At 36.1% G+C, this 1,153,433-nt stretch overlaps 2 protein-coding genes, 2 non-coding genes and 3 pseudogenes across 8 annotated transcripts; 5 read left to right on the top strand and 2 right to left on the bottom strand.

Annotated features, from left to right (window-relative positions):
• Window positions 1-10,840: 10,840 nt before the first annotated feature.
• Window positions 10,841-11,302, top strand: LOC122690412 (annotated as a pseudogene).
• A 124,306-nt stretch (window positions 11,303-135,608) lies between these two features.
• LOC122690411 (hepatoma-derived growth factor-related protein 3-like) lies at window positions 135,609-139,002 on the top strand. Its single transcript, XM_043897409.1, is given in 2 exon segments — window positions 135,609-135,722; window positions 138,233-139,002. Coding segments are annotated over 2 exon segments (849 nt in total). The 3' UTR covers window positions 138,968-139,002.
• A 58,020-nt stretch (window positions 139,003-197,022) lies between these two features.
• On the top strand, window positions 197,023-1,137,439 carry PCDH11X (protocadherin 11 X-linked). Of its 5 annotated transcripts, none has more exons than XM_043896468.1 (8): window positions 197,023-197,306; window positions 260,488-261,074; window positions 305,473-307,965; window positions 622,976-623,056; window positions 674,951-674,980; window positions 824,348-824,546; window positions 936,821-936,844; window positions 1,133,479-1,137,439. In XM_043896468.1, the coding sequence occupies exons 2-8, from the start codon at window positions 260,535-260,537 to the stop codon at window positions 1,134,150-1,134,152; spliced, it is 4,041 nt and encodes a 1,346-aa protein (XP_043752403.1). In that variant the 5' UTR covers window positions 197,023-197,306; window positions 260,488-260,534; the 3' UTR covers window positions 1,134,153-1,137,439. The 5 variants fall into 5 exon arrangements, 4 of the variants coding, with proteins under 4 accessions (XP_043752403.1, XP_043752404.1, XP_043752407.1 ...); XM_043896469.1 differs by lacking the exon at window positions 1,133,479-1,137,439 and adding an exon at window positions 1,064,829-1,064,888; XR_006339916.1 differs by lacking the exons at window positions 622,976-623,056; window positions 674,951-674,980; window positions 824,348-824,546; window positions 936,821-936,844; window positions 1,133,479-1,137,439 and adding exons at window positions 309,388-309,467; window positions 311,458-311,514.
• On the bottom strand, window positions 439,095-467,062 carry LOC122689760 (annotated as a pseudogene).
• Window positions 597,334-597,405, bottom strand: TRNAW-CCA. Its single transcript has one exon. It is a non-coding gene; the product is annotated as a tRNA-Trp (tRNA).
• On the top strand, window positions 942,460-942,585 carry LOC122691102. The gene has a single exon (XR_006340339.1). It is a non-coding gene; the product is annotated as a small nucleolar RNA SNORA27 (small nucleolar RNA).
• On the top strand, window positions 1,012,509-1,014,441 carry LOC122689761 (annotated as a pseudogene).
• Window positions 1,137,440-1,153,433: the final 15,994 nt, after the last annotated feature.

Raw genomic sequence — 1,153,433 nt, 5'->3', positions numbered from 1 at the left:
CTTGCCATCTCCTTTTTGACAACTTCTAATTTGCCTTGATTCATGGACCTAACATTCCAGGTACCTATGGAATATTGTTCTTTAGAGTATTGGACTTACTTCCATCACCAATCACATCAACAACTGGGCATTGTTTTTGCTTTGGCTCCATCCCTTCATTCTTTCTGAAGTTATTTCTCTACTTTTCTCCAGTAGTATATTGGGCACCTACCGACCTGGGGAGTTCATCTTTCAGTGTCATATATTTTTTTTTTTTACCTTTTCATACTGTTCATGGGGTTCTTAAGGCAAGAATACTGAAGTGGTTTGGCATTCCCTTCTCCAGTGGGCTGTATTTTGTCAGAATTCTCCACCATGACCCATCCATCTTAGGTGGAGCTACATGGCATGGCTCATAGTTTCACTGAGTTAGACAAGGCTGTGGTCCATGTGATCAGTTTGATAGTTTTCTGTGATTGTGGTCCCATCACTGCAAAGCAAATAGATGGGAAAAGTTGGACACTGTGGGAAATTGTGTTTTCTTGACCTCCAAAATCACTATGGACATTGACTGCAGCCAAGAAATCCAAAGACCCTTGCTCCTTGGAAGAAAAGCTATGACCAACCTAGTCAACACATTAAAAATCAGAGACATTACTTTGCCAACAAAGGTCCACATAGTCAAAGCTCTGTTTTTTCCAGTAGTCATCTATGGGTGTGAGAGTTGGACCATAAAGATGGCTGAATGCTGAAGAATTGATGCTTTCAAACTGTGGTGCTGGAGGAGACTCTTGAGAGCCACTTGGGCAGCAAGGAGATCAAACCAGTCAATCCCAAAGGAAATCAACCCTAAATATTCATTGGAAGGACTGATGCTAAAGCTGAAGCTGCAATACTTTGGCCACTTGATCTGAAGTGTTGAGTCATTGGAAAGTCCCTGACACTGGGAAAGATTGAGGGCAGAAGGAGAAGGTGGAGATAAGCATGGGATGTTTGGATGGCATCACTGCCTCAATGGACATGATTTTGAGCAAACTCCAGGAGATAGTGAAGGACAGGGAAGCCTGGTTTGCTGCAGTCCATGGTGTCACAAAAACAGAACTTAGCAACTGAACAACATTGCTGCTGCTGCTGCTGCTGCTGCTAAGTCGCTTCAGTTATGTCCAACTCTGTGCGATCCCATAGATGGCAGCCCACCAGGCTCCCCCATCCCTGGGATTCTCCAGGCAAGAACACTGGGGTGGGTTGCCATTTCCTTCTCCAATGCATGAAAGTGAAAAGTGAAAGTGAAGTCGCTCAGTCGTGTCCAGCTCTTAGCGACCCCATGGACTACAGCCTACCAGGCTCCTCCGTCCATGGGATTTTTCAGGCAAGAGTACTGGAGTGGGGTGCCATTGCCTTCTCCGGAACCACAACATTACTCAGCCATAAAAAGGAAGAAAACTATGTCATTTGAAGAGACGTGGATGGACCTAGAAATTGTCATACAGAGTGAAGTGAGTCAGAAAGAGGAAAATATCATATATTAACATATATATGTGGGATTTAGGGGAAAAATACAGATGAAGCTATTTGCAAAGCAGAAATAGAGGCATAGATGTAGAAAATAAACTTAAGGGTACAAAGAGGGAGAGACAGAAGATAAACTGAGTGACGTTATTGACATATATGCACTGCATGCTATGCATGCTGAGTCTCTTCAGTCGTGTCCGGCTCTTTGTGACCCTATTGACTGTAACCCAACAGGCTCCTCTGTTCATGGAATTCTCCTCATAAGAATACTGGAGTGGTTTGCTATGCCCTACTCCAGGGGATCTTCCCAACCCTGCATTGGCAGGCGGGTTCTTTACCACTATCGTCACCTGGGAAGCCCATATATACACTACTATGTGTATAATGATAACTGATGAGACCTACTGTACAGCACAGGGGGAAAGAAAAGAAGGTACAATCTGTCTGTAGGAAATAAAGTAAGTTAACCTTAAAAATGCATTCCGATATAAAGAAGGTGCAGACAAATACTGTCTGATTCCACTTACATGAGGCACTTAGAATAGTCAAATTCATAGTCAGAAAGTACGTTGGTAGATGCCAGGGGTTGGAAGCAGGTGGGAAAGGGGAAATGTAGACATTGTGTTTAAATGGGGACAGAGTTTCAGTTTAAGAAAGTAAAAAATTTAAGAGATGGATGATGGTGAGAATTTCACAACAATGTGAATGTACTTAGTACCACTGAAATGTACAGTTAAATGTGGTTTAAATTGTATGTTTTCTACTATGTGACTTTTACCACAATAAAAAACAATTTAAAAAGAGGAGAATGAAAATCAAATCTGGAAATTTTAAGTGTTTGGAAAAAAAAAGATTAAGCTCATACTTTGTATAACTATTTTGGCTAGGAAGAGTTAGAGGCAGCTGGGAGGTTGTTGGAAGGAATATATGTGAACTTCTTGAAATGAACATTCTGGCAGGTAGACTAATGGTCAGTTCATTCATGTTATATATAGCATGGCTTTTAGTGACATCAGTGAGAAAGTCAGTGTCCTCTTCCAAAGGATAGTGTCTTTTATTCTTTACTACAGAAAATGACTGCCAATTGAAATACTCAATAATTTGTTTTCTATTATAAAATATTTAAAGAATAGTCAAACTGTGTTTAGAGGTTAAGAAAGTTCATTTCCTTAAGCTATTTTTCCATGAGTGTATTCAAGTGGAAAATTTTATTTTAAAAATTGTAAGTATGTTTTGGCTCAGGTTGCAATGAAACAGTTTTCTTCTCTAGTCAAATTTCAGTGCTTATCTATCCTGGAAACCAGTCTTTTCACTATACAAAAATAAATATCTTCAGTTAGTGGAAAAAGTAAAGAATATTATAATCCTTCCTAAATAGTTTGAAAACTTTGGGTTTTAATTATATCATCATAGTCCAGCCATAGTTCTAAGGACAAGTTTAATGGCTACTAAGCAGAGATATGATTCTTAGCATAGTTCTTAAACATCGATAGGAACAAAATCAGTAGGTTCATCCTTGAACTTCAAAAATTATAAGGAAAAATCAGAATGTTGCAATTAAATTCAAGTCTACAAATGCTGCCAAATATAAGTCAATTCAAAGGAACACAAAATGAGCATCCCACAGAATTCAGATATTTTTAATATTAATAAGTTTGCTTATGTTTCTTATAGCAATCTTTGCTATACAAAGCTGGACAGTTCCATTGAATTTGTTTTAAAGGATTCGTGCCCATTGAAAGTATATACAAAAATGTCTTATCAACTGAGTTTTTATTATTTGGTTTGGAAGGGCCTATCTCCAAAATCATTTTCTCAAATGATTTTCTATTTATCAAATAAGCTGTACAGAGTTATTAAAGCACAGGTCTTAGTTAATAGTAACAAGCTAATGTTAATTTCCTGGTTTTAACAAATGTACCACAGTGATGCAAAAAGTTAACAATGAGGAAACCAATTAAGGGAGATACAGGAAACCATGTTGGCATCTTGATCTTGGACTTACCAGCCTCCAAAGCTGTGAGAAATAGATTTTTGTTGTTTATAAACTACCAAATTTGTGATATTTTGTTATAGCAGTTAAAACAGCCTAAAACAGCCTTATTTAAAAAAAATCCTTCAGTAGTTTTGTAGTTTTGCATTTTATATGTAGGTATATAAGAGTAAGTCTTATAAAAACCAGTTTATTTTGGAATAATTTTAGATTCATAGAAAAGTAAAAAACAAAATAACATTTCCTATAAATGAAAGACTCCTTTTCCCCAATGAGAACCCCTCTGTGAAAATAATAACATAGTAGTTTGAAATTTTATGGAAAATCAGCATTATTTGAAAATCATCTAAGTTGTCTGTGTTCTGAAAAGAGAGGCAAAATAGAGTGGAACCGCCAAACGTACAAAGGAAACTCAAAATACAAGAAGCCCATCACAAATCATAGACGTTTGTCCTCAGAGATACAGTTCAAAAACAAGTAAACAAATTAGAGTGGTTAGCATGAATGTTGTTGTTCAGTTGCCCAGTCTTGTTCAACTCTTTGCAACCCCATGGACTGCAGCACTCCAGACTTCCCTGTCCATCACCAACTCCTGGAGCTTGCTCAAACTCATGTCCATTGAGTCAGTGATGCCATCCAAACATCTTATCCTCTGTCATCCCCTTCTCCTTCTGCCCGCAATCTTTCCCAGCATAAGGGACTTTTCCAATGAGTCAGCTATTTGCCTCGAATGACCAAAATATTTAGCATGAATACAAAAAGTAAAATCCTGCAAATAGTATTGGCCTTAATTAAAAACTATTCTTCTTACTCTCATGAATCCATCTTGAGAACTTAAGAGGATTTCTACATTCTGGAATAAAAATGTATTTTCATATTTAGATGTTGCCTCGATCATTACCAAATTCTTTTATAAAAGTAAATATCTTTGACATAATCTAAGTAATTTTACTTTATTCACACAATTTGTACAGCATTTTTATCATGCCAGGAATCCCAATTTTCAATTAGTGATTCTATGAATATTTCAGAGTAAAAACCATTCTGTTTAAAATTTGTTTGGGGGGAAACTACTTTACAGTGTTGCATTCATTTCTGCCATACAATGCAAATCAGCCCTAACTGTACATATATCAGCTCCGTCTTGAGCCTCTCTCCCCTCCTTCCAATAATTTTTGATTAATTAGCCATAAAATTATTTATTCAAAAGATACTTATTGAGTACCTACTATGTGTCAGACACTGTTATAAGTGCTGGAGATCTAGCAGTCAGCAAAAAAGGATGAAATAACACTGCCCTCAGTGGAGTTTACAATCTATTTACACTCTTCTTAAAAAGTAATGAGAAAATATAACAAGGAAGTGGTTTCACTAAAACTGAATCAAGTTCATACCTTCAGGCTCTTTTACAGGGAAACCTAATAAGAAACAGTATGTTATTTTTTGATGTTAAGGAACACCTTATTTTAGCTCTGCTGTAAAAGACACTTGGGAGTAGCTTGCCTATGCCACACAATGACACTATCTGACAAGAGAGTATCACTGTAAAACTCCCTCTTCCATCGACCAAACTCTGATAAAGGAAGGTTCTAAAAAGGTCAGTCTTTAAGATCATCCTATGTACTTATCAATAATGCACATAGTTTTATTTGTTATTCATGCTTAACTTGAAATTCTTCTCTTTAATCCTTGAGAGTAGATTATTAGATCCAGGAGTGTTTTGAATATTGGGATAAATTAGCTTCCCTTTCTTCAGTATCTCATCCAACTGTGTATTTTGACATCCTTCTCTTTAATATTATCCTTAATATTAATTCATCTACTTTTTCTTTCCTGCACATGTATTTTCAGTTCAATTGTACGTAAATGTGTATTGTAAACCATACTGATCACAGTGGATAGCATATTACTACTTTCAATTCAGTTTAAAACAAATAGGAAAGAGAAAAAAATTCCCAAATTCATTCAAAGTTCACATTCTCTACATCCTCCAAATAAGGAGACTTCAACCATAAGCTTCCTTTCATTTCCCAGAGAGTTATTTCAGATACTATAAGACCTATCCTTTCTGTCTGTGACATTCCAGTATTGAAAGCATGAAAGATTTTGCTTTTCTTCTGGTTATTGCTCCCAATCACCACTCTAAACCACCCTCCTAAAAAAAGTGATAAAATAAGAAATTTTTAAAAAGTGTACATGTCCACATCTCGATATAGAGGAATAAATTTAAGTCCTTCATCCAGCTTATTAGTTTGGGATCTTGGGTTTAGTTAACTACCAATTCTCTAACATCATGGTGAACCCAATTAGTGAAAGCACAGAAGGAAAAAATACAGGTTACAGTGGAGATTAATGCTTTCTTTCAACTGGCAAGTTTTAAGAGAAATAACATTAAACAAAGTGACTTATAGAGAAAATATGTGTTCTATTGTCATTCAGAAACAATAAACTGCACCCTCACAAAACTATAGAAGAGTATTACTAATGTTCACAGATCACTCAGTTATAAATTCCTTTTACAATTAATTTACTTTCTTTGATTTTGTACAAGTAAATAACAGAATATAGATTTTCCATTCCTGAATGGTGCAAAGTAATGCAGGCTTTTCAAACACATAGCTTTAAATACAGAGAGTAATCAGTAACTGAATTAATGTAGCTGTTTAATGCTGCACATATGATTATTTAAAATAGCATGCACATTTACATTAAAAGTGCAAAACAAAACCAAAAAAAGAGATAGTATAATTAGGAAAATAAGCATATCTTCACTAGAGAGGGTTCTCCTTTCTTGCACCACTTTGAATCTTCAAAACTTCAGGGCTGTTTGGCCAATATTTATACGAGTGAGTAGAATAATCATTTTTTATTTAGTTCATTGAGCTACCCTTGGGCATTTTCACTTATGAAAAGGGAGAACTATAGATTTTTTTTTTTCATCTTGTTGCTTTGAATTTTGGAAGCTATTTGATAGTGATACTTCTTAACTATCGAATTGTTTAAAAATTCTACTGGGCTTTCATAAACAATTTGTCAGTTATTCAAAAAGTTAAGGATAGAATTACAACATGACCAAACAATTTGACTCTTAAGTATGTATCCAAAAGAACTAAAGGAATAAGTTTACATAAAAACTTGTACATGGATATTCATAGCAGCATTATTCATAATATTATTAAAATTTGGATAAAATAATGTCCAACTGATGAATGAATAAATAAAATATGGAATATCCATGCAATGGAATATCATTTGATGTTAAAAATGTAATGAACTATTGATACATTCTATAACACGAATGAAACTTGAAAACATTATGCTAAGTGAGAGAATCCAAGCAGAAAAATGTCTCATATTGTTTGCTGTCATTTATGTGAAATGCCCAGGATAGGCAAAGCTACAGAGAAAGAAAGTAGGTTCATGGTTGCCAGGGATTGAGACGAGAAGGGAATGGAAAGTGATTGCCATGAAAATGTTCTATAATTTGATAGTGGTGATGGATGCACACCTTTGTGAATATACTGAAAAACTACTTAAAACTGTACACTTAAAAGGGTGAATTTTGTGACATGTAAATGATACCTCAATATAAAAATACTGTCACATACATTTAAAAAAAAAGCACAACATTAAAAAAAATAAACACCTCATTTGGTTCCTCTATTTACTGGTTGTGTGGATTTAGGCAAATTATTGAGCCTCTCTGAGTTTGATTTTTGTTATCTACTTAAGAGACATGCTGTTGTTGTTAATTGCTAAGCCCTGTCCAACTCTTTTGTGACCCCATGGACTGTAGTCCGCCAGGCTCCTCTGTCCATGAAATTCTCCAGACAAGAATACTGGAGTGGGTTACCATTTCCTTCTCGAAGGGATCTTCCTGACCCAGGGATTTAATTTGCATCTCCTGCATTGGTGGGCAGATTCTTTACCGTTAAGCTACCACAAGTAATATCAAATATGAAGGGGACAATAGAGTATGAGATGGTTGGATGGCATCACCGATTCAATGGAGAAGAGTTTGAGCAAACTCCAGGAGATAATGAAGGACGGGGAGCCTGGAGTGCTGCAGTCCATGGGGTCACAAAGAGTCAGACATGATTGAGCAACTGAACAACAACATGGTTAAGTGATAAAATGAGAAAATCTTGAGATGTAGTAAATACTTATGAGTGGAGCTATTATTGTTGTCATTGTCATTATTACTATTATTTTCAAACCAAGGATTAGAAAATGGCTCATAAATCTCTAACTCCTTTAATTAGCTAATGAAATGTGTTATTTTTCTGCCCTGGGTTCTTTCTTCTTATGCTAAATATGTCAAAGTTACTGCAAATCAATACAAAACACAGGTATATGTATACACACATGCATTACACACATCCATATACTAATATACTTATGTAAAATAATATCCAAATAAAACTTTGTATTAATTTTCTCAATAAACTAGCTTTTATTGATATAGAATATCTTCCAGTGACACTCTATTCATATCAGAAAAGGCTATGCTCTTTAAAATATAAACAAACAAATCCATGTATGCAGATTATGGTACTCATTGGATGTCAAGTCAAGATGTTGTCCACTTTGGGTTGCACTTACTCTTAACTTACTGAAACAAGAACCTGTAGTTATCTTTTTGTCTACTTTTAAACATAGAGACAAGCCATTTAACCATTTAAGCTATGGAAGTGGTTTTATTTTTTTAGTCACTAAATTTCTAAGGATGATACTATCTTAGTGTTTATATGTCAACATGTTAAACTATATAGCCATTTATACGTAGGGCAAGATAGTTCAAAATATGTTCTACCTGTAAATTAGGTTTCACTAACCACCTGAAAAATTATACTATTTCTAGAATGCCTGCTTGAAACTAAGTATATTTCATATAATAATATTAATATTTTATATAAAAATTATTGTTATTATTTAGAGTAATTGCATTCATTGAGTGCAGTGCCCATGCACTCACTGAATATAATTTTGCTAAGAACTTTAAATGAGATAATGTTACAGAGAATACTTAGCAAAGATGAAAATATCATATTGTTCTTTTATAATGGTACTTTATATTTGTACAATGCCTCACAGTTTTAAAAAGAGATTTCATATACATGATCTTAATTAGTGATACAAAATCAGCATGAGACTGGTGAATAGTGGAGCATGTATATTCATTTCAAGAAGCATTCTATATGCAAACACATTACTTTAGTAACAAATAGCTAATGATATATATTCAGTATTTCTCATTCCTTTTCACAGATGGAAAGACTGAGATACACAAAATTTAGATAACTTATATATGGATGCTGAGAATAAATTGGATATGAAAGTTATCTTCTTTATAATTTTCTTGCCAAAAATATAGTTAACTGAAAGCAACATGAAATGAATTCTCAGACATTCAAAAGGAAAAGAAAAAAGAACATCAGACATTGAAAGAAGGGCATGATTCTGATATGTACAGAACATTCACAGGTAAAATAAACTGTCATCTGTGATATTGCTCTTTATACTCAGCATTATTCAAATTCACAGATAAGGAGTATATCAATTTTAATGATGGATAAAACACAGTAGTTTCACTCCCAAAGATTCATCTCATTAGCTCCCAGCCCACGTGGCTTTGAGAATCACTGTGATGTACAGACAAGAATATTGTATTCTGGGAGAGGAGTGAATATTGAGTAGCTAAGAACTCTATTCAAAGTATATGGTTTGTAGAGAGGAGTGGGAAAGAAAACTATTATGGAGTGAGGTAAGTCAGAAAGAGAAACACAAATACTGTATATTAACACATATATATGGAATTTAGAAAGACAATGCCAACAATCCTACATGCAGGGCAGCAAAGGAGACACAGATGTAAAGAACTGACTTTTGGACTCAGTGGGAGAAGGTGAGGGGGGGATGATTTGAGAGAATATCATTGAAATATGCACATTACCATATGTAAGATAGATGACCAATGCAAGTTTCCATGCATGAAGGAGGACAACCAAAGTCAGTGTTTAGGGATAACCCAGAGGGATAGGATGGTTAGGGAGGTGGGAGGGGATTTCAGGGTGAAGAGAGGTGGACACATGTATACCTGCAGCAGATTCATACTGATGTATGGCAAAAACCATCACAATATTGTAAACTAGTTGTTCTCCAAATAAAATAGTGAAAGTGAAGTTGCTCAGTCATGTCCGACTCTTGGTGACCCCATGGACTGTAGCCTACCAGGCTCCTCCATCCATGGGATTTTCCAGGCAAGAGTACTGGAGTGGGTTGCCATTTCCTTCTCCAGGGGATCTTCCCAACCCAGAGATGGAACCTGGGTCCCCTGCATTGTAGGCAGACGCCTTTACTGTCTGAGCCACCAGGGAAGGTGGCTCAACTAAAATAAATGAATTACAAAAATAAATAAATGTGTTGAACAATACTAAATTTGATGATCATATAAAACAATGTTTCTCCTAGGAAACATAGAAATATCTAGAAATAAAGGCCAGAATGTATGCAGTTCACTCACAATTATATGTATATATACATATATATGACAGAATAAATTTGTATAAAACCAATGGCGAATCTGTGTTATTGAGGGGGAAGAGGGGAATACATTGAACTGCTCTTATCTAATGAGGTAACTCTCATTGGTGGACAGTTTGTGTGGCCCAGCCTGCCAACCAAGAGCACCAGGGCTTAGAGTGCCAGGCAGATCCCGGCCCGTCCAACCCCCACTCGCTCCCCAATCCTCGACCCTGAACCTCCCCTCTCTGTCTTCTCCCCCTTCCATTCCCAACCCCATCCCCTCCTCTCTTCACCTACTCCGCCCCTCCCCCTCTATCGTAAACCCCGCTGCCTACCACCTAGGTGAGACCCGCCCTTGGAGACACTGAGTTGTGTCATCAGTGTGGCCCTTGTGACCTCACGGAGCTGGTCCTCGCCTTTCCCCGGGGCCCCAGTGTAGTCGGCAGGGGTGAGCAGCTGAGGCTGGCAGCTCGGGGCGAGTGCGGCTGTTTCACCGGGAGGCGGTGTCTCCGGGTGGTGCGTCCTCCCAGCTGCGCGGCCTCCAGGCGGTAGTCTCCAACTCTGGACAGCGGGAGGAGGCGGTGGCCACGAACTACTAGCGTCCAGTAGCTCATCAGGTCTGGTCAAGGGCTCTTCTCCCTCCCTCCTCAGTTACCTTCTCCACCACCCGTCCGCCTCCCATGAAGCCCGCCTCGACCCTCCCGCAGCCAGCCTTCAGCCCACCCATCTGCCTGCGTGGTCTGTCACCGCTCCTTCCACCCCGTGAGCATCCTGGTGGCCTTCTTCCTGTCGCCAGGCCTAGAGCCAAAGACTGGTCACGTGTAGCAGACGATGGCCCTAAAGCACATCTGCAAGGAGCTTCTAGACCTGTGCTGCAGACACCCCGTCCCCTCCCCGCCCAATGTTCGGCAGGGCCAGTGGACGATGACATGTTCCACTGGCAAACGAAGATTGTGGGGCCCAAGGACAGCCCGTATCAGGGAGGAGTCTCTTCTTCTTAAGGATCCAGTTCCCTTCCAACTATCCTTTCAACCCACCAAAAATCACGTTCTCCACCTGAATTTACTATCCAAACATTAACAGAAACGGAAACATCTGTCTGGACATTCTTAGATCTGAGTGGTCGCCAGCACTGACCATCTCGAAAGTACTGTTATCCATTTGTTCCATGTTGTGCTATCCCAACTCAGGTGATCCTTTGGTGCCTGAGATAGCTTAGCTCTACAGAAAAGATAAGGGGAATTTGATGGAATTGCTCTGGAATAGACTCAGAAATACTTTAAAAATAAATGATAATTCCATCGCCCTAATAAAGTTGGCAGTTCAATTGGTTATCTTTTGTCTGTTTTGTATGAAAGGAGGTCTCATTCTTCTGGGCACATTTGGTACAGCTTCTATATCAGGGTGTGGAAGGGGTGAAGGGAGTCTAAGGATGCTGGCAGGTGGGAGGAGGGATTAGTGGGTGGGGATAAAGTTGACGGTTTGGGCATACAAACAGGTTTAATCCAGTTTTAACTAAAAGTTTGCTTTGTTTAGCATTGGGAAAGCAAGAATAAGGAGTCAGTGACTTTAGGATAAGGAGAGCAGTTTTCACCAACCTGAGAGATAATTTTTAATGTGGAGTCTTTTAGAACTGACAATGCTGAGGAAAAACAGTGAAGATTACAAAGCTAGTTAGGTATCCATTTTATTCTGAAGAAACTTTAGGTATTTTGGTTTTGACCATGATTAATATTAGCCTATATCCTTGTAATGGAGCAGGACCCTATGAGGCCTTCCCAGGACAGACCCCTACCCCCATTCCCTCTGCCTGCATCTTATTTGTAGAAAAGCCAGTCTCTCAGGCCTCTCCTGAGTCACAAAAGCCTGACACAAGAATTAATGATTGAAAGAATGTGACCATATAATTACAAAAGTAGCAGTTAGACCAGGAGAACTGGTAACAATTTAAATGGTAAATCAGCCATGTGGCAGTTACAGAATAGCTCCTCCCTGAAATACATAGATAACAGTATCTGAAGCATATATCCTGAGTTGTTTCACAGATGATAAAAACCCCGCCAAATGGAAGAAGTTAACTACTTGACGACCGTGAACATGTAGACTCTGACCTACTGGAGCCTGAGCATTGATGATAACCCCTGTGACACTACCTTCTTACCTCACCATCAACCAGAGAACTGTGCACAAGCTGATCACACATCCTGCAACTCCTATCGTTCAGCTTGCTTTTAAAAATGCTTTCCCAAAACCTACTAGGTAGATCAGAAACCTACTTAGTGTGATCAGGGAACTAGATTTTTATTCCGTTTTAATTAATTTTAAATTAAAATATTAAATTAATAACACTGGAATAGACATGCATGACCAGTTGCTACTGCATCATGAAAGAAATTGAGGATTTAGTGACATAGGGACATTTTTCAGAGATAGTGTGGAAAAAGCATGAGAGCTTGGAGCAAAAGCCTGTGTTCTAATCCAGGCTCCACCAATAACTGTTTGTGACTCTAAACATGTTACCTTACCCACATGAGGGCTTCCAGTGTCTCAGTGGTAAAGAATTTGCCTTCCAATGAAGGAGACACAGGTTAGATCCCTGAGTCAGGAAGATCCCCTGGAGGAGGACATGGCAACCCACTCCAGTATTCTCGTCTGAGAAATCCCGTGGACAAAAGAGCCTAGCAGGCTGCAGCCCATGGGGTCACAAAGAGTCAGACATGACTGAACAGGCATGCAACCCCTATGAATCTTAGTTTCTTCAAATACTAAATAAGAATATGGTCTATTACACTTCCTAGTTTTAAGAGTAAGATTATATTTGAAAAACACTTAACCACTAACATTGAATACACATTTAATAATTTGAGTTGTATTTATTATTTCTCTACATTGCATTTATCCTTTTAGGTAACCTTGTGCTGGGCAGCCAGCAAGATGATTCCACATGTCAAATCTGTACTTCAGATATTCCTAGGAAGGTTGGGGGGAAGGAAGGGACTAAGAAAATCTGTATGTTTAATTGATTTGGGAATTCATGAAAGGGTGCATTCACAAGGATGTCAAAAAATATCCTTTCTCAACTTTTTTTTAGAAATATATACAAACTTTAGAGTACAAAAAAAAAAAAAAAAACCTTCAGTTTGAAGGCTTGTTACAAATGCAAATTCCTGGGCAGTCCTAAGACGGCAGAGGAATAGGATGGGGAGACCACTTTCTCCCCCACAAATTTATCGAAAGAACATTTGAATGCTGAGCAAATTCCACAAAACAACTTCTGAATGCTGGCAGAGGACATCAGGCAGCCAGAAAGGCATTGTCTTCGAAAGGAGGTAGGACAAAATATAAAAGATAAAAAGAGAGACAAAAGAGGTAGGGACGGAGATCCGTCCTGGGAAGGGAGTCTTAAAAGAGAAGTTTCCAAACACCAGGAAACCCTCTCAGGGGTAGGTCTGTGGGGAGTTTTGGAATCTCAGAGGGTAACATAACCAGGAGGAAAAATAAATAAATAAAACCCACAGATTACATGCCTAATGGCAACTCCCAGCACTCTCAGCTGCCACCAGCAAGCGGGGACTGAACAGGGAGGCATGGGCTGCATTATTTAGGGTAAGGACCAGGCCCGAATGCCCTGAGGGAAATCTGAGGGAACTGAGGTAAATAGTAACCCAAACTGTGGGATAGCCAGAGAGAGAGAGGAAAAAGAAAAAGAGAGAGAGAGAGGGAGAGAGAGAACTATCCCATGAAAAGCCCTAACCTAAGGCACAGCCAGACCTGCTCACAGAACAAAGGACTGAGAGAATACCAGAGAAGAGTTAGCAGGCTGCGGACCAGCCCATCCCCCACCGGAGACAGGCAAGGGGCAGGCAGCCAGAGACAGAAAGGGGCACATTTGGCCCCAGAGAGGCATCCTCTACCAAACTGCAAAGCAGGCTCTGTTGCTAACCAAGAGTTCTTGGGATTCTGGATGTTTGACATCCGCCGGGAGGGTTGCAGCCAGAGATCAGCTCCCCAGAAGAGACACACGGCACACCTGAGAGGGGCGCGCTCACAGCCACCCAGAAAACCTAGCAGCTGGGAAGGGGGAGGGAATAAGACCCCCCCCATCTGGGGGAGGCTGCATTCACCAAACACCTGGTCTCCTGAGCTGCTTGGACCTGGGAAGGGCACAAAACACAGGCCCAACCGAGTCTCTGCTTTCGCAGAGTACCTGAGAACCTGAACCTGAGTGGCTTAGACCTGGGAAGTGCACGCAACCCAGGGCCCACTCCCTGCAGAGCAACCTGAAGCCTGAGCAGTGTAGACTGGGAAAGCACACACGCCATGAGCGGGGGCAAACCCGGTGTGGCCCAGACACTACGAGCACTCCCCACACATGCCAGTGACATTTGTTTGGGGTGTTCCACCCTCCCCACAGCAGGACTGAACAGGTGAGCCTAAATAAGTGACAACATTTGCCCCCTTGTGTCAGGGTGGAACTTAGACACTGAAGAGACCAGCAAACAGAAGAAGCTAAAATAAACAGAGGGAACCGCTTTGGAGTGCAACAGGTTAAAACCCTGTAATTAGCACTGACTACATAGGAAGGGGCCTATAGATCTTGAGAAGCATAAGCCGGATCGAGGAACTATCTGAAATTGAACTGACCCCACACTGTCTGCAACAGCTCCAGAGAAATTTCTAGATATATTTTTACTATTATCATTTTTTTAATTAAAATTTTTTTAAAAATTTTAAGTCCTCTATTACTCCTTTAATTTTCATTTTTATAACCTACTATTACCTTGCAAAAAAAAAAAGACTCTATTTTTAAAGAAAACTTCATATATATATTTTATAATTTTAGTGACTTTGTTGTTGTTGTTTTTAATATTATATTTTTGAGAGTCTAATCTCTACTCTAGATTTTTCATCTTTGCGTTTTGGTATTTGTTATCAAACTTTGTACCTTTAGGAACCTAACCTTCACTACCCATTTTTACTTGGGAATGTGATTACTGGCTTGATTTCTCTCTCTCCCTTTTGAATCTCCTTTTCCTCCACCAGGTCGCCTCTATCTCCTCCCTCCCCCTTCTCTTCTCTACCCAACTCTGTGAATCTCTTTGTGTGTTCCTGGCTGTGGAGAACACTTACGGAACTGATTACTGGCTAGGTCAGTCTCTCTCCTTTTGATTCCTCCTTTTCTCCTCCTGGTCACCTCTGTCTCCTTCCTCCCTCTTCTCTTCTCTGTGCAACTCTGTGAAACTCTCTGAGGGGTCCAGACTGAGGAGAGCACATAGGGAATTGACTACTGGCTAGCTTGCTCTCTCCCCATTTGATTCCCCCTCTTCTGCTCCTAGTCACCTCTATCTCCTTTCTCCCTGTTCTCCTATCCATATAACTCTGTGAACCTCTCTGTGTGTCCCTCACTGTGGAGAAACTTTTCATCATTAATCTAGATGTTTTAATACTGGTGCTGTATAGATGGAGAAGTCTTGAGGCTACTGTAAGAATAAGATGGAAAACCAGAGGCAGGAGGCTTAATTCCAAAACCTGAGAACACCAGAGAACTCCTCACTCCAGGGAACATTCATCAATAAGAGCCCATCCAAAAGCCCCCATACCTACACTGAAACTGAGCACCACCCAAGAGCCAACAAGCTCCAGAGCAAGACATACCATGCAAATTCACCAGCAACTCAGGAACATAGCCCTGAGCTTCAATATACAGGTTGTCCAAAGTCACATCAAACCCACAGACATCTCAAAACTCACCACTGGACACTTCATTGAACTCCAGAAAATCCAGTTCCACCCACCAGAACACCGGCGCAAGCTTCCCTAACCAGGAAACCTTGACAAGACACCCATCCAACCCCATCCACAGAGAAGAACCTCCACAATAAAGAGGAAACACCAATTTCCAGAATACAGAAAGGCCACCCCAAACATAGCAATATAAACAACATGAAAAAGCAGAGAAATACTCAGCAGGTAAAGGAACAGGATAAATGCCCACCAAGCCAAACAAAAGAAGAAGAGATAAGGAGTCTACCTGAAAAAGAATTCAGAATAATGATAGTAAAAATAATCCATAGATTGCTTTGGGTAGAATAGCCATTTTGACAATATTGATTCTTCCAATCCATGAACACGGTATATTTCTCCATCTGTTTGTGTCCTCTTTGATTTCTTTCATCAGTGTTTTATAGTTTTCTATGTATAGGTCTTTTGTTTCTTTAGGTAGATATACTCCTAAGTATTTTATTCTTTTTGTTGCAATGGTGAATGGTATTGTTTCCTTAATTTCTCTTTCTGTTTTTTCATTGTTAGTATATAGGAATGCAAGGGATTTCTGTGTGTTAATTTTATATCCTGCAACTTTACTATATTCATTGATTAGTTCTAGTAATTTTCTGGTAGAGTCTTTAGGGTTTTCTATGTAGAGGATCATGTCATCTGCAAACAGTGAGAGTTTCACTTCTTCTTTTCCTATCTGGATTCCTTTTACTTCTTTTTCTGCTCTGATTGCTGTGGCCAAAACTTCCAACACTATGTTGAACAGTAGTGGTGAGAGTGGGGAGAAATATACCGTGTTCATGGATTGGAAGAATCAATATTGTCAAAATGGCTATTCTACCCAAAGCAATCTATAGATTCAATGCAATCCCTATCAAGCTACCAACGGTATTTTTCACAGAACTAGACCAAAGAATTTCACAATTTGTATGGAAATACAAAAAACCTCGAATAGCCAAAGTAATCTTGAGAAAGAAGAATGGAACTGGAGGAATCAACCTGCCTGACTTCAGACTCTACTACAAAGCCACAGTCATCAAGACAGTGTGGTACTGGCACAAAGACAGAAATATAGACCAATGGAACAGAATAGAAAGCCCAGAGATAAATCCACGAACCTATGGACACCTTATCTTTGACAAAGGAGGCAAGGATATACAATGGAAAAAAGACAACCTCTTTAACAAGTGGTGCTGGGAAAACTGGTCAACCACTTGCAAAAGAATGAAACTAGAACACTTTCTAACACCATACACAAAAATAAACTCAAAATGGATTAAAGATCTAAATGTAAGACAAGAAACTATAAAACTCCTAGAGGAGAACATAGGCAAAACACTCTCCGACATAAATCACAGCAAGATCCTCTATGACCCACCTCCCAGAATATTGGAAATAAAAGCAAAACTAAACAAATGGGATCTAATGAAACTTAAAAGCTTTTGCACTACAAAGGAAACTATAAGTAAGGTGAAAAGACAGCCGTCAGATTGGGAGAAAATAATAGCAAATGAAGAAACAGACAAAGGATTAATCTCAAAAATATACAAGCAACTCCTGCAGCTCAATTCCAGAAAAATAAATGACCCAATCAAAAAATGGGCCAGAGAACTAAACAGACATTTCTCCAAAGAAGACATACAGATGGCTAACAAACACATGAAAAGGTGCTCAACATCACTCATTATTAGAGAAATGCAAATCAAAACCACAATGAGGTACCATTACACGCCAGTCAGGATGGCTGCTATCCAAAAGTCTACAAGCAATAAATGCTGGAGAGGGTGTGGAGAAAAGGGAACCCTCTTACACTGTTGGTGGGAATGCAAACTAGTACAGCCACTATGGAAAACAGTGTGGAGATTCCTTAAAAAACTGGAAATAGAACTGCCATATGACCCAGCAATCCCACTTCTGGGCATACACACTGAGGAAACCAGATCTGAAAGAGACACATGCACCCCAATGTTCATCGCAGCACTGTTTATAATAGCCAGGACATGGAAGCAACCTAGATGCCCATCAGCAGATGAATGGATAAGGAAGCTGTGGTACATATACACCATGGAATATTACTCAGCCGTCAAAAAGAATTCATTTGAACCAGTCCTAATGAGATGGATGAAACTGGAGCCCCTTATACAGAGTGAAGTAAGCCAGAAAGATAAAGAACATTACAGCATACTAACACATATATATGGAATTTAGAAAGATGGTAACGATAACCCTATATGCAAAACAGAAAAAGAGACACAGAAATACAGAACAGACTTTTGAACTCTGTGGGAGAAGGTGAGGGTGGGATGTTTCAAAAGAACAGCATGTATACTATCTATGGTGAAACAGATCACCAGCCCAGGTGGGATGCATGAGACAAGTGCTCGGGCCTGGTACACTGGGAAGACCCAGAGGAATCGGGTGGAGAGGGAGGTGGGAGGGGGGATCGGGATGGGGAATAGGTGTAAATCTATGGCTGATTCATATCAATGTATGACAAAACCCACTGAAATGTTGTGAAGTAATTAGCCTCCAACTAATAAAAAAATTTAAAAAAAAAATAATCCAAAATCTTGAAAACAAAATGGAGATACAGATACATAGCCTGGAGACAAGGATTGAGAAGATGCAAGAAATGTTTAACAAGGATCTAGAAGACATAAAAAAGAGTCAAAATATAATGAATAATGCAATAAATGAGACAAAAAACACTCTGGAGGGAACCAACAGTAGAATAACAGAGGCAGAAGAAAGGGTAAATGAGGTAGGAGATAGAATGGTAGAAATAAATGAAGGAGAGAGGAAAAAAGAAAAAAGAATGAAAAGAAATGAAGACAACCTCAGAGACCTCTGGGACAATGTTAAACACCCCAACATTGGAATCATAGGAGTCCCGAAAAAGAAAACAAAAAGAAAGAACGTGAGAAAATACTTGAGGAGATAATAGTTGAAAACTTCCCTCAAATGGGAAAGGAAAGAGTCACCCAAGTCCAAGAAACCCAGACAGTCCCAAACAGGATAAACCCAAGGTGAAACACCCCAAGACACATATTAATCAAATTAAAAAAGATCAAGCACAAAGAACAAATATTAAAAGCAGCAAGGGAAAAACAACAAATAACATGCAAGGGGGTTTCCATAAGGATAACAGCTAATCTTTCAACAGAAACTCTTCAGGCCAGAAAGGAATGGCAGGACATACTTAAAGTGATGAAAGAGAAAAACCTACAGCCCAGATTACTATACCCAGCAAGGACCTCATTCAAATATGAAGGAGAAATCAAAAGCTTTACAGACAAGCAAAAGCTGAGAGAATTCAGCACCACCAAACCAGCTCTTCAACAAATGCTAAATGATTTTCTCCAGACAGGAAACACAGAAAGGGTGTATAAACTTGAATCCAAAACAACAAAGTAAATGACAATGGGATCATACTTATCAATAATTACCTTAAATGTAAATGGGTTAAATGCCCCAACCATAAGACAAAGACTGGCTGAATGGATACAAAAACAAGACCCCTATATATGTTGTCTACAAGAAACCAACCTCAAAACAAAAGACACATACAGACTGAAAGTGAAGGGCTGGAAAAAGTTATTTCACGCAAATAGAGACCAAAAGAAGAAGAGGTAGCAATACTCATATCAGATAAAATAATCTTTGAAATAAAGGCCATGAAAAGAGACAAAGAAGGACACTACATAAAGATCAAAGAATCAATCCAAGAAGAAGATATAACAATTATAAATACATATGCACCCAACATAGGAACACCGCAGTATGTGAGGCAAATGCTAACAAGTATGAAAGAAGAAATTAACAATAAGACTATAATATTGGGAGACTTTAATACCTCACTCACACCTATGGATAGATCAACTAAACAGAAAATTAACAAGGAAACACAAATTTTAAATGATACAATAGACCAGTTAGACCTAATTTATATCTATAGGACATTTCATCCCAAAACAATGAATTTCACCTTTTTCTCCAATGCACATGGAACGTTCTCCAGGATAGATAACATCCTGGGCTATAAATCTAGCCCTGGTAAATTCAAAAAAATTTTAAATCATTCCAAGCATCTTTTCTGATCACAGTGCAGTAAGATTAGATGTTAATTACAGGAGAAAAACTATTAAAATTTCCAACATATGGAGGCTAAACAATACGCTGCTGAACAATCAACAAATCACAGAAGAAATCAAAAAAGAAATCAAAATATGCATAGAAAGAAATGAAAATGAAAACACAACAACCCAAAACCTATGGGATATTGTAAAAGCAGTGCTAAGGGGAAGGTTCATAGCAATACAGTCTTACCTCAAGAAACAAGAAAAAAATCAAATATATAACATAACTCTACACCTAAAGCAACTAGAAAAGGAAGAAATGAAGAACCCCAGGGTTAGTAGAAAGAAAGAAATCTTAAAAACAAGACAGAAATAAATGCAAAAAAAAAGAGAGAGAGAGAGACCATAGCAAAAAATCAACAAAGCTAAAATCTGGTTCTTTTAGAAAATAAATAAAATTAACTAACCATTAGCCAGACTCATCAAGAAACCAAGGGAGAAGAATCAAATCAACAAAATTAGAGATGAAAATGGAGAAATCACAACTGACAACACAGAAATACAAAGGATCATAAGAGACTACTAGCAGCAACTATATGCCACTAAAATGGACAACTTGTAGAAATGGACAAATTCTTAGAAAAGTATTACTTTCCAAAACTGAACCAGGAAGAAATAGAAAATCTTAACAGACCCATCACAATCACAGAAATCGAAACCCAAAGCAATCTATAGATTCAGTGAAATCCCTATCAAGTTACCAATGGTATTTTTACAGAACTAGAACGAATAATTTCACAATTTGTATGGAAATACAAAAAACCTCGAATAGCCAAAGCAAGCTTCAGAAAGAAGAATGGAACTGGAGGAGTCCACCTGCCTGACTTCAGACTATACTACAAAGCTACAGTCACCAAGATAGTATGGTACTGGCACAAAGACAGAAACATAGATCAGTGGAACAAAATAGAAAGCCCAGAGATAAATCCACCCAGCTATGGACACCTTACCTCTGATAACATTTCACCAAGGAGACAAACACATACAATGGAGAAAAGATAGTCTCTTTAAAAAGTGAAGAAGGGAAAACTGGTCAACTAAGTGTCAGAGAATGAAATTAGAATACTTTCTAACACCATACACAAAAATTAAACTCAAAATGGATTAGACCTAAATGGAGGACCAGACACTTTAAAACTCTTAGAGAAAAATGTAGGCAGAACAATCTCTAATGTAAATCACAGCAAGGTCCTCTATGACCCACCTCCCAGAATAATGCAAATAAAAACAAAATAAACAAATGGGATCTAATTGCACTTAAAAGCTTTTACACAATGAAGGAAACTATAAGCAAGGTGAAAAGAAAGCCCTCAGAATGGGAAAAAATAATAGCAAATGAAACAACTGACAAAGAATCAGTCTCCAAAATATACAAGCAGCTCAATACCAGACAAATGAACAGCCCAATCTAAAAGTGGGCAGAGAACATAAAGAGACATTTCTCCAAAGAAGACATACAGAGGGCTAATAAACATATGAAAAGATGTTCAACATCACTCATTATTAGAGAAATGCAAATCAAAAACACAACGAGGTAACATCTCAAGCTGGTCAGAATGGCCATCTTCAAAAAATTTACAAACAATAAATGCTATAGAGGGTGTGGAGAAAAGGGAACCCTCTTAAACTTTTGGTGGGAATGCAAACTGGTACAGCCGCTACGGAGAACAGTGTGGCGATTCCTTTAAAAAACTGGGAATAGAACTGGCATATGACCCAGCAATCCCACTGCTTGGCATACACACTGAGGAAACCAGAAGTGAAAGAGACACATGTACCCAAATGTTCATTGCAGCACTATTTACAATAGCTAGAATATGAAAGCAATCTAGATGTCCATAAGCAGATGAATGGATAAGGAAGTGGTGATATACATACACAGTGGAATATTTGCTCAGCTTTAAAAAGGAACACATTCGTGTCAGTACTAATGAAGTGGATGAACCTGGAGCCTATTATACAAAGTGAAGTAAGTCAGAAAGAGAAAGGCAAATACTATATATTAACACATGTATTTGGAATTTAGGAAAACAGTGCCAACAATCCTACATGCAGGGAAGCAAAGGAGACACAGATGTATAAAACAGACTTTTGGACTCAGTGGGAGAAGGCAAGGGTGGAATGATTTGACAGAATACCATTGAAACATATTTATTACCATTTGTAAAACAGATTACCAGTGCATGTTCGATGCAGGAAGCAGGACACCCAAAGCCAGTTCTCTGGGACAATCCAGAAGGAATGGGTGGGGAGAGAGGTGGGAGGGGGTTTCAGGATGGGGGTAAGTAAGCTGGACTTACTGTCTTGCTTAAAACAATTATCACAAATAGAATACACCAGAGAGAATGTGATGTTCCTCATTTATTTATATAAGATGTTACTGAGCAGTGCTGAAAGCACTTATTTGATGCAAATAATAAGAGAAATTATTCAAGGTTTTTTAACGTACAGAAATTATACCTGGGATACCTATATTATGGTATTCGTAAATCAAGTAAGTTTTTTCTTACAGTTTGCCATATTTCAAGGAATGCTAGCTTTAAAATGACCTATTTTTTATGTACTGTAGTTTATAAATGGATTCCTTAATCCCAGTGATTAAGAGGAATTTTGCTCATATCAGAGGCAGAATAGGTTTTACTTGACATTATTCAGTGGGCTAATAGATATGTACTTTTTGACTTCTGTTGGCATCACATCTAACTTCTTTCTCCCTCTATTTTATGCTATTAATATAACATACTATGGTATTATTATTAAATTTGGGGTAAGACAAATCAGTCATTTCAAGGGATGTTGGGATTATATTTGGGCACGTTTGAATTTCATATATTTTTGGTGATATTAAAAGAATGTATGAATGTATATGGCTACAAAAAAAAAGGAAAAAATAGTATGGCTTGGACTAAACTAATCAGGTTAGTATGCTAAACTAATTAATTGGAGTTTTATACTAAAGACAGCTGTGTGATATTCCAGGTGATGTTAATAGATGTTTTGACGAAACAAAGAGGATTCTATGGTCAAATATGCTTGGAAAATATTAGATTAAGTGCTGCAGCATTTCCTGGAGGCTTGATTATTACATTGTCAATTGCCAAAGTGTTATAATATACAACTAGTGTTCTCAAGCACACCACTAGCACACTCATTTGCACATGAGGGCAAAGATCAGCATTGTGTCCTATGTCTGGCCCAAATTAAGTGCTCAATAATTTGCTGCATGAATGAAAAAATGACTGAACAGCTGCATGATCAGTAAATATCCTATAAATATTTGCTGAATTTACTTTTGAGAAGGAAGAACAGGCTTTGGAAACTGATTAGATATAAATGGTGAGAGGGAGAGAGAAGTCAGTAACAAGGAAAAGACTAATTACCAGAATTTGAGGTGTGAGAAGAGGGTAGTCCATCTATCTATCAGTGTGCCTCACTGCATCTTGGTTTCCTGCTCTCCAAAATATCTGTTATACGTGTTAGTCACTCAGTTGTGTCTGACTGTAATTCCATGGACTGTCGCCTACCAGGCTCCTCTGTCATGGAATTCTCCAGGCAAGAATACTGGAATGGGTTGCCATGCCCTTCTCCAGGGGATCTTCCCAACCCAGGGATCGAACCCAGGTCTCCTGCATTGTGGGCAGATTCTTTCCTGTTTGAGCTACCTGGGAAGCCCTGAAATTATCTCCCATAGCTCATCAACTTTACTCCTTCTATTCTGTCTTCAATCTTTTGTCTCCCATATATTTTCTTCCAATTTTCCTTTTGTATTTTCCCAGCCTTGGAAGAAAATTAACATGAGAATTTTCCTCTCAGTCATTCCATAGTTATGGGTAAGTTCTGTCACTCATGGTTTACTGGAGTTTCCTGATCTTTTCTGAACTGTGAAACATATTTCTGACCCACTGTTCCTCATTGACACAGGAAAGCTATGGAAATCCCCCAACATTCACTCTTCTAGATTGTTCTGAAATTTTGTAAATATTTAGTTCCCTGTGTAAATCCCTTTCTACTTGAAATACCTAGAGATTTTTCTTTTTTTCCCCACATTTTTTGGATGAAGAAACTGAGGTTCAGAGAATTTAATTAACTTGTCCAAAGTTATATAGACAGAATAACAGCTACAGCAATAATAGTTTTAATCTGAATTTTAAAAGGCGTGTACCTGAAATCCAAAGAGAAAATTATTTACCTTCCATCTTAGATTCCACGGACCATTATTATAATTACTCTCTAAACCTACATCTTGAACTACCTTGACCTGCTATGCCTCCAATGTACTCATATAGCTAAATCCAGCTGTTTTCCTTCTCTGTACCAAACTTGAGGAGCTGAATACAAAAGAGAAAATATCCAATCATGCTATTACTTTTACTTTAAATTTATGAACACAAACACCAAGCAACTTCTTAGTGTAGCCTGGAAATCATACTCAATTCCCTTGTCAAATAACTTGCTTAACTCTCTGAGGAAAGTATATATCATCTTAATAATCCTCAAATACATAACACTTCTTCCCTCTTCTTATTCTTGGCTAATCTCATTGCTTATGGTTCACTACATACTATAACTGAAGAGATTTTTTTTCATCTTCCTGTACTGTTTTGAACATTCTATCTTTCCTTAGACCCATATATTCTGCTTTGTCTCTGTCATAAGTGAAGTTCTCTACTTGTTTACTGAATATTACCCTCTCCTACCCCCTTTACATCTACAATCATCCCATTTTTTCTAGCATCAATAATTCTAGTTTTTTCATCTAAATCAACAAACATAGTTCAATACTCCCTATTTTTAAAAAAGCTTTCTGTTGGGAAAGACAGCCATTTCAGCTAGTCAGCCTTTTCATTTGCACATAAGAGCAGCCTTGGACCTGAAACATATCCTTATAAGAGACAAAGAGCCTGTGCTGGTAGCACCTCATTGTTTGGGGATTCCTTTCACTGTTCAGGGCTTGATGTATGTCTAAGTTCTGTTTAAGTATAGGGCACTTAGCCAACTCCACTGCTATATCTGTTTCTAGTGGGAAAGGCAAAGGGTCTTTCTATTGCAGCAAAATGTAGGGTGTGTGTAGGCACACCGTTGATATTGGCTGTTGAGTGGTTCTGCAGTCTGTGAGAGGTCAGTGCATTGCAAGAGGCTGGATATTGTGCACTCTCTTCTCTTGCTCTAAGTAAACACTGTACCACTTGTGACTGGTGTGCATGGCACATGTTCTCAGGGACCTCAATTCATGCACTGGTCTCTTTGGGTGGCATTTATATAACATAACCTTTTAACCTTGGCTGCACTCATGTTGGGCTTTCCTGGTAGCTCAGCTGGTAAAGAATCTTCCTGCAATGCAGGAGACCCCAGTTCAATTCCTGGGTCAGGGAGATCCCCTGGAAAAGGGATAGACTACCCACTCCAGTATTCATGGGCTTCCCTGGTGGCTCAGCTGGTAAAGAATCTGCCTGCAATGGGGGAGACCTGGATTCGATCCCTAGGTTGGGAAGATCCCCTGGAAAAGGGGATGGCTACCCACTCCAGTATTCATGGGCTTCCCTGGTGGCACTCATGTTATACTCTATCTTGTGGCACAGCCTGACTGTTCACCAATGAACAGTAAAACACCCTCCCATGGTTCCAGGATGCAGAGTCAAAATCTTTATTAAAAATAATTTCTCCATAAATTAACTGCCCTATACACATGCCTCTATTTCACTTGACAAGCTGCTGTTTCAAAAAGACCTTAAGATCTGTTACTGTAGGAAATGACAAAACCAGCAAGAATGCAGTGATGTATCCAATATATTTACAAGGCTTGAACATATTCTATTCAATAGTGTACTGAATACTAAAAACCTAAAAACTCAAATATTGAAAGATTATTATATGTCATATGCTATAAGAAATATTTAACATAAAACCTTTTCATTAATCCTCATATTAATCTTATAACTAGAGTATTTTACATTGTGATTGAACCCATTTTATAGATGATAAAAACAAGGCACACAAATACTACACATATGCCCAAGATCACATAGATATTAAGTGGTGGAGCTGAGAATTTGAACCTAAACAATGTGACTCCAGAGATTTTGCTCTTTAACCATTACCCTATATTGTGAATGCATAACAACTTTTTCTTACCACCACTCACTGTTCTTGCTGAGTTTAGAATTCAGGCAGATGAACTGAGCCAAATATAGCTCACCTATGCTACTCAATAACTTCTTGATATCACAAGCTAAATTAGGAGCTTCCTCCACAACTAAGTATCAAGACAAACTTTATTAACTGACTGACTAAGATGCCAATTAAGGATCATGCAATTGAAAGCCTAGAGAATACTCAGAAGTGTTGACAGTAGATGTGACAGCAAGTAGGTATTTAAAAGCTAGTAGCATTCTCTCCTTTTGGCTCTGTGTTTGAATTAAGAATTCAGTGACACAGATTCAAGCGATTAGATTCCATGACTTTCTCATGAAATAGTCTTCAAAGTATTATTTAAATAATTCAGATGCAAAGATATTATACCTGAGTTCATAGATTCAAAATGGCTAATAATTTTTATCAATTCTCAGGATGACCTGTCATCACTGGGACCTCACTAAGTTTTCTATGAAACAGCTCTATATTTTCTTTTTTTTCCCCCTTTTATTTTTATTAGTTGGAGGCTAATTATTTACAATACTGTAGTGGTTTTTGCCTTACATTGACATGAATCAGCCATGGATTTACATGTATTCCCCATCCCGATCCCCCCTCCCACCTCCCTCTCCACCCGATCCCTCTGGGTCTTCCCAGTGCACCAGCCCAGAGCACTTGTCTCATGCATTCAACCTGGGCTGGTGATCTGTTTCACCCTTGATAATATACGTGTTTCGATGCTGTTCTCTCGAAACATCCCAGCCTCACCTTCTCCCATAGAGTCCAAAAGTTTGTTCTATACATCTGTGTCTCTTTTTCTGTTTTGCATATAGGGTTATCATTACCATCTTTCTAAATTCCATATATATGCATTAGTATACTGTATTGGTCTTTATCTTTCTGGCTTACTTCACTCTGTATAATGGGCTCCAGTTTCATCCATCTCATTAGAACTGATATAAATGAATTCTTTTTAATGGCTGAGTAATATTCCATGGTGTATATGTACCACAGCTTCCTGATCCATTCGTCTGCTGATGGACGTCTAGGTTGCTTCCATGCCCTGGCTATTATAAACAGTGCTGTGATGAACATTGGGGTACATTTGTCTCTTTGAGATCTGGTTTCCTCAGTGTGTATGCCCAGAAGTGGGATTGCTGGGTCATATGGCAGTTCTATTTCCAGTTTTTTAAGGAATCTCCACACTGTTCTCCATAGCGGCTGTACTAGTTTGCATTCCCACCAACAGTGTAAGAGGGTTCCCTTTTCTCCACACCCTCTCCAGCATTTATTGCTTATAGACTTTTGGATAGCAGCCATCCTGACTGGCGTGTAATGGTACCTCATTGTGGTTTTGATTTGCATTTCTCTGATAATGAGTGATGTTGAGCATCTTTTCATGTGTTTGTTAGCCATCTGTATGTCTTCTTTGGAGAAATGTCTGTTTAGATCTTTGGCCCATTTTTTGATTGGGTCATTTATTTTTCTGGAGTTGAGCTGCAGGTGTTGCTTGTATATTTTTGAGATTAATCCTTTGTCTGTTGCTTCATTTGCTATTTTTTTTCTCCCATTCTGAAGGCTGTCTTTTCACCTTGCTTATAGTTTCCTTTGTTGTGCAAAAGCTTTTAAGTTTCATTAGGTCCCATTTGTTTATTTTTGCTTTTATTTCCAATATTCTGGGAGGTGGGTCATAGAGGATCCTGCTGTGATTTATGTCAGAGAGTGTTTTGCCTATGTTCTCCTCTAGGAGTTTTATAGTTTCTGGTCTTACATTTAGATCTTTAATCCATTTTGAGTTTATTTTTGTGTATTGGTGCTAGAAAGTGTTCTAGTTTCATTCTTTTACAAGTGGAAAATATGAATGACCAGTGAAAACTGGTCATTCATATTTTCTTAAATAACTTTAGGGAAACAAACACCATCACAGATCATCAAGGAAATAATTTGAGGTAAATATTCTACCTAAATGCAAATGCAAATTACTTGAAAATTACTTGTAGTAGAGGTAGAGATTGTTGTTTTGGTAAATTAGTTATATTTTAGAATATTTGGGTATGTGGGAGCTTTAAATACCCATTTGGTATGTAAATTTAAAAATTAATTAGTAAAAGAAACATTTTAATTCAGATGAATATTTATGAAGTAGCTTGTAGCTCAAAATGGCTGCCAAAGAAAGTCTGTTAACAAAACCTAATAATTTTTGAAGTACATGAAGTTTGTTTATAAAAGCCCTCTTTGGGTGGTATGAAGCCAAAAACACATCTTTTCTTTCCTCTCTATGTATTTTGAAATATACAGAGCAGTTTTTATCACAAAGTATTTCACTACTTCTCTGCAATCAAAAAGGTCTTTCCAACAAAATGCTTTTTTGTGATTACCCTTTTATACAAAGGTTATTTTGCACTGCAGTACAAAACCTAATTACGTATAGTACATTGCTCTCATCCTGTTTGAACAATAGTTTGGAGACTTCTAATAACTCAGGTATTGTATGCAACTGTTCCAGTATTTAGTAGCAACATTCCATAATGTCAGCATGACTCTGGCACTTCTGGTTTAATGAATAAGACTCTAGATCTTCAATATATCTTACTTTATATAGTTTTCAGTAATAGTATTTGATAGGATAAATTCTGTTTCAGCTGTTCCTTTCAAGAGATTGCATACATAATATTGTCATGGTTTTATGCCTAGAATTAGATTCTTCTTCATTATAAGAATATTGTCTAAATAATAGAGTATAATTGCTAAATGAGTTCTAGAGAAAATTAGTGTTTTTTTAAGAGCTGGGAGAAATGATTTCACATCTACTTATTTCGTTTATAGAGAAAAAATGGATTCATAGAAATGTGTGCATTTGCACACTGCTTTTGGTTTTATCCATAGAGAAATCTGATATTCAATACAGGTCTTGAAATAACAATAAAAACACGTTTCAGAGGTTTGCCATGACCAGATATTCTGAAACAGAACATTAAATTTGATCTCCATAAGAGCATCACACTATGATGCTGGTGCACATTATTGTGCACAGTATGAACAACAAAAGCATCCTTCTGAGATCCCTAGAGATATGGTGTTTTAAACTCCAATATGTTAAAAACAAAGTAAATAATTCATGCCATATTCACACATTTTGGGATATATTAATGGAATTATATAAAACTGTTTGGAAAAAAGGATACCTACAAAGAAAATCACTTTAAATTACAAAAGATGTTCATATTTATAAGCTGTAAATTGTATCTTCCATTGGCATAAAAGATTATCAATCCATTGCTTCAGAAGCGGGTCTAGGCATCAGAGTTATCAAAAAATCTGACCAAAAATTCTGTGAAACTTTGTATCCTTTGACCAACATCAGCAAAGTTTCAGTTATGCAAGGTGAATCTATTCTAATATAAAGCTTGGAGATTACAGTTAAGAATGCTCTATCATATACTTGAAATTTCCTGAGAAAGTAGAGTTTATATTAAGTCATTTTATCCATCCCCCAAGCATATACAAACACAAAATTGTAAACCTGTGAAGGTGACGGATATATTAAATAGCTTGATCATGGTTGGTGATCATTTCATAATGTATACATATCAAAACATCAAGTTGCACATGATAAATGTATACACATTTCATGTGTCAATTAAACCTCAATAAACCTGCTAAAATAATCTCACAAGAGAAAAGGAATATGTTGCCTGGGCCCTCTTTACTGCCTAAGAAATTAATGTACCACAGAATAACTATACTTCTTTGGCCATTTATCACTTTTTCATTAGGGATATATTGCACATGAACTAAGACAATCAATGTTAAAAACTGTTAGTAATATTTGGTGATTCATTTTAAGGAAAAACATGAAGATAAAAAATGGTAAAATTTATTTTAGTAGATATTTTATAACACAAATTATGTACACAAAGTAAGTTAATATCCTAGAGCTTTGTCTACACTGGTGGTGGGAACGTAAACTGGTGCAGTCACCACAGAAAACAGTATGGGAGTTCCTTAAAAAACTAAAAACAGAGCTACCATATGCCCGTGCAATACCACTCCTGAGCACATCCAGAAAAGACCAGGGCTCGAAAGGATACATGCACCCCAATGTTTACTGCAGTACTGTTTACAATAGCTAAGACATGGAAGCAACCAAAGTGTCCATCAACAGATGATTAGTTTAAGAAGATACACACACACACACATAATGCAATATTACTCAGGCATGAAAAGAATAAATACTTCCACTTGCAGCAACATAGAATAACCTAGAGAATATCATATTGAGTGGCATCGGACAGAGAAAGACAAATATTATATAAGATCATTTAAAAGTGAAATCTAAAAAAATAATAGAAATGAACAAATGAATCTATTTACAAAACAGAAACAGACTCAAAGGCATAGAAAACAAACTTATGATTACCAAAGGGTGAAGGTGTGTATGTGGGGGAACAAATTTGGAGTTTAGTTTTAACAGATACAAACTATTATACATAAAATAGATAACCAACGATGATTTACTATGTAATACAGGGAACTATATTCAATATCGTATAGTAACCTATAATGGAAAAGAACCTAAATATATACATATACATATACATAAAACTGAATCACTTTGCTATTACCCTGAAACTAAGAGAATATTGTAAATCAACTACACTTCAATAAAATTATTCTGGCGTTTTGTTTTATTCTTTATTTTCTTGGTTAAAGGCCTTTTTTTTTTTTGCAAGTAAGCATTAAATACACCTTACTATTGAGAAATATACTGAATACAATTCTTGTCGTTATGATTACAACTGTTAAATTTAACTTATCTGTTAATTAGAAATTTGTTACTGTATCAATAGGTAATAAAGCTTATATGGAACATGTTCAGTTTATATTCTTTTGATGTTTAGTTGTATTACTAGTTCTTCTTGATTTAAATATTATCAAACAGGGCCAGGAAGCTCTTCTCATTCTTCATCTTGGGACTGTTTGTCATCTGACTTAAATTTAACTTACTTGTTGTTATATTTTTTATTTTTTTGTTTTTATTCATTTATATTAGTTGGAGGCTAATTACTTTACAATATTGTAGTGGTTTTTGCCATACATTGATATGAATCAGCCATGGATTTACATGTGTTCCCCATCCTGAACCCCCCTAAATTTTATATCAGAGAAGAGTTGATTTACAATGTTGTGTTAGTTTCATGTGTACAGCAAAGTGAGTTCATTATGCATGTCTATTCTTTTTCAGATTCTTTTCCCATATAGATTATTATACAGTATATGGTCCGCTGTGTTATACAGTGGGTCCTTGCTAGTTATCTATTTTACATATAATAGTGTGTGCATGTTTTTTAAAAAACAATTACTGGAGTATAGTTGATTTACAATGTTGACTCCTTCCTGGCTGTTGCCTTTCTGTATACTCTCCCAGCTATTCTCTTCCTCCTCCTCTGACCATTCCCTCTCAGTCTCATGCATGATACTGTATGCTTTTCTGGTCTCATTTCTTCCTTCTACAAAAGCATGATGTATGTGTTCTGGGAGTTTTTTTTTTTTTTCTTAGCTCTCTTTTCTATACTTAACAGATATAAACTGGCAGTCTCTACACCAAACATGAATTACAGGATCTGTTTGTTAAGCATTCAAATTGAGCATGTATTCTCTAGTATACCACTGTGCTATAACTGATCTATTTTGCACACTTATTTTTGCCAATCAGTCTCAAATACTTTGTCTTCCATGTCTTTAGTCTCATATATTCTCTTGAGTTCTAAATCTATGTTTTAAAACTTAGCATTACCCATTTCTTTATCTTTTAGCATGTAAAGCTATGCTTCTAAAAATCAGCTTACCAACATAAATCACAGCAAGATCCTCTATGACCCACCTCCCAGAATATTGGAAATAAAAGCAAAAATAAACAAATGGGACCTAATGAAACTTAAAAGCTTTTGCACAACAAAGGAAACTATAAGCAAGGTGAAAAGACAGCCTTCAGAATGGGGGAAAATAATAGCAAACGAAGAAACAAAGGATTAATCTCAAAAATATACAAGCAACACCTACAGCTCAACTCCAGAAAAGTAAATGACCCAGTCAAAAAATGGGCCAAAGATCTAAACAGACATTTCTCCAAAGAAGACATACAGATGGCTAACAAACACATGAAAAGATGCTCAACATCACTCATTATCAGAGAAATGCAAATCAAAACCACAATGAGGTACCATTACACGCCAGTCAGGATGGCTGCTATCCAAAAGTCTATAAGCAATAAATGCTGGAGAGGGTGTGGAGAAAAGGGAACCCTCTTACACTGTTGGTGGGAATGCAAACTAGTACAGCCGCTATGGAGAACAGTGTGGAGATTTCTTAAAAAACTGGAAATAGAACTGCCATATGACCCAGCAATCCCACTTCTGGGCATACACACTGAGGAAACCAGATCTGAAAGAGATAGGTGTACCCCAATGTTCATCACAGCACTGTTTATAATAGCCAGGTAATGGAAGCAACCTAGATGCCCATCAGCAGACGAATGGATCAGGAAGCTGTGGTACATATACACCATGGAATATTACTCAGCCATTAAAAAGAATTCATTTGAATCAGTTCTAATGAGATGGATGAAACTGGAGCCCATTATACAGAGTGAAGTAAGCCAGAAAGATAAAGACCAATACAGTATACTAATGCATATATATGGAATTTAGAAAGATGGTAATGATAACCCTATATGCAAGACAGAAAAAGAGACACAGATGTACAGAACAGACTTTTAGACTCTACGGGAGAAGGCGGGGATGGGATGATCTGAGAGAACAGCATCAAAACATGTATATTATCAAGTGTGTAACAGATCACCAGTCCAGGTTGAATGCATGAGACAAGTGCTAGGGGCTGGTGCACTGGGATGACCCAGAGGGATTGGATGGGGAGGGAGGTGGGAGGGGGGTTCAGGATGGGGACCACATGTAAATCCATGGCTGATTCATGTTAATGTATGGCAAAACCACTACAATATTGTCAAGTAATTAGCCTCCCACTAATAAAAATAATTGGGAAAAATAAAGTAAAATAAAAATCAGTTTAGCTCTTCCTCTCTAAAACTCTTCTTTCTATTATTTTAATTCATGCTGTGTCAATGTCATCCTACTTAATATCTTCCCTTTGGTTTAAGCTTGAAACTTCAGTTTTATCTTTGAATCCTTCTTTGCCACACAAAATTAATTTTTTTTCAAGTCCTATTGCTTCAAGTTCCATAACATATTTTTGCACTGTTCCTTCCTCTTCATTGCCGGAGCAAGTACCCTAGGTTAGGTTCTCACTGTCTCTCCTCTTGATCAGTGCAATAGCTTCCCTATGACCTAAACTGGACACATAGAAAGCTTCTGAAGAAATATCAAACGTTTAACTTGGAATAAACAAAAGTAGATAGCCTTGAAAGCTGCTTTTAAATATCTGAAAAGCTGTCATGGAGAAAAGTGATTAGAATTATCCTGTGTGGTCTTCAAGAAAGCCAGAACCCCAAGGGGAAAAAAGATGTATAGTTTTGGGGTCAGTATAAAGAAGCTTTTTTCTAATATTTACTTAAGGAAATAAACTCTCTTTTACTCTATGTACTTGAGCCCACAGTGGAAGATAAGAAGTCAAGAATGCTGCGGTGGGATATCATAACTTTGAAAATCCCTTCTTGTTAGAGCATATGATTTTAAGATTTATAAATATGCAAGACTGCTAAATTTATAAATCCAAATTACCTGTACAAAACTTAGAATGATATTTCTTCATTGTTTAAATTGTCAGTGACTATGGTGGCTATGAGTTAACTTCTTTGAAGATTCAGCTGTTTTGATAACTTTTAAAGAAGGAACTGTAGTTTAAAATACAGTAGTGGTAAAATTTTGTGTTTATACCTATACTTTTATTTACATTTTCTAAACGTTTTCATTAACATGACTTCATTTGAATTATCAGAACAAACTTGAGGAGAACAAGACTGATATTATTGAATATAATTTTTTAACTGATTAGAAAATTGAAATCCAGTAGCGTTATTCCTTACTAAAGTGGTATGATTAGTCAGCAAGAGACATTGCTTTCCTTACTAAAGTGGTATGATTAGTCAGCAAGAGACATTGCTAAAATTATATTTTCTAATTCCTAATTCACTGTTCTTTCCATTCAAACATGTTGCTTTCCATTAGTGTGTGGTTTGGGGCATGAAAATTAAAATAAATATGATGATACAGATTGAGTTATAATAGTGGAGAAAGAACTTTAATTAATTTAGAAATGAATAATACCTGATGGGATTTATTTGATTTACTAATGTTTAATACCATCAGACAAGGTTTCACCATGGCAAGCAAAATTGGTCATGCAAATAAGCCTCTTATTGGCAATAAGTATCTCACTGAAAGAAGAATTTCCTGAACTTATTTCTATCCTGAAAAAAATCTCTTTTTAAAGGAATTTTCTCACTAAAGAAAGGCTGTTTTTTCAAATATAGGTGTTCATTAAATACATTTACATATTGTATTAATTAATGGGAAGTAGTTTTTATTACTTGGTAAATGACTTACTTTCTCCATAAAATTCTTGTCTTGAGTCTGTTTTGAAGGGAAAAAAATCAAACTTGGCAATATACTAGAACTATCATTATATAGCATTGGTTTCATTAACTAAGGCAGGATTTAAAGATATGAGTTCATTATCGGGGTTTTTTTTTAAAGTGATTTAAAAATAAATAGTTAACAGTGGTTGTTTTAACTTAGTACTGACTTACTGATATGTACTGCTCCTTATGATCCTTACAGCTTAAAACTATAAATGTAAATAGGATAAAATTCATATCCTCAGCATGCTGCACATTTCAAGACTAATTGTCATGGCAGAACCATCTGCTACAACAATTAGACACAATAGTCCAGCAGTTGTCCAGCTGTTGCCATCATACAGAGGATTCAATAGTCCAATAAACTGGCACTGAAATGGCAAGAACAATTGAAACAGCTATAGGTGCCATCCAACAAGGAGGAGGAAAGGCACTTGTACTTGTTATTGACTCCTTAGGTATCAATAGAAAAAGTGTCCTTTAGTCTGTGTGGTAAATTAGCCTATGCTGCAAGTTTATATTGGATGTCTGTTGCTTTCTTTTTAAAACTTTTTCACACTTGTATCTTCATACCCAGTTGACATTTTACACTTTCCTGTACTGGCTAACATGCCTCTATATTCCATCATAGCTGGAATTTTTCTAATCTGAAGACATCTACTTTAAGATATCTAAAACAAACTCTGCCTATAAGAACTTATCCAACTAAAACTTACAACAAAATCTTAGTAATCAACAAATATTTATTGATCACTGAGTATCATGCACAGGAAGGTACTGAGCATAACAGGTGATTTTCATTTACTTTTTATCTAAAATTTGTTCACTTTCTTTTTTATTGGAAACCTATACAGGGCACATCAAAGGTGGGAAGCAGCATGTTACTTGCCAGCAAGACCTAAGAAAACAGCAGCCGTGGTCAGGACTACCACCACAGTCAGGCCTAACCCGAATACCATGCAGGTGTGAGCAGACAAATTTCACTCCTCCATACCATGGTCTTTGGCATTTCCCTGGCAGATCAGTGGACCCACAATAATACAACTTATTGGAAGATAACAATGCACTAGACCCCATGACCATTTCATAATACATACAGATATCAAATCATTATGCTATACACCTGAAAGTAATATAATGTTTTATGTCAATTATACCTCAATAATTTTTGAGCTAATGAAAAGACAATTCAACAAAACATCAGTTGAAGGGGCTACCTGCACTGTCAAATATGGTAGCCACTGAGTATATGTGATTGTTTCATTGTTGTTTACCAGCTAACTCACTAAGTCATGTATGACTCTTTTGAAATCCCATGAACTGTAGCTCACCAGGTTCCTCTGCCCATGGGGTTTTCCAGGCAAGAATAGTAGAGTGGGTTACCATTTCCTTTTCCAGGGGATCTTCCTGACCCAGAGATTGAAACTGCATCTCCTGCACTGGCAGGCAGATTCTTTACCACTGATCCACCAGGGTTTAAATTATTAAAATTAATTTAAATCAAAACTTTAAACTTTTGATTTTTAAATAAAAAATTTATTCCCAACAAACTGGACTTCCCCAATAGCTCAGTTGGTAAAGAATCTACTTGCAATGCAGGAAACCCTGTTTTGATTCCTAGGTGGGGAAGATCCACTGGAGAAGGGATAGGCTATCCACTCAGGTATTCTTGGGCTTCCCTTGTGGCTCGGCTGGTAAAGAATCCGCCTGCAATGTGGGAGACCTGGGTTCGATCCCTAGGTTGGGAATAACCCTGGAGAAGGGAAACGCTACCTACTCCAGTATTCTGGCCTATGGAGTCGCAAAGAGTCGGACACGACTGAGCGACTTTCACTTTCAAATAAAAACTTTAGTTCCCCAGTCCCACTAGCCATATTAAAAAATCAACAAATCATATATAGCAATATTAAAATAATACACCACTAGAAAGGGGGTTCATTCCAGATATGTAAAACTGCTTCAATATTTGAAAATCAATCACTGTAATCCACCATTTCAATAGGCTAAAAAAGATAAATCATGTCGTATCAATTGAAGCAGACAAAGCTTTTGACAAAGCCCATTCATAATCAAAGTTCTCAACAAATTAGGAATGGAAGGAAAATGTTTCACCTTGATATAGAGCATTTACCAGGAAACCTACATTTAATATTCTAAATGGGACAAAACTTGTCTGTTTTCCCTCTAGGTTCAGAAACAAGTCAAAGACATCTGTTATCACCACTCTTGTTCAACACAGCACTGGGTTTTCTAGCCACTTCATAAAGAAGGAAAGATAAATAAAGGATATCCCAGTTGGAAAGGAACAATAATCTAATAAATCAAAGTATAAAATAATCTATTGTTTTCCACTAATTTCTTGTTGAAATGGGCTACCTTATTTGAAATACTACAAGATGCTGAGACAAGAGGAACAGACATATAAAGTTTCAATTATAAAGATTTAAACTTAGAATCTCCCATTCTTATTCTTTGTGGTAAACAGAAGAATATTGACTTTTTATCTTTAAATAGAAAAAAGAACAGAACTGATAAAAATAGTAAGAATGAATGTTTCTTTGACTGGGGCAGTATAAAAGATAAGAATATTTACACATGGGAATTAAAGGATATGTGACTTCTATTATCTTTCTATAGGATGATAAGCCAATATGTAATAGGTTTATATTTTGACATTTTGGCAAAACTGGGTGTCTGTGTGTAAAAGAATGAAACTGAATGCTTATCTTATACACAAAAATGAAGTCGAAGTGGATCAAAACTAAAATGCAAGACTTGAATTCATAAAATTCCTAGAGGAAAGCAGAAAGGAAAATCTTCTTTATATTGGTCTTGGCAGCGATTTCTTGAATATGATGCTGAAAGTACAGGCAATGAAAGCTGACATAGGTAAGTAGGATTACATCAAACAAAAAAGTTTATGTTCAGGAAAAGAAACAGTTAACAAAATGAAAGGCAATTTGTACAATGGAAGAAAATATTTGCAAACCATATATCTGATGCAGGGTCAATATCCAAAGTATATGAGACTCTTAGAACTCAATGGTAAAAATCAAATAACAACATTAATAAATGGGAAAAGGGTGTGAATAGACAATTCTCTAACAAAAACATTCAAATGGTCAACAGGTATGTGGAAAGGTGCTTAGCATCACTAATCATCAGGGAAATGCAAATCAAAAGCACAGTGACATATCATCTCACACCTGTTATTTATATTGGCTATTATTCAAAAAACAAAATATATCAACTGCTGGAGGATGTTGAGAAAAGACAACCTTTGTACAATGTTGATGAGAATGTAAACTAGTGCAGCCACTCTGGAAAGTGACATGGAGAGTCCTGAAAAACTTGAAATAGAACTGACATATGAGCCAATAATCCCACTTCTGGGTATGTATTTAAAAGAACTGCAACCAGGATCTTGAAGAGGCAACTACATTCTTATGTTCATGGCAGCATTATCCACACTAGCATTATCCATACATTATCCACCATGCAACCTAGATATCAATGAAATGAATTGATACAGAAGATGATGGTGTATTACAAACAAGGGAATATTCAGTCTTACAATAGAAGGGAATCTTGTCATTTGCAATAACATGGATGAACCTGGAGGATATTATCCTAGGTGAAATAAACCAGACACAGAAAGATAAATATTACATGATATCACTTACATAAGGAATCTAAAATAGTCAAACTCATGAAAGCAGAGTGTTGCCAGGGACGTGAGGCTAGGGGCTAAGGGGTAAGGGGTAGTGTTGCCAGGAGCTAGGGGTTGCCAGGGGCTGGAGAAAAGGGAAAATGGGAAGTAGCTATTCCATGTATATAAAGTTTCAGTCATGAAAGATGAAAAAGTTTTAAAGATATGTTGTATAACATTGTGCTTATAGTTTAAAATGCAGTAATGTGTATGCAGGGCTTCCCTGGTGGTTCAGTGGTAAAGAATCCACCTGCCAATGAAAGAGACATGGGTTTGATCCCTGGGTCGTGAAGATTCCCTGGAGAAGGAAATGGTAACCCACTCCAGTATTCTTACCTGGGAAATTCCATGGACAGTGGAGCCTGGCAGGCTACAGCCCATGGGGTCACTAAAGAGTTGGACATGACTTAGTGACTAAACAATAGTAACAACAGCAATGAGTATGCAGCATCAGTCTATAATGTTTGTTACAGCTGTCTGTGAATCTTCAATTATCTTAAAATCAAAATCTTGCCACATTTTAGTGGGAAATAAGTTGAAAGACAATTCACTGTTTTTTTTTTGTTTTTTGTTTTTTGTTTTTTTTTAATTAGTCTCACCTTAGGGAAAGAGTAGGCATCTCCTTGCACCCTACTGCTTTGAATCAAAAAGAAAAATACAATTAGCCAATTGTAAGAAGTATCTTGGCCAATTAAAAGAGAACAACCAGAATGAATTATTTGTCAAACTACTTAAGGAGTAATAAAACACTTCCTTTAATTAACTTATTCATTCTTTCAACAAATATTGTTGAATATTTACTATGCTGTAGATACAACAGTCAGTCCAGTAGCTCACTCGTGTCCTACCCTTTGCAACCCCATGGACACATGCCAGGCTTCCCTGTCCATCACCAACTCCCTGAGCTTGCTCAGACTCGGGTCTATTGAGTCGGTGATACCATCCAACCATCTCATCCTCTGTTGTCCCCTTCTCCTGCCTTCAATCTCGCCCAGCATCAAGGTCTTTTCCAATGAGTCAGTTCTTTGCATTAGGTGGACAAAGTATTGGAGCTTCAGCATCAGTTCTTCCAATGGATATTCAGGATTGAATTCATTTAGGATTGAATGGTTTGATCTCCTTGCTATCCAAGCAACTCTCAAGAGTCTTCTCCAACACCACATTTGAAAAGCATCAGTTCTTCACCTGTCAGCTTTCTTTATGGTCCAACTCTCACATCCATACATGACTACTGGAAAAACAATAGCTTTGACTAGATGGACTTCTGATGGCAAAATAATGTCTCTGCTTTTTAATATGCTGTCTAGGTTGGTCATAACTATTCTTCCAAGGAGTAAGTATCTTTTTTGTTTCATGTCTACAGTCACCATCTGCAGTGATTTTGGAGCCCAAGAAAATAAAGTCTCTCACTGTTTCCATTTTTTCCCCTATTTGCCATGAAGTGATGGGACCATCATGATGCCATGATGTTAGTTTTTTGAATGTTGAGTTTTTAGCCAGCTGTTTCATTCTCCTCTTTCACTTTCATCAAGAGGCTCTTTAGTTCCTCTTCACTTTCTGCCACAAGGGTCGTGTCATCTGCATATCCAAGGTTATTGATATTTCTCCCAGCAACCTTGATTCCAGCTTGTGTTTCATCCAGCCTAGCATTTAGCATGATATACTCTGCATATACATTAAATAAGCAGGGTGTCAACATATAGCCTTGACATACTCTTTTCTAATTTGGAACCAGTCCATTGCTCCATGTCTGTTTCTAACTGTTTCTACTTGACATGCACACAGATTCCTCAGGAGACAGGTAAGGTGGTCTGATATTCCTGTCTCTAAGAATTTTCCAAAGTTTGTTGTGATCCACACAGTCAAAGGCTTTGGCATAGTCAGTGAAGCAAAAGTAGACGTTTTGATGGAATTCTCTTGCTTTTCTATGATCCAACAGATGTTGGCAACTTGATCTCTTGTTCCTCTGCCTTTACTAAATCCAACATGAACATCTGGAAGTTTTTGGTTCACATACTGCTGAAGCCTAGCTTGGAGAATTTTGAGCATTACTTTGCTAGTGTGTGAGATGAGTGCAAATGTGTGGTAGTCTGAACATTCTTTGGCATTGCCTTTCTTTGGGATTAGAATGCAAACTGAGCTTTTCAGTCCTGTGGCCACTGCTGAGTTTTCCAAATTTGCTGGCATATTGAGTGCAGCACTTTCACATCATGATCTTTTAAGATTTGAAAGAGCTCACCTGGAATTATCCACTAGCTTTGTTCATAGCGATGCTTCCTAAGGTCCACTTGACTTCAGACTACAGGATGTCTGGCTCTAGGTGAGTGATCACACCATCATGGTTTTCTGGGTCATGAAGATCTTTTCTGTATAGTTTTTCTGTGTATTCTTGCCACCTCTTCTTAATATCTTCTGCTTCTGTTAGGTCCATCCCATTTTTGTCCTTTATTGCACCCATCTTTGCATGAAATGTTCCCTTGGTATAGCTAATTTACTTGAAGAGATCTCTAGTCTTTCCCATTTTATTGTTTTCCTCTATTTCTTTGCACTGATCACTTAGGAAAACTCTCTTATCTCTCCTTGGCATTCTTTGGAACTCTGCATTCAGATGGATAGTTCTTTCTTTTCTCCTTTGCCTTTCACTTTTCTTCTTTACTCAGCTATTTGTAAGGCTTCCTCAGACAACCATTTTGTGTTTTTTCATTTCTTTTTCTTGGGGATGATTTTGATCAGTGCCTCCTATACAGTGTTATGAACTTCCATCCATAGTACTCCATCCACATACAACAGTATACGAGACCAAAAAAAAAAAAATCTACTCATATAGCTTACATTCTAACATAGGAAAGTTTATTCATAAAGGTTGTAAACCATGATACAGAATGACACCAAATTTATGTATATATTTTAGGCAGTACCAAACACCACAGTTAAAAAAAAAATGGAGTGTGTACTTTGAAGGAAACAGAGAAAACTCTATGAAAAAAATGAAATTTACCTGATCCTTTAAAGGAATATTGAATCTTTTCTTCTGGGTATGGTTTTTAGTTAATATGCTGGAAATGAATTCATACATGATTTCACTGTGCTTTCCAAGATTATTACCACACTGAGTTGTGTGGAAAAAAAAATGTGGTATTTTCTCATTGTCATTCTGGCTGTACTGTGATCTTCTCAAAAGTAAAGTTCTCCTCTAATTCACATTTGCATTCTCCCAAGCCCCTTTAAGGCACATATTAGGCACTCAGGTATTTGTTAAATTCAATTTATTATATTCTTCTTCAGAGAAATTTTCCCAATCTAAGGCTAAGACTTTATAATAGATAAAAACAGAATAATTTCCCATATTCTTTCTCCTGTGAAGAACTGCCTAACACAGAGTCCAGATCACTTATTTTCCTTATTTTGGCTAAATGTCAAATGTATAGATGGAATAGTCAAATCAGTTCATGACTCAATTTCTTGTTCAATAATCTTCACATTTCACTCTATGGTACTAACCAAACATCAAGAAAATAAAAAAGACCCAGCACTATAGATATTCATGGAGCGAGAACAGAACTATAACCGTAGGCCCTCTTTTGAGGAAGACAGAAAACTCTCACTTGAGATTTATTCTTTTACTAACTGTGCTGCCTGCCCTCTAGACACTATTTCACAACTCTCAATTTAATCAAGCTTTAACTTCCATCATCTGGGAAATTTCAGAATGTGTTCTGCAATGGTTTGAGGAGCTAAAAAGCATAGAAATTATCCTCATCACTGTTAACACAAAATCGTGGAATCAAGGCATCAAAATGAACTGCAAGAAGTTATCTAGGTCTCTAGACAACTCCTTGCCTCCTAATTTTTCACCCCTTGCAGAATCAATCAACACCCACCCATGATTTTCATAACAGATATCTAGGCGACCTGGGACAGTACAGCCAGAATGACAATGAGAAAATACCACTTTTTTTTTCACACAACTCAGTGTGGTAATAATATTGGAAAGCACAGTGAAATCATTTATGAATTCATTTCCAGCATATTAACTAAAAACTATACCTAGAAGAAAACCATACCCCATGAACTATACAGTCCATGGACTCGAAAGTCACTAACCATTTGTAAGGAGTTACTTACTAAAGCAAAACTTGCTAAGAGGGAGAGTTATCAAGATCTACAGTCAAGATAGGTCAAAATTCCAAGCTCTATCAATGTGTTGCCTGCAGAATCTTCTCTGTAACATTGTAAGACAGATTGTTAGTGTTGTGCTAAATAGATTATATTTCCTTCCTTGGCATCTAACTCTGAGAGTCACAAAATTTCCTCTATACACACATTCACAGACCTCCCCATTGTTTGTTTGTTTTTTTAACCACTATACTAGGAATAAATATATATTCTCTGCTATGGTGGGAGAAAACACCTTCAATGTGAGAATCATTTACCTGCTAATTAAGAATCAAGTCATCCCTTGAATGTTTCCACCAAGTATAAAAATATGCAGCTTTATCTGACCCTGTTAGTAGATTGATAAAGTAGAATCCTTTGCTACAAAGTAACAGATTCACCTGATTTGTGCTAAAGGAATAAGCTGAATTTCACTAGTATATGAAGAATGGGTTATACCCTACACTGCCAGTGAAGTGCAGAAACAATTTGAGCAAGCCTTGATGTCTAACTGAATCAAATTTAATCTTAGCCAATTTTATTTGAGGAACTTGAGGTCTAATTATGTAGATTATTGATCTATATGTAAAATATGAATAATAATACCTATCTACAATGGATACTGAGTGCACAGTTCATGGCACATAGGCACTGGATAAAGAAATTTGCTATCCATTTTATCACAGCGGGCAAAATATATTATGACAAACTTTTTTGTGTGTGAAAATGCAAGTTGCTCAGTCGTGTCTGACTCTTTGTGACCCCATCAACTATACAGTCCATGGAATTCTCCAGGGCAGAATATTGGGGTGGGTAACAATTCCCTGCTTCAGGAGATCTTCCCCACCCTGGAATCGAACCCAGGTCTCCTGCATTGCAGGCAGATTCTTTACAAGTTGAGCTACAAGGAAAGCCCATTATGTGTAGTGTTTGTGCATAATAATTTTAAAAAGTGGCTGTTACTACCTTTTGTAGCTTTTACCTGTTTCTCACCGCTCTTTAATTCTAACCCCAAAGGTAACAAAATCATTTTTAATTAATCATAAAAACGTTTATACTAAAAACCCCTTGCTATTATTTGAAATAAATATATCAAAGCATACAATTTTCTGATCTAAGAACTTGAGTTATAAAATCCAGCGATTTAAATTGATACAGAAAAAATACAACTTCATAAACTGCTGAAAGTGTGGAGGAGTTGGACCTTGGCCTTAATTTTGGAAATCAAGCAATTGGAAAATTTTCAGTAGGTTTGACTTTTTATAATCAACTAGATGTTTCTAGAAGGAGAAAAATATTTTTCTATTTGCTTCATTTTATGATCCAACTACATGCTTGCTCATGAAGAGTGCAGAAAATAGAGAAAGATAGAGCATCTAACTACATATTTATATATCCAAGGTAAATGAGAACTTGATGATGAGAATGTGGGGATAGTGATATCATTTTAAACTTTACAATTCTCTTTGATTTCAAGTTGTATGAGTCACTGCATTTTATCTTTGACAGATAATAACCCAGTCACATGTCTTTTATTATTCTGGGAGGCCTTAGGATTTGGGATATTAAAAATAGAAAAAGTACTTAAAAAAAAAAAAAAAAAAAGCCCTGGTAAGTAAATACAAACGCCTTAATGGTTTAGCTTGTCATTTTTTTTTTCCTCTTTCCTGTCTGAGATACAGAGATGCAACTATGTGCATTATCAAAAATTAAATCAAAAATTAAAACATCAGGGAGTCTGAATGTCTGCTTCCAGTGACACAACACTTAGTCAATATCGTTTGGTTTTGCTTAGGGAGCCCATGTTTCCCTGCACTTTGTAACCATTTCTGCATTAAATTACATTTAAAATAGAAAGACACCATAGGAAGTGGATGTTTGGTAAAGTGAGCCATGCATCTTGGAACCTCTTTCTCAAGTTCTATTTAATCTGGTCATCAATAAAATATACAAGAGCCGTTTTTATTCTATATTATCACTCACTACTTTCATCTTTACATCCGATTGACATTTTACTGTAAGTTTTAAAGGAAGCACAATTGTTATGACTGATGAAGGTAAAAAGATTTTCAGTTACATTGAAAATAACATATAAATGCAAAAGGTTTAAATGGATCTTAAAACAGGATTTATAATTTCAATTGGGAAAGAAATAGCAAAGTAATAGTGTCAAGGTGAGAACTGAATAAACAAATTTTAACCTAAAGGGTGCTTGAACAACATTTAAAAATATTCAAACAAAAATTTTCAGTCTCCATCTGACTTGTGATTTTTAGTGGAGCAAACCACTAATCCCCAAATAAAGAAGAAGTACTGCTGAGCATTTGAGAATGTATCAGTTCTCTCATTTATCTATGTGTTTATGGTCAGCATCATTCCAGAATGCTTTCATAAAAAAAGAGTAAGAGAAATATTGTCATGACCTTTGCACCCAATATATTAAATATATTTCTCAGAAATAGTGAAATAATGAATGTGATTTCCACTATGACTTTCACTATCCTTTATTAAAATTAAAAAGTGCTATATACATATATATGAACCACAGCTGAATTCCCATTCAGTCACTAAAATTATTAAAATCTAAGGAGATCAAAAGGTAACATTTTCTTTTTTTCTCCTAAGTTCAGGAGTTCTTTCTGGATAACTAACCAATGAAAGAGTAAAAGTGATGTCACAACTATTTGTCTCTATTATCAAAGAAAAAAAAAGTTTCCTCAATTGTACTTCAGCTGAACAAGCTTTATTTTGGCATTTCCCTCCCTCTCTCTACTCATATTTTCCTTCCTTCCTTTCTTCTTTTCTTCCTTCAGCACTTATTACCCCCTTGATATCTATCATTGTGACAGGAGAAGGAGGAATAAGCAATGGGGAGCCGAAACAGATACAGTGTCTTACGTGGCTGACCATCTTGTTAAGAGAAATGACATGAATAAAATTATCACACCAATAAATATAAAATTAGAATTGTGAAAACTGATATGAAGAAGAGCAAAACAGTGCTATGGGAGCATATAGTATGAATTTAACCTAGTCAGGAAGTCCAGGGAAAGTTTCCTCGAGGAAATTTTACTCAATTTCAGAAATAAAGGAGAAGTACAAATTAAATGGGTAAAGAAGAAAAGGGACACTCAGAAGAATGCAAACCCACTGAAAGAGAGAAACTGATTTAGAGGGGCCAGAATGAAGTAAGCCGCAAAGCACAATACTTAACTGTAGAGAACAGCTGGTAGACTATATAAAGAGTTAGGGGAAATGTATTGAAGTGAAAATTGAGTCTAAAGCAGATGTGAAACACAATTACTTAAAAATCAGTTTTATAAAATCAATCTTAGCAATTATTTGTGCAAATATTTTGATATTTTCATTTCATTGTTATTGAACCACTTCTGTGATTATGCATGATTATTCAATAAATACTGTCTAGACAGTGTAAGCCATCTGTTTAATATTGAAGATTGGATAGATATTCCCAACTTATCAACTAAGTCTTTCATTTTCATATATACACATTCACACACACACACATGCACACACATACATATGTCAATTTAGGAGATGATTAATAGGTTTTATAATTATTTCCATTTTATAATTATAATCAATTACTTGCTAACGAATTATCTATCCAACATTCTTTGCTTTTGTGCTATTTCTATTCCAACTTTCCAATTTAAACAATGTTAAAGAATGTTTAAGTAAACAAATAAATGTATTGGTAGTTTCCCCTAGAGAAGAGATAGTCTACCCACTCCAGTATTCTTGCCTGGAGAATCCCCATAGACAGAGGAGCCTGGTGGGCTACAGTCCATGGGGTCACAAAGAGTCAGACACGACAAAGCAACTAAGCAGACTGGTAGTTTAAACGTGTCCTACTTGGCATGAGGAAATACAGTTGTTTTGGCTTTTCAATAAAATGGTAAACTGATTTGAGTTAAAAACATGATAGATCCTTGGAGTGGGAAGCATAGAAAACTCAAACCCTTAAATACAAATGTATAATTTGATTTCAATCTCATTTTCCAACTCTCCTATTGATTGTTTGAAAGAACAGCTTCTAGAAGGCTCTGAGGACTCTGTCCTCTCTAAGGGTTGGCATGAGAGAGGAGTGCAGAGTGTGATAGCTTTCCCTACTGTTCTTTTCTTTGCATCCCTCTGGGCTTGAGTCACAGCTTAAATCTTTCTTGTTATTAGACAATGACTTGAACATGAAATAACCATCTATCTAAGGGTTTACAGTCATATTTAACAATGACTGAATTCAACCACAACTAACCACAAAAACTTTTCATATCACATTCATGCTTAATCCCTCAGTCGTTGTCTGACTCTCTGCAACCCCATGGACTGTAGCCCACCAGGCTCCTCTGTACATGGAATTTTCCAGGCAAGAATACTGGAGTGGGTTGCCATTTTTTTCTCCAGGGAATATTCTTGACCAAAGGATTGAAGTCGCATCTCCTGCATCTCCTGCACTGGCAGGTAGATTCTTTACCACTGCACCACCTGGGGAGTCCTCTTTTTGTATATCCAGGTATCTTAATGCTCAGCTTCCTTTTTAGATTTGATTTATAAATTCAGAAATTATTTGATTTATAAATATAGACATTTCAAGTAAAAGCCTCAGTGGATGAGCATAAATTCTCATTAGAATTTGGATTTACCACATTTCCAAGGAGATATGTTGACCAAGGCAGAAACACCGTCACCTTATAATCCCTAGTGTAATAACTAAAGGGCTTCCCTGGTGGCTCAGATGGTAAAGAGTCCACATGCAGTGTGGGAGACCAGGAATTGCCCTGGGTTGGGAGAGCCTCTGGAGAAGGGAATGACAACCCACTCCAGCATTCTTGCCTGGAGAATCCCCATGGACAGGGGAGCCTGTAGGTTACAGTCCATATGGTCACAAAGATTCTGACACAGCTGAGAAGCTAAGCACAGCACAGCACATAACTAAATAACTGAACGTATCCTTTTCCTTGAAACACTATATTCTGAATCGCATCCAAAGGAAAATAAATTATAGACTAAAAACCTCTACAAATAAGATTCAAAATATTTCCCCAGATAAATTATTAAGTTGATAGCTAGCTGGAATAGATGACTGCCAGAGATGTGAGGAGAAAAGGAAATATAACCATAGGAACAGAATGTTTCACCAAGGTAATTTGCAAGGCCCTAATGCTTGGGTCCTAATGCTACAGAAACAACAAGCCAAAATGTTCTCAGTCAAAATATATTCCAATTCACAAAATATGTTTTAATCAAGGCATTTGACTTGAAGTATAATTATTACTCTAAGTCTTCCAGGTTTTCATAGCAGTAGATAGGCTATATTCTCCACTACACGAACCTGTTTTTATTTTAATATCAATCTTTTAGTTTATGGCTCCCCAGATAAAGAAAAATTTGAGCTCTTGAAATGAGAGAAATAATGAGAAAATTATACTTTGGGGAATATTCTTTAAATTCAGCTGAGTATGAACTGGTGAGACTGGGTGATTAGCTCGCCAGACACATTACTTTGCTAGAGTAAATACTACATAGATCATATGTCTAAAAACAATTTAGTTTTAAAATTGTTGTTATTCTTTTTCTTTTAATGTAAGTTAACAGTATTCTATGTGTTGCATGCCAGTATAATGCATTGTCTGTTTTACTTTTTTTGCTTAAAAGTACATCATGTACATATTTTGTTGCTGTCAAATGTTTTGGTATGCTAAGCTCCAATTCCAGAGAACTGAGTATATGTATAGAGCAATACAATTATTAAATTTGAAATGATTAATTTCATTATCTCTCTCTCTCTTTTCTAGTAGGGAGAAATTTAGGCAGACTATTTGCAGTCTATACATATATAGATGCTATTTTGAAGTGTTTGAAGTTATTTTGAAGTTAGGAAACCCATGGCACATTCCAAAAGTCATTTAAACATGCATATGACTATGATGTGCTTTGTATTTTTGGAATGTTTAAGACTTCAAAGAACTTGGAAATGTTGTGATGTAAACAGTAAAATCTGGAAGAGCTAGAGAACTAAAGAGTAAATTCTCAAAGGAAGTAATACTTGTAATTATCTCTCATTGTATTATACCAGGGTTAAAAATCTATCTGTTTCCTATGTTAAACCAAAAGTTCCTTGAGGATAAAAGTCATATCATATTCACTTTTGAACCTAGAAACTCATGGTAGTAAATTAGTTAACATGAAAATTTAACTTCACAACCCATTCCAATCTGGTCCTTAGTTCAACAGGAACGTTTACATAAATCCAGTCAACCATTCTTGTTTTCTTTTTGCTTAGTCTCTCTCCATTAAAATGGGCTTCACAGGTGGGAATTATTTAGTCATAAAGAATCCGCTTTCCAATGCAGGAGTCAGATGCAGGAGAGACCAGTTAGATCTCTGAGTTAGCAAAGATCCCCTGGAGGAGGAAATGGCAATCCATTCCAGTGTTCTTGCCTAGAAAATTGCACAGACAGAGGAGCCTGGCGGGTTGCAGTCCATGGGGCCTCAAAGCATCAGACACGACAGCACACACACATCTCCATTAAAACTTCCTATAAATAGAGATATGGCAAGAATTAATTATATATTTGGTTCAAATATCACCTTTTGGTAACTGAGCTGCTGTGAAGAAAATAATGCAAATATTCCTTTTCCTATTGAGGAGCCGTGTCAGGCAGAATAAGACATTTGACACAACTTAACTACTCTTTCTTTTGTTGTTTTGTTTTAAACTGTCTCTTGCATTAGGCTTCCTTGGTAACACATTGCCCTGACTTTTTTCCTACATTTTACCATTTGGGGAATAGCTTCTCTTCTTGACTGTTTGCCATTTTTTTCTATTTAGTGCAATCATTCTTTATAGTTTTGGCTTCAATTCTCTTATCTTACTATCCCTGAATAATTTCATTTACTATCAGTGCTTCAATTACCATCAATATGCTAACAACGCAAAAAATCTTAATCCTCCCTCCTCCCAGACCTTTTTTTTGAGATTAAAATAAATAAATCCAACTTCAATTGGACATTTTCACCCACATATTTCTCAAAGTTAAAACGACCAAAATTAATTACATTATCATAACCTCCTTCCTTATACTTGTGTTTTCCTATATCTCGTATCCTGATTAATGTCTTACTATGTCAAGTCATTTCTTAGGAATCATTTCAAAAACCTGCCTCAACCTCCACATACCCAACTGACTTAACATCCTTCACATTGGTTATGTCTTCTCTTCTCCATCCTCAGCACTGTAAGTCAGGCCTTTGTATTCTTATTGTCTAGATAATTGCAACTGTTTTTTTTTTCAGACTCATTTTTGCATCTATCCAAAGATCCTCATTTATCCATCAAAGTAATCTATATATAATATCCATTTGACAATGTAATTTTCCAGCTTAAAATTTTTCAAAAACTCCCTCCATGATGCTTCTCCTGATCTAAACTTGTGGTAGAAATTAACTACTCCTAACTTTGGAATATCCACTGTCATTTTACTACTAAAAATTGTTACTATTGTTGGTATATCTCTCTCTTCAACTTGACTATAATAACTTTATGTTTAGAGAGCTTGCCTTTTTTTAATTTTTCAATTTTGTATCTCCCAGAAAACAGCAATTGGCAGAGTATTTACTCAATAAATGTTTGATAATAATATAAATGAAAGAAACAAAAAGATCATTAGATACCCAAAAATGCATTAAAAGTAACAGATTCAGGCTTAAGCACACCATTTGTTAATATCTTGAAGATCTGCTAGTATAAGCAAACAAAAAAGCTGTATGATATTTTGATAAACCACTTAAAATGTACTATATGGTATAAAAGAGCATAAGCTACTGTACACATTGACTGGCTAGAAGGTGAACATCAGTAATGGCTATAGCTAATGTGGAAACTGGTACTTTATTAATTTCTAATATGCAAAAATTATTGCTGACTCCATTTTATACCTTATCCTTTGTTTCCACTTGATGACATGATTTAGGGACTTTTCAATCAGAGAGTTATTTTATATTCTCCACTTCCTCTGATTTGGAAAATGACATAAATAGAAAAATCAAACATTTCTATGAGAAAATTAATTCAGTATAAATTAATATAAAACCAACAAGTAAGCCAGTTATCTTACATTGAATAAATCATGTTAAATTTACTATTTTTCTTTTTCATCTCCATACCTCAAAATTTTATGGCAAGTTATGAGGAAACTGAAGAAACATATTGCATTAATAAAAAATAAGAATTAAGAAGCTGAAGACTGTTTTAGAAAATGAGATCAGAACACACAAAACTAGGTTCTCTGTACTAACCTGATCAGATCTTCATGATAAAACAAACTGAGAGGATAATGCTCTTCTAGGTGTAAATTCCACTTTCATTTCAATTATGACTTAAACCAAAACATGCATTTGGCTTAAAATGGTACTACTCTCAACAAACTCCCCTTGCTTTGAGAAAATACTTGGGAAGAAGTCTAAGAAAATAATTATTAACTATACTTGCTTATTAGTTTATGATAATTAGTGGTATTCTTAGAAATCTATTTTAATGTAAACTGTAACATGCTCTTAGATTATCCCAAATGAAATATTAAATTGCCACTATAATTTCAGGGTGTCTTCTTTAGCTTTCTGAAGTGAACATGTGTTTAGCCAATATGCTGTCACTAAAAGACTCTCATTAAACTAAGATATTTTGAAGGCCACAAGACACTATATTAATTATAATTATATGTTGTCCATCCTGAATTTTACAATTACTATAATGAGCCAACATGTTCTAGAATATTTTTAAAAGAAGTCACTTTTATTTCCTCTACAATATTGTAGTGGTTTCTGCCTGTATTTCATATTCTATCTTGCATTGCTTCTTACTTTTAGGGGCATGGATGCATGTAATAGGGAGAAGGCAATGACAACCCACTCCAGTGTTCTTGCCTGGAGAATCCCAGGGATGGGGGAGCCTGGTGGGCTGCCGTCTATGGGGTCGCACAGAGTCGGACACGACTGAAGTGACTTAGCAGCAGCAGCAGCAGCAGCATGCATGTAATAAGAACACAGAGATTTTGTTTTTTTTTAAGCCTAAACTTTAGTGGGCACTGTATAGTGCCTAGACAGACAAGAAAGACAGTATGCAGGAAGAAAAACTGGAGAAAGGAGGTTTGTTTATTGAGATGTCACTGGAATGTTCTGATGGAAATGTGAAGTTGGAAGTTTAATGCATTTGACTTGGAATTCTGTAATGAGTTCAGGTAGAAACTTTGGGGTTGTAGGCATAAAAGTGTAGACATGGGCATATCTGTGGTTATCCAAGAAGAAGCCAAGGAGTAAAAAGTGCAGGAGGTGAGGCTGGGTCTCTGAACATCAACATTTTAGGGATGTCCATGCAGAAGTACTTGAAAAGAGAGTAAGATAAAAATGCCAGAATGATAGAGAAAAACCAGTAGAAAAGTGTATCATAGAAGCAGAGAAAGGAAAGTCTCAAGAAAGAAATAGTGGCCAAACAGTCTCAAACATCAAAGAGATATGAAATAAGAAATGCAAAGTGACTGATGCCTTTGAAAATACTGAACCCTTTAGTAAACTAAGAAGACCTGTTTCAAAGCAATGGTAGGATTTGGGGGGAATCCAGATGGTTGTATGTGGGGAAAATGGGCAGCGGGTAAATAGAGGCAGTAAATATAGATTGCTTTTGTGATGACTATCTGAAACAGCTTGATAGAGAGATTTATGTTATTGACAAAGGATATAAAGAAGGTATCTGATGGAATAAGTTCCATAGAGAAGCAAAAGGGAGAAATTAGCCATGTAGGGAAAAAAGAACCCCTCTTCCATTTGAATTATGAGTGAGGAAGAAAAGAATGCATAGATATGAAGAAACATAGGCTGCAGGAAGGAAGAATGTTGTAGGAATTTTTGTCTGTGGCTTCAGTTTCCTCACTGCAGTGAGAGGCTGTCTTCTGAAGGAGGTAAATGGAATGTTAGGAGAAGGTGGAATGTTAGATTTGAGGGGAAAAAATAGGTAAGTCTGAAATAGACAAGAGCAGTAGAAGGGATTCTGAGGGCTTATGTATCTTTTTGGTGACAGAATTACTGAAAAGTGTCGTGTACCAATCTAAACTTAGAGACTATAAATTCATTGTAACTTCCACATAAGTAGCTATATGCTACTCCTTCCGGGTCCAAATCAAATGGTTCCACCACTATAAAAATTCCTCTGACCTAAATAAGCAGAGGTTAGCAGTCCTCTTACAGTACCACAAAACCTAAAAATATATCTCTATAATTGCTTCCCTTATAGCTCAGTCGGTAAAGAATTTGCCTGCAGTTCAGGAGATCTGGGTTCGATTCCTGGGTTGGGAAAATCCCCTGAAGAAGAAAATGACAACCCACTCCAGTATCCTTGCCTGGAAAGTCTCATGGACAGAGGAGCCTGGTGGGCTGCAGTCCATGGGGTCGCAAAGAGTCGGGCACGACTGAGAGACTAACACAACACAACTACACAACATAATTGCACTTAGACCAGTATATTATGACTATAAGTTATTTTTGTTGCATGCTGCTCCCCAACCAGATAGTCAGCTCCTTAAAAGCATATATGTATTTTGGATGTCTGTGGGCTTCCCTGGTAGCTCAGACGGTAATCTACCTGCAATGCGGGAGACCTGGGTTCGATCCCTGGGTGGGAAGATTCCCTGGAAGAGGGCATGGCAACCCATTCCAGTAACCTTGCCTGGAGAATCCCCATGGACAGAGGAACCTGGAGAGCTACTAGTCCATGGGGTCGGGAAGAGTCAGACACGACTGAATGACTAAGCACAGCACATATATCAGTAAATGTTTGTTGGCCGAGTAAATGAGTAATCATTAATCTTTCTGAAACTGTGCAAACAAATGTACTTTTATAGTATAATCATTAAAACTGCTCTCAAAATTCCCTCCCTGCAGTTACTCCAGCCCAGGTACTCTGATTACATCTTTTGGCTCTGTCAAAATATATCAAGTATAATCTGGAGAAGAATATGATTGTGTTAGATAGTATAGTAGATTAATTAATCTAAGATGTTTACATTCCTGATTAGAAACTCAGAAAAGAACTATGTATTATAAACAAGAGATTACACTACAAAGGTAATTCTCTATACAATTTTAAATTTGAAATCTTCTCTTTTTTTTTGCATTTTATCTTAAAGGAATTAATTTGTACATCTTATTGTGCACCCAACTGGTCAATCTATTAAAGTCTATGACCAAAAATAGAGAATGATTAATTTAGTGATGTTTTGTACTAGAAAGATTTTTTCAGAAAACATCCCACTATTACATGTTGTCAAGCAATTCAATGTACAAACAGACTTATTTCAGCCTCCAGAATATGCAGCAAGTGTGTGCAGCAAATGTGAAGCACAAGACTGCAGCCCAGTTCATGTAATTTTACTTATTAACTAGAGTGTTAGTTGTCTGTTGGGAAAATAGGGCATATTTTAATAATGTGTTGCATAATAAAGGTTTATCATGAAAAATATTTTAACCTGAATTAGGTCATTTATTTCTTCTAATGGCACTTTAAATCTACTCATTCACATTGTTTAGACAATAGCTACTCCTTTCTCACAATCATTTTGGAATTTTTTTTAGCATATGTGATTGATGTAGGGTGAATAGATTTTCAAGGGTGGATTAGAATGCTTTTTCTATAAAAATCTGGGTGATAGTAGAAGAGTTATTTTTTTAAAAAAATCACACTAACATTTCAAATGTTAGCAATGATACCTACTGTTTCAAGCTAAGGGATTCTTTCACAGCCTAGTAATTAAAAAGCTACCTTTTTGTTCAAAGGGGTTGTAAATTAATTATTTACTGTACTCACCAGTAATTTTCAGCTGATGATATACTGCTAAATAAATATTTCATATAAATTTTACACTGAAAGTTATAAGAATAAAAAGCATTGATCCTGTATCAGATGTCATGGGCTTCTGTTAATTTTAAGGACATCCCCTATCTTGTCTACTTACCCCCCAATATACAGACACTTTCCTGGAAGTTCCATTTAGAATATGAATAATTCTCAATTTTCAAACTTATAAGAGAGCATATTCTTAGAGCTGTATTATATGACAGGAAAAAAAGAGCTTCTATACTTTGACATTTAGCTTCCTGTAATACTGTACCCTATCAAAGAGCATTGAAATGCTATTTATGTTCTGGGTTTCAAATATGCTTTCACTTATGAGGTTATCTTTCCCTTTGAAAGCATTCCAGTTAGCTCTCCAACAGAAAATGCAAATCATCTGCTTGAAAATATGCATGACGTTGGTTTTAGGGTAAAAAAGAAGTTTCAGTTAAAAACAAGAGAGGGGAGTGGCTTATTCAGCATTTTTTGTGAGGATATTGCATATATTTAACTGTGAACAAGCTTCAAGGTCCAAATGCTGTATGTGTAACGAGTATGATCTCAAACTTCTAGCCTCTAGAATACTAAAAAAAAAAAAAAAAAAAAAAAATCTGTTGTTTATAAGCTACTCAGTCTGTGGAATTTTGTTTCAGCAACCCGAGCAGACTAAGACAGAGGGGTAACATGATTTTACATGCCCCAAGTGATAAAAGCAAAAGCTAGCAAAACACCAGTTGAAGCATATTTCTTTTGTTTCCCAGCCTCAGTTGTGTCTTTCCGTCTTTTCAATGAAATTGAAATCTATGTTCACATCCCTGTTGGGATTGTCACTAATTTTTTTCTTCCCACTGTTTTTCTGTAATTGTATTTTTTGTTGTATGTTGGCAGAGTAAGCAAATTAAATATAAATGCATAAAAGCACACTGTTAAAATTATGAATTTAAATTTTATAGTGATGAGCAAAAGGCTTATATTACTATGATTCTCATTATTGTGTGGCCACAGATTTTTATAGTATTCAGTAATGTATGGAATGGAATTCAATTTCTCTTCAAACTTTATCAGCAGCAGTGTGGCTAAGTGATGCCATAAGGCATAAAGAAACTTATTCTTACTGCTAAAAAGGTCAAAAATTTCCCCATTTTAGAAGGTGAAGAAAAAAGAAAGATTTCTGCTAGTTCTGAGTTATTTTGAAGTGTATTCATGCAATGTATTCATGCAAACTCCATGATTAACCCTAAATTAAGGTGAATTTTGTGGGAAGTTTACCCTTGCTGATGCCAAAAATATCTTCTTCAAGATTTAATTAATGAGATAGTACTAAAATTGGGCTGCACTATGACAGCTATTATTAAACAATTAAAAAATAAACTATTTTATTTTTCAGGAAACATCAGAAGAGTAAAAACAAATTCCTGAAATAATTGAAGATGTAACATGGTATTATATTTCGCTTTTGTTTTTCCTTATTAACATCAACATGCAGAATATTCTCATTGTATAGAGTTGTATAGGACTTTGGCTTTTAATCTTACTGAGAATGGGAAGACATTGAAGGATTTCAAGCAGAGGAGTAATATGTATACATATTAAATGTGAACATCAGTATTGAACTGAAAAAGTTTTTGAAAAGAAAGAAAAATCCAGGCACTACTCTATGCTTATGTGTGAGATAAGTAGCTAAAATATAACAGCAGATGAAAAGAAATTTCAGGAAGGCATATTTTGACAAGAATGGGGGTTCTGATCTGAGTGGAAAGACCTAAAAGAAATAAGAACAAGAAAATAATCCACCTAAGGATGAATTAAGTCATAAATACAAATACTTTAAGACATTTTCCTGAGGTGATACTTTTATTAATCTAGTCTCTGATTAAAAAAAAAAAGAAAAGAAAAGAAAGAAATCCAGTGTGCCAAAACTGATACTCTTGCATTAAAGCAGCTAACTACCACAACCCTATTCCTTTAATTTAAATCCCCAAAAAAAGGAATGTATTCTGCTAATTAAATAATGGTATAATCTTAAGTTTCAGTAAACAAGCTTAGCCAATTAGTGCTGAGAGGACAGAGGTTGACAGGCAAACTGTTAAGTCAATTAAGTTACCAGCTTCTATCAACTTCCTGGTTCTATCTAGCCACTCCTTTTTCCTCAGTGACTTTGCCAACTACTCTTCCCAGGTCTCACTGTGTATGGTTTGTGTGTGTGTGCTTAACTATTCACTAAGTATCCAGCTCTTTGCAATCCCATGAACCCCACTAGGCACCTTTGTCCATGAGATTCTCTAGGCAAAAATACTGGAGTGAGTTGCCATTCCTTTCTCCAGGGGATCTTCCTGACCCAGGGATTGAACCCAGGTCTCCTGCATTACAGGCAGATTCTGTACAGTCTGAGCCACCAGGGAAGCCCACTCACTATCAAAACCCTTTCAGTGTACTACTAAGATTATGTTTTTTATTTTCTAAAAGACTTTTAAGATAGAGACTTTTTACTACTCAGTATTGACAAAACAAACAATCTGATTTAAAAAATGGGGGGAGATAGCCAAAATAGCAGACTATAAAGACCCTAAATTCCTCTGCTCATGGGCACACCAAAATTACAACCATCAATGAAAAAGAACAATCATCAGTGAAAAGACTGGAACCTACCAGGGAAGATCTTCTACAACTAAAGATATAGAGAAGGCAACACAACGAGACAGGAGCAGGCAGAGATGTGATATAGTCAAGTCGCATACCCACAGGTGGGTGGTCCACAAATGAAAGAATAATGATAACTGCAGAGGTTTTCCCCAAGGAGTAAAGGTCTGAGCCCAACATCATGCACCCCAGCCCAGTGGTCCTGAACAAGGAAGATGAGCTCCTAAGAAGTTTGGCTTTGAAGATCGCCAGGGCTTACATTTGGGAGACTCAGAGGACTGTGGGAAATAAAGATTCTACTTGTAAAGGGAGCACACAAAATTTCACAGGCTCTGGGAACCTGAGCAGAAGTTAATTTGAAAGGAGCCTGGGTCAGACCTATATGCTGAACTTGGAGAGTCTCCCAGAGACACAGGAGGCAACTGGAGTTCACCCTGGGAACATAGATATTGACAGGAGCCATTTTGGGGAGATTTATCTACCATGTAGACACTGGTGCTGATGGGCACTATTTTGGAATCCTTCCTCTACCTTATTAGCCCCAAAATCCAGCCCCACATCAGCACAAAAGCTTATAAGCACAAGTGCCAGGACACCTCAAGCCAAGAAAATAGCTGGGCTGGGACACAGCTCCATCAACCAGAAGAGAGCCTGCCTTAAGACCTTTCTGAGCCCACAGTTGTTTTTGGACATGGCCCTATCCACCAGAGAGCCCAGGATCAGACTCCACATATCAATGCACAGTCACTAGAGCCGACTCCCCAGGTTCCTGCAAACAGAGATATGGGGTCCCAGATCTACTGGCATGAGGCAGAAACCAGTGCCTGGACAACAATACCTTTGCAGTCTGTGGATCAACCCACTCACCAGCATGCCAACATCAGTCTTAGGACCAGCAGGTCCCTGAATCCAACCACCAGCAGACCAACACAAGCTTTGGGACAATGCAGACCCTAAAGCCAGCTGTGTCAGGAACCAACCCCAAGTACCAGTGGTCTGACAGTAGCTCTGGGAATTCCTGGGCCCTGCAGCCAGACCCCAGGACCTCGGTCTGCCTACCAAAGAGCCAGCATTAATTCCAGGATCTGGCTTCGTCCACTAGGAGGTGAGCACCAGGCCCATAATCTCCTAAACTCTTACAGTGCCTACCAGTGAGCCAGAACTACCTCAGTACAGAGGTAGTGACAAAATGTGGTCCACTGGAGAAGAGAATGGCAAACCACTTCAGTATTATTGCCTTGAGAACACCATGAACAGTAGGTAAAGGCAAAAAGATAGGACACTGAAGATGAACTCACAGGTTGGTAGGTGCCCAATATGCTACTGGAGATCAGTGGAGAAATAACTCTAGAAAGAATGAAGGGATGGAGCCAAAGCAAAAACAACACCCAGTTGTGGATGGGACTGGTGATAGAAGCAAGGTTCAATGCTGTAAAGAGCAATATTGCATAGGAACCTGGAATGTTAGGTCCATGAATCAAGGCAAATTGGAAGTGGTCAAGCAGGAAATGACAAGTGAACATCGACATTCTAGGAATCAGCGAACTAAGATAGACTGGAATGGGTGAATTTAACTGAGATGACCATTATATCTACTACTGTGGGTAGGAATACCTTAGAAGAAATGGAGTAGCCATCATAGTCAACAAAAGAGTCCAAAATGCAGTGCTTGGATGCAATCTCAGAAACGACAGAATGACCTCTGATTGTTTCCAAGGCAAACCATTCAAAATCACGGTAATCTAAGTCTATGCCCCCATCAGTAAAGCTGAAGAATCTGAAGTTGAATGGTTCTATGAAGACCTACAAGACCTTCTAGAACTAACACCCCCAAAAGATGTCAATTTCATTATAAGGGACTGGAATGCAAAAGTAAGAAGTCAAGAAACTTGTTACTCCAGGGAGTAACAAGCAAATTTGGCTTTGGAATACAGAATGAATCAGGGCAAAGGCTAATAGAGTTCTGCCAAGAGAACACACTGGTCATAGCAAACACCCTTTTCCAACAGCACAAGAGAAGACTCTACACATGGACATCACCAGATGGTTGACACTGAAATCAGATTGATTATATTCTTTGAAGCCAAAGATGGAGAAGCTCTATATAGTCAGCAAAAACAAGACCGGGAGCTGACTATGGCTCAAATCATGAACTCCTTATTGCCAAATTCAGAATGAAATTGAAGAGAGTGGAGAAAACCACTAGATCATTCAGGTATGACCTAAATTAAATCCCTTATGACTATACAGTGGAAGTGAGAAATAGATTTAAGGGACTAGATCTGATAGACTGAGTGCCTGATGAACCATGGATGGAGGTTCATGACATTGCACAGGAGACAGAAATAAAGACCATCCCCAAGAAAAAAAAAATGCAAAAAAGCAAAATGGCTGTCTGAGGAGACCTTACAAATAGCTGTGAAAAGAAGGGAAGTGAAAGACAAAGGAGAAAATGAAAGATAAACCCATTTGAATCCAGAGTTCCAAAGAATAGCCAGGAGAGGTAAGAAAGCCTTCCTCAGTGATCAGTGCAAAGAAATAGAGGAAAACAATAGAATGGGAACGACTAGAGATCACTTCAAGAAAATGGAGATACCAAGGGAGCATTTTTGTGCAAAGATGGGCTCAATAAAGGACAGAAGTGGTAGGGACCTAACAGAAGCAGAAGTTATTAAGAAGAGGTGGCAAGAATACACAGAAGAACTGTACAGAAAAGATCTTCATGAGCCAAATAATCACAATGGTGTGATCACTCACCTAGAGCCAGACATCCTGGAATGTGAAGTCAAGAGGGCCTTAGGAAGCATCACTACTAACAAAGCTAGTGGAGGTGATGGAATTCCAGTTGAACTATTTCAAATCCTAAAAGATGATACTGTGAAGGTGATGCACTCACTATGCCAGCAAATTTGGAAAACTCAGCAGTGGCCACAAGACTGGAAAAGATCTGTTTTCATTCCAATCCCAAAGAAAGGCAATGCCAAAGAATGCTCAAACTACCACACAATTGTGCTCATCTCACAGGCCAGTAAAGTGATGCTTAAAATTCTCCAAGCCAGGCTTCAGCAATATGTGAACCATGAACTTTCAGATATTCAAGCTGGTTTGAGAAAAGGCAGAGGAGCCAGAGATCAAATTGCCAACACCCACTGGATCATCGAAAAAGCAGCAGAGTTCCAGAAAAACATCTATTTCTGCTTTATTGACTATGCCAAAGCCTTTGACTGTGTGGATCACAATAAACTGTGGGAAATTATTCAAAAATGGGAATACCAGACCACCTGACCTGCCTCTTGAGAAATCTGTATGCAGGTCAGGAAGCAACAGTTAGAAGTGAACATGGAACAACAGACTGGTTCCAAATAAGAAAAGGAGTACGTCAAGGAACAACAGACTGGTTCCAAATAAGAAAAGGAGTACGTCAAGGCTGTATATTGTCACCCTGCTTATTTAACTATATGCACAGTACATCATGAGAAATGCTGGGCTGGAGGAAGCACAAGCTGAAATCAAGATTGCCGGGAGAAATAGGGATAACTTCAGATACACAGATGACAATACCATTATGGAAGAAAGTGAAGAAGAACTAAAGAGCCTCTTGATGAAAGTGAAAGAGGAGAGTAAAAATGTTGGCTTAAATCTCCACATTCAGAAAACGAAGATCATGGCATCCGGTCTCATCACTTCATGGCAAATAGATGGGGAAACAATGGAAACAGCAGCTGACTTTATTTTTCTGGGCTCCAAAATCACTGCAGATGGTGATGCAGCCATGAAATCAAAAGATGCTTGCTCCTTGGAAGGAACGTTATGACCAACCTAGATAGCATATTAAAAAGCAAAGACATTACTTTTCCAACAAAGTTCCGTCTAGTCGAGGCTATGGTTTTTCCAGTGGTCATGTATGGATGTGAGATTTGGACTGTAAAGAAAGCTGAGGGCCAAAGAATTGAAGCTTTTGAACTGTATTGTTGGATAAGACTCTTGAGAGTCCCTTGGACTGCAAGGAGATCCAACTGGTCCATCCTAAAGGAGATCAGTCCTGGGTGTTCATTGGAAGGACTGATGTTGAAGCTGAGACTCCAATACTTTGGCCACCTAATGCGAAGAGTTGACTCATTGGAAAAGACCCTGATTCTAAGAAAGTTTGAGGGTAGGAGGAGAAGGGGACAACGGAAGATGATATGGTTGGATGTCATCACCAACTCAATGGACATGGGTTTGGGTGGACTCCGGGAGTTGGTGATGGACAGGGAGGCCTGGCATGCTGTGGTTCATGGGATCGCAAAGGGTCGGACACAACTGAGCGACTGAACCAAACTGAAGTGCACTGAACCCTCTCTGGTTCTGCAGCCAAATGCCTCATGACATGACCCAACCAACCAGTAGCCTCTGCAAGGCAGGACCTAACAATTAACTGGACTGAGAGCCAAACAAGCCTACCGAACTACCACAGTAGTTAGTGTACAACAGCACATGGCCTACATAGAAAGTCAGGCAAAACGAGTTGACAGAAGAACACATTCCAACCAAAGGAATAAGATAAAACCCCAGAAGAAGAAGAAGTGAAGATAGGCAATCTACCTGAGAAAGAGTTTACAATAATGATCATAAAGGTGATCAAAGAACTCAGGGGAATGCATAGAGCAAGAAGTAAAAATATTTTTTTAATAGTTTATTGGAGTATAGTTGATTTATAAAGTTATATTACACACTTTCAGGTGTACAGCAAAGTGAATCAGTATATATATATATATATATATATATATATATATACATATTTATTTATATTTATATAAAAATATATTTATATTTATATATTTTATATATTATTTATATTTATATATTACATTTATATATTTATACTTAAAGATACATTTATATTTAAATATAGTCATATTTAAATTTATATGTATATATATATTATAAATATATATAATATATAGTATAATAGTATAATATAGTATAATATATATACTGAGTATTGAGTAGAGTTCCCTATGCTATACAGCAGGTCCTTATTAGTTATCTATTTTGTATACAGTAATATGTATATGTCAGTCCCAATTTATCCCTCTCTCCTTTCCCCCTTAGTAACCATAGTGTGTTTCTACAAACATGACTTTACTTCTGCTTTGTAAATATGTTCATTTGTACACTTTTTTTAGATTCCATGTAAATGTGATATCATATAAAATTTGTTTTTCACTTAGTATGACAACCTATAATTCCTCCATGTTGATGCAAATGGCATAATTTTATTCCTTTTTGTTGCTGAGTAATATCCCATTGCATATATGTATCACAACTTCTTTATCTATCCCTCTGTTGATGGATATTTAGGTTGTTTCCATGTGCTAACTATTGTAAATGTGCTGTAATGAACATTGAGGGTCAAGCATCTTTTTGAATTATGGTTTTCTCCAGATATTTACCCAGGTAGAAGTTTTTAACAAAGAGTTGGAAAATATAAAGAACAACCAAAAATGAAGAATACAATAACTGAAATGAAAAATACACTAGAAGGGATCAACATTAGGCTAAATAATAAAGTGGAAAAAATCAGCAAGCTAGAAGACAGACTATTGAAAACCACTGAAGTTGAACAGAAAAGGAACAAGAATGAAAAGAAAGAAGGACAATGTAAGAGATCTTAGAGAAAACATCAAACATGCTAATATTCACATTATAGAGGCCCTAGAAGGAGAAGAGGGAGAAAGGGGCAGAGAACATATTTGAAGATATAATGTTAATGTCTGAAAACTTCCCTAACTTGGCAGTGGAAACAGATATCCAAGACCAGGAAGCACAGAGAGTCGCAAACAGGATCCAACCAAGGATAATACACCAAAACATATTGTAACTAAAATGGCAAAAATTAAAGATATACAGAGACTATTAAAAGCATCAAGGGAAATGGAACAAGTTACATACAAGGGAACTCCCATAAAGCTATCAGCTAACTTTTCAGCAGAAACTTTGCAGACCAGATGAAAGTGGCATAGTACAGTTAAAGTGATGAATGTGAATAACCTAAAACTAATAATAACCGACTTGTCAAGGCTCTTATTCAGAATTAATGGAGAGATCAAAAGTATTATAGATAAGCAACAATAAAAAGAGCTCAATATCAACAAACCACCTTGACAAGAAATATGAAAGGACCTTACCTAAGCTAAAAAAAAAAAAAAAAAAAAAGCCACAACTAGATACGTAAAATTAGGAAAAGAAAAACCTCATGCAGTAGAGGTAAATATACAGTAAAGATAGAAAATCAACCACATACAAAGTTGACAGGAAGTTTAAAACACAAAAGTAGAAAAATCATCTATATCCAAAATAAGCAGTTAAGTTATTCACCAAAAAATTAGATGTAAAATAGGATGCCAAAATGAGTAAATGTGAGGCGAGGAGAGTACAAATGCAATATTGTTAAAATGCACTTGAAATTAAGAGATCAGCAACTTAAAACAATCATATGTATGTATAGAGATATTACTATTAATGTATATAAACCTCATGGTAACCACAAACCAAAAATTTATAATAGATACACACTCAAAAATGAGAAGGGAATACAAACATAAGACAAAAAATAGTCATCACATCACAAGAGAACAAAATAAGAAAAAAGGAACAAAAAATAACTACAAAAGCAACCTCCCCAAAATTAATAAAGTGGCAATGTGAACGTATGTATTAACAATTACTGTAAATGTAAATGAACTAAACGCTCCAATCAAAAGACATAAACTGGCTGATGGGATATGAAAAACAAGGCCTTTGTATATGCTGCATACAAGAGACTCAATTCAGACTGATAGATATACACAGAATAAAAGTGAAGGGATGGGAAAGGGTACTCCATGCAAATAGAAATCAAAAGATAGCTGGGCTAGCAATACTTACATCTGACAAAGCAGAGTTTAATATAAATACTGTTATAAGAGACAAAGAAGGGTATTACATAATGATCAAGGGATCAATCCAAGGAAAAGCCATAACAATTGTAAATATATATGCACCGACCATAGAAGCACCTAAATATATAAAGAAGATATTAATGGGCATTCCTAAGATGGCAGAGGAATAGGATGGGGAGACTACTTTCTCCCCCACAGATTCATCAAAAGATAATTTGAATGCTGAGCAACTTCCACAAAACAACTTCTGAAAACTGACAGGACACCAGGCACCTAGAAAGGCAGCCCATTCTCTTTGAAGGGAGGTAGGACAAAATATAAAAGACTAAAAGAAAGACAAAAGGGTTAGGGATGTAGACCCATACCAGGGAGGGAGTCGTGAAGGAGGAGAAGTTTCCAAACACCAGGAAACCCTCTCACCGGTGGGTTTGTGGAGAGTTTTGGAATCTTGGAGGGCAACATAACTGGGAGGAAAAAAAAAAGAAAAAGAAAGAAAAACAACCCACAGAATATATGCCTAACAGCAACTCCCAGCAGAGAAGTAGCCCAGACACTCAACGTCTGCCACCAGCGATCAGGGAGCCAAACATGGAGGCACGGGTTGCATGCTTAGGGTAAGGACCAGGCCTGAATGTCCTGAGGACAATCTAAGGGTGTTAACTTGAGATAGCAACCCAAACTGTGGGATAACCAGAGAGGAAAAAAAGAGAGAGAGAGAGAGAGAACTTTCCCATGAAAAGCTCTAACCTGAGGTGTAGCCTGGCATGCTCACAGAACAAAGGATTGAGCGAATACCAGAGAAGAACTAGCCGGCTGTGGACCAGCCCCTCCCCCGCCACACCGGAGGCAAAGAAACAGGCGGGTGGCAGCCAGAGCCTGAAGGCAAGGGGCAATCTCAGTCCCAGAAATGGCATCCTCCACCAAAATGTGAGCAGGTTCTCAGTCGCTAACCAAGTCTTCTTGGGATCCTGGATGGTTGACACCTGCCAAGAGGGTCACAGTCAGAGATCAGCTCCCCGGGGGAGACACACAGCACACCTGAGAAGGCGCTCTTACTGCACAACCAGGAAACCTGGGACCAGGGAGGTGATTAAGATGCACCGCCCACCTGAAACAGTTCACTCACCAAGAACCTTGTTGCCTGAGCTGCTCAGACCTGGAAAGGGCACAAAACGCAGGCCCAACTGAGTTTGTGCCTTTGTGGAGTACCCAAAAACCTGAACCTGAGCAGCTTGGACCTGGGAAGTGTGCAAAACCTAGGGCCTGCTTTGGACAGTTCCCCTGCAGAGGAACCAGGAACCTGAGCAGTGTAGACTGGGAAATCACACATGCCGTGAGCACGGGGAAACCCAATGTGGTACATACTGCAAGCACTCCTCACACACACACCAGTGATACCAGTGATACTTGTTTGCAGTGTTCCTCCCTCCCAACAGCACAACTGAACAAGTTGGCCTAAATAAGTGATCACCTTCACCCCCTTGTGTCAGGGAAGAAATTAGACACTGAAGAGACTTCAAACAGAGGAACCCCCCCACCCCACCCCACCCCCCCGAAAAAAAAAAAAGAAGAGGGAACTTCTCTAGAAGTGACAGATGAAAAAGATTAAAGCCCTGTAGTTAGCATTGACTAAGCATTGGAAGATGCCAATAGATCTTCAGAAGAAGTATAAGCTGGAACAAGGAATTATCTGACTGAACTGACCCCACACTGTCCTTGACAGCTCCAGAGAAATTCCTAGATATATTTTTACCATTATCATTTATCATTTTTAATTTTTTTTATTTATTTTTATTTATTTATTTTTTTTTAATTTTTTTATTAGTTGGAGGTTAATTACTTCACAACATTTCAGTGGGTTTTGTCATACATTGATATGAATCAGCCATAGATTTACACCTATTCCCCATCCCGATCCTCCCTCCCACCTCCCTCTCCACCCGATCCCTCTGGGTCTTCCCAGTGCACCAGGCCCGAGCACTTGTCTCATGCAACCCACCTGGGCTGGTGATCTGTTTCACCATAGATAGTATACATGCTGTTCTTTTGAAACATCCCACCCTCACCTTCTCCCACAGAGTTCAAAAGTCTGTTCTGTATTTCTGTGTCTCTTTTTCTGTTTTGCATATAGGGTTATCATTACCATCTTTCTAAATTCCATATATATGTGTTAGTATGCTGTAATGTTCTTTATCTTTCTGGCTTACTTCACTCTGTATAATGGGCTCCAGTTTCATCCATCTCATTAGGACTGATTCAAATGAATTCTTTTTAACGGCTGAGTAATATTCCATGGTGTATATGTACCACAGCTTCCTTATCCATTCATCTGTTGATGGGCATCTAGGTTGCTTCCATGTCCTGGCTATTATAAACAGTGCTGCGATGAACATTGGGGTGCACGTGTCTCTTTCAGATCTGGTTTCCTCAGTGTGTATGCCCAGAAGTGGGATTGCTGGGTCATATGGCAGTTCTATTTCCAGTTTTTTAAGAAATCTCCACACTGTTTTCCATAGTGGCTGTACTAGTTTGCATTCCCACCAGCAGTGTAAGAGGGTTCCCTTTTCTCCACACCCTCTCCAGCATTTATTGCTTATAGACTTTTAGATAGCAGCCATCCTGACTGGCGTGTAGTGGTACCTCATTGTGGTTTTGATTTGCATTTCTCTGATAATGAGTGATGTTGAGCACCTTTTCATGTGTTTGTTAGCCATCTGTATGTCTTCTTTGGAGAAATGTCTGTTTAGTTCTCTGGCCCATTTTTTGATTGGGTCATTTATTTTTCTGGAATTGAGCTGCAGGAGTTGCTTGTATATTTTTGAGATTAATCCTTTGTCTGTTTCTTCATTTGCTATTATTTTCTCCCAATCTGAGGGCTGTCTTTTCACCTTACTTATAGTTTCCTTTGTAGTGCAAAAGCTTTTAAGTTTCATTAGGTCCCATTTGTTTAGTTTTGCTTTTATTTCCAATATTCTGGGAGGTGGGTCATAGAGGATCTTGCTGTGGGAAAAGAAGAAGTGAAACTCTCACTGTTTGCAGATGACATGATCCTCTACATAGAAAACCCTAAAGACTCTACCAGAAAATTACGAGAACTAGTCAATGAATATAGTAAAGTTGCAGGATATAAAATTAACACACAGAAATCCCTTGCATTCCTATACACTAACAATGAGAAAACAGAAAGAGAAATTAAGGAAACAATACCATTCACCATTGCAACAAAAAGAATAAAATACTTAGGAGTATATATACCTAAAGAAACAAAAGACCTATACATAGAAAACTATAAAACACTGATGAAAGAAATCAAAGAGGACACAAACAGATGGAGAAACATACCGTGTTCATGGATTGGAAGAATCAATATTGTCAAAATGGCTATTCTACCCAAAGCAATCTATAGATTCAATGCAATCCCTATCAAGCTACCAACGGTATTTTTCACAGAACTAGACCAAAGAATTTCACAATTTGTATGGAAATACAAAAAACCTCGAATAGCCAAAGTAATCTTGAGAAAGAAGAATGGAACTGGAGGAATCAACCTGCCTGACTTCAGACTCTACTACAAAGCCACAGTCATCAAGACAGTGTGGTACTGGCACAAAGACAGAAATATAGACCAATGGAACAGAATAGAAAGCCCAGAGATAAATCCACAAACCTATGGACACCTTATCTTCAACAAAAGAGGCAAGGATATACAATGGAAAAAAGACAACCTCTTTAACAAGTGGTGCTGGGAAAACTGGTCAACCACTTGTAAAAGAATGAAACTAGAACACTTTCTAACACCATACACAAAAATAAACTCAAAATGGATTAAAGATCTAAATGTCAGACCAGAAACTATAAAACTCCTAGAGGAGAACATAGGCAAAACACTCTCCGACATAAATCACAGCAAGATCCTCTATGACCCACCTCCCAGAATATTGGAAATATTGGAAATAATTTTTTTTATTTTTAAATTCTTGATTACTCTTTAATTTTCATTTTATAACTTACTGCTGTAGCTGCTAAGTCACTTCAGTTTTGCCCAACTCTGTGGGACCCCATAGACGGCAGCCAACCAGGCTCCTCCATCCCTGGGATTCTCCAGGCAAGAATACTGGGATGGGTTACCATTTCCTTCTCCATTATAACCTACTATTACCTTGCAAAAAAAGACCCTGTTTTTAAAGCAAATTTCATATATAATTTTTATAATTTTTGTGATTGATTTTGTTCTGTATTTTTAATAGTGCATTTTCCAGAGTCTAGCCTCTACTTTTGATTTTTAATCTCTCCTTTTTGGTATGCATTATGAATTTTGTACCTTTAAGAATCTAATCTTCAGTATCCATTTTTGCTTAGTGGTGTGATTACTGCCTTGATTGCTCTCTCTCCTATTAACTCTACTTTTTCTCCCCAAAGTCACCTCTATCTCCTCTCTCCCCTTTCTCTTCTCTACTTAACTCTGTGAATCTCTCTGGGTGTTCCACGCTGTGGAGAAGGTTTAGGAATCTGATTACTGACTATATTGGCCTCTCCCCATTTGACTCACCCTCTTCTCCTGGTCAACTTTATCTCCCTCCTCCTTCTTCTCTTCTCCATGTAACTCTGTGAACCACTCTGGATGTCCCTCACTATGGAGAATGTCTTTACAATTAACCTATATGTTTTATCATCTGGGACAATGTTAAACACTCCAACATTCTAACCACAGAAGTCCCAGAAGAAGAAGACAAAAAGAAAGGCCATGAGAAAATACTTGAGGAGATAATATTTGAAAACTTCCTTAAAATGGGGAAGGAAATAGCCATCCAGGTCCAAGAAACCCAGAGAGTCCCAAACAGGATAAACCCAGGGCAAAACACTCCAAGACACATATTAACTGAATTAATGAAGATCAAACACAAAAAGCAAATATTAAAAGCAGCCAGGGAAAAGCAAAAAATAACACACAAGGGGATTCCAATAAGGATAACAGCTGATCTTTAAATAGAAATTCTTCACGCCAGGTGGGAATGGCAGGACATAGTTGAAGTGATGAAAGAGAGAGAGAAAAAAAAAAACTACAGATTACAGTACAGATTACAGGTACAGATTACGTACCCAGCAAGTATCTCATTCAAATATGAAGGAGAAATCAAAAGCTTTACAGAGAAGCAAAAGCTGAGAGAATTCAGCACCACCAAACCAGCTCTTCAACAAATGCTAAAAGATCTCCCCTAGAGAGGAAACACAGAAAAGGTTTATGAACTCGAACCCCCCCAAAAAAAGTAAATGGCAATGGGATCATACTTATAAATAATTACCCTAAATATAAATTATTGGGGCATTAAGGGCTGAATGCCCCAACCAAAAGACCAAGACTGGCTGAATGGATACAAAAACAAGACCCCCATATATGCTGTCTACAAGAGACCCACCTCAAAACAAGGGACACATACAGAATGGAAGTGAAGGGCTGGAAAAAGATATTTTGCACAAATGAAGACCAAAAGAAAGCAGTAGTAACAATACTCATATCAGCAAAAATAGACTTTGAAATAAAGGCTTTGAAAAGAGAAAAAGAAGGACAATACATAATGATAAAAAGAATACTCCAAGAAGAAGGTATAAATTATAAATATATATGCACCCAACATAGGAGCACTGCAATATGTAAGGCAAATGCTAACAAGTATGAAAAGGAAAATTAACAATCACACAATAATAGTGGGAGACTTAATACCCCACTCACACCTATGGATATATCAACTAAACAGAAAATTAGCAAGGAAATGCAAACCTTAAATGATGCAATCAACCAGTTAGACCTAACTGATATCTATAGGACGTTACACCCCAAGACAATGAATTTCACCTTTATCTCAAGTGCACACAGAACATCCTCCAGGATAGATCACATCCTGGGCCATACATCTAGCCTTGGGAAATTCAAAAAAATTGAAATCATTTCAAGCATCTTTTTTTTATCACAATGCAGTAAGATAAGATATCAACTACAGGAAAAGAAATATTAAAAATACAAACATATGGAGGCTAAACAACACACCTCTGAATAACGAAGAAATCACAGAAGAAATAAAATAAGTGAATCAAAATATGCATAGAAACGAATGAAAACAAAAACACAACAACCCACAACCTATGGGATTCAGTAAAAGCAGAGCTTTTAATGGTTCATAGCAATACAACCTTACCTCAAGAAACAAGAGATAAATCAAACAAAAACATAACTCTACACCTAAAGCACCCAGAAAAAGAAGAAATGAAGAACCTCAGAGTTAGCAGAATGAAAGAAGTCATAAAAATTAGGGGAGAAATAAATGAACAGAAACAAAGGAGACCATAGTAAAAATCAACAAAACTAAAAGCTGGTTCTTTGAGAAGATAAATAAAATAAACAAACCATTAGCCAGACTAATCAAGAAAAAGAGGGAGAAGAATCAAATCAACATAATTAGAAACGAAAATGGAAAAATCACAACAGACAACACAGAAATACAAAGAATCGTAAGTGACTACTATCAGCAACTATATGTCAATAAAATGGACAACTTGGAAGAAATGGACAAATTCTTGGAAAAGTATAGCTTTCCAAAACTGAACCAGGAAGAAATAGAAAATCCTAACAGACCCATCAGTTCAGATCAGTCGCTCAGTCGTGTCTGACTCTTTGTGACCCCATGAATCGCAGCACTCCAGGCCTCCCTGTCCGTCACCAACCCCTGGAGTCTACTCAAACTCATGCCCATCGAGTCGGCAATGCATTCCAAACATCTCATCCTCTGCCGTCCCCTTCTCCTGCTGCCCCCAATCCCTCCCAGCATCAGGGTCTTTTTCAATGAGTCAACTCTTGGCATGAGGTGGCCAAAGTACTGGAGTTTCAGCTTCAGCATGAGTCCTTCCAATGAACACCCAGGACTGATCTCCTTTAGGATGGACTGGTTGGATCTCCTTGCAGTCCAAGGGACTCTCAAGAGTCTTCTCCAACACCACAGTCCAAAAGAATCAAATTTTTGTGCTCAGCTTTCTTCACAGTCCAACTCTCACATCCATACATGACCACTGGAAAAACCATAGCCTTGACCAGATGGACCTTTTTTGACAAAGTAAGGTCTCTACTTTTTAATATGCTATCTAGCTTGGTCATAACTTTCCTTCCAAGGAGTAAGTGTCTTTTAATTTCATGGCTGCAATCACCATCTGCAGTGATTTTGGAGCCCAGAAAAATAAAGTCTGACACTGTTTCCACTGTCTCCCCATCTATTTCCCATGAAGTGATGGGACCAGATGCCATGATCTTAGTTTTCTGAATGTTAAGCTTTAAGCCAACTTTTTCACTCTCCTCTTTCACTTTCATCAAGAGGCTCTTTAGTTCCTCTTCACTTTCTGCCATAAGGGTGGTGTCATCTGCACATCTGAGGTTATTGATATTTCTCCCAGCAATCTTGATTCCACTTTGTGCTTCTTCCAGCCCAGCGTTTCTCATGATGTACTCTGCATATAAGTTAAATAAGCAGGGTGACAATATACAGCCTTGACATACTCCTTTTCCTATTTGGAACCAGGCTGTTGTTCCATGTCCAGTTCTAACTGTTGCTTCCTGACCTGCATACAGGTTTCTCAAGAGGCAGGTCAGGTGGTCTGGTATTTCCATCTCCTTCAGAATTTTCCACAGTTTATTGTGATCCACACAGTCGAAGGCTTTGGCATAGTCAATAAAGCAGAAATAGATGCTTTTCTGGAACTCTCTTGCTTTTTCGATGATCCAGCGGATATTGGCAATTTGATCTCTGGTTCCTCTGTCTTTTCTAAAACCAGCTTGAACATCTGGAAGTTCTCGGTGCACATATTGCTGAAGCCTGGCTTGGAGAATTTAAGCACGGAAATTGAGGCTGTAATCAGAAAATTTCCTACAAACAAAAGTCCAGAACAAAATGGCTTCACAGTGAAATCTATGAAAAATTTAGAGAACAACTAACACCATTCCTACTGAAACTCTTTCAGAAAATTGTAGGGGAAGGTAAACTTCCAAACTCATTCTATGAGGCCACCGTCACTCTAATACCAAAACCAGACAAAGATGCCACAAACAAAGGAAACTGCAGGCCAATATCACTGATGAACATAGATGCAAATATCCTTAACAAAATTCTAGCAAACAAAATCCTACAACGTATTAAAAAGATCATACATCATGACCAAGTGGGCTTTATCCCAGGGATGCAAGGATTTTTCAGTATTCACAAATCAATCAATGTGATACACCACATTAACAAACTGAAATAAAATCTATATGATTACCTCAGTAGATGCAGAAAAACCCTCTGACAAAATTCAACATCCATTTATGATAAAAACCCTCCAGAAATTAGGCATAGAAGGAACATACCTCAACATAATAAAAGCCATATATGAGAAACCAACAGCAAATATTATTCCCAATAGTGAAAAACTGAAAGCATTTCCCCTAATGTCAGGATCAAGACAAGGGTGCCCACTCTCACCACTACTATTCAACATATTCTTGGAAGTATTGGCCACAGCAATCAGAGCAGAAAAAGAAATAAAAGGAATCCAGTATGGAAAAGAAGAAGTAAAACTCTCACTGTTTGCAGGTGACGTGATCCTCTACATAGAAAACCCTAAGGACTCCACCAGAAAACTACTAGAGATAATCAATGATTATAGCAAAGTTGCAGGATATAAAATTAGCACACAGAAACCCCTTGCATTCCTATACACTAATACTGAGACAACAGAAAGAGAAATTAAGGAAACCATTCCATTCACCATTGAAATGAAAATAATAAAACACTTAGGAATAAATCTACCTAAAGAAACAAAAGACCTATATATAGAAAACTATAATACACTGATGAAAGAAATCAAAGATTACATAAATAGATGGAGAAATATACTGTGTTCATGGATCAGAAAATTTGATATAGTGAAAATGAGTATACTACCTAAAGCAATCTATAGATTCAATGCAATCCCTATCAAGCTACCAATGGTATTTTCAGAGAACTAGAAGACATAATTTCACAATTTGTATGGAATTACAAAACAAACCTCAAATAGCCAAAGCAATCTTGAGAAAGAAGAATGAAACTGGAGGAATCTACCTGCCTGACTTCAGACTATACTACAAAGCCACAGTCATCAAGACAGTATGGTACAGACACAAAGACAGAAACATAGATCAGTGGAACAAAATAGAAACCCCAGAGATAAGTCCATGCACCTTAGGACAACTGATCTTTGATAAAGAAGGGAAGAATATACAATGGAGAAAAGACAATCTCTTTAACAAGTGGTGCTAGGAAAACTGGTCAATCACTTGCAAAAGAATGAAACAAACTTTTTCTAACATCATACACAAAAGTAAACTCAAAATGGATTAAAGATCTAAATGTAAGACCAGAAACTATAAAACTCCTGGAGGAAAACATAGGCAAATGTATGCTCTGATGTAAATCACAGCAGGATCCTTCCTCTATGGCCCACCTCCCAGAGAAATGGAAATAAAAGCAAAAATAAACAAATGGGACCTAGTTAAACTTAAAAGCTTTTGCACAATGAAGGAAACTCTAAGCAAGGTGAAAAGACAGCCTTCAGAAAGGGAGAAAATAATAGCAAATGAAGCAACTGTCAAAGAATTAATCCCCAAAATACACAATCAACTCCTGCAGCTCAATTCCAGAGAAATAAAAGAACCAATCAAAAAATGGACCAAAGTACTAAACAGACATTTCTCCAAAGAAGACATACAGATGGCTAACGAACACATGAAAACATGCCCAACATCACTCATTATCAGAGAAATACAAATCAAAACCACAGTGAGGTACCATCTTATGCTGTCAGAATGTCTACTATCAAAAAGTCTACAAGCAATAAATGCTAGAGAGGGTGTGGAGAAAAGGGAACCCTCTTACACTGTTGGTGGGAATGCAAACTAGTACAGCCACTATGGAGAACAGTGTGGAGATTCCTTAAAAAACTGGAAATAGAACTGCCATATGACCCAGCAATCCCACTGTTGGGCATATACACCAAGGAAACCAGAATTGAAAGAGTCACACATACCCTGATATTCATTGCAGCACTGTTTACAATAGCTAGGATATGAAAGCCACCTATATGTCCATTGGCAGATGAATAGATAAGAAAGCTGTGGTACATATACACAATGGAATATTACTCAGCTATTAAATGAATGCATTTGAATCAGTTCTAATGAGGTGGATGAAACTGGAGCCTATTATACAGAGTGAAATAAGTCAGAAAGAAAAATATCAATACAGTATAATAACACATATATATGGAATTTAGAAAGGTGGTAACAATGACCCCGTATGTGAGACAGCAAAAGAGGCACAGATTTAAAGAACAGCCTTTTGGAGTCTGTGGGAGAAGGTGAGGGTGGGATTATTTGAGAGAACAGCATTGAAACATGTATATTACCATATGTGAAATAGATCACTATTCCAGGTTCAATACATGAGACAGGACATTAAGGGCTGGTGCACTGGGACAACCCCGAGGGATGGGATGGGGATGGAGGTGGAAGGGCAGTTCAGGATGGGGGACATATGTACACCCATGGCTGATTCATGTGAATGCATGGCAAAAACCACTACAATATTGTAAAGAAATTAGCCTCCAATTAGTATAAATTAATTTACCAAAAAAAGAAAAAGAAGATATTAACAGACATAAAGGGAAAAATCAACAGTAAATAATAGTAGTAGGCGACTTTAGGACCCTGCTTACATCCATGGACAAATCATCCAGAGAGATAAAGCAATAAGAAAACATTGTTCTTAGATGACACATTAGAACAGACAGACTAAATGGGTAAATATAAAAGGGTCACATCATCAGGAAGATATAACAATTCAAGTGAACACAGAACATTTTCCAGACCAGATCACATGGTGGGCCAGAAAACAAGCCTTAGTAAATTTTAGAAAACTGAAATCATCTCAAGCAACTTTTCCAACCATGGTGCTATGAGACTAGAAATCAACTTAAGAAAAACTTCAAAACAAACAAACAAAAAAAAGCCCCACAAATATGTGAAGGCTAAAAAATATGCTACTAAACAATCAACAGATCACTGAAGAAATCAAAGAAATTTAAATACACCCAAAGAACAGTGAAAACTGAAACACAGCAATCCAAAATTTGTGTGATGCAGTAAAAGTAGTTCTGAGAAGGAAGTTTATAGCAATATTCCAGGAAACAAGAACAATTACAAATAAATAACCTAACATCATGCCTAAAAGGAACAAGAAAATGAAGAACAAGCAAACCTCAATGTTAGAAGGAAAGAAATGCTAGTGATCAGAGCAGAAATAAATGAATTAGAAAGTAAAAAAGAAAAAAGTGAAACTAAGAGCTGAAAAGCTAAGAGTTTGAAAAGATAAAATCTATAAGTCTTTAGCCAGAGCCATCAAGAAAAAAAGATGCTCCAAATCAATAAATTCAGAAATTAAAATGTAGTTACAGACACCAGAGAAATACAAAGGATAAAAAGAGATTACTATAAGCAACTATATGCCAATAGCATAGACAATCTAGAAGTAGACAACCTAGAAAATAATAGACAAATTCCTAGAAATGTCACATCTCCTAAGACTGAACTAAGAAGAAATAAAAAATATGAACAGACAAATTATAAGTAAAAATATTGAGTCAATAATTTAAAAAAAAAAAATCTCCCAGCAAGCAGAAGTCCAGGACTGACAGTTTTATAGATGAATTCTACCAAACACTAGAGAAGAGTTAACACCTATCCTATTGAAACTATTTCAAAAACTGGATATGAAAAGTTTTCTTTGGAACTCATTCTGGAAGGCTAGGATCACTGTGACACAAAAAAAGAAAATTACGAATTGTTTGTCATTGGTGACCATGGATGCAAATATCTTCAAAAAATTATTTGCAAACTGAAACTAACAATACATTTAAAAAAGTCATGAACTTTGAATAAGTAGGATCTATCCCATTGACACAAAGTTGGTTCAATATCCACAAATTAGTGTGATGTATCACATTAAAAAATTAAAGAATAAAAACCATATGATCAACTCAATAGATATAGAAAAAGCTTTTAACAAAATTCAACATCAATTTAGTGTGTAAAGAAAACAAACAAACAAAAAAAACACCTTTCCAGAATGTTGATGTAGAGGGAATATACGTCAATATAATAAAGGCCATTTGTGATAAGTCCACAGGTAATGTCATAGTTTTTCATGAAAATTTGAAAACACTACCTCTAAGATAAGGAACAAAGCAAGGATGCCCATGCTCACTGCTTTCACTCAACATAATATTGGAATCTACAGATTTAATGCAATCCCTATCAAAATGCCAATGACATTTTTCACAGAAAAAGAACAAATAATTTTAAAATTTGTTTGGAAACAAACAAACGAAAACCCAAATAGCCAGAGCAATCCTGAAAAAGAAGGGCAGAGCTGAATGAAACATGCTAGCTGACTTCAGACGATACTACATAGCTGCAGTAATCAAAGCAACATGGTACTGGCATAAAACAGACTCATAGATCACTGGAACAGAATAGTGAGCCTGGAAATAAGCCCACACCAATGGACAATTAATCTATGGCAAAGGAGGCAAGAATATACAATGGAGAAAAGATGGCCTCTTCAATAAGTGGTGCTGGGAAAACTAGACAGCAACATGTAAAAGGATGATATTAGAACATTTTCTCATACCATTTTCAAAAATAAACTCAAAATGGATTAAAGACCTAAATGTACGGTTGGAACCATAAAACTCCTAGTAGAGAACACAGACAGAACACTCCTTGGTATAAATCCTAGCAATATTTATTTGGATATGTCTCTTAAAGGGGACCTAATTAAGCTTAAAAGATTGGCACAGCAAAATAAACCACTGACAAAACAAAAAGACAACCTACTGAAAGGAAAAAAAAAATAATAGCAAATATGTCAGATCAGGGGTTGATATCCAATATATATAAACAATTCATACAAGTTGATATAAAAAAATAAAATAAAACAAATAATCTCTTTGAAAGATGCACTGAAGACCTGAAGAGACATTTCCCAAAGAAGACATACAGGTGGTCAATAGGCAAATGAAAAGATGCTCAACATTGCTGATCATCAGAGAAATGCAAAACAATACCACAATGAGTTATCACCTCATACCTTTCAGAATGACTATTATCAAAAAATAAGAAATGAGAAAATGGAACCCTCATACACTGTTGGTGGGAATAAAAACTGGTATAGCTACTATGGAAAACACCATGGAATTCTTCAAAAAATTAAAAATAGAGTTACCATACAATCTAGCAATTCTACTCCCAGGTATTTATCTGAAGAAAAATGAAAAAAACTATTTTGGAGTATATATGCATGCAAATATTCATTGCACCATTATTTAAAACACTCTGCATATAGAGGCAACCTACATGTCCATCAATAGATGAATGGATAAAGAATCTGTGGTATATATTTTTATAATGGAATACTATTCAACTATGAAAAAGAATGAAACCTTTCCATTTGTGACAACATGGACAGACCTGAAGGGTATAATGTTAAGTGAAATATGCCAAACAGAAAAAGACAAATGTTTTTACTCATGTGTGGAATCTAACAAACAGAAAACAAATATAAGAGAAAGGACACAGATAAAAAGAACAAACTAGTGGTTTCTGAGGTGTGTGTGGATGGGTAAATTATGTCGAAGGGACTTAAGAGGTACAAACTACCTCCTATAAATGTTTTAGAGCTGGAATGCATAGCATAGGAAATATAGTCAATAGTATTATAAGTCTGTATGGTGCATAATCTACAAAAATACTGAATCACTATGTTGCTGACCTGAAACTAATATAATACTGTAAGTCAACTATATTTTAACTAAAAAATTAAATTTTGTATAAAATGAATGATTCTTTAACTTAATATTATGCCTGTAAATTTAATTGTCTTTGTTGTGAAAGTCATAAATTCTTTTTAATTACTGTATAGTATTCTACTGTGTGACTATAACACTATATTTAAGTGTTTTACTGAGATCTTTGTGTCTGTTCTAGTTTTGAAGAATAAAAATAAAGCTACAATAAAAAAGAACTCAATTAAAAAAGAAAGAGATCCCTAAGAATGAATCAATAGAGATGCAGTTTCAGAAGTCCAAAGAAGAGGGAATATATGTATACCTATGGCTGACTCATTTTGCTGTACAGTAGAAACTATCATATTATAAAGCAACTATACTGCAAGAAAAATTAATTTCAAAAAATGATACAATTTCAGAAAACTTGACAAGTTATGAGGTAGAAATTTTAGGGCTAGGAATTTCTAAACTCTGCATCCAAATTCACACACAACCAGTTCAGTGTGATGGTATGGACTTATGCTTTGAAGTCAAACATGTCCATTTGAAATCAGGCTCCATCAATTACTAGGTGACCTTGGATTTATTTGACCTCTGTTTTACTCAACAGTATAACAGATGCCAATAAGGTTTGTCTATAGCTTTTCAACTGATATTAAAAGAAAATGCATGTGAAGTACCAGGCACATATCTTGTTAGTCATTCTTATTAAACTGATGATTATTTTTTTATCAGAAAGCTCAATTCTATTAGCTTTTATACTGTATATTTTCTTCTACCCAGGGCCCACTTAATAAAATGCTTTGCAAACTTGAAGTGTTTCAAACAGTATCCAGAACATAGTAGGTGCTAAGTACTATTTAAGTGCCTGTACAATAAATAATAAACTAAGCTGTCTTATATAGGAAAGAATTGAAGGTGAGGGGGAATTCCTGGACCAGTCTTTCCCTTTTATTATTGTGGTACAATATTGACCTCATATTGCCAATGTCCTATGAAGAAGATAAGGCACTTGGAAAGTAAGAGATTAGATATTTTCTCTACTCTGATTTCTTTCTCTACTTCAAACTTTTTTCCTGAACTCACTGATCTTATACTACTACTGTGAAAACTTTCAGGGGTGCAACCATTTTAAGAAAAATGAATATACAGGGCTAGAACAAGTTAAGAAACTGGACTATTTGAGAACAGGGACCATATCAACTTCACTCTTTATGCCTAGGGCTGAGATATTGCTTAATAAATGAATGATCACCCAATGAGTGAACAAAAAATTAACTGAATGAATGAAATAGAAAAAGGACTGAGTTTTGAACAGATAAGAGTATTGCAGCAAGTTTATGGATAATGAAACTTTTCTCAAACGAATTATTACTTGCTTTACTGCTCAAAGTAGCTTAATTCTAATCTGGACCTATTTTTTAAGTAAATAGAAACAATGTTAATGTAACTGATTTTTAAACTACCAAATATAAAATTAATAAGTGGAAGGATGTAATATACTGCAACAGGAATATAGTCAATATTTTGTAACTTTATATAGAGCATCATCTATCGAAAGTTTGAATTGCTATGTTGTACATCTGAAACTCATATATCAAAAGTCAAATATAAGAATGAATTATCTTATTTACAACATCTTCAATTTGCTATGTTAAAGATGATTCTAAGAAAGCTGCTGCATTATCTCTTTACATTGTCACTACTCAAGTCAAAGTGATTGTTTTGATCAGTAATACTAGGATGTGTTAAGAGTCTGAAGAATTTCCTGCTATACTGTGATATCAGTAATGAATGAAAGTGTATCTTATTTATATTTTCCCCAAGGCCTAACAGAGTCCCTAGTACATAGCTGCTTTTTTTCAATGTTTAATGAATTAAAAAAATTAAATTATAATAAGATTTAAATATCAAAATAAAATAATCTTAAGAATATCCAACACAGTATAGGGTATAGGTCAGTTATTTGTCTTTTCAAAAACACTATGTAAATATCTCATTCAAAGGTGTTAAAATGTATGATTAAGCATATTAATGTATTGGCTTATTACTCTACAGAATTATAACAGAAAACGTGTGTGATTGCTAACTCACTTCAGTTGGTCCAACCCTTTCTGACCTTATGGACTGTAGCCTGCCAGGTTCCTCTGTCCATGGGATTCTCCAGGCAAGAATACTGGAGTGGGTTGCCATGCCCTCTTCCAGGGGATCTTCTCGACCCAGGGATCAAATTGGGGTCTCTTAAGTCTCCTGCATCAGCACGCGGGTTCTTTACCACTACCACCACCTAGAAGGCCTTATAACAGAAAACACATTTCTTTAATTATATTAAGTAGTATTCTTTTTAACACTGCTCCCATTCAAGGGAACATTCACCCTTAAAAATAATATTTCTGTCAGTTTTATTTTTCCTTTATTTTAGCATAAAAACAGGAAATATTTTGCTATTTCCTACCAGGAATAAGAATGGAAAATTCTAAGTTTAAGTAATATTCTCCATCTCTCATGTATCTTTATAATTCACATTTCACAAACATATCTGTCTTGTATCAACACTTTGAAATGTTTCAAAGAAGGTACCTCTTTCAACTAGAAATTAGTGGAGAACACTGTCCTATACTCTAATTCATGATATTATGGATTTCCTTGAAAAAAAGTCACCATTTTGGGGGGAGGCTAGCATTTAAAATATTATACTTTTTGGTCTTTTTTAATAGTAAGCATTTTTCTTTATACTGCAAACTGTTCAAAAACGTGTTTTCTCTCATATTATAGTGCTTTCCTACTAGGTAGAACCAGAAGTTACAGTCCCACACCTTAAGGGTAGCTGACTTATTTCAAAAGCTCTGCTAAACAGAAAGCTTTTAAATTTAAGTTTCATGCTGTCTGCTGGAAATGACAAGAAAGGGAATATTTTGAGCCTAATGTTCAAATCAGTCACTCAACTTTTCACATATTTCTTGTTGATGATGCTGTTCATTTTATTTGATAAATTATGCAATGTCAAAAAGCAAGATACCGTCTCAAAGTGTTTCTATCTTATGGGAGACTAGCTGATAAAGTATGACACAACTATAATACTGTGCTTTCTTTCAAGGCAAAGATTTCTACAGTAGTTTTCATTGAAAGAATATTAGAGCCAAGGTGTACTTAGTCAATTATGGGGCAACTGCTAATGGAGATAGAAACAAACTTTGTAGTAGTAATATAGTGGTAAGAGCAGCTAATATATAGGATACAAAGAACTGAAAATGGAAAGCATGGCATATGCATCTTGAAGGGGTTTAAATATATTGCCTATACTTGGTCTCACCTATTTGTTGCTTAACTGAGCAAATGGCTTATTCTCCTGGACATCGTAAAAGCAAGAATACATAGAAGAACAGTACAAAAAAGATCTTCACAACCCAGATAATCACAATGGTGTGATCACTCACCTAGAGCCAGACATGCTGGAATGTGAAGTCAAGTGGGACTTAGGAAGCATCACTACAAACAAAGCTAGTGGAGGTGATGGAATTCCAGTTGAGCTATTTCAAATCATAAAAGATGATGCTGTGAAAGTGCTGCACTCAATATTGCAGCAAATTTGGAAAACTCAGCAGTGGTCACAGGACTGGAAAACGTCAGTTTTCATTCCAATCCCAAAGAAAAGCAATGCCAAAGAATGTTCCAACTACCACACAATTGCACTCATCTCACACACTAGTAAAGTAATGCTCAAAATTCTTCAAGCCAGGCTTCAGCAATATGTGAACCATGAACTTCCAGATGCTCAAGTTGGTTTTAGAAAAGGCAGAGGAGCCAGAGATCAAATTGCCAACATCAGCGGGATCACTGAAAAAAAACAAGAGAGTTCCAGAAAAAAACATCTATTTCTGCTTTACTGACTATGCCAAAGCCTTTAACTGTGTGGATCACAATAAACTGTGGAAAATTCTGAAAGAGATGGAAATAACAGACCACCTGACCTGCCTCTTAAGAAATCTGTATACAGGTCGGGAAGCAACAGTTAGAACTGGACATGGGACAACAGACTGGTTCCAAATAGGAAAAGGAGTACGTCAAGGCTTTATATTGTCACCCTGCTTATTTAACTTATATGCAGAGTACATCATGAGAAACGCTGGCCTAGATGAAGCACAAACTGGAATCAAGATTGCTGGGGGAGAAATACCGATAACCTCAGATATGCAGATGACACCACCCTAATGGCAGAAAGTGAAGAAGAACTAAACAGCCTCTTGATGAAGGTGAAAGAAGAGAGTGAAAAACTTAGCTTAAATCTCAACATTCAGAAAACTAAGATCATTGCATCTGGTCCCATCACTTCATGGGAAATAGATGGGTAGACAGTGGAAACAGTGGCTGACTTTATTTTTCTTGGCTTCAAAATCACTGCGGATGGTGACTGCAGCCATAAAATTAAAAGACACTTACTCCTTGGAAGGAAAGTTATGACCAAGCTAGACAGCATATTAAAAAGCAGGGACATTACTTTGCCAACAAAGCTCCTTCTAGTCAAGGCTATGGTTTCTCCAGTAGTCATGTATGGATGTGAGAGTTGGACTATCAAGAAAGCTGAGCACAGAAGAATTGATGCTTTTGAACTGTGGTGTTGGAGAAGACTCTTGAGAGTCCCTTGGACTGCAAGGAGATCCAACCAGTCCACACTATAGGAGATCAGTCCTGGGTGTTCATTGGAAGGACAGACGTTGAACCTGAAACTCCAATTACTTTGGCCACCTGATGCAAAGAGCTGACTGATTTGAAAAGACCCTGATGCTGGGAAAGATTGAAGGCAGGAAGAGAAGGGGACAACAGAGGTTGACGTGATTGGATGGCATCGCTGACTCAATGGATATGAGTTTGGGTAAACTCCGGGAGTTTTTGATGGACAGGGAGGCCTGGCGTGCTGCGATTCATGGGTCGCAAAGAGTCGGACACAACTGACGGACTGAACTGAACTGAACTGCAATTGTGAACATCTTTAGATTAGAAAAAAAATCAACTTCCACAGCATGTGTAAGTTCAAAACATCAGCAGTGTATGAAAAGGAAAATTTTATGTTTTGAGGAGCAGTTTGAAATTATAAAGTGTTTAGAAAGAAAATAACTGAAAGAACATGTGATGTCTTCCAAGCAACAGAGAGGAAGGAATCCACTTTGTTTCCCATCAGTGACTAAGTGCAAAAACAAAAGAAATATCTATGCTATGTAATATAAAGGGACTATATTTGGTGCTTGTCCAAGATTCCTAGCACAAGGCTCCTAAAACTCTTGCAATTTACTGAGTAATAAGAGTCTCTTTTGTTATTCATAATGAGCTCTTCTTGATCACGACTGAGTTTGTATTAGTGAAGTGGCTTAGATTGGGATCCTTAGATAGTGTCAAAATGCTTCAGGTCACCAGAAAGACCACGTGATTAAAAGGTTGGAACTTTCAGCCCGAGTCCTTGACTTTGATGGGCAGGGAGGACTGGAGACTGTGCTCTATAAGTACTCTTGAACAGTGAGATTCAAGAAGCTGCTGGGTTGGTGAACAAATGAAAGTGTTAAAAGGGTAGTGCAGTGAAAGAGGGCATGGAAGCCACACACCACATAGCCCCATATCTTCCTAAGCATTTTTCCATTTAGCAATTCCTGAGTTATATCCTTTGTAGTAAGCCAGTGAAAGTGTGTTCCTGAGTTCTTGGAGCTATTCTATTTTATTCTAAATTATCAAACCTGAGATGGGGTCATATGAGCCCACTACTTAAAGCAGATCAGTGAGAAGTATGGCTGGTCCTTAGGACTTACCACTGAAATGATAAGTTCATTACCATTAGAATGATAAGTCCATTACCACTTACCATCAGAAATGGGGAAAATCTTGTGGGATCTGATTCTAAGTAGTGTTAGAATTGAATTGAATTATTGGAGATCCAGTTAGTATTGGAGTATCAGAAAATTGGTTGTTGATATGGAAAAAACTCCAAACAGACTGGGAAAACTTCAAGTACTGCTCTCCTGACTTTAGTCAGGAACAACAAGGCCTAAAGAAACTGAGAAAGCAGGAAAAAAAAAATGATTAAGTGTAAAACAGACCAAAAGCACAAAAACTGGGAATAAATTTTCTCACAAAGAGAACAGACTATATACAACAGCCTTAAATAGAAATCACTGAATCCTACAGAAGTGGCTTGTTTTAATTCTAGTGGTGGCTACTTAAGTGATTTCAAACACAAGTAGAATTTTCAAAGCCCTATCCGGTCAGACAAAGCCATGAGAAGTGCAGATGAGAAATCCACAACATAATTCACAGCAGTGATACATAAATTAATCTATTCATCAGATCAAATATTCAATTTTGGTTAAATGACTATTAAAAACTCATGCCTTAAAGTGCTAACAGGAGAGGTTTGAAGAGCTCTTAAATGTTGTTAACATGACCTGAATGTAAGGCTGGGAAAGATTCTTAATTGTGGTGTTTGGCAACAGTGTCAAATTCAGTAAAATTAGTAATATCCATCAAAATCTGATGCTACAACTTTCCATATGATTTCAGATAATCCCTCCATGCAATCTCACACTGACTAAAAAGCTGCAACTCTTCTGAAACCCATTTTCAGATCTTTTTCAAGGTAAAGTGCCATATTTATTGTGGCATTTATGATTTTATTTATATTTTAACTTTTTAATGTGAAACTGTTCTACCATATTTATTAAGTTCCTATCATTTGTTCTTTTTTTCTAATGTGGCATTAATAAAGTGATTGAATGTTGTGTCTCCAACCTTATTTTTTGCCATGAGCCCTGTGGTTTTATACTGTGCAATTTTGAAAAAAAAATGTGATTTTTAGGGCATAAGTCTTATGATAGCAGAACTGACTATACTTTAATACTTTAAAATAGATCCCTAGAGGAAGTCAGATAACCAGAGAGCTGTGTGATGGAGTCAAATCATTTTAATTTCTCAAATAATTGCTTTCTCTGAATGGGTCTTTGGCATTAGGTAATCAACCTACAGTGAAGGACATAAGAAACTATCCTGTGAAACTCATCATTCTATTCATTGTGAAAACATTGGTGAGTATAATGTTCACTACATCATCCAGTACTCTCTTTATGATGATCCATGAAAGAAATTTCACTCTGGCCTCAGGACCCAGAAAGAGTTATGCTTCTCTTGAGAAACTACTTTGCTTTTATTTTTATGTATCCTGAGACTTTCAAAGGAGTATCTTAATAAAACTCAATGAATATTCTTAAATAAAAGAATAAATGTATATTTAACCATGTTTTCTTCTCCACTTTGGCTGTGAAAATACAGTCAAATGTGTGAACATTTTCTAGTAAGTGTACAGACTTCACAGCACATATTTTGTTATTGTATCTTATCTTTTCTGTGCTTATTTTCCTTTTGTACAAATGCTCTTACTTATTTTTTAAATTTTATTTTATTTTATATCTATATTCAAGCTAATCAAACCCTTTCTTAAATACACTGGAGTATAGTAAAATGAAATAAGAAGTAAAAGGAGAAGTACTAGGACTAAGGCATGAATTTATTCTCTGAACTAAAAAAAGGACAATTTACATAAAGTTTCAAACAATACTAAAATGGATAGTTGTATGATAAAGTAAATAGAGTAAAATGTCAAGGGTAAAGTCTAGATACTGTGTATACAGGTATTGATTATATAATTCATTCAAATTTTCTGAATATTTGATGTTTTTCATAAAAAAAAACCTTGGAAAAAACAATATTATAAAATAATTTAATGATGTATATATATGTGTGTGTTAGAAGAATAAATACAGCTTACTGATGATAAATGCTCATTCAGCATAGGAGTTACTTCATGTTTGGAGGTGCAGAGGATATACACTTATTAAGAGGTTTACAAGGAGTGTGCTTCCAGTAGTTTTGTAAATTTTTACTTTTTAAGTGAGTGGTGGGATAGACTAGAGGAAAATCTTGATGGAAAAGTAAGATTGAACAAAAACAAAATCATTATTTGGAATACATGGAATGGAGTGCAAAGGACAACGTTAATAGGGATTTTCCACACAGAAACATGATTTTTTCTAAGACTAAATGTCTTAGATGTAGTAAGGTACTGCTGTATGCAAGTGTTGACATCATATTAACGTGCTAAAGGCTGAGCTGAGCTGAAAATAATGGCATCTCACTTGTATATTTCAACTAAAGCTAATCACTGGCTTAAATTTTACTTGAAAATTTGTGTAATTGCTGACAGTCTAAATAAGTAGAACTCTGACTAATAGACAAGTTACAAGTCTTTTAAGAAATCCTATTTTCATACATTTTCAGATGCAGCAGCAGAAATCTGCTAGAGGAGACTAATTAATGCTAACAATCTTTCTGAGGTATTTCTGAATTGACATTTTATTGGATTACAATTGCACAACTTGTGCCAAGTTCACTAAGACTTGAGCCACAAGAAAGAACAGATTTTATTTATTTTGTTCATAAGTGATTGTTGAGGAGAATAAAATCCTAAACCAGAGTAAATACTAGTTTTTTGAATCATATGTATAATAACTGGAAATCATGAGTATTTTCTCTCCCTACTCTCCCACAAACAATAACTATGCCCAATAACTTGAAAAGGGGATAAATTAAAAATATTGTTCATATAAGTTATGTAGTCTAATGTGACTAAGAGTGAAAACATAAAACATAAAATCTAGGAGTAACTGGTCTGCAATCTTTAATAATAAACTTTATTTCAAAGTTCCTCTCCAGCAATTTAAGTACACACGGCATGTATTCTAATCACTATGCTATCAATTTCCTCTAAAGTTAAAAGTTGCTCACTGTACTTTATAGAATATTATACTATGTGTACTTAGAAACTAGACAAGACTGACTAAACTGATATTCTCTCTGACCTTTGCTTCTGTAGAATCAAAACAATTTAGTCCTTTTTTAAGTCATTTGAGAACACTGTAAACATTATCCAAGAGACTTGGTCCTGGCGTCAACCATGACCTTCGAAGCTGATAGGTAACAACCACAAAAAAAAGCCAGTTTTAGTCAACTACAAGAGAGAAACATCTCTCTCCGAACAGAAAGGAATAATTTCATACATTTTTTTCTTTACTATTTTGAGGCAAAGTTACTTTTTTCTGCTGAGATAACCCAATCTCAGACAAAATAATTGAATAAAACAAAAGCCTAACCTTCTGAAATACACTTTGGGTAAGGCAATTGCAATAAATTACTTAAAAATTTGACCATATCTAGTCTACAAATGAACAACACTAAATTATGATACAGAGCTTCATTTTGAACTGGTATTACAATTGTTAAAGTCAATGGAAATTTTAAAGCATCAATGTTTTAAAATGAATTTTCTATTACTTATAACTGGAGATCAGAAAGACACCTTGCACCATTATCAAAATATGAGTATTTAAATAGAAAATATTCCTATATCAAGCCATTACATTTTTATCCCATGAAAAGCACACAAGCTATGGTAGGCAGAATAATGACCTCCAAAATATATCCACATCCAAACCCTAGAATCTGGGAATGTTTCCTTACATGCAAAAGGGATTGTGTAGATGTGATCTTGAGAGGAGTATATTATGCTAAGCTATCTGAGTGAGCTCAATGTAATCACAAGTGTAAGGAGGAAGGACAGTCAGAGATAGAGACAATGGTGCTATTATGGAAGCAGAGGTCAGACCACATGCCAAGAAATGTACATAGACTCTAGAAACTGGAAAAGTCAATTGATTCTCCCCTAGGATCTCCAGAGAGAATACAGCAGTACCAACACCTTGATTTCATCTTAACGAAACTTTTTTCCTGACCTTATCTCTAGAACTGTAAGATAATAAATACATTTGTGTCATTTAAGCCAGTAAATAAGTGATAATTTGTTATAGCTAATTACCTAATGAGAAAAACTAATGAATAAGCACAGATATTTACCTGAAAATGTTTTTTACTTTGGATCTCTGATGTCACAGAGAGTACTTAGGTAGAAAAAAAGAAAAGCTCTATAGTAATAATCAATATGCCTCAAAATTGCAAAGCTAATGATAGTGATGATTAAAATAATAATAAAAATATCAGATAGCCATTTAATGGTTTTCTTATTTTATTTTATTTATTTTTTCAGTGGGTTTTGTCATACATTGATATGAATCAGCCATAGATTTACACCTATTCCCCATCCCGATCCTCCCTCCCACCTCCCTCTCCACCCGATTCCTCTGGGTCTTCCCAGTGCACCAGGCCCGAGCACTTGTCTCATGCATCCCACTTGGGCTGGTGATCTGTTTCACCGTAGATAATATACATGCTGTTCTTTCGAAACATCCCACCCTCACCTTCTCCCACAGAGTTCAAAAGTCTGTTCTGTACTTCTGTGTCTCTTTTTCTGTTTTGCATATAGGGTTGTCGTTACCATCTTTCTAAATTCCATATATATGTGTTAGTATGCTGTAATGTTCTTTATCTTTCTGGCTTACTTCACTCTGTATAATGGGCTCCAGTTTCATCCATCTCATTAGAACTGGTTCAAATGAATTCTTTTTAACGGCTGAGTAATATTCCATGGTGTATATGTACCACAGCTTCCTTATCCATTCATCTGCTGATGGGCATCTAGGTTGCTTCCATGTCCTGGCTATTATAAACAGTGCTGCGATGAACATTGGGGTATATGTGTCTCTTTCAGATCTGGTTTCCTCAGTGTGTATGCCCAGAAGTGGGATTGCTGGGTCATATGGCAGTTCTATTTCCAGTTTTTTAAGAAATCTCCACACTGTTCTCCATAGTGGCTGTACTAGTTTGCATTCCCACCAACAGTGTAAGAGGGTTCCCTTTTCTCCGCACCCTCTCCAGCATATATATATATGTATCCACAAATAAATTCCATCCATTCACACCTAGTTATACATGGGATGTACATGATCAACAAAATCAACATCCCAATTCCTGGATGGTCCAAGCACTCATGAGTCCAAGATTCCATGAGTGTAGCCTTGTCCCATCACACAACTCTCACCACTACCAACTCCCACCCAGTTAAATGCTTTAAATTCAAATCCAATTACTGCCTCTAGAAACAGTAAAGAAAAAAACAAACAACAAAAATATGTATATAGAGGGGGGCCATTGTGTTCTATATGAATTGAAATAAAAGGAATATTAATATCAAGATTATTCTGTCCATGGAATTCTCCAAGTAAGAATACTGGTGTGGGTACTCATGCCCTTCTCCAGGAGATCTTCCCAAACCAGGGACTGAACCCTGGTCTCCTGCATTGCAGGCAGATTCTTAACTGTCTGAGCCACCATGGAAGCTCCTAAGAGAGGGAAGACTATACATTTCTGAATTTATCCCCCATAGTGACTACATCAGTATTTTAGATAAAATACAAAATATCCATACCTGAAAATAAAGCAAACAGTGTAACGACAACAAAAAGCAACAACAACATGTGCTCCACACCTATATGGACAACAATGTTCTCTTAAGTTTTGAATATAACTTTCAGTATTTTGCTGTCTAAAAAAATCAAATTGATTACATTTGTAAAATAAAGATAAGATATAGATATCAACATGATTTAGGTAATAGAATTAAACTGGGTATCTTCCCCTCTAAATTATCACTGAAAGTATAATACATATTTGATGCATTTGAATAAAATGGTATTCAGTACAAGATCTATATTTTATTTTATTTATTTTTTAAATCCATTTCATTTTTATTTTTTTCCATTTATTTTTATTATTTGGAGGCTAATTACTTTACAATATTGTAGTGGTTTTTGCCATACATTGACATGAATCAGCCACGGATTTACATGTGTTCCCCTTCCCGATCTCCACTCCCGCCTCCCTCTCCATCCCATCCCTCCGGGTCTTTCCGGTGCACCAGCCCTGAGCACTTGTTTCATGCATCCAGCCTGGGCTGGTGATCTGTTTCACCCTTCATAGTATACTTGTTTCAATGCTATTCTCTCAGAACATCCCACCCTCGCCTTCTCCCACAGAGTCTAAAAGTCAGTTGTGTACATCTGTGTCTCTTTTTTCTGTTTTGCATATAGCACTATCATTACCATCTTTTTAAATTCTATATATATGCATTAGTATACTGTATTGGTCTTTATAATTCTGGCTTCTTCACTCTGTATAATGGGCTCCAGTTTCATCCATCTCATTAAAACTGATTCAAATGAATTCTTTTTAATTCTTTTTAAAATACCTAGGAGTAATATTCCATACTGTATATGTACCACAGCTTCCTTATCCATTCGTCTGCTGATGGGCATCTTGGTTGCTTCCATGTCCTGGCTATTATAAATGGTGCTGAGATGAACATTGGGGTATATGTGTCTCTTTCAGATCTGGTTTCCTCTGTGTATATGCCCAGAAGTGGGATTGCTGGGTCATATTGCAGTTCTATTTCCAGTTTTTTTAAGGAATCTCCACACTGTTCTCCATAGTGGCTGTACTAGTTTGCATTCCCACCAACAGTGTAAGAGGGTTCCCTTTTCTCCACACCCTCTCCAGCATTTATTGCTTGTAGACTTTTGGAAAGCAGCCATTCTGACTGGCATGTAATGGTACCTCATTGTGGTTTTGATTTGCATTTCTCTGATAATGAGTGATGTTGAGCATCTTTTCATATGTTTGTTAGCCATCTGTATGTCTTCTTTGGAGAAATGTCTGTTTAGATCTTTGGCCCATTTTTTGATTGGGTCACTTATTTTCCTGGAATTGAGCTGCAGGAGTTGTTTATATATCTTTATCCCAGGAATGCAAGGATTCTTTAATATCCGCAAATCAATCAATGTATACACCACATTAACAAATTGAAAGATAAAAAACATATGATTATCTCAATAGATGCAGAAAAAGCCTTTGACAAAATTCAACATCCATTTATGATAAAAACTTTCCAGAAAGCAGGAATAGAAGGAACATCCCTCAACATAATAAAAGCTATATATGACAAACCCACAGCAAACATTATCCTCAATGGTAAATAATTGAAAGCATTTCCCCTAAAATCAGGAACAAGACAAGGGTGCCCACTCTCACCACTACTATTCAACATAGTTTTGGAAGTTTTGGCCACAGCAATCAGAGCAGAAAAAGAAATAAAAGGAATCCAGATAGGAAAAGAAAAAGTGAAACTCTCACTGTTTGCAGATGACATGATCCTCTAAATAGAAACCCTAAAGATTCTACCAGAAAATTACTAGAGCTAATCAATGAATATAGTAAAGTTGCAGGATATAAAATTAACACACAGAAACCCCTTGCATTCCTATATGCTAACAATGAGAAAACAGAAAGAGAAATTAAGGAAACAATACCATTCACCATTGCAACAAAAAGAATAAAATACCTAGGAGTATATCTACCTAAAGAAACAAAAGACCTATACATAGAAAACTATAAAACACTGATGAAAGAAATCAAAGAGGACACAAAGAGATGGAGAAATATACCATGTTCATGGATTGGAAGAAACAATATTGTGAAAATGAGTATACTACCCAAAGCAGTCTATAGATTCAATGCAATCCCTATCAAGCTACCAACGGTATTCTTCACAGAACTAGAACAAATAATTTAACAATTTGCATGGAAATACAAAAAACCTTGAATAGCCAAAGCAATCTTGAGAAAGAAGAATGGAACTGGAGCAATCAGCCTGCCTGACTTCAGACTCTACTACAAAGCCACAGTCATCAAGACAGTATGGTACTGGCACAAAGACAGAAATATAGATCAATGGAACAGAATAGAAAGCCCAGAGATAAAGCCACGTACCTATGGACACCTTATCTTCGACAAAGGAGGCAAGGATATACAATAGAAAAAAAGACAACCTCTTTAACAAGTGGTGCTGGGAAAACTGGTAAGCCACTTGTAAAAGAATGAAACTAGAACACTTTCTAACACCATACACAAAAATAAACTCAAAATGGATTAAAGATCTAAATGTAAGACCAGAAACTATAAAACTCCTAGAGGAGAACATAGGCAAAACACTCTCCAACATAAATCACAGCAAGATCCTCTATGACCCACCTCCCAGAATATTGGAAATAAAAGCAAAAATAAACAAATGGGACCTAATGAAACTTAAAAGCTTTTGCACAACAAAGGAAACTATAAGCAAGGTGAAAAGACAGCCTTCAAAATGGAAAAAATAATAGCAAATGAAGAAGTTCTATATTTTAAAATAAGAAAACAGCAAAATCTTCAAGCCAACAAAGATAAGATTAATATAAGAGAGAATAACTCAAAGCAGGATTTTACCAGTGTTTTAGAGTTAATCCATATCATGAATGTGACACAGTGATACATCACAGGCATATCTTGAAATCTGAGATTTTTTTCAAATAATGATAATGACGAACACTTGTTGAATTTTTACTCAGTGCTCAGCATTGGAGTAAGCAATGTAATGCATTGTTTTATTTAATGAAGATACAATTACTTTCCATACTATACCAATGAGGAAGCTAAGAAAAAAATAAAGACAAAATGCAGTATTCTAGCTTAGGTCTAACTTATGCCCAAGCTTTGGTTGTTAACCATTTTGATGTAATACATCCTGCACTATTTCTGGTAGATTTGGGTCACTCATTTAAAAGTGTATCTCTTTTCATAGTTATCAGTAACACAGAGTAGTAAGATTCTTGACCATAGAGTTATTTTCAAGAAATAAAATACATCTAAAAATTACTCATAAGTGGGTTGAACTTATATTGTAAATACAAAAATGCTAATTTTTTTATTCTTGATAGGTGTAGTAATATATACATAATGCTGAGGATAAGAGTCTTAAAATTAATTGAGTGATAATTTTTACTATCTAAGGGCTGTACTGAATAGAGAGCAAATAATCAACCACTATCACATGATGATTAAACATATCAATCCAGTTTTGCTAATTGAGATCAAATCCAATTAATTTAATTAAGATTCTGAACACTAGCTTTTTATTTTTTACATTCATTGGTATCCTGTTTGAATCTTGGTAATACAGAATAAAAGCCACTAGTGAGATACAGTAGATGTAAACATGTTTACATAAGTTTTCATATACAGTGTAAATTAATTAGGGCTTTCTTTCACAATATAATACTTTAGTGCTATATTTAATACTATTAACATTATTCAGTTCCGTTCAGTCACTCAGTCGTGTCCCACTCTTTGCGATCCCATGAATCGCAGCACGCCAGGCCTCCCTGTTCATCACAAACACCAGGACTTTATTCAAACTCATGTCCATTGAATCGGTGATGCCATCTAGCCATCTCATCCTCTGTTGTCCCCTTCTCCTCCTGCCTACAATCCCCCCAAGTATCAGGGTCTTTTCCAATGAGTCAACTCTTCACATGAAGTGGCCAAAGTATTGGAGTTTTAGCTTCAGCATCAGTCCTTCCAATGAACACCCAGGACTGATCTCCTTCAAGATGGACTGGTTGGATCTCCTTGCAGTCCAAGGGACTCTCAAGAGTCTTCTCCAACACCACAGTCCAAAAGCATCAATTCTTCAGCGCTCAGCTTTCTTCACAGTCCAACTCTCACATCCATACATGACCACTGGAAAAACCATAGCCTTGACAGACGGACCTTTGTTGGCAAAGTAATGTCTCTGTTTTTTAATATGCTATCTATGTTGGTCATAACTTTCCTTCTAAGGAGTAAGCGTCTTTTAATTTCATGACTGCAGTCACCATCTGCAGTGATTTTGGAGCCCAAAAAAATAAAGTCTGACACTGTTTCCACTGTCTCCCCATCTATTTCCCATGAAGTGATGGGACCAGATGCCATGATCTTAGTTTTCTGAATGTTGAGCTTTAAGCCAACTTTTTCACTCTCCTCTTTCACTTTCATCAAGAGGCTCTTTAGTTCCTCTTCACTTTCTGCCATAAGGGTGGTGTCATCTGCACATCTGAGATTATTGATATTTCTCCCAGCAATCTTGATTCTAGCTTGTGCTTCTCCCAGCCCGGCGTTGCTCATGATGTACTCTGCATGTAGGTTAAACAAGCAGGGTGACAATATGCAGCCTTGACGTACTCCTTTTCCTATTTGGAATCAGTCTGTTGTCCCCATGTCCAGTTCTAACTGTTGCTTCCTGACCTGCATACAGGTTTCTCAAGAGGCAGGTCAGGTGGTCTGATATTCCCATCTCCTTCAGAATTTTCCACAGTTTATTGTGATCCACACAGTCGAAGGCTTTGGCATAGTCAAGAAAGCAGAAATAGATGTTTTTTTCTGGAACTCTCTTACTTTTTTGATGATCCAGCGGATATTGGCAATTTGATCTCTGGTTCCTCTGCCTTTTCTAAAACCAGCTTGAACATCTGGAAGTTCTCGGTTCACATATTGCTGAAGTGTGGCTTGGAGAATTTTGAGCATTACTTTACTAGCGTGTGATATGAGTGCAATTGTGCAGTAGTTTCAGCATTCTTTGGGATTGCCTTTCTTAGGGATTGGAATGAAAACGGACCTTTTTCCAGTCCTGTGGCCACTGCTGAGTTTTCCAAATTTGCTGGCATATTGAGTGCAGCACTTTCACAGCATCATCTTTCAGGATTTGAAATAGCTCAACTGGAATTCCATCACATCCACTAGCTTTGTTCGTAGTGATGCTTTCTAAGGCCCACTTGACTTCACATTCCAGGATGTCTGGCTCTAGGTGAGTGATCACACCATTGTGATTATCTGGGTCATGAAGATCTTTCTTGTACAGTTCTTCTGTGTATTTTTGTCACCTCTTCTTAATATCTTCTGCTTCTTTTAGGTCCATACCATTTCTGTCCTCATTGAGCCTGTTTTTTGCATGAAATGTTCCCTTGGTATCTCTGATTTTCTTGAAGAGATCTCTAGTCTTTCCCATTCTGTTGTTTCCCTCTATTTCTTTGCATTGATCACTGAGGAAGGCTTTCTTATCTCTCCTGGCTATTCTTTGGAACTCTGCATTCAAATGGGAATATCTTTCCTTTTCTCCTTTGCATTTTGCGTCTCTTCTTTTCACAGCTAGTTGTAAGGCCTCCTCAGACAACCATTTTGCCTTTTTGCATTTCTTTTCCATGGGGATGGTCTTGATCCCTGTCTCCATACAATGTCACAAACCTCTGTCCATAGTTCATCAGGCTCTCTGTCTATCAGATTTAGTCCCTTAAATCTATTTTTCACTTCCACTGTATATTCATAAGGGATTTGATTTAGGTCATACCTGAATGGTCTAGTGGTTATCCCTACTCTCTTCAGTTTAAGTCTGAATTTGGCAATAAGGAGTTCATGATCTGAGCCACAGTCAGCTCCAGGTCTTGTTTTTGCTGACTGTATAGAGCTTCTCCATCTTTGGCTGCAAAGAATATAATCAATCTGATTTCGGTGTTGGTCATCTGGTGATGTCCATGTGTAGTCTTCTCTTGTGTTGTTGGAAGAGGATGTTTGCTATGACCAGTGTGTTCTCTTGGCAAAACTCTATTAGTCTTTGTGCTGCTTCATTCTGTACTCCAAGGCCAAATTTGCCTGTTACTCCAGGTGTTTCTTGACTTCCTACTTTTGCATTTCAGTCCCCTATAATGAAAAGGACATCTTTTTTGGGTGTTAGTTCTAAAAGGTCTTGTAGGTCTTCATAGAACCATTCAACTTTGGCTTATTCAGCGTTACTGGTTGGGGCATAGGCTTGGATTACCATGATATTGAATGGTTTGCCTTGGAAACAATCAAAGGTCATTCTGTCGTTTTTGAGATTGCATCCAAGTATTGCATTTCGGACTCTTTCGTTGACTATGATGGTTACTCCATTTTTTCTAAGGGATTCCTGCCCACAGTAATAGATATAATGGTCATCTGAGTTAAATTCACCCATTCCAGTCCATTTTAGTTCACTGATTCCTAGAATGTCGACATTCACTCTTGCCATCTCCTGTTTGACCACTTCCAATTTGCCTTGATTCATGGACCTAACATTCCAGGTTCCTATGCAATATTGCTTTGTACAGCATTGAACCTTGCTTCTATCACCAGTCACATCCACAACTGGGTATTGTTTTTGCTTTGGCTCCATCCCTTCATTCTTTCTGGAGTTATTTCTCCACAGATTTCCAGTAGCATATTGGGCACCTACCGACCTGGGGAGTTCCTCTTTCAATATCCTATCATTTTGCCTTCTCATACTGTTCATGGTGTTCTCAAGGCAAGAATACTGAAGTGGTTTGCCATTCCCTTCTCCAGTGTACCACATTCTGTCAGACCTCTCCACCATGACCTGACCATCTTGGTTGGCCCCACATGGCATAGTTTAGTTTCATTGAGTTAGACAAGACTGTGGTCCTGTGATCAAGTTGGCTATTTTTCTGTGATTATGGTTTTAGTGTGTCGGCCCTCTGATGCCCTCTCGCAACACCTACCATCTTACTTGGGTTTCTCTTACCTCGAACGTGGGGTATCTCTTCACGGCTGCCCCAGCAAAGCACAGCCGCTGCTCCTTACCTTGGACGAGGGGTATCTTCTCACGGCCGCCCCTCCTGACCTTGAACATGGAGTAGCTCCTCTCGGCCCTCCTGTGCCCAACTACCTAAATACTCATTGAGTGCTTACTAAGTGATTGAGATAGGTATTTTATATGCATTGCCTTTTAATGCTCACAGTAACCCTGACACAAATACAACCATTATCTCCATCTGCAGAAAAGGAAACTAAAGACAGGTTATTTATCTAGTTAAGTGCTGGAGCCAGAGCATGAAATCTGGCCTTTGACTTATGTTCTTAAGCATTCTGCTCTATTGTCTCGATTCAGTTTAGCTAGTACTTACTGTGTACTAACATTTACAATCTCAGTTCTAGTGGCTCCAGGATACCCAAAAAAGAACTGCACATTGTCCCTGTTCTTAGGAAGTTTATAAGCTGGTATATTCCTCATAATTTCCCTGAAAAAGGCTTATAAGGCTATATCATATTTTTTGCTTATTTCTCTTGTTTGTACACCAGGGTGAATTCAGTCTTTGCTCTCCTTTAGTTTCTGAAAGATATTTGACTTTTTAAAAATTATGCTTCTAGGATGCTAGTTGGCAGAAGTGAACATAAGAAACTTTAGGTTACTTTTTAGAGCACACATTGCATTCAAAACCACATGTTGCCATAATTTAACATCTTTTTCTTCCATTAATCCCTCTCTCCAGGAAGAGAAATTTTCCCACTTAACATTTATTTCTGAGATCACCGCAGTTGTATTTATGCTCTTGCCATTCCAATTAAACTGCTGTAAGATTGTCAGTAGTAGCCTAACTGCTACATACAGTGGACAATTTCATTTTCATTTTTCACTTCACTTAACCTCATCGCAGCATGTAACAACCAAACCACATTCTAATTCTTTAATTATCTCCTATCCTATTTTAACTTTGGAGGCAGCATTCTATCTATTTTCTTTCTAAATCTCTAAATACATTGTTTAAAGTTGCTGTACCATGGTTTCCCAAAACAAGGTTCATGGATACCTAGAATTCATGGATCTAATTTCTAAGGCCCATAAGTTATCTTCTGTACTAAATTATAAGCCATATTTGGATATCTGCTATGTATTCTTATTTTTTTTAATTCCAATATCTAATATAATGCAAGATCTGTAACAGAGTTTGGTGCTCAGAAAATATCTATCAAACTTATAAATGTCAGATAAAGTGATATTATACATTGATAAAAATGAAAGCTCCATTGTATGTATGTAAATCCTCCAAAACTTTGCAACTGGGTTTGGAGAATAGAATAAACCTCAAAGATCCAAATTAAAAAATCAGTGAGTAGTTTTCAATGGTAGAATATACAGATTGTACTATTTCATTCAGGAAATGTCAATAATTCTTTATTTGATATTTTGTTTTTAGAACTGTAGTAGATCCCCAAAATACAAATATTTAAACATATCATCAATCAGTTTACAATATAACTACTGAGGCTAGGTTAATTGGTGAAAAGCTAAGAAGAAAATGATAATATAAATTATATGTTAAACTATGTGGTGCATACTGAAAACACTATTGATACTTTAAATAAAAGGTAGATATTTAAAAATTGTAGTAGTTAAGGAAGATTCCCTAAACTTGCAATGGAAGCCATTGCCTAAAAGGTCAGAACTAGAGAATATTAGTAGAGGTAGGAAAAGCATAAGCAAAGCTGCACAGACAAGAATGAGCAGAGCTATTCATGGAAACAATAGGAACTGGTGTAGCTAGAATAAAGACTGGTTATTGTGAATGGGAGAAGGATTCATCATACTAGCTGATTTCCTGGCTCACCCAGTTTGACCCTTGTCTTGACTGTATTTTATGGCCCATTATGTCAGTCACCTCATTATACAGACATGAATTTAATTACTTGCTTGTAATTATTTATATCAGAAGATGTCACAGTATTTCATGACTTTCCAATTTTATTTTTACTTAATTGCTATCAAAAGAAATGAAATAAGTAACCAAGGTAATTCTTTTGTTTTCCAATGTTAAAAAAGATGATATTTTGTTTAAGTATTGAATTGATCTCTGGTGTATTTAATAAATTTTCTGTTATTCACAAAAATTCTAAGGCTTATTTTCTGACTTGTAATAAAAACACTGCCAATTCTCTTAATGATATGAAGTAAATGATTAAAGGCATAGTTATTGTTTTCTATAAAGCAGAGTTCATGACCTTGTATCTCTCACCCAGGGAAGAAAATCTGTACTTGACTTTGCTGTTAACAAAGAAAAGCAGCAAATATGCTTCAGTCTTTAATGATGTCTTACACTTGTATTGTATAGCAATTTGCTTCATACTAATTTGAAACATTATAAAATGTTTACTTAGTATATGGGAAGAATTTTATACTTAATTTCAAAGGCAGAGACCAAAGCACAAAGACTTTATAATCACACAAGTCTGAGACCAGATTTATTCAATGAAACCAGAGAGTATTGTTGAGAAAATATTTTTAATATTTGTTGCCTATTTGAATGGGAAATTTGGAATTTTGAAAAGGCATAATGCTGCATTCACTTATCATTTTGCAAGTGGAATAACTCTGGAAGTAGAAAGGTCTGGATGGCTCAGTAGAATTTCCAAAATAACAAAAGATGTACACGTATCAGCCTGTTCACTTTTTTATAATTCACTATTATTCACAATTTAGGAAAATACAAAGAAAATGTAATGAGAAGAGGAAGACGGAAAATGCACTATCAAGGTAGGACAAAGAACCTAAGACTAAGACAATCTAATTTTAATGTACCATATGTGAAATAAATTTGGCACATCAAAAAAAAAAAAAAAGAGGAAACCAATATCTAAACTTTAATGTATACATATGGCTAAGAAAGCTTTAATAATGTTGTGTTGGACAACACAATTTTAAAATAAAAAATCAAAAGAGAGTGAGAAATTTTGTGCTGTTTATAAATTCAATGACTGTTGCTTTTGAAAAGACATAGGGAATTTAGTAATTTAGGTATTCGTTTGATACCATTTAAAGGGTAGCCATTACTGGGTCATATGGCAGTTCTATTTCCAGTTTTTGCCATATGACCCAGCAATCCCACTCCTGGGCATACACAACGGGGAAACCAGATCTGAAAGAGACACGTGTACCCCAATGTTCATCACAGCACTGTTTATAATGGCCAGGACATGGAAGCAACCTAGATGCCCGTCAGCAGACTAATGGATAAGGAAGCTGTGGTACATATACACTATGGAATATTACTCGGCCATTAAAAAGAATACATTTGAATCAGTTCTAATGAGATGGATGAAACTGGAGCCCATTATACAGAGTGAAGTAAGCCAGAAAGATAAAGACCAATAAAGTATACTAATGCATATATATGGAATTTTAAAAGATGGTAACAATAACCCTATATGCAAGACAGAAAAAGAGACACAGATGTACACAACAGACTTTTTTACTCTGTGGGAGAAGGTGCGGATGGGATGTTCTGAGAGAATAGCATTGAAACAAGTATACTATCAAGGGTGAAACAGATCACCAGCCCAGGTTGGATCCATGAAGCAAGTGCTCGGGGCTAGTGCACTGGGAATACCCAGAGGGATGGGATGGAGAGGGAGGCGGGAGGGGGGATCGGGAAGGGGAACACATGTAAATCCATGGGTGATTCATGTCAATGTATGGCAAAAACCACTACAATATTGTAAAGTAATTAGCCTCCAACTAATAAAAATAAATGGAAAAAAAAATAAAGGGTAACCATTATTCAACAATACTTTTGATTCAGTTAAAGCTAATGTTTTTGATTTCCCAAAATTTTGAATAGTATTTTTATTTGAAATTGCTTTCATCATTATTTACTAAAAAGGGAAGCTATGGAGCAGACATAATTAACATACCTCAAAATGGCATTTATATCAGTTATTGGCTGATACACTTAAAACTTCATAGTAACATTATAACTTTTTATTATTCAAGCTTATAAATGGGACATAAAGAAAATTTTCCATTCTTTTAGATAACAGAAATTCAGAAAGATATTTTACTGATCAAATTAGTGTATTATTTATCCAAAAGATACTTAGGACTGAGCATTTTTTAACTTTAAGGACATATGTTTATTATGTCAAGCAAAGCAGTGATTAATTTGCCGATGGAACAGATAATTTTATACTTAATTTTTCTAAGTTTTAACATATCAGTTTATACCATTTTGTTTAACTTTAATAAAATAAAATATTATGCACATTATCATTTTGAGGTGACACTGGAGCAGTGAATTACTATAATTTCACTTTAGTTTTCATTTTACTCCTTGTTGGAACTTCCAATGAAACATTTACAAATAAATCAGTCTTGTGCTTCATTAGCATTCTTATAAAGTCTTGGTTTGTAAACCTAGATGCTTGAAACTAAGAGCTACACAGAGGGTTTCTCTTACACGTGGATGTGATTTATTTACAAAAACGTGGAATGAAGGAAAAGAAAACTATAGTTGGAACCTCATGCTGACTTCATAGGAATTCTCTCTATCTGATATACTCTTGTTTTAAGGCTGTCAGATAAATAGTCAAATCAATGGAAATCAAATAGAGGCATGGTGTGGGGTTTCACAAGTACAGTAAGGCCAAAGAACATAGAAAAAGTTGTGATAAAGTATATGAGAATTAAGATAAAGGAAACTAGGTAAATACAATTTATATTAAAATAAGCAAAGTAAATAAATTTTAGTCTTCATCTGACAACCTTCTTTCAATAATGTGTGTAATCACCTGTGTGCACACCCATACTCGTTACTCTTCCTAACTATACTCATTCTTAAATTCAATGTTATGGCTCTGTTAGAATCAACCTCAAAGTTATATGTTATCAACTGTTTATTTTATCACAAATCATTTCAAAATAGATTCACTTGTTATACTCTAAAACCTTGGAAATACATAGGAATACTCTTTCCAATAATCATGTAAAATAATTTAAAAATTGACTGTTGAAATTGATGAAGTTGCAGAAAATAATACAACAGCTTATAAAATTCCTTGGGCATGTTACACACTGTACATACATCAGGCAATGATCTAGATAACTACAGTACACTCTGGTCATTCAGATGAAATACTATTTGGTTACACAAAAGTTTTCATTTAAATCCTACTTCTTATCATATTATGCTTAACAAGTCTCAACTTCTTCATCTTTAAAGTAGGGATACTAACATTTCTATATTCTTTAGGATAGTTAAGAAGATCTAAAAAAACAGAATGAAACATGTTGGAGTATCCTTCAAAAAATAATGTCTCACATGAAAGCTAGAATTGCTGTTAATCCAGTAGTGCTGATTATACAGAGATTCTGATTAATGCAGAATCATAAATTAGATTACTCTCAAAATGTTCAATGATTGAATTTAAATTATCCCATTTATGTTTTACTAAAACACATTCATCTCAAGAAACAGCATTATAACAATCCAAAGCTATGACTTAGTATGCAAAAATTAAATCTATAGCAATCTAAATCTATCCACTATATAGAAAAATTTCTGAGACATGTATGACCTAGGCCTAGTGTTTAAGGGCATAATAGAGAATTAAGGCGATGTGGAGAAGTAAAAAGTTTTTCTTTATTTTCTCTTTTTAACTCTGTAACTACAACTGTGAGATTGAGTCTAAATTAACATAGCTATAGGCCCTTTCCTACTATTTCTTCTTTAACTCTGTTCAGATTAGTTCAGTAGCAGTCTTGTCCAACTCTTTGCGACCCTATGGACTGCAGCACACCCGGCTTCCCTGTCCATCACCAACTCCCAGAGCTTGCTCAAACTCATGACCATTGACTCAGTAATGCCATGCAACCATCTCATCCTCTATCATCTCCTTCTCCTGCTGAATTCAATCTTTCCCAGCATCAGGGTCTTTTCCAGTGAGTGAGTTATTCACATCAGCGGGCCAAGTATTGGAGTTTCGGCTTCAACATCAGTCTTTCCAATGAATATTCAGGACTGATTTCCTTTAGGGTGGACTGGTTGGATCTCCTTACAGCCCAAGAGACTCTCAAGAGTCTTCTCCAACACCACAGTTCAGAAGCATCAATTCTTCTGTGCTAAGCTTTCTTTATAGTCCAACTCTCACATCCATACATGACTACTGGAGAAAACATAGCCTTGACTAGAGGGACCTTTGTCAGCAAAGTAATGTCTCTGCTTTTCAATATGCTATCTAGGTTGATAATTGTTTTTCTTCCAAGGAGTAAGCGCCTTTTAATTCCATGGCTGCAATCACCATCTGCAGGGATTTTGGAACCCCCAAAAATAAATTCTCTCATAGTTTGCATTTTCCCCCTCTATTTACAATGAAGTGATGGGACCAGATGCCATGATCCTAGTTTTTTTTTTTTTTTTAAATTAATGCATTTTTGAAGAGTAAGGATTGGATGGTGGAGGAACAGGATGGGGAGACCACGTTCTCCCCCACAAATTCATCAAAAGATCATTTGAAAGCTGAGCAAATTCCACAAAAAAACTTCTGAACCCTGGCAGAGGACACCAGGCACCCAGAAAGGCAGCCCATTTTCTTCAAAAGGAGGTAGGACAAAATATAAAAGATATAAAGAGAGAGAAAAGAGTTAGGGATGGAGACCCATCCCAGGAAGGGAGTCATGAAGGTGGAGAAGTTTCCAGACACCAGGAAACCCTCTCACTGGTGGATCTGTGGGGAGTTTTGGAATCTCAGAGGGCAACATAACTGAGAGGAAAAGTAAAAAACAAAAAAATCACTTATTATGCACCTAACCACAACTCCCAGTGTAGAAATAGCCCAGACGCTCAGGTCTGCCAGCTGAGAGTGGGGGCTGAACAGAGAGGCATGGGCTGCATGCTTAGGGTAAAGACCAGGCCTGAATGCCCTGAGGACAATCTGAGGGAGCTAATGTGAGGTAGCAACCCAAACTGTGGGATAGCCAGAGAGAGAAAAAACGAAAGAGAGAGAGAGAGAGAGAGAGAACTTTCCTGTGCAAAGCTGGAAGGCACAGCCTGGCCTGTTCACAGAACAAAGGATTGAGCAAATACCAGAGGAGAGCTTGCTGGCTGCGGACTGGCCCCTCCCCCCAGTCAGAGGTAGAGAGTCAGGCAGAGGACAGCCAGAGCCTGAAGGTGAGGGGCAATCTCGGCACCAGGGACAGCATCCTCCACCAAACTGTGAGCAGGATCCCAATTGCTAACCAAGTCTTCCTGGGATCCTGGACGGTTGACATCCCCCGGGAAGTTCACAGTCAGAGATCAGTTCTCCAGAGGAGACACATGACACACCTGAAACGGCGCTCTAGCTGGGCACCTGGGAAACCGAGGGGCTGGAACCAGGGAGGTGATAAGATGCAATGCTCACCCAGGACAGTGCAATCGCCAAACACCTGGTCACCTGAGCTGCTTGGACCTGGGAAGGGCACAAAACGCAGGCCCAACCAAGTCTGTGTCTTTGTGGAGTACCCAAGAACCTGAACCTGAGCAGTTTAGACCTGGGAAGTGCACATGACCCAGAGCCCAATTTAGACAGTTCCCCTACAGAACAACCTGGAGCCTGAACAGTGTAGACCAGAAAACATACATGCCATGAGCGGGGGCAAACCCAGGGTGGCCCAGACACTGCAACCACTCCCCACACATGTCAGTGATACTCCTTTGCAGTGTTCCTCCCTCCCCAGAGTGCAACTGAGCAAGTTAGCCTAAATAAGTGACCACTTTCGCCCCCTTGTGTCAGGGCACAAATTAGACACTGGAGAGATTTGAAAGAGAGGAAGCCGAAATAAATAAAGAAGAGGGAATTGCTTTGGAAGTAACAGGTGCAACAGATTAAAACCCTGCAGTTAACACCAACTACGTTGGAAAGTGCCTATGGAACTTAAGAAGAAGTACAAGCTGGAACAAGGAACTATCAGAAACTGAACTGAACCCACATGACCCTCAAGAGCTCCAGAAAAATTCCTATATATATTTTACTATTATCATTTTTTAATTAATTTTTAAAATTTTAAGTTCTTTATTACTACTTTAATTTTCATTTTTATAACTTACTATTACCTTACAAAAAAAGACCCTATTTTTAAAGCAAATTTCACAATTTTTTTTAATAATTTTTGTGAGTTTGTTTTGTTTTTTTAATATTGTATTTCTGAGGGTCTAATTTCTACTATAGATGTTTAATCTTTACTTTTTGTTATTTGTTATCAATTTTGTACCTTTAAGAATCCAATATTCACTGCCTATTTTTACTTAGGAGTGTGATTACTGGTTTGATTGCTCTCTCCCCTCCCCCCCTTTTTTTTCCATTTGTTTTTCTTAGTTGGAGGCTAATTACTTTACAATATTGTAGTGGTTTTTGCCATACATTGACATGAATCACCCATGGATTTACATGTGGTCCCCATCCCAATCCCCCCTCCCACCTCTCTCTCCATTCCATCCCTCTGGGTCTTCCCAGTGCACCAGGCCTGAGCACTTGTCTCATGCATCTAACCTGGGCTGGTGATCTGTTTCACCCTTGATGATATACTCGTTTTGATGCTGTTCTCTCAGAACATTCCACCCTCACCTTCTCCCACAGAGTCTAAAAGTCTGTTCTGTACATCTGTGTCTCTTTTTCTGTCTTGCATATAGGGTTATCATTACCATCTTTCTAAATTCCATATATATGCATTAGTATACTGTATTGGTGTTTATCATTCTGGCTTACTTCACTCTGTATAATGGGCTCCAGTTTCATCCATCTCATTAGAACTTGTTGAAATGAATTCTTTTTAACAGCTGAGTAATATTCCATGGTGTATATGTACCACAGCTTCCTTATCCATTCATCTGCTGATGGGCATCTAGGTTGCTTCCATGTCCTGGCTATTATAAACAGTGCTGAGATGAACATTGGGATACACATGTCTCTTTCAGATCTGGTTTCCCCGGTGTGTATGCCCAGGAGGGGGATTGCTGGGTCATATGGCAATCTGACCAGTTTCTATTTCCAGTTGTTTAAGAAATCTCCACACTGTTCTCCATAGCGGCTGTACTAGTTTGCATTCCCACCAACAGTGTAAGAGGGTTCCTTTTCTCCACACCCTCTCCAGCATTTATTGCTTGTAGACTTTTGGAAAGCAGCCATTCTGACTGGCGTGTAATGGTACCTCATTGTGGTTTTGATTTGCATTTCTCTGATAGTGAGTGATGTTGAGCATCTTTTCATGTGTTTGTTAGCCATCTGAATGTCTTTCTGGAGAAATGTCTGTTTGGCCCATTTTTTGATTGGGTCATTTATTTTTCTGGAATTGAGCTGCAGGAGTTGCTTGTATATTTTTGAGATTAATCCTTTGTCCTTTTCTTCATTTGCTATTATTTTCTCCCGTTCTGAAGGATGTCTTTTCACCTGGCTTATGGTTTCCTTTGTTGTGCAAAAGCTTTTAAGTTTCATTATGTCCCATTTGTTTATTTTTGCTTTTATTTCCAACATTCTAGGAGGTGGGTCATAGAGGATCCTGCTGTGATTTATGTCGGAGAGTGTTATGCCTATGTTCTCCTCTAGGAGTTTTATAGTTTCTGGTCTTACATTTAGATCTTTAATCCATTTTGAGTTTATTTATTTATTGTAAGCCCAGAGATAAATCTTGCACCTATGGACACCTTATCTTTGACAAAGAAGGCAAGAATATACAATGGAGAAAAGACAATCTCTCTAACAAGTGGTTCTGGGAAAACTGGTCAACCACTTGCAAAAGAATGAAACTAGAACACTTTCTGACACCACACACAAAAATAAACTCAAAATGGATTAAAGATCTAAATGTAAGACCAGAAACTATAAAACTCCTAGAGGAAAGCATAGAAAAATGTATGCTCTGACGTAAATCACAGCAGTATCCTCTATGGCCTACCTCCCAGAGTAATGGAAATAAAAGCAAAAATAAACAAGCGAGACCTAATTAAATTTAAAAGGTTTTCAACACAGAGTTCAAAAGTCTGTTCTGTACTTCCGTGTCTCTTTCTCTGTTTTGCATATAGGGTTATCGTTACCATCTTTCTAAATTCCATATATATGTGTTAGTATGCTGCAATGTTCTTTATCTTTCTGGCTTACTTCACTCTGTATTATCTATGGTGAAACAGATCACCAGCCCAGGTGGGATGCATGAGACAAGTGCTCGGGCCTGGTGCACTGGGAAGACCCAGAGGAATCGGGTGGAGAGGGAGGTGGGAAGGGGGATCGAGATGGGGAATACGTGTAAATCTATGGCTGATTCATATCAATGTATGACAAAACCCACTGAAAAAAAATAAATAAAGGAAATCAGTTCTGAATAAAAATAAATAAATAAATAAAAACTGGAAGTACAACTGCTATACAACCCAGCAATTCCACTGCTGGGCATACACACTGAGGAAACCAGAATTGAAAGATACACATGTGTCCCAGTTTTCATTACAGCCCTGTTTACAATAGCCAGGACATGGAAGCCACCTAGATGTCCATTGGCAGATGAATGGATAAGAAAGCTGTGGTATTTATTACTCAGCTGTGGGATATTACTCAGATATTAAAAAGAATCATTTGAATCAGTTCTAATGAGGAGGATGAAACTGGAGCCTATTATACAGAGTGAAGTAAGTAAAAAAGAAAAGCACCAATACAGTATATTAATGCATATATATGGAATTTAGAAAGATGGTAATGATGACCTTATATGTGAGACAGCAAAAGAGACACAGATGTAAACAACAGACTTTGGACTCTGTGGGAGAAGGCGAGGGTGGGATGATTTGAGAATAGCATTGAAACATGTATATTATCATATGTGAAATAGATCGCTAGTCCAGGTTTGATGCATGAGACAGGGTGCTCAGGGCTGGTGCACTGGAATGACACTGCAGGATGGATGGGGAGGGATTTGGGAGGAGGTTTCAGGATGTGGAACACATGTACAGCCATGGCTGATTCATGTGAATGTATGGCAAATCCACTACAATATTGTAAAGCAATTATCATCCAATTAAAATAAATATTTTTTTAAGTAACACATTTTTATAGGCTAAGTATTTTCAAAAAATTGATCGTTACTCAATTTTGAAAACTCTTTACTTAGCCTATGAAAATGCATCATTTTTTCAAAATTCTGTTTCATATATAAAACAAAAATTATTAATGAAATTTGATCTTAATTGCATTTTTTCAAAATTTTGTGGCATATATAAAACAAAAAGTATTAATGACAATTGATCTTGATTGAGAGACATCAGATTTAGAAGTTTTAAAACAAAATAGAAATTGAGAAACAAGAGAGAAAACCTGCAATTAAAAACTAGGAAATATCAGGAAATACACTGTTAATGAAATAAAGTTCATTAATTGTGTTTTTTCATTAAGAATAATTTTGCTGTGTCATATGAAATATAGGTTGTGTTTGCTAAAACGATGTCATGATAAATAATGGAGAGTGGCACTAATTCTGAATATCTGCAAAAAGGAAAATAAAACTTAAATAACTAAGGAGTATTCTAAATTTGGACTTCCCAGGTGGTGCTAGTGGTAAAGATTCTGCCTGCCAAAGCAGAAGACATTAGAGACTTGGATTTGATCCCTGGGTTGGGAAGATTCCCCTGGAGGAGGGCAGGTAACCCACTCTAGTATTCTTGCCTGGAGAATCCCATGGACAGAGGAGTCTGATGGGCTACAGTCGCAAAGAGTCAGACACAACTGAAGCAACTTAGCATGTTCACACGTATTCTAAATACAAAATCAGTGGTTCAAGTGTGAATTTTAAAATAAATATAGAGAATGATGTACTGCATTTTTATTTTATATAATTATTGTATATACATAAAAGTTAAGGTGTTTATATATTTTGTACACATTTAATGAAAATCATGGTTAAACACATCTATCATTATAAATAATATGCTGAGTTGTTTTCTGTATTTTACATGATAAAAAATTTTAAACTAAAAATTACAAATTACGAGTGGGTGACAGAGGACTTAAGTTTTTGTTATTGGCTATCAATATTTACATTCTTTCTACTTGAAATTGTTAAAGTAAATCTATTTGTACCAGCTGAAAAAATAATCCTTTCCTCTCTAGTGATAAATATATTGCAAATTGGATTCTTTCAGAACCTATTTTAGGATTATGAATACATTCTTTGTGACTGAAATAAATTCTAAACACATGGAAGAGAAGAATTGACTATAATAGAACCAGGATAACTGAAGAGAAATCATACTAGTGAATACTTATTCACAAAAATAATGGTATTTTAAGAATTAAAATCAGCCTTAGTATAATAAATGACAAATGCCAGCAGTCCAGAATCAGTGATAGCTCTTATAAAGGATAATGGCAAAGCTGATCATACTGAAGCTTACAATGCATTACAATCTTTTGACACAATCATCATTAAGAGGTTCAAAATATTTGCTCTTCAATATAAAGATAAGATGGCTAGCCTCTTATATAGCCTACAGTCTAAACTGTAAATGGTCTTCTTGTACATAAGAAATATAAGATTATTTAAAATAAGAAACTTGCCATTCAACTAAAGAGAATGACTGCCTCCTTGAAAAAGCAACCTCTTGTCTCAATAGTCATCAGTTCAATTCAGTTCAGTCACTCAGCCGTGTCCAACTCTTTGCGACCCCATGGAATGCAGCATGCCAATCCTCCATGTCCATCACTAACTCCCAGAGTTTACTCAAATGCATGTCCATCGAGTTGGTGATGCCATCCAATCATCTCATCCTCTATCATCTCTTTCTCCTCCTGCCTTCAATCTCTCCCAGTATCAGGGTCTTTTCAAATAAATTAGCTCTTTGCACCAGGTGGCCAAAGTATTGGAGTTTCAGCTTCAACATCAGTCCTTCAAATGAACACTCAGGACTGATTTCCTTTAGGATGGAATGGTTGGATCTCCTTGCAGTCCAAGAGACTCTTAAGAGTCTTCTTCAACACCACAGTTAAAAAGCACCAATTAATCAGCACTCAGCTTTTTTTATAATCCAACTCTCACATCCATACATGCCTACTGGAATAATCATAGCCTTGACTAGATGGACCTTTATTGGCAAAGTAATGTCTCTGCTTTTTAATATGCTGTCAAGAATGGTCATAACTTTCCTTCCAAGGAGTAAGTGTCTTTTAATTTCATGGCTGCAGTCACCATCCACTGGGATTTTGGAGCCCCCCAAAATAAAGTCTGCCATGGTTTCCCATCTATTTTCCATGACGTGATGGGACCAATGCCATGATCTTAGTTTTCTGAATGTTGAGCTTTAAGCCAACTTTTTCACTCTCCTCTTTCACTTTCATCAAGAGGCTCTTCATTTTCTGCCACAAGGGTGGTGTCATCTGCATATCTGAGCGTGTTGATATTTCTCCTGGCAATCATGATTCCAGCTTGTGCTTCATCCAGCCCAGCGTTTCTCATGATGTACTTTGCATATAAGTTAAATAAGTAGGGTGACAACACACGGCCTTGACTTACTCCTTTTCCTATTTGGAACAAGTCTGTTGTTCCATGTCCAATTCTAACTGTTGGTTTGTGACCTGCATACAGCTTTCTCAAGAGGCAGGTCAGGTGGTCTGGTAATCCCATCTCTTGAAGAATTTTCCATAGTTTATTGTGATCCACAGAATCAAAGGCTTTGACATAATCAATAAGGGAGAAGCAGGTGTTTTTCTCAAACTCTTGCTTTTCTGATGATCCAGCTGAGGTTGACAATTTGATCTCTGGCTCCTCTGCCTTTTCTAAAAACAGCTTGAATATCTGGAAGTTCACGGTTCATTTATTGCTGAAGCCTGGCTTGGAGAATTTTGAGCATTATTTTGCCAGCGTGTGAAATGAGTGCAATTGCGCAGTAGTTTGAGCTTTCTTTGGCATTGCCTTTCTTTGGGATTGCAATGAAAACTGACCTTTTCCAGTTCTGTGGCCACTGCTGAGTATTCCAAATTTGCTGACACATTGAGTGCAGGACTTTTCACAGTATCATCTTTTAGGATTTGAAATAGCTCAACTGGAATTCCATCACCTCCACTGGCTTTATTCATAGTGATGCTTCCTAAGGCCCACTTGACTTCACATTCCAGGATGTCTGGCTCTAGGTGAGTGATCACACCATCAAGATTATCTGGGTCGTGAAGATCTTTTTTGTAGCATTCTTCTGTGTATTCTTGCCCCCTCTTCTTAATATCTACTGCTTCTCTTAGGTCTATATCATTTCTGTCCTTTATTGAGCCCATCTTTGCATGAAATATTCCTTTAGTATCTCTAATTTTCTTTAAGAGATCTCTAGTCTTTCCCATTCTATTGTTTTTCTCTATTTCTTTGCTTTGATCACTGAGGAAGGCTTTCTTATCTCTCCTTGCTATTCTTTGAAATTCTACATTCAAATGGATATATCTTTCCTTTTCTCCTTTGCTTTCGGCTTCTTTTCTTTTCACAGTTATTTCTAAGGCCTCCTCAGACAGTCATTTTGCTTTTTTGCATTTCTTTCTTGGGGGATGATCTTGATCCCTGTCTCCTTTACAATGTCATGAACCTCCATCCATAGTTCTTCAGGCACTCTGTCTATCAGATCTAGTCCCTTAAATCTATTTTTCACTTCCACTGAATAGTCATAAGGGATTTGATTTAGGTCATACCTGAATGGTCTAGTGGTTTTCCCCACTTTCTTCAATTTAAGTCTGAATTTGTCAATAAGGAGTTCATGATCTGAGCCACAGTCAGCTCCCAGTCTTTTTTTGCTGACTGTATAGAGCTTCTCTATCTTTGGCTTCAAGGAATATAATCAATTTGATTTTGATGTTGACCATCTGGTGATGTCTATATGTACAGTCTTCTCTTGTGTTGTTGGAAGAGGGTGTTTGCTATGACCAGTGTGTTCTCTTAGCAAAACTCTATTAGCCTTTGCCCTTCTTCATTCTGTATTCCAAGGCCAGATTTGCCTGTTACTTCTGGTGTTTCTTGACTTCCTACTTTTGCACTCCAGTCTCCTATAATAAAAAGGACATGTTTTTTGGGTGTTAGTTCTAGAAGGTCTTGTAGGTCTTCATAGAACTGTTCAACTTCAACTTCTTCAGCATTACTAGTTGGCGCGTAGATTTGGATTACCATGATATTGAATGGTTTGCCCTGGAAACGAATAGAGATCATTCTGTCGTTTCTGAGATTGCATCCAAGTACTGCATTTCGGACTCTTTTGTTGACTCTGATGTTTACTCCATTTCTTCTCAGGGATTCCTGCCCACAGTAGTAGATACATTGGTCATCTGAGTTAAATTCACCCATTCCAGTCCATTTTAGTTTGCTGATTCCTAAATTGTCAATGTTCACTCTTGCCATCTCCTGTTTGACCACTTCCAATTTGCCTTGATTCGTGGACCTAACATTCCAGGTTCCTATGAATATTGCTCTTTTCAGCATCGGACCTTGCTTCCATCACCAGTCACATCCACAACTGGGTGTTGTTTTTGCTTTGGCTCCATCTCTCCATTCTTTCTGGAGTGATTTCTCCACTGATCTCCAGTAGCATATTGGGCACCTACCGACCTGGCGAGTTCATCTTTCAGTGTCCTATATTTTTGCCTTTTCCTACTGTTCATGGGGTTTTCAAGGCAAGAATACAGAAGTGGTTTGACATTCCCTTCTCCAGTGAACCACATTTTGTCAGAACTCTCCACCATGTCCTGTCTGTCTTAGGGTGACCCCACACAGCATGGCTAATAGTTTCATTGAGTCAGACAAGGCTGTGGTCCATGTGATTAGATTGGTTAGTTTTCTGTGATTGTGGTTTTCATTCTGTCTGCCCTCTGATGGAGAAGAATAAGAGGCTTACAGAAACTTCCTCATGGGAGAGACTGACTGAGGGGGAATCTGGGTCTTGTCTGATGGACAGGGTCATGCTCAGTAAATCTTTAATCTAATTTTCTGTTGATGGGTGGAGCTGTGTTCCCTCCCTGCTCTTTACCTGGGGTTCATACCCCATGTCAATACCCATGCTGCTGCTGCTAAGTCACTTCAGTCGTGTCTGACTATGTGAGACCCCACAGACGGCAGCCCACCAGGCTCCCCGGCCCCTGGGATTCTCCAGGCAAGAACACTGGAGTGGGCTGACATTTCCTTCTCCAATGCATGAAAGTGAAAAGTGAAAGTGAAGTCTCTCAGTCGTGTCCGACTCTTCGCGACCTCATGGACTGCAGCCCACCAGGCTCCTCTTCACATGGGATTTTCCAGGCAAGAGTTCTGGAGTGGGTTGCCATTGCCTTCTCTGGTCAATACCCATAGGCATCTATAAATAGTATCTTTATGTAATCTTATATTATTTAAGAATTTTCTGAAGTAAGGAAACTATAGGAGGAATCTAGCATCTCTAGCTGTCAGAATGAATAAAGAAAACCATCAAGTCCATAAGAGAAATGGAAATTCAGCCTTCAACACCAGAAAATTTATTATATATATATATATATATATATATATATATATATATATATATATATGTATATATATATATATATATTTTTTTTTTTAAGTAGCTTTTGAAAAGCAAGTTGCAAATCAAAAAATGACATCCTAAAATAACCACTTATACTACTGGCACACAGAGACACACATACAGAATATGTAAAGTGAGAGACTTTTTAAAAAGGCACTCAAGCATGATAATTTTCTAAAATCAAACAGTAATGATAATAGATAATACTTATAGAGCATCTAATATATGTCAGGTATGTTTTAATACCGCTTTCCAGGTGACACAGAGGTAAAGAATATGCCTGCCAGTGCAGGAAATGCAAGAAACACAGGCTTGTTTCCTGGGTCTGGAAACTCCCCTGGGGAAGAGAATGGCAACCCTCTCCAGTATTCTTGCCTGGAAAATTCCGTGGATAGAAGGGCCTGGCAGGCTACAGTCCATGGGCAGGCAGATTCTTTACCATCTGAGCCACCAGGGAAACCCATTAACTTGATGTATTCAGATAAATCATTAATCAGGAAAATTGTCTCAACTTCCACACTAAGGTAATCTCTAAACTGATCTCACTTTCTTAAAGTAAAAAAAAATCATAAAGATTCTCTTCTTCTTTATAGAAAGGCCTTTACATTTTCTTTTTATTCATAGAAAGGCTTTTAAATTAAAGGTAACAATGTGGTTCATATGTCATTCAAGACATTTGAAGCTATTTATTTTTGTTTGTTTGCTTTGAGAATTCTAGCATATTTCAATGTTGGCAGAAGTACAAAAGCCCCATGATTTGACACTAAATTTACTTCAAATAGCAAATATGGCCTAGTCACACAAGCAAATAATTTATAAGATGATGCTATTTTAAAAGTGTTTATTTTCCCCACAAATAGGGTCAGTCAAAAGGTAATGGATTGAAAACACCAATCATCTTAATATAGGTCCAATTCAAGGTCAAAAAGGGTAAGAGTGTGAAGTATATTCTACTCTACATAAGAAGTCCCCAAACCCATAATAGCTCTGGTTGAGCTTTAGTAAGAACTGGTCAAATAAATGTTAAAACAGAAGTTAATATTGAATTAATAACACTAATTATACTAGAATGTATTCATCAAGCTCTTTTTTGTGTGGCAAGTTCTCTACTAAGTATTTTACATCTATTAACTCATTTAATCCTTATAAAAATACTATGAAGTAATTACCAGTATCATCCTCACATTAGAGATGAGAATAATCCTAAAAAAAGTCTGCTTATTGGCATAATGCATTGAAAGAATGCCCACTGTTTGTGAAATCTGAAATATGTTGCTTAGCCTGCTAAGACTTATGACACTTCTCCAAGTCATTCATGTTCCCAAATGAAACATTTTAAATCAAAATTATGTAAATTCTCAGACCCAGTGAATCAATTCTGTGTCCTCACTCAGATCACCAAATTACTCACTCCACCCTGTACATGTGAAAGTGAAGTTGCTCAGTCGTGTCCAACTCTTTGCGACCCCATGGACTATAGTCTACCAGGCTCCTCCATCCATGGGATTTTCCAGGCAAGAATACAGGAGTGGGTTGCCATTTCCTTCTCCAGGGGATCTTCCCGACCTAGGGATTGAACCCAGGTCTCCAGCATTGTAGGCAGACGCTTTACCATCTGAGCCACCAGGGAAGTCACCCTGTACATGAGTACATAATAATTCTGCACCCAGAGTAGATTCTGCAGTCACCTGCTTCACTGTTGACCTCATCAGTACTTAAGATGCTCTTGAACAACCACAGTTTCTATTGTGCTCATGATATATATCCCAATTTTCATGTTAATTTCCACTTCTACCACTCTGGGCCAGGTCTTTTATGGAATGGGCTCATAAATTATCTTCTTGCATCTAATCCCTTGGACAGAGGAGCCTGGCAGCATACAGCCTATAAGGTCAGAGAAGAGTCAGGCACAATTTAGCAATTTAACAACAACAATCTAATCTCTTCCATTATATAAACTGTTCATTCAACGAATACTCATTGAGAACTTACTTTATGGCAGGCATTTTAGATATAGTGGTGAACAAAAGAGATACTGATTTTTGCATAATTAAAACATAAAATGGCTCCCCCTGTTTTTGAAACAGTTTCAAACTCCAAAATTATGTACTTAAGGTACTTTAAGATATGGTTTGTAATTATTTGTGCATGTATCTCTTTCAATGCTATACAACATAAACTCTCTAATATAGTCAGAAACATCTCCACATTCTCTTTCAAATATGAACTATTCATTCTCAAATATATATCATTTCCTAAGTTATTTCCTTTATGTGGGTTTTCTTCATTGTCTTCTCCTTGATTACCAAGCACTACTCATCATTCTTTCAATAACAGATCAAATCTCTGCTCTGCCATAAGATTTTCCCTAGTTCTTCGAGCTAATGTCTTTCTTCTCAGAACTGCTTGGAACTTAAAATTTACACCAGTGTTTCTAATTCTCAACCGTCAGGGACATCAAGGAATATTGATAGTACATCATAGCATCAGTCAGTCAGTCAGTTCAGTCACTCAGTCGTGTCCGACTCTTTGCGACCCCATGAATCGCAGCACACCAGGCCTCCATGTCCATCACAAACTCCCGGAGTTTACTCAAACTCATGCCCATCGAGTCGGTAATGCCATACAACCATCTCATCCTCTGTCATCCCCTTCTCCTCCTGCCCCCAATCCCTCCCAGCATCAGGATCTTTTCCAAACAGTCAATTCTTCACATGAGGTGGCCGAAGTATTGGAGTTTCAGCTTCAACATCAGTCCTTCCAATGAACACCCAGGACTGATCTCCTTCAGGATGGATTGGTTGGATCTCCTTGCAGTCCAAGGACTCTCAAGAGTCTTCTCCAATACCACAGTTCAAAAGCATCAATTCTTCGGCACTCAGCTTTCTTCACAGTCCAACTCTCACATCCATACCTGACCACTGGAAAAACTATAGCCTTGACTAGATGGACCTTTGTTGGCAAAGTAATGTCTCTGCTTTTTAATATGCTATCTAGGTTGGTCATAACTTTCTTTCCAAGCAGTAAGTGTCTTTTCATTTCACGGCTGCAATCACCATCTGCAGTGATTTTGGAGGCCCCCAAAATAAAATCTGACACTGTTTCCACTGTTTGCCAATCTATTTCCCATTAAGTGATGGGACCAGATGCCATGATCTTAGTTTTCTGAATGCTGAGTGTTAAGCCAACATTTTCACTCTCCTCTTTCACTTTCAGCAATAGGCTCTTTAGTTCCTCTTCACTTTCTACCATAAGGGTGGTGTCATCTGCATATCTGAGGTTATTGATATTTCTCCTGGGAATTTTGATTCCAGCTTGTGCTTCTTCCAGCCCAGTGTTTCTCATGATGCACTCTGCATATAAGTTAAATAAGCAGGGTGACAATATACAGCCTTGACATACTCTTTTTCCTATTTGGAACCAGGCTGTTGTTCCATGTCCCGTTCTAACTGTTGCTTCCTGGCGTGCATATAGGCTTCTCAAGAGGCAGGTCAGGTGGTCTGGTATTCCCATCTCTTTCAGAATTTTCCACAGTTTATTGTGATGCACACAGTCAAAGGCTTTAATATTCCTGAAGAGATCTCTAGTCTTTCCCACTCGGTTTTTTTCTTCTATTTCTTTGCATTGATCACTGAGGAAGGCTTTCTTATCTCTCCTTGCTATTCTTTGGAACTCTGCATTCAAATGGGAATATTTTTCTTTTTCTCTTTTGCTTTTCGCTTCTCTTTTTTTCACAGCTATTTGTAAGACCTCCTCAGACAGCCATTTTGCTTTTTTGCATTTCTTCTCCATGGGGAAGGTCTTGATCCCTGTCTCCTGTACAATGTCACGAGCCTCTATCCATAGTTCATCAGGCACTCTGTCTATCAGATCTAGTCCCTTAAATCTATTTCTCACTTCCACTGTATAATCATAAGGGATCAATGCAAAGAAACAGAGGAAAACAACAGAATGGGAAAGACTAGATATCTCTTCAAGAAAATTAGAGGTACCAAGGGAACATTTCATGCAAAAATGGGCTCAATAAAGAACAGAACTGGTATGGACCTAACAGAAGCAGAAGATATTAAGAAGAAGTGGCTAGAATACACAGAAAAACTGTACAAAAAAATGATCTTAACCACCCAGATGATCACAATGAAGTGATCACTCACCTAGATCCAGACATCCTGAAATGTGCAGTCAAGTGGTCCTTAGAAAGCATCACTATGAACAAAGCTAGTGGAGGTGATGGAATTCCAGATGAGCTATGTCAAATCCTAAAAGATGATGCTGTGAAACTGCTGCACTCAATATGCCAGCAAATTTGGAAAACTCAGCAGTGGTCACAGGACTGGAAAAGGTCAGTTTTCATTCTAACCACAAAGAAAGGCAATGCCAAAGAATGCTCAAACTACCACACAATTGTATTCATCTCACATGCTAGCTAAATAGTGCTCAAAATTCTCCAAGTCAGGCTTCAGCAATACGTGAACCGTGAACTTCCAGATGTTCAAGCTGGTTTTAAAAAAGGTAGAGGAGCCAGAGATCAAAGTGCCAACATCCACTGGATCATCAAAAAAGCAAAAGAGGTCCAGAAAAGCATCTATTTCTGCTTTATTGACTATGCCAAAGCCTTTGGCATCGTAGTATAGTTAACATCAAACTATGACTACAGCCCTTTTAAGTTAAAAGAGAAATTCTTATAAGATTGCATCCCATAGAAATATACACAAGGTACTGGTGAGGTTCTAGTTCTTGGTTGCAAGATATGTTAGTGGTTGTTCATTTAATTAAGATTATAAATATATATATGTGTGTATATATATATATGTATATATATAACATATAATTAGTATAATATATATTACTTTTAAGTAGCAAATACTTCTTTTAAAATGTAATAAATGTCTTTAGGAAATGGAAAGAAGATACTAATGAATCTATTCCTTCTGTTCACTCCTTTTTTTTTTAACAAATAATAACCTGAAATAATAGGTGCCATACTGGAGAAGCAGAATTCAAAGATGGACCCTGGATTTTACTGCCCTCCATGTGCACACACTGCATAAAACCTGAGACTGTAAGTGTAAGGATATTTATTCTTAATGATTAGATTATATGACACAGTTAACTTTAAGACAGGGAGATTATCAAGGTGAGCCTGAGTTAATCACTTGAACCTTTTAAAAGAGAAGAGTTTTCTCCGTCTTTTTTCCCAGACAGAGAAAGAAGTCAGAAGTTTGATTCATGAGAAAGATTCAACAATGCTGTTCCTGGAGGTGATGGACCTGAGAAGGAACATGAATAGCTTACTTAGCTGAGAACTGCACACAATGGAGAGCAGGGAAAGAAAATAGAGACCTCAGTCTACAACCCAAAGGAATTGCATTCTTCCAACAACCTAAATAAGCTTGAAAAAAGATGGTTCCCCAGAGCTTCCAGATTAGGACAGTGCCTCACCAACACCTTGATTTTAACCTGAGCAGAGAATCCAGACCTGCTAGGCCAGATTTTTAATTTATAGAATTTTGAGATAAAAAAAAAAAGAAGAATGCTTTTTAAGTCCCTAAATTTGTGATAATTTCTTATGCAGCAATAGAAAACTAATACACAGTCTTTTGGAGGATAAAAATAAATCTGAAAACACGGGCTAACTTTTTCTAATGTTTGAAAAGCTAACATAAAAAAAAAAACTTCTACTTTAATAATGTCTTGCTTTTAAAATATCTTCCAAACTGACACATTAATTTACATGATGTCTGAAATACTCTACTGTGAATTTTGTTCCTACAAGCTCTTTTATAATCTTTAATCTTTTCAAATCCATATAACTTCTGAATACATGCTGAAAATTCTGATTATTCACTTATAAATGCAGCAGGATAAGAAAAAGTGAAGCAATGGATATTACCAACATTATTCATATGATGTAAAGATAACTCAAAGCACTGAAATATTGTTCATTTTTAGGACTCATTTCACAGTTCATCCATTGTTATGTTAAATTTTATCTCTCCAAAAGACATGTTGTTGAAGCCCTAAACCCCAATACTTCAGAATGTGAGTATATTTGGTAAGAGTTATTACAGTGTAACTAGCCAAGTCAAACTGTAGTAGGAGGGACCCTTAATCTAATGTGGCCAGACTCCTTATAAGAAGAATAGAGACAAATTCAGAAAGAAGATGGCCTCAGGAAAATGGAGGCAGAGATTAGATTTATGTCTCTACAAGCCAAGGAAACACTGGGGCTACCAGAAGACAAAGTAGGCAGGGAAGGATCCTCACCTAGAGGCTTAGGAGGAGCTTGACCCTGCCAACATTTTAGTTTCAGACTTCTAGCCTCCATAACTGTGTTAAGCTATGTGCCATAGCTTTAAACCACCCAGTTTGTAGTACTTTGTTATAGCAACATTAAGAAACTAATACAGATACTGGTACTGGCTTGAGGGATGTTACTGTAACAAACATCTAAAAACGTGGAGATGGTTTTGCAGTTGGGTAATGAGTACAGGCTAGGGAAAAAAAAAAAAACCAACCTTAATTGCCTTGGGGAGATTGTTAGCAGAGATTATGGACACTATAGGCACTTCTGGTGAGATCTCAGAGAGGAGAACTGTAAAATAAGCTTATATTGTTTTAGGGAATTATACAAAGCATATAAATGTTATATATATATATATATATATAGTTATATATAACTGTTATATTTTTATAATTATATTATATATAGTTATAGTTTTTGAGGATTTTATGCTAAGAGAAAAATTGCCAGTCTGAACTGAAATGAACAGACAAGCTGAATTGAGGGGAGAATGGCTCCAAAGTAAGAACCATTGATTCAGAGGCTGGGACTAATGGAACTTAATTAGGTCAAGAGTGTGGAAGACGCCCCCCCCATCCCATGCAGATCCAGAGACTGAGCATCAAGTCACTGATAATATTGCTCAGGAGTTGAAATCTAATGTAATTTTTCCTGTTAGGGTTTGAACTTGTTTGGGACCCACAACCTCTTTTTTCTTCCAATTTCTCCCTTTGGAAATGAGAATGTCTATTTTATGTCTGTACTGCCACTATATTTTGGAAGCATATAACTTGCTTTCTGGTTTTACAGGCCCACAGATAGAGAGGAATTTTGTTCCAGAATGAATCATATTCAGAGTCTAATTCATGTCTTATTTAGATGATTTATAAGGTAAAATTTGGAACTTTCTAAGTTGATGGTATATAGATGAGATTTTGGACTTAGAGTTGATTCTAGGATGGATTACAATTTTGAGAGATTTGGGCATGGGGTAAATATATCTTGTAGGTGGGAATGATGTGAATCTTAGTGGTACACAAGGTGAAACATTGTGGGTTGAATTGTGACCTTCCCAAAAGATATATTGAAGTTTCAGTCCCTAGTACCTCAGAATATGAATTTATTTGAAAATTAGACTCATTGAGGATTTTATTAGTTAGGGTAAAATGAGGTCATTCTTTTTTTTTTAAATTTTTTTACTACTCATTTTTAATTTGCATTGTACATTGTCAACTCTGATTGTTTGCATTTGTTTTTTGTTTTGTTTTGTTTGTTTGTTTTAGTAGAATAGGTAACTAATCCAGTATGACTGGTGTCCTTATAAGAAGGGGAGAAATAGAAACAAAAAAGACAGCCATGTGACAATAAATACAAATTATATTTATGCTTCTACAAGCCACAAAACATTTTGGGTTACCAGAAACTGGAATAGGCAAAGAATGGTCTCCCCAGAGAGACTTTGTTGAGAGATGGTCTTGCCAACACCTTGATTTTAGACTTCTGACCTCCAGAACTGGAAAAAATAAACTGATGTTACTTTAAGCTGTTAGTTTGAGGTACTCTGTTATGGCAGCAGTAAGAAGCTAATGCATCATTATGCAAATAATCTATAAAGATAATATGCAAACTTTATAGTGATTTGACAATTGCTGACATGTATAGAATCCAAACCTTGTGAAATCATTCATATTTACTATCTTTTACTTACATTGCCCTTTGAAATTTACACCAGTTTGGAAATTAGATTATCTTGAATAAAGAGAAAGCAACATTATAATCTAATCTATTGCCATTTTACATGTACTAAAACAAGACATGATGTTGTTGGATCATTAATAGATGAGTTCAATAAGGATTTTCAGAGTCTTCATTTTTCGAGGAAAGTAAAGTGAAAACATCTGCTGAGATACATATATTGTCATAAAATATGACATATATTTATGATGTCTTAACATTTCCTTTCTTATTAGTGTTGACTTCTAGGATGAAATCTATGACTATCACCATATATTATAATCTTGCATTACATTTTTAAAATTCAGGATCCAATTTCAACCAAATACATACTGACTTCAAGCAAAAATAAAGATGCAATTTATTATCTGCTCATAGTCTTTCCAAAAAGTGTATAATGAAACATCTCAAAATCAAATGCCAAAATAATTAATGTTAGATGTCAAGTAAGATATTGAAATTAGGCTTTACTTTATTAATTTATGGGTTAAGTTATATTTAGGAGTAGAAAGTTTTAAATTTGAGACCTTATCAAAATAGTCCCTTATTCTTGGTTGCTATATAACTTTGTTCAATATAGATTATATGTAGATTACAGATAGATTTCATTTAGGATGTTTTGTTAAAGAATTTTATTTTCCTCTGAAAGTAAAAGGAAATACATCAAAGGTAACTAGTTTATCATTAATACAACTGGTGATATACAATTTGCATATCTGAAAAGCCAGTCACTTGCCTTCTCCATTGGTCAGTCATTATGCCTCATAATACTAGGAAGATAACCAGAAACCTTAGTTGTTCAAGAGATTTGGAATGTTGGGGCAGGGAAGCAAAAAGTTGGAAGGAAAACATTATTTGAGAGAATTCTTACTATAGGCCAAACTATCTAAATTAGTTAGGCATTATATCTCAAGTGATCTTCATAGTAATAAACATGAGGTATGATTAGGTATGAGGAAGTATCATCATCTTTGGCTCAAAAAAATAATTAGTCTGCTCATGATTATTCCACTATTATGTAGCTATGGTGATGGTTTAGTTGCTAAACTTGACCAACTCTTGCAACCCCATGGACTATAGCTTGCCAGACTCCTCTGTCCGTGGGATTTTCCAGGTAAGAATACTGGATTGGCTTGCCCATTTCCTTCTCCAGGGGATCTTCCTGACCCAGGAACTGAACCAGCATCTCCTGCTTTGCAGGTGGTCTCCTACTTTGCAAGCAGTCTCCTGTTTTGTAGATGAATTCTTCACCACTGAGCCACCAGAGATTCCCTGTATGATGTAGCAGAACTAGCATTTAAACCCTAGTTTGCATGCCACAAAAATATATTGAATACAATTTTCCAGCTATATTTCATAGTCTCTGATAAGAGTCAACTTGGTACCTATGTACTTTGACATAAAAAAAAAAAAACTTCTAGGCAAACATCAATCCCTAAATATAGTGCTATATACTATGACATACTGATACCTCCTAAGTGAACTTGAGTTCTAAATAAAGCTCTGAAACTCCTTAAAGGGGTCAATCAAACCAAATCTAGGAAAACAATGAATGTGATTCTTTGCAGTTTCAAAAGACATAGGAATATCATGGTCCAGGATTATGATGTCAAAAGTGACATAAAATAAAATAGTGATTTATATGGGGCTCGTCCTGCTGCAGAGTGTGGTTTGTTCTGATCCAAACAATTATATTAACAATCAGTAAACTAGTCTAAGTGTCCACATGACCCGACCTTATAACCAATGCAAACTAGATGGTTCTGTCAAGTCAGGTGTTGTTTGGTATTCAGGAATCTTTCAAAATGAGAAATCATCAAATTCTTTTCCATGTATTGTATTCCTTTGGGAAACCTAATTTATGCAATATTTATTATTTACCACCTAAAACTTCCCAGGTGGTGCAGTGGTAAAGAATCTGCCTGCCAATGCAGGCAACACAAGAGATGCAAGCTCAATCCCTGGGTCAGGAAGATCCCCAGGGGTAGGAAATGGCATCCCACTCCACTGTTCCATGAGCCTGAAGGACTAAAGTCTTTGGGGTTTCAAAGAGTTGGTCATGACTGAGCACACAGAACACACACACACACACATACACGCAGAACCTTGGGACACATTTATAAGATTATATAACATGAGTTTTTGCTCTATGGCAATGCTTTTAATAGCTATAAATTTCAAGGTTATTTCATAATTCAAAGAAATGTGAATTTACTCCTATTACAGAAGAAATAGTTGTCTTTCAAATATTTACTCTATTTTTACATTTGTAAATTGTGTATGATTATATCTTTAATTGGAGAAGGCAATGGCAAGCCACTCCAGTACTCTTGCCCAGAAAATCCCATGGATGGAGGAGCCTAGTAGGCTGCAGTCCATGGGGCTGCTACCAGTCGGACACGACTGACTGAGCGACTTCACTTTCACTTTTCACTTTCATGCATTGGAGAAGGAAATGGCAACCCACTCCAGTGTTCTTGTCTGGAGAATCCCAGGGGCGAGGGAGCCTGGTGGGCTGCAGTCCATGGGGCTGCTACCAGTCGGACACGACTGACTGAGCGACTTCACTTTCACTTTTCACTTTCATGCATTGGAGAAGGAAATGGCAACCCACTCCAGTGTTCTTGTCTGGAGAATCCCAGGGGCGAGGGAGCCTGGTGGGCTGCCATCTATGGGGTCGCACAGAGTCAGACACGACTGAAGCGACTTAGTAGCAGCAGCAGCAGCATATCTTTAATATCTTTCTGTTATCCAGGAAGTAGATGTTACCGCTAAAGAAGGACCAAAAACAAATACTTTATGATTGCTGAAAACAATCCTCAAGTCATACTATTAATAAAAATAGTCACGTTTAGATGAAGAAATTATAAAAATATCTAGAACATATTTCCTGTTTTGTTTACCAGAGGATAAAGCCTGAATCATATTTCACAGATAATATTTAATTCTAATGTTAAACAAATTTTAAAGAGTTTGCATTTATTGTAACATAGTTAAATTTAAAAAGCTCTAAAATTCCTTAAAACCTTATGTTTTGTTTGCTCTATATATGTCATTTTTTATGTCTACAGAATATATGTCTACATCTCATATTTTACTTTATTTTCTGTTTTAGATATTCAATTTTGTGGGCTTTTGTTTCATATCTTTCATTTATGACTAGCTGAAACAAAAGTGACCCTGTAAATGAGATGAAATATCACAAGTGTGTGCATCCTTGTAAGATATATTTAATAAATATGTAAATCAATCAATTTATTTCTCTCCTCAGGCAGAAAAGGTGTATGAATTCATAAGCAACACTTTAAATTCTACTGAGTGTACCAAAAGTCTTTTCAGCAAGAGAAAGTTTAAATTTTATGTTTTTCATATGGACATACAATATTGGTACCATCATATATAGTTACTTATTCCAAATTCAGAAACAGCAAGACAGATCCAAAACCCAGCATTATTTACTGTTTCCAGCCAAGTTTCATAAAGCAGAGGCTGAGTGAATACAATGAGATTCAGAATTATAATATGTCATTCTATTCTAGTCTAACAGATGAGGTAAACATGCTGCATGAACTCTCTTCATCTGATTTCTACAGGCAGAATGATTTTTGTCTAACCTGATACAACTGGCAGCCTTTCACACTTTGCATCATGTAAAGTAAGAAAACATGCACGATTGTTTGTGAAATTTCAAAGTAAACCAAACTAGATGAGTACAAAACATAGATGAAATATTTTTGTGACTATGTCTATAAGGTAACAGTGAAGTGAAAACCTAAAAGAAATAGATACAAATAAGTAAACATTTTAAACCCAATTCCATGAGTGTTTCAAACAATGATATTGATGTGGTACAGGTTATCCAGACACCCAGACATTTTTCTCAAGTCTTTTTTTTTTTCTTTTTTACTTTTCTTAGGTAAACATAGCACACATTTTATACAATAATCTGTATATTCTTAAGCCTCTTGATTTTCTAACTTTGATTTTTGCATAGTTTCAGGTAATTTAAATAATATAAGAACTTGTAAAATTAAGCTGAACAAAAAGCGGGGAAAAGCTCTCATATGAAGTGACATTCTATAAAAGAAGAACATATGGATGGCCAAATTGGGTCAGAGTAATGTTCTATCCAATCAAATATTCTCAGAGAAAAGAATGTCTTAAATGTCACAGACAACTTCTTGGATACTACCTTCAAAATGTTAAGAAAAGCAATAATAATAATATTTTTCATCTTGAGAGTGCTCTATAATTTGCAGTGTCTATTGACATACATACTCATCACAACTCTATGAGTTATTTTCCACAACTACAGAATATTAAAAGGCAGATGATAGTTGCAATGGAAATAATTGCCATATTCTTTTATATCTGAGAAAACTAAAACTAAAAGATCTTGCCTTAGATTTCCAAGGCTAAAAAAGAAAAGCTAGGCCCACTATCAAAATCTGGTGATTCATATATTTTTATTTATTTATTTTTGATTCATATATGTTTTAACTCTGTATATTTGATGGGTTTGTTAATTCCCTTAAAAGTGCCCTTTAGATCCATCATCCATAAAACTATTAAAATATTTATTTAAACTATATTATGTGTTCTTTTGTGCCATTTACTGAGACTAATAAAGCCCAGGTATTCTTAACTTAAGCTTGCTTTTCCAAATCAAATGAATATAAATTTTAGTACTCTCAAATGCGGTTGAAAAGTTTGCATTCGATTTTGTATGATTCTATAGATTTTAATCACATCTCTTTCTCAGATTTGTTTTTCTAAAATGGTTATAATCTAAGTCAATCACCAAAACCATTATATTGATTGTCTAATAAATACTTTCTTAAAATTTCCTTGAAAATACATTGATATCTTTTACTAAATTTAATGCCTGTATAGTTTAAGAAGCTAATTATTTTAACTGAACATTTTACTGCCTATTTTGGGATACAAATCTAGCCTCCAAGAGGCTGAATAGGAGTAATTTAATCCATAATAAATTATAACGCTGAAAACGATTGTGGATAAGTAATTGTAAAACTAAGCATATTAATTATTCAAATAGTTCTGTGAGGAATTTATAGCAAGTAATTAAAGCCTGTGTATAAATAAAAATATCTTACTATTTTCTCTGAATATTCATTGTACTATTTTCATAAGTAAACTATAGGGTGAAAGACTATCTGTTAATAGAGGTATTACTGTTGTAAGGTTTTGGAGGTTGTTGTTCAGTCGTTCAGTCATGTCTAATTCTTTGTGACCCTATGGACTGTATCCCACCAGGTGTCTCTGTCCATGGGATTCTCCAGGCAAGGATACTGGAGTGAACTGCCATGCCCTCCTCCAGGGGATCTTCCCGACCAGGGATGGAACCCACATATCTTATGTCTCCTGCATTGGCAGTCAGGTTCTTTACCACTAAACACATTTATTAATACCTTTGCCCACATCACAGCTCTCAGTTGGAAAAAAAATAATACCATTAAAACACTTAAAGTAGTAGAAGACAGTAGTTTTAATACTGGAAATATGTAACTGGTATAGTTGTTGATCTATTCTTGGGCTTCCCTGGTGGCTCAGCTGGTAAAGAATCCACCTGCAGTGTGGGAGACCTGGATTTGATCCCTGGGTTGGGAAGATCCCCTGCAGAAGGAAAAGGCTACCCACTCCAGTATTCTGGCCTGGAGAATTCCATGGAATGTATAGTCCATGGGGTCGCAAAGAGTCAGACATGACTGAGTGACTTTCACTCTCACTTTCATAGCTGCTGATAGTTGCTCTTGTCAAGAACTTCCTTTATTATAAGCAGTTTGCAAGTTCATAGAATGGTGTTATTTTAAAAATAGCTTTTTCTGAACTTTATTATGGCAAGTTCTTAAACACTGTCAGGAAGTTGATCATTCATTACTTCATTATAAAAACAGCCATTGACATTTACCTATAATCAAATATGAGGCTATGAACTTGAAAAACCTGTAGGGCAAAAAGATACATATAATGTAATGCTATAATTCTGTAATAAATACTAAAATAGCATATTGTTTAAGAAAATACTATGGTAGCAGATACGTGTACACAAAGACATATAAAATAATGGCCATACAAGCACTATTTATCATTGAAAACGATTTTTAAAAAATCAAGTATCCATAAACAGTAGAGCAGGAAAAGGACCTGAGAATGTATTTATACAATGGATTGCTATACAGTTATGAAAAATAATGTGTACTGCTACACACAATGGTAGATTGAGGACAAATCTCACAAACATAAGATTGAACCAAAAAATATCCGGACATAAAAAAACACACAAAATATAATGCCATTTGTACATTTTTAAATATGTAAAAATAATCCTGGGTAATAGAATCCAGAATTTTGGTTATCCTGAAGTTACACAGGGCAATAACTGGAGTGTGAGAAGGTAAAGGAAGCATAGCATCATTTTTGGAAGAGACTAGCATTCCCCCACTATTTATTTTTGGTGTTCTTGTCAAAAAATTAGTTGACTGTATATGCTCAGCTTTACTTTTGGCCTTTGATCATGTTCTATTTTCTATGTATCTGTTTTAATGCCAGTACCAAACCATTTTGATTACTCATGCTTTGAAACATAATTTGAAAGCAGGAAGTGTGTTGCCTCCTAGCTTATTCTTCTTTCTCAAGATTGTTCTGGCTGTTTAGGGTCTTTTGCCGTTATATATGTATTTTAAAATCTTTTATTCTATTTCTGTGAAAAATGCCATTAAAATTTCAATAGGGATTGCACTACATCTGTATATTGCTTTCAGTAGTAAGGTCATTTTAACATTAGTTATTTCAATCTGTGAATATTGACTATCTTTCCATTTATTTGTATCAGATTTAATTTCTTTCATCAATGCTTTATAGTTTTCAGTGTAGTGATTAGTTTTCCTTGATTTAACCAAGGAGTTTTCCTTGATTAGATTTATTCTTAATTTAAAAAAAAAAAAACCTACAGTTATTCATACTATATTGTATATTGGAAATTTGCTGAGAGAGATTTCAGGCACTCTCAACACAAAAAAATTTGCAAATGTGTAAAAAGAGATACATTAATTAGCTTTACTGTAGTAATTAATTCACTATGTATATAAAAAAATCATGTTGTACTCCTTAAGCATATGTAGGTTTTTTTAATGAAATAAAATAAGATACATGAATAAAAAAAGAGAGAGCAAAGAATTAAAAAAAAAAAAAAACGGTGGAGAATATTCCAGGCAGAATAAACAACATCAATAAAGACATGGAGCTATGAAATGTTGCCATATGTTTGAAAATACTGGTTTCAAAGTATGAGTGCCAATTCAAAAAGCCATAGGGCAAAGATCAGGCTCTACCACTCTCAATAAGACTTCGAAAATTAATTTAACCTGTTTGCTAAGCATTTATCTCTCTTGTCTACAAAATGAAAATTACACTAGTAACTAGCTTTTTTGAGTATTTGAATCCAGATAGACTGTTTCAAGGGCTTTCCAGGTGGTGCTAGTTGTAAAGAATCCACTTGCTAATGCAGGAGACATAAAAGACATGGGTTCGATCCTTGGGTTGGGAAGATCCCCTGGAGGAGGTCATGACAATCCACTCCAGTATTCTTGCTTAGAGAATCTCATGGACAGAGAAGCCTGGCAGGCTACAGTCACAAACAGTCTGACAAGACTGAAGCAACTTAGCACACACACAGAGACTGTTTCAAAAGCCTAAGCTCTAACCTCCATACTATATGACCTATCCCTAGGTTATAGAGAGTCTTAATTCAATTGCTTAATTACAGCCATACCACTCTGAATATGCCCAATCTTGTGTTAAGTGTCTGTTTTAATACAATATCATACCATTTTGATTACAATGAACTTCATAACATAATTTGAATACTGTCAATTACTATCTTTTTTTGCTAAAAGTCAAAGCTAAAGCTTCTGCTATAACTGCTCTAAGTTTACTATTACAATAACCCATGTAATCATTTATTCTATTGTCACATGTCTTAGCAAAGAAGCAGCAACCATCACACTACATTTCCTTTTCCAGGAAGAAATACTTGAATTTCTCACATGTGCTTGTTTTCACAACTCTTGCTTATCATCTTGCAGAGTCACAACAATCTCAGGGCTATAACGTTCCATTGCTATGTTGTGCTCAGTCGTGTCTGACTCTTTGCAACCCTTTGAAATGTAGCCTGCCAGCCTTCTCTGTCCCTGGGATTTTATGGGCAAGAATACTGGAATGGGCTGCCATTTCATCCTCCAGGGGATCTTTCTGACCCAGGGATCAAACCTGCATCTCTGTGTCTCCTGCATTGCAGGAAGATTCTTTACCTGCTGATTCATCAGAGAAGCCCAGTTAATTTCAAATCTCTGCACCAGCAGAACACTAACAACCCTTGTTCAATGCTCAATCAAGCTCCATTAGTGATTTTGTCAATGTACTTAGAAATAAGTATATGAAGAAACAATACAGATGCAATATCTTGAAATAGTGAAGGTTAGCTAAACTTATAGAGTGATAGAAGTCCATTTTGTCAGCAGCTGCCTACAATTTAAAATATATAACTTGAAATAAAATTTTGAAAACTCTTTTGTTGCAAGTATATAAACAAATATTTGTTAAAGTAGGAAAATAATATTAAGTAATACTTCCATTCATCAGAAAACAAAATATCCAACAAGTATATTATTATATAATGTGATCAAAGAGAAAGGGAGACAAAAGAAAAAAAATCACAAGTCTTATAAAGACTGAAGAAATATTCATCCTTTAAAGAACTTTGTGAAAACAGTAAGGAATACTGTCTTTTTGTTTGTTTTCACCTAGAAGAACCTGGAGGTAGAGTAGAAATGACTGAAATCTTTCAAAAATCTGACCATTTTTGACCTAGTGTTTGGAACAGCTATGTAAGGACATGATGAAGGACTGAACGTAGCTGTCAGAGAAACAGAGGAGTGGAAAACGATTGCAATTTTTGGAATGAACAGCTAGAAACATGAAATTGCTATGCATGAGATAAAACTTGCAGAAGAGCAGGTTTGGGGAGGTATTTGAGTTGAAATTTATATCAAAATAAAAAAGATTATCAAATGCATAGTTTAAGAGAAAATGTCAAAGAAACTGGTGATCACTAGGAGGCAAGAAAAGGTTCTGAAAGTCAAGAAAAACAAATTGCCTCTGTTTTTAATAGAGTTACAAAATTAGTTCAGTTCAGTTGCTCAGTCATGTCTGACTCTTTGCAACCTCATGGACTACAGCATGCCAGGCCTCACTGTCCATCACCAACTCCTGCATCTTGCTCAAACTCATGTCCTTTGAGTCAGTGATGCCATCCAACCAGCTCATCCTCTGTCTTCCCCTTCTCCTGTCTTCAGCTTTTCCCAGTGTCAGAGTATTTTCCAAAGAGGCAGTTCTTCGTATCAGGTGAACCAAAGGATTGGAGCTTCAGCTTCAGCATCAGTCCTTCCAATGAATGTTCAATACTGATTTCGTTTAGGACTGACTGGTAGGATCTCCTTGCAATCCAAGGGACTCTCAAGAGTCTTCTCCAACACCACCGTTCAAAAGCATCATTTATTTGGCACTCAGTTTTCTTTATGGTCTGGCTGTTACATCCATACATGACTACTGGAAAAACCATAGGTTTGTCTAGATGGACCTTTGTTGACAGAGTAATGTATCTGCTTTTTAATATGCTGTCTAGATGGGACATAGCTTTTCTTCCAAGGAGCAAGTGTCTTTTAATTTCATGGCTGCAGTCACCATCTGCAGTGATTTCGTAGCATCAAAAAATAAAGTCTCTCAGTGTTTCCATTGTTTCCCCATCTATTTGCCATGAAGTGATGAGACCAGATGCCATGATCTTAGTTTTTTGAATGTTGAGTTTTAAGCTAACTTTTTCACTCTCCTCTTTCATTTTCATCAAGTGGCTCTTTAGTTCTTCTTCACTTTCTGCCATAGGGGTGGTGTCATCTGCATATCTGAGGTTGTTGGTATTTCTCCTGGCAATCTTTATTCCAGCTTGGGCTTCATCCAGCCTGGCATTTTGCATGATGTACTCTGCATATACGTTAAATAAGCAGGGTGACAATATACAGCCATGATATACTCTTTTCCCAATTTGGAACCAGTCTGTTGTTCCATGTCCAGTTCTAACTGTTACTTCTTGACCTGCATACAGATTTCACAGGAGGCAGGTCAGGTAGTCTGGTATTCCCATCTCTTGAAGAATTTTCCACAATTTGTTGTGATCCACACAATCAAAGGCTTTGGTGCTGTCAATAAAGCAGACATAGATAATTTTCGGGAACTCTCTTGCTTTTTTGATGATCCAAAGGATATTGGCACTTTTATCTCTGGTTCCTCTGCCTTTTCTAAATCTAGCTTGAACATCTGGAAGTTAATGGTTCATGTACTGTTGAAGCCTGGCTTGGAGAATTTTGAACATTACTTTGCAAGCATGTGAGATGAGTGCAATTGTATGGTAGTTTGAACATTCTTTGGCATTGCCTTTCTTTGGGATTGCAATGAAACCTGACTTTTTCCAGTCCTGTGACCACTGCTGAGTTTTCCAAATTTGCTGGCATATTGAGTGCAGCACTTTCACAGCATCATCTTTTATGATTTGGAATAGCTCAACTGGAATTCCATCACTTCCACTAGCTTTGCTCATAGTGATGCTTCCTAAGGCCCACTTCACTTTGCATTCCACAATGTCTGGCTCTAAGTGAGTGATCACACCATCATGGTTATCTGGGTCATGAAGATCTTTTTTGTATAGTTTTTCTGTGTATTCTTGCCACCTCTTCTTAATATCTTCTTAGGTCCATCCCATTTCTGTACTTTATTGTGCCTATCTTTGCATGAAATATTCCCTTAGTATCTCTAATTTTTTGGAAGTGATCTCTAGTCTTTCTCATTCTATTGTTTTACTCTTTTTCTTTGCATTGATCATTGAGGAAGGCTTTCTTATCTCTCCTTGCTATTCTTTGCAACTCTGCATTCAGATGGGTGTATCTTTGCTTTTCTCCTTTACCTTTAGTTTTCTTCTTAGGTCAGAACAATTTTTAAAACTGAATCAAAAAATGAGACAAGTGGAAATTAATGTGACCAGAATAACAGGACTGGGGGGTTTCTGACTCAGTAGACAACTGGTCTTAAAAGTATATTATTGAATGGATCATTGACAAAATTGGAGAAAGCTTTCCAAATGTCTTCCATAAGTTTTTGCACTTCATTTAGTCTTGTTCAATATAAATAATATCATTTACAGGTGACAAATCAAAGAGATATGGTAAATGTATTGATGGTAGAATTAAGATTTCTTAAAATACTCAATAAAAAGTTATTCTAGCAAAATAGCAGACTATGAAGCTCCAAGCTCTTGTTTTCCCACTGATACATTAAAAAACATTAAAAAAAAAAAAAAAAAACTTGCTATAATAGCTCTGTAGGAACTTTGGAAAACAAAATTTATCAACACCCAAGCAAATGCCCAATCAAGAAAAGCAAAATTTAAAGCAATAGGAAAATTCATGGTCCTTTTGCTTTTCTTTATTTTGTCCCTTCCCTGATGCAACCTGATGTTAGTTTGGCAAAGGCTCCAACTCAGTTCTCAGTTCCCTACCTTAAACCGGACGGAGTAGATCAGACCTTATTTCCAATGATCTAGCTTGTCTGGGGGCTTCCTGAAGGACTTGTCTCTGTTTTGCCTAACTCAGGGGAAAGAAGAAACATAAACTCATATATCAGGCTGGGAAGTAACAGAAAACAACGGGCACTGCTCATAAAAGCAGTAGAGAAACGACTTCCCTGGTGGTCCAGTGGTTAAGACTCTGTACTTCCACTGCAGAGGGCACAGCTTCCCCTGGTCAGTGAACAAAGATCCCACATGCTGTGCAGAGTGTCCATTAAAAAAAAAAAAGCAGTAGGGAAACTGCACACTTGCAAATGCTAGGGCCAAAAGATTATAAAACAGAGAACAATAGACTATCAAAGGCCTTGAGGAGAAGCTAAGAAGAATCTCTTCAGAAATTTAAGATATTTCAAAATAATCTATGTATTCAGGGGAAATGAAAAAGCTACACACAGGCCTGAAGAAGAAGCATGGTCAAAAAAGACTTGAATACACTTTAAGCTTTAATATTGGGCTAATATACTAAGGCTTGTAACCAATATCCAACTAATTAGTAAAGGACTTCATCAGCAAATAGCCAATCTGTGAAGGCAAAGAGAAATAATTATTTTTGAAGAGTCCAATTTTTAATCACAACAACAAAATCACAAGGCATAAAAAGAAACTGGAACACAAGGCCCATTAAGGGAAAAAAAAGTAGCAGAAACAATCTCTGAAGAAACACAAACATTAGAATTACTAAACAAAGGCTTTGAAACAACTGTTTTGAATAGTCTCAGAAACCTAAAGGAAAGCATGGAAAAATAAGAAAATAAAAAAAGCTACATATGAACAAAATAATGTATCAACAAAGAAATCGAAATTATAAGAAGGAACCAAACAAATTATGGGGATGGGAAATATGAAAACTCAATTGAAAAAGTCACTAGAGGGTTTCAACAAGAGACTTGAACAGAGAGAGGAAATAATCAGCAAACTTGAATACAGGACATTTGAAATTTTAGTCTGAATAGAGCAAAGAAAATAAATGAAGTGAACAGAGCCCAATGGACGTATTGGGTATAATCAGAAAACAAATGTATGCTTTATGGAAAGAAAAAAAAAAAAAAAGAAAGTGACAGAGAGACCATCTGAAGAAATAATGGTCCAAAATCGTCCAAGTCTAAGGAAAGAGTTGTTAGAAGTCACAAAGGAAATCAGAAAATAACTTAAGATAAATGAAAATAACACAGTCCATCAAAACTTATGAGATACAGTAAAAGCAGTGCTACAAGGGGAATTTATATTTGTTAATGCTTATATTTAAAAAGAAGAAAAATCATAGGTCAACATCCTAAGTTTATATCTTAGGGAATAAGATTTTGCAAACAAACCATAGCCAAAGCACACATAAGGAAGGAAATAACAAACATAAAATATAAAAGAGATGACAAAACAATATAGAAAATCTATGAAACAAAAAGGTGGATTATTGAAAAGTTCGACAAAATTAGTAAACTTTTAGCTAAATAGCCTAAGAGAAAAAAAGAGATGATAAATTATTAAAATCAGAAAGTTGATTCATAATTTTATAGAAACGAAAATATACTTAAAATATCACTTTGAACAATGTCCCACCAACCAATTAGATAACTTAGATATGGACAAATTCTTAGAAACATACCACCTATCAAGACTAAATTGCAAAAAAAAAAAATAGAAATTTTGAATAGACCTAAATTAATAAGGAGACTGACTCTGTAATTAAAAACCATGCAAAGAAGAAAAGCCTTGGATCAGATTGTTTCAAAGGTAAAATCTACCAAACATTTAAAGAAAGAACAACAATCTTTCTCGAACTCTTCCAACAAATTGAAGAAGAAAAAACACTTCCTAAGTCTTTCTACTGGGGCCAGCATTACCTTTATATGAAACCCAGATAATGACAATGTTGAAAAGACTAAAGATTTCACACACACACACGAAAAAAACTGTAAAAAATACTAAACAAATTTGATAAACTGTACGATACAAAATCAAAACACAAAAAAGTCAGTTGTATTCATATGCACTAATAATGAATAATCTGAAGAGGAAATTTAAAAAGCAATTCTGTTCACAATAGCATCAAAAGTTAAGATACTTAGGAATGAACTTAACCAAGAGAAAAAAAGACTTGTACACTGGAAACTATAAAACATGATTGAAAAAAATTAAAGAACACACAAATAAATGGAAAGAAATCTCATTTTCATAGATTTGAAGACAATGATAAAATGTCAATAGTACCCAAAGTGATATATAGATTCAATGCAATCTCTATTAAAATACCAATGATATTTTTTCAGACATATAAAAATCCATCCTAAAGTACATATGGAATCTCAAAAGACCCAAAATAGTCGAAATGAGCTTGGAAAAGATAAAAATGAAGGTTTCACACTTCCTGATTTCAAAACTTACTACAAAACCATGGTGTAATAAGACAGATGGAATAGTATGGAAACTCAGAAATAAACCCTCACATAAATGGTCAAACGATTTTTGACAACGGGTGTTGAGGCCATGCAATGGGGAAAGAATAGTTTCAACAAAAGATGTTGAAATATATGATAAGATTAATATCCAGAATTTATGAAGAACTCCTACAATTCGATGACAAAAAAATCCCAAAATCTCCTGTTTAAAAAATAGGCAAAGGACTTAAATAGACATTTCTCCAAAGAAGATATCTAAATGGCCAATAAGCACATAAAAGCAAGATGCTCAACATTAATAGTCATCAGGGAAATGCAAATCCAAACCACAGTGAGATACAACTTCATAAATATTAAAATGCCTATCCAAACCCTGGTTAAAAATCAATGTGTGATTTTTCAGGCCTGACCTGACAGGGCTCCTGGGGAGTGAGAGTGGGGAAGCTGTCCTCCCCACAGCAGACTGAGGGTAAAATCAGTGCATCACAATCTCTGAAGAGAGTTACAGTCAAGGTCTCAGGCTCTCCTAGCTAGTCATGCCCTTCACATATTTACGTTCCTAGCCTTGGTGCCTTGATTACTATGTCTCTTCACCTGAGGACTTCCTTCGAGGTCCTCTTCAAGCACCTCTGCCAAGACCTCCTTATGGAAGAAGATGGAGGAAATTCCGAAGTCACTTCTATCTACTCTGACTCAGTACCAGTCCACTCTGAGCCCTCTCCCTGACCTACCTGCAACCCCTGAGTCCATAAAACTATTGGGGCCTTTTATTTGGGGCTCTCTCAACACTGAGAAGTAACCCACGTCTGCTCTGATACATCTGATCTTCCACTTGTGAACTGTTCCATGGGGGAACAGAGGAAAGTGGCACTTTTCCTGGTTTTAATGTCTTCTACTACCACAGTAAGTGATTAATCACTTTGTTTTTCTATTTTTGGTTTGTTGTTTTAATGGGCTACTGTGACATGTAACAGTTCAGCCCTCTCTCTCCCTTTCTCTCTCTGTCCAAGCTCAGCATAGCTCCTGAGATCTATCAGAAAAAAAAAGAAAGGAAGGCAGGAAGATGATAAGTGTTGGCAAGGATATGGAGAAACTGGATTCCTTTTGCATTGCTGGGGGACATGTAAAATGGAACAGGTACTATGGAAAATGGTACAACAATTCTTAAAATAATTAAACATAGAATTATATGATCTAATAATTCCACTTCTAGGTATATACCCGAAAGAAGTGAAAGAGGAATTCTCGTGTTTATATAATATAGGATCATCATTCACAATAGCCAAAAGGTAGAAACAACTCTGGTGTTCCTCAACGGTTGAATGGCTATGCAAATGTGTTGTTATATACATACAATGAATTATTGTTCAACTTTAAAAATGAATAGAAAATTTTGACAGGTTACAACATGAATCAATCTTGAAGACATTATACAAAGTTAAAGAAACCATTAAAAAAATATTGTACAATTTCTATACTATGAATTTCCCAGGGTAGCTAAATTCACATAGACAAAAAGTAGAATAGTAGTAACAAGGGAGTGAGGGTGAGGGAAATAGATAGTTATTATTTAATTGGCACAGAATTAATTTCAGTTTGTGGTGAGAAAAATGTTCTGGAGATAAATAGTGGTGATGGTTGCACAATAATATGAATATAGTTAATGTCACTGAACTGTACACTTAAAAATAATTACAATGGTAAACTTTATGCCATACATATTTTACTATAATAACAAATAACATATGGCAAAAATAATACAATACTGAGGGATAAACTTAACCATGTAGATGAAAGAATTGTACACTGAAAACAACATATTGCTGAAAGAAATTAAACAACATATAAATAAATGGGAAAGTATCCTGTGTTCATGTGTATTTTACCACAATTAAAAAATACTCAACATAATGAAAGACTTAATAAGATTAAACCGATCAGGATACAATAATATATGGTATGGTAAAAAGACAACACCAAAATCTTACTGGCTTAAAAACAGCGGTTTGTTTCTGCCTCATGTTACATCCCCTATATGTCAGCTGTTTTGCTCCACAGGTCTTCACTCAGACACAGTCTGACCGAATCTCCACTATCTGGAAGGTTGTCATTTACTTTAACTGACATAGGGAGTTGTGAGAGAGAACAAGACAAACATTTTTAAGACCTCTGCTTGGAAATAGTACTCATAACTTCTGCTCACATTTTATTGCCTGCTCAAGGCAACTCTAATGGCTGCACCTATTTTCAAAGGGGAAGGGAAGTCCAACTTTCAATTACACCTTGAAAGGGAGAAGAATTAGAAATACTAGTGAGTAATTATAATGTCTTCGACAAAAATAAAATGAAATTATCCTCACATTTGCCATAGTTACCACATTGTTGTTGTTACTAAGCATTTCACACAAATAATCTCACTTGAACCTAAGACTAACACATTACTTTTGCTGTGCATACAAAAACACTGCAGCTAATAAAAGTTAAAATGTCTGTTCAAAATTACAATAGGAATGATAATATAAGACCTTGTAAAGAATACTGGCAGGAAGCATAGGAGAGATATTAAGAAACCAAGGGGCATGTCGGACGTTTTCATATCATGCCACATACATAGCCATTCATTCATAAAGATGGGCCATATGGTCCAAACCAAGAGAGAATAAAATGGGCTGTTCGTTCCTGGTGGGATGAGGTAGACTGATGCTAGAAGCACAGAAAATGTTCTCAAAGTGCAGTTAGGGAGCAAAGCACATACTCTCTACTAATTATACACTACCTTCTACATGTTAATTTTAAGAAAATGCCACTACTGACTGAAAATTGTACTAAAAAGGCTTACGGAACCAGAAATCCAGTTAAGATAAGGACAGTTAAGGCTGCTATACCTCAGGGCAACATCACCAAAATGTTTAAAACATCTATGAGGGAATTAGTACCAGAAATTGGCATTTTTCTGAAATATTAAAATTTATAATTTAATATAAAATATTAAATTATTTTTAATAATTTTAAATTTAATTTAATATTTAATTTAATATTTAATAATTTAATATTTAATAATCGCCCGGCGGCGGCGGGGACCTCTGCGCTGGGGAGAGCCCAGCGGCCGGAGGCTGCCCTCCCCCGCTGCCTGGCGGCGGTTTGCCGGGCCTGCTGAGCCCCGGCCCAGCCCCTCGCCTCAGCCGCCGCCTCGACGCTTCCCCTAGTCTGAGCGGCTGCTTGTCCGCCCGCCTGCCCGGCTCCAGCGAGGCCCGCGGGGAGCGCGACACAGTCCATCGGCCCGCGGCGGGGGGCAGCCTCCTGGCATCTTTGCGGCGCCCAAGAAGGACCAGGAAGTGGAGCGGCCCCGCGAGTACAAGGCGGGCGACCTGGTCTTCGCTAAGATGAAGGGCTACCCGCACTGGCCCGCCCGCAACGATGAACTCCCAGAGGGAGCTGTGAAGCCTCCAGCCAATAAGTACCCTATCTCCTTTTTTGGCACCCACGAACCTGCTTTTCTAGGTCCCAGAGACCTCTGATCTTAAAAGGAATACAAAGACAAGTTTGGAAAATCAAACAAACGGAAGGGATTTAATGAAGGATTGTGGGAAATAGAAAATAACCCAGGAGTAACGTTTAGTGGATACCAGGCAATTCAGCAACAGAGCTCTTCAGAAACCGAAGGAGAAGGCGGAAATACCGCTGATGCAAGCAGTGAGGAAGAAGGAGACAGAGTAGAGGAAGATGGAAGAGGCAAAAGAAAGAGTGAAAAAGCAGGCTCCAAGCGGAACAAGTCATACACTTCAAAGAAATCCTCTAAACAGTCCCAGAAATCTCCAGGAGACGAAGATGACAAGGACTGCAAAGAAGAAGAAAATAAAAGCAGCTCTGAGGGTGGAGATGCCGGCAATGACACAAGAAACACAACTTCAGACTTGCAAAAAACCAGTGAAGGGACCTAACTACCATAATGAATGCTGCATACTAAGAAAATCACAAGAAGGTTATACGTTTGGTTGTCCAGTATTCTCGGATTTGATATGAACCAACACATAGTCCTTGTTGTCATTGATAGAACCCCAGTTTGTATGTACATTATTCACATTCCTCTCTGATATGTTTGGGAGGGGAACATTTTAGCCTTTTTTAAGGTTATTGACTTAATTTCATGTTATTTGGTTGCATGAAGTTGCCCTTAACCACTAAGGATTATCAAGATTTTTGCACAAGCTCATACAAGTCTAGGATCCTTTATCAATGCAGTTATGTTCATCATTCTCCTGCCTTTTATTCCATCATCACCAAACACTCAGTTAAATATGAATTAGCATTATTTTAAAAGGACCACTCAACATAATGCTTAAGGGATTTCTTCTCTGTGACAGAACCCAGGAACCAATTCCTAGATACATAATGTTGGCATACTGAAGGTGAACTTAAAATTGTCCTTCAGTTTTGAGGCCATGTGTAAAGTTGAATCATACTGTAAAATACCTATTCTGTATTAGAAATAGCTAGTTGACAACTTAAACTTCTCAAAACTCATGTTGTTACATACACAAACTCAGTTTCCATATGTGAAGTTAAGTGAGTCTTTTGTGTTACTCCAAGATAAAGGCTATGATTTATTTTCTCCCAATGCCAATACAATTTAAGCTAATCATTCAAGCTGGATACTTTACATTTTAAAGCTGGACTCAGCAGTAGCCCTATGGTAAGTAAGACAAAGCACTGACTTTTAAATATAGACTTTTAAATGATCTGTTGTTTTCTTTTGGAACTAGAATTAGAATTGTTAATACTCATCCACAAACCATTATTATGTGTACATTATTGTTGCAATTGTGATCATAGAAAATTTTATTTATTTTTATGCCAACTTATAATGTGAGAACACATTTAGTCAGTTTGGGTTTTATCAATCCTGTTATGCTTGTCCTTGGAACATCTTTCACGTATTCGAGGTTTGTAGTTGAAAAGTTTACTGTAAAAAAAAAAATTTAAAAGTATTGTTTTTACTGAATAAATTAATTGGAATGTGAAAAAAATATGTTATGCTTCAGTGTTTCCCACTCACAATCTTAAAAGTGTTTTTTTTAATTTATTTCCATATGTAATATTCAACATTACATCTATTTGTGTCTATATCAGTTCTGTCTTATTACAAAGTTCCAGCTCTCTTGAAGAAGGAATTCATAGGGCCTAGACTCCATCTTAGGCCTGTTCATGCTGATCATGCTTGGCCACCTCGCCAATGAACTCTGAACTCTGTGTTTAGTGCCTATGGAAATGACAACAGAAGGATAAGACCCCCTCCAGACAGGGGAACCTTGAAGATCATATCCACGTTACTCATCACCTAAGAGAACACATACCTTAATCACCCCTTCCTCCAGACAGGCCTTACATTTTTCTGTACCTATTGGATTGTAACCTCGGGCTTATTGATTATTGGCTAATTGTTTAACTGTCTGAGCACATGGCACATGAATGATGGGGTTATTGGGATTGTATTTACCCTTCCTTTTTTTATGTAAGTCTCAAGGAATTTGGGGTGGTGGGTTCAGACACGTACACATGGGGTATAAAAGATTTTCACAAATGCTGGTTGGGGTCCTTGGCTAAGAGGAGACTCTGCTTTGGGCCCATAGGTATAATAAACTGCATTCCACTATCTGCATTGTCCTTCTGAGTGAGTGAGTTTCCGGAACTGCATGGCTACAACATTCTAACTGAATGCCATTCCTTAAGATAGTCCATAAATGGAAAAATGTCATATTTATTTTATTTCTAATAAAGGAAAACACATAATAATTGAATGAAAATCTCATAGAAAAGATTGCTGTATAAGAAAACAGTAGTGGGCATATAGTAATAAAGTCATGGATGTTTGTCACTCAGAAAGATATGAACCCACTTAAACACCTCTGTTCTTCTGACAAACTGCTAAGAAAAAAGAAAAAGAAAACAAGAACCCTCCCTCAAATTCCCCTCTATAGGTGGATAAGCAGAAAATCATGCATCTGAGTGATACAGATTCATGCAAGAGCAATACTATAACTTTTCATTTTATGTAACATTTAATTAAAATTTTTTAATATTTCACATTGTACTTTATTAAAAATTAAAACATAGCTTCTTTACCAAATAAATTAATCCTTCTAAATGGATAGTAACAAATCAAAATATTGTAGCTTTAAATTTTGTCATTCTTTGTTTCTTAATATGTGTGTTTCTATGTTTCTATACCTTCTCCACATTGACAGCAATTTCTAGTTTACATTTGATCCTATATAAGGTAAATAATTTCTCATGATTAGATATGCAGAGGTATAGTTGGCTCTAAGTAAAACTGTAAGAATTATCTACCTGTCTTTCTATACTTCTCTTCAACAGAGAACTCCCCTCTCATTTGGATCAGAAACATCTCTCCACTCCATTCATTCCTCACAACCATTCATTCCTAACAAACCAACTCACATACAAATCTTATTAAGAATTCCCTGCTGAGGTTTTTTTAAGCTTAAGATAAAAACTTTACCTTAAGCATTTGGCTCATTTATTTTTAAAAATTTGTTCACGCATGTATTGAGCATTTTTCTTCTAGGCACTGTGCTAACTACTGTGAGGACAAGTATATTAATCTGATGCTACAACAACTAAAGTGTGGGCAAGGAACAGAGGGAAAATGAGGTGAAGTTTAATTTCCTCAAGGAATCAAGAAGGTGTTCCCAGAGAAAATAGTATTTAATCTGCGTCTTTGATGATTAGTAAAGTTCTCTTGAACCTGGGAAAGCCACCAGGACTTAAAGCATTCTAAAAGTTGCTTTAGACACTCACAGTACAGAAAGTTAAGAATGGAGCCATTTTTAAGTGTGACAGAGAGTAGATGAGGACAGGGGAGGAGTCACAGTATTCCTCAAAGGATAGCACAAATGTGGCCTTATATTCTATTGGGAGACACTCCTTCGTTAAGTTATTTTAGGACAAATCTTCAGGAAGCCTACATAACAGTGCATTGTTAAATGGCTTTGCTTCGTATCTCTCAGCTTATTTAAATGGCACAGAGTCAAATGGAAAAAAAAAGGACACTTTATATAAGTGCGTTAAGCCATAAGAAGCTACAACATGATTGTTTTAATTGACAAAAAGCATCAGATAATCTTCAAGATAAGTTTGCGTGCATGCGTGCTAAGTAATTTCAGTTATGTCCGACTCTCTGCAATCCTATGGACTGTAGCCTGCCAGGCTCCTCTGTCCATGGGATTCTCCAGGCAAGAATCACTGGACTGAGTTGCCATGCCCTTCTCCAGAGGATCTTCCCAACCTGGGGTGGAATCTGCATCTTTTACATCTCCTGCCTTGGCAGGTGGATTCTTTACCTCTAGCGCCACCTGAGAAGTCCTAGAAAAATTTGAAGATAAGTGAATGGGAGGCAATTCACTTCAGGAGGGGAAAAAAAAGATAACCAAGCTATGTTATCTATGCTATCATTTAAGACAAGAAACAGGACTTAGGTTGTCATTCACTATGAATTACTCCAGAAAATAATAAAAACAAAGAACCTTATTTACTCTCATATCCCTATAGTATATAGTGGAGTTCAGCTACATCTAAACTATACTAAATTTGGCAACTTCTATTGGAGAACTAGAAACAGAGAAGAAAAAGATTTAAAGAAGAACACGCCAAGGAATTCAGAGGAGGCAATATTTATGTGTATATGTGTGTGTGTGTGCATGCTCAGTCATGTCCCCCTCTTGGCGACCCCATGGACTGCAGCCCACCAGGCTCCTCTGTCCATGGAATTTTCCAGGCAAGAATGCTGGAGTGAGTTGCCATTTCCTTCTTCAGATCTTCCTGATCCAGGGATCAAACTCATGGCTCTTACGTCTCCTGAATTGGCAGGCAGATTCTTTACCAATAGTGCCACCTCGGAAGCCCATATGTATATAGAGTCAGACTTTAAAAAAAAAATAACAAGAATAAAATACAATGAAAATATTTTCTTTGACATTTAAAAAAGAAGATGGTGATGACTACGAATGACCTGAGCTACAATTTAGAAAGCATCAAGTATCGGTTATGCAATTTACATAATATTATTTTATTTCAGCTTTACCACATGATGAAGCTATCTTAAGATTTAATTCACAGATGTGAAAAATAGAAAGGTTATGTAATCGACATTAGCAGAAAGGACGTGACATAGGCGGGAAAAAAATAAGGATTCTTTTTTTTTTCTTATTACAGAGGAATAACCAAGTCACACCCCAACCATCTGGGAACTCTCTCCTGACAGTAGCAGCAAAGAAGTGATGGTGGCTAAAAACAAGAGAGAAATGGTCTAGTTATGCCCCAACCATCTGGAGACCCTCTCTTGACCTCACCCAGGACAGGCGAAACTATGGTCAAGTGGTGGGCAGCTTATCCTGATAAAGAGGGAGCATTGTAACACAAGACAACTGCTATGGGCTGTGCATGCCCAGACTAGACAGCCGTATAATCTCTAATAAATCCAAACTCATTATACCAACATTATAATAAAATATGTGTGTGGCTTTGCCCTCCTCATGGTGAGCATTTCTTAACAAATCAAGGGTGAAGGCATATGCAATAATAAATTGTTACAGAACTCAGGGGAGTCAATCAAATAGCAATCTCCTGTCACTCACCCATGGTCACACCTGCTTCCTCCAAGAACAACTCCTTGAAGCCTGTATGGGAGGGTTGGTTTCACCTTGAAGAAACAGCCCTGCCTCCCTCTGAGTATGTTGTTGTTGTTGTTGTTCAGTTGCTAAGCTGTGTCTGACTCTTGGGACCCCATGGAATGTAGCCTGCCAGGCTCCTCTGCCCATGGAATTTTCCAGGCAAGAATAATGGAGTGGTTTCCATTTCCTTCTCCCAGGGATCTTCCTGACCCAGGGATTGAACAAGCCTTCTCTGCTTGGCAGGCAGATTATTTACCTCTGAGCCACTTGGGAAGCCCCTCTGAGAGGGTATCTATGCTTTAATAAACTTTGCTTTGTGCCTAAGCCCACAGTCATAGTTTGCAAATTTTTGATTGCTATATGTATCTCAAAGATAGAGATTGCAGGTTTGGGTCACCTATCATCCTCCTTATCTGAAGCTATCTGACACAACCCATGTCAAGGCGGTAACAGAAATACATTGTATAATCAGTGACAGCTACAGAAACATGAGCCTCCTCTATTGTTATGGTCAATACAAAGTGTCATAAAAGATATCATGCTCTTAAGTCAATATTTAAAAAGCCTTCAGACATTTCTCCAAAGGAGACATACAAATGGCTAAAAGGCACATGAAAAGAGAGAGAGAGAGAGAGAGAGAGAGAAAGAGAGAGATTTGGTCAAAAAGTCAATATCTTACGGAAAACCCAAATGAACTTTTGGGTGAACCCAATACATACACACACAGACAGACAGACAGACACACACACATGTATATATATAAACTGAATCACTTTGCTGTACACCTAAAACTAACACAACATTGTAAATCAACTACATTTCAATGAAAATTTAAAAAAAATAAAAACCTTAGGTACAATAAAAATATACTTACTGTTCCTGACTGTAAACTTAAAAAAAAAAAATTAAGAGCCTTTATAAGACCTGATTTTAGTAATGGTATATAAACTTATTATTGTACTTTACATTAAAAATAAATTCATGGACAAGGGTCAGTAAAATAATGGTAATGAAACAAAATTGTTTTAATTATCCTGATAAAATAATCTTTAATTTTTACTTTAGTATAGGTAACAAATCCAGACATGACTATTGTCAGTTGGCTTTTTTCCTGTTTGATTTTCCTTCACCTCCACTCCCTGCCAGCTTTTAAATGGCTCCCACAGCAGTGCTTTCAAATCTGGTATGAAGTGATGAAATTATTTCTTCTTTTTACAAAACTCAAATATATCTTTCTGCTGCACAACTTACCCCAGATGTCTTCATTTCCTAGATGTCTGTATTCTTGACTGTCTATACTACAATCACATAACCCACGTAAAGATGAAAGATTTTTGTATTTGGACACCGATATTTTTATATACCTCCATTAACATGACTGTCTGTGTTCTGATGTAGGACGTGGCAAGTAGAGTATTTACTAGAGGGATTTTACATTTGTTCAACAACTATCCTGAGAATTTACAATGTGCAACTTACTATGAAAGTTCCACTTCCCACCTCTGCCTTCAACAAAAAAAGTTCAGTTGTTCCAAGTAGGAAATGAGATTGAGTAGGATAATGAAAGCATACTCACTTATCTTTGTGATCACAGCACTTATCTATGATGTTGCTTCCAAGGTAGTCTTTGTGAAAGATTTTGGTCAGCATCACAGGTTTAGCCAAGGTTGAAAAAAAAAAAAAAGAGTATATAAGATCTGGTCATCTATCTCAATCAATATAAATAAATATTTCAACTTTTTCTTTTCTTAATAGCTGAAAAGTATTTATTTCTATAATCAAACTATGTATATGCTTTACTAATACAGAAATTAATAGAATCATAAGGTTTAATAACACATTCCAGAGGCTCTAACTTTGGTGGAATCATGATAAGAATTGAATTAATTTAGGATAAGAGAGAGGGGAAAAAAATAGCTGAAACCTTAATTCCACAAATAAAATGATAATCATTTTTAAATCTACGGTTAGCTTAAAATCATGTAATATATATGATAATACATGTTCAGATATTTAATTGAGTACATGTCAAAATTTTTTTTGTTTTTGGTGATAAACATGTAAATATACACTCATAAACAGATATTATTACAAAAACTAGGTTCTTTCAAACACTGATTGAACCCAGAATAGCACAATTTATGCCAAAGAAATACAAATTGTTAAATTTATAAAACAGCAGTTAAAATGTTAAAATACACATATGCTTTAGGAGCTATAATTATTTTATCTTTTTTTCCCTGAAATAATTCAACAGATAAATTCAAATCATGGTTAATTAAGACAATGTTTTATACTTGAAAGATACATTAATTTAAAAATTGGTCAGTGCTATTTTTCTTGTTCATATCTTGAGAAATCTTGTCCATTACCCCAGAAGATGAATAAAATCATAGTGATAAATTTCTTTGAAATTTTCTCCTACTGAAGAATGATCCAGAAAGCCAAATAGAAGGACAAAAGTAAAGCCAGACAAAGAACAATTTTACCCCTTGATCTCTCCTTATATTTGTTCAAAAACATATAACAATATAAATAGAATCTTAGTCATAGGTAAAAATGAAGCCATCTTTTGAAAAATGCCTGGGATGGCTGCAACTAGCTCCAATTTTATTCCCTTTCCTTTACACAAAATAGATATTCTGTTGATTTTTTTTTTTTCTCTTTCAGTGATCAAATGGCATAGATACCATATTTCACCAGAAAATTCATGCAATTGGTGGAGAAATAAAAGATATTTTCTCACACTGGAATAAAGAACACTTACTGGAATTTAAAAGAATAATAATGTTTATTGTAATTGACATTGGAATTAGGATTAATATCTAGAGAACATTTTACAATCACAAAGCACATTAATATATATTATCTTATTCAATTTCTCAGCAAAACTGTATGGGAAAAATGTTATTCCCAATTTGCAGATAAAGTTCAGAATTCCTGCCTCTTATGCTTGAATCTTTTTTTCTAACAGCAATTTGACTCACTTATATGATGAGTGGGCTTTCCAGGTGGCTCAATGTGTAAAGAGTCCACCTGCAGTGCAGGAGACACAGGAGATGCGGGTTCAACTCCTGGGTCAGGAAGATCCCTTTCAGGAGGGCAAAGGAACCCTCTCCAGAATTCTTGCCTGGAGGATCCCATGGACAGCAGAGCCTAGCAACTGTAGTCCATGGGGTTGCAAAGAATCCTACACGGCTAAAGCGACTGAGCACACATATGATTAGTATCAAAAGAAAAGTTGCAGTTGCAATGCAACATATTAGACATTAAAATGCATATTTCTACAGAATCTATTAAATATCCAAATGTTGTTGTTATTTTTGATAGCATCTTCCATCTAACATACTCACTGGTAATGTCTAATAGGAACTGAGTTACTCTCTAGAGCAAGAACTACAAATATACAGCCCTTCATGTACACTATTTTCTCAAACTTTTCTTTAAAGTCAAAGTACTTTGCAAAGAATTTTCCACAAATACTCTAATATTTATTTTAACAATGAAATGTCTTTTATACATCTGGCATAGAAAAACATTGGATACACCTGCTTTGGAGAATAAGAGCTCCTTTCTCCAGGATGAAGGTGGTAACTGATGAAAGGACCTTTGAGAACTCCAAAGCTTGTTCACCTCTTATTTTATGTTCATCTCATAAAATTGTGGCAGCTTTCCTAGTGCTACTACCTAGCTTAGTAGTCAAAGACTATGTTTGACAATAAATCATTTTCTAGCCCTTTTTGATATCTCTTCCTTTGCCAGGGCTACAGAATCCTGATAAAGCAAAAGTAGAATAAATCTTTCTGGGAAGGTTTCACATTGAACAGCTGCAGTATACCCGACATACAGACATACAAGTTATAAGAATTTGCCTCAATGTAACAATTTTAAATGTACCCTAGCTTAATGCACTTATCATTTCCTTACCAAAACTTAGAGATGGAGAGATGAGATATTATATTTCAAGCCTTTATATAAAATCAAAAGCAATTTTAATAAGAAATCTTCCTGTTTAATCATCATTTAATTTTCACTACCAAATAATGTGTCATGAGCACCTTTAACCTAGTCCCATCCTAGATGTGATGGGGTTTGCAAGAGCCTCTCATACAGACAGTAACAACTCTCACAGAAATTCCAGTGACTGTACCAATGCATTCACATACTTTTAATAAGGGAAAGAGAATAAAAGTGACTGTTTTCAATAATATTTCTTACAAAGATTACAAACAAAATAATCACTAATTGCTAATCACTTTTATTCTCATTTTCTTAAGATAAAGTTAATTTTTTTCAAGTAATCAGTTAAAATTTTAAAGATCTTTGTGAAAATTATTTGAATTTAACTGTTTTTATAATATTGGCATCTGACTGGCATTATATCTTCACATTTAAATAAAACATTTTTTTTAATGAAAGGCAGCTACTCTAACCAGTGAAGCTGCATGTATAATAACCGGACCAGAGATAAAGATGACACAAAGAATCTGCATTGATTTTAAATGATCATTTCTCACTGGAGTAATTCTCCATGTAAAAATGGGGGCAATCTCTATTGGACAGCCTAATAAAAGGTGAAAACATCAATTTATAAGCACTCTGGACTTAATGGGACAAAAGGATATTATATTACAATAAAAGTATTAATTACCTGACATTTTGCAACAGGCAGATCCTCAACATATAGAGTAACATAGTAAAACAATGAAATGGGTGCCTAAAACGTTTTTAAATGATTATTAAACAAAGTCTGGACTACTCTAGTGCTACTCAAAGTCCCCAGGGTCTCTTTGATTTATATAGTGACCTATAAAGGAGATCAGTCCTGGGTGTTCATTGGAAGGACTGATGCTGAAGCTGAAACTCCAGTACTTTGGCCACCTCATGCGAAGAGTTGACTCATTGGAAAAGACCCTGATGCTGGGAGGGATTGGGGGCTGGAGGAGAAGGGGACAACAGAGGATGAGATGGCTGGATGGCATCACCGACTCGATGGACGTGAGTTTGGGTAAACTCCGGGAGTTGGTGATGGGCAGGGAGGCCTGGCGTGCTGCGATTCATGGGGTTTCAGAGTCGGACACGACTGAGCGACTGAACTGAACTGAACTGAACTGAACTGATGTGCACCTTAAACCTGAGATGATCTGGTTGCTAGAGCAAAGCCCCTTTACAGCCTCATTCTGGTTATATCTACTTCACCAGTACTGGAACAGCAACGGCTGCAAAACAAGCATTTCTGCTATAAGCAATACATGCACTATAAGTGAACTTCACAGACTGCAAAAGCACTCAATGAAAAGAAATTGTGCTGTGGGGAAAAATTTATTTGAGTAGTCCACTCAAGCTCTATGTAAGTTGTGGAAAGCAATTTTTTTTAATCCTAATAATAGCAGTGATTACAAAAATGTACATTAAACTACTAAATGAAGAATTAAACCAATAAATGTAAGATTTTTATCTTGAAAGAAAAATGTAATGATAGCTTGATGGAAAAGTTGTGAGGGGAGTTGGAATTCTTGAAACAAGATTAAAATGCACAAAACTGTGGAAAATACATGCAATAAGCACTTCCAAATCAAGGCATATGGCTATATTGAGCTTAGAGGAAGATGCTATCAAGAATGGACATTGTACTAAGTACAGTTTGTTTCTGTGATTTGTTATGTTAGGCTGTAATAGTGTGCTGTTAACCTGTTGTTAACATGATGGCACATACCATTAACAATCTAGGAAAAATCATGAAACAATGGAAGGAGTGTCCATCCAAAAAGAGCCATAAATGTGGCTATATGACATGCTTTGGGAAATAAAATGTGTTGATGCTTACTGTCTACCCTGTTCCTTCCCCGTTACAGTAATTGTATTTTATACCTTGACATACAGTTGACATAAGCAATCTGTAATGCCAAGTCAATATACAGAGGACGAAATGCCTCATGGAGTTGCCTGAACCCATAAGAGAACAGGCCTGAGCAACGAATAAACTTTGTCTTTTAAACTACTGAGATCAAGATTTGTTTGTTTGTTTTACCACAACATAACCCATCATTTTCCTAATAAAGCAAGGAAGTTTCAGGGGAATTTGGAAATAGTTCCTAAAAGAGGCAATGATTAACATTTCCAGGAAAAGCCTTTTTCCTCACAGTGAGAGTGTTCCACCTTAGATTTGCCACCTGTTTGCAACTAACTGCACCTAGATAGTGGAGAAGACAATGGCACCCCACTCCAGTACTCCTGCCTGGAAAATCCCATGAATGGAGGAGCCTGGGAGGCTGCAGTCCATGGGGTCGCTGGGGGTCGGACACGACTGAGCGACTTCACTTTCACTTTTCACTTTCATGCATTGGAGAAGGAAATGGCAACCCACTCCAATGTTCTTGCCTGGAGAATCCCAGTGACAGGGGAGCCTGGTGGGCTGCCGTCTATGGGGTCGCACAGAGTCGGACACGACTGAAGTGACCTAGCAGCAGCAGCAGCAGCACCTAGATAGAGGCTTCCCTGGTGACTCAGAGGTTAAAGCGTCTGCCTCCAATGCGAGAGACCCGGGTTCAATCCCTAGGTCGGGAAGATCCCCTGGAGAAGGAAATGGTAACCCACTCCAGTATTCTTACCTGGAGAATCCCATGGACTGGGGAGCCTGGTAGGCTACTGTCCACAGGGCCGCAGGATATGTTGGTCAACCACAGAACTCAGAGTCTACACTAATGTAGGCTTTGTGGCATCACACAAAAAAGACAATTTCTTCTCCTCTGGAATATTACCTCTGCTATGACTTCAAGGAAATGTCACATACACAAATATAGTAACTGTAATGACGTCCTAACTCTTGTGTCTTCCATCATTTTCCCTTTTAGGAGTAGCAATGTTTTTCACAACTGACTAATCTATATTTGCTCTCACGGAGCTGGAAAGACATCTCAACAACTCCCTATTGCTTTCATTGCTCTCCTCAGATCTGGGTGAAGGTCCCACATCAGCAGCTTTTTAAACTGTGCTCCACCTGAGGACCTTTCTGTAATTTGTGGAGTGGCATCAGACCTCAAAATTATATGTTAATTAATAGGAGTTTCAAACTACTGATAATTTCAAAGATATTATTTATTTTGAATATTCTAGTAAATGCCTAAGTTTTCTCTCTGCTATATAGTCACAGCTGGTAAACTAGCACATTTTGTTTAATATTACTCAAATGATGGAACTGACAGCAATCAATGCCATGAATTCAACAAAGGGAGGAAATTGGATTAGACAAATTTAGCAACATATTGCTTTGTTTTACAAAAAGACTTATTTCCAAGTGCAGTAGTTAACATCTTCTATGACAACCCCCAACTAATTCAGTATAAAAATGGTCTCCTGAAAACACTTTCCTCAAAGCAAAAGACCTCTCCAACTAATTCAAAAAGTTTAATTTTTGTTCTGAATTCAGTGTAACAAAAATTTATTAAAAGGTTACTATGTACCAAGTACTATGTTAGATCTTCTGAATATAAAGTTGAATAAGACACTGTTTCTGGCTTTCAATATGTACAGTCTAATTGTCTTTTGTGACTACCTTAGAACCATTTTCCTTCAGAATAATCCCTCAATTTTCTATCTTACCTGAGTTTTCTCTTCTTCTCTTCTATCAGTGAATGTTTTTATATTGAAGATAAATGTTTTGTGGTCAACAGGAGTCTTGAACTGATGTACCCGAAGTTTGAAGGCACTTGCAGTTCATCCACTGAAAATTTGATGACTTGGAGCCCATTATTCCCTCCAGAAAGATTCAGTGAGTGTTAAAAGGAAGAAGCATTCTGTGCTTTTATACAAAATCTTTCTGAGAAAGATTAGGCTTATTATTATCCCAACTATAAAAAGAAGATAGGAAACGTGTGGTCATGGTCACAAAGGAAGCCAGTGGCAAAGATCAGGACTAATCTCCATCATTTCTGCTCCCTAATTAACTAAGATCAAAATGATCTTATGATTCTGCTGTGTGAATGCATGGTTTTGAGTATTATTTGAAATTCATAACAGCAAGAAATTGATTTCTGCTTAATGCTAATGGAAAAATTGCCCTTTTAAAACTCTTCCATTCCTATAATAAGTTTACCCTGTCAAATAGTATCTATTAAAATATTATACAAATTTTATTAGTGATGTTTATGTAATGGATTAGTGTCTAAGAATAGGGACAAATTAATAATTTACAAATATATGCATTGTAAGATAAGTAAATAACATGAGGAATTGTTAACACTTTACTCTCAATGGTGTATATTTAGAAAGAAATAAGTATTTGCATGTCAGAGTTGGTGCAGCAACATCTATTGCAGAATAATTCTCTTTTTTTTCTCCTGCTACCAGATGGATCATACTGTTCATGTTTGAATCTGGGACATTTTAAAAGACTATCTCCCCTTTCCATCTGACTGAGATCTTTCTGGGAGAGAAGACAAATCTATATCAAGAATAGTAAGGAATCTTATTTTCCATCTTTCAAAAAACTCTGGGGGTAGGTGAACAAAGCAGCAGTTAGGTAGGAACAAATTAGTTCAGGAGAATAAATATTTTTATTATGAATTTTTAAGTACAAAAAGGAGAGTTTACACTTCTTTTTATAATATATAGAACATGTAAAGGGCTTTTCCCCATAACCTGTATTTTCCCTGTGCATGTCACTAATATTTATCAATGAAATTTCTCACTATGTAAGCCTTTGCCCTCCTGAAGAAAAAAAATAGCAAAAATGTGCACTAATGGGAAATGCAGGTTGTTTTTTCAAAAATAAGGGGTAGGAATGAAAATACCAGGTTAAATATATGTACTCATTGATATTCAAGCAACTTCTAAGCTTACTAGAATTTTAGAACAGCTGTGTCCCTACTGACTATGAGTTGAACAAGTAAATACCCTTGTACAAAGACTCAAGGATGTAACCTTGAATCATTGCTGAGTGAAGTTCTAGTCATGTAGGTTTTGAAGGAACATCTTTTTCTAAATATAAAAAAAATAATGCCCACCACTTCTCAAGTGAGTGTATTATTACTGCTCAGAAGTACTTGACTTTTTGCTGCAGGATATTGTCCCTCCTTTAAGTTCAACTCTCTAGATACTTTCCCATTATACATTAATAACTGAAATTACAGGGAAACTAAGCAATTTACTTTTACTGCTTTCCTTGAGTCTGCAAGCATGACAGTCCTTGCGAGAGGAAAGACTGATTCATTGGTTCTTTTACTTCTCTGATGTCTTAGTGAGACAGAGATAAAGAGATAGAGAGACAGATGGACAGGTGGCAAGGAAGAGAGGTAGAGAGAGAGAGAGAGGATAAAGACAAGACCAGATGGTTCATGTCGGACTTCAGTCATGTCTGACTGAAGTCGCTCAGACATCAGAGGCTCAGTCATGTCTGACTCTTTGGAACTCCATGGACTGAAGCAGGCCAGGCCTCCCTGTCCGTTACCAATTCCCGCAGCTTACTCAGACTCATGTCCATTGACTCAGTGATGCCATTCAACCATCCTATCCTCTGTTGTCTCCTTCTCCTCCTGGCTTCAATCTTTCCCAGCATCAGGGTCTTTTCCAATGAGTTTTTTGCATCAGGTGGCCAAAGTATTGGAGTTTCAGCTTCAGCAGCAGCCCTTCCAATGAATATTCAGGACTGATTTCCTTTAGGATGGACAGGTTGGATCTCCTTGCAGTCCAAGTGTCTCTCAAGAGTCTTCTCCATCACCACAGTTCAAAAGCATCAATTCTTGGGTGCTCGCTTTATAGTCCAACTCTCACATCCATACATGACGACTGGAATAACCATAGCTTTGACTAGATGGACCTTTGTTCGCAAAGTAATGACTCTGTTTTTCAATATGCTGTCTAGGTTGGCCAGAGCTTTTCTTCCTAGGAGCAAGCGTCTTTTAATTTCATGGCTGCAGTCACCATCTGCAGTGATTTTGGAGCCCCACAATATAAAGTCTGTCACTGTTTCCAGTGTTTCCCAATCTATTTTCCATGAAGTGATGGGACCAGATGGCATGATCTTAGTCTTCTGAGTGTTGAGTTTTAAGTCAATGTTTTCCCTCTCCTCTTTCAATTTCATCAAGAGGCTCTTTAGTTCTTCTTCACTTTCTGCCATAAGGGTGGTGTCATTTGCATATCCGAGGTTATTGATATTTCTCCTGGCAATCCTGATTCCAACTTGTGCTTCATCCAGCCCAGCATTTCTCATGAGGTACTCTGCACTTATATGCAAGCACTTATAAATAAGCAGGGTGACAATATGCAGCCTTGACTCCTTTCCCGACTTGGAACCAGTCTGTTGTTCCATGTCCAGTTCTAACTGTTATTTCTTGACCTGCATACAGATTTCTCAGAAGGCAGGTCAGGTGGTCTGGTGTTCCCATCTCTTAAAGAATTTTCCACAGTTTGTTGTGATCCACACAGTCAAAAGCTTTGGCATAGTCAATAAAGCAGAAGTAGATGTTTTTTTGGAACTCTTTTGCTTTATTGATGATCCAAAGGATGTTGGCACTTTGATCTCTGGTTCCTCTGCCTTTTCTAATCCAGCTTGAATATCTGGAAGTTCATGGTTCATGTACTGTTGAAGCCTGGCTTGAAGAATTTTGAGCATTACTTTGCTAGAGTGTGAGATGAGTGCAACTGTGCGATAGTTTGAACACTCTTTGGCATTGCCTTTCTTTGGGATTGGAATGAAAACTGATATTTTCCAGTCCTGTGGCCACTGCTGAGTTTTCCAAATTTGCTGGAATATTGAGTGCAGCACTTTCACAGCATCATCTTTCAGGATTTGAAATAGCTCACCTGGAATTTCATCACCTCCACTAGCTTTGTTAGTAGTGATGCTTCCTAAGGCCCACTTCACTTTGCATTCCAGGATGACTGGCTCTAAGTGAGTGATCACACTATCATGATTATCTGGGTCAAGATCTCTTTTGTACAGTTCTTCTGTGTATTCTTGCCAACTCTTTTTAATATCTTCTGCTTCTGTTAGGTCCATCCCATTTCTGTCCTTTATTGAGCCCATCTTTGCATGAAATGTTCCCTTGGTATCTCTAATTTTCTTAAAGAGATCTCTAGTCTTTCCCATTCTATAGTTTTCCTCTATTTCTTTGCACTTATCACTGAGGAAGGCTTTCTTATCTCTCCTTGCTATTCTTTGGAACTCTGCATTCAGATGGGTATATCTTTCCTTTTCTCCTTTGCCTTTTGTGACTTTCCTTTACTCAGCTATTTGTAAGGCTTCCTCAGACAACCATTTTGCCTTTTTGCATTTCTTTTTCTTGGGGGTGGTCTTGATCACTGCCTCCTGTACAATATCATGAACCTCCATCCATAGTGCTTCACGTACTCTGTCTATCAGATCTTATCCCTTGAATCTATTGTCACTTCCAATGTATAATCATAAGGGATTTGATTCAGGTCATACCTGAATGGTCTAGTGGTTTCAAAGACAAGATAATTCCTAATAAAATGTAGAATAATGAGAAGACAATTGTCCCTGTGCGTCTGCTGTCCTAATACTATTTGGCAATATGCTTCATTTTAAATCCTAATTATATGAATGAGATGTATTCAAAATTGTATGCATTTGTTGCCAAATGACTAGAAATTTGCTCCTTAAAGTGGCAGGTAGAGGAAAACACTTTCTCAGGTGCAAGAAGATACAGCACTGTACAGTCATTGGAAAGACACATTCAAATAGTTATACACCCTACTGCTCCAAGTCATTATTAAAATAATATGTAAACTAATGCAATACTAACACAATACTTCATAAATGGCAAATGGGCTCGATGAACAGCTAACCTTCCAAGTTAAAATATATATATAATATCATTAATATGTTTGTGAGAGTTTAAATGCCACACCTGTTTTTATTCATATATAAATATATATGAATCAGAATTTCCATATATACAATATACATATGTATATATAATCAGAATTTCCTATATGAATAGTATGCTCTGTATAAACAAAGACGTCAGAAATGTCTCATTTTTATGGGGCATCTTTCACAGATATGGACAAGGAGTCCTGGCCTGCTAGTCTATGGGGTCACAAAGAGTCAGACCTGACTGAGCAACTGAACTGAACTTCACAAATAACTGAAAAAACTACAAAAGAGAGTTTGCAGCACTTGTAAAAACCTTTATACTTGAATTTTTGGCATCTAAATATTTAATCTTTTGCCTTGCTAAATATGACTATGAACCACCATATAAAGTTTACAGCTATAGCCTCTATAATTCTACAGTTTTGGTTTCTAGTTTTTATTATAAATCTATCAACTAAATCTTCCTTGCATCTCAAAGTGTGTTCACAAAACATTAGCATAGGCATCACCTGGAAAGTTAACAGAAATGTAGAATTTCAGGTCTTATTCCAAATGTACATAATCATAATCTGTATTTTAACAAGGTCACATGATGATTTATGTGCCCACAAAACTTGGAAGAGCACACTTCTTTACCCTTTCTAAGCCTCAGTTTCATCATCTACAAAAAAGTAATGATAATTCTGACATGGCTACCTCAGAATTAATATATGGATCAAATTAGCATTTATGTGAAAATATTGTGAAATGCAAAACATTAAGATAGATTGAAACAATATGGTGGTTTATCTCCTTAGGACAGATTCAAGGGTGGAGGAATAACACAGAGAGAAAACAGACGGAATGGTGAGCAATTAAATCAATATATGCCAAAAAGCTAAATGAAGAAGGAAAAAAAGAAGAAAACCAATTATGTCAAGGAATAAACTACACTAGCATGGTGTGCACTTTCTAAATAAATGGTAGTTCTTTGTTAACTAAAGTAAGATGATGGTGATTATGATTAAAATAATGAGTGAGATCTAAACTTTTCCCTTTGTGTGTTGAAAAATTAACATTGGAGCTGCTTCCCTCTACGAGTCCAAAAATGCTGTAAACAGTCAAATAAGAGGGTTCAAAAAAAAAAAAAAATCAAACAGAATGCTTAGTGACGGATTAAAAAGGAAAGCTAGTCAAAGAAATACAAGTGAACTAAGCAACTTGTCCCAGTATGTTAGTTTCCTAGGATGGTCATAACAAATTTACCACAAACTTGGTGGTTTAAAACAGCAGATATGTATTTTTGCTCAGTTACAGAGGCCAGAAATCTGACCCAAGATGTTATCAGCATTCTAATTCCTCAGAAAACTCTAATATATTCCTTGCCATTTTCAGCTTCTGGAGGCTCCAGGCTTTTTTTCTTGTGAATGCATTACTCCTGGCTCTGCCTCCATAGTCATATTGCCTCTTCCTCATCTGTCTAATGTCCCTTTGTCTCGCTCTAAAAAGGACACTAGTCATTGGATTTAGGACCAACTGGGATAATCTGACAATCTCTTCTGAAAATCCTTAATTAATCATAATCACATCATTTGCCATATAAGGTAATATTCAATCTTACTATATAAAATAATATTCACAGATTATGGATGTCGAGAAATGTATTTATGTTTTTGAGGCTGACCATTCAGGGCACAAAATCCAGTTAGCACTTTTACATACAGCAGATTTATGTTCAATAAAATGATGAAGCATTTTTAGCCTACTTAGCAAAACATTTATTGCCCTATGCCATGCTGTGCTTTGTCATGTCCAACACTTTGCGACCCTTGGTCTGTAAACCCCGAGGCTCCTCTATTTTATGGGATTTCCCACACAAGAATATGGAACTGGGTTGCCATTTCCTTCTCCATTATTGTCCTACAGAAAACATGCTATAGGGTATGGTGTTTAACATGTGAACCATTGTGTTCACCACGTGCCAGGCATCATCTTAAATTTCTATCTACTCTGACTCATTTTAACTTCAAAGAAATTTTAGGAACTAAGGAACTTTAGGAAATTTAGGAACTCTAAGAACTCAGATATGCAGATGACTCACCCTTATGGCAGAAAGTGAAGAAGTAAAGACCCTCTTGATGAAAGTGAAGAGGAGAGTGAAAACGTTGACTTAAAACTCAACAGTCAGAAAACTAAGATCATGGCATCTGGTCCCATCACTTCATGGCAAATAGATGGGGAAACAGTGGAAACAGTGGCTGACTTTATTTTTGGGGGCTCCAAAATCACTGCAGATGGTGATTGCAGCCATGAAATTAAAAGACACTTACTCCTTGGAAGGAAAGTTATGACCAAACTAGACAGCATATTAAAAGGCAGAGACATTATTTTGCGAACAAAGGTCCGTCTAGTCAAGGCTATGGTTTTTCCAGTGGTCATGTATGGATGTGAGAGTTGGGCTATAAAGAAAGCTGAGTGCCGAAGAATTGATGCTTTTGAACTGTGGTGTTGAAGAAGACTCTTGAGAGTCTCTGGGACTGCTAGGAGATCCAACCAGTCCATCCCAAAGGAAAGAAGTCCTGAATATTCATTGGAAGGACTGATGCTGAAGCTGAAGCTCCAATACTTTGGCCACCTGATGTGAAGAACTGACTCACTGGAAAATACCCTGATGCTGGGAAAGATTGAAGGTTGGAGGAGAAGGAGACAACAGAGGATGAGATGGCTGGATGGCATCACCAACTCAATGGACATGAATTTGAGTAAACTCCCGGAGTTGGTGATGGACAGGGAGGCCTGGCATGCTGCAGTCCATGGGGTTGCAAAGAGTCAGACACTACTGAGCGACTGAACTGTACTGAACTTTAGGAAACAGGTACCACTATTATCCCTATATATAGAGGTGAAAACTGAGTCATGAAGAGATTAAGTAACTTGTCCAGGGGCACACAGCAACTTAGTGGTGGAGGCAAGATTCAAAGTTAGACAGTCTGGTTTCAGAGCCCACATTCTCGATCAGGGACAATGTGACCCACCTCCATATAACTTAGTTTTGCATCATGGGACTTATGTGCTTGTGTGCTAAGTCACTTCAGTGGTGTCTGACTATTTGTGACCCTATGGACTGTAGCCCACCAGACTTCTCTGTCCATAGGATTCTGCAGGCAAGAATACTGGAATGGGTAGCCATTCCCTTCTCCAGGGGATCTTCCCAACCTGGGGATTGAATCTGTCTCTTATATCTTCTTCATTGGCAAGTGGGTTCTTTACCACTAGTGCCACCTGGGAGACCTATTTTCTCACAAATACTTTGTTAAATGTATATTTCAAGGGCAAAAATTTAGAAGATGATTTATAAGTTAACAGTAGGAAGGATACAACATCCCTAAACATTATTTAAAAATTAGAGGGTGAAAAAAAATAAAAAAAATAAAAATTAGAGTGTGTTTTTAACATACTGTTAAATGTATGTCACAGAGGTGGGTTAGGCCACCTGTGGAAAAATATGATTTCCATTAAAAAAAGGCTAAATAATATAATCTTAGTACTATTGATCCTTGCAGAGCAATTAAAGTTTTATACATTCCTTGTTTTTTTTTTAATTTTTATTTTTACTTATTTACTTGGCTGCACTGAGTCTTAGTTGTTCCATGTGAGATCTAGTGGGATCAAACCCCAGGCCCCTGCATTGGGACCATGGAGTCTTAGCCACAGGACCACCAGAGAAGTCCCACACCTTGTGTGTTTTAATGTGGACTTTCATCTAACACACACACACACAAACTTCAATAATATGGAGAAAAAACTGTGTCAATTGAAGAAAACTATAGATGAAGAGGTTATAGAAAGGTGAATCCCAGGGTAGGGCATTTCATATTCAGACTGTCTTGGTGTAATCAAAGACTAAAATCCCTGACCTGGGAAGGGCTATACCATCACAGACTTCTCAGGTTTTAAAGAGATGTTATTGTTCATTATTCTGGACAGCATTTTACTTTGGAAATTTCAAAGCATTTTTAGTAATTCTCCTAGTCCACTTCCTCCTCTGCCCCTTCTCAAAATTCGACTCAATGTATTTATGCTCTTTTTTAACATTATAGACACTTTTCTATAAGCATATATGATCTACTGCCTGCTATCTTAAAAAAAAAAAAAAAAAACAACAGTGTAAGAGGGTTCCCTTTTCTCCACACCCTCTCCAGCATTTATTGCTTGTAGACTTTTGGATAGCAGCCATCCTGACTGGCGTGTAATGGTACCTCACTGTGGTTTTGATTTGCATTTCTCTGATAATGAGTGATGTTGAGGTGGGAGGGGGGATCAGGATGGGGAATACATGTAAGTCCATGGCTGATTCATGTCAATGTATGACAAAACCCACTACAATATTGTAAAGTAATTAGCCTCCAACTAATAAAAATAAATGAAAAAAAATCTTTCTTTTGGGTCCATGTTTACATCCATGTATGGTTCTTTATATCATCACCTTTCCAGAAAGACATTTTTGTTTGCCATCTGCCTTTCACCACCTACCAATCACTCTTTAACCTACTGAAATTTAGTTAATCTCTGTCACTACCACCAGCAGCACACCTACTACCATCACTGAAACCTCTTGTCAAGTCTAACATTGATCTCTTCGCTGCAAAACCTGAAGAACACTTCTCAGTTCTTACTTTATTTGACTTCTCCGTGGCATTCAACACCAGGAATCACTACTTCTGGAAATACCCTCTTGCCTTGCTTTCCATTTTATAACATTTTCTTTGACTTCTCTCACACTTTGAGTTTGGCCTCCTTTTTGAGCTCCTCCTACTCTGCACATCCCATTGGGTATCACTGTTTAGCAGGGCTCTAATAGCCTGTTAATCTGGAGTCCACAGATTTCAAAGATCCCAAGAATAATAGTCATGTGATTTGGGTGCGGATGTATTACATCTTTATTTTCACTAACCTCTAAGAGTTTAAGTGAAAGTTGCTGTGTTAGTGGCTCAGTTGTGTCCAACTCTTTGCAACCCCATGGACTGCAGTCCACCAGGCTCCTCTGTCCATGGGATTCCCCAGGCAAGAACACTGGAGTGGGTTGCCATTTCCTTCCCCAAAATGAAAGTTAGTATTACTTTAAAAAATTAAAACACTATAAATAATACCTATAACTTTGTCATTCATAAAAGTCAGATAATTTTATATCACATCACAATTGTTAAAAATATCCCAAAGTATCATTTGATGTCCTTATTACTTTGAACTTAAGATGATTATTAGGTCCACTAGCTCTTGTAATTTGATGTGTTAATAAAAAGCACATGTATTTGTTTATAATATGTCTTAAAATATTTTGATAACTTTATTTCAATATAATTTTTCTGTAACTATATTACTATATGCTAAAATATATATGCTAAATATATAACTGTGTATTATGTGTATGTATATGCATATATACTATATACACTCTCATATACACTTATATAGTGAGAAAACATAATGTTGAAAAGGGGTCCTTTTTTTTTTTTTTTTTGAAAAGGGGTCCTTTAGTCTTCACCAGACTGAAGGGGTTAATGAGACAAAAGAAGATTTAGAACTTTTTGTTCTATTACAATATAAACCATTTTTCTTTGTAGGTTTACATATTTTCTCAGGGTTATCTCATTTTTCTCCTTGGCTTCACTTGCCATTTCTGCACAAATGACTCCCAAATCTCCAGCTCTAATCGCTCCTTTAAATTCCAGACCCACATATCCAACTGCTAACCTCACATCTCCACTTAGATATTTCAAAGTAAGTCTAAGCCTGAAATGATGCCCTCCATTCCCTCCAAATGTGATCCCTTTTGTGCCTTTCTTATGTCAGTGGATAGTACCACCACCTGGCTACTTGCCCAAGCCAATAACTTGGGAGTCACATATCTAACACTTCCTAATCCCTTCATCCAATCTATTGTCTTATTCCATTGATTCGACCTATTAAATATGTCTGAAATCTGCTTCCATTCAATCTTATTTCTTCTTCCCTTATATAAGATATCATCATCTCTCACCTTCACTACTACAGCTGATTCTAAGTGGTCCCCTCATCTCCAGCCTTATCCAAGTTAATTCTATTTTCCATGCTGCAGTCAAAGTCATATTTTCAAAACACAAATTCTATCATTTCACTCCTCTTCTTAAAACAGTTAACTGACTCTCCAATCTCTCTTCTCAACATATTATCATGGCTTTTGGGTTATTGCTGTCATCTGATCCCTTCCCTACCTAACTCTACAGCCTCATTCCTCTTCAACTTCTACCTTATACTCTGTCTCAGCCATTCTGGAATTATTTCATTCTTTTCCATTTTGCTGGGCTTTCTCTAAGTTTCTTGTGAATTTTCTCCTTCTTCCATCCCTCTCATCCCATCCTCTTATTCATGCTTTTTCTTTCAGCCAGGAAGTCTTCTTTGAGCCATTATCTCTTATCCACCATGCTTACCACTCCCATCTTTCAGTCCCCTTCCCACCCATATAGATACACAAACAGGGAAGGTGGCTTTTAATGTGCTCCCTGAACACACTGCATTCCCCGCAGCATATCATTAATGACAATTCAGAATGCTTATATATTTGCCTACTTCCCACAATAAACTGTATCCTCATCATGAGTCAAACATAGCAGAGCTGCAAATGATATTTTGGATGAATTAATACACTAATACACAAATAATATTAAAATATTAAGCATAATAAAACAGTAATGTCTAACACTTACAAAGTGTTTTCTATGTGCCAGGTACTGGTCTAAGTGTTTTACATATATTAACTCATATCCTTACAAATAACCTATGGTATGTATTATTGATGTTCCTAGTTTATAGATCAGGGCTTCCCAAGTGGCTCAGTGGTAAAGACTCTGCCTGCCAATCCAGGAGATGCAAGAGATGTCAGTTTGATCCCTGGGTCGGGAAGATCCCCTGGAGAAGGAAATGGCAACCCACTACGGTATTCTTGACTGGAAATTCCATGGACAGAGGAGCCTGGCAGGCAACAGTCCATAGGGTTGCAAAGAGCTGGCACAACTTAGGTAATGAACAACAACAAGAAGAAGAATTTATGACACACGATCACTGTTCTAACTTATATACATATAGAAAGTGAAAAAGTGAAAGTGAAGTCGCTCAGTGGTGTCCGACTCTTTGCGACCCCATGGACTGTAGCCTATCAGGCTTCTCCCTCCATGGGATTTTCCAGGCAAGAGTACTGGAGTGGGTTGCCATTTCCTTCTCCATGGGATCTTCCCGACCCAGGGATTGAACCCAGGTATCCCACATTGCAGACAGATGCTTTTACCCTCTGAGCCACCAGGGAAGCCCATATACATACAGAGATCCATTTAATCTCAAAACAGTCATCTAAACAACAACTAAATGATATAGGCATAATTAGCACTAGTATTCCCTACATTACTAAAATTTTGGTGAAGGGCATGAAAGAAGATCTCTTTCCTCCAAGGAACTATTGTTTGAGTAATAGAAAGCAATGCTATCAATTCACATTTGTGAAGCAATTGTTTTCAAAGCACTTGAGTGAGTAAGGTGACCTCATTTTGCTCTGGGGCCCAATATTATGTATGGCAAAATCACTACAATATTGTAAAGTAAGTAGCCTCCAATTAAAATAAATTTATATTAATAAAATAAAATAAAATAACAGCATTAGCAATATTATTTACTAGTTTTATTTTACATTATAAATCTGATGGTATATAAAATTGTGCCCGATTTAAGCCTACCACAGGATATGAGGTAACAACTTCCAAAGTAGCCTTTTAATCACCAGCATGAATGTTTCAATGTGTTTTTATATTGCCAGTGCACCATGCATGATAACCCAGAATAGCTCTGTAAGATGTGATGATGAAAACTCAGCTTCATGTCAAAAGATTCTTAATTGAAAGTCAAAAGTGCTGGCTTTCATTCCTAACCTGGCACTAACTAGCAACTATAACTTACCTGGACTTCAGCTTTTGCATCTGTGAAATTAGCATGGTGGACAAGGGTGCATATGAGCTCTTTATAATTCTGAACACCTGATTCTGTAAAGCTACTAACAACTCACAAAGGGGGCATAATTGCTTTATAATGCCTCATCCAGTCAGCTTGATAAAATTAATAAATGGTGACTCTTTTTTTCCCTGTTGGTTAGATATACAAGATTAAAACATGAGCATTCTTTACCCTTAATCACAGTTTTGAGTAGTAAGGTGATACTTGCTTCTAAATACCATAACATTAGATAGAAACTCATTTGAAAATATCTATATTATGTCATGCGTGAGCAGGAAATTACCATCATGATACCAGCAGATAGAGTGGTCACAGAGTATTAATTATGAAGCAGTGCTAATTGAATAATATATGGCTGTTATTAAGAGGAGACTTTCAAAAGCTGATATGCTATGACTCAGCTGCCAGTCAGTAATGAGTTATTACACTCAGGCAAAAGGAATCACCGGCACCAGTGATAGGGATATGTGAAGGCTATCTGGCATCAAAAATCATGGTCTATATAGAGTGTGAGCTAAGACATAAAGCATCTGCTGGCAGAATGAGCTATCCAAACAGTTACAAGTCACACATCTGGTAAGCCATTTTCATAGACCTTGGATGCAGAACTGATGAGGTCAGGATAAACTCTCCAAGAAGTCACCCTAAAAGATTTGTTCTTTTCTTCTCTGAGCATTGTGTAAAATATTAGTAAATATCATATTTCAACAAAATTACTAAACAAGACCAGCTTACCTACCTGCTGAGTGAAGACACAATAGAGAAAAATAAATAAAGGAACAAAAGTATCTGTTTTTAGAGCTTCTTACAAGGAAATATGGTTTTAATGTATGTTGGTAAGTACAAAAAAGCCAGTCATGCCATAAACTCAGGAAGCATCAAATTTACTAAGCTTTTATTTTTAGCTCTAACACGACCTAAGCAAATGCACTAAAATATTACCATGGAAAAATATAAAACTAAAAAAAGATATCACAGTTACATGTTTTATTTTTAACAAGAAAAAAATTCCATTAACATTGACTTATAGTATTTTCCTGAAATATAAAACACCTCTCTCTTCTTAGTTAAAGGTCTTTTAACCAGCAAGGACACGGCTTTATAAAAAAATTTCCTGATAATGCTATTAGGGAATTTACCTTCTTTCATGGGTTGGGGGCAGGAACCACAAAGAGGAGTTCTGGGTTAACAAACCTAAGTAATTCCAAAAATACATTCTGAAAAATGTTTTAATTAATTAATATAACTTTTTACTACACCATTTTTACTTTCCATCATTTCAGTAGTCACCAAAGGCATTCACAGAAAAAAAAATATCAATTTAATAAGCACTTGCAGAAAGCATCTTCTTGATAAATGAAAATAAATTCAAATTAAATATAGTACAATTATAGATGTGGAGTTGTAGTCATTTTGCACTGGAAAGGGTCTTAAAATCTTCCAGTCATTCCTGGAAATTTTTCAAAAGGAACAATTCTGTTTCTCTGAGCATTCTCCTCTCTAACATATTCCATTGGTCCAATTAGGTAAGCTGGTGCAATCAGAGAGAACACAGATGAACAAGATCAACAATAACAAAAAAAAAAAAATCACTGGAAAAAATGTGTTCCTATCAGGTAATTCAGACTTCATAATATGAAAATGTGATTGTGATAAAGCTGCTGATGAAACAGCCTGCAGCCATTTGGCCACAGCAGGAAGAAGGCACTGATGTTTTTACATAAGCAGACAAACCATGCTTGTTACTCCAAGATTTACAGCCATTATTTGAAAGGATGTTATCGCAGTTGTTCTAAACTACTGAAGAGTAATACAATGCACACTTTTTACAATGGATAAGCCAGCTAACAGAAGTGAAGTTTATTTCATGAAATATCTTTCCTGTCAATGTATGATTTCCACAGGGAGAAGAACTGAGCAAGGAATCCCACAAACTAGGCATGACTCACAATGTACTCTTGACCCTTTGGGAAAAGCTTTTATTTATTTATTTATTTTAATCTATTTATTTTAATTGGAAACTAATTACTTTACAATACTGTATTGGTTTTGCCATACAAATCCTGTCCTTGCCCTTTACTCTTCTCTGCAATGCTCTCTTTCCTGTGCTATTGCCACCTTCTTTCTTTTAGCATTCTTTAATAAAGCTATGTAAAATATATACTTTCTCTAATTCTTTACTGTCATAATATACCTAAATAGTTCTGATTGTATCTCCTTCCACATTTCCCTCTCTCTCACACGTACACAGAAATTATTTGTGTGTAAATATATCTCTATGTGTGCTTTTTAGCTATATGTAATATTTACTACAGAGTTACAACCATCAAAAGTTTTTGAAAGAAAGCAAATGATAAATTAATAAGCAAAACTCTTCTAAAACCAAATAAAATTTAGCCTTTTGGGGGTAGATAACAGGGAGGATTATGAGTTATAATAATTATAAAGATTATTTTGGAAATGTCATATATGGAGTATACCTCTTGTGTTCTAGAGCCTCACTTCAGAGTTCAGATATGGAGAATGGAAAGAAAATTTAACCAGAAATTTCCTTTATCAATACACATGTGACACCTGCTGATGTTGACAGGAGCTGTGAATACACATCTAAAAAAAGGATTTGGTTTACAGTGACTATAAAGCTACAGTGAATGAAAAAGGCTTTTGTTTAGCATTACTAAGTTATACAGATCACACCTATCCATGGATTACCTGCTTCCTCTTTAAAAATCATAATGAATAGCAAAACACATTTAGGAATGCCTAGCATCTTAAGCAAGTTAAGGCAAAAAAATGCACGTCTTCAGTATTCTCAAAAGTCAAAAGGCATTTTTTTTTTTAAATTTTCTTTAGGGGAAATCAACTGAGGCATGACAACATGCTCCACAAGAGCAAATCAGAAGTGACAGGTAAAAGGCTTTGAGTAAAACAAATTGAGTGTATATTGAGTGTATGCAGTTAATTTCCTGTTATCCATATCAGTGAGTGAGGACAATCACACAGAATTTCCAATGGTGGGTATTGAAAGGCACATGAATATTTGGTTTGACATGTCTGGAGCTAGATTTGAATATGAGCATATAATTTGACAGACTTGTGAACCTACTGTGAAGAATTTGACCTACCCTCTTCTGATAATCAAGTTTGGAAAGCTACCAGCTTCCAAATTCTACTTTCATCCTGCCCAAATCATGTGGGAAATTATCACTCAGATTGATACCAAGTAGCCTTAGAAAGCCAACTCTCCAAACTTGCTCTTTTGCCAACTTTCTTAGAGCAAAAGGCTAAACATTTTATCCAAAAAGCACTTTATTCTAGGTTTTTCCCTGTCTGGCTAGAGAGGGGAAAAAAGTCTTTATGTCATCATAGTACTTAAACAGGGAAAGAAAGAAAAAAAAATCAATAAGTTTTAAAAAGAGTATTTTCTTACCCCCAAACCAACTTACCCCCAAAGAAAACAAGACAAAACCATAAAGATATTAACTCAAGACCAAGCAGAATAACAAAAAGTTATGGTTGAAAGAGACTATAGATTTATACAATGCATACTCAAATGGATGAAGAAATTGAAGACCAGTGAATTTAAGTCTTTATTAATCCAAATGTGATCTATGGATGAACAGCAGTGCATCACTGGTAAACTGTTAGAACTGCAGAATTTCAGGCTTCACCCCAGATCCTCAGAATCAAAATCTGCATTTTTAGCAACATGCCCAACCCAAATGATGTGTATGGACGTTGAAGCTTGAGCAGTACCTGATAACCCTTCTCTAAGATATAATCACTTGCCATACACATGTTACCTAATGGAATTGGTCTCAAACAAACATGTCAAGAAGTTCCTCCGGTTTTGTTTGCTTGTTTGTTTTCTTCTTTTTTTGGAAGAAGAGTGATTCACACATACTTTCTTTCACAGTGAATAAACCCTCTCCATAAAGCAAATTATCTCTGAACTCTGCATCACTCCTTCAGGGCCTTTATATTCAAATTAGTGAATTACTATTTCAGTGCACACTGGCATAGCCAGAGGAAATTTTTGGCAATGGAAGTATCTGGTTTATTCCATGATAAACTCCAGAAACCTTTATTCCCATTCACACTAAGAAGCCATTTCTAGTTTCCTAGCTTCTTCTCTTCTTCTGTTTATTCATCGACTCTAAAACCAGGGAAAAATAAGCACAGTATATATGTATTCAATTACTGGAAAGCAAGTGAAGAATCTAGCTTTTCTAAATGCTTGTAATGTAGCTATTTTACCATAAAAGAAACATTGTGGGTTCACAGTTTGGCTTCTGTTTATTTCAGATAATAGATGTGTAAGAGCTCTCAAGGATAAAAATTGCTAAGTAAAGGCAAGCATCTTTGTTGATTGCTTGAAAATATGTCGAATTTGGAATCTTAAAATGCTATACTTCTTGAACACTTTCCTCCAGTTCTGCTTTCCTTTCTTTTCATGTTTACCCTCACGGATCTCATTTTGCTATGTGAACCTGAACAAGTAACTTAATATCTATGGGCCTCAGTTTCCTCATATGCAAAATAGAGTCAGACACAACTGGGTTGGGTGACTGAACAACAACAGCAACTTACTACCCAATAGTTACTCAACAACAAACGATCTACATGTTCAACATGTGTGTGTGCTTAGTCATGTCTGACTCTTCAATCCCATGGACTGTATGTAGCCCACCAGGCGCCTCTGTCCATGGAATTTTCCACATAAGAATACTGGAGTGGGTTGCCATTTCCTACTCCAGAATAGGGTTATTAAGAGGTTTTAATTAGTTAAAGTTATTAAGAAGTTTTAATTAGTTAACACATATATAGCACTCTGGACAGTACCTGGCACATAGAAAGCGTATAAATTATTTCCAAATCTATATCTCCAGTTTTTCTGGAGATTTTTCCAAGCTCCAAACTAACAGATACAATTTTTTTTTTTTACTGGACACAATATTATAAATGCCTTGTTTTTCCTCATAACTAATTGAATATAGATGTCAGCTTTTCCCTGAAATCCAGCTCTCTATCCTGAGTTTTCCATTTCTACTAATGTAATCATCATTAACTAGATATCTGAACTAAAAGTATCAGTCAATGTCTACACTTTATATCCTCCCTGATCCAAGTCCTATCAAATCTTTCATCATTGACCTCCTTTTAATGCCCATTGCTACTATACTAGCTCAGATTCTTTTCTTCTCATCACTGGATTACTATACTACCATTTTAATAAGACTTTTTTGCACCTTCTCCCACCCTACTCCTATTTCATTATACTAATCTTTATCAAACTAATCTCCTGAAGAGTAGTTTCATAAAATCCTTCTTATAGTCAACATTCTTCAATAAAATCTTTGCCATTTGGTTCCAAAATCTGTCCTCTACTTTTAGAACTCTAACTCCTGAGAATTTATAACTTCTATTGCCACTACTTTCGTAATTAATCAATTGTTTTGCCTTGTAAATCTCATATTAATATTTAAAATTTATGGCATATCTTAACAGTCCTGATACAATTATAAGTTTCTTGTGTACAACTGTAAAATTTACACTTTTTTCTCCTACAGTAACTTGCCTTAAAAAATGCACAATTAATATTAACCTATTTTATTTTATATTGTCAAGACTGAAGTTGATTTACCATCTAAATCTCAAGTTAATTGGTAACCGTATCTCTATGCTTGACGTTATAAAGAATAATATCTTACATATTGTTGTGAGACATAATTAATCATTGTGGTCAGTAATATTTTTGCTAATATTCAAGGGCAGATACTAGATCATTTAAAAATCCATTTTTAGTGGACTCTCTTTTACTGGTGGTCAGAAACAGCCTTATGTTCTCCACTTCAAACACTTTGATGATATAGTTAGGCTTTTCTCTACAGCAGACTGAGGCCTTCCTATACTCTAGACAAATAATTCTCAACCTAGGGCAGTTTTGCCTCTCTGGGGACATTTTGCAACTTTTGGAGATATTTTTGATTGTCACAATTCAGGGAGGGGAGTGCTACTGGTATCTAGTGGAGTAGATGTCAAGGATAATGTTGAACATCATACTCTGCCCAAGAGCACCCCCACCATGAGGAATTATCCAGACCAAAATGTCTATAGTGTCAAGGTTAAGAAACCCTTGTCTAGATGCTTTGATCTTAAAAGTTAGTCTCTTCCTTACAGGTCCTTTTTCTTCCTCAGATTCAGCTATTTGGCCTCTATCTGCTGGCTTAGCCATGCCCTATTTATTAAATCAATCTCATCATTAGCTAGGAGGAATCCAATGCTGACTTTATGCCCTGAGAACTGAATTTTGCTTTATTCTGAAAACCGAGAATCTTCTAATATAGTTTTGATAAATGACTGTGTATTTTGTCTTATGATCTTGAATACTCCAGTAATTCAAGGGTCAGAGCTTATGTTACTCTTGCTAGTTGTCATCCTAAGAAAAAATCTCTTTCCCTAAGATCCCGTGGCTAGTCTCTATACTAGGTATCAAATTTCCCTTACTATCGCCTGCTTCTGCATTTTCCAGTTTTACTCTCCATTTGTCTGTGGAGTTACCTGCTTATCACTGGGGTTGACATTGTCATTATACTGAAAAAAAAATTCAAAATAAAAATTCACCATAAAAATCCTGTCAGCTCTATACTTGGGAATAATTCTCTAATATAAATACTGTGGAAATACAGAATGTCACAAATTCTCTTTAGCCCACATTTGTAATAAGTGTCATGAGAATGCTTATAATATCTTTATTAACATCTCAGCTTATTTCTTAAATGATGCAGAAGAAAATAAATGCAGCACTTGGAAATGTAGATTGGTTTCCATTTACTATCTGACATTTTCTGGATCAGTATTTCAATTTTAACAAATAATGTCAAATAATTACTTGATGTAACTGAAGGTTAATTTTAGAAAGGAGAAATGGTAAGAATAAGCAAAAAATAAAGGGTAATAAACTAACCCCTTAAAATCCATTAGCAAAAAGAGCTACACAATTTTTAAGATCTCAGAAAAATTATTATATGTAGATTTTCTTTGAATTCAAGCACATGAAAGTCACATGAAAGTGTTTGAAAGTCAAAAATAGCTTGCTTAAAGTAGCTTACTATTTTAGCTATTATGACTGCCCCACAGTGGTATATCTAAACATTAAAGAATAAGACTTCAGAATTTTTCATTTTCTGTTCATAGAGACAAAGGAATTATTATCATTTTCTTCACCATGCCACATTAATAATCAATATTTACAAGCCAAACCAAACATAATCCAATAATACATTTCTCTAGACGGCACTTATTAAAGAGATAAAGTATCTCTCTTAAATGTTGCACATTTTCCAGTTCTAAACAGTAGTTTAGATGAAATGAAATGGAGACACACAGGAAGTAGGTAAATGAAACTGATTCAGAGAACAAACCAGTCACTGAATCCCACAAATAGGGAATGATATTTAAATAGAAATTCATGAGTGGGAAAAGTTTCAGGGCAAGCACTTTACATGTCCAAATATATGGATGTGTTATTTTAGATCCTGCCTGAGACCATCCAGCTTGAGTGCAATATTTTATGTAATGTCACTCCTATTTTGGGATGTACTATAATTTAGATATAATGACTAGTGATCACTACATAACAGGACTACTACTGCCTTTGCTGTAATAACACTTTGTTTACAATAAAATTTATCTTCATCTAGTCATAGCACATATGAAACTTTCATTGTCATCCATTTCATTAGAGAGTATTGCCTTAGGTGACAAAATGACAAATTTTTCTTTGAAGTGCATTAAGTTATTAAAGTCAGTAGGCTACTGCTAGATCTATACTATATTCTACTCTAAAACAACAAGCAAATAAACTGTTCATAAGTTAAACATGTTTCTAGTCACAGGAGTTCATATTTCAGGAGTTGATATTGTAGTGGCATTTTTTTCAGGAAATTTGAAATCTCTAAATCTGACAAAATATAAATACAATAAAGAATACTAAAATGGAAATGATATCTGTTTGTAAGATTTCATTTAACACTACTATCTTTTAATTTGGTTTGGTTTGATTTTTAGTTTTGCACCCAAAAACGATGCTGAGTTAACTAAATTTGTTTTAATTAATAGAGTTAAACAAAATTATTCTCCAGTTTTATTATTACATGTTGAACTATGTGTCATTTTGAGAAAACAGGAAAGTCTTGCCTTTGACTACAGAAAAAGAAGATAAAATACAAAGTATTAGTCATTTTATAGTTGTTTAGCTCCATAGAAGAGTGACAAAGTTGCATATTTTTATAACTGAAAATCTTTTAACAGTATCCTCTCAACCACATTTCTATATATTTTCTTTATCTTTTTCTTGAAGCATCAGTATCATGAATCACAGGAGTTCTGTCCTCCCTTATTTCAAAGGGGTTACAAGACTTGGATTTTTAGTTTACAAGTTTAAATATCAAATCTTATAACCTCTGGTCACTATAGGCACACTGCACTGACCAACCAGAGCCCTAAAGAATTATTACCTTTTTCCAACAAATAGGATGCTGGTTCTAAGAAGCACTTAATGACATACACAATTAAAAGTCTTACCTAAAATTTTGTTTATGGAAAAATTAGCCTCATTAACGGTTTTGCCACAAAGTCGCTCTTAATGATGTCCTGTGGAAGAGATTAAAGGTGCAAAAGGAAGTGAAATTGAAAGGGAAAACAAGCATGAGAACAGACATCCCGCTACATTTGATTGAGTTTTTCAGGTCAGTAGTTGCACAAATAGTTGTCCCAATTGCCCCTGAAAGCAATGGTACTTGGAATAAGAATCAAAAAGAAAAATATGTGATAGGTCACCCATAAGACGTTCTTCTGCTTTTCTGAAGAATTTGGGTAAAAAGCTTTGCTCTATTAGCTAATAGACCATCTTCAGATGATATTTTCAGGGTATTTGTATTGATTTTCTATTGCTAATGTAACAAATTGCCACAAAATTAGTAACCTAGAACAACACTCATTTAAAAAAATAATTAATAAATTTTAATTGGAGGATAATTGTTGAGGTCTTCTTGACAGACTGGACCTGGGGACAGGAGTTGATGAAAAGAAAGCAAAAGAGAGAGACTAATGTTACGTGGGAAACCAATAAAGCCCTAGAATAGGGTTTGTACCACTCATGAAGGCACAGGGTGTCCTCTCAAGGAGGTCTTGAAAGCCCGGGCAGGAAAGTGAGCTCGGCAGGCCTCCACACTCCAAAGAACTAGCAAGAGATGGAAAGAAGGACACAGGGGACCCAAGTCTCTAGTGGAGTAAGGGTGTTTAATTCATGTTTGCATGAGCTTATATATTGTTATACAAGGAAGCTTTAGGTAAAAAATAAAGTTAAGCAAAGAATAAAAAACCAAACGTATAACAACCATTACCAAGGGAATAACAAGAAATAACAATTGTCACAAGGCCAGAAGACAATCCACATCCTGAGTAAGAGGGTCGTGGCTAAACAGTTTTACTTTAAGGTAACAGGTTATTGAAGGAAATCCATGCGTGCATTCCGTCCCATGACCTCAGTCCTGGGACCAGCATGCGGCTCCACTCGTTCCTGTTTACCAGGACCTGATAAGGAACAGAGGGTTCATGAGAAACAGAAAACAACATACAGGAATCCTATAGTTAAATGTTCCCTGACAGATAATTACTTTACAACATTGTGATGGTTTTTTCCATGCATCAATATAAGTCATCCATGGGTGCACATGTGTCCCCCCATCCTGAACCCCCCTTCCATCTCCCTCCCCAACCCCATCCCTCTGGGTTGGCCCAGAGCACTGGTTTTGAGTGCCCTGCTTCATGCATCAAACTTGCTCTGGTCATCTGTTTTACATATGGTAATATACATGTTTCAATACTACTCTCTCAAATCATCCCACCATTTGCTTTCTCCCACAGAGTCCAAAAGTCTCTTCTTTACATCTGTGTCTCTTTTGCTGTCTTGCATATAGGATAATCATTACTATCTTCCTAAATTCCATATATATGCATTAATATACTGTATTGATGTTTCTCTTTCTGACATACTTCACTCTGTATAATAGGCTCCCTTGTTTATAGTTTCCTTCATTGTGCAGAAGCTTTTAAGTTTAATTAGGTCCCATTTTTTTATATTTGTTTTTATTTCCATTACTCTGGGAGGTGGGTCGCAGAGGAACTTGCTGTCATTTATGTCAGAGATTATTCTACCTATGTTTTCCTCTAAGAGCTTTATAGTTTCTGGTCTTACATTTAGATATTTAATCCATTTAGAGTTTATTTTTGTATATGGGTTAAAAAGTGTTCTAGTTTCATTCTTTTGCAAGTGGTGATCAGTTTTCCCAGCACCACTTGTTAAAGAGATTGTCTTTTCTCCACTGAAAATTTTTGCCTCCTTTGTCAAAGATAAGGTGTCCATAGTTGTGTGGATTTATCTCTGGGCTTTCTATTTTGTTCCGTTGATCTATATTTCTGTCTTTGTGCCAGTACCATACTGTCTTGATGACTGTAGCTTTGTAGTATAGAACAACACTCACTTTTATCTTGTAGTTCTATAGGTCAGAAATCCAGGCGGCCTTGACTGGGTTCTCTGCTCAGGTTTCACAAGGCTAAACCCAATGTGTTAGTAGATCTGTGCTCTTTTGGTGTAGGTTTAGGGGAAGAATTTGCTTCCAAGCTCATTCAGGTGACTGGCGGAATCCAGTTCCTTAGGGGTAGGACTGAGGTTCCTGCTCCCTTGTTGGTTGCTGGCTTGGGGCTGCTCTCAGCTTCTAATGGCTATTCACATTTCTTTTCACATGATTTCCTCCATATTCAACATCAGAAAGGCATGTTGAATCCCTCATGTTCTTTGGATTTGTCGCTTTCCTTTCTGTGTTCAGCAGGAGAAAACTCTGTTTTTAAAGGAGTCAGGGTCACCTAGATAATATCTGTATTTTACATTCTACTGACTTGGGACTTTAATTGCATCCACTAAATCCCTTCTTGATAGAATTCAGATAAGTGTTTGATTGAAAAACCAGGGCATGAAAATCTTAACTGGAGTCCAGGAGTGGAGGGATCCTTAAAATTTGGCTGCCATAGTAGTGTTTCCTCCAAAAGAAAAAAAATATTGTAGAATGCTTAAATTTGATTTAAGCTTCCAGTTGTGAATCTGGTGTGCTGTGAAAAACTGAAGGAACATACATAGTAGTCCTGAATTATAGTTTCTAGGGGTCAAGGGTTACCACTCTTGCCCTGTGGCTTCTTTGTTTTTTAGAACCTTTCCTACACTACCCAACCATATTTATTGAAATGATCATATCTTCATAAACTGTCTTCTTTTCACTTTCTCCTAAACTCTTTATCTTATTCTTACTGTATTTGAAAAACTTAGTCTATTTTGATAAAAAATTTGTATGCAATTACTGATCTGGAATATATTGTTATGCTTAATTTATTGCTACCATTGGAATCATATTTTTCCTCAATGAACTGCATCATTCAAATGGGTCTTCTTTAATAATTTCTTATTTTAATTTCAGCTAAACAAGAAGCCATAAATCCATGAGAGTAGCTTATATTTTTCCTGCTTATTTTTTACTGGCAATAATATAGGTGCATAATTCCAATATAGACAATGGTTAATTGAGGTGTATATAATTGCTGGTAAAGTTATTACCTGAGATACACTAAATCACATTTCCTTTTGCAAGTTTATCTGTGAAAGAAGCTCTACCATTAAGAAGACATCTGAGGTGGCATAATGGAAACAGAGTGCACCCAGAAAAGTAGCCATTTGAAAAAATACTTTTAATATATCTAGTAGAGATTTAGAAAGAAAACAATCATTTAAATAAGCACAGTTCTTGAGTCTGAATTGTCTGGGAACTTTACATTTCAAAAGAGTTAAACTTCTAGTGCATTGACACCTCATTTAAAAAACATGGAGAATGAATCTTTCTACTGGATAGAAAAATGGGTATTAACTTATTCACTGGTAATCTCACACAGTAATTGACGAAGAAAACTATTTCTATGAAAATAAAGAAGGCTGAGTGACTAAGGATTGATGCTTTCGAACTGTGGTGTTGGAGAAGATTCTTGAGAGTTCCTTGGACTGCAAGGAGATCAAACCAGTCAATCCTAAAGAATCAACCCTGAATACTCACTGCAAGGACTGATGCTGAGGCTGAAACTCCAATAGTTTGGCCACCTGATGCAACGAGCCGATTCATTGGAAAAAATCCTGATGCTGGGAAAGAATGAAAGAAGGAAGAGAAGGGGACAACAGAGGACAAGATAACTGGATGACAACTCAATGGACATTGAAGAAGAAATTCATAGGGCCTGGACTCCATCTTAGGCCTGTTCATGCTGATCATGCTCGGCCACCTCTGCAATGGACTCTGAACTCTGTGTTTAGTGTCTATGGAAACGACAATAGAAGGATAAGATCCCCTCCGGACAGGGGAATCTTGAAGATAGTATCCAGGTTACTCATCGCCTAAGAGAACACATATACTAATCACCTCTTCCTCCAGACAGGCCATAAATTTTTCTGTACCCGTCAGAGTGTAACCTCATGCTTATTGATTATTGGCTAATTGTTTAACTGTCTGAGCACATGGCACATGAGTTATGGGGTTATTGGGATTGTATTTACCCTTCCTTTGTTTATGTAAGTCTCAAGGAATTTGGGGTGGTGGGTTCAGACACGTACACATGGGGTATAAAAGATTTTCACAAATGCTGGTCGGGGTCCTTGGCTAAGAGGTCCTTGGCTTAGAGGTCCTTGGCTAAGAGGCCTTGGGCCTGCTGGTGTAATAAACTGCACTCCACTATCTGCATTGTCCTGAGTGAGTTTGTTTCCTGGAACGCGTGGCTACAACAGGATTTGTGCTTTCGAACTGTGGTGTTGGAGAAGATTCTTGAGAGTTCCTTGGACTGCAAGGAGATCAAACCAGTCAATCCTAAAGAATCAACCCTAAATACTCACTGCAAGGACTGATGCTGAAGCTGAAACTCCAATAGTTTGGCCACCTGATGCAATGAGCCGATTCATTGGAAAAAATCCTGATGCTGGGAAAGATTGAAATAAGGAAGAGAAGGGGACAGCAGAGGACAAGATAACTGGATGGCAACTCAATGGACATGAGTTTGAGCAAGCTCCAGGAGATAGTGAAGGATATCCGGGAAGCCTGGCATGCTGCAGTCTGTGGGGTCACAAAGAGTCGGACACAACTGAGCGATTGAACAACAATAACCCCTCCTTGAACATTAACATGCCTTTATTACTTAGGGTGGGGCTTCCTGGGTGACCCTAGCAGTAAAGAGTCTGACTCCCAGTGAAGGATATGCAAGAGATACAGGTTCGATCCCTGGGTTGAGAAGATCCCCTCTAGGAGGGCATAGCAACCCACTCCAATTTTCTTGCCTGGATAATACCATGGACAGAGGAATCTGGTGGGCTACAGAAGAAAATAATTGCAAATGAAGTAATTGACAAAAGATTAATCTCTAAAATATATAAGCAACACAAGCAGCTCAATATTAGAAAAACAAACAACTCAGTCAAAAAATGGAGAGGAGACCTGAATAGACATTTCTCCAAAGAAGACATACAGATGGCTAATAAACACATGAAAAGATGCTCAACATCACTTATTATTAGAGAAATGCAAATCAAAACTACAATGAGCTATTACCTCACATCGGTCAAAATGGTCATCAGCAAAAAATCAACAAACAATAAATGCTGGAGAGGATATGGAGGATATGCACTGTTGGTGAGAATGTAAATTGATACAGTCACTATGGAGAACAGTTAGGAGATTTCCTAAAAAACTAGGAATAAAGCTACCATATGACCCAGCAATCCCACTACTGGGCATATACCCTGAAAAAAAAAACATAATTCTAAAAGACACATGCACCCTCAATGTTCACTGCAGCACTATTTATAATAGCCAGGACATGGAAGAAACCTAGATGTCCATTGACAGATTAATGGATACAGAAATTGTGGTACAGATATACAATGGAATATTACTCAGTTATTCAAAGGAATGCATTTGAGTCAGTTCTAGTGAGGTGGATGAACTTAGAGCCTGTTATACAGAGTGAAGTAAGTCAGAAAGAGGAAAACCAATATCATATATTAACACATGTATATGGAATTTAGAAAAACAGTACTGATAAACCTATATGTAGGGCAGCAAGAGACACAGACATACAGAACAGACTTGTGGACACAGTGGGGGAAGAAGAGGGAGGGACAAATGGAAAGAGTAAAACTGAAACATATACATTACCATATGTAAAATAGTAGCTAGTGGGAATTTGCTGTATGATGAGGGAACTCAATCCAATTTTTCGTGACAACCTAGAGGGGTGGGATGGTGTGGGAGGAGGGAGGAAGGTTCAAGGGGGAAGGGACATATGTATACCTATGGCTGATTCATGTTGATGTATGGCAGAAACCAACACAACATTGGAAAGCAATTATCCTCCAATTATAAACAAATAAATAAATAACATAGACACATATACAAAAATAAAGGACAAAAAAAAAATCTGTGAGTACTGAGAGTCTATAGTAACAGCATCGTGAACTTCTGATAAGCATTTTGTAAGGACATATGCCACATTTGTGTAAATTGCCACTTTCTAGGCAAGCTGTTATTAGAACAAACTATGATATAGGGCAAACTTCTGTGTGTCAAAAGAACTTAGTTTTCATCCTGTCTCTACCAATAATGTGGTATAACTCTGGTGGTTTTATGTCTTTGAACCTCATTTCCTCATCTCTAAAATTGAACTAAGGCTTTCTATAACTACTTAATAGTGTTATTTTTCAAGGATCAAATCAAATACCAGATGTGAGGCTGCTTTGAAAAGTTCAAAATCATATGTAAATATAAGGAATAATAAATATATCCTGGCAAGTTACTTTGATGAACAATTTATTCTGCCACTCAGTAAATGGGTATGATCATAAATAAGTTATTTAAATCCACTGGGCCTCAGTATTCTCAACTGTAAAATGAGGATGATGGCCTAAATCAGTGATTTTCTTAAAGTTACTTTTCATTTTTTAGCAGCAAAACTCTGGCTTCATACAAAATATTAAGTGAAGCCACACATACATAGCAGAAAAAAGCTAAGGATAACCCAGGACCTTTCCCAAAAAGCTTGCTGCTTCTCACTGCACCTCATTCTTTAGCTTCTAATGCATCTCCTTGAAGCCCTAGGACTCTGAGGAATAGTGTGAAAACATCTGAAGCCGATCATTAACATGCCTTCTAGTTTCAAATGCCTGTTTAAAATCATGACTTTAATTGTCCCATTCAAAAAAAAAAAAAAAAAAAAAAAAAGACCCATTCACTGTTTTTTATATAGAATATTTTATTGTCTAAGAAAAGAAGAGGAAGCAACCCCAACACTATCATAGCAACTTTTTTCATTTGTGTTATTTGCCCTTTGATTTTCATACTTTAAAAGACCACAATGTCTTCCCAGTTATGAAATGAAGTTTGCTGTCGTAAAATGTATTTAATTTTTCTACTTTATTGGTTAGAGATTAAAGCAGATTAACTTTTCACTTAAAACATCACTGAAAAACAACTTTTTGTATTCTCATCACACAAAGTATTAGTTATTACCAGCTCCAAAAGTGATTGTGAAATTTGTATAGCAGTACTGATGGATTCTATAATAAAAGCCAAGAAAAGTCAATACCCCACAGAGATTATTAGACTTATGAAAGACCCAGACCCCATTATACTGATACATTTCAGAACACAATATTTATTTCCTTCCAAATGACACAAACTAAGTTTGTGACCATGGAACTATATGACTGGGATTATGGTGGTTTAGTCCCTAAGTCGTGTCCGACTCTTGCAACCTCTGCTAGGCTCCTCTGTCCATGGGATTTCCCAGGCAATTATACTGGAGTGGGTTGCCATTTCCTTCTACAGAGAATCTTCTTGACCCAGGGATCAAACCCAGGTCTCCTGCATTGCAGGCTGATTCAAAACTGACTGAGCCACCAGGGAAGATAGGTGCTCTTCTAAAAAGGATATCAAAAACAGTTGGTTATGGACTTCCCTGGTGGCTCAGTGGTAAAGGATCACCGGCCAATGCAAGAGACAGGGGTTGAGTCCCTGGTCCAAGAAGACCCCACATGCCACAGAGCAACTAAGCCCGGGCACCAAAACTATTGAACCTAAGCCTGTGCTCTAGAGCCCAGGAACCGCAACTACAGAGCCCATGTGCTGCAACTACTGAAGCCTGGGAGCCCTAGAGCCTGTGCTTCACAAGAGAAGCTACTGCAATGAGAAGCCTGTGCACAGTAACTAGAGAGTAGCCCCCATTTGTCACAACTAGAGAAAAGCCTGTGGAGTAACAAAGACCCAGGACAGCTAAAAATATAATAAATAAATAATTCTAAAAAATTGTCTTAAGTGTGCTAAAAATAAGTAGTGCCACTATTCCAAAGAGATATATAATTAATGGATACGTATTTCCTGTGCACCAGCACATAAACTACATGAATTCAGAATTCCACTTGAAAGAAAAGTTGCATTTGTCTTAAACTTATGATAAAGTTTACCCTATAAGCAACCATTTACAGTGATGAGGTTATATTTTGTTATTCAATTAGAAACATAATTTTAAAATTAATTGAAAGCCCATATGTATATCTGAGTCAGGTTAATTTTAGAAAAGAATATATCTGATAGATTTAAACAGGAATACAAATAGAAATGACAAAGTTGGTACTATAAATTCCTTCATTATTTTTCAAAGACTACTTTGGTAAAGAGAATGAACCTACAATGTCATAGATCTTTTAAGTATATTACTTCCTGTGGAGCATTTAATAAAAATACTAAAAATAAGTGTCTTACTTTTAATAACGCCTATGTTGAATATTGTTTTTAATCTTAACAGAAACAAACAGTGATTTAAATATGTGGCTTTAATGTTTGTTGGTTTGGCTGTCAACAGGCAAAATTGATGTGACACCATAATCTCTTAGAATGTTAGTAACCTATAAAATTGGTAAATGAGCGATCCGCTGAATTATATATACTGGAATACATGAGAGTTCCCCTTCATGTCTGAAAAAAAATCTCTTAACAAAACAAAGACAAAGAAATTATGATAAAATGAGATTCATTTATACTGTGACTATCATCTGAAATCATTTGTCAAACTAATTATTTTTCAATCAGTCTTCTCAGGGGTGATCAGTTCAGTACAGTTCAGTCGCTCAGTCGTGTCCGACTCTTTGCGACCCCATGAACCACAGCACGCCAGGCCTCCCTATCCATCAAAAATTCCCGGAGTTCACGCAAACCCATGTCCATTGAGTTGGTGATGGCATCCAACCATCTCATCCTCTGTCGCCCCCTTCTCCTCCTGCCCTCAATCTTTCCCAGCATTAGGGTCTTTTCAAATGAGTCAGCTCTTTGCATCAGGTGGCCAAAGTATTGGAGTTTCAGCTTTGGCATCAGTCCTTCCAAATGAGTATTCAGGACTGACCTTTGGATGGACTGGTTGGATCTCCTTGCAGTCCAAGGGACTCTCAAGAGTCTTCTCCAACACCACAGTTCAAAAGCATCAATTCATTGGCACTCAGCTTTCTTTATAATCCAACTCTCACATCCACACATGACCACTGGAAAAACCATAGCCTTGACTAGATGGACCTTTGTTGATAAAGTAATGTCTCTGCTTTTCAATATGCTCTCTAGGTTGGTCATAACTTCCCTTCCAAGGAGTAAGCGTCTTTTAATTTCATGGCTGAAATCACCATCCGCAGTGATTTTGGAGCCCAGAAAAATAAAGTCAGCCACTGTTTCCACTGTTTCTCCATCTATTTGCCAAGAAGTGATGGGACCGGATGCTATAATCTTAGTTTTCTGAATGTTGAGCTTTAAGCCAACTTTTTCACTCTCCTCTTTCACTTTCATCAAGAGGCTCTTTAATTCTTCTTCACTTTCTGCCATAAGGGTGGTGTCATCTGCATATCTGAGGTTCTCCCAGCAATCTTGATTCCAGCCTGTGCTTCCTCCAGCCCAGCATTTCTCATGATGTACTCTGCCTATAAGTTAAATAAGTAGGATGACAATATACAGCCTTGACATACTCCTTTTCCTATTTGGAACCAGTCTGTTGTTCCATATCCAGCTCTAACTGCTGCTTCCTGACCTGCATACAGGTTTCTCAAGAGGCAGGTCAGGTGCTCTGGTATTCCCATCTCTTTCAGAATTTTCCACGGTTTATTGTGATCCACACAGTCAAAGGCTTTGGCATAGTCAATAAAGCAGAAATAGATGTTTTTTTCTGGAACTCTCTTGCTTTCTAAATGAGCGAGCGGATGTTGGCAATTTGATCTCTGGTTCCTCTGCCTTTTCTAAAACCAGCTAGAACATCTGGAAGTTCACAGTTCATGTATTGCTGAAGCCTAGCTTGGAGAATTTTGAGCATTACTTTACTAGCGTGTGATATGAGTGCAATTGTGCGGTAGTTCGAGCATTCTTTGGCACTGCCTTTCTTTGGGATTGGAATGAAAACTGACCTTTTCCAGTCCTGTGGCCACTGCTGAGTTTTCCAAATTTGCTGGCATATTGAGTGCAGCACTTTCTTTTAGGATTTGAAATAGCTCACCTGGAATTCCATCACCTCCACTAGCTTTGTTAGTAGTGATGCTTCCTAAGGCCCATTTGACTTCACATTCCAGGATGTCTGGCTCTAGGTGAGTGATCATACCATTGTGATTATCCGGTCGTGAAGATCTTTTTTGTACAGTTCTTCTGTGTATTCTTGCCACCTCTTCTTAGTATCTTCTGCTTCTGTTAGGTCCCTACCATTTCTGTCCTTTATTGAGCCCATCTTTGCATGAAATGTTCCCTTGGTATCTCTAATTTTCTTGAAGAGATATCTAGTCTTTCCCATTCTATTGTTTTCCTCTATTTCTTTGCACTGATCGCTGAGGAAGGCTTTCTTATCTCTCCTTGCTATTCTTTGGAACTCTGCATTCAAATGGATGTATCTTTCCTTTTCTCCTTTGCTTTTCGCTTCCCTTCTTTTCACAGTGATTTGTAAGGCCTCCTCAGACAGCCATTTTGCTTTTTTTGCATATATTTTTCTTGGGGATGGTCTTGACCCTTGTCTCCTTTACAATGTCAGGAACCTCAGTCCATAGTTCATCTCGCACTCTGTCTATCAGAGCTCGTCCCTTAAATCTACTTGTCACTTCCACTGTATAGTCTAAGAGATTTGATTTCGGTCATACCTGAATGGTCTAGTGGTTATCTCCACTTTCTTCAATTTCAGTCTGAATTTGGCAATAAGGAGTTCATGATCTGAGCCACAGTCAGCTCCCAGTCTTGTTTTTGCTGACCGTATAGAGCTTCACCATCTTTGGCTGCAAAGAATATAATCAATCTGATTTCGGTGTTGACCATCTGGTGATGTCCATGTGTAGAGTCTTCTCTTGTGTTGTTGGAAGAGGGTGTTTGCTATGAGCAGTGTGTTCTCTTGGCAGAACTCTGTTAGGCTTTGCCCTGCTTCATTCTGTACTCCAAGGCCAAATTTGCCTGTTACTCTGGGTGTTCCTTGACTTGCAACTTTTGCATTCCAGTCCCCTATAATTAAAAAGGCATCTTTTTGGGGTGTTACTTCTAGAAGGTCTTGTAGGTGCTACTTTGCAACAAAATAATATAAGACAACATAACAGAGGTTTGAGGCAAGAAGTGAAAGAAAACTACATGTAATGGATTTTATAAGGAAAATTTTAATTAGGCAGAAAGCAATTTAGCAGGAATTGTGCTTTGTCCATGTATCTGATATTTCTTCTTTTGTACTCATGCATGTTTTGACTCATAATGAAGACACTCTGGCTCAAATGCATAGATTTTAAAGAATTGTACTTAAATCTATTAATTTGATTTTAATAATTTAAAATATTATATTGCATAATTTTATATATTAAAACTTCATAAATTTTAATAAAAATTTTACATTTTTATATTTTAATAAAATTAATAATATTTTATTTTTAAATAAAGGAAGCAATACCTAACATAATCGGGCCTCAGTTTCTTCCTTGTGATATTTCTTCAATATATAAGTACTTTTCATCTATTCTTTTATATATTTTCTCAGTAAGAATATAATTAGCTTTTAAGTCACCATTTCTCAAAATGAGTTCAACAGAACGATAATAAAAAGAAAAGAAAAAGACAGATTCCACAGGTGATTAATTTGGGAAAATTCTGGGCTAGAAACTGTTGTACCTATTTCTTTGTTGTAACACATCTCAGAACTTTTAAAGCTAATATTAATTACAAATCTAAGGAACATACTTTAGAAGACATCATTCTAAGTGAAAGTATCATTGAACTAATAGCAAGGGTTATATGGTTGTCTGAATGAATCTTTAAGGTAGCTTAATAAGCAAACTGATGTATCGGTCCTCAGTTCTCTTGCACTTAAAATCACTAGAATGATCAATGAGCAAAAGATTTAATTGCCCAATTTAGATGTGTTGATCCCACAATACTAGATTTGGTGGTACCTGACCTCCGACTCAGCACCAAATGTCTCAAATAGAAAACGTATTACATTTCTTATGTTTCCAATTTGTTTATGAACATACAAACATAGTATTTAACAATGACCATCATTTCTGATCTCTATCTCTATATTTGAGTTCCCCCTATCATCTTTCATATTTATTAGTATTATCAACACTTGGCCAGTAGACTACTGAATGCTAATTTATGACATTCTCTGCCACTCTGAACAAGTACCAGGAGGAAAAGAGAGAAAGACAATTCTTTCTCCCTATTGTCATTGTGATTTCAGGAAGTGTTAGCACATTTTTGGCATCCTTGCTTAATAGTCTGTATCCGTTTTAACAAGCCAAGTTAAAGAAGAACCTTATTCTTTCAAACTGAGGATTTGTCATTATTTTGAGATTCATTAGCTTAATTAGTTAGAGCATTGTGTTAATGAGTCCAAGGCCATGGATTTGAGTCACATAGGCCAGTTAATTTTGTACAGAAAAAAATATTTTGTTTCCACCCACACTAGGCCCTTTGCCATTAACCAACCCTCTAACGAATGTCTTTTTTTTTTTTTTTTATATATATCTTAAAGGAAACCTGTCACTGATGCTATTCTTTATTTTAAAAGGAGCAAGCAGGATCATACGCATATGTGGGCAGCACACTGTTCATCATCATTAACTAACAGATCTTAAGCCATTCCTCCAAACACATACTTTACTTAAAGGAACTTTCCCAAGAGGAAATATTCAAGATTTAATCATACTTTTAACAAATGCTTCCCTTTAACAAATTTCAAACTGCTCTTTTTCTTATTCTAGTATCAACCGTTTTTTAATTGAAAAGTACTATGTTTAGTATTACAACAAACATAAAAACAAGACTTTCTTGCACTATTATTATCTACTAAAATCTAATTCCTCTATTTTCATTTAAGAATCCTATTCACTTTAATTTAGTCTATGAATTATGATTCCATGTTTCTTCTCAGAGCAGATTTTAAATAATGGCACAGAATCTCAGTTGGAGTGGATAAAATCGTTGTACTGCTTCCAATCTCTTGTCATTCAAAAATAACAAAAATGACAACTGTTCTGAAGAAAGTTTTGAAGTTTGATTAATGCTCCTTTGTGTGGAATACAATATACTTAGCAGTTCAAAGTGGAAAAAATCTAATCCAAGAAAGAATTGTCATCATAGTGAAGAAGGAATTCATAGGGCCTGGACTCCATCTCAGGCCTGTCTGTGCTGTTCGTGCTCGGCCACCTCTCCAGTGGACTCTGAACTCTCTGCCTAGTGCCTGTGGGAACGAAAATGGAAGGATAAGACCCCCTCCGGACAGGGGAATCTTGAAGATCACATCCAGGTTACTCATCACCTAAGAGAAAACAGACACTAATCACCCCTGCCTCCGGACACTATCTATCAGAATGTAAGCACAGGCTTATCAGTTATTAACTGTTTGGAATGTAACTGCGGGCTTATTGATTATTGACTGTTTGAACACATAACACGTACACATGGGGTAGGTGGTGGGTTTGGACACGTACACATGGGGTAGGTGGTGGGTTTGGACACGTACACATGGGGTATAAAAGATTTTCACAAATGCTGGATGGGGTCCTTGGCTAAGAGGAGACTCTGCCTTGGGCCCGCCGGCGTAATAAACTGCTCTCCACTATCTGCATTGTCCTTCTGAGTGAGTCTGTTTCCCGGAAAGCGTGGCTATAACAATAGAACTGAAAAGAAAGACTGATTTGGTAGTTTTCTATTTTAGGTTCAATACAAAATTCTATTTAATTTGATTTCTCAGGAATTTCATATATCCTTTAAACATGACAGATGATTATCTGAGAAGAAAAATATCCTATGACCAGAAGTCCAAATCTTGAACCAATTTTATAGTTTCTAAGACTATAAGGGTCCCTCCTAGTTTTCAGAGTTCCATATGATACAGATTGCATGTTTTTTTATCTTTTAATTAAATGACTGAGATCTCTTCCATAAGTATTTGGAGATTTTGTTTTTATTTTCCCTTTAATTGCTGATATGGCTAAGAATCGTATTGCAGAAGATAAAATAAATGATCAAAATCTTTTCAAAATAAAAAATTGAAGTCATTTTGTAGGTTTAAATCAATCCACTCAGTAAAGACCCAAGCCTATACCTTAAATTCTACTTTTAATGGTATTTTTATTTCCTCTGAGAAGAACAAAAGGGAAGTATTTTGACATTGAAAGTAGGGGATGAACCCTGGTATTCTGGAATATGGAGCTTAAACACAGGGGCTCTCTTTAACAAAAGGATATAAAATTACCAACACAAAATTTAGTATGAACAAAATATTAATTTACAGACAAAAAAGAATCAAAGTAGGAATTCCCTGGCAGTCCAATGGCTAGGATCCTGTGCTTTCACTGCTAAGGATGTGGGTTCAATCTCTGGTCAGGGAACTAAGATCCTGCAAGCTTCATGGTACAGCCAAATAAAGAGAAAGAATAACAACAAATGACAAATTTATAAAAGCTGCCATCACAAAAATTGTAATTGCATACATATATAAATAAACTGCTTGATATATCTCTACAATAGTTTTTTCCCCAACATTTTTGGCTACATATCATTTGATTATCTCTCCCTCCTAAGACATTTGATTTTCCAATACCAGGCCTCAGAAGAGGTCCATATGCATTGGGGGTTTTAAGCTAAACTTTCATTTGCTTCATAATAAATCTCTGTTTACATCAATCATTCGATCACTATGTGGCAGTTCAAATAGTCTAAACTAGTGACAACTATTTCAAAATATATGTCTGTCTATCTATATCTATTCATCTATATGTATATATGTATACACACATAAATATACACACATTAATACAAAGCATTAATTTTAATTTTGGAGTGTACTTGAGGGCAAATGACTCCCCAGGGAAGATGTAAGTTATATGGTAGGAGATGGGGTAGGAGGTGGTATTTATTTTCTGCAAATAAGCTGAGGTTACCAATCCTTTCTCCTCGCCTCCCTCAATTAACTTAGCTGTACTCAGCATTGTATTACTCAATATTCAAATCTATAAAATACACGTAAGATGGGAAGACTATTTAAGGAATTAATTTACCTTAAAATGTGCCTTGAATATATACTTCTTCATTAAATATTTGTGTATGAATAAATAAATGAACTAGCAAATGACTTGATGAATAATACATCAATCCCTACCCCCCATTTTCTTTTACCTCAGTGACTGCTTTAGGTATGTAATGAAGTCTAAATCTATTGGAGCATTCAACTATGTTAAGCTATCTATGTCAGGTACTCCATTAGCTATGTTTATGTTCATCATCTCATTTATTCCTCATAATAATTCTCAAGGTAATTATATTTCTCAATACACAGTTATTGAAATTGGAATTTAGAGAGTTAAAGCAACTTATCAAATGTTCTGCAGCTAGAATGCCACAGAATCACAAATTGAATCCAAGTTTTCTAGACTCTGTTCCCATTATGCCATGCTGCAAAAAATACAGCCAAAGATTTTTAAGAGAGCAGTTTAAATTAAAATTGTGTTCTAGACAAGTTCCAGACAAAAAATGTAATGTCTTATGGCAAAAGTTACAATAGAACCTCTCATTATTGTGCTACAATGCACAGATTTCTTCAGTTTATTCCTTTTCGTTTCCATATCCACAAATTGCTCCTCCTGTCCCCAGTTTTGAAATGGGGTCTTGTTTGCTTTGAACAGCAGCACATCAAGGGTGACATGAATGTTAATATTAATAGCACGCCACAGCTCTATGGAGAAAGATTAACCTTATCACAATGGGGTAGACATGTTTCAAGAGTTCAGAGAGGTGCTTCTAAAACTAACTAGCAACACTTTTTGTACTATTTCAAAAGGGTTCCCCGGCTGAATAAACTCTTCACAGGCCCTTGCCACATATTTGCATACTAAAGGCACAGGAAGTCCTTCTCTAAATAAACCTGTTTCCCCTCTGGGTATGTCCCCAACTCTCCCAACTCCAAACTTATTCCTTTGTTGTCCTTTGAAGGGCCTCAGGGGCTTCCCTAGTGGCTCAGTGGTAAAGAATCCACCTATCAATGCAGATGTGAGTGTTATCCCTGGGTGGGGAAGATCCCCTGGAGAAGGAAATGGCAACCCACTCTAGTATTCTTGCCCAGGAAATCCCCTGGATAGAGGAGCCTGGTTGGGCTAAAGTCCATCAGGTTGCAGAAGAGTAGGACATGACTTAGCAACTAAACAACAACAATAAAGGGCCTCAGGCAGCACACACACCATCACAGCCCTTTCTCTGCTGTAAACTACATTGCTGGAACCCAGGACTGGCAGCTCAAAGTAAAGAGGTTAAGAGGTTGGAGATGGGGTTTGAACATCTACCTGTATCTGTCCAGTATTCCTAACTGATAATTCCTTTTGTTTCTTTCCAGAGTCTGCCTTATGAAAAGTCACTGTGAAGAGAATAGTGACTTCAATTGCCTTTCTGTTGTCACTTCCACTTGGCCCCACACCAGTCTCCATGTGAGCACTTTACCCTGCTGGAATACTTAAAAGTTTTAAACATTTGAAACAGAAGCTGCATAAAATAAGTTTTAAAAGTGATGATAGTGAAGTTGAAGGAGAAACTTTACAAAATGATTTTAAAAGGGAAAGGGACCTGTACTGCCTTGCTTCCTTCAAGGACCCTGAGGTTGCCTATTCTTTATACTCCTTCTTCTCTTCCCATTCTCTTCCTAGAGACACACACGCTTTGGAGACAAAAGACTAACCTCTAGTTGTAAAATGTCTTTTCATTTATTATTAGTCAAATAAAACTCTAAGTTAAGTAAGTTTCGTTAATAATTTATTGGACTATAATTGATAGCTTCTTGGTAGAGCAAATCTACTGTAACAATAAAGATATTGTTTATCAGACTTTTTGCCAGTTAAGACTGCATCTCATGCTGTAGGTGTTCTGTAAAGTATAAGAATGAAGCATTATATCTCAGAGAAAATTTTAATTTATGTTATTTTTATTCATTGTTAACTCAAAAAGACCTTAGAAGAAGAAAAGACTATAATGACAGAGTTCAAAACAAATTTAATTTAGCATAAGCTATAGTAGTATTTAATTCTCCATGAGATGTAAGTTTAGAACAATACCTGACAAATAAGAGTGTAATACTTTCAATATAAGTATATAATTCTTGAGGTCCTTCACTACATTTGGAGATATACATTTCATTCTGTGTCCCTAATTGATGTATGCTTCAAAGTTACCACACATCCTATCTTGTAAAATACTACTGCATTTTCAGAAATCGATTCAGGCTCCCTAACCAAAGTGATCCTTGTAAACAGGGGGACATTTTATTCATTCATAGGACAGTTAGAAACCTCTGTCATTTAACAAATTTATGACAAAGTTATTTTCACACTTTTATTTTTTTTGTAATATTTTATTTTGTAATTTTATTTGTAATTTTTTTTATTTGTAATTTTATTTGTAATTTTTCTATGATTGTTACATCTCTATGCTTGTTTTTGGAAAATAATTTATAATTGATGGGCGTGAAACTGTGTGGGTGCTAAGTAATCCAGTTGTACTCTTCAAGAATAATAACCTTTGTTGAATGTTATTACTTAATGTGATGAAGTGCAAAAGGCTTAACAAACATACCTTACCCACTTAAGCATCTTCTATAGAATAAATGGTGCAAGAATATAAAACATAAAATGTGAGGCTAGAATCATAAGTTATTTTGGTATTTATAGGACATTTATAAGAAAGATGTCTTGTTGGGATCATGACCCTTAGCCAAGCAGGTAATATTTCATTGATACTGAGACTAGGGCACCAGGGAAATAGACAGGTGGAAAGTAAACAATATGCCAATGCTTGAACTGATTATCAGAGCCTGCACTCTTGTCCTAGCAGTGGGTACTAAAGTGCCACTCACATATTTGAGGTGGATGGCTAACTGCACAAACTAAATCACCAATATTGGACTTGGAGTAAAATTCACATTTGTTGGATTAACCACAAGAACACTGAACAGTGGGTCTGAAAAGATATCAAATCTGAAAACCAATCTGACAAGGTGGAAATTTTTGAAGGATTTTTCGGTATGACAGGATTAGGTTCAGTCTGAAGGTGAAGCTCCTTTAGTGCTTTGAGCTCCAACAACAGATGTAGGGAAAATGGAGCCTAATAATAACAATATTCACAATGGAAGGAATCCAGGAACAATATTTCATTTTCATTGCCAGTTTTGTACACACATTTTTTTTTCCTTAAATGGAGAGCCCTTCTATGTTCCAAACACTTTTCCTTCCCTATCTAGCCTGATAAAAAAGATAACCATGATAGATTCAATAGTGTGCCAGACTGAATCTGTGGTTTCACTTTATTTAGAAGTTAGTCAAGAAAGAAAAATTAATTCAAAGATTCGACTCATTGTTTTTTATTGTTTTTTTTTTTTTTTTGTCCAAAAGTAAAATGAATCACCATTCTTCACCTTGTGTGGCAGGAAATCTAAAATGAATAGCTGAGACGAGCTGTATTTTGGCAACTAAGAAGAATTCTTGTTTTTTGTATTTTATCCAAATAAATTGATATTCAGCTAAGTTTCAGTAATGATGAGATAAAACTGTTCAGTCTTAAAAGAAAACAGAAACCCTATGTTAACTATCTAAATGTAGTCTAATCACTTAAAATGGGATTTCTAAAACATCCCAGTCAATGAAAAATGGCTCAAAGTAGTCATCTATTAAACACTTCTTTGACTAAACCACAGTCATGGTTGTTTATTAATTAAAAACAAAAACAAAACTTAAAGCAGTTTTCCTACATGTTTCAATGAAATGCACAGTATATTTGTTATCATACATTAGAAAATATAACTGATTTTACAAACCATACAAAAGTTAAATCTACTTACATCATAGTCATATCTTATAATAGAAATAAAGAGGCTTAAAAAATAAAGAAGGCTCAGAGTGGTATGGGATTAATTCAGGATTCTTTAAAAATGTATATTTTTATCAATCCCAATATATTGCTTTGGAAACATTATGTGATTATTTTCATAGTGTGTGTATTTCCTAAATTTAAAGCAGTCCCTGATGCCTACTTCCTGAAGACATGACCACATAGGAGTTTTGGCAGGGTGGAAAAAAATTCAATCTCATTGTTAAAAGAAACAACAAAAAGGAATTTTGCTTTCCTCATCAACCAAAATCTCTTTGAATCTTTCACCTCGCCAGGCAATATCTGGTGATATTAGCTAAAGCTTGTCCTAAGGAAATAAGGATAGAAACCATTAATAGTATTCTGATCCTTCTACGCTTTAATATACACAATACTTTCCCCTGCTCATGTGTTTACATCACAATACAGGCAAATAACACACAGATAAAAAGCCTCATCTGGTACAGTTTGCAACTACTTATCTGTAGAAAAGAAAAAATGAGAGTACAGTAGAAGTAATTCTTTAGTAGGAAACTGCAACCTTGAGGACAATACCACGTACCTGTATTCATTTAATTGCATTAATCAGTGTTCAGTGCTTCAGCAAAGTTCAGTTATACACATAAGACTGTAATTTCCAGGCTCCGATGAAACAAAGTCAGCTGCAGTTTCGTCCTCTGCAAGTGAGTAGCTGCAGGTGAGTAGAGGGAGAGAGAGAAAATATTACATGGCATGACTATCAAAAAATGTTCCCACCCCAACTTAATTATAGATGTTGTTGGGGTCTTTCCTTCATTGGAAGCCCTTTCTTGTGTATTTTTATTTCTCCTACTCCCTTCCTTGGGCTTTGGTAGTGTTTTTCCCAGAGCAGGGAACCATTTCAAACTTTTCTCAAACTTCTAATATTTTATTATTTCGGGAATGTTGTAAGGGCAGTCTCAAGACTAAAAAAAAAAAAAAAAAAAAAAAAAAAACCTTGCAAGTCATGTCCAGGAGGGAATGGAGAAGTGTTAGTTTCTTTTCACAGATATGCCCTTTTCAAATTCTTATAATCTATAGCAGTGGAGACGGGGAAGTGTTGACTTTATTCATCCTTCTAAGCCCTCACTAATAGCACCCTCTAGTGTCTCCAGTTGAGCTATGCACTTTTGTCATAGGTACAGTGAACTACTATGCTTTCTCCCATTTCTGTATCTGCAGAAAAGTATTTGCCTTTCAGCCTTATTTATGTCACCTGAATGCCCCAACACTAGAAATATCTACCAATTAAATGTAAAAGGGTCTCACAAACTACGGCAGGAAAAATGTTTGGAATTGAGAAAGTACCCTTGAACTGTTCAAAACACCTGCATGCACAGTATTATTTTTGTATGTCACAAATATCGTTTTCCCCCCACAACCAGACATGTATGTTTGCCTTTGTTTCTAGAGAGAATTAGAATGATTTCACTTGAGATAAAGAAAACTAATTCATAACTAAAGCCTTCTCTTTGAGCAGTTCCTAACCCATTCAGGATTACAGAGTTTGTTTTGTAATTTTACTTATGTTTATTTCCTAACTCTTGCAGAGTGACAACTTTTAAACTAAAAGTCAAGCACTGTGCTAAGCATTTGCGGTACATTATTTTATTTAAATATCATTACAACAATTTGAGCTACATAAGATTATCATCCCCATTTTTAGATGAAGAAATTAAAGCTTCTTAGGATAGCTCTCTACAACAAAAATATAATTCAAACCACATATATAATTTAAAACTTTCTAGCAGCCCATTAAAATATTGAAAATAAGCAGGTTAAATTAGTTTAATAATATTTTATTTAATCTGTTAGTCAAAATATAACCATCATGCAATTTATCTAAAAATATTACTTACATATTTCATATACATGTGTGTATGTACATGTGCTAACTCTTCAAAATAGGCTATGTATTTCATACTTACAGTGCATCTCAATTTGGGTTAGTCAAGTTTCAAATGCTCAGCAGCACATGTGGCTAGTCTCTGTCTTATACGTACAGATCTAGAGATTAATTTGCCCACAGCCACACAACTAGAAAATGCCAGAGCCAGAATTTCAAATCAGGTTTAAAACTAAAGTTCTTTTCTTAATCATTAGGCTTTACTGCCTCTTACTAATTTCAATTGCTGTTGATGGTTAACATTAACTATGAAAAATATAACAGAGAATGTAATTTATTCATTTTTACAGTTTTCTGTCCATACAAGCACCTACTTTCTCAGTGATGATTTATTGATTATAGCATTCATGTGTAATATAGGTACAAGTTGTTGTGGATGACATAAAGATGAAGGGAGTTTGATGTAAAATAACTGGCACATAGTTTCATCCATCTTCAAGATCTATGCATTCTCTCTCTAGACAGTGTACATGGGAAAGCAAATCACAATCAGATGATAGAGTGCTTGATAAGAGGTGTTTCAATGCAAAGGCAACTGAAATTGCAGAGTATGTGATTAGCTTCATCAATCTCATATCAAGGGTGGTTTTTGCCAGTGAGATGAAAATGTACATGGATAAGAGTTACCAATACTCATCTCTTTGAGGCTTCTTTTATTAGGTCTGCACAGCTGATCAACCCTTTCTTCAGATTACCACATTATTTCTCAGTTTTAATCAATTCTCATTGGCCTGAGAAACATCCTAACTCATTGAAGTATTTTAATTTTCTTGTATGAGCCATTCTATAATTATATGATAATTTTATAGTTTACTCCTCAGAGGTTGCACATATTTCCATGTTTATGGGTACACATTACCATAACTTCCTTTTTCCAATCTTAGTAGAACCCTGGTTAAAGTTCCAAATTGGAACACTGAATAAACAAATGCAATGAATATAGCAGTTTGTTCATGGTATCTCCTACAAAAAACAATTCCTAAAGTTTCCTTTTGTTAATTATAAGATTTTTGATGTAATACAAATTCTGAAAATGTGTAATCACACAATCTGAAGACCATATGCTGAGGGTCAGCATAGTGAACTGGAAATGACATGGGTTTGAATTTCCCAACTCTATACTTTATAGCTCTATAACCTTGGGCATTTTATCTGGTCTCTGTGAGTCTCTGTTTCCTCATTTGTTAAAAGAAAAAATAAGCTAATAATACCTATCTCATAGAGTGGTTTTGAGGATTAGCAGGACAATGTATATAATGCAAATGCTGCATAAAAGGCCTTCATTCAGGGACTTCTCTCTGTGTGCAAGCAGAGTAGAGTCCTGATCAGTCCTTTTAGAGTTAGAGCACCAAGTAAAGAGCTTTTGCGGGGTGGCCTGGCTTTTGGTTATTCCGTTGCTCATTGGTGCCACCATCAGACAGAACAAGAAGAGAAAGTGGGAACATTTTTTCATTATTTTCAAATGTGGATTTCTGCCACTTTTATCAACAAACTGAATTTCTCAGATGATTTTCTGGGTTATTTAGTTGAACTAGGTCTGGAAGTAATGTCTCTAATCTACATCGATCATTTTCTACTGTACGAGACACTTAAGACTAAATGTGCAGTATATATAGAAGAATCCAGATTCATTGTAAAGCAAGCATGTAGCTAAAGTTTAGAGTTATACTCTAAATGAAAATCCAGAGTCTGCTACTCTTTAGTGCCATGATCTTGTGCATATCACCTGTCTGTGATCTTCAGTTCTAGAAACTGTAAAATGTAGATAATTAATATTAACCTCATGAGTCTGCCTTGATAACTTTAAATACTTCATAATAGTCACTGGACAGTTCTCCCCTCTTGCCTTGGGTTTAGATGGAAATCTTAACACATCAATTAATTGATGTCTAATGTGGATGTTATGAGTGACTATTAATACCCTGAGAGCACCTCCACAGCATGGCTTTGCCACACTTTCCTGGATCAATCACTGATTTTATTTTCATTGACTTCCTGCCATCACCTATGACTGAGTCTTATGTAGCAGTGCAAATCCCAAGAGTCAGAGCTGTAAACTACAACCATTTGACAACTTCTGATTTCAACTCCAAGACATCTCCTAGCTCCCAGGAAGAGGACAATGTATGTGCTGGATACGTGACTAATGGAAGCAGAGTTACATGAGGAGTAAAATGTAACAGTAAATACTTCCTGTATCCTCTTTTCATGCAGACTGCACTGAATTGCGTTGCTATTATTCCTTCTGATAGTGGTTGTAAATGTTAAAAAAAGAAAGAAAGAAAAGAAAAAAAAACAAGAGAAAAACAAAAGGTGATCTGAACTAGGGTTTTATGCTTTTAAAATATCAGGAATTGGAAAGAAGGCAGTTATGAAATGAGGGATATACTGGGGGGAAAAGTCAGAAAGATTTGCCCTTCATTAATAATAATAATAACTTTCCAGGAATAAGCTATTAGATAAAATCAACTCATGATAATTGGCACAAATTTTCCCTTCTTGATGTTCTATCCCTATGCAGATATATTCCCCCTACCATTCAGTAGAAAAAAAATAAAAATGAATACTGCGCTCTTGGCGCCGGAAAACATTATCTACTTTTCCTTCTTTTATTTCAGGAAAGAGAGCTTCCTCCTTCCCAAAACAAAGCAGAGCACTAGAAAGATAAGTTTTTCTACTGGTTAAGCATGGAAAACGGATGCTAAAACCTAAACCTAAAATACTACATTTTTTATAGGGAAAAATTTAAAGCATTCACCGGGTTCATTCTCCAGCCTCTGGGTAAATTTAAGGACTTGCTCCTTGGAGTAAGAATCAGAGTGGACCAGCTGGGAAGGTTTTGGTTGGTGTTGCTATTTGCTTGTAATTCCATAACAGGGACGGGGGAATTAGCCCTGCTTCTAGAAACCCTTCCGAGTCACAAACCAGTCAGACTGCCCCTGATCTCTCTAGTAGTCTTGGAAGAGCTGGCACCGCGATGACCGCCCGGGCGTCACCGACTAGGCAGACGGAGCGCGCTGGCAAGCATCAGTCTTGCGGCTGGGTTCCTCCCTCTCCTGCATCCTTTCCTACACCACGGAAACGCGCTGTCCACGCCCGCGATGCTGCCTGGTCCCCGGCAGAGAAGCGGCTGGACCCCACTTAAGCAGCCCAAAGCCCAAAACTGCTTAGGCTCACTCGTACTTGCTCCTGGGGTAGCCAAATGCTAGGTTTCCCCCCTCACTCCTCTCTCCGCCACCCCCGGACGATCCGTCAGAAGGAAATCGAGGGACTAGACCCGGTTCACAGCAGAGTGTAATATATGCAGAGACAGTCTCTCGGCTCCAACTGCAGCTTTGCCCCTACTTCCACTAGTCTGCCTTAAGTATCCTTTGTATGAGAAAATGGTGCTGCTGGATGCGCGTTCTCTAGCGGGACTGAGGGCGGTTAGCGGGATCGCGAGAAATCACACATAACAAGAAAAATAAAACTTCTGTAAGATAATGTGAATGAGTTCAACTTAAAGGGAAGCCAAAGAGAGCAGCGAGCGGAGGACCGAGCGGAGCGGAACGTGCCCTCGGTTTCGCTCAGCAAAGCGGGAAGCCTGAAAGCGGCGCGTTTTCCCCAGCAGCGGGTCCCGCACGCGAGGGTGCAGACTGTACGCTTTCTGCCGCCTGCTTGGGGCGGCGAGCAGTAACTTCCTAAGCTTACCTCCATCTCGCCCCCGCCCTTCTTCCCCGGTTCCCCGTCAGCCAGGAGGGGACGCCCCCGAAGCGGTGGGGGATGTGGGGTGCAAGGAGTGGGGACCAGAGGGGGGTACCCAGCAGTTGGTGCTGCGCCATCCCCTCCCAGCAGGGGGCCAGGGCACCGGTTCACTTCTCTCCCCCCCGCCCGCCTTCCACTCGCTCACCCCCCTTCCTTCCCCCTTCTCCCCCTCTATCGAGTCCCTCCCCCTCGCCATTGAAAAGGGCTGGCTCGGCCCTGGCTCCTTGCAGTCGGCGAACTGTCAGGGCGGGAGGAGCCGTGAGCTTGAGCTGCACGCAGCGACCCGCGCGGCAAAGCGGAAAGCCAGCAGAAACAGCGTCACAGCCAGCCCAGGCAACCCCAGGCAACCCGGGCGGCCTGAACAGCCTAAAAGGACGCCTTTGCGACTCCAACTGCTCCGCGGACTGCGAGCTGTGGCGGCAGAGCCCCGCTACAGCAATCGCAGTCTCCGTGGAGCGAGTAGAAGCCTTTTCTCTTTTTTACCTACCACCTCATTTCTACTCTAGTGGCGTGGACAACAAGGTAAGAATCCGGTCCGGGGGCCAGAACAGAGTGCGGCATGTGAAGCCTGAGTCCCGCACTTGGTGCGCGGAGGCTTCCGGCTGCCTGCTCTCAGGGTCTTGATTAGGGCCAGAGTGGTTTTAGAGATGCTTCCCGTGTCCTCCCTTCCCCCTTCCCCCATCTCTTCCCTGAAGGATAAGAGCAAACCCCGGAGGTGAGCGCAGCTAGTCTCTTTTTGGCATAGCCACCAGTCGGCTTGCCTTGGTTACTTTAAGAAAACACTTCTGTCAGAAAAGTGTCCGCGCGTGAATTTGCCCGACATTGGCCGTGCAAAAAGGACTTTCGCTTTAACGGATACAGCTTCAGCGAGGCTGAGACAAACTCTTAAGATTGGGGCAGGGATTGAGGAAAGATCACACTCCGGATTCTCGGGTTAGCCAGGAGGAGCGCTCTGAACCGAGCGGCAAAGCCCGGAGCCCGCGTCGGACTTCTCGCGTGGTCTGGCACCGCTGCGCTCCCGTCTCTGGGGGCTCCAGGTCTGGATCCTTGCCAGGTTGGCCCTAATCCTTGGGGGTCCGACCCTTGGCGCAGAGAGGAGATCGCAGCGCGCCACGGAGCGCTCAGGGTCGCCCATGTAATTTCGCCTGCCCCTCGCCTCCCAGCCCTTCCTTCCCGCCCTACTTCTGGGGCCGGGCTCAGCCAGCACCTGCTGGATGTGGAGATGGTAGGTGTGGAAAATTCTGCTTAGCTTTTTTTTTTTTTTTAAAGAAACGTCTTGCAGTCTTGTAGCCGAAAAACGGCATCATTTTCTCATTAAAAAAAAAAAAAAAAGACTTTCTCTTTCTCCAAAATAAATGACTTTTCAGCCCTTAGCCAGAACCCGCTTAGCTATCCCATAAATGAATGACGTTGACTAAGATAGGACCGAGAAACAGTTTATGTGTCCACAAAGGAATTAATTTTTAAAGCGCGTAGCCATAAACCAGTCCCTTTTCGCGAAAATGAATGCCTCTTAAGAGAGTCATCAGAAAAGGTGACTTTTTAAAAAGGCATAGCCACAAATGAGTCTTTTCTTTAAAGACTTCGAAGAGCGGAGCGGCAGTCTGCCCTCAATTGGAAACACGACTTGAAAGTGCGCTCTTAGCTGCAAATTGACATCTTCCCCTTGCAAAAATAAAGGGGGGAGGTGCCACTTTGGAACAGTTTATAGTGCCAGCCACTTCCTTTCCTCCCCTAAGGAAAGACTTACAGAGCTCAACTGCAAAAGGCCTCTTCCGCGCTTCCCTGCTTTGACCGCCTTTGGGGTGCGGGGCGCAGGAGTGCGTGTGTTGAGTGCGTGTGCCCGCGCGTCTGAGGGCTTGCCTTGGAGTCTCCGAGCGGGGTACCTTTCTAAAAATGTTGGCTGGGGGCTGGGAATCGAAACTTGCGCCACTGCGGCACAAATGCACAAAGCAAAAAGACTTGAGAGAAGAGGGGCGAGGACAAAAGAATAAATAAAATTAAGCTGGGAGAACCAAACAAAAGCGAGTCCTTGCGTGGAAACATCTTCAGGTTGGGTTTAAAGCTCGCATAGGAACCGTTTCTGTGCGAAGGAAAGTGTGTGGAAGAAAGTCTTTAAACGTCGGGATAGACGGTGAGGGGGGCAGGAAATAATGGGAGGGGGCGATGGTGTTGGGGGAGCTGCTTTGGTGTTCTTAGCGCTGCAACGAGGAGACAACCTGAGGAGCGTGCCGAGAATACTGAACGGTGAGCAAAACGCAGGACAAGGTAGCGTCCCTTTAGACTAAAGCGACTCCCTCCCGTCGCATAAAAGGTTAAAACAGGTGTGACTTAAAAAAAAAAAAAAAAGGTACTTGCGGGCACCTTCTGAACTTGGTGAAGATTAGATAGAATTCCACTCTCAATCTTGTTTCAAACAATCGCGGCGGGAAAGCTCAGCCTCAAGAGCTGACCTTTCGTTGCGGGGCGGGGAGGCGGGGAGCGGACATTTGAAAGCCAGTCGAAGTAATAGTATTTGTACATGTTTTCCCCTTTCTTGCCTTTGTCTGGTTCATCAGAGGAAAGCGCGGACAGTGTGCGGGCGGTTCTCACGAGTGAACCCAGAGCTGGACGCGCTAAGGTCTAAAGATACCTTCCTCCCTCCGCTAAATTAAGAATTGCCGCGCTCAGCTCACGAGGGCTGAATCTGGCCGCCACCGCGCTGCGCCTGCCAAGCTGCGAGGAAGCGCCTACGCCAGCGAGGCCCGAGAACCTTGTTCTCCAGTCGCCTTGGCACGGGCAGCCCCTCCTTCTGGCAATGATGTCAGCCCCAGAGCGGCTCAGCGGGCCGAGAGGAGGCTAAGCGGCCGGTCCCGGCCGGGAGCGCGAGCGGCCCAGCCCCGCGCGCTCCCAGTGCGCAGCCGCCCTGGCTTCCCTCGGCCTCCTTCCCGCGCTCTCGCTCTCCGCCCCTCCTTCCCGCTCCCTCGCTCCCCAGAGGCTTGCGGAGGCGCCGGGGGCGGGAGGGTGGGGGGTGTTGCTGCAGCCTGGGCCAAGGCAGGTTTTGAACCCCGGAATCTAATACAGATTCAGGGTCTTTCTGCACTCCTTCCCTCCGTTTCCCTGTTCCCCACGACCCCCACCCAACGACCCCGCTCCTTTTCAGCTTGCATCTTCACTATTCACCGTGAATCCACTTATTTAGCGTCGTTCTGGAGGGCAAGTTTTAAAGATGAAATAATAACAGTTACCAGTATTAAATTTCCACGGTCATCTGTCCTCCCCGGGTGATATGAAGACTGGCATCCTTAAAATCCTGTGGCTTTTTGCCTTCAACAGAGCAAGCCCCCTAGAAGGCGAAGAGGGTCTCATTCCCAGTGAAATGGTGCGGCGGGGAACGGAGGCGGCTTGCACTGTGTGGAGGGTCCCCTTTCAGTGAAAGAAGGGACTGGAACTTGGAAGTTGCGGAAAGGCTCTGAGGGTTGCTGCCGCAGGGAAGAGGCCACCGTCCTCTTTATTATAAGGCTGCGCAGTCACTTCCAGAGGCCGGAGCGCCAAATTGGGAACGTTCAGGAATGGGGGTTTACAAGACAGGAGCCCGCTGCGCCTTCCTTTCTGAGTTTGCTCTTCTTTTACGGAGCAAACCCCTGTTTCCCGGAATTGGAGGCTAATCCATTTTCCCCGATTGCAGACAGTTCTTTCTTTAGCTCTGGGAGAAGGACCGCAGCGCGCCGTTGGAGAAGGCTTTACAGGGCAAAAAGGAGGGGCGGAGGCAGGGTGTGTGGAAGCATCTGGGCCTCGGAACTGAGCTTCCTTTCCAAAGAAATTACCCTCAGGGGATCGCAATAAAATGCTTACCTACTGACTGTATTTTGGTTTGGAGCCAGGTAGGGGATTTTGGGGAAAAGGGAGCAGAAGCAGAGAATTCTTCCGTTTTGTAAACCTAGGGTTTTGTATATCAGCAAAAGCAGCAAAAAAAGTTCCTATGCGTTTGAAATACAGGAATGGAAAGAAAACTCAGACCAAGCATAAAAGTGAATTCATTTTCTAAAGTTCAATAATTTGCTTAGGGTTGAAAGGAGCCCCCACCCCACTTAAAAAAACATCACCTGAATGCGATTCTGATGGATGTCCAAGCAGTGTTGGGTTTTGGCAGCTGGGAGTCCTGGCAGAAGGAATTGCAGTTTACACATTATTTCTTCTCTTGGTATTAAAAACTTCATGTTCTTTGCAAGATAGAAATTCCTGATAGAGAGCTTCCAGACTGCTGGTGGCAGGGAGAAATCTGGTAAGGGATTTAGAAAGCAGAAAATTCTCCTTTTCTCTGTGCAAGCCATCCATAACAGCCTTTAGCCAGGATTTATAAGGTTCTTGGGGAAGAGAGGGGAGGTTCCCAGACAAGGAGACTTTATAGAAGCCACTGGCTTTAAACTAAATTGACAAAATATGTATGGCTGCCACATTTTCTATTAGTGGGAAGGGGAATTATTCAGGGGATGAAATTTTGAAATCTAATTTTCTCCAGTAATCTTGTTTCACATATTTTAAAGGAGGTGTAATATGTTTACTTATTCACCAAAGAATCTGCAAACCTACTGTGCCAGACAGTTTGGTAGGCTCCAGGAATACAAAAGAGCATGTGGAAAGGTATCTGGGGCCTCTGTGAGTCGGGAGACTGACAAATTTATAATACAATGTGATTAATGCTCTAATTGAACATAATGGAGGGAGGAATTAATTTTTGCTAAGAGGTCGAGAAGAGATTCATAAAGAAGATGTCTCTCTGGCTTTGAAAAATAGGCATTCCTAAGCAGTGACTAGCCAAGAAGTGGACCTGAAAGAGCCTGATACAGACTAAGTAAGGTGGTGGTGGTGGGGTTGATGTCCCACTGTGGAGTTAGCAGTTGTGTGTGTATTTTGTAGGCATAGGCCACTTTGAAGATTTTTAAAGTAGGTATGTTAACAACAACAAAACAGGGTGGAAAAAATGGGCAGTAGGTGGCACACAATAGAAATATTTTTCTTGTTTTTAGATGTCTTTAAATGTGTATTTGAGTAAACTAAGGTATTGGACTAGAGAGTGAAGGTAAATAAGTTAAGAAGATACTGTCACATCCAGAAAAGAGGACAAATTTTGAAGAGGGCCTAAACACATGCACCACACAAGGTAAAGCAGTAGAACTCAGAAATAAATGAATGCTATTTGCTGAAAGATAATTTCTCTTTCGCCCTAATCATCTCTAGAGTTTTATCTTTAGGGTCATCTCACCTTCCCCACCAAGCCTTCCAAATTCCCTGTCTTCTACCATCAGAGCAAACTCCTTCAGCAACTTGCAAGCACATTTATAAAGCCCACTGCACTCCATTTTCCACACACCTCCTTGCATCATCTCTGTGTCCCCTATCATTTCTCCCACCCTTACCAGCTTCAGCTGTTTCTCTACCAACCATTAGAATCCCTTAATCTTGGCTTTTTCCTCCTCTTAGGCACTAGCTAACACCTCTATCTCTATGCTTTTTCCTTCTGTCAGTCTTCCCTTGCTGCTTTTTCCCTTCGTTACCTATCTAGGTAATTTTTCCTCTTATCCCCATTTTACTTCTTCCTTCCCACTAGCCACCTTGGACTTTCTTTCCCTTCACTATCTCAAAGATTTTTTTTTTAAAGGAACCAAGGAAATTCTACTTTAAACTTACAGATTTGTCAAATTTTCCTCACCCAGATTTTTTGCTGTCTGTGTGTGTCTTTTGCTGTTTTATTTCAGACAAGATTTATAGTAGAATTCCTTGTATTTCTTATATATATGTATATATTTATTATGCCTGCAAATGTCTGTTTTCCTTTGGTTACAACAAGGGATTTAAACATTGTACTTTGGGGAGTAATTCCAACTTTTCTGAATTTCTCATCACACACTCTGAAACTGTTTCTCTGCATCCCATTCTTTCTGGCGTGTCCTCTTCCCATGGGTCATTCTATTTATATTTTCAGTGAAAGTTTCTTTCTGTTTTATTCCTCCTCCTTTTTGCTTTGTGGAATTGTCATAGTGGCTCAAATTTAAGTATTTTGAGAGGCCATTCTCCTCAGACAGGTTTTCCCCAACAACAGGTTTGCCTCTTCAGAGGCAAAGGAACCCTTGCTTTTTAAGCTTTGTTGGTAAAAAGATATTTGTGTGTGTATGGGAAATGGGCAGTTCTCAAATTGTCCATACTTCTCCGTGTACTGAGGTTGGCTCAGCATCATTGGGAACTGGGGATTTAAGAAAGAGTATGCCATAAAAATAGATGGCACATTCTTCCATCAATGGCATATGTAAATTTTACCTTTGGGAAAAATAAAATTTATAAGTACATTTAATTAGATTGACTTTATAACATTTCAAATTATATGTCATTGTCTGAGCAGGGTTCTAATATTGGAAGATTTTATTGATCATTCAGTATCTAGAATGAAGATGTCTTGATATGCCAGACTGGCTTGCATTGTTTAAGTTAATCTAATGCTTTTTGAAAAGGTGTTATTTTTCAATAGAAGTTCATTTTGAAATGTAGTCATCTTTTGTTAAGAAAAAATATCAAATGACCTGTATGCCAAGGTCCCTCAAGATTTATGCTCTATACAACATTAATTGTAAAGCACAGGTTTATTACATGGAGAAAGCTATTTTAGAGTGAAAAGTGTCTTGAGATTTGGTTATATCTGTAGAAAGACTGCATTCTCGTTATCAAACGGTGAAAATAAATTGAATAAGGAGTCTTTTTTCAGTTACGGTTTTTGAATTAAAAGAGTGACTTGGCAGAAATCATAAATGTTTCTATTATCTTTTGCAGTTTAAACACCCTCAACTGATCAAGGATTTAAATCACCCTTTTAATTGTCTTTAATGTGTTAAACATCAAATCAGTATAATAAATTTTGAAACTTAAAATTAAGATAGCTATAGTTGTCATTTTCAGCCCAGATCTGAAAGAATGTTTTTTTTTTCCACCTAATCTGCTCATCTTGAATACATACGTTTGAAAAAACTACTCCCAAATTTTCTTCCTCCAAAAAGAGGAAAGAGGAAAGAAGAGAATAAAATCTGGGAGAGGATTTTTCTCTTTTCTCTTAAAATTATTTTATTAATCTAACCTATCTTCTAGCATGATAATAAAACTGATTTCCTGATGAATTTGAATTAAACTAGAAGAAAATTTATTTCTTTTAAAATTTTCAATTGATTAGACTGCAAATCAAGATATTACTGATTTTTATAATTCATTTATTGTCATCATATGAAATGTAAACAAAGCATTAAAATTTCAGGTACTGTTTTGTTTCAATTCATTCCCCTAATTTAATTTATACAGTATTTTATATAATTTTTTAAAGTATATCATTTTAATCCCATAAAAATCTTTTAAGTAGAAAAAACATGGTTGTACCTATTTTTTCAACGGGGGAACTGAAGGTCAGACAAATGAAATCCTATCTAAGTCTTCCCAGGTAGCAAGAGGGGAAGTTTATATAGGACTTTTGGTTTCCAAGCGAGGGCTTTTGCCAACACCCTGCCTTGCCACTCATTTCTTTGAGTATATTTCCTCAAAGTTCTGAATGTTTAAAAAAAGAAAGAAACAAAAAAGAATGCTTCTCGGATTAAAAAATAAAAATTCCAAAGTACATTTGAATATATCTAAATAAGTCTGTCAATTAACTGTCTACTTGTGTCATATTCTCCTCCTCTTTTAAGTCTTTGTGCACTAACCCTGTAAAAACTATGTAAGATAGTAAGACTATTGAAATTTAACAGTACATGCTCATATATGCTCATATACTTTCTCTATTTTATTTATAAGAATAATTCAAATTATGACTCATCAGAATGACACTCCATAAAGTTTAAGCTTACCTAATGTGGCAAATATTTAGTGTTATTGCCTAATTCATTTTTCTTGAAAGACATTTATATTTTATATATGATTTGTTTTAGAGACTGTTTGACAGTGATTTGTAAATACTGACTTTGTTCTGATATGCCATCTTTGAAGCAAAATATCTTTAGAAATCAATTGTGTGTAGGTTTATATCATTTTAACTGAAGGACATTAAGCTCCTGATGTGCACACCATTTTCTGTTGCCTTCAGGATTATGCACTCCTTCATCCTGCGACTTTTGGTGTAGGAAATGAGGGCAAAAGGCTTATTTAAATTGTGTGAACACAATATATTTTACGATTGATATTTTGTTGGTATCCAGAGAGTGATCTTGGGCAAATAACTTCATCTCCCTGGAATACAGTTTTCCCAAAAGTAACTTGGAGAAATTTTACATTATTTCAAGGCCCTTTCCAATGAAAAAAAAATGTATATGTTTTACAGAAAGCTCTACCATATATTATGTCCTTATCATGTGGCTCTGCAGGTATTTCCAGTTTCAATACCTGGATTCATTAGCCCTCAATATCTAACAACCTGCTGCTTGTTCAGCACTGCAAATTTTAAATGCAGTGGTTGGGCTGGGTTAAAAAAGGGAGTTCTTAAAGAAGTTTAAGGCAGTATCTGCTTTGAGAAGCTTACATTCTGATTGGGCACAGTAAGCACCACAAACAAAAATGTAACATATAGCCATGCTAAATTTAACAAATACTGAGTGTCAGGTGTTACATTACAGTATGCCAAGAATGGCCCAGATTTCAGAAACTCTGCAAGTGGAAGGGGCCAGAAAGATAATTTAATCCAACTCCTTAATTTCATAGACAAGAAAACTAAGTCTCAGAAATGTAAAATGAGTGTAACAGCACCTCATATGAGGTATTACGTGATAACATTCTTAAGTTTAGCCTGCAACCTTGCCTGTTCCCTCCTTTGCTCAAATGCCATAATAGTTTTGTATCTTATCAGAAAGTTAAAAATATCCAGGATTTGTTTGTTTATTTCTTTGGCCTTATTAAGCTGGACAATTTCCCAATCTGTCTTAGACATAGAAAATGGTATATTTTTTACACTTTTTTTTTTGAACTTAAATTATTAAAAACACCTCTGTTGTGCATATTATGTTATAAAACATGCAAAATGTAGTATTGACATGAAGGCAAAGTGAATAAAGTATCTATGCATTAAAGTGTATAAATATTTTAAGTCTTTTAAAATTACTTGAAAAGTCCATTTACTTAAGATAGCAAGACATATACATACCCCAAAGAATGGTTTTGTTTTTATAAATGAATATTTACCTAAGGACTTAAATGTACATTTTCCTGAATGTTTAAATATAATTTGGGAAAATTTGTAAGTGAATTTTCTAAACTTTGGTCTGTTGCGTGATCTTGCAACTCATGTCAGAGTTGTGTGTAAGGGAGTTTTGTATAAACTTGGCCTCTGTTCACCAGTGCCAAATAGAAACATGGTGACAGAGTTTTCAGTGAAGTAGAAAAGAGTAGCTTTTATTATATACTTTGCCCTGCAAAGGAGGCCACAGTGGGCTAATGCCCTGAAGATCGTGTGACTCACCCTGGAGGGAGTAGGGAGGAGTTTTATAGTGTTCGAGGAGCAGGGCATGATCAACTGGTGGACAGTTCTTGGATTGATTGGCATCAAGGTAAGGTTTCAAGCATCATCAGCTTTCTGGTTTCAGCCAGTTTGGGGTCTATGTGCTTGTGATCAGCAGTTTTCATCTGGGTGGTGGTGGTAGGGGAGTCTGCTTCCTGTAAAAACAACCTAGAAATGTGTGTCAGGCCTTTATCTGTATCTTTCAGGGAACTGGGAGTTTGGTGATTCTATTATGTGGCAGAATTATAGTCTAAATTGTTACCAGTTCCTTAGCCCAACAGATATTCTTTGTTTCTATATCTTCACATTTCACACTCATTAGCTCTTGAGACAGCATTTTACTTCAAAAGACAAGGACACAAGGGGTTGTACATGGTTTCAGGAGTATGGGTCAGGCATAATGTGCTAAACAAAGCTTACTTTTCTCCCCTGAATAACCTTACACTGCTTTATTTTACTTTGTGGCAGAGGGGAAGAAGGGGAAAGGAAATCAAGTAGAGAAGAACATTCTCAGAGTGTTAGGTGATAGGACCTGGTTTTCAGTTTAGTGTGAAATATGCAACCTTTTTGAAAATGCCTAGGCTGGCTTCTCTCTCACTTCTCATATTTGGTATTTGGAATACCTTAACTGTCATTTGATATTTGTTTGCTAGTTTTACTAGGATCAAGAATCTTCAAAAGAAACGTGGGAATACATGAATTTTTTTTAAAGAGACTTAAGAATGGGTAATAAACACATGCAAAAACACACAAATAGGATAAAACTTTAACAGAGAGCTTGCTTTATGGTCATCAGGCAGAATTTCCATTGTTCTTTCTGCTTACACCAGGAAAAAAATCAGTTTAAGACCGACGTTTTAGCCTTCAGTCAGGCTCCACATTTCTTACATCATCCCTTGTCCTGCAACTTTTCTTAGCCCAAGATCTTAGTTTTAACATTCATGAGATAAAACAGCTAAGATATATGCTTTCCATTTTATAAAGTGAATGAGTGCAAAGAAGGATTATTTGAGGAAGGGAGTTGGAATACATAAAATATCACGTGGCTTCTAAATGCCTTCAAATTGCATACAAGAGTAAACAGTTATGGGAATATAAACCGAAAGTCACTCAGTCGTGTCTCTTTGTGACCCCATGTACTATATAGTCCATGGAATTCTCCAGGCCAGAATACCAGAGTGGGTAGCTGTTCCCTTCTCCAGGGGATCTTCCCAAGCCAGGGATCTAACCCAGGTCTCCCACACTGTAGGCAGATTCTTTACCAGCTGAGCCACCTGGGAAGCCCATGGGAATATAAGGCCAATGCTAATATATATATATATATATATATATATATATATATATATATATATATATATATAAAACAGTGCAGCTATAATAGAAGCTAAGCATTTGAGAAAGAAATAGAGCTTCTGATCAGTCACCATCACTGCTGATGATTTATTTTAAACTCTAGTTTCTAGGAAGTTAAGTCCTATTCCTGTACTTTTCAAATTTTAATGCACATCCCTTTCATCTGGGAACCCTGTTAAAATGCAGATTCTGATTCTGTAGGCTGTAGCTGGGGCCTGAAATTCTGCGTTTCTAACAGGTTACCTAGGAATGTAGGCTGTTGTTTCCTCTCAAACCACATTGGAAAAGAAGAGTTAATTTTTAGTCTGGTAAACACGCATGAAAAAAGTGAAGTAAGCGAATGTTTACAGATTTATTTAAAAGATTCCATTTAGCTATTTTACAAAGGATGGGATATATAAAAATTAAAAATGATATATGCTTATTATACCTGGATATTAAAATTGATCTTAATCTTTGATGTAGCTAGATCAGTTGAAACTATAGTTCAGAATAAAAGTTGCTTGCTCATTATATTGTCAAATCTATTTATAAGGACTACATACATACAGTTGTACTTTTTCAAAAAGAAAACCATTGACCACACAGTGTCAGTAGCTTGCTAATATTTTAAAACTTTTTCAAAAAGATCCAAAAATTCTGAATTTAATATAGTGTAGATCCTTGAAGATATTCATTTGTGACATATTGAAAATGAACATAAGAGTTAATTATTCAAATATCAGAATAAAATGGGGCTTCCGAGGTGACGCTAGTGGTAAAGAACCTGCATGCTAGAGGTGTGAGTTCGATTCCTGGGTTGGGAAGATCCCCTGGAGGAGGGCATGACAACCTGCTCCAGTACTCTTGCCTGGAGAATTCCATGGACAGAGGAGCCTGGTGGGCTACAGTCCATGGAATTGTAAAGTCAGGCACAACTGAAGCGACTTAGCACATATGCTTGCATACAGGGTACAATGATTAATTAAATTTTCATTTACATAAGTCAAAAACATTATTTTTAGTTTCTTTTTGTGTCTGACATTTTTCAAGGTAACAACAACAACAGCAACAAAAGAGACTTGGTAAAGGTTATTTTATATTTGCTATCCCATAAAATTCCACTCAAAGCCCATGGTGCTACTTTCTTCACACCTAGATTTTTATCCTAGATTGCAGCAGCATAGCCATTTAATCCAAGAGAACTTTTCATTCATAATCCATTTAAGAAGTTTTCATAGTTCCATTTCTTTGTGTGCAGTACATATTGGTATGGAACCGGTGTCAAATTAAACAATGTTGAAAACAGTTATTGAGATAAGTCAAGTTGTGCGTGTTTAGACTGTGTTTGTTAGGCACAATTGTGGTTCTGGCAGGGTGAGGGAAACAACTGAAAAAATTTGTTACTTCATGTCTTAATTGTGGCATTGGGATTCAGCAGCTACTGCCTTCCCAATGAAACTGTACTAGACTTTGCTAAGCTCTGGTACTTTAATAGCAACAGCAAAGCTTGTTTGGTGCAACTTCATGATCCTAGTGAACTAAAGGGCCAACTGTACTAAAATGCTTTTTGTAGGTGCTAAATGAACTTGGGTGTCTGGCAAAATGGCTTGGATTTCATTACTCTTACTTAATAATGTTAAGCATAGACTGCTTCCATGTGCCTGAGGAAGCATGTAGAGCAAGCAAAATATGTATATATTTAAGGAGGAAACTCCGAAGTACACAAAGAAGAAAAGAAATACAAAAAACAGGACCCAAAAAACCATGAAGAATAACAGACTTCTTCAAATTCTATTTTCAAAGACTAGAGATGGAAACTATAGAAAGTAGAGATATTACTGTACTTCTATGAAAATATGCTGGTCAAGACTTAAGACAGAATGAGGAAAAAATTGAGTTAATTTACAATGGCCCTAAAACTCAAAAAATTATATAAAATTGACTCATGTAAAACACCAAACTTCATGGCAAATAGATGGGGAAACAGTGGAAACAATGGTTGACTTTATTTTTCTGGGCTCCAAAATCACTGCAGTTGGTGATTGCAGTCATGAAATTAAAAGACGCTTACTCCTTGGAAGGAAAGTTATGACCAACCTAAACAGCATATTAAAAACCAGAGACATTACTTTGCCAACAAAGGTCCTTCTAGTCAAGGCTATGGTTTTTCCAGTGGTCATGAATGGATGTGAGAGTTGGACTATAAAGAAAGCTGAGCAGCGAAGAATTGATGCTTTTGAACTGTGGTGTTGGAGAAGACTCTTGAGAGTCCCTTGGATTGCAAGGAGATCCAACCAGTCCATCCTAAAGGAGATCAGTCCTGGGTATTCATTGGAGGGACTGATGTTGAAGCTGAAACTCCAATACTTTGGCCACCTGAAGCGAAGAGCTGACTCATTTGAAAAGACCCTGATGCTGGGAAAGATTGAGGGCTGGAGGAGAAGGGGATGACAGAGGATGAGATGGCTGGATGGCATCACCGAATCGATGAACATGGGTTTGGGTAGACTCTGGGAGTTAGTGATGGACAGGGAGGCCTAGCGTGCTGTGCTTCACGGGGTCGTGAAGAGTCGGACAGGACTGAGCGACTGAACTGAACCGGCTGAAAACACCAAACTACTTCAGGATCATAACAACCAGAATAAAAATATGAGATAATTTCTTGGACTAATCTAACAAATATGAGAAACGCTAAAAATATTAAACAAAATTTTGTGAATTAGAGTAATCAAATCCAGCTGTATAACTTTAGAACAGTTCTCCTTTTTCCTGTTTCAGAGGGAATATGGATACATCTCAATAGAATGAGATTTTTTAAGTTAGAGGAAAATATTGTTTCACTGCACAGCAATTTAATCATAAGTCATATGATTTTAGTAAAGATTTAAAATAAGTGTCAGTGCAGAAATATAGATCAATGGAAAAGAATAAAAAGCCCAGAGATAAATCCACGAACCAATGGACACCTTATCTTTGACAAAGGAGGCAAGAATATTCAATGGAAAAAGACAACCTCTTTAACAAGTGGTGCTGGGAAAACTGGTCAACCACTTGTAAAAGAATGAAACTAGAACATTTTCTAATGCCATACACAAAAATAAACTCAAAATGGATTAAAGATCTAAATGTAAGACCAGAAACTATAAAACTCCTAGAGGAGAACATAGGCAAAACACTCTCCGACATAAATCACAGCAAGATCCTCTATGACCCACCTCCCAGAATATTGGAAATAAAAGCAAAAATAAACAAATGGAACCTAATGAAACTTAAAAGCTTTTGCACAACAAAGGAAACTATAAGCAAGGTGAAAAGACAACCCTCAGATTGGGAGAAAATAATAGCAAACAAGGCAACAGACAAAGGATTAATCTCAAAAATATACAAGCAACTCCTGAAGCTCAATTCCAGAAAAATAAATGACCCAATCAAAAAATGGGCCAAAGAACTAAACAGACATTTCTCCAAAGAAGACATACAGATGGCTAACAAACATATGAAAAGATGCTCAGCATCACTCATTATCAGAGAAATGCAAATTAAAACCACAATGAGGTACCATTACACGCCAGTCAGGATGGCTGCTATCCAAAAGTCTACAAGCAATAAATGCTGGAGAGGGTGTGGAGAAAAGGGAACCCTCTTACACTGTTGGTGGGAATGCAAACTAGTACAGCCACTATGGAGAACAGTGTGGAGATTTCTTAAACAACTGGAAATAGAACTGCCATATGACCCAGCAATCCCACTTCTGGGCATACACACTGAGGAAACCAGATCTGAAAGAGACACGTGCACCCCAATGTTCATCGCAGCACTGTTTATAATAGCCAGGACATGGAAGCAACCTAGATGCCCATCAGCAGACGAATGGATAAGGAAGCTGTGGTACATATACACCATGGAATGTTACTCAGCCATTAAAAAGAATTCATTTGAATCAGTTCTAATGAGATGGATGAAACTGAAGCCCATTATAAACAGTGAAGTAAGCCAGAATTATAAAGACCATTACAGTATACTAACGCATATATATGGAATTTAGAAAGATGGTAACAATAACCCTATATGCAAAACAGAAGAAGAGACACAGATGTACAGAACAGACTTTTGGACTCTGTGGGAGAAGTCTAGGGTGGGATGTTTCGAGAGAACAGCATCGAAACATGTAAATTATCTAGGGTGAAACAGATCATCAGCCCAGACTGGATGCATGAGACAAGTGCTCGGGGCTGGTGCACTGGAAAGCCCCAGAGGAATTGGGTGGAGAGGGAGGTGGGAGGGAGGATCGGGATGGGGAATACATGTAAATCCATGGCTGATTCATGTCAATGTATGACAAAAACCACTACAATATTTTAAAGTAATTAGCCTCCAACTAATAAAAATAAATGGGAAAAAAATGTCAGTGAAGATTAAACACAATCAGCCAGTAGATAGTGTCATATAATACACATTAAATGCTGAAGTGCTTGTAATTTCTATAATACAGAATTGCAAAAGTTAGTAATAGCATTCCTAAGAAAATGGCTTGATTTATTCACTGGAAAATAATTAGAATTCCAAGTTAAGATTAGATTCCAGGATAGAGATTGACAACTCAAGGAAGTATCATCTTTCAAAGAAATGGAAGACATTCTGAGATATAATGTTTAATATTTCTTTTGATAAAGTTATTATATTTTCTATCTTATTTATATCATACACTAATGGTAGCTCCTAAATCACTTCAGAACAACCTTTTCCAGTAATTGAAACAAGTGCATTTATGGAAAAAACTAATATTGTACAAAAAAACAAAACCAAAAACCAAAGTAGACTCATCATGAGTCTTTGCATTAAATCTAAAGAAATTACCTGAAATGGCACCTCTTGGTAAATATGACAGGCACTAACACCAGATTTCTAAGTATGTGACTGATTACATTATCATTTAAATTGTTTTCTTTGCACTTTAGGATTTTACAAATTTTATCTCATCTGAATCTCACAACAGTCCTGTGAAATAGGTACTAACCATTTTGACATATGAGGAAAGCCACTTAGACAAGGTTTTTTCCCCCTTAAGTTCACATACCTGTCGAATGTCAAAGACTACACTAGATTCTTATTCTCATGATCCCTGCAAAAATATTCATTCCATCAGCCAGTGTATGTAATGTAATTGAGGGTTCAATTATGATTAAGGCTCTATATCAAAGGAACAATTGTTTATTATGTTTAATCTTTTAGGAGTCTTGAATTTGTATTAGAAAGTTGTAGTGAGCACTCATTGAATTTTATTTGGCACAATTAGGATATCACTAGTTTTAGTCATTTCAAACATATAACATAAGTATGCAATGACACAATTGTCTCTGTGAGCTGGGAAATAAGGATGTGATCATATTGAACAAGAGTACTTGGGATGGATAAATCCAATAAGACTTTTTACAAAAAGACATGAGTATTTGTTTCCAATTTAAAATACACAAGAGCCAAGTTCCTAAGAGTTTTCTTTCTCTGTAAAGATAAAACTATTTGTGAGAATAGATCTGGAGGCAGAGTATTTGGAAGGAAAAAAGGAAAATCTATTGCTGCAATGGGTTGGCTTAGATATAGAATGTTAAGTCATAAACTGAGGTGTATTGCTCTAAGTCCTGGCAATGCTTGCAACCTGGAACTTTGAGAGGTTTCAGGTTTCTCATTTTATTTGAATTACATTCAAGCATTTCTTTAAGATAAATTTTTGTAATAGTAGTTAATCCCGTGGGGTGAATAGTTTTATCCACTGGGAAATCACATTTTGTTTTCCCTTGGAAGGACTAGATTATTAGAAGGTATTACAAAAATATATTTTGTTGTCAGAGAAGCAAACCCTGTTTAGTTACTTTAATGAATCTCATGAGATAATTAGTAGACTTAAAAGTGTAAATGATGAAAAATATTCTGCCAAAGTGCTACTGAATATAAAAGACAAACACTACCCTTATTGTAATGTTTCCTTAAAAATACTGTTCCTCTACATAAAATTGATATTTGTTGATGAATTTCTCCTGACAAAAGACTTCACATATAGTTATCTAACATTCCAAACAACCCTGTGAGTTAAGTGGCACAGACATTTTTATCCTCCTTGTCTTTCTTTTTTCTTTTCAAATGAAGAATCAACATAGCCCAGAATTAGCTAAATAGCTTGCCTAAAGCCACACCAAATTAGGAGTTAACTTCAAATTCCGTGAGCTTTTTGCTATGCTAAATAGATTGGGACACTGGTTATAAGTAACTCATCCTGGGAATTATGCAATGATCTAAATTTTTTAATAAAGGAAGAAAGAGAAAAGAGATTTTTCCTAGATATAGACTCTGGGTTAAGATTAACATTTCTCTGCAGACAATAATGCAAAGGTGATGAGACAGATACTCAAGCTTGAGGGAATTAATGGTATGCTGAGGTAACTCATAACCAGCAATGTTTTGATGAAAATATTCTTAACTTGTTTGCTGTTAGGATTTTCCTTCTGTTCTCATTATTAATGCCTCCAACTAGAAAATAGGGACATTTTTGTGAAAAGCATGCTCATAGACATTATGGAGTATCCTTGAATCTCTAGTTTTTTTCATTTTTTTGTTTGTTTGTTTTTGCTTAGGAAGGTCATCCTGTAGAATTTTTGGACTCTGTGCATAAGTTGCACTTTTTCATAAGTAACTTAATAAAACACAGATACTGTTTAAGTGTGATGAATTACACTTACTTAAGATTTGCTTTTCCAGAAGGTCCCATTTTGTTTGAAGTTACTTGCAGAATGTCACAAAAGCTAGTCAGTGACAGTCTGGAGTAGAATTTAGGTCTCTCTGGTAGGTATGCTTTTCATTGTATCATACAATATATATATTTTACCATAGGAAAAGGGTTTACATTAATAATGAGAAGTTAGATGTGTAATGATCAAAAACCTGAAATGTTCCAAAGTATTGCCACTAATTTTGGTTTTAGATTTGAATAGTAAATATTAAACGAGAGTGTATTAAATAGCAAAAATGGTGACTCTTTTTGAGCAAATTAACTATGTTAATTTATTGACAAATTTTATGAAAAAGTCTTATGTTTTATAAGACAATGTTACATATTTTAAATAATTTACCAACTTGAATATTAGATATATGATTTTACATGAAGTAAATCTAATATATATATATTAGATATATATTTTACATGAAGTTTTTATACTGCAACTTAAATTGACTGAAATTTTACTATAATACTCTTCTGTGTCACGATATAGATCAGTCTTGAATCTAAAAATTCTTTTTGAAGAAATACTACAAAAACAGTTTTGTAGTCATCTTGACTTTAACAGCATGTCCCTGTTACCTTGGACCAAAAATATATTAAAATTTTAATGTTCCATAAACATTATGAGTGATCCAACTTATTAAACTTATGTTTTGCTTATTTATAGGAGATTAAATATTTCCCTTGTTTATTTTAAAGGTGTTTGCTCTCCTGCTAAAAATGTCTAACATATTAGGCTTTTAATAGATTAATGTAGTAGAGTTGTAAACTTTTGCTTAGCAAACACACCTTCAAAGGTCACGCTATTTTTCAAAACGTAAATTAATGACTTTTGGTTAAATGTAAAGAAATAGTCTAAAAACAAAAAACCTTAGTCATATTTTGCTCTGGTTATACTTGGTTGAATCACAATTTATTATATGTACCTAAACGTATCTTTTTTCTTTCAAAGTTTGAAGAGTTTTCACTTGGAACAAACAACAGCATTTTATTTTCCGTAATTATTGATCAAATTTTCTTAGCTCTTCGTCTAGAAAAGGTTTACTTGAAAGCTGATTCTCAAAACTAAAATGTTTACAATAACTGAAAAATCAGTGGCCATTTAATGGAAAGTGATAATTACAAGCACACATCTACTATTATTTTTGTACACTTGCTAATCTCTCTATATTTTTGCATTGTATATATAATTTGCACATGTGATAATCATAATTATATATGTGTATTCTATCCCTGTGTTAAATATGCAAATTGAGACTTTCCCCGAATGGCAATCCACTCCAGTATTCTTGGAAAATCCCATAGACAGAGGAGCCTGGTGGGCTACAGTCCGTGGGGTCGCACAGAGTCAGAAATGACTGAGCAAATGAGCACAGAGTTACACAGATAGTAAACAACTATGTCAGGAATCACCTTCAGATATTTTTTACTTCACAGCCCAGACTTTTAACTACAGTGATAAATATAAGTTTATTTTTGTCCACATTTTCTTAAAAAAGATTGATTTTATACTGGAGCAACAATGTGTTTGTTTCAGGTGTAGAGCTGAGTAATTCTGTTATACATGTACATATATCTATCTATTCTTTTTCAAATTATTTTCCCATTTAGGTTATTTCAGAATATTGGTCAGTGTTGAGTATTGTCTACATTCTTGAAATATCATTTAACTGTATTAATAATGACTGTGTACATGGATATTTTTATTTCTTTTAGACATGTTTCAATTATCCATTTCTCAGCTTTATTAACTGTAGTAAGGCTGTAGAATAACATGCCTTGAGGAAACAATAAACTACATCAGTTAAATGAAATCTTTTTTTTTTTCCTTATGTACATCTTATTTGTAGGAGAAATATTCCATCTATAAATCACCTGTCGTTAACAATTCAGTTACAGCCTGACAAATGCGGACACACACTTTACTGATCTATTTAAAACCTAGATTTATCCTTTGATAATTGCATTTTATGTTGTAGATTATATAATCAGTTTAAAAAAATTAAAATTATAGATGGCTTATGATCTTTGTCATCAAAGATTGTTGTATTTTATTTCATTTGTATTTGAAATTTGATAGGTTTGATCTAGAGACACGTAGTAATTTTTATTTTTAATGGATTTGCTTGGACAATCCAAGTTAAAATAAGAGCCTTCAATTTTAGTCTCTGTTCTGAAATCCTTATACACAATGCTAGAATAAATATTAGAAGAATGAAATGTCTCAACAATAAACAACTAAATCACTAACATTATCTTGAACCCCAAAGGTAGAATTGAACTTATTTACAATTAATCTTCATAGTATCACATTTAGTTAAATTAATCGATTATTATAACTGATTTTTTTCAAATTAACTATTTTAAGTTTATGTAGACATTAGATTATTGTCCAAATAACTCAGTTTGTGCTTCTACTTCAGACAAATGCAGTACAGCAATTCCTTAATTTTTAATCATATCCTTAAGGCTTATTAGCCAGAATGGAAAACTGTGAGTCAAGGTTATTGATCAAAGACCAGTCAAAAGTTAAAATATCTTATGTTAGGTATTTTTAAAAATAATTACCATTGTCATACAATAATGATGCAAATGCAGTGCAAATATAAAACACAGATGACCTCAGATGCCTCTACTTGATAAGTACAAACAAGAAGCTTCAGTTCAGTTCAGTCGCTCAGGGGTATCCGACTCTTTGTGACCCCATGAACTGCAGCATGCCAGGCCTCCCAGTCCGTCACCAACTCCCGGAGTTTACACAAACTCATGTCATTTGAGTCGGTGATGCCATCTAATCATCTTATCCTCTGTTGTCCCCTTCTCCTCCTGCCCTCAATCTTTCCCAGCACCAGGGTCTTTTCAAATGAGTCAGCTCTTCGCATCAGTTGGCCAAAATATTGGAGTTTCAGCTTCAACATCAGTCCTTCCAATGAACACCCAGGACTGATCTCCTTTATAATGGACTGTTTGGATCTCTTTGCAGACCAAGGGACTCTCAAGAGTATTCTCCAACACCAAAGTTCAAAAGCATCAATTCTTTGGCACTCAGCTTTCTTTATAGTCCAACTCTCACATCCATACATGGCTACTGGAAAAACCATAACCATGCACAGATGGACCTTTGTTGACAAAGTAATGTCTCTGATTTTAAATATGCTATCTACGTTGGTCATAACTTTCCTTCCAAGGAGTAAGTGTCTTTTAATTTCATGGCTGCAGTCACCATCTGCAGTGATTTTGGAGCCCCCCAAAAATAAAATCAGCCATTGTTTTCACTGTTTCCCCATCTATTTGCCATGAAGTGATGGGATTGGATGCCATGATCTTAGTTTTCTGAATGTTGAGCTTTAAGCCAACTTTTTCACCCACCTCTTTCATTTTCATCAAGAGGCTCTTTAGTTCTTCTTCACTTTCTGCCATAAGGGTGGTGTCATCTGCATATCTGAGGTTATTGATATTTCTCCTGGGAATTTTGATTCCAGCTTGTGCTTCTTCCAGCCCAGCGTTTCTCATGATGTACTCTGCATATAAGTTAAATAAGCAGGGTGACAATATACAGCCTCGACATACTCCTTTTCCTATTTGGAACCTGTGTGTTGTTCCATGTCCAGTTCTAACTGTTGCTTCCTGACCTGCATACAGATTTCTCAAGACGCAGGTCAGGTGGTCTGGTATTCCCATCTCTTTCAGAATTTTTCCACAGTTTATTGTGATTCCCACAGTCAAAGGCTTTGGCATAGTCAGTAAAGCAGAAATAGATGTATTTCTGGAACTCTCTTGCTTTTTCAATGATCCAGTGGATGTTGGCAATTTGATCTCTGTTTCCTCTGCCTTTTCTAAAACCAGCTTGAACATCTGGAAGTTCACAGTTCAAGTATTGCAGAATCCTGGCTTGGAGAATTTTGATCATTACTTTACTAGCGTGTGAGATGAGCGCAATTGTGCAGTAGTTTGAGCATTCTTTGGCATTGCCTTTCTTTGGGATTGGAATGAAAACTAATCTTTTCTAGTCCTGTGGCCACTGCTGACTTTTCTTAATTTGCTGGCATATTGTGTGCAACACTTTCACAGCATGAAGAAGCTTAGCCTAGTGGAGTTTTGCCTAAGTAGACTCTCATTCTAGTAGGCAGATATTACACATTTTTAAATTATAGTGATATATGAACTTTTGTAAAATAGAACTTTTCTAAAATAAAGGTATACAACATTATATAGACACACACCTTTACAATCTGTGATACATGGTGGCCTTCAAATTAGATATTGACAAGTATACATTTATATTTAATAACATTTAGCAATTGTATTTCCCTTACTGATACTCAATGCCTTTGTTACTTGAGAATTCTAGTGTTCACAGAAGAGAAACTATTTTGTAAAACTTTGGTTGTCTTCTTGATATTGGGCTATATTATTAATATCACCAGATAGCAGTGGTGCTGTAGGAATTCAGTTCTTGTTTGGTAGATGTTTCACCCAGGCATGGATTATTTCGTCCTCTAGTATATTGTATGTCTGAAATTATACAAAAATCACAACTACATATGCATTAAAAATCTTTTAAAAAATAAATATTTGTGTCCAGCTTATTATAGTTTCTTTATATCACCAATTTAGTACTCATTCAAACCCTACTCTTCTCCAGACTTTGATTAGCTTATTTCTGATTTATTCCATATTTAGTAATATTTTCCTGGGTTATTTTATTTGAAAAAATATTTTGGATCCTTGGTAATTTAAAATAGAAAGTTTAGAAGACTGTTGCACAAAGTTAGAGATTTGAATGAAAATCATCTTCTCCTAGACAGAAATGATTGTATTTCTGATGGATTTTTAAAAGAAATATCTGCAACTGAAGTTTCTATCACCTTGCAGTTAAATAATAAATCATAAACATATGTAGTTCTGTTAAGTGGCTCTGTTTCTATTGAGGGATTGTGCTAGACTCACAAGAGTGAATGTGGGATACACTTTAATAGACTACTTGTTATGATGAGTCAAGCACATTTTTTGATATAGTGTGATAAGTGATGTAAATGAACTTAATAATGTTCTTAAAGATTCACAAGAGAAGATAGATTTCTGCCCATTCAGTTGATTTATTATAAATTTCTGCATAACTACCCAAATAGTTTCCTGATTGTGAACTAAAAATAATGCTCATTGAATATTTTTTTGAGAGACTTCAAATAGTCATGAGATGTGAAAACAATTGTATTACTCAGAATAATAGAGCTGAAAGATATGAGGGTTTAAATATTTTAAATGGTATACATTTGTATTCATAAATGACCACAAACACTGAACACTGATATGTTCACAAATAAGTTTTTAAAATTAGGTGTTATACATAACCTTATAAAATTGGATGAGATGGTATATAACTAAATTGTATATTTTCCCAAATATTATTGCAAATACATTTGTAGAATTTTGATACATGTATATTATTCATATATTAGACATTAGTATTTATGGAAGGACTTTTACGGATAAATATGCCCATATAGTCTTGCTTAAGCAAGTGGCAATATAATTATTAGATACATGTTCGTAAAATGTTTGAGATTATTATATATACTAATCATGGAAAAACAGACTAGATCTTTTAAGTTTTCATCTACATAACCAATTCTAATACACTAGCAGAACTTTGACCCCTTAATAACAAGCACAACCACATTCTGTCAGAGAAAGTTGCCAAGTTCACACAGTAGGGAGACTGACCTGATAACTCCTTAGAGTTTTTGCCCAACACGTTCATGCTCTTCCACTTTCCAGCCCCTTATCTTTTCCTTCTACTATATTTTTCCTTTTTTCCATTGAATTTTCACCCCCTTTCTTTAAGTAAGTTGATGAAAGATTAAATATTTTACTACAAGTCACTCTGTTTTCTATTTCAGTTCCATAATATGCACATCTATGTGAAAAAAATTAATAATTTTTTTTATTATCCTATTTTAAAATTATCCCTTTTTCTAAAAATGAAAACAAAATTAACAATTAGGAATGTGTTCTTGGGCTCCTTAAGGCAAATATTTGCCCCTTGCTGTAAATTTGGCTCCTTCCTTGCTCTCAGTAGTCTGTGGTGGTGTTTTACAACCCTGTGGACTGTAGTCTGCCAGGATCCTCTCTCCATTGGATTTCCCAGGCAAAATTACTGGAGTGAGTTGCCATTTCCTTGTCCATTGGATCTTCGCCATCTAGGAATCAAACTCGCATCTCCTGCATTGTAGGTGGATTCTTTTACCACTGAGCCACCTGGGAAGCATCTCAGTAATCTGGAGATGTGCAATAAAGGAATATATGCCCAGGAGAATAAGGCTTTGATTTATATAGTTAAATGTTGTCTGATAAAAAGGAACATGTAAGCATATTTTTTTGACTAGCGTTTTGAACAAAGGTGATATGATATGGATAACTTTGTTGTAATTAAAATGATTATCTACGTGTAATATGTTCATGTACCTATTTGTTTTTCATCTGAGATTTGAAGCATCAATAGCTTTCTTGTAACAACTGAGGCACTTTCTGCTACTATCCACTACACTTGAACAAACAGCAATACCAAAGCCAAACTAATCCTATCATAATATTTTGCCCATCATCAACAATTTAAGGTATATGATAGCTTACACTTAACTTTTAGGAATGCTTAGTTTAAATATTTCAATATTTAAATATTTTTCATTCTTTTTTTCTTAATATAGACATGACTTTTTTTTTTAAACTTCATTATCCCATCTGGGTTTTAAATAAGCTGATTTAATAAGTAGGGCTGTTATTTATTCAGCTCAGAAGAATTTAAAGCGAATAATACAGACTTTTAAAGAGAATCATATGTATCTTCCTTTGTCAATATAAAAAAGTTTCTTGAGTTTCAATGAGGACTTGTTGTTGGTCAGTTGTGAAGTCATGTCCTTCACAATCTCCCTGAGTTTGCTCAAATTCATGTCCTTTGAGTCAGTGATGCTCTCTAACCATCTCATCCTCTGTCGCCTCTTGTCCTCCTGCCCTCAATCTTTTCCAGCATCAGGGTCTTATCCAGTGAGTCATCAGGTGGCCAAAGTATGGGAGCTTCAGCTTCAGCATCAGTCCTTCCAATGAATATTCAGGGTTGGTTTCCTTTAGGACTGACTGATTTGATCTCCTTGCAGTGCAAGAGACTCAAGAGTTTTCTCCACACTATAATTTGAAAGCATCAATTCTGCATTCGGCCTTTGTTATTGTCCAATATTCACATCCTTACATGACTACTGGAAAAATCATAGCTCAGACTATACGGACCTTTATTGGAAAAGTGATGTCTTTCATTTTAATACATTTTCTAGGTTTGTTATAGCTTTCTTTCCAGGGAGCAAGTATCTTTTATTAATGATTTGATGGCAGCAATCACTGTCTGCAGTGATTTCAGAGCTCAAGAAAATAAAATCTGTCAGTGTTTCAACTTTTTCCCCTTTTACTTGCTATGAAGTGATGGAACGAGATGCCATGATCTTTGCTGCTTGAATGTTGACTTTTAAGTCAGCTTCTTCACTCTCCTCTCTCACCCTCATCAAGAGGCTTTTTAGTTCCTCTTCACTTTCTGCCATTAGAACGGTATCATCTGCCTATCTGAGGTTGTTGATATTTTTCCCAGCAATCTTGGTTATAGTTTGTGATTCATCTAGCCAGGCACTTCACATGATGTACACTGCATATGAGGTAAATAAGCAGGATGACAATATACAGCCTTGATATACTCTCTTTTCCCAATTCGGAACCAGTCTGTTGTTCCATGTAAGGTTCTAACTGTTGCTTCTTGACCCACACACAGGTTTCTCAGGAGACAGAGGTGGTCTGTTACTTCATTTTAAAATTATTAACAAAAGCTAAGATGGACTACATTTTGTGTCTGAATAACAGAAAAAAATTCAACATAAACTGATTGAAAAGCATTTGCATATAAATGGTACACTTATCCTTAATTATTTTCAAAGGAAAGGAAATAGTCAAGCATGATTTTCCAGAATGAAGTAAACTTTCTTTTCAGCAGTGAAAGTCACATTTTATTTTTATTTGGAGTGACCTAAATATTATGATATTTGGAGTGACAAATAGATTTGTGGGATTAGATCTGATAGACAAAGTTTCTGAACAGCTATCGATGGAGGTTCAGGACATGGTACAAGAGGCAGAGATCAAGACCATCTCCAAGAAAAGATGCAAAAAGGCAAAATGGTTGTCTGAGGAGGCTTTACAAATAGCTGAGAAAAGAAGAGAAGTGAAAGGCAAAGGAGAAAAGGAAAGATATACTCATGTGAATGCAGAGTTCCAAAGAGGATCAAGGAGAGATAAGAAAGCCTTCCTCAGTGATCAGTGCAAAGAAATAGAGGAACACTATAGAATGGGAAAGACTAGAGATCTCTTCAAGAAAAATAGAGATACCAAGTGAAAGTTTCATGCAAAGATGGGCTCAATAAAGGACAGAAATGGTTTGGACCTAACAGAAGCAGAAGATATTAAGAAGAGGTGGCAAGAATACACAGAAGAACTATACAAAAAAGATCCTAATGAACCAGATAACCACCATGGTGTGATCACTTTACCTGGAGCCAGGCATCCTGGAATGTGAAGTCAAGTGGGCCTTAGGAAGCATCACTATGAACAAAACTAGTGGAGGTGATGGATTTCCACTTGAGCTATTTCAAATCCTAAAAGATAACTCTGCTAAAGTGCTGCACTCAATATGCCAGCAAATTTGGAAAACTCAGCAGTGGCCACAGGACTGGAAAAGGTCAGTTTTCATTTCAATCCCAAAGAAAGGCAATGCCAAAGAATGTCCAAACTTCTGCTCAATTGCACTCATCTCACACGATAGCGAAGTAATGCTCAAAATTCTTCTAGCGAACCTTCAACAGTATGTGAATCGAGAAATTCCAGATGTTCAAGCTGGATTTAGTAAAGTCAGAGGAACCAAAGATCAAATTGCCAGCATCTGTTGCATCATAGAAAAAGCAAGAGAGTTCCAGAAAAACTTCTACTTACTTCTGCTTTATTGACTACACCAAAGCCTTTGACAGTGTGGATTACAACAAACTATGGAACATTTTTCAAGAGAATACTGTACCACCTTACCTGCCTCCTGAGAAGTCTGTATGCAGGTCAAGAAGCAACAGTTAGAACTGGACATGGAACAATGAACTGGTTCCAAGTTGGGAAAGGAGTATATCAAGGCTGTATATTGTCACCTTACTTATATAACTTATATGCAGAGTATATCATGTGAAACGCCAGGCAGGATGAAGCACAAGCTGGAATCAAGATTGCTGGGAGAAATATCAATAACCTCAGATGGGCAGATGACACCACCCTTATGGCAGAAAGCGAAGAGAAACTAAAGAGCTCTTGATGAAAGTAAAAAGGAGAGTGAAAAGGTTGGCTTAAAATTCAACATTCAGAAAACTAAGATCATGGCATCCCATCCCATCACTTCATGGCAAATAGATGGGAAACAATGGAAACAGTGGGAGACTTTATTTTGGGGGGGCTCCAAAATCACTGCATATATTGATTGCAGCCATGAAATAAGACACTTGCTCTGTGAAAGAGTAGCTGTGACCAACCTAGACAGTATATTAAAAAGCAGAGACATTACTTTGCCAACAAAGGTCCATCTTGTCAAAGCTATGGTTTTTCCAGTAGCCATGTATGGATGTGAGAGTTGGACTATAAAGAAAGCTGAGTGCCAATAAATTGATGCTTTTGAACTGTAGTGTCGGAGAAGACTCTTGAGAGTCCCTTGGACTGCAAGGAGATCAAACCAGTGCATCCTAAAGGAAATCAGTTTTGAATATTCATTGGAGGGATTGATGCTGAAGCTGAAACTCCAATACTTTGGCCACGTGATGGGAAGAACTGACTCACTGGAAAAGACTCTGATGCGGGGAAAGACTGAAGGTGGGAGGAGAAGGGGATGACAGAGGATAAGATGGATGGCATCACTGACCCAATGGACATGAGTTTGAGTAAACTCTGGGAGTTGATGATGGACAGGGAAGCCTTGCCTGCTGCAGTCCATGGAGTTGCAGAGTCGGAAACCACTGAGCAACTGAGCTGAATTACTGAATTTAAACTTATAAGATGAATCTAACTCTGAATCTACTGAGATATGTGTCCCCATTATAATTTGTAGTAACTGGACGTTTATTTCCTGTATATTTTATTTTAATAGGATTTTGGCTTGCAAGAATTTGCCAGCACTTAAATAATCTTGGAAGGAGTTCAGTAGCCTGAATGGAGGACTATCCAATTTCCTAGATTTAAAGCAATCACGTATTGATAGTGTGATTACAATAAAGCCTGCTCTTTGCTAAATAGTGGAAATTTTAGACTTCTTGGATTGGTACCAGTGCTGGCAATGGAAGTCAGTAGGAATAAAGAAGATTATTTTTTGACAGTTTAAGCAATGTTAATGTGATATGATCTCCCTTTTTAGAAAAGCAAGTCTTTTCATAATCTAAGATTAATCCTAATTTTAAAAAAATCATTGAAATTGTTTTAATAGTTTTTATATCATTAAAATTGCCATTCTAATTTGGATTTTTATGGTGATTCTAAATATATTTTATTGATAAGAATGCCACATAACATGAAACAGCAGTATTATATTTAATGTGGTTCTGATCATTTTTAATGAAACAGGGGTAAAGAACAAATGTGACTTCTTAAAATATCATTAATTAATTAGAAAAAATAAATTTATTGTCTTCAAATATTTAATAATACATTTATTGGTTTATTTGAGAAAATTCTATTTTAAAATAAATGTATTATTTACCCTTCTCAAATGACTACTCAGTCTACATATATGTGGTAGTGAATTTCCTTATTTTATGCCTGAAATGACATTTTATTTCTAAACTAATTATTTTTATCAAAAGGATATAAAGTGTAATTTTTTGCATTGAATATGTATAAATATTTGAATTTTGAGCTACCAGTTATTCAAATAAGCTGAGTATGCAAGCTTTTAAAAAGATTCATATAAAATGATAATAATAGACATACAATAAAATGTCATGATAAAAGACATTTGGTTAAAGACATTTCTTGGCTCTACTCATAAACTCTTAATTTTCCTGAGAAACTTAACTCAGTTCTAGAGAATGATCCAAGAATAATATTTTTCTTTCATTTTTTAACATGATAAAGTCAGAGAGTGTTGAAAACTAGTAAATATAACCTATATAAAATGGCAAAAACCACTCAATTTTCATTTATGGAAGTGACAAAAATACTGATAGAATCACTTACTGTCATTACTTCTAGAAGTTGCTGATTCCCTTTGTGATGTATTTAAAGATAATAAATAGGTTGCTTCCATGTCCTGGCTATTATAAACAGTGCTGAGATGAACACTGGGGTGCATGTGTCTCTTTCAGATCTGGTTTCCTCGGTGTGTATGCCCAGAAGTGGGATTGCTGGGTCATATGGCAATTCTATTTCCAGTTTTTTAAGAAATCTCCACATTTTTCTCCATAGCGGCTGTACTAGTTTGCATTCCATGGAAGCAACCTAGATGCCCATCAGCAGATGAATGGATAAGGAAGCTGTGGTACATATATACCATGGAATATTACTCAGCCCTTAAAAAGAATTCATTTGAATCAGTTCTAAAGAGATGGATGAAACTGGAGCCCATTATACAGAGTGAAGTAAGCCAGAATTATAAAGACCATTACAGTATACTAACACATATATATGGAATTTAGAAAGATGGTAACAATAACCCTATATGCAAAACAGAAGAAGAGACACAGATGTACAGAACAGACTTTCGGACTCTGTGGGAGAAGGCGAGGGTGGGATGTTTCGAGAGAATAGCATCAAAACATGTATATTATCTAGGGTGAAACAGATCACCAGCCCAGGTTGGATGCATGAGACAAGTGCTCGGGCCTGGTGCACTGGGAAGACCCAGAGGGACCGGGTGGAGAGGGAGGTGGGAGGGGGGATCGGGATGGGGAATACATGTAAATCCATGGCTGATTCATGTCAGTGTATGACAAAAACCACTACAATATTGTAAAGTAATTAGCCACCAACTAATAAAAATAAATGAAAAAAAAATAAGGCAGGAATCCAAAAAGTAAAAAAAAAATAAAAAATAAAAAAAATAAAATAAAATTTATCCATACAACAACAACAAAAAATAATAAAGATAATAAATATACCAAACTTTGTTCTCAGACTTTTTTTGTGAATATAAAAAACAATAATCAGATTTAAGTTTTTTTGTTGATTCTATTCCTACTCACTTGATCTATTTAAAAATGCTTATAACAACATATTTAATGTTCAGTTATTTTAGTCCCCCATCTCCCCAAATAAGTATACACAGAAGATGAATTTTTGAGCCCCCAAATTATCATTCTCTCAAAAATTTAGTTTCATACAGTCTTCTGACATTCTTTATACTAGATACATGCTTCTTTTGATTTAAATACTATGTGTTTCATATATACATTTTAAATAAATACACATACATATATACATACAAGTACATTATGTATTTTTAAATTTGTATTTGAAGTAACATCTCAAAAAGGAATTTCAAATATTTTAAGGCTCTAATATTGGAAGAAAAGCATTATATTTACCACAATAATTTCCATTGGTTATGTGTATTATATTTAGAGCATTTTCACACTAAACTAAGTGATCAGGATGAAAAGATGTAGGCAAAATAGACAGAATGCTTACCCCCCTCAAAAAAAGTGAAAACAACGTTCAGTAATATGAAAGTGACATTGGATAAGTGAAGTGACTGGGACATTTTTCTTGAATAATTTAGTACACTTTATGTGAATAATTTAAAGGATTATAATGTGGGGAGGTCAGCAAGACTATATAAGTAAAGGAGAGAAGAAATATTACTATTCAAACTCGATTTATTTATTTTTTTTCATTTATTTTTATTAGTTGGAGGCTAATTACTTTACAATATTGTAGTGGTTTTTGTCATACATTGACATGAATTAGCCATGGATTTACATGTATTCCCCATCCCGATCCTCCCTCCCACCTCCCTCTCCACCCAATCCCTCTGGGTCTTCCCAGTGCACCAGGCCCGAGCACATGTCTCATACATCCAACCTGGGCTGGTGATCTGTTTCACCCTAGATAATGTACATGTTTTGATGCTGTTCTCTCTAAACATCCCACCTCCGCCTTCTCCCACAGAGTCCAAAAGTCTGTTCTGTACATCTGTGTCTCTTCTTCTGTTTTGCATATAGGGTTATTGTTACCATCTTTCTAAATTCCATATATATGCGTTAGTATACTGTAATGGTCTTTATAATTCTGGCTTACTTCACTCTGTATAATGGGCTCCAGTTTCATCCATCTCATTAGAAATGATTCAAATGAACTCTTTTTAATGGCTGAGTAATATTCCATGGTGTATATGTACCACAGCTTCCTGATCCATTCATCTGCTGATGGGCATCTAGGTTGCTTCCATGTCCTGGCTATTATAAATAGTGCTGCGAGGAACATTGGGGTGCACATGTCTCTTTCAGATCTGGTTTCCTCGGTGTGTATGTCCAGGAGTGGGATTGCTGGGTCATATGGCAGTTCTAATTCCAGTTTTTTAAGAAATCACACTGTTCTCCATAGCAGCTGTACTAGATTGCATTCCCACCAACAGTGTAAGAGGGTTCCCTTTTCTCCACACCCTCTCCAGCATTTATTGCTTGTAGACTTTTGGATAGCAGCCATCCTGACTGGCGTGTAATGGTACCTCATTGTGGTTTTGATTTGCATTTCTCTGATAATGAGTGATGTTGAGCATCTTTTCATATGTCTGTTAGCCATCTGTATGTCTTCTTTGGAGAAATGTCTGTTTAGTTCTTTGGCCCATTTTTTGATTGGGTCATATAGTTTTCTGGAATTGAGCTGCAGGAGTTGCTTGTATATTTTTGAGATTAATCCTTTGTCTGTTGCTTTGTTTGCTATTATTTTCTCCCAATCTGAGTGCTGTCTTTAAATTGATTGCTTTTGTAATCACATAGCTGAATGTTTTGATTTCCTTATAAGGAGATATTCTATGTATCTTCTAAATATTCTAAAAGTTTACTAATTTTTGAAAATTGAGACAAAATATATATGTCTTTTTCCTGTCCTGATGTATGCAACAACAACAACAACAACAACAAACTTGCTAGAATAGAAAGAATGAAAGTGAAGGAATGTCTTGTATTTACTACAACACAACCACTTAAAGGGTTTGAGTTCCTCTGGAAAAAGTTGCTTTGATTTAAAAGGAAAGCATGGGCATTGGATGTTTCTCACTTTTTTTCATGATTGTGACAATTCTCTTAGATATCTTAAATTCTCTATGTGCAGATTTGTCATAATCTCCACAGTACACCTGTTTAAAAAATTGTAGCCTGCAGAAATCTGAAACCACAAAAGAAACTTTTCTCAAGATGATAAGTCAAAAGGAGTGTAAATTTCAGTTACCTCACCATGAGAATGTCTTTTCCTATTACTTTCCAACTAATAAGGCACAGAGGTAACGAGAATTTTAATCTCACTGAGGAACTAAATATTTCTATGTAAATTAAATATGCATAGGCAAGTTAAAATTTGAGTTTAGGCTTGGACTTAAACTGGTGGAAAGATAATAGGCAATGTGGAATTTAGTACTTGACCACACTTACTGAGTGCAGGAAAAATGCAAAAATAAAATATTCATAAAATTTCTTGATATTGGCAGGGGCTAGTTTCTGTATTCCTTGCTGGATTCATGCAGCCATGTCTGAACATGTGCAGAAGAGCAGAGAGTAAACATTGTTTTATTCATAGTTTGTGTGAAATCTGAATAAAGATGAAAGTTTTCTACTATCAAAAACAAAAAAGGATGTGGTCTCTTATAGACCTATGCATCTAATGATCAGGAAGAGGCAATGAGTCAAATACTGTTAATTCAGATTCATGTCAATGTATGGCAAAAAACCACTACAATATTGTAAAGTAATTAGCTTCCAATTAAAATAAATAAAAAAATAAATTAAAAAAAAGTTCAAATAGTTTAGTTTTTAACAGAAACTTCTTAGTAAAGCTTACTGATGTAAAGGTGAACAGGGAGAATCAATACTTAAGGCAGATAGTGACTGAAATTGATAAATACATTCATAAGGTCAAGTCAACCAGTGAAGATGATTGTCTAGTGTAGACTGTTGTTTCCTTTAGCTGATAAGTTAGTTTCCTCTCTCCCCAGTCATCTTTATCTGATTTTCTTGTATATTATTAATAGCAAAATCTTAGGTCAGATCATTCAACCTTCTTTAACCATGTGTTGTTTGCTTGATGATCTCTTAACCTTAAAAACATGAGAATAACTTTTTTTACACCTAGAAACTTATCAATGACAGTTCTTTTAAAGATTTATTATTTGTTTTATTCCAAGACTTCTTTATTAAGTTCTCAGAGCCTCATGGAAAAAAAATCATGGAGTTTCATTATCTGAACTGATTAAAATATGTTGGCCAACCAGGAGAAAGTATAACTTAATGAAAGTAGCACACATGCGTGCTCAGTCACGTCAATCGTGTTCGACTCTTTGTGACTCTATGGACTGTAGCCCACCAGGCTCCTCTGTCCATGGGATTCTCCAGGCAAGAATACTAGAGTGGGATGCCATGCCCTTCTCCAGGGTATCTTCCTAACCCAGGGGTCGAACCCATGTCTCCTGCATTGGCAGGCAGGTTCTTTACCACCAGCGCCACCTGGAAGCCCCTGAAAGTAGCATACTACTTTCTATCAACCTTCAAACATTCTGTAATATTACTGTAATCTCTATATTTTCTACATGTGAAAATTTGCATGATCCTTTGCTATTCTGTACAGTGCACATTACCATTAGTATTACTAGACTCAACATTTAACATGTAGTTCATCTAAATAATGCTGTACCTGAAATTTGGTATCTCACCCAATACCAGATTTTCCTACAATAAATGTGCCTAAGCTTTAGGTAATTTTTGCTTCAGTTTGCAATTATACAAATTTACGAGTAAGTCATCAGCTAGCAGGATTAAAGTGGAAGAACTCAAAGCATGAATTAATTATTGGCCATTTCACTTTTATTATAACAATTTATCAAGAAGGAAGCTATTCTCTGAGAGGTGGTCAAATGTAATTAGCTATATTTTGGCTTCAAGTTCATCTTGAATTTCAGAGGAATTATATCTGTACATAAAATATACATATCCTAAATGTACAATCAAGTCAATTACTACTTAAACTTATTCTCATAGGCAGTTCTTTCTTTAATATTTTGTTTGAAGTGAATTAGGCACATTGACATGTTGCTTTACCAAGAACTGAAAGTAATTTGAAGAGATAAATATGATTCAGTCCTAAAACATTTGCCATTTATGCTCTTAATTAAAAATAAAAATGGTATGTGTGTGAGTGTGAGAAAGTGTGTGACTGTGTGTATGAGAGAGAGATTAGAAAAGTAGTATTTTAATCCACCCAGCAATATACCATTGGATGGACAAGCTAATAGAGATACTTTTTATTAGAGGGCAGAAATTCCAGGAGTTAAGAATCCATGTGTCAGCAAACTGTATATTTGCAACCTCTTGATCCCTGTATATCATTCTAGTAGGAAGAAAATTACCTACATGAGACAAGTGGTCAGGGCTGGTACACTGGGAAGACCCAGAGGGATGGGATGGGGAGGGAGGCTGGAGGGGGGATCGGGATGGGGAACACATGTAAATCCATGGCTGATTCATGTCAGTGTATGGCAAAAACCATAAAGTAATTAGCCTCCAACTAATAAAAATAAATGAAAAAGAAAAAGAAAAAAGAAAATTACCTACATAGGCATGGCCCCTAAGTCAAAAAGTGTACCTGAACAGTTAATAAAATATTAAATGTAAAAGTCTGCAAATTATCAACTTTCAAATTTCTTATTAAGGGAAGAAATGAGCACTCATGTTAATCAAAATCCTTGAAATCATAATTTCCTCAGAAGAAAACACCCATATCTGTTAGTTCTATAAATCCACAGATGAAAATTCAGCTATGAAGATAACATTGTAGGTCCAGTCTTAATTAAAAGCAAAGATAAAACCCTGATTATCTCCCACATTTCAAAGTATAATCATTTATATATTGATATTCAATACCTGAGTGTTTAAATAAAATCATATTTATTCAAACTATGAAAATATTTAATTTTCTACTTGCAAAGGAAGCAAAATCTATTTTCTGTTTGAAACAATGGACATTAATTCAGAGAAGCAAAGCAAAAACATCAGTGATCTCTGCAAATAGATGAGAAATTGTATTCAAATTTAATATGTTTATATATTTATATTCAAAAGGAACGTGTGATAGATCTGGGCATCAATAAATTAATCAGTTTGTTTTTATATTTGTGGCATTTGATTAGCCACCTATATCACATTGTAAGGGTGTCTACTTTCCCAAAGTGTTTTGATATTTGCTTTTAGGTTAATACATAATTCAATACTTGCTGAGGAATTCAAGGCACTTTCCTAGGGAATGAAAAAATAATTTAATACATCTTAGGTTATGTGGCACGGCCCCATAGGAATTTATACAGGAATTAAGGGAAAATTCACATGTTTGTGTTTAGCTCTCCTTATTGTAGCTATCCTAATCTTTAGTCTTTAGAGGCCAAGATGGAAGTTAAGGTAGATGATTGATGACTTCACTTTAATAGTGGTCTCTATGTTGATCATATGTGTCAATAGTACAATTAAAGTTAATATATAAATTTATTTTGGCTAAAATTTAACTCATTTAAAATGAACTTTTATAACAAATAACTTTTTATAATTAAATAAATTAAGAAAAATCTTAGATTAAAATGTGTTCTCTTATTTAGCCTCAACATTTTCCTGCAAACATGTTCATTCTCCTTTTACCTTATCTGTTCTTGGCACTAACTTTTTCAGTCATTTAAAAAAGCTTTGAGTATTCCCTCTTTATAATCCCCACATTTCAGGCTAACCTTCAGACTTTCTTATCTTGCAATCTTGTTTCCTTACAGTCCTTCATATGCCTTGCATACTTATCAAAAACATTTAAAGAAATCCATGAACCTCTTCCTAATTCCATTATTCAAAAGTGTTCTTTGGTATTCCCATAGCATATGGCTCTTTCTTTTGTCAGTTAGCCTATTCAATGTACAGTATTACTTATCCTGTACAGGTCTTGGCTTATCTCCCACACCATATGTGTGCATGCATGCTCAGTCATGTCTGATGCTTTGCGACCCCAATGGATTATAAACTGCCAGGCTCCTCTGTCTACAGAATTTTCCAGGCAAGAATACTGAAGTGGTTTCCCATCTTCTACTCCAGGGAAAATCCCTGACCCAGGCATCAAACTCATGTCTCTTGCATCTCCTGCATTGGCAAGTGGATTCTTTACCACTGCACCACCTAAACTTAACCTAACATAAATCTCCTTTATTATGTAAACTTAACATGTTGTTTTACATACTGAGGGTGCTTCAGAATTAAAGATCAACTAGATGGTTGATGAATGGATGCATGGATGGAAAAACATGAGTATCCTAATAACACACATTTTCCATAAGTAAATCATGAATGCTGAGCTCTGCTTAGTCGCTCAGTCATGTCTGACTCTGTGGTCTCATGGACAGTAGCCTGCCAGGCTCCTCTGTCCATGGGAATTCTCCAGGCAAGAATACTGGAATTGGTTGCCATGCCCTCCTCCAGAGGATCTTCCCAACCAAGGGATCAAACCCAGGTCACCTGCATTGCAGGCAATTCTTTACCACCTGAGCCACCAAAAAAGCCAAATCATGCATTCAGGTTCAATTCAGTTCAGTCACTCAGTCCTGTCTGACTCTTTGCAACCCCATGGACTGCAGCACGCCAGGCTTCCCTGTCCATCACCAACTCCCTGAGCTTGCTCAAACTCATGTCCATCGAGTCAGTGATGCCATCCAACCATTTTATCCTCTGTCATCCCCTTCTCCTCCTGCCTTCAGTCTTTCCAAGCATTGGGGTCTTTTCCAATGAGTGAGTTCTTTACATCATGTGGCCGAAGTATTGGAGATTCAGCTTTAGCATCATTCTTTCCAATGAATATTCAGGACCGACTTCCTTTAGGATGGATGGTCTCCTTGCAGTCCAAGGGACTCTCAAGAGTCTTTTCTAATACCACAGTTCAAAAGCATCAATTCTTCAGCAGTCAGCTTTTTTTATGGTCCAACTCTGACATACATGACTATTGGAAGAACCATAGCTTTGACTGGATGGACCTTTGTCTGTAAAGTGATGTCTCTGCTTTTTAATATGCTGTCTAGGTTGGTCATAACTTTTCTTCCAAGGAGCAAGCATCTTTTAATTTCATGGTTGCAGTCACCATCTGCAGTGATTTTGGAACCCTAGAATATAATGTCTGTCACAGTTTCCATTGTTTTCCATTATTTTCCGTGAAATGATGGGACTGGATGCCATGATCTTTGTTTTTTGGAAGTTGAGTTTTAAGCCAGCTGTTTCACTCTCCTCTTTCACTTTCATCAAGAGACTCTAGTTCCTCTTTGCTTTCTGCATAAGAATGGTGTCATCTGCATATCTGAGGTTATTGATATTTCTCCCCGCAATTTTGATTCCAGCTTGTGCTTCATCCAGTCTGGCATTTCGCATGATGGACTGCATATAAGTTAAATAAGCAAGGTGACAAAATACAGCCTTGACATACTCCTTTCCCAATTTGGAACCAGTCCATTGTTCCATGTCCAAATGAACAAATCATGTTCATTGTTCCAAATCATGCATACCTTAAATTAAATACAGAATACAAAGTATCTCTGTACTGTGATATTCAATAAGGTAGTTACTAGCACATGTAAATGTTTAAATAAAAGTTAATTAAAATTATGCAAAATTAAGAATGGATTTTCTTAGTTGCGCTAGCCACATTTCATGGGTTTGATATCCACCTTTAATTACCATATTGGAACATTCAGATATAGACTATTTCTACCATCACAGGAAGTTCTGCATAGCACTGCTCTAAAAAGTTTTAGTAGAGAAATGGATGTGAGAAAAACATGTGTCTGAAATTCTAGAAAAGTCATAATCATGCAGTGATAAAGCATAGCATTCCCATTTCCAGTATTAAAAAGTATAAATTCCAGCCATTGCAATGTAAACTGTTATTCCCTGAAGAATATTTATACCAGTGAGATTCTAGTCACATTTTCAGTTAATCTATGTTTTTGCAACACCAATATAAAACTAAAAACATAATAGAAATAGGTAGCAAATTTCCATGATTCCTACACAAATATGCATTAAATCCTTTAAAAGATCTGACTTAATTGGTATTAAGAATGCAGCAGTGTGGGCTGGCTTTTTGAAATTTTTAAAGCTTCTTCTAGTCTAAAGCCTAAATACATTTCTAGCATACCCTACCTCCAAAATTGCTGTGAACTTTTTGTTTTTTAATCCAAGAAAGATCCATAAGATCATATAGAAATCACAAATTTATGTGCTTTGCTTCCCCTTTTCCAAAATCTAAAATTGTGCAAAGGTCATTAACATTTTCTTATTTTGTAGCCATTACAGCAAATTGGAAGATTGTGATGTATAATGATGGACCTCTGCTATTGTGTGGTCTACATTTTGAATTTAGATTTTTGGTTTCTTGAAATCCAAATCCAAGTGTTTGACCTTTGGAAAATTGTTTTGTGAATAAGAAGGATTCCATCCACATGCCAGAGAGGTCCTGCCTCAGCTGCTCTCAATTTTGTAGCCTTGTGAAGAAAGTGACAAGCTTGGGTGAGACAACATTTTTTTTCCATTTATTTTTATTAGTTGGAGGCTAATTACTTTACAATATTGTAGTGGTTTTTGCCATACATTGACATGAATCAGCCATGGATTTACATATATTCCCCATCCCAATCTCCCCTCCCACCTCCCTACCCACCCCATCCCTCTGGGTCTTCCCAGTGCACCAGCCCCTAGCACTTGTCTCATGCATCCAGTTTGGGCTGGTGATCTGTTTCACCCTTGATAATATACCCATTATAAAGAGTGAAGTAAGCCAGAAAGATAAAGACCAATACAGTATACTAATGCATGTATATGGATTTGAGACAACATTTTGTTATCCTCCTTACAGAATTAGAAATCCCCCTATAAGATAGTGTGAATTGATACCAAGAAACATTAGATCAGTTTAGTAATTGAAGGAACTTTAAATTAACATTTCATGATTATTAATTCTTAATGACATAATATGTGATTAGTATTCAAGGAATGACCTTTTTCCTCAGCTTCGGGGAAGAAATACTGTTAATCGAAGCACTAGGATTACACCTAGTGCGCATATACACAGTACTGTGAGTCTATATGGCTTTCCGATGGTTTCTATTGTTTCATAATCCTACTGCAGGTTACCAATTCTATGTGTTAGGTTTAGAGAACTGTTATATAAGTCCAAAAGAGAAAGCCCATTTAGTGGATACAACATTTTTATTTGATCTTCCTCTAGCAGGCAAATAAGGGTAGCAGAGTCTTTGCTTCATTTTGAATTCCTAGAATATTTTGTGACTGCATTTCAGAGTCCAGAATGATTTGCTGCTAACAGCACTTTATCCATCAGGGTATAACAGAGTCATTGCATCCCTAAAACTAAAGGGACCTTGCAGGTCCTGCTGTGGAACCTCCCACGTAGCATAGTATAGGGTTATCAAAACCCGATCATTTTGGTACATCTATTTTAAGTTTCAATTAATTACATTGTACTTGAGGCAAAGATCTTTCTTCCCCTCTCTCTTTTTATCCTCCACCCCACATCTGATTGCAGAGCACTATGAGGACTGTGCAAAAGTGGGTTTTCATTCAGATATTTCAAGGTGAGTTTTATATATGTTAAATACCATATAAATCACACTTCTTCTGGAACTTTTCAGCACAGATTTTATCTGAACTCCCATTTTTAGTATTCAAACCTTTCTTTTCCTTAAAAGATTTGCATCAAGCTTAAAATTTTAACATTAAAATGGATGAGGGGAAACGGAAGTTTATATTCATTCCAGTATACTGACTAATATGTTGGGAGAGATGTAAAACAACAACAAAAATCCCCCCATATTACAGCAAATGCTTCTATTGACTTGAATGACCACAGACACTATCAATGTATTATAAATGTCCAAATACCTCTTTTTTGTGGACCAACTTAGGTAGAGTGACTGTTCTTTCTCATTTTTGCCTTTCAGTGCCTAGCACACAGAAGATAGTCAAAGAATATAATGGGCATCCCTGTGGCTCAGTGGTGAAGAATTCCGCTGCCAGTGCATGAGGTGTGTGTTTGATCCCGAGGTTGGAAAGATCCCCTGGAGAAGAAAATGGCATCCCACTCCAGTATTCTTGCCTGGGAAATCCCATGGACAGAGAAGCCTGGCGGGCTACAGTCCATGGGGTTGCAAAAGAGTCAGACATGATTTAGCAACAAAACAACAACAACAAACAAATATAATATATACCAACTAGCAAAAAAACTTTTTTTTTTTTCATTTTTGGCCACACTCCAGGGCATGTGGGACCTTCATGCCCTCACCAGGAATCAAACTTGTGCCTCTTGCATAGGAAGGCTGTCTTAACCACTGGACCACTGGGAAGTCCCAAGAGATTTTTCTAGTGAGTAAATACATGGAATGTCTTAACACTGATAGGAAAATGATTTGATTAAATAAGCTAGTAGTGTATCCCCCATTCTTCATTTAAGTGATTAAAAGTTTTTAAGATTCTATTTAATTAAATGAAATTTGAAATAATGTTCAAGGTGTCATGGAGGTTTTAATTTTTTTCAAAAATCATTTATGTTTGTAAACTTAGTGAATAATATGTCCTCCAATGCAACCCTTCAACCTTCTCACAGTACTGAGTAGTACTGTGATAAAGTAGTACAATATATTTTATATTTTAAAATAATGTATTTAAGTTCTTTGTCACAAATTCCCATTCTCACTTTTTCTCTTCCATGTGGCAGAACAAGAAAGTGAAATATGTGCCACTCCAACCCACCCCCATTCCCAGCATTCCTAAAAAGAAGTAATATATTAAAATTGTTAGTCTATATAAAATTTCTCCAGTAACTTAATTTTTACTTAGGGAAGAAAATTTAAACAACTTTCTTTTACTTGTTACATCATTATTTTCATTGTTCCCTTCCATTAGCTCCATTACCTCTATCTCTTCCCTCCATCCACTTTAGGTACTCAAATCCACACTCTACTCAGATCCACTCTCAGTGGTGCCTAAGACCTCCCATATCCATGAAATCTCCCCACACCTTCCCTGTTTTTTTTTTCGGTCCTTCAAGTCTCCCACTCAATGAAGTCATGATCAGTTCATTACAGTTTTGCCAAATTCCTCACTGTGCTTTTGAGTTTGTATAATTCTTCCAAGTCTCTACCTACTGTTTAGGTTTCCAAATTCAATTTCCTCCAGTTAGTTTTCATCCATCCTTGTCCTGCTTAGATTGCATGAATACTTTTCCTAGTTCATCCCAATACTCAAAATCATCCCTTGCCTACCTATCCTTTGTACTCCCACTCTTTCTAGGTTTCTCCACAGTTTCGTCCATACCCTCTGCCACTTCTCATTTCTCTAGTGCCTCACAGTCCTTCCCAAATTGTTCAAGTCCATTACGGGTAGTTGGAACATAATTCATCACATTATTACTACATTTACAAAATCTTGACTTTACAAACTGTCATGAATAAGATCAAACTGTCATGAATAAGATCAACACAAAGAAATAGAGGAAAACAATAGAATGGGAAAGACTGGAGATCTCTTCAAGAAAATTAGAGATATCAAGGGAACATTTGAGGCAAAGATGGGCACAATAAAGGACAGAAATGGGATGGACCTAACAGAAGCAGAAGATATTAAGAAGAGGTGGCAAGAATACACAGAAGAACTATACAAAAAAGATCTTCACCACCCAGATAATCATGATGGTGTGATCACTCACCTAGAGTCAGACATCCTGGAATGTGAAGTCAAGTGGGCCTTAGGAAGCTCACTACAAACAAAGCTAGTGGAGGTGATGGAATTCCAGTTGAGCTACTTTAAATTCTAAAAGATGATACTGTGAAGATGATGCACTCACTATGCCAGCAAATTTGGAAAACTCAGCAGTGGCCACAGGACTGGAAAAGATTTGTTTTCATTCCAATCCCAAAGAAAGGCAATGCCAAAGAATGGTCAAACTACCACACAATTGTACTCATCTCACACACTGGCAAAGTAATGCTCAAAAATCTCCAAGCCAGGCTTCAACAGTACATGAACAATGAACTTCCAGATGTTCAAGCTGGATTTAGAAAAGGCAGAGGAACCAGAGATCAAATTGCCAACATCCGTTGGATCATCAAAAAAGTAAGAGAGTTCCAGAAAAATATCTATGTCTGCTTTATTGACTACACCAAAGCCTTTGATTGTGTGTATCACAATAAACTGTGGAAAATTAGATGGGAATACAGACCACCTGACTTGTCCACGGGAATCTCCAGGCGAGAACACGAGTGGGTTGCCATTTCCTTCTCCATGATCAACCTAGACAGCATATTAAAAAGCACAGACATTTGCCAACAAAGGTCCATCTAGTCAAAGCTATGATTTACTAGTAGTCATGTATGGATGTGAGAGTTGAACTATACAGAATGCTGAGTACTGAAGAACTGATGCTTTTGAACTGTGGTTTTGGAGAGTCCCTTTGACCGCAAAGAGATCAAACCAGTCCATCCTAAAGGAAATCAGCCCTGAATATGCATTGGAAGAACTGATGCTGAAGCTGAAACTCCAACACTTTGGCCACCTGATGGGAAGAATGGACTCATTGGAAAAGACCCTGATGCTGGGAAAGATTGAAGGCGGGAGGAGAAGGGGATGACAGAGGATGAGGTGGCTGGATGGCATCACTGACTCGTTGGACATGAGTTTGAGTAAACTCTGGGAGTTGGTGATGGACAGGGAGGTCTGGCGTGGTGCAGCCCATGGGGTCACAAAGAGTCGGACGTGACTGAGCAACTGAACGGAACTGAACTGATGAATAAGACAATTTGTAATTTGATCATCAACGGGCTGATTCAATGCTTTTCATTATTGCCATTTAACATGCACGCAATGTTTTAATCTGGACCTAAAACGTGTACCAGATTTGCTTTCAATAGGACGTGAGATAGTAAACTTACAAAAAAAAAAAAAAACAAAAACAAAAACAAAAACTTACCAAAAGTTTTTGGTAAACTTTGGACTTACCAAAAAAAGAAAAATTTTAGAATGCACTGTCCCCATTTTCTTAGTGATAGTTTAAGATTGTTGTTGTTGTTTAGTTGCTAATTTGTGTCCTACACTTTGTGACTCCATGGGCTGTAGCCCACCAGATTCTTCTCTCCATGGAATTTCCCAGTCATGAATGCTGGATTGGGTTGCCATTTCCTTCTCCAGGGCATTTTCCCAACCCAGGTATGGAACCCACTTCTCCTGCATTGGTAGGTAGATTTTTTTTTTTTTTTTTTTTTTTTGTCGTTAAGTTACCCAGGAAGCCCTTACCATTAAGATAGCAAAGCCAAATTAAACCAAGGTAAAAATTTTATTCAACAGTACATTCAGTTCAAAACAATATTCTGTATATTTTACAGGTTGAGAGAGAAATAATAGATGAGTAAAGGAATGTGATATTCAAATGCACATGACACATAATAACTGTTAATTAGATTTTTGCCAAATTAAAGTTAAAAAAAAAAAAATGAAAAGCTGGTCACTCCAAGACTTTGTTGACTGCCTTTTTCAGAGTTGCCATATTTTAACAAGTCCCTTAAGCACTTACTTCTAAGCTTATGCTTACTTTTATACTTATTCAAATATCCCCTGTGTAATGTTAATCTGTGAAAGTTTCTTAGAGAAAATGAGTTGTGTGAAATGCCCCGGAGCAGATGAGGACCATGGATGACCAGAGATCTGAAAAATGTTATGATTAGAGAGTGGGTGTTGGTTTGACTGAAGAGGGGATATCATAGATTTTAAATTAATGAGAAAAAACCTATGTTGGAAGCAATAATCAAGGACCTTTGAGTTTTAGCCTCAGAGTTTAGATTCTGTAGTTTTTAATAGGTAGCATTACTAGGTAACACATGGAGTTTCTTGGTTTTCAGTTTCTGTTGTTTCATTTTGGTTGTTGTATATAAAGTTTTACAAAACAATTGCTAGTTATTTTCTAACATCAAAAAAGTAAAAGTAGTCCACAAAAACGTACTGGTTGGATAGATAATATATTTGCAATGCTTTGTTTTTTTTTTTTAAAAAAACATTTCTTCTGAATAAAAAAACAAACAAACAAAAAAGAGGTGGAAAAGCTGTCCTTATGTCAAATCGGACTCACTGTTGTTCCCCTTGAAAATTAACAGCTGTAATTAGTGGAAAATTTTTAAGGTGCAATGTTACAGTTATCAGCTGTAACAGGTTTAAATTATCTTTTAAATTTTAAAGTGATAAACTTTAGAGAATTTGACTTTTTATCATTTTCAATACAAAATCATGATGGCATATTTTATTTGGAAATACTATTTTAAAAAATTGTTTGATTTTGTGAGATGTGTTTGCTTCAATATTTTTAACACAGGAGTTCAAAATGTATTGCAATGTATTACAAAATGTATTCAGTTCAATTCAGTTCAGTCCCTCAGTTGTGTCCGACTCCTTGCGACCCCATGAACCGCAGCACGCCAGGCCTCACTGTCCATCACCAACTCCTGGAGTTTACCCAAACTAGTGTCCATTGAATCGGTGATGACATCCAACCATCTCAACCTCTGTCATCCCCTTCTCCTCCTGCCTTTAGTCTTTCCCAACATAAGGGTCTTTTCAAATGTGTCAGCTCTTCCCATCAGGTGGCCAAAGAACTGGAGCTTCAGCTTCAACATCAGTCCTTCCAATGAACACCCAGGACTGATCTCCTTTAGGATGGACTGGTTGAATCTCCTTGCAGACCAAGGGACTCTCAATAGTCTTCTCCAACACCACAGTTCAAAAGCATCAATTCTTCTGTGCTCAGCTTTCTTTATAGTCCAACTTTCACATCCATACATGACTACTGGAAAAACCATAGCCTTGACTAGACGGACCTTTGTTGGCAAAGTAATGTCTCTGCTTTTTAATATGCTGTCTAGTTTGGTCATAACTTTCCTTCCAAGGAGTAAGTGTCTTTTAATTTCATGGCTGCAATCACCATCTGCAGTGATATTGGAGCCCCCCCAAAAAAGTCTGCCACTGTTTCCCAATCTATATCTATTTGCCATGAAGTGATGAGACCAGATGCCTTGATCTTAGTTTTCTGAATGTTGAGCTTTAAGCCAACTTTTTCACCCTCCTCTTTCACTTTCATCAACAGCCTCTTTAGTTCTTCTTCACTTTCTGCCATAAGGGTGGTGTCATCTGCATATCTGAGGTTATTTATATTCTCCCAGCAATCTTGATTCCAGTTTGTGTTTCTTCCAGCCCAGCATTTCTCATGATGTACTCTGCATATAAGTTAAATAAGCAGAGTGACAATATATAGCCTTGATGTACTCCTTTTCCTATTTGGAACCAGTCTGTTGTTCCATGTCCAGTTCTAACCGTTGCTTCCTGACCTGCATACAAGTTTCTCAAGAGTAAGGTCAGGTGGTCTTGTTTTCCCATCTTTTTCAGAATTTTCCACAGTTTATTGTGATCCACATAGTCAAAATATGTTACAGGGGTTCAAAATGTGTTACAATTATCCAATGAAAATAAACTCCCACTTTCTCTAACTTACATTTGGTCCTAAAAAAGCAAATACCAGTTAAAATTAGCCATGAGTTAGTATATGTTTTCTATTTCATCAAGGGGATACACTGTTCAATGTATGCATTTGAAAACTGACCGTAATATCTAAAGATAAATGTCATTGGAATATATCCCTTTTGAGGGGAAATTTTATTACTAAAAAACTTTGAAAATAGAAAATAATCATTAAAATACTCTTTTAAAACAAAGTTTTTATTTCTAAATTATATGAAGAAGTGTTTTTTTGCCAGGCTAGAATCCATAAAATCACTACCTCCTGCAAACAGGCATGTAGCCTTTAACCCATGTAAACATAATTTTAAATCAATTAAAATGATATAAAATATGCAGTTGATGACAATAATATATTTTGGATTTACATATAGAATTGTGATGTAAATTTTTTAAAGCTGTAGCACTACACATAATTGAGATTCATTATACAAATGAGTGCATATTTATGATGAAAGCTTATTTCAATCTAAAATGCTAGAACAAGAAAGAATATTAGAGGTCTCCAATTCTACTCACCATAATGAAGAAAGAGAGGCACAGAAAGATTAAATGACTTGTCCAAAGTCATAAATACTTAAAGGAAAATTTAAAAAAAAAAAATTATTTATTTTTGTCTTGGCTGGGTCTTTGTTGCTGCGAGAGCTTTTCTCCAGTTGCAGTGAGCTGAGCAGGGGCTACTCTAGTTGCGATGCATGGGCTTTTCAATGCCACAGAGCCAGGGCTCTAGGACAAGTGGGCTTCAGTAGTTGTGGCTTCCAGGTTCTGCAGCACAGGCTCAGTAGTTGTGGCGCACAGGCTTAGCTGCTCCACAGCGTGTGGGATCTTCCCAGATCAGGGAACAAACCCATGTCTCTTGCATTGGCTGGTGGATTATTTACCACTGAGCCACCAGGGAAGCCCTTAAAGTCAGAGTTGATACTAGAATTCAAGTCCAATTTTTTTTCTCCCATGGGATTAGACTTTTTTGCTTTCAGTGAGTACAGGAAATACAATGCGTTTGTTTGTTTTCTTTAGTTAAATAGTGACGACAATAATGACTGCAAACACATGTGAATCCCAGGAAGTAAATGCTTTACATATGTTAATTCATTTAATCTTCACAATAAGACTATGGGGTAGATGCTGTATTATATATATATATTTTTAATGAGACAGAATTTTTAAAAACTTGCACAAGGTTGCACAGCTAATAAGTAGCATGGATTCAAAACCAGGCAGTCCATCTCCATAGCTCATTGTGAAAGCTCTTAAAAAAGTTTTTTTTTTTTTTTTAAATTTCATTGTATCAAGGCAATTTATATTTGGATATAATATTGTGATTTTGATTTTTAAGTTGGGAAACAAATGCTTGTCTCGATTTCCATATCAAACATATTTAACAATAGCTTTACACGAATGGTGTGAATCCCTGAATGATTTATTTGAAATCATTAATATTGGTCATTAAGACAGTAGCAAGAATGGAGCTTTATGGAGTCTTTTGGTTCATTCTGGTTATAGATAACTTTTCACTTATTCTTAAAGCAAGAAGATAACACCAAAAGTATATTTTAACAATACTTCTATAAAATGGTTTCTTTTTGTAAGCATGGTGGAATTTGCTATCAATGAATTATTTTTTCTTACACTTAATAATGCCTAAGAAAAACTGATTTTACATTTTCTCATGAATATGGCTCACAACACAGAAATAAAAGTCCAGTTTCTTCTACCTTGTTTTAGTCTGTGAATTCAATTGCTATTTTGAAAGTAATGTTGGGAAAATCTTGCCCTTTTAAAAAGGGCATATTTTAATAATGACAAGTTAGCTTATTGACAGGTGGGAAGGAAATAAGTATAACTAAATGAAAACAAAGCAGTATTATATAGTAGATATAGAAATGTAAAATCCAATACTTTATGCACAAAAATGCCCATGTTAGTTTACTGTTTTACATATAATAAATTCTGAAAGATAAATATATAAACAAAATTAGAATGACAGATCTTCCTCTACACATGAAATCTATTTGTCCATTTTTTTCCAAATAGAATTTAAATACAATAAAATTGGGAACATCTGACTCCTAAGAAATAAGAATTTTAGAGAAAAAAGAGACTAGGAGCAAGACAAAATATTGCACAGAGAAACTGAATGATTCCATTTTCATTTCAGAAGAGGCTTTTCTCAATTGAGTCTCTCAGCCCTGTCCAAATCTTTGCAACCCCATGGACTGCAGCACTCCAGGCCTCCCTGTCCATCATCAACTCCCGGAGCTTACCCAAACTAGTGTCCATTGGGTTGGTGATGCCATCCAGCCATCTCATCCTCTGTCATCACTTTCTCTTCCCGAATTCAATCTATACCAGCATCAGGGTCTTTTCAAATGAGTCAGTACTTCTCATCAGGTGGACAAAGTATTGGAGCTTCAGCTTCAGCATCAGTCCATCCAATAAATATTCAGGACTGATTTCTTTTAGGATGGACTGGTTGGATCTCTTTGCAGTCAAAGGGACTCTGAAGAATCTTCTCCAACACAACAGTTCAAAAGCATCAATTCTTTGGCACTCAGCTTTCTTTGTAGTCTAACTTTCACACCCATACATGACTACTGGAAAAATCATAGCTTTGACTAGACAGACCTTTGTCAGAAAGTAATGTCTCTGCTTTTTAATATGCTGTCTAGGTTGGTCATAACTTTCCTTCCAAGGAACAAGTGCTTTTTAATTTATTAAGATGATGACTGGCTGCAGTCATCATCTGCAGTGATTTTGGAGCCCCCCAAAATAAAGTCTGCCACTATTTCCACTGTTTCCCCATCTATTTGCTATGAAGTGATGGGATCAGATGCTATGATGTGATGGGATCAGATGCTATGGTCTTAAGTTTTCTGAATGCTGAGCTTTCAGCCAAGTTTTTCACTCTCTTTCACTTTCATCAACAGGTTCTTTAGTTCTTATTCGAGTTCTGCTTTGAGGGTGGTGTCATCTGTAAATCTGAGCCTATTGATATTTCTCCTGGCAATCTTGATTCCAGCTTGTGCTTCATCCAGCCTAGCACTTCTCATGATATACTCTGCATATAAGTTAAATAAGCAGAGAGACAATATGCAACCTTGAAGTACTCCTTTTCCTATTTGGAACCAGTTTGTTGTTACATGTCCAGTTCTAACTGTTGCTTCCTTGCTTGCAAACAGATTTTTCAAGAAGCAGGTCAGGTATTCCCATCTCTTTCAGAATTTTTCAGTTTGTGGTGATCCACACAGTCAAAGGCTTTGGCATAGTCAATAAAGCAGAAATAGATGTTTTTTCTGGAACTCTCTTGCTTATTTCATGATCCAACAGATGTTGGCAATTTGATCTCTGGTTCTTCTGCCTTTTCTAAATCTAGCTTGAAAACTGGAATCTCACCGTTCACGTATTGTTGAAGCCTGGCTTGGAGAATTTTGAGCATTACTTTACTAGCATGTGAGATGAGTGCAATTGTGTGGTAGTCGAGCATTCTTTGGCATTGCCATTCTTTGGGATTGGAGAAGGAAATCACAAGCCACTCCAGTACTCTTACCTGGAAAATTCCATGGATGGAGGAGCCTGGTAGGCTGCTATCCATAGGGTCACAAAGAGTTGGACATGACTCAGCGACTTTATTTTCATTTTCTTTGGAGTTGGAATGAAAACAGATCTTTTCCACTCCTGTTGCCACTGCTGAGTTTTCCAAATTTGCTGGCATACTGAGTGTAGCACTTTCACAGTATCATCGTTCAGGATTTGAAATAGCTCAACTGGGATTCCATCACCTCCACTAGCTTTGTCCATAGCGATGCTTCCTAATGCCCACTTGACTTCACATTCCAGGATGTCTGGCTCTAGGTGAGTGATCACACCGTCATGATTATCTAGGTGGTGAAGATCTTTTTTGTATAGTTCTTCTGTGTATTCTTGCCACCTCTTCTTAATATCTTCTGCTTCTGTTAGGTCCCTACCATTTCTGTCCTTCATTGAGCCCAACTTTGCATGAAGTATTCCCATGGTATCTCTGATTTTCTTGAAGAGATCTCTAGTCTTTCCCATTCTATTGTTTTCCTCTAATTCTTTGTGTTGATCACTGAGGAAGGCTTTCTTATCTTTCCTTGCTATTCTTTAGAACTCTGCATTCAAATAGGTATATCCTTCCTTTTCTCCTTTGCTTTTCACTTCTCTTCTTTTCACAGCTATTTGTAAGGCCTCCTCAGACAGCCATTTTGCCTTTTTACATTTCTTCTTCTTGGGGATAATCTTGATTGCTGTCTCCTGTACAATGTCATGAACCTCTGTCCATAGTTCATCAGGCACTCTATCAGATCTAGTCCCTTGAATCTATTTCTCACTTCCACTGTATAGTCGTAAGGGATTTGATTTAGGTCATACCTGAATGGTCTAGTGGTTTTCCCTACTTTCTTCAGTTTAAGTCTTTATTTGGCAATAAAGACTTCATGGTCTGAGCCACAGTCAGCTCCCAGTCTTGATTTTATTGTCTCTATAGAGCTTCTCCACCTTTGGATGCAAAAAATATAGTCAGTCTTATTTTGGTGTTGACCTCTGGTGATGTCCATGTGTAGAGTCTTCTCTTGTATTGTTGGAAAAGGGTGTTTGCTATGACCAGTGCATTCTCTTAGCAAAACTCTATTAACCTTTGCCCTGCTTCATTCTGTACTCCAAGGTTAAATTTGCCTGTTACTCCAGGTGTTTCTTGACTTCCTACTTTTGCATTGCAGTCTCCTATAATGGAAAGGACATCTTTTTTGCATGTTAGTTCTCGAAGGTCTTGTAGGTCTTCATAGAACCGTTCTACTTTAGTTTCTTCAGCATTACTGGTCAGGGCATACTTTGGATTACCATGATATTGAATGGTTTGCCGTAGAGATGAACGGAGATCATTCTTTCATTTTTGAGATTGCATCCAAGTACTACATTTCAGACTCTTTTTTTTTTTTTTTAATTTATTTTTTTTATTTTTTTTTTAAATTTATTTATTTATTTTTTTTGTCATACATTGATATGAATCAGCCATAGATTTACACGTATTCCCCATCCCGATCCCCCCTCCCACCTCCCTCTCCACCCGATTCCTCTGGGTCTTCCCAGTGCACCAGGCCCGAGCACTTGTCTCATGCATCCCACCTGGGCTGGTGATCTGTTTCACCATAAATAGTATACATGGTGGTCTTTTGAAATATACCACCCTCACATTCTCCCACAGAGTTCAAAAGTCTGTTCTGTATTTCTGTGTCTCTTTTTCCGTTTTGCATATAGGGTTATCATTACCATCTTTCTAAATTCCATATATATGTGTTAGTATGCTGTAATGTTCTTTATCTTTCTGGCTTACTTCACTCTGTATAAGGGGCTCCAGTTTCATCCATCTCATTAGGACTGATTCAAATGAATTCTTTTTAAGGGCTGAGTAATATTCCATGGTGTATATGTACCACAGCATCCTTATCCATTCATCTGCTGATGGGCATCTAGGTTGCTTCCATGTCCTGGCTATTATAAACAGTGCTGTGATGAACATTGGGGTGCACGTGTCTCTTTCAGATCTGGTTTCCTCAGTGTGTATGCCCAGAAGTGGGATTGCTGGGTCATATGGCAGTTCTATTTCCAGTTTTTTAAGAAATCTCCACACTGTTCTCCATAGCGGCTTTACTTATTTGCATTCCCACCAACAGTGTAAGAGGGTTCCCTTTTCTCCACACCCTCTCCAGCATTTATTGCTTGTAGACTTTTGGATAGCAGCCATCCTGACTGGCGAGTATGATGCCTACTCTGTTTTGTCTAAGGGATTCTTGCTTACAATAGTAGATAGATATAATGGTCATCTGATTTAAATTCACCCATTCCAGTCCATTTTAGTTCGCACTAGTGGTTTAAATAAACTTTTCTCAGTTTTTAAACTAAATCACTTTCTTTACATTTAAAAATTTTGTCTTTTATTTGTTAAATTATGTTTCTTTTTTTACAATGTATATATGTACATAAAAATTAAAAATCAGCAACATTTTTTAAGACTGTATCTAGCACTGCAGAGAACTTGGAGGTCAAGAATTAAATCTGCACAAAAATAGAAATATAAGAAAATATAACAGTCAATACAGGCTTGCATTGCGTAGTTCTCTACTGAGGTGAAGTGAAGTGAAAGTCACTCAGTCGGGTCCGACCTTTGCAACCCCATGGACTATATAGTCCATGGAATTTTCCTGGCCAGAATACTGGAGTGGGTAGACTTTCCCTTCTCCAGGGGATCTTCCCAACCCAGAGATCGAAACCAGGTCTCCCACATTGCAGGCAGATTCTTTACCAGCTGAGCCACCAGGGAAGCCTAGTTCTATATTATACTATTTATAGTATGCATGCATTTCTGGCATTTTAAAGCAAAACAAACTTAAATAGAGGTCTATATGGGATATTTGCACTATACTCTTCAGTTTCCTGTCTGGAGTTCTTGAAGAATTAGTGATTTTTATCATGCATTATATTCTTCATATTCCTATAAGGATTATGATGGTGGTAAATCAGGAGAAAATAGTCAGTACCTCACACTACTATTGACCCTAAACAATAACCTAAAAACTATCAAAATGGGTAGTTGCATTGGTATATTACCTCTTCAAAATTTTAGTGTATCAGATACAATACATTTATTTACATTGTATTTCTCATAATTTTTATGGGGATCATATAATGTTTTATGAAAATAATTGCAAGATACTATTTATTTATAACTGTAAAACCACATTTTTTCTCTCAGAGGATCTCAAGCAGTTTGATTTCTAATTTAAACCAAGAGGAAACTTGACTGTTTCTGTTTGAATTAACAAGTTACCAATCTCTTAAAAATATTCACTATCTACTAGTTTCAAGATTTAATGTCATAAAACAGCATTCATTACTAAATAATTCAATAATAAATTTCACTTCATCATTTCAGTTTATCATTTTTTGGTCCTTTGCCTATGAATTGGTTACCCGAGCCATGATTGCCACTTTGCTGGATGCATGCATAGCTCAAGATTATTTTCCTCTTTCTCTAAATTAGCACTGTCCAATGGAACTTTTTGCCATGGTAGAAATGTTCTATAACCTGCAGTGTCCAATACTGTAGCCCCTAGTCACATTTGCCTATTTTCCCTGAACACTTGAAATGTGCCTAGTACAACTGAGCAATTGAATTTTTAATTTAATTTTTATAGATACATATGACCAGGGTGACTATACTGAATTGAATATTTCCAGATGCTTATGGTCTAAATATGACTATAGAGTGAAAAATATACTTCTTTGATTTTTGAGGGTCTAATTGTCTTTTCTTCTCTGAAGTTTTATTCTTGTGCCGTCCACAAAATCAAGTCCTGATACAAAGCAATTTTGTCGTGAATATCACTGGCCTTCATTTTCCAGGGTTGTCAGTTTATAGGAAGAATTAATGCAGCATGTGATCACAATTTCCTAGAGTGAGTGTCTGTTTAATAAGTGTGAAATATTTCTGGTCATGATAGCTTATTCTATCATCTCCATTAAAGTATTGAATTCCTTTGCAAAGGATAAATAATTTTCAGTATTTCAAATATTTCTTAGAATAATAAGCAAGTGTGAGAACACTGATATACATTTATCATCTGTTCAGAAATTGTGAGTTATCTAAAATAATAGAATGACCATTTTTCACTTATTTCATACTCTATTTCAGTTGAAATCATCACAATGTAAGTTGTAATTCTAAAAACCAAACATTTTTTTTTTTAGGGGGGAGTAAAGTAATACAAATAATTTGAACCTCAGGAGATACCTAACAGGAAGAATTATGTCTTTGTTTACATTCTTTGGCAAACTTTTCCAAAATCAATGTGAAATGTATTTTCCAGAAGATTAAGTTTTTGTTTTTGTTTTGCAAACCTTCATAAATAAGCAAAGTTAGTTATGTTCTTCATAAGCAGGGAAAGAGCTAAACTAAAAAAAAAAGAAATCGGTTATAGAAACAATTCCTTTATGAAAATGGGGCTGACCCTACAATATAAGTTTCTTGTACAAATTAAGAACTGACAGAAGGTTGTGTTTAATTAATAAATGCTAATTCTATTTTTAAAGCCAGAATTCTGTATGATTATTGTCCTGCCCCAAATTAAATGCATCAAAATGTGCCTTGTGTAGTCTCATTTAGGGTTTCAAATGTTTTTTTACCCTTTGATTCATTGATGTCATCATTTTAAACTTGTCATCCAGTTTGAGTTTTGAAGTGAAACAAAATGAAAATCTCAGTATGAATATTAAAATATGTATAAGGGAATAAGAATTAAAAGTAGAAGGGAATTTGGCTGAACTTTCAGACTGAGGTACTTGTTATTAGGTAGTTGATTAACCAAAGAGCAAAACTGGTTTTTTAAAAGTTGCTGTGTCATTTTTGCTTAGTGGTCTATGAAGTGTAGCCACTGATTGAGGATTTATGTCACCCTGAAGTCATCTTACCAGGAAAGGCTTCTTTGTCTCCCTGGGTGAATGAATGCAGCTATTAAGGATGAAAGTCAACATTTTGTTCTTTGGAACAATAGGTTGATAGATCCCATTCATTTTCCTATAACTGATATCTTACCTTGATTCATTTTTCAGACTATCAACTGGAATCTTGTTTTTAACACCATTTCCAAGATTCTGGTGGTATATCTCATTTGCTTTTAACTGTTGAATTTATTGCATCATGATTTTGATAAATTAGAAGCTAAATAGAAAATATACCAAGTCATCACGTTTTTTTTTCTGATTAGACCTATACTGTTTTATTATTAATTTCTGATGATAGGAATTAATAAAAGTATTCACTTATCCTTACATATCTAAAAATCAAAATAGACTCTTCAATAAATTCTCAGTGAAGTCAGAAATTTATCCCATTTATTTACCTTCTTTAAACATGATCATTTAGAGGATCTCTAGAGTGTGAAATTACCAACTATTCAATATAAATATTTAATACATAAATCAATGCCTACAGATATTCATAAAAATCATATGGTTGTTATAAAGATTAAAAGAAATAACTGATTTGAAACTACTTAGAGAAATTAAAATGCTACACCAAATGGAAATTATCCTTTTATCCTCAGTGAATCTAGGAACTATTTGTTATGATAGTATGTTACTTACAGACCAAACATATTAAAGTAATTGCTAGGTATTGAAGTAATCATGGTTAAATTCACTTCAAGGTAATAAATCAAATCCCTTACATTATACAGTGCAAGTGACAAATAGATTCAAGAGATAGATCTGATAGACAGAGTGCCTGAAGAACTCTGGACAGAGACAGGCTCAATGAAGGACAGAAATGGGATGGACCTAACAGAGGCAGACGATATTAAGAAGGGGTGGCAAGAATACACAGAAGAACTACACAAAAAAGATCTTCACCACCCAGATAATCATGATGGTGTGATCACTCACCTAGAGTCAGACATCCTGGAATGTGATGTCAAGTAGGCCTTAGGAAGCATCACTATGAACAGTGGGTGTGATGGAATTCCAATTGAGTTACTTCAAATTCTGAAAGATGATGCTGTGAAGGTGATGCACTCACTATGCCAGCAAATTTGGAAAATTCAGCAGTGGCCACAGGACTGGAAAAGATCTGTTTTCATTCCAATCCCAAAGAAAGGCAATGCCAAAGAATGCTCAAACTACCACACAATAGCATTCATCTCACACACTGGCAAAGTAATGCTCAAAATTCTCCAAACCAGATTTCAACAGTGCATGAACCCATGAACTTCCAGATGTTCAAGCTGGATTTAGAAAGGCAGAGGAACCAGAGATCAAATTGCCAACATTCATTTGGATCACTGAAAAAGCAAGAGAATTCCAGAAAAACATCTACTTCTGCTTTATTGACTACACCAAAACCTTTGACTGCATGGATCAGCAGACCACCTGACCTGCCTCCTGAGAAATCTGTGTGCAGGTCAAGAAGCAACAGTTAGATCCAGACATGGAAAAACAGACAGGTTCCAAACAGGGAAAGGAGTATGCAAGGCTGTATATTGTCACCCTGCTTATTTATAACTTATATGCAGAGCACATCATGTGAAATGCCAAGCTGGATGAAGCACTAGCTGAAATCAAGATTGCTTTGAGAAATGTCAATAACCTCAGATATGCAGATAACACCATCCTTATGGCAGAAAGTGGAAAAGAACTAAAGAGCCTCCTGATGAAAGTGAAAGAGGATAGTGAAAAAGTTGACTTAAAACTCAACATTCAGAAAACTAATATTATGGCATCTGGTCCCATCACATTATGGCTAATAGATGGGGAAACAATGGAAACAGAGAGAGACTATGTTTTTGGGCTCCAAAATCACTGCAGATGGTGACTGCAGCCATGAAATTAAAAGACACTTGCTTCTTGGAAGAAAAGCTATCACCAACCTAGACAGCATATTAAAATAGAAACATTACTTTGCCAATAAAGGTCCATCTAGTTAAAGCTACCATTTTTCCAGTAGTCATGTATGGATATGAGAGTTGGGCTATAAAAAAAGCTGAGCACCGAAGAATTGATGCTTTTGAAGTGTAGTGTTGGCGAAGACTCTTGAGAGTCCCTTGGGACTGCAAGGTGATCCAATCAGTCAATCCTAAAGGAAATCAGTTCTGAATATTAATTGGAAGGATTGATACTGAAGCTGAAACTCCAGTATTCGGCCACCTGATGTGAAGGACTGTCTCACTGGAAAAGACCCTGATTCTGGGAAAGACTGAAGTCAGGAGGAAAAGGGGATGACAGAAAATGAAATGGTTGGATGGCATCAGTGACTCGATGGACATGAGTTTGAGCAAGCTTCAGGAGTTGCTGATGGGACAGTGAGGCTTGGCATGCTGCAGTCCATGGGGTCGCAAAGAGTTGGACATGACTGAGCGGCTGAACTGAACTGAAATGAACAAGGTGATAAAAGGACATATGATGATTAGCAACAATTATATTTTTGCCAAATGAAATAGGTCTCTTGCTTGATTAATCTGTAAAGTCATGTTTCAAATGCTCTCTAAATCATGTTTAAAAATCCAGAAAATTTAATATAAAAGAGCACCCTTCACAAATTGTCTTATAAGTGATTTTTGAGCATTGATTATTAACAGATTTGAAGCCCTGTTAGAGAACACTGCACTAACTGTTGTGGAGTATTAATGTTAACCTTTTAGTTATTTCTGTCTCTTTGTGATCCCATAGAATGAAAAGAACATAAACATGTTATATATTTATTTATTTTAAAAAAAATTTTAGCAGCACCACACATATGCGGGGATCTTAGTTTCCTCACCATGGGTCATACCCATGTGCCCTGCAGTGGAAACATGTAATCTTAACCACTGTACTGCCAAGCACATCCCTGATAAAACATAAACTTTTTTTTAGAAGGAAGAAACACTGATGGAATCCACTTCTTGGAGAAGATTAGACCCATACAAATGTACAATAAATGAGCCCTTTGTGGAATAAAATTTAATAAAAATATCAGTTTTATAGAATTAAATTACCCTACTTAATCTTTCATTTTGACATTTCAAGTGTCAGAGTACATGGGAAATAGTCATATCAAATAGGAAAGTCAGTGCACCTACCCCACTCTACTTGTAGTCAATCCCTTTGAAAGTATTTGAGTTTATCAGTTGCTCCCATTTGTCTTTCACCAGATGTGGTTGCTTTTCTTGACATGTCCTACATGGCTTCTTGTCAACCTGAAGAACTACACTGTTGTTTTCCCAGTCTGTGAAAAAAGCTTTGTGCATGAAAACAAGAACATGGAAGCAATTATATAATATATTATGATTGTTCATTTGTCTATTTTTGACTTCATGAGACATTATAGTAATTAAATTACAGTGATGAGAGCCAAGTGGAGTTAGGATCATGTGCAACATACATATATTTCTTATTTTCATATAATATTTAAATTTGTACTAATTTTAAGAATTTGTTATTGTAGCATGTAAGACACTCATTCATATAGAATTACTTTAAATATGCATGTGTGTGTGTGTGTGTGTGTGTGTGTGTGTTAGTCACTCAGTCGTGTCTGACTCTTTGTGACCCCATGGACTTTGGCCTGCCAGGCTCCTCTGTCCATGGAATTCTCTAGTCAAGAAACTGGAGTGGGTATTTCCTTCTCCAGGGGGTCTTGCAGACCCAGGGATCGAACCCTGGTCTCCTGCATTGCAGGCAGATTCTTTACTGTCTGAACTACCAGGAACGCTCCATATACTTTATTACTAGTTAAATACAGCACTACATTGAAGGAAAATGTAATAAACATGTCAGGGAAATTATGCAGTGGAATTCTTCTGACAAACTATTTGAATACCACTTTTATGGCTTGAAATCTCTAGAACTGCATATAGTAAAGACTTAGTTCCCCTATCTGTTTACTTTTTTAAATCTAAATTGCTCAGAGACTATAAAATAAATTTGCATTTTTGCTTTTCATATTTTAAAATTTCAAAGTTGCTTATTTTGTTTCTACTTTTGCTTTCTCTGATTGTCATGATTCTGTCCAACTATGACTGTTGCCTACCTAATCACTATATATTGCCTGTAAAAACAGTACTTAAATAATGTTGGCACTACTGAAACTTGTAGAAAATTTTAATTCTCTGTATCTGTTTTCATTGTACCTCCCTTATGAGTTTCCAAACTAACAGTCGACTATAATAACAGGATGTGGATGTGGGAGCATGGTAAAGAAATTTAATCTTATAGTTTGTTCATGGCAGAGGGAAAATTAGAGCCAAATTATGGTTATGTGCAGGCTTCCCTGGTGGCCCAGCAGTAAAGAATCCACCTACCAATGCAGGAGACTCAGGTTCAATCCTTGGGTCAGGAAGATCCCCAGAAGAAGGAAATGGCAACCCACCCCAGTATCCTTGACTGGAAAATCCCATGGACAGAGGAGCCTGGTGGGCTACAGTCTATGGACCCCCAGTGAGTCAAACACTATCAACTAAACACCACCACCAACAAAAGTATGTGCATAGGAATCTTTACACTAAATATCTGAGTTAAATTCATCATGCTTCCAGAAAATTAAGCAATGGCTCTTTCTATCCATATTTAGTAGCTAAATTTCTGTACTGGTCATTCAAAAAATTAAACTCAGCATTTTAAAAGAGACTTCAAAATTTTAAACACAACAATGCATTTTCAAGTGGTAAATGCAAGGGTTTGAATCAAATTTTGGAGACTGAGGTAATTTTGATGCATATTTATATCATGCATGTTTACATCCTGATAGAGGCAGAGTAAACTTTGTTATACATTGGTTGAACACTCAAAAACAATCTGGAATATTTCTATTATCAAATATCCTCTGTGAGGGCAGAGGATTTTGCCTGTTTTGCTCACTGATTTATTCTCAGTGCCTACAACAGTGCCTGGTATATACGAACTCCTTAAAAATATCTGTTGAACGTGTGACTACACCTTCATGAAAGTAATTACTAACTGGACAGTAACTATTCCTTCTAGGTTTGCAATATGTTCAGTTCAGTTCAGTTCAGTCGCACAGTCGTGTCTGACTCTTTGCAACCCCATGAACCACAGCACACCAGGCCTCCCTGTCCATCACCAACTCCCGGAGTCCACCCAAACCCTTGCCACTGAGTTGGTGATGCCATCCAACCATCTCATCCTCTGTCAACCCCTTCTCCTCCTGCCCTCAATCTTTCCCAGCATCAGGGTCTTTTCCAATGAGTCAGCTCTTCGCTTCAGGTGGCCAGAGTATTAGAGTTTCAGCTTCAACATCAGTCCCTCCAATGAACACCCAGGACTGATCTCCTTTAGGATGGACTGGTTGGATCTCCTTTCAGTCCAAGGGACTCTCAAGAGTCTTCTCCAACACCACAGTTCAAAAGCATGAATTCTTCGGTGCTCAGCTTTCTTTATAGTCCAACACTCACAGCCGTACATGATCACTGGAAAAACCATAGCCTTGACTAGATGGATCTTTGTTGGCAAAGTAATGTCTCTACTTTTTAATATGCTGTCTAGGTTGGTCATAACTTTCCTTCCAAGGAGTAAGCGTCTTTTAATTTCATGGCTGCAGTCACCATATGCAGTGATTTTGGAGCCCAGAAAAATAAAGTCAGCCACTGTTTCCACTATTTCCCCATCTATTTGCCATGAAGTGATGGGACCGGATGCCATGATCTTAGTTTTCTGAATGTTGAGCTTTAAGCCAACTTTTTCACTCTCCTCTTTCACTTTCATCTAGAGGCTCTTTTTTTCTTCACTTTCTGCCATAAGGGTGGTGTCATCTGCATATCTGAGGTTATTGATATTTCTCCTGGCAATCTTGATTCCACCTTGTGCTTCTTCCAGCCCAGCATTTCTCATGATGTACTGTGCATATAGTTAAATAAGCAGGGTGACAATACACAGCCTTGACATATTCCTTTTCTTATTTGGAACCAGTCTGTTGTTCCATGTCCAGGTCTAACTGTTGCTTCCTAACCTGTATACAGGTTTCTCAAGAGGCAGGTCAGGTGATCTTGTATTCCTATCTCTTTCAGAATTTTCCACAGTTTATTGTGATCCACACAGTCAAAGGCTTTGGCACAGTCAATAAAGCAGAAATTGATGTTTTTCTGGAACTCTCTTCCTTTTTCGATGATCCAGCGGATGTTGGCAATTTGATCTCTGGTTCCTCTACCTTTTCTAAATAAGTTCGGCTAAATTTTAGAAATTGAAGTATCTTTTTTCACAATTTATTTTTCTGGTTTTCTAAACCTCTGAGAGAATTTCCAGTGATGAAACACATTTTAAAATGTTTTATTTGATGCTATTATTAAAAGTAAAATAGAACATATTTTGAATGGATTGGGATAGCAGGACTGCTTAGAATTAGATCGTTTTCTTAATCCTCCCTCTTGTGTAGAGATTGCAACAGGCATGCAATGCTTAAAAAAAAGATCTATAGTATTCTTCTGCCAGTTGTAATAATGCATAATAACTAAGGGTAAGATAAGAATAGAGTGGTAGTTTAATTCTTACTGTAACTGCCCTATTTTTATTTTTGCTTATGTTTGCATGGTATTTATAAAATCACACACAGACACTCAATTTTTTTAGATGTCCTAGCTTTGCAGTAGGAGACACATATATGTATGCATATTGACACATAGTAAGCAAAAATGGGGTGTTTTTATTCTCTCACATTCATTAAGGAGGGTAAGGCCAATAATTCACAAGAGAATGAGTTGAAAAGGTTTCTATATTATGTAATCCCAGTGCTCATCATTGAGCAAATGATGCTAAAAATACCACAGGCAATAGTCTTTTTGTGTTGTTTACTAGGATAGAAAATGTCTTCAGCATTAGCATTACTCACCATGATACTTAATTTAAAAAAAAATGATACCAACTCTTTAACATAGGAAAGTGGTTGGACCCATGATATATAATTTTTAAATTCTGTGATAAAAATTTATAAAATGAGATGCTTCAGATCTATTTACCTCATTACTTGGTTCTGTTCATGACCCAAACTATCTCAATGATTGCAACAAATGCATTTATTCTGTTACTGATTGCAAATGGGTAGGTTTCTTTTTCCCCGCTTTTGTCTTCAGGCCTGTCAATATGCATATTTTCTAAATTGTTTTAATGTAATACACTATCTGGCATAATCAGATCATAATATCCATAGCAAGTTATTTATATCATTTCATGATGTTTTTAGAACAATAATTAAAATTTTTTGTAGTTTTTTTTCCATTTATTTTTATTAGTTGGAGGCTAATTACTTTACAATATTGTAGTGGTTTTTGCCATACATTGACATGAATCAGCCATGGATTTACATGTGTTCCCCATCCCAATCCCCCCTCCCACCTCCCTCTCCACCCGATCCCTCTGGGTCTTCCCAGTGCACCAGCCCCGAGCACTTGTCTCATGCATCCAACCTGGGCTGGTGATCTGTTTCACCCTTGATAATATACATGTTTCGATGCTGTTCTCTCAAAACATCCCACCCTCGCCTTCTCCCAGAGTCCGAAAGTCTGTTCTGTACATCTGTGTCTCTTTTTCTGTTTTGCATATAGGGTTATCATTACCATCTTTCTAAATTCCATATATATGCGTTAGTATACTGTATTGGGCTTTATCTTTCTGGCTCACTTCACTGTTTATAATGGGCTTCAGTTTCATCCATCTCATTAGAACTGATTCAAATGTATTTTTTTTGTAAATTTTAAATTGGTTATTAACTACCAGTGAAAACTGAGAATTTCCTTAATTAGATACCTTTGTGCATTAATAGTTTTCTCTATTTTTTATTTTTTAAAAATCTCTAACAGATTTTTTAATTGACCATCTATCATCTGATTCTTTAAAATTTTGGAATGAATTGATAGCTATATTAATCCATACTTAATTATAAAAATATAATGTCCTACAGGGTTTAGAGCAGTGTAATACAAATTTCTCTTTGTGTTTATAGAGCATATCATTGATACATACAAATAACATCCAGAAGCATATTATGATATATCATGATACTAGATATTAAAACATATTTAATATGCCAAATTGAGACTATATCCAACAAATAAAATTGAGAATAGGAATTGAGAATTAATATACAAATTGAAGAGAAATTTGCAAATTACAAATAAATAAAAGTTCCTGTTTGAACATTATCAGAACTAAACTGAAATAAAATGGCAAATTTTAGGGAATGAAAAGTAATAAACAAGGAGGGGGAAAGCAGCCAGAGATATTGTTTGTTTTTGGACTCTCTATTTTAACTTCACAAATTTTTTTTAAATGCCCTTCTTATTTCTAAATTCTAGTCAAGCTGTTTCTTTTAGTTGGGTAATTCTTATGCTTCAGAGTCAGACACAACTTAGTGACTGAAAAACAACAACAGTTATGTCAGTTTGAAGATGTGAAAACCCATTTTTACATGGACTACTTCATGCAAACAATAAACAAATTCTGTGAGTTGGTATGTTTTGTATTCCAGTTCTCTCACTGTTCAGATGCTAACAAATCATAAATATACAAATTTAAACTGGTGATATAGCTTCTGTTTCAGTATCTCCAACTACATGGAATTCAGTCTTTCCTGAAAAATCATTATTTTTCTAGAATTAATAGACAGCTCTTCATGTTGATCTGAAAGTTGCCTCTTTGTAATTTTATACCAGATCTTGTTCCTCTCATTCAAAAAAAGACAACTTTAATCCCTTTTTCACACAGTTGTCCTTCCCATGTTTAAGCATTTGCCATATCAAACCCTCTCTCTCTGAAAAGACATTTCTTCTTTAATCCAAACTTCCTAATCTAGATCTATATTTACATTTTGAGGCCCAGAGCTGAACACATGGAATATTGCATAAAACATTCATTTCACATGGAAGAACTGCATTTGAAAGCCACGTTGTAACAAAGAGTAAATGAGTATATTTTTGTTATTAGTGACAAATATCCCTTTACTTTTCCTTAACTATTGAATGAAATGTTTTAAATGATTTTTATTACTTTTGACTATCTTTTTTAAAAAATGTATTTTTAATTGAAGGACAATTGTTTTACAATACTGCATTACTTTTACTTTATTTTTAAACATTTTTTAAATTTTATTTTAATTGGAGGCTAATTACAATATTTAGTGGTTTTTCCATACTGCATTACTTTTAACTATCTTATTATAACATTATCTTTTATATATTTTCTCAATGATGAACACCTTTATAAATACTTTGGGTCTCATATAATCAAGGTATCTTGCTTAATTATCTTTCATTTTAATGTAAAATGCATAATATTAGATTAAAAACAAATCTGTCATTAGTTTATTTAAGAGAGTCTACTGTGCTAGTATTTTCGTTAGTGATTTTGGTATTTTTTAATTTTATTGAATTATAGTTGGTTTACAAGGTTGTTTTATTAATTTCTGCTGTACAGCAAAGTGATTCAATTATACATATACATATTCTCATTCATATTCTTTTCCATTGTGTTTTATTACAAGATATTGAATATAGTTCCCTGTGGTATACAGTAGGACCTTGTTATTTCATTTAATGATTTTAACTTAAAACTGAGCATTTAGTTAACTTACATTTAGTACTTGGCTTTAATAATTTCTTCTTCCTCTTCCTGTTTCTTTTCTCTTCTCTTTGACAGTTCTCCGCGGGGGATACAAAAAACACCCTAGTGCAATCCTGCCTGGTATGGACTTGTTGTCCGGGACGTATATATTTGCGGTTTTGTTAGCATGTGTCGTGTTTCAGTCTGGCGCCCAGGAGAAGAACTACACCATTCGGGAAGAAATGCCAGAAAACGTCCTCATAGGCGACTTGCTGAAAGACCTCAACTTGTCGCTAATTCCAGACAAGTCTTTAACAACTCCTATGCAATTCAAGTTAGTATACAAGACCGGAGATGTGCCACTGATTCGAATTGAAGAGGGCACAGGTGAGATCTTCACTACTGGAGCTCGCATTGATCGTGAGAAATTGTGTGCTGGCATCATAGTGGACACCCGTTGCTTTTATGAAGTGGAGGTTGCCGTTCTGCCGGATGAAATATTTAGATTGGTTAAAATACGTTTTCTGATAGAAGACATAAATGATAATGCACCATTATTCCCTGCAACGGTTATCAATATATCAATTCCCGAGAACTCTGCTATAAACTCTCGATATGCTCTCCCAGCGGCCATTGATCCAGACACAGGAATAAATGGAGTTCAAAACTACCAACTAATTAAGGTGCGTTTTAAAAATACTTTGTTAAAGACAGCTCAATTTTTAAAGGGAAAAAAAGGGGATCTTAGTGTACTTCATACTTTGAATGATTCATCTCCACAATTATTTGAAGTTTAAAGCATAGCAGAGAAAATTTATCAATGCAATTTTTGCAATGGCATGGGGTTAAGAATCATCTTAAGCATATTCATTTTCAAGCAACTGTTTGTGTTTCCACTAACAATCTATTATAGGAGTCAGACAAGGAGCTCAGCATTGCTGCTTAAAAATCAATAACTTACCCAACATCTTACTTTTCATCTGTCTAGTCATGACTCTGCCTCAAACTTGGCCTGAATAAGCAAATCTAAGCATTAAGAATGAATCCACAAAATCTATCAGTTTTTCTAAGTGATTATTTTAGACAGAAAGCTTTATCTTGTCATTTAAAATGATGCCAAATAAATCTACTTTAGGGGTGAATAGAACTTTTTTATTACTAGCATTTCTACACTTATATAGTAATAACAAATATATTTCATGCTGATTTCAAGTCAAGGAAAGATTTAAGCATCTGAGTCACAAAATAAGATTAAATTTTAGACACGTGTTGTTAATGTTAAATGTTTTCATTTTGTTCCAAATCTTTGAAAACACAGAACATTCATTTGCTATAAACGGTAAGTTTTTTTTTTTAGCTAAAAAATTCCTTACTCTAAAGAACCTATTTGGTTTGATTTGGACCTTGTGATGGGAAATGCAGAGGGAAGAATAGATGAAATATTTGATATTCTTTAAAATCGTGAAGAGGGAATGAATTTATCAAGTGGGTGATTCCTTTTAATTACCTATATGGTATATAGAGTAGTAGAAAACTCAGATTTGGGTATGTGAAATAATGCATACCCAAGTAATACATACATAATCACTTGAATGATTTTGGGAAATGTGTAAAAGAACAAATGTGCAGATATTATATAGACATGGTCAAGTGATTGTCAAAGTTTTATAAGCATTTTCTGACTATTCACTACCAGATTATGATTATCATAATGACCAATGATTAAAAGAACATATAAATAAAATATTTTTATGTATATCATCTGAAGATTTTTGCTGATGCTGATATGTTGTAGAGATGCATTTATTTACAAATACATTCATAAATCTAACTCTAGAGATCTTTTGAGTAATTTCAAGTGAAATGCAAATTTGTGTGTGAATTATAAGAAGTAAAAACAGAAAAAGGATGAATGTTATAAATGAGCATTTTTAGGTAAGGTCCCTACAGTGGTATCCCTTTATTTGATGAAATGGAAAAATATGCAGGAGTCAGAAAGATATAGATCACAATTTTGTGCTTGTGACCAACTAGAAAAGCCACCTCCAGCTTAATCTTTATGACCTTTAGTTTCTCCAATCATAATATGAGGATGGTGCTATAAACATCATAGGAGTAAAATTGGGAAGAGTAAGCACTAAGTAGAGGGTAGATATACCTGCATAAAATATTTTTGGAGATGGATTGAAACAATTAACTGTTTATAGATATGTGAGGCTTATCACTTTAAATAGTAATTGTGTAGCAGAGTGGATACTATCTCTAGAGTTACAATGTCCAGTAAAACTTTGTGCATCAATGAGGGAAGTTCTGTAATCTGTGGTTTCAAATATGGTAGCTACTGGCCACAAGTGGCTATTGAGTACTTGAAATGTGGTTAGTGTTACCAAGGAACTGAATTTTTAATTTTACTTAATCTTAATTTTAGTAGCCACCTGTGGTAACTGGCTACCGTATTGGAGAGCATAGCTAAAACAAAGAAAAAATAGTTTATTGAAATCAAAATGAGACCTTACCAAATTTAAATCAAGAATTGGTAATAGGATCTCTTCACCCAACCATCCTGACAAAAGTGTTATTTTGAAATGTAGTGCTTTACTCAAAGAATAATTTTGTCATGTTTCCCTCAGGGCAACTTAATGAACTTCCAAGAAATTTGTTTGTCATGAAAGCTGCTTAACAAATTCAAATAAAACAAATAAACCCACTGGAATGATTTAGGTTTGTTGAAGTCTTTTTTCATTTGAATTTCTTTGAAAGATTGTCAGCAAGTGACATAAAGACAGGCTCACTAGAGGTACTGAGATGAGTCTTAGAAATAGATATGCTCTAAAATTTCATTCTGTTTTAGAATGTGCGCTAAACCAAAAGTGAACTATATGATATACCTAAAGCACTGGGGTATTTGTACGGCCCCATGGGCAAATACTGTCCTGACAGCTTGTTAAAAATAATGAGAATGGAACACAGAACATACCCCTGGGCTTGCAGAAGGCTATGACATGTGTTAACTGATTGCACTCTGACTTACAAAAAGGTCCTGTCATGAAAGTGGCATATATACTGGGGGGGATAGGGAGGTTAAATAAAAAGAAAGAAAATAAACATGTTACAATCCATCCATAAAGTTTATTAAAGTGTTATAATTTGAAAGTAAGCCAACCATAATAATTTATTTTAAAAGATACCCTGTCCTGCAGAATAGGTTGAAAATTGAATTAATGTTAACTTGTTTTATATTTGCTGAATAGATAGGACTAGCAAAATCACAGTTTATCCTATGGAAGTATGAGATTTGTACTTAAACGTTCAGATAACAAAGGGAGAGAAGTGGGAGATACAGGAGAAAATTAGGTCAGTTTACACATGAAAGGTCTTGTTATTAACAGATGTATGTTAATTAACAAGATAATTAACGGAAAATACAGTCATTTGATAAATGTCAAATTGTGTATAATAAAAAATAGTCTAGACAAAACTTATAATATTGATCTTCAAAACCATAACATATAGTTTAATTTCATTTACACATTTTTATGATATTATGTGTGCTTTGAAATAAACAGGAAAGTGTTATTTCACATTTTAAATAGTTGGAAATTTCATTTCAGAGTAATAATTTATTTTGTTTATACTGATATGATTAGTAAATTGGAAACCAGAATAAGGTCTTCTGAATCTTAGATTTGATTGAGAGAAACACAGACAGACAGATAACCTTGAGAGTGGAGATCACAGAAAGTTTAACAGGAGAGAAAAGAAACAAAAGAAGGCAAAAAAAAAAAGTGAGGAATTAATGAGTAACATGATTAACAAGTGATTCTGCTTAGTACAAAGAAAGGTATGATGTAATAAAGCTTATATGACCATGGCAAGGTTAAATTGCAACTTTTCTGAGAGATTAGATTACTCTAAAGAAAAAAAAGATTCATGTATAAAAGTTTTTGATGTGAAAATTGTCACTTAAAAAAGCATCCAGAAATGAAATCTTCTCTTTTCCCTGTTTCAAGTAAACCCATGTTATAATGAGAATTTCCCATGATATTCTGATTTAATTATCCTTAATTTGGACTAGCCATGCTAAAGATCTATAACTATATATCTGTTATACACACATATATATGTGTGTATACATATGCATGTATGCCATTTTAATACATGATAAATATACCATTTTAAAATGTTATTAAATAATATATTTTAAACTATATATATTATACATGGTATATAGTATACACTACATGGAAATTATACATACATATATGCATATTGTATACTATATATATAATTATCGCCTCTTGAGAAACCTGTATGCAGGTCAGGAAGCAACAGTTAGAACTGGACATGGAACAACACACTGTTTCCAAGTAGGAAAAGGAGTACATCAAGGCTGTATATTGTCACCCTGCTTATTTAACTTATATGCAGAGTACATCATGAGAAACGCTGGGCTGGAGGAAGCACAAGGTGGAATCAAGATTGCCGGGAGAAATATCAATAACTTCAGATATGCAGATGACACCACCCTTATGGCAGAAAGTGAAGAGGAACTAAAAAGCCTCTTGATGAAAGTAAAAGATGAGAGTGAAAAAGTTGGCTTATGGCTCAACATTCAGAAAACTAAGATCATGGCATCTGGTCCCATCACCTCATGGAAATAGATGGGGAGACAGTGGAAACAGTGTCAGACTTTTTTTTTTGGCTCCAAAATCACTGCAGATGGTGACTGCAGCCATGAAATTAAAAGACGCTTACTCCTTGGAAGGAAAGTTATGACCAACCTAGATAGAATATTAAAAAGCAGAGACATTACTTTGCCAACAAAGGTCTATCTGGTCAAGGCTATGGTTTTTCCAGTGGTCATGCATGGATGTGACAGTTGGACTGTGAAGAAAGCTGAGTGCCAATAAATTGATGCTTTTGAACTGTAGTGTCGGAGAAGACTCTCGAGAGTCCCTTGGACTGCAAGGAGATCAAACCAGTCCATCCTAAAGGAGATCAGTCCTGGGTGTTCATTGGAAGGACTGATGCTGAAGCTGAAACTCCAATACTTTGGCCACCTCATGCGAAGTGTTGACTCATTGGAAAAGACCCTGATGCTGGGAGGGATTGGGGGCAGGAGGAGAAGGGGACGACAGAGGATGAGATGGCTGGATGGCATCACCGACTCGATGGGCATGGGTTTGGTTAGATTCCAGGAGTTGGTGATGGACAGGGAGGCCTGGTGTGCTCAGATTCATGGGGTCACAAAGAGCCGGACACGACTGAGCGACTGAACTGAACTGAACTGATGTGTCATCTATTATGTATATGCCACTTATTTTTAGTAGTATTTGATAGAATTATAAGTAGGAAATTACAGTGTGTTTTTAACTTCCACTTTATTATTCCAATGGCCTGTTACTTATAAAATATCTTTTCAAATTCTAAGTCTTGTCATCAGGGAAACAGTATATTCATAAACAGAAATACACTTCAAGCACCCAATCTGACTCAGGATATGGATATAAACCACAGGGATTTACTTCTTCCTATGGTTGGAACTCAGGGGAAATTAGTTCATGTAATGATACTGCATATGTCTTCATTTTCTGCTTCAGATTTTCATCTTCTCCCACATATATCAATAGTAATATTTCTATACTAGCCCAGTGACAGCGTGTTGATTAGTTCCCTTGAGGCAGGCATGAAATGTTTCAAAGGTTGACTGTGCTGACGGAGCGTGAAGATCAAGTTTTTCTCAGATTGGTGACCACCCTCAAAGCCCTCACACATCTTTGCCCATCTCATAAGGCATCCTCATATTTCCATCCACCTCCAGAAAAATTTAATCTTCAAATAATCAAGGTTTGAGTCCCTGTTTCTATTTTGTTTAAAATAAGATACATGTGATTTTCACTTTTAAAACTAAATGAGAACCAAACATCTTCCCTCTTGATCAAGAACTTGGATTTATGAAACTAAGGTTATACTTAGGTTTGCTTTGAAATCTGGGATTAGAAAATCCACATTGTGAAAATTGTGTCTACCATTAGATTTAGTAATCTTGAATATACTTGCCAAGAATGAGACATCAAATAATATGCTGTGGAGGCAAAGAGCAAGCAAACTTTATTATTCTGAAGGAATTAATATTTCTTTATCATATATATGCATAGCTTAACATAGTATGTAGTATAAGGAGGAGTGAGTACAAATTCAATAATGCCATTGCAGACATAATATGGTATAACAATGTGTTTAACTGCTTTAGAACACAGTTGCCTCTAAAGATATTCAGAAGGGTTTGAATATAGTGATTTCTTCATTTTTCTACTATAAAGTTTTATTTGGAAATTCAGCCTTTCCACTTTAAGATAAACTGATTTTATGTTCTTTGAATTCTGTGATGTGCAGATTAACATTTTTGATCTGTGTTAAAAAGTAAAAGAGATGACAATCAAATGCTGATGACCGTTCGGTCCCTGAAAGCTGGGGGTTATTATTAAAGTGCACCTCCAGTGGGGAAAAATGACAACATAAAACTCATTCTTTTCATAAATGGATCTTTATTAATGCTGTCAGGTCTTATTAAAATGAGAGTGTGACACTAATAGGATTAAGTAACTTTTGACTTCATTGCTATTATCAGAGTCCTGGTTAGTATAGTTCATTACTGCCTTTCATTAAATACATGTGTTATTAATAGTCCCAATGAAGCACATATATGTAGGACGTTTTAGATAGCTCAATTGTAGAATTTATAAATTGAGATTCTGAAGAGCAAATATGTCCCCAACTTTGATTAATTTACTCACATTCTACTATTTGACCTGATAATAGCAATGAGCTATAAGAAATACTGCTAAGTTTTATATCAATTAATATAAGGCACAGGTTTATTGATCTGTTATTCCATTGTTCACTATATCTAAATAAAATCAATTTGATGTTTAATTTTGTGCCTGCCAAAAGTAATGACTTACAACCTAAATAAATATGTATTTAATTACAAGTCAAAATTATTTGGTAGAGAACTCTAATGAAAACATGAGGTTTGGCTCCCATAGTTTTGACTGATGCTAGTAATCTAAAATAATAAACATTCCAATGTATGTAGTTAGTTGAGCATAAATTATTATTTTTTGTCTATACCACTTTATACTGACTGTGTAACAACACTCAGAGAGCTGAAATATGATCTTACATTCAGTCGTACACCAAAAAAATTGGATTGGTAAAATGTTGGCACCTGAGGTGAAAACTTCTTGTTCAAAAGTGATGATAAAGGCAATGAGAAAAAAAAAAAAAAGACAATGAAGTCATTTTGGGGGAAATTTCTGATTTTGACCTAATTCGATCAAGAAATTAATTTATATAGCTTTATGTTTTTACCACACTTTATGCCTTTACCAAGCTTTATGTGAATTTGGACCAGTTTTGAGGAAATTATTCTTTAGCAAAAAATATAAAATGCATATGAAAATAGTTCTCATTTCAAAATAGAATGCTGAAAAAATTAATATTTTCCCTTTGTATTTATCAGTTTTCAGTCATCTTCATAAATCAATAAAAAGTGTGAATAATTCAATAGCATAATAGATCAAATAGGTTGCTTTGACTACAAATTAAATTTTAGTATATCTTTGCTGAACTATCTTTTAGTTTCTGAATGCAGGTAGAATGTACCAGAGAAAAGAAAGTATTAGTTTCAGTTTAACTTTAAAACACAGAGCTTAAATAACTATTTTTGAAATATTATTTTTACATTGGTTTTTTGCTTGCATATATTTTTCAGTTGCTGTGAAATATAAGATGTAATTTTAGATGACCAGTCATAAGAAACATACTGTTTTTTTTTTGTTTTTTTTTTTTTAAAGTTAAAGAATGTTTAGGGCTTCCCTGGTGGCTCAGATGGTACAGAAAATGTGCATGCATGCTAAGTCGCTTCAGTCATGTCCAGCTCTGTGTGACCCTATGGACCACAGGCCGCCAGGCTCCTCTTGCCCATGGGCTTCTCCAGGCAAGAATATTGCAGTGGGTTGCATGCCCTGCATGGGATCTTTCCTACCCTGTGATTGAACCCGCTTCTCTTATGTCTCCTGCTTTGGCAAGTAGGTAATTTACCACTAGTGCCCCAAAGTGGTCATTTACCCCTGGAAAGCCCCAAAGAATGTTCAGCGGCATAATATTTTAATTGCTACATGTAGACATCTGTAAACTTTCAGGTAAACTAATAAAAGTAATACAAAGTTATATAATAGGAGAAACAAATAAAAGAGTTTTTGAAAAAAGTACTTTTAAGCTTTGTTTCATTCAAAAAACAAGGAATTTTAAAAGTGGAATGTTGTAAAATGAAGCTTTAGGTTATCTAACCTAATTTATATTTATCCTTGAGATCTCAATCAGGAATTTTATTTTTATGGAATCAGGATATTCTCATGAACATTTTCATCCTTTTTCTTATTTTAAACATAGAAGCCCATTATTTTAAGTTTCTTCAATTGAATGAAGTGGAACTCTAAAGAATGGAATGCTGTTCTACTAAATATTTTTAGTTGTAACAGCAATTGACTACTAACTAATATCTTAGTCCAATTCTAGTCATCTAAATTTAACATATACTTAATGAGTGCCCAGTATACAAAGTCTTGAGGGACAAAAATATGTTTGAGAAATAGTCACTGTCCCCAGGGAGCTTGTAACAGGCATTATGAGGAGTATATTTCACACTAATGGTAGTAAGGAAGAAAATATTCACTATATTAAAAAGAACATTTTATCTTGAATTGGTCCTTCTGACATTAAGAACGGAATCATCTTTAAGTCTTCACAGTTTTCAGACAAGTTAAAATTTCCCAATCTACTTGTAGTAGATTTTCACCTAGCACTCATTAATTTCTGATATTTTATTTTTTACTAGGTCTGCAATTATGGCAGTCATACTTTGTCTCAACACTTATCTTCAAAACAATTTTGAGATTGGAAATAAAATCTTTTTGATGAAAATGTTAGTTCCTATTTTAGTGGTGGTAATTACATGAGTCTTTCTATTATCTTAATTATCAAACTTGTTATCTATGTCTCCAATTTCTCTCCTTTATAATGGAGAAAATTAAAATTAGCCTTATCTTGCAGGTAGGGATACTATAAAAATTAATGAAATAAGAAAAATATATAAAAGTTGCTGAGTGCCTTGAAGAAAATTGTATTATAAACAATCATCAGTTTTGCTCTGTAGCTTAAGATTAATTATAGTCTTCCCAATTTTTCTAAAATTACACTTTATACTCTTCAAAAAGCTTATTTTACAACCTAATCTTTTCATGCATATTTTATGTATGTATACAGAGGAAACTGTGACAGCATTATTCTCTTTCTTAATCAATGCCACTGGCACCACATATATTTCTGGACTTAGTTCATTTTAAAACAACCATTTACTTTCTTTAGCTTACCTCTTTAATCAAATGTTTCATTCTCGTCATTTGTCTTTCCCTCCTCTTGGCCCTCCATATGACTATGATGCTGCTAATGTGAATACTTTCTCATATATAGCTTCTACCATCTGGAATTGCTTTATTTACATCTCATTCATATGCCATTTTAAAATATAAGATTTTCTATCTTGTCTTTTTCCACACTGAAAACTTTTCCTATTTTCCTATTTCTTTTCTTGTAAGTCAGTCAAAATTGTATTTTGCAGTAGATTCTGTAGGAGAGATATGGAAAATTTGAATTTTTAATTTTTAGCCATTCTAAATTAAATGTTTTAAAAGTCAGTTTTCAAATAAGAGATTTGCTAGAACTAGCCTTTCATGGATATTGGTATGTTTTCCTGGTTTATGAGGGAGGCATTATATTCACTGATGACAAGAGTTTGCTTAGAAGCATGCATTTAAAGTAGATAAGTTAGGGACAAGAAGAACTTTGCTGTCAATAAGGAAAATAATGAAGTAAATAGTTAACAGAAGAACAAAGTGATGTTCTAAACAATGTAGGAATGCATAAATAAAAAAAAACTGTTTAATGCATTATAAATAAATTAAGAAGTGTGGAACTTTATAGATTACTTTTAGTTGAACATAGTGCTTTATTGAAGTCACAGAATGATTGTATGGGTGAATATGAGAGTACATATAGCTATCAAAAAGCTGGAAAATATAATCATGCTTAGTTACAAACTAATGGTTATTAAATTAACTTCAATATTCAGCTCCCTTCAATAAATAAATATGAAATGAAGCCTACTTAGGTTGGTTGAATTCACAAAAAATTATAAAATTCTTATTTTGATTATTATATTCTTGACTTCATTTAGTGGTGTCTCGCTGCTTTTTCTCTGAGAACTTAAATATTTAATAGATTTTATGAATTGCAGGAGACATTCAAATCTTCTAATTTTTCTGTAAGGAAAATGATTCTAAAGGATTACCTACAGATAGCCATACCATTTTCTTTTTCTTTCTTTTTTTTTAAGCCATACCATTTTCTTCAACACCATATCACCCCTTCAAATACCTCATTATCATAGATTCCAAAACCAGTCTAGAACTCTCTAAGTCAAAGAAGTCATGATGGCCATCCTGTCTTTTGTAAGCCTTTGAAAGCCACTGTAATGGTGTGGGAATGCACCTTTAACTGGAAGTAATCATAGGACTGGAAAAGTGAAAATTTACTCATTGGGGATGGTATGTGTGTGTGTGTGTGTGTGTGTGTGTGTGTGTGTATACATACATACATATATATATATATATATATATGGCACTTAGTTGAAATGTTGGCTGGCTTCTGAAGTAGTTTATCCATCTGTAGCTTTTAGGATTCTAGACATTCTCTGAAGTCTGTTTTCTCCAGAAAACCTGTCTTTTAGGCATATTTAGCTGCCTGGAGTTTTACTTTTGTCTTTCAAATGATGCTTTAGATCAAATACCTAAGTGGTAAAATGAATGGATTTTTATAAACATAGAAGTCTTACATAGAAAACCAGTTTACATGCAGAATTGTTAGATTAATAAAACTGAGATTTTAATCTCTTTAACTCAGAAATCTGATTTGTTGGTTATTCATTGTAATAGACATGACTTACTGAACCATATTTGTCTACACAAATATAGTCATACCATGCCAAATTTAAGCAGTTTAACGTAATTTAAAATTTTTCCCCACTAGTTTTATTTGATATTTTGTACATAGTAATCTCATTAACTATGTCTGGCCTTCTATAATCTAAACTGTTAAAGGTTTGAGGCAAAAAAATTGACTCCTATCTGAGGTAATTGTCTGTTGAATACATAACCTACAAATTAGTGGCTGACCTTATTTGGGTATTGATTAAAGTAAAAAAACAACATTTTACCAAATAGCCCCCTGATATTATCAGACAACTGTGGGATTTAGTAAGCAATTATTTTTGTATTTTTCCTCATTTTAAAGCATGGTGTATTAGTCAGATTCAGCTGTAAGTAAACATAAACTATTGTCTTACATAACCACAGGAGTTATTTCAAAGTATCTTCATACTTTGCTACAGGTTACTGACAATTGTTTCATCTGCTACAACTGTTAAGCTTTCTTAAACTTCAGTTAGTGATAGTTGATTCACACATATTTGCAATACACTGCCACAATGAGTTATTGACAATTCTTTTCACTGACAATAGCTTTTGTATTTTGTGTTAGTGTGATATTGAAAGATTTTTCATTGTTCTTTTTCCCACAAATAATGGACTGCATAACTCTGTTCTTTCCCACGTGTTTAGTAATCTCTATTTCACAAAGAACTGAATTTGCTGTCCTAGTTGCAGTTATCAGTAGTTGCTTTAAAAGATAATTGCTTATTTTGATTATTGCTTAGGCAGTAGACATGCTGAAGTGAAGTGAAGTGAAGTGAAAGTCACTTAGTCGTGTCCAACTCTTTGCAACTCCATGGACTATACAGTTTATGGAATTCTCCAGGCCAGACTACTGGAGTGGGTTCAGCTCAGTTCAGTCACTCAGTCATGTCCAAATCTTTGCGACCCCATGAACCACAGCACGCCAGGCCTCCCTGTCCATCACCAACCCTGAAGTCCACCCAAACCCATGTCCATTGAGTCGGTGATGTCATCCAACCATCTCATTCTCCATTGTCCCCTTCTCCTCCTACCTTCAATCTTTTCCAGCATCAGGGTCTTTTCAAATAAGTCAGCTTTTCACATCAGGTGGCCAATGTATTGGAGTTTCAGCTTCAACATCAGTCCCTCCAATGAACACCCAGGACTGATCTCCTTTAGGATGGACTGGTTGAATCTCCTTGCAATCCAAGGGACTCTCAAGAGTCTTCTCCAACACCACAGTTCAAAAGCATCAATTCTTCGGCGCTCAGCTTTCTTTATAGTTCAACTCTCACATCCATACATGAACACTGGAAAAACCATAGCCTTGACTAGACAGACCTTTGTTGGCAAAGTAATGTCTCTGCTTTTTAATATGCTGTCTAGGTTGGTCATAACTTTCCTTCCAAGGTATAAGCATCTTTTAATTTCATGGCTGCAATCACCATCTGAAGTGATTTTGGAGCCCAGAAAAATAAGGTCAGCCACTGTTTCCACTGTCTCCCCATCTATTTCCATGAAGTGATGGGACCAGATGCCATGATCTTAGTTTTCTTGATGTTGAGTTTTAAGCCAACTTTTTCACTCTCCTCTTTCACTTTCATCAAGAAGCTCTTTAGTTCTTCACTTTCTGCCATAAAAGTGGTGTCATCTGCATATCTGAGGTTATTGATATTTCTCCCAGCAATCTTGATTCCAGTTTGTGCTTCCTCCAGCCCAGCAGGTAGCTTTTCCCTTCTCCAGGGGATCTTCCCAACCCAGCAATCCAACCTAGGTCTCCTGCATTGCAGGTGGATTCTTACCAGCTGAGCCACAAGCATCTCATTTATACAGGGTGAATCAATTTCTGAGCTGGCATTGTTCATCTCATGTAGTATTCACTAAAGATAAATAGGCAAGAGAATAACATGGAAAACAGATGTAATTTCATTAAGAATTATTTTATTTTGGACATATGATTTTCTTAATCATTATTTAAGTATATAGGGCTATCTATCTTTTACTTCCAAACTTTGACTCACAAAAATTAGAAAGGATTAGCCTCTGGGCTTCCCTGGTGGCTCAGACAGTAAAGAATCTGCCTACAACGTGGGAGACCTGGGTTCGATCCTTGCGTTGGGAAGATCCCTGGAGAAGGGAACAGCTACCCACTCCAGTATTCTGCCCTGGAGAATTCCATGGACAGAGGAGCCTGGCAGGCTACATTCCATGGGGTCGCAAAAAGTCAGACATGACTGAGCGACTTTCACTTTCAGCCCCTGGCCAAGGTTCTAAACATTTAAGGTTTTAGGATGCTAAATCTTACTCCATTTCTCCTTTTTTACACAGTTTTCCCTGAGTATCTTTTTATTTAGAGTTCTTTTGAATATAGCCTAAACAATTGATGAGTTAGAGAATCTCCTGCAAATCTTCTTGAACTAAAAGTTAGGTTGTAGATAAGAGCGTAGAGTGGTTTTCATAAGAGAATAATAGTGATTTTGTCTGCATGGACATAGTCTTCATAAATATTTTTAAAAGAACAGTTTATATTTTCCTTAATTATGCTGATTTGAGAATAAATGATACTATGTATGCAGTATCAAATTGTATTCTGTTGTTTCTCCACGCACCAACATTAAAAAAACATCATGTCACCAATAATTAATTATTTTTATGTCATATGCTTTGGTTTTCTTAATTTGCATGGATTTCCCTCAGGGTTTTGAAAATTCTTAAAATATGTATATTTTAAAAATAGATAAATATGGGCACTTAAGACACCCTCAAAAGATATATATGCATATATATATTATACAAATCAGTTATAATCTTATTCTAGTTGAGTTAATCATTTTTCTCAAGATAAATTTAAATTTCACACCCTAAATGTTCTATATGCACTGACTCATTGAACCAGATATGATGCAGAATTCTATTTTAAAAGTCAATTGTGCATATCAATGTTACTGTTCTTTTATATAACTTTTTTCATGAAAAGCAGAGTGATTCAATGAATTAATAAACACATTTCAAGTGTGTTTATTTTGAAACTTGCTTTCAATTCTTAGAGATAGCTTGAATATTATAGCATAGCCCTCAATAAAAATAATTGTTTAGATTCAGGTACCTAGTTCATAGTGTTAATAGCAATTTTAAATAATTCTTTTGATAATAAAAATCAACTGAAATACAAGATGTGGTATAGAGTTCAGTTACTTTAATAATTCAGTGGTTCAATAGTATACATTCAGTTTTAGAGCAATGGTGTTTTAAAATGCAAGTTGCTTATTATTTAATTTATTAACTTTATATTAATTAGGTGTTCCCCTTCTATCTCTGGGCAGTTTACCAGATCATAAAATGATTTTGATCAGAGAAGAATGTCTTTTTTCAGAAGTTAAAACCACTATTTAATAAATGTTTACCAGTCACTGATAGGATTTTACTATACTTAAAAATATATATCCCAGTGTTTTCAAATTCCTGTGATTACATTAAATTAGAGTTAGATAATAAAATGTATTTTGAGTATTGCTTTAATATTCTAGCTTCTTGTACTTGCTAGTATGTGCATGAATGTAATTGATCATAATTCTCTATAAGCTATTCACTCTAAACTCTAGTCAATACTTTGTTATTCTGTAGTTAACAATCAATTTCAGGTGAATTATGTCTTTTCCCATTACATTTTATCTTCAAAATATTTTAAAAATATTTCCTAGAAATTTTCCACTTCAACAAATGTATATCAAGACTCCCAGGCTATATAGCTGAGACTAACAATGTTGTAATAGCAATATTGTAAAGCAGAATATCTCAATTAAAAAAAGACTCCCAGAAAACATTTTTAAATTCCAGAATTTTTCAAGGGATTGGATTAACTCACAATTCCATTAGACAATTTTTTTCCCTGTTATTAATAAACTACCCTCTTTAGTTCAGTTTGTTGTTGTAACACTCTTATCTTTGGTTTCTTATTAGATAGAGAAAAGTATTTTATAGGGAGCAACATCTTCCCTCTTCTCAGAGGGTAGATCAAAGCCAATTGCTGTGCTTATTTAGAATTGGGAGGATTTTTAAAGGGAATTTCAGATTGGACTTTGTAGGTATCATAAACATCATAATACTGGACATCTTTGATAAAAAAAGATTCTTTAGCAATTTATTGTGGTGTAGCTACATAACCTTGGAAGATTTTTTGGTATGTTTCCTTGAGCCATTTTTTTTTTTTCTATCGCTTTACTGAGGTTGTGAAAACATACAGAGGCTGTGGATACCTACAATTTTAAGTTCTGCTTTGATTTCCAGAGGGGAAATATAATATTATACTGGCTTTAACATGTAAGATTTTTACAGTAATTCTTAGTTAAGATAAGAAAATAATTTTCTTATTTTTACCACATTGCCCAGTTATCATCCTTTAATTCAAGTAAATTATTAATGCTACAGAATGTATTCATGGACATTATATTTTAGAACTTGATTTTTGAGAACATTTTATTCTAAAAATCTTAACGAGAAGTGACTTTCTAAATGCACAGCATTTTCCTATTACAGTTAAAAATTATATCTTTTTATCCCCCTTATTCTACCCTTTTAAACTAAAACTTGTAACTTCATCAGGACTGAGAATATCTTTGCTTATTTATGACCTTAATTGTCATACTGTATTTAATGCAGATATCAAAAAACGAGGTTGTTGTTCATTGTTCAGTTGCTGAGCCATGACCCCATGGACTGCAACATGCCAGGCTTCCCTGTCCTTCAACACCTCCCAGAGTTTGCTCAAACTCATGTCCATTGAGTCAGTGATGCCATCCAACCATCTCATCCTCTGTTGTCCCCTTCTCTTCCTGACTTCAATCTTTCCCAGTATCAGGGTCTTTTCTAATGAGTCAGGTCTTCACAACAGGTGGTCAAAATATTGTAGCTTCAGCATCATCCTTTTAATGAATAAAAAAGGAGGTAAAGTCCCTCAAATATTCCAATTCCAAAGAGTGAAACTAAGAATTCCTTTCTACTAACTTTGTACTTTGAAGCCTTTATTTGATAACCCTTAACTGTCAGGAATTGTTGTTATCTTTTGACATTTATGACAGCTCTTTTAGTGGGATAAGGGAAAGGCATTGTTGCAATAAGTAAGGAATCTGACTAGAGCAGCTTTCTGGTAGATTGAAAGTAAGTGATAACTCTGCCTTTATACTCTTGTTTTTTTCCTGTATGGTCCACTGGGTTATCCATTAGTACTCAATATGATGTAAATCAACTAAGATATGTAATGAGCTGTGGAAAATTTCTTATATTTTGTCATAAACATGTTTACTGACTGTACATCAATAAATCACTAAGCAATGCATAAAACTAAGTATTATAGTATTATGAAAATATACATAAAACCCTAGATATTTAAACCACTGTATTTCTTCATATGATATTGTCACAGATAAAATATGTTCACAAATTTTATTTTTAAAATAATAAGATGACACTAGGTTTAAAGTAACATAAACATAAAATGAAAAGTTGGACATGTATTAATATCAAATGAATAGAATAATATCTTTTATGTTTACATCATGTTTGCTATATGTTCAGTTTTTCTTTGTCATCTATAGCATTAGCCCTTATTGAATAAGAATGTGTCTTGGAACTTGAATTGAAACTTGATTTTAAAAATTTAGTTTTAGTAATGCCTAAAATTAGATGGGTTTCCCAGGTGGTGCAATTGGTAAAGAGTCCACTTGCCAATGTAAGAGAAACCAGAGACCCGGCTTCAATCCCTGGATTGGGAAGATCCCTTGGAAGAGGAAATGGCAACCCACTCCAGTATTCTTGCCTGGGAAATCCCATGGTCAGAGCAGTCTGGTAGGGTACAGTCCATGGGGTCGCAGAGTTGGACACATCTGAGTGACTGAACATGAACACACACACACACACACACACACACACACACACACACAATTAGGTATTACTTATTGGTAATTGCAGAGTTCTTAAAAGTACAATTAACCACAAGATAAGATAGTCTATACGAAAATATGTTTATAGTCAGCTTACTGCCATAGAAAAGTGATGTTTGTATAAATGAGTTTAACACACAAATGTGACTAATTCCTTTCCATTTATATTTCTGAGGCTCTTCTGATTATTTGTTTGCTGTCTCCTACAAGAATTGAATATAATTGTTATATTGATTTCATAGTAAAACTTTGGATACAATTTAGTCTTTTTCTTTTAGGATTGTAATTCTCAGTGTATTGGCCCAGGGTTTCTTGATCTTGGCAGTATTGACATCTGGAGCTGGATAATTCTTTTTTTAAAAAAAATTAATTTATTTATTTTAATTGGAGTCTAATTACCTTACAATATTGTAGTGGTTTTTGCCATACGTTGACATGAATCAGCCATGGGTGTACATCTGTTCCCCATCCTGAAACCCCCTCCTTCCTCCCTCCCCATCCCATCCCTCAGGGTCATTCCAGTGCAATATTCCTGAGCACCCTGTCTCATGCATCAAACCTGGACTGGTGATCTGTTCCACATATGATAATATACATGTTTTAATGCTATGATCTTAAATCATCCCACTCTCACCTTCTCCCACAGAGTGCAAAAGACTGTTCTATACATCTGTGTCCTTTTGCTGTCTCACATATAGGGTCATCATTACCATCTTTCTAAATTCCATATATATGCATTAGTATACTGTATTGGTGTTTTTCTTTCTGACTTACTTCACTCTGTATAATAGGCTCCAGTTTCATCCACCTCATTAGAACTGATTCAAATGTATTTTTTTAATGGCTGAGTAATATTCCATTGTGTATATGTACCACAGCTTTCTTATTCATTCATCAGCCAATGGACAACTCAGTTGCTTCCATGTCCTGGCTATTGTAAAAAGTGCTGCAATGAATATTGGGGTACACACGTCTCTTTCAATTCTGGTTTCCTCGGTGTGTATGCCCAGCACTGGGATTGCTGGGTCATATGGAAGTTCTATTTCTAGTTTTTTAAGGAATCTCCACACTGTTCTCCATAGTGGCCTTATTAGTTTGCATTCGCACCAACAGTGTAAGAGGGTTCCCTTTTCTCCACACCTTCTCTGGCATTTATTATCTGTAGACTTCTGGATTGCAGCCATTCTGACTGGCGTGAGATGGTAACTCATTGTGGTTTTGACTTGCATTTCTCTGATAATGAGTGATGTTGAGCATCTTTTCATGTGTTTGTTAGCCATCTGTATGTCTTCTTTGGAGAAATGTCTGTTTGATTCTATGGCCCATTTTTTAATTGGATGGTTTATTTGTCTGGAATTGAGCTGCAGGAGCTGCTTGTATATTTTGAGATTAATTCTTTGTCATTTGCTTCATTTGCTATTATTTTCTCCCATTCTGAAGGTCATCTTTTCACTTTGCTTATAGTTTCCTTCGTTGTGCAAAAGCTTTTCAGTTTAATTAGGTTCCATTTGTTTATTTTTGCTTTTATTTCCATTACTCTGGGAGGTGAGTCATAGAGGATCCTGCTGTGATTTATGTCAGAGAGTGTTTTGCCTATGTTTTCCTCTAGGAGTTTTATAGTTTCTGGTCTTACATTTACATCTTTAATCCATTTTGAGTTTATTTTTGTGTATGGTGTTACAGAGTGTCCTAGTTTCATTCTTTTACAAGTGGTTGACCAGTTTTCCCAGCACCACTTGTTAAAGAGATTGTCTTTTCTCCATTGTATATTCTTTACTCCTTTGTCAAAGACAAGATGTCCATAGGTGTGTGGATTTATCTCTGGGCTATCAATTTTGTTCCATTGATCTATATTTCTGTCTTTGTGCTAGTACCATACTGTCTTGATGACTGTAGCTTTGTAATATAGCCTGAAGTCAAGCAGGTTGATTCCTCCAGTTCCACTCTTTTTTCTCAAGATTTGTTTGGTTATTCAAGGGTTTTTTGTATTTCCATACAAATTGTGAAGTCATTTGTTCTAGTTCTCTGAAAAATACCGTTGGTAGATTGATAGGGAGTGCACTGAATCTATAGATGGCTTTGGGTAGTATATTCATTTTCACTATATTGATCCTTCTGATCCATGAACATGGTATATTTCTCCATTTATTCGTGTCATCTGTGATTACTTTCATCAGTGTTTTATAGCTTTCTATATATAGGTCTTTTGTTTCTTTAGGTAGATATATCCCTAAGTATTTTATTCTTTTCGTTGCGATGGTGAATGGAATAGTTTCTTTTATTTCTCTTTCTGTTTTCTCATTGTTAATGTATAGGAATGCAAAGGATTTCTGTGTGTTAGTTTTATATCCTGCAACTTTACTATATTCATTGATTAGATCTAGTAATTTTCTGGTGAAGTCTTTAGGGTTTTCTACGTAGAGGATCATGTCATCTGCAAACAGTGAGAGTTTTACTTCTTCTTTTCCTATCTGGATTCCTTTTATTTATTTTTCTGCTCTGATTGCTGTGGCCAAAACTTGCAAAACTATGTAATAGTAGTGGTGAGAGTGGGCACCCTTGTCTTGTTCCTGACTTGCGGGGAAATGCTTTCAATTTTTTACCATTGAGAATAATGTTTCCTGTGGGTTTGTCATATATAGCTTTTATCATGTTAAGTTATGTTCCTTTTATTCCTGCTCTCTGTAGGGTTTATATCATAAAAGGATGTTGAATTTTGTCAAAGGATTTCTCTGCATCTATTGAGATAATCATATAGTTTTTATCTTTCGATTTCTTAAAGTGCTGTATTACATTGATTGATTTGCAGATATCAAAGAATCCTTGCAGCCCTGCGATAAAGCCCACTTGGTCATGGTGTATGATCTTTTTAATATGTTGTTGGATTTTGTTTTCTAGGATTTTGTTAAGGATTTTTGAATCTATGTTCATCAAAGATATTGGCCCATAGTTTTATTTTTTGTGGCATCTTTGTCTGGTTTTGGTATTAGTGTGATGTTGGCCTCATAGAAAGAGTTGGCTGTTTACCTTCCTCTGCAATTTTCTGGATGAGTAGGATAAGTGTTAGCTCTTCTCTAAATTTTTTGTAGAATTCAGCTGTGAACCCATCTGGTCCTGGGATTTTGTTTGCTGGAAGATTTCTGATTACAGTTTCAATTTCTGTGCTTGTGATGGGTCTGTTAAGATTTTCTATTTCTTCCTGGTTCAGTTTTGGAAAGTTATACTTTTCTAGGAATTTGTCCGTTTCTTCCAAGTTGCTTATGTTATTGGCATATAGTTGCTGATAGTAGTCTCTTATGATCCTTTGTATTTCTGTGTTTTCTGTTGTGATTTCTCCATTTTCATTTCTAATTTTGTTGATTTAATTCTTCTCCCTTTGTTTCTTGATGAGTCTGGCTAATGGTTTGTCAATTTTATTTATCTTCTCAAAGAACCAACTTTTAGCTTTGTTGATTTTTGCTATGGTCTCTTTTGTTTCTTTTCAATTTATTTCTGTCCTAATTTTTATGATTTCTTTCCTTCTACTAACCTGTAGTTCTTCATTTCTTCCTTTTCCAGTTGTGTTAGGTGTAGAGTTAGGTTATTTATTTGACTTTTTTCTTATTTCTTGAGGTAAGCTTGTATTGCTCTGAACCTTCCCCATAGCACTGCTTTTACTGAATCCCATAGGTTTTGGGTTGTTGTGTTTTCATTTTTATTCGTTTCTATGCATGGTTTTTTTTTTTTTTCTTATTTCTTCTGTGATTTGTTGGTTATTCAGAAGCATGTTGTTAAGCCTCCATATGTTGGAATTTTTAATAATTTTTCTCCTGTAGTTGACATCTAATCTTACTGCATTGTGGTCAGAAAAGATGCTTGGAATGATTTCAATTTTTTTGAATTTACTTAGACTAGATTTATGGCTCAGGATGTGATCTATCCTGGAGAAGGTTCCGTGTGCACTTAAGAAAAAGGTGAAGTTGATTGTTTTGGGGTGAAATGTCCTATAGATGTCAATTAGGTCTAGCTGGTCCATTGTGTCATTTAAAGTTTGTATTTCCTTGTTAATTTTCTGTTTAGTTGATCTATCCATAGGTATGAGTGGGATATTAAAGTCTCCCACTATTATTGTGTTACCGTTAATTCCCCTTTCATAATTGTTAGCATTTGCCTTACATATTTCGCTGCTCCTATGTTGGGTGCACATGTATTTATAATTCTTATATCTTCTTCTTGGATTGATCCTTTGATCATTAGGTAGTGTCCTTCTTTGTCTCTTTTCATGGCCTTTATTTCAAAGTCTATTTCATCTGATATGAATATTGCTACTCCTGCTTTCTTTTGGTCTCCATTTGTGTGAAATATTTTTTCCCAGCCCTTCACTTTCAGCCTGTGTGTGTCCCTTGTTTTGAGATAGGTCTCTTGTAGACAGCGTATATAGGGATCTTGTTTTTGTATCCATTCAGCCAGTTTTTGTCTTTTGGTTGGGGCACTCAGCCCATTTACATTTAAGATAATTATTGATAAGTATGATCCCATTACCATCTACTTTGTTGTTTTGGGTTCGAGTTTATACACCTTTTCTGTGTTTCCTGTCTAGAGAAGTTCCTTTAGCAATTGTTGGAGAGCTGGTTTGGTGGTGCTGAATTCTCTCAGCTTTTGCTTGTCTGTAAAGCTTTTGATTTCTCCTTCATATTTGAATGAGATCCTTGCTGGGTACAGTAATCTGGGTTTTAGGTTTTCCTCTTTCATCACTTTAAGTATGTCCTGCTGTTCTCTTCTGTCCTGAAATGTTTCTATTGAAAGATCAGCTGTTATCCTGATGGGAATCCACTTGTGTGTTATTTGTTGTTTTTCCTTTGCTGTTTTTAATATTTGTTCTTTGTGTTTGATCTTTGCTAATTTGATTAATATGTGTCTTGGGGTGTTTCACCTTGGGTTTATCCTGTTTGGGATTGTCTGGGTTTCTTGGACTTGGGTGACTATTTCCTTCCCCATTTTAGGGAAGTTTTCAAGTGTTATCTCCTGAAGTATTTTCTCATGGCCTTTCTTTTTGTCTTCTTCTTCTGGGACTCCTATGATTCAAATGTTGGGGCATTTGACATTGTCCCAGAAGTCTCTGAGGTTGTCCTCATTTCTTTTAGTTCTTTTTTCTGTTTTCCTGTCTGCTTCATTTATTTCCAATATTCTATCTTCCACCTCACTTATCCTATCTTCTGCTTCAGTTATTCTACTGTTGGTTCCCTCCAGAGTGCTTTTGATCTCATTTATTGAATTATTCATTATTGATTAACTCTTTTTTATTTCTTCTAGGTCCTTGTTGAACATTTCTTGCATCTTCGCAATCTTTGTCTCCAGGCTATTCATCTGTAACTCCATTTGTCTTCAAGATTTTGGATAATTTTTACTATCACTATTCTGAATTCCTTTTCGGGTATACTCCCTATCTCCTCCTCTTTTGTTTGGTTTGTTGGGCATTTATCAGGTCCCTTTACCTGCTGAGTATTTCTCTGCCTTTTCCTCTTGTTTACATTGCTGTGTATGGGGTGACCTTTCTGCCTTCTGACAATTTGCAGTTCCTCTTTATTGTGGAGGTTTTTCCCTGTGGTTAGGGTTGGGCGACTGGCTTGTCAAGGTTTCCTGGTTAGGGAAGCTTGCATCGGTGTTCAGGTGGATGGAGCTGGATTTCTCTCCGGAGTGCAATGAATTGTCCGGTAGTGAGTTTTGAGATGTCTTTGGGTTTGGTGTGACTTTGGGCAGCCTGCATATTAAAGCTTAGGGCTATGTTCCTGAGTTGGTGGAGAATTTGTGTGGTATGTCTTGCTCTGGAACTTGTTGGCTCTTTCGTGGAGCTTGGTTTCAGCGTAGGTATGGGGGCTTTTGGATGATTAATCTTATTGATTAATGTTCCCTGGAGTCAGGAGTTCCCTGGTGTTCTCAGGTTTTGGATTTAAGCCTCCTGCCTCTGGTTTTCAGTCTTATTCTTACAGTAATCTCAGGACTTCTCCATCCATATAGCACCAATCATAAAACATCTAGGTTAATGGAGGAAAGATTCTCCACAGTGAGGGGTACCCAGAAAGCTTCACTGAATTACATGAAGAAGAGAACAGGGAGGAGGGAAATAGCGGTGACCAGGAGAAGAAGAGGGGGAATCAAAAGGGCAGAGAGCAGTCTAGACAGTAATCAAATCCCTATGTGCTCTCCACAGCCTGGAACACCCAGAAAGGTTCACAGAGTTACATAAAGAAAAGGGAGGAAGCAGATAGAGGTGACCAGGAGGAGAAGGGGGCGGGGTCAAAAGGAGAGAGACAAATCTAGCTAGTAATCGGTTCCCTAACTGTTCTCCACAGCCTGGAATAGCCAAACAGATTCACAGAGTTTGGTAGAGTAGAGAAGGGAGAGCAAGGAGATAGCAGTGACCTAGGGGAGAAAAAGGAGAGTCAAACGTGGGAGAGGGCAATCAAGCCAGTAACCACACTCCTAAATAAAACTTGGTAATGAAAATTAGATTCTTAAAGGTACAAAATTGATAACAAATACCAAAAAGCAAAGATTAAAAATCTAGTGTATGGGTTAGGCTCTCAAAAATACAATCTTACAAAAAACAAAATCACAAAAATTATTAAAAATATATATGAAATTTGCTTTAAAATAGGGTCTATTTTTTGCAAGGTAGTAGTAGGTTATAAATATGAAAATTAAAGGAGTAATAAAGTACTAAAAATAAAAAAAAATTAAAATTAAAAAAATGATAAAAGTAAAAATATATCTAGGAATTTTTCTGGAGCTGTTGCGGGCAGTGTAGGGTCAGTTCAGCTTCAGATAGTTCCTTGTTCCAGCTTATACTTCTCAAGATCTATAGGCCCCTTCCAATGTAGTCGGTGCTAACTATAGGATTTTAATGTGTTGCACCTGTCACTTCCAAAGCCATTCCCTCTGTTTATTTTGGCTTCTTCTGTTTGCAAGTATCTTCAGTGTCTAATTTGTATCCTGACACAAGGGGGCGAAGTGTTCCCTTATTTAGGCTCACTTGTTCAGTCGTGCTGTGGGGAGGGAGGAACACTGCAAACAAATATCACTGGCGTGTGGGGAGTGCTCGCAGTGTCTCCGCCACACTGGGTTTGCGCCCGCTCATGGCCTGTGTGCTTTCCCAGTCTACACTGCTCAGGCTCCAGGTTGCTCTGCAGTGGAATTGTCTAAAGCAGGCCCTGGGGTGCATGCACTTCCCAGGTCTAAGCCGCTCAGGTTCAGGTTCTCAGGTACTCCACAAAGGCATAGACTCGGTTGGGCCCGTGTTTTGTGCTCTTCCCAGATCTGAGCAGCTCAGGCAAACAAGTGCTTGGCGAGCACACTCTCAGGTGGGACGGTGCGTCTTATCACCTCCCCTGCCCCAGTCGCTCGGGTCCTGGGTGCGCAGCGGAAGCGCTGTCTCAGGTGTGCTGTGTGTTTCCTCTGGGAAGCTGATCTCTGGCTGCAACCCTCCTGGTGGATGTCAACCATCCAGGGTCCTAGGAAGACTTGGTTAGCAACTGGGAGCACGCTCGCACTTTGGTAGAGGATGCTGTCTCCAGGGCCGAGATTGCCCCTTTCCAGCTCAGGCTGTTGCCCGCCTGCCTCTCTGCCTCTAGCCCGGTATGGGCTGGTCTGCAGCCGGCTAGCTCTCCTCTGGTATTTGCTCAGTCCTTTGTTCTGTGAACGGGCTGGTAGTGCCTTAGGTTAGAGCTTTCCATGGGAAAATTCTCTCTCTCTCTCTCTCTTTTTGTCTCTCTCTCTCTGGCTATCCCACAGTTTGGGTTGGTATCTCACGTTAGCTCCCTCAGATTGTCCTCAAGGTATTCAGACCCAGTCCCTACCCTAAGCAGTGCAGCCCGCACCTCCCTGTTCAGCCCCTGCTTGCTGGTGGCAAATGCGAGTGTCTGGACTACTCCTCTGCTGGGAGTTGCTGTTAGGCACATAATCTGTGGGTTTTATTTATTTATTTTTCCTCCTGGTTATGTTGCTCTCTGAGATTCCAAAACTCCCCACATACCCACCAGTGTGAGGGTTTCCTAGTGTTTGGAAACTTCTCTTTTATGACTCCCTCCCCGGGATGGGTCTCTGTCCCTAACTCTTTTGTTTCACTTTTTATCGTTTATATTTTGTTCTACCTCCTTTTGAAGACAATGGACTGCCTTTCTGGGTGCCTGGTGTCCTCTGCCAGCGTTCAGAAGTTGTTTTGTGGAATTTGCTCAGTGTTCAAATGATCTTTTGATGAATTTGTGGGGGAGAAAGTGGTCTCCCTGTCCTATTCCTCCACCATCTTAGGATCACACCCCTGGATAATTCTTTCTTGTGAGGTTGGATAGGACAGGACAGGGGCTGTCCTGTACATTGTATAAAGTTTATTAATGTACCCACTATGTCCCAACAGCATACATCCAACAGCATTGCCAACCAAAAATATTTCCTGAGTTTTCTAAATATCCTGTGTTGGGGAGGGGGTTGGGATTTCTTCAGCAAAGAACTACTGCTTTAGCCCACCCTTTTTTATTTCACTTTTTTTTAACCCCACCTTGTTTTTTAGCCCACCCTAGCATAGCCTAGTATGGTAGCAGTAGATTTTGTCCTTTTTAGTAGCTCCAAGGGCAAGTCAGGGTGTTTTGAACACTTTCCAAAACCTTCAAATGTCGAGCATTTCTAGATAAGAGAATACTTCACCATGTTTAAATAATGAATACAATTTGAACAGTTTCTTAAGCCTTAAGAGTCATAAGTGGAAAAGTATTAATCAGCACATTAAAAAGTTTTACCTTTGATAGAGATTTTATGAAGTAATAGTGCTTTTTATAATTTTCAGAATATTATAATTGATTTTCAGTGTAGAAGTTACTTTCTTATCTATGTAACTGAAGGAGAACTTTATGCTAAATGATAGAGCAAAATAGCTTGAGATATGGTTTTCTTCTAATTTCAGATGGAATAAGCCATTCATTAATTGCACAAAGGTATGCCAATATTCTTTTATTATATATCAAGAAAATGCATTCATTATTAACACTAAAAACCTTAACTTACACAATGAGTCCACTTTATAAATTGAATATTTATATTAAACAAATATGTGTACCCTTTGACAGCTTAATTTTCAATCTTAGAATAAAAATAAGAAGGATAAAATTAATATGTATGAATACTTTTGTTTGAAGAATGTTATAAATTATAGGAACTCAGCTAGTAAAGAAAGGCTTATTCTTTTTATTAGTAAAGTCATTATTTTTCTAATTTCATTTCATGGCTGTGTAAAAATTATTACTTAATATAGTTAAACTTATAGGTAAAATAAACTTTGAAAAAAACTATTTGCTATTGTTAAGAATAAGAAATGATTAAAATTAAAATCTTCTAAAATTAGACAAATTAATAACTGATGGAAGATGAATGTAACATAGTTTGCCTTGTATGATACCACTAATATGACTGTCTTGTTAAAAGAAGCACTTATTAAGCCAATGTCTTTACAAATAGGTTTATATATGATCAATAATTCTTAGCTCTTAAATTTAATAATTTTTTTTTCTTTTGGTATGTGGGGCATGAAAATATATTTTGACCATATGTCTACAATAATTTTATCTATACTGCTATATTCATCACTGAAAATTCCATGGACTGTTTAGTCTATGGGGTTGCAAAGAATCAGACATGTCTGAGAGACTTTCACTTTCACCTCCACTAGTAAAAAGACTCTTTTAATCTGTGAAATGTGAAGGGGAGAAAAGACCCAGGTTTGCTGCCCATCCATATTCCAACAAACCCTGCCCCTACCTCCATGATGATATGCCTCTGACTGTTGGGCTACAAACTACCTATTAAAAACTAGATCACTGATAAATCTAGTACTTTCATTAACAAATGTGAACAATGTTTTGGTGACTAAGAATACTATATACACACACACACACATCATCATCATCATCATCATCATCATCCACAGGATTTGTCTGTTCACCCATGATAGCATTAGCATTAATGACTTCCAATTATTCAGCATTGCCTTGATTAGAATGAGCCATCTATTATTAGTCACTGCCCATTTGAAACTTCATTCCCTAAAGAGCAAAGGATTTGACCTATTCTTGCAATGATTACTCATTTTCAAGAGAATGTAATCCATGGATAACTTTGTCATTTACTTAACTTCTCTGAAGAAAATTTGCCACCATATTTATCATGACATCCAGTTAATCAATATTCCAACACCCTGATACAGAGAAGAAATGACCTTACCATATGATATAGAAACTGAAATCCTTTTTTTGAATAAAGGAGATTTCTGAGCTTTGAGGATTAAATCCAACAGAAATTGGTTGAGAACTTTCCACAATTCAGAGAGTATAGAAACAATCAGAGTTATAATTACTTTAGAAGCTCTGAGACTTAAAAGATAAAATGTCTTCATAAGACCTTAGATTTGCTAACAGTATTTCCCCCTTAACCCCCGGATTTACCTTATCTTACATACTAACTGTCTTTACCTAAAGTTTTCTCTGATAATTGGCCTGAAGCATCTTGAATTTTATCATTCTGATATTAATAAGCAATCAGCTAGGTTTGCAAGAGTATCTATTCGTGAAGGACCATATAGAAATCTTTCTGTCAGTGGCTCAATGGGAATAAAGTAACAGTTTTTTTGTTTGTTTGTTTGTTTGTTTTATTCTTTTTGGTAATGATTACCTGCTGATTCCATCTGGTCAAGACTACAGTTTTTCCAGTGGTCATGTATGGATGTGACAGTTGGACTGTGAAGAAAGCTGAGTGCCCAAGAACTGATGCTTTTGAACTATGGTGTGTGAGAAGACTCTTGAGAGTCCCTTGGACTGTAAGGAGATCCAACCAGTCCATCCTAAAGGAGATGAGTCCTGGGTGTTCATTGGAAGGACTGATGCTTAAGCTGAAACTCCAATACTTTGGCCACCTCATGCGAATAGTTGACTCGTTGGAAAAGACTGTGATGCTGGGAGGGACTGGGGGCAGGAGGAGAAGGGGACAACAGAGAATGAGATGGCTGGATGGCATCACCAACTCAATGGGCATGAGTTTGAGTAAACTCCGGGAGTTGGTGATGGACAGGGAGGCCTGGCATGCTGCGATTCATGGGGTCACAAAGAGTCGGACACGACTGAGCGACTGAACTGACTGACTGACCTGCTGATTATCTCAAGCCCGAGAACTCTCCATAGTACAAGAATTCTTGCCAACATCAGTAAGGCTTCCCTTTTAAGAGGCAACCATAGTTAAAACTGTTGAACTCAAAGTCGAGGGACTTGGTGCTCAAATCTGCCTCTACCATAAACTAGCTGTGTGATCGTGAGCAAATCACCTAACCTCACTGAGTCTCATTGTCCTTTGTGTAGAAGGAGAAGGAAGGCTAGATGATATCTGAAGTTCCTTCTATTACTGAGATTGAAGGATTCAATATACTGTATTCTTGTTTTCTTCTGAAACCAGCTCATCTAACTTGAGCACAAGGGAAGCAGCTGCTAAAAAGAGCTGATTAACAACAATTAAGAGTGACATTTCATTTGTTTTGCATGTGTTTTCAATTAAAAACAGTTAGTGATTAAAATCACATGCTTAAAAATATAATCCTTAAAAGACAATATTTTCAAATAAAATGTAAAACATTAAAATTTCTGGGATCAAGTCCAATTTGTAAACATTTGCTAGTATTAAAGAGCTTTTTTATGTTATAAGGCATACTTAGATTTTGCAAGTGTTAGAAACTGTAGAGAAAGAGAGTGAGCTAGCATGCAATGGAGCAGATAAGAAAGATAATGTTGAATTATTATACATACTTGTAAAAAATGTTGGTTTCCTCCTAGGATGTTGGTAGAGTGAATCAGATTTTGTTTTCTGTTTCATTTATATATGTCTCATATTTAGTCATTTGTTTAAGATTTTCCCTTTTTTTGCTAAAAGTCAAAATCTGGCTTTTCAAAAATAAGTGAAGAATAGACTGAAAAAAGTGGAAACCTGATGAATGGATTTCTTTCAGCTTCCATCTGTTCTCATGGATATAATCACCCTGGTATCTTCAATTAAATCTCCTTTGTGCCAGTCTGTAACATTATGAATTTAAGTGAACACTTTAAAACATTTCAATCTGAATGCTTATTCCAAATAATATAATCACATAATTTGATTCTTCTTTTAGTTGGAGGACACAGAATAGTGATAGTCACACATGACCACAAAAAAGGAAGGACATAGATAAATCTAAACATGTCACATACACACACACACACACACACACACACACACACATGCGATCCTGAAGTAAGGGAAGAATACTCTTTAAGATAGACACTGAGTGAAGTAAGTCAGAAAGAGAAAAATAGGACTTACTTGGTGGTCCAGTGAATAAGAATCTGCCTGCCAATTCAGGGGACACTGGTTTGATCCCTGGTCTGGGAAGATCCCACCTGCTATGAAGCTATTAAGCCCATGGACCACAACTACTGACCCTGTGCCATGCTTCAAACAAGAGAGTAGCCCCTGCTCTCCACAACTAAAGAAATCCCACACAATTAAAACCCAGTGTAATAAAAAAAAATAACTTTTTTAAAAAATAGAAAAACAAATATCATATATTAATGCATATATGTGGAATCTAGAAAAAAAAAATGGTACAGATGAACGTATTTCCAAGGCAAGAACAGAGAAATAGATATAGAGAATGGACACATGAACACAAAGGGGGAAGGGGAGGGTGGGATGAATTGGAAGATTAGAACTGACATATATACACTACCATATGTGAAATAGATAGATAGTGGGAACCTGCTATAAAGCACAGGAAGCCCAGCTCGGTGCTGTGATGACCTAGGTGGGAGGGTAGGAGGGAGGTCCATGAGGGAGGGGATATGGCTGATTCACTACAGCAGAAACTAACACAGCACTGTAAAGCAGTTATACTACAATTAAAATAAAAAGACAGAGGTAGTATCAAGACGCTGTCATTTTCAGTGACCTTCTTGAGTACCTACTCTTTCATCAAAGAGAAAAAATAAACTGTTCCTAGTGTTGAAATCTGGTGAAATAGAGAAAAAAATAAGTCAATGGAAGGAATTACTTTTCTCAGGACTAACATTAAGACAAAAGAACCATATGCTATGAATGCCATTATTCTATTAGTCTTTGCTAAATATTGAATGGATGAAATAAACATGCGTGATGCCTTAAACCTTGTGCATGCTTTTGCCAAAATTAGCACCAGTGCTATTAATATTTTAATGTAAATTATTTTCTCCCAAAGAGAGTTGATAGTTTCTTAAATACATGACTCTGCTTTCCATAATATAACTTTAAAGTAGGTAGGGACTTGGTGACTTCAAGGCTAATCAAATATGTGACTAACAATTCAGGTCATTTTACACGTAATCCATTTTGTATTGTATTTCCCTTGGCAGTGCTACAAATGAATGCTGAAAGAAATGTTCTGGAAGTAATGCATGGAATCTAAATGACATCACAATATTGAACATTCAGAAACAGTTGCTATTAGTTGCTAATAGTTCTAGGGAGCCTATAGGAAACCAATAAACTTTTAATAGAATTAAAGCAAATTTATTATAGTATCCATTATATTTATATTGAGAACATTACATTTATTTCCTTACTGTTTTCTTAAATAGCCGTATCTCTGGTTTTATCCATTTGAAACTATGCAAATGGATAAACCATTGCATTTCTCTGGCCCAAAGATGAATCAGTAATGTAAGGGGAGAAAAATAAAATTAAAAAAAAAAATCAGTTTGATGCTTGATAAACCAAGCAGTGGTAAAGCTCAGAAATAAACTTTTAGTCTTTACCGCGGCATTCCTCGATCTACAGAGTAAACAGCTTTTATGTAATCAGTTTTAGAATTCAATCTCTTTGAAACTATTTTTAGTACTTACTGGCACTGTATGCATTTTTTGGCAACTGTACTAGATTTATAGCTCTGGAAGTGCTGTGTTATTTATTACCTTTCAATAGGCAATGAAGTGGTGTCTTGCACATGAATATGTCGAAAATGTTAAAGTTTAGTACAATGGTTCAGTTAATTATTTCCAAGAACAATAGGCAAAAAAATAGCTTTTAACTTGGCAAAGAATATTCCATATTCATTTTTTAAAGCAAAAATACTTTCATGTCAATGTATGGCAAAAACCACTAAAATAAAATAAAATAAAAAAATAAAGCAAAAATACTTCTCTTGGGAACTTTATATCCAACACTAACTTTCTCTTCCTTGATTTTACAAATCCCTACAAAGAATTAAAGTCTCAGATGAGCTGAATAACATCTTGCTTATTTCAGCAATTTTTATCCTGGATTTGCAAATTCAAAGCTTATTTTTGAATTTAGGAAGAAATGTGACTTACAAAGTAAATTAAGTCTTTTGAAACATGAGTTTATTTGTAAGTCCATAATTTTTTCCTAACCTGAACTGGAATTGGAAATTTTGTGTATGTGAGATAAAACAAGCTGAAGATATTAAGTTCCAAAATCAACTTATAATGTGTTACATTCAGTTCAAATAATATGTTGTTTTCTTCTCTGAGTTTTTGTTTTCTCTTTTTTCTTTGTGTATGTGTGTATTTGATAGATGTAAGGTTTTGTATTTTATATGTACACAGACCACCCACACTAAGTACTTGTTATTATTTCTTCCAAAAATAAGGGTTTACAACTAGATTATAAACTTTTACCAGAGATTGACTCTGCATCTTATCACATCCATAACATAAACAGTAATTGTTTTATGAAATAATTCTAAAATTGTTTTCTGGACAATTTAAAGTAAAAGAAAACAAACAACAACAACAAAAAAAACCAAAAACAACAACCTAAGTCAACAATTACAGTATATTCCAATTTGGGCATAGACTGAGAATCAGAAACAAGAACAACCAAACTCTGCCCTCTCTCTCTCTTTTTTTTTTTTCTTTTAGAATGGGAATTATCATTATTTTTCCATTTATTTTTATTAGTTGGAGGCTAATTACTTTACAATATTGTAGTGGTTTCTGTCATACATTGACATGAATCAGTCATGGATCTACACGTATTCCTCATCCCGATCCCCCCTCCCACCTCCCTCACCACCCGCTCCCTCCGGGTCTTCCAGGTACACCAGGCCCGAGCAGTTCATTTTAATGCTTGCATTTCTTCATCTAACAAGTGCTTATTTATTGTGTTTGTATATGCCTTGAATATGCCAGGTGCTATGTCCTTAGATATAGTGAAGCTTGATGCCATTGTATCCTACACTCTCCTTCATTAATGTGATAGAGGCTTAAGCAAATTTCCAAGAAAGACACACAAGTGAGTGTGCTCTCACCAAAGGATGACCATTTGAGAGAGAAAAGGATTTTCTGAAGTTGTTTGTCCCTATAAACAAGAGGGAAATGATTATAAGTAAGTTTGGAATTCAGGATACTATCTATACAATTATCCCAAACTTTTTTTTTTGTCGATAATGCATGTGTGTGCTAAAATTATCAGATAATGAATTAAGCAGTCATATATCTTTTTTTTTTATGTTTTTATCTTTTTTTTTTTTTCATTTATTTTTATTAGTTGGAAGCTAATTACTTTACAATATTGTAGTGGTTTTTGTCATACATTGACTTGAATTAGGCATGGATTTACATGTATTCCCCATCCCGATCCCCCCTCCCACCTCCCTCTCTACGCGATCCCTCTGGGTCTTCCCAGTGCACCAGGTCCGAGCACTTGTCTCATGCATCCAACCTGGGCTGGTGATCTGTTTCACCCTAGATAATATATGTTTCGATGCTGTTCTCTCGAAACATCCCACCCTCGCCTTCTCCCACAGAGTCCAAAAGTCTGTTCTGTACATCTGTGTCTCTTTTTCTGTTTTGCATATAGGGTTATCATTATCATCTTTCTAAATTCCATATATATGTGTTAGTATACTGTAATGGTCTTTATCTTTCTGGATTACTTCACTCTGTATAATGGGCTCCAGTTTCATCCATCTCATTAGAACTGATTCAAATGAATTCTTTTTAATGGCTGAGTAATATTCCATGGTGTATATGTACCACAGCTTCCTTATCCATTCATCTGCTGATGGGCATCTAGGTTGCTTCCATGTCCTGGCTATTATAAACAGTGCTGCGATGAACATTGGGGTGCACGTGTCTCTTTCAGATCTGGTTTCCTCAGTGTGTATGCCCAGAAGTGGGATTGCTCGGTCATATGGCAGTTCTATTTCCAGTTTTTTAAGAAATCTCCACACTGTTTTCCATAGCGGCTGTACTAGTTTGCATTCCCACCAACAGTTATGTAAGAGGGTTCCCTTTTCTCCACACCTTCTCCAGCATTTATTGCTTCTAGACATTTGGATAGCTGCCATTCTGACTGGCATGTAATGGTACCTCACTGTGGTATTGATTTGCATTTCTCTGATTATGAGTGATGTTGAGCATCTTTTCATGTGTTTGTTAGCCATCTGTATGTCTTCTTTGGAAAAATGTCTGTTTAGTTCTTTGGCCCATTTTTTGATTGGGTCATTTAGTTTTCTGGAATTGAGCTGCAGGAGTTGCTTGTATATTTTTGAGATTAATCCTTTGTCTGTTTCTTCATTTCCTATTAATTTCTCCCAGTCTGAGGGCTGTCTTTTCACTTTGCTTATAGTTTCCTTTGTTGTGCAAAAGCTTTTAAGGTTCATTAGGTCCCATTTGTTTATTTTTGCTTTTATTTCCAATATTCTGGGATGTGGGTCATAGAGGATCCTGCTGTGATTTATGTCAGAGAGTGTTTTGCCTATGTTCTCCTCTAGGAGTTTTATAGTTTCTGGTCTTACATTTAGATCTTTAATCCATTTTGAGTTTATTTTTGTTTATGGTGTTAGAAAGTGTTCTAGTTTCATTCTTTTACAAGTGGTTGACCAGTTTTCCCAGCACCACTTGTTAAAGAGGTTGTCTTTTTTCCATTGTGTATCCTTGCCTCCTTTGTCAAAGATAAGGTGTCCATAAGTTTGTGGATTTATCTCTGGGCTTTCTATTCTGTTCCATTGATATATATTTCTGTCTTTGTGCCAGTACCATACTGTCTTGATGACTGTGGCTTTGTAGTAGAGCCTGAAGTCAGGCAGCTTGATTCCTCCAGTTCCATTCTTCTTTCTCAAGATTACTTTGGCTATTCGAGGTTTTTTGTATTTCCATACAAATTGTGAAATTATTTGTTCTTGTTCTGTGAAAAATACCGTTGGTAGCTTGATAGGGATTGCATTGAATCTATAGACTGCTTTGGGTAGAATAGCCATTTTAACAATATTGATTCTTCCAATCCATGAACACGGTATATTTCTCCATCAGTTTCTGTCCTCTTTGATTTCTTTCATCAGTGTTTTATAGTTTTCTATGTATAGGTCTTTTGTTTCTTTAGGTATATATACTCCTAAGTATTTTATTCTTTTTGTTGCAATGGTGAATGGTGTTGTTTCCTTAATTTCTCTTTCTGTTTTTTCATTGTTAGTGTATAGGAATGCAAGGGATTTCTGTGTGTTAATTTTATATCCTGCAACTTTACTATATTCGTTGATTAGCTCTAGTAATTTTCTGGAAGAGTCTTTAGGATTTTCTATGTAGAGGATCATGTCATCTGCAAACAGAGAGAGTTTCACTTCTTCTTTTCCTATCTGGATTCCTTTTACTTCTTTTTCTGCTCTGATTGCTGTGGCCAACACTTCCAAAACTATGTTGAATAGTAGTGGTGAGAGTGGGCACCCTTGTCTTGTTCCTGATTTCAGGGGAAATGCTTTCAATTTTTCACCATTGAGGGTAATGCTTGCTGTGGGTTTGTCATATATAGCTTTTATTATATTGAGGTATGTTCCTTCTATTCCTGCTTTCTGGAGAATTTTAATCTTAAATGGATGTTGAATTTTGTCAAAGGCTTTTTCTGCATCTATTGAGATCATCATATGGTTTTTATCTTTCAATTTGTTAATGTGGTGTATTACATTGATTGATTTGCAGATATTAAAGAATCCTTGCATTCCTGGGATAAAGCCCACTTGGTCATGGTGTATGATTTTTTTAATATGTTGTTGGATTCTGTTTGCTAGAATTTTGTTAAGGATTTTTGCATCTATGTTCATCAGTGATATTGGCCTGTAGTTTTCTTTTTTTGTGGCATCTTTGTCTGGTTTTGGAATTAGGGTGATGGTGGCCTCATAGAATGCGTTTGGAAGTTTGCCTTCTTCTGCAATTTTCTGGAAGAGTTTGAGTTACATAGGTGTTAGCTCTTCCCTAAATTTTTGGTAGAATTCAGCTGTGAAGCCATCTGGTCCTGGGCTTTTGTTTGCTGGACGATTTCTGATTACAGTTTCGATTTCCTTGCTTGTGATGGGTCTGTTCAGATCTTCTATTTCTTTCTGGTTCAGTTTTGGAAAGTTATACTTTTCTAAGAACTTGTCCATTTCTTCCAAGTTGTCCATTTTATTGGCATAGAGCTGCTGGTCGTAGTCTCTTATGATCCTATGTATTTCAGTGTTGTCTGTTGTGATCTTTCCTTTTTCATTTCTAATTTTGTTAATTTAGTTCTTCTCCCTTTGTTTCTTAATGAGTCTTGCTAGTGGTTTGTCAATTTTGTTTATTTTTAAAAAAAAAAAACCAGCTTTTAGCTTTGTTGATTTTTGCTATGGTCTCTTTAGTTTCTTTTGCATTTATTTCTGCCCTGATTTTTAAGATTTCTTTCCTTCTACTAACCCTGGGGTTCTTCATTTCTTCCTTCTCTCGTTGCTTTAGGTGTAGAGCTAGGTTATTTATTTTACTTTTTTCTTGTTTCTTGAGGTAGGCCGGTAATGCTATGAATCTTCCCCTTAGCACTGCTTTTAAAGTGTCCCATAGGTTTTGGGTTGTTGTGTTTTCATTTTCATTCATTTCTATGCATATTTTGATTTCTTTTGATTTCTTCTGTGATTTGTTCGTTATTCAGAAGTGTGTTGTTTAGCCTCCATATGTTTGAATTTTTAACAATTTTTTTCCTGTAATTGAGATCTAATCTTACTGCACTGTGGTCAGAAAAGATGACTGGAATGATTTTAATGTTTTTGAATTTCCCAAGGCTAGATTTATGGCCCAGGATGTGATCTATTCTGGAGAAGGTTCCCTGTGCACTTAAGAAAAAGGTGAAGTTGATTGTTTTGGGGTGAAATGTCCTATAGATGTCAATTAGGTCTAGCTGGTCCATTGTGTCATTTAAAGTTTGTGTCCTTGTTAATTTTCTATTTAGTTGATCTATCCGTAGTTGTGAGTGGGGTATTAAAGTCTCCCACTATTATTGTGTTACTGTTAATTTCCTCTTTCATACTCGTTAGCGTTTGCCTTACATATTGCAGTGCTCCTATGTTGGGTGCATATATAATTGTTATATCTTCTTCTTGGATTAATCCTTTGATCATTATGTAGTGTCCTTCTTTGTCTCTTTTCACAACCTTTATTTTAAAGTCTATTTTATCTGATATGAGTATTGCTACTCCTGCTTTCTTTTGGTCTCTGCATGAAATATTTTTTTCCAGCCCTATACTTTCAGTCTGTATGTGTCCCTTGTTATGAGGTGGGTCTCTTGTAGACAGCATATATAGAGGTCTTGTTTTTGTATCCATTCAGCCAGTCTTTGTCTTTTGGTTGGGGCATTCAACCCATTTACATTTAAGATAATTATTGATAGGTATGGTCCCTTTGCCATTTACTTTGTTGTTTTGGGTTTGAGTTTATACAACCTTTCTGTGTTTCCTCTCTAGAGAAGATCCTTTAGCATTTGTTGAAGAGCTGGTTTGGTGGTGCTGAATTCTCTCAGCTTTTGCTTGTCTGTAAAGCTTTTGAGTTCTCCTTCATATCTGAATGAGATCCTTGCTGGGTACAGTAATCTAGGTTATTCTCTTTCATTACTCTAAGTATGTCCTGCCATTCCCTTCTGGCCTGAAGGGTTTCTATTGATAGATCAGCTGTTATCCTTATGGGAATCCCTTTGTGTGTTATTTGTTGTTTCTCCCTTGCTGCTTTTAATATTTGTTCTTTGTGTTTGATCTTTGTTAATTTGATTAATATGTGTCTTGGGGTGTTTCGCCTTGGGTTTATCCTGTTTGGGACTCTCTGGGTTTCTTGGACTTGGGTGGCTATTTCCTTCCCCATTTTAGGGAAGTTTTCAGCTATTATCTCCTCGAGTATCTTCTCACGGCCTTTCTTTGTGTCTTCTTCTTCTGGGACTCCTATGATTCGAATGTTGGGGCATTTCACATTGTCCCAGAGGTCCCTGAGGTTGTTCTCATTTCTTTTGATCCTTTTTTCTTTTTTCCTCTCTGCTTCATTTATTTCCTCCATTTTATCTTCTACCTCACTTATCCTATCTTCCGTCTCCGTTATTCTACTCATGGTTCCCTCCAGAATGTTTTTGATCTCATTTATTGCATTATTTATTTTTAATTGACTCTTTTTTATTTCTTCTAGGTCCTTGTTAAACATTTCTTGCATCTTTTCAATCTTTGTCTCCAGGCTATTTATCTGTAACTCCATTTTGTTTTCAAGATTTTGGATCATTTTTATTATCATTATTCTAAATTCTTTTTCAGGTAGATTCCCTATCTCCTCCTCTTTTGTTTGACTTGGTGGGCATTTTTTCATGTTCCTTTACCTGTTGGGTATTTCTTTGCCTTTTCATCTTGTTTAGATTGCTGTGTCTGGAGTGGGCTTTCTGTATTCTGGTGGTCTGTGGTTCCTTTTTATTGTGGAGGTTTCACCCAGTGGGTGGGGTTGGACGATTGTTTTGTCAAGGTTTCCTGGTTAGGGAAGCTTGTGTCAGTGTTCTGGTGAGTGGAACTGGATTTCTTCTCTCTGGAGTGCAATGGAGTGTCCAGTAATCAGTTTTGAGATGGGTCTATGTGTTAGGTGTGACTTTGGGCAGCCTGTATGTTGACACTCAGGTCCATGTTCTTGCGTTGCTAAAGAATTTGCGTGGTATATCTTGTTCTGGAGCTTATTGGCTCTTGGGTGGTGGTTGGTTTTGATGTAGGTATGGAGATTTTTGGGTGGTTTCTTATTACTTAATGTTCTGTGTAGTCAGGAGTTTTCTGGTGTTCTCAGGTTTGGGGCTTAAGGCTCCTGCCTCTGGATTTCAGTTTTATTCTTCCAGTAGTCTCAAGACTTCTCCAACTATACAGCACTGATAATAAAACTTCTAGGTTAATGGTGAAAAGATTCTCCACTGTGAGGGACACCCAGAGAGGTTCACAGAGTTACATGAAGAAGAGGAGAGGGAGGACGGAGATAGAGATGAGCAGGAGGAGAAAAAGTGGGACTCAAGAGGAGAGAGACAGATCTACGCAGTTGTCTGTTCCCAAAGTGTTCTCCGTAGCACAAACACCCACAGAGATTCACAGAATTGGATTGGAAAGAGAAGGGGAAAGGAGGGAATAGAGGTGTTCTGAGGTAGAAAACAGAGAGGCAAAAGTGGGAGAGGGTAATCAACACACTCCTGAATAGAAATGGGAACTGAATATTGGATTCTTAAATGTCCAAAATTTATATCACATACTGAAAAACAAAGATTAAAAATCTAGCGTAGAGGTTAGACTGTTTAAAATACAATATTTAAAAACAAAAACACCAAAAAAATTTAGAAATATATATGAAGTTCGGTTTAAAAATAGGGCTTCTCTCTTTTTTTTTTTTGCAAGGTTATAGTGAAATGAAAATGAAAATTAAGGAATAATAGAGGAGTATCAGAGGACTTTAAAAGGAAATAAGAGAGAAAAGCAGGAAAAAGAAAAAAAAGAAAAAAAAAAAACAAGAAAAAAAAATTTTTCCCTAATTAAAAAAACCATAAAAATACATGAAAATGAAAGTTAAGGAGTAATGGGGGAGTAATAGGGAATTTTAAAAGAAAATAATAGAGAAAAAATAAAAAAATAAAAGGAAAGAAAAAAATTTTTTAATTAAGAAAAAAAAAAAATATATATATATATATATCTAGGAATTTCTCTGGAGCTGTTGCGGTCAGGTGGGTTCAGTTCAGTTTCAGATAGCTCCTCATTCCAGCTTACACTTCTCGATATCTATAGGCCCCTTCCAGTGTAGTCAGTGTTACCTACAGGGATTTTAATCTGTTGCACCGGTCCTTTCTGAAGCGGTTCCCTTTATTTATTTGGCTTCTGTTTGCTGTCTCTTTGGTGTCTAATTTCCGCCCTGACACAGGCGGGCAGAGGTGATCTCTTATTTAGGTTCGCTAGTTCAGTCCTGCTACGGGGAGGGCGGGGCGCTGCCGACAGATATCGCTGTGTGTGGGTAGCACTCACCGTGTTCCGGCCACACTGGGTTTGCCCCTGCTCACGGGTGTCTGTGCTTTCCCCGTCTACACTGCTCAGCCTCCCGGCTGCTCTATAAGGAGTGTGTCCTGCATTGCGTGCGGTTCCAGTTTTCGGGTATTCCACAAAAGCGCGGACTCGGTTGCGCCTGCGTTTTGTGTCTTCCCCGGCCTGAGCGGCTCAGGCAGCCAGGAGCTTGACCGGTGCCCTCTCCCCGGGTGCGGGGTGCCCTCTCCCCTCCGCGGCCCCAGCCTCAGTTTCTGCGCGCGCCGGTTGGGTGCCAGCGGCTTGTGTTTGTTCTCAGGAGCTTGCCTCTAGCCGCGACCCTCCCGGCGGCGGATGTCGACCATCCAGAATCTCAGGGAGTCTTTGGATAGAAATTGGAGGCCTGTTTGTAGTGTGGGAGGGGTTGCCGTCTCTGGGGCCGAGTTTGCCCCTTTCCCCTCCCCGCTGCCTCCTACCTCTGGTGGGGATGGGCTGGTCCGCTGCAGGCTAGCTCTTCTCTGGAGTTTCTCAGTCCCTTTGTTTTGCGAACGGCCGGCAGTGTGTTCAGGCTGGTTAATTTTCTCTCTTGCTATCCCACAGTTTAAAAAAGCTCCCTCTGATTGCTCTCAGGGCCTTTGGGCCTGGTCCTTACCCTAAGCAATGCCGCCTGCTCCTCTCCATTACGCCCCCACTTGCTGGTGGTGGATGCGGGCGTCTGGGGTACTTTTCTGCTGGGAGTTGCTTTTAGGCACGTAATCTGTGGGCCTTGTTTAAGTTTTCCTCCCATTTAAGTTGCCCTCCGAGATTCGAAAACTTCCCCCAGACCCGCCAGTGTGAGGGTTTCCTGGTGTTTGGAAACTTTCTCTATTAAGACTCCCTTCCCAGGACAGGTCTCTGTCCCTAGCTCTTTTGTCTCTCTTTTTATCTTTTATATTTTGTCCTACCTCCTTTCAAAGACAATGGGTTGCTTTTCTGGGTGCCCGATGTCCTCTGCTAGCAATCAGAAGTTGTTTTGTGAAATTTGCTCAGCGTTCAATTGTTCTTTCGATGAATTTGTAGGGGAGAAAGTGGTCTCCCCGGCCTATTCCTCCGCCATCTTGGCTCCTCCTCCGCAGTCATATATCTTTATTTCTCCTTTCATCTTTCCCGTTGTTCTCATTTAATAGTCTCACATATGGCAAAGAGCTTCAGTTGTTTTTCAATGTTCATGTGGGTTTGAATGTCAGTTGCACTAATTGACATGGGGTAGAGCTATACAGCATATTAAAAAACAGAGACATTACTTTACCAACAAAGTTTTGTCTGCTCAAAGCTATGGTTCTTCCAATAGTCATGTATGGATGTGAGAGTTAGACCATAAAGAAAGCTGAGTGCCAAAGAGTTCATACTTTCGAACTGTGGTGTTGGAGAAGGCTCTTGAGAGTCCCTTGGACTGCAAGGAGATCCAGCCAGTTCATCCTAAAAGAGATCAGTCCTGAATATTCATTGGAAGGACTGAGGCTGAAGGTGAAGCTCCAATAATTTGGCCACTTGAGGTGAAGAACTGGCTCATTGGAAAAGATTCTGATGCTGGGAAAGATTGAAGGCAGGAAGGGAAGGGGACGACAGAGGATAAGATGGTTGGATGGCATCACCGACTCAATGGACATGAGTTTGTGCAAGCTCTGGGAGTTGGTGATGGACAGGGAAGCCTGGCATGCTGCAATCCATGGGGTCACAAAGAGTAGGACATGACTGACCAACTGAACTGAAATGATTTGTATCTTCCACGTGGGGAATTTCTTTTCAAATTGCTTGGACAATATGGAAGTTAAATATATAAACCAGCAAGTCATTTGGAGAGCTCTAAATATCTGAATGGGAGGTATGCACACAATCGCCTGACCTGAATGTAGAATTTTATTAAGAAAAATATGACACCTTATAACAGTCCAATCCAATAGAACTTTGTGTAATGATGGACTAGTTCTATATCTGAGCTGTAAAATGTAGTAGCCAGTACTCACATGTAGCTATGAGAACTTAAACGTGTCTAGTGAGACTGAGGTACTGAATTTTAAATCTAATGTTAATTAATTAAAATTTAAATGTAAATCAGTCAGTCCGTTCAGTCACTCAGTCACCAACTCTTTGTGACCTCATGGACTGCAGCAGCCAGGCTTCCCTGTCCTTCACCAGCTCTTGGAGCTTGCTCAAACTCATGTCCATTGAGTCAGTGATACCATCCAACCATCTCATTCTCTGTTGTCCCCTTCTCCTCCTGTCATCCACTTCTTCATTTACAAGTATTTAAATGTAAATACTTGTGACTAATTGCTATTATATTGGACAGAGCAGTCATAGAAGACAGAAGAGTAATATAGACAGTATCCATTATCTACTTTCTACATCTCATTGTCATCTTGAAAATTTGAAAAAAATATCTATCTTTTAACATTATTGTCACTTCACATAAAATAAACAACAAGGAACATGCTGCTCTTGGATTTTTCAACCAACCTAAACCTGCCATCATTTGCTTGGGAAAGCAAAGGTCAATTCAAAATTCAAACACGTAAGATCAAATTTTAAATATACTAACATAAAAGACATAAACATAAGTGAATAAAATTAAAAATTAATTTTAATTCTTCCCTGGTGATCCAGTGGTCAAGACTTTGCCTTCTAGTGAGGGGGAGCTGTGAGCTTGGTCGCTGGTCACGTAGCTGGAATCCCACATGGCATGTGGTCAAAAACCAAACAATAAAACAAATAATATTGTAACAAATTCTATAAAAATTTTAAAAATTATCCCCATAAGATTTTTTTAGAAAAATTAAAACTATTCTTTTCCTCAGCTGTGTTACAGTCATAGATTGGATAATTGAGTCTTGAAATTCAAGAATTTAAGATATTATTTTTTATGCTATGTTATACATGCTATTTCTCCCTTATATAACCTCTAATAATACTTTATAATCTACCTCTATAGCTTTTAATAAAAATGTAGTTATTTCAATTAGCCTAGATCTATTAGTATCAACATCAGTAGATACTTAGATTGTTATTGATTTTCTCTCATCTTAGCTAAAGTTTAATTTCCATTGCATTAGTAAAATATGTTTACTCACCACCTTATCCCCAGTGCCTAGATGAATGCTGTGTCCATACTAGCCACTTGCTATTAGCATGCCAAGAATTAACAGAATTGTATTAACTGCCATGGATTTTTGTGAACTGCAATTCAAAGACTATTTTTTCTACCCATAAATGAGATATTCCACATATGAACCTTCTTAAAAGTCTTTTGAAATATCATTACAAAAGTAAAATTATCATTAATAACTAAGTTTACTTAGATCAAATTGTAATAGTAAATATTGTATCTATATTTATTATCATTGTTGCAAAATTGTTTTTTATTAAAATAGATTTGCTATTTTCCACACTTGTGTAGATATGACATGGAAGATATTTCCCTTGGCAAAGGAAAAGCAGACTGTTTATTGGTTATATGAATAAAATATTAATAAACTGCTCATTTAGCTTATGAATTAAAAACAAGGTTATTACACATTGCTTAGCTCATGAAAATTTTTTAAAATTTTATTGAAACGAACTGGTGATTTTAATTAACATTTCTGAAATGCCACCTTTAATTTCATAATAAACATTTAATTCTTCCATCAAGATATATTATGGTCTCAATTTGAATAAGAGTATAAGTGAATCTAAACACACACAAAAAATTTCAAGAAATGCAAAATTATCTTCAAGCAATTCATGAGGAAAAATGTAGTTGTACTTGAGTATTGCCCTAGATTTTATGTAAAGCAATTATAATATTTTGGTAAGTTAAAAAAGATAGTATTACCATATAATCTCACCATAAAGTCTAGTGATCCCTAAAAGCTTGGTATCATTCATTGGTTTCTAACATTTAGAATCTTATTTTAGACACTAGTATCACAAAATTATGAGAAAAAGGCCTCAGATGCTATCCTGTTCTTTCAGGACAGCACATAAATGAGATCTCAATAACTAATCTTCACCACATGTCAGCAACTTTTATGTTAAAAAATATATTGGAGAGTTAAAATTGTGGTGTGTGGTTGTATGTGTGTATATGAAAGGGTTCATAAATCACCCATGTACTAAGAATCTTAAGATCTTCTGATCTTTTCTTCACAGCTTCCAGTAGCTTTTTATCTTACTCAATTCTGTCAAAATGCTGCAAGTAAACACTGGCTAGAACTGCCTCTGAGAGCCAGTCAACACTATTCCTCAATCAGCGAACAAGATTTAGCTGTGTAGAGCTCATCTTATTGTAGTTTGGAGAAGGGATTAAAAATTTTTTTTACATAAGTTGGACTTTATAAAAATTAAGACATTTGACTATTTTAAAGGCTTAAAAGAAAAAAAAAAGTAAAGTGTTAGTCACTCAGTCGTGTTCGACTCTTTGTGACCCCATGAACTGTAGCCTGTCAGGCTCCTCTGTCCATGGAATTTTCTGGGCAAGAACACTGGAGTGGGTTGCCACTTTAAAGACTTAAGGAGAAGCAAAAGGATAAGGGAACAGCAGAAGATGAGATAGTTAGATAGCATTACTGACTCAATGGACATGAATCTGAACAAACTTCAGGAGATAGTGAAGGACAGGGAATGCTGCAGTCCATGGAGTTGCAAAGAGTTGGACAGAACTTAGCAACTGAACAACAAAAAGCTTTAAGAGTATGAGACCCTCTGTGTGCTGATTAACAGTAGCACTTAAGAGAGCCCAAGCACTTTAAGTATTTTGCAATTTTATATTACTTGAATCACCTCCTTAAGGGTTTGGAGGGAAGCCAGAACCAGCAGAGACTGATTTTAAACATTTCCATAATGTGACTTTTTTGTCATGAATAAAATATGGGTACTATTTCAAGCTATAGTTTCCAACTTGACATTTTGGCATGTTAGGTTCAGTCTATTGTGCCTGCTAATTAAAAAAAAAAAAAAAGAATTTAAATAACATTGTGCTGTTAACCTCTAAGATGCTTTTTTTTTGGTCACCCCATATTTGCAGAATCTTAGTTCCCTGACCATGGATTGAACCTGGGCCCTGGCAGTAAAAGTGCCATGTCATAACCACTGGATCACCAGGATCCAGGAATTTTAAGGAATTCCTAAAAATTCATTTTAACACCTTTTTCTATAGGGGGAAAAAAAGGAAAGTTTGTGTTCTTTACACAATGTTTTATTCTTATCAGAGTTTGCATATTTTCTCCCTTTGCCAAAGGTTTTAGCTGTATTTGTTAGATGTGATATATGCACCTTTGTGTTGGTTGAGTATTTTATACTTAATTGTTACTTTTGGTAGTGAAAATTTCCCTAAAAGCTGAAATCTACAGTAAGATATTTTAATTCATTTGGAGTAACCATGGTTAATTCACTTATCATTTCCTTTTCTTTTTAAAATTCTACATTATTCTTCCTTTTGAAATCTTTAACAATTCACAAAATTAGTTACATTTATCACTGTAAATGCTATGACCTGAAAAGCCCTCAGAACATCTTCTTGAACAATTCAAATTTCACAAATGTTTGGAGATGTTAAGCACCTTGCTTGTGGTGACACTATTATAGACAAATTTGGGACTTAGAACCCAAGTCTCTGGCATTTATTTCTAAGTTGATCCTGTGTCATGTGGCTTCAAGAAATTGAAAACCAGTCTCATTAAATAATAACATAAGCTAAAATGTTTCATTCTTTGTTTTTCAGGGTCAAAATATTTTTGGGCTTGATATCATAGAAACGCCAGAAGGAGAGAAGATGCCACAACTAATAGTTCAAAAGGAGTTAGATAGGGAAGAAAAAGATACATATGTAATGAAAGTAAAGGTTGAAGATGGTGGCTTTCCTCAAAGATCCAGTACTGCTATTTTGCAAGTCAGTGTTGCTGATACAAATGACAACCATCCTGTTTTTAAGGAGGATGAGATTGAAGTCAGTATACCAGAAAATGCTCCTGTAGGTTCTTCAGTAACACAGCTCCATGCCACAGATGCTGATATAGGTGAAAATGCCAGGATTCATTTCTATTTCAGCAATCTTGTCTCCAGCATGGCCAAGAGGCTATTTCACCTCAACTCTACTACTGGGCTTATCACAGTAAAAGAACCACTGGATAGGGAGGAGTCTCCAAACCACAAGTTACTGGTTTTGGCAAGTGATGGTGGATTGATGCCAGCAAGAGCAATGGTGCTAGTAAATGTTACTGATGTCAATGATAATGTCCCATTGATTGACATAAGATACATCATCAATCCAATCAATGGCACTGTGGTTCTTTCAGAAAATGCTCCTCTCAACACCAAAATTGCTCTCATAACTGTGACAGATAAGGATGCTGACCATAATGGTAGGGTGACATGCTTTACAGATCATGAAGTCCCTTTCAGATTAAGGCCAGTGTTCAGTAATCAGTTCCTCCTAGAGACTGCTGCATATCTTGACTATGAGTCCACAAGAGAATATGCCATTAAATTACTGGCTGCAGATGCTGGCAAGCCTCCTTTGAATCAATCATCCATGCTCCTCATCAAATTAAAAGATGAAAATGACAATGCTCCAGTTTTCACTCAGTCTTTCATAAGTCTTTCTGTCCCTGAGAATAACTCTCCTGGTACCCAGTTGACAAAAATAAGTGCAACAGATGCAGACACTGGGCGTAATGCTGAGATACATTACCTGCTAGGCATTGATGCTCCGTCTGAATTCAACCTGGATCATCGTACAGGCATCCTGACTGCAGTGAAGAAACTGGATAGAGAAAAACAGGAAAAATATTCATTCACAGTTCTGGCAAAAGACAATGGGATGCCATCTTTAATAACCAATGCCACAGTCTTAGTGACCGTTCTTGATCAGAATGACAACAGTCCAGTTTTCACTCACAATGAGTACAACTTCTATGTCCCAGAAAACCTTCCAAGACATGGCACAGTAGGACTAATCACTGTAACTGATCCTGATTATGGAGAAAATTCTGCAGTAACTCTCTCCATTTTAGATGCAAATGATGACTTCACAATTGATCCACAGACTGGTGTCATCCGACCAAATATTTCATTTGATAGAGAAAAACAAGAATCTTATACTTTCTATGTAAAGGCTGAGGATGGTGGTAGGGTATCACATTCTTCAACTGCCAAAGTCACTATAAATGTGGTCGATGTCAATGACAACAAACCAGTTTTTGTTGTCCCTCCTTCCAACTACTCCTTTGAATTGGTTCCACCATCCGCTAATCCAGGCACAGTGGTCTTCACAGTAGTCGCTATTGACAATGACACTGGCATGAATGCAGAGCTTCGTTACAGCATTGTAGGAGGGAACACAAAAGGTCTGTTTATGATTGACCAAACAACAGGCAACATTACACTGAAGGAGAAATGTGTCCTTGCAGATCTTGGTTTACACAAACTGATAGTCAAAGCCAAGGATTTAGGGCAACCTGATTCTCTCTTCAGTGTCATAAATGTTAATCTATTTGTGAATGAGTCGATGACCAATGCTACACTGATTTATGAATTGGTGCGCAAAAACATTGAAACACCAGTGACCCAAAATATTGAGACAACTGATACATCCTCACCATCAAGTGACTATGTCAAGATCATGGTTGCCATTGTTGCTGGCACCATAACTGTCATTCTTGTTATTTTCATCACTGCTGTAGTAAGATGCCGCCAATCACCACATCTTAAGGCTGCTCAGAAAAACAAGCAGAATTCCGAATGGGTTACTCCAAACCCTGAAAACAGGCAGATGATGATGATGAAGAAAAAGAAGAAGAAGAAGAAGCATACCCCTAAGAACTTACTGCTTAACTTTGTCACTATTGAAGAAGCTAAGGCAGACGATGCTGACAATGATAGAAATGCCGTCACACTAGACCTTCCCATTGAATTGGAAGAGCAAACCATGGGCAAGTACAACTGGGGCAGTACACCTACTACTTTCAAGCCTGACAGCCCTGATTTGGCCCGGCACTACAAATCTGCCTCTCCACAGCCTGCTTTCCAGATCCAGCCGGAAACTCCCCTAAATTCAAAGCACCACATCATCCAGGAACTGCCTCTTGATAACACCTTTGTGGGCTGTGATTCCATCTCCAAGTGTTCCTCCAGCAGTTCTGATCCCTACAGCGTTTCTGAGTGCAGCTATCCAGTGACAACTTTCAAGACCCCTGTGTCTGTACACACCAGACTGGTAGGTAATCCAAGTTTCTATTTAACCTTTCTAACTTTATTTTTCAAAACTATTTTCAGTTTAAGTAGGGCTTTACAGAATCTACTGACTCAACAGGGGATCAAAATGATCATATTTTGCAGAAATATCTGAATAAGTATATGAATTCATTTAAGTTTGATGGAAAATCAGAATAAAATGACTTAATTATAGGAAAATTGGGTGAGGAATGATGATTATAATAGGGGCAGTGTTGTCTGTAGATGGCACTATGAGAGAATATGCTGGAAAAACTCCAAAATTTTTGGAGGTCATGTCATGTCAGAGGTCATGACACTGTCCTCAGTACATTGTGTGCATGAGGACCAGAACAGCCCAGGCTGCATATATCACAGTAATACCTTTTGGAATCTGATAAGCAGGTCTTAACGGTACTGAGACTTCCAGCTTCAGTTGGTAAAATCTGTCTACCCAAGATAGTCGAATAGCATCAAGATATCCTCCCCAATCACCATGCTCCCAAGCCCCCACAATGAAAAGGGAGTATAGTTTTTAGATTAAGAACTCACCATTATTCTGGTTTATACATCTGTACTGACACAATGTAGCAAGAGTGAAATTAGGAAAATTAAGTCATGCTACTCTCATGTTCAGTCAAGAGAATGAAATATATATGAGATCTCTACCCTAGATATTCATTTGAGCATTTGCATATTCATGCAAGGTATTGAGTCCTTCAAGAGACATTTTTAAGAGGTAATGACTTTTGGAAAATGAAATATGATTGCTTTCTTTAATGGGCCTGAAGGAAAATATGAGCATATTAAGACCCAAGGCATCTGCATACAATAATTTAAAACCCAGTAAATTATGAAAACAAGAGTTTATACAGTCTTTTTATCTGTATTTCATGGAGAAATGAATAAAAATGCATCTAGAAATCCACAACTAAATTAAATAATTTAAGTATGATTATTTCCTTAATAAAGTTATATGTTGGAATTTATCTACATTTTTTTCTCTCAAAATCATGCCATATGTTGACTTTGTTTGTGTTACTCTTAAGAAGGTCTTCATCTCAATTTCAATGAATAAAAGCTTCTAAAAACCTAGCTAGGCTTAATAAAATGTAGTAATGTGAAAGTCAGAATAAGTTTCTTCTCACCAAAGTTAGAGATATTAAAGAAGTCTATTAGGATTCCAAATAGCAATGAAAATAATGAAAAATAATCGACGTCACTCAAGGATATGGATAGTTAAATAATACAATGCTAGCCTTTCTCAATCACTGAGCAAAATTAAGAAACTAATTCAGTTGTGCATTCATTTTTATTACAATAATTTCATAATTATGCTATTGTAAATCATGAAATAGAATCCTACTCTCTGTGGAGTTTTTTATATGCTTTGAATGAGTTTACAGGGCAGTGGTTATTTCTACAGTTCACATGAGCCCCATGTTTTCTACCAAGGTGGATCTTAAATGGGTGGCAAACATAACAGATGCCTAACATCTCATCATGGTGAGTTTTTACTTATATTTAACCATTAAAAAATGTGATCTCATTTCCTAATTCTCATTGCTATCATTCTGTTTTTTGGAAACATTTCTCAACAAAAAAGTATTTTTTATGACTAGCACTTTATGTGTGTTGTGTAGCCTAATAGCACTTTTCCCAGGGGTAAATTTGTTATCCACTTAAAAATCTACAGTGAGTAGGGTTTGTGAATTACTTTCACAGAGCATCATTTTTAATAGATTGGCTTGTGAAGTTTGTTAAAAGAGAAAATTCTGGTTTCAACTGTTTTCAAAAGCATGGAGATATTTAAGAGCTAGACTTATTTTACACGAAGATATGAACATACAGTAAGCAAACCACAGATGAAATAAAAAATTGGAAGTGTTTTCCAAATATCTTCTGCTTCTTTTATATTATTTCCTAATCCTGAGAAAGCCAATAAAATTAATAACTTTTATTAAGACATTTTATTTTATTTAGCAAAGGAATCTTTTCCTAAACATAGGATAATAATTTCACAGGACAAGCAAAATAAGGAAAGTAAATGCTAATGAGAATAAAATCTTGGTTATCATTTGATTTTTATTAGCTAGAAGGACTATCTTAGAATCAATGTGTTCTCAGATGAAATTCAATTTTTTCAGATCTTAAGAAATAGGTAAATTATATATTTTATGTCACTGGTTGACAGATGTTTCAGATTAATTACTAAATATCTTCTGGACATGAATTGGTGAACTTAGGCAGACTAATGTGATACTAAAAATAATTTGAGTCCTCGTATTTCTTGCAACATTTGCAATGTTCTTCACCCTTTCTAATATACACTTCATTTTCTGATTAATGCCAAGAGAGTCATCTTATATTCACTGATGTTGCAGAATGCTAAATGTTCATTGAGCACTGGAAAAGAACTCATGTATTTATAAAAATTCAAATACAGTAGGTGTCTTCTTTTTAAAAAAAATCATACAAATTGGGGAAAACTGTCAGCCAATAAAATAAAAATTCATTGTTCCTTAAGGAAATTCTGACAGTGGAATAAAGTATTACTGTTATCAGAAGGCAGAATTAAATTCAATTGACTTTAAACAAAGTGAAAAATACACTTTTCAAAGGAGGCTTTAGGGTGATATTTACATTTAGTTCACTGCTCATCTGAATAGAAATACGAGAGTGAAGAAATGAATTGGTTCTAGGAGGCAGTAAGATATAAGTGGATTTATAAAAAGATTTCACATTTTAAAAAGAGAATCAAGTATTTTCCACAGTTTTTTTTCTGACATTTGTGTTCTGAAAAATATGGAACATTCATTAGATAGAAGTGTATCTATTGCACAAAACCATTTATACCTGGGTTTAAGTATAAACCCAGCAAAGATGCTCCTCTTTGATATAAATTTTTACAAATATTCTGGGTGGCATTTCTGTATATATTGTAGTAGAAATTTAAAACAAGAAGTTTGAAAGATGATCCTACAGTTTGCTTTTTATTTCCATCTTTCAGAGCAAGCAGATAGTGTTTGGTTGGTGTGACTCTGCAAAAACAGTAATAATAATCATTTTAGAATCAATTTTTATACTTCTATAAAAGAGATACAATGCTAAAATGAAACCTCGTTTAACACAGTTCTCCCATTAAAATATTGTGAAGAAAATGTATTTGGAAAATACGAAATAAATGAATTTGCTATCTTGAAATGGCCTTTTGTGTACAAGTCACTGTCTTAGCCATGTATTTGAGATCTTCATTTCAAAAAGAAACAATTCATGGCTACATGAATGTAGGTATTATACATGGATATGAAATGGTAAGAGGAGTCTGAATTAGCTTGGAATAGGATTGGTATTCACCACTGTTAAATTCCATAACAATGATCTTGTGTATCTGTATTTTAGCAATATGAATTTTAGCCACATAGCATGCTTGGCAACTAAGACTCCTAGAACACAGCCACCTAATTTTGATAACATGTTATTTTTCTTGTCCTAGACTGATTCCAGGACATCAACTATTGAAATCTACAGTGAGATATAACTTTCTAGGAACAACATAATTCAATTCCCCTTCCAAAAAACTCAGTGATTTGTGATTTCAAAATTTGACTAAGATCATTAATCTTGTAGTCTGGATTTCCCACTATAAAGGCAAGCAAAACACATTAAAAATTATGTCCCACTGAACCTCATGTTACTTTGGCTATAATTTGCAATCACAATTTTAAATTTTTGGAAGAAATTGTGCAGTGTGATTTAAAAAAATGTTTTTTCATGCTGTTTCTCCATTTGCTTGCTCTGAATGTCAACAACTGTGATGTAATATAATGTGTCTTGATGCACAAACTGATGGTTAGTATATCAATCATGAAACATGGAATTACTTGCCTTGTTCAATTGCTGAAGATTTTAAACATCATCTCCAGGAGTTTGGAAGTGAAGCTGAATTATCCAAGCTACCCTCTGAAAGGTATCCAGGGCAAGAGATTTTCTTTAATACTCCAAACAGCAACAACCAAAAACACTCTAGTTGATTTTTTGAAAAATATTCACTAATACAGTGATGTTGAGAAAATAAGTATAAATATCCATCACTCTGCTTAAAAGTTAGACTATATAAACACATTTTAATAGGTTTTTATATTGACTATAATCATGTTGTTTCACTACTTTAATCATTAAAATTTTATTTTTGCTGTAATTATGTTTCTTTTTTCTGTAAATACTGATAAATAAGGGTTTTTTTTTTAATTTTTCTATTTTTACCTCCCAAAAGAAGAATGTCAGTTCTTTATACTCCCTGACATTTTGGAAAAAACATGTTGGTATTTCTTATATAATGAAACATAATTCCAGTCATATGAGAGTAGAGACAAGGATTTAAATAGGATATTTTGAAAGATTTTATCTTAATTTTGAAACTACAAAGGAAAATATACAACACTAGTGTCACAGCTAAATAGATCTACATTATTTCTCTGACATTAATTTTCTGAACACATTCCATTGCTTTGAGTAATTTGCCCTTTAACTTATTCTCCACAATATGTTGATCTATCAATTTCCTATACAAATGACTGAATGCCTCAAACTGGGTGTACATATTTATTGAGGAAGGAATGATGTTTCTCAATTTTATATTGTATTTTTTAAGCTTCTTATGACTTAATAGTACTAATAAAAGTTAAAAAAACACAAGATTTTGTGTGACAACAAGGGAGTATAAAGGACCCTTAAAATCATTACATAACAAGATGTTTCCTGTGTTCTCATTCAAATGCTTCATTGTATATCATCTTACCTTGCAAAGTGAGAATAGAATTTGGTCTATTATGTATGTACATTAAATTAGTGTATTATTTGAAGTGTCCTTTGGTGTAAAGGTATTTATAAGAGGTTTATGCTTTATTTAACATTTAAAATTAGTGTAATTCTTGTATATCTAATATGTAGAAAATATTTTTTAAAGATTCCTGTTAAAATTTAGCATTTCCATTTACTCAGTACAGAGTCTCTGGTACCTTCATTAATATCAAATTCCTTGAACATACTTGCTATCTGGAGTTTTAATGTCACATAAATTACAATATTGTATTGTGATACTTATAAACAATTATTGTAGAAAAATACCTAAAATTAAAATTTACCTTTGTGAAAGTTATTCATATAGAATAACCTTATAATTCCTCTCCCACTTCTTAAATTAAATATTTCAATTTAATTCAAACCATTTCAAGGAATGTCAAAATTGAGCCAACTCATTATACCCTTAAGAGTCAATGCCCTGCAGGTACCAAGATGGTGTACTAAGAGTAGGAGTTTCTAAAATCCATAGCCTCAGTTTAATTGTGAGTAAAGTGATGAAGCCCAATAAAATGAATTAATACTTCACATGTCCCATGATCAACTACTGGGGCTTCATGACCATTTGTACATATAATCATTATATAAGAGCATTTAAAGTGTTGTTTCATGACACATTCTGTGAACTAGAGAACACTTCATTTTTCTTCTACTTCTGTGACCCTTTCCTTTATGACTGTAATAAGGAAAACTCCTAATTACTCCTTTGTATATATGAAGATGAAAATGTCTTGAAACAGTTATTCAGAATCCCTCAATATTTGCTTGGGTGTCATCTTTGTAAAGGATGAAAATAGAAACTAATTTTAAAGCTGCTAGTGATCCCATCTCACAGAATACTATTTCTGTGAGAAAGGAACTTCTGAACTGATTTCTTTCCTGCTCTTTGAGGCTAAATATTTACCCATATAAACTAATGATGATTGAGATTTAACAGTATTTAAAATTTGGCCATAGATGAAAATGGATCCTGCTTTTGATTATTAACTACCCTTGATCTGTCCTTTGCTTATGCTTGAAGAAATAATATTACCCTTTGAGAACAGTATGGACAACATTGAACCTCATTTTTCACAAGAGCCAGAAAGAACAAAAATATGTATTTTTCTAGTTGATTCCTTCTTTCTCAGTTGCTTTGATGACACTTTTAATTTAATCATTGGTGTTATTGCATGTTTGGCTTACAAAGTCTCAGATATTTCCCCATCTTTTGTGTTGCCATTAATGGACTCCTAGAATATTCTCAATGCAGTGTCCTTGATGGTCTCTCTGGTTCATATTCTAGCCAGTGAATAGAGAAAACAGATAGCAAATCTTAAGACGTCATCAAATAAACTTTTAGGGATTATCTAATTGATTAACTAGAATATGCTATATGATTTCACCCCTGGAAGCACTCAAAGGACTATTACTTTCTTTTGATTAAAATCCACAGTACATAAATTGAAAAAATAAAATTGCTAAATGCATTTCCTTATTTTGCATTAAATATAAAAGTTTATTTTTACAAGTAGAATAGTCATGCCATTACATTTTTTCAGTTACTTTTATTTTCAATGACTTAAATTGAAAAACTTATAAAACAATTTTCAATTATCCATTAATTAATCTTTTATGTAGACTTATTTTTTTTTTTCTGCTGAGCATCCTGTTAACATTATCAATGATAAAATTTACAGTTTAGAATAGTATTTTAAGTTGAATTTAGATTCAATCAATCATTTTGTTGTACAATATTTACTAATCTAAATTTAAAACAAAATAATACTGTAAAATCATTTTACAATTTTGTCACCTGCATTAGTCACAATTAATTAGATTTTGGAATTGTGCTTCTAGCTAGGTGTGATATGAAACCTCATCTCAACCGAAGTGCTATAGGACAAGAAAATCTTAAATAATCTTATAAAAATTTGGGCAGCACTCTGTAAATGCTTCCTGGAGGTGCTTTTGTATAATACACATTTTTCTTAGATTTTGCTAAGTTTTGCCTATTTTAAATATTTAAATTTCTAGCATACTCAAAGGTCTTATGATATTTAGTTTACTTCAGTTCAGTTGCTTAGTCATGTCCGACTCTTTGCGACCACATTAACCAGAGCACGCCAGGTCTCCCGTCCATCACCAACTCCCGGAGTCCACACAAACCCATGTCCATCGAGTCGGTGATGCCATCCAACCATCTCATCCTCTGTCGTCCCTTTCTCCTCCTGCCCTCAATCTTTCCCAGCATCAAGGTCTTTTCAAATGAGTCAGTTCTTTGCATCAAGTGGCCAAAGTATTGGAGTTTCAGCTTCAGCATCAGTCTTTCCAATGAACACCCAGGACTGATCTCCTTTAGGATGGACTGGTTGGATCTCCTTGCAGTCCAAGGGACTCTCAAGAGTCTTCTCCAACACCGCAGTTGAAAAGCATCAATTCTTAAGTGCTCAGCTTTCCGTACAGTCCAACCCTCACATCCATACATGACCATGGAAAAACTATAGCCTTGACTAGACAGACTTGTTGGCAAAGTAATGTCTCTCCTTTTTAATATGCTGTCAAGGTTGGTCATAACTTTCCTTCCAAGGAATAAACATCTTTTAATTTCATGGCTGCAATCACCATCTGAAGTGATTTCGGAGCCCCAAAAAATAAAGTGTGACACTGTTTCCACTGTTTCCCCATCTATTTCCCATGAAGTGATGGGACCAGATGCCATGATCTTAGTTTTCTGAATGTTGAGCTTTAAGTCAACTTTTTCACTCTTCTTTCACTTTCATCAAGAGGCTCTTTAGTTCCTCTTCATTTTCTGCCATAATGGTGGTGTCATCTGCACATCTGAGATTATTGATATTTCTCCTGGCAATCTCGATTCCAGCGTGTGCTTCTTCCAGCCCAGCATTTCTCATGATGTACTCTGCATAGAAGTTAAATAAGCAGGGTGACTATATACAGCCTTGACGTACTCCTTTTCCTATTTGGAACCAGTCTGTTGTTCCATGTCCATTTCTAACTGTTGCTTCCTGATCTGCATACAGATTTCTCAAGAGGCACGTCAGGTGGTCTGGTATTCCCATCTCTTTCAGAATTTTCCACAGTTTATTGTGATCCACACAGTCAAAGGCTTTGGCATAGTAATAAAGCAGAAATAGATGTTTTTCTGGAACTCTCTTCCTTTTTCAATGATCCAGTGGATGTTGACAATTTGATCTTTGGTTGCTCTGCCTTTTCTAAATCCATCTTGAACATCTGCAAGCTCACGGTTCAAGTGAACTATTGCTGAAATCTGGCTTGGAGAATTTTAAGCATTACTTTACTAGCTTGTGAGATGAGTGCAATTGTGTGGTAGTTTGAGCATTCTTTGGCACTGCCTTCCTTTGGGATTGGAATGAAAACTGACCTTTTCCAGTCCTGTGGCCACTGCTGAGTTTTCCAAATTTGTTAGCATATTGAGTGCAGCACTTTCACAGCGTCATCTTTCAGAATTTGAAACAGCTCAACTGGAAATCCATCACCTCCATTAGCTTTGTTCGTAGTGATCCTTCCTAAGGCCCACTTGACTTCACATTCCACGATGTCTGGCTCTAGGTGAGTGATCACACCATCGTGATTATCTGGGTCGTGAAGATCTTTTTTGTACAGTTCTTCTGTGTATTCTTACCCCCTCTTCTTAATATCATCTGCTTCCGTTAGTTCCATCCAATTTCTGTCTTTTATTGAGCCCATCTTTGCATGAAATGTTCCCTTGGTATCTCTAATTTTCTTGAAGAGATCTCTAGTCTTTCCCATTCTATTGTTTTCCTCTAAATCTTTGCATTGATCACTGAGGAAGGATTTCTTATCTTTCCTTGCTATTCTTTGGAACTCTGCATTCAAATGGGTATATCTTTCCTTTTCTCCTTTGCTTTTTGCTTCCCTTCTTTTCACAGCTATTTGTAAGGCCTCCTCAGACAGCCATTTTGCTTTTTTTGCATTTCTTTTTCTTGGGGATGGTCTTGATTCCTGTCTCTTATACAGTGTCATGAACCTCCATCCATAGTTCATCAGGCAGTCTGTCTATCAGATCTAGTCCCTTGAATCTATTTCTCACTTCCACTGTATAATCATAAGGGATTTGATTTCAGTCATACCTGAATCGTCTAGTGGTTTTCTCCATTTTCTTCAATTTCAGTATGTATTTGGCAATAAAGCTATATGTGTTGTATATAATTATTTTTCAACAGAACCACTGTGCAATTTTTTTATGCATTATGGTTGTTCATATTATAACACCTGTGGCCTTATGTGGTATTTGAATTAGGAGCAGACTTTTAAAAACCATACCATAATCATATGCCTTTATTTTTATTGGACATGCAATACACATTTGTTGTAGAAAAATTTAGTACATCGTAGATAGATTTTGAATGAAGAATTTTTAAACTAAATGTTTTTATTTCAAGCTATTCCAGTAAGTTTTTCTTTATACTTCACTTGGTAATTCTGTTTAACCTTTAAAAGTGGTGCAGTTTAAAATTAAAGAAGTATTCTGTTCTTTTTTTTATGATAAGCTATACATGCAGAATTTTTTATACATAATGGTAATTGGCTCAATTATTATACATATTGTTTATTTTTATTGATTTATGATTAGACACATTTATTAAATAGCAGAGTCTGACTAGTTGAAGATATAATAAAGAGGCATGCTGTATATCTCCACTGTGAGACTAATCTCCCCTTAGTGAGAATATCAAGTTGATGAAAAAGCTTTTTCGATAAAAAGAATGCCATCTAACTATCTGCCATCAGTTCCGTTAGAATAACAACCAAGTTACCTAATTATTTCCAAAAAGTCTCATAACCAACTCTTGCCTTTTTCATATTCTAGATATTCTCAATTAAAATGAACTCCCTTTATAAGTGATTAATTATATTTAATTATCTACACATACACTGTACTATCCAATTAGGCGTAAGTGTTTTTGTGAAGTAAAAAAAGACACATTCTATTAGTTTTCAGATAGTCAAATTGACATAATAATCAAAATGAAATTTTTCAGTAGATATTCTAGAAATATTTTCACTTTTCTCCCTTGTCCTGGAGCCTTACATTTATTAATTATTCATTGATTTATTTCATAGAATGTTGTTGTCTTTGAAATACACTTTCAAAGTATTTTCATTTTTTTGTCTTAATACTTGATAAAACACATTAGATAGCAAAATAATGGTTTCATTAGATACTTAGAGAAAATTTGTATAATACCACTTCACTCTATTTGGTTGTTGTTAAAAGTAAATGAATATATAATACTGGTGAAAAAAATTTTCAGAAATCCAAAAATAAGCATTAAATTGTATTTACTTGTCTTATTACATATCAGTTCTAACTTCAGTTTCAAAACTAATGTAGATCTCTATTACAATAATATTTTAAAACTAAACAGAATTGCTCATAAATGCTATCACCTTAAACAAAAATGTTTCCAGTAAAACAAATATACAGCTGAAATAGTTTTTCAGTATCACAGCCTTGAAGTAATTTAACACAACCTCACACACACACACAAGAACAAATTTGGTCAGCTTTTTTGATATATAAACACAGACCTAGTCTCATATTCAAGCTGAGAAAAAACACACAAAAATGGAATTGCATGGGCTCTGGAAAATTGATTTATGAACTCCTAAATGAGAGATTATATCTTATTATTAATTTTATTTGATCACTCATTCAAAACTATGTATTGGGTGCCTTTCTTGTAGATAATTATATACATTATTTATGATGTTCAGATTGAATAATTGCATTTTTTTCACATATAGTTATTCAGGAGAAGGTGCTGAGTTCTCTTCCAGATAGGTATCATAGCTTTATCTATGTGTTGCCAAAATATCTGGAGCCAAAATGCAGCTTTTCATTGAACACGGGTATATTTTGTCTATCTGATAAAACTGTTTGACTCTATAAAGATACAGACTTTATCTAGTGCTACAAAATAATATTATATTTTTTTTCATTTTAAATAGGACAAAAAGTGACATGCTATATGAAGTTATCGTTATCTGAATCTAGAGCAATTGATAACATTTAACAACAAAATTCTGCATGGTGTTACAATTCTGTTTTACATACATAAATTTTAGTTGGTTGCAAGACTATACACACATTTATTTCAAAATACTCGCAAATTGTAGAAACGATGAGGTACATACAATGAAGTCTTTTTAGGTGTGGAACTTGAAAGACAGCCATATCAAACTCTTAAAATTGAGATACCTAATTGTAAGTCTAGAGGAAAGTTCATTTTAATTTGATGTTTATGTAATTCTAATACAGTGGGATTAAAATGGATTAGGGTATGTATAATAAGTACACACATGTTTGAGTTTATGGGTTTGTCAAATTTTTAGCAGAAAAAAGTAATATAAGCAAAAAGACAACTTGTTCAAAGATCATGCATCTACATTTGCAATGTTATTCTCTCTTCTTTTAAACTCATGCCTCACTTCCAAACTTTAATTATCCTTTATCCCTTATATCATCCTACACAGCACCTTTTATTTAATAAAACTCCTGTCATATCCAGTGCATTTTCAATACATGCTTATGTGTTTTGTTTTTTTTTTTTACTTCCAAATTGCTTTGCCTCTAATGTAACTGCAGAGCATCCCTTCATAAAGTTTCCTTGTTTTCTGAAGGATCACAGATCCAATAACATTAAATTATACATGAAAAATTATTTTTTTTTCTTATCTAAGTACCTGTGCAGATTCTACTTCTTTTGCACACACACAAAAAAAGCTAAGATAAATTTGCCTTCAGTAATGGTCAATTTTACTCAGTTGGCATAACTAAAACATATACAAAACAGTTCATTAAAATAATCCTCTTTATTTGAATCAGTACCTTATTTACTTTCAATATCTCTGAAACAAACAAAAAAAAGACATAAATAACTCCTAGTGCTCTATACAATGTCAGATTTTTAGTTTCATAAATCTGCAACTTTATGGGTTTATATTTCCATCAAAGGCTAAGATATGGATTTGCCATAATCATATACATGCATACAGAATTATTTATGAATGTGTATACACACATATACTTTTACAAATAGCTTAGTGCAGACTATTAATTGACATGAATTTTGGAAATATTTGTGAGAATAAGTTCAATTTTTATACTGGGTAATGTGTATAATTATCACTTCTGCTTTTGAATGGAGTTAGTATTAAAAACTGCAATTATAGAAAAGCTGTGTAAAGTAACATTAAAATTATGAAGATTAAAAATACAAGAGCCATCATAAAACAGTCATTCTTAAAATTTTGTTTTTGCTTCATTATTTGTAGCTGTAGTTTTAAAAAAGGAATAAACAGGTTTTTGTGTAAATATGTTGGAGTGACTATTATGGAGCATCTTTAAACTGGAATACATATATTTACTAACACTGGTTGTATTTGATGTATATTTCAGTGCATAAAATATGTGTAAATCTGTATAAGTGAAAAAGCTATAAATAAAATTGTTTCTGCATTGCAATAACATATTTTTTGATATTTTTTGAAGTGCTTGTTGTCAGCAGGATCTACCAATTTCATTAACATCACCAGGGATCCTAAAATAATTTTTAGCACATTAATATCTTGCAGTTTGATGGTATAACTCATTATCTGCGTTGTGTTAACCAGAACTTTATATATTGGCATCCCTGTTTACTAATATTGCGAGATAACTGATCCAAAGCAATGAAGTAGATTGAAGTGACTCATATTCAACTAAAGTTTTAGTTTTGTGCATTTTGTTGTACTCAAATTCTTTGAACATTGTTAATATGGTACCACTTACTAACTACTATTTTTCTTAGAACGTGCTATACATAATGGAGTTTACAATGAGTTCAAATGAGATTAATTAAATATTTCTCAAGCTGCTACTATGAGCAAAGAAATGTAGAGAATGATAGTGGTTATGGTGAGGGATGGGGTTTTAAAGGGTAGAGATGTGGAACAATCAAGGTTCTCTCTTGGTTTTTATTAGTGTAAAAAGTCTCTTACCCAGCAAGTTTAATGGAAAGTATGTTTTTATTTAAAAAAAAAAAAAAAAACTTTCAGTTTTTCTAGTGCAGAAAATCCCTGAATATACAGGTTTTTCTTTCTTTCTTTTTTTTTTTTTTTAAAGAAAACAAATTAAAAGGTTTTATTGAAATAATTAGAAGCGTGTGTGTGGGTGTCTATGTGTATCACTAGTAGAGTATCTTACAAGTATGTATTAGGTATTCATTCCCAATTCCTTGAAATCTGACGTGAGCAAGCATAGTTACTTAAACCATTTCAGGAAGAATCTTAAAGTCATCAATATTTTTCAGAGTCACACCCAAATAGCAACCAAATACTGTTGATCTTGCCTCTAAAATACCTTGAACGTGTTTAAACCCTTTCCACTTAGCACAAGCTGGAATCAAGATTTCTCCCAGGAGAAATATCAATAACTTCAGATATACAGATAACACCGCCCTTATGGCAGAAAGTGAAGAGGAAATAATAAGCCTCTTGATGAAAGTGAAAGAGGAGAGTGAAAAAGTTGGCTTAAAGCTCAACATTCAGAAAACTAAGATCATGGCATCCGGTCCCATCACTTCATGGCAAATAGATGAGGAAACAGTGGAAACAGTGTCAGACTTTTTTTTTTTGGCTCGAAAATCACTGCAGATGATGATTGCAGCCATGAAATTAAAAGACGCTTACTCCTTGGAAGGAAAGTTATGAACAACCTAGATAGCATACTAAAAAGCAGAGACATTACTTTGCCAACAAAGGTCCGTCTAGTCAAGGCTGTGGTTTTTCCAGTGGTCATGTATGGATGTGAGAGCTGGACTCTGAAGAAAGCTGAGCGCTGAAGAATTGATGTTTTTGAACTGTGGTGTTGGAAAAGACTTGTGAGTGTCCCTTGGACTGCAAGGAGATCCATCCAGTCCATCCTAAAGGAGATGAGTCCTGGGTGTTCATTGGAAGGACTGATGCTGAAGCTGAAACTCAAATACTTTGGCCACCTCATGCGAAGAGTTGACTCATTTGAAAAGACCCTGACGCTGTAAAAGATTGAGGGCAGGAGAAGAAGGGGATGACAGAGGATGAGATGGCTGGATGGCATCACCGACTCGAGGAACATGAGTTTGAGTAAACTCCGGGAGTTGGTGATGGACCGGGAGGCCTGTTGTGCTGTGATTCATGGGGTCGCAAAGATTTGGACACGACTGAGCGACTGAACTGAACTTAGTTATTCAGGTTTTCATCAGGATTTACTGGTTCCACTACTAAGAGTTTGGCCTGCTTCCTAATTCCATTGGTCCAAGTTTTTTTTTTTTACCCTGTACCCAAAACACTTTCCTAAAACACAGATTTGATCAAGTGAAGAGAAAAAATGTCCCCTTTCAGTTCAGTTTAGTCACTCAGTCGTGTCCAACCCTTTGTAACCCCACGGACTGCAGCACACCAGGCCTCCCTGTCCATGGCCAACTCCCAGAGTTTACTCAAACTAATGTACACTGAGTCGGTGATGCCATCCAATAATCTCATCCTCTCTCGTCCCCTTCTGCCTTCAGTCTTTCCCAGCATCAGTGTCTTTTCTAATGAGCCAGTTCTTCGCATCCAGTGGACAAAGTATTGGAGCTTCACCTTCAGCATCAGTCCTTCGAATGAATATTCAGGACTGATTTTCTTTAGGATGGACCAGTTGGATCTCCTTGCAGTCCAAGGGATTCTCAAGAGTCTTCTCCAACACCACAATTCAAAAGCATCAATTCTTCAGCGCTCAGTTTTCTTCACAGTCCAACTCTCACATCCATACATGACTATTGGAAAAACCACACCATTGACTAGGTGGACCTTTGTTGGCAAAGTAATGTCTCTGCTTTTTAATATGCTGTCAAGGTTGGTCATGACTTTTCTTCCAAGGAGCAAGTGTCTTTTAATTTCATGGCTGCAATCACCATCTGCAGTGATTTTGGAGCCCCAAAAAATAAGGTCTGTCCCTGTTTCCACTGTTTCCCCATCTATTTGCCATGAAGTGATTGGACCAGATGCCATGATCTTAGTTTTCTGAATGTTGAGTTTTAAGCCAACTTTTTCACTCTCCTCTTTCACCTTCATCAAGAGGCTCTTTAGTTCTTCATTTTCTGCCATAAAGGTGGTGTCATCTGCATATCTGAGGTTATTGATATTTCTCTCAACAATCTTAATTCCAGCTTGTGCTCCCTCCAGCCCAGCATTTCTCATGATGTAGCCTGCATATAAGTTAAATAAGTAGGGTGACCATATACAGCCTTGACATACTCCTTTTCATATTTAGAATCAGTCTGTTGTTCCATGTCCAGTTCTAACTGTTGCTTCCTGACCTGCATACAGATTTCTTGAGGCAGGTCAGGTGGTCAGGTATTCCCACCCCCTTAAGAATTTTCCATAGTTTGTTTTGGTCCACACAGTTAAAGCCTTTGGCATAGTCAATAAAGCAGATGTTGCATATCAGATAAAACCTTAATTACTCTATTTTTCAAAGATTTTACATGTTTAATCAGATCTACTTGCTCATCCTTATCTCCTACTACTCCACGCACCCCACATTTTTGTCATACCTATACTTCTTGTTCCTTGACTGTATGTTGCACTTTGGTACTTCCATAAAACTGAACTACTTACCAGAATTGCATTGAGCACTTCCTTTGGTTAAGACACTTCTGTGAGAACAACAAAAGTAACTAACCCATTGTCAGTGAAGTAGAAGTGTAACTGTGGAGATAATGTTAGAAAACATACTTTTAGTAGCAGAGAGAATATGATAAAATGAAAGAACATTACCTGTGATTTTATTAAAAATGAAAGAAGCCTGGATGGTACCCTTTTCTTCAATATCGTTCCTGTTTCTTAACATTAAACTAACATAATCCTTGTAAAATGCAAATTCTTAATAAATGACTAGATCATATAACCTTTCAAACAGTAGCTTCCGGAAACTATTTCCAAAAACTTGATGTTATATCATTTTTCTTCATTAATCTTAGATTTTAAATTATTTAACTCAGTTAATTTTATTCTTGTTACATTTTCCATCCATTAGTTGCACTTAAAATTATAAATGGGAAATTTTAACCCATTCATCTTAATGGAGTCCATATACCAAAGAACCACATACTGCTTTTAGGTATTTTAGCAAAAGGAGCATCTCAATGTGACATTTCTTATAAATACAGTAAGAAAAATGTGTTCTTGTCCTCAATAGAGAAACCTTTTCCATAGCGAATTGTAGCAAACAGATATTGAGAACTCTAGTTAAAATGTGCTTTTATATACATAAAAACTGTCACCAAAGTATTGAGATGAAATGGTCATCACAGATAGAACTCATTTTATTTCTTTCCCCTCAATACTGAAAGTCAAAGTTATCAAATTGTGAAAACAGGACAGATGGAGAAAGCTGTGGGATAACAAATGTAGCTAACATCCAAATTATAATGTGGTAGAGCTACCCTGAAAACTCAGAAACCGCATATACCTTCCCAAAATTGAGAGTGTATTACAGAAGCATGCATACACATAAACACATACACGTCTTTAAGGAATGCACTTCTTGACACACACACTGAAAGCAAATACACCACCTACTTCCTAGAAATGAAAATAAACCAGATAGTTCTTGAATTGGTATGTTTTTCCTTTGGTTATTATGACAGAAAAAAATCTAAGTTGCATGCAGGAAGTATCCTTGGAGACTGTGGTTTTGTTTTGGCTAGTTTTCTTTCATATTGTTGCTAAGCAGCCTTATATCAGGATGCTGGAATGCCAACATTACTAGAAAACATTTCCATACTAGTTAGTGATTGTTAACAAAAAAATCATTATTTATTTTACCTTTTTGTGTAAAGGAAATGAACATCACCATGAGTAGGAAAATAATGTTTTGTTAGCTTGTTTATAATTATTGAGAGTTTTCCAGCTATCCCAGATAAAATAAAAACAATTACTAGCAATCTTAAATTCAGTGGCTATTTTCTTCAGAACACACACCTTGGGAATGTAGAACCAATAATAGGATAGGGTAATAAAGTGGAAGATTGGATATAAATATAAGGCTAAGGGCTCAATAACAGGAAAAGCTTGCAAGAGTAATACATTGCCACATTTCTAGTGAACAAACTTTCCCTTCATATTTGTATGGTTTTTAATATCATATTTTTCAATTTGATCTTAACATAGTTCATATACCACAGAACCACATACTGCTTTTAGGTATTTTAGCAAAAGTAGCATCTCAAAATGACATGGCCCTGGGAAGATAAGCATTATCATTCATAAAACACATGCTCACTTACTCTTTTTTCATCTACTAAAGTCAAAATGTATTTGTTACTCTGATTTATTTTGGGGGAACAATCCCATCTAAAATCTAACTCAAAAATTACCATAGCTATATGCCAAATCTGCCTTAACTATAAGCCTCCCACAACTGTCTTTAGGCTTGTGTGTGAAATTTTAAATTTCATGGTGCATTTTGCTTTTCATGGAGAAAAATTCCATATCCCCTCTCATATGAAAACCTAACCCTGTTAATAGAATTGTCAACATTCTCTTTCTTCTTCAGATTGGTCTGGCTTATGAAGTGTGTTAGAAACCCCAAGTTGACTATCACGTATGGCCATGGGAGATGTTTGACCCGCTGACAGAGACTTGTCCTCTTAACATACATTGGAAGTATGCCATAGGTCAATCCTCTCTCTTCTCTGGTCCTATGTTCAGATAAGAACATGTGTCTTGCCTCTGTCAACCCAGTAAGAGAAAAAGCCTCAATTACTTAGACAAATTCTGGACTAGTTGGTCCTTTCTACCCTGGAAAATAAGTCTTTGACCATCCTGTCCTCATAATACTTTTCATAACACTTAGTAAAATCACTCTGTGAGGTACTTCAGTCAAATCACCTGAACTCTCTTATTCCCTGAGCAGAGATCACTGCACTTATTGCAAGGTAAATATGCATTGTACAGAGAGTAAAGTTAATTTACCCACACAACCTGCTGTTTTGAAATTACATTTTTTCACACTGAAAGAAGTATAGTTTTCATAGCTAAAGCAATGAGGTAATTAAGTCTTGTGAAACAGAGATTGAGACACAAGGAGAGGGTGCTAGTGCTGAAAAAACTAAAAGCCTAACAGAAAAAGACAAAGAGGCAGTAGTAGCCAGAGGGTTAAAACTAAAACCATGGCTTTCAAGAATGAGGATGAATGATCATTCTCATTCATTCAGCCATTAGATAGTTACTGAGTACACACTTTTCATAAGGCCTTACTAAAGGGATAGGTAATGTCTGTATTTAGCCTTAAGGAAAGTAGTCCAATAATAGAAGGTATGTATGCAAATGATGTGTTATCAAGTGGACCACAAAACCAGTACTCTGATACTTGGTAATAAATTTAAAAAGTACTTCGGATTTTTTTCAGCAAAATAATTGTTATATCAGAAAGCTTTGTGTTAACTGGTATTTGCAGTATTGACTGAGGTAGAGATACAGCTACTTCTCTAATTAAATCTAACTGGTTAATTTAATCATGAGAAATTTCTTCATTATACATAGTCCCCAAAAAAGTACTTTTTCTGGATTTTTAAACTTTCTCTGTTTATCCATTTGTTTTATTGGTAAGATTTGAAATTTTGATATTTGGTTCCTGTCAATATGAAGTAAGTATTGGGTTATATATATATATATATATATATATATATATATATATATATATATAATTGAGCATTTCTTAATTATGGGTTAGTGCCATTTGGCTTCTTAGTTTTATTTTCTTTTTACATTTTCAAACGCTTTCCCAATTTAAACAAAGTAGATCCTAGATACAAAAAAAAAAAAAAAAAAAGGCTTTCACGCTAAGATTTCTTCAATTTCATCAACTTATATATTCATTAATTTGCCTCTCTCTGATATGCCTGCAATTGGCCTTTCTACAAATGATCATTTCTAAAGTTTCATCTATTCATCCACCAAGCTTTTACCCTTTCTCTCTTCTTTGGAAGAAACATCAAATAGTCATTTATGTTCCTCCCAAGGTTTCCCTTTGCCTAAAGGAATCTAGTAGTCCAGAAAGATCTCCATATAGGTTCAATTTCCAGAGAGATCTAGATCTATATAACACTAATGTTATAAACATAGAGTTAATAGAACTTAAATTTAAATACTAATTTAAAAAGAAAAACTAAGAAGACAAAGATTTTCTTCTAATGATAAAATTTTTGTTTTTAACTTGGATAAATGTTTTACTTGAATTACTGAAAATGCTTTTTTGCTCTTCTTTTTTTTTTTTTTTACACATAAAAGTATCTATGTTAATAACAAGGCTATTGGCTTTCAATGTCGGAAAATCATCCACAAATTAGTTGACTAAGCCACAAAGCAATTATAGTATGCTAACCAATCTAATTCCCAGACCTGTAGTATTTCCTATAACCTTTATAAGCTGTATTGTTACATCTGTGATCTGCTTCTATTTCAGAAAGAATGAATCTTAGATATCATGTGATATGCTACAATACAATCCTACAATATCCTTTTACAAATGATCATTCCTAAGGTTTCCTAAAGTCTGTCTCTATTATTTGAAGGATGGTGGAACCAAGGGCCAGAGAGAGAACTTACTGAGCCCCTATTTTATGTCCTATGTACATATGCACACCTTTATGTAAGGTGTGCTAGGCACCTTACATATGATAGTTCTTTTAGTCAGAGTAAGTAGCCAAGATAGGATCTGTGGTTAGATCTGATTAACTCTCAAGTTTTCCTTGCTCTCTACTTCACCACATCTGGCATATCTATGACTCCCACAGCTCTTGATCTGAAGCTCAAAGTTCCTTCACTTTTATCACCTTCTTACCAAATTTCTCCTCTGCTGTCCAAATCAACACCCAATAAACTGATGTAGATTTTCCCAATTCTCTTTGCCCTTTTCTGGACTCATGCTCATGTATTAAGCTTAGATAGATGATCTTTTAGATGATTCTTGTTGCTAGATTTCATAAGGTTGGCAAGCACCATGTTCATTCTGAAAATCATGGTGCATAATTCTTTGTGAACAGGTCAATTGGAAAAATGCAAATAGCATAGACAAAGAAGCCTCTCTTCCATCTACTTCCATTCTCAATATATAATATGAACTACCAAATAAACTTTGAAAACGGTGGCTATTCAAAAAGTATTTAATCAAATTGAACTTTCTGCAGATAGTTCATTTTCCATTTTGCCTTTGCAATTTTTAAAACATAGTATGATTCTAATGTCCTGTAGTTTGTTAAGCTACAAGATGCGTTTGAAAGAGAAGGGTATAAATGTGTGTTACCAAATACAAGTTATATCAATTTATAATAAAAATGAACATAATGCATTCAGTATAGTTATGAATTTCTAATTAACCTAATGAGATAGATGTATTAGAAATAACCAGAAATATATATCAAATATGGACCACCAAATAGCTACAAAAAGTATTAAAAATATGAATTTAGTACAATATGAATTTTTGCTTTAGTCATGTAGAGTTAATTAACTTTGTATTACATGGAGAATTTGAAAAATATTTTGTTTCTTGATTATACGTCCCAGTTTAACCAATTAATTTATAGCTACGCTGCTGCTGCTGCTGATTAGTCACGACATAGTCGTGTCTGACTCTTTTCAACCCTATGGACTGTAGCCTACCAGGCTACTCTGTCCATTGAATCTTCTGGCAAGAATACTGGAGTGGGTTGCCATGCCATTCTCTAGGGGATCTTTCCAATCCAGGGATCAAACCCAGGTCTCTCGCATTGCAGGTGTATTCTTTTTACCATCTGAGCCATCAGGAAATATTAATTTTTGTTGTTGTTCAGTTGCTAAATAATGTCTGACTCTTAGGGACCCCATGGACTGCAGCACACCGTGCTTCCCTGTCCTTCACTATCTCCCAGGGTTTTGTGTTCAATATGTACCAAACAATATTATATATTTTTTTCAAGTGGGAAAGGTTCTCCACTTACTTAGGAAGCTTCATTAACTCCTTAAGACCACTTAGGGAATGTATATATCAGATTCCCGTGATACATTAGGTTCTGAAAATAAGGATTGGAAAAGAAAGAAGGACAAGAGAAAAGGATAGTTCAAGAAAACAAAAATTGGGAGTGCATACTAGGCACCGGCCCCATCACTTCATGGTAAATAGATGGGGAAACAGTGGTTGATTTTATTTTTCTGGGCTCCAAAATCACTGCAGATGGTGATTACAGCAATGAAATGAAAAGACACTTACTCCTTGGAAGGAAAGTTATGAACCACCTAGACAGCAACCCAAAACCTATGGGACACTGTAAAAGCAGTGCTAAGGGGAAGGTTCATAGCATTACAGGCTTACATCAAGAAACAAGAAAAAAACCAAATAAATAACCTAACTCTACACCTAAAGCAATTAGAGAAGGAAGAAATGAAGAACCCCAGAGTTAGCAGAAGGAAAGAAATCTTAAAAATCAGGGCAGAAATAAGTGCAAAAGAAACTAAAGAGACCATAGCAAAAATCAACAAAGCTAAAAGCTGGTTTTTTGAAAAAATTAACAAAATTGACAAACCATTAGCAAGACTCATTAAGAAACAAAGAGAGAAAAACCAAATTAACAAAATTAGAAATGAAAATGGAGAGATCACAACAGACAACACTGAAATACAAAGGATCATAAGAGACTACTACCAGCAGCTCTATGCCAATAAAATGGACAACTTGGATGAAATGGACAAATTCTTAGAAAAGTATAACTTTCCAAAACTGAACCAGGAAGAAATAGAAGATCTTAACAGACCCATCACAAGCAAGGAAATTGAAACTGTCATCAAAAATCTTCCAGCAAACAAAAGCCCAGGACCAGATGGCTTCACAGCTGAATTCTACCAAAAATTTAGAGAAGAGCTAACACCTATCTTACTCAAACTCTTCCAGAAAATTGCAGATGAAGGTAAGCTTCCAAACTCATTCTATGAGGCCACCATCACCCTAATTCCAAAACCAGACAAAGATGCCACAAAAAAAGAAAACTACAGGCCAATATCACTGATGAACATAGATGCAAAAATCCTTAACAAAATTCTAGCAAACAGAATCCAACAACATATTAAAAAAATCATACACCATGACCAAGTGGGCTTTATCCCAGGAATGCAAGGATTCTTTAATATCCGCAAATCAATCAATGTAATACACCACATTAACAAATTGAAAGATAAAAACCATATGATGATCTCAATAGATGCAGAGAAAGCCTTTGACAAAATTCAACACTCATTTATGGTTAAAACTCTCCAAAAAGCAGGAATAGAAGGAACATACCTCAACATAATAAAAGCTATATATGACAAACCCACAGCAAGCATCACCCTCAATGGTGAAAAATTGAAGGCATTTCCCCTGAAATCAGGAACAAGACAAGGGTGCCCACTCTCACCACTACTATTCAACATAGTGTTGGAAGTTCTGGCCACAGCAATCAGAGCAGAAAAAGAAGTAAAAGGAATCCAGATAGGAAAAGAAGAAGTAAAACTCTCACTGTTTGCAGATGACATGATCCTCTACATAGAAAACCCTAAAGACTCTACCAGAAAATTACTAGAACTGATCAACGAATATAGTAAAGTTGCAGGATATAAAATTAACACACAGAAATCCCTTGCATTCCTATATACTAACAATGAAAAAACAGAAAGAGAAATTAAGGAAACAATACCATTCACCATTGCAACAAAAAGAATAAAATACTTAGGAGTATATCTACCTAAAGAAACAAAAGACCTATACATAGAAAACTATAAAACACTGATGAAAGAAATCAAAGAGGACACAAACAGATGGAGAAACATACCGTGTTCATGGATTGGAAGAATCAATATTGTCAAAATGGCTATTCTACCCAAAGCAATCTATAGATTCAATGCAATCCCTATCAAGCTACCAACGGTATTTTTCACAGAACTAGACCAAAGAATTTCACAATTTGTATGGAAATACAAAAAACCTCGAATAGCCAAAGTAATCTTGAGAAAGAAGAATGGAACTGGAGAAATCAACCTGCCTGACTTCAGACTCTACTACAAAGCCACAGTCATCAAGACAGTGTGGTACTGGCACAAAGACAGAAATATAGATCAATGGAACAGAATAGAAAGCCCAGAGATAAATCCACGAACCTATGGACACCTTATCTTTGACAAAGGAGGCAAGGATATACAATGGAAAAAGACAACCTCTTTAACAAGTGGTGCTGGGAAAACTGGTCAACCACTTGTAAAAGAATGAAACTAGAACACTTTCTAACACCATACACAAAAATAAACTCAAAATGGATTAAAGATCTAAATGTAAGACAAGAAACTATAAAACTCCTAGAGGAGAACATAGGCAAAACACTCTCCGACATAAATCACAGCAGGATCCTCTATGACCCACATCCCAGAATATTGGAAATAAAAGCAAAACTAAACAAATGGGACCTAATGAAACTTAAAAGCTTTTGCACTACAAAGGAAACTATAAGCAAAGTGAAAAGACAGCCTTCAGACTGGGAGAAAATAATAGCAAATGAAGAAACAGACAAAGGATTAATCTCAAAAATATACAAGCAACACCTGCAGCTCAATTCCAGAAAAATAAATGACTCAGTCAAAAAATGGGCCAAAGAACTAAACAGACATTTCTCCAAAGAAGACATACTGATGCCTAACAAACACCTGAAAAGATGCTCAACATCACTCATTATTAGAGAAATGCAAATCAAAACCACAATGAGGTACCATTACACGCCAGTCAGGATGGCTGCTATCCAAAAGTCTACAAGCAATAAGTGCTGGAGAGGGTGTGGAGAAAAGGGAGCCCTCTTACACTGTTGGTGGGAATGCAAACTAGTACAGCCACTATGGAGAACAGTGTGGAGATTTCTTTAAAAACTGGAAATAGAACTGCCATATGACCCAGCAATCCCACTTCTGGGCATACACACTGAGGAAACCAGATCTGAAAGAGACACGTGCACCCCAATGTTCATCGCAGCACTGTTTATAATAGCCAGGACATGGAAGCAACCTAGATGCCCATCAGCAGATGAATGGATAAGGAAGCTGTGGTACATATACACCATGGAATATTACTCAGCCATTAAAAAGAAATTTGAAGCAGTCCTAATGAGATGGATGAAGCTGGAGCCCATTATAGAGAGTGAAGTAAGCCAGAAAGATAAAGAACATTACAGCATACTAACACATATATATGGAATTTAGAAAGATGGTAATGATAACCCTATATGCAAAACAGAAAAAGAAACACAGAAATACAGAACAGACTTTTGAACTTTGTGGGAGAATGTGAGGGTGGGATATTTCAAAAGAACAGCATGTATACTATCTATGGTGAAACAGATCACCAGCCCAGGTGGGATGCATGAGACAAGTGCTCAGGGCTGGTGCACTGGGAAGACCCAGAGGAATCGGGTGGAGAGGGAGGTGGGAGGGGGGATCGGGATTGGGAATACATGTAAATCCATGGCTGATTCATATCAATGTATGACAAAACCCACTGGAAAAAAAAATAATAATAAAAAAAAAAAGAGAGATCATTTCATCTGCAAGGAAAAAATAAAAAATAAATAAATAAATAAAAAGCAGAGACATTACTTTGCCAACAAAGGTCCGTCTAGTCAAGGCTATGGTTTTTCCAGTGGTCATGAATGGATGTGAGAGTTGGACTATAAAGAAAGCTGAGCACCAAAGAATTGATGCTTTTGAACTGTGGTTTTGGAGAAGACTCTTGAGAGTCCCCTGGACTGCATGGAGATCCAACCAGTCCATCCCAAAGGAGATCAGTCCTGGGTGTTCATTTGAAGGATTGAGGTTGAAGCTGAAACTCCAATACTTTGGCCACCTCATGCAAAGAGCTGACTCATTTGAAAAGACTCTGATGCTGGGAAAGATTGAGGGCAGGAGGAGAAGGGGATGACAGAAGATGAGATGGTTGGATGACATCACCGACTCGATGGACATGGGTTTGGGTGCACTCCAGAAGTTGGTGATGGACAGGGAAGCCTGGCGAGCTGCGGTTCATGGGGTCTCAAAGAGCTGGACACGACTGAGTGACTGAACTGAACTGAACTGAACTAGGCACCAGGAGTAGTGCTAGGCACACTGAACAGCAAAATGGAGTGTGACATAATTAGACTTTAGGGTCAGTTTTGGTTTCCAAATCTGGATTTTTAGATACTAGCTGTATGCTTGTAATCTTTTTGAACCTCGAGATCGTCATGTGTGATATCAAGATGTCCAATTAACAGGATTTTAAGTGAGGATTGAAAGAGATTGTGTATAAAAATGTTCATAGTACAGTGTTTGTCATGAAGTAGATAATAACTTCTGCTCCACACTGATCAATTAATCTAATCTGAACAATCCAACGAGCTAGATATTATTGATATCACACTGATTTTATAGATTAAAAACAAACAAACTGACAAACTGGATTCTCACAGGCTTCCAAAATTTTTGCCCAAACCCAATGTAACCAATTTAAGTACTCTTTCACCTATACATCACTGTTTCAAATCAAGAATCTAGGCAACCCTAGCAAGTGGTAAAGAACTCACCTGCCAATGCAGGAGATGTAAGAGATGTGGGTTTGATGCCTGGGTTGGGAAGATCCTCTGGAGGAGGATATGGCAACCCACTCCAGTATTCTTTCCTGGAGAATCCCATGGACAGAAGAGCCTGGTGGGGCTACAGTCCATGCTGTCACACAGAGTCGGACAATACTGAAACGACTTAGCATGGCAAGCAAACATAATTTTTTACTAACTGCTTAACAAAAGCTGAGCCACAAAACAGCCCTGCTTCTTGAACCCTATCCTGTGTGTTCTTTACAGGAGCTTGAGGAGAAGTAATGAGTATGCTTAAGACAATAATGTTAACTTTAAATTCCTTTCAGTTGTAGCTGAATGAATTTTTAAATGTAGCTGGTGGAAATAAAGTTTGCATTCTAAGGACTGTGTAAATTATTGACAAGCTAATGTAGTGTCAGAATCATAAAATGTTAGAAGAAGGAGATAAGATTCAGAATGTGAGAATGGTTTGTCCAAGGTCACACAGTTCAATTTTAAAAGAATCAAGTGATGAGTGCTAAATCTCCTGACTTCCAGTTCAGGATTCTTACCACTAAATAAACAACCTATTTATTTTGTGATAACTTTGTGCCCTGAATAACAGCAGTATAAAGTAGTATCAAATAGTATTAATATAATGGAAAAAAGTGACAGTAACAAAATAAAACTGTTGTAGGAATTAGACCATGGTTGAAGTTTAAGCTTTCCTATGTATTAATAGTAAATCTGTTGTGATCTTGAAAGGTCACTTATCCTCTCTGAGACTCAATCTCTTCATGTGCAAAATGAAGAGGATGGGTTTTTCAGAACCTCAAATGAGATGAGTTTGCATAAAGCATTTGAAAAATGAGAGATCTACATAAATGATAATTATTACCAATATACTATAACTAAAATGCCTTTAAAATTGCTCTACAATCACGTTTCTTCCCTCACAGGATACTGAAATTGATGTGTTCTTGATTACAAATATCTTATTAATATTTCATGCAAGTTCCCAATATGATCAGCTTGTGATTATATGGGGAGACTCCTGTGTTTCTGAAATATACTTCTAATTCTTGAACTAAATTATGTCAAGTATTTCTTAGACTAGTTTGTAAGCATATGGAATCAAATTCCTTAAAACCATGGGTTTTTGATGGCATTTAATTAAGGAAGCTGAGACCATTTTCGTGGCAAGTAAGAGCCATTTTAGAAATGATAGAGCTATAGTGAGTCATCTCAAAAAAAAAAAAAAAAAAAAAAAGCAGGGGAAAACTGTTTCTGTGTACCTTCTCTGTGATAGGCACACTGGAGCAGCAGGAAGGAGACTGGCTTCCAAATCAGGCAGTCTGGGTTCTAAACTTGACTTTGTGATCTTTAGCTTTGGGTCTTCCATCAAACTTGTTAATATTTCTGAGTCTCAGGATCGTGATCCATAAAAATGTCTAACAGTAATGTCAAACTCATAGGGTTGTTTTGACAGTGAAATGAGATAACCTATAAAATGTGACTGGCACATAACAGGCACCTAAATGCTAACACCCTTCATCAATTGTTTCAACTAATCCTCTCAATTACCCAGTGAACAAGATATTGTTAGTGTCATCCTCACATTGCAAACTAAATTGAGAGACTCAATTTAATTCAAACTAATTGGGAGTCTCAAAGAATTCAGTGATTTACTCAAGCTCAAGCAATTGGTAATTAGCCTGTCTGAAATTTTACAAAGTTTGGCCTAACTCAGTTTTAAGTTCACTGTCCATTTCCTGTCCAAAGCCCATTTCTTGTCCACTCTTCAGTCTTTGGCATAAAACCCAAAATGCCTTTGTTCAGAAGTAGCTTGCAAACTCAGAAAATTCAAGTTGTTATGCATGGCTTTAAATATATATTTAATTATCTTTTTCACATTCATTTTCCTTAGGCATATGGAGATATGAATAAGACCCTATTTTCTCAACTGTGAATAAATGACTTAAGAGAAAAAAATTTATAATATAATGATAAGAATCTGACTTCATAAATGGTTCTAATATTAGCCATTTTATTCTATTATATCTGTATACATGAATGGCTATCTTACAAAGGATAGTTCTAATTAAAATAGGTATCTAGAGATAAAACATTAAGACAAAAATTTTAATAGAGCCTAGATTCAGCATAATTAGATTCCATACACTATGGAAACCAAATTGCCAAAAAAATTGTTTGAAATTTTAACTTATATCATATATTATCTAAGATATGCTAAATAATTTTTAATTAAAGTGTTTTATTTCTGTCATACCTGGAATGCTAAGTTGTTTATATTGGTTTAGCAAAGCAAATTACACACCCATAAAATTTTAAATGAAGGATTTATAGATTTTCATCTCAATAGCATAATTATTTTATTTCTACTATAGTTAATTTTTCTGATTATGAAATTTTCTGATAGAAAATTTAGAAAATAAAGAAAAATACAGTGATGGAAATAGGAATTACTTTACATTCCTCCTATTCAAAGTTAACCCTTTTTAGCATTTTGATAAATAAATTTCTAATTTTTTCTAAGCATAAGCTTGTATATTTAAAACATGTATGCTATTTAAAATGATAGAATTCTAGCCATACTGTGCCTTTATAAATGACTGTGTTAACTTCTTCATTTAACAACGGAGTGATTCAAAGTTTGGTTTTAAAACTGAAAATGCATTATCTAGACCTATACATTGTATGGGCTTCCTTGATGGTACAGAAGGTAAAGAATCTGCCAGCAATGCAGGAGAAATAGGAGACACAGGTTTGATTCCTGGATCAGGAAGATTTCCCTGGAGGAGGAAATGGCGACCCACTCAAGTATTCTTGCCTGAAAAAATCCCAAGGACAGAGGAGCCTGTTGGGTTACAGTCCATGGGGTTGCAAAGAGTTGGACACGACTGAGCAACTAAGTACAGCACATATATTGTACAACCATGAAAATAAATGTCTAAAATACAAGGCAGTACAGGAATCATTTTCATTTTGAGTTTGAAAAGGGAAATCACCATGGGCTAGAGTAGAATGAGAGAGGCTCATGGAGGAGAGAATGAACCATGATTTAGTTTTTAAGGTAGGATTTGGGAAAATGGAGAAGATGGAGAAGTCCCTGTTGGTAGCAATTAAATGAGCTAAAGCACATGTATTTTTAGAACAGTTTTCAGCTGTCATTGAGATACATTTAAGAAGCTGTTTTAGGGCTATATTTTGGATAACTTTGAGAAGGCAATGATACCTGAATAAAATAATTTTGATGTTTATTTTTGAAACACCATTTCTTGTATATCCTCAAATAGGAAAATTATACTTACTGTCTATACTTCCTTAATTCCCACTTACTCCTCAGAACATTATCATGTAGTCTTTTTCAACATCTGCTCACTTACTCACATCTCTCATCTTGTTAGCACTAGCCTCCTGTTTGCTAAACTTAAAGGGCATCTTTTCATTTGAGTACATTTCTCCTTCATTTGACACTTTGCCTCATTGATTCCCTCCTTTTATAATTCTGCTTTCTTGGCTTCCATGATGATATTGTTTTCTGATTTTTCTTCGGCCTTCTGACAATTTTATTTTCTGTATGTGTGTCAGTACTTCATCATTTGTCCATGGCATCAGTGTTCATTTTTTATTAGAATTATATCTTGCATCTATTGTTCTCATCACTTTACACTCCCCCTGTCTTTCATATTCATCCTATATCCTGACAAATTCTAATCCCCCATGTATAACTCTAACCTCTTCCTGAAATTCTAGCAGATGTGCTAAACTTTGCTATGGACATCTTCCCATCAATGGTCCATGGATCCTCAAACTCAACATTTTTCAAATGGGATCAATTCCCTCTGAATTCCTTTTCCCAAATCTGGCTCATTACCTGTATCAACTAATGGAGTCACCATTCACTCAAATCACTGAAGTAGAAAACTTAGATAATATCCTATGCTTCCTTCTCTCCTGACCCCTACCCGTTGCAATAATTCAACATTTTTTTTTCTAATCTTACCTTTGACATATTTTTAAAATAATGAAAACAATAGCTGACAATGTATTTTGAAAATTGACTACAGGCCAGGCATGTGCCAAGAACTTTAAGAACATCTCATTTACATTTAAAAATGGTACAGGTATCATTTTTGCCTTTTCACTTATGGGGAAAATGGGGCTTAGGGAAGTTGAGTGATTTACTACACGTTACACAGTAACAGTCAGTAAATCTGATCTTTAAACTCCAAATATTTTATTTTATTTTATTTAAAAGCACCAATTCTTTGACACTCAGCCTTCTTTATTTTTATTTATTTATTTATTTTGCTTTTTTTTCCCCATTTATTTTATTAGTTGGAGGCTAATTACTTTACAATATTGTAGTGTCTTTTCCATACATTGACATGAATCAGCCATGGATTTACATATGTTCCCCATGCTGATCCCCCCTCCCACCTCCCTCCTCATCCCATCCCTCTGGGTCTTCCCAGTGCACCAGTCCCGAGCACTTGTCCCATGCATCCAACTGGAGATGCATGATCCAACTGGACTGGAGATCTGTTTCACACTTGATAATATACATGTTTCAATGCTGTGCTCTCAGATCATCCCACCCTCGCCTTCTCCCATAGAGTCCAAGAGTCTGTTCTATACATCTGTGTCTCTTTTTCTGTCTTGCATATAGGGTTATTGTTACCATCTTTCTAAATTCCATATATATGTGTTAGTATACTGTATTGGTGTTTATCTTTCTAGCTTACTTCACTCTGTATAATGGGCTCCAGTTTTACCCATCTCATTAAAACTGATTCAAATGTATTCTTTTTAATAGCTGAGTAATATTCCATGGTGTATATGTACCACAGCTTTCTTATCCATTCTTCTGCTGATGGGCATCTAGGTTGCTTCCATGTCCTGGCTATTATAAACAGTGCTGCGATGAACATTGGGGTGCACGTGTCTCTTTCAGATCTGGTTTCCTCGGTGTGTATGCCCAGGAGTGGGATTGCTGGGTCATATGGCAGTTCTATTTCCAGTTTTTAAAGAAATCTCCACACTGTTCTCCATAGTGGCTGTACTAGTTTGCATTCCCACCAACAGTGTAAGAGGGTTCCCTTTTCTCCACACCCTCTCCAGCATTTATTGCTTGTAGACTTTTGGATAGCAGCCATCCTGACTGGCGTGTAATGGTACCTCACTGAGGTTTTGATTTGCATTTCTCTGATAATGAGTGATGTTGAGCATCTTTTCCTGTGTTTGTTAGCCATCTGTATGTCTTCTTTGGAGAAATGGCTGTTTAGTTCTTTGACCCATTTTTTGATTGGGTCATTTATTTTTCTGGAATTGTAAACTCCAAATATTTTAATTTCATATTCCACACTCTCAGAATGGTAGCCTATGTTGCTTTCTGTCCCTAATACATTGTCCTATTTTAGGTTATCTTCATCTTTCACATGAACAAATGCAATAGCTGCTTGAATGCCATTCATCTTCTATCTAGTCTTTTTCCACTGAAAGCAGTCTCTACACAAACAATAGATGTTAATTTTTTGTATATATTGTGCTTTTTGTTTAGTTCACACAAAGTTAACATGTAGGAAATTTAAATGAAACAATACACTAAAAATAGCAGAAAATAAAAAAAAATCTAAAAAGAAAGTACACCTAAAGCATGAGAATTCAGCACTCATTAGTGTTTCATCTTCAGTTTTGATTGACACTTGATATTTGCAAATTTTGAAACAAACTTTGAGATCATGATGACTATTCTGAAGAGATGTGAATTCCCTGGCAGTCCAGTGGTTAGGTCGACGCTTTCACTGCCAAGGGCCCAGGTTTGATCTCTGGTCAGGGAATTAAGATTCTGCAAGCTACTTAGTGAGGCCAAAAAAAAAAAAAAAAAAAAACTGGATGCTTTATTTCAATTGTATGTTGTATCATTCCACTTCTGTGTTTGAAATCCTTAACTGGCTTCTCATAATTTTCATGATAAATGCTCTAACTTTTTAGCATAGCATACAAAGCTCTCTGCTTACTTTCAGTCATAGGTTTCACCCATCCCTGCCTGGGTCATAGTATCTGCTTGTTTTCTATTATACAACATGCTGTTCTTAGTCTCTGCAAATTCATTCCTGTTTTTTCCTAGTGGAGGCCTGCTCTTTTTCAGGTGATTAACTTCCATGAATTCTTTATGACTCAGATCAGGCATCTTTATGAAGCCTCCCCTAACCAACTTCTTTCTTACATGTGTGTGTGTGTGTGTGTGTGTGTGTGTCTGTGTGTGTGTGTGTGTGTGTGTGTGTGTGTGTGCGCGCGCTGTGCTTAGTTGCTCAGTCGTGTCCGACACTATGTGACCCCATGGACTGCAGCCTGCAAGTCTCCTCTGTCCATGGGGATTCTCCAGGCATCTTTATGAAGCCTCCCCTAACCAACTTCTTTCTTACATGTGTGTGTGTGTGTGTGTGTGTGTGTGTGTGTGTGTGTGTGTGTGTGTGTGTGTGTGTGTGTGTGTGTGTGTGTGTGTGTGTGTGTGTGTGTGTGTGTGTGTGTGTGTGTGTGTGTGTGTGCGCGCGCGCGCTGTGCTTAGTTGCTCAGTCGTGTCCGACACTATGTGACCCCATGGACTGCAGCCTGCAAGTCTCCTCTGTCCATGGGGATTCTCCAGGCAAGAATACTGGAGTGGGTTGCCATGCCTTCCTTCAGGGGATCGTCCCAACCCAGGGATCGAACCCAGATCTCCCACATTGCAGGCAGATTACCCTCTGAGACACCAGGGAAGCCCAAGAATACTGGAGTGGGTAGCCTATCCCTTCTCCAGGGGAACTTGCTGGCTGGAAGGAATCAAATTGGTGTCTCCTGCATTGCAAGCGGATTCTTTACAAGCTAAGCTAATCAGGAAGGCCTCTTTCTTACCACAGTCACATAAAATCTTTTTCAATCCACTAGAATTTGAGTTGTTTGGGAGAATAATTCCTGCATTTCCAGCATAAGCACATTTCTAAGATATAACACATATACAATGTATACAACGTATATAACGAGTGGGAATATATTATGGTGAAAACTATTTCTGAGATAGCTAATTAAAGAATTAAGGATCATATCAGAAGACAGAAGCCAAGTTTAAAGTAGGGAAATTAGCTAGGAGAATGTTGTATTGAGATAAAGATTAGAGATAAAGGCCAGGACTAGTGTGATATAGGTAAGAATTACAAATCAGGCTTGACAAATTAAATGGGGAGATCAGCGAATAATATTTCTAACATGATCCCCAAATTTAAGGCACTTAGTTGGAGATTAGTATTTAGAATTTGAACTAAGGGAATTAGAAGTGCAAGTTCTATAAAGAATTGAGAGTTGAGGAGATGAAGAAAAAAATGTATTTGTGTTTTCTATGTAAAGCTGGGGATGCTCTAATTTCTTTAATCCATGAGGGGGAAGGTGAGAAGATGAGTTCAGGGATTAAATATTTTGAAATGAATATGACCCATATGAAAGCTATTATAAATAGATATTTAGCATAGTTTTACATGATGGGAATATATTCAAGTTAGCACAAGTATGTGTTTGTATTTCTTTATTATATAGTTTAGTGGAAATAATTCAACTATGATTAATTGATTAATGAGCAAAGAGTTCTTCAACTACCATCAAGTTTGGACATTAAGTTTTCCCAAAATAACTTGTACTTGTCAGTAATTGACACTTTCTGGACTATAAAATAGCATGTAATAATTGTAGAAAGTTTGAAAAATAAGATGGGTAAATAAAATAAAGAAGAAAAGATAAGTTACCTGAAAACCTACCAGCTAAAAAACAATATATATTGTTATTTTAGTGTGCATTTTCCAGTTTTTTTCTGTGTATATACTCCATGATTTTTTTTTTTTACAAAATAGGGGTCTTTTATTATTTTATTAAATAGTCTTCTAAAATAAAAATTTTGATTGTTAAATACTGCTGTATTATGTAGATATTCCATAAGACATAAATTATCTAATATATTGTTAGATGTTTAAATTATATGGTATTATAAACAAACTTATAATGAACCTTGTTGAACATAAATCACTCTGTGCACTTATCCAACAGTCAACATTACAATTCACAGAGAAATACCAGAGGAGATTCCATTAAGATCAGTAATAAGTTTGTAATAAGTAATAATATGGCTTCCCTCATAACTCAGTTGGTAAAGAATCTGCTTCCAATGCAGGAGACCTGGGTTTGATTCCTGGGTTGGGAAGATCCCCTGGAGAAGGAAATGGCAATCCACTCCAGTATTCTTGCCTGGAAAATCCCATGGACAAAGGAGCCTGGCGGGCTACAGTCCATGGGGTCGCAAGAGTCGGACACGACTTAGTGACTAAACCATTATTTGTTTGAAATTGTTCCAGATATCTTATTCAAAATAATTATGTGGGGAAAATAATAGATACTGAAAATGAAACTCAATGCTTATAGTATATAGTCATCATCTACTGAGACATGCCAAGAGACACTGTGGTAGTATGTAAGCATCATCTTTTAGAAGTAAACTTTGGTAATGCCTACCAAAAGTATGAAATTACAGTTTTAGAAATTTATTGTAAGCATAAATATGAAAATGTTTATGGTGACTAGATTTTAAAACTTCTTTATATTTCATCCTACTGGTTATCAATTACTCTAATAGATATCATTATTATATACTTTTTTGTTTCATACACAATAGCTGATATTTGTACAGAAAGTAATTTTTATAGAGAAACGTTGCAAAGTTTCATTTAATGGAATTTTTTTTTCTGCTAAATTATATTTTTACTTCCAATTGCAAAGCACTACATAATAAAAAGTCAATTTTTTGAGAGAGTGATATTTCCATGTTCCTTTTTGTTATCTTTCCCCCTTTATAGCCATTGTACATATTTTTACTTAAGTGACTGAAAACATGATATAATATTTAGTATATTTATTGTTTGTCTCATATAATAGTTGTCTTTGTCTGACTTTCTCTAGGTTCATCTATGTTGCTACAAATGGCATTATTTTTTATGGCTGAGTAATATTCCATTGTATATATATCACACATCTTTATCCATTCATTTGTTGATGGACATTTAAGTCACTTCCAAGTGTTGGCTATTATAAATAGCGATGCTATGAAGATTGGGGTGCATGTATCTTTTTGAATTAAAGTTTTCTCTAGATATATGTCCAAGGGTGGGATTGCAGAACCATATGTTAACTCTATTTTTTAGTTTTTTAAGGAACTTCCACACAGTTTTCCATAATGATTGCACCCATTTATATTTTTACCAACAATGTACAAGGATTCTCTTTTCTCCACACCTTCTCCAGCTTTTATTATTGACATTTTCAGTTCAGTCACTCAGTCATGTCTGACTCTTTCTGACCCCATGGACTGCAGCACACCAGGCTTCCCTGTCCATCACCAACTCCCGGAGATTGCTCAAACTCATGTCCATTGAGTTGGTGTTGCCATCCAACCATCTCATCCTCTGTCATCCCCTTCTCCTCCTGCATTCGATCTTTATCAGCATCAGGGTCTTTTCCAGTGCGTCAGTTCTCCGCATCAGGTGGCCAAAGTATTGGAGTTTCAGCTTCAGCATTAGTCCTTCCAATGAGTATTCAGGACTGATTTCCTTTAGGATGGACTGGTTTGATCTCCTTTCAGTCCAAGGGACTCTCAAGAGTCTTCTCCAACACCACAGTTCAAAAGGATCAATTATTTGGCACTCAGCTTTCTTTATGGTCCAACTCTCACATCCATACATGACTACTGGAAAAATCATAGCTTTGACTAGACAGACCTTTGTTAGCAAAGTAAAATCTTTGCTTTTTAATAGTCTCTGTTGTCTATGCTGGTAATAACTTTTAATATAATGGTTGCAGTTACCATGTGCAGTGACTTTGGAGCCCAAGAAAATAGTCTGTCACTGTGTCCGTTGTTTCCCTATCTATTTGCCATGAAGTAATGGGACTGGGTGCCATGATCTTAGTTTCCTGAATATTGAGTTTCAAGCCAGCTTCTTCATTTCCTCTTTCACTTTCATCAAGAGGCTCTTCAGTTCCTCTTTGCTTTCTGCCACATGGGTGGTACAATCTGCATATCTGAGGGCAATCTTGATTCCAGCTTGTGCTTCATCCAGCCCAGCATTTCACCTAATGTACTCTGCATGTAAGTTAAATAAATAGGGTGACAATATATAGCCTTGACACACTCCTTTTCCCACTTGGAGCCAGTCTGTTGTTCCATGTCTGGTTTTAACTGTTGCTTCTTGACCTGCATACAGATTTCTCAGGAGGCAGGTAAGGTGGTCTGGTATTCCCATCTCTTTAAGAATGTTCCACAGTTTGTTGTGATCCACACAGTCAGAGACTTTGGCATAGTCAATGAAGTAGAAGAACTGTAAGTCTGAATTTTGCAATAAGGAGTTCATTATCTGAGACAGTCAGCTCTCGGTCTTGTTTTTGCTGACAGTGTAGAGCTTCTCTATCTTTGGCTGTAAAGAATATAATCAATCTGATTTCAGTGTTGATCATCTGGTGATGTCCATGTGTAGAGTCATCTCTTGTGTTGTTGGAAGAGGATGTTTGCTTTTGATGACGACCATTCTCAATGGTGTGAGGTGATATCTCATCATGATTTTGATTTGCACTTCTCTAATAATTAGCAATACTGAGCATCATTTCATGTGCCTCTTTGCTATCTGGACTTCTTTGGTGACTCACAAGGTAAAGAACCTGCTTACCACTGAAAGAGACCCAGGTTCGATCCCTGTGTCAGGAAGATCACCTAGAGAAGGAAATGGCTAACCACTACAGTATTCTTGCCTAGAGAATTCCATGGACAGATAAGTCTATCTTTATGTCTTCTTTAGAAAAATGTATATTTAGATTTTCTGTTTTTTGATTGCTTTTTTTATATTGAGTTACGTAAGTTGTTTGTGTATTTTGGAAATTAACCCCTTTTCATTTGCAAATACTTTCTCTCATTCAGTAAGTGTGTTTTTGTTTTGCTGATGGTTTCCTTTGCGGTGCAAAACCTCTGAAGTTTTATTAGTCTCATTTGTTTATTTTTGCGTTTATTTCTTTTGATTGGGAGACTGATCTAAGAAAATATTGCCGCAATTTATGTCAGAGAATGTTTTGCCTATGTTTTCTTAGAAGTTTATTTAGATTTTTAAACCATTTTAAGTTTATTTTTGTATATGGTGTGAGGGAGTGTTCTAGTTTCATTGATTTACATGAGGCTATCAGCTTTCCCATTACCACCTGCTGAGGAGTCTGTATTTTCTCCATTGTACATTTTGCCTTTTATTATCAAATATTAATTGACCATAGTTTTATGGGTTTTAATTCTGGACTCTATTCTGTTTCATTTATCTATATATTTGTTTTTGTGACACAATACTGTTTAGCTAACTGTGGCTTTGTAGTACTGTCTGAAGTCTGGGAGTGCTATGCATCCAGCTTTATTCTTTTCCCTTAGGATTTCTTTGGAAATTCTAGGTCTTTAGTGGTTCAGTATAAATTTTAGTATTATTTGTTCTAATTCTGTGAAAAATGTCATAGGTAGTTTGGAACCACATTAAATCTGTAGATTGCTTTGAGTACTGTGGCCATTTTAACAGTATTAGTTCTTTCTACCCAAGAGCATGTCAACACATTAATTCTTAATCTTTTATATGTAAAACCAACCACTTGTTACTCTTATACTCAAAACTCGCACTTCAGAGCAGTCACTTATAAAAAGTACAATTCAGGATGTGGTTTTTCAGTGTACACATAATATCTTTTAATTGTTGGGTCATATTTAAAATAAAAACTAGCATATTCCACACTAGAAAAAGGTATAATGCTATATATTTAATACTGTAATAAAGAAGACATTTTTAGCTTCCAAATAGCTTTAGAAGCTAACATTTGCATCACTTTATTGTACAGATATGTAGAAATAACTTTAAATCTTATTTTAATAAAATTCAGCATATTGAAGTCTTTGTTTTCTGTGTTTGTCATAGAGGGTTAAAATACCTACTAAGTAATGACATATTGAATGTTTTTCAGCATTTTCTCAATTTGCCTTTACTTAGAGTAAAGCAAACTTCATTCTCCCCTATTATTAGAATAAGACAAACAAACTGAATCATCATTGACCCATTATACTAACCATTTTGATAAAGATGACCTTTCATTTGATCACTGTCTGGACCAGTGATTCACAACACTGGCTATGGGTTGAAATTGCATTTAGAGGTGAGAATCTCTCCTGTGAGATTCTGATAGAGTAGATCTGAATTGAAGCCTATCTTTGGTTTCTTAACAGGTGATTTGGATGTGCAAACAGAGATGATAAATATTGAATACAAACATACCTCCATTAAATGAATCCTCATCCATGTGTTTGAAACATTTTGCTCATTAATAAGCTTAGTCACTAGACTGAGCTTTTCAATGGCAGGTGCAATGTCTATATTAGTTTTGTACCCACAGTAACCACATCAGTTTTTTGTTTTTTTTTTTTAGTTGGAGGCTAATTACTTCACAACATTTCAGTGGGTTTTGTCATACATTGATATGAATCAGCCATAGATTTACACGTATTCCCCATCCTAATCCCCCCTCCCACCTCACTCTCCACCCGATTCCTCTGGGTCTTCCCAGTGCAGCACTGTTTGTAATAGCCAGGACATGGAAGCAACCTAGATGCCCATCAGCAGATGAATGGATAAGGAAGCAGATCAGTTTTAATCACATAGCCACTTAGGAAATGCTTTTGCTTGTTTGTTTGTTTATTTAATGTAGTAATAGAGCTCATTAAATCACTGAAGAATCATAACACTGGTTAGATGGATAGTAAGTGACAAAATGTTTATGATCAGTATTTAAAAATAAAACACAAAACTATTAATACTTTTGGAACAAATATTATCATTGCTCTCTTATTGTTCTTTTTTCTAAGAAAGATAAGCCTCCTTGAGGAAAATCAAGAATAATTTGTCTAAAAATGCATTTTCACTATTATGATGCTAAATGAACACACTGTATAATTACCAAAAAATAAACTTTAGGGAGCTCTGCTAATCACATGCAGACAAGGTACAGTGTATAATTCTATCTTTAAAATAAATTCAAATCATATGGCAAAAGTAAATATAAAAATCATGTGTACTATGAAACTATTTTCACTAGTGCGATTTTTAAATATTAGCAAATGCTAAACTGATTTTGGTGGTTTTATAAATAACTGAACTTTAGATACAGGTAAGGTGAATTGTGTTCTTATTTTTTATTTGTTGAATGACTTCTGAAGTTCTCTATTTCTATTACTTCTCCAAAGAGCAATTGTTAGTACTCAGATACACATACAAGTACACACCACTTTCAGCACACATACACACATTGACCTACATTTATTTTAATAAGATATGCAAGCTGGAATGGTCTCAACTAGTACAAATGTTTTTCAATTAATATTTTAAAAATCAAATTTGATATATTGCAAATGTAAAGGACAACTTTATTCACTTTAGTTATTTCTTTGCTAATGGTTCAAACGTAATCATACATAACTCTGTAATTCTAAAACTGTAGAAAACATTCAAAATAAAGTTGAAAATAGTACATTATAAAATCATTTATTTGAGAAGAGGCATTTTTAACAGCTTATTCAAAACAAACTATTCCAAATGATTTACTTCAAGATTTTTATCCAAGTTAAAGCTGATGGAAATTTGATCACTCTCAACTAGCTGAAGTACCTTTTTAGAAAAAGTAAGTTTAAAATGATAAATTTAAAAAAAAAGTTAAAACTTTTCTGAGTTTTGATGCTGCTATTCACAACTACTTTGAAAAAAATATCGGCCTTTCTGATCCTCTGCTTCTGTCACATAATATAGCTCATATGTTGTTAATACACTCCACCTTCTAAACATTCAGTCATAAGAAACACAATGCACCCAAAGGAAAATGCATTAAAAATATATATTCCCTTGAAAGTCTTGCAGTGTTTTGCTGGTTTAAAAAATGCTCATTGATATAATGAAAGAAGGTGCAGGCATTTATTATGGCTTGCTAACTTCAAAGGAGAGTAATTCAAGCTAGAAAGAAAAAATCAAATTTAGTAATCTTTTTGATGCCTCACTAGATTCAGATCTAACTTGGCATTGTCTAATAAATAGTAGAAAACCAGTTCAGGAGAGATCCTGGAAGCTGGTATGTCACATCCATTTTTTTAATTTGTCTGAAAAGACACATTATATGATTAGATTTCCAGTTTTAAGGTAATTTCACTCTTCAGTAATGTCTGCTTTATAACATTTCTTGTTTTTGGCTTGCAGAGAGTCACTGCCCAATAGTACCTAGCCATTGAAGCCAGTTTCATTAAGCTCTGATCCCTGGAATATATATATATATATATATATTTTACAGCATCTGTTAGTGAAACAAAATGTTCCAACTAATCTGAAAAGACTGCTGATGAGCAAATTGGCCTTTCTGTCTCTGGCTTGTCTATGGATATCACCGTGACAAGGTTTCACTTTATGTGAAGCAATGAAAATAACAATGCTAATGTTTCCCATGTTGAGTCTTATTAGTTCCCAGTAAAGACTACCTAACATAGGAAGAGATGAAATTAGAAGTTGGAAAAGTTGGAAATGAAAATGAAATTAAAAGTTGGAAAATACTGATATTCAACTACAATATGTATTCCTTTTATATGCTTAGCTGAAACACCTTGCTTTAGCAACTTGGTGATTTGCATAAACAATGAAATGTTACCGTAAGAGAGCCCTAGGTGCCTTGTGCAGAAATATTGAGCCACAGATTTAAGCAAGTTCTTAAGTGTTCATACAAATAGTCATCAAAACAAACAAAAAAGACCATTCCCAATAACTTTTAGATAAACAATATTTAACTTTCTTAAATAAGATATATCTTAATACTGACATTTGCAACCCTCAGAGAAGACATATATGATGATCTGCAAGAATGCAAACATATCCAAAAAGAAAAGATTGGATGTATTCTTATATCAGATCACATTTACCAGTATCATTGTCTAGTTCACAAAGTTCAGCAATGTCAAATGCATGTTTTGTTTTCTATGAAAGTGCCTGGCCTTTATTCAAAATGTCACTCTCACCTTATTCCCTAAAGCATAATTATTTGGTTCAGTTAAGATATACAAAGCAATTTGGCTGGCTGTTTTTTATACTGTATATCAAGAGATAAAATTCATAAAGTCCTATCAAAATAGTTCAATATGTCTCATGCAACTCTCACTTCTAATTTAATGTTTATTATCTGAATTTCAAACACAGCTTTTATAACCTTTAAAGATATTTATTTGGAAGTAAAATCACTAAATGCAAAAGGTAGTGAAAGTGAAGAGGAACTAAAGAGCCTCTTGATGAAAGTGAAAGAGAGTGAAAAAGCTGTCTTGAAACTCAACATTGAAACTTATTCACAATAGATGGACATGGAAGCAACCTAGATATACATCACCAGATTAATAGATAAAGGAGTTGTGGTACATATATACAATGCAATACTCCTCAGCCATAAAGAGGAATACATTTGAGGCAATTCTAGTAAGGTGGATGAACCTAGAGCCCGTTAAACAGACTGAAGTTAGCCAGAAAGAAAAACAAGTGTCATATATTAATGCATATCTATGAAATCTAGAAAAATGGTACTAATGAACCTATTCGCAAGGCAGGAATAGAGATACAAACATAGGGAACAGACTTTGGACATAGCACGGGAAGGAGAGAGTGGGAGGTACTAAGAGAGTAGCACTGAAACATATTCATTACCATATGTAAATGAGATAGCTAATGAGAAGTTGTATAACACAGGGAGCTAAATGTGGTACTCTGTGACAACCTGGAAGGGTGGGATGGGGTGGAGGGTTGAGGAGGAAGGTTCAAAAGGGAGGGGACATGTACACTTATGGCTGATTCACGTTGCTCTATGGCAGAATTCAAAACAATATTGTAAAGTAGTTATCCTCCAATTAAAAATAAATTTTTAAAAGTCAAAGAAAGAAAGCAAAGATCATGACATCTAGTCCCATCACCTCATGGCAAAGAGATGGGGAAAAAATGAAAACAGTGGTGGATTTTATTTTCTTGGGCTCCAAAATCACTGCGGATGCTGACTGTAGCCATGAAATTTGAAAACACTTGCTTCTTGGAAGAAAAGCTACTACAAATTTAGACAGTGGTCCATATACTCAAAGCTATGATTTTTATAGTAGTCATGTAAGGATGTGAGAGTTGGACCATAAAGAAAGCTAAGAGCTAAAGAAAGATGTTTTCAAATTGTGGTGTTGGAAAAACTCTTGAGAGTCCCTTAGACTGCATGGAGATCAAACCAGTCCATCCTAAAGGAAATCAGTCCTGAATATTCATTGGAAGGACTGATGCTGAAGCTGAAGCTCCAGTACTTTGGCCACCTGATGTGAAGAACTGACTCATTGGAAAAGACTCTGATGCTAGTAAAGATTGAAGGCAAAAGGAGAAGAGGGTGATTGAGGATTAGATGGTTAGATAGCATCACCAACTCAATGGACATGAATTTGAGCAAATTTCAAGAGATAGTGGAGAACAAAGGAGCTTGGCGTGCTGCAGCCCATGGGGTCCCAAAGAGTCAGAAACAACTTAGCAATTGGAAAACAACTATACAGCTAGTCTAATCTGATAAGTGTTAGCTCTTTTCTTTATTGTTACTACATATGCAAAGAAGAGAGTGAAAATGCTGGCTTAAAACACAATATTCAAAAAACTAAGGTCATGGCATCTGATCCCATCACTTCATGGCAAATAGATGGGGAAACAATGGAAGCAGTGACAGACTTTATTTTCTTGGGCTCCAAAATCACTGCAGATGGTGACTGCAGCCATGAAATTAAAAGATGCTTGGTCCTTGGAAGAAAAACTATGATCAACATAGATAACATATTAAAAAGCAGAGATATTACTTTGCTGACAAAGATCCTCCTAGTCAAAGCTATAGTTTTTCCAGTAGCCATGTATGGATGTGAAAGTTAGACCATAAAGAAAGCTGAGGGTTGAAGAATTGATGCTTTTGAACTGTGGGGATGGAGAAGACTTGGGAGTCCCTTGGACTGCAAGGAGATCAAACCAGTCCATCCTAAAGGAAATCAGTCCTGAATATTCATTGGAAGGACTGTTGCTAAAGCTGAAACTCCAATACTTTGGCTACCTGAGGCAAAGAACTGACTTATTGGAAAAGACCCTGATGCTGATAAAGATTGAAGGCAGGAGGAGAAGGGGATGACAGAGGATGAGATGGTTGGATGGCATCACCGACTCAATGGACATGAGTTTGAGCAAGCTCTGGGTGTTGGTGATGGACAGGGAAGCCTAGAGTGCTGCAGCTGAGGGGGTTGCAAAGAGTCGGACCCAACTGAGCAGCCCAACTGACTGACTGACATATGCATGACTATTTTAATAACTATATTAAACAAAATCTACTTCTCATGTTCAGGGATAAATCTGTTACCCTGCAATTTATGTTAAAAATCAATGTCCTATCATTTGAAAGAAAGTATTTGGTGAGCATGCTTTTTAGTACCTTCAAATACCACTTGTAAAACATATCACATTTTTGCCCTTAATTATCAAGTATTGAAAATGTACACATACATGACAATTTTACATACCTTCAATTCTGACTGAATATAACATCTGGACAGAAGAAGAGATATAAAATTAAATAATATAAACGTCAATTAATGTACATTACATGACTGGGACTAAGTTGAAATGAAGGAGTCACTTAGTCCACAAAATTAAGAGGCATTCACTTTCAAGGTCCTGCAAGTGCTCTGATAGAGAAACCTCAATGTCTCACTGTAATCTTGACCCTGGAATGTTGAAACTAATATGTAGAGAAGTAATTATCTTGTTGCTTAACTTAAAAAATAATTTTAATTTTATCAGAAACAAATACTCATACTTGACTCAACAAAATGAATATTATATCAATGCCCTCAGTTAATACAATCAGTATACTTGGCACGAAGCATACCAGTATGTTCATGTTTTCCAGGTACCAAAATGCAGAGGTACATAACAGTAAGAAAACATTTTCCCAAAAGTAATGATTTATCTCCAGAAAAATCAAACCACTCTGAGTCATGGTCTATAGAAGTGAATCTTAATTAATTGAGAGCCTGAACAATATGAGTGAAATAACACAATTTGTGTTGAAGGAGTATAGAATCAAAGGGAAGATAAGTCAGACTGAAGTTCCACTGATTAAAAATTCTAGGTGCATTCTTATAATCTTCAACATTATAATGCTGTGATCATCATAAGAGTTATATTTATGGAGGAGGAATAGGACATATAACTGAAAAGAAAAAAAAATCTTAAATATGACCCAAGGTAGCTTAATTAGGCCCAACCATAAATTGTATCCATAAAGTGGAAGGGGATTTACAGGGAATACAGACTGGGAAACAGGATTTATGACAGACTAGTCAAATCTCCTGGCTGCTACCTAGTTCCCTGATTTTTTTTTTTCCAAGACACTAACCTACCTTCTCAATTCATATTACTTCATTTAACTTTATTTAACCAGCAATAATGCCAAGAAGCATACATAAAGATACACGTACAAACACACACACACACACACACACACACACACACACATTGTCAAACTGCTATTTGGACACATTCTTAAGGCTTACTTTAATTTGTCCCTTTTATTTTTCTATAGAACTCTAATATAACCATAGTTTGATATTTTTCTTATGACTGACAAGCTATTTAGAACAAATACATGCTAACTCAAGCAAGTGACAGATTTCAGAGTCACATCAGCAGTTTCTCTCCCTTAATAGGATTACTGAAACTCCATTAATTTGATATGATGTACTTTTAAAACCCATTTATGTCTACACAAAAATAGTTGATTTTATATTTATTTCTGAAATTTGCAAAAACATAGGGACTTTTGCATGTTCATTCACTATGAAATCATGAAACTAGCTAAGCCAGAGTAATTAAGCTTATCTCTAGAGTTTGCTTTTTGAAATAATTAATTGAATATATATGTAGAAAAGCTATTATGGACACCCAAAGATTCTGGACCTAGTAAAATAAGGAGTTTAATCAATTTATTACTGTCAAGGCAAAAAGGAAAATGGTTATAATTAATTAGAGTATGTAGATATATAATAATAATTTCCACATTAATACATTTGATAACTCAGTAATTCATGTATTATTTCCTTGTCAGCTTTTTTAATTTTATGAATATTTGGATATTTAAAAATAATTGTATATTTTGTTTTGTGGGATTCACAGTTGCCAATGTAAGAACACAAAGAAAGTGTAAGTGGAATAAGAAGAATGAAAATTAAGGACATAATTTTATATTTGTAGACCTCTCTGGGACTCAGTTTTCTTATCTATAAAAAATAAATGTTGTGTTTGTCTTTGTTATTCACCTAGAAACTTAAAACTACTCACTTATTATCTCACACTTGTTTAGGTCAGAAGTTCAGGCAAGTTTGACTGAGTTCTTTGCCTAGGGTCTCACAAGGCCAAGGCTTTTATCTGGAGTCCCTGGGGAAGAATTTGCTTCCAAGCTTTCAGGTGGTGGAAAATTTTAGTTCCTGGACTGAGGTCCCATTCTCTTGCTGACTATCTGCCAGAGACCACTCTTGATTTCTAGAGGCCACTCGTAGGTCCTTAATTCTCAGTCCACTTCATCTCCACAAAGGAAATAGCTCCCATGTGTTGAATCCCTCTTGCATTTCGAATCTCTCTGACATCTTCTGCTGCCAGCTAGAGAAAATGGTCTGTTTTTAAAAGGGTTATGTAATTAGATCAGGCCTACCCAGATAATCTTCTTTTTTATTAACTTTAAGCCAGTTGATTAGTAACCTTAATTGCATCTGCAAAATTCCTTTTGACACTATTTTAACACAATCATAGACATCTCATCATGTTCCAAGTCCCAGAGAGTCTGATGTACACCTTGAAAGAGGAATTTTAGTATTCTGCCTATCACAAAGGTGTTGAATGAAAATGATCTACTTAGTTCTAAATACACTTATTCTAACCAAACCAGTCTCTGAAAGTAAAGTGGACTCTGGATAATTTATTATACATACCATCAGTTTTTCAGGGGCTTTTCATTTTACTTCTACCTCAGGTGAAGAAAGAATAAGCAAAATAAATGATTGTATATTCTCTGGCTAAATTAATGTGAGATTGACTCCAACAGATAATTCTGGAAGAGGTAGGAACAGTATGTATTCTCCTCCATCATTAATGAACAGCAATTTCAGCCTTACTGAAAAGATAATAAGTCTAACTATTCACCAATACAGTCTCTAAAAGAAATATTCAAGAAAGAAAAGAGGAAGCATCCTATTTGCATTAAGCATCCTGTCAGCTACACTATGGGGTCTCCTGATTTTGTCTTGCATGTTTCTAAAGCCTCAGTATATATTATCTAATAGATTAAATAAAATAGTGCTTTATCACTAGAATACTAAACTTCCTGATAACTCCAAGCATCTAGGTTTTATTGATATTATGGGAACATAAAAATGATTTGCATATGTTTTGTAGAATTACCTAGGCAGAGCATAGAACCATGTATATTTCAATATTTTCGGGGATACTTGGGATACTTCAGTTCAGTTCAGTTCAGTTCAATTGCTCAATCATGTGTGACTTTGCCACCTCATGGACTGAAGCACACCAGGCCTCCCTGTCCATTGCCAACTCTGGAGTTTCCTCAAACTCATGTCCATAGAGTTAGTGATGCCATCCAACAATTTCCTCCTCTGTTGTCCCCGTCTCATCCTACCTTCAATCTTTCCCAGCATCAGGGTCTTTTCCAATGAATCAGTTCTTTGCCTCAGGTGGAGAAAGTATTGGAGTTTCAGCTTCAGCATCAGTCCTTCCAATGAATATTCAGGACTGATTTCCTTTAGGATGGACTGGTTGGATCTCCTTGCAGTCCAAGGGACTCTCAAGAGTCTTTTCCAACACCACAATTCAAAAGCATCAATTCTTCAGCACTCAGCTTTCTTTATAGTTAATCTCTCACATCCATACATGACTACTGGAAAAAAACGTAGCATTGACTAGATGGATCTTTGTTGGCAAAGTAATGTCTGCTTTTTAACATGCTGTCTAGGTTGGTCATAACTTTCCTTCCAAGTAGCAAGCCTATTTTAATTTCATGGATGCAGTCACCATCTGCAGTGATTTGGGAGCCCCCAAAATAAAGTCTGTCCCTGTTTCCACTGTTTCTCCATCTATTTGCCTTGAAGTGATGGGACCAGATGCCATGATCTTAGTTTTCTGAATGTTTAGTTTTAAGCCAACTTTTTCACTCTCCTCTTTCACTTTCATGAAGAGGCTCTTTAGTTCTCCATTTTCTGCCATAAGGGTGGTGTCGTCTCCATATCTGAGGCTACTGATACTCTCCCAGCAATCTTAATTGCAGCTTGTGCTTCATCCAGCCCAGTGTTTCTCATGATATATTCTGCATACAAGTTAAATAAGCAAAGTGACAATATACAGCTTTGACGTACTCCTTTCCCTATTTGGAACCACTCTGTTGTTCCATGTCCAGTTCTAACTGTTGCTTCCTGACCTGCATACAGGTTTCTCAAGAGGCAGCTCAGGTGGTCTGGTATTCCCATCTCTTGAAGAAGTTTCCAGAGTTTGTTGTGGTCTACACAGTCGAAGGCTTTGGCATAGTCAATAAAGCAGAAATAGATTTTTTTTTTTCTGGAACTCTCTTGCTTTTTCAATGATCCAGCAGATGTTGGCAATTTGATCTCTGGTTCCTCTGCCTTTTCTAAATCCAGCTTGAACATCTGGAAGCTCACAGTTCACATATTGCTGAAGCCTGGCTTGGAGAATTTTGAGCACTACTTTGGTAGTGTGTGAGATTTGTGCAATTGTGCGGTAGTTTGAGTATTCTTTGCCATTGCCTTTCTTAGGGATTAGAATGAAAACTGACATTTTCCAGTCCTGTTGCCACTGCTGAGCTTTCTAAATTTGCTGGCATATTGAGTACAGCACTTTTACAGCATCATCTTTTAGAATTTGAAATAGCTCAGCTGGAATTCTGTCTCCTCCACTAGCTTTGTTCACAGTGATGCTTCCTAAGGCCCACTTGACTTCGCATTCCAGGATGTCTGGCTCTAGGTTGGTGATCACACCATCGTGATTAAATGAGTCGTGAAGAACTTTTTTGTATATTTCTTCTGTGTATTGTTGTCATCTCTTCTTACTATCTTCTGCTTCTGTTAGGTCCATCCCATTTCTGTCCTTTATAGTGTCCATCTTTGCATGGAAAGTTCCCTTGGTATCTCTAATTTTCTTGAAGAGATCTCTAGTCTTTCCCATTCTGTTGTTTTCCTCTATTTCTTTGCATTGATCACTGAGGAAGGCTTTCTTCTCTCTCCTTGCTATTCTTTAGAACTCTGCATTCAAATGGGTGTATTTTTCCTTTTCTCCTTTGCCTTTATCTTCTCTTCTATTCACAGCTATTTGTAAGGCCTCCTCAGACAACCATTTTGCCTTTTTGCATTTCTTTTCCTTGGGATGGTCTTGATCCCTGCCTCCTATACAATGTCATGGACTTCCATCCATAGTTCTTCATGAACTCTGTCTATCAGATCTAATCCCTTGAATCTATTTGTCACTTCCACTGTACACTGTATAATCGCAAGGAATTTGACTTTGGTTATACCTGAATGGTCTAGTGGTTTTCCCTACTTTCTTCAATACTTCATAACATATAATTATGACTTTTTCTGGTTACATTATTTAGTATGAATCACCTAAAATATTTTAGATGAACAGATTTTTTCACAAACTTTGTAATATTTAATTCAATTTATGAAACTGGAATGCTATAAGACATTACTGTTAGAAAATCTATGTAATATGTTTTTCCACTGAAACACTTAACTTTACTGTTTTTGATAAATCTTCACATCATTTTCATTTAATTTGTTACATTTAAGTATGATGGAATAAGTAAAAGGAAATTACAGTACTATCAGAAATTGAGTTTACATACTTTAGATTTTTATCAATTTAGCCACTATATTTATAACACTTGTTAACCTACCAAGAAAAAAGAAATTAAGGTAATGAAATTAAATAATGAATTAAGTAATGAAATTAAATGTTCTAAAGCAGGAATTTTAAAGAAGGGGCTATACTTAACATAGAGTGACTTGTGAATCATGACTTTTTGGGTATGTGTTCCAGTCCTGTGAGCAATCTTACACATGACTAATTACTTAGTATGCAGAATGATTTGGATGATGCAATATATGTTTTGAATTATTTCACTTAGCATGTAACCAGGCTTTTAAGTCTTCCAAATAAATCATTTAGAAATTGTCAGTCTTTAAAGTCAAGCTTCTCAAAAAAATCACAAGATATTTATAGCACTTTACAATTTCCATATCTCTATTGATTGATTGGTAACTTTCTAAAGATAAATCTCCCTCCACAGAAAGAATAGAGTAAATTTTCTGTCTGAGTATATATATTTTGTTGGTTTAAAAATTACTTAGACTATAATGACTCATTCAAAAATAACAAAGGTATGTATTGAGGGTCTGTTTTGTACCAGGTACAATGTTGAAATGCATAGATATATATGCATTGTGGTCCCCACCAGAAAATTTGACAGTCCAATAAGTGATCATAAGTTGCAAAATCAATTAGCTTTGTGGCTTTCTCCTTTTATATATAGCAACTTTAAAAATTTTGATAGCTTTTAATATTCATCTAAGGAGGCTAATTATTTTGAAAAGCTGTCTAGCTGATTTTGAGTTCATAAAGAAAGAGCAAGAATGTTTGGAGGTCACAACTGTTATGAATATAGCTCTAAAATCATGCCATAGGTTAGAATTTCAAAATTTCAAATCAAAAGACTTTGATAGAAGACATTCTATGAAAACTCTGTAAATTCAATTGCTATATGCTATAATTATGATCAAATAATGCAAATTAATGCTTTAATGAAATATTAAATAAAAATAAACTTATTTAAGGTTACATGATTAGATATTAGAGTTTTGGCATTCTAGTATGTGTGTGTGATATATATGTATGCGTTTTGGTAACTCAAATATGTTCAGCTTTTTGCAAGCCCATGAACTGCAGCAAGTTCCTCTGTCCATGGGATTCTCCTGGCAAGAACACTGGAGTGGGTAGCCATTCCCTTGTCCAAGGGATCTTTCAGACCTAGGGATTGAACCTTGGTCTGCTGAACTTCATGTGGATTCTTTACCATCTGAGCCACTAAGGGAGTCCATACATATGTATTTGGTTCAGTTCAGTTTCTCAGTGGAGTTTGACTCTTTGCGACCCCATGGATGGCAGCACACCAGGCCTCCCTGTCCTTCACCAACTCCCAGAGCTTGCTCAAACTCATATACATCGAGTCAGTGATGCCATCCAACCATCTCATCTTCTGTCATCCCCTTCTCCTCCTGCTTTCAATCTTTCCCAGCATCAGGGTATTTTCCAATGAGTCAGTACTTCACCTCAGGTGGCCAAAGTATTGGAGCTTCAGCTTCAGCATCAGTCCTTCCAATGCATATTCAAGGTTGATTTCCTTTAGGATGGACTGGTTGGGTCTCCTTGCAGTCTAAGGGACTCTCAAGACCTTTCTCCAACACCACAGTTCAAAAGTATGAATTCTTCGACATTCAAATTCATTTATGGTCCAACTCTTACATCCATACGTGACTACTGGAAAAATCATAGCTTTGACTAGATGGACATTTGTTGGCAAAGTAACGTCTTTGTTTTTTAATATGCTGTCTAGGTTTATCATAGCTTTCCTTCCAAGGACTAAGCGTCTTTTGATTTCATGGCTGCAGTCACCATCTGCAGTGATTTTGGAGCCCAAGAATATAAAGTTTATCACTGTTTCCATTGTTTACCCATCTGGTTTTTGGTTTTACTTGCTAAGTCAACTCTTGCGACCCCAGGGACTGCAACCTGCTAGACTTCTCTGTCCATGGGATTCTTTGGGCAAGAATACTGGAGTGGGTTGCCATTTCCTTCTCAGGGCATCTTCCTGACCCAGGGGTCGAACCCGGCTCTCCTGTGTTGCAGGCAGATTCTTTACCAACTGAGCTACAGGGGAGCCCATCTATTTGCCATGAAATGATGGGACTGGATGCCATGATCGTCTTTTCTTTTTTTTTTCTTTTTTTTTTTGAGTGCTTAGTATGAACACAGCTTTTTCACTTGCCTCTTTCACTTTCATCAAGAGGCTCTTCAGTTCAAATGTATATATATTTTAAAATCGTTGTTCTCTTTTGGGAATTGTGTAAACAGCAGCAGTTTTTCATTTTTTTAAAATTTTTTTCCATTTATTTTTATTAGTTGGAGGCTAATTACTTTACAATATTGTAGTGATGTTTGCCATACACTGACATGAATCAGCCACGGATTTACATGTATTCCCCATCCCGATCCCCTTCCCACCTCCCTCTCCACCCGATCCCTCTGGGTCTTCCCAGCGCACCAGCCCTGAGCACTTGTCTCATGCATCCAACCTGGGCTGGTGATCTGTTTCACCCTTGATAATATACATGTTTCGATGCTGTTCTCTCTAAACATCCCACCCTCGCCTTCTCCCACAGAGTCCAAAAGTCTGTTCTGTACATCTGTGTCTCTTTTTCTGTTTTGCATATAAGGTTATAATGCTTAGTATGAAGGCAGCTTTTTCACTTGCCTCTTTCACTTTCATCAAGAGGCTCTTCAGTTCATATGTATATATATATTTTAAAATCGTTGTTCTCTTTTGGGAATTGTGTACACAAAGCAGCACTTTTTTAAATTAATTTATTTTAAATAGTGGCTAATTGCTTTACAATATTGTAGTGGTTTTTGCTATACATTAACATGAATCAACTGTGGGTGTACATGTGTCTACCATCCTGAACACCCTTCCCACCTCCCTCACCATCCCACCCCTGAGGGTTGTCCCAGTGCACTGGCTTTGAGTTCCCTGTTTCATGCATTGAACTTCGACTGGTGAACCTTTTCACATATGATAATATACATGTTTCAATGTTATGCTCTCAAATCATCCCATCCTCACCTTCTCCCACTGAGTCCAAAAATCTGTTCTTTATATCTGTGTGTCTTTTGCTGTCTTGCATATAGGGGCATCGTTACCATCTTTCTAAATTCCATATATATGCCTTAATATACTGTATTGGTGTTTTTCATTCTGACTTACTTCACTCTGTATAATAGGCTCCAGTTTCATCCACCTCATTAGAAATAGGTAAACATAGAGTATAGAGTGTTTATTCACTCTTCCCTGCTTTTAGAGACTAACATCAAAAATACAGATACAAGTAAAATGGATTCAAAAACAAAAAAATAAAACTGAAAGATCCTGAAGTTTGTAAGGAACACAAGACTCTTTCAGTTTGGCCTTTGTTTCTAACACAAACTTTACCAAACTCATAAAAGAAAGATAATAATCACAGATTTCTTGTTTTAAAGAAGGTGAATCTATCCTCTTTCCTTTCATATGTTTTTCTTCCTGAGTCTTTTCTGAAACTAATACAACATTTTGTGTGTGTGTGTGTGTGTGTGTGTGTGTGTGTAGACCTTTAAGGAGATTTATTTTCAACTGGTGAAGTATCAAATATATTCAAATATTTCCCTCCAAACATGGTATAAGCAAATAAACTTATGCAAATAATTATCTGAACTCAAACTGCAGTCATCCATCCTCTTTGTTCTCTAAAGAGAATTTCTTCACCACTGATTGCTGACATGATGGATTCCTATAAAACCATCACATATACATAATCAGGTAATAAGATTTCCTTTAGCTTTGGTTTGCTGCAACTTGTTTTACCTTGCAAATTTATTGAAGTTTCTTTTGAGTAAAATAAATGGCAACATAAATTTCTGACATTAGCATTGAATTATAACATCATTGAATTAAATATAAGAAGCCATCTATAAAGTTTTTAATTCAAGCTTTTGAAATTATCTGAATTATTTACATGTAGGAGTCCAAAAGCATAGCAGTCATACAGCTAAGATACATTCATTTGTATGAAGATAGAAAGTTTATTTGGGATGCCCATATATGCCTAACTTTTGATGAGAGTTGTTCATGTGTTTAATTTTGCATCATTTGTAGGACATTAATCACAAATAATATGTTTCTGAGATTTTTGAAGTAATACAAAAATAATAAAGCTATGATGTTAAACATCTTTCTTCATCACCTTCTTATCTATCTAATTCCAAGTTCTCTTCATTTCAAGTATGGAATAATTTATATGTTTCTATTAACAATATGACCATCTAAATTTAAGATCTTATTTTCTTGTTTTTTGGTAATTTTTTTTTTGTGTTGAAGTAAAGCATACAGTTTTACTATCTTTCATCTTAAATATTAAGATTATTTTATAAATGATTTCCTGGTTTCAAGCTGTGTCCTCTGCAGCCTATGGAACCAATTGGTTTGAGAATCATCTTCCTATAGTCAGGGCCTTCTCTCATAGCTCAGTCAGTAAAGGATCTGCCTACAGTGCAGGATACCAGGGTTCAACCCTTGGGTCAGGAAAATCCCCTGAAGAAGGAAGTGGCAACCCACTCCAGTATCCTTGACTGGAAAATCCCATATACAGAGGAGCCTGGTGGGCTGCACTCAATGGGGTCGCAAATAGTCTGGCACTACTGAGCAACTAACACTTCCTATGGTCACGTTCTGCTAATGTCAACCTCTACTTCAAACTTCTCACTTAATAAAGAGTGTTAAGACTTCCTTGTCTTGAGTTTAAGATCTGAGATCTGGCTCTAACTTAAAATTTACAATTTATTTCTCAAATCACCTTTTATAACATACTATCAAACTGTAACAGATGCAATCTCTAGACTATGTTTATCTAAGAACAATTAAAATCATTTATCAGAGTTTTGTCCTAAAGAAGTTACAGATTTTAGAATTTGATTCTAGGATTGCAATAATAGATTGAACTGAAAAAATATTAAGAAATTCATAGGGTATCTTTTAACTTTATGATAAAATAATTGCAAGGAACACATTTGTAATGGCACTCTGTATTCATAAAGTTTTGACACATTGCACAATGAAGGTGCTAAATTACTTAACTTAAACTTATAAGAATCTTATGTAGTATGTATATTTTAATATATGCATTGCACTGTAATTTTATAAGACATTCAATTAGAATATATTATTCTGGGCAAGTAGTGCATAATTAGTAAGATAATATTTTATGTATGACATCCAATGTATTTTCCAAAAATCTTGAAGTTAATATATTTCTGTCAGCAAGCATACAAACTTTTGTTAGTTTCTCAGTATAAATCACATGGAGAACTCAGGTTCTCATCCAGAAAATTCAAGTAAAATAAAGTCCTAACTATAAGCTCCTTTTTGTTAGTAGGGTATTGAATTAAAATTGTTTGCCTTGATATCCTACTTTTATTGTTAATTTTTTCATTCATTATTCTTTGATATATTAGCAAATGAAGGAACATAAAGATTAAAATACAGTGTTTATTCCTAAACTTATCTTGTAGGGAAAAGGGAGTAGCTAGGAACTATTATTGAGCATAGAGCCTTGCCCCACAGAACTGGCCTTGCAGTAAAAGGAGTGTTACCTTTAATATATGGAATTAGGTACTTTGAAGAGAGACAGACTGTGACTTGAGATATTTGATTAAATAATTCTTAAACACATTTTAATCTAAATTTGTTGATTCATTCATAGCTGTATTTAATCAGCATTAATCACCTCTCTGCTCAGATTTCTTTCTTAATATTTACTTGTCACTTACCTTATAACCTGATTGCTTTTTAAAATAAATTTTCCTCTTCTATTATTATTATTACTTCTAATCTTTTGGCCATGCCACTTAGCATGTGGAATCTTACTTTCCTGACCAGGTATCAAACTCATGCCCGCCCCCCCCCCCACTTGGAAGTACAGAGTCTTAACCACTAGACCACCAAGGAAGTCGCTACCTGATTTCTTTTATTGTGTTATATTATTACCTCATTTAAGTCAGCTTTTTAGCCTTTCCATCAAGGAAATTGGTGGTGGTGGAGGTTTAGTTGCTAAATCATGTCCAACTCTTGCAACCCCATGGACTATACTTGCCAGGCTCTTCTGTCCATGGGGTTCCCTAGGCAAGAATACTGGAGTGGGTTGCCATTTCCTTCTCCAGGGGATCTTCCTGAGCCAGGGATCCAACGCAGTCTCCTGCACTGCAGGCGGATTTTCTTTGCTGACTGAGCCACCAGGGAAGTCTTCCAAGAAAATTATTGCTTAGTAAATAGTCAATCTTAAGTCCCCTTATAATGCTGTGTGTATGCTTGTGTGTGCATGTGCCTGAAGGATGGGGTTGGAGAGTTAAGTGTCATAATTACTATTCTTATAATGATAGGACACTATACTTACCCTTACATTGGTGGGTTGTACACAAAAAAGGACATTGAATTTAGTTGTGACTCTACTACTACTATCACTGTGAATTTTGTTGCTTTCAGTCTCCTAAACCTTTTTCCTGGTAATTTTTTAAAAAATATTTACCATGATTTCTTTTAATCTTGAGATCACACATAAAGGTATTTTGCATTTTCTGGGTAAGAATCCAATGGAGAATGCCATGAAGAGTCAGACACGACTTGGCAACTAAACAAAAACAACAAAGCACAAATGGACTGAGTCATATTATTATTGAAATTTCATTTCAAATGCTTATTTTAAGCATAATTTTTCCAGTACAGAAATATATGTTAATCAGAGGAATATAACTTTACTTGACATCTAAACATTGGCAAATAAGAGGAGAAAGATATCTAATATGATAGGTAATTGTGAGCTTGATGTGAATCAGGCTTTAGTTGATCAAGAGGCATTCTACTGGGTCTGAAATGTGTTCAGGGAATATTGCTATCGGGATATTTACTGCAAAAGTGTTTTTTCACATTTTGTACTAGTGGTGGATTTTCCACTTTTAATCAAGGAAAGTGCTCAGTTACTTCATGGGAGTTTTGCTTTATTAAATGGCATGGAAAATCAACCTGAGTTTTATGGATTTAGGTATGAGATTCCTTTTTTTTTAAATTTACCATGGCTGCCCCTTCACTTCATGGAAAATAGATGGGGAAACAGTGGAAACAGTGGCTGACTATTTTTTTAGGCTCCAAAATCACTGCAGATGGTGATTGCAGCCATGAAATTAAAAGACACTTACTCCTTGGAAGGAAAGTTATGACCAACCTAGAAAGCATATTAAAAAGCAGAGACATTACTTTGTCAACAAAGGTCCATCTAGTCAAGGCTATGGTTTTTCCAGTGGTCATGTATGGATGTGAGAGTTGGACTGTGAAGAAAGCTGAGGGCCGAAGAATTGATGCTTTTGAACCGTGATGTTCGAGAAGACTCTTGAGAGTCCCTTGGACTGCAGAGATATCCAACCAGTCCATCCTAAAGGAGATCAGTCCTGGGTTTTCATTGGAAGGACTGATGCTGAAGCTGAAACTCCAATACTTCGGCCAACTGACGCAAAGAGCTGACTCACTTGAAAAGAACCTGATGCTGGGAGGGATTGGGGGCAGGAGGAGAAGGGGCCTGGCATTCATGGGGTCGCAAAGAGTTGGACACGACTGAGTGACTGAACTGAACTGAACTGAACATGATAAATGACTTCATACAAAAACCAATGGTATACTGATTCTCTCTCTCTCCTCAAATATTAAGATAATGTCTAATTCACAGAATAAATCTCAGGACAATACAAACTTAAGAGAAGTGCACAAACCAGAGATACTTCCCCTGGGACACTGTTGATAGAATATCACCCACAGGAGAGGATATAAATCCTTCAGGGAGACTGAAAAAATGAAAGCCTAAAATTAGAGAATACAAAAGAACAGATTACTTTTCAGTTCAATAAGGGTCTGTAATTCTACACTGCTCAGGTGCAGATGAAAACTACTAAGGTCAGAATCAAGTCAGTTCAGTAAGAGATAGCACTATAAATAATGAGCTGTTCTCTTGTGAGTCAATCACTACCAACTGCCTGTTTAAAATGTCAGAGCTGTCAAGGTCAGTAGGCATTCACCTGATGGCAACACTGACCTAGTGTCACTTACACACAGTCTTTAAATTAAATTTGAAGTCTCAAAAAATGATTATCTTTGCTTTTAGAGACAATATTTGAATCAATAAGTTTTGGGGCACTGCACTCTAAGAGTGATATGGGTTGATTCAGATTTACAAGCTGTAGTACATTAACACTTTGGGCTGGTTAGAAATCAATATTAAGGCAGAGGCTGAGTATTTGCGTATTTTTTCTCTGTCAGTATGTCATCACCAAATCTTTTAGAAATCAGTGTTTTCAATTCACTTTACACTACACAACCAGGACTAAAGAGTGAGGTACTGAGAAAAAGAGAATCCAGTCAGGAAGAGAAAGAAATTCACAATAGAAATAACTAGAATGAAATTTGGTTAAAAATAACTTTTATTATTAGTAATATTAAAGAAACAAAGTATGTTTCCTCTGAAATAACTTGATTAGACACACTTTGTGACTTGTTTTAAATTAAGGTTTAGGTACTTTTCAAGTAGATAACTAATGTGAACTCAGCTTGTTGAAAACTTGCTTAGTTACACACTCAACAAGCCTGATGGCTTGTTTTGATTATTTTTGCCCTTTATGGAGTAAGTGTAAAGTAACACTAATTAAAAGCTTTTCTACTGAATAATCCATGTGCATTACCTTCCAAAGTTTAGCTTAAGGGGTCTACATTGACAAAAACACATTTTATTCCCTTCACTTGATTTCATTAACAGGGCTCCTCTTTGACTTTGTGTGAACATTTAGATTTTCCTCCAGAGCATGTTAGAGCACAGAACGATTAGCAGAGCATTTGAAGTAACCACAGCTCAGGGATAGTGGGAACGAGCCCTATAGCACTGTGCAAGCACTGGGGCCATTTATAGATGTTCTATGCAATGGTGGATAAAATAGGGATGCACTATATTATACCAGAAGCATTTTCTGTAAAGCCCTCTGTAAGTCCCTTCTATGCTAAATAATTCAAATGTACATTTTGTATTCAGTAAACAATTGCAAAGAAAATACAATGAAGTTGTAAAAAGAATTTTGCTCCGTCACTATAAGTCTTTAAATTTAAAAGGAAATGAATACGTAAAATGATCCCAAATTGCTTACTGAATTGCTAAGAGTAAGCTGCGATGGACCGCACAGAAGCACACTGGCTTTGACTGAGCACGCAGAAGTGTGGCCGTGAGGAGCTACCCCACGTCCGAGGTCAGGGGCGGTGGCCCAGAGAAGCTACCCCACATCCAAGGAGCAGCGGCTGCACGGGCGCAGGAGGACTGAGAGGAGCTACTCCATGTTCAAGGTCAGGAGGGGCGGCCGTGAGGAGATACCCCTCGTCCAAGGTAAGAGAAACCCAAATAAGATGGTAGGTGTTGTGAGAGGGCACTGAAGGGCAGGCACACTGAACCATAATCACAGAAAACTAGCCAATCTGGTCACACAGACAACAGCCTTGTCTAACTCAATGAAACTAAGCCATGCTGTGTGGGGCCACCCAAGATGGATGGGTCATGGTGGAGAGGTCTGAGAGAATGTGGTCCACTGGAGAAGGGAATGGCAAACCACTTCAGTATTCTTGCCTTGAGACTCCCATGAATAGTATGAAAAGGCAAAATGATAGGATACTGAAAGAAGAACTCCCCAGGTTGGTAGGTGCCCAATATGCTACTGGAGATCAGTGGAGAAATAACTCCAGAAAGAATGAAGGGATGGAGCCAAAGCAAAAACAATACTCAGTTGTAGATGGGACTGGCGATAGAAGCAAGATCCGATGCTATAAAGAGCAGTATTGCATAGGAACCTGTAATGTTAGGCCCATGAATCAAGGCAAATTGGAAGTAGTTAAACAGGAGATGGCAAGAGTGAATGTCGACATTCTAGGAATCAGCGAACTAAAATGGACTGGAACGGGCGAATTTAACTCAGATGACCATTATATCTACTACTGTGGGCAGGAATCCATTAGAAGAAATGGAGTGGCCATCATGGTCAACAACAGAGTCCGAAATGCGGTACTTGGATGCAATCTCAAAAATGACAGAATGATCTCTGTTCGTTTCCAAGGCAAACCATTCAATATCATGGTAATCCAAGCCTATGCCCCAACCAGTAACACTGAAGAAGCTGAAGTTGAATGGTTCTATGAAGACCTACAAGACCTTTTAGAACTAACACCCAAAAAAGATGTCCTTTTCATTATAGGGGACTGGAATGCAAAAGTAGGAAGTCAAGACACACCTGGAGTAATAGGCAAATTTGGCCTTTGAGTATGGAATGAAGCAGGGCAAAGGCTAATAGAGTTTTGCCAAGAGAATGCACTGGTCATAGCAAATACCCTCTTCCAACAACACAAGAGAAGACTCTGCACATGGACATCACCAGATGGCCAACACCGAAATCAGATTGATTATATTCTTTGCAGCCACAGATGGAGAAGCTCTATACAGTCAGCAAAAAGAAGACTGGGAGCTGACTGTAGCTCGGATCATGAACTCCTTATTGCCAAATTCAGACTTAAACTGAAGAAAGTAGGGAAAACCACTAGACCATTCAGGTATGGCCTGAATCAAATCCCTTATGACTATAGAGTGGAAGTGAGAAATAGATATAAGGGACTAGATCTGATAGACAGAGTGCCTCATGCATTATGGACGAAGGTTTGTAACATTGTACAGGAGACAGGGATCAAGAACTTCCCCATGGAAAAGAAATGCAAAAAGGCAAAATGGTTGCCTGGGGAGGCCTTACAAATAGCTGTGAAAAGAAGAGAATTGAAAAGCAAAGGAGAAAAGGAAAGATATCCCCATTTGAATGCAGAGTTCCAAAGAGTAGCAAGGAGAGATAAGAAAGCCTTCCTCAGCAATCAATGGAAAGAAATAGAGGAAAACAACAGAATTGGAAAGACTAGAAATCTCTTCAAGAAAATTAGAGTTACCAAGGGAACATTTCATGCAAAGATGTGTTCGATAAAGGACAGAAATGGTATGGACCTAACAGAAGCATAAGATTTTAAGAAGAGGTGGCAAGAATACACAGAAGAACTGTACAAAAAAGAACTTTATGACCCAGACAATCACGATGGTGTGACCACTCACCTAGAACCAGACATCCTGGAATGTGAAGTCAACTGGGCCTTAGAAAGCATCACTATGAACAAAGCTAGTGGAGGAGATGAAATTCCAGTTGAGCTATTTCAAATCCTGAAAGATGATGCTGTGAAAGTGCTGCACTCAATATGCCAGCAAATTTGGAAAATTCAGCAGGGGCCACAGGACTGGAAAATGTCATATCAATAACCTCAGATATGCAGAGGACACCATCCTTATGGTAGAAAGTGAAGAGGAACTAAAAAGCCTCTTGATGAAAGTGAAAGAGGAGAGTGAAAAAGTTGGCTTAAAGCTCAACATTCAGAAAACTGAGATCATGGCATCTGGTCCCATCACTTCATGGCAAATAGATGGGGAAACAGTGGAAACAGTGTCAGAATTTATTTTGGGGGGCTCCAAAATCACTGCAGATAGTGACTGCAGCCATGAAATTAAAAGACGCTTACTCTTTGGAAGGAAAGTTATGATCAACCTAGATAGCATATTAAAAAGCAGAGACATTAGCTTGCCAACAAAGGTCTGTCTAGTCAAGGCTATGGTTTTTCCAGTGGTCATGTATGGATGTGAGAGTTGGACTGTGAAGAAAGATGAGTGCTGAAGAATTGATGCTTTTGAACTGTGGTGTTGGAGAAGATTCTTGAGAGTCCCTTGGACTATGAGGAGATCCAACAAGTTCATCCTAAAGGAGATCAGTCCTGGGTGTTCATTGGAAGGACTGATGCTTAAGCTGAAACTCCAATACTTTGGCCACCTGATGTGAATGTTGACTCATTGGAAAAGACCCTGATGCTGGGAGGGATTGGGGGCAGGAGGAGAAGGGGACGACAGAGGATGTGGTGGCTGGATGGCTCCACCGACTCGATGGACATGAGTTTGAGTAAACTCTGGGAGTTGGTGATGGATAGGGAGGCCTAGCATGCTGTGATTCATGGGGTCTCAAAGAGTCGGACACGACTGAGCAACTGAACTGAACTGATGATTAACAGAGATAATGGGCAACCTACAAAATATGTAGGTATTTATGCTTATTACAATTTGCTTTGTGATTCTTTCTTGACATTTGAGGCATTTTAGTCTATATTTATTATTTACATTTTTGAATGAACAAAACAGCGTGATGAGAAAAATGTTTCAATGGAGAAAATTCCTGAATTTATCTTTTAGTTTTTAATTTTTTCCCCATTAACTCTAATTTTATTGTTACTATGCTCATAATTTGAAAAAATCTGTCTTAGGAATCTTGGGATTATGTGAACTCTCTTTTACCTGCTCATTAGTAGACCTTCAGTTTTAGATAAATCTCAACTGAGACATAAATAGTCAGTTAACCTAATCTGTCATTTAATAATATGAGTGTTTGTTGATAGCACACACTTGAAAAATTTTGGATCTACAAATCCCTTTGACTATGTGGATTTCCAGACAGACTCAAAATATCACCCAGAAAGTTACTAATAAAATTTGCCACAGAGCCCCTCCAGCGATGATTGGTCTGTGGATGAATTTTTCATTTACAATCTTGCTGTCAGAGCATCTCTCTCCTTAGAAATATTTGATCCTCTTTCATTTTGAAGTTGGTTGCAGATAATATCTCACCCATTTTATGACTCAATGTTTTCTATCATATAGAAGTGGCCTTTATTTGAGGGTGGGATGTTTCGAGAGAACAGCATCGAAACATGTATATTATCTAGATTGAAACAGATCACCAGCCCAGGTTGGATGCATGAGACAAGTGCTCGGGCCTGGTGCACTGGGAAGACCCAGAGGGATGGGGTAGAGAGGGAGGTGGGAGGGGGGATCGGGATGGGGAATAAATGTAAATCCATGGCTGATTCATGTCAATATATGACAAAAATGTAAAGTAATTAGCCTCCAACTAATAAAAATAAATGAAAAAAAAAAAAAGAAGCGGCCTTTATTTTAGTCCATATTCTCCATTACACATGGACATATAAAATTTACATTTTTAAATGAGCCTGTGTTCAATAAAATAATTCAGTTCTGTTGAGTCGCTCAGTCGTGTCCAACTCGTTGCGACCCCATGAACTTCAGCATGCCAGGCTTCCCTGTCCATCACCAACTCCCGAAGTCCACCCAAAACTATGTCCATTGAGTTGGTGATGCCACCCAACCACCCCATCCTCTTTCGTTCCCTTCTCCTCCTGACCTCAATCTTTCCCAGCATCAGGGTCTTTTGAAATGAGTCAGCTCTTCAGGTCAGTTGGCCAAAGTATTGGAGTTTCAGTTTCAACATCAGTCCTTCCAATGAACACCCAGGACTGATCTCCTTTAGGATGGACTGGTTGGATCTCTTTGCAGTCCAAGGGACACTCAAGAGTCTTCTCCAACACCACAGTTCAAAAGCATCAATTCTTCAGTGCTCAGCAGTTTTTATAGTCCAACTCTCACATCTATACATGACCACCGGAAAAACCATGGCCTTGACTAGATGGACCTTTGTTGGCAAAGTAATGTCTCTGCTTTTTAGTATGCTATCTAGGTTGGTCATAACTTTCCTTCCAAGGAGTAAGCATGCTTTAATTTCATGGCTGCAGTCACCATCTGCAGTGATTTTGGAGCCCCCAAAAATGAAGTCAGCCACTGTTTCCACTGTTTCCCCATCTATTTGCCATTTAGTGTTGGGACCGGATGCCATGATCTTAAATTAGTACTTTAAAATCAGTCAAGATCTATTACTATTATTTTAATAATTCATTTTAAATAATTTCAACATTTATTATAACTTGGTAATAATAGTAAACCTGCATATGCCACTTAATTGAGTGTCAGACTCTGATCCGTTAGCATATATTATTTATTAAGGAAATATTTTGAATTCTGTTTTACAGATTAGGAAACTGAGGCATAGCATGGTTATGTGAAGATAAAGCAGTTCAGTTCAGTTCAGTTCAGTTCAGTCGCTCAGTCGTGTCCGACTATTTGTGACCCCATGAATCACAGCATGCCAGGCCTCCCTGTCCATCACCAACTCCCGGAGTTTACTCAAACTCATGCCCATCGAGTCGGTGGAGCCATCCAGCCATCACATCCTCTGTTGTCCCCTTCTCCTCCTGCCCCCAATCCCTCCCAGCATCAGGGTCTTTTGCAATGAGTCAACTCCTCACATCAGGTGGCCAAAGTATTGGAGTTTCAGCTTAAGCATCAGTCCTTCCAATGAACACCCAGCACTGATCTCCTTTAGGATGGACTGGTTGGATCTCCTTGCAGTCCAAGGGACTCTCAAGAGTCTTCTCCAACACCACAGTTCAAAAGCATCAATTCTTCCGCACTCATCTTTCTTCACAGTCCAACTCTCACATCCATACATGACCACTGGAAAAACCATAGCCTTGACTAGACGGACCTTTGTTCGCAAAATAATGTCTCTGCTTTTTAATATGCTGTCTAGGTTGGCCATAACTTTCCTTCCAAGGAGTAAGCGTCTTTTAATTTCATGGCTGCAGTCACTATCTGCAGTGATTTTGGAGCCAAAAAAATAAAGTCAGCCACTGTTACCACTGTTTCCCCATCTATTTCCCCTGAAGTGATGGGACCAAATGCCATGACCTTAGTTTTCTGAACGTGGAGATTTAAGCCAACTTTTTCATTCTCCTCCTTCACTTTTGTCAAAAGGCTTTTTAGTTCATCTTCACTTTCTGCCTTAAGGCTGGTATCTTCTGCATATCTGAGGTTATTGATATTTCTCCCGGCAATCTTGATTCCAGCTTGTGCTTCTTCCAGCCCAGCGTTTCTCATGATGTACTCTGCATGTAAGTTAAATAAGTAGGGTGACTATATATAGCCTTGTCGTACTCCTTTTCCTATTTGGAACCAGTGTGTTGTTCCATGTCCCGTTCTAACTGTTGCTTCCTGACCCGCATGCAGGTTTCTCAAGAGGCAGGTCAGGTGGTCTGGTATATCCATCTCTTTCAGAATTTTCCACAGTTTATTGTGATCCACACAGTTGAAGGCTTTCAAGAGTCAATAAAACAATTAGTAAGTGATAAATTTCAGATGTAAATGCAGTCAGTTATCTCTAGAACCCATCCTCTTAACTTTGAAACTATAGTAGAAATTCTTAAGATATTTTGGATGATAGAACCTTAGATCTCTATTGCAAATATCTTTCACAGCTTAAAAACACTTTTGTTACATATAACCTTTAGCAAAAGCAAGCAATGTTTATGTCCTACTAACTCTTAAACCAGATTCATAGGGTCTGCGATTTCACATAGACTCTAAGAAGGAGCACTTCCTGGAAATTCTAAGTCAAAAGAAACACGTTCTTGAATTAATAAAAATGAAAAACTAATTCATATTTTGTGGGCTTCAATGTAAAAAATATATGCTGTGCTATGATGAATAATGTCCTCCCAAGGACATTCATGTTGTAATCCCTGGAATCAGTGAATGTGAAACTTTAGGTAGCAAAGGCTAATTAAATATGCATATGGAATTAAGGTTGCTAACAGATGCTTTTAAGATAGGCATAGTTGCCTGAATTAACTGGGTGAGTTCCATGTAATCAAAAGTGGAATTAATTGTGGAAGAGAAGGACAGATCAGGAGATCATGGGAAGTTGGGCATTCTGCCCTCTACAGGCTTTGAAAATGGAGGAAAGGGGGATATAAGTGGCCTCAGGAATCTAGAAAGGGATTCTTCCCAAGAGCCTCCAGAAAGGAACAGTGCCCAACTGACACCTTGCCTTTAAAGCCCAGCAAGACCTATTTTGGACTTCTGACCTCTGGGACTATAATATAGATTTTGTTAAACTAGTCTATAATACAGATTTTGTTAAGCCACTAGTCTATGGTGATTTGTTACAGTAGTGACAGGAAATTAATACACATAAGCATGCCACATATGTGTTTAGAATATTTGAATGCTCTTCAATGCAAGACAGGATTTTTTGGAAATAGCTCAGAAAAATAGTGATAAGTCAATTTGATTCCACGTTGTTGTCATTAGCAGTTAGCTCACATAACAAATTCACCTTCTATCTAAATGTCAAGAACTTTTCTAAATGTTTTAAAATGCTAATTCATTTAATTTTCACAATAACTGTATGGTATAGATTCCATTATCCTCCCCATTTCATAGATAAGTAAACTAAAGAACAGAGAGTTTAGATAATTGGTTGAACTAGTAAGTGGTAATGTAAAGATTCAGGCTTCTTGACTCTAGAGGCCATGTTCTTAACCATCAAGCATGCTGCCTTTCAAAGGAGATTTAAAAAAAAAATCTTATGATATGACTGATATTGTAAACAAGGTAAATGGCAGGGAATTTAGCCTCATGAAAGTAGAAGAGCTTCCTTGTCCCATTCTTTCACTTTATTGATGGGAATCTCAGGAGACAGAAAGTGAAAGGATTTGTCTAAGCTCATGCATACTGTTCATGGGGTTCTCAAGGCAAGACTACTGAAGTGGTTTGCCATTCCCTTCTCCAGTGGACCACATTCTGTTAGACCTCTCCACCATGACCCGTCCGTCTTGAGTGGCCCTACACGGCATGGCTTAGTTTCATTGAATTAGACAAGGCTGTGGTCCATGTGATCAGATTGGCTAGTTGTCTATGTTTGTGGTTTCAGTCTGTTGGCACTCTGATGCCCTCTTTCACCGCCTACCGTCTTACTTGGGTTTCTCTTACCTTGGACGTAGGGTATCTCTTCACGGCTGCTCCAGCAAAGCACAGCCACTGCTCCTTACCTTGGACGTGGGATATCTCCTCACGCCCACGGCTCCTGACCTTGGACATGGGCTATCTCCTCTCGGCCAACGCTCCTGACCTTGGACATGAGGTATCTCCTCTCGGCCAGTGCTCCTGCCGCTCCTGCACTGCACAGCCACCGCTCCTGTGCCTGCTTACATAAAGAGTACATCATGAGAAACGCTGGGCTGGAAGAAGCACAAGCTGGACTCAAGATTGCCGGGAGAATACAGATAACCTCAGATATGCAGATGACACCACCCTTATGGCTGAAAATGAGGAAGAACTAAAGAGTCTCTTGATGAAAGTGAAAGAGGAGAGTGAAACAGTTGGCTTAAAGATCAACCTTCAGAAAACTAAGATCATATCATCTGGTCCCATCATTCATGGCAAATAGATGGGGAAACAGTGGCTGGCTTTATGTTTTTGGGCTCCAAAATCACTGCAGATGGTGACTGCAGCCATGAAATTAAAAGACACTTACTCCTTGGAAGAAAAATTATGACCAACCTAGATAGCATATTAAAAAGCAGAGACGTTACTTTGCCAACAAAGGTCCATCTAGTCAAGGCTATGGTTTTTCCAGTGGTCATGTATGGATGTGAGAGTTGGACTATAAAGAAAGCTGAGCACTGAAGAACTAATGCTTTTGAACTATGGTGTTGGAGAAGACTCTCGAGAGTCCCTTGGACTGCAAGGAGATCCAACTAGTCCATCCTAAAGGAGATCAGTGCTGGGTGTTCACTGGAAGGACTGATGTTGAAGCTGAAGCTCCAATACTTTGGCCACCTGATGCAAAGAGCTGCCTCATTTGAAAAAGACCCTGTTGCTGGGAAAGGTTGAAGGCAGGAAGAGAAGGGAATGACAGAGGATGATATGGTTGGATGGCATCACTGACTCAATGGAGATTAATTTGGGTGAACTCTGGAAGTTGTTGATGGACAGGGAGGCCTGGTGTGCTGCGGTTCATGGGGTCACAAAGAGTCGGACATGACTGAGCAACTGAACTGAACTGAACTGAACTGAAGCTCATGCAGCATGTCTTTGATATCTGTCATAACCTTTCTATGAATTTCCCCCCTTGTTGATGGGGAAGATGAAGGAAAAAAAAAACACTGAGAATACTGAGAGAGGCAGTGTAACACCTACAGAATCTGTTTTCAGGTTCGGATCTACTACTTAATTAGGCATTGGCTTAGACTTGAGTAGTCTTCATAATTCACAAGTGTTTGAAGGAGGAAGTTTCGTATTAAAGTCCCATATTTACTAGGAGAGTATTAATAATTTGTCCACCATCAAAAGGTAAACCTAGTCTATTTTATAGTCAAAATAAATGGCCAGATAAAAGTACATATATTTCTCTCCACCTATTTTTCAGTTAAAAATAAAAAAAGTTGAGACAAGTAGACACCTAGACTGGAAATTAAGTTTCAAGGTTTATTTTAGTGATTCCCCTTATCTGTACTCATTACTGACAGCAGGCTGTGAATATGTTCTTGACTGTTGTACTGAGTAACACTTCTCTCACTATGCATATAAAAGACTGCACTATTTATCCTGGAGTTTTGTAAAATGAAAAACCTAATGAAACTTGACTCTGGTGGTTTGAATTCTTTGCAGTCACCTATAGTAAAAACATAGCCTTATATCATGCAAAGGAGCATCATTTATTCATATATATTATATAAGAAGTGATTGCTTTGAATAGAAAAGATGCTAAAAGGACTATGATTAATTTCATCAGTAGTTACTGTAAATCAAGAAAAAACTATAGCCTAAGTTGAATGCAAATATTAGGCCGAGAGGAAGAAAATAAGGATTTTGTTACACTTACTGAATTTTAAATTTAACAGGAGTTTGCGTAGACAGTACACTTTAAGACATTCTCAAACTCTCAAATTGCAGTTTAGCAATTAGTGGTTTGATGTGTGAGGAAATGTCTTTATAGCGGAAATTGAAGGACTGGTATATCCTAGCTGAGAATGTAAATAGCATGTGTAAGAGTTCATAATGAATGATACATGCTCCAAAAATGATACAAAATGCTGTTGACTTTTCAAGTATTGTGGTCTGATACAATATCCTTGAAATTGACATTAAGTATTATATTTCACCTTACAGAATTCACTGCTCCAGGATGTCATGGAACTGATCAAATGCCATGGTAGATTAGGGGAATGAACGAATTGTATAAGCTTGTGAACAAAAGTTAAACAGGAGCAAATGAATCAAATATTTAGGTATAGTATATATATATAAATATTTTTATCTGATTAAGTGGTGCCAAGCTTAAATGGTAATGAATAGTCTATTTTCTATACTGTTTAGTAATTTTGAATTAGTAAAGATGAATTAATAAATTCAAATTCTGACAATCAATTAATTCTGCTTAATTTTTGCTAAAAACTGAAATTACCTGTTTTTCATCTATTTCATAAAATCATTATAATCATTTTGAGAGTGATAGTTGGTGTGAATTATTTGGTTTATATTTCATTTTAGTTACTGTATTACACGTTAATCCATCTGATGGTCAAGCACTTAGAGAGTGTAAAAAGAGGAATAAGAAGGTTTATTGAGTTTTTGCTATATATCAAGTACTAATCTAAACACTTGAATGTGTGTAACATAAGAGCCCTATGAAATATATTTCTTTAAATCCTATTTTTTAGGTTAAAAAAACAAAAACAAAACTGAAGCCCAGAAACACTAAGTAAATTGCTCAAGATCATCAACCTAAGAAGTAATGGAGCTGGCATTCAAGCCCAAGAAATCTGACTGGAGAAATCCAGTTTTAACTCTCTTTATCGATTGTTGTTGTTGTTCAGTCACTAAGTCCTGTTCAACTCTTTGCAATCCCATGGACTGCAGCACACCAGGCTTCCCTGTCACCCACCATCTCCCGGAGTTTGCTCAAATTCATATTCTTTGAGTCAGTGATGCAATCCAACTATCTCATCCTCTGTTGCCCCCTTTTCCTCCTGCCTTCAATCTTTCTCAGCATCAGGATCTTTTCCAATGTTTCAGCTTCAGCATCCGTACTTCCAATGAATATTTGGGGTTGATTTCCTTTAGAATTGACTCATTTGATCTGCTTGCAGTCCAGGGGACTCTCAAGAGTCTTTTCCAGCTCCACAATTCAGAAGCATTATACTTCAGTGTTCAGCCTTATTTAAGGTCCAGCTCTCACACTGGTAAATGACCGCTGGAAAAACCGTAGCTTTAACTATATGGATCTTTGTCTGCAAACTGAAGTATTTACTTTTTAATATACTGCCTAGGTTTTTCATAGCTTTCCTTCCAAGGAGCAGACATCTTTTTATTTCATGGCTGCAGTTACTATCTTCAGTGATTTTGGAGCCTAAGAAAACAAAGGTTGGCACTATTTCCTCTTTTTCCCCATCTATTTGCCATGAAATGATGGGACAGGATGCCATGATCTTAGATCTCAGTTTTTTTAATGTTCAGTTTCAAGCAAGCTTTTTCACTCTCTTTCACCCTCATGAAGAGTCTCTTTAGTTCCTCTTCACTTTCTGCTATTAGAGTGGTATTATATGCATATCTGGGGTTGTTGATATTTAGCCTAACTGTCTTGATCCCAGCTTGCGATTCATCCAGCCTGGCATTTCACATGATGCATGCATATAAGTTAAATAAGCAGTGTGGCAATATACAGTTTTGTCTTATTCCTTTCCCAGTTTTGAACCAGTCAGTTTTTCCACGTTCATTTTTACCTGTTGCTTCTTGATCCGAGTACAGATTTCTCAGGAGACAAGTAAGGTGGTCTGGTAATCCTATCTCTTGAAGAATTTTCCACAGTTTGTTGTGATTCACACAGTCAAAGCCTTTAGCCTAGTCAATGAAGCAAAAGTAGATGTTTTTCTGTAACTCCCTTGCTTTCTCCCTGATTCAATGAATGTTGTCGATTTGATCTCTGGTTCCTCTGCCTTTTCTAAATCCAGCTTGTACACCTGGAGTTTTCAGCAGTTCATGTACTGTTGATGCCTAGCTTAAGGGATTTTGAACATTACCTTGATAGCATATGAAATGTGTGCAAATGTGCGGTAGTTTGAACATTCTTTGGCATCACCCTTCTTTAAGATTGGAATAAAAACCAAACTTTTCCAGTCCTGTGGCCACTGCTAGGTTTTCCAAATTTGCTGGCATATTGAGTGCAACACTTTAACAGCATCATGTTTAGGATTTTAAATCACTCAACTGCAGTTTTGTCACCACCACTAGCTTTGTTTGTAGTAATGCTTCTAAAGGCTCATTTGACCTCACACTCCAGGATGTCCAGCTCTGATGTTCTAGATGAGTGACCACACCATCATGGTTATCTGCGTCATTTAGATCTTTTATTTGCATAGTTCTGCTGTGTATTCTTGCCACCTCTTCTTAATCTTTTATGTTTCTATTAGGTTCTTACCATTTCTATCATTTATCATGTCCGTTCTTGCATGAAACGTTCACTTGATACCTCCAATTTTCTTGAAGGAATCTCTAGTCTTTTCCATTTTATTGTTTTCCTGTATTTCTTTGCATGATTCCTTTAAGAAATTCTTATCTCTCCTTGCTATTCTCTGGAACTCTGCATTCAGTTGGGTATATGTTTGCTTTTCTATCTTGCCTTTTGCTTTTCTTCTTTCCTCAGCTATTTGTAAAGCCACCTCAGACACCCATTTTGCCTTCTTGTATTTCTTTTTCTTTGGGATGGTTTTGGTCATTGTCTCCTGTACAGTGTTATGTACCTCTGTCCATAGCTCTTAAGGCACTCTGTCAATCATATCTAATCCCTTGAATCTATTTGTCACCTCCACTGTATAACCAAAAGAGATTTGATTTAGGTCATACCTGAATGGCTTAGTTATTTCCTCTACTTTTTTCGATTTAAGCCTGAATTTTGCAATAAGGAGCTCATGATCTGAGTCACAATCAGCTCCAGGTCTTGTTTATGCTAACTCTATAGAGTTTCTCCATTTCAGCCGCAAAGAACATAATCAGTCTAAATTCGATATTGACCATCTGGTGATGTCCATGTGTAAAGTCGTCTCTTGGATTTTTGGAAAAGAGTGCTTGTTGTGACCAGTGTGGTTTCTTGACAAAACTCTGTTAGCTTTTGCCCTGCTTTGTTTTGTACTCAAAGGACAAACTTGCCTGTTATTCCTGGCATCTCTTAACTTCCTGTTTTGCATCCCAATCCTTTATGATGAAAAGCATATCTTTTTTTTTTTTTTTGGTGTTGGTTCTATAAGGTCTTATAAGATTTCATAGACCTGGTCAGCTTCACTTTCTTCAGGATCAGTGGCTGGGGCATAGACTTGGATTACTTTGATGTTGAATGGTTTGCCTGGGAATGAAATGAGATCCTTCTGTCGTTTTTGAGGTTGCAACCAAGTACTGTATTTCATACTCATTTTTTACTATGAGGGCTACTCCATTTTTTCTAAGGGATTCTTGCCCACAGTAGTAGATATAATGGTCATCTGATTTAAATTCATTCATTCCCATCCATTTTAGTTCACTGATTCCTAAAATGTTGATGCTCACTCTTGCCATCTCCTGTTTGACCACTTTCAATTTACCTTGATTCACGGACTTAACATTCCAGGTTCCTATGCAGTATTATTCTTTACAGCAATGGGCTTTACTTTCATCACCAGACACATCCACAACTGAGTGTTCTGTTTTAGCCCAGGCGCTTCATTTTTTCTGCATCAATTAGTATTTGCCCTCCAATTTTTCATAGTAGCATATTGGACACCTTCCAATCTGGGAGGTTTATCTTCCCGTGTCATATATTTTTGCCTTTTCATTGTATCCATAAGGTTCTCCAGGCAAAAATCCAGGAGTGGACTGCCATTTCCTCCTCCAATGGACTACATTTTGTCAGAACTCTTCACTATGACCCGTCATCTTGCGTGGCCCTGCTCAGCATGGCTCATACCTTCATAATTGCAAGGTCCTTTGCTACAAGACTGTGATCCACGAGGGGGATTTTTTTTTACATTTATTTTTATTAGTTGGAGGCTAATTACTTTACAATATTGTAGTGGTTTTTGTCATACATTGACATGAATCAGCCATGGATTTACGTGTATTCCCCATCCCAATCCCCCCTCCCACCTCCCTCTCCACCCGATCCCTCTGGGTCTTCCCAGTGCACCAGGCCTGAGCACTTGTCTCATGCATCCAGCCTGGGCTGGTGATCTGTTTCACCCTTGATAATATACATGTTTCAAAGCTGTTCTCTCGAAACATCCCACCCTCGGCTTCTCCCACAGAATCTAAAAGTCTGTTCTGTACATCTGTGTCTCTTTTTCTGTTTTGCATATAGGGTTATTGTTACCATCTTTCTAAATTTCATATATATGCATTAGTATACTGTATAGGTGTTTATCTTTCTGGCTTACTACACTTTGTATGATGGGCTCCAGTTTCATCCACGCACCCCAGTGTTCATCGCAGCACTGTTTATAGTAGCCAGGACATGGAAGCAACCTAGATGCCCATCAGCAGATGAATGGATAAGGAAGCTGTGGTACATATACACCATGGAATATTACTCAGCCATTAAAAAGAATTCATTTGAATCAGTTCTCACGAGGGGGATCTTTATTATGTTGGCTCAATTGGTCACTAAAACACATAACATTCTTAACTCACTTGTAAAGGGTTCTGACTTGCTCTTAAAACTAGAAATCTGGAACAATTAATGAAATGAAACCTAATAGTAGAGAAAGTGAAAAGGAAGTGAAATAGAAATTAGCGTGTTTAATAACTTCAGTCATTTAAACAGATTCCAGGAGTCTATATGGAATGATACATGATAAAGATTTAGTTGACTCTGGAAATTTTGGTTCCCAGAAAGTTGGTTAGTTTTAGCACTGCTTTTCCTCCATTAGTGTTATACAAATTCATGATGTGTTGGTGATTAGATCTTCGTCAGATACTTGGCAAGTTACAAATAACTTCCATTGAGGAAAAGAGTGAAGTGACCTATTTAATTTTTTTCCATTTATTTTTATTAGTTGGAGGCTAATTACTTTACAATATTGTAGTGGGTTTTGCCATGCATTGACACGAATCAGCCATGGATTTACATGTATTCCCCATCCCGATCCCCCCTCCCACCTCCCTCTCTACCCGATCCCTCTGGGTCTTCCCAGTGCACCAGCCCCGAGCACTTGTCTCATGCATCCAACCTGGGCTGGTGATCTGTTTCACCCTTGATAGTATAAATGTTTTGATGCTGTTCTATCAAAATATCCCACCCTCGCCTTCTCCCACAGAGTCCAAAAGTCTGTTCTGTACATCTGTGTCTCTTTTTCTGTCTTGCATATAGGGTTATCGTTACCATCTTTCTAAACTCCATATATATGCGTTAGTATGCTGTAATGGTCTTTATCTTTCTGGCTTACTTCACTCTGTATAATGGGCTCCAGTTTCATCCATCTCATTAGAACTGATTCAAATGAACTCTTTTTAATGGCTGAGTAATATTCCATGGTGTATATGTACCACAGCTTCCTTATCCATTCATCTGCTGATGGGCATCTAGGTTGCTTCCATGTCCTGGCTATTATAAACAGTGCTGCGATGAACATTGGGGTGCACGTGTGTCTTTCAGATCTGGTTTCCTCAGTGTGTATGCCCAGGAGTGGGATTGCTGGGTCATATGGCAGTTCTATTTCCAGTTTTTTTTTTTTTTTCATTTATTTTTATTAGTTGGAGGCTAATTACTTTACAGTATTGTAGTGGTTTTTGTCATACATTGACATGAATCAGCCTATATGCAAAACAGAAAAAGAGACAGATGTACAGAACAGATTTCGAGAGAACAGAATCAAAACATGTATATTATCTAGGGTGAAACAGATCACCAGCCCAGGTTGGATGCATGAGACAAGTGCTCGGGCCTGGTGCACTATATCCAGTTTTTTAAGAATTCTGGAGTGACCTATTTAAAAAGAAGATGTTAGAAATGACAGAAAGCAAGTTTCAATTCATGAAATAGTAGGAAAACTGATTAATATTAATACATATAAATACTATCTCAGAAAAAATCCAGGAACTAGAAAAAGAAATAGAAGAAAATAGACCCAATAAGAGGAGCTTTTAAGGCAAAGCACTCTTAAAGATGATATATCAGTCCAAAGTCTGTACATAGCTCTGAAATATAGGATATTTAGTGCATTAAAGTGATAGGAAAAACTTGTTAGAGATGGGTAGAAACTCATTTAAATGCAAAAAAAAACATGACCAAATTTAAAAGCTTATCTGATAGTAGTGGTGATTGTGTGTGTGTGTGTGTGTAAGAGAGAGAGAGAGAAGATTAATGAAATAAAAAGAAAATAATTTCTCCTAAGGAACTGTGGGAAAATACAGTCATGTAATTCTATAACAATAACAGATTAAACAATGCACAAGGGAAAGATATTTGGGAAAAAGAGTATAGACAAAAAAGGAGACTATTCGAAGAGACTTTTTTTTTTTTTATTTCTTGATCAGAAGAGAAGGAAAGTTTGGGGTATAACTTGAAAGTGAAAAGTGGAGTCAATAGCCTTTAGATACTAGATACAACAGAGCTGGTGTCCTTGTCACAACATCCAGCCCATTTAGGGTTTAGTTTTTCACAAAATTCCCAACACAGTGAGAACTATTCATTTTGACTTGGAACCTGGTTTGATGCCATGACTTGGCCCTTGATGCTGACACCACAGGGCATGGTGGGTAAGCTCTGAAACTGGCCTGATGTCTTCCCAGAGTCAGTCATTTTAGTGTAAATATCACTGTGGTTATGGTGTTCAGACACAAAATTTAAGCATAAAATTTATACACACATGGACAAATTCTGTGTGGCCATTCTATGGCTAGTCTTAAGTAGACTTAGGTCTCTAAATATATAATACTTTAAAGTTGAAGAAATTCTAGAAGAAATATTCAGAAACAGTGTTCTGGAAAGAGAACTTAGGTGAATTTAGTCTTTTGGGTTCATTATAGGAAATATTTTCACTTCTCTTTCCTTTTCCCACAAAGGTGTGTATGTGTGTGTGTATGTGTGTGTGTGTGTGAGCATTAATTTTAAATTAACTGTCAGCATAAATTTGCAGGAAAGAAAACCTTTTGGAAACTTTTTCAGTTTGTTCCAATTAACTTTTATATAATAAGATGTAGTAAAAATATGTGCATGTTGGGCTGCCAGAAAAATTATGAAAGGCAAAATTAATTATATTGAAACAGGCTACTAATGTACATGGAGTAATTAGTCTTAACCTATGAGTGGAGTTTACACAGACAGATTTTATTTCATTAGAAGGCATGGTTTTCTAATAAAATGGAATGAGCTATCTAATGAGGTGGTGAGATTCTCAATACCGGAATTTAAACAGCAAAGGATAGATGGCCGCTTACAGAGGATTCTGTTGAAGAAGTTCATAATAGTTTGTACTGCATTAATTCTAAGGCTACTCCTAACTGTGTTTTTAAAATTTTATGACTGATTTAATAGCTCCTAACTGCAAAAGAAATAAAGCATTTTACACATGCATTAACCAGTCTTTTGTCAAGGGTTGGGCTCAGCAAAAGATGTCTAAAATAATATTTTTCCATGTTTGATGAATGCAGTTGAATCCTAGAAAGAAGTCAAATTTTAGGGAGTTAAAAATTCTCCACTCAAAAATACTCTTTTAATGTTTTATGATCTTTTCCTGATCAAAGCTGAGACAAACAAAAATTGTGGGTGTGGAACATTATACATGATTATGTGAGGGTATAAAAAAAGAAAAGAAAAGAAATGGCAAAAAGTGGCATGGAGTTTTGTGATTTTTGGATGGGGAGAAAGAAAAGGAGTGAGAGAGGGTAGGAGGGGAGACAGAGAGAGAGGTTAGAGTGAGAAAGGGAGTGTGAAATAGGGACAGAGAACAGTAAAGATGAAGGGGAGAAATATGGGAAGAGGGCAAAGAGGAGGAAGAGAAGTACAGTTAAAAAGAAAGACTGACAATAAAAGAACAACAACAAGGTCCTACTGTCTAACATAGGAAACTATATTAAATATCCTGTGATAACCATAATGTAAAAGAACATGAAAAATAATATATATGTATATTCTTTTATATGTATATGTGTTTGTGTGTGTGTATGTATATGTGTGTGTGTCTGTATATATACATATATACACACACATACTGAATCACTTTGGTGTACAACAAAAACTAACACAATATGGTAAACGAACTATATTTCAGTGAAAAGCAAATTTAAAAAGTGTGACAGTTGAAGAAAAAAAAAATCTAGGATCCATGAAGAGAGGCAGAGAGAATATATCAGTTCAGTTCAGTCGCTCAGTCGTGTCCGACTATTTGCGACCCCATGAATCTCAGAACGCCAGGCCCCACTGTCCATCACCAACTCCTGGAGCTTACTCAAACTCATGTCCATCGAGTCAATAATGCCATCCACCCATCTCATCCTCTGTCGTCCCCTTCTCCTCCTGCCCTCAATCCCTCCCAGCATCAGGGTCTTTTGCAATGAGTCAACTCGTCACGTGAGGTGGCCAAAGTACTGGAGTTTCAGCTTTGGCATCAGTCCTTCCAATGAACACCCAGGACTGATCTCCTTTAGGATGGACTGGTTGGATCTCCTTGCAGTCCAAGGGACTCTCAAGAGTCTTCTCCAACACCACAGTTCAAAAGCATCAATTCTTCGGCGCTCAGCTTTCCTCACAGTCCAACTCTCACATCCATACATGACCACTGGAAAAACCATAGCCTTGACTAGACAGACCTTTGTTGGCAAAGTAATGTCTCTGCTTTTTAATATGCTGTCTAGGTTGGTCATAACTTTCCTTCCAAGGAGTAAGTGTCTTTTAATTTCATGGCTGCAGTCACCATCTGCAGTGATTTTGGAGCCCCCAAAAATAAATTCTGACACTGTTTCCACTGTTTCCCCATCTATTTCTCATGAGGTAATGGGACCAGATGCCATGATCTCAGTTTTCTGAATGTTGAGCTTTAAGCCAACTTTTTCACTCTCCTCTTTCACTCTCATCAAGAGGCTTTTTAGTTCCTCTTCACTTTCTGCCATAAGGGTGGTGTCATCTGCATATCTGCGGTTATCGATATTTCTCCCGGCAATCTTGATTCCAGCTTGTGCTTCTTCCAGTCCAGCGTTTCTCATGATGTACTCTGCATATAAGTTAAATAAGCAAGGTGACAATATACAGCCTTGACACACTCCTTTTCCTATTTGGAACCAGTCTGTTGTTCCATGTCCAGTTCTAACTGTTGCTTCCTGACCTCCTTACAGGTTTCTCAAGAGGAAGGTCAGGTAGTCTGATATTCCCATCTCTTGAAGAATTTTCCACAGTTTATTGTGATCCACACAGTCAAAGGCTTTGGCATAGCCAATAAAGCAGAAATAGATATTTTTGTGGAACTCTCTTTTGATGATCCATCCGATGCTTGCAATTTGATCTCTGATTCCTCTGCCTTTTCTAAATCCAGCTTGAACATCTGGAAGTTCACGGTTCACGTGTTGCTGAAGCCTGGCTTGGAGAATTTCGAGCATTACTTTACTAGCGTGTGAGATGAGTGTAATTGTGCATTAGTTTGAGTATTCTTTGGGATTGCCTTTCTTGGGATTGGAATGAAAACTGATGTTTTCCCATCCTGTGGCCACTGCTGAGTTTTCCAAATGTGCTGGCATATTGAGTGTAGTGTTTTCACAGCATCATCTTTTAGGATTTGAAATAGCTCAACTGGAATTCCAGTAAGAGGGAAAAGAGATGGAGGGTGGAGACGAGAGAAGTACAAGAATGGATAAGTGTGTAGAAGAGGGAAACAGAAACAAGATAGAGATAATTTCTAGAGTTACTCTGTACTGAAGCATACTGAAAATTAAATAGTATCTATTTAATTTTGTAAAACATCCTATAATCATTTTATTAAAGTAATGATTTAATTACAATTAGGATTTCAAATAGGAGGTATAGACTGGTTGTACTGCCTTTCTCTCCACAACTCTTACAGGAGTATAGGGCTCCTGGAATGACACACCTGTTTTTAACCTTGATTCCTTTATCTTTGGGTGGAAAATCCTCCTTTAGTGCTCATTATTGAAACAATGCATTTTCTGTAGATATCATGAAAAAAATTATCATTAAAAACATCATTTAATTGCTTGACTTACTAAACATCACTGTTTTGATTATAAGATTATTTGGGGTGCATCAAGTGGGTCCTTGATTCACTTATTTTCAAAATCACCTCTAACTGCTAAAAGAAGAACTTTGCCTTGCAAACTAGTTGCTACTTATTAATCCCTGATTGAAGCCAATTGAAAGACTGAAGTAAAATACAAGCCAAGCTGTATTCAGAAAGTTCTGACACACCAGAGTAAATTATTTCCTTAGGAGAGAGAATGGGCTACTCATTGACCATTTCTTTTTAAGGAGAAGAGTGAACTACCTTATGTAAAAATATTGGAGGATGTTTATATGTATAATAAGGCTTCCCTGGTGGCTCAGATGGTAAAGAATCTGCCTGCAATGCAGGAAAACTGGGGTCTGATACCTAGGTTGAAAAGGTTCCCTGGAGAAGGGAATCTTCTTGCCTGAAGATTCCTTCTTCTTGCCACTCCAGAATTCTTGCCTGGAGAATTCCATGGACAGAGGAGCCTGGTGACTTACAGTCCATGGGATCACAAAGAGTCAGACACAACTGAAAGAGTAACATGTTCACACTTTCACTTTTTCATATTATGATATTACTTCAGTTGGTGAATTTTTATTACAATAGAGGCAGTTCAAATACCTAGAATACATTATTTCAATCTTCAAACACAATTTATCACAGTTCTCTATACAAATATTTGAAGATAATTCCACCCTTGCTTATTTTAAATCAAATGTCTCTAGGAAAAAAGAATCCAGCCTATATAGGAAAGACATTAATGTGAGCTAGTAATCTTGATATATTTAGATACATTTTTATTAAAATATACTCTAGTTTCCTAGTTTGTTGATAAAAATCAATGCATATTTATGAACTGCTTAGGTAGTAAGCAATTATTTCTAAATTTGTCAGTGAATAAGAATTGCTGAATGGGATAGTTGGTGTGAACAAGTGAATGTTTTAGGTGTCAGACAAGCATAAGCAAATTGCTTGAAATCAGTGTTAAATTCTCCCCTTTAAAAATTTCTAATGAAAAAGTAGTAACAACCATAATATCTGAGCAATAAACAGAAATCACATGAAAAAATCAGATTTCTGAGTAGAAAGATTTTTAATGGCCCTTTTGTTAGGGGTGCTTTTGAGAAAGAGTAATAGCAAAGTTGTGGTTAAGGATATGTCTCCACCCAAAGAAAATATTCTCAGTCTGTTATTTAGGACAAAAACAGGCCTAACATCCCAGGCACACTATTCTTTTCTTGAGATAGCTAAATATTTCACCTCAGCTATTTATTTTTTATCTTCTTTTAAGATGGGCCTTTTCTTCATCTTACTCTTTGCTGTTCCCTTTGTTAATTGTCCTTGACCATTGGAACGTTACTGAAGAGCTGCACAGTCCAAGTTGTAAGAATCATTGATTAATGGCATTCAAATTTTACCAGCACTGGGGGAATGCTTAGTTCCTCCAGGCTTGAGTTAGAATAGAACCCACAATTAAAGATGTCTGTCAACTGCTATTATGCCTCTAGTTTTAACTTTTTAAAAAGATAATCTGCTCTTTTTGCAATCATGGTTTTATTTCCCCTGAGATTTAGAGGTCACCCTTTGTTTCTTGTTCAAATTGGAAATTCTTGGCACAGTACTCCTCTATTAGCTAGATTGTTTCTGACTGATATAAGGTTAATAGACATTAGTTCTAGGACATGGTCTATGTATCTCTTTGGGATATGCTAAAATACACGGGGGAGATCCTATCCAGTTCTTCAGAACATTTTAGAAACAGTTTATGTTAGACTTTAAGTTAATATATGATCTTAAAATTTCACTGTGGGGTATACTAATTCAATTAATCTTTTACACAAAGTCCTAGTAACTCTGTTCTGTCTCTCAAATTGTTGGTGTTCACATGCCTGATATGTCACAAATCCCACTGAGGCCATCTTCATTTTTTTTTCAATAGAGGACTTTTGTTCTGATTGTTCTTTACTGAATTAAAGGAAATTTGAGTTTTGTCTTTTCCCACCTGAGAGTCCTAGACAAACAAAAGAAGTTAGACTGGAATCCACTGTATATCTGTTAGTATAATTAAATAGAAATAACACTGTGTCTAAAACAAATCATCTTAAAGTTGGAAAATGAACAGAGAGTTATTGGGCTGTTGGGAGAACAGTTAATTTTACAAGATGCAACTCAAAAAATAAAAAAGCAGTGAAATTCAACAGACACAGCTTAATGAAAACAAGAAATTTGAAAGAGAAACAAGTAAGTATATTTCAATGTATGTTAATTCAGGTAGAAAATATCTCAGCAAGTTGTGTTATCCCAATTATTTATCAAGTCTAGGAAATACAAATTTTAAAAGAGTCATTGTATAGAAAGATGGACTATGCAAATGAGAAAAATAATGGAATGTATTTTCAATTTATCATGGCTATAAATATCATGTTACTAGAGAAGATCTAGTGCAAAAAGTTTTAAGGATTATTAGGTAAAGAAAAGTTTCTAAAAGGATAGTGAAAGGAGTACCATGAAATAAGGGACAGATAAAAGAAAATATTTCAGTTTCCACAGATAGCTATTCTCTATTCTTTACACTGAAATTTCCCCACTCTGTTGTCACTTATTCTAAAGATATTTTCTGTAAGCATCATTCATTCTTAAATTTACATGCTATTTTATATTATCAGTTTCAGGTATTTTAATGATAGAGAATTAAACCTTCAGAGTGACCTAGTGTCTTCCCTGGTGGCTTAGACAGTAAAGAATTTGCCTGCATTGTGGGAGACCTGGATTCGATCTTTGGGTTGGGAAGATCCCCTGGAGAAGGGAACGGCAACCCACTCCAGTATTCTTGCCTGGAAAATCCCACTGACAGAAGAGCCTGGTGGGTTACAGTCCATGGGATCACAAAGAGTTGGACACAACTGAGTGACTAACACACACACACACACATGCACACACGCACACACACACAGTGACCTAGTACTGAAAATATCTACCAAACTCTGTCACTTTTTTTTGTGTATCACTGCTCCTTTTGGGGAGAAGTATGAGTCTCTTTGTTCTTTCCAGGAGCTTTATGTTTTTCAATCAAGTTATATAAGATCCAAGAGGGGGTGAGTTGTTTCAGTTGATTGGGATTTACTGGGGTAATATTTCTCCTCAGTACTCTGCAATCAACAGGGTTAAAAAAATTGGAAAAGATTGAAGATAAATAGTATTTGGTAGTCTTTCTGAGATGAAAATTAGATTTTCCTGAATAATGTTAGCTTTCTTCACACTTAATTGGTTCACACCCATATAGGAACATATTTGATCTCTTATCTCAAACTACAACTGTATTTTCATTCCTGACTTGTTTATCATCTTGAAACATAAAACTCTCTTTGAAATATATAGCCTGCCCCTTAGAAAGTATAGTTTGAATAATATTGGAAACGATTCCTTGTTTATGATTTTTGACATTTGCAATTAACTTGGAGGTAAGATTTTAAGTTATTTGCTTTGTTTTGGTCTTTGAGCATCTTTAAAGGAAGGATTTATGGTTGATTTAAGATTTAAGTTCAGATTTAGGTGAAGTTTTTGTATTATCATAGCATTAAGCCTTGAATGAGTAAAGTTCATTGCTTATCTGTATCAAAGTATTGTTAAGAAAATGATAATTGAATGGACTTAATATTTTATCTCTTTTTTAGATATTCAATGAGGATGCTTACTACTTTCTCACTGTTCAGTTCAGTTCAGTTCAGTCGCTCAGTCGTGTCCCACTCTTTGCGACCCCATGAATCCCAGCACGCCAGGCCTCCCTGTCCATCACCAACTCCCAGAGTTTACTCAAACTCATGCCTATCGAGTCGGTGATGTCATCCAGCAATCTCATCCTCTGTCGTCCCCTTCTCCTCCTGCCCCCAATCCCTCCCAGCATCAGGGTCTTTTCCAATGAGTCAACGCTTTGCATGAGGTGGCCAAAGTACTGGAGTTTCAGCTTCAGCATCAGTCCTTCCAATGAAAATCCAGGACTGATCTCCTTTAAGATGAACTGGTTGGATCTCCTTGTAGTCCAAGGGACTCTCAAGAGTCTTCTCCAACACCACAGTTCAAAAGCATCAATTTTTCGGCACTCATCTTTCTTCACAGTCCAACTCTCACATCCATACACAACCACTGGAAAAACCATAGCCTTGACCAGACAGACATTTGTTGGCAAAGTAATGTCTCTGCTTTATAATATGCTATCTAGATTGGTCATAACTTTCCTTCCAAGGAGTAAGTGTCTTTTAATTTCATGGCTGCAGTCACCATCTGCAGTGATTTTGGAGCCCCCCAAAATAAATTCTGACACTGTTTCCACTGTTTCCCCATCTATTTGCCATGAAGTGATGGGACCAGATGCCATGATCTTAGTTTTCTGAATGTTAAGCTTTAAGCCAACTTTTTCACTCTCCTCTTTCACTTTCATCAAGAGGCTTTTTATTTCCTCTTCACTTTCTGCCATAAGGGTGGTGTCATCTGCGTATCTGAGGTTATTGATATTTCTCCCAGAAATCTTGATTCCAGCTTGTGCTTCTTCCAGCCCAGCGCTTCTCGTGCTGTACTCTATATATAGGTTCTCACTGTTAATATTAACTGTTATTTCAGTAAGCTTAAATATGTTATAGGCTTCCCAGGTGGCCCTGGGTGGTAAAGAACCTGCCTGCCAATGCAGGAGATATAAGAGATGTGTGTTGGATGCCTGAGACAGGAAGATCCCTTTTAGGAGGGCATGACAGCCCATTCCAGAACCCACAGACAGAGGAGTCTGGCAGGTTACAGTCCATAGGGTTGCACAGAGTTAGACATAACTAAAGCGACTCAGCATGCATGTATGCAAATATGTTTCCATTGTGGAAACTGTGTCTGAATTTATTTTTCTGGGCTCCAAAATAACTGCAGATGGTGATTGCAGCCATGAAGTTAAAAGACGCTTGCTCTTTGGAGGGAAAGTTATGACCAAACTAGACAGTATATTATAAAGCAGAGACATTACTTTGCCAACAAAGTTCCATCTAATCAAGGTTATGGTTTTTCCAGTAGCCATGTATGGATGTGAGAGTTGAACTATAAAGAAAGCTGAGCACAGAAGAACTGATGCTTTTGAACTGTGGTGTTGGAGAAGACTCTTGAGAGTCCCTTGGACTGAAAGGAGATCCAACTTGTCCATCCTAAAGGAGATCAGTCCTGGGTGTTCTTTGGAGGGACTGATGTTGAAGCTGAAATTCCAAAACTTTGGCCACCTGATGCAGAGAGCTGACTCATTTGAAAAGACCCCACTGTCTTGATGACTGTGGCTTTGTAGTATAGTCTGAAGTCAGGCAGGTTGCTTCCTCCAGTTCCATTCTTCTTTCTCAAGATTACTTTGGCTATTCAAGGTTTTTTTGTATTTCCATACAAATCGTGAAATTATTTGTTCTAGTTCTGTGAAAAAAAGGTACTGGCACAAAGACAGAAATATAAATCAATGGAACAGAATAGAAAGCCCAGAGATAAATCCACGAACCTGTGGACACCTTATCTTCGACGAAGGAGGCAAGAATATACAATAGAAAAAAGACAACCTCTTTAAAAAGTGGTGCTGGGAAAACTGGTCAACCACTTGTAAAAGAATGAAACTAGAACACTTTCTAACACCATACACAAAAATAAATTAAAAAATGGATTAAAGATCTAAATGAAAGACCAGAAACTATAAAACTCCTAGAGGAGAACATAGGCAAAACACTCGCCAACATAAATCACAGCAGGATCCTCTATGACCCACCTCCTAGAATATTGGAAATAAAAGCAAAAATAACCAAACGGGGCCTAATTAAACTTAGAAGTTTTTGAACAACAAAGGAAACTATAAGCAAGGTGAAAAGACAGCCCTCAGATTGGGAGAAAATAACAGCAAACGAAGCAACAGACAAAGGATTCATCTCAAAAATATACAAGCAACTCCTTCAGCTCAATTCCAGAAAAATAAATGACTCAGTCAAAAAATGGGCCAAAGAACTAAACAGACATTTCTCCAAAGAAGACATACTGATGCCTAACAAACACCTGAAAAGATGCATAACATCACTTATTATCAGAGAAATGCAAATCAAAACCACAATGAGGTACCATTACACACCAGTCAAGATGGCTGCTATCCAAAAGTCTACAAGCAATAAATGCTGGACAGTGTGTGGAGAAAAGGGAACCCTCTTACACTGTTGGTGGGAATGCAAGCTAGTACAGCCGCTATTGAAAACAGTGTAGAGATTTCTTAAAAAACTGGAAATAGAACTGCGATATGACCCAGCAATCCCACTTCTGGGCATACACACTGAGGAAACCAGATCTGAAAGAGACACGTGCACCCCAATGTTCATCGCAGCACTGTTTATAATAGCCAGGACATGGAAGCAACCTAGATGCCCATCAGCAGATGAATGGATAAGGAAGCTGTGGTACATATACACCATGGAATATTACTCAGCCATTAAAAAGAGTTCATTTGAATCAGTTCTAATGAGATGGATGAAACTGGAGCCCATTATACAGAGTGAAGTAAGCCAGAAAGATAAAGACCATTACAGCATACTAACGCATATATATGGAGTTTAGAAAGATGGTAACAATAACCCTATATGCAAGACAGAAAAAGAGACACAGATGTACAGAACAGACTTTCGGACTCTGTGGGAGAAGGCGAGGGTGGGATATTTTGAGAGAACAGCATCAAAACATGTATACTATCAAGGGTGAAACAGATCACCAGCCCAGGTTGGATGCATGAGACAAGCGCTCAGGGCTGGTGCACTGGGAAGACCCAGAGGGATCGGGTGGAGAGGGAGGTGGGAGCGGGGATCGGGATGGGGAATACCTATAAATCCATGGCTGATTCGTGTCAATGTATGGCAAAACCCACTGCAATACTGTAAAGTAATTAGCCTCCAACTAATAAAAATAAATGGGAAAAAAAAAAAGTAAAGACCCTGATGCTGGGAAAAATTGAAGGCTGGAGGAGAAGGGGACGACAGAGGATGAGATGGTTGGATGGCATCACCGACACAATGGACATGGGTTTGGGTGGACTCCGGGAATTGGTGATGGACAGGGAGGCCTGGAGTACTGCGGTTCATGGGGTCGCAAAGAGTCGGACACGACTGAGTGACTGAACTGAACTGATCTCAATATTTATATGTTATTTTAATTATTTAGACAATGACCTAAGTACTTTAATTCAAAGTCACAACTGGCAAAAGAATAATTTTTGTTAAATCATAATAGCTTTAAGAGCCCAGATAGAAATGCTATATAACTGATTATATAAATTCCACCTAATATGACCCATATTTCTAAAATTATATATAGATTTTATAAAAGAGAATGGGTTTAAACTCACTTTTTTTTGCTCAACTGTCCATATACAGAATAAGAAGGAAAACAAAAGAATGAGCATCTTCTGTGTGTCTCTAACTCAGTTTACATGACTATTTTTCCTTTTAAACAATAATATCCACTAATAGTGTGCTGTTATATTTTCAGAAGCATAGTGCAATTAATTTTTTTCTTATTTAGTATATTAAATTCTTTGCTTTCCTCTTAACTACTGTCTGTCCAATTATTTTCTGCACTTTGTAAAATGAGCATGCCTGGTGATTTAAGTCAGATGTTTCAGTGCATCATACATAAGAAAAAGTATTAAAAGTCCAAAATTTACTCATCATGAAGGAAGTGAGATATCATTTAGTTCAAATGAATGCAATAACATTTAGGAGATTGGGATATTGTCTGCTTGTGAAATTACTGCTCTCAATTTTTCCATTTTATTTTATCCACATTTTCATGAATCTAAAAATAATATGAGGAAATATATTTGATAATCCTGTGTTACTTTCAATAATCTGATTTAAAATTTTGACTCATATGCATAGCTTTTACCATGCTAAAGTATGCTAAGTGTAGAATAGTGATTACATTTATTAGTTATTCTCATTAGTTTAAAGCATTACAATATTACTCTTTGCCTTCAGTGCCTGCACATAATTTTCCTTCATCCATAGTGCAATTTTAATGTGTGATATAATTTAAGCCATTTTTCTTTTCTTCATCAATTTAAAAAATTAAGCTCAATTTCCTCATGCAAATAAGGCCTTTATAGCTCATGTAATTGAATTAAATTCATTATATATGTCTATTTGTTTAGTTGGGCCAATAATGCCACCATTAATTTTAAATTGGCCATTAAATGTTACACAATTGTCCCCATATTGAGAAAACTAACAATAGGACATGACATAATGAAACTATGTCAATCCCTGCAAAAAATGCATTAGCTTCAATTACGTATATGTCTTCACGTCAAATTTTCAAAAGAATGATACTATGCATAAATAGATATTGCCTTGAATCAAAATTGCTACAAGTTCCCTTTAATAGCCAAAAGTTGGAGAAGTCAAAGTAGCCTGAAATTTCTGAATTGAAACCTGTTTTCATAAGATACATCCTCAGAAGCACACTTGTGGCTTTTAAAACTACTTAAAAACTCTGCTTCAGCCCAAGATGGGGTAAATGAGATCAACTTTGCCATACCATCTGAAACAACCTAAAGAAAGAGGGAAATGGTGTATAAAACAAAACTCTGAATTTGAGGCAGTGAAGGATATTGATCCCTTAGAGACAAGAAAGGAATGAGGTAAACTCTAACATTACCACAGTTTACAATCTTGAGGGAGTTTCCAGGGCAAAACACAGGGAGAGATAATCTAGATGGAGCCTGAAAACTCCCTGAGTTGAGGAGACAGAGATGGGAATCCAAAGACACCAAGATGGCTAGAGCTTCCTGGACACAGTGTTGAAGAGAAGAGAGCTACACAGAAAGAAAGCCCTGGGGATGAGTAGAGGATCTCCTTCATGTATTCTTCAGCTTATTCATCAGTGTATGTGTGAGGAAACCATCTGAGGCCAGTGAAAAACCATCTGGTAGTATTGGAGAATGGTGTCAGCTGCTTACATAAAGCTGGGAATAGTACTTGTTCCCACTAGTAAGACTGAAAAAATTCACACTTCTGGGGCATTGAGTAGAATACTCAGGAAGATCTTACTTAGCAGTGGGGACTATAGCCCTAGATGGAGTATTACTTTGGATTTGTCTAACAAATAATAAAAGGAAGACTTGAAAGGATTGAACTATTTCTAAATAAGCTAAATGAATCTCAGATAAAATGGGAATATCCAACAGCCAAAAAAGTGAATGTAAAATGGATGACATCCAAATAAAGATTACCAGGCATACACAAAAGCAGGAAACCATAAACTATAATGAGGAGAATAATGAATTAATAGAAACTGACCCAGAACTGAAACAGATGTGAGAATTAGCATAAAATGACTTTTAAAAATGTATTAGAATCATATTTTGTATGTTCAAAATTTAAATCTAGATATGAAAGATATTAGTGCCCAACTCTTTGCAGCCCCATGGACTGTAGCCCACCAGCCTCCTCTGTCCAAGGGATTCTTCAGGTAAGAATACTGGAGTGCCATTCCCTTCTCCAGAGGATCTTCCCAACCCAGGGATTGAACCTGGGTCTCCTGCATTGCAGGCAGATTCTTTACTGTCTGAGCCACCAGAGAAGCCCCATGAAAGATATTAAAGAGGCTCAAATCAAACTTCTAGAGATGGAAGCTACAATCTTTGTGATGGAAAAATGCACAGTATAGGATAAACATCTCATTAGACGTGGGAGAATAAAAGATCGGTTAATATGAAGAAATCGCGATACAAACTATTGAAAGTAAAAAGTGAAAAAAGGAGGATTGTTAAAGTGCTAAAAGAAAAAAATATATATATATATAGCCATTGAAGATATCTTTTAAAACTGAAGGCAAAAATAAAGATATCCTTGACATACAAAAGCTGAAAGAATTTATTACCAGCAGACATACATTACAAGAAATGTAAAAGGAAGTTCTTCAAGCAAAAAAAGATAAAACATAAGATAAAAATGTGGGTATATATGAAGGAATGTAGAGCACTAGAAATAACAACAGGTTAACTATATAAGATATTTCCAAATTATTTAGCTCTCTTTTAAGGTAACTTGACTACACAAAATGAAATAACATATTGTGGAGTTTATAGCACATACAAGTAAAAAGTAAAGTATATTTCAATAATGGCTAATGGGAGAGGAAAAATGGAAGTATACAATAGTAAATATTTTATATTACATGAGAATTATTATAATATCAATTGAAGAAATTTCTGAAAAGTTAAAAGACATACAGAATAATTCTAAAGCAATCCCCCCTCCTCCAAGGGATCTTCCAGACCCAGGGATCAATCCTGTGTCTCAACCCCCCTGCATTGGCAGGCGGGTTCTTTACCACTAGCACCATCTGGGAAACCCAAAAATGAATCATAAAGGTTCAATTTAAAAGAAGGCAATGAAAGGAAAACTTGAACAAAGAAAAAATAGAAAACAAATAGCAAAATTAGTAACAATCATAAATATATCAATAATCAAATTAAATGGAATAGGTCTAAACAATTAAAATGAAGAAACTGTCAGATCTGATTTACAAAAAAAACAAGACTACTATAATGCTGCTAACAAAAAATATATATATTTTAAATATAAAGATACAAATAGCTTAAAAGTAAAATGATAGAAAATTATATACTATGCAAAATATAGCTAAACATTTAGAATGGCTATATTTATACCACCAGGTCTTCCCTGGTGGCTCAGTTGGTAAAGAATCTGCCTGCAATGAGGGAGACCTGGATTCGATCCCTGAGTTGGGAAGATCCCTTGGAGAAGGGAATGGCTACCCAATCCAGGATTCTGGCCTGGAGAATCCCATGGACTGTATAGTCCAGGAGGTCGCAAAGAGTCAGACACAACTGAGCGAGTTTCACTGTCATATTTATACCAGGAAAACAGATATAAGAGTAAAGAATACTAACAGGTATTTGTTTTTGTTCAGTTGCTAAGTCATATCTAACTCTTTGCAACTCCATGGACTACAGCACACCAGGCTTCCCTATACTTCACTATCTCAAAGATATTTCATAACAATGAAGACATCAATTCACCCAAAAGACATAGTAATTCTATATGTTTATGCATCCAATAATATAACTACAAAATACATGAAGCATAGAACTGCAGAAAAAGACAAATCAACAATTTTAATAAGAGATTTCAATAGTCCTCTCTCATTATTTGATATACAAGTATAATGAGAATCAAAAATGATGCAGTATATATAAACATCACTATCAACCAACTTGACCTTAAGACATTTATTCAGCATTCCACTCAACAGAATGCATTCTTTTCAAGCACTGCCAGAGAATTTACTAAGACTCTGCATTATAACACTTTTCTTTTTTTCAACAATTTTAAAGAATTCAAGGCATCCAAAATATGTTCAGTGACCACAAAATTATACATCAATAATTGAAAGACATCTAGAAAATGTATCCAAATAATTGAGAAAGCTAAATAACATACATAAATAAATTGTGTTTCCAATAAGAAAATGTTTTGAACTGAATAAAAATGAAAACACCAATGCATTAGAATTTGTGGGATGCTGCTAAACCAGGAAATAGGAGAACATTTATATTGTGTTTATTAGTAAAAAAGCAAAGTGTAAAATCAGAGACTTCAGGCTCCACTTTAAGAAACTGTAACAACAGTAACAACAACAACAAACAAACTCAAAATAATCAGAAAAAGGAAATAATAAATACCAAAGTCAGAACCAATGAAATTAGAAATAAAGCAAAACAAAACAAAATTCCATATATATGCGTTAGTATACTATATTGGTCTTTATCTTTCTGGCTTACTTCACTCTGTATAATGGGCTCCAGTACAAAACAAAACAAAGAACAGGAGAGAGTATTACCCACTTCATTGTATCAGGCCAAGACCATCCTATATCAAATTAAATATAAGCAACAAAAGAAAACTAAAGACTAGTCTCCTTAATGAATATAAGCACACACTTATAAACAAAATTATATAAAATGATATCAAACTCAACGTAACATACATCATGATCAAGTGGACTTTTGTTGGAAAAGTAATGTCTGCTTTTTAATATGCCGTCTAGGTTGGTCATAACTTTTCTTGCAAGGAGCAAGTGTCTTTTAATTTCATGGCTGCCGTCACCGTCTGCAGTGATTTTGGAGCCCCCCAAAATAAAATCTGTCACTGTTTCCACTGTTTCCCCATCTATTTGCCATGAAGTGATGGGACCAGATGCCATGATCTTAGTTTTTGAATGTTGAGTTTTAAGTCAACTTTTTCACTCTCCTCTTTCACTTTCATCAAGAGACTAGTTCTTCTTTGCTTTCTGTCATAAGGGTGGTGTCATCTGCATATATCTGAGGTTATTGATATTTCTCCTGGCAATCTTGATTCGAGCTTGTGCTTCATCCAATCCAGCATTTCTCATGATATGCTCTTCATATACATAATTCAAATCTGATCAAATTGTTCACTTTGTGTATGATTTATTATATAACAAGTATATCTCAATAAAGTTGTGGCAATTACATATTTTAGAAATTTGATTTAAATCAACTCACCAAAATCACACTATTAAATATTTAAGTTAGACAGCCAAAAACTTAACTTTTAAAATGTCATGCTATTTATTTATTGGTAAAAAGTATTCACAAACGCAGTTTAGATGGAAATTCCAATAGTTTTGAAAGCATAGCTACATTGAAACTGTTGTAAAAGGTAATGGTCTCTAGCACCTCAGAAATTGTTAAAAAATGCTTGTATTTGAATTCAGAAAACGGGGATATTTCCAAAAGCAATACACTAACAATTTTAATACTAAGAAACATAAAATATACGAAGGAAGTAATTTTTATTAGAAGCTTTTAACATATTTTTTCTTTATCATATTTCCCTTCCTTCATTTTTTCATGTCTTGAAACTACTGTTAAAACAAAAGTTTAGATTTCTATACTTTGGAGTCAAAATTGTATTTGATGCATACATAAATCATAAACAGTTGCTTAAAATTATTTTTGCAGGTAGAGTACTAAGAAGTAACAAAGTAATTTTTAATCTATCAGTACACCACATTTGACATTTGAAAATAGAAAAAAATAATTGACAAACTTAAAAGAGAGCACATAAACTATGTTAACCATGATGTTCTATATTCATTCAGACTAGAATGCAAGCAACAATAACAGACTAAAGGTTTATTTCCAGCTTTTGATATAATCTTTAAATTAGTTGACATATACGGTGAGAACCATCTGTGATTTCACCTTAGCTTGCTTAACTGTTTCTCTCCTTTTAGAACTGCTTGGTCCAAAATGATATGTCTTCCTGTATTTTTGTTATTGCTGTTGTTTTTCAATGCTATAAACAGACCTACAACTTTCCACTTTCAATACACAATTGGGAAAGATTGAAAGCAAGGAGAGAAGGGTACGACAGAAGATGAGATGGTTGGATGGCATCACCGATTCAGTGCACATGAGTTTGAGCAAACTCCGGGAGACAGTGAAGGACAGGGAAACCTGGCATGCTGCAGTCAATTGGGTTGCAGAGTCGAACACAACTGAGTGCCTGAACAACAATAGGACTTCCTTGATGACATCATGATAAAATTAGGGTTAACTATTCCACACACGAAAGAGAAAATTGAAATTAATGTTGAAATGAGTAAAATTGGTAAGAAGTACTCACAGAAATAGTTTAGCTTGAAATTCTAGTAGGAGAACCATAGCTACATTGAAATTGTTGTGGTGAAAGGTATTGGTCTGCAACATCTCAAAAATTGTTAACATTTTTCTATTTCAGATCAGGCAATAGGAATACTCACCCTCAAAATCTATACAATAGTAACTTTTAAATATTAAACATAAAATATATGAAGTGAATTTTTTGAATGAATCATGCAGTGCATTGTATAACATCAAATCCTTTAACAAATTCTCATTTTTCTTGAATACTTATACACTAACTCTATCTGTGGAAAATAGTTTGGAAGGAAAATGTTCTAAGAGAATGCAAATTGAGATAGTTTATTTTAGTTGATCTCTCAAAATCCCTCAGTAATAGTGAAAGAATTATGCATGGGTTTACTTTTGAAATGGACTTACACACTTAAGCAACCAATGTAATATGAAACTAAGGTGTTTATTATTTAGTGTAGTGTTATTAATATCATTAGTTGACAGAAAATAATCCTTTTGTAGAACTATTACAAGGACATTTAATACTACTAAAGTGAATAATCTTCAAAACACATATCAAATACATCAATCCATTAAGTAATCACATGAATAATCAGGTCAAAACCACCACCTGGCACACAGTACTATAAAGTCACACTTAAAATCTCTATTCTCTGAAAGTTTTTATAATAAATGCAGCTGCCTCACTTATTTTTCTTTGTCTTCATAGAACTTATGTATATCTTTTACAATGTCAAGATGATATCAGTGTTTTCATATTCATTGGAAATTATCAGGTTTTTAAAAACACAGTGTTCCTATGGAAAGCTAATGTCAAGTTTATATTAAAGTAAAATACCATTCAGGTGATAAAGTGAAAAACTCTGTACAAAGTCACTAATTTTATTTCTACTTTATAATCTTTTAGGAGTAAATCTTTAAACCCCACCCCTAAAATATGCAAGTAAATCTTTCAATACTAGAGTGACACATAAATTCTTTTTGTTGTCACATGCTAGCAGTCAAAACTGAAACACTAAGATTTTATGGTGGTTAGAAGGAAATATAGATAACTCTGGCCTTTACAAGTAAAGTGAAACATACCCTAAATGAAATTCCTAATTTTCAAAGGCTTCTTTAATCCCTAAAATAACAAAAGACCAGTTTTGTTGTTCATGATGAGCTAGATGCACAATGTCCTTGTACTAACCTTGAAAAATGTAATCTCTATTATTTTAAACATCTTTTAAAATTAGAACACATGTGCTTTATAATAAATCTGAAAATTTTATGAGTAAGAAAGCATGTCTTTTGATGTTCTGAAAATGCAGTGTATTCAAAAAAGCTTCCCTCATAGCTTAGTTGGTAATACATTTTTTGTATAATCAATTATTCCAGTAGTAGCTAGACAATTTTTAGTATGTAGATGAGATGCTGTACCTATATAATAATTTTAAATGAGGCACACACCAAATACAGTGGATGAGGAATATTTTGCATGCACATGTGTGCACACATATACACACGTATGAAAAAAATAATCTCCCTCTTGCATACTCTGAGCTATTTTATTCAGTGCACTAATGTGTTTGAGTATTTTGTATTGATTGCAGTCCTCATAATCCCTGCAATACACCTTTGGCTATAGGTGTTATTTTTATATTCTTTTATATATTTTATTTGACAAAAAAGAACACATAGACTATATTACAGTCCCAGAATCAAATATAGAGGAGGCATTTTTGAAGTGCCCACCCACATTATTTTGCTTCAACTAGACATTAAATTTTACTTTTTATTCATACTCTTAGTGTGGGGATATTAAAATTTATACTTTAAACATTATACAATGAATGTATAAATGTTGAAGAAGCTTTCTACATTATAAGTTAGAACACTGTATGGAATAAGAGATTGGTTCAAGATTGAGAAATGAGTACAAGAGAATTGTCTGCTGTCACCCTCTTAATTTAAATTATATGCTGAGCACATGATGAGAAATGCTGGGTTGAATGAGTTACAAGCTGGAATCAAGATAGGCAAGAGAAACATCAACAACCTCAGATATGTCAGTGATACCACTCTCACCGCAGAAAGTGAAAAGGAACTAAAGAACTTCTTTATTAGGGTGAAGGAGGGGAGTGAAAAAAAAAACAGCTAAGACTAAATATTAAAAAAGAACTAAGATCATGGCTGTTTGTACTGTGCTAAGTCGCTTCAGTCATGTCTGACTCTGTGCCACCATATAGACTGTAACCTGCCAGGCTCCTCTGTCCATGGGATTTGCCAGGCAAGAATACTGGAGTGGGTTGCCATGCCCTCCTCCAAGGTATCTTCCCTACCCAGAGATCAAAACTAGGTCTGCATTGCAGGTGGATTCCTTACCATCTGAGCCACCGGGGAAGTCCAAGAATACTGGAGTGGGTAGCCTAACCCTTCTCCAGGGGATCTTCCCAACCCAGGAATCATCATAGCATCTGGCCCTATTGCTTCATGACAAATAGAAGGAGAAACGGTGGAAGTAGTGACAGATTTTCTTTTCTTGGGCTTTAAAATCACTGCAGATGATGACTGCAGCCAAGAAATCAGATGATTGCTTCTTGGCAGGAAAGCTATGACAAATTTAGGCAGTGTGTTGAAAAGCAGAGACATCACTTTGCCAACAAAGGTCCTCCTAGTAGAGGCTATTGTCTTCCCAGTGGTCACATATAGTTATGAGAGCTGGACCATGAAGAAGGCAGAGTACCAAATAATTGATGCTTTTGAACTTTGGTGCTGGAGATGAATCCTGAGAGTCCCTTGGGCAGCAAGGAGACAAACCAGTCAATCTTAAGGGAAATCAACCCTGAATATTCATTGGAAGAACTGATGCTGCAGCTGAAGCTCTGGTATTTTGGTCATCTGATGCAAACAGCTGACTGATTGGAAAAGTCCCTGATACTGGGAAGGATTGAAGGCAGAAGAGGGCATCAGAGGATGAGATGGCTGAATGACCTCATCAATGTAATGGACATGAACTTGGGAGATGATGAGGGACAGGGAAGCTGCAGTCCATGGGATTACAATGAGTCAGACATTGGGCAACTGAACAATAGCAACACTGAATGAACATAAAAATTATAGGGGAACTGTGTTTCTATCATCCATGCTTGATGTCTGGAGTTCGGATTTGGATTCAAATCTATCTTCTTGTTCTTTTATTTATTTTTTTTTTTGGATTTAAAATATTCAATTAGGAAAAGCTTGTCATTTCTATGCAAAGCACAGTTTGAAGCAATGTACATTTTAAACATATAGCAATAATTTGCATTTCATTAATTCTAGATTTCATTCTCTTACCTTTTAATTCCCAGTTTTTTCCTTTTTTTCTATCCACTATAGTTATTCAAAGTTCATACATATTTATAGAGATAGTTCAATACTTCTAGGTGTTTTATAAAGCAGGCTGGGTTAAAATCACTGAAGTTGGACCTTAATACAATCTTCATTTTATTTACTCTGCATATGTTTTCTACCTGAATGCATGTTTCAGTTTTTGGGCTGGGGGGGGTGGAATTTAACTCTGAAACGCCTAATGCAACTGTATCTATAGATGGTGAAAGTTAATCCCAAGTGCCTATATGCACAGAACTGATTTTAGGTAGTGGTCAACAAGGGGGTACATTTACCAGAAAAACTATGCTATCAAATTATCCCCCAGGAAGATTTTTGCTTTCCTTCTGAGACCTGTGACAAAAGTTTTGACACTAAAAGTGTACACTTGTGATTACAAACTAGGGGAGTGTGTGTGTTTTGGGAGCAGGATATAGCAGACTGAAACACCTTGATATTGGTGTTCCAGAAATAGTTGTTTTAACTTCACCCAGGTGAAAGTCTTGATGTTAATAAGATAACAGAAACTGTGAAAGCTCAGTCATGTCCAACTCTCAGGACCCCATGGACTTGAGCCTGACAGACTCCTCTGTCCATGGGATTCTCCAGGCAAGAATACTGGAGTGGGTTGCCATTCCCTTCTCTAGGAGATCTTCCTGACCCAGGGATTGAACCCAGGTCTCCTGAATTACAAGTAGATTCTTTACCATCTGAGCCACCAGGGAAACCCAAAGAAACTAGGTATTACCAAATACAAGTTTGTGTACCCCATGAACAGTGAGGCCAAACAAACCAAAACATTAGAGTTTGGATCAGAGAAATGTTTATCTCTGGTCTGAGCAAGGAGAATGTTTGACTTGTGTTCAAAACCCCGAAATCCCCAATGGTTTCCGCGAAGAGGATTTTACAGCCAAACTTGGAGTGAGGGTTGCAGGATGTGTGACTTTTTCTGATTGGTGTTTGGTCAAGTGACAGGGCAGTGCTGCAGGAATGTTGTGTTTAGACTAAGGGTACAATTCTCTATCTGGCTGTGGACCTTAGTTCTAGCAGAAGAACTCAAAGGTATTTTGTTATGTACCACTCCATAACTTCATGGCAAATAGATGGGGAAACAATGGAAACAGTGACAGATTTTATTTTCCTGGGCTCCAAAATCACTGCAGATGGTGACTGCAGCCATGAAATGAAAAGACACTTGCTCCTTGCTTTGAAGAAAAGCTATGACCAACCTAGACAGCATGATAAAAAGCAGAGACATTACTTTGTCGACAAAGTTCTGCCTAGTCAAAGCTATAGTTTTTCCAGTAGCCATGTATGGATGTGAGAGTTGGGCCATAAAGAAAGCTGAGCACTGAAGAATTGATGCTTTTGAACTGTGGTGTTGGAAAAGACTCTTGAGAGTCCCTTGGACTGCAAGGAGATCCAACCAGTCCATCCTAAAGGAAATCAGTCCTGAATATTCATTGGAAGGACTGATGGTGAAGCTGAAACTCCAATACTTTGGCTACGTGATGCAAAGAACTGACTCATTTGAAAAGACCCTGATGCTGGGAAATGCAGGAGGAGAAGGGGACGACAGAGATGAGATGGTTGGATGGCATCAGTGACTCAATGGACATGAGTTTGAGCAAGCTTCAGGAGTTGGTGATGGACAGGGAAGCCTGGCATGCTGCAATACATGGGATCTCAAAGAGTCGGACATGACTGAGCTACTAAATTGATCTGAACTGAGGATGAACCAGGACCCTGCCCCTAGGCTGCGCTAGTGTTTCTTGACTGCTCCTCATGAGTTTCTGTAGTCGTTTCCTTCCCTGATTAGCAACTGTTTGAATTCATCCTTTGGAATTCAGGGAACTTCAAGGAGGCTGAATGAAACCTATTTCCTACAAACAGGAAACTGGGGATTTGTACCTGGATTGACACCATAGAGTCCTGCTCCATTTCATAGGCAAGAAGCAATTTTAGAATAGGGAGGACAGAAGTCATCCATTTCTGTCTCTTCACATTTAGGGAACATATGTGCACTTGCATGATATATTTCACATAAATACTTTCTACAAAAAAAATATTATTTTTTGACACAGTAGTTGGAGGGAAATTTATGTTTGAAACTCTTACATTTGATACTAGATATTGATCTAATTTTTCAGATAAAGATTTAAGCTATACTTTTGTTAGAGATTTAAATATAATTTTGCAGTTAGAGGCTTTAAAGAAATCTTTGTTGTTGTTCAGTCACCCGGCCGTGTCTTACTCTTTGTGACCCTATGGACTGCAGCACGACAGACCTTCCTGCCCCTCACCATCTCCCGGAGTTTGACCAAGTTCATGTTCATTGCATATGGTGATACCTTTCAGCCATCTCATCCTCTGATGCCCTCTTCTCCTTCTTTCCTCAATTCTTCCAGCATCAGGGACTTTTCCAATGAGTCGTTTGTTCATGTCAAAGGACCAAAATACTGGAGCTTCAGCTTCAGTATCAGTCCTTTCAGTGAATATTCAGGACTGATCTCCCTTAAGATTGACTGGTTTGATTTCCTTGCTAGCCAAGGGACTTTTAGGAGTCTTCTCCAACACTGCAATTTGAAGGCATCAATCCTTTGGCACTCACCTTCTTTATGGTCTAGCTCTCATAACCATACATGACCACTCGGAGGACCATAGCCTTGACTATATGGACCTTTGTTGGCAGAGTAATGTCTCTGCTTTTCAACACACTGTCTAGGTTTTTCATCACTCTCCTGCCAAGAAGCAATCATCTTCTGATTTCATGACTCCAGTCACTGTCTGAAGTGATTTTGGAGCCCAAGAAATCTGTCACTATTTCACCTTTCACCTTTTCCCTTTCTATTTGCCATGATTTGCATGACTGGATGCCATGATCTTAGTTTTTTTTTTTTTTTTTTTAAATCTTATGCTGGCTCTTTCACTCTCCTCCTTCACCCTCTTCAAGAGGCTCTTTAGTACCTGTTCACTTTCTGCCATTAGAGTGTTATCATCTGCATATCTGAGGTTTTTGATGTTTCTGTCTCCTAAATTGATGGATCACTGCTTTGTTGTGGAGAAGGGGCATGTGCAACTCAATGAAGCTATGAGCCATGCTGTTAAGGGCCATCCAAGACGGATGGGTCACAGCAGAGAGTTCTGACAAAACATGACCCACTAGAGGAGGGAATGGCAAACCACCCCAGTATACTTGCCATGAGAACCTCACAAACTGTATAAAAGGTGAAAAAGAAATTTTAGGGAGGAAAAAATGCCTACGGAGATTTTTCTCAAAAGTGCTCTAGAGCAGGGTTCTGTGTTAGAAATTCTTTTTCTACCACTCTTCTGGTAACATATATAGTGATTTTGCCTCAGGCCTCAGCATGGAAACTGTACCAAAATTAGTGAATCCAGTCGTTTCCAGTTCTCTGATTGGTATGTGGAATATGGCCACCTTAAATCATAATCTCTCTAAGTAGACACATTGAGTAACTTGAACAACCTGCTGGTAGTCAGCCAACTACTCAAATTTCTGAAAATCAGAGGGCAAATTCTCTTTCTAGTTCTAAAATTAGACCCAACCACTAGGACAAAAGTGCCTTCAAGGCTTTCTTTTGAGTTGTTCCACTCAACCCATTTCACCTTTGTAATCTAGGTGCCTGAAGCCCCTGAAATGTTCTGAATTTTGCAAATGGCAATCTTCTTTTTAGAATTTCCTAGAAGCAAACCTATGATGCTTCCACTATTCATATATTTTATTCACATGTAAACAGTCTTACTCTTCTTGGATTTGAAGCTTCCAGTGCTGTGCTTTAACTGAGAGTTTTTAATTGTTATTAGAATAAAGTTATTTTTAAGTGAAAACTTTAATTTTCTTATGAAGGGAAGCTTAAACCCAATATTGTGTTGTGTTAGTCACTCATTCATGTCTGACTCTTTGCGACCCCATGGACAGTAGCCCACCAGGCTCCTCTGTCCATGGAACTCTCCAGGGAAGAATACTGGAGTGGGTTGCCGTTCCCTTCTTCAGGGGATCTTCCTGACCCAGGGATTGAACCCAGGTCTCCTGCACTGCAGGCAGATATTTTACCATCTAAGGCACCAGGGAAGCCACCCAAACCCAATATTATCCCCTTTAAAAAGAAATACCAGTAAAATACAAACACAATAAATCAGCAAGCAAAGCAAACAAAAATAAAAAGCTGTATGTAAATGATAGTTGAAGTTTTGCTCACTACATGGGCAACATGGAGTTGGCAATAATGTGGTGGGTCTGTCACTTGAAGGTTAATTTGCATGGGAAGGGCAGTAAAAAGGTATATATGATCTTTGGGAATTGATTACCTCAAGGAAGATTCTTACAAAGATGAGTTCAAACAATAGGAACTAAACAAGCACAGGAAATGACTGAAACAGTCCAGTTTTATTTGCTCAGATCAAAATTTCCAAGGATTTTTCAAAGAGGCCTATGTAAGAGGAAATATATACAATAGAAAGTACTTTGGTTCCTAAATAAATGAACTAACCTGAGAGATATTATCGTAGGCTAAAGGGTTTGGAATTTGACTGCATTTTATTATTATAAAATACAGACTAGTGACCAAGAAAAAAGTCAAAATAGTCGTGTATAAACAGATTTGGTGGAGCGGAAAAATGTTTCACTGGGAATCAAGTGCTAAGGCTTCAAACCTACTTCTGCATTTGTAAACTGGATGCCTAAATAAATTACTCAGCTTCTAAGACCCAGTTTTCTCTGCTATAAAATGATAGATTTGAAGATTTTTAAAATCTATTCCAGATATATTGTAAGAGTTTAGTCTTTGAAAAATTAATCAGAAAGGGACAATAATTAATTAACTGGTACTATATAAGGAGCAACAGACTGGTTCCAAATAGGAAAAGGGGTACGTCAAGGCTGTATATTGTCACCCTGCTTATTTAACTTATATGCAGAGTACATCATGAGAAACGCTGGGCTGGAAGAAGCACAAGCTGGAATCAAGATTGCCAGGAGAAATATCAATAACCTCAGATATGCAGATGACACCACCCTTATGGTAGAAAGTGAAGAGGAACTAAAAAGCTTCTGGATGAAAGTGAAAGAGGAGAGTGAAAAAGTTGGCTTAAAGCTTAACATTCAGAAAACTAAGATCATGGCATCTGGTCCCATTACCTCATGGGAAAAAGATGGCAGACAGTGGAAACAGTGTCAGACTTTACTTTTGGGGGCTGCAAAATCACTGCAGATGGTGATTGCAGCCATGAACTTAAAAGACACTTACTCCTTGGAAGGAAAGTTATGACCAACCTGGATAGCATATTAAAAAGCAGAGACATTGCTTTCCAACAAAGGTCCATCTAGTCAAGGCTATGGTTTTTCCAGTGGTCATGCATGGATGTGAGAGTTGGACTGTGAAGAAAGCTGAGTGCCAAGGAATTGATGCTTTTGAACTATGGTGTTGGAGAAGACTCTTGAGAGTCCCTTGGACTGCAAGGAGATCCAACCAGTCCATCCTAAAGGAGATCAGTCCTGGGTGTTCATTGGAAAGACTGATGCTGAAGCTGAAACTCCAATACTTTGGCCACCTCATGCAAAGAGTTGACTCATTGGAAAAGACCCTGATGCTGGGAGGGATTGGGGGCAGGAGGAGAAGGGGACAACAGAGGATGAGATTGCTGGATGGCATCACCGACTTGATGGGCATGAGTTTGAGTAAATTCCGGGATTTGGTGATGGACAGGGAGGCCTGGCGTGCTGCAATTCATGGGGTCGCAAGGCGTCAGACACGACTGAGTGAGTGAACTGAACTGAACTGATATAAGTTCAGAAGAGGAGGAAGTAGAGACTGAAATGATTGGGAAGATATTACAGATGAGGTAGAATTTATACATCATGGTTGTTTACAAAGCTGGGCAGGACTTTTGTAGGCAATGAGAAATAGAAGAGCAAAAATCCAGTACTAGTAAGTAAATGATGAGGAAAGGTAAGGGCATATTTGACAGGAAGGGCAATTGATTCTAAGTGAGCCACTAAAGAGAGCAGCCTCATAGGAGCTGAGAGTTGAAAACACATCAGACGGAATTGCATGGCTTAGCAATTTATCCTAGCATATTAAATTCTCATAGAACATATTACAAGACCAAATATATTTCTACCTTTCAAAATATACTTCAAAACACAAAATATTTTAAAATACAGTTATGGACAGAGTGTTTTGCTCTCTCCATTAGTGTGTAAGTGCCGTGTGATTATTGTTTACTTGGTTTCTTCTTTATTCATAACATTTAGAAACTATTCTAGTGCCTAGCATAGGATACATTTAACCTAGGTTAAAGTTTCCTTTCAAAAAATCAGAATTCGTTTTCACATCTTGAAAAATGGGATATTGTACATTAAAGGAGTCTTGTGAAATCACTCCCATGTTTAGAGAGATATAAGGAAGTTACAATTACTATGAGAAGCCTTATTATTTTTTCAAAAGAAGATCTAGACATTTTTGTAGCTTTTCAGCTGAAGGCATTTATGACTACATCCTAAGTATCAGTAAATAACGGATCTGCATTTTTCAGGTAGAAATGATAACTAGTCAACCATGGTTTGTTATTTTACTCTTGGGGCACTGTGTTAAATGTGAGTGTACCTGGACTATAAAACAGCCTCTGCCACTGGAGTGAAAGTCGTTTGAAAGTCAGTACAATTGCAACTGCTGTTTGCTGTGGAACACTGTATGAGTATAGCATTTGAAACAATTTAAAACAGCAGGACAGTAGATGTACTCATAGTACGGCATTGTGTGGACTTCATTTTTCTGCAGACTTGAAGACCAGACTTTCTATTCTACTATGTGATTTTTAAAGTCATAACCCTAATATTTAAACATAAGAGATTTAGAAATTATTTGCACTATTATCAATATTAAGAAGAACAGGGCAGGCATTTTTAGGACAGAACTTAGAATCATTGAGGGCTACTAAATTTTGACATTCTGTGTATTTTGTAAATTAATTTATTTTAATTTGAGGCTAATTACTTTCCAATATTGTAGTGGGTTTTTTTGCCATACATTGACATGAATTTTTAACAACACATTTTCAGAAAAATTACTGTGACTTCTGATGTCTTCCTATTTGTTTTTCACAATTGTCCCAATCCAACAATCATGTGATAAACAGCAAATCAACATGCATGACTTTTCCTCTCATCAAATTAATAAAGTCATGGGGAAAATTGCATTTTCTGTGGATTCTCAGCTAAGGGTTTGGAAATTTCTAGCTTTTTCATTATTATAGATGAGGGATTATCCCTCAGCTCCAGTGGGAAAGAAAGTTCCCCATTGCTCTTTGAAGAGCCCTTGCCTGCTAAAGTTGCAGTAGAAGTGATAGCAGCAAATCCTAGACCTGCTCATTGTTATGGCAGCTATTATGTCATTATTATGAGTGTTGTAACTCTTAATGCCTTGTTCTTTCAAAAATACCTCTAAAAAGTGTTGTTAGTTATTAGAACTGGATGCCAAAAACAAAACTCCCTTAAGTATCCCAACAACATTCCTTACCTCTCTGCCATGCCTCTCTATTGGAAAATAGACTTCATGGAAATTCACTTTATAGCAAACTTTCTAGAAGATCTATCCAATATGAAAGATTCTACATACTGAAAATACTTTAGAATGACAATTACTTTTAAGAATACCCATAACAGATGAATTAGGTAAATTTGTTGCAAATGAGGGTTGATTTGACAGTGGATGAGTTATTAATCAGTAACCTCTGTTTTAATGTAAATATATTAACACTTGAGTTCTGCTTTGGCTCATAAAGTTTGAAATAGATTGAACAAAAGCATTTTATGACATTTTCTTGACTACTTAAGCTCAGCATCTAGTAGTAGTTTTCTATTTATCATTTTTCTTTGGTCAGTTTAATGATTTCTCATTTTTGCTAAGAAGAAGTTATCACTTTTCAACTTTGAAAAATGATAAACCTGCCAACAAATAGACAGATAGATAGATAAAGCTAGGATGCAACAGTTCTTTGGATGCTTTATTTGTGTAACTATATTGCAAGGGAAAAAACAAACAAACAAACAAACAGCATTTGCTTTCAGACATATCAACCAGTAGAGTCTAATCACAATCTAAACCAAGTGATGTAGAAGGACCTTGAAGAGATATCAGATTGTCTATTGTAACAAAAGTAAAATGAATTGGCACATCTGGTTCACTAAATAATTACCAGGGTATCTGTGTTAGTTACAGTTCTGCCATTTTAATTTCAGAGAAAGTTGGCACAGGAGGGAAAAAATCAGAAATTCAGCATCCACTCTTCATTTTTCATTAGAGGTCTAGCCACAAATACAAAATGCCTTGTCTCTATCAAATTTGTATCTTGTTCCTACATGCATGTTAGTATCTAACCAATAGGTTTTATTTTTTCTATAAGCCCTGGGACCAATGTATCAATGTATCTTAGTATATTTCTTAATAGTCTGTAATTAGACTGAGAACCAGAGAAGATATATTTGCTCTATCACTATCATTTGGGAATCGGGTCTGGAAGTCAGATTCTTATAAAGTTCTACTATGTAGTTTGATAACATGATCATATTGACATCTATAAGATTAATGTTTATTATATGTATGAAGAGCAGCATTATAGAAAAGTTCATGATGTTAGGAACATTAGTGTAATTCATATTTTGAGATATGAATTGATATTAATAATTAAAAATATTGGATAAAATGCTAATAAAATGGCCCTCAAGGCAAATTGGCACTCTTCCCACTAAACAGATAATATTTTTATTAGTATCTTATTGATATCATCTCCTGCAGTAGTAACAAATTCATAAGGTTTGCTTTTTTTCTCCCTGAAGTGAGTCAGAGAATTTGAACTTAATTTTTGTTAAAGACGCAAAATTTTCACACTATATGCTTTTTATTAGTTGGTTGACTATAAAGTCATTGAATCTTGCTTAAAACTCTATATTGCAGGCTACATCCAGATTTTTAGCTAGAAAGAAATACGGGCCAATGTTAATATGATTAAACCATGTTATATTAATGAACAATAGCATTTTTGTTTGAAAACGTAGTTACTGTGGCTACCTGAAGGCCACTTAAAAGAGAATTTTGATGGTTATACTATAAAGCTTTATACCCATTGAACTTAAATAATGTTTCTACATCCTCTTTTCTATTTGAAAATGGTCTTGCTAAAGTGTGGTTTTCTCTTCTGGACTGTCTTCCATCATCAGCACTAGCATATATTTAGTTTAGAGAACCAACAGATTGTGCTAGATCATATGCCATCTCAAATCTGTGCCTCTGTGGCCCAGCAACATGCAATGTGAGATGACCTGTAATGAATAGAGTGCAAGCTTAGACCCTTAGGTCTTCAGCAACAGTAGATAGCTCTTGAAAAACAGGAGAAAGAGATAATACCTGAGCTGAAGGAAACTGCTTACATTTAATTTCAATGGTGCCAAATCTAGCTATAATTTGTGGGTCACTGAGTTTCTATCTTTCTTGAAGTTGTTTTTTACACAACGATGAGAGATACTGAATTTGAAGTTGTCAACATTTTAAAGATGCATGAAAATGGGAAGCAGTTTATTCACTTTTGTTTTCAGTAAAGTGCAGTATGCTTTTAAAAGGAAAAACAGAGGATGCATTTAAAGTTATCACAAATAGAAGGAACGAATGAGGATGCAAAGTTATGGTATTCCTCCATTTTAATGAATTATAATGAGAGTAGAAAATAACATAAAATGAAAGACAGTGAATGGGAGAGAAGAATATGGAATGATAAGTAAAATTATAGTGGCTAGGAAGGTTGTTCTTTATTGTATTCTATCCTTGGTTACATTTGAGGGCACAGAAGAGTAGAAATGGAAGTCATTCACACAAGCACAATTTATCATTCTTATATGTGAAGCATGGTGATGGGCCCTTGCAACCCCAGTTTTTGATACCCTTCTTTCCCCTGCAGTCATGGCTAAAAGAAGAATTAGAGGCCATATATGTTGAATGTGCAATTCCAAGCTTTGACTTTGTTGACAGCAGGCATTAAGTTCAGTGCTTTCTAGAGACACTTGTGAGTTAAACTTAATTTATAGTTGAGTAAGAAAGGGGCCAAACAATTAAGGGATTTGACAACACAAAGTCAGTTCCACAAATCATGGAACCTGATTTTTTTATTTCAGTTTAGAAAGAACTGGTTTTCCACTCTCTGTTTCCTTATAGCTATCTCTTAATATAAGTCCAGCTTCAATTAAGAAAATTCTTTAAGCAACTGTTAGTTACATGCTCTGAAGTTAAACACATTAACCTATAAAGGAATGGAAGTTTACAGAATGGTACTTTTGGTTCTCTAAGCTTTTTCAGAAGGCAACATTCTGTGAGTTGAACACATGAATATTTGATGCTTTCAGAGGTAAATTGACTTATTTGGAACACTATTTCCTAGAATATAGAGAAGATGTGTTTTTTACCTGAAGATTTTGTCCTGTATTTTTTCCTATTGCTTTTGACAGTTTGTTGGGTGAAGGGAAATTAAATTTATGGGAGAGATGTTGGAGGGAACTGATTTTGTGTCACTTTCTTTCCTTGCTCTTCCTTTGTTTTTTCAGTTACCTGTATATACTTATTGGAATGTTGTGAACAATGTCTGTAGGTGAGAATGCTGTGGGAAAAGGAGATAAGCAGAAATGTTTCTTTATTTCATAGTCAGTTTTCAACATTCCCAGAGAGCTGACAAAGTAGAACAAGGGCAGAACCCCTTAACAATATGATATGAGTAGGCAACTTGAATTCGGGAGTACTTTATTCCATTGTTCCTATCTAGACAGATCAATATTTGTGCTTTCTAAAAACTATACTCATAATGACAACTTAATATTTCACTTGTTTAAAAAGCATGTTCATGTTCATATTTCATTAATAGCTCTGAGAGGGAATATTGCTCTTCTGATTTTACTGATAAGAAACATATACTTACAGTTTTCACTTTTTATCCAGCAAACAAAGCTGATAAGATACAATGCTGGGACTTGAACAAGGCCTTCTGACTACAGCCTGTTTGCTTCCACCCGCATTACACACACACACACACACACATCTGTACTACGAAGTAAATCAGAGCTGTGTAGTGGGTTGGAAAAGCAAGTCTTCAAATATAAGGTGATTTAAAAACAACTTTTCACTCAAATAGAAAGCCTTAGCATTTATTTTTTAAATCTGATAAGAGAAGAAATTGCTAGCAGTGATGATTTCTGAAGAATGGGTTTTGGATAGGGAGTTCACTTTTCTTTGTAGTCCTTTCTGAGCCATGTTAATATTTTCCCAGTAGGGTCATGCCATTAACTATTAATAGTCAATCTATCTTCAGTATGAACAGTAAAATAAAAATAGAAATACCTTAGATTTGTATGTATAATAGTATTTCCCCTCTCATACTACAAATACATCTATTTTTTCCCTATCCATTCCTTTTTCCTTTCCCTTCCCTTTGCATTTAACAGTTGAAGCAACCGAGTCCCGATCAAGTAAAGAATGGTACATAAGATCTCACAGCTAGTTTGTGTTCAACACAAATCTCCAAATCTCATGTTCCTGATTCTAGACCAGAGCCCTTTTGACAGCAAAAGTATACTTTTACTTCTCTTGTACATCTCCTCTTATTCAGTCTTAGCTTAATTTTTCTGAGGCTGATAGGACTTTAACATAATGTGCTTCAGCCATGTTTAACAATTTACCACTCCATGTTGTTATCAAATACCCTGATGACTTGAAAAATTGTTTTAGAAGTGTTATTTTCAACTCCAGAAGAACTTATCAATTTGGAAGAATCTAGTTCACCATGCCACATTGAAATATTACAACAAAACATTGTGATTTCTGACCCTATATTGTTATAAATCTAAAGATGAATCACCTAGTTCAGTTGTACTTTGTGGGTTCATATATAACATATACATATAAAATATGAATTTGCTAAATTTTAATTAATATTGGTAGAATTCGATGTAGCTTATAACTAAAAAACAGCATTTCTGAACTTTTTGTATCTGTTAGAAAATGTGAAATTTTCAGTTTCAGCAATGAGTTTTCACAATCTAATTGAAATATAAACAGAAAAGATGTGAATTTTCTTCCCCTGCTCTCTCACATTTGCATAATTATTGTAGGTTCTGGCAGACACAGAATGTTTAAGTATTCAGTGATACATCTTTTAATTAAAATACTATACAGCATAATTGCATAATTCCAACTATCCCACTATAACCCAAAGGAATGCAGCTGATATTAAAAAATATATAGCTGGTTAAAAAGTGGTCACCTCAGAAAGGGTAGCTTAATTATATTTGCATTTTGTTGACTCCAGAGAAGAATACTTTGCAAGCCCAAAGGCAACATTTACAAATACATCCACAAGTCAAAGCAGCTTTCCCTGTACCAATTTACACTATAAAATTAGTATCTAAACAAGACTTTGCTCATTTTGCATGCAATGTCTTAGAAAATAATGTTTTGTTAGACAGAAAATAAAGTTTTTTTTTTTTTTTAATAGAATATAGTTGTGATTGTTTTAAAACATACAGTCCCCTTAGGAAGTTAAAGACACATTGCTTAGAATTCACTGAGCATCCAAGTAGTAAGGATGGTCAAAGGAGTGTCATCCTTTTGGCCATATGGTCTATGGAAAAGCAGTGGCCTGGAATCCTGATTCTTCCAGTTCTTGCGATGTGACCTGGGATACTTTAATTAAACTCATTGAGCCTCAGTTTTCTCATTCGTAAAATAAGTATAATAATACATATCTTACATGGTTCTAGTCAAAATTAGCAATAAGGCAAATTTCATAGTGAATACCTAGGAGACACTCAGTAAAGGCAGTTCTGATTATTATAGTTTTTTTTACTAAGCATCAAAGGCCATAAAACATGATGCAAAAAAAAACCCCGCCACAATCTTTGGATTATAGGTCAACAAAATGGGAGAGAGTGCCTAATTTATAAATGCAATTGAGAATAACTTTTAATAGTGGCATAGACCTATGACAGCATGAATTCTATTTCTTTGTTTTATGAGTTGTGTGTTCACATGTGATTCCCTTGATTTTATGTGACTCAGTTGCTGCATCTCAAAATTGGGCTATAAAGATACCTATTTCGTTGAGAGTAAAACGCTATGATACAGCAAGTATACCTTATACAGAGTTTAGCCTCATAAACTTTCAGTGACTGTTTTTATTCAGTCACTCAGTCATGTCTGACTCTTTGTGACCCCATGGACTGCAGCACACCAGGCTTCTCTGTCCTTCACCATCTCCTGGAATTTGCTCAAACTCAACTTTATTGAGCCAGTACGGCCATCTAACCATCTCATCCTCTGTCATCCCCTTCTCCTTCTGTGTTCAATCTTTCCCAGCATCAGGGTCTGCTCCAATGAGTCAGGTCTTTGCATGAGGTGGCCACAATATTCTAGCTTCAGCTTCAGCATCAGTCCTTCCAATGAATATTCACAGTTGATTTCCTTTAGGATTGACTGGTTTGATCTCCTTGCAGTCCAAGGGACTCTCAAGAGTCTTCTCCAACACCACAGTTCAAAGGCATCAGTTCTTCGGCACTCAGCCTTTTTTATTGTCCAGCTCTCACATCCATACATGACTACTGGAAAAACCATAACTTTGACTATATTGACCTTTGTTGGCAAAGCAATGTCTCTGCTTTTTAATATGCTGCCTAGATTTGTCATTGCTTTTCTTCTAAGGAGCAGACCTCCTTTAATTTCATGGCTGCAGTCACCATCCACAATGCTTTTGGAACCCAAGACAGTAAAGTCTGTCACTGTTAGTTACTTGCAAGTTTTGAATGGACTGTGAAGTCCAAATGCTAGTGAAGGTGCAAGACATTGTAAACTGTAGTATTAATGTCATGCAAAAGGTACTTAGTTATCATAATTTAAAAATCACGGAAATTTTCATAAATATGTTTCTTTAGAAGAAAGGGCAAGGGAGAAAAAAGCATAGCTACCTGTTCTGTACTAATTTTCCTACTTAAGAAAACATTAAATTAACAGTAAGACAAGATGTATAGTTCAAGTAAGCAAAGAAAGCTTTCTTTTCTTTTTGATTTTGCACTTGGGAAATTTTTCTTGATCTTTTTCTTCAAAGGGAGCAGCAAATTCATTTATGAGAGCCTGAGGTCCCAATTATTATAAAAAAGAAGAACAGCTTTGCATACTTTAGTAAAATAAAACAGTTCAATTAAGCTTACTCAGCGTGTTTTGGTGTTTTAGCAAGGTTGGAAAGGACATTGACTTCTGCTTTTGAGGAAGGCTTTAGAGTAATTTATATCTGTACAAACATATGACTTAATTTCCATCATGTGAATAGGCTCTAAACCAGGGAGTTTTGTCAGTTACATAGACAATGAATCCAGTCTGGAAGACAAATTGTACACTGCAGTTAAGGTGGCTGAATTTCTGATATAAGTGACCGTATGATCATGATAGCTTTACTTCTAGTGATAACATAGCTGTTTCTTCTTGAAAACAGTTACTTCACGCTTAGTGAACAATTTGTCTTGTAGACAATGCATTAACCTTTTAAGTGACACATTTTTTGGCCTGTTCTGGAAACTAGTTGGCAGAATTGTGACAGTGAACAGAAGCTCTCAGACAAGCCCTTAATATTTCTTCAAGCAGCTGATCTGTTCAATTCTAAACATTGAAAGCTTAAGTGAAAGTGGAAGAAAACCCATTTTACTGTCTCTAGTATAATTTTTCACATATTTTTTTTAATATCAGCCTAAACAATGTGTTAGCTACATGTAAGATATACTTTAAAAATAAAATTACCAGATATTTTGTGAAGCTTCCATATTTGGGGGTATTTCCCATTTGTTATCAATTCTCTATTCTCAATTTTTATAGTGGTAGAAAGCTTTTTACAAATCTGAATTTTTTTTCTATAATATGAGCAAACCGTTAACAGAAATGTTAAATTATAAATGGATGACATTGGTTAATTGTACATCAGTCTCATGGACAGTTATCCTTATGTTTCCAGGATTTATTTCACAGTTGTCTATTAATTATCTTAAAGAATATACATCATACAACTTCTTTTTGAGTGTCATAAATTTTGTGTTAAGTAAACATAGGTGCAAAGCTTGACTATGTAACTTACAAGTTATATAACTTTATTATTGGAAAACAGGACACATTATGCCATTCTGATGTGGTTGTCATAAAAATAAAATGGGATAGTATATGTAAATATCTTAGCACAGTGACTAACTCATAGTAGGCACTTAATACATCATTTATTTTACTTCCTTTTATTGATAATCATAAAAATAACACCAAGACTCTAAAAACTGAATTTAAATTTCCTGATGAATTATCTTTTCTGATAATTTAATAAACCACAACAAATATTTACTGAATATTTGTGGCCTAGACATTCTTCAGGGTGCTTGAGATGAACAATAAAAGATGTCTGTTCTCATAGCACTTTGAATCTAGCAAAGAAAGAGGAAATATCATTGGAAGAACTGATGCTGAAGCTGAAACTCCAGTACTTTGGCCACCTCATGCAAAGAGTTGACTCATTGGAAAAGACCCTGATGCTGGGAAGGATGGGGGCAGGAGGAGAAGGGGACGACAGAGGATGAGATGGCTGGATGGCATCACTGGCTTGATGGACATGTGTTTGAGTAAACTCTGGGAGTTTGTGATGGACAGGGAGGCCTGGCGTGCTGCGATTCATGGGGTCGCAAAGAGTTGGACACGACTGAGCGACTGAACTGAACTGATTTAGTCAAGTTACTAAATAGTAGAGAATATTAAAATATGATAGCCTTTCTGGAGCAGTGTAAACAGGATTAGAACTGCCAGGGCTTGGGGTGGTGGCAGTTTTGTAGGTGGTCAGGGTCTGATTCATGAGAGGGTAATAGTTGAAGAAATATTAAATGTGGTGTGGAAGTTTGTTAAGTAAATATCTAAGGAAGAATTTTCCACTCAGAGGGAATAATTAGGTGATTACATTAAAACATTACCAGGATGTACATGGAACTACAAAGAGGATAGTGTAGCTAAAGCAACTTAAACTGAGGGGAAATGTTAGGAGAAAACATAGTGGGAGGGGATGCTGATGGTGGCAAGGGAGAGAATTTTAAGGGCCTTGTAAGAAGCTACTGTGAGGGTAATTGCTTAACTCAGAGTAGAACAGAGAGCTGTGGCAGGCTGTTGTCCAAAAGAATGAAATAATTTTAATTTTGAAAGGATCACTTTGGTGGCTGTGCTGAGAATAGTGTCTATGCCTTAATGGAGCAAGTAGAGACTTCGGTGATTCCCAGGAGAGAGAGAATAGTGCCTTGAAACAGGATGTAAACAGCAAAGGTGTTGAAAAGTAGCCAGATTCTATATTTATTTGAAAGTAAAATTAGGATGATGCCCCAACAGACTGAGATGTAAGGTGTGAGAAAAACAGAGATGTCAAAATAACACCAAGATTTTTGGCTTCAGTAACTGAAATAATAGAGGTGCTATTAACTGAGATTGGAAAGAATGTAAGTGAGGCACATTTGTGGAAAACAGGATTTCAGTTTGAGACATCTTAAATTTGAAATGTCAGACATCCATATCCAAATGTTAAATGGTCAGTTGGATATAGGAATCTGGAGTTTGGGAGAAAACTCTGGGCTGCAAATATACATTTGGTGATTGACAGCATGTTGCTATTATTTAAAGATGAGAGACTGGAATTCACCAAAGGAGTGAATGTGTAGAAACAGAGGGGAATAAACTTTAGAGTCATCCAACATTTACAGATCTAGGAGAATAACTAGGAGACTGAGGAGTGGCTCAGAAGAAAATCTGAGTATATGGTGTCTGGGGAGCCAGATGAGTGAAGTTATCTAAGAGGAGGGGGTGATCCAATAGGTTAAATGCTGTTGATAGCATGAGATAAAATGAGGAAAAAACTGGCCATTGATAAGATAGTTTACTGACTTGTAAGAAGCAGTATGACTTTCCAAGTGAAAAAAAAAAAAAAAGACACTTTAGGACCTAATAATAGAAGGCAAGGTTTGGAGGTCACGATCTTATGCCACACCATCTGAATCTGGCCAAAGATGGGCTTTTACAGGCAATGTTTAGGGGAAAAAAAAAAAAAGAACTGAATGTGAGAGTTATTGTAAGATATGCTTTCTCCCATTGCTCATAGACCCCATCATCTCATATTATTTTGTATTTTGGAAACTTCACATATTTATGATTTTTGCTTGGCTCTTGGAAACTTTTGAATTTGTAACCATAAATATTAAGTGTACTTTTGCTTTCATGCAGCAAAAGTAATCAGATGTAATTTTGAAGGCACAGTTATTCCATTCTTACAGATAAAAGATCTTGATTTTTAGTTTGGGGCAATTAAATTTTTCATCCAAATTTATTTCAAAGCTAGACATTCTCTTATTTTACAAGGGCACTGAATGTTAGACTGCTTGTTAAAAGGAATTCTTGGTTTGCAATTTGGCCTTCCTTTATCCTTCTTCACAAAAGAAGACTCTGAACACAGAGATTAAGTATCTTATTTAAGGTTGCACAGCAACCAGCTGTGATATGATCAAGACTCTAAATTCTCACTCAGCTCTTAATTTTTTCTTTTCTTTTTTTTTAGCTCTTAAATTTTTTAAGCATATCATATCAATCTTCTGATATAAAGTTTTCCATTCTATTAACTAACCACTGTTCACTTAACCTATTTATTAACCACCTGACATATATGAGACTTACTATCTTTATATAAATGAAACATGTAAATTGCAGTCATTTTTGAAAGCAGGAAATGCATTTAAATGCTATACTTAAATGTATCAAAATTGCATATGGTGCTTTTTAAAATCACATATAGTAGTTTTTAAAATAATATTTATCCATATTACCTCAGTAATAATTTATGATCAGGTTAGTTTAAGTGGGGGAAATCATTTTAACATTCCATATTGTTTTGAGGTAACCATCTGTATTCAATCTATTATTCTTATTATCCATTAGAATTCCTCTTTTGTCTAGAAATTATTCAACCCTTAGAATTAAGTTTCTGTACTTCCTCATTTATGTTTCTCTCACTTCAAGTCTAAATGGACTCTGTCTGCAATCTTTCCTGCCATTCCATGGTTGTAGATAATATTTAGATATATATCTATTTAGATATAGATTGAAGAAGTAAAATGATTATTTGTATAAAGTTATAGCAGAATTGCAATTGAAAATAACTTTTAATGATATAGTCATTTTGGCTTTTCTCACTGCTTTAGCATAGTTTTGTTTGTTTGTTTTTGCCCAGTTGTTTAATCTAGTTACCGTCCACCTTAAAAAAATGTATAATATAAAAAATAAAAAAAATTTAAACAAATAAATAAAAATTAAAAAAAAATAAAATAGCTTCTGACTAAGGCTAGGCAATTTTCTGTATTGCTAGGGCCAAGTTACGGTTTCAATATGTTTAAAAAAAAAATGGCATTGACTTATACCTTTAGTATCTTGGCTTTCCAGATGGAGCTAGTGGTGAAGAACCTGCTTGCCAATGCAGAAGACATAAGGGACTCTGGTTCAATCCACAGGTTGGGAAGATCCCCTTGGAGGAGGAAATGGCGACCCACTCCAGTATGTTTGCCTGGAGAATCCCCATGAACAGAGGAATCTGGTGGGCTACAGTCCATAAGGTCACAGAGTTGGACACAACTGAAATGATTTAGCACTTAAGTATCTGCAGAGTTCTTGCCCACTGGCAGTGCATGAGGAGCAGGGTTTTCTCTCTTACTTTCTCCTCAGCTGTTATTGGATGGAGTCAGTTAGCACACATGAAATTTTTAGTGTATGTTGGCCACCTGATGCAAAGAGCCAACTCATTAGAAAAGAGCTTGATGTGGGGAAAGATTGAGGGCAAGAGAAGTGGGGTGACAGAAAATGAGGTGGTTGGATGGCATGACCAATTCAATGGGCATGAGTGAAGGATAAGGAAGCTTGGCATGCTGCAGTTCAGGGGGTGGCAAAGAGTTGGACATGATTTAGTGACTGAACAACGACTGATTTCCTAGGGATTCAGAAATAGCTGAAACAGTTCTGTTCACCACTCACATAGATCTGGAATTCACCATCTCTTTTGTGTTCCTCATTTCTTCATTACATAATTCAAAATGTTATCCTCCTTTTTCCTAGGTAAAACAAAACAAAACAAAACTCGCATCCCTAAAGCAAATTTTATCCTAAGTGATGTTTGGCATTGATATTTATTTATTTAATTATTTTAATTTAATGTCTGAGGTAAGGGGCAGGAGCAGGAACCAGCTTCACATTTGCATTATTTGCCAGGACTTTGAAAGCATTTGGGCTTCCCTGGTGACTCAGACAGTAAAGAATCTGCCTGGAATGCAGAGATACAGGTTTGACCCCTAGGTCAAGAAGATCCCCTGGAGAAGGGAATGACTCACTCAAGTGTATTCTTGCCTGGAAAATCCCATGGATGGAAGAGCCTGGCAAACTGCAGTCCATGGGTTGCAAAGAGTTGGACACAACTGAGCAACTATCACTTGAAAGCATTTGAATTTATCATCTTTGTTTATACTATTGTAACCCAGTCTCCCAATTAATATTTCACCCTTCATTCCTGTAATCCTCCCTATCAAATTACCCCTCTACACTTTCCTCAGATATAGCATTCTAAAAAGCACTTTTTTATAAATCCTGTTGACTTCTCTGTTGAATGTAGGGTAAGATCAAGACTCTCTAACATGGCGGATAAGATGTTTCATCATCTAGTTCCAGTCTACTATTCTAGTCTCTTCATTTCTACTTTTTCTTAACCTCCTGCCTCCACAACGTGCACCAAGACCTCCAGCTTAGCATGCTAAACCTAGTCCCTTTAGCCTGAGTACATTTTCATGTCCCTTTCTTTCACCTGTGCTTTTTTCTGCCTATACTCCTTTTGACTCTCTCCTTCAACTGGAAAATTCCTATTTTTCTCCTAAACACCAAATCATCGGATGATTCCCTTGTCCCATGCAGACAGTTTCCTGAGTCTCCTGGGCAGTTGATTCTTGTTCTGGACTACCAATCACATTTTGCACATAGCTTTTTTGTAGTACCTATCACCGCTAAATGTGATTTAATATTTATGTGTCTATGCTTCACTTCCTATACAAGGAGCTCTCTCATAAGCAAGGTTGGGTCTAATTCATTTTTGTATCACTAGCACCTAACAGTGTCTGGTACATAATAGATACAGAAGGCATGATTCTTGAATAGGTGAAAGAGTGATCTCCCTTTTAACCCCTACTTATATTCTGCAGACAGCTGCTATCCCACTGCTTCTCTGCCTGATTCTCAGTATTTCCCTCTCATCACTGCTCAGACTTCCTCATGACATCATGCTTATTTATCTTATACCCATGGCATCTGGTTTTGGAGATGGTGATAAAGGCAAGGCCCAGGGCACTGTGATTGATTCCATGTGGACACTGCAGTTTGGTTTGGCTCCAGCATCAGTGACAGCAGCTGCCATCATTTTTCTCAATTTCTAGGATTTCTTCCAATATCTTAGGGCATAGTAAAATTCTAGTGATATCTCTGATGATTTGAGGCTTATGATATGTGTAGTTTAGTATTTCATGTCTGCATTTATTATACAATATGTCTTCCATAAAGGACAGTTTTTTCAGTTTAAAATTTAACAACAAATCAAAAATATTGAATTTTCTATATATCTGAATGCGTTGTGAAACTGTTTGAACAGCATTCAGATAAAATTTAGGTTGAAAACATAGTGTACTAATGATATCTTGTTTATATGTCTGTAACAAACATGAATAGGATATCAATTTTGAATAAATAACAGTGGTAAAATCAATAGATTTATTCTTGAGAGTGAGATTACACAAATTCTAAAACAGCAAGTCTTCTAGAATATGAATGGAGAAAAGTTAATCTTCTAGGGTTGAGATTAATGTATAATTTGTATTACTTAAGACTATTAAAGTCACCTTAATACTTTTGCTAAAGTGTCAGTGCAAGACAAGAAAGAATAATGACAGGCTTTTACTTTTTATATTGTCTTCTTTAATGCATTTCTGTTTTTCTTCCTATCAACAACATTTGTATTAGATTATTTTTAACATGAAAATAGAGGACATAATTTTATAGATAAGGAAACAGAAACTCAGGGAATCTAAATGACTTGCTCAAAGACATAAAAGTAGCTAATAACAGGGCTTGGACTAAAATCCAAGCCTCTTTATTCCCACATTGGGAATCTTTACCCTATTCCATGCTGTTCCCATTCATCTGACATTTTTTTTCCCCAGAGTGTGTGAACTTTTATTTACTACACAGGAAAGATGCTTTTATTTCTCTATAAAGTGGTTATAAATTGTGTGGAAGTATAGTCATCATACTTGTTACTACAAATTGTGTAACTCTGTGGCTGATTCATGTCAATGTATGACAAAACCCATTGAAATGTTGTGAAGTAATTAGCCTCCAACTAATAAAAATAAATAAATAAATAAATAAACAAACAAACAAATTGAAATACAAAATTTTGAAAATGCCTTACCTTCATAACCAATGGAAGTATAACCAAGTGACAATTACTGAATAACAAAAGAGTCATCAGCTATTGTCAAATGTTCTACCTGAAAGCAAACATTTTTTGAAAGCAATGAATTCAGGTGAATATAATTTTCCAGGTTCTGATTCATCAAATAAGAACTGAAGTTCTTAATAATCAGTGGTTAAAGGGGTACATCAGAAACTGAGGAGGCACTGAGGAGTTTACAGAATGATATATTAATATCTTATCCCGGTTTAAAATTAGCAAGAATATGCTTGGTCTCTAATTTCTGAGAATTAAAAACAGCTGTGGTTGTTTACTCTAAGTTTAGGACAAAATTGAAGTGAATGAAAGCAAGACATGGAATAGAAAATTTAATGTTTAAAAAGCTGATGACTCTAACCTGAACCAGAAGTATTTATCTTTTAATAATAGCTCTGGGACCCTGGATTAAGCTATTCCTTCTTTCTGAACTGCACTCCACACACATCTCCACCAATGGCATACCATATTTCTTTCAGTGCAGAGTCAAGCTGACCCTTGACCAGCCACACCCTATTTGAATGACTTCTCAATAGCATTCAAAGTTTCTTCTAGTTCTTTAATGATATCTTTTGATGGACAGCTTAGGAAAGCAATTTTTGTTGTTCAGTGTCCAACATCTTGTCTGACTCTTCGCGACCTCATGGACTGCAGCATTCTGGGCCTCCCTCAGCATCCCCCAAAGTTTGCCCAAGTTTATGTCCATTGCATCAGTGATGCCATCCAGTCATCTCATCCTCTGACACCCTCTTCTTCTTCTGCCCTCAATCTTTCCCAGCATCAGGCACTTTTCCAATGAGTTGTCTGTTTGCATCAGATGACCAAAATACTGGAGATCAGTTTCAGCATCAGTCCTTCCAAAGTATATAAAAGGACAAAAAGCAATTTTAACAAGTGATAATTACAAAGAGTGAGGGATTTTATAGAGCATTTTGTGTTGCCTTAATGAAGGGTATGTGTAAAACTGATGAAAGTGCATTACCACTTATTTTATATCAGAAAGGAAGGGGAGTTGAAATTATTTTATTAATTCAGTAAATATCATGGAGTGGCTACTATTTTTGAAATTTTCTGCTAGACTCTGGATATAAATAGTAGGGAAGGTTTGCTCCATGTCTCCAAGATGTTCATAGTACAGCAAAAATCTTACAATTAAAAAATGTTTAATAGTGGACTCTACAGTGCTATCACTGACAGTAGTTTTGTTTGCTTGTTTTATTTTTTTTTTAGTTATACCTTCCTCACCATTCAATCATTGAATGACGAATTGAATAAGGGGAAAAAAATGAACTGAGTTCCATCAAACTGATCACTACCTCAGATAAACCTTTTTTTTTTTTTTAAATCCAACAGAATCATGACTCATTCTTGTAAAAATCAAATATTCAACAGGGATTTACGGTTGTAAACTAAAGTAAACTTAGTTGTGGTTTACTAAGTGGTCTGACAGTCTACAATCAAGCAAGATCCGATAAAAAGCATGAGTGGCTACCTGATGAGCCCTTCACTTTCTGCTGTTGTTGTACGAAAGAGGAATTAATTAGAAAAAAATGCAAACAAAAACTGATAGGTATTCATGATCTACCACTTAATCATTTATAGCATCAATGAAGCCAGTTTAATAAGATGAAAAATTTGTTTGCATGTGAAAGATACATGCTATATGTTATAAACTGCAGACAAAAGAGTATCATAAGAATTGCTCATAATATATTTATGGAAAATATTCAGCACTTACCATGCTCTATTAACATTTAGAGTTTCATTTGAAGTCCTTAATTTGAGTGAATACTGAAAATCATCCAAATTTATTACTGTATACTTATATGGAAAATTGCTTTTCTTTCTCTTTTTTTTTCCTGGAACTACAATTATGCATCTAGACTTCTATACATGAGTGATGCTTTTTAATCTTGGGATTGTTATTTTAAAATCAGGGTAAAATCTAAAAGAAGGTGAACTCCATGTAGCATGATTGTCCTAATTTTTACTATATTACTTTATTAAAAATGTTCTAGTTTTTTACTCTTTAAAATTGTATCACTCTGGGATTTTCCCTTTTTGAATAAATATTCTGCTAGATTTTAATTTTAATAGCTATATATTTATTCTTTTTGCTAGTTTAATTTCTTTGAAAATATGTGTGTTTTGTGATAACGTTTTATTCTTTGTTTTAAAAATTCTCTTATTCTTTAATTAAAGATAATTCTTTTCATCTATCTATTGATTCTCAAAATTCCTGAGGACAACAATAGGGTTATTTGTGTGTCTATTGACTCTTCTCTATGGTAAATTTTGAACTTGGAAATAGTCTTTAAAGATGGATGATTTGTCTCTATAAATTCTATTCTGCCTGGATTGAACATGCATCCTTCTGGACAAGTTTAGAGTTTACTACTGCCAGGCAACCCAGGAGTATTATGTATTTGGTACCACTGTTTTAACTTTTCACTTTGGGCATCCATACACTATTTGAGTAATATAAATTTAGATTACAACCTCTTAAAATACAGTTCTGTATTAATAAATTCTCGAAAGAGACCTTTTCCCACCCAGAGGTCAAATTAAGAAAATTTTGGATTCTTGAAATCTCACTGTTGTGAAGAGTAACTAAAAAGAAAAAAAAAAAAATCCAACCTGTGCATAGTTCTTTAATTGACTTGGACTTTTTTTTTTTTTTTTTTTGGCCATATCTTACAGGCAGGCAAGATCCTAGTTTCCTGACCAAGGAACAAACCCATGCCCCCTGTTTTGGAAGCACAGAGTGCTAACCATTGGACCACCAGGGAATTCCCAATGTATAGGTCCTTAAAGATTCTGGGTTTATTAAGGGATCTCTTGTGGATCAGCTGGTAAAGAATCTGCCTGCATTGTTGACCTGGGTTCAATCCCTGGGTTGGGAAGATCCTCTGGAGAAGGAAAAGGTTACCTACTCCAGGATTCTGGCCTGGAGAATTCCATGGAGTGTGTAGTCCATGGGGTCACAAAGAGTCAGACACAACTGAGTGACTTTCACTCACTTCACTTTAGAGGTCTCACCTCATATGAACCTAAGACAAGGTGTTGCAATGGAATTACAAACCCCCTTGTTTTCCTTGCCCCTGGAGCTGCTAGCCTGGGCCTGTGTGCCGGCTCTTGCATGTGCACCTGGCTGGCCCAACCAGTGGAAATCCCTCCTTCTCCTACACGGTTGCCAGGAAAGTCCCAGTCTTCTTTTTATTTTATTATTATTATTTCTGTCCTGGAGGATTGCTTTCCTTTACTTGTGTTCTCAGTATATAATTCTATGAGTTCTGTTAACAGAGGAATTTTCAGATGATCTATTCTACCATACTCAGCAGTGGCCACAGGAGTGGAAAAGGTCAGTTTTCATTCCAATCCAGAACAAAGGCAATACCAAAGAATGTTCAAACTACTGCACAACTGCATTCATCTCACACACTAGCAAAGTAATGCTCAAAATTCTCCAAGCTAAGCTTCAACAGTAAGAGAACTGAGAACTTCCTGATGTTCAATCCAGATTTAGAAAAGGCAGTGGAACCAGAGATCAAATTGCCAACACCTGTTGGACCTTAGAAAAAGCAAGATAATTCCAGAAAAATATCTACTTCTGCTTCATTGACTATGCCAAAGACTTTGACTGTGTAGATCACAAGAAAATGTGGGAAATTTTTCAAGAGATGGGAACACCAGACCACCTTACCTGCCTCTGGAGCAATCTATATGTTGATCAAGAAGCAACATTTAGAACCGAACATTGAACAACAGACTGTTCCAAATTGGAAAAGGAGTACATCAAGGCTGTATATTATCACCTTGCTTATTTAACTTATATAAGCGGAGTACATCATGTGAAATGCCAGATTCAATGAAGCACAAGCTGGAAACTAGTGTGCAGGGAGAAATATCAATAACCTCAGATATGCAGATGACACCACCTTATGCAGAAAGTGAAGAGGAACTAAAAAGCCTCTTGAAAGTGAAAGAGGAGAGTGAAAAAGCTGGCTTAAAACTCAATATTCAAGAAACTAACAAAGGTCATGACCTCCCGTCCCATCACTTCACAGTAAATAGATGTGGAAACAATGGACAAAGTGACAGGCTATTTTTTGGGGCCCAAAATCACTGTGAATGGTGACTGCAGCCATGAAACTGAAAGATGCTTACTCCTTGGCAGAAAAGCTATTACCAACCTAGACAGCATATTAAAAAGCAGAGATGTTACTTTGTCCATCTAGTCGAAGCTATGGTGTTTCTAGTAGTCATGTATGAATGTGAGTTTTGGACCATAAAGAAAGCTGAGTGCAAAAGAATTGATGCTTTTGAACTGTGGTGTTGGAGAAGACTCTTGGGAGTCCCTTGACCTGCAAGGAGATCCAACTGGTCCATCCTAAAGGAAATAAGTCCTGAATATTCATTGGAAGGACTGATGCTAAAGCTGAAGCTCCAATAACTTTGGCCACATGATGTGATGAACTGACTCATTTGAAAAGACCCTGATGCTGGGAAAGATTGAAGGCAGGAGGAGAAGGGGATGACAGAGGATGAGATGGTTGGATGGCATCACCGACTCAATGGACATGAGTTTGAGCAAGCTCTGGGTGTTGTGATGGACAGAGAAGCCTGACGTGCTGCAGTCCATGGGGTCTTAAGGAGTCAGACATGACTGAGCAACTACCTGAACTCATTCTGCCATATCATCAGAAATGGAAGTCTAGTAGGTTTACATACTCAAAAGTTTAATTTATGATATACAGGGAAAAATACTCAAAATCTCTATTTTCCTTGTACTGTATGCTTTCTTCAAAGAATATTGCCATGCTCAATCATGAACTTGGGGATTTCATGAAGATTTTTTGTTTGTTTTCCTTACATTTGGGCTTAACTTTTAAATACACTAGTCTTGTCTTTCTTGTTTTCTAAGTTCACAGAACTACCATTTCAGAAGGAAAGGGTACTGTTTGTAAAACTAGAAAAAAAGTCATGTCTAACTTGAAATCTCATTTATAGGAACATTTAAATTAATTCAGAATAAAAATAAGCCAAATGCTAAGTGAAATGCTAGTATGAAAAACAGTCTTTTTTAAATGCATCTTTTTAAGAACTTGAAATGTCTGGTGGAGAAGCATAATTCTTTCATGAAATGGTTTCATGAAGCACAGATGTTTTTCAGCCTCCCACAGGGATATATCCCACCATGGTGAGGACAGCAGATGCCTCTTCTCCCACTTACTTATCTGGCTCCATTCCTCAGGAATCTATTTCTTTCAGTGGTTAGCTCAATTAAGTTATTTCAGCACAGTAAACCCCAGCCTTTTCTTGAAAGTAGAGTTTATGAAATAAGGTAAGGAAGAAATAGACAAGGTCATCTAAAAATGCTGGCAGCTCCAACTGCTATTTTTTTGGAAGTACGTTTTGTGTTATACCCACAAAACCCTCAAGAATTCAAATTTCTCAGGAAAATTAAGTTATTATGGATTTAAATTATTGAATCATAAATTGTCTAAGTTAAATTATGTATGTATCAACCATTTTATAACACATTATCTGTGTATGTCATTGATCCTATGTCAATGTCAGTATGTAGACACTGAATAATATGTGAATGTGTTTTAAATTTCTACTGCTGCCATAATAAATTATCACAAATTTAGTGGATTAAGACACTGAAATATATTATCTTACATTCTTGAAGATTAGAAGCCCAACACAGATCTCAGTGGGCTGAAAGGATGACAATAAGGCCATTTTCCTTTCTGGAAGTTCTAGGGGCAAATCTGTTTCCTTGCTTTTACTGGCTTTTATAATTGGCTCACATTTCTTGGCTCGTTTGGCTCATGGTCCCTTCCTCCATCTTCAAAGCCACAACTCTGCATCTTTCTCAATCTTGTTTTATTTATTTATTTTTTCTGATGTGAACCATTTTTAAAGTCTTTATTGAATTTGTTACAATATAGCTTCCATTTTATGTTTTGGTGTTTATTTTTGGCTGTGAGGTATGTGGGATCTTAACTCTCTGACCAGGGACTGAACCTGCGTTGTAAGGTGAAGTCTTAACCACTGGACTACCAGGGGAGTCCTTCTCTCCCACTCTTATTCTGATAGCTCCCTTTGACTGTATCCAGGAAAATACAGATATGTTTTCATCTTCTAAGAACTCATGTAATTAGATAGGGCCCATTTTCATTATCCAGAATAATCTTCCATCTCAAGGAATTTAATCACATCTACAAAGTTCTTTTGCCATGAGAGGTAACATAGTCCTAGGTTCTGTAAATGGGGCATGAGCTCCTTTGAGTGCCATCATTCTCTCTTATTGCATTGTTGTGGTTTAGTTGCTAAGTTGTGTCCAACTCTTCTGTGATTCCATGGAATGTAGCCCACCAGGCTCCTCTGTTTATGGGATTTCCCAGGCAAGAACACTGGAGTGGGTTACCATTTCTTACTCCACGGGATCTTCCCAACCTGGATCACTAGCATTGGCAGGCAGATTCTTTACCACTGAGCTACCAGGGAAGTCCAAATATTATGGTAAAGTGGCTTTTATTTGCATATCAAAAATTCATAGAATTTGTGATGAAAGTCAATTTTTGTCTTAATCTAGTAAATCATTCTTTATTCAGAACCAGACATTACATACTGAAATAAAACATAGTACTCAGTCAACAATTCATTTTGCTTTTCTTCTGTGTGAAGTTCATTATATAATAAACCATTTGAGAATTAAGTAGCTTTTGCCATACATTGACATGAATCAGCCATGGATTTACATGTATTCCTCACTACAATATTGTAAAGTGATTAGCCTCCAACTTATAAAAATAAATGGGGGGAAAAAAAGAATTAGGTAGCTTGCACTTCACTGAGGGTTAAGAATTGAAACATTTTTGAAACGTACTATGGTCTATAATAAAACTCTCACAATGGAAAAGTAAATTCCTTTGGAGCGAAACCAAGTATTATTCATCTGTGTGTCTCTCATGGTGTGATGATTTTGTTGTTATTTAATTTATGAGCTGTGAATATATCAAAGCTATTGTTTTTACAAGTTAAAAGTTTAAAACACAGAGAAAGAAATCTTGGAATAGAATTCCACTTATTAGCATACGTCTTTTGAATAGCAATGTTGCAGTAGATAGCATGATTATCATAACATATAATATTTCGTATGGAAACTTGTATTTATTTCCCCTTCCCTTTTCTCTCATCCTCCTTTTCCTCCCTTTAATTTCCCTCCTTTCAACTTATTTTTTCTTCTTTTACTTTCCATTTTTTTCCCATTTCTCTCTTGGCCTCCTTTATTTCCTCTTCCTCTCTTTTCCCTACATCCAGTCTTCCCCTCTTCTTATACTGAAGTCATTCAAAACCTTGCTATCTCAAAACCGCTAGCTAATACATATTGAAACAAGCATAAGTAATAATGACATATACCACTAACTTATTTTCCCTTTATTTGGTCGCTGAGGGTTATATTGTCTTAATCTTTCTTTTCTCCAAAACCCCTATAAAAAATTTACTTCTCTCTCTCATACAGATAACCATATCCTAATTATACTATTCAATTTACATGCAGTAATAACATTAGCTGTGATAATTATAATATGTATCACCTGAATCTGTATTTGTTTTAATAGGAAGAATCAATAATTCTCAAGTGGGCAAAAGTGTGAAGCTGATTATGTGTTCAAGTGATCAGAGATTAGGCAGCATTTGAATAAATGAACTGCTTGGAGATTTTACAATTACTTTTAATATGAAAAATAGAAGGTACTTATAACAAATCTAAATTTTAAAATCTCGATCATTTTATATTTGTAGCTTTGTTTTCATTTATTGAGAGAATTAACCTGATATAGATTGTTCACATACCTCCTAATATCTCTATGTCAAATATTACAGAATAAAAATGTGAAATATATTCATTTCAGTAAAATGGTCAGTATAACTTTTTCACTTATTCTTTTTATTTAAATTAAGCAACTTGCCAGAGTCTTTTAAACCACTTTAATTTGGGGAATAAGTACTGAAGGCATAAGAGGAATTCATTAGAAAAATATCTGTCAGCATCTTGGGGTATAGAAACATTGATACATTCGATTTGAAGTAGTAGAATGAAGTATTAAAATTTCACACAATTAAGCATAGTAAATAATACTTTGAGAAGGTTTTAATTTTTAATGTAAAATACAACAACATATTCAAGAATGAGTAAGAAGAGGTAAACTTGATGGATTCAGTCAGTCAGTTCAGGCCTCAGTTGTGTCTGACTCTTTTCGACCCTATGAACTGCAGCATGCCAGGCTTTCCTGTTCATCACCGACTCCCGGAGCTTACTCAAACTCATGTCCATCAAGTTGGTGATGCCATCAGCCATTTTATCCACTGTCATCCCCTTCTTCTCTGGCCTTCAATCTTTCCAGCATCAGGGTATTTTCAAATGAGTCAGTTCTTCCCGTCAGGTGGCCAGCGTATTGGAGTTTCAGCTTCAGCATCAGTCCTTCCAATGAATATTCAGGACTGATTTCCTTTAGGATGGACTGGTTGGATCTCCTTGTAGGTCAAGGGACTCTCAAGAGTCTTCTCCAACACCACAATTCAAAAGCATCAATTCTTCAGGGCTCAGCTTTCTTTACAGTCCAACTCTTACATACATACATGACTACCGGAAAAACCATAGCTTTGACTAGACGGATCTTTATCAGCAATGCAATGTCTCTGCTTTTTAGTATGCTGTCTAGGTTGGTCATAGCTTTTCTTCCAAGGAGCAAGTGTCTTTTAATTTCATGACTGCAGTCACCATTTGCAGTAATTTTGGAGCCCCCCCCCAAATAAAATCTCTCGATATTTCCATTTTTTCCCCTATTTATCTGCTGTGAAATGATGGGATCATATGCCATAATCTTAATTTTTTGAATGTTGAGCTTTAAGCCAGCATTTTTACTCTCTTCTTTCACTTTCATCAAGAGGTTTTTTAGTTCTTCTTTGCTTTCAGCCTTAAAGGTGGTGTCATCTGCATATGTGAGGTTATTGATATTTCTCCCTGCAATCTTGATTCCAGCTTGTGCTTCATCCAGCCTGCCATTTTGCATGATGTATTCTGCATATAAGTTAAATAAGAAGCCTGACTATATACAGCCTTGAAGTACTCCTTTCTGGATTTGGAACCAGTCTATCATTCCATGCCCAGTTCTAACTGTTGCTTCTTGACCTGCATACAGATTTCTCAGGAGACAAGTAAGGCAGTCTGGTATTTCCATCTCTTTAAGAATTTTCCACATTTTGTTGTGAGCCACACAGTCAAAGGCTTTGGAGTAGTCAATAAAGCAAACAATATATGTATTTTTGGAACTCTCTTGCTTTTTCTATGATCCAAAGGATGTTGGTAATGTGATCTTTGGATCCTCTGCCTTTTCTAAATCCAGCTTGAACATCTGGAAGTTCACATTTCATGTACTGTTGAAGCCTGGCTTGGATAATTTTGAGAAATACTTTACTAGCGTGTGAGATGAGTGCAATTATGTGGTAGTTTGAGCATTCTTTGGCACTGTCTTATTTGGGGTAAGAATGAAAACTGACCTTTTGCAGTCCTGTGGCCACTGCTGAGTTTTCCAAGTTTGCTGGCATATTGACTGTAGCACTTTCACAGGATCATCTTTTAGGATTAGAAATAGCTCAACTGGAACTCCATTACCTCCACTAGCTTTGTTCATAATGATGCTTCCTAAGGCCCACTTGATTTCACATTCCAGGATATCTGGCTCTAGGTTGGTGATCACACCATCATGATTATCTGGGTTGTGAAGATCTTTTTTTTTTTTTTAATAGTTTTTCTGTGTATTCTCGCCACCTCTTCTTAATATCTTCTGCTTCTGCTAGATCCATGCCATTTCTGTCCTTTATTGTGCCCATCTTTGCATGAAATGTTTTATTGGTATCTCTAATTTTCTTGAAGATATCTCTACTCTTTCCCATTCCATTGTTTTCCTCTATTTCTTTGTGTTGATCACTGAGGAAGGCTTTCTTATCTCTCCTTGCAATTCTTTGAAACTCTGCATTTACATGGGTAAACCTTCCCTTTTCTCCTTTGCTTTTTGCTTCTCTTCTATTCACAGCTATTTGTAAGGCCTCCACAGACAACCATTTTGCCTTTTTGCATTTATTTTCCTTGGGGATAGTCTTTATCACTGTCTCCTGTACAATGTTCATGAACTTCCATCCATAGTTCTTCAGGCACTCTGTCTATCAGATCTAATCCTTTGAATCTATTTGTCACTTCCACTGTATAATCATAAGGGATTTGATTTAGGCCGTACCTGAATGGTCTAGTGGTTTTCCCTTCTTTCTTCAATTTAAGTCTAAATTTGGCAATAAGGAGTTCATGATCTGAGCCACAGTCAGCTCCTGGTCTTGTTTTTGCTGACTGTATAGAACTTCTCCATCTTTGGCTGCAAAGAATATAATCAATCTGATTTCGGTATTGACCATCTCTTGATGTCCATGTGTAGAGTCTTCTCTTGTGTTGTTGGAAGAGGGTGTTTGCTATGACCAGTGCATTCTCTTGGCAAAGCTCTATTAGCCTTTGCCCTGCTTCATTCTGTAGTCCAAAGCCAAATTTGCCTGTTACTCCAGGTATTTCTTGACTCCTTACTTTTGCATTCCAGTCCCTTATGATAAAGACGTATTTTTTGGGTGTTAGTTCTAGAAGGTCTTGTATGGAAGTCTCAGTTCCCCACTAATTTCACTGATACCTTGTGGGGGCTGGGATTTGTTATAGGGTGGGGTTAGAAGTCCCTTTTCCCTAACAGGCCTCTCTTAATACCACCCTAGTTGAGAGAGGCCTTACTACTACTCCCTAAGGGGCTTTCACTAATGCTGAGAGAAGCTGGCCTCCTTAGTGTTGTGCAATGCTAAGAGACCAGACTTTTCACTAGGTCTTCTCTGACACCATCTACCCCATGGGGAGGGAGAGGGGCATTTTGTTACTGCCTGTTGTGGAAGGAATAAGTCTATGTTTTTCACTCTGCCTTGAGCAGTGAGCTAGTAGGGGTGATCCCTTATTACTGCTAGGATGAGGTGGGGGTTCCACCCTCTCCTCTAATCTTCCGCTGATCCCTCCCTGGCTGGGATGGGTGGGAATGACTCATTACTGCCCCCACACTGTCTTGTCTGAGATCACTCTGGAAGGATAATGGTAATAGTCAAGAAGAAAGGTGAGAGGGAGAAGAATTTAAGAACAGTCTGCCAAAGGTGGAAAACTAGGGGTGCAACCACGTACTTTTCTGTGGTGTAGGTCTGAGTCAAGAGGCTGCTGTCTAACAATTTCTTTTTTGCTCAGCTGTCCCTTTCCAGGAACTTTGGTTACTGAGAGCAGGCATTTGATGGGATTCTTCTGGTCTATATCTGTTGGTGTTTCCAGGTTACTGACTTCTCCAGTATACAGTCTGGATACACAAGGCAAAAAGAAAACCCAGGGCCTCACCACCATGTCTTTCTTTGGGTCCTGAGGTTCCTGGAGTGATCTCTCACCAACTTTCAGACACTCCTTATGTTAGTTTTATATATCATGTTCAGTATTTGGGGCTGTAGTTAGCAGACAGAACAGGGAAAAATATGTCTACTGATATTTTTATCTTTTGATTATATATTTTCTGTGATGTAAGAAATGTTCAGTCCCCAAATCCATTAACACACTGTGGTTTCAAAATGATGATATTATTATTCTATATTTCTTTTAATTAATTTCCTGCAACACTTTTATAAAAGAAATGCTACTCACTTACTTGTGGAATGGACTTCCCCAGTGCTCAGATGGTAAGGAATCTTTCTGCAATGTGAGAGACACAGGGTTCAATCCGTGGGTTGGGAAGATCCCTTGGAGAAGGGCATGACAAGCCACTCCAGTATTCCTGCCTAGAGAATTCCATAGACAGAGGAGCCTGATGGGCTACAGTCTATGGGGTTGCAAATAGTCAAACATGACTGAGCAACTTCCACTTTAATTTAATTTACTTCTCCCTTATTTGGGCTTCCCTGATAGCTCAGTTGGTAAAGAACCTGCCTGTTATGCAGGAGACCCCAGTTTGATTCTTGGGTCAGGAAGATCTGCTGGAGAAGGGATAGGCTACCCATTCCAGTATTCCTGGACTTCCCTTGTGGCTCAGCTAGTAAAGAATTCCCCTGCAATGAGGGAGACATGCGTTCAATCCCTGGGTTGGGAAGATCCCCTGGAGAAGGGAAAGGCTACCCGCTCCAGTATTCTGGCCTGGAGAATTCTATGAACTGTATATATAGTCCATGGGGTCGCAAAGAGTTGGACATGACTGAGAGAGTTGTAGATTTCCTGCTTTAGATCTTAAATATGCTAGTATTCCAAGAGGGCCTCTTTTCTTTTAGAGGGTAGTATTTTGAAACTATAATTCTAGGTACTAGGGATCTCCATTGATACTATTTGGGTCATTCTTATAGGTCTTTGCAGTGGACAGAGATATGAAAAATGTGTGTATGTGTATAGGTAGGCATATATATATATATATATATATATGTATATGTGTATATATATATATATATATATATATATATATACTTAAAACACTTCATAGATTTACACTGATACTTCAAATTCAAGACTATAAGGCTTTTTAATATAATGTCTTCTGTATTTTATCCATGACTTCTTTCAGATCTATTACCCTATTTCTCAAGGACATAAGGTATGAAAAGTATCAGAATTGTCTCTAAATATCATTTGCTTCATCCCATATTGCACCTTCAATTGTTTCAGAATAATAATACATATACTAACGTGACTAATATAATCATTGAAAGAGTTAAAATATTTTTGGCTATACTCCCTCATTGTGCACTATTTTAAAAATAGTTTTAGTATATGTATATATTATATAGCACATAAATATACTTGCTACATTCTCTTTGTTTTAGTCTTAATTTAGTCTTCTTTCTACAATAGCTATATGTTTAATGCTTAGTATTGAATACTGGTGTCTATTTTTAAGTCTCTCCAGTCTGAAGCTTATTCTCTAATGGAATCTTGGATTACTTGTGGAAACAATATTCCTGAGTTCTTTCATATTGATAAACATAGCTTATGATTTTTATAACTGTAAGTCAGTTTTACTAGATATAAAATTACCATATACTCCGTTTCCTTCTGGCATAATTCCTACCGAAAAGTCTTATGATGATATGTTTTATTCCCAAATAAGTCACTCTCTTAGAAGTTCTGAGTTTTTTCTCTTTTTCTTTTGTTAATTCTGGTACTTTTTAAAGAAAATATAATGGTGTAGGTCATTCTAAGTTGACATCTTCAGGCCCATAGTGTCATGATATTTTCTGTCAATATGTAGTTTCAATTTTTTTGTTCAGTTTGTATTTGTATTTGTTCTGTTCCTTTGGTTGGACTTTCTTCCTCAGTGAGTCCTATTGTTTGTGTACTGAATCTTCTTTACCTATTTTCAATAACTGACACTTTCTATTAAACCATTATCATTTCTTTAAATTTGTTTATTGCTTCTAATGATTTTCTATCATTTAACCTTTATCTCTTATTTAAATAAAATTTTATTAGAGTATAGTTGATTTACAATGTTATGTTAGTTTCAAGTGTGCAGCAAAGTGAATCACTTATGAATGTATTATGTATATATACACTCTTTTTCAGGTTCTTTTCTCATATAGGCCATTACAGACTATTGAGTAATGTTCCTTGTGATATACAATAGGTCCTTATCTGTTATCTATTTGTATATATAGTATCAGTTATCTATTTGTATATATAGTATCAGTTATCTACTTGCATATATAGTATTATCTATTTGTATATGTCATTTCCGATCTCCCAATTTATCTGTCTCCCTGCCCTTACCCCTTACCCTTTAGTAACCATAAGTTTGTTTTCTACAATCTGTGACTCTATTTCTGTTTTGTAGATAGGTTCATTTATACTCTTGTTTTTTAGATTCCACATATAAACGATATCATATTTTCTTTCTTTAACTTACTTCTATTTATTTTTTAACGTTTAAAAGGAAAATTTTTGAGATGAATTTGTTTCTATTTTTTCCTGAATTCTGTCACCTTATATTTTTTTTAACAACTTATAAGTCGGCTTTATGTTGTTCTTTCATGTCTTGTGTACTTTTCTTAATGTCTTTTAGTTCACTTTAAAATAGTAAGTTGTATAGTTTTAATACATTTTTATGAACTGTAGGAATACTATCCTCCTTATTTTATTTTGTCTCATAATAACTTTGTATAAGTTTACCTCAATAATATTTTACTGTTCATTCTTATGTAAAATTATTAGATTTTTTTGAACTTTTAGATGGAGCAGTGTACAGGGTAGCTCGTGGGTGCTACCTACTTCAGAGAGCTCCTTTTTCCATCATTGTGTTAAAAATGATGGCTTCCTTTCTGAGATAACATGATATTCTTTCTCTCCCCTACTTTATCTGGATCTTCTGTTGCCTTCATCATTATTGTTCCTATCCTGCTCAGTTTTGATTCCACACCCAGAGGTTTTGTCTCAGTGTAGGGCCTTGTCCTGGAAGGGACCCTTGATTGGTCATTTTCAAAAGTGGGTCAGGCTACACTGCTGCAGTCCCTTATTCTACAAATGCTGGCCTCTTATATTCACTCATGTTTGGAGTGGGCTAAACCCTTATCAACTTCAGCTGCTCTCTCAACTTTGTTCACTGTCCTTTCCAGTGAATGCTTTTTACTATTTCAGGGTTCCCTTGTTCTCAGGTCCATCAGCCATCCTTCACTTCTGCTTTTTCCTTGATAACATGCTGGCCTCATAATTGTTGGTGATTTTTCCTCATCCACTTTTATTTTGAGAATCATGGGAATATTTTGTCACCTAATGCACTTGCAAATATTTTCCCATTTTTTTGGTTTTGCAAACTAGGTGCTCTGTCTGTTTTTCTATGCAGATTCTGGGAGTTTCAAAAACTACCACCATCTTCCCAGACTTTTACACTTACTATTACACTATTGCACTTACTATTACACTATTACACTTACTATTACACTATTACCTATTACACTTACTCTGGGCTCACTGGGGGAGAAATATTTTCTTTCTTTGGCTTCATAATAACTTTATGGGGCAAGTATTATTATCACCTCTATATTTTAGATGAAGTACTTGAGGTTGAGTGATTTAAACCACACAGCTAATAAATGGTGGAGCAATGACTCATCTCAGGTCTGGTCAGCATGAAATTCCATACTTTTAACTTTATAGAGACTACTTCTCCACTACTGTAAATTGCAGCCTAGTGTGGGTAGAATTTGAGAGCAAAAACTTATGTTTCTCATTAATTAACTTATGCATACATCAAACATGTAATGAATACATCATATGCTAAATATTGGGCTTGGTCCTGGAAATGTAAAAGTGAAAAATAGTGCCAGAGCCCTTGTTAACAAGAGGCAATAGATATCATTAAATCAAAGGTGACATTGGCCACGTAAAAGTTGTACCTACATTCATTTGCAGGAGTAACTAAATATTTTGCAAACCAGCTTAGATCTACTTGCAAAGATGAACATACTGAGTACACCAAGGTGAAATTTGTTGAAGTTTAGAGTCTTTTCAAATTATCAAGTTTGCCAAGACTCTGTTCTTGTTAATTAGTTTCACAATGTGATATGTTAACAGTAGAATGGCTCATATTTTATGAAAAGTAATTTTGAACAAATACAACCTAAAGCTTTTAGCAGCCAAACAAATTGGAACAGTGTATCTTCTGTTAACTTTTACCTATAAGGACTGTGATTTATTTCAAAGATTAAAGAAAAGTTGCTATGACTACCGCTGTTTTGAATTATCCTTTTACAGATGGAAAGCTGAAGGTTAAATGAATAATATACATATTTTAAAAAAAACTTTATGCTATGGATCCTGTTAAAATTCAGATTACAATCTTGGCTTTTCTTTCCCTGTCTTTAATAAAAAGGAGTGGAGTTGGGGGGTGCTGGTATATTAAAATTGTGTTTCTGTGAAGTGATAAATGTAAAGCTGACAGAATTAGAAAAAAACTAATTTTCCTCAGGACCTGAAAATCTGCAGGATGGCTGACAAAACTGTTTTAACAGGGCTGCTTTCATGGAAATATAAAGAAATAGGACTGTTACAGTCATCTTCTCTTATCCTTGGTTGTAGGAGTAATGTTCCTTTCTGGTAATTAATCTGACTTCATTTATACTTACATTTGTTATTAATGTCAAGAATAAAATTTTCTGTTACTGTGCCTATTCAGTGTGTACTGACTTTCTGCAACATTTGGCCAATTATTTTATAGTGCTTTTTACTTTAGTTTTTATTAGTGAAGCTAACAGAAGGTAAATATAGTATTCAATGTCTATACCTATTTTCTTTATTTGAGGGGTTTTGATTTAGGATATAAGAAGTTTAAATTTATTCTTTTACTACTGGAAACTTATATTAACCCTTATAAAACATAGAAAAATAAGAAATAAGGCTGTTGAAATCCCGAGTATGTTGTAAGTTTATATGAAGTAAATTAAAATTACAAACAGATGAGCTTTTGAAATGCTATAATTTTAACAAATGTCTACAAGGGGAAAATGTAGAAGAAAAAACTTTTGCATAAAGGACTATGAGATCTATACTTATACTGTAGGTATATCTTGATGTATGAGATGGTGTCTTATCTAAATTTAATGTTTACATTGTGACATTGTGAACAGATACACTGAATTAAAAAGCCTTCAGACTGTCCATTTAAACCCATGCCACTATTGCTGTTCCCAGAACATTCCATAGCTTTCTCATTACCTTTTCATCAGGTTTGCCTAAATAAAAGACTAACAATATAGGCAGAAAAAAATAAAATACTCGTGTTAACATAGGGCCTTCCCTCATAGTCAGTAAAGAATATGACTGCAATGCAGGACACTGCACTGGGGTTTGATTCCTGGGTTGGGAAGATCCTCTGGAGAAGGAAATGGCTAACCACTCGAGTATTCTTGCTATATATATATATGTGTGTGTGTGTGTGTGTGTGTGTGTGTGTGTGTGTATGTGTGATCTATTATATATGTATATACATTGGTGTGTATGATTTTATCATATACATCCAATACATTGATTAATATATTGCATATTCTACTAACAGTAGCCAAAAGTTCAAAACACACATTTATCAACTGATGAATGGATAAGCAAAATATGATTTATCTATACAATAGAATTTTATTCAGTCATAAAAAAGAAATGAAGTAATTTTACATGCTACAAAATGGATGAACCATGAAAACATTATGCTAAGTGAAAGAAACCAATGACAAGGATCTATAAACCATTTGATGAAACATTCAGTATAGTCAAATCCACGGAGAAGAGAAGCAGATTAGTGGCTGCTAGTGGCTTGGGAGGTGAAAGAATGGGGAGTGACTGTTTAATAGATATGAAGTTTCCATTCAGGGTGAGGAAAAAGTTCTGAAGCTAGATAGTGGTGATGGCTGCACAATATTGCAAATGTATTGAATGTCACTGAATTGTGTACTTTATAATGGTAATTTTATGTCATGTGTATTCTCCCAAAATGAAAATACATAATATGAATATGGTAGACTTACTGTGTATACTGTTCTGCTTTAGAGTAGAAGCTCATCAGGAGCAAAGGTCATTGACATATTGCATTCCAATCTTTCTTTAACTGAAGAATAATGTATGATTTAAATGATTTTGTGAATATTTTATTTTATCATCTTTATTATCGTTTCTGTATTGCTATTGTAGAATTTGCTTATATTACATCTCACATAATTATACTATATCTTAAATCTGTAGTTTCGGTCCATTTAGACTAATCCTTTCTTTACAGTATGTATCAAAATATTTTGAGTGAGTGTGTGTGAGTGCTTGTGCATATTTGTGTATTTTTATTTGTGTATCCTTTGGGGATTCCCTGGTGTCTCAGTGGTAAAGAATTCGAATGCAATGCAGGAGACATAAGGTTGATCCCTGAGTTGGGAAGATCCTCTGGAGATGGAAATGGCAACCCACTCCAGTATTCTTGCTTGAGAAATCCCACGGACAGACGAGTCTGGTGGGCTACAGTCCATTGGGTCATAGAGTCGAACATGACTTAGCAACTAAATAACAACAACAACCTCTTTTAAGCACACACACACGCACACACATGTGTGCGCACACAGACACAGGCACACACACACATCCTTTGACATGCTTATTTTCTCTCCAACCAAATTATAAGTTTCTTGAAGGTTAGGATTTATAAGTTCAGTTTTTTCTGTTCTATCGCCATGCCTAACACAGTACTGAATATTTACTAGATATCAGTAAATCTATTGCCTGATTGATAGCACATTTCCATAAACAAATAATACAATAACATTGACATGTTGGTGAATATGGCATTTTGATAAATTAGTTTTTTATGTAATGATTTTCATCATTTGTACTGCATCATTTGATGCAGTACACTTATTTAAGATAGGTTATCCCCCAAATAGAATACTGGGATCAACCATCAAAAAACTAAAATCTGTGTATTTACTTGCACTCTTAATTATCTGTTTTTTGGGGGGAAAGACAACTATGTTTCTCATAAAACTTCAATCAGACAAATATGCTTAGAAATAGTCTATGTAAAAAAAAAGAAATAGTCTATGTAAAAATACTCAACTTTGTTACTAAAAATGTTACATAAATAGCAAGAAATTAGAAGAAAAAAGTAAAATATTTCCTCCAAAATTCACATGGCTTAAAAGAGCAGAGGGAATGGATCTTCAGAAAAAAAAAATGACAGCTTCAGACTTTTTACTTGAAGAATATAAAGTTAGCACTAGTCATGCTTAAGGATGGAGAGATTAGGAGGTATTAATGGAATCAGATGGGTAGAAGAGTGACCCATTTATGATAACTGTGATTTCATTACTGGTGTTGATTAAAAATAATATAGCAGGGCATATCTTTCTTTCTTATTTTTTATTTAGCCCTACCAAAGTTGCATGGTCTTGGATTAAGGCTATAGGAGTAGCTGGCTTGCTCCCACTAGTCAGAGTAAGCAGATTGAACATGACAGCATTGAAATACAAATCTAATTAAAAAAAAAAAAAACCTCTAGTATTGGCTCTAGTTCTCTTTGCTTAAACAAAGCTTAAACTTATGACTGAAAAACATGAGACAGTTGACAAGCGAACAGATTCTACTCTTCCCAGGTGAGAAAGTAATCATTATGTATGATGAGGGCTAGATCATATACAGACTACTCTGAAGTTACACTCCTTAATTAATGTGAATATCTTAGTTATCTAGAACTCAGTCCACTGGCATCTTGAAAAAAAATCTGTGAAAAATGGGTTCTAGGTAACTAAGGTATTATCACATACAATGAAGTACAATGGTATTTTATATGTTCAATTTCTATCATATTTAAAGTTATATTTAATTAGCATCTTGTTTTCTAATTAACATTAGGTTTCCTTTCTGTACATTTCTCAGCAGATTGAGTATTCATTATAATATGAATGATACAGATTGTTGTATTGATCAAAAGTAAAGTATATTTACGAATAAATCAACACCGACTTATCATCTTTAGATAACAGGTGAATGTGAGCAAAACTCTGACTAGTTGATTTTATGGATACACCTCTGATGCTTAGGCACTAATAAAGAAAACAGAACAAACAAACAAGCAGAGATTTTCACAAATAATTTATTTCACATAAATAATAATTTTAGCCAAATATGGATACAGTAAATACAACTGTGTTTGTAGATAAGGAGTAAATTCTCTATCTCCTTCTTACTAACTATATTAAAAATTCTAAGTTTATTCCCATGATTAAGATTGGACATGGCTTGGTTGGATTTCCCTTCAGATGAAGTACTCTAATGCTATTCTCCTAGCTTCCAGGTAAGAATAATGGAAATATTAAAATACAATTGTTATTTGGAAAAATTATGCAGGATATTTTATGATCCAGTTCTAAAATAATTAAGATAATAATTTTATGACTTTGGACTTTAACTTTTTAGCAAAGTATTCTTTCCTAAAGCTCAAATATACTATCAATAATAAGCAACAAAATGGCTTAGAATAAAACCACTCTTAAGGAAGTTTTGAAATAATGAAAAGTATATGTCTTTTTACATACAGTGAAGCAATATCATCATCACGCTAAGAATAAAATGGAAGACTTTTTATCATTGATTTATTTTTGCCTCAATATGTTCTACTTATTTTGCTTCTGTTTTCATATGAATAGTTCTGATATAGTTGACTTTAATTGTTACTACAAATTTAAAAGTTTATCCCAAAAGTTAGATTATATTCTTTGTATAGTTATATATTTTATAATTATATATATTATATATATAACAATTATATATTGTTGTGTTATATATATAACAATTATATATAACAATATATATAATTGATATATATATTTATAAATAATTATTATATATAAATATTTATAATTATAATTTATATAATTCATATAATCATAAATATAATTATATATTTTAGAGTAACAAATTTTTTATTTAACAAATTATTTTCTCTTGAAAGTAATATTATGGAACATTTTTATAGAGAAATAATTGTTGAAAGCTATAATTTTACCAAAACTGTTAATACTATTCAATAGTATTCAGATTAATTTTTTTCAATATATATTTAAAATGGAACTAACTGTACTTTGTGATGGGATTATATTACACAAAATTATTAGAAATTTTTTCCGTTGATCTTTTATGAAATAAAACAGAATTATAACACAATTATAAGAAATTACTAAATATTTCAATATTTTAAATGTACTATTATCTTGGAATTTCTCACAAAAGAATACTCTAATAGGAATGTGTGTTTTTAAACTAATGAAAAAATAATGTTTTCTTTCATCATAATAAGCAAATACATACAAGATACTGTGCAGAGCAAAAGTACATTCCCAAATTATCAACTTTCACTTAAAATAGAAAATATGTAAGTTGCATTATTCCCCAAATGTGAATTGACCTTCAGATTTTTAACACTGAACCGATTTACAGAGATTTGCCCAAAAATATGCCATCTTTGGTGATTATTAAAATGTCTTAAGTGATTATATCTCCTATTTCTCTATTTTCTTATTCTGTGCATACAGACATATCCAATGACATGACATTCTCTCACCCCTACAGTTCAGTTCAATTCAGTTAAGTCGCTCAGTCGTGTCCGGCTCTTTGTGGCCCCATGAATCGCAGCACACCAGGCCTTCCTGTCCATCACCAACTCCCCCAGTTTACTCAAATCCATGCCCGTTGAATCGGGGATGCCTTCCAACCATCTCATCCTCTGTCGTCCCCTTCTTCTCCCGCCTTCAATCTTTCCCAGCATAAGGGTCTTTTCAAATGAGTCAGCTCTTTGCATCAGGTGGCCAAAGTATTGGAGTTTCAGCTTCAAAATAAGTTCTTCCAATGAATATTCAGGACTGATTTCCTTTAGGATTGATTCGTTGGATCTCCTTGCAGTCCAAGGGACTCTCAAAAGTCTTCTCCAACACCACAGTTCAAAAGCATCAATTCTTCAGTGCTCCAGCTTTCCTTATAATCCAACTCTCACATCCATAAATTACTACTGGGAAAACCATAGCCTTGACTAGACAGACCTTTGTTGGCAAAGTAATGCCTCTGCTTTTTAATATGCTGTCTAGGTTCGTCATAACTTTTCTTTCAAAGAGCAAGCGTCTTTTAATTTCATAGCTGCAGTCATAATCTGCAGTGATTTTGCAACCCAAAAACATAAAGTCTGCCACTGTTTCCACTGTTTCTCCACTTATCTGCCATGAAGTGATGGGACTGGATGCCATGATCTTTGTTTTCTGAATGTTGAGCTTTAAGCCAACTTTTTCACTCTGCTCTTTCAGTTTCATCTAAAGAGGCTCTTTAGCTCTTCTTTGCTTTCTGCCATAAAGGTAGTGTCATCTGCATATCTGAGGTTATTGATATTTCTCCCCCAGCGATCTTGATTCCAGTTTGTGTTTCATCCAGCCCGCCATTTTGCATGATGTATTCTGCATATAAGTTAAATAAGAAGGCTGACTATATACAGCCTTGACGTACTGCTTTCTCGATTTGGAACCAGTCTATTGTTCCATGTCCAGTTCTAACTGTTGCTTCCTGACCTGTATACAGATTTCTCAAAAGGCAGGTCAGGTAGTCTGGTATTCCCACCTCTTTTAGAATACTCCACAGTTTATTGTGATACACACAGTCAAAGGCTTTGGCATAGTCAATAAAGCAGAAATAGATATTTTTCTGGAACTCTCGTGTTTTCTCCATGATCCAGCAGATATTGGCAATTTGATCTGTGGTTCCTCTGCCTTTTCTAAATCCAGCTTGAACATCTGGAAGTTCTCAGTTCAAGTATTGTTGAAGCCTGGCTTGGAGAATTTTGAGCATTACTTTGCCAGCATGTGAGATGAGTGCAATTGTGCAGTAGTCTGAGCATTCTTTGGCATTACCTTTCTTTGAGATTGTAATGAAAACTGACCTTTTCCAGTCCCGTGGCCACTGCTGAGTTTTCCAAATTACAGTCTGAGGAAAGTGTAAATTTTACACTCCAAAAGAATTTTTCTGAGAAAAGATTTAGATGATACCATTCCCTGTTTTCATATCCCCTAGAATAACTGTTTAATTTATAAGGTGGGCTTCCCTTGTGGTTCACCCCTACATATGTTATCGATTCATTACAATGATTGGTATATTGGTACTGCTTTGCTATCCCAAAGAGTTCTTTCATTACCTCATTAGTTTATAATCCACCCATTTCTTTCCCACGTGTATGAAAAAGACTGGTTTCGTGTGTTCAATTTTTTTTTTTAAATAATCCTACAAGATTGGTATATACAGGTCTTATTTCTCTTTTAGATGAATACTGAAAAATCAAAAGCTAGTGAAAAAGCAACAATTACTATTTTTATCTAGGGCCTTTGTATTTTAGTATATCATTTAACTAACAGTACAAATTGGAGTTCATCTGGAAAAGGCAAATATTTCTGAAAAAAAAAAATCTAACAATTTGTGTGACCAACCTCTTTATTTAAGAGACCAATCTAATACACAAAGTGTACACTAGTATAGAAAATAAAGTTTATGGCCTTGAAGGATTTGACAATCTGAGGAAACTGTAAATTTTACATTGCAAAAGAATTTTTCTGAGAAAAGATTTAGATAATACCATTCCATATTTTCATATCCCTTAGGATGACTGTATAATGTATAAGGTGGGCTTCCCTTGTGGCTCAGATGGTAAAGAATCCACCTGAAGTATGGGAGACCTGAGTTGGATTCCTGGATTGGAAAGATCCCCTGGAAGAGGGCATGGCAACCCATTCCAGTATTCTTGCCTGGAGATTCCATGGACAGAGGAGCCTGGTGGGCATGGGGTCACAAAGAGCCAGACATGACTGAAAGACTAAGCACAGCACAGGAAATTAGAAAGATAGATAGATGATAGATACAAAGAAAGATAAAATTTTGTTACAGAGTGATAGAGAAAACTTGATTGATAAAAACAGAAAAAACAATACTTCTTACAGATGAAGCCTCTAAAACCCAAAGGACAACAGTGATTTACCCAAAGTCCAAATCTTGTTAGCAGTAGAGTCAGTTTTAGAATCTAGACCTTCCAACTCTTGGTCAAATATTTTTCATAAGCAATATTTCTGATAAATTTTAAAGTCACCTTAGTGAATCTTCTAATATCTAAAAGGTATTTCTTGATTTTTATGATAGCTTAAAAAAGGTAACCTTGACGTTCACGGCCATTACGACCTAATAGGTACATCTAGTATATATCCATTTTATTCTAAAACATTCAGACACAACTTGATTCTTTGCTTTGCATGAAAATAATGAATCGGCAGTGAATGCATCGAACAGCTGTGTGTTCATAAAGACCATGTGTTATTTTTGTTTAACGTTGTAATGTTTTGATGTGCTGCTGAGTGGCTTGTCTTTGGGAGACAGTAAAATGGCAGCTGGTTTTACCCTAGAAGACCTCTTACTAAAGAATTTCCAGCTGTGAATATATGATACTTCCTTAAATGGGCAAAGAGAAGTTAGCCCATATGTAAAATTGTTCTGCACATCCGTACTGCTTTAGGAACCATATTCTCTTGGCTTCAATAAGTTGTTTTTCTCTTGAAAATAAAATACAGAAAACTGAATTTGTACAAAATGTGTTTAAATAATTTGAAGGAAGGTTTTAAAAACAACTTTTGCAAATGTGGTCTTCTTGAAAGTATAAATTTATACCAGTATTTGAATAGAGCTAGGTACAATCAATATCATGATGAGTAGTTAAATTAATGGATGCCTTACTTTATAAAATTCATGCTTAAAATCACTTGCGGGCTTAAAATGCTAAGCCTGGTACGGGTCTATAGTCTCATTGGGAAAAATCTCCTAGATTTAATGGAAATGTTACATTGCATCATCTTAATAGTAAATAGATATTTACATTTTATACAAAATAAGAGTCGTTTATACTTTATCAGGTTATGAAAAGTGTGGATAACAACAACCATAAAATTAGCCAAATAGTTAAGCTGAGGCAACTACCTAGAGGCTTTAGTAGGTATTTGGCATCTGTTTGTCTCATTCTTACTATTAATGTTTGCTGCCAGAGCTGATGGGGAGTGTTGAAAAGGATTTACCACAGAAATGACTGGAGAAAGATTTTCTGAAGACTTTATGCATTATCAGTTGAGTCTCAACCTTAAATTATATTAAAGTTTGTTTTTCAAGTATATATTAAATAAATGTCAATAAAATTGTGTACATATTTTTTGGTTTTAAAGATAATTCAGAATTTAGCTAAAAGAATGAATAAAACAATGTTCATATTTGATGGAATACAATGGAAATACAATGTTATGTATCTGGCACAGATGGTCAGTGAACCAGTGAAGTTGCTCAGTCGTGCCCGATTCTTTGTGATCCCAAGGACTGTAGCCTACAGGGCTCATCCATTCATGGAATTTTCCAGTCAAGAGTACTGGAGTGGGTTGCCATTTCCTTCTCCAGGGGATCTTTCAGACGCAGGGATCGAACCCAGGTCTCCCGCATTGCGAGCGGATGCTTTACCATCTGAGCCACCAGGGAAGTTGCCTTCAATGCAGGAGACTGGAGTTCAGTTCCTGGGTCTGGGAGACCCCATGCTGAAGGGAATGGCTACCCACTCCAGTATTCTTGCCTGGGGAATTACATGGAGTAGCCTGGTGGGCTACACCCATGGAGTAGTGAAGAGCTGGACACGACTGAGCAACTGACACTTTGAATTCACTTTCACTTTCATCACCAAGTAAGACATTAAATAAAGGTAATGCTAATAGTGTTTAAACAGATATACCAGAATGTACAGAGTCTGAAATGTCGTTGCCTTCATAGCAGATACTTTGAAATACAATTTGAAATTAAACATTCCAAAAATGGTGTGAGCAATGGAAGCCTCCTTGTAAGTAATGACTATAACTCCTCAGGATAATCACTTGAAAATGTCTTTTACTCAACTATGTATGTTCTGGTAAGTTTGTTAACAACCAACTTAACATATAGCCATGTCTCATTTAGGATCTAACTGTGTTGTGTGTGTGCAGAAGCATGCATACACCTCATTGCCTGTCTTCCAGTTCCACTCTGCTTTTAGTCACAATCTTACATGTGGAAGACAGGATCTCAGATTGTAAATATAGCATTTACAAACTATGATTTCTGAGCTATATCTAGTTTTCCTGTGAGTTAAGAATTGTTTCTACATTTTAAAAATGTTGGAAAAAATTCAAAAGGATGATGCTTTGTGATATGTGGAAGTTATATGAAATTCAGATTTCAGTGTCCATAATAAAGTATTATTCAAACACAGTCATATCTGTTTATATGTCATCTATGGCTGCTTTCACAATACAATGCCAGACCAGAGTATTTGCAACAAAAATCATGGTCTACAAAGCCTAAATTATTTACGATTTACCCCTTTACAGGAAAAAAAAAATAGCGAATACTTAGCAAGTTTTTTTTTTTTTCATTTATTTTTACTAGTTGGAGGCTAATTACTTTACAATATTGTAGTGGTTTTTGCCATACATTGACATGAATCAGCCATGGATTTACATGTGTTCCCCATCCTGATCCCCCCTCCCACGTCCCTCCCCATCCCATCCCTCTGGATCTTCCAGTGCACCAGCCCTGAGCACCCGTCTCATGCATCCAACCTGGGCTGGTGATCTGTTTCACCCTTGATACTTGTTTCAATGCTTCAATGCCGTTCTCTAAGAACATCCCACCCTTGCCTTCTCCCACAGAGTCCAAAAGTCTATTCTGTACATCTGTGTCTCTTTTTCTGTTTTGCATATAGGGTTATCATTACTATCTTTTTAAATTCCATATATATGCGTTAGTATACTGTATTGGTCTTTATCTTTCTGGCTTACTTCACTCTGTATAATGGGCTCCAGTTTCATCCATCTCATTAGGACTGATTCAAAGGAATTCTTTTTAATGGCTGAGTAATGTTCCATTGTGTATATGTACCACAGCTTCCTGATCCATTCATCTGCTGATGGGCATCTAGGTTGCTTCCATGTCCTGGCTATTATAAACAATGCTGTCATGAACATTGGGGTACATGTGTCTCTTTCAGATCTGTTTTCCTCGGTGTGTATGCCCAGGAGTGGGGTTGCTGGGTCATATGGCAGTTCTATTTCCAGTTTTTTAAGGAATCTTCACACTGTTCTCCATAGCGGCTGTACTAGTTTGCATTCCCACCAACAGTATAAGAGGGTTCCCTTTTCTCCACACCTTCTCCAGCATTTATTGCTTGTAGACTTTTGGATAGCAGCCATCCTGACTGGCATGTAATGGTACCTCATTGTGGTTTAGATTTGCATTTCTCTGATAATGAGTGATGTTGAGCATTTTTTTATGTGTTTGTTAGCCATCTGTATGTCTTCCTTGGAGAAATGTCTGTTTAGTTATTTGGCCCATTTTTTGATTGGGTCATTTATTTTTCTGGAATTGAGCTGCAGGAATTGCTTGTATATTTTTGAGATTAATCCTTTGTCTGTTTCTTCATTTGCTATTATTTTGTCCCATTCTGAAGGCTGCCTTTTCACTTTGCTTATAGTTTCCTTTGTTGTGCAAAAGCTTTTAAGTTTAATTAGGTCCCATTTATTTAGTTTTGCTTTTATTTCCAATATTCTGGGAGGTGGGTCATAGAGGATCTTGCTGTGATCTATGTCGGAGAGTGTTTTGCCTATGTTCTCCTCTAGGAGTTTTAAAGTTTCTGGTTTTACATTTAGATCTTTAATCCATTTTGAATTTATTTTTGTGTATGGTGTTAGAAAGTGTTCTGTTTTCATTCTTTTACAAGTGGTTGACCAGTTTTCCCAGCACCACTTGTTAAAGAGGTTATCTTTTTTCCATTGTATAGCCTTGCCTCCTTTGTCGAAGATAAGGTGTCCATAGGTAAGTGGATTTATCTCTGGGCTTTCTATTCTGTTCCATTGATCTATATTTCTGTCTTTGTGCCGCTCCATGCTGTCTTGATGACTGTGGCTTTGTAGTAGAGCCTGAAGTCAGGCAGGTTGATTCCTCCAGTTCCATTCTTCTTTCTCAAGATTGCTTTGGCTATTCAAGGTTTTTTGCATTTCCATACAAATTGTGAAATTATTTGTTCTAGTTCTGTGAAGAATACCGTTGGTAGCTTGATAGGGATTGCATTGAATCTATAGATTGCTTTGGGTAGTATACTCATTTTGACAATATTGATTCTTCCAATCCATGAACACGGTATATTTCTCCATCTGTGTCCTCTTTGATTTCTTTCATCAGTGTTTTATAGTTTTCTGTATATAGGTTTTTTGTTTCTTTAGGTATATATACTCCTAAGTATTTTATTCTTTTTGTTGCAATGGTGAATGGTATTGTTTCCTTAATTTCTCTTTCTGTTTTCTCATTGCTAGTGTATAGGAAGTTTTCAAATCATCCACTTAAGTAAAAAGATAATGTGAGTGTAACAAGCAGTATATTTTCCCCTATACTTAAGGAACACTTATCCAGTCTTGAGATAAAATTGTATGGATTTATCAAGTGATATGAATAAAACAAAATAGTATCTTCTTGGGTTTCCCTTGGGACTTGAAGGAAAAATACTCCCCCTACTCCTCCCCCAAAAAAATACTTTCCAAATTTTAGGCATTAAACCACTGTGAGTGTGTGTTTTTGAATATGGCAGTTCTTCAATTAAATACGGTAGGGTGTGGTTAGAAGGAAGAAAAGACAGCTTGTGATTATCTTTTTACTTAAGTGGATGATTTCTTCTTCCTTCATATGAGGGTAGAAGCTGCATCTGCTTCAAGATGAGTTTGGTTATTATTACCTGGAGGTCCTATTGCTTGACTGGAAAACCAATACTGGGAGGCAAATATCTGCTCTGAATCTGCAAAGAAATGCTTCTAGGCTCAAAAGGGGGAATTGCATGTGCTTGCACTTAAGCCTGTTTGATCAACCTCTGCCTTTTATTTCATGGAAATGTGATTGTGATGAATATTTACTTCTCACAATCATCAGCATTATTTAGTGCCATTTTTGTGACCATGTCTAATCTTTTTTGAGGAATATGTTCTAACTTCTATCTTGTGCTAAAATCAGTGTGTGTGAGTGTATCCATGTGTATACATGTATACCCATAGCACATACATAAATGTGTGCATATGCATAATGTGGATTATTTGGATATTATTATTTTGACTATTTGGATATGCACATATTTATGCATGTATGTGTCCCGATGATTCTAGCATTGTCATAGCAACATGGCGATTATTGGTATGATCTAATAAAATTTAGCTTTCTTATTTCACTGGAATACAAGAGCCAAGGGTCTTGTTGATCTGTATAACAAAACTCCTAATCGGTATCTAAATGCCCTCACAGTAGCTTAATTTCCATCTACTAGCTGTACAGAAGCCAAATAATATAGAGCATGGGGGGCCAAAGAAATTTTCACTTATTGCCTCTTAACTGAAGGATAGGAAATATGCAGAACAAGTTAAATAGCCCTAGGGACTGTGTGTGTTATCACCAAGAAAGACAGAAATGTGAGTCATAAATTAGGTTTATTATATCTTGTATATGTTATAGCAAAAGAAGCATGAAAGTGATACCGTATCACTTTTCTTTTCATTCATCCATGAATATTAGATTTATCAATTATGCTTAGTGGTTAGTCCATGCATGAAAGAGGCATTAGAAAATCCATATAATCCTATAGTATAGCTGCAAAAATATAGTTAAGTATCTCACAATCACTTATATAAACCAAACTATAATATTCCTGAGAGAACTGAGTTAACATTCAATGTTTTGGCTAGGATATTAAACTTAGGTTATTGTTATATGTGTATGTGTCCATTTCAATGACATTGAATTGCAAGAAAATATGCTATATAATTTTCTTACCATCTGAGTTATGCATTTTTAATGTTAATGTTTTTTGCTAAAAATTATAGGCCTTTACCATTTAATTTCATTTTCTCTCTTATAGTTTGTCATAGATAAATCCTGACTGAGCTGTCTCTTTCTCATTAAATTCCTTAATAGTTCTTCTAGCAGTTTTTCTATCAACTAGCCTTCCCTTTCCAGTCTGAGTAGAGTTTTCTAAATATTATTATTTAATTATCTCACAGTGTCTAGGGTAAATCTTCCTGTACGGTAAATACCATCAAAAGTTTATTAACTAATTAAGAGAAACAAAAGTAAATGTTAAAATTTACTTAAAATCACAATGAGGGAAGTCTCTGAAAATTGGCTGAAACTTCCCCAAAGCTTCTCTGTGAGTTCCATTACATATTTCATATTCTGTAAGACAGTGATAGCAAAAATTAGGGCCAGCTTGACAATCTGATTTATTTTAAAGCTTTCTACTTGTGACTTTAAGTCAGACCTAGAATTTATTAAGCAACCAATTTCTTATAACTTTCACTATTTGTACCCTAACCTGAGCCACTACTATCTCTCACCTGAATTATTTCAATAGTTTCATAATCATCTCTGTATTTTTCCACTTGCTTTCCACACTCTATTCTCAAAAAAGCTTCCATAGAGAGACTCAAAAAGAAAGGAGCTAATCCTTCTGTTCATATCTCTAATACCTCTCCTCATTTAAACCAAAACCTAAGGTCCTTACAATAGTCTAGACTAGCCCTATACAATCTTCCTTCAAATTACCAATATGAGTCATTTCTATTTAACTTCATCTCCTTCTACTTTTTCCTCATTCAAATTAGGCTCTATTCTCTTCTCAGTGAATTATTGTGTATGAGTTCTTTTGCATATTTCCTTGTTTGAACCCCATGAAGCTGAAATAGTCACGAATTACTTTATGCTTTGTGGTCTTCTGAATAGTTTCCCTAAGACTCAACAGGTGTAAACAATGGTACAAAGGAGGCCCCAAACACAGGCAGAGCAATAACATGTTGTCTGTTCTCTCCTTTTGGGATTTTTTGCTTAAACTACAAATTATGCCAGGTTGAAATGGAGACTCAATGAGCCATTTTGAGCAACCTACACACACTGTTGATTTTGACATTTTCTTGTCTTTTTAGTGGTCCAGAGGATACCATTGAAAATTACTGCTTCAGTGCCTGAAAGAATTAATGTAGCTTCCAGAAATGATTATTACACTCCCCAGGAGTAGCTTATCTATCTGGAGAATCTGGCTTAGTTTGTTGGTAAAATGCACATCTGCTACAAGACAGGATAGGGATGACTACTGATTAAAGGAGACTTCAGTGACTCTGCTCCTTAGAAGAGCACTAGCAAAGCAAGTTTACTGATTATGAAGTGCTTAAAGATTATATTCAAAGTCCAATGTGCCTTTTATCATCCCTCCCACAGGCAATTAACTGAACATAATCAGTAATACTTTATATGCTCAAATCCTCTCCCCATTCCCTTTTAACTGCCTTTCCATCTCAGTTCACTGTATTACTACTCATCTCCACCTCATTTTGGGCAGTCAAGTGAGGATGAAATTTCTCCCTCTATGTAGTTAAAATCTAAAATATGTGACATCAGAAATTGGAGGAGATGAGGCATTTATAATGGATATGAGATTTTGGGGCTGCTATATCATTTAAATCCTTTTGTCATAATGTTCCCAGATCCATCATATTTCAGGGATTACCATATCTATTTCGTTTAGGTTACCAATTCAATCTGACATTAGGTGAGTTATTCTTTGAACTTATTGTAACATATGCAATTTCAGGCATCTTCTTTGCAAAGAAATCAGGAAGAAGGAGTACATTTTGAAACTGTTATTACCTTTAGATAGCATTAAGTGTTTCTGAAAATCAAGAGAAAACTTTTGAATTTAAAAAATGTTATCAAATATTTAATTAATAATTTTTCATGGTAAAACCTTATTTTATTACTTATTGCACAAAAAGAAATCTTACCTGATTTGTTTGCTCATTTTACAATGAGATCTTGATTAATATTGAAAAATCATGTCAAAAAAACTTAAAAAAGCTACAATAAGTAGATTTCAAGCTTTTGTATTTCTAAATAGTAACTGGTTTTACATTTTTACATTTTCTGATGGGGAAAAGATTGCAGTAAAGATTAATGCATTTTGAAAATGATAGAAGACAATTTTTTTTCAGTAGTTTCAAAACTTTGGCATTATGGTTCATGATTTTGAATGTTTTAGGAGTTACTGCTTATGTTATTGATCATTTTTTTTAATTACACTTTGAAAAGTAGACTTGTTCATATAGTAGACTATGAAATATAAAATCTAAGTAAAGTTGTTTCTTAAACCATCACCTTATTGGTACTGTCTCATGATAAGAGCATTTTTCTACTTTTGTCTTGATATTTTGTCATAATAATCCAGTGCAAACCATATCATAATTTGGTTATACAAATACTCAGGGTTTTGAAATCACAGTCCAGGATATCTGCTTCTCCCTAAGTTTCTTTTAAAGATATGCATTGTTTTAAAAATATTTATCTATTTTTTTTTATGGCTGTGCTGGGTCTTCAATGCTGTGTGCGCTTTTGTCTAGTAGTGATGAGTGGGGCTACTCTCTAGTTGCCATGTGGGATTCTCATTTTGGTGGCTTCTCTTGTTGCAGAGCACAGGCTCCAGAGTGCATGGGTTTTGCAGTTGTGATGTACAGGCTTAGTTGCCCAGTGGTATGTGTGATCTTCCTGGACCAGGGATTGAACCAGTGTCCCCTGCATTGCAAGGCAGCTTCTTAACCACTGGACTACCAAGGAAGCACTCCTTAAGTTTTCACATTAGTAAAAGGCAGTGTAAGTTGATGAACTTTGGTAGTTAGGCCAGTAAAGGAGTAAATAATTCTGGGTTATATTCCTTGAGCTTCAATTTACAATAATACATTGTATATATTTGATATTGTAAAAGGGTGAATGAGTACCATATAAATAACAAATATTATAATTTAAAAATAACTTCATAAATGTGATATAATTCTAAAACAAATGATTTACCAAAATACTTTTTAATTAAAATATATGTGGTAAGAACATGAATGTGAATATTTCCCATGTAATGCATTAAAGTTTAATGTTCAAAATTAGGAAATAGTGTCTATAAAAAGCCTATAATATCTTAAAATATTCACTTATTAAATTAATATATACTGTGGAGTGGGATGCTGTCATATTTTTACTGAATGATCAGAATTTTTGTCTTGAATAAATATCAGCTATGTTTACTTTTTAAAAACACATGTATAAGTGTTAGTGGAAAATTAATCTGTATTAAATGTATCTTTCTCAAGAGTTCTCTATGTAAAATACATGACTCAGATGAAAACACATCTGTTATTTTCTTCTAATGAACATCTAATATGGGCTTTTATAGTAACATTTATACTATACAGTGATTTTCTATCAATGAACTACATTTTGCTAGTGAGTAGCTATTTCCAAATGCAAATAATTCTGAAAAAAACCCAAAACTCTGTAGTTCAGGAAGCAGTATCATTGTTAATTTTTTAAATAACACATTTCAGTGATTTTCAGTTTATTGTACCATTGTAGGTGACTTACATATAACTATGCATTTTTCAGATGATAGATACTTTCATGCTGTTATTGAATAAAAATTCCCTAGGTTTCGTCTTGAAAGGGATGATACTTGTATATTAATATTGATACATATATAGTTAAAAAGTAATAGAGTATACTTTTTTAGAAATTAATTATTGTTTCTGGTATGTTAGCACATTAAGAACAACAGTGCTTAAATATACAAATAATTTCTTTAACACATTTTACTTCTATTGACTTTTTTTCAGTAAAGTTTCAATGCAATTACTGCAATTAGTGGTTATTGCTCTATTTGTTTCCTTGTCAGTGCAACTGTGTAATGGTTTATAAAATGTAGAGGACTGGGGTGTAAATCATTGAATGTATGCATAGCAGAGGGCCTAAAATGTCTTTAGGTGACTGCTAGGCTTGCTCTCCCTTAAGACCCATAATTTTGAAGATATTTCAAATCTTGTGTTTAGTAATGAATATTTTTCCAAAATAGATAATACTGATATTATGAGTCTTTCATCAGAGCACTAAATTATCTTTCCTTCTTAAGCTTTCATGGACAGTTGGCCCACAGTGATAAATCTAAAACCTAGAGCTAGAAAAAGAAAATTAATACACACAGAATGGAAATCCCTTGGCTGCTATAATTTATAAGCAAATGTTCTCTATGAAAAAAAAAAAAAACTTCACAGAAATAGCAAGTTGTCAATTTATCAGTCAGAATGATGTATAATCTTCACAAAAGTTCAATCATATACAAATCCAATATAAAATTTTAATTTGCCTTTAAGTGGTTGAGTTTTACTGACAAACATACTATAATAAACATAACTTTCTGGAGGTCTAAAATAGCAGCATCAATGTATTAGGTATGTATAATCTTGTATTTACAGATGATTGATAGAGTTAATGAGAAAAATTCCACTTACCTAAAATCTTACAAGGCTGAAATACTCAGCAAAGTATTTGTTCAACTTGTCGATTTAATATAAATATGTTGTTGAAATTCCTAAAGATAGAGCCTAGTTATCTGGCAATGGGTTGTAGTGAAATTCTTTTAAAGTTCATTGAACATGGGAAGGATGTAATTTATTCAAATTTTCCACTTGTAAATCAGGATTTGACTTTTCAAAATGTTTATTTTTTCCAACTAATGAAATGGACTTGAAAAGAATTAGCAAAATCTCTGCAGAACTGTGACAGAGTAATTCTGATGACTATGTTGTCATTAACGTTTTCACTGACAGGAGCTGAACACGGAATTGAGATGAATATATGTATATTGTTGTTTAGAGGATTTGTTTTTGTTTTGATTTGTTTTCCAAAAAGAAATTTAGTTGTAAATGCTTTATAATGTTGGCAACTCCTTCCTTTCTAGATAAATTGAGATCATATATCTGTATATTTAATGGATATATATAGTAAAAAAAAAAGTTTAGAAAGGGATTCCTGAATTTCTAAATACATAACTAATAGTATAGGTAAGAGGAGGCAGAAAGTTTCCTTGGCTTTATTATACTGCTAAGTAAACATAGACTTTTTTTTCATTTATTTTTATTAGTTGGAGGCTAATTACTTTACAATATTGTAGAGGTTTTTGCCATACATTGACATGAATCATCCATGGATTTACATCAACTTTTAAAGTGTAAATATGTGGCAGTTAAAAATCTGTTCAATTTTAGCATCTGACTTTGAGTTTGCTTTTTTCCACCTTATACTTTTGATTACACAGGTGTTTATTGTATTTGTTGTGGTGGTCGTTATTCTCTGCATGTAGGTTATCTACCTGCTAGTAGCTGTGAGGAAAATACATAAGCATTTGGTGTATTTCTTATCAATCTATTGCCAAGACCAAATGAGTGAATTCTTGTTATTTAAAGAAATGTCCTGTGATTTAGTGCAGTTGCCACTACAATGTTTTCTGATTAATGTAAGTACAATACTACTAAAAGTCAAAGCATTAGACAGGAAAATGAGTTATTTGGGGACTCCTTTATTTGCATCAAATAATGTATATTGTATGTAACCACATCTATATGGTCACATGTTCTCAGCCCTCTCATGCCCATTTCATCTTTCATTGAATTACAGAAGGGATCCCTAGGGATTATATTTAGCAATAACCAAGAAAGATAAACTTTAAATTAAATCTTGAAAGGACTGATAATAATCTTACATTTCCAAATATAAATTGCAGTATTATTATTACAGTAATCACTTTAGCATATTTTATATAGCCTTATACTGCATATTATAACAGATGATATATCAAGCAAAGGAGATAACATCTCAAAAAACATTAAAATATATCATTATAAAGATATCTTGTTACTCTCACAAGCAGGTACTCGTCAGCTCAAGCCATACCACTGCATTCCTTAGGGTCATTGCAAATCATATATTTGTGTTTCAGGTTTCCTGGGAAAAGCTGGGATTCCACTTCAGCCATTCTCTTTTTGTCATAATTAGTCTTGTTCTATACACATAGATTGAGTCACTACTGGGCCTCTGGATCAATCTAGCTTCCAGCTTCTTTGATCGTCAATACATTCAAGATGCTTCTGTTTTTTATGTACTTTAGCATTATCCCTTTGCTTAGTTGTATTTTCACTTGTTCTGGGATGTGTTGTGATCATGCGTGCATGCGTGCTAAGTCACTTCAGTCATGTCTGACTCTGTGACCCTGTGGACTGTAGCCCATTGGTTTCCTCTGTCCATGGGATTCTCTAGGCAAGAATACTGGAGTGAGTTGCCATGCCTTCCTCCAGGGAATCTTCTCTACCCAGGGATGAAATCCACATCTCTTATATATCCTGCATTGGCAGGCAGGATCTTTACCACTAGGACCACTGGGGAAGTCCCCATGTGTGACCATGCTATACATTAAAAGCTGATATGTGGCATAGTGTAACCTAACCAGGGTATATTTATGGCTTACATTTTCAGGTAACATATAGAAAGGTGAATAATATCTTCTCTTTTGTTGTTGTTTCTAAGAAGTCAGAGTAAATAGTTTCCCCTATCCATCTTCCAGAGAGAAGTTTGAAACCTATTGTGGTAAGAATACAGAGACAGATTTTTGGAAGTTGGATTTAGAAACATTCACACAATGCATTTTCAAGCAGCTATAAAAGAAGGTTTTAACAGGCTTGAAAAAACCAGATGTTATTCAGCTCAATGAATTGTCAAGATCAAAGTAGATATATGCACAGGAGCCACTTTGGGCTACATAGTCCTGCTTTTGTGGATGCACCTTAAATGCAAGATGGATGCATTCACTGCAGTTGGGTGTACAGGAGGGAAAAGAATGTTTGCTGACTACATTTTTCAGATTAAAGTAATATTAATCTCAATATCAGATGTTGATTCTTAGTTAGTTATATACCAACTTGGGAATGTCTTCAATTGCAGGACTTTCATAGTTCGGGAGAAATGATGGATAGTCTAATTGACTGAGGTTTGGAGATGTCGTATGATCATCTGAAAATATATCCTTCCAAAATACTATTAATTACTGCTTACAAAGTGACGTGAGACTTCTGTTTTCAAGAAAACACATTTTCTCTCCTCCTCAACAGCTACTTTCTCACTTTGGTCATGTTAAAAGTGTTCTTTCTCTCAAACACTCATTCCTTTTAAAATTTTGAGACTGCAGGACTTTGGGTTTACATATACAACTCAAAATAAATGAAACAAAAAAGCTGTCCAGTTTTAACTAGTAAAGTCAAGGTACTTAACATTTAATCTGGAAAGCTCAGCAGTGGCCACAGAACTAGAAAAGGTCAGTTTTCACTCTGATAACAAAGAAAGGCAATACCAAAGAATGCTCAAACTACCGCACAATTGCATTCATCTTACACACTAGCAAAATAATGCTCAAAATACTCTAATCCAGGCTTCAACAGCACATGAACTGTGAACTTCCAGATATTCAGGCTGGATTTAGAAAAGGCAGAGGAACCAGAGATCGAATTGCCAACATCCGTTAGATCATTCAAAGAGCAAGAGAATTTCAGAAAAACATCTACTTCTGCTTTATTGACTACGCCAAAGCCTTTGACTGTGTGGATCAAAACAAACTGAAAAATTCTTACAGAGATGGGAAAACCAGACCACCTGACCTGCTTGAAAAATCTGTATGCAGGTCAAGAAGCAACAGTTAGAACTGGACACAAAAAAACAGAATGGTTTCAAACTGGGAAAGGAATACGTCAAGGCTGTATATTGTCACCTTGCTTGTTTAAATTATATGCAGATTACATCTTGTGAAATGCAGGGCTAGATGAAGCACAAGCTGGAATCAAGATTGCCAGGAGAAATATCAAGAACCTCAAATATGCAGATGACATCACCCTTATGGCAGAAAGCAAAGAGGAACTAAAGAGCCTCTTGATGAAGGTGAAAGAGGAGAGTGAAAAAATTGGCTTAAAACTAAAAATTCAGAAAACTTAGATCATGGCATCCAGTCCCATTACTTCATGGCAAATCGACAGGGAAACAGTGGATACAGTGAGAGACTTTATTTTTGGGGATCTTCAAAATCACTGCAGATGATGACTGCAGCCATGAAATTAAAAGATGCTTGCTCCTTGGAAGAAAAGCTATGACCAACCTAGACAGCTTATTAAAAAGCAGAGACATTCTTTTACCAACAAAGGTCCCTCTAGTCAAAGCTATGGTTTTTCCAGTGGTCATGTTTGGATGTGAGAGTTGGACTCTAAAGTAAGCTGAGCACCAAAGAATTGATGCTTTTGAGCTGTGGTGTTGGAGAAGACTTTTGAGAGTCCCTTGACCTGCAAGGAGATCCAACTAGTCCATCCTAAAGGAAATCAGTCCTGAATATTCATTGGAAGGACTGATATTGAAGCTGAAACTCCAATCTTTGGCCACCTGATGCAAAGAACTGACTCATTGGGAAAGACCCTGATGCAAAATTGAAGGTGGGAGGTGAAGGGGATGACAGAGGATGAGATGGTTGGATGGCATCACCGACGCGATGGACATGAGTTTGAGTATGCTCCGGGAGTTGGTGATGGACAGGGAAGCCTGGTGTGCTGTGGTCCATGGGCTTGCAAAGAGTCAGACATGATTGAGCGACTGAACTGAACTGAACAGAACATTTATGAGCCACATATTTATTACCAGACAATTCAAAGCTTTGTTATAGTAAGTACTAAAAAGGAATGTACTTACTTTTTGCATACTTTCTTACCCAGAGAAGCTAAATGTGGCAACTTTTGGCCACCACTTTTTGGTTTCTGACTTTTTGGTTAAAGATCACACTTTTTTTGTTAAAAATGCCATCTGAAAGTATCTACCAGAAAATAAATTCATTTTATGGCATTAGCTGTTATATTTTCACATTGAATGCAGTTTTAAGGGATCTCCTAGGGAATTTAAGGGGATTCACATAATTCAAATTCCTATTATAGCAATAGTGGATTGAGCCTTTAAAAGATATGAATTGAATTTATAGATGGAAAAGACTGACATCTGTAGAGAAAAATGCATTTTTATTAAAAATAAAAATATCACCAACATTTTATATTTACTAAAAGGATTGCTCCTTTTCATATTTTTATAGTATTTTCCATAATTTATTATACAAAATTAATGATTTTAGCACAACTGAAAACCATTTTGTTCATCATATTAAGTTTATCCTTAATGCTTGCTGGTATGATTTGAATTCCAAAATTAACAAATATCTGGCATCAAATTAGAGCTCTTATTGATACTTACATGCCAAAGTTTTGATGACCTGAAAGACAAGTTCATTCATTTGTTCTTTTTCGGTTACTTGAGTAGGAAATGGCAATTTACTCTAGTATTCTTGCCTGGAAAATTCTATGGACAAAGGAGGCTGGAAGGCTACAGTCCATGGAGTCACAAAGCGTCAGACAGGACTGAGCGACTAAGCACACACGCACGGACAACAATAAGTGTTATAGCTATGAGAAATGCAATTATGTTTACTTTGTAGGAAAGCTATAATTCATACTTCAAAAACTATATTTTCATAGCATACAGCAAGATACTGATGTGAATGGAAGGTTTGTCTTTTTTTATATTGCTTATCATTTTATTGACATAAATTTGAAACATGGTCGAATGATTTCCCAGCATAAAATTCCATAGTCTACTGGAATTATGTTCTAATGCTTTCTTTACTTATTAAGTATTCACTATAGAAAACACTGTATACACAGAGCCCATTTTTGTGGAAGTACGGACTCTGGAGCTAGACTGTTTGGGTCTGAATTCTTGCTCCTTGAAGCTTTCTAGTTGTGTGATCTGGGACAAGTCAATGGACAGTTCTGAGCCTCAGTTTCCTCATGTTTTTAAATGGAGTTTTTAATAATAGTACTTTGCTTTCCATAAAAGAGTATTTAACCTAAATACCAGGAAAGTAGGTTATAAATCCTGCAAGTGTAAGGCTTTTACACATCTGTCTTTATATATACAGTACTTAGGAGCATACCTACTAAGTATGATAAGCAAATAATATTTTGAATGAAAATAAATGTTCCACTGCATGTTGTAAGTTAATTATAATTTCCTTGTAATTTCCGGCTCAAATTGCACTGGAACCCAATGTAACACCATATTGTACCAAGTTTGCTGGTTTACATTCTAATCTAATTCAAGAAATATTTTTTTTAATGAACTTCATAACATGATGGTCCCCTTTCCTCTGTTTCAACACCATTAGATGATATTCTTTTTCTTTTTTTACACAATAAATGTTCAAGAGTTTATTCATACTAATTTCTATAGCATGGAGATTAGTTCAATAGAACTAACTCATAGGCTGAAGGATAGATGAATGGAGGGATAAATGGTTGGATGCAAAGACAGACAATCAGATGCAAAATATAGAATTACTTTTCAACACACTGTCTAGGTTTGTCATCACTTTCCTGCCAAGAAACAATCGTCTTCTGATTTCATGGCTGCAGTCACCTTCCGTAGTGATTTTGGAGCCCAAGAAAAGTAAATCTGTCACTACTTCCACCTTTTCCCCTTCTATTTTCCATGCAGTATTGGGGCTGGCTGCCTTGATCTTAGTTTTTTTCTTTTTTTTAATATTTAATCTTAAGTCGGCTCTTTCACTCTCCTCCTTCACCATCATCAAGAGGTTCTTTAGTTCCTCTTCACTTTCTGCCATTAGAGTGATATCATCCACATATCTGTGGTGGTTGTTGTTTCTCCTGCCTATCTTGATTCCAGCCTGTAACTCATTCAGCCTGGCATTTCTCATGATGTGTTCAGTTTATAGATTAAACAAACAGGGTGACAGCAGACAGCCCTGTTGTACTCCTTTGTCAATTTTGAACCAATCAGTTATTCCATACTGGGTTCTAACTGTTGCTTCTTGACCCAAATACAGATTTCTCAGGAGACAGGTAAGATGGACTGGTATTCTCATCTCTCTAAGAGCTTTCCATAGTTTGTCATGATCCACACAGTCAAAGACTTTGGTGTAGTTAATAAAACAGAGGTAGATATTTTTTCTGACATTCCCTTGCTTACTCTATAATCCAGTGAATGTTGTCAATTTGATCTCTAGTTCCTCTTCCTTTGCTAAACCCAGCTTGGACATCTGGAAGCTATTTTTTCACATAATGTTGAAGCCTAGCATGCAAGATTTTAAGCATGACCTTACTAGCATGGGGTCAGGGTAGGTCAGACGGAGGGCTTCAGCTGGTAAAGAATCCACCTGCAATGCAGGAGACCCTGGTATGATTCCTGGGTTGGGAAGATCCACTGGAGAAGGGATAGGCTACCCACTCCAGTATCCTCGGGCTTCCTTAGTGGCTCAGTTGGTAAATAATCTGCCTGCAATGTGGGAGATCTGAGTTCGATCCCTGGGTTGGGAAGATCCCCTGAAGAAGGGAATGGCTACTCACTCCAGTGTTCTGGTCTGGAGAATTCCATGGACTGTACAGTTCATGGGTCCAAAGAGTTGGACACGACTGAGCAACTTTCACTTTCACTTTACTAGCATGGAAGATGAGTGCAATTGTCCGATGATTAGCACATTCTCTGGTTATGATTTTTTATGATTATATCATGATAAATGACCCAGGAAGGATTTCCAACATAATATGTTCTAAATTCCAAGCTGATGAAAATGTACTATATGTTAATCAATTATTTATTATATATGGTTAGGAACAAAATATCAACTGTTGAGACATATGAATACATGCAGTTGATATCCTATTTTTTCTTTTTACTGTCAGTAACAATATAATGAAACTATGCAAATTTGCATTTTTTTTCTAGCAATATGGGAAGGTGTGAGGATGTATGGGACTTCAATCTTAAGAGTGTACAATGTTTTCTGGTTGTTGTTGGTCTCAACAATCCCCAAAGCGTCAGACAAATGTTAGGGTGGGAGTTTTTAAAGTTAAAGGATATTAAAACATGATAAGAAGTTAGAGTCTGGGTAAATAACTCTGAGCATTCAAGTGAATAACCAAAAGACCATGTTTGATAGTGTTGAAAATTTAAAAATAAATAAATAAATTACACATATAAAAGTGTGAACTTTATAGCCTTTTTATTATACCTCAATAAATCTGTTTTTTTTTTTTTTTTCTTTTTGAAATGGACAAGTTATTTAATTAGGTTCTTTACAAGAAGTTCAGAATACTACTTTGTGAGGATAAATTCCATTTGTGAGAGCAAACACAGAGCGGAGGTAGCCCTGGAGCTGAGGGACAGCTTTGATTCTTCGCAGAATTTGTGAGTCCACAGCTTTCTGATCAACCTTGAGCTGCCCTGTGATCTCATATTTCTCTCTCTGTGTGTGAAGATCTCACCCTCCTGGTGTTTGGGCTTATGCAGCTTCTTCTTCTTGAAGTAAGTGTCAGTGAGATGTTCTGGGATTTTCACACCACTGATAGTGATTTCAGTGGAGGTGGCAATGACAAATTTCTCGTGTGTTCTACGCAGAGGAACTCGATTGAGGGACAGAGGCCCAGTCACAAGTAGCAAGCCACTGCCCAGCTGTTTCAGGAAAACGACCCTTTTGCCTCTGTGGCGCCCCTTGAGGATGGTCAGAACAGTCCCAGGAGTGATCCTGGCGCGCAGCTTCCTCACGTGCTTATTGAAGGGTTTCTTGCTGTGACTCAACAGTTTCCGAGGCACGTCTTCAGTAGGGTAATACCTAGGCATTTTGCAGAGTTTGACCACAAGGGTACCACCGTTCTTGTCGCCACCAACTGGTTTTGTGACAGTAGAAAGAACCCCAACTTTCTTTTTCTTTTGACCTTGGATTTAACTGCTGAATACTTCTCTTGTACAGGGCCTTTCTGGAATACATGGCTGATCGGGAATATCTGCCAATTCCTCTGACCAGGACAGGGTTTTGGCTGCAGTGGGGCTTCCCCTTCTAAAGTTTCTTCACCATTTTCACCTTTTGAGCCATGTTGCCAGCATTAACCTTCTTGGCTTCAGGTTTTTTCTTCTTAGTATCTGGCTTCTCAGCCTTTTCATCCGCCATCTTGCAAGATGGGAAAGAGCAATAAATCTGTTAAGATACTCATACAAACACTTTAAAAAATGTAAACTCTATTCTGAACACTTTCAATTAAGCTATCATATAAAGCACTCTACTTTAGTCTCTCCCTCCAGCTCCAGTGAAAACCAACACTGACACACTGAGGAGTAACAAAGTAGTAAAATCCTGTTTTCATTCTTCCCAATTTGTCCCTCATGTCATTGTTAAACTCTTTAGTAGCACAAAGCAGTTAGAATGAATATCCCATCTTCCATTTCTCCTGCCTTGTAAACCTGCTTGTTTACATAGTATGAATTGACTCATGGTGTGGAATGTAGATTTCACATAATTATAAAAACTGGTGGTCACAATATTTTTGAAAATTGTTGATTATTGCAGGAAAAATGGGAAATATTCTTACAAGGGACCATTTATTAAATTATAGTTATATGTGAGTTTTGTTGGAATGAGGAATACTAGTCATGAAAATGATTTGTTTTAGAAAAGATATATAAATGTGTGCTGATTTTCAACTCTTCATTGATTCATTTCCTTCTTTAATATATTATAAATCACAGAAGAACAAAAATCATGGTGAAGATATTAAATTTGGAGGGGAAAAAGAACTGTGCAGAAAACAGTATTATATGTATAGCCCAGTTATGAATCATTCATTCTCTCTCTCAATTCAGTTCTAGGTTTATATTAAGGCTACTGAAATAGAGTAGAAACTAAACTCCCAGACAAACACATTCCTCAAAATTTCAGTCAACCTAATAGGTATAGATTTGTCTATATTTTACTGAATTTAGTTTTTTTTCTTTCTAAACCATAGCAAACACTATGTTAAAAAATAAATTTGCAGATTATATCTACCTGTAATATATTTGAACTCCATTATATTTATAATTTTGATTCTTTAAAAATATTATTTCCCAAAAAATTCTAGCTTTCTCCTCTCTATTTAGGCTCTCTAGTGTACTCTCTGTCAAAGCTTTATGAAGTAAGAAATTTTTCTTATTTACTGTGAACTTACTGAATTAAAGTCAAAAAATAAAAAAAAAAAATTATTTTATTTTTACTGCTGAAATTAGATGCAGAAATATTTTTCTACTGTGAAGAGAAAGATCTGTGAATATTTATTTTATTAATATATGTTCATTGAGTGGTAAATCTATTTTTATTCACAGAATTTATTTCATGTGTGCTAATTTTAATTACAATACCAATCATGTTTGAGTTGTAATCTGAATCTAGAAAGTTATTAGAAACAGCTTTAATACATTTCAGATGTTTCTCAGAACTCCTGAGTGTGTTATTTATTAGGTTAGCAGAAGACAATTTATGTTTTATTGGCATATTGAACACATGCTTTAAGTGCATGAGGAGTCATAGGGCCACAAACTATGTTAACTCAACAGGCAATGGTATGATAATAAACCCCAGAAGTCAACCTATTATTTTTAAAAATAGCTACAAAATTGGCTTCATATCAGATTCATAGCATTTTGTATTCTTCTTAATGGTGATTCATAATTAGTGACCAATATGTCTGTAATTATTAAAAATTTCATAGTATGGCATGGTCAGGGATGTTCTGAAAATGACAAAACCTTAAGAGGTTTGACTAACTCGCATTTTTGTGGCAATAATTTTTCAGATAAGTGGCAGAAGGCCCAGCTAACATTGAAATGAGTGTTTGATACCTTTTAAGTTTCATGCTAAGCATTTTCATCTGTGCTTACTAAGTCATTGTCATTTAGATTTTCAGATTAGTTGAGGTTGATGCTGCTATTCCCATTTTGCAAATGACAAAATGAAGGCTCAGAAATAGTATGAAACTTGGCCAAGTTCACAGAACTCATACTTAGTAGAACCTAGACCCATGCTCCTGATTCTACTTCATAGACAACCATTTAATTAAAAACGTCAACCAGAGATCAAATTGCCAACATCCACTGGATCATCGAAAAATCAAGAGAGTTCCAGAAAAACATCTATTTCTGCTTTATTGACTATGCCAAAGCCTTTGACTGTGTGGATCACAATAAACTGTGGAAAATTCTGAAAGAGATGGGAATATCAGACCACTTGACCTGCCTCTTGCAAAACCTATATGCAGGTCAGGAAGCAACAGTTAGAACTGGACATGGAACAGCAGACTGGTTCCAAATAGGAAAAGGAGCACATCAAGGGTCACCTTGCTTATTTAACTAATATGCAGAGCACATCACAAGAAATGCTGGGCTGAGAGAAGCGCAAGCTGGAATCAAGATTGCCGGGAGAAGTATCAATAACCTCAGATATGCAGATGACACCACTCTCATGGCAGAAAGTGAAGAGGAACTAAAGAGCCTCTTGATGAAAGTGAAAGAGGAGAGTGAAAAAGTTGGCTTAAAGCTCAACATTCAGAAAACTGAGATCATAGCATCTGGTCCCATCACCTCATGGCAAATAGATGGGGAAACAGTGGAAATAGTGTCAGACTTTTTTTGGGCTCCAAAATCACTGCAGATGGTGATTGCAGCCATTAAATTAAAAGATGCTTGCTCCTTGGAAGGAAAGTTATGACCAACATAGATAACATATTAAAAAGAAGAGACTTTACTTTGCCAACCAAGGCCCGTCTGGTCAAGGCTATGGTTTTTCCAGTGGTCATGTATGGATGTGAGAGTTGGACTGTGAAGAAAGATGAGTGCCGAAGAATTTATGCTTTTGAACTGTGGTGTTGGAGAAGACTCTTGAGAGTCCCTTGGACTTCAAGGAGATCCAACCCGTCCATCCTAAAGGAGGTCAGTCCTGGGTGTTCATTGGAAGGACTGTTGTTGAAACTGAAACTCCAATACTTTGGCCACCTCATACGAAGAGTTGACTCATTGGAAAAGACCCTGATGCTGGGAGGGACTGGGGGCAGGAGGAGAAGGGTACGACAGATGATGAGATGGCTGGATGGCATCACCGACTCGATGGACATGAGTTTGAGTTGGTGATGGACAGGGAGGCCTGGTGTGCTGTGATTCATGGGGTTGCAATGAGTTGGACACGACTGAGCGACTGAACTGAACTGAACTGAACTGAACCTTTCAACATTTAACATTGTTATGAGGATGATTTGAAGTGGGTCGAGAGCTTATATAAATGCCTCATTAGTTCCTAAACCATATACAAGTTGTAAATTTGGCTTAACTTTATCTGTTTATAATTGTTTTGGACCCAGAAGTAAAACAGTGCTCTTTATAAGGAATGGACAAGATCAGTGTCCTTGTCATATCCTGACTGTGTAAACTTTTTAGTCACTTCATCTGTTAAAGTGGCCTATGGGGATGGCATGTGCCCAACTCACAGGATTTTGTGGGAGTCCAGTGAGATACTTCATATGAAAATTTTTACTTCATCATTCAAAGCCTCATCAGTAAGACATTTCTACCTTAGTTTAATGTGGTCATTGTTACTCCTCCAGTTCAAGAGAAAAGTACTTGGGATTAAAAAGTAAGCTCAATGTGACTTATTTGCCTTTGAAATGGAAAACAAAACAAAATGTTTACAGGAAACCAGTTGCTCAAGAGAAATTCAAAATGTAAAAGTATAAGAGTATTTGCATTGCAAAGATAGAAAATACCCAATATCTGGCTAGCAAGAGCTCTTAACTGGTATCCCCAAAGCCTTGCATTTCCTATTACAGAAAAGGTAAAGAGAAAGTTTTAAAGTAGTCTCATAACTTTAACTTTTCCTAGAAGAGAATCTCTATAACAAGGAAATGGACCTACTGGGATATATTGGCAATGAATAAATATGCCTGAATAAAATTTGAACTAGGTTCCTTTATTTAACTTTGATTTTCACTACCACTTGACACATATTAGTATACTCATTGCAGGACCATTTTATTACTATGTGTCTCTTAGAAAAAGACCACATTAAGAAGCATCTATTGACAGCAGATTTGGAATTTTATTTTTGAACAAAAAGTCAGTTCAGTCACTCAGTTGTGTCCAACTGTTTGACCCCATGCAGCAAGCCAGGCTTTCCTGTCCATCACCAACTCCCAGAGCCCACTCAAACTGATTACGTCCAGCCATCTTATCCTCTGTTGTCCCTTTCTCCTTGTGCCTTCAATCTTTCCCAGAATCAGGGTCTTTTCCAATCAGTCAGTTCTTCACATCAGGTGGCCAAATTATTGGAGCTTCAGCTTCAGCATCAGTCCTTCGAATGAGGATTTAGGACTGATTTCCTTTAGAATTGACTGGTTTAATCTTGCAGTCCAAGGGACTCTCAAGAGTCTTCTCCAACACCACAATTCAAAAACATCAATTATTTGGCACTCAGCCTTCTTTATGGTCCAACTCTCACATCCATACGTGACTACTGGAAAAACCATAGCTTTGACTAGATGGACCTTTGTTGGCAAGGTAATGTCTTTGCTTTTTAATATGCTGTCAAGGTTGGTCATAGCTTTTCTTCCAAGGAGCAAACATCTTTAAATTCTATGGCTGCAGTCACCATCTGTGGTGATTTGGAGCCCCCCAAAATCAAGACTGTTTCACTGTTTCTATTGTTCCCCATCTGTTTGCCATGAAGTGATGGGACCAGATGCCATGATCTTAGTTTTTTGAATGTTGGGTTTTAAGCCAGCTTTTTTACTCTCCTCTTTCATGTTCATCTATAGGATTTTTAGTTCCTCTTCACTTTAAGTCACCTTAGTCATTTTCAACTCTTTGTACCCTATGGTCTGTAGCCCACCAGGATCCTCTGCCCATGGGATCCTCCAGGCAAGAATACTGGAGTCAGTTGCCATGCCCTCCTCCAGAGAATCTTCCCAACCCATGGACCAAACCCACATCTCCTGCACCTCCTGCATTGCAGGCGATTCCTTACCACTGAGACATCAGGGAAAGCTAGACTCAATATCATTTAATATTATCCCTGTGATTATTTGTATCAGTCGTTACCCCATGGAAGAGGAGCTGTTTTTCTGATGCTAATTGGTACAGTTACTATTACAAACTGGCCACTGCTGTGAATCAAACTAGTTTTCTTTTTTTTTTTTTTTTTTTTTTTAATTGATGATTTTTTTTTTATTTTATTTATTTTTTTTTTCCAGTGGGTTTTGTCATACATTGATATGAATCAGCCATGGATTTACATGTATTCCCAATCCCGATCCCCCCTCCCACCTCCCTCTCCACCCGATTCCTCTGGGTCTTCCCAGTGCACCAGGCCCGAACACTTGTCTCATGCATCCCACCTGGGCTGGTGATCTGTTTCACCATAGATAGTATACATGCTGTTCTTTCACAACATCCCACCCTCACCTTCTCCCACAAAGTTCAAAAGTCTGTTCTGTATTTCTGTGTCTCTTTTTCTGTTTTGCATATAGGGTTATCGTTATCACCTTTCTAAATTCCATATATATGTGTTAGTATGCTGTAATGTTCTTTATCTTTCTGGCTTACTTCACTCTGTATAATGGGCTCCAGCTTCATTCACACTGAGGAAACCAGATCTGAAAGAGACACGTGCACCCCAATGTTCATAGCAGCACTGTTTATAATAGCCAGGACATGGAAGCAACCTAGATGCCCATCAGCAGATGAATGGATAAGGAAGCTGTGGTACATATACACCATGGAATATTACTCAGCCGTTAAAAAGAATTCATTTGAACCAGTCCTAATGAGATGGATCAAACTAGTTTTCTTTTCTTAGCATTACAAAAGTTTTGCTTACTTTAACCACCATTTATCTATTCAGTCATGAAGCCCCTAAAGGCACATTAAAATGATAGATATTTAAATCTCCACACTTCCATTAAAATCAATTTCTTACTCATATAGTTTTAAAAAACAAATTTATAGTGTCTACAAAGATTCAATCTAGAGATGTTAGAGTGTTGTGAAGAATTGTCTTTTAATATGTCAGACATGCCTATTAATAATAGTTTATCTAACTTGCAAAGTCCAGTTATTATACATTTTCAGGGATCAAATATGTATTGGCTCTTCAAGATATAGCCATTGATATAAAATAAATTATCAGAAATTTTTCAGAACTAAAATTTAAGTGATGCAGGAGTGATAAAATAGGATCAGATACACTGCCCATTGTTACCAGGAAAAGTGGCAATGTACTTCTTAAAGAAAAATGTGTACCCTGCTTCTTTTCCTTTAAACCAATGCTGAAAATGAGGCAGACATTGATCATTCCATATCTAATAATGAGTGGAACACAGAAAGCCAACTGACAGAAAGCGTAATAATAAGATAGGCTATATAACCATGTTTCATCTACCTTAGCCACTTTTTATTTTCCAAGTGTCTGCAGAGCAGTCACAGAGGAACCCTGAGGTGATGGAGGGGAATAGACTTGTCTGTGTAAACATATCAAGACAAATTGTGACATCAGTAAGTATCTGATGGTTATTTTCTGGAAGGTCAGTTTTTTTTAGATATAATATGAGCCCAGGTGAGGTAGGTAGACTCACTGGTGATGGGACTGTTAATCAAGATGTTTCAGGAATGGTGGGAGTTGTTTGCAGCTGGATGAATAAAGTGCTGGAAGAGTGTACCTATTTTGGAACTGTAGAAGGTGAGAGTAACATAGATCAATCCAACTGAGGCAAAAGCTATAAACGTGTTTGTTATGGTGCTATTTACAAGTGCATTATGTATATGTAATACAATACAACTTGATGCTCACTGGGTTCATTTATTTCTTATGATGTCATTCTGATCTTCTCATTGAAAGCAGCTTTATTTCCATTAGATATGTTTCTCAAAGCATGATCTGTAAAAATCTGAATAAGAATTCTCTGGGGAACATGATAAAAGCATAATTTTTATTCAGGTAGTTGCTGGATCCACAACAAGAAACATCTATCTCTTTGATTTCTTTTTGTCATAGTGCTATTTTCTATCAAACTTTTTCTCTTGTTAGCAATTGATTGTGACATTTCTGTAATGTGAGATATTTTAAAAGCAAACTGAGACATTGGAAAAGTACAGAAACAATGGCAATTATTCTGTATTTCAATAAATAAAGTTATAATGAGGCCATATTAAGACACATAGCTCAGCTTCAGATATAAAGTAAAGCTTGTGCTAGGAAAATTTTGGTATTTTTAGGAAATTTAACTGAACTTATATATGTCTAAAACTGAAGAAGAAAAACAAACATCCATGTTTCCTACTGTACATAATGATCTAGTTTAAGAAAAAAAACTTAAATATGTTAGTGTATCTTATAACAGAATTATCTTTCTTGGTGTGTTTTAATCCTGATTTTCCACTATCTGTAGGTATTTAGGTAGAAATGATTCTACTTATTCCCCTATTGTCCAAGCAATTTAGCTTATTGGAAAACATCTCTTTTTCTGCAACTGATGTTATAGAGACATAAATCAGGGATGGACAAAATGCAATAGAGAATCCATTTCATTTCTAAATAATCAATACTGCTTCCATATAATGCTCTTCTGAGAATTTTTCCTACCCAATAATTAATTTCACAAGTAATATTTCATATATTTATTTGAAGGGTGGTCAGTTCAGTTCAGTCACTCAGTCGTGTCCAACTCCTTGCAACCCCATGAACCACAGCACGCCAGGCCTCCCTGTCCATCACCAACTCCCAGAGTCCACCCAAACCCATGTCCATTGAGTCCATGATGTGATCCAACCATCTCATCCTCTGTCCTCCCCTTCTCCTCCTGCCCTCAATCTTTCCCAGCATCAGGGTCTTTTGAAATGAGTAGCTCCTCGCATGAGGTTGCCAAAGTATTGGAGTTTCAGCTTCAACAGCAGTCCTTCCGATGAACACCCAGGACTGATCTCCTTTAGGATGGACTGGTTGGATCTCCTTGCAGTCCAAGAGGCTCTCAAGAATCTTCTCCAACACCACAGTTCAAAAGCATCAATTCTTCGGCACTCATCTTTCTTCACAGTCCAACTCTCACATCCATACATGACCACTGGAAAAACCATAGCCTTGACTAGACGGACCTTTGTTGGCAAAGTAATGTCTCTGCTTTTTAATATGCTATCTACGTTGGTCATAACTTTCCTTCCAAGGAGTAAGTGTCTTTTAATTCAATGGATGCAGCCAGCATCTGCAGTGATTTTGGGGCCCAGATAAATTAAGTCAGCCACTGTTTCCACTGTTTCCCCATCTATTTGCCATGAAGTGATGGGACCAGATGTCATGATCTTAGTTTTCTGAATGTTGAGCTTTAAGCTAACTTTTTCACTCCACTCTTTCACTTTCATCAAGAGGCTCTTTAGTTCCTCTTCACTTTCTGCCATGAGAGTGGTGTCATCTGCATATCTGAGGTTATTGATATTTCTCCCGGAAATCTTGATTCCAGCTTGTGCTTCTTCCAGCCCAGCATTTCTCATGATGTACTCTGCATAGAAATTTAATATGCAGGGTGACAATATACAGCCTTGACAAACTCCTTTTCCTATTTGGAACCAGTCTGTTGTTCCATGTCCAGGTCTAACTGTTGCTTCCTGACCTGCATACAGGTTTCTCAAGAGGCAGATCAGGTGGTCTGGTATTCCTATCTCTTTCAGAATTTTCCATAGTTTATAGTGATCCACATAGTCAAAGGCTTTGGCATAGTCAATAAAGCAGAAATAGATGTTTTTCTGGAACTCTCTTGTTTTTTCAATGATCCAGTGGATGTTGCCAATTAGATCTCTGGTTCCTCTGCCTTTTCTAAAACCAGCTTGAACATATTGAAGTTCATGGTTCAAGTATTGCTGAGGCCTGGCTTGGAGAATTTTAAGAATTACTTTACTAGCGTGTCAGATGAGTGCATTTGTGCAGTAGTTTGAACATTCTTTGGGATTGCCTTTGTTTGGGATTGGAATGAAAACTGACTTTTTCCAATCCTGTGGCCAATGCTGAGTTTTCCAAATTTGCTGGCATATTGAGTGTAGCACTTTCACAGTATCATCTTTCAGGATTTGAAATAGCTCAACTGGAATTCCATCTCCTCCACTAGCTTTGTTCATAGTGTTCCTAAGCCCCACTTGACTTCACATTCCAGAATGTCTGGCTCTATGTGAGTGATCACACCATAATGATTATCTAGGCTGTGAAGATCTTTTTTGTATAGTTCTTCTGTGTATTCTTGCCACCTCTTCTTAATATCTTCTGCTTCTGTTAGGTCCCTACCATTTCAGTCCTTTATTGAGCCCATCTTTGCATGAAATGTTCCCTTGGTATCTCTAATTTTCTTGAAGAGATTTCTAGTCTTTCCCATTCTATTGTTTTCCTCTGTTTCTTTGCATTGATCTCTGAGGAAGGCTTTCTTATCTCTCCTTGCTTTTCTTTGAAACTCTGCATTCAAATGTGTATATTGTTCTTTTTCTTTTCACTTCCTTTCTTTAAACAGCTATTTGTAAGGCCTCTTCAGACAGTCATTTTGCTTTTCTGCATTTCTTTTTCTTCAGTATAGTCTTGATTCCTGTCTCTTGTACAATGTCACAAACCTCCATCCATAGTTCATCAGGCAGTCTGTCTATCATATCTATTCCCTTAAAGCTATTTCCCACTTCCACTGTATAGTCATAAGGGATTTGATTTAGGTCATACCTGAATGGTCTAGTGGTTTTCCCTACTTTATTCAATTTAAGTCTGAATTTGGCAATAAGGAGTTCATGATCTGAGCCACAGTCAGCTCCCGATCTTGTTTTTGCTGACTATATAGAGCTTCTCCATCTTTGGCTGCAAAGAATATAATCAATCTGATTTTGGTGTCGACCATCTGGTGATGTCCATGTGTAGAGTCTTCTCTTGTATTGTTGGAAGAGGGTGTTTGCTATGACCAGTGCGTTCTCTTGGCAAAGCTCTATTAGCCTTTGCCCTGCTTCATTCTGTACTCTAAGTCCAAATTTGCCTGTTACTCCAGGTGTTTCTTGACTTCCTATTTTTGCATTCCAGTCCCCTATAATGAAAAGGGCATCTTTTTTGGGGTGTTAGTTCTAGAAGGGTGTTAATTCCAACTAAAATCATTGTTTTCTTTTCTGTATTTAGAAAAATTGCTTTTATTTCCTCCTTTCTTAGTTTTCTTTCATAATAGTATTGCAATATTCTTAATTCTATTTACTCTGGTTGTTGTTGTTGTTCAGTCATGTTTGACTCTTTGCAACCCCATGGACTGCAGCATGTCAGGCTTCCCTATCCTTCACCATCTCCCAGAGCTTACTCAAACTCATGTCCATTGAGTCAGTGATGCCATCCAACCATCTCGTCCTCTATCATCCCCTTCTCCTCCTGCCTTCAATCTTTCCCAGCATCAGGGTCTTTTCTAAAGAGTCAGCTGTTTGCATCACGTGGCCAAACTATTGGAGCTTCAGCTTCAACATCTGCCCTTCTAATGAATATTCAGGATTGATTTCTTTTAGGATGGACTGGTTTGATCTCCTTGCAGTCCAAGGGACTCTCAGGAGTCTTCTCCAATACCACAGTTCAAAAGCATCAATTCTTTGGCACTCAGCCTTCTTTATGGTCCTACTCTCATATCCATACATGACTCCTGGAATTTACTCTGCAATTAAAAGCTAATTTGTGATATAACATCACAGCCACTGAACCAATTCATGTTAACAGCTTTTCCCAATTGTGTTTCTGTATCTATGTACTGAAAGGACATAGATCTTATAAGTTAAAAATCAATACCAAAATTGAGGCAGAGCCAAATTGTTTGATATATGCATGGGAATACTTTCATTCTTGATAGTAACTCTAAGGTGGGATTATTTTCTTCCTCATACAATGCTGGACTCCAAATTCAAAGATCCTTGAAATGCTTTTTATTGTTTTTACCTAAATCTCCTCATAGAGGCCTAAACTGAAATGATATAATAACTAGCCATTTTATTTCCTTAGAATAGGTAGTCTCAAAGTTTTAGAATTCAGAAAATCACCTGAAAATCTTGACAACACATAGATTTGGTAGGTCAGAGGTCATGCACAAGAAGCTGTATTGTAAAAAGGTACCTCAGCATCCCTGAAAACAGATGGTTCTTGAACTCATCTCTGAGAAGCAAGATTCTGAGAAAATATTTTGTAAGGGATTTCTATTTGAATGAACAAATCGTATTCCCCTCTATGGCACCTCAATGCCATAGTGTGAAAAAAAAAAATGTCTTGAAGAAAAGTAACAGTGAAACTTTCAGAAAGTGGCTCAGACTATATATTGCTTTAGAGATTTCTTTTTTTCCTTTGAGCAAACTTTACTTTCTTCAAGCATATTTTAAGTTTCTTCAACTTAAATAATGTATCTGTTCCAAGGTCATTCTGGTTCTTCAAAACAAATTCAAACAGAACCATAAAACAAACTTGGAAGAATTGAACAAATTTCAATGACATTTTAAAAATATGATTTAATCCTCACAAAAATTCATGAGAGTAACTATCAACCTTCTCATTTTACAAATGAGTAAATGGAACTTCAGTATTATCAATTTTCCCAAACCAAACATTTAGTAAAAAGAAGTCCATGTTTCAGGTATATCCACTGTAGACCATGACTCTTTCCACTGTATTAAGCATTTGTGTACAAAGACATAGTGGATAGTACATAGTGGATAGTACATTAGAGGCTGTGGGAAAGTATGAGTTCCCTCTTGTTGGTATTCCATTCTTTATCATGGAAATGAAGTAATAGTAAGACTTCAGTGAAATCAATCCAGCTGGAAGACCTGTGGCACCATCCTTTTAACTACAACTATCTCTCTAAATGAGCAAAGGAGGTATCAGAGAAACTTACTGGTAAAAGATAAAGAGAAAGGAAGTCTGTAGAAGGAAATTTTTAACCTCTATCTCAAATATTGTTCCAATGTCAGCAGGTTTATGGTATCTAAAAAGGTTATGCATCATTTTACTTGAATCCTTTTTCTAACATTTTGCCTGTCTCTGAGAGAAAACCAGTGAAAGACTACAGCAACTGTTCATTATTGTCATCATCTAATGAAGATGAGCCAAACTTAGAAATCATTCCTATTGCAATGTAGTGAGAAGCCAATGTTTATCACCCAGAAAGGGAAGCAAAGGACCCAGCTATAATTTGTTCAGGAATTTTTCCAGTAAGGTCTGTGATCAATTAAGTGGTTCCTTTTTTGAATTTTACTGAGATCGGACCTTGATGCTCACAATGTGGAACAGACATATTAAAAGGGTTGGAAAAGGATCAGCATCATAAAAGCAGAATTATACCAAAAGGGAAATATAACGGGAGCCCCATAGCCTTTGTGGGACTGAAGTTTCCCTTGTCAAACATGTAAAATCTTCAAATGATATTATTTCAGTAAAACCCAATATGAATCATCTAATTTTATTGGCATTTGGCATTTTTGTTTCCTGCCAGCTAACACAATATTCTGATCTGAATACACAGTGAAAGTGAAGTCACTCACTCGTGTCCGAGTCTTTGTGGCTCCATGGACTGTAACCGACCAGGCTCCTCAGTCCATGGGATTTTCCAGGCACAAGTACTGGAGTGGGTTGCCATTTCGTAAATACAATAAAATTGACATCTGCCCATCTGGGTTTACTCAAAATTTCTAGATCCTCAGTTTTTATTTTCTGGCACTAAAAATACAGAAAAACCTTTCTCTGTGCAGTCAAATGGTCTCCTAGATGCAAAGTTAGATCTAGTGTGTTAGAAGTATGGACTGAAAATCTTGGGAGGAATAGACTTATTTGATAAAGGAAGCTCTTTTCACTTGGAATATTAGAAATAATTTCATAAACTCCCTCTATCTTCTAAAACAGTAATGTTCAATGAAATAAGCTCATTGTCTTTCATTTATCTTGCTAGTAAACCTTTTCATACACATCATTCAAACATTAAAACTCTTTAGGACCTATCATGGGCTGAGAATTGTGCAAAGAAATAAAGGTGAGCAAGACAAAATTGTTACTAGTCCTCATAGAGTTCCTCATAGCTATCCCAGACAGCTTTTCAGGACTCTCCACAGCCATTAACTGCTCTCATCTTTTTGTTGCTTGTGCATGTCATGACAAAAGCTACTCATATATAGCTGGTGCCTGATGTGCTGCAGTCCATGGGGCCCCAGGGAGTCAGACATGATTTAGTGACTGAACACCAACAACATATAGTTGGTATTATGGTCTGAAAATAATTACACTAGTATGCCACTTTCTTTGGTGAGTTTATACATGACTTAAGTCATTAACAGTTGTTTCACATACCTAAAATTAAATAGTAATTACTATCATTTAAAACCTTAATCTCAAAACTTTGAGTACTGAGATGAGTCAGCCCCATGATCATAGTAAACTTTGTAGAAAATCCATGCATTTTTCCCCATAGCTTTCACGTGATTCTTGGACCATAGTAAGCAGTCAGTGCATCCTTGTTGCATGAATAGAAGACAGCATAATGCAGTTATGCAATTGAAGGAACACCTGAGTAGAAATAAGGAAATAGTCATTCTAGCTTTAATTCTACTATTGAATCGCCATGTGATATTTGCGAAATTATTTCCACTGCATGGTCTTCGACTTCTTTAACTGCAAAATCAGGAGAGTGAACTTCATGAGATTTATTTCCTTCTAGCTTCACCAATATAGAATGTGATACCGAGTGTCATTTGGAAGAAAGTATTTCTCATTGCTTCCATAGCAGTTCTCATCCTTATTGACCACATAATAAATACTTCAAAAACAAAAAGAAGAGAGCAATAAAGAAGGAAGGGTAGAAGGAAAGAAGGGTAAAGAAACAAGTGTAAACAAACTGGTTACATAAATCCCACCTTAGCATATAGTTCATGCTGCTGCTGCTGCTAAGTCGCTTCAGTCGTGTCCGACTCTGTGCCACCCTATAGATGGCAGCCCACCAAGCTCCCCTGTCCCTGGGATCCTCCAGGCAAGACCACTGGAGTGGGTTGCCATTTCCTTCTCCAGTGCGTGAAAGTGAAAAGTGAAAGTGAAGTCGCTCAGTTGTGTCTGACTCTTCGCGACCCCATGGGCTGCAGCCTACCAGGCTCCTCCATCCATGCATGGGATTTTCCAGGCAAGAGTACTGGAGTGGGATGCCATTGCATTCCCCGATATAGTTTATAAATTCCAGAAAAATAAGAAACATAGAAAGGTATAACTGTTAATTTTTTAAAGGAATTTAAACTAAAGCTTGGAGCTAGATATTTCCAGTTAGGCAAAATCAGGAATAGCTTTATTTCTGTTAAGACTTTGGACCTCCAAAGCTTTAATCAAACATTTTCACAATTTTTCATTATAGTAATAAAAAGGTTAAATTTTTATTTATAATCATATTTAAACTGTCTTATTTTGAGTGCCTCAGTAAGGAAAATGACTGGCTTATAACTATTATTATTACTGTTCTCATTGGCACTCTGCCTGTTCCTAGAAATAAAGTAGAGTAGTTTTTCCCTGTGGACTCAACAGATTATTAAAACTATTTTCACTATTTCCTGCATGCTTTAAAAAATTAATATTCTCACCTGTTCTTTGAACAGAAATATGTATATTTCTAAGCCTTCATTTTTATTTTAATTTTTGTAATAATAATAGTTATGAATAAATTTGTCTCTTACTGAAAATTGATTTTTTATTTTAAAATGGAGATTCTGGAAAATTTGGCATTCTTACAATATTTTAGTTTAAGCATTGGAAAGATCTGCTCATATTGCAAAATATTTATAAAATGGTTTAACTGAATCACAATAGTATAGAAATCTTAAATTCTTTCTTTCTCTTTTCCTTTTTCAGTTGTATAGATAGTATACTTATTTTAGGCACCATTTGCTTTACTTTTTGAAATTCACCATTAGATATGTGTTTACAAGTGTTGTTGATTTAGGTAAGTTTTCTTGAGATTTGCTTGTAATATTTGCAGGGTGTACCAGCTTCAAGTTGTTTAAAGGCTGCTAATGAGTGATTCTTAGAATTTTTGGCAGAATGAGGACAGTTATAAAAAGGAACAGCAACACTGTCTGAATAGCATGGTACCACTTTCCCGACTGATGGTACTTTACATTAAACCTTTTGCTCAGCTGAGCAGCTGACTATGCTAATTCTTCAGAGTTGTGTTAAACCTCACTCATCCCCCCACAACCCGCCCCACCGAAGCCTACTTTCTGGGAATAGCAAAAGAGTCATCTGTTCAAATCAGGTGGTCAAAGTATTGGAGCTTCAGCTTCAGCATCTGTCCTTCTGAGGAGTATTCAGGGTTGATTTCCTTTAAAATTGACTGGTTTGATCTCTTTGCTTTCCAAAGGACTCTCAAGAGTCTTCTCCAATACCACAGTTTGAAAGCATCAATTTTTCAGCTCTCTGCCTTCTTTATTGTCCAGCTATCACATTTTAAGCCTAAGGATATATATATGTGTGTGTGTGTGTGTGTGTGTGTGTGTGTGTGTGTATATGTATATATGTACATGCACACACTCACACAGAATCTTCCCCTAGGAATAATGATTCATTATTGCCTATTTCAGTATTCAAAGCAACTTTATTGAACTATTGCAAATAGAGAAAATTGTAATCATTGAATGAAGGAATGAATCACTGTCCCAGAAACTGTAACTCATATTATTTATTTAATGATCAACTTACATGAATGAACTCTAATTATAGCTCAGTAATTTCCCAAAGAACCTTGTGGTAGGCAGAATAATGGCCTCCCAAGGATGTCCCCATCCTAATCTCTGATAAATGTGAATATGTCAGGATACATGGCTAAAGAAGATTATGGTTGCAGATGTAGTTAAACTTACTCTTGAGCTGACTTTAAATAGGAAGTTTAGAAACTTTCCTGGTGGTCCAGTGTTAAGACTCTGTGCTTGCATTGCAGTGGGTAAGGAGACAATCTCTGGTCAGAGAATTAATATCCTGCATGCTGTGCATTGAGGCCAAAAAAAAAAAAAAAAAAAAAAAGGTTATTTTGGATTATCTTGGTGAACCCAATGTAAACAAAAGGACAAATAAAAGTAGAAGAGGTGGCAGAAGAGGGAGGACAAAAGATGGCAGTGTGGCAAAGACTCGGCCTAACCCTGCTGACTATGAAATTACTAGAGGACTATTATTTAAGGAATGTGGGTGGTCTCTAGAAGTTGGAAAAGGCAAGGAAACAGATCTCCCTTAGAGTTTCCAGAAAGGAAGGCAATCCTTGATTTTATGCACATGAGATCCATTTCAGATTTCTGACCTCCAGAATAATAAATTTGTGTTTTTTTAAACAGTTAAGTCTGTAGTAAATTATTTACAGTAGTAATAGGAAACTGATGGGGAAGTTTATAATCTCCTCAGTTCTGTCTCACCGCATCAAAACTTTGAAGGGATGGATGGGCCAGTGTTACAGCTCTGTGTTATAGCTCAATTTTATTTGACAAGCAAGGGGAAATACATCCTCGAGGCATGAGGTCGTGCCAACCCAAAAGACGTGAAGAAAAGAGAAGTCCCCAGCTCAGTTGTGGCTCAATTTTAATATTTCTTTTTCTCCTGCCCCCTGAGCCTGCCCTATATAAACTGGGCCAGCCAGGAGGGCTGTTTGCCTCACCTCAGGTTCTCACTCTGGTCCCCCAACTTTCTTTTGTTCTATTTTCATGGGCTTTTCCCTTCTTTGTTTTTTAGCCACCACCATTCTGGACTCTTTTTTCCTATTCTAACTATCTAACAAAACAAATACTAATGTCTTCAAATAATAAGTTTTTTTTTTTTTTTTTTTTGCTGTTGTTGATGTCATTTTTGTCAAAATTATAAAACTAACTGGTACTAAAAAAGAGTCAAATGAGAACAACCTTTTAGCTGAAAACAATTTCCCTTTCAATATTATTTGTTATCATGGAGTAGAAAAGTTTGAAGATGATAGCACAAGTTGGAAACTTTACCAGGAGCAATTATTGGATACAGACAATGATTTACCTTGATACCAATAAAAGCACACCTCTCATTTCAAGTTACAGAGTAGGTTGCTCTCCTATCAATGTGTGACATGGATCATACATTTTTTGTAAAATTACAAATATAGTATTATTAAAGTAATATTACTAAAACACTAGAAAGTATCCCTCATATAATTATTAGCCCCCCTCCCCAACCTGGATGCAACCCTGCTTGAATACCTTATTGGGAAATTGGGGAGGGGGATTGACTCTGACAAAAAATATGTCAGCAAAATGAAACACCTGTGTCTCATGTACACCTGTGCATGTTTTCCTCTCAAAATTCATTTTCTATTGTGGAGGATTCATATAACAATGATATATGAAGAGTGATACAGAGATGGGGAACTGGAATAAAATATGTAATTTATCTAGTGTTGATCAATACGCATACACATACACAGATACACAGAACTGGATATTGGCATCATAGAAGAGGTAAGATGCAGACTTTGACTTAAGAGATGACTATGATGTGATATCTTTAATTTGCAGCAGCCATTCAAATAATGGAACAATAGATGAAAAACAACACTATAAGCAGAGAATACTGTAAGAAATGGCTTGATTTAGAAAAAGCAAAAATATCTGACAGGCTGAGCTCCTTACATTATTTATTTAATTTTATCTTTGTTACAATCCTCTGGGGTGGGTACTATTTACTATCTGTTTCCCTGATGGAGAAACAAGACCTAGAATAGTTTAACAGTTTTCTCAGGGTCATGGATCTATTATGTGACATAGCTAGGGCTGAGATTCAGGTCTGCCTGACAGCCTGATATCATTCTGCTCTCACACACTTGAGGAGTGGGGATATAGAGAGGAAATAAGATTGGGTAGATTTCAAACACTTAATAAAGACTTAATTCAGTTTGTAAGTGACCATACTTCCAAATAAGGCATATCTTTGCATATATACACACCTAATCTTTGAGGAATTATTATTTCTTCAATAGATTAATCTAGCAATATCCAGGAGACTTCTGTATTTCTTTGACATAACTATGTAAATTGCAGAAGTACACATTAACATCTAAAATCATTTGTCTCTGTGGGAGAAGGCAAGGGTGGGATGATTTGAGAGAATAGCATTGAACCATGTATATTTTCATATGTGAAATAGATTGCCAATCCAGGTTTGATGCATGAGACAGAGTGCTCAGGGCTCACTGTGCACTGAGATGACCCTGAGGGATGGGATGGGGAGGGAGGGAGGAGGGGGGCTCAGGATGGGGAACACACGTACACCCATCACTGATTCATGTCAATGTATGGCAAAAACTGCTACAATATGGTAAAGCAATTAGCCTCCAATTAAAATAAATAAATGTTAAAAACAAACAAACAAAATAATAAAAGCATTTGTCTGAATGTCATATAAATAAAGTTAATGGTGTGATAAGCTTTACTGTTGCTATCACAAGGATAATATGGAGTACTTCGGAATATATGATACGATAGGATAGTGAGACTAAACTGAATACTTTATAAGTCATACTAAAAAGATGAGTGTCCCTAGGGATATTGCTTTTTTAAGAAGTAAAGAAATGTCAATCAATGTTCCTTAAAGCAAGTGGGCAGATGACTTGAATTAGAGAAATTTCACTGCGTATGAAAGCTAGTACATGATTAACAGCCTATAAAAATACCAATTATTAAAGATTAAATATGAAATGCTTCAGAAAGTGTACAAAATTTTAATTTTTGTCAATAATTATAAGACATTAACAAATGATGGAATGTACTATTAATCTCAGGTTGAGAAGTGGAAGAAAAATGTAGTTTGACAACTAGTAGCTTTCTTAGGCTTTCCAACTTTTTCTTCACTGTCTTAAACAAACAAACAAAAAAAACCTATTACCTTCACAAATATGCAAATGTCAATAGCACAATTATTGCAGAATTTAAAGAAGATGCAATAGAATATGGTAATGTATTTGAAACAAACTATGAATATGTAAAGTTTGATATGTGAAGTATTAGAGCTCATTAAATAAATAAAATAATGAAGTATATTGGATATGAGAGTTTGCATTCACCTTTTAGAGCACTAGTGCTATATGTAAATGAAAAAAGAAACTTGCTGTTAATTTTCATTATGTATCTTCCTGCAATGGAAAGACATTTGGGAAAAACAAGTCCTGATAGTTGTCACTATATTTATTACTAAAATTAAACAAGTACAGTTACTATGTTTAGTAAGGTAATTGATATGAACCATGAAGGTAAAATTCAGACTTAAACTGAAGAAAGTAGGGAAAACTAGTAGACCATTCAGATATGACCTAAATCGAATTCAATACAATTATACAGTGGAAGTGACAAATAGATTCAAGGGATCACATCTGATAGACAGAGTGCTTGAAGAACTATGGACAGAGGTTCCTAACATTGTACTGGAGGCGGTGATCAAAACCATCCCTAAGAAAAAGAAATACAAAAAGGCAAAATGATTGTCTGAGGAGGCCTTTCAAACAGCTGAGAACAGAATCTAAAGGTAACGAAGAAAAAAAAAAGATATACCCATTTGAATGCAGAGTTCCAAAGAATAGCAAGGAGAGATAAGAAAGTCTTCCTCAGTGATCTTTGCAAAGAAATAGAGGAAAATAACTGAATGGGAAAAACTAGAGATCTCCTCAGGAAAATTAGAGATACCAAAGGAACATTTCAGGCAAAGATGGACACAATAAAGTATAGAAATTGGATGGATAGAAGCAGAAGATATTAAGAAGAGGTGGCAAGAATACACAGAAGAACTGTACAAAAAAGATCTTCATGACCCAGATAACCACCATTGTGTGATTACTCACCTAGAGGCAGACATCCCGAAATGCCAAATCAAGTGGGCCTTAGGAAACATCACTACGAACAAAGCTAGTGGAGGTGATGGAATTCCAGTTGAGCTATTTCAAATCCAGAAAGATGATGCTGTGAAAGTGCTGCACTCAATATGCCAGCAAATTTGGAAAACTCAGCAGTGGCCACAGGACTGGAAAACATCAGTTTTCATTCCAATCCCAAAGAAGGGCAATGCCAAAGAATGCTCAAACTACTGCACAATTGCACTTATCTCACACACTAGCAAAGTAATGCTCAAAATTCTCCAAGCCAGGCTTCAATAGTATGTGAACCGAGAACTTCCAGATGTTCAAGTTGGATTTAGAAAAGGCAGAAGAACCAGAGATCAAATTGGTAACATCCACTGGATCATCGAAAAAGCAAGAGAGTTCCAAAAAAAAAATCTATTTCTGCTTTATTGACTATACCAAAGTCTTTAACTGTGTGGATCACAGCAAAATGGAAAATTCTTAAAGAGATGGGAATACTAGGCCACCTCACCTGCCTCCTGAGAAATCTGTATGCAGGTCAAGAAGCAATACTTAGAACCAGACATGGAACAGCATACTGGTTCCAAATTGGGAAAGAAGTACATCTAGGCTGTATATTGTCACCTGCTTATTTAACTTATATGCAGAGTACATCGTGCGAAATGCTGGGGTGAATTAAAGCACAAGCTGGAATCAAGATTGCCAGGAGAAATATCAATAACCTCAGATATGCAGATGACGCCACCCTTACGGCAGAAAGCAAAGAGGAACTGAAGAGCCTCTTGATGAAAGTGAAAGAGGAGAGTGAAAAAGCTGGCTTAAAACTCAACATTCAAAAAACTAAAATCATGGCATCAGGCCCCATCACTTCATGGTAGCTAGATGGGAAAGCAATGAAATTGTGAGAGACACTCTTTTTTTGGGCTCCAAAATCACTGCAGATGGTGACTGCAGCCATGAAAATAAAAGACATTTGCTCCTTGGAAGAAAAGCTATGACCAAACTGGACAGCATATTAAAAAGCAGAGACATTATTTTGCCAACAAATGTCTGTCTAGTCAAAGCTATGGATTTTTCAGTAGTCATGTATGGATGTGAGAGTTGGACTATAAAGAAAGCTGAGCACCGACGAACTGATGCTTTTGCACTGTGGTGTTGGAGAAGACTCTTGAGAGTCCCTTAGCCTGAAAGGAGATCCAACCAGTCAATCCTAAAGGAAATCAGTCCTGAATATTCATTGGAAGGTCTGATGTTGAAGCTGAAACTCCAATACTTTGGCCACCTCATGTGAAGAACTGACTCACTGGAAAAGACGCTGATGCTGGAAAATATTGAAAGCAGGAGGAGAAGGTGATGACAGAGGATGAGATGGTTGGATGGCATCACCGACGTGATGGACATGAGTTTGAGCATGCTCTGGGAGTTGGTGATGGACAAGGAAGCCTGGCGTGCTGCAGTCCATATTGTAGCAAAGAGTCGGTCACAACTGAACAACTGAACTGAACTGATGAAGGTAAAACAATTAGACTCATGCTAATTTCTAAACAACCAGTATTGTGTTTTAATTTCAGCATTAGAACACTTGTCGCTTAGTATCAGCACAGCTTCTACCTAGTGTGACCTTGGAAAATGAACTTCTCAATTCTACTAGTTTCATTTCTTCATCTTTCAAGTGAGGTGATTGATTAGATTTTTATATAGGGTATATCTTGCTCTAAAATGCTAAGATCCTTTGATTTGTTGATGTTGGCTCATGTCAAGCATTCCACATTCTCAAGAAAATGTTAAAACACAGTTGGCTATATTTGAAAAGTAAAATTGGAAACATTTCTTTCTTCTGTGTTGGTAAAGATCATACTTTCCTGGATATTTAATGTTATTATACATTATAAATGAATAATTTCAAGATTAATGAAGAAAAACAATTGACATTGTTAAGCAATTCAAAATATTGGGTCTTGAGATGCTATTATATGATAAAACTTCATATTACAAAATAATTTTAGTGGAATATAGATTTAAAATGGTTCAGGACCACAGCAGTGCTTAAATGACAGGATCACTGTTATGGTTGCAGGCCTGGATCATATTAATGCTATGAATGATCACAGTTAACACTAATACTATAATATTTGAAATGGGTATCTTGTTATGTATGGTGCATTTATCTAGGAAATATATGGTTAGATGGAACTGTGTCAGAACTGGTAGGAGCCACCAGAAATTTTTGTGAAGTATGCAATTCTTAATTTACTATCTATTATTTATTTTTAAATTGTGCTAAGTGCTTATGCTGTGTCTCATGAAAACCTTACTGTAATGTGATGTTGGCTTACCCTACTGGTTAAGAGAAGTGTATTCCAACCTTGAAAACTGCACCTAATTTAAGCTCTGTGCCCATTTAAGAAGAGTATAGAATAAACCCAAGAAATAATTGAAACAAACTTACAAAATTCCAACCACAAAGAATATTTTACTTTGAAAATTAATCTAAATCACATTTGCTCTGCATAGTTTTAGACTCCAGAAAAAAATATAGAACTGACTCCTTTAAACACAAGATGAAATTTTAAATACATAGTCATGTAAACTGCAAACAAGGAAATGTACAAATTTTAAGCATACCTTCCCCTTGCACAGCACTATTTCTTATATCTGTGTTAACAGGGGTCAAAGAACTCTAAAAGTTTATCTAACCATTACTTCGGGTTGGTTGTGTTTGGGCTTCCCTGGTTGCTCAGTTAGTAAAGAATCCACCTGCAATGCAGGCCCTGGTTCTGTTCCTGGGTCAGGAAGATCCCCTGGAGAAGGGACAGGCTACCCACTCCAAAATTATTGGGCTTCTCTTGTGACTCAACTGGTAAAGAGTCCACCTGCAATGCGGGAGACCTGGGTTTGATCCCTTGGTTGGTAAAACCCCCTAGAGAAGGGAAAGGCTACCCAGTATTCTGGCCTAGAAAGTTCCATGGGCTCCATGGGGTCACAAAGAGTCAGACACTTCTAAGAGACTTTCACTTTTAAACTAATAAGGCCTACTTTTGAGCTCCAAATTAAATTTTGTTTTACTTGATTTGAAGATGTGAATATGTAACAACCACTACTTTACAAAAGGCATTTTACAGAGGAAAGAAGAATTTGGTAAAACCATATGAGTAGCTTACTTTATATTACTTACTGGAATATTTTTTGTGGTCACCCATTCTAAATCAAAGTGATCTAGGTTTTTGGAGAACTTAGAAGAGTTCAGTTAATATGATTGAATTAACTTTTGAACATCTTGCTTCATTGCAATAGTCTAATATTAACAAGAGATAAATTTTTTTGACTAATAATTTATATGTTTAAAATTAAAAGAGATTTGATTATACTAATAAGAAAATTCAGGGGCGTATGTAGCTAGGATGCAGTAATTGCACCTCTTGAGAATCACAGGCACTTGGTTGGACTACCAGAGTTGGAACTAATCATAACTTATTCAATTCAATTCAGTCGCTCAGTCGTGTCCGACTCTTTGTGACCCCATGGACTGCAGCACTCCAGGCTTCCCTGTCTATCACCAACCCCCAGAGTTTACTCAAACTCATGTCCATTGAGTAGATGATGCCATCTAATCATCTCATCCTCTGTCGTCCCCTTCTCCTTCTGCCTTCAATCTTTCCCAGCATCGGGGTCTTTTCCAATGAGTCAATTCTTCGCGTCAGGTGGACAAAGTATCAGAGCTTCAGCTACAATATCAGTTCTTCCAATGAGTGTTCAGGACCTATTTCCTTTAGGACTGACTGGCTGCATCTCACTGCAGTCCAAGGGACCCTCAAGAATCTTCTCCAACACTACAGTTAGCAAAGTAATGTCTCTGCTTTTTAGTATGCTGTCTAGGTTGGTCATAGCTTTCCTTCCAAGGAGCAAGCAACTTTTAATTTCATGGCTGCAGTCATCATCTGCAGTGATTTTGAGCCCCTAAAATAAAGTCTCCCAATATTTCCATTGTTGTACCATCTATCTGCCATGAAGTGATGGGACCGAATGCAATGATCTTAGTTTTCTGAATTTGGAGTTTTAAGCCAGCCTTTTCACTCTCCTCTTTGACTTTCATCAAGAGGCTCTTTAGTTAGGAGTGTTTTTAAAAGAGCCAATACATAATGGCACATTGGTGGATATAGTTATATGATTACTTGAAGCTATAGTTCTGATTATAAATGAAGTTAGCTTACTTTCATTAACACCATCTGAATCAATTACTCATTTATCCATAAGTTTTTTAATTGATATAAGTTAAATACTATTTACCAACCTAGACAGCGTATTAAAAAGCAGAGACATTATTTTGCCAACAAAGGTCCATCTAGTGAAGGCTATGGTTATTCCAGTAGTCATGTATGGATGTGAGAGGTGGACTAAAAAGAAAGCTGAGCACCAAAGAATTCATGCTTTTGAACTGTGGTGTTGGAGAAGACTCTTGAGAGTTCCTTGGACTGCAAGATCCAACCAGTCAATCCTAAAGGAAATCAATCCTGAATATTCATTGGAAGGACTGATGCTGAAGGTGAAACTCCAATACTTTGGCCACCTGATTCGAAGAACTGACTCATTGGAAAAGACCCCGATGCTGGGAAAGATTGAAGGCAGGAGAAGGGGACGACAGAGGATGAAATGATTGGATGGCATCATCGACTCAATGGACATGAGTCTGGGTAAACTCCAGAGGTTGGTGATAAACAGGGAGGCCTGGCATGCTGCAGTCCAAGGGGTTGCCGAGAGTCAGACACGACTGAGTAACTGAACTGAACTGAATTACTTGTTTGGAATTAAAATTAACCTTTCATTAGGTTGTGAAAACGCAAGTTAAAATTGTCTCCCCCACCACCTCCAATCTGACTCCTGTTGTGATAGAAATTTATTGTCTAAATTCTCTTCTTAACTTGGTTGCAAAGCAAAAAAATGCCACCCACTTGCTATAGCTCCCTGTGTTCTTTTACCCTGGAATTCTACCATTACTGGACAGTATGTGCTCAGCTTTGATCTTTTACAACCCCCACCATCATATTGTAGAAGCAAAAGCAAAAAAAAAAAAAAAAAAAAGTCCAAAGAATTTCAACCATCTGGCATATTGAGACATTGAAAACTAAAGAAGGGATGCTAAGTTATGGTCAGAACATCTTTTATTTTTTTCTTTTCAAATAGCACCTATGAAAGAAAGCAAAGCAAAAATATCACAGAGCGGGAACCTCAGAGGCTTAATTCATTTATGTCTATCAAAGCAAAATATTGTTGCAGAGGATCTTTTCCATCTGTGGTGGCCAGTATGGTAGCTCGTAGTCATGTGTGACTGTTAAGCATTTGAAATACAGCAAGACTGAATTGAGATACGCTATAAGGGTAAAGTATTTCCCAGATTTTGATCACTTAGTGTGGATAAAAGAATGTAAAATATCTCTTTAATAATTAAAAAAATTGTATTGAATTATAGTTGATATATAATATTATATAACTTATAGGTGTACAATATAGTGCTTCACAGTTTTAAAAGGTTATACTCAATTTATAGCTATTATAAAATAATTGCTATATTCTTCAAGTTATATAATATATCCTTGTAGCTTATTTTATACCTAATAGTTCTTACCTCTCAATCTATTTGGTTGCATAATGAAGTTAGAACATTTTAGATATATTGGGTTAAATTAATTTCAAATTTCTTCTTGCTTTCTTTACTGTAGCTATTAAAAATTACATATGTTTTACATTTTTGCTGAACAACTGTCTTCTATACCAAAAGTAGTAAGGAAGACTTTGTTTGAAAGTCACTTGATGCTAATTATATTATGGCTAATTAAAAATATAATATCAAAGGCAAAGGCATATACTATCTATGGATTTTAATATTAAAAATCAATATGGAATTACTATCATTAATCAATGCATATTAACATTAAATATGCTTTAAAGGATCCAGAATCTTATAAGTTAATAAGGGACTGAGCCTCTCTTTACAGTATCTTCTAAAAAGAATTACTTTTTAGGCCACAGAAAAGGTGATAACTGCCTAATTGAAAATAATGTTCATCAAAAGTTTATCTATTGATATTAAGGAGCTATCTGAACTCAAAAATAATAAATGAACTGTAAAACATAGGCATTTTTAGAGGACATACTCATTTTGCCCCCTTGTATTTCATATTTTCTTGCACTCAAAAGTACAAGTTTTTCTTTTATTAGTTAGCTCAGAACTATGAGAAAGACAACCACACAAATTTCTTTATCTTAATATATCAAGTATATTTTCTGTCAAATTTGCATTTGATTCATGATAATTATTTAATAATTGACTCATGATAATTATTTCCAAATGTTTGTTGATCTTTTTCTTCATCATTTAATGTTGGAATTATGACTGAGCCAGCTGAAAAAGCTACTCATCCTATAGCATGTATACTGTTGTTTTACCCTCCAAGTATGTTCTTGCAATGGCAAATAATGACTATGCTGGCTGATTAATGGGATTTAAATAACACTGATTTTAATTAGTTAGTTTGAAATTTCTTATTTGATTAGTAAACAATTTAACTGCATAAAGAAGGTCTTGATCACTTGGGTTCTCTTAAAGCCCCAATAACTTTAAGTGTGAGATTTGTAGTTTGACTACATTTCATGGAAATTTAAAGCTGTCAGCCATTTCAGGTCAAAGTAAATAATGACATATATATATATATATATATATATATAAACTGCTTTTAAAGTAAGAGATTAAATGGATTTAATAAGTTTCATGGTTATAGAACCAGTATACCATATAATTCTGAGCAACACATCTTTTCCTTTGAATATTTTCAATTGCCTTAATAATTGCAGCAGTTTTTTTTTCTTTTTTGTTAATACTTTTTTAAAAACTACGATAACAATTATGTCATTATTTTAGATTAAGTATTAAATATTCCTCCTTCTAAGGAATTCTTCTTCTTTTTAATACTTTGATCTCATCCTGGGAAATCATTGCATCGTCTGCACGTCTGCTCATTGAGCTAGTCCTTGAATTATCTGACAATTCTCATTTTAAATAAGTAAGAAACAGGCTAAAAGAAGAGAAATTACTTTTGCTTATTACAGTTCCCCACAATTATGTTCTAAAGCGCAAAGACACTTTCAATTTATTAGCTAGTGTGTGATTGGAGGAGCCAATGTACATCTGGGAAATATCATATAGATTCAAATCAGAATGCCAGAGTACAGAGATAGTAACTGACTGTATTTCCCTAGTGCTAAGTGTGTTTTTTTCTGCAAGTTGAGTGGAAAATGCTCCAATAACTTTTTATATTACTTTATTTCCCCAGTTCTATCAGAATTGGGATTTCTTTCCCTTTACATCTTTAGGATTATTTATTTTTTTCATATCCATCAAAGGTAGTTTCCCACAAAATATCATCATCTTAAAATTCTTCATATATTAGCATCCCCAAAATACTTTCACATTGTTATGCTCAGATAACAGAAAAGAAGAAGTTACTAAAACAAAATAAACTTAGGACAGATTGTTCTACTAAAGAGAAAAGTGGATAATGAAATAACCCTTGGAATGAGGAGACGTCTCATCTGAGCATCTGAAGACAATTTCTTGTTACTAGGTAGTGTTCAGCAATCCTTTCAGATACATACAAATGTTATTAGCAATGTTCATAAGGAGCATAAACATATTGGTTTTCCAATTCTACACCTTGAATATAAAGTATTTTCAAGGCACATACAAGCTCTGATATAACTATGCACATAATATAGGAGGTAATAACATGCTTTAATGCAGATAGAATTATGGTATACATTCATTAAGCTGAAGAACATTTACTCTTCCTAAATAAATATCAGTTTAAATACTATATGTTCATTTGACTTCGGGATAATCTAATATGGGTAGATGCTAAATCATTTTTGCATCATATGATTATATACATCTATATTGTATTAGTCATTTCATTTTTTAATGTTTCTTGGTCTCTTGAACCTAGCTTATTGGGAACATCTAAAATAAAATAAAAGTCTACATTCTACATTCCTTTGGGGTTAGTGGGGCCATACCTATCCTAAATAAGTTGTCTTTTTAAACCTTTTCCTGCTTGTTGAGAAGGGGATATAGCATAAACATGTGGCTGCAGGTGATTTGCAGTTTGATTAAATGAACTGACAGACTGCTCAGAGACTGATTCAGCATCTTATTGTTATTGCAATAAATCTTTTGCAATTTGCTCCCAGTTTTCTTCAAGGTCAGCATCTCCATTATAATGTTGGTGAAGTCACATAGCTACTTCATTCGTTTTTTCTACAGCCTCTATTTTGAACAACATTTGGAAGGAATAGACTCATTGTATGGCATTGCTAAGAGTGGTAGATATTAGAAATGTCAAGATTTACCATTGAGTGTATGAAGAGCTATACAGAGAAATGAACACTTTCAGATACGATTTAGATACGTTGCCACCATTTTATTGAGGGCATGATAAGCCATGACAATGCAGTTTTTCAGAGTTCTGAATAATGGTAAAGTTTCCAATAATAAGGGCTGCATGAGAGGAACTTCTTGTAAGAATGGGTTCCAAATAATCTTAAAGAGCTAATAGATTACTTAAATTTCTAACCATATCAATTGATAGACTTTACACCTAGAAAATGCCAGTTCCGATATTGATATTCCAACTTTAGCTTCAAAGGTAATTGTCCTGATTTTAAAATGGTAGAGTAAAACTCTACTGATGTGAATACAAATAAAAGCTGAAAGTGGGGAAATAGTTACATGAGTGACTCAGACATAAGAAAGTGAAGTCTAGGCATTCAGGTTTTTCAAAAGTAAGCATTACTGAGAAATGGAGACAGACTTGAGATAGACTAGAGACCGCTGAAGTAGGAAGTACATAACAAGTTGTTTTAATTGCTAATGTCTTTGTATTAACAGGGCAATCTATGACAATCGTGCTATCAATAATTACTGAGACATGGTTAAGGAATAGAAAAAGCAACAAGAGATGATACTGCCAGACAAATGGAGATCCGGTAATTGTCTGCAGTATCAAACTCTCATGTATAATGATTTCTGAAGGTTGAGGTTTATGAGAGCAGTTCGTTATTTATTTCAAACAAAGCTCTATTTTGCTATTGTTCTTCCATCGACTGGAGTAGTAAGCACTGCATGTGAAATTGTGCCCAAGGGAATCCATGTCTACCAGTTGGTTAACCTTGTGACATTCCATTAAAAAGCACCAGGTTTTTTTGAAATACATAATTCATGACTCTCTCTGATTGTTTAGTATTGATCAGCACTTGAATAAATTGAGTTGCTATCATATTAACATAAGTAGTAATGCTTTAGTGAGGTTTTTGTTTTTTTTTTTTCTTCCTACAGTCGATTAAGTGGTTCAGGGATTTCTAGTTCTTAAAACAGGAAGTCAGTTTAGAAGACAGTGAAGTTATGAATCCAACAATGATAGCAGAAGCATGTGAAGTACATCCTTACAACTCTTTGCATATTTCATTTAAGCTCCCAGATTAGGCTGCCAGTATAGATTTGTTCCGGAGAAGGCAATGGCACCCCACTCCAGTACCCTTGCCTGAAAAATCCCATGGAGGGAGGAGCCTGGTAGGCTGCAGTCCATGGGGTCGCGAAGAGTCGGACACGACTGAGCGACTTCACTTTCACTTTTCACTTTCATGCATTGGAGAAGGAAATGGCAACCCACTCCAGTGTTCTTGTCTGGAGAATCCCAGGGACACAGGAGCCTGGTGGGCTGCCGTCTATGGGGTCGCACAGAGTCAGACACGACTGAAGCGACTTAGCAGCAGCAGCAGCATAGATTTCTTCTCAGATTTCTTGTCTTCTCTGTTGTCAGATATGTCTATCTTTGCATTTTTCAGCTATACATAATTGAGAATACATAATTATTCTAAAATCTAGGTAGGTTGATGAGGTTATATAATTGCCCAATACGACAGCAGGCAAGGAAATGTAATTTATATCCTTCAGGACCTGACAAGGTAAGGCACTGAAGACATCGGTCTTTCTCTAGGGAGTACAAATGGAGATAGTAGTGATCTCTATACATATGGAGAAATGTGACTCTTGTGTGCCAAGGGGCTAGGTTTACATCTCCACATTTTGAAGAGTGAGAAGAATCTATTTGAGAACGTGCTTTAATGACTAGGTATCGTTTCACTGTTTTTCTTTTTCAGCATAATTTGCACGTTTTAAACCAGGTAACTATTTTAGCAAGAAGAAAACATTTAATTATGAGATGTTATGTACGGTTTGAACTAAAGAAGAAAGTTATTACCATGTCAATATGAGTTGGCCATGTTTGAATTGATCATTTCAGATTCAGACGAATGGGTTCCACAGTGGTAGTAAGAATTTCCTCAGTGAAACTGCACTTATTCTTGGGACAAAGACATCTCCCCACCACTGTAAGAAGTAAATAGGTCCAGGCATTTCATGTGATTTTGTACCTAACCACTCTCCCTTCTAGAAGCTCATTAACGTGCATCCAGCCCTTCAACTATAAATTCTTTAGGAATATATCTGTGTGAAAAGCAGTAGCCTTGGAAAATTAGTTGCAGATTGCCACCAAGAATGCTGTGTCTAGTGATGCCAAAAGGAGGCATAGGATATCCTCTGATTTTTCAGAGAAAGTGACTCAATTTTCCAGTGTATCAGCATTTGTGTATGTGTGTATGGGTGTGTGTGTGTGTGTGTGTGTGTGTGTGTTAGTTGCTCAGTCATGTCCGACTCTTTGAGAACCACATGGACTGTAGCCCACCAGGGTCCTCTGTCCATGGAATTCTCCTGGCAAGAATACTGGGGTAGGTTGCCATGACCTTCTCCAGGGAATCTTCCTTACCCAGGGATCGAACCCAGGTCTCCTGCACTGCAGGCAGATTCTTTACCATTTCAGCTACCTGGGAAGCCCATCAGCATTTGTAGGACAAATATATGGTGATATGAAAGTGATTAACTCTAAAAATTTTAAAACTCATTTTGGTCCAAAACATTAAAATGTCCACATTTCCTCATTTAGTTAGGCTATTGCTTGGTATAAATCATTTAATACAAATTTGCTTATACTCATGCCTTATTTTTGTCCTAAATATTCCTGTTTTGATTAAACATAAATTACATGTGAAATTTTTATTCATGAAGCTTTATTCCTTTCCACTTATTTATATTTTACTCTTCAAAATATTCATCATAGTCATTTGGTTAAGATCCCCCATATACTGGCTTAAATAATTGAAAAAAATGGACAATAACATTTTGTCAAACCTTTTTTTTGAAAAATATTTGTAATAAATACATGAAACAGGGATAAATTTAGCAATTATTACTGAATCTATTTGAAGTAGGTATTTAAAATAAAAATTGCAATTTGAACCATCATCCCTTGTTTAAAAAATCCTCTGAGGCCCTATGATATGCATGTGTAACTCAATTTAATTGCTTATATGTAACTTTGAGGATATCAAGGTACATTTGAATAGTAGCTCCCTTTTTTCTCTTTTCCTTCTAAAGCAATATACTTTCAGACTGTGGAAATGATTTCAGATGGCCTCGGCCTATAGGAGGTTGAAACAAGATTTTGGTTCCCTGGTCAGAGACTGAAGTCAGGCCACGGCACTGAGAGTGCTGTATCCTAGCCACTAGACCACAAGGGACAGTGGCTAGTGACAAGGTCCTGGCCCCTCAGCTTTGTAGAAATGAATTTTTACAAAGAGACAGAAAATATTGAAACAAGTAAAGTGTTTATTAAAAGGAAAAAGAATACATGTGACTAGACACAAGCAGACCTACCCACATAGAGTCACACCCTCGTGGTAGTCTGAATCATTTATGTTGCACATTTCCCCCTGGTTTCCTCTGGCCAATCATTTTGTTTTCCCTTCTCTGTATTTGGCTTTATTCAGGGTCCTCCCCAGTGTGCAGGGGCGTCTTTTAGCCAGATAGAGCCTAGTGAACAGGCTTATGGGTAGGTTGACATCACTTTCTATGGGGTGGAGCCCCTCCCTTTTTGACCTTTCTGCACATGTGTAGTTGGGAAGGCCTCCTTGACCTTGAGAATGAGAAATATGTGGCCTCTTTATCTTTTATTTGCCCAGGGCTCAGCTCCTCTCTCTGCCCCTGCCATTACTGTTATCTTATCTTAAAGTGTCCACCTGAGACAAATGCCAAATATTTAGCCTGTTCCTGTTATTTCTATAAGGAAGTGTAAAGAGGAGGCTGGCTGTAAATGTCTAATCTGGAGCCCATCTATCTCCTGCTTCAGAGATAAGTCTTATTTCTTCCCCTTTTTATACCCTGAGATAATTTGAGACTCCTATTCTAACTTCCAACTGCTCTATCATCTCCATTACTAGGCTGTCTACAAATTGGATGATCATATTTTCCAATTCTCTTAGCCCCTAGTAATCCAGCATTTAGAACAGTTTGATTTTGCCAACAGAATTCACCAGGACAATGTGCTGTACCTTCATGAGTACTTCCTTGCTTTAGAAAGAAAAAAATATATATAATACTTTTAAAAATATGCCTGGAGAGAGTGAGTATCACAGTAATTTCTAAAATCTAGAGATTAAAAATATTTAAAAATTCCTTTGATTTGATTGCTTGCAATGGCATACACACAAAAACACATATACATTATTATCAACACAGATATATTAAAATTACTTTTTTCAAGAAGAAAGCATTTTCATTACAGTGTATATAGTAACACTTTGTTTCACCTAGTGAACATAGATTAATAACGGAATTTTGTGGGAAATTTCATTCTAAAGAAAATGCAAGGTCAAATCTTAAATCTCTGTACTTGAAAGTCATTCAATTGATATCTTTTCAATCCCCATATCCCCATGGCATTTTTGCCATAGAAATACCTAGGTTGCCATTAGTGTTTTTATAAGAGCTAATGCACTTGCTCCCCCAATATCCACTACTTTTCAGGCTTTCTCTGTATTTTATGTCTTTGCTTCTTTGACTGGCTTTTTGTTCTCTGGTTACCTTTATGAAATGTTGTACTATGTATTCAGAATTCAATTCTTAATACAAAATATGTTTTTATTCTCCAATAACAATTTATTTCAGAATATTTTAGATTGTTGTCTAGAAGTATATATCTCCCCCCCAAAGTTATGCTTTTAGTTAGTATTTGATAAAAATAAAAATATTTCATTCTGCATTAGTGTGGCAATGTTTGCAGTATTTCTCATCTAGAAGTAACTTCTTTTTCATGTAGTGGTCTCTATAGTCTTAAATTAAATCCAATTAATAGTTTAAGACCATGAAGAATCCTAATCGAGTGATTACTTGTCACTTCCTCATATTGAAGATTGAAAATTAAAAGATCCATAATATTAAAAGTTGTGCCATTTAAAACTTGTGCCCTGCACTTCAACAGTAGTTACTCTGTGCTTCCTAATAATTAAATTTGTACACATTGTGAAATTGCTTATGGATATTGACAAGCCAGAGATTTCTACATTGGGAAATCTCCCTCTTTCCTAGAAAATCTTAGAAGTTTTCTTCAAATGGCAATAGCATTGACAGAGATTTGCTTTAAACTAGAGATCTCTTCAAGAAAATTAGAGATACCAAGGGAATATTTCATGCAAAGATGGACTCGATAAAGGACAGAAATGGTAGGGATCTAACAGAAGCAGAAGATATTAGAAGAGGTGGCAAGAATACACAGAAGAATTGTACCAAAAAGAGCTTCACGACCCAGATAATCATGATGGTGCGATCACTCACCTAGAGCCAGACATCCTGGAATGTGAAGTCAAGTGGGCCTTACAAAACATCACTATGAACAAAGCTAGTAGAGGTGATGGAATTCCAGTTGAGCTATTTCAAATCCTTAAAGATGATGCTGTGAAAGTGCTGCACTCCATATGCCAGCAAATTTGGAAAACTCAGCAGTGGCCACAGGACTGAAAAAAGTCAGTTTTCATTCCAATCACTAAGAAAAGCAATGCCAAAGAATGCTCAAACTAGTGTACAATTGTACATATCTCACACACTAGTAAAGTAATGCTCAAAATTCTCCAAGCCAGGCTTCAGCAATACATGAACCGTGAATTTCCAGACGTTCAAGCTGGTTTTGGAAAAGGCAGGGGAACCAGAGATCAAATTGCCAACACCTGCTGGATCATCAAAAAATCAAGAGAGTTCCAGAAAAACATCTATTTCTGCTTTATTGACTATGCCAAAGCCTTTGACTGTGTAGATCACAATAAACTGTGGAAAATTCTGAAAGAGATGGGAATACCAGATCTGCCTCTTGAGAAACCTGCATGCAGGTCAGGAAGCAACAGTTAGAACTGGACATGGAACAACAGACTGGTTCCAAATAGGAAAAGGAGTACATCAAGGCTGTATATTGTCACCCTGCCTACTTAACTTACATGCAGAGTACATCATGAGAAACGCTGGGCTGGAAGAAGCACAAGCTGGAATCAAGATTGCTGGGAGAAATATCAATAACCTCAGATATTCACATGACACCAAGCTTATGGCAGAAAGTGAAGAGGAACTGAAAAGCCTCTTGATGAAAGTGAAAGAGGAGAGTGAAAATGTTGGCTTAAAGCTCAACATTCAGAAAACTAAGATCATGGCATCTGGTCCCATTACTTCATGGCAAAAACATGGGGAAACAGTGGAAACAGCATCAGACTTTATTTTTTTGAGCTCCAAAATCACTGCAGATGGTGATTGCAGCCATGAAATTAGAAGACACTTACTCCTTGGAAGGAAAGTTATGACCAACCTAGATAGCATATTAAAGAGCAGAGACATTACTTTGCCAACAAAGGTCTGTCTGGTCAAGGCTCCACTTTTTCCAGTGGATGTGAGAGTTGGACTGTGAAGAAAGCTGAGCGCTGAAGAATTGATGCTTTTGGACTGTGGTGTTGGAGAAAACTCTTGAGAGTCCCTTGGACTTCAAGAAGGTCCCACCAGTCCATCCTAAAGGAGATCAGTCCTGGGTGTTCATTGGAAGGACTGATGCTAAAGCTGAAACTACAATACCTTGGCCACCTGATGCAAAGAGTTGACTCATTGGAAAAGACCCTGATGCTGGGAGGAACTGGGGGCAGGAGGAGAAGGGGATGACAGAGGATGAGATGGCTGGATGGCATCACCGACCTGATGGACATGAGTTTGAGTAAACTCTGTGAGTTGGTGATGAACAGGGAGGCCTGGTGTTCTGTGATTCATGGGGTCACAAAGAGTCGGACACGACTAAGCGACTGAATTGAACTGAACTGATTCAATTTCCTGGGCAAAGAGGATCATTGAATAGTTTTAGGCAACCACTGAACATATTTTTGTTGGGAAAAAAAAAAAAAGCTAACATGTTTAACATTTTTGGCAAATTCTTGAAAGCAATGTAACTATTAAAACTTATAAATTTGCAAATATCAGAAATAGTCACCAACAAGTCACTGCCTGATCACAGTGGGTATCAAGAACAAGGAATTTTCCTTATATATACAAGGTGAATTTAAATTTTTAATGTATTCAACAATAGAAGTCACTTGTTAGATCAATCTTTATCCAAGTTTAATATAATCAGGGGAATATCACCTGATTCATGGATGGAAGAAGTAGAGATCCATTCTGAATTTTATATATATATATGAAAGCTTCTTTCACTGTTTTGAGCTAAGATAACAAGGCACTTTGAGCACATTACATCTACTTGATCTCACAGAGAGTATCTGAGAAGATTGAATGAGCAGCTAAGCTTACATATAGTTGAGAGGGCCCACGGTAGTGTCTATGTGTGTGTGTGTTTAGTTTAGATGAAAATTTGAATGAAGTGTGTGTGTGTAGTTTAGATGAAAATTTGAATGAAGTTGGAATTAACATGGGAACTGAACTTAATAGATCTGCCAAACACAAGCCAATCACTATTAGACAGAGATGTACATCTTGTGATAATATTTTAATTAATAAGAAGGTGTAAAATATTGATAATGTTATTTCAATCTGCCTTTAATTTTATTTATTTTCTCCTTGCAGGTTAAAAAGCAAAATTTAAAAAGTCCTCAGGGGAAAAGTAAAGAAATACATTTCACTAAACTGTTTCCCTGACACCAACAAATTTTCTTTTTACTTCTTCCTAAGCCTTTAACTTCTCTAATGATAGTGTATATTCATGAGAAAAGTTCTTTATTTAGCAGGATTGACACTCAGTTAATATACAAATTACAGATTAAGATCTATTAGCTAAAAGTGTGTTAAGTAGAACTACACAGAATTTCTAGACATGAATCTTTATTTTGTTTGTGCTTTCTCTATATATATGTGTGTATTATATTTGTATATGAATGCATAGTTACACATGTATATTTTATATTATATATTCAGAGTTCAATACATTTTATTTATAGTCAATTTATCAGTCCTAAAACCCAGATGTTTAAGAAAAAACTTAATATAACATATGCTGTCTCATTGATTCTAAGGATTTATTTATTTTTTCCTTCTTGCACCAGCATTTTCTGACTTATACTAATGAAAGTAGTGAAAAACTACGTTTTATGTTGTGAAGTTATGTGAAGTTATGTGATTGAGCACAGGAACAAATTTAGGTTGATATAGACTTAATTCTAAATATAATTAAGTTATTAGTAAGTGTGTTTCTAAGGTATGCCACATAGAACTAATAAGATAAATGATTGTGATATCATGCGTCTTTATTTTGATTCTGTTTTTAGTAAATATTAAAAACCCTTATTTAAATAAACATGTAGTTGGCCATTTAAACCAAAAGGCAAAGCTGAAACATCATGTTTGAATTTGCTCATCATATTTTTCTTCCTTTGGGCCACTAACTAGAACCTTATCCATGTTAAAAGCACAGGCACAATTCTGAAAATGTCTTAGGAATGTCAAATTCAACTGAGCAGGCTGTGTTTGTCCAATGAAGCTCCAAATGCCCTCTTATATTTAATCATTGCAAATACATAAGGATCTGTGAGCTCCTAAATCCATAACGCCAAGCCATATTGCCCACATCAAAGACACTCAGTTCAGTTCCGTCGCTCAGTCGTGTCCGACTATTTGCGACCCCATGAATCGCAGCACGCCAGGCCTCCCTGTCCATCACCAACTCCCGGAGTTTACTCAAACTCATGTCCATTGAGTCGGTGATGCCATTCAGCCATCTCATCCTCTGTTGTCCCCTTCTCCTCCTGCCCCCAATCCCTCCCAGCATCAGGGTCTTTTCTTTGAGTCAACACTTCGAATGAGGTGGCCAAAGTACTGGAGTTTCAGCTTCAGCATCAGCCCTTCCAATTAACACCTAGGGCTGATCTCCTTTAGGATGGACTGGTTGGATCTCCTTGCAGCCCAAGGGACTCTCAAGAGTCTTCTGCTACACCACAGTTCAAAAGCATCAATTCTTTGGCGCTCAGCTTTCTTCACAGTCCAACTCTCACATCCATGCATGACCACTGGAAAAACCATAACCTTGACTAGATGGACGTTTGTTGGCAAAGTAATGTCTTGCTTTTTAATATGCTATCTAGGTTGGTCATAACTTTCCTTCTAAGGAGTAAGCGTCTTTTAATTTCATGGCTGCAATCACCATCTGCAGTGATTTTGGAGCCCAGAAAAATAAAGTCTGACACTGTTTCCACTGTCTCCCCATCTATTTCCCATGAGGTGATGGGACCGGATGCCATGATCTTAGTTTTCTGAATGTTGAGCTTTAAGCCAACTTTTTCACTCTCCTCTTTCACTCTCATCAAGAGGCTTTTTAGTTCCTCTTCACTTTCTGCCATAAGCTTGGTGTCATCTGCATATCTGAGGTTATTGATATTTCTCCCGGCAATCTTGATTCCAGCTTGTGCTTCTTCCAGCCCAGCGTTTCTCATGATGTACTCTGCATATAAGTTAAGTAAGCAGGGTGACAATATACAGCCTTGACATACTCCTATTCCTATTTGGAACCAGTCTGTTGTTCCATGTCCAGTTCTAACTGTAGCTTCCTGACCTGCATACAGGTTTCTCAAGAGGCAGGTCAGGGGGTCTGGTATTCCCATCTCTTTCAGAATTTTCCACAGTTTATTGTGATCCACACAGTCGAAGGCTTTGGTGTAGTCAATAAAGCAGAAATAGATGTTTTTCTGGAACTCTCTTGCTTTTTCGATGATCCAGCAGATATTGGCAATTCGATCTCTGTTTCCTCTGCCTTTTCTAAAACCAGCTTGAACATCTGGAAGTTCACGGTTCACGTATTGCTGAAGCCTGGCCTGGAGAATTTTGAGCATCACTTTACTAGCGTGTGAGATGAATCAAGGAAACTACCACCTTGTAATTCATATTTATTTTAGAGAAACATATCTAAAAACTGCTCTCATACTTTAATCACTTTTTTGTTCTTGTATTTCTTTGTCATTTCTGTGAGTTGTGAATTGTTCATTCACAACTTGGGTCAATAAATGCTTTGCATTGTTATTAATTCCATGTGTACAGCTGTTTAGAAACTTTTACAGAAAGTCTGTATTTGTTGGAAATGAATCCAATTAAGCAATATGGATGACATATCTTTCCAGCTTGGCAGAAACTCTGAGAGAAATTATTGCCAAAGTTTATTGTTGTTTCTTCTTTTCGGTATGTTCCCTTCAAACTTTGTGGCATTAAATGCCGAAGAACCTCATGTATCAAACTTATAGCAAGCTGTGAGCCAGGTGTCTTCAATTGCAGGCCATATGCTGAGCTAGATTAATCATTTTAATCTTTTGAATACAATTCCCCCAAATTGAGTAACCTTAATCTAAGTGAAACTGTGGTTGCTAAGTTCTTTATTCTCTCACTTCTGAATTCTGTTACACCTTCGGCCTGCAATCACTATAGGAAAACAAAAAGGCAGTTGTTGCTTTTTTTTTTTCCCCATAGAAAAAAGGCAATATGTGTTTTGAGTAAATTGCGACTGTTAGCAACTTGCTAACAGGGGCCAGAGTGACATTTTTATAGAAAACTCAATCATTTAGTCTATTGCTATGTCTCCTGCTGTCACTCAGTAAAGATCTGTTTATATTTACATGCTAAAAAAATTTCCAGAGTTTTGTATTGTCCTTGACAGTCATCGAAACCAATTGCAATGTATGGTATGATGTTTAGGTGAAAAGAAGAGGTCTTGTCTGTAATTTCTTGTCTGTAATTTCTCTGAAAACCAGAATCAAGTTACAAGTAGTCAAAAATAAATGATGACTCAGCTCAACAGATTAATTCAAATTATGGTTAAATCAAATATGTTTTTGAAACATTTCTACCATATTGGCAGGATTACCATTTACAGCATTTAGTAGATTACATATTCTGCAACCTTTCCCTTTTTTCAGGTGTTTAATGTTTTAAAATTTAGTTTCTTTGTGTTTAAATAGGTAGTGTATTTGAATGGTTCAAAAATCAAAACCATGTAAAAAGGTACACACCTAGAAACCTTACTTCCATTAACAGTCCCTATTTATCCCACTTATCCTTGTCTCTCTAAGCAATCACTTTGTTTTCTTATGTGTGTTTCAAAGTTTCTTTATGTAGATATAAACAGTTTCATAGTATCTATCCTATTTGTTATATACAGTCCCCAGTAGATGGATACAAGGATTTAACTACAATCTTAAAATGGTAAACAGTGTTGTAATAAATAACATTGCACAGACATCATTCATACATAGTCCCAGAAGTGAGATCGTTGGGTCAAATGAAGTTTAAAAATCAACTTATCTAGTTCTAGGAAAATATTACTATTGTTTTGGGGATTAATTTAAGGAGAAGAATCAGCTTTAGGATGTTTAGCCTTCCTACAAGATTACAGCCATGTCTTTTCCCTTGTTTCATTTTAAACTTGTATACTGAAGTATTTTAAAGTTTTTTCTTATGACCGTTGCACAATTCCAGTTGTATTTATATGTTCCTACTGTAAATGGAAGTCCCAGGTGGCTCTAGTGGTAAAGAACCTGCCTGCCAATGCAGGAGACATAAGAGATGTGGGTTCAGTCCCTGGGTGGGCAAGATCCCCTGGAGGAGGGCACAGCAACCCACTCCAGTATTCTAGCCTGGAGAGTCCCATGGACAGAGGAGTTTTGCAGGTTACAGTCCATAGCTTTGCAAAGAGTTGAACACGGCTGAAACGACTTACCACATATGCATGCACTGTAAATGTCCTTGCAGTCTTAGCAAAATAATTCCTGCAAATGTAAGAAATATAAGGATAATTGAGCAAAACTGGTAGTAGCACACAGTATATTTTTTTTATCAAATATGTGCTAATTCAAATACTTTATTTGTGTTAATATTTAATGAGTAATTATTTATCTTGCTAAGTTATGCTACCATGGTAAAAGCCTGGGAACTCTTCAAATACTTGCTGATTAATATATTATCATAAAACTTTTCAAATTGGAGAAAATCAAAAGAGCCTTATTTCTGTTTAGTTATTTGTCCCTTTAAATAGATTCAAATAATGAATTAATTCTATAGTTAACATCATTTACACTTTCCAAGCTGTTCACTAGGATTTAGCTGTGTGACACCCTTTGATCTGTGTGACACCCAGTTAATGGGATCCAGTGCCTAAATCTCCATGAGCAGGTTGGAAATGTAACATGTCTGTGAGGCAGTATTTTCATAGCTGCTGCATTTTTTATAGACTTCTTTATTCATTTCATTTCATATGTATGTATACATCATAGCAATATTGCACTTTTTGTCACTGCTAACTCGTTAAATCTAACACCTTTAAATAGAGAATAAATAGTTATATCTTTGTTTTAGCAGAAGGATAGTAAATTACTGAGACCAAGTAATTCACAATACTGTAAGAAAAGGTGGCTATTTGAACTGAACTGCTGTTGGGTGTAGGCAGAGACTAAGTCAGAAGTAAAAACTTGAAGCAGAAAATGAGTACAAGAATTTTGCTGGAAGTAGCATTACTTGCTCTCAACTGCCTAGCCCACATGCTAGCCTGGCTATCGTTGTAACTGCTGAGCTTAACTGGTCACTTTCTTTTATTTCTTTCTCAGCTCCTGCTATATAATGACTCAAGCTCACCCCAGTTACTGGAATGGTATTGAAAAATTTAAGAACATTTTTTAAAAGTGTGTGGTTTCATACCACAAGCTACAGTTTTAACTATTTTTTGTTGTTGTTCATAACAAACTGCTTTCCACAAAAAAGTTGGATGCCGGGTAATCCTAGTATAACATTTCAAGAGAAGGGTGAGGAATGGTAGCCCAAAGAGGAGCTATAAAGGCAAAGACCAATTAAGATATAGAACATCTGAAGTATAATATTAAGATAGAATATTGTATCACCAGATTTTAAAAGTTCAACTTCCTTGAGATAGTAACCTTTACAATATACATAGAAAACCATCAATCAAATTAATTTATTAAGATTATTTGATAGTTTGCAAAGTGTTTTTGTGTGTGAACAACATGAACTGATAAAGAGAAAATATAATTGTGATTACTAGGAAGCAAAGTTCTTTGACAAGTCAAATGAGTAAAAATTACTTAATAATAATGTCTTGGCTGTCCCTTAACTTTGTCAGCATCATACAGTCCAAGATGTGTCCCTGAAAAGACACCAGATTCAAAGTATAGATTTTCTCACAATGTCTGCATAAGTATGAAAGGAAATATATTACAATTTAGTTCTCTAGTTTTTTCCTTTTTTTTTTAATTAAAGTGCTGCAATGACAGTAGACTGGCGAGTGTATTTAGTAAAGCTGGACTTGGGATTCACTCAGAAGAATTTAACAATGTGATAAGAAAAGGAATTTAGTATTTTCAAGACTGACTGCCTTGGGAAGACACTGTATTTTCAATCAGCATGCATCAATTTTGAATATTAAGAAATAAACTGAAGCACATGTTCAGCAGAGGCTTCAGTTCAGTTCAGTTCAGTCGCTCAGTCGTGTCCGACCCTTTGCGACCCCATGAACCACAGTACGCCAGGCCTCCCTGTACATCACCAACTCCTGGAGTTTACTCAGACTCGTGTCCATTGAGTCAGTGATGCCATCCGTCCATCTCATCCTCTGTCATCCCCTTCTCCTCCTGCCCCCAATCCCTCCCAGCATCAGGATCTTTTCCAATGAGTCAACTCTTTGCATGAGGTGGCCAAAGTATTGGAGTTTTTTTTTAGCTTTAGCATCAGTCTTTCCAATGAACACCCAGGGCTGATCTCCTTTAGGATGTACTGGTGGGACCTCCTTGCAGTCCAAGGGACTCTCAAGAGTCTTCTTCAACACCACAGTTCAAAATCATCAATTTTTCGGTGCTCAACTTTCTTCACAGTCCAACGCTCACATCCATACATGACCACTGGAAAAACCATAGCCTTGACTAGACGGACCTTTGTTGGCAAAGTAATGTCTCTGCTTTTTAATATGCTATCTAGGTTGATCATAAGTTTCCTTCCAAGGAGTAAACGTCTTCTAATTTCATGGCTGAAATCACCATCTGCAGTGATTTTGGAGCCCCCCCAAATAAAGTCGGATGCTGTTTCCACTGTTTCCCCATCTATTTCCCATGAAGTAATGGGACCAGATGACATGATCTTAGTTTTCTGAATGTTGAACTTTAAGCCAACTTTTTCACTCTCTTTCACTTTCATCAAGAGGCTTTTTAGTTCCTCTTCACTCTCTGCCATAAGGGTGGTGACATCTGCATATCTGAGGTTATTGATATTTCTCCCGGCAATCTTGATTCCAGAAGAAAAATGCAAAACACTATTATCAGGGGGAGCCTGGTGGGCTGCCGTCTATGGGGTCGCACAGAGTCAGACACGACTGAAGCGACTTAGCCGCAGCAGCAATCTATCAATATAAAATTTCACCATTGTGGTATGAATACAATGCGAGTGTTCTGTTTCCCATTCTAACCTTTACCACAAAACTGTTTTTGTTTGTTTGTTTTTTGGAAACTATGAGAGGAAATAATTTTAAAATAGAATTTCAGTAATGCATTTGCAAACATAACCTCTATCCTTTGAACTACTAAATGTTAACCTTGCTATAAAAAATTTTATTCCTTTAGGTTTTGAATAAGCTGTAAGGAGTAAGGATATAAAATTAAAATGCATACGTGATTATGGTTAGAATCATCAATATTGTCTAAAATGTGTATTTCTAAGAATTGAATAATGCTATATAAATGTTTTATTACCATTGCAAATTTTAAAATAGGATTAAGTTTTTCTTTGTTGGGCTTCCCTGATAGCTCAGTTGGTAAAGAATCTGCCTGCAATTCAGGAGACCTTTGTTCAATTCCTGGGTCAGGAAGGTGCTCTGGAGAAGGGATAGGCTACCCACTCCAGTATTCTTGGGCTTCCCTTGTGGCTTAGCTGGTGAAAAATCCACCTGCAACTCAGGAGACCCTAGGTTCGATCCCCGCGTTGGGAAGATCCCCTGGAGAAGGGAACGGCTACCCACTGCAGTATTCTGGCCTGGAGAATTCCATGGGTTCATAAAGAGTCAGACACAACTGAGCAACTTTTTCTTTGATGGTCCATTTTTTGAAGAAGACATTATATAATTCAGCTATTGGCCAATTGAGCTGCAATTCTTCTTAGCAGTTACTCTTTTTTAAAAGTTGCTTCATAATTCAAATGATCATTTGTTAACAGATTGTTTAGTCCCTAAATATAAATCGATTATATGTTTAAAAGGGTTTTAATTTTAAACTTATGCCTATAGGTAAAGCTAACTAGAAATTCCAGCTTATTGAAAATGAAGAGAGTTGTCTATGTGGTTTAAGTAATTCAACTGGAAGAAGAAATCTTAGATTTTTCAAAGAAAGAGAAAAATAAAATCCAAGATTAAGAATTCACAATACGAATGCCAGTATAAATTACACATCTAAAAAATCAAAGAAAATTTTGAATTTCAGAAGACATCATATACTTGACAGCTCTCATTATCTCTGTCAGTTTCTGCTTTGTTTTCTTAGTGGAACCAGGGCACACAGATAACCTTTCTTAAGGCAGGTTAATCTGTAAATCCAGTGAGCATTTGGGGTTTTCTGAACGTTTGGTGACTCCACAAACAAAATATTTTCACCTGAAAAGAGTGTCTATATCCTTAGACTTCTCGGCAAAAGAAAAAGTACTATGTGTCTGATTTAGTTTAATCTGCATCAGTAGTGTTTTAATATTAACATTCTCGCTATAGGTTTGGAGGCTATGAAAAGTTAACTCTGTATTAGCCTTAAACATTCTGTGCTGTATTTGAATCACTGACGATTAAATAGCTTTTTTTTCTCCTTTTTTAAAAATACTTAGGAAGTTAGTATGTCTTTTCCTGAAACACTTGAACACTCAGAGTAAAAAAAAAAAATAAATAAAAAGTATCTACCTAAAAATTTCATATCTTACCTGAATGCTTCTAGCTATCAATAAGAAAGTTTTTCATGAAAATATGGTTGTCTTTCTATTAGAAACTCTGTTCAAAAAAACTTTAATAGTCTCAAACAAAATGTAATGTCATTTGATGAAAGTAAATTTCCTCAAATAATAATCAATATTCCATATAGTTATTTAATTATAAGATAGCATGTAAGGAGGAAATGCATAAGAAAGAAAGCAATCATCAGCTATTCATTGTTTTCTTTAATCATAGAATCACTAAGTTGAAAGAGCCTTAGAATATGTAGTTCAATGCCATCATTTTATAAAAGAGAAAATTGAAATCCTGAAAGATAAAATAGTTTTTCCAAGTCACATACTTAGTGATAGATCTGGGGCCAACATTTATCTTGCAACCGTCACTCAAATGCTCATTTCCCTAAACTGCACTGACTGTTGATCAACTAATCATTGTAAAAAATGCAAAACCAAAACCAAAAAATTATATGTTACAATCCTTGATCTTATGAATCTTATAATTTAGTAAGAGAGATATTAATATATACAAGACAAAACCTGCAAATGATCAGGACAGCAAATCTGTGTTTTATTTGTCCAGAAGCCAGATAATATACATCATGGTGGGTTTGTAGAGTTGCAGGAGGCTTGACAAACGGGTAGTATCTGGGAGTAAGATGAGACTGTGGTGAGAAATATTACTTTATAGTTATTATAGTGTCATGTCATATTGTTTTAAATTTTTTAAATAAATAATTTTCCCCAAAGTTTAAGAAATATTTAGCATTTTGCTTTTTCCCCCAATGAAAATACAACTGAATTAAAACATTAATGATTTTGATCATATAATTGCTACTTATTGTCATTTGTGTGGATAATTTGAATAAGCATGTTCATTTTCTACTTAAAGAGATTTATTATGATGTTTTCATATGTCATTGTTATATCATCATGCTGTTTGCTTATATTACTCTAAAAATTATTTGCTTCTCTTTTTATTATACCAGGATACTTCATTTAGGTATTTAATTCACTATTATTAAACTTTTAACCATGAGTTAAGAAATTTTTTGCTATTAATTTGTTCAGTCATTTTTCTCCTTTTTGGGGAGGAGTATTGGGTCAAGACATCTGAGTTTTATTAATATTTGAAGCTGATCATTTGGAGATTCCTTGAAGAATTACTCAAGTTGTTTAAGTGCAATTTATTTAATTTTAAAAAAGACAGTAATTTATATTTTGTATTTTTGGTGCAAGGGATTATTAACACTGGAGGTAGATTGCTTTCATCTGAAACATTTATTTTATTGCTCAATTTTTCTGCACAAGAACCTATAATGACACTTTTTAGCTTAAATGGACATTTTAAAAATATTTGCACATCCTAAATGTTTCAGGGATGTCAGTGAGTGTATGTGGGTTAGGTACAGGGGAGGGGGGACTACTTCTACATCAACCACAATAGCAGCACTTTTATCTATTTTCTATATTGTGGCTTTGATTTTGCAAAGTTTCCATTTAAAAAGCTGGAAAGACCTTTTAGAAAGTTAAAATTTTTCAGTTTTTGAAAACCCCTTGCCTAAAGGACAAAGATCAAAGTTATTCAAGGTTCTCCACATTCTCACTATTTTTTCTGCTTCTTCCTCTATGCAAACACTTTGTCTCATCCAAGCTTATTTCCTAGACATTGTCTAAACATGCCTTGTGGGTTTTTTTTGGCTCTCTGCTTTTGCATCTATTTGCAACGCTCCTTCTTGAAAGCTCTCCTTTACTACTCTCCAATCTCTACACTTCTATCCAAATGTCACCTGCCCTTCCAATGTTTTATTGAGGTTAAACTTCTCCCATGAAGTCTTCTAAATTATGATAGCTGGAAGTGACCACTCTATTCATTGAGTTCCAGTACCATTTATCGGAGAAAGAAATGGCAACTCACTCCAGTATTCTTGCCTGGAGAATCCCATGGACAGAGGAGCCTGGTTGGCTACAGGCTATAGGGTTTCAGAGCCGGACATGACTGAAGTGACCTAGCACACACGCATGCACCATTTATCACTCATTCTTATTTCTACTTGATATTAGAGCTATCTATGTATACAAGATTAAAATGTCCTTACTTTAACAATTAATATGTGTTAAATGAAGGAATAGGTGAATTGTTCATAGATTATAAGTTTTTCAAGATTTATAAAGTTGTACTTTTATTGTTCTTCAAGTATCAAAAGTAATATCATATTTACAGAAATATTCTCCAGAAGAACAAATAAAAAAAGATTTGTGTATACTGGTGGAAGTTCTGCAAAATTTAAGGTCTTATTCTTTCATGCAATTCATAGGAAAGGTGACAAATTAACTTTTTGTTAAATAAGGAAAATAAAAGTAATTATAGAGGTAGAGGTTGATTTTTGTGCAGCAGAAATTCTTCTATGCATTAAATAAATGAAGAAAGAAATGTCTCAGAAGTGCATTTTAAGAGAACTATATTCAATTTCACAGGAAAGATTCAACATCTCTAGTAACCCCTGGGTCCCTGCAATGTAGTGCTCTAATTTATACATCAAAGTGAGAACAAGCATGCTGAAACATAAGGCTTGAAGAAACAACTCAGTGTTTCTATCAAAATGTAGCTCAGCATCTACACAGTCCATGAAATGCTCATTAACAAGCCAAGGTAATATGCACTGAGTATACAGGTTTACTTTTGCATATTAATGAGCAATGTGTAATAACATTTATAGCTCTTGCAGTTCCACATGCAGGGAACATTGAGATTAGAGCTGGGCTATATAAATGTCTCATGGATTTATGGTCATGCAATGATGCTGTTTTAAAACAGTAGTCTCTTAACAGCCACAAATGTCCCATTTATATGCAGGTACTTGGCACCTACCTTATTTCTTGAGCCACGGATTACTTTTACTATAGATTTCCAACCTACAACACAGATCTACCACCAACAGCATCATGAAACCACATACCCTTTAGAAACAAGGCAATTGGGGTTTTCCTGCCATAATAATGTACATTATCCTAATGCTTCATAAAAATCTTTCATTTAAAGCGGAGAAGTCAAGATGTCAGGAAAAAGAAAAATCTAGCTAACATGTAACTAAACAAGACTGTAAATGCTGAAATTTAAATATGGTTTTCTGCTTAACTAGCAGCCTGCAGTCTACAAACTCCAATCCCACCCACAAGAAAGGGAGAGGGGGGAATATGCACATGTATTCATTAATTTCTAAGCATGCTTAAAAGACCTCAAAACCAGAAAACAATGATATCAACTTCTTAGCTGCTCTCTCCATTTCTGGGAAGTCTTGCCTGATGAGCCTTCAGTCTCACAGCCCTCCTCCACATGTGCTTTACAATATGAATTAAAAATATATCTTTAAAAATCAATAGTTCTAGAAGCATATTCTTTCAATTTTGTCATATTCCAAAATTTATTGAATTTTGTATGCAAACTAGGCCTGTACAATTTTTAGTTTGGTTGTAAGCAGTATTGAGACAAGCTGATAAATATTTTTTTAAAAATCAGAGTGATGTGATAGAATCAGACCTTACTAGCAGCAAATTCCTATGTGGCATAACTCTTTGGAATATACTATTAGGTATAGATATTCCACATAAGCCAAAAGTACTTCATTAAAATGAATAGAAAATTAGAAAAAATGGAGGAATTGTGGAAGGCCCAAAGCAATTCAATAATCTCCTAAACTGAAGTTAACTCATTAATAGTAGCTCCCATTGTTTTTCATTATTATTTCCATTATTTCTATTCTTTCCAAATCAAATTCTTTGCAGAATACATGCATTCAAGCTAGACTGAATGGGTAGCCCCTTGCTTAACAAATTCTGTGTGCTCTTAAATGTATGTCAATACCTAAAGTATATTTATGGATTTTTAATATTTTATATATTTATTCATTTATCTGTGAGGGAAGACACATTTTTAGTGTTTTGCAAAAGTGAACTAGAGGTTTTTACACAATAAGGATGTTTTTGTCTTCTTGTACTTTTGGAGGGAAGAAATAATTATGTGGTCTTGATTGTCAAGGACATCAATATTATATATTATAAAACTGCTTCAAAACACACTGTCAGTATGCAGTAAGATGAAAAGGGGCAGAAAAGTATGCTATGATATTTTTCTAATAATGCAAAGTTATCCCTATGGGATCCACAATATGTATTTTCAAGTAAAAATAATCACTTGTAGAATGGCACCATTTTCTAACTTTTCCTTAGATGTTCAGGTAAAAGAAAAAATAAGTATAGTTAAAATGGAGATTAACAATAAGTAGGATTTTATTTCTGATGAAGTGATTTTAGATGCTAATTGCCAAATTCATATTTTATACTCTTTGACCTTGAGCATTATATATTTAGTGATATTTCATTGTAAGAGTAATGCCTTTAAGACCCATGAATGAAAACAGGCCATATTAATTTGGAAGCTAAAGTCTTATTGAAAAAAATGACTAGTCTTTCATTAAGTGACAATTATAACATGACTATGATAGGTGAAAATAAAATTTATTTGAACTTAATTTTCTTCTCTCAGACTTAAGTGTTTTAGCTGAACAAAATTAATAAAATAGGATTCTCCATAAACATTCAAAATTTGTAGTGTATACACTGAACTGTGATACCTTTTAATCATGTGGCCTTTATGTAAAAAAAAAATGTATTTCAGAGGTCTAGTACACTTTCATGTATTTTTTCACTTCAGTCAGTTATGAAATTCTTTGATCATAGTCACTGTGTTGATACTACGAACATGTAGCATTGTCCAATAAGCAAACTTAGTTAATATTTTATAATAATTAGCTTCTACATGTTACATGATACTTATTTTCAGACAAACCTTCTAATTTTTTAAAAAATCAGCTCTGACACTCAACTAAATAATTTAGATCTTTATAAACACTATGTCAAGTCACTAGGGTGTCTGTACTCTCAATACATGTCTTTCCTAATCTGTGTGTCATCTGTTACACAGTGCTTCTCTTACCTCTTAGAGTGCTTTTTAGGAAAAATTTATAGTTGGGACAAAATATAATTCCTTTATTCAAACAATGATAGCATCATTTTTTTTCTTTTTTAAGTGGTTTTATCTTTTCACTCATATTTAAATATTTAGAAATTAAATATATGAATATTTAATATTTAAATATTTATAAATTAAAGAAAGTTGAACATTAAATTTTGGGTTTGGGTGGAGGTTATATGATTAGAAGGAAACAATAGTTTTTTTCTCCAAATAATTAGTATAGATATACTTTTAACTTTTAAATATAAAAGGTAAACCTACAGTGGAATATACCTTTGTAATCCATTACCACTCCCCTGTAAAAGAAAGGAAATTTTTTTTAACTTAAAAAACGATACCAAGTGGATAGACAAATTAATAATTTGAAATGGAGATAGAAAGGCAATCTGTGACATCAATCTTCAAAGGACAAATGAATATAAAGAAGCAGCTACCTCTTGAAAAAACAAATTCAATTAGAAATGCAACCACATTATTATTCCTATGTCTGAAATTAGCATAACAGGACCATTTCAGAAACAATTTTTGGAAGGACTGAATTTGAACTAGTTGTTTTCTTGGTCTACTTGTAACTAGTAGTTTCAAAGTGATTTCTATGATAAATTTTTAGTTCATAATCATTGTTGTTTCTTTTATATTTACCATGGGTACTATATTTATAAACCTGGCTAGAAATTACTCTACAAATAAAAGAGATAAAAGGAATTAACGAATATCATACTGAGTGGTGGTATAGTGAGAACAAAGGTCAAGCGATACTCTTTGAGTACTTAAAGTTTATATTTAAGAAAACTGTAACCTCAAAGTATCACCCTTCATTCACCCTATGCTTTAACCAGTTGGGTGACCTGTGGTTCCTGTAACTTGAGCACATTTGTGCTGCATCCTTATTTTGTGGAAAAATTTATCCTCACCTCATATCCTTTCCTTTTGTCCCCATTACCTCTGCCTGTTGACCTGGATGACTTTTTTCTCTAATACCACATCGACTTTCTCTACCTAGCATTATTCTTTGATTTCCCCCACCTAGACGAATATTCCTTCCCTTCTCTCTTATCTGTCACACTATACTGTTACTGTTCCCCAGTTTATCATAATCCAATGATTTTATATCTATCTATATGTGTGTGTGTGTGTGTATAATTAGACTGTAATCCCTTTGTGAGCAAGAACCATACAATGTATCATAGTCATAGCATCTACTCAACCTGTAAATACTGTAGTTCCTCAGATCTTGGTGCTGAAGCACTATCTACTTTTCCCCTGTGATCTGTGATCTGTGATCTGTGATCTGTCTTGGTATTATTTTCTAAGGCATTAAATACTATCTATATGCTGATGGTTCTCATCTCTCAAGATATGTATCTAACTGCCTACTTTATATCCACACTGGCATAAGTCACAGGTACTTTAAATCTTAACTGCCTCTATGCTGTACAAACCTAGTTCCTCCTTCATCATACCTTTCTCAATAAAGAGTACAAATATCAGCTCAGTTTATCTCTATTTCCACTACTCAGTCTCCATTCAGTCCATCACTAAACTCTATTAACTCTGCCTCTGTCTTACTCATCAACTTCTAATTATCTGCACTGCTTCTGCCAGGCCATTGTCCATCTGGTACACACTATTGTATTAGTTTCCTAAAATCTCCCCAACTAAAATTCTCACATCTCTTCACAACTCCTTTCTTTTCAAAATAGCTAGAGTGATGCTGAAACATATAATTCAGATTAGCATGACTTTCTAATATATTTAGAATAAGCAACAAATCTTTACTATGAATGACAACACCCTGCATGGATTTCCCTGGTAGCTCAGCTGGTAAGGAATCTGCCTGCAATGCAGGAGATGTGGATTTGATCCCTGGGTCGGGAAGACTCTGGAGAAGGGAATGGCTACCCACTTCAGTATTCTTACCTGGGAAACTCCATGGACAGAGGAATTTGGTGGGCTATAGTCCATGGGGTTGCAAAGAGTCAGACACGACTGAGCAACTGAACACACACACACACAAAACAACTTACATGATTTGACTGACTCTTGTCATTTCATTCCCTTTTCCTCTTTGCCCAATATGTATTCCAGGCACACTGATTTCCTTTCTTTATTTTTATGACATAAAAATAAATAAACAAATAAACAAATAAAGCAAGCTCTGTCCTGCTTCAGTGTCTTTGCGCTTGCTATGCTTTCTTCCTAGCATACTGCTGCACCTTCCATTCTTCTCCAACTTCAGGTTTCAGCATCCTCAGAAAAATTGTCCAGAGCCCTACTATTCTGTTAAGTAGATCTCACCTTAATACCTCATTTTTTTTCTCCTATTGTCTGTGTCACAATTGTAATTAAGATGTACTTCGGAGATTACAAACTCCAGTGCCACAGGAGCCAGTCAGGTAAAATAAACGGGTTAAATAGGTCTGCTTATAAAGCTCTTTGAAGTTTGGCAATGACTCTGGCCAATTGGATATGAAATTCTGGGTCTAAACTGGGCAAGAAATATTTGGTATCAGGCTACTTGTAAACAGAACTGTAATGTTAAAAATAGTCTAAGATCTTCAATAAACAATGGACTCTAAATGTTTGTATAAATGTTCCATGTTTTTTAATGTGGCAAAACAATATTTTTGGAACAAAGTATTGACCAAACAAAGCATGTCTGTGGTTCATATCTGGCCCTGGGCATTAGGTTTGTAATCTTCGATTCATTCATCCGCTTGTTTTCCTGTTTGTTGCTTGTCTTACCTGCTAGATTAGGGTGCATTAGGGAATGTGTTTGTCTTACTCATAACTGCATCTCCAATGCCTAACAAGTATCTGGCACATAATGTGAACTCAGTAAATATTTATTTCATGAATGGATATACATATTTGAATTTTATGTACATACTGTTTAATCATGCACTCTGAATGAATGAATGAATAAAAATGAAATTTAGTATTAAATTATTTGAAAAAAACAATACAGTAGAGTCAGATAACGTTTAGCTTCATGAGCCACTATAGATGGTCCCAATCATACATTAAGATATATTAACAGGCTAATGCTCATAATTGTATCTTCTACATAAGCAACATTGTGTTCTCTCAGGCAAAGTGGTAGAGTTAGTAGAATTACAACTGTATATGCATCTAAGAAAGTTATTTATGTTGGTTGTATGTGTTTTATATTCATATAAAAATCTCAAAAAGTGACACTGCCACAGGCATACTGTTCTGTAGTCAAACACAAAGCAAAGTTCTGTTTAGCACTGCTACATAGGTGTAACCACAAGTAATGACATTGATTTTCATGCCTTATTGAATTCCATCTCATTGCTTTATAGACATAGCATATAGCAGTAGGCCACAGTGGTTATTGCAAACATCTTAAATGAAATTTTTTTAATGAACAAAACTATTACTAACCTAATGATAAGTGCCTGATCTTCACAAAAGATGTTATAGTAAAGTAATAGTTATAGGACATTCGCTCATTTTTTTCAAACGTAAGCTTAGTTATAATCTGACCTTTATGAATCAGTCAAGAAGGCCCCAAACTAATTCTCAACAATTAAAAATGAATAATATATACGTCAGTCATACCTCCATAAAATTATTTTAAAAAATAGGTTGACATCATAACTGAAAAACAAAAGAGGACAAGCTGTTTCCTAAGCACATCTGCATTTTCATTCTGCTATTGTTTAAGCAGAACCCTTACATTTCAAGGAATATATCATGGTAATCACAAATTTTTAATTAAATGCTGAAAATATTCTCTCTTTTGATCTGGAATAGTTTCACCAGAATGAAGATCTCTGTGTGTGTATGTGTATTTCTTTTAGGTTAGATTTAAAAGGAAAGAAGTTTAAAGTGTGAGAGAACACACACATATTGTTAATATCTTAAAAAATATGTTTTAGGAGGAGTTTACTTCTTTTGGTTTTGTCTGAACTATGTACACAAAAAGTTTCACTGCTAATGATGTCAGTATTTCAATCAGGAAAGCTGAATTTTGTTGTCAAGTAGCAAGAATTTGATTACTTACAACATTTGATTCAGTTTTAATCCTAGATAAGTCTTTTCTTTTTTCATTTTAACCTTTCTCCTGGGCATATCTGATACAGAAATGCTCATAATTGTCTAAAAGCTGATTCCATATGATGAATGAAAGATTTTTCAGTATAATATGATAAATTATGTGGGTTTAATTAATTACTGTTTCTGGGAAATGTATATATTTTACTTGATGTATTCATTGCCAAGCCATTAAATTTATTTATTACTAAAATGTATGGTTATTAAATTATGTTATAAATATTAATAAATATCTATACTATTCTATGCAAATGTTTTGCAAAATTTATTAGTGTTCTCATTTTCCTTCAATATAGAAGTTGATACTTTTATATCAGAAGTTGAGTGACTTACCTAAATTGCAAAAATTTTGACTATCCTTATTGCTGGATTCATTTCTTTCCTCCACTGTTAAATTAGACTAATTACCTTTATTGTATTTGATTATAATTATGCTAAAATTTTATTTTGATAATTGAAATATTAGTCTTAAATCCTTTAAAAGGATTTAAATGTTGCATCAGGAGCAGTCACATACTTACTCTTCATTTTCTTTTTTCACCTTTAATTGTATACCTCAATCCAAATGTAAAATATTGTCCATGCAAAGCTATTAGTTTTGTGTTACTGCTATTGTGATTATTGAATCAGATTAAAGTAGAAGAGGGGATCTGGTTATTAGAAAAGAATAAATGGCCAAGAGAGTTACATTGTCTCAGTAGAGAATATTTTGTTTCAAATTAGGCTCATTCTCTATGTTATATGTGAAGATTTGTAAGTAGCTTCTCAAAATCACTACTCTTCAGACTCCAGCACCAATGGGTTTCCAAGTAAGGTATTGAAGTTAATTACAACGCATGTGGAAGCGACTTAAGAAAATAATAAATGCTATATGAATGCAAAACATTCTGGTGGGAATCTGAGCTCAGCAGTATTTACAGAAAGAGAAAAGAAATAATTGATCTGACATCTCTGAATTCATTCTCCTAGGATTTCAGTCAGTTAGCAACATACTTGGGTGAAGAAATAGTGTTCTGGGAATTATGTGTGCCTTGGGCAGGGAAGGAAGACCTAGATAACTAAAAAAAAAAAGGGTTTTTATCTGAAATTTCTCAGTATTAGTTCTTTAAGATGATTCCTGGTCATCAGAAAATATTTTTCACAAATTAACTGAATAATTGAAGAGAGGACAGATTATTCATTAAAATTCATTTTCTAAGACAATGATTTGCTATTAAAAAAACATATCTTTATAGATGATATCATCAGTTAATAAGAGAGCACAATGTTCAGACAAACACACCTAAGAGTCCAAACATTACTATAATAGCTATTCTAGTTGTTATTGTTGAAATTAATGTTGCCTTATATTTCCAGAAAATAAGTTAATAAAAATAAAGAATTCTTCTTATTTTTACCCAATTATTATATAGAGATTAATATAAAAATTATACATATCTCTATTTAATTTCTTAACATTTTAAGGTAGTTTTGTACTGTTAGAGTGTAACCATTTTATGAGTAATTTAGCTCATATTATCTAAAAACATTTTCAAATTTAAGATCTAGTTTCTTAATATTATTTACCTCTTACTAGAAGGATATATATCATATGTAATATATACATTTATAGAACACTAGGAAAATCAATACAAAATTTTGAAGATTGGTAATCTATTAGTGTTGCACATATTGGCAAGGTTCTTCTTTGTATTATTGTTGCAAACTATTTCACATATTTACTCCTGTGTTCCTATATCTTAAAAGACTCCTTTAAATCATCATCTAGTCTGAGCCACACTTTAGTGTCTTCCTACTAGATCAGTAGCCTAATGACATCAGTCTATCTTCTTTAAGAAACTTTTATTATTAACTTAGTTTTATTATTATTATGGAAAAAATAGACATTGAAATTTTCTTTGGGATACTTAGTTTTTATATATGTTTCACATTAATTATGATATGTATTTCTAATTATTTGTGATCAGAATATGTATTTTTATTTTGATGAAACCTATATTACATCATTACTATTTTATATATTCAATAATCTCTTTGTGGTTCAGTAGCTAGAATGACCTAGAAAAAATAATGTTAACTCATTTAGTGCACAGATGCCCTTCTACAGCTTGTAGAATATAATTATCTGAAGAAACATAGAAGAAACACATGCATCTGCTTATTTGGACTGAAAGTTAGAATGCATTCTTCTATCCTAATATGAATAGACATTCTTGCTTTTAAAAAAGTTCATGAAGACAGTAACAATATCTACTTAGTTTACCTGTAAATCTCTAGGAACAAACAATACCTGGTGTGTGATAGGTATTACTAAAGATTTGCTGAACAAAAATGAGTGATTGTATTGTTGCCATGAAAATTTGGGGAAATAAATAATTACTTCAAAAATATGTTATGTTGCATATATGTCCAATTCTTTGTGACCCCATGGACTGCAGCTTGCCAGGTCTCCCTGTCCACTGCCAACTCCCGGAGTCTACCCAAACTCATGTCCATTGAGTCAGTGATGCCATCCAACCATCTCATCCTCTGTCATCCCCTTCTCCTCCCACCTTCAATCTTGCCCAGCATCAGGGTATTTTCAAATGAGTGAGTTCTTCACATCAAGTGGCCAAGGTATTGGAGTTTCAGCTTCAACATCAGTCCTTCCAATGTACACTCAGTACTGATCTCCTTTAGGATGGACTGGTTGGATCTCCTTGCAGTCCAAGAGACTCTCAAGAGTCTTCTCCAACACCACATTTCAAAAGCAACAATTCTTTGATGCTCAGCTTTCTTTATAGTCCAATTCTCATAACCATGGCCTTGACTAGATGGACCTTTGTTGGCAAAGTAATGACTTTGCTTTTTAATATGCTGTCTAAGTTGGTTATAACTTTCCTTTCAAAGAGTAAGTGTCTTTTCATTTCATGGCTGCATTCACCATCTGCAGTGATTTTGGAGACCGCAAAAATAAAGTCTCTCACTGTTTCCATTGCTACTCCATCTACTTAACATGAAGTGATGGGGTGGGATGCCATGATCTTAGTTTTCTGAATGTTGAACTTTAAGGCATTTTTTTCACTCTCTTCTTTCACTTTCATCAAGAGGTTTTTTAGTTCCTCTTCACTTTCTGCCAGAAGGGTGGTGTCGTCTGCATATCTGAGGTTATTGATATTTCTCTTGGCAATCTTGACTCCAGCTTGTGCTTCATTCAGCCCAGTGTTTCTCATGATGTACTCTGCATATAAGTTAAGTAAGCAGGGTGACAATATACAGCCTTGACATACTCCTTTTCCTATTTGGAGTCAGTCTGTTGTTCCAGGTCCATTTCTAACTGTTGCTTCTTGACCTGAATACAGGTTTCTCAAGAGGCAGGCCAGGTGGTCTGGTATTCCCATCTCTTTCAGAATTTTCCAGAGTTTGTTGTGATCCACATAGTCAAAGGCTTTGTCATAGTCAAGAAAGCAAAAATAGATGTATTTCTGAAGCTCTCTTGCTTTTTCAATGATCCAGCAGATGTTGGCAATTTGATCTCTGGTTCATCTGCCTTTTCTCAAACCAGCTTGAACATCTGGAAGTTCACGGTTCACGTATCTTTGAATCCTGGTTTGGAGATTTTTGAGCATTATTTTACTAGCATATGAGATGAGTGCAATTGTGAGGTATTTTGAATATTCTTTGGCATTGTTTTTCTTTGGGATTGAAATGAAAACTGACCTTTTCCAGTCCTGTGGCCACTGCTGAGTTTTCCAAATTTGCTGGCATATAGAGTGCAGCACTTTCACAGCATCATCTTTTACGATTTGAAATAGCTTAACTGTAATTACATCACCTCTACTAGATTTGTGCATATATCAACCTAGAAGTAATTTTTGAGTTGAAGAAATTGAGGTTATTCTTAGATTTTTAAAGCTAAAACAATAATAATATAGTATTTGCATATCAAGTTCGAATATTTTCTATACTTCAATGAATTTCCTGGAGAAAATTTCAGTTGAGTGCAAAATACATTACCACTTAGCAGAATGTTATACTGAAAACAATACATGTATGAATCACTTGAATTGATCTTACTGAGTCATTATCTGGACAAGATAATTTTCTAATGTTTTACATCACATCATTTGGAATGTGAATAGTTTTATTCTATTGTGTTAAGTTGTGATTAATGTTTATTGGGTTTAAAAATATGTACAGTGTTCATTTTACTTTTCAAAGTCTTAAGGTTAGACTAAAATTTTTATGGATTTGAATGTTAAATCAATACAGAAAAAATACATATTTAAGAGGATTTACTTACATGATACACAGCAAGAGTTAGAAACTTCCTCTTCAGTCTGATGAGAAAGTAACCTACTGTGACATGGAATAATTTTTATTTCTTTAATTTGCAACTTTATTCACAGTTTGCTCTAATATAAAGTATTAATAGGAAAAGCAAGCTTCCTTTAAATTAAGAAGAATTCATCTTTTTCCATTAATATTTTAAAATCTGACATTTCTTAACATTTGAAAATGTCATCAGGAAAGTTCATGTTTAGAAGCAAAACAATACAAATTCAATGTTCCTGATTTAGGTTTTTTGAGGGCTTCTTAAAAGTAAAGCACTTTGCTTTTTTCAGTTTCATGAAAAATAATCCCCCAATGAATAACACTGTACACTAATTTATATATAAAGAGAATATAATCATATTGAGTGGATGTTTTTACTTTTAAAATTATAGTAATTAGCTTACAAGGTTGTCTAACACTATTACATTGACTAGCTACAACTTTCTCTACAGTTTGTGAATGATTTTATTTTGCTACTATCAAGTCCAAAAGTTTTGTTCACATTAATCTTTTTTTTCCACATTAATCTTAGTAAAGTTCAGATACTTTTGAAAATGTATTTCAAAAGTTGCATGGATACCTTGTATTATAGGAAGATGTGATATTTCTAGATGTTTATTTTGACAAATGCATTTTTATTAGAAATCAGATACCGTAGAATATAAGGACAGTGTACATATAGTGTACATGACCTATACATGTACCTATACCTATACATGTAGATGGACAGACTCTTTCAGAGGGGAACAGAATACACATTCTGGAACAGATTATACTTCCTTCATAATAAAACTTATTGCTATGATACTATGTTTCAGAAAAACAGCCCTCAAAAAAAAAAGTTTTCTCAGAAACATATCTTTGTTTTAGATGTTACAAACAGATGTTACAAAGTAACAGATATTTGAAAATAAAACTAAGATATCTGAGACTGTTTCCATCATTTTAAAAGATGGTTGTCTGTCTGGATTTTTTTAATGTATATTTAATGTATCTTATATTTAATTTATTTAATGTATTTTATAATGCAATTTTATTATTGGTCTTCTCTGAGTCCAGAGTTTATTATTATCCTGTGTCTGTCCCTCACTTCAATGTAGCTTAACTAAAAGGGAGATTAGAATCATTCATTGTCTTATCACATCCAATTTGTCACAATGATAGCTTAAATTAATTGCAGTATTTCCATTCAATGAATATCCTATCCAAGAACAAATAATTTCTTCAAGTATAGTAACAGTGCTTTTTACTATATGAGCCATGATGCTTTTCTTCAGTAAAAGGTCCTGTGTGAAAAGGCTTAAATTTTTTACAAGTAAGGCACTATATTTCATTAATATTCTGCTTTATTATTCCAATAAGAATGCTAGAATATGTCCCTCAAGTGCTTGTGCAAGAGTAGGGTTTATGTTTCAATGTAAATATTATTGTGAGCACTGCCCAAGGAAATTATCATATGTATCTGGAGAGAACAGTTTACTAGTACTAATCAAGTTTTACTTACTCCATAACTCAGACTTTAGTTCGATGATTATGATGCGTATATGTGTATAAGTGCACGGGTGTGCGTGTGTGTGTGTGTGTGCAGTGGAATACATGAAGTCAATTGGAGGATCTGCCTTTTGAGTACAGTAATTGGAATGGAAATTATAATTTTGGTGAAGAAAATCTGAGCTTTCAGTCTTTGGTGATGAGAAAGAAATAATACAGCCAAGTACACGCATACTGTAATTTGAAGATGACATAAGCAAAAATATCATTAGCTCTAAACAAAAATATTTGGGAGGGGATGATAGGTTGCTCATTGTTATTATTCAGGCAATAATTGGTTTTCATTTACAAATTACAAGAACATGGCAAAGAAGTCTTATGTGTTCAAATTTAGACACTAGAATGCTAATTAGTCCCACATTAGCTTTTAAGAACTACTCATTAGCAAAGCCGGAGAAGGCAATGGCACCCCACTCCAGCACTCTTGCCTGGAAAATCCTATGGATGGAGGAGCCTGGTAGGCTGCAGTCCATGGGGTCGCTAAGAGTCGGATACGACTGGCGACTTCACTTTCACTTTTCCCTCTCACACATTGGAGAAGGAAATGGCAACCCACTCCAGTGTTCTTGCCTGGAGAATCCCAGGGATGGGGGAGCCTGGTGGGCTGCCGTTTATGGGATCACACAGAGTCTGACACGACCGAAGTGACTTAGCAGCAGCAGCAGCAGCAGCATTAGCAAAGCAAAGAAATAAAAGTCAAACTTCTTGTGGATATTGTAGGTCACAACTGAGCGAAGATTTGAAAGAGATGAGGGAGTAAACCATGTGACTGTCTGAGGTAAACTGGTTCCTTGGAGAAGGAACAAAATTACAAAGGCATGAGGTAGATGAAAGAAGATCAGCTTCTCTGGAGCTGAACTAGCTAGGAGAAGAGGAAGTGGAGATAGGGCAGGAGAGACAGCAGGAGTCAGCAAACTATGCCTGGTTTTGGACAACCTAAGAATTTAGAATGATTTTTACATGTTTAAATGGTGAAAAGTATTCCAGAAAAATAATATTACTTCCCAGGCAAAAATCTTATGAAATTCAAATTTCAATTTCATAAATAAAGTTTTATTGAGACACAGTCATGCTCAATATTTTATGTGCTGCCTATGGCTGCTTTCTTCCCATAAGAGCAGAAATGAGCAGTTGCAAAACGCACATTAGCGCCCTGCAAAGTCTGAAATATTTACTACCTGTCCCTTCACAGAAACTGTTTGCATACTGAAACCCCTATTGTAGAGACTTGCAGGCCACTTTAAAGACCCCAACTTTTAATAAGAGTGAGATGAGAAACTTTCAATGGTTTTTGAGTGAGGAATGATATCAACTTATCTCCTTTTAAAATCAGGATCCCTTTGTTACCCGCTGTATTACTAACTTGGTGGGGGCCTGGGGTGAGTAGCTTCTATTTTCTTTCTTCCTAAACATGTTTATCTTAATAATAAGAAAACAAATCTTGTAATAGGTCTAACTTTCCCTCTGCTAGTCGTTTTACATACTTGTTGTTATTCAATCACTAGATCATGTCTGACTCTTTTGCGACCCCATGGATGGTAGCTCGACAGGCTTCTCTGTCTTTGGGATTTACCAGACATTCTTCTTATACCATATGCAAATATATACATAGACACCTATGTATACACACATATGTGTATCAATATTTTTATATATGTATGAATATGAAGTATATTTACAAAATAATGAGCTGATTTTTGTTAAACTGTAGAATGAAGGAAACCTTTTCATTTGTCCTTTAAAAACATCACCTTGGCGAGCTTGCAATTCAAGTTGAAAAATGTCTGCAGTAGCAAAGATCAACTTGAAGTGACTTTAATGATTGTAAATTATATTGCCCTTAGTTCCAGCAGGCAATGAAGCATACAGACATCTCATAAGATGTTTCTCTATGTGCTTGGGTATATGAAGTCCTTTTTTGGTAACATATTTGGTGAGATATAAATCACATGGTATACAATTTACAGATTTAGTGTACAATTTAATGTTTTATTATATTTGCACAGTTGTGCAACCATCATCACAATTAACTTTAGAATCACCTATTAGCAATCATCCCTCCTTCCCCAATCCAGCTGCAAACCTCCACTAATCTGCTTTATATCTCTATATATTTGCTTGTTCTGAGTGCTTCATATAAATGTAATCAGAAAATACATGGTCTTTTGTCTCCAGCTTCTTTCACTTAGCATAATGTTTTGTGAAACTTTTTTAGTGGCATGTCCTGTTATAAACACTGGCATGCTCCGCTTAAGCTTTACTCTAGCATCAGAATTTATTTTCAACTTCATAAAATTGTTGCAGCATAGGCACTTGGCGGAAATACCCTTTAATATGTGCATTGGAAATACAGCATCAAATGTGGTATGTAATATACTCTCTGAATATTGAAGTAGCCTAGATTGTCAAATTGTAATTGCTAGTTTTTATACTAGATTTGACTTAAAGAAATGTCTATTGTATCAGAACCACGAAATTAAAGGAATACAATGTAATTGTAATATGAAATGGCCAATAATTTGTTGTATTGTACTCAGATCCAAATATTTAGTTTAATGATAATCTATTTAATTAGTTTCTCCAATCATATGCATAATGTATTAAACAGCACTCACATACAAAAATGATCATGCCAAGATTCAAATTTTGATCATGTGCAGCAAGAAATCTTAGGGTGAGGACTATCATCAACTTTAATTTTCACCAACAATCTTCCTAGGATTTTCACACATGCAGAGCACATTTGAATTTTATTGGACAGAGGAGAATGTTCAATCTGGATGCAAATGTTTTGGCTAATTGTTAATAGCAGTAGCAGGGCATATGTCCTTGAAAATGCATTTACACAGAGATTGTTTTCACCTCTCCTCTTTGATTGCTAATGTAGATGCAAATGAATATCATGATTTTTCATGAAAATTAAGCTCATTTTCTTCCCTTTAAAAAAATTCCTGATATTAAGATTATCTACAGATAATATTGAGCTTCCCTGGTGGCTTAGCAGTAAAAGAATCTGCCAGGAGATGCAGGTTCAATCCCTGGGTTGGGAAGATCCCCTGGAGAAGAAAATGGCAGCTTACTCCAGTATTTTTGCCTGGGAAATCTCATAGACAGAGAAGCCTGGTGGGCTATACACCATGGGGTTGCAAGAATCAAATATGACTTAGCAACTAAACTACCACCACTATATGATATTGTTAGAGTTTGCTCACCTTTAAGTGATACCAAGGGAACATTTCATGCAGAGATAAGCACAATAAAGGACAGAAATGACAAGAACTTAGCAGAAGCAGAAGAGATTAAGAAGAGGTGGCAAGAATACACACAAGAATTGTACAGAAAATGTCTTAATGACCCAAAAAGCCACAATGGTGTTGTTACTAACTTAGAGCCAGACATCCTACAGTGTGAAGTCAAGTGGGCCTTAGGAAGCATTGCTACGAACAAAGCTAAGGGAGGTGATGGAATTCCAGTTGAGCTATTTCAAATTCTAAAACATGATACTGTTAAATTGTTGCACTCAATAAGCCAACAAATTTGGACAACTCAACAGTGGCCACAGGACTGGAAAAGGTCAGTTTTCATTCCAGTCCTAAAGAAAGGCAATGCCAAAGAATGCTCAAACTACCACACAATTGCATTCATTTCAGGTGCTAGCAAGATTATGTTCAAAATCTTTCAAGTTAGACTTCAGCAGTATGTGATCTGAGAACTTTCAGATTTACAAGCTGGATTTAGAAAAGACAGGAACCAGAGATCAAATCATCAGCATCCACTGGATCATAGGAAAAGCAAGAGAATTCCAAAAAAATTTCTACTTTGTTGGCTATGTCAAAGCCTTTGACTGTGTGAATCATAACAAACTGGAAATTTCTTAGAGATGGGAATACCAGACCACCTTACCCATCTCTTGATAAACCTGTATGCAGAAGCAACACTTAGAATCGTACATGGAAAAATGAACTGGTTCAAAATTGGGAAAGAAGTATGTCAAGGCTGTATACTGTCACCCTGCTTATTTAATGTTTATGCAGAGTACATCATGTGAAATGTTGGGGTCAAAGACTACAAGCTGGAATAAAAATTTCTGGGGAAAATATCAACAACCTCAGATATGCAGATGATACCACTATAATGGCAGAAAGTGAAGAGGAGCAGCTTCATGAAGATGAAAGACAAAAATGAAAAAGTTGGCTTAAAATTCAACATTCAAAAAATGAAGATCATGGCATTCAGTCCCATCACTTCATGGCAAATAGAAGAGGAAAAGTGTTTTTACTTTTCAGTGACGGATTTTATTTTCTTGGGTTCCAAAATCACTGCAGATGGTGACAGCAGTCATGAAATGAAAAGAAGTTTGCTCCTTGGAAGAAAAGCTATGACCAACCTAGACAGCATATTAAAAAGCAAAGAGAGCATTTTGCCAACAAAGGTCCATATAGTCAAAACTATGGTTTTTCTAGTAGTCATGTACGGATGTGAGTGTTAAACCATAAAGACGGCTGAGCACTGAAGAATCGATGCTTTCAAACTGTGGTGCTGGAGAAGACTTGAGAGTCCCTTGTGCTGCAAGGAGATCCAACCAGTCCATCCTAAAGGAGATCAGTCCTGAATATTCATTGGAAGGACTGATGCTGAAGCTGAAGCTCCAATACTTTGGCAACCTGATGCGAAGAGCTGACTCATTGGAAAAAACCCTAAAGCTGGGAACCATTGCAGGCAGGAGGACAAGGGAACAACAGAGGATGAGTAGGTTGGACGGCATCACTGCCTCAATTTAGAGGAGTCTGAGCAAGCTCTGGGAGTTGGTGACAGACAGGGAAGCTGGGCATGCTACATTTCATGGAGTTGCAAAGAGTCAGACACGATTGAGCATATCTTCAACTTTTATTTTTTATTTATTTTATTTTTTTTATTCTTTTCTGATTTGAAAGTTTTATTTTTTTCCCTTTATTTTTATTAGTTGGAGGCTAACTACTTGACAATATTGTAGTGGTTTTTGCCATACATTGACATGAATCAGTCATGGACTTACATGTGTTCCCCATCCTGAACCCCCCTCCCACCTCCCTCCCCATCCCATCCCTCTGGGTAATCCCAGTACATCAGCCCAAGCACTTGTCTCATGCATCCAGCCTGGACTGGTGATCTGTTTCACACTTGATAATATACATGTTTCAATACTATTCTCTCAGATCATCCCACCCTCACCTTCTCCCATAGAGTCCAAATGTCTGTTCCATACATCTGTGTCTCTTTTTCTGTCTTGCATATAGGTTTATCATTCCCATCTTTCTAAATTCCATATATATGCCTTAGTATACTGTATTGGTGTTTTTCTTTCTGGCTTACTTCACTCTGTATAATGGGCTCCAGTTTCATCCACCTCATTAGAACTGATTCAAATGAATTCTTTTTAGTGGCTAGGTAATATTCCATTGTGTATATGTACCACAGCTTTCTTACCCATTCTTCTGCTGATGGGCATCTAGGTTGCTTCCATGTCCTAGCTATTATAAACAGTGCTGTGATGAACACTGGGGTACACATGTCTCTTTCAGATCTGGTTTCCTCGGTGTGTATGCCCAGGAGTGGGGTTGCTGGGTCATATGGCAAGCATATAAGCATATAAGAATACAAGCATATAAGCAAGCATATAAGCATACAAACATATAAGCATATAAGCCAGGTGAAAAGACAGCCTTCAGAATCGGAGAAAATTATAGCAAATGAAGAAACAGACAAATGATTAATCTCAAAAATATACAAGCAACTCCTGCAGCTCAATTCCAGAAAAATAAATGACCCAATCAAAAAATGCGCCAAAGATCTAAACAGACATTTCTCCAAAGAAGACATACAGATGGCTAACAAACACATGAAAAGATGTTCAACATCACTCATTATCAGAGAAATGCAAATCAAAACCTCAATGAGGTACCATTACATGCCAGTCAGAATGGCTGCTATCCAAAAGCCTACAAGCAATAAATATTGGAGAGGGTGTAGATAAAAGGGAACCCTCTTACACTGTTGGTGGGAATGCGAACTAGTACAGCCACTATGAAGAACAGTGTGGAGATTCCTTAAAAAACTGGAAATAGAAATGTCTTCAACTTTTAATTGAAGTTATATCTAAGAGACTTTACTAGTTATGGATTTTATTGAGGAAGTGAAGTGAAGTCGCTCAGTCGTGTCCGACTCTTTGCGATCCTGTGGACTGTAGCCCACCAGGCTCCTCCATCCATGGGATTCTCCAGGCAAGAATACTGGAGTGGGTTGCCATTTCCTTCTCCAGGGCATCTTCCCAACCCAGGGATCGAACCCAGGTCTCCTGCATTGCAGGCAGACGCTTTAACCTCTGAGCCACCAGGGAAGCCCCAATTTATTGAGGAGGAACCCACTATAAGAAATATGTTTATCTGAGCTCTTGCATAGTTCACCCAAGAACAGAAAATGAAATAAAACAGTACATAAAAACAAAAATAATGGCTGTGCTTTTACAACACTTTTTTTCTAATTTTGAAATGAAGGTCCTTTTACAACTTTTTTCTTGTGTAAGAAACACCCAGTCAAGAAAAATCAAAAGTCTTGAGACATGAAAGAAAGCTTGACACTAAATTTACAAAACAAATGGCTTTTTCCCCAAAAAATTAGTTTTCCTGTGAATTTATATTCCCCTCAACCCCCATGAACAAAGTTTATAAACACAATCGGCTCTGTGCTGTAAGGTCTAGTTGTCCTAAAATGTTCGCTTAGTGTTAGTATTAATATATACATAGCCTGTGTTTCATCTCCTCTCTTAGCATTCAATCTAAGAGGTACACGAGAAAATTTACATGAAATTGAGAGGGTAATAGGCAGGGGTCCTGTAACATAGGGTGCTCAGTAGGTAATATAGGAGTCCTCAAGCAGAGGAAATAGGCTGCAAGTATCAGGCTGTTGTTGCTGTTTTTTTTCTCTCTCTCTCTTTCTCTCTCTTAATTGGCAGGAGGAAACCAACCACAAGTGTCAGAAGTTTGTTTGTTTGTTTGTTTTTTTAATATTTTTTCCCCTTCTCTATACAAAATTAAAATGAGGTTTCTTCTAAAATTCTGTGTTGGCATGACAACACCTGACTCCACCTGAACTTAACTTTTCTCAAACATTGAGATAACCAATGCATTTTTCTTATGGAAACGTTTTTCTTAAACTATGTTAATGAACTATGTATTTACTTGGAAATCTGCCTTTCTTCAAGATTCATGTCAACTGTTTTATGGCCCTGGATTACTCAGTTTGTGCCAATGTTATCTCAAAATGCATGCTGTGGGTGAGGGGACTGGTGCCACTCTCTGAGTTTTGAGACATTTAATTTCTTTAAATAGTAGTGTGCTATTAATGTTAATTAAAAAAAAAGAGTCTGAAATGCAATACTTGGATGCAAACTCAAAAATGACAGAATGATCTCTGTTTCTTTACAAGGCAAAACATTCAATATCACAGTAATCCAAGTCTATGCCCTGACCAGTAATGCTGAAGAAGCTGAAGTTGAATGGATCTATGAAGACTTACAAGAACTTTTAGAACTAACACCCAAAAAAGATGTCCTCTTCAGTATAGGGGACTGGATGCAAAAGTAGGAAGTCAAGAAAAAACTTGGAGTAACAGGCAAATTTGGCCTTGGAGTACAGAATGAAGCAGGGCAAACGTTAATAGAGTTTTGCCAAGAGAACGCACTGGTCATAGCAAACACCCTTTTCCAAAAGCTCAAGAGAAGACTCTACACATGGACATCACAAGATGGTCAATACTGAAATCAGATTGATTATATTCTTTGCAGCCAAAGATGTAGAAGCTCTATACAGTCAGCAAAAACAAGACCAAGAGTTGACTGTGGCTCATATCATGAACTCCTTATTTCCAAATTCAGACTGAAATTGAAGAAAGTGGAGATAACCACTAGACCATTCAGGTATGACTTAAATCAAATCCCTTATGATTATACAGTGGAAGTGAAAAATAGATTCAAGGGATTAGATCTGATAGACAGAGTACCTGAAGACCTATGGACAGAGGTTTGTCACATTGTACCTGAGGCAGTGATCAAGATCATCCCCAAGAAAAAGAAATGCAAAAAGGCAAAATGGTTGTCTTAGGAGGACTTACAAATAACTGTGAATAGAAGAGAAGCAAAAGGCAAGGGAAGAAAGGAAAGGTATACCCATTTGAGTGCAAAGTTCCAAGGAATACCCAGGAGAGATAAGAAAGCCTTCCTCAGTGATCAGTGCAAAGAAATAGAGGAAAACAATAGAATGGGAAAGACTAGAGATCTCTTCAAAAAAATTAGAGATACCAAGGGAACATGTCATGCAAAGATAGGCAGAATAAAGGACAGGAATGGTTTGGACCTAACAGAAGCAGAAGAGAATAAGAAGAGGTGGCAAGAATACACAGAAGAACTATACAAAAAAGGTGTTAATGACCCAGATAATCATGATCGTGTGATCATTCACCTAGAGCCAGACATCCTGGAATGTGAAGTCAAGTTGGCCATAGGAAGCATCACTAAAAACAAAGTTAGTAGAGGTGATGGAATTCCAGTTGCTATTTCAAATGCTAAAAGATGATACTGTGAAAGTGCTGCACTCAATATGACAGCAAATTTGGAAAGCTCAGCAGTGACCACAGGACTGAAAAAGATGTTTTCATTCCAGTCACGAAGACAGGCAATGCCAAAGAATGCTCAAGTTACCACACAATTGCATTCATCTCACATTCTAGTTAAGTAATGCTCAAAATTATCCCGGCAAACCGTGAACTTCCAGATGTTCATGCTGGTTTTAGAAAAGTCAGATGAACCAGAGAATAATTGCCAATATCTGTTGGATAATTGAAAAAACAAGAGAGTTCCAGAAAAACATCTACTTCTGCTTGATTGACTATGACAAAGCCTTTGACTGTGTGGATCACAATAAACTGTGGAAAATTCTGAAGGAGACCACCTGACTTGCCTCTTGAGAAACCTGTATGCAGGTCAGGAAGCAACAGTTAGAACTGGACATGGAACAACAGACTGGTTCCAAATAGGAAAAGGAGTACATCAAGGCTGTATATTGTCACCCTGCTTATTTAACTTATATGCAACTTACAGTCATGAGAAACGTGGGGCTGGATGAAGTACAAGCTGGAATCAAGATTGCTGGGGGAGAAATATCAATAACCTCAGATATGCAGATGACACCACCCTTATGGCAGAAAGTGAAGAATAACTAAAGGGCCTCTTGATGAAATTGAATGAGGAGAGTGAAAAAGTTGGCTTAAAGCTCAACATTCAGAAAACTAAGATCATGGCATCTGGTCCCATCACTTCATGGCAAATAGATGGGGAAACAGTGGAAACAGTGTCACACTTTATTTTTTTGGCTTCAAAATCACTGTAGATGGTGACTGCAGCCATGAAATTAAAAGACGCTTGCTCTTTGAAAGAAAAGCTATGGCCAACCTAGATAGCATATTAAAAAGCAGAGACATTACTTTGCCAACAAAGGTCCCCCTAGTCAAAGCTTTGGTTTTTCCAGTAGTCATGTATAGATGTGAGAGTTGGACTATAAAGGAAGCTGAGCACCAAAGAATTGATGCTTTTGAACTGTAGTATTGGAGAAGGCTCTTGAGAGTCCCTTGGATTGCAAGGAGATCCAACCAGTCCATCCTAAAGGAAATTAGTCCTGAATATTCATGGAAGGACTGATGTTGAAGGTGTAACTCCAATACTTTGACCACCTGACGAGAAGAACTGAGTCATCTGAAAACATCCTGATGCTGGGAAAGAGTGAAGGTTCCACCAGAAGGGGGCAACAGAGGATGAGATGGTTGGATGGCATCACTGACTCAATGGACATGATTTTGAGTAAACTCCAGTAGTTGGTGATGGACAGGGAGGCCTGGTGTGCTGCAGTCCATTGTTCACTCAGAGTTGGACATGACTGAGCAACTGAGCTGAACAGAATATGTGCATAACTTTTTTCTAAAAACTAGCAAGGGGGCACTGTTTCTGTTCCTTTCTGATGTCTATGTCAGAAGCTTTCTCTATCTCTTTTATACTTTAATAAAAGTTTATTACACACAAGCTCTGAGCAATCAAGCCCCATTACTGGCCCTGGATCAAACTCCTCTCCTCCCAAGACCAAGAATCCAGGCGTCGTTCACGGCTCATAGCGGCAACATTTCAAAATGAAGATATGCTAGTAAAATGTGTATTGTTCTTCTATAGTTACAGAGAAAAGATAGGTGAGTATGTAAACAGAACTGTAAGAATCACCCATGCTTGTGTGCTCAGTTGATAAGTGTGTCTGACTCTTTGCAACCCTAAGGACTCTAACCCACCAGACTCCATAGTATTTTCCAGGCAAGAGTACTGGAGTGGGTTGCCATTTCCTTCTCTAATAAGAACAGCTCATGTAGGTAATATAGATTATTATCCATTATCACTCTGTCTTTCTTTTTTTTGGGGGGAGGGATCAGATATCATCATTCTGTTTCATTTGTGTCTGGATACAATGACATGCATTTATAGAATGCTTATAGTTATTATTAAAGGAAGGGAAACAGGTGGAGAGTACAAAAGTACCCTAACTTGATTTAACTTTTTTCTTAAAATTTTTCTCACACGAGTGAATTAAATTAATTGAAATTTGATATGAATGGCAGGGCATATTTTACTGGTAAACAGTAGTATTGAATGGTGCATAGATTTTTTTTTTTAATTTCAGATTCTATTTTTCATTGTTTATGCCATTTACCAAAGTGTTAACATTGCAAATTAACAAGCCATGTTAATACGGGAGCATATCTTGATGGATTGCTGATCAGCAGGTATAAAGTGGAATGTGATCAATCACTTAGTTTATTAAAAATATAAAAGCAAAGCAAGGGAATGCTGTTAAGAGGTGATCACATCTTAATTTAAGCCAGGCAAAGACATAGTTTTAATTTTAAAAAATAAGGGTATAGACTACATTAACAATGAAATTTTTCCTTTCCCATTTTAAATTTCATATTGTTCATAAGATAGTTGATTCAACAAAAAGATCGTTTAAGTCCAATATTGGCTTTCAAATACCATTTTCTTCCTCACATCAATTGAATTACCATTTTATAGTTTAAATGACTCCATGTGCTTTAGTTAAACATATTAGCATTTAAAAAAAATAACTTTGACTGCAATATTTCTATTGATACAATGCGTTCATTAAGTAGTATTCTGGGATGCCAAGTTAGAGTACACATACGTATTCAAACAAAACTCAACAAAGTTAAATTTGAAGAACAGCTATACTTTAAGAATATGTTTCTAGTCACCTATAATTTGAATATTCCACCTGTCCTAATGCTATGTGTAAGTTTTAAGATGTGACTATTCATTGCTTAAAGTTCTGCAGCATTGCTAAATGTTGTTCTATATGTGGACTTGTTTGGGTACATCTTATCAGACAAGGTAGATGTACATGATTTATAAAATGTTATGATAATAACTGGATGTATAAATTTAGCTGAACACTTTTCAGAGATTGTCTCAAACTCATCAGATAACTATAAAACACCACTGTCTTACTATGTCAGTCAGTCAGTTCAGTCGCTCAGTAGTGTCTGACTCTTCCCGACCCCATGAAATGAAGCACACCAGGCCTCCCTGTCCATCACCAACTCCCGGAGTTTACTCAAACTCATGTCCATAGAGTCGGTGATGCCATCCAGCCATCTCATCCTCTGTCATCCCCTTCTCCTCCTGCCCCCAGTCCCTCCCAGCATCAGGGTCTTTTCCAATGAGTCAACTCTTGGCATCAGGTGACCCAAATATCAGACTTTCAGCTTCAGCATCAGTCCTTCCAAGGAACACCCAAGACTGATCTCCTTTAGGATGGACTGGTTGGATCTCCTTGCAGTCCAAGGGACTCTCAAGAGTCTTCTGCTACACCACAGTTCAAAAGCATCAATTCTTCAGTGCTCATTTTTCTTCACATTCCATCTCTCACATCCGTACATGACCACTGGAAAAACCATAGCCTTGACTAGACGGACCTTTGTTGGCAAAGTAATGTCTCTGCTCTTTAATATGGTGTCCAGGTTGGTTATAACTTTCCTTCCAAGGAGTAAGCGTCTTTCAATTTCATGGCTGCAATCACCATCTGCAGTGATTTTGGAGCCCCCAAAAATAAGGTCTGACACTGTTTCCACTGTTTCCCCATCTATTTCCCCTGAAGTGATGGGATCGGATGCCATGATCTTAGTTTTCTGAATGTTGAGCTTTAAGCCACCTTTTTAACTCTCCTCTTTCACTTTCATCAAGAGGCTCTTTAGTTCCTCTTCACTTTCTGCCATAAGGGTGGTGTCATCTGCATATCTGAGGTTATTGATATTTCTCCCGGCAATCTTGATTCCAGCTTGTGCTTCTTCCGCCCAGCGTTTCTCATGATGTACACTGCATATAAGTTAAGTAAGCAGGGTGACAATATACAGCCTTGACGTACTCCTTTTCCTATTTGGAACCAGTCTGTTGTTCCATGTCCAGTTCTAACTGTTGCTTCCTGGCCTGCATACAGGTTTCTCAAGAGGCAGGTCAGGGGGTCTGTTATTCCCATCTCTTTCAGAATTTTCCACAGTTTATTGTGATCCACATAGTCAAAGGCTTTGGCATAGTCAAGAAAGCAGAAATAGATATTTTTCTGGAATTCTCTTGATTTTTCAAGAGATGATCTTGAAATGATCCAGTGGATGTTGCCAATTTGATCTCTGGTTCCTCTGCCTTTTCTAAAACCAGCTTGCACATCCGTAAGTTCACAGTTCATGTATTGCTGAAGCCTGCCTTGGAGAATTTTGAGCATTATTTTACTAGCATGTGAGATGAGTACAACTATGGCCATGTATAAAAGTGCTTCTGAAAATCAAGTGGCTCGGTTCTTTGTAGGTCAAGTGCAAAGACAGGGAGTGAATGAGTCTATTATAATGACTGGAACAACCAGAGCACAATTTGACAACCAAAGTATTTCATAGATTTGGCATTTAACTGAAATACTTGGGCAAAAGTTCTGTGAATTTCACACCCATACACAGATACACAAGGCATGCCCACATACTACACCTTTAAAATATTTAATCCATTTGACAAATAACTTCTTGTATTTTTTTGCAGTGAATTTACTAGATAATGTGATATCCTTACTTACTGTCCTTAAATTTTTAAATCTTGACAGCCTTATATAGGATGATTTAAATCTTTACTTCAAAAGTTTCCCTTAATTTTTTCATATACATACACATATGTGAATTTAAAATTCTGTACAACTTACTTTCTCCACTCTACTTTTCCTAATTCACATTTTCTTTTTTCTTCCTTCATTTGACATATTTCAAAAATTTGATAAAATATGACATGCTGTTATTAATTATTAAATATACAATATATATTAATTTTATAGTTTACATTAAGATCATTAGTTATTTTTTAGGATGTTTGGGAGTTATATTGATATCTGTGTCTCTGTTTTATTCACATGTGCAAAGTCACTTATCTTTTTATTTATTTATTTTTTTTATTTTTTAATATAAATGTATCTGTTTTAATTAGAGGTTAATTACTTTGTGTTGAGATCCTTTAATGGACCAGAACCTGGTGTTCCAGAGTCAACAGTAAGAAAGTAAAGAGAGAGAGAAAGAGGCTGATATTCCTTGGTTTATGCAGAAAACCAATAAATCCCCTGACACAGGGCTTGCACTGCTTCAATTAGGCACAGGGTGCCCTCTCACGAGGGTCTTGCAAGCCCGGGCAAGAAAGTGAGTTCAGCGGGCTTCTGCACTCCAAAGAATTAGCCTGAGAGAGAGAGAGAGAGAGAAGGAAAGAAAGAAAGAAAGACAGACATGGGGACCCAAGCTCTGATGGAACAAGGGTGTTTTATTCAATATAGTGTGGGAATATATACTGTCTTACAAGGTAGCTTCTTTCAGCAAAGATAAAGATCAAAAGTCCAGGCTTACAAATTATCAAGGAAACATAAAGCAATCCATATCAAAGAGAGAAGATTGTAAATAATCACTTTTACCGTATGGTTCATAAAAATGAAGAGAGTTGTAAATAGTTACTTATCACCATATGGAGAAACTAACAGAGGAAATGCATGCATTCCTCAGCCCTGGGAGCAGCGTGCCACTCCTCTAAATTCCTGAATATTCAGGTATTAATAAGGAACAGAGGATTCATGACAGATCCAAAACAGCACACAGGAAGCCTCCTGTAAAACGCTTCCTGAAAATTCCCCCTATTTTATTATATTTGTAAAAAAAGTCCTGACCCATTGACTTTGTTTAGTATTAAGCAACCTTAAAGAAAGGCAACGATAAACAACAAATATAATTGCCAAGACAATCATCAAATTTACAGTTCCAGATCTGATGCTGTGGGTAATACTTTGAAACCATCCTCGTGGGTCTAGCCCAGATAATTGGTCAGCAAGTTGTTCAGCTAAAGTATCCAAATTAAAAATAATAATAATAATAATAAAGTATGTAGATTAGTGGAAGAGGTCAGACGTTTAGAAAAAGTTTCAAAGATTTCCTTCTGCAATAATTATACATTCAGAGAGGCATTATCATGTATATTTTGTATATAAAATTTGATTTGTTCCCAGTTGTAGGCACTATGATTGAATTGAACAGGAAGGAGTAACACAAAATTGAGTAGAAGTCCAATTACATTTTAGTATCGCTTGTTTTTGCAAATCTATTAATTGATCTCCGACCCATTTGATGGCTGCTTTTAGTTTCTGTATTTCCTCATGAATATCTTCATCTACCTGAGCCTGAGTAGCCCACATATTATGAGCATCTTCAGTCCAATTTTGGGTAAAATTATGTGTTTGAATCGAGGTATGTAAAGCAGCACCGGCGACGGCAGCAGTGGTGCAAATAGCTTTTAACCCCCAAATGCCAAGAATCAGCCATCCAACGAATCATTTAGATCATTGGAACAGTTTAGTAAGTAATCTGGAAGCAAGTCCAGCCATGGGACCTTCTTCCCAAAGTCACTGGAGATTTACTGGTAACCACAACTTATGTCGAGATAGAAGAATCAAAAGTGAATAATTTCTTAAAGAAATAGAGGAGTTAAGACAAGTATATAGTTTGCAATTAATACAAGTTACAGAATGTAAAGTCTTATTAAATTCTAAATTTCCTATGGCTATAACAAAAGTTAGTGGGACACAGACCTCTATAAAATATGACTGATTATAGTGAAAGAAATAGTTACTATGACCACGACGGGTCCCTGTGAAATGTCCGGTCCAAGTCCTAAGTTCTTTGGTGCTCACAGCAAGTTCCCAGATGTCCCATTGTTCAGGCTCACTCTGTTTATCAAGGATGATTCTAGGAAGAGGTAGGGCTAATCGACCGTCAAGCCACCCAAGAAGTCCTTTGTTATGGTAATGCTCCATCTTAGTGTCAGTGACCTCCCATGTCACTTGAGTAGCATAGTCATACACAGTATGGTTGATATCTCTGGGCAGTTAGATGACCACATTCCGTGGGGTCACCAATCAACAATTGTATGATTAGCCACAAATATTAATTTTCCTGATTTGGCTTGACATTTGTCCCAACAAACAGGAATATATGTAAATTTCCTATAAATAAACACTTTGCATAATGTTCTTTGTTCTTTCCCTAACCCTTTCCCTAAAGTCTCAGTAGTATAAACATGGTTCACAGACAAAGAAAGGGCAGTAAATAATCCAAGCAACGTCTGAAAATCCTTTTAGGGAGGCAGGGTGAAAGCCCAAGTTTGTTGGCTAATGTTTAAGCATAATTCTGCTGGGCCCATACACAAAGGAAGGACTTCATAACCTAGAGAAATATTAATTAGTTTCCCTTCTTCTTCAGGGTGTGTGGGCCCTTTAATGCTCCAGGGAGAAGGTATATGTATAGAGGCATTGGTTGAAATGATTGGTCCTCTCTCCATCCATTTGACCACCTGTAGTAGAGGGGGGTTGGGTATGTAACCCAGTAAGTGTGATTAGTCAGAGCTCGAATGGGGGAGGCCCAGGCAAGCAGGCTGAGCATTGCCAGGAAAATGTATTCAGGACTCCGAGGCATTCCCTGTTGAGAGGTCAAATTTTCAGTTTGATTAGTAGGGGTTTTTATTTGTCTCCAAGTGGGGAGATCATGAGGTTGATGCCGCTGAGGGCGGCACTTCCTGGAGATCTTTAGAGCCGCCATGGCCCGTATTGGAATTTCTTCCTCCTGGAGTTCTTGTTGTTTCGTCTCTATTTTGAAGGCCGGGGGTCCCCTTGGGTCGAATCTTCTGAAGAGGAAGCCATGTGAGTTCGTTGGATCTATCTGGGGAAATACAAGCATACCGCTTTCCCTGTAAGATTAGTTTCCCAGATTTCCATTGTTTCGTTAACCTGTCTTGGTACCAAATGGGCAGAGGAAAAGAAGTGTCCTTCAATTCCTCAAAATGTTCTTCTGCTCTTGTTAAAAAAAAAAATAAACAAAACAAATAAAGCTGTATTAACAATAGTTATAGGTTTAGAAAATATTTTATATTGGAATCTAGTAAAGTCTGCTTTAGATAAGGAAAACAGTAGTATTCCTGTGTATTCTCCCTTCTTTAATTTTTTTACTTGCAACTTTAGTGTGTGATGTGGTCGTTCGACTATGCCTTGTGTCTGTGGATTATAAGGAATACCTGTAATATGTTTAATAGAAAAAGATTGTAAAAATTGTTTAAGTGTCTAGAAATATAGGCAGGGTCACTGTCTGTTTTAATAGAGCTAGGCATTTCCATTACAGCAAAACAAACTAGTAAGTGAGTTAAAACATGTTGTGTAGCCTCACCGTGAAGAGGTGTGGCCCAGATAAAAGAGAAATTTGTGTCGATACAGATGTGTAGGAAAGAGGATGGGGAAAGTTCAGGGCAATGAGTTACATCCATTTGCTATAGTTCATTAGGTTGCAAACTACTAGGATTAATACCTTGTATGATGGGTCGAAGATGTAGAGATCTACAAGTAGAGCAATTACTAATGATTTCTTTAGCCTGTCGGTATGGCATTTTTCCACAGCAGATGTAGGGAGCCAGCACTGTTGTGCAACAGAGCAAGCTGTTCCTCTGGAGTAGCAAAGGAAACCAGTTTATCAGCCTGCTCATTACCATAAGTCATGGGGCCGGGAAGGCAAGAATGTGCTCAAATATGTGTAATATAAATGGGAGAATTGTGGTTTCTAATAACAGACTGCAGTTCAAAAAAGAGTTGTTGAATAATAGGTTGATTGGAGTTTATGGCAGAGGTTTCTATATTTTTTAATACAAAAACTGAATATATAGAATCAGAGACTATATTAATGGGGTAAGGATGTAGGCAAATAACCTGAATAAGAGCATATAATTCATTTTGTTGAGAAGGATGAAATTTAGTATAAAAGACTTTATATTCTTTAAGAGACCAGAATGAAGCTTTGGCATTTTTAGTCCCATCTATATAAAAAACCTCAGCTTTTGGTATAGGCTGTGAGCTGATAATGTGGGAAATCATAAATTCAGTGTTTTTGAAGAAATTCCACAGCTTACCAGAAGGATAATGAAATAAAATTTCTCCAAAATATTCCAGAAAAGCTATTTAGAAATTGGTAGAAGTTTGTAATGCATTCTCAAATTGAGATTTATTGATAGGTATCACAATTTTATGAGGATCAGAGTCAATTAGAGTTTTAGCCCTATTTCTTCCATTGATAATGATTAGAGAAATTAAATCAAGGTAGGGTTTAAATGACTTTATTCCCCTAAAACGGGTATAGATCCATTCTACTGGGTGTTCTTTTTGGGCAAGAAGTCCTGTGGGAGAATGAAGAGAGGGGAGTATAAATAATTCTAGAGGTAAATCTAGTTTAATGCGAGTAAGAAGTTGTTTTTGTCATTTATTTTGCACTAAATAGAGTTCCTCTTGTGCCTCTTGAGAAAGTAAACGAGGGCTATTTAAATCAGGGTCTCCTTTTAAAGTATTAAATAGGTTATTCAGTTGATAATTAGCAATGCCTAAAGAAGGCCTAATCCAATTTATATCACCTAAGAGCTTTTGAAAATCATTTAAGGTTGATAATTTATCAGTACAGATCTGAGATAGTTGGGGAGTAATACGTTGTCTATTAACAACAAACCCTAAGTAATGGTAAGGTGTAGAGGTTTGAATTTTTTCAGGGGCAATGATTAATCCAGAGTTTTTAAAGCATAGTTGAGCTATAGCAAACACTTGTTGAGTTTCTAAGATAGATGGAGCCAAAAACAATATATCGTCCATATAGTGAATAACAAGAAAGTTAGGAATTGCTTTCTCACAGGCTCAAGGGCTTTAGCTACGTAGTACTGACACATGGTGGGAGAATTCATCATCCCTTGTGGCAGTACAGTCCATTGTTACTATTTACGAGGTCCGATATGATTAGGATAAGGGAGAGAGAAAGCGAATCTCTCTTGGTCTAAATGTGTAAAGGTATATTAAAAAAGAAATCTTGTAAATCAATAATAATAATGTGCCAATTTTGAGGAATAGTGGTAGGTTATGAGATTCCTGGTTGTAATGCACCCATAGGTTTCATAGGAGCATTAACTTTTCTGTTAGGAGATTCCATTTGTTAGATTTCTCTTTTTATAACAAAAATAAAAGAGTTCCAAGGAGAACAAGATTACTCAATATGCTTTAATTCTAGTTGTGTATCTATGAGTTCCCTAGCCGCCTGTAATTTCTCTTTCATGAGGGGCCACTGTTCTGTCAAAATAGGCTCGTCATTTTTCCAAGTTATTTTAATAATTGTATTGTCTCTTAAATAAACAGTGGCCCCTAGGAAAAATGTGGAATGTATATCTGAGTTTGCCATTGCATGAGTAAGTCCCTTCTTATTAAATTAAGGGGTGCATCTATCACATAAGGTCTTAATGTTGCAGGTTGGCCTTCTGGTCCCTCACATGGATAAATCTGAGTACTCTGATAAACCTCTTGTACTTTGATTTGAGAAATCCCTGCAATTTGGCAAGCAATTTTTTGTATAGGCCAGGATTTGGGCCATAGATGTTTGGAAATAATAGTAATATCGGATCCAGTGTTGAGGAGACCAAAAAACCTTTTACCATTAATTTTGGTGTTTATATTTGGTCAGGACAATTCAGATAAGAATGATGTCCATAAGGACTGTTCTTGATCTGTACTGCTGAATTCGCCCATCCATACATCATTAGAGGAGTTAATAGAAATGTAAGGTAAAAAAAAAGTAATTGAGCAATTTCATCTTCCTTTTTAAATTGCCATAAAATCTGAGATGACATCATAATTTGAATTTCTCCTTTATAACCTGAATCAATTACTCCAGGGTGGACAGTAATTCCTTTAGAAGTCAAACTAGATCAGCCAAGTAAAAGACTGAAGGTTTGTGGGGGCAGGGGTCCAAAAAGTCCGGTAGGTATTCTAGAAGGGACAGCTTGAGGGAAAAGGACAAACTAATTTAGGGCTGGTATATCGACGGCAGGACTGCCGGATGTTGAGGGTTTGAGGGAAAAGATGGAATTTACCCCTGGTTTTTGTTGAAGGGGACCTGTGGGGTCCCCTGCTTGGAGTTTACTGGAATAGGTTTCCCTTCAATATCAAATTTAGGTTTACACTCTTTGGACCAATGCATTCCTCTACAGCAGCAGGGGCAGACTTTTGGAGGTTTTTTATTAGCTTTCTCAGGGCAGTCCCTTTTTAAATGGTTCTTATCTCCACATGTAAAGCATGCTTCATTTCACCTTTTAAAGCAAGCAGCCATTGTTGAAGCTAGCATTTGCGTTTTTTGAGTTTCTGATCCTAGATTGCAACAAGCCTTCAAATAATCAATAATAGTCCCTCTCTCACGAATTGGGGCTCTAGCCTTTTAACATTCCTGATTTGCATTTTCACAAGCAAGTAATTTCTCTAGTTGCCTTTTAGCTTCCTCTCCAATTACAGTATGGGAAATAGCAGTTTCTAATCTAGCTAAAAAATCAGCGTAATTTTCATTAGGTCCTTGCAATATTTTAGGGTAGCTACCTGTAGGTTCCCCTTGAGGAGTAATTTGGTCCCAGGCTTCAAGGGCCACTGTTTTTAATTGTTCATGCAACAAAGGAAGGCATTGTATTTGAGCTTCTATAGCATCAAATTGTCCAGTGCCAGTTAACATTTCAAAAGTAATTTGGTTTTGGGGAGCACCAGCTGGAGCGTTTTTTATTTTTTTAGCATGATCTCTGGCTATATCTTGAAATCACATTGTCCATTGAAGATACTCTCCTGGTTTAAGGAGAGCTTTTATTAAAATTCATCAATCATAGGGAATAAAGTTTCCAATGGAAGACACCATAGCATTTAGAATCTCTCTAGTGAAAGGCGAATGTGGGCCATTCATAGTTACAGCATTTTTCATTTGTTGCATGTGAAAAAAATTAATACCTTCATATTGAAGTATTATTTACCCTTGAGCATAAGCATTTCTTAAAACTGGAAAGGTGGAGAGACCATCAGCTTCAGAGACTTGTGACTGCAAAGCCAGCAATTCAGAGAGCCTCTGTGGCAAAGGAAAATGAATAGGTAGCAAATTTTTACAGTTAAAAGTATGTGATAAAAGCTTATTATTGTTATTCAGAAAGGTGTTGTCAGTTTTAATGTCAAAATGTGTCTTAGGGGAGTCGTTGCCAGAATCATTAAGTTCTAGCAAGGGAGAGGCTTTGGGATTTGTGCCTGCTGGCAGGGGAGGAACACTTGGAGCAACCGGGGCAGGGCTTGTAGGAAAATTCTGAAATATATTATGTTGTTCTAGGTGGGCCTTTTTAAAGGTTTCATCATCTAATTCATATTCATGTAATAAGTGTTCTGCCTGTTGCCAAATATCAGGAGGGCTAGAATTACCTTGAAATGGCAGAATCACAGCTTTAATGAGAGCCCATAGGGGCCAGAAATCTATTGGAATATTTTTTCCCTGACTGGCGGCTCATTCAACATTCTCTTTGACCTGGTGCCAAATTTCTAAGTCAAAACTATCTTCATCACGGAACCAAGGGTTACATTCAACCACTGTCTGAAGGCAAGCCTCTATTCACTGGCATGAATCCAAAAGTCACTGAACTCTAAATAAGTGATGAAGTAAAGTATAAAAGTGATGCGGCTTTCCAGCCGTTTGACACATGTCTTAGTACTTACCGACTTCAATAGGCCCTTCAGTCACTCTGTCCGAACTGCCACGTGTACCAGGTCCCTGTTCGGGCGCCACTTGTTGATGTCCTTTAATGGACTGGAACCTGGTGATCCAGAGTCGATGATAAAAAAGTAAAGAGAGAGAGAAAGAGGCTGATATTCTTTGGTTTATGCAGAAAACCAATAAAGCCCCTGACACGGGGCTTTCACTGCTTCACATAGGCCCAGGGCACCCTCTCATGAGGGTGTTGCAAGCCCAGGCAAGAAAGTGAGTTCAGCGGGCTTCTGTGCTCCAAAGAATTAGCTTGAAAGAGAGAGAGAGAAGGAAAGAAAGACAGACATGGGGACCCAAGCTCTGATGGAACAAGGGTGTTTTATTCAACATAGTGTGGGAATATATACTGTCTTACAAGGTAGCTTTTTTCAGCAAAGATAAAGATCAAAAGTCCAGACTTACAAATTATCAAGGGAACATAAGGCAATCCATATCAAAGAGAGGGTTGTAAATGATCACCTTTACCATATGGTTCATAAAAAGGAAGAGAGTTGTAAATAGTTACTTATCACTGTATGGAGAAACTAACGAAAGAAATGCATGCATTACTCTGTCCTGGGAGCAGCGTGCCACTCCTCTAAATTCCTGAATATTCAGGAATTAATAAGGAACAGAGGATTCATGACAGATCCAAAACAGCACACAAGAAGCCTCCTATAAAAGGCTTCCTGACAACTTTACAATATTGTAGTGGTTTTGCCATACACTGACATGAATCAGCCATGGGTGTACATGTGTTCCCCATCCTGAACCCCCCTCCCACCTCCTTCCCCATCCCATCCCTCAGATTCATCCCAGTGCACCAGCCCTGAGCACCTGTCTCATGCATCGAACCTGGACTGGTGATCTGTTTCACATATGATAATATACACATTTCAATGCTATTCTCACAGATCATCCCACCTTCGACTTCTCCCACAGAGTCCAAAAGTCTGTTCTATACATCTGTGTCTCTTTTCCTGTCTCGCATGTAAGGTTATCGTTACCATCTTTCTAAATTCCATATATATGCATTAGTATACTGTATCGGTATTTATCTTTCTGGCTTACTTCAGTGTGTATAATAGGCTCCAGTTTCATTCACCTCATTAGAACTGATTTAAATGAATTCTTTTTAATGGCTGAGTAAGATTCCATTGTGTATATGTACCACAGCTTTCTTATCCATTCATCTGCTGATGGGCATCTAGGTTGCTTCCATGTCCTCGCTATTATAAACAGTGCTGAGAGGAACATTGGGGTGCACGTGTCTCTTTCAGTTCTGGTTTCCTCAGTGTGTATGCTCAGCAGTGGGATTGCTGGGTCATATGGCAGTTCTATTTCCAGTTTTTTTAAGGAATCTCCGCACTGTTCTCCATAGTGGTTGTACTAGTTTGTATTCCCACCAACAGTGTAAGAGGGTTCCCTTTTCTCCACACCCTCTCCAGCATTTATTGCTTGTAGACTTTTGGATAGCAGCCATTCTGACTGGCGTGAAATGGTATCTCATTGTGGTTTTGATTTGCATTTCTATGAAATGTGTGATGTTGAGCATCTTTCCATGTGTTTGTTAGCCATCTGTATGTCTTCTTTGGAGAAATGTCTGTTTAGTTCTTTGGCCCATTGTTTGATTGGGTTGTTTATTTTTCTGGAATTGAGCTGCAGGAGTTGCTTGTATATTTTTGAGATTAATTCTTTGTCAGTTGCTTTGTTTGCTGTTATTTTCCTCCATTCTGAAGGCCGTCTTTTCACATTGCTTATTTCATTTGCCAAGGTTTTCTTTTCTATAGTAGGAGATGGAAACCAATTTCCTAGGATCTTCATCCTCTTCCAGGAGACAAAAGATTTTAAATCTATTTAAAAAGCACTTTTTTTTTCTTTTCCAGAACATAACCTGAACATCATCTCTATGTGATAACACAGAACTCATAGGTTTCTGTTCTGCTTTTTACCTTCCAGGACACTAACAATACTGGAGTGGGTAGCCATTCCCTTCTTCAGGGGATCTTCCTGACCCAGGAATTGAACCCACGTCTCTTGCATTGCAGGCAGATTCTTTATCATCTGAGCCCCCATGGAAGACCCTTTCTTTCTATATGAGTAGATAGAAACCAATTTCCTAGAATTATCATTCTCTCTCAGAAAACAATAGAAATTGAATCTACTTCAGACACCTTTTTTTTTTCCATAGTATAACCTGAGCATCATTCTGATGTGACAACACAGAATTCATACATTAGTGTTCTGCTTTTCACGGTCAAGGACACTAAAGTCCTCAAAGTTGTGGTTATTTCAGCTAGTCATAGGGCTTCCCTGATAGCTCAGTTGGTAAAGAATCTGCCCACAATGCAGGAGACTCTGGTTCAATTCCTGGGTCAGGAAGATCCCCTGGAGAAGGGATAGGCTATCCACCCCAGTATTCTTGGGCTTCCCTTGTGTCTCAGCTGGTGGAGAATCCTCCTGGAATGCAGGAGACTTGAGTTTGATCCTTGGCTAGGAAGATCCTCTGGAGAAGGGAAAGGTTACCCACTCTGGTATTCTGGCCTGGAGAATGCCATGGACTGTATAGTCCATGGGGTCACAAAGAGTCAGACTCAACTGAGTGACTTTCACTTTCACTTTCAGCCAGTCATAGATAGAGTAATATAGAGTTAATCATGTTCAAACAAGTCCAATTAATTGAAGAGAAGGGAAAAAAAAAAAGATGGGATATGCACTTTACAAAGCTCGTTTCAAGAATTGCTGTTGTTCTATTAGTTCTACATGTAAATAAATATGTGATATTTTAAAATACCATTACAAATTTAGTTATCTTTGGCTGTTTTCTCTCGGTTACTCGGTTGTTTTGTACTTTTACATTTTCAGACAGTATCACCCAAACACTTTCAGATTTGTTCTCCTCTTATTGTGTAATCCTGGATGACCAGCCATCCTAATGTCAGTATTACTAGGCTTTCACGGAACTTCATTCTTTAGTTCTGAATTTTTCTTTATTTTTCTTGAAATCAGTGGAGAGGGATGACATGATACCATTGATGTGTTAAAAATTTGTGTTGATAATCTTCTACCTTGACTATGGCCAATTGATTTAAGCTTCTAAACTTTGAACTGGAGCTGCAGTATTGCTTGTTGCATATAGAAAATCTAAGTGACATCATGCCACTGGATTATATATAACATCTTTGCAGAATTGCCAAACAGTGCTACCATTCTACCCCACATCTTTTTGGCTAAGCACTATTGATTCATGTATTTTGATTGCTTTATCTATTTAAAATCATTGCATAATCACCATAGTGTCAGTTTGGGCAATAAGCTTGGCTTTCACATGAACATAACCTGTTCACAGTGAGATGATTGTGCAAAGTAAATGACTGCTTGTATTTAATTCAAATATATATACAATTGCTCCAATTTTCTATTCATTAAATATAAACAAAGGGAATCTTGAAAGTGTGAAGACAACCCTTGAACAGATGCTAAAGAATTGGAGCTTTTGGAGAAGTGTTGCTATAGTCACTTCATGAATATTATCAATCCAAATATCTGCAGCTGTTATATGTTTTATTTTTTATAATTTATCTTGCTTTTTGTGATGAAACTATAGAAACAGGAAACTGTTTTGCAGGAAACTGTAGGACAGAATTTAGACTTCATGGAAATCATCTGATGTAGCAAGTCAAGTCTACATTTCCCAGAGACTTAAAACTGTATTAGCAAAACACTCTTGTATCAAATAAGATGATTTTGCTCTATAAATGGCATATGTAGAAAATACCCAAGTTATTTTATTTTAAAAAGATATAATTGTGGCTAGATACTTTTAAAGTCTGCATTTTAATTAGAGGTAGCAGATTGAAACTCTTATTCAATATTGTCAGTTAAAACAGAACCAAAACACAGAACCAAGTTTCTGTCAGTGCCTGACACACGCAGGTACTTGAAACTTGTAAATAAATAGATGAATGAAATGGTCTTACACACTACTACCATTACAAAACTACTAATTTCCTTGAGAAGTAGAGACTTGGAAGTCATATTTAATTTTGTATAGTTCCAGAATTCCCCTACCCCAATGGGTTTTTTAATACATTCCATGATGACTTAATATTGTTTTTTTTTTTTTAGCAGTTTTATAATCTCTTGAAAGATGGTTCAGTTCCACATGCTTAGAAACTATTTTTCAAATAAAAATGTCAAGCTGTTCCAAAGTTTTTGCTTTTTAAAAAAATGTATAATATATCCACTTGCAGAATGCAAAAGCATTAAAATGTCCCATTGCCTCTGGTCTAGTGCCTTGCAAATGTGCTTTGCACATAACAGACAACCCCTGAATATATATTTTTTTTCATCATAAAGATCCTAAGACCTAGGTTTTTTCATAAACATCACATTTAGTGGGTGTTTTAGTATACTCTTCTTTTCTTCCTGCCTATGATGAAGAATAAGCCAATGAAAACTGAACTATTATTTTGAAATTTAATTTTGACAACTGAGAATCCCCAAAGACATTCCAGTCAGGTACAACAATCTTTTATTTCACTCTGGGAGTCTATTAAACTGGAAAATGTTGCTGTGTACAACTTCTTGCTTTTTGGAGATGGCAGGGGCAATGTAGATCCCTTATATATGAACAAATTATGTTGTAGCTAAAAGTCAAAATATATCACAGAAAAGAACAATAGACAATACTGTTTTCTTCCCCGTTAATTAAGGTCTTTATTGTCTCAAAATGCTTATTTCTTTTTTCTTCTTTCTCTTCATTACGCATTTTAGGGTGGACTTTTGAGGTATCTATGAGCAAGCCCACATTGCAGAATTCTTCTGGTAATTCTTAGTCTAAGTACACTCTTAAAATTGTAGAAGACTGGTTAATATACCATAAATGCCACATAGAATTTGCAGTGGAAAAGTTGGAGGTTAAGCTATAGCTTTAGTAATATATACTCATAGAATGTTGCTAATAGGTGTAAGGGTATATGATATAGGGGTATATATTGATTTCTCTTAAATGGGAAAGAGATAACTGTTATTTGAGGGTCTATTAATATTTTAATTTGAGGAGGAAGAAATTGGAGTTTGAGATGATACATTTTTTTAAAAACCATCAGCAGAAATAAAATTGTGAATGGGACTTTTGAATTACTTTAGGCCTAAAAGAATTATCTTTTTAAATGACAATAAAACCTGATAAATTTAATCCTCTTATTTGATCATAGTCTCTAATTGCAACATTTTCTGGATAACTTTATGTCTTCAGATTTTTTGGGAAACCTTTTCAAATTTCATTTCCAGGGGACTTCTTTTTAGATTCTACCTTAATGTGTATTAGAAAAGAAGACTGTGGTTATTGATTGGGCTTTGGGCCAACAAAGCTTGGTTGTACAATGACAAATAATGAAGGGGGTAGGGGGGGAAAAGAAGAACATTTCTTGTAAATCTTGCTTTCTTGTTTAACCTATTGGCAAGGTGTTCACAGGTTTTTCTAAAATCCAGCAGAGAACTTGATGACAGTTTGACTTCTTTTAGTGATAAGTCATTTACTTAAGGTTAATTGAATTTCTTAATTTACTACACACCTATTTATCAAGAGGGAAATTACCAAAATTGCCAGACAAGTTGACAACTTTGGAGCAGAACACTGGAGAAGTATCAGAGCTGTGATAAAAGACAGTAACTCATTTTCTACTCTTACTGTCAGGCAAAATAACTGAATTTAAATTTTTTTTTTTTTGTATTCAGTGCAGCATAGATTTGAGATAAATACAAGCAAGTACAAGTATTTATAAATTAGTCATAGAATAATATAGTTCTGTAATATTTTCTATTAAATTATAGACTGTCTAGACTTGTACATAGTACTCTAATATATTTCAGGGTCTTCAGGCCAGGAAAACTTCCTAAAATCTTTGAAATCTTGGCAATACTGAAACTTCTAGCCACATATGATTATCAAACATTTGAAATGATAATGGTCTGAACTGAGATGTGCTGAGTATAAAATATATATCGGATAGTAAGGATTTAGTGTGAAAAACAATCTCATGAATAATTTTCATATTGATGATATTTTGAAATCATTTTTGTGTATTGGGTTCAATAAACTATATTGTTGAAATTAATTTATCCATTTCTTTTTACTTTTTATAGCATGGCTAATAGAAATTTTAAAATTGAATACATGGCTTTCATTTGAGATTTGCATTATATTTCTTTTGAATAATGCTAGTCAAAAGGTAGAAGCAAAGTTACTTTTCTAAGGTGGAAAAACTTCTAATGAAGAGAAGGTTAGTAGGACATTCTTGAGTGCCAGGGAAGCTTCTTTTTTACTTTGTTAATTAGAAACATAGTAGTCACAGGCAAAGTCCAAGGAGAGGGGAAGAGGTAACAAAAATGATCAAGCAAAAATGGAGGCAGGTAATAGCTGGAAGCTTGGGAGGTGGTGGCAATCCTTACTGACAGAACAAAATATTCATCTCAAAAAGTCTACTTATGTAGAGGCAATTTTAGAAATATAAACCTAAGAAATTCAATTAACCTTAAAATTATACAATCTTAAATCTAACAGCTGCTCAACAAGGTCACTTAAGTACCCAAATTGTAATAAAATGTACAGTATTATGTAATTTGAATTTGACATTTTAAACTATACCTTTACCTTATTTTTACTTCTTTATGTATTAAATAAACAAGGTTTTATGTTCCTGTTTTCTCTTCAGCCTCAGAAGACAGGAACTTGTTTGGGAGCTTTACCTATTTAATTCTCTTTAGAATAGGCTGTAGTTTTCCATTAGTACAGAATAGACTATGGTATGTTATTGTTTGTGTTAAAAAATACTTACAAAATTTTGAATAATTTGTTTCAAAAATGGTATTTGTTGTCCTAACATAAACCTAAAGATTTTCTTCTTTTTTCCTTCTATGTAGCTATATTCCTCACTTACTGAAATTCTTCTTAGGGTACAGGAATAACATTTATGATAGACTACAGTACAACCACTTACTTAGCACACCTATTGCAAGCACATCTAGATTTACATAAAATATGTATTAGGAAATTATTTTATTTCACAAACATGTTCTTCAGCCACTTAGAAAACATTTTTTATAAGGTCATCTGCAAGAATAATTTCAGGAATTCACCTTGGATAATTTGACATATATGCAAATATTAATATGATTGGATCTTGAATTTTTTTATTTTTTAAAATATTTTTTCCATTTATTTTTATTAGTTGGAGGCTAATTACTTTACAATATTGTAGTGGTTTTTGCCATACATTGACATGAATCAGCCATGGATTTACATGTATTCCCCATCCCGATACCCTCTCCCACCTCCCTCTCCACCCGATTCCTCTGGGTCTTCCCAGTGCACCAGCCCCGAAATAATATTCTTTATTTTGTTAACATGGCATATTATATTTATTTTTTAGTGTAATTTGGTTGTGAAACAACTTATTGATCTATAATCTTTTGCTTCTGTTTTGGAGATAAAATGTGAACAAAGCTTCATTTTAGTATCTACTGGAAAAGATTGAGGGCAGGAGGAGAAGGGGATGGCAGAGGATGAGATGGTTAGATGGCACCACCGACTCAATGGACATGGGTTTGGGTGGACTCTGGGAGTTGGTGAGGGACAGGGAGGCCTGGCGTGCTGGGGTTCATGGGGTTGCAAAGAGTTGGACACAACTGAGCGACTGAACTAAACTGAAGAGTTATTATTTATTATTATTACATTTAGTTTATTTCACCATAATTGTAGACATGACTAGAGAAAAAGGTTTTTCACCTTTATGAGCAAATCTTATAGAGTTCATTTATATACTAATATTAATAGATATATCAATCCAATACATTTCTGTAGAACTATATCTCTGAAAACTTGAGACAGTTTACATATGGCTATGTGCTTTTAACATTCTAGATCTAAAATTTCAGGAAACAAATAGCATAAACATAAAAGGTAAGATACCACAAATGCATCACAAAAAGTAAGAAAATCATAAGATGATGAAAGCAGAGGTAGATGTGGTTTAAAACCTCACCTATGTTTGTTTTGCACCTGTACCTTTTCACTGTGACATTACAACTTTTGGATGGGCATCATGTCATGATAACAAAAGTTAATTGTCAGTGAAGCAGAATGTACTTAAAACTGCAAAGAATTTGTGCTGATGATTAAGAGTACTTCACTGCTTTTACAAACATCAATGAACACATTTTTATATTTGAATAGTTCCATCCAATACAAAATCACATTACACCAGAAACTGATTAAGATATCACTTATTTTTTGGTTTGTTTTAAACATTAGTCAAATAATCTAGTAATAATACTTCAATTTTATGTCCTTTTCAGTTGTAGTTCAACATAGGACACTCCCAAAAGCTTATATACTGGAAGACTGACGTTCGCTTGTTTAGTTTCAGTTACACTTCACGAATACTTTATGAGTACTTGGAACGCTAAATTGTTTAGAATGGTGGAAAGGAAGTTATAAAGAAAATATGCTTTAGAATCGTACTTTAACCTTTTATTTCAAGAGCTTTTGCTTATTTAAAATAGATGAATGTTTTTATATGTTTATGTATATACACAGCCACAAAATACTGATGAATACTTTTATGAAGCCCCCCTCAGAACAGCAAAGCTTTCTTCAAGCTTCATGAACAAAAGTCTAAAAACACTTAAAGATTCACCTCATCCCTTTTGATAATAGTCATATTACTATTACTAATGAGATACAGTGAAATTCTTTTGAGAATACAATTTTCTCCCAGAAGATGTACTTGGGGGACACATTAAAATCTATATCACAAAGTCTGATATTTGACACACAATAAGATGCATCTGTACAGTTCCATTATATGGAATCTTCTCTTTCATTTTTATGAAGCATATCCAGTTGGAATAAAATGTCATTCCTATCTTAGACTGTGATGCCATCTTATATGGTGCCTATACGAGAGCATAATCCTATGAAACAGAGCCTAATTAGACTTTGTATGCAGCTTGAAAACAATCATTTTTTGCAGTGATTTTTTGTGACTTTTTTGATCAAGTTGACAATTTAGATAATGTAAGAGCAAATTTAAGAACAATTAGGGGTGTATTGAAATCTCAGACATTTCTTTTATAGACAGTTTATATATATTTAAAATTTGTATTGCTTTTATTAGTTAAGGATTTTTCCTATTCACTGTAAGTGAGAGGCTTACAAAAGAAATGTATTGGGGTGGTGAATATGGCAGGGACTATAAAGAATTCTATCACTAAGTAAATCTAGGATTTTTATAAGTACTATATACTTTTAATACCAACACTAATTTTACAAGAATCAACAGACATAACAGAAGTAATAAGAACAAAATGTTGTCTATAAATAAACCTGATTTATTACAGATTTTGTTATTGTTATTGATGAAACCAGTAACAAAAGAGGATAAAAGCATCATAAAAACAACAAAAAAGGTAGTTATATGATGAGGAAAATATTGAAAATTAATGGCTGTGGAAATTTTTTAAAAAGTAAGACATAAATGAGCAGCGTAACTATAAATAAAGTGTCAGCATATTTAGGTTAAAAAAAAAAACATGTAAGATCTATACCATAAATTTGTTATTCAACTTTAATGAATGAAATCTGCTGTGACTAGCCATGTATTTGTAGATAGAAATTCATCTGCCTATCTATTGATTGGGAAGTAGGAAATCTGACCACCAGTTTTCTCAAGTTTCATTCCATTATTGATTAACTCTGTTATATAATGGTATTAAAATAGTTTAAGTAATTTAAGATACTACAGGAGACACTTCAGGAAAATATATTTAAGGAGTTCCTATATAAAATCTCTTCTATGTCATGAAGAAGGATTCCATTTAGTACATGACAAATTAAATTCCAAGTAATTAGTCTTTGTCTTAATCTACTTTTGCTTCTTTTTCTGGAATGGTGCAGTTTATGTCTGTTGCTGCAGTATAATATATTTACACTGCCTTTCACTTTCAAGAGTTTGCTAGTTTAATGATCAATCATATGTTCTCTTTATCTATTACTTTCTCATAACAAAATACTTCAGGGGAGGACCATGCATGATAGACAAAGGTCTACCATGTCAAGCTGTAACTCTAGGCTAAATCAAGGAGAAATATTTCTAAAATGAATCCAAGTTAACATTTTACAATCAAGCTTGGTCTTTCAGTAATCTTGTAATCAGCAAATGTCAATACTGTCTTTTCAGTTGCTCAAGTCAAAAACTTTGGGTTGAGAAGTCACTCTGTTTCTTTGTACATAGGTGAACTTTACTGATTCAAAACCATACACAAAGAAAAAGTTCACACTCATGAAATTAATGTCCTGACTTCCTGTTGCATAAGAAATCAAAAGATAGCAATGGTACTTGAATTTAACTTCTTCTTAGATGGGTTTTAAATGACACGCATAACAGATGTTTGAAAATACTTTTAGTTAAGTAGGTGCTTCCCTGATAGCTCAGCTGGTAAAGAATCCACATGCAGTGCAGGAGATCCTATTCGATTCCTGGGTCGGGAAGGTCTGCTGGAGAAAGGATAGGCTACCCACTCTGGTATTCTTGGGCTCCCCTTGTGGCTCAGCTGTAAAGAATCCACCTGCAATGTGGGCAACCTGGGTTTGATCCCTGGGTTGGGAAGATCCCGTGGAGAAGGGATAGGCTACCCACTCCAGTATTCTGACCTAGAGAATTCCATGGACTGTATAGTCCATGGGGTCTCAAAGAGTCAGACACGACTGAGCAACTTTCACTTCACTTCAGTTAAATAAGACAGGTGCTTTTTTAAACTAATGCATTACTACTTCTAAATATCTATCTCTGGAATATAAAATCTAATGGTTGTAGTATGTCCTGTATTAAAACACCCTGGTGGCTCAGACGGTAAAGAATCCGCCTGAAATGTGGGAGACCTGGGTTTGATCCCTGAGTTGGGAAGATCCCCTGGAGGAGGGGATGGCAACCCACTCAGGTATTTTTGCCTGGATAATCCCCATAGACAGAGAACCCGGTGAGCTACAGTCCATGGGGTCACAAAGAGTTGAACACAACTGAGACTAAGCACAGCACAATTATTTAGAAGACGGTTAGAGCACATTTTCCAAACCTGAAACTCAGCAAGGGTCATCCACCCAATGTCCCTAATCTTTGAGAACCATACAATAAGGTATCTTTTTGGTGTGCAGGATAGTAGCTTTTATGAATGTCTGAGTTGAATCAATTTCCTATTACTGAGATAAAGGCCCTATTCTTCCTCACCTTAAACTTATCAAATGGTTTGCCTTCTACTATTAATCAGCTGATCATCATAGGTCCTGGTTTAATTACACTGTTGACAATTAACAAAACTTAAGTTTTTTCCCTATTGAGGATTAATTGTCATTTGCCATTGCTTATCTGGCAGGAGCAAAAGTGGAGGATATAGAAACATTTAATGGCAAAAGCTAGAATCATTGGTGTATTAACCAAATAAAATTGACAGAGTGTAAAAGAAAGTTGTTAAATACATGTTCAGTTGTTATAATAAAACAATTTTAAAGCACATCAGGGTAACATTTAAAATGAAGTAGTTTTTGAAGCTATGTTTATTTCTATTCCAAATGATATTTACATTAAAAAGGAATAAATAATTTTTGATAGACTCAAATATTCACTTTCTTTCTGTTATTGTTCTCATAATCAGCATCTATTAAGAAGCTCAGTTAGAACTTAAAAATATTTTACCGTTTCTATTTTTTTTAGGTCTTTATTTCCATCATGCCAATTTTCTTTTAGAATTTTTTGTGTTCACTTTTATAATATAAAGAAATATTTTAACAATATCAATAATAGTGTGTGTGTGCTCAGTCACATCCAATTCTTTTTGACTGCATGGACTGTGGCCCGCTAGGTTCCTCTCTCCACAGGATTCTCCAGGCTAGAACACTGGAGTGGGTTGCTATTTCCTTCTCCAGGGGATCCTCCTCACCCAAGGATTGAACTCAGGTCTACCTGCATTGCAGGCAGATTCTTTACCGTCTGAGCCACCAGGAAAGCCATTGATAACAGTATTTGTTACTAATAGAATGGAAAATAATAACTTATGTATTGAAAACCAGTTCAACAGTGCCTTTCTGCTCTAGGTAAGGAAACATCAAGAATACTTTTAAATAGTTTATCAGTTTTAAATCCTAATATAGTTGCACTTCATAGGAAATGTGTTTTATAAATAGTTGGCTCTGTTCACCTTATTTATCTTTGTGATCAATAGCTTGAATTTTAAGACTGACCAAATAGCAATGCAGTTTAGAATCTTCTCTGGTCTTCCTGGGTAGCTCCAAGGGTAAAGAATCTGACTGAAATGCGGGAGACCTGGGTTTGATTTCTGGGTTGGGAAGATCCTTGAGTCACTGGGGAAGCCCTTCTAGATTCCATATATATGTGCAAATATACAATACTTGGTTTTCTTTTTCTGACTTACTTCACTCTGTATAATAGACTCTAGGTTCATCCACCTCAGTTCAACTGATTCACATTTGTTTATGACTGAGTAATAGTCCATCATATATATGTACCTGAACTTCTTTATCTATTCATCTATCAATGGACATCTATGTTGCCTCCATATCCTGGCTATTGTAAATAGTGCTGCAATGAGCATTGGGGTTCATACATTTTACACTTTTAAAAATTAAATTATCATTTAAACACAGTGTACTTTCTAAATATAAATGAATCATCTTGACCCAAAGAGAAAACTTTAATAGTTGAATTATATTGCTATCTTTACGGTCCTCTTAAATTAGCTAATAAGTCCTGTTTTCCAATTTTAAATCAATAATTTTATGAGGAAAAGTTTTAATTAGTATTATTATCTAGTTTTCAAGTATCCTGCACCTTCCAGAAACTTAGAAATAATATTTATAGCACTGCCTTCCAGTTACTGATATAAACTAATAAAAAGTGTGATTGCTGGGCTTTTTAACTTTAAGTTTTATTTTATATTAGAGTATACCACTAGTGCCACCTGGCTTTTCAGGTGGTGTTAATGGTAAAGAATATGCCTGCCAATGCAGGAGACCTAAGAAACTGTGGTTTGATCCCTGGGGCAGCAGGATACCCAGGAGGAGGAAATGGCAACACAACCAGTATTCTTGCCTGGAGAATCCCATGGACAGACAAGCCTGGTGGGCTACAGTCCATATGGTCACAAAGAGTTGGACACGACTGAAGTGACTTAGCACATAATTGATTTGCAAAAAGTAGTGCTGTTTCAGGTGTATAGCAAAGTGATTCAGTTATACATATATCCATTACATTACATTGCTTTTTTTTTTTTCTAGTTTTGTTTTGTTTTATTTTGGTTTACTAACTAGAAGGACTTTATTATTGAGTCAGAATGTTAGAAAAGTAACATTTAGCCCATATAAAGAGGACAGAGTAGAAAATTGTTTAGGGAGGAACATACCATAATTATTTTTCTTCATTTTTCTTACTAATTATAAGTAATTAAATTTTGCTGTGTATTGTCTCATTAGAAATAGTCTGAGATATGCCAGGAGTGAATAATGTATTTATGAATGTTTTTGAGTGAAAGCTTTGAAGTCTCAACATACATAAAAAAGCAATGAAAATGTGAATAAGACTAAAAGCAAAGTCAGTTGCTTCAAATAAATATTAACACATCCATCTGACCACGAATTCTTGAGTTAAAAACACAGCAGTCTTGATGCAAGAACTCAATTTACAGTATGATGTATGAGAAACTATCCTCATGATAATATTTTAAGATTGAGTCATTGATTTGAAAAAGTAATTTTAAAATATCATGACTAGATGTAACAAAGAGTTCCAGATATATAAGAACACAAAAAGAGTTGCATTGCAGACCCAGTGTAAAATCTCTAATTTAAATATGCTCTGATAATCGCCAATTTCTATGTACATTTTGAAAGATGAAAATGAGTTGAGATAACAATCTTATTTTGTATTTGGTTGATATTGTTAACAATGAACATGGACTCCCTCAAATAAAGCAGCTTCTGTACTACCCTTAATGTATTCTCAAATCATCTTGCCTATAGGATTTTGATGTCTACACAGGGTATTTGTCATAACATCTTTTTTTCTTGCTCTATTACATACATATGTAATGCCCCACTTAAACAGGATTAGGCAGCACAAGTAAAAGAGATTCAGTCCAAGGGGCCATTGGCTTTGTTGTAAAGTGCCATGGATGTACCATAATTATATACAACCCTATATTGCTACTGATGTTCCATAATTATGACCAGTGATATATATTATTGATTTTTAAAGCAATTTAGAACTGGTCCATGCTCAGATTTGAGTAGTTATGTGCCTTGTAATAGCTTTGGTAATGTGTCTGGTATTATATTTAAACTCTTAAGGATGGCTTTCCAGCTAATAAAAAATCATTGTTTGCACTTTTGCATTTCTAGTACTTCCTGTTATAAATGCATCTTCCATAGCAGGAAATAATTTTCATGAAATTCCTAAAAGGATTATGTGACTATCACTAGACACACAGAATTTGCAAAGGGAATTTGGCCAAAAAAGACAAACTAATAAAGTTATATCATCTGCATTGCAAAAAGACTTGAATGCCCAACATAGCTCAAGGATGTTTACCTGGTTCTTTTAGTTACTGTGAGGATAGTATGTGTGAATGACATTACTTCTGTTGTGTAAACTTATGAAAATATGTGTTAAAACAATGTGTAGCTAAATATAATATACAGTAATATTAATATTTAAATGTAAATTGAGTTTCCAAGTATTTCTTTATATACTATCTGTTTCTCTTATTAAAGTTCTGAAGCTAACCACTGCATTGTTTTATTTCATCATATAATAACAAAATATATTTTCAATATTTTAAAGGGAAAAAAGCTATCATTGGTATATATTAGTACTTATGAGATTAAGTGTTCAGAGAATGCACACACTGTACTGTATTCAGTTAATGCAATTATTATATCAATCTTATTTTTACAAAATGATGTTCTACTTTTAATTTGATGTTACTTCTGATCCATAATTATTTTGAGTAGATATGACTATGCTTTTTAATAAAAGAAAATAATTTCTAATTTTATAAACTCTTTATTTAAAATATGAGTTTCCACAAACTTCACAATTCTATACTTTGTATAACATTTCACATGGAGCTCTTGCTGATAAATGTCACCTTAATCATCTGAACACTACTTATATATAAAAAAAATTGCCTAAGTAGAAATTTTTAAATATCAGAACTTCTTTTGCCCAAACAGAATTTCTTGCAACATTTCTGTAATAAGAAATTCATCTGACAAAAGAGGCAATTAGTTTGCTGAATGACAACAGGAAATGTCACCAATGGTTGTAAATTGATGATTCTATTCATTATCATGTTGGCAACTCTCCTTATTATGAACATGAAAATGATTACTTTCCTGTCATTTAAACCTGCACCTGTATTTCTTTTTGCTGAAACATCTTAACCTCAATTGTATACTGTAGTTTTACCTGTTAATTTTTTTTTCTCACTCAATATGAAGTGCAATATTAAACATTAAAATATTTATTAAAAGCATTCTCTAAAAACTATAAAAACTGGAAGTTATATGACTGAAAATTAAGCTTCTCTGAAGTTTTAAAATAAACATTGAATAACACTGCAGATGAATAATTTTAAGTCTAAATGAGAAAATAAGCAATCTAGAGACTCTCAGCCATAGAATCACGAAGAGAAATATTTATTCATATTTCAGTTGAAAATGGAAATATAGCAATAATTTATTTCAGTAAAATATTTGGTGTCTACTTTACAAGACAACATCTAATGACATTTAATTTCAGGGAATTGTGTGGTTTTTGAAAGAGTCAAAATCAAATCTCATTTTCCAAAGTCTGATTTTTATTCATGTTCTTCATAACTATTAATTTCCTATGTTGCCTTAGGATGAAAACAAAATTCGTATCATAGAAAATGGTTATAGGTATTTCCTTGCTTTTTAATAATAGATGACTTTGACTAGTTAAATTCCTGGAAAGATCTTGTTACCTGTTTTGTTATTTAGTGATTTCTTATCGTAATCGTTGGTCATCTGATTTCTTCCTCTCACAAAAATGAGGCAGTTGGAAAAACTTAGAGAGTGGGATATCACTACAATCTGTTTATAAATTTATATTTAAGTAAAATTATTCATTGTATAATAGAAAATGGGTCAGTACATATCTGATGAGTTCTGATTGGTATTATTGAAGAAAACAAGTTATAGCTTGCTAGGATGAGGACTAGATCAACCTGTGACTCAAACGTTAACATTGTTGCCTTGTTTGCAACAAATTTAGAGTACACAATAATCTCTTAAACCATAAAAGTGTCAAAATTTGGACAGAAAATAAACTTGTGAGGGTGCCTATTCTCTGTAGTTTTGAGGACAAATTACCAGCTTTCCTTTTTTTTTTTTTTTTTACCATCAAATCATTGAGTTTTACCATTGAAAGTAATTTTAGATATCCTCTGCCCAATAATCTCATTTAAAAGAAGAGAAAAATTAGGTTCAGAGAGACGAAGTGAATTTCCTAAGTTCACATTCTTGGGCAAAGCCAAACTAGAAGTTGAATCACAGTGCCATCAAGTTCCGTATATTTTCTGGTCAGCTCTGGATCTAGGTTGGTGACATGACAATTTTCCTTCAAATTTTCAAAGCTTGGTAATAGTGCCTTGTCTAAAACATGTTATGTGTGTGTTTTATGAAATTATTATTAGATTATATGGCAAACCATTGAAGGATTGTTTTGCCAACAAAAGACTAGAAAACTACATTCTTGATTCTTTTCTTTAGACTGAAGACAGTATATATAAAATACTTTCTCAAGTTGAATGGAAAGAAAATAAATTGGGAAATGTAAGTCAGTCTTCATTTCTGGGAAATGAACTGTTTGTAGGGACAAAAACTGAGAAGGTTTAAATCCACTTGGAAGAATGTAAGGCTGCTAGAGTATACAGTAGCAGAAATAGGAATTTATCATTGTATTCTCTCTCCCTTGCTTTAATCTCTCCCTTGCCTATCTTACTCAGTTAGGGGAAGTCAGTTCAGCTCAGTTCAGTCGCTCAGTGGTGTTCAACTCTTTGTGACCCCATGGACTGCAATACGCCAGGCCTCCCTGTCCATCACCAACTCCCAGAGCTTACTCAAACTCACGTTCATTGAGTCGGTGATGCCGTCCATCTCATCCTCTGTCGTCCCCTTCTCCTCCCACCTTCTATCTTTCCCAGCATCAGGGTCTTTTCAAATGAGTCAGTTGTTCGCATCAGGTGGCCAAAGTATTGGAGTTTCAGCTTCAGCATCAGTCCTTCCAATGAATATTCAGGACTGAGTTCCTTTAGGATGGACAAGTTGAGTCTCCTTGCAGTCCAAGGGCCTCTCAAGAGTCTTCTCCAACACCACAGTTCAAAAGCATCATTTCTTTGGCTTTCAGTTTTCTTTATAGTCCAACTCTCAAATCCATACATGACTACTGAAAGAGCCAAATCTATGACTAGATGGACTTTTGTTAGCAAAGTAATGTCTCTGCTTTTTAATATGCTTTCTAGGTTGGTCATAGCTTTTCTTCCAAAGAGCAAGCAGCTTTTAATTTCATGGCTGCAGTCACCATCTGCAGTGATTTTGGAGCCCAAACAAATAAAGTCTGTCACTGTTTCCATTGTTTCCCCATCTATTTGCCATGGCATAATGGGACTGGATGCCATGATCTTAGTTTTCTGAATGTTGAGCTTTAAGACAACTTTTTCACTCTCCTCTTTCACTTTCGTTAAGAGACTCTTTAGTTCTTCTTCGCTTTCTGCCATAACTGTGATGTCATCTGCATATCTGAGGTTATTGACATTTCTCCCAGAAATCTTGATTTCAGCTTGTGTTTCATCCAGTCCAGCATTTCTCATGATGTACTCTGCATAAAAATTAAATAAGCAGGGTGACGATATACTTGACATACTCCTTGAAAACACACTTGGTAATATACAAGATGTACCTGACTTGACAGTATACTTGAGGTACTCCTTTCTTGATTTGGAGCCAGTCTCTTGTTCCATGTTCAGTTCTAACTGTTGCTTCTTGACCTGCATACAGATTTCTCAGGAGGCAGGTAAGGTGGTCTGGTACTCCTGTCTCTTTAAGAATTTTCCACAGTTTCTTGTGATCCACACAGTCAAAGGCTTTGGCATAGTCAATAAAGCAAAAGTAGATGTTTTTTCTGGAACTCTCTTGCTTTTTCAATGATCCAGTGGATATTGGCAATTTGATTTCTGATTCCTCTGCCTTTTCTAAATCCAGCTTGAACATCTTGAAGTTCACAGTTCACGTACTGTGGACGTCAGTTACATTCATTTACAATGGAGGTCTAAACTTGGTTCAATGCCTTGAAGCATTGTGAAAATTATAGACTTCAGGTGAGTCTTCTAACTCTTATGAGAGAAAAGCGGCTATAGTACGATGCTTTCAGAGATATTAAAAAAAATTCTCTAAATTTATACAACAAAATTAGAGCTAAGAATGAATTTCAGAAACGTTCTTACTCTTCTGAATGTTTTCATCCACAGTATTCCTCACAACAGATGGAGACTGAAACACAGAGTTTTAATTTCACAGGAAAAGAGTTAGTGATCTCCTTACATTTAGCTTTTATTCAAATGGCAAATGGCAACTATTATTATATGAATTTCACCACCCCCATATATTTCTGGGCCAATAACTTTAAAAAGAGACTGCATATCTATTATTTGTAATTAATTTAGCCAACTTCATGAATAATTGATTGGATGGGTTCTTAATATAACCTCTTCGCTATTTTGTATTTTTGATACGCTGGAATATATTATTGTATTTATTCCCTCTTCAAGGTCCATAAACACTTTTTCACTGCTCACTGTAAGCTATGAAGTATGCTAAACATTAACATCATTGAATTTTTACCACCTACCACTGTATCTGGTTGAAAATAAACACTAAGAAAAAAGTTTTGAATGGGTGATACAATGACTAACAAGATACAGTTCCTGCCTTCAAGGATCTCACAATCTAGTGGAGGAGACACATGTAAAAATATTAATTGTAATAACTTTTTACAGTGTGGAGTATGAACAGACAGCAGTATAGACCCAGTGCGTGCTTCAGATGTGCCCAGCTCCTTGTGACCCCATGGACTGTAGTCCACCAGGTTTCTCTGTCCATGGGAGTCTCCAGGCAAGAATATGGAGTAGGTTGCCATTTCCTCCTCCAGGGGATCTTCCTGACCCAGAGATGGAACTTGGATCTCCCACATTGTGGGCAGATACTTTATAGATTGATACGGTGGTAGCTTTTAACTTCAGTTCAGTCGCTCAGTCATGTTCAACTCTTTGCGACCCGTGGACTGTAGCATGCCAGGCCTTCCCTGTCCATCACCAACTCCCAGAGTTTACTCAAACTCATGTCTATTGAGTCAGTGATGCCATCCAACCATCTCATCCTCTGTCATCCCCTTCTCCTCCCACCTTCAATCTTGCGGAGCATCAGCGTCTTTTCAAATGAGTCAGCTCTTCCCATCAGGTGGCCAAAGTATTGGAGTTTCACCTTCAGCATCGGTCTTTCAGGACTGATCTCCTTTAGGATGGACTGGTTGGATCTCGTTGCAGTCCAAGGGACTCTCAAGAGTCTTCTCGAATATCACAGTTCAAAAGCATCAATTCTTCTGCACTGAGCTTTCCTTATAGTCCAACTCTCACATCCATACATGACTACTGGAAAAACCATAGCCTTGACTAGATGGACCTTTATTCTCAAAGTAACATCTCTGGTTTTAACTTAGGCTGAAGAAATTCATAAAAGTACTTTCCAGCCTAATTATTCTATGGTTAATGTCACATGATTTAGAAAAAGGGTATATTTTGCATGAAAATATGGACATATAAATAAAATTAATATTTATCTATATATATCATATCACCCTCAGTTCCTAGCAAGGTTGTAGTTATTATTGTCTCAAAATATTCTGTGCTAAGATGCATAAAAGATTATACTATCTTTTCCTACCCAATATTGCAGATATATTTAAGGGAAACTATTAATTTTATTAATATTTTATCATTTATCTATGCTTTTCCTGCCAAACAACATTATATATTTAAAGTATATGAACCATACATCTAAAGAAGTTTGGTTCTGTTATTAAAGAATAGAAAATCTAAGGTTACTAAAGGACAGTTCAAATAAAAGGGAAATGTAAGAAAATATAGTAGTCCCTGTAATAGAATCAATTCTCAAATTTTGTTTCAGGGGCGAAGAAATGAAAAATTTCACACACCCAGCAAATAATTTAACAGTGAATTTATTAATTTAGCAGTAGACATCAATATACCCAACACTCAAATTCTACCACTAACACTTCTCCTTAAAATCTAATAATTTTTGGTTATTTTTTATGGTCAATTTTTTTTTAATACAAATGCTCACATTAACACTAAAGACCAATAGTATTATGCTGATTTTTACAACTAAAGGAATGGAGACTCAGAGTCACCTTTCAGTTTTAGTGCCCAGAAGTGTTTTTTACATTTACACTGTGGTTCCTCACTTTGGTTGTACATATTGATAACCTTGTTCCTACCCCTAGGGATTTTGATAGAATTGGTCTGGGACACTGTCTGGGTATTGGGATTTTTGAATGCACTCTAGCTTATTCTAATGCACACTAAAAGTTGAGAAACTCAAAGTAGGTGTTAAAAAATTGGTTGACAAATGAATGCTGAGTAATTTTTTAAATTGATTTTTACAACAGCATTTTTGAGATACAAATCACATACTGTAAAAATCCATTTATTTAAAGTGTACAATTCAATGATTTTTAATGTATTCACAAAGTTTGCAACCACCGTCACAAAAGATTTTAGAGCATTTTTATCATTCCAAAAGGAAACCCAGTATCAATTAGCTGTCATTCACCAAATCCCTGTAAGCCGAGGCAACCACTAATGGTCTTTCTATCTCTATAAGATGTACTTCTTCTGGGCATTTTATATAAGTGTAACCAAATAATAAGTGGTCTTTTGCATCTAACTTCTTTCCCTTAGTGTAATGTCTTCAAGGTTTATCCATATTTTGGCATGTATCCAGTACTTCCTTTTTATGACTGAACAATATTCCATTGTATATATGTGTGTATGCGTGCTAAAGTCACTTCAGTCGTGTCTGACTCTGTGTGACCCTATGGACTAAAGTCCTCCAGGTCCCTCTGTCCAGGATATTCTCTAAGCAAGAATATTGGAGTAGGTTGCCATGCCCTCCTCTAGAGGATCTTCCTGACCCAGGGATCGAACCTGTGTCTCTTATGTCTTCTGCATTGGGAGTCAAGTTCTTTACTACTAGTGGCACCTGGGAAGCCCATCATATGTATATATAAGTTTTTCTTTTTTTATCCATTCATCAGTTGATGGTCATTTGGATTATTTTCACTTTATGACTATTGTGAAGAGTGCTCTCTGAGCATTTATTTGTGTACAAGTTTTGTATGGACATATGTTTTCAATTCTCTAGATGTGGAATTGTTGGGTCAGTGATATGCTTAACATTTTGAGCAGAACTATTTTCTAAAGCACCTGTACCATTTTACATTCCCATCAGCAATATTTGAGAGTTCCAACTTCTCCATATCCTCAAAACCATGTTACTGTTTGTCTTTTTGGTTGTAACCATCCTATAGTATGGGGCTTCCCTGGTGGCTCAGTGGTAAAGAATCTGCTGGCCAATGCCTGCCAATGCAGGAGATGCAGGTTCAGTCACTGGGTTGGTAAGTTCCCTTGGAGAAGGAAATGGCAACCCACTCCAGTATTTTGCCTGGAAAATACCATGGACAGAATAACCTGGTGGGCTACAGTCCCCAGGGTTGCAAAGAGCTGGACACGACTTAGCAACTAAACAAAAGCAACTAATCCTATAATAGGTGTAAAGTGGTAACTTATAGCAGTGTTAATTTGTATTTACCAGATTACTAATAGTATTTATCATCTTTTCATGCACTTTTTGTTCATTTGTGCATAATCCTTGAAAAAAATTCTATTCTTATTTATTCTTTTTAATGAACTTTTAAGAATTCTCTATGCATGCATTATAGACAGAGTCTACCATCAGATACACTATTTGCAAATTTTCCCCTGATTCTGTGGTTTGTCTTTTCACTTACATTGTGGCATAATTTAAAGCATAAAAGTTTTAAATTTGATTAATTTCAATATTATTTATTTTTCTACTGATATTTGTGCTGCTAGCTTAACCCAAATTGATGAAAATTTCTTCCTACATTTTTTTATCAGGGTTTAAAGTCTTAGCTCATAAATTTAGGTTTATGACCCATTTTGATTTAATTTTTCATACAATGTGAGAAAGGATTCCAAAATGCTAATTTTTTTTGTATGTAGGTATCCATTCTTTCTAGCAACATCTGTTGAGAGGACCCTTTTTCCCCATTGTGCTTAGTATGTGCTGTGTGCTAAGCCACTTCAGTTATATCTGACTCTTTATGCTCCTATGGACCTCCAGGTTCCTCTGTCCATGAGATTTTTCCAGGCAAGAATATTGGAATGAGTTGCCATTTCCTACTCCAGGAGATCTTCCCAAACCAGGGATCAAACCCACATTTCTTGTGTCTCCTGCATTGGCAGGTAGATTTTTACCACTAGTGTCAGCTGGGAAGCCTGTCTTAGTATAACCCTGTACAAAAGAAACTGGTTGAAAATGTGAAGGTTTATTTATGAACTCAATCATGCTCCATTGATCTATATGTCCTTATTTTTAGTACTGCTCTTTCTTGCTTTGTAGTACATTTTGAAACTGAGATGTATGAGTTCTCCAATGTTTTTGTATTTCTTTCTCAATATTGTTTATTGTTTGAATGAGTTCTATGTATTTCCCTATACATTTAAAGATCAACTGGTCAAGTTCTTCAAAATAATGCAGTTGGAATTACGATAGAGATTATGTTGAATCTATAGATTCATTTGAAAAGTTTCATCATCATAACAATATTAAGTGTTCTGTTCCATAAATATGTAATATCTCTCAATTTATTTAATATTTCTTTGATTTATTTCAACAATATTTTGAATCTTCACTGTACAAATATTTTGCACTTTTTTGGGCTAAATTTATTAAATATTTTATCTTTTAGATACTATTGTAAGTGGAATTATTTTAATTTCATTTTTGGATAGGAATTGCTACCATAAAGTAGTTCAGTTAAGATTTTCTATATACAAGACCATGTCATTCTCATATAGAAGTAGCTGTACTTCTTCCTTTCCAATCTAGATGCTATCTATTACTTTTTTCTTGCCTAATTGTTCTAGCTAGAATCTCTAGTACAATGTTGGATTGAAGTGGGAGGCCAAATACCCTGGATCTTAGTAAAGAAGCATTTAGTCTTTCACCTGGAGTAGGAAATCACAACCCACTCCAGTATTCTTGCCTGGAGAATCCCTTGGACAGAGGAGCCTGGTGGGCTGCTGTCCATGGGGTCGCACAGAGTCAGACATGACTGAAGTGACTTAGCGTGCATTGGAGAAGGAAATGACAACCCACTCCAGTATTTTTGCCTGGAGAATCCCAGGGACAGAAGAGCCTGGTGGGCTTCCATCTATGGGGTCGAACAGGGTCAGACACGACTGAAGCGACTTAGCAACAGCAGCAGTCTTTCACCATTCCCTATGATGTTAGCTGCGGTTATTTTATAGTTGTCCTTTGTTAGGTTAAGGGAGTTTCCTTACAGTTCTTGCTTTTCTTTTTATCACCAAAAGTGTGTTGGCTTCACAGAGATTTTAGTTAAAAAAGCTATTTGACTTTAGATTACTGGTGAAACTATATGTACAGTGCTCAATAATTCAGTAGAGGAGCAGCAAAACCAAACAAAAGAAAAAACCTTGTGGGCAAAATGTTTAATCCATATACATCTCAGCACATAGTTTTGTAAGCTAGCTATGTAGCTAGCTTCAGTGAATAACAAAGATCTGAGCAGTGGATGAATTCCAAAAAAAATCAGTTGTTTAGAAAATGACTGAGATTGTTCTTAAGGTGATACAGGTTTCCTTTTGTGTTTAAAATGAATGAATCTTCTCTTTACATGTTTGGAAATATAGCACTCACTAGATATGTCTATTCAAAAAATATTTAAGGCAGTTGTCCACATAATTATGGTCATTGATTTCTTTCTCAAGATAATTTTCCATAAAAATATCCAATTGATTAACAGATTTATATTTGAATTACCCAGAAAATTACCTCAGTATCTTGAAATTGTTTATATTTTTTTAAATGTATCTTTGTAAGAAATTATTTCATTATCTTAATCTTCTATGACCAGGTTTTAATTGAAGGACTATTTTACTCAAATAATGCCAGAAAAGGCATTAATCTTTCTTTCTGGGGGTCCCAAAACATTAACCAATGCAGGGTATTGACTTTGAGATTAGATTTCTTTCTGATGATATATCCTAATAGTGTAGGACTTATTACAGGTAGGTCTGTACTGACCTCAGTGCTAAAGTCTTGCTAAACCATGAACTAACTCTTACTGTGTGATTTTTCAGAATAAAGAATATGAAAAGAGCCATTAATTTTGTTTGTTTAGTTGTTTTTATTGATTTATGTATTTAGTTTTGGCTGCACTGAATCTTTGTTGGTATGCATGGGCTTTCTCTAGTTGCGGCAAGTGGGGCTACTCTCTAGTTTGGTGTGAAAGCGTCTCATCACCTGACTTTTCTTGTGGAGCACAGGGCTCTAGGGTGCCCAGCTTCAGTAGTTGAGGTGCATGGGTTTAATTGCCCCACAGTATACGAACTCTTCCACTAGCAGGGATCAAACTTATGTCCTCTTCATTGGCAGGTGAATTCCTACCACTGGACCACCAGGGAAGTCCTGCTTTGTTTGAGGCAATTGATTCTCTAAGCTTCTTCTGGATATACTAGAAGTTATAATGACATAATCTGACAAGTCAAAGAGTATCATTTAGCTCCTTCTTGAAAAGAAACAGCCAAAATTGATTAGGTCACACATTCAAGATGACTTCAATATTAACCAGGAAAGTAGACATGTAGAAAAAAGAGTACAAAGGGACCTTGCTTTTCTATTTAATTGGCACAATCAATTTTTCCTGGAAAATCTGATTTTCAGATCTGATTTCCAAATATATTTGTAATTCTGTAGTGTATATCAAAGTACAAATATAATGTTGCACATGTGAAACTTATATAATGTTCTAAATCAACATTGCCTCAATTAAAAAAAATATATAATTTAAAACATGTAATGATAAGCGGAAATCAGGAGCACAATTATTCACCTAAACAAGAAACTTTGATAAATGAGAATAAAGATAAGAGCAAACCCATTAAGGAAAAAAAAAAAAAAACAAATGAAATAGTCCATAGAATCTTGGATGGAAATTGGGACAAAGGAGAAGCTACTTTTATTTTTAGTGTTGAAGGTGATCCTAAAAACAAGAGACTATATACAAGAGTGATTAAAATTAGTAGTACAAAGAGATAATAAACCTATAATACCCAGTTGTAAGTAAGCAAAGGTGAATAACAGAGCAAAAGGTAAAGATGTTATTGGTTGACTTGGAAGAGAATATGATGATTTTGCTAGAGTCTTTCTTGGATTTGAGTTCACATTATTGGAATGGAGACCACCAAAGATGTTTCCACTGCTTGAAAACTATACTGACAATGATGCTTATGGGAAAATGGAATGGCTGAGCGTTGAGTTCAATTGAGAACTTGAGTTCAGTTTTTTTTTTAGGTTGCAGGTATCATGACACATGCATGTGAGAATCAGAAAATGTAGAGAATCAAATATTAAACAAAAAGCTACATCATATTTGGAAATGCAGATTTGAGAGGATTGCATGCTGAAACCAAGAAAGTGCTTGACTTGAAAAGAAAGATCTAATTCTCTAAGAATGAGAGCTTCCCTCATGGCTCAGACGGTAAAGAATCTGCCTTCAATGAGAGACTTGGGTTCGATTCCTGGGTTGGGAAAATCCCCTGGAGGAGGGCATGGCAACCCACTCCCACATTCTTGCCTGGACAGACGTGCCTGGTGGGCTACAGGCCATGGGGTTGCAAAGAGTCAGACATGACTGAGCGACTAAGCACAGCACATGCTTGGGTACCAACCCTCTTTCACCTACCTTTCTGAGGTCTCTTGGTTACATAAAATTAAGTCTTTAAACTATCCAAAATAAATGTTATTTTATGATGTTAAGATCTAGAACTTTTACCATCTTTTTGTTCTACAAAGCAAACAAACAAACAAACAAAAATCTAGCTTCATAGCTCCTTGTATTTCAGTAATGAAAAATGATAGCTTCCCAGAAGCTTTTAAACATGGTTAACCACAACAGAATAATTCTAAGAAACTTAGTTTCAGCATAAAAGCACCTAAAATATACAGAATTTTTAAAGTGCCCTTTAATCATTCAAGGAAAAGAAAGATAGATATTGTAAATATGCAGCTTCCCTGCAAAACTATTACAGCCTAGCACTGTTGTTGTTATTGTTTAGTTGCCAAGTCATGTACAACTCTTTTGCGATCCCATGGACTGTAGCCCATCAGGTTCCTCTGTCCATGCGATTTTTCAGACAAGGATACTGGAGTGGGTGGCCGTTTCCTTCTCCAGGGGATCATCTCGACCCAGGGATTTAACCTGGGTCTCCCACATTGTGGGCAGACTTTTTACCACTGAGCCATCCCGGATGCTCATACAGCCTAGCATACAGTTCAATATACTGGTTGGGTGGGGGGGGGGGTGTATGTGTGGAAATCTGATTTTGCAGAAAAGTCATGAAGAATAAGCCATACTTTTGGATGATTAATTCAATGATCCTAGTGGGTCTACAAGATTCATATGTTAATTAGATAACCAACATCCTAGTGTATAGCACAGGCAGTATATTTGATATCATATAATAACCTATAATGAAAAAATAAACTGAAAAAGAATAGGTTTGCATGTGTATTATATGTGTGTGTGTGTGTGTGTGTGTGTGTGCTCAGACAAAAAGGATTCAAATTTTAGGCACCTCTAGCTAAAAATTTCAAACTTTTTGAAGCAGGTATGAATTATGCATAACTGAAGAAGATATTCTCCTCTGAAAAATACACACATGTACACAAAAATATGCATGTATTCATGTACCTCTGTGATAAGCTAAAATCGCTCAAATAAGAACTTTCCAATCTATAACTCCATGAAGGCAAATTATTTAGATTGGTTTCCTTTTTTAGGTAAAACATTGTAATTTTCCTATTTAAGAGTCAAAGTAACTGTCTTAAAATGACAGAAAAAGAGGTGGCAGATTTCTCTGGTGTTCCAGTGATTAGGACTCCATGCTTCCAAGGCAGGGAGCATGAGTTCAATCCCTCGTGGGGGGAGTTCCACATGCTGGTGTGGCAAAAAAGAAAAAATGTAGCAGAATAAAACTGAATCTAAACTGAATTTTATGTACTCCTTTTCACTGTGACACACCACTACACTACAAGTTTACTGGAATAAGCAGAATGAACAAGTGCAGCCAACATATGGTTCATCATTGGGATGTTACCTTGGTTTCCCCAAATTTAGGATGTACATAGGAGATGACTTCTCAGATTGGGTCTAGAAAAAAAAAAAAGAATAGATTTAGAGATTTTGACTTGGTTCTTATTATTCATTGTAATGGATTTCACTAGAGCTTTAAAATCCTCACTGTAAATGCCACAGGAATTTAATGGATTAGTCAAATCACAGGCTTGTATATATTTTCAGGCAATGTGCTGAGTTGCTTGAAAAGTAAAGCTTCCTTTATCTTCCAAGTTTAGCTTCCTTCAATTCCTACAACACCTGCCAACACATATAGTCATTCAATGTGCAATATAGCAGGGAATATTGTTTCAAGAATTAGATTCAGATTCAATATGCAGAATATTTGTCAGTTTTGAAAGTTAACCTTCATATCTTTGCTTGTAAAACCATATGCAATTCTATAATTCAAGCTGTCTACTACTTTTATGTGAGAGTAGAAGAAGAGAAAAAATATATACATGAAGATATTACAATATTCCTGCTTCAGTTAATAGCTTCTGCCATATTCTTTAATGTTCTTTAGGGTATATACCACAGACCTTGGAATAGTTTTCCATACTTTTTTGAAGAGTGTGGGAATGGGGAGTCACAGCCCTCACTGTAACTATCAGTTGTTTTAAACTGTAAACTAAGTGACTTAAGTGATTCTTCATTCAAACTTAGTTAGGGACATTGTGCCCTGTGCTTTTCTTTGGAGGAGTTCTGGTACAAATAATGCACCTAGCTATTAAAGTCAGAGAAGGAAATGGCAAATCACTCCAGTATTCTTGCCTAGAGAATCCTGTGGACAGAGGAGCCTGGTGGGCTGCCATCTACAGGGTCGAACAGAGTAGGACACGACTGAAGCGACTTAGCAGCAGCAACAGCTATTAAAGTACATAAGTTAAAACTCAGCATGTAGACAGTAGCACATTCTGATTTCATTACAAAAGCATCTTTGGGGTTACAATCCAGAATTGAGATGATCCAAAACCCTCTCACTTTGAACGTGAGCTATTTTCTAATAGTCAGTAAAACTTACAAGTCAGTTGAATGATAGGGCCATTTAAATTTGTAGTCATACAGCCAAATGAATTTTTATCCTTTGGGACTTGTCCATTTACGTTTTAGAAACATCTTGATGTGTTTAAAGCATAAATGTAATAGTCATTTTTTGAGTTGAATTCTTGAATTTCAGTGTGGCATTCAAAGAAAACAGAACAGTTTTTTTAGAACTGAGCCAGTTTTTTGTAATACATGTTTTTATATGATACATAAGGGTTGTATGGGCTTTCCAGGTAACTTAGCCGGTAAAGAATCTGCCTCCAAAGCAGGAGACCCCGGTTCAATTCCTGGGTGGGAAAGTTCCCTTGAAGAAAGGATAGGCTACCCACTCCAGTATTCTTGGGCTTCCCTGGTGGCTTAGCTGGTAAAGAATCTACCCACAATGCAGGAGACCTGGGTTTGATCCTTGGGTTGGGAAGATACTCTGGAGGAGGACAGGGCAACCCACTCCAGTATTCTTGTCTGGCGAATCCCCATGGACAGAGGAGCCGAGAAGGCTATAGTCCATGTGGTTTCAAAGAATAGGGTATGACTGAATGAATAAGAACAGCACAAGCTTGTATATAATTATAATTTCTTGAAGAATTTTTATTTATATGTACACATATAAGTATAATTTTCAAAATGTTCTATATTTAGTGGTACTACTGAATATTTGTTTTGCTTTTGGCATACTCTAACACCTCTCATCAGCCAACACCAACACTCACTATTTACACATTGAGCCTTCATTGTTTCAAGGACAGATTATAAGCCATTGATAAATGAATTGTGAGGAAAATTCAGATTGATTTGTTTTCCCATTATTTTAAAGATAAAAATTCACAAATACAGAACAAAAATTTTTTTACAAAATAATTTGAAATTTATTTTGTGAACAGTATGAATTCCAAGTAGAATGAAAGCACTTAAAATTCTTACAAAAATCCTAAAGGCCCCAGTGACTCTTAAAATAATGAAAATTGAAGAAAAATGTCTGGATTTTATAGTGTTGTAGCCACGTGTTCCAGGAAACAAAGTCACTCAGAAGGACAATGCAGATAGTGGAGTGCAGTTTATTTCACCAATGGGTCCAAGGCAGAGTCTGCTCTTAGCCAAAGACCCCGAACCTTATATACCTTATACGTGAAAACCTTATATATCCTAAGTGTACATGCTCAAACCCACCTCCCCAAATTCCCTGAAACTAGTCTGAACAAAGGAAAAGAAAGATACAATCAAAGTTAACCCGTGATTCATTCACCTTAAGCCTAGGCAGTTAACAGTGGACAATTATCAATAGGCCTGTGGTCATATTCCAATAAGCACAATAGAATTTATGATTATATTAGGTTGCATAGATAATTCAGTTCAGTTCAGTCGCTCATTTGTGTCCGAATCTTTGTGACCCCATGGATCACAGCACACCAGGCCTCCCTCTTCATCACCAACTCCAAGAGTCCTCCCAAATCCAAGTCGATTGTGTCGAGGATGCCATCCAACCATCTCATCCTCATTAGTACCCTTCTCCTCCTGCCTTCAATCTTTCTCAGCATCAGGGTCTTTTCAAATGAGTCAGCTCTTCACATCAGGTGGCCAAAGTACTGGAGTTTCAGCTTCAACATCAGTCCTTCCAATGAACACCCAGGACTGATCTCCTTTAGGATGGACTGATTGGATCTCTTTGCAGTCCAAGGGACTCTCAAGAGTCTTCCACAACAGCACAGTTCAAAAGCATCAATTCTTCTGCCTTCAGTTTTCTTTATAGTCCAATTCTCACATCCGTACATGACCACTGGACAAACCATAGTCTTGACTAGACAGACCTTTGTTGAAAAAGTAATGTCACTGCTTTTTAATATGCTGTTCATGTTGGTCATAACTTTCCTTCCAAGGAGTAAGTGTCTTTTAATTTCATGGCTGCATCACCACCTGCAGTGATTTTGGAGCCCCAAAAAATAAAGTCAGCCACCATATCCTCTGTTTCCCCATCTATTTGCCATGAAGTGATGGGACCGGATGCCATGACCTTAGTTTTCTTCTTCTTCTTTTTTTTTTTTTAATATATTATCTTATATTAATTTATTTATTTTAGCTGGAGGCTAATTATAATATTTTAGTGGTTTTTGCCATACATTGATATGAATCATCTGTGGGTTTACATGTGTTCCCAATTCTGAACCCCCCTCCCACCTCCCTCCCCATCCCATCCCTCAGGGTCATCCCAGTGCACTAGCTTTGAGCACCTGTCTCATGTATCAAACCTGGACTGGCAATCTGTTTCATACTTCATAATATACATGTTTCAATGCTATTCTCTCAGATCATCCCACATTCGCCTTCTCCCACAGAGTCCAAAAGACTGTTCTATACATTTGGGTCTCTTTTGCTGTCTTGCATGTAGGGTTATCGTTACCATCTTTCTAAATTCTGTATATATATATATATATATATATGTATATATATATATATATATGTTAGCATACTGTTGGTGGTTTTCTTTCTGGTTTACTTCGCTGTGTATAATAGGCTCCAGTTTCATCCACCTCATTAGAACTGATTCAAATGAATTCTTTTTAATGGCTGAGTAAGATTCCATTGTGGATGTGTACCACAGCTTCCTTATCCATTTGTCTGCTGATGGACATCTAGGTTGCTTCCATGTCCTGGCTATTATAAACAGTGCTGCGAGGAACATTGGGGTACACGTGTCTCTTTCAGTTCTGGTTTCCTCGGTGTGTATGCCCAGCAGTGGGATTGCTGGGTCATACGGCAGTTCTATTTGTAGTTTTTTAAGGAATCTCCACACTCCTCTCCATAGTGGCTTTATTAGCTTGCATTCCCACCAACAGTGTAAGAGGGTTCCCTTTTCTCCACACCCTCTCCAGAATTTGTTGCTTGTAGACTTTTGGATAGCAGCCATTCTGACTGGCGTGAAATGGTATCTCATTGTGGTTTTGATTTGCATTTCTCTGATAATGAGTGATGTTGAGCAACTTTGCATGTGTTTGTTAGCCATCTGTATGTCTTCTTTGGAGAATTGTCCATTTAGTTTTTTGGCCCATTGTTTGATTGGATTGTTTATTTTTGTGGAATTGAGCTGCAGGAGTTGCTTGTATATTTTTGAGATTAATTCTTTGTCAGTTTCTTTGTTTGCTATTATTTTCTCCCATTCTGAAGGTTGTCTTTTCCCCTTGCTTATAGTTTCCTTTGTTGTGCAGAAGCTTTTAATTTTAATTAAGTCCCATTGTTTATTTTTGCTTTTATTTCCAATATTCTAGGAGGTGGATCGTAGAGGACCCTGCTGTGATTTATGTTGAAGTGTGTTTTGCCTGTTTTCCTCTGGGAGTTTTAGTTTCTGGTCTTACATTTAGATCTTCAATCCATTTTGAGTTTATATTTGTGTATGGTGTTAGAAAATGTTCTACTTTCTTTTACAAGTGGTTGACCAGTTTTCCCAGCACCACTTGTTAAAGAGATTGTCTTTTCTCCATTGTATATTCTTGCCTCCTTTGTCTAAGATACGGTGTCCATAGGTACATGTCCATAGGTACATGGACTTATCTCTGGGCTTTCTATTTTGTTCCATTGATCTGTATTTTTCTCTTTGTTCCAGTACCATACTGCCTTGATGACTGTGGCTTTGAAGTAGAGCCTGAAGTCAGGCAGGTTGATTCCTCCAGTTACAATCTTCTTTCTCAAGATCGCTTTGGCTATTCAAGGTTTTTTTGTATTTCCATACAAACTGTGAAATTATTTGTTCTAGTTCTTTGAAAAATACCGTTAGTAGCTAAATAGGGATTGCATTGAATCTATAGATTGCTTTGGGCAGTATACTCATTTTCACTATATTGATTCTTCCCATCCATGAACATGGTATACTTCTCCATCTATTTGTGTCCTCTTTGATTTCTTTCATCAGTGTTTTATAGTTTACTATATATAGGTCTCTTGTTTCTTAGGTAGATATATTCCTAAGTATTTTATTGTTTTCATTGCAATGGTGATTGAAATTAATTCCTTAATTTCTCTTTCTGTTTTCTCATTGTTAGTGTATGAGATTTAGTTAGTGCAAGGGATTTCTGTGTGTCAATTTTATATCCTGCAACTTTACTGTATTAATTGATTTACTGTAATAATTAATTTATTGTATTAATTGATTAGCTCTAGTAGTTTTCTGGTAGAGTCGTTAGGGTTTTCTATATAGAGGATCATGTCATCTGCAAACAGTGAGAGTTTTACTTCTTCTTTTCCAATCTGGATTCCTTTTATTTCTTTTTCCGCTCTGATTGCTGTGGCCAAAACTTCCAAAACTATGTTGAATGGTAGTCGTGAGAGTGGTCACCCTTGTCTTGTTCCTGACTTTAGGGGAAATGCTATCAATTTTTCACCATTGGGGATAGGGTTTCCCATGGTTTAGTCATATATAGCTTTTATTATGTTGAGTTATGTTCCTTCTATTCCTACTTTCTGGAGAGTATTTATCAAAAATGGATGTTGAATTTTGTCAAAGGCTTTTTCTGCATCTATTGATATGGTTTTTGTCTTTCAATTTGTTAATGTGGTGTATTACATTGATTCATTTGCCCATATTAAAGAATCCTTGCATTCCTGGGATAAAGCCCTGGGATAAAGCCCACTTGGTCGTGATTTATGATATTTTTAATATGTTGTTGGATTCTGTTTGCTAGAATTTTGTTAAGGATTTTTGCATCTATGTTCATCAGTGATATTGGCCTGTAGTTTTCTTTTCTTTCTTTTTTTTTTGTGGCATCTTTTTCTGGTTTTGGTATTAGGGTGATGGTGGCCTCATAGAATGAGTTTGGAAGTTTACCTTGTGCAATTTTCTGGAAGAGTTTGAGTAAGATAGGTGCTAGCTCTTCTCTAAATTTTTGGTAGAATTCAGCTGTGAAGCCATCTGGTCCTGGGCTTTTGTTTGCTGGAAGCTTTCTGATGGCAATTTCGATTTCCGTGCTTGTGATGGGTCTGTTAAGATCTTCTATTTCTTTCTAGTTCAGTTTTAGAAAGTTATACTTTTCTGAGAATTTGTCCATTTTATTGGCATATAGTTGCTGATTGTAGTCTCTTATGATCCTCTGTATTGCTGTGTTGTCTGTTGTGATGTCTCCATTTTCATTTCTAATTTTGTTGATTTGATTCTTCTCCCTTTGTTTCTTGATGAGTCTGGCTAAGGTTTGTCAGTTTTACTTATCTTCTCAAAGAACCAGCTTTTAGCTTTGTTGATTTTTGCTATGGTCTCTTTTGTTTCTTTTGCATTTAATTCTGCCCTAATTTTTAAGATTTCTTTCCTTCTACTAACCCTGGGGTTCTTCATTTCTTCCTTCTCTAGTTGCTTTAGGTGTAGAGTTAGGTTATTTATTTGACTTTTTTCTTGTTTCTTGAGATAAGCCTGTTTTTCATTGGTTTCTATGCATATTTTGATTTCTTTTTTGATTTCTTCTATGATTTGTTGGTTATTCAGAAGGGTATTGTTTAGCTTCCATATGTTGGAATTTTTGAGTTTTTTTTTTTTTTTTTCCTGTAATCGAGATCTAATCTTATTGCACTGTGGTCAAAAAAGATGACTGGAATGATTTCAATTTTTTTTTTTTTTTTTGAATTTACCAAGGCTAGATTTATGGCCCAGGATGTGATCTATCCTGGAGAAGGTTCCATGTGCACTTGAGAAAAAGGTGAAATTTGTTGTTTTGGGGTGAAATGTCCTATAGATATCAATTAGGTCTACCTGGTCCACTGTGTCATTTAAAGTTTGTGTTTCCTTGTTAATTTTGTTTAGCTGATCTATCCATAGGTGTGAGTGGGGTATTAAAGTCTCCCACTCTTATTGTGTTATTGTTAATTTCCCCTTTTATACGTGTTAGCATTTGCCTTACATATTGTGGTGCTCCTATGATGGGTGCGTATATATTTATAATTGTTTTATCTTCTTCTTGGATTGATCCTTTGATCATTATGTAGTGTCCTTCTTTGTCTCTTTTCACAACCTTTATTTTAATGTCTATTTCAGCTGATATGAGTATTGCTACTCCTGCTTTTATTTTGATCTCTGTTTGCATGAAATATCTTTTTTCAGCCCTTCACTTTCAGTCTGTATATGTCCCTTGTTTTGAGGTGGGTCTCTTATAGACAGCATATATAGGGGTCATGCTTTTGTATCCATTCAGCCAGTCTTTGTCTTTTGGTTGGGGCATTCAACCCATTTACATTTAAGGTAATTATTGATAAGTATGATCCCACTGCCATTTACTTTGTTGTTTTGGATTCGAATTTATACACCCTTTCTGTATTTCCTGTCTAGAGAAGATCCTTTAGCATTTGTTGAAGAGCTGGTTTGGTGATGCTGAATTCTCTCAGCTTTTGCTTGTCTGTAAAGCTTTTGAATTCTCCTTCATATCTGAATGAAATCTTTGCTGGGTACAGTAATCTGAGTTGTAGGTTTTTCTCTTTTGTTACTTTAAGTATGACCTGCCATTCCCTTCTGGCCTGAAGAGTTTCTATTGAAATATCAGCTGTCATGCTTATTGAAATCCCCTTGTGTGTTATTTGTTCTTTTTCCCTTGCTGCTTTTAATATTTATTTCTGTGTTTGATCTTTGTTAATTTGATTAATATATGTCTTGGTGTGTTTTGCCTTGGGTTTATCCTGTTTGGGACTCTCTGGGTTTCTTGGACTTGTGTGACTATTTCCTTCCCCACTGTAGGAAAGTTTTCAGCTATTATCTCCTCGAGTATTTTCTCATGGCCTTTTTGTCTTCTTCTTGTGGGACTCCTATGATTCAAATGTTGGGGTATTTGACATTGTCCCAGATGTCCCTGAGATTGTCCTCATTTCTTTTGATTCTTTTTTTCTTTTTTCCTCTCTGCTTCATTTATTTCCACCATTCTATTTACCTCTATCTACCTCACTTATCCTATCTTCTGCCTCCGTTATTCTACTGTTGGTTCCCTCCAGGATGTTTTTGATCTCATTTATTGCATTATTCATTATTAATTGACTTTTTAATTTCTTCTAGGTCCTTGTTAAAAGTTTCTTTCATCTTCTCAATCCTTCTCTCCAGGCTATTTATCTGTAACTCCATTTTGTTTTCAAGATTTTGGATCATTTTTATTATCATCATTCTAAATTCTTTTTCAGGTAGACTCCCTATCTCCTCTTTTGTTTTATTTGGTGGGCATTTATCATGTTCCTTTACCTGCTGAGTATTTCTATTCTTTTTCATATTATTTAGATTGCTGTGTTTGGGGTGACCTTTCTGTATGCTGGCAGTTTGTGGTTCCTCTTTATTCTGGAGGTTTCTCCCTGTGAGTGTGGTTGGACGAGTGGCTTGTCAAGGTTTCCTGGTTAGGGAAGCTTGTGCCACTGTTCTCATGGATAGAGCTGCATTTCTTCTCTCTGGAGTGCAATGAAGTGTCCTGTAGTGAGTTTTGAGATGTGTTTAGGCTTGGTGTGACTTTGGGCAGCCTATATATTGATGCTTAGGGCCATGTTCCTGCGTTGCTGGAGAATTTGTGTGGTATGTCTTGTTCTGGAACTTATTGGCTCTTGGGTGGTGCTTGGTTTCAGTGTAGGTATGGAGGCTTTTGGATTATCTCTTATCAGTTAATGTTCCCTAGAGTCAGGAGTTCTCTGGTGTTCTCAGGTTTTGGGCTTAAACCTCCTGCCTCTGGTTTTCAGTCTTATTCTTACAGTAGCCTCAAGACTTCTCCATCCATACAGAACTGATAATAAAACTTCTAGGCTAATGGTGAAAAGATTATCCACAGTGAGTGACACCCAGAGAAGTTCACAGAGTTACTTGGAGAAGAGAAAAGGGAGGAGGGAGATAGAGGTGACCAGGAGGAGAGGATGGGGAATCAAAAGGAGAGACAGCAATCTAGCCAGTAAATAATTCCCTATGTGCTCTCCACAGTCTGGAACCCTCAGAGAGGTTCACGGAGTTACATAAAGAAGAGAAGAGGGAGGAAGGAGATAGAGGTGAGCAGGAGGAGAAAAGGGGGAATCAAGAGGAGAGAGATGGATCTAGGTAGTACTCTGTTCCCTGAGTTTTCTCCAAAGCCCAGAACACCCACAGAGATTCACAGAATTGGGTTAAGAAGAGAAGGTGGAGGGAGGAGATGGAGGTGACCTGGGGGAGAAAAAAGTGAGTCAAAAGAGGGAGAGTAATCAAGTCAGTAATCACACTCCTGAGTAAAAATGGGTGCTGAAGATTGGATTCTTAAATGTACAAAATTGATGTCAAATACTATAAAACAAAGATTGAAAATCTAGAGTAGAGGTTAGACTCTTAAAAATACAATATTAAAAAAAATCACAGAAAGTATAGGAAATATATATGAATTTTGCTTTAAATATAGGGTCTTTTTTTTTTGCAAGGCTATAGTGGTTTATAAAAACGAAAATTAAAAGAGTGATAGAGGATTTAAAAAAATAAAAATAAATAAAAATAAATTATAAAAGTGAAAATATATCTAGGAATTTCTCTGGAGCTGTTGCAGGCAGTATGGGGTTAGTTCAGTTTCAGATAGTTCCTTGCTCCAGATTATACTTCTCTATATTTATAGTCCCCTTCCAATGTGGTCGGTGCTAACTACAAGGATTTTAATCTGTTGCACCTATCACTTCCAAAGCAGTTCCCTCTTTTTATTTGGCTTCTTCTGTTTGCAGGTCTCTTCAGTGTCTAATTTCCACCCTGACCCAAGGGGACAGTGGTGGTCTCCTCCCTCCCCACAGCACGACTGAACAAGTGAACCTAAACAAGAACACTGCAAATAATTATACCTGTTGTATGTGGAGACTACTCACAGTGTCTTGGCCACACTGGGTTTGTACCACTCACGGCTTGTGTGCTTTCCCAGTCTACACTGCTCAGGCTTCAGGTTGCTCCGCAGGGAGCAGACTCTGAGTTGCATGCACTTCTCAGATCTAAACAACTCAGGTTCAGGTTCTCGGCTATTCCACAAAGGTGTAGACTCGGTTGGGCCTGCGTTTTGTGCTGTTCTCCGGTCCGAGCAGCTCAGGCGACCAGGTGTCTTATCACCTCCCCAGTCCCAGCTGCTCAGTTTCCAGGCGCGCCCGTTTCCAGTGTGCTGTGTATCTCTTCTGGGGAGCTGATCTCTGGCTGCAACCTTCCCGGAGGATGTCAACCATTTAGTAGGGTATGCCCAACCTGTGGCCAAGTTTGCCCCTTTCCGGTTCTGACTGGCACCCGTCTGTCCCCTGCTTCTGGCGGAGGATGGGCCAGTCCGCAGCTGGCTAGCTGTCTTCTGGTATTGCTCAGTCCTTTGTTCTGTGACCGGGCTGGCAGTGCCTTACTTTAGGGCTTTTCATGGGATAATTCACTCTCTCTCTCTCTGGCTATCCCACAGTTTGGGTTGCTGTCTCACATTAGCTCCTTCAGATTGTCCTCAGGGCATTCAGGCCCAGTCCTTACCTTAAGCAATGTCATCCGCTCCTCTCCGTTCAGCCCCCACTTGCTGGTGGCGTACGTGTCAGGGGTACTTCTCTGCTGGAAGTTGCCTTTAGGCACGTAATCTATGGGTTTTATTTATTTATTTTTCGTCCCAGTTATGTTGCCCTCTGAGATTCAAAAACTTCCCCCAGACCCACAGCTGAGAGGGTTTCCTGGTGTTTGGAAACTTGTCCTCTATTAAGACTCCCTTCCTGGGATGGATCTCTATCCCTAAGTCTTTTGTCTCTCTTTATCGTTTATATTTTGTCCTACCTCCTTTCAAAGACAATGGGCTGCTTTTCTGGGTTCCTGATGTCCTCTGCCAGCGTTCAGAAGTTGTTTTGTAGAGCTTGCTCAGCGTTCAAATGTTCTTTCAATGAATTTGTGGGAGAGAAAGTGGTCTCCCCATCCTATTCCTCCGCCATCTTAGGCGATCTTAGTTTTCTGAATGTTGAGCTTTAAGTCAACGTTTTCATTCTCCTCTTTCACTTTCATCAAGAGGCTCTTTAGTTCTTCTTCACTTTCTGCCATAAGGGTGGTGTCATCTGCATATCTGAGGTTATTGATATTTCTCCTGGCAATCTTGATTCCAGCTTGTGCTTCCTTCAGCCCAGCAATTCTCATGATGTACTCTGCATAGAAGTTAAACAAGCAGGGTGACAATATACAGCCTTGACGTACTCCTTTTCCTATTTGGAACCAGTCTGTTGTTCCATGTCCAGTTCTAACTACTGCATCCTGACCTGCATACAGGTTTCTCAAAAGGCAGGTCAGGTGGTCTGGTATTCCCATCTCTTTTGGTATTCTTTTAGGCGATGGAGAGTCTAGGTACAAGTCCTGGGGCTCTTCCATCTGGGGGGTCTGGTTTTCCAGTTGGTATGTCGCTTCCCTAGATACTGGGAATATAGCTCAAGTCCACAGTCCGGCCCAAGATGGAGTCTTGATTTAAAGATGGAGCCTGTTCTGTCTGTTTCTTCTTTCATTCCCCCCTCTTGATGCTCTTACTTCATAGTATGAGCATCAATCATAGGGATATATTGCACCCTGGCTCTCCGACCACCAATTTAGGAGAATGACACTGACCTTTGGGTTACAAAATTCATAATACATTGTAAAATGCAGGGTTCACAAAGAAGAACTATCAAGGCAACTATAACAATGGTAAATATAGTTTTCCACCAATCACCCTTCACCCAAGATAGGACCAAAGTCCAAAAAGGAAGATTATCAACAGACATAGCTTTTACCTGACCTTTCATGTCATCTAAGGTGGCTGATATATTGCCAGATAAATCAGGAATATATATACAAAACATTCAACTTTAATTATAGCACAGGTCCCTCCTTGTGCTGAAACATTGGTTAGTCTCAAGATGATACTGGTAAGTCCTTGTAGCAGCAGTTGATTGTAGAGCTTCATCTCTTTTTCTTCTTTAAGATGATCTTTGTTTCATGGGGATCAGTGGAGTCCTTTTGTGTAGTCTACTCAGCATCCTTCGGGTCTTCATGGTACGCTCCCTTCATCCTCATGTGGTGGATCCAGGGAGTGACACCTGCAGCTTTAACTGCTGTAGTGGTGGTTAGAACAATCAGTATATGGACCCTTCCAATGTGGGGCCAAGGAGTCGTGTTTCCAATCCTTGACCCACACCTGATCCCCAGGCACAAATTCGTGAATCTGTCCCCCAAGGGGGAATGGCACCCTTTCTTGTACAAACTTAGTTACCTGATTTATTACCTTACCCAGTTGTTCCATCTGCTGTGAAATTTCATCTCCCCTTACCTGAGGCAAATTTGTTGACACCTGTTTTATTATGAGAGAGGGCCTCCCATACACAATTTCATATGGAGAATAGCCATGGAGCCATGGTGTCACCCTGAGTCTGAGCAGAGCCGTTGGAAGCAAGTCCACCCAGGAGCAGCCGGTCTCTATGATCCACTTGGAGAGTATCTCTTTTAAGTGTCTGGTTGGTTCGTTCCACCATCCCAGAACTCTGGGGCCTATATGCCGTATGTAATTTCCACTTGACATTTAGAACTTTACATACCTGTTGAATTAAGTCAGCTACAAAGGCAGGGCTGTTGTCTGATCCTATATGGGTTGGGAACCTGGATCTGGGGATTATTTCTCGAAGCAGAGAGCGAGCCACTTCATTTGCTTTTTCAGTTAGGGTGGGGAAAACCTCCAAATATCTTGAGAAGCTACATACCATGAGTGTTGGCAGCATTTAAAGTCCACTTAGAGTGCCTTTTAACTGTATTTCTGGAGGTTTTTGTTTATGTCCAGGAGCAGCATTGACCTCTTTCATTTTTGGTGGCCTTTTCTGCTTCAGCCAGCTGGTCTTGGGCCAGGGTATACTGTAGGAGAATCAAAGTTAACTCAGGCATTTTTGGGAATACAAAGTTTCTGATAGATTCCCCCACCAGCAGCCCCAAATTTCTCAGCCACATGTTTTGTGGCTTTATCTGCTAGTCCGTTTCCCTATGTTTGTGGGGGTGTCTTCCTTTTGGTGACCCCAACAATGCATCACTGCTACCTTTTCAGGTTCCCATACAGCCTCTAATAGAGTCAAGATTTCTTCTTTATTTTTAATGTCCTTTCTGTTAGCTGTCAGAAGATCTCGCTCTTTATATAAAGCCCCATGTACGTGTAAAGTAGCAAAAGCATACCTGGAATCTGTGTAAATGTTTGTCCTCTTACCTTTTGGCAGCTGGAGGGCCTGGATGAGAGCATATAGTTTGACCTGTTGAGCAGACCAGTGTGAAGGCAGAGAGCTAGCCTCAATGATGGGTTCTTCCATGACTACCACATATCCCAATAGTCATTGTCCTTTTTTCACCAGGCTGGTGCCATTGGTGTACAGGGCCAAATCTGGGTCCAGGATTGGCTGGTCTCTCAAGTCAGGTCTGCTGACATAAACTTCTTCTAGGATTTCCTTGCAATCATGTGAGGGCCCACCTTCTCCCACAGGAAGGAAAGTGGCCAGACTCAGGGCCTGACAAGGCTCAATAGTAACATGGGGGTTCTCACATAACAGTCCCTGGTATTGAGTAATCCGGGATGTCGACAAACATTTATGGGGGTCCCCTCGCAGGAGAGTGTTGACCTCACGTGGGAATTTTACAATCAAATCTTGGCCCAAAGTCAGCTTGGTTGCCTCCCGGACCAGTAAGGCAACTGCAGCAACTGCCCGTCAGCATCCTGCCCACCCAATGGCAACATTGTCCAGCCATTTTGAGAGATAAACCACTGGTCTGTCCCATGTCCCCATAGTCTGGGACAACACTCCCATAGCCACCTTGTCCTTTTCAGTCACATAAAGAGTAAATGGCTTAGCAAGGTCTGGCGGGTCTAAAGCGGGTGCTGACATAATTGTACCATGTTTGAGTTCTGTTACCACTGGGACCTCTTTTACAAGCAGGAAGATCATTCCCTTCCTGGACCTCCATTCATCTTGCTGCTGCTGCTGCTAAGTTGCTTCAGTCATGTCCGATTCTGTACGACCCCATAGACGGCAGCCCACCAGACTGCCCCATCCCTGGGGTTCTCCAGGCAAGAACACTGCCATTTTCTTCTCCAAAGCATGAAAGTGAAAAGTGAAAGTGAAGTCGCTCAGTCGTGTCCGACTCTTAGCGACCCCATGGACTGCAGCCTACCAGGTTCCTCCGTCCATGGGCAAGAGTAATGGAGTGGGGTGCCATTGCCTTCTCCACCACTCATCTTGAGGGGTTACTGAGAGGAAGAGTAAATAGGTGTTTGAGCCCATTCGAAGAGTGGGCCTTTCATGGGGGGAAAGGTCACTTGTGACCCCAATTTAGACAGCAAGTCTCTTCCCAACAAAGGTACTGGCATTCAGGGATATATAAAAATTCATGAATCACTTGGTGTCTCCCCATCTGATATTTTCGGGGTAGGATTGAGACACAAGGTGAGGATTGAGGCCTCACCATTTGAGGCCCAGCAGTCTCTGGACCTATTGGCATATAAACTCTAAAGGCCTCACACAGTCTTTCATAGAACTCAGAGGGCGATTCACTTTCCCTTTGACTCACTTTGGAGGGTTTTGCCATACTCATAGGTTTTCGGGCCCCCCTCTTGAGGCCTTGTAAAATAGCTGCCCGATATCTCTCCAGGAGGCCCCTCCCTTCCTCTGTGTTAAAGTCCTAGTTGGGCCTCTCATCCGTGGTGGCTAGTTCTGCCCACTGCTGGGGGTTTGCAGTACCCTCAGGTGCCATTTTTCTTAACCATTTTCTGGCCTCAGTTAGGATCCTGTGTCTTTCCTCAGTGCTGAAAAGGGAGACTAGTAATTGGATTATGTCATCCCATGTAGGGCGGTGGGTTTGAAACATAGTCTCTGTTAGTCTAATCATGGCTTGTTGCTCCTCCAAATATGGTGAAGTGTGTCTCTTCTAGTTTAATATATCTGCAGAGGAAAATGGCTGGTAAGAATAGTCTACAGGGGACTGATGGTAGTGCCCACATGCATCCTGAATCGGAGGCTGTTGTAGCTCTCTGAGGGGCATCTGTAGTGGGGTTCTTTCCCCCTATTCCTTGGCAGAGTGCAGCCTCTAATTCCTGTGTTTTCTACCTCCTTCCCATCAGTGCTCCCCGGGAGAGGTGGATACAATCTAGGAGATCCTGCTGAGGTGGAATCCTGGGGGCGTTGACCAAAGGTCTCCATCTCTGGGATCGGAGCCTGCCAAAACAGTGGCTCTACAATCTCTGGGAGAGCTGCCCTAGGAACAGCAGCTGCTGCATGAACTTCACCTGGCCCTGGATTGGGCTTTAAGGCAGACTCCGGTCCTGGTGGAGTACTGGGCGGTGGGCATGTCATCATCCAGTATGGAGGAGGGGGCAGGTCATCCCTATCCGAATCCTGTAGAATTTCTTTTTTATCATCAGTCAATTTTTGTGCCATTAATATTTTTCCCTATCCCTTCTGGATACAGAACCTCACCCAAGGAAGATGGTCTTGAGCTAACCCTTGCCATGAGTCAATATATGAATATTGATCTGGGTGTCCTGGCTCTCCTGTGACTACTGTATAGACTGCTTCCACTGTTTTTCAGTTCATGGTGTCCTCTGGTGGCCATCCTACTCCCACAGGGGGCCATTTTATCTCACAGAGTATGTGGAGGCTGTGGCATCATCTTCAACCCATAGTCTCCTCCAAATCCCTCCTTTAAATTTTTAATAATGCACTCCAATACAGTAGCCTTAGATTCATTTCCTCACATCTTGCTCACCTTCTCAGACCTTCTTCTAATTTTCCATTTCATTCTGCCTACAAAGTTCTCTGTATCCTATGCACTTCTGATATTTTCACTCAAAGAAATACTTACATTGCCATTCCGCCTCCTTCCTAATTGGGATAAGAAGGGCCTTAACCTGCCAGGTCCCAGAGGGAGAAGGGAGATTGGCATGTCTTCACCTGCCAGTTGGCATGGCCCAACCAGAATACCACGTGCTCCAAGACCATTTCTCCCTTAACTTTTAAAGTCCGTTCTGGTTTGCTGGGCTTGATTGGGTGCAGATGAAAACACAGATGGGTTAAATATCCCACATCCCAGGCCATCTCAGGAAAAGCCAATTTGTACTCATTTATATATCCCCCTGCTTCTAGCCTGACAATTCCGAGGGGGTCAAGAATTCCACAGCAGGTGGGACATTTCCTCCGGGAGGGCAGAATATTAGCACACAAAGCCCAAGTTTCTTCTCCTAACAGTCCCCTGATGATTGCTTGGTAATAATTTTCCCCAAGATGGTGTGGACACCACCTCCTAAATGACATTCACAAATTTCCTTCCTAAGCCCTAAAACGCTTGTCGAACTTTGTACCAAGCAATCTCCACCACCTGCCTAGTCCAGACTCCTATGGGTCCATGTCCCTTCTAGTCCTTCCCAGAGGGGTAGGCCCCCTCTGACCCTGGACCCCCCCTGAAACCCCCTGACGGTTGGGTTCCTCCTCACCTGAGCACTCAGTTCCCCTGCTGCCATCCACTACCTGCTAACGTGACAGGTCCAGGCATTGAGAAGCAGAATCCTTCCAGAAGGGTGAGGCACCTTCCTCCCTCTAGAAGATTCAAGCCACAAGACCTCAGAGTAGTCCCAAGTGGGACTTTTCTCCTCAAAGTGAGGAGTTTCCTGGCCAATGCACCAAATGTAGCCACGTGTTCCGGGAAATAGACTCATTCAGAAGGACAATGCAGATAGTGAAGTGCAGTTTATTACACCAGTGGGCCCAAGAAAGAGTCTCCCCTTAGCCAAGGACCCCAACCAGGTTTTGTGAAAACCTTATATACCCTAAGTGTACGTGCTCAAACCCACCTCCCCAAATTCCCTGAAACTAGTCTGAACAAAGGAAAAGAAAGATACAATCAAAGTTAACCCGTGATTCATATGCCTTAAGCCTAGTTAACAGTGGACAATTATCAATAGACCTATGGTCACACTCCAATAAGCATAATAGAATTTATGACTCTATCCAGTTACACAGATAATTAGGGTATTGTTTTAGGCAACAGAGAGTCTAGGCACGAGCCCTTGGACTCTTCCACCCAGGGGGTCTGGTTTTCCAGTTGGTATGTTATTTCCATAGATACTGGGCATATAGCTCAAGTCCACAGACTGGCCCAAGATGGAGTCCTGCTTTCAAGATGGAGCCTATTCTGTCTGTTTCCTACTCCTATAGCTTATTGTTAACACACAACAGTGTGCGTTTCAATGGTACATGGTGAATAACCAGTGACTATTATTCAGTAAACTAGGATGTCTATAGATGTTCAATTGATATTCATCATTTGCATCCATCCTTTCCTGCTTCAGATATTCTATAACCATAGAATCACATCTAGCTGCAGACAGATCTCAAAAATTAAAACATGAATTTATTTAGTATTCATATTTTTATGATATTATTCTGTATTACTTAATGCAGTGGCTTGATGATGGCTACATACTTTAAAAACTTTGAATATGACAAAATATTATGGTAAATTCATGTAATTTGGAAATATATATTTGAAAATGTATCTCTAAATTGATTTTTTGCCTTGCTTAAAATTCATCAGATAATTGTGCAGTTTTCACTTATGTCCTATAATCCATGGTTTCCAGGTTCTAAGTCTTATTTAATAATTTACATATATTAAGGTTCATACTGACTTCCCAAGGACAATGGGAATATTCCTTAGTGTAGACAGATATTTCTCAAGCTTGAAAAAGCCCTCATCTAATGATAGAAATAATGAATTTCACTATGTATTACAAGCCAAACAAACTTCACAATCATTAAGACTAAAAGTTATAAAGAAAAGGTTCTTTTGTTTCAAATCAGAGACTATTTCAGGGTTAAATAAAACATTTCATGTAAAATGGGTAAGAAAATCTTTCACTGCCATCATTAATATTAAACACATGAATTCATACGAAATGCTTTCAGATAATGCTTCTTTTCTCCATCAGCTTTTCCCAGCATGTATTTTGTTTCTCAGTCAAGAATATCTCTCATGTTTCTCCACATATATAAGAAAGTATAAGAATGAAACAACTTAGTAATCCCAAGTCAAAAGATCACATTTTCTGAAATTTATAACTAACAGAAGCAAAAGCTTTTTTTTTTTTCTTAAAAAAAAATATCAACTTCACAATATATAATGAGCATCTCTTCATGTAATAGGTGTAAAACTCTCCTGCTGATAGAAACTACAGATTGAGTCAAAAACACAGTATTCAATTAGGAGCTGGTAAAGCTGTACTTTTTTATCTTAAAGTATTTGAATTATTTCTTTAATTTTCCATTTCACTCTGTATATAAACAAGACAACATGGACCATTTAAAGCAAATGGATATTAATAATTATAGTATAACATTTTTATGAAGGATATAAACACATAAAGGCATCAGGTTTCATTTTACAAAAGGCAGACTACTTCAAGTAACCCTCTTTTCAGAAGCATTTTTGCTTTATTTTACTGTATATACCCATCTCTAATGATGACACAAAGATTTGAAAATTTTAATCTATCTGAATTTCAAAAAGTGAACATAAAACTATATTACTACTGACCATAAAAACATTGTATAAAAAAGACACATGTCTAAACTGCTTAGCATATAATTAGAATAACATGGAGAAAGAAAAATAGTGAAAAATTGTTCAGTTGTTTGAAAAATGTTTGGTATAAAAAATATCACAATTTCTTGTTAGGAAAACGCTGATTACTTTATGTGTAACTTACGTAATGGAATAGGCAGTATTAAAAATGAATTCCATGCTTGTATCATGCTATCTTTTTGTAACTTATTCAGAAAGCAGTTAGGAGTAATATGGTTGTAAAAATCTGAAAAATGTTTGGATAGCCTGACAGACATCTTATCCCCCCTCCAATCAGGAGTTTCCCCTACTACTCGACTGAAGTAGCTATAGCAAGATCAATACTTATCTCTATGTGGCTATATATAGTGATCAGTTCAAAATTCCCATCTTACTTGATCTGCTTGTAGCATTTGGTTAGATTGGTCGCTCACTCCTACTTGAATGACTTTCTTCCATTGGCTTCCTGGACTTTACTGTCCCTTGTTGCTCTAACCCCAAAGCCATTCATTCTCAGGTGTCTGTTGCTGAATCGTCATCTTCTCAGCCTCTCTACATTGCAGGGGGAAAGGCTTGAACTTCTCTTTCCTATTAATTCTCACCCTCTTGGTGGGCTTATACTGCCTCATGGCTTAAATAACATCTGCATACTGATGACTTCCAAATGTATATCCCGCAGTTGTCCGTCTCCCCCAAACTCCAGAGTTTCTACCTGAATGTGTTACAGGCTTTTCTAACAATATACCCAAGACTCAATGCCTGATTCCCTCCCTCCAGATCTGCTCTTCCTGAGATTTTGCCATCTCAATTGGTCCTGAAGAAACTTTGGGATCCGCCTTTACTCCTCTGTTTCTGTAGCGTCACATATCCAATCATTTAACAACTCCTGCGGGCTCTGTCTTATATAGAATCCAGCTGGTTTTGATTAACTCATTGATAACCCCTTCGTCCAAACCATCATCATATCCCTCTTGGATTATCAAAATGACTTTCTAACAGGCGTCCCTACATTTCCTGTTGCCTTCCAATCTATTTACACACATCTAGAGAAACCCTTTAAGAACTCAAGTCAGATTATGTCTCTCCTGTGTTCAAAATTTTCCAATTCCTTGTCACTCACTCAGAATAAATGTCAATGTTCTCAATGGTCTGAAAGACCCTATATGATTTTCTAGGCCTTGTGTCTCTTCTCTAATCTCATATGTTTCTGTCCTCCTTAATCATTATACTCAATATACAGTGGTCCCTTTACTGTTCATTAGACACATCTAGCATATCACTCTTTTGTGTTAGGAATATTATTCTTGCTGCTTTATTTGCTTAGGACTCCCTTTCCCCAGATATCCCTATAGCTTGCTTAAAAACAAACAAACAAACAAACAAACAAACAAAAACAAAAAACTCCTTTAGGTCTGTACTCAAAATCAGATTTTCAATGAGACTTTCCTTAATCTGTCTATGTAGAATAGCAACCATACTCTCTAGAAATTTCTGCCCCTCTGATTTGCATTGAATTTTGCCCCACAGCATTCAGTGCAGTTCAGTTCAGTTCAGTTGTCTCAGTCGTGCCCAACTTTTTGTGAACCAATGGGCTGCAGCAACACCCAGAGCTTCCTCAAACCCATGTCCATTGAGTCAGTGATGCCATCCAACCATCTCATCCTCTGTCATCCACTTCTCCTCCCACCTTCAATCTTGCCCAGCATCAGGGTCTTTTCTAAGGAGTCAGGTTTTGCATCAGGTTGCCAAAGTATTGGAGTTTCAGCTTCAGCATCAGTATTTCCAATGAATATTCAGGGCTGATTTTCTTTAGGATGAACTGGTTGGATCTCCTTGCATACCAAGGGACTCTCAGAATCTTCTCCAACACCACAGTTAAGCAGCATCAATTTTCTGGCTCTCAGCTTTCTTTGTGGTTCAACTCTCACATCCATACATGATTACTGAAAAGCCATAGCTTTGACTTTTATCAGACCTGTGTTAGCAAAGTAATGTCTCTGCCTTTAATAGGCTGTCTAGGTTGGTGATAGCTTTTATTCCAAAGAGAAAGTATCTTTTAATTTCAGGGCTGCAATCACCATCTGCAGTGATTTTGGAGCACAAGAATATAAGGTCTATCACTGTTTCTATTGTTTCTCTATTTGCTATGAAGTGATGGAACTGGATGCCATGATCTTAGTTTTTTGAATGTTGAAGTTTTTTAAGCCAACTTTTTCACTCTCTTCTTTTAGTTTCATCAAGAGGCTCTTTAGTTCCTCTTCATTTTCTGACATAAGGGTGGTTTCATCTGCCTATCTAAGGGAACTGATATTTCTCCTGGCAATCTTGATTTCAGCTTGTGCTTCATCTAGCCCAGCATTTCACATGATGTATTCGGCATAAAATTAAATAAGCAGGATGACAATATGCAGCCTTGACATACCCCTTTCCCTATTTGGAACCAATCCACTGTTCCATTTGCAGTTCTAACTGTTGCTTCTTGACCTGCATACAGATTTCTCAGTAGGCAGGTAAGGTGGTCTGGTATTCCTGTCTTTTGAAGAATTTTCCACAGTTTGCTGTGATCCACACAGTCAAAGTCTTTGACATAGTTAATAAGGCAGAAGTAGATGTTTTTGTGGAACTCTCTTACTTTCTCAATAACCCAACAGATGTTGGCAATTTGATCTCTGGTTCCTCTGGCTTTTCTAAACCCAGCTTGAACATCTGGAAGTTCTCAGTTCATGTACTCTTGAAGCCTCATTTGGAGAAATTTGAGCACTATTTTGCTAGCGTGTGAGATGAATGCAATTGGTGGTAGTTTGAACGTCCTTTGTCATTGCCTTTCTTTGGAATTGGAATGAAAACTGACCTTTTCCAGCCCTGTGGCCACTGCTGAGTTTTCCAAATTTACTGGCATATTGAGTGCAGCACTTTAGCAACATCATCTTTTAATATTTAAATAGCTCAACTGGAATTCTATCACCTCCACTAGGTTTGTTTATAGTGATGCTTCCTAAGGCTCACTTGACTTCACACTCCAGGATGTCTGGCTCTAGGTGAGTGATCACAGCATTGTGGTTATCTGGGTAATTGGTATCTTTTTTGTAAAGTTCTGTGTATTCTTGCCATGTCTTCTTACTATCTTCTGCTTTTGTTAGGTCCAGACCTTTTTTGTCCTTTATTTTGCCCATCTGTGCATAAAATGTTCCCTTGGTATCTCTAATTTTCTTGAAGAGATCTCTAGTCTTTCCCATTCTGTTGCTTTCCTCTATTTCTTTGCATTGTTCTCTTAGGAAAGCTTTTTTTTTTTTTTTTTTTAAATCTCTCCTTTCTAAAAGCATACAGACTATGCATTTTGTTGATTTTATTTCTTTCACACTTGCTGCAGAATATAAGCTCTATGAGGCAGAAATTTTGATGGTCTTATTCACAATTGTCCATATGTCGAGCAGTGTATAGTACTTATTTAGTGAAGTGAGTGAAGTCGCTCAGTCGTGTCCGACTCTTTGCGACCCCGTGGACTGTAGCCTAGCAGGCTCCTCCATCCATGGGAGTCTCCAGGCAAGACTACTGGAGTGGGTTACCATTTCCTTCTCCAGGGGATCTTCCCAACCCAGGGATCGAACCTGGGTCTCCCGCATTGGAGGCAGACACTTTAACCTCTGAGCCACCAGGGAAGCCCATAGGATTTATTAGGTGATTATTAAATATTTACTGAATAAATGAGTGAATGAATGTTCATGTGAAGTATCCTTAAGTGTCCTGCACAGTTCATGGCGACCTGTACTCATGAAATTTTGTATATTTTGAGCTTTAGTGGAAATGTAGATACTGTGCTGCCAAACCCACTGAATTTTCTTACATCCCAACAAATCAGCACTAATCAGTATTTTCAGGGCTGTCATTGTCATTTAAAATGTTTTGTGTCTAACCTATATATTTACACATTTCAGAATATATATGGTTTAAATTCACCATGTGGTAGGTGTATTGGTTTCCTAATGTTACTGTAACATATACCACAAAACCAGTGCCTTAAGACAAAAAATGTTATTATTTTACACTTCTGGACATCAAAAATCCCAAATGATTTTTATGTGGCTGAAATCAAGGTGTCAACAGGCCTATCTATATTCCTTCCAGAGGCTCTTGGGGTGAATCTGTTTTCTTGTTTTTTTCCAGCTTCTAAAGACTGCTTGCATTTCTTGGCTCAGGGCTGCATCAATTTGCCTTCTACTTCTCTCTTCACATCTTTTTCTCCGACTCTTCTCCTTTTTTTTTCCTTCCTAAGGACACTTGTGATTACATTGCATCCACCTGGATAATCCAGGATAATCTCTCCAACTGCAAGTACCTAAATTTAATCCAATTTTCAAGTTAACATTTTACAAATTCAGTGTTTAGGATGTGGACAGGTTGGAAGAGTCATTATCCTACCTACTATAAAATGTTGAATTTATAATGGAATTAACTTAAAGTGGTGATGGAAAACACTGTCAACGTCTAAGCAAATAATGAAATCCTTCCTAAGACAAAATATGTATCTTAATATTTTAAGAAATTAGTTATAAAAGTAGAAGTTTTATGCTGTTTATAATTCTGCCAGTACTGTTGAAAGAATAGATTCTGTGAAGTAATCTGCAAGTTTAGGTTTTCATTTCAGCGAAGAAAAAATTGCGGACACTTCTGAATATGTGATTTAAAATGTTATCATATCTTTATTAAATAACATGAATGATTTGTTTCCAGTGTGGGATGAAGGCTCAAGTGATTTTTGTTTGCTCTAAACTATGGTTAACCTTGTTTTTTTTTTTTTTTGACCACACTGCATGAAGCATCTTTGTTCCCTAACCAGGGATCAAACCCACAGCCCGTGGATCCCCATGGCTAATCTTGAATATAAACATGAGGGTATTTATTCTTCTCTGTGTTATCAAAGGTTTGAAAACCCCCTATATGGATTTTTACAGTCAGTGAAAATAAGAAGCGAAAGGTGATGACTTAGATGAAGTGTACAAGGAGAGTGAAACTTATATATGAAAACTGATTACATAAAGTCCTTGAAAAGTCCAGGAGACTGAACAACTGACTGAAACAATTGTCACCTCATTCCATGGGTGGGTTTTATATTTATATATACCCATGAGGAGAGAGTTAGGAACTCCTATAATCTATGTGACAGAGGATGAGAAAGCTGTGACTAGATATGAATGGCGTGATTGGGAAAATGATGAGATAGGACTGGGGGGTCCTATCTCCCTAATTTCCTGCTTCTCTCTTTTTCTCTCTAGGTTCTTCCCTCATTGGCATTTTCAGCCTCTACATAGTTCATGATTATAGTTATTAAGTTGGATTAAGACATTAGTCTCTATGAATTCAGCCTAATAAGAATTAGCATAATAAGAGATGAATACTTTAGGATATATTAATCAAATTAGCCTGTGATTGACTATAGATGGTTCTGAGAAAACAAAACTCTAAAATCTATTTAATGGAATAATACAGAAAGGAAATTTATGTTGGGGACTTGCTGAGGAAGAACAAATCTAAATGGGGTTTATAAAGAAGGGAATCCTAGGGCAGCCACTCAAACATTTTTTGTTTTGATTAGAAAAAACTGGCATCATTGCAAATAGCTACAGAATATTGCATGGGAGGAAGACACCACCTATTAATTTTTCCTATTATTTCATTTGTATTTTCTTTTTTTATTCATATTTTCATATTTGGCAATGAGAGAGGATGGATAAGATGAGTCTGAAATGTATTCTGGAGAATCTCAAAGGGCTTAAGAAAGGAAATTAAATGAATATCTTTGTCTCTACCTTTTCGACAGCTTACAAAGACATCCACATTTAACAAGTTTATATACAAAAGTGATCTCAAAGATGATGCCAAAAGTATTGATTTTATGACATTTACAAGGGAGGAACTTGACTAATGGAAGTTCTTTCATTGTGGTAAAATATGCTTTCAATATAATCACATATTTGTGTGATTTTCACCATGAATATATATACCTGAAATATAATTTCAGATGGTCAAGTTTGGTTGGCAGAAATCCAAATATAAGTGATTTTAATATAGCAATATGACTAAGATTCTAACTCCTGGTGACACTCTTAAAAGTAGTTTTTATACATTAAATTATTTTAGAGCTTTGAATGAATATATGGTCTATCTTAAGCTTCTATAGAAATGATAATGGAAAGCAAGGACATTTAAAATTTAAATTTAACAATAGATTTGCAGTTATTATTGTTCAAGTATTATACAGATACGAAACTATCAATGGTTAAATTTTTGTCAGCCTATTACATAGTGTGCATTCACATTACAGAAATTTTCTTTAAAAGTTTATTGGCACTGTAGCAAATCTCTGTTGATCATCCTCTCGGTCTAGAAAATATTTCTTAGCAGATGCAACTTTATTTTTTCTATCAAGCATATTTTAAAGCATATATTGCTAAGCATATTATTTTGCTTTCTTCTTAGTATATCATTTGATAATTTCATTTAACATTTTATGTGATGTTTTTATATCTGTCATGCTTTTTAGTGTAATCATATGCATTTTAGTGTAATCAAGCTAACATATCTATTTTCAGCTTTTATTCTTGACACTCAGTGTGTTGGGAGTATCTGTAAAATACTTAATAATGAAAATAGAGGCAGAAGGTTAGTTAGGTTTTCGGATGTCTCTAAATCTTTGAGACAATGACACTGAATGGGAACACATCAAACATTGTATAGTAGTGATGACACAATCTCAGACAGCTATGTTCTTTGACTCTACACCCTAAACTCTGTTTGGCATATAGTAGCTTCTCAGTTAATGTTAATTGAATAATTTTTTAAAAAATGATCTTATTTCTCCTTAACCCATAGCCTTAACATCAGCTTGCTCATTTCTAACAAATAAGTTATTCAAAGCAGTCCCTATTCCAGGAAATGAAGTGACCATGATTATTTTTTTCCTTTCTTTTCTTTCACATGTAAATACTTTTGGCTTCAAAGGCTATACTCTTTTCTGTATTTCTTCACACAGTCTGACCCTATTTTTCAACTTCTCTTTTCCTGTTTTTTTTTTTTTCTTTTTTCTACTTTTGGCTTCAATTATCTTGATAACCTCTGTGTCTCATACACATTTTCTTCTTCATTTATTTAACACATATTTATTAGCTCCTGTTGTGTGCCAGAGGCACAATATAAACAAGGCACAAATATAAACAACAACAAAAAAATTAACCTTTGTCATGGACAGCATTCTAGTAGGGGGACACTGAGAATGAACAAATAGATGAATAAATAAATATAGATAAACACATTTACACTAAATTAATCTAGTGGATTAATATGTATCCTTCCAAAAGACATGTCCAAGTTCCAATCCCTAGTACCTATAAATGTGACCTTATTTGGAAAAAGAGTCTTTGCAGATATAATTAAGAATCTCATGTATTGTGGGTGAGGAGTCAGTTAGATCCACTGATAGGCCCTTTATAAGAAGAGGGGAAGGCACAGAGACTCAGAAAAAAGGCCATGTGAAGGAGGCAGAGATAGGAGTTATATAGCCCCAAGTCAAGGAATGCCAAAGGTTACCAATAGCCATCAGAGGCCAGGAGAGAGGAGGCATGGTACAAATTTCCCCTGAGAGCCTCCAGAGGGGACCGAATCTGCTAACACATTTGGACTTATGACCTCCCAAACTATGAAATTATTTTCTGTTGTTTCAAGCAGTCAAAATTGTGGTAATTTGTTATAGTGGCCTTAGAAAATGAAGACAGTCAACATATTAAGTACTATTGAATAAAATAGAGAAGGAAGTTAGAGATTGTGAGAACATATTGAAAAATTGCAAATTTAAATATGTGTTGTTGTTCAGTCACTAGGTGGTATCCGACTCTTTGTGTCCCCATTAAACTGCAGCACACCAGACTTCCCTGTCTTTCACTATCTCCCAGAGTTTGCTCAAACTCATGTCCATTGAGTCAGTGTTGCCATCCAACCATCTCATCCTCTGTCAACCCCCTCTCCTCTTGTCCTCAATCTTTCCCAACATCAGGGTCTTTTTCCAGTGAGTTGTCTCTTTCTATCAGGTGGCCAAAATATTGGAGTTTCAGCTTCAGCACCAGTCCTTCCAATGAATATTCAGAGTTGATTTCCTTTAGGAATGACTGGTTTGATCTCCTTGTTGTCCAAAGGACTCTCAAGAGTTTTCTCCAGCACCACCGTTTGAAAGCATCAGTTCTTCAGTGCTCAGCCTTCTTTATAGTCCAACTCTCACATCCATACATGACTACTAATAAAACCATGAAGTGAAGTGAAGTGTTAGTCTCCCAGTCGTGTCTGATTCTTTATGACCCCATGGACTAGGGCTCTCCAGGCTCTTCTGTCCATGGGATTCTCCAGGCAAGAATACTTGAGCAGGTTGCCATTTCCTTCTCCAGGAGATCTTCCTGATCCAGGGATCAAACTTGGGTTTCCTGCATTACAGACAGACTCTTTACCATCTGAGCAACCAGGGAAACTCAATAGCTTTAACTTTATGGACCTTTGTCAGCAAAATGATGTCTCTACTTTTTAAAACGCTGTCTGGGTTCGACATAGCTTTCATTCCTATGTCGTCAAAGATCTGAGAGCAGTAAGTGAGGTGAAGTGAAACTGCTCAGTCGTGTCTGACTCTTTGCAACCCCATGGACTGTAGCCTGCAATGCGCCTCCATTCATGGGATTTTCCAGGCAAGAATACTGGAGTGGGTTGCCATTTCCTTCTCCAGGGATTAAGCCCTGTGGAAATCTAGAGGAAGACATTTCAAAATGCACAAGAACAAGGAGTCAGAACATGGTTATATAGTAAAAGGGAAACAAGGAAGACAGTGTGGATGGGCCGGTATGAGGAAGACAGAGAGAGAAATATAATTAGTAATGTAGTCTGAGGCTGTTTCATAGGATATCGTGTAAGTGAAATTATGTGGAATGAGATGTAAATTGTTACAAAGTCATTCTCAAAGAGGTGATATGTTATGACTGAAGTACTGTATTAGACTATGATTTTCTTCCTTCTTGGAGTCAATAGGAAACTAAAGTAGACCCTCTTATGCCCAAACATTGATTATGGATCAAGGTGATTATATTTGCTTTGGACTTACATGAAATAGACGGCAGCATCTATTGAATACTAATGATATATGCCAGGTACTATTGTAATTGCTATACACATATATCTGTTTAATCATCATTCCAATCCCTTTTAAAGGTGAGGAAACAAAGATTCAGATAAATTAACTAACTTGTACAAGAATTTAGAATAAATTAGCATGCACAAAAAGGCATTTGATTCAGGTCTGTGTGATTCTAAACCCTGTGTTCCGAAACTGTTATTTTTCCTATCAACTCAAACTATTTATATACAAAATATTTTGTTGCAAATAGCCAAATTGATTAGATATTTGAAATTTAAAACATAATATGCTTCCCTTGGTGGCTCAGATGGTAAAGAATCCCTTTGCAATGCAGAAGACCTGAGTTCAGTCTCTGGGTAGGGAAGATCCCCTGGAGGAGGGCATGGCAACCCATTCCAGTATTCTTGCCTGGATAATTCTCATAAACTGAGGAGCCTGGTGAGCTACAGTCCATGGGGTCAGAAAGAGTCAGACACAACTGAGCAGCTAAGCACGCAGCACATAGGTCTTGAGCTAGAAGAATCATTACGTTCATATCTTCTTTGAAAACCCCTGTTTGGTATATTATTTAATCAGGTTAAGTTTGAGTTAAAGTAGGCAGCTTAAAAATAATAGTTCAAAATCTTTGCTATTAATTTGGTTTATTTCTGCAATCACTGTACCCACTAAACACTGCCAAATTATTGCATTTTCCCTTGACTTCAAAAGGATCTCAACGTTCCTGTCTTTCTCATCAGTCTAAATATTGTTCCCATGTGTGTATATAATGAGTGCTCATTTCTCTTAAGATTCCAATGAGTCTAGTAAATAGATGTTTCCTCAATACATTCAATGGGAAAATAATAATAATAATACATGATCATAAATTTCTTGATATATGAAATGTTTGCTTTCTCAGAAATATAGATTATTCATTTTTATTTTTCCCCTTTTTAGCTAGTCCTTAAAGACCATTTTCTATAAAACCTACTGTGAAATAAACTTGAAATTTTAATCTAACATAGGTTTAGAAAATTTCCTATAAAGAGACATAATCGTGATGTTGTTACTTTGCTGGTACTTTTATTACTTTTATTATAATGTCATAATATGCAATTTTTCCTAAAGTTCTAATACAAAAATAACCAGTGCTAATTTTTTACTCTTTGTAAATTAATTCCAATTTTAACCTTCCATTTTCATATTTGCTTACTATTCCTTTTGTTTTGGTCAAGGTAAATTTGCTATAATTAAGCTAATATGGACTCTATTTAGTTTTTGTTGTTGACATTGGGATATTTCCCCTTTGCCTTACTATCCATCTAAATTCAGTAATCACTTAGGATAGGGGCAAAGTTATATAGATTATGTCTCTATTTCAGCTACAGTATTTCCTGTAATATTTCAGACAGCTAACTTCTTTCTTTCTTCACTAATTTTATATATATATATATATATATTTTTATTTTTCCATTCTTACTTATTTGCATTATTCTCCATTCCTCTGTTTACTCTTTGTTTCAGGTTTTTAGCTGATTGATGTAGGTTGTAGACAAATTCAGATCAAAACATTTGCTTAGCATATCACTTGAGATTTCCAGAAGGATCTCTTGAAGAATTAGAAATGTCATTATTTTATGAAGGACTTTAGTATAATAATATTAATATAATATTCTGCAGGTTCTTACAAAAGGAAATTAGATTTAACAATACCTTAGTCTAGCATATTTTTTAACTGTAGAAATCACCTTATTTCATTACTGATTTATTCATATCAACCTAGGAATTGGAGATATATGTATGTTTAGCAAGCAATACTGATGAATGCTTTTAAAGTAGCTAATTAGTAAGCTTTTTGATCTTGAAAACTAATTTTAATTAGTAGCTTAAATAGGGTCTACATGGATTGTTTTTAATTCTTTAATATTGAATTTATGCTTACAAAGTCAAGTTCTCATAGTGGCAATGAAGATCCCTATTTGATCATGCCATGGGGTCGCAAAGAGTTGGACATGACTGAGAGACTAAGCACACACACATGTTGCCAAAAAATTCAATATAAGTAGCACCTTTGAAAAATTCAGAAGACTTTCATGACAGCAATCTCATGAGATAGTTTTCTTTCAGACAAGAATCTACTAAATGTGTGAATCTTTATTTGGAAATGAAAACAGATTTTCTAAATTCTTAATATACCTTCACTAAATTTTCATGGTTGGGAAGAAGTCTCTTTTTATGCCTTATGATATAAATCCTGAGGGAAATCATGATTTCCATAATGAAATAAGACAATTCACTCTCTCTGTCCCACACTTGAATCTAATGTCCTGATATAAGGAGACAAAAAAGCATATAATTTGCAATTTTTGACTTGTAATTTGATTTTTGAGAAGAAAGCTAATTCATAATTGCTGTGACCACCAGCTGTCTGACAACCCTTTTTCCATAGATTTTGTGTTCACGGGGGAAACATTAGAAGAAAAAACTAGAAGTCCATAATTCCATTCTCTATTTAAATAATTGGTGTCATCATTTTTGTGGCTGAATGATGGCAAGTTAGAATAGACACAGATGCTACAGTTATACTTCATTTATAGTTAAGGGCAAATGTGTTTAATATTTAGGAATTACCAATCAAGATTTTAATATTTAACTGAAAGAGAGATTTTGCATTTGACATAATCATTAGGAAAACTTACTGCAAGCAAGATTACAGACTGGTGGTAGAGATAAAGACATTGTTTTATGTGTGTGTTCTTAAGGAAGGTTAATTTATCTTTACCAGAGATTGTCAGGGAATGTGGTTATTAGTACTACTGATATACAGCATATCCTCTTCATGATGGCATCTAGTTTATATACTGATCTAGTTCCTTTATTGGAGACAAAAAGGATGCCAATAACTTAAACAATTTTTATTGGGTCATATTTTTCATTGCAGGAAAGAGTTAAATCTTCAGGGGTTTAGCTTCATCTATACTGTGTATATTTCTGTGGATAATAGGAATGCTACAGTTTTTGATAAATTGCAGTCAAATTTAATATTTTTAGCATACATTTGATCAAACTTGCTGTATTTTTCTTTCCAATTGCACAATAATATTTATATTTCAACTTAAACATTGTTATAACATGTAATAAATTATCATATATTTCTTCATTAAAGAGATTTATACATGGGAATGTTTCCAAGTGAAAGACACATGTTTTAAAATGTGCAATAAATGCATGAATTATTTCTGCTCTTACATGTCTTAGAAAAATTATAAAAATTAATGTTTGTATAAAAATTACCCTACATTAAGCTGCTAAATAATCAGTTAATCTCACTCTTTAGAGCTCTTTCAATTCCTATTGGAAAAAGCACTTTAGAGCAAAGGTTTACTACCAACCCCATCCTTTCTCTAACAATTTATAAAATATTTGAAAATGTATAATTGTTATTTTTGAATTGTAAGCTTAGAATAGTTTTTAATGCTTTCATAGCCACCTTTAAAGAATTTGAAATCATTTAAGACATTAGCTCAGATTCTTCTTACATGGTGTATTCTTGGAATTTATGGTAACTGCAATGACTATAATTACTTTGAAAAGTACTAAATGAATTTTATAATTGTGTGTGTGTGTGTGTCTGTGTGTGCATGTGTATGCCTGTGCATGTACATGTGCGTTTGTCTGTGTGTGCATGTGTATGCCTGTGCATGTACATGTGCTCAATCATGTATGACTCTTTGGGACCCCATGGATTGTAGCCAAGCTCCTCTGTCCATGGAATTTTTCAGCCAGAATACTGGAGTGGGTTTCCATTTCTTTCTCAAGGGGTTTTACCCACCCAAGGACCGAATTTGCATCTCCTGTGTCCTCTGCATTGGCAGGCTGATTCTTTTACCATCAAACCACTTGGGAAGCCCATGCATGTACATACTTGTATCTTTATTTGGGTCTAGCTCTTGCAAAATAATCATCAGTGATTTGTTTGAAATATCCGTGTCTACTTTGAGGAGTAATTTCCAGTCATTATCAGAGAGTTGAAAGCAAGAATTAATCTAGTGGATAAGCAAACACAAATTGTTCTTTAAAGGTGTTAAGTATAATTTATTGGTATATTCTGTTACTGTTGATATTTAAAAGATGAAAATTCAAACAATCTGGTGTTAAATAATCTGATGATGGCATAACTCTTCTACTGCATATTTGAGGCTCATTATTATGACACATGCATTAATTAGCTTTTAGTAGGAATAATGAAATATGAAAATACATACAGGATTATAGTTCTGTGTATTACCTTTTTGGTCTTTTGTGTGCTAATAAGAATATGTATTTTTAATGTGCAGTAAACTTAAATTATATAAAACTGAGAAGAATGTCGTCTCCTTCAAATAAAATCAGTAAGCTGGGACTAAATATAAATTACCTGGTAAATACATATTATAATTCATTTTTTTTTTACAGTAAATGTCTGTGACAGACACAATCTCTCTCAAGTGCCCTGGGGCAAGCCACCTCCTAGAGATAAGATCACTGAGTCTTATTATCTAGATCTGATTGCTTGTCAGGATCAGAGTTCTTCAAAGAAACATTAAGAAAAAGCTTTTGCAATGTGAATGTTTCAACATGTACATATAATCTGTGTGAAAATCATTGTTCTTCAATAGATGACCTCTTTGCACAGAGTGATAGCTTTATCCATTTTCACATCATTATGTTTGCTGGGGGAAAATCCTGCTGTGCTGTGTGCTACATCATAATAACATGTAATCTTCTTGCTCAGTTTAGCTGAGATTTAAGGAGACTCTGCTCATAGAAGCTGTTCTTTAAAGCCTGATCTATAATTTTGCAGAATCACCATAGCAGAAGAGCAAGAGGCTTTATAAAAGATATACAACCATTAAAACTCTTAAACAAAGATTAGTTTCAAGTTTTACAATCCAGTACCAAACCATCTGGCAAATCTCATGTCAGGTTTTGTTAAATCTTTGAGCTTTCTAAGTGTTAACTCATCTCCCTTCTATAACACTTCCTCCCTTCCCTAAACACACAAGCATTCACTTGACTTATTGATTATTAAGATAAAAGATCTAATTAAGTGCTCCAAGCTTGTTGATTTTTCACCTGGTGATTTGTTACCCTTGAAGACAATTTCAAAATAGCTGTTTGCTTTTGGCAGAACCATTGGAATCTTCATGGATAAGTGAGTATATTCTTCACAGCCTACTCCCTTCTTTTTGTCACATTTTCCTTAGGCCTAACTACAACCAGAAGGAGGGTCAAAATATTCTTCAAACGCCAAACCACATCTGAGGGACTCAGACCAGTATGGAAAACACTGGATATGCCTACTGAATAAGTCAACAGTGTTTTCCCTAAGCCTTCATCCTTTAAGCTTTGATGATAGCAGTTATCATAGAAAAACTATGTATTCTTAAAATAAATTTTAGTTTATTTTAACCTGATGTTCTTTGGCATTGCCTTTCTTTGGGATTTGAATGAAAACTGACTTTTTCCAGTCCTGTGGCCACTGCTGAGCTTTCCAAACTTGCTGGCATATTAAGTGCAGCACTTTCACAGCATCAGCTTTTAGGATGTGAAATAGCTCAACTAAAATTCCATCAATTCCACTAGCTTTGTTCATAGTGATGCATTTAGAAAAGGCAGAAGAATCAGAGAGCAAATTGCCAGCATTCATTGGATCATCAAAAAAGCAAGAGAGTTACAGAAAAACATCTGCCTTAGTGACTACACCAAAGCCTTTGACTGTGTTGATCACAACCAACTGTGCAAAATTCTTAGAGATGGGAATACCAGACCACCTTACCTGCATCCTGAGAAACCTGTATGCAGGTCAAGAACCAACAGTTAGAACTGGACATGAAACAACAGATTGGTTCCAAATTGGAAAAGGAGTATGTCAAGGCTGTATATTGTCACCCTACTTATTTAACTTATATGCAGAATACATCATGCAAAATGCTGGGCTGGAGGAAGCACAGGCTGGAATCAAGATTGCCAGGAGAAATATCAATAACCTCAGATATGCAGATGACACCACCCTTATGGCAGAAAGCACAGAAGAACTAAAGAGCCTCTTGATGAAAGTGAAAGAGGAGAGTGAAAAACCTGGCTTAAAACTCAACATTCAGAAAACTAAGATCATGGCATCCGCTCCCATCACTTCATGGTAAATAGATGGGGAAACAATGGAAACAGTGAGACTTTATTTTTGGGGGCTCCAAAATCACTGCAGATAGTGACTGCAGCCATGAAATGAAAAGACACTTGCTCCTTGGAAGAAAACAGGTGACCAACCTAGACAACATATTAAAAAGCAGAGACTTGACTTTGCCAACAAATGTCCATCTAGTCAAAGCTATGGCTTTTCCAGTAACCATGTATGGATGTGAGAGTTGGACCATAAAGAAAGCTGAGCGCCGAAGAATTGATGCTTTTGAACTGTGGTGTTGGAGAAGACTATTGAGAGTCCCTTGGACTGCAAGGAGATTCAACCAGTCCATCCTAAAGGAGATCAGTCCTGGGTGTTCATTGGAAGGACTGATGCTGAAGCTGAAACTCCAATACTTTGGCCACCTGATGCGAAGAACTGACTCATTGGAAAAGTCCCTGATGCTGGTCCAGATTGAAGATGGGAGGAGAAGGGGACGACAGAGGATGAGATGGTTGGATGGCATCACTGACTCAATGGACATGAGTTTGAGCAAGCTCTGGGAGTTGGTGATGGACAGGGAATCCTGGTGTGCTGCAGTCCATGCGGTCTCAAAGAGTCATACACAACAGAGCAACTGAACTGAACTGAACTAAACTGAACCTGGTAAATCTTTTCTACACCATTCCATCTACCACTAACAAATGTGTGCTTTCCTTTGAGAAACCAATGTCTCTTAACACCAGCTTGCAAGTAAAGAAAAACAGCAAATAAATAAATAAATAAATAAATAAATAAGATCCAAACAATAAAGACGAATTAATCGTAGGACATAAGGTGTTCCAGAACCACAATGTGCTATCTATACCAGAATTCAGATAAACATAGGTTTTCATAACTTTTTAACTCTGACAAATGTGTCCCAATTACCATGTGGAAAGGAAGCATAGTAAATAGTGTATTTTATGGCCTTACTTCCTTGCCCAAAAATGTGGTATAAATTTAGTCTCTGAGTTTATATAGGAAGGCTTTACTCTGTATAACTTATTAGTTAAAATTAAATTTGTCATACTTCTTCAAACATGTAATCTATGCAGTACTTTTGGGGACAATGTTTTAAGGAAACTTGAAAATTTTAAATGAATACCAAGTATCAAACTCCCATCTTTAAATTTATTCAATCTAAACTCTCTCTTTCTTGCCTCAATCCAAAAAAATTTTTTTCATTGGAATTTCAGCAAATTTACACACGTTTTATAACATTTTAATTAGTCAATTCATTGAAAAAATTTAAATAGTCAATTTGGCCTTATTCATCTTTAGACATTCATAAACATGATTAATGTTGGCTTTCAGACTTTGAAGATTTCACAAAATCTCTGGCTCTACAAACCAACTTTTTTGGAAACACCAACTAAATTCACAAATGATTTATTTTTACGTTGCTAAGAGAAATTTTTTCTATAATCAAAACAGGTTTCTCCCAATTAGAGGCTATGCAATAATTTGAAAAAGTAGATAATAATGTCTGCCTTCCTTGTGCCCTCTCCCTTCAATCATCATATTATGGTGCTATTTATTGTAGTGGTTTGTAACTTTAATTTTTCAAATATGCAAGAACCTTTTGTAAGTAATTGGAATTAGTAGTTTCAAAAATATTGAGGCAAAAAGAGAGAAGAAGAGGGAGTGGGAGACAGAGAACCACATGGTGGGTGGCTTTAGATGGTTTCCACTTCATGTAATTAGGGAAAATATATCCATAAGTTCAAGTGAAGAGGATACTTGTAAAGTGTCAGGCACTTTACTATAGTAACTTGGTATAACAACAGTATATCAACATATAGGTACAACAATCCTAAGAGGCTCATATTTTACTCATTTCACAGATAATGAAACTGAGAGTCATCTTTAATCTGACAGAGTTTGTAAAACTAGTAGGACGTAGAGCCAGAAGCAGATTCCAATAGCCCTGCCTTATAACACTATGTTGCTAAGTAGATGTTAATTCCTTTTAAATATTTAGTACCTATCTTTTCCTTTTTACACATTGCCTACACTTTGCTAATTGTGAGACAGAAAAACACGCAGAAGGACCTTAAGAAACTTTAAAGAGAGTAGTAATTAACTAAGGGATTTTTCCTATTTCAGGAACTTTCTGGAGTGTACTATCATTGAAAAATTTTCCCTGTGATTTATAACAAAAATTGAAAGTTGATATTTTCCCAAGGCTTTTAACACAAAATCCTTCAACTAAACATATTATGGGCAAAAATATGGATCAAATTACACTTCATATTTGCAAATGTTTCCACAGTTTTGATGGATTTTTTTGATTTTATTTTGATTTCTTTTAAAGTGAGAATGAGGGAAAATTTTTGTAAATGTTATCTCTAGAAACATCACCTGCATACTTACATTTCTTTGGGCATATATCTTTCTGGTAGATATTACATAGGACTCTCCTAAAATTGTCTCATATGCTAGTTTGAGGAGACTTTTCCCCTCTAATCTATCAATATGTCAAATGTACGTCAAGAAAATAACAATAATCTATGAGTTAAATTCACTTGTAGTCTTTTGTAGTTAAATAAAGGGATGATTGTGACAATTTAGAATGTCACATTTCTGCAAAATTTGAGATTCCTGGAGTGTGTATGATTGCCAAGAAAATGGAAACATACTTGCATTTCTAATGGGAAACCAGTTATATTTGACAAAGAAATGTAATTGCTAAATCACTGAAGCTCCTCTGGATTCTCTTTGTTTTTTTTTGTTAGATTTTGAAACAATAATATAATGTTGAGACTCTAGTCAGAGATATCATGATCTTATTTTAACTATGATTTTCTTATCATTAGATTTAAGTGGCAATAAAATTTTTCAACAGGGAGAATAAGGGATGCATTTCACATTTCACCTTAAAATGATCACAGAATCAGTCTGGGTTTGCCTGGCCCAGTAATTTGGGGATTAGTCGGGGGAAGGTATGCAGTCAATACATTAAGCCCCTGAAGCTCAGATTCTGTGTGACACTGTCAGGAAAATTGAGAAGAGTTAGAAGGTCTTGCTATATTTAGAAGGTTCAATCAAATTGTGTTGCTTCATAAGCCTTTTTTTGGCAAGGCACTTACAGTTGAGTTGAGTTCAGTTCAGTCTCTCAGTTGTGTCCAACTCTTTGTGACTCTATGGACTGCAACAAACCATGCCTCCCTGGCCATCACCAACTCCCAGGGCTTGCTCAAATTCATGTCCACCAAGTCAGTGATACCATCCAACCATCTCAACCTCTGATGTCCCCTTACAGCTGGGGAAGTGAATTTTACTCTTGTAGGTCACCTGTAACAGTTTCCCATTATTTTTTGAAAGACTAAATCCTGTGGCAGCTGAAAATACGTTTCTGACGATCACAGAAACTGTATCACTGTATATATTTTGAGCTATAATTCACATTTCTGTGAATAGAAATTTGGCTGAAATTTCCTTACTTCTTGCCTCAGACCCCCCCCCCCCAACTGGGGGAGATTTAATTGAGTTTTGGTCATTTACTCTGAATCAATACTTCTTATTAACTGGACTCTTCACACATTTGTAGATAAAATCATTCAAGCAGACTATAGGCAAATTTCTAAGCCATAAAATTTCTGGATTCTGAAAGGTGAAATAGATAAATGAACTTTTTTTTTTCTTTCACACATGACTATTTTATTAGACCAACAGAACATCACAGGTGAAATATTAGTGTTTAAGGATATAATACATTTTGAAATAACATTGAATTCCTTTCCAATGTCTAAACTATGAACTAGTAATATTTGACTCAAGAATGATAAGGAGATCTAATATCTATCCATCCTTCTCTTGAAAGTATTATTTTTTTTACTTTTAGCAGTAATACCAGTGACACTTCTCAAAACTCTTTAGGCTCAATGGTAAGACATACTTCCCACTTTTTACTATTGAGCACTGTCTTAATATGAACTGGATTAAAATGAGGTTTAAATCTTTAAAGATAGTGATTATTATAAAGCACTTTACTCTTTACTTGACATCTGATTCCATAAAAAGGAAAATGCAGTTTGGTTCAGGTTGTGGTACATGTAAGGGAACAGAAATGTAGATCAGCATATTAATTTTCACATGTCAATGGTGAACAATATTTCATTTTTTTAAAAAGTAAAATATATATTTTGAACACTAATATTCCTAGAACTGCCATTTATCTTACTTTCATTGTAGTTAATGTTCAGCAGTTCTGTATGTTAGAGCTATTTTATTAGACTATTTGCTAGTTATTAGCATTAAAACTGTGGGGCTCGGTAGAAGGGGGAGGGGAAATGGAAGAACATTTTTAGGGGTGGGAGTATTATTTTAACTTTAATTTGTTATTTTTTTACAAAACAAATTTCAATAGATTTTTCTTAATATTTGAATTATACAATAGAGATGTTTAATTGCCAGATTTAAGTGGAAAATATACATCCACATAGCTTTAAGTATTTGACCACCTAAAGTACCATCCTTAAATAGTTCAGTGAACATTTGAATGTTGTCAGAGAGGAAATGGGCTTCTCTGTTGTGTCAGATGGTAAAGAATCTGCCTGCAACACTGGAGACTTGGGTTCAATCCCTGGGTTGGGAAGATCCCCTGGAGGAGGGCATGGCAACTCACTCTAGTATTCTTGCCCAAAAATCCCCATGGACAGAAGAGCCTGGCAGGCTCAGTCCATGGAGTTGCAAAGAGTCGGACATGACTGAGCGACTAAGCACAGCACAGAGAGGAAAAATTTTTACTCTACCCTTCTAAGTTCTGGCTGGTCTAAGAATTAAGTTGACATGAGACAAATTAGCAGGCAAAAATCAAACAAAAATTGAATAACAGGTATACATAGGAGAGACCTAGGAAAACTGAATAACTCACCAAAATGGCTGACAGTCTCACCTTAAATACCATCTTCAGCTCTACACAAAGAAAGATCTTGGGGGTAGTGATTTGGGACTTGGAAGCTGAGGGAGGCAATTCGCATGGGGATGGAAAAGCAAATGTTTGGTAAACAAATGTTCCCTGGGCCCTGCAGAGAGGGTGGGACACATAGGCCCTGCTGAGTTTCCCCCATCTCATCATGCTTATATTCTTTGCAAATATCTCTAGTGATAGCTCTGTTCTTGGAATAGGCCCTTTATCTAAATGCTTTTAGGAAGCAAAAATAAACAAATGGGACCTAATGAAACTTAAAAGCTTTTGCACAACAAAGGAAACTATAAGTAAGGTGAAAAGACAGCTCTCAGATTGGGAGAAAATAATAGCAAATGAAAAAACAGACAAAGGATTAATCTCAAAAATATACAAGCAATTCCTGCAGCTCAATTCCAGAAAAATAAATGACCCAATCAAAAAATGGGCCAAAGAACTAAACAGACATTTCTCCAAAGAAGACATACAGATGGCTAACAAACACATGAAAAGATGCTCCACATCACTCATTATCAGAGAAATGCAAATCAAAACCACAATGAGGTACCATTACATGCCAGTCAGGATGGCTGCTATCCAAAAGTCTACAAGCAATAAATGCTGGTGAAGGTGTGGAGAAAAGGGAACCCTCTTATACTGTTGGTGGGAATGCAAATTAGTACAGCCGCTATGGAAAACAGTGTGGAGATTCCTTAAAAAACTGGAAATAGAACTGCCATATGACCCAGCAATCCCACTCCTGGGCATACACACCAAGGAAACCAGATCTGAAAGAGACATGTGCACCCCAATGTTCATCTCAGCACTATTTATAATAGCCAGGACATGGAAGCAACCTAGATGCCCATCAGCAGACAAATGGGTAAGAAAGCTGTGGTACGTATACACCATGGAATATTACTCAGCCGTTAAAAAGAATTCATTTGAATCAATTCTAATGAGATGGATGAAACTGGAGCCCATTATACACAGTGAAGTAAGCCAGAAAGATAAAGATCATTACAGCATACTAACACATATATATGGAATTTAGAAAGATGGTAATGATAACCCTATATGCAAAACAGAAAAAGAGACACAGATGTACAGAACAAACTTTTGAACTCTGTGGGAGAAGGCGAGGGTGGGATGTTTCGAGAGAACAGCATGTATATTATCTATGGTGAAACAGACCACCGGCCCAGGTGGGATGCATGAGACAGGTGCTTGGGCCAGGTGCACTGGGAGGACCCAGGGGAATCGGGTGGGGGGGGGCAGGTGGGAGGGGGGATCGGGATGGGGAATACATGTAACTCCATGGCTGATTCATGTCAATGTATGACAAAACCCACTGCAATGTTGTGAAGCAATTAGCCTCCAACTAATAAAAATAATTGAAAAAAAAATGCTTTTAGGAATTTAAGGGGGAAGGAAAAGGAAAAACTTTCTGAGCCCTCTGTTTCTTAAAAATAATCAGCCTACATTAATCCTCATGTCAAAAATATATATCTTAGGGTGGCAATTTTGCTCCTCTACAATGTGGCATGATATATTTAACAGATAGCTCCACAGACAGACATAAAACTGATCACAATTGACAGAAAATGTTAAAAACAAATGGTTAAAATATGCATGGGAAATGTAGCACTACTAGACTTGGTTTAATAATAAAGCTAAATCTGAGACCTGAGCACAAATCTGCCTAGGAACTCCTATGACACAGAACACTTTGCTCAAATACATTTGAGCATTTCTCCTTTTTTTAGTGTATAATGAAAACATGAAACTGAAAGTCGCTTGGTTGTGTCTGACTCTTTGCAACCCCATGGACTGTAACCCACCAGGCTCCTCTGTCCATGGAATTCTCCAGGCAAGAATAATACAATAAGTAGCCATTCCCTTCTCCAGGGGATCTGACCAACCCAGGGATCAAACTTTGGGTCTCCTGCATTGCAGGCAGATTCTTGACCATCTGGGCCACCATGGAAGCCCCTGTAAAATCACCAGTTGACTTTACAAGTCCATCAGGAGTATATGCTTAATTCACTTTCTCATATATTTGTCCCATCATTCAGTTACATCTTCCATCATATAGAACACATCTTGGATTTCCCTACCTTAGACTAAATTGCCAGAAAAACTCTCCTCTTCACCCTCCGCTTCTAGGGACTGTATTTATTTCATAGACTTGTCCATCAATTATAGTTACTAGTGTTTCTTTTCTTTTCCTCTAGATCAGAGGTCAGCAAACTTTTTCTGTAAAGGGTAAAGTAGAGAAGAATAGCTTTATTGCTTTGCCAGGCAAAGGAAGACATTGCAGGCAAAGGAGGCCACAGTGGGCTAATGACCTCAAAACCATGTGTCCCATTCCAAGGGAGCTTGTGATGAGTTTTTTAGTAATGGTTCAAGGAGCAAGGCTGCTGAAAAGGATCAGGGTGCATGCAGGGCCTGCATTCCTTCAATGCACAGATCATCTGGCATCATGTGGTCTTATGAGGGGCTTCTGTGGTTCTCAAGGTTATCAAACTCTGACTTTTTCTCTGGATTGAAGAATGTTTCATCAAATAGTTAACATTTGCCATTTGGTTGGGATCTTAGTCCCAGCGGAAGAACTCAAAAATATTGTTATGTATATCCGTTGAGGAGGAACCAGGACCCTGCCCCAAGATTGCACTATTGTTTCTTAACTGCTCCTCCTTTTTCTCCTATCCCTTCCTTTCCCTGATTAGCAACTGTTTGAACGCCATTGGAACTAGGGATGGTCATGGAGCCTGTGTGAAGCCTATTTCCTACAAACAAGAAACAGGGGAAATAGAAAGACTTTTGTGCCCAGGAACCCCACAAAGCCCTGCTCAGTTTCAGAAAGTTTTATATATAACAAAAGAGAAACCAAATTTCCACAAAATTTCAACTGATGATATTTACATCATCAAGTGTAGTAATAATGAGTACAAAGTTTCATGTAGTCAGTTCAGTTAGTCAGTTCAGTCGCTCAGTCGTGTCCGACTCTTTGTGACCCCATGAATCGCAGCACACCAGGCCTCCCTGTCCATCACCAACTCCCGGAGTTTACTCAGACTCATGTCCATCGAGTCGGTGATGCCATCCAGCCATCTCATCCTCTGTCGTTCCCTTCTCCTCCTGCCCCCAATCCCTCCCAGCATCAAGGTCTTTTCCAATAAGTCAACTCTTTGCATGAGGTGGCCGAAGTATTGGAGTTTCAGCTTCAGCATCATTCCTTCCAATGAACACCCAGGGCTGATCTCCTTTAGGATGGACTGGTTGGATCTTCTTCCATGTAGTAGAGAACTACTAATTAATGGGCTTGTGTATCTGATCTTGGAAAATGTCTTTTCACACAGATAGGTACTGCCAAATACTGATATCAGTCCAGAAGCATATAGTTTTAACTCAGCATATCTATCCTTAGAAGGTACGTGAAAAATTCTATTAGATTTTTTCTTCATATCTGCCATTTAGGGTGATTACATTGAAGATTAATCATTCCTTTAAAAAATATTTATTTGGCTGTGTTAGGTCTTAGTTAACCACGAGGGATCTTATGTTGTGGCACATGAGCTCTCTAGTTGTGGTCCACAAGTGCAGTAGTTGTGGTGCACAGGCTTAGTTGCTCCATGGCATATGCAATCCTGGTTTCCCGACCAGGGATTGAACCTGCGTCCCCTGCATTGGAAGGTGGATTCTCAACCACTAGACCACAAGGGAAGTACCAAAGATTAATCATTTATAATTGACAGTTAGTTAAACTCCTTAATTCCATATTTACTGCAACTCATTGAAAATTTGTGTGTGTGCACAGATGGAGATTTTGCTTGTTTGAACTTCTAGAGGTCTGGAGTGTATATAGTAACTTACCATTACTTGTGATTCAAAATTTTGATTGTCATCAAAATGACTTTACTGTAGTATAAGTTTTGCGTATAAGCACTCATTAACCTAACAATTTTAGACTGATTTATTAAGACAGTATCAAGTTTGCAATAAAAGCTAACTGCCAGAGTGAGTCAGTATTCAATAATAATGGTCAAGGGAACTTCTAATTCAGCAAAATTTCAGTCTTGGCTTTGAGCTCAAAAATAAACCTTTGCCATTTATAAGCCAATTTATATTCTAACTACTTATATGGTAGGGCAAGTCAGAACATTCAGCGTGCTGTTTAGATGAAAGTTCACAGAATGAATATGGTTCCATTATCAATAGTGAACCAGTTCACTAGTTCAATAACACATGATACACTCAAATATTTTGCACAAAATACCTGCTGATGTATAATATTAGTACAAATAAACATAGGCTTTGAACACTTTACTTTGTCCCAAGTCTTGTGTATTTGTCCAGTTAAACTTTTTTTCTGTGCCACATTTATCTTACCCACCATTAATTGTAAGGCACCTTAGCAGATTCCACATCAAGTTTTGGCAAATTCTTTGAAAATATTTTTCTCTATTCTGTTCAACACAATTCATTCTTCAGTCACTTCAAACTTGTTATTGCTTCCTCAAGTAAGTATCAATAATCAAAAGTTGTTGGTAGCATCTGTTAACTCATGAAGAAGACAAGGAAAACCACCTAATATCATTTGCCTTAAAAAAAAATCACCATTAATGTTACTCTCAATGTGGTGAAATGCTAATAGTTTTAAGTTTATGTTCTCTAGACCTGTTTCTTTGGTTATCTAAGCAATCCTGCTTTAGTAACTCACATCAGTAAGTGGTTCTCTATGATTAGCTAACAAATGAACCTTTCAGAAACTAACTTTTGTCAATCATTTTTATTTAATTTTTGTGATGAAATTCTATGATGATATGCTTCATTTTAATTCCCTAATTCTTTTGTTGCTTTCTTGTGGGTTGGAATGTTGTGATGAAGGCTTAGCTTGGTAATATCAATGTGCATTGAATGATTTTTGTCACAGCTATAGTGTCAAAAGAGGACAGTGAAAAAGTTGGCTTAAAGCTCAACATTCAGAAAACTAAGATCATGATATCTGGTCCCATCACTTCATGGGAAATAGATGCGGAAACAGTGGAAACAATGTCAGACTTTATTTTTTTGGGCTCCAAAATCACTGCAGATGGTGATTGCAGCCATGAAATTAAAAGAATGAAATTAGAACACTTTCTAACACCATACACAAAAATAAACTCAAAATGGATTAAAGATCTAAATGTAAGACCAGAAACTATAAAACGCCTAGAGGAGAACATAGGCAAAACACTCTCCGACATAAATCACAGCAACTCATTGAATCCTCTATGGCCCACTTCCCAGAATATTGGAAATAAAAGCAAAAATAAACAAATGGGCCCTAATTAAACTTAAAAGTTTTTGCACAACAAAGAAAACTATAAGCAAGGTGAAAAGACAGCCTTTAGAATGGGAGAAAATAACAGCAAATTAAGAAACAGACAAAGGATTAATCTCAAAAATATACAAGCAACTCCTGCAGCTCAATTCCAGAAAAATAAATGACCTAATCAAACAATGGGCCAAAGAACTAAAAGGACATTTCTCTAAAGAAGAAACACAGATGGCTAACAAACACATGAAAAGATGCTCAACATCACTCATTATCAGAGAAATGCAAATCAAACCTCAATGAGGTACCATTACATGCCAGTCAGAATGGCTGCTATCCAAAAGTCTACAAGCAATAAATGCTGGAGAGGGTGTGGAGAAAAGGGAACCCTCTTACACTGTTGGTGGGAATGCAAACTAGTACAGCCACTATGGAGAACAGTGTGGAGATTCCTTAAAAAACTGGAAATAGAACTGCCATATGACCCAGCAATCCCACTTCTGGGCATACACACCGAGGAAACCAGATCTGAAAGGGACACATGTACCCCAATGTTCATCGCAGCACTGTTTATAATAGCCAGGACATGGAAGCAACCTAGATGCCCATCAGCAGACAAATGGGTAAGAAAGCTGTGGTACATATACCCCATGGAATATTACTCAGCCATTAAAAAGAATACATTTGAATCAGTTCTAATGAGATGGATGAAACTGGAGCCCATTATACAGAGTGAAGTAAGCCAGAAAGATAAACACCAAAACAGTATACTAACTCATATATATGAAATTTAGTAAGATGGTAACGATAACCCTATATGCAAGACAGAAAAAGAGACACAGATGTATAGAACAGACTTTTGGACTCTATGGGAGAAGGCGAGGGTGGGATGATCTGAGAGAACAGCATTGAAACATGTATATTATCAAGTGTGAAACACATCACCAGTCCAGGTTGGATGCATGAGACAAGTGCTCAGGGCTGGTGCACTGGGATGACCCAGAGGGATGGGATGGGGAGGGAGGTGGGAGGGGGGTTCAGTATGGGGAACACATGTAAATCCATGGCTGATTCATGTCAATGTATGGCAAAAACCACTACAATATTGTAAAGTAATTAGCCTCCAACTAATAAAAATAAATGGAACAAAAAATAAAAATAAATAAAAAAGTAAAACAAAATTAAAATAAAATAAAAGATGCTTACTCCTTAGAAGGAAAGTTATGACCAATCTAGATAGCATATTAAAAAGCAGAGACATTACTTTGCCAACAAAGTTATCTAGTCAAGGCTATGGTTTTTCCAGTGGTCATGTATGGATGTGAGAGTTGGACTGTGAAGAAAGCTTAGTGCTGAAGAATTGATGCTTTTGGACTGTGGTGTTGCAGAAGAGTCTTGAGAGTCCCTTGGACTGCAAGGAGATCCAACCTGTCCATCCCAAAGGAAATCAGGTCTGGGTGTTCATTGGAAGGACTGATACTGAAGCTGAAACTCCAATACTTTGACCACCTCATGCGAAGAGTTGACTCATTGGAAAGACCCTGATGCTGGGAGGGATTGGGGACAGGAGGAGAAGGGGACGACAGAGGATGAGATGGCTGGATGGCATCACCGACTCGATGGACATGGGTTTGGATAGACTCTGGGAGTTGGTGATGGACAGGGAGGCCTGGCGTGCTGCAATTCATGGGGTCACAAAGAGTCGGACACGACTGAGCGACAGAACTGAACCGAACTGATAGTGTCATTGCAGAATAAACACAATTTTCATTTAAATTAAAGCATAATAATTCTTTCTCAACTGAGCCTTAAAATGTGATGTTCCCAACCCTTTATCACATATACTAAATTCACACATTTAGAAAATATAGTCAGTCAGTCCAGTCACTCAGTTGTGTCTGAATCTTTGTGACCCCATGGACTACAGCAGGCTAGGCTTCCCTATCCATCACCAACTCCCAGAGCCTGCTCAAACTCATCTCCATCACATCGGTGATGCCATCCAACCATCTCATTCTGTGTCGTCCACTTCTCCTCCCCGCTTCAATCTTTCCCAGCATCAGTGTATTTTCAAATGAGTCAGCTCTTCATATCAGGTGGCCAAAGTATTGGAGTTTCAGCTTTGGCATCAGTCTTTCCAATCAATATTCAGGACTGATTTCCTTTAGGATGGATTGGTTGGATCTCCTTGCAGTCCAAGGGATTCTCAATAGTCTTCTCTAACCCCACAGTCCAAAAGCATCAATTCTTCCATGCTCAGCTGTCTTTATAGTCCAACTCTCACATCCATACATATCAAAACCATAGCTTTGACTAGACGGACCTTTGTTGGCAAAGTAATGACTCTGCTTTTTAATATTCTGTCTAGGTCGGTCACAGCTTTTCTTCCTAGGAGCACGTGTCTTTTCATTTCATGGCTGCAGTCACCATCTGTGGTGATTTTGGAACCCAAGAAAATAAAGTCTCTCACTGCTTTCATTGTTTCCCCATCTATTTGCCATGAAGTGATGGGAGCGGATGCCATGATCTTAGTTTTCTGAATGTTGAGTTTTAAGCCAGGTTTTTCACTCTCCTCTTTCACTTTCATCAAGAGGCTCTTTAGTTCTTCTGTGCTTTTTGCCATAAGGGTGGTGTCATCTGCATATCTGAGGTTATTGATATTTCTCCTGGCAATCGTGATTCTGGTTTGTGCTTCATCCAGCCTGGCATTTCTCAAGATGTACTCTGCATATAAGTTAAATAAATAGGGTGACAATATACAGCCTTGACATACTCTTTCTCTATTTGGAACCAGTGTGTTGTTCCATGTCCAGGTCTAACCGTTGCTTCTTGACCTGCGTACAGATTTCTCAGGAGGCAGGTCAGGTGGTTTGGTATTTCATCTCTTTAAGAATTTTCCACAGTTTGTTGTGATCCTCATGGTCAAAGGCTTTGGTGTAGTCAATAAAGCAAAAGTAGATGTTTTTCTGGAACCTTCTCGCTTTTTCAATGAGCCAGCGAATGTTGGCAGTTTGATCTCTGGTTCCTCTGCCTTTTCTAAATATAGTCAACATTATTAAAACAGAGAATATGCTCTCTGTCTTGAGAAAAATAAAATGGATAAAAAATGTCTTTTCGAGATCATGATAATTATTCTGGGTTGGTATGCTAGTATCTGTGTACCAATTCATAAATTTATTGCCATTTATAGCAACTATTAAATATCTTCCTATGATAAATAGCAAATGTGTGATGTGGTGGCACTTCCAGGATAGATTTTAATTTCAGACACTGTAAATTTGCAAATACAAGTTATTGAAGCCATTGAGTTGTAAACGCATTGGACTGAAAGTGTCTGCAGCTTGAAGTTCATCCATTTAAATATTTTAAAATCGCCCTCCACAATCCTATTCATATGTTTAATGGAACTCTTAAATATAACACTTATATACTAAGCTTTGTGAAAAAAAGAATTCTTTTTTCTCTTGTTTATTCCCTTACCTAGAACTGTCCCTGTTGCATTGTAAATTCTCAATAACTGCAATGTCTAGAAAGAGATATTTACCCAGGCACTCTTTTACTTACCTGTGTTTGATGCTTGTGTGCAATGTACTGTTTTTCATTTTTAACAAATCATTTAACAAATACTTCTGTTTTTTCCCTCTTTAAAGCCAATGAAGGAAGTTGTACGATCTCACACACCCATGAAAGAAACAACTACTGTGGAGATCTGGACTCATCCCCATCCACAGGTTTGAAAGGAAACATGATGTTTCCCTTTAACTGATTTTTATGACTGTATATAAAAAAATTGTTATATTTCTCAATATATGTTCTTTGAGACTTCTTTAGGTGACTTTGCCCTCTATTCATGTGAAAATATGACTATAAATACCTATTTCTTCCTAGTGTGGTTCAATAATAATAGTTGGAGGTAGTTTATTTGTTGAATTAGATGCAAGCATCACCCAAAAAGTATCTTCCAAATGATTGTTTCACTGATGTTTAAGTCTAGTTACAAGGTAGTGGGAGAACAACAACAACAGAAATTGAGAGCCACTGTTTTGTAGTATGACTTAAATTTAAGGTATATATGTGTGCATGCTCAGTTGTGTTCAACTCTGTGACCCTATGGGCTGTAGCCTGCCAGTCTCCTCTGTCCATGGGATTCTCCAGACAAGAATACTGGAGTGGGTTGCCATTTCCCCCTCCAGGGGAATCTTCCAGACCCAGGGATTGAATCTGGGCCTCCTTCGTCTTCTGCGTTGGCAGGCAAATTCTTTACCATTGAGTCACCTGGGAAATTTAAAGTATAGGACAATTTGATTTTATGTTAATTAAGAAAATTTTAGTATGACCTCCTTGAAACAAACCAGTTCGAATTTAAAAAGAAATTAACCTATAAGCTATTTTTAAAGAATCCACTTTTACTCATCTCCATCAGGACTGCTCAGAATGCAACTGACAAAGCCAATCACATTTGTTTTCTTCATAGAGGCCTTAGGGGAATTTAAAAAGGAAATGAGATCAATCTAAACATTTGTTTGTGATTTGTTATTCTATAGCTGGTTTACCTAATGTTGCTAATAACATAGAGGTCCTGAATCTGACCCCTTGGGTGCCAAATTAGTAACCATAAATTACCCTCTATCCAGATATTTTCAAATATCTTTTACATGTTACTAAGGAAATAAATTTTTAAAAGGTAGATACATAAATGTATATCTAGAGTATTAGAAAAACAACCCAAAAGGAATGAAGAGAGAATCACATTGTTTATTATTTGATGAGTGCTTCTGAAACTCATGGAAGTTACATGTTCTATAATAATAATATCCTTAAATATTTTACAGAGTTAATTTATGCTCTTTAGGAAGAGTTGCAGAATTAATGCATGCACTATGGGAAAAAATGATTAATTAAATAAAGTTCATTGCAACCCAGGAGCTGTCCAGATTCTTACTAGATTTAAATTACTTGAATCCAAATTCATGAAGTTTTGCCAAATTTCAAACTTTCTACTCTTGCACTTCTGATCCAGTCTCAAGAAAACTGATGAGAATGTAGACTACATGGTGATATAACCCACATCTATATACTTAATTAAGAACTTAGCTAGTCTTCAGAATAGCAGTTTTGAGGAAAAGCACACAATTTTAAAATCTGTGCTTTAAGGTCCAAAGATTTAAACTACTCGTGTGACATGAAGTGGGCTAGGGTAAACAGATATCAAGTGAAATTAGACATTGTTAAGTAAGACTCTTCATCTATGAATAAGATATTGCTCTATCAGCAATAATTTTTTTTTCAGCCAGTTACTCCTGATTGTATTCTACTAAATTGAGTGCAGTATAATTAACTGTACTAATTTTTTGCTGATTACTGATTCTCCTGTTTGTTTAAATCTTGTTAGACACACAGTTGTTTCTTATACAGTGTGTTTTACTTGAGACTCTTTTATTAGGTAAATCTTGTAGGTATCTGACAGCTTTGGGTGTCCTTACTGTGTGAAATTTCAATTGAAATTTAAGATGTGTCATAGAGTGGTGGATTGCACTGCGTACTATTACTATGAATATAATATAGATATGGACTTTCCAACCTTGTTTTTGGTAAACACTGGGCTAGCCCCTGAAAAGTTTAAAGAAAACATATTTTATAAATAAGTTTTATAGTTCCTTATATTTAGTAAGATATTCACTACTCATTTGCAGGATTTCAAAGCAACAATCTAAACAGAAACTACTGAAATAGAGTATAACCTGAAAATTAAATTATTTCTATTCCTCCACTGAAATCTGTAAACTCTTTGATAATGTTTCCCTCTGCCATTCAGATGACAATTAAGACTCATGATACAGACAGTGACTTGGAGGGTTTATTTCATTTAAATGGGCAAATACTGCAATGGTGTCCCATTAAGCAGAATTTTCTTATCTGTAAAGTTCAAATAATTAAAGTAACTTGTGAACTATGAAATAGTTCAACTTATTCTTTGAATAATGAAAATAAAAATGTAAGTGTTCATTTCCTTATAAGAAATAGCCTTATAAGTAAAGTTTTAGATTTTTATTAGAATCTTTAGAAAAGTCTGTATACAACTAGGGTGCATGTCTTGAAATTCCAAGTTAGATTTTTAAACATTAACATGATTTAAAAAAAAAAAAAGCATTGAAAAGAAAAGCAAATCACTCACAGTAGCTTTTCAGTGTGTAGGGGACAACTATGAGGTCATAAATATTCACTGCAGCTAATATCCTAGCATCTGTGTAGTACTGGGGAAATAGAGAGCTGCTCAGAAATGGTCATTTCCTAGTTTTGCACATGCTGTTTACATATGTCAGTTCATGTGGAATTCTTACTTTTTGGTAATGAAGGATTTTTTAATAACTTGAACTTTTCCCCTTGGATAATAAATTCTCCCAGTTCAACCACCTTTTCTGCCCCCTGACTCTTAGTAATTACAATGCTCAGCATGCAAGCAAATCTAAAACTGAATAACATTCTGTCAAAAATTTAAAACAAAATAAAACTAGTATATGTGGGAGGAATCTTTTTATGGTTTTCTATGACTTTCAATAACAATGACCTTGCTTGTGAAAAAATTCTAAGGATAGTCTGATTATGAATATAGACATTAACTTGGTTGCCACTGTACTTCATTAAATCCAGATGTATTGTGATCATGACTTATATTCATTAATAAATAAGTGGCTTAGAACAGTAGTATTAGGAAACTGCTGTAGAATATGTGAGTGAGGAATGGACCCATTCAGTTCAGTTCAGTTCAATCACTCAGTCATGTCCAACTCTTTGCGACCCCATGGACTGCAGCATGCCAGGCTTCCCTGTCCATCACCAACCCCCAGAGCTTGCTCAAACCCATATTCATCCAGTCGGTGATGCTATCTCATCCTCTATTGTCCCCTTTTCTTCCTGCCTTCAATCTTTCCCAGGATCAGGGTCTTTTCCAACAAGTCAGTTCTTTTCATCATGTGGTCAAAGTACTGGAGTTTCAGCTTCAGCATCAGTCCTTTCAATGAATATTCAGGACTGATTTCCTTTAGGATTGAGTGGTTGGATCTCCTTGCAGTTACTTGTCATTAACTCCCCAAACCTTCACACCCATAGCTAGTGACTCAAGTCTCCCACAAAGAACAAAACAGACCTCTGACACAGAAAGTAAATAAAATAGTGCAAACTCTATGAAGTGGTACAGGGAAAGAAGAAAACTGTTGGGATGGCCAAAAAGTTCATTTGAGTTTTTCCATAACATCTATGTACACATTTTTACTTTGGAAAGACAATGAAAGTCATGTGTAGCAATGGAATATATTTCTTTTATTTCACAAAATCTATATAAAAGTTACTACATAGCAGGTAGCCTTTTAAGCAGTTAAAACATTGACTCATTTAATTCTCATTACAAACTTATAGCTATTATTTAGCCTGTTATTATTAACTCTATTTTGTAGATGAGGAAGTTGAAGCACTAAGAGATGCTGGAAAGTACCAAAGACAGATTGCAGATTTCCTGGGTCTGGCTCTAAAGCTCGTCTTTGTAACAACTGCTTAATAATTTCTCACCAGGAATGAACAACGATAGTGGAAGATGGTCCCTAGGGCAAGAGATATTTTAAAAGGAGTCTCTTTTTAGTGTTAAACTAGCATAGCTTTCTATTCAGCTAGAACACCTGCATGTATTTGCATATGATAAAGTAAGATGACCTCTTTATGATGCTAGAATGAAAATAAAAGAACAATAAGACATGTGGATCATAAAGAATATGAGGTTTTAAAAATAATCAGAAAAATGCAATTTTTAGAAATAGTAAATCTACAATGATAATCTTTAATGAAAATCTTTCTGCAGGATGAGAAAGGCTAATTAACAGCGATAGAATGTGAGAATCCCCATGGTTTTAAAGAATTACCTTGTAATCTTGAAATAGTGGCTAACAGGATCACTAATTCGATATGTTAAAAGTAAATGAAGGAATTGCTACACTAATCTTATATTTTACCACAGCATGGTTAGGAAATCCACAGGGCTTTGATGAATCAGTTTTCATAAAGTAAAATAAACTCTTACAATTCCTTCATATTTTAAATGGCCTATGATACTGATTTTTGTTTTGTTTTGAAATAAAACAACACCAAAGGGAAGTTTAGGTGCTCAGGTCAATACTGGTGTCTTTGCTTCTCTGGCAAGGAAAAAAAAAATAGATAATTCAAGAAAACTGCCTTCTTAGACTGTATATAATTGAATTCTGAAATGTTAGAATACACACAGGCAGAATTTTGTATTGATTTCAGTGTGTTTCTACTCAGTGGGGCCACTTATGTTTGTTCATTGGCAACAAAAGTATCTTGAAAAAAATTCATCGGGGTCATGAAACCACAGAACAATTTCCAAAGTGCACATACCACTAACTTTCTTTAGTTGCTACCTTGGTTTCATATCAGATGATGTTTTTGATAGTGTTTTTAAGATATACACTAATTAAAAAAATTTCTTTTGAACCACACACTTCATAATTCATGTTTTCCTTAAAGCCCAAAGCACTTATCTTTTGGCTGGAAATTCAGGATACTTTTTGTTGTTTTGGTTATGATTCCTTAATGTTGTAGATATGAAGTATATGTTCTATGGGAATGTAAGCTAATGATGATCATACAAGGATCTGAGATCAAAATTTTCCCAAAGCTTAATCTGGGAACTTTTGAGGTTTATTTTCATCGTCAAGGGTTATTTTGTGGAAAGCCTTAAAATGCCAAGCCGACTTCAGATTTAAGTCTTGACATAATAGGAAGCTTGGTTAAAGAAAAAAAAAGAAAGAAAGAAATCAACATGCCTTGATGTGACATTATATATAAGGCTTTATTTTCAGACATATGGAAAATATTCAGCTTTGTTCTGTGATCAGAGTCCTAGGAGTTTAGCCTTTGTCCTTGATCTTTAGTGGTGTGAGTACTTTACTTTTAATCATTAATGATTTTATTTTTAAGTGACTACTAAAGTCATCATGCTAGGTGCTCCACAGCAATTTCTTCCTTTTCTCCAGTCCCTACAGCAGCTTTGTTGAGGTATAACTATAATATCTGCTTTTCTTAGTGAGGAAACTGGGGCTCAGAGAGGTTGAATAATGTGTGTAAGGCTACACAGATTGAGTGTTAGAGGGATTCAAACTCTAATGTTCTGATTCTAAAGTTCATGATTTTCCCCCAACCATACACTGCCTCCCATTCTTATGTTCATAGAGAAAGTCTCTTCAGTGAAACATGTATCCCACATGTGACCTGACATCCCACTGATTCCCATTGCATATTAGTGAATCTCAGCAGCATAGCAGATTTGTGCCATGTCCACAGATAAAATGCTTGTAAACACCCATAGGAGATGCATACACACTGCCACAGATGGGAACCATTCTTCTGGAACTCTTAGACTACAAAATATTGACAATCAGTTTTGAAAAATTGATAACTATGATGTTAATATCCACTGGTTATTAAGCTTTAAAGTAGAATGTGAATATGGACCAAAAATACCATCTGGTATAATAGTAATTTTTATGAATGAAAAGTCTCAATTTTCAAAATATAAGAAAGAAATCAAGGATGAATATACTTTTTATCATGTTAATAATTTTTTACACAGAATCTGAATTATGACTTAGCTTGCACATGAGTCCTCTAGCAATGTCTACCTCCCAAGCAAAATAAATTGTATTTATAATCACAGATGAAACTTTTTGATAACACTGAAATCACAGTGTTAAAATCTCATCACTTGGTGTACTCTATCACATGAGATCATAAATAAAGTATGTTGGGAATTAAATGTCAACTGTATGAGAAAGGGATACACATCAAATTAGGCGGGGTAAAGTTGGGGACACCGTTCAGGGTGAAGGTATGATCCTTAAAAGTGAGCTGTCAGCAAGCAAGTTAGAATGCCCAAGGGGGAATATGATAAACTTGGACTAACTTTCAGAAGCCAGATGTCCTGAACTAGTGGGAAGGATTCTGTAGAGAAGATATTTAAGCAGTGCTGGTAATTCATGGTTAGGCAACCATATTATTGGATTCTCTTTATTGTAAGACACCAGCCGATGGCTCTTCCATCACTACATGTGAAGCTTGGGGTCGGTGATAAAGCATATGAATTTGTTTTCACACCTGTACTATGAGGATGTTTATATCATTCTTATAGAATTGCTATGAGTGTTAACACAGTAGATTCTAAAGCAGGCATCCAATGATGTTCAATAGCCAGATATTCAATTCCTTTTCATTTTTCTCCAATCCCATCTAAAAATTGGAAAGTAAAACAAGAAGTTAGGGAAAATTCCAGGTATATGAGTTGACTGAGTGAAGCCGGCAATAGCAAACATGGACATTCAGTTCCCATGGCCTGCCCTAGTATGTGACACTCTGCACTTAGGTAGTAAGATGACTGAGCGTCTTAAAATACTCCCGTATATGACACAGATAATTTCAGGGCCAATGTAGAGTTGGTTTTCACCTCCTACAGTTCAGTGGGCTAACAACCTTCAGAAGTATTTATAACGGAAAACTAGATAATTACCAGAATCATCATACTTTCATTCCTCTTCATTTTGATAGCAGATATACTGAAGGAAAAATTCCAGTTAATTCAAGTTTATATATTATTTTCTCAGATCAGCATGAGATTATCTGCTTAAGAGATTTCCCTTTAGCTAATCTAAAACTATCATAAGCAAATTAAAGAAATCCTATTAGAAGAAGCACTGCTGAGTTTGCACAGATTCATAGTAACAAGTATATATGGTCCCTAAGTTACTTTGGTCTACCTGCTGATATAATCTAGAACTAAGTTAAAAATTAGTAAAAAATAAAGGATACACATGTATGTATGACTGAGTCTCTTCGCTGTTCATCTGAAATGATCACAACATTGTCAACTGGCTACACACCAATACAAAAGAACAAAATTAAAAAAAAAAAACTTTTCAAAATCTCATCTATAGGTCTAATTTATTACCTAATCATCAGACCAATTGTTGATTTCTACCATAAATGTGGAAAAAAACTGGAAACAGTTTATGCCACACTTATGCTTTATATATATACACACACACTTTGGTGGCTCAGATGGTAAAGAATTTGTCTGCAGTGTCAGAGACCCAGGTTCAATCCCTGGGTATATATGTGAGCTTCCCAGGTGGTGCTAGTAGTAAAGAACTCACCTGCTAATGCAGGAGATGTGAGAGATGCAGGTTTGATCCCTGGATGGGGAAGATCCCCTGGAGAAGGGCATGGGAACCCATTTCAGTATTCTTGCCTGGCGAATCCAATGGACAGAGGAGCCTGGCAGGCTACAGTCCATAAGGTCACAAAGAGTTGGACGTGACTGAAGTGACTAATGCACGTGCGTACACACACACACACACACACACACACACACACATAGAACATATAATGTTTACAATCTATAAAACATATAGAACATCCCATTCTTTAATGTGATGTGAAAGTACTTCACTTCATGAATTTGACAGATAATCTAAATAGTAAATCTGTCATTCCAGGCCTTATTTGTTTAGAATACATTCTGTTTCACTTGCAACAATGTCAAATTTCTCCATTTTATGTTAGTGCCCAAATGTCAGAGAAGCAATGCTAGGGCAATTTAGCAGTTTACACGCTTCTGACAGTAAAGATTTCCCTTTTTTCTTTTGTTTTCTGTTTTCTTTGACTTTGAAGTAGCTAGTCCTTCTCCCCTGCTGCTATTTCCAGCTGCTAATTCCTATTAGCAAACATTGTAGAGCATCTTGATTCCTCTGCAGTTGTTAGCCCTTCTCTGTGATATAGAGCTCTTATTTTGTTAACTAAAGTTATTGAAAAATGAGTAGGACAACAGAAAACTTTATACTCATATTGAAACTCTCACCAGGTTTCTACTGAAGATCTTTGGTCAGCTTTGAGTTACCTTAGAATTTATCAGAGTGAGTTTACAAATATATTTCATCTATATGTTCTTTATGATAAAGCTGCAAAAGCACACCTGGAATACTGCTGTAAAACTCCCACTCCTCTCCCCTCTCCTAGATTTTTCCTATCTGTCTATTCTCAAAGAACTACCGTATATTTCATCCTAAATTCCAATACTGATTGGAAGGTCCATATGGAGGGTCTTACTTTAAAAATCTTCAACTGTGTCCCGTTAGTTACTGAAAGAAGTTTAGTTACAGTCTCATGTTTCCATGTTTTTTTTAATTAATTTATTTATTTTAATTGAAAGCTAATTTCTTACAATATTCTAGTGGTTTTTGCCATACATTGACATGAATTTGCCATATATTGCCATACATTGACATGGGTGTACATGTGTCCCCTGGTTCCAAAACCCCCTCCCACCTCCCTCCCCAAACACATGAGTCAGGTCTAATAAGGTGGATGAAACTGGAGCCTATTATACAGAGTGAAGTAAGTCACAAAGAAAAGCACCAATACAGTATATTAATGCATATATATGGAATTTAGAAAGATGGTAATGATAACCCTATATGTGAGACAGCAGAAGAGACACAGATGTATAGAACAGTCTTTTGGACTCTGTGGGAGAAGGTGAGGGTGGGATGATTTGAGAGAATAGCACTGAAACCATATTTCTGTTTTGACCCACACTTTCTTTCTGGTCTTTCTACACGTTTCTTTCTGGCTCATTGCTCAATGCCTACCATATGTTCCAATCAAACTAGACTCTACTCTTCCTTCAGTTTTCTTATTCCCCCTACCTGTTTGTTTGTATATATTTCTCCCTTTCCAAACAATGTTTCTCCCTTATCTCCTCCTGTTCTGAAACACTGGCATAGTACTCATCTTTTAAGGTATTATGTGAAATGCTTTTCAGTTCACCCAATTGACTATTACCTCTCCATTCTCTGAGCTCCCATAGCACTGTGTATGTACCTCTCAAGGTTTTTATGACACACAGGCTTACATTTCAAATATTTGTGCTCACATCTTCCTCTCCCTCTATAGTGTTAGCTCTTTGAGAGCAAGGATGGATTTCAACTCATTACTCCATATCTAGTACTGTATCTTGAATTCTGTAAGAGTTCTCCAGTAAGAGACAAAATATTCTCCCACACTTAAGGACTGGTATTCACTTACACTTTTCTTCTAGGCTTCCCAGGTGGCACTAGTGGTAAAGAACCACCTACCAATGCAGGAGATGAGGTCATGTATCATATTAGATTAGAGTTTGTACATTGGAGTCAGAAAAGTCTGAGTTTCAATATCAGCATTGCCACTGACTAGTTATGTAATCTTTGCCAAACTGATAGCTCTGAGTTTTATTTTCATCATTTATCATGACAATACTAATACATTTCTTTTATCAGAAATTGGTTATGCATAACCTATGTAAATTACTTAGTACAATGTCTGGCACATTGTAAATATTCAATAAAAGTTAATTTTATATATGAATGTGTGTGTGACTTTGTGTGTGTGTACAGTTTGATTGTTTGAACTCCAGGCCACAGATCAGTGTTTTCTATTTTAATGCAACATTGTTTATTTCTTAATCCATTTATTCTCAAAAAGTCCATGCTGCTCTATCTTTCAACCTATTTCATCTCACAACGTGGTTTCCATTTTTCTTTTAAAGTCTCCAAAGAGGAGGATTACTTAGCCTCTAAAATAACTAATTCATTAAACTCTGCCCTTCTTTGGCAAGGGTTCAAATGGTAGGAAATAGTAGAACAAGAGACCCAAGAAGCAAAGCTGCCTTTCACTTTCTATCCATCATCACTGCTGCTCTTGAGAATTCCATCAGTGTTCCTGGTAGTGAGGCTAAATCTGAAACATGATCAAATGAACTTTGCTGCTTGGAGACTTCAATAATTGACATCCTAATTAAAGCTACATTTGAAAAATCAACTATAAGTAATTTGCTCAGTGCTATTGAGTGATCTCTTAATATACTTCATAAAATCATTTTGGGGGTGAATTCTTTCTAAGGTATCTGTTTATATGTGAGCTACTCTTGTACTCTGTGGATTTACAGAAATGGGAACCCGCTTGCTGGGCATTAATACTGAAGGTACACAAATAGTGGATTTAGTGATCTGTCTTGCCTCTTTAATCACATGTATTTGGACGGTGAGAGATAACTGTGGGACTCTTGGACCATTGTTTTTTCAGTTTTACTGAGATATATGTAACTGACATGTGGTCTTCCCAGGTGGCACTAGCCATAAAGAATCTGCCTGCAGGAGATGCAAGAGACGTGGGTTCTATCCGTGGGTCGGGAAGATCCCCTGAAGGAGGACATGGCAACCCACTCCAGCATTCTTGCCTGGAGAATCCCATGGACAGAGGAGCCTGGCGGGCTACAGTCCATGGGGTCGCAAAGAGTTGGGCAGGACTGAGCGACTGAACTCAACTGACATGTAACTTTGTGTAAATTTAAGATGTGCTTCATGCATAGAGAAAATGAGCATAGAGAAAGGGAGTATCTCAAGTGTTCTGATGCAAGGAATAAGAATGGCAACACCTCTGCATCCCAGCCCCCAGCCTCCCTTCCCCATTGACCACAGGAAACCTGAAGAAGTATCTAATCAAAGTACGTTGAGAGATAAAACAAGATGAATAATTAGTCGCACATCTGTGCTGACTTTTGAGGCAGTAATGCTTATTAAAGACTTCTGATACTTGAAGGCAACACTGAGGTCACTTAACCAGCATAGCATGTCTCTTCCCTAATGCCCTAAAGAATGTAGTAGTAAAGAATGTTTATAGGGAAAAGATGATACAAAAATATTGCAGACTTTTTGGATCCTTGAAGTAATTTTATACATGCACTTCAACAGTGCATAATTAATTGAACATAATTAAATGAACAACTCCAGCAACTCCTTAAAAGTGGCACTTAATCATGGAGCACATGTCTTAGGTATCATTTACCTTAGCTCTGTCTAAAATGTTTGTTTTCACTAATCAGGTATGCTTTGAGAATTCTGTGGGTGTTCTCCACCAAGACAATTGCCTTTCCTCTTCTCCCTTGCATCACCTCTGAGTGTTAGGCATTGTTGTTAATATGTAGCATGGAAGCATATTGAGCTTCTGTTGATATTTTTTCCTATTACAACTCTTAAAAGCTTTGTTGTTAGTTTGAAAAGGAGTTTTACAACATATCAAATGCAAATTTTTTCTTTTAATAGTCTAATAAAAACATCTTTGAGAGTTACCTCTTCTGAGGCAATATAATTTACACGTGTACAAAATGCATTTTGCTCTAAATGAAGGTAAATAAATAATTTGTGCCATATGTCCAACTCTCTCTGTTTGGTCTAATATTTTCCAAAGTAAGCTGTTTGTACTATTTCTTTCTTACTTTATTGTCACTTAACACAATAATAAATCAAAAACAGCATTTATTGAGTGTTTAGTTTGTGAGAACTCATGAGGCAAATACTGGTAATATAACCATGAGAAAGAAAAAAAGAAATGCAAGCTTTGTCTTCCAGTAGTTTACAGCTTAGTAAGAAAAAGGTGTGCTAACCACTAATTATAAAATAAAAATAAATAGGTGCTAAATATTTGAATAAGTAACAATACTATGAACATGGGAAAATGATTGCATTTGACTAGGAGTAGAAGTTAGGAAGGATTTATGGTTGGTGGTGACATTGGAGCTGGAATTCAGAGTAGGATGATGAGAATGGGATTAGGATCAATGACATATTTGCTAATTTTCTTTTAAAGCACAGTGCTTTGTATTCAGCTTACCCTCAATCAGCAGTAATAGTTATTACTTCACAACCTCACACAGGTACGAAGTGGTAGAGTTGGAAATCAGATCTCCCATTTTACTTTCTTTCTACAATATTTCTGTAGAATAATTTTGTAAATTAAATACTGAATTTCTTTCTACAATGTTTCTTTTTCTGAATATAGTATGCTCTGATTAACAGAGCAGTTTCAATATCAACAGTAAAAAAATAATTTTAATTAGACCAATTTTAGGTTGAACTGGATTACCCTGAGAAACTTCATGTGCATGAACAAGTACATGAGGGGAACAGATTAAAGATCAAAAATCATTCTTGATTGTCAAATACTGAAAGGTTAGTTGAATCTCAAATTCAGAACTCAAAATGACCTTTTAGAAATATTAAACACAACACACACACACACACACACACACACACACACACACACCCTTGTGTCTTTTATAATATTTTGATTCTGAGCTATTATCATGGAAGTACATAAAAAAAAAATCAGAGATTAAGAGGCCAAGACAAGTAAGCTCTCAAGTGGCCTATACGTTAAAATTTTAATCCTTAGAAAAAAAATTTGAAGCAGACAAGGAAATGCCCTCAGTGTCCTTTCTGTCATACACATGGACCCACATATAATATCAACTTCCCTGCAAGGAGTGGACTTAGAACTCCTGCATTTGAATTTTATTCCTTGGCTTTTCCCCAGCTTTCCTCTGCTTCTTTCATTTCATTGACAAATGTAACACCTGATCCCTGCATTGATCTTGTGAAATATGCTAGTTTTAACTCCTATTTCTGTTTTTTTTTTCCTGGCATTACTTAGTATGTAAAGATCTATAAACTTGATGCAAATTTCAATAAATTACAGTCATTTATATTCACTCAAGTTTATTTTCTGTTCAGAAATATATTCTCTAAGATAATGTGATAATGCTCCTGCTTATGCCTCATAATCCTAACACTGTTGGGTTTCCTGGCACACATTATTTTTTTTTTAATTTTTAATAAACGAACTTGTGTCTTTTGTTCATTGAAATAATATAACTTTGTGACTGTTTAGTCTGTTTTATATCTTCCTGAACATGATCTGAAGGTTTTGCACCATATTTTTAAGGTGAAATACTACCTAAACTTAAATAGTATCACTGTGGGTTTTTAAAAATCAAAACTGTAATTCAGATTGTTGCATTTCTAAGTTTCTGTACTCCTTGGGGAGAGAAACTAATATGTTAGTGGAGAGGTTTAATAATTCAGACCATGAGAGCTTCACATTTATTTTTCTTCTTTCATAGATGCTATAGTGTAGATGCTATTAAGATACAGTAAAAACCTATAGAAAAATTCTGCTAATCATTACAATTCAGACAAAGAAACAAGTATATTCTTATAACAATGAACATGGAGAACATTGCTATATCAAAGAGTGAAAAATAGATGTATATACTTTATAAAAAATGATTGTGTCCTTAAAAATGAAGCATGTAAACAAGCAGTTATAACGATAGTAAAAAATGTAACGTAACAAAATAAAACACAAACTGACTGCAAAGGGACATGAAAAGCTGTATTATACCTGCTACTTAAAAACATATCCATTTATTTACCTTCCCATTTTGGTGTTGTCAGTGTTCAAGAGAATGTATCCTTATCAATGGGGCTTCTCTGGTAGCTCAGCTGGAAAAGAATTCACCTGCAATGCAGGAGACTCCAGTTTGATTCCTGAGTTGGGAAGATCCTCTGGAGAAGGGGTAGGCTACCCACTCCAATATTCTTGGGCTTTCCTGGTGACTCAGTCGGTAAAGAATCTGCCTGCAATGCAGGACACCTGGGTTTGATCCCAGGGTTGAGAAGATCCCCTGATGGAGAGCATGGCAACCCACTCCAGTATTCTTGCCTGCAGAATCCCATGGACAGAGGAGCCTAGAGGGCTACAGTCCATGGGGTCGTAAAGAGTCAATCTTATCAACATACAGCCATGGCGATCTAGATTTTTATTTTCTGGTGTCTGCTAGCAAATTGACATTGAAACTTGTGTTAAGAAATCTCACAATTAGTTTTCTGTTACTCTGTAATACTCAAGCAATAAGTATGTACTGATTAATTGAATGATCTAGTGATGTCAAAGAAGTTAATGATGTTGTTGTACCAAATGCACCAAATGTTGTAGCCATGCATTCCAGGAAACAAACTCACTCAGAAGGATAATGCAGATAGTGGTGTGCAGTTTATTACACCGGGGGGCCCAAGGCAGAGTCTCCTCTTAGCCAAGGACCCCACCCAGTTTTTGTGAAAACCTTATATACCCTAAGTGTACGTGCTCAAACCCACCTCCCCAAATTCTCTGAAACTAGTCTGAACAAAGGAAAAGAAAGATACAATCAAAGTTAACCCGTGATTTGTATGCCTTAAGCCTAGATAGGTAACAGTGGACAATTATCAATAGGCCTGTGATCACACCCCAATAAGCATAATAGAATTTATTATTCTATCTGGTTACACAGATAATTAGGGTATTCTTTTAGGTGACGCAGAGTCTAGGTACGAGCCCTGGGGCTCTTCCATCTGGGGCATCAGGTTTTCCAGTTGGTATGTTATTTCCATAGATACTGGGCATATAGATCAAAGTTCACAGTCTGGCCCAAGATGGAGTCCTGCTTTCAAGATGGAGCTTATTCTGTCTGTTTCCTCCTTCAAAGTTTTTCATGTTCTCTAATAGATACTTAGAAAATGCTTAAAATCCTGGCAAGAGAGAGAAAATGGGTGCTTAAATTTTGGGGTTCACATAGTAAACAAGAAAATGAAATGCTCATTAGTTATTTGATGTACTGTTACATCAAATAATTTAAGTATTATTAACATAATATAATTAAATAATATAAGAACTATTGGTACTAGTCTTATAATAATATAGGAGCATGTTATAGGCAGCAAACGTGTTTTGTCACCTCTGGTACTTCTTTCACATACGATAAATTCCTGTGATTCATGCTACAGAAGAGGTAAAAGTAGCTTGTTGAGTGAATAGATATTGAATTTAAGGAAATTTACTGTAGAGATACTACAATTTGTGTAAACTTTTGCAAAGAGAATTTAAATAATCTGTACTTAATCTAAAAGTCTTTAGGTTGAACTGCTTTTTAAAGGAGAGGCTACCATATATGTACCAACTGGGCTCAGAAATAAACTAAATAAATGATGTAATCAGAACAGAACACTAACTGAAGGAATAATTTATATTGCCCCAAAAGGAGGGACTAAGAATAAACTTTTATTTTAATGTATCTCTCCTACCTTTATTATTTTTTTATTAAGATTAAGCTATTTAATAGATAAAAAGAATAAACTTACACTTTTCTGCTTGAGGCATAGAACTTAAGGCAATGATATAAAAGTAATAGAAATAGACATAGAATCTTAAAAATTCTTCATGAATTCAAATTCCTTTTATGTCTAGACCGTGTTTGGAAACACCCATAACTGGCACCGCTATTCAAGCATCTGACATCTTACACAATGCCTAAGAAATTTGAAGACCTGCTTTTTTCTTTGGGGCTTCAGTTCAGCAGCTTTGGTACATACAATCAGTTAATTTATGCATACTAAGACTGAGATCAAGTAACTTTGAAGATTAAATATGAAACAAGGATTTAGCAGAGAGGACTTCCCTCAGTTTCTCTTTCCTCCTTTAATAAGTGTGTCAAAATAAGAAGGTAATGGTTTAAGTCACACTCAAATGGGAAATTCAGAAACTGCTTTTGAACTGCCAAAAGAAAATGGATCCAGGCAGGGAGACCTCAGGGTATCTCTAAGGTCTGTCCCTATGATTCTATTTGTATTCAAATTTGAAGGCAGGAATTCTGCAGTTACTCCCTCTCCATTGAATTCATGGAGAAGGAAACTGCAACCCACTCCAGTATTCTTGCCTGGAGAATCCCAGGGACAGAGAAGCCTGGTAGGCTGCAGTCTATGGGGTTGCACAGAGTTAGCCAGGACTGAAGCAACTTAGCAGCAGCAGCAGTAGCCATTGAATTCAATTTCATTTTGGGGAGGCAACAAAACATACTTCATGCTTAAGAACCTTGAGCTTTGTAAACTGGGAAACTGAAGTTTGAATCTTAATTCGATCTTTACTAACTATACAACAATGGACAAACTAGTTAATTTCTCTAAGTCTCAATTTTCTCATCAGTAAAATGGAGATGGTAATACCATACTTGCTGCAGAGGGCTGTTGGAAGGATTAAATTCAACAATACATGTCAAACAATTGGGCCAGTGATAGAACACAGCAAAAGTTCTAAAACTGCAGCTTTTATTGTTCCTTAAATCTTTTTATTTAACATTTAAAAAAGGATATTATATGGCTGCTTGTTCTATTTACTTCCAAGGACAAGTAATGGCCATTTTTCCCCCACTGAAAAATGATGATTAACTCCTTCACTATGTGAGACCTTATCAATTCTTATAAAGATCTCACTCAAAGCAATTCATCAGATTTTCAGATGTGCATTGTATAGACTAAGGGATATACAGATGTTCAAAAATTAATTCTTTCTTACAAGAAACCTATGCCTTGAACGGGTATCTCTCTCTCTCTTTTTCAGTTGTGTTCAGCTCTTTATGACCTCATGGACTGTAGTCTAGCAGGCTTCCCTGTCCATGGAATTTTCCAGGCAAGAATGCTGGAGCAGGTTGCCATTTCCTCCCACAGGGGATCTTCCCTATCCAGGGGTTGAACCCGCATCTTTTGTGTCTCCTGCACTGGCAGGCAGATTCTTTACCACTGTGCCACCTGGGAAGCCCCAGTGTTACCAAGCAAAAGTTTGTGTGCCCAATGCACAATGAGGTCAAACAAACCAAAATGCTAGAGTTTCGGAGCAAAGAAAATTTTATTGCAGGGCCATGCAAGAATATGCAGCTTGTTCCCCAACAATCAGAACTCCCCGAAGAATTTCAGCAAATCAGTTTTAAAGGCCACGTGAAGGAGAGGCATCCCAGCATACGTGATCATCTCATGAACAATTCTGATTCACTCATGGCAACTGATCCTTAGGCACCAGAAGGTCTGGGAACTACATGTTCATGACCATCAAGTAGTTAATTTCTTCCCTGTGGTGGTGATTTTTAGCATCTGGAAAACTCCAGAAATATATATGTGATACTACTACCTGAGAACTTCAGAGAGGAGCTATAGAAGAGGATATGGGGGAAGATGTCTGTCCTGGGAAAGTCCCATAGGATCCTGCTAGGTTACAAGGAGAAAAATCACATTAAAAGCCACAAGTCTGCTTTAATTAAGTGCTAAAATTTTGCATTGCAGAGTTAAAGTAGTGTAGGAGTTACAGACTGATGTGACTGATAGTTGCTATAGTATCCAGTAAAGCTTCTTAGAAAAGGTGAGATTGGAGCTGGGACTTCAGAGATGAATATGATTTGGATAGGAAAAAAGAAAATGAGAATATTCTAGTGAGTTCTAAAGTGAGGAAATTGTCAACAGCATGAGTAAAGTTGTAGTAGGAGAAAAAATAAATGGCATCTGTGGAGGTCAGAGTAGCAATCAGATCATAAGGACAACATGCAGTAGCCATTAGGTCCCTCCTCATTTTGCCATGATCTCATTTTTTCCCCGGACAATTCCCAAAGATAACTGAGTGGTAGGATTGCTTGGCACAGAAGAATTTAAACTTGTTTTCTTCCCTGCTAAGTGATTCTGAAATATAAATGCTAACACCTAGAGAGCTGCACTTTCAGCTTAGTGTGTGATTCCATTAGGGAGCCATTAATACTGTCAAGATGCACTAACAGCCCAGAGTGGAGAAAAAGTCTAGACTTGAAACTTTCATGACAGCACCTGAAATAAATAGTCAGCTAATATCAGAAAAGTGACAGCATTGACATAAGTTTTTTTCTGGGTACAATTACATCATAGCTTTTCCAATTTTATAATAACTCATTAACCATTCAGGCCACTGACAAGTCAAAAATCAGATTTTAATGTTTATTCTGGGTAAACTGAAATAAAACAAAGAAGTAAGTTGTAATTTAACATATTTATTTATTAGAGCATGACCTCAGTTGCTATGCAGCCTAGGCCCTGGTATAGTCAGTGAGCGAAGTTATATGATTTTTGTTTTACAATCTTGCTTTATTGAAAAATAGTTTCTCGCAACCCTAAAAAGATTTCTAAAAAAAAAAAAAAACTGCCTAGTTAGGCACAGTTTACAATACCTATAAGAGTATTAAAATTGCTTTCAAGTAGAAGAACTTAGAACTGTTGGTGACTTTTTTTAAACTAATGTCCTATTGATCACACTGGGTAATTAAAGTCATTGGAGGGCAATCACAGGAAATTTGGATAATCTGAAAGTGAGAATATTCCATCTTTGTAAGGCAAAAATCTTATTCATATTCTTAAATTATACTTATGATAAAAATAGTTGAGAACTATTTTAAGTATAAGGGAAATTGTTTGAGAACAATATCCATGTACAAAAAGAATTTGCTTTTTTATTTTTTGCAATTTGGACACCAGATAACATAAAACATAACCTTAAGATAGTTTGAACCAGCATACTCACAGCATTCCTTGGAACTTACATTGTTCTCCCATTGTCTTATTTTTTTTTTAATATATCCCAACTTTATCCTAAAGCATTTCTGTCTATGTGTATGAATTTATATATCTCTCACGTTGGAAGGCAGGAGCATTTCTTTATCCAAATTATCTTGGTTTGGTGAATATGAATGTTGCTAGGGTGACCAATAGAGTTGGTGTCCAGGAAACTTGTTCCTTTACTTTTCAGTGACAAAGAGACAACAGGAAGAAGTTGCTATACAACTTGCAGAGCTGTTGATGAATGTTCTGCCACTGTCAGCAAATATTCCAGAGAAGTCATACACTGCAGGACATTCCAATTTGATTCTCTGTTGCTAGTCTTACCACAAGAGAAAATGGCTGTGCAGAAAGGCGATGAAGTACATTTGTCACTGTTTCAGGAATTTCTTATTTTCAATCTGCCACAACTATAGAATATAGGCTGAAAGTACAGAAGGTAGCAACAGGGAATAAGCAGCAAAATCACTGCAATTCTTCACTAACATCTGCGAATATGGAGAACAAAGATAGTACCTTTAGACATTTTTCAATAAACGCTTCATTTCTAGTACAGAATTTGTCTATGTATAACAGGTAACTTCGACCAAAGTAAAAATAGAAAGATGATTCTAATTTTCTTCGTTAACTCTGTCTTAGTAGAGAAGAGCATTTTTTTTCCTTCTGTTTTCCCAAATATGCCCATTTTGAGGTAAATAAGTAAGTAAGTATTAGTTGCTCAGTCGTGCCCGACTCTCTGCGACCCCATGGACTGCAGCCCACCAGGCTCCTTTGTCCATGAGATTTTTTCAGGCAAGGATACTGGAGTGGGTTGCCATTTCCTTAGAAGAGAATTAGATATAAGCTTTTTCACTGTTTACTAACTGAAAAAGTATGCTATAGAGGAAATTTTTTATTTAATTAAAATAATTTGTAGTTCTTCTGTGTAATGTTTGATATTCTATAGCTGAAGGTCTAAGAAAAAAAAAAAAAAACCTCCAAATTATCTTGAAGAATGAATATCCCTGAAAATCTCTTTCTCTTTTCCCTGCCGTTATTTCAAACAGTTCTATTAATAGCAATAAAAATGTCAGTAGGAGTTTAAGTTGGTGAACTGGGGAAATTCTATTCTGGATTAAGGTAACCAAGTGCTAGGAGGCTTATTGTTTGCATGAGGCCTGCAAGGCCTTTAATATGTTTATATTTGCTCTTTGTAGCTGTGTAGAGATATAGTTATATACAACTACAGCTAAATATGCAGTTTTCTGTTCTTTAGCCATTAACAGTAGTTGAATGAGAATGTTAGAAATGTGAAAAGCATCATCTGGCATGTGAAAATGCATGCAAAATAAGAAATAACTAGACATATGTCAATTTTAAGTTCTATGAACATGGACTAGTAAGATACACTTCTCCCCCAGGATGTAATTGGTCATGGGAAGTCCCAATTCTGCATTATTTTGCAAAGCCTCATGGGGCCATCATGAAACTCTTGAGTACATTTTTGGGCTGGAGTAAACAAAGAAGACATATTTCAAGTCAAATGTGACTAGGCAAACAAAATTCCAATGTAGGCTAGACAGTTGATTTGAGAAACTATGAGGAAGGCAAAGGTCCATATACTGCTCCAAATGTAATATCAGTTTTGTGAAAATAGATGGACTATTGCATTTGGGATTCACCCATTCTTTGACCATAATATATATCACAGCTAATATTATTGCATGAATCAGGTGTCTCTGATGAAGTTTCTGTAGTTTAAGATGAACAATGGCAGAACAGATTCATGGAAGGGGATATTATAAATGCTATGCTAATTGTGTTCATTTCTCTTCAAAAGAATGGAGTACTATGGTGAGTGGCAATAGAGGCAAACAGAAGGGATAACACAACTGTAAAACAAAACTGCAAAACAAGAACTCTGTGCAGTCTAACACAAGAGGATATTGTCATGTACTACACTGAACCACTAGATGGTGCACTCTGCAACTTTGCTACATCTCAAAATTTTAAAAGATAACCCAAATGCCCTGTGAATATAAAATATTTGAATTCCTTCTGAAATTCTTAGAAATATGGAATATCTGTCTTACTTGTAACTCTCTAAAGGCTAGTGCATACAACTCTACTTGCCAATTAATATGATTTTGCTGCCCATAGGGGAATTACACATGTCCATGTGTAAGTGCATACATTCACTTATTTTATTTTTTCCAGGACATAGAGTTATATACAATGAGTCCAAGGTTGACAAAGGAGTTTCTCAGGTGGTGCTAGTGGTAGAGAACCCACCTGTCAATGCACAAAATGTAAGAGACGTGGGTTTGAGCCCTGGGTCAGGAAGATCCCCTGGAGGAAGGCATGGCAACCCACTCTAGTATTCTTGCCTGGAGAATCCCATGGACAGAGAAGCCTGGCAGGCTACAGTTCATGGGGTCACAAAGAGTTGCAAGCAAGGTTGACAATGTAATTTAGAGACTTGCAACAAAGAGAAAGCTTGTTCATGCTGACATTCAGGCATGGCCTAAATATAGGTTAGCAGTAAAATTTGACTTCATCTGAACTCTTTGCCTATTCTTATCCATTGCTTCTTCCAATTCCTTGCACTCTAAGCTCCACTTAATGCCTTCTAGAGCCTCACACAAATGTACTTTCTTAAGAAACAACTCACATTGTGGATTGTTTCCTTATATTTGGTAATATACTATGGTAATAACCTATGGCCTCTTTGATTATGTTTGTTTCTTTTTTTTACTGTCATACTTAGTACATATTAGCACATAGTATTTCCTCATTTGTTTAATAATATAGAAATTATTATACAGCATTCTACATAATTTAATATACAACTCATATGTTCCTAGAACTGCATGTCATAGGCCTTGATAGTAACTTAGATGATTTTTTGTGCTTTCTTTGTCATGCAAGGTCAGAGCAAATTTCATTGCTTGACTATAAAATTTAAATACCTATGAGCTATGGTAGTATGTATTTCTCAGGTCCTGATATTATAATTTTTCCTTTGCTAAAGTTTTCTCTATTTTATCCTGTGCTTTATTGTATAAGGGTAATTCAAATCATTGTTGGAACTAGTCATCTGTGTGTGTGCTTTAGCACAGAGAAATTATTTTCACTTCTGAATTTTTGCACATATATATATATATATTTAATCGTAACCAATGTAATAAAGAATATACATGGGTACTTTTGACTCTATAGAGTAGTTTTACTATCCACAGATATTTCAAGTGTGTTCGAATCTTAACTAGTAAAGGCTACTCCTAGTCATTGATGCAAGAGCAGTGGTGTTTCAATTATACGTTTTTACAACATACCTCATGCTTTTTGCAGTACTCATTGAAAGTCATTCTCCCAAATGAAAGGAAATTCCAAGTTTATGACTGTATGAGAACATAGTGGTTTCAATTTCCTATGTCAGTACTCACTTGGTTTAACAGCTTGACTTTCGTAGAATAATGCAATATTTCTAGACCTCATGTTCTAGGAGGTAGTCAAGGAGCCAAGACAACCAGATAATTCAATAATATTGTTATAATTAGTGTCGAAAATGGGAGATACACTTCTTTTCTAGGAAAAATATGTTCTTTTTAAATACATCATTTGCTTTTGATTGGCATAAACCCTACAGCATTAAATAGCACAGTCTGTATTTCTTGGCCTCCAAAATCACTGTGGACTGAGACTGAAGACATGAAATTAAAAGACACTTGTTCCATGAAAGAAAAGCCATGACAAACCTAGACAGTGTATTAAAAAGCAGAGACATTATTTTGCCAACAAAGGTCCATCTAGTCAAAGCTATGGTTTTTCCAGTAGTTATGTACAGATGTGAGAATTGGACCATAAACAAGGCTGAGGCCAGAAGAATTGATGCTTTTGAACTGTAGTGCTGGAGAAGACTCTTGAGAGCCCCTTGGACTGCAAGGAGATCAAACCAGTCAATACTAAAGGAAATCAACCCTCAATATTCATTGTAAGGACTGATGCTGAAGCTGAAGCTGCAATACTTTGGTCACCTGATAAAAAAGAGCCAACCCAGAAAAGACCCGGATGCTGGGAAAGATTGAAGGCAGGAGGAAAAGGGGACGACAGAGGATGAGAGGGTTGGATGGCATCACTGACCCCATGAACAGGAGCTTGAGAAAACTCCTGGAGATAGTGAAGGACAGGGAAGCTGGGCATGCTGCAGTTTATGGGGTTGCAAAGAGTTGGACACAACTGAACAACTGAACAAACAAATGAATGGTGTGTCAATAGTTGTACTGAGTTAAAAGTTACCTACAAAGAGAAGACTGGCTAGTCAGAGCATGCAGAGACAGTGATAACTACATAGATTTGACAAGCTGATCTGGGACAGCAGCTGCCAAAATGGAGAAAGAAGGACCTTGCCCAGCCATACCAGAGGAGATTCAGAGGGCAATATTTTCTGCAGAGTTATCATTATTAAGGCATGATGGCATGTACTCAATGCAGATAGTTCAAAGTACTCAAAACCAGACAATATAAAATCTAACATATAAGGTAGTTTTAGCATGCATCTTCATATTGGCATTTAGCAAACTCATCATAGTTTTTCATTTTTAAGGCCTTCTTTCCCAAGGGACTTGTGCATATATATGATGAGTATGAATTGTACCATTTTATGACAAAGTTCACAGAATATGTTTGTGTGTTCTAAATGAAACAATGAGTAATGTAAGGATTATCATTCTTATTCTAGCTTCAAAAGCACTTTTTCATATAGGGTTATCGTTATCACCTTTCTAAATTCCATATATATGTGTTAGTATGCTGTAATGTTCTTTATCTTTCTGGCTTACTTCACTCTGTATAATGGGCTCCAGCTTCATCTATCTCATTAGGACTGCTTCAAATGAATTCTTTTTAATGGCTGAGTAATATTCCATGGTGTATATGTACCACAGCTTCCTTATCCATTTGTCTGCTGATGGGCATCTAGGTTGCTTCCATGTCCTGGCTATTATAAACAGTGCTGCGATGAACATTGGGGTGCACGTGTCTCTTTCAGATCTGGTTTCCTCGGTGTGTATGTCTGGGTCCATATTTAATTACAGATGGTGAAACAAGTCCATCATCTATGAAATCATTTATACTGAGGCATGGTTGAAACAAATCAGCAACTTAGTACAGAGTTACATAAGGCTAAGTTTGCAGCTTCAGAACAGTAATGAGTTTATCTATTGAGGGCATTAAATTAGTTTGTGGTTGAGTAGTCTATCTACATGTTTTCATGTTCCTGTCTGTCATGATGAAAGTAAGTTTATTCCAGTATTTTATCCACAGAAAGCTAATAGACTTTTAAACAAGTGCCTTATTTGCAAGATAAACTTCCACATCTTTGGAATAAAACTAACCTCAGCCCAAATTGTATGTTTTGAGCATATTAGGATGTTCTCACAATTTTCAGAAATTTTTGAAGACAAACATTTTAAAACGGTACCTCATTATCTTGAAAAATGTTGACTTTTTATCTTGCTTTGAAATACTTTTTACATGTGTACTGTGAATATTTTATATAGATATCTAATTGTCTATGATCATATTATATAATATAGTTACTTGTGGACAACATCATATTCACTAAGCAGGCTAGCATATGCATGATGATAAAATTCAAGCAGATATACATTGACTAATTTGGGGTGAGTCATATAACAACTCTGAGCTACACTTTCTTCATCTATGTAGTGGAAGTTTAAAAACAAAATAACTGTCTCTTTGAGTTTTTGCACAGATTAAATGAGATAATACAGATAATAATAACACAAGGGCTCATAATAATATCTGACTCTCAATGAGTGAGTGAGTGACAGTCACTCAGTCGTGTCCAACTCTTTGCGACCCCATGAACTACACAGTCCATGGAATTCTCCAGGACAGATTACTGGAGTGGGTAGCCTTTCCCTTCTCCAGGGGATCTTCTCAACCCAGGGATTGAACCCAGGTCTCCCGCATTGCAGGTGGATTCTTTACCAGCTGAGCCACCAGGGAAGCCCAGAGTGCTCATAAATTCTAGCCTTTGTTATTGTTTATAATTGTTCTTACTGTTTCCCATCCATATGATTAAGTAGGCTAGACTTGGAAAACAGTTGTATATAACTCTTACCATTACATTAATAGTGTAAATAAAATACATGTAAAGTGCAGTGCTTAGTAAATAGTAAGTGGTCAATAAACTGTACTTTAAAAATTATAAATATTGCATATACCTACATACCCACAGTTTTCAGAAGGTCTTAATAAAAACTTATATGTTCAATCTGTGACTGGTGGCTCATAGGTGCTTATGACAAAACATTCAGTTATTTATTTTAGAAATAAATTAGTTGGTTTGCTTTTTATATTTCCTTTCTATCCATTGTTATATACTTGTTAACTCTCTGCAAGTCTTAAAAGATGTGCTTTATTTAACTTGCAAAAGTTAAATTTTATACGACAAAAGGGGAATTGTCCTGGTTGGGTGTCCTAGTTGGGTGTCCTAATCACATGAGCCCTTTAAAAGCAGAGTTTTCTCCAGCTTGTCAAAGAAACAGAAGTCAGAGAGCATCTATGCTACCATCTATGCTACTGCTAAATCTATGCCTGGTGGACTCCAAAACCACAAGCTATATGTGAAGTAACTAAACAAGAAAAAGCAATGGCCAAATATCAGTCCAGTGCTTCACAGAATGCTTTTGGATAACAGATTTCAGAGTAAATGCAAAATGCTGATTTCATATCCTTGCTTCTTGAATTAATATTTAAGGAGTGACCCATTCATTTCATAAACTCTTATTCCAAATCCCAATATATGGGATGTGAAAAACAAATGAATGAGGAAGCATAGTAGCATAGATGGTTAGTGCTATGCAGATGCCAAGTTTAAAATCCATTCTGCAGAGAAATAAACTTGTTTCAAATGGAAAGCACATATGTTTTGTGATATCCATGGTAAATTTTACTTTCAATAAACTTTAATATACCTAATCATGAAAATTAACTTAAAAGTATTGGTACAGAGGCACTGCAGTTGAAATTTTATATATATATATATATTTGTCTATGAGACATTTTAAATGATCTTCACTGAATCATGCAGCTCCAGATCATGGACAATACACATATTCTCTTTCCAGACAGCTAAGGAGATAGGTGTGCCAGTCTTTAGCTCATACATTAACTGACCCAATAGTCTGATTGAACATTGTAATGCAACTCAGAAAACTTTTTTTCTCCTTCATCATGCACCATACAGTGTAGTTATTTATTATTACCCTTATCTGCACCCTCTGGCACAGGCTCAGATGAATTATGCTTGAGATTAGTAAGCAGCACCCTTTATTTTTCTACTAAAACCAAAGCTTATTGTGAAGATTAACAAACTACTTCTCCAACATTGTTCAGCCTTTTTCTTCTTATCTCAACATTTAATTAAAAGCATGTTTAAATATATGACAAAGCTGAAATAATGTTCCAGTGAACACTTATATAAGCATCAACTTGCTTTCTCTTGCTAGCTAACACATTGCTTAGTAGCTTAGAAAACATACACATTTTTTACCTGATAGTTTCTGTGGGTTGGAAGTCCAGTCACATGAGTGGATTCTCTGCTCAGGGACTCACTGGGCTAAAATTAAAGCATGGACCAGGCCTGTGATTTTCATCTGGGGCTCAAAGTCCTCTTACCAGCATACTGGTTGTTGTCAAAATTCATCTGTGGTTGTAGGACTGTGGCCCTCATTTATCTGCTAGCTGTTGGCTGAGTTTAACTCAAGAATTCACTCCCAGTTCCCTGATATGTGACATTCAACATAGACAGTTCATAACAGGAATTATATTTTTTCTTCCAGAAAAACTGTTCTGCAATTCTCTGACTTCTATTTCTTTGACAAGCTGGAGATACTCTGCTTTTAAAGGGCTCATGTGATTAGGACACCCAACCAGGACAATTCCCTTTTTGTCATATAATATAATCATACGTGTGACATCTCATAGGTGCTACCCACAATTAAAGTACAGGGACTCAGATAAATGTGGAGATCAGCTTCAAATTCTGTCAAGCAGAACTGATCACCTAGAATGTCATTAGCATTTTTATACTTTCATTGAAGTATAATTAAATATACAATAAAATTCACCTTTACCTTTTAAATTTTAAAGACTACATTTTAAAATTTTATTTTATTTTGCATTTAGAATAATCATTTGGTCAATTTTCCCAATTATACTGTTGGTCAAATATGTGACTCTGCTAATGAAAAACTCTACAAGTCTGTTTGCAAAAGTTGATATATAATTAGTATTTTTTTTAACAGTTAACTTTTTCAATCACTTGAAGTTTGCCATTTGACTAGACTAGAACCAGGCTAAAAAAGTGTCTCCATGTCAGACAATCACAGTTTAATGCTGCTCTAGGAGTTTTCATTTTTTATTAATCTCAGCAAAAATCTTGAAATTATGAACAAGAGGATAGTTTGTGTATACACTTTTAGTGCAGGTTACTCTGCCCAAGAAAAATGTTGCTTAGTATATATATTCATATGATGATACAAGGAGCTGATATTGAAATAGTAATGATAAAGTTGAACTGATTTTAATGGTATGCATTTAAATATAAGTGAGAATAGTGGTTCAAATAAATTCCATCATATTTTAAACATAGTTATTACAAATTAGGTTCACCTTGCAAAAAGTAATAAAAAAGACCTATTGGCTGTGATGTTTCTGAGGACCATACAAATGAGAATAACTCTAAACAAAAAGAGTGGAGATATGTATCATCTTATTTTTTTTCTTTAACAAATGCTAAATAAAATTAGAAAGAATTGAATGAATGCATCAACAAAGAAATGATGTGCAGTGACATGAAAAACAATATATTCTTCTCAGTATATCTTGTCACATCACACATGAAAGATGTGCTACAGTTGTGTCCAAATCCAATACTTCCCATGATGAAATCTTTTCAGCTTCATGCTTAGAATTTCTTTCATTTTCCACATTTTATCTCCCCTTGTCATTTCTTTAAAACAATTGAGCATTAAAAAACTCCAGTTACTAAGAACTAAAAATTTGTTATAACTATAAAAATTGGACATACTTGTAAGTAGAAATCTGTTGCACCAGAGAAAATGTTTATAGTAAATATATTTTGTCCCAGACATGGCAACTTTTTGGCTTCTAAAAATTCTGCTTTTCCTTGCTTGCTCTCTTTTAAACTCAAGTTTTGCTTTTTATTTTTATTTATTTATTTTTCATTTATTTTTATTAGTTGGAGGCTAATTACTTCACAACATTTCAGTGGGTTTTTTCATACATTGACATGAATCAGCCATAGAGTTACATGTATTCCCCATCCCTATCCCCCCTCCCACCTCCCTCTCCACCCGATTCCTCTGGGTCTTCCCAGTGCACCGGGCCCGAGCACTTGTCTCATGCATCCCACCTGGGCTGGTGATCTGTTTCACTATAGATCATATACATGCTGTTCTTTCGAAACATCCCACCCTCACCTTCTCCCACAGAGTCCAAAGTCTGTTCTGTACATCTGTGTCTCTTTTTCTGTTTTGCATATAGGGTTATCATTACCATCTTTCTAAATTCCATATATATGTGTTAGTATGCTGTAATGTTCTTTATCTTTCTGGCTTACTTCACTCTGTATAATGGGCTCCAGTTTCATCCATCTCATTAGAACTGATTCAAATGAATTCTTTTTAATGGCTGAGTAATATTCCATGGTGTATATGTACCACAGCTTCCTTATTGCAATTGTAATTTTGTTGAGATACTTCTAGATTTAAATGTAATGACGCATATTTTATTTTATGTCCCCTTATACCCTTTACCTGTTCTGTTCCAGTGGTAACATCTTGCAACACTCTTAACATAATATCAAAACCAAGACATAGACATTTATACAGTTCACTAAACTCATTTAGATTGTATTAAATTTACATATACTCACTTGAATTTGTGTGTGCATATGTGGTTCTATACAGCCTTATCACATGTGTATATTTATGTACCCAACACCATAGTCAATAAATTGAACAGTTCCATCACCAAAATTTTCCTCTTATTGCCTTTTTATTAGCATACTCATCTCCCTCACACCGTTCCTTCCCATATGTACTCTCTGGCAACTACTAATCTATTCTCAAATTTTATAATTTTGAGATTTTTAAGAATGTAATAAATCAAATCATACAGTTTATAACCTTAGGGATAATTCACTCAGCATAATTCCTGGGAAGTTCACCCAAGTTGTTGTATATTTCAATTGTTCCTTTATATAGCTGAGTAGCATTTCATGGTATTGATACCATGACACCATAATTTGTCTAACCATTCACTTGTGGATGGGCATCTGACTTGTTTCTAATTTTTGACTATTATGAAATAAAGTGCAATGAACATTAGTGTTCAAGTTTTGGTGTGGATGTAAGTTTTAATTTCTCTGACATAAATGTCCAAAATTGTTGGGTCACATGCTTAATTTCATAAGAAACATCAAATTGATTTCCACAGTGTATGTATCATTTTTATTCCCATAAACAGTGAATGAGTGATCCATTTTCTTTGCAATCCGTCTGATATTTGGTGTTGCTACTTTTTTTTTTTAACTTTAGCCATTCTGATAGATGTGTAATGCTATTTCATTATGGTTTAAATTTGCATTCCTCTGATGGCTAATTGCTATGGTATGAATATTTGTGTCCCACCCCCCATATATATGCTGAAATTCTAACCCTCAAGGTGATGGTATTAGGAGGTGAGGCTTTTGGAAGATGATTAGGTCATGAGGCCAGGCACGAGGGGAATTAATGTCCTTATAAAAGAAGTCTGAGAAAGCTCCCTTGCCCTTTCACTATGTGAGAACACAGTGAAAAGACCTTCTACGGACCAGAAATTAGTCCCTCACCAAACATCGAATCAACCAAATCTTAGACTTACCAGACTCTAGAGCTGTGAGAAAGAGATATTTTTTGTGTCTAAGTTACCTAGTTTATGTTACCTATTTATTGCAACCCAAAGAGACTAAGATATTAATTATGCTGACAATCTTTTCATTTGCTATTTGTATATCGTTTTCAAGGAAATAGTTGTTCATATCTTTAGTTCATGTTCTGAATAGATTACCTGAGTTTTTTTTTTATTTTTATAAATTGCATTTACTATATAAGTTGCAACTTATATAAATGCAATTTATAATGCATTATATAATGCAACTTATATAAATGCAACTATGTAAGTTTCATTTACTGTTCTTTACTATACTGTAGATACTATCCCTTTGTCAGATATATGAATTGCAAATATATTCCCCCAAACCATAGCTTGCATTTTCATCCTCTTCACAGGGTCTCACATAAACATTTTAAATTTTGGTGAAACATAATTAATTTTACTTTTAAAGGTTGTGCTTTTGGTAGTTTAATGTTTAATATTTTGAGAAATCTCTATATTTTTTTCCATAGTGGCTGCACCAGTTTACACTCCTACCAACAGTGCGTGAAGACTCCTTTTTCTCCATACCCTTGCAATACCCATTATTTGTTGTCTTTTTGAAAATAGCCAGTTTGATGCTGAAACTTGGCCTCTGTGCACTGGTGCTGAATTGAATCTCAGAGACAGAGTTTTGGGTGTTGTAGGAAAAAAAAAATAGCTTTATCGCTTTGTCGGGCAAAGGGGGACACAGTGGGCTTGTGCCCTTAAAACTGTGTGTCCCAACTCAGGGGTATTTAGTGAGGAGTTTTATAGCAATAGTTCAATTGTGGGGTTGCTGATAAGGATTAGGGCTATGTGCAGGGCCTGCATTCTTTTTTTTTTTTTTTTTTTAATTTTTTTATTAGTTGGAGGCTAATTACTTCACAACATTTCAGTGGGTTTTGTCATACATTGATATGAATCAGCCATAGATTTACACTTATTCCCCATCCCGGTCCCCCCTCCCACCTCCCTCTCCACTCGATTCCTCTGGGTCTTCCCAGTGTACCAGGCCCGAGCACTTGTCTCATGCATCCCACCTGGGCTGGTGATCTGTTTCACCATAGATAGTATACATGCTGTTCTTTTGAAACATCCCACCCTCACCTTCTCCCACAGAGTTCAAAAGTCTGTTCTGTATTTCTGTGTCTCTTTTTCTGTTTTGCATATAGGGTTATCGTTACCATCTTTCTAAATTCCATATATATGTGTTAGTATGCTGTAATGTTCTTTATCTTTCTGGCGTACTTCACTCTGTATAAGGGGCTCCAGTTTCATCCATCTCATTAGGACTGGTTCAAATGAATTCTTTTTAACAGTTGAGTAATATTCCATGGTGTATATGTACCACAGCTTCCTTATCCATTCATCTGCTGATGGGCATCTAGGTTGCTTCCATGTCCTGGCTATTATAAACAGTGCTGCGATGAACATTGGGGTGCACGTGTCTCTTTCAGATCTGGTTTCCTCAGTGTGTATGCCCAGAAGTGGTATTGCTGGGTCATATGGCAGTTCTATTTCCAGTTTTTTAAGGAATCTCCACACTGTTTTCCATAGTGGCTGTACTAGTTTGCATTCCCACCAACAGTCTAGCCTCAGGTGGTCTCCTGATGAACGTCTGTGGTTCTCAAGGTTGTCAAACTGTGACCTTCTCTCTGGAATGAAGAACACTTCATCAAGTAGTTAGCACCTTCCACGTGGGTTTTAGTTCTACTGAAGCTCAAAGATCTTGAGGCAGAACCAGACCACACTGTCAGACCATGCCAGACCTCCCTGTCCATCACCAACTCCCGGAGTCTACCCAAACCCATGTCCATTGAGTCGGTGATGTCATCCAACAATCTCATCCTCTGTCATCCACTTCTCCTAATGCCCTCAATCTTTCCCAGCATCAGGGTCTTTTCAAATGAGTCAGCTCTTTGCATCAGGTGACCAAAGTATTGGAGTTTCAGCTTCAACATTAGTCCTTCCAATGAATACCCAGAATTGATCTCCTTTAGGATGGACTGGTTGGATCTCCTTGCAGTCCAAGGGACTCTCAAGAGTCTTCTCCAACACCACAGTTCAAAAGCATCAATTCTTTGGCACTCAGCTTTCTTTATAGTCCATAGTCATGTATGGATATAGTCTCATATCCATACATGACTACTGGAAAAACCATAGTCTTGACTAGATGGACCTTTGTTGACAAAGTAATGTTTCTGCTTTTTAACATGCTGTCTAGGTTGGTCATACATTTCCTTCCAAGGAGTAAGCTTCTTTTAATTTTATGGCTGCAATTACCATCTGCAGTGACTTTGGAGTCCAGAAAAATAAAGTCAGCCACTGTTTCCTCTGTTTCCCCATCTATTTGCCATGAAGTGATGGGACCGGAGGCCATGACCTTAGTTTTCTGAATGTTGAGCTTTAAGCCACCTTTTACACTCTCCTCTTTCACTTTCATCAAGAGGCTCGCTAGTTCTTCACTTTCTGCCTTAAGGGTGGTGTCTTCTGCATATCTGAGGTTATTGATATTTCTCCTGACATCTTGATTCCACCTTGTGCTTCTTCTAGCCCAGCGTTTCTCATGATGTACTCTGTATACAAGTTAAATAAGCAGGGTGACAATATACAGCCTTGACGTTCTCCTTTTCCTATTTGGAACCAGTCTGTTGTTCCATGTCCAGTTCTAACTGTTGCTTCCTGACTTGCATATAGGTTTCTCAAGAGGCGGGTCAGGTGGTCTGGTGTTCCCATCTCTTTCAAAATTTTCCACAATTTATTGTGATCCACACAGTCGAAGGCTTTGGTATAGTCAATAAAGCAGAAATAGATGTTTTTCTGGAACTCTCTTGTTTTTTCGATGATCCAGCAGATGTGGCAATTTGATCTCTGGTTCCTCTGCCTTTTCTAAAACCAGCTTGAACATCTTGAAGTTCATGGTTCACGTATTGCTGAAGCCTTGCTTGGAGATTTTTGAGCATTACTTTGCTGGCGTGTGAGATGAGTGCAATTGTGCAGTAGTTTGAGCATTCTTTGGCATTGCGTTTCTTTGGGATTGGAAGGAAAACTGACGTTTTCCAGTCCTGTGGCCACTGATGAGTTTTCCAAATTTGCTGGCATATTGAATGCAGCACTTTCAGAGCATCATCTTTTAGGATTTGCAATAGCTCAACTGGAATTCTGTCTCTTCCACTAGCTTTGTTCATAGTGATGCTTCCTAAGGCCCTCTCGACTTCACATTCCAGGATGTCTGGCTCTAGGTGAGTGTGAGTGATCACACCATCGTGATTATCTGGGTCATGAAGATCTTTTTTGTACAGTTCTTCTTTGTATTCTTGCCACCTCTTCTTCATATCTTCTGCTTCTGTTAAGTCCATCCAATTTCTGTCCTTTATTGAGCCCATCTTTGCCCAAAATGTTCCCTTGGTATCTCTCATTTTCTTGAAGAGATCTCTAGTCTTTCCCATTCTATTGTTTCCCTCTATTTCTTTGCTTTGATTGCTGAGAAAGGCTTTCTTATCTCTCCTTGCTATTCTTGGAACTCTGCATTCAAATGGGTATACTGTACCTTTTCTCCTTTGCTTTTTGCTCTCTTGGTTTCACAGCTATTTGTAAGATCTCCTCAGACAGCCATTTAGCTTTTTTGCATTTCTTTTTCTTGGGGATGGTCTTGATTCCTGTCTCCTGAACAATGTCACGAACTTCTGTCCATTGTTCATCAGGCACTCTGTCTATCAGATCTAGTCCCTTAAATCTAGTTCTCACTTCCACTGTATAGTCATAAAGGATTTGATTTAGGTCATACCTGAATGTTCTATTAACAGAATGTGGTCCACTGGAAAAGGGAATGGCAAACCACTTCATTATTCTTGCCTTGAGAACCCCATGAACAGTATGAAAAAGCAGAAAAATAGGACAGTGAAAGATGAATTCCACAGGTCGGTAGGTGCCCAATATGCTACTGGAGGTCACTGGAGAAATAAGTCCAGAAAGAATGAAGTGATGGAGCCAAAGGAAAAACAGCACCCATTTGTGGATGGGAATGGTGATAAAAGCAAGGTCTGATGCTGTGAAGAGCAATATTGCATAGGAACCTTGAATGTTAGGTCCATAAATCAAGGCAAATTGGAAGTGGTCAAACAGGAGATGGCAAGAGTGAATGTCAACATTCTAGGAATCTGTGAAGTAAGATGGACTGGAATGGGTGAATTTAACTTAGAAGACCATTATATCTACTACTGTGGGCAGGAATCCCTGAGAAGAAATGGAGTAGCCATCATAGTCAACAAAAGAGTCCAAAATGCAGTACTTGGGTGCAATCTGAAAAATGACAGAATGATCTGTTTGTTTCCAAGGCAAACCATTCAATATCACGGTAATCCAAGTCTATACCCCGACCAGTAACACTGAAGAAGCTGAAGATGAACAGTTCTATGAAGACTGACAAGACCTTTCAGAACTAACACTCCCAAAAGATGTCCTTTTCATTATAGGGGACTCGAATGCAAAAGTAGGAAGTCAAGAAACATCTGGAGTAACAGGCAAAATTGGCCTTGGGGTACAGAACGAAGCAGGGCAAAAGCTAATAAAGTTCTGCCAAGAGAACACATTGATCATAGCAAACGCCCTCTTCCCACAACACAAGAGAAGACTTTATACATGGACATCATTAGATGGTCAAACCGAAATCAGATTGATTATATTCTTTGCAGCCAAAGATGGAGAAGCTCTATCAGTTCAGTTCAGTTCAGTCGCTCAGTCATGTCCGACTCTTTGTGACCCCATTTACTGCAGCACGCCAGGCCTCCCTGGCCATCACCAACTCCTGGAGTCCACTCACACCCATGTCCATTGAGTTGGTGATGCCATCCCATCATCTTATCCTCTGTCATCCCCTTCTCCTCCTGCCCTCAATCTTTCCCAGCATCAGGGTCTTTTCAAATGTGTCAGCACTTCGCATCAGGTGGCCAAAGTATTGGAGTTTCAACTTCAACATCAGTCCTTGCAATGAACACCCAGGACTGATCTCCTTTAGGGTGGACTCTATATAGTCAGCAAAAACAAGACCGGGAGCTGACTGTGGCTCAGATCATGAACTCCTTATTGGCAAATTCAGACTTAAATTGAAGAAAGTGGGGAAAACCACTAGACCATTCAGGTATGACCTAAATCAGTGGAAGGGACTGACTCTGGGGAAAACTGGGTCTTGCCCTAGTGGGCAAGCCATGACCAATAAATCCTTAATCCAGTTTTCTGCTGATATTATGCTCCCTCCCTGTAGGTTGGCCTGAGGCCACCCAGTCCCATAGGAGTTCTGTAGTAGGTCATAAGCTTTATGGTCAGTGTAATAAACTCTCCTCCAAAATGTTTTATGCCAGTACTGCTGCTGCCAGTGCCCCTGACCCACTGTCGATCCACGCCTCATGTCTTCTCTTACTTTTCTTGGAAAATACTTGGAATCAACTCTTCCTCAAATGTTTGATGTAATTCTCTACAGTTCTAATCATAACACTGTACTTTTTCAGCTAACAGAACTTTCTCCTTTCACTTGACACTTGTTTTGATATATCTTCATTCTGAGGAAATGTACCTATATTAAATTCTGCTTATTTTAGCCATGACCTTATTTAGGGAAACACTGAGACAGTCCTGATCTTTTAATATTGATATGCTACAACCTGGAAACATGTCTGTGCTAAACAAACATGTCAGACTAACTCACCTACAAACAGCTTGCTATTAAGATGAAATTTCTGGAGATTATCAGGCAGGGCTGACTGAAATTCACTTTCTACCTTTTATTGGAGTAAAAAACAAACAAAACAAAGCTAAGTTTGCCATAATAGTGAAAAAAAAAAAAAAAAGGGTGGCCCCAAGGGTAAATTTGACCTTTACTGAAATTAAACCAGGTTTTGTTAGAGCATTTCTGATAATTTGTTTTTTCTGGCTTATGATATCAAGCATTGTTCTTGTAACCCATTTTAAATTTTTGCTATCTATCTGTAAAATATTAATTATGAAATATTTTACTTTCTGCTATTCTTTTCTTGCAATGATTAATTCCTACTTAGTTGTTGAATGTGAATAAAGGGTGGCAATTACAATTTCTTTAATCACTTAATATAGTGGTCCAGGTCTCACTTGAGGTTTTAGACATATATCCAAAGGAATTATACTGAATTTTCTATTAATCACTGTATCCTTAGCACTGACAAGGTCTCTTCCTAACAATAGATCTAATCATTTCAGGATGAGCCACAGTTAGAATGAATATGATAAAGAGCTCATCATCTGGGCCAAGGTTCTGATCCCATGAGCCCAAGATAGAAACCTCTGTTTCACTGCTTGATTTAACATTAAGGGCCATGTATTAAGTCTTGTGGTTCTGGAGATTTATAAATGTTTAAAGCCCTTAATAAACTTAGCTTTTTACTTTTTGACTATAGTCACTAGCTGAATAAAATATTTGATTTTTTTTTAAACTGGGACTTTATATTATATGCTTCAGGCAAACTAGATCAGTATTATACAGTTTTCTATAATTCGTTTTTATGAGATAGTGATTCACTTGGGAGCTCAAAGCAAAAGTTTCCCTTCTCACAGTCTTTTACTACCACTCAAGGCACTTTCTTATATATCAGCATTTAATTCACTGATAATCTCTAAGTATTTTTTAGTAGCTGACTTGGTCAGTAGATTGTAAGATTCTTCCTTGTCTGTTTTAGTGTACTCAAGGTTTCCCAGTGCAAAGTTAAATAATGATTATGATATTAACAATAACAGACAGTGTTTGTTGAGAACTCACTGTATGATAGTGTTAAGTGCTCAACTGTATTAACTCAATTAGCCCTCACAAACATCCTATTATAGAGCTGCTATTTTTATTTTTGGTGTTTTACAGATAGACAAGCTCAAGCAAGAAATATAGAAATTAAGCAGCTGGCCCAAGTTCACACAGTTAATAAGTGGCAGAACTGAGTTTTAAGCTAGGCAGTTTACTTCCAGAGCCAATGATCTTAAGTACCCTGCCTGTCACATAGTAGATGCTCAATAAATATTTGTTGACTGATAAAATTCTATAGTTAAAGCTCCCAAGAATTACAACTCTTCTAAAAATACTAATGAAAAATAACCAATCATAAATATAAAAATGTCCGGCATACAGAGCAGAGAGATAAATGAAACCATCCACTGTTTTATGTTGAATTGGACACTGAAAATAACAATGTCAATGTGGTAAATGTGTCAATGTGATAAGTTGGGAAAAAAATGAAAATCTACATAGTAGATTCACAAAGCAGTAAAAAATGTACAAGCTTAAAATATTTTAGATACTTCAGTAGAACTAAAATCCACAACAGATGGAAGATGCTAACTACTTGATGAAAAGCTAAGTACTGGGAAGACGTCTGAGGCAGATGAGCCTCTAGGGGAATGAAATACCTTTTTTAATAAAGCTCAGACCCCATCTTATGCAGTTTTAATATAAGTCTTTGATAATTCAAGACTTCATAGATCAATCAGGAGAAGTGCTTTTATTTCCATATTATAGAAATCTGGCAGCATCATAGATATTTGAGTTTAGCTACAGTAAATATTCAGTTGTACTATTAATTAATGTTCACTTTATAACTCTTTTGTCACAAAGAGTTGGCCAGGACTGAGCTACTAACACTAACAAAGCTGTAACTAAATGTTTAGAAATTATTCTCTGGGAAATAAAATTATAAAGGATACTTCTATTATTGAGTAAAAAGTTGCCAAACTATTTTGAGATCACAAGTATTGTAATTATCTATATTCTTACCTATCCCCTTATGAATATTATAATCTCTGTAAGCACAAAGATGGTTGCTTCTATGTTGGTGATCTGCTGCTGCTAAGTCACTTCAGCCGTGTCCGACTCTGTGCGACCCCATGGACGGCAGCCCACAAGGCTGCCCTGTCCCTGGGATTCTCCAGGCAAGAACACTGGAGTGGGTTGCTATTTCCTTCTCCAATGCATGAAAGTGATAAGTGAAAGTGAAGTCGCTCAGTCATGTCCGACTCTTCGCAACCTCATGGACTGCAACCCACGAGGCTCCTCTGTCCATGGGATTTTCCAAGCAAGAGTACTGGAGTGGGGTGCCATTGCCTTCTCTGATCTTGGTGATCACTGTATCTTAATAACTAGCCTGGTGAATGAATGGATGAGGAAGTTAGAGAAGATAGAAGAAGCAAGAATTCATTCTAGGCTGCATTTTCCCAACAGTGTCGCACTGAATAGTCCTTCTTACCCCAAAGGAGAACTAGATTGTGAATCCTTGGTCTTTTCTCCACAAATAAGATGCTCTCTCTACATATATGATGCATCTAAATTAACCAGATGGAAACTGAACAAAAAATTGGAAAATTGGCCAATTATACTATTTATTAATAGTAGTCTTGTCTTCCCAAGTGGTGCTAGTGGTAAAGAATCCTCCTGCTAATGCAAGAGATGCAAGAGATGTGGGTTCGATTACCTGGGTCAGGAAGATACCCTGGAGTAGAGTATGGCAACACACTCCAGTATTCTTTCCTGGAGAATCCCATGGACAGAGGAACCTGGCAGGCTACAGTCCACGGGGCCATAAAGAATCAGACACAACTAAGCGACTGAGACCCTGATGCTGGGAAAGATTGAAGGTAAAAGGACAAGAGGATATCAGAGGATGAGAAGGTTAAACAGTATCACTGACTCAGTGGACATGAATTTGAGCAAAGTCTGGGAGACAGTGAAAGTCAGGGAAGCCTGGCATGCTGCAGTCCATGATGTGGCAAAGAGTTGTAATGATTCAGTGACTGAACAACAACAAAATAGTAGTTTGCCTACATTATATAAAATAAACTAATACTGGAGGCTCCATATTTTACAGCTGGCCATGTGGCTTGCATATGTAAAAACACTGAATATTCTTACAGTTAATATAAATGTAATTGTAAATTTTAAGGGAAAATTAGCTTAGAGAAATCCAGCTCAGTTCAGTTTAGTTCAGTTGCTCAGTCTTGTCTGACTCTTAGCAAACACATGAAACGCAGCACACCAGGCCTCCCTGTCCATCACCAATGCCCAGAGTTTACTCAAACTCATGTCCATCGAGTTGATGATGCCATCCAGCCATCTCATCCTCTGTCGTCCCCTTCTCCTGCTCCCAATCCCTCCCACCATCAGGGTCTTTTTCAATGAGTCAACTCTTCACATGAGGTGCCCAAAGTATTGGAGTTTCAGATTCAACATCAGTCCTTCCAATGAACACCCAGGACTGATCTCCTTTAAGATGGACTGGTTGGATCTCCTTGCAGTTCAAGGGACTCGCAAGAGTCTTCTCCAACACCAAAGTTCAAAAACATCATTCTTCGGTTCTCAGCTTTTTTCACAGTCCAACTCTCACATTCATACACGACCACTGGAAAAAACATAGCCTTGACTGGACGGATCTTTGTTGGCAAAGTAATGTCTCTGCTTTTTAATATGCTATCTAGCTTGGTCATAACTTTCCTTCCAAGGAGTAAGCTTCTTTTAATTTCATGGCTGTAATCACCATCTGCAGAGATTTTGGAGCCCCGAAATTAAAGTCTGACACTGTTTCCACTGTTTCCCCATGTATTTCCCATGAAGTGATGAGACCAGATGCCATGATCTTAGCTTTCTGAATGTTGAGCTTTAAGCCAACTTTTTCACTCTCCTCTTTTACTTTCATCAAGAGGCTTTTTAGTTCCTCTTCACTTTCTGTTATAACGGTGGTGTTATCTGCATATCTGAGGTTATTGTTATTTCTCCTGGCAATCTTGATTCCAGCTTGTGCTTCTTCCAGCCCAGCGTTTCTCATGATGTACTCTGCATACAAGTTAAATGAGCAGGGTGACATTATACAGCCTTGACCCCTACTCCTTTTCCTATTTGGAACCAGTCTGTTGTTCCATGTCCAGTTCTAACTGTTGCTTCCTGACTTGCATATAGGTTTCTCAAGAGGCAGGTCAGGTGGTCTGGTGTTCCCATCACTTTCAGAATTTTCCACAATTTATTGTGATCCACACAGTCAAAGGCTTTGGCATAGTCAATAAAGCAGAAATAGATGTTTCCTTCTGGAACCCTCTTGCTTTTCCAATGATCCAGTGGATGTTGGCAATTTGATCTCTGGTTCCTCGCCTTTTCTAAAACCAGCTTGAACATCTGGAGTTCATGGTTCATGTATTGCTGAAGCCTCGTTTGGAGATTTTTGAGCATAGCTTTACTAGCATGTGAGATGAGTGCAATTGTGCAGTAGTTTGAGCATTCTTTGGGATTGCCTTTCTTAGGGACTGGAATGAAAACGGACCTTTTCCAGTCCTGTGGCCACTGCTGAGTTTTCCAAATTTGCTGGCATATTGAGTGCAGCACTTTCACAGCATCATCTTTCAGGATTTGCAATAGCTCAACTGGAATTCCATCACCTCCACTAGCTTTGTTCGTAGTGATGCTTTCTAAGGTCCTCTTGACTTCACATTCCAGGATGTCTGGCTCTAGGTGAGTGATCACACCATCATGATTATCTGGGTCGTGAAGATCTTTTTTGTACAGTTCTTCTGTGTTTTTGTGCCACCTCTTCTTAACATTTTCTGCTTCTGTTAGGTCCATCCCATCCAGTATCCAGTAGGTAAATACAAATGTAATTGCCTACCATTAAAATCAATGGATATGACTACTTTATAGAAACACGTAAGAATGTTCTTTCTGAGCTAATAAAGTACTATAGGGAATATACAATATTTATCTAGTTGGACTTGTTCATACATATTTGAAACATAATTCATCATCTAATTTATTACTAGGTATTGAGGCACATAGAACATTAACTTCTAGTAGTATAATATTTACTTTTTATGTATTTATACCTAAGACTTACAACAGGCTTGGATGAGAAGAATATTTCCTTCTTGATTTATGCAATTTCAGCACATAGTATAAATCTCTGCACCTTGATTTCCAAATATGTAATATTAGCATGATTACATTTACCATGTTCAACTATTTTAAGGATAATTCAAACAACGCTTATTAAATACCTAAGAGAGAATCTGATTCATAGGACTCTTAAAAAATAGTAGATTTTCAAAATAGTTGGGAAAGAAAAATGTAGAAGAAAGGAGGGATCAGAGGAAGAGGATTTTATTTTATTTTATTTCATCTTCAAAATAATCTCCAGAGGTAGGAAGGCTATGAATTGTTATTGTTATCTCCATTTTACAGATCAATTAACAGATTCAGAGAACTCAAAGAACTTGCTCAGCATTAAACAGCTATTTGCTCTCTCGTGGTATGATAGTATTGCTCTCTCATGATATGATAGTATTTTATTCATCTGCCCATTGTAACACTTAATGTGTAATATTGTATTTATTGATTACTACCTCTGGCTTCCCTATTAAACTCTGAGATCCCTTTGGGTAAGGGCCTTATCCCATTCAGTTTTCTATAATTTAGAATATGTGTGCATAGTACCAAAGAGGCTTCTGCTAAATGTTTCACAGATGAGTGAATGATCTGAAAGTGTAACCTGTATCTGTTTATTTAAAACTGGATATTCTGTTTCTATTGTATGGTATGCTTGCTTATGATTATCCCAGTCCTCCAAAAATATACATATTGTACAGAATACAGTGATTGGTGTTCAATAATCTTTCAATGAATTTTGGTTTGATAATCAGAAAATAGAACAATCTATTTTACATCCTCGTGTATTTTTTTGTTGTTGTTGAAATGGGAACATATTCCCTTCACTATTTGTTTGCATCAGAACAAATTACCAAAAAAAAAAAAAAAAGGCAAAAACAGGAGAAATTTACACCCTCACAATTCTGCAGGTTCAAATTCTGAAATCAAGGTATCCTTAGTGCCTCTGAGAGCCCCCAAAGGAATGCTTCCTTATTCCTTCCAGATTCTGGGGGCACTTGACAATCTTTGTCATTCCTTAGCTTGTAGCTGCATCCCTCCAATCTTGGCCTGCCATCACTTGGCTACCTTCTTTCTGTTGATTGTGTCCTCTCAGTTGATAAAGAATCTGCCTGCAATGCAGGAGACCCGAATTCCATCCTTGCACTGGGAAGGAAGATCTCCTGGAGAAGGGAATGGCAACCCTCTCCAGTATTCTTGCCTGGAGAAGTCCATGGACAGAGAAGCCTGATGTGCTACAGTCCACGGGGTCCCAAAGAGTCAGACATGACTGAGAGACTAATATTTTCAAATTTCTTCTTAAAAGGACATCAGTTATTGGATTTAGGGCATCTCTAAATCCAGGATGATTTCAACTCAAGATCCTTATCTAACATCTCAAAATTTTTTCTTACAAATAAGATCAAATTATGAGTTTGGAGTGGACATGAGTTGTTGGAGTACATTATTTTATCCACTAAAGCTATTATGTTTTATTTAAATTGACATTATTAAGACAAACTTAATGAAGCCTCGCAAACCTAAAAGCAATGCATGCAGCTGGGGAAGAAATGAAGGCATTTGAGTTTCTGTTTTTTTAAATGACTTGAAATAAAGTTGAAATTCCACAGAAAATGCATGAAAAGTAGAAATTCAGCATAAAATTGCTAGAGGGGTTTGAAATTGGGGAGAATATATCAGTAATCAGCTAAAAGCTCAAGAAAACTGAATGATAATCTTAAAAAGGAATATTTTTCCCATATAGAAAATAAGCCAGAAATGACAGTTGGTATCAGACAGTTGTAATAACTTACTCTTCTCTAAGCTAGGTAATATTAGTTTAAAATTAAAGCCAAAGGATAAATTAAATATCTTAGTTTCAAGTCACAATCAGAAAGTCACATGCTTAACTACTATTTATATAAGATTAACATTTAACTTTCACTTGAAACAATGCTAATGAACTAATAACACTACTTTCAAGTGGTCTTTGTTTATCTCAGAGTTTGATATAAAGGCAGACACATAGGTTGCTTTTAAATTTTTATTTTATCATAGACCTAGTTATGCTTTCATCTATTATTAAAAAAAAAAAACAGACCTTCACAGAGGTAAGCAGTCTGGTAGCTACTGCACTTTAAAAAATGTTTTCCTTCTAGAAAAAAGAAAGATCATTTGTATTCTGATGTTTATTCTCATAATCACTTTATTACTTTGATGCTTATATTGTAACATCTACAAGCTTTAATAGACACAATGAAGCATTGTCAGCTTTTTACATTTCATGAGAAGGACATGTTAAATGATCTGTAATTTAAAATGATGCTAAAGACAATTGCATACATTTTTAGCAGCAAACAGAGGTATCTTTATGAAAAATTCAAACAATTAAAAATGAGACATTGTTTCAACTGACAGGCAATACTTTCAGAAAGCAGATGTGTTTGTCACATTGTTTTTGTTACTGTCACAGTATAAGAATATTTTAGGACAAGAGTAGGGTTTTGAAAAAGCCAGAAAGATTATGTGAGAGCAAGTGTAAAAGTATTCTACCCGAACCCTGTCTTCAATAAGAAACAGTGGATTTGGTATCATCCATGATATTCTGCTTCTAGGTCATTTTGGGAATATTTTACTCTTGTTTAGCTTTGTTAGATCAATTCTAGTATCAATTCTGAATAAAGCATTGTGTTTTTTTCCCCTTTAGTTTGGCTCTCATTCTGGTGCTACATATAATCTCTGCATGTTCCAAGATTCAGGACCCATGAAAAATCATTTCAGCTGGATTTAATCCAGTACTCTCAATCCCTTTCCCCCATATTCAGCAAATGCAATGTCATTGTTCCATGGGCTTCCCTGATGGCTCAAGGGGTAAAGAATCCTTGGAATTCAGGAGACACAGGAGATGCGTGTTTGATCCCTGGGTCAGGAATATCCCCTGGAGGAGGAAATGGCAACCCACTCCAGTACTCTTACCTGGAAAATCCCACGGACAGAGGAACCTGGCAGGCTACAGTTCATGGGGTTGCAAAGAGTCAGACATGATTGAGCATGGACACACACACACACACACTATATGGTAGGTGGACTTGAATAAATAATAATTTGGCAACCATTTTTAAAAGTTTCATTCAGAGAGAATTTCCTTAATGTATTTCAAATTATGTGTAAATTCATATCTGGACTACTGGAGGGGGTAGCCATTCCCCTCTCCAAGGGTTCTTCCTGATCCAGGGATCAAACCCAGATCTCCTGCATTGCAGGTAGATTCTTTACTGTCTGAGCCACAAAGGAAGACCTATATCAAGACATAGATAACTTTTCAACCCTTTGAAGGGATGAGTTTGGCAATCTGTTCACTGATATCTTAGTAACAAGGAATAGCACGTTGAGTTCATATATTAATAGTAGAATAGTTCATGTTACATAGTTTTACAGACCCAATTAAAATAATTTTGAACTCCAGCATATAGTTTAAAAGATATTTAAACAGGTATTTAATTATAAATTTTCTAATACTTAATTCTAATATTTAGATGGTATTTAATTCTAAAGTTAATAAGTTAAAAATAAAATTATATTGTTGGGAAAGGTGTGGAGAAATTGGAACACACTGATGGGAGTGTAAAACAGTGCAACTGTTTTGGAAAACTGTCTAGCATTTCCTCAAATGATTTAGCATAGAGTTTTCAGCCATTTCACTCCTAGGCATACAAGTATACCCAAGAGAAATGAAAACACATGTCCAAGCAAAAACTGCTGTATGTGTTTACAAGTAACATTATTCATAATACCCAAAAGGTGTAAATAACTCAAATCCCATTAATTGATGAGTGTTTAAGCAAAACATGATATATCTACATAGTGAAATATTACTTGGACATAAAAAGGAATGACTTACTGAAACATGATGTACCATAGCTAAATCTTGACATCATTATGATAAGTGAGAGAAACCAGCCACAAAAGGCTGCATATTACATGATTTTATTCATAAGTCCAGAACAGAGAAATATCAAGTGAAAGTAAGTTAGTGGTTGCTTAAAGCTTGGGAGAAACAAAAGGTTGGGGTGACAGTTAAAGGATGTGGGGTTTCTTTTTGAGGTGACAAAATACTCTAAAATTAACTATAATGACGGTTGCAGGTACCTGTGAATATGCAAAATAACACTGAATTTATCCTTTAAATGGATGAATTCTATAGTATGTAAATTGTATATCAATAAATGTGTTAATATGAATCACCAGCAATAAGAACTAACATATATATACTATTAAAACTGCCAACTACTGTTCAATGCTCCTAGTTTATTTTAACCCTTGTAACAAATACTGTAAGGTAGGAACTCATATTTCTCTATTCTATAGATGATTAAACTAAGCCAAAATGACAAGAAGAAGCATGCCTGGGGTCACATAGGTAATAAGTGATTGAGGCAACAGTTGAATCCAATCACTGAAGCTCAAAAATTTGTACTTTCCAATAAGAGTCATAATCAATTATGCCCCAGCTCTAATTATCTATGCAATTAAAAAATAGAGGAATATCTTGTTATTTAATTCAATCTATAGATATTTATTGCAAGTCTCCTTAGTACCAGGCACTGTTTTAGGCATTAAGAATATAGCAGAATTCCAAAACTTAAAATGACAAAATGTGTGCTGCCATGGAGATTACATTCTAGAATTATGGAATCCAGAAGAGCTGAGGTGAAAGCTTACAGGTAGAGTGACTAAATACATTTTGTCACCTCTTTGATTCACATATTCCTCTTTGTAAAACAGGAATGATAATTTTCTCCCATCAAAGTGTCACTATATCATTTCAGTGAGATGACACTTGTAAAGCATTTACTGAAATGCTTCACACTCAATAAATGAAAGGTGATGACACCAGTGGCAGTGAAAAAGTTATAGTAATATTATTCCTGTCATTGTCACATTTATCATCACCATCATCATTGAGTGTAGCCTCTGAGTTGTGTCCAACTCTTTGTGGCCCCTTGGACTATAGCCCTCCAAGCTCCTCTGTCCATGGAATTCTCCAAGCAAGAATACTAGAGTAGGTTGCCATTTCCTTTTCCAGGGGATCATCCTGACACAGGGATAGAACCTGAATCTCCCACATTGCAAGCAGATTTTTACCGTCTGAGCCGCCAGAGAAGCCCATCATGATCATCATTAAATGTAGCTAATGCCTTGGTTTTAGTGTAGGAGGAAGATATAGCTTTCTAAAGTTTTGTTTGGATAAATTCATATAGCTACTTGTGAACTTAGGACTAAAATCCAATGATCTTCTGATTTCAAACTTCATAATCTCTTTACTGGTGAGTTGACACTATGTATACAACTTTTATACCAATCTGAAATTTAGAAAAAAAAGAGAATAAGGCAATAAAAATACCTAGATATATTCTCATAAATGTGTTCTATTGAAATGGTGATTTACATTTTAGAAAGAAAATAGTTAATATGTTGAGTACATTTAAGTTTACTATTTTTATTAGATTCACCAGTATCTTTCCACTGAAGCCAACAACACTCTAAGTTGATAATTGAATAAATTTCTGAAATAAATGTCACATGTACCAGCTTACTAAAAAAATAAACTAGGCCATGGTAGTTGCATGGAGATTTAAACCAAGTAAAAATTATACTTCACATTCTGGTATTTTTAAAGTGTATGTTAGGGGGAGGGGTAGGCTTACCTGGTATAAATATTAGACCTGATTCCTTAGGCTTCTAATTTGTTATATTATAAACACACATGCACCATAAAGACTTTTTTTTTTTAACTTCTCACCCAGTTTTGGCCATTTGTTAGACAAATATTTATTCGATATCTACTCTGTGTATACAATCATAAATGTTTTCATTTTGATTATGCCACTCAGAAAAGTTACCATCACAGCCCTGCTCGTGTCATCAGAAGTGCTTTTTGTTGTTTCTGACCACAGTGAACATCTCAATTTGCCATTGCACCTGATCCAACTGACAAAAACTGAGTCACAATTGAATGGACATAGAGATTATCATACCAAGTAATGTAAAGCCAGGGAAAGAAATATAAATATCATATAATATTTCTTATATGTAGAATCTAAAAAAAATAAATGATACAAATGAACTTATATCGTGGTGGTGGTTTAGTCCCTAAGTCATGTCCGACTCTTGTGACCCCATGGACTATAGCCCACCAGGCTCCTCTGTCCATGAGAGTTCCCAGGGAAGACTATTGGAGTGAGTTGCTATTTCCTTCTCCAGGGGATCTTCCTGATCCATGGATTGAACCTGGGTCTCATGCATTGCAGGCAGATTCCTTACCAACTGAACCACCAGGGAAGCCCAAGAATTTATATATGAAACAGAAATAGACACATAGACATAAAAAGCAAATGTACAGTTACAAAAGGGGAAAAAGGGGAGAGACAAATTAAGAATTTGGGATTATCATATGCAGACTACTATATATAAAATAGATAACCTACTGTATAGCACAAGGAACTATACTTAATATTTTGTAATAACCTATACGGATAGAGTATGAAAAGAATATATGCACATATATATGCTGTACTGAATCACTTTGCTGTACACCAGAAACTAACACAACATTGTAAAGTGACTATCATTCAGTTAAAAAAAATTAATGATGGTTGATGCTTTATTGAGTGATCATCATAATAAGCTTTAAAAGCTATCTATCCTTATTAAATGAATTGTCTCTGTAAACATACCTTTCTATTTCTTTCCTAATCAGCAGGCAGGGTAGTAATTAAGGATAAGCTCTGGTGTCTTTGTTCTCTAACATATTTCTTCCTCTTCCTGTTACCTGTGTTCGGAAATGTGGTGTCCTTGGTGTCTAACTTTAGTTCCTACGACTTTTACTCTGTCATTGGGGCTTCCCTGGTGGTTCAGGTGGTAAGGAATCTGCCTGCAATGCGGGAGACCCCAGTTCGATCCCTGGATCAGGAAGATTCCCTGGAGAAGGGAGTGGCTGCCCACTCCAGTATTTTTGCCTGGAGAATTCCATGGACAGAGGAGCCTGGTAGGCTACAGTCCATGGGGTTGCAAAGAGTCAGACAAGACTGAGTGATTAACACTCCATCTATCATTGGCCTTAGTGATCAGAAATTTTTAATAGTTATACTCAAGAGGATATATGCTCTGCAAGCAACAGCAATACTTGAAAGCAGAATGAAGGCAACAACTGTACTTTATGCATATAAGCAAAGGAAGAGAAGTGGTAAACCTGGAGATGGGTAAAAGAAGGAACTAGGATTTCTCAGAGAACCTGCAGGGAGGCCATACTCTTTTGGGTTAGAGATCACTTCTTGACCTCACACCTTGTTCTTGCTGTGTTTGTTCTGAACGCACAGGCTGAAAACAGACAAAGATAAAATACGAAAGCACATGGATATTGAGGAATACCAAAATCATTTGATTTTATTTCTTTCAATTATATGAATACAGTTACAGCCTCAGTGTATACTTGAATAACTCTTCACTGTGATGACTTATCTGCCCCCATATTCTACTATGCTAATTCTGTGTGATACAGAAGAGAGCTAACTAAAATTTAAGGTTGATCTCTTAGTTGGATCATTCTCTTGATATTAACATACTTGCTCCTCTTCTGCTCTATATATTACCCCTCTTTCTAATGAGTCAATCAGCTCTATCAATCTTGAAAATTAGACAAAATAGGAGAAATATTTATTTATTGGTAGTAAGAGAATTTATTTACACTTAGAGGTTGATAAGAATGTGTGAAAACTACTCGATGAGTGTATATTATAGAAATTTCTGAACTCATAAAGTTCAGACTGGTGAACTTTTCTCCCCCCTTCACTATATATAATTTAGTTTGGACAGTGATTTTGTTGATTCAATATTCATCTCTTGGGGTTATTTTAAAAAACCATAAAATGATTAAAAATCCATGTCCTCATTAAAATAGAAGTTGCTTTTCAGCATGTGTTTTCCCTTCCAGAATTGATTTTTTAAAAATGTTTCTATCATCAAATCTGGTATCAAAATGCCAATCTACTCACATGCCTGTCAATATATTTCTGTGTTGTCTTTTAATTCTAATACTTGTCTAGTTGTCATGAGAATGGCCCACTTATAGTGACAGACTGTGTTATGCCTATGTGGTAAGAAAACTGCAAAGACTATCATTTTAATATTTCCCACTTGATCTATTTTGGGCTTTTCTCAATAGAAATTCTCAAAGAAGGGCAAAAGTAGCACAGCATAGGCAATTGCTCTTAATTAAAATGTATAATTTAAGGAAATAAACACATATTCTGGAGTTGTCTTTTTTCACTGCAGTGATAAAGAAGTGCTCTCCTCAATATTTGACTAGCCTTAATTATTGTCATTAATTTTGCAATAATCCACTGATTTTCTGAGATAGATATAACTAATGTTTTCATATTTTCACTTGTCTTGCTAAGAATTTTGAGTTGCTCAGTAATAAGTGGTAAAACATCTAACTAAAATCTACTGTGTTCTTGAAAGTAAATTCTAATGGAGCAAATATAGAGAGATCTATTGTTCTATAAAAGAAAGAAAGGTATTTCTTTTAATCACTTTACAGTATTGTAGTGGTTTTGCCATACATTGACATGAATGTTATATTTTTAGATATGGATAAAGTTTTGAGTGCTTTGTTGTACATGGTATTATTTCTGTAGGAAAGTTGATATTTTTAACCTGTTATTTAAGAATTATCACTCATAATAAAGGGATATGTAAATACCAATTGTTTAAATACATTAAAATCCAAGGAATTTTTCTTCAAAGAGATTATTCAAAGCATTATGCTCAGACTAAGGCTTCATAGACAAATGAAATTCTAACACAGAGCCATTGATGGCTGAATTTGATCAATGCATAAGAACAATATGAATATTTAAGGTTAAAAATAACTATCCAAAGTGGAAAGAAAAAAAAAGCACACTTTGATTTCCTTATATAATAGAATTGTGCCCATGTCAGGATATCTGCCTCAAATATCAATTTTGCAAACTTAAGTTATATTAAAATGACAGGAAAAATATATATATAGATATACCCCTTTTGGTCTGAGAATAAGTCATTGGATAACAAAATATAGAGCCTTTGTTTTGTTTCAAGGCAAATCATGCTCAGAGAATGAGATTATCTTTGCCAATATTTTATTTAACACAGATCTACTCTGGTAATTATAATTTCATAAGCCAATAGCATATAGATAATGTCCCTTAATAAGCCAATAAACAAATAACATACCCCAAACCAATGATAGGTTAATTATACTATTGTTCCAGACAAAGGGCATGATGAAAGGAATAAGGGCCAAATTTATCTGAGGTGTACCTTTCTGTTACAGGAAGGGGGGCCCCTTCCAGAGCCTGAGAGTGAGCTCTTGTCTAACATTTGGAAATGAAATGTCCAAGGAGACACATTTACAGACAAAGCAAAAGATTTTATTGTAAATGGGCGCTTGGGTGGAGGGCAGGAGGGTAACAGAAACAAGAAGGACTGCTCTGCCACATGGTGTGCAGTCTCAGGTTTTATGATAATGAGGTTAGCTTCTGGGTTGTTGCTGATCAATCATCTTTCTTGGCTCATGTTTGATCTGACTCAGGGTCCTCCCTTGTGTTTGCATCTTTCAGCCAAGATGGATTCCAGAGTGAGGGTTTCTGGGAGATTGGCAGGACATATCATCTTCTCTCCCTTTCTTCGACCCCTCCCAAATTCTCCCAGTTAGTTTTCAGTGGCAGCATTACATTCTTTATCAGGACCTCCTGTTTCAAGACAACTCAGGCAAGAGGTTATCATTGTGTCTGGCCAAAGCAGTGGGTTTCCTTCAACAGTTCCTTAACATTTCTATGAGATGGCTTTTGGGAGAGAGAGCTTAGCCAACTGAGAATTGATGTTCAGTTGCTATGTGCAAGGATGAAAGTCCCTTGTTACTAGAGCATATCACTAGAAAATGAAGGCATTAATGCTGGCCAGCATGATAATCTCCTTCCAGGCCACTGCATGATTTCACTACTGCTAAGCAGAGATCCACCTTCCTAGGCAGGAGTTAATACTCCAAAATCAGAGAGCTATTTAGATCAGCAAGAGTCACCTTGTCCGGACTGAACACTCTCAGATGGTTTTGATAGACTCTGGATATTTGTACTCTTAATATCTCCTTGTCATAGTTGCATCTTCATCTGCTCTTAATTGATAAGACCCCAGCAGTGCCCCTTAGTATCTGAACTACTACTGAGTACTTATCAACAGTTGCAAATGTTGATGATGACATCTTGACGTAACAACTTCAGTTCTCTTATCAAAACAATATTACTTTTAAAAACTTTGTTCTTAGATCAAAACAGCTTAATATTTGTAATGAACAAATAAATCTGAAATCATATCAAAGCACTGTTCAACAGCATTCATTCCCTTACTATATTTATTGTATCTCTTTTTGTACATACCCTTATTTCAAATTCAACTCTATTTCCTCCCCAATTTTCTGAGATGCTCAAAGAAACATTTACACAACTGTAACTATGGTAGGAAAGTGTGATAAAATATTAGGGGAAAAGACTTTGGGGACCATAATTAGCTAGAAATGTTAGGTACATGATACTTTTATCATGTGATGTATTCATCCCATACAAAGGAGAATGAATTCAAAGGATAAATGGCCTAAACGCTTACAGAGTCTTCAAAACCAGTTTACTGCTCATTTCCTGAGGTTGAATGGGATGAAAAAAGAAGTTTTAAATAAAAGCGAAAAGAATGACTTTACCATGATGGCTGCAAAAAGGATTTAGCTGAATAGAATTGAATTAAGGTGTTCCTAAGACCCACAAAAATTAATATTTAGGTATTTAGAGAGAGTATCCAAAGCTGTATAGATATTTATGTTTACTCCTAAATCATGAATCTCCAACCAGCTTATTTTTTTTTTTTAAGAAATGTGTTCATGCTTGAGATAAAAACTCATCCATTTTAAAATGAGTGAAAAATAAATGATATAATAAGAAAATATCTTATTGGAAAGATGTCTTTTCTTGGCTAATGTCTATGTGAGCTAAGCATATAAACATTTTTGATGCCAATCGAAGGTTTTATATTGTTCTACATATTGTTGCATGATATTTACAATGTTGTTAATATACTTTTCCTGAAACCACTGAAGAATGCAACACATAAAAATAGTTTCACTAGAAGACCAAAATTGTGTATTATTGCACTGAGAATATTGACATTTTTAATGTACTTGCAATAACAAATTGAAACTGATGTTTTGTTTTTGTTTTGTTTTCCTTTGCTTCCTTTGCCAACATTTTATCCTAAATCAGCGGAAATCCGAGGGGAAAAAGGCAGTAAAGGTAAGATGCAAATTTCAAAGAAAAGTGACTTCAAAATTTGTTGTGCTATCTTTTCTTAAATTTCTGAAGCTACAGTAGCTACTAAGGGCAGTTAAAACTGTAAGTATTTAAGATGACATATGCTGCAGTTCTGCCTTAAAAGAGCTTCAAGCTGAGCTGTCTCTACATTTTGTATTACTTACACAGTCCTGGAAGCAATTTTCAAGGCTTATTTTATTTTTCACCAACACTTTCTTTTCCCAATGTGCCTAAACAACATACTGCTGACAGCATCACTTTGTGACTGTCTGGTAATGTAGTTACTTTATGATAAATTTTGGCAATAGAAGGGACCATTTTGGTGTCAGTTCACAATTAACAGTGACAGCAAAAGTTAGTAAATATGAAGCATGATGATGCCGGATAAGGTCACAGAGAAAAATACTATAAACATGATTAATCAGTAGATTGATGTTGTCTGAGAAATTGGGCTTTAAAATGTCATATTTCAATGTGAATTTTTTTTCTAATTGAAATGTAATTGATGTACAATATTATGTTAGTTTCAGATGTATTACATCGTGATTTGACATTTGGATACATTATGAAATGATCACCACCATGATAAGTCCAGTAACCATATACAATCATATAAGTTATCACAATATTATTAACTATATCCTTTATGCTGTATATTACATCCACATGACTTACCTGTTTTAAAACTGGAGGTTTCTATCTTTTCTATCTCTCTATCTCTACCTCTGCCAACCACATTTTGTTCTCTGTATCTATGAGTCTGTTTTTGTTTTGTTTTGGTTTTTAGATTCTGCATATGAGATCCTACAGTTGTTGTCTTTGTCTGATTTATTTAACTTAGCAAAATACTTTCTAGATTCATCTACGTTGTCACAAATGGCATGATTTTTAATGGTTGGATAATGTTCTATTACATATATACATACATACCACATTTTCTTTATCCATTCATCTACTGATGGACACTTAGGTGTCTTCCATATCTTGGTTATTGTGAATAATGCTGCAATGAGAGTTGGAGTGTGTGTGTGTATATATATATATATATATCTCCTTCTGATTTAGTGTTTTTGTGCTGTATCATATGGCAGTTCTATTTTTAATTTTTTGAACAAACTCTATAATGTTTTCCACAGTATCTATACCAATTACATTCCCACCAACAGTACACAAAAGGGTCCCCTTTCCATACATCCTCACCAACATTTGTTATTTGTTGTCTGTTAATGATAGCCATTCTGACAGGTGTGATTTGAAGTTCCCTGATGATTAGTGATGTTGAGTATCTTCTCATGAGTCTGTTGACCATTTGTATGTCTTTGAAAAAAATGTCTATTCTGTTCCTCTCCCCATTTTAATCAGGTTGTTTTCTTGTGTTGAGTTGTAAGTGTTCTTTGTGCATTTTAGCTATTAACCATTTATCAGTTATATCATTTGCAGATATGTTCTCCCATTCAACAGGTTGCCTTTTCATTTTGTTGATGGTTTCCTTTGCTATGCAAAACCTTTTGAGTTTGATGTAGTCGCATTTGCTTAATTTTTGTTTTGTTTCCCTTCCCTGAGAAACAGACCCCCCCCCCCCACCCAGATATTGTTAAGACCATGCTGCCAATGTTCTCTTCTAGGAGTTTTATGGTTTCGGGTCTTACATTTAAGTCTTTAATCCATTTTGAATTAATTTTTCTATATGGTGTGAGAAAGTAGTCCAGTTTGATTCTTTTACATGTAGTTGTCCAGTTTTCCCAATAACATTTTTTTGAAGAGACTTTTCATGTTGTATATTTTTCCTTCCTTCAATGTGAAAATTTTAAGTTCTGCTCACATATAGATGAACAGTCTAGCTTTCTAGAAAAATTTGAAGTTTTTTACTATTAAAAAAATAAACTAGGTCACACATATTGTTAAATTTTAATTACCTCATTGATTAGACTGCACCACCACTAAAGATAAAAATAATTTACTGTCATTTATTTCCTAGAATTTATGCCTTGGTTTCTTCACCATGTTTTGAGGTTGAAAAAAATGGGTTTCCCTTAAGCTTATGATGGAAGATATTTTGGAAATTAAAATCAGTAAGCCTTAAATGCTGCTCATATTAGGAACCAAAGCATTGCCATAACCATATGCTAGGTTAAATGTGATTTTTTTGTGTGTAATATTAATTATCCTCCTATAGTTTGGGAGACTAGATTTTGTTTTTGAAAAACAACTTACCAACGGATGGTCTAGACTATGCTAGAGGTACTCTGTTAGCCCTGGATGGCTTTATCAAGTGTGAGAACTACCAGAAAATGGTGCCTGAGTAGAATGTCAAAATGTATTTTCATTAGTGTTTGAGAGATAAACTAAAATATCAGCATTTAGAAAATTTTCACTTTCTGAATTTCCAAATGCCTTTCTGAACTATCTTATCACTGTGAGCTTGGAATGATGACTTTTTGAGAACTAACTCCCCCCAGAAGGCAAAAGGTCATAGAAGAGTTCTACAATTAAAAGGAAGGAAACAAGGGTAATGAAATGTTACTAGCTATATAAAGTGAAAGGGAGAAGCTCTACAGATTTTAGGTGTTCCAACATTCTCAATCATCTGATAAATTTAGAAATGGACCTGTTTTCTCAGTCATAAGTTGGAATTTTGAAGAACAGAATGGCAAATTTTATCTAGTGTAGTTATTCTATAAATAGAAAAGTATTTTTTATTTTTTAAAAATTAGGCCTTTGTATACAATGTCTGGGAGAAATCAGAAAGTACCTGGCTCCTGAAATTTTAACTTAAAACATTTCAATTGTGAATATTAAAACATTAATATAATCTCAATATAAGGAGCAATGGAAATGGTGGTTTTAGTGAAAGATTTTTTTTTTTTTGGTCAAATCAAAGCAAATCTGTGCCTAGGGAGAGATTTTATTCAGAATAGAGAGAAGGGTCTGATCTCAGAAATCTGCAAGTTTTTAAAATCCAACAATATATATATATATTTAAGTTATAAAGAGTAAGCAGAAATAAACATAATTTTTAAATAAGAAACTGGACAAGCATGATAAGTGACCAGTGAGATCCACCAGGAAAAGTGTCTTGCTGTGGTCTGCTGATTCCCAGGAGACCCTTATAAAGGGAATGTGTTCCACAGTTTTAGTGCTTGCTCATTGCTTGGGAGCAACCAGAGCTCTGACACCTGGAAGAAAGAGAAATGCTTGACTAAAGTTTGGTCAAGACAAAGTCTTGTAAGAGAAGGAGGTGGCAAGGGAATGGTCATATCCCAGGTCTCAGGCAATTCCCTGGGATGGGCCCCCAAGGGAAGGTCTTTGGCTTTGCACAGTCAAGGAGTCCAAGTAGAATAGAAGCCAATTTATTCAGGCAGACACACACTCCATAGGCAGAATTTGTTCCATCTCAGAATGTGAGAGGGCCCCGGGGAATACAGGTTGCTAGTTTTTATGGGCTAGGTAATTTCATAGGCTAACAAGTGGATTATTCCAACTATTTCTGGGAAGGGGCAGAGACTTCCAAGAATTGGGACACCACCAACTTTTGGGTCTTTCACTGTTGGCCTCCAAACTATAATGGTGCCAGTGGGTATGTCATTTATCATATGCTAATACATTACAATAAGCATATAATGAGGCTCGAGGTCCGCTGGAAGTGAAATCTTCCACCATCTTGGACCTAGTAGGTTCTAACCAGTTTATGTGGCATCATGTTTTTCTCAACAACTGTGTCATTCTTTTAATGGTTGTGCCCTACCTACTTCTCTCCCGCCTCAAAATCAGAGGATAGCAAAGGGACAGCTGTGAGCAGTTGGTCATTTTTCCCAGCACCTTTCTATACCAAAGTAAACACAGCAACATTAACTCACTAATATTGTGCTTACTCTGTTCAAAGCACTGTGTGTGTGTATGTGTGCATACATATAAGTGCATATATGTATATATCTATACTTCTATACCCACATCTTTGTCTCTATACCTACTACAAATTTAGTCTTAACAAGAATCCTATAAACTCTTTTACAGATGAAAAAATCATGGTACAGAGAGCTTAAGTGACTTGCCAGAGTATAGAGCTCACAAGTAGAAGAGATATGGTTTGAATCCAGACAATTTGTCCAGAATAACTTTTAAAAAAGAAAAGAGAAAAACTTGAAATCATAAAACAAATACTTTTTTCATATCAAAATTGTTTTTTATGTGTGTGTGTGTTTTAGTAATTACCCTGAATATGTTTAATGTTTTAAGATGCTTCTGGAAGAATAATATTTTTTAAAAAAATTACCTCTGTCAACTCTGATGATGCTACTTATCAAGCCCTTTCACTCCATACCTAGCTTGATGTAATATGGTTAACATATACTATGGAGATTAGGTCTGTCCTCTGATGCCCTTTATTTTTGGTTCATTGCATTTATATATACATTTGATTTTGGATATTAAATTCATATTTTGGATATTAAATTCAGGAAGCTATAAACCTTAAATATATAGTGTCAGAATATTCATTAACCTTGGATTTATTGCAGATGTTTCCATAAAAAGTTCAATAATCTCTTGAACTCTTGAACTTCTGCTATGTAGGCTTTTAAATTTAGATTATAAAATATGGCTTTTGTTTTCAGTTTAATTCAAAGTGAAAAATATAAGGTTCCTGCATTTGTTAAAAAAAAAAGGGCCCCATATTAGCTAAGAATGAAGTATCTAAATGAGTGCTTTGTCCTAGAGTCTCAAACATCAAAGGACTAGAGTTGCTCAATGACTGCCCTAGCTATTTACATTTAAATGACTTCAGAGGCCTCACCAAACAGGCTAGTTTTAGATTCCAAATCAGAGGTGTTTTTTTTTTTTTTCTTTTTTTTTTTTAGATTCCAAATCAGAGGTTTAAAGTACAAAGATAGACAAGTTTTTCTACCTCCCTTTTAAAAGATTACGTTTCATAGAGAAGCTAGTGACATTCAAAGAGAAAAACAAGGCAAATGCCATACTCCATAGTGCCATCATTCTTTAGTATGGGAGGGCTAAGAGTTAATTAAAGGGAAACCACATTTCAATACATAACCACCTATGATTGAATAAATTACTGTTAGCTACTTTTATTTTCAATTTGAGAGAAGTACAATTGCTTGGACCTGGTTAATATTAAAACAAAGTAACGTTTCTTGCTCAAACACAAACTGGTTCCCTTAGTATTAACCTAAAAATTTCCACTTAGACTTTTTTTTTCCCCAAGATACCTCCCCATTTAGCTAAGCTTGAGTCCAAATTGCCCTCAGGGTTTGCACAAATGCCCATGCTTGTTAAAGAGTATGTTCACAAAAGTTCTAAACTGAAGATGGCAGAAACAGAACTGAGTGAGGTCCTCAAAGAAGTATATTTCTTATTTCTTTATATTTGCCTGAGGTGTATTTACAAAGTGGCTTCTTTCAGACTAGGCTAGCGGGTATCAGAAAGAGTAGCTATAGTCAAAAAGCAAATAAAAACCATTGTCTGTCATTGGCCTCTCCTCTTCCAGACCTCTGGTGTTTGTGTAACCATTTGCTCCAAGGCTACATGAAGAAGAGGGAGGCAATGAGAATGTGGAAGAATATATATATATATATATATATATATATATATATTTAGTGATGTCTCCATGGCACTTCTTCTTCCCTTATCCTATTCAATAATCCAAGAATATTGGGAAGTCTCTTTTTTTTTTGGGGGGGGGGAGTTTCTTCATCATAAATCATCCTAACTGTATAATTTAGGAGTTTGAATACAACACAGCATATTGAGATATTTTTTAAAGGTTATCTCTAAATGAAACTAATTTAAGAGTATGTTTATGAAGAGATATATCCACAAGCCTTGGCTTTAATGAAATATTATTTTATACATACTTTTTGCAGCATGATAAGCTAACAAATGCATGAAGCTAAATCTACAGCAATTGTGAATGCTATTTCTTTTATACTAAACAGTTTTCCTTATCATTCAATTGGATGTTAATAATGCTATGAGAAAGTTAAATCACACTAAGTGCTCTAATTTAGCATTACCACCCACAAGCAAACCTATTTACCTTTTTCCTGCATATGTTCCATAGATAGGATCTTACAGGGACATTGTACTGCAGGTATATTCTGAGTCTTTTGGTAGTGTCTTAACAGCTTCTTATTTTGCTTTGGAATAGATTATTTAACTCAATGGGTAGTGACTGAAAATTTAGTAGCCAAAAAAGTGACAGATAATTTGAAGGATATCTCTGGTTTGATCTTTGGATTCTCCTTCTGTGCTTATTCAAGACTTCTGCTTGCATCTGATATTCAATGTTAAAACTGTTAATGTAGTTATCACCATAAATAAATATCTATGTTGTCTTACATGCTTGTTTTTGTTGATCTGTTTTTAATTTATCTTCATTGCTGGGTTTGTTGATCCTATAGCCCTTATATACAGTGATTACAAGGACTCCATGATTTTGAATTATTTCTCTTTTTATTACCATAACTTGATTATCTGCATTGTATTATCCTATCTGGTTAACTTGAACTTTTCCTTCTTAGGTCTTCTAATTGTTCATATCCCAATTTATGAGATTTCTTCCTGGTTATATCTCTTTCCCCATTTCATCATTGCCATTCTTGACTTTTCATTCTTGGATTCTCACTCTGTTTATAGTGCCAGTTTCCAACTGTAGTCCCATCACAGGTCATATTCTCCATAGGTCACTGAATACTCTTTGGCAAAAGGAGAAAAAAATCACAAAATTGTACTTACTACACATTCACAGTATTAAACATCCCCTGTGGCTCTAGGTATTGTTGAGAAGTCTTTCTATGCTCCTTTTCATTAACTTTATGTCCTGGGGCTTGAATGACTGTCCCAAACCTTTTCAACTATCTTCAAATTTCTTTTACAACTTCCAACCCTGAATTACTTTAGGTCCTACTGTCCTAAGATGGAAACCATCTTTGTAACCCCAATATATCTCTGATTTTCTTTCTAGTGTCTTATTTGTTCCCTTTTAATTGTTGAAGTATCTAGCTCTTTAGTCTCTTTCTACACGCCACTTCCATTTTTCCTTTAAATATATATGAATGCCATTTGTCAAGGAAAATAAATGTGAAATAGCCACCCCTCCAAGTAGACTAAATACTCTTTAGTCATTGCTGCAATTTACTACTAAATTGAGAGAATCATATCTATTAACAGCATTTTCCCACCACACACTTTCTGCTATAATCTATTATCTTTCCTTCCAGTTGAAATATAACCCTTTCATCATTTGTCCAATATTTTCTGCTTACTATCTCCAGAATTTCTGTTACATTTGACATTTTAAAAACTGTCCCTCTCTCAATATTTCTGGGAACCTTTCTTCCATAAAACCATCTGTGATCTGTCCATCCATTTCTACACATAAACATAGTGTTCACAACTGGATTGTGAGTTCATGTTAATAGAGAACGTATTTCTTCCGTATCCTTTCAATTCCCAGTGTAGAAAATGAAAACTTTTCCCTATTTCTTTGGCTGGTCTAATAATTAAATTGATACAAGACAGATTAACAGGAGAAAACCAAATTTAATTTCATATGTATGGGAGCTCAAAATGCTCAAAGAAGTAACCAAAGCAGGCAGCTTTTATACCTTTCAGATAAAGAAACAATAAATTTGTGAAGAATTGACAATATTCAGGGGTTTGGGTTTGGGGTAGTAAACTTAGTAAAGAAGTAAGGTAGCAAGGATTTTCTGTGCAACCTTTCAGCCCAGACTTCTTTGACTCTGGTGATGAGAATCTCTATCTTTCTCCTTGAACAGGAAAGATATCTTTCACATTGGAGATTCATTTCCTGTTATTAGAGGGAAAAAGGAAAGTCAGTGTCCTTGCACTTGCTGTTTCTTGTTAATTTAATTCAAAATAATTAATAAGCTGAAGCAGTATATCTTGGGATGGCCTGCCCTGAACCTATCACTAGCACACTATCCTATCATGTTTACTTTTTTATAAATATTTGCTGTATTTGTCTTATTTTAAATTTCCAAATTTTCATGAGCTTAACCGAACTGACTTAAACCAAAGGAAACTGACTTCTACTTTTCCAAATTAAAATGTGGAGTATTCAGCTAATGTAGTAGCAAATGCTTGATTATATATGGATTTATAAATCTTTTTAGGGTCCTCTAACTTCATGTAAAATATAAGGAAATGCATATCCCAAACAGTGAGCTACTCCTTAGCCCTAATTTAGGCAGTTGTAACCTGTTCTTTGGTGTGTGTGGAAGTATCCTAGGAAAATCAATGCTGAGAAGAATCTTCTTTTTAAAACTTGGATGCTCTGAATATTTTCTTCAAGTATTTTTCTGTAAGGTCCCAACTGACTGAACTGTCCAGTTTGGGTTATTTCTTTAAAAACGTTATTTTTCTTCCCTCTTATGCCAAAAAAGGGGATGGGGGGGGGTGCCTGTGCTGTGTCCTCTTCCTTGTCCCTTAGTGAAAAACTCTAAGCCTCTATTGAAAACGTTCTAAGTCTTTTGCCTACCCATTGTCTCACCTTGCAGCATCAAAATTTCACCCATTGTATCTCTGAGAAACAGATGTTTTCACTCTGTGTGTGGCATAGTACTGAGGACAGTCTGAAATAAAATCATACATATTCATTTCAATTGTATGCCTTATTCTGAATGTATGGGAAACAATAGACAGTGCCATCTTAAGTAAAATAAGTCAGAGTTTTAAAAGGTTTTGAAATATATTTTATTCAAAGAAGTAGAAAAGAAGAAAGCAATTTCAAGGTGTATTTGAATAGCACTCTTATGTGTATTAAATACACTATTCCCAGGTCTTTAGCTTTACAATACTGTTAGGTGTAGTTGCAAATTCAGCCTATCCTGTATGTACTCTTTCCATTTTCACAGACTGGGCAGTTTTCCATTCTTTTTTTTCTCGTGACTATTGAAAGTCCTTGCTTCTGTTCAGTCAGTGCCATCTGAGTCAGTACATAATTTAGATGCCTTGTCTGGTACAGTTTATGAATAACTCAACCACTGGTACATTGAAACTGATACTCTAAAGTATACTGTTCAGATTAGGATTTATGCCTCTGATCTCAACCAAACAATTGAAACAATTACAATTCTATTCTAAACTTAGATTTTCATATCAGAAACAGTGACATAGATGTTCTCACTGCTAAATTAATGACACCTTTGAAATGGAAAATTCCCCTTGTTTTAGTTTATAAAAAGATTTATTTTGCTTTCATCTTCTTTTGGTTTACAGCTTTATTGGAGATATAATTCATCCATTTAAAGTTTTGGTGGTTTTTAAAGTTTACTTTCCTATTTTTTTAATTGTTTTAATTGAAGTATAGTTGATTTACAATACTGCCTGCACTTTAGGCATATCACTTTCTTAATTCATATATTTTGATTTCTGAAAGTAGCTAGGAGAGGAAGCTTTCTTAGCCGATTTATTGGATAATGTTTTCTAATAAACTTTGCCAATATCATTGCTATAGAGATATCTGCTGATTACTTTCTTTTGGACTACTAGATAAATCATGTTTATTTCATTCAATCATATGTTTTTCTCCATGACTGAGCTGAGGCTTAGTTATTCCATGATCTATTGCTTTTTTGCCACCAGTAGAGGACAGATTTTTTTCAGTTTCTACTGCATATATGAGTCATGTTCACATACGTTATACCATGTTCTTTAGCAGTGATGCTAATTTTTAATTGTTTTCTAATATCCAAAATTCTGTGATCTTTATAGTAACAAGATATGTAGAATTTTTATTGAGTCTTTCAAACATCAAAAACTCCTTTATTATCTTATTTTAAATATTTATTGTATGTGTTATGTCCCTTAAGCAGCATGATTTGAGGACTAGAACAAGCACACATTAATGACAAATGTTATAAGTAGACTAGACTCATGAAGGTAGATGAAGTCTGGGAATGCATGACAATATCAATTCAAATATTTTATCTTTTTCTATGACAAAATATCTGGATTTAAGAGTGCAGTATGTGCAGATGGCTAACAAACACATGAAAAGGTGCTCAACATCACTCATTATTAGAGAAATGCAAATCAAAACCACAATGAGGTACCATTACATGCCAGTCAGGATGGCTGCTATCCAAAAGTCTACAAGCAATAAATGCTGGAGAGGGTGTGGAGAAAAGGGAACCCTCTTACACTGTTGGTGGGAATGCAAACTAGTACAGCCACTATGGAAAACAGTGTGGAGATTCCTTAAAAAACTGGAAATAGAACTGCCATATGACCCAGCAATCCCACTTCTGGGCATACACACTGAGGAAACCAGATCTGAAAGAGACACGTGTACCCCAATGTTCATCGCAGCACTGTTTATAATAGCCAGGACATGGAAGCAACCTAGATGCCCATCAGCAGATGAATGGATAAGGAAGCTGTGGTACATATACACCATGGAATATTACTCAGCAGTCAAAAAGAATTCATTTGAATCAGTTCTAATGAGATGGATGAAATTGTAGCCCATTATACAGAGTGAAGTAAGCCAGAAAGATAAAGAACATTACAGCATACTAACACATATATATGGAATTTAGAAAGATGGTAACGATAACCCTATATGCAAAATAGAAAAAGAGACACAGAAATACAGAACAGACTTTTGAACTCTGTGGGAGAAGGTGAGGGTGGGATGTTTCAAAAGAACAGCATGTATACTATCTATGGTGAAACAGATCACCAGCCCAGGTGGGATGCATGAGACAAGTGCTCCGGCCTGGTGCACTGGGAAGACCCAGAGGAATCGGGTGGAGAGGGAGGTGGGAGGGGGGATCGGGATGGGGAATAAGTGTAAATCTATGACTGATTCATATCAATGTATGACAAAACCCACTGAAATGTTGTGAAGTAATTAGCCTCCAACTAATAAAAAAAATTTAAAAAAAAAAAGAGTGCTGTATGTGCGTGTTAGTTTCTTAGTTATGTCCAACTCTTTGGGACCCCATAGACTGTAGCCCACCAGGCTCCTCTGTCCATGGGATTTTCCAGGCAAGAATACTGGAATGGGTTGTCATTTCCTTCTCCATGGGATCTTCCTGACCCAGGGATCAAACCTGGGTCTCCTGAATTGCAGGCAGATTTCTTTACCATCTGAGCTATAGGGAAGTCCCATTAGAGTGCAATATAAGTGGAGTAATAGTGCCAGTCATCTTTTTTACTAAACAACATTTATATTGGAAGATTCAGGAGTTTTCTTCTGAACATACATTTCTTCAATAGAAATAGTTAGCAAGTGTTGCTAAATCAGACATTTATAAATACAAACAGAAATTTTAGAGTCTTGTATCTTGTGATCATTAGGTTAGATACATTATCTTTGACATACTTCCTTGTATTCTTTTATTTCTCACATATTAGCCCCTCATCATGCATTTAATTTTTAAGGTGGGCAAGTATCCCACTTAACTCAAAGGGAACTCACAGGGAAGCCTCTGAGAATTAATCATCAGATGTTATCTTACCAAAAAGCTATGAACATGTTAGTTAATTTCCTAGCCCATCTATTGAGGATTCCTGTGAAACTAGTCTACCTCATTTACTTAAATTATTTCTTGATGGCCTAAAAGAAGTTTCTAGGATTAACTTTTATGCTTTAGAGACACTAAAGTGATAAATTTTACAGTCTAATGTTGAGGTATAAAGAATTAATAATTCAAGATGTCTTGTAACTTACTTAGTCTATGCCTATCACACTACTTGAAACCTAGTAAATATTTAATGAAAATTTGTCATTTATTTAACAAGCATATACCAAATGGCTTCTGTGTGTCAGACTGTGCTTTGTGATGAAAATATCTACGGGTTCAGATAGTTTCTTTGACCTCAAGGACCCCCTTATGTAGTCAGGAAAATAGATATGCAAACTAAAAATTCAATCTTATTCAACTAGCTTATTTAACAATCTTATTTAGCTACTATAATAATCTATTATAGAGTATTCTTCTTGAATAAAAAGAAATTCCACTCATGTGTACTTAAGTTTTCTATCAGGCTTACTCATTAAGAGGTAAGAGCTTCCATAAATTCAATAACCTTTCTTCAACATATAATGGCTTCTTCTTTATGTTTTTGAGCACCTATATTTTGGTCTCTTTTTAGCTTATATCAGTCACATAAATCACTGTATTTTTATTCTGTTCAAGTAGCATACCCCTTCGCATTGTATTTAACTCCTCCTGGCCTATAGTATTTATCAGATAACAGCTTATTATTTATGAATGAGAGCTACTGTTATCCAAATATACTTTAAACATTGATTGCTGAATGAATTGGGTTTTCTCCTTGAAATGCATAATGCTTCAAACAGTGCATCTCATTACTAACATGACAGATTTTCCTCCTTATTTTCATTAAAACAAGTTGTGTAGGGGAGCAAATCTCAAATACTGACCTTTAGTTTTTTTTTTTTTCATAGTAAGCAGTTGTGAATGCAATGCTGTAAATCTCTAGCATTAAAGGAACTGTCTCTGGGATCTGTTTCATATTTTGTAATAAAGGTGATTGTTGGGAATTGTTTGCTGTGTAACTCAGAACAGGTTGTGTATCATTTTTATTGATGAGAAGATACTATCTCTGTAATGCCTATGTAAAGTTGTCTGGGTGCTAAATTGATTGAAAACGTTATGCTTTGGATTAGCCATAAAAACTGCAGTGACTATTGCAAAACAGGAAATACACAGCTGAGGAAAGAAGCCACCTGTTGCAGGAAAAAGAATCACATTTCATAGCAGAAACCAATGTAATAAACTTAGTAAACAAAAGTTCTTAGTGGGTAAAGTTTTTAGCTTTTGTTGGGTTTTGTGAAGCAAGTAGGTAGCAAATACTCAATTAGTCCAGTTGCTTCTCCCAATCTTCTTATGATTGTCAGCTAACATGGCTCACTGCACAGTGATTCTCAAGTGGGGAGGTAGTTTTTGTAGTGTTTCTCAGCTCTGACTATATGTTAGACTCACCTAAGAATCTTTGAAACCTGGCAATGCCCAGTTTGCATCCCAAGCAAGCACATCAGTATCTCTAGGGTGGGACCCAAGCATGGGTAGTCTCTTAAGCTTCCTAGATTTTTCAAATGTTAGACAACATTGAGAACTAATTTACTCAATTCTTACTGTCTTTAATTTAGATTTAGCAAATTTGATTTGTTTCTGTGGCAAAGCCTCCATATAAAATCTTAAGTTTCATTGAGGAAAAAATTGGACTGACTGGTCCTTTCATGAATGTTATGAAAATAGTGCCCTAATTTTATTGAGGTAAAATATAGTTTGCATGCCAAAGTAGGACCAGTAACCACAGAAAGGGCAAGCAATGGCCAATAACATGTTTGTCAATGAGGTTAATCAAGCCTAGTAAATATATGCATGTGTGATTGTTAATGATATAAAACCCTCCAAAAAGGCAGTACCTGTTTTCAATAGGTTTATTCAGTCCCTGGTTAATAGAGTCCAGTTAGATTGTTTACTCAATCTTACAGTTAAATAGTATTTAAAACATGTCATGATGATTATAACATGGCAAAGAAAGTGAAAGTGTTTGTTGCTCAGTTGTGTCCAACTCTTTGTCACTCCATGGACTGTAGCCTGCCAGGATCCTCTGTCCCTGGAATCCTCCAGGCAAGAATACTTGAGTGGGTAGCCATTTCCTTCTCCAGGGGATATTCCTGAGCCAGGGATTGAACATAGGTCTCCTACATGGCAGGTGAATTCTTTACCTTCTGAGCCACTAGGGAAGCCCATGGCTATTGCATACTTTAATATTGCATATTTTAAATCTAGGTATTGAGTAAGGATAGTAATGTGCCCATTTATTTATGCTGATCCAAATAACAACCATGATATGTATGGTTTTTGATATTTTGTTGTTATTGAATGAAGTGTTGAAATAATGTTTTTCATGGCACTCTCCCAAGTCAAGGTAATAGTGTATTAAATGGTAAAGTGTCTGCCTGCAATGCAGGAGAACTGGGTTCAATCCCTGGGTTGGGAAGATCCCCTGGAGAAGGAAATGACAACCCACTCCAGTACCCTTGCCTGGAAAATCCAATGGACAGAGGAGCCCTGTAGGCTACAGTCCATGGGGTCGCAGAGAGTCAGATGCAAACTGAGTGACTTAAATGTAGTCATTAGAAATCTATTAACATAAAATACACAATCCCTATCAAGCTACCAACGGTATTCTTCACAGAACTAGAACAAATAATTTCACAATTTGTATGGAAATACAAAAAACCTCGAATAGCCAAAGCTATCTTGAGAAAGAAGAATGGAACTGGAGGAATCAACCTGCCTGACTTCAGGCTCTACTACAAAGGCACAGTCATCAAGACAGTATGGTACTGGCACAAAGACAGAAATATAGAACAGTGGAACAAAATAGAAAGCCCAGAGATAAATCCACGTACCTATGGGCACCTTATCTTTGACAAAGGAGGCAAGAATATACAATGGATAAAAGACAACCTCTTTAACAAGTGGTGCTGGGAAAACTGGTAAACCACTTGTAAAAGAATAAAACCAGAACACTTTCTGACACCAGACACAAAAATAAACTCAAAATGGATTAAAGATCTAAATGTAAGACCAGAAAGTATAAAACTCCTAGAGGAGAACATAGGCAAAACACTCTCTGACATAAATCACAGCAAGACCCACCTCCCAGACAAACCTCCCAGAATATTGGAAATAAAAGCAAAAATAAACAAATTGGACCTAATTAAACTTAAAAGCTTTTGCACAACAAAGGAAACTATCAGCAAGGTGAAAAAACAGCCTTCAGAATGGGAGAAAATAATAGCATATGAAGAAACAGACAAAGGATTAAAAACAAAAATATACAAGCAGCTCCTGCAGCTCAATTCCAGAAAAATAAATGACCCAATCAAAAATGGTCCAAAGAACTAAACAGATATTTCTCCAAAGAAGACATACAGATGGCTAACAAACACATGAAAAGATGCTCAACATCACTCTTTATCAGAGAAATGCAAATCAAAACCACAAGGAGGTACCATTACATGCCAGTCAGAATGGCTGCTATCCAAAAGTCTACAAGCAATAAATGCTGGAGAGGGTGTGGAGAAAAGGGAACCCTCTTACACTGTTGGTGGGAATGCAAATTAGTACAGCCGCTATGGAGAACAGTGTGGAGATTCCTTAAAAAACTGGAAATAGAACTGCCATATGACCCAGCAATCCCACTCCTTGGCATATACACCGAGGATACCAGATCTGAAAGAGACACATGTACCCCAATGTTCATCGCAGCACTGTTTATAATTGCCAGGGCATGGAAGCAACCTAGATTCCCTTTAGCAGACGAATGGATAAGAAAGCTGTGGTACATATACACAATGGAATATTACTCAGTCATTAAAAAGAATACATTTGAATCAGTTCTAATGAAATGGATGAAATTGTAGCCCATTATACAGAGTGAAGTAAGCCAGAAAGATAAATACCAATACAGTATACTAACACATATATTTAGAAAAATGGGAACAATAACCCTATATGCAAGACAGAAAAGGAGACACAGATGTATAGAACAGACTTTTGGACTCTGTGGGAGAAGGCAAGGGTGGGATGATCTGAGAGAACAGCATCGAAACATGTATATTATCAAGTGTGAAACACATCGCCAGCCCAGGTTGGATGCACGAGACATCTCAGGGCTGGTGCACTGGGAAGACCCAGAGGGATGGGATGGGGAGGGAGGTGGGAGGGGGGATCAAGATGGGGAACATATGTAAATCCATGGATGATTCATGTCAATGTATGGCAAAAACCACTACAATATTGTATAGTAATTAGTCTCCAACTAATAAAAATAAATGAAAAAAAAAGAAATATATAAACATAAACTAGTTGAATAATATTTCCATTCTCCCTGTGATTATATTGTAGCACCCCTCAATAACCAAAAGCTTTGTCAAACAAGAAAGATTTCTGGAAAATGATCAAAGTAGAAGGTAGCCAGCTAAAGGTGGAGTTCAAATGAATCCTGAGGGTGAATTAAAGGCAATGGTAGTGAGAGAAGTGCATAAGAACTGAACGGCAAGAAAACATCAGGTGCTCATGAAATAAACTCTGGAAACTGACAACATATAGAGTACTCTGACCTATTTACGAAATGTGCAAAAAAACCCAAGATTATACTGCTTTTACTAAAGAGTGTGAACTGTGAATCCTTGATTTCTCACTCTGCACTCATTATTCAAGTGGCTGTTATCAAGAAATCTGTTTAAATATGAATGGCACCCCACAAATCCCTGATGTATTCTTGGTGGTGTATTGCAGGATCAAAAAAATTCTTAGATATAGAACCTTTTAAAATAATTGTCATTATCTGCCTGGCACATACTATTCAATACATAAAACTTGTTTGCATGGCACATAACAGTATTTCTGAGAGATGTATTCACTGTGCTTTGAGGTGTTACAACACTTATTATTAATACTTTTTCTTAGCAGAGAATATTATTGCTATTTCAGCATCCCTATTGATATTTTAATATAAAACAGAAATTCATCCTCACTGGAACACTTTATACCAAGCATTAACCATATATAATTTAATATTTAGTGCAAATCTTTTTCATCAGTACTATCAAGAGAAAGCAAGCAATGTCATTTTCTTTTATATTCTATGTGTTTTTGGTTAAGCTTATTTTTCCACATGCTTTCAGTATAGATAAGAATATTCTTAATAGAGGGAATCTATAATGTCATAGGAATAACAGCTTACCATTGCTTTCTAATTCCATTCTGTTACCATCACTGCTTGGAATTACTTCACCATGTTGTGTTTAAGATATGTGGCAACTTTTTTTAAGAAAATAGATGCTCAAGACTTCCCTGGTAGTTTAGTGGTTAAGAATCCACCTTCCAATGCAGGGGATGAAGCTTTGATCCCTTGTCGAGGAACTAAGATCCCACAATTAGAGAAGCCAGCAGGTCACAACTACTGATCCCATGTGCTCTAGAGCTCCTGCTCTACAACTAGAGAAGCCCAGGCTCTGCAACAAGAGAAGCCCTGGTGCTGCAACTAGAGAGAAGGCCCTGTGTACTGCAATGAGAGAAAGCCTGAGCACGACAAGGAAGACCCAGCACAATCAAAATAATAAAAGAAAGAAAATATATGCTCTTAAACTAAGCTTTCATTAAAATTTGAGGAGTTGTGGCTTAGGAGATTAGAAATTCGGAAAGAAAGAATATTATTATTTAGATCTGAATGTTATTTAGCTTCAACTTTAAATCTCTCCTTTGGAGGTGTGTAACTTGACACAGACATTGCAACTTTTCAAGTGCAGATCTTAATTATATTCAGAAAGGGCTCAAGAGTAGCTTCAATGTTTTCTCACATCAAAACCACAATTCAGACATTGGCTGTTGAAAAACTGTTACAACTTTGTTCATTGAACACCTTTTAGGACACAAATTAACCCACATTTCCTCTATTCAAGAGGAAGGAAACTTATATGAGATATAATAATTTATTAATTGGGAATTATTCATCCACTGGGAATGCACCATCCTAAGGTAATACAGATTTGCCTTGTTATGTTTTAATCTATTAAAGCAAGTGTAGTTCTCTTGCTAAAAAGCCTTTTTTCGTAAGTAGAAAACTCAGCTTGCTAAAACACACAAAATTTCCTGTTTAAGTATATTAACACATATATATGGAATTTAGAAAGACAGTAATGATGACCCTATATGCAAGGCAGCAAAAGAGACACAGATGTAAAGAATAGACTTTTGGACTATGTGGGAGAAGGTGAGAGTGGGGAGATATGAGAGGATAGCATCGAATTATATATTACCATATGTAAAATACATGATCAGTGCAAGTTTGATACATGGAGCAGGGCACTCAAAGCTGGCGCTCTGGGACAACCCAGAGGGATGGGGTGGGGATGGAGGTGGGAGGTGGGTTCAGTATGGGGGAACATATGTACACCCGTAGCTGTTTCATGTTGATATATGGCAAAACCCACCACAATATTGTAAAGTAATTAGCCTGCAATCAAAATAAACAAATTAATTTTTAAAATTTCCTGTTTAAATTCAATGTATTGAATTTCTAGCTTTTTACCTTTTAGGATATATTGTCTTTTATAAGTTATTTCATGTCAAATAATGTGGAGATAAAAGACACTGAAGTGATTTAGAGTAACTAAATAAAAAAAAAAAATTCTAAAACCATATACCAAATTCCCACATTTAGTTGACTTACTATGGTCAAATGTAACTTTAGATGTTAGCTATAGGTATATATGCATACTAGTTTTAAGACTAACAATAGCCTAGGTTTGCAAGTTTGTCTGCTAGAAATACCTAAACTAACACATGATTTGAGTGCAATTTTAACATTTTTAAATGACAATTTAACAGTGACTGAAAAAGATACATTTGTAATCATTGAAAGTAATATCAATTTACATATTATAGTAAATACATTTTCAATGCAATTTTAAATACACAATACATCTCAGTCTTTGGTCTATGACCATATCTATATTCATAGGTAGTTTGACCATTTTTATTGTTTATGTGAGCAATACATATTGTGAATATCCCAGTTTGGGAATCAGAAAATCCAGCAAATGTTAATTATATGATGATTTCCTATTTAACCTTATCTTAAACTGAATTAATTGAAGCAAGTTTTCAGTTATTCAGTAACTTTAATTTTCTCTTTTTGCCTCTGACGATTTTCATTAGACTTTAACTTTTCTTAATGCACTCTTCTATCTTTTCATTCTTTTTCCTTAAGGCTATGCTTATATCATATCAAAATATTTTTTTCTGGAAAAATTGTCCAGTAATTGTGATGTTAACTTTAGAGCCATTTCAATATCCAGGTTGTATGGAAATAATTTTGTTCAATAATTGATCAATTCACTTTTTATCCACACATTTGATATCATGTAAATACAAGTCATTTTTACCTTTTCCTTCTTAATTATAAGTATCTTCTGTTGATGGACATTTAGGTTGTTTCCATGTCTTGGCTATTGTAAACAGTGCTGCAGTGAACACTGGAGTGCCTGTATCTTTTTGGGCCATGTTCTTCTCTGGATATATTCCCAGGAGTGGGATTGAAGAGTCATATGGCAGCTCTACGTTTTAGTTTTTTAAGGAATATATATACTATGAACAAACAATCCTTTGAGAAAAAGCTATTTAACCTAATAGATTTTTAAAAATTTTGACATTATAGTGAAAAGTAGCTCTTTATTTATTGGGTGTAGTATCAAATGTGGGGAAAACTTGAGATCTTGTCTAATATTATTGCAAAAAATAAATATATAAGAAAGTGAAAGAAAGTGAAGTCACTCAGTTGTGTCCAACTCTTTGCGACCCCATGGACAGTAGCCTACCAGACTCCTTTGTCCATGGGATTTTCCAGGCAAGAGTACTGGAGTGGGTTGCCATTTCTTTCTCCAGGACATCTTTCCAACCTAGGGATTGAACCCGGGTTTTCTGCATTGTAGGCAGACACTTTACCGTCTGAGCCACCAGACGGGAAGTATAAAAATTGTTTTCAGCAAATGAATCAAGGAACTGACAAAATGTATGTTAAGGTTCAGAATGAGTTCCCCCTACAGTACTGTAAGTATGAGCATCTGTTTTTTAACTAGCTGAATTTTAAGTATCAGTGGTGGTGATGGATAAAGGCCATTTGTGTCCTGAGCTCATTGGACTAAACTGACTAGAAGATGATGCACCATCAAATCTTGCTTCTCAATGTCTCACTGGATTTTTCTATTGACCATACCACTGCTTATCTCCATAGTAACCGAACCTCCTTTCCATTTCTGAATCAAGGATTATTTACATAAGGTCAAGCATTTAGGTCTTTTACATATATTTCTGAAGCAACGATTGCTTACATATGGTCAAGTATCTGTATTTCAATCTATCCAACTTTATGTGTGCTTGTATATACACATTGTGGGAAAAAAATATTGTGGTTAAAAATAAGTCAAACTTAGGCTGTTGACAGTAAAATTTGCAAAACCATCTGGAAAGATGATTAATAAAAGTAAAGAGTCAATTTGTAAACAGTCAACAAGATATGTATCAATGTAATTGAGTGATACACAATTTACAGGAAAAATGAACATCAATTAATCTTAAAAGTCCGAAGTTATGAGGCATAGAATTATAATCTCTGTTGATTGGGCTTCTGACTCCCTTGTAACATGACTTTCCTTCAAACAGCAACAGTCCAAATTAAGAACATGTGAATTATAGATATTGACCTGATAATTATCGCATATTGTCAACTCATCTGGACGCTGTATCATAGCCTCATATTCTTCTTAGACCAAGCTGGTAGCAGATATGAATGAGACTGCTGTGTCTCAAATACACATTATCGTGTGTGCTATGGGGACTCAAATTCATTCATTCACTTAACAAAAATTTATGGAAGTCCCACTATATGGCAGAAACTGAGCTAGTTGTTAGATTGTGACATTTGCATTCAGATATATTTGCAATTGAAATACAAAGTTGTGTGCAGTGTATGGAGAAGGTGATCAAGCATGTCGAAAGCGATGGCCAAATTTCTTGCTGAAGACTTCTTCCTGGATAACACTCCACAGTCAGGTAGACCAGTTGAGGTTGACAGTGGTTAAAATGAGACACTGAGAACAATTTATGTTATACTATGCAGGAGATAGCTGGCATACTCAAAATATCCAAATCAAGTGCTGAAAATCATCTGCACCAGCTTGGTTATGCTCAACATTTTGATGTTTGGGTTCTACATAAGTGAAAAAAAAAAAGCCTTGATCATATTTTCACATATGATTATTTACTTAAACTTAATGAAAACATTCCATTTTTAAGACAAACTGTGAAGGGTGATGAAAAGTGGATACTGTACAATAAAATGGCAAGGAAGAAACCATGGAGCAAGCAAAATGAACCACAGCTAACCACACCAAAGGCTGACCTTCATCCAAAGAAGGTGATGGGTACATGGTGGAATTGAAAGAGAGTCCTCTTTTATGAGCGCCTTCCAGAAAATCAATTCATTCCAACAAGTACTTCTCTCAATTAGACTAACTGAAAGCCACACTCAACAAAAAGCATCTGAAATTAGCAGAAAATGTATAATCTTCCATTAGGATAACACAAGACCACATGTTTTTTGATGACCAGGCAAAAACTGTTACAGTTTGGCTGGGGAGTTTTGATCCATCTGCCATATTCGCCAGACATTGCACTTTTGTATGTCCATTTATTTCAGTCTTTACAAAATTATTTTAATGGAAAAAAAAATTCAGTTCCCTAGAAAGGCTATAAAAGGCCCCTGGAACATTTCTTTGACTTCCCCCAAAAAAGTTTTGGAAAGATTGAATTATGAAGTTGCCTGAAAAAATGGCAGAATGTAGTGGAACAAAATGTTGGGTACATTGTTCGATAAAGTTCTTGGTGAAAATGGAAAATGCGTCCTTTATATGTACTTAACCGAAGGAACTTTTTGGCCAACCATGCATTTCCTCCAAGAGTCTGACATGAATTAGGGACTGAACAACAACAACAACAACATCCCCAGCTCACTACATGATAATTCCAATTGAGATTAATTGTTTTAGCAACACTTATGGCAATACTTTTTTTTTTAATCACTATATAAAAGCAGATATTTAAAACAATAGATTAACCAAGTGATGCTGCATTTGGAGGTATGTGTGCTGTGCTTAGTCACTCAGTAGTATCCGACTCTTTGTGACTCTGTGGACTGGGGCCTGCCAGGCTCCTCTGTCCATGGAGATTCTCCAGGCAAGAATACTGAAGTGTGTTACCATGTCCTCTTCCAGGGGATACTGCTAAACCAGGAATCAAACCCAGGTCTCCTGCATTGCTGGCAGATTCTTTATCGTCTGAGCAGGAGATTGTTAGTTTTCTTGCCCCTGTTCTCTTTGCATACTAAGTCACTTAAGTTGTGTCCAACTCTTTGCAACTCCATGGACTGGGGCCCATCAGGCTCCTCTGTCCATGGAGATTCTCCAGGCAAGAATACTGGAATGGGTTGCCATGCCCTTCTCCAGGGGATCTACCCAACCCAGGGATCAAAACTGCGTGTCTCACATCCCCATCATTGGCAGGCGGGTTCTTTATCACTAGCGCCACTTGGGAATCCCTGGACTCGCTAATGACAAGAAAAACTGTAACCAAGAATTTCGTTGTAATTTTTATTGAAATTATCTACCTTTATTATTGGGCTTCCTAGGTGGCTCAGTGGTAAAGAATCCACCTGCCAATGCAGGAGATGCAGGAGACAGGGGTTAGATCCCTGGGTTGGGAGGATCCCCTGGAGGAGAAAATGACTACCCATTACTGTATTCTTGCTTGGAAAATCACATGTACAGAGGAGCCTGGTGGATTACAATCCATTGGGTTGCAGAGTCGGACACGACTGAGTATGCTTCACAAAATATGTATTATTATTATTTTCATCTGCTAATCATAAGTGTACACTGCTGCAGCTTGTATGTAATAAACTTCAGATTAATTAGTTTAATTAGATTAAGCAAAGCAGAATGCACTGAACTTCAGATTAATACCTTTTCCCAGTCAAAAGTGAAGATTTTCTTTTAGTCTAGTTTTCATGTCATGGCCAACATTGATGAAACAATAATTTAATATGATTTTATCTCATTTTGCTTTTGCTGTTTACAGCAATGTTTAGGTTTCTAAAGCCTAATATTCTTCCCACATGATTCCACTTCTACTTCTACAAATCATCTTCTTTTCTAAAGCAAAGAATTTGGCACTTTCCATAATCTGATGAACTATTTGGCATATACATATATAAAATTCTATATCTACCAAGTAATATAGCCAGTGTTTCTAAGCATATTTATTCCATTAGTTCACCTCTCAATAGTTATATGTCTTCATATAAATAATTTTATTTAAGTCAATTTTACTTAGTCAATTTATGTAATTTTAGTGGCCAATATAAAATATTATTTATCTTGTACTATATTTGGGTGAAAGTCAGATTAGTGCTAAACATTAGAATGGCTCATATTTATTTCTGTTAAATCTAAGGCTGTGCTTCTTAATTGTATTTTTGGAAAGAAAAAATCAAAACTATATGTATGTAACAGAACATGTGTAAGACTGAATCAAGCTGTTACACACTGCAAATTACTATGTGCTCTTTAAGCATTTATAATTTAACACAAAAATAAAAAATTTATGCTGATACCTGCTGTAGTTTATTTTCTTACACCTCCCCAGAAGAAAAGACATCGAACAAAAATATGTTCATCCACCATGATGAACATGATTTAGGATTGATTCTAAGAATGGGAGAAAGTGATATTCCTGACCCTTTTCTTGATAAGTACACTTAATGAGCTGCCAGCAAACACAGGATAAGAACAATTTTGCTGAGAGATAGGGCCACTTGTTTCAGATGGTTTTAGGAAGATGAAATTGTGCACAAGGATACTTTTATGGCCTAAAAAATATATATAGTTTATTTTTATGTTTGAGCAGGATATATTCCAATGCAATATAGAGATTTTGTTTGGGGGATAATCTGGTGTCAAGTCTCAATGGCTTTTAGCAAAAAAAAATTGTGTAAAAACAATCTGAAACTCTGGGGTCTAGTGTGAAAAATACTATCTTTTCACATCTGGGACTGCAGTTCAATTTTAATCTGAAGGACTTGATGAGATATGTCAAAACACCTGAAAACAATTTGGGTAGCTAGTGAACTGTGGTATCTGGAGGCCCATACACACAAAAATCACTTTTATTTGCTTTTTTCACTCTGCTGTCTCACTCCAAATAACTGCAGTTTGCATACAAGCAATCTATACTGATAGTGCAAGGAAGACACAAGCACAGATATTTTGTACTGTGATGAAAGATGACATTTATTCAGTGCCTAGTTGTTTTATTATCATTATTAGGGTATCAAAACTCAATGTGATGCAGATATGTTAGCAAAATCTATGGTAATGGTCCCATGTTATTATAGAGCATGGATTTTCTGACAGACTGTGGCATATTTTAATAAAAGTAATAGGTCAATCTATGTATGTAATAATGTATTTTTGTGCTTTACGTTTGAGTTTTGTCAGAGAACTAAAATTGAGCATGAGGAAATATATTGACCACAATTGCCTATTTTTTTATTCACATATATGGAATATGTATTAGGAAAAAAAATTGTTTTCAACACTGCTTTGTTACACGTAGGTAGTTTCTGGTTTGCTTTCATTAATGAGCCTAGAAAAAATTCTTTATTGTTGATCCACAAAATATTCCCGCATTCACAGCAGATAGGGATACTGATGGTGAGCCAAAACACCACTTGACATTTTGAAAAATAGAGTGGAATAGTAGGCATTGTTCCTCTTTTTTTTTTTTTTTTAATTTTTTTATTAGTTGGAGGCTAATTACTTCACAACATTTCAGTGGGTTTTGTCATACATTGATATGAATCAGCCATAGATTTACACTTATTCCCCATCCCGATCCCCCCTCCCACCTCCCTCTCCACCCGATTCCTCTGGGTCTTCCCAGTGCACCAGGCCAGAGCACTTGTCTCATGCATCCCACCTGGGCTGGTGATCTGTTTCACCATAGATAGTATACATGCTGTTCTTTTGAAACATCCCACCCTCACCTTCTCCTACAGAGTTCAAAAGTCATGCACCCCAATGTTCATCGCAGCACTGTTTATAATAGCCAGGACATGGAAGCAACCTAGATGCCCATCAGCAGATGAATGGATAAGGAAGCTGTGGTACATATACACCATGGAATTTTACTCAGCCGTCAAAAGGAATTCATTTGAACCAGTCCTAATGAGATGGATGAAACTGGAACCCCTTATACAGAGTGAAGTAAGCCAGAAAGATAAAGAACATTACAGCATACTAACACATATATATGGAATTTAGAAAGATGGTAACGATAACCCTATATGCAAAACAGAAAAAGAGGCATTGTTCCTCTTAATGCTTTAATCTCAAAGCATTTGCTTTAATGCCAAAAGTATAAATACTAAAGGAAAAGCAAGTGGATATCATGAGGATAAACTCCTTAAAAGAAGCCATTTACCTCATTCTAAATTAAATGTGCTTCTTAACTTTCAAATTGACACTTATACAAAGGTCTGTTGTCCTAAATGTTCTTCAGTTCAGTCGCTCAGTCGCGTCCAACTCTTTGTGACTCCATGGACTGCAGCATGCCATGCCAGGCCTCCCTGTCCATTGCCAACTCCTGGAGTTTACCCTAACTCATGTCCATCGAGTCGGTGATACCATTCAACTATCTCATCCTCTGTCGTCGCCTTCTCCTCCCACCTTTAATATTTCCCAGCATCAGGGTTTTTTCAGATGAGTCAGCTCTTCACATCAGGTGGCCAAAGTATTTCGCTTCAGCATCAGCCCTTCCAATGAACACCCAGGACTGATCTCCTTTAGGATGGACTGGTTGGATCTCCTTGCAGTTCAAGGGACTCTCAAGAGTCTTCTCCAATACCACAGTTCAAAAGCATCAGTTTTTTGGTGCTGAGCTTTCTTTATAGTCCAACTCTCACATCCACACATGACTACTGGAAAAACCGTAGCCTTGACTAGACAGACCTTTGTTGGCAAAGTAATGTCTCTGTTTTTTAATATGCTAAAATGATCTTACTAGTTTCCAATTCTTGAGATTCTCTATTAGAGAATTCAGTTTATTTTTTAATGGTAGTTAAAGATTTTAAAAAGAAAAAGCAGCAAGGACTGAAAATCTGAAAATAGAGCAAAAAGTGAGTTATAATCTACAGATATAAGATTTCTTCAAAAGATCTTATAAAATCCCTTCAAAAGATCTACGAACATGAAATCATCTTAAGTGATCAAATAAGGTCTTTTCTTTAAGGTAGTGAAATGAAGATAATAATTATCCTTACTTCTGTGAGTTGTTGTAAGGATTAAATAAGTGTATATTAAATAACTTCATGTATCTAAAATTAATCTTAACAAGTGCCTGCTATATAGAATCACTGTGCAATGTTTAGCCAGTATCATTATTATTAGTGGCAATGTTAGCATGATTTAATGCACTGTATTTACATGACTTTAAAAAAATGGATACCAAACTAGTAGATTGTTTTTGTAATTGACTATCAGTAAAAAAAAAAAAAAAAAAAAAAAGTGAAAATGCTGATTATGTTTTACCTGTACCAACATATATCCCTTTAAGTTTCTACCATCTGCATTCTCTGTCTCTCTAGTGTCTCCATTCAAAAAACCAGCAGCAAGGATACATGTGTTGTATGTCCCAAACAACCTAACCCCATTTGGAAACTATCCTAGATCGTAGAATTGTTCTCCCCTCCCACCCTCTTCCTTTAATTTTCCTACATCAACATGTTCTTACTAATATCTTATTTCTTCAGGCTTTATTCTCTACACAGTAAACAGATAGCTAACTATTTCTACTAAAATAAATAAGTGCTGTTGGATTTAAGGTATTACTACTCTTAGAATCAGGCTTCTCAGGTGGCTCAGTGGTAAAGACTCCACCTCCAAAGCAAGAGATGCAAGAGACACAGGTTCGATCTCTGGGTCAGGAAGATCTGCAAGAGCAGGAAATGGCAACTCAATGTAGTATTCTTGCCTGGAAAATCCCATGGACAGAGGAGCCTGACAGGTTACAGTCCATAGGGTGGCAAAGATTAGGACATGACTGAGTGATTGAGCACACACTCTTAGAATTGCCCTCTCCCTTTTGACAAGGAGATTCTAAAGTCAAAAATCAATGGCTATTTATCACACACGCAGGAATTTTATCTCTGTTGTGAGAGGTTCTAAGATAGTCCTCAGTGGGCTTTCAATAATACATTGTGAAAGGATCTGCTGAGGCACTGCTAGTGAGATACTAGAAATTTGGGGTTAGTTATTTCTCCAAAGCTGTATAGATAAGTTCAAGCCTTAAGTATTTATTTATTTTACCATTAATCAAGGAAGGCTATCATTTCTTTACACAAACTATGGCATTAAAACTGGTTAAATTTTATCATCAGTTCAGTCTCTCAGTCGTGTCCGACTCTTTGCAACCCCATGAACCGCAGCACCCCAGGGCTCCCTGTCGATCAATAACTGTCGGAGTCTACTCAAACCCATGTCCATTGAGTCGGTGATGCCATCCAACCATCTCATCCTCTGTCGTCCCTTTCTCCTCCTGCCCTCAATCTTTCCGAGTATCAGGGTCTTTTCGAATGAGTCAGCTCTTCACATCAGGTGGTCAAATTATTGGATTTTCAGCTTCAACATCAGTCTTTCCAATGAACACCCAGGACTGATCTCCTTTAGGACTGGCTGGTTGGATCTCCTTGCAGTCCAAGGGACTCTCAAGAGTCTTCTCCAACACCACAGTTCAAAAGCATCAATTCTTCTGTGCTCAGCTTTTTTTATAGTCCAACTCTCACATCCATACATGACCACTGGAAAAACCATAACCTTGACTAGACAGATCTTTGTTGACAAAGTAATATCTCTGCTTTTTAATATGCTGTCTAGTTTGGTAATAGCTTTCCTTCAAAGGAGTAAGCGTCTTTTAATTTCATGGCTGCAATCACTATCTGCAGTGATTTTGGCCCCCCCCCCCCAAAAAAAAAAAGTCTGCCACTGATTCCATTGTTTCTCCATCTATTTGCTATGAAGTGATGGCACGGGATGCCAAGATCTTAGTTTTCTGAATGTTGAGTTTTAAGCCAACTTTTTCACTCTCCTCTTTTACTTTCATCAAGAGGCTCTTTAGTTCTTCTTCACTTTCTGCCACAAGGGTGGTGTCATCTGCCTATCTGAGGTTATTGATATTTCTCCCGGCAATCTTGATTCCAACTTGTGCTTCCTCCAGCCCAGCTTTTCTCATGATGTACTCTGCATGTAAGTTAAATAGGCAGGGTGACAATATACAGCCTTGACGTACTCCTTTTCCTATTTGGAACCAGTCTGTTGGTCCATGTCCAGTTCTAACTGTTGTTTCCTGACCTGCATACAGGTCTCTCAAGAGGCAGATCAGGTGGTCTGCTGTTCCCATCTGTTTCAGAATTTTCCACAGTTTATTGTGATCCACACAGTCAAAAGCTTTGGCATAGTCAATAAAGCAGAAATAGATATTTTTCTGGAACTTTCTTGCTTTTTCAGTCATCCAGCGATGTTGCCAATTTGATCTCTGGTTCCTCTGCCTTTTATCATCAAGGTGGAAAATTAGAATCATAAATAATATGTTAATAAATCTTTGGTTTGTTTTTTGAGTTGATTCTTTTTAATCTTAATGTTATTTTTTGAAAAGCATGTTTCATGTTATCCCAGGAAACAATTCCATACTTCACTTATTTCAAAATGTTTTATAGAGAATTATCATGAATGCAAGCATATTTTCTTAATTTTATAAACTATTAGTTGAACAATATTTCTACAACATAAAAGAGAAATTAATGGATACATTTGAAAGGTAATCACTGCATTTGATTCCTCTATAATTTCTATTTAAGAATGGTAAATCATCAACTAAAATAGTGAAAATATTTCTTTTAATTTAAACTGCACGTATTTTTTATTTTAGGAAATTTAGTACTGAAAAAAAAAACAGAGTTACCACTTAATTTTAGCTTGGTTCAATTTTTATAATTGTTTCTTATCTACTACATAACTCAAATCTATTTATTGAAGTTCCTTCAGAATGTATTACCTTTTTTTTTTTTTTTTGGTTGTTTTCCCTTCAACATGGCAATGGACCAAGCTCCTCCCCTGCCATCAGCCACTGGCTTTTAATTTCTGTGATTAAAATTTGTATTAAAATGTAAATTGTTACTATTACATCTATATTTTTCCCTTGTGGCTCAGCTGGTAAAGAATCCGCCTGCAATGAGGGAGACCTGGGTTTGATCCCTGGGTTGGGAAGATCCCCTGGAGAAGGAAAAGGCTACCCACTCCAGTATTCTGGCCTGGAAAATTTAAAGTCAGACACGACGATTGAGCGACTTTCACTTTCACTATATTTTTAATGATTACAGTGAAGTTTTTAATTTGAATTTCAGTCTATATACTTAAAATCACATATTGAATCATATATTTGTTATCTTCTCAATGAATTCAGTATGTGACACCAAAGTGAAAGTTTATTAAAATTGTTTAAAAATGTTTATTAATGTTGTTGGAAATCAGACTCTGTTTTTCCAACTTAGTATAACAAGGGCTGAAACTAACTACTGAATCATTAGGAAGTTAAATAATTGCATTTTAATGTTTTAAAGTACTGTTCAATTTATTTCAGCTTTCACTTATAAATAAGTACTTATGTCCTGATGAATATGAACAAATATACTTAAAATGGAAAAGGTAAATACTATTTTAATAGATTTTAGCATATTAAGAGATGAGTACTATTGAGTGAGAAGAAAAAGAAATTTGTGAAGATGTTCACATAAATGTAAATACCAAATTGTTATGAAGAAGTCAGATAGATTCAGCTGAAAAATACAGTTATGTTTCATAATGTGTAGACTCAGAAATTGGAGGAGCAATCTAGTGAAAGATCATAATTTAATACACAGAAGCCAATATATTTTTCTTTTAACTAATCAATATATATTATACTTTATATGAAAATTTCATTGAACTATCATCTTATCTAATAAAGATTTCCTAGGGAAGTTTATCATTTATTTAAGCTTTCTTAAATCACAATTTGTTCTAACATATTTTTAAATGAATTGAGTCATAGTCATGAATCTGAAAGACATTAGTCTAAAAAGCTTCTTTGATACAAGGCTAGTAAGAGCAATGAGAGATAACATTTAAAATTGTCATTAAGTATAGCTGAAGTTTAATTATTTTTCTTTAATAATTATTTGATTATGATCAATGTAAATGTTCTCATTTGTTTGACATCTACTAAAATCATTAAAAAATCCAATTTGTGAGTGTTAATTACACTTTCATATTTTATTTACTTTCAATTTGCAATATATATATTAGAGATGATTAGATATAAAATATGCTAAATTTTACAAGCTATTACAAACCAGTGATTATTTCTTCCACAATGATTGGAAAGATGTTATAGTTAGTATACCACTTCTACAAATTCACTGGGTAGTTAAAATGCATTGTCAAACCTATGCAATGAAATAACCAGTGAAGAATAGTTGGCTTCTAACATCTGGCTCCACAAACATGTGTTTTAACCTTAATTCAGATCCCACATTTGATTATTTTAGTAATATTAAAGATACTTTCAATGATTCTATAGAAAACATATAGAAATATTTGACCTGTGGAGAGATTCAAACTGTTCTTTGTTAATGCAGAAAATCAAGTGTTTTAAGGAAATTGTCCTCCTGTATTTTCATGTTTGTCTGAAATAAGTTTAATATTTTGTGATGTCTAACCAGTGGCATAAGTGTGCATATATTTTCAAAAGAAATAAATCTGATCATAGTCATTGAACTCATTTTTCTATAAAGTCTTTGTTGCAACTGTTACAATACTGCTTCTGTTTTATGTTTGGAGTTTTGGGCCACAAGGCATGTGGGAAAGCTCCCCAACCAGGAATTGAACATACACCCCCTCCAATGGAAGGTGAAATCTTAACCACCAGGGAAGACCCCCATTGAACTCATTTTATCAGTCACATTATTTCAGTATGCAAAGTTATTGTATAGCAGTTACATTAACATAGTAGTAATAACCATGTACCGCCATGTATTTATTACTTATATGATTTATATTTTTAGAGTCCCAAAGTAATTTACATGGAGGATGTAATTAGTGAATGAAAGATGAACTGAGAAAGAAATTTTCATTTGTTTAAAGATACTGATATAACATTGTTTTTCCAAACATTTTTGCTTATAGTCATTAATAAGTCTGTGTATGTGGTTTAGGGTGAAGATATATATCCTGTGTCCTAGATGCATGTTTGGTGGTTTTCAATAATTAAAAATAATTTCAGAAAAAAATGGAATTCTCCTTTTTACTGAAATCACAGAAGATTCTTTTAATATAGAGAGAACTCACAGATGGATACACCACATTTGTAACTTTTAGTGTTCAGTAAAATAGAACAAACATTTGATCTAACTCAATTCCAACCTTTTAAAACCTATGCATCCAACCATTATAGGATAAAAATGGTTATGAGATCTTAAACTAGCAAAATGAACTATCTAATTACTCTCTGTTGCTTAAAATATAAGAAAGATAATTAGTTTTTAATTTAGTTGTGAGTTTCCACCTTTAGAAAAAAATCCATAAACTATTATTAAAATTATATGCTTCACTTTTTTCACCTTTGAAAATGAATCAAATAGTACTTTTTGTACATAAATGCTCAGAAGTGGAAATATCCTATCTTGGATCAAAGTATCAGAGACATGATTTATGATTTTGTAAATGCTTTTAAATCATGACATAGTATACTGTGTGGCATTATGAAAATGTAAATTGCTGAAGATAGTATATATGAGACTTTGCAGGATATTGACACTTCATTTGAAGCAACAAAATATAGCTTTCTTAGTAAAAAGCAGTGTGGAATTCAGATGAATTTAGCCTCCTTTCCTGAATCCATATTCAACTCTTTGAAAGTACAGTTACACTGCACCATTTATTTCTGTGAGTAGGGCAGAGTTTGAAAAATAGAAAGACCTGAAGTCATGCATTCAATCGAGCTATCCCTAAGCTATTGAAAGATACAGCTATGGTTGTCTGCTTTTTCACACCTGCTGTTTTAGACTGACTCCTTACATTAGGGAGTGAGGATTTTGTACAGTAAAGTTACAGTTTTTTAATCAGAGTCAGGAAGAAAGGAGTTCTGATTGGTTGAATTTAATAGTTGTATATTTCATCATTTGAGGATCATTTTTAAAAGTATTACAGTACAATATAGAGTAGTTGACACTATTTCCTAATAATCCAGAAGGTCCATATGAATTTCACCAATTGATAGGAATCATGAATGCCCATCATCCCTCTACTAGTAAAACAGATAAATTCTGGTTAATAGAGACTTGCCATAGAGAGAATTCTAGGCAAGCAGCGTTTACTATAAATTTCCTCTAGAAGTGTTGGCAAATGTCTCTATCCAAGACCTATTTTTTAGTTTGAGGGAAAAGAACATAGCAACACTTTATCATGGGAAATGATCATAGTATTTTAGAGTCATATAAAGCCCAAAGGTGGAAAGTAGTTTTTTTTTTCCTCACTTTCCCAACTTAAAATCTAGGGAAGACATTAGAAAAGAGGTGTAGCAGGGATGGGGTTGAATGGATGGATGAAAATGGGAAGGGAAAGAAGAGTTTTTTTTTTTTTTCATGAAGAAAATATCTTTTCAAATGAGTAAATGTAATTTCTTCTTTGGATTCAAAGAATCATAAGGAAAGAAGGATAATTTCTACCTCTGTCCTTTATCTGACTCCTAAGTTAACATAATGAAGTTTTGCTGCTGGTTCTTCCTTTAGAACTGAAAAAAGGAACAAAGGAAGAGACATTTGCCAACACTTCTGTGTAAAAATTCATGGTAAATACTATTTGCCTATAATTTTGCCTGCTGAAAATCTCTTTTAACCACACTTTCTTTGGTAGAGCTACTGTGAGTTTGGATTTGGATTATAGATGAGACAAAAGGTAATGAGCTGATCAGCCAGAATAAACTTGAGCTTTTTTTTTTTTTCCTTTTTCTTTTTTTAGTAGTGTGAGATAAAATGCAGGGTGGGAATGGGCCTACAACAGTTTGACACCTTGTCCTCGCTTTCATTTTCTTCTTTCCCTGAATTGTGTTCCTTTTCTTTCTTTTTCTGGTTTCCCTTCAAAGGTATCAATACTTTTTTAATTTGCCTTTCTTTTCTCTCTTCTTGCCTCAAGAAGAGAAAATAAATATTCACATTACTAATTTATTTTTTCCTAAATTTCTCTTGTATTAATAGTTACTGGATTGGTTGTGAAGAAAAGTACCGATGATCTACTGGGACCTCAGTTCATTTCAGTTCAGTCGCTCAGTCGTGTCCGACTCTTTGAGACCCCCATGAATCGCAGCACGCCAGGCTTTCCTGTCCATCACCAACTCCCAGAGTTTACTCAGACTCATGTCCATCGAGTCGGTGATGCCATCCATCCATCTCATCTTCTGTTGACACCTTCTCCTCCTGCCCCCAATCCCTCCTAGCACCAGGGTCTTTTCCAGTGAGTCAACTCTTCGCATGAGGTGGCCAAAATACTGGAGTGTCAGCTTCAGCATCAGTCCTTCCAATGAACAGCCAGGACTGATCTTCTTTAGGATGAACTGGTTGGATCTCCTTGCAGTCCAAGGGACTCTCAAGAGTCTTCTCCAAGAGCACAGTTCAAAAGCATCAATTTTTCGGCACTCAGCTTTCTTCACAGTCCACCCCTCACATCCATACATGACCACCGGAAAAACCATAGCCTTGACTGGGACCTAGACAGTGGTAAAGAATCTGTCTGCAATGCAGGAGACACGGTTTTGATCTCTGTGTGTGGAAGATTCCCTGGAGAAGAGAATGGCTTCTTACTCCAGTATTATTGCCTGGAGAATTCCATCGACAGAGGAGCCTAGTGGGCTACAGTCCATGGAGTTGCAAAGAGTCAGACATGACTGAGTGACTAAGACTTAACAGATAAAAAAAAAAAAATAAGGAAGAGAACAGAAAAGGAAGTGTATTCTAGAAATAGTAGAAAAACTGGGGAAACTGCTTCCTATCCAACAATCAGTAGCAACTTTACAAAGAGTTAAAGGAAAAGCTTAGAACAAGTTTAAAACTTTAGAATAAGTTGCTGGAAGTCTACCTGAAATTTCATACATGCTGCTTAAGTAATATAAACTGTCATTTGTTGTTGTTCAGTCACTAAGTCATGTCCAACTGTTTTGCAACCCCATGGACTGTAGCCCGCAAGACTCCTTTGTTCATGGGATTTCCCAGGCAAGAATACTGAAGTGGGTTGCCACTCCTTCTCCTGGAGATCTTTCTGAATCAGAGATCCAACCTGTGTCTCCTGCACTGTCAGGCAGATTCTTTACCACTGAGTCACCAGGGAAGTCAATAAACTGTCATACAGCACACAATAATGAGTTGGAAGTGTGTATAAAATAAACATAATAATACTTTGTTGGTACCCTCAATAGGGTTATGGCCCAATCTGGGAAAAATTCAATGAAGTAGGCTTTTTTTCTCTAGTGTATCCTCCCTTCAATCTTCCTCATGCTTTCATGCAATCCCTGCCAAGTGGATTTGAATAATCCCTTCTTATGCCAGGCAGGACCCATGGCATGTCTCTTTGTGATCTCATCTTATCAGCATCTTCCTGTCTATATTCCATCCTCAGTCCTAGTTCTCTACTCTGAACAACTGATAATTATAATAAAATGTTAAGAAAAATGGAGTCTTCTTACCTTAATATTTAGCAACAGCATATTGACCTCTTGGCAATCTTTATGGTACTATTTGGGGATATCAATATTAAATGTGTGACTTATACTTTAGGAATTGGAGCCAAGCAGGAGAGAAGACAGCAAGCAAGTTTTGTAGTACCTCTTTATCTAGTCTGTCGTTGGTGTTGTTGGGTTGCTAAGTCATGTCTGACTCTTTGGACTCTATGGACTGTAGACTGCCAGGCTCCTCTGTCCATGGGGTATTCCAAGCAAGAACACCGGAGTGAGTTGCCATTTCCTTCTCCAGGGGATCTTCCTGACCCAGGGGTTGAACTCTCATCTCCTGCATTGGTAAGAAGATTTTTTACACATTAGCCACTAGGGAAGAATATCCTTAAATTGTACTTATAGTGTCACAGCAAATTGTTTCCTCACAAATGGATCCTCAAAATCTCAGAAAATTTGTGTCTTTGCTACACAAATTTCTGCTAATTTGTAGTTTCTCAATTTGTCAATAATTTGATAGGCACACTCCCCTATCTTTCTACAAATTTAATTTGATCCCATTTTTATCTCCATTGTCACATTTAGTTCTAAACTAAAACTTTGATTACATGTTGGTAGACATACAATACATTTCCCTGACTGCGTCTAGAGACAGAAGACCAATTTTCAGCAATTTAGACATGAGAAAGTGATTGCTATAATCTAATTGGCTTCTTGGCATGCAGAAATAACCAAGAGTGGCCTGATTTTTGCAGCCAAAGCTATAGGAGATCAAATTACCTTTCAATAAACTTTCAAGCCTTGTCATAAATATTTTGAGATGGATTATTTCTCATTGACTGTCTATATGTATTTCTTAATGGGAGAAACACAAAATTCCCACGTATTTTGAGTAACATTATTTACTTAAGTGTAAAAGGAAGCTTTTAAACACTTAAAAAAATGGTACCTAACATTAAAATTTGTTTTCTAAAAATACTTTTATTGAGATAGAATTGTTTTTTTATACTGTGTTAACTTCAGTGTACAACAAAGTGATTCAGTTTATACACACACATACACACACACACACATATACACACTCAGTTTTATACAACACCTCTGATGGCTAGTGAGTATAGAATCTACCTGCATTGCAGGAGACACAGGAGATGCAGATTTGATCCCTGGATCAGGAAGATCCTCTGGAGGGGGAAATGGCACCCCACTCCAGTATTCTTCCCTAAAAAATATTATGGACTGAGAAGCCTGGCAGGCTACAGTCCAAGGGGTTGCAAAGAGTTGGACGTGACAGACCACACACAGTTTTTTACATATATGTACGTATGTATGTGTGTGTATATATATGTGTGTGTGTGTGCATGTGTGTGTATGTGTGTGTGTGTGTGTTATGTTCTATTCCATTATAAGATATTGAGTACATTCCATATGCTATACTTGTTGGTTAAATTTATGAAAAAATATGCAATCTTCTCTGTCCTCAATGCAGGACTTATTACATATTCACAAATTTAGCACTTTTCTTCAAAGTCAATCCTTAGTTCTACACCCCTTTCCTCTACCATATTTACCAGTGTAATGAAGTTTTAAAGCTCAAAGGGAAGAGCAAAAGTAATATCAGAATGACAAATTAAAAATAGCTTCCGCTTTTTCTTTCTTCACAAAGGAAAAGAAAAAAAAACCTTTTGTTTGAGTATTTCATGAAGCACTTGTTATAGAAAAGGACGATATGTTATTGTAGGCAATTGCACATCTGATGTGATTCATCTCCCTGCTGTGTTGAACATCAGCAGAGATAGAGCTGTAGTTACAAAAGCAGATTATAAACTGTGACAAATCCTATTCACTCTGAGGAGTGTTCATCTCCTGTGAAGCATATTTAGCCCAATTATGTAGTAGAGAGGTTTTTTGAGGTGTCTTGTCTGAAACCTTAAAGCTAGTGGATAATTTAGAGATCATCTGCTGCATCAATATCATTTCACACATGAGGAACTTAAAATTTAGAAAGAGGAGGTAACAACTGATTTATATCATAGACAAGATTAGAACCAAAATCTATTGCTTGGCAGCTCAATGGCATTTCCTCTCAGAAAGATACAAAGTTGGAAATAGACCCGGTTTGTCTTAGTTCTGCTCTAGCTACTCCTTTTATAATGGACTTTATCTCACTCATATGCCCTTCATTTCATGGGATTCTACCATTTAAGCTTTCTTCTTTATAATTCCATGCCTCATATTTTGGCTTAATTTTCCCCCCTTCAGGTGAAAATGCATTTTCTTCAAGAAGACTCTAAATGCACTGGCTGAAGAGAAGGAATAACTATCACTAGTCATAATAACTATAGTTAGTTATTACCATGGGACTCTGTGGGTATGAAATGGAAATGGTATTATTTGACAAGTTGGCTTTTTCCCCTGCCTTCTTCCAGTATATGACATTTGTGGCCACTGCCTTCTATAAACTAGCTCTTCTATAAACTACTGAATATATATGAATATAGATGTTTGCAATTTCGATCAAAAATTTTATTCTGATTATGCTCAGAGAAGTGACTAAGACTGCCTGACAGAAGGCATCAAGTAACATAGAGTGTGTCTTTGATCTTATTTTTGAATTCTTAGGATGATTTTTTTTTTCCTAAGGGAAATTACTGAAAGGTTATGAAAAACGTTTGAATAGAAGAAGGAAATCAGGAAAGTGGAGGATGTCCATTAGTGATTAGAACTGGACAAAAAGTATCATTCAGCTGATTTGTTAACGGCAGAACTAGGCCACGAATGAAGGTCTGAAAGCATTAATCCTTCTTCTCCAATTTATCTGTGGTTACAAGGAAACGATAAATGTTATTGGTATTTACTTTATCAAGTGCTCAGAAATATGAAGATGATGTTGTTCAAGAGAATAAAAATCAAATTAAATTGAGTAAAATTGCATATTTGGAGAGTTTTATAGGTGAAAATGTGGTATATATTTCTAGGACTACATTGCTTCATTCCTAAGAAATAGAAAGTTCTCTTATTATCACTCTTGAATATTTCTGATTGTTAGATATGTATTTATATTGGGGATACATAGGAAAATATGAGCTTGTATCTATTATAAAATAGATTTGAAAATTGTCCTATGAGTCTGTTTTCCAATTTTGTGTAAAATGCTCATCTTCAAGAGTGAGTTCATTGGAAAATGCAGTTACGGATTTAGATTCATAAAAGATAGTGTTAGTGTATTGGTGATTATATTAAGGGTTATAAGGCTAATTTGTTTTTAGAACTGCCAATCAAGTTCATTTTAACCAGGTATTCATGTAATCAAGCTCTTTGACCTGAAAGTTCAAGAGAAATTACATTTGAGGGAAGAATGGCATTGCCTCTCCTTTTACAAACAAAAAAAGAACTGATGCAGGCTTTGTTTTTCTTTTTTTATTTTTTTTCCATTTATTTTTATTCGTTGGAGGCTAATTACTTTACAATATTGTAGTGATTTTTACCATATTGGCTTTGTTCTTATTATTATTATAGAGAACATGAATGCCAGTGAAAACAAGAATAATTTGTTTTCTTTAACTATCCACCCTGTACACTTTCTGGAAAATCAGCTTTGAATAGAAAGAATGTAGAGTCAAGTATAATTATTTGGCTAAGTATTAGTAGATGGCCATATACATTACAAGAAAAGATGGTCATTATATACGATACTGGGCTTTATATTTAATATTTATAACATAGTAGATGTAGAAAGCATAGAATTTAATCTTATATCTCTGGGTTATGGATGCAAATGGTCACTTGCATCTTAGAACTAATGAAGTGGCTGATCTTATTTGATCAGTGGGTGAACAATTTTCAGATTCTGCTGCAGAAAAAATAATTTTGCTTTAGAAAAAATATTTAAGTGCCATATTAGTCAACAGACAAGTTTTTACTGAAAGCAATGAGGAATTTACAAATTAGAAAGATCCTTAATGGATTTGCATGTTGCTGGAGCACTTTGCTTGCACACTGTCCTTTAAATGCCTTCACTCTCATTTTATTTCTCCTTATGCTATCTTTTCATGGAAGTCATTTCTTTGCACTATTTTCTAGGTCAGATTACCTCTTATTCTATTTGAATTGAAAACAGTTCAGGAGACCTCTTAGAGTTTGGCACATAAAGGGTGTTTTTTTTTTTTTTTAATACATCTGTAGCTATTCAAATAAAATCTAACAGAGCTACAATCTTCTGAGAAGGAAAGCAAGAAAAGTCAAAAAGAAAATGTTCAAAGAAGTTGTCTTCCTACCTCTTGCTATGAACACTTTACATTGGTGTACTGCACCACAAAACCACACTCCCTCCCAACACACATAACTATGCACAGTCACTGTTGAGAACAATAGGCAAGGAAGAAAATCATTTTAGTATTTATTGGTATTCAAAGTAAAGGAAAGAAAGCTACTGTAAGAGTACCGCATGACTTATTTATTTAATTCCTTCAATTTGTTGATCTCAAAGAAATGCAAACTTATGTGAACTAAGAGTAATTAATGAGGAAAAGTTTGCCTGTTTATACCAAGAAAGAATCATATTCGTTTCAGGAATCAACTATAGCCAGAGAAAGAAGATCACAATGTAACCATTCAGCAAAACAAAGAGCCTTTTGCCAAAGGCAGTTGTCATGCTGTACATGTGGGCATCTGTGCAGAGATTTTTAAATGTATCCCTTGAAAGAAAAGAGAAATGCTTGGTAAATGCTGAGGAATATGAGACTTTATTAGCTAAACTGTCCGATAATACAATTACAGCCAGTGCATTTCTCTGCTATGTCTTCATTAACCACTACCAAACAATCTTTGAAAGCTAATCAAATTAAAATGTTTGTTTCTTTTAAGTTGCTGTGAACAATTGTAGGGTTTCATGTCATGGTTATCATGTCTCATGACTAAAAATTCTCAAGAAGGAACAAAATTATATGTCTTTGTGCCTAGGAAAAGTTGAGCTGACAGGAAAAAAGTTAGATATGTACTGTATGTTATAGTCCATGAATTTCTCAAAGCATCTTTTAGGTTTTTCAGTGTTCTTAAGTGAGTTAACAATGACTCAAGCTGTAACTGACTCAGACACGACTAAGTGACTAACACACACACACACACACACACACACAAGCTGTAATTGACCATGAGAGTGCACCAGCTGAGATTTCATTACATGAAAGTTTCTTCTATGGAAAATAAAGTGAAGAGAACAATAAAGTAGTAGGCAGATCTCAGTGATATCACAATGCCATTTTTGATGCCAAGTTTAAGGAAAGCTGTGTGTGGTGAGTGGCATACAACACATTTTTTCATTTAAATAAAATGTTCCAGTGTGACTAAAAGTAAACTTTAATGCAACACTGAATAAAATTTAATTAGTCACTTTGGAATAATAATGGATGCAATCACCTTTGTAAACTTGGCTCTATTTCTATTCTAGTTACAATAAAGACATATATTTTGTTTCCATTATATATGCATGTATTAAGTATGTATTTGTTCTAAGGATTTCAGTGCCCTCTAATTCACCTGTTCTTACTCCCTTCACCAGATATACAAGAGAAGATATGATGCTTATTTTGGAAATGTGGAAATGAAAATACAATAGATTAACTCATTTTCTTTCATGTTTAGAATTTCATCTTATTAATTAATTGATAAACTGCTTGGTCACATTTGCTCTAAAATATTTATATTGTGAATCAATTATTGAGTGAAAAAGAAAAAACCCCAATGCCCCAGCTACCATTTTATATATAGTAAGCCTAAATCAGTAAAACTGGAATTATTCAACTTAGTGACAAAAATGCTTATGTAAAATAAACAAAAATAAACATCTACTACATTTGTTAATGCATTAGGTTAGTCATTGAAAATCATTATAGATATATTGAATATAATATAATGTATATTTATTGTAAATGAATTAAAAAAGTGTTGTTAAATATGTTAAAATAGTATTGGTATCAGAGTTAACATTGCCAAACAAAATATTATGGTAGATTACATATACATAGTGTAGGATACTGAGATGAATCCCCTATGATTAAAGACCATAACTTGAAAGTCATTTGGGGACTAAATCAGTGCTTTTAGTTTATTCTCATTGTGATTTGTCTATTTCTTTTAAAATGTCAAGGGTATAAAAATAAGTTCTAAGAAGTTGGGAATTTTGGTCAGCATTTTTCACTTTCTTATGTAGTTCTAATTATATTCCTAAGCATAAGATATCCTTATGCCAAGAAAACAATTTTTCAAACATGTTGTAAAAGGGACAAATAAAAAGCAAATAAAGAAGAAATGAATGCAACCTCCTAATGAGAAGATACTTGATATGGCAGTCTCATACAAATCAAATACAATTAAAAAATAAAAGGCCCAGGTTTTACTTCTTTATGAACCTGCATCTATTCAGTTACTGTTGACATATCTAGGACTAGAATTGAAAATTGAAGTTTTATATCACTTATCTGGTTTCCTTTGAACATAAAACTTAAACACATTCTCAAAGGCTATGCTGGCATGTAGAAGCACATTTTGTGTCTTCTGCTATGAAATACGAATTTTAAAACATTAAGTTTTTGCCAAATTGAAGGACATTCTACAAAATACCTAACCAGTAATCCTAAAAATTATCAACATCATCAAAAACAAAGTCTGACAAACTGTTATAGCAGGGGAAGTCTAATGAAACACGAAGACCAAATGCAATACAAAATCCTGGAGGAGTTCTTTGGACAGAAGAAGACATTAGGTAAAAACTAAGTAAATTCAAATAAAGCATAGCTTAGTTAATAGTAGTGTATTGGTTCATTCAGTCAGTCAGTTCAGTTGTGTTTGATTCTTTGCGACCGCATGGACTGCAGCATGCCAGGCTTCCCTGTTCATCACCAACTCCGGGAGCTTGTGCAAACTCATGTCCATCGTGTCAGTGATGTCATACAGTCATCTCATCCTCTGTCGGCCCCTTCTCTTCCTGCTTTCAGTCTTTTCCCAGCATCAGGGTCTTTTCCCATGACAGTTCTTTGCATCAGGTGGGCAAAGTATTGCACTTTCAGCTTCAGCATCAGTCCTTCCAATGAATATTCAGTACTGATTTCCTTTAGGACTGACTGGTTTGATCTCCTTGTAGTCCAAGGGACTCTCAAGAGTCTTCTCCAACACCACAGTTCAAAAGCTTCAATTCTTCAGCACTCAGCTTTCTTTATGGTCGAACTCTCACACCCATACATGACTACTGGAAAAACTGTAGCTTTGACTAGATGGACCGTTGTCAGCAAAGTAATGTCTCTGCTTTTTAATATGCTGTCTAGGCTGGTCATAGCTTTTCTTCCAAGGAGGAAGCATCTTTTAATTTCATGGCTGCAGTCACCATCTACAGTGATTTTGGAGCCCAAGAAAATAAAGTTTCTCATTGTTTCCATTGATTCCCAATCGATTTGCCATGAAGTGACAGGACTGGATGCTATGATCTTAGTTTTTTCAATGTTGGATTTTAAACCGACTTTTTCGCTCTCCTCTTTCACTTTCATCAAGAGGTTCTTTAGTTCTTCTTGGCTTTCTGCTATAAGGGTGGTGTCATCTGTGTATCTGAGGTTATTGATATCTCTCCCAGCAATCTTGACTCCAGCTTGTGCTTCATCCAGCTTGGCATTTTGCATGATGTTAAATAAGTAAGTTAAATAAGTAAGGTGACAATATACAGCCTTGACATACACCTTTCCCAATTTGGAACCAGTCTGTTGTTCCATGTCTGGTTCTAACTGTTGCTTCTTGACCTGCATACAGATTTTTCAGGAGTCAGGTAAGGTGGTCTGGTATTTCCATCTCTTGAAGAATGTTCCACAATTTTGTTGTGATCCACACAGTCAAAGGTTTTGGCATAGTCAATAAAGCAGAAGTAGATGTTTTTCTGGAACTCTCTTGCTTTCTCAATGACTCAACAGATGTTGACAACTTGATCTCTGGTTCCTCTGTCTTTTCTACATCCAGCTGGAACATCTGGAATTTTACAGTTTATATACTGTTGAAGCCTGGCTTGGAGAATTTTGAACATTACCTTGCTAGCATGTGAGATGAATGCAAGTGTGCAGTAGTTTGAACATTCTTTGGCATTGCCCTTATTTGAGATTGTAATGACAACTGACCTTTTCCAGTCCTGTGGCCACTGCTGAGTTTTCCAAATTTGCTGGCATACTGAGTGCAGCACTTTAACAGCATCATCTTTTAAAATTTGAAATAGCTCAACTTGAATTCTATCACTTCCACTAGCTTTGTTCATAGTGATGCTTCCTATGGCCCACTTTTTTTTTTTTTTTTAATTTTTTTATTAGTTGGAGGCTAATTACTTCACAACATTTCAGTGGGTCTTGTCATACATTGATATGAATCAGCCATAGATTTACACTTATTCCCCATCCCGATCCCCCCTCCCATCTCCCTCTCCACCCGATTCCTCTGGGTCTTCCCAGTGCACCAGGCTGGAGCACTTGTCTCATGCATCCCACCTGGGCTGGTGATCTGTTTCACCATAGATAGTATACATGCTGTTCTTTTGAAACATCCCACCCTCACCTTCTCCCACAGAGTTCAAAAGTCTGTTCTGTATTTCTGTGTCTCTTTTTCTGTTTTGCATATAGGGTTATCGTTACCATCTTTCTAAATTCCATATATATGTGTTAGTATGCTGTAATGTTCTTTATCTTTCTGGCTTACTTCACTCTGTATAAGGGGCTCCAGTTTCATCCATCTCATTAGGACTGGTTCAAATGAATTCTTTTTGACGGCTGAGTAAAATTCCATGGTGTATATGTACCACAGCTTCCTTATCCATTCATCTGCTGATGGGCATCTAGGTTGCTTCCATGTCCTGGCTATTATAAACAGTGCTGCGATGAACATTGGGGTGCATGTGTCTCTTTCAGATCTGGTTTCCTCAGTGTGTATGCCCAGAAGTGGTATTGCTGGGCGACCCACCTCCCAGAATATTGGAAATAAAAGCAAAACTAAACAAATGGGATCTAATGAAACTTAAAAGCTTTTGCACTACAAAAGAAACTATAAGTAAGGTGAAAAGACAGCCGTCAGATTGGGAGAAAATAATAGCAAATGAAGAAACAGACAAAGGATTAATCTCAAAAATATACAAGCAACTCCTGCAGCTCAATTCCAGAAAAATAAATGACCCAATCAAAAAATGGGCCAGAGAACTAAACAGACATTTCTCCAAAGAAGACATACAGATGGCTAACAAACACATGAAAAGGTGCTCAACATCACTCATTATTAGAGAAATGCAAATCAAAACCACAATGAGGTACCATTACACACCAGTCAGGATGGCTGCTATCCAAAAGTCTACAAGCAATAAATGCTGGAGAGGCTGTGGAGAAAAGGGAACCCTCTTACACTGTTGGTGGGAATGCAAACTAGTACAGCCACTATGGAAAACAGTGTGGAGATTCCTATGGCCCACTTGACTTCTCATTCCAGGATGTCTGGCTCTAGGTGAGTGATCACACCATTGTGCTTACTGAGTCATGAATTTTTCTTCATGAAGATTTTTCATTAGTTTTGGCAAAATGTATCATAGCAGTGTAAGAGAGAACAATGTGTGTGTAGTAGGGAAACTATCAGTATTACATTTACAACTTCTCTGGAAGTCTAAAACAATTCTAAAATAAAAATAATAATTTTAGTAGTATATTAAGTATTAGAGAGTTCTGCTGTAGTAGCTACTCTAGCAGTTTCAAAGGCTTTTACTCCAGTCTGCTTAATAATCTCCCCTTCTTAGGAAATATGCCCATTAGTTAAGGACATGGCTTCTCCAACCATTCCAACACTCCATAGGAATGGATGCATATGAAATCATTTTTGTTTATACATTTTAGGAGCTGTGGTCTTGGGGAGAAACAAGTAGACCCACAATTACTGCAAGGGGAAATTTTTTTATCAACTATTGTTCTACAAGTGCTATGTGCTAGTTCTCATCAGAATACCTTGGTGTTTTCCGTTGTAGAACGAGAGCATCCTGTCAGAGAACTACTGTGTGACAATACTTAAAGATAGATAGTAATTATTAGATTGACGACCCTAGAGAGACATATGCCTGCCATTTTCGGTAAGCACGATGCTATTTTGGTCTTGAGTTGTGAACGATGAAACATCTCACATTGTAAAAGCTTATCGAGTCACAGAAGTTTTGAAGTTTTCTATTTCTCATTCAACTATTTTAAACTATTCTCTAGAAGCCAGAATGGTAACTACCTAAAAGGAAGTCAGCTCTTGTTTTGTGAATTGATTGGAATAAATAGACAACTGCTGTTTCATGAATGATTAAGAAAACTTGTAGTGATACCAAAAATATAGAGAAAATCAACATGAATAATATCTTAGATTTTGCAAGAGACAAATATAAAATATTTTTATGAGTAAAATTGTAAAATAAACACTGAACTGGAAGCAATTATAGAACTGAGAAAGCATAAAAATGATAATCAGTCCAAAAGTTAAATATATGGTGTTGTTTACATCTGTCATATCTAAAAACAAAAAATAAAATAAATGATGAATGCAACTGATTTTTATATATTGATCTTGTATCCTGCAACCTTCTGAATTTTATTAGTTCTGATTATTTCTCAGTGGATTGCAAAAATTTAATATATACAAGATCATGTCATTTGCAAATAGAAGTAGTTTATTTCTCCCTTTCCAATTGATATGTATTTTATTTGTTTATTTTTATATTTTTGCATAACCATTCTGGCAAGAATCTCTAGAATAATGTTGAATAAAAGTGGCAAAAGTGGAAGCCATTGTTATGTTCCTGGTCTTAGTGAGAAAGCAATCAATTTTTTTTTCTGCAACCAATTTTTTGTATCAGTTATTATGTTATCTGTAGGTTTTTCATAAATGACCTTTATTAGATCAAGGAAGTTTCCTTCTACTCCTAGTTTGTTGAGTATTTTTCCATAAAAAGGTGTTGGATTTATCAAACATGTTTTCCACATCTATTTAAATTATAATGTGGATTTTTATCTTCTACTGATGTAGCATATGATTATTTTTTGTATGTTGAATCATCCTTGCATTCCTGGGTTAAATCCCACTTGGCTATGTATAATTATTTTCATATGTTGCTGTATTTGTTATCTAGCATTTTTTCAGAATTTTTGTATTTTGTAGTATTTCTTTCTTTCTTTTTTTTTTTTTTTTAGAATTTTCATGTCCATAGTCATAATAAATACAAGTCTGTAGTTTTCTTGTGATATTTTTTGTCTGGTTTGAGAATCAGAGAAATATTGTCCTCATACAATGAGTTAGGGAGTGTTCACTGGTTCTTCCATTTTGGGAGGACATGTTTGTGAAGAATTAATGCTGATTCTCTTTTAAATCTTCAGTAGAATTCAACAGTGAAGTTATCTGTTCCTGGATTGGTGTACTTCTCTCTGAGTGATACTCTTGGTTTAATTGCTGAGGGCTTGGTAAAGGAAGAGATGGGCACTCAACAGTAGTTTCAAATCTCAGCCTCTCTCTCTGGGCATGGAACCACTTATTACTTCACAAGCCACGGTAGGTTAGATTTGGACCCCAGGTGGCGCTAGCAGTAAAGAACCCGCCTGCCAATGCAGGAGATGTAAGAAATGCAGGTGTGATCCCTGGGTTGGGAAGATCTTCTGGAGAAGGTTATGGCAACCCATTCCAGTATTCTTGCCTGGAGAATCCCATGGACAGAGGAGCATAGTAGACTACAGTCCACGGGGTCAGACAGGACTAAAGCGACTGAGCAATATTCTCAGAGGAGTCTAGCCCCAAGTTCAGCCTCCATCCCATGTGTGAGGTGGAAGCAGGGAGCCCCTATCTCTCTGCTGCAATCACTTGGAAGAGAGAGAGAAATGAAAGATATGTTTTTATTCAGATACTATAGACCTTTGCTGTTTTTGACTGAATTTTAGTAGATATTCTCGAATTAGTATTTCTTAATTAGTTTGGATGACTTAAGTCCATTTCCAAAGACTTTAAGTGGCTACTCTTATATAATTTATACCAGTTTCAGTGGGGAGCGACTCTGTGGAGTTCCTCAGATATCCTACTAGAAGTCCCTTTTCACTCTATAATTTTAAGATAGAGTATAAAGTCAGAGTTTATTAGAAAGAACACTTTTTGTTTTGTTTTACACAGGATGGAGCTTTAAGATGTGAGGTTACCAAAGATGGTGAGGGGCTTTGTATGGCATACAGAATTAAAAATTATCCTTTTGGCAATGTAGCACTTTGGCACCCTCTAAGATGCTGAGTGATATGATCAGATTTGGATAAAAAAAAAAAAAAAAAAGGAAAACAATTCTAGCCTCTATATGGACAAGCATTGGCATAAGCTAAACACAGATCTGCATATTAAAGTTCTTAAGAGCCTATACCATGACTCTAATATAAGATCTGGTAAAGAATAAATTTAAAGAAATATAAGAGAAATAAAGTTGAAAAATTGATTGAATATGGACATTGAATATAAGACAAGTAAAATTTTGATGATGGAATGATAGTTTCTAACTAGCTTCTAATTTCAGCACAACTAAGATATATAGAGGGAGGAAAAAATTGAGGCAGAGGTGATGGGTATGGTTTTGGAGACATTAAACTGATGGAACAGTAGGACATCACAATGAAGATATTCTTAAGGCAACTAAAATAGAAGTCTTGAGTTCTGGGAGAATTGGACCTTGGAGGTAGAGATGTGTCATTTGAATAGATGATATTACCCAAGAAAACATAAAGAAGAAGATAACAATTATGTACAATATAATTTCAATAACATGATTGGAAGAAAATGAACCCCCAGATTTCACTAATAGATAGAATAATAAAATGGAACAGAGGAAGACAATAGTGTTGCAAAGCAAATGCTTGAAAATAATTTCAGGAAGGGAAGCTTTATATAGAATTTCAGCATTTCTACATAGAATTCTAAAATTCAGTGGATTTTTATATCTCCTCCTCTAAGGTTGATCATTTATATAGTATCCTACAGAACCCTTAAGTGATATAAATCTGAACAAAAGGAACAATCTTGACAATATATATGTCCATTTCATTTAAAGAAACACTATTTGGCAAATGCTGTGGTTATTGACTGTATGTCTAGTGTACAGGTCCTACTTTCTGTCTCTAACTATGAACATATTTGCATTGGTTTGGCACCTATAAACATGTGTTTAAATGTTTCTCAGGCCCCTCAAATGTTTAAGAACTGAGATCCTTCAACCCTTTTAAAGAGTAAAATTTCATTCTCATTTTTTAAAGATGATTTTTACATAGTATTATCATATGGAGAATCTGCTTTTCCCTCCCGTGAAAACAACTAACACTAAAGTTTGTAATTACAACCCAAGACAGTCCCTTGTACTGCCATTAACATTAGTCTTTTAAAATCATGCCTTACAAGATAAACAGTGCTTAAAAACATTCAGATATTTATTACAACACAACATGAGTTTTAAATGGCAGAGATATTTTATGTTAAGAGCATGAGAACTCTCAGTTCCCAGTGGAATGAAAAATTTTGTCAGCAATTATGTTTAGGGAAAACAAACAGGGAGAACATTTAAAGGCAAATCACAAAAACCATATTTTATGCTATGTCATATTTAGACAGGTCTATCCAGGATCATTCATGCTGGTTGACTAGTTAAACTGATAATATTAATCAGATATTTTGCAAGATTCTTTCTTTATGTTTCCCAGCTTAACTCTGGACTCAATGTTGACTAAAACAATTAAGTAAAACTTGTGTTTACTGAAGGGTTTCACTGTATTCATTTAGAGAATGTGATCTATAAAATAATATATGAAAATGATGATCTTATTATCATTAAAAGCTTTTAAGTCCAAAGTATTAGGCAGAAATAGAAACTGACTCAAATTCACTGGAGTTTATTAAGTTGACAAATGCTGATTAGATATGTGATTTGTTTTGATTGATATGCATTTATGATACTGGAGAAGAACCATCTAATATAGAAACATGTTACAATGTCTATATCTATGTTAGATGTGTTTATGACTGCTGTAATTTACTTCAGACAAAATAAAGAGAGCATATTATGTAAGAAGAATATTAATCTTCAGATAATATATTGTTGGAACTGGGGAAATCCTTAGGGATTATCTTGTTTACCCACCAATCCCCATTTTTCAGATGATGAAATGAGGTTTAGGAATATTAAATGATATTCCCTGGCTCACAAAACATCTTACTATCAGGATTAGGACAACCATCCTTATGTTCTGACCTCTATCTGCCCTATCTTCTTCCACTTTACTAGAATAATCCTTATGCTAAAAGTCATAATAATCTTTTATCAAAGAGCAATAAAATGAAAATGCTACGTTGACTAATTATTCTAGTGAATTTGAGATGAAAATAAGATGATGTAGAATTGAGATAAACTTAGAACAATGACAGTTTCTCAGCCCTCTTAAGTTAGCCATGATTGCAATGAATACAATCCAGTGACACTTTTTTTTTATGTTTCCCCAGAGATGATGCTGAAAATGGTAATATTTGAGAGCCATCTATTACAGTCACATATGCCCACTGTCAGCCAGCTGAATAATTTTTTTGTTGTTGCTGATTTGGTCATTTTAATAAGGGTGCACTTAACAGCAGATTACATAAATACTCTACTCAGCAAAAAATCCTCAATAAATCCCCAAATTATTGATAATGGTGCCACACATAGCCAGTGGAAAGCCTGAAGCTAGGGCTGCCATAACCAAATACCACAGGCTAAGTTGCTTAAACAAGAATCTAAATAAGAATTTATTTTTTCAATGTTCTGAAGGATAGAAGTTCAAGATCAAAGTACTTCTCAGGGTTGGTTTCTGGTAACAAGTCTCTTCCTGGATTATAGATGACAACCTTCTTTTTATCCCCTACCCTGAGCATTGTTTTTATTTTCTTAATTAAAAAAATGATTGGAGTATAGTTGATTTACCATATTATGCTACTTTCTGTACAGCAAAGTGAATCAGTTATACATATACATATATCCATCCTTTTTAAGATTTTTTTCCATGTAGATCATTACAGAGTATCAAATAGATTTCCCTCTCCCCTACACTAAGTCCTTGTGCTCATTCACTTCAGTCATGTCCAGCTGAGACCCTATGAACTGTAACCTTCTAGGCTACTCTGTGGGATTTTCCAAGCAAGAAAACTGGAGTGCAATGCCATGCCCTCCTCCAGGGGATTTTCCTGACTCAGGTATTGAACCCACATTTCCTGTGTCTCCTGCATTTCAGGTGGATTCTTTACCCACTGAGTCACCTAGGAAGCCCCACAGTAGATCCTTATTAGTTATCTATTTTATATATTGTGGTATGTATATGTCAATCCCAACCTCCCAATTTATCCCTCCCCCACTCTCCCCATTGTAGCCATGTTTCTTTTCTATGTCTGTAACTCTATTTCTGCTTTTAAATGAACTTATTTAAGTTCATTTGTACCAATTTTTAAATATTTTACATAGAAGTGATATACGATATTTGTAGATGACAGCCTTCTTGCTGTAACCTCACACAGTCTCTTTTCTGTGCATACATGGAGAGGAAGATCTCTGGCGTCTCTTCCTCTTCTTATAAGGACACAAGTCTTATTGAAATAAGACCTTACCCTTATGATCTCATAAATCTCCAAACACACTCATGTTAGGGGTTACAGCTCCAACATATGAACTTTGAGGAGATACAGTCCACTTCATAACACCTCTTAAACATATTAATTTTCTTTTGCCTTATTACCACATCTTTGCTACTCAAAAACTTTTAAAGTTGAATCTACCTAGAGGAAGAGCTGACACATACTTGCATGTTACTAATACAGTGAAAAGCCATTGAATGACACAGTACTTTCAAACTAGTCACCATACTAAACTTTTCTTGCTTTTTAGATTCACTTATCCAGACCAACATTTAACTAACATAAATGAATAAGAATTTCCTTTTTCAAAAAAAAAAAAATTGAACCAAAACAAAGTTGATAGCAATGGTAGTAGTTTTCTTTTTTAATTATTTGTAAGATGGATATAAATAAGTTTTGACTTCTTGTCGATATTTCATAAGCTCTGTATGTAGCGATCATTTGGATCACAGTAGAGTGAAAGGTGCTCCCAGTTGGGAAAAGACATATTTCCACACCCTGATACCAAAACCCTCTTTGAAAACAACAGTAAAATGTTGTCTTTGCACACCAATTTTATTTAAATACAAAACGATAAGCTCATTTATTATTCAGAAAGCTTGCATTCCAGTTTCTAAGATAGTAGGCATTGAGTTGTCTGAGTGATGCAGAAGCAGAGCTTTTACGGCTGTTTGGAAGGAAGCTTTTCTGGAAAGAGAGAGAGAGAGAAAGACAATATAGAAACCAAATGTGTCATTTTATTCAATACAGTGTACTGGTTAGGTTGAATATGTTAATAAAGAGAAAACTCTGTATAAATAACTGTAGAAAACTAACACTAGATGATAATTCAGAACTGCACAACTAATAATGGGAATTGATCATTTTAAAGATGTGAATACTTTGTTAGTAATGTTCTGTATTCCTGAGTTAAGATATATAAAAATGCACCTTAACAAACTAGCTAATATGAGCAAGAAATTTAAAAATAAACTCAAACCTGAAATGACCAGATCAATATAGAAACAGAGAACTTGAACAACACTATATAAAACTGAACCTAAGAGAAATGTACAGAACACTCCACCCAACAACAGTGGAAAACATTTTCTCAGGAGCATATGGAACATTTCCCAGGAAAGATGATATCTTAGGCCACAAGTCTTAATTAAAAAAAAAAAGATTAAAATAATGCAAAGCATCTTTTTCAATCACAATGAAGTGAAACTAGAATCAACAGCAGAAGGGAAATCTGCAATATAGAGAAAATTCTAAAACAACCAATGGGTCAATGAAGAAATCACAAAGAAGAAATCTTGAGATAAATGGAAATGAAAACACTGTGTACCAAAACTTATGGGATACAGTGCAAAAAGTATAAGAGGGTAAATTTATACCTATTAATACTTGCATTAAAAAAGAAAAATAATCTCACATCAACAATCTACCTTTCACCTTCAAGAAGAAAAAGGAGAACAAACTAAAACAAAGGATACAATAAAGATCAGAGAAGAAATAAGTAAGAAAGATAATAGAAAAACAACAGAGAATATCCATGAAACCAAAAGCTGGTTTTTCAAAACTATCAACAAAATTGACAAACCTTTGTCAAGTTTGACTAGGAAAAAAAGATTCTAATAATTAAAATCAAAAGTGAAAGATGAAACATTACTAGTGATATTTTAAAAAGGATTATAAGAGAATAGCATTAACAACTGATCACACCAATGTACTTGATAACCTAAATAAAATGAACAAATGCCTAGAAATACACTGTCTTCCAAACTGCATCATAAAGAAACAGAAAATCTTTATAGTCTTACAACTAATAAGGAAATTGATTCAACAATCATAAACCTCTCAACAGAGAAAATACCAGGACTGAAAAAATTAAAGCAGAATTGCTTTATGACCCAGGAATTTCACTTCTGGGTATATCTTCAAAAAAATTGAAAGCAAGGACTGAATAAATACTTGTACACGCATGTTTATGCTTATAGCAGTATTTTTATAATAGCCCAAAGGTGGAAGAAACCCAACTGTCTTTCAGTGGATAAATGGAAAAACAAAATGTGGTATATACATGTAGTGGAATATTCAGTTCAGTAAGTTCAGTGGCTCAGTTGTGTCTGACTCCTTGCAACTCCATGGACTGCAGTATTCCAGGCTTCCTTGTCCATCACCAACTCCAGGAGCTTGCTCAAACTCTTGTCCATCGAGTCGGTGATGCCATCCAACCATCTCATCCTCTATTGTCCCCTTCTCCTCCTGCCTTCAATCTTTCCCAGCATCAGGATCTTTTCCAATGAATCAGTTCATTACATCAGGTGGTCAAAGTATTGGAGCATTAGCTTCAACATCAGTCCCTCAAATGAATATTCAGTACTGATTTCCTTTAGGATTGACTGGTTTGATCTCCTATCTGTCCAAGGAATGCTCAAGAGTCTTCTCCAACACCACAGTTCAAAAGCATCAACTCTTCCACGCTCAGCTTTCTTTATGGTCCAACTCTTACATCCATACATGACTACTGGAAAAACCATAGCTTTACTAGACTGACCTTTGTAGCAAAGTAATGTCTCTGCTTTTTAATATGCTCTGTAGGTTAGTCATAGCTTTTCTTCCAAGGAGCAAGCATCTTTTAATTCATGGCTGCAGTCACCATCTTCAGTAATTTTGGAGTCCAAGAAAATAAAGTCTGTCACTGTTTCCATTGTTTCCTCATCTATTTGCCATGAAGTGATGGACTGGATGTCATGATCTTCATTTTCTGAATGTTGAGTTTTAAGCCAACTTTTTCACTCTCCTCTTTCACTTTCATCAAGGAGCTCTTTAGTTCCTTTCCACTTTCTGCCATAAGGGTGGTGTCATCTGCATATCTGAGGTTATTGATATTTCTCCCAGAAATCTTGATTCCAGCTTGTGCTTCATCCAGTTTGGCATTTTCATCCTTAAAAAGGAAGGAAATTTTGACACATGGTACAACATGGTGGTACTTTGAAAACATTAGCTCAGTGAAGTAAGTCATTCATAAAAGAACAAATTCATAAAAGAACTTCTACTTACATGAGGTACCTAGAATAGTGAAATTAATAGAGATGAAAGTGGAATGGTGTTTGCCAAGCACCAGGTGGAGGGGAGGGAGAAGAATGAGAAATTATTTTTTAATTGGTATGGGGTTTTGGTTTGGGAAGATGAAAAATTTCTAGATATGAATTATTGCAATGGTTGTACAACAATGTAAATGTACTTAATGCCACTTAATTGTACACTTAAAATGGTAAATGCTATGCTATTCATATTTTATCACAATAAAAAATAAATAAATAAAACAAAACAAAACCAAATGCAAACCTGTAACTCCTACCCCATCTGAAACAAAATAGGGCTTTCTCTCCACAAAGAAAATGAAGGATCCCCGCCCTGTTTTTCAACATGCAGGCAACTATAGTAACTTGTCTTTTTTGTGCCCCCTGTTCCCTCTAAACTATTCAACTCTCTATTATGACATAACTTTGCATACTTTTCTCTGATTTTAAATATTCTCTGATGTTTTGCTCCTCTGTTGAGGTTGAAATATGGCATGATAAGAAGGCTGGATTGGGAAAGCGATGTTTAATTAAATTTGGAAACCAGAACTTTTCAATTTTATAAATATATTTGAAATCTCTTTTTCCTTCTGAAACCCAAATGATTTTACCTATAGTGACTTTTATCTCAACCAAATTTCCAGTTTGCTGAATTTCTATTAGGAAAGTAGTAGATGGAGAATAACCTTAGATATGTCAAACAATGAAGAAAATTGGAAATGTAAAGTAGGGATGATGCCAGTCTCTCAAAGTTTGCTAAATTAAGATAATGCATAAAACCTACATGAAACCTAGTAAACATTTGGTTACAGTAGGCTGTTTTCTGCTTTCAAATTAGTTCTATTTTTCACCTTGAATCCATTTCAAGGTAGAGTCAACCTTCTAAAAATAGTAGTGTTCTATATTAGCTAACTGTTACGTTCCTAAGTAGAGGCTAATGTTTGCATTTATTATTTCTTTTCTTTCTTTTCCTGATTATTTTGTAATCTTACTTGATGTGCTATTTGAAGAGGGAATTATTGTTTAAATAAATAGTTCTTAAATTAGAATAACAAAATAACAACAAATCCCTATTACTTAAATAGTGACATTGTTCAGTTAAAATAAGGAGCTGCCACAGTTGGCAATTGAAAATGAAGTCCCTAGAAAAGCAGTGAAATCAAATTTTTTCAGAAGTAGCTCACAAGTCTCAATCCCATCACTAATAGTGTTGGCTTCATGCACTCAAGAAAGGAAGCAGTTACAGTGGCCATGACACATTTTTGTCCCTAACATTCAGTTTTATAATTTTAATATGGGAATTCAGGTTTCTCACTACTATTTTTTTAATTAATTTATTTTAATTGGAAGTTAATTACTTTACAATATTGTAGTGGTTTTTGCCATACATTGACATGATCAACCACGGGTGTACATGTATCACCCATCCTGAACCCCCTCCCACATTCCTCCCCATCCATCCTTCAGGGTCATCCCAGAGCACAGGCCCTGAGTGCCCTGTTTCATGCATCAAACTTACACTGGTCATCTATTTCATATATGGCAATATACATGTTTCAATGCTGTTCTCTCAAATCATCACACACTCACCTTCTCCCACAGAGTCCAAAAGTCTGTTCTTTACATCTGTGTCTCTTTTGCTATCTTGCATATAGGGATATTGTTACCATCTTTCTAAATTCCAAATATATGCATTACTATACTGTATTGGTGATTTTCTTTCTGACCTGCTTCACTCTGTATAATAGGCTCCATAATCATCCACCTCATTAGAACTGACTCAAATGCATTCTTTTTAATGGCTGAGTAATATTCCACTGTGTATATATACAGCAACGTTTTTATCCATTCCTCTGCCAATGGACATTTAGGTTGCCTCCATATCCTACCTACTGTAAACAGTGCTGTGCTGAATATTGAGGTACACGTGTCTCTTTCAATTCTGGTTTCCTCAGTGTGTATGCCCAGCAGTGGGATTGCTAGGTCATATGGGAGTTCTATTTCCAGTTTTGTAAGGAATCTCCACAGTGTTCTCCATAGTGTCTGTACTAGTTGGCATTCCCACCAACAGTGTGAGAGGGTTCCCTTTTCTCCGCACCGTCTCCAGCACTTATTGCTTGTAGAATTTATGGCCATTCTGATCAGCATGAGATAGTATCTCATTGTGGTTTTGATTTGCATTTCTCTGATAATGAGTGATGTTGAGCATCTTTTCATGTGTTTGTTATACATCTGCATTTCTTCTTTGGAGAAATGTCTGTTTAGTTCCTTTGTTCATTTTTTTGATTGGGTCATTTATTTTTCTGGAATTGAGCTCCATGAGCTGCTTGTATACTTTTAAGATTCATTCTTTGTCAGTTGCTTCATTTGGTATTATTTTCTCCATTCTAAAGGCTGTTTTTTCACCTTGCTTATAGTTTCCTTCCTTGTTCAAAAGTTTTAAACTTTATTTTTTATTTTTTTTTTAGTTTTTAACTTTAGTTAGGTCACATTTGTTTATTTTTACTTTTATTTCCAATATTCTGGAAGGTGGGTCATAGGGGATCCTGGTGTGATTTATGTCAGAGAGTGTTTTGCCTATGTTTTTCTCTAGGAATTTGACAGTTTCTGGTCTTACATTTAGATCTATAATCCATTTTGAGTTTATTTTTGTATATGGTGTTAGAGAGTGTTCTAGTTTCATTCTTTTACAAGTGGTTGACCAGTTGTCCCAGCACCAGTTGTTAAACAGGTTGTCTTTTCTCCACTGTATATTTCTGCCTCCTTTGTCAAAGATAAAGTGTCCCTAGGTGAGTGGATTTATCTCTAGGTTTTCTATTTTGTTCCACTGATCTATGTTTCTGTCTTTGTGCCAGTACCATACTGTCTTGATGAATGTAGCTTTGTAGTATAGCCTGAAGTCAGGCAGGTTGATTCCTCCAGTTCCATTCTTCTTTCTAAAGATTGCTTTGGTGATTCGAGGTTACCTGTATTTCCGAACCAACTGTGAAATTATTTGTTCTAGTACTCTGAAAAACACCATTGGTAGCTTGATAGGGAATGCATTGAAACTATAGTTTGCTTTGGGTAGTATACTTATTTCCACTATATTGATCCTTCCGACTCATGAACGTGGTATATTTCTCCATCTATTTGTGTCATCTTTGATTTCTTTCATCAGTGTTTTATAGTTTTCTATACATAGATATTTTGTTTCTTTAGGTAGATTTATTCCTATTTGTAATGTCTCTGCTTTTTAATATGCTATCTAGGTTGGTTATAACTTTCCTTCCAAGGAGTAAGCGTCTTTTTATTTCATGGCTGCAGTCACCATCTGCAGTGATTTTGGAGCTCAAAAAAAAAAAAAAAGTCTGACACTGTTTCCACTGTCTCCCCATGTATTTCCCATGAGGTGATGGGACCAGATGCCATGATCTTAGTTTTCTGAATGTTAAGCTTTAAGCCAACTTTTTCACTCTCCTCTTTCAATTTCATCAGGAGGCTTTTTAGTTCCTCTTCACTCTCTGCCATAAGGGTGGTGCCATCTGCGTATCTGAGGTTATTGATATTTCTCCCGGCAATCTTGATTCCAGCTTGTGCTTCTTCCAGCCCAGCGTTTCTCATGATGTACTCTGCATATAAGTTAAATAAGCAGGGTGACAATATACAGCCTTGATGTACTCCTTTTCCTATTTGGAACCAGTCTGTTGTTCCATGTCCAGTTCTAACTGTTGCTTCCTGACCTGCATATAGGTTTCTCACGAGGCAGGCCAGGTGGTCTGGTATTCCCATCTCTTTCAGAATTTTCCACAGTTTATTGTGATCCACAGAGTCAAAGGCTTTGCCATAGTCAATAAAGCAGAAATAGATGTTTTTCTAGAGCTCTCTTCCTTTTTTGATCATCCAGTGGATATTGGCAATTGGCAATTTCATCTCTGCTTCCTCTGCCTTTTTTAATACGAGCTTGAACATCTGGAAGTTCAAGGTTCACGTATTGCTGAGCCCTGGCTTGGAGAATTTTGATCATTAATTTACTAGTGTGTGAGATGAGTGCAATTTTGTGGTACTTTGAGCATTCTCTGAGTTTTCCAAATTTACTGGCATATTGAGTGCAGCACTTTCACAGTATCATCTTTCAGGATTTGAAATAGCTCAACTGGAATTCCATCACATCCACTAGCTTTGTTTGTAGTGATGCTTTCTAAGGCCCACTTGACTTCACATTCCAGGATGTCTGGCTCTAGGTGAGTGATCACACCTGTTACTTTGCCAACAATGATGTGTCTGGTCAAGGCTATGGTTTTTCCAGTGGTCATGTATGGACGTGAGAGGAGGACTATGAAGAAAGCTGAGCATCGAAAAATGGATGCTTTTGAACTATGGTGTTGGAGAAAACTCTTGAGAGTCCCTTGGACTGCAAGGAGATCCAACCAGTCCATCCTAAAGGAAATCAGTTCTGGGTGTTCATTGGAAGGACTGATGATGCTGAAACTCCAATACTTTGGCCATCTCATGCGAAGAGTTGACTCGTTGGAAAAGACCCTGATGCTGGGAGGGATTGGGGGCAAGAGGAGAAGGGGATGACAGAGGATGAGATGGCTGGATGCCATCACTGACTCGATGGACATGAGTTTGAGTAAACTCTGGGAGTTTGTGATGGACAGGGAAGCCTGGCGTGCTGCAATTCATCAGGTCCCAAAGAGTCGGACACGACTGAGCGACTGAGCTGACTGACTGATTCCTATTTTATTATTTTCGTCCCAATGGTGAATGGAGTTGTTTCCTTAATTTCTCTTTTGGTTTTCTCATATTTAGTGTATAGAAATGCAAGGGATTTCTGTGTGCTAATTTTATATCCTGCAACTTTAGTATATTCATTGATTAGCTCTAGTAATTTTCTGTTGTTGTCTCTAGGGTTTTCTATGCAGAGGATCATGTCTTCTGCAAACAGTGAGAGCTTTACTTCTTCTTTTCCAATCTGGATTCCTTTTATTTCTTTTTCTTCTCTGATTTCTGTGGCTAAAACGTCCAAAACTGTGTTGAATAATATTGGTGAGAGTGCGAAGCCTTGCTTGTCCCTGACTTTAGGGGAAATACTTTCAGTTTTTCACCACTGAGGATAATGTTTGCTGTCGGTTTCTCATATATGGCTTTTATTACGTTGAGGTATGTTCCTTCTATTCCTGTTTCTGGAGGTTTTTATCATAAATGGACGTTGAGTTTTGTCAAAGGCTTTCTCAGCATTTATTAAGATAATCATATTTTTTTTATCTTTCAACTTTTTAATGTGGTATATCACATTGATTGATTTGTACATGTTGAAGAATCCTTGCATCCCTAGAATAAAGCCTACTTGGTCTTGATGTATGATCTTTTTAATAGGTTGTTGGATTCTGTTTCCTAGAATTTTGTTAAGGCTTTTTGCATCTATGTTCATCAGTGATATTGGCCTATAGTTTTCTTTTTTTTTGTGGCATCTTTATCTGGTTTTGGTATTAGGGTGATGGTGGCTTCATAGAATGAGTTTGGAAGTTTACCTTCCTCTGCCATTTTCTGAAGATTTTGAGTAGGATAGGTTTTAACGCATCTCTAGATTTTTGGTAGAATTCAGCTGTGAAGCTGTCTGTTCTGGGCTTTGGTTTGTTGGAAAATTTTTGTTTACAGTTTTGATTTTTGCACTTGTGATGGGTCTGTTAAGATTTTCTATTTTTTCCTGGTTCAGTTTTGGAAGGTTATACTTTTCTAAGAATTCATCCATTTCTTACAAGTTGTCCATTTTATTGTTATATATAGTTGCTTATAGTAGTCTCTTATGGAAAGGAAAGTGAAGTCGCTCAGTCATGTCTGACTCTTTGGGACCCCTATGGACTGCAGCCTCCCAGGTTATTTGGTCCATGGGATTTTCCAGGCAAGAGTACTGGAGTGGGTTGCCATTTCCTTTGCATTTCTGTGTTGTCTGTTGTGATTTTTCCATTTCCATTTCTAGTTTTGTTGGTTTGATTCTTCTCTCATTTTTTTCTTGATGAGTCTGGCTAATGGTTTGTCTATTTTATTTATCTTCTCAAAGAACCATCTTTTAGTTTTATTCATTTTTTCTATAGTCTCCTTTGCTTATGTTCATTTATTTCTGCCCTGATTTTTATGATTTCTTTTCTTCTACTAACCCTGGGGTTCATCATTTCTTCTTTTTCTAGTTCCTTTAGGTGTAAAGTTAGGTTATTTATTTGATTTTTCTCTTGTTTCTTGAGGTAAGCATGTATTGCTATGAACCGTCTCCTTAGCACTGCTTGTACTGAATCCCTTAGGTTTTGGTTTATTGAGTTTTCATTTTCATTCGTTTCTAAGCATATTTTGATTTCTTGTGTGATTTGTTGGTTATTCAGAAGCGTGTTGTTTAGCCTCCATATGTTTGTATTTTTAATAGTTTTTTTTTCTTTTTCTGTAGTTGACATTTAATCTTACTGCATTGTGCTCAGAAAAGATGCTTGAAGTGATTTCAGTGTTTTGGATTTATCAAGGCTAGATTCATGGCCCAGGATGTGATCTACCCTGGAGAATGTTCTTCGTGCACGTGAAAAAAGTTTAAATTCATTGTTTTGCAGTGAAATGTCTTATAGATATCAATTAGGCCTAACTGGTCCATTCTTTAATTTAAAGTTTGTGTTTCCTTGCTAATTTTGTGTTTAGTTGATCTATCCATAGGTGTGAGTGGGGTATTAAAGTCTCCCACTATTATTGTGTTACAGTTAATTTCCCCTTTCATACTTGATAGCATTTGCATTACATATTGCGGTGCTCCTATGTTGGATGCATATATATTTATAATTGTTATATCTTCTTCTTGGATTGAAACTTTGATCATTATGTAGTGTCTTCCTTTGTCTCTTTTCACGGCCTTAATTTCAAAGTCTATTTTATCTGATATGAGTATTGTTACTCCTGCTTTCTGTTGGTCTCCATTTGCATGAAATATCTTTTCCCAGCCCTTCACCTTCAGTCTGTATGTGTTCCTTGTTTTGAGGTGGGTGTCTAGTAGACAGCATATATAGGGATCTTGTTTTTGTATCTATTCAGCCAGTCTTTGTCTTTTGATTGGGGCATTCAACCCATTAACATTTAGGGTAATTATTGATAAGTATGATTTCAATTCCATTTACTACGTTGTTTTGGGTTCGAGTTTATAAACCTTTTTTGTGTTTCCTGTCTAGAGAAGACCTTTTAGCATTTGCTGGAGGGCTGGTTTGGTGCTGCTGAATTCTCTCAGCCTTTGCTTGTCTGTAAAGCTTATGATTTCTCCTTCATATTTGAATGAGATCCTTGCTGGGCATAATAATCTAGGTTGTAGGTTTTTCTCTTTCATGACTTTAAGTATGTCCTGCCATTCCCTTCTGGCCTGAAGAGTTTCTATTGAAAGATCAGCTGTTATCTTTATGGGAATCCCCTTGTGTGTTACTTGTTGATTTTCCCTTGCTGCTTTTAATATTTGTTCTTTGTGTTTGATCTTCACTAATTTGATTAATATGTGTCTTGGGGTGTTTCACCTTTGGTTTATCCTATTTGGGACCCTCTGGGTTTCTTGGAATTGGGTGGCTATTTCCTTCCCCATTTTAGGGAAGTTTTCAACTATTATCTCCTCAAGTACTTTCTCATGGCTTTCTGTTTGTCTTATTCTTCTGGGACTCCTATGATTCGAATGTTGGGCCATTAACCTTATCCTAGAGGTCTCTGAGGTTGTCCTCATTTATTTCAATTCTTTTTTTCCTTTTTCTTCTCTGTTTCATTTACTTCCACCACTCTATCTTCCACCTCACTTATCCTATCTTCTGCCACAGTTATTATACTATCGGTTCCCTCCAGAGTGCTTTTGATCTCAGTTATTGCATAATTCATTATTGATGGGCTCTTTTTTATTTCGTCTAGGTCCTTGTTAAACATTTCTTGCGTCTTCTCAATCCTTGGCTCACATCTATTTATCTGTAGCTCCATTTTGTTTTCAAGATTTTGGATTATCTTTACTATTATTATTCTGAATTATTTTTCAGGTAGACTCCTTATCTCTTCCTCTGTTGTTTGGTTTGTTGGGCATTTATCATGTTCCTTTATCTGCTGAATATTTCTCTGCTCTTTCATTTTGTTTAGATTGCTCTGTTTGCAGTGGCCTTTCTATGGGCTGGAAGTTTGTGATTTCTTTTTATTGTGGTTGTTGCTCCCTGTGGTGGTGGGTTGGAGGGGGAGGCGGAGTTGGACTAGTGACTTATCAAAGTTTCCTGGTTAGGGAAGCCTGCATTGATGTTCTGGTGGGTGGAGCTGGATCTCTTCTCTCTGGAGTAAAATGAAGTGTCCAGTAGTGAGTTTTGAGTTGTCTATCAGTTTATGTGACTTTGGGAAGCCTGTATTTTAATGCTATGGCTATGTTCCTGCATTGCTGGAGAATTAGCATGGTATGTCTTGCTCTGGATCTTGTTGGCTCTTGGGTGGAGCTTGATTTCAGTGTAGGTATGGAGGTTTTGGATGATCCCTTTTTGGTTAATGTTCCCTGGAGTCAATAGTTTTCTCATGTTCTCAAGTTTGGGATTTAAGCCTCCTGCCTCTGGCTTCCAGTCTTAGTCTCAAAGTAGGCTCAAGAATTCTCCATCCATACTGCACTGATGATAAAACATCTAGGCTAATGGTGAAAAGATTCTCGACGGTGAGGGACACCCAGAGAGGGTCACAGAGTTAAATGGAGAAGAGAAGGAGGAGGGAGATAGAGGTTACCAGGAGGAGAAGAGGGGCAGTCAAAAGGGCAGAGAACAATCTAGCCAGTAATCAGTTCCCTAAGTGTTCTCCACAGCCCAGAACACCTAGAGAGATTCACATAATTAAGTAGAAAGAGAAGGGGGAGGGAGGAGATAGAGGTGACCTGGGAGAGAAAAGGGAAAGTCAAAAGGGGAGAGAGCAATCAAGCCAGTAATCACACCCCTAAGTAGAAATGGGTACTGAAGATTAGATTCTTAAAGGTATGAAATTGATAACAAATACCAAAAAGCAAAGATTAAAAATCTAGACTAGAGTTTAGACTCTCAAAAATGCAATATTAAAAGTTCAAAAGAAAATCAATCACAAAAATTATAATATATATATATATATAGATATATATATATATATGTGTGTGTGTGTGTGTGTATATCTATATCTATCTATCTATCTATCTATCTATACATATCTCAAATTTACTTTAAAAAATAGGGTCTCTTTTGCAAGGTAATAGTAGGTTATAAAAATGAAAATTAAAGGAGTAATAAAGAACTTAAAAATAAAAAAAAATGATAATAGTAAAAATATATCTAGGAATTCCTCTGGAGCTGTTGAGGGTAGTGTGCGTTCAGTTCAGTTTCAGATAGTTCCTCGTTTCAGCTTATACTTGTTCTCAAAGTCTACAGGCCCCTTCCAATGCTTCAGTCAGTTCAGTTCAGTCACTCAGTCGTGTCCGACTCATTGCAACCCCATGAATCACAGCATGCCAGGCCTCCCTGTCCATCACCAACTCCCAGAATTTACTCAAACTCATGACCATCAAGACGGTGATACCATCCAGCCATCTCATCCTCTGTCATCCCCTTCTCCTCCTGCCCCCAATCCCTCCCAGCATCAGGGTCTTTCCCAATGAGTCAACTCTTCGCATGAGATGGCCAAAGTATTGGAGTTTCAGCATCAGCACCAGTCCTTCCAATGAACACCCAGGACTGACCTCATTTAGAATGGACTGGTTGGATCTCCTTGCAGTCCAAGGGACGCTCAAGAGTCTTCTCCAACAGCACAGCTCAAAAGCATCAATTTTTTTGGCGCTCAGCTTTCTTCACAGTCCAACTCTTACATCCAGATGTTCAAGCCGGTTTTAGAAAAGGCAGAGGAAGCAGAGATGAAATTGCCAATATCCACTGGATCATCGAAAAAGCAAGAGAGTTCCAGAAAAACATCTCTTTCTCCTTTATTGACTACGCCAAAGTCTTTGACTGTGTGGATCACAATAAACTGTGGAAAATTCTGAAAGAGATGGGAATACCAGACCACCTGGCCTGCCTCGTGAGAAACCTGTATGCAGGTCAGGAAACAACAGTTAGAACTGGACATGGAACAACAGACTGGTTCCAAATAGGAAAAGGAGTACATCAAGGCTGTATATTGTCACCCTGCTTATTTAACTTATATGCAGAGTACATCATGAGAAACGCTGGGCTGGAAGAAGCACAAGCTGGAATCAAGATTGCCGGGAGAAATATCAATAACCTCAGATACGCAGATGGCACCACCCTTATGGCAGAGAGTGAAGAGGAACTAAAAAGCCTCCTGATGAAATTGAAAGAGGAGAGTGAAAAAGTTGGCTTAAAGCTTAACATTCAGAAAACTAAGATCATGGCATCTGGTCCCATCACCTCATGGGAAATACATGGGGAGACAGTGGAAACAGTGTCAGACTATTTTTTTGGGCTCCAAAATCACTGCCGATGGTGACTGCAGCCATGAAATTAAAAGACGCTTACTCCTTGGAAGGAAAGTTATGACCAACCTAGATAGCATATTAAAAGCAGAGACATTACTTTGCCAACAAAGGTCTGTCCAGTCAAGGTTATGGTTTTTCCAGTGGTCATGTATCATCAGTTGTAAATACAGGTCTTTATTCTGTTGCACTTCCAGTGCGGCTCCCTCTTCTTTGTTTATTTTGGTTTCCTCTGTCTGCAAGTCTCTTAAGTGTCTAATTTTCAACCTGACACAAGGGAGCAGAGGGGGTCATTTATTTAGGCTCACTTGATCATTTGTGCTGTGGGGAGGGAGGAACACTGAAAACAAATACCATTGGTGTGTGTGGGTGTGTTTGCATGGTGTGGACCACCCTGGGTTTGTCCCCACTCACGGTGCCTGTGCTTTCCTGGTCTACACTGCTCAGGTTTCAGGTTGCTCTGAAGGGGAACTATTCAAAGTGGGCCCTGGGTTTTGAGCACTTCCCAGGTCTAAACTGCTCAGATTCAGGTTCTCGGGTTCTCCACAAAGGCACAGACTCGATTGAGCCTGCGTTTTGTGCCCTTCCCAGGTCCGAGGAGCTTAGGCGACCAGGTGTTTGGTGAGAACACCATCCCAGGTGTGCGGTGCATCTTATCACTGTCCTGGTCCCAGCTGCTCAGTTTCCTGGGTGCATTGCAAGAGCACCATCTCAGGTGTGCTGTGTGTCTCCTCTGGTGGGCTCATCTCAGGCTGCGACCCTCCTGGCAGATGTCAACTGTCCGGGATCCCAGGAAGACTTCATTAGTAACTGGGAGCCTGCTCACAGTTTGGTGGAGGATGCTAGGAGGTTGTCATCTCTGGGGCCGAGATTGCCTCTCGCATTCTGGCTCTGGCTGTCTCTCACCTGCCTTTCTGCCTCTGGCAGGGGGATGGGCCAGTCTGCAGCTAGCTAGCTCTTTCTTTTGTTCTGTGAGCTCTCCAAGCTCTGCCTTAGGTTAGAGCTTTTCACTGAAAAGTTCTCCCTCTCTCTTTCTTCCCTCTCTCTCCCTGGCTATCCCACAGTGTTGGTTGCTATCTCACCTTAGCTCCTTCAGATTGTCCTCAGGGCATTCAAGCCCAGTTCTTACCCTAAGTATGCAACCCGTGCCTCCCCTGCTTGCCGGTGGCAGATGCAAGCATCTGGGCTATTTCTCTGCTGGAAGTTATGGTTAAGGCACGTATTCTGTGTGTGTGTGTGTTTTTCCCTCCCGATTATGTTGCTCTCTGAGATTCGAAAACTCCCCACAGACCCGCTGGTGAGAGGGTTTCCTGGTGTTTGGAAACTTCTCCTCCTTCACGCCTCCCTCTCCAGGCCGGGTCTCCATCCCTAACTCTTTTGTCTCTCTTTTTGTCTTTTATATTTTGTCCTACCTCCTTTTGAAGAGAATGGGCTGCCTTTCTGGCTGCCTGGTGTCCTCTGCCAGTGTTCAGAAGTTGTTTTGTGGCAGTTGCTCAGCATTCAAATGATCTTTTGATGAATTTGTAGGGGAGAAAGTGGTCTCCCCATCCTATTCCTCCATCTTAAGACCGTCCTCTACTTACTATTTTTTTTTTAATGAAAATATATTGTACTTGTTTCCTCATTGTATATGACCTATAGATAAGATATATGAACTATATGATTAAGCCATAGTGGGATAATATTAACAGTTTTTTCCATAGGACAGAATTATTTTCTTTATGGCATAGAAAAAAAAATAGTTACTATTATTGAGAAAAGAGGTCAGCAAAAGGTCATTTTTTGAGAATTAAGTATCTGCACTGAAAGTGAATATTGGTCAATGATGTCAGATTCTTTGGGACCCCATGAAATTAGTCCATGGAATTCCCCAGGCCAGAATACTGGAATGGGTATCCTTTCCCTTCTCCAGGGGATCTTTCCAACTCAGGGATCAAACCCAGGTCTCCTGCATTGCAGGGAAGATTCTTTACCAGCTGAGCCACAAGGGAAGTCCAGGAATACTGGACTGGATAGCCTGGAAGATCCCCTGGACCTTCCAACCCAGGAAATGAGTCGGGGTCTCCTGCACTGCAGGCAGATTCTTTACCCACTAAGCTATCAGGGAAGCCCATCATCACTGAGCAGATTAGATAATCTAAGCTTTGTTAAATAAATGGTTGGTTTTTAATTTCTTCACTTATCTATTAATAAATTTGACATCTTTGCAGTGCAAAAGCATAGCTTGATGTCCTTTGAGATAGAAGGTCAGATCTACCTATGCACTGACTTTTTCTGCTAGTGGTCATGAAACTGTTACACGATAAGCTAAGTTTTCTATTTTATTTGCCTCCCACAAAACATAGAGATTTACCTTATTTTATGATACGTAGGAATGTTTGGTATGAAGTAGTTGTACCCTGTAGAGAAGTTGCAGAGCAAAATAGGAAAATAGCGACACCTAATATCACTGTCAAGTAAGTTCAAAAAGGATTTTCTATATAGTATGGAAAAAAGTTATTAGCATAAATGTTTTATATTTAATAAAATAGTTTTATTCCAGTGAAGGTTTCCTTTAAATGAAAGCTGTTGAAATTGAATCCTATTTTTATTTTAGCTTACATGATAAAGCTAGAGATTAGGTCCCCTGGGGAAAAGGTTTTAACTAATCCTCAGTCCCAGTTAATAGTATAGCTGACATAAACGTACTATTTTTAAATAAATTACTACCCAAGACATTAAAGAAAAAACAAAAAAAGTCAGGTGCCAGCCTCAGTTAGTTTCCTATTTGCAGGAATGATATGCAGTTTCTAACCTTAGAAATTAGAATGGATTTTCTACCAGCCACAAATCATCATAACCATTTAAAATTTATATACAAGTGGATTTTATTTAGCATTTGAAAAACATTTTCCACTGTTTGAACTTGCTCCTTTATTTGAGATCATTTTCCTACTAACACAAGTTATATCTATATCTATATATAATATGTATCCTTGAATGAGAGGAATTAACAAGGATACCTCTAAGGCCTGAAATTTCTAGTACTTGTTTAGTAATAGAGGTTTCCTCCAGTGAGTTTCGGTGACTTGGACTTATTTCATCAAATATCTAAAGCTGTCAGTCTGATGGTTACTTGATTTTCCTCATGCTACTATTCCCTACAAGATGGTTTCTTCTTAATGGCTGGGTTGTTGTATTATTAATTATTTGCATGTTTTTCCAATGACAGTTATTCACTAGTACTCAGGGGAACCAAGGCAATTCAATGACAGTAGCAAAGGAGAGACAAAGACGGCCCTTCTGTGGTCTATAATTTCACAGAATGAGGGTTTTTGTTTGTTTGTTTGTTTGTTTTATTTTTGGTTCCTTTGATAAGAAGGATGGGAACTAACATTTATTTCCTACATACTATAAACTAAAATGGAATGGAATGTGTGGATTTACTTCAGGTGATCAATATATCTACTCTGTGGGCAAGAATCCCTTAGAAGGAATGGAGTAGCTATAGTCAACAAAACAGTCTGAATTGCAGTGCTTGGATAAAATCTCAAAAGTGACAGAATGAATTCTATTCATTCCCAAGGCAAATCATTCAACATCATGGTAATCCAAGTCTATGCTCCAGCCAGTAATGCTGAAGAAGGTGAAGTTGAATGGTTCTATGAAGACCTATAAGACCTTCTAGAACTAACACCTAAAAAAGGTGTCTGAATTTTAGGGGACTGGAATGCAAAAGTAGGAAGTCAAAAAACACCTGGAGTAACAAGCAAATTTGGCCTTGGAATACAGATGAAGCTGGACAAAGGCTAATAGAGTTTTGCCAAGAGAACACACTGGTAATAGCAAACACCCTCTTCCAACAACACAAGAGAAGACTCTACACATGGACATCACCAGATGGCCAACATCAAAATCATATTGATTATATTTGCAGCAAAAGATGGAGAAACTATATAGAGTCAGCAAAAACAAGACCTGGAGCTGATTGTGGCTCAGATCATGAACTCCTTACTACCAAGTTCAGACTTAAATTAAAGAAAGTAGGGAAAACCACTAGACCATTCAGGTATGACCTAAATGAAATCCCTTATGGCCATACAGTGGAAGTGACAAATAGATTCAAGGGACTAGATTTGATAGACAGAGTGCCTGATGAACTATGGATGGAGGTTCATGACATTGTATAGGAGACAGGTATCAAGACCATCCCCAAGAAAAAGAAATGCAAAAAAGCAAAATGGCTGTCTGATGAGGCCTTACAAATAGCTGTGAAATGAAGAGAGACAAAAGCAAAGGAGAAAAGAAAGGTATACCCATTTGAATGCAGAGTTCCAAAGAATAGCAAGGAGAAATAAGAAAGCCTTCCTCATGATCAATGCAAAGAAATAGAGGAAACAATAGAATGGGAAAGACTAGAGGTCTCTTCAAGAAAACTAGGGATACCAAGGGAAAATTTCATGTAAAGATGGACTCAATAAAGGACAGAAATTGGATGGACCTAACAGAAGCAGAAGATATTAAGAAGAAGTGTCAAGAATACATAGAAGAACTGTACAAAAAAAAGATTTTCACGACCCAGAAAATCATGATGGTGTGATCACTCACCTAGAGCCAGACATCCTGGAATGTGAAGTCAAGTGGGCCTTGTAAAACATCACTATGCACAAAGCTAGTGGAGGTGATGGGATTCCAGTTGAGCTATTTCAAATCATAAAAGATGATGCTGTGAAAGTGTTGCACTCAATATGCCAGCAAATTTGGAAAACTCAGCAGTGGCCACAGGACTGGAAAACGTCAGTTTTCATTCTGATCCCAAAGAAAGGCAATGTCAAAGAATGCTCAAACTACCACACAGTTGCACTTATCTCACACGCTAGTAAAGGAATGCTTAAAATTCTCCAAGCCAGGCTTCAACAGTACATGAACCGTGAACTTCCAGATGTTCAAGCTGGTTTTAGAAAAGGCAGAGGAACCAGACATCACATTGCCAACATTCACTGGATCATCAAAAAAAAAAACAAAAAAAACAAGAGAGTTCCAGAAAAACATCTATTTCTGCTTTTCTGACTATGCCAAAGCCTTTGACTGTGTACATCACAACGAAATTCTGAAAATTCTGAAAGATATGGGAATACGAGACCACCTGACCTGCCTCTTGAGAAATCTGTGTGCAGATCAGGAAGCAACAGTTAGAACTGGATATGGAACAACAGACTGGTTCCAAATAGGAATAGGAGTACGTTAAGGCTGTATATTTTCACCTTGCTTATTTAACTTTATGCAGAGTAAATCATGAGAAACACCGGGATAGATGAAGCCCAAGCTGGAATCAAGATTGCTGGGAGAAATACCAATAACCTCAGATATGTACACGACACCACCCTTATGTCAGAAAGTGAAGAAGAATTAAAGAGCTTCTTGATGAAAGTGAAAGAAGAGAGTGAAAAAGTTGGCTTAAAACTCAACATTCAGAAAACTAAGATCATGGCCTCTGGTCCCATCACTTCATGGCAAATAGATGAGGAAACAGTGGAAACAATGGTAGACCTTGTTATAGGGGCTCCAAAATCAGAGCAGATGGTGACTCCAGCCATGAAATTAAAAGTCACTTGCTCCTTGGAAGAAAAGTTATGACCAAACTAGACAGCATATTAAAAAGCAGAGACAATACTTTGCCAACAAAGATACATCTAGTCAGGCTATGGTTTTTCCAGTAGTTATGTACGGATGTGAGAGTTGGACTATAAAGAAGGTTGAGTGCTGAAGAATTGATGCTTTTGAACTGTGATGTTGGAGAAGACTCTTGAGAGTCCCTTGGACTTCAAGGAGATCCAACCTGTCTATCCTAAAGGAGATTAATCCTGAATATTTATGGAAGGACTAATGTTGAATCTGAAACTCCAATACTTTGGCACCTGATGCAAAGGGCTGACTCATTGGAAAAGACCCTGATGTTGGGAAAGATTGAAGGTGGGAGGAGAAGGGGATGGCAGAGGATGAGATGGTTGGACGGCATCACTGACTCAATGGACATGAGGTTGATTAAACTCCTGGAGTTGGTGATGGACAGGGAGGCCTGGTGTGCTGCAGTCCATTTTGTTGCAAAGAGTTAGACACAACTGAGTGACTAAACTGAACTGACAGGAACATTACAAAACAGTTTACGCAAAGGTAGGTGCTTTTAGCTCTCTTTGCAGACGAAGAAACAGAATCTTAGAGAAGTTGAGAGACTCAGCCAAGATCACATATTTAGTGACTGATGTTCTGAGAAGACAAACCTACATCTATCTTGGTAAAAGCTATATTCTTTCCATCATTACACACTGCCATCATACTAAGAAAAAGGTATGATTCATTTATAATTGTCCTTACATTAGAATATCTGTTATGTAATTTTTTTTTATTAGTTGGAGGCTAATTATTTCACAACATTTCAGTGGGTTTTGTCATACATTGATATGAATCAGCCATAGATTTACACGTATTCCCCATCCCGATCCCCCCTCCCCCCTCCCCCCCCCCACCTGATTCCTCTGGGTCTTCCCAGTGCACTAGGCCCGAGCACTTGTCTCATGCATCCCACCTGGGCTGGTGATCTGTTTCACCATAGATAATATACACGCTGTTCCTTCGAAACATCCCACCCTCACCTTCTCCCACAGAGTTCAAAAGTCTGTTCTGTACTTCTGTGTCTCTTTTTCTGTTTTGCATATAGGGTTATCATTACCATCTTTCTAAATTCCATATATATGTGTGTTAGTATGCTGTAATGTTCTTTATCTTTCTGGCTTACTTCACTCTGTATAATGGGCTCCAGTTTCATCCATCTCATTAGAACTGATTCAAATGAATTCTTTTTAACGGCTGAGTAATATTCCATGGTGTATATGTACCACAGCTTCCTTATCCATTCATCTGCTGATGGGCATCTAGGTTGCTTCCATGTCCTGGCTATTATAAACAGTGCAGCGATGAACATTGGAGTGCACGTGTCTCTTTCAGATCTGGTTTTCTCAGTGTGTATGCCCAGAAGTGGGATTGCTGGGTCATATGGCAGTTCTAGTTCCAGTTTTTTAAGAAATCTCCACACTGTTCTCCATAGTGGCTGTACTAGTTTGCATTCCCACCAACAGTGTAAGAGGGTTCCCTTCTTGAACAAATTATGCTTGTATAAGTTTATTTAAATGATACTAATACTGGCTTCAAACTGTTCTTTGCAGTTATTAAATAAACCAACAAAGAACACTGCAGTGCTTTTTATGATATGTAAAACATTCAGATTCTCAATCATATAAATAAGGCATAAGATTAAAAACTAAGGGACATTAGACCGTTTTTTCAGTCTATGAAGAATGAAGATTGCAATGTTTGGAGAGGAGGATAAATCAGTATTTCTATGACAATATCTATACGTGCAGATTTCAATACATTTAAATTTGGATGCTTTATAATATGCCATGACTTGGGTTCCATTTAATTTCTTTTTCTTTCAATTATCAATGCTAATTTTGCAAATCTCTGTCCATGCCCCTGGGAAGTAAATGCCACAGGAAGAGTGCAATCAATATGTATACCCCCCAGAGAGCCCTAAGCAAGTTGAATTGCTACACATCTTCTATAGATGCATATGGATGCACAATGATATTAGCTGTACACTCTATGCCATACTAAAATATTTTGTAACATGTACCATTTACTCATGCCAGACCTATATAGCATAAAGTGCAGAGAAAGATTGGCATCTGTTTGATAAACTTTAATCAACAGAGAGCAGTTTAGATATTTCAAACTCCTTTTACTTAACAGCTGCATTTTTTGTTTTGTTTTGTTTGCTAGCTAGATTGCTTATTTAATTATGGACTGGAATCATCTGAATAATTTCAGTTATGCAGAACTGGCTTCAGAGAAGTGACCTTGAACCATAACATTACTATTAGAATTAATGTAATCCTTTAATTTGGGGACACTGTTTTTCCCTTAATGTTGCTATACTTTCTTAACCCAAATCAAGTGGAGAGTTGAGAAAACAACTCAGGTAATCAATGAAAGTGTAACAACTAAAACAAAATTGTACTTTATTTTTATGTTTTTTAATGCGGATAGATTTGGCAAATGAATACAATGCAAATGTTCCCTTCATTAATAGAACAAATTATTGGTGCCCTATTAATGTCAGAGAAAGTACCGAACCCCATATGATTTAATAATAAAATTTTCTAGGGAAATTTTGTGCCTAGAACGGTGCTAAAATCTGAAAATTATAAACATAGTGCTTGCTTTAGACAAACTCATGGTAGTATCAAAGGAATACAAAGAAACCATAAATTGTGAAACAATATATTTAACATTTTCTCTAAAAAATTACCAAATACTAGACAAAGAATACTGTGAGAATGACTATATAAGAAAATGATAGAAGAAAATCATATTTGAGTTGAATTTGGAGAATGATTAGGCTTTTTCTAGGAAGAGAAGCAGAAAAGACAGCATTATAGGCAGAAGTAATAGAAAGATACAAATAATGGTGCACAGCTCACTCTGAAATTCAATAGAATTTTGTTTTAGCATCAGTTGAGGTCATAAACCCATGTACATGAGGGATATTCTTTCTTTGAGACATCACTGTAATGAAATCAGAATACATGAAAATAACAGATATTTTCGACAGAAGAAAGAATAATAAGGGTAAAAATACATAATATCCTTTAGTTTTACTAGAGTAGATTATACTATCAATTGATAGAGGGTCAAAAACGTGGGGGTGATGAATGGTTGTGCTAATAGCTCTTTAAGAGCTTTTTATTTGCCAGATAAGCATTAAAGTGTTTGGTTTGATTTGCTCATTTGGTAGATATATATATAGAGAGAGAGTAGGGAGAGTTGATAGAGAAATTTTCTGTCTCTCTGTCACACATTCTCTCTCTCTCTTTACACACACACACCATATACATATATACATACATGTAAACACTCTTCCTTAAGGAATGATCATTTGAATTACTCTTGAATAATTACACCACTTCTTAGGCTTTTTTGTAGAAATTAAATTTGAAAATGTGGACTTAGACTGTATCTTTAAAGACTTACCTCACTTCCATCAATGTCCTCTGATTTTATTTTAAAGGGACATCATAGAAACCAAACACATGGTTATTATATATCATCCTTTCTCTCTGCTGACACATTGAAAAGAAACTGGCTTCCATAATCCCATCAGAAAATTGCTTAAGATGCAGAGAAATCTACAGATTTCTCTAAATAAAACAGTAAATGCTGAATTTGATTGATTAATCAGTTAGCCAAAACTTATTTTTCAAAAGGAGTTCCCAAATTAGCTTCTTCTTAATATCCAAGGCTATTTAAAATATGATGCAATGTTTTTCTTTTCTTAAAATCTGAAACTTATTTTCATAAAACAACATTATCTGTGATTATGCACCCAATAATTCATTCAGTTTAGAAATTTAATTAAACATTATTGGGGATTTTTAGTGCCATTGTGAAAGATACCATTGTGAAATTATGAAAACAGTGATGTCAGATTTGTTTGCTTTATCTGTTATTGACATATTACTAGGTTCTTTCATTTAGGACTCTTTACAAGTAGTTTACTATATGGTCAAAACTGTTCAGAGGCCAATATCAGAAAGAACTTTGAGATAAGTAAAGTTACTTTGTATTTTAACTTTTAAGGAATTTAGAGCTGGTAGATTTTGGAAACTCTCTTTCTAGGTCTGCTAAACCAAGTAACTGCTTTTCTGAAATTTTAATCTCATGAAATCCCTGTACTTACTTAAAGAACCAGTTTCTGATAGGCATTGTGTCCTTCTACATTGAAAAGTTCAATTCTGTTTCTTCAGTACCACAAGCACAATTAAAATATTTATGTCTGAAAGACAGGCAAATACATACTATAAGAAACAATTGCAGTCAAGGATGGAAAAGGAGAAAGTCATCTGTAAAATTGAAAGGTTGTTGTTGACCCATGAAAAGACACCGGGATTCTTGGCCTCCAGAGAAGAAAAATTCAATCCGGGGCCAGAGACGAGGCTTAATTGCTCAGAGATTTTGTGTAATAAAGTTTTATTAAAGTATAAGTGAGATAGAGAAAGCTTCTGACATAGGCATCAGAAGGGGGCAGAAAGAGTACCCCCCTGCTAGTCTTCAGCTAGATGTTATATAGTCACTAGCAGTCTGTTAATGAAAGAAAGGAATGTCTTAAAACTCAGAATGGCACCAGGCCCCTCATCTATAAGATGTATTTTGGGATAATCTTGGCACCAGACGATTCATCCCAGGCCATAAAACGATTGACTTGAATCTTGTAGAAGGGCAGATTACCATACAAATGGTTTTGTTTACATAGATTAGGGGAGCAATATCGAGTATACCATAAGGATTTGTCAAGTAGGTTCTGAGCCATTAGGTGGAACTGACTTGAAGACAGAGTCTGGGGTAAATGCATAGTACATTAACATAGCTTAAGACAAACATTTCCATAAGAAAAATGCATTGGTTAACCCAAGGTTTGAGAATAGTTAACTTCAGGTGAAACCAGGTGTCATTATGGCAACACAGTATTTTAAGAGAAACCTCCTTTTAAATTTGTATAGAGAAGAAAAAAAAATCGCTTGTTTGTTTCCTCCTTCTGCTTAAGAGAGATAAAAATGTCTGACACTTGCAGCCTATTTCCTCCATTTGGAGACCCCTGGCCTTCCTGCCTGTTACCCTCTCAAAACTTAGATTTCAAACATTGGAATTAGAGAGTGGAAATATGAAAGGAACAAGAGTGAAGAAATGTTCATTGGAAAGAATATGCTGTTACCACTTGTTTTGTAATTATCCCTGAACACGTTGCTACAGGAGTAACATTTAATTGAAGACATATTGATAGACAAAAATAATTTGATATGTTTATCCTTTTTTAGCCTATAAAGTATATTTCCACATTTTTGGCTCAGATTTCTTCACCATTCTATCAGTTTGTCTGAAGAGTCCCAAACTCTAGGTTGTACAAATATGAAAATTTCTGTTTGATAAAAGGATAGTTCTTTCTTAAAAATTCCATCTGTCTGTCTCTGTCTCTCTCTCTCCAATACTGCTCTTCAGTTCACAATATATCAAGTACGGTTAACTGACAGTAACTATTGATAATATTTTTCAGTGTTTTGTAAAATATCTTAATTATTTCTCAGTTGTAATATTGTCTGGATATAAAAACAGTAAGTAAACATCTGTAGACTACTTTGAAACAAGATTTATAATCCTTAGCAAACCTAAGCAGTTCCATCAGATCTTTTTTTCTTCTCATACTTAAGTGTATGAGAGTATTAAAGAAAGGCTTACATGTTTAACATTAGGAATACCCGAGGTTAGATCCTGGATGCCCTATTTACTAGCTATTTGAAATTAACAAGTTGCATAGCTTCTTTGAAACTCAATTTACCCAACTGTTAATGGTAACTACTTCCTCTGACTACTGCTGGCATTAAATATATCAATAGACATAAAAGGTCTCAACACACAATACTTCTTATTAAATGTTATTTTTAGTAGTAGTTTCAGTAGAAATAGTGACAGTAGTAGTAGTAGCAATGGAAGTACAATTTCTCTGAAAATGTGATTACCATTAACTTTTTTTTTTTTACATTTTCTAGCTTATTTCATGCTAAAACCCATAATGTGAAATCACCTTTCTAATGCCATATTTATTTGGTCTTAAGACAAATTTGGGGCAATCAATTTTGCATCACAGTGCCCACTTTGAATAAAATTGTTCTATCTGAATATAACATCTAGATGAAAATGTCTTCCTCATGTTTTTATTGCCTATCTGCATTTCAAAACTGATGTTTCTATCCCTTGACTTGGAATTTGCCACATTCCAGATAATTCAACATATTGTAGCTAAACTTGATTCTGCCATGCTTTGTGACAGTTGTCAACCAGAAATGTCCTGCCTGTGACATCCAGCAATCAAAAACCACATGCAAATGCAAAGATGAAAGTAAGAATAGTCAGTAGAAGCAAAAGTTGTCTTTTGAAATACAAAGATTGGGTAGTTGACATTTATTTGCATAAATCTTTTTGCTTCTCCTGAGGGATACTTTTTACTCTTGTGCTTGTGTGAGATTAATGTTTAACATCCTCTTTATGGGTATAGGTCAGTATCTTTATTATTTCAAAATGCCTAGGCATTAAAACGGCTGATTTAATATATGATAACCTAAATTTTCAGTAAGTCTTTCATTATTTTCTAATTAGGGGAAAATAGACTCATCTAGAAAAATTGGAAAGAATATCATCTAAGGTAAAGGCAAAAATTTCTGTAATAGTCAAATGTTTTCATCAGTTTTAATGATCAGTGAGAGGTTAAGAAAACTATTAACATCCTTGAAGACCAAGAAATCCATGGTCATTTAAAGACTTCACAGGCTCTATATCATGAAAAGTCCTAGTCAGTGAAACTATCATCTTTTTAAAACAATTTTTCCTTGCAGAATAAAGTAGGCACTGTCTAATAAAGAGCAACATTTTATCAGAAGAATGCACATTTTCTCTAAAAATGCCTCATTTTACACACATTTTGAAAGCAGTCTCATTGCTCTGTGGACAGAGCTGTATGTAAGCTAAACTAAAAGATTTTATTAAGCATAAAAGTGCTTTGTGGAAATATTTAGATAACTTTGATAAGTGCTTGAATTTTCCCTTATTATCTCCATGCTTGATACAATAGAGCTTTTACATGGGGCTCCTGATTATCTTGAGAGTGCATGGTAAGTCCATGTTTCTCTGTCAGTTGATTATTTATCATATATGCCTGTCTACAATATGTATCCTGAAACCATCCTGCAAAACTGTCAGCTTAAATTTTGATTGTTCAAGATAAAAAAAAAATCAGTGATGAGGACTTTGAATATGAGGCTTTAAATATTCAGTCAGGTTACAAAATATAGAATTAAACAAGTTGGTTTGAGTTTTAAAATCCAGGTTTTCTTTGTATTAAGAATGAGATCATGGTCACAGAATTAAGATTTATTTAGCTCAGTTATTTTCTATGTTAAGTGCAGATAACCATGTTTATCTACCTCAGATAGGGTTATCAAGAAAATGAAATGAGATTTTACATGTAAAGTGCTTAACACAGGCCTGTCACATCGTGCATGCTGTATAGATTAGAGTTGTTATTATTAAAATTTGTAAATGCTAAATAATACTTATTAGTAGAACAAGACTTTTTGATTTGTGTCTAGTGAATACAGAATACATTTTGAAATGCTGCCATTTATTGCTAATCTTTCCTGTGCTTTCTTAAAATGTTACACTTTTTTTTTTTTTTTCATTTTGCTACGTGAGCATCATGGTGTAATTCAAATCAATATTCATGTATGTTCAGAAATTTTATAGTTAAAGGCAACATATGGTACCCAGAATTGTTTCAACAGTTAATGGGTTTTGGTTGGTACCAAAATACTATGTGATATGACATTCTATATGTACTTAACCATGCAAATATGTTTCATTTTACCTTCTCTTATACTGCTCAATTTTATGAATGGTAACACAAATGCTACATGTGTTTGTGGCAATTAGCTAGTGAGAAAAATAAAATATGAACAATCACCATGGCAAACAAAAGTTGTTGTTCATACTCCTTTGAGTATATATACTGTATATATACTATATACTCCTTCTGAAATTTGCTCTATTTGTCCACTTCTCTTATTATAGAACTTACAATGGAGAGAGAAAGTGGGCAGATTTAACAAAGACAAATCTCTCCCTCTCTCTCTCTCTCTCACACACACACACACACACGTTTTGTTCAACCAAATCAACCATACAAAGAATATATGATGAATAAATCACTAGGTTTGCTCATATCACTAGCAAGTAAAGGGTGTTATAGATTTTAAGCTCATTATTATAATTAATTATACATAGTTAATTCTAGCAATATATGAAGATATTAGGATGAAGGGAGAAATTAATTTCAATCTTGTTATATCCACTACTCAAAGATCAATGATTCTTTATGTTCCACTTTTTTACTATATTCACATATAGCTTTCACATAACTGCACACATGGCATACACAATGTTTTCTATTTTTAAACTTTTGTAGAAGAAACATATTTTGTTGATATATAGATTTTTAAATTATAATTATTGTTTATAACTTTTTGTCAATTTAGTCAGTTATATACTGCAGAAAATTGACCTTAAATACTTATGTGCATATACAAGTATTTACCAGAAGGAGAAAATAAGTGAATTGGGATTCACTCCAATCCCAAAGAAAGGCAATGCCAAGGAATGTTTAATCTACCACACAATTGCACTCATCTCACACACTAGTAAAGTAATTCTCAAAATTCTCCAAGCCAGGCTTCAACAGTACGTGAACAGTGAGCTTCCAGATGTTCAAGCTGGATTTAGAAAAGGCAGAGGAACCAGAGATCAAATTGTCAATGTTGGCAGGATCATCAAAAAAGCAAGAAAGTTCCAGAATAGCATCTATTTCTGCTTTATTGACTACACCAAAACCTTTGACTGTGGATCACAACAAACTGTGGGAAACTTCTGAAAGAGATGGGAATACCATAGCACTTTACCTACCTCTTGAGAAATCTGTATGCAGGTCAAGAAGCAAAAGTTAGAACTGGACATGGAACAACTGAATGGTTCCTAATCAGGAAAAGAGTACGTCGAGGCTGTATATTGTCACCCTGCTTATGTAACTTATATGCAGAGTACATCATGCGAAATGCCCAGGTATATGAAGCACAAGTGGGAATCAAGATTGCTGAGAGAAACATCAATAACCTCAGATATGAAGATGATACCACCCTTATGGCAGAAAGCAAAGGAGAACTAAAGAGCCTCTTGATGAAAGTGAAAGAGGAGAGTGAAAAAGCTGGCTTAAAACGCAACATTGAAAAAACTAGGATCATAGCGTCCGGTCCCATCACTTCTTGGCAAGTAGATGGGGAAACTCTGGAAGCAGTGTTTTTTATTAAAAAAAAAAAAAAAAAACAAAACAACTTTATTTTTTTGGGGGGTTCCAAAATCACTGTAGATGGTTATGCAGCCATGAAATTAAAAGATGCTTGCTCCTTAGAAGAAAAGCTATGACCAACCTACACAGCATATTTAAAAGCAGAGACATTACTTTCCAGACCAAGGTCTGTCTAGTCAAAGCTATGATTTTTCTAGTAGTCATGTATGGATGTGAGAGTTGGACTATAAAGAAAGCTGAGCATGGCAGAGTTGATGCTTTTGAACTGTGGTGTTGGAGAAGACTCTTGAGAGTCCTTTGGACTGCAAGGAGATCAAACAAGTCAATCCTAAAGGAAATCAGTACTGAATATTCATTGGAGGGACTGATGTTGAAGCTGAAACTCCTATACTTTGGTCACCTGATGTGAAGAACTGACTCATTGGAAAAGACCCTGATGCTAGGAAAGATTGAAAGCAGGAAGAGAAGGGTCCGACAGAGGATAAGATGGTTGGATGACATCACTGACTTTATGGACATGGGTTTGAGTAAGCTCTGGGAGTTGGTGATGGACAGGGAAGCCTGGTATGCTGCAGTCCATGGGGTCGCAAAGAGTTGGACACGATTGAGCAACTGAACTGAACTGAACTGAAAACAAGTACTAAATATTCAGTATTACCTTAGATATAACCCATTTGGCCCTAGGTTATTATTACTGACATTTTCCAGAATTATATGCAATATTCTCCAAATGCATAGGTGACTGAATCAAATATGTATGAGGAAGAACACTAACAAGAGTGACAACAAAAATAAACATTTAGTCCATATTTACTATGTACTTTCTGCTCATTATATCACTCAAAGTAACTGAAGAATAAAGCTATTTTTAATCAATATTTTATAGATGGAAAGAACTGAGGCTGAGAGGGGTTAAGTACAATACAAAAATATATGAAAGAAGTGGATTTAATCATGAAGACAGGAGTATAGCCTTAGAGCTGTATGAAGTCTTTGTCTTAATCTTATCATGTTTCTACTCATTAAAGTACAAATATGAATATATATAGTAGTTTTTCTGTATCCATGGAGGTTTGGTTCCTGGACCCTTACATATATCAAATTCCAAAAATGCTCAAGTGTCTTATATAAAATGGCTTAGTATCTGCATATAATCTACATACATCCTCTCTATACTTTAAATCATCTCTAGATTACTTATAGTACCTAATACAATGTAAATGCTATGCAAATAGTTGTAAATACAATGTAAATGCTATGTAAATACTTGCTACCCAAGACAAATTTAAGTTTGCTTTTTTGGAACTTTCTGGAATTTCTTTTTCAAATATTATCTTTCCATGGTTGCTGAATTAATAAATGAAGAACCCACAGGTCAGAGGTCCAACTGTATGACAGTCATATACATAGGTAATTCTAAAAATAGTTCCTGACAAAAAAAAATTTTATTTACAGGAGTCATTTCTTAACGATACTGTTTCAATAGCTACCACAATGCTATTAATAACAATATATTAGCAACACTAATAAAGCCTATTGCAAGGGAAATATTGTTGTTTTAAGGACAAAAGAATGACAGCGATGGGAACAACAGCTTGAAATCAAAGAGCTATAATAAAACTTAAATGAAGAGCATGTCTATTAATACCATTTTATTTCAGCTATCTTTTAGTGATGTTGTATCCTTCAGATATGTTGCATAGTTTGTTTCCTCTCTTGGATCCATACTGTTCTTTCACTGGAACCACTGGGAAATATTGTTAACTTGAAATTGACCTTTACAGCTACTTCGTTTAGTGGCTGAGTAATGACACTATCCTTTCTAGGTTACTTGCTTGCTTAAGCAAGAAACTAAACAATTAACAAGCAAGTGCATTACAATAAACAAATACTTCATAAAGGCTTCATAGGGGAAAAAGCCTATTTCTATATTTCATGCTATCACTATGCTTATGTGAACAGAATATATTAAAGCTTTTGTTTTAAAAGGGAAATAAGGCCTTTCTCATAGAGTTTCAATTAAAACTATGATAGATCATAAAAAGTAATCAAAAAAGCTATCGGGCTGTGATTTTTTCCACCTGCTGTTATACTATTTAGATAGGCTGGCATTCAAATTGTTGCAGAACCAGAAAAAGAAGTAACTGTAGGGTTTGTCATTTACCTCCCACCATTAGATGAATAAAGAAGCAATACATTTACAAATTCATTCTTAAAACCTGGCTTTCATACACGCCTCTTTACTGGTGGCTTGGTGAGCCCTGTATATGAGAATGTTCTGTGCTTATCTTAGAATAGCCCATTCCTCTCAACTTTCAGACCCTGATATTTTACCAGAAACACAGATATGTGCCTCTGGGGAAGGGAGGTTCATTATCACACCCTAAAATTCCCTTATTAGATCCATCTTGCTTGTACAAGTGCTAAATCCATTTCTTTTAAATATGTGGATTTCTCTTCATTTTCATAGTAGAAGTGAAATGAGATTATTTTATACCTGTTTCATTTTTTACAGACTTTAATAACATGCATGCAGGCTAAGTTGCTTCAGTCATGTCTGACTCTGCATGACCCTATGAACAGTAGCCCACCAGGCTCCTCTGTTTATGGGATTCTTCAGGCAAGAATACTGGAGTGAGTTGCCATGCCCTCCTCCAGGGAATTTTCCTGACCCAGGACCGAACCTGCATCTCTTACGTCTTCTGCATTGGTGGTCTTTACCACTAGTGTCACTTGGGAAGCCCCTTAGTAACATACTTAAGGCCAAGTAAGGAAAATTAATTACATTAAAATAAGGTTCAATCAATATTCCAGAGAGTAGTTTTAAATCATCCTTTTTAAATTGAAAAATAGTTAATTTACAGTGTTGTGTTAGTTTTAAGTATACAGTACAGTGATTCAGTTTTATATGTATATACTCTTTTTTTATTTTTATTTTCCCTTTATAGACTATTACAAGATACTGTGTATAGTTCCCTGTGTATATATATATTAATCCCAAACTCCTAACTTAGTTCCATCCCCCACCCCCTTTGATAATCATGAGTTTGCTTTCTATGACTGTGAATCTGTTTTGTAAATAAATTCATTTGTATCATTGTTTTAGATTCCACATATAATATTATATTATATGTGCTTTTCTCTGTGTGACTTAAAATTATCTTGATAACAGTGATTAGTGTGTTTCTGCTTAAGCTGGTGGTTTAACGTGGGACTAACATAGAGAGGGAAAAGGTACAAACTTATTATATCTTTATAAAAGTGACAATAAATGGCTTATAAAAGGTACAAACATAAACCCTCACACACTTTTATTTATTTATTTATTTTGATATGCAGGACTGTGACATGTCTAGTAGTTAGGTTTTTAACAAGATGTGTTAAATTCACTCACACCTGCTCTGTCCTGTCAGCCAGAGCACTCAGGTCACACATGAGGCCACCCTAGGGCATAGGGTGTTTGTGTAAACCTGAAAACCTGTTGCTGGAAGATAGTGAGTTAATATGGTGGTGTCCCTAGTACTTACAAATCAACTTGTCAATCCCTTTCTTCAGTGTCAATAGAGTGAACGATCTGACTTCATAGGTCAGATAAATTTACCTTCATTTATATCTTGAGAGTTTAACAGCACTCTGTGGAATATTGAAATAACTCAGGACCTTTCTCCTATTTTTCTTTCAATGGAAAGAGGAAACAGGAAGATAGACTATCCTGAGTAACATTTATATACAATTTATTGCTGAGTTAAGCTCCTAGTATAAAAAAAAGATAACAGTGTAGTGTATGATATTATTATTTATCACTATCACCTTGAGTGCTATTATTAACACACTACAATTCCTTGGGACAATGTTACATCTGGTTGGGAAGGATAGAAACTGACCAATAGAAATCTTTAGGGATGGTATTGTATACTCTCAAACTTGGCAACATTGTATGGCTAAGAATTTGAGAAGTAAGTGACTCACCAGGTCAGACCACACATTCTCTGATCTGAAATCAAATAAATGAAAAAAAAAAAAAAGGAGGTGATAGTAGCCAACAACTCTTACTTTTCTAACCAAATTATGTAAAATTTCCCAATTTTAAAAGAGCAGTGACTATGAGTTCAATTAAAATTACATTAAGATAGTCTCTGCATAAATAATTCTAACGTCAATAAAATACTTTAACAGATAAAATTCATAATTCCAATTTAAAGAGCAAAATTGATTTTAAATGATATTTTTCACTTAAATGAGAGGAAAATCACAAATATCATACATTATTCCAGTTTCTCCCCATGCTATAGAGAAGGCAGATGATAACTGTGCCCTGGGTAGCCTTACAGTTGTGGCAAAAACCAGTCAGCAGAACCCTGACTTATACTTTAATAACACCTTAATTCAGGAGACAAAGCTTATCTCTGCCTCCAATACATCCCTTAATCTAGCACTTGTCCTCATGTTGTACCCTGGATGCCCAAAGTCATCTTATATTGCTTTCATCAATTGCTCCAGAATTTTCCTGAGCTCCACATTCATATCAAAGCTAGCCTTCCCCCATTACTTCCTTTTATAGTCAACTGATGCTCAGAAAAGAATAATATCACAGTGTCAATAATTGATGACAGCAAAAAATCAATGTTTTAAAATAAATCAAAGGAATGAGATTTTTGATTGTCTATTTCTACATAGCAAATCATTGCTAAACTCAGTGGCTCAAAAAAACATCAAATATTTTTTTTTATGTCTCACAGTATTTATAGGTTAAGGATTCAGGAGGGGATGGAATGGGTGTTTCTGGCTTGGAGTCTCTCATATAGTTGCAGTCAGAAGTTGGATAGATCTGGAACAGATGACTGAAAGAGCTGGAGACTGGCAAGGGAGCTTTTTCTTCAGATAGATTCCAGGTTTCTCCTCATGTAGTAGTTCGGACTCCCTTGCAGTATGGCAGCCTCAGGGAAATGAGATTGCTTACAGGGGAATTGATGGATCCAACAGCTAAAAAGGTGAAAGTACACAGCATTTTATGTCCTACCATTGGAGTTAAATAGCATCATTTCTGCTCCACTCTGTAAGTCATGAAGGCCCACTCTGATTCAAGAAGAGGAAATACAGACTCCACCATTTGATTGTGGAGTGGCAAGGTTCTAGAGGAAATTATAGGGTAGGAGATAGTTTTGTGGACATCTTTGGAAGATAATAATCTGCCAAAATGAGTAATATGGACATTTTGTAGACTTCATTATATTTGCTCTACAATATGATATATTTATTTATTTATTTATTTTCATTTATTTTTATTAGTTGGAGGCTAATTATTTTACAATATTGTAGTGTTTTTTGTCATATATTGACATGAACCAGCCATGGATTTACAAGTATTCTCCATTCCGATCCCCCCTCCCACCTCCCTCTCCACCTGATTCCTCAATGTTTATCAATATATAATGGAAAAGAAAATGATAGGAGAATTGACTGAATGCTACTTAGGAATTTTTATTTTCTTTTTGTATTTTTCCCTAAGGAAGACTACCCCAAAACTTTTAAACTCTTACTTACCTTTTGCATATTTAATGAAGGTATTTTAACCAATATTGGTATTTGTAAAGTCACATTCTCCTTGGAAAAAAAAAAAAAAGAAATTATTATAAATACTAAACCTTTACCTTACAATTTGAAAATGCAATACAGTAAAGAATTATAAAACATTTTAATCTGAAGTTTTTTGTCAGTCTTCTTAGATATCTGTTTTAATGGTCTGAAAGACTAGAGCATGTATATCCCATATATCTTCAGCCCATAATTACATACATTCAAAGGCCATATTTGAAGGAAATCATTATAGTGTAGAAATAGAGAGATTAGCATTAGACCTGAAAATCTTACATTAGAGGATCAAAGAATGAACTTGGAAACCCTTGAACATTTTGAATGTTTGAATTATACCATTTCAAAAGCAACTGTAATAAACAACCTTATGTCAATCCATTGCGAGGTTTTGCAGTGCTCAATTGCCCTCAAAATTTCTCATTTGTCAGCTACACTTGGGCAGTCTAGGTGATTGTATATCGAGCAGTATTCTGAAGCTTTATGGGGGTTTATTAGAAAGAAAGCATACAAGGTTTCCTTTAGCCTACCTGCAAGGCTCCTGTATACTTTTTGCTACTTGAGAAAATAACATCCACTGTGTGAGAATTAATCATTGCCATTCTGAAAAGAAATAATTAATTTCATCATTTTACTTTGATCAGTTTGAAACAGTTTTTGATCATACTTTGACAGAAATTAATATTGAAGACATTTCAAATTGCCAATATAGTATGCACCTGACATTAGTACACATGTTGAGGTTTCTATTCAACTAGAATATATAATCAAAGTATATTTTAATTCTCCTTGAGGAACATTTATCCAACAGAAAGACTTCTTTTGAGCAACTAAGGCATTGGTAATTGAAAGAGACACGTGTACCCCAATGTTCATTGCAGCACTGTTTACAATAGCTAGGACATGGAAGCGACCTAGATATCCATCCGCAGATGAATGGATAAGAAAGTTGTGGTACATATACACAATGGAATATTGCTCAGCTATTAAAAAGAATGTATTTGAATCAGTTCTAATGAGGTGGATGAAACTGGAGCCTATTATACAGAATGAAGTAAGTCAGAAAGAAAAACACCAATACAGTATATTAACACGTATATATGGAATTTAGAAAGATGGTAATGATGACCCTACATGTGAGACAGCAGAGAAGACACAGATGTAAAGAACAGACTTTTGGACTCTGTGGGAGAAGGCGAGGGTGGGATGATTTGAAAGAATAGCATTGAAATATGTATATTACCATATGTGAAATAGATTGCCAGTCCAGGTTTGATGCATGAGACAGGGCACTCAGGGCCAGTGCACTGGGACGACCTTGAGGGGTGGAATGGGGAGGGAGGTGGGAGGGGGATTCAGGATGCATGACACGTGTACCCCCATGGCAGATTCGCGTGAATGTATGGCAAAAATCACTACAATATTGTAAAGTAATTAGCCTCCAATTAAAATAAATAAATTAATTAAAAAATTTTAAAGGTGTAAATAAGATCAAGCCTGTAAGCATTTCTTCCACAGAAATATAATATAAAATCTCTGAGATATAACTCAAATGATTCTGAATCATGTAATATGTTACTAAAAGTGCCTTATGTTATTATTATTATTATTTTTTTCAGAAACCCAGATGCTTAGGGGCTTCCCAGGTGATGCTAGTGGTAAAGAACCCTCCTTCCAATGCAGGAGACATGAAACATGGATTCGATCCCTAGATCAGGCAGATCCCCTGGAGAAGGGCATGGCAGCCCACTTCAGTATTCTCGTCTGCAGAATCCCATGGACAGAGGAATTTGGCAGGCTACAGTCCATAGGGTCTCAAAGAGTCAGACACAACTTAATAGATTTAGCACTCACACACAGATACTTAAGGTAATAATTTTATTTAAATAAAAACAAGCAATAAAATAATTTCTGACTTCTGCCTCTGGCCAATATTGAGTAACAGAGAGAAGGTTTATCCTCCATCATGCCCCATGTAACAATGATTCTCAAGATATTATACATAAAATTACAAGGATAGTGATACTAAGAGATAGAAAACAAATAAGGTTATTTCTGTTATTGCTTTAACTTACTGCCTGGATAACATTTTATGCTGAAACACAGGGAGAGGAAACACAGGAGAGTACAGTGGAGTCTTGAAGTTGACTTTTCCGGAATTTTGAGTGGAAGGAGGCCAAAGTGGCTAGATTCCCAGAGTAGTGTTAAAGGGAAAATGTATAGTGTATAATTATATATCAGAAAAGAAAGGTGGTCTTAAATGTCTAAGCTTCCACACTAAGAAATTAGCAAATGAAAAGCAAAAATAAGAACGAATTGAGAAGAAGAGAAGAAAAGAGATACTGAAAATTAACAAATCAATGAAATAAAAACAGAAAAATAGGCCTTCTCCTCAGCTTGGTAGTAGCAGTGGAAGGAAGCCACAGCAAAAACACCAAGTCGGTCACACTTAGAAAAATTATTTATGGTTACTAAAGGGGAAAGATGTAGGGGAGGGATAAACTAGGAGTTCGGAATTAACATATACAAATACTAACAATATAATTAACATAACATATACTACAATAAATAAAATATATAATCAACAAGGAAGTACTTCATAGCCAAGGGAATGCTACTCAATATTATATAATAAACTAAATGGGAAAATAATCTGAAAAAAGAATAGATAATACGTGTATGCATAGGTGAAACACTTTGCTATATATATGAAACTTTAATTCGACATTATAAATCAACTATATTCCAATATAAAATAAACATTTATAAAAAGAAAAATAATGGAAACACCAATAAGAGCAAAAATTTTTTCTTTGAGGAAGTTAAATGAAATCAATAAAACTTTAGCCAGACTCATCATAAAAAAAAAAAAGAGAGAGAGAGAGAGAGAGAAGACAAAGTCTCCTAATATCAGGATTCTGAAAGATGACATAACTACAGATTCTATAGATACTTCAAGTATAATGGGGAAGTATGAACATTTATACATCTATATTTTGCAACTTTGATGAAATATAACCAATATTTGGAAGAATACAAAACACCACTCAGGAAGAAACAGAAAACCTGAAAAGCTCTATGTCAATTAAATAAGTTGAATTTGTAGTTGAAAATATTCTTTTGAGAAAGGATTCTCCAAGCTTGGATGGCTTCACCAGGGAATTCTACCCAATATTTTAAAACTATACAATATTAATTCTGAAAAAACATTGAGATAATTGAAGAGTAGAAGGCATATACCAAATCATTCTTTGAGGCTGAAATTACTCTTATCTCAAAACCAGAAACAAATATTAGACAACAAGAAAACTTGCACACCAATATCCTTCATTAATGTTAGTTAATCATATCTGATTCTTTGTGACCCCATGAACTGTAGCCTGACAGACTCCTCTAGTCATATAATTCTCCAGGTAAGAATACTAGAGTGGGTTGCCATTCCCTTCTCCACGAGATTTTCCAGATCCAGGGACTGAAAAAGGGTCTCTTACATTGCAGGCAGATTCTTCACTATCTGAGCCACCAGGGAAGCCTTGACGAACATAGTCCTTCATGAACATAGATGCAAAAATTCTTAACAAAATTTTAATGAATTAAATACAACAATATAGTAAAAGATACTATGTCATGAACAAGGGGGACTTATCCCTGGTATGCAAGATTGGCTTAAACACTCAGAATCAAGTAGTATAATTCACGATACTAAGAGATTGAGAAAGGAAAACCAAATGAGCGTCTCAATCAATACAAAAAATAATACAACAAAATCCAGCATTGATCTACTTTAAATATTTTTCAATAGACTAGGACTAGAAGAGAAGTTTTTCAGCTTGATAATGGATATTTATGAAAACATATGGTTAACATCAAACAGAATGCTGCTGCTGCTGCTGCTGCTAAGTCGCTTCAGTCGTGTCTGACTCTGTGCGACCCCATAGACGGCAACCCACCAGGCTCCCCCGTCCAGGGATTCTCCAGGCAAGAACACTGGAGTGGGTTGCCATTTCCTTCTCCAATGCATGAAAATGAAGAGTGAAAATGAAGTCGCTCAGTCGTGTCTGACTCTTAGCGACCCCATGGACTGCAGCCTACCAGGCACCTCCATCCATGGGATTTGCCAGGCAAGAGTACTGGAGTGGGTTGCCATTGCCTTCTCCACATACAGAATGATGAAATGCTAAATAATTTCTATATAGGATCAAGGACAGGGCAAGAACATCTGTTGTCACCACTTCTATTTAACTTGCAATGCTTAAGAAAAATAAATAATGTTGGAAATGAAGTAAAACTTTCTTCAAAGATGTCAAAAAATGTTCAAAAACTACTAGAATTAACGAGTGACTTCATCAAGGCTGTAGGATACAAGATCAATATACAAACGTTAATTGCATTTCTACATACTAAGAATAACCAAAATATCAATTATGGATGGAAATTTTCAATATTGTTCAGATGTTCAGTTCTGTCTTTCAGTCGTGTCCTACTCTTTACGACCTCGTGGACTGCAGCATGCCAGGCTTGCCTTAAGATGCTAATTTTCCCCAAACGATTTATTGTTGTTTAGTCGCTCAGTTGTGTCCAGCTCTTTGCAGCCTCATGGACTGCAGTATGCCAGGCTTCCCTGTCCTTCACCATCTCCCGGAGCATGCTCAAACTCATGTCCATTGAATCAGTGATGCCATGAAGCCACCACATCCTCTGTCATCCCCCTCTCTTCCTGCCTTCAATCTTTCCTAGCATCAGGGTCTTTTCTAATGAGTCAACTCTTCACATCAGGTGGCCAAAGTACTAGAGCTTCAGTTTCAGCATCAGTCCTTCCAATGATTATTCAGGATTGATTTCCTTTAGGATTGACTGATTTGGTTTCCTTGCAGGTCAAGGGACTCTCAAGAGTCTTCTCCAACATCACAGTTCAAAAGCATCAATTCTTCGGCATTCAGCCTTCATGGCTCAACTCTCTCATCCATACACTACTACCGGGAAAACCATAGCTTTGATTACATGGACCTTTGTCAGCAAAGTAATGTCTCTGCTTCTTAATACACTGTCTAGTTTTGTCATAGCTTTTCTTCCAAATGATTGATAGTTTCTCACATGTCTCAATCAAAATTCTATAGGCTAAGATTCATGTGGGAATGCTAAAAAAAACTAGAACAGTGTAAGACACTTAAAAGAACAGTGTTGAAAGACTTACATTGCCTGACTTCAAGACCTGTTAATGCTACAGTAAGTAATCAGTGCAGTTGTGGTTTGGGGGGCAAAGACAAACAGATCAGAGTAATGGAATGGAGGGTCCACTAATAGATTCACACATATATGAACAACTGATTTTTTCCAAAAGGCATTAAAATAAATTTAGTGGAGGAGTTATGTTCTTGCCAATACAAGGTGCTACAATATTTGGTTATCCACGTGTGAAAGGATGGATGTCAGTTCATATCTCACACCATATATTGGTAAACAAAAATTAACTCAAAACAAAACATCAACTTAAATGTAAAAATGCCTTCTAGAAGAAAATATGTGAGATCTTTCTGACCTTGAGTTATACAATAATTTAGAATAATTCTTTATATGGAATACCAAAAAAAGATTAATTGTATCACATCAAAATTAAGAATATCAACTTTTTAAGAGATATTCTTGTGTGTGTGCCCCAAGACCTTTAAAATTTTATTTGCATTATTTTGTTTATTTATTTTATGAAAAGGAATGAAAAGAATCCACAAAAGAAGATATATTTGTAAATCTCATATTTGATAAAGGACTTTTATCCAGACATATACTTTTAGAAATCCTCACAACTCAGTAGTGAGATAACAATCAAATTAAAAATGATCAAAACAATGTGAACAGACACCTCGGTAAAGATTATATAGGGGTAGCAAATACTTCATTAAAATATTTGCATCCCTGTTCATAAGGGAAATACAAAATAAAATAACATTCAAACATCTGAAACTAAAAATTCTTATTAAGTGAAGCATCTGAAATTATTATATATTGTTGATAGGAATGTAAATTGAAGAAATGTGTTGGAAAACAGTTTGAGTTTATTAAAGTGTTAAACATACTTCCATTAATGAGCCAGTCTTTCTACCCTTAGTCATTTGCTTGAGATAAGAAACTCTCTCTCTGTCTCTCTTTCTCTATGTACTACCTATATAACTCCTAGCTAGTACAGTCAACTAGCGCAAGTATGCACACATCCTGGAAAATTTACATACATACATACATATACATATACATATACATATATACATATACATATACATATATATACACACACACCTGGGGAAATTTTATATATGAAGTTGGGTTACCACATATTTAATTTAAATGATCCTTTTCCTTCTTGACCAGTCTATGCCTTTCTTTAAAACTTGATTTTAAAACCCCTTCTTTAATCTCTTCTCAGTCATTCACACATTTTAATATACATCTTCTCAAGCTTGTTAAACTCAGCTTTTCTAAGTTAATTTGCTTGTTTACAATTTACATCTTTAAAGTGAAAGTGAAAGTCGCTCAGTTGTGTCCACTCTTTGTGACCCATGGACTATACAGTCCATGGAATTCTCCAGGCCAGAATATTGGAGTGGGTAGCCATTCCCTTCTCCGGGGGATCGTCCCAACCCAGGGATGGAATCCAGGTCTCTGGCATTACAGGTGGATTCTTTACCAGCTGAGCCACCAGAGAAGATCAACTTAAATCATTGCAATTGAGGAACCTTATTTTTCATTTCTTTTGTATGTCTCCTTGTTAAATTCAGCATTCCATGAATAATTGGCATCCAGATTAGCAGCACTATCAGGTAACTATTAATTATGACATGTATCATAGTTAGGGTTTTGTTATTTCAAATTTGAAGTTTACAGTTTTTGTTGTTATTGTTCAGTTGCTAAGCTGTGTCTGACTCTTTGCGACCCTATGGACTGCAATCCATCAGGCTCCCCTGTCCTTCACTATCTCTCAGAGTTTGCCCAAATTCCTGTCTATTGAGTTGTTGATGCTATCTAACCATCTCATCCTCTGCATCTCCCTTTTCTTTTTTCTTCAATCTTTCCCAGCACTAGTGTCTTTTCCAATGAGTCAGCTCTTTGCATCAGGTGGCCAAATTATTGTAGTGTTAGCTTGTAATTATAGGCTGTTTTTAAAAAATAAAATCACTACCATTTGCTAACTATCTGCTAAACATTTAAGAGTTGGGGTCACCTAAATTTCTTGGAAAAATGATGTTCATATTCAACATGTGTGCATGTGTACTAAGTTGCTTCAGTTGCGTCTGACTCTTTGTGACTGACTCTTTGGACAATAGCCTATCAGACTCCTCTGTCCATGAGATTCTCCAGGCAAGAATACTGGAGTGGGTTGCCATGCCCTCCTTCAGGGATTCTTCCTGACCCAGGGATCAAATCCATATCTCCTGCATCTCCTGCTCTGGCAGGTGGGCTCTTTACCACTAGTGCCACCTGGGAAGCACCTAATATTCAACACAATGAGACATAAAAATGAGAGAAATTAAGAGAGCAAGTAAATACTGTTTAAATGAGTATTTCTTTTCTTTTGACACAGGCATTTATTTACTGGTATCACAGGGCAACTTCACTGTTAATAAGAACATTCAGGTTGTACTTTGTCTTATTTTCCTATAGCATTGGTCTGTGTATTTGTGTGTGTGTGTGCGTGTGTGTGTGTCTGTAGGTTACTGGTATGTAAAGATTACAAATGTTATAATAACAGCATAAGATATAAGATCTGTGGTAATTTGAGTTCCTATGTGTTTCTTGAAGTATCACCACTATCTCCCAGTACAACTTGTCCCTCAGTGAAGAAATGGAAATCAGTAATGCAAATTATTGCCTTTGGTTTACAAATATGTTCTGAGAAGCTCTGGATCTAAATGTCATGATTTACCATTATCATGTACTTTCACAAAATACTGTGCTTATTAATAAGTAATGGATTAAGTTAGTAGATCAATGATTCTCAAACTGTAGTTCCTGCACCAATAGCAGCATTTGGGAACTGATTCTAAATGCACATTCTCAAGCCCCACGCCAGATTGACTGAATCAAAAACTCCAGAGGTGGACCCCAAAAATGGATGTTTTAATAAGCTATGGTTTATTCTGCTGCATGTTAAAGGTAACTACTGCGTTAGACCAAGTGAAACTTAACAACTTAGGTTTATGACTAGGAGTTCAAGGGAGGCTTAGCCAACAAGAAATGCTATGATATTGAATACTAAGACCTAGAGTAAGAAAGAAACAGTGAAATGTAGAAATTCTATGCAACATGCACACAGGAGGCAGCATAGATTATTAGTTTAGTGCCCTTGATTTTGTTTGAAGTTGTTAAAGTTTTCAAGCCCGGTTCACCATGAATTAGTGATAAAAACTTGTTATTTTAAACCTCTGTGTTAGAAATCCATAAATGCAAAATGAGGATGATGATTGTAGTACCTGATGAATTTCTCTTTGTGAGGATAAAATAATACATACGGAGGGTGTGAATTCCAAGATATTTAAATCCTAAGAGTTTGCTTGAAACTAGTGTTTTCCCCTTTTTTGTGGCTTTTGTTACATAGTCAATGACCAAAGTCTGTATATGAGTTATGAAGTGATTAAATCATTCTTACCTGTTTGAGAAAACCTTTTGCACTGAAGAGCTAATATTTTATCAAGCATTAAATTTCTGGAAGATTGATTTGGAAATAATTTTTCACTGTTCAGAAAGTCACTTGAAGTGCATATGCAGCCATATGAATAAAGATATTGAAAGGACTCACTTTGAGAACGTTCCTGAGGCAAGATGGGCATTGAACAGGTTTCATGTTCTGAATAGAGGTTTAACAGGATAGATCACTTATCTAGTTTAGCGTGGCAATTTTCCCAATTTGGTCTAAACACTTTCTGTTCCATTTAATCTTTTGATATTAATTTGACATTAAAAATGATCTTTGATAGTTCTGGAAAGTTCATTTAAGCAAGATATATTTACTAACATCTTTAGTGACAAAAAAAATCTTACAGTATTTTACCTTTAAAATAACCTGCAAATTATCATCAGTGTTGAAAATTGGACCTGGAATCTATTTTAATGCTTTTGCAGTTCAACTATATCAGAAAGCATCTGTTTATACTCTAGGTTCTGAAAGTAGCATTTGTTTTCAGACTATTTTGCTTTGTCTCTCAGAGTTAGGGGGTTTAGGGTCAATCAGTTCCATTAAGGATAAAACAAAATTCATGTCTGTTCCTGATATGCTATATCTCCCTCCTTTTTTCAATTTAAAGATAATAAATTATTTTCCCAATATTGGATGGATGTAGCTACTTTGATTTTGTGAAAAATCATTTTTTTTTTTTTTTTGAAATCTCAAGGCATACAAATAACTACTTTCAATTCCAGATGAACATGAAAGTCCATAGCTTTAGATTTCAAGTAAATCTTGATCCAACAAGAGAGATTGCTTTTCTATTTGGTTTACTTGTAAGTAACTTCTTATGTTTAAATAATACTTGTGTCTATAATCAGGAATCTAAAAGTAATGTGCTCTAGGCTCTGATTCCTGAAAATAAGTGAAAATCAAGGCATTTGTAGGAAATCGAAATGTATTCATCTCAAACGGGCTTTGCATGCATAGGCATGTTTTTCAAACATTGTTGGACTAGAATGATATGTCCAAGTGATAACAAATCTTAAGAGTGAAAATGAGCTCTACTCTAATCTGCAAGTATCAGATCAATAACACTCCATCTGTTAATGGAGCAGGCCAACACTCTTGAGTTTGCCAAACTGTGTGAAAATCACACTTAAAATGAGTAACAGAAAGCGTCTACTAGGAATGTTGTGCAGAAGAGTTTCTTTAAATGTATTTTACTGGTTAGCCTGAAGCATCACTATAATGACATCACTTATTTCCATCCGGTATTATATAAATGTTTGTGTATATAGATAGATAGACAGACAGACACTGAGTGTAGGAGTATGCTTGTAAAACACTTACAATAGTGATTATTATTTGAGAGTTAATATCTGATCTCTTTCTATTTAATATCATTACATTTTGTTTTTATTGACCTAACTTTGTACAGTGGGTGACATAAAAATAAGACTAGAATCTTCATTTTCATTTAGCGAGTATTAGTCATTTACCAAAGCTGTGTTATGATTTGGAAATTAACTAGTGGGCTGTGTTTTAAATGCTTATAGATGACACAAACTACAAGGTAACAACTACAGATATAACTTTAAAGATTTGCTTGTGACCATTACGTTACAGTTACCAGGAAACTGTCATCTAAATATGTTACAATTATATAGTGACAATTATCATTAAAAGTCATCAAATTTATTCTTAGATTATTTCTCACATGCAGGAAAGCCTTCTTTTCCAAGTAAATCTGTGAAGAACTTGTACACACAAAATTATTTCAAAACAAAGGTGACTTCAAGGTCAAAATCAGATTGAATTTTGAGATACTTGAAAGACTCAGTTGTAATCCTGAAGTCATTAACATTTTCTAAAGAAAACCATAGATACTCCATAATTCTGAAAATAAATATGTAGAAATGCTTATTTTACACATATGGCAAGTGTATCCAAAATGTTTAATTAATTAATTGTTGATTGTCTATATTATCTTGAACTTGAAAATGTCAAAAGCTAGTTTCTGACAACATACAAAAACTTTTCTTTTAGGTCAACAGTATATCTCCAATATATTTTTGTTAAGATTCTTTTGTGTTTTTTTTTTTTTTTTTTTCTTTTTGGTTAAACAATTTGTTGACTTTCATTATGTGTGCTGTAGGGAAAACTGTATGCTGCACAATTACTTTAATTCAAATTCAATCAAACTTCTCAAAATTTACAAACATCATGTTTATGAGATGTACGATGCATGGACAACTTCATTAGCATATTTATTTCATTGAAGCTGAGTCTCTCCTAGTAAGATTTTGGGTCAATCTGTTCAAAAAAATTGTTTTAAGAAAAGAGTCAGAGAGGCTGAGATCTCATTAACTCAACTATACCAAACAATTCATAAAATAGTCTTTCGGATTCAGTTCCTCACAATGTAAGAAGGGGATGATAGACTAAAAATATTTGACATCTCACTCTATGTGACAGAGGGTTTCTCCAAAATTAAATGGCAGTATGAAGGTATTTTTCAGACAATACACAAAGAATGAGTCTGATCCTATTTAAGCTATGTATGTTTGGCAGTTCATAGTAGAATCATTTATGATCTTTTTCATAAGGTTGAAAAATGGAAATAGTTGGAACACTGAAGTTTCATCTGTGAGTAGGGTGATGTATTTTCTGTGCTTTATCTTTTAAGGTAGGAAATTTACATTTGTTAACTGGGAAGTTCTCACCTTGCTCTCCAAGATGCCTTATACTACTTCCGTAATATTGTTGAATTCCATAAGTTCTCTATGAAGAGTCTATCCTGGTGCCTTGCTCATGGTAGATAATACTGCGAATTCTCATTCTCTTTGGAAAGTTAACAGACTCCTTATGGTTTCAGTCATTAGTTTTTCAGATAAAGAAAACACATTATCCTCAGTAACATCACTGGGAATAAAGGCTAACATCCATAGGTCATTCATTCAACCAATGAACGCCCTTAATCCATTTATTATTCTTGGCCCTGGAGACATAGAGTTGAATAAGGCAAATTTCCAGCTAGAGTCAAATTCATAATCATTCAAGAGACTTGGGAATTTAAAGATGCAATACAATGTGAATAAATTGTGAAAATGAAATTTTGATTAATATGAGAACCTGTCGTTGGTATGAGAGAGTAAGCAAGTAAATCAGTCTGACTAATTAGAGTAGATTCTCAGAGATTAATTGCTATAACTGGTCTTGATTCCAGAGAGCTCATCTTAAGGATTTTTAAGGTTGTTAAATATGGGTAAATGTATAAAAGTTGGTGATTAACTGTGGGAAAAATGAATAACTATACCTGTATCAACCATTTATAGTGTTTGGTATATTCTAAGGATCATATTCCATGGTCCAAGGGGTCGCAAAGAGTCGGACACAACTAAGCGACTGAACAACACAGAGACCATGCTAAGGAATACAGATACAATTAAAACTTCCAAACAGAAACAATCCCTTTGGGATATGAATATGTAATTTCATTTCTTTGGAAAGTTAACAGACTTCCTACGGTTTCAGTCATATATAATATATATATATGTATATATACCCAAAGAAATGAGGAACATAAGCTTAAAGAGTAAAACATGTGCCTCAGGTGACAGAGCTAATAAGTACTTCAGTCTCCAAATCAGTTCTTTGATTAGACTTCAAACATGTTTTTTTTTTTTAATTTCTACATTATACTCTCCCCCTCCTCCCAATTAGACCTGTATTTCCTTTTCTAACAACTAGAATTATTTATGCCTAGATACTTTGTTTTACAAAGGCTCTTGAATCAAAAGCTTATATTCACACAGAGAAGGCATGATTCAATCTTCTGTGACCAACATCAAGTTTTAAAATAAAACAACAAACCAGGTTGACAATTTGTCCCAATAGAAGCTTCTTATTCAAATAGCTACCATCATTAACCTATCAAATGAATTTATTGCTTCTCAATTAGGTAAAGTTAATAAACTATCTTATACTATTTTAGAGAATTTAGGCTACATTGATAAAGGAAAGTGCAGAATTTGCAGCTGTGGAGTACTTCTATAGTATCCCCTTTTTAAAAATTGAGATATGCAAATGACACCACCCTTATGGCAGAAAGTGAAGAAGAACTAAGGAGCCTCTTGATGAAAGTGAGAGAGGAAAGGGAAAAAGTTGGCTTAAAGCTCAACATACAGAAAACTAAGATCATGGCATCCAGCCCCATCACTTCATGGCAAATAGATGGGGTAACAGTGGAAGCAGTGTCAGACTTTATTTTTGGGCTCCAAAATCACTGTAGATGGTGATTGCAGCCATGAAATTAAAATACGCTTATTCCTTGGAAGGGAAGTTATGACCAACCTAGATAGCATATTAAACAGCAGAGACATTACTTTGCCAACAAAGGTCCATCTGGTCAAGGCTATGGTTTTTCCAGTGGTCATGTATGGATGGGAGAGTTGGACTGTGAAGAAAGCTGAGTGACAAAAAATTGACGCTTTTGAACTGTGGTGTTGGAGTAGACTCTTGAGAGTCCCTTGGACTGCAAGGAGATCCAACCAGTCCATCCTGAAGGAGATCAGTCCTGGGTGTTCATTTAATGGACTGATGCTGAAGCTGAAACTCCAATACTTTGGCTACCTCATGTGAAGAGTTGACTCATTGGAAAAGACCCTAATGCTGGGAGGGACTGGGGGCAGGAAGAGAAGGGGACAACAGAGGATGAGATGGCTGGATGGCATCACCGACTCGATGGACATGAGTTTGAGTAAACTCCGGGAGTTGGCGATGGACAGGGAGGCCTGGCGTGCTGTGATTCATGGGGTTGCAAAGAGTCGGGCACAACTGAGCAACTGAAATGAACTGAACTGATAGTGGTGTTCAAGTGGTTTAAAAATATAGAAAACTAACAAGCATGTTAAATGCCTACAAATAACCCATAGTCAATTAGATAAAATTGTTAATCAGTGTTGCTACCAATTCCTCTACAATAACTGGCTGGGCCATGTTGGTTGATATCTTGAATTTCAGGTATTAAGACTGATTTTGAAGTGTTTGGTTTGCTTTTTCTCCATTCATAATTACTAGTGGTTGATCAAAGCTCAGATTTAAATTTATTTGCCTTGCTTAGAAACTCAAAATAAACAATATATATATTGAAGATAATGGTATTTTTCTGTTTAACTTTTCTAATTATTGAATTATGTCTATTTCATACTCTTTAGTAGCTAATCTGAAATATTTTCCAAGCTAAACAGCCAGCTAAAGTAAGAATATTTCTAATGAAATTGAGTGTTTTGTATAATCAGCATCATTATTTGCTTAAGTTGGCTTGGGCTAAATACATTTCTTTTTGAAACTTAAGTAACTCAAATGACATTGTAAATGTGTAGTAGACAGAATTCAGACAAAATCAATTTTCAAGATGTTGTGCATCAAAGCCATTTGGAAGACCAACCTTTAAAACTGGATTCATTTTGGAAATTCTATCTGTCTTCTTGCATATTAGATAGCATAAGATTTAGCAGAAATCAGTTGAGTACTAATGATATAAACCTATATGTTTCTATGATTTTAGAAATCAAACAAATACACTTAGATATTCAGACTCATTTTCAGAATGTGTTTTCACCTCACCCTTTAATAGAATAGGTCAGATTGCACAGAAGGGTGGGGAAAGGAAACAGTAAATCCTAAAACTGTAATGACACCTTAAATTTTATTTCAGAGTGACTCATATTGAATAGGAAAATAAGGAAACATACACAAAATGTTTTATCTAAGGCTCTATCTCCAGGTTTAATTCTTCATGTAAAAATACTCATTGTCTTTAGAGAAAAAGATCACATTAGACAATATTTTTAATGTAATTAAACTAGTTCTGAATTATCTGAAGGATCTTGTCTATAGCTTTAAAAATACAGTTTGTGTTTTTTTACAAATGGTTTTAATGAAGAAAATTGGGGGGAAAATGCTACCAAATTTAATACCTAACTCAATGACATTCAATATTATTTTTTGGACATTCAGTTATACATTATATGTAAACTAAATTGACTCATGTTAAGTGTGGAAAATGAGAATACAATTGAACATTTAAGAATTTAGCTACATGAAAAAACTTTGCTGTTTTTCACTCTCTAAGTAGTGTCCAACTCTTTATGGCTCCATGAACTGCAGCATGCCTGGTTTCCCTGTCCTTCAGTATCTCCTGAAGTTTGCTCAAGCTCATATTCATTGAGTTCAAGCATCTCATCCTCTGTCACCCCCTTTTCCTCTCGCCCTCAATCATTCCCATCATTAGGGCCTTTTCCAATGAGTCAGCTCTTCACATCAGGTGGCCAAAACATTGGAGTTTCAGCTTCAGTATCAGTCCTTCCAATGAATATTCAGGACTGATTTCCTTTAGAATTGACTGGTTTGATCTTGCTGGCCAAGGGACTCTCAAGAGTCTTCTCCAGCACTACAGTTCTAAAGCACCAATTCTTCGGCACTCAGTCTTCTTTATGGTCCTACTCTCACATTGTACACGACTACTGGAAAGACCGTAGCTTTGACTAAAAGGACCTTTCATCAAAGTGATGTCTCTGATTTTAATATGCTGTCTAGGCTTGTCATAACTTTTCTTCCAAGGAGTAAGCTTCTTTTAATTTCATGGCTGCAGTCACCATCCACAGTGATTTTGAAGACCAAAAAGAGAAAATCTGCCACTGTTTCCACCTTTTTCCTATCTATTTGGCATGAAGTGATGGGACCAGATGCCATGATGTAGGTTTTTGAATGTCGAGTTTTAAGCCACCTTTTTCACTCTCCCCTTTTACCCTCATTAAGAGGCCCTTTAGTTCTTCAATTTCTGCCATTAGAGTGATATCATCTGCATATATTTGTTGTTGTTGATATCTCTTGATTTGTTGAGATTTGTTGAGATTTGTTGAGATTTCTTGAATGAGGTTGTTGATATTGCTCCTGGCAATTTTGATTCCAGCTTGTAGCTCATCCACTGCAGCATTTCTCATGATGTACTCTGAATATAAGTTAAATAAGCAAGGTGACAATATACAGCCTTGTCATACTCCTTTCCCAATTAGGAACCAGTCCATTGTCCCATGTCTGGTTATAACGCTTGCTTCTTGGTCTGCATACAGATTTCTCAGGAGATAGGTAAGATGATCTGGTACCTCCATTTCTTTAAGAATTTTCAGTTTGTTGTGGCCAACACAGTCAAAGGCTTTAGCTCAGTCAATGAAACAGCAGTACATGCTTTTCTAGAATTACCTTGCTTTCTCTATGATCCAGCGAATGTTGGTAATTTGATCTCTAGATCCTCTGCTTTTTCTAAACCCTGAGGTTCTTGATTCACATGCTGTTGAAGCCTAACTTGAAGGATTTTGAGCATTACCTTGCTAGCATGGGAAATGAGCACAATTGCACGGTAGTTTGAACATTTTTTGGCATTGCCTTTCTTTGGGATTGGGATGAAAACTGACCTTTTTCAGTCCTGGGGCCACAGCTGAGTTTTCCAAATTTGCTGGCATATTGAGTACAGCACTTTAACAGCATCATCTTTTAGGATTTGAAATAGCTCAGCTGGAATTCCATCACCTCCACTAGCTTAGTTGGTAGTTATGCTTCCTAAGGCCCAGTTGACTTCACACTCCTGGATTTCTGGCTCTAGGTGCATACCCACACCGTCATGGTTATCCATGAGATTTGTGTATTCTATCTCTACATTTAGCATCCCAGGTGGCTCAGTGGTTAAATAATATGCTGGATCAGGGAGATTCCCCTGTATGAGAGCACAGCAACCCAGTCCAGTATTTTTGCCTGGAGTATCCCATGGACAATGGAGCCTGTTGGACTATAGTCCATATGGTCATAAAGAGTCGGACACAACTAAAGTGGATGAGCACACTTGCATGCACCTCTATATCAGATTGCAAATTCCTTAATGATGGATTACATGATTCTTTTGGGCTTTTTGTCTGTTTTCCTGCTCATCAACAAGTTCATTAGCTCCTGAAGTTTTATCACACTTTTCTGTACACAATAGAGACTCAAGAAATTAATAATTTCTGATATACAGAACATGAAGTTAATGAATGATGATATCTGGGGATTGTGTCCATCTGGTCTCTTCTTCATGCCTTAGAGGAAAATTAAAGGTATTATTAAAGATGAGGCAGCAAGAATAAAGAGAAAATTGATTAACAATATGGCTCTTACATTATTTTATCAAAGTCATGTAGCAAGTCAAAGAAGAGAGAGAAGCATAATTTATATGTTCTTTCTTAGTCTCAAGTCTCCCTTACAGTAAGCTGCTGTCATCTTAAGTTTCAAAAGAAATTTATATGACATGCTAAACACTTGTAAAAAGAAAATCTTATTCTTTACATTTTCCATAATTGTACTATAAATTTTATTGTAGAAATGCTATTGATCACAATAACATCCATGGATTTTATAAATATATCACCAAGGCAAATAAAACTAATGATATTTGATAAGGAAATAAAACAGATTTATCAAGAACATTTCTATTGTAAGCTACTCCTATATTCTCTCTCAACATCCAATTTATACAATAAGTTGAATTTTGAATAAGGAATGAGAAAAGGGGCAAATGGTAGAAGTGATAACAACAAAGAAATTTAAATTAATAGTGTTAAATAGACATTAAAAATAAAACAGTGTGTGTAAGTCAGGGGAGATAATCCAGGAACCTAACAGAATGCTGTCTACTATCTCTTCAAGAAGCAGGGTTAAGACAAATACCTCCCACAAATTGTTCTTAATATTGTACAATTGAAAGGTAGAAATCCTTGCCTTTCATCTTTCCCTTTTTGTTGTTGTTGTTTTTATTCCTTCTCCAATTTCTTTCCTTTGATTTTTCATGTCTCTGTATGTTTAGTCATTCTTTCCCACTTGGTTCAATTTTTGAGCTCTTTGAAGGACAATGTTCAATTTGTAAATCTTATTAACCAAACAACAAAAGATACAAATAAGCAAATAGCATAGCTTTATTGGGAAGAGAGAAAAAACAGATAGAAATAAACAGATCTGTTCAGTTTGGTGCTTGATTTTTCTGTTGTATTTAGCTACTGCTTTTTAGTAACATGATTGAATCAACTATGACTACTATCCCTTATAAACAAACAAATCTTCAAAAGTCACTTTAAGTTGGGTGCAGGTAAACTGGCTGTACAGTATTTTCACATAATATATCTTATTAGCTTGAAAAGAAAAAAAAAAAAAAGGAGGAATTACAAGGAGAAAACCATAGAGAAAACTCACTTAAGATATGAAACTTTATACCCTTTTTCCCACTACCCTCAAATATACAATGCAAACATTCACAAATTACTATCAGAATATTAGAAGTCTTAAAAATCTTTTAACAAATGTTCAAATTATTTTTTTAAAATTCAGAATGCTTTTAATTTATGCTTTTTAAAATATTAATTTCAAGAACTATAATAATTGCAAAAGAAATCTCAAAATACTTCACAAAATAAGCTCATAGTCTTAAAAATTATTTATTATCTTTCTCACATTGTAGAAATTCAACAAGTTGTTCCTGACATCTGCATTTGTGCCTTGGAATTACTGTATAACTCATCAAAATAAACTCACTCATTATCTTCCAAAATAAATGAACACAGTGCATGTGGTATTGAGAACTGATTAGTCACTCCTGAGCATATATTAAAATAGTATTATGGGTTAGTGTCCATAACTTTTCTGATAAAATGAATAGTTTCTAACGTGTAAATAATATTTCAAAAGAACTCCATCTTTAAAAATATTGTTTTGTATTTCTAATTATGTTAGAATCTTTTTCTTTATTTAACTGAAGCAGTAAATATCAACACAGTTCTTAGATGTACAGTAAAACCTGCCAATATTATATTGGCAATGAGTCTATCAACTCATATGACAGATTCAAGATCAAGTTCTTATACCTTCCATGACATTTTAAAGTAGAACATTTTTGTTGTGAAGGAAAGAAAGAGGAAAAGGGAATGTCATAGAATCCTTATCAGTCAGTCATATTGTCCAGTAAAATAGAAATGTCTGTTTAATGTCAGTGAACAACTCAGATGGGGATTCATGGATTATTTGTTGGAGCAAAGTATCTTTACCTTATTTTACACTTCAAGGCTTATAATCCTTTAAACTTTGCAATAATGGAATACTCAATCACTAGATGGATCCTCTGTGTGAGAGAAGTTATTTCCACTTTCCAAATCTCCTCCTCTAATAACATCAATAAAATCTATACAGATCCAAAAACCGGTAGCTTTATCAGACTATCTTCTGAGAAAGTAAGGATTGGTATTTAAAAATTTACTTGTGATGGATAGAATTTTATGTTTAAGTGAAAATATAAGCATCTATAATTGACTATTACATTTAACAAATAAATCCTTGTGTATGCTGATTTCCTACAGAATATTTACATATTCCATCCAAATTCTATTAGGCTTGTTTTCTTGATGTTCAATAATTCATTCTAGTCAAGGGGCTTATCTCAGTCCATACTTATGATGGCAGCCATAGACATGTAGTTATAATCATCACTAGATAATGATTTAATTCACTTTTATACCACAGATTTTTTTTTTTTTTTGGTATACCACAGATTTTTAACAGACATCTTTATACATGGATTCAAAACTTAAAGAACATAACCTAGAGTATATATTTCCCACAGAAAATGTTTTGTGTAGCACCCACTAAGATAGAATATTTTTCTAATTGACTTTGTACTTTATGTTGTTGTTATTCAGTCACTCAGTCCTGTCTGACTCTGTGATCCCAAGGGCTTCCCTGTCTTTCACTTTCTCCCAGAGTTTGCTCAAACTCATGTCCATTGAGTCAGTAATGCCATCCAACCATCTTGTCCTTTGCTGTCCCCTTTTCCTCTCGCCTTCAATCTTTCCCAGCATAAGGGTCTTTTCTAATGAGTCAGCCCTTTGCATCAGGAGGCCAAAGTATTGGACCTTCAGCTTCAGCATCAGACCTTCCAGTGAATATTCAAGATTGATTTCCATTAGGATAGACTGGTATGATCTCCTCGCAGTTGAAGGGACTCTCAAGAGTCTTCACCAACACCACAGTTAAAAAACATCAATTCTTCAGCGCTCAGCTTTCTTTATGGTCTAGCTCTCACATCCATACATGACTACTGGAAAAACCATAGCTTTGACTAGACTGAACTTTGCTAGGAAAGTAATGTCTCTGGTTTTTAATACGCTGTCTAGGTTTGTCATGGCTTTTCTTCCAAGGAGCAAGTGTCTTTTAATTCCATGGCTGCAGTCACCATATACAGTGATTTTGGAACACAAGAAAATAAAATCTGTCACTGTTTCCATTGTTTCCTCATCTATTTGCGATGAAGTGATGGAACTGGATGCCATGATCTTAGTTATTTGAATGTTGAGATTTAAGCCAGGTTCACTCTTCTCTTTTACATTCATCAAGAGGCTCTTTAGTTCCTCTTCACTTTCTGTTATGAGGGTGGTGTCATCTGCATATCTGAGGTTATTGGTATTTCTCCCAGCAATCTTGATTCCAGCTTGTGCTTCATCCAGCCTGGCATTTCTCATGATGTACTCTGCAGAGAATTTAAATAAGCAGGGTAACAATATGCAGCCTTCACATATGTCTTATCCAATTTAGAACAAGTACATTGTTTCATGTCCAGTTCTAACTGTTGCTTCTTGACCTGCATAGAGGTTTCTAAGGAAACAGGTAGAGTATTCTGGTATTCCCACGTCTTGAAGAATTTTCCAGTTTGTTGTGATCCACACAGTCAAAGGCATTGGCATAGTTAATAAAGCAGAAGTAAATGTTTTTCTGGAACTCTCTTGCTTTTTTGATGATCCTGTTGATGTTGACAATTTGATCTCTGTTAACAATTTGGTTTTTCTGTCTTTTCTAAATCCAGCTTGAACATCTGGAACAACTGTTCACATACTATTGAAGTCTCACTTGGAGAATTTTGAGCATTACTTTGCCAGCATGTGAGATGAGTGCAATTGTGTGATAGTTTGAACATTCTTTGGCATTGCCCTTCTTTGTGATTGGAATGAAAACTGACCTTTTCCAGTCCTGTGGCCACTGTTGAGTTTTCCAAAATTGCTGGCATATAGAGTACAGCACTTTCACAGCATCATCTTTTAGGATTCAAAATAGCTCAACTGGAATCCCATCACCTCATTAATTTGGTTCATGGTGATGCTTTCTAAGGCCTGCTAGAAATTACTTCCCAGGATATCTGGCTCTAGATGAGTGATCACACCATCGTGATTATTGAGATCACTAAGGCTTTTTTTTGTGTGTGTGTGTGTAGTTCGTCTGTGTATTCCTGCCACCTCTTCTTAATATCTTCTGCTTCTGTTAGTTCCATACTGTTTCTGTCCTTTAGTGTGTCCATCTTTGCATGAAATATTCCCTTGGTATCTCTATCTTCTTTAAGAGATCTCTAGTCTTTCCCATTCTGCTGTTTTCCTCTATTTCTTTGCATTGTTCACTAGAAAGGCTTTGTTATCTCTCCTTGCTGCTTTTTGGAACTCTGTATTCAGTTGGGTTATCTTTCCATTTCTCCCTTGCCTTTGGCTTCTCTTCTTTTCTTCCTATTTGTAAGGTCTCCTCAGACAACCATTTTGCCTTTGTGCATTTCTTTTTCTTGGGGGTGGTCTTGATCACTGCCTTCTGTACAATGTCACGAACCTCTGTCCATAGTTCATCAGGCACTCTGTCTATCAGATCTAGTCCCTTGAATCTATTTGTCACTTCCACTGTATAATCGTAAGGGATTTCATTTAGGTCATACCTGAATGCTCTAGTGGTTTTCCCAACTTGCTTCAATTTAAGTCCGAATTTGGCAATAAGGAGTTCATGATCTGAGCCACAGTCAGCTCCCAGTCTTGTTTTTGCTGACTGTATAGAGTTTCTCCATCTTTGGCTGCAAAGTATATATTCAATCTGATTTCAGTGTTGACCATCTGGTGATGTCCATTTGCAGAGTCTTCTCTTGTGTTGTTGGAAGAGGGTGTTTGCTATGACCAGTGCATTCTCTTGGCAATACTCTATTAGGCTTTGCCCTGCTCCATTCCGTACTCCAAGGCCAAATTTGCCTGTTACTCCATGTGTTTCTTGACTTTCTACTTTTGTGTTCCAGTCCCATATAATGAAAAGGACATCTTTTTTGGGTGTTAGTTCTAGAAGGTCTTGTAGGTCTTCCTAGAACCATTCAACTTCAGCTTCTTCAGCATTACTGGTTGGGGCATAGACTTGGATTACTGTGATATTGAATGGTTTGCCTTGGAAATGAACAGAGATTATTCTGTCATTTTCGAGACTGCATCCAAGTACTGCATTATGGACTCTTTTGTTGAGTATGATGGCTATTCCATTTCTTTTAAGGGATGCCCAAGGTCATAGATATAATAGTTATCTGAGTTAAATTCACCCATTCCAGTCCATTTTAGTTCGCTGATTCCTAAAATGCCGACATTCACTCTTGCCATCTCCTGTTTGACCACTTCCAATTTGCCTTGATTCATGGACCTAACATTCCAGGTTCCTATGCAATATTTCTCTTTATAGCATTGGACCTTGCTTCCATCACCAGTCACATCCACAACTTGTGTTGTTTTTGCTTTGGCTCTGTCTTTTCATTTTTTCTCAAGTTAGTTCTCCACTGATCTCCAGTAGCATATTGGGCACCTATTGACCTGGGGAGTTCATCTTTCAGTGTCTTATCTTCTTGCCTTTTCATACTCTTCAGGGGGTTCTCAAGGCAAGAATACTGAAGTGGTTTGCCATTCCCTTCTCCAGTAGACCACATTTTGTCAGAACTCTCCACCAGCCCCGTCCATCTTGGATGGCCCTGCATAGCATGGCTCATAGTTTCATTGAGTTAGATGTGGCTGTGGTCCATCTGATTAGATTGGTTAGTTTCTATGATTGTGGTTTTCATTCTGCCCTTTGACGGTTAAAGATAAGAAGCTTATGGAAGCTTCCTGATGGGACAGACTGAGTGAGGGGACGACTGTGTCTTGTTCTGATGTGTGAGCAGTGAGTGGTGGCTGCGTGGCACTGCAGCACCACACTGCAGTGTTGAGCGACTGAGGGGAGATACCCCACGTTCAAGGTCAGAAAAACCCCAGGAAGACGGTAGGTGCTGGAGTGGCTGTGAGGAGAGACCCCACATCCAATAGCAAAGGGGAAGCCCCAGCAATACCATAGGAGTGGCAAATTCGCATTTAGAATCAAACCCCATTCCCACCATAGATGCTCAGAGGGCTCAAACAAACCTTGTGTACACCGGAACCCAGGGAACCCACAGAGACTGAGGCAGAACTGTGTTTGAGTGTCTCCTGTGGAGGCACAGATTGGCGGTGGTCTGCCACAGGGACAGGGGCTCTGGGTGCAGCAGACCTGGGTATGGCATAAGCCCTCTTGGAGGAGGTCACCATTAACCCCACCATAGAGCTGCCAGCACTTACACAGGACCTGGGAAATAGACTCTTGGAGGGCACAGCAGAACCTTGTGAGCCAGGACCCAGGAGAAAGGAGCAGTGACCCCACAGGAGACTGTCCCAGACTTGCCTGTGGGTGTCCAGGAATCTCCAGTGGAGCGTGGGTCGGTGCTGGCCTGCAGTGGGATTGGGGGCAGAATGTAGCAGTATATGCACGGGATCTTTTGAGGGAGGTCACCATTATCTTCAATTCTCTTTAGTAGGCTTCAAAAATCAGAGTTCAGGGATTATGACCATTCATCTATGAGATATTTCAATTCATGGAAATCAAACCCAACAATTGATAATGGGACAAATAAAGTATGGGACATTGATGGTAGTCAGCACCACTGACTTCTTGATAGTATTCAAGTGTAAATCTATGGCTGATTCATATCAATGTATGACAAAACCCACTGAAATGTTGTGAAGCAATTAGCCTCCAACTAATAAAAAAATTAAAAAAAAAAAAATTTTAATGCATAGATGCTCTCCTAAATAGAAGCATTCATTCTTGTAAGAACTGTAAGCATCTTAAGTATACGGGAATTAGTGTATAATAGCAGCTTAGTGCATGTGCCTGTAGCTGATAGAGCTCATAGGATCTTTTTGTTTTTGTTTGTTTGTTTGTTTTGTTTGTTTGTTTTTATTTTTTCCATTTATTTTTATTAGTTGGAGGCTAATTACTTTACAATATTGTAGTGGATTTTGCCATACATTGACATGAATCAGCCATGGATTTACATGTGTTCCCCATCCCGATCCCCCCTCCCACCTCCCTCCCCATCCCATCCCTCTGGGTCTTCCCAGTGCACCAGCCCTGAGCACTTGTCTCATGCATCCAACCTGGGCTGGTGGTCTGTTTCACCCTTGATAGTATACTTGTTCTGAGAGCTCATAGGATCTTAAACATGACAACTTTCTCCTTAGATCTTTGTACATTAAAACATATATTTAAATGATTAAAGACATTGTATACATATATATATATATATGAGCTTCCCTTGTGGCTCAGCTAGTAAAGAATCCGGCTGCAGTGCGGGAGACCTGGGTTTGATCCCTGGATTGGGAATATCCCCTTCTATAACGCTATTAGATTTTTTTTCACAGTTTTTAACATTTAAATATACAAACAAAAATTGTGATTGTTTAGGCTATATAAAGATCTAAAGTGAAAAAAAAGTGAAATTTGCTCAGTTGTGTCTGACTCTTTGCAACCCCATGGACTGTAGTCCACCAGGCTCCTCTGCCCATGGAATTCTCCAGGGAAGAATACTGAAATGGATAACCATTCCCTTCTCCAGGACATCTTCCCGGCCCAGGGATCAAACCCAGGTCTTCTCCAAGGAAGCCTATATAATGGCTAAATATTCTTTATTTGGATGCCCACATTAGAATATTAGTTCTATAAGACCAAGAATTCTTGTTTTGCTTTAATTGATGTATCTTCACTTCATACAACAGTTTCTAACAGATAGTAGATGAATAAATAGTTGTTGACTGAAGGTGAAATAATATTTACGGATTTTAGTTGACTATTAAATTATATAAAGAAATTTGAAAATTGATTCAAAAGTAGATTGTATAACAATTGGAACCAAGTTCTACCCTTCCTGATAAATATAATGTGTGTCTATGTAATGATGTTTTTAATGCCTAAAAACATTTGCTCTTTTCTAACCTCAGAAAAAAATCCAATAGATCTAAATTCATAACTTGAATACAAATAAAGTGGAATAGCTTATCAGTATGTGTGTAAAAATTGTAAACTGTGACCACTTATTCTGTGTTACATTTATTTTCATACTACTGTACTTCAAAATATATCTGTCCCACCCATATCATCCATTATTCTCTTCTTTTGTCTTGTAATATTTGTGCACTGATAGACAATGAAAATTGCCATGTTTCTCTAGGTTTTTCATTTCACTGTTCGCAGATTTTGAACTTATATTGACTACTTTGCAATTCATAGGAAGAAATAACTTGTGAGTTGATTTCAAACTTCTGAGTAACCTTTGTCTGGCAAGATGTTTACTTACTGTGATCACAGTTCCATTGTTCTTCAATCCTATGAGACAATAATCCCTAATCAGGCACACCTGTTTCAAGAACTCAAATTATCTCTGTTTTATAAGACTCACTTACTTTGAACCATATTTTCAATTGAGTTCTACCCCCATGAAGCGCTTTTGTGTTGGTTTACAAGTAAATAATTTCAAGTTTCCTTGCCTTCAGTACAAGTTATCCAAGAATGATTCAGACTGGGTTCAACTTAATGGTGACCTAATTTAACATCATGTAAATTAATGATATTTAATTTTATTGAAACTTATTTTGTTTTACCTAACTGTGTAATGAGCATTTAATAGTATGTGTTTCTTCCATTTCTTTTGGCATGATTATAATTTGAGTAATTTTCTAAGACCTGCAACTATGCTATACACAATTTCATCTTAAGAATTGTCAATGTTATTTATAGTGTAATACTAATTATTTTACTTCTGCATTTGTATAGTGCACACTGGGCTTAGGTCAACATTTCTAACACTGTGATTAAACACTGCATGCTCAGTAGCTGCAAGTATCATATGATTCAGTTATTTGAGATGAAATGCATTTTTCTTCAACTGCCTTCATAATTTTCCACTGTGATTTTGTGGTCTCTCCCTTAAAATGGGCACATCTGACTAAAGTGAAACTTTCATGGTGTTGGGGTCAAGAGAGGGTCATTCACCCTGAATTACTGACACATCAACTGTTATTTTACTAATATTTTGTTTCCTTAAGGTCATCATTCCACACCTGAATGTTGCCTATAAAGCATCATATAGATTATGTAGAAGAGCTGTGAAGTGTTTATATAGAAATCTCTATTTTCAGACAGTGGGAAACTGAGGAGAGGAAAGATGATCACACCATCAATTATTTCCAATTACCTTAAATTGAACAAAGTAATTTTCATTATTATCATCAGGATTTTATACTTTATACAATAAAAATATCAATTTTGAAGATGTGATATATTACTCTCATACTCATCTGTTGACTTTACATTTTAAATTAATTAGGACTCATGCCTAGAATTAACCGATTTCTACAACAGCCATAAAATTTAAGAGAGGAAAGAGATTTTAAAAATTAGAGACTGACATAATCCTCATTTGGTATATGAGAAAACTGATGGCAGGTGTATTTTGATTTGCCCAGTTTTACATGAACTAGAATTGGGACTGAAATGTTGTTCTCTCAGTTCACAACCTAGGGCTCTTTCTACTCCGTTAAACTCTCTTTTTTATTGACTATGTCTTGCACATTTTATTAGAAATAAAAGATGTTGGATCTTTTATTCTGTAGGAGTTTGTTTTCCTCACTAAGGTAAGTGTTGGTATTGACATAGTTCAGTTCAGTTCAGTCACTCAGTCGTGTCTGACTCTTTGAGATCCCATGGACTGCAGCACCCCAGGCTTCCCTGTCCATCACCAACTCTCGGAGCTTACTCAAACTCATGTCCATTGAGTCAGTGATGCCATCCAACCATATCATCCTCTGTCATCCCCTTCTCCTCCCGCCTCCAATCTTTTCCAGCATCAGGGTCTTTTCTAGTGAGTCAGTTCTTTGTATCAGGTGGCCAAAGTATTAAAGTTTCAGCTTCAGCATCAGACCTTCCAATTAATATTCAGGACTGCTTTCATTTAGGTTAGACTGGTTGGATCTCCTTGCAGGCCAAGAGACTCTCAAGTGTCTCTTTCAACACCACAGTACAAAAGCATCAATTCTACGGTGCTCAGCTTTCTTTATGGTCTAACTCTCACATCCATACATGACTACTGGAAAAACCATAGCTTTGACTAGATGGACCATTGTTGGCAAAGTAATGTCTCTGCTTTTTGATATGCTGTCAAAGTTGGTCATAGCTTCCCTTCCAAAGAGCAAGCGTCTTTTAATTTCATGGCTGCAGTCACCATCTGCAGTGATGATGAAGCCCAAAAATATAGTCTTTCACTGTTTCCCTTGTTTCCCCATCTATTTGCCATGAAATGCTTGGACCAGATACCATGATCTTAGTTTACTGAATGTTGAGTTTTAAACCAACATTTTCACTCTCCTCTTTCACTTTCATCATGAGGCTCTTTGGTCCTTCTTGGCTTTCTGCCATAAGGGTGGTGTCATCTGCATATCTGAAGTTATTGATATTTCTCCTGGCAATCTTTTTTTTTTAATTTTTTTTTTATTAGTTGGAGGCTAATTACTTCACAACATTTCAGTGGGTTTTGTCATACATTGATATGAATCAGCCATAGATTTACACGTATTCCCCATCCCGATCCCCCCTCCCACCTCCCTCTCCACCCGATTCCTCTGGGTCTTCCCAGTGTACCAGGCCCGAGCACTTGTCTCATGCATCCCACCTGGGCTGATGATCTGTTTCATCATAGATAGTATACATGCTGTTCTTTTGAAATATCCCACCCTCATATTCTCCCACAGAGTTCAAAAGTCTGTTCTGTATTTCTGTGTCTCTTTTTCTGTTTTGCATATAGGTTTATCATTACCATCTTTCTAAATTCCATATATATGTGTTAGTATGCTGTAATGTTCTTTATCTTTCTGGCTTACTTCACTCTGTATAAGGGGCTCCAGTTTCATCCATCTCATTAGGACTGGTTCAAATGAATTCTTTTTAACAGTTGAGTAATATTCCATGGTGTATATGTACCACAGCTTCCTTATCCATTCATCTGCTGATGGGCATCTAGGTTGCTTCCATGTCCTGGCTATTATAAACAGTGCTGCGATGAACATTGGGGTGCATGTGTCTCTTTCAGATCTGGTTTCCTCAGTGTGTATGCCCAGAAGTGGGATTGCTGGGTCATATGGCAGGTCTATTTCCAGTTTTTTAAGAAATCTCCACACTGTTTTCCATAGCGGCTGTACTAGTTTGCATTCCCACCAACAGGGTAAGAGGGTTCCCTTTTCTCCGATTCCAGCTTGTGCTTCATCCATCTCGTTATTACATACGATGTACTCTGCATATAAGTTAATTAAGCAGGATGACAATATGCAGTCTTGACGTATTTCTTTCCCATTTTGGAGCCAGTCTGGTCTTCCATGTCCAGTTCTAACTTTTACTTCTTGACCTGCATGCAGATTTCTCCAGAGGCAGGTAAGGTGGCCTGGTATTCTCATGTCTTAAAGAATTTTCCACTGCTTGTTCTGATCCACACAGTCAAAGGCTTTGGTGTAGTCAATAAAGCAGAAGTAGATGTTTTCCTGGAATTCTCTTGCTTTTTCAGTGATCCAGTGGATGTTGGCAATTTGATCTCTGGTTGCTCTGCCTTTTCTAAATCCATCTGGAAGTTCACACTTCACATACTGTTGAAGCCTGAAGATGAAGGACATCTTTTTGGGTGTTAGTTCTAGAAGGTCTTGTAGGTCTTTGTAGAACCATTCACCTTCAGCTTCTTCAGCATTACTGGTCGGGGCATAGACTTGAATTGCTGTGATATTGAATGGTTTGCCTTGGAAACAAATAGAGATCTTTCTGTCGTTTTTGAGATTGCATTCAAGTACTGCATCTTGGACTCTTTTTTTGACCATATTGGCTACTCCATTTCTTCTAAGGTATTCTTGCCCACAGTTGTAGGTATAATGGTCATCTGAGTTAAATCCACCCATTCCAGCCCATTTTAGTTCACTGATTCCTAAAATGTCGATGTTCACTCAGTGGTCAAATAGGAGATGGCAAGAGTAATATCGACATTGACAAAGAGAAAATAAAATGCTTGAAATTTGTTGAATTGATAATAAAGGCACCAAGGAAAATCATCAGGAAAAAAAAAAATTAGGTGCTCTGAAAAAAACAAAAAAGTTCAGTGTGGTAGAGTTTTAAAAGCCTTGATAAATGTGGAGTCAGTCAGTAAAATAATAAAAGTGATCTTATGTGGCTTATAACCTAGCACTGAAGATCAATCAGAAAGGGAAATAGCATGATGTTCTGAACAATAGCAGCATCATTGTAATAAATTATATTTATTTTTGCTAGTCTGTAATTAGAGTTCTAATTAATTAGCATTTTTTATTGATTTCACTTTCTAAAAGAAACTGCTATTCTTGTAATCTTTATCTCCCTTGGAATCCAATAAAATCTAGGTTGGTTATTTTTCAGGAAAAAAAAAATAGTTGTTGAAGAAGAATAGCCTATGTTAAAATAATGAAAAACAAAATAAATAATCTAATAAAAAATTTCTTTACTATCTGAAGGTAACAAATAAAAGATGCAGTTTTGAGTTTTATAACCATGATATATTATTAAAACATGACATCGTGAATGGTTTCTTCATGTATTTACTGTAGTTTAAACTGTCTTTGCAAATTTCTGAGAGTCTTTGGATTTTTTGCAAATATCATACGATCTAATAGAGATATTCTGTGTTCTATATCTGGCTCATAGATATCTAGTTTGGTCTTGACCAAGCACTAACAGCCTAAGGATCCATTTAGAAGGATACAGGGAGAGAATATAGATTCATATTGCAGTATTTTTTGACCATTGGTAACTGATCACTGCCATCAAAGAAATGTGCTACCTGATCTTGGGACTGTGCAAATATACAATATCACAAATATCCATATAATCCCTGTAGATTCAAAAAGACTCTTTAAATGTTGCCTTAAATATACCCAAACGTTGCTATTTCTGTACCTCGTATTTCAGCTGGGCAGCCGAGCAATTCATATATAGAATGAAAGAATAGCTCCTATTGTCTTTTTTGATTAGACAACCAGGAGCTCCTTTTATGTCAGTGCTCCTGGTAAATGCTTCAACTTTTATTCCTTGGAGGGAACCCTAGGAGATAATTTAGAGAGCAAAGTAAAAGTTGTAACATTTTTCTCTGCTTCTTTGATGCACTAGGAATACATTTACTTTATTCGCAGATGGTCTTTGCCATGCTAACAGAGAAACTAGAATTTATGTTGCTTTATAAAAAGGATCCATTAACAACACTAAAATGTTTCATGTCTCTAAAAAACCTAATACCGAATTATTTAAGGAAGCAAAATTACCAAATTTAGTGCTAATATGCTTGGCTATATGTCATATAAATTCCATTAAGATAACTATTTATCTTAAGCTTACAATTATTAAGTGATTCACTCTTCAAAATATATCCCCTATAGTTACAACATAGTTTAAAGTAGAATCACATTGTCATAATAAAATTTAAAATCAATGTACTCACCTCTTGATACAAGAAACAACAAATGCAGCAAGAATATAATGGACTAAGTGAAAGTAGAAAACAAGTTTGATCTGGGTAGTGCCTGCTATACAGGAGATAATGACATTTGTTTGTTGTATTACCATTTCAGTATTATTTCTATAATCACTGAGCAAGAAAATGAAATAACTTAAATGATGTATCTTTCAAGTCTAATAGAGTAAATAAAATAAAACTGCTAACAAATATGCCACAGAATGTTTTACTGGGGAATTTATGTGATCTTTAGAGTATGCTTTTGGCTATGTCAGTTTCCTTAGTTATATAGTTAAAGTGAATGTCATTTACATAGTGATTACTATTATCCAAAGATGGTCTGCATAAAGATGCCCACTCTGGATGATTCAGAGACCGTAATGGAGATGATTATCCTTAAAGATAGTAGGAAATGCTTCTTTTTGCGGGAATGTGGTTTCTATGGAATAGAGCAAATGAAGTTAAGTACTGAATACCTAATGTAGGTGACTCAGGATGGGGCCAAGTTGGAAAAACTCATTTCAATTCTCAGTGGAGAGTAGTCAACATTTTTGCTGAATCAATCACCCAAAGCATTATTGGTTAGATTTCTCTAAAAACAGAAAATGTAGGCTATTAATTAGAAGTCCTGGTGTTTCCTCTGCTTCATTCTAAAAACACATTCCTAAGTGATTACCAAAACTTATGGTCTAGAGGAAACTAAAAATCAAGAATATTCATGTCCTAATATTGTCTTTGCCATTAACTCTTATAATTGAGGATGTAATTTACCTCAGTTACCCAACCTTAAAAAAAATAATAATTCAGTGTTTCTGTTACTATGTATTATCTATGTTAATCTCCTTAATCATACATATGCTTTTCATTGATGTGTAGTTTTTCAGTCTTCTGCTGGTTTTTAAACTTAAGAGTATTGAGGATGCTGAAAGTTCAGTTTAGTTCAGCTCAGTCGCTCAGTCATGTCCGACTCCTTGCAACCCCATGAACCACAGCATGCCAGCCCTCCCTGTCTATCACCAACTCCCGGAGTCTACCCAAACCCATGTCCATTGAGTCAGTGATGCCATCCAATCATCTCATCCTCTGTCATCCCCTTCTCCTCCTGCCCCCAATCCTTCCCAGCATCAGGGTCTTTTCCAATGAGTCAGATCTTCACATCAGGTGGCCAAAGTATTGGAGTTTCAGCTTCAACATCAGTCCTTCCAATGAATACCCAGGGCTAATCTCCTTTAGGATGGACTGATTGGATCTCCTTGCAGTCCAAGGGACTCTCAAGAGTCTTCTCCAACACCACAGTTCGAAAGCATCAATTCTTCCATGCTCAGCTTTCTTCACCGTCCAACTCTCACATCCATACATGACCACTGGAAAAACCATAGCCTTGAGTAGACGGATCTTTGTTGGCAAAGTAATGTCTCTGCTTTTTAATATGCTATCTAGGTTGGTCATAATTTTCCTTCCAAGGAGTAAGCGTCTTTTAATTTCATGGTTGCAATCACCATCTGCAGTGACTTTGGAGCCCAAAATAATAAAGTCAGTCACTGTTTCCCCATCTATTTTCCATGAAGTGATGGGACTGGATGCCATGATCTTAGTTTTCTGAATGTTGAGCTTTAAGCCAACTTTTTCACTCTCCTCTTTCACTTTCATCAAGAGGCTCTTTAGTTCTTCTTAACTTTCTGCCATAAGGGTGGTGTCATCTGCATATCTGAGTTTATTGATATTTCTCCTGGAAATCTTGATTCCAGCTTGTGCTTCCTCCAGCCCAGCATTTCTCATGATGTACTCTGGATATAAGTTAAATAAGCAGGGTGACAGTATAAAGCCTTGACATACTCCTTTTCCTATTTGGAGCCAGTATGTTGGTCCATGTCCAGTTCTAACTGTTGCTTCCTGACCTGCATACAGATTTCTCAGGAGGCAGGTCAGGTGGTCTGGTATTCCCATCTCTTTAGGAATTTTCCACAGTTTATTGTGATCCACACAAAGGCTTTGGCATAGTCAATAAGCAGAAATAGATGTTTTTATGTAAATTTCTTGCTTTTTTTTTTGGGGGGGGGAGGCTCCAAAATCACTGCAGATGGTGATTGCAGCCATGAAATTAAAAGACACATACTCCTTGGAAGGAAAGTTATGACCAACCTAAATAGCATATTAAAAAGCAGAGACATTATTTTGCCAACAAAGGTCTGTCTAGTCAAGGCTATGGTTTTTCCAGTGGTCATGTATGGATGTGAGAGTTGGACGGTGAAGAAAGCTGAGTTCCAAAGGACTGATGCTTTTGAATTGTTGTGTTGGAGAAGACTCTTGAGAGTCCCTTAGACTGCAAGGAGATCCAACCGGCCCATCCTAAAGGAGATAAGCCCTGGGTGTTCATTAGAAGGACTGATGTTGAAGCTGAAACTCCAATACTTTGGCCACCTGATGTGAAGATCTGACTCATTGGAAAAGACCCTGATGCTGGGAAGGATTGGGGGCAGGAGGAGGAGGGGACGACAGAGGATGAGATGGCTGGATGGCATCACCAACACAGTGGACATGGGTTTGGGTGGACTCTGGGAGTTGGTGATGGAGAGTGAGACCTGGAGTGCTGCAATTCATGGGGTCGCAAACAGTTGGACAAAACTGAGCAACTGAACTGAACTGAACTTGCTTTTTCAATGACCCAGTGGATGTTGGCAATTTGATCTCTGGTTCCTTTGCCTTTTTTAACACCAGCTTGAACATCTGAACTTCACTTCATGTATTGCTGAAGCCTGGCTTGGCGAATTTTAAGCATTACTTTACTAGCGTGTGAGATGAGTGCAATTGTGCAGTTGTTTGAGCATTCTTTGGCATTGCCTTTCTTTTGGATTGGAATGAAAACTCAACTTTTCCAGTCCTGTGGCCACAGCTGAGTTTTCCAAATTTGCTGGCATATTGAGTGCAGCACTTTCACAGCATCATCTTCCAGGATTTGAAATATCTCAACTGGAATTCCATCACCCCCAGTAGCTTTGTTCATTGTGATGCTTCCTAAGGCCCACTTGACTTCACATTCCAGGATGTCTGGCTCTAGGTGAGTGATCACACCATCGTGATTATCTGGGTCATGAAGATTTTTTTTTTTTTAACAATTCTTCTGTGTATTCTTGCCACCTCTTCTTAATATCGTCTGCTTCTGTTAGGTCCATACCATTTCTGTCCTTTATTGAGCCCATCTTTACATGAAATGTTCCCTTGGCATCCCTAGTTTTCTTGAAGGGATCTCTAGTCTTTCCCATTCTATTGTTTTCCTCTATTTCTTTGCATTGATCACTGTCTTCTGTACAGTCACAAACCTCCATCCATAGTTCATCAGGCACTCTGTCTATTAGATCTAGTCCCTTAAATCTATTTCTCACTTCCACTGTATAGTCATAAGGCATTTGATTTAGGTCATACCTGAATGGTCTAGTGGTTTTCTTCACTTTCTTCAACTTTCAGTTCCTGAAAGTTACTTTTAGGAATTGTATGTTATTTTTTATTTTATTTATACTTGCAGATAATAGTTTTAGTCACAGGCAGTCACAGTTGGAAGAAGGCAAGAGGTTTAGGGTGTAAGTGAAGAGAGATATATGGGGCATATGGAGAGTGTAGTAGGGCTTCCCTGGTGGCTCAGATGTTAAAGAATCCACCTTCAGTGCAGGAGACCTGAGTTTGAGCCCCAGGTTGGGAAGATCCCCTGGAGGAGGGCATGGTAACCCACTCCAGTATTCTTGCCTGAAGAACCCCACAGACAGATGAGTCTTGTGGGCCCCAGTTCATGGGGTCTCAGAGAGCCAGACATAACAGAGCAACACAGAGAGTGCAGTAAGGACAAGAATTTGTGATGTCTTATTAAGGGGCCAAGGTTAAGAAACCACAAATAATAGAAAACATGAGGTATAAGGAGAAGACTGGAATGAAGGCAATATAGATTTTATTTTTGGATATGTTGATTTTGAAATGTCTATAAGCAGTCAGTTGGACCCCTCCTGTATGTAGTTGAAAAACTATATTGTTTTAAATCTCAAAAGTAACACCTAACTTTGCTGAAGTCAAATATTTGAGACATTGGAGAGAGGCAATAATTGAAATTGTGAGATTGAGAAAGATTCTAGAGCCTCAACATACAGATTCATTCGTGTATTCAACAAACAATTTTGACTGTTGATTATGTACCACACATAAAATGATGAGAAGATATAACACTCATGTTATTGAAAACACAAAGATGCTGAAAGTATGCATTCATTTAAAGTAGGATCTGTATTTTGGGCCATTGCCAGATCCTTTATGGTACTAAATTTGTATTTTTCAGGCTTTTATGAAAGTGTTCTTACATGTATTGTTATAATGCTTATAACTGTGTATAATATGTACATACAAACATATATACATATATTTCTGTTATACACTTCTGGTTGTTTGCCTCACTGAACTTTGTTCTAAGACAGGAATTTGATTATTTGTATATTTGTCTCTCCATAATCACCATAATTTATACTATGACTTAAAGAATCTCAGTATTTCTCCTAGCTCTAAAGTTACAAGCAATTTGATTATTTGTATATTTGTCTCTCCATAATCACCATAATTTATACTATGACTTAAAGAATCTCAGTATTTCTCCTAGCTCTAAAGTTACAAGCAATTTGATTATTTGTATATTTGTCTCTCCATAATCACCATAATTTATACTATGACTTAAAGAATCTCAGTATTTCTCCTAGCTCTAAAGTTACAAGCAACAGAGTCTGAGGACCCACAGATATGAGAAAATACTCTATCTATTATGCTCGAAGATAGAGATGAAAGTGTGATATTGGGCAAACAGAATATCATTTTACCCAACTATTTACTGACACCAGGGAAGCCATTAGCCTCCATTGGTTCCTCTTATTTTTCTTTTAACATCTAGAATCTGAGATCTATAGTTTCTTCTGTTCATTTATTACAAATTCTGCTCATAAGGGGCTCACTATTAGTCTTACAGAAAGTAGATACTTCAGCCTGTAGTCTTAATAAAGCAAGGGAATTTATGATTTCATCTATTCTCACTAACCTGTAGTTCTTCAGCCTTATAATCTGATTTCTGTGAAAAGCTGTCATCTGAAGGCAGTAGCTGAAGTGTACATTTTCCCTGGAAATTGATTGTCACACATTGTTCAGTGGTGGTGCCTCATGCCTGTGACAGGAATGGCTATTTCTCATCTCATTTCATTTGTGTACTTTGATACTAACTGTCCTTTGTTAGAAAAAGTATATATTCATATGATTACCTTAGGAATGAAGGAGGATGAACATACATTTTGTGTGAATGGATTACCTCTACCTTTTGGGTTATTCAGAAGGGATTGATTATTTATAATCAATACTAATATAAAGTCAAATTTGAGAACTCATTATTTTTTTAATTTTTTCCATTTATTTTTATTAGTTGGAGGCTAATTACTTTACAGTATTGTAGTGGTTTTTGCTATACATTGACATGAATCAGCCATGGATTTACATTATTTTAACTTGCTGATCACCAGGAAAGAAAAAGGACCATGAGAATAAATTGTAATTAAATGTCTATAGGCTACTACATTAGCTTAAAACATCTAAATAGATTTCTCATAAAAATTAACTGTTAATGTATCCCTTGGAATATATATGCAATGAAAAGTTTGGACTGTTGGATTCAATTTCTTTTACAATACAATAAAAGCAAACTAATTGAAATTAAACTTTAAGGAAAAGTTCATGTCTAAATGATGAAATTCATTGTATCAAAAATCAAATGGTTCCAGCTGACTTAACATCAGATTCTTTTTATGACACAATAGATTTGATTGACTCTGCCATTTAAGATACTCAGAGCCAGCAAATGAACTAAAATATGTTTAATTTGGTGTCTGAAAGTGTAAGAAATCTATTTTGGCCTATGTGTATGGTAACTAGATCTTATTGGAACAAGTAAACAAAAGTATTAGCTGATAGCATCATAAATGGGCTTATTCTACTGTAGATAAAATCCTATATACAGGATATTCTTCCATAGAATTATTTTAATCATCTGTTAATTTTATAAAAGTCTTAAAACACAATATTGCTCCATTATAAAAAAGAGCCATTCTGCTCCTCCTCAGTGCTTTGCACCCAGCACATACTTAATATATCTTTATAAATGAGTTTTCTGTAAGAGCAAACAACCTCTTTGTCTAAGCATTAAAAAAAATCCTTCAGTCAAATTTCATTGCTAGGGTCCTTATTTTCTCACTCCTCAGGGAATTTTTTTTATAAATTACCTGAATTCAAAAGATCTGAATTCCAAACTTAAAGTCTACCTCATTTTAGAACTATAGAAAAAGCATTTTTATAGTTTAAATGTATATATAGTTCATTATTAAAATTTTTATTTAACTTGATTTATAATATTACATTAGTTTCTGCTGTACAGCAAAGTGATTCATTTATACCTGTATCCATTCTTTTTTTATTCTTTTTTCCATATAGGTCATTAAAGAGTACTGAGAAGAGTTCCCTGTGCTATACAAAAGTCCTTATTAGTTATCTATTTTACATGTGCATGCATGCTAAGTTGCTTTAGTCGTGTCCGACTTTTTGTTACCCCATAGATTGTAGCCCACCAGGCTCCTCTGTCTGACGGGATTCTCCATGCAAGAATACTGGAGTGGGCTGCTGTGATCTCCTCCTATTTTATATATAGTAATCTGTATATGTCAATCCCAGTCTGCCAATTTATTCCTCTCCCACTTGACTTCCCCCCTGATAACATAAACTTGTTTTCTACATCTGTGACTCTATTTCTGTTTTGTAAATAGGTTCATCAGTACAAATAAAACTATATATATTCTAGTTATTCCCTTTTTTGAAGTGTTTGTATACTACTTTTGTAGTATACAAAAGTATGTTTGTGAAACATAGCTTTATCCCTTTCTTTTCTGATGCTACTTCTCACTTACACTGAAAAACAATTTTATGGCAATAGCATAACTTCATTTTTATTTCTACAATGTTTGAAAAACTGGAACATTTTAATACTCAAAATATTTTTAATTTGTTCAATATATTATACTTAAGATGTATGAATAGAATAGTCTTTTCTGGAATTGAGTTTATCTAAATATGATGTCCATAAATCAGGTAAGCAATTCTAAGATGGAGAAGTTATTATAATATATAATATTTTTTTCTCAGCTATATAATATAGCTGAGAAAAAAAACCGGACATCATTCAGCTCAAAATGCTGTTTCAGTATTTCTGGCCTAAACTAAAGTTTAAATTTCTCCCCTTCATCTCGTAGTTAAAATAATAATAATAATAATAATACCAGCAAAACTGCCTTAGTTTAGCTTTTATTGTTGTTTTTGTTGTTGTTGTCTTCTATGTCATACGTATTTAAAAAGACATTGGACCGTTATTCAGTCAGGGCTCTGGGTGCCTCTGGGCGGTATTTTTATTAGTCCTCTAATTGTTTCTTATCACATTATCCTCAGAAGCTGATTCAAATTTTTTCAGTCTTTTCAAACCTCTAGCCCCATCCAATGCCACTTAACAGTTTGCCAGATATTATCTCAATCGCTATCTTGTTTAGGAGATTAAGACAATTTAACTTAGGTTTTCTCCTCTACATTTCAGAATATCATTGAATTTTCCCTTTAACTGTCTTGTTTTTATCTTTGAAGAATATATATATATATTATTCTTTTTATTTCTTTTTCTACTCTGATTGCTGTGGCCAAGACTTCCAAAACTACATTGAATAGTAGTGGTGAGAGTGGGCACCCTTGTCTTTTTCCTGACTTTAAGAGAACTCCTGCAGCTCAATTCCAGAAAAATGAATGACTCAATCGAAAAAATGGGCCAAAGACCTAACCAGACATTTCTGCAAAGAAGACATACAGATGGCTAACAAACACATGAAAAGATGTTCAACATCACTCATTATCAGAGAAATGCAAATCAAAACCACAACGAGGTACCATTACACGCCAGTCAGGATGGCTGCTATCCAAAAGTTTATAAGCAATAAATGCCAGAGAGGGTGTGGAGGAAAGGGAACCCTCTTACACTGTTGGTGGGAATGCAAACTAGTACAGCCACTATGGAGAACAGTGTGGAGATTTCTTAAAAAACTGGAAATAGAATTGCCATATGACCCAGCAATCCCACTCCTGGGCATACACACCAAGGAAATCAGATCTGAAAGAGACACGTGCACCCCAATGTTCAGCTCAGCACTGTTTATAATTGCCAGGACATGGAAGCAACCTAGATGCCCATCAGCAGACCAATGGATAAGAAAGCTATGGTACATATACACAATGGAATGTTACTTAGCCATTAAAAATAATTCACTTGAATAAGTCCTAATGAGATGAATGAAACTGGAGCCCATTATACAGAGTGAAGTAAGCCAGATAGATAAAGACCAATACAGTATACTAACGCATATATATGGGATTTAAAAAGATGGTAACAATAGCCCTGTATGCAAAACAGAAAAAGAGACACAGATGTACATAACAGACTTTTTGACTGTTTGGGAGAAGGCGAGGGTGGAGGGTGGAATGTTCTGAGAGCATAGCACTGAAACAAGTATACTATCAAGGGTGAAACAGATCACCAGCCCAGGTTGGATGCATGAGACAAGTGCTCAGGGCTGGTGCACTGGGAAGACCCAGAGGGATGGGATGGGGAGGGAGGCGGGATTCGGGATCGGGATGGGGAACACATGTAAATCCATGGCTGATTCATGTCAATATATGGCAGACACCACTACAATATTGTAAAGTAATTAGCTTCCAGCTAATAAAAATAAATGAAAAAATTAAAAAAATAAATTTGGACACAAAGAATACACAAAAAATGAATAGAAAAAGAATGTAGAACCATGAAATTAGTGGGGTAGGAAAAAACACAAATAACAAAAGATATAAAAACATAGAACAAGAAAATGTCAGAGAGAATTAATAACAAAATATCATAAACTAAGGTAATGGAAGTAAAACCAAACATATCATTTACCATCAATAAGAGTAAATGGTTAATTTAACCCTGTTGATAAGATATAAACTTAAAACAAGCCAGAGAAATAGGTTAAAAATAATTGGATGTGCCAAGACATGTTAAATATTTCAAAAAATCTTCAAGAAGCAAACAATTTACTACCTTAAGGAGAAATAAAAGTTTAACACATAAAGGACTTTTTCTAATATATGAAAAATAGGATAACTTCAACAGAAAAGTTAACAATGATCAAAAGCTGGAGATTAAAGAAATGACAATGACCAGTAATTGTTGCATACATAGTCTAACCTCACTTATAATGAAGAAATGCATACTGATGACTACTTTCTAATTTGAAAAAAAAAAAGAATGTTAATACCCATTCCCATTGTTGGCAGGCATGTGGGCAAACAGGCTTTCTCCCACTTTGTAAGGAAACCTGAGGGTAGACACTAAAGCCCTCAAATGGAGCCCTTCTTTTGATACAGCAATTCATTTCTAAGAATTTGTCCAAGTGAAAGTCAACATTTTTTTACCTACACATATAAGTACATATAATTTTAATTGTATACATAAGTATGTATAGTTATTGTTTGTCATTACACAGCATTGGAGATAACACAAATGTCAATACATGAATTGTCTGTTAAATTCTTATGACACATCCATCCAGTGGCATATTAGCCATAAAAATACAACTGTTGACAAGGAAAGTCAATAAAATTGTGTGGTCAAGTGTAAATAAAAGCCTGTCTCAAACACCAAAAAAAACCAAAAACAAGCAAACAAAAAAATGGATTAAAGATCTAAATGTAAGACCAGAAACTATAAAACTCCTAGAGGAGAACATAGGCAATACGCTCTCCGACATAAATCACAGCAGGATCCTCTATGATCCCCCTCCCAGAATATTGGAAATAAAAGCAAAAATAAACAAGTGGGACCTAATTAAACTTAAAAGCTTTTGCACAACAAAGGAAACTATAAGCAAGATGAAAAGACAGCCCTCAGAATGGGGGAAAATAATAGCAAACGAAGCAACAGACAAAGGATTAATCTCATAAATATACAAGCAACTCCATTTAAACTTAAATCCCAGTGTGTTTTCAATTTATTCTTTATTGCAATCATGGAAGCTATATTTCCTTAAAATGCTATATATGTGCATTAATTGGTAATATATTGGAGTTAACTAATTACAGTACTTAACATTGATCAGGTGGTTTTAAAAAACTTTTACTAAAAATCTTTAATAATTTTTTGAAAATTTAAATGTAATTTTAATTTCAAATTTGTTATAATTAAAAACATTATTAAACTATAATTGAATTATGATGTCTTAGTTAATGCTGTGCAGAAAAGTGACTCATTTTGAATAAAGCTGTAGAATGACAAAACAAGTCAGGAAAATTTTTATTTTAATCATGGATAGAACTGAGAACAACCTGGTTTTTCTTATGATACTGCATAAGAAATGGCTTGTAAATGCAGTGAGACTCAGGAGATTTTTATTCCATTTAGTTAAATCATGGAAGCAATTTTAAATTAAAATATGAAAGTTGCAAACTTACTTCAATTTATATTTAAAATATTCTATACATATACATATTTTCTCAGCTCTTTCATATTCCTGTAATACATATCTAATTATTGTCCTGATTCCCTCCCTTTTTCTCTCTCATCACAAATTTAAAAAGAAAAAATTCTCTAATATCAGATGATTTCCTATTTTCAGTCAGTATCATATGAGAATGAGAGAGTAGTGGTGATTTAGAACAACCAGATGGTAATAATAAAAATAGCATGTGAGATTATTTTAAGCTGATATATCATGGTTAAAGAGAAAATATGAATTAGGTTAATAACATGACCATTTTATAATTTGTTTTACTATCACATTTGTAGGGAATTTTTTTCAAATATGTATTTGCTAGGTAAAATTTAATTATTACTAATAATTAAGGCCATGGATAATTAAGAATCTTTAAAAAAAGTATGGACCCAAAATATTTATTGGATTTAGTTCTGGTGTTCTAAAATCCTAGGAATGTTATGAATATCTGTTAAGGAAATTTAAGGGAATTAAAAAAAAAATATTGCAAGACACTTGTTTTACAACACTGTGCTGATTTCTGCCGTACATCAACATGAATCTCAATTTAATTCTCAACATGACAATCTTTTTAAAGAAACCATATTTCATATTTCATAATCAAACAGTTCCTTGATAATGGATTTTCTTTAGTTTCTATTATGATGCAAGATAACCTAAAAAAAAAAATCTATATAAGACATACAAATCCTAAGGATGTGTGCACATGTGTGTGTGTGTGTGTGCTTTGAAGTAAAACTTTTTTCCTTTTGGTGAAGCAGTTGCCACTTGCATTTATTTATAAAAATAAATTCTACCTGCTATCAGCTTTACTAAGTTAATATTTATCTATCCTGTTAATCTTTCTACATAAATAATCAATATATAATCTATAAGTATATAAAGAGTTTTTAATAAACTACTCTTGAAATGGTGTAGAACATTACTGGTATCATGATTTCCATTTCTTGTTAGTATAATAGAAGCACATTAGGTATAAATTTGTTCTTCAGTTTCCCCTAATATGCATCTTGTGTCTATGTCATAAAGTCATAAGTTTCAGTGGGCACAAGTACTTTAGAAGTGAGATACACTAGGAGATATTTGAATTAATCTTACAAGACTAGATTATTGGGGGAATTAGATACAACTATACGAACTTCTGATTCTTCTAGCTTGTATGGGCTGTATTATGTTTCTTGATATATTTATATTATGCATTTTCAACGTGGCCAAAATAACATTTAAGTACTCAATAACTGTTTTGATTCCTCTAGTTAATGAAATATTCAGTTATGATATAAATTTAAAAATTGTAATCACATCTAAGTGTGGGGAATTTTCTCCCTTCCAGTTTTTTCAATTAGCTGAAAATAATATAATTTTTAATAATTTATCCATAGCCAGTGGCACTCAAAATTTAGTGAACAGAAGAGTCATGAAGGGTACAAGTTAAAATGCAAATTTCTGGACCATGACACTTGAGATTGATTCTGAATATTTATTTGATCTTGTAACTAACCACCACCACTACTATCACCACTATTCCTAGACCAAATATAGAGAAATACTGGTTTAAAGTATACAAACTTCATTCTACTGTGGGGTGGGGGGGGGACTCAGTTTGAATTTATTCATATAATGATTTTTAAATGCATTATTTTCTTTAAAGATTAAAGCAGATGTGTCATGTAATGGCCACAAGCAGGTAGTTTTAGTTAACATAAAATTCAAGTTATGAATAAGCCAGAATGTGTTCCCCATACTTCAATATGTGAAAATTTCTTGCATTAATTGGATTTTCAAAGCCTCATTTTTATATTTGCATATTTTTCTTCTGAAATGTATCACAGGGAAATGAGAATATGAGTTCTTGTTTGCAGATCTGAAGAATGAATTTCACAAACATGCAAACACTTATGGTAGCAAGCAAATGGGATTTATTTTAGAGGAAAGAAAAGTACAAAGCTCTCAGCATAGACACTGAGAGGGGGTAGAGAGTTCCCAAAATGGTGGGACTTATAGCAGTTTATATCATTACTAGTATTGATTTGTAAATTTTTGGTTGGATTCTGTCCTTAAAATATTTTTAACCAATCAGTCTAAAGGTCACAATGTTTAGCTTAACATTTTATGGCTTCTCTTGATCATCGGATTAAGTCCCCACACTTTTTCATGTCCTCTGGTCATTTTAAAATGGACCAAATGTGTGGGCTAAAGATTAATGTTCACCGGTTGTTTTTCCCTCAGGCATATGAATAAGAAGCTAATTGCTGCCCTTTCCTGGATTTGAACACTGATAATTTATCAGACCAAGGATACATTCCAGGAATTTGGGACAAACGGTATAGTTTTAGGTTAATAGGGTGAGATCTTTATTGAAAGCAATACTGAGGTCTCAGAGTCTTACACTGACTGCCTAACAATTTCTAGCTCAGCAAACTATACATTTTCCTCACTCTTTTTATTGTATAAATTTTACAAATCAAATAAATTCAATCATTTTAAAAATAGATGTACCAAATTCTAGATTTCTGAAAATGATTACCAATCAATTTATTTGTAAGTCATATATTATCCATTTCCCCTACTCCAAATAAACCCTGAGATTAACTGCCTCAGATTTCCATAGCGCAAGACATTTATTTTAATCTTTCTCTTTTGTCCAAAGATTGTTTATCCCTTTTCTCCCACTTTGTCTAGATATTTAATTCTAACATTTTAACAATCAGAAAGACCTTAACTAATACTTTAGAGTATCAAGGACAAGTCCTTTTTCCTTCCACTTTAATAAATGTCTATTAGGTGTGCAAAATTCATGTTATATTATCTTTCCTATTTGATAATTGATTTAACTTTTTTGACTGAAAAATAATTCTCTGGGAAAATTAGCATTTTGTAGGCTTATTTGAGAATAATAGAAAGTTCAGTGATTCATCATAGGTATATGAGGTTTTTTTTCAAGTATAATAACTGTATCTGAGCAACTTCATCATGAAGTGTGGACTTCTACAATGCTTTGATGATCAGAAACTATATTTTATTAATGTTTCAGTCCCTTGTACTTAGCACAGTATCTAGTACATTGTTGACATTTGACAAATGCTTTTGGAATTTAATTAAATGGGATGTTTAATGATACTTCATATCACTATGTATACACAGTGATTCAGATCTTATTTATCCATATTTAATGGCAACCCACTCCAGTACTCTTGCCTGGAAAATCCCATGGACGGGGGAGGCTGTAGTCCTTGGGGTTGCTAAGAGTCGGACACGGCATAGTGACTTCACTTTTCACTTTCATGCATTGGAGAAGGAAATGGCAACCAACTCATGTTCTTGCCTGGAGAACCCCAGGGATGGGGGAGCCTTGTGAGCTGTGGTCTATGGGGTCTCACAGAGTCAGACATGACTGAAGTGACTGAGTAGCAGCAGCAAAGTGTATATGAAAATAAACTATTTTCCAAAAGGCTATCAAAATGAATTATCAGTAACCATCTTGTAATTATATTTTTTTTGTTGTTGCTGTTAATATTAAACCATTGGAAAAAAAGTTAGATGTGATTTCTTCGTAAAACCATGGCATCACAAAATTTTTAAAAAGAGATTAAAAAAAGAAAGTTTCTGAATATTTGGGATTGTTACATATCAAATAACATGCATAATTTTTAGTTTGCCTCACTTTCTTGTGAATCATTCCATTTGTTTACATTTTTGAGAATTAGATTCAATTTACATTTATTTTAAATTGTTATTACTTTAAACAATGCAGCACATAGTACCTAACTAAAATATTCTGAATTTGAAGTTTTTCCTTATAAGTATTTAAGTGACTTTTGATATGTCATGTTTGTTAAAATTAATTTTAAAATAATTCCAAAGACTTCCCTGATGGTCTAGTGGTTAAGACTGCATTTCCACTGCAGGAGACATGGGTTCCATCCCTGATTGGGGAACTAAGATCCCTCCTGCTGCACAGTGTGGTGAAAAAAAAAATAAATAAAATAACTTCAGAAGGAAAATAAGACATATTGATGCATTTGGATTTTTGAAAAGCATATTGTGTATATGTGTGTTTTTGTATATCTTGTGTACCTTCAAGATTATCTCTGTTTTATCTTCCCCTTGCCTATTAGGTCTGAAGTCACAATTTTAAATTTAAACATCACAACATATTTTCTTTGTTATCATTTAGATCAGAGTAAAAGCTCTTCTATAAAATGCACCACAAATATGCATTTCAAACTTGTGTTTAAAATCAGTTGTGAGGTGAATAATTGTCTTTAATTTGAATTTATCCCATTTCTTATGACCAACTTCTAACCTTACAGTTAAACATTTTATCATCAAGCTACTTGTCTTATTTTCACAAGGTGGTGTAATTATTTTGCTGTGTTACTACAATAAAATCTGAATAGGTTCATAGATAGGCTCTTTTAGAGGAACATAAAAACTAACCTAACTTAACCTAAACACACTGAACAGATTTGAAGATTTACGGTTCCATGAACCTATTGAACGAAAACTATCCAGCAGCAGTAATATGCAGCAAATCTTTCAACAATAGAGCTAAATTAATTCTTTTGTGCCATATTTCAATTAGGAAGCTATGAAAAATTTTAAGTTGCCTGGTTGCCTGTGTTTGCTAAGTGAAGGTGAAACCTTGATTAGCAAAATATTTCCGGGAGCTGATGTCAAAAGGAAACAAATTTTAGGAATCTTGCTGCATTGCTTACCTGACAGTTAAAAAAAAAAAAAAAATAGTATTTGCTTCTCCTAACTCTTTTTAGGATTACATTTTAGAAAAAGAGAGAGAAAGAGAGAGAGAGAAATCTCTATACTTATTTATGGCAATAAATTTAATGTTTTAATAGTTTTAGCTTTAACATTCTGTTTGAATTTAAATATGGCATCTCCTAAAGTGTTGTTGGTTCTTACTCCTGAATTTTATGTCATTTACTCATAGGTGACTTTTCTTTAAAGATTTGAAAACATGTTCAAAATCATTCTTTTGAAAACAGATCATTGATCAGCAATATTGGGAATCAGTAATAATAAAATAAAACCTTTCAGACATTCAAGGAAATATTCTATATAAATTTCTAAGTCAACTATAATTATTGTATGTGTTGTTTGCTTAATGAAGAATTGTCAGGACATACATAAAAAACACTAAGGCATTATTTCAAAGTCTCATAGGAATTTCAGAGATCTAGAGATAGCACTTCTCATTCAACATTGTAAAATATGACCTACTGTATTTTGTAGGATCTACAAAATAATCTTTTCAGTTTGTGTATCTTAAACCAAATTGTAGAATGCACTTCAGGAAAAAGAACTTTTGGAAAAAGTATTGAATTTGAACATCAGTTGTATTCAGTATTGGACCTGGAGTTTATTATATTTAGCTCAGAGTATTACAAATGAAATTTTCTCAACACTGGAGAACTTAAAGACCTTCTATGTACAAATATATATACATATATATATATATATATATTTTTATATAAACAAAATTTTCTCCATGGCATCAAGTTCACACATTTAAGTTTTATTGTTGAACTTGTCTTCAGTGTCAAAAAAGCAGAATTTTGTATTATAAAGATATGCACCAAATAGTAATTAATATTTATTAAATCAAATTATATTATTACTCTATCATTCATACGTGCATGTACACTGAAAATATACTTTAATATTTATACCAACTTTGGAGCTATATCAGTTTTTGTCCAAAACAGTGATACATTTTAACATGATCAACTCATATATATATCAATGAAGTTTAACATGCACATACACATAGTCATCATTTTATGCCATGGTAACCTTTGTTATGTCATAGCTGTATTATATGTATCTTCATCAAAAGTGAACAAGAACATTTCCTGAATGCAAAATAATTCTAGCAATAGGTATTGATTAAAATGAATAAAATAACAAGGTAGTTAAATAGATATAGTAGCTTAAAAATGTGGAATTTTAAATATATACAAAGATAATTCATCAGAATTTAAAAATAAGAGTGAATATAGTCATGTTTCAGAGTCAATATTTGACTTTCAATATAATCTTAAATATTATAGAGCTTATTCAGTAGATTACAAATTGTTTGTAATCATGATTTCTTTGATTAACACAATGCACTTATGACCTACAAAGAGAGTATGGGGCAAAAAAAATCCAAGAAATATTACCACTATTGTTTTCGAATGCCTTGGGATGATCAATATTGTAAAGTTTAAAAATATGTTCTTTCGTGTATGTCTATTTTTGATCGATAGAAAAGTAATGATTCAATTCTGAGTTGTGTAGTGTTAGGGAGTGTTGGGAAGCTGGAGCTGGTGTATTGAATGAAGAATATGTAGAATTGTGACCCGCTGAATGTGAGGAGGGTATTTGCCACCTACACAGTTGTGGCAGGGAGCTCCCTGGCATGAGAGCTCCTACTTTGGGGACCTGAAATCCATGGGGTCATTTTGATTGAAAGGACAGTTTCAATCTACTCATAGAAAGGGAATAAAGTCACAAGATTTATTCAATACCTACAGACTCCAGAATTAGAGGGGAGGGTGGGCCCGAGAAGGGTGCAATGAACTGGAGGGAGGGCAGTCCTCTGTCCTAGGTAACTAACTAGTAGGAGACAGACAACAGGGTAGCAAACACCTATTGCTTATAAGGTGTTTGGGGCAGGGATCACTCATGTTTTCCTGGAGCTTAACTATCAGTGGCTATTTTTAAAATACAGCACAGGAAAAGTCAAGTAGAAAACTTATAGGGAAAATCCTAACCTCAACTTCTTTTCTAAATATCCAGACTCTGGCTGTGAGCAGGGTTTTCACACTGTAAAATGCCTAGCAACTCAGAAAAACAAAATTTGCTTTTCTCATCACATGTTGGAGGAAAATAGCTTTCCTCCTATCCTCGGTTCTTTGCTGAGTCTCCTGTCATAAAAAGACAGATTAACAGGAGAAAAACAAAAGTTTGGTAATGTGTGTACCTGCTACATACTTGGGACACACATAAGAAAACTGAGTAACTTCAAGATGGCCTGCTCCCTGCCACAACTGTATAAGTGGCAAATATCTTCACATTCAGTGGGTCACAATCTACAAACATGTTAAATGCCATCTCCAGCTAAAGACAAAAGATGTTGCAGAGGAGTGAGGCTATTAGGAGAGGTTTTCTGACAAAGCACAGTAAAATAATGTATGGTTGTTATTCAGATTTAAGTCTCTGCCTCCTCCATTGATAAGAGTCTTGACAGATTTACTCACTCTTTTCTTTCTAGTATCAAGAGGGAAACATCCTTACAAATGGAGATCTCCCTTATAAATGCAAATGTCTTTTACAAAAGGGCAACCTCTATTCAGTTTTCAGAGCTTCTCTTATCTCTGCTGCTTCTTAAAAATAATTAGCCTAAAATAGTTGGAAGGACTGAAGCTGAAGCTCCAACATTTTGGCCGCCTGATGTGAAGAACTGACTCATTGAAAAATACCCTGATGCTTGGAAAGATTGAGGGCAGGAGAAGGGAATGACAGAGGACTAGATGATTAGATGGCATCACTGACTCAATGGACACAAATTTGAGCAAGCTCTGGGAGCTGGTGATGGACAAGGAAGCCTGGCATGCTGCAGTCCATGGGGTCACAAAGAGTTGAACATGACTGAGCCACTGAACTGAATGAGTCCTTAAGCCACAGACACAGAGGAGTGGGAGTAGGGGATGGCAAATTCTGCTTTCCATTTGTATATTCACTATGAGTTGCCTTCATTTATTGGTCTCTACATATCAAGGTAGGAGGTGGGATTAAATAGAATATTGTTGCAAAAGGAATTGTCTACTGTATAAAAAATATAAAATAATGATTTTCTAAAATTTTCCTAGTTAAGGTACAGTCTGACATTATAATCCCACTATTGTAATGGGCCTAACTTAGTTAAAATGTCCAACAAAATGTCCATTCAAAAATATTCAGCAAAGTTAAGCAGGACTCCTTGTTTTTCTTTGTTTTTTATCCCTGAAATTGTAGTCAAGGGATTACAAAACTCAACATCAGAGTCCTCCTTTAGATCTATTTAATCAGAATATTTGAAGGTTGGAGCCTAGGAATCTGTATTATTGATGCATCAACTATGTGATTTGTATGCATCTGGTGTTTTCAGAACCACAGAATAGCTGGTTGCATTAGCTACCTAGCAATTTTACCAAAATCACATACCTTCTTCTCCCTAATTCCCAAATACAATGAAAGGCAACAAAAGTAATATTAAAATAGGTCCAAACAAACAATGTATTTAAGGTAAATATATAAGGATTTGAGGGTTTGGTGTTAGGAGACAAAACATATATTTCTTTAGCTTCTTTTCCATCCTCAGTTTAGATATACTTTAGAAATATGTGTATATAACATTTTAAAAGCAATGAAAAGGATAGTGCCATATCAATTTTGTCCTGGGACAGTAGCTTATTTTATTATTTTTTTTCCAACATTTTAGCTTGAAGATCACTTTGAGGTTATTTTTAATACCAGTTGTGTGTGTGTGTGTGTGTGTGTGTGTGTGTATGACTGTGGTAGATGAAATTAAGGGTGTTCTTGTTTGTGTATAAAATAGAGGGAGGTCTGCTTTTAGAAAAATACATCTGTATGAAGAGTTGCACAATAAAAAATGTAGTAGTACTATAGATACTGATACTTTGCAATTCTTTCTACCCTCAATTATATTCAACCCTACATTGCTTATTGTTGCCTTCCATCACTGACAATTGTTGCTGGAAAATGGAGCTGTTTTAGTTTACTCTTTGGAGAAGGAAATGGCAACCCACTCCAGTATTCTTGCTTGGAGAATCCCAGGGATGGTGTAGGCTGGTGGGCTGCCTTCTATAGGGGCGCACAGAGCCGGACATGACTGAAGCGACTTAGCAGCAGCAGCAATTTACTCTTTGATTACCAATGGGAATTATAGAACTCTATAATTATATAATAGAACTCTATAATTATATAATATATTATAGATATATATATATATATATTTAAATAACAAGAGTTCAAAGGAGATATTAGTCTTTTAATCTCGTGTTAATTTCCAGGATGTGACCTATTTCATATGAGTAGCAGTTATTTTTGATGTGTTCTGATAAGTGGTAGGTAAAGAAGATGAAGCTCAACATGTTTTATGTACACTTGAAAGGGGCTAAAACAAACAGGTTACCAGTGTTTGGTATTGTTGGGTGAGTGTGTAATTTTCTCGGTTCTATCTCACTGCAGCAAAAATCTGAAGCGATGGATGAATTGGTGTTACAGCTCAGTTTTATTAGGAAAAACAGAGGATAGTACACCCTCAAGGAGTGAGGGCGGGCTGACCCAAAGGATGCAAAAAAGAGAGGCTTTGATCATTCCAGGCTTTCCCCTTTTATATATTTGTCTCCTTCCCCCTGAGTCTGCATTATGTAAATTGGGCTAGCCAGGAGGGCTGTTTGTTTTACCTGAGGTCCTCACTCTGATCCTCAGACCTTCCTTTGTTCTATTTTTGTGGGCTTTCCCCTTCTTTGTCTTTTAGCCACCGCCATTCTGGACTCATTTTTCCTAGTCTAACTACTTAACAGTATAACACACGAAAAATTATGTTTACCATGCTAGATGATTCAATTTTATTAGGAAAACTTTCTAGTTTATCATTAGTTTTAAACTGGTATTTGATCACAGTCACATAGTTTCTTGTTGTGACTTCTACTAACATTAAACAAAAGAATACTTTCCTCCAAGTGTTTATACAATTAATGACAATGCCAGGTTTTTCCACCTTTCTCTGTATACTGCAAAATGATACCAACCTATATAGTTCAAGTCAGAAACCATCTATTGCTTGAATGACATTTGGTTTGTTTAAAATGTATTAATTAAGCAGACATGTTGTGTAACTATGACAATGGTAGAGTTATTTTGCAAATATAAAAGTCACATCAGAGACACAGCACCATTCAAAACAAGACTTGTGGTTTCTTTCTTAGAAACACATTTTCAAACAATTTAACACTTGAAAATATTAAATATAGACTAATATTATGAAAAATGATTCCTTGTATCATATGTGATCTATAAAGCCATCATCTCCTAAACCTATGTACTCACTAACAGTAAAGTCTTAAATACTTAAAATCTGACTTTGTTAATATGTAAATAACTTCCATGGGCAAAAAGGTAAACAGTTAGCAAAATGGGAAATTGTTTGGAAATAATGTGTCAGGAAAGAAGAAATTTTCCTTTACTCTTCTAGGTTCTTCTAGGTAGTCTAAGAATTAAATCGTTATGAGACAGATTAACAGAAAAAAATCACACAAACACTTGCTAACATGTTGTCAAGTAAAATGATTCACAACATGAGAGTTGCAAATTAAATTTTATTTGGGGCAAAATGACGAATGTAAACCAGGAGACAGCATCTCAGATAGTTCTGAGAGACTCCTCTGAAGAGGTAGTTGTTGTTGTTCAGTGGCTAAGTCCTGTCTGACTCTTTGTGACCCCATGGACTGCAGCATGCCAGTCTTCTTTGTCCTTCACTATCTCCCAGAGTTTGCTCTAATTCATATCCATTGAGGCAGTGAAGCCATCCAACCATCCCATCATCTGTCACCAATTTCTCCTCTTGCCCTCAATCTTCCCCAGCATTAGGGTCTTTTGCAATGAGTTGGCTCTTCGTATCAGGTGGCCAAAATATTGGAGCTTCAGCTTCAGCATCAGTCCTTCCAATGCATATTCAGGACTGATTTCCTTTACGATTGATTGGTTTGATCTCCTTGCTGTCCAAGAAACTCTCAAGAGTCTTTTCCAGCACCACACTTCTAAAGCTTCAGTTCTTCAGTGATCAGCCTTCTCTATGGTCCAACTCTTACATCCATACATGACTACTGAAAAAAATATAGCTTTGTCTATATGGACCTTTGTCAATAAAGTAATGTCTCTGCTTTTTAATATGTTATCTAGATATGTCAGAGTTTTTCTTCCAAGGAGCGAGTGCCTTTTAATTTCATGGCTAAGTCACCATCCACATTGATTTTGGAGCCTAAGAAAATTAAATCTGTCACTGTTTCCACTTTTTCCTCATCTATTTTTCATGAAGTGATGGAACCAGATGCTATGATCTTTGATTTTTAATGCTGAGTTGTAAGCCAGCTTTTTCACTCTTCTCTTTCACTCTCATCAAGAGGCTCTTTTAGTTCTTCTTTGCTTTTTGCTGTCTATCTGAAGTTATTGATATTTCTCCTGGCAATCTTTATTCCAACTTGTGCTTCATCCAGCCTGCATGATGATCTCTGCATATAAGTTAAATAAACAGGGTGACAATATACAGCTTGATATACTCCTTTCCCAATTTTGAACCAACCCGTTGTTCTGTGTCTGATTCTAACTGTTGCTTCTTGACCTGCATACAGGTTTCTAGGAGGGAAGTAAGGTGGTCTTGTATTCCCATCTCATTCAGTCATTGAACTCTGCATTATTAAGAGTTTCTAAAGATTTAGTTATCTTTCTTCTCCAGTACAGGAGGGAGACACCCTTACAAATGGATGTTTTCCCTACAAATGGAAATATTTCCTATAAAAGGGTAACTGCTACTTGGTTTTCAGAGTTTTTCCCATGTCTGCTGTTTCTTAGAAAATGATCAGCTGAAAATAATTACTTTGCCAAGGAGACAAATTCTGCTTCTCTATAGATGCCAAACTAAGTTGGAGAATTTAGCTTGGAATAGGAGTATTACTACATGATGTTTAGCTATATTTAGAACACTGGAAGGTTTGTCATGTAGATGAATTACATTTATTCTATATATGTACGGTAGACAGATCTAGTAATAATTGGTGGGAATTTTTCCTTCTGTCAATATTTTTATTTCTGGCAGCTACCAAGAATTTTATTACATTCTGAGCTGAGGAATCAAATAATCAAAGAAGTTAAAGTTAAATATGAAAACAGTTCAGTTCAGTTCAGTCACTCAGTCATGTCCGACTCTGCAACCCCATGAATCAAAGCATGCCAGGCCTCCCTGTCCATCACAAACTCTTGGAGTTTACTCAAACTCATGCCCATCGAGTTGGTGAAGCCATCCAGCCATCTCATCCTCTGTCGTCCCCTTCTCCTCCTGCCCCCAATCCCTCCAAGCATAAGGGTCTTTTCCAATGAGTCAACCCTTCACATGAGATGGCAAAAGTATTGGAGTTTCAGCTTCAGCATCAATCCTTCCAATGAACACCCAGGACTTATCTCCTTCAGGATGGACTGGTTGGATCTCCTTGCAGTCCAAGGGACTCTCAAGAGTCTTCTCCAAAACCACAGTTCAAAAGCATCAATTCTTCAGCACTCAGCTTTCTTCACAGTCCAACTCTCACATCTATACATGACCACTGGAAAAACAATAGCCTTGACTAAATGGACCTTTGTTGGCAAAGTCTCTGCTTTTTAATATGCTGTCTAGGTTGGTCATAACTTTCCTTCCAAGGAGTAAGCGTCTTTTAATTTCATGGCTGCAGTCACCATCTACAGTGATTTTGGAGGCCCCAAAAATAAAGTCTGACACTGTTTTCACTGTCTTCCCATCTATTTCCTATGAGGTGATGGGACCAGGTGCCATGATCTTAGTTTTCTGAATGTTAAGCTTTAAGCCAACTTTTTCACCCTCCCCTTTCACTTTCATCAAGAGGCTCTTTAGTTCCTCTTCACTTTCTGCCATAAGGGTGGTGTCATCTGCATATCTGAGGTTATTGATATTTCTCCTGGAAATCTTGATTCCAGCTTGTGCATCTTCCAGCCCAGCATTTCTCATGATGTACTCTGCATATAAGTTAAATAAGCAGGGTGACAATATACAGCTTTGACATATTTCTTTTCCTATTTGGAACCAGTCTGTTGTTCCATGCCCAGTTCTAACTGTTGCTTCCTGACCTGAATACAGGTTTCTCAAGAGGCAGGTCAGGTGGTCTGGTATTCCCATTTCATTCAGAATTTTCCACATTTTATTGTGATCCACACAGTCGAAGGCTTTGGCATAGTCAATAAAGCAGAAATAGATGTTTTTCTGGAACTCTCTTGCTTTTTTGATGATCCAGCAGTTATTGGCAATTTGATCTCTGGTTCCTCTGCCTTTTCTAAAACCAGCTTGAATATCTGGAAGTTCTCAGTTCACATATTGCTGAAGCCTGGCTTGGAGAATTTTGAACATTACTTTACTAGCAGGTGAGATGAGTACAATTGTGCGGTAGTTTGAGCATTCTTTGGGATTGCCTTTCTTAGGGACTGGAATGAAAATGGACCTTTTCCAGTCCTGTGGCCACTGCTGAGTTTTCCAAATTTGCTGGCATATTGAGTGCAGCACTTTCATAGCATCATCTTTCAGGATTTGAAATAGCTTAACTGGAATTCCATCACATCCACTAGCTTTGTTCGTAGTGATGCTTTCTAAGGCCCACCTGACTTCACATTCCAGGATGTCTGGCTCTAGGTGAGTGATCACACCATTGTGATTATCTGGGTCATGAAGATCTTTTTTGTATTTCTGCATTTTCTTGCCACCTCTTCTTAATATCTTCTCCTTCTGTTAGGTCCATACCATCTCTGGCCTTTATTGAACCCATCTTTGCATGAAATGTTCACTTGGTATCTCCAATTTTCTGGAAGAGATCTCTAGTTTTTCCCATTCTGCTGTTTTCTATTTATTTGCATTGATGCTGAGGAAGGCTTTCTTATCTCTCCAGGCTATTCTTTAGAAATCTGCATGCAAATGGGAATATCTTTCCTTTTCTCCTTTGCTTTTTGCTTCTCTTCCTTGCACAGCTATTTTTAAGGCCTCCTCAGACAACCTTTTTGCTTTTTTGCATTTCTTTTCCATGCGGATGGTCTTGATCCCTGTCTCCTGTACAATGTCATGAACCTCTGTCCATAGTTCATCAGGCTCTCTATCAGATCTAGTCCCTAAAATATATTTCTCACTTCCACTGTATATTCATAAGGGATTTGATTTAGGTCATACCTGAATGGTCTAGTGGTTATCCTTACTCTCCTCAATTTAAGTCTGAATTTGCCAATAAAGAGTTCATGATCTGAGCCACAGTCAGCTCCAGGTCTTGTTTTTGCTGACTGTTTAGAGCTTGTCCATCTTTGGCTGCAAAGAATATAATCAATCTGATTTCAATGTTAACCATCTGGTGATGTCCATGTGTAGAGTCTTCTCTTGTGTTGTTGGAAGAGGGTGTTTGCTATGACCAGTGCTTTCTCTTGGCAAAACTATATTAGCCTTTGCCCTGCTTCATTCCGTACACCAAGGACAAATTTGCCTGTTATTCCAGGTGTCTCTTGACTTCCTACTTTTCATTCCAGTCCCCTATAATGAAAAGAACATCTTTATTGGTTGTTAGTTCTAAAAGGTTTTGTCGGTCTTCATAGAACTGTTCAACTTCAGCTTCTTCAGCGTTACTGGTTGGGGCATAGGCTTGGATTACTGTGATATTGAATGGTTTGCCTTGGAAACAAACAGAGATCATTCTGTCATTTTTGAGACTGCATCCAAGTACTGCATTTCGGACTCTTTTGTTGACTCTGATGGCTACTCCATTTTTTCTAAGGGATTCCTGCCCACAGTAGTAGATATAATGGTCATCTAAGTTAAACTCACCCATTCCAGTCCATTTTAGTTCGCTGATTCCTAGAATCAGCAACATTCTCTCTTGCCATCTCCTGTTTGACCAATTCCAATTTGCCTTGATTCATGGGCCTAACATTCCAGGTTCCTATGCAATATTGCTCTTGATAGCATCGGATCTTGCTTCTATCACCAGTCACATCCACAATTGAGTATTGTTTTTGCTTTGGCTCCATCCCTTCATTCTTTCTGGAATTATTTCTCCACTGATCTCCAGTAGCATATTGGGCACCTACCGACCTGGGGAGTTTCTCTTTCAGTATCCTATCATTTTGCCTTCTCATACTGTTCATGGAGTTCTCAAGGCAAGAATACTGAAGTGGTTTGCCATTCCCTTCTCCAGTGGACCACATTATGTCAGACCTCTCCACCATGACCTGACCGTCTTGGGTGGCCCCACATGGCATGGCTTAGTTTCATTGAGTTAGACAAGACTATGGTCCTGTGATCAAGTTGGCTAGTTTTCTGTGATTATGTTTTTAGTGTGTCTGGCCTCTGATGCCCTCTCGCAACGCCTACCGTCTTACTTGGGTTTCTCTTACCTTGGGCGTGGGGCATCTCTTCACGGCTGCTCCAGCAAAGCGCAGCCGCTGCTCCTTACCTTGGACGAGGGGTATCTCCTCACGGCTGCCCCTCCTGAATATGAAAACAGAATATAGTAAATATGATTCTGAGCAGTAACTTAGTGTTAAATGTTTCAGCACATGCTTTTTGTTTTCTTTCTTAGTTCTTGGCACGACTGGATTTTTAGTAGTTTGAGGTTACCAGAGAGCAGCTTTTAGATAATGAATGCCTTATAATGATTTCTATATTTAAGTGTAAGTTGCTAAATCTACATGAGCTTAGCACCAAAAAAAAATTAAAGATATTGCATCTATTTTTTTTTTTTAATTGATACTTGGGTTTTGTCTTTGACGCCATTGCAGTGGTCAGATTTCAACTTTAATATCTTGTTTTAATTTTTAAACACATACAGTTTCAAAGCATGTTAGATTTCAGTTGTGTTTCACTGATATTTTCATTGTTAGTCACACAATTGTAGTTTCTCAAACATTTGTAAATTTAAACTCACAAAACTCTGCCAATTGCCAATTTAACAGCTTTTCATGGTAACTATCTACAAATGGATTATTTTCATTTTGATTGAGCTGAAATGAATCATGACTCAAGGAAAGATGCCCTCATGAAATACCATGTAGTCTCCTAACCATCAAATGAATGTCTGGCCAATTTGCCAACAAATTTTTAAAAAGTAAAATAAATTAAAAAAAAAAAGCAAAAGCCATAAAAAATTCATGGCAAAATGGAGCCAAGAGAAGTTTTGATTCTGGAGAAGATCATGAACTTTCTTCATATGCTAGTAATAAGTTATAGTACTGAAAAAATAAAAGTCTTGTAAGGTAATAATTTCAGGAAAACAATATGAAAGGGAAAATGAGAAATGAGACAGAGCTTTCAAAATTTATGAAATGGAACAGTGTAAATACAATCAGGTGAACTGATCTCTCCTGCAATATAACTTGAGTTGGAAAAGTAGAAGGTTTATGACTACAAGTATAGGGTCAAATAGTAAGGGTTTACTATAAATTATGTCTTCTGGGTGTTTTCACACTGAGAATTATGAGCTACAAGTGAGATATGTGTGCTGACCATGTAATGCTGGTGAAAATTTCAAGTTGAATTTCTAACTAAGACATTTTCACATTTAAATTTATAATGTGTTGAGCAATTATAAATTCTTTTGCAAAGAGACAGGACCCATGGGAAAATGCAGACCATCTCTGACATCCAGAATTAAGCTATTGATTATTATAGAATATGGGAACTCAGAATCTTAAAATATGTTAAATAGTTTGATAACAAGAATGTTTTATAAGTGAATCAAAAGCACCCCTACATATTGTAATCTTTAAAAAATAATAACCCTATCTATGATTACTCCTTTTAATCAGAGTTCTGGTGATGGCAGTGAATCTAAGGTAGAGTAGGTAATGGTATATTAGAATTGGAGTCAGGGGGAATGCAAGGTTGCATGATTAGTTTGAAAACTTGACAGGTAATTCTAATGAGCTCTCTAGAACACAATACTCAAGTGTTCAATAATGAGAGTCACAGGGTGGCCTATCTGTGTGCAGCCTCTCTGCTGCCAGATTAACTTTTCTAAAATGCCATTTACATCATGTTATGGAGATGTAACAATATTCACCTGATGTTTGATGTGGAATTATGCCTTCGTGAAGTATAATGGACACAAGAATGTTGGGAATTTGATAGTTTGCCTGTAAATGATTCATCTAGGTGACATCAGTATTATTTCATACATTCTGGAATTTTTATTGATTTGAGCTAAAAGCAAGGCATGTAGATTATAGATTAGATGGAGAAGCACTCTGATTTTTCTCTTACTTGCATAAAATAATTAGCCTTTCATTACAGACATTCATTCATGAATAATCCAGGATTTATTTCCATCCCATAAAGTCACTATTCCAGTCAATAGATTGTTTTAATTTGAATGCCACAGCTTCCTAGAAGGGTGGCAGAGAGACAAATTATGACATGGTCATTAATGTAATAGCTCTTTTATATTGCATAGCAATCATTGTCAACACTTGAAAAAGAGGAATTATTTATTCTTTTCCTTGAGAGACCTAAGGGATGATTTTCATGAAATAGTTAATATTACTAAATATATTGAATAAGAAAAAAATACCTCTGTATTTTAAACACGTCTGTATTACAAATCTAAGCAGAAAAGTGTCATCAGAGATTAAGGATTCATCCATTAAAAAGTAAAGGGCAAATGAGTTACACCCAGTTGCCACAATTTAATACAAAGGGTTCATAAATTGCTGTTTGTGTGTGTTAGTCGCTGAGTCGTGTCCGACTCTTTGCGATCCCACAGACTGTAGCCCGCCAGGCTTCTCTGTCCATGGACTTCTCCAAGCAAGGGTACTGTACTGGATTGCCATTCCTTTCTCGAGAGGATCTTCCTGACCCAGGGATCGAACCTCAGTCTCCTGCATCGCAGACAGATTCATTACCATTTGAGCTATAGGGAAGTCCTAAATTCATATAATTATTTTGTGTTCAGTTCTATCTAGAAGTGTCACAAATTGCAAAATGCAAGCTTAAGTAGAAACCATTAAAGTAACCCTAGAAAAAAGTAGGTAACTGTTCTTTTCCCATTGAAAGCTAAATTTTCAGGAGCTTTTTGAAAACAATTCCTTAAAAGTTAAATTCTAACAATTTCACTTAAGGAAATATTTCATGGAAATTTAATACAAAGATGGACAACTTAATCACACATGTGCCGATAAAGAGCCTCTTGCGAATTCACTAAATAAATAGAATATAACATTTAATCAAAGCTATTTGACTGCTTTCTACAGATTATAGAAATAAGTTAAAAAAAATGTTTTAGACTGTAAAGTTTGTAACTGTGAAAAAAAATCCTCAATATACCTTTGAACTTCAGACTATTTTTAAAATAATATGGCACCATTAATGACCAAACAACATACCTTGGACTCCACTTGAGGCATTCCAATACTTGTTAAAATTAATATAGACGAGGGAGTTTATTTACATGATTATTTGAAATCTCAAAGGTGTATATGTAATAATTTCACATATAAAAACTGCATTTCAGGATGCTACTGTTTGCATTTTATGAGCATTCAGGAAGGGACAAAAAACAGTTGCATTCACTAAAGGGAGTCCGTACCAACCCATTTAGTCCCCCGATTTTACCCTTCCAGTCCTCAGATGCTCAGCTGTGTCTGACTCGTTGCTACCCCATGGACTATATAGCCTTAGAGGGATTCAATTTATGAGCATCAAGAGCATTAGAGATCAGTATGTGACACTGGTAATTACAGATTCACTCTAGAACATTCCTTTGTGAGGAATTTTAGTTGTTACTAGTTACAGGTGTCATAGGATGAGATATCTTTTTGACTTAAATTCTCTTTTTTTCTGTGTAGTTAAGTAAGAGAAAATAAAATTATATTTCTCTTACATCAGGAAGTAATATATAGCCTCTACTTTTATCATTTGATAGAAATTTACCTTCTATTCACTGACAATTATTGACTAAAAGATGACGCATAATCTGAGAACGGCGAGTTAAGTTTTATTTGGGTCAAATGAGTACTGAAGCCCAGGAGACAACACCTCATAGCTCTGAGAGACTGCTCCAAAGAAGTAGAGGGGGAAGGTCAATATATAATATTTTGGTGAAGGGGAAGTTCAAGGAAATCAAGCACTTTACAGAAGCTTTTCTGCAGTCGCCAGGAGCTGATGTCATCATGAAGGGATTTACTGATTTTTTTAGATCTGAGGAGATGCAAGGATTGGGAAAAACATCTACTTCTGCTTCATTGACTACACTAAAGCCTTTGACCATGTTGGAGTTGGAGTTGTCAGTCAGTCGTGTCTGACTCTTTGAGACGCCATGGACTGCAGCACCCCAGGCTTCCCTGTCCATCACCAACTCCCAGACCATACTCAAACTCATGTCCATTGAGTCAGTGATGCCATCCAACAACCTGATCCTCTGTCGTCCCCTTCTCCTCCCTCCTTCAAACTTTCCCAGCATCAGGGTCTTTTCTAGTGAGTCAGTTATTCACATCAGGTGGCCAAAATGTTGGAGTTTCAGCTTCAGCATCAGTCCTTCCAATGAATACCAGGACTGATTTCCTTTAGGATTGACTAATTGGATCTTCTTTCAGGCCAAGGGACTGTCAAGAGCCTCTTCCAACTCCACAGTTCAAAAGCATCAATTCTTCAGTGCTCAGCTTTCTTTATAGTCCAACTCTCACATCCATACATGACTACTGGGAAAACCATAGCCTTGACTAGACAGACCTTTGTTGGCAAAGTAATGTCTTTGCTTTTTAATATGCTGTCTAGGTTTGTTATAGCTTTTCTTCCAGGGAGCAAGCATCTTTTAATTTCATGGCTGCAGTCATCATCTGCAGTGATTTTGGAGCCCCCAAAATAGTCTGTCACTGTTTCCATTGTTTCCCCATCTATTTGCCATGAAGTGATGGGACTACCTGCCATGAACTTCATTTGTTGAATGTTAAGATTTAAGCCAGCTTTTTCATTCTCCTCTTTCACCTTCATCAAGAGGCTTTTTGGTTCCTCTTCACTTTCTGCCATAAAGGTGGTGTCATCTGCATATCCAAGGTTATTGATATTTCTCCCAGCAATCTTGATTCCAGCTAGTGCTTCATCCAGCCTAGCATTTCACATGATGTACTCTGCATATAAGTTAAATAAGCAGGGTGACAATATGCAGACTTGATGTTCTCCTTTCCCAATTTGGAACCAGTCTGTTATTCCATGTCCGTTTCTAAGTGTTGCTTCTTGACCTCGCTATTTGGATCACAAAAAACTGTGGAAAATTCTTACAGTAATGGAAAAACCAGACCACCTTACCTGCCTACTGTGAAACCTATTTGCAGGTCAAGAAGCAACACTTAGAACCGGACATGGAACAACCTACTGGTTTAAAATTGGGAAAGGAGTACATCAAGATTGTATATTGTGACTCTGCTTATTTAACTTATATGCAGAGTACATCATGAGAACTGGTGGGCTGGATGAAGCACAATCTGGAATCAAGATTGCTGGGAGAAATATCAATAACCTCAGATATGCAGATGACACCATCCTTATGGCAGAAAGCGAAGAGGAACTAAAAATCCTCTTAATGAAGGTGAAAGAGGAGAATGAAAAAGTTGGCTTAAATCTCAATATTCAACAAATGAAGATCTTGGCATCTGGTCCCATTACTTTATGGCAAATAGATGGAGAAACAATGGAAACAGTGACAGGCTTCCTTTTCTTGGGCTCCAAAATCACTGCAGCTGGTGACAGCAGCCATGAAATTAGAAGACACTTGCTCCTTGAAAGGAAAGCTATGACAAACTTAGACATTAAAAAAAAAACAGACACATTACTTTATCGACAAATGTCCGTTTAGTCAAGCCTATGTTTTTTCCAGGAGTCATGTATGGATTTGAGAGTTGGACCATAAAGAAGGCTGAGCAGTGAAGAATTGATACTTTTTCATTGTGGTGTTGGAGAAGCCTCTTGAGAGTCCCTTGGACTGCAAAGAGATCAAATCAGTCAATTCTAAAGGAAATCAGTCCTGAATATTCATTGGAAGGACTGATGCTGAGATGAAGCTCCAATACTTTGGCCATCTGATGCAAAGAGTCAACTCACTAGAAAAGACCCTGATGCTGGGAAAGATTGAAGGCAGAGGAGACAAGGATGACAGAGGATGAGATGATTGGATGGCATCACCAACTCAAAGGACATGAGTTTGAGCAAGCTTCAGGACATGTTGAAGGACAGGGAAGCCTGGCGTGCTGCAGTCCATGGGGTTGTAAAGAGTCAGCCATGACTGAACGACTCAACAGCAACAACAACAACAACATGGATTGGGATCATAAAATCAATTTCTGAAAATATGTAATTACCTAAAGACCTGTTCCACCAGACTCCTTGGAGCACAGAGTGCCTCACTCTATACCCTGAATTCCCCCAGGGGGTATTGAAGGTAAACAGCTGAAGCAGCACAGGTTCAATCTCCGTTTAGGCAGATGGCAAATGCCCTTGTGGTGGTTGTTCATTTTCTGACACATGCTCTTTTAGTTGACAGGGAAGTGCCAATTTGTAGCTGACACATTTTTAATTCTGTTAGGGTGTATGACTCCATGGGCTTCCCTGGTGGCTCAGTGGTAAATAATCCAACTACCAATGCAGGAGACTTGAGTTCATTCCCTGGGTCAGGAAGATCTCCTGGAGAAGGAAATGGCAACCCACTCTGTATAATTGCCTTGTAAATTCCATGGACAGAGAAACCTGGTGGGCTACAGTACTGGTTTTACAAGAATTGGACACACTTAGTGACTAAACAATATGACTCCATGCTTAACTAACACATGTTAAAAACTCTAGATTCATTTATTTTTGTCAGCAGTAATTATTTTCCTTTATAGATTCTATTTTCTAGGTCAAATGCTTTTAAAAAGTTAAATGATAAACTTGAAATATAAGACATACTTGAAATACATGGCTTGGTCTTAATAGAAAATTGAAATATCTCTTTTAGCAGTTATGAATTATGGTGATGCATGTGTATTAAGTGATTCAGTTGTGTCCGACTCTTTGAGACCCTATGGACTGTAATCGCCACCAAGCTCCTCAGTCCATTGAATTTTCCAGGCAAGAACACTGGAGTGGGTTGCCATGCCTTCTTCCAGGGAATCTTCCTGACCCAGGGATCAAACCCATGTTTCTTTCATCTCCTGCATTGGGAGGTGGGTTTTTTACCACTAGCACCACCAACTGTGAAATAGTCTCATGCTAAACTGGCTTATTTTATATACAGTGACTTTTTAATTTGTGTCTTAAGTATTATTTTGACATTCAATTATATACAATAACTATTTGTAGATAAATGTCTATAGTATAAAGTTGCATAAGCATAAATTGTAATATTTTACTTGAAGTAACTGAAAATATGTTAACAACTATAAATAATTTTTAGAATCAAATGAAGTTTAATCTATAACTAAATGAGCTTATGGCTTCTTAGAGAATAGTCAAATGCAGCTTTGCTGGACTGACAAAATTAGCCCACTGTGTCCTCATATGGAAGAAGGGGAGAGGGAGGTATCTAGGGCTGGTTTTATAAGGACACTAATCCCATTAATGAGGGCTTCACCCTTGTAACCTAAGCACTTTGTAAAGATCCCACCTCCAAGTGCCATTATGCTGGGGATTAGTTTTTAACATATGAATTTTGAGAGGACACAAGCGTACAGTCTATAGCAATATCAGCCTCTGAAGAAATGGCTGACTATCAAGCCTGAACTTGTGACAGTATATGCATTCTTTCATGGAAATTCCTAGTGCCTGATTACATGTACCCTTTGAGATGCATAAATTTCTTAATTATCTCTAAATTGCATCTTTCATGCTACTAGTAATTAAATCTTTTGGTTAATCTATTGTTACATAACAAATTGTCCCTGATCTTTGGAGCATAAAACAAAAACCAGTTGTACTTGACATTTTTTTAGGTCAGGAATTTAGGTGGTACACAACAGAGACTTCTATCTCTGCTTCACAATGACTGATATCTTAAACATGTGACTCAAATATCTGGAGATGGCTGGGATGGATGGTTCAAATGAGGCCATAAACTAAATGCCCAGAATGGATTCTTCACATATATATTTGGCACCTGAATTTGAATGGCTGGAGCAGCTTTGTCTTTCTGGGTATTGTATTTGTTACCTTTCTTTTTACATGGGCAGCTTGAACTTCCTCATGGTATGGCTGTCTCCCATTAGTCATACTTCTTTCAATTCAGCTGATTTTCTTGAATGAGTATTCTGAGGGAGCAAGGCACAAGCTACAAGGTTTGGTTACACAGGATTTATCCATATTCATTGTGGTAGAGGACTCCATAAAGATTTGAATGCCAAGAGGTGAGGTTTATTGTCAGGGCTATTTTGGAGAGTAACTACTACATATAGCAATTCTGCAAACAAAATCACTGCTACATCTGGTGAAGTTATCACACTACTGGATATCATGAACCAAATGCTTCAAATGCTTCACCTTTATATGTTGGCATGTGTATGTTTTTAATGTTCTGCTATATTTATCATCAGAGATGAAACCTATAGTTTGCTTCTATAATTATCACCTGTTGTCCATACCATCTAATTATTTTTATTTTTAGAGTATAGAATCAATTTAAATAAATTCCAAATCAAAATATTTCCCCTAAGACTCTTGGAAAAGATGGCTTGTAACTTTAATTTGTAAGTCTACATGATTGAATAAATTTGTATTATTATTTATTGTCTCAGCTAGACAGAATCTTATAGATATAGCAATAACATTTTTTTTTATATTTATTCAGGCTTATTGTTCAAAAAATGAAATCTTGTCAAATTATAGTTGAATAAACCCATGTTCAAATGATTATCAGAATTTCCAATGTGCTTGAATGTCTACATGGGTGACAGCCTCTAGCTTTAGAACAAGTTGACTTTTATCCTGTAACTGGATGTGCCCTGCTTAAAAATATAATAAAAGCAACTCTGCTGCCAGGTGAAGCTGGTTTGAACACAGAATGAACCGTTTACAAAAGCCTGAAATTGTTCACAACTCAAGATAATGTTAATGTGACTTCACTAGACAGCTGAAATAATACATTTTCTAAATTGGATGCATTAAGCAATTAATCAGATCATAGCTGAAACCCTATAATTTTCTGTTTTCCTTTCAGTCCCAGCGGCGTGTCACATTTCACCTACCAGAAGGCTCTCAAGAAAGCAACAGTGATGGTGGACTGGGAGACCATGATGCAGGCAGCCTTCCCAGCACATCCCATGCCCTGCCCCTTGGCTATCCTCAGGAGGAGTACTTTGATCATGCTGTAAACAACAACCGCACTGAAGGGGATGGCAACTCGGATCCTGAATCCAGTAAGTTGATACCTCCCGAGTCCTGAAGTTAAAGGGCTTATTGTGTTTGCAAGTAAAACAACTGTAACCATAATAACACTGGCCAATTTAAATGTGTTAGTAACACATTTTTAAAAGGTAGCAATACAAAATTAAGTGGAAGGCATATATGCAGCAGTTTATAATTTTTGAAATTTGTGATCATATCTACTTTGAAATTTGCTATGAAATCAAATAGTCATATTGTCTAGGCGTAGATAGAACTTTTTATTTACCTATGCATATATCTATATATCTATATCTATCTATCTATCTATACAAAACCAGACAGTTTATTTTATTTATTTATTTGTGTACAGAAATAATTTTATAATTAATATAAAGTATTTTCTAGATTTAATTTTTAATTTTTAACAATGATAAGAACCATAGACAATTAATTCTTTTGAGGAAATGAGTGATCCTGACTCCAAGGTAGAAAAACTGGTCTGAGGTTTTCAATAATGTATTGAAACCACATACCTTACATCATGTTGCTGTTTAGAAAGATGTTCAGATTTAATCTTCAGATTGAAGGCATTAAAGGCTATATTTTGCACAGTTCAGAAATGTTGAACTCTTCAAAAGGATCATGAAGTTCATTAAATTATCTTGAACATGTATCTTGAAAATCCCTATATTTTCATAATTTTGGGAAATACAAAATTTTATAAGATTATACATATCTCAGGAGATTCTTGTATTTGAAGAATTATACTTTGCCTCAGATATGTTTTATATACATAAAGTTGTATAGGTCCAAAAAAGTTTACCATATATGTGATGTAGAAAGAAGAAAAAAGAGACCAAGTAACATATAAGATAAATTAACATTAAACAGAAATTTTGAAAGGCATTTTTTTCGAGACCAGCTCAGCAAGCAGGGTTTCCTAAAGCACGATACGGCGAGAGAATGAGAAACAAGACACAAGGATTCAGTGAAAAGAGAGGATCAGGGGACCAACACCACTCCAATGTGAAGGTGCCGAAACCGAATCCAAGCCAGCTTTTTTATACTTTCAGCCATGAAGGAAAGAATATGAAGGGGGTTAAGCTATAACTCATGTGGCCTTCAGGGCCAAAAAACAAAGTGATCATTAACCACTGAGCAACTAAGAAACAGTAATCAATAACAAATAAATAACTCAGACTAATATTCTTATCTATAGATTTTCCACCAGATATGTAAAACATGTAACTCTGAGACGGCAGTTGAGAAACAGTCTGGTGTTGGTTTTCTGACCCCAGGATCATATTTTGTTTTCAAGACTATGAACTGTTCCCTCTGAACTTGTCCCAAGAGTCTCATGCTTTATAGCATCCTGTTTATCAATAATTATAAATCTCTTTTGTGGCCCTTGCTGGGGTCTGTTTTTACTTTTATTCTTCCTGTTTCCTAAAATTTTGAGCATTATGGATTGTATGGATATATAATTTAAGTAAACCTCTAGTTTTGAGAACAAAATGGTCTCCCTATCATTGTGTTTTAATCCGTATTTTCTAAACTAAAAAAAAAAATAAAGGAAATTATTGGTTAAACATCAGGATATAATCTAAGACTAAACATACATACTAAGAACCAGTGACAGTATAACAAACTTTTTTGCACTACAAAAGTAGACTGTAGCCCACCAGGCTCCTCCGTCCATAGAATTTTCCAGGAAAGAATACTTGAGTGGGTTGCCATTTCCTTCTCAAGGGGATCTTCCAGACCCAGGGATTAAACCCGGGTCTCTTGCATTGCAGGCAGACTGTTTACTGTATGGGCCACCAGGGGAGCCCCAACAAAAGTACATGCTGGCTATTAAAGATGTTTTTAATATGAACATTTTAGAGACATTTTAGACACAAAATTCAGAAAGTACTAAACATCTATCTCTATATTCAATTTTATGCTTAAAACAATTTATCAACATTCATTCTAAGGATGAAAAATTATTCTGTAATATACAATGCTGATCTACCTTTCATTTACTTATGTGTAACATGACATAATGACTTCTGGAGGAAATACATGGCTGTGACTGTATCTTCTGCTATAATGAACTCAGAGTCAATTTCTAATAAGAATATAGTAATAAGTAACAAATATGCATTAAGCAAAGGCTGTTCTTTATTACTTCATAGACTATTGTTTTAATTGTAGACCTACCACTACCTTGTAACAGAAGTATATAGATGAAATAAGCATCATTTTTATAAAATAGAACTGATTCTTTTGCATATTATATGCATTACTAAACACTTTTCTTAGAAGACTGTATAGCAATCATTAAAGAGTAAACTCAGAGGAAGCATCCACAGTATGGACATAACCCTGAAAAATATTGTCAAGCTGAATAAGACTAAGATGTTATATTATTGATAGTTAAAGGAGCATACCACATTGGCATGGGTTAGACTTTATTATAAGACATTTAAAATTAAGCACAGCTTAATTTATCTCAATTATACATATTAATAGGCAGTTGTTTAAAAACATTTCAATGAAGAGTTCTTTGCAGGAATTGATTTTATTAGTAGAGTGCAAGTATATACCTGAAACTGATATGATACTGTAAATCAACCATACTTAAAAAAAAAAAAAGTGTAGCTGTTAGTAAAAATCTATGAACTGACATATTTGAGAGCTTTATTTTTAAAGCTTGTTTCTACCAGGGACTAAACATTTTTCTTCTTTCATCACATTGACACTATAATAATTTTGAATACTAAATATTTTGTTCATAATTACTCTATAGGATGAAGCAATGGAAAATTTCAAGTTAGTGAAGTACTTTATTATGCTTTATTTTAAAGTTGCAATGGCTGTAGGCAATACTAATGATACTACAAATGATATATTTTTGCTACTTATTATTTTAATAAACTATACAATGGGTATAGATAATTAAAATGAATATTCATTTCTGTATAATTGTGACAATATTTATGTCTTAATGTTTAAAATTTATTTTTGCTCTGAGTCATATTAGCTACCTAGTCTACCGATGAAACAGAAATTTCCCTCTAAATCATGTTCTAAGAGAATGTTGTTCATTTTCGACAATAAAGGACCATAATATAAGTGCAGAAGCATATTTCACTTTAAATGAAGTCTATTATCTTAATATGGCATATTAGTGAGATTTTTAGCATATACATGTATGTTTTGCTTTGATTTAAGGAAAAAAAAAAACAGCTGATGACAAAATTTGCCATAGCAAAATCATCTCTTTAGGCTAATATAGATAGTAAGGTACTTTAATTCTTCAAAAAGAAGCTCTATAGCTCTGAAATAGTGCATAATAATGGGTTTTGTGATATGCAGCAGATGCCAATAAAGTGTGCAGTGTTAGTCAATAGCACTACAAATAAGAATGTAAACTGTTAGAGGAAATAAATGCTGTCCTTAAGCAATAGAATTAATTTATGCAGTTCTCATTTCATATTTTGAAATGCATCACATCCTCAATCTGCTTTCTTTTCTACTAATGAATTGCCCAAAAGAGTAAATAGATCTGAAAATCCTCTGTAAGTTCACAAAAACAAATAGAATTATAACTTTTATGAATAAGATTATCTCCAAAATTTGCAAGAGGGATTTATTAATATCATTTTAAAATATACTTTCGAGGTTGATAAAAAATCTGCTAATTAGATGAAGAAATTATGTGATCCATTCTCTTGAGTCTTTTGCCAAAAATACTAACTTATCTTTTTTTAAAAGTAAATTTCTTTTTTTAATTAAAAATATAAAACATTCGACTTCATTTCAAATTCTCCTTTTAAGATATGCTTAATTTCACATAATTTCCATAATGCGATATTTCAATATGATTTCCAACAGCTAAAAGTGCACACATAGAACACTATCTAGGCAAAGTAACTTTTGAACATATTCCCTAACCAAAAGATATCAGACAATCATTAATAAAATAAAATCAGATTATCTTTTTTTCATCTTAAACAATTAAGAAGTATGATGAAGTCTCAGGTTGCTATCTTAATATTTCAGTTTTCCCTTCAGTGTATCAACTCTTATTTTCCTTTTTAGTAGAAAGGCAGATTGAGGGAAGAGGTAGAAATGTGAGCTGAAATGTAAAGAGAGTATGCCTTATCCATACTACTCAGTATCTGTAGATAGGGGCAGAGCATGATGACGTGAACAAGCAGGGGACTCTGGTCTTCCCTCCTCACACTGGCCTGAGGGGTAGATTTTAATTTTTATATAGAATAATTCTGCATAGCCTTTCACTTGAAAACAGTGTTCTGCCCCCATCCTTTCCTTCCATCCTGTGCATGTGTGCTAAGTTGCTTCAGCCGTGTCTCACTCTTTGCAATGCTATGGACTGTAACATGCCAGGCTCCTCTGTCCATGGGGATTCTCCAGGCAAGAATACTAGAGTAGGTTGCCATGCCCTTCCCCAGGGAATCTTCCCAACCCTGGGACTGAACCCATGTCTCCTGTGGCTCTTATATTGTAGGTGGATTCTTTTCTTTTTAATTATTTAATTTTCAAAATTAATCAATATATTTTAATTGGAGGCTAATTAACTTATAATATCTCAGTGATTTTTGCCATACACTGACATGAATCAGCCACTGGTACACATGTGTCCCCAGGCCCGAACTCCTCTCCCACCTCCCTCCCCACCCCCATCCCCCTAGGATGTCCCAGGGCACTGACTTTGAGTGTCCTGTTTCATGCATCAAACTTGGAATGATCGTCTATTTCACAAATGGTAAATATACATATTTCAATGATATTCTCTCAAATCATCCACTCTTGCCTTCTCCCACAGAGTCCAAAAGTCTGCTTTTTACATCTGTGCCTCTTTTGCTGTCTCACATATGAGGTCATTATTACCATCTTTCTAAATTCCATATATATGTGTTAATATACTGTATTGGTGTTTTTCTTTCTGACTTACTTCACTCTGTATTATAGGCTCCAGTTTTGTCCACCTCATTATAACTGATTCAAATGCATTATTTTTAATAGCTGAGTAATATTCCATGGTGTACATGTATTACAGCTTTCCTATCCATTTGTCTGCCGATGGACATCTAGGTTGCTTCCATGTCCTAGCTATTGTACACAGTGCTGCGATGAACACTGCGGTACACGTGTCTCTTTCTACTCTTGTTTTCTCAGTGTGTATGCGCAGCAGTGGGATTCTGGGTTGTATGGCAGTTCTATTTCCATTTTTTAAGGAATCTCCACACTGTTTTCCATAGTGGCTGTACTAGTTTACATTCCCACCAACAGTGTAAGAGGGTTCCCTTTTCTCCACGCCCTCTCCAGCATTTATTGCTTGTAGACTTTTGGATAGCAGCCATTCTGACTGGTGTGAAATGGTACCTCATGCTGGTTTGGATTTGCATTTCTCTGATAATGTGTGATGTTGAGCATCTTTTTATGTATTTGTTAGCCATCTGTATGTCTTCTTTGCAGAAATGTCTGTTTAGTTCTTTGGCCTATTTTTTGATTAGGTCATTTATTTTTCTGGAATTGAGCAGCATGAGCTACTTGTATATTTTTGAGATTAATTCATTGTCACTTGCTTCATTTGCTATTATTTTCTCCCATTCTGAAGGCTGTCTTTTTACCTTGCTGATAATTTCTTTCTTTGCTTAAAAGCTTTTAAGTTTAATTAGGTCCCATTTGTTTATTTTTGCTTTTATTTCCATTAATCTGGGAGGTGGGTCATAGAGGACCCTGCTGTGATTTATGTCAGAGAGTGTTTTGCCTATGTTTTCCTCTAGCAGTTTTTTAGTTTCTGGTCTTACATTTAGATCTTTAATTCATTTTGAGTTTATTTTTGTGTATGGTGTTAGAAAGTGTTCTAGTTTCATTCTTTTACAGGTGGTTGACCAGTTCCCAGCACCACTTGTTAAAGAGATTGTCTTTTTTCCATTGTATATTTTTGCCTTCTTTGTCAAAGATAAGGAGTTCATAGGTGAATGGATTTATCTCTGGATTTTCTATTTTGTTCCATTGATCTATATTTCTGTCTTTGTGCAAGTACCATACTGTCTTAATGACTATAGCTTTGTAGTATAGTCTGAAGTCAGGCAGGTTGATTCTTCCAGTTTCATTCTTCTTTTTCAAGAGTGCTTTGGCTATTCGAAGTTACCTGTATTTTTATACAAATTGTGAAATTATTTGCTCTAGTTCTGTGAGAAGTACTGTTGGTAGCTTGATAGGGATTGCATTGAATCTATAGATTGCTTTGTGTAGTATACTTATTTTCACTATATTGATTCTCTCAATCCATGAACATGGTATATTTTTTCATTTATTTGTGTCCTCTTTGATTTCTGTCATCAGTATTTTATAGTTTTCTATATATAGGTCTTTCGTTTCTTTAGGTAGATTTATTCCTAAGTATTTTATTCTTTTCGTTGCAATGGTGAATGCAATTGTTTCCTTAACTTCTCTTTCTGTGTTCCCATTGTTAGTGTATAGGAATGCAAGGGATTTCTGTGCGTTAATTTTATATCCTGCAACTTTACTATATTCAATGATTAGCTCTAGTAATTTTCTATGGTGTCTTTAGGATTTTCTATGTAGAGGATTATGCCATCTCCAAACAGTGAGTGTTTTTATTCTCCTTTTCCAACCTGGATTCCTCTTATTTCTTTTTCTTCTCTGATTGCTGTGGTTAATACTTCCAAAACTGTGTTGAATAGTAGTGCTGAGAGTGGGCACTTTGTTTTGTTCCTGAATTTAGGGGAAATGCTTTCAATCTTTCACCATTGAGGATAATGTTTGCTGTGGGTTTATTACATATGGCTTCTATTATGTTGAGTATGTCCCTTCTACACCTGCTTTCTGGAGGGTTTTTATCATAAATGGATGTTGAATTTTGTTAAAGGCTTTCTCTGCATCTATTGAGATACTCATATGGTTTTTATCTTTCAATTTGTTAATATGCTGTATCACATTGTTTGATTTGTGAATATTGAAGAACCTTTGCCTCCCTGAGATAAATCCCACTTGGTCATGATGTATGATCTTTTAAAAATGTTGTTGGATACTGTTTGCTGGAATTTTGTTGAGGATTTTTGCATTTATGTTAATCAGTGATATTGGTCTTTGTTTTCTTTTTTTGTGGTATCTTTGGTTTTCGTATTAGGGTGATGGTGGCCTCATAGAATGAGTTTGGGAGTTTACCTTCCTCTGAAACTTTTGGGAAGAGTTTGAGTAGGATAGGTGTTAGCTCTTCTTTAAATTTTTGGTAGAATTCAGCTGTGAAGTCTCCCAGTCCTGAGCTTATTTTTGTTAGACAATTATTATTTTTTTCTTTTATTACAGTTTCGATGTCCATGCTTGTGATGGGTCTGTTAAGATTTTCTATTTCTTCCTGGTTCAGTTTTGGAAGGCTATATTTTCTAAGATTTCATCCATTTCTTCCAAGTTGTCCATTTTATTGTCATATAGTTGCTGATAGTAGTCTCATCATTCTTTGTATTTCTATGTTGTCTGTTGTGATTTCTCCATTTTCATTTCTAATTTTGTTGATTTGATTCTCTCCCTTTTTTCTTGATGAGTCTGGCTAATGGTTTGTCAATTTTATTTATCTTCCCAAAGAACCAGCTTTTAGTTTTGTTGCTTTTTGCTATAATTTCCTTTGTTTCTTTTTCATTTATTTCTGCCCTAATTTTTATTATGTCTTTTCTTGCACAAACCCTGGGTTTCTTTATTTCTTCTTTTTCAAGTTTTCTAGGTGTTAGGTTATTATTGGATTTTTCTTTTCTTTCTTGAGGTAAGTTTGTATTGCTATGAACCTTCCCCTTAGCACTGCTTTTACTGAATCCCATAGGTTTTGGGTTGTCATGTTTTCATTTTCATTTGTTTCTAAGCATATTTTGATTTCTTCTATGATTTGTTGGTTATTCAGAAGTGTGTTGTTCTGCCTCCATATGTTTGTATTTTTATTAGCTTAGTCCTGTAGTTGACATCTAAGCTTACCACATTGTGTTCAGAAAAGATGTTTGGAATGATTTCAGTTTTTTTTTTTTTTTTTATTTTACCAAGCTTAGATTTATGGCTCAGGATGTGATCTATCCTGGAGCATGTTCCGTGTGCACTTGAGAAAAAGGTTAAATTCATTGTTTTGGGATGAAAAGTCCTATAGGTATCAATTAAGTCTAACTGGTCCATTGTATCATTTAAAGTTTGTGTTTCCTTGCTAATTTTCTATTTAGTTTATTTATCCATAGGTGTGAGTGGGGTTATTAAAGTTCTCACTATTATTGTGTTATTGTTAATTTCTCCTTTCATACTTGTTAGCATTTGCCTTACATATTGTGGTGCTCCTATGTTGGGTGCATATCTATTTATAATTGTGATTTTTTTTTCCTGGATTGACCAATTGATCATTATGTAGTGTCCTTCTTTGTCTCTTTCCATGGCCTTTATTTCAAAGTCTATTTTATCTGATATTATTATTGCTGCTCCTGCTTTCTTTTGGTCTCCATTTGTGTGAAATATCTTTTTCCAGCCCTTCACTTCAGTTCGTATGCATCCCTTGTTTTGAGGTGGGTCTCTTGTAGACAGCATATATAGGGGTCTTATTTTTGTATACTTTCAGCCAGTGTTTGTATTTTAGTTGGGGCATTCAACCAATTTACATTTAAAGTAATTGTTGATAATTATGATCCCATTGCCATTTACTTTGTTGTTTTGGGTTCAAGTTTATACACCCTTTCTGTGTTTCCTGTCTAGAGCATATCCTTTAGCATTTGTTGAAGAGATGGTTTGGTGGTGCTGAATTCTCTCAACTATTGCTTGTCTGTAAAGCTTTTGATTTCCCCTTCATATTTGAATGAGATCCTTGCTGGGTACAGTAATCTGGGTTGTAGGTTTTTCTCTTTCATCACTTTAAGTATGTGCTGCTATTCCCTTCTGGCCTGAAGAATATTGAAAGATCGACTGTTATCCTTATGTGAATCCCCTTGTGTGTTATTTGTTGCTTTTCCTTTGCTGCTTTTAATATTTGTTCTTTGTGTTTGACCTTCATTAATTTGATTAATATGTTTCTTGGGATGTTTCTCCTTGGGTTTATCCTGTTCTTGGGCTTAGGTGGCTGTTTCCTTCCCCATTTTGGGGAAGTTTTCAACTATTATCTACTCAAGTATTTTCTCGTGGCTTTCTTTTTGTCTTCTTTTGGGACTTCTATGGTTTGAATGTTGGGACTTTTAACATTGTCCCAGAGGTCTCTGAGGTTGCCCTCATTTCCTTTAATTATTATTTTTTTTTCTTTTTTCCTCTCTGCTTCTTTTATTTCCACCATTCTATCTTCCACCTCACTTATCCTATCTTCTGCCTCAGTTATTCTACTGTTGGTTCCCTCCAAAGTGCTTTTGATCTCAGTTATTGCATTATTCATTATTGACTGATTCCTTCTTATTTCTTCTGGGTCCTTGTTAAACATTTCTTGCATCTTCTCAATCCTTTTCTCTAGTCTATTTATCTGTAACTCCGTTTTGTTTTCAAGAATTTGTAACATCTTTTCTATCATTATTCTGAATTATTGTTCAGATAGACTCCCTTTCTCCTCTTCTTTTGTTTGGTTTGGTGGGCATTTATCATGTTCCTTTACCTGCTGAATATTTCTTTGCCTTTTCATTTTGTTTAGCTTGCTCTGTTTGGGGTGGCCTTTCTGTGGGCTGGAAGTTTGTGGTTCCTCTTTATTGTGGAGGTTGCTCCCTGCTGGGGGGTGGGGGGTGGGTGCAGTTTGGAGTAGTGACTTGTCAAGGTTTCCTGGTTAGGAAAGTTTGAGTCTGTGTTCTAGTAGGTGGAGCTGGATCTCTTCTCTCTGGAGTAAAATGAAGTGTCCAGTAGTGAGTTTTTAGGTGTCTATGGGTTTGGTGTGACTTTGAGCCGCCTGTATTTTAATGCTTAGGTCTATGTGCCTGCATTGTTGGAGAATTAGCATGGTATGTCTTGCTCTGGAACTTATTGGCTCTTGGGTGGAGCTTGGTTTCAGTGTAGGTATGTATGGAGGCTTTTGGATGAGCTCTTATCAGTTAATGTTCCCTGGAGTCAGGAGTTTTCTGGTATTCTCAAGTTTTGGATTTAAGCCTCCTGCCTCTGGCTTTCAGTCTTTTTCTTACAGTAGCCTCAAGAGTTCTCCATCCATACAGCACAGATGATAAAACATTTAGGTTAATTGTGAAAAGATTCTCCACATTGAGAGACCCTAAGAGAGTATCACAGAGTTATAAGGAGAAGGGAAGAGGGAGGGGGGAGTTAGAGGTGACCATGAGAAGAGGGGTTATCAAAAGGGGAGAGAGCAATCTAGCCAGTAATCAATTCCCTGTGTGCTCTCCACAGTCTGGAGCACCCAGAGAGGTTCATGGAGTTACATAGAGAAGAGAAGAGGGAGGAGAGAAATGGAGGTGACCAGGAGGAGAAGAGGGTCAGTTAAAAGGGGAGAGACAAATCTAGCCAGTAATCAATTTCCTTAGCGTTCTCAACAGCCCAGAATACAGAGAGATTCACAGAGTTAAGTAGAGAAGAGAAGGGTGAGGGTGGAGATAGAGGTGACCTGGGGAAGAAAATAGAGAGTCAAAAGGGGAGAGAGCTATCAAGCCAGAAATCACATCCCTAAGTAAAAATGGGTACTGAAGATTAGATTCTTAAAGGTACAAAATTGATAAGAAATACCCAAAAGCAAAGATTAAAAATCTAGTGTTTAGACTCTCAAAAATACAATATTAAAAATACAAAACAGAATCAATCACAAAAATTATAAAAATTATATATATATATATATGGAATTTGCTTTAAAAATAGGGTATTTTTTGTAAGTTAATAAGTTATAAAAATGATAATTAAAGGAGTAATGAGTAATAAATAACTTAAAAAATTAAAAATGATAGTAGTAAAAATATAGGAATTTCTCTGGAGCTGTTGAGGGCAACATGGGGTCAATTCAGTTTAACACAGTTGCTTGTTTCAGCTTATACTTCTTCTCAAAGTCGATAGGCCCCTTCCAATGCTTAGTCAATGCTAACTACAGGGTTTTAATCTCTTGTACCTGTCACTTCCAGAGTGGCTCCCTCTTCTTTGTTTATTTTGGCTCCCTCTGTTGGTAAATCTCTTCAGTGTCTAATTTCTGCTCTGACACAAGGGGCGGAAGGGGGTCATTTATTTAGGCTCACTTGTTCAGCTGTGCTGTGTGGAGGGAAGAACACTGGAAACAAATATCACTGGTGTGCATGGGGAGTACTGGCAGTGTATGGCCCACACTGGGCTTGCTCCAGCTCACAGTAGCGTGTGCTTTCTGGGTCTACACTCCTCAGGCTCCAGGTTGATCTGCAGGGGTATTGTCCAAAGCAGACCCTGCATTTCATGCACTTCCCAGGTCTAAGCTGCTCAAGTTCAGGTTCTCAGGTACTCCACAAAGGCACAGACTAGCTTGGGTGTGTTTTTTGTGCCCTTTCTAGGTCCAAGCAGCTCAGGCGACCAAGTGCTTGGCATGCGCACTGTCCCACGTGGGCTGTGCATCTTAATCACCTCCCCAGTCCCAGTCGCTCAGTTTAATGGGTATGCCACGAGAATGCCATCTCAGGTGTGCCAGGCTTCTCCTCTGGGGAGCTGATCTCTGGCTACAGCCCTCCTGGCAGATGTCAACCATCCAGGATCCCAGGAAGATTTGGCTAGCAACTGGGAGCCTGCTCACAGTTTGGTGAAGGATGCCATCTCTGGGGCCAAGATTGCCCCTTGTCTTTTGGCTCTGGCTGTTGCCCGCCTGCCTCTGTGCCTCCAGTGGGAGGATTGGCCGATCTGCAGCTCGCTAGCTCTCTTTTGATATTCACTCAATCCTTTGTTCTGTGTGTGGGCCAGGCTGCACTTTAGGTTAGAACTTTTCACGGGAAAGTTCTCTCTCTCTCTCTTTCTCTCTCTCTCTCTCTCTCTCTCTTTCTTTCTCGCTACCCCACAGTTTGGGTTGCTATCTCACCTTAGCTCCCTCAGATTGTCCTCTGGTCTTTACCCTAAGCATACAACCCATGCCTCCCTGTCCAGCCCCTGCTCACTGGTGGCAGATGCAAGTGTCTGGGCTATTTCTCTGCTGGGAGTTGCCATTAGGCACGCATTCTGTGTTTTTGTTGTTGTTGTTGTTTGTTTGTTTGTTTTGTTTTGTTTTTGTTTTTGTTTTTTTCCCCTTCCTGGTTATGTTGCCCTCTAAGATTCCAAAATTCCCCACAGACCCACTGGTGAGAGGGTTTCCTGGTGTTTGGAAACTTCTCCTCCTCCATGACTCCCTGCCCGGGACGGGTCTCCATCCCTAACTCTTTTGTTTCTCTTTTTGTCTTTTATATTTTGTCCTACCTCCTTTCAAAGACAATGGGTTGCCTTTCTGGGTGCCTGGTGTCCTCTGCCAGCATTCAGAAGTTGTTTTGTGGAAGTTGCTCAGCATTCAAATGATCTTTTGATGAATTTGTGGGGGCGAACGGGGTCTCCCCATCCTATTCATCTGTCATCTTAGGACTGCCCCCTTAACTTCCCTTTTTAAGATAAAGTAGAAACAAGAAGACTCAGTCCAATCATTTCTCTTTCAGGAGACAAGTTTAATAAAATATTCTGTCTCATTCCACTTGAAGGTTTTTTTTTTAGTTTTTAAATTTCACAATTACTATTTCCTGACTTTAGCTTTTGGTATGAGGGTTACTTAATACCATTCTATGAAGTTTTTTCTTCCTTGGCTGACAGCCAATGTCACAGAGCTTTTCTCCCATCATAACCCCATCATATTATGTGTATAATTTCAAATAGACCCTGCTCTTTGAAGCTAGCTAATTAGTAAAAATATAAGCAAACAAAAATCCAGCCTATATAAAGTATTATTGGTTGCATCTGGGTTACTGTGAATACTGTAACAGATTATATCTTTTCATTTTCAAAGAATCTTGTGGAGACTTAAAAGACCATGGCCGTAGTAGAAAACAGAATATGACTATGTATTGCTGAGAATTGCATATGTCAAGATATAGCATTAAGAGACTTTAGGACAGTGTGATCTTCTCGAGGCTACTCTAAACACACTAGATTACATAGGGCCCTATGTTCATAGGGCTTTCCTTCTGGCTCAGCTACCTGCAATGTGGGAGACCTGGGTTCAATCCCTGGGTTGGGAAGATCCTCTGGAGAAGGGAAAGGCTATCCAATCCAGTATTCTGGCCTGGAGAATTCCATGGACTGGACAGTCCATGGGGTTGCAAAGTGTTGGACATGACTGAGCAACTTTCACTTCACTATTTCATATGGTTAACTTGGTGGCTCAGATGGTAAAGAATCAGCCTGCAATGCAGGAGACCTGGATTTTATCCCTTGGTCAGGAAGATCTCCTGGAGAAGGAAATGGCTAACCATTCCAATATCCTTGCCTGGAAAATTCTGTGGACAGAGGAGCCTGGTGAGCTACAGTCCATGTGGTCACAAAGAATCAGACACGACTGAGCAAGTAACACTTTCATTTTCACTTTATGTTCATACATTGAATATATATTTATTTGCAAGTAGCATCAGGTAAAATATAATTTATGAAGATAAGACTTAAAAATACTTTATGACATTCTTTTGTAAAGCATTGTTCTAATATTATAATTCAGACTAAGTTCTGAGACACATGGAAATATTAGTGAGACACATGGAAATATTAGTCTACCATGTTAAACTTTAGAGATTTCTGAGTAGTTCATACACATGTAGCCAACATATGTGTGTGTGTGTGAGTGTGTGTGTGTGTGTGTGTTTTCTCCCCCTTAAATAGAGGATGTTTTGCTACTCTCTCACTATGGGTGAACTGGAACAAAAACATTAACAATACTTCCAAATTTCTAATGATCTGCTAGTATGCTATAATTTAACTGATCATAGAAAACATCCATGTTTCTTTGGAAGAAATAGTGAAAAAAAAATGTTACTAAAGATATTCATCAGTCTTCAGTTTACTAGTTGTAACAGTTCATTTTCAGAAAAAAAAAATCCTCCTAAATAAAGGGGAAAAAAGACTTCCACATTTTAATGATTTTTCAATTGTAAAAGTTATGTCATCTGCATTTTTTGAAGCCTCTTATTTTATGTGGTCATTTCACAAATGAAGCCTCTCTACCTGAAAATTTTGGTCTATTGTCAAAAATTTGGATTTAAAATAACAAGATATGTGTAAAATTTCATCAATTAAAAAAAAAGTGTTTTGTAATGCTCTACTTTCTCCTTCTTGTTATGCAAAAGAAAAAAAACATAATTCCAATAACATTTAGGGCTAAAGAAATTCTACATTAAAATAAAAAGGAATATATTTTTTCATTAATTTAAAAAAATGATAAATCTGCCTACTAGAGTATATCTCAGGTTGACACATCTCTCTGACTTTCATTTTTCTTTCACTAGATCAGGTATGCTTAGCACTTTTAACATGGTACTAGTTAGTTCACAAAATAATGAAGTAATTATTCATTCCCTGGAACACATTTTGATTGATCCTCTACAAGTAATCTAATTAATTGATACAGAAGAATTTTATTAACTAGAATACTATTCAGAAAAATGCCAAATTTTGTCTTGTTCTGCAGATACTGTTGACATGAATAGCACCATAGTAATTATTAATTGAATGTTTGACTAGTTGAATATCTAATTCTAAATGTAGAAATTGGTGGAAAAAAAATGGTAACTTTAAAAAGCTCACCTAATAATGGATCATTAAAACTCAGCCCTTCATAATTAAGAACATTAGGAGTCAGACAGCTAAAGGCAAAATAAACCTATCCATATTTTTTTTTTTCAGGCAAATTTGATATACTAACACTGTGTTACTTACTCATCTGAAAAATTCAGTTTGTTATAAATAGAAAGAAGAACAATACTGGTTTATATATTTAAGGGGACAGTAGCCATTACTTTTCCAAAAGATGTCAGAAAAAATCATCTAAATCTACAATTTAACAAATATTACTCATACAAATTTTACTTAGGTACTTTTTCTTGTTGCCAAATACCCAGGAAATTTGACTTCATAAGTCCTCCAATATTTTTAAATGCATTTTTTAACAAAGCCACACATTAATTTCCATATCATAACAAGAATAAAAGTGAATGACACCATTTGTTAATATTGTAACATGAAACAAATAGGAAATGCATTCAAACTAAGAAAGCAAAGTTACACTCTTTTTTGTTTTTTACTTTTTTTAGATTATGCATTTATTTTTTTTTCCATTTATTTTTATTAGTTGGAGGCTAATTACTTTACAATATTGTAGTGGTTTTTGCAACAACATATTTAAAAAGTTACACTCTTTTTGAAGGTTAAGTATCCACCTAGGCGAATTCTCGCTCAGCTGGCTATGTATATGAAGAGTTTCCTAAAACTGTGTTCATTCTTAGCCTGTATAGTAGTGTCAGTCCAGGGAGGGAAATGTATAATAAATAAATAATTCAAATTAGCTCAACAAATCTGAAGTCACAGATTTTGAAAGGTAAATCAATCAGTATTTCTAAGGAGTACATTATCAAATATCAATTCTGTTAGTTTTGTCCCACTTGAAGAAAGGGACTAAATTCAATGCTCCTGGATTCTGAAGGTAAAAGAAAGACAAATGCCTGATAATGTCCATCGTGTTGCCAATTGACAACAGCTTTAGCTTTATCCTTCTACTGAAAAAAAAAATATTCACATAGAGTAACATTTTTTAAACTAACAATAATATCAAAGTCATTTTTATGCATTCTTACAGAAAAATCATTGCAGTCATGAATACTGTTTGTGACTTCCAGCTTATTTTAGTCCCTGGTGTGTTATATAAATAATAGTGTATAGAAATAGATTAGTAAAAATGGTTCCACCCAAGAGTTCAGCTATCTGCTATTGCTTGGGAAAGAATAAGGTATATTTGATAGTAGTTTGTATACTAAATGAGTTTCAGTTCAGTTCAGTCGCTCAGTCCTGTCCAACTCTTTGTGACCCCATGAACAGCAGCACGCCAGGCCTCCCTGTCCATCACCAACTCCCGGAGTTTGCTCAAACTCATGCCCATCAAGTCGGTGATGCCATCCAGCCATCTCATCCTCTGTTGTCCCCTTCTCCTGCCCCCAATCCCTCCAATCATCAGAGTCTTTTCCAATGAGTCAACAACTCTTCGCATGAGGTGGGCAATTCATTGGAGTTTCAGCTTCAGCATCAGTCCTTCCAATGAATACTCAGGACTTATCTCCTTCAGGATCGACTGGCTGGATCTCCTTGAAGTCCAAGGGACTCTCAAGAGTCTTCTCCAACACCACAGTTCAAAAGCATCAATTTTTTGGCGCTCAGCTTTCTTCACAGCCCAACTCTCACATCCATAAATGACCACTGGAAAAACCATAGCCTTGACTAAATGGACCTTTGTTGGCAAAGTAACGTCTCTCCTTTTTAATATGCTATCTAGGTTGGTCATGACTTTCCCTCCAAGAAGTAAGCGTCTTTTAATTTCATGGCTGCAGTCACCATCCGCAGTGATTTTGGAGCCCCCAAAAATAAAGTCTGACACTGTTTCCACTGTCTCTCCATCTATTTCCCATGAGGTGATGGGACCAGATGGGACCAGATGCCATGATCTTAGTTTTCTAAATGTTGAGCTTTAAGCCAACTTTTTCACTCTCCTCTTTCACTTTCATCAAGAGGCTTTTTAGTTCCTCTTCACTTTCTGCCATAAGGGTGGTGTCATCTGCATATCTAAGGTTATTGATATTTCTCCCGGCAATCTTAATTCCAGCTTGTGCTTAGGCAGATATAAACAATGATCTCGTGTCAGATGCTCTGTAATTTGTATTAGTTTTATCACTTAAACTGACATGGTTTGAAAAGCCAATTTTTTTTAATTCAAACTTAGGAAAGTTAAAATATATATCATAATAAGAAAGGGGGTGAAACAAAACTTACTATACCATCCTATCATACCCGACTTTCCTATGCAGGAAATGCAATCACCTTATAAGCCAGTTGAAATATGACATCTCATTTAAAGTATCTAGGCTTTGTAATGGCAATGAAGGATTTATACTAGAGATAATAATAATAAAAAAAAAGTCACAAGTCATGGATCAAAATGAAAAGTAAATCCTAAAGTTGGAAACTTGAAGACATTTACAGGATTCCATTTGTGTAACAGCCTCTAAGATGAGTATATCGTTAGTATCTTAAATCTAATATGGATTAGATGGAGGCTTATCAGTCAATAGCAGGCCATTCTAAGTAAAGCAGTCAAGTCTTTTCTGTTTGAAAATGACAAGAACTAGGAGCTTGGCACAAGCTGCCATTTGAAAGCCAACGCTCTAAAGTCTGGGATGTCAGTTACCTTGAAAACCCGCCTTTAGTGACAGAGAATAGGTGGTCTTTTCTTCACAATAAGCCTTCCTCTGCATCTAAATTTTTATTAGCCTACCTATACTGTATAATAAAGTTCATTTGACATTTATATTTCTATTATTTATGAACCATGAGGCAGTACTTTTCATGACCTTCTTCTGTCTTTCTTCTACTTAATCTCTCGCTTCTCACTTTTCTTAGCCTGTAAGAGAATGTATGCCATTTTGTTCTTTTTTGAAGTTTTTTGAAAGATAATACAATCAGTCATGCAGGATGAAACTCTTAGGGGACATGGACTATTTAATTTTAGGCACGAACCAATATCTTGTCTTAAAACAATTTATAAATTTTAATAAATGAGAAGCATTTTAGAAGTATATTTTGCCCCATGACACTTTTAAATTGTACAGTAAATTGCAACTGTCATAACTGATTGCGTCAATAGGACACTCAACAGCTAGCGGGTATATCAAGGAAATCACTAAATAATGAATGCTTATAGACAATCTGTCTTACCATGATTTCTGCAATTTGTTAATTTGCATCTTTATTGAATACTGAAGATTCCAAATAGAGAATAGAAGTGACAGTGTTTGCTGAACCAATTTTTCCCTATTTTATTGAATAATCATAGTAATTATTGTCTCAGTTCCACTAAAATAAAAATAAAGCTCATGATCACCTGACAGTTTATTTTTATCTTTCTTACATTGGAAAAAAAAATTTGGGGTGGGGAAATTTTATAGGTTACATACAAAAGTTCTTCTAAGTAATGTATATGAAATTAGCCTTTAAAAGTTTCTTTTTTCTTAGAAACTTCTCCTCTTATGGGTATAGCTCTCAGAAGCATGAGAAAAGAGATGGTTTGAAATATTACTTTGAGGTATTCTATGTAAATCATACTTTTTAAAAATTTGGATGTTGACTAATAGTTCTATTATAATACTTCATTTTGTAATTACTAGTAATGAAATATTTTTACCACAGACCACAGCAGATAATCTCATTTAGACCATCATTTTGCATACTACAGGGTTCTAATTCAGGCACTGCAATTAACTAGCAATGTGGCCTTGGGCAGGCCTTTTAACCTTATTGTGTCTTCTTTAGCTATAAAATCATAGGATTATACTGATCTCTAATGCCTCTTCTAGGGTCATAATTTTGTATCTATTAAACTAGCAAAATGTACATGTTCAGATGTTGCCATTTATATAGTCTTTGAATTTCAGAGCTCTAAAGGACCTTAAGACCATTTAGTCCAACTCCCTCATTATGCAAATAAGAACTGAGATTTAAATCTTTTGATCAATAGCTTAATGTTCTAAACCAAGATTTAATGTTTATCAAGTTCTAAACTAGAATAGTCAATGATGTTGGTAAGCAGCTATATTTTATAATTTAAATGAAGCAATTTGTTGAGAATAGACAAGTATAAAATTTAAATATTTACCATTCATCAAGGGGAATGTTATAATATATCCATATGGAAATTTTTTAACATATGTGACAAGGGCCTGTATTAAAAATTTTAAAAGGTACCCATTTAGCATCTTATACAACTGAAAGGCGACTGAGCAATATAGACAGATAATTTCCAAAATTGCTATTGGTGCTAACCAGTGAAAGTTTCATAGGGGAAATTGTAAATATGCTGAATGTTAATGATTACTATATCATAAAAGCTATCTAATCTTTACTATGAATATCTAATATACATACTTTTTTTTATTGTGTTTATGTGTGTATGTGTGTGTGTACTACTTACAGGGAAAATTTGTATTAAAATGATTTTTTGAAGGTTAATGTCCTCTGAACACTGTGAAAAGTACATAAAATGAATCTCAAGGGGTTGAAATACAGGATGAATATATGAGCATATTTTTCTTTTCTTCTGGAAACAACTCTTTCTCTATTCTGAAATTCCTGTCATTCTATCCAACTTCAATTTTCTAGCAGAATGCTGAAGTTATAATTAACAGGGAAATGACTTTGATAGACTCAAGTCCATTGAGTTAGTAGTGTGCCATGCAGTAAAATTGTTTGAAGAAATCACAACAGTCTTTTATGGGTGATGACTAGAACTAGAGATAAAGCAGGATAACTTTTAGGAACTAAAAAGAGCTGCCACTTTGCTCAAACTTTTTAATTGTGTGAAGGAGTTTGTCTTACCTAGGAAGTGTCTTTGTTTTTATTTATACTAGATTGATGACATATAAGTTAAGTCTCAGGATTGAGAAAGTCATGTTGAAATTAAAAAAGATAGTTTGAGAAAAATACTTGTTAGTTTCACAAATAGCAGTGCTTTTACAGCTCAAAGTTATCTAAGCATGTACAAAAAAAAAAAAACAAACCCGATGATTTAACTTGCTCTTTTGAAGATTCTACTTCTATTCTTTGTCTCATTAGTGATGTAGTATAAGGCTCATAGGCACACTATCATTTTTATTTTAATGGCCAAGTTTTCCAGGATTGGGTTCAGATCAGATTAGATTGACTTCCTTGTAGATCTATGCATATAAATTAATCCAGAACTGATTTAAACAATTCTTTCCTAATTGATAGCTCTATTTAACTACACCCTACTTATATCTGCAAAATGTGTATCCTCATAAAGCATAAATACTTCTTGATTTTGATTTGAAGGAGTAACAAGTTTTACAGAGCTGTATACATATCTAAGTATTTTTAAAGAATGTGGCAAGTTAATCTTTAATGTAGCAAATTATTTAAGGCTAAGTTAAATATTAACAAGAAATCCAGGGATTCTTTGCTTAATTCAGACTCTAGTCACAAGAACGTGGTATTCATCAGAGATGTTTTTGAACTATAAATGCACCAAAGGCCTTTTTGATTGTTCAATCATCATGCTTTTTATTCAGCTGTTTCTTTTTTCTTTTTTTTCCTAGAGTTCATTTTCTATGAAAGGTACTTTTACATGTTTAGAACTACTACAAACATTGCAATATTTATGTCTTTTAATGTTCTGTCCTCTCCTCTCAGCTTTGATTCTGAGCTGAATTGGACAGGAGAGCAGTGTATATCAAAAACTTCATGTAAATATCTGGAGGTGGGAGGGGGGATTGGGAATACATGTAAATCCATGGCTGATTCATGTCAATGTATGACAAAAACCACTACAATATTGTAAAGTAATTAGCCTCCAACTAATAAAAATACATGGAAAAAAAAAGAATATGCTCACAAAAAAATCTGTTTTTATTCAAATATAAAATTGGAGTATTGGGATTCAACCATAATTAAGTCCAAATATTAAAATTCTAATTAAAAGTACCATCATATTTTACCATAAGACTTCCCTTCTGAAAGAACTAACCATTACTTTTTGCAGAACAGCTTAGCTCCTAAAATATAATATCTGAAATCCAAATATCATGAGGAAAGATCTTAAATACAGTGAACCCAATTCAATACCCATGTAACTCTTTGAAATATCCCCTCAGGGTTTCAAAGGATATAAACTGTGGCTAAGTAAAACACACACATACACACACACACACACACACACACACACAAACTTTCATCTAGAAGGATTCTGTAATACCCAATAGTCTGAAGTAAATCTGTCTATACTTTATCACTCAATATAGGAAAAAGAGCAGTTTGCTTTCAGGACAGAGTGTGAAAGACCAATGCATAGGTGAAATTAATCATACATATTAAACTGAGTTTTCTGAGCTGTTTCAGCAATGCTATTTTTGCAAAAAGAAAGAAATATTGGAGCATATTCAAGCTAAGACCTTAAGAGACTTTGATTTTAAAAGACATTGATTTTCTTTGTTTGCCTACTCCCAGATAGGCTTAGTTTTTTCCCAAAATTGAAGAATTTTAGCTCTCAGAAGATTAAAAAATACATTAAGATAAAGTGCAGATATGTTTTATCTTCTCCCATTTCTGTTTTAGTCTCATGTCTACAAGTGAGCCTAGTTGCTGTTGTAATATGTAAGATTAAATAATTAATTATGAAGAGAACCATTCTAATGGGAGGGGGCCAGACTGCTTAGTTGGACTCAGTCCTGCAACTCACTAGTGATGACATTGGCAAGACATTTAAGCTCCCCATGCCTCATTTTACAGGATATTTTCTTGTGATAATGCATATTCTCACACAGTACTTTCCAAAGTTTATGAGTACACACACCACCTAGAGATCTTGTTAAAATCTAGACACAGTAGTCTGGTGTGGAAAACTGAGTTTCTGCATTTCTAACAAGCCCTCAGGTGATGGCTATCATGCTATTCTAGGAACCACATTTTGACCAGCAAAATTCTTTTTAAGAAAATTAGAGGTACCAAAGGAACATTTCATGCAAAGATAGGCATAATAATGGACAAAAATGGCAAGGACCTAAAAGAAGCAGAAGAGATTAAGAAAAGGTGGCAAGAATACACAGAAGACTGTACAAAAAAAGCTCTGAATGTCCCAGATAACCATGATGGTGCGGTCACTCGCCTAGAGCCAGATATCCTGGACTGTGAAGTCAAGTGAGCCTTAGAAAGCATTACTATGAACTAAGCTAGTGGAGTTGATTTCCACTAGTGGAAATAGTGGAGTTGAATTCCAGCTAAGCTATTTCAAATCCTAAAAGATGATGCTGTTAAAGTGCTGCATTCATTATGCCAGCAAATTTGGAAAACTCAGCAGTGGCCACAGGACTGGAAAATTCAACTTTCATTTCAGTCCCAAAGAAAAGCAATGCCAAAGAATGTTCAAATTACTGTACAATTGCACTCACTTCACATACCAGCAAGATTATGCTCAAAATCCTTCAAACTAGGCTTTAGCAGTAAGTGAACCAAAAACTTCCAGATGTACAAGCTGGATTTTAATAAGGCAGAGGAACCAGAGATCAAATTGCCAACAACCCCCCCCCCCAAAAAAAAAATCTACTTCTGCTTCACTGAATATGCTAAAGCCTTCGACTGAAAATTCTTAAAAACATGGGAATACCAGACCACATTATCTGCCTCCAGAGAAACCTGTATGCAGGCAAAGAAGCAACAGTTAGAACAACAGACTGGTTCAAAATTGAGAAAGGAGTATATAAATGCTGTATACCGTCACTCTGCTTATTTTACTTATATGCAGAGTTCATCAAGCAAAATGCCAGACTGGATGAAGCACAAGCTGGGAATGAAGATTGACAGGAGACATATCAACAACCTCAGATATGCAGGTGATACCACTTTAATGGCAGAAAGTGAAGAGGAACTAAAGAGCCTCTTGATGAAGGTGAAAGAGGAGAGTGAAAAAGCTGGCTTAAAACTCAGAATTTAAAAACCTAAGATCATGGTATCTGGCTCCATCACTTCAGGGCAAATAGATGGGGAAAATGTGGAAACAGTGTCAGATTTCACTTTCTTAATCTCCAAAATCACCACATAGGATAAGATAGTTGGATGGCATCACTGACTCAATGGACATGAGTTTGAGCAAACTCTTGGAGATAGTGAAGGAGAGGGAAGCTTGGCATGCTGCAATTCATGGGATTGCAAAGAGACAGACATGCCTTAGTGACTGAACATCAACAAATATTTTGAGTAGCTGACCAAAATAGAGATAAAGGTTATCTGTGAAACAATGGCCATGATGATTAAAGAATCATAATAATTCATGATGATCTGTGATAAACCTTAAGTGAAGGTTATGTTATATTTTAAGATATATCAAAATTTGCTGTATTGGAATTTATATTGTATACACTTTGGAATAAATCTTGCACTAAATTGTAGGAAAGCTTTCTAGATGGCTTTGAAGTGTTAATGTATACTAGCTGGATTCTTCAAATGATTTTTTTTTCCTTACTGTCTCTTCATACATACATACACGCACAAGCATGCAGGCATTTTATTTTTATGACAATTCCGGTTAGAAAAACAACTGATTCTATGCATATGTCACCATGCCATCTAGATGAGGATAAATGCTCTTTTTATTCAAGATGTGAAGCGACATACAAGCTCTCTATTTCTGGGAAACTTATCAGAACAACAGGGCAGAGAGAGGATTAGCAAAGTAGAGCCCTAGCTGCACAGTAAACTAATTGAGTCAGTGAACATCTTGATACGCACATGAAGTTATTAAGTTTCCCATTACACACAAGCCGATTAAAAATCCTTCTGTATCATTGCTAGTGTTGATATTCTGATTTCTGTGAACTATTATTAGAATGAGGGAGGTGAGTAAAGAAGTCAAGAAATTGACAAAAAGTAAATGTTAAGAGACAGAGAAGTTTCTTATTGAATGTGGGGTTCTGGACTGTTTTATTTGACTATTGTGTGTCCAGAAAGGTCTACTTTTTGTGTATGCCTATTGAGTCATAAAAAGGAAATGTCTGTTATTAAAATTCTAATAGTTTTGAGAAAGCATATTTGCTTAGCAATTCAATGTGGATATATTTTCTGATAGGAACTTTAATTGGGTAACTGCTGATTGTTTGAGTTTTATTTCTTTCTGTATCTCATTGCTCACTAATATATTCTAGTTTAGTTCAAAAGAGTGAAGAATTATTGACTGATTATTTGTTCTTGCACTGTGTTTTATTATCATCATTCATTTTCTTTGCAATCTTTCTCCATACTCTCCCCCTCTTAATTTGTTTTAGGAGCATCTATGCCTCAAGTCTAATGGACATAAAATGAAGGGAAGTCTGTGTTTTTAGTGTGCATGATGCTTTCTGAATATAGATGCTGAGGGAAATTATAGGCAGAATTGTTTTCACCTCTCATGGTATATGGCTTTTTCTTTTCCATGGTAGGAACCAAAGATATTCAAATTCTATTCAACATTTTGGCTTATTTGAATTAAACCTTTATAGCATTTACAATATATCAGTTATTTCAAATTATTTTAGAATTTTCAAGTTAATTATCAGAACTTTTCCTAGAAATGAATAGTTTAGGATCCTATCAACAGTAGCAGCAGCAACAGCAGCAGCAATAAGAACCATACAGTCAAAAGTAAAAAGTTCATGTTGAAATTTACAAACTGTATACTTTTCTTTGCAACTGAATGGAATTGGATGTTAGAAGAAGTAGATTGAGAATATGTTTCTTTTAATTTGTAAACCAGGCTTACCCTCACACTCCGTAGGCATAAGTGCAAATACATATTCCTCCCCAGGGTAAAGGCTGAACATACTGAAGATAATGCAAGCTAACTTACTCTCAGCAGGAAGAAATAAAAAAAATACTTGCCATTTTTATAACTTCTCACTATTTTCAGAGACGTAAACCATCCTTAATATTATGCTTTTGTTGTATAAACATGGCAACCCTACATTTTTGCTCCATTACAAAAGCATTTCATTGTAAATTATATTTCTTAAATGCTCTGTACATTGCCTGTTTTATTATATATGAGACCAAGCCATTTTATTGGAATATTTTAAGGTGATTTATTGCAAATAAACACATGACAAAAAGCTATTTCTTAAAACAAAAAGTCATAGGTGAACACAAAATATGTTTTTAATTAATGAAATTTCTTTTAAAATATTTTATATAAGTAAAGAAACTGCTATGTATCTGGAATGCTGAATGCCATATCAGACTTCAGTCTGTGCTGATTTATAACAAGTAATTATCTAATGAAGACAGCGTTAGGCATGTATGACAGTTCTTGAAGCAATGATTTGCAGTTTTGACAAATTACTGTAGATCAAATGATGATGCCTCATTTATATTCTTTCTCCTCCTTCTTGAATCTACATCCTTAAGGAAATATAGAAATGACTTTTAAGAGAAATACTCATGTGTATGGAAAATTAAATGGCCCTTAGATGGATACGTGAATTAATCCTTAGTGTCCTCTTTAAGTTTCCCCTTCCTGTTTTTGAAGGAAAGAATAATTTTGTTATCAAATTAATAGATACATATCTACTTATATTATATAGACATAGAAAGAACAAGGTTAGAGATAAGGGAACCTGAGATATAATCTAGATTCTGTCAATAACACTTTATGTCCTTAAAGAAGTCAGTTATTCTATTTAGGCCCATGTCACATATTTATAAAATGAGAGGCTTCGAATGGTTCCATGAGTTTGTGGTTCACTTTTCCCATACATAATATTATATTACACTTAAATGACAATTTAAAAATTTTCTTCTTTTTTTTGTTACATTGTCTTAATTTGTTAATGCTGAATAATATCTATCACTAATACCTGTTATTCATCCTAAAGGATTGAATTTGAATTTTCTGTTTTAGTTAACAAAATACTGTGCAGTGCTAAAAATAAAATGACTTCAAGATGAAGGTGGAAACCTTAAATATCAAAAAATAACCAGCTAAATTCTGAGGAAAATATGTTACTGATATTGAGCCTTAAGGGAAATTCTAGTAGACTAATAGGTATGACATAACTTTAGGAAATATTAGAGAAAACAAAGGAAATATTTTCAGTGATCACAGTCAGCAAGAAAATATTTTTTTAAATATCATTAAAGTATTTTACTATACATGTTGATTTACTGTAAGTGATTCATAGGTACTGAATCAATCACGTATAACTTATGGAGATAGAAAACTTCCTAGGGAATTCTGATAAAATGTAAAGTGCTTGCAGTAAAAAGTATTGCCTAAGGAGAATCACTAGAACTTGAAAAATATTTATTTTCCCATTTTAGCAATTTAAAGTATGACTTAATTAAAAAAACAAAAACTGTTACTTTTCATGCACTATTTGGTTTATTTACAGATATAGGTGACACTCTTTTTGGTGCTACTTTAAAAATGGAAGAGTCTACATCTATTATCTACCATATAGATTTGGTTCATGAAGGACACCATTCCCACCATTCACCACACACTGCCCACTATCTTATCAGAAATACCTAAGGCTTTTGTGGTGCGCGCATGTGTGTGTGTGTGTGTGTATTTTGACTACATAGCTTTCCTTAGATATTCACTTAATAACACCAAATTTTACAATTGCTTCTTAGGTAAATACGAGATGAACAATTAACATTGTCTTTTCAACTGATTCTGCTGCATTTCTTCTTTTATATGTATTTACAGTTTCATACCGGAGAAGGCAATGGCACCCCACTCCAGTACTCTTGCCTGGAAAATCCCGTGGACGGAGGAGCCTGGTAGGCTGCGGTCCACGGGGTCACTAAAAGTCAGACACGACTGAGCGACTTCACTTTCACTTTTCACTTTCCTGCATTGGAGAAGGAAATGGCAACCCACTCCAGTGTTCTTGCCTGGAGAATCCCAGGGACGGGAGAGCCTGGTGGGCTGCCATCTATGGGGTAGCACAGAGTCAGACACGACTGAAGTGACTTAGCGGCAGCAGCAGCACAGTTTCATACACTTGCCAAAACTATATGCAGACATCAATCATCATTTGTTTTTTTTCCCATTGGTTATAGAAAGTACCATCTAAACAAATGTTGGAATGAAAAATACTTTTTCTCCCTGTAAACCTGCTGAGGGCTTACGCTTTTTAATGATAAGCCTTACCTCCCACCTGTGGGTTGGTGAACAGAGATTATTATTTCATTAGATTTCATTTGGGTGGGAAGGGAGGGTGTATGTAGTTAAAGACAAAGTTAATTACACCCCACTTTCTTTTTTAATATACTATGAAAAGACTTGCTTCATTCGGCACTGCTGCTGCTGCTAAGTCACTTCAGTCGTGTCTGACTCTGCAACCCCATAGAAGGCAGCCCACCAGGCTCCCCAGTCCCTGGGTTTCTCCAGGCAAGAACACTGGAGTGGGCTGCCATTGCCTTCTCCATCATTGGGCACAGGCTTAGTAATAATGTTTAATGATTATAGTTTTGTTGGAGGATATAGTACAGGTAAGAGAAAGTAAACATGGTCTTATGTGAACATGGTCTCTCACTGGGAGCAATTAGGTAATTTTACAAATATACACACACACACACATACATACATATATGAAAGTGAAAGTGAAAGTTGCTCAGTTGTGTCTGACTCTTTGCGACCCCATGGGCTATACATTGCATGGAATTCACCATACCAGAATACTGGAGTGGGTAGCCTTTCCCTTCTCCAGGGGATCTTCCCAACCCAGGGATCAAACCCAGGTCTCCCGCATTGCAAGCAGATTCTTTACTAACTGAGCTATCAGGGAAGCCATATACACACATATACACATATATATTCAATTATGTTGTGTACTTTCTATTATTTCTAGATCGGTTCATAAAGTTCTTAAAAGCCCATGGAAATATTATATTAAAGACTTGTTTTATATATCTGACATAACCCTGAAGCCAAATCATCTTAAAATATCTTAAAAATCATTAAAATGCAATTTCTAAGAAAAGTAATACATGTAATATGTTCCAAAGTACTTGTGTTTTGTTCTCAGATCATTAATATGATGAAGATATGGTGAATTCTTGATAAAGTTTTAAACACAATTTCCGACAATGATTACCATCTGAAGACTAACACTCTATTGTTGTCACTCTGGTTTAATGGATTATGTGAAAATTATGTACTTAAAAGTCTTGGAACTTTAATCCAAGTTAGGCTATTTATCATGTTTAAAACCCAAGGCACTCTGAAATTTTCTATAGAAACAATGGTAAGTTCTTTAAATCTGTGAAGGAATTTTAGTTTGGTATTATATTGTCCATTTTTAAATTTGCATTGCAGAATGATAGCTGGACTATCATTGTGAGTACTCAGTCACTTCACTTGGGTTCGACTCTTAGCAACTCCATGGACTGTAGCGGGAGAGGTCCCTCTGTCCATAGGATTCTCAAGGCAAAAATACTGGAGTCGGTTGCCGTACTCTGCTCCAGAGGATCTTCTTGACCCAGGGATTGAACCCAAGTCTCTTGTGTCTCCTGTGTTCCAGGCAGATTCTTTACCACTAGTGCCACTTGATAACTCAATATTAAACAAGAAAGTCACTTTTTCTCTGAGATTATAGCTTACTTCCAATGTCATCATTACTGGTAAGGATTACTAAGTGATATTTCATATGACTTTCAAAAAATATTAATAATGCTTTAAATGTCATTGTCTGTAAATTTCATTTCGCTTCTGTTTATTTAATAACTCAATCAAAAACTATCAGCAGATTTTGCATTAAAACCTACCTGACAAAAATCACTCATTAATAATGTAAGCAATAGATACCTTGGGTAGGAAGCTTATTTTTAAAAGGAAGGATAAGTAAAGGAAAAACAAATCATGGCTAAAATACTCCTTAAGAAGATCAAGGAACTTCCCTGGTGAGCCAGTGGTTAAGACTCCATGCTTCCACTGCAGGGGGCATAGGTTTGATACTCAGTCTAGTAACTAAGAGCCTGCATGTCCCATGGTGTAACAAAAAAAAAAAAAAAAAGTCTATGGTATTGACTTCTATTTTTTGAACATTGTATAAAATCTAATTTCCTTCTGAGTTTCTAGATTCCTTTTTCTAATCTAAGCATTTATTGAAGGCAATGATATAATGATGATGAATGATTTTATTTTATACATATAATAGCAAAACAAAATATCAGGTTGAAAACTAAATGTACTAGATTTTTACAGATTATAGTTAAAGGTGAATAGTGCATTTAAATCCAGGACATTTTACTGCAATGCCTTTAAGTTACTGATAGTAGATTCCAAAGCAAAATAATACATTGAAGAAATGATAAACCATAAATTACTAATAAAATATAACAAGTCCATTTTTATCTAATTTAAGATAAAGATGATTTAGACATTTAGGCAGAGGATTACTGTCTTGAGATAATGATGATTCCTCATACCTTAGAAATTTCCCTGGATTTTATATAAACTCAAATCAGTCTGAATTATTAATTTACATCTAGATCTTCAACTTTAAAATCTACAGACCTCCTATTTATTTTAGTTCAAAGCATCATGAATTGTGTGTATTTGAGTACCTATCTGAGTACATTCAGAGATATGGGTGGGCTATATGCTTGCTTTTTATTTTGTAGAATGGAACTGTGTAAGTCACTTCCTGCATTCCTCCCATGAGTTTAAAAATAAATGTCTTCTGCTTGCTAAATCATGTTGTAAATACCTCATTTAGTCTTCTACTAGAGTAACTCATAAGAAGAGAAAGATTTATTTTCCATACTTTAACTCTGTCTTCATTGTATGCCAGTGACTGCTGATTATAAGTACTATTAGTGAAACTGAAATCAGCATGGAGCACTCAAGTTGTTTTTCAAATAAAGTTCTTGTTTCAGCATTTATTTTATCAAAAGGCTTTTAATCAAGGTTATGGGAAAGTCCATAAACTTTCTGCTGAATATTTAACAAGCTGGAGGTCACTGCACATATGTCTTATCAAGGGCAAGTGAAATGAGATTGCAATCAGGAAAATAGAAGACTTGATGATAAGCAAAGCTTTGTCTCTTAGATAAAATCTAAAAAAAAAAAAATCAAAGTGACTCACATTTTCACCTTTCTTTTGTAGGATTTAATTTTCCTGGTTTGAGCCATAATTTTTAAAAAATGGTAAATAGTACTGAGTAATTCATTTGATTTGAATCACTAGCTTATCTTTAACATGATAATAGTAATTCATTCTTCGCAATAGAGAGACTGGCAGAATTTAACTAAGAAGGCTTCACTAAAGTTTCACAGTTTAATATTAAAAGCATATTCTTTTTGATAAAAATAAATTTATAAATGCCATATGATACTGAACACTTTCTAACTGACCTAACTTACTTAAATCAAAATCCTAACAAACCTATGTTTCTACTCTCAGAGGAATCAAAGTTATGAAAGAAAATTGAAGCAGATTTTAAAACACATATTTTGCTATATATCTTCAGAAATAAATGAGTGAATGAATTGACTTTCATTCTACCCTCATTTATGTTCAAATTATCTAGATAGATAAATTTTCCTTAGCTAGATCACATGGAACAGTAGAATGAAAATTTCAATTGTATACATTCTCCTAGCTAATTAATATATATATAATATTATATATATATAGCTTATATATATATGTGTGTGTATGTATGAAATGTAGGCTCACTATACCTATAGTCAAAATACAATACCATTTTTTATCTTATAATTATAGGTATAGGCATAACCTTAATCTTTTCTAAAGAGAAAAGGGAAAAAAATAAATAGCAGAGCTACAAATGGATTACAACTTCTTGTCTTCCTGCTTACATTTCTTTGGAACAATTTCTTTACCAGAGTTTAAGTAGAATGGTTAGTGGCTAGGCCATACGTAGATCTTTAAGATTAATCACTATATTCCACCACTCCATCCAGTGGATGGGAGAGGCAGGCAGATACTGGAGAATGGACTTAATTACATATGATATAGCCAGCTCTGGCCTCTGTCAAGCAAGCACAAAATTGAAGAATTCTGCAATGAGAAGTCAAGTGGGCCTTAGGAAGCATCATTACCAACAAAGCTAATGGAGGTGATGGAATTCCAGCTGAGCTATTTCAATCCTAAAAGATGATGCTGTTAAAGTGCTGCACTCAATATGCCAGCAAATTTGGAAAACTCAGTAGTGGCCACAGGACTGAAAAATGTCAGTTTTCATTCCAATCCCAAAGGAAGGTAATGGCAAAGAATGTTTAAACTATTGCACCATTGCACTCATCTCACATGCTAGCAAAGGAATGCTCAAACTTCTCCAAGCCAGGCTTCAACACTACATGAACCATGAACTTCCAGAAGGCAGAGGAGCCAGCGATAAAATTGCCAACATCTGTTGGATGATTGAAAAAGCGAGAGAATACCAGAAAAACATCTACTTTTGCTTTGTGGATTACACCAAAGCCTTTGGCCGTGTAAATCAAAACAAACTGTGGAAAATACTTCAAGCCATGGGAATACGAGACCACCTGACCTGCCTCTTGAGAAATCTGTATGCAGGTCAGGAAGCAACAGTTAGATCTGGGCATGAAACAACAGACTGGTTCCAAATAGGAAAAGGAGTACGTCAAGGCTGTATATTGTCACCCTGCTTATTTAACTAATATGCAGAGTACATCATGTGAAATGGCAGGTTGGATGAAGCATAAGCTGGAATCAAGATTGCCGGGAGAAATATCAATAACCTCAGATACACAGATGACACAACCCTTAGGACAGAAAGCAAAGAAGAACTAAAAAGCCTTTTGATGAAAGTGAAAGAGGAGAGTGAAAAAGCTTGCTTGAAACTCAACATTAAAAAAAATGAAGATCATGGCATCCGGTCCCATCACTTCGTGGCAAATAGTTGGGGAAACAATAGAAACATTTGCAAATTTTATTTTTTGGGGCTCCAAAATCACTGCAGATGGTGGCTGTAGTCATGCAATTAAAAGACATTTGCTCCTTGAAAGAAAAGCTATGACTAACCTAGATGGCATATTAAGAAGCAGAGACATTACTTTGCTGACAAAGGTTCATCTAGTCAAAACTATGGCTTTTCCAATAGTCATGAATGGAGGTGAGAGTTGGACTATAAAGAAAGCTGAGCACCGAAGAATTGATGCTTTTGAACTGTGATCTTGCAGAAAGCTCTTGAGAGTCCCTTGGACTGCAAGGAGATCAAACCACCCAATCTTAATGGAAATCAGTCCTGAATATTCATTGGAAGGACCGATGCTTAAGCTGAAATCCAATACTTTGGCCACCTGATTTGAAGACCTTACTCATTAGAAAAGACCCTGATTCTGGGCAACATTGAAGGCAGGAGGAGATGGGGATGACAGAGGATTAGGTGGTTGGATGGCATCACTGAATCGATGGATATGAGTTTGAGCAAGCTCCAGGAGTCGGTGATGAACAGGGAAGCCTGGCGTGCTGCAGTCCATGGGGTTGCAAAGAGTTGGACATGACTGAGCGACTGAATTGAGCTGAAAAGGACACAAATTATTTGCTGTGTTAGAGGAACTCTCCATGCATGCTATTTTCTGTTATTGCCCAAACACTTATTATTAAGAATAAAGATGCACGTTATTGGATAATGTTTGATTGTGACTTTGAGGAAGTTACATGGTCATTCTCCATCAAGTTATCTCTTTTGTATGGAAAGGAGGAATAATGGATTATGTTAATGTGGATAATGTTAACACCTACACCACTGGATTGTTTTCAGGATCAAATGACATAAGCTATGGGAAACACGATAAAGTAGATTTATTAACATAGAACACTTGTGAGAGTCGCAAGCAGGTGAGGGATCTCTGCCCCAAGGATTAAGTGTGCTACAATTTTATAATCAAAAGAAAGTGGGGAGGGGGGAAGACCACCTTCTTCCTCATTCTTCTAGTAGACATCAGGCTTACATCACTATCTCTTCCTTTGTATCAGGCTGGAGAGTGTCTGACTCTGAGGCCAAACCAAGACTGTCATAGCACTTATTCAAATTAGCGAAAGGGTGGTAACATTTTTTTTCTTTTACTCAGTGACCTGGGACATATCTCATGCTTTTACTTATAGCTTTGTAATTAAGCAAACCTGCTTTGTTCCATGACATTCAGGTAGTTTTCTTGAGGTATCATTCCCTAGCTTTCCCTCTCTATCTATACTCCCATATTGGGACTTCTACAACTACCTGCATAACTATCTTATTCTTTCCCTATCACCTACACTCTTTTTTTTTGTTTGTTTGTTTGTTTATATTTTTTTTTTATATTAGTTAGAGGCTAATTACATCACAACACTTCAGTGGGTTTTGTCATACATTGACATGAATCAGCCATGGAGTTACATGTATTCCCCATCCCAATCCCCCCTCCCACCTCCCTCTCCACCCAATTTCTCTGGGTCTTCCCAGTGCACCAGGCCCGAGCACTTGTCTCATGCATCCCACCTGGGCTGGTGATCTGTTTCACTATAGATAATATACATGCTGTTCCTTCAAAACATCCCACCCTCACCTTCTCCCACAGAGTTCAAAAGTCTGTTCTGTACTTCTGTGTCTCTTTTTCTGTTTTGCATATACAGTTATCATTACCATCTTTCTAAATTCCATATATATGTGTTAGTATGCTGTAATGTTCTTTATCTTTCTGGCTTACTTCACTCTGTATAATGGGCTCCAGTTTCATCCATCTCATTAGGACTGATTCAAATGAATTCTTTTTAATGGCTGAGTAATATTCCATGGTGTATATGTACCACAGCTTCCTTATCCATTCATCTGCTGAAGGGAATCTAGGTTGCTTCCACGTCCTGGCTATTATAAACAGTGCTGTGATGAACATTGGGGTGCACGTGTCTCTTTCAGATCTGGTTTCCTCAGAGTGTATGCCCAGAAGTGGGATTGCTGGGTCATATGGCAGTTCTATTTCCAGTTTTTTAAGAAATCCCCACACTGTTTTCCATAGTGGCTGTACTAGTTTGCATTCCCACCAACAGTGTAAGAGGGTTGCCTTTTCTCCACACCCTCTCCAGCATTTATTGCTTGTAGACTTTTGGATAGCAGCCATCCTGACTGGCGTGTAATGGTACCTCCTTGTGGTTTTGATTTGCATTTCTCTGATAATGAGTGATGTTGAGCATCTTTTCATGTGTTTGTTAGCCATCTGTATGTCTTCTTTGGAGAAATGTCTATTTAGTTCTTTGGCCCATTTTTTGATTGGGTCATTTATTTTTCTGGAATTGAGCTGCAGGATTTGCTTGTATATTTTTGAGATTAATCCTTTGTCTGTTTCTTCATTTGCTATTATTTTCTCCCAATCTGAGGGCTGTCTTTTCACCTTGCTTATAGTTTCCTTTGTTGTGCAAAAGCTTTTAAGTTTCATTAGGTCCCATTTGTTTATTTTTGCTTTCCTATCACCTACACTCTTAAAGACACTGAATATTGGTTTAATTTTGCCAAAATGATATATGAAAGATGTATCTCATTGATGTCTGTATATAATTTTCCATACTTATGGGTGAGACAGAACATCTTAGCATGTTTGAACACGTGTTCATCAGAATATTAATTCCAGCTATAAAAATTTCCCTTTATCATTATTGCTTTGCAACATATTGGACTTTTGTCAATTGCTGCAGTTTTTTGAAAGTAAATTTTCAAATTTCTCAATTACATAAAGCTGTATGCATAGAAATTAATCTGCATTGTTTAACTCATACAGAAGGCAGATGAAACCCAAAATGTTAGTGTTTGCTGTAGTTTACTAGAATGCATGTAATTATGAGAAATGCCTTTTTGTCACTATTCTTTACAGGATTGTACTTTACATAAGTTTATATAGATTTTATCTATATAAAAGCATGTTTAGCATTAAAATATATATATTTTTAAGTTACCTGACTAATTACACTTAAAATGATACAATTTAAGTTGGGAAATGTTAACATTACATTGACATATTGTATATTATATACTTCCTGAGGGCTGGGGAGGAAAGTGGAGAAGGCAATGGCACCCCACTCCAGTACTCTTGCCTGGAAAATCCCATGGACAAAGGAGTCTGGTAGGCTTCAGTCCATGGAGTCGCTAAGAGTAGGACACGACTGAGCGACTTCACTTTCACTTTTCACTTTCATGCGCAGGAGAAGGAAATGGCAACCCACTCCAGTGTTCTTGCCTGGAGAATCCCAGGGAGGGGGAGCCTGGTGGTCTGCCGTCTATGGGGTCGCACAGAGTCGGACACGACTGAAGTGACTTAGCAGCAGCAGCAGCAGCAGGGAGGGAGATATCATTTGCTAATTTGAAATAAGTTTTAAAGTACTTTGGTAGAATTTATTTTGTTAGCATGACTTTTCTTTGATTATAAGTGACTATACTTATTTTAATCATGCAGGACCAATTTGAGATGCTATTTACAATACCAAATTTGTTTTTAGAATTAAATTGTGTGTCATCCAGTAATACTGTCATAGTTCAGCAGAGGACAATTTTAAATACTAGCTATCATATAGACACAAGCATACCACATAATACTTAAAAGCTAGAGCTTGGTTTGACATTCTTTTAAATAACATATCAAAATGGTAAACTTGTCCTGCTCTTGATTGTTTTGAGTTCAAGAGGTATACAAATTATAAAGTACTGTCTTATTGATATGACTAATTCATTCTATGAATAAATTCTACATTGGTGAATGAGTCATCCAAATTATGTATATTAGTGGAAGTATAATGTAGATATAGCAAGTAGCAAGTAGATGGTAATGAGAGAGAAAGCCATTTGGCTGAAATGATAGATCTAGGCTCCCCTAGCTCTGAAATAGAAAAAAAAAATTCAAACTCTGTGATCCACAAAATAGTGTGATATTGAAATTATGCTTTGTTAAAAATTGGGTTAAAAAATAACAATGGCTAAGTGAAGATTTGGTCTTTAAGTATTTTTGATTCACATTACTCTTAGTTAATTGTTTTACTCTACCTCAGTTTGCTTGTACTTATTCTATTTCAGTTAGTGGACTCAACATTTGTACTTACTGAAAATCAATGCCATGAAATTGCTTATTCAAGACTTATGCCTTGAAGTGTGAAATATTTATCTTTCCCCAGCACTTTAAAGGCCTATCTTTTTAACATTTTAAAATAAACATACATTTACACATTGGACTGTTGGAAGAAGAATTTAAACTAGAAATATGACTGTAGTAATAGGTTTAATTACTTTGTGAGGAATTCAGAAGGATGTATCCATGTGGGAATAAAGACTTCCCTCCCTCCAGTGACCTCAGTATAATTTATTTTTAAAGAAACCATCCTTTATGCATTTCAGGATTGCCCTCACCCTGCATCATTGTTATTGGGAAAATTGGTAGGAAGGAATGTAATTAAGGAAGGAAAATCACACTTAGGGATTACCAAGCATGATTTTCTCTTCTCCCATTGCTTGCTGGTAGGCCTCCCTCCAGGTGTTTAACTAGAGATAGAGTGAATCATTTTCTTGGTACATATAGTGTGTGACTTGCTTGTCAATGTACTGTCAATATTGATAATTGGTTGCACAGCAACATATGTTCTTTTATTTTCAAGGTGAAATTGGTACTTGAGTAGTACCCTTCATGCAGAATTGCCCCTGCAGTATCAAGAGAATTTTAATGCTACATCTGAATGGAAAGGAGAATAAGAAAGTGGGTGACAAAAAGATAGCTTTGAAGAGAGATAGTTGATTCCTTCAAGATATAAAGGAAAATATAACTTGTGATTATCATTAACTTTTACCAGTTTGGCTTAAAATACTTAATATAGCCTGTATATCCAGAAGCTCTAGAATAATATACATTATTGTAAAAGTAGCAGGGCACATTACAATTTTAGAAGTCATATTTTGACTCAGCAATGCCAAAAAGTTACAAGGGACAATGGGAATAAGACAAGGGAATCTGAATAAGTGGTAAGGGCTACTTTCTTGAGGGACTTCAGAAGGGTCAGCTAGTATTTGATGACATCAAAGGATACTAGTCTTCTATTAAGAAATCTATGCCTTGAGAGTAACAAAGAGGTATCTGCAAACACTGTAAAAAGCAGTGTAGATCTATGTGGTGTCAGGAAGAAAAATAATTCAAGAAAACCATTTACATTTCATTATTATCTGTGAAAGTGATAAAATCAGCAGATTACAGTTCAAATAGCCTCAGTGTTTTCTTTATTCCTGGCTGTTTTGTATCACTAAGTTTTAAAAACTAACAAAAATATGAGGCAGAAAGATTTTAAAATCCAATACATTGTAAGAAATTTTTGCCAGAAAATGTTTGAGTAATTCAATGCTATGAAGACACATTAGACATAGATTTACCTTCAGGTTGAACACATTGGCAAAATTATGTGGTTACACTTATTTTTCAAGACAGTTAAGAGTTAATAGGAAAGGAAAATCAAATATGGTATTTCAGAGAGGGTTAATCAGATAAACAGAGGTGAAGTACCATTGTCATCACATCATTATCAAGATTATACATTATACACGACATATCACTGAGGACGTTAATGTTGATCACTTGACTGAGGTGGTGTTCCTCAGGTTTATCCAGCATAGTTTCTCCTTTTTTCCTCCTTTTCCTTGGTCGCACAGCCCGCCCTTCAGGCTTGGGGAGTTACTACTCTACTTCCTTGAGGGCAGAGTGCTTATACAAATTATTTGGAATTCTAGATGAGAGATTTCTTTCATTCACCTCTATTTATGTATATTGAATCTTTTACTAACAGCAGTATGAACTCATGGATATTTAATTTATACTTTGGGTTATAAATAAATACAACTTTTATTTTGTTGCTCAGATTATTCCAACTTTGGATATTGGGAGTTCATTCAGGGTGGCTTTTGCATCCTTTTTTTTTTTTTTTGCATCCTTTTTACAATACACTTATCATTGTTATTTTGAGCCACAAATTTATTTGTGACACTAAAGAAACTCCAAGAATCTGTATTATTTCTTTGTGTTTTGCAGTTATGGATGTTTCTACTGATAAATTTTCACCAGTTCTTTCCTCAGCTACATCCAGGTTACTCATCAATCCATCAAAGGCATACTTCTTTTCTGTTACAGTGCTTTTGATTTCTGTCAATCCCTTTTGATTTTTCTTTGAGTTTGCCTCTCCATGTTTTATATACCCATTTGTTTTTGCATATTGTCTACTTTTTTCCTATAAGATTCCTTAAAATATTAACCATAGTTACTTTAAATTCCCTAATAATTTTAATAACTGTGTCATATCTGAGTTTAGTTCTGGTGATTTTCTTGTCTCTATAGATTGTTTTTGCTTGCCTTTTTACTTTTTGCTTAAAGTTGGACATATTGTATTGGGTAATAGGAAGTGATGTAGACAGGCCTCTTTCATAAGGATTTATATAAATCTGCCTAGTTTTGTACTGTGTTTAATATTATTGTATCTGTAGGCTGCAAAGGTTTTTAGTTTCATTATTGTCCTTGTTTTTACCTACCCTCTTGACATTGGGCTTGCAGAAGTACTCCTCTTCAGAAAGTCTATCTTGCAATTTCTTTGGCTATAATCCAATACTATTTTACTGGAGCAGTTCCAGTACTATTGGTTGTGGCGGTAAGATAAGGGAGAGTAGAAGCATTTGATAATCTTATGTTTATATTTTAGTCTCTTAGAGAGTCTGCATCTCAGGTCTGTGACTTCACAAATGTTTCTCAAGTGGTATAGCTTCTCCATTAACCTCCTGGGTAAGACAGGAAGGCTGTAGAGGGGATTGAAGTGGAAGAAATATTCTTCCTCCATCAGAAATAAGACTTTTATAGTCTTTTCCTTTTGAGAGTAAACCTTTGTTCTGGAGAAGAATCTGGAGTATTTCACAATGTTAACTCTTTTTATCCCCAGCCAGAACCAGATCTTCCTAGATCTTTACCATGAGAACCTAGTAACCTTCATGGTGGTAAAATTCATGAAATTGTGAGATCCTTTACAGAAATGAGGATCTTCAAGAGTTTTTTGTTTTTTTTTTTTTTTTTACCCTAAGCATAGTCCATAGCCTCCAATATTTCATCAGAAGTACCATTTAAGCATGTATACCTGTTTATGACTCTAGAGGCTTCTGTTCCAGATATGCAGAGGTCACCCATGACTGATTTTGTCTATCTCTCCAGTTTTTGGTCCATCAGTTTGCCCTGCAAGTTTAGTTCTCTGATAGGTCCAAGGAAAGCAATTGATTTTCAGCTTGTTCAGATTTTTTCCTGTAAAGGAGCAAGTTCGTTACAAGCGTGCATATGTGCTAAGTTGCTTCAGTCATGTCCGACTCTTTGCGACCCTATGGGCTGTAGCTCACCAGGCTTCTCTGTCCATGGGATTCTCCAGGCAAGAATGCTAGAGTGGGTTGCCATGCCCTCTGCCAGGGCATCTTCCCAACCCAGGAATCAAACCTACATCTTTTACGTCTCCTGCATTGATAAGCAAGTTCTTTACCACAAGCACTACCTGGAAAGCCCAAGCTCTTTACGTATCAAAGTTGAAACTGGAAATTGCCTTATAGCATTATAATTAGTTCAATGAAAATACATTTTTTAAATTTACATTCAGTCACATTAAATGTTATCATATTCATTGTCCTACTTATTTCCATCTTCTTCTTGGATAACTTTTGTATTCCTGAAAAGTAATGTCATACTAACTAAACAACAGCAATTTTAAACATACTTTGAACAATAGTTTCTCTCCTATAAAAATTCCAAAGACCAACATTTTAAAATGAATTTTTTATTAAGCTATCACTATGTATTCAATATAGTTACCTTCTCTCATTTAATAAGTCATTTTTTTTTGTTTGGAATAGATATGATGTGAAAAGCTTAAAACAGATGTGGGGATATTGACCAAAAGTCTCTACCTAAATTTCAATGTTTTAAAAAATAATCTTTGTGCCTACAAGAGTTTAACCAACCAATGTCATTTTCATTTGTCCTTCTTATTTATAGATGACCTAGTTAAAAGGTGTTCAATATAAACTGCCAGTTGTAAGTAATCATATATTCGGTTTGATCATTCTTTTTACCCCGACTTGGTTCTTTGTTGCTTTTGGAATAAAATTTTATTTATCCTTTTTCATGTCCCCATGTTAACTTATTATTGTTTCAGAAGGAAATTCATAAAAGTTAGAATAAATAATCTTTGATTATTTCCTACAGCATAAACAGCCCAGAATTTATTAAGAACTTGGCAACCTTTGGATCTATATATATCTATCATTTCTCAAGAACAAAACAAATTCTACTGCTATCTCTCTTTGAAAAATCAACCATTGATGCACATATTTTTCCAAGAAAGTTTTACTACAAAGTAAGTCTGGCAGGCTTTGTTATTTATGGTCTCTCAATTCATATTCTCCTACTATAACATTATAGAATGGAACAAGAGGTAATAACAGTGGAAAATTTAGAAATATGACAAACTGTTTAAATATTGCTACTAATTATTAATATCAATGCCTTTTATAATTTGTTTACTGAGTTCAAGGCACTAAGATTTTATTCTCAGAATCAAACATATGGGATAAAGTTTAATATCTCAAATTTAAAAGCTAAGTTAAACAGGTTGCCAGTTTATACCATTAGAACATAATGGGACCAGTAATACATTTGATTCCAATATCTTTGTTATTAACTATTAAGTGGACCTGACACAAATGTTTGTTCATAGATTCATGATATTTTCACATAAACATTGATTATGAGTTAAGCAAGAAGATATCACCAAATGTTTTGCAGAATCATTATTATTATTTTATTATTTGAAAAGTTTACAGCTTTCTAAGGCAATCAACCCCTATTAACCAACAAGAGTCACATGGCTACACCAGTGTCTCCTCATAACCCTAGTCCTAGCATGAAATTCTATTCCAAAGAATGACATAAGCAAACAAACTGAAATTTTTATTCTCAGTCAAATCCAGTGGCATCTAAATTGAAAAATTCATTTCCAGAAAGCAATTATATTATATTTCTCAGCATTTATCTTTGGGTACAGTGTATACTTTATTGTCATTTATTTTATTTTATTTTCATTTATTTTTATTAGTTAGAGGCTCATTACTTTACAATATTGTAGTGGTTTTTGTCATACATTGACATGAATCAGCCATGGATTTACATGTATTCCCCATCCCGTTCCCCCCTCCCACTTCCCTCTCTACCCGATCTCTCTGGGTCTTCCCAGTGCACCAGGTCCCAGCACTTGTCTCATGCATCCAGCCTGGGCTGGTGATCTGTTTCACCCTAGATAATATGCATGTTTCGATGCTGTTCTCTCGAAACATCCCACCCTCGCCTTCTCTCACAGAGTCCAAAAGTCTGTTCTGTACTTCTGTGTCTCTTTTTCTGTTTTGCATATAGGTTTATCATTACCATCTTTCTAAATTCCATATATATATGTTAGTATACTGTAATGGTCTTTATCTTTTTGGCTTACTTCACTCTGTATAATGGGCTCCAGTTTCATCCATCTCATTAGGACTGATTCAAATGAACTCTTTTTAATGGCTGAGTAATATTCCATGGTATATATGTACCACAGCTTCCTTATCCATTCGTCTGCTGATGGGCATCTAGGTTGCTTCCATGTCCTGGCTATTATAAACAGTGCTGCGATGAACATTGGGGTGCATGTGTCTCTTTCAGATCTGGTTTCCTTGGTGTGTATGCCCAGGAGTGGGATTGCTGGGTCATATGGCAGTTCTATTTCCAGTTTTTTTTTAAGAAATCTCCACACTGTTCTCCATAGTGGCTGTACTAGTTTGCATTCCCACCAACAGTGTAAGAGGGTTGCCTTTTCTCCACACCCTCTCCAGCATTTATTGCTTGTAGACTTTTGGATAGCAGCCATCCTGACTGGTGTATAATGGTACCTCCTTGTGGTTTTGATTTGCATTTCTCTGATAATGAGTGATGTTGAGCATCTTTTCATGTGTTTGTTAGCCATCTGTATGTCTTCTTTGGAGAAATGTCTGTATAGTTCTTTGGCCCATTTTTTGATTGGGTCATTTATTTTTCTGGAATTGAGCTGTAGGTGTTGCTTGTATATTTTTGAGATTAATCCTTTGTCTGTTTCTTCATTTGCTATTATTTTCTCCCAATCTGAGGGCAGTCTTTTCACCTTGCTTATAGTTTCCTTTGTAGTGCAAAAGCTTTTAAGTTTCATTAGGTCCCATTTGTTTATTTTTGCTTTTATTTCCAATATTCTTGGAGTTGGGTCATAGAGGATCCTGCTGTGATTTATGTCGGAGAGTAATTTGCCTATGTTCTCCTCTAGGAGTTTTATAGTTTCTGGTCTTACATTTAGATCTTTAATCCATTTTGAGTTTATTTTTGTATATGGTATTAGAAGGTGTTCTAACTTCATTCTTTTACAAGTGGTTGACCAGTTTTCCCAGCACCACTTGTTAAAGAGGTGTCTTTTTTCCATTGTATATCCTTGCCTCCTTTGTTGAAGAGACTATTGTCATTTATTTTAGTATCAACTCTTAGTTCTGATCAATAATGTTAGATTAAAGAGGAAAGGTTTTCTTCATAAGCATGGGGATTTGAAATGAAATGTAGTACTCTTCAGAACTTTGCTATACTGTTTTAACCTTTGTATTTTTCTCTGAAGCAGATGGCATTGAGTGAAACTTCTGAAACTCACTAATAACTACCCATTTACACTGCATCTTCATTAGAGAAGAGTGCTCTACACTGAGTTACATTACTGCTTTCAGGAGGACCACTTAACTTCCTAAAAGAGATGATTTACCACATATGAGGGAACGTATATGTGCCTATCATTTTGCCTTTTAAAATAATTTCCAAGAGATCATGGACTTTACTTCATTACATTAATGTACCTGTATGTCAATAGCATTTTGCCAAGAGAACACACTCGTCATAGCAAACACCCTCTTCCAACAACAGAAGAGAAAACTCTACACATGGACATCACCAGATGCTCAATACTGAAATCAGATTGATTATATTCTTTGCAGCCAAAGATGGAGAAGTTCTATGCAGTCAATTAAAAAATAGTTGTCAGCAGACTGTGGCTCAGATCATGAACTCTTTATTGCAAAATTCAGACTTAAATTGAAGAAAGTACGGAAAACCACTAGACCATTCAGGTATGGCCTAAATCAAATCATTTACGATTATACAGTAGAAGTGAAAAATATATTCAAGGGATTAGATCTGATAGATCGAGGACCTGAAGAACTATGGATGGAGGTTTGTAATGTTGTACAGGAGGCAGTGATCAAAACCATCCCCAAGAAAAGGAAATGCAACAAAGCAAAATGGTTGTCTGAGGAGGCCTCACAAAGAGTTAAGTAAAGAAGAGAAACAAAAGGCAAAGAGAAAAGGAAAGATATAACCATCTGAATGTAGGGTTCCAAAGAATAGCAAGGAGAGATAAGAAAACCTTCCTAAGTAAGGGAACAATGTAAGGAAATAGAGGAAAACAATAAAATAGGAATGACTAGAGATCTCTTCAAGATAATCAGAGATACCAAGGAGATATTTCATGCATAGATGAGCACCATAAAGGATAGAAATGGTATAGAATGAACAGAAGCAGAAGATATTCAGAAGAGGTGGTAAGAGTACACAGAACAGTGTTGTACAGTGTTGAGAAAAGATCCTAGACTGCATAACCACAATGGTGTGATCTCTCACCTAAAGACAGACAACCTGGAGTGTGAAATCAAGTGGGCCTTAGGAAGCATCACTACGAACAAAGCTAGTGGAGGTGATGAAATTCCAGTTGAACTATTTCAAATCCTAAAAGATGATGCTGTGAAAGTACTGCACTCAATATGCCAGCAAATTTGGAAACTCATCAATGGCACAAGACTGGAAAAGGTCAGTTTTCATTTCAATCCCAAAGAAAGGCAATGCCAAAGAATGTTCAAACTACTACACAATTGCACTTATCTCACACGCTTGCAAAGTAATGCTCAAACTCCTCCAAGCTAATCTTCAACAGTACGTGAATCAGGAACTTTCAGAGGTGCAGGCTGGATTTAGAAACAGCAGAGGAACCAAAGATCAAATTGCCAACACCAGTTGGATCATAGCAAAAACATGATAATTCTAGAAAAAGCATCTACTTCTGCTTCACTGACTACTCAGTTGGGAATACTAGACTATCTTACCTGTCTCCTGAGAAACCTGTATGCAGGTCAAGAAGCAAAAGTTAGAACCGGACGTGGAACAACCTACTGGTTCAAAATTGGGAAAGAAGAACATCAAGGCTGTATACTGTCACACTGCTTATTTAATTTATATGCAGAGTACATCAAGCCAAATGCAGGGTGGATGAAGCACAAGCTGGAATTAAGATTGCTGGGAGAAATATCAACAATCTCAGATATGCAGATGACACCACCCTTATGGCAGAAAGCAGAGAGGAACTAAAGAGCCTCTTGATGAAAGTGAAAGAGGAGAGTGAAAAAGCTGGCTTAAAACTCAACATTCAAAAACTAAGATGATGGCATCCAGTCCCACCACTTCATGGCAAATAAGTGGAGAAAAAGTGCAACAGTTACAGACTTTATTTTCTTGGGTTCCAAAATCACTGTGAACGGTGACTGGAGTCATGCTATGACAAACCCAGACAACAAATTAAAAAGCAGAGACAGTACTTTGCCAACAAAGGTCCGTATAGTCAATGTTATTGTTTTTTCCTGGAAGTCACGTATGAATGTGAGAATCAGACCGTAAAGAAGGCTGAATGCCAAAGAATTAATGCTTTTGAACTGTGGTGTTGGAGAAGACTCTTGAGAGTCCCTTGGACTGCAAGGAGATCAAACCAGTCAATCATAAAGGAAATCAACCCTGAATCTTCATTGGAAGGACTGATGCTGAAGTTGAAGCTCCAGTAGTTTGACCACTTGTTGGGAAGATCTCTCACTGGAAAAGACCCTGATGCTGGGAAAGATTGAAAGCAGGAGAAGGGAATGATAGAGGACAAGATGGTTTGATGGCATCACCAACTCGATGGACATGAGTTTGAGCAAGCTCTGGGAGATGGTGAAGGACAGGGAAACCTGGCATGCTGCAGTCAAAGGGGTTTAATGGGTTAGACATGAATGAGAGACCAAACAACAACAAAGGCATGTCATTCATTAACAAAACCTATATATATATATATATATATATATATATATATATATATATATATATATATATATGACTACTAGTCCTTGAATGAAAAATACAAGTGCATCAGTTGTCCTATCTGAATATCAAATATATTTTATGAAAAGAAAGAATTCTATTTTACTGACTCAAAAAACATGACATTTTTTGAGATATTCTAAAATACAAATCAGCATTTATTTGCACTAAAATAATCAAGAAAATATTGTAGAAACAATTCGAAAACATTTCAAATGAAACTATTTTAGTGACTTTAAAGTTGAATTGTCTGGAATTTTAGAAAAGAGAAAGAATGTGTTATAAATACAATGAGAGGTATGTTTGGCTTATTTAAATAATTCCCTGAATAGCAATCTTGCAAATGTTAATTATAGGACACAATTTAAGCTGAATATGTGTTTTAGCTGGTAGGTGAAATATCATAAATTCCAAAATCCACAATTAAATATTGATATTCTACAATTTACTTACTAGTAAAAAATATTTCCAAAGCTCTATATTATTAGGGAAGACTAAGTATCCATAGTTAATTTTCACTCTGTGTGATTGGAATAGTTGCTTTAATATGTGCTCATAGGAAAGTAAACATTATCTTAGTTTTTATTTTTTACTGTGCTGTATTGGGTGTACATATAATGAAGCTTCTAAGTGACTTGAATTCAAAATATATGTCATGTTTTCTAACCAATTAAAAGTCACAGGTAGGCTGTTTTGTTTGTGTGTTTTCTTAAGTAAACTTATCAATATTTAGTGTATAAAATTCCTGTATATTAAATTGAAAAGAAAAAGAAGGCATATGTTTAAAAAGAAAATCTGGGCTTAATTGAGAATGGAAAGTAGAAAGTTGATTCTGCTTTTTTTTTTTTTTTTAAGTGCATATTTCTCTTTGAGAACATTAAGCCTGGTGCCTCTATTTTTTCTGGTAACTGAATATTTGTTAAATATAAATAAACATTGTACATAATTTATTGTGTTTTCAGGCTCCAAACCACTTTAGTGGCTTTTTTTTTTTTTTTTTTTTTAGATTTAGCATCATCTCACAATTATAGCTTTAGTATACTGGACTATTACTTCACTTCACATAAATGCATCTCATTGATTTTAGCAATGACAGAGATGGGTGGCTGTTAGTCAGAGGTATTTTATTTTTATCTGTTATGGCCTTTTTCTGAGTAATGGTGTATTGTCCATTATGCATGGGATAAATGCCATCTGTAGACAAATTAATAATTTGTTGAAAAAAAGGTAACAATAAACAAACTCCTAGAATTTAACAAGTAGGGTTAGTTGAATTGTAAAAAGCAAGTAGATATTATTTTTTGCATTTTGTATAAGTTGGTTTTACGTGTGTTTTTTTTTTTTTTTTCTATTGTCCAACTAATGTCATACCAGGCACATAGGTGCCACATTGACATTATTCTTTTAGATTTTTAGAAATGTAGTCAGCATTAGAACAAAAAATATGTGCTCTACATTGGTCACAGTTGGCATGGCTCCCAAATGTGTCAGTAATGAATTATGGATTTTCTATACTAGCTTTCAAACAGACTTTTATTACTTGCAATATTGAAATAGAATGTTCATCTAACTTTCTTTCAGCAAAGACACATAGGGAATACTCAATAGGAATTTGCAAAATATATTTCAGTGTTTAGGGAATTCTAATCTATACATGTAATTTTTGTTAAACTTTGTTTCTGCTCCTTGCTCATACTAAATTTAAGGACAATAATGACTAGTTAAGGAGACTATGAATCTATTATAGACTATGAATATTGTAGCGGTTTAACTCGTTGCCTAATATGTTTAATTAGTGTTGAAAAACCATCAAATCACTTTGACTTACAGCCCTGGTCACATGCTTTTCCTTTCTTCTTTTCTTCTGTTCTTTGTCTCTTTCTTTCTTCTCTTATGAAAAGCTTGTTCTTTTTTCACACACTAGAAAACTAAGGTTTGAATAATCCACTTTTGACAGATTGGTTTACTACTTGAGATGTGTTCTGTTTACTCATTTTTAATATAATAACGTTTTGACCTAGTTAAATATGAATTTTCATGTTTTGAATATAATGTTGAATAAAATTCAACTATCCTTCTGCTGAGGTATACTTGCATATATCTGAACAACTTGCCACCACTTCCAACACTATTCTATCACCCAAACCCAGATCTCTTCCCTACATACTGGTATTTCATTTTTTGTTCTCTTTTTAATTATTCTGATTTAACACATTTGATTATGCTAGTACTTTCAACTAGTTTAGAAGTGTGGAATAATTACTACTAAATGTTGTTGCCTGCTAAGACAAATGTATCAAAATAGAGCAAACTCTTGATTATCCATAAAGACAGATACTTATGAAATAAAAATGGCCAGAAAATCACAAAATTGTATAAGCATTACAAATGTATTATATGATTTTTTTCCCCTAGAGGTGAAGGTTCTTATAGTTTACCGATTTTTTTTTATCAATGTTTTGTTTTAGAGGTTTGCTGTGATACTTAAATGTTAGGTAATCCATATCTTGGGGCTTTAATAACAAAATTTGGTTGTCTCCTATCCTTTGATAATGATGAATTATTCATTCAGAAATAAAAAGTTAGTAAAGTAAGGCAACGTTTAGGAATTTGTCAAGCATTTCTGCACATCTAGAGCATTCTAAAATACTTTATCCTCACTTCTTGTTTGCATTTTCAGAACATAACGCAAACCAGTGTTGTCAGAAAAGGAAAAATTCTTCTAGTATACAACTTGCATTCAAGTGATAGAATGCTTACAAGATCTGGCTTTTGTTGATTTTTTTAATAGCAATTTCTGAAATAATGATAGATGTTGCTATTTTTGTAGTAGTCAGTAAGATCAAAAGGTCCTTTAGATAATCAGGCCAATAAACCTGGAAGGAAGGGAGAAAGGAATTCTTAACCTTGAATAAGACAAGATTAGTCCCCATGAGATTTGTCATAAATTATTCATATTATCCACCTAGAATGGCATCAAATTACCTTGTGCTGTCTGCATAGCATAAGGGACTTCAACAGAAATGATAGCTAGGCAAATTTCATTTTTTTTTAGTACAATGTGACATATTTCAAATAGTGAGAAAATAGCACCAGAGGACAAAATTTTTTGATCTGTCTTGCTGGGGTTTCATAGATTTCCACTTGTATTCCCACTGTTGTTTCTCTACATTCACTTACATCATAATTCATTTAATAATTTGTTTACTGGGGGGAAATTGACAGACAAATGTCTTTTCATATATGTGAGTTCCTAGAGCAACAAGCCAGATTCTAATCATTACAAACATCCAACTTTCTACAAAGCCTTATACATTTAATAGGGGTTCTATTATTGCCGTGTGAATATTCACAGACATATCCAGAGTTAATTCCATTTTTAGAGGAAAGTTTATATTGAAAAGGCACCCAGTGCAATGGTGAGAAGAACAAAACAAACAAAATATTCTAAGTAAATAAAACATTTTTCCCTGATGAAATATATATGACATTATTCTTTTATTCCATTAACTTTTGAGACTTTTTGTGGAATGATTCTAGTATGGTTGCAGAAGGACACTTTGGTCATCATTTAAGTCACCAAACCATGTATGATGAGGGTTTTCACAGCTATCATCTCTTTATTCAACCTCAAATCATATTTATTTATAATGGCTTTCCTGATATTTTTAAACAGTTTCAGATCTATAATTCATTTGTGAATATTATGTACATATTACCTTATTATTTAGAAAAAAGTGAAGATCAAAAATGTCATCTGACTGTAGTATATATAGACTTGTAGACTGTGTACTTCTATCCTTAACACAATCTGAATTTTTCAATGAGCTCATATTAGGCCTCTGAGAGCTCCATCTCCATATCAGGAAAGCACTACTAATACTTATTTTCCCAACCAAATATGGTTTAAGATACTTTAAAAAATCTCATGTAATGAGATACTATAGTTTTCAAATTTTGTTTCTAATAATCTTCTATATAGTGCTAGAACATAAAGTTTAGAAAACCAATAGTTTCCATGATGATGCCTCATCTATCACTTGACTTATATAAGCATATAGTGATTTTCATAATTTCTACAGAAATAGAATGGACTGAAATCAAATTGTCCAGGTGAAAACAGAATATAGCTCAAACTCTGATCATCTTATCCATAGATTTACTTCACCAAAAGCAGAAGTATACCTACAAGATATTGTAACATTTACTATATCCCGTGTATTGCTTCCCCCACCCCACCCCATTAGCATTGGACCTTGCAAATAACCAACTTTTGGTTTATTTGTTCTTTTCTGTTATTTTTATTCTCAGTTTTATTGATATCTTTTCTTTGTTATTTCTTTCTTTTTGTTTGCTTCAGGTGTGGCTTGATCTTCTCATTTCTTAAGGTGAAAATTTAGAACATGGAATTGAGAGGTGTTCTTTTGAATTTAATGTGTTTTTAATTGGAACATAATTGATTTATGCTATTGTGTTGGTTTCTGCCATATTTCAACATGAATCAGCCATAAGTATACATATGTCCCCCCCACCTCTCATCCCATCCCATGCCTTAGGTTATCACAAATCACTGGATTTGAGCTCCTTGCAACATATAGTAAATTTCCACTGGCTATCTAATTTTACATATCATAATATATATATATTTCAATGCTACTTTCTCAATTTGTCTCTCCTTCTCCTTCTCTTCCTAGGTACACAAGTCTGTTCTCTATGTCTGCATCTCCATTGCTGCCCTGCAGATTTGTTCATCAGTACCATCTTTCTAGAGTCCACATATATGCATTACTATACGATATTTGTCTTTCTCTTTCTGACTTACTTCACTCTCTGTGATAGGCTCTAGATTCATCCACCTTATTATAACTGAGTCAAATGTGTTCCTTTTAATGGCTGAGTAATACTCCACTGTGTATATGTACTACAGCTTCTTTATCCATTCATCTGTTGATGGACATCTAGGTTGCTTCTATATTCTATCTGTTATAAATAGTGCTGTGATAAACATTAGGGTGTATGTGTCTTTTTCAATTATAGTTTCTTTAGGGTATATGCCCAGTAGTGGAATTGTTGGGTCATATGATAGTTTTATTTCTAGTTTTTAAAGGAATCTCCATACTGTTCTCCATAGTGACTCTATCAATTTGCATTCCCACCAACAGTGCAAGATGATTCCCTTTTCTCCACACACTCTTTCATGTATTGTTTGTAGATTTTTTTGATGATGCCCATACTGAGGATATGAGAGCAATATGGGGAAAAAAACAAACAAACAAACAAAAAAAACAGGAAAAAAAAAGGAAAAAGATAAAGGGAAAAAAAAAGAGAAAAAAAAATATATGTAGAGAGTTGTAGTTCCACCTCTGCCTCCCTAGGAGGCTCTCCGATGTTGGACTATTCTCTGAACCTGCTGCAGGGACAGCTCAGACTGTAATCTGGCTCTACTCAGGCATCTGCTTGCCTCCAACATCCACAGTTGCCAGAGCTAGGGCTTTTTCTTTTGTGTGAACACTCATTGTCCTTTTATATATTCCATAGACACAGAGTATACCTAGTGTATCTTGAGGATTTAATCTGCATCTTGTACAACTCATGGAAAGTTTTTGATTCTCTTCCTTAGCCACTTTGCCCCTGGAGCTTTATTGTGGTTTTATCCCCCCTCTGAATCTGGGTTATCCACAAGAGTTTGCTCCTGAGGCTACCTTGGAGGACTTGGGTCTGCCCCAGTGAGGGTCAGGTATGGAGGTGGCACAGCTGCTTGGATTGTGGGGACCCTGGCAGCACCAGGTATTCAGGGGGCCCAGCAGCCACAGGCACAGAAGATATGGTTATTATTATTATTATTATTTTAATAGCCTCTGGCAGCTCTGCCCCAGTGAGGACCAGGGATTGAGGGGGCATGGCTGCTTGGATTGTGGGGAGCCCGCTGGCACCAGGTGTACAGGGAAGCCGTTGGCCATGGGCACAAGAGATAAGATGCTATTAGAGTCTTTTTCTATCCTCTTGTAGCTGGCATTCAAAAGACTTCCCTGTCTGTTCCTTCTTTGCAGCTTGGCACAACAGGCACTCAAAGGGCCCCTGACTGGGGTCCTTCTCTCTTGCTCAGCCTGTCAGGCACTCAAAGGGTCACCCTCTCTGGAATCTTTCTCTATTGGTCAGCTGCCCATCCTCAGTGTGTGGGGAAAGAGAGAGGCTACAATAATGGTTCCACCCCCTGTGCATGACTCAGCAGTATCACTCTGCCTCCATGGCTGCCTGGCTTTCTCCAAGGGCATTCCCTGCTGTGAGCTCTTCCCTCAGTCAACAGCAGTCCTTGCCCTGGGATTTCTCTTCAATCCCTATTCTCCAGTCTCTGGCTACCATGCATACTAGAGGACTCATGTCTCTGTATTAAGTACATAGGGCTGAAGTATGAAATGTCTGTGTGGTTCTCATTTCATTCAGACCATCATAGATCAGCTGCTTTATTCTTCAACAGCTTTAAATGCCTCTCCTCTGTCCCATAGTATTGCTCTGATGTGGGGAGTTGCTTCAGTTCCTCCATGCCCCAGGTACAGGTCCAGTCCCACTCACTCTCCGCCTTTTTTTTCTCTTCCTTCCTTCGTCCTACCAAGTTTTGCATGTATCCATATATTCCTTTCCATTGGTCAAGGACTCTTTTTTTTTTTTTTTTTTTTTTTGGTCAAGGACTCTTGCCAGCTCTCAGCTAGTGCTCTGTGAGATCCTCTTCATCTGAAAATGTATTCTTGATGCATCTGTGGAGAGAGAAGTACTCTATATCCACCTATTCCTCTACCATATTGTCATCTCTGAGACCTGTCTTAGTTTCTAAATTGAGGTATTTAATGTAATCTTCTGTAACCACTGCTTTAGCTACATCTTACAAATTGAAGCATATTGTAGTTTCATTTTCATTCAACAGAATTTTTTTCTAATTTCCCTTGAAACTTTCTTTTTGACCCATGTATTGTTTAGAAGTTTTGTTCTTTTTTAATTTCTCTCTGTAGTTCTATTTCTTTTTGTTCCATGTATTTCAAAGTTCTGTAACATGAAGCATATACTTGTGAGCTTGTTAAGTCTGCTTGGTGAACTGATCCTTTTATCATTATATAGTTTCTCTCTTTATCCATGGTTGTATTCCTAGTTCTAAAATCTGACTTTTCTGATATTAATGTGGTTGTTCCAATTTCCTTTTGATTGTTGTTTGCAGGCATATCATATTTTTCTGTCCTTCAACTTTTAAATTATCTATATCCTTATGGTTAAAGTAGGTTTCTTGTTGACAGAATATAGATGAGTCTTTTTTTTTTTTTTTACCCAACCTGACAATCTCTTAATAAATCTGTCACAGCTATTTATTTTGATGTATTTATTTGATAGAGTTGTATTTTATTCTACCATTATATTATTTAGTTTCAGGTTGTCTTTCTCTTTTGTGTTCCTCTTTCCCTCTTTTTGCCTTCTTCAGGTTCTTTGAGTATTTCTCTCATATTCTAATTTAATTGCCTATTAACTTTTGCTGATATCATTTGTATTATTTCTTAGTGTTTGCTCTAGGCTCTATAATATACATACCTAAACTTCCACAGTATACTCAGAGTTATATTTTACCACTTCATTAAAAATGTAGAAGCTTTACAACCATACAGGTTCCTTTTACTCTCTCCCATTAAACTTTTCATTACAATTGTCATATGGGCTAAATCCATATAAATTGATTTCAGTAAGCATGCATAAAAGAAAATAGAATTTTATATTTACCTGTATATTCACTATTTTTCTTGCTCTTCCTTCATTCCTAAAAATACTCTCTACTGGTCTTCAGACCCTTTTATTATCATGAAACATAATCTTTAAAAATCTGGTGCACTGGGATGACCTTGAGAGATGGGATGGGGAGGGAGGTGGGAGGAAGGGTCAGGATGGGGAACACATGTACACCCATGGCTGATTCATGTGAATGTATGGCAAAACTACCACAGTATTGCAAAGTAATTAGCCTCCAATTAAAATTAAAAAAATAAAAAAATAAATTTAAAAATCTATCCTTCTGACAGATTTAATAACTTCAAGTTTGTATCATTTCCTTTTAGCTGAAAGTCTTATTTTATCATTTTTAAAGAGCAGGTCTACCAGCAATGGCTTCTCTGATTTTTCTTTTTTTCTGATAATACCTTTGCTTATCCTTTATCCTGAAAGAGATTTTCCATGTTTACATAAAATTTTGGATTAGTAGTTATTTTCTTTCACCCCTTTAAGATGCTGCCCTATTGTCTTCTGGTTTCCATGATTTTCAATGAAAAATCAGTGGTAATTTAAATAATTGTTCCCCTGATTGTAATGCATTGTTTTACTCTAGTTGTTTTCAAGTGCTTATTCTAGTCTGTTGTTTTTAGTAGTTTGATTATGATGTGCCTGGGCATTGTTGTCTTTTGATTTATTTTGATTAAAGTTCTGCAGAGCTTCTTGAATTTGTAATTTTATGTCTTTCATCAAATGTGGAAGTTTTTGGCCCTCATGTTTTAAAATATATTTTTTTCTGCATTTATCTTTTTCTCATCTTCTTTTCAGACTCCAATGGCATATATTTTAGAACCTTTGAGACTGTCCCATTGTTGCAAGAAATTTTATTTATCCTTTTATAATTTTTTTTCTCTCTGTTCTTCAGAATGGATGATTTCCATTGATTTATCTTCAAGTCTATTGACTCTTCTGTCATCTCAATTCTATCATTGATCACATTAAATGAATTGTTTGTTGTTTATTTTAGATATTTCATTTTGTGTCCTATAATTTTCTTTCTATTTATTTATTTATTTATTTTTATTAGTTGGAGGCTAATTACTTCACAACATTTCAGTGGGTTTTGTCATACATTGATATGAATCAGCCATAGAGTTACACGCATTCCCCATCCCGAACCCCCCTCCCACCTCCCTCTCCACCCGATTCCTCTGGGTCTTCCCAGTGCACCAGGCCCGAGCACTTGTCTCATGCATCCAACCTGGGCTGGTGATCTGTTTCACCATAGATAACATACATGCTGTTCTTTCGAAACATCCCACCCTCACCTTCAGCCGTTAAAAAGAATTCATTTGAATCAGTCCTAATGAGATGGATGAAACTGGAGCCCATTATACAGAGTGAAGTAAGCCAGAAAGATAAAGAACATTACAGCATACTAACACATATATATGGAATTTAGAAAGATGGTAACGATAACCCTATATGCAAAACAGAAAAAGAGACACAGAAGTACAGAACAGGCTTTTGTCCTATAATTTTCATTTGGATATTTTTATAGCTTCTACTTCTATGAAAGAAATAGAAATTCTACCTTTTCATTTATGTCATGGATACTCTATAGTTTCATAAACTGCTTTAAAATCTTTGATAATTCCAGTACCTACATCATCTCAGTATTGGCATCTCCCCTCTCACCCCCTAAGTCTTTAGAATTGGCCATATTTTCTGAAGTCTTTTTAATGTCAAATTTTATGTGATAGAGATTTTGGGTCTTACTTCAATTGTCTGAATAATGTTGATTTTTCATTTGTTTATTTAGCAGAAATTTGTTGACTCTTAGTTTGTTAAAAAAAAAAAAAAAGAAAGAAATCACAATTTTGAAAGGCATTGCTATGATGTTTTGGTTACTCCAGTACAGTATGCCTCAAGAGTTAGTTGAGGCCTAGGTTGTAGTTTGCAGAGGTACTTCTTTTTATTGTGCTTTACTTTATTTTGTTTCAGAGATACTGATTTTCTTTTAACACAAATTGATGGTTTGTGGCAACCCTGCATCAAGCAAGTCCATTGGCACTACTTTTTCAATATCATTTGCTCACTTTGTATCTCTATGTCACATTTTGTGTTTTGTAATATTTTAAAGTTTTTCATTATTATTATATTTTTAATGGTGATCTGTGATCAGTGATCTCTGACGTTATTGGTGAATTTCAGTTGGTGCTTATGTCTATGAGCACAGAAGGAGGTTTTTGGCTTGAAACTTTGACTTTTGAGAAGGTGATGCTGACCAACTGGTACAGGCATCAGGGAGGAGGTGGTGTGAGTTGACTGCTTCTTCAAGTGTTGACATAACTGCAAGCTAGTTTCAGCAGTGTCTCCTAGGACAAACTGTCTTTATCAGCATGAATATAGGCTAGGATAGTTCCTAAAGGCCCACTCCAGTACTCTTGCCTGGAAAATCCCATGGATGGAGGAGCCTGGTAGGCTACAGTCCATGGGGTCGCGAAGAGTCGGACTCGACATAGCGACTTCACTTTCACTTTTCACTTTTATGCATTGGAGAAGGAAATGGCAACCCACTCCAGTGTTCTTGCCTGGAGAATCCCAGGGGTGGGGTCACACAGAGTTGGACACGACTGAAGTGACTTAGCAGTAGCAGCAGTTCCTAAAGGAGGATCTTGAGCAGGTAAGTGGCATGATCTCATGTTTGATTTAGGATGATCACTGATTACTTTTTGGAGAACAGACTGCATGATACTAGAGCAAAAACAAACAGGTTAGTTATAAAGCATTACAATAATTCAGGTGAATTATTATTTATACCAGGATAGTAGCAGTATATGTGGAGGACAGTGATCAGATTGTAGGTGTATTTCAAAGATAAAGCCAACAAAATTTCCTAAAATGTGAGATATGCAATTTTAAGAATAATGGAGGAATCAATGGTAGTCCAATTTTTTAATCTAAGGAAATACAAACTTAAGTTTATATTTTTTTAAAACTGAAATGCTAAAGAGTGTGGAAGAAGTAAGTTTGGGGTTAAAGGAAATTTCCAAGGGAGGGAGGGGCATACTGGTTTCTTTCACATTCAGATTAAGATGTTAAGTAAGTTCTTAGATACACCAGGTTGGATTTTAGGCAATTTGCCTTGGCTTGGAATCTTTAGAGTATATAGATAGAATTTAAAGCCATGAAGATAGATGACATCACCTAAGGAGTAAGTGTAGATGGAGAAGAGAAAAGTTCTGAGAACTTGTTCCAGGGACATTCCAACTTTTAGAGGTGGAAAGGCTGAGAAGAAGTCAACAAAGTAGACTGAGAAAGAGCAGTATGATATAAGAGAAAAATTGAGTCAGTGGGAGACACCAAGCCATGGGAACAATATCAAACATAAATCAAGAAAATGAGATCTGTCAAGTAAAATTAGATCTGAGAATTAACTATTTGATTTTAGTACCATGAAAGTTACTCATACCTTGGTAAGAAAATTTTCAGAGTAGTATTGAAAGTGAAAGTCTGGATCAAGTGGGTTCCAAGACAGATGAGAGGAGAGACATTGGATATAACTGACATAGACAATTATTTTGAAGAGTTTGCTAAAAGAAAAGCAGATAAATTGTATGAGTTCAAGGAAAACATTTTCAAAGAACAGAAATCTAGAGTGTATTTTGACAAAAGATTATGGTTTTATTAATATGTTGATTCTTTCAGCTGTTGCATATATTTTTCTATTGTTATCAGTAAGTTATTAAATAATCAGTAGATACCTATTGACCACAAAGTATAATGGAATTGACCAAAATATTCTATTCTTAGTAAACAGAGCATAAATAATATTTATAGAGCTAGAAGGACATTTCAACAGTTCTAGACTTCAGGCATTGCTGTAAGCAATTTGAGACATTAGTGTCCTGTCTTCAAAAGGTGATGCAAGTTAGAGAAAAAGAGCAACCTAAAATGACTAAAAAGTGTATTCTCATCAGTTTTGTGAATATTGTATTAACAGTTTGGCCCACATTATTTTGAGATTACATATTTAGGACTGACATCTACTTCAAAATAATGAAAAATTTGCATCAAACTATATTCTGTGAAAGTACACAGAAATGCTGAAAACTATTATAAAGAATAATATAAAGGATCAATTTTAATAATATCATGCATAATATCAATGCTTACATATTGTTACATAAGTTATGTTATTTTAGGAAATTATTAACCATCATATGTCTATATTTATGAAGTTGAAAATGTTGAAATAACTAAAACAGTATATTGCTTATCTTTAGTATACTCTTTTAAAATAGTATTTTATCTTATAACTTAAGGTGAAAATATTAGAGATAATAATGTAATTTTATTTGGAAGGGACTCTTTAGATGATCTGGTCCAAGTTTATGTATTTATAAATGTAGACATTTAAATACAGTGTATATAATGACTCACCCAAAATAATAGATCTAATTGTGACAAAGTTTGCTATCTGATGATTTTCAGTACTCTTGCCACTTTATTTTTCAGAATCATATAAGAGAAGAATATTAAACATATTAGGAAAATGTATTTTCTTCATTCCTTTCTCTTCCTATTCGCTACCTGACTTTCTCTTTTTCTTCTCTCCCTACTCCCTTTTAACTTTTTGCTTCTTCTTCTCCTTTAAGAAAGGAGGACTTACATGTTAATTAAATGGAGAAGGTTAAAAGAGAAGAATTACCCTAGTACTTTCCCCTATAATTCTTTCTTTACACATACAGACACACACCTAAAGCTGTTTGGAAGACATAAAGAACTCGAATGTTTTTAATTCTTTGTACTTTAAAAAAAAACAATCTCTAGTCTTTCAGAGAACAAACTAGCCCATATATCCTTGGACAGAAAGAGATAACAGTAACCCTAGAGATTTATTTCATGAACTTCAAATCAATCATGTTTTGAGGTTTCTCTTTTCTCTGGACTATTAACAAATATACCTAAAATTTACTGGTTTAAGAGTACAGACACTCATGGTATTGAATTTCACTCTTCATAGTTATTTCTTTTGAAATTTGCAAATGACTTACTATCTCATATCTTCAGTTTATTAATCTAGAAAATGATAATTATGCTTAGTTTATAATTCCATTACTAGTTTTAAACCGTATGCATGATGCAGTATAAATACTCATGTTATTTTTATTATTATCAATGTTATTATCATAAACAGCTCTCCTCAAATGGGAAGGACCTTTGTGAAAACTCATGAACACATTCATAGTCACGGTTTCAAAGAAGAGACATAGTAGAACCTGTGAACTATTATGGAGTTGGTCTACTTAAAATTCAATTAGTGACATCATAAATAAGTGAAGGCATAAAAAATACATAATATAAAGTATTAAATTTGCTTTAAGATTTTGGCATATGTCTATATACCATCCTAAGAAATCCAATCCTTTTAATAATTGTAATCAAATAAAGCTTGTTATTAGGGTGTTTGTTCTATTGAATGGGTTTGAGAGTGATATGGAGAATTTTATTTATGAGCCTCAGATGATCAATTACTGATGTCCTTGTGATTTCTTATACACGTATACAAATGGTACAGCAAGATTTCTTGCAGTGCTTCCTTCTGTGCTGTAATAAAACTCTTGCAGAACATGTGTGTGCACCATAAAGGAAAAGGCAATGATTTTTCTCTGGGAACTGATAGCCATTATTAGCATGAACTGAATTGTGCATCTGTGTTCATAATGGGCTGAATGATGAGGTGGTGGATTGCTTTGTACATATTCCTGTGCGTTCCTTTCTGTTTGCTTTGCTGTTTGTTTTCTCATCCAGCCCATCCAGGTGAGTGACGTTTTCCTTCATGACTTTATTATCTAGAGATAATGGAGGAAGGCAGGAGCATGTGTAAGCAAATGTATTGGTTGTCATAGGCTCCCTTTTCTGGTGCCCCTTTTGATTTCCTTTTCTGCCTTTGACATTTTAGGTAAAGCCCTCTTATAACATATCATGATACAGCCCCTCCCACCTACCCAAATAGAACAGGTGGTTGAATGCTTCACACATCATGGCCTTTATTCATCTATATTTATAAAAATGCCTTGTCTTTTTTTTTAGCTCTCATACATTTACTTATTTATCTGTTTCAGTGATCATGCTGGTACTGTTGTGCCATTTGAAAATTTAGCCTTTTAGCTTCTTTGATGGCAAAATTAACATGAACTAAATAAATCCAGCTTGTGCCACAGCTGTCAAGGCACCTGGGTATTCATAGTTTCACCCTCTCTTCTGAGGCGGGAGAGCTTTCATAACACATATGGCAGGGTGAATCTGGAGCAGATGGACTCATATGATCTGGCTTTCAATAAGGCAAGAGGGGATAACACTGCATAAAGCCCAGTCACAAATCTATCAAAGATACTGCATTGATTATATCCTGCACCAGACAATGTCTGTGTCCAGCTGAATGCATTCTAGATGTCTCAATGCTGAGCTTTTTGGTGCTGAATTTTAAAATAAAAAAAGCTTAGCTTCTACAGAAAATAGTAAATGATTTTCTTCTTAGTAGCCAGTGACTTGAACTAGCCTTTTGCATTTATTCAGGAGAAGATAACAAAGAATGCTAAGTGGCTTTCCCTTTTCACCTCTGTGACAACAACTACCTTGACCAATGGAAAATAAAATAGTATCTGAAAAGAAACTCCCAGGGGCATAGGAAGCAAAATAAATCCTGTAAGTGACAACTAGAATATAAAAAAGAAACAGCTCAAGAAGTCTCTCAAACCCAGGAAGGCACAGAGACCCTCCTACAGAATCATTCTGCCCAGAAAGCACAGGTGGCAGCTAGCAGCCTGATGATGAAAGTCATAGATAACTCTATTGTCTGTTAATAGTATCTGCCATACACACCCTTCAGGAGTTAAATATGCCATGGAAAGTCAATGTCAGGGAGTTAGTGAAATTTTAAAAGAATAATCCACACATAGTTAAGGAAAAACTGAGATAGATCGAGTTTTTACATGCTTTTATATACAAGCCCTTGTTTGTGGTATTCTGTACCTCATGGGGGAAGAGAGATCCATGATTTTCAGAGAGCATGTAGTGCTAGTCGTGTCTCACTTTGTGATCCCATGAACTGTAGGAATGCCAGGCTCCTCTGTCCATGGGATTCTCCAGGCAAGAAAACTGGATTGGGTTGCCATTCTCTTTTCCAGAAAATCTTCCCCACCTAGAGATCAAACCCAGGTCTCCTGCATTCCAGGAAGATTCTTTACCGTTTGAGCTCCAGGGAAGACCTCAGAAAGCATGAGTGAGTGGTAATGCACCTCTAGGGGATAGAGATCATGATAACTGATGAGCTTTTTCAAATTACACCTCCTCAATACCCAGATTCTCTGAATCTCCTAGAGGTGTGTGCGTGCTCAGTCACTTTAGTCGTGTCCCACTCTTTGCAACCCTATGGACTATAGCCCAACAGGCTCCTCTGTCCATGGGATTCTCCAAGCATGAATACTGGAATGGGTTGCCATTCCCTCCTTCAGGGGATCTTCCCAACCCAGGGATCAAACCCACCTCTCCTGTGGCTCCTGAATTGCAGGTGGATTCTTTACCCCTGAGCCAGTAGATAAGGCCCCTAGAGGTAAATAGCCTTGTGAGAGTGACTGCCTGGTGAGCTTCAATGACAAATAATATCACACTCAAGTTTGTCAATGTGGAAGAAAAGTAACTGATGGCTTTTCTTCTTCCATAATAAAGTTTTCTTATTAACTTCCAGTACATTGTTAAGCAAGAGAAAGGATCTTTCAGTTTTAGCCATTTCTACCTGTACAGAGGCACAAATTATGCTTCATATGGCAATATGAGACTTACCATCTGCCTTAATGTCTTCAGAGAACAGTTATCAATTACTTCTTTCCAGGGTTAAAATTAATAGACTTGAGCTCAATGTACTGTGACCATATTTAGAATTTTATCCGTTGTGAAAATATCCTCTAAGTGACATCTTACCAAATATTAGGCCTTCTTGGGGAAATTCACAATTTGTGACAGTTCATCCTAAAATGAATACTTTTCTATTTTGAACTTTTGTGTTCTATTTTTATTTGAGGTTGGAAATAAGGCTGAATAAGATTCAGAATAAAAATATTAAATGTGAAAAATAGCTGTTAAGAATTAATTTTCCATGGCAATCAATTGCATGTTTATTCAGTAGTTTGGCAAAGTTGTTTGACTAGACTTTTTGTTTCCAGTGTCAACTGAGCAGTTTGTCCATTTTACTTTAGAGTGCTCATTTTTTGTGATAATAATTTCAACATTTTTTCACTAATTATGTTCGAGGAAGGGCTTTCCTGGTGGCTCAGAGAGTAAAGAATCTGCCTGAAATGCAGGAGACCTGAGTTCGATCTCTGGGTTGGCAAGATGCCCTGGAGAAGGGAACGGCTACCCACTACAGTATTCTTGCCTAGAGAATCTCCATGGACAGAGGAGCCTGGAGGGCTCCAGTCCATGGGATCGCGAAGAGTCAGGCAAGACCAAGTGACTTTTATTTTATTTATTTTTTTTATTATTTGTCCAAGGAAGAGGTAACTTGCTCATAGTGAAGTTGCTCAGTCGTGTCCGACTCTTTGCGACCCCGTGGACCGCAGCCTACCAGGCTCCTCCATCCATGGGATTTTCCAGGCAAGAGTACTGGAGTGGGTTGCCATTTCCTTCTCCAGAGGATCTTCCCGACCCAGCGATCGAACCTGGGTCTCCCACATTGTAGGCAGACGCCTTACCGTCTGAGCCACCAGGGCTCATATACTAGCTTAATTTCAAGGAGTGTGGTCCTCTCAGTGGCTGTTTTGTCTTGGCTATGTGGTTGAATTTTCAACATATCTTCTCTAAAAAACAATTTGCAACCTCCATTGCCATCAATCTTAAATCCATATTCATTAATTATGTTAGAAAATATATCTAAAAATCAGAGGAAAAAACGTGTTATTTTTGTTGTGGAAGACTGGTTTAAAATATTTCTTAGAAACAGTCTGAAAGTACAACCTATTGTAATTGTAGTTTGTCATATGTTGTTAATTGTCCTTAGTCAAAGGCAGCACTATACATAGTACATAAAACAAGTCAGGTTTACAACTCTGTTTGCATCCATCTGTAATGCATGATAGCATATGTTTTATAGTACTGACTATTAAGATAATATATCTTTGTATTATAAAAACCTCAACTTTGAAATTTCTTCACTGATAAATTAAGGCTTAAGAATTAAAAGCTAAAGTGAATTCCATTGTCCTTAGCCTTCTTCTGATTTTACAGAATGTAGATTAACCTGCAGAAAATGCTCTTTCTTTTGTGTTTCAAAGATAAAGATGTAAACATTCTGGCATCATCTTATATAATAATACTGTTTTTTGGAAATAAAATGAAAAGTATAGGATTTCTAACACTCCCCCTCAAAATGTAACTGAAAACTAACTTTTCCCCATTTTTCTTTCATACCTATACTTCTAAGTCTCCACACTTGTGAAGAAAATGCTTTGTTGATGTTTTGTGTAATAGAATTAATACATTTCTAAAATTTGTCTGTACACAGGCACTTTCCACCAAAGATATCAAACCTTTAGATAACTGTACTTTAAAGGGACATTTTTGCTCCCTAGATGACAATACTGTCATTGAATTAGCACTATTATTAAAGGGAAACATTTAGGATTTGGCAGAATTTCATCAAATGGAAGACTTACAAGAGAACTCATTCTCCATTTTTGGCAGGCTTACTGACACCTTTAAAAGGTAAGGGGAAAAACCTAGTTACAAGTAGCCAAAATATTTGTAAACTCACAGAATTTAAAGACATATATTTTAGCAGGTGAGGGATAATAAGCAGGAAGCATTATTATCTAGCTATTGTTATCTATCATGTGTGATGTATTTATTAATTCAAGCATCAGCCATCTTAATCACACTATCTTTAAGTTGTGTGAGAACAAATCCTGTCTGCCTATATCTGTTTCAGCCTGAAAAATCACCAACTTACAATATAGATTCAGCCTGGTCACTTGGGAAGATGCATGTTGCTTATGAATTAATTATCTCACTCTGTATCACCTTTATAGAAATTAATTAGGTTATGTCTAGAAATCCATCTGTTTTCACTCCTCTGAAAATTAGATAAGGTTAGAATCTCAAATAATTTTTTTTTAAATTTTCCTTCAAAGAAACACTATAAAGAAAATAATACTTCTAACTCTTCAATTAAATTTGCATTACCCTAGTAATTAACTAGATTTATTTTACATATTTTTATATAAATTAAAAATGTTTTGAAAAATTTTATTAACATTTGATTGGCCCAGAAATGTACCACTTAACAAATATGAATAAAAGCATGAATAATCATATAATCATTTAGGTAAAATTCCATATCTTTTATACAAGTGTTGGTAAAACTTTGTAGTGAATCTTTTGGGTGAATATCTACCCAGAAAACAAATAAATTTGAAAGGTAAATGTAAGTTTGGAAAGTCAAATACTGATGAAGAAGGAGAAATAACTTTACTTGAAACAAATATATAACTGACCTTAAAAACAGAGATATAAATATGGCTATAAATAATTTGCTGATTGATCATGTGTGCCATCCATTTTTTCTTTAAACTTAGCATCTGCTCATTAATTAACTTCACTGGCTTTGCTAATTATATCATTTGCTGTGACAATGTACTATTATTGCCTTTGAGGCTTTTATAGAAACAGAAGCCATTTCTCACATGGAATGATCCACAGTTTTAAATGGAAACAGAAATCCTGCAACAGGTGCACAATTTTTCTTAGGCAGTATGTAATATAGATAATTTGGTACACATGCAATGTTCCTGTAAGAAAGCAATTGTAACCTAGAATTAGTCTGAAAGAACTCAAAGGTTGAAAATGATGCTGGGTATAAGCCTTGATAAAATACAGCTTGCAGAAAGATGGACGAGAAAAGTAAATAAAATTATAGATAATAGGTTGATACCAAGGGAATATTTCATGCAAAGATGGGCACAATAAAGGACAGAAATGGTACAGGCTTAACAGAAACAGAAGTTATTAAGAAGAGATGGCAAGAATACACAGAAGAACTACACAAAAAATATCTTCATGACCCTGATAACCACGATGGTGTGATCACCCACCTACAGCCAAACATCCTGGAATGTGAAGTGAAGTGGGCCTTAGTAAGCATCACTAAGAACAAAGCTAGTGGAGATGATGGAATTCCAGTTGAGCTAATTCAAATCCTAAAAGATGATGTTGTTAAAGTGATGCACTCAATATGCTAGCAAATTTGGAAAACGCACCAATGGCCACAGGACTGGAAAAGGTCAGTTTTCATTCCAATCTCAAATAAAGACAATGACAAAGAATGTTCAAACTACTGCACAATTGCATTCATCTCACATGCTAGCAAAGTAACGTTCAATCTGCTCCAAGCCAGGCTTCAACAGTACGTGAATTGTGAACTTCCAGATGTTCAAGCTGGATTTAGAAAAGGCAGAGGAACGAAAGATCAAATCACCAACATCTGGTGGATGACTGAAAAATCAAGAGATTTCCAGAAAAAATATCTACTTCTGCTTGACTGACTTTGCCAAAGCCTTTGACTGTGTGGATCATGACAAACTGTGGGAAATTCCTGAAGAGATGGGAATACCAGACTACCTGAACTGCCTCCTGAGAAATCTGTATGCAGGTCAAGAAGAAACAGTTAGAACTGGACATGGAACAACAGAGTGGTTCCTAATCGGGAAAGGAGTATGTCAAGACTGTATACTATCACTCTGCTTATTTAACTTATATGCAGAGTACATCGTGCGAAATGCCAGGCTGGATGAAGCACAAGCTGGAATAAAAATTTCTGGGAGAAATATCAATAACCTCAGATATGCAGAAGACACCACTCTTATGGCAGAAAGTGAAGAAGAAATAAAGAGCCTCTTATTGAAAGTGAAAGAGGAGGGCGAAAAAGATGGCTTAAAACTCAACATTCAGAAAACTAAGATTATGGAATCTGGTCCCAACACTTCATGCCAAATAGATGGGGACACAATGGAAACAGTGACAGACTTTATTTTGGGGCGCTCCAAAATCACCTCAAATGGTGACTGCAGCCGTGATGTTAAAAGATGCTTGCTCCTTGGAAGAAAACTTATGACCAATCTAGACAGCATATTAAAAAGCAGAGACATTACTTTGCCAACAAAGTCCATCTAATCAAAGCTATTCAGACTATACTACAAGGCTACAATCATTAAAACAGTATGGTGCTGGCACAAAGACAGAAATGACAATCAATGGAACAAAATAGAAAGCCCAGAGATAAATTCACACACCTATGGACACCTTATCTTTGACAAAGGAGGCAAAAATATACAATGGAAAAAAGACAATCTCTTTAACAAGTGGTGCTGGGAATACTAGTCAAGCACTTTTAAAAGAATGGAACTGGAACACTTTCTAACAACATACACAAAAATAAACTCAAAATGGATTAAAGATCTAAACATAACAGCAGAAACTATAAAACTCCTCGAGGAAAACATAGGCAAAACACTCTCTGACATAAATCACAGCAGGATCCTCTATGACCCACCTCCCAGAGTAATGGAAATTAAAGCAAAAATAAACAAATGGGACCTAATAAAACTTAAAAACTTTTGCACAATGAAGGAAACTCTAAGCAAGGTGAAAAGATAGCATTCAGAATGGGAGAAAATACTAGCAAATGAAGCCACTGACAAAGAATTAATCTCAAAAATATACAAGCAGCTCATGCAGCTCAATTCCAGAAAAATAAATGACCCAATTGAAAAATGGGCCAAAGACCTAAACAGACATTTCTCCAAAGGAGACATACAGATGGCTAACAAACACAAGAAAAGGTGCTCAACATCAGTCATGATCAGAGAAATGCAAATCAAAACCACAGTGAGGTACCATCTCATGCTGATCAGAATGGCTGCAATCTAAAAGTCTATGAACAATAAATGCTCGAGAGGGTGTGGAGAAAAGGGAACCCTCTTACACTGTTGGTGGGAATGCAAACTAATAAAGCCACTGTGGAGAACAGTGTGGAGATTCCTCAAAAAAACTGGAAATAGAACTACCATATGACCCAGTGATCCCACTGCTGGGCATACACACTAAGGAAACCAGAACTGAAAGAGACACATGTACCCCAATGTTCATCGCAGCACTGTTCACAATAGCTAGTACATGGAAGCAACCTTGATGTCCATCAGCAGATGAGTGGATAAGAAAGTTGTTCCATATACACAATGGAATATTACTCAGCTATCAAAAAGAATGAATTTGTATCAGTTCTAATGAGGTGGATGAAACTGGAGCCTATTATACAGAATGAACTAAGTCAGAAAAAAACCCACTAATACAGTATATTAATGCATATATATGGAATTTAGAAAGATGGTAATGATGGCCCTATATGCAAGACAGCAAAAGAGACACAAATGTAAATAACAGACTGTTGGACTCTGTGGGAGAAGGCGAGGGTGGGATGATTTGAGAGAATAGCATTGAAACATGTATATTGTCATATGTGAAATAGATTGCAAGTCCAGGATTGATGCATGAGACAGGGTGCTCAGGGCTGGTGGACTGGGATGACGCTGAGGGATGGGATGGGGAGGGAGATGCAAGGGGGGTTCAGGATAGGGAACACATGTACACTCATGGGTGATTCATGTGAATATATGACAAATACCACCACAATAATATAAAGTAATTAGCCTCTGATTAAAATAAAGAAAGAAAGAAAAAAAAAGAAAACGAAAAGGTATGGTGTTTCCAGTACTCATGTATAGATGTGAGAGTGGACTACAAAGAAAGCTGAGCACTGAAGAACTGATGCTTTTGAACTGTGGTGTTGGAGAAGACTCTTGAGAGTCTCTTGGACTGTGAGGAGATCCAACCAGTCCATCCTAAAGGAACTCAATCCTGAATATTCATTGGAAGGACTGAAGCTGAAGCTGAAACTCCAATATTTGGCCACCTGAAGTGAAGAATTGACTCATTTGAAAAGACCCTGTTGCTGGAATGATTGAAGGCCGGAGGATAAGGGGACGACAGAGGATGAAATGGTTGGATGGTGTCACTGCTTGGTGGACATGAGTTTGAGTAAGCTCCGAGAGTTGGTGATGGACAGGGAAGCCTGGCCTGCTGCAGTCCATGGGGTTGCAAAGAGTCGGACATAACTGAGCGACTGAACTGAACTGAACAGGTTGAATGGGCGTATGATTAGGAGTACTGGAAACAATAAGGGAAGCATTGCTGATTAATGGAAGATAAGACTGAACGGAAAGTTGAGTTCCGCCTAAAATGCAGACTGCGTGGTTTGAACATAATCTGATAGGTAGTAAGATAGACATAAGCAAACAGTGATATTTTAGAATCTATAATAATTTAGTCCTATAAGGAAATTTAGAGATCATATATTGCTTCACATTATTCAAACAACTTATTTCACATACCATCCTTTCCATAATGCTATTCTAATCACAAAACTAGTTAATTCATAACCTGAAGGATTCTTTACATTGTGTTAAAAATTGTATGTGTACATCCTTTAGGAAACATGGCACACATAATGATAATGATAATAATAATAATAATAATAAGCTACCTGTGTGCTGTTGCTTTTACTCAGTGCAATATTAGTTAAGGGAATTGATGATTTTGACATATTTCATTTAAAAAAGTGATTTATGGATCAAACGTTCATTGAGGGAAATCTGGTGCACTTGAGCATATATGCGATCATGGAAAGTAGATGTATGTGGAATCTTTTTATTTTGTATTTTTTGTTAACAAAACACACAGGAGAAACCCGGTCTTTCAACGAATATCAGAATGTGCATAAATATATAACTCAGATTTGATTTGGACTAACTAAGTGCCATTGTGTATTAATGGCATTTGCACAATTAAGCTGAGGTTATTAACTGTCATAAAATGAAGAAGGAAAGAAGAGTGTCTCTAGGATCACATGTCTGAAGGAAATAGCACAGAGTGGGCTGCAATAATAAAAATAATTTAGCTCTTGTGTTGTCCTAGCAATCACCTTGGATTGTGACACTTTATAGTATATTGAAATGAGAACAGAGCTTAAAAGGACAGTGCGTGACTTAAATCTGGAAGAATATAGACAGCCTACAACTGAATCAGAGACACAGGATCTTCCTCCATATGATATTTAAAAAATGCAGCTTTTTTTATTGACTGTTGATCAAATCACTTAGTGCTAAAACCATTATCATTTAGAAGGAAATATTAATATTTACAAGAGGATGGGTTTAAGGATGAAAAGCTTGCTAAAAGAGTCTTCTATCTACATTTAAAGACACATGCCACTTAAGTAATCATTGCTGGAAGCGTTTTAAACAGACATTTTGCAAACTTCTTGAAAGTGTAAGTTTAGGTGTGTAAAAATATATCAGCATAGAAATTTCATATCTCTCTTCCCTTTACTTCTACCCTTTCTTACTCCTTCTTTGCATATACTTATGCATCCAGTTCAGTTCAGTTCAGTCGCTCAGTCGTGTCTGTCTCTTTGTGATCCCATGGACTGCAGCATGCCAGGTTTCCCTGTCCATAATCAACTCCCAGAGCTTGCTCAAACTCATTTGCATTGAGTCAGTGACGCTATAAAACCTTCTCGCCCTCTGTCGTCCCCTTCTCCTCCTGCCTTCAGCTTTTCCCAGCATCATGGTCTTTTCCAGTGAGTCGGTTCTTCACATCAGGTGGCCAAAGTACTGGAGTTTCAGCTTCAATATCGGTCCTTCCAATGAATATTCAGGACTGATTTCTTTAGAATTGACTGGTTGGATCTCCTTGCAGTCCAAGGGAGTCTTTTTTTTAAATTAATTTATTTTTTCAGTGGGTTTTGTCATACATTGACATGAATCAGCAATAGATTTACACGTATTCCCCATCCCGATCCCCCCTCCCACCTCCCTCTCCACCCGATTCCGCCCATTATACAGAGTGAAGTAAGCCAGAAAGATAAAGAACATTACAGCATACTAACACATATATATGGAATTTAGAAAGATGGTAACGACAACCCTATATCCAAGGGAGTCTTAAGAGACTACTTCAACACCACAGTTCAAAAGCATCAATTCTTCAGCACTCAGCTTTCTTTATAGTCCAACTCTCCTATCTATACACAACTACTGGAAAAAGCCATAGCTTTGACTAGACAGACATTTGTTGGGAAAGTAACGTCTCTGCTTTTTAATATGCTGTGTAAGTTGGCAATAGCTTTTCTTGAAAGGAACAAGCATCTTTTAATTTCATGGTTACAGTCACCATCTGCAGTGATTCTGGAGCCCCCAAAACTAAAGTCTCTCATTATTTCCACATCTACTTGCGGTGAAGTGATAGGTCCAGATGTCATGCTCTTAGTTTTCTGAATGTGGAAGTTTTTTTTTTTAATTAATTAATTTATTTTACTTTACAATATTGTATTGGTTTTGCCATACATTGACTTGAATCCGCCATGAGTGTACATGTATTCCCCATCCTGAACGCCCCTCCCACCTCCCTCCCCATCCCACCCCTCTGGGTCATCTCATTACACTAGCCCTGAGCACCCTGTATCATGCATCAAACCTGGGCTGGTGATTCATTTCACATATGATATTTTAATATTTCAATGCCATTCTCCCATATCATTCCACCCTCTCCCTTTCCCACAGAGTCCAAAAGATGGTTCAATACATCTGTGTCTCTTTTGTTGTTCCGCATACAGGGTTATCGTTACCTTCTTTCTAAATTCCATATATATGCGTTAGTATACTGTATTGGTGTTTTTTTTTTTTTTTTTTCTGGCTTACTTCACTGTATATAATAGGCTCCATCCTCCTCATTAGAACTAATTCAAATCTAGTCATTTTTAATGGCTGAGTAGTATTCCATTGTGATGTACCACAGCTTTCTTATCCATTCGTCTGCCGATGGGCATCTAGGTTGCTTCCATGTCCTGGCTATTATGAACAGTGCTGTGATGAACATTGGGGTACACGTGTCTCTTTCACTTCTGGTATCCTTGGTGTGTTTGCCCAGCAGTGGGATTGCTGGGTCATATGGCAGTTCTTTTTTTGAGGAATCTCCACACTGTTCTCCATAGTGGCTGTACTAGTTTGCATTCCCACCAACAGTATAACAGGGTTCCCTTTTCTCCACACCCTCTCCAGCATTTATTGTTTGTAGACTTTTGGATAGCATGAAATGGCAGCTCATTGTGGTTTTGATTTGCATTTCTCTGATAGTGAGTGATGTTGAGCATCTTTTCATGTGTTTGTTAGCCATTTGTATGTCTCTTTTTGAGAACTGTCTGTTTAGCTCTTTAGCCCACTTTTTGATTGGGTCTTTTATTTTTCTGGAATTGATCTGCAGGAGTTATTCGTATATTTCTGAGATTGATTCTTTGTCCATTGCTTCATTTGCTATTATTTTCTCCTGTTCTGAAGGCTGTCTTTTCACCTTGCTTAGAGTTTCCTTTGCTGTGCAGAAGCTTTTAATTTTAATTAGGTCCCATTTGTTTCTTTTTGCTTTTATTTCCAATATTCTGGGAGGTGGGTCATAGAGGATCTTGCTGTGGTTTATGTTGGAGAATATTTTGCCTATGTTTTCCTCTAGGAGTTTAATAACTTTTGGTCTTACATTTAGATCTTTAATCCATTTTGAGTTTATTTTTGTGTATGGTGTTAGAAAGTGTTCTACTTTCATTCTTTTATGAGTTGTTGACCAGTTTTCCCAGCACCACTTGTTAAAGAGATTGTCTTTCTCCATTGTATATTCTTGCCTCCTTTGTCAAAGATAAGGTGCCCATACGGGCATGGATTTATCTCTGGTATTTTATTCTGTTCCGTTGATCTATATTCCTGTCTTTGTGCCAGTACCATACTGTCTTGATGACTGTGGCTTTGTAGTAGAGCCTGAAGTCAGGCAGGTTGATCCCTCCAGTCCCATTCTTCTTTACCAAGATTGCTTTGGCTATTCGAGGTTTTTAGTATTTCCATACAAATTGTGAAGTTATTTGTTCTAGTTCTCTGAAAGACACCGTTGGTAGCTTGATAGGGATTGCATTGAATCTATAGATTGCTTTCTGTAGTATACTCATTTTCACTATATTGATTCTTCTTATCCATGAACATGGTATATTTCTCCATCTATTTGTGTCCTCTTTGATTTTTTTCATGAGTGTTTAATAGTTTTCTATATATAGGTCTTTTGTTTGTTTAGGTAGACATATTCCTAAGTATTTTATTCTTTTCATTGCAATGGTGAAAGGAATTGTTTCCTTAATTTCTCTTTATGTTTTCTCATTGTAAGTGTATAGGGATGCAAGGGATTTCTCTGTATTAATTTTATATCCTGAAACTTTACTATATTCATTGATTAGCCCTAGTAATTTTCTGATGGAGTCTTTAGGGGTTTCTATGTAGAGAATCATGTCATCTGCAAACAGTGAAAATTTTACTTCTTTTCCAATCTGGATTCCCTTTATTTCTTTTTCTGTTCTGATTGCTGTGGCCAAAACTCCCAAAACTATGTTGAATAGTAGTGGTGAGAGTGGGCACCCTTGTCTTGTTCCTGACTTTAGGGGAAACACTTTCAAATTTTCACCATTGAGGATATTGTTTGCTGAGGGTTTGTCATACATAGCTTTTATTATGTTGAGGTATGTTCCTTCTATTCCTGCTTTCTGGAGGCTTTTTATCATAAATGGATGTTCAATTTTGTCAAAGACTTTCTCTGCATCTATTGAGATAATCATATAATTTTTATTTTTCAAGTTGTTAATGTGGTGCATTACATTGATTGATTTGTGGATATTGAAGAATCCTTGCATCCCTGGGATAAAGCCCACTTGGTCATGATGTATGATCTTTTTAGTATGTTGTTGGATTCTGTTTGCTAGAATTTTGTTAAGGATTTTTGCATCTATGTTCATCAGTGATATTGGCCTGTAGTTTTCTTTTTTTGTGGCATCTTTGTCAGGTTTTGGTATTAGGGTGATGGTGGCCTCATAGAATGAGTTTGGAAGTTTACCTTCATCTGCAATTTTCTGGAAGAGTTTGAGTAAGATAGGTGTTAGCTCTTCTCTAAATTTTTGATAGAATTCAGCTGGGAAGCTGTCTGGTCTTAGGGTTTTGTTTGTTGGAAGATTCCTGATTACAGTTTCAATTTCCATTCTTGTGATTGGTCTGTTAAGATTTTCTATTTCTTCCTGGTTCAATTTTGGAAAGTTATACTTACCTAAGAATTTGTCCATCTCTTCCAAGTTGTCCATTTTACTTGCATTAGTTGCTGATAATAGTCTCGTATGATCCTTTGTATTTCTGTGTTGTCTGTTGTGATCTTTCCATTTTCATTTCTAATTTTGTTGATTTGATTTTTCTCCCTTTTTTTCTTGATCAATCTGGCTAATGGTTTGTCAATTTTATTTATTTTGTCAAAGAACCAGCTTTTGGTTTGTAGATTTTTGCTATGGTCTCTTTTGTTTATTTTGCATTTATCTCTGCCCTAATTTTTAAGATTTCCTTCCTTCTACTAACCCTGGTGTTCATAATTTCTTCCTTTTCAAGTTGCTTTAGGTGTAGAGTTGAGTTATTTATTTGACTTTTTTCTTGTTTCTTGAGTTAAGCCTGTATTTCTATGAGCCTTCCTTTTAGTGCTGCTTTTACAGTGTCCCATAGGTTTTGGGTTGTTGTGTTTTCATTTTCATTCATTTCTATGCATATTTTGATGTCTTTTTTTTATTTCTTCTGTGATTTGTTGGTTATTCAGCAGTGTGTAGTTCAGCCTCCATATATTGGGATTTTTAATAGTTTTTCTCCTGTAATTGACATCTAATCTTACTGCATTGTGGTCAGAAGTGATGCTTGGAATGATTTCAATTTTTTGAATTTACCAAGGCTAGATTTATGGCCCAGGATATGATCTATCCTGGAGAAGGTCCTTATGCGTTTGAGAAAAAGGTGAAATTCATTGCTTTAGAGTGAAATGTCCTATAGATATCAATTAGGTCTAACTGGTCTATTGTATCATTTAAGGTTTGTGTTTCCTTGTTAATTTTCTATTTAATTGATCTATCCATTGTGTGTGAGTGGGGTATTAAAGTCTCCCACTATTATTGCGTTATTGTTAACTTCCCATTTCATGCTTGTTAGTATTTGTCTTACATATTGTGGTGCTTCTATGTTGGGTGCATATATATTATGATTGTTATATCTTCTTCTTGGATTGATCCTTTGGTCATTATATAGTGTCCATCTTTGTCTCTTTTTGCAGCCTTTGTTTTAAAGTTATTTTATCTGATATGAGTATTGCTAGTCCTGCTTTCTTTTGTTCTCTATTTGAATGGAATATCTTTTTTCCAGCCCTTCACTTTTAGTCTCTTTGTGTCCCTTGTTTAGAGGTGGGTCTCTTGTAGACAACAGATATAGGGGTCTTGTTTTTGTATCCATTCAGTCAGTCTTTGTCTTCTGGTTGGGGCATTCAACCCATTTACATTTAAGGTAATTATTGATAAGTAAGATTCCATTGCCATTTACTTTGTTGTTTTGGGTTGAAATTTATATACCTTTTCTGTTTCCTGTCTAGAGATGATCCTTTAGTATTTGTTGAAGGGCTGATTTGGTGGTGCTGAATTCTCTCAGCTTTTGCTTGTCTGTAAAGCTTTTGATTTCTCCTTCATATTTGAATGAGATCATTGCTGGGTACAGTAATCTGGACTGTAGGTTATTTATTTATTTTTTTAAATCACTTTAAGAATGTCCTGCCATTCCCTTCTGGCCTGAAGAGTTTCTATTGTAAGATCAGCTGTTATCCTTATGGGAATCCCCTTGTATGTTATTTGTTGTTTTTCCCTTGCTGCTTTTAATATTTGTTCTTTGTGTTTGATCTTTGTTAATTTGATAAATATGTGTCTTGTGGTGTTTCACCTTAAGTTTATCCTGTTTGGGACTCTCTGGGTTTCTTGGACTTGGGTGATTATTTCCTTCCCCATTTAGGGAAGTTTTCAACTATTATCTGCTCAAATATTTTCTCATGGTGTTTCTTTTTGTCTTCTTCTTCTGGGACTCCTATGATTCGAATGTTGTGGTGTTTAACCTTGTCCCCTCCCCCCCCCCCCCCAAAAAAAAAACACATTGTCCTAGAGGTCTCTGAAGTTGTCCTCATTTCTTTTAATTTGTTTTTTTTTTTTCTTTTTTCCTGTCGGTTTCATTTATTTCTACCTTTCTATCTTCTACCTCATGTATCCTACCTTCTGCCTCCATTATTCTACTGTTGGTTCCCTCCAGAGTGTTTTTTATCTCATTTATTGCATTATTCATTATATATTGACTCTTTTTTATTTCTTCTAGGTCCTTGTTAAACCTTTCTTGCATCTTCTCGATCCTTGTCTTCAGGCTATTTATCTGTAACTCCAATTTGATTTCAAGATTTTGGATCATTTTCACTATCTTTATTTGGAATTCTTTATCAGGTAGATTCCCTATCTATTCCTGTTTTGTTTAGTTTGATGGGCATTTTTCCTGTTCCTTTACCTGCTGGGTATTTCTCTGCCTTTTCATCTTGTTTATATTACTGTGTTTGTGGTGGCCTTTCTGTGTTCTAGCAGTTGGTGGTTCCTCTTTATTGTGGAGGTTCCTCCCTTTGGGTAGAGTTGGACGGGTGTCTTGTCAAGGTTTTCTGGTTAGGGAAGCTTGTGTCGGTTTTCTGGTGGGTGGAGCTGTATTTCTTCTCTCTGGAGTGCAATGAAGTGTACAGTAATAAGTTTTGAGATGCCAGTGGCTTTGCTGTGACTTTGGTCAGCCTGTATATTGAGGCTCAGGGTTATGTTCCTGTGTTGCTGGAGAATTTGCATGGTATGTCTTGCTCTGGTGCTTGTTGGCCTTTGGGTGGTCCTTGGTTTCAGTGTAGGTATGGAGACATTTGACGAGCTCCTATCAATTAGTGTTCCCTGGATTCAGGAGTTCTCTGGTGTTCTCGGGATTTGGACTTAAGCCTCCTGCCTCTGGTTTTCAGTCTTAATCTTACAGTAGCCTCAAGACTTCTCCATCTATACAGCACCCATGATAAAACATTTAGGTTAATGATGAAAAGTTTCTCCACAGTGAGGGATACCTGGACAGGTACACAGAGCTATATGGAGAAGAGAAGAGGGAGGAGGGAGATAGAGGTGACCAGGAGGAGGAGAGGGGGAATCAAAAAGGGAGACAGTAAGCTAGCCAGTAATCACTTCCCTATGTGCTCTCCACAGTCTGGATCCCTCAGAGATATCATGGAGTTACACAGAGAAGAGAAGAGGGAGGAAGGAGACAGAGGTGGCCTGGAGGATAAAAGGGGGAATCAAAAGGAGAGAGACAGATCCAGCTAGTAATCAGTTCCCTAAGTGTCCTCCACAGCCCGGAACACACAAAGAGATTAACCAAGTTGGGTAGAGAAGAAAAGGGGGAGGGAGGAGATAGAGGCAACCTGGTGGAGAAAAAGGAGAGTCAAAATGGGGAGAGAGCCATCAGGCCAGTGATCTCGCTCCCAAGGAAAAATGGGTACTGAAGATTGGGTTCTTAAAGGTACAAAGTTGATAACAAATAGCAAAAAGCAAAGATTAAAAATCTTGAGTAGAGTTTAGATTCTCAAAAGTACAATATTAAAAAAAAAGCAAACAAAAAAAAACAAAAAACAAAACAAAACAACAACAACAAAAACACAAAGGCACAGAAATTATATATATATGAAGTTTGCTTTAAAAATAGGGTCTTTTTTTTTTTGCAAGGTAATAGTAGGTTACAAAAATGAAAATTAAATGAGTAATGGGGACTTAAAAATAACCAAAAAATATTATTTTATTTATTTTATTTTTTTAAATAAAAAAATGATAATAGTAAAAATATATCTAAGGCTTTCTCTGGAGCTGTTGTGGACAGTATGGGGTCATTTCATTTTCAGATAGTTCCTTGATCTGGCTTGTACTTCTCAAGGTCTATAGGTCCCTTCCTATGTAGACAGTGCTAACGACCAGGTTTTAATCTATTGCACCTGTCACTTCCAAAGTGGTTCCCTCTGTTTATTTTAGCTTCTTCTGTTTGCTGGTCTCTTCAGTGTCTAATTTCTGCCCTGACACAAGGGGTGAGGTGGTGATCACTTTTTTTTTTTTTTTTTAAGCTTGCTTGTTCAGTTGTGCTTTTGGGAGGGAGGAACACTGCAAACAAATATCACTGGCGTGTGTTCACAGTGATTCAGCCACACTGGGTTTGCCCCTGCTTATGGCGTGTGTGCTTTCTCAGTCTACACTGCTCAGATTCTAGGTTGCTCTGCTGGGAACTGTCTGATGTGCGCTCTGGTTTGCATGCATTTCCCAGGTCTAAGCCGCTCAGGTTCAGGTTCTCGGGTACTCCGCAAAGGCACAGACTTGGTTGGGCCTGCATTTTGCGCCTTTTCTAGGTCTGAGAAGCTCAGGTGACCAGGTCCTTGGCACACGTAGTTGCCCCCAGTTGAAGGCTGTGACTTATCCCCTCCCCCGTCCCAGCCGCTCGGTTTTCTAGGTGCACAATGTGTGCACCTTCTTCTGGAAAGCTAATCTCTGGCTGCGACCCTCCCAGTGGATGTCGACTGTCCAGAACTCCAAAAAGTCTCAGTTAGCAATGAAGTCTGCTTGCAGTTTGGTATAAGATGCCTCTCTGGGGCCGTGATTGCCCCCTTCAAGCTCTGGCTGCCCTCGCCTGCTTGCCTCTGGTGAGGGATGGGCCGGTCTGCAGCCAGCTAGCTCTGCTCAGTCTTTTGTTCTGTGAGTGTGCCTGGCGGTGGTTAGGGCTTTTCGTGGGATTGCAGGATAGCTATCCCGCAGTCTGGGTTGCTATCTCAAGCTAGTTCCTTCAGATTGCCCTCAGGGCATTCAGGCTCGGTCCTTATCCTAAGCAATGTCGCCCACTCCTCCCTGTCCCTCCCCGCTTGCTACTGGGGGATGCAAGCATCTGGACTGTTGAACCGCTGGGAGTTGCTGTTAGGCACATAATCTGTGGGTTTTAATTTTTTTTTTTTTTCCCTCCTGGTTATTTTGCCCTCTGAGATTCTAAGGCTCATCACAGACCCGCCAGAAAGAGTGTTTCCTGGTGTTTGGAAACTTCTCTCTTTTTTAAGATTCCCTTCCCAGGACAGATTTCCATCCCTACCTCTTTTGCCTCTCTTTTTATCTTTTATATTTTATCCTACCTCGTTTTGAAGACAATGGGCTGCTTTTCTGGGTGCCCGATGTTCTCCACCAGGATTCAGAAGTTGTTCTGTGGAATTTGCTCCATGCTCAAATGTTGTTTTGATAAATTTGTGGAGGGGAAAGTGGTCTCCCTGTCCTATCCCTCCGCCATCTTAGGACTGCTGAATGTTGAGTTTTAAATCAACATTTTCACTCTCCTCTTTCACTTTCAATAAGAGGCGCTTCATTTCTTCTTCACTTTCTGCCATAAGGTTTGTGTCATCTGTATATCTGAAGTTATTGAGGTTTCTCCCAGAAATTTTGTTTCTAGCTTGTGCTTCGTCCAGCCCAGCATTTCACATGATGTACTCTGCATATAAGTTAAATAAGCGGGATGACAATATACAGCCTTGAGGTACCTTTCCCGATTTGGAACCATTCTGTTGTTCCAACTTCAGTTCTAACTGTTGTTTGTTGACCTGCATAAACATTTCTCAGGAGGAAGGTAATGTAGTCTGGTATTTCCATCTCATGGAGAATTTTCCAGTTTGTTGTAATCCACAAGGTAAAAGGTTTTAGCATAGTCAATAAAGCAGAAGTAGATGTTTTTCTGGAACTCTTGCTTTTTTGATGATCCAACAGATGCTGGCAATTTGGTTTCTGGTTCCTCTGCCTTTTCTAAATCCAGCTTGAACATCTGGAAGTTCTTCGTGCACAAAACTTGAAGTCTGGTTGAAGTCTGGCTTGGAGAATTTTGAGCATTACTTTGCTAGCATGAGAGATGAGCACAGTTGTGTGGTAGTTTGAACATTCTTTGACATTGCCTTTCTTTGGGATTGGAATGAAACCTGACCTTTTGCAGTAGTGTGGCCACTGCTGAGTTTTCCAAATTTGCTGGCATATTGAGTGCAACACGTTCACAGTATCATAAGTTGGAACTTGAAATAGTTCAGCTAGATTCCATCATCTCAACTAGATTTGTTCATAGTGATGATTCCTAAGGCCCACCTGACTTTGGACTCCAGGATGTCTGGCTCTAGTTGAGTGATCACACCTTTGGGGTTATCTGGGTCAAGGATTTATATATATATATAGTATTATATATAATACTATATATATAATTTTATATAAAATTATATAAAATTTATATAAAAATATATATATATATATATAGTATATATAATACTATATATATAAATCCTTGACCCAGATAACCCCAAATGTGTTATAATACTATATATATAGTATTATATAGTATATACATAGTATATATAGTATATATATTATATTATATAGTATATATATAGTATATAGCATAATATATATATATATTTATATATATAGTATAAATATAAATATATAAATATATTTATAAAAATATAAATATAAATATAGTATAAATATATATAGTATATATATATAGTTCTTCTGTGCATTCTTGCCACCTCTTCTTAATATCTTCTGTTTCTGTTAGGTCCATACCATTTCTGTCCTTCACTGTGCCCATTTTGCATGAAATGTTCCCTTGGTATCTCTAATTTTCTTGAAGAGATCTCCAGTTTTTCCCATTGTATTGTTTTCCTCTATTTCTTTGCATTGATCATTGAGGAAGGCTTTTTTTTATCTCTCCTTACTATTCATTGGAACTCTGCATTCAAATGGGTATATCTTTCCTTTTCTCCTTTGCCTTTAGCTTCTCTTCTTTTTTCAGCTATTTATAGGGCTCCTCCAACAAACATCTTGCCTTTTTGTATTTCTTTTACTTGGGGATGATCTTGATTGCTCTCGCATTTACAATGTCATGAACCTCCATTCACTGTTCTTCATGCACTCTGTCTGTCAGATCTAATCCGATAAATCTATTTGACACTTCCACTATAGAATCATAAGTGATTTGATTTAGGTCATACCTGAATGGTCTAGTGATTTTCCCTCCTTTCCTCAATTTAAGTCTTAACTTGGCAATAAGCAGTTCATGATCTGAGCCACAGTTGGCTCCCAGCCTTGTTTGTGCTAACTGTATAGAGCTTCTCACTATTTGGCTGCAAAGAGTGTAATCAATCTGATTTCGGTTTTGGCCATCTGGTGATGTCCATGTGTAGAGTCTTCTCTTGTGTTGTTGGAAGAGGGTGTTGCTATGACCAGTGTGTTTTCTTGGCAAAATCTGTTAGCCTTTGTCCTGCTTTATTTTGTACTCCAAAGCCAAATTTGCCTTTTACTCCATATTATCTCTTGATTTCCTATTTTTGCATTCCAGTCTCCTATGACTAGTGGGGGTGATATAATTCCAGTTAGTAGAGGTGATGTTCCAGTTGAGCTACTTCAAATCCTAAAAGATGATGCTGTGAACGTGCTGCTCTCAATATGCCGGCAAAATTGGAAAATTCAGCAATGGCTCCAGGACTGGAAAAGTTCAGTTTTCTTTCCAATCCCAAAGAAAGGCAATGTCAAAGAATGCTCAAACTACTGCACAATTGTGCTTAAATCACAGGCTAGTAAAGTAATGCTCAAAATTCTCCAAGCCAGAGTTCAGCAATATGTGAACCATGAACTTCCAGATGTTAAAGCTGGTTTTAGAGAAGGTGGAGGAAACAGAGATCAAATTGTCAACATTTGCTGGATCATCGAAAAAGCACGAGAGTTACAGAAAAAAAAAATCTATTTCTGCCTTATTGACTATGCCAAAGCTTTTGACTGTGTAGATCACAATAAACTGTGGAAAATTCTGAAAGTGTTGGGTATACCAGACCACCTGATCTGCCTCTTGAGAAGTCTATATGCAGATCAGGAAGCAACAGTTAGAACTGGACATGGAACAACAGACTGGTTTCAAATTGGGAAAGTAGTATGTCAAGGCTGTATGTTATCACCCTGCTTATTTAACTTATATGCAGAGTACATCATGAGAAACACTGGGCTGGATGAAGTACAAGCTGGAATCAAGATTGTCAGGAGAAATATCAATAAATCAGATATGCAGATGACACCAACCTTATGGCAGAAAGCAAATATGAACTACAGAGCCTCTTGATGAAAGTGAAAGAGGAAAGTGAAAAAGTTGGCTTAAAACTCAACATTCAGAAAACTAAGATCATGACATTCAGTCCCACTACTTCATGGCAAATAGATGGGGAAACAGGGACACACTTTATTTTTTGGGCTCCAAAATCACTGCAGGTGGTGACTGCAGCCATGAAATTAAAAGATGCTTATGCTTTGGCAGAGACATTAACTTTGCCAACAAAGGTTCGCTTAGTCAAGGCTATGGGTTTTCCCGTTGTCATGTATGGATGTGAGAGTTGGACTGTAAAGAAAGCTGAGTGCCAAAGAATTTATGCTTTTGAACTGTGGTGTTGAAGAAGACTCTTGAGAGTCCCTTGGACTGCAGGGAGATCCAACCAGCCTATCCTAAAGGAGATCAGTCCCGAGTGTTCATTGGAAGGACTGATGTTGAAGCTGAAACTCCAATACTTTGACCACCTCTTGTGAAGATCTGACTCATTTGAAAAGTCTCTGATGCTGGGAAAGACTGAGGGCTGGAGGAGTAGGGGATAACAGAGGATGATATAGTTGGAGGGCATCACCGACTCAATGGACATGGAAGGGTAACCTCTGGGAGTTGGTGATGGACACGGAGGCCTGGCATTCCTGTTCATGGGGTCACAAAAAGTTGGACACAACTGAGCGACTGAACTGAAATGAACCCCTATGATGAAAAGGGCATTTTTGGGGGGTTTTCCTTCTAGAAGGTCTTCTATGTCTTCAAAGAACCATTCAACTTCAGCTTCTTTAGCATTACTGTTTGGGGCATAGGCTTGGATTACTGTAACATTAATTCTTTGCCTTTGAAATGAAAAGAGATCATTCTGTCATTTTTGAGATTGTACACAAAAACTGCATTCTGGACTCTTTCATTGACTATGAGCGCAACTCCATTTCTTCTCAGGTCTTCTTGCCCACAGTAGTATATATAATAGTCATTTGAGTTAAAATCACCCATCCCAGTCCATTTTAGTTCACTGATTCTTAAAATTCAATGTTCACTCTTGCCTTCTCTTGTTTTACCACTTAAATTTACCTTGATTCATGGACCTAATATTTCAGATTCCTATGCAATATTGCTCTTTACAACATTGGACCTTGCTTCCATCACCAGTCACATCCACAACTGGGCATTGTTTTTGCTTTGCTTCTGTTTTGTCATTCTTTCTGGAGTTATCTCCCCACTCTTCTCCAGTAGTATATTGGGCACCTACCGATCTGGGGAGTTACTCTTTCAGAGCCGTATCTTTTTGCTTTTTCATACTGTTCATGGGTTTCTCAAGGCAAGAATACTGAAGTCGTTTGTCATTCCCTTCTCTAGTGGACCACATTTTCCCAGAACTCTCCACCATGACCTATCCGTTCTGGGTGACCCTACACGGCATGGCTCATAGTTTAATTAAGTTAGACAGGGCACTGTTCCACATGATCAGTTTGATTAGTTTTCTGTGATTGTGGTTTTCATTCTGTCTGGCCTCTGTCCAATAAGGATAAGAGACTTATGGAAGCTTCCTAATGGGAGAGTCTCTCCCATCATTTTCATCAAGAGGCTCTTTATTTTTTCATTTATTATCATTATTTTTATTTTGTGACTTTTATAATCCATCTGTTATACTACTTTTACTTATTTTTTTCATTTATTTTTATTAGTTGGATGCTAATTACTTTACAATATTGTAGTGGGTTTTGTCATACATTGACATGAATCAGCCATGGATTTACATGTATTCCCCATTCAGATCCCCCCTCCCACTTCCCTCTCTACCCGATCCCTCTGGGTCTTCCCAGTGCACCAGGCCCGAGCACTTGTCTCATGCATCCAACCTGGGCTGGTGATCTGTTTCACCATAGACTATATACATGTTTCGATCCTGTTCTCTCAAAACATCCCACCCTCGCCTTCTCCCACAGAGTCCAAAAGTCTGTTCTGTACATCTGTGTCTCTTTTTCTGTTTTGCATATAGGGTACTGGCACAAAGACAGAAATATAGATCAATGGAACAGAATAGAAAGCCCAGAGATAAATCCATGAACCTATGGACACCTTATCTTTGACAAAGGAGGCAAGGATATACAATGGAAAAAAGACAACCTCTAACAAGAGGCTCTTTAGTTCTTCGTCTCTTTCTGCCATAGAGGTAGTGTCATCTGCGTATCTAAGGTTATTGATATTTCTCCTGGCAGTCTTGATTCCAGCTTTTGCTTCATCCAGCCTGGCATTTCACATTCAGTACTCTGCATATAAGTTAAATAAGCAGGTTGACAATATACAGCCTTTATATACACCATTCCTGATTTGGAAGTAGTCTGTTGTTCCATATTCAGTTCTAACTGAATATGTTGTTCCATATTCAGATTCTTGATGTGCACACAGATTTCTCAGGAGGCAGGTAAGGTGGTCTGGTATTCCCATCTCTTTCAGAATTTTCCAGAGTTTTTTGTGATCCACAGAGTCAAAGGCTTTGGCATAGTCAATAAAGCTGAAGTAGATTTTTTTTTTCCCTGAAACTCTCTTGCTTTTTCGATGATCCAATAGGTTTTGGCAATTTGTTCTCTGATTCCTCTGGCTTTTCGAAATCCAGCTTAAACATATGGATATTGTCAGTTCATGTACTGTTGAAGCCTGGCTGGAGAATTTTGACCATTACTTTTCTAATGGTTGATATGAGTGCAATTGTGCGGTAGTCTGAACATCTTTTGTCATTGCCTTTCTTTGTGATTGGAATGAAACTGATGTTTTCCAGTCCTGTAGCCACTGCTGAGTTTTCCAAATTTTCTGGCATATTGAGAGCATCACTTTCACAGCATCATCTTTTAGGATTTGAAATAACTTAGCTGGAATTCCATTGCCTCTGCTAGCTTTGTTCCTGATGATGCTTCCTAAGGCCCACTTGACTTCGCACTCCAGGTCGTGTGGCTCTAGGTGAGTGATCACACCATAGTGGTTACTTGGTCCATTATGATCTTTTGTGTATAGTTCTGTGTATTTTTTTCCACCTCTTCTTAATATCTTCTGCTTCTGTTAGGTCCGTATCTTTTCTGATCTTTACTGTGCCCATCTTTGCACGAAATTTTCCCTTGGTAACTCTAATTTTCTTGAATAGATCTCTAGTCTTTCCCATTCTATTGTTTTCCTCTATTTCTTTGCATTGATCACTGAGGAAGGCTTTCTTATCTCTCCTTGCTATTCTTTGGAACTCTGCATTCAAATGGGTATATCTTCCGTTTTCTCCTTTGCCTTTAGCTTATGTATTAGAAATATTTATTTTTTTTTCATTTATTTTTATTAGTTGGAGGCTAATTACTTTACAATATTGTAGTGGTTTTTGCCATACATTGACATGAATCAGCCATGGATTTACATGTGTTTCCCATCCTGAACGGCCCACCCACCTCCTTCCCCATCCCATCCCTCTGGGTCATCACAGTGCACCAGCCCTGAGCACTTGTCTCATGCATCCAACCTGGACTGGCGATCTGTTTCACACTAGCAAAATGATTTCAAAGAGATAACTATACTCACAACCTTTGGAAGACTAAAGACTTCTTATTTCAACAAGCAGAAGAGTCACAACCTTTGGAAGACTAAAGACTTCTTATTTCAACAAGCAGAAGAGGATTGTAAATTTTAGGTTTTAAAAATATAGGGTATAAAATATTACATTTAAAATTATTTCTAATTGATAATTATACTTATTTTAGAGCTGTGATAGCTAGTTTTTAAATTTAATTTTGTTCACTTTTATTATGATGTGGTAATTTTTCCTTTACATTCTCAAGTACCATCTCAATTTTAAAACTATTAAGTAATGTTCAATGTTAACTATTCTTTTATAAACTATACTTCCATTGGTCTTATAAGTTGTGAGATTTCATATATTTAAGTACCAGGAATTGCTTAAAAATTCTACAAATACAAATTAATGGCAACATAGATATCAACAGTTCATAGCAAATGAGATTGAGATTTAGTGTTAAGAAGTATCAATGAAAGAGTTGTTTGAAAGTCACTTTGTAAAGTGGAAAACATGCATCCTAAAGGAATCAATTTTATAGTTAATAAATTCATTAACTAGCATATTGGAGAACTTGAAGATGAAAGGTGCCATATTCAGATCTTGGATATAGTTACTCAAAGTGCTTATCATTTAGGTTAACCTTAATCTAAAGACTATTCAGGAAAACTTAGCTTCAGAAAAAAATTGAACTTAGATCTAATGGGATTAAGGGTAATTTTTATTTGTTTAGTTTTTTGTGCACAACATAAGGTATAGAAGCTAAGGTAATTTTCTGATTCACTAGTCATGTGTTATTAATCTATTTTTATTTATTGTGTGATAAAATGAATGATTTTTTAGGTAAAATGATTTAAATATCATCAAATTTTGGTACAGATTTTAATGATGTCTAAAGGTAAATTTGCAACAAAGTAGGATCACATATTTGGGTTGAGTTAGGAAAATATAAATCTTATAAGTAACAGTCTATCTGAGACAAAAGAACTTTGATATCATTCCTTTACCACTGAGAGACTGTTAGGATTTCGGGCACCATGAACTATGAGGCTTGTTTGAAAACAACAAAAAAAGTATTCAGAGTAGAGAAAAAAAAAAAATCATGGTAAGAAAACATAACCCATGAGAAAAGTATAAAGGAATTGTGGGAAGGAAAGGTTGAAAAGTAATTTTAAAGTTGTTTTCAAGTATTTTAAGTATTTAGTAAAAGTAGAGTATTTGAAGATCGAGAGTTCTTTTTTTTTTCACTAAGTATGGAAAATGATTTGAATTAAATTTAGAGATTGTACTAGCGCTAAGGAATTGTTTCTTTAGCGTAATATAACCATTGTATATAGTCTCTGAGAAATTATGGAGTCATCTCTCTTGAGAATAATTAACAGTAACACAGATAACTAAAATTCAGTTGGAATGAGGTAGCAGACTGGGTTAGGAAATTTTCCATTTTTTCCCTACTCTTTGATTCCTTGATAATCCCAAAAGATTAAAACATGCTATGAAATGCCTTCGGCTTCAATGTGGTTTCTTAATCTAATCTTATACTATTTGTTTTTGTCATGGCTCAACATTTCTCTAAAGCCTGATCAGATTTTAAATTATATATACTTATTTAACAGCACCTAAATTTTTAATCTTAGAAAGTCATTTTCAATGGGTCATGAAGCAGAATTAACAAAATAAAAAACAATAATATTTTTTACTTCCTGAATGTCACCTCATATTTGACTCTAGATCAGTTTTAGCCTCTGTTTTCTGATGTAGTGTACAAATATTTTTTTTCCAAATTAAATAAACACAAAAGAGAGCACTGCAAACTAGAATATGACATAAAATTGTCCTGAATTGATCATATGCAATTTCCACTATCTTTTAAAATGAGAACTGAAGAGAATGAATCCATAGAGAAAACAAACTGGGTGATAGGGATCAGGGTTTGACCATTCCAAATTTAAGAATTTTGAAAGGAAAATCTTGTGCACAGTTTATATAAATAATGGAATAGTTAAATCATTTTCAGTAATTTCTTATAGCCTGAATGTTATTGTTCATTAGCTGGCAAAAGCATTACATTTTAAAATATATAGCAATTCGGGGGGGCAGTCCTAAGATGGTGGAGGAATAGGATGGGGAGACCACTTTCTCCTCCACAAATTCATTGAAACATCATTTGAACACAGCAAATTCCACAAAACAACTTTTGAACTCTGACAGAGAACACCAGGCACCGAGAAAAGCAGCCCACTGTCTTTGAAAGGAGGCAGGACAGTATATAAAAGATAAAAAGGGAGACAAAAGAGTTAGGGATGGAGACCGGTCCCTGGGAGGGAGTCATGAAAGAGGAGAAGTTTCCAAACAACAGGAAACTCCCTCACCAGCAGTTCTGTGGGGAGTTTTGGAATCTCAGAGGGCAACATAACCAGAAGGAAAAAATAAATAAATAAAATCCACAGATTACGTGCCTAACTGCAACTCCCATCAGGGAAGTAGCTCAGATGCTTGTGTCCACCACGAGCAAGTGGGAGCAGAACAGGGAGGCAGGGGCTGCACTGCTTAGGGTAAGGGCTGGGACTGAATGCCCGGAGGACAATCTGAGGAAGCTAACATGAGAGAGCAACACAAACCGTGGGATAGCTAGAGGAAAAAAAAAAAAGAGAGAGAGAGAGCTTTCCCATGAAAAACTCTAACTTAAGGCACTGCCAGGCCCGTTCAGAGAACAAAGGACTGAGCCAATACCAGAGGAGAGCTAACTGACTGCAGACCAGCCCACCACCCACTGGAGACAGAGGCAGGTGGGCAATAGCCAGAGCTGGAGGGAGAGGGGCAATTTTGGCCCTCGAGATGGCATCCTCCACCAAACTGTGAACAGGCCCCCAGTTGCTAACCAAGTCTTCCCAGCATCCTGGATGGTTAACATCCATGAGGAGGGTCGCAGCCAGAGATCAGCTCCCCAGAGGAGACACACCACACACCTGAAACTGCACTCCTGCTGTGCACCAAGGAAACCTAGCAGCTGGGATGGGGGAGGTGATAAGATACACCACTCCATCTGGGGAGAGTGCATTCAGCAAGCACCTGGTCGCCTGAGCTGCTCGGACCTGGGAAGGGCACAAAATGCAGGCCCAACTAATTCTGTGCCTTTGTGGAGTACCCGAGAACCTGAACCTGAGTGGCTTAGACCTGGGGAATGCATGCAAGCCAGGGCCCACTTTAGACAGTTCTCCTGCACAGCAACCTGGAGCCTGAGCAGTGTAGAAGAGGAAAGCACACACGCCGTGAGCGGGAGCAAACCCAGTGTGGCCCAGACACTGTAAGCACTCCTCACACACAGCAGTGATATTTGTTTGCAGTATTCCTCCCTCCTCACAGCACAATTGAACAAGTGTACCTAAATAAATGAACACCTCTGCCCCCTTGTGTCAGGGTGGAAATTAGACGCTGAAGAGACTTGCGAACAGAAGAAGCCAAAATAAACAGAGGGAACCACTTTGGAAGTGACAGGTGCAACAGACTAAAGCCCTGTAGTTAGCACGAAATACATTGGAAGGGGCCTATAGAACTCGAGAAGAAGTACAAGCTGGAACAAGGAACTATCTGAAACTGAACTGACACCACACTGCCCTCAACAGCTCCAGAGAAACTCCTAGATATATTTTACTATTATCAATTTTAAATTTAAAAAATCTTTAAGTCCTTTAGTACTTCTTTAATGCTCATTTTTATAACCTACTATAAACTTAGGGGGAAAAAGACCCTATTATTAAAACAAATTTCATATATATATATATGTAATTTTTGTGATTTTGTTTTGTTTTTTTGACATTGTATTTTTGAGAGGCTAACCTCTATTCTAGATTTTTAATCTTTTCTTTGTGGTATTTGTTATCAAATTTGTACCTTTAAGAATCCAATCTTCAGTACCTATTTTTACTTAGAAGTGTGATTACTGGCTTGATTGTCCTCTCCCCCTTTTGACTCTCTTTTTTCTTCTCCAGGTCACCTCTATCTCATCCCTCCTCCTTCTCTTCTCTACCCAACTCTATAAATCTCTTTGGGTATTCCGGGATGCGGAGAACACTTAAGGAATTGATTACTGGCTAGATCTGTCTCTCTCCTTTTGATTCCCCCTCTTCTCCTCCTGGTCACCTGTATCTCCTTCCTCCCTCTTATCCTCTCTATGTAACTTTATGAACCTCTCTGTGTGTTCCAGACTGTGGAAAGCACATAGGAAATTGATTAATGGCTAGATTGCTCTCTACCTTTTTGACTTCCCCTCTTCTCCTCATGGTCACCTCTATCTCCCTCCTCCCTCTTCTCTTCTCCATGTAACTCTGTGAACCTCTCTGCATGTCCCTCACTGTGGAGAATCTTTTTACCATTAACCTAGATGCATTATCATTGGTGTGGTATGGATGGAGAAGTGTTGAGGCAACTGTAAGAATAAGACTGAAAATCAGAGGCAGGAAGCTTAAATCCAAAACTTGAGAACAGCAGAAAACTCCTGTCTCCAGGGACCATTAATCAACAAGAGTTCATCCAAAAGTCTCCGTATCTACACTGAAACCAGGCTCCAACCAGGAGCCAACAAGTTCCATACCATGCTAATTATCCAGCAACACAGGAACATAGCTTCAAGCATTAATACACACGCTGTCCAAAGTGACACTAAATCCATTGACACCTCAAAACTCACTACTGAACACTTCACTGCACTCCAGAGAGAAGAGATCCAGCTCCACCCACCAGAGCACCAATGCAAACTTCCCTAATCAGGAAACCTTGACAAACCACTTGCCCAACCCCACCCACAGGGAGGAGTCGCCACAATAATGAGGAACCACAAACTTCAAGCTACAGAAAGGCCACCCCAAACACAGCAATCTAAACAAGAGGAAAAGACAGAGACATATTCAGCAGATAAAGGAACATGATAAATGCTCACCAAACCAAACAGAAGAGGAGGAGATAGGGAGTCTACCTGAAAAAGAATTCAGACTAATGATAGTAAAAATGATCCAAAATCTTGAAAACAAAATGGAGTTACAGATAAATAGTCTGGAGCCAAGGATTGAGAAGATGTAAGAAATGTTTAACAAGGACCTAGAAGACATAAAAAGGAGCCAATCAATAATGAATAATGCAATAACTGACATCAAAAGCATTCTGGAGGGAACCAACAGTAGAATAATTGAGGCAGAAGATAGGGTAAGTGAGGTGGAAGATAGAATTGTGGAAATAAATGAAGCAGATAGGAAAAAAGAAAAAAAGAATTAAAAGAAATGAGGACAACTTCAGAGACCTCTGGGACAATGTCAAATGCCCAAACATTTGATTCATAGGAGTCACAGAAGAAGAAGACAAAAAGAAAGGCCATGAGAGAATACTTGAGAAGATAATAGTTGAAAACTTCCTTAAAATGGGGATGGAAATAGCCACCCAAGTCCAAGAAACCCAGAGAGTGCCAAACAGGATAAACCCAAGGTGAAACTCTCCAAGACACATATTAATCAAATTAACAAAGATCAAACACAAAGAGCAAATATTAAAAGCAGCAAGGGAAAAACAACAAATAACACACAAGGGGATTCCCATAAGGATAACAGCTGATCTTACAAATATAAACTCTTCAGGCCTGAAGGGGATGGCAGGACATACTTAAAGTGATGAAAGAGAAAAACCTACAACCCAGATTACTGTACCGAGCAAGGATCTCATTCAAGTATGAAGGAGAAATCAAAAGCTTTACAGACAACCAAAAGCTGAGAGAATTCAACACTGCCAGATCAGCTCTTTGACAAATGATAAAGGTTCTTCTCTAGACAGGAAACACAAAAAAGGTGTATAAACTTGAACCCAAAAGAGCAAAGTAAATGGCAACAGGATCATACTTATCAATAATTATCTTAAATGGAAACGGATTGAATGCCCCAACCAAAAGACAAAGACTGGCTGACTAGATTAAAAAAAAAAAAAAAAACTATATATGTTGTCTACAAGAGACCCACCTCAAACCTAGGGAAACATACATACTGAAAGTGAAGGGCTGGAAAAAAGTATTTCATGCAATTGGAGATCAAAAGAAACCTGGAAGAGCAATACTCATATTAGATAAAATAGATATTGAAATAAAGGCTTTGAAAGAGACAAAGAAGGACACTACATAATGATCAAAGGGTCAATCCAAGAATATATAATAATTATAAATACATATGCACCCAACATAGGAGTATGGCAATATGTAAGGCAAATATTAACAAGTATGAAAGGGGAAATAATAATGGGAGACTTTAATACCCCACTCACACCTATGGAAATATCAACTAAACAGAAAACTATAAAACACTGATGAAATAAATCAAAGATGACACAAATAGATGGAGAAAAATACCATATTCATTGATTGGAAGAATCAATATAGTGAAAATGAGTATACTAACCAAAGCAATTTATAAATTCAATGCAATTCCTATCAAGCTACCAATGGTATTTTTCAGAGAACTAGAACAAATAACTTCACAATTTGTATGGAAATACAAAAACCCTCGAATAGCCAAAGCAACCTTGAGAAAGAAGAATGGGACTGGAGGAATCAACCTGCCTGACTTCACACTATACTACAAAGCTACATTCATCAAGACAGTATGGTACTGGCACAAAGACAGAAATATAGATCAATGGAACAAAATAGAAAGTCCAGAGATAAAATCACACACCTAGGGATACCTTATCTTTGACAAAGGAGGCAAGGATATACAATGGAAAAAAGACAACCTCTTTAACAAGTGGTGATGGGAAAACTTGTCAACCACTTGTAAAAGAATGAAACTAGAACACTTTCTAACACCATACAAAAAAAAATAAACTCAAAATGGATTAAAGATCTAAACTTAAGAGCAGAAACTATAAAACTCCTCGAGGAAAACATAGGCAAAACACTCTCTGACACAAATCACAGCAGGATCCTCTATGATCCACCTCCCAGAGTAATGGAAATTAAAGCAAAAATAAACAAATGGGACCTAACTAAACTTGAGAGCTTATGCATAACAAAGGAAACTATAAGCAAGGTGAAAAGAAAACCTTCAGAATGGGGAAAATAATAGCAAACGAAGCAACTGGCAAAGAATTAATCTCAAAAATATATGAGCAGCTCATGCAGCTCAATTCCAGAAAAATAAGCGACCCAATCAAAAAATGGGCCAAAGACCTAAACAGACATTTCTCTAAGAAGACATACAGATGACTAAGAAACATATGAAAAAATGTTCAACATCACTCATTATCAGAGAAATGCAAATCAAAACCACTGTGAGGTATCACCTCATGCCATTCAGAATGGCTACTATCAAAAAGTCTACAAAGAATAAATGCTGGAGTGGAAGTGCAGAGAAAAAGGAACCTGCTTACACTCTTGGTGGCAATTCAAACTAGTACAGCCACTATGGATAACAGTGTGGAGATTCCTTAAAACCTGGAAATAGAACTGCCGTATGACCCAGCAATACCACTGTTGGGCATACACACCGAGGAATCCAGAATTGTAAGAGACACATGTACCCCAATGATCATAGTAGCACTGTTCACAATAGCCAGGAAATGGAAGCAACCTAAATGTCCATCGGCAGACAAATGGATAAGAAAGCTATGGTAGACTTACACAATGGAATATTAATCAGCTATTAAAAAGAATGCATTTGACTCCGTTCTAATGAGGTAGATGAAAGTGGAGGGTATTATACAGAATGAAGTAAGTTAGAAACAAAAACACCAGTACAGTATACTAACGCATATGTATAGGATTTAGAAAGATGTTAACAATGACCTTATATGATAGAGAAAGAGACACAGATGTAAAGAATAGTCTTTTGGACTCTGTGGGAGAAGGCGAGGGTGGGATGATTTGAGAGGGTAGCATTGACACGTGTATATTATCATATGTGAAGCAGATCACCAGTCCAGGTTTGATGGATGAAACAGGATGCTCATGGCTGGTGCACTGGGATGACCCTGGGGGATGGGATGGGGAGGGAGGTGGGAGGGGGGTTCTGGATTGGGAACACATGTACGCCCATGGCTGATTCATGTCAATATTGGCAAAAACCATGACAATATTGTAAAGTAATTAGCCTCCAATTAAAATAAATTAATTAATTTTTTAAAATTCAAGGCTTATATGAGTATATAAAAATAAAACATATAGCAATTTATTTTCATATCATTTTAGAATGAGTCACATAAGTAAATCTGACTTTGACATTCCTCAGATAGGCTTGATATAGCATATGTGTGCCAGTCACTCAGTCATATCCTACTCTTTGCAAATCCATGGACTCTAGCCCTCTAGGCTCCTCTGCCCATGGAGTTCTCCAGGCAAGAATGGTGGAGTGGGTTGCCAGTTCCTTCTCCTGATATAGCATATAGGACTTATATAAATTCCTCTTCAGTTTAAACATGCATTACTTGTATTTGCCAAATTTAAAAAAATAAATGTTTGGCATTCATCTGATAATTAAATTTGTTCAGAACAGAAAGATCAGCATAGCCATGCCCTGAGTGTTTTGCTCATTCATGATGAACTACAATCATTACTCTACAAGTAAGCTGTAGAATTTTACTGTTAAAGAAAAATCTTAGCAAATAACCCAGGTATCATACTTAGATATTTCAGGTATAGACAGTATAAACCATCAAGAAGCATAGTCAACTAAGCAGAACCAGGACAGAGCAGATTTGAAAATCATAAACACTAATGATTAACTTCTAATATAATAACTTCAATCATTTCTACCACAAATTTCAATTAACTGTTAAACTGAAGTTTTTGTTTGATTTCATACCATTATCAGAGGGTTATTCTCATGTGAGTTAGAAGAATAAGATGAGATAATAGTCAAGAAAATAAGGAGAAAATGTATCTCTGGTCAACCTGTTAATTAAAAAATGTGTCCCTGATATGAGAATATAAAAAAAAATCTTTCAATTCTAAAGTGAATATTTAAAATAATATACACAATCTCTGCACTCCACAGATCTGGAGTTTGGGCTAAAGGAAAAGCTATTTGCCCAAAGTTACACAAATGTGCACTTGGGCTAAAAACCAGTCTCAAAATTGAATCTTGCTTGAGAACTTGCCTTTTTTTCTGCCCATTCTTTCAGGGAACATTCTGGAGGAATATTGACATACAGTGGTTAAGCCCACAAAGATCTCAAAAGTCAGAAACTTTCTTTGTTTGAATCTCAGATCTGTTTGTTTGAATCTCAGATCTTATCTGAATGTCAGGTTTCTTTTCCATTACATAGGAATGAAATTGTACTTACGAATTTAGATATCTGTTGAAGAAATACAATGACTGCAAGAAAAGCATTCTTCACACATACATGTAACAAACAGAAGTTCATTGTAGTTTTTCTTTAATTGGAAATGTATAGTTGTGCAATTTAATAAAAAATACTATTTCATCTCATGTTGGGTAAATAATTTATGTGGCCTTACATTTAGATCTTTAATTCATTTTGAGTTTAATTTTGTGTATGGTGTTAGAAAGTAATCTATATTACTCAGCTATATAAAAAAAAAAAGAACACATGTGAGTCAGTTGTAATGAGGTGGACAAAACTGGAGACTATTATACAGTGTGAAATAAGTCATGAAAGAGAAATATCAATACAGTATATTAACACATATATATGGAATTTAGAATGATGGTAATGATGATCCTATATGCAAGGCAGCAAAAGAAACACAAATGTAAGGAACTGACTTTTGGACTATGTGGAAGAAGGAGAGTGTGGGATGTCTTGAGAGAATAACATTGAAACATGTATATTACCATTTGTTAAATAGATGGCCAGTGCAAGTTTGATGCATGAAGCAGGGCACTCAAAGCCCGTGCTCTGGGACAACCTAGAGGGAGGGAGTGGGGAGGGAGGTGGGAGGCAGTTCAGGATGAGGAGACACATGTGCACTCGTGTGTGACTCATGTCAATATATGGCAAAACCCATCACATATTTTAAATAAATTACCCTCCAATTAAAATAAATTTAAAAATACATAAATAAATAACTCATTGTTGAGTTTCTAAAATGGCAAAGATAAATTTATTTAATTGTGTCCATCTCAGATCATTGGGAAAATTTTCTCTACATGCACGTATATTCATGTACACACCGAGAATTAAACCACAAAGACATGAAATTAGAGTTAAATTTTATTGATAAGATTAACAAATTTTGTTTAGAAGGTTTTTATTTATAAGAACATGTGTGTGTGTGTGTGTGTGTGTGTGTGTGCATGTTAAGTGGCTTCAGCTGTGTCTGACTCTTTGCAATCCTATGAACTGTAGCCCTCAAACTCCTCTGTCCATAGGATTCTCCAGGCAAGAATAAGGGAGTGAGCTGCCATTTCCTCCTCCAGGGGATCTTCCTGACCCAAGGATCAAACCCATGTTTCTTGCATCTCCTGCATTGGTTGGCAGATTCTTTACCAATGGAGCCACCTGGGAAGCCCTACCTTAAGTATACGTGATTCATAAATAGTTGAAACAAAGAAGTGCACATTTACCTTCCATTATTTGATGTAGGGCTTTTGCCTTTTCTTTAGATATATGTTCACTGGTTAGTTATACGCTAGTTAGAGTCATGCATCATCTTTATTACACAAACCACACCCATAATACATAGTCTGCAACTTCCAGTTTTGAATCCCATAAAATACAATGTGCATTTAGCAGTCTTGAAAAGTTTTATGAATATGAAACTTTATAGTACATTTTCTGAATCTTCTGCTCTTATGTTACTTACACATAATTACCTGACAAATCTTAGTGAAAGTTGCCCTTTACAATTCTTTATTAAAAGTTCAATTTTATCTTCTTTGAAGCAATTATTTTATATTCATATTGTATTAGTTAGCATAAAATTTTAATTAAATGAAATAAATTTAAAAGCAAGTGTAGTAATATTAGGATGTCTGTGAACACATATCTAACTTTTCCTAAGCATAAAACTCATTTTGGCAGTAAAAAAGTAAATGAAAGTAGCAGTATCCTAATTAGGTACATACAGCTTACAGAGGTCAAAATTCAATAGGTTTTATTATTTATTTATTATTTATTTAACAAAAAAATGAACTTTGACCAATGAACTAGTTAAACAGAGATCTGTCAAAAAGTTTTAAATTTATTAATGTTAGCATACTTTCTATATCAAAGTAGGACATCTAATCAGATGTCCAAATATCAGATGGTAAATATCAATGAAATTTAATACTATATTTTCATATCTAAACTGAAATTTTGATGAAAAGTCATTACAAAACATTTCATCATTTTAATGTCTAAAGAAGTTTGTTTGCAGTTTGTGTATATCCATCATAGCTACTTGACTGCTACCTAACAGCTGCACCAAACTTTAATGACAGATACAAAGCTTTAAATGAAAAAAGTACATATGAATGATTTTTAGAGTAGTTAAAATGAATGCATCTCAAATTTCCATGTGCAGATGAATCACTTGTGGGATCTTACTAATGGAAATTCTTTTTCAGTAAATTTTCATATATATTTTTTAAATATATTTCATATATTTTCATATATATATTATCATATATATGTATTTTCATATAAAACTGTAAAAAAAAAAAAAAGGCAAAAAATTATACTGACACCAGGTACCACTCCAGGCCAACGCTATCATTTACTCTGGGAATAGAGCCTGAAAATGATATTTTTGCTAAATTATTCATAAGTGGATTAAATGTGTAGGTTAATTGGAGAACAAGGGGTTAAACAGAGAAACTTAAAAAATGCCTTCCAATCATTTACCATTTGAGTTTTTTTAAGAATCCCTTAGAAGAATGGAGTAGCCCTCATAGTCAAAAAAAGAGTCTGAAATGTAGTCCTCGGGTGCAGTCTGAAAAACTACAGAATGATTTCTGTTCATTTCCAAGGCAAACCATTCAATATCACAGTAATCCAAGTCTATGCCCCAACCACTAATGCTGAAGAAGCTGATGTTGAATGGTTCTATCAAGACCTACAAGACATTCTAACACCAAATAAAGAGCTCCTTTACATCATAAGGGGCTGGAATACAAAAGTAGGAAGTCAAAAGATACATGGAATAACAGGCAAATTTGACCTTGGAGAACAAAATGAAACAAGGCAAAGGTTAACAGAATTTTGCCAAGAGAACACATTAATTATAGAAAACACCCTCTTCCAACAATACAAGTGATGATTCTACACATGGACATCACCAGATGGTCAATACTGAAATCAGATTGATTATATTCTTTGCAGCCAAAGATGGAGAAGCTCTATACAGTCTGCAAAATCAAGACTGGGATCTGACTGTGGTTCAGTTCATGAACTCCTTATTGCCAAATTCAGACTTAAATTGAAGAAAGGAGGGAAAACCACTAGACCATTCAGGTATGACCTAAATCAGATCTCTTAAGATTGACTATACAATGGAAGTGACAAATAGATTCAAGGGATTAGATCTCATAAACAGAGTGCCTGAAGAACTATGGACAGAGGTTCCTGAAATTGTACAGGAGACGGTGATCAAAACCTTCCCCAGTACAAAGAAATGCAAAAAGGCAAAAGCATTGTCTGAGAAGGCCTTACAAATAGCTGAGCAAAGAAGAGAAGTGAAAGGCAAAGGAGCAAAGGAAAGATACAGCCATCTGAATGCAGTGTTCCAAATAATAGCAAGGAGAGATAAGAAAGCATTCTTCAATGATCAATGCTAAGAAACAGAGGAAAACAGTAGAATAGGAAAGACTAGAGGTCTCTTCAAGAAAATTAGAGATAGTAAGGGAACATTTCATGCATAGAAGGACACAATAAAAAAAAAAAGAACAGAAATGATATAGACATAACAGAAGCAGAAGATATTAAGAAGAAGTGGCAAGAATACACAGAAGAACTATGCAAAAAAGATCATAATGACCCACATAACCATGATGGTGTGGTTACTCATCTAGAGACAGGCATCCTGGAGTGTGAAGTCAAGTGGGCCTCAGGTAGCATCACTATGAAGAAAGCTAGTGGAGGACATGGAATTCCAGTTGAGCTATTTCAAATCCTAAAAGATGATGCTGTTAAAGTGTTGCCCTCAACATATCAGCAAATTTGGAAAACTCAGCAGTGGCCACAGGACTGGAAAAGGTGTTTTCATTCCAATCCCAAAGAAAGGCAATGCCAAAGAGTTCAAACTACTACACAGTTGCACTCATCTCACATGCTAGCAAAGTGATGCTCACAATTCTCCAAGCTAGGCTTCAACAGTACATGAACCAAGAACTTCCAGATGTTCAAGCTGGTTTTAGAGAAGGTAGAGGAAGCAGAGATCAAATTGCCAACCTCTGTTGCATCATAGAAAAAGCAAAATAATTCCAGAAAAAAAAATTTACTTCTGCTTTATTGATTATGCCAAAGCCTTTGACTGTTTGCATCACAACAAACTGTGGAAAATTTTTCAAGAGATGGGAATACCAGGCCACCTTACCTGCCTCCTGAGATATCTGTATGCAGGTCAAGAAGCAACAGTTAGAACATGGAATAAGGTACTGTTTCAAATGGTTCAAATCGGGAAAGGAGTACATCAAGGCTGTATATTGTCACCCTGCTTATTTAAGTTATATGCAGTGTACATCATGTGAAATTCTGGGCTGGAGGAAGCACAAGCTGGAATAAAGATTGCTGGGAGAAATATTAGTAACATCAGATACGCAGATGACACCATGCTTATGGGAGAAAGCAAAGAAGAACTGAAGAGGCTCTTGGTGAAAATGAAAGAGAAGAGTGTAAAAGCTGGCTTAAAACTCGACATTCAGAAAATTAAGGTTATGGCATCTGGTCCCATCACTTCATGGCAAATAGATGGGGAAACAATGGAAACAGTGACACACTTTATTTTCTTGGGCTCCAAAATTATTGCAGATGGTGACCATGGCCATGAAATTAAAAGACGCTTACTCCTTGGAAGAAAAGTTATGACCAATCTAGACAGCATATTTAAAAGCAGAGACATTAACTTTGCCAACAAAGGTCCATATAGTCAAAGCTATAGTTTTTCGAGTAGCAATGTATGCATGTGAGAGTTTGACAACAAAAAACTTGAGTGCACAGGAATTGATGCTTTTGAACTGTGGTGTTAAAGAAGACTCTTGAGAATCCTTTGGAATGCAAATAGGTCAAACCAGCCAATCATTGGAAGGACTAATGCTGAAGCTGAACCTCCAATAATTTGGCCACCTGATGTGAAGAACTGACTCATTAGAAGAGACACTGATGCTGGGAAAGACTGAAGGCAGGAGGAGAAGTGTATGACAGAGAATGTGATTTTGGATGGCATCACGAACTCAATGAACATGAGTTTGAGCAAGCCCCAGGAGTTGGTAAAAGACAACAAGTTGGTAAAGACAGGGACTGCATGCTGCAGTCCATGGGGTTGCAAATAGTTGAACACGACTGGGCAACTAAACTGACTGAAGAATGAAGGAGGTGCTTTCCTCATGGCTCCGGCTGTAAAAGAAATCTGCCTGCAATACAATAGACCCAGGTTAGATGCCTGGGTTGGGAAAATCCCCTGGAGAAGAGCATGATTACCCCCCTCCATTATTCTTGCATGGAGAATTCCATGGGCAGAGGATCCTGGTGGGCTACAGTCCATGGGGTCACAAACAGTTGGACACAACTAAGCAACTAACACACACACACACAAGAATGAAGGTAAAGTTTTTATCTTTGACTCCATCAGTTCTTTTTGTCATGAGGTAAGAAAATGTATTTTCTATGGAGACACATTCTCAAAACTTTGTCAAGCTAAATATAACAGAAAAGCCTTTGTGAAAAGAAAAGCAAAGAAGCTTGATTAATAGTAATTAATTTGATTAAGAGCCAAAAATTTCTGGCATTGTAATTTGTTTGAAAGTGAAGTGAAAGTGAAAGTCACTCAGTTGTGTACGACTCTTTGCGACCCCACAGATTATACAATCCATAGAATTCTTCAGGTCAGAATACTGGAGTGGGTAGCCTTTCCCTTTTGTTTATGGTCATCTATTTAACATTATTTCTTTGAGGATGACAAAATACTTTACAAGACAGATGAAAAGCAAAATTTTCCTTTTAATCATGTCAAATTCTTGGGCTAAATTCAATGATTTTAAAATTTTCAAAATAAAGGAAACAGGGAGGCAATCAGTATTTATTTAAATGGGTATTAGAGTTTCATCTGCTAATTATATCATAACATTTTTATGAATCTGAGAGTATTCATAGAACTGATATGAAAGCTGAAGAACAGTTAAAATTATAGTTTATCACACATGGGTATGTGAATTCTATTGTATATTAATATTATCTGTGTATGATATGTATGGGCTTCCCTGTTGGTTCAGTGGTAAAGAATCTCTCTGTCAATACAGGAGATGTGAGTTAGATCCCTGAATCAGGAAGATCCCCTGAAGAAGGAAATGGCAACTCACTCCAGTATTCTTGCCTGGGAAATTTTATGGACAGACGAGCCTAGTGGACTACAGTCTGATTCACGTATAGACACATTTAGCAAAACAAAACATTTAACAAAACAAAGAATATAAACATCAGGATCAAATTGTCTGAGTCCAGAAATTAGCAGTTTTGTAAGCTTGGGTAGATTTAACCACTCATTTTGTGAGTTCTTTAACATGCACAGTAAAAACTTCCTGTGGGAACAAAGATGAATTCATCCTGACAGAATGTATAGAAATGCTATTTGAGCACTATGGTTCAAAACTGAGATGACCTAAAAGCAAAGCAAAATATAGATAATATTATGAGATATTACTTGGGGCATTTATATGTCTTCCTTCTTTTACGTCTGTATCCTTGTTTTTGTTGTTATCTCTGTCCCGCTTTTACAAGCTCCCTGACATACTTAGAGAATGACCCATATAGAATTATAATTGTTGAATATTTATAGAGATGACAATATTTATAATAGTATTTGAGGTGCAAAAGTTCCTCTTTTAGATCTATCTTAAAAATGTGACCGGTAATGATATATCTTATGCATTATTAAATACTAAAATGGGGATTATACATTAATGGTAAAAGCCAAGTGACTTCCTTGATTGCTAAGTCAATGAAAACTAGAGAAATGACTTAGTTTTCTTGCTTTGTAATAAACATTTGATTTGTACTCCTGCATGCCACCAAGATGCAGTATATAGAAGTGATAGAAAATATTATGGTAATGAAATCTATTCTGAATTTGGTCCTAATTACCATTACTTTATGAAAATATAAGATGGTGAACTCTTGTCTCAGTTGTTTAAAGTATAAATATGCATTGACCTTACAAAAGTCTTTGTCAGTAGAAGTTACATATCAAGTAAGGAGCGCAGTTATAGATATTTGAAAACTGAGTCCATGATCTTTCTACTCAGTTGTCAAATTTAGATATTTTAAAAATGCTATCAAATTCAAAAAATCATAAAATGGAATCACCCCAACGGTTTAGTCAACAGAATGAAATTTTTTCTATATTTTGGTACTACATATAGCATATTTTAGAAGTTTCCCTATTGTCTCATAAATTATTTCTGAAACAATATAGAGTTTAGATGTTCTTTGAAAACCAAAGAAGGCATTTCTTTCATTTGAAATAGTATTTAAAATATTTACACTCTAAATTTAATATTTGTAAAGTGATTTCAAGTATAATAATCCAGGTGAAATTTGTGTGGACTCTAGTTTTGTGACCTTTGTAATAACATTTTAAATGATTACAACCTATTTGCTATATAGATACAGATATACGTATGGAGACAACGAGTTAGGTGCTTTATCATATTCTAAAATTTAAAGTACCAATAGTAGTTCCATTGAGCTGATTTTCTATGATCTGTAGAGATAACTTGGATCAATCAACTATAGTAAAGTGACACCTAGCTTGCTCATTTTAAAGCAACTTACTATGGTTAAACCATTTAGACAGCAAACCAATGATAGAAGGACAAAACGCTCAACAGTTCTGAATAGAGGCCTGTGTATTAGCATGCCTTCCATTAGATGCATATTTTTCAAAAGCATATAAATGCCAGGTGATCTGGGAACATTTCTTCTTCTTCTACTTCTTCTTTTTTTTTCTTTTTAACAAAAGTATTCTTAACACATAGCAAGACCTGAAACATAACAAATGATAGATCTTTTTGGTCTAATGAATATCAGAGATGTTTTATTTGGTGTTTTAGATTTGAGAATTCAGCCTAAACAGAGTCAGCAAAAAGTGCTCTTTCTTGTAAGGTTCCAGAAGCTCTAATTGGAGGAGTACCCATGATTTTGCAAACCAAAGCAGAGACTCAGAAGGATGTTCATTATAACAGAAATAGGTTATACAAAAGTCTGACAAAAAAGCCATTTGGAAAATTTGTCTGAAAAAGGTGAGAACTGGATTAGATATAAGCATATACTACAGAATTTTATCTTTCATCCTTTTGTTTTGTTAATTTTCACTTAGCTAGAATTAGTGTCACAGGGTGATTGTGGCATATTGACATTCAAATGTTTCAACATGTTTTCATTCACTTGACAAATATTTGTCAAATATTTAACCATGCCAGACACTATTCTAGGTTACTCTTTGTGTAAGCTTCTCCTAAATATACCATAGTATGTTATCCTTAAACAGACAAACAAAATTTGACCAAAAGTATTGTGAGAGAATTTATTAATAAATTACTACATGCTCATAAATGTATATTTTTGCCCCAGAATATGTTTGGATTTTGATTATGCATGGCGTGAAAATCGATTCACTTATGTAAAGTATTTGTTCTTTGAGACGTTTTTGGTCAAGAATTTACACATATTTATTAATATTTTTAGGTTTAATGTCACCATGTTTATTTATTAGTGTTAGGACTGCATTCTATTATATGTTTATGACTCCTAAAGATATCGATTTAGATTATATAGTTAATTTTGAATTATATCTTCTTTCTAATGTATCTCATTTAAATTATTTGAACTAAAGAGTGAAATGATAGCTGGGAATGTTTTGTGTTCATTCTTGAAAGTGCCAATTTTTCAAAATGAAAGTTTTATGATAGGTCTTCGGAGTTTATTGATAACCATATATGATGTTATGTTGAAAATATGGGTGTGTGTGTGTACGTGTGAGCTGCTCAGTTGTGTCCAACTCTGTGTGACCCCATGGACTGTAGCCCAACAAGGTTCCTCTGTCCATGGAATTCTCCAAGCAAGAATACTGGAGTGGGTTGCCATTTCCTTCTCTGGGGATCTTCCCCAACCAGGGAGCAAACCTGGGTTTATAGGAAATAAAGTTTAAATAAATAGAAATGCATACATATTTAGTTCAAAACCACATATCAAATTCTTCTTTTAACTTAGTCAACCTGAAGGAAAAATCTGTATTGCAAAATCAAAACAAAACAAATCAAAACAAAATAACTTTTAGTAGGAAAAGCACTCTATTCTTAGACCTTATTTAAATCAAGTAGTATTTATTATTTAAAATACAAATATGTTTATATTGCTCTTCACATTTGAAATTCAGGTATAATGTTTAAAATTACAGGGAAAAGATCAGATTGTTCTATTATAAGAAACATACATTGTGGTTTGGATATTTAATTTAATTACAAAATTTCCCTTTAATTTTTACAAACAAAAGTATTGTAGAACTTGAATTTAATTTAATGAAATAAAAACCCAAATTTAATTTAATTTTATTAATGAAAATACTGTAGAATCACTTTTAGAATTTTTTCAGTGCGTTTTAACTGTGCAAAATAAGTGAACACTGGTTACATCTCTGCGTGATCCAGTACAAGCATAGAAACAGAACAGGAATATACTGCTACTTAAGGATCAGGGGATAGAAAGAATATTGTAGAATGTCCCTTCTTACACATTCTGTGTCATAATGGTTCACCTGAGTATAATGAGCATTAGAAGATTAAATAGGATTGGCACACATTTTAAATAAATGGCTTGGTTGCTCATGCTCCCCCCCCACCCCGCGCCAAGAGAAAACCAAAATAATATCAAAATATTTCTTTTTTTTCCCATTTATTTTTATTAGTTGGAGGCTAATTACTTTACAATATTGTAGTGGTTTTTGCCATACATTGACACGAGTCAGCCATTGATTTACATGTGTTCCCCTTCCTGATCCCCCTTCCCGCCTCCCTCTCCATCCCATCCCTCTGGGTCTTCCCAGTGCACCAGCCCTGAGCACTTGTCTCATGCATCCAACCTGGGCTGGTGATCTGTTTCACCCTTGGTAATATACTTGTTTTAGGTTTAATTAGGTTTTAGTTTTAATTAGGTCCCATTTGTTTATTTTTGCTTTTATTTCCAATATTCTGGGAGGTGGGTCATAGAGGATCCTGCAGTGATTTATGTCAGAGAGTGTTTTGCCTATCTTCTCCTATAGGAGTTTTATAGTTGCTGGTCTTAAACATTTAGATCTTTAATCCATTTTGAGTTTATTTTTGTGTATGGTGTTAGAAAGTGTTCTAGTTTTGTTCTTTTACAAGTAGTTGATCAGTTTTCCCAGCACCACTTGTCAAAGAGGTTGTCTTTTTTACATTGTATATTCTTGCCTCCTTTGTCAAAGATAAATTGTCCATAGGTATGTGGATTTATCTCTGGGCTTTCTATTTTGTTCCATTGATCTATATTTCTGTCTTTGTGCCAGTACCATACTGTCTTGATGACTGTGGCTTTGTGGTAGAGCCTGAAGTCAGGCAGGTTGATTCTTCCAGTTCCATTCTTCTTCCTCAAGATTGCTTTGGCTATTCGAGGTTTTTTGTATTTCCATAAAAACTGTGAAATTATTTGTTCTAGTTCTGTGAAGAATACCGTTGGTAGCTTGATAGGGATTGCACTGAATCTATAGATTGCTTTGGGTAGTATAGTCATTTTGACAATATTGATTCTTCCAATCCATGAACACGGTATGTTTCTCCATCTGTTTGTGTCCTCTTTGATTTCTTTCATCAGTGTTTTATAGTTTTCTATATATAGGTCTTTTGTTTCTTTAGGTAGATATACTCCTAAGTATTTTATTCTTTTTGTTGCAATGTTGAATGGTATTGTTTCCTTAATTTCTCTCTTTTCTCATTGTTAGTGTATAGGAATGCAAGGGATTTCTGTGTGTTAATTTTATATCCTGCAACTTTATTATTTTCATTGATTAGCTCTAGTAATTTTCTGGTAGAGTCTTTAGGGTTTTCTATGTAGAGGATCATGTCATCTGCAAACAGTGAGAGTTTCACTTCTTCTTTTCCTATCTGGATTCCGTTTATTTTTCTACTCTGATTGCTGTAGATTCTCTTAGACCAAATTTCAGTCAGCTTCTTAGCAATACTAATTTACATATTTGACACAATTTGTGTATTCATTCCCTACCCTAGCTAGCAGAAACATCATCATTTTATGTCTGAAGAAACTTAACTAAGTAAAGGGAGAGATTAATTCTTAGCATCCCATACAAATACATAATCAAATGTATATCTATATAGAAGATTTGTTTCCTTTCTTATTATGTAAAAAGTAGATCTTAGGCAATATTTTAATCTTAGGTGACATGCTTTTATTTTGAAAATACCAAAATATAATATTTATATTTTTAGTATTCAAAAAGCCATTGATTTGAATCTGTGCCTTATAATCATGAAGTGCAGACGATTTCTAAGGCAGATAGCATTTCGTTTATTCAAAAAACATTTTAGCATGTCTTATTCAGTCAGTTAATCTGTCAGACTTTTAACATAAATCCTTCATACTCCTCTTCCTGTGCATGTAACCTTTTCTTTAATTCAATTTGAAATAACTTACTTCAACTTTTTATTTCCTTTTCATGTTTGTGGCACTGTCTTTTACTTTTTGTTCTTTGTTGACATAAAATATTTAGCAATGTATCAACTCAAAAGATTGGTTCTCCACAATAGCTACCCAGTGTTTCATCACATGGAAAATATCTTGCTTACTCCTAAAATCTATAGCTAGATTTCCATATGTCAGGTTTGTCCTTTGATGTTTGAAATATAAAACCAAATAAACTTATGGATATTAATTATGTGTGGATATTGCCATTAAACACTTAATTTTAAAATGATTTATATCTAAACTAAAAAAAAATGTTTCTTTTTATATTAAACAAACATGAATTTGGTTTTTATTTCCTTTTTTTAACTGTCCTAATGGAAATATAGGTCTTCCAATACATTTACAGCTCCCCAGGCATCTCAGTGGCAAAGATTTCACCTGCAAATGCAGGAGATACAAGTTTGATCCCTGAATCAGGAAGATCCCCTGGAGAAGGAAATGACAACCCACTCTAGTATTCCTACTGGGAGAATCCCTTGGACAGAGGAACCTGGAGGGCTACAGTCCATGGGGTTCAAACAGTTGGACACAACTGAATGAGCACAACACAATACATTTACTTTCATTTTTTTTCTTCAGTATAATGTAACAAACAGTTAAAAAATAAAACTACCCTAGGACTTTTTTAGAAATGACCTATTGTTTCAAGGTTAACTCCTTTCTGCAAACATTAAAATTCAACATGTGAATAGCCAGTTAGTTCCAAGAATGAAAGTTTCTGCTAAAGCTTGTGTTCTGTACTATTATCACAAAAGTCTCAGTAAAATATATATTAGAGAGAAAGAAATAGAAAATAAACAAAACATTTCCAATTATTTAAAAATATCAACTTGGTACTATGATTAAACTGGTATTAATTCACTGTGATTACAAGAAATCACAACTTCTTAAGTGCTGACAGAGCATATGAGAAGATGAAAACATATTCATAAAGAGAACCATGAAGTTGGATGGCACTTTGAATACCATATTTTATCTTTCATTTTTGCCTTAAATATGTGATCTGGAAAAGGCAATGGCAAACCACTCCAGTATTCTTGTCTGAAGAATCCCATGGACAGAGGAGTCTGGTGGGTTACAGTCTGTGTGCGTCACAAAATATGTGAAATGAAAATATTGAGATACATTATAAAGTAACCAGTTTATTTGGCATTTTTTAAGTAGTACATCCAGATACATCTCTCTAAATTGATGCACTGGGAAAAATAATACCATCAATTAATAATGTTCAGTCTTTCTCATTTTGCAGAGAATTTTAAAGTGAAATTAATGGAACATTGCTTTAGAGAACTATATAATATTTATTGATAGTGAAAGGTAGAATTTTATAGAAATTAGTTCATATTTATTATGGATTTTTAAAAACTATGCTTCTATGTATGAAAATGTACCAATCTCTGCCCAAAATAGAATTAAAGCAGATATTTTTGAAATGGTTATTTTATGAACTATATCCTTTCCTGGTTTTCTATTTCATATATTAAATATATATATGCATATGTGGGCTTCCCTGGTAGCTCAGACGGTAAAGCGTTTGTCTGCAATGCTGGAGACCCGGATTCGATCCTTGGGTTGGGACGATCCCCTGGAGAAGGAAATGGCAAGCCACTCCAGTACTCTTGCCTGGAAAATTCCATGAACAGAGGAACCTGGTAGGCTACAGTCCATGGGGTCACAAAGAGTTGGACACGACTGAGCGACTTTACTTACTTACTTACTTATGCATATGTAATAAGAAATATCCATAATATATTTATAATATAAATATAGATGTTCATATAGTATAAATATTTCTCCAGTGAAATATCTTTGTCTTTAATCTGTACCTTAAGTGGTATGCAGAGCCTAATATTTTTAACAATGCATATATGTATATATACAATGACAAAGTACTCTGTAGAATTCACAAAATTGGTTTCCACTAATGAAATATTAATTTCAAGTGTTTTCATAAAAGCCATTCCCTGTTATCTTGTCCACTTATGCTATGCAGTTTTTAATTACCTACTGTTTTCTTCGTACTACAGAAAATTTTTAATTACTTTGTTATAGAACAAACAGGTTGTTGAAAATATGAGAGAAAAGTTTCAAAAGTTTTTTAATCTAAAGAGTAACTTTTTAAAGATAAATTTTTTTATATTTAGTACATGTCTCTAGATGTAATTGAGGTTTATCTCTTATTTTTCTATGTGTACAACTCATATAGGTTGTTGACAAGCCACATAAAGCTTCTAAAATTGAATAAACTGATTAAAAGCAAATCATTATTAAATTTTACAAAGAAATGATTAAAAAATTAAATTCTCTAGTAGTGCACAAATTGTATACTATTACACCTAGGAGGCATATATTTTCTATGCATTAAATCAAGCAAAGGGACATGCTTTAAAAATCAATTTCTCTATGGACCCAAAGACCAGATACACCATTAAGTCCTATTTTAAAATGGTCTTAATTTAGAATTCATTCACTCAAGAACAGATTGAGTGTTAAAAGGTGTAAAATATTTGACAGCTGCAATTGTCTCAAACATTCTGAAGAGCTTAGAGACACATTTCAGAAATATTGATTTTTTTTTTTTCTATTTTCTTTGCCAGATGAAAAAATAATGTATCCAGCCCGCAGGCTTTTGTTTTTGGAATTTCTCAAGATCATTTACATTTGCATTATTTTCAAAGCTGCTTCATACATTTCTCAAAGTAATGAAACTAGGGCCTTGGTAGGACCTTTCAATGAACTATGAAATCGTTTATATTCCCACTTTTGCTTTCTTGAAAAGTTCAGAGTTCGTGTTTCAGTTTTTCTTGCGAGTTTTTGTTTGTTTTTGTTTTTGAGGTTGGGAGTAGTCTATACAATTTTAAAAAAACAAAATTTACAGTGGATTTTTTTTCTTTGCCCAAAAGAGACATGGATAGCAATTTTAATATGCAGAGATGAGAAATTTATATTAGCAACCATGCTTTTGTTGTAAGTAAGATACACATTATACTAATCACCTTGCAGCTTTTGCATCTGTAGCCTTAATGTTTCACATGACATGAACAGAAAATGTGATTTGAGCTTCCATTGTGTGGTTCAGACTTTATGCAATCTACATAAGTGCAATAATGCTTATTATTTTTGCCATTAGTTTTGCAATCAACAGGAGATGCACTGAGGTGATTTGAATTATACATCAAGAAGAATTAGATCTTTTTGGCACATCTTGTAGAATGCTTTAAAATTAACATTATTCAAAGAAAACTAGATATTGACTCATTAATTTGGCATTACAATCTTCAAGTACATTATATATACTGATTCTACTATATTCCATGACCGTGTGTCTTGGCATAAGAAAATATATGAGAAACTTGTTCGCAAATGTTAGTCCATAATAACTTAGAATATATATTATATATTAGGTTTTAGGTGAATTGAATCTTGATATATCAGATTTTTCTCTATATTAGGGAGCATAATAAACACTGTGATGTGCTGAGACATAGTGATATATCAAATAAATAAATATTTAACACTTATAGAAAACATTATCCTTCAGTTGACTATAGTGGCAAAGATATCTAGAACACTTTCTAACACCATACACAAAAATAAACTCAAAATGGATTAAAGATCTAAATGTAAGACCAGAAACTATAAAACTCCTAGAGGAGAACATAGGCAAAACACTCTCCGGCATAAATCACAGCAGGATCCTCTATGACCCACCTCCCAGAATATTGGAAATAAAAGCAAAAATACACAAATGGGACCTAATGAAACTGAAAAGCTTTTTGCACAACAAAGGAAACTATAAACAAGGTGAAAAGACAGCCCTCAGATTGGGAGAAAATAATAGCAAATGAAGCAACAGACAAAGGATTAATCTAAAAAATATACAAGCAACTCCTGCAGCTCAATTTCAGAAAAATAAATGACCCAATCAAAAAATGGGCCAAAGGTCTAAACAGACATTTCTCCAAAGAAGACATACAGATGGCTAACAAACACATGAAAAGATGCTCAACATCACTCATTATCAGAGAAATGAAAATCAAAACCACAAGGAGGTACCATTATACACCAGTCAGGATGGCTGCTATCCAAAATTCTACAAGCAATAAATGCTGGAGAGGGTGTGGAGAAAAGGGAACCCTCTTACACTGTTGGTGGGAATGCAAGCTAGTACAGCCAATCTAGAGAACAGTGTGGACATTTCTTAAAAAACTGGAATTAGAACTGCCATATGACCGAGCAGTCCCACTCCTGGGCATACACACGGAGGAAACTAGATCTGAAAGAGACACGTGCACCCCAATGATCATCGCAGCACTGTTTATAATAGCCAGGACATGGAAGCAACCTAGATGCCCGTCAGCAGATGAAAGGATAAGGAAGCTGTGGTACATATACACCATGGATTATTGCACAGCCATTAAAAATAATTCATTTGAATCAGTCCTAATGAGATGGATGAAACTGGAGCCCATTATACAGAGTGAAGTAAGCCAGAAAGATAAAGACCATTACAGTATACTAACACATATATATGGAATTTAGAAAGATGGTAATGATAACCCTATATGCAAAACAGAAAAAGAGACACAGATGTACAGAACAGACTTTTGGACTCTGTGGGAGGAGGTGAGGGTGGGATGTTTCGAGAGAACAGCATCGAAACATGTATATTATCTATGGTGAAATAGATCACCAGCCCAGGTTGGATGCATGAGACAAGTGCTCGGGCCTGGTGCACTGGGAAGACCCAGAGGGATCGGGTAGAGAGGGAGGTGGGAGGGGGGAACGGGATGGGGAATACATGTAAATTCATGGCTGATTCATGTCAATGTATGACAAAAACCACTACAATATTATAAAGTAATTAGCCTCCAACTAATAAATATAAGTGAAAAAAAAAGATATCTGATTACCTCCAAATGAATGTCCTTAAACATGTTTTCTAACCTTATTTACATCCAAATTGATGAGATTGTAAGATTTCAATAAAGTAACTTTATTCAGTGACTTTAAAAAAATTATACATGATAAAACAACTGCAAGCACTACTGCTTTGTTGAAGTAAATGTCAGTTATAGATTGGTGCTTGATACTTGATCAACAAACATTAAGCCAACACCATCAATTTTGTGTTGAGCTCTGTTGACATTTAAGCTATTCAAGCAGTATCTATCTATCAGTAATTTTTTTCAAATGTAGCTAGATGTGTCTAGTGCATATTGGGTATTTAAACATTTGTGTTAGTACTTTGAAGGAACTATTAAAATATGATTTTATAGAATAAATAACATGTTTTGGTATTGTTTTCATGATAAATTTTTGTAATTTTTGTGTGACAAATAGGAGCCACAGTTTTTGCTATAAACTACATATTTCCTTAATTTGAACTTTGTAGTACAAGAATCCTAGTAATTTATATTGTGTATTAATTATTTATTTATATTAATTTACTAATTAAGATATTTCTTCTAGTAATAATTTAGAAATTTAATTCTCATTAAAACCTTAAGTATATTTCAAAGAAAGCACATACACAACCTTAAATTTTTATGTGATTATTGCATTTGTGTAAGTAAAAATAATGATATCTAAAATGCATTTAAATTTATTAATACATTTATTAATAAATTGATGCATTTATTATTAAATACATTGCAGAATATTTCATAACCTGAAAATAATTTTCTTGGTGAAAGCAAATTTAACTTGTTAGATATATTCACTTCATTTATTAGTAAAATTTAATTTTAAATAACATATAAATGATAGAACCATTCATAATATAACTTTGGTTAGATTAACAAAAATATTCGTTTCAGTCATAGTGATTCACTTTGAGTCTAGTATCTCAAATGATAAGACTTTGCTTATATTTTGATCTTTCAAAAATCTCAATCAATGTGAATGCTTCAAAAATATCAATGATAAACCTTTAAACACTTAGAAGCAATTGAATTTTAAAGATACATTTTGAGATGGACTTTATTCTGTGTAAGAACCTTCATAATTGTAATGAATGTATTTATTAATTTCTGTGCTAGCATCTGAGTACTTATATTGCTTTAGAGGGAGAAAATGCTTCCTTTTTTGACTATTTTTTGTGTGATGAATTAAAGTATCTCTTCAGAGTTGGTCCTGAAAATCTTATTCAGAATCTGCTTATTGTCCTGAATTTAAAGGAAAATTAATCTATATTTGACTTTCCTGGCTTATAAACCAATTTTCACTTCTCATCTTGGGAGCTAAGTGTCTCCTGGGATAGGTTTTAAAAATGTGTTTGTTTTCTTTTTCATTGTTGTCATGTCACTTGTTTGGCTTCTTTTATTTGTACCTCCTTATCCTTAGAAATTCTAAGTCTAGACCCATCACATTAACTTTTTTTCTGATCTTTTCAGTTACCAAATTGGAAAGGATTTTAATAAATAAGTTCTGGACCACATTTAAATTTTTAATTGCAGTCTTAGAAATGAAAGCAAGTGCTATATTACTTCTCTGCTTAAGGCAACCTTTCTTTATCTCTCCCGTACATTTAAAACTCTACGTTTAAATATTATAGGAATTTTTAAAAAATATATTACAGGAATTGATTATTAATTCCAATAATAAATTAAAATATTGTGTGTGTGAGAAAGAGAGGGAGAGAGAGAGAGACTTATGATTGAACTAGAACTATTATTTGAATGGTGTAGGGTTGGGAGATATTATTTAGGAGATCAATCCTAACTAAAGTGTCTTGTGAAAACACTGCTATTTTTTTTTCTTTTCTGTTTCAGCTTGTACTATCATTAAATTACATTGCTTACAGATTAAATAACTTATGATAAAAAATAAATGTGTCATATATATGTCAATGACACTTAAAATGTGCAATTCTCTCTAGTCCCTATTATTACATAGAAACATTAATTTCACTTCTATTTTTCTGTCTCTGACATATTCCTTCTATCTCATACATTTTTAATTTTATAATATTCAAATATTATTCAAAATTGAGTTTTAAACAAGTTCAAAATGTTTAAAAATTTTGTTTTAGATTATGTTATTGAATGTATTAGAAAATCATTTTTACTATTAGCTTTAAAATTTTACAAAGAATAAATCTGAGATTTATTTGTTCAGATCAACACATATCAAAGTGTTTGTAAATATATAATTATTTTGTTTAAAAATAGACTATGCTATTTGTCTTTGATCAAGCATGATCTCACAGTGTTTTGAAGGAAGTCACTTACAAATGCAATAAAACTTTATCTGGATAACAAGTGTTGATATAATGATCTTGAATTCCCCATTTCTAGCTGTGAGAAATAAATGAAATTTTAGTAGAGAAAATAGCTATATTATAGAAAAAGTGTCTTAACCAAGATGAATACTTCTGTTGGGTCATCTAATGTTAGTGTTTGTTTATTTATTTATTTTTTTCGTCATATTTTCCACATCAGATTTGGAAGAAAAGCAACCTGTGAAGTCAATATTTTCCTTAAAAAGTAAATACTTTTCCTGTAGGAGTTTCCATGAAAAAAAAAAAAAAAGAAATTTAAATAGAGGGCTATACTTTGTTATCATAGGCAAAGAAGCTAGTAAATCTACTGTGTTCTTGCAAAATGTTAAGTTCAACAATACATAGCCTCTAGGGGAAGAATCAATAATTAATTCCCAAGAGGCCAGCATATAGCATAGGCTTGGTCAGATTTTAGAAAAACATACTACAGGAAACAGATATTTTATGATTTATCAGTATTCCACCTTATATATTTCAGTCATCACATTCTCTGCAAAATGAAGCTGAAAATATATTGCAATATATTATAATTTTATATTTAGTTAATATAATGTATTGGGAATAAAAGAATGTATTTATCTGTATTTAACTTTGCTAAACTCTCTTTTTAGCTTTCATTCCTGGACTAAAGAAAGGTACAGTAAAAATCAAGACAAATCATAATCATGGTACATATTTCATTTTAAAACAGATTTGTTTTAAGAAGTTCTGCCTTTTCATTTCTCATAAAGCATTGCAATTTCAACTGTTTGCTTCAAACACATTTTTAGTATTTTTAAGTGAAACGATATCTAGGAAAGGTATTCAATCAGTTGTATGTCTTATATCACTGAATACTTTTTCCAAGTTGTGTATAATTAACCTTTAGATGTTAACGTGACCCTATAGACAATTATTTGACTTACAATAGTTACTTTCAAAAACTTATGAATTTAATTATTCATTTTTCTCCTCTGAAAATGTAAGCATATTCAGGATTTTGTCTGAGGATACATTAACAATATAATTCCACTTTTCTATATTTTCATTCAAAAGGATCTGTAAACCATATATGCTGTATACTTGCCTAACAAAATAATCCAAGATAACAGTCTTTGTGAGCTTGTAAGTAATATGCGTTTTCTTTGCCAAATTAAACACACGAATTTATGCTACTTTAAGATACAGTCAACAGAAAACAAATATCTTTAAATATGGAGTTTAAGCAATCAGTTAAAATATATATAATTTTATTGTGCTGATAAAATTTTTAAATGCTGAAACATATTTTGTATGTTCCAAATATATTTGCTTTGTCTGTGTATATGCACTCATTTCTTTATGTACTTCATAATTCAGGATGGATATATTATATTGTTTCATTTTACTGTTTAAGATGATAATTCATTTCACTTCAAGCACTTTTATTTTAAAATATAGTTTACAGTCCATTGATATTTTGACCAAGTGGAAATAATACTCAGAGAATAAATGTTTTTAAAATTCATCATAAAAATTCAAATTATAATGTAAAGATCCTCCCCCTTATTCTTTAATTTTAACAAATATCATCAATACTAACAGCATGTTATTATTATTTTTTTTTCTTTTGTATTTTAAATGTTTTTTTCAATGTTACTTTGGGATAGTTCTCATGAACTTATATTGGATTGGCCAAAAAATTCATTTAGGCTTTTCCAAAACCCAAATGAACATTTTTTCCAACCAAATATAATTAGTTGTAATATCCATGATGTATTTTTGACTATCATCTAGCTTGAAGAATTTTATTCTAAATATTTTATTCCCCATGGAAGTCTTGAGTATTCAGCGTTTACATGTGTTATTCAAGTGAAAGTGGATGCATTGCATGTACTTTTCTTTTTTTTTTTCTCTTCCTGCCTCATTAGTTTTTAGATATCCTATGATAGATACTGTTTAGCAACTACATTTACATAATAATCGTGAAAATGTATTTGTGGTTTTGATGTAAAGTCAAGGTGTTTTGATCATAACTATTCGGAGGCACAGCAGAAAGAGCATTTGAATGTGAGACAGCACATCTTGAGTTCTAATGATAGTTCTGCACCTGACTAGATGCAAACACTTGGCCAAGTCATTTAAACTCAAGAGTCTTCATTTTCTTCTTTCCCTCATTAAAAAAAAAAAAAAGTAGTAATCATAATTATGCTTAAGCCTCATGAGAAGTCATGCTGAAACATGACAGCAAAATAATATAATAGTAATAAATTTATAAAACAGTATTTGAGTGTGTACAGTTCTGTACACTGTCCCTAATAATCTACAAAAGGTTTCAAGGTTTCATCTTAATACACTACTTCTATGTGTAAGTTCTATCATTTTATCCATTTTTGCAGAGGTAGAAACTGGAACAAAGAAAGGTTAAATAATATAGAAATTCATTTGATATTTTTAAAAAAGCAATCTACCTGTAAAAAACACTACTACTTAGATGATTGAACCTTCATCAATACATTAATGAGTAATTATCATTACAATTAAACTCATAATTTAAATTGTGCTCTATTGACATAATGCAACTTGGCCCTGCCAACAAGCTTCACTGAAAGACCATAGTACCTTTTGCAGTTATGTTTTATGATAATTTTCATACCATATTTTGTATGTCCACTTTCCTTCATCAACTCATTTGAGTAGACTTCCTATTATTTCACTCACATAATGAAATTTCTTAGGCATATGTAATTAAATGTTATACTATCATATGAGAATAAATAGCCCTCTGTGACTCTAATCATAAATTTATAAAACTAAGATTATTTCATTCAGTTAACTTTCTATTGAAGGCTGACTGATTACCAGGGATAACACTGATATTTTTTTCTTAAATACAAAAATATATAAGCTTTTTACCTCATAGTAAATTAGATATATATATGCAAATTCTTAGTAGTAAGAGAATTACATTGAATTCTGGTGTTCTTTAATTTCCCCAAAGAAGAAACTGAAAATATATACTTGTCAATCCACTGAGAGCAAATTATTTTGTACCCACTTCTAAGAAAAGACAACATTAATAAACATATAAATTAATACCTTTCATTGAATTAGCTGGCAAGTGTACTTTCTGTCTTTAGGGACATGTTTTAAAGTAAGAGTGAGAGTTTCAGCTATATCAATTATATTTTCTGTTTTCACTGAGGACTAGGGTTTGAGCAATAGAGTGTCAACCGATTTGTTTCCCTGTAGTCATTTGTTCAGTTATCCAAGTTGATTGTTGGAATATTTTTTGGTGTTTTATTACATAACTTTTACCATTCTGACCCTCAGATAACTCTCAGGGATCTGTTCCTGAGCTGGGTTTCCATATTTATTGTTAGTACTCAAGGGTCAGCTGTAATTTAGGAGTTCATTACTTTAGACTTAAAATGTTGAATATGATTCAGGAGAAACTGTTTAGGGATGGGAGTGTGTGTGGGAAAGCCGGTTTGAGGTGGACACTTAAAAGACAGACTGAGAAAATGAATTATCTCTTGGCCAAATGAATCACCTCACCTATATTTATCCAACTATTTAGTTAATAAGAGTCTGTGAGCATAAACTATAATTCATCCTTAAGCATGATAGTTATGGAGTTTTTCATCTGTCAATTATTAAAAAAAATGATGTCTTTTCATAAGGTATCTTTTTTTCATGGCCAAGAGTTAATGAAAATGCATGTGTAAGTTTCCAAATGAAAAATTTATGCCACAGGTCATAATATTAATCACCTCATGCTAATTTGGTATTTCCCTAAATTATCAAATGAAAGGATAAATCAACATGCCATTTCGTTAGTTTTGTTTTAAATTACTGATAGTAGATTCCAGAATGTCATGGAGCAATATTCTTGAAAAGAATTAAGATTAAAGAAACAATTGCATATTTTACCATCTAAAATTGCCTTCTTCAGATCATGTATAACAAGCCAGTTCCACCATTGTTGTTATTGCTCTTGTTCGATTGGTAAGTCATGTCTAACTCATTGCAATCCAATGGACTGCAGCACACTAGGCTCCTCTGTCCTCTACTATCTCCTGGAGTTGGTCAAATCATGTCCACTGAGTTGGTGATCCCATCTAACCATCTCATTCTCTGCCACCCACTTCTCCTTTTGCCTTCCATCTTTCCCAGCATCAGGGGCTTTTCCAATGAGTTGGCTCTTCACATCAGGTAGCCAAAGTATTGGAGCTCCAGCTTCAGCATCAGTCCTTCCACTGAATATTCAGGCTTGATTTTCTTTAGTATTGATTGATTTCCTCGTATTCCAAAGGATTCTCAACAGTCTTCTTGAAGACTACAGTTCAAAAGCATCCATTCTTCAATGCTCAGTCTTCTTTATGTTCCAACTCTCTCCTCTGTACACGACAAATGGCAAAACCATAGTTTTGACTATATGGACCTTTGTCGGTAAAGTAACGTCTCTGCTTTATAATGGATTTTCTAGATTTGTCAGGCAAATTTGGCTTTGGAGTACAGAATGAAGCAGGGCAAAGGCTAATAAAGTTCTGCCAAGAGAATGCACTGGTCATAGCAAACACCCTCTTCCAACAACACTAGAGAAGATTCTACACATGGACATCATCAGATGGTCGACACTGAAATCTGATTATATTCTTTGCAGCCAAAGATGGAGAAGCTCTATAAAGTCAGAAAAAACAAGACTGGGAGCTGAATGTTGCTCAGATCATGAAATCCTTATTTCCAAGTTCAGACTGAAATTGAAGAAAGAAGAGAAAAACACTAGACCACTCAGGTATGGCCTAAATCAAATACCTTATACAGTGGAACTGAGATATAGATTTAAGGGACTAGATCTGATAGACAGAGTGCCTGATGAACTATGGACAGCAGTTCATGACATTGTACAGGAGACAGGAATTAAGACCTTCCCTAGAAAAAGAAATACAAAAAATCAAAATGGCTGTCTGAGGAGGCCTTACAAATAGCTGTGAAATGAAGGGAAGTGAAAACCAAAGGAGAAAATGAAAGATATACCCATTTGAATGCAGAGTTCCCAAGAATAGCAAGGAGAGTAAAGAAAGCATTCCTCAGCAATCAATGCAAAGAAATAGAGGAAAACAACAGAATGGGAAAGACTAGAGATCTCGTCAAGAAAATTAGAGATACCAAGGGAATATTTCATGCAAACATGGGCTCAATAAAGGACAGAAATCGTATGGGCCTAACAGAAGCAGAAGATATTAAGAGGAGGCAGCAAGAATACACAGAAGAACTGTACAAAAAAAAGATCTTCACAACCCAGATAATCATGACGGTGTGATCACTCACCTAGAGCCAGACATCCTGGAATGTGAAGTCAAGTGGGCCTTAGGAAGCATGACTATGAGCAAAACTAGTGGAGGTGATGAAATTAGAGTTGTGCTGTTTCAAATCCTGAAAGATGGTGCTGTGAAAGTGCTGCACTCAATATGGCAGCAAATTTGGAAAATTCAGCAGTGGCCACAGGACTGGAAAATGTGAGTTTTCATTCCAATCCCAAAGAAAAACAATACCAAAGAATGCTCAAACTGCCACACAATTGCACTCATTTCACACGCTAGTAAAATAATGCTCAAAATTCTCCAAGCCAGGCTTCAGTGATACCTGAACCATGAACTTCCAGATGTTCAAGCTGGTTTTAGAAAAGGCAGAGGAACCAGAGATCAAATTAGCAACATCAGCTGGATGATCAAAAAAGCAAGAGAGCTCCAGAAAAAACATGTATTTCTGCTTTATTAACTATGTCAAAGCCTTTGAATGTGTGTATCACAATAAACTGTGGAAAATTCTAAAAGAGATGGGAATAGCAGACCACGTGACCTGCCTCTTGAGGAACCTATATATTCAGGTCAGGAAGCAACAGTTAGAACTGGACATGGAACAACAGACTGGTTGCAAATAAGAAAGGGAGTTCGTCAAGGCTGTGTAATGTCACCGTGCTTATTTAACTTGTATGCTGAGTACATCATGAGAAACGTTGGGCTGGAGGAAGCACAAGCTGAAATCAAGATTGCTGGGAGAAATATCAATAGCCTCAGATATGCAGATGCTACCACCATATGGTAGAAAGTGAAGAACTAAAACGCTTCTTGATGAAAGTGAAAGAGGAGAGTGAAAAAGTTGGCTTAAAGCTCAACATTCAGAAAACTAAGGTCATGACATTCTATCTCTTCACTTCATGGAAAATAGATGGGGAAACCATGGCTGACTTTATTTTTCTGGCCTCCAAAATCACTGCAGATGGTGATTGCAGCCATGAAATTAAAAGACACTTACATGTCTTTATTGGTCATTCAAGTGGGGCAAAGGAAATAACCTTTTAAAACTCAGGCAAACTGGGTGTTTGTCTTGTAACCTGTCAGAGGAAACATTGTAAAAAAAAAAAAAAAAAAAAAAGACACTTACACCTTGGAAAGAAAGTTATGACCAACCTAGATAGCATATTGAAAAGCAGAGACATTACTTTGTCAGCAAAGGTCCGTCTAGTCAAGGCTATGATTTTTCCAGTGGTCATGTATGGATGTGAGAGTTGGACTATAAAGAATGCTAAGCACTGAAGAATTGATGCTTTTGAAATCTGGTGTTGGAGAAGACTCTTGAGAGTCCCTTGGACTGCAAGGAAATCCAACCAGTCCATCCTAAAGGAGATCAGTCCTGGGTGTTCATTGGAAGGACTGATGCTGAAGCTGAAACTCCAATACTTTGGCCACCTGATGTGAAGAGCTGACTCATTAGAAAAGACCCTGATGCTGGGAAAGATTGAGGGCCAGAGGAGAAGGGGACGAGAGAGGATGAGATGATTGGATGGCATCACCTACTCAATGGACATGGGTTTGGGTGTACTCTGGGATTTGGTGATGGACAGGGAGGCCTGGCATGCTGTGGTTCATGGGGTTGCAAAGAGTCAGGCATGACTGAGTGACTGAACTGACTGACTGACTGGATTTCTCACTGTGCTTCCCTGATAGCTCAGATGGTAAAGAATCCTCCTGCAATGCAGGAGACCTGAGTTTGATCCCTGGGTGGGCAAGATCCCTTGGAGAAAGTCATGGCAACTCACTCAAGTATTCTTGCCTGGAGAATCCCTATGGACAGAGGAGCCTGGCGTGCTACAGTCCATGGGGTTACAAAGAGTTGGACATGACTGACAGACTAAGCACAGCACAGCACAAGTTTGTAATAGCTTTCCTTCCAAGGAACAAGTGTCTTTTAATTTCATGGCTGCAGTCACTGTCCAAAGTGATTTTGGAATCCAAGAAAATAAAATTGGTCACTGCTTCCTCTTTTCCCCCATCTATTTGCTATGAAGTGATGGGACCGGATGCCATGATCTTGGCTTTTTGAACATTTACTTTCAAGCCAGCTTTCCCCCTCTCCTCTTTCATCTTCATCAAGAGCCTTTTTACTTCCTCTTCATTTTCTGCCATTAGAGTGGTTTCATTTGCATATCTGAGGTTGTTGATATTTCTCCTGCAGTCTTGATTACAGCTTGTGATTCATCCAGCTCAGCCTTTCACATGATATATTCTGCACATAAGTAAAATAAGTAATATTATTTTACATAAGTAAATACCTAAGTATTATTTTACATAAGTAAAATAATATACAACCTTGTTGCACACCTTTCCCAAATTGGAACCAGTCATGTTCTATCTCCAATTCTAACTGTTGTTTATTGATCTTCATGCAAATTTCTCAGAAGATAGGTAGTGATTTGTTACTTCCATCATTTTAAGAATTTTCCACAGTGAAAAGCTTTAGCATAGTCAATGAAGCAGAAAATGTTTTCTCTGGAATTCCCTTGCTTTCTCCACGATCCAAAGAGTGTTGGCAATTTGATCTCTGGTTCCCCTGCCTTTTTTAAGTCCAGCTTGTGCATCTTGAAGGTGTTGATTCATGTTCTGCTGATGCCTACCTTGAAGAATTTTGAGCATAACCTTGCTAGCGTGTGAAATAAGTGCAATTGTATGGTAGCTTGAACATTCTTTGGCATTGCTGTTCTTTGGAATTGGAATGAAAACTGACCTTTTCCAGTTCTGTGGTCACTGCTGAGTTTTCCAAATTTGCTGGCATATTGAGTTTAGCACTTTAACAGCATGATCTTTTAAGATTTTAAATAGCTCAGCTTGAATTCTGTCACCATCTCCCCTGCCCCATCATTGTTCACAGTAATGCTCTTTAAGACCCAGTTGAGTTCACTCTCCCTGGTGTCTGGCTCTATGTGAGTGACAATACCATCTTGGTTACATCTGCCATATTATATATTATACATTGACACATAGTACTTAAGAATCATGTCTTATGATAAAATTGTTTTGCTCTTTAGTGTTTTTTTGAATAATAAAAAAGAAACAAATGTGATATTATTTGTCACACAGAAGTAGACTAGGGAGGGAAAATTGGTATCTTTTTGAAGCTACAAAGTGTATTAAATTTAGAAAATGGGTGCAATATTCTAGTGTTGTCATTCTGATAAAAACTATTACCATAGCTTTCAAATAATGTATAACCTGTGAACAAAAACATGTATAAACATGTATTCACAAATGTATAATTTGTGAATAAAAACATACATATTTCAAGCTTTATAGTCTGGATTTATACTATTGCCTTTTAAAAAATCTATGTAGGAACATAAGTAGTATTGCTAAGTGACATATTAGTCAGCTATTTGTTAGCAAATCATGGCAAATAATTAAACAGAAATGTTTAAATGACCCAAAGACATTATTTCCCCTGCAGATAATGAGTAGTAACCCTCGTTTTATAAAGCATAATTTTAATATGCATCACACTTTACTTACATTATCTTGAAATTGATACTATTTGACACAGAAGAATGATAAAATATTATATTACTTTCATTTGCAGATGCTATATCAAAAAATGGGTCTACTATAAGGTAGAATATTTTTATTGATATACACAACAATAAATTGTTAAAAAGGTAACTTTCTCATTAGGTAATTTTTTAAAAATAATTATTTATTTTAATTGGAAGCTAATTATTTTACAATATTGTAGTGGTTTTTGACATACATTGACATGAATTAGCCATGGTTGTACATGTGTTCCCCTTCCTGAACTCTCCTCCCACCTCCCTCCCCAGCCCACCTATCACTTAGGGTGATCCCAGTACACCAGCCCTGAGCACCCTCTCTCATGTATTGAACCTGGACTGGTGATCTGTTTCACATGATAATATACATGTTTCAAAGTTATTTTCTCAGATCATACCACCCTGACCTTCTCACACAGAGTCCAAAACACTGTTCTATATCTGTGTCTCTTTTGCTGTCTCGCATATAGGGTTATCATTACCATCTTTCTAAATTCCACATATATGTTAGTACACTGTATTGGTGTTTTTCTTTCTGACTTACTTCACTCTTTATAATAGGCTCCAGTTTCATCCACCTCATTAGAGCTGATTCAAATGTATTCTTTTTAAAGGCTGAGTAATATTCCATGAGCAAAAACAAGACTGGGAGCTGACTGTGGCTCAGATCATGAAATCCTTATTGCCAAACTCAGACTTAAATTGAAGAAAGTAGGGAAATCCATTAGACCATTCAGGTATGACCTAAGTCAAATCCCTTATGACTATACAGTGGAAGTGAGAAATAGATTTAAGGGACTAGATCTGATAGACAGAGTGCCTGATGAACTATGGATAGAGGTCCATGGCATTGTACAGGAGACAGAGATCAAAACCATCCCCATGGAAAAGAAATGCAAAAAAACAAAATGGTTGTCTGAGGAGGCCTTACAAATAGCTGTGAAAAGAAGAGAAGTGAAAATCAAAGGAGAAAAGGAAAGATATTCCCATTTGAATGCAGAGTTCCAAAGAATAGCCAGGAGAGATAAGAAAGCCTTCCTCAGTGATCAATGCCAAAGAATAGAGGAAAACAACAGAATGGGAAAGACTAGAGATCTCTTTAAGAAAATTAGAGATATCAAGGGAACATTTCATGCAAAGATGTGTTTGATAAAAGACGGAAATGATATGGACCTAACTGAAGCAGAAGATTTTAAGAAGAGGCGGCAAGAATACACAGAAGAACTGTACATGAAAAAGATTTTCATGACCCAGATAATCACAATGGTGTGATCACTCACCTAGAGCCAGACATCCTGGAATGTGAAGTCAAATGGACCTTAGGAAGCACCACTATGAACAAAGCTAGTGGAGGTTAAGGAATTCCAGCAGAGCTATTATAAATCCTGAAAGATGAAGCTGTGAAAGTGCTGCACTCAATATGCCAGCAAATTTGGAAAACTCAGCAGTGGCCACAGGAATGGAAAAGATCAGTTTTCATTCCAATCCCTAAGAAAGGCAATCACAAAGAATGCTCAAACTACTGCACAATTGCACTCATCTCATACGCTAGTAAAATAATGCTCAAAATTCTCCAAGCCAGGCTTCAGTGATACCTGAACCGTGAATTTCCAGATGTTCAAGCTGGTTTTAGAAAAGGCAGAGGAACCAGAGATCAAATTGGCAACATCCGCTGGATCATCGAAAAATCAAGAGAGCTTCAGAAAAACATATATTTCTGCTTTATGGACTATGCCAAAGTCTTTAACTGTGTGGATCACAGTAAACTGTGGAAAATTCTGAAAGAGATGGGAATAGCAGACCACGTGACATGCCTCTTGAGGAACCTATATATTCAGGTCAGGAAGCAACAGTTAGAACTGGACATGGAACAACAGACTGGTTCCAAATAGGAAAAGGAGTACGTCAAGGCTGTATAATATCACCCTGCTTATTTAACTTGTATGCAGAGTACATCATGAGAAATGCTGGGCTGGAAGAAGCACATGCTGGAATCAAAATTGCTGGGAGAAGTATCAATGACCTCAGATACGCAGATGACACCACCCTTATGGCAGAAAGTGAAGAAGAACTAAAAAGCTTCTTGATGAAAGTGAAAGAGGAGAGTGAAAAAGTTGGCTTAAAACTCAACATTCAGGAAACTAAGATCATGGCATCTGGTCCCATCACTTCATGGGAAATAGATGGGGAAACAGTAGAAACAGTGGATGACTATTTCTTGGGGCTCCAAAATCACTGCAGATGGTGATTGCAGCCATGAAATTAAAAGACGCTTACTCCTTGGAAGGAAAGTTATGACCAACCTAGATAGCACATTAAAAAGCGGAGACATTACTTGGCCAACAAAAGTCCATCTAGTGAAGGCAATGGTTTTTCCAGTGGTCATGTATGGATGTGAGAGTTGGACTGTGAAGCAACCTGAGTGCTGAAGAATTGATGCTTTTGAACTGTGGTGTTGGAGAAGACTTTTAAAGTCCCTTGGATTGAAAGGAAATCCATCCAGTTCATCCTAAAGGAGATTAGTCCTCAGTGTTCATTGGAAGGACCATTGCTGAAGCTGAAACTCCAATAGTTTGGCCACCTGATGCGTAGAGCCGACTCATTTGAAAAGACCCTGATGCTTGGAAAGATTGAGGGCCAGAGGAGAAGGGGCAGACAGAGGATGAGATTGCTGGATGGCATCACTGACTCGCTGGACATGAGTTTGTGTAAACTCCGGGAGTTGGTGATGGACAGTGCGGCTGGCATGCTGGGATTCATGGGTTGCAGAGTCGGACATTACTGAGCAACTGAACTGAACTGAACTGAATATTCCATTGTGGATATGTATCACAGCTTTCTTATCCACTAGTCTGCTAATGGTCATTAAGGTTGCTTCCATGTCCCATCTTTTATAAACAGTGCTGTGATGAACATTGGGGTACACGTGTCTTTTTCAATTCTGATTTCCTCAGTGTGTATGCCCAGCATTGGGATTGCTGGGTCTGATGGCAATTCTATTTCCAGTTTTTTTTTTTTTTTTCTTAAGGAATCTCCACACTGTTCTCCATAGTTGCTGTACTAGTTTGCATTCCCACCAAAGGTATAGGACTGTTCCCTTTTCTCCACACCCTCTCCAGCATTTATTGTTTGTAGATTTTTGGATAACAGCCATTCTGACTGGCGTGAAATGGTACATCATTCTGGTTTTGATTTGCATTTCTCTGATAATGGGTGATGTTGAGCATCTTTTCATGTGTTTTTTAGCCATCTGTATGTCTCTTCTGGAGAAATGTCTGTTTAGTTCTTTGGCCCATTTTTTGATTGGGTCATTTATTTTTCTGGAATTGAGCTGCAGGAGCTGCTTGTATATTTTTGAGATTAATTCTTTGTCAGTTGCTTTATTTGCTATTAGCTTCTCCCCTTGTGAAAGCTGTCTTTTCACCTTGCTTATAGTTTCCTTCATTGTGCAAAATCATTCAAGTTTAATTAGGTCTGATTTTTTATTTTTACTTTTATTTCCACTACTCTGGGAGTTGGTTCATGAAGGATCCTGCTGTGATTTATGTCGGAGACTGTTTTGCCTATGTTTCCCTCTAGGAGTTTTAAAGTTTCTGGTCTTACATTTAGATATGTAATCCACTTTGAGTTTATTTTTGTGTATGGTGTTACAAAGTGTTCTAGTTTCATTCTTTTACAGGTGGTTGATGTGTTTTCCCAGCACTACTTGTTAAAGAGATTGTCTTTTCTCCATTGTATATTCTTGCCTCCTTTGTCAAAGATAAGTTGTCCTTAGGTTCATGGATTAATCTCTGGGCTTCCTATTTTGTTCCATTGATCTACATTTCTGTTTTTGTGCCAGTACCATACTGTCTTGATGAATGTAGCTTTGTAGTATAGCCTGAAGTCAGGCAGGTTGATTCTTCCAGCTCCATTTTTCTTTCTCAAGATTGCTTTGGCTATTTGAGTTTTTTTGTATTTCCATACAAAATGTGAAATTATTTGTTCTAGTTCTCTGAAAAATACCCTTAGTAGCTTGATGGGGATTGCATTGAATCTATAGAAAGTTTTGGATAGTATACTTATTTTCACTATATTGATTCCTCCGATCCATGCACATGGTATATTTCTCCATCTATTTGTGTCCTCTTTGATTTCTTACATCAGTGTTTTATAGTTTTCTATATATAGGTCTTTTGTTTCTTTAGGTAGATATATTCCTAAGTATTTTATTCTTTTCGTTGAAATGGTGAATAGAATTGTTTCCTTAATTTCTCTTTCTGTTTTCTCACTGTTTGTGTATAGTAATGCAAGGGATTTCTTGTGCTAATTTTATATCCTGCAACTTTACTGTATTCATTGATTAGTTCTAGTAATTTTCTGCTTGAGTCTTCAGGGTTTTCTATGTAGCAGATCATGTTGTCTGCAAACAGTTTCAATTTCTGTGCTTGTGATAGGTCTGTTAAGATTTTCTATTTCTTCCTGGTTCAGTTTTGGAAAGTTGTACTTTTCTATGAATTTGTCCTATCTCTCAAGTTGTCCATTTTATTGGCATATAGTTGCTGATAATAGTCTCTTATGAGCCTTTGTATCTCTGTTCTCTGTTGTGATTGCTCCATTTTGTTATCTAATTTGGTTGATTTGATTTTTCTCCCTTTGTTTCTTGATGAGTCTGGCTAATGCTTTGTCAATTTTATTTATCTTCTCAAAGAACCAGATTTAGGCTTTGTTGATTTTTGCTATGGTTTCTTTTGTTCCTTTTGCATTTATTTCTGTCCCAATTTTTAAGATTTCTTTCCTTCTACAAACCCTGGGGTTCTTCATTTCTTCCTTTTCTAGTTACTTTAGCTATAGAGTTAGGCTATTTATTTGACTTTTTTTTTTGTTTGTTTGTTTCTTTAGGTAAGCCTGTACTGCTATGAACCTTCCCCTTAGCACTGCTTTTACAGTTTCCCAAAGGTTTTGGGTCGTTGTGTTTTCATTTTCATTCATTTCTATGCATATTTTGATTTTTTAAATTTCTTCTGTGATTTCTTAGTTATTAAGAAGTGTGTTGCTCAGCCTCCATATGGCAAAATTTTTAATAGTTTTTCTCTTGTAATTGACATCTAATCTTACTGCATTGTAGTCAGAAAAGATGCTTGGAATGATTTCAATTTTTTGAATTTATCAAGGCTAGATTTATGGCCCAATATGTGATCTATCCTGGAGAAGGTTCCGTGAGCACTTGCTTGAAAGGTGAAATTAATTGTTTTGTGATGAAATGTCCTATAGATATAAATTAGGTCTAACTGGTCTACTGTATCATTTAAAGTTTGTGTTTCCTTGTTAATTTTCTGTTTAGTTGATCTAGCCATAGGTGTGAGTGGGGTATTAAAGTCTTCCACTATTATTGTGTTATTGTTAATTTCCCATTTCATACTTGTTAGCATTTAACTTACATATTGCATTGCTCCTATGTTGGGTGTGTGTATATATATATATAATTGTTATATCTTCTTCTTGGATTGATCCTTTAATCATTATGTAGTGTCCATCTTTGCCTTTTTTCACAGCCTTAATCCTGCTTTCTTTTGTTCTATATTTGAGTGGAATATCTTTTTCCCACCCTTAACTTTCAGTCCATATGTGTCCCTTCTTTTGAGGTGGGTCTCTTGTTAACAGCATGTATAGAGGTATTATTTTTGTATCCATTCAGCCAGTCTTTGACTTTTGGTTGGGGCATTCAACCCATTTACATTTAAGGTGATTTTTGATAAGTATGGTCCTGTTGCCATTTACTTTGTTGTTTTGGGTTTGAGTTTATACACCCTTTCTGTGTTTACTCTCTAGATAAGATCCTTTAGCATTTGTTGAAGAGCTGGATCGGTGGTACTGAATTCTCTCAGCTTTTGGTTGTCTGCAAGGCTTTTGATTTCTCCTTCATAGCTGAATGAGATCCTTGCTGGGTACAGTGATATGGGTTGTAGGTTTTTCTCTTTCAACATTTTAAGTATGTCCTGCCATTCCCTTCTGGCCTGGAGAGTTTCTATTGAAAGATCAGCTGTTATCCTTATGGGAAACCCCTTGTGTTTTATTTGTTGTTTTTCTCTTGCTGCTTTAATATTTGTTCTTTGTGCTTGATCTTTGTTTATTTGGGGTGTTCCCCATTTTAGGGAAGTTTTAACTATTTTCTCATGGCCTTTCTTTTTGTCTTCTTCTTCTGGGACTCCTATGATTCGAATGTTGGGGTGTTTCACATTGCCCCAGAGGTCCCTGAGTTTGTTCTCATTTGTTTTGATTCTTTTTTTCCTCTCTGCTTCATTTATTTCTACCATTCTATCTTCCACCTCACTTGTCCTATCTTCTGCCTCTGTTAATCTACTGTTGGTTCCCTCCAGAGATTTTTTTTTTATCTCATTTATTGCATTATTGATTTTTTATTGACTCTTTTTTATTTCTTCTAGGTCCTTGTTAAACATTTCTTGCATCTTCTCAATCCTTGTCTCCAGGCTATTATCTGTAACTCCATTTTGTTTTCAAGATTTTTAATCATTTTTACTATCATTTTTCTGAATTTTTTTTTCAGGTAGACCCCCCCCCCCCATCTCCTTCTCTTTTGTTTGGTTTGGTGGGCATTTAACATGTTCCTTTAGCTGCTGAGTATTTCCTTGCCTTTTCCTCCTGTTTGGATTGCTTTGTTTGCGTAGCCTTTCTGTACTCTGGCAGTCTGTGGTTCCTCTTTATTGTGGAGGTTCTCCCTATGAGTGGTGTTGGACGAGTAGCTTGTCCAGGTTTCCTGGTTAGGAAAGCTTGCATTGGTTTTCTGATGGGTGGAGTTGGATTTTTTCTCTCTGGAGTGCAATCAAGTGTCCAGTAGTGAGTTTTGGAATGTCTATGGGTTTGGTGTGACTTTGGGCAGCCTGTATATTGACTCTCCAGGCTATGTTCCTGCATTGCTGGAGAATTTGGATGGTTTGTCTAGCTCTAGAACTTGTTGGCTCTTGGTTGGTGCTTGGTTTCAGTGTCAGTATGGAGGCATTTGGATGAGCTTTCATAGATTAATATTCCTTGGAGTCAGGAGTTCTCAGGTGTTCTCAGGTTTTGGACTTAAGTCTCCTGTGTCTGGGTTTCAGTTTTATTCTTTCATTAGCCTCAAGACTTCTCCACCCATACAACACTGATGATAAAATATCTAGTTTAATGGTGAAAAGATTATCCACAGTAAGGGACATCCAGAGAGGTTCACAGAGTTACTTGGAGAAGAGAAGAGGGAGGAGGGAGATAGAGGTGGCCAGCAGGAGAAGAGAGGGAATCAAAAGGGGAGAGAGCAATCTAGCCATTAATCAATTCCCTATGTGCTCTCCACAGTCTGGAACCCTCAGAGATGTTCACAGAGTTACATAGAGAAGAGAAGAGTGAGGAAGGAGATATAGGTTAACAGGAGGAGAAAAGGGGGAATCAAAAGAAGACAGACAGATCTAGGCAAAATCAGTTCCTTAAGTGTTCTCCACAGCTCAGAACACACAAAGAGATTTACAGAGTTGGGGAGAGAAGAGAAGGGGAAAGGAGGAGATAGAGATGACCTGGGGGAGATAAAGGAGTGTCAAAAGTTGGAGAGAGTAATCAAGCCAGTAATTACACTCCTAAGTAAAAATGGGTACTGAAGATTGGATTAAAGGTACAAAATTGATAACAAATACCAAAAAGCAATGATTAAAAATCTAGAGTAGAGGTTGCTGCTAAGTCACTTCAGTCGTGTCTGACTCTGTGCGACCCCATAGATGGCAGCCTACCAGGCTCCCCCGTCCCTGGGATTCTCCAGGCAAGAACACTGGAGTGGGTTGCCATTTCCTTCTCCAGCGCATGAAAGTGAAAAGTGAAAGTGAAGTCACTCAGTCATGTCCGACTCTTAGCAACCTCATGGACTGCAGCCTACCACGCTCCTCTGTCCATGGGATTTTCCAGGCAAGAGTACTGGAGTGGGGTGTCATTGCCTTCTCCGAGAGTAGAGGTTAGACTCTCAAAAATACAATATTAAAAAGACAAAACAAAATCACAAAAATTATTAAAAAATATATATGAAGTTTTCCTTAAAAATAGGGTCTTTTTTTTTTGCAAGGTAATAGTAGGTTATAAAAATGAAAATTAAAGGAGTAATATTGGATTTAAAAATTTTTTAAAAAAATAAAAATGTTAATAGTAAAAACATATCCAGGAATTTCACTGGCACTGTTGTGGTCAGTGTGGGGTCAGTTCAGTTTCAGATAGTTCCTTGTTCCAGCTTGTATTTCTCAAGATCTATAGGCCCCTTCCAATGTAGTTGGTGTTAACTACAGGATTTTAACCTGTTGAACCCGTCACTTCCAAAGCGGTTCCCTTTGTTTATTTTGGCTTCTGTTTGCAAGTGTCTTCAGTGTCTAATGTCAACCTGACACAAGGGGGTGAAGGTGGTCACTTAGTTAGGCTCACTTGTTCAGTCGTGCTGTGGGGAGGGAGGAACACTGCAAACAAATATCACTGGTGTGTGTGCGGAGTGCTTGCAGTGCCTGGGCCACACTGGGTTTGCCCCCGCTCACGGCATGTGTGCTTTCCCAGTCTAAACTGCTCAGGCTATAGGTTGCTCTGCAGGGGAACTGTCTAAAGTGGGCCATGGGTTGCGTGCACTCCCCAGGCCTAAGTCACTCAGGTTTAGGTTCTTGGGTACTCCACAAAGGTGCAGACTCGGTTGGGCCTGTGTTTTGTGCTCTTCCCAGATCCGAGCAGCTCAGGCGACCAGGTGGTTAGTGAGTGCACTCTCCTTAGATATGATCCATCTTATCCCCTCCCCTGTCCCAGCTGCTTGGTTTTGTGGGTGTACCGGCTCAGGTGTGCCATATGTCTCTTCTGCGGAGCCTGATCTGGCTGCAACACTCCCAGCGGATGTCATCCGTCCAGGATCCCAGGAAGACTTGGTTGGCAGTTGGGAGCCTGCTTGCAGTTTGGTAGAGAATGCCGTCTCTGGGGCTGAGTTTGCCCCTTTCCGGCTCTGGCTGCCGCCTGCCTGCCTCCCTGTCTCCAGCGGGGGATAGGCCGGTCCGCAGCCGGCTAGCTTTCCTCTGGTATTTGCTCAGTCTTTGTTCTGTGAGCAGGCCCAGCAGTATCTTAGGTTAGGGCTTTTTGTGCGAAAGTTCTTTCTCTCTCTGTCTCTCTCTTTTTCCTCTCTCTCTGTCTATCCCACGGTTTGTGTTGCTCTCTCACATTAGCTCCCTCGGATTGCCGTCAGGGCATTCATGCCTGGTCCTTACCCTAAGCAATGTGGCCTGCACCTCCCTGTTCAGTCCCCACTTGCTGAAGGTGGATGCGAGCGTCTGGGCTATTTCTCTGCTGGGAATTGCCATTAGGCATGTAATTTGTGGGTTTTATTTATTTATTTTTCCTCCCAGTTATGTTGCCCTCTGAGAATCCAAAACTCCCCACAGACCCGCCAGTGAGAGGGTTTCCTGGTATTTGGAAACTTCTCCTCTTTTATGACTCCTTCTCTGGGATGGATCTCTGTCCCTAACTCTTTTGTCTCTGTTTTTATCTTCTACATTCTGTCCTAACTCCTTTCAAAGATAATGGGCTGCCTTTCTGGGTGCCTGGTGTCCTCTGCCAGCGTTCAGAGTTGTTTTGTGGAATTTGCTCAGCGTTCAAATGTTCTTTTGAGGAATTTGTGTGGGAGAAAGTGGTCTCCCCATCCTATTCCTCTGCTATCTTAGGACCACTCTCTGAAATTTATTTTAGCAATACATTTTATTTAACCCAATATATGCAAACTATCATTATTCCAACAAGTAATCAAAAAAAAATTTAATGAGATACTTTACATTTCTTTTCATAGTAAGTCTTGAAATCTGACATGCATTTTACATGTACAGCAGATCTCAATTCTAACTAGCCACATTTTATGTGCTCAGTAGCTGTGTGGCTAATGGATACTATATCAAAAGAGCTTTAGATCTCTTTCAGAGACTAAGGATTCAGGATTGGTCTGCAGAGAAAAAAAAAAAAAAACGGGTCTTGTTATGCATTGGTTTTCTATTATACTTAGAACAAAAACAAACAAAAACACTCTTGAAACCCTTGAATTTATGCTTGCTCATCTGAGAACATTTTCCCCATGTCTGGCCAAAGTTCAAAGAAAGAAAATGATAGCATTTGGGAAAGGTACTCTTGTTGATTTTTGATGTCATGGGGATGAAAAAAATGTTGAATGTGAAACAGTGAAGGACTGCATAGATCAAAGTCAATACTTTCAATTGTAGACTTTGTGCCATGTGTTTGAGGTTCTTCAGAACCACAATTCATTGCAATTTGCTCTCCTTGAAATTCTTGAGTAGTTTTCAAGAGAAGTCCTCGGAAGAGAACACTGATTGGCCCTTGTTAATCTTGAGGCTACACAGGCATAGATGAGTTTAAAACATGTATTGTATAGGGTTTTATAATGATCAGTATGTATCACTACTAAAACTGTAGCCAGAAGCCTGAAAGTTTCTGTCTTCCAGTTCATATAAAATGTGGTACTTCAATTTTAAAAGATTAGTAATATGATTTACTATGTTAGTGTGCATTTCTAAGAATATTAAATAAGAAATTTTGTTGCTTTTGTTCAGTCACCCATTCATATCCAACTCTTTGCGACTCCATGGACTGTAGCATGATAGGCCTCCCTGTCCCTCACCAACTTCCAGAGTTTGCCCAAGTTCATGTTCATTGCATTGGTGATGTCATCTGGCCATCTCATCTTCTGACACCCTCTTCTCTTTCTGCCCTCAATCTTTCCCAGCACCAGGGACTTTTAGAATGAGTCATCTGTTTGCATAAGATGACCAAAATACTGGAGCTTCAGCTTCAGCATTAGTTCTTTCAGTAAATATTCACGGAGTCTTCTCCAGGACCACAGTTTGAAGGCATCAATTCTCTGGCATTCTGCCTGTAATCTCTTAAATCTAAAATATTTATATAATAGATGCCTGCATGTGGTTTTAATAATGCTCATGCTCACAGAATGTATTTCCTAGACTCACCAGACATAAAAAATGATTCTAAATAGCACTTTTTGTCAGAGACAATTTAAAGCATTAATTTCTTTACTTTATAATCACTTATCATTGGTCCAAAATATCACCAAACCAAAATAAAAGAAAAAAAAACACACCTTATGAAATGATGTAATTCAATGCTCTTTTAGTAAGACAACATTCAAGTAAATCAATAAATGTTTTATATTCTTAACTATAATTGTATCTAATTATATATTTGCTTATTGGTAAATATATGGATTGCAATATTTACCTATTATTTACAATTCAAGTGAGATTTATACAATTTTAACAGTTTGTGTTTTGGGGAATATGAGTGTTGAAGGCTTTACACAGTTTGAATTTGCACCAGATTAACAAAAATTGTATTTCCTTTGCTCTTCTCCAAATGTAATAATATCTTAAAATATAAAAGGAAAGAAATAGGGAAATTTAGAAAACTCATATTAAGTTTTCTCCAAATATATCAACTCTGGCCTTCTTAAGATTTTTCTAATGTATTTAAAATGCAAAGAATAATACAAAAATTAAAAAGTGAGGGGAAAGATTTTTTCATCAGCAAGTGTCAGAATATATAAATCTTTAACAAAAAGCAAGAAGGTAGATGTGTAAAAATTGTTAGATCAGTGTGGTAAAATAGAAAATAAACTGACCATAATACATACCTGAATTTAACGTTTTATTTAAAAATAAAACCAGAGACAAAGGTGTGAATTATCAAATTGTGTTGGGAAATTTGGCAAAATAGTTGGACAAAGATCATCACACCAAAATACAGATCCAAGAAAACTATAGTAGGTCAAAGATAAAACTGTAAACCTGGGGCCATACAGTTCAGAAGAAAGTATGTGAATATTAACTAATCAAAGCAATAGGCCTTTTGTATAATTTGTGGCAAAACTAGTTTCAAACCTTTCTGATAGAAATATTTACTTGAGTTGAAATACTAATATTGTTTTTCATGGTGCACTATGGAAATTACAGTTATTCTGGTTAGCTTTACCTAAAGCTTCAATTCTAGAGTTATTTTGTTGTCATTAATTTAGACATAGTTCTTGAAAGAAAGGATGATTGCAGAATGTATGGCATTAAGTAATAGCTATTCTATTCTTTGAGTAATATGAACTCAATTCCAGTAGTCACGTATGGATGTGAGAGTTAGAGAGAACATAAAGAAAGCTGAGGGCCAAAGATTTGATGCTTTTGAACTGTGGTGTTGGAGAAGACTCTTGAGAGTCCATTGAACTGCAAGGAGATCCAACCAGTCAATCCTAAAGGAAGTCAGTCCTGAATATTGATTGGAAGGACTGATGTTGAAGCTGAAGCCCCAATACTTTGACCACCTGATGCAAAGAACTGACTCATTAGAAAAGACCCTCATGCTGGGAAAGAATGAAGGCAGGAGGAGAAGGGGATGACAGAGGGTGAGATGGTTGGATGGTATCACCGACTCTATGGACATGAGTTTGAGCAAGCTCTGGGAGTTGGTGATGGACAGGGAAGCATGGCATGCTGCAGTCCATAGGGTCACAAAGAACCGGACATGACTGTGTGACTGAACTGAACTGGACTGAATTGAAATGAACTGAACTGAATTGATTATTTTTCTTAAAATGTTGATTTAGATGATAATGATAAAAATAATCACCAAATTTTAATGAGCAGGTGTAAATCATTACTCACTGTTCACATTTCAAAGCAGCAACAGATGAAACCTGTCACTTTCAAACAATGGGTTATTTTAAAAACAAGTAGTAGCCTTACTGTTCCATTCATGCTAATGTACCTTTAGGGTAAAGAGTTTCTTCAAAGCAGGCCTGCTTTTTCCTTCCAACACTGCCCTTCACAGGCCTCTTGACAGCTCTTTCCTTTGCTTCCTTTTATTCAACAATCTTTGTTGAGTACCTGGTACATGCCAGGCACTACACTAATTCCATTCTTTCATTCTCTAATGTCTCTCCAATAGGCAAGGGATGACCTGGGAGAAAATTAGTAGTGTAGTTATAGTTATAGATGGAAGTTAGAGGGAGTGCATGTTAAGTTGCTTCAGTTGTGTCTGACTCTTTGTGACCCTATGGACCATAGCTTGCCAGGCTCCTCTGTTCATAGGATTCTCCAGGCAAGAATACTGGAATGGGTTGACATTTCCTTCTCTAGAGGATCTTCCAGAACCAGGGATTGAACCTGCATCTCTTATGTCTCCTGCATTGGCAAATGGGTTCTTTACCACTAGTGCCATCTGGGCATCTGGGAAGCCCTAGATAGAGGGAAGAGGTAGAGTAGTTTATTCATAAATAGATGCAATTAAGATTTTAATATTAGTGTTCTTGGTATTTTTGTATGAAGATTTTATATACTGTGACCTTGCTTTAGGACAATATAAAGATAACATATTAGGATAATATAAAGGTTTAGGATAATATAAAGATAAATTTCAAATGGAGTTGCTAGAAATAAAACTATTTACAATTTTCTAACATTTTCTCAAAATATTCAGAGGCAGAGGTATAAGCCAAAGAGTTTTTTGGCTATTATGGATAATGTGGCTATGGCTATTTGTGTAGAACTTTTTGTGGGGACATGTTTTCAGTTATTTTCAGTGTATATTAAAAAGAATAGAACTGGGGGGGTATGTGTAAAATTTTGTTTGATATTTTAAGGAACTGCCAAATGTTTTCCAAAGTGAATATATCATTTAACATCTCATCAGCACTTAGGCGGGTTTCAATTTCTCTAAATTCTTACCACCACTTATCAATATCTGTCTTTGTATTAGTAACCATAGTAATGAATATAAAATATTATCTCACTTTTGGCATTGGTTTACATTTCACTAATGATTAATGATGCTAAGAAACTTTGCAAGGGTTTATTAGCCATTTGTATGTCTTCTTTGGAGAAAAGTTTATTTGAATACTTTTCATTTTTCTTTTGGATTTTTTAAAAATTACTGAGTTGTAACAGTTCTTTATGCTATGGACGTCATTTACATATATGTGTTAGTTTCTCAGTCATGTCCAACTCTTTGCAACCCCATGGCCTGTAGCTCCTCTGTCCATGGAATTCTCCAGGTAAGAATACTGGAGTGAGTAGCCATTCCCTTCTCCAGGGGATCTTCCCAACCCAGGGATCAAACCTGGGTCTCCTGCATTGTGGACAGATTCTTTACCATCTGAGGCACCAGGGAAGCCTATATATCTGCAAATAATTCCTTTCATCCCTTAAGTTGTCTTTTTATTTTCTTGATAGTGTTCTTTGAAGTATAAAAATTATTTTGACAGTCTCATTCATCTCTTTTTTATGTTTGTTGATGCTTTAGGTTATTGCATTAAGAAACCAATGTGTTACACAAGGTCTTCAAGATTTGCACCCATGTTCTCTTCTTTAAAAAATACAGTTTTAGCTCTTGCATTTAGGCTTTTCATTAATTTTGAGTTAATGTTTGTATATAGTGTGAGGTAAGAATCCAAATTCATGTTTGTTTGTTTGTTTTGTATGTGGAAATCAAATTGTTCCAGCAGCATTTGTTGGAAAGAATTCCTTACCCACTGGACTCCCTTGGCATTCATGCCTTCAGTACTCAGCCAAGCAGTTTATGCCTCTGCCCTTAATCTTTACTTCTACTCTTACCAAGCCTCGATATCAGCCAAAGGCAAAATTTGAGGGCTTTCTCAGGTTTTTCCTGAAAATGTAATCATGCCCACTTATGTGTCTTTGTAGTCGTCCATGAATACATTGTGGCTTATCAAGGCCTTTTTGAAATTTCATTCCCCACCTTTTCTTTTAAGCTTTTTGGTAAGTCTATTGTTTACTCCAACTGTTATCCATCACCTCAGGAAGCGGAAATGTGAAAACACTTGCCTGTAATTGTTTTCAACAACAACTCTCTGGGAGAAGACTTTTAGCACTGGGTGAGCTCTATATCAGACTAAAACTGGGTAATACAAAGGCAACTCTTTGAGAATGAAGCTTTTCAAACAGCTTAAATTCCATTCTGAATTTGAGTTGCTATTTTTCAAGGCTATTTTTCAGGCAAAAGTGTTGAGAATGAGTCTAGTGTAAGTTAAAACAACAACAAAAAACATGCTGTTCTTTTAGAGATTCATTTGTGTGTGTGTGTGTGTGTGTGTGTTTCCTTTAATAAACCTTCTCTGGATTGCTTTAACTTTGGTTAGCTTCAAGAGTTCTGAAAAAAATTGATTCTGATATTTTGACCAGGGTTTTCATTGCTTTCATGGAAGAGAGGATTTTGAGAATTTCTTACCCCACAATGTTAACTGGCACCAGTTATTGAATCAGTTTTATGTATGATTACACTTATTGAATACATTTCATCTGTTATAGTATTAAAATAATATAGTCTATTTTCCTACTCTTAATAGTTAAGCTATACCATTAGAAATAATAATCTAAAATAATAGCAGCCTTTAACAGAGTGCATAATTCTGCACTCTTTTAACCTTTACATGGTAGATATTATCTTCAGTTTACAGATGAAGAAACAAAGGTTAAAATACTATATATTGACCATTTCACAGATAGTGTCAAGGCAAGATTTTGAACCAAACTCTGTATACTTTCAATTCCCATTGTTTCAACCATTAAAATTTAATTCTAAATCTCAGTACTTAAAACATTATATATTGTGAGGTACAGTGACAATATCAAATTTAGCTTTAAACAAAAATATCTGACAGTATATCAGGTATTTGATACTCGGTGCACAGTTTTCCAATTTAAATTGTGAAATGAAACAGTTCAAGTACATTTATGTTATGTTTAATAGATTCTATTATTTTGTTAGTTCAGAATACCCTTGGGGGCTTCCCAGGTGGCTCAGTGGTAAAGAATTACCCTGCCAGGGCAAGAGACATGGGAGATGTGAGTTTGATCCCTGGATCAGGAAGATCACTTGGAGGAGGAAATGGCAACCCACTGCAGTATTCTTGCCTAGATAATCCCATGGACAGAGAAGCCTGGTGGGCTACAGTCCCTGAGGAAGCATAATGAATTAATATTGAGGGCTTCCCTGGTGGCTCAGATGGTAAAAGAATCCGGCTGCCATGTGTGAGACCTGGGTTCCATCCCTGGGTTGGAGGACATGGCAACCCACTCCATTATTCTTGCCTGAAGAAGAGCCTGGTGGGCTACAGTCCATGGGATCACAAACAGTCAGACACGACACGATTGAGCGACCAAACAGAGCAACTCAAAGAAGCTTTTAACTGTTAAATGTGTTTTGAATGCTCTATTTTTATGTTTAAGTATTAATACAATTAGATTTTACATTTAAGCTAACTTCTCTGTCAACTTAATTAGCATGTAATTCTAAAGGTGATCAGTAAGTAGCAAGGCTAAGTTGCATATTTTGCATATTTTTAATCCTAAGCAAAATCTTGATAGAAATTAATAGAAGTATACATATAAATCTATGACTATAGTAACTCTCATGTCCACATGCCTTTTATTAAAATCATAAGGACTTCCTTCCTTTACTTGCTTTTCTTAGTCTTAACTTTTGTGTGTAAACTCCTTATAAATAGCCTCAACTTGATTGTTAGTTATAAATAGGAATATATTTTTAAGAATCAAGCAGCAACATTTGCATCTTAACATCCATGGGAATACTATATTGTACCTGAATGATTAACCTGATACTAAACATTAAGCAGCATTTCCTTTCTTATCTCATCCTTTGATACCTTTTACTGTATGAGGTGTTTCAAGGAAAGATGTGGAACATGTAAGTTAACTGTCCTTTTTTACCCTTCAGTGATACTGAGGGTATTTATTAAATCCCCTGAATTCAGATGGTACACAGCTAAACTCAAACTAAATTATCTGCCTCTTATAGATTTTATGTTTAATAATAATAATCAATAATAATAATAATAATAATCAAGATTCTATTTAAAAAATAACAAAAATGAATTTACAAACTAACACAGACACATTTATTCCCACAATTTTAAGAAGACAAAGGGAATAGTTAAAAAAGCACATGGCTTGTTTGATATTCCTTGCAGCTAACGAATTTATTGCCTTTTACACAGACTATCATCAGAAGGCTTCCCTTATGGCTCAAGTGATAAAAAATCCTCCTGCAATTCGGGAGACCTGGGTTTGATCCCTGGGTTGGGAAGATCCCCTGGAGAAGGGAAAGTCTACCCACTCCAGTATTCCAGCCTGGAGAATTTCATGGACTGTATATACAGTGCATGGGGTCACAAAGAGTCAGACACAACTGAGGGCAGTTCACTTGAACTTCGCTTGATTGTCAGAGGTAGTGAAGGATTGCTGAGAAAATGGAATTTTCTCAATGCTTTGGAGTTAAAATTATTCCTCAAAGGCACAGTTTCTGCAGTGAAAAATGTGACTAAGCTTAGAGAAAAATACGGAATTCAGACTGACTGATTTCTGCCAAGAGAATGCACCAGTCACAACGAATACACTTTTGCAACAACACAAGAGATGACTTTACACATGGACATCACCAAATGGTCCATAAAAATAATTACATTTTTTTGTAATTAATGTCTAAAGATGTAATCTTTGTAATCTCCAAAGATGGAGAATCTGTAAACAGTAAGCAAAAACAAGACCTGGAGATGACTTTGGCTGAGATCATCAGCTTCTCATAGCAAGTTCAGTTCAGTTCAGTGGCTCAGTCGTGTCCGACACTTTGTGACCCCATGGACTGCACTACACCAGGCTTCCCTGTCTAACACCAACTCCTGGAACTTACTAAAACTCATGTCCATTGAGTCAGTGATGCCATCCAACCATCTCATCCTCTGTGATCCCCTTCTCCTCCCACCTTCAATCATTCCCAGCATCAGGGTCTTTTCCAATGAGTCAGCTCTTCACATCAGAGTATTGGATTTCAGCTTCAGCATCAGTCCTTCCAATGAGTATTCAGGACTGATTTCCTCTAGGATTGACTGGTTGGATTTCTTTGCTGACCAAGGGACTCTCAAGAGTCTCTCCAACACCACAGTTCAAAAGTATCAATTCTTTGGCACTCAGCTTTCCTTATAGTCCAAATTTCACATCCATACATGACTAATGGAAAAACCAAAGCTTTGACTAGACAGATATTTGTTGGCCAAGTAATGTCTTTGTTTTTTTAATATGCTGTCTAGGTTGGTCATAGCTTATCTTCCAAGGAGCAACTGTCTTTTAATTTCATGGCTGCAGTCACCATCTGCAGTGATTTTGGAGTCCCCCAAAATAAAGTCTGTCACTGTTTCCATTATTTCCCCATCTGTTTGCCATCAAGTGATGGGACCAGATTCCATGATCTTAGTTTTCTGACTATTGAGTTTTAAGCCAGCTCTTTCAGGCTTAAACTAAAGAAAACCAGGAAAAACACTAGGCCAATCAGGTATGAGTTAAATCAAATCCTGTATGAATTCACAGTAGAAGTAATGAATAAATTCAAGGGACTAAATCTAGTTAACAGTGCGCCTGAAGAACTATGGACAGAGGTCTGTAATAGAGAGCCATTCCAATGAAAAAGAAAAGCAGGCAGATAAAGTGGTTATCTGAGGAGGCTTTACAAATGCTGGAAGAATGAGGATAATTGAAAAGCAAAGGAAAGAAGGAAACATACATCCAATTAATTATACAGAGTGAAGTAAGCCAGAAAGAAAACACCAATACAGTATACTAACACATATATATGGAATTTAGAAAGATGGTAACGATAACCCTATATGTGAGACAGCAAAAGAGACACAGATGTGTAGAACAGTCTTTTGGACTCTGAGAGAAGACAAGGGTGGGGTGATCTGAGAGAATAGCATGGAAACATGTATATTGTCGTATGTGAACAGATTGTCAGCCCAGGTTCAATGCATGAGACAGGGTGCTCAGGGCTGGTGCTATGGGAAAACCCAGAGGGATGGGATGGGGAAGAAGAAGGGCGGGGGTTCAGAATGGGGAAAAAAATAAACACAGAGTTGCAAAGAATAGCTGGGAGAGACAAGAAGGCCTTCTTCAATGAACATTACTTAATAATAGAAGAAAACAACAAAAGGGGAAGACTAGACATCTCTTCGTGAATACTGGAAACATCAAGGGAGCATTCCACCCAAAAATGGGTACAATAAAAGATAAAAATGGTACAGACCTAGTAGATACTGAAGAGATCAACAAAAGATGGAAAGAATACATGGATGAACTGTATGAAAAAGGTCTTAATGAGCCAGATTACTATGATGATGTGGCTAGTCACCCAGAGCCAGACATTCTGGAGTGCAAAGTCAAGTGGGCCTTAAGAAACACTGCTGGTAATAAAGCTAGTAGATGCTATGAAATTCCAGCAGAACTATTCAGATCCATAAAGGATGATGCCAGCAAGATTTTGCATTCGTTATCTCAGCAAATCTGGAAGACCCAGCAGTGGCCACAGGATTGGAAAATGTCAGTCTTCACCCCAATTCCCAAGAAGGGGTAATACCAAAGAATGCACTAACCATTGGACAGTTACACTCATCTCTCATGCTAGTGGACTTCCTTGGTAGCTCAGACAGTAAAGCGTCTGCCTACAATGCGGAAGATCTGGGTTCAATCCCTGGGTCGGGAAGATCTCCTGGAGAAGGAAATGGCAAACCACTCCAGTATTCTTGCCTGGAAAATCCAATGGACGGAGGAGCCTGGTAGGCTACAGTCCATGGGATCACAAAAAGTTGGACACGACTGAGCGGCTTCACTTTCTTTCTCATGCTAGTAAGGTCATGCTTAAAAATTTGCATGCTAGGCTTCACCATTGCCTGAACCAAGAACTTCCAGATTTCCAAACTGGGCTTAGAAAAGGAGAGGAACTAGAGATCAAATTCCCAATATTTGCTGGATTATAGAGAAAGACAGTAGATATAATGTTCACCTAAGTTAAATTCACCCATTCTAGTCGATTTTAGTTCACTGATTCATAAAATGTCAATGTTCACCTTTGCTATCTCCTGTTTGACCACTTCCAATTTGCCTTGATTCATGAACCTAACATTCCAGCTTCCTAGGCAATATTGTTCTTTACAGCATTAGACTTTACTTCCATCACCAGTCACATTCACAACTGGGTGTCGTTTTTGCCTTGGCTCCATCTCTTCATTCTTTCTGGAATCATTTCTCCCTTGATCTCCAGTAGCATATTGAGCACCTACTGACCTGGGGCGTTCATCTTTCAGTGTCCTATCATTTTGCCTTTTCATACTCTTCATGGGGGTCTTAAGGCAAGAATACTGAAGTGGCTTGCCATTCCCTTCTCCAGTGCACCACATTTTGTCAGAACTCTCCACCATGACCCATCCATCTTTGGAGGGACCATATGGCATGGTTCGTAGTTTCACTGAGTTAGACAAGGTTGTGGTCCAAGTGATCAGTTTGATTAGTTTTCTGTTTTCTGACAGAATGATCTCTGTTAATTTCTAAGGCGAACCAATCAGTATTACAGTAATCCAAGTCTATGCCATGACCAGTAATCCTGAGGAAGCTGAAGTTGAAAGGTTTATGAAGACCTACAAGACCTTCTAGAATTAACACCCAAAAAATATATATATTTTCCATTATAGGGGACTGGAATGCAAAAGTAGAAAGTCAAGTGATACCTAAAGTAACAGGCAAATTTGGCCTTGGAGTACAAAATAAAGCAGGTGAAAGACTAACAGTGTTTTGCCAAGAGAATGCACTGGTCATAGCAAACACCCTCTTCCAACAGTGCAAGAGAAGACTCTACACATGGACATCACAAGATGGTATATACCAAAATTAGATTGATTATATTCTTTGCAGCCAAAGATGGAGAAGCTCTATGCAGTCAGCAAAAGCAAGGTTGGGAGCTGACTATGGCTCATATCATAAAATGTTTATTTCCAACTTCAGACTTAAATTGAAGAAAGTAGGGAAAACCACTAGAGCATTAGGTATGTCCTAAATCAAATCCCTTCAATTATACAGAGGAAGTGACAAATAGACCCAAGATATTCGATCTGATAGACAGAGTGCCTGAAGAACTATGCATGAAGGTCCATGGCATTCTACAGGAGGCAGTGATCAAGACCATGCCCAAGTAAAATAAATGCAACAAGGCAAAACGGTTGTCCAAGGAGGCCTTACAAATGTCTGAGAAAAGAAAAGAAGCTAAAGGCAAAGGAGAAAAGGAAAGATATATGCATCTGAATGAAGAGTTCCAAAGAATAGCAAGGAGAGTTAAGAAAGCCTTCTTCAATGATCAGTGCAAAGAAACAGAGGAAAACAATAGGTGGGAAAGAATAGAGATCTCTTCAAGAAAATTAGAGAAACCAAGGCAAAATTCCTTGCAAAGATGAGCACAGTAAAGGACAAAAATGGTATGGACCTAACAGAAGCAGAAGATATTAAGATGAGGTGGCAAGAATACACAGAAGAACTATAGAAAAAAATATTTTAATGACCCAGATAACCAAAATAGTGTGATCACTCACCTAGAGCCTGACATTCTGCAATGCAATGTAAAGTGGTCCTTGTTCATCACTATGAACAAAGCTAGTGGAGGTGATGGAATTCCAATTGAGCTATTTCATATGCTGTGAAAGTGCTGCACTCAATATTCCAGCAACTTTGTTAAACTCAGCAGTGGCCACAGTACTGGAAATGGTCACTTTTCATTCCAATCCCAAAGAAAGGCAATGAGAAAGAACGTTCGAACGTTCAAACTCATCAAATTTGATGAGTTCAAATTGCACTCGTCTCACACACTAGCAAAGTAATGCTCAAAATTATCCAAGCCAAGCTTCAACAGTATGTGAACCGTGAAGTTCCAGATGTTCAACCTGAATTTAGAAAAGGCAGAGGAAACAGAGATCAAATTGCCAACATCTGTTGGATCACCAAAAAAGCGTGAGAGTTCCAGAAATACATCTACTTCTACTTTATTGACTACTCCAAAGCCTTTGACTGTGTGGATCACAACAAACTATGGGAAATTCTTCAAGAGATGGGAATACCAGACCACCTGACCTGCCTCATGAGAAATCTGTTTGCAGGTCAAAAATCAACAGCTAGAACTGGACTTGGAACAACAGACTGGTTCCAAATCAGGAAAGGAGTACATCAAGGCTACATATTGTCACCCTGCTTATATAACTTATATGCAGAGTACATTGTGCAAAATGCTGGGCTGGATGATGCACAGGCTGGTATCAAGATTGCCAGGAGAAATATTAATAATCTCAGATATGCAGATGACACCACCTTTATGGCAGAAAGTGATGAACTAAAGAACCTCTTGATGAAAGTGAAAGAGGCGAGTGAAAAAGTTGGCTTAAAACTCAATATTCAGAAAACTGGTCCCATCTGGTCCCATCACTTCATGGCAAATAGATGGGGAAACAGTAGAAACAGTGGATGACTTTGTTTTTGAGGGCTCCAAAATCACTGCAGATGGTGACTGCAGCCATGAAATTAAAAGACACTTGCTCCTTGGAAGAAAACCTAGACAGCATATTAAAAAGCAGAGACATTACTTTGCCAACAAAAGTTATTTCTAGTCAAAGCTATGGTTTTTCCAGTAGTTATGTATGGATGTGAGAGTTGGTGTATAAAGAAAGCTGAGCACCAAAGAATCAATGCTTTTGAACTGTGGTGTTGGAGAAGTCTCTTGAGAGTCCCTTGGACTGTAAGGAGATCCAACCAGTCCATCCTAAAGGAAATCAGTCCTGAATATTCTTTGGAAGGACTGATGTTGAAGCTGAAACTCCAATACTTTGGCCACCTGATGCAAAGAACTGATTCATTGGAAAAGATACTGCTGCTGGGAAATATTGAAGGCAGGATGAGAAGGGGATGACAGAGGATGAGATGGTTGGATGGTATCACTGACTCAATGGACATGAGTTTGAGCAAGCTCTGGGAGTTGGTGATGAACAGGGAAGCATTGGGTGCTGCAGTCCATGGGGTCACAAAGAATCAGACATGACTGAGTGAATGAACTGAACTGAACTGAACTGAAGAGAATGCAAGGGAATCTCAGAAGAAACATCTACCTCTGTTTTATGGACTATGCTAAAGCCTTTGACTGTTTGGGTCATGACAAACTGTGGAAAGCCATTCTAACGATGGGAATACCAGACCTTCTTACCTGTCTCCTGAGAAACCTGTGTGTGGGTCAAGATGGAACAGTTAGAATCCTATATGAAACAACTAATCGGTTCAAGTTCAAGAAAGGCGAACAACAGGGCTGTCTGCTGTCATCCTGTTTGTCGAATTTACACACCGATCACATCATGAGAAATGCTGAGTTGGATGAGTTACAAGTTGGAATCAAGATAGGTGGGAGAAACTTCAACAACCTCAGGTATGTGGATGATACTAAAAGGTTATCACTATGAACAGCAAAAGACGCTGGGATTCTTGGCCTCCAGAGGAGAGGAATTCTATCCGGGGCCAGTGATGAGGCTTCATTTGCTCAGAGCATTTGTGTAATAAAGTTCTGTTAAAATATAAAAATGATAGAGAAATCTTCTGACATAGACATCAGAAGGGGACAGAAAGAGCGCCACCTTGCTAGTTTTTAACAAGAAGTTATATACCTATTAGCAGTCTGCTAATTAGAGAAAGAAAATGTCTCAAAACTCAGACAGTGGCACCAGGCCTTTCACCCACGTCATGCATTTTGTGATAACATTGGCACAAGGTGAGTCATCCCAGGCCATAAAACAATTGACATGAATCTTGAAGAAAGGCAGATTTTCAAGCAAATGCATAGTTTCATTAACATAGTTTAAGAGAACATTTCCATGTGTAAAACATACTGGTTTGTTCAGCCATTATTGGTTCTGAGACTTAGAAGGAACCAACTTGAATAAAGACAGAGCCTAAGGTAAATATGCAGTTCACTAACATAGCTTAAGAAAAACATTTTCATAAGAAAAATGCATTGGTTAGCTCAAGGTTCGAGAAAAGTTGTTTAGGTGGTCATGGCCACACAGAATTTTCAAAGAAACCTCCTTTTAGTTTTATATAGAGAAGGGGAAAAAAAGTCTGACACGTGTAGTTTGTTTCCTCCTGCCTCTTAAGAGAGAGATTAAAAAAAGTCTGATGCTTGCAGCCTATTTCCTTCATTTGGAGATCCCTAGCCTTCCTGCCTGTTACCCTGTCAATACCACACTAATGGCAGAAAGCAAAGCGAAACTAAAGAGCCTCTTGATGAGGGTGAAGGAGGAGAGTGAAAGAGCTGACTTAAGACTAAATATTAAAAAAAGAAAAGAAAAGAAAAGAAAACTAAGATCATGGCATCTGGCCCCATTACTTCATGGCAAGTAGAAGGGGAAAAGGTGCAAGTAGTGACAAATTTCCTTTTTCTTGGCTCTAAAATCACTGTGGATGGTGACTGCAGCCATGAAATGAGATGATGATTGCTTCTTTGCAGGAAAACAATGACAAATTTGGACAGTGTGTTGACAGCCAGAGACATTACTCTACTGACAAAGGTCTGTAGAGTCAAGGTCATGGTCTTCCCAATAGCCGTGTACAGTAGTGAGAGCAGAACATTAAAGAGTGCTGAAGATTTGATGCCTTCAAACTGTGGTGCTGGAGAAGACTCCTGAAAGTCCCTTGGCCAGCAAGGAGATCAAACCAGTCAATCTTAAGGGAGATGAACCCTGGGTATTCACTGGAAAGACCAATGATGAGGCTGAAGTTCCAGTATTTTGCCCATCTAATGTGAACAGATGACTCATTGGAAAAGTTCCTGATGCTGGGAAAGATTGAGAGCCGAAAGAAACGAGGGTGTCAGAGGATCAGATGGCTGGATAGCATCACCAGTGCAATGAACATGAACTTGGACAAACTTTGGGAGATGGTGAGGGACAGGGAGGTCTGTCATGCGGCAGTCCATGGGGTGGTAATGAGTCAGACATTACTGGGCAACTAAACAACAAGAGAAAATTACATATGCTGTTGAATGATTTCTGATATTTTATTCTTAACCATATATGGGTTGTAGTAAGAGATTTGCAATGTGTTTACAAAGGCACTTATCTATATTTTTTAACTTTATCATAAAAAAATTATCAGAGTATAGTTAATTTGCAATGTTAGTTTCAAGTGTACAGCAAAACGAATCAGTTATACATATACATATATCCACTCTTTTTCAGATTCTTTTCCCATATAAGTCATTATAGAGTATTGAGTAGAGTTTCCTGGGCTGTACAGTAGGTCCTTATCAGTTATCTATTTTATATATAGTAGTGTGTATATGTCAATCCCAGTCTCCCAATGTATCCCTCCCATCTTCCCACTGCTGATAATTGTGTTTTTTTCCTACATCTGATACTTTATTTTTTAATAAGTTAACTTGTACCAGTTTTTTTAGATTCCACATGTAAACAACATCATTTGATATTTGTCCTTGTCTTACTTCATTCAGTATGAAAATCTCTAGGTCCATCCATGTTACTGCAAATGGCATATTTTTCTTTTTATGACTAGTTAATATTCTATTGTATATATGCACAACATCTTCTTTATCCAATCCTTGGTCAATGGACATTGAGCTTCCTTTTCTTGGCTATTGTAAATAGTACTGCAGTGAACATTGGGGTACGTGTATCTTTTCAAATTATGGTTTTCTCCAGATATATTTGTCTCATTCTTATCACATGTGATACATATATCACTTTTTAATGATCAGATGCATATGAACTGTTTTTCATGGAAGAAGGAGTGAGAGTACATAAATAGAAAAGTTGCTCATCAAGACCATAATATGTAGGTCTATAGTTCATTTATGAAGACTCAAAACTCAGAGACGTTGATAACACATGCTGAATAAGTCCTATGTTCTTCCAATTATATAATCTTCCACTTAATTTACATAAATTATTTATTTCAGTGTTGTATATTGTACAATGTTTTATTCACCATATTGCTAAAATTCATTACCTCTAAATCTAACACAAGTGATAATGTCTTTTTTTAGACTTTTTACATTAATGACATCACTAATTTAGCATGAATATGTTTCATTGTGGAAAGAGAAGAATATAAGGAAATATTTTTATTGTAGATACATTTTATTTTAATATCAAAAGTCATATTCTACTGTTTATGTTTGCCGCTAAATAACCATTTTATATTTGGTTTTGTTTAATTAAATTGTTTATAAATTGGAAGTTTAATAGTTGGCCTGCCAATGTATGAGATATGAGATACAGGTTCAACCCTTGGGTCAGAAAAATTCCCTGGAGGAAGATTTTATTAATTTGGAATAATTTATTTAAAGAACATATATAAAGATAATGCAGAGAGTTCCTTTGGAGCTATTGCACAGGTGCATGGTGCATGTAGTCACTTCACTTGTGTGCAACTCTTTGCAACCCCATGGACTGTGGCCCTCCAGGCTGCTCTCTTCATGGGATGATCCCAGAAAGAATACTGGAGTGAATTGCCATTTTCTACAGGGGATCTTCCCAACCCAGGGATTGAACTTTTGTCTCTTATGTCTCCTGCATTGGCAGACAAGTTCTTAACCATTAGTGCCATCTGGGAAGTCGGTGACACAGATTACCCTGTTGTTAATATCTTACATAACTTACATATCTTACATATGTTACATATCTTACATAACTGTGGTGTATTTATCAAAACTAAGAAACTAGCATTGCTAAAGCACAACTAAACTATAGACTTTATTCAGATTAAACCAGTGTTCTGGTTTAATAATGTTAAAGTAATGTTCTATCTTGATTCTGGGATCCAATCCAGGATACCATATTTGCATTTTTTTTCTTGATCTGTGACAATTTCTCATTAACTTGACACTATTGAAGAGTATTGGTCTTCTAGAATGTCCTTCAGTTTGGATTTATCTAATGTCTGTCTCATGATTAGACTGGGGTTATGGATTTGAGGGAGAATAACTGAGGGGTGAAATGCCTTTCACACCACTTCATATTGGGAGTATATAATATCCTTATGGCATCACTGGTAATAGTTTCTTTGAACACTTGTTTAAGGTGATTTTATGCCAGGTTTCTTCACTGTGAATTTGTTCCTTTTTTTTCCTTTCCATACTCCATTATTCAGAAGTAAGTACTGAAGTCTGACAGAAGAAAGAGAGATGACAGATATTAGCAGCTCCATTGGGATATAATGTGTTGTCATTGTTTAGTTGCTAAGTTGTGTATGACTCTTTGTGACCCCATGTCTTAGACATTAAGTTCCTTTAGGTGCTATGTGCTCTGTCACTCAGTCATGTTGGACTCTTTGTGACCCCATGGACTGTGACCTGCTAGGCTCCTCTGTTCATGGGATTTCCCAGGCAAGAATACTAGAGTGGGTTGCCATTTCCTTCTCCAGAGGATCTTCCCAACCCAGGAATCGAACCCTCATCTCCTGTGTCTCCTGTGTTGCAAGCAGAATCTTTAACACTGAGCCACCTGGGAAACTAGGATATAATTTACATGCCATAAAATTTGCCATTTTAAAATATGCAATTCATTGTGTTTTATATCTTTGCAGAGTTATATCATCACAATCTAACTGTGATTAGATTAGACTGTCACCCCAGAAAGAAATCCTAATTAGCAGTTGCTTGTTTAGTTGCTCAGTAGTGTTGAACTCTTTGTAACTCTGGACTCCACGAACTGTAGCCCACAAGGCTCCTCTGTCCATGGAATTCTCCAGACAAGAATACTGGAGTGGGTAGCCATTCCCTTCTCCAGAGGATCTTCCCAACCCAGGGATTGAACCAAGTCTTCTGCATTGCAGGCAAGTTCTTTACCATCTGAGCCACCAGGGAGCAACCATTAATCTACCTTCTGTCCCTATTGATTTGCCTACGCTGGACATTTAACATAAGTGAAAAGATTTTTTGAGGTCTATCTTCTTTCATATAGCATAATTCTTTTCAAGTTTCATCCCTTTGGTAACATGTATATTAGTACTTCAATTCCTGTTTGTTTAATTGTAGTATAAAAACACATGACATAAAATATACCACCTTAAGCATTTTTAAATGTACAGTTCAGTAGTGTTTTTGGTGGTGAACAATATCTCATAGTTTGGATATTATACATATTGTTTAGACAGTTATCACTTGATGGATATTTGTGTTTTTTTCCTCACTTTTTGACTATTATGAATAATGCTGCTATCACCAATTGTGTACACATATTTGTGAGGATATGTTTTTAATTTTATTTGGTAAATACCTAGAGTTGGAATTACTGGGTTATATGATAACTCTATGTTTATCTTTTTGAGGAATGACAAATTGTTTACAATTTTATTTTTACATTCCCATCAGCACTGCATGAAGTTTCTAGTTGCTCCACATCTTCTCCAGCCCACCCTATTATCTGTCTATTTTATTATCACCATCTTAATGGCTATAATGGCTATAGCCATGGGTATAACATGGATATAACATGATATCTCCTGATTTTGATTTGAATTTTCCTAATGGCTAATGTTAAGTGCTTTTTTTTTTTTCTGTGTTCATTGACCACTTGTATATTTTCTCTGTATAAATGTCTATTCAAATACTTTGTCTATTTTTAATTGGATGTTTGCTCTTTATTGTTGAGCTATAAGAGTTAATCTATGTGTTCAAATACATTTCCCTATCAAATATGTGATTTGCAAATATTTTGTCTCAGTATTTAGCTCATTTTTCATACTTTTATTTTTTTTTTCTTTTTTTTTCATTTTTCATACTTTTAATAGAGCTTTTATGAAAGACCAAATTTTTTAATTTGATGAAATCTTGTTGTTTGTAATTTTGTTGTTGTTGCTTGTAATTTTGGTGGCATAACTAAGAAATCATTGCCAAACCCAAGATTGCAATTTCTTCAATGTTTTCTTCTAAGAGATACATATATTTAGATTTTATATTTAAGTCTACAAGGTACTTAGAGTTAATTTTATATCAATACATGGCTCCAGGTAGGGGTCCATTTGCATCCTTTCCATGTAGATACAGAACAGAATTTGTAAAAAAACTTTTCTTTCCCTCGTTGAATTGTATTGCAGTACTGTTATACTTTAAAATAGATTAATGGATTGCTGCTGCTGCTAAGTCACGTCAGTCGTGTCCGACTCTGTGCAACCCCATAGACAGCAGCCCACCAGGCTCCCATCCCAGGGATTCTCCAGGCAAGAATTAATGGATTAAATCCCTCTAAAATTTCCTCAATTCTATTACAACTTTTATTATTGGTTTGTTGTACAGTTTTGAAGCTTACAATACTGGACTTGAAGGACAAGTGAGTTTGAAAAAGATGTAAAAATAAAGACATGAATAAGAGGAGGCCTTGCTCTAAAAGCGGTCAGGACTGAACAGTTATCCTATCTGGTTGTCTGTGCTGTTATGAAGGAGAGGACACAGTGATTTTCAGTAAGATATTCATCTGGTAATCTGTAGTGGCACTAAGAGAAATGGAATGCACCCCACAGCCTAACCATCTTCAAAATCAAGAATTGTATTCATTTCCTTTTGCTCTGTTCTTCATTTTTAACTAGAACTCTGTAACATATTCCCAGTTTCTGTACAGAACTACAATACCTAACATATATAAACTCCTTCTGTCTTCTGGGACTTTGCTATATGATTTGCATAATTCCATGTTCTGAATGCATGAATATAATATTTTTAAAAAGTAAAGTAGTAGATACAGAGTATTTAACAGAGAACTATGTAATATTATCTAATAATTTTCACTGTATCTATAATATATTAATAATAAAAATGTTACAAATCTTACTGTTTGTCATTTGGACAAGTTGCTTAATTTCTCTGTGTCTCCAGATTTTAAGTAGCAGTCTCACAGTTTAAACTCTGTCAACATTATTATGAATCCCCTCCCCATTCTACTATACCCTCTCCAAAAGACACAATAAATGATAGAATGTAAATAATGTAAAAAATTGTAATGCCATTTTCTAAAACAAAACAAAATGGATGCATGATTTTAAAATATTTAACATAATTTTAATCGTTTTTAAATTAATACACTCTGATTTCCATTTCATATCATGCAGGATAAGAAGTACTTTTGAATAAATAGCAATTCATATTCAATTTTCCAAATATGTTTCATATTGGTATTTTATGACTGTCTGTAGCTTAAGGAACAACAGACTGAGCTATTTTTACTGTTTCTATTTTATAGTTTCTTTTAAACTCATATGCCAAGTATCTATGGAAATTCTGAGTCAGAGTTGGAAGGGTAAGTTAGATGACTGCACACTACACAAATCCATATCCAAGTGAGTGTTAACTTGGACTGTTTTGAGCTTAAAGTAGCACCACAGTTCTTTGGCCATATAATGAGATTATGTGAAACAAGTATCTTTCAGGAACTGCAATTGATATCTATAAGTGGGTGGGTAGAGAGAAGTGAAGATATGAAGACATATGGTTAGAAAACTAGTACAGTTAGAAGTACTTTTTTTTTGTCTTCAGAAGTTATTCCTAACATTAAAATTTGCACTTAATGGTTTTAGAAATGAATATATTAGTGATTGCATGAGAATCTCACCTATAGATAGATGATTTAGAAGATAAAAATTAAGAATTATTTGTAAGTTAAATGCTATTCACATTTTATAACAGCATATTTTTCACAAGAACTTATCACAAAATATTTAGATTCTTCCCCACTATTTTATCAAACTATGATTTGTACACATACATATATATTTGTACATACACATTTATTCATTTCATTCTGTTTTCCCTCAGTAACAAAAACTTTAAACACTCTCCTTTGAAGCTCAATATTTATTTTGAAATTTGACTTACATGGAGAAATGGTGCTTTTAGCTTAAGAGATTTTCGTTCTATATAATGTTAATTTCACATAGTGTTTAGAAGAAAAGTAGGTTTTGTCCATCATTTCATTGTTATTTATTTGACTTTTTCAGAGTGAAATGAAGTCTCAGAATGCCACTTAGAGTGGCTGAATGAGCCTAACAATCTATAGTTTATCTTTGCTTATTGGGAAAATGATCTATAGCTTAAAGTTTGCTGAATATGTAGATGCCAGTCCTTAATAATGTCTCTTTTCAGTTATAGTCAGGTATATGTCACAATCAAATTAGAAATCATTCCATTTATAAATAAGATCTCTAAGGGAAACCGACGTTTAGCCATTTTCATGAAATTGGTCTGCATTGCTTTGTCTGCATTTGCTTTTGCTCATAAAATGTCACTAGATATGATTATAAGGAAACTTTTAATTGATTGGAAATTCAAACTCCTCCCTTAACACTCTTGGCCCTATATGCATATAAGCGCCAGTTAAGTTTAAATCTCTAACCTCAAAAAGAACAAGCTTATCTTTTATTTTATTCTTTTAAACTCCACTCTATAAGAGAAATAGTTTCTTTATAGATACTTAATTAAACATTAAGCAATATTTTGCATTTGACTTGTTGCCTAGAAATCAAAGTCTATTCCAGCGTGAGGTTTTTCTGGATTTCATATCAGTTCTGCCAGAGAATGTGAACTACCAAAGAAGCAATGACACAGCAGTGTAATATGTAACTGTACCTCTCTTAGAATTACTGCTTAAATTAGGGAAGAAGCACGCTTCAGTAGAAACAACACTAAAGTAGATTTCAGAGATCATGTGTGCATGCTAAATTGCTTCAGTTGTATCCGACTCTTTGAAACTCTTTGGACTGTAGCCCACCAGGCTCCTCTGGTGGGATTCTCCAGGCAAGAACACTAGGGTGGGTTACCATTTCCTCCTCCAGGGGATCTTCCTGATCCAGGGATTTAACCGTTCTTTAACACTAATGCCACTGGGAGATCACAGAGAGAAAGAAAAGAAAGTGAAGTCACTCAGTCGTGTCCGACTCTTTGCGACCCCATGGACTGGCTCCATCCATGGGATTCTCCAGGCAAGAATACTGGAGTTGGTTACCATTTCCTTCTCCAGGGTATCTTCCCAACCCAGGGATCGAACCCAGGTCTCCCGCGTTGGAGGCAGACACTTTAACCTCTGAGCCACCAGGGGAGCCCTTTAGGGATCATGCTGCTAAGTCACAGCTGTTGTGTCCGACTCTGTGCGATCCCATAGACGGCAGCCCACCAGGCTCCCCCGTCCCTGGGATTCTCCAGGCAAGAGTACTGGAGTGGGTTGCCATTTCCTTCTCCATCAGAGATCATAGCTATGCGCAAAATTAAGAAGGCACTTGAACTACCATTCAAGTGATGAATGATGAACTGGATTTTATAATTGTAAAAAGTAATGTGAAGCCACAAAGCACCATTAAAATATAAGCATTTAGGGATGATTGATTTAAAAGTATTAACCATTTGTTAGACGACTTTCTATTATACCCAGGTACCAAAGGGTATCTTGATATTAATGTCTGTTTTGTTTGTTTTGTGCTTTCCCTATGCCCTGCATGGTAATAATCAGTTTTTCTTAAGATGAGAAATACTGGGTCTTTGGAAATAGCCTATGTTGGGGAAGTTCATTCATATGTAGGCTTCATTCATATTGGAATCTTCATTCATATGTAGGCTTTGTCTACATGATACTTTTTTCCTAACTTACATTTTTTATTGAAGTATAGTTGACTTACAATGTTTCAGGTGCACAGCAAGGTGATTCAGTTATACATATACACATATAGTTTTGAAATTATTTTCCATTATAGTTTATTGTAAGATATTTACTATCATTCCCTGGACTATATAATAAATCTTTGTTAGTTGTTGCATATCAATTTTTTTTAAATTAGAAATCTAGCATTCTATTCATACTAAGTCAAACTAGTGGAATCAAAATGTCATAAATTTCTTAGGCAAAAATTCATAAGTTTTCTAAAATATATATTATATATATATATATGTATGCAAAAGCTTTTCTCCTATGCTTGATAGAGGCTTAAGAAAGAACATCCAAAAAAAAAAAAGAAGAGATGGAGAAATTGGAAAATATAATTTAAATGAAATGGGAGCATAGAATATGAAATAGAAAAAGTTAAACAAGCTAGATAAAAGTAAAAGATTATCATATATTCCAGGTTTTTTTAAACATGACTTCTCATTAGAAACATATCTGGAACTCTGGAGAAAAAAAAAACAAACTGGGCATTATCTTGAAATTTTTTGACAAATACATGATGTTATATTGCTATTTTATACTGTCAGTAACTGGAGTTAAGGTGATAGATTTCAGTTTTAGTTGGCTTTTCTCATATCTTAGTAATCACAGTCAAGTTAAAAGAGTAGTTTAGCAACAATGCTATTGTACACTGTTGGACAACCAAATTTCTAAGATTAATAAAGATCGAAACTTTGAGTGTGTTATATTGATACAAGTAAAAATAATATGTGGCAGAAATTCCATAAGTTTTCATAAATTAGTTCTTTAAAAAGACATTTCTGTGTAAAACGGAGGTGATTTGGTATAAATAATCAACATGTGTAATTTAAGACTTATATTAGATGAGCATATTAGAATTTTATTAAAATTGCCTGATTTTCACTGAAGAAAAGTATGAATTTTCAGCTTAAAATGGTTAATATATATTTATTTGTAAAATTAAGACAGATTTATCAAATAATTTTTTTAGAGTTTTTATATAATTATTATAATAGTAAAAATAATAAATACTGTATTTTGAGCACTTTTTCATTGGTCATATCACTAAAACCATTAAGAATATTTAAAAAGATAAGTACATGAACATGTAGCAGTGTATTTACACTAGAAAAACCAATAATTAATAATAATGGTATAGGAAAATATCACAAAGTCTTCACTTGTTATGTCAAACATGCATCTATTTTTTACATACCATAAGAATCACATTTATAATGAATAACAATTCCGTGTTTAATAATAAGAAAAGCATTCATGATATAACCAAATGACACAATCAGTATATTTAAATGTAGTCTTTTTCTATAAAGGTAATAAATTTTAATGCTATTTGAAGCCCTGAAAGGAGTTGATTATTTTTAATAATAAAGTTTCAATTACTTGTGATAATAAAGTTAATATATTCCCATAAGACGTAAACTTGCATACTAATGGAAACATTGATGACATGGTCAGTTGTGTTAAATTTGGAAGAAGCACTTATTATGAGAGAAGAAAGTCTTGTTGGAGTTCTTGAATCTCATTTTTTTTCTCTCAACAGAGCAAAAATTGAAAATATGGATAAAGCCTTATTTGTCCCATTAAATGTAGAGCTGAAAGCCTTTTCAGGCTACATATTGAATTAGCAAGTATGTAATTATTTTGATGGATACCATCCTGCCAAAGTGTCAGCCAAAGAAGATCTGGGTAGCTTTATCAAAACTGGTTTGGATAAAGAAACTGAATGCTAATTCTTTATATAGTAGAACATAAGGTCAAAGCTTGCCTTCTGGGACTTTTTCCTTTTACTAGATTACTAGGTTGAAAAGTGCTGTTTCAGAATGCAGAGCAAAGTATGAGAGCAAGTGTTTACTATCTAGATGCATTGTCCCCAGTTTAACAGCAAGAAGAAGGATGTGTTCTAATTATTATTAAGTAAAGTGACATTAATTCCCCAAAATACTCAGAGTATAAGAAAATATAAATTAACTATTTTACCTGTTAGCTAGGTTTTAGAGGTGAGCAAGATTCACAGATTAAATTGATACAGAAGGCACTACATTTAACATGGCAAGCATTGAAAATTTATTAATCAGTATTTATAAATTTCTCTAGTTTTCAAGAATTTCCTGAAAATGATGGGCTTCCCTGGTGACTCAGACCATAAAGAATCTACCTGCAATGCGGGAGACCTGGGTTCAATACCTGGGTCTGGAAGATCCCCTGGAGATGGAAATGGCTCCCCACTCCAGTATTCTTGCCTGTAGTAGTCTATGGACAGAGGAACCTGGCAGGCTAGAGTCCATGGGGTTGCAAAGAGTCAGACATGACTGAGTGACTAACTCTTTCACTTTCACTACATAGATATATTAAGTAATAAGCAGGAAATTTATGAATTTTGCCTCTTTAATCTTTATAGTTTGAATCTCTAATATATTTGATATCTTCATCAGAAAATGTAGGGCAATACTATGTTGAAACTAATATTTGCAAAACACTTGTCATGTCACAAATGTTCAGTTAAAGCAATCTACTTCTTGTAATATACATATTCAGATTCATAAAAGCTAAAGATCATAGGCAAAGAACACAAAACTATTAAAAACTAAAATGACTTTCACATATCCCAAGTTAGTTCAAATATCTGTAAATTTTCCATTCAAATTCTCCTTTAGAAGAAAATATACTAATTTTAAATAGTATGCTCCATACCATCATTCTCATAATTCATTTCCTCTGCCTTACCCATTTAATTTTTCATGGGAACTATTTTCCTTCTGCAACTATATTGATAGAGCAAATAAACCTATAAAATATTTCTGAATCTTTGTCATTGCTCACACAATTATGTGCACAAATTGAGAACAACATTTTTAGCATGTGCTTTTAAGCAGTAATAATATAATCATACTGTCAAAAGAATTTTTAGTATATCCTCTTAGAGATACTGTAATGCATTTTTCCAACTGTTATATAATCCTATATTAAGTTTTAAATTGAAGTATTATATTGTGAACTTCAAAACTTCATATGATTGTGAATAAAGCACTGTCCTTGGGAAAACTTTAGTGACATGACTAATATATAGGTTTTCTTTTTTCTCTTTTTTGAATTTTTTAAAAATTTATTTTAATTGGAGGCTAATTACTTTAAAATATTGTAGTGGTTTTTACCGTACATTCACATGAATCAGTCATGGGTGTACATGTGTTCCCCATCATGACCCTCCCTCCCACCTCTCTCCCCCTACCATACTTTAGGGTCATCCCAGTGCGCCAGCCCTGAGCACCCTGTCTAATGCATCAAACCTGGACTGGAGATTTATTTCACATATGACGATATACATGTTTCAATGTTATTTTCTCAAATCATCCCACCCTCGCCTTCTCCCACAGAGTCCAAGGGTCTGTGCGTTACATCTGTGTCTCTTTTGCTGTCACTCATATAGGGTTATTGTTACCATCTGTCTAAATCCCATATATACACGTTAATATACTGTAATGGTGTTTTTCTTTCTGACTTACTTCGCTCTGTATAATAGGCTCCAGTTTCATCCACCTCATTAGAACTGATTCAAATGCATTCTTTTTAATAGCTGAGTAATACTCCATTGTGTATATGTACCACAGCTTTCTTATCCATTCGTCTGCCAATGGAAATAGAGGTTGCTTCCTTGTCCTGGCTATTGTAAACAGTGCTGCAAAGAACATTGGGGTACACATGTCTCTTTCAATTCTGGTTTCCTTGATGTGTATGCCCAGCAGTGGGAGTGCTGGGTCGTATGGCACTGCTATTTCCAGTTTTCTAAGGAATCTCCACACTGTTCTCCATTAAGGCTATACTAGTTTGCATTCCTACCAACAGTGTAAGATGATTCCTTTTTCTTCGCACCCTCTCCAGCATTTATTGTTTGTAGATTTTTTGATAGCAGTCATTCTGAATGGCGTGAGATGGTACCTCATTCTGGTTTTGATTTGCATTTCTCTGACAATGAGTGATGTTGAGCATCTTGTCATGTGCTTGTTAGCCACATGTATGTCTTCTTTGGAGAAATGTCTGTTTAGTTCTTTGGCTCATGTTTTGATTGGGTCGCTTATTTTTCTGGAATTGAGCTGTAGGAGCTGCTTGCATATTTTTGAGATTAATTCATTGTCAGTTGCTTCGTTTGCTATTATTTTCTCCCATTCTGAAGGCTGTCTTTTCTCCTTGATAATAGTTTCCTTCGTTGCACAAAAGTTTTTAAGTTTAATTAGGTCCCATTTGTTTATTTTTGCTTTTATTTCCATTACTGTGGGAGGTGGGTCATAGAAGATCCTGCTATGATTTATGTCAGAGAGTGTTTTGCCTTTGTTTTCTTCTAGAAGTTTTATAGTTTCTGGTCTTACATTTAGATCTATAATCCATTTTGAGTTTATTTTTGTGTATGGTGTTAGAAAGTGTTCTAGTTTCATTCTTTTACAAGAGATTGACCAGTTTTCCCAGCATCACTTGTTAAAGATATTGTCTTTTCTCCATTGTATATTCTTGCCTCCTTTGTCAAAGATAAGGTGTCCCTAGGTGTGTGTATTTATCTCTGGGCTTACTATTTTGTTCCATTGATCTATGTTTCTGTCTTTGTGCCAGTACCATACTGTCTTGATGACTGTAGCTTTGTAGTACAGTCTGAAGTCAGGCAGGTTGATTCCTCCAGTTCCATTCTTCTTTCTCAAGATTGCTTTGGCTATTCGAGGGTTTTTTTTTTTTTTTTTTTTCATACAAAGTGTGAAATTATTTGTTCTAGTTTTGTGAGAAATACCATTGGTAGCTTGATAGGGATTGCATTGAATCTATAGATTGCTTTGGGTATTATACTTATTTTCACTATGTTGATTCTTCCGAGCCATGCACATGGTATATTTCTCCATCTATTTGTGTCCTCTTTGATTTCTTACATCATTGTTTTATAGTTTTCTATATATAGGTCTTTTGTTTCTTTAGGTAGATATATTCCTAAGTATTTTATTCTTTTCATTGAAATGGTGAATGGAATTGTTTCCTTAATTTCTCTTTATGTTTTCTCATTGTTAGTGTATAGAAATGCAAGGGATTTCTGTGTACTAATTTTATATCCTGCAACTTTACTATATTCATTGATTAGCTCTAGTAATTTTCTGGTGGAGTCTTTAGGGTTTTCTCTATAGAGGATCATATCATCTGCAAACAGTGAGAGTTTTACTTCTTCTTTTCCAGTCTGGATTCCTTTTATTTCTTTTTCTTCTCTGATTGCTGTGGCTAAAACTCCCAAAACTATGTTGAATAGTAGTGGTAAGAGTGGGCCTCCTTGTCTTGTTGCTGACTTTAGGAGAAATGCTTTCAATTTTTCACCATTGAGGATAATGTTTGTTGTGGATTTCTCAAATATAGCTTTTATTATGTTGAGGTATGTTCCTTCTATGCCTGCTTTCTGGAAGGTTTTTGTCATAAATGGATGTTGAATTTTTTCAAAGGCTTTCTCTGCATCTACTGAGATAATCATATGGTTTTTATCTTTCAATTAGGTTTTCTAGTCAAAGAAACATTCTTTCTATTGTTTTTTTCTAAATTCTAACATAAAGAATACAGCTTCCCAATTTAGTCTATTAAACATTTGGGGGCGGATATAAGAAAGAAAAGATTACAGAGACAGTATGTAATGTCACTAATTGTTCTGTCCTTACAGATATGACTAAGATCCTGTTTGTTTAGTTAATAAGTCTGTCTACCATTACCAGAAAATGTCTTGAAACACATAGTTCTATATGAAGATGGCTATCCAAACTTTTTTTCAGATCTAAAACAAAAATTCCAGATTATTTTATGTTATACTTTTTTTTAAAAACCTGACATTGCTCTAAGATGAATGGAAAAAATGTCTGTTTCTAAGTATAATTCTTACCACAAGAATCACATAAAAGGGGTAAGAGGGAAACAGTAAAACTTTTTAATAGTGATAACTCCACGTGATTTTTTTTTTCTTTTCTCTTTATTCAAACCCACATGAGCAAATTCAAGAGTCAGGTTTTAATATCTAGGCCTGTACTGCACAATATGGTAACCACTAGCAACAAGTGACTAGGAATCCTCACAATGTGGCTAGCTTAAATTGATATTTCCCCTAAGTGTAAGTTAAATATGAGATTTTAAGGACTTAGTAATAAAAGATAATGTAGGATATCTGAATTTATTTTTGTTTTGATTGCATGCTGAATTAATATTTTGGATGCATGTGTGCATGCTAAGTCACTTCAGTCCTGTCTGACTCTTTGCGATACTATGGACTGTAGCCCACCAGGTTCTCTGTCCTTGGGATTCTCCAGGCAAGAATATTGGAGTGGGTTGCCATGCCCTCCTCCAGGGGCATTTTCCTGATCAAACTTCCAGGGATCAAACACGTGTCTCTTACATCTCTTGTATTGGCATGTGTGTTCTTTACCACTAGTACCACTTGGGAAACCCAATATTTTAGATATATCATGTTAAATATAATATTAAAATTAATGCCACCTGTTTCTTTTTACTTTTTTAAATGGGACTACAAGACAGTGTTAAATTACATATGTGTCTTATACCTGGGCCTCTCATATTTTTGTTGGACTGTTCTGTTGCAGAGAAAAAGAGTGGGTTATTGAGTACTTACTGATCAAAAGCAGGTGGCACAGCAAAAACTGAGGCCCAGAAACTACCTGACCTCCCCCAAGTTCTCCCGAGTTAGTGCTACACTTAAAGGAGAAGGGTGATCATTGATCTTTTATCTCAAAGTTATATCTATTAGAATATACTTACACCCCCCCACAACACACACACACACAAACCATTTTGTAATAAATAAGGAAACCAGCTGCTTTTGGAACTCAGCAACAAATATTTAAAATAGCTATAACAAATAAAATGAGGATTTTGCCATGTATTGCCAGTTTTTCACTAATGATAGTCACTGAAATGCTTATTTACTATTGTCACCTGTGACAAGCTATGCTAGAATTTTACTTCCTATAATTTTAGTCTACATTTATCTAATGCAGGGTTTCTCATCTTTGATGCTATTAACTTGTGGGGCTAGATAATTCTTCGTAGTGGTGAGCAGTTCTCTACACTGCATCATGTTAAGCAGCATCTCTGGCTACTATTCTCTATCAAGTGATGCAAGTAGTAACCTTCCTGCCACCCCAGAGTTGTGACAATCAAACTCTAGACATCACTACATCTTGAGGGCAAAGTTACATTCTCTTGAGATCACTGATCAAATTTCCTTTTCATCTTACCTTTGAGGTAACACAAGATGGTAATGCAGCTTTTTAATACTCAATTATAAAATACTATGTATTTTAGTACTTAATTATTCCAAGTTATTTCTGTATACAGAAAAAACAGCATAAAAGGTAAGATTTTCAAATGGTTGCTATTTATAAATAGTATTTAAATATTTATTTTAAAAAGAGTAAGATTGTTTATTGTTCAATAATAACTAAGTTGACAATTCTAAGCCCTTATGCTGTCAGGCATTATGGTAGGACACTGAAATTTAGAAAAAAGTATATTGTAATCTCTGATTCTTAGATAGATTTATGTACAAAAATATATAATTTCAATATAATAAGTGAAGATATAGTTATGAAAATAATTTTCTACTATGGAAAAATAAGGCCTTTTCTGACTCCTATGAACTAATATGTTTCTCTTAGGATTCTTACCATTGGACAACTAATGATGTGCATGCACTGCTGACAAATTTATCCTTCAATGAACACCCTATAATGATGTGATTGAATTACCTGCCAACTAATCTCAAATCTTAAATATCAGGGGTGAATCTGGTTAATGTTTAATTAGAGCATATCAGACAATCATCTCCTTGGTTAACCTCTTAGCATCAGTAACTTCTTTTTTAAGGTTCAAGATGTAAGAAATGACAAGAGGCCTCTATTCTGGGAAAGCTTTGCTTTGTGTCTTGAGTATGAGCAGAGGAATTTCTTTCTAGAGTCACTTGAATGTAAGATCACTAGGCTGTAAGCTCTGTGATGATTGAGTTCTGGTCTGTGTTATTCACTGATATTTCCCACATGCCTATAACAGTACCTGGCAAATAGGAACTTATCAATAGGTGCTTATTCAGTGAATGTTTGCCCTATTTCACCAATAATTTTGTCTATCTTTGAAGGAAGTTGCTCAGTCATGTCTGACTCTTTGCAACCCTATGGACCATAGCCTACCAGGCTTCTCCATCAATGGGATTTTCCAGGCAAGAATACTGGAGTGGGCTGCCATTTCCTTCTCCAGGAGATCTTCCCAACCCAGTGATTGAACCCGGGCCCCTGCATTGTAAGCAGATGCTTTACCATCTGAGCCACCAGGGAAGTCTATCCTTACTAGGGAACAATTATTACAGGTCTCTTACAAATATATACAAGGCTGATGCACAATAACTAAGGTTGAATTTACATTTTTGAGCTGGTTAACTACTAGAAAGCTCAAAATCTGTAACTGTTGTGCAGATTTGAAGAACCTTGTTTATAACGCTAGGTTTGTATTGAAAGTAGTTTCATTGTGGACTGTCTAAATCTAAGTAAAATAAAACTCTTTGATACAGAGCAAGTATATACCATACAAACTCTGATCTTCAGAAATGATGCTTTCAGAAGCCATGATATATGGATTCCCCTGAGTTCAGCTCAGTTCAGTTCCTCAGTCATGTCCAACTCTTTGCGACCCAATGGACTGCAGAATGCCAAGCCTCCTTGTCCATCACCAACTCCCAGAGTTTACTCAAATTCATGCCCATTGAGTTGGTGACGCCATCCAACCATCCCATCCTCTGTCATCCCCTCCTCCTCCTGCCTTCAGTCTTTCCCAGCATCAGGGTCTTTTTCTATGAGTCAGTTATTTGCATCAGGTGGCCAAATTATTGGAGTTTCAGCTTCAGCATCAGCCCTTCCAATGACTATTCAGGACTGATGAATATGGTTCAATTAAGTTCAGTCACTCAGTTGTGTCTGACTATTTGTGACCCCATGAATCAAAGCACGCCAGGCCTCCCTGTCCATCACCAACACCTGGAGTTTACTCAAACTCATGTCCATTGAGTCGGTGATGCCATCCAGCCACCTCATTCTCTGTCGTCCCCTTCTCCTTCTGCCCCCAATCCCTCCCAGCATCAGGGTCTTTTGCAATGAGACAACACTTCACATGAGATGGCTAATGTATTAGAGTTTCAGCTTCAGCATCAATCCTTCCAATGAACACCCAGGACTAATCTGCTTTAGGATGGACTGGTTGGATCTCCTTGCAGTCCAAGGGACTCTCAAGAGTCTTCTCCAACACCACAGTACAAAAGAATCAATTCTTCAGCACTCAGCCTTCTAGCCTTGACTACAGAGACCTTTGTTGGCAAAGTAATGTCTCTCCTTCTTAATATGCTATCTAGGTTGGTCATAATTTTCCTTCCAAGGAGTAAGCGTCTTTTAATTTCATGGCTGCAATAACCATCTGCAATGATTCTGGAGTCCCCCAAAATAAAGTCTGACACTGCTTCCACTGTTTCCCCATCTATTTCCATGAAGTGATGGGACACGATGCCATGATCTTAGTTTTCTGAATGTTGAGCTTTAAGAAAACTGTTTCACTCTCCTCTTTCACTTCCATCAAGAAGCTTTTTAGTTCCTCTTCACTTTCTGCCATAAGGGTGATGTCATCTGCATATCTGAGATTATTGATATTTCTCCCAGTAATCTTGATTCCAGCTTGTGCTTCTTCCAGCCCAGCATTTCTCATGATGTACTCTGCATATAAGTAAAATAAGCAGGGTGACAATATACAGCCTTGATGTACACCCTTTCCTATTTACAACCAGTCTGTTGGTCATGTCCAGTTCTAACTGTTACTTCCTGACCTGCCTATAGGTTTCTCAAGAGGTGGGTCAGGTGGTCTGGTATTCCCATCTCTTTCTGAATTTTCCATAGTTTATTGTGATCCACAGAGTCAAAGGCTTTGGCATAGTCAATAAAGCAGAAATAGATGTTTTTCTGGAACTGTCTTGCTTTTTCAATGATCCAGTGGATGTTGCCAATTTGATCTCTGGTTCCTCTCCCTTTTCTAAAACCAGCTTGAACATCTGGAAGTTCATGGTTCATGTATTGCTGAAGCCTGGCTTGGAGAATTTTGAGCATTACTTTACTAGCACGTGAGATGAGTGCGATTGTGCGGTAGTTTGATCATTCTTTGGGATTGCCTTTCTTTGGGATTGGAATGAAAACTGAACTTTTCCAGTCCTGTGGCCACTGCTGAGTTTTCCAAATTGGCTGACATATTGAGTGCATCACTTTCACAGCATCATCTTTCAGGATTTGAAATAGCTCAACTGGAATTCCATCACCTCCACTAGCTTTGTTCATAGTGATGCTTTCTAAGGCCCACCTGACTTCACATTCCAGGATGTCTGGCTCTAGGTGAGTGATCACACCATTGTGATTATCTGGGTCATGAAAATCTTTTTTGTACAGTTCTTCTGTGTATTTTTGCCACCTCTTCTTAATTGCTTCTGTTAGGTCCATACCATTTCTGTCCTTTATCGAACCTATCTTTGCATGAAATGTTCCCTTGATATCTCTAATTTTCTTAAAGAGATCTCTAGTCTTCCCCATTCTGTTGTTTTCCTCTATTCCTTTGTATTGATCACCGAGGAAAGCTTTCTTATCTATCCTTACTATTCTTTGGAACTCTGCATTCAAATGGGAATATCTCTTCCTTTGCTTTTTGCTTCTCTTCTTTTTGCAGCTATTTGTAAGGCCTCCTCAGACAACCATTTTGCCTTTTTGCATTTCTTTTCCATGGGGATGGTTTTGATCCCTGTCTCCTATACAATGTCACGAACTTCCGTCCATAGTTCATCAGGCACTCTGTCTATCAGATCTAGTCCCTTAAATCTATTTCTCACTTCCACTGGATAGTCATAAGGGATTTGATTTAGGTCATACCTGAATGGTCTAGTGGTTATCCCTACTCTCTTCAGTTTAAGTTGGAATTTGGCAATAAGGATTTCATGATCTGAGCCACAGTCAGCTCCCAGTCTTCTTTTTGCTGACTGTATAGAGCTTCTCCATCTTTGGCTGCAAAGAATATAATCAATCTGATTTCGGTGTTCACTATCTGGTGATGTCCATGTGTAGAGTCTTCTCTTGTGTTGTTGGAAGAGGGTGTTTGCTATGACCAGTGCGTTCTCTTGGCAAAACTCTATTAGCCTTTGCCCTGCTTCATTCTGTATTCCAAGGCCAAATTTGTGTGTTATTCCAGGTGTTTCTTGACTTCCTACTTTTGCATTCCAGTCCCCTATAATGAAAAGGACGTCATTTTTTCGTGTTAGTTCTAAAAGGTCTTATAGATCTTCATAGAACTGTTCAGCTTCAGCTTCTTCAGCATTACTGGTTCGGGCATAGGCTTGGATTACCGTGATATTGAATGGTTTGCCTTGGAAATGAGTAGAGATCATTCTGTCATTTTTGAGATTGCATCCAAGTACTGCATTTTGGACTATTTTGTTGATCATGGTGGCTACTCCATTTCTTCTAAGGGATTCCTGCCCACATTAGTAGATATAATGGTCATCTGAGTTAAATTCACCCATTCCAGTCCATCTTAGTTCACTGATTCCTAGAATGTCGACATTCACTCTTGCCATCTCCTGTTTGACCACTTCCAATTTGCCTTGATTCATGGACCTAACATTCAAGGTTCTTATGCAATATTGCTCTTTACAGCATTGGACCTTACTTCTATCACCAGTCACATCCACAACTGGGTATTGTTTTTGGTTTGGCTATGTCCCTTCATTCTTTCTGGAGTTATTTCTCCTCTGATCTCTATAGCATATCGGGCACTTAACGACCTGGAGAGTTCCTCTTTCAGTATCCTATCATTTTGCCTTTTCATGCTGTTCATGGGGTTCTCAAGGCAAGAATACTGAAGTGGTTTGCCATTCCCTTCTCCAGTGGACCACATTATGTCAGACCTCTCCACCATGACCCGTCCATCTTGGGTGGCCCCACATGGCATGGCTTAGTTTCACTGAGTTAGACAAGACTGTGACCCGTGTGATCAGATTGGCTAGTTTTCTCTGATTACGGTTTCTGTGTGTTTGACCTTTGATGCCCTCTCACAATACCTACTGTCTTACTTGGATTTCTCTTACCTTGGATATGGGGTATCTCTTTACAGCTGCTCCAGCAATGCGCAGCCGCTGCTCCTTACCTTGAACGAGGAGTATCTCCTCACGGCTACCCCTCTAGATCTTGAACCTGGAGTAGCTCCTCTCAGCACTTCTGCGCCCAGTCAGTCGCCACTCCTTGGACCCCTAGAGTCTGTCTTTATGTCTGACAGAAAGGGAAGATGAAGCAATTAGGGAAGATAAAACCACTTTTCAAGATGGTTATTTGGAACAACTTATTCTAGCTCAGCTTTCCAGAAAGTGACACCTGCATCTCTGTGGGGATGATTTCACAGACAAGCTAATTTGTACCTGTTCCAAATGGCCAGATGCACCCAGACCCTGGATGTGGGCACACACCCACATCAAGTGAAAATTTTAAAATATGCTCTCTATAACATAGTTTTCATCCAAACTAATAATTTAACTTTGATGACTTAGACTTCTAACTGATAAACATCAGAGTGGAATTAATTTGTTTTTACATCATAGCAGATTGGCATTTCTTATGATTGTAGTTATGGTGTTATCAATATTGTACCACCAGAAATGTAAATGTGAATGAGTGTTTTCATTTACTTTTTAACTCTGCTGGGTTACTCTTATGTCTGAAAAACTAGCAGCATGAGGATATGACGTTTTTGGCATTTTATCCTGGTTAAAGGTAACCCCCACTGCCTTTGAGCCAAACTGGCTGCCATCGCCAAAATGGCCACCACAGACAATGCTCACTTTAGTCTTGGGGGAAAAATGGCTTCTTAGACTTTCACCCAGAAACCTAGACATGTTCATTTACTAAAAATATATATTTTTTGTCTCTTACCCTTTTTCTCACAATGTTTATTTTTGTTTTGGATCAGGGTCAAACTTTGTTGATTTACTTAGGTTTTGCAGTTTTTTGCACTCCTCCTGTTTAATTTTTTTTCCTTTCACATTCTCATAGAGAGCTAAATTGAGGATGAAATAATATAGCTTTTTCTGTCTGACTCTGCTGTTCGTCCTATCAAAATTTTTCAACAGTCTGCATCTCCACACTTTTAAATCTCTCTAATTCTGGCCCATACTTCAAATCAGTGATATTCTCATGCAAGCTGCTATATGAAACAATGTGATCTTATTTAAACCCAATAAGTATTAATTCTTGTGTATTATTTTTGATACTTATCATTCTATAATAATAACTAAAGCACTAAAATAATAACATGGAAAATGATAATATAATAGCTTTTTCAAATAAAATTCATCTTCACAGCAGATAAACAACTTTATGAGTCTGATAAAGTGATGGCAATCCTTGGAATTAACAAAAGTAGCACAACATTTTGCTGATACATAAATATAAAGTTCTTTTTTCTAATTAATCTTATTTCATTTTTTTGTGTGTCTCTTTTAAATTTTATTTTTTTTAAAGTGGAGGCTAATTACTTTACAATATTGTGGTGATTTGCCATACATTCACATAAATCACCCATGAGTATATATGTGTTCTCCATTCTGACACTCCCTCCCACCTCCCTCCAATCCCATCTCTCAGGGTCATCCCAGTGCACAGCCCTGAGCACCCTGCCTCATGCATTGAACCTGGACTGGCGATCTGTTTCACATATGTTAATATACGTGTTTCAATGCTATTCTCTCAGATCATCCCCCCTCGCCTTCTCCCACAGAGTACAAAAGACTGTTTATATACATCTGGGTCTCTTTTGCTATCTCGCATATAGGGTCATCGTTACCATCTTTGTAAATTCCATATATATGTGTCAGTATACTGTATTGGTGTTTTTCTTTCTGACTTACTTCGCTCTGTATAATAGGCTCCAGTTTCATCCACCTCATTAGAACTGATTCAAATGCATTCTTTTTAATAGCTCAGTAATATTCCATTGTGTATATGTACCAAAACTTTTTTATCCATTCATCTGCTGATGAATATCTAGGTTGTTTCCATATCCTGGCTATTATAAACAGTGCTGTGATGAACATTGGGGTACACATGTCTCTTTCAATTCTGGTTTCCTTGGTGTGTATGCCCAGCAGTGGGATTGCTGGGTAGTATGGCAGTTCTATTTCCAGCGTTTTAAGGAATCTCCACACTGTTCTCCATAGTGGCTGTACTAGTTTGCATTCCCACCAACAGTGTAAGAGGGTTCCCTTTACTCCACACCCTCTCCAGCATTTATTGTTTGTAGATTTTTTTTTTTTTTTGATAGCAGCCATTCTGACTGGCATGAGATGGTACCTCATTGTGGTTTTGATTTTCATTTCTCTGATAATGAATGATGTTGAGCATCCTGTCATGTATTTGTTAGTCATCTTTATGTCTTCTTTGGAGAAATGTCTGTTTAGCTCTTTGGCCCATTTTTTGATTGGGTCGTTTATTTTTCTGGAATTGAGCTGCAGGTGTTGCTTGTGTATTTTTGAGATTAATTCTTGGTCAGTTGCTTCATTTGCTATTATTTTCTCCCATTCTGTTCTTTAGAGCTAATACTAGTATTTGAAATGATAATTGATACACTCTCAGTACTTCTGTTGCTAAGAACTTGTACAAAAGTGATAGGAAAGAGCTCCTTGTTTTCAAAGATTCACACAAGCATCAGAAATAAAGACTTGGATTATTTTTAGAGCAGATAACTTAAGCATGTGCTTTTACAGCAATAAAATGTCAAATATAATTTATATTGATTTATAATTTATACTGAAACTTCTATAGGTTTATTTCCTCTACATGTCTTTATCTCATATAATCTGGAGTACTTTTTTTCCTTGTATTTATAGTGATGACACCATTAGGTTTATAGGTTTATGTCAGAATTAGGTGTTTAAAATGAATGAAACCTACCTGTGAAAATGAATGCATGTTAAAGTTATGCACTTCTAGGAAGTAGGAAGTAAAATGCTACATTTCATAGCAATGATCATGAAAAATATTTCTATTCTTTATAATGAACTTGCCACCAGTAGATGTCAGAGACAGGGACCCCAGAGACCATGATTATCTGTTAAATGCACAGTACAGAAGTGGCACGTGTAGTGGCACTGAACTTATGTGCCCTGTCACAACACTGTGCTTGCCCTGGAGACCTTCTTCTAGAAGAGAGACAGAAATTCAGTCTTCATTGAATCATTCATTCTTTGCCTCATTTACTGAAATGGCAACAAGGATAGAAATTCATGATAAGTGTGATTATTGATGCAGAGTCTTAGGGAACTCTAAGCTGGGAATTTTGAGGGTTGAAAGATTGTAATCAATTACAAAAATAACTAAAAAACAAGGAACAGACACCAGGAGGATCTTATGAAACTTTTCTTGTGATATATTTTGTAAACTCTTTTATTTATTTATTTTTTGTTTGTTTCTTTTCCTTTTTAAAATTTATTTAATTGGAGGCTAATTGCTTTACAATACTGTAGTGGTTTTTGCCATACAATGACATGAATCAGCCATGGGTTTACATATGTTCCCTATCCTGAATGCCCCCTCTCTCCTCCCTCCCCATCCCATCCCTCTGGGTCATCCCAGTGCACCAGCCCTGAGAACCCTCTTGTGCATCGAACCTGGACTGGTGATCTGTTTCAGATATGATAATATACATGTTTCAATGCTATTCTCTCAGGTCATCCCACCCTCACCTTCTCCCATAGAATACAAAAGACTGTTCTATACATCTGGGTCTCTTTTGCTGTCTCGCATATAGGGTCATCGTTACCGTCTTTCTAAATTCCATATATATGCATCAGTATACTATATTGGTGTTTTTCTTTCTAGCTTACATCACTCCTTATAATAGGCTCCAGTTTCATCCACTTCATTAGAACTGATTCAAACGTATTTTTTAATGAGTGAGTAATATTCCATTGTGTATATGTACACATATACAGTACAGTAGTATGGTAGTTCTATTTCCAGCTTTTTAAAGAATGACCACATGTTCTCCACAGTGGCTGTACTAGTTTGCATTCCCACCAACAGTGTAAGAGGGTTCCCTTTATTCCACATCTGTTCCAGCATTTATTGTTTGCAGATTTTTTTGATAGCAGCCATTCTGACTGCTGACGTGAGATGGTATCTCATTGTGGTTTTGATTTGCATTTCTCTGATAATGAGTGATGTTGAGCTTATTTTCATGTGTTTGTTAGCCATCTGTATGTCTTCTTTGGAGAAATGTCTGTTTAGTTCTTTGGCCCATTTTTTGATCAGGTCGTTTATTTTTCTGGAATGGAGCTGCAGGAGTTGCTTGTATATTTTTGAGATTAATTCTTTGTCTGTTGCTTCCTTTGCTATTATTTACTCCCATTCTGAAGACTGTCTTTTCACTTTGCTTATGGTTTCCTTCGTTGTGCAAAAGCTGTTAAGTTTAATTAGGTCCTATTTGTTTACCTTTGCTTTTATTTCCATTACTCTGGGAGGTGGGTCATAGTGGATCCTGCTATGATTTACATCAGAGAGTGTTTTGCCTTTGTTTTCCTCTAGGAGTTTTTTATAGTTTCTGGTCTTACATTTAGATCTTTAATCCATTTTGAGTTTATTTTTGTGTATGGTGTTAGAAAGTGTTCTAGTTTCATTCTTTTACAAGTGGTTGATGAGTTTTACCAGTACAACTTGTTAAAGAGATTGTCTTTTCTTCATTGTATATTTTTGCCTCCTTTGTCAAAGACAAGTTGTCCATAGGTATGAGAATTTATCTCTGGGCTTCCTGTTTTGTTCCATTGATCTATGTTTCTGTCTTTGTGCCAGTACCATACTGTCTTGATGACTGTAGCTCTGTAGTTTAGCCTGAAGTCAGGCATGTTGATTCCTCCAGTTCCAATCTTCTTTCTCAAGATTGCTTTGGCTATTCAAGATGTTTTGTATTTCTATACAAAGTGTGAAATTATTTGTTCTAGTTCTGTGGAAAATACCATGGGTAGCTTGAGAGGGATGCATTGAATCTATAGGTTGCTTTGGGTAGTATACTCATTTTCACTATGTTGATTCTTCCAATCCATTAACTTGGTATATTTCTCCATCTATTTGTGTCCTGTTTGATTTCCTTCACCAGTGCTTTATAGTTTTCAATATACAGGTTTTTTGTTTCTTTAGCTAGATTTATTTCTAAGTGTTTATTATTTTCATTGCAATGGTGAATGGAATTGTTTCCTTAATTTCTCTTTCAGTTTTCTCCTTGTTAGTGTATTGGAATGCAAGGGATTTCTCTGTGTTAATTTTATATCCTTCAACTCTACTGTATTCATTGATGAGCTCTAGTAATTTTCTGGTGGAGTCTTTAGGGTTTTCTATATAGAAGATCATGTCATCTGCAAACAGTGAGAGTTTTACTTCTTCTTTTCCAATCTGGATTTCTTTTATTTCTTTTTCTTCTCTGATTGCTTTGGCCAACGCTTCCAAAACTATGTTGAATAGTAGTGGTGAGAGTTGGCACCCTTGTCTTGTTCCTGACTTTAGGAGAAATGCTTTCAAATTTTCACCATTGAGGATAATGTTTGCTGAGGGTTTGTCATACACCGCTTTTATTATGTTGAGGTATGTTCCTTCTATTCCTGCTTTCTGGAAGGCTTTTGTCACAAATGGATGTTGAATTTTGTCAAAGGCTTTCTCTGCATCTATTGAGATAATCATATGATTTTTATCTTTCAATTTTTTAAGGGGTGTATTACATTGTTTGATTAGTGGATATTGAGTAATCCTTGCTTTCCTGATATAAAGCCCACTTGGTCATTATGCATGACCTTTTTAATACGTTGTTGGATTCTATTTGCTAGAATTTTGTTAAGGATTTTTTCATCAATGTTCACCAGTGATATTGGCCTGTAGTTTTCTTTTTTTGTGGCACCTTTTTCTGGTTTGGTTATTAGGATGATGTTGACCTCATAGAATCAGTTTGGAAGTTTACCTTCCTCTGCAATTTTCTGGAAGATTTTGAGTAGGATAAGTGTTAGCTCTTCTCTAAATTTTTGGTAGAATTCAGCTGTGAAGCCATCTGGTCCTGGGCTTTTGTTTGCTGGAAGATTTCTGATTACAGTTTCGATTTCCATGCTTGTGATGGGTCTGTTAAGATCTTCTATTTCTTCCTTGTTCAGTTTTTGAAAGTGATACTTTGCTAAGAATTTGTCTATTTCTTCTAAGTTGTCCATTTTATTGGCATATAGTTGCTGATAGTAGTCTCTTATGATCCTTTATATTTCTCTGTTTTCTGTTCTGATATCTCCATTTTAATTTCTAATTTTGTTGATCTGATTCTGCTTTTGTTTCTTGATGAGTCTGGCTTATGGTTTGTCAATTTTATTTATCTTCTCTAAGAACCAGCTTTTAGCTTTGTTGATTTTTGCTATGGCGTCTTTTGTTTCTTTTGCATTTAATTCTGCCCTAATTTTTATGATTTCTTTCCTTCTACTAACCCTGGGGTTCTTCATTTCTTCTTTCTCTAGTTCCTTTAGGAGTAGAGTTGGGTTATTTATTTGACTTTTTTCTTGTTTCTTGAGGTAAGCCTGTAATGCTATGAACCTTCCCCTTAGCACTGCTTTTCCAGTGTCCCATAGGTTTTGCATTGTTGTGTTTTCATTTTCATTCATTTCTATGCATATTTTGATTTCTTTTTTGATTTCTTCTGTGATTTGTTGGCTATTCAGAAGCGTGCTGCTTAGCCTCCATAGGTTGGAATTGTTAATAGCTTTTTTCTTGTATTTAACATCTAATCTTACTGCATTGTGTTCTGAAAATATAATTGGAATGATTTCAATTTTTTGAATTTACCAAGACTAGATATGGCCCAGGATGTGATCTATCCTGGAGAAGGTTCCATGTACACTTCAGAAAAAGGTGAAATTCTTTTTTTTTTTTTGGGGGGGGGGGAATGTCCTGTAGATATCAATTAGGTCTAACTGGTTCATTGTGTCATTTAAAGTTTGTGTTTCCTTGTTAATTTTCTGTTTAGTTGATCCAGCCATAGGTATGAGTGGGATATTAAGGTCTCCCACTATTAGTGTTTTTGTTAATTTCCCCTTCACACTTGTTAGCATTTGCCTTACATATTATGGTGCTCCTATGTTGGGTTCATATATATTTATAATTGTTATATCTTTTTCTTGGATTGATCCTTTGATCACTATGCTGTGATTATTATATAGTGACCTTCTTTGTCTCTTTTCACAGCCTTTATTTTAAAGCCTATTTTATCTGGTATGAGTATTGCCACTCCTGTTTTGTTTTGATTTTTTGTTTGTTTGTTTGTTTTTGGTCTCCATTTGCGTGAAATATTTTTTTTGCAGCCCTTCACTTTCAGTCTGTATGTGTCCCTTGTTTTGAGGTGGGTCTCTTGTAGACAACATATATTGGGGTCTTGTTTTTGTATCCATTCAGCCAGTCTTTGTTTTTTGGTTGGGGCATTTAGTTTATTTACATTTAAGATAATTATTGATAAGTATATTCCTGTTGCCATTTACTTTATTGTTTTGGGTTTGATTTTATACACCCTTTTTGTGTTTCCTGTCTAGAGAAGATCCTTTAGCATTTGTTGAAGAGCTGGTTTGTTGATGCTGAATTCTCTCAGCTTTTGCTTGTCTGTAAATCTTTCGATTTCCCCTTCATATTTGAATGAGATCCTTGCTGGGTACAGTAATCTGGGTTTTAGGCTTTTCTCTTTCAACACTCTAAGTATTTGCTGCCATTCCCTTCTGGCCTGAAGAATTTCTATTGAAAGATCACCTGTTATCCTTATGGGAATCCCCTTGTGTGTTATTTTTTTGCTTTTCCCTTGTTGCTTTTAATATTTGTTCTTTGTGTTTGATCTTTGTTAATTTGATTAATATGTGTCTTGGAGTGTTTCACCTTGGATTTATGCTATTTGGGACTCTCTGGGTTTCTTGGAGTTGGGTGGCTGTTTCCTTCCCCATTTTAAGGAAGTTTTCAACTATTATCTCCTCAAGTATTTTCTCATGGTGTTTCTTTTTGTCTTCTTCTTCTAGGACTCCTATGATTCAAATGTTGGGGTGTTTCACATTGTTCCAGAGTTCCCTGAAGTTGTCCTCATTTCTTTTAATTATTTTTTTCTTTTTTCCTCTCTGCTTCATTTATTTCTATGATTCTATCTTCTCCCTCACTTATCCAATCTTCTGCCTCCATTATTCCACTCTTGGTTCTCTCCAGAGTGTTTTTTATCTCAATTATTGCATTATTAATTATTTATTGACTCTTTTTTTTTTTTTATTTCTTCTAGGTCTTTGTTAAACATTTCTTGCATCTTCTCAGTCGTTGGCTCCAGACTATATATCTGTAACTCCGTTTTGTTTTCAAGATTTTGGATCATTTTTACTATCATTTTTCTGAATTCTTTTCCAGGTAGACTCCCTATCTCCTCCTCTTTTGTTTGGTTTGGTGGGCATTTATCATGTTCCTTTACCTGCTGAGTATTTCTCTGCCATTTCATCTTGTTTAGATTGTTGTGTTTGGGGAACCTTTTTGTATGCTGGCAGTTTGTGGTTCCTCTTTATTGTGAAGGTTCCTAACTGTGAGTGGGGTTCTACGAGTGGCTTGTCAAGGTTTCCTGGTTAGGGAAGCATGCATTAGTGTTCTGGCGTGGGGAGCTGGATTTCTTCCCTCTGGAGTGTACTGAAGTGTCCAGTAGTGAGTTTTGACATGTCTGTTGGTTTGGTGTGACTTTCAGAAGCCTGTATGTTGAAGCTCAGGACTATTTTCCTATTTTGCTGGAGAATTTGTTTGGTATGTCTTGCTCTGGATCTTGTTGGCTCTTACGTGGTGCTTGGTTTCAGTGTAGTTATGGAAGCTTTTGGATGAGCTCTCATCGATTAATGTTCCCTGGAGTCAGGAGTTCTCTGGTGTTCTCAGGTTTTGGGCTTAAGTCTCTTGCCTCTGATTTTCAGTCTTATTCTTACAGTAGCCTCAAAACTTCTCCATCCATACAGCACTGATAATAAAACTTCTAGGTTAATGGTGAAAAGATTCTACACAGTGGGGGACACCCAGAGAGATTCGCAGAGTTATATGGAAAAGAGAAGAGGGAGGAGGGAGATAGAGGTGATCAGGAGTAGAAGAGGGGGAATCAAAAGGAGAGAGAGCAATCTAGCCAATAAACAATTCCCTGTATGCTCTCCACAGTCTGGAACCCTCAAAGAAGTTTATGGAGTTACATAGAGAAGAGAAGAGGGAGGAAGGAGATGGAGGTGAGCAGGAGGAGTAAAGGGGGAGTCAAAAGGAGAGAGATAGATCTAGGCAGTACTCTGTTCCCTAAGTGTTCTCCACAGCCCAGAACACACACAGATATTCAGAGAGTTGGGTAGAGAAAAGAAAGGAGAGGGAGGAGATAGAGGTGACCTGGGGGAGGAAAAGGAGGGTCAAAAGGTGGAGAGAGTAGTCAAGCCAGTAATCACACTCCTAATTAAAAATGAGTACTGAAGATTGGATTCTTAAATGTACAAAACTGATAACAAAACCATAAAGAAAAGATTAAAAGTCTAGAATAGAGGTTACACTCTCAAAAATACAATATTAAAAAGACAAACAAACAAAATCACAAAAAGTATAAGACATATATATGAAGTTTGCTTTAAAAATAGGGTATTTTCCCCCCAAATATAATAGTAGTTAATAAAAATTAAAATTAAAGGAATAATAGAGGACTTAAAAAATAGAAAGAAAATTTTTAAAAATGAAAGAAAAATGATAATAGTAAAAATATATCTATGAATTTCTCTGGAGCTGTTGCAGGCAGTGTTGGGCCAGTTCAGTTTCAGATAGTTCCTTGCTCCAGGTTATACTTCTCAAGACTTTGGAAGGGTCCAAAGTTGTCGGTGTTAACTACTGGGATTTTAATCTGTTGCACCTGTCACTTCCAAAGTGGTTCCCTTTGTTTATTTGGCTTCTTCTGTTTGCAGGTATCTTCAGTGTCTAATTTCCGCCCTGACACAAGGGGGGAAGGTATTCTCTTGTTTATGCTCACTTGTTCATTAGTGCTGTTGGGAGGCAGGAACACTGCAAACAGATATCACTGTCGTGTGTGGGGAGTGCTCGCAGTGTCTTGGCCACGCTGGGTTTGCCCCCGCTCACAGCGTGTGTGCTTTCCCAGTCTACACTGGTCAGGCTCCAGGTTGCTCTTCAGGGAGCAGGCCCTGGGTTGTGTGCACTTCCCAGGTCTAAGTTGCTCAGGTTTAGGTTCTTGGGTACTTCACAAAGGTGCAGACGGGATTGGGCCTGTGTTTTGTGCTCTTCCCCGGTCCGAGCAGCTCAGGCGACCAGGTGCTTGGTGAGCACACTCTCCGCAGGTGGCAAGTTGTCTTATCACCTCCCTTGTCCCAGCAGCTCGGATTTCTGGGTTGCAGTGGGTGTACCCACTGTGCACCCTCTGTGTCTCCAGTGTGCTGTGTGTCTCTTCTGGGTAGCTGATCTCTGGCTGCGACCCTCTTGGTGATTGTCAATCCTCCAGAATCCCAGGAAGTCTTGGTTAGAAACTGGAAGCCTGTTCACAGTTTGGTAGGAGATGCTGTCTCTGGGGCTGAGTTTGCCCCTTTCTGGGTCTTGCTGGTGCCCACCTGCCCCCTGCCTCTGATGGGGGATGGGCCGGTCCACAGCTGGCTAGCTCTCCTCTGGTATTTGCTTAGTCTTTTGTTCTGTGAGCGGGCCTGCAGTGCCTTAGGTTAGGGCTTTTTGAGGGATATTCTCTCCTCTCTCTCTCTCTTTTCTTTTCCTCTCTCTCTCTGACTATCCCACAATTTAGGTTGCTATCTCAGTTACCTCCCTCAGATTGCCCTCAGGGCATTCAGGTCCCGTCCTTACCCTAAGCAATGTGGCCCGCTCCTCCCTGTTCAGCCCCTGCTTGCTGGTGGTGGATGCGAGCATCTGAGGTACTTCTCTGCTGGGAGTTGCCATTAGGCATGTAATCTGTGGGTTTTATTTATTTATTTTTCCTCCTTGTTATGTTGCCCTCTGAGATTCTAAAACTCCCCACAGACCCGCCAGTGAGAGGGTTTCCTGGTGTTTGGAAACTTCGCCTCTTTTAATACTCCCTTCATGGGATGGATCTCCATCCCTAACTCTTTTGTTTCTCTTTTTATCTTTTATATTTTCTCCTACCTCCTTTCGAAGACAATGGGCTGCTTTTCTGGGTGTCTGATGTCCTCTGCCAGAGTTCAGAATTTGTTTTGTGGAATTCGCTCTGCATTCAAATGTTCTTTCGATTAATTTGTGGGGGAGAAAGTGGTCTCCCTGTCCTATTTCTCCACCATCTTAGGACCGCCCTTCCTATGATCTGTTTTAGTAGGTAGTGAAGCAGGTCTTTGGAAAAGAAGAGAGAGTCAAGCAATGTATGATTGAGTATATTTTGTTCTACTCAAATTTATTTTAAATTATGACATAAAGTTACTGCCAGAATCCTAATTCAGATTTCATTAAAACAGTTTAATAGGGAAACAGGAAGAGAAAGAGGGGAAAAAAGAATGTAAAGTACATAATAAATTACACTTCAAAAATTCCAGAATTAATCTGGTTTAATATAAACAACAAATGAAATAAAGAAAATATTGGGCATTCTTCCAAGTGTTGCATTTCCAGAACTGAATTGTACACTCCAAGTGGCTGAACACAAGAGACTTACTTACCAAAGTCTTATATTAAGTTTCTATTAGTAGTATGATTCATGTGGCATGTGTTGGCAATATCTATATCCAAATGTCAGGAAACTCCTCGCTTTGAATTTAGTATAGCAAAATATGCACTAATTGGAAAAATTTTAGTCTTTAGTGGTGACAAGCCACGTCTTTTTTAAACTTAGGTTTTATCCTCAAACCTACTTTATTTTTGCTGTTGTAAAAATTAAAATGAGCTGTGACATGTTAACTTTTAAATTTGTTTGCATTTATTAACTTTTTCACTAATTGGTTCTGAGCCTCTTAGATACTACTTATACTTACTTCTACAATAAAATAATAACCCACTTAAACTTTAAGGTAATCTACATCATTAGAAAATAGTATTCCTAAATAGCAGTTTACACAAATAAGTTGCTTCAATTCATTTAGTTTGAATTTGCTTTTGCAAGCATAGCAACGTTTATTGTGATATTATCTGCAATACAGAATAGATAGGTACCAAATATACAAATAACTCTACAGATATTCCTTAACTTCAGTTAATTATTTTAGTACTTTTCCCTCTCTCTCTCATAATTTTTCAGAGTGAAATATATTTTCTTTGGGTAAGCTGCTTTTTCTGTGCATTGGTGAGCTGAATCAAACTCAGAGTTGTGTCATTGATTAGAAATTCAGGTAGCAAAAATTTCCCCCAAATCGGCACACAGGTGGAGGAAAAAGATGTTTCAGCTCTAAATCTGCCCATTAAAAAACATTTTGTTCAAATCATGCATGTAAATTATACAAGCTAACAGTATTATGGAGATGTCACACTTTCTTTTTACATCCTTCCCACAGAAAACACATAGAACCAGATTAATCAATCAGTGCTTCTGTGCTACTGTGAGTTTCGTTCTTGTTTAATACCCATTTTGAAGTTTGGCCAAAAGTAAACAGACATGTTTTGATGACTGCAGATATGTTATCAAATTTAAGCTGATTTATTATTTTAGCCTTAATAAAAACATCAGCTTTTTGAAACTTCAATGTGCCTAGAGCTGGGAGCCTAGAGATCTGCATTCTAGTCCTCGTTCATTTTCTGCCATTTATTTTGAGAAAACTCATGCCCATTATATATAGTTCAGCTGTTCTACTGTCAGATGGGAAGAATAGGTAACCCTCACCTTTACTGCCTGGCTTGTCATGAGACTTAGATGGGAGATAGACGACTCATTACTAAAGTTGACAGCGCTATGAACACACTAGGCTGTATTTCTCAATTACTCAGTTGTGAGATTAGTCAGACTTCTTCTAACTCTTCAGGTTTGGGGATTTTTAGGCTACTTTTACACACTGAAACACCATAGGGCTATGTTTTAACTTTCTTATAATATAGCTATGCCCTCTGAAAATCATCCACATACATCAGCCTTGAGGCCCTTTACAACTACTAGTAGTTTAGCAGGAGTTGTTTCCCACGAAACCAGCATGGCTAAGTGAACTAGGCAAATCATTTAAATATTAAATCTCAGGCACTAGAATATGCATTTGTGTTCTTCTGTAAGGTCCTTAACCTTACTGAGATTCATCTGGATCATGAGGCTATTGAATGTCATTAGTTAAGACACTGACAGTAACATGCTATTGGATATAAGTCATAGAAGATGTGTTTATCAATGTGTATGTCATTTGTTAAACTGTATATGTAAAAATTCTGAAAGTACAGATACTTGATGATAAGTTGAATATTTGAGGCAAGTATTATGGAAATTAATCTTCCAGAGAGGATCAGAAAATAATTATTAATCTTTCTGTTTCTGTTTCTTATAATATTCTCTTCTTTCATTTCCTCAAAAGGTTACTAGTATTTTTTTTTACTTATCTACCACATTACCAAGTGATAATTTAGAGCTAAGAAAAAGTTCTAGAATTTGCAAACATCTTTAGAAAACACATTTGATAGGCCAACATTTGATATTAAATAGTGTGATTTCTCTAAATGTGAGCTAATAATTGATTTATAATATTTTCTTCTTTTAAAATCAGAATCATGTGAAACAAACATACATTTCTAAGTACTTATATAAAATATATTGTGAAGTGAGTAAAATACAGTGTAATACAGTTAAGTGAGATATTTTATTTTTGATTGCAAGTTTACTTTAAAAACAAAAACCTCTAAAGTCTTATTTCAGCAAGAACTTCAAAACTGTCATAAATAAATGTTAACATTAGAATTCCAAGGTAATAAATAGGGCAGTTCACACTTCTATTGTGGTCTCATTAGAAGTCAGTAAGGCAGTAGTATGTTAATTTCCCTTACAAAATCCATTTTTACAACCAAAAAAGATGGGAAACTTTTATTCAATACTTAGATTCTGCATAGCACCTAGTGAACTAAAGCAATAAAACCTTCATAAAGTTTGTCCCCTCGATTTTTATAGCACTATTTGACAACATTTTACAAAAAGATTATTTTCTTTCCTTTCACAAGACTAAGAAATATAATGGGAAAAAATGAGAAACATGCTTAAAAAACACACAATCCTATAAAAATATCCATTTTGAAATTTTACCCATTCATCTAGTCTAAAGACAGTTGGAAAGCCACACCTTAAACTCACACAATCCAATAATTTCCTTAAAGAAAATGAGGGTCCAAGTATTGGACAAGAAATAGTAAAGAGTTGTAAATTGTCCAGAACCTGTTATTGTAAAATAACCTGAAGATCCTGCAAATATAGTCCTTTTAAATCCTTTTCATGTCATTTGTGATTCAAGAGATGCTATTTTGTACTGGCCTTTCAATAGGATATCAGTTCCCACATGAACTGGCAAGCAGTTTCACAGATCAGAACACTTATCCCCTATTAGGAGTATTAAGTGCCACTGTCAGTTTATCCTATGAAAAGTGAAGTATATATTAGTGCAACCATCATGCCATATGTATATGTATGTTTATATGTATAAACAGTTCACCTTTCACTTCATTTTAGTAGACAGAGGTTGACATTTATTTTTTTTAACTTACCTTGTTTTCTCTAGTGAATTTTATAGGCCAGAACCAAGTAATCCCTCCATTCTCATTGACAATACTGAACTTACACAATATATTGAAGAAAACACATTAGTCTACAGATATGCCCTCTTTCTGGAATAATACTCAAGCCCTGAATAATGGTAGGACCTTTTTTTTCTCTAACCTGAAACATCAGTCAATGCATCAGACTTGGGCATGGTTCACCTGTATTGTCACTAAAAATGAACATAATCATTTGCCTTGCTGGGTTCTCATTTTACAATTGTATATGTAAACTACAAGGTGTCATTCTACAGTTGATGACTCTGCCAGATACAAAAATACCATTGCATTGGTGTTATGTCCACAAGATCTAAGAAATTTAAGTTGTTCATGTGTAAACTGAGATTCAATGATGTTAAGTAACTCACCTGTGGTCACATAGTTATTAAATAAAAGGGTTGATATTTAAACTCTGATCTGTCATAGTCTATCCTAGTCCTTTTCTTATTATATCACACTGTATTTTAATAGTAAGTGTCTTGTAATATTTGGGCTTCCCTGGTGGCTCAGATGGTAAAGAATCTGCCTACAATACAGATCTGGGTTTGATCCCTGGGAATATCCCCTAGAGAAAGAAATGACTACCCACTCCAGTATTCTTGCCTGGAGAATTGCACAGACAGAGGAGCCTGATGGGCTACAGTCCATGGGATCACAAAGAGTCGGATATGGCTGAGCAACTAACACTTCACTTCTTGTAATATTTGTATAAAAATTTTATGTATTAATGCAGCTCTTTTTTCTGGTTGTTATTCTCTTTAATCAACTAGCACAAATTGCTTAGCCTAACACTTTTTCTATGATATGAATCTTATCTATGTTTCCATGCTCATTTCTCCACTTAACCCTCAATCCCAATGCTTTACGCAATCCAAATAATTTAAAAGTTCACTAAATAATTCACCTGGCTTCCTTGTTGATTTATAAACCTTGTCGGAATGTTCACTTCAAAGCACTTCTCATCTTTAACCCACAGTTCAAGACTCAATTCTTTTTGCAATGCTTTCCATGACCCTCCCGCAATAAAATTAAACAATCTCTCCTCTGTGACCTCACTATACCATCTATGGACCCCTGTCACAGCAGATAAAATAAACTCAGATATTCTTTCCTCAGCTATGTCTAGTCTACTATCAAGCCCATTCAAAGCCTTCTTCATTTCTGTTTCAGTGTTTTTGGTTTCTAGTGTTTCCTTTTCATCCCTTCCATCTCTTTGCTTACACTGGCCATCTGTTCTTGAAAGCTGTTTCTAATGTATTCATTATAGTCCTTCAGTCAGTCAGTCAGTCAGTTCAGCCACTCAGTCTTGTCTGACTCTTTGTAACCCCATGTACTGCAGCATGCCAGGCTTCCCTGTCCATCACCAACTCCTGGAGCTTACTCAAACCCATGTCCATTGAGTCAGTGATGCCATCCAAACATCTCATCCTCTGTCGTCCCCTTCTCCCATCTTAAATCTTTCCCAGCATCAAGGTCTTTTCCAATGAGTAGTTCTTCATATCGGGTGGCCAAAGTATTGGAGTTTAGCTTCAGCATCACTCCTTCCAATGAATATTCAGGACTGATTTCCTTTAGGATGGACTGGTTGGATCTCATTGCAGCTCAAGGGAGACGTCAAGAGTCTTCTCCAGCACCACGGTTCAAAAGCATCAATTCTTCGATGCTCAGCTTTCTTTATAGTCCAACTCTCACATCCATACATGACTGCTGGAAAAACCATACCTTTAACTAGATGGACCTTTGTTGGCAATGTGTTCTTGCTTGTGGGTTTCTGCTTTGATAAGTTGCTATTCACTGTATTTACCTCTTTCTAAGTTTGAAGGCATTGTTTGTCTTCCTTGCTGAAGAAGGACTAGGGGGATCAGATTAGAGGTTGGAAAATCCTTGCTAGAGTTTAGCTATGCAAACCTGAAGGCAAAGCACAGGAATTAGGCCAGATTGAGAAAAGGGTTTATAGGAACCTGACTAAAGTTGGGTTAAGGAGAGTCTTTGTTACTATTACAACATTTATCACACTCAACTGAAATATTGTTTTTTAAAAAATGTTGCATATCCCTCACTAGACTGGAAGCTTCAGAAAGATAGGGATCATTCTGCATTTAATGTTTTATTCTTCACATATAGCCCAATGCCTTGCATGTAACAGTAGGCAATCAATAAGTGCTTGTTGAATTGATACTAACTTTTAAAGTACAGAGCATAAGTTAACTGTAAACTACCATTTTAAAAAAATATAGCACTAATGTCAGATATTCATTAGGATTTAGACACTCAGATTCTACACTCAAAAGATGAATCTGTCAAAGTACAAACTTTTAATTGAAATGTTTATGTATATTTAATAATTATAAAAATGGTAAATATTTTAATTACTATTTGATCAATCATTAAAACTTTTGATATTGCCTAGTTTCAGATCATTATTTATCATGAGAGAAAGATTTTGTTTATATTGGAATGAGACAGCTATATATAGATAGAAATAAATATATATCCATAGGGCTAGACAAATGTCTTGTTTTTTGCAAAATATGTCAACATTTCAGGTTGTCAAAATTTTATTTGACATGTTTTGTAAAGATTGCTATGCACTTAGATGTTCCATGCCGATATTGATCACTTAAGAGCAATGTCTACATGATGACAAAAGTCTGCCTTATTTGTTTTGTGGTAAAAATGTCTTTTTTCATTTTTAAATTCATTATTTTGTCAATGTATAAAGACACTTCTTGTTGGTTTAAACTGCATAGTATACCAAGCATTTTTATGGAGTATGGTACTTCCATAAATTAGACCATTATTTCAGATGTCAACAATTAGGCATGTCCTGAGAGTTTTCCTTTGCTCTCTTTTAAAGTTATTTTTATGAGTGTATGCTCTTTAAAAGAGATAGTTTAGTTTGTCTTAAATTGAATAAAATTAGCCTACCTACAAAAGTAACAAAAGCATAATGCTAAGTTGCAAAGTTTCTATAGCAAAGATTTTACCCTATTGGGACATCATGGTATCACATATGGTATGCCAAATTACCCACTTTTTAGAGACACCTGTGGTTCACTAACAGAATGTGGTAGATTATCACTAAATATACCAATGTGATAGTTTAAAACAAATCTGCTACTTTATTGCAATAGAGTTTATTTTCCTCAAATATTCTGCTGCCCAGTTTGTTAAAAATAAACACCATGACACAAGAATGAAACTTCAAGCCTGTTAGTTACACAGTGAGTCTTATAATGTACTAAAACAATCAAACAATATAGTGATGTGAAACCGTTGCAAATTTTAAGTATAGTGTATACTTATGCAATTTAGCATAAGTCATTTAGCATAGCATAGCATTTTAGTCATAAAATGCATAAAAGTAAATATCACACATATACATAAAATACAAGTTTCAAATATGAAATGAAAAATATAAACATGAAGTAGTGATTGTGAATCCCAGTAGAAGACAAAGTTTTTAACTTGAACAAAAGCAGCCTCTTTGTAAAATTGAGTAATTTTTTCATGTATATTGTACATCAGGAAAAAATGAGATATTATAGCAAAATTGAAAATATCTTGGTTATATTCTAGAGGTAACTTGAGCAGTGGAAAACACAACATTTTTTCTGGGTAATTCCTTTTTAATATTCCTGAAAAGAAGTCCACAAACACTTATATTGTTTTACTGCCCCCCAAATTCTCCCTAAATATACTGTTTCCTTCTAGCTTTTTCTATATCTTATCTCCTTTCATTAAGTGTAAATCACCCCAATACAATGAAGAACTATTTTTAAATTCAGAATTTAGAGGTTCTGTGAATCTCTCACAGAGGTCTGTCTAAGTATTTATGGTTATTTACATCGAGGAAAAATTTACTCATTTTCATTGTCACATAATTTAGATTTATTTCTCTTTATTGCTCTTTAGAGTATACAAATAAATATAATAAAGTAATCAAATACCTGATTCTACATTTATACAAATTTGGTTGTAATTTTTGCCCCAATCTAAGCTCTGGATTAAAAAAAAAAGAATAAAAAGAATGAAGGTAGAAAAGAGAAGGGGGAGGAAGGAGAACTAAACAGATATTTCTCCAAACAAGACATACAGATGGCTAACAAACACAAGAAAAGATGCTCAGCATCACTCATTATTCGAGAAATGCAAATCAAAACCACAATGAGGTACCATCTTAAGTGGGTCAGAATGGCTGCTATCAAAAAATCTACAAACAATAAATGCTGGAGAGGGTGTGGAGTAAAGGGAACCCTCTTACACTATTGGTGGGAATGCAAACTAATATAGCCACTATGGAGAACAGTGTGGCGATTCCTTAAAAAACTGGAAATAGAACTGCCATATGAACCAGTAATCCCACTGCTGGGCATACACACTGAGGAAACCAGAATTGAAAGAGGCACGGGTCACCCAAAGTTCATCGCAGTACTGTGTACAATAGCTAGGACATGGAAGACACCTAGATGTCCATTGGCAGACGAATGGGTAAGATAGTTGAGGTACATATACACAATAGAATATTACTCAGCTATTAAAAAGAACACATTTGAGTCAGTTCTAATGAGATGGATGAAACTGGAGTCTATTATACAGAGTGAAGTGAGACAGAAAGAAAAACACTAATACAGTATATTAACACATACATATGGAATTTAGAAAGATGGTAACGATGACCCTATGTGTAAGATAGCAAAAGAGACACAGATATAAAGAACAGACTTTTGGACTCTGTGGGAGAAGGTGAGGGTGGGATGATTTGAGAGAATAGCATTGAAACATGTATATTGCCGTACGTGAAAATAGATGACCTGTCCAAGTTCAGTGATTGAAACAGGGCACTCAAAGCCAGTGCACTGGGATAACCCAGAGGGATGGGATGAGGAGGGAGGTAGGAGGGGAGTTCAGGATCAGGGGACACATGTGCACCCGTGGTTGATTCATGTCAATGTATGGCAAAAAACACCACATTATTGTAAAGTAATTAGACTCCAATTAAAATAAATTAATTAATTAAAAAATAAATAAATGCAAGTATCTCTCACTCTATGGTGTTTGAAAACCAGTGGATAGTTACTGCCATCACTATGAATAATGCATTTTAGAAATACCATCGGAGAAGAAGTAATTCCAATCTTCCTTTTGCTTTTATAATGGTAGGTCTGGTCACTGTAACGTGTATAATTTTCTTCAGTTGTGAATCCAGCTACTCAGTGTATTTGCTTTGTAACACATTTCTAATGAAGCTATTGAATTTTTATGGAGGTTATTTATTTATGAAGAATTCTGTGGCTTAAAAGACTTTTCTTGTAACTGGTACTTAGGAGAATTAGACTTAAAATCTAACTAAGTTGTAAAATTCTGAAAGTGGCTGCATTCCACTTTTTTATATACTTATCCCCCAAATTTATCATTTAAGTGACTTTGATTCCAGGAATCAGGATCCCTTTGTAGATCTCTCTAATTAATAGTGCTTAATTAAAAAAAATCTTAATCTATAAAAAGCATATGATTTGTTCTTCCTTTTGGTTTCCTTTTTACAACATCAATTCCTATCCTCCTCTGTAAAGGTAGAAAATAAATGGAGAGGGTAAATATATTTCTGTTCATTTTCCCTTGAGGAAAAATGGCTAAAAACCTTTGTTTATCCATCAGGGCTGAGCTAAAGAGAGATCCTACCAACTGTTAGAAATAGTGAAAGAAACATGTGACAATGTAGAAACCTGAGAGATACAGGGAGCATTTCAGCAGAAAATTGAGACTATGAATATGAGGTGGGATGGAGGGCAGTTCTGAATGTGCAAATCAGAGCAGCTTTTCAGCTGTTTCAGAGTTGGACTTTTATAACGTCTTTGAATCACTTTGAATTGACTGCTCCTAATCAGAAAACACTCAGTTGCAAAGCATGCCTTATCAAAAATGCATTCCAAGATGAAATATAAATGTCTTATGGGTTATCCTTGTTACTGCCCTCTGTTGGGCCAGATTAGTGAGAGCTGACTCTAGTTCAGTTTCTTGCAATAAGAAATACAGATTTTTTTAAGTGAGAAAAATTTCTTTAGAAATTGATATTTTATTCATTTGAGATCAAAATGTGTGATGCTAACTTCTGAATCATCTAGGTTTCCATATGGATATTAAATATTTGATTTGCAACTAAAAGAAAAACTTTCATGTGTAAACTGATGTTTTACTGGTGTTGGAGTAGCAGTGAAGAGGCAGGGCTGCAACAACAGCCTTTACTCCAGGAAAGCACTGCTATGAGTTATCATGATCCCCAAAGCCTGGGGATTGAAAAGAAACAAAAGGGGGAAGAGACATTGCAAAAGAAACAAGAATATTAACATTGCATCACAGGACCTCCAATGCATACAGTCTTCTCAGAATGTATAACATTTTATGTATATTTTGCAAACAGAAGTAAAGCTAAGACTAACATAAAGCTCATTATCATAAATCAACATAAGAATAAAATACTAAAATGATAGCAAAATTAAAAATGGCATTTGGGACAGAAATTTAGCTGAAACTTTAACAGGTGCCAGAAAAAAAAAATGTATATACAAATAAGTTGAAACAGAACATATTTTTAAATTGCCTGAAGAACACCTGATTTTATTCAACATTAAGATCAAAACAATGAACTTTTAAAGCATTTTTCTTCTGACTCAATAGATCATAAAATCAAAAAAAGTAAAGTTTTGTCAAGATGAGATAGTGCCCATTTATTCTAATTGATTAGGAAAAAAAATGTGTCTGTTGTTAGACACTGCTCTGCTTCTATGATTATGTTGGGCAAAAGCTGATGTACATATTGGGAAAAAAAACTTCACAGCCACCTATTTTTACTTACTTTCATAGCAATTTCCCAAGAAATAAGACATATCAAAATTAAAACAGCAGCAAGGAAATCGTTTACTAAGGTGACGCTGAGGAAAGCAAAAGTAGAAGCAGTTGTAGAAAGCGGCAGAAGCTCTTGAAGTTAAGCTGCTCTGTCATATACCATCAGTTGGACCATTATCTGGTGCAGGAGGGCTGTAATAAATTGTCAGATTTGCTTCTTAGCTGAAATGACAGGATGGAAATTGTGCTGTGCATATTGAGTGTTGGGTAGGAGTGGGGAGAATGAGTATATCAGATTTGCCCACATGTAAGACCTATAGTGATTGACAGTCTATCACTAGGCATAGAGTTTCTTCAAACAAATTATAATTGGGAATCTGGATATTGTGATTCTTAAGGACCAAAAGATCAAATAAAAAGAAAATGTTATTAACAGTGGCAAGAAATATTTACTTTTTCTTTTTTGAGACATATTCTGATTTTAATTCTGCAAAATAGTTTCTGCTTCAGATTCTCCTTTTCTTTGAGATAAGTATTATTTGAGAGCAGTTTACATACTTATCTATGACAGCTTCCTAGTCATTCACTATAAAAGCAATATTACTTCAGTAATATTTTTCCTGTTTATATCTTCTGCATTTCAAAAGGCAGCAATGGCATATGGGAAAAAAAAAAAAAAAACAAAAAAACATGGGGCTGGGTTGGAAGTTAATTGACCCGGTTTCTATTCTAGATCCTAGAATATAGGATATGCTTAATAGCTGTTAGTTTCCATCCTCACTACTAGGTAAAGAATTGTTTGGCCAGAAAAAGATCAAATTTATAAAAGCTTTTCTGTGCAACGTGTGGAAACACTAGTAGGGGAAAAAAAAAAAAGTATTGATTTTTTAGATAAACCTGTAAATTTTCTTATTAAGTCACTTTCTCATTCGAGCCTTTATTTGAGACTCACTATGAAATATCCCACGATGTAAGAGTGAACAGAGATTTAGCCAGAATCTCACTTTAAAAACTAGAGGAGAGAAGTAGCTGAAGGCTGGGCAATGGCAGTCTTGGAAGTCCCGTTCACAGACAGACCGGAGGCAGCGGTACCCCCACGGTAGACTGGATCAGGGTGGCGGGCCCCCGGTCCCGAGGGATGGAGGGGTCTAAGACATCCAGCAGCACCATGCAGGTGAGCTTCATGTGTCAGCGCTGCAGCCAGCCTCTGAAACTGGACACAAGCGTCAAGATCCTGGACCGTGTCACCATCCAGGAGCTCACAACTCCATTACTTGCCACAGCCCAGCTGAAACCAGGAGAGACCCAGGAGGAAGAGGCTAACTCAGGAGAGGAGCCATTTATTGAAATTCGCCAGGATGGTGTCTTTCGCAGATTCATCCCCCCAGCCAGGATGATGTCCACAGAAAGTGCCAACAGCTTCACTCGGATCGGGGAGGCATCCAATGGCGGCACCACGGAGAACCTCAGCCGAAGGCTAAAGGTCACTGGGGACCTTTTTGGCATCATGTCTGGCCAGACAGATGTGGATCACCCCCTGTGTGAGGAATGCACAGACACTCTTTTAGACCAGCTGGACACTCAGCTCAACGTCATTGAAAATGAATGTCAGCATGGAAGCAACCTAGATGCCCATCAGCAGATGAATGGATAAGGAAGCTGTGGTACATATACATCATGGAATATTACTCAGCCGTTAAAAAGAATTCATTTGAATCAGTTCTAATGAGATGGATGAAACTGGAGCCCATTATACAGAGTGAAGTAAGCCAGAAAGATAAAGAACATTACAGCATACTAACACATATATATGGAATTTAGAAAGATGGTAATGATAACCCTATATGCAAAACAGAAAAAGAGACACAGAAGTACAGAACAGACTCTTGAACTCTGTGGGAGAAGGTGAGGGTGGGATGTTTCAAAGGAACAGCATGTATATTATCTATGGTGAAAGAGATCACCAGCCCAGGTGGGATGCATGAGACAAGTGCTCAGGCCTGGTGCACTGGGAAGACCCAGAGGAATCGGGTGGAGAGGGAGGTGGGAGTGGGGATCAGGATGGGGAATACGTGTAACTCTATGGCTGATCCATATCAATGTATGACAAAACCCACTGAAATGTTGTGAAGTAATTAGCCTCCAACTAATAAAAAAAAAAAACTAAAAAAAAAAAAAAAAAGAAAATGAATGTCAGAACTACAAACGCTGTTTGGAGATATTAGAGCAAATGAATGAAGATGGCAGCAAACAGCTTGGATTAGAGCTAAAGGAGCTGGCATTAGAGGAGAGGCTGATGCAAGAGCTGGAAGACATGGAAAAGAACCGGAAGATAGTGGCGGAAAATCTTGAGAAGGTCCAAGCTGAGGTTGAGAGGTTGGATCAGGAGGAAGCTCAGTATCAAAGGGATTACAGTGAATTTAAAAGACAACAGCTAGAACTGGATGATGAGCTGAAGAGTGTAGAAAACCAGATGCATTATGCCCAGATGCAGCTGGACAAGCTGAAGAAAACCAACGTCTTTAATGCAACCTTCCATATTTGGCATAGTGGACAGTTTGGTACAATAGATAACTTTAGACTGGGTTGGCTGCCCAGTGTTCCTGTGGAATGGAATGAGATTAATGCTGCTTGGGGCCAGACAGTGTTGCTGCTCCACACCCTGGTCAATAAGATGGGTCTGAAATTTTAGAGGTATCGACTTGTTTCCTATGGAAACCATTCATATCTGGAGTCTCTGACAGACAAATCTAAGGAGCTGCCATTGTAATGTTCAGGGGGGCTGCGGTTTTTCTGGGACAACAAGTTTGACCATGCAATGGTGGCTTTCCTGGACCGTGTGCAGCAGTTCAAAGAAGAAGTTGAGAAAGGCGAGACACGTTGTTGCCTTCCTTACAGGTTGGATGTGGAGAAAGGCAAAATTGAAGACACAGGAGGTAGTGGTGGCTCCTATTCCATCAAAACTCAGTTTAACTCGGAGGAACAGTGGACAAAAGCTCTCAAGTTTATGCTGACGAATCTTAAGTGGGGTCTTGCTTGAGATCCTCACAGTTTTATAACAAATGACTTTCTTTTTTCCTTAGGAGTTCGTTTGCCTTAAAGGCTTTCAATTTTGTTTTGTTTGGAAAAAAAGAAAGTGTTAAATTCAGGTACTATTAAACAGCATATGTTTACAATACCAAAAGAGAAAAAAAATCTACAAAAGCCACTTTATTTTAAAATATCATATAACAGATAGTTCCCAGAACTACAACATGCCATGTATAGCATCTGGTCTTTGTCACAGTTTTGACTCTTAACCCCATGCCTTCCTTTCCCTTTGTCCCCTCAAAACAGATAATTTAAGTTTGCTTTTTTTTTAACCGAGTTGAATTGAGATTGATGTGTTTTCACTGGAGTTTGTCTCTCTCAACTTCCTGCGCTTAGAACATGAACTAGAAACTTTTGTCTCCACTGAGAGGACAAGAAGTGTGAGATGCTCAGTTGGATAACATGAGAAAATGACACAAGATTTGGTCACCATGTGATGTGATCAGAAGCTTGAAATTTAACACTTCTTACTTGGTTCTAGTACTGAATGCCTGCTCTGCTCTATGTTAAGATATATGAAATGGTGTATGATACTCTTTGAGACCTTGGTGGAGAGATTTAATTATTTGTAATAAAAGATCAACTGCAGTCTGATAACTGCCCAGAGGTGCACTGTTGGGTTTTTCTTTAACTAAAATAGAGTACTTTGTATTCTGGGAGAATTGAGTTCAAGTGCAGTTATGTGGAAAGTTTGTTGAAATATGTGTAGAGGTGGATGTTAGTCTTTTAAAAAGACTCTTAATGGAAAAATAGATACCTGTAGAGAAAGCCCTAACAGAAGAGAGATGTTGAACTAATTTTAAGGGGAAATAAAGTCAACATCCTTGATGTTCAGTCAGGGTCACCCATATGGTCTCAGTATTTGAGCCCCTGGTTAAAACTAATTTCCATGTCTGAGGTTCTGTCTTAATAAAATGAACAGTTAAAGAAAAGCCATAAATATCTTGTTAAACAAATATAAACTAATTTCACTGATTAAAAAAAAATAAACCAAAACTAGAGGATACTTAATAATGAAACAGTATGTTTTCTTTCCAGACTTTTAAATTTGTAATGTTGTCATTGTCATGCTGTGTGAAAGTAAACTATGTATAGAAGTTAAGGATTGGTGAAATTAACTAATTTCTTGCTTCAAAACGAGCTAAATGTTGATGCAATTGGAATTTACAGTGTATTGAGAACAACATTAAAATATTTAATTAATAAGAACCACCACTAGGCTATAAGATCTTGTCTATAGAGTTTTTCTCAGTTGATTATTTCATTATTTTAGTGATAGCAAATAAAACATGTTTTCCCCTGTTGCTGAATAACAACTTGGCAATAAGATGAATACTTGAGGTATATCAACATGGTTAAAAGAATTAAATAAAAACGACATCAATCTTACAAATGACAGTTTCTGAACCTTTTTTTTTAGAATTTTATTTTAGTTTTAATTTATTATTTTATTTTACAATATTGTATTGGTTTTGCCATACATTGACTTGAATCCTCCATGAACCTTTTAAATAGTGTATTAACCTCTCAGTATAAATTTGGGGAAAGGAATTTTTTTCTGAATTATCCTGATATAATAATTGCCTCAAATCTCTACTTTGCTTAACCATGAAGATGCAACCTGAGGGCATTTAGTGCATTACTGTCAATTTTCAAGGTACTAAATTGTCCTGAAGAGGCCTTGAAAAGGTAACTATGCTGTGACAGCAACCTAACTTATCACCCTGCAGTGATTCAGGGATTGCAGTAAATTGAACTAAATATTTTTAACAATGCCTCCCTGGATTAAGAGACTATCTCTTGAGCAGCTCTGGAAGGTGCAAGTTTTCTTAATAGAATTCTCCCTCTTATGCCTTTTATAACATTGTTAAGAAATTCAGTGCATGTTATCCTAATTCATCTCTCGATTTTAAAGTACAACTTTCCCAAACAAATCAGATTCACTCTGTTTTTCAATTACTGGGCATGAAAGATATTCTTAAATTATGGAAATCCATTCTTAGGCTTTCAATTATCTTAATTGTTTATCTCTAAGAAGTGCACGTTTAGCAATACCTTTTAAAGTTGCTGAATGTTCAGACTGCAGACAGCAGCACGGAATGTGCTGGGAAGTGCTGCAGGTCAGTTTTCCCAGATGAAGTTTAGCCCTAGAAAAGGCAGGCCTGTAGTGATTCCAATTTCTCACTGGACACTGTGTCTTTACATGTGCCCAGTACACATCCCTGTGACCTCTTCAAGAGAGATGAACATACCTGAAAATTGCTACCGTCTGTGATCCAGGCCTGAAAGGCATTCCTATGGCAACTCTGTGATTCTAGGAATTCCAGTAACTATACTGACCCCAGGTAGAGTCATTTGTAGAGCATCATTAGAACGTGTTGCTGGCTGTTACTATTATCAAAAGGGACAACAGAGACTCTTAAAGTTCAAAATCCCATTCTTTGTTAGTTAAGGGGTCAAATGTGTGTGTGTGCTCAATCACTCAATCGTGTTCAACTTTGAGGTCCTATGGACTGTAGCCCACCAGGCTCCTCTGTCCATGGGATTTCCCAGGCAAGAATACTGGAATGGGTTGCCATTTCTTTCTCCAGGGGATCTTTCCAACCCAGGCATCAAGCCTGTGCCCTTGTGTTTCATGTATTGGCAGGTGGATTCTTTACCACTCTACCACTGGAGCTGGGGATGGTTGGGTGGGGGGGTGGCAAATAGGCAGCATTAAAATAGGCAATGCTAAGTTGGAAAGGGAAGTGCAGCTTTGGAAGAGTGAGTTGTGGTTTGAATATTGTATTCATTAGTTATTAACCTAATAGTTTTCAACTGTGAAGTGGATGTGATTATACTTACCTTGATGCAATAATGTGTTTTTAAACAAGCGACTAAGCACAGTGCCTGGAATAGTGTTTTCCAAATTTATGTTATCTGTCATTGCTATTGTTGGCTGTTAGCATTATTAGTCCATGTACAGACAAAACGAGGCACAGACAAGTTAACTGAAGGAAATGAGTCTGAAAGTTGGTCTTAATTCAGTGCGTTTCTGCGTTGAAGCATCTTAGTAACAGAGAACAGAATCAGGATAGGATTTCCCTGTATTTTCTAAGAAATAATTTGAAGCAGCATAAAAAATTTCCCTGAAACTCTACATTGTGTTCTTTATTTTTGAGTGTGTACATAGTAGAGTCAAAAACTTTCAAGGAACCTCCACACTCCTGAAAGATGAGGGGGTGCCTAAGACTATGACCAGTCCAGCTTCTTAATGGAAAGCTTAGCAGAAATTCACTAAGGCCTTTATTCATGGCATTGCATTAGTAATATCTATTGCTTGTCTGTGCTTCTCTTTAAGGGTCTCCCTTGAAATATGGATCATTATAAAATTTTGTTGTTGGAAACCTCTTCCCTGAATGTAAATTATTGGTGTTAAAGCAATGGATTACAAATCAGAATCTTTAGAAATTTCATCATCCATGAAGCTGATTTCACATACCATCTGCTAGATGAAGCCATCCTAACATAATTCTCTATTTCTCTGAAGCATCAACACATTCACACAGATACTTGTCCATTTACCAGTGCTTTGGAAAGCAAAAGAATGTTACCTTTTCATTGTGCTTCACTGAGTTGAATCAGTGACTTCTCATGAAAGAGAGACACATCACTGGAAAGTACAACAGCCTTTGATGACCACAACCCTTCCAAGATAAGTAGATGGTAGTTAGCATGATAATACTAGGAGCTATGTTGGGGTTATATATGACTATATTTAATTCATCAGAATGCTGTGCTTCATGTTAAAACATTTTTAGAGAACCAACTAAAATGTCTTGGAGAGACTGGGTTTTTGAAATATGGAATTAAGATGAGTTTCTCCTGAGAACTAATTTATTTAACTAGGATGAAATTAGTAGAGGAATGTTTAAAAGATGATACACAAAAGAAAGGAGAATGTTTAATTAAAGCCATAGTTAGTATCTTTGTAACTACAGGCCATAAAACTGAGCCATCATCTCACAGTGCGTGTATAGAGGGCTAAAGCACGATGGAAAGAGTGACTTTTTAAGTGCATTTATTAAATCAAATGATTTTGGAATATTCTGAAATGTGAGCTTGAAAATTTAATAAAGTGGAAGGCAGCATTGTAAAGTAGTTAAGACCATGGTTCTGCAATCAGACTGCTGGGTTTTATAATCTACTTTCTGTCTTTATTGTCCTTTATTTTTTTAATATAGATGGAATCATACAATATGTGGTCTGGCTTGTTTCACTTAGCATAGAGTTTTCAAGGATTATCCATGTTAGAGCATGTATCAATACTCCAGTTATTTTAGGGCTGAATAATATTCTGTTGTATGCAAATACCACCTCTTGTTTAACCACTGATCAGTTGCAGGCACCTGTGTTGTTTCCACTTTTTGGCTATTATGAGCAAGCTGCTATAAACACTCATGTATGCATTTTTATGTGGATATATGTTTTCATTTATATTGGGTATATGCCTATGAGTGGAATTGCTGGGTCTATGGTAACTCTTTGGTTAGGATTTCAAGGAACTGCCCAACTGTTTTCTAAGCAGTTGCACCATTTTACATAACCCCCTGTTATTGTTGTTCAGTCACTAAGTCATGTCTGACTCTTCATGACCCCATGGACTACAGCATGTCAGGCTTCCTTGTCCTTCACTATGTCCCAGAGTTTTATCAAACTTATGTCCATTGAGCAGATGTGCCACCCAACCATTGTATCCTCTGTCATCCCCTTCTCCTCCTGCCCTCAATCTTTCCCAACAACAGGGTCTTTTTTTAATGAGTCGGCTCTTCCCATCAGGTGGCAAAAGTATTGGAGCTTAAGCTTCAGCATCAGTCTTTCCAAAGAATATTCAGGACTGATTTCCTTTAGGGTTGACTGATTTGACCTCCTTGCTGTCCAAGGGACTCTCAAGAGTCTTCTCCAGCACCACAGTTTGAAAGCATCAAATTTTCAGCACTTAGCTTTCTCTATGGTCCAACTCTCACACCCATACGTGACTATTGGAAGAACCATAGCTTTGACTATATGGACCTTTGTCTGCAAAATGATGTCTCTGCTTTTTAACACGCTGTCTAGGTTTGTCATAACTTTTCTTCCAAGAAGCAAGTGTCTTTTGATTTTGTGGCTGCAGTCACCATCCTCAGTGATTTTGAAGTGCTAGAACATTTCCCCTAGCACTTTGCAATTAATGAGCCTGAATAAGATCAGATAAGATTTACTGCTATCAAATCAGTTTTTGTTATAATTATTAAAGAACTTTTAGTTTAACAGTTTTGAAGTGATAATCAGAATTGATACGTATCACTCTTATCCTTCAAAATTGATTTCAATTCTTGCCACAGTCATAGTTTTATCTCATATGAAAAAATAAATCTTCAAATGACATTATCAAATCAATCTTATCAATTAATGGATAATTTAGGCATTATGGCAAGTGTTTTCAGAAAAACATGTGATGAACATATCTTTCATTTATTTATTAGCTTAATCCATATTTCTCACTATTTCATAATGAAGATCTTTAGTAACGCTATAAATTAATAAATTGAGAGTTCAATGTCCAGTGCCTTAATGTGAATTTAAAGAAAGGGTAGTCAAATGGAAATATTGTTATCTGAGGAAATTGCTCACCATATTGAAACGGGTGACAATTTTTCTGTAAAATAACAATAATAAGCCATTGGCCAAGGTAAATACTGCACATTTACTTAAAAAGAAAAACATTATGCATCTCCTTACAAGAGCATGGAGTGATATGCCTGATATTTTCTACTGGAGAATTCTTTTCATTTGCAAATATGTCTGGGAAAGCACCAGACCACGTGAAAAATAATTTGTTTTTCTTGTTATGCTATATGGCTCTTCATTCAGTAAATGTGTATATATCTTGTTTAGTAAAGAGGAAAGACCCATAGGCCTTTATCCCCCTATAAATTTCCCTTTTGCCAAGTGAAGTCTTAAGAATTTCACCAGTCTTGGAGCAAAATTAAAGAAGTGTCTGATTAATATCTTCTTGGCTGTTTGAACATAAATCTGCCTATTGAATTGAAGGATTACTAATCTCTCACAGTCATGATTGTGCCAACTTGATTGCTGAGTTCAAAATATTTCTACTTATAGGATGTTGAAAAAGCATATGAAGTTTAGAAATGGAACAGGGAGAAGTTGGTGATTCTAAATGAAAAAGGAATAGAACTAAATAAAAATGTTTATATCACAAGTTTAGAAAATGAATGATTCTGTGAAATGTCCTGGAACACCCTGGGGACATAAAGAAATAAAACTGGGATTTTTTAGCTTGATTAGATCTTGATTTATGAGGTTTTTCTTTTTTTCTTTTCCTAACAGAGGTGGAACACGAGGAGAAAAAATTACCTTCTAAGGGAGAAAAGCATGTTGACAAACTTCTTATAGTTCCCATAGCTTAAAAACAACAACAACAAAAAATTTTGGTACACAATGCTGAGGTTGGTTAAAAATATTCCTGATAGAGGAAAGATATTACTGAATCATGTAATTAATCTATGGTTAATATATAGATTTATTATGAATAGTTTAGAATTTCAAGTTTTACCAGTGTTTCCTTATACAAAGTATGTATGTATGTATTTGCACTGCACTTTTTCAACTTCCTTATTTACTAACGTTTATTGAGTAGAGATATTTCATTATGCACTTAAAATTAAGTAAAATAAATTCCTATTGAAGAGATAATAAAGGGGAAAAACAGATATTCTTCTACCTTTCTTATTAAAGTGAAAGTGTGAAAGTGTTAGTCTGTCAGTCATGTCCAGCTCTTTGCGACTCCATGAACTGCAGCCCACTGGGCTCCTCTGTCTATGGAATTCTCCAGGCAAAAAATACTGAAGTGGGTAGGCAGTCCCTTCTCCAGGGTATCTTTCTGACACAGGAATTGAACTCTGGTCTCCTGCATTGCAGGCAAATTCTTTACTGTCTGAACCACCAGGGAAACTCACTGGTTTTTGTTTGTTTTGCTCCTTGTCTGTATCCTTTCAATCTTATGCTAAAATTTGCTTCATTGGTCCTTTAGGAGACATTAATTGAAGATTTGCCTCCAGTCTTTGCCCAGTTTTATTCTTTTTTATTTTTCATCAAAATAATATTATCCTACACAACACAGAAGTTTCTGTCTCCTTGACACCCTTTTTCTTCTTGCATGGGCCAGTTAGAACTACTTACTTATCGCTTCTCATCTATGTGTGGAAGGGTTACCCTCTGCACTCTGTCAAAATTTACACCCTCTAAGGAAGCTATTATTTTAATAGGGATCGGTATGGTGGCATTAGTGATGAAGAACCTGCTTGCCAATGCAGGAGACTTAAGAGATGCAGGTTCTGGGTTGGGAAGATTCCCAGGAAGAGGGCATAGCAACCCACTCCAGTATTCTTGCCTGGAGTCCCTTGGACAAAGGAACCTGGTGGTCCATAGGTTCACACAGTAAGTCTGACATAACTGAAATGTCTTAGCACGCAGCACATCTGTCCTAAGGGCTTCCCAGTTTGCGCTAGTGGTAAAGAATCTGTTTGCCAATGCAGAGGATGCAAGAGACGTGGATTCAATCCCTGGGTTGGGAAGATCAGATTCCTTGGAGAAGGAAATGGCAACCCATCCAGTATTCTTGCCTGGAAATTTCCATGGACAGAGGAGCCTGGCAGGCTACAGTCCATGGGACCACAAAAAGTCAGGCACAACTGAGTGACTGAGCACAACATATCTGTCCTAAAAGCACTTATATTTTCCACTCTTACTTTCCTCCTGTATTACAAAAGAAAATACACAACTATATATATATATATATATATATATATATATATATATAATAGTTATATATTATATATTATAGTTTTATATATATATATATATACACACACACACACATACCCCAACCTGGACCATAAACACTATAGTCTAAATATGAAGGTTCATTTTCAGGACAGATTGAGAAAAAGGGGATGGGTTCTGTAATCTAAGTACAGATAAGGGGATCAGATTAAGCTTGACTGCTTGTTTTCTGACACTGACTTGCTGAATAAGAGAACGACCTTATGTAGAAAGATTGTGAGAAACTAAGCCTGGATTCGTCCAAGATGTGAATGAACCAAACAATGTGTTAAAGTACCCAAGATCTATTAACTATATTTCTTACTGAGGTCAAACTGGAGAAACGACACAACTATTTGAATGATTCAAACCCTCCTAGTCTCTATCACATAACTTTTCTCCTCCCTACTTTTATTTCATTGCCCTCATATATATTTTTTTACAGTTAGAATATTTTTGAGTGTGTATGTATATATGTAAACAAATATGTCTCAAAAGTGAATTGGAGCATCATCAGAGATCTCTTTGGGGCTCATGCTCTTGAGAAAACTACTGACAGTTATTCTTAGCATCAGAATACCATCCTTTTTATAAAGCTGATAATGGTATAAACTTTCCTTAGCCTTTATGATAATTGAAACATGAATTACTTTATGTTCCATGTGGGGTGGGAAGCAAATTTGAGATAAGAAAATTAATAATGTGAACTAACTTTCAAGGGAAATGCAGTACAGTACCCCAGAATATGTCTCAATTATATAACATTAGGAATGTTGTTGTTGTTCAGTCCCTGAGTCATGTCCAACTCTTTGCAGCCTCGTGGACTGCAGCATCCAAGGCTCTCCTGTCCTTCACTATATTCTGGAGTTGACTCAAACTCATGTCCATTGAGTCTGTGATGCCATCTAACTTTCTCATCCTCTATCGACCCCCTTCTCTTCCTGCCGTCAATCTTTCCCAGCATCAAGGTTTTGTCCAATGAGATGGCTCTTCGCATCAGGTGGCCAAAGTATTGGAGCTTCAGTTTCAATACAGTAGGATTACCCTACTATATAAAGGGCCTTCCCAGGTGGTGCTAGTGGTAAAGAACTTGCCTGCCAATGTAGAGTACATAAGAGACAAGAATTCGATCTCTGAGTGCAGTAACCCACTCCAGTATTCTTGCCTGGAGAATCCCATGGATGTAGGATCCTGGTGGGCTACAGTCAACAGGATCTCAGAGTCTGACACGACTGAAATGACTTAGCATGCACACACTGTATAAAGAGGGCGCTTAATTTGACACTTCAAATGTGTTTTTGAACTGGACTGAAACACACTGAAGTATTAAACACACAAATGAAGTATTAAAAACACTTCATTTGTGTTTTTAATACATTAGATCTTAAGGGGTTTATATATATATATACACATACATATACACATATACACACACACACACACACATATATATATACACATATTGCTTATATTACTGTAAGTATATGCAAATTTGAAAACTACATTCACTTTCTAAAGTATTCTCTTAACTCAGACATTTCTCTAAAGCATGTTCCTCCTTTCCTTTTCTATTACCAACTCTACTTCCTACCATTATAAGTTTGAACGGAAATATTTCCAGACATGAAGCTTTGGGCAAACTTCTGCTTCTTGAACAATGCTACCTAATTTAATGTATTCCTTCCCTATGTTGTAAGAAAGTCACCCTTAACTTATCATATGTAAAATTTATTAAAATGTTCCCTATAGTTTTTGAATTCTTTGATGATTTTTTAAAAGATGTTACAGTGCAACGACAGCATTTCTACTTGCTGGGGATTTTACCTCCATTGTCTACTGGTGAAAGTTGTCTGAACTATGATAGATTAATCCCATGTTTTCTTGTTTTCTTTCTTTCTCTTAAAATATAAATTTGCTTTAAACAAATTAGTATGTGAATGCTGTCATATAGCCTCAGCATTTTACAAAAAAAAAAAGTTGGCTTTCATTTCCACCTGCCCTAAACCTGTTTAACTAAATTTGTTTTAAGCTAACTGGATTTTAATCTTGAAGAATATTTGTAAACTCATCCCAACTGAGAAGTAAAATGCTGTATATACCATCATTTTTTAAATATCTTTCTGTTTGTTTATATTCTCTCTACCTATCATGTAGATATTAGTATTATTATAATACTTTGCTTAGCAGCACCTATATCTTCAAGTTGCTGCTTCGCCTTCATGTTCAATAAAGACTGATATTATAAAATATTAATATTTCTGTAAAACAATCACAGCTGTGTGTGCATATTACATACATGCTCTGTAGATTCAGTTCAGTGATTACTATGGAATATTATCTGGAACAATTGATTTGAGCCAATTCTTGGAATATTTCATGCAAAGATGGGCTCAATAAAGGACAGAAAAGGTAGGGACCTAACAGAAGCAGACAATATTAAGAAGAGGTGGCAAGAATACACAGAAGAATGGTACAAAAAATATCTTCATGACCCAGAAAATCACGATGGTGTGATCACTCACCTAGAGCCAGACATCTTGGAATGTGAAGTCAAGTGGGCCTTAGGAAGCATCACTATGAACAAAGTTAGTGGAGGTGATGGAATTCCAGTTGAGCTATTTCAAATCCTGAAAGATGATGCTGTGAAAGTGCTTCACTCAATATGCCAGCAAATTTGGAAAACTCAGCAGTGTCCACAGGACTGGAAAAGGTCAGTTTTCATTCCAATCCCAAAGAAAGGCAATGCCAAAGAATGCTCAAACTACCATACAATTGCACTCATCTCACACGCTAGTAAAGTAATGCTCAAAATTCTCCAAGCCAGGCTTCAGCAATGTGTGAATCATGAACTTTCAGATGTCCAAGCTGGTTTTAGAAAAGGCAGAGAAACCAGAGATCAAATTGCCAATATCCGCTGGACCATCAAAAAAGCAAGAGCGTTTCAGAAAAACATCTATTTCTGCTTTATTGACTATGCCAAAGCCTTTGACTGTGTGGATCACAATAAACTGTGGAAAATTCTGAAAGATATGGGAATACCAGAGCACTTGACCTGCCTCTTGAGAAACCTGTATGCAGGTCAGGAAGCAACAGTTAGAACTGGACATGGAACAACAGACTGACTCCAAATAGTAAAAGGAGTATGTCAAGGCTGTATATTGTCACCCTGCTTATTTAACTTATATGCAGAGTACATCATGAGAAACGCTGGGCTGGAGGAAGCACAAGCTAGAATCAAGATTGCCGGGAGAATTATCTATAACCTCAGATATGCAGATGCCACCACCCTTATGGCAGAAAGTGAAGAGGAACTAAAAAGCCTCCTGATGAAAGTGAAAGAGGAGAGTGAAAAAGTTGGCTTAAAACTCAACATTCAGAAAACTAAGATCATGGCATCTTGTCCCATCAATTCATGACAAATAGATTTGGAAACAGTGTCAGACTTATTTGGGCTCCAATATCACTGCAGATGATGATTGCAGCCTTGAAATTAAAAGATGCTTCCTCCTTGGAAGGAAAGTTATAACCAACCTAGACAGCATATTAAAAAGCAGAGACATTACCTTTGCCAACAAAGGTCCATCTTGTCAAGGCTATGGTTTTTCCAGTGGTCACGTATGGATGTGATAGTTGGACTATAAAGAAAGCTGAGTGCCAACGAATTGATGCTTTTGAGCTGTGGTGTTGGAGAAGACTATTGAGAGTCCCTTGGACTGCAAGGAGATCCAACCAGTCCATCCTAGAGATCAGTCCTGAGTGTGCATTGGAAGGACTGATGCTGAAGCTGAAACTCCAATACTTTGGCCACCTGATGAGAAGAGCTGACTCATTTGAAAACACTCTGATGCTTGGAAAGATTGAAGGCAGGTGGAGAAGGGGATGACAGAAGATGAGATGGTTTGATGGCATCACTGACTCGATGGACATGGGTTTGGGTGGACTCCGGGATTTGGTGATGGACAGGGAGGCCAGGCATGCTGCAGTTCATGGGGTTGCAAAGAGTTGGACACGACTGAGCGACTGAACTCAACTGAATTCTTGTGAGAACATCACTATATGCCCTTCATCACTATGAAAAGGAGATGATATTTTGCATTCTCCCCTTGGTCTGTGTACCTTTTTGACTTGCTTATATAAGGCCTATATCCTCAGTTTTGCAAAAGCTAGAATGATCAGTCCCTTCAGCATTATATCCTAACATCATCTCTCAAAGACCTTCAATGAACATGTTAAAGAGGATTGGTACTAGATACAAAATAAATCTTATAGGGAGCAGAGCATTCAGTATCACTTAATGATAAAAAGATCTTCCAAGTCCTGCTATTAGTGCTTACTAACTGTGAGAACTTGAACAAGGTCTTTGACATTCTCAACCCCATTTCTTCATTTGCAAAATGAGGATCATTACATTAACTACACCATTTTTTTTGTGTGAGAATACATAAAATAATACATATCAAGTGCTTCATACAATGCATTGGCAGACTAACTGTCTACAGAGAACGTGAGCAACTCATTCAAGCTTATATGAAACTGGATGTTAACTCATTCATAATTAAAGCCAAACAAGTTTATTCTTCTATTACAGTAGCACATAGATTTATCATTTTTATCAAAACACGACCTTCTCCTCCTCCCTAATATCAAGTAATATGTTCTTTGTCTTTATTTTACTTTATGATTAAGCTGGTGCATACTTTCTGTCTTGGAGAGTGCTTAAGTATAATTAATCATTAATCTTTCTTTGCTAGAGATAAAAAAAACCACTAATGACTGTAGACTCATCTATCAAAAGGCATATTAACCTATCAGTTGTAATTACTTCAATTTGTTGTTGGCATCAGAAAGCAGAAATACCTTAATGACATCATATTCTTTGTTTTTTTTTTTTACTTCTGACTAGGAAAATAAAATAAAATTATAACTTTATCATTAGTTAATTAATAGCTCCAGTATATTCAAATAATATATTTATTTTTTTCCAGCATGCCATTTTTATAATATTATATTTTCTCTTTATCTCTTTCACCCTCTCTTTGCCTTCATATGCCCCTTTCAAGTGCATATTAATAGGAAATGCTTGGGGTTTTTTTACACATTATTTTTGGCTTTGAGGATTTGCGACCAGAGATGGCAATAATGTCAATAGCTATATCTTTGTAGATTTGAATTTGTACCATGACAGTTGAGAAATGATACTGACAAGAACTAAATGTTTTCCTTTGCCCTGTGGCATAGGATAGAATGAACAGTTGATTGGCTTCTAATTAAATTAATGAGAGAGAAAATAGATTAATTGGGCACCATTGTAAAAATGATTCAGTGTATAGAAAAATTGTTGATAACTTAAAAAATCTTGGGGGAGGGGGAAATACATAGAAAAAAAATCAATATGAACATTTATTGTATACATAAGTAAACATTATTTTGTTTATTTTCTAGACCCTCTAAGTGATTTAGTCATATCATGTCCAATTTTCTGAACAATCTTTCTGAAGAATAGGGATTACAAATGCACAGTAGACCTTAACAAAAATGGGCTAAGAGGTTCAGAGAGAGTTAAGTAACTTTCTCAGGAACAAAACTTCTTAAGTGCCAAAACAGAGAATCAAGCCCAGGTCTGTCTGACCCTTAACACTTACCTTTCTCCACAGCTTGACATCACTTGAATAAAATGTATTCAAGTGTTGTTCTCAGCAGTTAAGATTTTGACCATCCAGAAAGTAAAGTTCTCTGATAAATCTGCCATAGATAGGCCAGCCAGAGAGTAAGCTAAATATATAGGAAAGGAAATGATGGGTCAAGACTTCTGCACTATTTTAATGATCACTAATTAAATGTCGTGTTTGGGGGCAAACTGCTGAAGGTAGCAAAGTAAAACTTCTCAGGCTGTTTTAGAAAACTATAAAATTTGGTTGCAGATGATTTGGTCCTAAGTATTGTTCAGCTCATGTAGACATTGTATAAATATGCATGTCCCTTAAAAGATGTCTCATTTAATATTAAAATCTTTTCCCCCAGAATAACATCACTGCAACAGGCAATCCATTTTGTCATTGCCATCCAATGTCATATCAACTTTCCTCAATGATGCACTGCTTTTTGGCCAAAATGATGATATTTATTAGTTTGGATGAGTCACCTCTTTTGCTTACTAATCTGCCCACAGGCTCTTTTGAAAACCTTTCTAGATATATAGGGAATTATAACTGGTCTATCTCTAAAATTTCATGTTATTAAATTGGTCCACAAATGTTTTATCCACTCATCTCCTCATTATTTTTCCCTCATAATGTGCTAGACAGCTGTGAGCTACATTTTCTTTCTATAAATAGTAAGAGTAATGTTAGACATTTCTCACGTCTCAGAAAAAGAAAAAAAAACGACACTGATAAAGATTGAAATTTGACATTAGCTAGTGCTATCATAAACTTCACTTTGTGCCCTCCAAAGTTCACCCTGGAACTCAGTGGCAAAGTTCTTCTCCAACTCTCTCCATCACTGCTTTGGTCACCCTGCCCACAAAGTTCACAAAGCCTCCCTAAGCCTTTCTGGTACTTAATAGCTCACACAATCATAAATTTCTTTCTTTTACTCACTCATCATCATTTTTCTTATATCCTGAACCTAACACTTGCTCTTTCTTGTTTGATTTATATTTTCAAAATTGTCCTTAACCTCACAATTCATGATAATTTTTAATGTATTTTTTTCAGCATTTTCCCCAAATGCCCTGTTTCTTCACCTTTTTTTTTTCCTATGGCTTCACTTTGAATTAAGATACTTTCAGATACTTAACTAGATATTTTTCAGTATACTCTAAGAGTGAGGTTAAAAGAAATGTAGTAAACAGTTGCTGATGGTGGCTTAGTTGCTAAGTCATGTCTGACTCTTGCAACTGCATGGACTGTAGCCCACCAGCTCCTCTGTCCATGAGATTCTCCAGGCGAGAATACTAGAGTGGGTAGCTATTCCCTTCTTCAGGGGATCTTCCCGACACAGGGATCAAACCTGTGTGTCCTGCATTGCAGGTAAGATTCTTTACCATCTGAGTCACCAGGGAAGCCCAAATGCAAGCATATGTTGGATCAAAATTCTATTTTCATTTATTATGTATTATGCAGAGTTAAAATATAAATACCAAGAAATCTCACTACCCAGATACTACCTTTATCTCTATTGAGTCTAAGCACTGATCCTCTTGAAAGATCTCTTTCCCTTCTTCTCTCTTTAAATTTCTCTGTAGTTGTGAAAAAGGGTTTATAATATGAAGCAAACAAATCATGCCATAAATCAGGTAGAGTTAATAGAGGAAGACTCAGCCTGGTGGGCTGCCGTCTATGGGGTCGCACAGAGTCGGACACGACTGAAGCGACTTAGCAGCAGCAGCAGCAGATTGATTAACTACCTAGACGGGGTAAACCTCTCAGATGTCCAACTTTTGCTCTATATCTCTTATCCAAAATCTGAATTCTCTACCTATTCATTTCCCAGAAGGAGCTCTTGTGAATGCATACTACGGTAAAACTAAGGCAATGATATGCATCTGCTGTATCCTCTGATTTCTGACAATATGGATATCCATTCCCACCTATCAGTTATTTCATACTTATTTTTGTACCTCTACAAAATGATCTGTGTTTAATTTTCATTGGAGCAGTAATTTTCAGGGTCAATTTGACCTTTTCCTTTCTAAAACTAAATATATAGATTAAATTTATCCTGGCATTTGGCTCCTGTAACAGACTTGTTTCAATCTACTGTCATTTTGTGCCTTGCCATTCCCTTGAGATCTCATAACTGAACAAAAGTTAACTGAATAGCAAGATAGATAAGAGAATGTCATCTTTAGAATGTGTACTGGCAATACCTAAGTCTAGTACGTGGTTTGTGCTCATGTCTTGTCCAAGACCCTGTTTATTCTACCATAAGGAACTCCATGACTTTTGATAACTGACCTGCAACCTACCCAAATAAGTAAATCTGATAATGAGAAACAGCTTTGAAAAGTTTTTCCTTATGTAGTTAGTAAGTAACACTACCAGAAAAGAGTCCTTAAATGGAAACTGTGTAGAATTTTCATTAACTATTACATCTTCAACCCATAAACTCAAGCTTAAACTTAGTTTCCATGTGGTGTTATGATTAACATCATCATATCCTTTTTATCCACTTTGAATTCTCTTTGTGATATCTGCTAACTTTTCCTTCTAAATTGTGTTTTCTTCAACTTGGTAAGAAACTCCTTGCTTTTTCCTTTAGCACAGTCATAGAATCAAGAAAAATATAAAAATAATTAAGCTATTGACAAAAGTGGTACTGCATAAAATTATAAAAAAATATTTTTTAACATGAAATCATTTTTACCAGGTATTGGCCAATAAGCAACAAAATTGCTTATTGAAAAATTAACATAGTCTCTATCAACCTCACCTTAAAAAATATCCTAAAAATTCCTAACCGTAACTTTTCTTGAAGTCAATACGTTAAGCTTCAATTGACAACCATTTAAAAGAAAAATATTGCAATGATAATGCAGTTTTAGCTAGTGAATAGAATTCATTCATTAGGTCATTTCCAAGTTTTTGCTTTAATTTTTTAAACAAGGAGATAAAACACAAAGTGGTAGGAAATGACCTAAGAATTAATTAGGATACAAAATTAAGAAATGGAACTTGGTAATTGGGCTGCAAATTCCCTCTGTTTCCTGTAACTAAATATTTCTCAGATGTCAAAATACAATAAATCAGCATCTGAACTTTAAAGAGAGTACCTTTCCTTGCAATAAAAGTCATTCTTTATTCATCACAGGAGGTTTATGTCCTTGTAGATTGACTTTAGCATTTCTTTCTTTTCTTTTTATACCACCTGCAACATTTGATACATGGTTCCATTTCTATGATCACTAGCAGCTTTTGGAGTACTGAAGATGGTGGGAGGCAAGTGAGGAAAAGAAAAAAGTCATGATTTTTCCATGAAGCTGAAACTCTAGATGAATTGAGTTTTTATGAACTCTACCCTACTTGTTTAGCTATTTAATAGCTCATGTCTACGTGGGGGAAGTCATTTTGGTCTACTTTGTATAATTTCATAAAAACATAGTATCACATTTTAAACTAAACACTGCATTTCCTAAAATTTAAAACTATTATGCTATAGAACTGGTTGGAAATAGAAAGATATTTTTACTGGAAAATACTGATGTCACATGGTAAAAATATAAATTGAGTAGATTTTAATCATAGAGATAGCTAATGCACATGTATGTTTATAGTCAAAGTAAAAATAAGGTATTCTATTCTACTGTAAGAAATGCACTTTTTGATTTTAAGTTATGGCTAACTTGACATGAAAATTTTAAAATATTTACAACATTATTACTGAAATCATATATTTAACTAAATAAGCAGTGTAATATCTGATATATTGTCTTTGATGAGTATGAAGCTTGAACAGAAGTGTATATAGTGCCTTATTAGACAGAGGGCTCCCCTGGTGGCTGAGACAGTAAAGAATCTGCCTGTAATCCAGGAGACTGGGGTTGAGTCTTTTGGTCAGGAAGATACCCTGGAGGAGGGAATGGCAATCCACTCCAGTATTTTTGCCTGGAGAAGCCCATGGACAGAGGAGCCTGGTGGGTTACAATCCAGGGGGGTCACAAATAGTCAGACATGACTGAATAACTAACACGAGTTAGCCAGAATACAAGATTAAAGTATTTGGATCATAAAGTATAGAAATGCCAAACAGATTACATGCATAAATGAAGATGTTTTTAGATTAATATAATATATAAAAATGAATTCAGTATCTTCATTTAACAGTGTTATAATAGGATAATTTCCCATTAAGAATATTATCACTGAACACATTTTTTTTTCTTTTTTAATTACGTATGTTACAATTCCCTGGTGGCCCAGTGGTAAAGAATCCACCTGCCAATGCAAGAGAGGCGGGTTCCATCCCTGGGTCAGGAAGATCCCCTGGAGAAGGAAATGGCAAACCACCTCAGTGTTTTTGCCTGGAGAATCTCATGGACAGAGGAGCCTAAGCGGTTATAGTCCATGGGGATGAAAAAGAGTCAGACCTGACTTAGCGAATAAACAACAACATGATTCCAATATTTTTAGAAAGCTTATAACCTATTTCAAAATGCTAGCTATTTTGACAAATAGAATATGGTTATTTAATACAGGTTGAGAAATTATCCCTAAAGCTAATTGGTTAAAAAAAAAAAAAACAAAACTTATCAGACCCTACATTTGAAAACACTTTGTAAAAGATAAATACCCCAAAGGTATTCATCTATTCAAAAAGCCTGTCCAAGGTAAGTTATCTAATACAATTGATATTTCTGTGAAAGGGCATTCTTTCATTCTTTCAAGATCTTAGTATATTTTTAACCCAAGTGTCTTAATTATACCTCACTTATAAAACTACCTTCCCTTCTTTCCATCAATAATGCTAAGCATATTTTAAAACTAATCATGATTTATTATGAATGAATGTAAGAATGTATGAGTGAGTGAAATGGACCATAATCTGACAGATTTACTGATAGCTCTTTGAGTATGAAAACCATTTCACATTCCCACCTGAATAGATGAAAATGAAAGGAGAACGTGAGAACAACCTCTAAATGTTCTCCTAGTCCCAAATACAAATCAAAAGAGGAATGAGATTAGTAACTGTGAAACTAATATTAAAAGCAACTCTCTTTGTTTAAAGAGATTTGATTATTTTTCCAAGGACAAGAAGTCACATAATGCAGCTAAGAAAATTAAAGAGAAATTTCCTCGTAAGACAAGTAAAATTACACACAGAGAGACAGATATACCATACATGCACAATGCACATGCATTTAATGTGTTCTAGGTTGTGACAGCTAGAACTGGACATGGAATAATGGACTGGTTCCAAATTAGGAAAGGAGTACATCAAAACTGTATATTGTCACCCTGCTTATGTAACTTATATGCAGAATACTTCATGCAAAATGCCAGGCTGGATGAAACACAAGCTGGAATCAAGATTGCCAGGAGAAATAACAACTTCAAATATGCAGATGATACCATTCTAAAAGCAGAAAATGAAGAGGAACTAAAGAGCCTCTTGATGAAAGTGAAAGAGAAGAGTGGAAAACCTGGCTTAAAACTCAACATTCAGAAAACAAAGATCATGGTATCTGGTCCCATCACTTCATGGCAAACAGATGGGGAAACAATGGAAACAGTGACAAACTTTATTTTTTTTTGGGGGGGGACTCAAAAATCACTGCAGATGGTGACTGCAGCCATGAAATTAAAAGACACTTACTCCTTGGAAGGAAAGCTATGAAAAACCTAGACAGCATATTAAAAAGCAGAGACATTGTTTTGCCAACAGGTCTGTCTAGTCAAAGCTATGGTTTTTCTAGTAGTCATGAATGGCTATGAGATTTAGACTATAAAGAAAGCTGAGCTCCAAAGAATTGACGCTTTTGAACTGTGGTGTTGGCGAAGACTCTTGAGAGTCCCTTGCACTGCAAAGAGATCAAACTAGTCAATGCTAAAGAAAATCGGTCTTGAATATACATAAGGACTGATGCTGAAGCTGAAACTCCAATACTTTGGCCACCTGATGCAGAGCCGACTCATTGGAAAATACCCTGATGCTGGGAAAGACTGAAGGCAGGAAGAGAAAGGACCAACAGAGGATGAGATGGTTGGATGGCATCATCAACTCTATGGATGTGAGTTTGAGTAAGCTCCTGGAAATGGTGAAGCACAGGGAAGCCTGGCATGCTGCCGGCCATGGCGTCGCAAAGTTGGACATGACTGAGTGACTGAACAACTACAATGTTTGTGACAGGAATTCTTAGTGAAATTCCAGTTCAATCCCTTTTCATGTATCTCTGAAAAGACTATATCACTTATGGTTTAATAAGAATTTGAATTATTGTTAATATCTCTGAGAAAAGAAGAGGTAATATTTGTACAAAAGTTTTGAAAGTCAAGGGAAGAATAGTCAGTGGTCTTTATCCTTTTACCCACTACCTACAAAGTTATATGTAACTGAAGTGAGAAAATAAGAGCACTAGCAGTGAGACAGGAAATTATGTCCACTTTAAACCCTAAATTTTGTTACATTATTAACTGATGAAATATTACTACAGGATTGATAAAGGTTACAGAGAGAATCACTGAATAATATAAAAATCAGATCCACACACCTTATAAATAAACGACTCTATGTTAGATTTATATAGCTGACTTGATTAAAGAGTAGAGCTCCTTAAAACACCACATTTTCCCTGAGGCATTATAGTTAACACTTTGGAAAAGTCCCCTTTTTATGTGCTTATAGGATGAATGATTTTTTAAAGCAAATCAAGAGTAAAGAACACATTTGGATTGATGTTTACAGAATAGGCGGTAATTAGTGTTGCAATTTGTGTTGATGTAACGAGTAAAACACCATTGCTTGTTTTCGGATGGGTTATTCATACTAAATGCTTTAGTCAGGGTTTCTAGTGTTAATTTAGATTTATTCCATGCGGTAAATGTTGTTCTAACAGCAGAAAAAGGCTCTGATGCCTTTCAGAGAAATATTAATCACAGTCCACTGAATCTATATGTAATATTATTTAGTGCCATTATCACTCTTAGAAATTTCCAAATTTTTACTTATCTGTTATTTATTTGTGTTCATGGACCTCATTAATGTAGTAGAGCCCTTGTACTCTAATGAGAAAGAGCAACTACAAGAGCAACTCTCAATTTTAGCTCTTGCCAATAGTAGCATCGGGATGACAATGAATATGCAGAGAATTAATGAATGTAAAATCATGAATGATTACATACGAGAAACCAAAGCAGATCACACATTCATTCTCTGGGTTTCTTTCGGTGGCTGAAGAAAAAGAAAATAGAATTAGCTGACTCAAAGTCCTACCAGTAGAGACTGGCATTTTATAGAGTATGCTCTCCAAAATCTTAATAGAGAGAGATGTTTTCAAAAAGTAAAACTAAATAAATACAGGTTCTGTGATTTGTTTGTTAATTAAAAAAGAAAACTGGAAGTACTTATAACTTGAATCAATAAAGTTTCCCATCATTTTTGATAACTCTCTTTTAGATTTGGTAGAAATAATAATTGAAAATTATATAAGGATTTATTGGGAAGAAACAGTCAAAATAAATTTCTATAATATACTTTACTTTAGCAAGGACTGTTTTTTTGTGTGTGTGAAAGAGGGTTTTGTAAATAAAATATTTGTAATAGACATATTGTATTTCAAGTGATTTGAAATACTCTGACAGTATGCTTGCCTCTGAAATTAAAAAAAAAAAAAAATAGAAAAGAAACCTTTGAACCTGAGAATTACCTTTCAATTCAGGCAGTCCTCAAAGAGAAAAACAATATTTTTAGAACAGTTTAAAATTTTTGTTTTCCTTATTATTCTTTGAACACCAAATTCAAGGTACATATTAGATTTCCTAATTAGTCTTCATCTAAGAAGAGGTGGCAAGAATACACTGAAGAACTATTCAAAAATGATCTTCATGACCCAGATAACTGTGATGGTGTGATCACTCAACTATAGTCAGACATCCTGGAGCCCAAAGTTAGGTGGGCCTCAGGAAGTATCACTATGAAGAAAGCTAGTGGATGTGATGAAATTCCAGCTGAGCTATTTCAAGTCCTAAAAGATGATGCTGTTAAAATGCTGCTCTCAATATGCCAGCAGATTTGGAAAACTCAGCAGTGGCCACAGAAATGGAAAAGGTCAGTTTTCATTCCAATTCCAAAGAAAGACAATGCCAAAGAATGTTCAAACAACCACATAATCTCACATGCTAGCTAATTCTCCAAATTCTCCAAGTGAGACTTCAATAGTACATGAACCAAGAATGTACAGATGTTCAAGCTGGATTTAGAAAAAGTAGAGGAACCAGAGAACAAATTGCCAACATCTGTTGGATCATTGACAAAGCAAGAGAGTTTCAGAAAAACATCTACTTCTGCTTTATTAACTACATCAAAGCCTTTGACTGTGTGGATCACAACAAACTGGAAAATTCTGAAAGAGATGGGAATACCAGACCACCTGACCTGCCTCCTGAGAAATCTGTATGTTGGTCAATAAGCAACAGTTAGAACTGGACATGGAACAACAGACTGGTTTCAAATTGGGAAAGGAGTATGTCAAGTCTGTATATCGTCACCCTGCTTATTTAACTTATATGCAGAGTACATCATGCGAAATGCTGGGTTGGAGGAAGCACAAGCTGAAATTAAGATTGCCATGAGAAATATCAATAATCTTACATATGCAAATGACACCACCCTTATGGCAGAAAAGGAAGAGGAACTGAAGAGCCTCTTGATGAAAGTGAAAGAAATCTGGCTTAAAACTCAACATTAAAAAAAAAACACAAAGATCATGGCATCTGGTCCCATCATTTCATGGCAAATAGATGGGGAAACAGTGACAGATTTTATTTTCTTGGGCTCCAAAATCACTGCAAATGGTGACTGCAACCATAAAATTAAAAGATGCTTGTTCCTTGGAAGAAAAGTTTTGACCAACCTAGATAGCATATTAAAAAGCAGAGACATTACTTTGCCAAAAAAGGTCCATCTATCCAAGCTATGGTTTTTCCAGTAGTCATGTATGGATGTGAGATTTGAACCATAAAGAAAGCTGAGCACCAAAGAATTGATGCTTGTGAACTGGGGTGTTGGAGAAGACTCTTGAGAGTCCCTTGGACTGCAAGGAGATCAAACCAGTCCATTCTAAAGGAAATCAGTCCTGAATATTCATTGGAAGGATTGATGCTAAAACTGAAGCTCCAATATTTTGGCCACCTGATAGGAAGAACTGACTCATGGGTAAAGACCCTGATGCTGGGAAAGATAGAAGGCAGGAGGAGAAGGAGATGACAGAGCATGAGATGGTTGGATGGCATCACTGGCTCGATGGACAAGAGTTTGAACAAACACCAGGAGTTGGTGGTGGACAGAGAGGCTTGGCCTGCTGTAGTTCATGGGCTCACAAACAGTCAGACACGATTGAGGGACTGAACTGAGCTGAACTGTGGAGGATGGGGGTGGAGTAGATGTTGTCCCAATAAGATTCAAAATCATTTGAATATTGACTATTTTGAAAAATTAGCTTGACTTTCCCTTTTATGTAAAATGTGTAGAAATACAAACTTCTTGAGTAGGCTGGGGGAAAGAATTCAATTTCATCATTGTTGTTGATGTATACAAACAACATCAAAGAACCTAAAGATACAAACTAGAAAGAACATAAAGCCTTTCCCCAGTCACAAGTGCGATCCATAGCTGTCAAGCAGGAGAAATCCCAGACATGGCTGCTGATAGTGCCTCTTTCCTAATACTTTATCATGCATGTCCTTTCCAAAGACCTTGTTGTCTCTTTCTAGGTGGTTCATTGGTAAAGAATTCACCTGCCAATGCAGAAGACACAGGAAACCCAGGGTTCGATCCCTGGATCAGGAAGATCACCTGGATAAGGAAATGGCAATGCACTCCAGTATTCTTGCATGGAAAATCCCATGGATAGTGGAGCCTGGCAGGCTACAGTCCATAGGGTCCCAAAGAGTCTGACACAACTTAGCGACTGAGCACACATGCACGTGGTCTTTAGTACATAAGTTACAATAATGCTTCACAGTGGTTCTGTGCTTAAAGAATAAGATTACAAAACTTTAAAAGGGTGTACAAGGAATGAAGCCTCAAATAATCCAAAGATAGAATATGTTATGTGATTCATCATTTAGGTGATGAATATCTGAATCATCTATTTTTAGCTAATTTTTTCTTCCTTTCTTTCTTTCTTGGTCTCGCTTGACAACTGATTACCATAGAAACAACTGTAGTAGTCACATAGTCACCATGATGGTCACAAGATTCTACGTAAAGCTTTTAAAATTATCCTTTCATGGATAGAAAGCAGTATGAGTGCTTAGTCGTGTCCAACTCTTGGCAACCCCAAGGACAGTAGCCCGCTAGGCTTTTCTGTCTATGGAATTCTCCAGGTAAAAATGCTGGAGTGGGTTGTCATTTCCTTCTCCAGGAAAGTAGTATAGATGGTGCCAATTTCAATTGATATTAAAATATATTGGTAACAAATGTAGATGTAGAATGCATTTTTTAAAAATTTTCAAATTAATGCATTATCTCCCAAACTCTCTTATATTGGAAGAAACACATCTGAGGCACTCCCACATGTGAGAGAAATAGTAAAAATGGAAAGGCTTCCTTGAGCCAAAAAAATCTATACCTGTAGATAGATAGATAGAACAATTTAGTAGGAATAAAGTGCCAATTTCAAAATGTGGAGACACACACAGAATCTTAATTCAAATCATCTGTAATTTCTTTAAAGGATTTAGAAGTAAATGTAGTATCTTAAAATTAACTCTGTAAATAAAACTCTATCTCTGGTATACAAAAAGCAAAGAGTAAGACATCCATAGGTGTTATCAAAAATGCCAAAGCTACATATTTTAGCAGAATATCAGTGTTCTCATTTTTAAATTGAAGATGTTAAAGTTATTTCCCCTGTAAGTGAATATAATTTTCTGTAATATAAATCATTGACAGAAATATGCTGTTTTCTGAACATCTGAACTCTGTGTGCATAAGTAAGTAAGTGTTAGTTACTCAGTCATGCCCGACTCTTTGCGACCCCATGGACTGCAGCCCACCAGGCTCCTCTCTCCATGAGGTTTTCCAGGCAGGGGTACTGGAGTGGGTTGCCATTTCCTTCTCCAGGGGATCTTCTCAACCCAGGGATCGAACCCAGGTCTCCTGCACTACAGGCAGATTCTTTACTGTCTGTGTGCATACCCTTAGTAAATTTACTTGTTTGATTCATAAATGTGTTCCTACACATTATTTGTTTGAGCTAGCTTATTTGTTATTAACATATTATATATAATTCTCTGAAAATTTGCTCAACCAGATTTTATTAAAAATTGAATTTTTTCATAAATTTCATAAAAAATTTCATAAATTTCATTAAAAAATTTATTTATACTAAAACTGAAAAAAATATCTTATCTTGCCTTTATTTGGTGTACCTTAGAACTTGACTTGGAAAGTATTAATATTAAGCCACTGACCCATTTATGTAATCTTTCTTAGCTGTGAGCTTTCCTGAGTTTAGTAAGAGTCTTACATTGTCAAAATAATAAAGTCAATTATCTCTTTCAGAGAGAAAATCATGAAAGATTATGGCCTAACATTGTGCCTGTAGGACTGTAAAAGATCTTTGAGTTAATTAATTTCATTAATGTGAATAATATAATACCTATTTTTCATCAGTATTCTAAGGATAAATGAGATTTTTCTGTCATGCTGCAGTAATGTATTAGTAATGATACCACAGAGGCACCTCAATAATTATGCTAACCAGTACAGGGACAAACTAGGCATTGGGTAAAATAAGATCTAATATATGGAATTTCTCAAAAGAAAGATTTATCAAAAGAATTGTATTTTAAGTGTAAATCTATGGCTGATTCATATCAATGTATGACAAAACCCACTGAAATGTTGTGAAGTAATTAGCCTCCAACTAATAAAAAAATTAAAAAAAAAAAAAAAAGAATTGTATTTTAAGTGTGGTAGGCTCTACAGTACTCTGAGAGTATTTGGTCTCTCCTTTTATCTTTCAAATTTCCATTATTGCTGTCCAGAAAGATTAGCTATTGATAAATATAGTGTTCATTCTTCCAAAGTAGTCAATAAAAGAGAAGTGAGGACATCAGTAAGAAACTCTTTTCAGACAGAGTTTATATTATCCTAAATTCAGTTGCTCTTGTTTCCTCTTTAAGAAATTAGACTTAATGTTACGTTTGCTATTCAAATATAAGGAGTAGCTCTAAGTTGCCTTCATTGTTTAAAGAAAAAAATTTACTAAATACAATATACTAACAACTACTGTACTATCATTATCATCAAGTAAATCTATGCTGCAATTAAGCATATATAAGAGTAAATAGTAGAGGCAAGATGTCTTTAGTCAGATTGTGGTGAATAAATTAGGAAATAGTATGGATGAAAGAAAAGATACAGATTAAAGTAAAATACAGCATAGAAACTGAAAAGATGTTCGCATTATGATGCAGTGAGATTTAAGAATATATTAAAAATAACTCAGGATTAGTTGAGGAGTAATGCATTTAGTAAGGAGATGTTTCCTTTTTTAAAATTTCAAACATTAAAAACAGATTAGAACAGAATGAGAAGTTTGTTTGGAAGCCTTGAGAAGGATAAAATATTCAAGAGATAATACTAATAATATATCTTGGAGAGAGAAAATTTTTAAAAGAGGAACATGATATATTCTAAACTAAATATATAACTAAATATGTATGTATATTTACATAATTATATATAAAATTATGTATAATTATATTTAAAATATATAACTAAAATATAGCCCTAATGGTTGTGATGTTATGAAAATTTTAATATGTATAATACAATTTTCTTTAATACATATTTATTGGATCTTCTATAACAGGTCTTGTTCTAGGTAGCTCTGTTATATCAGAGGATAAAACAGAAGAAAAAAAAATTCCCTGCCTTCTCTGAATTTATATTTTAGTGGTGTAAGAGAAAAAATAAGCAATCAATCTGAGGATAATTTTGTAATATGTTAGAAGGTGACAAGCACTATGGAAAAATTTAGTGCAGAGGTAGGAAGTTTGCAAGTTGATTTTTAGGAGCTGGCCAGATCACATTTTAAATAGTCCTGTCTAGGTAGAAATCTTGAAAAGGTGATGATTTTGTAAGACCTGAAGCAAGTGACCTTATTTACTAATTACATTACATAAATTTGATATGTCTATAGTCTATAAAAACCTAAGGTTTATTATCTATTGTGAATACTTTTGTAGTCTATAATAGGGAAAAGGAAAAGTTACACTTACATGTATAAGACTTTTGAAATTATATTAAATTATCAGACTCTGGCTTTAGAACTTTTGGTGGCACAGTGGTAAGAATCCAGGAGAAGCAAGAGACACAGGTTTAATCTCTGGGTTGGGAAGATCCCCTGGAGTAGAAATAACATCCCACTCCAGTATTCTTGCCTGGAATATTCCATGGACAGAAGAGCCTTGACAGGCTACAGTCCATACAGTTACAGAGTCAGACACGACTGAGCACATACACACACACACAACCATTTTTAAACAAAGATATTCATACTGTATACTTAAGCTTTCCTGAACTTCTTAGAAACTCCTTAAGACATGTAGTGCAATAATTTCCATAATGTAAGAATAAAAATTGCACAAGCTTCTTAGAGGGTATTTTCTAGGGCAGTAATATTTCAAGAATTAAATTTTAGCTAGTACAACTAGATATTTCTTTATAAGAAATTTATTAATTGCTATTGTGTACCTTTAGTCAAAAGTCTATAGAACAGATAAAAACATTAAATTTTTGCTTACTATACAGTATAGCAAAGTCAAATAATTACAAATTTGGAAATTTTAGTGAATAATCCTCTTTCTTTGCTATTTTGCAAAGATAAAGATTTATATTATAATAGTTGCCATGGTTTCAACATACGTACCACATATATTGTGGGAGAAGTGTGATTTGTTAATATTAACACCAAATCATATTAAGAATCTTTATTAAATAGTGTTATGTGAATATTTTTATTTGTTCATGTATTTAAAAAGTAAGTATTCTTATTGAGATGAAATAGATGGGGGTACACAAATCCTTTGTTGAAACTACTAAGCCACCATGTTCTATTTTTCTATATTTTAAAAAATGTGGGACATTTACCTTAACTTCAATACCAGTGAGATTCATAGAGATGAAGATTTTCCAGGAAGATTGAAATGTTAACATGAAAAAGATTATGGGGAACACAAACTCACTAGAGAAACAGCATATCAAACTCTATAAAACAAAACACTTTATAAAAATTGAATATCAAGTTTAAAGGATGAACCTCAAAGATGTTTCTTATCCACCCAGCCAATCTGATACCTTTGAGAAGTCAAAGTGTGTGCAAGTGTTAGTCATTTAGTCATGTCTGACTCTGTGAACCTGTGGGCTGTAGCCCGCCAGGCTCCTCTGCCCAAGGAATTTTCCAGGTGAGAAAATTGGAATGGGTAGCCATTCACTTCTTAAGAGAATCTTTATGACCGAGGGATCAAACCCGGGTCTCCAACTTTGCAGGAAGGCTCTTTACAATATAAGCCACCGAGGAAGCCTTGAGGAAGCAAAAATTTGTGTCAGTTCTGTGCAAAACAGTTATGTAATAGGAAAGATGAGAAGATATTTTTGTTAACCTAAGATCACTTTATATAAAGTCATGTTTTCAAATATGTATCCTTATGGATACTATGTTGGATCTTACCACTTATACTATACAGGATTTTACTCCCATCTTTGCTTCAGTTTCTAATTGAATGGCAAATGTGATTACATGATTTAATCTAATTTAGATATTTAATTTTTACTTCTAAATTATTTTATGAACCTTATAAGTCTATTGAAAAAAAAAAGTATGCAATGTTGTTTGATAACATTTTACCTAGAGTAGAACTTGGAGAAGGAAATGGCAACCCACTTGAATATTCTTGCCTGGAAAATCTTGTGGACAGAAGAGACTGGCAGGCTACAAATCATGCATTCGGAAAGAATCAGACATGACTGAGTGACTGAACACAGTAGAACTTATTTCAAAATTGGAATCAATCTTCTCAGAATCTGTCTCCCCTTTATCAGCTACACTTATTTAGTACTCAAAATCCTTCTTCCAAACTCCTGTGAATGTTGATATTTTGACTTCTTCCCATGAGTTATGAATGTTCTTTAACGGCATCTAAAATGGCAAATCCTTTCCAGAAAATTTTCAACCTACTTTGCCCAGATCCATCAGAGGGATCACTATTTATGGAAACTATAGCCTTATGAAATGTATTTATTAAATAATGACTTGAAAGTTGAAATCACTCCTTGATCCATGGGCTGCAAAATGAATATTGTGTTAGCAGACATCAAAAGAATATTAATCTCATTGTTCATCTCTATCAGAAGTCTTTGGTGACTGGGTGCATTGCCAATTAGCAGTATTATTCTGAAAGGAATTTTTTTTTTTTTTCTGAGCAGTAGTTCTCAACAATGGGCTTAAAAAAGAAACTTCCCCAGTGGTCAGTGGTTAAGACCATGCTTCCACTGCAGGGTGCGCAGGTTTATCACTGACTGGGGAACTAAGATCCTGCATGCCATGTGGCTTGGCCAAAAAAAAGAAAAAAGAAATCAGATAAACATGTTGTAAACAGATGTGCTGTCATCCAGGCTTTTGTTGTTCCATTTATAGAACACAGGCAGAATAGATTTAGCATAATTTTAAAGTTCCTAAGTTTTTCAGAATGGTAAATGAATACTGTCTTCCATTTAGTCACCAGCTGGATTAACCTCTAAGAAGAGAATCAGCCTGTCCTTTGAAACTTTGAAGGCAAGCATTGACTGCTCCTCTCTAGCTATGAAAGTCTTAGATAGTGTCTTCTTCCAGTAGAAGGCTGTTTTGTCTACACTGAAAATCTATTGTTTAGTGTATCTACCTTACTTAATTAATTAGCTAGATCTTCTGGATAACTTGCTACAACTTCCATATCAGGGTTTGTTATTTCACCTTACACTTCCATGTTACGTAGATAGTTTCTTGCCTTAAACCCCATGAACCAACCTTTGTTAGCTTCAGATTTTTCCTTCAGTTTCCTCACCTCACTCAGCCTCCATAGAATTTGCAAGAGTTAGGGCCATGCTCTAGATTTGGCTTTGGCTTAAGGGGATATTGTAACTAATTTGATCTATCCAGACCACTAAAACTTTTGCAATATGAGCAATACAGCTGTTTAGCTTTCTTATCATTAGTGTCTTCATCAGAGTAGTAATTTAACTTTCTTTAAAAACTTTTCTTTTGCATTTCCTTTGCATTGGCAAACTTTTTGTATAAGAGGCCTAGGTTTTGGCCTATCTAAACTTTCACATGAATAAGCTTAATCATTTCTAGCTATTGGTTTAGAGAGAGAGACCTGTAACTGTTCCTTTAACTTAAACACTTAGAGACTTTTGTGGGGTTATTATTGCCTAATTTCAATATTGTTTTGTCTCAGGGAACAGGGAAGCTCAGAAAGGGGGAGATGAAGGAACAGCTAATCCATGGAGCAGTCCAAACAAAAGCAATATTTCTCCAATATTTATTAAAATTGTTATATTATATGAGCATGATTAATGGTCAGTCAGTAGGTTCAGTCGCTCAGTCGTGTCTGACTCGTTGCTACCCCATGAATTGCAGTATGCCAGGCCTCCCTGTCCATCACCAACTTCTGGAGTTTACTCAAACTCATGTCCATCGAGATGGCGATGCCATCCAGCCATCTCATCCTCTGTTGTCCCCTTCTCTTCCTACCCCCAATCCCTCCCAGCATCAGGGTCTTTTCCAATGAGTCAACTCTTTGCATGAGGTGGCCAAAGTATTGGAGTTACAGTTTCAGCATCAGTCCTTCCAATGAACACCCAGGACTGATCTCCTTTAGGATGGACTGGTTGGATCTCCTTGCAGTTCAATGACTCTCAAGAGTCTTCTCCAACACCACAGATCAAAAGCATCAATTCTTCGGTGCTCAGCTTTCTTCACAGTCCAACTCTCACATCCATACATGACCACTGGAAGAAACATAGCCTTGACTAGATGGGCCTTTGTTGGCAATGTCTCTGCTTTTTAATATGCTATCTAGGTTGGTCATAACTTTCTTTCCAAGGAGTAAGTGTCTTTTAATTTCATGGCTGCAATAACCATCTGCAGTGATTTTGGAGCCCCCCCAAAATGAAGTCTGACACTGTTTCCACTGTTTCCCCATCTATTTCCCATGAAGTGATGGGACCAGATGACATGATCTTAGTTTTCTGAATGTTGAGCTTTAAGCCAACTTTTTCACTCTCCCCTTTCACTTTCATCAAGAGGCTTTTTAGTTCCTCTTCACTTTCTACCATAAGTGTGGTGTCATCTGCATATCTGAGGCTATTGATATTTCTCCTGGCAATTTGATTCCAGCTTGTGCTTCTTCCAGCCCAGAATTTCTCATGATGTACTCTGCATACAAATTAAATAAGCAGGGTGACAATATACAGCCCTGATGTACCTCTTTTCCTATTTGGAACCAGTCTGTTGGTCCATGTCCAGTTCTATGTGTTGCTTCCTGACCTGCATACAGGTTTCTCAAGAGACAGGTCAGGTGGTCTGGTATTCCCATCTCTTTCAGAATTTTCCATAATTTATTTTGATCCACACAGTCTAAGGCTTTGGCATAGTCAATAAACCAGAAATAGATGTTTTTCTGAAACTTTCTTGCTTTTTCGATGATCCAGTGGATGTTGGCAATTTGATCTCTGGTTCCTCTGCCTTTTCTAAAACCACCTTGAACCTCTGGAAGTTCATGGTTCACATATTGCTGAAGCCTGGCTTGGGGAATTTTGAGCATTACTTTCCTAGTGTGTGAGATGAGTGCAATTGTGAGGTAGTTTGAGCATTCTTTGGGATTGGAATGAAAACGGACCTTTTCCAGTCCTGTGGCCACTGCTGAGTTTTCCAAATTTGCTGGCGTATTGAGTGCAGCACTTTCACAGCATCATCTTTTACTTTTTTTTTTTTTTGAATTCTCACTTCTCTTTAATCACTGAGTTTTCAGTTTTTACAAATAATCTTAGAACCATTCAGGGAACTAAGGTTTGGGGTGGGGGACAGTTCTTACTGGTACATGAACTATTACATGCTCAATTTTCTGTAAATAATTCAGTTGGCTGGATTAACAAACATTGTCACAGAAACACAATTTTTTTTTAAGCCATAGATCACTGCATATATATTTACAAAAAGCCAAAACAAATATGCACTTCTCCTTACTAGGAGAACTGAAATAGATGTTTGAAACGTTAAGGCAATGATGATTCTAAAACATAATGAAATACTAAGTTAAGGCTTTATGTTTGTTTTGAAACCCATATTCATAGGCAACTGTGACCCAAGCAAACTTTTATCTACCAGGTTGAGTTCATCTGCCCAGGACATGTTATGTATTCATTACCACCAATTCTTCTATGGGACAGAAATTAGTAGGAACACCAATGATTTTCTCTAATGAATTATTAGTTCCCTGCTTAGGTTGTATTTTGAGGGTTTAGTCTTCAGCAGCATAAAGCATGTGCCACATAAGGAATAGAGCTTTTTTTTGGGTAAACTTAGAAAAATGTACAGACTGCATTGATTTTTACCTGCCTGAAAGCTGGCCAACAATCAAGAACTCAGGATCTTCTAAATACAAAAAACCCTACAAGTGTACCTGACTGCTCAATCATCTCAAAACATATTATGTTCTTGAAGTACTGGATCTTCACCTCATTTTCTTTGAAGACTGTTCAGTATTACCCTCTCTAAGCAAACAAAGCAACATAATGCAGACTGCTGTATTTTAGATGGATCTATTCTAGAATTGCTATCTTCAAGGCACAAAAACTATTCTTGCTAGACCAATGTGTTTCCTCATTCAAGGGAAAAAAATGAGAGATGGATGAAAATAAGATTCACTTTACTATAGTTGTTGATTGCACTCTTGCCCTAGCAAGCTTATGAAAAGTATTGAAATGTAACAGGGAATATCTTTTTCTTCTTACATTACTATTTTTATTGTTTTTTAACATTTAGTATGACAAAACTCAGACTCAGAGGGTGGGGTGCACCTTGAGCAGCAGCTCTGGAGCACCACCCTGGCCTTCAGTAGGGTGCAGGAGGGATGGCTTGTAGGACACACTCCAGGATGAGCTAACAGGCATGATTCCACAGCCCAGCGTTTCCAGAGTTGGGGTGACTTACCGTCACTTAGACTGAAAGGATCACTATTTACACTAAGTGTTTGCCGCTACTACTTTAAGCAATAATTGTACAGCAATATGTCTTGTGAGCAAAGTACTATACACTTATGTTCATACTAGTAACAGTTCACATAGAGGGATGGCATTGACTATATGCAAATTGTCTCAGAAGCTAAAGACAACCGTAGTTTTCCTTTGTGTCTTCAAATCAGGGAAGAGTAAGATGTCAAAGCAGGTGAAGCTGTTGGTGTTTAAATCTGACGGTGCAGTGTCAGACTTCTTTACACGTTATCAGGGAACAGAAATTTCCTAACAAGCACTGGCAAGAGTATTTTAGGTGCAATTTAAGTCAGTCAAGCTTTGATGAAAATGTTTTGAAGATCTTAAGTTTGTACCCTAAGTCCTGGTGAGCTTGGCTTAAGCTAAAAGGCAAGATGGGTTTTAAAGGTGTGAGATACATTTTTTTTCTTTTTTTTTAAAGAAGGGAAGACTACACTGAAAGGGCAAATGTCGGCAACACAAAAACAATCATGTTCAGATCAACATCTTACACTTTATAATACACTCACAAATTTTTACACAAATTTCATGTTTACAAGTACAAAAAGGCAAAGAATCTCAAAGAATCAAAGTACCTGTATCGTCGACTACATTCAGTACAGTTAATACTGTTGTCCTTGTTCTTCATCTTCTAAATCCAGAAGGGAACTGTGAATCCATCCCCCATGTGGACTCCGCTTTCAGAAGTTGGAGACTGGGTGTAGTTCTGCACAGAGCTGCTCAGTTCAACAGAGCTGAACTGAGATTCCATCGTGTTCCAGGACAGATTGCCCAGAAGAAAGTCATCCATTGCTGTCTGAGTTTCATTGCTGGTGAAGAATAAGCTCCCCAAAGTTTCAAAGCCAGAGTTCATGGTCTTTGTTTCGGCACTGTTCAACTGAACTTTGCTTTCCAGGGCAGGCAGGTTTTTAGCAGTGGAGATTCCATCAGTCTGGGTCTCTGTGTCAGACGAATCAGTATTCATGGAAAAAATAGTTTCAGGATACTTCCCAGTGGCAGACGAGGGCTACTGTCTAAAAAGAAGTTCAGGTATGTCTGTGTCTGCATGTCAAACATCTCAAGGCCTAAGAAGCTAGAATCCCCCCTACAACTGTAGGCCTGGGCAGAAGGGTCTGCAAGGAAGAAGTCAGTTTGGGTTTCTATGTCCAGGGACTCCACGACTGGCTCAGTGGTCATGGTACTAAGCTCACTCTCCTCGGTTTCTGTCTGTATATTTGAGGCTGAAAAGAACTCTTTGATATCAAAATCAATTGCAGGATTCTTGATTGGGCCAGATGGGAGCTGGATGTCAGGTCCAGTATTTGTGTCAGACAAAAGACTACGATTGTCCAGCGTCTGACCAGGTAGGTTACTTGACAAGATGTTTTCTAGATCACTTAATAAATCCATGGTTTGGGTCTGATTATCTGTCATGTTCTGTGACAAAAGCATACTATTTGGTGCACTGAAGTTTATAATTGGGGTGGATTTCTCAATGTCTTGTGTTAAAGTTTTAGGGTGGTTCTGAGGTAACAAGTCATGAGTTACAGTCTCTGCTACTAAGCCACTGCTTATAATATTATCTGTAGACACACCATATGATGAATGGACACTCTCAAAAATGTCTCCACACATTACAGCTTGGTCCATCTATACTCAGTCCTTTGCTGGACTTTGCGTTCCGCTGGTCTGAGTTTCTCTGGAGATCCCACCTGGCTGGAAACTGGCATCTATAAATGCATCAGTCTGAGCATAGATGGATGAGGTTACCTTAGAACTGGTCAAAAAAGTCTGATTTGAACACTAATGGAAAGGGAAACCTGGGAACCAAATGTCAAATCAGTTTGCGAACAGAACGACACAGAGGAGTCAGGGCTGGCCCACTGTGCAGACGGCATGAACTGTGGTGTGGTGTAGGACAGGTCTGTCTGTACACTGATGGAAGAAATGTGGTTCTTCTGACAAGTGTTCCCAAGTTCCTGTAACGGGCTAAATGGACTTTTACCCAAGTTCACTTGACTACCTGTGCTAATCGGCTCAACAGCAACAGGATTGACAACTTTTGAAAGAGGGAGGCTCTCTTTGAGAGAGCAGGCCTCCGAATCCAGGCCGAGGATCAGGGTTCCAATGGACAAGGGCAGTAAGTGCACGCCCCGGGGGCAGAGCCCTGCTGGTCGACACCCAACACCACAGGCTGGCCTGAGGAGTTGGCTGTAGGCACAAAGACGGGCACAGGAGAAAACTGCATGACGGGGAGTTTAACCAAAGCCACTTTGGGCTTTGGTAAAAGCAACTTCTGAGGGTACCTTGGAGCTGCTGGAAGAGTCTGCTGTTTGGCATTAGAGCTGCAAGAGTCTTCAAAGGAAGCCACCAGCTTTATTTCTGAAGTTTCTGGTTCTGGAGCATCTGGTCGTGGAACTAACTGGTTTGTTGCTCAGTGATTCAGTGGTCTTCCTGGACAGATTCTGGCTGTGCAAGCAGTTTTCCATTTTCTTTTTCTTACTAAGTGGATCCCTGTGTTCTGCAGAGATCTCATGGCCAGTTCCGTAGATGTGAGACTATAACGCAGTCCTGCTGGCATAGGGACAGCCACATGTGCACTGGAAGGTCTTGCCACAATCCTCTGCATGTCTTTTCAAGTCCCACTCGGTGCCATACGAATTTCTGCACTTACTACATTTATGGTTCTTTTCAGCATGCATTTTCATGAAGTGCTGTTTTACGAGAGAAATTTGAGAAAATGGTCTGTCAGGGCCTCTAGGGCATCCTTCAATTGTACAACAGTAGAATTTCGGTACAGTTTTCAAATATTTTCTTACTGTTGGATTTACTATGCCATCCTGCTGGCGGTGGCTCTTGACCAGGTAGGTGCATGTTGAGCGCGGGGCTGTTGGGCAGGATCTTGCCGCAGCCACTCACCGTGCACAGGATGTTGGTCCGCACGGCCGGGGACAGCTCGCTCCTGGGCCTGCGGCGTCGAACGCGCGGGCTGCTGCCTCGCCGCCGGCGGTCGCGGCCGGTTGCCTCTCAGCCTCCCAGGGGGCACCCACGGCCCGAGGCGGCGGCAGCTCCCCTTGCGGCCACAGGGATGGCCAGGGCGCCTGAGGCGAGAGCCGCGGGGATCCGCCGCCGCCGCCTCAGAGGCCGCCGTGGTTCTCGCGCCGCGGCCGGACCCAGCATCATCTTTTAGAGTTTGAAATAGCTCAACTGGAATTCCATCACCTCCACTAGCTTTGTTCATAGTGATGCTTCCTAAGGCCCACTTGACTTCACATTCCAGGAAGTGTGGCTCTAGGTGAGTGATCATACCATCATGATTATCTGGGTCGTGAAAATCTTTTTTGTATAATTCTTCTTAATATCTTCTGCTTCTGTTAGGTCCATACCATTTCTGTCCTTTATCGAACACATCTTTGCATGAAATGTTCCCTTGGTATCTCTAATTTTCTTTAAGAGATGTCTCCTCTTTACTCTTCTATTATTTTCTTTTATTTCTTTGCATTGATCGCTGAGGAAGGCTTTCTTATCTCTCCCTACTATTCTTTGGAACTCTGCATTCAAATAGGTTAATGGTTTTAATTAACCATTGAATTAATACTTCACATGATTAATGGTACCCTAAAACAATTACAATAGCAACATCAAAGATCACTAATCACAAATCACCATAACAAATATAATAATTACGAGAAAGTTTGAAATATTGGGAGAAAACTGTAACACAGAGGCATGAAGTGAACAAATACTGTTGAAAAAATGGTGCCTATAGACTTGTTCTTCCTCTCTGCAGGATTGACACAAACCTGCAATTTGTAAAAAATGAAATAAAATACAGTAAAATGAGATATGTGTCTACTCCTTTCATTGCTTGATTAAATGGACTATTAGCACCTTTTAAAGTTTCCATGAATTTTAATAAACATGATAAAATAACATTTTAATATTTTTTTCTTAAAGTGCATAATAGGAGCCCAACATTTGTGACTCAACATATATTTCTTAAAAATAATCTGTAAGAAAATAATGTGAAGCCATTTTATATGTGGGATACATAACATACTCCTTTTAAATGAAAAATCAAACATTTTCTGTGAAAGTATGCAAAATAACATCAACAAATGTAATCCTTTCACCATTAAAAAAAGATTGTAATTTATTTTCTGATGACTAGTACTCTCTATGAAAAACCTAAAGCTTCTCAAGTGGCAGAAATCTGCAAAATTCAATGCAGTTCTAATAAAAAGAATACATGATCTTCTTTAAAAATGTAATAAAGAAAATATCATTTTGCTCTCTAGAGAGCCATCTTTCTAGATACACCTTGGTACAGAAGAAAAATGAAGTTTTTCAAGCAGTTGTGTTATTAATGATCCTGAACAGGATTATTCATCATAAGAGATTAAAAATTCTTCAGAATATTATTTCATCTTTCAAGAAAATATTTTTTAAGTCTGGATCATAAAACTACTCACTTCCAATTTTTCACTTAGAATATGAGAAACCAGTGACAGTATCTGATTCTTCAAATATTTGAAAGGATCACTGCATCACTGATCCTGTTCACACTCTCCACATTGTTTGCTGAACCCAGGGTAGGCAAGGCTCAAGCTAAGAGGCTGGAAGAAGACACAAGGAGCCATAGGAACTGCAGACACATTTCTTCTCTCCTGGCTGGCACAACTGCCATAATACAGCCTCTCTCCTGGCTTATGCAGAGGCTGTAGAAGCAGCCATAACATAACCATAATGTAGTAACAACATAGCCACAGCATAACCTCATATAACATAACCATGGTGTTGCTCCAATGCAGCCCTAATGCAGCAGCAGCAGCCAGGGTTTTGATGGTGGTAGCTCCTGTACACACACACACAACCTCCGGGACTTTTCCAGGTGGAGTCTATGTAAGAAAAGTAGCCCATGTTCAAGCAAGTACTTTGTGAAGTGCATGTGCAGTGCTATAAGTGATTTCAGCTGTTACATAACTGTGCAAAGTCATTGTTTACAGAACATGGGGTGACAGGTCATGAGAGCATGGGGCAAGAGAACCTGACTGGCGCCATCTTGTTTATTTCCCCACTGTCACGTTTCTCTTTAAAGAACTCTAAATGTCTGAGTATCAGGACTCTGTGATTCTTGATCATATAATACTAATTATAGAAATTTTTAAAAATCGGCCCTTAATAACTTTATTTTTAAACATGCCATGATTTTCTATAGATATGTCAATTCTCAAAATTCTAGTTAAAGGTAAATATTACCAAAAAAATGACTTTTATACTATAAAGATGATTTACAGTTATCAGCACAGCATTAAATTGTTACTCATTTTTGTAAATGATTTTGTACATCATTTTTGGCCTAACTATTACAGGAGTATAAACATACCAAGAATATACACGGTAATAGACTGCTTTTTTAATCCTTAATTTCCCAATAATCCCTACTAATCAGAAAGTAATGAATTCTTTTTTAAAAACTTTCCAAATAGACTATGAGCTGTCATATGAATTCATGAGATCAGTATCAGGGACATTATTTGAAAATTAAAATAAATAAATAAATAAAAATTTGTCCATATACATACTCTCAAACAAAAGATTTTGCTGTACTTAAGTCATCTAAGAAAGTCATCAAAAGACAATCTTATTTTCCAAATGTGTGAAAGGTAAAAAGAACATGGATATCTAAGATTAAAACAAATATACAAATAACATAGATTCAATTGTGAATAGACAATAGAATGAAGGAAAGAAAGAACAAAAGAAGGCAAGGGAAGAAAAAATTAAAAACACCAGTCTCTATCAACTTCATTTCCCTCTTGGATAAAACTGGTGGGTTTGAGGGGTCAGCATAGGGCGGTTGTTACAGTCCTTCCTCACTGTGGACTTCATTCATAATGTGAGTAAAAACCTCAGTGTTAGGCAGGTACAGTTTCATTATTGAATTTTTCTTATTGGGCATGATTGGGCTCAGTGGTAAAGAATCCACCTGCCAATGCAGGAGATGCAGGTTTGATCCCTGGCTTGGGAAGAATCCCTGGAGAAGAAAGTGGCAACCCACTCCAGTATTTTTACCTGGGAAATCCCATGGACAGAGGAGCCTGGTAGGCTGCAGTCCATGGGTTGCAAAGTGTCAGACACTACTGAGCAACTGAGAATACATGCACTGTATATTTCACATTTTCACATATACTATTTAAGTAGGATAGCAAAATGCCTTGAAATAATGTATCATTTTAGGATTTTAGCTTTTTTCTTGGTTGCATGTTACCACTGGAGAAAATATAACTATCTTCTCCTCCAAAATAAGTTTTATGAAGAACACAGCCCTGGAAAAATAAAAGAGAAGATTATAGCTTATGCTTAACAGAGTACAGCAAAATACTCTGTCCTTGATTTGTTTTCTTGAAATAGTAGAACTAGAAGAGCTGTTGAAGCTATGTTAAACATAGTTAGCCAAGGAAGTACACTGAGAATTTGGCACAAGACTATTTTGTTTTCTTTCTTTTTTCTTTTTTTTTGCTTTTATTTTATTTTGCCTTACCTTCTTTGTTCCTTATCTTATATGAACAGTTACCATTGGCAATATCTTAACATTTAATGCCATCATATGATTTTATTTTAGTTCAGAAAGTTAGACACATTATCTAAAATAATTAAATTTTCTTAGACTCATCATAAGTAAAGGCCTGATTTAATCAAAACCCTCTTGAACATCAAGTTATAGAAATGCCTTTAATGAAGAAAATGTATTGGTGTAAATTAACAATAGAAGGAATTTTTTAAAGTAAGGAAAATTTGTAAAATGAAAATTTTAAAATCCATTTAAATGGTGCATATTACCAATAAACCAGACTCCTGCAATTTATTTATCCATAGTCATGCTTCTCAAGATCCAGGCACCTATCTCTTCCTAATACTTGCAGCCATGTTGCGTGACTCCTAGAAGTAGACAGAAACAATAGTGCATAATATAACATTGTTAATAGCATTATTGGAGAGATCCTTTTGTCCAAAAGCATGCTTCCATGTGGTGAGCTGGACTAAAAAGGTCATAATAACTTAATATACTTCCTGGAATAGAGTGCAGAGAAAAGTCATAATGATAAGCATGTGAAGATTGTAACCACCCTGGGAGCATGTGATTATCTGTTTAGCATATATTCAATTTTTTGCCAGAACACTTTATAATTTAGGGACTTTTTTTATTTGTTTCAAAGATGAATAATATCATACAAAGTAGGAGGTAATTACTCTATCAGATAAGGAGATTGTAAAATTGCAATTTTTAGAATCATTTACTTTAATCAGTAGTATGAGTTTAGAGGCATGATGACATCTCATCTCAGACATTTTAAGTCAAGAATATTTTCTCTATAATGTCTTTCTCCAAAATTATAAGATGGGGAGTAGAAGAGGTATTATCACTAACCCTCAGGCACTGTTGACAATGATCTGCTCTTTTATTTTAAAATTATGTGCCCAAACTTCTCTGGTGGTCCTGTGGTTAAGAATCAGCCTGTCAATGCTTGGGACATGGGTTCTATCCCTAGTCTTGGAAGATTCAATATGCAGCAAAGCAATTAAGCCAGTGCCACAAAAACTGACCCCTTGAGCCTCAACTACTGAAGGCCAGGAGCCACAACTAGTGAAGCTCAGGAACTTGGAACCCATGCTCTGCAACAAGAGAAGCCACCACACACTGCAATTAAAGAGTAGCCCACAACTGTTGCAACTAGAGAAAGCACAGCAACGAAGACCTAGCACAGCCATAAATAAATGTGTGTGTGTGTGTGTGTGCTAAGTCTCTTCAGTCATGTCTGACTCTTTGTGTTCCTATGGACTGTAGCCCTCCAGGTTACTCCGTTCATGGAATTCTCCAGGAAAGAACACTGGAGTGAGTCACCATGCCCTCTTCCAGGGAATCTTCCTGACCCAGGAGTTGAATCCACCTCTCTTACATCTCTTGCATTGGCAAGTGGGTTCTTTACCACTATTGCCACCTGGGAAGCCCCATAAATAAATTAATTAATTAAAAAATTAAAATTATGTACAGTAGTAGCAAACTGCTGAATATCTAGTCAAGGTATTATGTGGTAGGTTGTGTGTGTGTTTGTGTGCATGTTCAGTCCTGTCGAACTCTTTTGTGACCCCATGGACTGTAGTCCACCAGGTTCCTCTGTCCATGGGATTCTCCAGGCAAGAATACTAGAATGGGTTGCCATGCCCTCCTCTAGGTGATCCTCCTGACCCAGGGATTGAACCAGGGTCTCCTGCATCTTCTGCTTGACAGGCAGATTCTTTACCACTGAGCCACCTGGGAAGCTGTGGTGGGCTGAGCCTTAAACAATTGGAAAGCTTTCTTACCTCTTTTTAAAAAATGACAAAAGGAAAATAACTTTTTGTCTGAAAGAACTTTGAAGATGAGAGAGTTCACATAGTTTATTCTATAGATGAGAAAACAGTCCTAGTGAGGATGTGAAGTACCTAACATCACACATTTATTTGGTTGTGGAACAAAGAAAAACCTGAAATAAAAATTGTTGAACAGATTAATATCTGGCTACCAGAATCTGACTGGAATAACCTTAAAATGAGAAACTAAACAGTAGTAGAGACGACTGCATTGCTTTAAAGCCTAAGTATTTTCTTCCTTCAATATATGTGAAAGAGAAATCTTAGAAAATTCTGATCTCCACGTATGCATGAAAGCTTTTGTTTTTCAATAAAAATTCTAGATGAATCACTACTAGTTTTATTTTCCTTGTTATCAACTCTTATTTTGAGAGTAGATAGCAGACAATTAGGAAACAATTGTTAAAGTACGTTATTCAAGGAAAAAAATAAGGTAATGCCAATTCCCCATTTTCCTCTTTGCCAAATTCAGACATTATGTTAGTCTATATTAAGTTACTCTACAGTAATAATCTATAGTTAAGTGGAGAAAAGAAGCCAAGTTTATGAACTATGTAAAATGTGCAGATATCTGAATGAATTTTATATTTCCTTGCAGTATTTCAAGTCCCACAATTATCTTATCACTACCCTCCATTTACACAAGTTATGTTGCTTTTCTCTTAAAAAATAAAGAATATCTACAAGTGACCTTTAGCTTAATTTTCCTTAATATCCAATCTATAACTTCAGGAGCACATAGACTCCATTTATCTAATAAACATTTAATTACTATATTGCAAGGGCATGTTGTCTGATTTGCAAAAATAGATCTGCTGCTCTCTTTCCTGTCTCCTCACAATGCACCTCAGCACAGTGTCTTATTGTCCTCCTTGAATCACTAATGTTGCTCACTACTGAAGGGGAAAAACAATTTTCCTCCTCAGGGTGGACATATTTATTGTACCTGTAGGAGAAGCTAGGGGAAAAGAACTAGCTTCTGTATAGTTCTGTTAGAAAGCATTATTACCACCAGAAATTCAACATAAATTTCCGTCAAGACGTGTTAACTCTATCTGTGAATTAGAGTAACATCGTGGTGATTTGGCTAGTACATTAAAATTTAATGGTAGATGTCTCCATACATAACAGTCAATTCTTTGATAAACTACTTAGAAAGTGACATAAAAGGTGAGAAAATGTATTGGTTATAAAATAAAATATGATGAAATAGCAACAGATAGTTTTTTTTTTTTTTAATGTTAAGGCAATATTCGTTATTTAAAATTAAAAAAAGAAAACTATTTAAATGCAGATTCTACTGCCCATTCAGTCTCTAAACAAAGATTAAGTTGTAATCTCAAGAAATGTGAATACAAACATCTCTCATTCTCTGTTTTTTTTCTCTCTCTCTCTCTCTTTCCTTTCATTTTTCCCCCCTCCCCATCTTATCATTTAGATGTTTTTGGTTATTTATCTATATATTATCATGATAATTTGCATATCAATGTTACTTTTTTTCCCTATCAAGGCTTTTAGCAGATACACAGTTATCTTTAAAAAAAAAATAGCTGATCATTTTAATTCTAAATGCATTTTTTCTTGGTATTAAAGTGATTCTCTCATTGCTACATAGCTTTATCAGTTCCATCTGTAAATGAGGAAAAAATTACACTACTTTCTGCAAAAATATTCTATTTCATCACTACTGTATACAGTGATTTGTTTGCAAGATTTTTAGCATTCTTTAAAATGTCATGTTGGTAGTACAGAAATTACATTAAAACTCTTAATTCTATTTGTATCTAGTGCCAATAGCTTCAATATATGTAAATGGTGATTAAAGCCAAATGCCCTTTTTCAGAAAAGAGCAATCTGGTTTCCTTCTGCCAACACAATTAATCTAGACAGTATCATGCTAAATGAAATAATCTGCATCACTATCTACAAAATACCTTTAAAGAGAAGAGCTCAGTTCCTTCATGTACTTTCATTTACTTTTTATTCTTTTATCTAGCTTCTGACATCTTATCATCAGCATTCATAATGACACTTGCGGATCTTGTCAAATCTGTGATAATATGATGAACATCCTTAAATCATTTTCTCTTAAAACTAGTGTCTTCTGGAATGTGAACTAAAATTAACACTGCAATGTCAAGTTTTGCTTTCAGCCATCTTTTCCTTATTTTTCAGAATGCTCTCAGAAGTAGTCCTTTTAAAAGATGACAGAGCTAACAACAACAACAACAAAAAAAAAACTAGTCTATTTGAAATGCTTGTTCATAACATCACAGAAAAAAGTAAACCTTTTTCAGGGAGCTGTTTCACCTGCTACTAGAGAATATTGCAAGCATTACTATGGTCATTAAAGTAATATTAAATGAAGTCAAAATATAAACCAAAGATCAGAAAATCTCAAATGTCTAATGTGTGGAGAGGGTAATTGTCATTTATTAAAATCAGGTTTAAGGTGTACCACTCAATATTTAATTGATTGAAATATAGTTAATGCTCAACTTTATATTACTTTCAGGTATACTACAGAGTGATTTGAATATGCATACAATATGAAATGATCAACACCATAAATACAGTAGCCATCTGTCCCCAAAGTTATTACAGCTTTACTGACCATATTCCACATTCTGTATAGTCCCATGATTTATGTATTTTGTAACTGAGGTTTGTACCTCTTAATCCCCTTCACTTATTTCAACAGCCTAGACCCCTAACTTCTTTTAAATACACATTTATTGTCTGTATCTATTAGTCTGTTTTGCTTTTCTTTGTTTTGATTTTTAGATTCCTCCTATCAGTAAGATCAGATAGTATTTGTCTTTCATTGTCTGACTTATTTCACTTAGCATGATACCCTCTAGATAGATATCTATGTTGTCTATGTCAGCAAGACTTCATTTATTATGGCTGAGCAATATTCCATTATATATATATATACACACACACACACACACACATACATACATACATAAAATCACATCTTCTTTATCCGTTCATCTAAGGATGGACACTTAGTTTGATCTTATATCATGGCTATCATGATAAATGCTGCAGTCAACATTGGTGTGCTATATCTTTCTGAATTAGTGTTTTCATTTTCTTTGGCCAAATACTCAAAGTTGTTCTATCATATGGTAGTTCTATTTTTAATTTTTTGAAGAACTTCCATACTCTTTTCCTAAGTGGTTGGATCAATTTACACTCTGACCAACAACACAGTAGGCTTCCTTTTTTTCCACATCCTGACCAACATGTGTTGTTTGTTGTCTTTTTTATAACTGTTTTGATAGGTGGGGATTGGTATCTCATTGTGGTTTTAGTTTGCATTCCCCTGATTAGTGATGTTGAGCATCCTTTCATTTGTCTGCTGGCCATTTGTATGTTTTCTTTGGAAAAAAACAAGAAAGGATTCAAAGTGAAAGTGAAGTGAAAGTCGCTCAGTCGTGTCTGATTCTTTGCAACCCTGTGGTCCATGGAATTCTCTAGGCCAGAATACTGGAGTGGGAGTCTTTCCCTTCTCCAAGGGATCTTCCCAACCCACAGGTCGAACCCAGGTCTCCCACATTGCAAGCGGATTCTTTACCAGCTGAGCCACAAGGGAAGCCCAAGAATACTGGAGTGGGGGTAGCCTATCCCTTCTCCAGTGGATCTTCCTCACCCAGGAACTGAATCGGGGCCTCCTGCATTGCAGGAAGATTCTTTACCAATTGAGCTATCAGGGAAGCCCAAATGTATTTAAACTCTCAACTAATTTTTAATTGATTTTTTGGATGCTGAATTGTATGGATTATTTGTATATTTTGGATATTAACCCCTTATCAGATATATCATTTGCAAATGTCCTCTCCCATTAAGTAGGGTGCCTTTTTGTTTGTCACTTAACATTTTAAACAGGCACTATATACAATAAAACCACAACAGAACTATACCGGAGGAGGCAATGGCAACCCACTCCAGTACTCTTGCCTGGAAAATCCCATGGACAGAGGAGCCTGGTAAGCTGCAGTCCATGGGGTCGCTAAGAGTCGGACACGACTGAGCGACTTCACTTTCACTTTTCACTTTTGTGCATTGGAGAAGGAAATGGCCACCTACTCCAGTGTTCTTGCCTGGAGAATCCCAGAGACGGCGGAGCCTGGTGGGCTGCCATTTATGGGGTCGCACAGAACTGGACACGACTGAAGTGCTTTAGCAGCAGCAGCAGCAGAACTATATACAATAAAACATTTAAAAGCTCATACAGTCTCACAAAATATAGTGATATAGAGATTCAAATCCTGCCTTCAGTACATTATGAGGAATACTAAGTTGTAACTGCCAAATCTTGCACTAATGTTCAATTCAGAAATTACACATTTATAATTTGACTTTGCTTTTCTAATTTAAAATTTAAGTTGACATGTCACATTACCTTATTCTAGAGCAGTTTTCTGTATTTATAAAGACTTTAATATACGTAACTTATTTCATTTTGAACATGAAGTAGATTTTCATGTTAGTTTATTTGTTGCTTAGTAAGGCAGTATTGTGATTTGGTGTCAAAGTAATAAAATATTGTTTAATCTGAAATTAAGTCTCTCTCTCCAGTGCTTATTTTGACCCTTCAACCCAGTTTCTTAATGTATGCAGGTGTTTTAGAATGATAGATAAAATGAGAAACTATGTAAATTAATGAACATTTTCAAACTTGTGATATCTGAATTCAGATTCCTTAAGTTCCTATATAAAATACACCTTTAGAAAAAGTGTATTTCTCACACTGAGTAGCACCTATTTTTTTGTGGTTTATTTATTGTGAACCCAACTTTAATGATTTATTTAATCTTTCCCTGACATTCTTTTTATAATGGCAAAAGAGAATAAAGAACATTTATGCTTTTGAGTAAATACAGCAAAATGGTCTCACTGAAATATCAATGAAAAGAGACCCAAGGACACTACTAATAGGGTATCATATAATTTTAAATGAATTAAATGTACTATTAAATAAAGGATCAGCATTTTTCTTGTAGTGTAGTAAACATTTTTTGAATATCTAGATTTTTTTCTGTTTTACATAGTTACAAAAAAAAAAAACGAGACATAACTTGACAAACATATACATTTTTGCGATTCTAGATAAACTTCCAAAGCAACCTTCTTAAAACTGAGTTTATGGATGAGTTGCAGTAGTAGTGATAGAGATTAAAGTGTATGAGTTTGATAAACCCAGTATCTCAATCTATCATTACTAAAAAGGATTCCTTCTTGCTCCAGAATCAGTTTTATTCCTGTGTGATGAGTATCGGGTCTCCACTGTTAGACAACCAAGGAAAGTCCTGCAATCATAGAATAATCTATTTTAGTAGAATGTATCTTGCATGCATGCTCAGTCCCCGCTGACTTTGCAACCCCATGGACTGTAGCTCTCCAGGATACTCTGTCCATAGAATTTTCCAGGCAAGAATACTGGAGCGGGTTGTCTTTTCCTACTCCTGGGGATCTTCCCAACCCAGGGGTTGAACCCATTTTTCCAGCATCTCCTGCATTGGCAGGTGGAATCTTTACCACTGTGCCACCTGGGAAGCCCCTGAACAGCTATCCTGATTCTTCTCACTTTTTTTCATTAAAGTGCCCCCATCAGCAAAGTAAAGTGAACTGACCATTCTGATGATATGAGACTTCCTTAAAACATAATATTTCTTTCAAATATTATTTTTTAAATGTTGAAATTCAAGAACACTTTCGTTCTACCCCTCAATGTTTTCATTAAGAAAAACAAAAACAATATTTTTCATGCTGTAAGATTTTATTTATGCTACTGTCCCTAAATTAGAATCAGCTAAAGTCATTTTATTGTCTACATCAAAAAATTCAACTTTAAGTCGGAAAGACAGACATCATATGATTTCACTTATATGTGAAATCTAAAAGACACAGAAAACAAACAAACATTAAAAAAAAAACAAAACAGACTTACAGATACAGAGAACAAACTGGTGGTTACCAGAGAGGAGGGCCATGGGGAGGATGAGTGTAATTGGTAAGGGAAATTAAGACATACAAACTTCCATTTATAAAATAGATATAATTTTACAGGGATATACTGGATAGCAGAGGAAATATAGTCAAAATACTGTAATAACTTTGCATGGAGGCAGACGGTAACTAGATTTACCATGGTGATAATTTTTGTAATGTATAAAAGTATTGAATCAATATATTGTACACCTCAAGCTGATATAATATTGTAAATATTATATTATACTGATTATATATAATACATACAGATTATATTGTAAATCAGTACTTCAATTAATCAATGAATCAGTCAATACTCAAATTTAAACTGGCATTCAAGGCTTTCTCGTATCTGAGGTTCAGTTCAGTTCAGTTCAGTCGCTCAGTCGTGTCCGATTCTTTATGACCCCATGAATTGCAGCATGCCAGGCCTCCCTATCCATCACCAACTCACGGAGTCTACTCAAACTCATGTCCATCGAGTCGGTGATGCCATCCAACCATCTCATCCTCTGTCGTCCCCTTCTGCTCCTGCCTTCAATCTTTCCCAGCATCAGGGTCTTTTCAAATGAGTCAGCTCTTCGCATCAGGTGGCCAAAGTACTGGAGTTTCAGCTTCAGCATCAGACCTTCCAGTGAACATCCAGGACTGATCTCCTCTGGGATGGACTGGTTGAATCTCCTTGCAGTCCAAGGGACTCTCAAGAGTCTTCTCCAACACCAGAGTTCAAAAGCATCAATTTTTTGGCACCCAGCTTTCTTCACAGTCCAACTCTCACATCCATACGTGACCACTCGAAAAACCATAGCCTTGACTAGACTGACCTTTGTTGGCAAAGTGATGTCTCTGTTTTTTAATATGCTTTCTAGGTTGGTCATAACTTTCCTTCCAAGTCTTTTAATTTCATGGCTGCAATCACCATCTGCAGTGATTTTGGAACGCCCCCAAAATGAAGTCTGACACTGTTTCCACTGTTTCCCCATCTATTTCCCATGAAGTGATGGGACCAGATGACATGATCTTAGTTTTCTGAATGTTGAGCTTTAAGCCAACTTTTTCACTCTCTTCTTTCACTTTCATCAAGAGGCTTTTTAGTTCCTCTTCACTTTCTGCCATAAAGGTGGTATCATCTGCATATCTGAGGTTATTGATATTTCTCCTGGCAATGTTGATTCCAGCTTGTGCTTCTTCCAGCTCAGCGTTTCTCATGATGTACTCTGCACATAATTTAAATAAGCAGGGTGACAATATACAGCCCTGATGTACCTCTTTTCCTATTTGGAACCTGTCTGTTGTTCCATATCCAGTTCTAACTGTTGCTTCCTGACATGCATATAGGTTTTTCAAGAGGCAGGTCAGGTGGTCTGGTATTCCCATCTCTTGAATTATTTTTCACAGTTTATTGTGATCCACACAGTCAAAGCCTTTGGTGTAGTCATTAAAGCAGAAATAGATGTTTTTCTGGAACTCTCTTGCTTTTTCGATGATCCAGTGGATGTTGGCAATTTGATCTCTGGTTCCTCTGCCTTTTCTAAAACCAGCTTGAACATCTGGAAGTTCATGGTTCACGTATTGCTGAAGCCTGGCTTGGAGAATTTTGAGCACCAATGTATTAGTCATCTCTTCATGTCTCTTCTTATGTACCCTTTTCTCCTCCAACTGTGAACTATGAATGTTCTGACAAAAGGGAGCCTTACTTTCATGCCTGTGCAGCAGGCCAGCTCTTCCCACTCACTGCCAATATCCATCCCACTTTCTGCCAAACCATCCATTCTGTATTAGACATTCTTTTGTTCCCTTAGCGTTCAAAATCACCTCAGTTATTGAACTGCCAACTTTGAATGTAATTATTTGCTTATATGCTTGTGCTTTCCATTAAAATATCAGAGCCTTAATGGCAGAATTCCTGTGACGTTTATCTTTGTTTCTGCAGTGCTTAGCACAGTATCTGACACAAGATTTGTTGCTGTTTAGTTGTCCAGTCATGTCCGACTCTTTGCAACCCCATGGACTGTAGCCTGCCAGGCTCCTCTGTCCGTGGGATTCCCCAGGCAAGAATACTGGAGTGGGCTCCCATTTCTTATTCCAGGGCATCTTCCCAACTCAGGGATGGAACTCACTTCTGCATTAAAGGCAGATTCTTTACCTCTAAGCAACCGGGAAAATCAGACACAAGACTGGAGCCTCAAAACTTTTTGAGAGTCATGTTAAATAACATTAGTATTACAAAGGAATTTAAAGGTTAATTCTACATTTAAATTTAAAATTTGTTTCTTTCTTTGTTTTTTGGCCGTGCTGCATGACATGTGGGATCTTAGTTTCCCAATCAGGGATCGAACCCATGCCCCATGCAGTGGAAGTGCAGAATCTTAATCATTGGACTGCCAGGGAAGTTCCCTACATTTTTTAAAGAAGGAAAATTATGGCCCAAACAGTAGAAGGGATTGGCCAAGTTTATAAGTCTGGGGTTTTGTTTGGGGTGGAAGAGATTCTTTAATTCAAGTAGAAACTTTAAGACGTGATTTTTAGCATCTGTTTTAGATATTTACATAGGATTTATCTTGATGGTATCTAGGCATGCAGATGAAAACATTAAGTTTATAACGACAAAATTATTTTTTAATGCAACCAATTGCCCAATTGACTTGAAATTTTAGCAGAAAAAATTGCTTAATGTTTGCTTGCATGTGATGGTATTGTGAATTTGATATAACCGGAAACATATGAATTGTACAGATTAAAAAGCCCAATAGAATATTTTAAAATTCACTTTGGAAATAGTTGAGGTTTGGAGAAGTCTGAAGTCTTAAGTGAAAACTTAATACTTTGGATAAGTAGCACTACTGCACTTCCATAGCCATATTTTCCCTTATAAAACTTCTACTCATTCGTGGCATAATATTTGCATTGCTGCATTGTCATAGCTTTTCGTCAATTTTAGCAAAGTTATATCTCTGTCATGTTTAAAATAATTATTGATAAGAAGTCTTAATTCATAAGCTATCATATTAGAGGCTCTTAGAAGTCCCTTTGCCCAGGTGACTCAGTACATATTTTGATCACATACTCATTCTATCTTTTCTTACCTGCCTATTTCCCTATGAGCTCTGTGTTCCGTTCCTCAGGTATTTTGTAGAAAATAAATCAACTTGCTGAATGAAGAGACGAATTAGTGAATCATCTTTTAAAAGTGCACATGCTCTTAGAAGAGTCATTACACTATTGAGTGTGTGTGTGCTAAGTTGTTTCAGTCCTATCCAACTTCTTGTGACTCTATGAACAGTAGACCGCCAGACTTCTCTGTCCATGAGATTCTCCAGGCAAGAATACTGGAGTGGGTTACCATTTCCTCCTCAAGGAGATCTTCCCAACCCAGGGATCAAACCTGCATCTTTTGTGTCTCCTGCATTGACAGGTGGGTTCTTTACCACTAGAGCCACCTGAGAAGCCCAGATACACTATGATTAACACAATAATTTGAAATAATGTGTTGCATTTGTCAAGCTATCTGTAAATATAGAGCTCATGGAGAAGGGGCTAGTTAAAGGTAAATTAGATTAAGGCTTAAGTACTTGAAGTATTGCATGCAAGAAAATGAAAGTGAAAGTCTCTCAGTCGTGGGTTGCCATTCCCTTCTCCAGGAGATCTTCCCAACTCAAGGATTGAACCCAGGTCTCCCACATTGCAGGTGGATTCTTTACCACCTGAGGCACAAGGGAAGCCCTGTGGAAATAAGAAAATGGATTAATGACATCTACCATTGCATTCAACTTGTGAGTGACTTAACATGCTTTACTGGACTCAGGAGATAAGATAAATCACTTTTAATATATCAGAAAACAAACTGACATTCATGAGAAAAGTGTTATTTTAAAGTGTATGTAAAAAGATGAGAACTAAATTGAGGGATTATTAAACTGAATTGATAAGAATTACCTTCCTATCAAAACATGTTTGCCATCCTACAGACCTGTGTTTTATTTTTAATATTTGTTTTAGTGATTAAAGAATTACAGATAGCTACAGAAGTTAATGGCATTTCACATTGACTAATAGTTCTTGATTAGTTAGTCACATATACATTTTAGTTAATTGCCATGTCAAATATCAGCCAAATATAATTATCCTTACTAGGTTTTTAAGCTTATTTACATTACTAGATTTTTGAGAAACTATGAGTCATATAATTAAATTTTTAGAACTATAGGCTATGTGAACACATTATAACTTAATTTTTTTCATATATTTTAGAACTTTCATTTTGTGAAAACATTATAACTTAATTTTTAAGGTAACAACTAAAATAAAAATTGTATCATCTTTGACAAAATTTCCACTCAGTGTGTAGTTGATTTTATTTGTCATTAATTCAGAATGATCAGCAGGTACTTGGAAATATGTGTGTGAAGACATTTGGCTATTTGTAAATAATTCAGAAGTTTTGAATGAAAAAAGAGATGTCAGCTAAATGTCTGAAAACTATATTCATATTTATTGTGATAAGTGATAAAATCTATGAAAAACTTATTTGCAGGATTAAAATAATTGAAATACTACATAATAATGTGATCTAATGTTGACTAATCAACAATTGATAGTTGTTTTTTTTCCCATTTATTTTTATTAGTTGGAGGCTTATTACTTTACAATATTGTAGTGGTTTTTGCCATACATTTTCATGAATCAGCCAAGGATTTACATGTGTTCCCCATCCCGATCCCACCTCCCACCTCCCTCTCTTTCCCATCCCTCTAGGTCTTCCCAGTGAACCAGCCCTGAGCATTTGTCTCATGCATCCAACCTGGGCTGGTGATCTGTTTCACCCTTGATAGTATATTTGTTTCAATGCTGTTCTCTCGGAACATCCCACCCTCGCCTTCCCTCGCAGAGTCTAAAAGTCTGTTCTGTACACCTGTGTCTCTTTTTCTGTTTTGCATACAGGATTATCTTTACAATCTTTCTAAATTGCATATATATGAGTTAGTATACTGTATTGGTCTTTATCTTTCTGGCTTACGTTACTCTGTATAACGGGCTCCAGGTTCATCCATCTCATTAGAACTGATTCAAATGAATTCTTTTTAATGGCTGAGTAATATTCCATGGTGTATATGTACCACAGCTTCCTTATCTTTATTCTGTTGATGAGCATCCAGGTTGCTTCCATGTCCTGGCTATTATAAACAGTGCTGCGATTAACATTGGGGTGCACGTGTCTCTTTCAGATCTTGTTTCCTTGGTGTGTATGCCCGGGAGTGGGATTGCTGGATCATATGGCAGTTCTATTTCCAGATTTTTAAGAAATGTCCACACTGTTCTCCATAGTGGCTGTACTAGTTTGCATTCTCACCAACAGTGTAAGAGGGTTCCCTTTTCTCCACACCCCCTCCAGCATTTATTGCTTGTAGACTTTTGGATAAGAGCCATTCTGACTGGAGTGTAGTGGTACCTCACTGAGGTTTTGATTTGCATTTTTATGATAATGAGTGATGTTGAGCATCTTTTCATGTGTTTGCTAGCCATCTGTATGTCTTCTTTGGAGAAATGTCTGTTTAGATCTTTGACCCATTTTTTGATTGGGTCATTTATTTTTTCTGGAATTGAGCTGCAGGAGTTGTTTGTATATTTTTGGGATTAATCCTTTCTCTGTTGCTTCGTTTGCTATTATTTTCTCCCAATCTGAGGGCAGTCTTTTCACCCTGCTTATAGTTTCCTTTGTTGTGCAAAAGCTTTTAAGTTTCATTAGGTCCCATTACTTTATTTTTGCTTTTGTTTCCAAAATTCTGGGAGGTGGGTCATAGAGGATCCTGCTGTGATTTATGTCGGAGAGTGTTTTGCCTATGTTCTCCTCTAGGAGTTTTATAGTTTCTGGTCTTACATTTAGATCTTTAATCCATTTTGAGTTTGTTTTTGTGTATGGTGTTAGAAAGTGTTCTAGTTTCATTCTTTTACAAGTGGTTGACCAGTTTTCCCAGCACCACTTGTTAAAGAGGTTGTCTTTTTGCCATTGCATATCCTTGCCTCCTTTGTCAAAGATAAGGTATCTGTAGGTATGTGGATTTATCTCTGGGCTTTCTATTTTGTTCCATCCATCTATATTTCTGTCTTTGTGCCAGTCCCATACTGTCTTGATGACTGTGGCTTTGTAGTAGAGCTTGAAGTCAGGCAGGTTGATTCCTCCAGTTCCATTCTTCTTTCTCAAAATTGCTTTGGCTATTCAAGGTTTTTTGTTTTTTTTTTTTTTATTTCCATAGAAATTGTGAAATTATTTGTTCTAGTTCTGTGATGAATACCACTGGTAGCTTGATAGGGATTGCATTGAATCTATAGATTGCTTTGGGTATTATATTCATTTTCACAATATTGATTCTTCCAATCCATGAAAACGGTATATTTCTCCATCTATTTGTGTCCTCTTTGATTTCTTTCATTAGTGTTTTATAGTTTTCTGTGTATAAATCTTTTGTTTCTTTAGGTAAATATACTCCTAAGTATTTTATTCTTCTTGTTGCAATGGTGAATGGTATTGTTTCCTTAATTTCTCTTTATGTTTTCTCATTGTTCGTGTATAGGAATGCAAGGGATTTCTGTGTGTTTCTTTTATATCCTCCACTTTACTATATTCATTAATTAGCTCTAGTAATTTTCTGGTAGAGTCTTTAGGGTTTTCTATGTAGAGGATCATGCCATCTGCAAACAGTGAGAGTTCCACATTTTCTTTTCCTATCTGGATTCCTTTTATTTTATTTTTTCCTGCTCTGATTGCTGTGGCCCAAACTTCCAAAACTATGTTGAATAGTAGTGTGAGAGTGGGCACCCTTGTCTTGTTCCTGATTTTAGGGGAAATGCTTTCAATTTTTCACCATTGAAGATAATGTTTGCTGTGTGTTTGTCATATATAGCTTTTATTATGTTGAGGTATGTTCCTTCTATTCCTGCTTTCTGGAGAGTTTTTATCATAAATGGATGTTTAATTTTGTCAAAGGCTTTCTCTGCATCTATTGAGATAATCATATGGTTTTTATCTTTCAATTTGTTAATGTGGTGTATTACATTGATTTGTGGATATTAAAGAATTCTTGCATTCCTGGGATAAAGTGCATCTGGTCATGATGTATCATCTTTTTAATATGTTGTTGGATTCTATTTGCTAGAATTTTGTTAAGGATTTTTGCATCTATGTTCGTCAGTTTTATTGGCCTGTAGTTTTCTTTTTTCTTTCTTTTTTTTTTTTTTTTCTGTGGCATCTTTGTCTGGTTTTGGAATTAGGGTGATGGTGGCTTCATAGAATGAGTTTGGAAGTTTACATTCTTCTGCAATTTTCTGGAAGAGTATGAGTAAGATAGGTGTTAGCTCTTCTCTAAATTTTTGGTCGAATTCAGCTGTGAAGCCATCTGGTCCTGGGCTTTTTTTTTTTTTTTTTTTTTTTTGCTGGAAGTTTTCTGATTACAGTTTCGATTTCTGTGCTTGTGATGGGTCTGTTAAGATCTATTTCTTCCTGGTTCAGTTTTCGAAAGTTATACTTTTCTAAGAATTTGTCCATTTCTTCCAAGTTGTCCATTTTATTGGCATAGAGCTGCTGGTAGTAATCTCTTATGATCCTTTGTATTTCAGTGTTGCCTGTTGTGATATCTCCATTTTCCTTTCTAATTTTGTTGATTTGGTTCTTCTCCCTTTGTTTCTTAAGGAGTCTTGCTAACAGTTTGTCAATTTTGTTTATCTTTTCAAAAAACCATCTTTTAGCTTTGTTGATTTTTGCTACCGTCACTTTAGTTTCTTTTGCATTTATTTCTGCCCTAATTTTTAAGATTACTTTCCTTCTATTAACCCTGGGGTTCTTCACTTCTTCCTTCTCTAGTTGTGTTAGGTGTAGAGCTAGATTATTTATTTGACTTTTTTCTTGTATCTTGAGGTAAGCCTGTAATGCTATGAACCTTCCCCTTAACACTGCTTTTACAGTGTCCCATAGGTATTGGGTTGTTGTGTTTTCATTTTCATTTGTTTCTGTGCATATTTTGATTTCTTTTTTTTTTGTGATTTCTTCTATGATTTCTTGGTTATTCGGTAGCATGTTATTTAGCCTCCATATGTTTGAATTTTTAATAGTTTTTTTTTTTTTTTTCCTGCAATTGAGATCTAATCTTACCGCCCTGTGGTCAGAAAAGATGACTGGAATGATTTCAATTTTTTTGGATTTACCAAGGCTAGATTTATGGCCCAGGATGTGATCTATTCTGGAGAAGGTTCCGTGTGCACTTGAGAAAAAGATGAAATTGATTGTTTGGGGTGAAATGTCCTATAGATATTAATTAGGTCTTGCTGGTCCATTGTGTCATTTAAAGTTTGTGTTTCCTTGTTAATTTTCTGTTTAGTTGATCTGTCCATAGGTGTGAGTGGGGTATTAAAGTCTCCCACTATTATTGTGTTATTGTTAATTTCCCCTTTCATACTCGTTAGTATTTGCCTTACATATTGTGGTGCTCCTATGTTGGGTGCATATATATTTATAACTGTTATATCTTCTTCTTGGATTGATCCTTTGATCATTATATAGTGTCCTTCTTTGTCTCTTTTCATGGCCTTTATTTTAAAGTCTATTTTATCTGATATGAGTAATGCGACTCCTGTTTTCTTTTCATCTCCATTTGCATGAAATATTTTTTACAGCCCTTCACTTTCAGTCTCTATGTGTCCCTTGTTTTGAGGTGGGTCTCTTGTAGACAGCATATATAGGGGTCTTGTTTTGTATCCATTCAGCCAGTCTTTGTCTTTTGGATGGGGCATTCAACCCACTTACATTTAAGGTACTTATTGATAGGTATGGTCCCGTTGCCATTTACTTTGTTGTTTTGGGTTCATGTTTATACAACCTTTCTGTGTTTTCTGTCTAGAGAAGATCCTTTAGCATTTGTTGAAGAGCTGGTTTGGTGGTGCTGAATTCTCTCAGCTTTTGCCTGTCTGTAAAACTTTTGAATTCCCTTTCATATCTGAATGAGATCCTTGCTGGGTACAGTAATCTGTGTTGTAGGTTATTGTCTTTCATTACTTTAAGTATGTCCTGCCACTCCCTTCTGGCCTGAAGAGTTTCTATTGATAGATCAGCTGTTATCCTTATGGGAATCGCTTTGTGTGTTATTTGTTGTTTCTCCCTTGCTGCTTTTAATATTTGTTCTTTGTGTTTGATCTTTGTTAATTTGACTAATATGTGTCTTGGAGTGTTTCACCTTGGGTTTATCCTGTTTGGGGCTCTGGGTTTCTTGGATGTGTGTAACTATTTCCTTCCCCATTTTAGGGAAATTTTCAGCTATTATCTCCTCGAGTATTTTCTCATGGCCTTTTTTTTTTTTTTTTTTTTGTCTTCTTCTTCTGGGACTCTTATGATTTAAATGTTGGGGCATTTCACATTATCCCAGAGGTCCCTGACGTTGTCCTCATTTCTTTTGATTCTTTTTTTTTTTCTTTTTTCCTCTCTGCTTAATTTATTTCCACCATTGTATCTTCTACCTCACTTATCCTATCTTCTGCCTCCATTATTCTACTGTTGGTTCCCTCCAGAATGTTTTTCATCTCATTTATTGCATTATTCATCTTTAATTGACTCTTTTGTATTTCTTCTAGGTCCTTGTTAAACATTTCTTGCATCTTCTCGATCCTTGTCTCCAGGATATTTATCTGCAACTCTATTTTCTTTTAAAGATTTTGGATCATTTTCACTATCATTGTTCTGTATTATTTTTCAGGTAGATTCCCTATCTCCTCCTCTTTTGTTTGGCTTGGGGGACATTTTTCATGTTTCTTTACTTCTTGGGTATTTCCCTGCCTTTTCATCCTGTTTAGATTGCTGTGTTTGGAGTCATCTTTCTGTATTCTGATGGTCTGTGGTTCCTTTTTATTGTGGAGGTTTCTCCCAGTGAGTGGGGTTAGACGATTGGCTTGTCAAGGGTCTTGTTTAGGGAAGCTTCCATCGGTGTTCTGGTGCATGGAACTGGATTTCTTCTCTCTGGATTGCAATGGAGTGTCCAGTAGTGAGTTTTGAGATTGGTCTATGAACATTGATTGTTATTAAATGTGCCATTTACAATATACAAACAATATGTTCATATCAGGGATCTTTGAAAAAGTTTTTCCGGCGAATGTGTTATATGGTGAAGTGAAATATACATAAGAATGTGCAAGGGCCAAGTATGAAAATAAAAACATGACAAATGAATTGGTCCTATTAAAATGTTATTGAAAAAAATGAATTAACTTTACCTCTTCTAGAATTACAATTAGGACAGAGAAATGAAAAAAAAAAAAAGAAATAAATGCTATTTAAGCAAGAATTTTATACACATCTAAGATATTTACATTAATTAAATTCAAATTTAGAAGTACAAACTCTAAAGAATAACCTGAATGAATATTTTTCTACACTTTAAAATATACATTGTTACTATGCCAACAAAGGTCCATCTAGTCAAGGCTATGGCTTTTCCAGTGGTCACGTATGGATGTAAGAGGTTGACTGTGAAGAAAGCTGAGCATCAAAAAATTGATACTTCTGAACTGTGGTGTTGGAGAAGACTCTTGAGAGTCCCCTGGACTGCAAGGAGATCCAACCAATCCATCCTAAAGGAGATCAGCCCTGGGTGTTCATTGGAAGGACTGATGTTGAAGCTGAAACTCCAGTACTTTGGCCACCTCATGTGAATAGTTGACTCATTGAAAAAGACCCTGATGCTGGGAGGGATTGGGGGCAGGAGGAGAAGGGGATGACAAAAGATGAGATGGCTGGATGTCATCACCGACTCGATGGACATGAGTTTGTGTAGACTCCAGGAGTTGGTGATGGACAGGGAGGCCTGGTGTGCTGTGATTCATGGGGTTGCAAAGAGTCGGACATGACTGAGTGACTGAACTAATGAACTGGTGAAACTGAACTGAACTGGTGAAACTAATGCTTTCTGATACATTAATTACTCCTTGCATCGTGTGCCACATTTTAACTATATAAAAATGCAAAACAAGTACTTCTGCTTCATTGTTATACATTTTTAAAGTAAATGTTTTAATGTAATTGAGCATTTAATATTTATTTAACATTAATAGGTAATTTCTAAACCACTTAAAAATGTTTTCAACTTTCTTTTTGAGTTCTTATGCTACATTAATATTGATTTTTTGATGTTGCTCAAAATGCTGTGTATTTTTAGATTTCAAAGATGTTTTTAAATTACCAGGATTACAAGATATCCTAAAGTGAGACTTGGGAATCAATTTTCACCAGGGCTACAAAGTATATATGAGAAATATAAGAATAAGAAAATAAGAAAAATAAGAAACTGTATGTTAGTCTCAAGAAGAACTGTGTCTTTTATGAGTGGTATATTAAAACTTATCTCTGAAACTAGTTAAAAGCTATATTTAAACACTAAAATTCTTGAAATAGCATTTCATCATGACCTGCACCATTTTATTATGAATTCTGAATGGAACATACAAGCTAAAACATTATAATTGTATAAAATATTTTACTGATATAATAAAAGTGAGAAAAGTTAAAAAATGAAACACTTGAAGAAACTTGTCCAGTTACAGGATAGATTATTTATGTCTTTTGAATATATTGCTGGCTGGTTTGTGGTTGTTCAGTCTCTAAGTCCTGCCCAAATTTGCAACCCTCTGGAGTGCAGCATGCCAAGTTCCTCTGACCTCCATTATCTCTCAGAGTTTGCTCAAATTCTTGTCCATTGAGTCTGTAAAGCTATCTAACCATCTCATCCTCTGCCACCCACTTTTACTTTTGCATTCCCTCTTTGCATGTCCACAGGCCATGGGGTGCACGTGAGTCCACACAGCATGTGCCCAGCACTGTCCCTTGCCAGAGCATCCTCCGCAGCTGCCACAGAAGCTGCCACCTCCTCCTCTCCCCCACCCTCCTTCTATGGCTGCCACCATAGCTGCTGTGACTCCCATCCCCTCTTGTCCTCATTCCTCTCCCAGTTCCTGCTCCTCCTCCCATCCCCGGCACCGGATGATGATCACTGAAGGGCAGAACCCTCAGAATGGGCTCCCTTCTGCTTGGGCCATGAAGACACTGGAACAACCCAATATTCCAAACCTTTGAAGCACATTTTGAATCTCAGGTTTGTTCTTCAACAAATCTGATATCCCTGCCAGGTTTGGGTCATTTTCAGATGTGAGATCAAGCCCTGAGACTTTGGAGTGGGAGCACTGACTCCAAGACCCTAGAATACCAGAGAACTAACCCTAGGGAGAATAAAATAGTGAGAACTCACACAAAGGAAACCACTTGAATGCAAGACCCAGCATCACACAATCTCCAGTAGCACTCTGTGTAGGATGCCTCATCAAAACAACAAACAAAATGAAAATACAAACCCAGTCATCAGCAGACAGGATTACCAACTCACTCAGCCTTGCCCATCAGAGAAAGCAAAACAAAACAAAAAATCTCAGCACAAATCTCACCTCATAGGAAGCTTACACAAACCACTGGCCCAACCTTCAGTTCAGTCAGTTCAGTTCAGTCGCTCAGTCGTGTCAGACTCTTTGCGACCCCATGAATCGCAGCACGCCAGGCATCCCTGTCCATCACCAACTTCCGGAGTTTTCTCAAACACATGTCCATCGAGTAGGTGATGACATCCAGCCATCTCATCCTCTGTCGTCCCCTGCTACTCCTGCCCCCAATCCCTCCCAGCATCAGGTTCTCTTCCAATGAGTCAACTCTTTGCATGAGGTGGCCAAAGTATTGGAGTTTCAGCTTCAACACATGTCCATCGAGTAGGTGATGACATCCAGCCATCTCATCCTCTGTCGTCCCCTGCTTCTCCTGCCCCCAATCCCTCCTAGCATCAGGGTCTCTTCCAATGGGTCAACTCTTCGTGTGAGGTGGCCAAAGTATTGGAGTTTCAGCTTCAATGAACACCCAGGACTGATCTCCTTCAGGATGGACTGGTTGGATCTCCTTGCAATCCGTGGGACTCTGAAGAGTCTTCTCCACTTCTTCAGTGCTCAGCATTCTTTATAGTCCAACTCTCACATCCATACATGACCACTGGAAATACCATAGCCTTGACTAGACGGACTTTTGTTGGCAAAGTAATATCTCTGCTTTTTAATATGCTATCTAGGTTGGTGATAACTTTCCTTCTGAGGAGTAAGCGTCTTTTAATTTCATGGCTGCAGTCACCATCTGCAGTGATTTTGGAGCCCCCCCCAAAATGAAGTCTGACACCGTTTCCACTGTTTCCCCTCTATTTCCCATGAAGTGATGGGACCAGAACCTTAGGAGGGCAGAAACCAAGAGGAATAAGGAATTCAACCTTGACGACCGGGAAAAAGAGACCTCAAACAAAATAAGTTGAAAAATAATAGTGAAAAGGCAGAGGAATATTTCACAAATGGAGGAACAAACTAGAAATAGAAAAGTCCAAATAAATAAAGAGGAAATAGGCAAACTACCTGAAAAATAATTCAGAATAATGATAATAAAGATGATCAAAAACCTTGAGAAGAGAATGGAGAAAATGCAAGAATCAATTAATAAAAACCTAGAAGAATTAAAGAATAAACATACAGAGACAAACAACACAAGTACTGAAATTAAAGATACTCTAGAAGGAATCAATAGCAGAATATCTGAAGCAGAAGAACGAATTAGTGAGCTGGAAGACAAAATGGTGGAAATAAAGTTTTAAGAGCAGAATAAAGTAAAAAGAATGAAAAGAACTGAGGATAGTCACAGGGACTTCTTGGGCAATATCAAATGCACCAACATTCGAATTACAGGGGTCCCTGAAGAAGAAGAGAAAAAGAAAGGGTATGAGAAAATTTTTGAAGAGATTATAGTTGAAAATTTCCCCAACATGGAAAAGGAAATAGTCAATCAAGTCCAAGAGGCAGAAACAGTCCCATATAGGATAAACCCGAGGAGAAACATGCCAACACACATACTAATCAAGCTAAAAAACAATAAACACAAAGAAACAATATTAAAAAGCAGCAAGGGAAAAGGAACAAGTAACACACAAGGGAAACCCCATACATTTAACTTCTGATCTTTCAGCAGAAACTCAACAGGCCAGAAGGGAATGGCAGGTTACATCTGAAGTGCTGAAAGGGAAAAATCTACAACCAAGATTACTGTACCCAGCAAAGATCTCATTCAAAATTGATGGAGAAATCAAAAGCTTTTCAGGCAAGCAAAATTTAGAGAATTCAGTCCCACCATATCAGTTTTAAAGCAAATGTTAAATGGGCTTATATAGCCAAGAAATACAAAAGAAGAAAAAAGAAACACAAAATTAAACCCCAAACAATTAAGAAAATGGCAATAGGAACATATGTATCAATAATTACTTTAAATGTAAGTGGATTAAATGCTCCAGCCAAAAGACACAGACTGGATGAAGGGATGTAAAAATAAGACCCATATATATGCTGTCTACAAGAAACCCACTCAGACCTAAAGACACATATATATTGAAAGTGAGAGGATGGAAAAATATGTTCCATGCAAACGGAAAGCAAAATAATGCTGGAGTCGTAATCCTCATATCAGACAAAATAGACCCTAAAATAAAGAATATTACAAGAGATAAGGAAGGATGCTACATAATGATCAAGAGATTAATCTAAGAGGAAGACATAACAATTGCAAATAACTATGCACCCAACATATACACCTCAATACATAAGATACAGAGTAACACACATAAAAAGAGAAATTGACAATAACACAACAATAGTAGGAGACTTTAAAACCCCACTCACACCAATGGAAAGAACATTAAAACAGAAAGTTAAGAAAGAAACACATCTTAAATGATATATTAGACGAGATGGATCTCATTGATATCTTCAGGGCATTCCTTCCAAATGCAGAAGAATACACCTTCTTCTCAAGTGTACATTAGACATTCTCTAGGATTAACCACAAGTTGGGTCACAAATCAAACCTCAGTAAATTTACGAAAATTCAAATCATATCAAGCATCTTTTCCAACTATGACACTATGAGACTAGACATCAATTACAAGAAAAAAAAAATGTAAGAAACACAAACACATGGAGATTAAACAATACTTTTCTAAATAACCAACAGGTTACTGAAGAAATCAAAAGGGAAATTGAAAAATTTTCTAGAAACATTACAATGAAAACACAAAAGCTCAAAATCTATGGGATGCAGCAAAAACAGTTCTAAGAGAGAAGTTTACAACAATACAATGCTACCTCAAGAAACAAGGAAAACATCAAATAGACAACCCAATTTTACACCTAAAACAACTGGAAAAAGAGAACAAAAGCCCCCAAAATTAGTAGAAGGAAAAACCACTACAATATTATAAAGTAATTAGCCTCCAACTAATAAAAATAAATGCAATAAATAAATAATAATAAAAAGAAATCATAAAGATCAGAGGAAAAAATAAATGAAAAAAAATGAAAGAAATAGTAGTAAAGATTAATAAATCTAAAATCTGGTTCTTTGAGAAGATAAAAAATAATGACAAAACTTTAGCCAGACTCATCAAGAAAAAAAGAGAGAGAAGAATCAAATCAACAAAATTAGAAATGAAAAAGGAGAGGTTACAACAGATAATGCAGATATACAAAGGATTATAAGAGACTATTATGAGCAACTATATGTCAATAAAATGGATAACCTAGAAGAAAGGGACAGATTCTTAGAAAAGTGCAATCTTCTAAGATTGAACCAGGAAGAAATAGAAATTATAAACAACCCAATTACAAGCACTGAAATTGAAGCTGTGATCAACAATCTCCCGAAAAACAAAAGCCTGGGACCAGATGGCTTCACAGGAGAATTCTATCAAACATTTAGAGAAGAGCTAATGCCTATCCTTCTAAAACTCTTCAAAAAATTTCAGAGTTAGGAACACTTCCAAACTTATTCTACAAGGCCACCATCAACCTGATACCAAAACCAGACAAAGACAACACACAAAAAATAAAACTACAGGTCAATATCACTGATGAGCATAGATGAAAAGATCCTCAACAAAATTTTTGCAAACAGAATTCAGCAACATATTAAAAAACTCGTACACTGTGATGACTTTGGGTTTATCCCAGGAATGCAAGGATTCTTCAATATATGCAATTCAATCAATGTGATTCACCTATTAACAACTTGAAAGATAAAGCCATATGATAATCTCAATAAATGTATAAAAAGCCTTTGGGGATATTCAGCACCCATTTATGATAAAAACTCTTAAAAATGGACATAGAAGGAATCTACTTGTACATAGTAAAGGTCATATATGATAAGCCTACAGCAAACATTATTCTCAATGGTGAAAAACTGAAAGCACTCCACCTAAGATCAGGAACAAGACAAGGGTGTCCACTTTTACCACTATCATTCAACATAGTTCTGGAAGTCCTAGCTACAGCAATCAGAGAAATACAAAAAAAGAAATAAAAGGAATCCAGATTGGAAAATAAGAAGTAAAGCTCTCACTGTTTGCAGATGATATGATACTCTATATAGAAAACCCTAAAGATAGTATCAGAAAATTACTAGAGCTAATCAGTGAATTTAGCAAAGTTGCAGGATATAAAATCAATATGGAAAAATCACTTGCATTTCTATATACTAACAATGAAAAATCAGAAAGAGAAATTAAGGAATCAGTCCCATTCACCATTTAAATACAAAGAATAATATATCTAAGAATAAGCTTACCTAAGGAGACAAAAGTATTGTATACAGAAAATTATGACATTGAAGAAAGAAATCAAAGATGACATAAACTGATGGAGAGATATTCCATGTTCCTGTGTAAGAAGAATCAATATTTTAAAAATGACTATACTACCAAATGCAATCCTCAGATTCAACGTGATCCCTATCAAATTACCAGCGGTATTTTTCATAGAACTAGAACAAAAAAATTAACAACTCATATGGAAACATAAAAGATTCTGAATAATGAAAGCAATCTTGAGAAGGAAGAATGGAGCTGGAGGAATCAACCTTCCTGACTTCAGATTATACTACAAAGCTACAGTCATCAAGACAGTATGGTACTGGTGCAAAAACAGAAATACAGACCAATGGAATAAGATAGAAAGCCCAGAAATAAACCCAACACCTATGGGTACTTCATTTTTGACAAAGGAAGCAAGAATATATAATGGGGCAAAGACAGCCTTTTCAATAAATGGTGCTAGGAAAACTGGACAGCTACATGTAAAAGAATGAAATTAGAACAATTTCTAACACCATACACAAAGGTAAACTCAAAATGGATTAAGGACCTAAATGTAAGACCAGAGACTATAAAACTCTTAGAGGAAAACATGGACAGAACACTAGATGATATAAATCAAAGCAAGATCTTCTATGACCCACCTCTTAGAGTAAGAGAAATAAAAACAAAAGCAAACAAATGGGACCTGATTAAACTTAAAAGTTTTTGCACAGCAAAGGAAACTATAAGCAAGGTGAAAAGACAACCCTCAGAATGGGAGAAAATAATAATAAATGAAATAACTGACAAAGGATTAATTTCCAAAATATACAAGCAGCTCATACAACTCAATACCAGAAAAACAAACAACCCAATCAAGAAGTGGGGAAAAGACCTAAACAGACATTTCTCCAACGAAGACATACAGAAGGCTAACAAACACATGAGAAGATGCTCAACATCACTCATTATCAGAGAAATGCAAATCAAAACTACAATGAGATATCATCCCACACCAGTCAGAATGCCATCATCAAAATGTCTACAAACAATAAATGCTGGAGAGGGTGTGGAGAAAAGGGAATGCTCTTGCACTGTTGGCCTGAATGTAAATTGATACAGCCACTATGGAAGATGGCATGGAGATTCCTTAAAACAAACAAACAAACAAACTAGGAATAAAACCACCACATGATGCAGCAATCCCACTCCTAGGTATATACCCTGAGGAAACCAAAGTTGAAAAAGACACTTGTATCCCATTGTTCACTGAAGCACTATTTACAATAGCTAGTACATGGAGGCAACCTAGATGTCCATCGACGAATTAATGGATAAAGAAGTAGTGGTACATATGCACAATGAGATATCACTCAGCCATAAAAAGGAACACATTTGAGTCAGTTCTAATGAGGTAGATGAACCTAGAGCCTGTTATAACGAGTGAAGTAAGTCAGAAAGAGAAATATAAATATCGTATTCTAATGCATATATACAGAATCTAGAAAAATGGTACTGAAGAATTTATTTACAAAGCAGCAAAGGAGAAACAGACATAGAGAATAGACTTATGGACATAGGGAGAGGGTGATATGTATGCAGAGAATAACATGGAAACTTACATTACCATATGTAAAATAGATAGCCAAGGGGAATTTGCTCTATGTCTCAGGAAACACAAACAGGGGCTCTGTATCAACCTAGAGCAGTGGGATGGAGAGGGAGATGGAAGGGAGGTTCAAAAGGGATGAGATATATGTATACCTATGGCTGATTCATGTTGAAGTTTGAGAGAAAACATCAACAATCTGTAAAGCAATTAACCTTAAATTAAAAAATAAATTTTAAATAAAGATAACAAATAGAAAAAATACATAGCTTGTAATACTAGTTAGGTTGGCATACATAGCTTAACTAAGTTAGTTTTGAAATATTCATATTATTCATTCATTTACTGACATGCAAGCATATCTCAGTGAAATCTTATAAATTATTTTTCACATGCATATATCCAAATTTAAACATCTTGAAATATAGATAGATGCAATGTTTGATTATTTGTAAATAGAATAATGTATAAAGCTAAATAAAATGAACTGATAAAAAACTGTTAAGTCTACCTTTCTTATATTTTAATCATTCTGGAATATTTAACTTATCTAAAATATTAAAAAAAAATAGACTTTTGCACTCATATGAAAATCATCACCATATGCTTGAATACATTTTCCACAGTATTTTTCCAGTTTTGAAGTAGATATTCATGTTAGCTGGCTCCATCAAACTTCCAAGGGGTAAGAGAAATAACTATCAAACTAAATACTGGATAATTTTATAGTAACCTTAAAATATAAAATCTGCCTATACAGGCATCTAATAGTAAAAGACTCCCTGTCAGAAGTATAAACTTTTGTAAATGTATAAACATTCACTGAAATAATTTAAACAACTATTAGTTCAGTAGTTAGTAAGTCTAATTGCTTCATGCCTATGCACTTGATTGGAAGGAAAGAATAGTTAAACAGATTAATTTACCAGATGATGATATTAAAAGACTTGTAGGGAATTTCAATAATTGAAAACTAACTGGAAGGTTTACTATATTAATTTGATCAAATTATATTAATGTGATTAATTGTTAAATGAATTGACAATTTCTTGTCTTCTACATATTCTATTCATGAGGTGAGGAGAATATAAGAATATCTGAAAAGGATAATTTGAAGTTTGGTTAAGGATTTTCATATCCCTATTCCATAAAACCCTATATATCTACCTTAATTATCTCAGCACTTAGGTATCATCAGACTGAGTTAATGCATCATGATGAAGGCATTTCACGTTTATTGGTCTTGATAAATTGCATATAAATATTCATAGTGAAAAGCTTCTACATTATTGAAAGAAAATGTAACTATTCCTCTTTGAAATAACTTATAGGTGAAGTAATCAGATCACCACCAGTCACTAACTTCACTTAAACTTTCAGTAATGAATTTAAGCAAAAACATCTTCTCCATTTTCAACATAACAGGACAGTTAATAGCATTGAAATTTTACTTCCTAGGGCATGACATGAATGCTTTTAGCATTTAAAAGGGCTGTTTTCTTTCCCAAGAGAGTAGAAACCTATTTACCTTGGCTCTTCATATTATTATCCAAATAATTTAGAAGTTACTACTATCCTACAATGCTGGTATGGATTGCACTGTATTTACTGTATAGGAAAGGATTCTAAATACTATAATTATACCAAGAAGAGACATTCAAAGTCTTAAATGGGATGCACAAATCATACCTAACAGCATTAAAAACTACCTTACTTTGCATGAACATGTATTATACTTTTTCCTTTGGCATATGGAAAGCTCAATTTTGCCCAAGATAATCTACATAAAAGAGAACTAATTTGTATTCTTGTGACTTTTTCTATTATTCTCCTCTTAAGCACATATTTATAATAATGGAAAGCCTGCCCAATTTTCTTTATATTAAAATCATACAAATCTTTACCTTATTATCTTATTACATCTGCTGTTATTATTTCCTAGTAATTGACAAACTTTATAAATCAAATGGGTATGTTTGATATGGTGGTATCTACGCAATGGAATTTACTTAAAGAATCTTGATGAAAATATCTTGGCTTCTTAGCAAACGTGAATAAAAATTTCAGTTCATTTTTAATTGGATAATGGTTCATTGCATGTTGATTGAATACCCTTCCAGAGCTCAGGGAGACCTTATAGAAGGGGTGAAACTGAATAATAGTTCTCTTTCTGTATTACTTTATTTTACTAAAACTATGAATTGTTCAACAAATTCCAGGTCAATTCCCTTTCCTTCCAATCTTAATTCCCTTAAAAAATGATTGCTTTTTCTTTTTTGTAAATAATTGAACATACCTTAGAGATTGTATAGTCAAATTGTGGAATAGGAAACCACAGCAGAGAAAAGTTAAGTGAACTGCCAATAATCACAGAGCTAGTTAGTGATAGAGACAGACCTGGAATTTCATTGTGATTAGTCCCAACCCATTGTCTTTATAATTACTGTTAGCCCTTGTGGTATAGTGAGCTCAACAGGCAATAAGCAATATTCTATTCAAAAACATGAAAATTAACATTTAAAAGGTAGAATTTTTTTTTTTTTTTTTTTTTTTTTTTTTTTTAGGATTTGTGTTATAATAGTGTTTCAGAAGTACATCACAGGTTGTATTCTTTTTTTTTTTTTTTTTAGCTTTTTTTTTTTTATTATTATTATTTTTTTTTCCAGTGGGTTTGTCATACATTGATATGAATCAGCCATGGATTTACATGTATTCCCAATCCCGATCCCCCCTCCCACCTCCCTCTCCACCCGATTCCTCTGGGTCTTCCCAGTGCATCAGGCCGGAGCACTTGTCTCATGCATCCCACCTGGGCTGGTGATCTGTTTCACCATAGATAGTATACATGCTGTTCTTTCTGGAAAATAATGTGAATTCATTCTCTTAATTCTTGAACTTCCTTTTTAAAAATTGCATTTTACTTTCTGGATTTACTTCTCACTTTTTGATAAGAGATCACATAACTAAGATACAAATCAAATAGTAATGTAATTTAAATCTTTGAAAAGAAAGGCAATTAATCCTATTTCTTGGAGATAAAATCATACAAAATTCAACCAGTCTTGAGGTTAAGTCTTGAATATACAAGTCTTAAGTATATCAGTCTTCAATATATCAGTTTTGAGTATATCAGAATATCGAGAGTCATTCAGTTTATCACTTCCCTTTGTTCTCCTTTGGGTTTTGCTTGTAGCTCAGCTGGTTAAGAATCCACCTGCACTTCAGGAGACCTGGGTCCAATCCCTGGGTTGGGAAGATCCCCTGGAGGAGGGCCTGACAACCCACTCTGGTATTCTGGCCTGGAGAATTCCATGGACTGAATAGTCCACGGGGTCACAAAGAGTCAGACACGATTGAGCAGATTTCACTTTTATTTTCACTTTGCTCTCTTTAGAACATAAGCCACAATCAGCCAATTATCAGTTCTATTTGGTAGTTCTATGTTGCTGTGTACATTATGTAAAAGGTGCTTAATAAGAACTGCTCTCAACTCTCATAAAATGAAAGAATACGGCAAACATACTTCTGATTTATAATTTGCAATAGGAAGTTTAACTATAAGCAGAATAAGTTTTTAAGCTTCATTTCTACTACCAATACATGGCAAAGGTAATCTACTTACCTCATTAGAATGATGAGGATAACTTTTTAAGTCAAATTTCAAAGACTTATTTACATACCAACTCTAAATTTTATCTGTAACTGGGAAGGATTAATTTTGACCCCATTCTGGATCTGTTTCTCTGGCTTTCACTGTTGTTTTTGCCACTTTTGTTATTATAAGCATATGTAATGGCCTGCCTCAGGGAATCCTGCAGCCTCTGCCTGACTCTTCAACTAAAGTGCCTTTGTTTAAGCTCACAGGGAGATAGCCTGACCCTGCCTACCTATGAATGATTGTGACATCCATGAGTTCCTTGTGTGGAGAGTGACACCACTTGTCAGCATGGCTCAGAAATTCATGTTTGGAAGGTCAGAATCACAGATATCTGTGACATCTTTGTTACTGATATGGCAGGAGATATTCCATTTCACACCATCTGTGAAATGGCTGTAAGGAAGTGAAACTAAGACATCTCCCTACCATTCTAGGAGATATTTGCAAGAATTAAATTATCTTTTGACTTTGTTTCCTAACCTCCTCCCACCTCTGATCCATAAATGAACCTGGCATCCAGGCCCTGACAAGGTGGTTATTTTGAGATATTAGTCTGCCATTTTCTAGGTCAGCCAGTTTTCTGAATAAACTTTTATACTTTGCCTCAATACTTCATCTCTTGAATTTATTGGCATATCATGTAGCAAGCAGAGCCAGTTTATACTCAATAGCATATCTGCACTTATATAAACAGGATTAAATTGAAGTCTTTTTTTTATTATTTCTAAAATTTATTTACTTTAAATGGAGGCTAATTACTTTACAATATTGTAGTGGTTTTTACCATACATTGACATGAATCAGACATTGGTTTACACGTGTTTCCCATCTTGAACCACCATCCCACCTCCCTCCCCATCCCATCCCTCTGGGTCATCCCAGTGCACCAGCCCTGAGCACCCTGTCTCATGCATCGAACCTGGACTGGTAATCTGTTTCACATATGATAATATACATGTTTCAATGCTACTCTCTCAGATCATCCCACCCTCACCATCTCCCACAGAGTCCAAAAGACTGTTCTATACATCTGTGTCTCTTTTGCTGTCTCACATATAGGGTTATCATATCTTAATTTTTTTCATGTGGTATCAAATACCATTTAACTAAGAATTTTATTGCAATTGTTCATTTGCTTGATATCATGGTTTCCAATTATTTTTTTAACACAATCTATTTGCATCTATTTACAAATGTAGGTCCCATCCCACATTTGCCATTTCACCTACCTTTCTGCTGAATCTAGTGATAGAGACAGACTTAGAAGATACAGTAGGTGGTGGTGGTGGTGGTGGTGGTGGACAAGAGTTTAAACCGTCAAGGAATACAGACAATTCCTCAGTAGGGATTCTGATTAAAACCTAGCTTAGAAGCAAAGAAAGAAGAATCTGAAGACTCTGATGATGACATGGGCTTTGGTCTTTTTGACTAAACTTCTATAGTAACACATTCAATAAAAAGCTGAGCTGTTAAAAAAAAATAGCTTAAATCAGATGAAAGCACCAGATTATATATAAAATAATGTTAGTTTTCTTCTAGAACAATCCTTGCTATGACCCACCATGCAACTACTTATATCTAGGAACTTTCATAAGTCAACAATATTTATAATGCCATATAGTTAATTGAGAACACAAATTGCTTTATTTTCATAAGACTTTGAGTTTTAGTCCAAGAGACTATAGGAAATTTTACAGCATCTTATTATAACACCAAATATCAACTCTATGATTTTTCAATAAATAACTTTTCTTAATACTAAATTAATATTTAATTGTTAATTACTATTTTATTTTTGTTTTCATTTATTTTGACATTATGAATTAATTTTTAATTAACTAAAATATTAATTTCACTAAGTTCAATTCAGTCGCTCAGTCATATCCAACTCTTTGTAACTACATGGACCACAGCAAGCCAGGCTTCCCTGTCCATCACCAACTCCTGGAGTTTACCCTAACTCATGTCCAGCGAGTCGGTGATGACATCCAATTATCTCATCTTTTGTTGTCCCCTTCTCCTCCTTCCCTCAATCTTTCCCAGCATCAGGGACTTCTCAAATGAGTCAGCTCTTCACATCAGGTGGCCAAAGTTTTGGAGTTTCAGCTTCAACATCAGTCCTTCCAATGAACACTCAGGACTGATCTCCTTTAGGATGGACTGGTTGGATCTCCTTGCAGTCCAAGGGACTCTCAAGAGTCTTCTCCAACATCACAGTTCAAAAGAATCGATTCTTTGGTGCTCAGGTTTCTTTGTAGTCCAACTCTCACATCCATACATGACTACTGGAAAAACCATAGCCTTGACTAGACGGACGTTTGCTGGCAATATCTCTGCTTTTCAATATGCTGTCTAGGTTTGTCATAATTTTCCTTCCAAGGAGTAAGCATCGTTTAATTTCATGGATGCAGTCACCATCTGCAGTGATTTTGGAACCCTCAGAAATAAAGTCTGACACTGTTTCCACTGTTTCCACATTTATTTGCATGAAGTGATGGGACCAGATCCCATGATCTTGTTTTCTGAAAGTTTAGCTTTAAGCCAACTTTTTCACTCTCCTCTTTCACTTTCATCAGGAGGCTCTTTAGTTCTTCTTCACTTCCTGCCATAAGGGTGGTGTCATCTGCACATCTGAGATTATTGATATTTCTCCCAGCAATCTTGATTCCAGCTTCTACTATATCAAGTCCAGTGTTTCTCATGATGTACTCCGCGTAGAAGTTAAATACACAGGGTGATAATATACAGCCTTGATGCACTCCTTTTCCTATTTGGAACCAGTCTGTTGTTCCATGTCCACTTCTAACTGTTGCTTCTAGACCTGCATACAGATTTCTCAAGAGGCAGGTCAGGTGGTCTGATATTCCATCTCTTCAAGAATTTTCAAGTTTATTGTGATCCACACAGTCAAAGGCTTTGGCATAGTCAAAAAACAGAGATAGATGTTTTTCTGGAACTCTCTTGCTTTTTTGATGATCCAGCAGATGTTGGCAATTTGATCTCTGGTTCCTCTGCCTTTTCTAAATCTAGCTTGCACATCTGGAAGTTCACGGTTCATGCATTGCTGAAGCCTGGCTTGGAGAATTTTGATCATTGCTTTCCTAGCGTGTGAGATGAGTGCAATTGTGTGGTAGTTTGTGCATTCTTTGGGATTGCTTTTCTTTGGAATTGGAATGAAAACGGACCTTTTCCAGTCTTGTGGCCACTGCTGAGTTTTCCAAATTTGCAGCACTTTCACAGCATCATCTTTTAGGAGTTGAAATAACTCAACTGGAATCCCATCACCTCCACTAGCTTTGTTCATGGTGATTCTTCCTAAGGCCCACTTGACTTGGCATTCCAGGATGTCTGGCTCTAGGTGAGTGATCACACCATCATGATTATCTGGGTCATGAAGATCTTTTTTGTACAGTTCTTCTGTGTATTCTTGCCATCTCTTCTTAATCTCTTCTGCTTCTGTTAGGTCCCTACCATTTCTGTTCTTTATTGTGCCCATCTTTGCATGAAATATTCACTTGGTATCTCTAATTTTCTGGAAGAGATCTCTAGTCTTTCCCATTCTGTTGTTTTCCTCTATTTCTTTTCACTGATCACTGAGGAAGTCTTTCTTATCTCTTCTTGCTATTATTTGGAACTCTGCATTTAAATGTGTATGTTTTTCCTTCTCTCCTTTGCTTTTTGCTTCTCTTCTTCTCACAGCTATTTGTAAGGCCTCTTCAGACAGCCATTTTGTTTTTCTACATTTTTTTTTTCTTGGCGATGGTCTGGATGCCTGTCTCCTGTACAATGTCACGAACCTCCGTCCATAGTTCATCAGGCACTCTGTCTATCATATTTAGTCCCTTAAATCTATTTCTCACTTCCACTGTATAACCATAAGGGTTTTGATTTAGGTCATAACTGAATGATCTAGTGGTTTCCCTACTTTCTTCAATTTACCTCTGTATTTGGCAATAAGGAGTTCATGATCTGAGCCACAGTCAGCTCCCGGTCTTGTTTTTTCCTGACTGTATAGAGGTTTTCCACCTTTGGCTGCAAAGAATATAATCAATTGATTTTGGTGTTGGCCATCTGGTGATGTCCATGTGTAGAGTCTTCTCTTGAGTTGTTAGAAGACAGTGTTTGCTATGGCCAGTGTTTTCTCTTGGCAAAACTCTATTAGCCTTTGCCCTGCTTCATTCTGTACTCCAAGGCCAAATTTGTCTGTCACTCCAGGTGTTTCTTGACTTCCCACTTTTGCATTGCAGTCTCCTATAATGAAAAGGACATCTTTTTTTGGTGTTAGTTATAAAGGTCTTGTAGGTCTTCATAGAACCGTTCACCTTCAGCTTCTTCAGCATTCCTGGTCAGGACATAGACTTGGGTTACCATGATATTGAATGGTTTGCCTTGGAAACAAACAGAGATCATTCTGTCGTTTTTGAGATTTTATCCAAGTACTGCATTTCGGACTCTTTCATTGACTATGATGGCTACTCCATTTCTTCTAAGGAATTCCTGCTCACAGTAGTAGATACAATGGTCATCTGAGTTAAATTCACCCATTCCAGTCCATCTTAGTTCGCCAATTCCTAAAGGTCGATGTTCACTCTTGCCATCTCCTGTTTGACCACTTCCAATTTGCCTTGATTCATGGACCTAACATTCCAGGTTCCTATACAGCATTGAACCTTGTTTCTGTCAGCAGTCACATCCATAACTGGCTGTTGTTTTTGGTTTGGCTCTGTCCCTTCGTTCTTTCCGGAGTTATTTCTCCACTGATCTCCAGCAACATATTGGGCACCTACTGACCTGGGAAGTTCATCTTTCAGTGTCCTATCTTTTTGCCTTTTCATACTCTTCATGTGGTTCTCAAGGCAAGGATATGAAAGTGGTTTACCATTCCCTTCTCCAGTGGACCACTGGAGAATATTCATTTAATAGTCATTAAATATTTAATGGAGAATAATAACTAGGTTTATGTATTTTGGCCATAAAACTGAACAGAGCAGCCACACATTTCTCCTTGTAATACATAAATAGAAATTGTAAGCATCTAATCAAACTCCTCCCAGAAAAAACAGCCACGAGAGTAAATAGGAGCTAATATAGCACATTCATTCTTCACACCCTATGTCTGGGATTAAAAGTATAGTTGAGTTCTGGTTTTCTAAAACGTTGAAATTAACTCTGCCATTAATTTGGAAAATGTGAGTGAATTCATGTAAGTTCTGAAAATCTGCCAAAGTTTTCTTTATTATCTTTACTCTTCAATTAATACATGCAGATTAAAACAGAGAGGTCTTGTTAGGAGTAGGAAATATCTATGTATCTATTATTTGTTCTGTTCTCTTATTTATTTTCTAACCTGTTTTCCCATGAAAATGCCATCTATATTCTACAATTAATTATTATAGCCCACTTCTTTCACTGAAGTTCATGTTAACAGAATATATTCATCAAAAACGATCAGACTTGAAAAGATAGATGTAGATTCTTACAGGGAATAATATATCATGGCCCACCAAATGGGCTTTTTGAGTTGGAGAATGAAAATGTAATGTTGGAGTACTCTGTTAGGAATGATTAGAAAATGGAGAAAAATAAAGTTAAAATATGCAGATTTCCCCAAATTGACTTTGATTACATTTTAAAAGTCTCCCCTCCTGGCTACCATGAGACTACAGTGATCAATAAATTCATTGAATTACTTTTGCATACAGTGAAGAATCACAGTTTTTGTTTTTGTTTTAATGGCACATCAAAGGAGTACCTTGATTGACAGGGAGCAAAATAGCTTTTCAGAAATACCATTGATTCACAGGAGATTACAAGTTGTTAATCACTAGACTGACAAAGTCAGATGTTTTGCATTAGACAATACACTTTTTTCTCTCTTGATATAGTTTTTACAATTGTATTTCATAAAATATGAGTTAATATATTTCTAAGCTATGACAATGATAACTTTTTTCTAGTAAGCTATGTACATATGAAAGTACATATAAATGTCAATGGAGAAATATTTTTATTGCTTATGGTAAAATTTAAACTGCATAAATTAAAAGCAACAGACTGTGCATGTGTCCTCCATTCCAAACCCCCCTCCCACCTCTCTCCCCTTCCCATCCCTCAGGGTTGTCCCAGTGCACAGGCTTTGAGTTCCCTGTTGCATGCATCAAACTTGGACTGGTGATCTATCTCACATATGGTAATATACTTGTTTTAGTGCTATTCTCTCAAATCATCCCACTCTCGCCTTCTCCCACAAAGTCCAAAAGTGTGTTCTTTATATCTGTGTCTCTTGCTGTTTCATATATAGGGTCATCATTACCATCTTTCTGAATTCCATACGTACGTGTTAATATACTGTATTGGTATTTTTCTTTCTGTCTTACTTCACTCTGTATAATATGCTCCTGTTTCATCCACCACATTAGAACTGAGTCAAATGTGTTCTTTTTAATAGCTGAGTAATATTCCATTATGTATATGTACCACAGCTTTATTATCCATTCGTCTGCCAATGGATATCTAGGCTGCTTCTCTGTCCCAGCTATTGTAAACAGTGCTACAATGAACATTGGGGTACACGTGTCTCTTTCAGTTCTGATTTCCTCAGTGTGTATACCCAGCAGTGGGATTGCTGGGTCATATGGCAGTTCTATTTCCAGTTTTGTAAGGAATCTCCAGACTGTTCTCCATAGTGGCTGTACTAGTTTGCATTCCCACAAACAGTGTAAGAGTGTTCCCTTTTCTCCACACCCTCTCCAGCATTTCTTATTTGTAGACTTTTTGATAGCAGCTATTCTGGCTGGTGTGAGATGGTGCCACATTGATTTTTAAAGTTTTAATGTTTTCTCTATATGTTTAGAATTTTCTACAAATTTATAAACATTTATGATACAAGGACAAAATAAATACAATTTAAATGCACACACACACCTGTGTTTTGTTTTGTTTTGTTTTTTGCATAAAGTAGTACTCTACTTATAGTTTGACTTTCAGTATAAGATTAATAACATTTATTAAAAACCATCTACATGCCAATGCATTGTCTGGTATTACTGTTTTCTTTTTACATTGTTTAATGCATTGTTTTATTTAATTATTATTGTAACCTTATAGAGTAGGTAATTTTTTATTGTAACAGATGAGGAAACTGAAAATGAGGATGTTAAATACATTTATAAGGCCAGACAACTATTTAAGTGACTGAAGTAGAATTTAATATACATTGCTTAACACTCAAAACCTTCTACTCTTTCCATTTTAGCACAGTGCCTCCCCAATGATTACTGAGTAAATGTGTTAGGACGATGTAACATCTCATCACTTCTTTCCTTTAAAACTGTGGATCAATAATGAACAGGCATGATTTTAATTAGTGCAGTGATTCTTTCAGCATGAGGGGAAGGTTAAAATATTCCATTTTCATGATTTTCTAAACATGAGAGGAAGAATAAACAAACCAGCAAAAAATAAATGCAATTCTAAGAGTTATTCAATAATCTTATTATATTGTCATATAAAATGATCAATAATGTTATAAATTTTACTTTATTTCACATCAAGAATTTAGATACTGGTGACTTAACACTCATGCAACAAACCAGCTATTTAAAATCCTAAAAGTTGATGTTGGTAAAATGCTACACTCAATATGTCAGCAAATTTGGAAAACTCAGCAGTGGTCACAGCACTGGAAATGATCAGTTTTCATTCTAATCCCAAAGAAGAGCAATGCCAAAGAATGTTCATGCTACATACAATTGCACTCATTTCATATGCTAACAAAGTTATGCTCAAAATCCGTCAAGCTAGGCTTCAGCAGTATGTGAACCAAGAACTTCCAGATGTGCAAGCTGGGTATCAAGAGGCAGAAGAACCAGAGAGCAAATTGCCAACATTTGTTTGATAATGGAGAAAACATGGGAGTTCCAGAAAAACATTTACTTCTGCTTCATTGACTACACTAAAGGCTTTGACTGTATGCAAAATTCTTCAAGAGATGGGAGTACCAAAAGACCTTACCTGTCTCCTGAGAAATCTGTATGCAGGTCAAGAAGGAACAGTAAGAACTGGAGATGGAACAATGGATTGATTCAAAGTTGGTAAAGGAGTATGTCAAGGCTGTATATCATCACCTGGTTTATTTAACTTCAAAGCAACATCATGCTGGGTGGTATGACTCACAAGCTGGAGTTAAGATTGCCAGCAGAAATATCCATAACCTCAGATAGGCAGATGATACCACTCTAATGGCTGAAAGTAAAGAGGATGCTGAAGCTGAAACTCCAATACTTTGGCCACCTGGTGCCAAGAAGTGACTCATTTGTAAAGACCCTGTTGCTGGGGAAGATTGAAGGTGGGAGGAGAAGAGGACAAGAGAGGATGAGATGGCTGGATGGCATCACCGATTCAATGGACATGAGTTTGAGTAAACTCTGGGAGTTGGTTATAAACAGGATGGCCTGGCATGGGGTCACAAAGAGTTGGATACGACTGAGCGACTGAACTGAACTGAAAGAGGAGCTGAAGAGCCTCCTGATGAGGGTGAAAGAGAAAAGGGAAAAAGCTGGCTTCAAACACAGCATTCATAAAACTAAGATCATGGCATCTGTTCCTATCACTTCATGTCAAATAGAAGGGTAAAAAGTGGAAGCAGTGACAGATTTTACATTCTTGTGCTCCAAAGTCACTGTGAATGGTGACTGCAGCCATGAAATTAAAAGAAAGGAAAGTTGAAATGAAAGTTATGACAAACCTAGACAGCATATTAAAAAGCAGAAACATTACTTTGCCAACAAAGGTCCAAAAAGTCAAAGCTATGGTTTTTCCAGTAGTCATATACAGATGTGAGAGTTGGACCAGAAAGAAGGTTGAGCACCAAGGAACTGATGCTTTCAAATTGAGGTGCTGGGGAACACTCTTGAGAGTCCCTTGGACTGCAAGGAGATCCAACCAGTCAATCCTAAAGGAAATCAGTCCTGAATATTCATTGGAAGGACTTGTGTTGAAGCTGAAGCTCCAATACTTTGGCCACCTGATGCAAAGAGCCAAGTAATTGGAAAAGACCCTGATGCTGGGGAAGATTGAAGGCAGGAGAAGGGGACAACAAAGGACAAGATGGTTGGATGGAATCACTGACTCAATGCACGTGAGTTTGAGCAAGCTCCTGGAGATGGTGAAGGACAGGGATGTCTGGCGTGCTGCAGTCCATGGGGTTGCAAAGAGTTGGACATGAATGAGCAACTGAACAAAAAGAAGACAGATTGAGCAATATCAGAAACGATCACAATATTAAATCCTGCAGGGACATTACAAGAAATACACTGTAGTCTTAATGTAGTTAATATAAATATAATAGTTAACAGAGAATATTCCAAGATCATATTTTTATTTTGAATCCAAAGTATTTTAAGAGTGCTTCTTGACTAGTGTTGCCAAATTTGACAAATAAAAGTACTAGTTGCCCAGTAAATTTGAATGTCATATAAACTATAGGTAATTTGTTAATGTAAGTATGCCTCATGAAATATTTAGATCTACTTATACTAAAAAAAAAAAAATGTTGCTTATCTGAAATTCAAATTTATCTGGATATCTTGTATTTTATCTGGCAGTCTTATTCTTGATATGACACTTTAATATGTCCATGAGTTTCACGTAACTGCACAGTAACCACAAAAAACATCAATTATAATTTACTTGCTTTCAATCACATGTTAAAAAGATAACTTAAATAAACTTTGTATATGGATAGTGGTTGGGGCTTCCCTTGTGGCTCAGTTGGCAAAAAACCTGCCTGCAGTGTGGGAGACACAGGTTAAATCCCTTGGCCAGGGAAGAATCCCTGGAGAAGGAAATGGCAGCACACTCCAGTATTCTTGCCTGGAGAATTCCACTGATGGAGGACACTGGTGGGTTACAGTCCATGGCGTCTCAAAAGAATTGGACACATCTGAGCAACTAACACAAATACACACATGCATAGAAGGTAAATATTTTAAAGAGTAAACTTATGACATATTTCTTATACATGTTCTAACATTATGAACTATATACTTTATGGGGCAAGAGAAGAACTACCTTCTTAATATTAAATTCTTAATTTAAATCCCTGGTCTTTACCCTTCTTTGGTTTTAACTTGTTGAATTGGACCTGCTCCTCTCTCTAGTCTCAGAAAAATTTCTTTCTTTTTTTTTTAATAATTAATTTTTTAAAAGATAATTGCTTTACAGAATTTTGTTGTTTTCTGTCAAACCTCAACATGAATCAGCCATAGATATGCATATATCCCCTCCCTTTTGAACCTCCCTCCGATCTCCCTCCCCAGTCTACCCCTCTAGGTTGATACAGAGCCCCGGTTTGAATTTCCTGAGCCATACAGGAAATTCCCGTTGGCTATCTATTTTACATATGGTAATGCATATTTCCATGTTACTCTTTCCATATATCTCACCCTCTCCTCTCTTTTCCCCATGTCCATAAGTCTATTCTTTATGTCTGTTTCTCCATTGCTGCCCTGTAAATAAAATCTTCATTACCGTTTTTCTAGATTCCAGATATATGCGTTAGAATATGATATTTATCTTTCTCTTTCTGACTTACTTCACTCTGTATAATAGGTTCTAGGTTCATCCACCTCATTAGAACTGACTCAAATGTGTTCCATTTTATGGCTGAGTAATATTCCATCATGTATATATACCACAACTTCTTTATTCATTCTTCTGTTGATGGACATTTGGTTGCTTCCCCATTCTAGCTATTGTAAATAGTGCTGCAATGAGCAATGGGATACATGTATGTTCTTCAATTTTGATTTCCTCAGAGTATATGCCTAGGAGTGGGATTGCTGCATCATGTAGTGATTTTATTCCTAGTTCTTTAAGGAATCTCCATACCATTTTCCACGGTGGCTGTATCAATTTACATTCCCACCAATGGTGCAAGAACATTTCTTTTTGTCTACACCCTCTCCAGCATTTATTGTTTGCAGCCTTTTGATGATGGCCATTCTGATTGGTGTAAGGTGATATCTCATAGCTTTGATTTGCATTTACCTAATAATAGGTGATGTTGAGGATCGTTTCATGTGTTTGTTAGCCATCTGTATGTCTTCTTTGGAGCAATGTCTGCTTAGATCTTTTCCCCACTTTTTGATTGGGTTGTTTGTTTTTCTGGTATTGAGTTGCATGAGCTCCTTATATGTTTTGGAAATTAATACTTTGTCAGTTGTTTCATTTGCTATTATACAAAAATTCCTTTCATTTTTAATAAATATATTATCTTAGCAAATATATATAGGCAATTAATATTTTTTGTTACTAATATTTTTGCCATTGATGGAGGCTACACCATAGAGAAAAAAATTTGGTAAACCTGTTGCCTTTCATTTTCTGGTGCAACCTATTTTATTTTTTGTCTAATAAAAGAGATGTTTAACAAAGTACATTCAGTTGTTCTGGTCATCTAATATTAACTAATAAGTTAGTATTCATTTATGAAGCTTCAGCAGTGCTTGAACCGAGGACTTCCAGATGCACAAGCTGGATTTAGAAAGACGGAGCAAACAGAGATCAAACTACCAACATTCGTTGGATCATAGAGATAGCAAGAGAATTCCAGGAAAACATCTACTTCTGCTTCATTGACTATGCACTTTTGACTGTGGATCACAACAAACTGTGGAAAATTCTTAGAGAGATGGAAATACCAGACTATCTTACCTGTCTCCTGAGAAGCCTGTATGCAGGTAAAGAAGCAACTGTTAAAGCAGACATGGAACAATGGACTGATTCAAAATTGGGAAAAGAGTATAAGAAGTCTGTATGCCTTCACCCTGTTTATTACTTATGTTCAGAGTACATCATGTGAAATGGTGGGCTGGATGAATTGCAAGATGAAATCAAGATTACCAGGAGAAATATCAACAAACTCAAATATTCTGATGATACACTTTAATGCAGAAGTAGTAGTGGTAGTAGCAGTTGCTCAGTCATGTTCAACTCTTTGCAAAGCCATAGACTGTAGTGCACCAAGCTCCTCTGTCCATGGGATTCTACAGGCAAGAATATTGGAGTAGGTTGCTATTCACTTCTCCAGGGGATCTTCCCAACCCAGGGAATGAACCCGAGTTTCCTGCACTGAAGGCAGATTCTTTACCCTCTGAGCAACCAAGGAAAACCTTAATGGCATAAAGTGAAGAACTAAAGAGCCTCTTGATGAAGATGAAAGGGAAGAGTGAAAAAGTTGGCTTAAAACTCAGCATTCAAAAAACTAAGAACACAGTATCTGATCCCATCACCTCATAGCAAATAGAAAGGGAAAAGGTAGAAGCAATGACAGATTTTATTTTCTTGGGCTCTAAAGTTACTGTGGACAGTGACTGCAGCCTTGAAATTAAAAGATGCTTGCTCCTTGGAAGAAAAGTTATGACAAACCTAGGCACCATATTAAAATGCAGAGAAATCCATTTGTGAACAAAGTTCTGTATAGTCAAATCTACGATTTTTCCAGTGGTCATGTATGGATGTGAGATTTGGACTCTAAAGATGGCTGTGAAAGTGAAAAGTGAAAGTGAAAAGTGAAAGTGAAGTCGCTCAGTTGTGTCTGACTCTTTGCCACCCCATGGATTGTAGCCTGCCAGTCTCCTCCATTAATGGGATTTTCCAGGCAAGGATACTGGAGTGGGTTGCCATTTCCTTCTCCAAGGGCTCTTCCTTACCCAGGAATTGAACCCCAGTCTCCCGCACTGCAGGCAGACTCTCTACCGTCTGAGCCGATGGCTGAGCACCGAAGAATAGATGTTTTCAAATTGTGGTGCTGTAGAACACTCTTGAGAGTCCCCTGGACTGCAAGATCAAACCTGTTTATTCTAAAGGAAATAAACCCTAAAATATTCATTAGAAGGACTGATGCTGAATCTGAAGCTACAGTACTTTGGCCACCTGATGTGAAGATCATTGGAAAAGACCCTGATACTGGGAAAGATTGACAGCAGGAAGAGATGGGGGCTACAGAGGATGAAATAGTTGGATAGCATCACTGACTCAATGAACACGAGTTTGAGCAAACTCCAGGAGATAGTGAAGGACAGGGAAACCTGGAATGCTGCAGTCCATGGGGTTGCAAAGAGTTGGACAGGACTTAGTGACTAAACAATAACAACAAATGAGTACTACTGTACTAAATCAGAGTCAGCAGGGGAGAAGACTTGAAAGTCTTGCTAAAGACAGTCATGGATTTATACTGAGATAGTCACACTTACTTGCTTGGCCCTGCTGATAACCAAGGATCCACATTTGTAAGAAAGACAAACCACACGCTAAATTTTTATCATATGAAGTGCAGGAAAGATTTTTGAGCTACTGTGCCATAAGAATGTGTTTAAACCCAAGTTTAAATACAGGATATACCTATATTTATTTTTATCAAAACTATTAAAAGTAAATTTGAATCTAAACAAGTCAATAAGTACAAACTATGTTGATATTTTGTACTTTTTCCTGAAGTGCTGCAATTTCAGCTCAAAATATATTTTTCCCAAGGCTTTAATCATCTGTTGATTTCACAAAGCAATCATTATATAATTGAAATATGGAGATTTTTTAATTAGACATTTCATGATATTGTGTACTTTCATAAGTTGTAAAATGAAACTTACTGGTAAAATTAGAATATCTTATCATCAATATAATATTATAGTACTATTTTTTGAAAATATGTTTTATACCTTAATGATTACATATTATAAACTTTATTATAGCTCTGTGGTGATTAATGCTATTTACTTAGGCAAAAACTATGTATATTTTCAAAATCTAAATTGCTCTGACAATATTACATCTCCAGGAAGAATACAGTGCATGAAGTTTTCATTACTCAACTACTGTGTTTATTTCCAGCAGTCTTGCCAATTATTTATAATCTCATAGAGTTAGTAAAATATAGTTGAAATCTATTTTATGTCCCTTAACTGAGTACATTTTGTATATCATGTAATTTAGAAAATTTTATTAGATTCCATTAGTCATGTTCCAAATGCTACAAACACAACTGAAAAGTGAAAGTGAAGCTGCTCAGTCATGTCCAACTCTTTGAGATCCCATGGACTGTAGCCCACCATGCTCCTTTATGGGATCATCCCAGCAAAAATACTGGAGTGGGTTGTCATTTCCTTCTCCAGGGGATCTTCCCAATTCAGGGATTGAACCCGGGTCTCCTGCATTGCAGATGAATTCTATACCATCAGATGTGTTTGATAGCCTTTGGAATAAACACAACTAATATCAAACCAACATATTAGCATTTATAACATCAGTGCCTAACATTCATACCATTCAAAATAATGATGGAATAGATGTCATATGTGTACTTTTGCATACATGCATATATGTGCCCACAATTAATTTATATTTTGTAGTTAATATCTTATTGTCATGGGTTTTATAAAGTTTATCTTATATACATTTTAGATGGTAGCTGCATATTTTATCAAATATAATAATTGCATCCTTTCATTTAAAAACAAATGCACTTTGTTTCTCACAGAAAATTTAGATCATTCTCATATAAATTAAATGAAAATCATTAAAATGATAGAAGATTGCATATATTTACACAAGAATGTAGGTATAAATAGGTGTAGGTAGATACAAATGTTTTAAAATATATGGTAATAACACATAATAAAAAGGGTAAAAAGCAATGACATATTTTGATTACTAGGTAGTTGTACCAGAAAGTATAAACATAAAATGAAACATTCTTTGAAGTAACGATTTAGTGTTTTAAACAAAGGGAAGTGCCTAGTAAAACTGACCAATAGAAATAATATGAGCACTAAATTTTTACGTCAATCTGAGGAAAAAGTGTTTTGAATTACAGTCATTTTAACCCTGTGTGATAAAGATAATTCTTTCAAATGTAAAATAAATAGTATAATCCAGATTTCACTGTACCCCTATCAAATCTAATAGTGTAAACGAGTGTTTCTGAGGGATGTATATCATCTAGCATTTCTGAAAAATGCTTTGTATTAGAAAAGTAGATTGGGATGAATTTTTAGTTGGTTGCATACTTATGTTCAGGCTTTGAAGAATAAAAATAACTTTTCATAAGGTAGTCACCACATAACACTCAATTTGCCAGTTATAAAGGGTATAAAAACTTCAGTCCTATGAGTATAAAATACTACATGCACTTGTGAATAAAAATATGACAAAATATACAGTAATAATAAACTCATAAGATAAAATGTTTTAGACATTCTGCAATACATAGAGATTTTACCTATATATGTAATGGCAGAAGTTGGCCAAAATTTACTGTATGACACCCCAGGCAGTCTACGAAATTTTCATCCAGGAAGATTAGTTTATGTCATTGCATACATGCATGCTTAGCCACTCAGTCATGTCTGACTCTTTGTGACCCCAAGGAATATAGTCCTCCAGGCTCAGTCCATGGGATTCTTCAGGCAAGAATACTGGAGCATGTCAGTGTAAGATACTTAATAGTCACAGAGGTACAGTATGTTAAAATGATGAGTCAAGATTAAAAGCTGGGGGCTGTTTGATTCTTATCAGAGATGTATTCATTAATCACCTAGAGGATGCTTATTTCTTAATCCTGTACTAAAAATATATTTCTAGGAATTTGTTGAGCGGGTTGGGTTATTGAGTGAATATGGTAAAAATTTAAATTGTATTTAAGCTCGAAGTACAATATTATTATTCATTTCATTCAACTCTACATAAGCATAATAATAGACATCAGTTTTCTGAATAGTAACACATCTTTTAGTAATGAACTTATGACAGTATACTCTTCTATAGTCAACAGTAACCTAAGTAAAATAAGAAAATGAAGACTGCAAAAGATGTCCACTATTGCACACCACCTTATTTTCAATAAATTATATTTCTTTCATTTTAAAAATAGTTATCAATGAAAAGAAAACCATAAAGACTGTTACAATATTGTGGTGGTCGCAAGGGTGGAAGTATAAGTTTTAAAAGATAAAAAATAAAAGTTCTAACTAAGTCAGAATTGGAATAATCACAGTCAAAATACCCCCAGATGCTCTTACACACCAAGGAACCATGGCCTTTCCAATGAATATTCAGTATTGATTTCCTTAGGATTGACTATCTAGAAAAGTGATAAAGAGAAAACACAGACATTCTAAATAATTGATCTAAAGTAAAATATAGTTAATATATTTTCGAGTTTCCTTATCCAATTTTACCAGAACAGTTTTATCAAATACTTTTCTTCTTCCCCAATATTAATTTTACTTCTTTTAATAAAGAAATAATATGCTTTAAGAGTCTTCCAGAGGTCTGTAGAAGATAGACCAAATGGGTAGGTGAAAAACACTGTTGTGTGAAAAAGTTGGCAACTTTTTGCTTAATACTCTGTATCTTCGTGTTTATTCTCCAAATAATATGTCATAGTAAACACAGTAAATTATTACATTTTATGTGCAGTAGTACTGACAAAGACTTTCTTCTTCACCAAATTTTAGATAGACTTCTCTGAGACCTCTTTTTGACTATATCTTATTCTTTGACACTGTCTCTGGCCTGTCAAATCCTACAAATTAGTTTAGAAAGAATCCCATACACTCGATATTTGATTACTTTGGCCTGCCTTCAGTAAGAGTTCTGTTGAGTTAATTTATCAAGAATCCCCCTACGCTTGATGTCTCCTCAATAATTTTCCATCTGCCTAACCATCTCCCCTTTGCTGGGCTCCTTGAGAGCCCCTAAAGAAGAGAAAGGCTACCCACTACAGTATTCTGGCTTGGAGAATTCCATGGAATATATAGTCCATAAGGTTGCAAAGAGTCGGAAACAACTGAGCGACTTTCACTTCATTTCACTTCTTTCCTCTATTGAAATTGTCTTCACACCTGTCAGGAGTATTGAATAAAATCTTACTTGGAGTTTTAACAAGTGTCAGAATATTTTTTTAACAATACAACATTTAAGTAGATTATGAAAATTTAAGAATATACATTCTAATTCCTAGAGAAATCACTGAAATGCAAAGAAATATAGCTAGAAATCCAATAAATAAATTAAAACAGAAATCTAAAAAAATTCCAATAATCCAAAAAGAGGCAGGTAAAGAAGAACATATGTTTAAAAAATAGAGGACAAACAGAAAATTAACAACAAAATGGGAAACCAAATTAAACTAATTAAGAGCTATATTCAATATTAACAAAGTAAACACTCTAAGTAAAAGTAGAAAACAAAATCAAACTTTATGCTGTCTAGAAGAGATGCTTTGTAAACACAAAAATATAGATAGTTTGAGTATAAATGGATGGGGAAAGATATGCCAAATGAACAGTAAACATAAGGAGCTCGAGTGGCTATGTTAATATTAGAAAAACAGATTTCAAGACAAAAAGTATTAGCAAAAATAAATATTATTCCATAATTATAAATGTGCTTATTCATTAGGAAAATATATTAATTTTATGTGTCTATACACAGAAGAACTGTACAAAAAAGATCTTCACGACCCAGATAATCACGATGGTATGATCACTCACCTAGAGCCAGACATCATGGAATGTGAAGTCAGGTGGACCTTAGAAAGCATCACTATGAACAAAGCTAGTGGAGGTGATGGAATTCCAGTTGAGCTATTTCAAATCCTGAAAGATGATGCTGTGAAAGTGCTGCACTCAATATGCCAGCAAATTTGGAAAACTCAGCAATGGCCACAGGACTGGAAAAGGTCAGTTTTCATTCCAATCCCAAAGAAAGGCAATCCCAAAGAATGCTCAAAGTACTGCAAAATTGCACTCATCTCACACGCTAGTAAATTAATGTTCAAAATTCTCCAAGCAATACATGAATCATGAACTTCCAGATGTTCAAGCTGGTTTTAGAGAAGGCAGAGGAACCAGAAATTAAATTGCCAACATCCGCTGGATCATCGAAAAAGCAAGAGAGTGCCAGAAAAACATCTATTTCTGCTTTATTGACTATGCCAAAGCCTTTGACTGTGTGGATCACAATAAAGTGTGGAAAATTCAGAAAGAGATGGGAATACCAGACCACCTGACCTGCCTCTTGAGAAACCTGTATGCAGGTCAGGAAGCAACAGTTAGAACTGGACATGGAACAACAGACTGGTTCCAAATAGGAAAAAAGGAATACGTCAAGGTTGTGTTGTCACCTTGCTTATTTTACTTCTATGCAGAGTACATCATGAGAAAAGCTGGGCTGGAAGAAGCAGAAGCTGGAATCAAGATTGCCGGGAGAAATATCAGTAACCTCAGATATGCAGATGACACCACCCTTACGGCAGAAAGTAAAGAGGAACTAAAAAGCCTCTTGATGGAAGTGAAAGAGGAGAGTGAAAAAGTTGGCTTAAAGCTTAACATTCAGAAAACTTAGATCATGTCATCTGGTCCCGTCACTTCATGGGAAATAGATGGGGAGACAGTGGAAGCAGTGTCAGACTTTATTTTTTTCGGGGCTCCAAAATCACTGCAGATGGTGATTGCAGCCATGAAATTAAAAGACGCTTACTCCTTGGAAGGAAAGTTATAACCAACCTAGATAGCATATTAAAAAGCAGAGACAGTACTTTGCTAACAAAGGTCAATCTGGTTTTTCTAGTGGTCATGTGAGAGTTGGACTGTGAAGAAAGCTGAGCACCGAAGAAATGATGCTTTTGATCTGTGGTGTTGGAGAAGACTCTTGAGAGTCCCTTGGACTGCAAGGAGATCCAACCAGTCCATCCTGAAGGAGATCAGTCCTGGCTGTTCATTGGAAGGACTGATGCTGAAGCTGAAACTCCAGTACTTTGGCCACCTCATGCAAAGAGCTGACTCATTGGAAAAGACCCTGATGCTTGGAGGGATTGGGCGCAGGAGGAGAAGGGGACGACAGAGGATGAGATGGCTGGATGGCATCACTGACTCGATGGGCATGAGTTTGAGTAAGGTCTGGGAGTTGGTGATGGACAGGGAGGCCTGGTGTGCTGCAATTCATTGGGTCGCAAAGAGTTGGACACGACTGAGTGACTGAACTGACTGACTGAACAGATGCAGTTTGTCCCTTCAAAACATGAGAAGCAAAAATGATGGCATTAAATGACAAACAGGCAATCCCATAAATAGTAGGGGATTTTTAATATCATCTTCTTTGCAACTACAGAACAAGTGTGTTAGTCACTCAGCCATGTCTGACTCTTTGTGACTCCATGGACTGTAGACTACCAGGCTCCTCTGTTCATGGAATTCTCCAGTCAAGAGTACTGGAGTGGGTAGCCATTTTCTTTTCCAAGGGATTTTTGCAATCCAGGGATCATACTGGGGCCTCCTGCATTGCAGACAGATTTTTACTCTAAATATCAGTAAGAAATAGAGAATCCAAACCACACAATCAACCATACTGTTACTTACATACCGAACACTGCATTCTAAAACTGCAGGAAATAAATTTTTTTCCAAGTAAATTCACCAAGGTAGATCACTTGCTGTACTATAAAACAAACAAATCTTATTAAATTTAAAAGGACTGAAAGTACACAGGATTTATTGAACTTAAATGGAATTGAACTATAAATAACAATGAGATGCTTAGGAAAAATCACAGTATTTGGAATTTAAACAACATACTTCTATGAGGAAGAAAAAAAAGAAATAAAAAAGCTGAATAAACTATTCCAAACTGAATTGCAACCAAAATACAGTATAACAAAATTAATGAGATGCAAATAACTAAAGGCGTTTTTAGAGGAAAACTCATAGGTGTAAATGCTTATATTAGAAAATAAGGGAAGTCTAAAATTAATGTCCCAAGATAGCAACTTAAGCTAGAAAATAAATAGAAAATAAACCTGATAAAATAGAAAACAAACATTAAAGAAAATGAACAAGTCAAAACTTGTCCTTTGAAAACTTAAAAAAACAAAACAAAACAAAACCTGATATATCTCTTTCCTAGACCAATCGAAGAAAAAAAGAAAAAAAGCCTTGGCACGCGGTGGTGGGGGGGGGGAGTGGAATCAGTCAATATCAGGAACAAAAGAGGAGCCATCACCAAAGATCCTACAGACACTATACAATAAGTGAATAATTGAATATAGTTTTTTCCCAACAAACTGGACAACTTAGAAGAAATATACAAATTCCTTGAAAGACACAGATTATCAAAACTCTCTCAAGAAGAAAATACGTTTTCTGAACAGTTCTCTACCTATTAAAGAAATTTACTTTTTTTGGTTGCTGTTGAAAATTTTCCCGTGAAGAAAACATCAAGCCCAGAGGTAATTAAAGGCAAATTTTTGAAAACGTTTAAGGAAGAAATAAAAACACTTCTATATAAACCTTTTAAAAATATATAAGAAGAAGGAATATTTTACAACTCATATAGGGACCAGCATAATTCTCATACCTAAAACCAAAAAAAAAAAAAAGATATTATGAAAGAAAAAAGAAAAGAATACAAGAGCTACAGACAATATTCTTCATAAATATAGGCACAAAAGTACTTTGTGTCTATTAAATTAAATTAAATTTATTTAAATTAAATTAAAATTAATTTATTTTAATTATAGGCTAATTACTTTACAATATTGTGGTAGTTTTTGCTATATATTGACATGAATCAATCACAGGTGCACATGTGTTCCCCTCATTCTGAAACCCCCTCCCACCTCCCACCCAATCACATCCCTCTGGGTTGTCCCAGAGCAATGGCTGTGAGTCCCCTGCTACATTCATTGAACTTCCATTGGTCATCTATTTTACATATGGTAATATAAATGTTTTAATGCTATTCTCTCAAATCATTCCACCTTTGCCTTTCCCCACTGAGTCCAAAAGTCTGTTCTTTACATCTGTTTTTCTTTTGCTCTCTTGCATATAGAGTCAGATCATAAGAAATCAAATAATAATGCAAATCAAAACTATAATGAGGTATCACCCCACACCAGTCAGAATGGCCATCATCAAAAAGTCTACAAACAATAAATGCTGGAGAAGGTGTGGACAAAGGGAATGCTCTTGCACTGTTGGTGGGGATGCAAATTGATATAGCCACCATGGAAGATGGTATGGAGATTCCTTAAAAAACTAGGAATAAAAGCATTATATGATGCAGCAATCCCACTCCTAGGCATATAGCCTGAGGAAAATAAAATTGAAAAAGACACATGTATCCCATTGCTCATTGCAGCTCTATTTACAATAGCTAGAACATGGAAGCAACCTAGATGTCCACTGAGAGATGAATGGATAAAGAAGTTGTGGTACTTGTACACAGTGGAATCTTACTCAGTCATAAAAAGGAACACAATTGAGTCAGTTCTAATGAGGTGGATGAACCTAGAACCTATTATTCAGAGTTAAGTAAGTCAGAAAGAGAAAGATAAATATCATATTCTAACACATATATATAGAATCTAGAAAAATGGTACTGAAGAATTTATTTACAGGGCAATAATGGAGAAATAGACATAGAGAATAAACTTATGACATGGGGAAAAGAGAGGAGAGGGTGAGATAAATGGAAAGAGTAACATGGAAATATGCATTACCATATGTAAAATAGATAGCCAATGGGAATTTGCTATATGACTCAGGAAATTCAAACAGGGACTCTGTATCAACCTAGAGGGCTGGGATGGGGAGGGAGATGGGAGAGTGATTCAGAAGGGAGGGGATATATGTATACCTGTGGCTGATTGATGTTGAGGTTTGACAGAAAACAACAACATTCTGTAAAGCAATTATTCTTCATTAAAAAAAAAAATTGATTTAAGAATATTCAGTCCAGGCTTGATACATGAGACAGGGTGCTCAGGGCTGGTTCAATGGGACAACCCTAAGGAATGGGATAGGAAGAGAGGTGGGAGGGGGGTTCAGGATCAGGGAAACATGTACACCCATGGCTGATTCATGTGAATGTATGGCAAAAGACCACTACAATATTGTAAAGTAATTAACCTCTAGTTAAAATAAATTAATTTACAAAAAAGCAGGAAAATATATTCTTTTAAATATTTTTTTATTGGACTATACATTCTCCCTTAATACTATTGACACCATTTAATTAGCTTAGCAGACTTTTCCCCAAAGAGAGAGTGTGAGTCAGGCACAGATTAACTCAGTGCAATTTCAAAGTAACATGCATTGTGAATTAGTGGAGTTCACATTAATTACAATTAAAACAACATTCCCTGAGTTCTTCTGTAAATCATTAATAGCATTTAACTTTGAAGAAATAAATATCCTTCCTAGAAAATATATTATCTTCACATAGTAACAAAATAATCTGTGGATATTATAGTAGTCTTCTATTGAGAAAAGGTGATGTAGTCATATTGTTGATCATTTTATCACGGTGAAAAAGCAACTTGACCTAAATTTATGAGTCAAATAATGGCCCAAAATTCTTCCAATATGCAGATCAATGAAGTATACTGGGAAAATGGAATATATAACAGGGTAATGAGAATACTTATCTGTAAAGAATATATTGCAGAGAAGATTGACTGAATATCTCCCTTTGGAAATCACTTATGAGAGAATTGTTACCATCTGCAGTTGTTGAGAAAGAGTGAGGAAAAATAACAGAATATTGAAATATATTTTTAGCACAATGAAATTAAAATCACTGTTAGAGTACAGTTCATCTGTGTTGTCTGAGAGAAAAAAATGTGCTCTCATGAGGTTAAATACATTCATTTGGATAATCTTTTCCTTCATTCTAAATGCTTACACTTATTTGACCTCTAAATTGCTTTTGAGAACTATCTATTGACTCACTTCATTTAATTGGCTGATATATGTGTTTCAAAAATAGAGGAAAAAATGCCAGCCTTTCAAAATTCGGATAACAATTTCATCAGCAGTCAGTCAGTTCAGTCACTCAGTCGTGTCCAACTCTTTGCGACCCAATGAATTGCAGCACACCAGGCCTCCCTGTCCATCACCAACTCCCAGACCTTACTCAAACTCATGCCCATCGAGTCAGTGATGCCATCCAGCCATCTCATCCTCTGTCGTCCCCTTCTCCTCCTGCGCCCAATCCCTCCAAGCATCAGGGTCTTTTCCAATGAGTCAGCTCTTTGCATGAGGTGGCCAAAGTACTGGAGTTTCAGCTTCAGCATCAGTCCTTCCAATGAACAGCCAGGACTGATCTCCTTCAGGATGGACTGGTTGGATCTCCTTGCAGTCCAAGGGACTCTCAAGAGTCTTCTCCAACACCACAGATCAAAAGCATCATTTCTTCGGTGCTCAGCTTTCTTCACAGTCCAACTCTCACATGACCACTAGAAAAACCAGATTGACCTTTGTTAGCAAAGTACTGTCTCTGCTTTTTAATATGCTATCTAGGTTGGTTATAACTTTCCTTCCAAGGAGTAAGCGTCTTTTAATTTCATGGCTGCAATCACCATCTGCAGTGATTTTGGAGCCCCAAAAAATGAAGTCTGAAACTGTTTCCACTGTCTCCCCTTCTATTTCCCATGAGGTGATGGGACCAGATGCCATGATCTTAGTTTTCTGAATGTTAAGCTTTAAGCCAACTTTTTCACTCTCCTCTTTCACTTCCATCAAGAGGCTTTTTAGTTCCTCTTCACTTTCTGCCATAAGGGTGGTGTCATCTGCATATCTGAGGTTACTGATATTTCTCCCGGCAATCTTGATTCCAGCTTCTGCTTCTTCCAGCCCAGCTTTTCTCATGATGTACTCTGCATAGAAGTAAAATAAGCAGGGTGGCAATATACAGCCTTGACGTACTCTGTTTCCTATTTGGAACCAGTCTGTTGTTCCATGTCCAGTTCTAACTGTTGCTTCCTGACCTGCATACAGGTTTCTCAAGAGGCAGGTCAGGTGGTCTGGTATTCCCATCTCCTTTAGATTTTCCACACTTTATTGTGATCCACACAGTTGAAGGCTTTGGCATAGTCAATAAAGCAGAAATAGATGTTTTTTCTGGAACTCTCTTGCTTTTTTGATGATCCAGTGGATATTGACAATTTGATCTCTGGTTCCCCTGCCTTTGCTAAAACCAGCTTGAACATCTGGAAGTTCTCGGTTCACGTATTGCTGAGGCCTGGCTTGGAGAATTTTGAGCATTACTTTACTAGCATGTGAGATGAGTGCAATTGTGTGGTAGTTTGAGCATTCTTTGAGATTGCCTTTCTTAGGGATTGCAATGAAAACACACCTTTTCCAGTCCTGTGGCCACTGCTGAGTTTTCCAAATTTGCTGGCATATTGAGTGCAGCACTTTCACAGCATCATCTTTCAGGATTTGAAATAGCTCAACTGGAATTCCATCACCTCCACTAGCTTTGTTCATAGTGATGCTTTCTAAGGTCCACCTGACTTCACATTCCATGATGTCTGGCTCTAGGTGAGTGATCACACCATTGTGATGATCTGTGTCATGAAGATCTCTTTTGTACAATCCTTCTGTGTATTCTTGCCACCTCTTCTTAATATCTTCTGCTTCTGTTAGGTCCATACAATTTCTGTCCTTTATTGAGCCAATTTTTGCATGAAATATTCCCTTGGCATCTCTAATTTTCTTGAAGAGATCTCTAGTCTTTCCCATTCTGTTGTTTTCCTCTATTTCTTTGCATTGATCTCTGAGGAAGGCTTTCTTATCTCTCCTGGCTATTCTTTGGAACTCTGCATTCAAATGGGAATATCTTTCCTTTTCTCCTTTGATTTTAGCCTCTCTTCCTTTCACAGCTATTTGTAAAGCCTCCTCAAACAACCATTTTGCCTTTTTGCATTTCTTTTCCATGGGGATGGTCTTGATCCCTGTCTCCTTTACAATGTCATAGATGTGATTAAATGTGCTCTATTGATGCTCCCTCTTATTCTCTAACGTTTATCAATGCGAAGACAGATGCATATTTAATAGACATTTTCCTTAGTGTTATTCCAAATTTGAATTGAATGCTCATTATACAGAAATCTCCAGTCAAATTGTCTCATTTAATGTATCTCTTAATCTCTGATAGAAATTTGCACACAATAGAGTTCTTATACAGATCATTTGATTAGTTTCAAAGCTGAACTCTCATGAAAAAGGATGAAATATTGTTATAAATTTACTTTCCTTGCTCTTTCAGTAGCTTCCCAATTGTACCAAGAAGATTTTCAGTGTCATGCTTTAGGAGAATATCAAGTTGTAACCAATACATTTATTTCAGCCAAAAAAAAAAAAAAAATACTGTCCTTATTAGTTCATCATTTAGTTTTCCCAATGAATAACTGAAATTTATGACATACCTAATGGACTGATGGTACTTCCCAAGTGGCACTAGTACTAAAGAACCCGCCTACCAATGTAGGAGACACAAGAGGGGTGGGTTCAATCCCTGGGTCAGGAAGATCCCCTAGAAGGGGACACAGCAACCCACTCCAGTATTATTGCCTGGAGAATCCTATGGACAGAGGAGTCTTGTGGGCTGCAATCCATAGGATCGCAGAGTCAGACACAACTGAAGTGACTTAGCATGACAGAACACACAATGGGTTGACAGTTCAGAATTTGGTTTAATGTGGTCCAAATGCATAGTAAAATTATTTGAAATATTCAATTCAGATTTTCACTTTTTATTTAGAGTTTTGTTTGATTTTAAGTTCCACTAATATTGTTGAAAATAATCTGTTACAAATTGGCACCTTCCATCTATTCATGGAAGTGAATTAGTCAGAGTAGCAAAAGGACACAGTAAAAGTAAATATCATAAGACAAGTGATCCTATTGTCACCTGACACCTCTCTAATAACCATTGAGACTTAATGGGAACAAATTGAGTGAATTTACCATCACCAAGATAATAATTTGTGATTAGATGAGTAAGCAAGCCTCTGGAGATTGGTAGGGTTGGAAGGCTTACTGTGAAAACACTAGAGTTGGATACTTTACAGCTACAAATACTCTGTGTGTGTGTGTGTGTGTGTGTGTGTGTGTGTGTGTGTGTGTGTATGTGTGTATATATATATATGTATATGATTTTTCCAGTAGTCATGTATGGTCATGAAAGTTGGACCATAAAGAAGGCTGAATGCTGAAGAATTGACATTTTTGAATTGTGGTGTTGAAGACTATTGAGAGTCCCTTGTCCAGCAAGGAGATTAAGCCAGTTAATCCTAAAGGAAATCAACCCTGGAATATTTTGTAGATAGACTGATGCTGAAGTTGAAGCTCCAATATCTGGCCACCTGATGCAAAAAGTTGACTCATTGGAAAAGACCCTGATGCTGAGAAAGATTGAGAGCAGAAGGACAAGGGGATGACAGCGGATGAGATGGTTGGATGGCATCACAGACCCAGTGCACATGAATTTGAGCAAACTCCAGGAGATAGTGAAGAACAGGGAAGCCTGGCTTACTTCCGTCCATGGGATTGCAAAGAGTCGGACATGACTGAGCAACTGAACAACAACAATTTACTTTTTTATACTAATAAATTGTTTCTCTACACAAGTCCTTTGATCAATTCCATAATCATACATTAGATCTAAATTTAGACTTCCAAGAGTCTTATTCTTATATAGCAAAGTCTAAATTGAAAAAGCTATCTAACTTAACAAAGAGTGATTTTAAATTAAGCACATTCTTAATATCAACAACCTAGGATTGCATTTAGAGTAAAATGATCAAAGAAGCAAAATTTTCACACAGTGAAACTGTCTATAATTGTACAGATATTTCTCAAATTTCAAAACACTGCACATACATGCTGACAGCTTGCAATACCGACAACCAACCCTCAATGAGAAATGACTTCCAGTTGCTACAGCATTTCTGATTAATCAACGAGTGTAAGAGTTTTTTTTTTTTTTTAATATTATCATGTTAGTGTGACCTCAGCAAAATAAGGGTATCAGCCTTACATTATTTAAGGTTTAATTTTACATTATTATTATTATTTAACTACAGTTCATTTAAGAATTCTCACTAAAAAGAGTCTTCCTTTCCTCTTTAAAAATAGTATTTGATGAAAATAAAAGTAGTATTTGATGAAAATAGCAATTCAAGCCTAATATAAGAAGAAAATCCTTAGAATTATCACAATATCCCAAAATAATCCCATGGATCATATCACTGAATAAATTTTGTTTCATGTCTATCAGCAATACTTTTAAAGAATTAAAACTTATTTGTTAATATTAACTGATATACTTTAATAAAATGAATTGTAATGTCTTTCATTTAAAAACTCTGTGACATATTCTGCATCATGTGATTGTAAAATATTTTAAACACCCAAGTCTCTCCGAAACTAAGACAGAATGCACATAAATGCCAAGATTTTAAATACTTTAATCTTTTATATTTTATCATATTTTTGAAATAGTTCATACATACTTGATGAAGAAGCAATGACATTTTGGTGAAAAACATTATCACACTAGCAGTATTATGATGCAAAGTATATTTCAAAAAGCATTATTTGTATTTGCCTTTTGAAATTAGAAAGGAAAAAAAAATTCTGGGGGGTTAGGAGAGACTATTTTTATTATTCCTTAAAAGTTTGATTTATACTCTGAACTTAGTATCTACTAAAGTTCAAAGCAGAAAAAGGTCATTGTCTTCATATGACTTTTAACTTCTTTAGTTTAATGAAGAATCTATCAGACTTTTAGATTCTCCTTTTGGAAGATAGAAAAAGTGTCTTTTGGTCTATGGGCAAAGACATTATGAAAATAATATAGAATTATTAACGACCAATAAATGTAGCCAATGCCTTTCATCCCATAATCTTGGCCTGTTTGTACTAATGAAGTGGACTTGATAATAACTATTGCTGTTCTGTAAAGCAGGAAGCCTGTGTTTATTTAGAGTGGGAAACTGGGACACAGCTGCTTTGTGTAAGAACTCATTTGGCAAAATCTTCACACTTCAGTTTTAACCCCTTTTTTTGAATACATCTTATGAGAAATAGAAATTGCTCAATCCATTTAAAAATTAATAATTCAACACTATAAACTTCCACTATTGTAAGTTCTGGGATCCCCCTGCAAGTGTGTTAAGTTCTTCAAATAATGAGTTCTTTAAATATACTGAATCATTAATAATAAATGTTGTCCGGTGTATTAGTTAAGCAAAGACTGTTGCGGTTAAACATGTTAATACACATCTCAAAAACAGATAAGTCACTATTGACACAAAACCATTCACGATACTTTTGGATTATTTGGGGAAATATTTGTGCATAAATTCACTGTTAGATACTTATTCAAGAACTTTATTTTGCAAAAGCAAGAGTTAATATTCTTGCTTCTCAGCCTTTGGCTAAGACCAAGTGAAGAGTTAATGATAGCGAGTAAAGAACAATTTATATTTTAATGTAATTTATGATTTTTAAAATATGCTATTTAAACATGTTTTTCAATACAATTACAGTACTGGTGTCTTTGCCTTTGACATAAAGAATAGGAAGTACAAAAAAAATTCAAAGATACTGAAAAAGTATCCTTTCATGCTCATTAAAAAGCAAAAAATGCTAGCTCTGACATATATAGTATTATGTAGCATTCTTAACAGTTATACCTAGAAAGAAAACTCAGAGATCTAATTACTTTGGACATTCTATTTAAATAATTGTTTCTATAAAATTTAATTTTATACTAAGAATATATATAACATATAAAATGGGGAGAGTGTGAGCTATTACTCTATCATCGCTAACTATTTATGACCTAAAGAAGATTTCTTCCTCTAATGATGCTCTATGATATGGCACTAATAAGAGCAAGAATAAACATTTGTGGCACCAGATATTCTCACTGCTGGGATCACCTCTAGGTCATTCTAGGCTAGGATTTGGAAATGTCAAGTATATAATGAAACAAATGTGAAAACATTTATGCTAAAATAACTTTTAATAAATTGATTCATATGTGACGGAAACCATGAAAAATTTTTCTAGTGGCAATATTCTTACTCCTGTTACAACATTTGTGAATTATAATCCATAATATAGGTGGTCATGAATTAACCATTTGGGATTAAGTATTGCATGTTATTTGAATACAATTTTCAATGAATTCTGATTTACCTCAAACATTATACATGTGAGCGTTTATTCAGTATTTTGTATTTTATTTCATTTATATTTTTAAATTTATTTGTTTATTTAGTACATTTATTCATTTTAATTGAAGGCTAAATACTCCAAAATATTGTAGTGGTTTCGCCGTACATTGACATGAATTAGCTACACATGTACATGTGTACCCCAACCTGAACTGCCCTCCCAGCTCCCTCCCCAGCCCATCCCTCTGGGTCATCCCAGTGCATCAGATCCAAGCACCCCATCTCATGCATCAAACCTGGAGTGGTGATCCATTTCACATATGATAATATACATGTTTCAATGCGATTCTCCCAAATCATCTCACCCTCGCCCTCTTCCAGAGTCCAAAAGACTGTTCTATACATCTGTGTCTCGTTTACTGCCTCACATATAGGGTTATCATTACTATCTTTCTAAATTCCATATGTATGTGTTAGAATACTGTACTGATGTTTTTCTTTCTGGCTTACTTTACTCTGTATAGTAGGCTCTAGTTTCATCCACCTCATTAGAACTGATTCAGAAGTATTCTTTTTAATGACTGAGTAATATTCCATGGTGTATATGTACCACAGCTTCCTTATCCTTTCATCTGCCGATGGACATCTAGGTTGCTTCCATGTCCCGGCTATTATAAACAGTGCTGCAATGAACATTGGGGTACATGTGTCTCTCAATTCTGGTTTCCTCGGTATGTATTACCAGCACTGGGATTGCTGGGTCATATGACAGTTCTATTTCCAGTTTTTTAAGAAATCTCCACACTGCTCTTCACAGTGGCTGTACTAGTTTGCATTCCCACCAACAGTGTAAGAGGGTTGCCTTTTCTCCACACCCTCTCCAGCATTTATTGCTTGTAGACTTTTGGATAGCAGCCATCCTGACTGGCGTGTAATGGTACCTCATTACGGTTTTGATTTGCATTTCTCTGATAATGAGTGATGTGGAGCATCTTTTCATGTGTTTGTTAGCCATCTGTATGTCTTCTTTGGAGAAATGTCTGTGTAGTTCTTTGGCCCATTTTTTGATTGGGTCATTTATTTTTCTGGAATTGAGCTGCAGGATTTGCTTGTATATTTTTGAGATTAATCCTTTGTCTGTTGTTTCATTTGCTATTATTTTCTCCCATTCTGAGGGCTGTCTTTTCACCTTGCTTACAGTTTCTTTTGTCGTGCAAAAGCTTTTAAGTTTAATTGGGTCCCACTTGCTTATTTTTGCTTTTATTTCCAATATTCTGGGAGGTGGGTCATAGAGGATCTTGCTGTGATTTATGTCGGAGAGTGTTTTGCCTATGTTCTCCTCTAGGAGTTTTATAGTTTCTGGTCTTACATTTAGATCTTTAATCCATTTTGAGTTTATTTTTGTGTATGGTGTTAGAAAGTGTTCTAGTTTCATTCTTTTACAAGTGGTTGACCAGTTTTCCCAGCACCACTTGTTAAAGAGGTTGCCTTTTTTCCATTGCATATCCTTGCCTCCTTTGTTGAAGATAAGTTGCCCATAGGTATGTGGATTTATCTCTGGACTTTCTATTTTGTTCCATCCATCTATATTTCTGTCTTTGTGCCAGTCCCATACTGTCTTGATGACTGTGACTTTGTAGTAGAGCCTGAAGTCAGTCAGGTTGATTCCTCCAGTTCCATTCTTCTTTCTCAAGACTGCTTCAGCTTTTCAAGGTTTTTTGTATTTCCATAGAAATTGTGAAATTATTTGTTCTAGTTCTGTGAAGAATACCGTTGGTAGCTTGATAGAGATTGCATTGAATCTATAGATTGCTTTGGGTAGTATACTCATTTTCACAATATTGATTCTTCCAATCCTTGAACAGGGCATATTTCTCCCTCTTTTTGTGTCCTCTTTGATTTCTTTCATCAGTGTTTTATAGTTTTCTATGTATAGGTCCTTTGTTTCTTTAGGTAGATATACTCCTAAGTATTTTATTCTTTTTGTTGCAGTGGTGAATGGAATTGTTTCCTTAATTTCTCTTTCTGTTTTCTCATTGTTCGTGTATAGGAATCCAAGGGATTTCTGTGTGTTAATTTTATATCCTGCAACATTACTGTATTCATTGATTAGCTCTAGTAATTTTCTGGTAGAGTCTTTAGGGTTTTCTATGTAGAGGATCATGTCGTCTGCAAACAGTGAGGGTTTTACTTCTTCTTTTCCTATCTGGATTCCTTTTATTTCTTTTTCTGCTCTGACTGCTGTGGCCAACACTTCCAAAACTATGTTGAATAGTAATGGTGAGAGTGGGCACCCTTGTCTTGTTCCTGACTTTAAGAGAAATGCTTTCAATTTTTCACCATTGAGGATAATGTTTGCTGTGGGTTTGTCATATGTAGCTTTTATTATGTTGAAGTATGTTCCTTTTATTCCTGCTTTCTGGAGAGGTTTTTTTTTTTTTATCATAAATGGATGGTGAATTTTGTCTAAGGCTTTTTCTTCATCTATTGAGATTATCATATGGTTTTTATCTTTCAATTTGTTAATGTGGTGTATTACATTGATTGATTTGCAGATATTAAAGGATCCTTGCATTCCTGGGATAAAGCCCATTTGGTCATGATGTATGATTTTTTAAATATGTTGTTGGATTCTGTTTGCTAGAATTTTTTAAGGATTTTTGCATCTATGTCCATCAGTGATATTTGCCTGTAGTTTTCTTTTTTTGTGGCATCTTTGTCTGGTTTTGGAATTAGGGTGATGGTAGCCTCATAGAATGAATTTGGAAGTTTACCTTCTGCAATTTTCTGGAAGAGTTTGAATAAGATATGTGTTAGCTCTTCTCTAAATTTTCGGTAGAATTCAGCTATGAAGCCATCTGGCGCTGGACTTTTCGTTTGTTGGAAGATTTCTGATTACAGTTTCGATTTCCGTGCTTGTGATGGGTCTGTTAAGATCTTCTGTTTCTTCCTGGTTCAGTTTTGGAAAGTTATACTTTTCTAAGAATTTGTCCATTTCTTCCAAGTTGTCCATTTAATTGGCGTATAGCTGCTGCTAGTAGTCTCTTGTGATTCTTTGTATTTCAGAGTTGTTTGTTGTGATCTCTCCATTTTCATTTCTAATTTTGTTGATTTAGTTCTTCTCCCTTCATTTCTTGATGAGTCTGGCTAAGGGTTTGTCAATTTTATTTACTTTTTCAAAGAACCAGCTTTTAGCTTTATTGATTTTTGCTATGGTCTCTCTCTCTCTCTCTTTTTTTTTTTTTTTGCATTTATTTCTGCCCTAATTTTTAAGATTTCTTTCCTTCTACTAACCCTGGGGTTCTTCATTTCTTCCTTCTCTAGTTCCTTTTGGTGTAGAGTAGGTTATTTATTTGACTTTTTTCTTATTTCTTGAGGTAAGCCTGTTTTGCTATGAACCTTCCCCTTAGCACTGCTTTTCCAGTGTCCCATAGGCTTTGGGTTGTTGTATTTTCATTTTCATTTGCTTCTACACATATTTTGACTTCTTTTTTGATTTCTTCTATGATTTGTTGGTTATTCAGAAGCGTGTTATTTAGCCTCTATATGTTGGAATTTTTAATAGGTTTTTTTTTTTTTTTCCCTGTAATTGAGATCTAGTCTTACTGCATTGTGGTCAGAAAAGATGACTGGAATGATTTCATTTTATTTTATTTTTTTTTAATTTACCAAGGCTAGATTTATGGCCTAAGATGTGATCTATTCTGGAGAAGGTTCCGTGTTTGCACTTGAGAAAAAGGTGAAATTGATTATTTTGGGGTGAAATGTCCTATAGATATCAATTAGGCCTAGCTGGACCATTGTGTCATTTAAAGTTTGTGTTTCCTTGTTAATTTTCTGTTTAGTTGATTTATCCATAGGTGTGAGTGGGTTATTAGAGTCTCCCACTATTATTGTGTTATTGTTAATTTCCCCTTTCATTCTTGTTAGCATTTGCCTTACATATTGCAGTGCTCCTTTGTTGGGTGCATATATATTTATAATTGTTATATATTCTTCTTTGATCCTTTGATCATTATGTAGTGTCCTTCTTTGTCTCTTTTCACAGCCTTTATTTTAAAGTCTATTTTATCTGATATGAGTATTGCAACTCCTACTTTCTTCTGTTCTCCGTTTGGGTGAAATATTTTTTTCCATCCCTTCACTTTCAGTCTCTCTGTGTCCCTTGTTTTGAGGTGGGTCTCTTGTAGACAGCATATATAGGGGTCTTGTTTTGTATCCATTCAGCCAGTCTTTGTCTTTTGGTTGGGACATTCAACCCATTTGCATTTAAGGTAATTATTGATAAGAATGGTCCCGTTGCCATTTGCTTTGTTGTTTTGGGTTTGCGTTCATACAAACTTTCTGTGGTTCCTGACTAGGGAAGGTCCTTTAGCATTTGTTGAAGAGCTGGTTTGGTAGTGCTGAATTCTCTCAACTTTTGCTTGTATGTAAAGCTTTTGAATTCTGTTTCATATCTGAATGAGATCCTTGCTGGGTACAGTAATCTGGGTTATAGGTTATTCTCTTTCATTACTTTAAGTATGTCCTGCCATTCCCTTCTGGCCTGAATAGTTTCTGTTTAAAGATCAGAATAGTTTCTATTGTTATCCTTATGGGAATCCCTTTGTGTGTTATTTGTTGTTTCTCCCTTTTGCTTTTAATATTTATTCTTTGTGTTTGACCTTTGTTAATTTTATTAACATGTATCTTGGGGTATTTTGTCTTGGGTTTATTCTGTTTGGGACTCTCTGGGTTTCTTGAACTTGGGTGGCTATTTCCTTCCCCATTTTGGGGATGTTTTCAGCTATTATCTCCTCGAGTATTTTCTCATGGCCTCTCTTTTTGTCTTCTTCTTTTGGGACTCCTATGGTTCGAATATTGGGGCATTTAACATTGTCCCAGAGGTCTCTGAGGTTGTCCTCATTTCTTTTAATTCTTTTTTTCTTTTATTCTCTCAACTTCATTTATTTCTACCCTTCTATCTTCTACCTCACTTATCCTATCTTCTGCCTCTGTTATTCTACTGTTGGTTCCCTCCAGAGTGTTTTTTATCTCATTTATTGCATTATTCATTATATATTGAGTCTTTTTTATTTCTTCTAGGTCCTTGTTAAACGTTTCTTTCATCTTCTGGATCCTTGTCTCCAGGCTATTTATATGTAACTCCATTTTGTTTTCAAGATTTTGGATCATTTTCACTATCATTGTTCTGTATTCTTTTTCAGGTAGGTTCCCTATCTCTTCCTCTTTGGTTTGGTGGGTATTTTTCCTGTTCCTTTCCCCGCTGAGTATTTATCTGCCTTTTTATCTTGTTTAGATTGCTGTGTTTGGGATGACCTTTTGGTATTCCGGCAGTTTGTATTTTCTCTTTATTGTGGAGGTTCCTCGCTGTGGGTGGGGTTGGGTGGGTGGCTTGTCAAGGTTTCCTGGTTAGGGAAGCTTGTGTTGGTGTTCTGGTGTGTGGAGCTGGATTTCTTCTCTCTGGAGTGCAATGAAGTGTCCATTAGTGAGTTTTGAGGTGTCAATGGGTTTGGTGTGATTTTGGGCACCCTCTGTATTGAAGTTCAGGGCTATGTTCCTGTATTTGTAGAAAATTTGCATGGCATGTCTTTCTCTGGAACTTGTTGGCTCTTGGGTGGTGCTTGGTTTCAGTGTAGGTATGGAGGTTTTTGGATGACCTCTTATTGATTATGTTCCCTGGAGTCAAGTGTTCTCTGGTGTTTTCAGGTTTTGAACATAAGCCTCCTGACTCTGGATTTCAGTCTTATCCTTACAGTAGCCTCAAGACTTCTCCATCTATACAGCACCAATGATAAAATATCTAAGTTAATGATGAAAAGTTTCTCCACAGTGAGGGACACATGGATAGGTACACAGAGTTACATGGAGAAGAGAAGAGGGAGGAGGGAGACAGAGGTGACCAGGAGGAGAAGTGGGTCAATCAAACAGGGAAAGAGCAAGCTAGCAAGTAATCAGTTCCCTATGTGCTCTCCACAATCTGGACCCCTCAGAGATGTTCACAGAATTACACAGAGAAGAGAAGAGGGAGGAAGGAGACAGAGGTGACCAGGAGGAGATAAGTGGGAATCAAAAGAAGAGAGACAGATCCAGCCAGTTATCAGTTCCCTAAGTGTTCTCCACAGACAGGAATACACAAAGAGATTCACAGTGTTGGGTAGAGAAGAGAAGAGGGAGGGCAGAGATAGAGGCGACTTGGTGGAGAAAAAGAATAATCAAAAGGGCAATCAAGCCAGTAATCACACTCCCAAGTAAAAATGGGTACTGAAGATTGGTTTCTTAAAGGTACAGTATTGATAACAGATACCAAAAAAGGAAAGATTAAAAATCTAGAGTAGTTTTTAGACTCTCAAAAATACAATATTTAAAAAAAAAATACAAAGTCACAAACATTTTAAAATATATATATGAAGTTTGCTTTACAAATAGGGTCTTTTTTTTTTACAAGGTAATAGTAGATTATAAAAATGAAAATTAAAGGAGTAATAGAGGACTTAAAAAAATTAAAAATGATAAGAATAAAAATATATCTAGGAATTTCTCTGGAGCTGTTGAGGGCAGTGTGGGGTCAGTTCAGTTTAAGCTATTTCCTTAATCCAGCTTATACTTCTCAAGATTTATAGGCCCCTTCCAGTGTAGTTGGTGCTAATTACAGGGTTTTAATCTGTTGCGCCTGTCACTTCCAAAGCAGTTCCCTCTGTTTATTTTAGCTTCTCCTGTTTGCTGGTCTCTTCAGTGTTTAATTTCTTCCCTGACACAAGGGGGTGAAGGTGGTCACTCATTTAGGCTCACTTGTTCAGTCGTGCAGTGGGGAGGGAGGAACATTGCAAACAAATATCACTGTTGTGTGTGGGGAGTGCTCACAGTTTCAGCCACACTGGGTTTGCCTCTACTCATGGCATGTGTGCTTTCATGGTCTATACTTCTCAGGATCAAAGTTGCTCTGCCGGGAACTGTCTGAAGCAGGCCCTGGGTTGTGTGCACTTTCCAGGTCTTTGCCACTCAGGTTCAGGTTCTTGAGTACTCCACAAAGGCGCAGACTCCATTGGGCCTGAGTTTTGTGCCCTTCCCAGGCCCGAGCAGCTCAGGTGACCAGGTGCTTGGCAAGCGCAGTCACCCCCAGGTGGGCAGTACATCTTATCGCCTCCCCCATCCCAGACGTTTGGTTTTCTAGGTGTACAATGGACGTGCCTTCTCAGGTGTGCCATGTGTCTCTTCTGGGGAGCTGATCTCTGGCTGCAACCCTCTCAGCAGATGGCAACCGTCCAGAATCCCAAGAACTCTTGGTTAGCAACGGAGCCAGCTTGCAGATTGGTAGAGGACTCCTCTCTAGGGCAGCGATTGCCGGTTTCCAGCTCTGGCTGCCCCCCACACCCTTCCCCACCTGCTTGCCTCCAGTGGGGGATGGGCCAGTCCACAGCCTACTAGCTCTCCTCTGATATTTGCTCAGTCCTTTGCTCTGTGAGCGGGCCTGGCAGTGCCTCAGGTTAGGGCTTTTCATGGGATAGTTCTCTCTCACTCTTGCTCTCTCTCTCTTTTCTTTCTTTCTCTCTCTCTGGCTATCCCACAGTTTGGATTGCTATCTCACATTAGTTCCCTCAGATTACCCTCAGGGCATTCGGACCCAGTCCTTACCCTAAGCAATGCAGCCTTGCCTCCCTGTTCAGACCCCACTTACTGGTGGCAGCTGCAAGTGTTGAGAGTTGCTGTTAGGCATGTAATCTGTGGGTTTTAATTGTTTATTTATTTATTTTTCCTCCCTGTTATGTTTCCCTCTGAGATTCCAAGATTCCCCACAGACCCACCAGTGAGAGTGCTTCCTGCTGTTTGGAAACTTCTTCTAAGACTCCCTTCCCGGGACAGATCTCTGACTCTACCTCTTTTGCCTCTCTTTTTATCTTTTATATTTTGTCCTACCTCCTTTCGAAGACAATGGACTGCCTTTCTGTATGTCTCATGTCCTCTGCCAGCATTCAGAGGTTTTTTTGTGGAATTTGATCAGCGTTCAAATGTTCTTTCAATGAATTTGTGGGGGAGAAAGTGGTGTCCACGTCCTATTCCTCTGCCATCTTGGGACCGCCCCCAGTATTTTGTAGTTTAATTAGCCAAACTTATTATGTTCCTAATATCAAAATACTGATTGTCTTTGATCAAGAGGAAAAATAAGTTGCTTTTCTTTTTTGAAGCACAAAATGTGTGGTACTTATTTTTCTACAAGTGCTTGTATTGATTTGCATATACATTAGAGATAAGTTATTGAACAAGTAATTCTTTGTATAACCTTACACTAATAATGCAAGTACATTTTAATTGGTCAAGAGAGAAACCTAATTGCTTGCTTTTATTAATGCAGACATTATAACTGTAAAGTAAATGTCACATGAAGATGACATGTGACACTGTGACATTTGGGGCACTGAATACTACAGTCCTGGGAGTTGTGGCATGCTGGCATTAAAACAAACAAAAAAAAATTCTTTCAAATTTTTATTTTCTAGGAACAGTGATTGGTGCTCCCATTGTATTAGGCATATTATAGATTCAATATGCTATCTGAAGTTTTTTAATGAGGAACATTAGAATGTTTGTACGGATGTTTGATGGACAAGCAATGAATCAAAGTTAACCCAATGAACTATAATTTTAATGTTTGTACCAAGGCAACCTGTATTTGAATTACTCATTACAAGATTTCAAAGACAACTGTATGTGCTATAAAAACATAATCACAAATACAGTCTTCATTGAAACAACACTTTTTCCTCACAGCCAACTGCAGTTTAATTAATGATGTAGATAAATAAACTGTTTCAATGCAACAGATTAATCATATATTTCTTACAAAATGGTTGAAAATACAAGGAAAAGATGACATTTCATAAAATGTATGTGATCAAAATATATGTATGTGATTTATGAATGATAATCCATTTACTCCACTAGATGATTACAGAACTTCCACAAGACTGGGGAAACAGACACTTGGAGAGCACAAACAAAACCTTGTGTGCACCAGGACCCAGGATAAAGGAGCAGTGGCCTCACAAAAAACTGAGCCAGACTTGCCTGTGAGTGTCCAGGAGTCTCTGGCAGAGCCATGGGTCGACAGAGGCCTGCCATGGGGTCAGGGGCACAGAATACTACCATCCTGGGAGTTCCAGCATGCTGGCATAAATTCTTTTGAAGGTCACCTTTACTGCCATTACCCTTACCATAGTTTTGCCTCAGGTCAAAGTACAGGGAGGGAACACACACCACTCATCAATAGAAAATTGGATTGAAGATTTATTGAGCATGGCCCTGCCGATCAGAGCAAAGCCCAGAATCCCCCATAGTCTTTTGTTCCCATTAGGAAGCTTCCACAAGCCTCATCCTTATTCATCAGAGTTCAGACAGAATGACAACCACAAATACAGAAAATAAATCAAACTGATCACATGGATCGCAGCCTTGTCTAACTCAGTGAAACTATGGGTCATGCTGTGTAGAGCTACGCAAGACAGACAGGACATGGTGAAGAGTTCTGACAAAATGTGGTCCACTGGAGAAGGGAATGGCAAATCACTTTAATAGTCTTGCCTCGAGAACCCAATGAACAGTATGACAGGGCAAAAAATGTATGACACTGAACAATTAACTCCCCAGGTCGGTAGGTGCCCAATATGGTATTCTATGGAGAAAAATGAAGAAATAGCTCCAGAAGAAATGAAGAGGCTGAGTCAAAGGGGAAACAACACCCAGTTGTAGATGTGACTGGTGATGGAAGTAAAGTCCGATACTGTAAAGAACAATATTGCATAGGAACCTGGAATATTAGGTGCATGAATCAAGGTAAATTAGAAGTGGTCAATTAAGAGGTAGCAAGAGTGAACATTGACATTTTAAGGAATCAGTGAACTAAAATGGAAATCAAATAGGAAATCAAAACCCATAGGTTTTGAGTTGTCTTGTTTTCATTGTCATTTTTTTCTAGAAATTTTTTGATATCTCTTTTGATTTCTTCAGTAACCTGTTGGTTATTTAGAAATGTGTTGTTTAATCTCCATATGTTTGTGTTTCTTACATTTTTTTTCTTGTAATTGATATTTAGTCTCATAGGGTTGTGGTCAGAGAAGATGCTTGATATGATTTTAATTTTCTTACATTTACTGAGGTTTGAATTTGTGACCCAAGATATGGTCTATCCTGGAGAATGTTCCATGTGTACTTGAGAAGGTGTATTCTTCTGTATTTGGATGGAGTGTCCTGAAGATATCAATGAGATCCAACTCATCTAATGTATCATTTAAGACTTGTGTTCCTTATTAATTTTCTGTTTTGATGATCTGTCCATTGGTGTGAGTGGGCTGTTAAAATCTCCGACTATTATTGTGTTACTGTCAGTTTCTCCTTTTACGTCTGTTAGTGTTTGCCTTATGTATTGAGGTGCTCCTGTGTTCGGTGCATAGATATTTATAATTGTTATGGTTTCCTCTGGATTGATCCCTTGATCATTATGTACTGTCCTTCTTTATCTCTTGTAATATTCTTTATTTTAGCGTCTATTTTGTCTGATATGAGGGTTGCTACTCAAGCTGTCTTTGCTTTCCATTTGCATGGAATATATTTTTCCTTCCTCTCCCTTTCAGTATATATCTTAGGTCTGAAGTGGGTTTCTTGTAGACAGCATGTATATAGGTCTTGTTTTTGTATCCATTCAGTTAGTCTGTGTCTTTTGGTTGAGCATTTAATCCATTTACATTTAAAATAATTACAAATATATGTAGTTCCTCTTGCCATTTTCTTAACTGTTTGGGGTTGATTTTGTATATCTTTTTTCTTCTTTTGTATATTTTGACTATATAAGTCCTTTAACGTTTGTTGTAAAGCTGGTTTGGTGGTATTGAATTCTCTTAACTTTTGCTTGTCTGAAAAGCTTTTGATTTCTCCATCAGTTTTGAGAATGAGATCCTTGCCAGGTACAGTAATGTTGGTTGTAGATTTTTCCTTTCAGTACTTTAAACATATCCTACCATTCCCTTCTGGCCTGCAGAGTTTCTGCTGAAAGATTAGCTCTATCGAGTTTTCTTTGTATGGTACTTGTCACTTCTCCTTTACTGCTTTTAATATTCTTTCTTTGTGTTTAGTCTTTGTTAGTTTGATTACTATGTGTGTTTGCATGTTTCTCCTGGGGTTTATCCTGTATGGGACTCTTTGCGCCTCTTGAACTTGATGGACTATTTCCTTTTCCATGTTGGGGAAGTTTTCAATTATAATCTCTTCAAAAATTTTCTCCAATACCCTTTCTTTTTCTCTTCTTCTATGGGACCCCCTATAATTCAAATGTTGGTGTGTTTGGTATTGTTCCAGAGGTCTCTGAGACTATTCTCAGTTCTTTACATTCTTTTTACTTTATTCTGCTCTTCAGAAGTTATTCCCACCATTTTATCTTCCAGCTCACTGATTCATTCTTCTGCTTCAGATATTCTGCTATTGATTCCTTCTAGAGTATTTTTAGTTTCAGTAATTGTGCTGTTTGTCTCTGCATGTTTATTCTTTAATTCTTCTAGGTCTTTGTTAACTGATTCTTGCTTTTTCTCCATTCTGTTTTCAAGGTTTTTGATCATCTTTATTATCATTTTTCTGAATTCTTTTTTGGTATTTTGCCTATTTCTGCTTCATTTATTTGGACTTTTGCATTTCTAGTTTGTTCCTTCATTTGTGCAGTATTTCTCTGCCTTTTCATTATTATTATTTTTTTAAATTATTGTGCTTGAAGTCTCTTTTTCCCAGGTATCAAGGTCGAATTCTTTCTTCCTTTTGGTTTCTTGCCTCCTAAGTTTGGTCCAGTGGTTTGTGTGAGCTTCGTATAGGGTGAGATATGTGCTGAGTTTTTTGTTCCTTTGTTCGTTTGTTTGTTTCTCTTATGGGCAAGGCTGAGTGAGGTGGTAAGCCTTTCTGCTGATGATTGGGTTTGTATTTTTCTTTTGTTTGTTGTTTGGATGTGGCATCCTGCCCAGGGTGATGCACAGGGTGATGCTGGTTTTTTTATTCAAGTGGTTTCCTTTGTGTGAGTTCTCACTAATTGATACTCCCTAGGGTTAGTTCTGTGATAGTCTAGGGTCTTTCTCCCACTGCAAAGATCAGGGCTTGATCTCTGGTCAGGAACGAAGATGCCATGACCAGCTTCTTATGGCCTTAAGTGATATTAAAACAAATATCCCAAAATGAGAAACCAAAGATGAACCCCAGACAAATGACAGTTACAAAATCGGTCAAATACTAATTAAAACAATGCAATATGCACATACACATATAGACCCATCAGCAAAGTCAAAATAGTCCAACAAAAAGAAAGTACAGTAGACTGACCTGGCAAACAAAGGAAATCAAAAATTATATTTACCAGTTAAGAACAAAACTAACTAAAGCACACACTGGAAAACAAAACTAAAGCAAGGTGCCAAGTGGGAAATAAAGCAATGAAAACAAAGCTAACAAATATGTTGAAAGGAAGGGTAAGAAAGAAAAGAAAGAAAAATAGATTTGCAAAGTTAAACAGAGGTAGATGAAGAAGATTTATATACATTAAAGTTTGACTGCTGGGGAAAAGAGCAGTAGGAAAGGTAAACAAAGGAATAAATGTAGAAAATATAATAGATTTTTAAAAATTAAAATTATAAAAATGAGAAATGAATAAGAAAAAGGAAGAAAAAAGGAAAAAGGAAAACTCCACAGAAGTGCAGTTCCCAATGTAGAGGCAGGGTTTATAACAACAACAAAAAAATGCGACTGAGAAATGAAAAAAAACAAAAGCTCAAAAGCTTAATGAATTTTCATAGTGCCAATAAAATCGACAGCTACAATGGCGGGGGGAAAAAGGCGGGGTGGTGGGGGGAGAAAAAATTCCAAAGGAATTTACAGTACACGTCAAAACAAGAATAATAAATGTCTTCCTTGAGTCACTGCTTTCAGAGTCCTTTTCCTCGCTGGGAATCACAGTCCACTTCACCTCCTTAGGATGCCCTCCAACACTGTGCTGATCTCTGGACCTGCTGTGGGGGCAGCTCAGATTCTAATCTGGTCCTACTGCTGTGTATTCTTGATTCCAATGTCCACAGCTATTAGAATTAGTGTGTTTTCTTTTGTGGGAGCTCTCAATGAACTTTTATATATTCCATAGACACAGAGTCTACCTAATTGATTGTGTGGATTTAATCTGCAGCTTTTACAGCTGTTGGGAAGGTTTTTTGTCTTCTTCCTTAGCCACACTACCACGGGGTTTCAACTGTGGTTTTATTTCCCCCTCTACATGTGCGTCATCTTCTGGGGTTTGCTCCTGAGGCTGCTCTGGAGGGCTTGGGTTTGCCTCTGTGATGGTCAGGTGTGAAGGTGATTCAGCTGCTTGGGTGGCAGGGATTCTGGCAGCACCACGTACTCAGGGGAGTTGACAGCTATGGCAGCAGGAAATACAGTGCTATAGAAGGGTATGGCAACAAGTATTGGCCAATACTCTCCAGTATTCTTGCCTGGAGAACCCTCCTTCCCTGATAGAGAATCCTGGCAGGCCACAGTCTACAAGGTCACAAAGAGTCATACACTACCAAAGCAACCCTGCGTAAATAGACGCAAGACTTTCGCTCTGCCTCAGTGAGAACTGAGTGTGATGGTGGTGCAGCTGCTTGGCTTGCGGGGACCCTGGTGGCGCCAAGTGTTCAGGGACACGGACTGCCTCTGCCGCAGAAGTTATGGCCCTATTAGAGTCTTTTTTTTTTTTTTTTTTTTTTTGAGCTTCTTGTAGCTGGTGATCATAAGGCCTCTTTGGCCAGTCTTTCTCCATAGCTCTGCCCATTCAGGCACTTAGAGGGCTTCCTTGCCTGGGTTCCTTCTCTGTTGTTCAGCGTGTCAGGCACTTAAAGGGGCACCCTGGGTGGGGTCCTACTCTGTATTTCGGCACATCAGTCACTTAAAGGTGCACCCTCGAGTGGTCATACTCTGTAGTTCAGTGTGTCAGGCATTTGATAGGACAGGTTCTCTATTGTTCAGCTGCCGGTGCTCTTGGGTAGGGAGAGAAAGGCTCTGGTAAGGTCTCCAACCCCTATGCATGACTCAGCAGTATCACCTTGCTTCCATGACTGCCCAGCTTTCCTCCACAGGCATTTTCCACCACAATCTCCTCCCTCACATCCCCTCAATCTTTCTCTCTGCAGTCAACAGCAACCCTCACCCTGGGATTGTTCCACAACCTCTAAGCTCCAGCTCCCATCCACTATGCCTTCCAGGGGACCTGAATCCCTGTCTGGGGTATGTATGGCTGTAGCAAGGACTGAGTCTCATTCCATTTAGGCTGCCACAGATAAGTTGTTTCACTCTCAGCCTTAAATGTTTCTCCTGATTCAGACAATTGCCCTAATATGGTGATTGGACCCCTGCTTCAGTTCCCCCACCCACCAAGGGCAGGCCCAGTCCTACTAACACTCCTGTTTTTTCCCCCTAGTTCCTTCATCCTACCGAGTTTTGTGTGGTTCTATATATTCTTTTCTGCTGGTCAGGTACTCCTGTCAGCCCTCAGCTGGTGTTCTGCATGCACTTTTGTGTTTAAAGGTGTATTATTGATATATTTGTGTAGAGAGGTGTACTCCACATCCATCTACTCCTCTTCCATCTTATTCCCCCTTTAAAGAATACTTTAGTAGTACTCATTCAAATAGGAACTCTTAGAAAATTAATTATACTTTTAATTTTGAGCTTTTATTTAATATTGATTCAATAGTGGCTGGTGGATTTTTCTGTTCTTAGATATCCAAATATTAAGTTTATTATAAAACTTTTTAAATTTAAAACTAGTATTTTCATCAAGGTAGTCTGAATTCTGAGTCTAAGACATTTAGCTAAAAACATGATTTTCTATAAATTGCACTCACATACATATATGTTGTCAATAATCTCCCATTTATTTAATTGAATATAAGAATACATTTAGTAGCTCTGGATATATGTTTTCACTTTGTTGTAGCTTGTGGATTTTTTTAAGTCGTATATTTTACTAACTATTACTATACCCATTACTTAAAGAAAAGAGAGTTTATAAGGGACAAATAATATCAATACATTTCAGTTTATTTATTATTAAAACTCTGCTACTGAATTGATATTCTCTATTCAATTAGTACTTGCATGGTTTATCCACTATGAATTATTCAGAGTTAAGTGAAAAAATTAAAAAAAAATATTTTGGATTATTGTCAAGGTTAATTTCTGAGAAAATATCTAGAGATGTACTTAATTATCTATATTTTATAGTTCAGTTCAGTCACTCAGTCATGTCCGAATCTTTGCAACCCCCTGGACTGCAGCACTCCAGGCCTCTCTGTCCATTGCCAATGCAAGGAGTTTAGTCAAACTCATGTTCAGTGAGTTGGTGATGCCATCTAACCATCTCCTCCTGTCTTCAATCTTTTCAAGCATCGGGGTCTTTTCCAGTGAATCAGTTCTTCGCATTAGGTGGCCAAAGTATTGGAGTTTCATCTTCAGCATCAGTCCTTCCAATGAACACCCAGGGCTGATCTCCTTTAGGATGGACTGGTTGGATCTCCTTGCAGTCCAAGGGACTCTCAAGAGTCTTCTCCAACACCACCGTTCAAAAGCATCAATTATTCGGAGCTCAGCTTTCTTTATAGTCCAACTCTCACATCCATACATGACTACTGGAAAAACCATAGCCTTGACTAGATGGACCATTGTTGGCAAACTAATGTCTCTGCTTTTTAATATGCTGTCTAGGTTGGTCATAGCTTTTCTTCCAAGGAGCAAGCATCTTTTAATTTCATGGCTGCAGTCACCATCTACAGTGATTTTGGAGCCCCCAAAATAAAGGCTGTCACTGTTTCCACTGTTTCCCCCATCTATTTGCCATGAAGTGATGGGACCAGATGCCATGATATTAGTTTTGTGAATGTTGAGTTTTAAGCCAACTTTTTGACTCTCCTTTTTCACTTTAATCAAGAGGCTCTCTAGTTCTTCGCTTTCTGCCATAAGGATGGTATCATCTGCATGTCAGAGGTTATTGATATTTCTCCGGGCCATCTTGATTCCAGCTTGTGTTTCATCCACTTGGGTATTTCACGTGATGTACTCTGCATGTAAGTTAAATAAGCAGGGAGACAATATACAGCCTTGACGTACTCCTTTCCTGATTTGCAACCAGTCTATTTTTCCATGTCTAGTTCTAACTCTTGCTTCCTGACCTGCATACTGATTTCTTAAGAGACAGGTCAAGTGGTCTGTTATTCCCATCTCTTTAAGAATTTTTCAGTTTTTTGTGATCCACACTGTCAAAGGCGTTGGCATAGCCAATAAAGCAGAAGTAGATGTTTCTCTGGAACTCTCTTGCTTTTTCAATGATCCAACGGATGTTGGCAACTTGATATCTGGTTCCTCTGCCTTTTCTAAATCCAGCTTGAACATCTGGACATTCAGGGTTCACATACTGTTGAAGCCTGATGGAGAAGCTCTATACAGAAGAAACAACAAGACCAGGAGTTGACTGTGGTTTAGATCATGAACTCTTTACTGCCAAATTCAGACTTAAATTGAAGAAAGTAGAGAAAACCACTAGACCATTCAGGTATGACCTAAATCAAATCCGCTATGATTATACAGTGGAAGTGAGAAATAGATTCAGGGGATTAAGTCTGATAGAGAGAGTGCCTGAAGAACTATGGACAGAGATTTTTGACATCTGTCCTTTTGACAGAGGCGGCAGGGATCAAGACCATCTCCAAGAAAAAGAACTTCAAAAAGTCAAAATGGTTGTCTGAGGAGGCCTTACAAATAGCTGTGAAAAGAAGAGAAGTGAAAGGCAAAGGAGAATAGGAAAGATATACCCAATTGAATGCAGAGTTCCAAAGACTATTAAGGAGGGATTAAAAAAAAAAAAAAGCCTTCCTCAGTGCTCAGTGCAAAGAAATAGAAGAAAACGATGGAATGGGAAAGACTAGAGATCTCTTCAAGAAAATTAGAGACACCAAGGGAACATTTCATGCAAACATTGGCACAATAAAGGACAGAAATGGCGTGGACCTAATAGAAGCAGAAGATATGAAGAAGAGGCAGCAAGAATACACAGAAGAACTATACAAAAAAGATCATCACAACACAGATAACCACGGTGGTGTCATCACTCACCTAGAGCTAGACATCCTGGAATGTGAAGTCAAGTGGGCCTTCAGAAGCATCACTAGGAACAAAGCTATTGAAGGTGATGGAATTCCAGTTGAGCTATTTAAAATCCTGAAAGATGATGCTGTGAAAGTGCTGCACTCAATATGGCAGCAAATTTGGAAAACTCAGCAGTGGCCACAGGACTGGAAAAGGTCAGTTTTCATTCCAATCCCAAAGAAAGACACTGTCAAAGAACGCTCAAACTACTGCACAATTCGAATCTCTACCTTAAATGTGTAAAATAAATATAGGAGGGAAAATGAAACATTAACAATTTCTGAAACTAGCAGGAATTGAGAGACTTTACAATTAAACTGAACCAGAGGTGAATCTTGACTCTGGAATTTCTTGGCTGTGTGATGTTGGATAATGCATTCAAACTCTATGGTCTTTGGTTTCCCCCTTTATGAACTATTACTATTTCTTCTACCTTCATCTTGATGGAGTATTTATTTATTTTTTTCCACTCATGGTCCCTGGTTTGCACTGCCCAGATTGATGCCAGAGCAAACAGACAGAGGCAACCATTTGCATTCTTGATTCATTTTCAAAAGAACATTTATACTTTGCTCCTTGCTCTTTTATTCTTTAAAAAAAATAATTTTATATTGGAGTGTAGCTGATTAGCAATGTTGTGATAGTTTCAGGTGCACAGCAGAATGACTCAGCCATACATATACATGTATCCATTCTCCCCTGATCTCTCCACCCATCCAGGCTGCCACGTAACATTGAGAAGATTTTGTATACAGAAAATCTTATGAAATCCACTAAAAACCTAATAAAACTAATAATCAAGCTGAGAAGTTTACAGGCTTGAAGAGCAATATATAAAAACCAATTGTTCTTCTATATTTTAGCAATAAACATTCCAATAAAAGAAATTAAGAAAACACTACCATTTACAGTGAAATAAAATACTTAGGAGCAAATTCAACAAAGGGAATGTGAAGTTTTTACTCTGAAAAACTTGAAATAACTACTGAAATAAATTAAAGAATCTGCCTGCAGTGTGGGAGACTCAGGTTCAATCCCTGGGTCATGAAGATCCCCTGGAGGAAGAAATGTCTACCCTCTCCAGTATTCTTGCCTGGGAAATCCCATGGACAGAGGAGCCTTGTGGGATACAGTCCATAGGGTCACAAAGAGTCAGATACAACTGAAGTGACTTAGCACAGCCCAGGGCAAAATGGATTGACAGTTAGGAGTTTGGTTTAATATGGTCAAATGGATAGTAAAAAGTATTTGAAACATTCAATTTAGATTTTCACTTTTTATTTAGTGTTTTGGGTGACTAACACATACATACATACTGAAAGAAATTAAAAGTATAAATAAGTGGAAAGACAGTCCATGTTCAATGATAGGGAGACTTAACACTGTTAAAGTCTTAAGTCTTAATACTGTTAAAATCACTAACTGATTTTCAGATTCAATATAATCCTATCAAAATCTGCAAAATCCAAACTGAATTTTTGCAGAAACTGAGTGGAGGAATTGGAACCTTAATATATTTCTGGTGGTAATGTAAAATTGTGCAGTCAATGTGGAAAAGAGTTTGGCAGTTCTTTGCATTAAACTCCATACATAGGTAACTCCATACATAGGCAACTCCATACATAGATATATTCCCAAAAGAAATGAATAACTGTATCTACACAAAAACTTTTAAACAATATTCATAACAACATTACTCATCACAGTCGAAAAGTCAAAACAACTCAAATGTCCACCAATTGATGAATGGATAAATAAAATGTGATGTAATCATGCAAAGTATAATCTTGAGCAATAAAAAAATAATTGAAGTACTGACACATGCTACAACATGGAGTAACCTTAAAAGCATTATGCTAAATTAATCAAGCCAGTCTCAAAATACTTCAGTGAAAGGATTCCATTAACATTACATGTCTAGAATAGGAAAATCTATAGAAGAAAAAGGTAGATTAATGGTTGCTTAAGTCTGTGGAGTTTGATATGGTTGTTTAGGGCTGTGGAGTATGTGGAGAAGTGGTCAGTGAATGCTAATGAATACCAGGTTTCTTTTTGTAGTGAGAAGGATGTCTCAAAATTGATTGTGAAGACAGTGGCACAACTCTATGACTAAACATTATTGAATTATTCACTTTAAATGAGTGGATTTTATGGCATGTGAATTATATCTCAATAAAACTCTTAAAAAAGGAATTTCTATAAATCACAGATTTCAGTGAAAATGACTTGGTATCTATTTCCTCATCATAAAGAGGCAAATAACTCAATGCTGAAACTATGATGTATTCTTTTGTTGTAAAATTTAAGGCTGCCAGATCAGTTGCTTTTCTGATGGCAAGGAAATAAAATATAATTATGTGTATGTTTGTATATTTCCTTGCATGCTTTTATGATTTAATATCACTCCAAATACATAAAAATTTACCTTCTCAAATATTTCTAAAATAGAACTGTGCAAAAATATAGAATATTTTAAATGTTAATATTATAGGGACATTTTTTTTTAAGTGTCTTCTAAGTGAAGAAAAGTAAATGGTTATCTAATGGCGAAAATTAGTCTTATCTGTGACAACCATTTCTCATGTATTTTATTCCTTGGTTTTAAGTATGATAGGATAATGACAGTACCTGGGCTCTATATCCTGTTGAGGATTTACAGGAATATGAATTTCTATTTTTGACTTTTAAGATTGTTATGTCTTCTAAGAGAAATGACCTTTTAAAAAATTATGATATAATATTCTTCATTATCGCTAATAGCACTCTGCTCTAAAGTCAATTTTTATATTGATATAGCTACTCTGTCTTTCCTTTGCTAGTCTTTGTGTAGTATACTTATTGATATTTGATACCTATTGGCCTTTTAAAATTTTACAGAAACCTTATAAAGGAGTTTTTAAAAGTTTTATAGTTTAGAGCTAAGTATTTTGAATCTGTAATCCTTTATGTTGCTAAACTCTGATTTGCCAGAATTTCAGAAAATAAGGAATACAGAAATTAATTGTCTTTAAGATAATTATAGCTATATTTCATTCCTGAAACTGAAAGGCATATCTTAGAGTTCAATAAACTGTTTCCAAATTAACATAATTTATTCTTAGATCTATTCTCAGATTAATTAATTATGTTCTTAACCAAATCGTTAGCTATAATTGGTTAGTTCATTACATGTTTCTGTACTGGTTTTTCCATTCATTTCACTCATGTCAACCTTTTCTGTTAGTCAGGACCATATTTCAACAGATTTGGGTGTATAGATCAATGACCACAGCTTCCATTCACAGTCATAAACACAATTCAAAATATCTACTTTTGGGAGACTAAGCCAAAGTATCCTAATTATAAAAATGAAATGCCGTCCACCCACTCCTGATTATTTATATTATTGTAGGAATTACTTTGTGACAAATCGAGTGCCAACTATGAAAATATTAGAAGCCTCTGATGTATTTATATATAATTAAGCATTCATGTAACAGTATGATTTAAGTAGCTAATAAATGCATGCTTTTGAAACATAAACTTTATCGTTTGTTTCCCACCTTAACAGCTGCAGAAATAGCTATTCAACCTACTCTGGAAGAGGCCTCTGACAACTGCACTCAAGAATGTCTCATCTTGGGCCACTCTGATACCTGCTGGATGCCAGCTTCTCTGACTCATTCCAGCCCTTCACAGGCACAGGCCTCCACTCTATGCCACAGCCCTCCCCTGATGCAGACAACTCTTCGCCGACGCAACCCTCTGGTGACACAGGCAGTTGCTCTCTGCCACAGCCCTCCAATGACCCAGGCTATAGCACTATGCCACAGCCCTCCACCAGCACAGACCTCTGCTCTCCACCACAGCCCACCTCTAGCACAGGCTCTTCGCCACAGCCCTCCACCAGCACAGGCCTCAGCCCTTTACTACAGCCCTCCCCTGGCACAGGCTGCTACAATCCACTGCAGTCCTCCTCTGCCACAGCCTGCTGCCCTTCATCGCAGCCCTGCACAACCACCAATGGGTCTGCAGCAGGGTTGGGGGCAAGGTGCTGGCCCTGAAGGACTACTTTCTCTTGACCAAGGAGCACAAGGTAGTACAAGATCTCAGTTTTATGCCATGTCTGAAAGACTTCATTCTAGTGATGATTCGATTAAAGTCATTCCCTTGACAACCTTCACTACAGGCCAACAGGCTAGACCCTCTATGGATGATTCTCCAATTATGGAAGAACATCCATAATAAAGCTAAAATAGCTACTTCACATTTTCCAACAAGATGTTTATAATCAAAGTTTGAAATCCAATTTCAGTGAGTACTTCAAATTGTTAGATTTGTAAATAGCTATGTAAATAGAAATCTATACCAGAATCAAGCCTAGAGCTAGACCCTAGTCAAAAGTTAAAAATTAAAAAAAAAAAGTTAAAAATTAATTTACAGTTTGATTAATTTAGAATGTGTACTTAAAAAGAAAAATTGAAAAAAAAAAAAAGACATCCCTTTGTACAGAAAGTCTTATCATGACAGATATTAAGATAGTATATATTACTTCTGATGCACTGTATATTTTCTTTTCATCAACATGTGCAGTATTACTGATTGTTTTCCATTCTGTTTTTTCTGGACTCAATACGTAGTCAATGGAAAACTAGCAAATATCTGATCTTCCAAGAGTACCTTTATTCCATCTAAACTTTTGTTTAGACAACATTAGAAGGTGTAACTATGGTAACATTTTGCCTTTTTGTTTGATACTTGTTGTTGTCTCCACTTTTTTGTTACTAGTTTTTTTTGCAAACATGAACAGTAGGAAGTGTAAATATCTCATATTGTTGGTCTCTGTTTTTATGCTTTCTACTTTTATTTTAAGGATATATTGTTGATATACTTTTTATATTAATTTTCAGTGAAGAACTTAGAAAAACTCTATAGATTCTGTCAGTAACCTATTTCTCTACTCTTCAGTAGAGTTCGAGACACTAAAGTGCAATAACTGTGCCCAAATTAGGCAATTAACTGCTAAAAAGGGCCTCTTTCTTTTTTTGTTAAGTTTATCTTTGTAGTTTAGTGTAAAGTGCATCAGAAATCATGTTGTATCTGTCATCTTAAGCCTGTATTTCATTATTGATTGGGCCTTATCTTCTGAAATCTGTATATAACAGACTAGAAAATCACAAAGAAGGTGGATGTACTGAACACTTAATCCAAATAAATATAACTGTAGATAAAACCACATACTAAACCTTTAAGACTAAGGGATTTTTATCATTCTAGCTCAACCTACTGAAGCAAAACACAGATAACAAGATGAAAGTCAGGAAGGAACTTTTCAAGAGACATAATTATAAATGTACATCAAATGTGTTACAGTATAGAAATTTAAGGAGATGTGCAGAGGGAGAAATGAGGTTCATGACTGTTTCTTGGGGTGGAGAAGAAATACCCCAGTAACACACACACTCACACACACAAACACACACACCCAAGAAAATCTCATATATGAAACAAAATATGTCATTCTAAGCAAAGAATACATGAGTAATCCTAGGGAACATTAGTTTCCTTTTGTTGTCTATTCTTTCTTCTATTTTTTGTCCTCTTAACTGGCCGTGATCTTCTATGTGCACATTTCATCAATTTACAGAAATACCATCAACTTAATTTTCCTCCATAGCAAAACTGAGAAAATGTCTTATTTCAGTTTTACACTAAATCAAGAGACAATTGATGTTTTAGTTGGGATGGGGGGGGTGAATATTTCTCCTTGATTAAATTAGATATAGACTTTGTAATGTATAAGTTAAAGATATATAATTTAAACTGTGTGCACATGTTGTATTATAAACTGTGGTAAATGTATAGTTTTATTGGTGAAGGTTTCCAGTGAATGTTGAGAAAGCTTCTCTTAATGTGCCCAGCAGGCTACATAGCATTTTGAGACTATATTATTCCCATTATGAAACTCTTTAAATCTTGTCTGATTTGGTGTGTGAAACTTTTTAACTTTTAACTACTAGAGTTTAATTACTGAAATTTCAAATTAATTAATAGTACTGATTTTTCTTCCCCTTCCATTTTGGTTAATATTCAAAGGGATTTGGAGCATTCTGGTATTCTAGGAGCATGTGAGTCCTGAAGGACTGAAGATGTTTGAAAGTTTACTGAAATATGACCACATATATGTGTTGGTATTATCGTTGCTATGGTTGATGAAGATTTTAGACCTGGGGAAGATGAAAAAACCCAGAATGACAAAATCAGTGCTTCCAGTAGATTTTAGAATGTTTTTCTCTCTAAAACTTGCAAAGTTAATGTGAGTGTTTCCTCTTCTATTTTAGTTATTCCTATAGTTTCCTCTCTACATTCTTAGTTAAGATCTACACATACAAATAAATAAATAGATTAAAAAGGAGAAATTAAAAGACTATTAAATAATGCCAATAGTATGAATAGTTACTATATGTTAATGAAAATCAGAATAAAACCAAAGTCAGATTTTTTTTTCCTGATAGTGTGATCTATTTTGTTATGTGGGTGGCTCTTAAGTCCTCATATAAAATTTGTGAAGTGTTGATACCTTTCCTAGATATATAGGAATGAACAAATATGCTTTCTTGCCCTTTCTATCTCTGATTATACCATCAGACTTAGATTGTGTTCAGAATATTAAATGACTGGGCACCCTCTTCTGGGTTTGTACCAGAGAGACTTTAAATGGAAGCAGGCTCAAAGTAGCCAAAGAGGCAAGGGGTGTGAGCCCAGTTTTTATCCCCTGTGCATTCTCTTCCTAAGCTTCCACTAGGTCTGGCCTTGGCAACCAGTTACTGCCAAGATTTCAGATCCAATGAGATATTTCTCATCACATTGCAAACTCTTTCTTTGAGTGGATGGACAGAGCTATAGATTGACAAAACTCACAGATATTTTTAATGCACCAAATTTAGTTCCAGAACTTCAAATAAGCTTATTTTACTATAAATCAAAAATATTTTCCTTGAAAAAGTAAGATTTGATTTACTGATAAGAACTTACAGTTGAATGATAAAGATGGTAATAATATGTTCAATCAAACTTGTTCTATTTTTTGGCCATGTACAATCAATGTGATCATTAATTTACTAGCTATAATGTTAATATACTACATTTGTAAGTGTGTATTCAAACACCGTGTATCTTATATGCTAAGTGCATACACATTTTTTCCCTTGAACTTATCTTCAAGTTTTAGCTAATATTGTGTCAGTGTATTAGAAACAAACTTACATATGGTACAAATGATGTGATAAGTTTAGAGAGTACATTTTGTGTAGTCTTATTTAATTATTTAACATTTTGTTTTTGGTAATGTAAATTTGGTTAGAAAAAGGTCATAGTTAAATGATTAGTGCTATTGTGTATTGGTGACAGTTTATGAAGAGCCTCTGCCTTCTTAAATATTTGTCACACACTTTCGTTAAAGTGGAGAAAAATAAACTCAAAATATCACAAATTCTGCAATCCTAAAAATGCAGTCATGTCACAAGCAAAAACAAAGATCCTTTTCAGTCATGGGAAAATTAAGTTTTACCCACATACATATTTCAACATTTTTTTTTTGTTGTTTATATTAAGTCTGAATGTGCATATATCTCCTAATCCACATTTGTGAATATGAATATCTTTTTATTTAAACTTTTTATTCTCTTCTGATATATATTTGCCACTATGGTTATCATCTCTTGTTCTTTCCTATTTGGTTTCATATTTTCACATTTGGTTCCAAATCAATTAATAGTTACATTTAGATCAACTTTTCTCACAATCATTAGACACTAATTTGGCTATTTCCAAATGGCACAATTTCCCTGGAAAACATGGGAGCAAGAGAAGCTGAATTATTTCTGAAGAGGAAATTTTTTACAACACACCAATTACCACTCCAGAGGAATTTTATGCAGAGGCTTTAAAATATTCATTCATAGTCACTTTCTTACATTAACCATCCATATTTTTTTCAGTAAATATGATTTTTAAAAGCAGTGCAAGTTGACATCAATAGAAGTAGCAATGAGAAGGCCATGCAGAAAAATGTGTGTGCACAATTGAAAAGAAAAAAAAAAAACACAAAAAAAATGAAGGCAATTGTTTAGTGATTGTATGTGATACTTTTACAAATAAAATGTGTGGAATTTATGCTATCCCTGCTTAAAATACTTGGAATTTTATGAAATATGTATTTATGTTTGTATTTTGAGAAGATTCCTCCTCTGTGACATCATACAGCATCTGAAAGTGAAGAGTATCTCAAAGCAGCTATATCCATGCTTTGGAAGTGAGAAGGTTGGATATTTTATGGCGTAGGAAGGCAGTATGTAGTCCAGTGGCAAATGTGTATTGATTGTTTGATATCAGATTCTGTATTGCATGCTTTCTTATTCATTATTATAGGTATTAATAAAGCTATGAAAAATAAAAATACATATTTATTATGTGTGTTCATTTAAAAGTCAAAGGCTTTATTTTATTATAAATTGGTCTTAAAATCTATCTAGGGTAAAATATACCTTTAGATGGAACATTTCAATGAGTTAGCTTAATTTTTGTTTCCTCAGAGAGTCCCTTCCATTTAGTTTTTTGAAATGAACATCATTTCACCCACTTTTCAAAGCTGGTAAGTGATATTGTACTATTTTAGAAAATTTATTTTGTATCTTTCAAGACAAACTTAAGATATGGTTATTTATTTATCATTTAATGTAAATTTCACCTCTGGATTTCTGTACACGACCCTTGAGGATCCAAGTGAAACTTCTGGAGAATGTTGATAATATTTGTGGAACAAAATAACTTCATTCCTGGCTTCACTTTTACGTTGGCCAAATGGAGAGAATCCCAGTACTTTGAAACCTCTTAAGCTACACAAGGTCAGTAAATACTTGATTGCACTTGGCATTTTTATTAGTCCTTAAGTTTGAACAGAGCACATAATCTAGTGCTTTTTGTCTTCTTTCTTTTCTCACCCATCTTTCTGTAAGTGCTATATTAATATGCTTATTCCTACAAAAGGTTAGGTGGCTTAGAGGTAAAGATTCCGCCTGCAATACAGGAGATGTGGGTTTGATCTCTGGGTCAGAAAGATTTCCTGGAGAAGGAAATGGCAACCCACTTCAGTATTTTTTTTCTTTTTAAAAAATATATTTAATTTATTTTAATTGGAGGCTAATTACTTTACAATATTGTAGTGGCTTTCTCCATATATCAACAAGAATCAGCCACAGGTGTACACGTGCCTCCCATCCTGAATTCCTCTCCCACCTCCCTCTCCATCCCATCCTTCAGGGTCATCCCAGTACACTGGCCCTGAGCACCCTGTCTCATGCATCAAACGTGGACGGGTGATCCAGTTCACATATGGTAATATACATGTTTCAATGCTATTCTCTCAAATCATCCCAAGGTTGCCTTCTCCCACAGAGCCCAAGAGTTTCTTTTGCTGTCTCACATATAGAGTCATCGTTACCATCTGTCTAAATTCCATATATATGCGTTAATATACTGTATTGGTGTTTTTCTTTCTGACTTACTTCATTTTGTATAATAGGCTCCAGTTTCATCTACCTCATTAGAACTGATTCAAATGCATTTTTTTTTAAAGCTGAGTAATATTCCATTGTGGGTATGTACCACAGTTTTCTTATCCATTCGTCTGTTGATGGACATCTAGGTTGCTTCCATGTCCTAGCTATTGTAAACAGTGCTGTGATGAACATTAGGGTACACGTGTCTCTTTCAACTCTGGTTTCCTCAGTGTGTATGCCCAGCAATGGGATTGCTGGGTCATATAGCAGTTCTATTCCCAGTTTTTTAAGGAATCTCCACACTGTTCTCCATAATGGCTATACTAATTTGCATTCCCACAAACAGTGTAAGAGGGTTCCCTTTTCTCCGCAACCTCTCTAGCACTTCTGGTTTGTAAACTTTTTGATTGCAACCATTCTGACTGGCGTGAGATGGTACCTCATTGTAGTTTTGATTTGCACTTCACTCCAGTATTCTTGCCTGGGAAATGCCATGGAGAGAGGAGCCTGACAGGCTACAGTTTATGGGTTGCAAAGAGTCAAATAGGACGGAAGTAACTTAACAGGCACACCTGCACTAAAGGTTAGCTGATGAAGGAATTAAAATCAAACATTTAATTCAAGCAAAACTTTAATTTCTGCAAAAGAAGATTGGAATTTTAGAAGTATAATATATGTGTAGGTTAATTTGTGGTATTTCTCAGCTTGACTCCAGCCATTTGGGGAAAAAGAAACAACACAAGCTTTAGTGAGTAATATGTAGATTAGAAATTACCAGGTTAGAAATATACATTATCATAACAACCTTGACAGAAACTCTAAAAACATGAAAAGGTGAATATGGTGAATACGCACTCTGTGAACGGGGGGAAAGTTCTCTAAAGGAAAAAAAATATTAAAAATGTATATTTCAACAAATAAAAATATTGTGAGCTAATACTTAGTTTGATTAAAACCATTATTGAGCTTGTTGCTTTTATTGCCAGAATTGGTCACCTTGATTTATAAAATAAGTTGTTAATGGTGTAATGGAAATGGCTTCAAACAACAAAACACAACTGTGAAATGGTCAAGTAGGTACAGAGTTTAATTTCTGTAAGTTGAGTTACAAACTCCATAGCCATTTCAAGTATCTGAGATTCTACAGCTGCATAAACACAGCAAAAACTTAACCTGTACACAAACTTAATTCCATTCTTGTCTATCAAAATATTCTAAAGTTGATTGGGGAAAAGAGAAGTAAAAAATAAATAAAGAAGGAAAGACAACCATAAATGGAAGCTTAGCACTGTGAACAGTATGCATAACTTAGAGATCTACTAGTAGTACATTTTCTTCATAAACAGTTTTGAAGAGTTTCAGATTTACAGAACAATTGCAAAGATAAAACAGTACCCAAATGCTCATGTCCCAGTTTCTCCTATTATTAACATGATATACTTGTTGCAATTAATGTGCCAATATTGGTGTCAATATTATTATCAACTAAAGTGTGTGTGATTTGTAATAAGAAATATATATATTCAAATCTACCCCTGGGGCCTCGCACAAAGATTTTAAAACCCTTGCAAATTACTAAACATAAGAACACTAGAAACATTTTTTTGTTTGTTTGTTTCAATATTTGGTCTCTGACCCTGGTTCCTGACACAGAGCTCCTGAAAGGCTTCTAATTTTTTGAGTAGTAAGACGGTCTTTTGTTCTAATGAGGTAACTCTGAGTGGGCTCCTGGATGGCTCTTGAGTGAGATCTTGTCACCTGAAAGACCAAGCTATGATTGGAAGCCTGTAATTTTCAGCCTCACTCTCACCTCCATTTTCTTGAGAAAAGATAGGGTTGAAAATGGAATTAATAATCAGTCATGTTTATGTGATGAAGCCTCAATAGAAACTTAAGCATGATTAGGTTGGTGAGCATGCAGAAGTGCTAGGAGAGTGGTATGCCTGGGAAGGGCATGGAAGCTCTGTTCTCTTCCCACATATCTTGTTCTTTGCATCTCTTTCAATGGGATGTTCAGAAGATCCTTTATCATATCCTTTAATAAGCTAGTAAAGGTAAGTAAGTGTGTCACTGAGTTCTGTGGGCTGCTCTAGCAAATTAATTGGAGCCTGAGGAGGAAGAACCTCCAATCTGTAGCTGGTCATTCAGAAGAACAGGTAATAACTTGTGTTTACTATTGCTGTCTAAAGTTGGGGGTGGGAGATAGTCTTGTAGGACTGAAGATTTAACTTAAGAAATCTAATGCTATCCCTGGATAGTTAGTGTCAGAACCGAGCTGAACTGTAGCATATCCAGCTGGTGTCTCACACAGAGAATTGCTTAGTCTAGAAAAATACCTTCCACACATTTTGTGACTAGAAGTACCAGAAGTGAAGTATTCCATGTGAACAGTAAACACACACAGAAAAGAGGAACACAGAAGAAAGTAGAAAACTGAGTTTTACCTTTTATAATGGCAAGTAGAGACACTGAGTGCTTAGACACGTAGAGAGCAAGTACAACAGCTGAATATCTCTCATTTCTGAGGTTGGCAACAAAAATTGCTGGATTCTAACTTGTTTTGGCTTTGCGAAGAAGTGTAGATAAACTGATTATTATTTGATAGATTGGTGCTTTGGAGCTCAATTTTATCTACTATGGGATATTCACTAGATATTCTCAAGGGAGACATGTTACTGAAGATTTATCTAGTGAGAGAAAACTGCTGGCCTTTTTCTTAAGTTTTTTTAAATTTTACACCTAAACCAATTAGCTCTCTGACACCATATATCTGGAAGTTACAAAAATGTATTACTAAACAGTACACTCAGTTTGGGAGAGGGAAGTGATTTTTCATAAAATAAAAGAAAAAAATTGCAGCTTTCAGTTTAGAATGCTTCTATAAGAACAGTTCAGATTTATAGAGCAAATTACTCTCCAATAACCCAAGGTAAATTTTCCCCACTGCATTCTTTATTCATAGAAAGAGAGAAAAAAAAAAAAAAAACAAACCCTGGATGATACATGTGAATGCCTTTTAGCACAAAGATGATAATGCGTGTCACTGCATATTTTTTCTGTGAAAGCATTCATGTGGTCAAATGCAATGAGACTAACAGCCTAAGTCATGCATTACCCATTTCCCGTACTTAACATCATTGTCCTACATATTGCAATTCAGTTATGTGCCTGAAGGGAGCATTTGTTTAGAGGATCAGCCATCAACTCCCCAAAGAGGTTTAGTCTTACCTAGTTGTCTCTAGTAAGTTGTCAAGAAAGATTTTCTTACACACAAGTCTATTTCTTAACCAAGAATGACATTGAAAGAAGTTGAACTTCAAATATAAACAATAAAGATACAAAGTACTTGTCTTGCCAGACATCCAATTGGAGGAAGTATTCAATCATCCTAATATACTTGCCTATAGTGTGCTGCTGAACAAGTGGAAAAATCCAGGAAATGGATCATTTATTTAGAAAATCTTATTGCCTATGTCTCTGGTTAAAATATTTCACACTAGATTTTATAACAAAGTTGATTCCAGCAATTAGATTTGGTAGGTAATCAAGGCAAAGTACTGAGATTCTGTGATGCTTAATTTTATGTGTTAATTGGGTAGATCACAGTACCAGATATTTTGTCAAACAGCAGTCTAGATGTTGTTGTCAGGACTTTTTTTTTTTTTTTTTAATGAGATTAACTTTTAAATAAGAAAACTTTGTTAAAACAAATTATCCTCCACTTTATGGGTGGGCTTCATATAAACAGTTGAAGGCCTTAAGAGAAAAACTCCTGACCTTCCTCTGAGGAAGAGGGAATTCTGTAGGTATACCACCTTCAGACTTGAGGTTCAACACCATTGCTTCCCTGAGTCTCCAGCCTGCCAGCATACCTTCCTATTTTGCTAGCCTCCGGAAGTGTGTAAGCTAATTTCTTAAAATCAACCTCTTTGCTTCTGTCTCTGTCTGTCTGTCTGTCTGTCTCTCTCTATATATGTGTGTGTGTGTGTGTGTGTGTGTGTGTGTGTGTATTCTATGGATGCTGCTTTTTCTGGAGAACCCTGATTAATAAATATTTTAATTTAAAAACTGCCTTAACTAAGATCTGTCATACAAGATCAGGCCCAGTGAAGTGTTGTTCTATTCAGTATTCAACTTCTGAGAGAAGTCTGTTCTATCAACATGTAGGTCGGTTGAACTAGAATTCAGTCTGCCTCTAGCAATTGCATATGGTTTAATTCTAAAATCACACAAATCTAGGCCCAAATCTCAGTTCTTTTCCTTGAAAGCTAAATTACCAAGGGATAATTTTTAAGTCTCATTTTTCTTGTTTGTAAAATGGAGTTAATATAGGTATATTGTAAGGAATCAAGGCAATATGTGATTTATGAACTTTGGATGAAGAAAGGAGGAACTAAATTATTAAAAAAAAAAAAGGAAAAACAAATTCTTCTGGAGTGACAACTATATATAATTCACCTTACTAGGCTATTACCTCTTTCCATTCAATGGTGAAGTGAAATAAACAGAAATGAACTAGTCAACACTAGTCTGTCCCTAGAGAGGGTGCCTCAGCCCTGAGACACTTGAAATCTAACTACCTTATGAAATGAGGTTGTTAGTCACCTGAAAAACAAAAGGGCCTCTCATGCCATTGACTTTGAGGCATTTTCAAGCACATAAGTAGATCATGGTCATCATATTACAACTAAAGTTTTACACTTAGGACATTATTGCTGAGGAAGAAAGCAGAAAAGGAAAGAACTTAAAGGAACGAATATTTAGAGAATGAACTCGTGAGGCAGGGATGGAAATAAGAAAGGCTTGAAAGAATTTATACTTCAGTGGGTATTTATGAGAGCTTATGACATGGAAGCCACCTTACCAGATCACCTCACCTGCCTCCTGAGAAATCTGTAGGCAGATCAAGAAGTAACGGTTAGAACCTGACATGGAACAACAGACTGCTTCCAGATTGGGAAAGGAGTACGTCAAGGCTGTATATTGTCAATCTGCTTATTTAACTTATATGCAGAGTACATCATGCAAAACGCTGGGTTGGATGAAACACAAACTGGAATCAAGATTGCTGGGAGAAGTATCAATAACCTAAGATATGCAGATGACACCACCCTTATGGCAGAAAGTGAAGAAGAACTAAAGAGCCTCTTCATTAAAGTGAAAGAGAAGAGTGAAAAAGCTGGCTTAAAACTCAACATTAAAAAACGAAGATGATGGCATATGGTCCCATCACATCATGGCAAATAGATTGTGAAACAATGGAAATAGTGACAGACTTTATTTTATTTGGGCTCCAAAATCACTACAGATGGTGAGTGCAGCCATGAAATTAAAAGACACTTGCTCCTTGGAAGAAAAGTTATGACCAACCTAGACAGCATATTAAAAAGCAGAGACATTATTTTACCAACAAAAGTTCATCTAGTCAGCACTATGGTTTTTCCAGTAGTCATGTATGGATGGGAGAGTTGGACTATAAAGAAAGCTGAGTGCTGAAGAATTGATGCTTTTGAACTGTGGTGTTGGAGAAGACTTTTGAGAGTCCCTTGGATTGCAAGGAGATCAAAGTAGTTAATCCTAAAGGAAATCAGTCCTGAATATATTGGAAGAACTTAGGCTGAAGCTGAAACTCCAATACTTTGGCCACCTGATGGGAAGAACTGACTCATTAGAAAAGATCCTGATGTTGGGAAAGATTGAAGGCAGGAAGAAAAGGGGACAACAGAGGAGGAGATGGTAGGATGTCATTACCAACTTGATGGATGTGAGTCTGAGCAAACTCTGGGAGTTGGTGATGGACAGGGAAGCCTGGCACCCTGCAGTCCATGGCGTTCCAAAGAGTTGGACATGACTGAATGACTAAACTGAACTGGTGATGTGGAAAGCACTGCCCTAGACACTGAAAACACAATGATGAGAAGAAAAATGATTTCTGCTCTTCTGGAGCTGGTTATCTAATGACATACAGGATAGGCAATACATAAGAATATACATACATTCATTAGAGAATGCTGATAGTGATAAGTGAGGAAAATCAAACAAGGTATGTGTATTAAGATGCTTTTAGGTTCATGTAATAGAAAACCCTGACTCAAATAACTTCAAAATGAGAAATTTCATTATTTGACTTAACACAATATCTATCCTAAGGCAAGGAAGTTTCAGATGCAGCACATCTGGGCTCTAACTTTGCTTCCTTGTTTATTCCTTTGATTTTAGCTTCTATTATTAGCTTCATTCTCAGGCTGGGAGTAAAAAGGCAGATGCAATTTCATTGCCACATCTAGATACAGCAACATCCAGAGAAATAAGAAGGAATGTCATATTTCAAGAAGGAGAAAAAAAAATATTACTCAGGAACCTCTCAATTGACTATTTTATTGGCCAAAATGAGGTCACATGTCCCTAATGAAGAAACCACTGGTGAAAGCCACAGAATTGCAACGAATAAATTAAACTAAATGGAATATATTTGGCTTAGTTAGAACCAGTTCTGTTGTGACTTTTGTTAAACTAACATTTGTTAGATAAAGCCTTGGGATGCCAAATGGTGGGCCATTAGTTGAATGAAGATCACAAGGGAAAATGAAATATAGAAGGTTGTTACTCAAAGGCCCAGGAAGATATAGAGAGCATCTTGAGGGTTCACACAGAAAGGGCAGGGCGGGGTACAGGCAGACAGCAAGCAGCAGCACCTGAAACATTTGCCCTTATTAAGGTCCATGGGTGGAATGTTTTGGGGATTCCTGAACTAAGGCTAGACTGGTCAATTCAAACCAAAAAAAGAAAAAAAAAAAAAAGACACCAGAGTTTTGGCAAGTTCCACAGTGGTCCTACCTAAGGGGTGCATGAGAAAAGGAATTGGGAGGCAGGAGTGATTCTCTAATTGCCAGAGGTGCTGGGGAAGTCATATCAGGAACTTAACACTTGTGACTCTAAAGGCTGTTTGTTGTCTAAGGTATGCACTTGTGAGTGAGGCTAGTGTCAGTTCAAGGTCCCTGTAGGCTACTTATCTATGCAAAATGTGTGATGATGTTGCTATATCATAGAGTGGTTTAGCTAAACTCTCAACAAACTGGGAAGGCCTCTTAGAGAAGACATTTGAGGTGAGATGAGATATGGATGATAAAACAGGTATTAATACGACAAATTGAGACAGGGAGGTAGAGATAATAAAGATGGAGAAAACAGCAAGTGTAGTTTTGTAGAAGTCAAAGGAGAAAAGAATATCAATAAAATATGAAAGCTTGACTCTGTTAAATGCTGTAACTTTAAGTTGCTGTTCTTTCACTTCGTGAAAGGTCGTGTGGACCTTAACAACCATATCATATGAGTGTTTTTGTTTGTTTGTTTGCTTGTTTGTTTGTTCTGTTGTGTTTTTTCTCTCTCTTACTCTTCTAGATAATTAACTCACCCATTCTTGGCCAAAAATATTGTTTCTTATTTTATTGAGAAAATTGGAACAACTCAAACAGAATTTCAGTTATGTCCTACCACCAATTCCTATTTCCAACTGCCTGCATCAGTGACCATATAGTCTTGTTTCTCTCTTGTTAAAACATCTGAGATATCTTCTTAGCTGTCTCTTTTCCTAATTGACTTTGGCAAAGTTCTAACAATAAGCAATAGTGTCCTCACAATTGCTTACCACTAAAATTTGCACTACTTTCAGCAAATTTCCTAGGTTTAAACATTCCCTCAATCTTCTAAATATGGCCCAATAACTTGGGGTGAACTTCATAGCTTTCGTTCATTTTAATTAGAATACAACACTATTGTGTTCATTGCTGCTGTACAACATTGTGAATCGGGCATGTCTATACATATATCCACTACATCAGGAGCCTCCCTCCCACCCCCCCACCCCCAGGTTGTCACAGAACACTGAACTGAGCTCTCTGTACCATATAGCATCTTCCCACTAGTTATCTATTTTACATAGCTTCCCACTAGTGTATATATGTCAATGCTGCTCTCTCAACTCGTACCCTCCTCTCCTTACCTCCAAGTCCACTAGTCCATTCTCTACTTCTGCACCTCTATTCCTGCCCTGCAAATAGGTCCATCAGTATCATTTTTCTAGATTCCATATATATATATATATAATATACAATATTTGTTTTTGTCTTTCTGACTTACTTCACTCTGTATGACAGGTTCTAGGTTCATCCACATCACTTCAACTGACTCAATCAATTCCATTCCTTTTTATGTCTAAGTAATATCCCATTGTATATATGTGTCACATCTTCTTTATCCATTAATCTGTAGATGGACATCTCGGCTGCTTCCATGTCCTGGGTATTGTAAATAGTGCTGCAGTGACTGCTGGGGTACATGTGTCTTTTTGAGTTACAGGGTTTTTTCAGGGTATATTCCCAGGAGTGGGATTGTTGGATCATATGGTAGTTCTATGATTAGATTTTAAAGAACTTCTATACTATGCTCTACAGTGACCACACCAATTTACATTGCCATGAATAGTGTAAGAGGGTGACCTTTTCTCCACACCTTCTCTAGCATTTATCATTTGTAGATTTTTCATGATGGTCGTTTTTACCAGTATGAGGTGATATCTCATTGTAGTTTTGATTTGCATTTCTATAATAATTAATGATGAGCATATTTTCATGTGTTTTTTTGGCATTTGTGTGTCTTCTTTGGAGAGATTTCTATTTAGGTCTTCTTCCCATTTTTTTTATTGAATTTTATTTTTATTATTATTGAGCTCAATAAACTGTTTGCATATTTTGGGGATTAATCCTTTGTCTGTTGCTTCATTTGCAAATATTTTCTCCCATTCTGAGAGTTTCTCCCTTTCATCTTGCTTATGGTTTCCTTTGTTATAAAAATGCTTTTATGTTTAATTAGGTGTCAATTGTTAATTTTTGTTTTTATTTTCATCATTTTAGGAGGGGAGTCAAAAAAGATCTTGCTGTGATTGATGTCAAATAATGTTTTGCCTGTTTTCCTCAAGGAGTTTTATAGTGTCCAATCTTGCACTTAGATCTTTAATCTACTTTGAGTTTATTTTTGTGTATGATATTAGGTAGTTGTGAGAGAGTCAATTCCTAGGCAGGCTGATAAGAAGTCTAGGGGTCCCCAAGGAGAGAGGGGTCTGGAATTCTCAAGGAGGAAGAAAGGACAAAAATTTTGTCCCTCTACATTCTTTAGGATTATATAACAATAATGTATCCTGCTTGAGGACAGTCTCTGGAAAAAACCTTCTGGCTAATACTGTTATCTTAAGGTGTAAATTATGGGAGTAGGTCTAGTGAGGTCTTTACAACCTCCAGACATTCTTTTGATTAACTGCAATAACTAATTAGAGAGTATATAACTCCATGGCTAACACTAGCAAGGGGGTACGCTTTCTGCCCCCTTCTGATACCTATGTCAGAAGCTTTCTCTATCTCCTTTATATCTTAATACTTTATTACACAAAAGCTCTGAGTGATCAAGCCTCATCTCTGGCCCCAGATTGAATTATTCTCCTCCGGAGGCCAAGAATCCCAGCATCTTTGCGTGGTTCAGCAACAACCTTTCAGTTGATGAAACAGATAAATGGTTTTCTGGAATTCCCTAGCTTTCTCTGTGATCCAGTGAATGTTGGCAATTTGATCTCTGGCTCCTCTGCCTTTTCAAAATCCAGCTTGGATATATGGAAGTTCTTGGTTCCCATAATGCTGAAGCCTAACATGCAGGATTTTTAAGCATACCCTTACTAGCGTGGGAGATAATGCAATTGTCCAATTGCTGGCATATTCTTTAGTACTACCCTTCTTTGGAATTGGGATGAAAATTGACATTTTCCAGCCCTGTGGTCATTGCTGGGTTTTCCATATTTGCTGACATATTGAATGCAACACCTTGATGGCATCATCCTTTAGGGTTTTGGAGAATTGTACTGGAGTTCCATCACATTCACTACCTTTATTACCAGCAGTGCTTCCTAAGGCTCACTTGACTTTGCTCTCCAGAGTATCTGGCTCTGGGTGGCTGACTACACCATCATAGCAATCCAATTCACTTGGATCTTTTTTTGTACAGTTCTTCCATGCAGTCTTTCCATCTCTTCTTGATCTCTTCATAAACTAGGTCTCTACATTTATGTCCTTTATTGTGCCCAACTTTGGGCAAAATGTTCCTCTGAGATCTCCAGAGAAAAAGATAGCAAATTCCAGAAAAAATTCTACTTCTGTTTTGTCGACTACACCAAAGTCTTTGACTCTGTGCATCATAATAAACTGTGGAAAGCTCTTAAAGAGATAGGAATACCAGAACATCTTACCTGTCTCCTGAGAAAACTGTATGTGGGTCAAGAAGCAACTGTCAGAACCCTGTATGGAACAACTGATTGGTTCAAGATTTAGAAAGGAGTATGATATGACTGTCTACTGTCACCCTGTTTGTTTAATCTATATGCTGAGCACATCATGAGAAATGCTGGACTGGAGGAATTACAAGCTGTAATCAAGATAGGTGGGAGAAACATCAACAAGCTCAAATATGTTCATGATACCACTCTAAGGGCAGAAAGCCAAGAGGAACTAAAAATCCTCTTGATGAGGATGAAGGAGGAGGGTGAAAGAGCCAGGTTAAAACTAAATATTAGAAAAGCAAACAAACAAACAAAAAACAAAACTAAGATCATGGCATCTGGCCCCAATACTTCATAGCAAATAGAGGGGGAAAAGGTTGAAGTAGTGACAGATTTCCTCTTCTTGTGCTCTAAAATCACTGTGGATGGTGACTGCAGCCATGAAATCAGAGGACATTTGCTTCTTGGCAGGAAAGCTATGACAAATCTAGATGGTGTGTTGAAAAGCAGAAACATCACTCTGCTGACAAAGTCCATATAGTCAAGGCTATTGTCTTCCCAGTGGTCACATACACTTGTGAGAGCTGGACCATAAAGAAAGCGGAGCACCAAAGAATTGATGCCTTTGAACTGTGGTGCTGGAAAAGGCTCTTGAGGGTCCCTTGGACAGCAAGGAGATCAAACCAGTCAATCTTAAGGAAAGTTAACCCTGAATACTCGTTGGAAGGACTGATGCTGAAGCTGGAACTCCAGTATTTTGGTCATCTGATGCAAACAGCCAACTCATTGGAAAAGTCCCTGATGCTGGGAAAGATTTAGGGCAGAAGGAGAAAGGGGTGTCAGAGGATCAGATGTCTGTTTGGCATCACTGATGCAATGGGCATGGACTTGGGCAAACTTCAGGAGATGGTAAGGGACAGAAAGGCCTGGGATGCTGGAGTCCATGGGGTCGCAAAGAGTTGGACATGACTGGGTGACTGAGCAACAACAAAAATGATGTTAGGTGGCATTCTAATTTTATTTTTTTACATTAGATGTCCAGGTTTTCTAGCACCACTTCTTGAAGAGACTGTCTTTTATTGTTTTATATTCTTGCCTCCTTTGTCATAGCTTAGGAGACCATAGGTGCATGGGTTTATCTCTGGGCTTTCTATTGTATACTGTTGGTCTGTATTTCTGTTTTTTGATTACTGTTGCTTTGCAGTATTGTTTGAAATCATGGCACTTGATTCTCCCTGCTCCACTTTTCTTTCTCATGATTACCTTAGCTATTCAGGGTCTTTTGTGTTTCCATACAAACTGTAAAATTTTTGTTCTAATTCTGTGAAGAATGTCAATGATAACTTGATAGGAATTGTATTGAATCTGTAGATTGCTTTGTGTTGCATATTCGTTTTCACTGTATTGATTATTCTAATCCAAGAACATGGTGTGTTTTTCCATCTGTTTGTGTCTTCTTTTATTTCTTTCATCTCTGCTTTATAGTTTTCTAAGTACAGGTATTTGCTTCCTTAGGTAGATTTATTCCTAGATAATTTATTCTTTTTGTTGTGCTGATAAGTGGAATTGTTTTCTTAATTTCTCTTTCTGCTCTTTTATTGTTAGTGTATAGAAATATAAGATTTCTGTTCATTAATGTTGTATCATACAACTTCACCAAATACATTGATTAGGTCCATTAATTTTTCAGTTGAACCATCAGGATTTTCTATGTATAGTAACAAGTTATCTGAAAAAAAGTGACAGTTTTACTTTTTTTTTTTTTTTTCCAATTTGTATTCCTTTTGTTTCTTTTTCTTCTCTGAGTGCCATGATGAGGACTTTCAAAACTATGCTCAGCAAGAGCTGTGAGAGTGGACATCCTTGTTGTGTTCCATATCTTCTCTTCTTGCAATTTGTCTCTATCACTGTGCAAAATCTTTTTGCCATTGCTCCAGACCTTGTGACCAAGATAATTGTTCATTACTCTCAGATATTCCAATTTCACATTCATGGGTGGTAGCTTCTGTTTGTCTCAGTTTGCCTCCTTAGTATGGCTCCATTTTATTAGTCATATGAAGTGAAGGTAGCTAGATCCTAGTATCCTTGGCCTACCATACCAGGAGCAGGGCTTATACTCCATGAGTGAAGGTTGGGTGGAAACAGGGAGTCCCAGAATCAGTCTTGGCTGAAATAGAGCTTCTGCAACACAGAACTGGGATGGGTAAGATATACTGGTAGCTCTCTCATCTCTGGAGGACATTTCAACACTAGATTAGAGATTGGTGGTGGGGAGGGAACCCAGTGCTCTTAGGTGTTCCCACCATGAGTGGATTTCTCATGATTCTGGAGAGAGGGAGTGAGCTGTGACTCAAATGCCACCTACACGTTCTGTTCTTCCTAGATTTTCTTGAAAAAAGAGTTTACTATATACCCTTAGTACAATTTCCAGAGACTTTAAACGGTTATTAATTTTTGTCTTTCAACAACTTTTATTAGTTATGGTTGTTTTCTTGGAATAAGCTCTTCACACTGTTATTCTGGAATCCATTTCCCTAAACTTTAGTCTTAAAAATTGAAGAAATGGTAAATGAAACTAAAAGTTAATTCTTATTACAAATAAAATAGGTAACCCTCTGTCTAAACTTAGCAATGATAATAAATTACAAATATGTCATATAGGAAATGAGAAAAGGCATAATCATAGCTATGAATGTTATAAAAAAATATTTTATGGGCTTCCCAGGTGATTCAGTGGTAAAAAAAAATCCACCTGCCAATGCAGGAGCCACAGGAGATGCAGGTTCGATCCCTGGGTCAGGAAGACCCCCTGGAAGAGAAAATGACAGCCCACTGCAGTTTTCTTGCCTAGATAATCCTGTGGACAGAGGAGCCTGCAGGGCTACATTACATGGGGTCGCAAAAAGTCAGACATGAGTGAGCATGCATGTAAAAGTGTTTTAATGTGGAATACTGCTCAAATAATTTTAAAATCTGAAAGAAATCAATTATTTCATTGCAAATATAAATCACCAAAATTCACCAAAATGGTTAAATACCTTGACACAAAAGTAATCCTAGAGAACAGAAGAAAGACAATTAAATCCCAGCCTATTTAAAAGGAGACCAGACTTAGATGTTTTCCTGTTCAACCACATATAACTTTTAAGACACTTATAACTCCTATGTTTTTCAAACTCATTCCATTGTCAGGCAGAAAGAAATTTTCCTCTATCTTTCTAGGGTCTTCTGTCTGGTCTAAGAATTAAATTGACATGAGACAGATTAACAGAAAAAAAGTCAAACAAAACCTTAATAACATGAATTCATGAAAGAAACCCAGGAAAACTGAGTAACTCACCAAAATGGCTGAAACTCTCACCTTAAATATCTTCAAATAAAGTGGTTTGATACTTCACAGCTGAGGAAGGTAATTCACATGGAGATGTAAAAGCAGATGTTTGGTAAACAAATGTTTGCTGGGCCAAGCAGAGAGGGTAGGACACAGAGAGGAATTTTAACAAACAGGCTTTTCTAAGTTTTTCCATTTCTGTGTAATAGTTGCCTACCTGGAGCAAGTCTTTTATCTACATTCTTTTAGGCAGTTAGAGAGAATGTTGAAGTTTCTTTCTGAGTCTTTTGCACCTTAAAAATAATAAGCCCAAA

This window comes from Cervus elaphus, chromosome X (assembly GCF_910594005.1).
Source record: "Cervus elaphus chromosome X, mCerEla1.1, whole genome shotgun sequence".
NCBI lineage: Eukaryota > Metazoa > Chordata > Mammalia > Artiodactyla > Cervidae > Cervus > Cervus elaphus.
This window is presented reverse-complemented; position numbering and strand designations above follow the sequence as displayed.

Bases quoted from the DNA above. Each gene is read 5' to 3' on its own strand.
- PCDH11X (XM_043896468.1), top strand. From the start codon at position 260,535: ATGGACTTGTTGTCCGGGACGTATATATTTGCGGTTTTGTTAGCATGT. The intron at 307,966-622,975 runs GTAGGTAATCCA...CCCTCTTTAAAG, and splicing joins TGTCTGTACACACCAGACTG to CCAATGAAGGAAGTTGTACG. The intron at 936,845-1,133,478 runs GTACAGTAAAAA...CCACCTTAACAG, and splicing joins CATTCCTGGACTAAAGAAAG to CTGCAGAAATAGCTATTCAA.